The 1,153,433-nt window shown below is 34.9% G+C and overlaps 1 protein-coding gene and 1 pseudogene across 1 annotated transcript; both read left to right on the top strand.

Annotated features, from left to right (window-relative positions):
- Positions 1 to 231,391: 231,391 nt before the first annotated feature.
- Positions 231,392 to 962,303, top strand: ERBB4 (erb-b2 receptor tyrosine kinase 4). The gene is made up of 29 exons (XM_047082226.1): positions 231,392 to 231,434; positions 245,238 to 245,389; positions 434,535 to 434,721; positions 586,653 to 586,787; positions 615,305 to 615,370; positions 650,656 to 650,774; positions 653,520 to 653,661; positions 657,189 to 657,302; positions 658,704 to 658,830; positions 666,305 to 666,378; positions 667,274 to 667,364; positions 669,698 to 669,897; positions 691,418 to 691,550; positions 696,931 to 697,024; positions 703,002 to 703,156; positions 709,963 to 710,007; positions 710,129 to 710,203; positions 746,738 to 746,870; positions 751,088 to 751,210; positions 755,806 to 755,904; positions 795,187 to 795,372; positions 916,366 to 916,521; positions 919,471 to 919,546; positions 923,586 to 923,732; positions 925,891 to 925,988; positions 927,559 to 927,729; positions 957,946 to 957,993; positions 958,780 to 959,077; positions 961,858 to 962,303. The coding sequence occupies exons 1-29, from the start codon at positions 231,392 to 231,394 to the stop codon at positions 962,301 to 962,303; spliced, it is 3,933 nt and encodes a 1,310-aa protein (XP_046938182.1).
- Positions 484,240 to 517,862, top strand: LOC124515579 (18S rRNA aminocarboxypropyltransferase-like; annotated as a pseudogene).
- Positions 962,304 to 1,153,433: the final 191,130 nt, after the last annotated feature.

Genomic DNA, 1,153,433 nt, shown 5'->3' on the forward strand with positions numbered 1-1,153,433 from the left:
CACTCATTCGTTAGTAGGGTGTTCTTTAACCTCCATGCTTTTGGAGGTTTTCCAGCCTTTTTCCTGTGGTTGATTTCAAGCTTCATAGCATTGTGGTCTGAAAGTATGCATGGTATAATTTCAATTCTTGTAAACTTATGAAGGGCTGTTTTGTGACCCAGTATATGATCTATCTTGGAGAATGTTCCATGTGCACTCGAGAAGAAAGTATATTCTGTTGCTTTGGGATGCAGAGTTCTAAATATATCTGTCAAGTCCATCTGATCCAGTGTCTCATTCAGGGTCCTTGTTTCTTTATTGACCGTGTGTCTAGATGATCTATCCATTTCTGTAAGTGGGGTGTTAAAGTCCCCAGCAATTACCACATTCTTATCAATAAGGTTGCTTCTGTTTATGAGTAATTGTTTTATATATTTGGGGGCTCCGGTATTCGGCGCATAGACATTTATAATTGTTAGCTCTTCCTGATGGATAGACCCTGTAACTATTATATAATGTCCTTCTTCATCTCTTGTTACAGCCTTTAATTTAAAGTCTAGTTTGTCTGATATAAGTATGGCTACTCCAGCTTTCTTTTGGCTTCCAGTAGCATGATAAACAGTTCTCCATCCCCTCACTCTGAATCTAAAGGTGTCCTCGGGTCTAAAATGAGTCTCTTGTAGACAGCAAATAGATGGGTCTTGTTTTTTTATCCATTCTGATACCCTATGTCTTTTGGTTGGCGCATTTAATCCATTTACATTCAGTGTTATTATAGAAAGATACGGGTTTAGAGTCATTGTGATGTCTGTATGTTTTATGCTTGTAGTGATGTCTCTGGTACTTTGTCTCACAGGGTCCCCCTTAGGATCTCTTGTAGGGCTGGTTTCGTGGTGACAAATTCCTTCAGTTTTTGTTTGTTTGGGAAGACCTTTATCTCTCCTTCTATTCCAAATGACAGACTTGCTGGATAAAGGATTCTCGGCTGCATATTTTTGCTGTCTAGCACCCTGAAAATCTCGTGCCAATTCTTTCTGGCCTGCCAAGTTTCAAAAGAGAGATCAGTCATGAGTCTTATAGGTCTCCCTTTATATGTGAGGGCACGTTTACCCCTTGCTGCTTTCAGAATTTTCTCTTTATCCTTGTATTTTGCCAGTTTCACTATGATATGTCGTGCAGAAGATCGATTCAAGTTACGTCTGAAGGGAGTTCTCTGTGCCTCTTGGATTTCAATGCCTTTTTCCTTCCCCAGTTCAGGGAAGTTCTCAGCTATTATTTCTTCAAGTACCCCTTCAGCACCTTTCCCTCTCTCTTCCTCCTCTGGGATACCAATTATGCGTATATTATTTCTTTTTAGTGTATCACTTAGTTCTCTAATTTTCCCCTCCTACTCCTGGATTTTTTTATCTCTCTTTTTCTCAGCTTCCTCTTTTTCCATAACTTTATCTTCTAGTTCACCTATTCTCTCCTCTGCCTCTTCCATCCGAGCCGTGGTGGTTTGCATTTTGTTTTGCATTTCCTTTAAAGCGTTTTTCAGCTCCTCGTGACTGTTCCTTAGTCCCCTGATGTCTGTAGCAAGAGATTCTCTGCTGTCCTGTATGCTGTTTTCCAGCCCAGCGATTAATTTTATGACTATTATTCTAAATTCACTTTCTGTTATATTATTTAAATCCTTTTTGATCAGCTCATTAGCTGTTGTTATTTCCTGGAGATTCTTCTGAGGGGAATTCTTCCGCTTGGTCATTTTGGATAGTCCCTGGTGTGGTGAGGGCCTGCAGGGCACTTCCCCTGTGCTGTGGTGTATAACTGGAGTTGGTGGGCGGGGCCGCAGTCAGACCTGATGTCTGCCCCCAGCCCACCGCTGGGGCCACAGTCAGACTGGTGTGTGCCTTCTCTTCCCCTCTCCTAGGGGCGGGATTCACTGTGGGGTGGCGTGGCCCGTCTGGGCTACTTGCACACTGCCAGGCTTGTGATGCTGGGGATCTGGCGTATTAGTTGGGGTGGGAAGGCAAGGTGCACGGCGGCAGGGGGGGCAGGCTTAGCTCGCTTCTCCTTAGGTGATCCACTTCAGGAGGGGCCCTGTGCAGCCGGAGGGAGTCAGATCGCTGCCGGAGGTTTGGCTCCGCAGAAGCACAGAGTTGGGTGTTCACGCGGAACGAGCAATTTCCCTGGCCGGAGCCGGTTCCCTTTGGGATTTTGGCTGGGCGATGGGCGGGGGAGATGGCGCTGGCGAGCGCCTTTGTTCCCCGCCAAACTGAGCTCCGTCGTCCGGGGGCTCCGCAGCTCACCCTCCCTTTGTCCTCCAGCCTTCCCGCTTTCCGAGCAGAGCTGTTAACTTATGACCTCCCAGACGCTAAGTCGCGCTTGCTGTCGGAACACAGTCCGTCAGGCCCCTCCGCTTTTGCAAGCCGGACTCGGGGCCTCTGCTTGGCCGGCGAGCCGCCCCTCCGCCCCGGCTCCCTCCCGCCAGTCCGTGGAGCGCGCACCGCCTCGCCGCCCTTCCTACCCTCTTCCGTGGGCCTCTCGTCTGCACTTGGGTCCGGTGACTCTGTTCTGCTAATCCTCTGGCGGTTTTCTGGGTTATTTAGGCAGGTGTAGGTGGAATCTAAGTGATCAGCAGGACGCGCGGTGAGCCCAGCGTCCTCCTACGCCGCCATCTTCCCAGAATAAGATGCTTTCTTAAAAATGTTAGTACTATAATTTGATTAATAATGTAACAAAAGGCACTGTAAGAGTGTATTATTTTGAATGGTGCTCTCTTCACACTACAGTATTAAATCAGTTGTAACTGAGTTCAAATTGAGCTCTCTTACATTAACTAAGTGTGTAAATTAAACAAGTTACTTAAACTCTGCATTCTTGTTTTCCAGTCTCTAAAATGTAGAAAATATAATATCTACCTCACTGTGTCTGTATTTGGTGTTATATCAGTTAATATAATAAGACTTTCAGCAGGGAGTCTAAGATAAACTAACCACTTAATAAGTTATATTTAGTATTGTCAGCAGCAATTATCATCATTATCATTTATATCCTCTTAATTATCCAGCACAAGAAATATTATTATTTTTTTAAGTTTATTTATTTATTTTCAGAAAGGCAGAGACAGCACGAGTTGGGGGGCAGAGAGAGAGAGAGGAGAGAATCTTTACCAGGCTCTGTGCTGCCAGACCAGAGCCTGATGCAGGGCTCAAAGCCATGAAGCTGTGAGATCATGACCTGAACTGATACCAGATGTCAGATGCTTAACCAACGGAGCCACCCAGGTGCCCCCCCCATATTATTTTAATAGAGTTAACTTTGGAGGTTCCCTCTGCTACTATCAGTATCAATCGCTGTTTTTATTTTTGTTTTACTGTTTAGTTTAGAATTAAACTTGTCTTGAGAGATGATTGGGAGAACAAGCCATGCCAGGTAAGGGATAACCATGCACCACAGGAGTATAGAAAATAAGACGTAGTGTACAGAAAACTGCAAGTAGCTGGGTGATCGCCAGAGATGTTTCAGTCATATCACAGCAGGTCGTTCAAGCCAGGCAAAGAAAACTTGGTTTGCTGTAGAGTCAAGGTCAGCATATCAGTGGAGGTCCTATACATTTAATGAAATCAATCGTGCTGCAGTGTCAAACTTTATCATGAACTCAAGCAATTTAATGGGAATCTGATGATAAATTTAAATTCAATTTGTATCCATGAGCCTGTGAAGACTGTAAATAACTATTGACAGAAAAAAAGGACATAGTTATTCTTTATGTCTGCTTTCCCTGTTTTTAACAAAACATAATATCCATAAAGTGAGGAGAAAGGGGATGTGAGACTTAAGACAGGTTGGTGGAGGAATCAGCTCAAACTTGGCCTGTTGCTATCTGGATCTCATGTGCTCCAGACTCTCCAACATTATAAACAACGGTCCAGATCTTCTAGTCTATGCCAATAGTGTATTTCTAAAGTTTTAAAGTGAGAAAATTTGGGGTGCCTGGGTGGCTCAGTCAGTTAAGCATCTGACTTTGGCCCAGGTTGTAATCTCACAGTTTGTGAGTTTGAGCCCCGTATCTGGCTCCTGCTGACAGCTCAGAGCCTGAAGCCTGCTTTGGATTCTGTGTGTTCTCTCTCTCTCCTCCCTCCTCACGCTCACTCTCTTTCTCAAAAATAAATAAACATTAAAATATTTAAAAAATAAAGAGAAAATTTAAGATAATTTAAAAAATATTTTATATATTATTACTATCTACTAATACTAATACTAATACTAATATTTTATATATTATTACTAAACTAGAAAAATATTCATAGTAAAAAAGCTTGCTACTAAATTTCAGTTTTCCTGTTTGTACAAACTGTTTTCTTGCCTACCTAATACTTGGCTCTTTCATGATTTTTTTCTTTCTCTTTACGTGGAGTGAAGAGAATGAATGCCTTAGTTTGAAGTAAGGCTTTTCATGGTGGAGAAGTTTCACTTGTGTGGCCTAAGCAACCAGAATTTATACCCTGGAACATTTAATTTATTAATCAACTAAATTTGATTGATGACCTTTTAAGTGTTCAGCATAGTGTTGAATACTAGAGGAAGACAAAAATAAGCCATGTTCTCTGTTCTTAAAGCACTTAATCTAATTGGGGACACTGAGTAATAGTGACCCACACAAATCAATACAGATATAGTGCTAACTTCTGTGGTTTAGACTAAGTGTTATAAGGGCTCTGAGACTCAGGTTCATCATTTGTGTAATGGGAATTTTAGCACCTCACAGAGGTGTTGAGAGAAAGAAAAGGAATAATGTATGTAAGTTGCTTAACTGGCCATGTGGCAATAATACTTCAAAAATGGCAGTTATTGAAATTATCAGTAATGATGGTCATAAATGAGTGGGTGCTGGTGTAGTCAGGAGACCTTAATGAATACAGTGGAATTTGTATTGGACACTAAAAGATCACACATAGGGGGTAATAAACAAATACTTGTTTAAAAATGAAGTAGAAGGAAATTGGGTGAGTATAGGCAATGGAAAATGAATATGCAAAGAAAAAACACAGATTGAGCATTTGCAAGTATTTGAGATAATAAACTGGATTTCATAGAGTAGAGAATACTTAGGTAGCTAGGAAAAGTGTAGTCCGATTTTTAAGACCTTAAAGCTAAAGAGAAAACTGAGATTAAACTTGTAAGGGAACAATTAGTGATGCTTAAAAGGGAAAGTATTATGGTGATAGTGATATGTAAAGATGAATCTGAAAATGGCAGGTGAGAAGATTGGGAGAGGCAAATGCCAGTGAGATGGCAGAGAGCCATAAGCACTTTTCCCAGTATGGCTTGACAATGAGAATCTACAGGATGGTGCACATAGGAAACAGGCATTCATTGAAAACCTGCTGGGACTTGGTAACATGCTCTACCCCTATTTCTAGTTTATATTAGGTTAGTCACCAGTGATTTTTAAATTTACAGTGCTTGTTACATTGATGGTCAGCTAAGAAAAAATATGGTTGTGTGGGGGGAAAATTAGATAAATAAGTATATTCAGTTTTGGAAAATTTATTAGGTAGAAATTTTTGCTCATTGATAACAGATAAAGAATAAAAACTTGGGTAAGTAGACCTAGTGATAAAAATTTATCATTTGTTTCTGTTGACATTATGGCTGAAACTATGTGAATGCATTCAGTATTTAAGGCAATCAAGGCCCAAGGGTAATCTTTTTTAACAGAAATGTAAATGTATTTCATGATTCTGAACATTAAAATATTAATAAGACTTGAGTTTTGAAGAGTAGAAGGATAAAATTCCTAGTGTAATGGGAAGTAAAAATGAGCATATTACCAATATGTTACACATTTTCTTAATTTCCATTAATTCCAATGAAAGTCATTACCCCTGAAAGTTTCAGATTCAAGGCCCAATGTGTTTTATGTATCACTCTTTAAAACTTCCATAAAAAATATCTTTGAAGCAGTATATCTTATGATTAATTCCCTTATATTTCCAAGTTGCTACCAAATAGAGTTACCATGACTAGATGTGTGACAATCTCCAGGCTAATGTCTTATACTCTTCCAAATTTAATCTTTGGTCAGCTAATAATTATTCTATTAATTTATCTTTTTTATGTACATCTTTATCTAATCCCTCATTTTTTCTACATTTCCTAGGCTCCTAAAAATATTTCAAGATGGGGGATTTTAAAAATGATTTTCCAAGACATGAGGCATAAAGACAATCTACTTCAAGCAAAATTAGTATACTCTTTTCAATAAAAAATTACTCCTGGACTGCTTAGAAATCTAGGTTAAACAGTATATCAAAGGCAGAACATAATACACATATTATCATTAATGAAGTAATGTTAAGGTTCAGATCAAAGAAAATTAATATTGAAAAGAACGAATAAGTAGAAATAAGGGGAGAGAAATAGAAAAGTAAAATTTATTACATGAGAATTTTATTTTACTTTAAGTTCATTTATTTATTTTGAGGGGGGTGGAGAACAAGCAGGGGAGGGACAGAAAGAGAGAGAGGAGAGAGAGAGAATCCCAAGCAGGTTCCATGCTGTCAGTGCAGAACCAGATGTGAAGCACCATCTCATAAACTGAATGGTGAGATCATTACCTGAGCTGAAACTTACAGTTGGATGCTTAACCCACTGAGCCACCCAGGCACCCCTCAAATGAGAATTTTAATTTTGGAAAGACACTTGTATTTTTTAATATCTCTTACTTTAAAATATTTCCATTTTGTTTTTGTTTCCATGGTATGTGGAAGAAAAGGAAATTTACCAACTGGGATTACAAAATTAAATGCTTAACAGGACCAGGTAGATAACATCAGTAAATGAAGAGGACTGTGATCAATCCTACCTAGGAAAGATGTAAAGACTTGTCATAAAAGAGGCAATGCCACTCAGTCCTAGCTAATACCATGCAGAAATGTTACATTTTTACATAAACTTCTAATTTATCAAGAAATTCATATCTTTTTTTATGAACTCTCCCCACTTTTTGAGAGAGAGAGAGAGAGAGAGAGAGAGAGTGTGTGTGTGTGTGTGCGCGCACATTAGCTAGGGAGAGCGGCAGAGGAGAGTGAGAGAGAATCTTAAGCAGGCTCCACACTCAGCTCAGAGCCAGATGTGGAGTTTTATCTCACAACCATGAGATTATGATCTGAGCCAATATCAAGAGTCAGACACTTAACTGACTGAGCCACCTAGGCACCACTGACCTCTCCCCACTTTTAATTTTTGACATATAATTCGAGAATTTTAAGCAGCATAGAAGCCAAACAAATTATATAATGTGCCACATAGAGATTGTGGCCTGAAAAATTTTGCAACTTTCCTTTTAGAAACGTCTCCTGGATCAGTATTTCTCAAACTTTAATGTCTATTCCAATTGTTACAAGTCAGATCTGGTCCAGAAGGCTGGTCTCAGGTGAGATTCTGCATTTCTCAAAAGCTCCCAGGTGATGCTCCTGCTACTCCCTGAGCCCCATTTTGAGTAGTAGGGACCTGCAGTGCTAATGCTATAGCAGATCTTACACATCTTCAGCTTTGGTGTGATGTTTGCTCTCATGTCAAAAACCGATTCCCACTGACTGACAATGATGACCTGGAATAGTTGATCTACTGTGGGCAAGGAACAAAATAAAAAGAATGGTGTCTTGTGTCTCTTATTTAATTTAGCCCTCTCAGTTTACAAAGAAACAGGTTCACAGAGATTAAATGAGAGATTAAATGGTCTCTGCTTTATACATCTGAGAAGTTACAGGACAAAAACGAGTATTTATGGAGACCATATTAGTCTGTTAGGGCTACCATAACAAAATACCACAGGCTGGGTGACTTAGAATAAATATATTTTCTAATGGTTCTGGAAGCTGCAGATCCAAATCAAGGTGCCAGCCAGGTAGGCTTTATCCTGAGGTGTCTCTGCTAGGCTTCTAGCCTAGCATGACCTTTTCTATGTGCACAAGATTGAGAGAAGCATCTCTATGGTCTCCTCCTCTTATAAGGCAACCAGTCCTTTTAGATTAGGGCCTACCCTTATGACCTTGTTTAGCCTTAATTATATTCTAAAAGGCCCTATTTCCAAATACAGTCACATTGGGTTTAGGCCTTCAACATATGAATTTTTAAGGAACACAATTCAGTCCATTACAGAAAGCAGTGATTAATTTCGGATTAATTTATACAACTGTAATTATTGTTAATAAAAACAACATACTATTAAATGATTTCATGACTGATAACACTTTGTGGAATGATTGAAATGTATTTAAACAAGCATATTCCCTTTTTTATTCATATAATTTTAACCCATAAAATTGAATGCATAGGGGTGCCTGGGTGTTTCAGTCAGTTAAGCATCTGACTCCTGATTTTGGCTCAGGTCATGATCTCATAGTTGTGAGATTGAGCCCCATGTTGGGCTCTGTACTGGGCATGGAACCTGCTTAAGATTCTCTCTCTTGCTGTCCCTCTGGCCCTCCTTCGTGTGTTTACTCCATCTCTGTCTCTGTCTCTCTCTCAAAAAATAAAAATAAAAAATTAAATGCAGAAACAAAATTTTAATGCAATTTTTTATAACATTATTCAATCAGTTTGGGGCACCTGGCTGACTCAGCTGGAAGACGATGTAATACTTTATCTCAAGAGTGTAAGTTTGAGCCCCACATTGGGTGTAGAGATTGCTTTAAAAAAAACAACTTTATAATATTCAAAAATGGTGACTAAATATCCTAAGTTATCCATTCATACATTTATCGGTGATACTCTTGTGAGCAAAGTGTGTATCATTAATGAAAAAATCACTTGGAAATGTTAACATAAATCTGCTATAATTCACTTTTTTTATAACGACCCTTTCCAAGAGCTCAACGGTGTAGTGTATAATAGCTATAGATCTCTCTGACTGAATCCATATACTATGTGATCCCAAGTTTCGATTTAGGGAATCTTTACAGGGGGGCGCCTGCTTGGCTTAGTCAGATGAAGTGTCCAACTTTGGCTCAGGTCATAATCTCATGGTTCATGTGTTCGAGCCCCAAGTCAGGCTCTGCGCTGACAGCCCAAAGCCTGTAAACTGCTTCAGATTCTGTGTCTCCCTCTGTCTCTTTATCCCTCCTCCATTTGTGCACGCTCTCGCGCTCTCTCTCTCTCTCTCAAAAATAAATAAATAAACATTTAAAAAATAAAGTATCTTTATATGCTTAATATTGAAAGGTATACCTTGTACCAGGGAGCTAGTCAAGGTCAATATTCCTTTTTACCCATAATTGTTATATCCTCTGTGATGTATAAACCATTAACTGTAGCTGAGATAATAACCTAATTGTCATTATAATTCATTATTGTTTTTTGGGAAAATGATATTTGCAGTCTTATTGAGCACAAACCAAGCTACAAAATGAAAACTGTCGAGATTCTTAATGTGATCATAGTTTATATGCCATAGTGAGCATCAAGGACCATGTTCTGATACCTGTTTCAACTTCATTCTTATTTTGTGAATAGTATGGAAATGATCTCTAAGCAGATTTTATCAATCAAATTTGTATCTCTTAGGAGGCTTGCACCTTGAGATGGTGATACCTGTCTTCTTTGCTTCACTGCCACTGAGTGACATGTGATACATGCTTAGAGCATTTCATTGGATCTGAAGGAACTTCTGGTGCCATGTATTTAATTGCCATTGTTGATTTGGCTGATGTGATTGGGCAGGCTTTTGCCTTCAAGATACAACTGAGTAAAGACAATTTTCCTCAATAGGAAGCTATTCTCCTTAGTATGTACTTATGGTTATATATGCATTCTTGTAGAATTTGAACATATTTTTTGTTCTTTGTGTGCTAGTTACCTTGAAAACATTATCTTGATATATAGATGGAAAAATATAAAACATATGTATAAAATAAAGCAAGGATATCATTAAATATAGAAACAGATTTTACTGACTTTTCAAAGACTATTTGTTTCCTATATGCAGTTGTTCTTTTATTTTTTTACTACATAAAATTATACTGAAGAAAATAATTTTAGTAAAATTAAGTTTGAAATGAAGTGTATTTTCTGTATTTGTAGTTAATTCAGTTTGAGTGATAGTGCTGAATTTGCAATAGATTGTCAATATTTTTAATGACATTTGGTTTATGGTCCTTATTATTGTTTCGTTTTCTGTAATTTCATTTTAGAAATGTTATGGTTTTCTTTGCATTATTACAATTTATTCGCTTCATGTTTTTCCTCTAAATCTTATTTATATATTCTTATTTCTGCTGTAAATGGGAATATATTTTTCCAAAACAGCTTTTAAACAAACCTCATCAGCACAAAAAGAAAACTTCATATAATCATGAAAATCAAAGAGTTCACAGGATAACTTGGATGTTTTATTCTTATGTAAGCTTATGTATCTTTGGAAATTTTGGTTTGGCTGATTGAATTATATGTCTTTACAAACTGTATTTTGTGATTCTCAAAGAATGATATTACTTATGTATTCTAGATAACAGAAAGGCTAATTCCTGGTTCAAAAATTAAACAAGCAGACATAAATTTTATTTCTTTTTTTTGTACTTAAAAACATTTTGACTGTTTCTCCAATTATGTGATTTATTGAAACTTGAAGCAGTGACTGTAATCATTCATAGTTAGCAGGCTGTTGTCCACACACACACACATACACGCACACACACACAAAACTAATCTGTTACAGCTTCCTAGTTCAGAAGACTGCCCTCCCTGTCTCCCACTGAAATAAGTGATCCTGAATGGAGAGAGTACTGGCATGCATAGAATGCAAGTCAGTCTTAAGAGCCAGAATAGTGTATTTTGGGGATGGGGGAGAATGGAATTTATTTAGAGTCTGCTCACAGCTTAATCTGCAACCACAAGTGTCAGTGGCCTTGGCTCTCACTCCCGGTTTCTTTTGATGAGCCACAAAACTTTTTTGCCCTCTTCTGAATAGCGAAGGTATAATTTGCCATAATAATCAAAACTTTGCATTATTATGGTCACAGCTGATTCAGCTTTTTTTTATGGTACATTTTAAAGGGGGAAAAATAAGTATGAACCTTATGGGAGAGCTTACATTGTTTGTCAGCCTTTTTATTCCCTTTCTTTGGTGTTTTGTTTTGCTTGTAAAGGCTGCCCAGTTGTATTATCCCTGGCTTCCCTACTCTGCAAATTGCTGACTGAGAATTCTTTATTAGCACTAGTAGGAGTCAAGGGGCTTTAGACAGAAATTCATTTTTTTTAAAGAAAAAAAAAACAGGTTCTAATTGGGCACAGGACAACTTGGAAAAGCATAGCATGCACAGTGTAAAAATTTTGGCAATACATGCTCTGAATCACTTCCCGAGTATTCTCCCATATCCTTTCCTCTCAACTCCCTGAACAATCAACTAGCTGTGTGCTAGGTTGATTCAAAAGAATGGCTAATTGCAGAAGGAATTAGAACTACTCACCAAAACCAGAGTAAGAGGTTGTAGCTCAATATTGTGATATGCAATAGTCCATATTTGAAGTTAATTTTTTAGATTAGATGTCTAGATTCTTCATAAACTGCCCACTTTATTTAAGATGTGTGGAATGGTTCCATTCTAAAGTGCCAACTAGATGGTTTTCAATGGTTCCTCTTACAATATTCAACATATTAGTATCTTTAAGTACACTTGCTCATACCCTGATCTTCTTCCCATTACCTATTTTTTATCTATGAGTCAGGTTCAAATCTACAGTGGAAATCATGGGCAATAATGATTTGATAACTCTTGAAAATGTAAAAAACCTGTGTATAAGCATGTATAGAAGCTAGTTTAACTGTGGTATTCACAACTGGTTGAAAAAGAAAAGAAAGCATACATCCTGAAGCTGAGAAACTAAAAAAAAAAAAAGAATTAAATCTTGATAGGTTATGCCTGTGCTTACCTGGTGCTAATATAGCCATTTAAACATGAAAATATCAATTATTCTACACAGCTAAACAGGCTGTATTATTACATTTAACTATTTGGTTTAGTCAAATAGACAATACATATTTTTATTTGTTCTCTTGCATTATAAAATGCAACAAAAGTATATTCCAGTGGAAATTCATATATAAACTGAATTATCTGACAAATGTGTAAATATATGTTTATCTTTTTAAGAAAACCACAAATGCAGTTGCCTTAGATATATTTGCTCTCAAGTGCAAATTATTTTAATTTGTCTTTTACATAGATAGCTGGCTTTGGTTTATTCTTATCTAAGTGTATTGTTGGATTTGAAATGGTTTCAGGATAAGTGTGAATATTACATTTTGAAATATTAATAATTCAGCAAAATAATGATATTAGCATTTTTATTTTTAGGCATCCATATATTATATTTTACTTTTCGATGAAGAATATACCATGCATTTCTGTTGTCAATGATAATAAGATAGAATAACTATCAGTCAAGAGTCTGTTTATTTTCATATGTAACTTTAGTTATACCAAAATGGTCTTTTCCTTAGTAATGTCTTAAAAAGATATAATGAAAATAAATATTTATATCGTATGTTTTGCAGCAAAAGTCTGCATATGCCATGAAGCCACAGAATTATGAAAATTGTGCACCTTATAAAACTATATTATACAGCAAAATTTACATTAAAAATTATATAATATCACATCACATAGATATGAATCTGATGCATATATCTTGTATTATAATTATAGTGGAATACATAACAAAATGTTAAATTTAATATCTGCTGTTAGTCATTTTTTAACCGTGTCTAATATGCTATCAGATTCAAATATGCTTATATCTGTTTGTAAGCATGTAAAGTATCTTTTTAATTATCATGGCTCAAATGAAAAAAAAAAAGTCAGATACAGTGGACCACAAATGGCATTTGGGAGTTGTATATCATAATTAAATTTCAATTCTTTTTATAATTAGACCTGTTAAATTATAGCTCTTTTAAAAAGTGTAACCTTGTTTACGAGAGAAATATATAAACAGTTGTATATATTTTCTAAGTAATATTCTTGTTGCTCTGAGATCAAAATTACAAAATTTTATTCAGCATTTCTGTTGAATTATTTTCTTATTCATAAAAATTGTGTTGGCAATGACTGTGTCTCTGTGTTGGTAAATATGGGAAATATGGCTATTTATAAGCCATTTTTAAATTTAAGAATGAGATATAGCATTATTTGGGTTTTGTAACTCATCAACATCTATAGGCATATTTGGGGTAAATATCAGGAGAAAAAAAAGTCACATTAAATAGCTTAAGTGACAGTTTTATTTTTTTTCTCCTTACTAACTACTCATATTGTATTATTTTTTAAAGGGCACAAGCAGTTTTCTAGTACATCAAAATAGATTTGTTGCTAAATACAAATGATATGTGGGTATATGTTTAGAAAAATAAAATACATAGTTGACGATCTAAAAGCATATACTATGCACCCTATTGTCTTTTCTATAAAATTAATAGCTGAATTGGCTTACTCCTATGCTTATTAACTCTCCACTTCATTTCAGGTTAAGCCTTTATTTCAGTGTATTGTTGGAAGTATTCAGTTAAATATTTGGAAGTCATGGTCTTGCCAGATTCTAACAATGAACAAAAACAGAAAGATGGCTATTGAATTCAAAACTTTTTAACAACAGAGTAGAAAACTATTTGTAGCTTGAATTGAAATATTTATTATAACTCCTTAAAATAATTATTTATATCAAATATTTTTATAACCTGGAAAATATTTCTTACATGAAACTATGTTTAAATGTTATATATATATATATATATATATACATATATATATATATATATACACATACACATATATATACACAGATTATGTGCCTTCTGGGGCTATAATTTATTGTACATAGTTTACTTATTAAAATGTTTATTAAAGTGTTATATAGTGATCATGTAAAATGTATATGTAAAATGTTGATACATCTGAAGGTATCAGAATATAGCAGGATCTAGATAATTTAATGGTCCAAAAGGTATACACTTGAATAAATTAATTTCACTAATATTATTTATCTCAATTTTAAATTTTGCATAATCTTTTATTAGTATATCTACAAAAAGAGTGACTCTCAGAGCCGTTTTGTTGTGATTTCAGCCCCAGAGCTAGTATAACATATATTGATCTCTTTAGCCCACTGCTTGGGTTAGAAAGGCTGGTTATTGGGGCGCCTGGATGGCTCAGTCAGTTAAGCATCTGACTTCAGCTCAGGTCATAATCTTGCAGTTCATGAGTTTGAGCCCCACGTGGGGCTCTGTGATGACAGCTCAGAGCCTGGATCTTGCTTCAGAATCTGTGTCTTCCTCTCTGTGGTGCCTCCCCTGCTTGTGTTCTCTCTCTCTCTTTCAAAGAATAAATAAACATTGAAGGGGGGGAAAAAAGGATGGTTATCCTGTTCGACTCTTCTTTCAATGTATAGAAAAACTTTCATACTTCTGTCTTCATACTAATCAAGTGGTGATATGATAACCATGTACCATGTATTGCCTAATAGCTATTATTATCTTTTTATTGTGGACAAACTGAAGATCATAGAGGTTAAATAATTTGTCTAAGGCAACATAGCTATAGTTGCAAGGAGTGGATTTCAAATTAGTGGCTGGCAAACTACAAATCCCTTGTGCTAACCACTATTCTACTGAAAAGCTTTCTTCTAAATATGCACTCTTATGCACTGTGGATTTTGTTTTCTACTGGAGAAGGTCGGGCCCAAATTTCTGATTTATTATATGAATGCCATCAAAAGAGTTAATTTATAATAATATTATGCAGTGCAATGTACTTTTGAAGGTAAAAATTGCAATTATGGTATCATTTGCTTTAGAACCCATTTTCAAAATATCTCCTCTTGAATATACCAACTCCAAAAAGAGCCACTCTGTCTTCAGGTCAGCCTTCTAAGCAAAATCAATGCTCCATCAGTCTGACATATTTACCTAGTCTATTTAACTAGTGATGTCTAGGCAAGTGGTATGTTGGACCCAAAGAATGTAGGCCAGTTCTTGAAGACTGGCCTATTTGACCAGTAATGTCTAGACAAATGGTACATTTGACCCACATAATACAGAATCTTCCTAAAGACCTAAAATCAAGATAGTTAAGGCTTTATTCATTTAAATCATATGAACCATATTGAAAGTTTGTTACATAAAGGTTAGTTTATACTGAAACTTTTCCATTGTTAAAAAAAATCTTTATAAGCTTTAAGGATGGAGTTGGGATAATGCAGGGAAGACACATTTGTAGAATTTAACAGTTTAAAATCTTTTTTTTTTCAACGTTTATTTATTTTTGGGACAGAGAGAGACAGAGCATGAACGGGTGAGGGGCAGAGAGAGAGGGAGACACAGAATCGGAAACAGGCTCCAGGCTCCGAGCCATCAGCCCAGAGCCCGACGCGGGGCTCGAACTCACGGACCGCGAGATCGTGACCTGGCTGAAGTCGGACGCTTAACCGACTGCGCCACCCAGGCGCCCCTAGAATTTAACAGTTTAAACAAACAGACTTAGCCTCTTCAGTAACTTCTATTTGTTTAAAAGTTAAACTCCTTCATTTAGAATCATATTGAGTTGACCATAATTTGAGAGGTAACCTAAAAATTTCCTCTGAGAAACATCTACTAACAAAATGGGACTGTATCAGAGGTGACAGCAGCCAAGTCTGAACTACCAAAAACCTTTGAGATATCTATCGTTCAGCCTAATTCACATGACATTAGTTAACTAGACCTAAGTGTATACCACCAAGTCTTTCATCAAAAATGAAAAGTGGATAATTTAGATGATTTTAGACACATACCGATAGGGTAGCATTACAGGTTAATAATCATATAGATTTATTTAAATGTAAAACATTAGTATGGTACATGCTGTGTATTAAAGTACCCTATAAATGTTAGTTATTTTTTCTCCTTTTAGAAACCTAGAAATATTGAAAGTGACCACTTGCTGTAGTACAAAAGATTTGTCTTACTCTTCTTACAATCCCACTAAACATTTATACCACAGTCATTAATAAAAATAGTTTCTACTAAGTTCAGTCTTGTAGCAACACTTGCTTATGACCCACAATGTGCCAAATATTAGACCCAGTGACACTAAGATATAAAGTTGCTAAAAGAGTTCTAAGGGGAAAACAAAAAAGATTTCCAATTGCATGAAAGAAGCAAGAACACAGGTTTGTGAAGAGAGTCAGATATGAAAACTTGTAGTTTCCTGGAAAGGTGGACCTGTCCATATGAGGGCTGGAAGCTGGGCATCCAATCAGAAGAAATTGCATGTGTTAAGGCCAGGGTATGGGAAAGGTCAAGGAGTGTATGACACTGAAAAGTTTTGTTTTACTTGCACACAGTGGCAGAAGGGGTGAGAGAGATTGGAAGTTAACTCTGGAAAGGTATTTTGAAGTCTTTGGAAGCCTCCAAGATTCTCTGATTGTGGGACTATGAGAAGTCTATTAAATTTAAAGAATAGGAGGTCATTGTGGATGCCTTCATTTTGAAGTGATAGAAAGGCTCTTTGTTAGGGACAATGAGGGGTCAATTTTCCACAAATAGATCCCTAGACTAACATAGTACTGATATGGAAGAAGAACATTGGCTTACTTCTAGTGTTTTGTTAAAATAAGGTTATGTGATAGTCTCTGGTTCTGATCAATGCATTTAGATACAAAGGTACAAATTCTTTTTCAGGCAAAAGTTACATCTTTTACTTCAGTGGAAACTTTGTATATCTCTGCAGGGACATATTAAAACAAAACAAAACCAATAATAACATTCTCTCTTGAAGGAACAAAAAAATAGAACATGCTTTGTTTCTACAGCAAATGTAATTTTTTAAAATCTTTTTTTCTGGTTAGCATTAGTTTTCTTACCTTTAAGAAAACATAGAAAATCTTCACAATAGAATATTGGGTTCTGTTTCCTTTGATGTAGTAATGCATATACAATATTGCACTAATGATTAACTGTTGTGCCCCTGAGGTTTCCCCAGACAAAACCGCCTTTCAGCAGATTCCTTATCTGCTATCAGGGGAGTGTTTACAGCAGCTAAAACTCTTAAGCGCCTTGTCTCTGAGACTGATGGGGATAATTAAGCCAGTGTTTTCCAGCCCTCTGCTCTTCTTCTTTGTGAGGTTGGAAACTAGGAAAAAAGGGATGCATTAGCCAAAAATAAAACCCCTCGAAATTCATGTTCAGCAATTTGGTATAGATTTTATTGGCTGACTTTCTCTAAACCTTCCACTTTGTTTCCGACATATACACTTCTAAACCTTTAGACAGAAGAGAAAATTGTTCTCTTAATACAGATCATCTGATTTTCTATAAGGGAAAAGTATACATATATTTTATAATTATATTTATATATATTATATATAATTTATAATAATTGAAATATATTTATATATAGCTCCAAGTTTTTTAAAAAATCTGATTTGCTGGCATATATCAAATTTAGACTGGTTATATATATATATATATATATATATATATATAGTGATATTAATAAATAGGGCATAGTTTTCTGAGTCAGTACCTTTAAAAATGGTCTTGTGGTTGAGGACTTATTTGTTTTTAGAACTATAGTTACATGGCAAAATGTCATGTTGCAGTGGTTTATTCCCCCCCACACCCCCCCCCCCCCATCCTCTGGGTCTCCAAATGAAAAATTCTCATAAGCAATGTTAAGTGGTTTGTACAAAAATGTAACTGAAACAGAATAATTTATACCAATTGCTCATGTCACAGTTTAGGGTAATATACTATTTTAACTTAATTTGTATTCAGTACATTTTTTTTTATCATGTGTTGTAAACATCTTTGACCCCAAGGGTTCATAACTGAAGTTAGATTCAGAATCTAATGTTTAATTCTGGTATGTTATTGTTAAGACATTATTAAAGTATGCATTTTTTTAACCTTTCTTTAATTTGATCTGAATAAATTTTCAATAGCAACATTTACGTTCTGTGATCTTCAGTCCAGTTAAGGACTAGGATGTGCTACAGTTTTTTATATTGCTTAAATTAATAGTTCATCGTTTAGACAAAATAACTATATATAAATGTGAAGAATTCCAGTAATTAAAATAAATACATAGTCTTAATGACCAAGGGATTCAAATTAAAAACCTAGATTACAATTAGCTAAAATGCTACATAAGAGGATATAATCAAGAGATAAGAATTTGTTCCCTTTTTAAAATTCATAAGCCTCTGTTACTTGAATGGAACACTTTTTCGACAAATTGTCTGCTAATACAAATATACTTTACTTTTCCATATTTTAGGAGATAAACCAGAATGTTGTCAAACAGAACGAAACCAAGGATTGACTGTATTATTTGACAACATATACTGTTTGCTGATTACCAAATATGGAATATGTAGGAAAATAAATTCTTTTGAAAAAAATATGAAAGCATATAGAATAGTATGAATAATAGTAAGATACCATGGATACGCAAGTTGCTGAAGGATTTCATGAATCTAATCCCTGTTAGAAAGATTAACATAGTCATTTTTTTAATGTATTCATATTGTGGAAAGATAAGGCTCTACTCTAGAAATGGAAATATAAATAATAGTTGTTATGTTTGAATATTAATGCTGTCAAGTAAATTTTTTGATAAACTTGAAAGCATCTATAGGAAGCCATTTAGAAGTGTTCTCAAAAGCAAGATTAGTCTGGAAAATGTACTTTGACTACTAAGAAAGCAATGAGTACGCTATGTTCAAGAGTAACCTAATGGAGATTCTGGGTAAAGCCAGTGGAAATCAAATGAATCCATCACCATGAAATCCATCATTGTTTGTCCATTATCTAAACCCTCACAGCTCAGAAAGGATACTTTGTCCCCCCCACTGTGCTTACCTACTACTATATTCTTGCAGTGTAATGTAGTAACCAAGTGACCGTACGTCTGAACAATTTCAAGTCTCCCACACAGTTCAGGGCAGCACACAGTATCTTTGATAGAAAGCAACATTTCTGCACTATTCATTATTAAACAATTGTAAGGAGTCTGGTAAAAGAAAAATGTCAGATGTGTTTATGAGACCATTTTTAGTTCCTGGCTTTACTGTGGGCAAGTGTATATGTCCATAAAATGAAGATGGGAAAAAGAAAAGATGAAGTATTTCCAAGTATTAAGTTTGATGAAACGAAGGTTTTAAAAGATTTGTTATAAATTTCTGCTAAATTATCTTTTGTCTATATTCCACAACTAATCTATAAAAAGTTAATATACATTAATAGCTTTTTGCAACTTCTTATCCATGGTCTCTTATTTTTAAACTCATATTCTCATTTCATTCCTGCTTCAGAGATACATAGATAAGCACACTAAATTGATCTTACCAATTTGTCTTAATAGTAGGAGGACACCATCAAAAGAAACTTTATAATTTATCATAAGAAACGGGTAACCACATAAAATTTAAATAAAATGAATCTTTTTAATTTAAAAGTCCACTGTTCTGAATGAAATAGTATTAGTAAGGATCTGTGTTGTTAACAGAAGGGAAATGGAAGGAGAAGCAGAAGTCCAGAGACAAGCTAGCTTGTGGAATATCAACTTTCTGCATATAATTTTCGAAGGGTAAAACAGATATCATTCATTATGTATCATATTTATGATCCATTTTATTTACATATATTAAAATTTAAGTGATCATGTGTGAAATTAAATTTCTCTTAGGTCACCAAAGTTCTTTAAAATGATGGTATTAGAACAAAATATATCCATGTTTGATTCATAAGACCTGGAATCTAACAAACAGATCTTAATCAGGTGTTTCTATGAACAAGTTACAAAGACAGCAAAACCAAACAATTTATTTTTGTTTTATTTCCACATAGAAAATAGTATTATGGATAATGTTCAAGTGATTGGCCCCAGTATTTATGCTACTAAGATGTCGTTGGTTAAGATCAATTTATCACACAAAGTATGGTGCTTATGTGGGTCCATCTGTCTATCTGTGAAGCAAGTATGTGACTATGATTAAAAATAGAGAACTTACATAGACAGGGATAAAAATAAGTTTTTAAAATGTATCAACTTGTTATAGATAAGCATGGAAAATGGCAAAAAGTAACAGTTTTTCTTTCAGAGACTTAAATATATTAAGTGATAAATTGTGACTGGCATGTTTTTTTCCAAATCTCTTTCTGATGATTCCTTTAAAAATAATTTTGCTATTTGGAGGAAAAGTAGCTATAAGAAACAAATTATAACATCAGTATAACCTTCAAAATTTTTTTTTCTAACACTTTATTCTCTGTAAACCAACATAAACAAAAAGCAAACAAACAAACAAACAAAAACAAACATTTAGAGTGGGACATCTGGGACAGACCAGTTAGTTGGCCCTTCCCCCTGGCTGATGGAAGTATGTATAACTTGATTACTGAAGTCTTGCTTATCCTGTAATAATATGTTTTTAATTTTGGTAGCTTCTGGGGATCAGTACAGCAAAATGGTTGCCTGCTCCCTCCAAAGTACTGGCTGAAACACTCTGCAATGAGCAGTTCAGAGCAGTAAATATTATTTAAAGGTACTGAACTTGTTAATAGAATCAGCTTTTTACAGAAAAGGTCAAAGTCCTTTTACATTCAAAGTTGAGCATAGTTGTAAGATTGTAAGAATAAACAATAACTGTTTTACCTCTGGGGGTTTATTTGAAACATATTATTGTACCTAAAGGGGAATTCATTTTATTTGGTGCTTTTCCCTTAACACCAGTGGGACTGAACTGTGTAGTATGAATTTTGCTTACAGTTGACATGGTGAACTTGTTTAGAAACCATTGGAAGCTGAGGTGGGAACAGGTGATGTGTAAGTTGGCAGTGTTTTAGGCATGCTTATTAATATAAAATTTTGATTTCTTGTACTATCTCTAACCCCATCTAGATTTTATTTAAATCTGTAATAAACTCCATGCTGACAAGATAACTGTTTATGAGTATATTACAATAATAGATAAGATTTTAAAATGTCTTCTATTAAGAAACTGGGAAAAATGGGTCACAGTTGTGAGAATAAACAGCAGCATTGCTATGCCTAAGGCTTTAGCATGGTGATTTCTTATCTCTCGAGTTTTTCTGTAACTGTTAGGCTAAAGCTAGGCAAATGCCACTCAGCCACCTTCAATGACTACTTAAGGACTTTAATAAGTTTGTAAATGAGGGCTCTTTTTCTTTCTAAAGGAAACAAACTTCATGGTTTAGTACAGACCAATTTAGTACTAGCCATGAAGAAGCCTGTTTTAAAGTTTATTTAATGCTGATAGTTGCCTTATAATTTTATAATTTAGAATCCTAAGACATATAAAATAAACTGTTATTATTCTTCAGAATTTTATCAAAAATGTAGTATTCTTGTCATAAAACATAAGAACCCATGAGCCTACATAATAAAATGAGACACAGAGAATCAAATGCAATGTAATTTATGAACTAAAAGTATCTTTGAAGATTGTACTTGAAAATGCAGCTTATATTTTTTAAATACTGACTAGTCACCGTTTATTGTAAAATTATTCAAGATAATTTTATAGACAATAATTTTAAGATATACAATGTAAATTAAATATCAGAGTCTCATCCCCCCTCTTAGACTGTTCTCTGGGGATAGGGATTCTGCGTTATTCAACATTCGATCACTCATAAGTCTAGAAAAGGTGTTTGCATTCAACATGGGATTGATAAGGACTTCCTGAAAACAAAACAAAATAAAGGAAAATAAAAGAAATTCAACAGATATGTGTCCCCAAGCCCAACTCCAGTTTGTAAAAGTCCCTTGAAAATATTAAGTGATTTATACTCACTTTTCGTTTTTCAGTTACCTTCTCTTGTTTGTCTTTCTGCAGATGAAATTTTCCATAAAAGAGTCTCTTAACTCCAGAAATACCCCTGTAATGGCAATGCTGTTTTTCAAGAGCAATTCCACCTCACTCTATGTCTGTAAACAGATTTGGGAGACAAGTTTAAAGATAAAAAGCTTTGTGAAATTGCTGGTGTAAAAATGAAACTCTGAGGAATACTCAAGTTGTTTTCCATATACTTATGTTTTATATGTTTTTATATATATGCTCATGTATGTATTTATATGTGTGTGTGTTTGTGTGTGTTTGTGCATGTGTGTGTGAGTGTATCATTGTGGACTTCATGTATACACCTTCATTTTGCATGTAAACGTATTTCTTAGCTTATATAGTACCAGTAGGTGGAACACATTGAAGCTGATCTGGAAATACCCATATACTGTTCTTTCCTGTGGTCTCCTTTTGCTCAGGCTCTGGTCTTCTTTCCTTAGGACTTACTAAAATTGCAGAGCACCTCAGGAATCCCAGTAATAGATGGAAATTTTTAATTTTTTTTTTTCAACGTTTATTTATTTTTGGGACAGAGAGAGACAGAGCATGAACGGGGGAGGGGCAGAGAGAGAGGGAGACACAGAATCGGAAACAGGCTCCAGGCTCTGAGCCATCAGCCCAGAGCCTGACGCGGGGCTCGAACTCACAGACCGCGAGATCGTGACCTGGCTGAAGTCGGACGCTTAACCGACTGCGCCACCCAGGCGCCCCAATAGATGGAACTTTTGAATCACTATATTGTACAACTGAAAATACAATACTGTATGCTAACTTCACTGGAATTATAACAAAACAAAACAAAACAAAACCTAAAGCACTTATATCTTTAAAAAAAAAAGTAGATGTTTGTAACAATAGATAGTTGGTGAATAGGTTCATTGGTTTTATTGTTATTCTCTCTACTTGTCTGTATATTTAAAATTTGTCACATTAAAACTTTTTTTTTTATAGAACAAACCAAACAAACAAGTATCACCTGACCTAGATTTAAACTTTCTGCTAGCTCCTAACAGTAGACAGGTACCTATGTGAAACTGCTTAGGAACCACCACTTTAAGTCTCATTTGTACGATAGTTATATTCTTTTAATTTGATCAGTCAACTGCATGTGGAAAAAGACTCATTACAAATATATCTGCAGAATAAAAAACGAGCCTTTGTCGGTCAAGATAAGCCACGTTATATATAAATCCCGCAGTGACATATATATTCTGAAAAGTAACAAAATCTTAGAAGAATGCAGGCTTATATGTCTATTTTAGAAAGGGTCAGTATAGATCAACAACTCTCCATCCTGTGTGTCGCTGTACCATCTAGTACATGTGGCCTCCAAAGTCACCATGTAAGAAAAAGGGAGGAATGAAGGAGGTACACTCGTTGTTAACTGCATTGGCCCAGAAGTTACAACAAATATTTCCATTCATAGTTCATTGCCCAGACTTAGTCATGTCATGCTGATATAACAAAAAAACATTTATTGAATCTGTTCCAGAGGCCTTATGATCTTTTACTTAACTCTTTAGTGTAATGGTTCAAGATTTCTTGATTCAGGATTTCTTTTTGCTGTCCCCCTACCCCTTTTACACACTGGTCTGCAAAATATATTTCAGTGCAGATTCTCTTCCCCCTTCTTTCAGTATCTGTCTGACTGTTCTAGGGAGCAGTTTCAGAGACACTATAAACATTCTTAGGGTAGAAGTTTTGAAGGTACAGAGGAAACTAATAATGGCAAAATATCTGGCATAGATTGTATCTGCTTAGAAAATAATTTCTAATGATTTATACCAATACTTTATTTTTAGTGGGTCCCAGATCTAGGGTTTAAAGTGATACGTTTATTGCCAGAGAATTCGAAACTGAGAAAAACATTTATCTCCCAAGACTGGTCTGAACTTTCTATTTGGCACAGAACAATATTAAATTATATTTGTGAACTGGAAGTGGAGGAGTTTCCAGTATGCCAAGCAACTCACCATAGTAAAATGATTTTTTTAACAGGCATTTTATTAATGGAATATATTTTTGCTTTCATTTTGCGGTTTGGAGTAATTTGATTTGCTGTACATAAAAAAGATGGTGCTGGGCTGCCTGGGTGACCCAGTCAATTGAGGACCTGACTCTTGATTTCAGCTCAGGTCATCATCACAGGGTTGTGGGTTTGAGCCCTGTGTCAGGCTCCATGCTAAGCATGAAGCCTGCTTGGGATTCTTTACCCTCTGTCTGTGTCTCTCTCTCTCTCTGTCTTCCTCTTCCCCTCTTCCCCTCTCCCCCTCCCCTGCTTGATGGCACTCTCTCTAGGGGGAAAAAAAAGAAAAAAGAAAAGAAAAGAAAAGAAAGAAAAGAAAAGAGAAAAGAAAAAGATGATGGCGCTGTTTTACATTTCAAGTTTTATTAAATTCACTTTATTTTCATGTTATTATGTGTATACACTTATATAATTCCTTTAATGTGTGTAAGAGAGTAACCAATTTTTTCATTAAAATAATTTAACTTAGTATTTCAACTGACAGCCTAGTCTGACAAATATTTTCCAATAAATTATTGCTTTTTTTTTTCCCCAAAGAAGAATTTCTGGTCTATTGATCAGACTTTTTGTCTTGATTTGTTTCCATATCTAGTGCATCCCTTAACATTATCTTATAATGCACTTCCTTGTTTGAAAGATGATACCATACTAATCCATTTATGTGAGGGTCATTTGCTAGTGTATGATTTTAGCAACATGATTATCTCTGCTGGCATAATCCATAGCAGCCAAGGTGTTCATAGATGCTCTGATTATATGTTCAGTTATTGGAACAAATGAGGAAAAATACGGAAAATGAACATTTTCTTGTGATAGCTATTATGGTTATTAAATGCTTGAAATGTGGCCAGCATAACTAAGGAACTGAATTTTAATTTTATTTATTTTTGATTAATCTGAATTTAAATAGCCTTATGTGTGTAGTATCAAATTTGGTCAGCCCTGCTTCAAACACCCAAATTTTGTTTATTATTAAAAAAATCATCGTCACCATCCCCCCAAAACACACTATTTGGAATAGAGGAGAAATTCACTTTCTAGTCATTCATTCTCCTTATATTAGTTTGCTAGGGTGGCCGTAAATCACATACTGGGTAGTTTAAACAACAGAAATTTATTTTCTCAATTCTGGATTCTAAAAGTCCATGATCAAGGTGGGAGCGCAGATATTTTTGTCCTGAGGCTTCTCTCCTTGGCTTGCAAGTAGCCACCTTCTCTCGGTGTGATCATGTGGGCTTTCCTCTGTGCCCAGTGCGCACTTAGTTTCTCTATATGTCCATATTTCCTTTCCTTTAAAGATACCAGTCCTACTGAATTAGGGACCAATCCTATTGGCCTCATTTTAAGTTAATTACCTCTTTAAAGGCCCTAACTCTAGACACAATCCTAGGCTGAGTACTGGGGAATAGGGTTTCAACATGAGAACTTTGAAGGGACAGAGTACAACCCATAACGCCCATCAACTAATAATGCATTATCTTCTATTTAACATCTAATGCTTCCCTAGAGATGTATACCCAAGGTACTTTCTATTTTTGCTTTGGTTTCTTTTTATTTCAAACTAGAATCATATTTGTATTTATTAGAACACAATAAATGCAGATTTTAAAATTCAGCCTTTTTACAAGTGGTGATAATTGTATTTTTAGTAACTATTTTTTATTCTTTATTTTGAATGTGTCATTTCATTTATGGTTTGTTGATGATTTGTTTTGTCTTGAAAACCAGTGTTTCTCTGAGAATGGTCTACAATTTTATAAACTCATGAAATAGTTTATAGATAAATATTGTGTTTTACTGATCATAGAACTCACATGACAGATTTGAACCACTTAATATTTCTTCAAAATGTTCTGATATTACCAGGAAAGGTAGCTGATTTGAAGGCCATACATTTTAGTCTCTTTATCTACTGCTTTGTGAAACATTCAATTTTTCTTTAAGTGACACATTTTTGCTAGGGTTACTTTCTCAGTCTTCTTGGGAATATATCCTGTCCAACTAAGGGCAACCATATGACATCGTTTTGGCAAAGGAGATATAAATGAAATTTTACAGGAGATTTTTAGGGAAGTGTTTGCTTGACTAAAGAATAAGTAGGTTTAGTCTCTACTTTTCTACACTTGTTCCCATTTTGGATGTGAGAAGTATATGGATCGACAGTGGACATATTGCATCCATGAAGTGAAAAGTGTAAGGCAAAACTCATAACCCACAAAGCCTACAAGAGTGGTAGAAGAGAAATAGAGTCGGCTTTCTTTTTGTCATTAATTAGCAGTTAAACTAATGTCATTTTCCTATGGTGACTTGGGGGAACTTTTTTTAACTTAATGGAAAGTGATGAGGTTTGAGGTACTGTGGCCACTCTTTCTAGCAATAATATGTGAGACTATCTGCCTCTCTGTGCAGTTGCCTTACTTAAATAGATGACATTTATTTAAAGCAAGTTTCTCAGTACCATAACGATATAAATTTGGTGGTGAAACACTTAGGTGTTTCACTTTAGGGTATGAGCTCAGTTTCAATGAAAGCATTTCACCATTTCTTTCTTTTCCTGTGAACTTTTTGGATAAGAGTTCTTTGTGAAATAATTATTTAATTTCATTGGAAATTCTAGATAGTTTCTTGGTGCTAAGAGTTGTACTTTAATTGGCTTATAAAGGAATTAAAATGCCCTCCCATTCAGAAATATATAATAATAGGAAGTGCTGAATAAAGATTGGATGCCATAATGCCTAAAGCTGGCTGAACAGATGGGAAGTTCCTTTAAACTGTATTTTAAAACATAAAATGTTAGTTATCCTTGGGCCCCTGGTGGCTCAGTTGGTTAAGCGTACGACTTCAGCTCAGGTCATATCTCATGGTTCGTGGGTTCAAGCTCCACGTCGAGCTCTGTGCTGACAGCTCAGAGCCTGGAGTCTGCTTGGGATTCTGTGTCTCCCTCTCTCTCTGCCCCTCCCCTGCTCATGCTCTGTCTCTGTCTCTCAAAAATGAATAAAAACGTTAAAAAAATTAAAAAAAATAAAATGTTAGTTATCCTCATTTTCCCCCTAAAAGACCACCAAGACTTATTTAAATTTGTATGCTGAATCACTTAAGTTTTTAAGTTAAAATAATAATTTTTCTGCCAGTTATTATTTCTTTAAATCTTAAGGAGGTATGAAAAGAAAGCTAATCAAATAAGTGAACATTGCTTCCATTCTGTAATGCTATCTGATATCTGTTATGTCCTCAGAATTCATTTTGTATACACTAGTGATTCCTGTTGCCCTATTATTTTTTCAAGTCACAAAATTAGGAGTAATATGAAAGCATCAATCAAAATTGTATTTATTCACCAAAACATAAAGCATCATGGGGCAATAATGGAAATCTTTAAACACATGGACCCTCCTAAAATAATTGTCACCAGTTGTGTAGGTCATAATCTATATATTAAATTATTTTTGTCAATTAAATACAAAGTGTTAACTACATTTTTCTTCCTTTGGTATTTATATATCATCTGCATATCAGATGTTGAAAAAATGAAAGTTGTTATTATTTCCATGAGGAGAGTCAGGGTTTTGGAAAGCTTGCCAAAGCATGTTTCCTAATGCTGTGACTTACAGTGTTAGCACTCAGGCTTATCTGATATGGCTCTTTTAGATAAGGCTGTGCCAGAGAAGTTCATGTTCTGTCAACTCCAAAGCCAAGCTAATTCATATATCAGAAACCAGTTGATTTTATTTCACTAATTAGAAGTACGAATCAAAACAACAAAAAAAGAGTTGTCGCAAAGGTGACTGGAAAAATATTTGTTTAAATATAAAGCAAAATCGAGTATGGTATTTCTAAAACAAATAATCATTTTAGGGTTTGTTAGTTATGTCTTTCCTACTGCCCTTAATTCTTTCCATTCTTTCCTAAGTACCTCAGCCCTGAGAATTACAAAGGATAGGGTACTTCCTGTGCTTTAAAGTTTCAACATGTATTGTGTGATAGATCCAGAAACCAATAGTTAAGATACACTGCAATAGTGCTATAACAGAGGTGTATACAAAGTGCCCTAAAGTAATAAATTTACAAAATATGACTTGACAATGTATTTTTACTTGACATTTGTTGGTGTTTTGTGCCATTTTTTTTCAGAAGGAGGAGTTCATATAACATTCTTTTAAAAATATGTTTTAGTGCTTGGTGTGAAACAAGATAGAAAAATTTAGTGTGAATTGAATATGAAAGTTTAATCACATTAGAACGCACTTTATTAAAAAACACAATCTGGACATTATGCATTGGTTTAAAAAACAATATTTTTTCATAGTTTATGTCACTTAATGGGTTTTAGGCGGGAAGAGTCACTGAGAAAATATAAAAATAGGTATCAGATAATTAGGAAATGTAGATACAGTCAATCTCTTAAATGTTCTGCCTGTATAGGGTGACAACATAAATGTTGATAGGTACCTGACAAAAATAGTGCTCTGGTATTCTTGGCTGTAAGCTTTTTTTATCTGCTGTGGCAAAGAATTGACTATCTCTACTTCTGAAAGTGTGTTTCTAAAATGGAAGTTAAATTGTCTAGACAACTGATATTCAAGAAAAGTTCACTTATCAGCTTAAATAAACTCTCCATTAAATAGACTTCTGGAAGAACACACATTTTTAAGTGCAAATGCAATCTTGAATTTCCTAATGGGTCAATAGTGGAAAATACACATTGTACTATTTCTATATCTTTTTTGGAGAGTTAAAATAAAGTTCCTTTCCTTCTTCTTTCCAATTGTATTGATTTTAGAACTGAAAAATTATTTTTCTTCAACCCAAATTTTAGTGGGCCGATCAGGTGCATTATTATTGTCAAAAAATGACTTTAGAATTTACATTTTAAATTTACTTATTATAGATGACATATAAAAATAAGTTTTGAAGATGAAAACATTTTTTTTTACCTAATTTTCTAACCCCTCCCCCAATGTGATTGTTTTAGTTTATAGCTTCAAATATAACTATAGATATTTACTCAGGAATCTGTCCATCTGTCTATCTATCTATCTCATGCCACCCAGTGACTATCACAAATTATAATTTAAGAAATATGATATTTGTGGCATTTTAACTAATGTCTAGTCAGTTCATCTAGTCCCATATGCTTTGTCCAAATAAAGCCATGCTAGCAGAGAACTATATACATCTAAACTGTTTGGTCAGCTACCCATAGGTTAGCTTTTTACTAACTCCTCTTTACTTAGTTTATATTAAGAAAAACCTTTTGAAATATACAACGGTGTTGTTAAGAATTGCTGAAGGTTTATATCATTATGTTAATTCTTTTTTTTTTACATGGACTCTAGAGGAATATCTTTTTTAGATGTTAGTATCAGGACATTATGTTTTATTCTGAATAATTTTTGCCTAATGTGAAGCAATGTTTTCTAAAGTGTATTCCACAAATCACTAAATATCTTGGAAGATGTTTGTAAGAAGGTTTCCCCAAAATATATTTAGTCTCAAATATGTTTAGGATAAGTGGACTCTTGCCTCTTGAACATTTATGGTGAGCATCAGCGTGCTAAAAGACACTGCGCAGTTTACAGCAGAGCACCCTCTTTAGTTAAGAGAACGTTTTGCAAATTAATTTTTCTGTGGTACCCTTACTACAACACAGGCTAACATCTTGGACACACCTTTTCTCAGCTAACAGTGCAGAGAACGCTAATCCAAAGAATCTTGTGAATTACACAATTTATGGGTGTTCCCTCATTGTAGTAGCTGGTAGAAAACCATAATTTTACTTGGTGCAAATAAATATGCCACTACCATGTGACTCAGCTATCTTATTCTTAGATATAAACCAGAGAAACTCTCACAATGGTCTTGTCAGAAGGTATGTATGAAAATCTCCACTGAAGCACTGTTTGTGGTAGGAAGAGTGAAGAGCAGCCCAAGTAACTATCACAGTATCATATACCACTATAATTTTGTATATGCCTGACAGCTTATCATGAAACAATCAGATGTAATACGTTACACGAAGCAACAGAAATAGATCTTAAAACATAATCAGAGTGAGAGTGCACTATGATCTCTACGAGAGTTCAAGTAAAGTATTTGCTACCTTAAGTGATAAGGGCTCCATCAAATGCAAGATTATACCAGCCTCTTTCCTTCTGGCTGTTTATATTTACTTATTTTATTTCCCAGTTGCATAATAAAATTTTGCATCTACTTTAATGTTTATTTGTATGTTTTTCCTTACTATAATTTATGGGTGTTTATAAGCCTCCTTGGGAAAGGATTTTTTATCTTAAAATCAATAATTACTTATTCTCTTAATTATAAGTGATATTCAGTTTTTCTTCTTTCATTCTTTTAGGCTGTGGAGGTAAGGGAGAGACAAAGAGATTATTTTCATATGTATGTGACAATTCTGAGCTTGGACAATGATTTTCCTCTTGCCAAAATAATCTAGTTGTATTGAATGTGGACGAGAAGATGAACAGAAAAAAAACTAATCAAAATAAAACATTTATTATATTTTCTAGAGCCTCTTCTTATGAGGAGGGTATTGCTCATTATTTTTTAACAATAAAAATCAAGGTTGTAACATTGGAAATCAGGAATGAGGATAGTATATAAAATCCACAGTGGTTATTAATAGCTTTCAATATGGCATTAAATGTTCCAGATCTGCCTAAGTTATAACTATAGTCATCGTTTTGAATTGTAATTATGGTAGACTGCTTCTAGTCCCAGGGAAAAAATGTATTGCTTATCTACCTACTATGCAGGTAGGACAGGTAAGAACTGTTAAACATAGGAGTGGCTACAAAAAAAAAAATACAAACAAAGTTTGTTTTTTCTCCCAGTGCATCAGGCAATCAGCACCATACTTTATTTGCCTAGAAAGTCCTACTTTCATGCTATATAATAATGCAATTAAGGTTGATGGCATCATGTAATTAACTGCCCCATGATTACTTAGGGACAATATAGTAGATTGCCTAACAGTTCTGTTTCTGGAATAGAAATATCTGGGAAATAATCTGATCTTGACAATTACTGGATGTAGGATTTGGGGCATGCATTCAAACTCTGAGACTATTTTCTTATCTGTACAATGAGATAATGATGGTAGAAATCTCGTAGGGTTGTTTTAAAAATTAAATGAAATAATACTTGTGAAAATACCTAGCACACTGCCTAGCATTTAGCAGGAAGTAATAAAATTTAACTATGTGATTATTATTGCTATTACTAATTGAGGTGTATATTCTTTTATTATTTTCACCTCATGTTTCTCAGCTGAGAACAGTTATGCCCCCCCAAAGACATTTGACAATGTTTGGAGACAATTTTGATTGTTAGAACGTGGGGTTGGGGGTGACAGTTATTACTTGCATCTTGTGAACAGAAAGCAGGGATGTTGCTAAATATTCCACAGTGCACAGGATAGCCTCCCTGACAAAGAATTATCCAGTTCCAGTATGTCAGTAGTACAGAAGTTGAGAAACTTGCTTTAATTATTTTGAGTACTAAGCTAAGAGATATTAATCCTTTTGTATTTCTTTAGTATCTACTAGTATATAATGATTTCTTCTGTGATATAGTCAAGTAGGTGGCCCTATCTGTATAACCACAATTTCTTTCTTAATTTTTCCCCGCAAATAGCAGTTCCACGAAAGAGTTAAAAAAAAAAAGTAATGTTTATATTTTCTTGACAGAGAGACACACAGAGCACAAGAGGGGGAGGAGCAGAGAGAGAAAGGGAGACAGAATCTAAAGCAGGCTCCAGGCTCTGAACTGTCAGCACAGAGCTTGACGCAGGGCTTGAACCCATGACCTGTGAGATTGTGACCTGATCCGACCCCTGGCAAACAGACTATGAAGTCTTTGGTTTCAGGAAAAGCAATTATAGAAAAATGGAAAATAATTTTGTATTGGAATTATTTTATTCCTTATATATATAATTTATTATAAGAAATGAGTTCTCAAGAATGGCTATACATGGTGTGAATAACTATGAATATTTGGTAAATGTAAACATCGGTAGAAATATAAAATATTTAAACATGAAATTTAATACATAAAATTAAATTTAAATAACCTAGCCTGATTAGTGAAATGTGTGCAGCTCTTTGGTGTTTTTTCAGTATTTCTGTGATAAGAAATACATCAATGTATTAAAGCTTAGAAAATAACTATGTGTAATACTAATGTATGCGTTGTTTTTGCAGTGAATTTTGTTGAATTGATGTGTTTCCAATGAAATGACAGGGATTGCTTTCTCGGAGTCCTTTACTTATAAAAGTCAGAAATCTATGCTTTCTTGGCCTTCTTCCATATTCAGTAAAACCCGATTATACATTTCTGTTCCATTCAATGCGTTTAGAATTTTATGTGGTAGTATCTAGTGATTTATAAGATCCTTATTACAATAAGAAGGAAATCAATCGTGTGTTTTTCCTATCACTTTAGGATAAAAATGAATGAACAAAGATAACAATTTCATATGAATACTCCAGACTGTGACAGAATGACACCCATCCATAAGGCAATGGATAGTGTTTACTTCTCTCTGTCAGCATTGACTTTATTTCCACATGATATATTCTTACTGGAAGTGTGTGGTAGAAATAATTTGAGACTTAGATTCACATGTAGACAAGTATTATCCCAAGAGTATTATCAGTGGTTCAGTGTCTGCCCAGTTTGAGTGGTAGGTCAAGGGAATTTTGAATGCTATTCCAAAGGCATATGGAATTATTAAAGATGTTCATTGATGACTTTTTGATGAAATGAAAAAAAATATATAACCTATAAAATTATTAAGACCATAATTTCAGGTTGGTACAGTGGGGTTTATTGTTGATAATTTGAATTTAGAGTTGCTTGCCAAGCAGGAAAAAAAAAAAGAAATTCATGGGTTAAAGATTAATGGAATAATTTCACTAGTTATAAATAAAAGAGAGCCCATAAATAGAAGATATTAAAGCTTGGACCTTCTTTATTCATAGATTAGAAGCTAAATGTGAATAAGAAGATTAGTATTTTTAAAATATGTTTATATAACTCTAGTATTATATAATGGGAAGTCATTGTTTAGAACCTACAATATCATCTATTCATAAGTTATAAAAGAGTTAGGAAGCTTAATGATCTTATAAAAAATAGAGTATACTGCTTGTTAGAGTAATGTGTGAGACAATCAGGCAGGAATAAGTATTATTGGGGCATTAATTCCCTTTCATAATTGACAACCCAGAGATATGGCTTTATTTTCATGAACATGAAGCTAAAGAGCCAACACTTTCAGCACCTTTGTCTTGGTTTTTATTAAGTTTATGTGACTCATGATGATTATTACTAGGAGAAGCACAATCTTTTCTTAAAAAACTTTCAGTTACAAATAGAGAGGGAGGGAGGCAAACCTTAAGAGACTCTTAAATACAGAGAACAATCTGAGGATTGATGGGGGAGGTGGCGGAAAGGGAAAATGGGTGATGGGCATTGAGGAGGGCACTTGGTGGGATGACACTGCATGTTGTATGTAAGCGATGAATCAAAGGAATCTACCTCCAAAACCCAGAGCACACTGTACACACTGTTAACTAATTTGACAATAAATTATATTTAAAAAAAAAAAACAAAAAGAAACAAAAAAAAAATAAAAGCTTTCAGTAACTTTCACAAAATATGATAAAAGCCATAAAAACAATCGATTGCAGACTTTGTTAGACACGGAACCCTACTCAGGACTGTTCCTAGATATTCAATAAATAAAATAGATAAAAAGGAAGCCATTCTAATTGAAGAATAACAGGTGGCCTGGCCAAACTTTATACATCTATTCATTTAAAAAACTTCTATATTTAAAATAATTGAAATTTGTACATATTCTGATATGGAGGAATAAAAAGATGTTCTAGAAAATGCCAGCCATTATGATGTTGCACAAATTAACACATGAAATGTTTATTTACAAGCTGCTAAATGTGAACTTGAAGTCAGTATACACAGAGTTTAAGAAATAAATTATAATGCAAAAATAATTTTAAAAAATAATCATAGAAGCAAATGTTTATTAATTTATTAGTGCAATAATTATGTAGCAGTCATGAAAATTCCCTTTTCAGGTTTCCAACCTTGGTCACTACTGAACACTAAAATAGTGAAGCTACACTTTCCATGTCAGCACCAAGCAAATGACTGAGCATAGCACAGATATCAATCCAAGCATTCTTGAGAGACTTGGGACTCCTATTTCAGGAGACTTTGACTTGAAGATTCACTATTGGCCTTGTGGAACTTTCTTAGAACTGCAAAGCAGTCTTAGACTCTTCTACCCAGTTGTCCTTCCTTCTCTCCCCGCACCTTTTTTTAAAGAGGTTTACATGTGCATTATGGTCTCATGTACTGCCTACTTTCCCTCACAGTCTTTTACTCTAATAAACCTCTTACTTGTCTGGTGCAATCTTGACTTCTGCTTCTTGCAGGACTCACAGTAACAACCTAGTTTGTAGTGAGTGTTCAGTATCCTTATTATATTATAAAGCAACCAAAATAAGTACCATTATTGTCTCGATTTTGCATGAGAATTTTTCCCTACTGTTTTTGGCAGGTGATCTCTTCACACTGACCAGCTTCTGTATCTGTGGATTCTCTTGTTAGTCTTATCCTTTCTATACTGGTACACTGGTTTGATGCAGAAAGACCCCCCACCCCCACCACGTGCCTGGGTGGTTCAGTTGGATTAAGCATCTGACTTGATTTCCACTTAACGTCATGATCTGACAGCCCATAGCTCGCTGCTTGGGATTCTCTCTCTCCCTCTCTCGCTGCTCCTCCCTCGCTCGTGCACACAGCTCTTTCTCTTTTTCTCTTTCTCTTTCTCTTTCTCTTTCTCTCTCTCTCTCTCTCTCTCTCTCTCTCTCTCAAAATAAATAAACATATACAAAAAAGAAAGACCGCCCTTTTTTTTCTTTCAAGTTTAGTCTAACAGTTGCAGAGGGTTCTGAATCTGTCTGCTTATGATCTCCATAAGTTCACATTTCAGTTTGTATTATAGCTGGATTCACGAAGTTCTAACTGCCCTGCTCTAGTTTTGGGCAGGTACATACCAGTGACAAATCATAAATTTAGACTTGTTTTATTTTAAAAGAAAGTATTTAAAAAATTTTTAAATGTTTATTATTTTTGAGAGACAGAGAGAGACAGAGCATGAGAGGGGAAAGGGCAGAGAGAGACAAAGGGAGACACAAAATCCGAAGCAGGCTCTGGGCTCTGAGCTGTCAGCACAGAGCCCAACATAGGGCTCAAATTCACAGACCGTGAGACCATGACCTGAGCCAAAGTTGGACAGAGTTACCTGAAAAGTGTTTTTTCTTTGCTTGGTGGTTCCTACTCTTGTGCACATGCTCTGAGTTCTTTTTAGTGCTAGTGGTGGTTTTGTGGAACAGGAGTTATTATAGAGACCACCGGCAAATTTGACAGAGAGAAAAGGATTTCAGTTTAAGCACCACAGATTTGCTGACAGAGAGGAAGTCATTTACCCTGTCAGATATTAATCTGCCCATTCCTGATTCCACAGTCTCTTCATTTTCTCTAATGTTCAATCCCTCTGGGCAATAGAATACTCTGATTTTACTGATTAGCTTTCTCAGGACTCTATAAGCACACTACTTTCATTTTCTATGTACTTAATGTATTATTTCTAAAAAGTAAAGTTTTAATTATTTAATAGCAATTCAGTTACTTTCTAAGAAGATTCATAGCACTTTCTAGATTATCCATTTCCTACTGCTTTCTTTACTAGGTAACTTCCTGTGGGTTCTTTGAAATTCAAACTCATAGAGCAATGGGAATGAGGATTGCCTGGGACCAGTTTGTTTTCTGTTTGTTCATGCTCTACTACAGTATAATTTGAGTTAACTAGATTAAGACTAGATAAATGCCTTATTTTTAATATTTTAGAGGAGATATATTGGGTCTTTCTGTTAAAAAAATATGTCATGACATTTGTTAAAGGTGGTAAAGAAGACTTTATTCAAGATGTAGGGTCCACTGCAGTGGGGCCTTGTGATAAGGAATAGAGAAGAGGTTCAACTCCAAATAAACCAGCACAAGTAGAGATTTATAGCCAAGGAGCAAGGTGGGTGTCAGTGAATAGAAAATTACTAAGAGGAAACATCAAGGCTAGGGGAATTCTTGTTACATCTACTGAACAGAATTCTTGCTGAGGCTGAGTGGGGTAATGATTGAAAGTGTAGGATGAATAATTTGATGAGATATCCAACAGAGACCACTGATGGGGGGAATCTTTGTTAAACTGACTCAGCAGGATTCTTGATGAAACTAGACTGAGCTGGCCAAGGACAGGTCTGGGAGTATAGAAGAGGCAATCAGGGGAGTCTGTCTCCAGTTTGGTGAAGAGATTCTTTATCATTTCACCCAATAGAATATGTCTATACCTTTATAACATGAGGGGCCTTTTACTCTTGAACAGCCAACAGCTTTTATAATCAAGGAGCAAAATATACACTGAAGAATTACAAAGGGAGTGAAATTTGGTTCTAAAACTATAATCTTTACTATTAAGAAAAGTAAAGGGAAGATAAGATACTGAAAATTTGAACAACACATTAGTGCTTATATGTATATAAATAATATAACTTACCAGTAAAAATTTAAGACAATTGTGTCTACTTTCAAAATTGTTAATTCTTTTTAACAACTTTAGATGGCTAAAAGAACCTTGTTTTAAGTCAGTTGTACTTCTAAGACAACACTTAGTATGGTCCCCTAGGAGAACAAAGAAATACCTTGGATAGTAATTTTGTTTTTTATATAATATCAAATATTTTGGCAGGCTCATTTGAAAGTCATTTAGCACAATTTAGTTCTTATTTTATTTAGAAAAAACAAATTTCAGTTACATATATTTCATTAGCTGTTTGTCTTCTATGGGATTTAAAGATTAAAAATGAAATACTTCTTAAAGTAACAACTTTGGAGACATAGTGAGGCAGTGGTTTATTTCCTAGGGAAGCTAAGAGCCCTGTACATATTTAAAGATCTTGATAAATCTTGTGAGTTAAGTCAGCTGTGATTATCTAAGATTCTTAACTGACATAGAATATATACAATTTCTCACCTAGAGAGCTTCTAGTAGAATCTAATAGACCAAAAACAAAACAATACAATACAATCATTCGATTGAATTATAAAGGAAGAAGTGACTGGAAGTATCTTGCTTCTAGAAAATAGTAGAATATAAATTTTAACCAAGGATTTAAAAGTGTTGATGTATCTTGAAGACCTAAGACTACCATATTGCTCTCATATCTAGTAGGCCCTCATCATATTTTATGTATTTGAACACAATTCAGATACATTTTAAAAAACTTTATGTCACAACCAATACATAGGAATTATAGTTATTTTGGCACTAATAATTTTCTCTTTTTCACTAGGAGCTATAGAATGAGAATTTTTTGGACTAGAATATTATATATTCTCTCAAAATCTAAAGCAAGCAGATTTTTGTATTATTTCTTAAAAAAGCCTCTCAGAAATTAGAAAAAAAAGAAAAACCTCTGAGTTTTTTTTAAGTTTGCTTCCCCATGCTATTTCCTCAAATGAGAATAAATTAGGTAATTGTTCCCACAGTATAGTGTATTTAAAAAAGACCAAGTTCCTTTAGTGGGGGAAAAAAAAATAAAAGAAGGAAAATCCTCTGACCTTGGCCAGGTACATAATTATTTTGCAAATGAAGCAGTGGAGTGTGTAACTTTTTTAATGAGGCAAAATTTGCATTGAGTTGTAATCTGATTGCTGGTGTGCACCACTTGAACTTGACCCTAAGGTTAAACCAGTTTTAGTTAATTTATAAAAAACAACACATACCGGTAAGGTTAGCCTGGATATATGATTTACTAATACTATACTACATTTTTAAACTTTCACTTGAGTTTATTGCTTTCTTCTAAGCTAATGAACTGGAAACATTTTTTGAAGGTGATATTTCCATCTTAATTCTCTTTCCAAATTCCAATTGGAAATATTGCAATATTAAATGCCAATATACTAGGCAGGAGGATGAAGTCGACTTTAGAATGTATGAGTCTGTTTTCCTTCACTCTTTGTATAATTAATCTCATGTCACATTGTATGAGTTCTCAGGTTTTTCATATCAACATGAAACATCCATTTAAATGTACTTTGATTGTTTTAAAATTGATTGTTCTTCCATGATTGACTAGATAAATCAATACTTACAGGGGAGGCACATGAGTCAATCAATGTTGATGCAATGCCTAAACAAAAGCCCCTTTGCTAGATGTTATACCTGTGGGGTATGAGTTGAATGGTATGTGAAGAAAAGTATTACACATCCTAGTGCATTCTTTATTTTCTCTGAAGTTATTTCACAGTTGGAAACATTAAGAGAAGGGTAATAAAATATATAAAGCATTCCTTTAATAAAATGTTATAATTTTAACTATTTTTCATTATGATGAGACCTTAAAGATGCTGCTCCATCAAATACAGATGACTGAAATATCCACCTTGAATTCATGTCATCTTGTACATAAATATAATCCTTCATGCCCCATGTAACTGTACCATGTGGGATGATTGGAGAATAAATTTGCTTCTACAGTAGGGCTAGGTCTAAGGCAATAGACTCATTTCTAGACTGTGGAAGTTTCATATCTGCTAGAAAAGAGTATCTGAAGGGTGTGACAATGAAGGTAGTAAAAGAAAGCAGTGACTGCCAGAAGTCTAATGTGAAATACTTGAGAAGTTTCTATCAGACAATAGTACTGGGATGGAGAGTCCAGAAGTAGATCAGAGTTTGCTATCAGTCTGAAGTGTGGCTAAAGATTTCCCTTATTTGGGATTCAAAATTAGGGTGACATAAAGTTTTCTCAGGACAGTTCCAGTTTATGTCAACTATTCTGGCATAATTATTAATGGCACAACCTATTATTCTCAAAAATGTCTGGTTTGAAAGATAAACTGTAGTTTCTGGATAAGACTTCTGAGTTAAAATCTTCGTCTAAGAAAAATTCCAAAACTAGGAAGATTACTAAAATAGTGATCAAACAAAGGGAACAGTTATGGATCACAAGTATGTTTGAAAACAGTGTCTTTAAAACAGTGCAAAAACTCATTTACAGAGCTAATGAACAATTTCAGACTTTAAGTAGCAAGGGTAGATTAATGTTGGAACTTTAGGATATCAGGATTGCTCCTAAGCAGCATTTCACAAACTTTCTAGTTACACTAGGAATGCAAGAGGCTTTTGCTAAAATGCAGATTCTCAGCCCTCACTCCTTACCTACGGAATGAGACTCTCCCAAGGTGGGCATGGAATTAGCATTTTAAATAATCTTGTGATTCCTATTCACACTAAAGTATAAGAACTTGTAAAAGAGATGAGGGAGGGGCCAGCATTTTGAAAGAAATAAGTGCCATCTAAAATTTTGTGAAGGGCTGTTGGTTGAATATAAATTACAAATAAACACATAAAGTTAAAGAATTGGCCAGCTGTCCTTATTAGTCTTGGTAGATTTTAACTTCTGCATTATATTTTATAAATTGGGTCATAATGTCCTGAATATAATAGAAAGGTTATGGTATATTAAGAACAGGGTTTATTGGTTAGCCATATGTTACTGCATGAAAGTTTTCCTAAACAAATGATAAGTATGCCTTGAGGAAAATTGGCAACCTAAATGGAAGAAAAAAAAATCTACAATCTATTTGTAGCTCTTCTGAGAGCATTGAAACAGATATGACTCTTAACCTAGAAATCTTTATGCAAATTTATTGGGGGAAAAGAGAATGAATATACTCAAAATATATGTTATGATATGCTGGATATCAGGCAATACATTTCATAGAAACTGAGGGAATCTGTGTCCAAGTCAACAGTGACACTTCATGTACTTCAACCTTGGTATTCAAAAGATGGTCCACAACCAGTAGTGCTGACTTCTAAGAAATGCAGAATCTTGTTTTTTTGTTTTTTAATGTTTTTTTTAAATATTTATTTATTTTTGAGAGAGAGAGAGAGAGAGAGAGAGAGAGAGAGAGAGAGAGAGCAAGCAAGCTGGGGAAGGGGCAGAGAGAGGGAGACACAGAATCCAAAGCAGGCTCTAGGCTCTGAGCTGTCAGCACGGAACCCGATGCAGGACTCAAACTCATGAGCTGTGAAATCATGACCTGAGCCGAAGTTGAAATTGGACTCTTAACCAACTGAGCCATCCAGGTGCCCCATGTTTTGCTTTTTAGATTTCAATCAAACAAACAAGGAAGGGGGCCTTGGGTAGCCAGGCAGTGAAGCATCCAATTCTTGATTTTGGCTCAAGTCCTAGAATTGAGTCCCACGTCAAACTCTGCACACAGTGCGGAACCTGCTTGTTATTCTCCCTGTCTCGTCAACTCTCTACCCCTCTCCCCCTCATGCTCTCTTTCAAAATAAAAAAAAATAACTGAAGAAACGAACAAAAACACACAAACAGACTTATAACTACAGACAACTAACTGGTGGTTGCCAGAGAGGAGGAAGGTGGGGGAATGCATGAAATAGGTAAAGGAGATTAAGAGGTAAAAAATTCCAGTTATAAAATAAACAAGCTATGGCATGAAAAATACAGCATAGGAAATATAGTCATATTAAAATATTGAAATAACATATGGGGATACATAGTAACTACACTTACCACAGTAAGTAGTGTGTAATGTATAGAATTGTTGAATTATTGTGCTAGACACATGAAACTTACATAGCATTGTGTGTCAACTATATTTCAATAATAATAATTAAAAAAAAGAAATACAGAATTCAGGCTCTATCTCAGACCTCCTTGATCAGAACCTATATTTTAATAAAATCCTTAAGTCATTCATACATGCATTAAAGTTTGAGAAGCATTGCTGTACAAGCAGAAGTGTCTGACCTGACAAAAATTTGCTTGTATTTGGGAAGCTTAATCCCAGGGGAAAGTGGAGAGTTATAATGAGTCTACTAAAATGTTACTCTTCAAATGATAACATTTATTTCAATCCTGCTATGATTCTGAAGTACTTGCAAGAACATCTTTTATAAAAGCAAAAACATCTTACTGGCAGTTCAGGTAGTTCAGAGCAGTGTGGTACCCTCACAGTAGCCTGAAATTTTGTCTGTGATTTGGGGCTATCAAAGTAAAAATTTAGAAATGTACTTCTCTGTCATAAATGACATTTTAGTATAGAAAGCAAAATTGGATCATAGGCATCAAGTGTCTACGATCCAATATTGGTTCAGGGTTCATTTTGTGTCTTTGAGATTCCAAAAGATCATTGGCAGAGTTTTGTTTCTGAGATAAAAGTAAGTAACTCACATAAATGCAATAAGAAAAGGCAAAATAAAAAATTAAAGAGATTTCCCTAAATTTGAAGAGAGATGAGATATTTATAAAATTGTCTTTGGTCTGTAATAGTGACCTCATATGTTTTTTTGTTTTTTGTTTTTAAGTTTTGTTTATTTATTTTGAGAGAGTGTGTGCACATGTGCATGGGAGAGGGGCAGAGGGAGAAGAAGAGAGAATCCCACATAGGCTCCACAAAAGCCTTAGCAACTGAGTCACTCAGGCACCCCAATGACCTCATATGTTAATGGAAAGAAGACAGAAAGATTATATAAGTATTGTAAATTAGAAATCTAGTGGGGCGCCTGGGTGGCTCAGTGGGTTAAGCGTCCAACTTTGGCTCAGGTCATGATGTCATTTTTCATGCGTCCGAGGCCCACGTCAAGCCTGGAGCCTGCTTTGGATTTGTGTCGCCTTCTCTCTTTGCCCCTCCCCTGCTCATGCTCTCTCTCTCTCCTTCTCTCTCTGTCTCAAAAATAAACATTAAAAAAAAAAAATCTAGCAACTCCTCAGTTAAAGGGAAGCTGATAGAAAAGAGGTCACAGACAAGTCAAAAATCACAGTGAATACAAGCTAATCAAAATATTATAAAACATGGATTTAATATCAATCTATTTTTTCAAAATTAATGTTCATTATTTCAGCAGTTTAGATCAGCATCTCCCAAAGTTTACTTAGTGTCTCCCTATACTTTCTCCAACTCCCTCAAATGCTTGCTTATGGGGACCTGGGTGGCTCAGTCAGTTAAGCATCCAACTCTTGGTTTTGGCTCACGTCATGATCTCATGGTTCATGAATTTGAGCCCCGCGTTGGGCTCCGTGCTGGTAACATAGAACCTATTTGAGATTCTCTCTCTCTCTCTCTCTCTCTCTCTCTCTCTCTGCCTGTCCCCCTGCTCGTGTGGGTGTGTGTGTGTCCCCATGCGTGCATGAACTTCTCTCAAAACAATAAATATTTAAAAAAAGTTTTGAGGAGCAGTATGTTTGGAAACACTGCATATTTTCTTCCCTTTTCATTGAACAAATGATTATAGGATAACTTACAATCTATTGTGTGTTAGGCATTATATATTAAAAGCTATGAGTAGACTTGAAGTAGGGAAACAAACCTGTTTGATTCTACTCAATCTGGGGTTTCCAAAAAGTTAACTGTGGAACTTCTTTTTCATGAAACATCAACTAAAACTAGTTCCTAAACATGTGAGGCAAAGAGAACTGTGTAACAAAATGGAAAGTCATGCTTCTGTGCCCTGACTATAGTCTTTGGTATTCTTTCCACCTTTGGGTCACGTGGTTACCATTCTTTGTGTTTCAAATATCTAACTCACAGGTGCCATGATTAATCCTAATCCACAAGGAGTCTGAAAGCCCTGATTACTTTACCTCCTGAGCAATTCTAAGTTTTCGCATATTTATACCATATTAATCCATTAAATACTATTCCTTATAACTACTATTGATGAAATCAAACCAAAGTTCATTGTATCATGGGTACAAAAAAAAAAGCTTTTCTTCCTTTATTTTTACTTCACTCTTCTCAAAAAACTTCACATGGATAGAAAAAAAAGAATTTACCCTAAAATCTTTTTGAAATTGCAAACCATTGGTTTCCTTATTCCATTTAGTATTAGGAGTCATATCACACATTTTCTTTGCTCCAGTTATTTAAAACTTCACAGTTTTGAGTGGTAAGCATAATGCACTTTTTTTTTAAGTTTATGTAGGAATACAATGAACACATATAGTATCTAAAGTTTACTGAAAGATCCAAATAGGGGCATGTGGGTAGCTTGGTTGGTTAAACCTCCTACTTTGGCTCAGGTCATGATCTCATGGTTCCTGGGTTTGAGCCCCACATCAGGCTTGTGTTGACAGTGCAGAGCCTACTTCTGCTTCATATCCTCTATCCTCTATCTGCCTCTCTGCCTGCCTCCTCCCCATGTCCCCTGCCACTGCTTGCGTGTACGCACACACTCTCCAAAATAAAAATAAATAAATAAGATTTAAAAAAAAATTAAATTCACTTGGAATGATATACCAATATACTATTATGGATTAGAAAATCACATGTTTTACTAATGTACTTATGCCTCCATTTTTTTTTACCCTGCATACTACTTGTGTAAGTAAAATTAGTAATCTGTTCCAAAATACATCATTTATAAAAAAAATCAGTTTTATATTGTGGAAAGTAATCTTCTATATTACACAACATGGGTTTTATACTCCATGCCTTATTTTTAAGCCCTTCAGATACATAGTTTTATTTATATAATTTTAAGGCCCTTGGCAATTAGATATAACCTCCTACTCCATTGATAATAATTGATGCTTTAGAAGGGTTACAGAGCTTATACATATCTCTATAGACAATGTTTAGGTCATTTGAATGACCCAAATGACCTATTTGAATGGGTCATACTGAATAGCTCTCATTCAGGATTCAGAAATGTAATGATAAAACTGGTAAACAATAAGGTAAATTAAAAGGTAGTATTTTCTTTAAGATATTATTGCACAAGAACTTATCCAAATATAAATCTTGATAAAGTGATCTATTCAGGAATTACTTGCTTGATTATGAAGTATGAGCACTGAAATGAATGATAGTCCCCAGACATATTTATAATGTCTCTTTGGAATTTATGTTTTCCCAACCAATAGAGAATGTTGTCATGAATTAAAATGAACACTTAAATTACTATATCTGAATCATGTCTAAATAATCTAAATTCATTGGTATCAGATTTGAAATAAATTAAATATGAATCTTGAGAGGTTTTTTGTTCTATTCATTCATGTAACATTTATTGAATGTCTATTATATGCCATGCACTGAGTAAAAGTGAGACATAGTTTGAATCAGTCATGGAAACACATATACAACATAAGTGCTAAAATAAATGTTAAATATTAAGTGTCATTAGCCACTGCTAAATGACTAGTAAGTACATTTTAACTAACCATACCTTGGTGCTATAGGAGTAGAAATAATGAGATTGATTGATTGATTCATTCATTGATTCATTCATTCATTCAACAAGTAATTATTGAGCACCTACTTTGTGCCAGGTGCTGAGAGTACATCAGGAAACAAAATTTTAAATATGTCTTCTGCCCTGGAGATTGCATTCTGAAGGTATGGAGAAAAATTCCTTATAAGTAACATTAGTATTGAAGGATAAGTAGTAATTCAGTAGATAGGGCAAAGTATGGGGGTAAAAGAGAAAGATTTAAGAGTGATAAATAAAAAATGAAAATGAATTCTAATTTTACCATTAATTTATTGAGAGGATCTAAAGAAGCTAAATCATCCATGAATCTTTTCCTTTATGTACAATTCTGCAGATAGCAATATTTTAAGATTTTAAGATCTGTGCGTAGAAGAGGTTATAGTTGTGAGGATGCTAGTAAAGTGTTTGAAAAGCCCCTGTAGTAAGCCCCCAATCAAGTAGCTTATAATTTTAATATACATGGCAGAGTCACTGTCTGAAGAGGAATATATCCTTTGGAGCAGTAACTCTAATGAATTTACATACTAGATGCCTCAGCTGAATAATTCAAGGGTGGTGGTTTTCTCTTAGGAATAAGGACTGTGAACTCAAGCTATGTAGTTCCAAAATTCTGATTCACAAAGAAGCTACAGCAAAATGACTAGGGTTTAAAAATACAACCAAACCAAACTACAGAAACATTATTGATTCTCCATCTTCCAAAACTGGGATCCTAATTAATCAGATGTATGGGTGAGCCTAGGGAACATTTTTTTTTAAGCTACCATGATTATGCTGTTGTGTGGAAAGACTTTGGAACTGCTACTGAAGGATTCCTTAATGACCACCCAGATTCTGGTATTTTGGATGAAATAACAAATGAATAAGATCATTTGCTGGGACTCTAAATCTAGCAGTCAGAACCCATAGCTTAACCAGAGTTTTCCCAGGGTGTAGCCTGATAGGCACTTAATAATTATTTGTTGAATGACTGAGCAAACTTTGACTATACTTTATACTGATCTACTAAATATAATTGTGTGTGAAGGTATATATACGTGTGTAGTCTGCATTTTAACCATTTGACAGGAATCGTTTCTGGGAATTGTTAGCATTTTTCATCCAAGGAAAAGTCATGATGTTGGGTTGACCAGTATCCTATTCTGTATCAGTTTCTTTCTAGACTCCTGTCCTCTTTAGTTGCAAAATATCTGAGAAGGAAAAATAAAATAAAATAAAATAAAATAAAATAAAATAAAATAAAATAAAATAAAATAAAATAAAATAAAATAAAATAAAAATTACCCACCTTTCAATGCTTTACATAGCAACTCCACTGATTTTTGGCATGGAAAATTCAGATTTTTTTTTTGGACCCTACCACAAAGAAACCCAAATAGACATTCTTTTTATTGATTTTTTTAAACTTGAAATTATTCCTTTAAGTGTCAAGATCAGAAAGTCCACCGGTCTTTGTAACTGTGGAAGCCAATTGAGTTCCAGCCCAGAGAAAAAATGAACTCTTTTCATCTATCTCTGTATGTATCATGGGAATAATGCCAGAATTCTTGGAAAGGGCCTACTTAGAATAATAAAATAATAATGAAGGCATTAATAGTATTAACTAATTATAGAGTTTGAAAAAAGGGGAGAGATAAAATAAATCTAGAATAATCTATATTTGGTTTGAAAGAATGAAGAGAGGATGGTGGCATGGTTTTTGCCTTTAGGCTCAGAAAGGTGTATTTTCAGAACAATTTAAATAATCTTTTTTAAAGACACAAATTATGCTTAATTTTATTAATTTTTTCTGGAAAATGCCATAGGTAGTTTAATCCTGATTTATATATGGGTGACCTGAGGCAATAGGATATGTGATTGGGTAGGTTTTCTAGAGATATTCTCTGGCAGAATATAAAATCATTTGTGCTTAAATATTGGATTAGTATCTGTCATCAAGTTTACGACTCTGTTATTACTCAAATGCTAACTTAGCACTAGCTATAGGTTATATGTCATTAGGCAAAAATGGCAAAAATATATAAAACATAATTCCTGTCCTCTACAAGTTCATAATTAACAAAAGAAGAGTTGTATTTAAAAATATGAATTTCTCTGTGGGCATAAAACTCTCATCAGTCATACACACTAATTTGAATTAATTTAATAAGATTATCTCTAATGAAAATACATAGTGAAGGAAGTTCTAGATTAGAATCTGTTATTTACTTTAAAAGATTGTAATGAGCATTGGGTGTTATATATAAGTGATAAATCACTGAGTTCTCCTCCAGAAGCCAATACTATACCATATGTAACTAACTTGAATTTAAATAAATAAATAAGTAAATAAATAAATAAATAAATAAAAGATTATATCCTCTCCATCTCTCTGGGCTCCAGTATTGTAATCTAAAAAATGAAGGAGTAGGAATAGGTTTTCACTAAATGGCTTACTTACTTTAAAAGTTTCTAGTACAGCATGTTCATGTTTGTGTGTGTCCTGTCTCGGTTTGCAAGATTCCCTTAACTGGAGAATGCCAGCGTTGAAAAATTATAGGTTCAGTTCATATTCTAACTAGTTGTATGACTGTGAGTGAGTCAATGAAAGTGTTGAACCAAGTGATGCATAAGGTCATTTCCAGCTTTAAAGAGACAGAAAGGCTAGATCATTAGCAAAAATATATAATGATATACATATAGGATCCTGCAAAAGTAGGAGCTGAGTCTTACCCTTTCTCTGCTACATGGAGAAGACCACACACACACACACACACACCACACACACACACACACACACACCTCGGATCTATACCATGATCTATCTTAAACATGGTAATTTCTTAATAAACACTGAAAGAATGGATGAATAAAACCAGTGTGTTTATGTCACAAGGAAGTCTGCAGCCCACTTTGGGAGAGGATTAAAGTCAAAGATCACACTGGCATAGGGGGGTTCTGGAATTGAGTCTGAGGATGTCTTTAGTAATGTAAAATGGCATTTCTTTAGAGACCCCCAAATATACCAGTCACTATTATCTCAGACATTCTGTCTCCCAGAAATGACGCAAGAATGTTTTAAAGAGTTTTTGTGACATAGTATGTGGAAGAGCTTTTTTTTTTTTAAACTAAGGAGGCTCATCATTGAATCGCTATAAGCAATTCACCAAATATTTGGCCAGGAGAAAGAAAAAAACCCTTTTATTTAAATTACCATATACAGTGAGCATATTTTTGATATTTATTATAAAACTTACTGTGTATGCTTGAAGATAAAGGACTTTAAAATCTTCCTTTAACTTTTAGGGTGCCTGGATAGTTCAGCTGGTTGAGTGTCCGATTCTTGGGTTTGGCTTGGGTCATGATCTCGTGGTTCCTGGGTTCCAGGAACCCAGGGCTCTGCACTGACCATGCAGAGTCTTGGGATTCTTTCTCTCTCCCTCTCTCCCCCATCCCAATTCACGAGCACACATGCACTCTCAAAATAAACAAGCTTAAAAAAATAAAAATAAATCCTCCTTTTACTTTTAAATGCTTCATTTTTCAGAATGACTTGTTAGAGAAAAATAAGCAATCGTAATACAAATGCAGAATGATTAATATGATATAACAGTAAGAATCATGGACCTGGAATGTTTCATGGACATATTTCTTCACCATTAATTGTCTTAAAATGCATACAAACCACTACTGAGGGTATGAAAAGCATCCTAATTTGGGGTCCACAGCCCCTGAATTGTATTATCATGGATAAAAAACCAGCAATATATTATCCTGGCTCCAGTTCTTCTGTTCTATCAAAGGCTCTATCAGAGAGTCTTATTTGTTATCTTGCTTGAGATGTACAGGTTGAACACTTCATCTGGAATGTCTTATTTGTTGCCAAATAATTAGGCTGATAAGATCATTGAAAAACAATTTGATTTGGAAAATAATAGGGAAATGTTTATTTGTGTTTGTCTATCCCCCAAAGAATGTGTGTTTTTACTTAGTGACGATACTCCATTTTACACCTTTATTTCTGTGTGGCATTTTAAATCAGGTTTGGTAACATGGCTTTTGCTTACAGTCTCTCCTAAACTGTTAGTCATAAAACTTTAATACACAGGAATGATAAATTATAAAAACACACTTACTGCTAACTCTGTGATAAACTTAGCAACAAAGAAGCAGCTGGTACTTTATTGCTTACAACTTCCTACATATTTCCCCAAAGTTCCAGCTAAACAAGAATACATTTACGTTTTATTTTTTTCTAATTAAGTACGAAAGAAAAACAGAGTCAGAGATTGATGAGTTTCAGATTTAAAGCATTTCTGTTGTAATTGTCAGGCAATCAATTAACCAATTTCTGAAGGCTTTAATATCTCTTTTACTGTTATGTTTCTCATTTCCTTCAGTTTCATCCTTTGAAATGGAAAGCCTTTTTTATTTCTTTTCCACTTTTCAGAGAGAGAATTCATTCACTGTAGACATGAGCCAGACAAATAGATCAGTGATACAATTTAAATATAGTCTTCATGAGAATGTTTTCCAGATTTAAAATCTACAAATCATTTTTACGGACTATCTTTAGATTCATATACTCTACCAAGAGTCACAACAGTTTAAGGGCTCAAAGAGATTAGACAGGAGAAAGTATAGTAAGAATGAGTAACATGGATCCTTCCCAAAAAATGGATTTTCTAATATGAAATCCATTTGTATTAATTATTCATTATTTACTTTCAGTAATTTAGGAAGTACATTATGCTAAGGACTGCAAATGTTATTACTTACTCTAAAGTTTGGGGCACAAGATGGGTTTTTGAGGTGCTAGTAAGATTTTGCTTCTTGGCTTGAGTAGTGTTTACATGGGTGTGGGCACTTTTTGTTTATTCATTAAGCTATACAATTGTGACTTGTGTACTTTTCTGTATGAATGTTATACCACAACTTTGGTGGGGGGAGGGTAGATTCCTGGGCGGTGGCAATGTTAGGCACTGGGCACCTGGTCAGATTGTCCAAGATCAATTTTTAGATGTTTAATAAAACTGAATGCGGTGTTACCCACCCCTTTACACACAAATAATCAATACTTTTAAAAATCCAATATGAACATTCTCTACGGTTATGCTTTTATGAAGAATTCTAATCTTCTCACCAAGAAAGTACAGTTAGTACTAAAATCCTAGTTATAGAATTTGGATAAATATAAACAAAATCCATCTCTTCTTTAACATTTATGTCTTTTAAAATTACTTGTAGTCTAGTGTTCACTAATTTACCAAAAACGTGTAGAATTCCTATTATGTGGCAGATACTATTCTGTGAATGCAGTAATATAAGGAATCAAAGAAAGAAGGAAAGAAAAACAACAAACCTCTTCCCTTAAGCTGTTCAAAGTTTTGTTACAAAACTGATGTTAAATACAATGATAGAAAATAATCATTAAAAAAATAGGGGTGGCTGGGTGGCTCAGTAGGTTAAGTGACTGACTCTTGACTTCGGCTCTGGTCATGAGCTTGCGGTTTGTGGGTTTGAGCCCCAAGTCGGGCTCTGCACAGACAGTACATAGCCTCCTTGGGATTCTCTGTCTCCATCTCTCTCTGCCCCTCCCCCACTTACTCTCTATTTGTCTCTCAAAAATAAACATTAAAAAAATAACACAACAATACAGTTCAATAATAAAGCTCTGTATAGACTAGATGTTTTGAGCTTGGAGCCCTGACAGATCAGTCCTGCTTGGTTCAGTCTGTGATATCATCACCAAAAAAATTGTATCTGAATTGAGATTTCAAGGATGTGTAAAGACCATGTATATTTGATATAATAGGAAGTTCAGAGTCATGCTGATTATTTTCCCACAGTTTTGACATTGTTACCTGCCATTCACAATGTTGGCTTCAAAACTTAGGTTTGTTATCCTTGTGATCATAAGTGGGCTGCCAAAACCAAATGTGACAGTATGCTTCCTTTTTCAGGTCCAGTGAGAGAGGGGAAAAAAAAGTTACAATTCATTAGTTCACTGAGGAGTCTCATATACTTAGGAGTTTCATATGGGTTAACGAATACTTGAATATTTTGTGATTTTGTGATGAAGATAGAAGAAGTAAGGTGTGAGGCATGTGAGTGGATGGATTCTGACCAGGCAACCAACAACTTCTATCACAATGGAGTTTTTAAAAATGACAGTTACTAAATAGGCTTCAGAGAGGCCATGGTTTCCTGATATTTTATTAATACTTTTGTCTGTGTATATATTTATCTTTCTGGAGACAGGTACCAAATCTTTTAACATATTTTCAATGTGATACATGACTAACAAATTGGGAATCAATGCTCTAAAAAATGGGACTTAAAATAATCATAATAATGTTTTTTCTACCTCACAAGGCAAAATTTTTGCCTTATGAATACTACCTTATTTTGTGCTAATGATGTTTTTGGTAACTTGGCAATACCTACATTATTCTCATCATCGTCAATGTCATCACCATCATTATCATGCTATATTATTACACTTTCAGAGACCCAGTAAGTTCCCCAAGGCCACACAGCTGATGACTGCTGAGTTTATTGGGAATTATCACTCACTATTGAAAGTTTTTTCTTTATGGCTTGCCTCACTGGAGAGTAGAAAAGGAACAACACACAACAATCTCAACCCCTTTCCCATATTTAATTCAGATGTTTTTTGAAAAATATAGCAAAGTTCTTAAGATAGCCTTTGCTTTAAATCTTAGATAAAAATCAAAATTAGACAATTTTCATCAAAAACAGCTGGACTCAGGATGATGGCTAATTTGGGGAAAATAAAGTTCTGATTAAGAATTATTAAATAAGTAAAAACATAGTACATGGATCTATGTATAATCATTTAGCAAAAAAAAAAGCCTTTCAGTTGTGGAATGATTAAAATGTAATGATTAAAGTCCTTAAGCAGTTTTCTAATATGGAACGATGTAGAAAGCAATTCTTGAATATGTGTTCATTGGGTAAGTATTTCCAGACTATGCAGGATTATTCTATCTCAAGTAGAAAAATTAGAATTGTTTATTTTAAATGTGAGTTAACAATCCAATTTTTATTCAATCAAGCAATCAGCTCCCTATTTTTTTAAGTCCTGATTTCAAGATTAATATTATTTCTTTTTTTCAGCTACACACAATAGCGTTTAGAGATATTAGCAAGCAGCTAGTTCTGTTTACCATATGTATATAAAGTGATATGCTATTCTGGTGCTACATGTCCAAGTGTTTGTACTGAATGCTTCCATAATGTCAATAATGATCCACTATTCAAAATTAGATGTAGCCCCAATTTCTCAAATGCTTGAGTGATCATTTTCTTTAGTAATTGAGTTCCTCATAGAATTCCACTGCTCTGATTACTTGCTCAGTAATCTAAGCATATTAATTTGAAAAGCTGCATAAGCGTGTGGCCAGGATAATGGCAGTGAAGTAATTGCAAGGAAATCTTTTACAACAGACTTATTTTCATCTAATAAATTCTTCCCTGATGGTTAACCAGCATGCAGTGAATGTGATATGAGTTCTATAATGTATGTGTGTTTAAATATCTGTTGAGATATGGAAGACTAGACATTCTAGAAGACAATCACTTAAAAATATGTTTTAAAAATATTGTGTGTGAGTGTCTTTTCAGCTTATTAGGAGGTCTGGATTTTAAGAGGAAGGTCAGTAATTTTTTGTGTGTCCATCAAATGACCCAAATTATGCTAGATGTCTTTCCTCTGTTGCCACAGGTAATTCTCACATTAACATTGTGTAAAATATTTTATGATCTCTGTTATACAAAAATGAAAAAAGGAACCCAGATTGGTGAGGTTATTTGCCCAAAGTTAGAAGTCTAGACCTCAGGTCAGTTCTGTCTGATTCTAAACCAGTCCACTCTTTGGTTTCTGCTTCCTTACAAAAAATTAACTATAATTTTAGGGTTATATCCTAGCATTTTAAAAATTAACTAGTTAATTTATTTATAAAAAATATTGACGTATAACTGACACACAATACCCTATTAGTTTCAGGTGTAAATCATAGTGATTTGATATTTATATACATTACAAGATGATCCCCATAAGCCTAGTGACCATTTGTCACCAATGTTGTTACAACATAATTGACTGTATTCCCTATGTTATACATTACATCCGCATGACTTATTTTTTTATGACTGGGAGTTTGTATTTCTTACTCCCCTTCACCTACTTCATCTGCTCCCCCAAGCCCCTACCCCTTCTGGTAACCAATAGTTTGTTTCCTGTATATATGAGTCTGTTTCTGTTTGGTTTGTTTTGTTTTTGTTTTTTAGATTCTACATAAATGAAATCATACGGTCTTTGTCTTTCTCTGACTTATTTCACTTTGCATAATACTCTCTAGGTCCATCCATGTTGTCACAGATGTCAAGGTTTTCTCCTTTTTAATGGTTGAGTAATATTCGTGTGTGTGTGTGTGTGTGTGTGTGTGTGTGTGTACGTACCCTACTTCATCTAGTGATAGGCACTAAGGTTGCTTCCATGTCTTGACTATTATAAATAATGCTTCAATGAGCACAGGGGCGCATGTATCTCTTTGAATTGGTGTTTTTGTTTTCTTCATATAGATATCCAGAAGTAGAATTGCTGGGTTATATGGTATTCCATTTCTAACATTTTGAGGAACACACATACTGTTTTCCATGGTGTCTGCACTAATTCCAGCATTTTACATACATGTATAAGAGCTCAAGTTTCAAAGTTTAAAATTAGATAATGACTCTTAGGAGGAGAGAAGGATTACAAATATTGTATCTATTCTGTGTAATCTTTGAACAGGTATTATACCCCCAAATCACATTATTCTCTGTTAGGTGGTTCTTCTTAAACTGTCCATCACAAGAAGGCAGAACTCCATATTTGTATGTATTCTTTTAACAAGTATATAGTCAACTGACTATTAGCTCTTTGGAGTCATGCTGAAGAATGAATTTCTTGGTTGGTATTCCGTGAATGATACCAGCAAGACATTTAGTTCACTGTGAATAATTGCAGGAGTATTTCTAATGCCTTATTGTGCTTGAAAATTCATGAAGTTTAAGCCCAGCTCTTAGCAGGAACACAGGTTTGTTGTTTTTATTTTAAATTATGTGCTATAAGCAGTTTACTATCTTAAATTTCATTAGGTTTTGAGCAAGTGAAGCTCTTGTCAACTTCTGTAGAAACAGATTTATTTGGTAAGTGTTTGCTTTATTTTATTTCCTTAGTGAATATGTAGTCCTTCAATTAATCTGGCAATTAACTTAGTTGGTCTTTAACTACCTTAAGCATAAGTAAGACTTTAATATGTCAAATTATACAAGAGTAAAACATAAAAGTTAAAACACTGTGATAAAATAGCACATGTATAGTATTAATAAAGAGCACATGTTTATAGTAGCCTACAGACTAGGAAATGTAAATTACCACATCAGTCTATAGTATTTTTCTAATGATCTCATAGTAAAATTCTATGATGAAGTTTTTTTTTTTTAGCTTCTGACCATTGCTTCTTTTCATATCTAGGTTTTAAAAAAAATAAACATATAAATAAAACATAAACAAAATGATTTGCTCAGGTTTTATTTTGTTGAGTTTTGTTACAGAGGGAGATTTTGAATCAAATAATAATAATAATAATATATTGGCACTGCCCTTTACAATTTTCAAGTCACATTACAATAATCATTTCATTTGATTCTCACAACAGTGTGGTGATATTGTGTAGGGAAGGTAAACATCATCCACCTGTGGTTAAAAAGGAAACTGGCCCCAGAGCTGGCAAAGGTGGGGAGAAATAGGGGAATGCCTAAGAATGGTGACTTCTTTCCTTGTCATTACCCCAATTTTCTATGTCCCAATGTTCCTCTCTTTGATAGCACCCTCAAGCCTTTTTGCTTATCCTTACTCCTACTCGCAATGACTCCTACCCTTTCCTCTCTTCATGCTCCTGGGATTAAGGATATAATAGCCTGCATCTTGTTTTCTCTGATATGTAGATTCATTTTCCTTTAGTCCTTTCAGTGCAAAAATCCTACAGTTGAAAATTACCTCTAGAGCTTTAAGAATGGAAGTGCTGAGAGACTGGACAATCAGAGTACATATTCTCTAAATGCCTTATTTCTTATTTGTTCACTATTAGTAAGAGGGGGAAAAAGAGATCTGAATTTGAATCTGCATTTCATGCCCCTGAGACAGTAGGTGAGGAATTTGGTAGGCTAATTCCTGGCATCCTCAGGAAAAAAAAAAAGGAGAAGAAGAAGGGGAAAAGAAAAAAGAAAAGTGTGAAAAGTGTGACTGGGAAATCTCCAAGCAGACTTACCCAATCAAGAGATACCACCCTTTCTTTATCCCATGTACCTGAATCCTCATACTTAACTCTCCCTTCTCACCTCAGTGTGTTAACTCCATCACTTCCACTTGCTTAGACCAGGTGACCTGCATTCTTAGGATGCAGAAACACCTGCTTTGGGGCCATATTGGAGGAAAATTCCAGTGCACCTGTCTGAAAGGGAAAGTGAGGATGATGGAATTTCTAAACATATCTTGAAAAGATGAGAGTGCATTGTGTTTCTGTCCCCTAGCTTTGCAACTCAAAATTAATTTATCCTGGCAATGTAGTTGTTTAGCACTCTTACAGACAAGTATATGTTGAAAGTTGTGGCTTAGAAAAAGGGTTGGCATCATTTACATAAAGAGATAAATTCAAACTTACTGTTTATTGACTTGAGAATCAATCTTTGGGAGAAAAAAAACAGAAGACATATTACTTGAGCAATAACATAGATATTTAAGCTTTAGTCTTCATCATAAACGAAAGTGTTGGATAAGATGTACTTATATGCTTCACATTTAAATTTCACAGCTTCTTGTGACAATATGCCACTTTATACAGAGTTGTTCTATCATTGTCCTTGCTATATTCAGTTATAACTAGAGTCAAGTTTTTACATGGATTTGAATGCTTGGGCTTGCTACAAAAATTTCATTAAGAAAGGTTGCATTTAAAACTTGCTTGGACATAAGAGACTGTTAAAAACTGAGAACAAACTGAGGGTTGATGGGGGGTGGGAGGGAGGGGCGGGTGGGTGATGGGTATTGAGGAGGGCACCTTTTGGGATGAGCACTGGGTGTTGTATGGAAACCAATTTGTCAATAAACTTCATATAAAAAAAATAAATAAAACTTGCTTGGAATTTTTGAGAAACTGGGCAACTACTTTTTTTTAAACAAATAAATGTAAACCCAGAACAAAAAGAAAAGAACCCACAAATATAACAATGACAGTTATAACAAAAACAAGACCGAAACAAAGGAAACCTAGGTAAGGTGAATTAAAGGGCTTGAGCATGTTTAAAATAGAGATAACTGAAGTGAGGAGGGCTCTTTGCTATTATTAATCACGTGAAGGCTCTGATGTATGAAAAATGAAATAGACCTGTTTTGTTTGCAAAATGAAAGCAAAAGCAACAGGTAGAAATAATTACAGGTTGATACATTTTTGACCCTGAAAAGAAGAAAAAGGTTCTGGTCCTTAGCTTTATCCCACAAAATAAACTACCTGTAGTGGTGGTAAGTTCAATACATGGACTATTGGAGGTAACAGAACACAGTGATGATATAGGTAGGATCATTGAAGTTGGAGCATAAGTCTGAAATATGTGTGATTCCATGACTCTGATGCAAAGAGATCATGGAAGAATTATAGACATTAGTTTGCTTGGCATACTTCACCATGACATATGGCAATATGCCATCAACTAGCAAAGCTGTGAGAATCTTTTCTTCAACATCCTTCTTCTCCATTCTATACTATTATGGGTAGAAGACCAGTAGTTTTAGCTTCTGGAGAGAAATATCCTGGCAAGGTTTACATGATAAAAAATAGGTATTTTAAGCAGAACCTTAGAAAACATGTTTCTATCAGTAGATTTACCTATTATAATATAATAACAATCTACTTGGCTCTAAAGCAACTCTTCAACTCTAGTCAAATAAATCAGCTTCTGTTTTCCCACAAACCAAAAAACAACTATTGTCTTGTTCCCACCTGTCAAAATGTCTTAGGCGAAATCAAATTTACAAGGAGGATATCTTGTTACATCTTCTTTTTTAGCTCATTCTGATTTGTCTTTTTTTTTCTTTTTCTTTCTTTAGAGACTAACCCAATTTATTTCTCACAACACTTCTTTTGAAAAAAGAAATAACTAATTTACAATAATCCCTTGGAGGAGGAAAGAAATCAAATGCATAAAAAATAGACTAGGAAGAAGTTCTTTCCTCATTATGCTATTTTGTGTTCCTAATTTTGCAAAACAAGCAAATGAAAGAAAGGTCTGATTACAACAGTAATTATATCAGAGAAATTTAAATGCCCTAAGTTTAGGAATACAACCTAAACTGAACATGTATGGCTAGTAAACTATGTATTGAACCCTTAAGCATAAAGACTTTTTTTCATGCAGATCTGCATTTGAGTGCTGCCTGTGTTTCCTAGCTGTGTGATTCTGGGCAGTTTATGTAATCCTTCTGAGCTTTAGTTACTGAATTTATAAGCTAAGAATCATAAAAAATACCTACTTTATAAGATTTTATGATCATGAAAATCAAAGACTTAACTTAGGGCCACCTGGATCAAGTGTAATGTATTCAGTGAAAGTTTGTGATTATTTTAATTAACCTGAGGGAAGATTACACTTATAGCTTTACTAATATCTCCTTTGGATAGCTACTTATATGTAGATTTTGAAAGGTAGGTGGTGAGCATCATTTAAAGTGATACTGTGGCTTATATTTGCTAAAGCTCTTTTTTCATGAGTTATTTTGAGGATTGTTTTTTCCTTGAAGAGATATATGGGGGTAGATTAAAGAGGAAAAATTGAAAATGATGCTTGAAAAACATGACTGCCTTTTAAATATTTTTGATTCCTGTTCACTGGAAATTTTAAAGGACAATTCTGGGCAGAGTAGGGAAGTGGTTACAGTCATCAATAAATGATAGATACTGTCAAATGTAGAGTAAATATGTGGATCTTTGTGTGAATGGAAGACTAAAGGTTTCTGAGGAGGAATACACATTTAAAAGTGTATGCTTCTTTTAAGGTTGTGATTCAGTCATTATTTCATTTCAAAATTTGAAAAAAATGCATTAAATAGGGTTGATAGTAACTGAGGAAATAGAAATCTGCGCATCATAGGGAAGCAAAAATGTAAAGTGGATTTACTAGAAGTACATAGGACATGAAAAACATTTGTTTCATGGCAGAGAGTGTTAGAGTAGGAACAAGATGTAAGTTCTAGTCCTAACCTTATGACATATCTGTGTGCTTTGAGGCATGAATTTATCCTTTTAGATCTTAATTCCCTCATCTGTAAAACATGAGAATGGACTAGATACTCTCTTAAAGTTCTTTTCATTTTAGAAACACTGCAGTTCTAAGAATTGTGTGACATTATATCATTCAGACTAAATACATATTTTGTCCATATACTCTGATACATAAATGAATTAAAATTACCTGAGTTAATTGTTAAAAATGTTGATTTGGGAGAACCAATCTCAATTGCAAAGCATCAGAATATTATCCATGGGATCTAGAATCTGTGTTTTTAACAAGCTATCCAAGCAATTTATAGTTCAGGTAGTGGTTAAAATAACTATTACTTTGTTATTAAAGATAAAATACAATTTTTGATTAATATCTTTACGTAAAAGTTTTTAATTTATCACAGAGCATTTTACTCTGCTATTTGAATGAGGATTCTGAAAAGAAAATAATGGGATCAAGGAATTTCCAATAGTTTTTAACATATCTTTGACTATGTAGAGTTGTTCACTGAGAAAAAATCTTAATGGAAACAATGGGAGTAAATGACTGAAACACTTTGTTATTTTTATACATTAAAATGCTTATAAAATATGAATTGGGACAGAAAAAAAACTTTCTCAGTCACTTAATAATTACTTTTAAAAAATGGAAAATGCATTAGCTCTAGAATTTTGCAAATATTTAATAAGAACATATTACACATGGTTAAGAGAACAAAATCACTCTAGATTTTAATCTAGTTATCTTTCAAATAAGTCCCTCAAACTTGGAGCTGGGTGAAACAGACTAATGATAAGTAGCATTTACTTATATATCTATAATAATCAAGTATTAAAAAAAACAGCTTTATTGAGATTCACTGAAAATGTACACTTCAATGCATCCACTTAAAGTGCACATTTCAATGTTTTTTTAGTATATACACATGCTTGTGCAGCCATTGCAAGCAAGTGGTTTTTAACCTCTTAAAAGTCTTTCCATTTTTAGGAAGATGCTTGCTCAGCTACTAGTCTCTCAGCTGACACCATACATTCCAAACAAGCAATTTCACTCAGCATTTTATTGACAAACCACTTTTATCAGAACGCCAGGGGCTATCTGGGTACAATTCCGTGAAAGAGTGATTTTGAACTTACACTGGATCATTCGGGATTCCAAAGTAAATTCACCTGAAAGCTTATTTAGTGTGAATGAGAGTTGCCATGCAGCTTGACGAATGTGAAGCTGAAGAAGATTGATGATAGAAAAGAGGTGGGGGGGGGGCTTCAGATGGACCTGCTGCAAGGGCATAGCCATCAAATTTGATTAAAGACTGCTTTGGGGGTTAGATGCTCTTTGATGCTAGATTATTAAGCAATTCCCACCTCCCCAAAGGACATATACATTTCTGTAGTCTCTTTTGGGCATCCATGTAGAGTGTGTGCGTGTGTGTGTGTGTGTGTGTGTGTGTGTGTGTGTGTGTGTGTGTGAAAGAGAGAGAGAGAGAGAGACGGAGGGAGAGAGAGATTGAGAAAGAGAGACTTACAGTGCATCATTCTACTTTAGGTAACAGAAAAAATCATCAAAAAAGTTCCTCTTATTTGTGAAGATACTATTAAGAGGAAAAGAATAAAACGTACACAACAAATACGAGGGTTTATGATAGTTTCTTCAAAAATTGCTATTTAAAGCCATGGGTTTGTTATTTATTTATGCTTCTAGTCACTGGCTCACATACTTTCTTGGAACATTTTTCTTTCTTTCTTTCTTTCTTTCTTTCTTTCTTTCTTTCTTTCTTTCTGAAATTTGTACTGGTAGCAGTTAATATTTGGCTTCTTACTTCTTTGTCTAATTAATATTTGGAGATGTATTTATTAAAAGATTAATATGAATATCATGATGTAACTGCTCTGATAGTTCTGAGTGACTGTAAGTTTATATTTAGCTCCATATTGTACATATGTCCTCTTATGAATTCAGTTATTGCCTTTAGAAAATAATTGGCTCTTTGTAGTGTCAGGAAGTTTGTTTTATTGTATAATACATTTCTCTCCTTTGACATCAAAATTCAAAAAAAGAAAAGCCATATATCAACAAAATGCCTAAAATCTGACCATTGTATTTTGTACGAAGAAAAGCGAAGTATTCCTTTGTGTATGAGCTGCAAAGTGGTACAGATCATTTGGAAAATCAAAACAACTGTGTTTTCTACCCAGACATGGGAGGATGTTTGCATAACTCTGGAAAAGTTACAGAAACCATGACTGTAATATCAGATTCCTTAGAGTTCTTATGTGATATTATTTATTTTATAGCCTAGAATCTGTATCAAGTCAAAACTATGTGTTACTATATAAATATTTTAAAAATAATTTTAAGAAATTTAATGGAAATAAGATATAAGTGTATATGTGATGTGTGTGTGTGTCTGTGGCTATTTGTGTGTGTGCACATGTGTGTATTTTATCTAGATTTTTTTTAAGAGTCATCTGTTGGATTCTCATTCTTGAATCACTAGTCGACTAAGACTGATCTAATTAAGAGAAACTGAATCTCTAACCCAGATATTCAAAGTGATGTATGATGTAAACAATTTTAGGATTGTTTGTTCTAGTTCTGTGAAAAATGCTATTGGAATTGTTAATTCTTGGGCTATTTTATACCAAGATGAATGTTCAAATAGAGAAAATCAGAGAGGCGTACTATATATGTGTGTGTGTGTATATATATATATATATATATATATATCTATGCCTATATATATATATATACTATAGTATATATATATACTATATAGTGCGTATATATATATACTATATACTATATATATACTATATACTATATATATATACATATATATACTATATATATATATATATATATATATATATATATATATACAGTCTTATGTGTAACAGAAGTAAAGTAGGATCAAATGTTAAAAGGAGAACTAAGGAGAACTAAGGGATTCCTGAGTGGCTCAGTCAGTTAAGCGTCTGACTTCAGCTGAGGTCATGATCTTGTAGTCCATGATTTCAAGCCTGGTGGCAGGCTCTGTGCTGACAGCTCAGAGCTTGGAGCCTGCTTCGGATTCTGTGTCTCCTCTCTGTCCCTGCACCTCTCACTCCTGTCTGTCTCTCTCTCTCAAAAATAAACACTAAAAAAATAAAAGGAAAACTAAAAGGTTTGTAATTAATAAGCATATTTGGCAATCTTTCCCTACAATTCTCCAAACTTATCTTGGTGTGTGGTGTATAATATGTAATATATGAATGCCCAAAAGCTTCTGTTTCTTCATAACTTAAATGATCTCAAAGTATATAAAGGTACCTAAAGCTATAACCAGCCTCTTTTCCAGAGGAAAAATAAATTAGCTTAAGTTCTCCCACAGATTTAGGATTGTTAATTAATTCAGCCTTATTCCATTATACAATTAGAGTTTAAACTCATGGTCTCTACATCTGCTAACAATGAAAAGTAATGAACAAAATAATGTTGATGATGATTTAAAATGACTTGCCCATAGTAAAATAGTAAATAGAAGGGAAAGGCTCTTTCTGGGTATGAGACCTAGATGGAGATCAAATTTAAGCAGTTGGCTCAAATATATTTTCAATCTTAATTTACATATTCTTTTAATTTCCTTAATGACTTAAGTACTAAGTGAATTTATATGCTAATTAATTGTTTATAAGCATCTTTCAGAAGTTTATTTTTAAGTTTTTAATTTTAATTCCAGTATAGTTAATATACAGTGTTATATTAGTTTCAGGTATACAATATTGTGATTCAGCAATTCTATACATTACTCAGTGCTCATCATTATAAATGCACTCTTAATCCCCTTCACATATTTCACCAATCCCCCACCCACTTTCCCTTTGACAACCATCAGTTTGTTCTCTATAGTTAAGAGTCTATTTCAAAAGAAAGAAAGAAAGAAAGAAGAGAGACAGAGAGACAGAGAGAAAAGGAAGGAAGGAAAGAAAGGAAAGAAGGAGGAAGGAAGGAAGGAAAAAAGGGTCTGCTTCTTGATTTCTCTCTTTTTTCCTTATTCATTTTGTTTCTTAAATTCCACATATGAGTGAAATCCTATGGTATTTGTCTTTCTCTGACTAAATTATTTCACTTAGCATTATACTCTTTAGCTCCATCCATTTTGTTAAAAATGGCAAGATTTCATTCTTTTGTATGGCTGAAAAATACTCCATTTTATGTATATGTCACATTTTCTTTATCCATTCATCTATAGATGGACACTTGGGCTGCTTCCATAATTTAGCTATTGTAAATAGTGCAGCAGTAAACATCAGGGTGCATGTATCCCTTTGAATTAGTGTTTTTGTATTTTGGGGGGGGGTAAACACCCAGCAATGGAATTACTAGATCATAGGATAGTTATATTTTTAATTTTTAAGGAACCTGCATACTGTCTTCCACTGTGGCTATACCAGTTCGCATTCCCACCAACAGTGTGTGAGGCTTTCTTTTTCCCCACATCCGTGTTTACACTTGATATTTCTTGTGGTTTTTTTTTTTTCTTATTTTAGCCAATCTAACAGGTGTGAGATGATATCTTATTGTAGTCTTGATTTACATTTCCCTGATGATGAGTGATTCGAAGCATTTTTTCATGTGTCTGTTGGCCATCTGTGTATTTTCTTTAGAGAAATGTCCATGTCTTCACCAGTTTTTTAATTGGATTATTTGGTTTTTGGGTGTTGAGTTTTATTAGTTCTTTGTATATTTTGGATACTAACCCTTTATCAGATACATCATTTGCAAATATCTTCTCTCGTTCAGCAGGTTGCATTTTAGATTTGTTGGTTGTTTCCTTCACTGTGCAGAAACCTTTTATTCTGATGTAGTCCCAACACTGCATTTTTGCTTTTATTCCCCTTGCCTCAGGAGACATATTTAGAAAAAAAAATGTTGCTATGGTTAATGTCAAAGAAATTACTGCCTGTGCTCTCTTGTAGGATTTTTATGGTTTCAGGTGTCATATTTAGATCTTTAATCCATTTTGAGTTTATTTTTGTGTATGGTGCAAGAAAGTGATCCAGTTTCATTCTTTTACTTGTAGCCCTCCAGTTTTCCCAGCACAATGTGTCAAAGACACTGTCTTTTTTCCCATTGCATATTCTTTCCTCCTTTATTGAAGTTAATTGACCAAATAATTTATTTCTGGATTTTCTATTGTGTTCCATTGATCTATGTGTTTATTTTTTTGTCAGTATCATACTGTTTTGATTACTACAGCTTTATAATATAACTTGAAGTCTGGAATTGTGATGCCTCCAGCTTTTCATTTATTTATTGCTTTGGCTATTTGAGGTCTTTTGTGGTGCCAAACAAATTTTAGGATTGTTTGTTCTAGTTCTGTGAAAAATGCTATTGGTATTTTGATGTGGATTGCATTAAATGTGTAGATTGCTTTCGATAGTATGGATGTTTTAACAATATTTGTTCTTCTAATCCACGAGCATAGAACGTCTCTCCATTTCTTTGTGTCCTTCTCAGTTTCTTTCATCAGTGTTTTATAGTTTTCAGAGTACAGGTCTTTCACGTCTTTGGATAGGTTTATTCCTAGGTATCTTATTATTTTCGTTGTAGTTGTAACTGGGGTTGTTTTCTTAAGTTCTTTCTTTGCTGCTCCATTATTATTATATAGAAATGCAACAGATTTCTGTACATTGATTTTGTATCCTGCAACTTTACTGAACTCATTAATCAGTTCTAGTATTTTTTTTTTTCATGGAATCTTTTGGGTTTTCTATATAGAGTACCATGTCATCTGCAAATTGTGAAAGTTTTACTTCTTCCTTACCATTTTGGATGCCTTTCTTTTTTTCCTGATTGTTGGTTAGGACTTTCAGTACTATATTGACTAAAAATAGTGAGAGTGGACATCTTGTCTTGTTTTCTTTCAGAAATTTTGAAGTTGGCCCTTCTTGAAATACCAAAAATATGGTTATTTTAATATTCCTTTTTTCCCTTTCTATACTGCAAGTAAAATAGAAAATTTGTTGATGATACATAAGTAAACTTTCAAAATAATCATAATAATGTTTTAACTGTTTATGTTTTTATAGAATACCACAAACTTTGATATAAACCTCTTGGGGTACACTTTAGGATGCTGTAACTTGCCAGTGGTGTGTTTAAAGAAAGAGTACTTGAAAATGTATTTAAAAAATGTGCTGGTGGGGCGCCTGGGTGGCGCAGTCGGTTAAGCGTCCGACTTCAGCCAGGTCATGATCTCACGGTCCGTGGGTTCGAGCCCCGCATCGGGCTCTGGGCTGATGGCCCAGAGCCTGGAGCCTGTTTCCGATTCTGTGTCTCCCTCTCTCTCTGCCCCTCCCCCGTTCATGCTCTGTCTCTCTCTGTCCCAAAAATAAAAATAAAAAAAAGTTGAAAAAAAAAATGTGCTGGAAAAAATCCATAAAAAGTAACCAAATTGAAGCAAGGTTAGACAAAGCTTGAAATCTTTTTATTTGTATGAAAACTGAGTACAATATTTTCAATTCAATGCTTTTCAAAACATTCTTGGAAAAATGATCTAAATTAAGTTTGAAAATAATCTGATTACATGCTTTCATAATTCAGTGTTTTAGTAATTGAATATTTTAAGAAACTACCTAATTCAGCCAACTCATCTTGAAATGTGATTTCACTTATATATAGGACCCTGTAGTCTTAAAACTAATTTGATTATATGTTTTACTCTTAAGGTAGGTATCTGGAAGTGGATTTGGAAATTGTAGATAATTTAAATTGAGGTGGGGGGAGATAGCCGCAAATGGAAATTGATTCATGCTGAAAAGTTCCTCAAGAACTTTGAGATCCTATCTTAATACGTTAATGATTTAGTAGAAGAGATTGAACAGAAGTTAATGAAATTTATAAATGGATTCTAAACTTGTATATGTTAGGAGAGGTTATTAAGAATAAATATTTTTTAATGAGACACTAACCAAGGTAATTTAAAAATCCCTTAGATGAATAATCCTAGAAAACAAAAACTAAATTTAAATTCTAATTTTAAATCCTAGAAAACAAAACTAAATTCTGATGTGTAGGGATGGTGTTATCCTAAGCAATTTTATAATATTCATAAGGTGACACATTAATTATGCTTTTATACAGATGGGATAGAAGAACACAGCATTGATTCACATTCTGATATATTCTTTTAAATTGAAGCATTTTATGCTTTGGATTCTGTTTCTCTGTGTCCCTCCCCCACACTCACTCACACACATACTCTCTCTCTCTCCCTCCCTCTCTCAAAAATAAATGATTAAACATTAAAAAATTAAATTGAGGAATTTTAATATCAAATGTATATGTTGCATAGTATCAATAAAGTGAGGTAGTTAACAGTAAAAAAAAAAGATAGTGAGGCTAGAGTATATTGACTTGGCATATGCTGAGGTATATAAAATATATGACAAATTATGAAAAGGAAAAAATCAAGTGTCACAAAATGAACCCACAAGGGAATAATTTCTTAATTTCTTAAAAGTTAGTTGTGAGAGCTCTAGTTTGGTATCATTCATTAGCCATAATTGATATTAGGGACAGTTTATACTTTTAAACTTAACTGAGATCAATTTTGTAAAGTATGTTTTGAAAGCATTGAATTGAAAATATACTTAGGTTCATATGGATAAAGACTTTTTCAAACTGTCTTTGTTTATTCTTGCTTCAATTTTGTTGATTTTTAAGGATTTTTTTCCAAGGCTCATTTCAAAACTATGATGAGTAACAGCACCCAAAGTATATGCCAGGAGGTTTAGATCAAAGTTTGTGGTATTATCTGAAAAAGATATGTTACATTTTGATAATCTGGAATGTCTATCAGTTATTTACAGGTTTTGTTATTTTTATTTATTAAAAAAAATTAAGCTTATTTATTTACTTTGAGAGAGACAGAGACAGCCTGATCAGGGGAGGGACAGAGATAGAAGGAGAGAAAATCCCAAGCAGGCTCCATGCTGCCAGTGCAGAGCCATACGTGGGGCTCAAACTCAAAAAACTGTGAGATCATGACCTGAGCAGAAACCTGAGCAGAGTTGGATGCTCAACTGACTGACCCAGCTAGGTGCCCCTCTTTCCAGTTTTTAAATTGTGTTAGTAATAACATTTAAGCATCAGCTAAAAAAATAAGTCATATACTGGTTTATAAATGGGGAACACTTTGGTACATAAAATTGATCAAAAAAGTTGGTGTCCAACAGAAATAGATTTCTGGAATATATTTTTACTAATTTCTTTTTTACTAATTTCTAAATTGTCTAGATTGTTCATTGTTTCTACCATATGAAAATAAGCTTATCCAAATGTTTCCAGCATTCTTTACTGTACTTTGAATGTTGAAGAAAGTCATTATCTAATTTTTATTAATAAATGTTTTTGTAGTTATGAGATAGAATCATAATAACTTTCCAAAGCCTATTTATTGAATTTATGAAATTTCACAATTGAAATAACTTTAGTAATGTTTCTTTATAAACTTGGTATTGTTTAGTTTCTTCTTTGGCTTCTATTGTATTTCACTTTATTATAGGATGTGTTAAAAATGTGAAAGAGAAAATGTGTTTAATTCATTTGTTGGAATTATCTATATCTATGCAATTGTCAGAAAAATCTTTGCTCCTGCATTGAGCTGGAATGAATGATAAGAAATTGGAATTATCTTCTTCTTTAGAAACAATCTACTGCCTAAGATTTAATTAATAAATAAAAGAAGAAGGAGGTGGAAGAGAATGAGAAGGAAGAAAAGAACAGAAGCAAAGGAGAAAAGAAGAGGGAAAAAGGGAAGGGAGAAAGAGAAAAAAGTTTAGAGTTTTCTACTCACTTTAAAGCTGTTCAGTTTAACATAGTCACAGATATTTTTGCTGTTTGCAAGCTTAATCACTTCAATAGTAAAGAAGAGATAAGAACTATTTTTGTATATATCTGAATTCCATCTTACCTATTAAAGAACTACATATACTTTTTACATACTTAAAAGTAGTTATTTAGAGTAGGTTTACTCTTAATTTGATCATTTGCTCATATAATTTAGAAATAGTACCTGCCGACAATTAACATCTGTCATTTTTTTCCAACAAACATTTAATGAGCACCAACTCAAACGTTTGTGTATAAAACATTCTTATTTCTTGGAACTTACAGTAGGGAGGCAGGTAATAAATTAATGGACCAACAGACACATAATTTCTAATTCAGTGAATCTTGGAAATTTTACCACCAAAAAGTCTCACAAAATAAGAATAATTATTCAAGGGTATATGGTACAAAACAGGAATTGCTTCATTTTACAGTGCTCGTATTTGAGAAGACAAATTAAGTTTGAATCCCCCTGTTTCACTAAATCAGCAAAATCTTTTTTGATCTCAGGCTACTCCAGTGCAATTCCTTGAAGGGGAAAGAATCAAGGGAAATTTCCCTCCGGTATCCCTCTCCAACCCACCTGCACTTAAGATATGAAGTAAAGATTCTGAGAGAGACTTCAGGACTCTGCCTATCCAGGAAGGATCTTTACTTTCTTCAGGGTCCAACTGGGTGGTTTTTACCTGAAGACAAAATACTGATAAATGGGGTGAAGAGTTGAGCTGTTTTCAGAGTTGGACTGAAAGTCTTTAAATCATGACCCTGACGATTGCTCCAGGGCATCCTCTGTCTTTCTGTACTTGTTTACCAGAGCTTAGGTTTATGAATTCTTAGATTTGCTCTTATCTTCCCAACAGGTTTCTCTTGTGTGCATTTTAACATGGATGTGAGTGTGGCTTTTCTGCATTTGTCATTTTTGTCCCATCTAATGCTTCCCACTAAGCAATTCCTCATTGTTTCTTCTCAACCGATAGAATCCTTTTTATTTCCAAATTTGTTATGGATACATTCTTTAAAAACTATTTGTCTCATTTGTGGTTTTAAAAAGATTTCAAACTAGAGGAAAGATTATGTGATCAGTTCACTTTATTGATAGAATAGGGACACTCTCTCCTTTTCTAAGAACTTCATACTTGTTTGCACAAACAGACCTGTGAGTATGTTTCAGTAGAGATAAGAAAATAAAATAGCTCTATTTTGTGACTGTATTTGGTGTTTACAGTTTTGGTGCCTATAGTTTTTATTAATTAGCTGTGTAGGGGATATGGCACTGCTCAGGGGAGACAGGGGGATTTAGACCACTCATTGTGAAAGAGGAGACTCTAAAATTTTTAATACAGAGGAGATTATAGTCTGAATGTGGATGTTTAAAGAAACAAATTAATTTAGCCTTTACAAGTAAAAATGACCAGTGGTAAACACAGTGAATTATTGAGATTTATATTTGTCATGGACATTCGCTAGAGGGCCCATTCTTCTCTAAAATACAACAATGTGATGAGAGTTATTTAAACATTGAAGATAGGTACCATTAACAATGGCTGAAATTCTGCTTCATCCTTCCATACGTATTCTTTTTTTTTTTCTATCCTGTTCTACACTTCCTTTGCTTCAAAAGACTTAGTAACAAGAAAACAATATAAAATATCTCTAATAATTTTATACTGATTACATGTTTTATATAATGTTTTGGATATACTGAGTTAAATACAATTTATTAGTTAAATTAGTTTCACATTTTTGTTTTACTTGTTTTAAAAAAAATCTTTTTTTGCTTAACATTTATTCGTTTTGAAAGGCAGAGAGAGACAGAGCGCTAATGAGGGAGGGGCAGAGAGAGAGGGAGATAGAAACAGAAGCAGGTTCCAGGCTCCAGGCTCCAGGCCCCAAGCCCCAGGGTCCGAGCTATCAGCACAGAGCTCAACGCAGGGCTCAAACTCACAGACCAAGAGATCATGACCTGAGCTGAAGTCGGCCACTTAACCGACTGAGCCACCCAGGCACCCTTGTTTGTTTTACTTTTTAATTTGGCTACTAGAAAATTTAAATTGCATATGTTGCTCATTGTATATTTCTATTGGGCAGTGCTACTCTGTAACCTGTATAGTTAATGCATATCTGCTAATTTTCATGGTAAAAAGTGAACTGTTTAATTTCACTTTTGAAAATGGGTTTTTCACTTAATTTTTCTCCCATTTTTTTGTTTAGTTTGCAAGAAACTTCAGAACTCTATTTTTTTTTTATAGAGAAACTCAAACATGGAGGCATTAGATGATTTACCTAAGATTACTTAGACATACATAGTAAATGCTAGACATAATAAATAAGTGAAATCTCATGGTTCAAACATATGTCTGTGTATAATAAGCCAGAAAGAGTAACAAGTATTGGCTGTATGAAAAATAAAAACAAACATTCTCTTACGATTTTAGAAAAGTAGCATAGGTTAATTAGGTGAATGTTTTAGCCAATTTCCTCAAACTCTTCCACAAAGGCAGGCTGCATATTGCTTTCGTCAGTTTCTCTGCTGATGCCACTATTAACTGGCATAAATGTGATGTCCTCAACAATACAGTATAATTAACAGTGTTCAGTGTGATACTGTTTGAATAAATGAAAATGCAAATTGAAAAGATATTAAAATAGTGCCAGTATTAATAATTGTGGTTATAACAGGGATAATGGTGAATTTTAATTTTAGATGTGATGAAATGATTAAAAATAAATACAGTAGTCCCTGTAAGAGACTTTAAGACAATGAGCTGACATTTAAATGAAGAGAAGTTTATTGTACAAATCAGTTTGCTGACAAAGAAAAATGTTTCCACTTCCATGGTATCAGCCACATTTTGCCTTAATGTCTAGAAAGTTAGAATTGTAAGTAAGGTTTATGGGACTCTAACCTTTAAAACATTGCCCAATATATTGACTTACTTGTATTTTAGATTGTTTTTTCTTTTTATTATATAGGATGATAAAATCTTTTGAGATTAAATATACTATATAAGTTTTTAGATTTCTGACTTTTCATTGTTACTAACAATGAAACTCATAAGTTGAAAAATTAAAGGCCTCTGATTTTGAAAAAAAATTCTCAAAGCTTATAGTGGCATTGGAAGTTGTGACACAGATAAATACTGAACATGAGTTGCAAATGTATATAACTAATCTGAAGTGCCTTTCATTATTCTTTGGTTATTGAATTAGTTAACTCATCTTAAATTACTATTACTACTGGAAAGTACATCTTAAAAGTACTCATTGATGGCAACTGGACGTATCATGTGGATCATTTCATAGTTATAAAAATTTTAAGTTTATTTATTTTGAGAGAGAGAAGGAGAGGGAGAGAGGGGAGAGAGGCAGAGAAAGAGGGAGAGAAAGAGAGAATCCCAAGCAGGGCCAGTGCAGAGCCTGATGCAGGGCTCAATGCCACAAGCTGTGAAATCATGACCTGAACTGAAATCAAGGGTCAGATACTTAACTAATGGAGCCATCCAGCTGCCCCAATAATGTATAAAAATTTTAAACCCCTGTGATGTACACCTAAAGGTAATAGGGTATTGTATATCAGTTATACTCTGATTAAAATAAGACAAAACAAAACTATTGAGGTGAATAAATATTTATTTGAAATTAGAAACAAACAAAAAGAATACTCATTCTCTCCCTATACCAGAGAATGATCACAAATGCATTGAGTGCCAGCTATGTACCACTCATGATGCTAACTACTTTTATAAATATCTCATTCTAATCCTTTAACACTCATGATAATCTAACAAAGTAATTGTTCTTGTGTATCTTAAAGGTAAAAAAGAACTAAAACTGAAACTGTCTCATTTGTCTTTGCTAAAGTTCCAGGCAATATTTATTTCATAGTAAGTATTCAGTAAGTAATTATCAGATAAATATGCTAAAGGAAATATTATGCATTTCTTAAGGATTAGATCTTCTATGTGTTTCCACTTTTAGATGATTGGAATGTCAGAACAGAATAACAGTGTTGATAGTTTTATATTTCCTTGGAACACGTAAATTAATAAAAGTTCTCAAATCAGTGGGCTTTAAATTAATTTTCAGGGGATTTTTAAATAATTTTTTAATGTTTATTTTTGAGAGAGAGAGAAGGAGAGACAGAGCACAAATGGGGGAGGGGCAGAGAGAGATGGAGACACAGAACCCGAAGCAGGTTCCAGGCTCTGAGCAGTCAGCACAGAGCCTGACATGAGGCTCAAACTCATGAAGTGTGAGATCATGACCTGAGCTGAAGTCGGACACTTAGCAGACTGAGCCACCAGGCACCACCAGGGGATTTTTTTTTTTTTTCTAATGGTCATAGTTTTTGTTTTGTTTTGTTTTGTTTTGTTTTTTTCCCCTCTGTATTTCTTCATATACTGTTCGTCTAGGTGAACTCTCTTATAACTTAATATTCTGTGATGCTCATTCTAAGTTTAGTTGACCAGAGTCTCCACCCACAGATTGAGTAATTTTTTGCTATTTTACATATGTTAAATTGAAAAGGACATCAGGTAGATTACTTGTTTTCTGCTAGGGAGATTTATACCCAGTATTGTTATAGACCCAAATAATGCCTTTAAGTAACTCTTCTAATACAATTTCCCCAATATGCAGTTTTCTTTGACTACCAAAATGATGATCATCTAGCTTAGCAAAATTACAGAACTATAAATCTGTTGATGTTGAACATTGTTTCAACTCATTTAATTAACTTTACCCTCAAAGAAATATATGCCTGAGTTTCATGACCCAGTATCCTGTATGGAGAACTGGCAGGAATTAGGCTCACAGCTTTATTCCTACTCATCATTGCTAACCTTTATCTCTTTAACTGAGGAGAGGAGAAAGTTGAGGGGAAGAAATTTTATCAGTATTTATTGATCAGCCTTTGATATTTTAGGCAGAAGATGTCTAGGGGTCAAACTGTATGACTTTAAAACACCTTCTGGTATTTTAGTGCTCCTTCAGAGTCTTTTATAGAAATATCATTTAGAGAATGAATGTAGGTAGGAATGAGATGTTTGATAAAGAAAATGCCAACTCTAAATGTTATAAACAAAACTGTTTTCTCAGACTCATTCATTTATAACTGGTGTTTAAAACACGATAGAGTTTTTGGTGTCCAGGATCCTTGATCTCCTCTACAATGCATGACTGAGTAAATGAGAAAAGGAAATTTCTCTTGAATGCTTTATAACTATCTCATTACTTATGGGAATAATTCTGGATATACTGTAATTTGGCTAGTAACATTCAGAAAGAGGAGTTCAGATTTAGTTAACATTCAATGCCTTTTATTTGTCAGAGACTGTGCTTAATGTTTCTTCAACTATTGTCATTTATATCAAAATCAACAACCAAGTATTTTTTTAAATGTTTATTTTTGAGAGAGAGAGAGAGAAAGAGCACGAGTGGGGGAGGGGCAGAGAGAGGGGAAGACACAGAATCTGAGAGCACAGGGCCCTAAATGGAGAGCTTGTACTCACAACTGTGAGATCATGACCTAAGCTGAAGTTGGACATTTAACCGACTTGAGCCACCCAGGTGCCCCGAAAACCAAGTGTTTTTATTAAGCAATTCTCATCTGGACTGCATTCAACTAGGTGTCATTATTCTACGGGAATTGTGGGGGATATATATGCACACATTTGGTTGAAATAAAGATAGAAAAAATAGCAGCTGTTTTTCAAAATTTCAAAACAAGTTATCTCTTTCTTCATTATGTTCTTCATTATGAAACAGGGTTTGGGGACTTTCATCTTTTATGTGTTTGAACATTTGAGAACACATAAAGCTATTGTTCGGAAGTCTTAAGCAGCCTGTATTCCTTGAGAATACTTTGAATCAAGGGCTGATTGGTGGCCTTTTTGGGGTCAAGGAGATAAGTTGAGTGTTTTTATTATCAAGAGAAAATATTAACTTTGCCTCATATCACCTGCTATTTGAAGCAAACATTTAAAATCCCTGTATTTTAGACACTAGCCTGTGACCTCAATCTCATATTATGTATATGATAGCAAAAATCTCTCAGATTATTTGAAAGAATCAGTCCTAGAAACATACTAAGCATTTTTTCAACCTTTAATTCTGTGTATTCCTCATTCAGATGAATGACTGGAAAGCAACAAACTTGGTCTATATTACTTAAAAATCTCCTGAAATGCCTTTTAGAAGAGCAATTTAACATTGTGTTCTTGGGAGAGATAAGACAAGGCTAAATGGTAATTATGCATGCTTTTTTAAATAACTGTCATTGAATATATTTTATTATGTAATTCAAAGTACCACTGTAAAATACTTGTGAAGAAAAAAGTTTGTTTCTGCCAGTATTCAGCGTGACTTATTTTTGAAGTCAGGCAGTAGTAGCTGTGAACCTCTTAGTGGTTCTCCTTTTTTGCCGGGAGTTTTAAGAACTAATTTTATTTAGTCAGAGAAGCTGTTCTGCTTTCAGTTGAACTGTATGTTTTCCCCCATCTCTTCTTTTCTCATTAAAATAATAGAGATTTTAGAACTAATGGGGACCTGGGAGGTCATGTGATCCAACTCCTTGGCTAGCAAAAGGAGAAACTGAGAACTTGAGAGTCTAAATGATGGAGCCAAGTACACACAGGTAATAAGTAACTGAGTTTTCATAATAAATTGGACCATAAGCCTTCTGGCTTCAAGTTTGAAATACATTTTATTGCCAAGTCTGTTCTCTTACTCATTTTAGTGATTTAGTGATATGATTCGATGATATTTAGGTCTTCCATCTTAAGCTATCTCTAGTGGTTTTTAGAAAAATTTTGGAGTAATAAATTGTGGAAACCAAAATAATTTTTAGTCAATTGAAAATGTCATCCAGAGGAGCGCCTGGGTGGCTCAGTCGGTTGAGCGTCCGACTTCGGCTCAGGTCATGATCTCACAGTCCGTGAGTTCGAGCCCCGCTTCTGGTTCTGTGTCTCCCTCTCTCTCTCTGCTCCTCCCCCGCTCGTGCTCTGTCTCTCTGTCTCAAAAATAAATAAAAACGTTAAAAAAATTAAAAAAAAAGAAAATGTCATCCAGAAATCTCTACCATTGAACCTTATTTACATTTACAGAAGACATAAAGGATTTTAATTGCCTTTTAAAAAATTATTTTAAGTCAAATAATAATTACTAGATAAGTAAACTTGTAAGCAAGAATTCATAACAAATTTTTTTAAAGTGATACAAGAAATGTATCTAAACTTTAAGAATTAAATTTGAGTGTTACTATAAAAATGTGATCATACTACTAGGATATAAATTTATTCAGAAACTGGACTGCTTTTACCAGTCAGGCAAATCAGGACATGGGGCTTAATAAATATTGAATAAAATAAGGAAGAAATGTGAATTTGATGAAGTTTGCTGGCAATTAGAGCAATTTATTTCACTATTAACATGACAAGCTCTAAATGGAAATCAGCTATGAATGTAAATGCAGTTTTATTGCCTGGTATTCCCAATGCCATGTAATTAAATAAAGAATGGGGTAGAGGGGGAAAGAGGTGTCCATGCCTGACCGTTCCGGCAAGGCCACCATCCATCATGCACGAGCTTACTGCGGTCACAGTGCTGAGATGGGGATTATTTGTGAGTTTGTATATACTCAGGGAGAGTTTTAATTACAGAGTGTTTTTTTTTTTCCTGTTTGAAATATCGTATCTCAAATGGAAGGAAAACAATAGTCTTTCTGGGTGTAAAATGGAAGTACAATTAAATGGTGTAGTTTTGTGGGGGAAGGGAGCAGCTATGAGAGAATTTTTACTTCTTATTATGAAAATCAAACCTGAACTGAATGCTACTCCATAGTATCTACTATTGCACGTAAATATGAATTTTATGCTATTATCTTTTTAAAGCATTGAGTTGGGATGTTGTATGTGTGTGTGTGAATAAATATACACCCACAACTTAATTATCTGTTTGTGGATAAGCAGCCTGGTAAATATTTCATGTTTAGCGTATTTACTTACACAAATATCAGTAGGTTCGCTTTCTTCCCATTTCTCCACTCTCAGTGCTTTCATAGGGCATGTTTCAACAGACATTTCTTCTTCCTGTGCTTCTTCCCTAAATCAAATAAATTAAAAATCAGCTATTTCAGGGAAAACATGGCTTCCTGAAGCAAGAACATGGCTGGTAGCAAAGGCTGGCTCTTTTTTTTTTTTTTCCCCAAACATCTGTCTTTATTTTAAAGCTCCTCAGCTTAATTTTCAGTTACTGACCAGTAATCTTTAGTTTGCACTCATCAAAACTAATGACACTTTTGGGAAATGTAGTCACGTGGTAAAATATAGTACCCTATGAATTCTATTTCAAAATCAAACTGGAATTCTAAGATATATTTAATATTCAGAGAGATCCTTATGAGACTGATTCCTTCTTTACAACCATTAGAGCTTAAGCAATATTAAGCATGTGCTAAGTAAATACAGCTTGGTGTACAAAAACCAAATGTCAGTGGAACAAATTTCCTTGTAATTTGTGAACTTAAGCCTGGTTGAAAGAAATGAATATCTTTATACCAGTGGATAAAGAACCATACCTATACTTGCATGATCAAGCAGAAGCTATAGTCAAATATAAATAATTAGAGTGTTTTGTGAAGAAATCCTGACCATCTCTCCTGTCTGAAGCTCTATAAACCGCAAAGCACTGGAGACGGCAGTGGGGAGAAATGTTCCTTTTTGCTTGGAAAGCACTACTTCTCCTGTTCATTGTAGCAGTTGCTAAGTGATTATGGGATACATTAAGGGTGGTTTTTCTGTCTGATTTTGGTCCACTTACACCTTGGAATGAAAATATAAATCTTCCTCCTGATAATGAAGGAAAATAAAAATTTAAGTGTCTTTCTCCCTCCATTCCTCATCCTTTCCCCTTCCTTCCTTATCCCCACTTTCTCCTCTTCTCCCTGCTTCCTTATTCCCTCTCCCTTCGCTCCCTCCTTCTTTTCTTCCTAAAGGCCTTTCCTGGAGCAAATCCCCTCTGTTATTCTTTGTCATAAACAGTTGTTTATGTACATGCATGGGAATAATAGCTTCAAAATCAAGGGAAGATTGTTCACTTAAATGGAAATAAAAGAAAATAACATAGTCATGTGCACATGTCTGCTTTCTTAACAACAATGGTAAATGCTGCGTTAAAAAAATCCTGCTAATTACTTAGAAAAAGCTAAAATATTTATTCATGTTTTATAGGAGGTCATAATGTTTTTATCCTTTTGGAAATTCACAAGAGCCATTCATCTCTTTCTTCAATTACATAAGTTATTTGACTTTTGAGATACTACTTACCTAATAAAAATAAAGAAGGTGATTGCTTAGGAAATCTTCAAACTCATATTTTGCTAATCCTTTATTATACTGCAATTATATGGAGTAATAAAATGGAATCTAATTCACCCTTATTTTGATGGCTCATAAATTTAAACACGTGGAACTGTGGAATAAAAGTTGTTATGTTACAAAGTTGATTTTATTATACCAAACATAAAGTAAGCTGAAATGGGAAGATTTTGTACAAATAATTTACATCTACCTAAAGACAAACATACTATTAAATATATGTATTAAATTTATTATCTTTTGTTCAGCATAGCTAATAACTCCAAGGGAAGGTAGAAATAAATGATGGCTCTTTAGTTTTCTGGGTGCCAGATGACTTATACATTATAACCTAGTGAACAATCCCTTGATGTAGGTGGTAGTGGGTTCCCATTACAATTGGAGAAACTGAGGTTTAGAACACTTAACTAATTTACCCAAGATCACATCTCTAGTAAGCAGTGGAATCTGTCTGTCCAAGTTCAAATCAGGTGCTCCTTCAACAACCCCACATTAGGTAATGGTGATAATGAGAGGGTTATCAAAAGCAGCAAGGCACAATTATATTAAAAAATGTCGGGGGGCCTGGGTGGCGCAGTCGGTTAAGCGTCCGACTTCAGCCAGGTCACGATCTTGCGGTCCGTGAGTTCGAGCCCCACGTCAGGCTCTGGGCTGATGGCTCGGAGCCTGGAGCCTGTTTTCCGATTCTGTGTCTCCCTCTCTCTCTGCCCCTCCCCGTTCATGCTCTGTCTCTCTCTGTCCCAAAAAAAATAAATAAACGTTGAAAAAAAAATTTAAAAATGTCCCCTCATATCCCTGGTGACAGAGGATACAGATAGAGTATCCTTACTAATAGCATTACATTTTATTCAGATCTTATATTTTATTTTAAAACTTGTGTATGGCTTTTCTATTTTATGTTTTATGTAAAGCAAATATGATGTAGTTTTATTTACCATGCCTCAACATCATCCTTACCCTGTGATTTCAAATGCTTTCTGATCCACATTATCCATTTTTGAGAAGCAAAGAATTAGAACAACATGTAAGTATTAGGGCACTTAAGGGAAGTTGTACAGATGGGCTTATTAATATTGTCTGTGGGAATGATGATGCCTGGACTTCCATGGCATATAATTTCTGAACTCATATTCATCATCCCTGAGTATGTAACGATTTTTATTACAAAAATTACTAAACTTGCAGGGATTCCAAATTTATCATGTTTACTGAGGTATGTCTAACACCTAGCATGTTGCCTAGTCAAAACAGGTATTTAATTAATGTTAGTTGTATGAATGAATCATTTTTGAGACACATAATGTGGTATAGGCTAAGAAAATTTTGTGAGATATGTATCTCACAAATGTGTTTCTTTACAATAAGTTGAGAAATATTTCTTTATCATTTTTCTTTAGATGGAATATATTGGTCTCTGATTTTCTTGGGGGGAGGCATAGGGAGAGAGAGAGTACATGCTCTGGGAAGGGGGAAAAGGAGAGTAAGAGAGAGAATCTTAAGCAGGTTCCATGCCCAGTGTGGAGCCCCAGATGGGGCTCAAGATCAGGGTCATGAGATCATGACCTGAGCCGAAATCAAGAGTCAGACACTTAACCAACTGAGCCGCCCAGGTATCCATAGTCTCTGATTTTTAAATCAATTCATTTTATTCTATTTAGAGCTTTAAGACTATACATTATAGGGAATTGAAATGGCACCTAAGGAAGACAAGTGATGCTTAAGCTAAACTTTATTCAACATTGTAAAAAAAAATGTAGGTAAAAAGAACACTTAGGAATGTTATTATAATATTTGAGGGTTTTCAGACAGGGTATCAACATGATAGGGGAAACTATGATAAGGAAAGTACAAGACATGGAATCAGGGAAGGAAAAGTTTACAATATTTTGAAAATATTATAAAAGCATAGCAATATATACTATCTAATAATAATGATCTAGCTAGAGATTAACAGTGGAACTGTCCAAATATTTTACCAAAATTTCTAACAAACATTTTAAATGAATAACTTTTCTGGCTTAATAAATAAAATCAGAGAAGAATTCTTTCTTTATTTTCTAGCCATCGTTTTGAACGAAATCTATTATGTTAGGAATTAAGGGCCTTTGCTTTCTAGAGACCAAAGTTAAGCACATGCACAAGTGATAGTACATTTTTCTAAAATTTATCTTTATGATGTCTGAGTGAAATAGAAGTAGTTATATTTGCACATTGGAGAAATATGTTTGTCCATGGGTCAAAAGCATTTCTAAGATTAGAACCCAGATTCTCTAAGTCCATTTGTAATGGTTCATCTGAAGAAAATGTAAGTTATTATATTTGCTACATGTTTTGATCATCTCATAAGATAACCAAGTGGGTATATTGTTTAACTCTGGCACCTGGTCTGCAATTATTAAGTGGTTTCCTTCACAAGCCCTTATCTCCTTGTTCTATCCCATTTTATACCTTCCTTATTAGTCACTATTAAAAACAGTTTTATAGAGCAAAGTTGACCTGTGTGTGTGTGGGGGGGGGGGGCTAGGATTCTTTTGAAATCTAATCAAAGCTGTGGTCATTCTCACAAGAAAAATGCAGATATGCTATTATACTCAAAATTTTTAGTCAGTTTCATAAAGCTCCTAGTTAAAGAGCAAACAAAAAATGAGCAAACCCTATATAACAACATAAATGTTTTATTTAGTAATCCTATTTATACTAGACTGCTTACATTGCTTTTATGTAATTGTTAAGTAAAATTGAGAATGTTTTAAAATGCTAAAGCCAAGAGCATGTGAATATGGGTCACACACACACAAAGATGAAACGAAGCATAATGTGCAAGTAGATATTCTCAGGAGACCTGTTCAGCAGAAGGGCATAGTGTTAGATGTAATTTGTTTATTGACAATCTCCGACAATGGTGCAGTGAACCAGCAAACACCACAAAAGTAATGAATCCTTTCCTTTTTTAAGTAATTATATTTGAACAGTTCAAATTAACCTGTGGTTTGAGGCTACTGCTTGGGTGAACTAATTCGCTGATGTAATGACTTTTCTTATTTTTGCTCCAATGATTTAGGTAAGAAAGGAGGATAAATGAAAATATGGGGCCATAAGTTTATACCTTAATGGAAAAAAAAAGCAAAAAAAAAACCTGCCGTTTACTGCAAGTCGCATATGAAGACTGTCTCTAGCTGATCTAATGTAGGACATGATAGTTAAAATGTCAAACTAAAAACAAACAAAATTTCTGCCATGCTATGTGGCAATACTGTGAATAAAATGAGCTGAATTGAAAGAGATAGATAGTTTGTGAAAACTATTATAAAGATTCACCAATCTTTTCAAACCACAGACTGCTGTTCTGTTGGCTATCACTGCTCATTAGTGCTTGAAATCTAAGTTTGCAGGGGCTGCTGCTTATCCTGATGCCTAGGATGGTGATACCATGCTGGCATTATTGGGGCTATTATTTCTAAATAATGCTATATCATTACCTCTATGTCCGTGTCATTATTATACATAGATATTCAGTAATGAGACTCAAAGTAAATTCTCAGGGGAACTTAGGCAAGCTTTCATAGCACCTAGGACAGGTGTCACTATTGATTGTCACTCAATAAATATTAGTGGGGGCGCCTGGGTGGCTCAGTAGGTTAAGCGTCCGACTTTGGCTCAGGTTATGAACTTGCAGTCTGTGAGTTCAAGCCCCGTGTCGGGCTCTGTGCTGACAGCTCAGAGCCTGGAGCCTGCTTAGGTTTCTGTATCTCCCTCTCTCTCTGCCCCTCCCCCACTCATGCTCTGTCTCTGTCTCTCTCTGTCAAAAATAAATAAACATTAAAAAAATTAAAAATAAATAAATATTAGTGGAGGAAATAATTCCACTTAAGAATGCATACATGTTGTCTAAAACAAGAGTATTTCATACACCACTTTTTATATTACATACTTGTAAATAATTTAGAGTTTTCCATTAATTATTGTCTTAAAATTGAGACAGTAACCGTTGCTTTCTTCAAAAAGGACTGGCTAGCATTAATGTCAATATTAAGATTCAATGGCCCATAAATGATTCCTCAATTGATGGCATAAATAACTGATGTCCTTATGAGTATGATCTCCTGCCTTTTTGTAATATAGACAAGCAGTATAGCATAGTGGTTTGACTTGTTAGGTTTGTTTCTTGTATTAATGGCTGTGTGTGATCTAGAAAATGTTATGTCCTGCTTTCTAGATTTGTAATATGGGGCCAAAAATTATCATACCTACCTCACAGATTGTTGAGGATTAAATGGGGTTATCTGTGTAAAGCCTTTAACCCAGTGGATAGCACTGAACAACCGAGCTCACAATAATGTTATCTATTATTAAGGTAATTATTATCATGTGAAGAAAAGTATTTCATAGTGAAAGGGAAATTTGGTACAGAATACATAGACTAATATGTCATCCAGGATGAAGAAAATGACATCTGTTCCTTTGAAGCAGTTATTTAGGAGCTGGCAATCTAATTTCCAGGACTTAAGCATTGGTTGATCTGACATCTATATCCATAGGTGCTCCCTACCTAATTTCCATATAAACAATCATCATTTTGCTATATGTCTGACTTTTCTGTATATTGTAAAGGAAGCTCCCCAAAAGAGCATGTTCTTTAAATCCTTAATTGGAGCTCTTAGTTAATCGTCTTACATATGGGAAGGCTTCATTGAGGATCATGAACAAGTTTAAGGATGGCAGTGTCCTAAATATATGAGATAGGAGTTCCAGGGAGAGGGGCGTCTGGATGGCTCAGTCCCTTCAGCGTCCGACTCTTGATTTCAGCTCAGCTCATGATCTCATGGTTTGTGAGATTGAGCTATCAGCATGGAGCCTGCTTGGGATTCTCTCTCTCTCTCTCTCTCTCTCTCTCTCTTTCTTTCTTTCTCTCTTTTTCTCTTTTTCTCTTTCTCTCTCAGCCCCTAACCTGCTTGTGCTCACTTTTTCTCTCTCTCAAAATAAACAAATACACATTTTAAAAAAAGGGGGTGGGGTTGCCAGGGAGTATATTTTATTTTACCTACACAGAGATTCTTTAATTTTTTTTTAATGTTTATTTATTTTTGAGAGAGAGAGATACAGAGTGTGAGTAGGGGAGGAGCAGAGAGAGAGGGAGATACAGAATCCGATGCAGGATCCAGGCTCTGAGCTGTCAGAACAGAGCCCCAGGGGGGGCTCAAACTCACAAACCGTGAGAACATGACCTGAGCTGAAGTCTGATGCTTAATCCACTGAACCACCCAGGCCCCCTACCTACACAGAGATTCTTTAAAAGACTCTATAGACTTGGCGGGGGACTGAGGAACTAGTTAAAATAGTTCCTTAAGGAAACATACCTCCAATAAGGAAAACTAGTCCTGAGTTTCTCTTTCTACCAAAATAAAACTCTATTGTCATAGACATAGAATACTGTTTTCTAATTCCTGACAGGAAAGTTAGAGGCTAGCAAATGTCCAATTTTTATCTTCTGAATTAGATTACACAGAAATATAAGTGAACCTGTGATATATTCTTCCATGATGTGAAGCTTATGTAAAACATTTTACTCTATGTAGGAAATGATCTCTTTTACCAGGTGGTAAAGAATAAGATTGATTTTCAAGCACAGAAAATGGTGAGCAATAATAAAATAGTGTCCTGTCTACAGCAGTCAAGAAATTCAAAACTATATCTAGACTTACAGAACTGGACCACATTGTCTTTTAATTAAGTTCTTTTAAAATGTTAATTTCCCAAAAGATTTGCCTCTTAAAGTATGTTTGTGAGAATGAATTATAGTAAGATAATGATACATTTTCCCCAATAGTTTACATTTAAAACAAGCATAATTAAGGCACCAGATTTCAGTACAGTTTTCTAGCTTCAGATAAAGATATATTTTGGTTTATTTGCTATTTCATTATTTTTTGTGGCTAAGATCAAACGGCCTTGTTTCAAAATTCAAATATTTTCACATTGAATTTACATTGATCTGTTTTTTTTAAAGTTTATTTATTTTGAGAGACAAAGCATAGGCAGGGGAGGGGCAGAGAGAAAGAGAGAGAGAGAATCCCAAGCAGGCTCCATCCTGCCAGCCACTGAGCCTGACTCGGGGCTTGAACTCACAAACTGCAAGATCATGACGTGAGTTGGACATTTAACCAACTGAGCCACCCAGGCGCCTCTACATTGATTTGTATTCTTATATAGTATTTTAAGGATGTTTGATCACAAATACCTTTAAAATAAGTAATGGAGAGGTGCCTGGGTAGCTCAGTCATTTGACATCTGACTTCGACTCAGGTCATGATCTCCCAGTTCATGGGTTCCAGCCCCACATTGAGCTCTGTGCTGACAGCTCAGAGCCTGGAGCCTGCTTCAGGTTCTGTGTCTCCCTCTCTCTCTCTGCCCCTCCCCTGCTTTTACTCTATCTCTATCTCTCAAAAAATAAACATTAAAAAAATCTTTAAATAAGAAATGGAATCATTGCTAGTGACCATTCTATATATAATATATATTGTGTGTCCGTATATATAATTACATTTAATTTAAAATTATATTTGAGTGAACATTATGTATACTTTCATCATCTTTCAGTTTTTTTCTGGAAACTTTTTATACTTTATTTGAAATATTATAATATTAAATATGTTTATTAAAAATCTATAAATAAAAGTTATTTTTAAATACCTAGTGACAGATAATGTTTCAGTTGATCTTTCAAGTCTTTTTAATGTCTATTTCACTTAGGTTTCCCTTTTACAAAATGAAAGTATTGGTTTTAGATATATCATTCTTTTATCAAAAACATAAGTATCTTGGGCCTGGTGGCTCAGTTGGTTAAGCGTCCAACTTCAGCTCAGGTCATGATCTCACGGTTGGTGGATTCCAGCCCCACATTTGGGCTCTGTGCTGACAGCTCAGAGCCTGGAGCCTGATTCAGATTCTGTGTCTCCCTCTCTCTCTGCCCCCTCCCCTGCTCACACTGTCTCTCTTTCTCTCTCTCTCTCTCTCTATCTCAAAAATAAATAAACACTAAACATTTAATTTAAAAAATGTATCTTTTAGTGGTATAAAATTTGTGACACAATTATAAATTGATAGCTGTTAAGAAACAGGTAAAATGGGATCACACTTATACTATGGAATTGATCTGTTTCGATCACAGAAGTTTCATTAGTGTTTAAAAATGTCATTTTGGGTAGGATAAGAAGTCAAATCCAAGAGCAGACAATTTTTGTTTCAATAAAATGGTTTTTGTGCACATATGTGTCACATACATATTTATTGTAAGTGAAAGCTAAAACATATTTATTTGATAATCTAAAATAGAATATGCATTACCACCAATTAATTTTAAGGCTGCTTTATGGGGCGCCTGGGTGGCGCAGTCGGTTAAGCGTCCGACTTCAGCCAGGTCATGATCTCACGGTCCGTGGGTTCGAGCCCCGCATCGGGCTCTGGGCTGATGGCCCAGAGCCTGGAGCCTGTTTCCGATTCTGTGTCTCCCTCTCTCTCTGCCCCTCCCCCGTTCATGCTCTGTCTCGCTCTGTCCCAAAAATAAATAAAAAACATTGAAAAAAAAATTTTAAGGCTGCTTTTTATATATAAATAATGATGCTTCCAGTCTATGGCCATACCACCCTGAATGTGCCCGATCTTGTCTGATCTTGGAAGCTAAGCAGGGTCGGACCTGGTTAGTACTTGGATGGGAGATTATGTATTGCTACCAATTAATTTTAAGGCTGTTTTTTATATGTAAATAATGATGCTTCCAAACATCCATTTACTCAAGAAATGACAACAGTTCTAAATATGTATTCAGATATGAATAACAACATACTTGTAAGCTAACTTAAAATTGAAATGATGCTTGTGAGAGTCAGTGTAGAAAAGAGAATTTAATGTGAAGAGGTGTGAGCCAGGAAGAGAATGGATAAGGGATGGTGAAGCAAAAATGAGCTACATTAGTGAATATGACTACTCTTAGGGTATGCTACAGAAAACCAAAGAGAACTGGAATCATCAGGGAGATCCTGTCTTGAAGGAGGTATACTTGTTATGGATGCAGACTTGGTACCAAAGATGGGGTGGATGAGTGTGGTTAGTACTTGAAAGTGAGTTCCTCCTTAAATTTCACAATGTGGGCACCTCATTTTACCTCATCCTGGTCCAAGTCTTAGTGAATACTTGCAAGTTTCTGTCCTCTTGCTCTCCAAACTCCTCCCAAAGATTTTCTGATTGTTCACATTAAGATGAAAACCAGTGGCAAACAAGATGGAGTCTCAGCCTCCTTGGGTAGAGAGTAGAGTAGAGAAAGGCTTGGGGAGGGGCAAAGGTGCATATTATCTAGTACGAGGACAGAGAGAAAAGAGGATGAAGAGGGTATACACATTTAATTTTGTTCCTTTGAATATACTTGTTTTGATATTCCTCCAAGTTCTTGTACATGACCTTGAAATATTTGTGCATGTTACTGAAGAGTTGTTACATATGGCATTTCAAATTGAACATATCAATGTCTTTTTTTCTGGATTTGAAGCAGATGGAATTCCCTTATTGGAAAACATTAGTCCTCTCCTTTCCCCTTGATTAACTTTCTTGTTCTATAATTATCCTACATTGTCATAGGGATATATACTGGTGAGTAGAAATTGATAGAAAGCTGCAAAGGGCCTCTCTAATGCTTTGGCCTTGATCAAGTGTAACTGCAGTCTAAATGCTGGGGATCGTGGTGATCCCCATGGTTACTAATATATTATTATAGCTTAAAATTGTAATAACACTTATAAAGTACCTAATATGCAGATGTTCACATACCGAATGCTCAATGAATAATAGCTGTTAATTGAGTTGTCTTGTCTAGTGATTATCGCAGAATTTTTATAGAGTGGCAACAGAGCTTGGGCCATCCATGGATCATCTGATTAAGAAAACTTCAAGCAATAAATTAAAAAGTAAAAATATTGAGTTGATGCATGACATTTGATGATGAATTTGATGAATAGTTAGCAAAAGTTTTAGGGCTAATCAGTCTGAGTTTTATGTTTTGTGGTCTCTGACTAGAATTCATACATTTACTCTGATTAGAAACATTACACGTTTTTTAAAGGTTATTTATTTTCAGAGAGTGTGTGTGAGAGCGAGTGGGGGAAGGGCAGAGAGAGAAGGAGAGAGAATCTTACGTAGGTTCCATGATGCCCAAGCAGAACTCAGTGCGGGGCTTCATCTCATGAACCATGAGATGATGACCTGAGCCAAAATCAAGAGTCAGACACTTAGCCAACTGAGCTACCCAGGTGCCCCTGGAAAGAATATACCACATTTAAATCAAAGACTGTGCAAACGTGTCATTTCCCTACATCACAGTAATACAGCTGTCATTTACTGCACAACTACTATGTTCTAGTTATTTTACATATAATTGTTAACCCTTGCCATTTCACTGCAACACCACTGACATTCATAGATTAGCTTGTAGAATGCCATAGAACTAGTAAGTGACAGAACAGGGATTTGATCTCATGTTTACCTACCCCTGAAACCCATGTTATTTCTACTAGATTGTGGTGTGGTGGTAGACCATAATTTGTGTATGTATGTACACACACATACACACACACACACACACACACACACACACACACACACACACACGTGTACGGCCATACTACTATATGGATTTTCTCATGTGCAACATAGAAATGCATGAAAATAATATAGTCAGTGAAAATTCTCTTAATTTAAGTTGTACATTTTAAAGTTAAGATCTATGTCATTTGGACACTCAGGAATCTCACCACAGCTGTGCAATCAAGGAATCTGTCTTTCCTTTTTTCTTTTTTTTTTTAATGTTCTAAGTTGCATTTCTTAATGTGCTGATTTGTTTATGGGTTCTTCCAGTAATTTTTTATTAGGTAAAGATAGATATTTAAAAGGATTTTGTTATGTAAATAGTGATACTTTAAAAGCAAGGAGTCACCCATGCATTGAGGACATCAATATATCAGACTTTTAATTGACAACTTGCAAGACCTGCTTGTGATTTATAGCTCGATTACAAACTCACTCTTCCCCCTTTGCCAATGGAATTGGCAGTATTTTTTCAGCCCAGATGGTACATTAGCCTTGGCCAGCTGGTTCTCCCCATGCTGCCTCATCACAGGACCATACAGCAAATATCGCCACGTATGACCCAGTTCAATAGGTAACACATGAAGGCTTCATGCCTGGCTTTGCCCTCAGGGCATATGGAAGTGAACCTGAATGAGATTTATGCATCCAAATTTTTACACTCTATCAAGCTTCCCACAGTCATTCACTTTTCTGACCTGACTTTTGAAGCTATTTAGAGTAGACATATAGAGCTATATTATTCAGTTCTAAAATTTGGTCGTATTGTACAATTCTTAATTTTCACATTTCAGTTATTTTGCTGACTTTAAGACAATACTTTTAAAGATCTTAAGCAGTAATAGATATGTTGGAATTATAAATGCATATTTTAAGGAGTTTTAAATGTTGTAAATACAGTTTCAATAGCATCCATAAAAATAAGTGTTAGGAGAATATGTTTTGACATATTTCAAAGTCACAATTTTTAATAGAGAGATTGGGTACAAACAATAGCTACCACATATTAAACTTTACAGATTGAAATGAATATATATATCTATATATATGAATGAATATACATGAAATGAATATATATATGAATGAATATGTATGAAATGAATATATATATGAATGAATATATATATATAAATATATATATATATATATAATTTATACTAATTACTGTAATTCTAAGATTTAAGATTATGAATGATGAGAGGAAGTGAGATGGAGGAAAAAAAGGCTATTTACTACCAAAAAAAAAATCATCTCCTGAATATATTTTAGATTATGTAAGTATAGAGGCACAAACTTCACACTTTTAGGGTACTTTCAGTTTTCTAATAGTTTTCTATTTCAAATAAAATGTGTAGGTAATTCATAAATTAATTTCCATGATAGATCATTCTACATAGTTTTTCCATTGGATTGAATTGGATAATAAAACCTTGAATAGGCTCCATATTTGTATGTTTGCAATAGGAAAATGAAATAATACCAAATGATATCCTTAGAAATGTAGTTTTATTTAGTTTGTTTTATTCATATAGTTGTTACAGTGACCGTGCTTATAAAGGATTATCTCTATTTTAACTTGGTAAATTCGGTTTTACTGTTGAAGGAAATACATTTTTTGTGTGTTCAATATCAATTCTGATTCTGATTTTCTAAGGGAACTGGAAAAGGAAAATAGTTTTTAGTATCTAAAATAGTATATATATGTGTGTGGTGTGTGTGCATACATATCGTCTTATATCATGCGTTATGTATATGTGTCATATGATTTTTTCTTAACCCATTGAGTTAATTTTAATTTAAATCTGAAAAAATTATGTATGATAATGGTTCTTTGCATAAATTTTTAATAAAGTTTGCTGTCTGCATCAGTTTTGACAAGCTTTTTAAAAAGTTATTTGGAGCTATTTTTCAATATTGAGAGCTACATTAAATTAAAAAAATAATAATGTTTATTTTTGAGAGTGACAGAGCCCAAGTAGAGGAGGGGCAGAGAGAGAGGGAGACAGAATCCAAAGCAGGTCCTAGGCTTTGAGCTGACAGCACAGAGGACCCAAACCCACAAACCCCAAGATCATGACCTCAAAGTCAGAAGCTAAACCAACTGAGCCACCCAGGCTCCCTGAGAACTACAATAAGTTTTAAAGTAATGAGATTTTTTTTATTATGGAGTGGTTTTTTAAAATTATTTTTTAAAATTTATTTTTGAGAGACAGAGAGAGACGAGCACAAGTGGAGGAGGGGCAGAGAGAGAGGGAGACACAGAATCTGAATCAGGATCCAGGCTCTGAGCTACCAGCACAGAGCCTGACTCTGGGCTGGAACCCAGGAACTGCAAGATCATGACCTCATGACCTGAGCTGAAGTCAGACGCTTAACCAGCAGAGCCATCCAGGTGCCCCTAGGGAATAATTTTTTTAAATAAATCTTTTGGGGAGCCTGGGTGGCTCAGTTCGTTGAACATCTGACTCGATTTCAGCTCAGATCATGATCCCAGGGTCATGGGATCGAGCCCCACATTGGACTCCACACTCCACGCTGGGAATCAGTCTCCTCTCTCTCTCTCCCAAAATAATTTTTTTTTCTGGAATTCTTATAATAAGAGTTCTTGAGCCTTTTTCTAGTTTGCTGTTTTGATTTCCATTCACTAACTTGCATTAAAAAATGAAAGTGAAGGCAATCTTTTCTGAGTTTTAAACATACTTTTACTTAACATATTCATTACATTTATAGATATATAAATTATAAATTTAAGTCCTTATTAACCTTTTGGTTTCATACAAAAGGGTCAAATGTTTATAAACTTTTGACTGCCCTCTTTTCTTTTTTCTATAAACACCATAATACTGTTGCATCAATTGTCACTGATATCATCAATAATCTAAATTGTTTACTACCATGTATTTACAATTAAACATAATTAAAAAATACCTGATTATATTTGTCTCAATTTTTTCAGGTTGGTTGATTTTAAGTCTAAGCTAATTCGAATAGGGGAATCGTCATGCTTAATTATATCATTACTATTTTTTACCTATGATATCTCTCATAGAAATTAACATCACAGTTAATATTAATCCTAGCAATTGGTGGAATATTCAGAAATCACTGAACTACTACTGGTAAGAATTAAGTTCTAGTTACATTTCTGCCACTAAGAAATTCTATTAAGCACTCTTTTACTTTCTGAAACTTATTCTTTATTTATAAAGTTAGAAGGTTGGAGAAGATCCTTTCTAAATTTATTTCCAATTATAAAATGAAAGTATGATTTTAAACTATACTTTAAAAGTCTTTGAGTAAGAAATCTTTAAGTCAGAGACATTTTTTAGTACCAGAATTATAGCCAAAGATATTAAAGATTATAGTACTTCAACCTCCTTTTCCTCATCTGTAAAACAAATACCGTTTCATAAAGTGTTGTGATGACAAATTCTATAATAAGTCAAATATTTGGCCCCAGTAAATTTAGTTATATTAATGTTTTCTATAATCATAAATACATGCATTCCAGAAAACACACAGGGAATTTTATTGTAACAGTCCACAGAAAAACTACAAACTATTTTCCTTTTTCCTTTTCTCACTGAACTAGTTCTGAAGGAGCCTAGTAAAATACATTTGAAAAGTATTTACGGTGTTATAAGGAGAATGCTTGTTAAGAATTTGCTATACAGTTCGTTAAATTTGATTTCTCTTTTTAACTAAGTATTCAAATTAAGTTACAAGTTATGTATATACTAAAACTATTCAGACTTTGTAACTCAGATAAAAAAAACAAACAACTAAATAGCACCTGTGATACAACCACACATTTAAAGAATATTTTATCATTCTTGTACAAATGAGCCTAACTTACCATCATCAATGAAATTAGCTTAATTTTAACGCAAATTGTTCAATTTTCCATAGGCAAAAAAAAAAAAAATCCAGTATAAAGCCTTTATAAAACACAGGATAGGATTATGTTAAAGCTGATTAAAATACATGCAGGATTATACTCCTAAATGTTCCTTAGCATCGTCTGTGTCTCTGTGTTCTCTTTTATTATTTTGTACAGTCTGTAGGAAGTGTTGTTGCCATGGGCTGTGTAAAAGCTGTTTCAATCTTAAACATGCTTGGACAGATAAGGGTATTATACAACTACTCAGGTCTAAATGGCTGGAGCTCTCTTTCCCATAATAGGTTTCCTGCTCCATCAGGCAGTGCGGTTTGGTAGAGGTAATATTTGGAAGAAGTAGCCACAGAAAACACCAGAATATATGGAAACAATTGTCTTTTCTCTGGGGTCTCTTACAGACTTCAACTAGAGTAATCATTTGTACACATGAAAACATACACTCTCATTGTGCTTGCGTTTTTCAGTCTTGCTCTGTTAGACTCTAGGCTCCATGAAAATAGTTTTTCTTTTTCGTTTTTTTGTGTATACCCTGCCTGGCATACTGCCTACTACATAGTACATGTTGAGTATTTTCTTTGTCAGCTTTATTATCCCATTGATATACCTTCACTCCTAACATGTACACAAAGACATACACATAAGAAAAGAAACATAGCATAGCATGTAAAATGTGACTGTCACATTTTACAATTGGTGGTCTGTCATTATGGAAAAAGCATCTCACTAGTAAGTAAGAGATCTTGCCTCTTTGGAACTCTTCTAATTGCTTGTGTGCCCTAAGGAGCCTCTCCTCCCTGAGGCACAGATTCCATAGCTATTAAACAAGAGAGGTGATTTCTAGGCTCTGTTCCCACTGAATCCTATGAATCTAGAATTTTTAATTTACATTCTGGATTTAAAATTTTCATTCCTTTTACTTAATAATTTTATATGGTAAAGACCATTTACAGTCATATCAAACAATGCCTATAGTATTATGTCTGTATGCATGCATTTGTATATATAATGGTAGCTGGAAGGTTACTGATCAGACTTATAGTGCTGATTATGCGGGGTGAGAGAAGAGGAGAGCAGGACTATGTGTGCATGTTAAAATGGACTTTGCTTTCTTCTCCTTTCCTCTGCATTTAGGATACACACACATACCCACACACAAATATACTGCTTAAGTCATTTTAAAAATACAAATATGAGAGTAAAAAGGCTGAAACAGATGCTAATATGGTGTGGGGAAATTGGTATTTGCTATATTCCTTTTTTATAATTAAAAAAAAAGACTGCTACTTAGGTTATATGAATTGTTGGCTCTTAAACTTACATGTGACATTTTTATAGTTAAGGATTTGAATATATGCTAGAGATAGGGGAGATATTTCCCCTCTACTTACATACTGCCTTTTGCAAGGCTGACAGGTTTAGTCTCAGTTAAATCTTCTATAGAATTTGTATGATAGAGAATCTGGATTATATTCAAAACTCGTAGGTTAAAATTCTAATTTCAGGATGCCATAATTTGAGCTAGTCTCTCCAATTAAGCTTTTGTTTGTTTATTTTTTAATCAAAATAATTCTACTTGGAAAAAGTGAGGAAACAAAAAAGCCCCTATAATACTGCCACTTGCTTTGTTCCTTAAAACTTTGTTGTAGTAGTTAAATCCCTAGTTAGTAACTGCCCTTCCAGTAGACTAAATTTGCCCTCAAATACTCAGACAGAACTCCCATTGGGCCCAATTCTGCTGTCCTCCTTCAGGCAAGAAGTCCCTTTGAATTTAAATAGTCTCACTCAGGTACTATATTAATAGGCACCAAACATGCACAAAGAAAGACAGTAAAGGGGAACTTTCTTGTGTAAGCATGGCTGACTCAGCATCTTGAGGTATCCCAACAAATAATCTGTAAAGAATTTGGGCAATTACAAATTTTCCATCAGATATTCACTAACTCAGAGAATTTTTCATGAATCCTTTCTGTTCTGCTGAATGCAACTTCTATTAAAGTAACTATCACGTATCCAAAGATACTGTAGGCACCACCTTTTAAGAACCCAGAAGTTTACTACTTAGAAAAATGCTATCTATTAGATTGTCTGACTATTCTAAAACAATCAAAATAAACAAGTGAAGGCAGATTTCAAAGTTAGTAAATTTTTTTTAAGAAAACACATTTTTCAAATTAGTATTAGTGGAAAGCAATATTTCAAATCACCCTCATTTTATTTAAAGGGCATGATGAATTATATAGCTAAGGCTGGCCTTAAGCATAATTGGAGGTTCAATAGTTTTTATCTTCAGTTTCTGTCCTTTCCTTCCCTGTGTTCTGCTCAGCTGTACAGGAGGCTCCTTGGGTTTCCCAAGGCTCTCAGCCTAGTGGTTCCCTGAGGTCTCCCATACTTTATTCTTTCTGATATCTAAGCTTTCTCCTTCCTACCTTTCTGTATAACATCTGCTTTTAGAAACAGTCCTTCCATTTGATAACCCAATAGAATAAATGAAACACAAAGTGCAAATGAAAGGAGATCTGGTGAGAGCCTCCTTGTAGGTGGGAAGGTCTTTCCCAGAGCCTCAAATCAAGACCTAGAAGAAGCTATAGAGTTACAGTTAACAGTGGAATTAATGAGTTCATAGTTCTTCAAACACATTAACACTTACACAGAGCTTTCATGATATTTTCTCTGCCTGAAGCACTGGTCTATCCCCATTTTATTCTACTATTGTCTTCTGTACCTTTAAATAAGAGTGCATGGGTTGTGTATGATTGAAATGTAGTCTAACCTAAGCAAAGATATTCTGTTAGATCACAAAAATAGGAAGTCCAGAAATGATTTAGTCTTCTTTTTTTTTTAATTTTATTTTTTTGAGAGTGAGCAGGAGAGGGGCAGAGAGATAGAGGATCTGAATCAGGCTCTGTGCTGACAGCAGAGAGCCTGATGCAGGGCTGGAACTTAACAAACCAACAAACCCTAAGATCGTGACCTGAGGTGAAGGCAGACGGTTAACTGACTGAGTCACCCAGGGGCCCAGTGTTTTTAAGCACACATAGATCCAGGGATGCTATCATGTTATTAGGACACCGTCTCACCATCTTAATGTCTCAGCTCTAGTTTTCTCTCTTCTGGCTTTATTCTTAGTAAGACTTTCCCCAAATTGTGATAAAAAAGGGCTCAAAGCAGTTCTGTTCTCCTGTTGTTTTCATAGTTGCGCTCTTACTGCAAAGAACATGTCTCTTGTCAGATAGCCCCCATCACTGTGAATAGGGAAATAAGGTCACATCATTGAGGATGAATCATATGGTTGTTCATGTCATAGGTAGGCAGAGGAATAAGTTTACAAGAATTCTTTAGAACAAATTCACTTTAAAATTGAATTTTTAAAATCCCATTAATAGGGGAGAGGGTAAAAGGAAAAACATGTTGAAGAGACAAAACTATGACCATCACTGTTCATGATAGAGCTTATCAAAAGTTGTAACTATGTATGGGTTTTGGCTGTCTTCTTCACTACAATTCTGTGAGAAATAGAGATTGTTCGCTACTATGTACCAGTGCCTATTACAATTCATTATTTGTATTAAGAAATCAGCAAATATTGGGGTGCCTGGTTGGTCAGTTGGTTAAGTGTCCAACTTCAGCTCAGATCATGATCTCATGGTTTGTGAGTTCGAGCCCCATATTGGCAACTGTGCTGACAGCTCAGATTCTGTGTCTGCCTCTCTCTCTCTGCCCCTCTCCCACTTGTACTCTGTCTCTCTCTCTCAAAAATAAAAAAAACACTAAACAGCAAATATTTGTTTCTGTAATTGACTCATTTAATCTTAAATATTTTCTTCATCTTAAAATTGGAAACGGAGGCCCAGACAAGTTATGTAACCCATCTTTAGAGATTATATGTTGTGACTTTATATAGCATACAGATTCTTAAAAATTAATAATGTTTTTTGTAAATGTTACAGGTAATATAGAAACCAGTATAGATTTAGAGACTTCGTGTGTTTAGTAAGTTTTAGATAAAAAAAATTTAATGTTTATTTATTTTTGAGAGAGAGAGAGAGAGAGAGAGAGAGAGGTGGAGTATGTGAGCGGGGAAGGGACAGAGAGGAGGAGACACAGAATCAGAAGTAGGCTCCAGGCTCTGAGCTATCAGCACAGAGCGCAACGTGGGGCTCAAACTTACAAGCCATGGGTTCATGACCTGAGTCGAAGTCAGACGCTTAACGAACTGAGCCACCCAGGCACCCCCAAATTTTTTAACATACTTAGTATGAATCACTTATGTTTCTTCTAGGCCCCCTTAAAATATTAGCACAGCTTTAACAAAATAATTTCCTTTTGAAGTTAGTCACATTTTACAATAATAATGTTAATATTTGAGAAAAGCTTTTGTAAACCACAAGAACCAAAGTAATACTACTCAGTTGCCCATTTTGGAAACAAGTAACACTAAACTAATATGAGCTTTTCCCTTAGAAGTATGGGTCTCAGTTAAATTTAAAATCATCATAAGGGAACAACCAAGGGGACAAACTCATGTCATCCATTATGAATTATTTGAATATGTCAAACCTGAATTAAATGTCCTTAATACTATGAAATGTGAAGAAAAGCAGTCATGTAAAACTTACACATATATGATAAAGCCTTTAACCCACATGGAAACATGTAGAAAGAAATAAGGAGTCTACCATTTAGGAAAATTGTTTTTACATACATGCCTGGTTATTTTTGAGCCTAAATATTAAGACTTTGCATTTGTGTGGTTTCTACTTCAAAAGCTGAATATTGTAAATGTGAGTGGGCATTGATACAAAGTCTTACATGATAAATCCATTTCTGATGCTCATTGTTTTGTAATTTTTATGCTCTTAACATAAACCATTTAGTTTAAGTACTTAGCTGATTTTTGTTTTGCATTTATTATAAGCTAAGTGTCTGTTAATAAGTATTCACTGTACATTCCGTATATTTGTCAAAATCATTTCCATGATTGTTTTGATTCTTAATCTAGGTTGACTCTATAACTAGTATTTGAGACCATAGATATTTTGATTCCTATACAAATAGCTGTGGCTTAACGCCTAACCCATTACCTATTCAGTCTTCTCGTGGATTTTTGTCGTCATGGCAAAAAAGCTGTGTGAAATTACTAACAATTTTGGCTACAGTCTCTTTTGGAATGTTTGTTGTCCTTAGAGACTCACAGCAGGCAAAGAAATCACTGTCCCCTTCAACAACCTGTGCTTTCCTGAAATATTGGCTTTGACAAGCCTGCAGGGGTGAGAAATAATTTTGTGTGTGAGGGTTTGCACTTCATGGGTGTCTTTCTGAGTTTATTACCAGGAGGAAATGGAAAGAAAGCCATTCTCACCCTTACCTTAAACCAATAATTATATGACCATGGTGCTGAATGATTGACTCAGCTTTGGGGAAAGTGTAGACTGAGCCCTCTTAGATAGAAGCTAGTACCTGGAACTCATCTGATTGATTATATTGATATAAATATCAGCAACTCTAATAATTGGCTACCTTGTCTTCCTAGAACTTCTATCTCTTATGTCTTGTTTTTCTTGTTTTGGACTATCAACTTAGAGCCACATTATGAGAGGAACCAGATTGTCAATATCTAGTTGCTATAGCATGTGCTACATGTCAGGATGCTATGTCTTACTCCTCTTCAGAAAACTCATCAGGAAACACCAAGGATTATTGAAATTCTGTGCTGTTGTTTAATATTCAAAAAGAGCTCTTTCCAGAGGGATCTGCAAGCTGATCCTGATCTTTGTAAACACCTTCGTGTAGTCTTTTGAAAATAATGTGGTCAGATTACCAAGGAGAAAATAAACTAAAGGGGGAAAATACAATTTCACATATGTCTAGGTATAAGTAAATTATTTTTTTTCCAAGGACAAGAAGCAAGTAACATTTGTGTATGTTTGCTATGGAATACAGAGGTTGAAGGATACTCATATACTCTGTCAAATACTTTGAACAAGTGAGCTGCTAAGCTTAATGCAGACAGAATATTTGAAGTAGACTACAAATTGAAATGCCCCAGAAATCTTTTATCAATTGGGCCTTATGTTCACTCTTGTAATAAAGAGGCTTTTGGAGTTTATATGCCACAGTCTAATAGGTGACTGTTTAATGGGATTTACATTCACTCAAACAAAATTAGGCTGGTAAAAGACAATGCAACATGCTGTAATGTAAATGGACTGACGGCAGAATTAAATGTTTGTGGAAACAGGGCAGCAGATCTATCAAGAGCTAATTAGACAGAGAGTTCAGAGGCAGACTTGGAAGTAAACAGTATCAACAAAGAAAGAAAGAGAGCAAGAATGGAGGGGAAAAAAAGACCTTTTGTGAGGGGAAGAAAAGGAACTATACAAAAGTTATTTAATTAGAAACTCAGATGGAGTCTCTCCCATGAGAAAAACTTATATTGTTATCTGAACCTGTTGATAATATTAAGTTGAATAATAACTTAGATAAATTATTATGTGTCTGAGTAGTTCTTTGTTATAATTGGTATTTGAATATTTGGCTTTAATAGCACTCTTCACATGGTGACTTTCCTAGCTATGTTCAATCTATCCGGAAAAAAAATTTTTTTGGATATCTTTGTGTATCTTTGAAGTTTTTCTAACAGAAAGAATATCTTTGAAGTTTTTCTAATAGAAAGAATAACACTAAGACAAAGAAGTTTGGGGCTTTATTTAGTAAGGAAGGACGAAGGGCTAAATTGGCAATAAACAATAAAAATAAAGAATAACAACTTTGGATTTGAGTTTCAATTAGCATGTGGATAAATATAATATTTTTTTTAATTTAAAATTTTTTAAACAAACTCTTTTCATAGTATTTCACTATAGTCACTATTTTTCAGCTGAGCCATTGTATACAGAAAATAATCCAGCTTTTGGTATAGTTGAGAAACTGCTTTTATGAAATAAATCAGGATCTATATGCTTGATATTTAAAGTAGTAAGGCCTAATTCCTTGATTCACTTTCTTTTTAAATCTCATACTCAGCATTTAAATTAGCATTGCATAAATCGTTTTTCATTAAAAAAAGAATTTAATGAATGTGTTAGGGTTTAAAATTATTTTTATGGAGTGTAAGGGGTGGTATATATCTTGTTTTGCATGAAACCAAAAGTAAATCAGATAGACCTCAAGATATTTGCATTCTGCTAAGAATATATTTTAATTATAATCTTTCAATTTGTTTAGAATTGCTCTGTACTTCATGCTCTGTTGCAAGTATCAAGTGGGTTAATATATGTGAAAGTGCTTTGAAAATGATGGAGTACTGTTCACATTGTGTGATATCATTAACGGAGAATCTCTAAGCATTTATGAGATACTATTGCTATGCTGATGGGCATATGGACTTGTAAATGACAAATGTTCTATTGAGTAGTTAAACCCAATAGTTCAAGTCAGACCGATTGCTTTTTTGCCTCCTGTACTACACAAACAAGAATTGTTCTGTGGACATGTTCTAGATTGTTTGTGGTTTGGTTAATCCGTAAAATCCATGATCTGCATTACTGTCAGCAGTTAATGCCCTGAGATTGCTTTATTCTTTAATGAAAAGATCAGTAAGATTAGATTGTTTTGTCCTTGCCATGGAAATAGACCAAGTACGAATGCCCAGTTTCTCTTGGTGGAGTTCCAATCTGTCTCTGACCCAGAAATATAGGTGGTATTTGGCAGTATTTCTACCCACTTGTGACAAAGACATCTATCTCGCTTATTTATAAAATAGAGAAACTGGATTGGGTCAATTTTAACAGTAGGTGCATTTTCTTTCTAAACATTCTAAACTTGTAAGGCAGGATCCCCTTAACTTTCAGTGGTATTGCCAGTGTTCCCAAATCTTGGCTAATTATCAAAATCACCTGGGGAGCCACTTAAAAATACAAATTCCCAGGCGCCTTCCTTGGAGATTCTGATTCAGTGGGTCTGGGGCGGAGCCAAAAAAATCTCAAGTGACTCTAATGATTAGCGAAGCTAGCCAAGTTAGGAAAACACTCATGGAATGGAATAAAATATATTCCACTTACATTGGTTCATAATAAATAACAAACATATAATTTACCCTAACTTGCCTTGAAATGTTTCTGAAATAATGTAATGGACAGACTCAAGGTATGCATGTGACTACATACTAGCTACAGCAACTCCCAGAGCCCGTGTCCTTCCATTATTAATTAGGGTGATAACACCACATCACAGGATGTTGTTATGAGAAAGAGATTTTGGAAAAAGAAAGTGGTTTCAAGAGCTCAAAGAGCTGCTTTAGCACTGGTGGTTAGTAATAACTGTGACTGATATTTGGGAGACGGTTCTAGTCCCAGCCGTGTCACTTGAGTCGCTTTGTGACCAATTTTACAATCATTTTAGCTTTCAGAATTTCACTTCCCTTATCTATAAAATGAGGGGATTTTATAGATATATAAAATATATAAATATATATAAATATAAATATTTATATATATTTATATATTTTATATATTTATAAAAATATATAAATTTATATATATATTTATAAAAATATATAAATAAATATATAAAATATATAATATAAAATATATCTATAAAATACCCCTGAAGTCCTGCCAGGTTAATTTATATAGACAGCATTGAGTTCTGCAACATATTCCAAATGGTAGAAGAGAACTTCAGGGCTATTTAGTGAGCATCAGTGAACATTATGATTACCTGAGAGATTGGACATTGTCCTAAATGTAACTTATAAATGATCAAATTATTCATTATAAGTTTGGGTATGACATCAAATGATTCTTAAATATAATTTTACACCTTGATAAATAATGCATGAATATATGTTATATATACATATATGATTTCTTTGGACTTGTGATTTTATAAATTCATCATGTACTCAAATTGTATATATTTTATAGTTTGTTTAGACAATTGATTTTACTATAGCACTTTATGCCACATTGTAGCAGAGTTGCACAGACTACACTTGTTGCTATTTACTAGGCCTAAAATTCTATGCCACACATATAGGCACAGAATTTAAGTGAAGAGAAAGATACTATTTGAGCAATGATGGAAAATTGATACACTAATTTAAGCTCTGTGGTATTTAATGAACCACATAATGTGCCATAGAGACTTCAGAGCTTTAAATGTAGACATTCTCTAGAAACAATGCACTGCCTTGTAAGGAGAGAACAAGATGGCAAAGAGCTGAAAGAAACCAGAGTGATCCAGATGGCTGGAACACGGAGAGCTTGAGCAAGTGATATGAATGAAATGGGTAAGTCTGACTAATACAAATAATTTTTTTAATGTATGATTACAGAGGAACCAATGGTGAGATGGATAATTTGCTTTTCCCAAATACCTATATTTGTCTGGGTTATCACATTCATTTAGAAGGAAATCTTTTAGTCTGATTAACAGATTTTACATCTTTAAAGAAAAAATTTCACCTGTTGTGTGTCTTTTAAACTAGACACTAATTCCTATAACATCTCACAATTACATTTTACAAATAATGTAATTCACATACTACTTTAAATATTGTGGGAAGAGGGAGGCAAATTCACCAGGATATTTTAGAGAAAATCAGTTAATGAAACTAGCAAACTAATTAGAGGAGGGAAAAGGAAAAATTGAGATCTATGACTCTTTCAAGTGATTTTCAAAATTACAACTGTGCTTGTTAGAACAAGAAAAATGAGGGGCCATTGATATTACTTAGAGGGAATGGGAAGAACAGTTTTAATAAATAATTCCTGAAGGGATGTGATTTTTTTCCCATTTTTCATTACCATTCCTCCCCTCAATTTCATTGTTTGAGGGTCAAGCAAGTTTAGATTACAGTTTTGAATATGTCAGGTCTACTGTCCAGTTCTGATTCTTTTGATCATGAGAAGCATAACTTCTCGAGCCCCTGTTTCTGATACCTTAAGTGAAAGCTTTGGATGAATAGATTTCCAGGGCCCCTCCTCAATTCTAAACATCTATTTCCAAGTCTTCAGTCTATCTTTCAGCTTAATTCCATTCAGTGTGCTTTCATTATATGTTCTGCATGTTTTCCCACTTTGCTTTGCTCCTTTCTATCATCTAATTGCATTGTTCTGAAGTTGACTCTGGGATAAATAAAGTTACCTGACTGACACATTCCAGATGGAAAATGTTGCTCACTTCAGGAAAAAAAAAAAATGTATAGAAGATATTTAAGGCATGTTTAGGAGCAACTTCTTGTAAGTTTAAAAAGTGGTCAAACTTTCGCCTAATTTATTATAAAAATTTCTGATATTGAATATTGATTTTTTTCTTGTCATTGAGGAAAACTGTTTATGAATCACTTCATTCTTCATCAAACTTCCAGCATCTGTTAAGATTTTTTGTTTCTTTCCCTCATACATTTGTAGTAAATTGGCCATTCTGAGGGAACACCATGTGCCCTTACATAAGGGACTTGGTTTTGACAGAATGGATTTTCATGTCTGACCTTAGAAATAGGTTGGTTGCAATAAGAAATATTAATGAACATGTGCTCCTAGTAAAAAAATGGCTGTATATCCAACAACTACTACATTTGTGGAAGCAAACTGGATGCCTAGTATTTAAACAGGTAATGAGGTACACCTTTCATTGTTTATTCAGTCTGTGCTGGCATCACATGGTCATTTAGGACCTTATTTTATTTTCAAATAATTTATTTCCCATATGCTGAGGCAGATTTTCAAGTTCTTTTTAAAGAACATATCTTTCCATTGTAATTCGGTTACAGACACCACAATTATTTTAATGTTGTTTGATCTTTGTTAAAAATGAATAAGTTCTGTTAGGAGATCATTCTTTTCTAAAACTTTGGAATATAATTACATTACTCTTTTACAATTAAGCATTTTTAGCCTGTTCATGCAAGGACTTTTTATACCCTTTACTGGATTAAAGTGTTCTCCTTAATTTAAGTACTCTCTTTAGAAACTAATGACCTGAACATTCATAAGATTCCAATTTAACTTTAAAGGGAAAAGTTTGCATTTCAGCACAAATAATAAAACTGATTAAGTTTCATCAACTTTTGAAAGAAAAGCAAGTGTCTTGCATTGGCATATTTGCTGAGAGAGGATGATCCTATACATACTTTGATTAATTAGCAAAATAAAAGTTACCTCATGACATTAATATGAAGGCAGATTTTGAGAAAAATTGATAGGATGAGGAGGAACGGCAATAAAATATGATGGTCGTAGGATTAGCCTTTGAATCATTATGAACACTTACTGCTTTGATGATAATAATTATGACATAAAAGTGCAGCTGATTTTCTTTAATAAAATAGGATCATTAAGTTACAGAATTATGAAATATAAACTGTATCTCCCCTTTCATCCTCTCTCACATTCCCATCACAAATAGAAATCAACATTCTATTAGTTGAATGAAGTTTCAATATTTTCCTCATGAAATTTTAATAATTCAGATGTATAAACCTAAATGGAGAGCTGAAAGAGGTAGGTTTGATGGCAAGTATCAAATCTGATATTTTACAGATTTTTTTAATTATTATCTGCAAAAGTTCTAGAAAGCAAAGGAAATTTAGTTTACGTGGAGACATTCAGTATAGAGAAAATTTTATTAATTATCCCATTCTCTTCCACCCTTGTAACATTATTTGTAAAATATTTATTTAATAATTCATCTCTTTATGTCACACTAAAATGTACACAAACTCACATTAAAGGATTATGTTTAATTGTTCTGATATACTTAAAAAAAAACCTTTCCTCAGAGAGGGATGAATTTATAATCTGTAAAGTATATGCAAAAGGAATCATCCAAAATTTTTATGATCCCTGAAGTATAGTTATATCCTGTGTCTCTGACATAGATCCAGAATAGAGCTCCAAAATCCAAACAAATGCTATGCGTGATTAATTTTCTGTATGGATGTGAATGTTAATTGGGTTTTTAAAGTGAACAATTATGCTAGGAAGTGTGGCAAATCAACACTTTTTTCAAATATTGATATATTAATTTTATTAATTTTTTTTAAGGAAAGTTTCCTTTTTTACTTCCATTGTCAAATAACAGCTGCCAGATGTGCCTCACTTTTAATTCTTTCATTTTTAAGGTGTAGTAAAAGAATAGAAAAATTGTTCTGTGTGATTTGCAGATTTCAGCTAGACTGTGTTTTTGCATAGAAGAGTCGTCAAATATGGAATGATAACAAATCAGAATTTAAATGTACAAAGCCATTATGTGACTGGTGTGACCTAAAATGAATCAGGTCTACTTGACTCAGTGTGGTTTTTCTACGTAAAACCCAGAAGCTGTGCTGCTTTTCCCCATCCCTGGAAAGTCCATAAGGCTTTCATTGTGTAAAGATAGAATTGTATCCATCCATCTCCATTTTAGTAGAAGTATAAATTCAATTACATTTGGTAAAGTTAAAAAGAAATCTTCAAATTGTCCATTACACAAAAATAAAATAAAGGACCCTTGTGCTGACTAGTTGGCCCATGAGCAGAAATAAAATGTCACTTACATTATGGCAATTTCTATAGATTGAAGTACTACTATTTTATGTGGTGGATTTTATATAGACATAGGATAGACAAAATTCCAACAAGAAAAACACACTGCTGTTTTCCCTCTGTATTTCTTGTTGCAGTGTTTAAAGTACAGAACAGGTCATGGCTTAAGAACCCTTGTCATATTTAACAACATTAATGGCAACTGCTGAAAAGGTCTGAGATTTTTAAAAATAAACAATCAAGAATGGATTATAGTGTTACTGATTTTATCACAATGAAGTCCTTATTGAAGAGTAGTCATCAGATTTTTCAGCTTGTTTCTACTGATAGCATGATGATTTAAAAGTATATATTTTCCAGAATATACCTTGAAGCATAATAGCCATCACTCCTTTGTTTATTAATTTGTACAGTCCATTCAGTAAGCAACTCTTCTTTCATTCATTTGAAATGAAATGAACCTACCCATGTTTTGTTCCAGGTTTTGTGTCTATGTTGGCATATAAAGGGAAACAGGAAAAGACAAGGGACCTTGAGTCTAGGGAGGAAAATCAAGTAATAAACATGTAGGCAGGACACAAAAAAACTTCGTTATGGTGGGCATTCTTTTTGATGGGGTGATCAGGGAAGACCTCTCTGTGGAGGTGATGTATGAATGGAGACCTAACGAACAGGACGCAGCCAGCCATAAAAAGATCTGGTGATTTATTAGCACCAAAATATTTCAGGCTTTAGAGTAGGCCCTGGAAATGCAGTGAGGAATGAAATGAGATAATGCCTTCAAGGAGCTCACAAATAATATATTTTTCTTACTTATTTGGGGATGAGATCATTTGGGATCCATTGCAGTCACAAAGTCCCATTCGTTCAATAAACACACATTAAAACATATTAAATGAATAAACTGGCATCAGTTTAAAACTTGGCATTTACTATTACTCTTGTCATATGTATTGCTTATTAACATGATGTATGATTTTATGTTTTACTTATCAAGGATGCTTCATAGTACTGGAAATGCTTCTCTGGATCTTTTTAGTCAAAGTGTATTTGCAGCCCACTGCCCTTAAATCTCTCTGCCAACTTACTTCTAATATACCTCATTCCCCCTTGCTTGCTGACTATTCTCTCACGTGATAAATAACTCTGCCTTATCAAGGTCAGTTGGAAAGGCCCCTTTTACATATCTCATAAATTTTAGCCAGGTGCCACTGATGTGAGATTAATGTAATGGCACCATGGCAAGCACTCAGGCTTGTCTTAATTATGCTAAGGTTGCTGGTTCACCGTTTCTCTTCATCTGTCTCCTGCTTTAGGGAACACTAAACACTATGTCATTAGATTGTCTGTTCCACAACATTGGCTCTTTGCATTTACAAAGTCATCAGATGGCTTATGACATAGCTTTTCTAAGAAATTAAATTAAACAAATAGTGAAAACAAAAATTAGGGGGAAAGTGCCTGAAAAAGAGGTTTTGAGTTATAATCAGAAGAGTAAAAAAGAAAAAAAAATCCTGTGTTCCATAGTGATTTTCCTCTGAGCAATGAGTTATATACGCTTGATCACAGGGAAACTTTTGGCTCTGGGTGATCTCAAGTATGAATAATTATGAGGTTTCTTTACATTTAAGAATGAAGACTCCTCATGTGTGCTATTGGCCAAGATCCATGTGCACATTCTCAGAAACCTTTCTCTCTATCCTCCCTTCCCTTTGTGAATGACTAGGTTCCAGGGGGAAGCTATCTCTAAGCCATATGTCCTACATGGGTGTTTAATTACCTCATCTATTTTTGCTTAAAGTCCCCATCTACATTCCAAATGGCATTCCAGTTTAGTCTCTTGTTGAATTTGGAATAAAAACAGTTCATTTCCCTGTTTTTGTTAAATCTATGATGATTTGTTTTGAATTGTCTCTCCAGATATTAATATGCTTTTTTATGAGGGAACAGATATCTAAACTGGCATCTTCCCTTGATTTTTTTTAAATGCAAGTAAAAATCTTTTTTGAATGGCTGCTATGTTCTAAGGGCTCTGCTCAGTATAGGTAGTTTTATGAATAAGAAGCAGCCAAACTCAAGATACTCGGGATAAAGATAATCTTTTGTATGCAATGAAATAATTTGAGAGAATAATGGTTTGATTAATTATATGGACCCTGGAACCACATTTCTTAGGTATAAATCCTGCCCCCACCATTTGCTAGTTGTATGATCTCTGATAAGTTAGTTCACTTTTTCATGCTTCAATGCCTCATCTTTAAAATATAAGTAATAGGGGCGCCTGGGTGACTCAGTCGGTTAAGCGTCCGACTTCGGCTCAGGTCACGATCTCGCGGTCCGTGGGTTCGAGCCCCGCGTCGGGCTCTGGGCTGATGGCTCAGAGCCTGGAGCCTGCTTCCGATTCTGTGTCTCCCTCTCTCTCTGCCCCTCCCCCGTTCATGCTCTGTCTCTCTCTGTCTCAAAAATAAATAAACTTAAAAAATTAAAAAAATATAAGTAATAATATTACTGACCTGCTGAAGTTATTTTAAGGATATTGGAAGAATGTAAAAGCATATGGGTCAATAGTTGATTCGTACTAAATGCTATATAGGGTATTTGCTATTCCTATCCGGACTCTTCTTAAGCCACTAGTTCACAATTCACTTCTGTGTGTTTGCTTTTGCAAACATTTTGAACCTTGGAATTCAAAAACTCAATGTATCAAATATGTAGCATTACAGATTTGCTATTTATTTTATGAAAGAATGAGAGATAACTATAAGAATAGGTATGATTATAAGACCACCAATTGAATAATAAGAAAAGTTTAATACACCATATGATATGATAGTCTTATAACTAGGTAAAAGTGAATACTAATAAAACTTTCTCATGTCTCTGTAATAAGCCACTTGTTATTGAATCTGAAGTGGAGAATCATATTTTTCTTTCTTTTTCCAGAAATGGTAAAGGAATACCATGAAGGGATACTGTATTGGCTAGAAATCCACATATATAAAAGTGTAATAATGGCCCTCACTATTCAATGAATATATGTAAATATTTCAGTAAGCAACATACACTTTAGTGTAAACATATAGTCCATAATAACTTGTCAAGTAAGTCAAATGTATACCTTTTAAGTTGATGCCTTTATTTGATAATTTAAATATATATATATATATATATATATATATATATATACATATATATATTTGATAGCTGAGTTGTAAATAAAAACATTATTTTCAAATCTCATTTTGTATTTTTGAAAAAAATTATAAATTCTAAGTTCAATGGAGTTTTAGCTTAGCTTCATATAGAGACGTAGAGAATACTAATCTATAATTCTAAAAACTTGGAATTATTTCCACCCAACAAAAAAAAAATTATCTCATAGTATCATAGGGTATTGAATCAAATTTTAAAACTTAAATTCCTAGTCATAGTGTCATTTGTGGTGATTACTGCAAACTGACCCATCTGTCAACCCATGTATTCCTAGTGGTTTAATCCAATAAAAGTTTTTTTTTTTTTCTTTTTTACTTTGTAGTTTGATGCTGGCCAGGTGACTCTCTACCACCCTGGGGCTACAGGTGTAACACATGACTCTAAGGTTGTTGTAGGAGAGAAAAGTAAAGCTATGGGGAACCACTTCTTTGAGACTGGAAGAGACCACGTCACATCTGCTCACAGTTCACTGGCCACAACTTAATCATATGATCCAACCTCTAACTTTATGGAAGAGTGAAAAACAAAGTCTTCTTGTGTGCCTAACAAGAGGAAAAAGAAATAGAATTTGCTGAACACTTATCTTCTACTTTAAGATCCTTTAACTTTTGTCAATTACTCTTTTTTCTTTTTTTTTAAATTTTATTTTAACTCCAGAATTAAACGCAGTGTTGTATTAGTTTCTGTTGTACAATATAGTGATTCAACAATTGCATATACATCACCCAGTACTTATTATTTTTTTAAAGTTTAAAATGATCCAGATACTGTAGCTACATGTCAGAATCAAATTCAACACCTTTTTGGCAAAGTGTGTATATGTCTGGGGATAGACACACACAAATATATATACATATATATATGTATGTATATATGTATATGTATATATATGTATATGTATATATGTACATACATATGTACATATGTATATGGGTATACATACATATGTATATATATATTTTTTAATGTTTAATATGCATGAGTGGGGGAGAGGCAGAAAGAGAGATTGGGGGAGATACATACTCACAGAGAGAGAGAGAGAGAGAGAGAGAGAGAGAGAGAATCCCAGTCAGGCTCTGCAATGTTAGCATAGAGCTCAGTACGGGGCTCAATCTCAGGAACTGTGATATCATGACCTGAGCTGAAATTGAGAGTCTTACCCAGCTGGGTAAGGCTCAGCTTTTCACATTCTGTATTTTCTGCTTTGACCATAAGCCTTTAAAAAAATGGTAATGGGGAATTAGTTAATCTTAAATCTTATAAAGAACTGGACTCTTAAATTTGCCAAATAACCTCAGGAGGAGATTTATCTGAGTGAAACTTTTAGAACATCTGGCCTTTGCTTCTCTTGACTTGGCTTCTGTTCCCTCTAAAGGAGAATGTGGATATCTATCAACCTGGAAGCACTCTCCACAAACATTTGATAGTATTATTACTGAGTGTACCTGGAAGAATTCCAAATCTAAATGTGCAGCTCATATTTGTGAGATAAAAGGAATAGGCTTTTGTCAGGAAAAGTCTCTTTGATTCCCACTTGCTTATTAGACAAGAAAGAGCACTATAGGAAAGGAAGGTGCACTGACAATTGTAAAAAAATAACATTTTAGAAGGAATGAAGAGCTCATAGAGATGATTTTCAATCACTGAGACTATGTTGTTGTTTTGTGATTTTGGAAAATTAATTTAAAGAGGTAAGAACATAAGTACAGATACTGTGAGGAATCTTTAAGTATGTAACCATAAATTATGAGAACTTTTGGAATCATTTTCAAAAAAAGATATTCTGAAAGTAGCAGATGAAAGAAAGTGCTACTAAAATGATATAGAAAAGATCACATATGAAAAAAATACTTTTCTAACCTATTTTCTACCAACCTGAGTATCACTTGTGTAATAAGCATGGTAAAATGGTTGATTACCAAAAAAGAGTCAGCATTACTAATAATCAAATCACCTCCCTCCCTTCCTTTAACACATAATAATTCATTTTCAGACATGAGAATAATACTGAAAGTCTAAATCAGGTAGTGATTCTGCCTTCACAGGTTTCTCCACTCTATAAACAGATAGGCAGTAGATAAATAAATTAACAGATTTTAAAGTATTAATAACATATAATAACTGCTCATGGAAATAAATAGGATACTGGAATATAGAAAGAATTCTGGTTATCCATTTCTGCATAGCAAACTAATGCAAAAATTGGCTTAAAACAGTTTATAATATGTTTTTTCTTAATTATCCAGGACATGATATTGAGCAAGACACAGTGGGGATGGCTTGTCTCTGCTCTACAATGCCTTGGACCTCAGCGGGAATGACTGTTCACTCTCTCTCTTGCCTTTTCCTCCCTCTTTCCTGCCTTCCACCTTTCCTTCTCTAAGACTGTTCAAATGGCTACCTTAAGCTTCCTCAAAACATGACACCCTCAGGGATATCAGACTTCTTACCTGTTATTTAGGACTCCAAGAACAAATATTTCAAGAGAAAGAAAAGTGGAAAGTTCCAGTCTTCTTAAAAGTTAGGCCAGAACTGACATAGTGTCATTTCTGACAGCGTGTCATTTACCACCAGTAAACATGTCACAGTACAACCCAGATTCAAAGGGAATCTCCTTCCATACTTCTCAATGGGAGGAGCAAATGACCCAACTCAGCCAACTAGGAGAATTTCTGATAAAGAATAGTGCCTTAATCTCTATTCTATAGTCACTAAAATAAAAAAAAAAAAAAAACAGCAACATCAACAACAACAACAGCAACAATAACACCAAACACCCTGAAGAGGAAACAGAAAAAAAATATTGTATTGTTGTTGATATTTTACGTGATACTTAGAGGTATTTGGTGTTATGATACTCCATTATGGATAAAGAAATCAGTACCTATGCCACAGAAGTGTAAAACAAAGCAAAGAGTAAGTTATGAATTAGTGAACCATCATAGTTGGGCTGAGCATGTATAAAAATTTGGTATTACTTGCAAAAAGGTTCCATGAGTCAGAGAGAAACTGGTATTAGACATTAGAATGTGTGACTGGTTCCTTGAATCTCATGTTAACACTGAGACAAAAACTTAAAATTTCTGGGCCCGTGTTTATTTGTATTGCCCCAGCTATCTCCGAGTAGTTAATCTAATCATCCCATTGAATTAAATTGAATACCTATCATTAAATGCACAAATAATTTCTAATGGCAAAACAAAAAAATCTAAACTATGTACTCCAAGACTCAAATATCAGTTGACAGCATATCTGCATGTTTTTAATGGATGTAGATCATGCAGGTTGGCTGGCTTGCTTTAGACATAAATATGTGTGAACATGAATGGCTAGAGCTACCTCCCAATTTTATAAATCCTGAAGGTGTGAATTGAGCATACCCATCATAAAGCAAGTTCCTTGGTCTACTCTTATTTCAGCTTCTGATTTCTTCCTGGCATCCTGTTTTCTGGGGATGTGGGCAAATGGCATTTAGGTTGGTGAGTAGTCACTGTAATTTCCAACTGCATAGCTAAATTGCAGGCACATTGAAAAGGCAAGTGACTTTTATGAACTGTAGAAATTCAGGTGGTGATATGGTGATAGATCCCTATAGTTTTGTGGGCTATTTTGCTCTTTCTTTTGAATACCTGTTTATATTGACTCTTCAGTGTTAATTATGTACATTATATAACAGAAAGGATTTTAAAATCACATACATTTTTCTTTTTGCCCACATTTTAAATACTTTCTTTATTGTAAGAACAGAAGTGCTAATGGCTTGTTCAATGGGTGTTTAAATCTTTGTATAAGACCGTCAGAAAACAGAAGAGTCAGTATAAATTAGATAAATTGAGCTGATTTCATCTCTGAATGAGAGATTTAAGACAAGAAGTTAGGCTTTCTATGATTTTTTTTTCAAGTTTTCATTTAATTTCTAATTAGTTAACACATAGTGTAATCTTGGTGTCAGGAGTAGAATTTAGTGACTTATCACTTATGTGTAATACCCAGTGCACAAGGGTTACCTTTTCTACACATCCTCACCAACACTTGTTATTGTTTGTCTTTTTGATAGTACCCATTTTAACAGATGTAAAGTGATAACTTATTGTGTTTTTTATTTGCATTTACCTGATGATTAGTGATGTTGAACACCCTTTCATGTACCTGTTGTCCATATGTATGTCTTCTTTGGAAAAAATATCTATTCAGATCCTCTACTCATTTTATTTTATTTTTTATTTTTTTAATTTTTTTTTTCAACGTTTATTTATTTTTGGGACAGAGAGAGACAGAGCATGAACGGGGGAGGGTCAGAGAGAGAGGGAGACACAGAATCGGAAACAGGCTCCAGGCTCTGAGCCATCAGCCCAGAGCCTGACACGGGGCTCGAACTCACGGACCGCGAGATCGTGACCTGGCTGAAGTCGGAGGCTTAACCGACTGCGCCACCCAGGCGCCCCATCTACTCATTTTAATAAGATGATTATTATCGTTTTTGCTAAGGAATTATATGAATTCTTTATATATTTTTATCTTCACCTCTTTTCAGATAATTTGAAAGTATTTCTCCCAGTCAGTAGGTTTCCTTTTCATTTTTTATAGTTTTATTTACTGCACAAAAGCCTGTTGGTTTGACATAGCCCAACTTGTTTATTTTTGTTTTTATTGCCTTTGATTTTGGTGTCAAGTCCAAAAACTTACGGCCAAGATAAGTGTCGAGGTTACCGCCTATGTTTTCTTTCAGTAGCTTTATGGTTTCATGTCTTACATTTAAGTTTTTAATCTGAGTTAAGTTTTGTATACAGTGTAAAATAGTGTTTGAGTTTCATTCTTTTGCATGTTGCTGTTTAGCTTTCCTAGTGCCATTTATTGAAGAGACTGTCTTTTCCCCATTGTGCATTCTTGGATCTTTTGTCATAAATTAATTGACCATGTCTGCATGAGTTTATTTCTGGGCTCTCTATTCTGTTCTGTTATTCTGTGTGTCTGTTTTTATTGTAGTACCATAATGTTTTGATTACAATAGCTCTCTAATACAATTTGAAATCAGGAAACTTTGTTCTTCATTCTCAAGATTGGCTATTTGGAGTCTTTTGTGGCTCCATATAAATTTTAGAATTGTTTGTTTATTCTATTTCTGTGAAAAATGCCATTGGAATTTTGATAGGGCTCACATTAAATCTGTAGATTCTTTTGGGTAGTATGGCATTTTAACAATGTTCTTCCAGTTCATGAGCATGGCATATCTTTCTGTTTATTTGTGTTTTCTTCAATTTCTTCCATCAGTGTTTTATAGTTTTCAGTGTACATTGAAAGGAGGAGATCTTTCACCTCCTTGGTTAAATTTATTCTTAGTTATTTTATTCCTTTTGATGAAATTATAAATGATTTTTTTCTTAATTTCTCTTTTTTATAGTTTGTTATTAGTGTCTAGAAATGCAACACACTTTTATATATTGATTTTGTGTCCTGCAGCTTTAAGGAATTCATTTATTAACTCTTAAGAGTTTTTCGGTGGAGTCTTCAGGATTTTCTCTATGTAGCATCATGTCATCTCCAAATAATTGCAGTTTTAGTTCTTCCTTTCCAATTTGGATAACTTTTACTTTTCTTGCCTAATTATTTTCTTGCAATACTATGCTGTATTTAAGGGGTAAGAACGGACATTTTTGTTTTGTTCATGATCTTGAGGGAAAAGCTTTCAGCTTTTTACCATTGAGTATAATAGTAGCTGGGGGCTTGTCATATATGGCTTTTATTTTGTTGAGTTACATTCTCTCTATACGCACTTTGTTGAAAGTTTTTATCATGAATGGATCTTGAATTCTGTCAAATGCTTTTTTTTCCCTTTTTCAGATGATCAAGATTTTTATCCTTCATTTTGTTAATATGGTTTATCACATTGATTGATTTGTGAATGCTTAACCATCCTTGCTTCTGGAATAAATCCCACTTGATCATAGTTTATGATCCTTATAATGTATTGTTGCATTCAATTTGCATATATTTCGTTGATGATTTTTGTGTCTATGTTCATCAAGGATATTGGCCTGTAATCTTTTAATCTTTTTTTTTCCTTTTTTTCCCCTTGTGGTGTCCTTGTATGGTTTTGGTATCAGGGTGATGCTGGCCTTATGAAGTGAATTTTAAAGTGTCCCCACTTCTGTTTTTTGGAAGTGTTTGGAAGGAGTGGTATTCATCTTTGAACATTTGACAGAATTACCAGTTAAGCCATCAGTCCTAGACTTTAGTTTGTAAGGAGTTTTTAAATTCCTAATTTAAACTTTTTTTTTTTTTTTGCTAATAATTGTTCTGTGCAGTTTTACTGTTTGTTCATGGTTTAGTCTTGGAAGGTTGTATGTTTCTCAGATTTTATCCTTTCATCTAGGTTGCTCAACATATTGGTGTGTAATTGTTCATTGTAGTCTCCTATGATCCTTTGTATATCTGTGGTATCATTTATAAGGTCTCTTTCATTTCCAATTGTATTTACTTGAGCCTATTGAAAATCTCTCTTTTTTTCTTGGCGAGTCTAGCTAAAGATTTCTCAATTTTGTTTATCTTCTCCAGGAACCAGCTCTTGGTTTCATTCATTGATCTTCCCTGTTGTCTTTTTAGTTTCTGTTTTATTTATTTCTGCTTTGATCTTTATTATTTTCTTCCTTCTACTAACCATGGGCTTAATTTCTTTCCCCTGGATCCTGAGGTATAAATTTAGGTTGTTTATTTGAGACTTTTTTTCTTGAGGTAGGCATTAAGTTCCTTCTTAGAATTGCTTTTGTTGCATCCCATAAATTTTGGTATGTTGTACTTCCATTTTCATTTATCTCAGTGTATTTATTGATTTTGCTTTTGATTTCTTCATTAACTCATTGGTTGTTCAGTTTTTGTAAACTAAAGTTTTATTGGAAAATGGCCACACTCATTTGATTATGTATTATCAGTAACTGCTTTCATGCTACCACACAGAATTGAGTAGGTGAGTCAGGTGTGCAGCTTTGTGCCCGCAAAGCTTAAATACTTGATTTAGTATATGACCTTTAGCAGAACAGTGTGTTGGTCCCAAAATTGGAGAACTAAATGCATATATGAATTAACTCAAATAATGGTAGTAGCTATTATTATTTCAAAAAAACACAAATCTTTAATTAGATATGTCCCTGCATATTTTTGTAGATGTACATAGATATTTACATACTTATATTGTACTGTACTGCACCAATGTGAGTGTATCATATAATAAAGTTAATGTTACAAAGAGTTGCAAGGAGTTTTACATGACTTTGTTTCCTATGAGATCTTGATTTTTGTGATATTAGATTTTATCCCATTGTTCTGAAAATGTCATTTTCATCCTATCAAATTAAAGGATCAAGGTTGTTAGTGTAATCAAACAATTTCTTTTCTCACCAATTTCAAGATGTTGTACCAAAACTTCTAGTGAAATTCCTTGGCTATTTGATAACTTTAAGCACACTATTCTACATTCTCCATAAATCATCTACTGTGAGATAACCTTTATGGTTCCCACCCTCTCCTAGAGCATGCTAAGTAGAAATTGCATTTGAGAGTTGATATGATGGTGATGTTTCAAGCCCTTTCTGCTGGGAAGATTAATTTTACATTGGGCATAGCACACTGTTGATTTTCAGATAATTATAAGTAGTAATTTACAATATTTATAATAAAAGCCCTATATTTTGACATGGTTGTCACAAAATATATCCCTGACCGACTAACAATTCTCTAAGATGATCATTAAATTGCTACTGGGCTATAATTATATTCTTCTGTGGGATCTAATGGTGTCAGGTATAGGAATGAAAATGAATAAGAATATTGTGTTTTGGAGTTTTTTTTTTGGGGGGGGTGTATTTTATTGAAATATCGGTGAAAATCTGTTATTCAAATCCTAAGTTTCTCTACTAAAACAATCACCTGGAGTTTATACATTGAAATAAGCTAAGGTAAACTGGCAATGTAGAGCTATTCAAGTATGGGTTCCTAAGGTTTTGTTTTTTTGTTTTTAACTTCTACTATATAAAATCTGGGACCTTTGTTACCTATCAGTTTGCTTTTATCATTATGCATATGTATGCAGTAATATTTACTAAATTTGTATGTGAAATATGATAAATGGGTAATTTTCATGGGGAATTATTTTCTTTTTAGTGATATCTTCTTTCTCCATGTTCTGATTTCACAAACATTATGGTTTATTGAAATGCATGTTCACAAAGCAGCTCTTCAATTTAGCTTTTCCCATTTGATTAAGGCTTGTTGAGCAAGAGGCAACCAAATTTGGTGTTGTGTGATATTTTGACATTTTTATACCCAGTATGTGCACAGCTGTAATTTAGAACAGCTCTGACTAGTGTTTAATCATCTACACTGAATATTTAGGCATTAGTTTATCTGTTAAATCTGGATTTCAAAGTCTCCAAACTTCAGGTAGATACTAGGTAGAAAACTATGTGTTAGTACAGGTTTTTTTCATTAAGTTTGGCAGAAACAAACCAAAATTAAAAGTTTTATGGGAATAATATCTGATGCTATGCAAATGAAACTGATATAATTTTGCTTCCTTTTTTCTTTTCTTTCTTTCTTTCTTTCTTTCTTTCTTTCTTTCTTTCTTTCTTTCTCTTTCTTTCTTTCTTTCCCTCTCTTTCTTTCTTTCTTTCTTTCTTTCTTTCCCTTTCTTTCTTTCTTTCTTTCACCATTTTCAGTTTAAATTAAAGCCCAATTTCTACTTTTATTGACTTTAGCTGTGGTTTTAACTTCAAACCTAGTTGACAGGTATTCTCTTTTAAATCGTTTTTGTTAGCATGAAGAAGTGTTCTGAAAATATTCCACTAATAATAACAATACTGTCACCAATTTTACTCTTCATTTGGAGAAGGAGGCCTTTTCTTTTCTGCACTTTTCATTCATCTCTAGGATGATCTCCTAGTACAGGAGGCAGTGAGGTTCCATTTGGAAGTAGCATCAGTGGCAGTAGTGAGAGATTAGTAGTTTCCATAGGTAACTGCCTTGAGATCTCACTTTACAAAATCGCAAGTCTCTTTAGAACCCACTGAGCAAGGCCCAGGAAAGAACCGGCAAGTTACCCTGGAACTTGTTCCAGCGTTCCCTTTTGTAACAACAGTTCTTGCATGATTTTTAGTGGAGACTTTTTCCTGGTAGAACTGTCCTGGTTCAAAGGGGAATCTTTTCTGCCTCAGGGCAGAAATATCTGATTAAAAATCATTCCCTTTGGATGGTTATATCTTAATCTTAAAGGAAAGGTAATTGAGAAAGGAAATATTCCTTTAATGTCTTCTATAACAATATCCTTCCTCCTAGTATTAGTTTTCAGGGGGAAAAATGAAAGGAATTTCATCTCTAGGCATAAAGTTAAGGGCAAAGGAAGGAGAAAGGAGAGAGACAGAGGAAGAGAGGGGGTGCATGCAATTGAAACAGAGGCTCTAAGTCACTCAAACCATGATATGATTATTTTTGAAGCACTGGTGTTCTCTTAAAGGGTATTGGAGTTCAAAATGAAAATTGCTTTTGCAGCAAAGTGCACCATCAGGTCTGTGGGGACCGATTAGCAGAGTGGCTCTCTGTGTCCTATATACTATATGCCGCTTCAGTGGTTACTGTAACACATGGGACATGGAGAAGTGAAAACTTTGATTCATAAAAGAACCTCATGTGACTCTCTGCTGGCTTTATATTTAAAATGTGTTTGATCATTTACCACCTACTTTTAAACTAATTCACAAAGACTAAGTAATTGATGGATTAGGTACAGTCTGTTGGTTTGCAGTTTAAGCAGAGAAAAGTTTTCTTGCATCGTGGAGTATACTTTGCAAATTCAGTTTTCAGTCCCCCATTCCTGTCTCTTAAGTTATATTAATAAGTTTTAGGATCTACTCATATATTTTCTGAAGTTTATTTTTTATGTTTGAAAGAGAGAAAGGGAATGAGAGCAAGGAGAAGAGGGGCAGAGGGAGAGAGAAAGAGAGAGAGGGAGAGACAATCTTAAGCAGGCTCCATGCTCAGTGCAGAGCCTGAAGTAGGGCCTCCATCTCAGGACCATGAGATCATGACCTGAGCTGAAATCAAGAGACACTTAACAGACTGAGCCACCCAGGTGCCCCTCGTTATAATTTTTTTTATGCTGAATGAAATTCAGAGGATGGTGTCATCTTTGAGCAGTGAGGAGAGGAATATATATATATATATATATACACACACACATATATATACATATATATACACATATATATATAGTATTAATATACTATATATATTATAAATGTATGAGTATATTTTAAATATATATATATTTATATATTTATATATATTTATGAGTATATTTTAAATATATACATTTATAATATACTATATATATATATAATATACTATATATATATACTATTATATATATATATATAAATATACTATATATACTATATATATAATACTATATATATTTTAAAGAAACATTAGAAACCCTACAGCCAGTGAGAGAGACCCTGCATTTTTCTTACACTGTGTTGCAAGTAAGCTGCTGGGATAGGACCCATAAATATATTTCTTAGGACATGCATTCTCTGTTTTACTATTATTATATCTAGAAAGATGATAATAGATATCCTGATATCTACTCAGATTACTTTCTTTAGGATCCCTGTCTAAGACCTTTTATTGATTAATTTATTTTTGTATCACCTGGTACTAGTCTTCCTACTAGAAAGTGACTGCAATTATAGATCTATATTCACAATTGATACGTAAAAGATTTTAAACTGAGAATAAAGAAGTGCATTATTAAACTGATGAAAGATAAGGCAAAAGTATTTATCATAGTCTTATCTTTTAATACAAAAACATTATAAGAGGGAAAATGCTTTAATTGGCTAGCTCTTGTCATAGAATACTCTGCTTGGAACATCCAGAGCATTTTATTGTAAAAGAATAGCTCTTCTGAATAACAGAAGTGGTGGGAAATCCCATGTTTGGCCATCCAGGGTGGCTCAAGAGATAGTAAGGCCTATCTGTACCCCTGCCCCAATTTCTTTACGAACTATGAACTTGCTGAAACCCAATCTTTGTGTCTTATGTCATCCTGGTGGTTAAAATGGGAGAGCAGTGGGTAGCCGTGCTTCACTGTATAGACCTATACTCTGAAATATAATAAAAGTTCTTCTTGTATCTACTTGCCAAAATATATGTGAACATGGTACACTATTTTGTCGGAGCATTTTTCTAGTAAAATTTCCTTAAAAATGATATAGCCAACTGGTGTGTACCTGTTAATTTGAATATTATAGAAAGCAGCATTTTAAAAATGTAAATTAGGCATATTATAGGAAATATCTGTATATATACAGATACCTCCTTGATGACAGTTTCCGTGACCTTTTGGACATTGGAAAATCATTGTCTCTTTTGTCTGTTTATATCTATTGCACTCCCATGGTGCCAAACATGTGCATGGCATGGCACAGAGACCATGGAAAATACCTATGATATATATTAGGTCTTGTCCTTTAGATTTTGAGCTGCTCAAGGGCAGAGGCATGGTATTTTTGATCTTTGTTTTACTGATCTAAATGAACTGTCCTGAGCACTGAATATGTGTTGACAGAATGAACCAGTGAGAGCACACATTTACGCTGTGCCTCTTCTGCAGAATCAACCTTCAATGCCCCCACCCAATGGCGATACTCAGGGGAAGCCTAGACCAATAGGAATTAGCCAAAAATAATCCAGTTTCACCTTATTACTAAATAGAAACATGATGGAGGGAACATTACCACCAGAAGCTACCCAGAGTTTGTTTGAGACAAAGAGTTTATAATGGGCCTGTAGACACCATTTTATTATTTATTCATATAGTGATTTACTGAGGCTACTTTTGTCTATTTTTATTTAATGTACTAAAGTTTAATACAGAAAGTTTCTAAATAATAAAAGTATTTGGAGTTGTTTTATTCATTTCAGATTGATGCATAAAATGCAAGATGAGAGAAAGAGGGTTAATTACTATTTCCTAACATTTATGGGTTTAATAATTTAAAACCTTCTTGTATAAAATCAGGATGTTTTAAAACAAAATGAAACTGCATAGTGGTAAGACTGTCTTGACAATTGTGACCAGGGACTCCGTGGAAATTGTCCATGGGAGAGTTGCTGAGAGACACAGACTCCTTGACCATAGAGCACACTGCAGGATTCTCCTTCCAGGAATATACAGTGTGTGTGCTTGGGACAGTTCCACTTGGCCCAATCGCATTTTCCAGGCCAGTGAGCATAATGACAGGGTAGAAATGAGATGTGTCTATGTGCCTTTGGTAATTACTGAATATATGTTAATGAAGAGCTTTTCCTTGGCCTTGCACCAGCACAGTTAAATATGACTAACTAGAGCTTTTCCTTGATGAAAGGAAAGCCACTAACACAGCTATAGAACTCCATGTAAACAAATTGCATATAGATTTAATTTTGAACTAACATGAATGCAAATCTTCTCAAATGGATTGCTCCATTTGAACTGTAGTTCTTTACAGTTGAAGGAATTCTGAAAGTGAGTGCCCTTCTGTGGAGACATCACATTATTGTTGGTGTAATAAATTTGCCTCCAGGTAGTAAGCATCTATAGTATACATAAAACATGTATACTGGGCATTGTGAGCAAAGAAAAAGTTGCATAGGACCTGGCCACTGCACTCTATGACATTAACATTTAGCAGGGTGGACAAGCCATAGATACTCACTAACCAATGAAAAGGTTTAGCAATTACATGGGCATCTCAGAAGTGATAATTAAGATACTGTTAAATTCTTGAAAAGCAAAGTAAAAAGGAGAATGTGAGGGAATATAATTACCGAAGAAAAAGAGAAGAAATGTGATTCCAGTGATCAAGTATTATGTTTATGGTTTCTCTTCCCACGATGGCCAGTTAACATGGTATTTGGCACTTATTTATTATGGCACATTAAACGATTTTGAAAATCAGAGAATAATACCAAGTCAGGCATCATATTTTATTATAATGTTTGGTAATATTTCTCATAGAAAAGGAATTTACAGAGTTGTTAACTTTTCCCAGAAACAACACATTAGTCACTTTCCTATTTGATATTCAGTTGCTTAAACATTTAACTTTAGGAGGACTGAGGAAACACAATTTAGAGCATGGCCGTACTCTGATAAGTGTTTTTGCTATATCCTGAGAGGAACCCCTTTATTCTATGGGTGTTTAGACCCATATAAACATACAATTCACACATCTATTGTCATGGTAACCATCTTGGAGATGTTTCTAGGTAGAGATAGTATATTGGTTTCTTGCTGATAACATAAAAAAGTTACCACCAACTGAATGACTTGAAACAACAAAAATTTATTCTCTCAGTTTTGGAAACCAGAAGTCCCAAATCAAGGTATCAGTAGGGTTGGTTCCTTTGGAAGCTCTCAGGTAGATATTGCCCCACGCTTTTCTCCCGGTTTCTGGTGGTTGTTGGCAATCATAGGCATTACTTGGCTTGTAGATGCATTTTTTCAGTTTTTTTTTTTTAATTTTTTAAAATGTTTATTTTTTTGAAGGAGAGAGAGATACAGCGTGAGCGGGAGGGGCAGACACAGAATCTGAAGTAGGCTTCAGGCTCTGAGCTGTCAGTACAGAGCCCATCGGGGGGCTTGAACCCAGAAACTGTGAGATCATGACCTCAGCTGAATTCCGACACTCAACCAACTGAGCCATCCAGGCACGCCAGCATTGTTTCAGTTTCTGCTTCCATTTTCACATTGCCTTCTTGTCTGCATCTCTGTGTCTTTTCCTTTTTTCTTTCTTATAAAACACTCTCACTGGATTTAGGGCCCACCCTAATCCACTATGTTCTTATCTGGATCTCTACCTTAATACAATCTGCAACAAAGCTTATTTTAAATAAGGTCACATGATTTTAGAGAGGACAGTATTCAGCCCGTTGCAGGTTGTAATTGTGAATAGGTATGATTACCCAGGACATTTCTGAAGTATTAATTTATTTCTTGTTTGATGAGAATTTAAGGTTTCTGACATGCCTTTAGATATAAGTAATAACTAACATATACTCCTTGTTACTTTTGTTCCATAGAGTTATCCAGAGAAAATTGAGGCCAAAATATATGATTCTATGTATCCAACTTTATATTTGCACTTCACACTTACTCTTATATAGTTCTAAAATCGAATTTGTTTTTTACTCTTTCTATTTCTTCTCCTACCTAACGCTACTTGTATTCAGAGGCAAGTTGATTATGACAGTAAACTGTTTGGGCTAGTTTCTTTCAAAGCCTTGGGAGGGGCTTTAGCAATGGGTTTACAAAATTATGCTTTTTTTTTTTTTTTTTTAATTTGCAGTAGAAAGATAATTTATAGTTAGGTAACATTGATCTCACTTTCTATTCTGATTTTTCTTCCAAAACACTTCTCTATATACTACAGAAATACAGGGCCAAACGTGGTAGAAAGTTACTCATATGCATAATGGAGCCTTGCTATGGATATATGTGGGCAGTGGAGAAGAAACAAGACTTGAAATGTGTGGAGCAGAAGCTATTCTGTGGGAAATTCTGAATCATACAGCTCATATGGAAAAAATCTTGATAGATATTTTTCCAAGGTTGACAGCAATTCTAACAATTTTCATGGCATTACCAATAATAGGTTGTGAAGTTAAAAGAAACTACAGGAGAAAGGAAAATCTGAATTATCCCTTTAGATTTTCTATAGAAAAATAGTTTTGCAAAATCTTTGTCATATGAAGAGGTGATCAGACTACACAGCCAAAAATAGGAAAAAAATATTATCTTTTTTTAAGTTTATTTATTTATTTTGAGAGAGAGAGAGAGAGAGAGCATGAGAGAGAGAGAGGATCCCAAGCAGGCTTTGCGCTGTCAGTGCAGAGCCCAATGTGGGCCTCAAACTCAGGAACCATGAGATCATGACCTGAGCTGAAATCAGGAGTCAACTGCTTAACCAAATGAGCTCCCCAGATGCCCCGGAAAGACAGTTATTATAGAGTTGTATCCATCAGTAATCAAAGATCTACCAGTTGGAATATATGTTTTTGGCATTTGTTGGATTTATAAAATAAGTGATTTGATGGGATTTACACTGTCCTTAAAAATAAATATATACATTAGTCCCTTATTTTGTAAATTTAATTTTATCCTCTTAAAGAGTCCCTCCCAGGGGCACCTGGGTGGCTCCGTCGGTTAAGCGTCCGACTTCGGCTCAGGTCATGATCTCAGGGTCCGTGAGTTCGAGCCCCGCATCGGGCTCTGTGCCGACAGCTCAGAGCCTGGAGCCTGTTTCAGATTCTGTATCTACCTCTCTCTGACCCTCCCCTGTTCATGCTCTGTCTCTCCCTGTCTCAAAAATAAATAAAACGTTAAAAAAATTAAAAAAAAAAAGGCGCCTGGGTGGCACAGTCGGTTAAGCGTCCGACTTCAGCCAGGTCACGATCTCGCGGTCCGTGAGTTCGAGCCCCGCGTCAGGCTCTGGGCTGATGGCTCAGAGCCTGGAGCCTGTTTCTGATTCTGTGTCTCCCTCTCTCTCTGCCCCTCCCCCGTTCATGCTCTGTCTCTCTCTGTCCCCCCCCCAAAAAAAAATAAATAAACGTTGAAAAAAAAATAAAAAAAAAATAAAAAAAGAGTCCCTCCCATATTTTACAAGCTTCAAGTCCCCCCCAAAAAAACAGAATCCATCTTTGCTTTTATCTTTTATTCTATAAAAAAAATCCCACTTACCAAAATACAAGAGTTTTTTTTTAAATAACTTTGTCTCTTGAAAAATAAGATTAAAATGCAAAGCTTTATGAAGTTGTGCTTTTATTACTACCCTTCTTTGCTGAATCATTAAAACATCTAAATGTTGAGCAGCTATTTGTCCCTCAAAAATTAAGTCATCATATGTAGTTTGTTTTTGCCTCTTAATTCTTTTCTTCAGATAGTCTTTGACTAGAATCATTGGACAGTATTTTAATGTCTTTAATACAAAGAAAACATTAATTTGGATTCTATTGGGGATTTCTTTTGTCAAAGGGAGTACCTACTTCCTGAATTGTCATAGTTTTATAGATTATTTTATTAGGTATATAGAGATGACACAGATTAACATATTTGTGACCTTATCTCTGTGTTTAAGCTTCCTTTACTCAATTTTAGCTAAGAATAATCTTCATAAATTGTTCATTACCATGTGGATTTTAACCCATCAAGAATATCTCATTTCCTTTTCATTTGATTCCTGTCTTTTATTTTTTTTCCATTATCTCTTCATGTAATCAAATATATTCATTTATATAATCTCTCTTTCTCTCTCTGTCTCTCTCTTAGAGATGATCTCTGTGTATAAGCAAGCAGCATCTTGGCCATAAAAAAAATGTTCCAGATATTCTGGTACATAGAAACCTGAAATTTTACATGCAGAAAGTCTCGATGAGAATATTCAGATGGAACAACTCATTTTGCAGAGATGGAAGTAGTTTTATTTTTTTCAACGTTTATTTATTTTTGGGACAGAGAGAGACAGAGCATGAATGGGGGAGGGGCAGAGAGAGAGGGAGACACAGAATCGGAAACAGGCTCCAGGCTCTGAGCCATCAGCCCAGAGCCTGACGCGGGGCTCGAACTCCCGGACCGCGAGATCGTGACCTGGCTGAAGTCGGACGTTTAACCGACTGCGCCACCCAGGCGCCCCAAGATGGAAGTAGTTTTAAACAAGATATTTTGCTTTATCCAAGCAAAGTCAGGATTGGAACCTAGGTTTTCTCGTGTTGAGTCCAAATTTAGTATGCTTTAATATTTACTACAGATACTTGCAATGTACTCACATCCATATGTGGGCCTTAATTTTCAATTTTTACTTTTTCCAAAATAATAATTTCCCATTTCTCTGTCACCTTTTCTTCAAATAACCACTTAAAGTCAATTGTATAAACACTTAAGAGGAGACTCTACCTTCGTAATCCCTGTCATTACTTAACAAACTGTTGATGGCACTATGGACATGTTAAGGTAAACTAATGATATAGATTGATTTTTTTGTCCACTGTGAGTTTGTTTAAAACTTTGATTTAAACTTTAATTTAATGTTTTTCCTAACTCCAATAATCTGTAGTCCTTCAGGTGTGAAACCCTACTAACTTTAAATAGCAGTACCAAATTAAGCCTATCTTATTTTCTCCAATGTTCTGCTCTTTCATTTCTTGTTTCTACTCTACAAGTATTCTTTCAGTCTCCTAATTCTCTAGTTTTCTCTAGCATACCTCATTTCCCCACTTCATTTTCTAGATAGTTTCACTTAAAAACAAATAAAAATTTAATTTTATATCTTTTAAGATGGACATTCTAATATGGCACATTTTTTTCATATATGTGTAGAAGAAGTTGATTTCTTACACTATACTCTATACAAATTATAACATTTAAACATAAGAACTTACAATACAGAAATAGTAGTATTGATTTTGCACAATTAAACAAAAGGTGCCTAAATTTAAAACCTGAAACACTGTCTTTATTTATTTAGTAATTTCTATAAACTGGAACTCACTAAATATTTAAATTGTTAATTAATGAAGACATTTTAAAAGAGTTTCTTTTGGTTCACACAATATATATTGTATTTTTTAAAGTCCATATTTGGACTTTTAATATTTAATATGTCCATATTTGTGTCCTTGTTTCTTTTTTCCAATAATTATATTCACATGGTTGACTCATTAATTTCAGTAAGAGGAATAAAAGTCATTGTTTAAACAAGGCCTGCTTTCTTAGGTTTGGGTCAGAGCATTTAATGGGCTGTACCTGGAATTTCTCAAGTGTGTGTGTGTGTGTGTGTGTGTGTGTGTGTGTGTGTGTGTGTGCGCGCGCGTGCCCGCATTGGGAAGGAGGCCACTGGTTTTCCAAGTACTTGTCTCAGAATAAATTTTAAAGTATAATTTATAAGGTGCAGAGAGGAAATGTTGTTTATAGATTTTTAAACCTTTTTTTTTTTTTACTATTTTAATACCCCATGTTCAAAGACAGTAATACATACTTTGTCATGGTAGTATTGGCATTCATATATTACAAAGTTTAATGATCTGATAAAGAACATTAATTGAGTTCTATTTTTCCAACATTTTATCATGAAAGTTTTTACGTATACACAAAAGTTGAAAGAATTTTGCAGTAAATGCCTATGTACACACTTTCTAAATGCTACTACAGTTGGCATTGTTCACTATTCGTCTATAAATACATCTTTTGTTCTTTTGATGCGTTTCACTGCAAGGTGTAAATGTCAGTAGACTTCCAACTCTGATTTTGTTTCTTGATTTTCTTGACTTTCCTCATGACTTTCCTCTCAATCATTGTTTGAGGCATAGATATGTAATAAATGGAAGATATAAATGCTTTTAGTATTCATCAAAATTGTATATCCCAACTCATGAGTTTTATAATGCCCTCCAAAAAGAAAAAAAAAGGTGCTAGAAATGCAGGCTGTAGCATTCTTTGTGTACAAGATAAATAATTTCCAGAAACACTTATCTTAACTAGATGATACTACTTAAGGCACTTTTAACTAAGTAGTTTCAAACCGAATTACTTTTAAGATTTTTTTTTATGTTTATTTATTTTTGAGAGAGAGAGAGTGTGAGCAGGGGAGGGGCAGAGAGAGAGGGAAACACAGAATCCAAAGCAGGCTCCAGGCTCTGAGCTTCCAGAACAGAGCCTGAGGCAGGGCTCAAACTCACCAATCCTGAGATCATTACCTGAGCCGAAGTCGGACGCTTAACCCACTGAGCCACCCAGGCACCCCTCATTTATTTATATTTTGAAGTTTGGGGAAAAAGTGGTATGATTACAGAGTAAATATAGAAGACATTCAGGGAATTAGAGACTATACTTTTTCAGTTATTAAATAATCTACAGATATATACGTTGTAAAGATTTTCAGAATATTTCTTTTTCCCCTTTAAAATATAAGCTATTTATCATTTAATACTCAATTCTTCCTGAGATGGTGGGTTGTATTTTTCATTATTGTTAAAATTCTATGATATGGTTTTGTTTAGGTAAACAAATTTTGAATCTGTTAACAGGTGTTTATTCAAATTCTTTGGCTTTTACTAACATAATTAAGGAGGAGTCCTCAATAAGAAAGTTTTAAAAAGAGTAAAACAAAAATATTATTTTGCAACTAGTATATGAAGTTACCCAAGGCTTACGTATTTGAAACCCTTAAAATTTAAATTTTTATTTAAATGTTTATTTATTTTTGAGAGAGACAGTACGAGTGTCAGAGGGACACTCTGAGTGAGGGAAACACAGAATCCGAAGCAAGCTCCAGGCTCTGAGCTGTCAGTACTGAGCCAAAGTCTGACGCCCAACCAACTGAGCCAACAAGGTACCCCTGAAACCCTTAAAATTTAAAAAGAAATCTATTTTTTTTACTAAGAATAGGAAACAAATCATAACTGTATACTTATTTTTTGTATTTGTATTGATACTAACATTCCTATAAAACAATTTTGTACACAACTAATAATTTATACGCTAGTATATTGAAATATTTTCAAGCACATTCTGAATACTAGAATTATTTGTTAATTTTTTTCTGCTTTTCTGTCTGTCTGTCTCTCTTTCTAGTAGAATGAATTGAGGTTTTATGGAATAGTGAGGATATTTTCTCAAGGACAAATACCTGAGTTAGTGAAAGATTAGGGACCATTTTTATTGACTGACAGTCCAGTCCATTAATTACCAGACCATGTTTTTTTCTCATTTCTTCTACATATTCATGCATTTAATGAGATTCTGTTTATAACTAGGAACTTAATGTATTTTCCTTAGATTACCACAGTAGATAATATGTGCACGTTACAAAGTGCAGAGAAATTTGTGTGCTTCATTAAGAGAATTTCATTTTATGTTCGAAGCATGACATTGCATTTAGAGTGAATTCGTAACAATTCACTGATTGTTTATGCAACTTTGAGCCAAGGTGGCTAAACTCTGGGTCTTAGTGTTTATGGTACTGAAGTGTTTGTAAATTTTATTTCTTGAATAAAACCTTTTTTCAGGGATATAAAGAAAAAATATACTTACAAAGAACCTGAAACTGAAAACTGATGTTTGGTTTCTAAATTAGAGAAACTAAATTCTAAACAGTGGAAGTATTAAACAATAGAAAATCTGGGTCTTGACCTCAACTGGGAAAAACACTAATTACTTCATACTTAGGAAATAATATAAGTAAAGTGACCATGAAGTCCAAACTTATCTACGATTCCATATCATAGATAACAAAATAAATCTAGATCTTTAGCTAACTGGAAGCAAAATTATTCTGGTTTCGAGTTTCTGGCATCCAGCTTTGTATTTAAGGTGTTAGAATACAGATTGCTACAGATCCCCATTTTCTACACACAAATGTAATGTTTTGTGGTGTTTGTATAGGCTGTTATAACATTTTATCTGCAAAATTTGCTAACTTTCTTAGATCCTCCCTTTTTTCTAGTTGTGGGAAATATTTAAGTTTTTTTTTTAATCTTTTTTTTAACGTTTATTTATTTTTGAGACAGAGAGAGACAGAGCATGAATGGGGGAGGGTCAGAGAGAGGGAGACACAGAATCTGAAACAGGCTCCAGGCTCTGAGCGGTCAGCACAGAGCCCGATGCGGGGCTCGAACTCACGGACTGTGAGATCATGACCGGAGCCGAAGTCGGACACCTAACCGACTGAGCCACCCAGGTGCCCCGGAAATGTTTAAGTTTTGAAGTCATGTGAATCCAGGTTGGAGTCCTAGTTCTGTCTCTAGCCCAGAGGATAATGGGACAATGTGACAATGTGAGGATAAGAATAGCTACCTCAGGGCATTACTAGGTAAACTAAATGAAACATATAGTATAGTGCTTAATATATGTAGGTCCTCAATAATGGTTAATAATAACTTATTGCTATTCCAACCCTGGAAGAGATTTTCAAAGGAAACACATAATTTTTTTTTCCTTTTTTTATTCCCATGTTGTTGACACTCCTTTTTTTTAATTTACATTTTAGTTAGTTATATACAGTAAAATATTGGTTTCAGGGGTAGAATACATCGATTCATCACCTACATACAACACCCTGTGCTCATCATAAGTGCCGTACTTAATACCCATCATTCACATATCCCTTCCCCACCCACCTCCCTCCATCCACCCTCAGTTTGTTCTCTATTGTTAAGAGTCTCTGGTGATTTGTTTCTCTTTCTTCTTTCCCCTCCCTTCCCATATGTTCATCTGTTTTCTTTCTTCAGTTCTACATATAAGAGAAATCATTTGATATTTGTCTTTCTCTGATTAACTTCTTTAGCATAATACATTCTAGCTCTATCCATGTCATTTACACTCTTACCTACAATCCTTTTTTTGTTTCTGACAGTCCAATTAATTTTTGTTTGACTTAACCTATCCAACAACAAAGGGCAACTGATAATTTCCTTAAATAATAATATGGTGATGATGATGATGATGGTGATGGTGATGATAACGACAACGATGATGATTGCCGTGATGGCAATAAGGCAAATGATTTGACTCAGCAAACCAAAAATAATAACACTTTGTATGTTAATAGAAATTGCTAGTTACCAAAGCAATTTTTATGAAGGCACTTGTGAAAAACCAATGAGATAATATATGGGAAAGAAGTCAAGGATCTCTTTAGCAAAATAAACACGATCTATTTTAAATGTCACAAAATATTCTATATATGCATACCCAGTGATGTGAAGGAGTTAGTATATTCTTAAATATTCTTTCCTCAAGAGCTGACAGTGTATTTTGATTTAATACTACAAATGTACTCATTCATATATTTATTCTAGATTTCTTATTTGTACATTAGTTAGAGATAATTGGCAGATTAAGTAAACTGTGCCCTTTATAGCATCATATTATGGGGGGGGTGGAGAATGGAATTGTATTAGTTAAAAAATGAAAATTTGCTGAATTAGCTACTTTATTAAATGGTGAATAACTCTTTTCTTTACCCTCAACAGAATGATTGACTTTCTTGTAGTGTGTGTGTTTGTGTGTGTGTGTGTGTGTGTGTGTGTGTGTGTATACACACACACACACACACACACACAATCTACTGGAGAATGGTCTTTTTGGTCAATGGGGTAAAATATTTTTATTTATGTTAATCTTAATGATGATAATTAGTTATATGGTCATTTTCATGAATACACATAATGTAAAACAATGAGAAAGATGTCCTTAATATAAACTATTATAAAATATTGAACTCTTTATTTTACCTCATTTAATGCCATAAATAAATTATATATGTGTATGTTTGTTATGTGTGTTATGTATGTGTATAGGTGTGTATGTGTGTATGTGTGTGTAAAGGGAGATTAAGGTGTAGCCGTATAACTATTAAATGATCTAAGGTAGAATGGATTCCTCTTTGCTGTACTCTTAAACAGCATCTGAACATTCTAATAAAATTGGACTTTTTTAGAGAGCACCTCTCTCACTAACAACATATGACAAAATATTTACTGTACTGTCTGTTACTTGCATCTGAAATTGTGAAGGTGATTTATAGGAACTAGCCCTCTGGACTGACAATTCTTCTGAAATTGGACCTTTATGACCTGCTCCTTATCCTCTTTTAATACATAAACACTGTGTGTCCTGAGTTTTGACAATATTTCAGAGAAATCTTATTGCTTTATGAAAGCAGGTTAGAAAAATTTCCCATCATCAGTATGCTATATTTTTCTTATGCTGTGCTTTTAATATACATAAACAAAATTACAAATTCATGGGGAATCATGTTAGGAGCTCTTCTGAGACAGCGCTGGCTGCCTGGATATTGCTGCCCTGAGGGGGTTTGTTCAAATGATTGTGATCCCACAGTAGAGCAGATTGAGCCAGTCTAACCTGGCAAATGGGAGCAGGTGTGGGAAAACAGCACAGCAGAGTCATAACAAAGCGTTTATTGCCACTTACAGGATTGCAATTTTAAATAATGCTATTTGTTTTGTTTGTTCCCTGTGCAGTGTGATTCAGTGTTGGATGCAACATAGATGTCTGCATTTTAACTTAATCTCTCTTCCTTTGATTTTGTTATTTAATGAGTGGATTGGTGTGAAATTAGGCTCTGTGCTGCAGGTAATAATCTGGTAAATAAAATAAGGAGTAAGTTTTTTGCATTGAGGGTTTCTTACAAATTTTGTTTGTTTTTAATTAGAGGCTGTAACATTTTAAGGAGGCTTTGGAATTGTATGTTTACATTGATATTCTTTTCCAGAAATATATATATATATAAAATCAACTAGATAAAATATATTTTTTAATTTTATTTAACTCTTTTTTAAAAGGAAGCCCAAATAATCAAGCATGGAATAACTAAGTTATTGTCTTGACTTCTGTGGAAATGCCAAGAGACAGACCTTGTTAGAACTGCAAAATGATAAACCTCACCCCAGACCCTGTTGAATCATAATCTGCATTTTAATAAAATCCTAGGTAATTACTATGTACGTAAACATGTGACAAGCATTGATTTCAATGGAGAAGAGAAGCAAATTTACTTATTCTTGATTTTTTTAATGTATATAATGGAAGAACTAATGAGGAAGAATGCATTAGAATCTGGTCATGGCTTTCAGTCTATCACAGACAACGACCTGAATAGAATTTGGAGATGTTCATTCAATTTTTATTTACTTGAGCATTTTTAAATATTTATTTTTTTCTTTAAAATGACAGCTCCTATCCTGCCTCACTTTTAGAGTTTTCTTGGATCATATCCAAAATAAGAAGACTAATAGGATGCTTGTATGCTTGTACCCAGTTTTAATTAAACATATTAGTAATTGGGTTACAGATTATGTGGTATCTATGACTTTGGCAACTCCTATCACATGAAGTTTATTCACATTAAATAGAGTAAATCTGCAAGCATTTTGCTTCTAAGAAGAGTAAATGAGCTAATGAAGCATGTAATATATAACTGAAGACTTTTTTCAGTGAAAATGTAGGATGTACATGTCACACTGGCATGGATATTAGAAAAAAATGTAAATGATATTATGCAGATTGTCTTCCAAGACGCTCACTTGTGTTAACATATTTTTTGATTACATATTTGAGTGTCTAGTATCTTTAGATAATACCCTAAGAAAATGTGACACTTCTCAAATTTTCCTTTTTTACAATGTCCTTATCTGTGTTAGAACAGGTATTCTCACCATCACACCTACACACTGTCTGTCATCTGTGCCCCTACTTGCAAAAACATGGGCTTTTCATGCTTCTGATCTAGCCATCTTATGCCATCTACCCTCACTTTATCCTAAAGACATTGGCCTAACAATTCTCTCCTGTTTGATGTATCATCAGAAAACAAGGATATTATTATTTCTCCTATCTCTAAAAACTTTTTTTTTTGGACCCTGCTTTTTCCTCTGGCTACCGCCCTTATTTCTCCTTCCTTTACCAGGAAAATACTTAGAAGTAACACAGCATTTTGCTATCTGTAATTTTCCTCCTTCATCTTTTCTTGAAACCATCCCGGTCAGGCATTTGAACTTGCTATCTTCCAAAAACAGCTCTTATAAAGGTCAAAAATAACTCCCATGTTTTGTGTTCAGTTTTAGTTTTCATCTTATCTAATCTATCAGCAGTATTTCACATAGAGGGTCATTTTCTTTTCCTTGAAACATTTTCTTAACTTGGCTTTCATAACAACACAATTCTTCCTACTTCTGGTTTTCTCATTTTCTTTTGTTCATTTGCCCTCCCTTCCTCTACTTCCAAATGTTGGAGTGCACCGTAGGGCTGAGTTTTTGGACACCTTTTTGTGTATCTACAGTAATGTCCTTCTTCATGATGCACTTAATGCAATATGTTGATGACTCAAATTTAGACCTTATCTCAGTAAAGATAAGATCTAAATTTGGGTGCGCATCCAAATGCCAACAATTCTGAGGTTTCTATCTTCAACATATATCTAGAACCCAGTGACATATTAACATCTGCAGTGTTGCACACTTGAAAGAGCCATTCTTTCTCTTCCTTGGATTATTGTGATGACCTTATGTCTAGTCTTCTTTCTTCTACCCATACCCCCTCATTAGTCTGTTCTTAATACAAAAGAATACAAAAGCCAGAGTATTAAATGTAAATCAGACCATGATACTCTGCTCTAAACTTGATGGCTTCCAAAAAGTCAACATTGCATCTACAGGGAACTACATGGCCCACTTATCACTTTTCTAACTGCATCTCACCATTTCTTCCTCACTTTCTTCTCACCTGCTACAGTGACATTTTTATATCTAGAACATATCAGGCACACCCCTGCCTCAGGGCTTTTGCACTTGCTGCTCTTTTCTGCCTGTGTACATTCCTTCCATAGTCTGAATGGTGCTGTCTCTCATTTTCTTCACATAGTTTTTCAAAATCCAAACAAGGTCTTGTCTTGACCATCCAGTCAAAAATGGTGACTTCCTGGATATAACTAATTTTCTTGGCATTTTTCCCTATTCTTTACTAGTGTCAAACATATATTTTATTTGCTTATCTTGTCTTTCTCTCCTCATTAGGATATGAGGAATTTGAGGGCAGGGTTTTTGCTTTTGTTTTTGTTTCTCCCCTGCCCCTGGCTGTTCTCTAAGTGGATATCTGGTTCAAATAAGTACACAGTAAATATTTATCAAATGCTAGTATTCCAGTTTTCAATAAATTTCTAGCAAAAACCTCTTTTGAAAATAAAACAGTAAACTGTATATGTAATTCTTTCTAAACAGAAACTGAGTTCCTTATTGGAATTAAAAATATAAAGAGATTTAAAATAGAGTCACACATACTCTCTCTGTAATAACAACTCTTGAACTTAGAATACTTGGAAGAACTTTATATCCATCAACTTGAAGCTGAACTGCTATTGCCAGTCATAGACTATATCTGATATAGAAACTAACTTTATAATTTAGGCTAGAGTTTTAGAAATTCTATTTCAAAATCTCTCAAAATCTGAAGACTACACAACTGTTTATTTGTCAACATCTTTTTAAAGTTTGTGTTTAAGTTTGTATTAATATTTAATTTTCAGGGTGTCTTCATGACTCAGTTGGTTAAGTGTCTGACTCTTGGTTTTGGCCCAGGTCATCATCTCACAGTTCATGGGTTTGAGCCCCATGTCAGGCTCCAGGCTGGCAGCGTGGAGCCTGCTTGGGGATTTTCTGGCTCCCCCTCTTTCTCTCTGCCCCTCCCCTGCTCGCTCACTCTCTCTCTCAATAAATAAATAAGCATTAAAAAGTAATATTTAATTTTGAGGAATGGAAATGAGAGACAAGGGGTAGTAAGTTTTTTTCTCTTTTACTTCAAACATTTCTGAACGGATATTTTGACACTATAAGGTTATTATTCTTTTGAATAAAAACAAATAAAAACAAAAACAAAACAAAAAGCAAGGCTGCTTATGTGTGCTTGGTCAGAACATGAAGAGAAGATGAATTAATTCAGATATTGATGTGTAATAAAGAATAAATAAATGCATGAATTTAGATCGAATGTTATTTGAATACTACCAGTTCAGATTGTATCATTTTAAATTTGTCTAATGTTTCCTGAAACTAATCATGGTGTCCCAAATTCAATATATAATTCTACTACACAATAGTCTGACATTTAAATATCTGGCAATCCTGGCATCTAGAACATACTATGAATAAAGAAGCAAATTAGGAGTCTCCTGAGCATTCAAAATTGATATCAGAAAGTCACTGAGAGAAATCTCAAGCACTGTATAGTTCCAACAGTTCCCTTAGAGCTAATTTACACATTTTTTTTTACAATTACAAAAAGCTTCAAACTTCATACACATTTGGAAGTGTAAATTAATAGACATGTAAAGAATTATCTTTTATAGATAGAAACATTGATAGCTAAGACAAATGTCAGCTGGCAGCAAATGATGAAATAGAAAACCCCTAACACATATACTTGTAAGAATAGAAAAGAATAGAAAAGAAAATATACCTTAGAGTCATTTATGTGGGAAGAATGACTTATAAATTCAGAAGTTCCAAAAACATCATTGTGTTACCATACCAAATAATTATTCCTGTTCCTTTTGGTCATCATCAGTTGTCAAGCTATCAAGGAGAGGTTGGATTGTGTTCAGTACATTGTGTTTAAGAAGGCAGGAGAGGGGTGCCTGGGTGGTTCAGTTGGTTGAGCGTCAGACTTCAGTTCAGGTCATGATCTCACGGTCGTGAGTATGGGCCCGCATGGGCTTTGTGCTGACCTCTCAGAGCCTGGAGCCTGCTTCGGATTCCGTGTTCCCCTCTCTCTCTGCCCCTCCCCCACTTGTGCTCTGTCTCTCTCTGCCTCTCAAACATAGAAAACTAATAAAAAAAAACCTAAAAACTAATAAAAGAAAACTAATAAAAAAAATTTAAAAAAGAAGGCAGGAGACCATCCCAAATGTTTTTCTTTTTTCTTTTTTTCTTTTTTTCTTTTGTTTATGTTTATTTCTAGGACAGAGAGAGACTGAGCGTGAGCAGGGTAGGGGCAGAGAGAGAGAGGGAGACACAGAATCAGAAGCAGGCTCCAGGCTCTGAGCTGTCAGCACAGAGCCTGAAGCGGGGATTGAGCTTGAACTCAACAGACTGCAAGTTCATGACCTGAGCCGAAGCCAGACGCTCAACCGACTGAGCCCCCCAGGCGCCCCCCAAATATTTTTCAAAAAAAATGTGGTGTTGAAATAATTAAACTCTTAGCAACTAAATAGATTATTGTATGCAGTTGTTGGCCAGAGGTTAGATGCAATGATTAAATAGATAGTAATATGCATATTCGTCTGGAACTATATAACACCAGATGGACTTTTAGGTTGTGCAACTGATTTCAGTTGCCTGTTAATTGCAAGTCAGCTCTTTGAAATTGTCAGACTTCTTGGCTATATGCATATGCATAAATCAGTGTTCAATTTGCTGTAAATAAAAAATACATCTTAGCAAATCAATTCCCTTTTATATGCAGTGGTGCTTGTGGTCATATCTGTTGGCAAGCACAATAAAATGTTTACGTTCTTTAGTTTGTAGATTAACCCATAAATGGGTTCTGAGCTTCTGTGAAGTTTCAGTTCTTTGATCCCCAGTTGGAGGCAGCAACTTTTATAGCTAAGTTTCCTCTGATTAAAACATTCTTGTAGCACCTAAGTTTCTGTTTTGCTTTTAGTAAAGTTTTCTCCTTAGGAATGTCATCAATTCCATATGTTGCCTTATTGTTCTCACCCTAAAATGACACAAAGCTAAAAGAAACAAGTAGAAATTGAGCTAAGTGCATGTCTCCACCTTTCTTCTCCATGTCATAGGTGATGATTTCCCCTTTGGTTGTCAGAATCTCTTCCAAAATATAAATTTAATTATGGGGAGTCTTTCTACTTCTTAAGTTCTTTCCAGTCTCCGTTTTTATATGAATACACACACACATGTATGTATGTATGTATGTATGTATTTATGATGCACAAATGTATTTACATATAATCTGTCTTACAGAACTACCTTAGTAACATGTGATGGATTTGTACATATCTTGCTTTTCTGGGCAGGAGATCAAAATACATTAATATTTTAATAGTCATCGACAATGCAGTTGATTTACTTAATTATTATGCTTTATTGTAAACAATAAGCTAGGTCAATGAGTGTTAGCAGAGAGTAAATGATATTCAGTTGCTGGCTTAGTCTCTGTTAAAATAGCGGCTCATACAATTCATTTTTGTTTATTCACATTGCAGAAATCAGGTGTTTGACTATGCAACAGAATGCTCCACTCCCAGATTATATGCATAGTTCATTTAATTTGAAGATAAAGATAAATGTATCCAAAACATTATGGAGAAAAAACAACAACAAAGTATTTAATGGCTGGTGGCAGAGACCACTTATAGTGGTCTTTTCTGTCTGAGACACTTTTTCTCCTGATCATCCCAAGGCTGGATCTTTCTTGTTTTTAAGCACTCAGTTTAAATGCCAAGTCCTTCAATACAAACTAATTCTCATCATTACCTGATCTTTGTTGTTGTTGTTGTTATGTTTATTATCTTTACCCATCTCCCAAATTGAATGAAAATCGCATGAGAACAGAGCCTTCTCTGTTTCATTCATTACAGAGGACCCACACTTTTCATAGCCTGTGCTCAGTAAATATGCCAGGTAGATATATACAAATTTTGTTCTGGGCCTTAAATCTAGGGTTTAAAAAAAAAGTACATTACAGTTATTTATGTCACTCCTTGTTAGTATATAGTCGTATGTGTTTTGTTTTCACTATTATATTTTCTTCACAAAAATTTGGAGACTCGGCTCCAGTTTCTTGATTTAAGGGGAACAAGAGAATATAATTTTGCCACACTAATGTCTATTTCTTTAAAAAATGCTATAAATAATGACAACATTATTTAGAAACTTTCAACCACAGTCCTCTTAAACCCCAGGATGGGAGAAAATATTTTGAAATGTTAATAGTTTAATCAAAAAACACTAATATTTGACAAGAGAAACGCAAACAACATTCCATTAGAAATGACAATTACGACATACAGGTGAAATCCCAAATGTTTTCTACAGCCGAATGCTTTAGTTTAGACTCCAATCATAGGTTGTGGAGAAATGTCAGATAGTAACTGGATGATAGGATAGATCATACCTTTTCAGAATTTAAATGAACAGTTGTGGCCCAATAATTATCTCTTTATTTTCTCTTTTCTCAAACTATGAATCTTTGGTTTCCAGGAATTTATTGATGTGTAAAATTCTTTGACTAAGTATTTGCTAGACAGTTTAACCAAAATGATTTTTAAGTGACTTAGATTTTTTGGAGTTTGAGCCAGAAGAAAATTTATAAATCATCTATCAGTTTCTTTCAGTTAAGAAAACTGAGGCCTAGGGAATTTAGGCAGTAAATCTTGTGAAAACTTACCAAGCACCTGCAGAAATCTAGTTACACAGAAAGTAAAGAAACAAGTTGCTGCTACATTTACCCTGAAGATTTCCTTCCTTGTTGCTTTTCTTCCTATTATTTTCTCTTCCTGTGCTCTTCATTCTCAGCTTCACTTTCCTAATTCCATTCAAGACCCAGTTCAAATACCACTCTCTTTTCAAGCCCTTTCTGATTCCAGAACCGTCATTTATTTGTCATCCTCTGCACACCAGTCACTTTTTAGCTATGTCTCCTATGACATCTCTATCTTGTATTTTATCTGTAGTCTCTGTGTTCTTACACTAACTTTACGCTGCTACTTAAAGGCAGTGGTTATTACCTCATTCATGTTTTCATCTCCTATAAACTTAACTGAGTCATTTAATTGTATTCAATACGTATTTATTGAATAAGTATACGGGATGTGGTGTTGATTTCTGATATTCAAATGTAGATAACATCCCTGTTAATTTTTTTTTCCTAAGGACAGATAGTACACTCAATGAATATATTTCACCTCATGAACATTTATTACTCATGTAGCCACATTCAAGCTGCTTAAAATGAAATATTAATCTAATTAATTTGAGCTTTTAAAACAAAGTAATTCGCAGTTCTCTTCTTTGCTGAAATGGTCTTATGAACATAAATTAGTCCTTTTATGTTAAACTTCTTTGAGTAGTGTATTGCAGGTACATGTGAACTGGCATTTCCATATTCAGAGAATGGGATTTAGAGAAGACCTAGAGAGGTCATTTAATCTACATTTGCTGAGCTCTTTGAGACAGCCCACACCTAAGCCAGCTCTGATAGAGGACCATCTCTCCAGTCTTAAAGGCTCTTCTGAGGTTTGCAAAGGAACACTGACAGATGCAAAGCCTGTTGACTCTGAATGCCTGTATCCTATAAAAATCACAACCGTATAGCCTTTCGCTTGGCCATAGAAAATATTTAATATATTATCTTCCTCTCAATTTTTCTCCCACCTCCCTTTTGTAAATAGTCAGAAGGAGGGGAAAGTATCTCAGAGAGTAGGAGAAGATGAGAAGGCTTTCTGCACTGTTTCTCTTTCTTTGACAAGCTGGTATTATTAGGTTGAGATGAGGGTGTAAATTAAGGGCCTGGTTATAAGATTGGTGGCATCATCTAGATTTATCCTGAGATAGGAGTCGTGGTGGTTGTGTCCTTAAACTTTTAGAAACAACAATCGTCAGATTTCACACCATCCTTGGGATGCTTTTGCATAATAGGAAACTTGTGTTTCTACAATAAAATTTCACTTTTTACGGTGGAATTAAATCTAAGGTAAAAAAATCACAAAAGGAATGAAAGTGAAACTACCAAATATAGTTATCTGAAGGAGGTTTTTTTTTTTTCTTTTAAGATTCAGGCATGATTTTTTTTCTTGTTGCTATTGTCATAGATTTTAAGTTGTAAGAGACTATATCAGATATGGACTTCATTATTAGTGGTGTTGTCAATATTCCAAAATATTTTTCCAAACTATTTTCAGTAACACTGGAATGAAACTATAGAGAAAGACCACTTACAAGTTTTGATGTATTCATTTACCATGATGGTAAGATAACTTCTATGCAATTGTTAAATATATATATATATATATATATATATATATATATATATTTCAAACCTATTGAAAACCAAGGTAATATTAAAGATACACAGGATACATTGAACATTTTACAAAGTTTGGCATGTGTACATCCATAGCAAAACACCCAAAAGGATATACACTTTCATAGTTCTGGTGAAAAGACTTATAAATTATGACTTTTATATTTTTAATCTTAAATACTTTTCAAAATTTTCTTTAATAAGCATGTATTTATTTTATAAGAGCAAAATGTTATTTTTAAAAGATAATACAGGGCCTCTGTTTTTAAATTATGTTTTTACTGAAATAACTTCTAGACTTCTGAGGTCTCAGTGGACCTTTTATATATCATGAAAGTAACAGTATCAATAAGCTATGGAGTCATTTGTAATACATTTAACAATAGCATACACATGCATATATAGAATGTTTTATAATGCCTCTTACCTTTTATCTTCGTAAGAATCTTATCACACAATGAGAAAGGGAAATATATTGAGAAGTTAGGTCACTTGACAAATTCTGTGCCAGTAGTAAATGAGAGACTCAACACAAGTCAGCCTGATAACATTTTCATGTATAGCAATGTTTTGTTGAACCCCAGCACAAAGCTGAACTTAGTAGTTACATACAGACTTTACTTGATTTCTCAGGATCTAATAAATATTTTAAAATCCCTGATTACATTTAAAATTTTATGTAGTATTATGATATCTTGTGAGAATTTATTCATCTTCTTTTAATTTACTTTTATCCCTTCTATGTTGAGCTCAAGAAGAGTGACTATTTGGTTGAAGTTATGATTTTGCCATTTTCAGCCACTGTAATAATTTCCAACTTTGTCTCTCTGTATAAACTTTAGATTTATAATTCTTAATCACCTGTACCAAGTTTTCTATTTTGGTAAAATAGAAAATTGTAATGTTCACATCATGGAACCATTACTGTATAGATAAATATCTTTTAACTCCCAACACTCAACTGTTGGCAAGCAGCCAGCGATTTCATAGGAAAGCCAAATGCTGGTTTGCAACTCGGGTAGGAAAATATAATTTTGGAGTATGAAAGTGGTAAGGATTGTTAATGTCACAGGTACAAAAGCACACATTGTATGAAAGTCTAATATAGGAAAGTCACAGCTTACCTTTGTGCCATGTTATAAATTTTCTTTAATAAGATTAAGCATTTATATTAATGTAGCTTAAGTTCTCAAATCAGCAACTCTGTGGCTGACAAGAATAGGAGCTATCCCGGGTCATCTCTAGTTTCTTGACTAAGATTTGGAATTGAGGGATGCCTGGGTGGCTCAGCCAATTAAGCCTCTGACTCTTGATTTGGCTCAGGTCATGATCTCACATTTCTTGAGATTGAGGTTCCTGAGTTTGAGCCCTGCATCTGGCTCCACACCGACAGTGGGAGCCTGTTTGGGATTCTCTCTCTCCCCCTCTCTCTCTCTGCCCTTACCCAGCTCATGTGCATGCTCTCTCTCTCTCTCTCTCTCTCTCTCTCTCTTTCTCAAAAATAAATAAATAAACTTAAAAAAAGAAGATTTGGAATTGGGCTCCTAGTTTGTCTTTGAACTATTTAGGCCATTTTAAACATGTGAAAGATGTCATTTGGTGGGACTTTTCTTGCAATATAGTTAGTATATGTTTCATGATGGCTCTGGAGTCAAGTGACCTCAGTTCAGTTCCTGGCTCCAGAACTCATTGTCTAACTTTGGGCAAGTCCCTTAACATCTATAAAATGGAGATGATAACAATCCAACTATATTGGGTTGTTGTGAAGATTATATGAGGAAAAATATGTAAATCACTTGTAACAGTGAGTGCCTGATACGTAGTAAGTACTTAATTAATTTTAGCTAGAACATAATTATTGTAATATAGGTGAGAGAGCCCAGGCACAGAAATTTGAAGCACTCACATAACAATGCAACCTTGCAAATGATTAAGTAGCACCAATAAACAGTGGTATAGGTATAGGAAATCACATGGAGAGAGGTTATTGAGATCCTCAAGAAATGTTGTGGAAGAGTTTGAAAAGATAGTTTTCTCTGACTTTGACTTAAGGTGAGAGGAATGTTAGCACCTGAGGGAAGTGTACAGGTTGAGAAAGGAAATTTACCAGGGTTGAATAAAAGATATTAGGGTGAAGTATGATTCCCTGGGAAACACCTGTTCTCATGATCCTCTCTTTTATCAGAGCTTGAAAGTGGAAACGGGTTAGGATGAGTGTGGTCACCATAAAGCAGAAATTAAGTGGAAATTATTTTCTCAATGTCCCCCCCCCTTCCCAATCTTTATCTTCTTAGTCAATTTTGATCTCAGATTCAGTCTTGTGGAGTTTTCAAGGGCAAGATCACAGCCGTATGTCTTCTCAGATGCTTCAGACATAACCTCTGGATTCCATTCTATGTTAACTTCTGGAGTAAAACCCATAGTCTTTTGGCTGAGACTTCTTAAATGTTGCCTTTGAAAACTGGTGGAAAAGGGATGGATTTGTGATGTTGACATACAATGGGGGAAAACAGGTATTTTATTATTTAATTCTTTTCTTCCATGTACTTCATGAACTTCTAGCATATAATGCAAAACTGTTTTTATAAATGTGCTGATTTTTCATGAATCACACCATTCTCCTTTTTCCCTCCTATATTTCTTTTATTATATTGTTAGAACCATAAGCTTTTACATTGCTAGTACTCCCCTGAAGAGTGTATACATAATCAATATTAAGTAGATAGTGCAAAATACTGATCTTAGGACACCTACATTAAATTAGCTTGAATTACGTTTTCCATTCTTATGTTTTCAAAGCACATCTTTCATTATACATACATGGGTCTTGCCAACTGTAATGAGGTTGATAAAGAAGCCACTTGAAAGAGCCAGAGATCATTAAGTTCTTTTTTAAAATTGTTTATTGAATTCCAGTTACTAATGAGAATTCCTGGGCTTTCCTTCCCCCTGTCTTTTATTCTTCTTTTTCTTACTTGTACCGGGGGTATCTTGCTCTATAGACATTATTTCATTCCCTAGATAGCAAAAACATTTGATATTTATAGTATTTTTACCTTAAATCCAGAGCCCAGACGTAATTGATTTGTGTATAACTACACACCAGAACTGAAATTCATAGAGTGACTACTAGAGTAATCCCAGAGTACCTGAAGACTACAATACTCTATAATGGAAAAATAATAATCTTAGAAATATATTCATTATGGTGGGATTTGAAGAGACATGAAGTCTCTCTGGTTCATCCTATGAATTGATTCTGATGGATATCACTTAGTCTATTTCAGGCTTTCAATTTGCTTTACAATTATCACTTTATTTTTCTTTTCATTTTTTGAAATACAATTTAAACATGCACTTATTTATATGTGTTTGAGTATTTGTTACCAACATCATGACATCTGGGTTGTTAGTTCCAACATGCAAGTCCTATTCTGTAGTATATTTATTCTAAAACACATCACCCAGTCATAAAGTGTAACTGCAATAGAATCAGTTGCTTTCATATGCCTTTTGTACATTGATGTTCATACCACTAAGACTAATAGAAAGCTTAAAGTTCACAAACATTGTAAGGGTTTTTTCTTCCTTACAAGGGGATATAAGGCCATTAAGAAAGACATGAGTTTGTTATGACAAAAAAAAAACCAAAAAACCCTCATTTCATAGAATTACCCTCACTGTCCTGCTAGAAATCAGAACATCCAAATATGGTTCTTAATCTTTTTTTAAAAAAAAATAAACACTTTCACCTTTGCATCAGTTGAATGCTTCCTAAGTGGCTACAGTCTGCCAGATGTATGGCTTGCCAATCTGGTCACTGCTCTTTTAATTTTTTTTTTTTTTTGAATACTGAAAAAAAAAAAAAAAGAACTACATTAGCTGCTAAGGAGGAGCCCGTTCTGTGCCATTGATTAATTGGCATTGATAAATAAGCCACTTTAGTATTACAAGAAAATGGCATAACAGATTGATGTCAACTCAAGCTCTCTAGGAATAAAGCTGAAGAGAACTCAGCACACCATCTGGAAGAGACAATGAAAGGTGGCAAATTTCATGCAATGGGGAAAAGGGGAGGGTGCTTTTCAGATGCCACATATCTGAACTGACACTTTGATATGTTCAAGTGCAATCTCCCCTGTCAAAATATTTCTTTCTCTAGCTGTACTCGGTCTAATGCAATCAGACCGCAATGTGGAAGGCTGCCATATCCTCTTAGGTGAGATTTGTCTTGGAGTAACAAGCCGCTCAGCTTCCAAATTATAGTGCCACCATTTAAATTATAAAAAGAAAACAAAAAACATCCAGTAGCAGCTTCTGTTAAAATTTACAACCTGCTATGCCATCTTTAATAATTTGAAAATTCAATGTAAAACACTCAAGTTTTTTTAATCATAGTAAGATTTTATAAATGAATGGGGATTATGTTATTTTAAATTTATAGAACATATAAATATATAATCAGTTATTTTATCCACTTCATATTAACTATCTTCCCATTAGAAACTTCTAATAAGAACAAGTTTATGGACTAATTGTCTTGATTTATTAATGGAGAAACTACCTTCTTGAGATGAGGGATTATACAGATAGAACTCATGACAACTTGATCAGATCAATAATACTGTACATATTATATTTACCAGTGCTTTCTGTTCTTTAACAAATGTTTTACTTAATGTAACCAGAGAAATTTGTCTGCTTTGAATCTGATCCAAATAAGGTGTGCAGAATTTTAATGTTTTTGGCCAAACATCTTATTAAATTGAGGTCAAAGTTTGTTACTTGGAAATTTAAGATCAATATGATGATAATTTACATTTTAATCGGTAGCATATAAAATTTATTGATGTAAAATGTTTATGGCTTCATAATCACAAATATTTTTTCTATTCATTCACAGAATTCTGATCTCATTCCTAGTAGACTCATTCATATTGGTCAACTTTTGACCTTTAGTGCTTATATAATATCTTTGAGTATCTTATTTTAAATAGTGGTTTCAGTCTGCTGACACACAACACATGAAAACACATATACATATTAAATTAAAACATGATAAAATAAAATGACTCTAATCTACACACTGCATCCATTTTCTTTGGGGAGATTTAAATGGAAAATATAAATAATCATCAATAGATTCACCAATGTAATGCAATTACTCTACTGATTTATTTTAGACAATATGTCAAATACCTAAAAGGAATGATTGCAAATGTTGAAAATACTCTAGTAAAAAAATTACCAAGGGGAAAATCCCACACCAAAGCAAGTCATAGGAAAAAACACACAGTTTATACTGGAATTTTTTATAGTTCTCTGTGGATAGAAACAGTGTTAGTATCAGTGTCTAAGATAGAAGTTGATATTAATAACCAGATAAAATTAGACAATGTACATATTATCCATACTACATATTTCTTAATTAAAGTCTGGGTAAGTCAGTAAAATCTTAGAACTGCTTACATATATATCCTATACAACTTAAGATAATTTTGCTGATGTTGTTACCCATTTATACATAACTAGGTAAAAAATATATAGATGGACATAAAACCTGTCTGTATTTGGTGACATGCATAGTGAAAGGCTGGAATTTTTTAATTTATCCTGTAATGAATATAAAGATTTGAAAATTTAGTGTTTAAACAAGGGATTATTCAAATTTACTGTGGACTGGTCAACTCATGCTTTTTTAAAAACAATTAAATCACTTTATTGGGGTATTATTGACATATAAAAAGGTATACATATTTAATGTATGCTATTTGATGAGTTTGGAGATCATTATACACTGATCTCCATTTGATGAGTTTGAATTTGGAGATCATTATACACTGGCAAAACCATCAATACAATCTTTGCTGTAAACATAACCAGCACCTCCATCATTTCATTCTTATTAATTATTTTTATTCCTCAATAATCATATTAATAATTTGAGATAAGAACACTTCACACAGATCTATCCTCTTAGCAACTTTTCAAGTGTATAATACAGTATTATTAAGCATTAGCTCTATGCTATACAGTATATCTCTAGGATTTTTCATCTTGCATAACTAAAATTTTGTACCCTTTGACTAATATCTTCTTGTTTCTCTGTTGCCCTAGCTCCTAGATCCTGGCAACCACTATTCTATTCCCTGCTTGTATGAGTTTCACTATTTTAGGTTTCTGTATAAGTGAGATCATGTAGTTTTGTCCTTCTGTGTCTAGCTTGTTTTGCTTAGAAAATTGTCCTCCAGGTTCATCCATGTTGTCTCAAATGGCAAGATTGCTTTCTTTTTAAAGGCTGAATGATATTTCACTTCTCACATTTTCTTTATCCGCTCATCTATCAAGAGTCTTAGGTTGTTTTGATGTCTTGACTATTGTGAATAATGCTACAACAAACGTGGGAGTGCAAGTATTTCTATGAGATCTTGATTTCAATTCATTTGGATATATGTCCAGAAGTGGGATTGCTGGATCATGTGGTAGTTGTATTTCTAATTTATTGAGGAACCTCTGTACTGTTTGCCATAGAAACTGTACTAATCTGTGTTCCTGCCAATAGTGTGCAAGGGCTCTCTTTCTCCACATCCTTGTCATCTTTTATTATTTTGATAACAGCTATCCTAGAAGATGCGATATAATATTTCATTGTGGTTTTTGATTTACATTTTCTTGATGATTAGTGATGTTAAGCACTTTTTTATATACTGGTTGATGATTTTTTGTCATTTATAGAATATTTATTCAATTTCTTTGCCCATTTTTATTTTTTTTAATTTTTTTTAACATTTATTTATTTTTGAGACAGAGAGAGACAGAGCATGAACGGGGGAGGGTCAGAGAGAGGGAGACACAGAATCTGAAACAGACTCCAGGCTCTGAGCAGTCAGCACAGAGCCCGACACGGGGCTTGAACTCACAGACCGCGAGATCTTGACCTGAGCCGAAGTCGGCCGCCCAACCGACTGAGCCACCCAGGCGCCCCGCTTTGCCCATTTTTAAATTGGGTTATTTGTTGTTGTTAAATTATATGAATCTCTTATGTATCTTGGATATTAACCCTTTATCAGATATACGGTTTATAAGTAATTTCTTTCATAGTTCACCCTTTTATTTTCTTGATTCTTTCTTTTGCTGTGCAGAAGCTTTTAAATTTGATGTCTCATCTGTTGTTGTTTTCTTTTGTTGCCTCTTCTTTGAGAATTATTATCCAAGAAATCATTGCCAAAAACAATGTCAAGAAGCTTTTTTCCCTATGTTTTCTTGGAGTTTTATGGTTTCAGATCTTATGTTTTTGATGTGCTCTATTGATGTGGCCACTGTTTTAAGAGCGATTTTTGACACGGGAGTTTGTCTAAAGAGAGGATCTGGGATGGTTTAAGCACCTGATACCTGGTCTTCAGAAGAATTTAAAAAGTGCAGTATTTATCTTTGAGGGAGAAAATCCAGGGAGAAGAAAGTATCTTCAAATATATACAGTTTTTCATATGCAAAAGGGAAGGGAAAGTTCTTTGAAAATTCCATAAGGGTGGAAGTTGTAGAGAAACAGAGTTTGCTAGTAATAGGAGGGAGTTAATTAATTAATTAATTTCTGTTTAACTGCCTGAACCTAATATGGCCTACTGTGAAAGGGGCAAATTCCTGATCACTGAAGATGGTTGTAAAAAGGTGAGATAGCCTCTTGTTAGGCAATCTGTGGGCTAACTGAATGACGTCTCCTGCCAAACCTAGAATCTGTTCTCCTAAAAATGCTATGACCATCTGTATATTTGTCATAAACAATGAAAAATATAGATTTTTAGATTTTGCTCACATCCTTGCTACACTGTGATAGCATTATGAAATCCCAAGTTTTTCTGCTCCCTACTGTTTGAATACTTTAATTTCATTAATTATCTGGAAATAAATGTAATTGCTAATAATTTCCTGGAAATACAATTACATTTTTATATATGATTTCAAGAAAACACTCAAATCCCCATTGCCAGTTTTCGTAATGGTTAGGTGATAGTTTAAAAGCAAACATTCATGTCCTATACTTGTTCTTACTCTACCTCCATGGAAGAACAATTATGACTTTAATTTGCTGAGAGCATCAAATCAGGATTTTGTGATAAACAATTGAGCAAGATTAAGGTATCTGACTATGGCCACAAAGCTATCAAGGTGGACATTTTAATCTAAAGTTTGGATTTTAGAACCTCTGATTAGATGATTTTGCTGCTTCCCCATTTTATTTCTTTGTGTATTACTTTGCCTCTTAATGTGTAACAATGTTTTCCATTTAACTTGATTTTTCTCCCCTGAAAAGCTTGTTATTCAATCCCTTTAGGATTAGAGTTCTGGCAGATAAAAACATTTTCAGCTTTCACTTGTTTTTTGTATTTGTATATTAGCATAATTTTCTATTTCATATCTCTTTATGTTTGAAGGAATGTGCCACATTATCATTATAAAAACCTCCTGATAAAGTTGAATTGTGTTTTAAAGTGGAGTGAAAACCTGAGGTTATGAATAAAAGGAAGCCTCCTCAGCAAATACTTTGGAGCTCAACCAGATAGCTTGAAAATAACAAGTAGCAGAGGGACAGGAAGAGACTTTTAGGATATTTTACTAGTTAAGGTGAAGACAATGGAAACTGCCTTCATAAGTAGCTTTGGGAACCTGACTGAGGTAGAAATAACTTTCTTGATATTTTGGATGGTGATTTACCCCCTACAAAACACTTTGATGTAAATTGTAACGTAACCATGTCAGAAATGTAGAACATTTTTGTCATATTCCTATTTACATGTAAAGAAATTAAATCTCTAAGAAGTTAAGTAATTTAATAAAGACCATTAATTAATAAGTTCTTAAACTGATAACGCACTTGAAGCCCAGACCCCAAATTCAATTTTCTTTGCATTATTCTTCTTATGAAGATTTTTGTGGCTGGGCGGTGGGGGGGGGGTGATTTTGCTTCGCACTCTATACAAGACTGAAATGTTACATTTTGGCTTCTTTAAGCCATTATATTTCACATGAATTATGGGAAAACTAGGGGGGAAAAACTGCAAATGTAACAGTCTTGATTATAGTTGTATGATTTACCATTGAAATTATTAAAAACCCCTTGCTTAAAATTTTCTTAAAAAGAATATTGAAGCATTTACCAAATTTTAAAAGAAAAATAAAGAGAAAAGTAAGTAGAAAAATAAGCTAAATTAATTTTACTCTAGTTGATTGAAAGATTTGTTCGAATAAATAAATGAATGCCATGATTAGTTGTATTTGTGCAGAAAGGATAAAACCTATAAGGAGAATAAACAGTATATATAATGCTGGATGGTATCTAATTAATTTTTATCCTATACTTTTGTGAGAACTAATATGTATGAAGTGTGAATAAACATAAGGAAAATATCCACACCATGGACCATTTCCCTTTTCCAGAATAAACCTTGGCAGGCCATGTTATCCATGTAATTGCCATTTCCTGATGAAAACAGAGGTTTCTTCGAAGACATTTAACAAGAGCCAAATTTTTAATGCTTCTTCTGGCACCTACCTATGGGATCTAGGCACTTTGCCATTTCAATCTGAAATAATGAAAGATGTAAGGAAAAGATCTTCTTTTTTAAGTTCCAGGCCTCTGTAGGTATAAGCGCATCGGGAGTCCAGACAAATGATTCATAACTGGTTGAAGATCAAAGTGAAAAGGTTTGCAACTTGTTTTTTTTTTTGGTCTATTTAGAATGAGTGAATTTTTTTCTTGATTCTTAGTGTGAAATCATTCCTTCAAAAGCTCTCCATAATCTAATGCTCAATTATCTTTGATTTTCTGTAAAATTAGATGAAAATATTGGAGGAACAGAAAAGTGAAGTTAATTTTGGAAGATTAAATCATTGAAATAAGGTATCTTGGTAAGCTTCCCTAGTTTTGTTGATATCCACATCCTAACTGTTTCTAAAGTAGATGAAGAAAAATAAATCAATTTCTTAAATTTGGGAAAAATTGGCAGTCTTTTGTGAAAATTTTTTAAGTATTAGTGAATGAAACTAAACCCCAGTGATTAGTTTACTTGCTGGTATTAATTCTATGCATAATCTCATTTAAAGACTCTATAGTAAATTCATTATTCCCTTTTAATTGCTAGGATGTCACTGCTTACAGGCTTTTGAGACTCCAGAGTCTTTATCATGCTCACCTTTAGTGACAAATTTTTATATAACGATTCCTCACCTTAGATAATTAGGTAAGTAGATAGATAAAAAGATAACCTAAATGAGTATGCATAATTCATATTATTAAGACACAAGATTTGCAGAATAAGTTCAGCAAACTGTATGCACTGTATTCAGCTAGCAGAGCTTGTTTAAGAGCTATGTGCATTTGTATGTTACATGTTTTCTGTTTAAGTATTTAAAAACAGTAATTATCCTAAAGATGGTATGTGCTTGATGATTTGTGCGATGGTGTTCAATAATGAGCTTAGCAATTTAAACCAAAAGATATTTTACCTCAATTGCCTCTGAAAGGCAATAAGCTGGATTTTGAATTTAAATTTTGCTTATCTTAGAACATAAAATCCATTGGAAATCAATTAAGTAAGTTAGTAGAAACTGCATGTTTTATTTTGGGTAAAGTATTTTTCGTCTCCTATCTACATTCAGACTTCTTTTTATGTTGTAACCCATATTGGTATGTATTCATTCTGTGGGCTGTATCACACTGTATTTGGGCTTTGGCCAAGCATTATAATCTTCCTCCAGCCATAATCTTAACTTCTTTCTCTACCTTCCATATCATATTAATGAGCTACTGTCCAACCAATGGCTTCAGCCAGGCATATGGTACTCACTTGTCAGCTCTTTTTCTTTTATCCCCACATGAAATCGAACACTATATCCCATTAATTTACTTTATACATTTAACAGGAAGCTCTCCCCTCCTTTCCCTTCCATTCCACTCGTTATTCCTTAGATTCTCATTATTTATCACCTGGATAATTGTAACAATCCTAAACATACCTCCTTGTTTTTGGTCTTAACACTTTCTTACACAGACCAAAGAGAGCTCTCTCATTTTAGTGTCACTTGAGCGTGACACTCATCTGCTCCAGTATGATTACCTCCTTTACCTTCACTGTAAAATACAAAGTTCAGCTTGATTGACTGGCCCTCTGCTATCTCTCTGGTCACTTTTCTTTCCACACTCTGACCCCACTCTGAGGTGTCCCAAATGGAACAGGCCATGGTATAATTTAACTGTGCGTTTTGCATATGTATGTGGCTCCTTACACTCAGGGCCCCTTGCTGTCCTTCGCATACTATCCCCAGTCTTTTCTCAGCTCTAAATATAATCCACCCGGACTCCACTGAGGCATCACTTTTTATTTGAAAAGATGATTCCTGAGCTCCTCTTTCACCTTTTTTTTTTCCCTTTGAGTTAGTTGATCTCATCACATGTTTCTATTGGAATTTCTGCTTCCCTCTTTCCTAATTGATCATCCTATATTATGATTAGTGACGTTTTCCTCATTATGCATTGCACATCAGATTATGTGTTTGTAACTAAAACACTGTACATTATACACCTCTTTTTCACACAAATGTACATATATTCTCTCTCTCCCTCCCTCTCTTTCCACCTTTCCATGAATTCATGCTGGTATCTCCAATTCCAAACCAACAGACAGGTTATTCTACTTTTCTCCTTGGGCATTTTGTTATTATTGTTCACTCCAGAGATTCTAAGTCCTTTAAGATACGTATTACAGACTTACCAGCAAACCTCACTTGCACATACAATTTGGCTTAGTTGATACAATTAGTTGAAATGTATTGTCTAGACAGTTCTAAACTTTACAGGAAAAAAATGAACGATTTGAAAGCTTTTGTGCATATGGCAATATGCCATTGTATATGTCACCATCTGGTTGGTTGTCTAGATTCGTATTTATTTGTCCAGATGTCTGGTGCTAGATAGAGAGATTCATTGCCACTGTACCATAACACCTAGGTGGGGTGTATTGGGGTCTTTGCTTGATATTCTCATTAGCTACCATCTCACACACATGATAGGTTCTGAAGAATGAAAATTCCATTTTCTGCTTCTTCCTCCTTCCAGTATTGTAATTCTGGGCAGTGCTATGAATACGATAGCCTCATAAAAATGTTCTTGCTGAATGAATGTGTGAATTAAGGTATCCATTGAAGATCATGAAGGCTCATTAGTCTATTGAAAATATGTGACTTTAATTATAAATTATTTCCTTTCCTCTGCTATATTGTACTTGAACATAACATCATAACTAAAGGTGCACACACAGATGAGTTTTCTGAGGCGGCCTCACCACTTTATCATGTTTAGATCCTCTAAGTTAGGTTTAGTGTTTGGAAATCGTCCACAGATATTTACCCTGGTTTTGTTGTCTTCTTCCAAATTGCATGTCACAAGTTTTTTAGATGATTGCCTATGCTTCTTGCTTTTAAGTAAATAGGAATGTTAACCAACACTGATTTATTTAAAATATGGGGATTTCTATGGGGCGCGTGGGTGGCTCAGTCAGTTGAGTGCCGACTTCAGCTCAGGTCAGGATCTCACGGTTCGTGGGTTTGAGCCCTGTGTTGGACTCTGTGCTACAGCTCAGAGTCTGGACCCTGCTTTGGATTCTGTGTCTCCCTCTCGCTTTGCTCCTCCCCCACTCACGCTCTGTGTCTCTCTCTCAAAAATAAATAAACATTAAAAAAATTATATATGGGGATTTCTGCTTTTATATTTAAGCAACCAACAGAATGAGCTTCACATAAATTAAAGAGGTGATGTGAAAGGGAATGTTTTTTATTGTTTGGTAGAATATTAAAACAAGTTAGGGATATCTGTTTCTCTTTTGTGTAATCTTTTCTTTTGGGTAACATGATCCAAACAGTGTGACATGCCCTTTAAGCTCAGCTTGATTGGCAGAAAGCCACAAATTCTCCTTGTCTCTGACAGCACAATGCCAAGCATACTGTCTCATCACTACAAATCTCATTATTATTTATGCTATGTGAGTGTGCATTGACTTTCATTCAGAGTAAATTCCCATAAGATTTATATATATATATATATATACTGGAGAGTAATCTACTGAGTTTTATTTAAACTCTCTCTCTTGTCCACAAGCTTTAATTATATAAGAATCCAAGTTGATAAAAAACAATTTTTTTATAGCTAAAGGCAAGGAAATAGTTTTCCCTGCATAGCACCATTCAAAGACTTGATTACTTGTCATGTATTTCTTTATTTTCATTTTATGGTTTTCTGCAGCTTCTGGATGCTCAATTAATGATCATTGGTTATGAGGGAAACAATAGTAAGATAAAACTATTATTTTTAAGGGATTGGTTCACAATATATAAAGTGACTTTTCAAATTAACCATTGATTGTCTATAAGCTGAGAGAAATATTGAGATAGACATGTATTTAGCAAAACTTAGTTCAATGGTGATTAACTTCTGATGGTACAGAGATCATCGTATATTCCCTTTTCTCAGCAAGAAAGACAGTCACTACTTTCTCAAGTTTTGAGCCAGATATTCAAGTTGGTAATGCTACTACTTGCTGTTTGTAATCTTCATTTTGCTATATGAAAATATATTCTTAGAAGCCATTTCCAGTTTCCATGTGGAAACTAGTTTCCCTTATACTTATGGAGATCCCAAAGTGACTTAAAGGAAGTGTGTGAGATTCCTGTCATTCCTGCATGTGTCTGAGTCTTGCTAGGACTGATAGGAATTCCAACCTCTCTGATCTTACAAACTTGATTTTTCTGAATTAAACTTTTTTGGTGTTCCGTTCACTTTTTTTAGTATGTGTGTAATCCGATAAAATTTATGAAATAAAGTAGATAATAAAAATAGGTTTACGTTCTACACAACATAGATTGATGTGGTATATTGCAAAATATTAGTAGACTGATACAAAGAAGTAGTATGAAGTTACAGCTGTCATTCAGCAAATGTTTATCAGTGATTATGTTTTTCATTGGTGAAATTTCAATAAATTTAATAAATTTTCTTAAAATGACATAATTATGTTTCCTTCATAGAGAATAATTTTTCCTTTGACTCCGATAAAGTCCTTGGACTGTATTAATCTTCCATTCCTGTGTAACAAATTACCACATACTTAATGGCTCAAACAACATACATTTATTATGTCAGTTCCTGTGGGTTAGAAGTACAGGCACAGCATGTCTGTTCAGAGTCTCATAAGGCTGAAATAAAGATACCAGCTAGTGTTGAATTCTCATCTGGAGATTGCTATCCTCTTCCAAACTCATTAAGGTTGTTGGAAGAATTCAAGTTCTTACAGCTGCAGAAACAAGATCCTTGTTTTCTTGGGGCCATCAGCCTACCGTTGATTTCAGAACCTGCAGACTACCATCAAGTCCTAGCCAAGTAGCTTCCTCCATAGGCAGTTGATAACATGGCTGTCTCTTTGGACCCAGGCCAGCTTTGAACTGCTCTGACTTGTAGGGATTCACCTAATTAGGTGAGGCCCACCCCAAATAATCTCCCTTTTTATTAATTCAAAGTCAACTGCATAGAGATATTAGTTACATCTGCAAAATCTCTTTGTCAGCAGCAAAAATAACATAATTATGAGAGTGAAGTTATAGTTACATGATTATGCACATTCAGGGGGTTCCACCATGGGGCAGATTTTGGGGGCCGTCTTAATAAGGACCATGTAACTTTGGGAATAGTTTGAAACTAGAAAGAAAGAAATAGGAGGAAGTAAGAGAGGGGGGAATAGAGAGAGAAAAGTATCTTATAGGAAAATATTCAATGTAAAATTCTCAGCGTGGTGAAATGCATATGGATTGATTCATTCAATCTCTTTTTTAGAGCTATACATTAAATACATTGTTTTAAGTAAGTCCTAATTACATATACAGGGTAGCTATTTTCATATCATGTGACAAAATATTATAGTGACTTTTGTTTGCTTTTTATTTGTCACATTGGGAATGTTCTTAGTTTTGGCTGACAATGCAGTATTCCATAGTTCAATATATCATGAACAGTGATGATAGAATGAATCTTTTCAGATTACATCCAAATACTCTATTTCAACCTCATGTAAATGTTAGCAGTGAAGAAATTACATCTCCAAAAGATGAGAAATTATTCTGTTTTTAAAAATATACTGAGTTGTATAGACTTATAAGTTAACATATTCTTAAAATAACTAGTAACAAAAATTACTTCAATTACTTAAGTTTGTCACTTAAGGTGGTACTTGGAATTAGTAATAGAACTATTACATTTTTTTCCCAAAAATTAAAGCTGTAAAAAATGTGTGAATAAATAAGTTTTTACATGTTAAAATCCTATGAGGAAAGAGGAACAGAAAAGTTTTGCATGACTTCTGAAAGATACCTACAGTAAGTGAAATGACATCTAATAAATCTAATAAAAATGATTCAGAAAAATTGAATTTTGATTGACTTTGGTTAGTGTAATTAGTGCAGAATTCTTTTCAACATGACAAAGAACAAGGGCAATATAACCCAAATTCTTACAATTTAAAATGCAAATACAAAATATTGTTTCAAATATCAAAAGGCTTGTTCTTCTGGTAAACTCCATTATATCATTTTGCTACCCCATTTTTTACATCTTATACAAATTCCCATTAAAATAAGGTAGTAACACTAAATCCATTACTTCTTTGTTTTTTAAAGCCTTATTAAACTGCACGTTGTTTGACTGCCATTGTGTGTGTGTGTGTGTGTGTGTGTGTGTGTGTGTATGTGTGCACGCGCGCGCACGCCTGTGAGGGGAGGTTAATCGTTTACTTAGAGCTGTTGCCAGGATATAGTCAAGAGGTGTTTAATAACCCCACTTTTCGTTTTGTGTTGGCTTGTTTTTGTGGGTGTGGAGGGTAAAAGAGTAAGCAGAAGAGTGATACACAGGTCTCTCTTTTCCTATTTTTGCTTAGCTGGAAACAGAAGTTAATTTAGTTTCATTTTTGTTTACACCAGCAAACTTGGCTTTATTATATCCACCGCCCACCTGAAATAAATATAACATAGCCCTGGTGATCCCACCCAAGTTGTTTCTAGGTGTCAAACTCATTATCCTAATGAAAATTCCTTTATTTGATAACTATAGAATAGCAAATATGAAGTCACAGTATGTTGATTTGGCTTCACTTAAGAGATTTAACTTCAACTTTACACACCTTTGAACAATGAAGTTCATATAGGTGAGAAAAGGAGAAAAATTGGCTATCATTCTTGAACTGGTGTTTTAATTTGACATAAATTTATATTTAAATAATTCACACACATGTATGTACATATAAATATATTCCTCATATATATTGCTGTTTGTTTATTTTGTAAAAGTATGGCCCAATTATTGTAACTTTAGCCCTTTAAGAGTGATTTTAAATTGGGAGCAGGGCTAAGGCACCGGGGGGCAGGAGTTGGGAGAAAGCATATCAGAGGAATAAATAATGCCAAGAGTGAATCTAACTGTAAACTATGGGCTTTAGGTGATAATGGTGGGCCATTGTAGGTCCATCAGTTGTAACAAATGTACCACTCTGGTGGGAGAGGTTGATAATTGAGAAGGCCATGAATGAGGAGGGGCAAGAGGTACATGGGATATCTTTGTATTCTGCCCAATTTTGCTGTGAAACTAAAATTTCTCATTAAAAAAGTCTACTTAACAACAAACACAAAACAGAAAAGCATCTTTGCTTTGGATGTTTTGAAGATTCTACAAGAAATTTGACCATTTATTTACGCAACAATCATTGAACAAATATTCTTCAGTTATGTGCAAGGTCCTTCTGAACAAAATAGACATAGTATCTCCTCTGCTGGAGATTATAGTCTACTGTGGATGGAGTAGGGGTATCAAACACACAACTACTCAAGAAAATATACCATGTTAGAAAATATTAATCACAACTATGAAAGTGAACTGAAGGATTTTACTAAAGAGGAAAATGCAAATTAGGTAGGAACATCAGGCAAGATTTAGAAGTGACATTTAAGCTGGGCCTAGAGGGGGAAAAAGTGGAAATATGAGGGTAAGAAAAAGCCAAGAGAATATGGTGTCGTGAAAGCCAGGAGACTATATAGCATATCAAGAAGAATGTGTTTGTATTATATATTGCTAAAAATAGTTTATAGGAGTTGAAAGTATCCAGTGAATTTGACAATGAGGAAATCATTGCTGACTTCAGCAAGAGCAGAGTTAGAGCTAAAACCAGACTGCAATGAGTTGATTTTTTAATTTTTTTCCAATATGTTAAGTATTTTTTAAATTATAATCTGTAGGGGTGCCTGGGTGTTTCAGTCAGTTTAAGCATCCAACTTTGGGTCAGGTCATAATCTCATGGTTTGTAGGTTTGAGCCCCAAGTTACGCTCTCTGCTGTCAGCACAGAGCCCACTTTAGATCCTCTGCCCACCCCCCCCTCTCTCTCTGCCCCTCCCCTGCTCACACTCATGTGCACGTGCTCTCTCAAAATATAAACGTTAAAAAGTGATTAAAAGAACTTAAGAAAAGAATTTGTAACCTTTGTAATGTTTTAAAAATGTGAATTGGAGGTTTACTGAAGCAGAATGTATGGATGGTAATTATGTAGAAATGTTGAAAATGTTTCCTAGTGGTTTTGACCATTAACTTACACTTCCCATTCCTGGTTGTGAATGTCCCTGTTGATAAAGAATTAATGTTAATAGCAACAAAAGGTCATAGTTTAGTCATTCAGAACTGCAGGAATATAAAAATAGTGAAACCACTGCACACATGAAAATCCCACAAAACAATTCACTTAAGCACTAAACAAACATTTCTTTTATATGATAATTTTTTAAGGCTGTTATCACAAGTATTTGTTTACTTAATTTACTAACAAATATTTATCAGAGGTTTATTTGTTCTGGACACTAGATATGGGTACCATTGATGTGGCTACTGTGAACAAGAGAGTTAAGCTATCCTTATCTTCACAATTTGTATGTCATATAATATTTGTACAGATATTAAAATATAGACAACCAACTTTTTTGAAGGAGTCCACGTAATAGATCAGGCATAAGTGAGGTATAATTAAATGTTGATGCTGGGAGGAGGGTCATGGATTACTTAGGAATAGTAGCAATGAGTCTCTCCTGTTGAGGAGGAAAAACTAAGGAAGTAGGGGACTTTAGAAGAAAATTTAATAATAAATTTTTTTCAGGAATATTTTTAATGGTTCTTTGCATTTTGACAGCTACAGATTGTTTTTCCATCTTTGTTCAACAAGTATGAATGGATACTGGGAGAGCGCCTTTACGTGTGAAAGTTAAATGATAGAGTCTGTGTGTCTGTGTGTCTTTGGTATAAATGAAGCTATTGAAAGAGACTGTTTTCACCTTTCTGAGGCTCACTGAGATGCTTGTATTCTAAAACCTGACTGTGCTACATTATTAAGTGGCTGACCTCTTATCCATATCTATGATTTTATATTGTTTTTGTGGATTTGCCAAAAGGCAAACATAATATTTTTTTTGGTAAATTTTAACCAAAGATAGTCTTGTTATAAAAGGAATGGCTTACGTATCAACTGAAGTTACATATTCGTTTTATGCTTACTAGTTATCTGAGTCTCTTGAGTACATGCTCTTTTATATCAATTCAAACAGCTGACACCTGATTTGCTGTTACAGATCAAACAGGGGTCCCCCTGACCCCATCAACTCAAAGAAGTTCCATTTTTATGCCCAAGTGTGTATATTAACAAAATGGAAAGTGCCACTCAAAAATGGCTCCTATTTCCTGATCCATGGTTCAATCAGAACATGAGGTATAATTGTTCCTTCTGTTATTAACAAAGAAATAATGTTGGAGTCTACTATAAACTAGATTCAGGATTGGATCATTAATATTTTTTCAAAACAATTGTATGAAATACCTTTTTTTTTTTTTTTTAGTATCACATCCTTTGCTGGAAACAAGATACGCAAAATCAGCAAAAATAAACATGATCCTTGTCTTCATGGAGCTTATATCATAGTGGGGAGTGAAATATGAATTGACCAATCAAACCAATAACAATAGGGTAAATACAGAGGTAGAGTACCTAATTAGGGGATCTGACCTGATAAAGGAGGTCAGAAAGGCTTTTCCCCACAAATTACTATTTGCACAGTGAAGGATAAGAAAGCGCTAATTGGATTTGATGGCAGGGGGGCAGGGATGGGGAGAAACACCTTTCAAAGAAGGAAAAGTGTGTGCAAAAACCTTTTGGCAAAAGGGGTTGATCATTGTTCACACATTCTTTGTTTCTGTCTCAAACAGGGCAGGGGCAAGAGATATACTAGGGAATTTGGAAGGCACATTGTATTTTCCCAGGAAAAGAGATCTAGGAAACAGTATATCCCTATTTATTATTCTCTGCTGAAGTATCTCTGGGTTAACTGAACAGAGCCAAATCTCTGGTTTTTATAACTAGAGCAAACCATTGCTAGATATTCAGAATGGTGTTCAAAAAGTTTTTCTTTGTGTATGTTTGTGTCTACTTGGCAGTGTGTTGTTTAGACTTAATTTGTCTTCCAGCCTCCTGTGACATTGAAGAATTTTTAGCAAATATGAAATATAGTAGGCAAAAAGGACTCAGTGAATGTATGTATTTATATACTCAAAAATACTGATCCAGTTATAAAAGGAGAAAAATATTTTACCGTAGTTCTCATTGTTTGAGGACTTTACATTGTGGTGACTAAATTCTGTTTTGATAATCAAGTTTCTTATTCTTTGAAATGTTACAAAAGTGATTTATTATCCAAAATTAACACTATTTTCTTAAGGTAGTGTAATAGCTGAAATAGATTTTCTACTTCTTTTGTTATGGAAGGTTCCTTCACCTCTGGCAATGCTGATGAAAAATCCATTTTGTTTTTTTGCAAGTGGATAAAAAATATATTTTTCATTCCTGAATTAAATATTGTATAAAAATAAAAGTTTATTTTTGAAGTTATAAAACTATCACTTTATAATAAAAGGCTATTCTCGGTGCACCTGGGTGACTTAGCTGGTTGAACATCTGACTTTAGTTCAGGTCATGATCCTGTGGCTCGTGGGTTCGAGCACCATGTCAGGCTCTGTGCTGACAGCTCTGAGCCTGGAGACTGCTTCAGATTCTGTGTCTCCCTCTCTCTGTGTCCCTCCCCGACTTACGCTCTGTCTCTCTCTCTCTCTCTCAAAAATGAATACACATTAAAAAAATTTTTAATACAAGGCTATCCTCACTGACACAACTAGAGGCTTTCTACTGGCTTCTATTTTGTTCCTAAGAATGTTTCATATTATCAGTTTAGATACACACCCAATTTACACTAAGGTATAGCCGTGAAGGATACATACTTTCAGGAATGGAAGACAAGGACAAAGGAGATATGTGATATAAGTGCCCATTGGCTCTTAATAGCTTCTAGGGAAGCTCAGTAAGTAGTGGAAGAATGCTGCAGGCAGGGCTAGTATGAATAATTTAATTAAATTGTTAACTTTTCTCCTCAAACATTGCTGTTAGAAATTTAACCAACAGAAGTGGATAAAGGTGATCAAAAGTGAGCTGTTTGGGATCAAAATGTATCTTAATCTCAAGCAGAAGGACTTGCTTAAGAAATATTCTTGATTTTATTGAAGAATATCTATTGAGGAATATTGAAGAATGCTATAATTTAGATCTTTTTGACATGCTTGTCCAGCAGTCTTATTGTGTGAACATGTGTGCATCAGAATTACAGTATGAAGGTGACATTCACCTCTTTATTGATTGCTATGGGAAGGCTTCGTGAAAACCTTAGCCTACCAAGTGTAGTTTATATGTATATACTTCTCAGAAATATAATAATGGTTAGAGGACAAAATAAGAAATAGTCTCAGCTCACCACTGACTGTTTAAAGTCCTAATTTCTTTGAGTCTCATTCTTTTTGTTTTTAACTTTCGAGTGTTGGGTTATACAGTCTCTAAACTCTGACACTTCATGATTTTGTGATTGTACTAAATCTCCCTTTCTTCCTTAAAATCATAAAATAATACTATTTTATAACATTTTTGATATCACAAAAAGGAATGGGTTCTGGCAGGAATCACACGGTGTGCTTTTTTCACTCCATGGGGAGAACATGTGTGTGTCTGTTTTAAATTGTTACTTTTGAGTAGCTAAAAAAAGTCATATACAACATTGCAGAATAAAAGTTCATGGAGATATGATGAACTTTAAAAAAAGGTGTCATGGTTTTAAAAATGATAAACATGGCTGTTTGGGGGAATTTTACATATTGGGTGTAAATTTAGAGATTTGTGTGGATCTCTCATCTCTTGGAGGCCCCTAAGCCTAGATTACCAGGGTAAATACCGTAATACTAACTTATGCCAGCATGAGCCATTGGCATACTGTGCCAGATGGCTGGCAACCTTGAGCGAGATAGGAGTAGTGTATATTCCCTCTTGCCCATGTGAAATTCCTTATTTAACTAAAATGGAATGGCAGTATTTAGAATGATGATGAACATTGTTGAAGGTAATTAGCTGGTTAACTAACTCCAGGTTCACGTGGTATTAATTCGAGATGTTCTTTCACAGACTTAAATCTCTTCAGAACATGGCCTGACTTTGCCCTCTATATTCTTACTGGCTTACTACCTCAGTGTCCTTATAAATGAATAAGCAAACGTACAAAACAAAACGATGAATGCTGTAGCCAGGATATTTTACTCTTTGAAGGCCAGAGTTAGGATATTGTTTATAATTTTTTTTCATATATTATGGAGGATTGAATTGCCTCTGATTTTCTGGATAAGCCCTCCCAATAGAAAAGTTTAATTTGTGCTTCATATGTTATTAATTAAAGACATGCAAAAATGAAATACTTACCAACTGAAACTCAAAGTAAGTCCTGTAATTATATACAACTTAAAAAAAAAGGTTTTATGCCAATATTTGTAAAGCAGTTCTTAGCAATGCAGTTTGAGATCACAGCAAACAACTGTTTGATTTCTCTAATAATGATTTTGATAATAATCATGTCACATGATGTCACAGAGGCAAACTGATATAATTAAGCATTCAGTAAATTGAGTTATAAGTTTTTTTCTTAGCCCATTTACAAAGAGATCTTAGTCTTTTTGTATGTGTAGTCATGATGCATATTGGCTCAAAATTCTGTCTTAGGTTATAAATGCATCAAATGGAGTCTACTTTTCTTGAGCATTTATTATATTCTAGGACCTAAGTGCCTTATGTATATTGTCTCATTCAGTCTTCACAAAAATAGTAGTAGTATCATTTTATAGACTAAGATATGGAAGTGTAAGTATATTAAGAAAATTATCTAGGCTCAGCAACATGACAAGTGTCTTAAATTTAAAAGTAGTTCTTTATGATTCTGAAGCTTGCGTTTTATTTTTTAGGTTTATTTTTGAGAGAGAGCAAGAGTGGGTACAGGTACAGGCATGGGTGGGGGAGGGGCAGAGAGAGAGAGGGAGAGAGAGACTCCCAAGCAGGCTCCACGCTGTTAGCATGGACCCCAATGCAGGGTTTGATCTCGAGAACAAGGAGATCATGACCTGAGCAGAACCAGGAGTTGGATACTTAACCCACTGAGCCAACCAGGTACCCGCTGAAGCCCATTTTTTAATGGCTCTGTTAAACTACTCCCAAACCTAATTGATGTGTTGATAGCAACGTGGTTGTCACTGTGAGAATTGGAATAGTTCCTTCTTTTTCCTTTGGAAATTTATACTCGGATGTGTGTTGTCTGCTTAGCATTTCCCTGGCCACCCTCTATAGACATGTTTTACAATACCATCATATTATCCACATTTTGATTCAAATTAAATTGCCTGCTCTTTTATATGAGGATGGAGTTCTCTGTCTTATTTTCCTCCTGTATTCCTAATACGGGATACCTGACTCAATAAATATTTGTTGAATGAGTGAACACATTTAAGCTGAGTTTTAAAGGTTAGATAACAATTGGCTTTGCAAGGATGTCAAGGAGCTTTGATGAGTGGTGACAGATGTTAGAGATGTATATTTTGAGTTTGGCTCTCTCAACTCCAGAGAGGGCTCCTTTGTCTTTAGATAAATTAAAATATAGATCTTGTCCTTCTCAGGCTGTTGCATAATAGAGCTAGTATCCATTGCCTTTCTTTCTGTCAAAGTCAAGAGTCAGTGCAAATTATATTCTATCATCCAAAGTAAGAATACAACTATGCTTTAATTTTCCTCAAGCCATTGATTGCTAATTGTCTGATGTTACATATCTCTTTAGTGTGTGTTCATTGTGCTATGGAACAGATGCTTCGATATGCAGTGTCTTAACATATACGGGAGAGGAGTGTTGCATGGCATGTTTAAAAGTAAAAGAAAGAAATCTGTGGTTACTTTTTAAAACGTAGAGGAGGTATAAGGTTATAATAGTGTGAACTCTCGCTTTCATGCATTTTGATTGGTTTACTTGTGTAAAAAACTAAATGATAGGACTTTTTGATAGCTGAGAATTTTATAAATGTTGTGGATCATATCTGAGTGAGCCCAGAAAATCATATAGTACGTGCAATCTGTTATATTGCAATAAGGAAAAATGAGAACCATTATGGTAGAGACAGCTTCATAGGAAGAATAGCAATAAATAGAAGTTTAACAGCCTTATTTGAGTTCCTATACAACCTACTTTTCACCTTTTTACATTCATTCAAATACCTAATTCTGAATGGAGATACTAATTCTCCTGAAGGGATAAATCTTTCATGGCTTCTTTGATTCATAATGTTAAAAACAATTAGATCAATTGTTTTTTAAGACTAGTTTAATGAATGCATTGGAAGATAAAAAATCAACCCACTCTCCTTATAGGATTGGCAATAGTACATGAAGAAATAACATACATCATTCTAAAGAAAATTATTACATTAATAGTAAATTAATGAAAATGTTCTCATGCAAAAAATGAATAATATAAACAAATTCACTATTGGTACATCTTATAAATACTGAATTTTTACATCTCACGCACACAAACGCACACACATATACACAAAATCTGAGGTAATAGGTAATAAACTTTTACTTATGGAGTCCTTGGATTCTGTTGTGAAAAGGATGAGTTGAATAATTCACATCAATAAAAAGGAGGAAAAGATATTATACATAAAGATTATCATAAAATAATATTCTCATTGCTTTATCTATTTGAGATCTATATATGATACAACTGTAACAGTCTTCCACAAATGAAGTGGAAACTTACAACACAAGTATTTTGACCATAACACCAGAGCAAATCTTTTTTTATTAACTGAGTTGAACTTTAAAATTATGTTATGACCAAAAATCAATAAAGAGAAACTGATTTAAGTTCATCCAAGTGTGAAGGGGTTTATTACTAGTGCTACATCACTCTAATGATGTTCTCTTAAAAATTTGTTTTTGTGATATATTGCATCTATTATTGCTAAAAGGATAAAACTGCAAAGCAACCTTGGACATTAATAAATCAATTTAAGAAAAGTAGGCAAATAGCCAAAGGAAAAGTAAAAAATCAGTATAGAGGTTTTAAATGTTAGGTAGTTATAATATATGCAAAGTATGCCATATCAAATTACTAATGAGGATTTCCTTCACAGGAATTTAAGTAACAAAGTATTGTCCTTATTAGTGACTTCACAGCATGCAGATAGGTAATACTTCTAAAGCTTGTTTTCCTTTATAACCTTCAAGGTAAAAAAAAAACAAAAACAAAAAAAACTGCTATATATAAAAAGTAAAAAAAACAGAACAAAACCCTACTATATAAAAAAAAAGCAACTAATGTTCTGTGAGCTGAATTTCAGAAATTATTATTCCTCATGTTCTCAGTCCTATCCATACTATTTAGAATAGTACAGGCTTTGTTAAAAATATTAAGAAATCATAACTCACTTTTTACATTTTGTAAAAAGTGCACCTTACACTACAGAGAGCTTATATGATGAAAAAATGGCAATTTTAGTCCTCGCTAAAATAATTCCCTTAGGCTTTTCATCCTTTATCTTTTCTCAGTAATTTTTTTTCCATGTATATATTTATTTACTCACTTTCTCCTGATGGATATTTGGACTGTGACATATGTATACGTATATACGTGTATACACATATATATATATATGTATACACGTATATACGTATATGTGTATATATATGTATATATATGTATATATGTATATATGTATATATATGTATATATGTATATGTATACATATATATATATACGTACATATATATGTATATGTATACATATATATATATATATATATCTTATATAATAGAATGCTTAGGGTAAATGTGATTATTGATTTCACGTATCACATACAAATAGAAGATTGTTCAAATCCTAAGTATTCATCTTTGTGAATTTCCACAAACTAGGCACACTATCTAATCACCTCCCAAATCAGGTAAACAAAATATACAAATACTGCAAAGTCTTACTTGTCTTGCACCCACCACCACACTCCTCTTTTCCCCCAAAAACCATAACCTGACTTTAACACCAAATGTTAATTTTGCTTGTTTGGACAAAATATGGATTCATAAAATATGTATTATTTTGTTTCTGGATTAATTCACTCAACAGTATATTTGTGAGATTCAATAGTTATTTCAGTAATTTCCCTTGTTGTATAGCTTCATTTATTTGACTATGTCATAATTTATTTATTGATTGCACTGTTGCTGAACATGGAATGGTGGCCAGTACAAACACGAGTAGAGCAATGAACATTTTGCATATGCTTTTTGGTGCACATATGTGGCATTTCTATTGGGATTAGATGTCAGAGTAGAATTCCTGAGTTACAGGTTTGCTCATCTTTAGTAGGAAAATGTCTTTGTTAAAGACTTTTCCAAAGTGGTGATACAAATTTACACTTCTACCAACAGTGCACAGGAATTCCAGTTGTCCTTATTGTACATTTTGGCTAACCCCTGATATCATCAGGTTTTGTTGTTGTTGTTGTTTTATTTGTTTATTTGATGTCGGGGGGTATGTTTATTTAATATCCACCATTTTGTGGATATGTAGTGATAGCTCATTGTGGTTTTAAAATATATTTTCATAGTTATTAATGAAATTTAGAAATCTCTATATACTCACTGGCCACTTGTATATCTTCTATGAAACATCACGATACACACACACACACACACACACACACAATGAGGAATAAATAGATAAAGTAAGTCAGGTGAAAATAAGAATAGGAAAACCTAATTCAAAACCAATGGCAAATTTATTATCAATGCCTACTCACTTTTAAAGGATGGGCTACAAATTTGTATTAAGCTTCCTAGAAGTCAGAAAGAAAGGAGAGATATACAATAAATTATTCATTTCATGCCTTTTCTTGGACGAAGTCCTATGAAAAATTTATTTCATGGATTTTTATAAAGGTGAAACTATAAACAACATTCTCAACAACATTCCTGAAACAAACAAAATGGCAAGTTCAATTAATTAATTCTCTTAGTATTCTTTCATGCAAGTGCATGGAAGAACTATTACTTGCATTAAGTTTTGTATACATAGTTATGTAGGTCTCTAGACAGCCATTGGGATATGAGCATATGGACTTATGCAAAAAAGACTATATTCCTAAATATCATGTTATTACTATAAATATCAATTAGCAATCTTACAATAATGTACATAAGTACAGCAACTATATAAGACAATTTAGTCTGTGTCTCTAATTATATTTTAAAAATGTGCTGACCAACAGAGTAGCCACTAACCACATGTAATCATTTAAGTTTAATTTAGTTAAAATTAGATAAAACTAAAAATGTAGTTTCTTAGTTGCATTAGACATAATTCAATTGTCACTAGCCACAGGTAGCTTTTGTGACTATACTAGGCAGCACATAAATAAAACATTTCAATTATCACAGAGAGATCTATTGAATAACATTATTTTAAAGCTTTAAAAGAATGTTTCTTATAATTTACAAGAATGCTGTGTTAATTGGAACATTTAACTTAAACAATCTATTATCTGTTGGTACCAGATAAAATGTGTCATGTATCTAATTGGAAGGATTAAGAATTAAAAGGTTTATGTGATTGAAAGATTGCTCTTGGATCAGAAAACCTCAATTTTAGTCTCAGCCCTGTCTTCACATTGGCTCTGTGATTTAAGGAAAATCCTCAGTGTCAATCAAATTTAGTCTTACCTTTTGTATAACAAATGGATTAACCTACAGACTCCAAAAGAAATCTGAATTCTCTGAATTTCTTTTATCATAATCTTGCATCCAAATGAATGACAGCATAAAGATCATTTAAGGAATTCTGATGCTTTCGATAGAAAAAAAATCCTCTGAGTTTAAAGACAGAGTCCATCAAGTCTTAAAGATAACAAACAGCAGGGTTCTTAGGAGAAAGAGGCATTCTTCTTCCAGTTAAACCAACACTGTTGAAATATTTGTTGGTTTTTTCAGATATTACAATTTTACCCATTTAAGAATACCTGACAAAGATATTAAGAACATGAAAGAGCTGGGGCGCCTGGGTGGCGCAGTCGGTTAAGCGTCCGACTTCAGCCAGGTCACGATCTCGCGGTCCGTGAGTTCGAGCCCCGCGTCGGGCTCTGGGCTGATGGCTCAGAGCCTGGAGCCTGTTTCCGATTCTGTGTCTCCCTCTCTCTCTGCCCCTCCCCCGTTCATGCTCTGTCTCTCTCTGTCCCAAAAATAAATAAACGTTGAAAAAAAAAATTAAAAAAAAAAAAAAAAGAACATGAAAGAGTTTATTTCAATCTGACTCCAAACTGTAATCTGAAGGTGAGGTCAACTGTACACATTTCAACAAAAACATTTTGTCTCCAGATTCAATTATATTCATCTTAAAGATATTAGTTCTGAGATTTAAAAATAATGAAAACGGGCGCCTGAGTGGCTCAGTAGTTGAGGGTCTGACTCTTGATTTCGGCTCAGGTCACAATCTCACATTTGTGAGATCGAGTCCCATGTCTGGCTCTGAACTGAGCACAGAGCCTGTTTGGGATTCTCTCTTTCCCTCCTTCTCTGCCCCCCCCACCCTCTCATGCTCTCTCACAATAAATAAATAAACATTAAAAAATAAAAATAATGAAAACAGTGATTTTGGTATATTTCATATCTTAACTGAAGCTTTTTAATGATATAAATTTTTATTTTGCTGACTTATTGACAACATTGCTGAAAGTGATGTGGAAACAAAAGCTTTGACTAATGATATGAAATCATTCTATTATATTCAGGTATTCTCTATTTAGTCAGCTTTACTGAAGTATAATTGATACATAAAAAGATATTTAAAGCATACATCATGGTGATTTCATATATGTATATATTGTGAAAAGATTCTCCCAATCTAGTTAAAACATCCATCACCTCACATATTTGTCATTTTTGTGCATATGTGAGAACATTTAAGTTTTACCCTTTTGGCAGATTTCAGCCATACCGTACAATCTTATCAACTATTGTCACATGAGGCCCTCAGACCTTACTTATTTAAAAGTGTGTACACTTTTATCAACTTCTGTTTCTCTCACCCTCCAGCCTCTTGCAACAATTTTTCTACTCCCTATTTCTTAGAATCTGATTTTTTAAAAATAAATTCTACATATAGGCGAGGTGCCAAGGTGGTACATTCGGTTAAGTGTACGACTTCTGCTCAGGTCATGATCTCTCAGTTCGTGAACTCAAGCCCCGCATTGGGCCTGTGCTGACAGCTTGGAACCTGGAGCCTGCTTCAGATTCTGTGTCTCACTCTCTGTCTGCCCCTGCCCTGCTCACACTCTGTCTCTCTCTCTCTCAAAAAGTGAATAAACATTAAAAAAATATTTTAATAAAGACTACATATAGGCAACACCATGCATATTGTCTTTGTCTGGCTTATTTCACTTAGCATAATGCCTTCATGGTCTATCCATGTTGTTGTAAATGGCAGGATCCCCTTCTTTCTCATGGCTGAATGATATTGTGTAACATATGCACCACATTTTCTTTATCCATTCATCCATTGATTGACATTTAGGTTATTTTCATATCTTGGCTATTGGGAATGCTGCTGCACTGAACATGGGAATGTGGATATTCTTCAATAATCTGTTTTCATTTCCTTAGGATATATAGCCAGAGGTAGGATTGTTGGACCATATGGTAGTTCTATTTTTAATATTGTGAGGAATCTTCTTGTTTTTCATACAGGCTACACCAATTTATTTTCCTACCAACAGTCCACAAGGTATCCCTTTTCTCTACATTGTCAGCAATATCTGTTATCTCTTTCCTTTTTAATGATAATCATTCTAAGATGTAAAATGATATCTTAACATTTTATTTTATTTTTTGAGAGATAGAGTGTGAGCAGGGGAGGGGCAGAGAAAGAGGGAGACACAGAAACCAAAGCAGGCTCAGCTCTGCTATCAGCACAGAGCCGGGTATGGGGCTAGAACCCATGAATGCGAGATCATGACCAGGGATGAAGTGGGATGCTCAACCGACTGAGCCACCTGAGTGCCCCGATGTAAAGTGGTATTGCGATTTTGATTTGCATTTCCCTGATGAGTGATGATGCCATATGCTTCCTCTTGGCTGGCCAGGTCTGAAATAACCTGAGTTCTCTCTCTCACAAAAAGGTGTCACAGTTGTCTCTTTATGTAGAAGCTGGATAGGTGAGCAATGTCTTCAACAGTCAAGTCCATACTTGACTGTGGGTGGACAACCACAGCAGTGAAAGAGCGTTTTCCACAAAGACAAAAAAAAAAAAAAAAAAAGGCTTAAAATGTCATAGTAGAAATGTTACCCTGAAGAATTCTCAGTAGACCTTGGGAGAGCAAATTTAGTTTTCATGGTGTCAGTTGCCCCTGAATAAGAAAGAGTTCTGGCTATCTGCAAATTGCCAATTTTTGTTCTTCATCAGATGAGATTATGTTATGTTGATTTCATGCATTTGGCACAGATGCTGCCAGACCAGCCCCCAAGACTCAAGACTGGGGCTGAGTTAAGTGGGAGTTGTTGTGAGATGGGTTAAGTGCTCTCTGCAAGCAGAACTTCCCCTCTGCTCTGCACAACAACTTCTGATGGTGCCTGCCTCCTTCACTCACACACTGGGGAGTTCCCAGAGAGAAGATGGAGCCCTGCTACATGTTTTAGAAGGGAATTTCCAGGCCTAGCTTGTCCATGAAGAGTTGGATGGTGTCATCACACTTCCCATGGAGATTTAGGGCAGCCCAGTCATCCTTCAAGGTCTACTGCAAGTTCACAACACAGAGTGTGGACCTCCAGCTGGGGAGCTTTATCACATACCAGAAGCAAGAATACTTTTTATTTTAAAATGTTTATTTATTTTTGTAAGAGAGGTGAGGAGGGGCAGAGAGAGGGAAACAGAGACTCCCAAGTACGTTCCACACTGTCAGTGCAGAGCCTGATGCCAGGCTTCAACTCATGAACTGCTAGATCATGACCTGAGCTGAAACCAAGAGTTGGACACTCAACCGACTAAGCGACCCAGGCACCCCAAGGATACTGTTTTAGAACACTTAAGGTAGAACCTTAACACAGGATTGTGTCTGTTTTGGTGGCAGCTACAATGTCCACCTCCCAATTCAGAAGCTTCCCCAAAATCTCACTCCCCCAGAAGGCACAATATTACCCCATTGCTGGGTCCCTCACTTGTCACAGACCGTCAGTGCAGATCAGTGCCAAACTGAGTATAGAGGGAACAGACCTCAGCGTAATAAAATAAATCTACCTTAAGACTGTAACATATAAACTCTGCATAAGTTGCCATCTGTACCAATCCTTCCCAAACTCTTCCAGAAAATTCAAGAGGAAGGAACACTCCCAAACTCATTTTACAGGGCCAGTATGACTCTGTTACCAAAACCAGACAAGGATCCTACAAGAAAAGAAAATTACAGGTCAATATCCCTGATAAACGTAGACACAAAAATCCTCAACAAGAGATTAAAACCACATTCAACAATACATGAAGGGATTATGGCCCTTTAAATTAAATTACCATGATCTAGTGGAATTTATTCAAGGGAAGCAAGGATGGTTCAACATATGCAAGTTAATCAACAGCATAGATTACATTAACAAAATGAAGGATAAAAAACCTGTATGTCCATCTCAATAGATGCAGAAAAAGCTTTTGACAAAATTCAACCTTCATTCATAATAAAAACTCCCAACAAACTGAATTCTCTGTTTGTTGATAGGCTGCTCTCATGGCCTTTTGGCTAGAAACCTTATTTGAAATCCTGAGGAATATAGCTAAAACTCAAAATGAAACACAAATAGCCTGTAGACTTTACTAAATGTGGTTACAGAGTTACCATACACAGACTTGGAGTCTAGTGATTATGTCCATCACCCTACTTTAAGGAAGTCTTAACTGTTTGTTCCAGAAAATTATTTTTACTTCAGAAATTGAATGAGTACATTTATATTTGTAGTTTTTATACAGTTACTCTAGCCTCTTAATCCTATTGATTGCATAAGAAAATATAAACATTTTCAATTATGTAGGTCCTATATTAGTCTTTGGGATGATGTAAGAGGGCTTTTCCATTATTCTAATATCTTTAAACTGCTCTTCTAGATAAAATCTATTTTTCAAATAAAATCTACTTTTAGAACTGTTCTCATTACACGCATGCAATTAAAACAAGTTCCTATTAAATGTCTACTAACATCTAAGACAACTGTTTACCACTAAGCCTTCCTAAATAAAACATGGATCTACCTACCATTTATGCCCCAACTCTCCTCTGCAAGGAGGTTTTGTTAAATCATTCAATATTATGCATACTATATTATATTATAAAATGCCAACTATATGCCTGGCTCTGAGTTAATTACTAAGGACACAGTGATCAGGAAGATACAGTCAGTTTTCAGGGAAGGCTGATATTGTCACTGAGTAAGTCAAGTGTTCTGCAGCACAAGGGCCTATGTAAAATATTATTAACAGGAGCATCTGCCCGTCAGTGTGTGTGCATGCGTGTGTGTGTGTGTGTGTGTGTGTGTGTGTGTGTGTGTGTTCATTCCCTCTCCAGTGAAAGCTTTTCTGCAGAAATAGTGCTTAAATGGATACTTGAGGATTGAGTGGAAGTTAAGACTGAGAAGCAGAGATACTCATGAAAGCTACAGTAGTACAAGCATCTTAGAATAAAGAAGTAAATGATATGTTTAAGGTGTAGAATTTATAGCACATAATGAGTAATTAGATTGGGGAAGTTGGGAGAGGAGTCAAGGATGACCATCACTTTGTTGATTTGGAAAACAGAGTGGGTGGAGATGCTAGTCATTGAAAGAAGGATCACATAAGGAGAAAAAAAAATAGGTTGAAAGTAAGAAGCAAGTGACAGACTTTGGTTTGGACCTGATGAAAGAGAAGGAGAGTGCTTGAGGGTACGTGTGCATGTGGTGAGAGAGAGAGAGAGAGAAAGAGAGAGCGAGTGCAAGCTCTCTACTGCTGCTTCTTATAAGGACACAAATCCTGTGGGAGGAAAGCCCCACCCTATGACCTCATTTAATGTCACTTATACTTCTGATAGGCTCTGTCCCTAAATAAAATCACTTTGGGGGTTAGGGCTTTAATATATGACTTTGGGGATGGGGGGCACAATTCAGTCCATTGCACCACTAATAAGTGAGAAGGTCAGAATTTTAACCCACACAGTTATAATACTAGCATGCAGTCTCTGAACCTCTAGTATCTGTTTTGTATCCTTAAAAGTAAACCAACAAAAGTACTTAGTATAGCATGTTGGAGAAATATCATAAGATACTGTTTTCTCTAAAGTAGCAGAACAAACATTATATTAAAATTTACCTAGACATATAATCAAAGTAGCCATTTTCATTATGACTTGGTAACTTAATTTCTTTTGATATCAAATAAATAGCATGTATACACTGAGATAAAAAAGTAATATGCATTTAAAAATGGTTATGATTCATGTCTGGGTATGTAGTCTGTATTGCCGTTAAATTAGAAGAATGTTTCATTACAGAAAATTCAGTTACACAGAGTTCATCTGAGTTGGACATTTCAAATGTCCGTGGCAACAATTTTATTTCCATAGAAGGGTTTATGAATTTTTATGTAAAGAAATTATGGGGTCAGGAAATCTCCAATATAGCACAGATGCTATCACAGTTGAGAAAATGAAAAGGATCTAAAATGTTTCTTGTATATTCTGATATACATGTAGACCTAAATTTAACCTAATAAAATACATAGGAATTAATCGGGAATATTTTTTCTGTGTTCAAAATTATTTTGAAACTTTATTTGCAAAGTTTTCTGACGTATAATAGGATCAGAGAGAATACAGATCTTTAAGCTATGTATTTATAAATAAAGGTATTTTTCATCTAAAGTATGAAATAAGAAGGATAGGTACATTTTTCCCCTTTATATGAGCAGTTATCTATTTAATGCCAGAAGTGTTACAGTATTGTTCAAAGTGATTGGTTGCTCTTGGCATATTTTGTCAGTTTGTCTTTTTAATTTTTTTTTAAGTTTATTTATTCTTGAGAGAGAGAGGGAGACAGAGCACGAATGGGGAAGGGGCAGAAAGAGAGGCAGGCACAGAATCTGAAGCAGGCTCTAGGCTCTGAGCTGTCAGCACAGAGCCCGACATGGGGCTCAAAGTCACAAACCACGAGATCATGACCTGAGCAGAAGTTGGATGCTTAACCGAGCCACCCAAGCACCCCGTCAGTTTCTCTTTTAAGGTATCTATCTCCCTCCCTTAAAAGTTCAGTAGGCAGTAAAGCTCATCTTCCTAGTGTTTTGAATTCTCACTGCCTCCAAACATCTGTTAACATCCTCAAAAACTTCATACTAAATCTATCTATCTTATGTTGCATTTCAAGACGAGTGAAGTTTCTTTCTTAACATTGTAATTCTCTTCCTTGGGTTCTAAATCTCAATTATATCCTATTCCAACATAATCTCTTGTCTTAGGCATTTTTAGGCATTTCACAATTTATCTCTCCTTTATGTTTATTTCTTTCTATGAAATCTTCCACCAAGACAAGTAAGATTTTATATGTTATACTAATATGTTCTAAGGAGAAAAACCAATGAGAGAGGATATGGACTGAAATTTTAGATAAAGTGATACATGAAAGTCTTCACTGGGAAAATGGATTTGGAGTAAAAACCTAAACCAAGAGAAGGAATTAGACTTGTGAGAGGGAAGCACAGTCCAGGAAGAGGAACAGTGAATGAAAATTCTACAACAGAAATGTGCCAGGCATATGCAAGAAACTGATCATTAATCAGTTCTTTTTTTGGTTCTAAGCTTCATAAATATTCCTTAAATAAGGGGAATATAAATCCTAAGAAAAAAGAAATCACATAAAATAAAATAAGCAAATATTAAATCCTTTGATCAAGTAGTTGCTTTTTAGGAAATACTGCTTACAGTAATATATATTATCCTCTGAAGGTCAATTTAAAGAAGTGTATGACTCTAATTGGTACACTGTGATTTAATTTTACATCTAATTGTTTAAATTTCATTTAAAAAGTAATACTATTCAAGGGGCAACTGCATGGCTCAGTTGGTACAGGGTCAGACTCTTGATTTTGGCTCAGGTCATGATCTCATGGTTGCTGAGTTTGAGCCCCACGTTGGGTTCTGTGCTGACAGTGCAGAGCCTGCTTGGGATTCTCTCTCTCCCTCTTTCTGCCCTTTCCCCACTTGCACACACTCATGAACACTCTCTCTCTCTCTCTCTCTCTCTTTCTCTCTAAATAAATAAATAAGTAAACATTAAAAAAAAATTAAGGGTGTCCAGGTGGCTCAGTTAAGTGGCTGACTTCAGCTCAGACCATGATCTCATGTTTGGGTTGTTCCAGCCCTACATAGGGCTCTGTGCTGACAATGCACAGTCTGCTTGGGATTCTCTCTCTCTGTGTCTGTACCCCTCCCCTCCACTCTCTCTCTCAAAATAAATAAACCCTGAAAATAAGTAAAACTGTTCATAAACTCCTATACTTTTTAGAAAAGAATGGCAAGGTAAAAGAAAGGAACTTGACTATATAACACTAAGTTAAATCCAGTCTAAATTCTTTAAGTAGATGATCTCTATTAGGTAAAAAATTCCATCTCTACTAAAGCAGGTAAAACCCTATGCATTTCATAGGAGGTTTGATGTAGAGATTTTTAGTAACTTGTCCAAGATCAGTAAAGTAATAAATTGCAAGCCTAAATCTATCATATTACAAAGTCTGTGCTATTTCATAAGCATGTAATTTGTTTATCGCATTATGTGCCAGCAATCTTATCCCAAATGATCCCTAAGAAATGTGTCAGTTCTTGTACTTGTTCTTGATAGCCTGTATTTAATGTAGCATTGGATAACATTAACAAATTTAGGTCCAATTCCACTTCAGTTGAAATAATGTTTCGTTATTTTTTGAGTTCACAATTTTTATCCTTTATAGCACATGGTTAAAGAAAAATTAATTCCCCTTTTGTATATTATCATATAAAAACATGACACTGCTTCCCAATACATAGGATTATTCACAGGAAAACAAATAGATAATTCTGTTAGTTGAAAAGTTTTATATAAATAATGATCCATTATCATTGTTTGTATTGACTCCACTTATGTTTCTCTCTTTACTGTGACTGAACTGGCTGCATCTCTCTTATTCTAGCTTTCATCAGAAGGATTTTTATGACTTTTTTTATTATTGACAAAAGGTTTTATGTACGATCACTGTTAATTTTAATAGGAACAAAATTAAAGAATTTGAGAAGATGATTTCTTTAGAATATGTTTCTGTCCAGTTCCAGTTTAGGAATCCATGCAGAACAGAGATTTATAAACATGACTCTGTTTAATTATATTTCTGAAAAGCTTATTAAGAGTTCTTTTTTCAGTACTTGTCAGAAAAAGAAACACTGTGAATTATAAACCATAGAATTCATGATCATGCTACTTACAATCCGTTAAAACTATGATAAAGTATAACTTTTAAAAATTTTTGAGAGAGACAGAGAGAGAGAAAATGAGGGATAAGGGCAGAGGGAGAGAGAGGCAAAGGGAGAGAGAGGGGAGAGAGGGGAGAGAGGGGAGAGAGGGGAGAGAGGGGAGAGAGGGGAGAGAGAGAGAGAGAGAGAGAGAGAATATCTTAAGCAGGCTCCACACTCAGCACAGAGCCTGACTCAGGGCTCAATCTCATGACTATGAGATGATGACCTGAGCCAAAATCAAGAGTCAATGCTTACCTGACTGAACCACCCAAATGCTCCCAAAACCAATAGTTCTAACTGGTATTACTGACTACTCATCTTGGTTAAAAATATGTGCCTGCTATGGGCGCCTGAGTGGCTCAGTCTGTTGGGCGGTCAGTCAGTCAGACTTCAGCCAAGGTCATGATCTCATGATTCCTGGGTTTGAGCCCCATGACAGGCTCTGTGCTGACAGCTTGGATCCTGGAGCCTTCTTCAGATTCTGTGTCTCCCTCTCTCTCTACCCTCCCCTGCGCATGCTCTGTCTCTCAAAACTAAACAAATGTTAAAAAAAAAATATGTGCCTGCTTCATGTTTCAGAATCAGATTTCCAACCGAGATCTTGCCTGTAGTGAAGGCAGCCTTATTACTGTTACTTTGTTATGTTTATCTGCATGGTACTGTTAAGATGAAATTAATGCATGTATTTAAATATTTCAGCGTCAAAACATAGCCTCAGTCCCTATTGTATGTGAGATATATAGCAGGTCCTCAATACATATTTATTGAATAAATTAATGAATGAATATAGAAGTGATAAATGTACACCTTTGATAAAATCCAGTGAAAATTAACATCCCTAATAAAAGCACCATTTTAAATAAATTAAATTCCCATTTCAATGAAGGGGGGTAGAATCATTTACTTCCTTAAATGGGTTTATCACGTGGTCGCTGGGGTGGCTTAGTTGGTTGAGCGTCCAACTCTTGGTTTCTGGTCATTTCATTATCCCTGTGGGATTGAGCCCTGAATCTGGCTCCATGCTGAGTATGGATTCTTTCTCTCTCCCTCTGCCCTCCCCCCACTCATGCACTTGCTCTCTCTCACTCTCTCTCTCTCTTTCTCTCAAAAACAGAGGTTTATCACATTTCAAATGCAGTTTATACCACAATTCTAGCTTTGTAATCAAAGGACTATTAATTTGACAAACATTTCTTGAGTGTTACTATCCCCATTCAGAATATAGGATGAATACAGTAGTCTTTCCCCCATGATCTTCCTTTCAATCCTCCACCTTCCCTCTCTCCCATACATACATGTAAACACACATAGGCACACATACACACACATTGTAAGTGCCAGCAACAAAAAAAGGGTAGTAAGAATATATGATTGTAAACATTGGTACACATGACAGTTTGACAAGAGTCAACCACTCAAATAAAACCTTGCTTTCTGGACAGCAAACCAAATGTATAGGAAAATTCTATCGATTGGTTTAGCATGGTGTCAGAGAGGACAAAATAAAGGATACATAAGAAAAATAACTCCCTTTAGATGAATTTTAATATATGGAATGTGCTTTAGTAATTCTGATTTAAAGAAAATTTGAAGAAAATTCAAAGAAAGTATTTTGACAGAGTTATCTTCTAAATGAAGCAATATTATTATAAGAACATTAGAGATGAAAATCTAAGTTTAGGCAACTAAGTCTTATATTTTTCTCATCACTTCTGAAAATATTTATTGATTAATCAACACTGAAAAAGTTAAATCTATCCCAAATGCACCTTATTGTAACAGTCCAGAATGCCAACCAGTACTCCACTCAACAGGTTCAACCAGCCTGAGCTGTGTTAGAGTTGGGCTAAAAAAATACTCCCAAAATCCGTTAAAATATTCTAATATATTTGAAGTGGATTTCATGTAGTGTAAAGAGGAAAACAGTATGCTCCACTGATTTTTATATTTTTTAAGGTAATTTAACATAGTTATGGTTGCATGCTAATATGTTCATAGAAAGGAGAGAAAATAATCAACAAATATGGGGTAATTAAACACCAGGGTAAGTTATACAAGAAGGAAAACTTGGAGAATTAAATTTTAAATGAACTTCCTCAGTATTTAATTGATGAATTCTGAGGAAAAAGAAATGTAATGTATATGCATCTGTATTTTTGTTGGTTTTCCTTCCCACATGAATTCAAGGGAGTTGGCATTTTTATAAATTCTTCCTGGAAACATTTGACAAGTATGGCTTTTAGACTCAGAAACAAATACCACCCTACTGACTGACTGATTCCTCAGGCCAGGTTTATAAAATCACTGTGGTAGAGACCATATTTAACACTTTCTAATTATAAGTATGTGAAATACTAATTAAGTAGTCATGTGATACTAATTAGTTAGCACCCCTCAATTGTCTTAAGTGAAAATACATCTTTTTGGAGCTTCCTACAGAGGAAATGTGGTATTGTCTTTTAGGAAGAGAATATTAGTAATTCAAAAACAGTTTTGAATTTGATTTGCTTCTAACACCAACAAACTCTTCTTTGACCAACAACTATTGCAGAGTTACTAGCCATGTGGTCTCATTAACACTGTTACATTTAGTCAAACGCTTTTAAGCTAGACAGTGTTCCAAACTCTTTACAAATATTCGCTTATCAAAGTCTCATCATAACTCTACAGTGTAGGTACTATTACTAACTTTAATTAATACAACTTTCTTATCAAGTAGTATTGAAACTTATTTATACTGTAAATAAAAATAACCAATAGCATTGGCAGTTTTTCCATTTTAACTTTCTGGAAAATTTCACAGAAATTTTCAGATGAAAATGCTCAGATGAAACTTTTCTGTAAAGATATATTTAGAGCCAAATACTAGGAAGGGCTATAATACAGACTTTATTATTGAGATATTAGTTTACATATATTACTTTATTTGTCTACACATTCCTTTTCCCTTATGTCCCTTAATGTTATTGGTTGATTTTTTACTGAGTGTATCTGTGTACATTAACCTCCTCAAAGCAGAGTGAAATTAAATAGATCTTTCCTATTTTATGTGGTCTGGAAGAAGGGGGCCTTGGTTAAACTGAGACTGTCACCCGTGTCTGAAGAGAAATTAATGTTCTATAATCACCAGTTGCCATGCTCTTTTACAAAATTTTAAGCAAGGAGAGTGCACAAAGCCAAAACCTTCAATAAATTTTTTTACTTTGCTAAAAATTCTTCAGTTTCAATCATCTATTACATTAACATGTCTGCAGATAGTTGACTATACAAATTAGTATTTGGCCATGTCCCAGATGTCAACTAATGTCTTTTCTTATTTAACTGGCCTGATTCTATGCTAGGGACATAGATCAGACTGGCATTCAGTGAATTCTGATTGGTTTGTTGTCTGTTTCTGACAGAAAATAGGTAAATAGTCCTTTTTTTTTTTTTTTTTTTTTTTTTTTTTTGTTAGGGAGTGCTAACTATCCATTCCTAATTGAAAATGAAAAGTTTCTGATTGGCATATGCATGAACAGTGTTGAAGAAACCTACAAATCTGAGGTATAAGGATGGACTGAAGAAGTAGGCCAGACTCTATAATGCTTTATGGCCTTAAAAGTCATCATGTATATATTTGTAGGTCGGTTAAGAATACCATATTTTCTGAGTAATTTCAGTTTATGTGTTCTTTCCTCCTCTGTGACGATAAGCATGAGTCTCAAAAGCACCAGAGACTCCAAAGTTTATTATATATCCACTTCAATTTGTATTAAATAATTAAGTCCTGGGGGTGGCTGGGTGGCTCAGTTGGGTAAGCATCTGACTTTGGCTCAGGTCATGATCTCACAGTTCATGGGCTGGGGCCCCGGGTCAGGCTCTGTGCTGACAGTCTAGAGCCTGGAACCTGCTTTGGATTCTGTGTCTCCCTCTGTCTCTGCCCCTCCCCTGCTTGCACTCAGTCTCTCTCAGTCTCTCAGAAATGAATAAACACTAAAAAAATAATAATTACGTCCTGGGACTCTGGGTAAGTTACTTAACCCTTCCATATAATATGTAAGGTCTCTAATGAGATTTGTTTATTTATTCAAATTTTAAGGAGCTACTACCATTATTCTGACATAATAGACATGGTATAATATTCAAGAAGTGAAAACAAAATGACGAACAGAATAATGTATAAGAAGGTAAACGGAAAATTAAAATACTTATCTGTTATCAGTAATGAGTTGGTAGCTAAATAGTTTGGGGTTTCTGGATAATGTGAAATTATAAAAATTGAGCATTTTCAAACACATGTTGGTGAAGATATGGAGAAATTGGAATCCTTGTGCATTTTTTTAAGAGAGAGAGCATGAATGGGGAAGAAAGAAAGAGGGGGAGGGAATAATTCTTTTTTTCTTGAGTTTATTTATTTTGAGAGAGAGAGAGAACTGGGGAGGGGCAAGGAAAGGAGAGAGAATCCACTGAGAGCATGAAGCCTGACATGAGGCTTGAATCCACGAACTGTGAGATCATGACCTTACTGGAAATCAAGTGTCAGATATTTAACCGACTGAGCCACCCAGAACCCTTGTGCATTCTGGTGGGAATTTAAAATGTTATAGCTACTGTGGAAAACAATGTGGTGGGTCATGGGCAATTCTCCAAATCATTTTTGGCGCTATAGACAGAATGCTCACGATGAAACTAATACTCTGTATTTATGATACTAGCCTTATAATTTTGGGTAAGATATTTATCAGTGTTAACCTTCAGTTTCCTTGTATATAAATTGATAACATTACCTTTCTAATAGGTGTGTACTGAGGATTAAATGAGAAAACCCAGATCCACAGTTACTCCCCAAATCTACAATGTTCTGAAAATTAACAGTTTTTTTCTTTAAGTTGGATCCAAAATTCACTTAGCAAAAAAAAAAAAAAACAAAAAAAAAAACAAAAAAAACCAAAACTCTTACATAAATGGATTTGAGACTCTTTTTAGTCTTTATTGATCCCACTTATTGTGACTTTTTTATGTTTTACTGAGAATTACTAAAGTGATTGAATATGGGTGCTGTTCAGCCCAGGGTGGAGTATAACATGACACATGGTAAATGCGCTAAATTACCCATCTAAAACTCTGAACATGTCTGGCTCCAGGGATTTGGGTTAAGGGGTTGTGAAAATATATATAGAAAGCATTTAAAATACTTCACACATATTCAGCACTTCATTTAGCTATTATAATTATTAATTTGGGCACATAATTATTAATTTGAAGTTAAAAAGAAACCAAACTGTTTCGTTTAAGATGTAGTCAGAAGAGTCACTTAAATTGGTGTAATTTTTTTTTTCCAAATCAGTAAACAAGCATTACTTTATAAGGATTAGCACTTTCTCTTATGAGATACCTGCTTCCTTCCTTACCTTCTAAACTATAAAATTGTCTTGCATCATTTAAATGTTTCAGGCCAAATTATTACAAATTACTACATTAAAATTGCTTGTATCCTTCTCACTAGACACTGACCTTTTTCAAAATAAATTGATATTATGCATTTCTGGCCATGCGTGATGGACTGCTTTACAAGAAAACAAAACAAAACAAACAAAAACACTTTCCATTTTTCAGGCTCACCCTTCCTTCTAAGTTGTGGCATAAAGAAAAGAATACTGGCTAGAGGACCAGAAAAGAACACTGGCTTATAGGTTTGGTCAGTTTAATGTTTCCTTGATTATTTACAACACGGAACTTAAACATTTCTGAAAAGTTCTTGAAGTACATTTTTTATGGGCACATGGTTGGCTCAGTCAGTTAAGTGTCAGACTCTTGATTTTAGCTCACTCAGGTCGTGATCTCATGGCTCCTGAGATCAAGCCCCACATTGGGTTCCACGCTGGTAGTGTGGAGCCTGCTTGGGATTCTCTCTCCTCTCTCTCTGCCCCTCCCCCAGCTCATACATGCTCTGCCTCTCTTTCTCTAAAAATAAATAAACTTAAAAATATAAAGAAATCCAGTTTTAAACTTTGATTTATACAGGTGAAGTATGGGGTATGTTAAGCCATCTGTATGTTGTTGTTGTTGTTGTTGTTTTTTTAAGTTTATTTTGAGAGAGAGAAAGAGAGAGACAGAGTGAGAGCAGGGGAGGCACAGAGAGAGAATCCCAAGCAGGGTCCATGCCATCAGTGCAGAGCCCAATGCCAGGCTCAAACTCACAAACTGTGAGATCATGACCTGAGCCCAAATCAGACTTGGATGCTTAACCAACTGAGCCACCCAGGTGCCCCTCTGTGTTGTTTATTTTTATTTTATAAAGACAGTGTTCACAAAAACAATAATGAGCTCATAAATTATGCTTGTGTCATATAAAAAATTATGCCCCATTGAATTTTTATTATCTACTATAACCAAGTCTATTTTTTTCTTAATTATGAATCTCAAAATGATTTATGTATTTTTATGAGAACCCCAATTAATTTTTTAAAGCTGTGTATTTTATTTAATTAATTTAACATAAAAATAGCCTTATTTTGAAAAATGTAACTTTGACTATGTAAGTTGTTATGTGATAAACTATTAGTAGTAAACTAAAAATATATTTTTTCAATTCTTTTTTTTCTGAATCTTAGAATATGCCTTTATTTAATTTTCTTAGAAAGTGGCACCTTGAGTAACTATCAGCTAAGGCAACTTACAAGTCATAACAATTGCTATTCAGAATCTTTTCAAACATTGGTAAGCTGATATCTTCAAAAGAGGAGGAAAAAAATTACACTACCAAATTTATAATGTATTCTGACAAATGAGGACTCTAGTAATACCTACAATGACATGATACTTGTTACATTAATGGTAAATTTATCCAAACATTTTTTATACACTATATACACTTTTTAAATCTTATTTGTGTTTTACTGCAATTTAACATACTGCATTTTTTTCTGCTTCTCAAAATAGTGTGTGGAAAATCCCTGAACTTCCTGTGTTTAATTTTTATGCATTTTTATTTTAATATATCTCAGGTAATCATGACTCCTGTAGGTGAAAAAGAAACAATTGTGGTTTATTTTTTCCTCTTAATAATTTAGAATCTCTATACTACTAAAACTCTTTTCCATATGGCTTACTAGATGGAAGTTTGTCATTTTGATATTCCTTTTGAGAATGATTACTTTTCTTTCTAAAATCTGAATATGGAATTTTTGGAAGCCTTCAGACATTAATTAGTATATTAATTTTGAAACAGCTGTCTGGAGGATCACAACTTTAATTTTTCAGCCACATGTAACAATTAGATCTGTGCAAGTTAACTTAAACAATGAGCACTTCCAATTGATTAGTATATTATAAGCAACTGCTACCCAGTTGTATGATCCTAGTGAACAAGCCTTGTATTGTCAGCACATATTTGCCACGAATGGAATATTATTACATTAGAGAAACAGTAACATGTTACACAGTACTGCTGCTGGAACAGAATCTCCTACTTAATGCTCCAGTCATTTAAAAGAAAATATTTTCTTGACCTTTATATTCATAAAAGATCAATTATAGCCTGTCTTATGAACCAAAATCAAGCTGATTATTTTTGAAAGGAAACAAAGTATCCATATATATACACACATGTACATAATTTCCCTTCACTTCTACCCTAAAAATTTCTTTCCTTTTTCCCTAACACTTTCGTTTCACAGCTTACCTTTGTTCTTTTCTGTCCATCTTATAGATATGTTCTGATAAATCTTCGACATTTTTTAACTTTTATTACTTTGCATGGTTATAAAAAGTTAATAACAGATTTATATTTTTATTAGCATTTATGCTGCAAATACAGGAGACATCTTAAATTCTAATTTAATGCACCTTTAAAGTCATTTTTATTAGCCCGTTAAGCTGTACTGTTTTATTGAAATGTGCACTGCATTTGTGCCATAGTCAAAACAGTTGTATGGATCTAGAATTGTAAAGAAAAAAATATCTCTAGTAGTTGGATAAAGTACGCACTCAACAGTCTTGAAAGCCTACCATAAACATTACTGGCTCATTGAAGCTATAACAGTAATGACATATCTTTTAGTATTATAAATAAAGTATTCCTCATATTCGTACATCCATAGGTAGGGGATTTTTTATTGGTAAGTAAAGTAAGACATCTATTATTGATGACAATTCTTAAATTCTATTTTAAATACGAACTTTTATGATACAGTTTCAGAAATATGTATGCCTAAAAATCTAGATTCATGTATGAATAATAAGATGACTTTCTTGAGAACTAGAATTGTACTGTTCTAAGGTTCTCATGCATCTCACATGAATGAAAACTTTTGGGTTTGTTTTAATGTAATAAGAAAATATGCATTTGCGATGTTCAATGGCCAACCTAATTTTACTATTTCTCCTAACAGAGCTCAGAAACCATATTCTGCCTTCCTATTTGTATTCCATGTGTGACCCAGTAGGTGTCAAGTTAGAGAAGATTGGAGAAACAGATAGTCCATCTCTAATTAAATACGTAACTCTTCCCCACCATTTTTATGTGCATTACCCCAAATGGAAAAGCATATGGTATCACTTGAGCTTATGTAGCGACAACCTCCTTTTTAAATTTCTACTGAAATGGAAAAGTGGGGACACTGCCAATTCAGCTGTTACAGCTCATTCTCATAATGGACATGATGGCAAATTAGTTGGGAGGGAGTTAGAGCACCCTGGGGGTATAAATATAAGTCATCTTCACTGCCACTGCATCAGTCCAGTCATATCCAAACCCAGGGGGAAAACATGCGAGTCTAGCTTTATTTTGTACATAGCAGGAGCTGGCAGTAAAGTTACATGGTAAAATAGATTTCCAACATTTTCCCTGCCGTTAATTGTAATTTTCCAAGGTTTCCTCTGTGACAGAGTTTACAAAAGGGAGCTTTAGTAAACTATCATTAGCTTCATGGATCAATATGGTTTAGGGAATACAAAACAACTTCAGTTGTTTAAAAATAGGAAGTATCAGAGGGTGTCCCTCTCCTCCCCATGGATATCAAATCACACTATTGATCAGTCAACAGTGTAACAGTGAAAAATTTTCAGATACCAGGTGGACTAGCTGGGAATATAAATAAAGCCAGTCTACTAGCAAGTATGGTATATGGCTCCTGAGAGACCTCCTGAGTGTCCCAGTATGAATTCTTCTCTAAAAGATGTGGCTTCTGTCTATGATAAGACCATGGAAAATAAGAAAGGCTTAAGACCAAAGGCATCATTGTTCTATTTTTCCCCCTATTTGTTCTCTTCTCCTATATATTTAACCATGTGTCCAATGGCTTTTATCACGTAATTCTGAAAAACAGATAATGAAAAAATGGAAAAATGTTTATGGAAAACCACATAAAATAAAACAGATTGAAATATAATCTCCACATACGTGGGATGGTAGTATGGTTACAATGTTTAGAAGAAAAAAAATTGAAATAAATAATTACAAAAATCAAAGATGTATTGCCTGAAATGCTCAAATCAATATGAAGGATTAGCAAACTTCTATTTCGGTTTGGAATAATGTCTTGCTCAGCTGATAGAATACATATACCTACAAGTAAACTGTAAAGCTTTCTATTTCTCAGTATACTTTATATTTAAAAAAAATAAAGTCAAATTCATTTGTGGTGACAGAAAAATAGGATGATTCCTTAAATCAGTGAATTTCAAAGTGTGGTCTCTAGACCAACAGAATCAGCATTATCTAGGGAATAACTTGAAATGTAAATTTTTTGGGCAGACCTACAGAATCGGAAAATGGGGATAAGACTCAGCTATCTGTATAAGTCCTTGACATGATTTTTATGCAGTCCAAAATTTGAGAATCACTTCCTTAGGCCTTTATTTTAGGGAGCTGCCTTTACTGGTGAAATTAAATAGTTACTAATAAAATTGGTAAGGGGGCACCTGGGTGGCTCAGTTGGTTAAGCATCCGACTTCAGCTCAGGTCATGGTCTCACAGCTCGTGGGTTTGAGTCCTGCACCGGGGTCTGTGCTGACAGCCCAGAGCCTGGAGCCTGCTTCAGATTCTGTGTCTTCATCTTTCTCTGTCCCTTCCCTGCTCGTGCTCTGTCTTTGTCTCTGTCTCTCTGTTTCTCTCAAAAATAAACATAAAAAAGATTAAAAAATAATAAAATAAAATTGGTAGTTATACGGAAGTATATATTAACTTACTTTTTAACTGCCCTTATTCCTATGTTGATTGATATTTTGATCTTTAAGGAGGGGCAGTGAAATTTAGGGAAATTTGTAGTTATCTAAATCAGTCTAATTCAGATGTGTTTGGATATTTTGTATGTTATTGTGTCTATATGCATTTGTTTAATACAAGTCTTAAAATGCTTTCAGAACGAATGGGAACCAGGTTTGGTTTCTTAGTTTTTAAAACAATATCCAGTTATGAATGAGCCATACCAATTTGATAAAAATAGAATAACTTTAATTATCCAATCTATTTTTGTTTAAGATAAATGTTTTCATCACCAAGATATGACACTGAGTGAATTTTATTTTCTCAGGTTTGTTTAGGTGTCTAGATTTTAGCTGGTTGAAATTGACTCTACAGGCTGCAACATTCATTGTAAAGGATCAGATGGCTGTATTAACAATGGTCAAAAACGTACTTGACTTAAATGTATTGAAGTACGATGGTCCCCAGATCCTTAAAAGATAGAACCTATTCAAGTAGGTCTAACCATTTAAATGAATCTCTAATGAAAGTGGTAGCTCTAGATAATAATTGCATATTTGAAATTTTAAAATCTTTCTGGTTCAGTAAATAAGGCGTTTTAGAATGCAAAGCTATCAGTGGCTAGAAGAGAACAGCATTCAAGAATTCTCACTTAGAACGGAGTTACTCTTATGAATATTTTATTATGTTGTATCTATATAAACTTTGCTATCCAAAAGAAATGCTTCCATTAACCTTACCAAGACATGTTCCAATATTATATGTAATATTGTATCTAAAATAGTTTTGCTAGCAGTTAAGATGATCCTATGATAGGGGCGCCCGGGTGGCTCAGTCAGTTGAGCTTCCAACCGGCTCAGGTCATGATCTCACTGTCTGTGAGTTTGAGCCCCACATTGGGCTCTGTGCTGACAGCTCAGAGTGTGGAGCCTGCTTCAGATTCTGTGTCTCCCTCTCTCTCTGACCGCCCCCCCCACCCCCCCGTTCATGCTCTGTCTCTCTCTCTCTCTCTCTCTGTCTCAAAAATAAATAAAAACATTAAAAAAATTAAGATGATCTTATGATATAATTAGTTTACCTCCTTTGGTTCCTGCCAACATAATGTTTTCAACCTGTTCAAGTCAGATTGTAAAATGTTAGCAGGTATGTTAGGAGACTGAGAAATTGCATATGATCTAATTATTTAAGGGTGTTATAAATCAATGTGAATCTTCTGTACCTTAATAATAGTGCTCGGATATTTAAGGTAAAAGACCTATAATGGGAGAAGAAACTTTTTCTTTAAATTAGGTTACAGTAGGACACACTTATTTTACCTAATATTTTTGTAGTATGTATCATGTTCCTGTAACATATTTAGTGCACTACACTAGACACTTTATGGAATATAAACTTGTTTGTAAATTAGGACATTGAAGATTATTATGAGCCATTGTTATGCCACTCTCAAGAAAGAAACTTGCAAGATGTACCAAGGTTTTTGGAAGATTTAAAATTTTTAACCTGTAATCATGAAGAAAAGAGGTTGACAGAGGTCTTGAAATAAAATGACAGGACAGTTAAGGTGGGGGAGATAAGCAGAAGACATGGCAGAAATAGAGATCTGGATATTTGGAGAGGAAAGAGAACCATCTTTGATAAAATAATCAGAATATCCACAACAGCAAGAATTGGGAACCATGTATATATAGAAAAATAACTCATTTTTGTATCTCTTCAGCTCTCATAATGTTCAACATGCATTTAATAAGAACCCATATGTCAGGCACAGTGGGACAAGTATTGTCTCTATCCCCACGTAGTTTATGTTCTAACAGGGAAGCCAAACAATGAACACATTGCAAGGATGAGTGAGTGGAAGACTGTAGCAGGTAGAATTCACCTAGCAGGGAAGATTAAGCTTAATACTCAAGCTGAGATCTGAAGGATCTAGATAAAGAGAGGAAAAAAGCTTTTTCTAGGTAAAATAAACAGCTAGGCAAAATATGATTCCAATCTATTGAACAAGGACAAAAGTGGCATTAGATGAAACTGAAGAGGTAGGTAGAAGCCAAATTGTCTTAGTCTTTGTGAGGAAGGCCATGAATTGGGACTTAGAATTCAAACAGTAAGAGGAAGTGGTGGGAGAGGGGAAGAGGGACTGAGAATGGAGGAGAGAGGAGAGCTATTTGCAAGGGAGGGTTGACAGGATTTGAGGTTTGCCATGAAAAGCTCCTCATCTCTGACCAGAGCAACTGAGTTGATGTGGGCAATATCTACCAAGATACGGACTTCTGGAGGTATGGGGATGAGTGGTGAATTCCTAGGTGAAGATTTTCTTTGTAGTCTATGTGAGATATTGTAAGAGTATATCACTAAAGAATAATATAAGATTGAAATTAGATGTCTTATTTCTAGAGGTTGTTAACTGTCAATGCACTAAAATTAGACTTTAATGGGTGAGAACATATTGCCGTATATCAGAACATTAGGAGCTCTCAGTCACATTATTTGTATTTCATAATGTCACTTCTAATATTTCACCTTGAAGATCATTCATGCCTCTGAGAATAATTTGTATCTGCCTTTGCATTATTATTTGCTCTCCTTTACAACACTGGCTAAGCCTCTGAGAGGAATTTATGATATTACCTCAAGTTGGAGTCACTTAAATGTCTCTTCTCCTTTGGAGTTACATGCCCTTAATTTTACAAAATAGTAACAGATTGGGAATTACATATTTCAAAGTCCTCTTTTAAAACATTGTAACAGGTCTAAGACAGATATTCTGGCTGTCAAATTTATGTTGGTATATTTCAACATAAGCTATCTTAATGATTCCACATTGTAGAGTATTTACTGACAACACATTTTATAAAGAATAACTTTTTTTCTGGTTGAAATTTTTGGGGAAATGACCAACTCACATACTAGTGATTATCAATAATAATAACCATTATCAATGATAATCAAATGTTTCTTGCAACATTAAAGCATAGCACTGTTGTGATTCTGTGTTTATTGTCTGGATGGTAGCATCGTCATGTTCCTCTGTGCCGCCTTTTAACATTAGAGTCCAGTAAACTCCAGCTATTTTTGGTCGTAGGGTTCAGCCTCTGAGCAAAACCTAAAATCTGATCTTAGTCTGTAGAAGAGAGAATAATGCAAACCTTACAATTATATATTTAAATTTGATTTTAAGGAGAAATGCTATTTAAAAAGTGTACACACATTTAAAAGTAATAATTGCAAATAATGATAAAATAATCCTTGTGAATCCTCACATATTTTTTAGCTTGTGAAGCCAGGAGACTAGATGCTTTCATAGGAATGTGAAAAGGAAATAGAGCAGGTCAAGTCTGAATTTCTTAGGGTTCTTGAAAGAACCACCATAATGTAAAGAAGTAGCAAACTTTTGTTGTGTGTTATTTGGTTGCACATTTCCATCATTCAGTATTGTTTTGAATATAATGTTAAGTATGTTGAGTTAGGGGGGAAAAAAACCAGAACAAATCTCTCCTTGGATTTCCTTATGAATTCTTGTTGGCTCATATAATCCCTGTTTTATTCTTTGACTCTTCAGTTTGTTCTGCAAAGAAACAGCAGAGGGAAAGGAGGCTTATTTAAGACCTTTAAGGATAGGAACATAGTATCTTGCTCAGGGTGAGAAGGTTGAGTAAAATTTGATAAAAATCAGGGCTGAACAATTTAGTGAGATTAGGGAAGAACCTGATTTATAGGTTGTCTCTTCACACCCACACTTGTTTTAGTGTTTTTATTGTCTTTACCAGTGAAGTAAAGCCAAAAATGAGCTAAGTCAGATGAACACCTACATAGTTTGACTGATTTAACTGGGAGATGTCTTACTGAGTAGATGGATTATCTGACACTCGTGACTAGCTAAATCAGACAGAGCGGTTAAACCAGTGTTTAGGCAGACACATCGTTAATGTGGGCAGCCAAGAACTGGGATTATTTAACAAAGATGGCACAAGGTAGTTAGCCATATGTTTGAAATGATTTAAGTGAAGCTTGCCAGAAGCTGGAATGGACTAAATGACCTCTGGGAGGCACTTCCCAGTCCTATGTTTCTCATTTAATCTAATTGTAATATTTAAATCTATATGGAGGATACGAACCTATTTTATTTCAAAATGCCGTGAGTTTAGTTAGGTGACAAACAATTCAAAAGGAATGTATTTCTTTATAAGCAAGCATTTGAATTCAGTGCTAACATAGCTGTTTTGATCAAACACCAATTACTTTAAGTTGTAGGATAATTAACTTTACTGTTTAAACATTCATTAGACAACTGCCTGAGAAATTTTTATGTATTTATTTGCATTTTTAGAACAATGAAACATATTTATAAAATATTGAAATATGTACTTTATATGCACAAAGAGAAATAGAACTTTTCCAAAATATGCTTATAATTTGAAAATTAAACTACTTTCTTCTCCTCTGTCCCCCATACCTACTCAGTAGCTGAGAAAAAAAAAATAGCTACTTTTTAGTTTTCCTTATGTCCCCTGTTAGCCAAATTTCTCCCCACTTCTGTCATTGCTTGTTTTTTCTCCATCCAGTCAGGAACCAGACTGGTCTCATTTCCCCAGCATTTAGACTATGGATTCTTTTTAAGATTTCTTCCCCCTAAGCACCCCACCTTTGTGACCATGGCCATTATGAGTTATGCAGAGCTGGCCGTCACTCTAGGAAAGATCTGAAGCACTTATATGTTAGTAGATTAAAACAAAAAAATGAACAAAACAAAATGAAACAAACAAAAATAACAAGAAAACACAATTTCTTTGAGGGATATTTGTATTTTAATTGAGCATGACTTCTAAAAACTTTTTGTTTATTTATTTATTTTGAGAAAGACAGAGACAGCATGAGTAGGGGAGGGGCAGAGAGAGGGAGGGAGAGAGAGAGAGAATCCCAAGCAGGCTCCACACCGTCAGCACAGAGCCCGATGTGGGACTTGAACTCATTAACTGAGACATCATGACCTGAGCCAAAATCAAGAGTCGGATGCTTAACTGACTAAGCCACGTAGGCACCCCAAGCACAGCTTCCAAATAGCTAAAAGATTGAAAACCTCAGGTAAAATGGTAGTCTTTGAGTAGTTCCTAGCAGAAGTAGCTCTTTTGTATCTGAGGCTACCAAACACGTTCTTGGAGAATAAGTAACTGTGATCTGTGTGTGTGTGTGTGTGTGTGTGTGTGTGTGTGTGTGTGTGTGAGAGAGAGAACAAAGACAGCATTCCATGGGCGAAGTTTTCGCTGTATTGGTCCTTGTAAATCCTCACATTTTGTTAGCTTGTGAAGCCAGGAGACTAGATGCTTAAATCAATCAATCAATCATTCCCTGTGAACCTGTCTTTAAGAACACCAAATGAAACTGATTCTCGGGCCTGGCATTAAATTAAGAAAGAATTAATTTAGGGACATTTGTGAAAATGTTCTGGAATTTGAATATCACTTTCTAAAATTGCAATGCTATATTTTACTGTTACTTCCAAACCTATCTAAAATTGTAAAAATCTTTTCAGTGCAGTGAGATTGTATGATTGGTAAAGCAAATGGACAAAAACAAACAAAAACCTGGTTCATTTGTACTCAGTCTATTAAGTCTATTAAGCTGTTAGTGAGCATTTACTAGGTGCTCCAGACTGACAAAACAGATGTTAAGTATTTGTGCTTGAAGGTGTCAAGAGTAAAGAATTTAGGAAGTTATATACGACATAAGCCTCACCTACTGGAATTTACAATTTGTTAGTTAAATGACACCAGCATAACTAAAACACAGTCAAACAATTTAAAACCTTATATGAATAAATATTAGTGTGTGGTATAGCTCTGAGTACTTACAGTTAGGGTCAGGAAGGGGATAGTTAATGATAGTTGAAATAGTCTAGAAGATAGGATCTTCTGCTGGGTCTTACAAGTTAAGGTTTCATGAGGGAAAGAGGACCAGGTCATTTCAGGAAAGCATCAAGATTTAAGCAAAGTTCTGGAAATGGGAATTAGCCCCAGGCAATAGCACACTACACCAAGAACCATGCCCCTTGATTCAGTCCATTTCTTACTCTGTGACGCATAAAATGTTTTATTTCATTTTAAAATGTTCAGTCCACTAATGACCTAAGGCAGGAGAAAAGCAGTTATCAAAATTGCTAGTGATGTGTATGGTCACTTCATAAATATGATTTAATGACTTTGAAAACAGACCGAATAGAAACAGAGCATGCTGAAAGCAGTAATAAGGCATTTCTGAAAAGTGTCAGGTTTTTAAATCATAAATCCAAAATGAGAAAGAACAGACCTTTCTCCTATGGTTAATCTGTAAAAATATCTTTGGAAAAATAGAAAAGTAGCTTATTTTCTGATTGCTCTTGACCAGTAGTAGTAAAATTATGCATAAGTGAATTTCATGGTCATTTGGTTTTAGGGATTTTCCTGTTGAAAGAATTTTAATTTCTTTGTCCTCAAAGAATGTCCTTTCATATTTTATATAATGGATTTTAAAAATATTGTATAGTGTACTTTTATAAATTAGCTAAAAATCTAGCAAAAAAAAAGTCTCCATAGTGTAGTATTTCAGTGCACTTAAAAAGAAAGTACAAAGCTATATAAAAAGAGATGGCAACCATTAAATTCTTTTAAAAACTCAGGATTAGTTTTGTTTGAAGAATAAAGTTTAAATTTGATATGTTTTATGTCAACTAATTTAGTCATATCTCATCTTTTATTTTATAACTGAAATAGTTTTCGCTATATATGTACATCTTCAAGGATAACATTCTTGTTTGAACACCAATAACTATAATGTTACCTGCTAGTTAAAAGTTACATAGAAAGTTACCTAGACTACCCATAGTACTACCCACTACTTCTAATACTACAACATGAAGATATGCATGAAGATATAAAACCTACTGAAGTTTAAAGTGTTATGACAATAAAATTGCAATCCTTTGTCTTTCATATCTAGAGTACACATATGTGTTTAAAGAAAGAACTAAAAGACGTTTTGTAAATGAAAAAAATTTTAAATGAAAATTTTTTTTTAAAGAACCCAATGTCTTATTTCTTTTTTCTAATTACAATCTCAGGTCTCTGTGCTGAGACAACACCTTAGGGTTTCTTTATCAAATTCTATACTATAGCATTTCTAAAGGGCATATTTTGTGAACATGTCTGTATTGTAAAAAATCTTAAATCACACCTAAAATATCATTTTAACATATATATGTGTAATAATTTACTTGAATTTTGTAGCAGATTCTGAATTGAAACTGGTAATGTTTTACAATTTAGATTTTGTCTGTATCATTTCTGAACAAAGGGCTAAATTGTGTGGTCAGGGTTTGAAGTATGGTTGCCCAAACAAAACCTGTTCTCCCCTTTTTAAAATGTACTAGTCAATGGGGCGCCTGGGTGGCGCAGTCGGTTAAGCGTCCGACTTCAGCCAGGTCACGATCTCGCGGTCCGTGAGTTCGAGCCCCGCGTCGGGCTCTGGGCTGATGGCTCAGAGCCTGGAGCCTGTTTCTGATTCTGTGTCTCCCTCTCTCTCTGCCCCTCGCCTGTTCATGCTCTGTCTCTCTCTGTCCCAAAAATAAATAAACGTTGAAAAAAAAAATTTAAAATGTACTAGTCAAAAACATACATTTTACAAATCAATAAGAAACACAACTACAGCAGAATTTTTACCTGGCCAAAAAATATGAATAGTCCGTGGCCATTATACATGGGAATAGGCTTTTAAGAGGCTTTCCAAAACAGAACAAAAGCAAACAAAGCTAGTTTCTGTCACATGCTGTTTTCCAACATGTAAACACTCCTACCCATATTGCATTTCACTACCAACTTGATGTCACTGAAGGTGGAGATGGGAAGAGATACTCAAACCCTGTGCAGGCTGGCTTTAGGACACCACTAATTAAAATATGTTCAATCTCACTAGTAAAAAATGTAAATTAAAACAACAGTTCAAAACATCATTTTTCACCTACAAGCCTGGCAAAGATGAATGTATATGCCCTTTGTTCCACCATTTATACCTCTAGGAAGTTTATCCCAAGAAAATAATAGGACAAGTTCAAAATAGTGTGCAGCTCATTATAACATTATTTGTAATGATGCAAAATTAGAAATAAAGTAAATGTTTATAAATAGGATGGACAAAAAAACAGTCTGGAATAGTGGTCAAGAATGAAAGCTGTGGAGTGACATCACTTGTGTTCAAGTACCATCCTTAATAATTACTGTATGACTTTGGCCAAGTTATTTAACTTGCCCGGTGCTTATCATTAAAATGGGAATAATAATAGTGCTGATTTAATAGTGTTATTATAAGAATTAAGTGAGTTATTAGATATTAAGGATTTAGAATATTTCTGGCATGTAGTGAGTATTTGGGGAATGTTAACTGTTATTGTTATGGTACATCTATTCATTTAAGGACTGTTTCAGTTATTAAGTTAATTTAGTTTTCCATGTGATTAGGTAATTACAGGCCAAATATCAAAATGTGGTAAGGATACCACATAAATAATTGCTAATCTTATACTTGTAGTGTTTTTCATAGCGTATTCGTTATCTCACAAAAGTGTTTCTAACCTACGTAGAGGAAACAGATGTGCTAACCATGATTTTCTTTGTTGGTTAATGCCTCTTTACAGGTAGGGGGAAATTTGAAGAAGAAAAAGCTGAATAGATTTCTCCTTTCCCTTAGAAACCTGAAGACTCATGAATGTTGATTCTAATTGGAAATTGAGTCTCTTGCTTTTATAGGTCTTTTCATAAAACTCTCTCCTAGTTCATTAAATCATTAAATGAATGTAGCAGGTATTGGTTTTGATTTTTATTAATTGTGACTTGTTTTTCATTATGAGATAATTGTCAGTCATGAAACATAACTGCTGCACATTGGAGCAAAAGCAGATTTCTGCTGGATGGATGTAGAACTGTGCAAAATCAGCTGAAATTCTGGGTGGTAACCATATGTGTATGATCAGTAGTAACAATATGTGTTATTATTCATATGTGTTACTATTCATGATCAATATGATCGATAATAAAAGAGATCACTTAACAGGTTTCCAAGAGTAACTGATAAGGAGGTCTACATTTTGCATGTGTTATTTAATCTTGTCATTTATCAACCTCTCAGAAATATATATGTAATATATACACACAATATATATATTTCCTATATCTAATATTTAATATCTATGAGCCTGGCAGAAAAGAATATATTTGTGATGGCAATTTGATGTGGATAGAACTAAACATTTGAAAAACAGAAAGGCAAATTTATATAAAACCAAGAATTAAACTTTATCCTAAATCAAGTCAAGTTATAGGAGAGTAGTTTAAAGGTATGGTCAAAAACAAATGATCTGGAGAAAGCCTGCCTGTATTCCAATTCTGATTCTACTACCTCATGGCTACATGACCTTGGGCAAGTTGGTTAACCACTCTGGATCTCAATGTACTTGTCTGTAGAATTGAAATAGGAGTTCTGACCTTATAGCTATAGTTATTGTGAGAAAGGATTTTATATGTGAGGCACCTAGAACTGAATCTAGTTCATAGAATAAACACAATAAATATTAATATTTAGTATAATAAAGTTATTAGAGTACATCTAGAAAGGGCATGATGATTCTGCTGTCATAAGAACTTATTAGCATCAGGGTGCCTGGGGTGGCTCAGTTGGTTAAGCATCCGACTTTAGTTCGGGTCATGATCTCACGGTTTGTGGGTTCAAGCCCCACCTCAGGCTCAGTGCTGACAGCTTGAGCCTGCTTCAGATTCTCTGTCTCTGCCGCTACCCCACTCATGCTATGTCTCTCCCTCAAAAATAAATAAACACACAAAAAATAAAAAAAAATTGTTAGCATCATGTACTAAATGTCTCTAGGAGTACAGTCAAAGAATTTAGGCAATATACAGTTGAATTTTCAGTTGAGGCAGAAGATGATGTAATTAGACATATGTGTTTCTAAATACATTGTGTGGTATTAGGAAATGATAAATTGGAAGTGTGCTAATCATGAGTTAAAGAATTGGTGACATTAGAGAAAATGTTCTAGAGGATAGGAATTCATCCTGTGTTTTAACAGGAATCTCCCATTGCAAATATCATATACAGCATAATATTTTGGTTTTGACTAATAAAGTTTTAGACAGAGAGTAAGAAATCTGTGATGGGTGATCTATGAAAATAACCCTGTCACATGGAATGTAATGGTTTTAAAGGCAAATGAGATGGTATATTACAGCTGAGTTGGAAGGGATAGGCATTATTGCCCCTGAAAATTCTTGAGAACGTTTGCTGTCTAAGTAGCCTTGTTTCTTAGATCCTGTATCCACTATGATTATAATTTTGCAGTCCTGAGATGATCCAGGTGTTTCACTCGCCAGCCATCTGTCCAAGGAAAAATATGCTTATCCCGAATTGACAGGATATCACATGTATTTAGTGAAGTTTATCTTCACAGTTGGGCAAGAACAAATAAAACAGCAGTGTAGCCCCTGTGAGGAAACACTCTATGCTTCAATTATTGGTCCATTATATCAGAGGCAGATGTTACATTTCAGAACCTAATAGGAAACTTTTTTGATCAGCAAAACCAATATTTTGGTGTGCGCTGGCAGTTATCACCACCATTCTCCTTCAAAGGATGTTACATGCCTTTATACTACCAATTTTAGATATAAAATTTTACAGGAGTATATGTAAAATAAGTTTTACCCCAATGGGCCAGTTTTCTAGGTACCATTCAGTAAGATTTACGTCTCATTACCTGTCATTTGCTTTCTCATCACATTTATGCCAACAGCATCCCATTCTAAAGGGTTTTCTCAGTATCATAAAAAACAAATATTTTGAGAAATATGTGCAGATTTAGGAGACCATTCTCTATAATGCAACTGGATCGACCTAATGAAATATTTCATCAGAATGTTTGTTTATAATTGGTGCATTTTCCATGGAGAGGAGCTTTCTAGCTCAAACATCTATCATCTTTGATTTATAACAACTCGACTTAAAATAATTTTCACTTACATCCATATTAGCACTTGTAAACGGCAGCTCACAAATTAATGTAAGTCATCATTCACTTTTGAGGAAATGAGTCTGGGCACAAATGCAGCCCAAGGGCCAGCAACGTGATCTCTAATTCCCAACCCATCAGCCCAAGGTAATCTTTCCCGCTTCTGTCTGACTACATTTCATTGTTATTCTTTTCTCCTAGAATCTGTCTACCCTGTTCTTTTTTTTCTCTCTCTTCTTTTTTTTCTCTTACTAATTTTAGAATATACTATTTTTAAATTTAAGAACTGTAGCTTAATCTCTGCTCTTTTTGTTTCTTTGAGTACCCTCAATGCTTAGCCCATTACATGCAAAAACAACAACAACAACAACAAAAAGCTCTCAATGTTTGTTGGATTGGACTGTAATGCCACAGGGATGTTTAAATCAGAAAGGAAAATAGGAAAAAAAATTTTACTCCTTAAAAAGTCACCAAGTAGCCCTGTATCTCCTCCAAAATGTCCTCAGTGATGCTAAAACAGGCTTTCTGCATTTTGTAGCTCTGAAATTTCCTGTCTTTAGTTACCAAATATAATATTTTAGTTATATTTTCATTAATTTGAATGTAATTTAAGAAGGACTGTACTATAAAGGATCATTATGTTATATTTGATTAACTGTGGTGTTTTTTATCATTTCTGTAAAAAGGTGAGACTCAAATCTTTTTTTAAATTTTTTAAATTTTTTTAATGTTTATTTTTGAGAGAGAGAGAAACATGTGGGGAGGCACAGAGAGAGAGAGGGAGACACAAAATCCAAAGCAGGCTCTAAGTTCTGAGCTGTCAGCACAGAGCCTGACTTGGAGCTGAACCCAAGAGCTGTGAGATCATGACCTGAGCTAAAGCTGGATGCTAAACCAACTGAGCCACCCAGGTGCCCCATTGAGACTCAAATCTTGGTTCAGAAAACTACTTTCTTACAATAGGATTTCTGTGGAAAAGTCAGGTTTAGTTTACAATCCTGTTATCTGTAGTATAATTTGTCGTAATTGAAAGGATTGCTTACATGTTTTTTTTTTTTAATTGTTGGCTGGTGTTAGCAAGGGAAGAAGGGTGCCAGCATCAAACAAATAAATGTAAACACCTGTCTTATCTTCAAATCTCTGATTATCAATAACAATGCATAATAGTGACCAGAATTAAAGATTAAAGTTCAGTACTTATTTCACAATACTAGAGTGTTACACTCCCACTTTTTCTTTAAAATGAATTTCATGACATATATTTTGTTTTCATCCATATAGTGCAGGAATATTTGAGCCCAGGGTTTTTAATACCTACTTCTTTAAGTTTTTCTAGTTTTATTGAGACATAAATTAACATATAACATCATATTCATTTAAGATGTACAACATAATGATTAGATATATGTACATATTGTGAATTTATTACCACAGTAAATTTAATTAACCCCCATCACTTCACATTTTATATATTTTTTTCATGTAAGGAGATTTACTCTCTGTAACTTTCTTTTTTAAAAAAAAATTTTTTAACGTTTATTTATTTTGGGGACAGAGAGAGACTGAGCATGAACGGGGGAGGGGCAGAGAGAGAGGAAGACACAGAACCGGAAGCAGGCTCCAGGCTCTGAGCCATCAGCCCAGAGCCTGACGCGGGGCTCAAACTCACGGACCGCGAGATCGTGACCTGAGCTGAAGTCGGACGCTTAACTGACTGAGCCACCCAGGCGCCCCACTCTCTGTAACTTTCAAGTATAAAATATCCTATTGCTAACTATAGTCACCCTATTGTATATTGCCTCTCCAGAATTTATTCATCAATTTATGATTGGAAAATTTACTTATTTATTTATGATTGGAAATTTGTAAGTTTAACTCTCACCCATTTCCTGCACCCCCTACTCCCCTGCCTCTGGCAACACCAAGCATAAAGACATTTCTGTGTCTCTATGAAGCGTTGTTTTTTTTTTTTTTTAATTCCATGATTTCCTTTTCTCTTTCTTCACCCCTTCCTAACCAAAAAACATAAATAAAGATTCTGCTTAGTTATGTTCCAGGTAATTGGGGTAATATTTTGTTGGATTTAGTGCTGAAGTTATCTGTGCTAGGACCCCAACATTTTGAAAGATACTTGGATTCTCTATTTTTGCCTTCATACTGTTGTTAGAAAATACAGTTCATGGTAATAAGAAGAAATTAGATATTTTTTTATGATCATAACTACCCTCAAGACATATACATGTGCATTCACATGAATATACATCTCTACACACACACACACACACACAGACACACACACACACACACGCACACACACACACACACACAGAAAAAGAAAGAGAAGATTTAGCTGCACAAATAGGCTTTCTGGTATTGTATAGACCTAGGGTATGTGTTAATTTTTTCATCAATGGAATTAAGTGAGCTTCGTTCATTTTACATTTATTGCCTACTTATTATCTGCTAGGCATTATCCTAACTCCTGGTAGTAAGTTCATATAAAGGTGAAAAGACATTGTTTCTAAAATTGAAAGAGAGAGTGAATAATTCTGTCTGTGACATTAGAGAAAGGCTTTATACACAATATGGTGACATTTACACTGGATCTTGAAGAAAGAGTGAGAACAATCCAGACAGAAAAAATGGAACTGGCATTCTTGGCAAAGAAACAGCAAATGCATTTGTCTTTAGAAATGTTAGACCAATTTGATGTGACTGTAGTTTTGGATAATATGAGTAGAATGGCAATAGATGAACCTAGAAAAAGTAGATTTGGACCAAATTACTAAGGACTTCGTATGCCATGCTAAGGATTTTGTAACTTAGTCAACAGGAACAATTCAAAGATTTTTTTAACAAGAGAGTGATGGTGGGAATTCAGAGGTTCTGTTTATAATATTCCTTTCCCCTTCCCAAGTTCAGAACCACCTGAAAGATGTACACAAATGGAGATCAAAATTATTACCCAATTTAATATGTAGACAAAATGACTTCATAATACTTCACCCAGTATTGGACTTAGCCCCTCACTAAAAGATCAGTCCCCTTCTTTCAGAAATAAACTTCAAATACTATATGGAGAAACTTCAAATACAGAATAAAGGGCAACCTTAGAGAGACAGAGGAAGAGGCCAATGTGATTTTTCTTTCCTTTTTTCCTTCCAAAGTCCTAATCAATAAATTACCCTTTCCAGGAAGGTAATAAGAACTTAACTCTTGCTTGGAAGTCTCCATGTGGAAACAGGAGGCTAGGGAATTAGGTGCCCTCTCTGGGGAATTAATATAATATTTACAGAATGGGTGATAAAAACAAACTAGATATAGTTATGTCTAGATATGTAGTATATATATACATATACTATACATATACATATACTATATGTATATAGTATATACTATCTATACACACACACACACACACACACACACACACACACACACACAGGAAACCAACACAGTGGATCAGAAAGAGAAAGAAGACAAAGGGGTCAGGATAGAAAGTAACAGATGCATACAAAGAACTTTGAGAAGTAGAATCGAAAGAGCATAATGACAAGTTAGAAGGAGGTATGTGAAGAATGGGAAGTGTGTGACAATATGAAGATGATCACTTAGTTTGTGCATTGGGCATCCAAAGAGACATGGGGTTTGTCATTCAAGCTGTATAATGCAGGAGAAAGAACAGACTGAAACAGAGGGGACAGAATGAATGTGGTTTGGGGCAAGAATATATTCCTGAACCTAAATACGAGGCCTGCAGCTATAGACTGGGAGTTATTAGAATAGAATGAGAGCTAAAATTGGATAAGATCACTCAGGGGGAGGAAAAGAAGAGAATTTAGGACAAAACCCTGGAGAATAGTGACATTTAGGGGGCAAGAATGATCATCTAGGAAACAAGATTGAGGAAAACAAATATGAAGAGAGCCAGGAAAGCATTTTCTCTGTGGAAAAAAGTTGATTTTCAGGATGGAATTGATGGTCAACAGTATCTTATAGAAAGGGAAATTCTGTAAAACAGTCTGTGATGACATTTAAACTTATCCATAACAGTGTGTAACTTACTTATTAAAGAAATATATATATATATATATACACACATATATATATATATACACACACACATACATAGACAGTGTCTTACATCTATGAAGAGAAACAGATTATACTATGGATTTATAAAAAATCTTTTATAGTGTTAATAAAGTATATTTTAATTCATTTGGTGAGCTTCTCAGGAGAGGAAAATCTGCATTTGAAAATGAAAAAAAAATGATATTTAGGTAAAGGAATAGTGAAATGAATTTTATTAAAAAAGTCTTACCCAAGTCTTTTTTTTTTAATAATTTTACTGTGATATTTTGGTAACCCAGAGCAATAACAAAACTGATTATAATCTTCATGAAATATGTGTTTTAATATTTTATTGTGTATATATATATATGAAATATATGACTGCATATATTAATTTTTAAAATTTTTTTAATGTTCATTTATTTTTGAGAGATAGAGATGGAGCATAAGTGGGGAGGGGCAGAGAGAGAGGGAGACACAGAATCTGAAGCAGGCTCCAGGCTCTAAGCTGTCAGCACAGAGAATAATGCGGGGCTCAAACCCACAAACCGTGAGATCATGACCTGAGCTGAAGTCAGATGCTTAACCAACTAAGCCACCCAGGCGCCCCATGACTACATATATTTTTACATTATTATACATGTACACATTTAGAAATCTTTTGGAAGAAAATGCTCTTCTTAATGGAATAACCGTAGGTATATGGATGCTAATATAATGTAGAATATAATATTTTTTCTAATTTTGAAAAGATTTTTTATGGAACGAATTTGATTTAAAGTTTTGAACAAATAGCATAACTCAGTTAAACAGAAACAATATTTTACTATTCTTACTCCTATGACGTATAGACATCTTTAGCATTTTCCTGTAGGAATAAGAAGCCTACTCCCTGAGCAGTTCAGTCTCCCAACCTGGTGCTTTTTATGACCAAAAGTAGATTCAGAAGAGTATTTGGACAGGGCTCATAGGAAAATATGGCTTTAGAAGATAAAATAGTCTTTGTGCAAAGATTAACTAGAATGTATCCAAAAATGTGGTCTTTTGATCCTTTTAATCAAGTAGAATGTCTAACATGTATCTTCCAAGAGGAATAATGTGTAAGAGATAAGAGTTTCCTAAGTATCATAAGGCTTTTAAGAGTGCCATGTTTTTGTTTTTTAAGCCGAAAGTAAATAAAAGGGAATGTTGGTTGATTGGTGCTATTTCATATAAAGTTGGTCCTGGGAAGTTTCACCTTGTTCTGAAATCCTTATGTTAACTTATGTTAATATGTATGTATCAGTTCTTATGACTATTGATTATAAGAGCAATTTAGAGAATGTTCTCAGAACTTTCATCAGATATACAGTTGACTCTTGAACAAAGAGGAGGATAGGGGTACTAACCCCCCCCAAGTAAAAAATCTGCATATAACTTTTTCTCATCCAAAGTCTACTGTTGACTAATAGCCTACTGTTGACTGGAAGCTTTACCAATAACATAAAGTCAATTAACACATATTTTATATGTTATATGTATTATATACTGTCTTCTTACAATAAAGTAGCCTGAGAAAATAAATGTTATTAAGAAAATCATAAGGAAGAGTAAATGCATTTACAGTACTGTACTGTATTTATCAAAAAAAACTTGCATGTAAGTGGACCCTCAAGTTCAAACCTGTGTTGTTCAAGGGTCAGCTGTATTATAGAAACTAGAAACTGTACACACTTAACAAGAAATATCTTCTATAATTGAAGCCATGGCTTTAGCATTAAATAGCAAAATATTAATTGTGCACAGTATGAAAATCCAAAATTGTCAAATTTTAAAATAGTCAAGTCATATAAATCCTTTTTCTCCTTGCCTCTGAAAAATTTCTCATAAGTGTTTTTGACATACATGTCTTCCCTCTAATTTTTATCCGTACCTGCAGTTTTCTATCAATTCAGCTACAGCAGGAATCTGTCTACTTGCAGACCTTTACTGAGACAGACAGTTAATGGGAACAGTAGCAGCCCTGAGGTGTGTTTATACAGTCAGACTCACTTCCTCTACTTGTGTGATATATGAACTACTTCGGAAGTTTCCCAGCTGTTTCGGTGGATAAATCATGGCAGTAGGAGCTCATATTTAACCTTCACTGTACTGACTCAATACTTTGTAGTCCTCTTCTTTCATCTCTTTGACTATCTGGAAGAGATTTCAAACAGGCTTGTCCATGCGCAAACGGCATTGTTCTCTCCCTGTGCCCCCTCCCACCTTCTTTCAGCCAGCCCAGGGAAACTGAATCTCTTCTTGTGATTTGCCTTTTTGTCAGTCAAAATAAAATCAACGCTACTAAAGGTCAAGTGGTTTATGGATTCATTTCCCGACATAAAGCAAGATACTTTTGTGTGTGCACATTTAGTGGAAGCCTCCATTAACGCGGTAGCCATTGTTACAGACAAGATACTGTCTATTGTTTTAGGCAGCTACCGCCACAATCAGTGTACATTTTTTGGCAATAACGGACTGTGACTTCCTATCACCTTTCCCCTGGTTTACTGTCCCTTCACACCCACGTTCTGTTTGTTACTGGATAGTGACTCAGGGCCTTTCCCCTTGCTATTTCCTCAGTTTACTCTACCCAAAGATATTTTCACAGCTCCGTGGCTTACTTCATCCTGGTCTCTGCTAAACGTTACTTTTCCAGAGTAGCCTACAGGCTACGCTTTATTTAACATAGTATCCATTATCTCCTTCTCCTATTGTTTCTGTCACCATGATTAATTCCAATTTGTAATTATCTTGTGTATTTATTTACTTTCCTGTCTAGAAAAGAAATTCCATGAACACAGGGATTTTTCTGTTTTGTTCTCTATGGTTTCACTAGCATACAGAACCATATCTGATATATAGTAACAACTCAATTTTTTAAGGAAATAAAAATTATGTGTATATACACTTATGTAGAGACAGATTTAAAAAACTACACATGGATCCATACTACATATACAGTTCTGCAGCTGGTCTTTTCCACAAAATAATATATGTCAATTTTGTGTATTAGTAATTATAGACCTTTTAAAAATATCTGAATATTATTATATGGGCATGCCCTAATTTATTAACTGGAATCTCTATTGATGGGTAGGCAAGGTTTCCCTTCTTTTCCCTAAATACATCTTTGTCAGAGTAAATATTTTTGTATGCATATCTTTATATATTCATGCTAGTATTTCTGTAGAATAAATTCCAAAAGTTGGAAATGCTGAGTTCAAAGCATATATGAATTTAAAATCTTAGAGGTACTGAAAATTTTCCCCTAAAGTGGAAGCAATGGTTTGCATATTCTCCAGGTATGAAAGAGTGTACCTGTTTCCTCACAGTTTTACCATCACTGAGTGTTATCAAGTTTTCAATCTTTTACCTGATAGGTGAAATTGTATATGTCATTTTAGTTTTTAAAAAATACGACGGTAACTGAAAGCTAAAACCTTTAGTTACTTTTATTTGAGTAAAATACAAAAACCCTTAGTCTGACATCTAAGTTACTTTAGAGTAATTCTCAACTCTACCATGCTTTACACAGATTCTCTGTTTCAGGTATGGGCCTTATTAACAGTACAGGTCCACTTTATCATTTCTATACTCTGCAGTTTTCTCTCACTGAAATACCACGTATACTTCATTCTCCAGTTTTTTGAAATCTCAAGTGCATCCGACCTTCCCTGCTAATACTTCTTATATTCATTTATTTTCCCTCCATATGGTACCTGTATTATGATTTGCCTGTATACCTAATTTTTCTTGCCAGATTTTACGGTCATCAAGAATCTGAAATTATGAAATGTACGTCTTTCTCTCCCACAGCTCTTAGCATGGTGCCTTCCATTAGAAACTGTCTGTTGAAAGAATGAATGCATGCATGCATGTCTAACGCTGCCCAGTGCATAAATAAGCACCAGTGAGGAAACAAAGATGCCATGCCAGGAGAACAATTCTAATGAAAACAAATTGGTGTGCATCTTATATAACATAATGCATGCTAAACTCATTGAAATCTGCAATGGGACAGAATTTTGTTCCTTATTCTTGAAAGAGTCATGCCTAAAATTATCCCAGTGCATTCCTCAAAATTTTTAGATTTCTTTTTTCAGAAATGAAAGATGTCATTTATAAAAAAGAAAGCAGACTAAGTGGCTGCTGCTTCGGTAGAAGTAATCTTAAAGATTTGATTTTCACCAAGTTGTTCTAGCAGTAGAGATTTAAAAGACAAATGAGACAATCTTTGTGGAAGTGTTTTGCAAATGTGAAGTACCAAACAGATAAAATGTTATTGTATTCTTTCTACCTGCAGTCAACCAACCACATTAGTTTGAGATGTTCCCATCTACTTCTGTAGTGATAAGAATGTCCTCAAGAATTTCCAGATAGCTAAAGTAAGATACTTTATAAGATAGCTTTGAGCTTAGTACCAAGGAGTGATCACATTTGATCTGTAGGATGCCAAAGGGCAAAGACTGTATTTTCTTTAAAATGGTTAATTTAGTACCCAAAAGAGTGGTTTAGTCAATATTTGTCAAACTGAATTAAATTATGGAAAGAACTGAACAGAATTTGGATCTAGGAAAGTAGAAGTGATCTTATCAGAGAACAGTTTCCCGAAATTTAAATAAGAACAATGTAGTCAAGAAGGGAAATAATAGATGTATATTTATATACATACATATGTACATATACATATAGAAAGAGTTGTGAAATAATTCCCATTTTGCAGGCACAATTTATAATTAAAGCAGAAATTAAAGTTTTATCAACAAAAACTGTTTTAAAATAACTAAGGATTTAATTTGTCTATCTGTATTAATTGGTATTGTGTTTGGCTTTAAGTAAAGGAAAACCTACCTACAGAGGTTTAAAGTTGTTTTTCACCAACAAGTATACAGTGTAGGGCTGGTACCGTTGCTCATAGCTGATTGTAGGGAGATACCTTTTAATATTTCTGTTTCTCCATCCTTAGCTCATTGGATATTTTCCCCATATGGTTGAGAAATGGTTGTTGCATATTCAGAATATCAATATTGATGATAGGAAGATACAGAAGGATGAAATGGAGTTAGAGAATGTGCCAGCCAATTCTGACACATTTTATCAGGAAAAGGAGGAGAAAATAAAATAGCTTTCTCAGAAGCTATAATGATTAGTCCACTTTTTCGATTTCATTGGCCACAGGAATGGCATTTCTCTGATTTGTTACGATGAGTGGCTATTTATTCATTGTGGACATAAAATAATTTATTCTCCCTGCAAACAGATTTTTATTTTTATTTTTTTATCACCTGCTGAGCTAGGATTATGGTGAGGTTAGTGATCTATTCACCTCTGATGCAGAATTTATGTGGATGCCAAAAAACTCAGTAGTTAACAAAAATACCTAATGCAACAATAAAAAAAAATCATTGATTCAAAATATATGCCTAATTAACAAAATGTGACATTTTTAAATGGGGAAAGGATTTGGAATAGGCAGAGAACTGTTATGGTCATTCCCTTAATTACTCAGGATGATAGAAGAAGGGATTATTTATCTAAAAACCAAAAAATAAAAAATAAAAAGCAATTAGATCAGAGATACCTGACAGATGGTAGAATTAAAAGTAGAAAGAAATAGGATTGATTGGTTGGTTGACTTTAAAGGAAAGAAAAAATTGTTATTTACTCAGAGTTAGGAAACAGGCTCAAAAATATGTAAAATGAAAATATTGATAAATACAAATCAAAGCCAAGATTTTTGGTATGTTAGTGAATTTTGGTGCTTTAGTGAAACATAATTCATCAAATCTTATTTCTTTCCCTTCCTTTTTGTTATTGTACAGTATTTCAAAATCAAACTGTTGTCTTATGTTTAGATAAAAAATAATTTCTGCCTGGTGACTGATTTCTATATAAGTGCTTTCATTAAAAGTATGAGAGCCACACATGTAACTTTAAATTTCCTGCCAGCCTCACTAAAAAATAATCCAGAGATGACATTAATTTAATAATATACTTTAATTAAATATACCCAAAACATTATCATTTTAATATGCAATCAAAGTTATTAATGACATATCTTAAAAAAAACATAGCTTCAAAATCTGGTGTGTATTTTACACTTAACAGCACATGTTAATTCAGACTAGCTATATACCAAATGCTCAGTAGTGGGTAGTGTCCACTGTATTATACAGTACAGCTCTCTATGTATCTAGCTTTTACCTTTTATATATATCTAATATTAATGTAATATTAAAAATTGCTCAGTTTGTCTTGTACCAAAGGTCTTTTCTAAAAATACTGAGCCAAAGAGCCACAAGTTCTAGAAAAGCATCATTATATCATTTGTGTGACTAGCTTTTAATGAAAGAACTCCAGCGACAAGATAGGCACAATGCTGCATTGTTGGGGTTTTTTCTACGAACCACTTCAAATTATATCAGTGTATATAATTCCTTTGTACTATTATTCTTTGGGTTATCATAAATTTTTTGTAGACTAACCAGTAATATTCTAATCACAAGAGTGTCAATTGTTATCACTTGTTTTAATTGTTTTTAAATGTCAATCTCTTATCCGTATGTTAGATTAAGAGTTGAGTTCCAGGGGTGCCTGGGTGGCTCAGTCGGTTAAGTATCCGACTTTGGCTCAGGTCATGATCTCACAGTCTGTGAGTTTGAGCCCCGTGTCGGGCTCTGTGCTGACAGCTTGGAGCCTGGATCCTGCTTCAGATTCCGTGTCTCCCTCTCTCTGACCCTCCCCCATTCATGCTCTGTCTTTCTCTGTCTCAAAAATAAATAAGTACTAAAAAAAAAAAAAAAAAAAGAGTTGAATTCCAAACTTTGTTTTTTAATGTTCATTTATTTTTTTGATAGTGTGAGTTGGGGAGGGGCAGAGAGAGGGGGACAACAGAATCTGAAGCAGGCTCCAGGCTCTGAGCTGTCAGCACAGAGCCCGATGAGGGGCTTGAACTCAAGAACTGTGAGATCATGACCTGAGTCGAAGTTGGACACTTAACGGACTGAGCCACCCAGGTGCCCTGAGTTGCAAACCCTTAGAACACCAGCAAAATACTGTGGGCTTTGCAGCAGTTACTAAGTTAAATTAATGGAACATGTTTTATTTAGTGTTCCTCCTTATTAATGAGTGGTGTCTTTACATCATTTGCTTTTTTAAAATTGTCATAATTATAAAAAGAAAAAAATAGGAAAAACCAGTTATAGGATGATGGAGTAACTAAAAGAGAAAGAATATTAACATTAAATATTAGTATATGTAGAGTATTTAAGGCTAAATTTATTTCTCAGCATGCTGATGTTAAATTTGTGGGAAAAGAAAAGGCACAGCAGAAAATATTCCATAAAATTGGCTTTGGTTCTTTCTTATAGATAAGAGATTCTTGTTCTCAGATTCCAACAGAAGGAGATAAAATGACTTATTGCCTATTTTGCAAATTGTTTTCAGAAGAATGCTGATGTCAGTAAAAAGGTTTGGCATTCCTGCCCTCCAATACTCCCAAAAGGAAACAAAAGAGAAACTTTTGTGAAAGCCAAGGGAATTACAAAAGAGTTATTGTCTTGTTGTCACTATAGAATTGTTTTACCTGAAATTTAAAAGTATTGATTCCTTCATTTGTATGATTAGAAGAAAAATAACACTGCTATTTTCTCTAAGATTTATTATGAAAATCACCAAACAGAGCATGCTTGAAAGACTGTATACACACCAGTTATATATTACCATTAACATTTTAGCATACTTGCATTACCACATTTCTATCCATTGCATTTCAAAATGAATAGGAGAAATCAGTCATCCCCCAAATATGCCAGCATGCCTACTATGTAAATAGAGTTCAGGATTGGCTTATAGTATTTTCCCTTTTAATATAAAATTAATATAAAATGAATTGTACAATTTTAAGTGTACATTCACTGTTTATCAAATGGATACAACTGGGTAATGCAAATTCTTTTCAAGATATAGACATTACTATTATTCTAAAAAAGTTCTCTCACGTCCCTTCCCAGTGTATCTCACCCCTGCCTCCAGAGGCAAACACTGCTCTTACTTCTTTACACTGCAGATTAGTCTTGCCTCTTCTAGAATTTTGTTTGAAGTCATATCATACACTATATGTAAAAAGCAGTTGATGAAAAAAAGATTAGGAGGGTGACCCTTTAAAAACTGTAGATTTTTACCAACATGAGACCTCAGAGGTAGAAATGCTCTCACATCAAGACACAAACTCCTAATACAATAGAATTTAGAATTTAACAGAATACTTTTCCTAGTCTTTTTTTGTTTTAAAATATCTGTGTCAAACTGTGAGAAAAAAGGAGGCACGAATATAGGGGGAGTATCCTGATGTTACACAGGTGTAAGGAAGCAAAAATGAATGACAGTTCAGGCAGATGGGTGTGGTAGTAATTTCTACTAAATTGTTAGTATTGGGGCGCCTGGGTGGCACAGTCGGTTAAGCGTCCGACTTCAGCCAGGTCACGATCTCGCAGTCTGTGAGTTCGAGCCCCGTGTCGGGCTCTGGGCTGATGGCTCAGAGCCTGGAGCCTGTTTCCGATTCTGTGTCTCCCTCTCTCTCTGCCCCTCCCCCGTTCATGCTCTGTTTCTCTCTGTCCCAAAAATAAATAAACGTTGAAAAAAAAAATTTAAATTGTTAGTATTAAGATCTGTCATGGGAAAGTATTAATAAGTAAAATATCATCAAAAATATCTGGTTTTACTCAGTGAGTATTAAATATAATGATAAGTAAGTGAAGTAGACTCTACAGATATATTTTGATGTGATCTTTTAATTGCACAGCAGATGGAGATTAAAGAAATTTTTGGTTATTATTATTATTATTTGGTTCCTATTTTAAGCATACTTCAATCTCTTAATGCTAAAACTCCAGTATTACAGTCTTTTGGATGTGACATATATATGAATAATTATGAGATATTAACCATATTGTGTACCTGCAATGCATGTTGTTCCTCTTATTTTACTTCACTCTTGGCTTTCTTTGTTAGTATTTGCAGTGTCTCTTTGGAATTTTGTTGCCTATCTTTTGAGTTTGTATTTACAAATATACAAACAGTAATATTTGCTTCTGAAATCAAGCACTTCCTCCTCCCCAATATACTTCCAGTTAGGGCTGTTTGTGTAGATATCTCATAAAAGTTGAGGTATCAGTTAAGAAGAGGTCTTCAGTATGTAAAAAGTCTTAGGACTCAGTAGGAAACAGCTGAGTAACTTGATTAAGAAAATTTATGAACAATCTCTCTAAGTCTCTGAACAAAGAAAAGCCTTCAGGCCTAGACCCATGAATTTCCAGTAGAATTCAGGATTTTGATATGTATCTGTCTTCTCTTATGTGGAAAATATAGCATGCTGAAGTGTAACCACACCATGATTATAATGTAACAAAACTGTGCATTAGATACTAAAGGAACATAGAGAAGTTATTATATTTTTCAATTCCTCATCCACATTCATATACATTTATAAGACTTTTTTGTGTGTGATATGTACAGATTTAAAAAAAAATGTTTCATTTTACTATAGAAGAATCATATGGATGAAGAACCAACCCTCTTTATTAGGAAATAAGAAAAGTGAGTGGGAGAGGGTCACAATTATGAATGATTATAAATCAGTATTTTTATTAATTCTGAATATGAGTTGGCCATGTCCATCTTCCTCAGTGGTTCCCTATCTGAGTTTATAGCTGTCACATAGGCTCCTGAAAGCTTGAGGAGGAGCCTGAAGCACCCAGCCCAAGGTCCCTTATGCTTGGCATGACACAAACTGGTTCTTTCTTATTTGAATTAATTGAACCCAAAGTACATAAGAAGTATCTACTCTGCTGAGGAAAGGGTGATGCTAAAATCAAGAGTAGGGGTTCAGCTGGAGGAAAGAATGATTAATGAAAACAAGAGAAATGGAGAAGTATGAAGACAATGTATTTGGACCTACTATTTGTCTTTGGGAAGCCTGTAGTAAAGGAAAGAGTTGAGGTAAGGCTTCAGATATAGAGTAACCCTAAAAATAATGTCTTTCCTTTTTCATTATTTTGTTAATGTTCAGTTTGCCAGGTTAGATAATTAAGAAAAGTATGTTAGCTGTTCATTACATTTTTAATGATAAGTTTGTCTCTGAGTATGTTAAGATTCTTGAATATGGATGTGCACAGCATTTTGGAGCAGTTCCAGCAATTACTGTATTGGAAACTAGTGCAGTAAAATGATTTTAATTTCATCTACTTGTTTAAACTGGTTGTCTTGCCTTCTTCAAGCAGTATAATCTTTTCTTTATTGTGCAGCCTTTCATTAATGCACCGGTGAGGATGATAGAAAACAATTCATTGATGTAATTGCAACTAGCCTGTCATATACAACTTGGGAAAGCAGCAAATCCCACAGCATGGGGTCCACATTATGCAGCTGGGCTGGCATTCAGATGAGTTCCTTTTCATTGAAAATATATTAACTCTAATCCATTTAAGAGTATAAGTAATACATGTGTAAATCTACATTGTACAAATGTAAAATCTGTTTTCTAACCCCAGTAGTTTAGTTAAGAAGTAAATCGACAGTAGCAATTAATTTGCCATTTTAGACAGTAAGAAAAGTGTAGGGTCAAGAATACGGAAATCCTTGAAAGATCATGAGATCATAGAATTATGTAATATATAGGACTCAAGTCGGTAGTAGTTATTTGTCTATTTCTGTGTAGAAAAAATTATTCTGAGATTTAGCACCTTAAAACAGCAAACACTGGTGATCTCAAAGATTGTGAGGGTCACATTAATAGAGTAGCTTAGGAATCATTCTAACTGACTGTCTCTGCAGAGGTTGCTGTTTGCTGGGGCTGTGGTCCCTTCTAGGCATGACCAGGGCTGGAGAATACACTTCCAAGCTCACTCACATTGTTAGGTGGAGACCTGCTTTACTTATTACTGGAACACTGCCAGAGGCTACTGTCTTCATAACCTGGCAACTTGCTTCCCCCAGAGTGAGTCTGAAGGAACAAGGGGGAGAAAGAGAGAACAAGAGTGCACCCAAAAGGGAAGCCTCATGCCTCAGTCTTCTTACATACTTTTTAACATTTTATTTAAAAATTTTAATGCTTATTTATTTTTGAGAGAGAGTGCTAGTAGGGAAGGGGCAGAGAATGCTCAACCAACTGAGCCACCCAGGTGCCCCATCAGTCTTTTTACTTTCTAATCACAGAATTGTCATTATTTCTACCATATTCTTTTTGTTAGAAGTGAGTCATGAAGTCTAGCCCACACTCAAGTAAAGGTGAACTCAGCTATACCTCTTACGAAGTATTTAAGAATTTGTGGATATGTTGTGTAAACTACCACATGGACTTGGAATTTTAAACACAGACATGAATTACTCCCATATATTTTCTTAGATAAGAAACTCAAGGCCCTGTGAAAGGGTTTTGTGCAAAGACCAGTAGATTATAAGAGATAGAGCTAATGTCTCCCAACTTACCTGCTCTTTGAAAAGTAGATGTTTCTATGGGCACATTTGTAAGCAGACCTCAGTTATATAAAAATCATCAAGGAATACTTAATTTTCTGAATAACTGATACTCTTTTAAATAACACAATTGATTCTAGATATAAAATACATTTTCTCTGCCTCCTCAAAAATGCTATGTTGACCATAATTCACCAATGATTCATTCATCATGCGGAGTCATCATTAAGAATATAATGTATACCATCACATGAGCAAACAGTGATATAGTCCTGGTCTATTTTTGCCTTACGTTAATATGCCAGGAGGGGGACATGCTAAGGCTGCAAATGTAAAGCTAGGATCTGATCATGGTCTTGATATGCTGTGTTTAGAAGTATGGCATATACCCTGAGGGCATTGGGATTCCATGGATGTGTTTTTGCAGGAGAGTGATGTTAAGACTTACATTTAAAAGGGCATTATTCTGATGAACATATGGAGAAAAGAGTGAAGAAACAAGAAAGATTAAAACCTAGGAGACCAATTAGGAATCCATTCCTATAATTTTAGCTAAAATAATGATGGTCTGAACTAACCTAGTAACAATGGGCCTGAGGGAAGTGGATTATTTTCAGGGATATTAGGGAGATACTAGGGACTTAGTGATCTGTTTAGTGAAGGAGGGAAAGGATGTCTTCAGGTCTCTGTCTTGGACAAGAGATTAGAAAGGAGGTATCATTAATTAAGCCAAGAAATTAGAAGAGAATCATATTTAGAGATGAAAATATTCCACTAGTGAAATGTGATAAAATACAAAAACTTATTTGCTTACTTTTACCAAAAAGGCAAACAATTAGATAAGATGCACAATCAACACTGATTTTTCTTTGGTCTTATATTGAAAATAATATTCTGTAGTTTGAAATATTTGAATACTGAATACAATTATAGGCTCGGTTGGGTATGTGTGCTTTCCCCACCACAGGCTGACAGTTTTGATGTCTGTGCTGACTGAGACAATTTAGAGGGATGGACTGAATTATTTTCCTATCCACCACTTCTATTTATACAGAAATTACACTTGACTGTAGTGACACTAATCATGGCAGAACTGATCAAATTCAGCTCCCCTGCTGATGAACTCAGCCAATAAGCCATTCATGACTGACAGGTGTTCCTGTCTCCTTTGCTTTTTTCCCCCCACTCTTAAACACATTGGCATTTTATAAGCCACCTTCTTTTAAGCTCCCACTTCTATGTCCGTTCAGAGGAAATGCCAGGGAGGGTTTGTTGGAGTCAGAGACACAGCTTACATTTAGCTCTCTTCCCTTTTTCCTTCTCTCTCTGCAGAAATACAAGGCCCAGGAGGATTGGGACAGGGGTTCTTGACCTTTGTGTGTTTCATGCACACTTTTGTTTATCTCATAGAGCCTGTGGACACCACTCAGAAATATGTTTTTATTTTTTTATTTTTTATTTTGTTTAATTTTTTTTTCAACGTTTATTTATTTTTGGGACAGAGAGAGACAGAGCATGAACGGGGGAGGGGCAAAGAGAGAGGGAGACACAGAATCGGAAGCAGGCTCCAGACTCTGGGCCATCATCAGCCCAGAGCCCGACGCGGGGCTCGAACTCACGGACCGCGAGATCGTGACCTGGCTGAAGTCGGACGCTTAACCGACTGCGCCACCCAGGTGCCCCCAGAAATATGTTTTTAAATACATCAAGAAAATACATAGAGTGACAAAGGCACTCAGCTATATTGAGACACTATTATCAAAATATTACTTAAAATATTCTGATGTTGTAATACATGTGCTAATTTCATAATTCATTAAATTAAGAGCTCTAGCAGTGATAATTTCAAAGTAGGAATAAATGTCAATAATATTTTTAGATATCTATAACAACTCTAATATAATAGGAAAATATCTCTGATTTTTATTGGTGATAACTCACAGATACTTTAAAACTGTGATTTGTTGACTACATTCAAAATTGAAGGGAACCCTAAATTTCAGTTAGAATTCAGTGAAAATTAAGGACCCTTTTTTCTATCTCAACTTTATAGACCCCTGAGTTCTATGGCTTCCAGGTTAAGAACCTCTGATACAGCACAGTGCTTCTGAAGTTCTAGTGTGCATGAGAATTATCTGGAGGTCTTGTTAAAACACAAACTCTACCCGAGAGATGCTGACTCAGGAGGTCTGGGGTGGGGTCCAAGAATGTAAATTTTAAACACATACTCAATCTATTTCTCACATATCAAGTTCAAAACTTATCTTCTGAGAAATAAAACGTTAGGATATAAAACAATATTTGTTAAGACGTTGGGATGGAGTGTAGCTATTGGTAGGTCATTACCCTGTGTCAACATTCCAGCTTTTGAATATTTTTCTGTAGAGTAATTATATAATTATTATTCACGTTATTATAAAAAATTTATATATAGAAATTTTATATAGGATATTTAGGATATGTGTAGAGTATATTATACATTGAAATTATTATTTGTTGCATCATTTTCCCTGAAAGATACGATTTTTTTTTTACAGACAAGCTTTAAGATACCTAACAAAATATCACTAAAGCATAGCGAGGGGTAATAATCATAAATGCAATGCAGTGCAGTCCTGTGACATTGAAATCATTTCAGTAATTTTACAGTACATTTGAATCGCGGCACCAATTCATCCGCTGAGTTTCCATTAACTTTGCTTAAAATCTCTCTGTCCACAAAGAAGCACAAGTGTCAAGTTTCTCCTTCATGCTCCGGGACCTGGCCTGAATAACAATGCTGCAGAAGATAATTGTTATTAATTAAAACATTCCTATCAGGCTGTGTTTTGTTTTAATGCATATTGAACATGTTCATAACCTCTGCTGTATCCATTATTGGAAAAGAAAAATAAGAGAGTACTGTTCTTTGACTCTCTCCATCTCTCCTGGGGTTTTCCCTGGTGTCATTGAACAGCCTTTTTGATTGGCTGATACCTTTTAAAAAAGTAGGGGCGCAATATTCTAACACGTTGCAAAGCAGACTCATTATTGTCAAATTAGATTCACTGACCTTCACTGCCATTTACCAGGAAGAGACAAGCAGCATATCAAGGACGGTTTGCAGTGAGTAAATCCACACTAAGTGCCAATCAACTGTAACTAGCCTAGACATACCTTTATGTTGTTTTAACATGTGAGGTTTTTAACTTGTAACATAGTCAATGCTATGATTACCTAGGGTTAAGTGAGTAATGTATACAGCATTCTATGCACATAAGTTTTTATTTTTGAAATAAATTTCATTCCAAGGAGCAGACCCCAACACACACACACACACACACACACACACACACACACACACACACACACTGAGCATCTGTAGGTGAAATCCACAGTTTCCTTAGTTTATAAAAGAGATCAATAGCTTCCACATGCATTAAAGTAGGACTGGTGTGCTCAAGTTTGTGGTTCAGTTAAAAACATCCTTTAAGCCATGGAAATAATTTTCCTTCCTTTCTATTTACAAATTTTTTACCTTTTAACTCAGTGTAGGGACGCCTGGGTGGCTCAGTGGGTTAAGCCTCCGACTTCAGCTCAGGTCACGATCTCGCGGTCCGTGAGTTCGAGCCCCGTGTAGGGCTCTGGGCTGATGGCTCAGAGCCTGGAGCCTGCTTCCGATTCTGTGTCTCCGTCTGTCTCTGCCCCTCCCTCGTTCATGCTCTGTGTCTCTCTGTCTCAAAAATAAAAAAAAATAAAAAAAAAACGTTAAAAAAATTAACTCAGTGTTGAGACTGAAGACAATACCCATGGTAAAATTGCCATTACTGAGGGAATTCATTCATTCATTCATTTATTCATTCATTCATTCATCCATTCATCCATTCGTGCACCCATCATATATTTTTCTGGGACTAATAAATGCCAGAAACTGCTCTAGAAATATATTCTAAAAACATCTCTTTCTGACTACTGTATATAGGAGAGGGCATATACTAGATATGTTATGCTAGATGTTTAAAACAATCGGGCATTAATAATTCTTAAATATTAAATGACTGTGTTTAAAAATGAGTATTTTCTGCATGTGCTTACATTCGTGAGTCAGGGTTCATAATTACGGCTTTATAATCTGCATAATTTTATTGGGATAGAATCACCTGTTCCACTCTAGCTTTCCTCCATCTTATAATCCCTTTATTATGTCCACCTGGAGGAAAGATGATCTATGATACTTTCTTCTAAGGTATGGAAAATTTATTATTTTTCTTTTCCCTATCATTTTATTTTTGTTTTTATGGTGATTTTGCAAATTTCAGTGTGTGACAGTGTTCTTTAATCTAACACCCCCTACAGGAGAAGACTAAAGAAGGGTACAAAATGTGACCTTTTAATATTTAATTTCTAGTTATCATTCCCTTAAAGAATAGTATATTGAAAGAAATCCCAACCAAAAGTTCCCAAATTCAGGGATTTCTTTGACCAATCTCTCCATCCCTATGTTCTGTAAGTAATATAGGGTATGTATGTATACTATATGTATAGTACATACACACATGCATACATATATATGACAATATATATACACACATATGCATGCAAATATATATTCATATGGTTTTATGAAAAACTAATTATATTGTCCTTATTTTCCAGCACTATCAGGGATACACATTTGAGAGACACTGTGGTCTCAGTTGCCTGTATCTATCAAAATAACTTAGACGATGCTAAAATATAAATTCCTGGGTTCCTTTGAGATCCAGTAATCATCATCTTTTTAATACACATTCTAGGTGACATTTTGGGGGTACCGGTTTTGAGAACCACTTAAAAGGTTACACAAAAATCTTAGCTCCCTTCATTAATAATACAGTTTGGTTATTAAGAGTCTGGACTGCAGGGTCTCACTATTTTTTGTATTGTAAGGATTTATGCAATATTTATTGCATAAATGTATGCAAATGTACAAATGACATAAAATCTGCCTACAAGCTTACTAGTAATGTGACATATGCAAGTTACCTAAGCTCAGTTTCCTCATCTGAAAATGGGAAAAATAATAGTCGTGTCTACTTGGGGTTGTAATGATTAAATGGAATAGTTTCTGTAACGTGCTCGGCAAAAGCTGGGCACGAAGAAGAGTTCAATAAATGTTAGCTATTGTTGCTGCTTTAAAAGCCATTTTGACTTATTTTCTTTATCAGTAAAATGTGTTGATTAGTATCTATTTTTCCTACTTGGAGGAAAACTGCAAAGTTTCATATATAAGAATGGGTGTGATCACTCTTTATGAACTGGAAGGTTCCACAAAAATATATGGTATTAGTAAAAACAAGATGTCAGGTTTTACCATATCATCCATGTGCATAAATTATAATGGTTGAATTTAAAAGGAATATAAAGTAACAGATATAGCATGCATATTATATTTTCCTTTGATAGGATTTAGGATACTCCAGATCAAAATCTGTTAGAATCCTACTTCTACATCAGTTCTGTACCTTTCCAACAGCCTGGACTGTCCTGAAGGTCAGTAAGTAGCCACTGAAGGATGTTTCCAGGGGTTCTGTTTGACAGGCTTGTAAAAGGCCTTTGTCGACTGGCAGCCTCTATTCTGTCTTACTTTTGGAAGCAGGTGCTTCAATTTTAGGCAGAGGGAGTTTTAGCTATGGGCTTAATGTATGGGAAATCTAGAAGAGAAAAAAAAAAGGAAGGAAAAGAAAAGAAAAGAAAGAAAGATAAAAAAGAAAAACAGTGAATTTTACCAAGATTTATTTTTGGAAAAGAGACAGATGAAGCTTAAGATTTTTGGTAGGCTACTCTATCAGTTAACCTTTTCCACAGTAATGCAGCATAACAATACCAGAACTCAGTGGCTTGAAACAACTATTTTATTCTGCATCATATGTCTGTAGATTAGCTGGTCTAATGTGGCTTGGTTCCAAGTTGCAGGTTTTCCCCCCAGTTGTCTGTCATCCTCCAAGGGAAGTGTTCTTTGCATGGGAATGGTAGAAGCAAAATATGAGGACATTAGAACACGTGATGCCTCTTAATGCCTGTGTTTGGAACAAGCACAGTCTCACTTCTACACATATTTTGCTGGCCAGATCATGTCACATGGCCAAACCCAGTATCAGTTGGGTGGGGAAATACACCCTACCTTTAGTGAGAGGAAGTACAGAGTCACAAGCAAAAGGCATGGATCCCCTGGGGGAAGGGGCAAGAGGCAGTTGGCAGTCAGGATGGAAGAATTAGGAACAAAAATGCAATCCACAGCAGCTCATACCCTAATTTACTGGAACAAGAGGAGTCAGGAATCTGGGAGAGGGAAGTGTGGAATATATTTGGTTGAGCTATGCTTTTTATTCATTATCTCCTAGAAAGCAAAAACAGTGTGACAGTACAAACCCATAGGATGAAGTGAGGGAAGGTTAGAAACTACAGAGACTACATATGTTCTAGGATTTCTTTGCCCCCACCCCAGAAAAAGAAGGTGAGTTTCCTAACATCTGTGTCAGAATCTGAAATCTCCCTTTTAAAGTTTGTATTTTGCTAGTGGATTTTCAAGTGAATTTAAACAAAAAATTGCTAATGATCTATATAATTTTTTTACACTGGCAGAAAATGAAATTGCCAAATATGGTATGTCTTAAAATGTTGCAGGAGTAAAGAAAAAAATAATGTAAAAAGTCTTCTTGATATTGGGAGAATATAATTAAGAATCTATCTGTTGTTACAGTCATTAGGGACATGCCTCTAAAAAGTTTATCTTTGTAGAGATAGATGTTTTTGTACCTTTTGCTATGCTGGGGACTAAAAAACATTCATCAGCTTATGCTTATTGTATTTTCACAAACTGGTGGAATATGCTGGAACATGTCATCATGTATTTCCTCTTTCAAATCAATATGTGCTTTTTTTCACACCTGGTACTTCCTTCTATAAACTCTAACTTGCCAGGTAACTCTGACTTTGATAAACACACACACACACACACACACACACACACACACATATTTCATGTGGAATTTGGACAATGGAAAGCATTCTATTGAATTTACAATATATCATTATTCTTGAAAACATTTTTTCAGTGCAGCAAATCACACTGCAGCATTTAGTGTCCTCAGTGGGACTCAGGAACTCTAACAATACATTTTACTTTTTAAAAATATTTCCCCCATCAGCTGAGACCCAAAGATTATGTTAGAAGTTAGTTTAGTGAAGAAGGGGTAGAAATAATAGTGTCCCTGCAGTGAGAAAACTGTCAGTCCAGAGGTCGGAGAAACTAAGAGAAGTTTGGTTTGGCTGGAGTGAAGGGTGCTAATGGAGCAAGGATGGACTGGGGATAGGTGATGCTGAATGATAGGCTAGACAGGTAAAGGAGAGGCTAGATGATGCATGACCTTTTAAGTCTTTCATCTCAGAAGTTCAAGGAATCTATTGACAGATTTAAGTAGGAGGTGCTACATGATCAGATTTATGTTAAAAAAAAATCTTACAGCAGTATGTGAAATGGTGTGGATGAATTGTTTAGATGGATGCTATAGCAATCTGGACAAAAGATGCTAGGGGTATAGATGAGGGTAGAAACAGTGGGATTGCAGGGGAAAAAAGATAGTAAAGGCTATTTTAGATACGGAATCACAGTGACTTGGTGATGTATTTTATGTGCGGCCAAGGAGAAAACTGAGTGGAAAATAACTCAGCCTCCAGCTGGAAGTGGTGAGGTGCTGTTGGTGGTCATTCACCAAACAAGGGAACACAGGAGAAAGAGAAGCTCATTTGACAGAAGGACATGTTTAATTTTACATCAGTTCATTTTGAAGTGCCTTTAGACTTCTAGGTAGAGATGTGCAATAAGCAGTTAAATGTATGGGTGAGAAGCTCAGAAAAAGTGATGTGGGCTGGATAGAAATATGGGCACCTTCAGTGAATAGGTAAATGCTAATGGAAGCCACTGGGTGGGGGGAAGGGATTATTCAAGGAGAGAATACAGAGATCATAGAATAGGAGAAGAGAGCTGAAGTTCTGCAGGCAAATATTTAGGTGGAAGACAATGAAGAGTCTCTTTCAAAGAAGACTGAAAGAAAAGCCCAAAGAGAAAGAAGAATACCAGGAGAGTCAACAAATGAGTGCAGTAGGAAGTTATTCAGTAAGCTGAATTATTGACCACTACCATTTATTTGAGCCCTAGGATGTGCTGGGCAGTATGTATGGCTAATGCTTTATGTGGGTCATTTTATGTAGTCATCAGAGGAACTCAAGAAGGTTTTATTCCTCTCTTTTATAGGGGAAACTGGGTCAGAGCAAAGTTAAGTAATTAGCCCAAGGTCATAAAAACAGTAGGTAATGGAAAAAAAAAATTGGCTACAGGAAGTCTGATTCAGGAGCCAGCACTCCTAACTACGTTTTATTAAAAAGGTGAGTTACTCAGGATCTACATAAGAGTGAACACATATGGTATCTGTCTTTCTCTGTATTACTTATTTCACTTAGCATAACACTCTCCAGTTCCATCCACGTTGCTACAAAAGGCCATATTTCATTCTTTCTCATTGCCAAGTAGTATTCCATTGTATATAAACCACAATTTCTTTATCCATTCATCAGTTGATGGACATTTAGGCTTTTTCCATAATTTGGCTATTGTTGAAAGTGCTGCTATAAACATTGGGGTACAAGTGCCTCTATGCATCAGAACTCCTGTATCCCTTGGGTCAATTCCTAGCAGTGCTATTGCTGGGTCATAGGGTAGATCTACTTCTAATTTTTTGAGGAGCCTCCACACTGTTTTCCAGAGTGGCTGCACCAGTTTGCATTCCCACCAACAGTGCAAGAGGGTTCCCTTTTCTCCACATCCTCTCCAGCATCTATAGTCTCCTGATTTGTTCATTTTAGCCACTCTGACTGGCATGAGGTGGTATCTCAGTGTGGTTTTGATTTGTATTTCCCTGATGAAGAGTGATGTTGAGCATCTTTTCATGTGCCTGTTGGCCATCTGGATGTCTTCTTTAGAGAAGTGTCTATTCATGTTTTCTGCCCATTTCTTCACTGGATTATTTGTTTAACAGGTGTGTAATTTGGTGAGCTCTTTATAGATTTTGGATACTAGCCCATTGTCTGATATGTCATTTGCAAATATCTTTTCCCATTCCATTGGTTGCCCTTTAGTTTTGTTTATTGTTTCCTTTGCAGTGCAGAAGGTTTTTATCTTCACTCTTACGTGGATCCTGAGTAACAGAAGACCATGGGGAAGGGGAAGGGAAAAGAAAAAAAAGTTAGAGAGGGAGGGAGCCAAACCATAAGAGACTCTTAAAAACTGAGAATAAACTGAGGGTTGATGGGGGGGGGTGGTGGGAGGAAGGGGAAAGTGGGTGATGGGCATTGAGCAGGGCACCTGATGGGATGAGCACTGGGTGTTGTATGGAAACCAATTTGACAATAAATTTCATCTAAAAAAAAAGTTGAGAATTCCAAATAGTCTAAATGTCCAAAAACCAATACGGCCATGTGATTTATTTAAAAAATGCTTATTTTCTATTTTGTTTTATGCATTTTAACATGAAAAAAAGTAATATATATACCTTTAATTAAAAAAATCATACTACAAAGCAATTTGTAATATGGGATCTCCATTCAGATATGTGTGAATGAAGCAACTGAGAATGCCTAGAATGGGAGTGGATTTTCAGACTTGCAAAATTAGTAACACTGACACTTTTAATGAATGTTAAAGTAGCTATTTCTGGATGGTGTGATTATGCATCATTCTTATTTTTATCACTTTATAATTCCTGAGTTTTCTAAAATTAATATTTATTACTTATATAGTAAAAATATAATTTTTGAAGTTAATTTATTTTGAGAGAGAGAGCACGAACAGGGAGGGGCAGAGAGAGACAGAGAGACAGAGAATCCCAAGCAAGCTCCATGCTCTCAGTGCAGAGCCCGACACAGGGGTCTCATGAACCATGAGATCATGAACCTAAGATCATGACCTGAGCCGAACTCATGAACCATGAGATCATGACCTGAGCCGAAATCAAGAGTCAGATGCTTAACCGACTGAGCCACCCAGGTGCCCCTAAAAATATAATTTTTAATGGCCTCCTAGTTAAACTCCTGGGAGACTTAAATGAGGTGGTGTGCATGGAGTGGAAGAGAAGGGGTAACACACCTATTAGATGTTGGATACAGTTGCTTATTTTATATCACATTGCCATACTGTATTGCTTTAAAAATGGGTAAAAGTAATTCCAAAAAATATATGAAAGCAGAACATAGAAAACTTATGTATTGTTATATGTTAACAATATTAAAAAAAACTCTACAGCTATACAATTTATCAGAAGATTCAAATGTATTTGTTAAACAACAATATTATGGGCTTTCTATTCTGAACCCATGTATGTTCCCAGTCAGGAGAACAGTTTCAAATTAGAAAGCTTAAAAATGTTGAATAAAATATTCCATTTTCAGTCATACTTAATAGATGAAATATTGATTTTATTTAATCCAGACTTGATTGCAATAACCTTTCAAAAGGTTGGTACCACGTTATGGAACCAATATTTCTGTTGGAGAAGGTTAGGGTTATGGCCAATATACCTGTCATTATTTTTCAATGGCAGAGACAGCCATTCTTCCTGAGCAACCCACTATGAAGACCAAGCATGCATGAAGAGAGTTTAGTGCCATAATCAAATGAAACTTACACTGAAGGTTATCTCACATGAATTTAATGATATGCATAATTGTTATTCTACTGCATGATAATTAGGCATGAATGTAAGCAGCTCTTATAAATGATGGTAATTTGTATGACTTCAGCACAGCCAAAGCAAGCACAAGTGGAATGAGTATAGCAAAATAATGGGCTATCTCAAGAGGTGAGAAGTAGAAGGGGAATCTGTGTTCCTCAGTAGAGTCTCAAAGTGACTCATTTTAGAGGAAGGAAGGTAGGCCAAGGGGGGAGGAGGGGAAGAGTAAAAGTGTAGAAGAGAAGAAAATTACTGTTACTAGTTTCTTTGGGTTGAATTGTGTTCCCTAAAAAGATATGTTGAAGGTGTAACTGCCAGTACCTGAGAATGTACCTTATTTGGAAATAGATCATTGCAAAGATAGTTAAAACTGAGGTCATACCAGAGTATGTAGACTCCTGATCCAATACGAGTGGTGCCCTTATGAGAAGACAGTCACATAAGGGCAGTGACATAGGGAGAAAGCCATGCGAAGATAGAAATAGGAAGTGGAGTTATGCTGCCACAGCCAGGGAATATGCCTGGGGCACCGAGATGCTGGAATTGTCAAGGAGGATCCTTCCTTAAAGTCTTTGAGGGGATGATGGGCCTGCCATCACCTTGATTTTGAAACTCTAGCTTCCAGAACTGTGAGGATAAACTTCTGGCACTCAGTTTGCCATGCTTTATTACGGCAGCCCTAGGAAACTAATAGACTACTTTTGCAAGTTTTATCTCCAGCTCTGATTCGGGGCAAATTTGGGCACTTTATGCACAAACAAGTATTTGTTAAGTGCATTCTGCTTGCCTGGTATTTCTTCAGCTACTGAAGTTAAACATTGCTGAACAAGAGAAACAGTCCCTGCCCTGAAGGGACTTATTGTCTGTGACTTCCGTGTTCCTGTCTCTATGGTACTTCGTGTTGTACTGAAACAACTGTCAAATTGTATTGGAACAATTGGTTGCCAAGTTTGTCTCCTCCACAAAATAATGAAATCTTAAGGGCAGGGCATAATAAGTGCTAAAAATGAATGCTTACTGAATTTTTTAAAAAAGAAAGAAAGAAAATGAATGAATGAAGGAATTCTGTGTGAGGGTGAAAGAAGAAAGATTTTGTTGTTAGTGGAGAAGAGAGATAATAGAAGGGTGTGTGTGTGTGTGTGTGTGTGTGTGTGTGTGTGTGTATGTTTTATTATTTTTAGGTATACAAACATGTTGGCCTATTTGTCCATCAAGAATAAGGACATATGAAACATTTCAATTGCATATAGTACTGGGTAGCTGTTTCTGTCTGGAAGTTAGCGAAGTATTTTCCCCCTTTGGTGATATTGCTGACTTTGTTGCTTCAAGTATTACTGGATTTTATCAGTTGTTTATTTTCATGTAAAATTTACAACACCTTTTAACTTTTCATGACCCATTTCATTTTATGAATGCATAAAAAACAATATTTTTTAATAGAGAAAGAATTCATGTAATTGAACCTGATGGTTTAAAAGTTCCATGTGGATGTATGTAAACTTTTAAAGATACTTCAGGTAGCAATTAAGGCACGAAAAGGCAAACTCTTGATAAACCCTGCTTTCCATATATTATTCACATGAATTTAAGAAATCAAAATTAAAGATAAAACATAATAGTTTATTTACTATTTATCAAATTGTGGTATGTTTGATTTATCAATTCTTTAAAGAAGTCAAACTTATTCTCCTTATCTTGGAGTTTTCCCTCCTTCTTGAGGTCTCCACCCTTCCTTCAGACCCAGCATTTTGCAGAGTACTTTGTATTTCTTATTGTACATTGTATTTCTTATGTTTCCTTTTTTTGATAGCAATGAAATGGTGCTATTTGATATGTGTATCTGTCATATTTCTTTTCAAACTGCAAGGGAATTCTGAAAATGATAACTTCATTCTTCTTGTACTTCATAGAGCTTACACATGCACACACACACGCACACACACACACGCACACACACAAAACTCCCTTTTGGGATTATGCTGGAGATACCAACATGCATATTTCTCTTTTTAGATATAATTCTCTGAATCCAGCTAGTTTTTAGTCTACATTCATTGCAGGAAAAAATTGAATAATGCTGTGTATACCTAAAACTGTAATAAAGCCTGGCACCAATTATGCCATTGTAACTTTTTTCTCTATCCCGGAGTCAAAAGAATGTTCTTTGGGAATGGTGCTGCCCCCTGGTGATGAATGGAGTAATAGAATAGAAACTTCATGTTTAGTAACACATATTATTCATGAATAAGTGCAAACTCTAACACAAAATCTGCAAAAAAAAAAAATTAAAATTCAGTATAAACTGTAAATGCTATAACTTAATTATCTGATATTACAATAATCATTGTAATAATCATTTGATATAACCTAGAAATGGAAGGACAGGGCAAGAAAGATAAATCACAATAGACAATAGACAGACAATAGACCTGAGGACATTAAGATTAAGATTAAGGATGTCACCCCCTCACCATCGCGGATGTGAAGAAGTCACTTCCTCCAAGGGAGGGTTACTGGCAAGCTTCACGCAGAAGAGGACAGCAAAACAAAACTTTACCTTATTTTTCAAACTAACAGGACTTTATTTTAGTGGATTTGATTTTATTTCTGAGAAGTCTTACACCTGGAAGGAGATTGTGAATACATACATCGTCAGTGTCTTTAATTCTGCTGGAGAATATGCATCTTTTCTGTTTTTCTCAGATGTTTACAGAGATTTTTAGAGTTGTGTCCTGTGGCAGTGAGAGAGTAGTTTGTGGATACTTCTTTTTTTATCTATGAGTTGCCTTCTTTGAGTTTTATGCTATGTGTTTTAGGCATAATAATCCACAGTTGATGTCCTGTTATTGGAGTGATATGTAGAGGCTCTCTAGATGGTTTTGAACATGAAACTTAGAACTGGCAGTGACCTTAGAGATAATCTTAGCTGACTCATAAATAACTCTAGGGTGTTTAAGCCCTAGTACTGTATTATGGAGAAATCCAATTATTTCACAATTATAATTATTGTTTCAAAAGTGTGCAAACCATAGCAAACAGGGCTTTTCTGTATCAACAGATATATTTTCCCCAGAAATGCCTGTCTTTTATTCTGTCCTCATATCAGTTTATCCTATTTTAACTAATGTCTTCTTGAATAACGATCCTCAGGTTATGAGGGAGAATTGGAGTGGGGAAGGGAAGTCTGGCAGTATTCTGCTGCTGCATTTCCAAATCTATTGAGAAAGCAAATCCGGGGAAGTGCACAAACTTCACTGCACACACAGAATTGTTGTTTGTGCAATGTTAATTAAAAAACATTAAATAGAGTGAATGCTTGCAGTAGTTAGGGACCTCTCTGCAAAAAGCCCCCTAGCTGTTCACAGATAAATAATGTAGGAGTCGTAGAGAAGTTTAAGTGTTGCTGGCGTTGCTATGGAATTTCACTGCTTTGAGCCAACACGATGCTTTATGCAAGTTAAAGTCCCCGGGTGACACTTGGCCCTCAAGTGTGCTGACTTTTCAAAGAAGAAGGAATGGTACATATTTTCAAATGAAGAATCATTACTTAGCTAAGAATTTTTTTTCTACTCATTTAGTACCATATGCTTCTAGAGTTCTTTGTCAAATGATTTTTGGCACTCCTGTGTTCAGCTATTTATTAAATGTTGAAGTTGAAAACAGGGTGATACCCATACAAGGCAGAGAAATGAGTAAAACCCAACAAGGCAGTTCCCAGTCTGTGACTATAGATAATAAGAGACACGGTGTGCATTAGTGTTATTAATGAGCCTAGTCTAAAAATAGAACTGACACTAGACTGAATAATTAATTTTTTACCTTAGATAAATTTTTAGCCTGAATGCTGGAGATACTGGCCAGAGCAAATTTCAACAATACTACTAAAATACTAGAGTAATGTCATGCTAAATGAAACTGCAGGCTTCCATCAGACATCCTTTATGAGAGAAGCATCCGTATCCTGGACCCCTAGTGGAAACACACTAGGAAGCATATATGTGCTGTGCCCCTTGAGCCCTTGGAGGGTCAGGGGGTATAGACTGGGAGCAAGTTTATCAAGCCTGAGTGAGGATAGGGTCAATTCAAGCAGAGTTTTCCAGAGCAGTGCTGTGAAAGGGAGACAGATCCATACAAGGGGAGTGGATTTTAAGGATGAATGGTGTGGGGGCAGCAGGGGTGACATGATCAGAAGCCTGAGAGTTCTGAAACAGGTTGGCAAAGTGAAGAAATAAGAAAATAATGGACTAGAAAGTATCAGAGAAGGAACTCTGGTGTCTTTTTCTTGTATGCTGGCTGTACCGCTCAGGGCTCTGTGAGCTGAGTCAAGCTGGTACACTTGACTGTTGAGTTTCAGATGTCAGCTGTATTGGGTAGCAAGGCGGAGAGTAAGTGGACTGGGTAACTCCAAAGTTAACTTGTCTGTAGCAGTGTTTTGTTTTGTTTTGTTTTGTTTTGTTTTGTTTTGTTTTGTTTTAGCACAGGAAGCCTGTATAGCAATGTGTAGAAAAGGCTCAGAATCATTTTTAAACATCTCCCTGCATTTATCTTTAGTCCTTATAAAGGTAAGATGATTCTAGTAGGATATGTGAAAGACTTTTGATACTGGAAGAATGTTATTTTTATACTGACTAGCCCTGGTGTTTACAACAATTGGTACCAAAAATAGTATTCATTGAGGAATATGATGGTATAATCATGAGGTAAAAGGAGGCTGTAATAGCAGATGAATGAACAGTAGTTATGCAATCACTAGTCTGGCTATGTCTGGGAAATAAAAATACCATTCAGACTGTATGAGTCAGAGGACTGTGGCTTGAGAAAACCTTCCTATAAAACTTCCTTTAGTGTCTGGTATTCCAAATGATTTTTTTGTTTGCTATTACCACAATTTTTAAACTTAGTATGCCTGGGTGATATAAACATATTTATGCTTGTACTCATGTATTTTTCAGAAGCATTCCAAAAGTTTTGGTATATGCTTACAAAAACCAAATGCCCTTAAATATAGAAGGTTTCTGAGTAAACATTCAATGAGAAAACAACTTTTTTAACTCCACAAAAGTGGTATATGGATTTGAGCTATTGACTGTTAAGTATTTCAAGAGAAATACTAAAACTAGAAATAAAAAAAAATACTCTGAATTTTAGGGTATGTTAAATGCAATGTCTTACTTTGTATTATTTTGCCTCTTAATTTTGTTATTATTTTCAGCTCTACCCGGGTCACAGTAAGCTGGCCTAGGTTTAAATCTGAAAGCCTTTGGAGTGTGTGATGTACTATATCTGGCTTCCCTGGCTAGAAATAATAGAACACAGAATTTAAGGTCTCTATGAGCTAGCTTATTATGTAGGGGAAATTGAGGCACATATACTAGAAACAAGAATAAAATATGCATGCATTTGAAAATGGAAAAATCTTTGTATATAAATTTTAGGGAAATGTAAATTCAGTGAATGGTTTAAATGTTTTCAGAAAGAAGAACACTCTGTAGGCAAATTTTGGGGATAATGATGAGTATGATTTTTGTCAAGGACTTTGGGAGTTTTCATGGTAAAGTGAAAGGAATGAGTTAAAAAATTAGACAGTTATGGGTGAGTTGAATGACGGATGGCAATAAACCATCTTTTGATTTATTTTAGAAAATTCTTTGGAGAAGACAATTTAGGATTAAGATTATCCAAATCTAAAGATATATTATAGTAGGATTCAATTCATGAAATATCCTTAATGTCAAGCAGGTAATGAGGATTTGATTCAACAGGTAATGAAGAATTAGTAATATTAAACATAATCTCCAAAGAAGAAAGTCACATGTGTACAGATGGTAGTAAAACATATTAGATAATTCATGTTCAAAGTAAAATCATGATTCTGAAAAAATACATAGCATGTATCTAACAAAATCCTCAAAGCAAGCTTCTTCTTAAATAAACCAGAGTTGCAGTGGTGGTCAAATCCATTTCCTAGCACAGATCTATTTCTAGTTAACTTTCCTATGTCTAATTAACTTCTATTTGACAAAGTGCAAAGAGGAGGAAACAGACTCATAATGGAGTCAGTTGAGGATCTTAATTATTTACTCCCACTTTTTCCATAGATATAGAAAAAACTATAACCAATCCATTTTTACTTAACCAATTTCTTCTATTTTTTTCTCTGTGAGTTATTCATAATATTAAGGTAAAGATAACTAGTTTTGTGGAAATTTTTATCAGCTTATTTCTACATTAAAAAAAATTCGTAATGTCTCTTAGAAGTTCCTTTTTTCCAGGGTACCCAAAATTTGAATTCCTGGCAATTAATCTAATAATTTTGGCTCTTATAAACATACCTTAAATAATTTAGGGTCAAAGAAGTTAATATGAACAAAACTGCTTTGAGAATTACGCAATCTTTTATAAATGTTATCAACTACTATAATTCTTTGAAGAATATGTTTATCGTGTAATACTGGTTATTTTCAGTATTCATATGGTGCATACTCTTGTTTAACAGATTAAAAAGAAAAGAACAGCAACAACTTTCCTTTTGACAAGCTACATTGAACTTCATTTAACCAGGATTTGAAAACAGAAAAAATAAAAGAAAAAAGATGTCGGTAGGGCTTTACTTTCCAATTACATAATCGACTAGTGCTAGTTAGCCAAATGTTCTTGAGCACACATGCCAAATTTCATGATATAGTTTTCCTACTGGCAGCAAAGCATGATGCTGGGGAATTTTTTCCATAAAGCTGGACAATTTCATGAAGTCTTCTGTTTAACAGGAGACACTGTGCCCATGTGGGTATAGCCCTGAATTAAGAGTCCTACTTCATTTCTGCCCCTGGCCAGCTGTTTGACCTTTGTTGAACACTTTTTTTTGTTTTTACATTGGTCTTTGTTTTCTCATCTACCTGTATGAACTGGACTTGATGATCCTGAAAGATCTTTGCGGTTTCAACATTCTGAGAATCAAAAGTAGCATTCAGGTTATATGTGAGCTGGGAATTCTAGACAGAATCCTATTACTTCCATAGCCACCTACCCAGCCATCCATTTACCCACTCATTAAATACTTAATAGGTGTCTACTATGGGTAAAGCACTTGTAAATGTAAGAAATATAGCAGTGAATAAAATAGAATTCCTGCCCTCATGAAGGTTATATTCTAAATAAAGACAGAAAAGGTGGGTGGTGATGAGTGTTATAAAGTGTAACATTTTCAAATATCGCCGCTCAAAGTGCTATATGCAGACCAGTGCTAGTTTGTTTCTGCTGCACAGATAAATTCATAAACTGATAATAAGCATTTAGAAACTTTCATAAATTTATTCAAAGACAAGCAAGATAGTCCTGTGTCAGATCTTAGGAAGTAAAATAAAACATTATGGGAGTTGTTATCAGAAAAGTAGCAGAGGTTCAAATTGTATCAGGGCCTTAGGGAGCAAGATAAGGACTTTTATTTTATTCTGATTGACATGAGAAACCAGTGAAGATATTTGAACAAAGGAGATAAATGATCAGATTTAAAAGATAAATCATGTTTTACATAAAATGTCAATGTTTTATAAAATTATAAGATTATCAAAAGTATTGATTTTGAATTCGCAAGCACATTCCTATGAAAGAAATGGTATAGCATAGAGTGGATGTCTTGCCTTTCTCAGATTAAAAAAAAAAAAAAGAAAAAGTTTCATGAAAATAAAATTCAATTTTAATCTACAAAGATGCTTATAACTTTTATAAATTTACAAATGACAGGTAAAGGAAAGAAAAGAAAAGAAAAATAAATGTTATTCAGGAATCTTCTGATCAGAGAAAAAACATTTGCAACACATTATTGTATTCCCCAACTAATATTTTTATACACATGTACATATACATGTATACATATATTCTTTAAAAGTATCTTTGAACAATAATAGGTTTTGAGGTATTTATTTTATTTTTTCAAAATCATAACAATAAAAAATGATACAACTGTATGAGACTTGTCCTTTAAAAAGTAATGCATTTTAAAAACAGATTCTTTGATCATTATTTGATTTCTATTGTCTTTATAAATTATAATCAGGTGGTAAATACATCTGAAAACTGAGCGTTTGCAAAGAATGATAACAGAGAGTTGATTCTTTATCTTGGCAGAAAATGTCAGTAGAAACTTGAATTCTGTAATGAAAAGATACTTATTTATATAATTTATCCTAATATACATATTAATTTTTGTGTCAGGAAATAGAAATGAATCATATTCAGAAAAGGCTGCTTCAAATTTAAAAAAAATGATCAAATTTGTGTTGTACTGTAACAAGATTAAAAAGAGTAGTGAATATGTACTTCCATTCCACCTGTATCTCTAGGTAAACAGTGATTTAATCTAAATTTTTATTGACCTTCTAGGAAATATCTGTGTACGTATGAACCTCGCCATTTATATAATATAATAATTTTATTTATACAATATAGAGATGTTGTGTTTATCTGCACAGGCTCCCAAAGATTCACATTAAACTAAGAATGACAATGCAAATATTAAGAGATTTTAAATCTGTAATTTAGGATTTCTCTTCTTTATTACTAATTCCAGTTTATATAAAGAAAGGAAATCATAGATCATTCTCTACTTTTAAAATTGGATCCAATGCTATGAAACTATGTGTTATTTTGATACCTGTATTACCAAATTGGTTCAGATAAAGTAAAATAAATTAAGGAAACTTATAACACACTTCAGGTTTTATTCTTTTATTATTATTGCCTGAACGCTTTTGACAAAACCACAGCAAAGGTAAAAGACTTGAAATGTGTTATCGCTATCTAGCAAATATCCTATATATAGTTATACTTAAAGTGTATATATATTTAAAGTATTTCACCTAAATGTAAAAGATATTTCTGAGGTCATGTCCAATAATAAAACAAATTTGTTAAATGTCACATTGGCTCTTTATGTGACATATTGAGTGATCAGATTCCATTAAAAATTTGAACATTTACATTAGTTCTAATAGATTTTGTTACTTGCTGCTCCATTTTAATAAAGCCTATAAGTAGGATATCATATTTTTAAAAATTAATTTAATTTTTCCAGCTGTATTGAGATATGATTGACATATAATATTCTGTAAGTTTAAGGTGTACAGTGTGTTGATTTGATACACTTAGATATTGCAAAATAATTATAACCATTTCTCTTTTGTGGAGAGAACATTTAAGATCTGCTCTCTTGACAACTTTGAAGTATGTTATACAATATGATTTACTATAATCACCATGCTATATGTTAGTTCCCCAGAATTTATTCATCTTATAACTGAACATTTGTACTCTTTTATCAACATTTCCCCATTTTTCCCACCTTGCCCCTGGTAAACCAAGTCTACTCTCTGTTGCATAAAATAGTATGGAAGTTCTTCCAAAATTTAAAAATAGAACTATCATATAATCCAGTAATCCCACATGTGGATATAGATATATCCAAAGGAAATAAAAACAAGATCTGGAATTCTATATCTTTAAATCCAAAGATTAGTGAAACTTTCATAGGAACGCATTCCACATTAAGTGACTGTCCCTGTAGTTTGGGGTCTCATGCCCCTTTAATCCATGAGATTGTGGAATTAATAAGGAAGTTGCTTGTGATACCAGTAGTGGAATGTCTTGGTTAATATCTCAAAATTATGACATCACATTTCTGAATTAAATAAAATGAAAGAAAAAAACTATGATATGTTCGTAATTAAGTCATATACAATGGGACTGGTTTGAAAATCAGCCTTAAGTATAACATATAGCTAGACAAATATGTCTAGCCTGTCTGTGTCAAAGCAGTTTCACTTTTTCCTCTTTGACAAGCGAAGGAGGACCTAGGAGGGATATATACATGAACCTGACTAGGTGGATAAAATGTTTGTGAGGTGTGGTATTTCTTCAGATGTAGATGATACTGATTATTTTGGTAACAGTATTTCCTAACTATTACAGAGAAAGACTTCCCCAAAAATTTCTTCTCACAAGTGATGTCCACCTTTTATAACACAAAAAATATGTGTATATATATGTATACATATAAACACATATATATTGTATATACATGTATACACATAAATTTTTTCTGCTTCATACTGTATTGTACATAAGATGAATTTTGACTTTGTGAATCCTATTGATTGACAGTGAATCAAAATCAGAAAAAAATTTCTTTAAAACAGCTTATCTAAATTTATATACTAGTATCATTTCTAAAACCTTTTACAGAGGATTTCTATGAGAGTGTAAATGTTATAAATTTGAGACACAGATCTTATTTCGTTCTTATTCCTTTCACACTTAGCTCAAAGTCCATATATTGTGGTTCCCCAATTAACATTTGTTGAATAAATGCATGACAGGATAAATGAATGAATGGCAGATATTGTCCTAGTGATGACTATCTCCTTATCAAACACCTAATTACAATTAGTATTTGAAGTTGATTACATTGTAAAAATAACCACACAGTGCTAATCTGAATCTTTCACAGAGACCAGCCTACTGGAGATTATAGAATCTGGTTTCTAGAAAAATAAATTTGGGGTTATTAGAAAATAGTTTCAAATAAATTATAAGGTGACATTTTATTATGTAGTCTATATCCATCTCAGATGGGTATTTTGCTTGTCAGTTTGTTTTTCATCCAAGAGGGTTATGTGACTAAGAATTGGCTTCTAAAACTTTCAAACATTTTGTTAGAATGTGATCTTAAATTTGGTTTTACATGTATATTATCTGAAGATACAGTAAAAAATGTCATCTGCTGCACCCCTTCCTCTCACAAGTCTAAATTTAGCACACTTTTTTTTAAAGTGATTGTTACTTGTTTAGACACATTACCTTGACACAAACATTACCTTGAATAAGCAAGTTTGGATGGAGGACCCAGGACAGTGGAGTGGACCAGAACTTTTCTCTATAGTTACGCAGGTTCATCGCTGCAAATAGGCACATGGACTAGGGTAAAAATGGGAGTGAATCGCTGCCCACATTCTTATCACATAGGCAAAGGTGTGTCCTAGTGTGGAGTTTAATCCACCCAGAAGAGAGGTATCTTTCTTCATTTGAGCAAAGACATCTATTGCCCTAGAGCAGCTCTGAGTTGGGGAATGCCTTAGAGGAAGAACCACCTTAAAAAGGAGTGTGTGTGTAACAACAATACCGTGTTTCACCCTTGCTATTTCTCAGTTTTGCCAACTGCTTATATAGTTTGATTGAAAATCTTTAGAAAGCACTTATATCGCGTGTTATCAGCCAAGTAAACATTTGCCAGTGGAGAGAATGAAAACAAAGTTTCACTCTGCAACCAATGCAATACAAAGGCCATAGGGTATTTCTTAATGTACATCTTTATTAATGCTTAAGAAACCAGACTTAATATGTGAGCATAGCTTCACAGTAGGAACAACTAGTCTAATTCCTTCTTTTAAATAGTTCTACTAGGAAAAAAATCCCACAAACTCCACTTTAATTACAATGAATGGCAAAGGTCTCATAGTGATAAGGCATCACAAACAGGCTGGTTTTTATTACACACAAGGGGATGGTAGTAGGCATGATAATCTAGGGAAGAAAGATGGTTCCTAATGTTTACATACTTAGCTCCCACTGGCATTTCACCAGCTTGGAGGTTTGCACTGTCCCTCTTAATCTGAGAGAGTGCATCCAGATTCACAGCAAGACCTCAAGGAGAGCCAGATGATGGGGCAGATGGCAGATGACTAATTTGGCAAGCCTTGATGAGTGGAAATTGTTTGCTTTAATTGCTTGTCAAGTCCAGTATGTACATTAAAGTTAAGGACCTAGCACTTTCACAGAAAATGAAATACTACAAAGTAAATAAGAAGGACTATGTGTAGGGGAGTGGTAAGGGGTGGGAAGAATGATTAGGAAAAAAAAAAGGCTGGAGAGATTTGTGGCAAAACAGTGGTAGGGGGAATATTATTTTATCCAAGAATAGATGACATAAATGCAATTTCTAACTCTGTAAAGTCTGTCTATAATGTTTTTTTTTTCACTTTGAACATGGGAATTTTATGAAATGTAATTTAAGAAAAAAATACAATGAAATATTTAAAGACAGGAAACAATCAAGAACAGGAACTAAGAATTATATACAAGCAGTTACAAGTCAGATTTTGATGCTATATATAATGCATTTAAATTCATTTGTAATGTTTTAAATTTACTAGGCTAATTTTTGAAATATAAAATGGAAAAAAAATTAGACCCATAAAAGAATAACCTATTGAGAAGTCTGAATTCGAGTAGACAACTTACAAAACATATCATTCATAAACAGGAGACAATCATGTATAATTTCATATCTATCATTTTTTGGTCATTGCCAATGAGATTATTTCTCTTTGCAACATAATTTAGCAGCTTAAACATCTCTGAGGACATTTAGAGACTATTGTGGGTAAACAAAAGTGGGAAAATACAGATCAATTACATTTTAGATGGACCAACATGTAACAGTATACATAGTTTATGGACTTGCCTTTCATCAGTCTGTGCTATAGAATGCCTGTCTTTCCTAGCTACAGCTCTATTAGTAAAGGTCTACAATGCCAAGTGCCCTTTTAATTTGGCTCAAACATCATTTAGAAAATGTTTTGTTAATTTCAGCAGATCCCGTGTTTTGTTATTTTGGGAGCCAATAAAATAGTGATAGAAAATGGATTCAGAGAATACACTAGAAGGTCACTTACTTTTTTAAAAGGATACCAATCTCTACATCAAAAAATATTTTATTTACAGTTTGTGTAATGTAAATTACAAATCAGAACTATAAACCTATTTTCTTTATTTATCATTTTGGGCATAATTATTCATAAAAGGACCAAAGAAAGCATAAAATACCTGGAAAACAATATAATAAAAATGCTTCATTAATTTCATACAGGAGCATATTTAACTCCATTAGATATACAAGCCAACTTGTGTGTTTTGATTTCCACACAGTAAAATTTACAATTTTTTGGTATATAGTTCTCTGAGTTTTAACTGTAGAGATCTATGTAATCACTACCATGGTCAGTATGCAGACTTGTTCTGCTATCTCTCGAAGTTCCCTGGTGATCCTTTTGTCCAACCCTCACTATCCCTCCTCTCCATCCCCTAGCAACCACTGGTTGGTCCTCCATCCTAGTAGTTTTGTTGTTTTAGAAAATGGTGTATCCATAGAATCATATGTAGCCTTTTGAGCCTGGTTTCTTTCAGTCAGATAATGCCTTTGAGAAGTTTCCATGTTGATACATCAACCATCTGTTCGTTTTTATAGCTGAATAGATAGATATTAATGGAATATATATACCATAGTTTATCATTTTGCCCATCAAAACACATTTGAGTTGTTTCCAACTTTTTTTGTGAATTTGAGTAGAGCTCCTATAAACATTCCTATACACATTTTTATGTGAACATAATTATTTATCTAGGGACCTACAAATGGGATTGCTGGGTCATTTGATAAGTGTATGCTTAATTTAATTTTTTTAAATATTTATTTTTGATAGAGACAGAGCACAAGTGGGGTAGGTGCAGAGAGAGGAGACACAGAATCCGAAGCAGGCTCCAGGCTCCGAGCTGTCAGCACAGAGCCCGACACAGGGCTCCAACTCGCAAATTGCAAGGTCATGACCTGAGCCAAAGTCAGACACTCAACCAACTGAGCCGCCCAGGTGCCCCTTGTATGCTTAATTTATAATGTAAGATGTTGCCACAGTGTGACCTCAGGGGCATCCAATGAATGCAGCCTATTACATAGTGTAGAGTAGGTTTTAAGTAAATACTTTAGAAATAAATTAAATCACAGAATTTCTTAGCTGAGGGGAAACATAAAAATATCCTATTTGAGAAAAGAGAAAGTTGGAACAAATGAGAACAGAATAATTGTTCAAATTTACGTGGCTAGAAAGTGTTGGAGTGATGGAGTCCCAACCCCTACTTTCTTTGCCCAGTATTCATTCCTTTAGATCAGATTTATTGAGTACATCACCTATGCAAGTCTTATATTTTAATTGGATTTAATATATTGAATAATGTGCACATGCTATATACTACATATTTTGATAAATGACAGTAGGTAACATTGAGCTCTGTCAATGAATCAAACATTGTGCAAAGCAAGTTACACATTTAGACTCACGTAATCCTCACAATAGCCTATGAGATGGTAGTTGTTATTATGTCCATTTTACAGAAGAGGAAATAGAATGACAGAGTCTAACTTGCTCAAGATTACAATTGTAGGCCAGTGATTGAGCTACATTTTTGTGCTGGACATCTGGCTCTAGGCCCTGTGTTCTTAACCTCTAAACTGAGTTTATTGCTAAAAAATACTTAGCACAAAATCCTACTTTGTAGATAACAGAAACAGAGACTCTAAAAATGGTGAAATTATTTACTCAAGTTTATTCAGCTTTTAAAAATGGAATAACCAGCATATTTGATCCTGGCTCGGTTATGGTTCTCAGTGACTCCAAAGTCCATTCATTTATTCAATAAGTATTGACTGAGAGTCTGTGTGCCTGCTCTTTTAGGTGTTGAGCACACTAAGCTTGCCTCCTATGGAGCTTGTACTGTAATATAGAAACATAGAGTAAATAAGTAAGCAAAATGTATAATGCAATCTCAGATAGCAGTAAAAAAAGAAATAAATAAAGGAGGCAAACAAGACAGGCATGAAGTCTGTGAACCAGCTATTTATTTTAGAGAAGGTGGTCAGAGAAGTCTATTCTGAAGGAGTGATGTTCGAGGAAAGACCTGAATACATTTCTTATTAAATACAGTTTCTTACATGCCATGTTGAAATGCTTGGATTTTATAAGTGTGATTAGAAGCCAATGAGAGTTTTAGGGGCACCTGGGTGGTTCAGTCAGTTAAGCATCTGACTTTGACTCAGGTCATGATCTTGCTGTTCACAAGTTTGAGCCCTGCATCTGGTTCTGTGCTGACAGTTCAGAGCCTGGAACATGCTTTGGATTTTGTGTCTTCCTCTCTCTCTGCACCTCCCCTGCTTGCTCTCTCTCTCTCTCTCCCTCAAAAATAAGTAAACACTACAGGCAACTGGGTGGCTCAGTCAGTTAAGCATCCGACTTTGGCTCAAGTCATGATATCATGGTTTATGGGGTTCGAGCCCCATATGGGGCTCTGTGCTGACAGCTCAGACATTTTCAGATTCTGTGTCTCCCTTTCTCTCTGCCTCTCCCTGGCTCTTGGTCTGTCTCTCTCTCTCTCAAGAATAAAATAAACATTTAAAATAAATAAACAAACAAACAAACATTAAAAACAAAAAGAGGGGCGCCTGGGTGGCGCAGTCGGTTAAGCGTCCGACTTCAGCCAGGTCACGATCTCGCGGTCTGTGAGTTCGAGCCCCGCGTCGGGCTCTGGGCTGATGGCTCGGAGCCTGGAGCCTGTTTCCGATTCTGTGTCTCCCTCTCTCTCTGCCCCTCCCCCGTTCATGCTCTGTCTCTCTCTGTCCCAAAAATAAATAAAAACGTTGAAAGGAAAAAAAAAATAAAAAAAAAAAACAAAAAGAAAACTCCAAGAAGAGTTTTCATGAGGGGAGTGGTGTGAACGATTTATGTTTTTTACAAAGATCATTCTGGACCCTGTGTGGAGAATGAATTAATCAGGACACATAAGGAATCCAGGAAATCAGACAGGAGCCTACTGTCAAGTCAAAGGGAAAGATTACAATAATTTGTTTTAAATGACGATAGTAGTAGAAGTGGCAATTTTGGCCTCAGTTGGGGATATATTTTGAACATAGGGCTGCGATCTCTGTGTGACTGTAATAGCATTCAGTAATAGTCACTGAAAATGTTTGCTACTCTTTTGTGCCTTTTTAAAATTAATTTATTTTTTCCTCTCACCTGTTTATTTATTATTATTTTTTTAATTTAAATTCAAGTTAGTTAATATACCGTGTATTCTTGGTTTCAGTGATTCATCTTTTACATATGGCACCCAGTGCTCATCCCAACAAGTGCCCTCCTTAATGCCTATCACCCATTTAGCCCTTCCCCACTCTACCTCCCCTCTAGCAACCCTTGGTTTGTTCTCTGTATTTAAGAGTGTCTTATGGTTTGCCTCCCTCTGTGTTTTTATCTTATTTTACCTTCCCTTTCCCTATGTTCACCTGTTGTGTTCCTCAAACACACGAGTTTGACATATGAGTGAAATCATATGATATCTTTCTCTGGACGACTAATTTTGCTTAGCATAATAAACTCTGGTTCCATCTATGTTGTTGCAAATGGCAAGATTTCATTCTTTTTCATCACTTATGTTTGTGTGTGTGTGTGTGTGTGTGTGTGTGTGTGTGTGTATACCTCATCTTCTTTATCTATTCATCAGGTCAGTGGACATTTGGGCTGTTTCCATGGTTTGGCTATTGTTGATAGCCCTGCTATAAACATTGGGGTGCTTGTGCCCTTTGGAATAAGAATTTTTGGATCCTTTGGATAAATAGCTGTAGTACAATTCCTGGGTTGTAGGGGAGTTCTATTTTTATTTTTTTGTGGAACCTCTATACTGTTTTCCAGAGTGACTGCACTTGTTTGCATTCCCACTAGCAGTCCAAAGGGTTCCTCCTCTTTCTCTGTATCCTCACCAATATCTGTTGTTTCCTGAGTTGTTAATTTTAGCTATTCTGACCCATGTACGATGGTATCTCATTGTGGTTTTGATTTGTATTTCCCTGATGATGTGTGCTTAAGTATTTTATTTTTGGAGATTTACTATAGCTCCAGATTTTTAAAAACCCAATAATGTGCATTCAACTAAAGCATATTTGTTATGTTCATATTTGTGAGAGAGTACTTATTATTAAATCAGATAGAAAAATTAGAGAATTTGTTGGGTTACCAAGTATATATATATTTTTATGCAGATTGTCTCTGAATTATGCACACAATATATGCATGGTTTATGTGTATCACTCAATTGCTTCTTTACAATGTACCTTGTACAAACACATTTAATCAATATATATTTTTTTCCATGATACTGGGTCAACAGTAAGATGCTAAATAAATAATTATTCATTTCTTAATTCATATCTCATATAGGCATTTGATATGAAAGTAAGGGAAAAATTTGATTTTTTTAAGCCCTCTTGTTATCTTTGTTATGTAAACAAATGGAAGGCTGGTTTCCACAGTTATAACATGCCTGGAGGCAGTAATTGATTTTTGGTATTCAAATGGATAATGTTAATGTTTCTTCATTCCACTTCAAATATATTTTCCCCATGAATCAAACAGATAATTTTGTTAACCTGCCTTTGCGTATTGTTACAAACTCCTAATTATATTCCTATTTTTTTTATTGAAGGAGGATTATGTAGTTCACTCACTGTTGGAAAATAAATCTTGTCAAGAAGAATAAAAAGCCCATGTTTGCAACTATAGCTACATTTGTAACAGAATCAATACCAAATGGAAAAATTGGTGATTTTATTAAGGCCTCACATACAACTTTACTGCTGGAGTTACAATTGGAATGAAAACTGTAGGAAGCACAGGCAAATTCAGGATTTTTGAAGCTTGAAGAATTATAAGCTTATAGTTTAAGGACTTCATAATAGTGTTGGCAAAGGGGACTGAATTTTGTTAAACTTGTTTTGGCTGGTAAGGAAAATTTTTCAATTCTGTTTGATAAACAACTTTGTGAAATCAATGAAACTTGATGGTTTAAACATTGTCTTGTATACATTGCCTGATGGTAAAATCAATTGACAAATGGAAGTTGTGAGGCATTCAGTGAAGGCTTCATGAAGAGAAATACAAATGATTTTAATGCATTTATCCAAACTAGTTCTTTTCAGATCAAGTCTGTCTTTCAAGATAAAAGTTAAGAAGAGTATAATAGTCATTATAGACAGCAGTTTGGATCAAAAATAAATATATAGGAAAGCCTCACTGAAACTAAAATATTTCCTAAATTGAACTGTGTGTAGTGAAACCTCCAAAGACCAGAATGTTTGGACAATATTCTAATTAATCAAATTTCCTGTTTATTGGAGGAGTTTGTTGTTGTTGTTGAAAAATATTTCTAAGCATACTCATTCCAATTTTGTTTTCATATGGTATATACAAAACACAGCTGATCATTTATTAAACAATGGAAAATTTTCTGAATTGAGGGTTATTTTATGAATCCCAGTTATAATTGTTTTTATAGAGAGTAAATGAATATTATTAAATGATAATTTCTTGCAAAGCACTGTGCTATATAGTTCAGCCAATACAAAAGAAAAAAAAAAAGAAGAGAAAAAGGGGCACCTGGGTGGCTAAGTGGGTTGAGCGTTCTTCTTTTGATCTCAATTCAGTTCTTTTTTTTTTTTTTTAACTTTATTTTTATTTGAGAGAGAGATAGAGAACAAACAGGTAAGGGACAGAGAGAGAGGGAGACAGAATCCCAAGCAGACTCCCCACTGCCAGCACAGATCCTGATATGGGGCTTAAACTCATGAACTGTAAGATCATAACGTGAGCTGAAATCAAGAGATGGATGCTGAACCGACCAAGCCATCCAGGTGCCGTAACCTAGGCTCACTTCTTGGTCTCAGCGTTGTGAGTTCAAGCCCCAGGTTGGGCCCCATACTGGGCATGAAGCCTACTTTAAAAAAATAATAATAATAAATTGTACTGTTTTCAAAGAGTTTACAGCCTTTGTGGCTTTCTTATATAAAGAGATGATTATAATAGTTAATAACCATAGTAATTTATAGTATATACTTTTTTAATATATTCAGGATGAGAAATATGGAAAAATGCTTAGTGATTACAATTCTATGAATAAATGTTTCTCCCCAAATTCATTCAGGTTTCTATCCAAAAGGTCAGAGTGCAGTCAATATTTTAGAAAACTTTTCATTTAGATGTTTACATATTGACTTTTATATAGTGATATTAAAGTACAGGTTTTATTTCCAATTGAAAGAAACTTGTGCAACATAAGTTGTATATAAATTTCAGTGTGGCATTGCATATATTTTAGAAATAGTGCAGCAAGTTTATTAATTGATGTATAATTTCCCCATCAGTAGTTGTATTAAAATATAAGCTTGTTCTCATTGGAATATAAAACAATGGAAATCTATATTTCATAAACCCATATCATAGTACCTTTTCTCAACAGACATTTTACAAGTTTATAAAGATTTTGGTATAAATTTTCTAGGAGCAATAAAAATAAGTATTGTGGATTAAAGGTGTTTCTTAGTCTCTGGAGTATATTGGCAAAAAATTAAAAAAATAGACTTTGATATTTGCTGTTAAGGATCATGTACATGAATCAATCACTTTGGTTCACCTGCTGTGTTGAAATTATTGTACTTATCAACAGAAATTAATTTTTCTTAATGTCTGTTAGTTTTAATAAGTGAACCTTCCACAGAACCAGTAAAAATGCTCAAATGGTCAAGAATAACTTTGTTTTTTCTTCAGAAACAGACTCTTAGCTACAGAGAACAAACTGAGGGTTACCAGAGGAGAGGTAGGCAGGGGATGGGTTATATAGGTAATAGGGATTAAGGAGGGCACTTCTCCTGATGAGCACCAGGTGTTGTATGTAAATATCGAATCACTAAATTCCACAAGTGAAACTAATATACTATGTTAACTGGAATTTACATAAAAATTAAAAAAAAATAATGGTTTTGTAATTTCATTCTGAATTGAATTTTATTTAGTCAAACAATGTAATGGAATAGTAAAAATTACTTAAGGTCAAAAACATATAACTTAACTAGAATTTAATACTTCCTATGTATAATATTTTAGCAGTCATTAACAAAATTCACCATTATCTTTATGTTAATGATAATAAAACAATGTAAAATCTTAATTGCTTGAAAACCATGCTTACTTTTAGCTTATTTCTCAACAAATATCTAGGATGTGTCCCTAGGTCTTATGGCCCAAGATGGTGGATCAAGGTTTAGCCATCCCATTCCCATTCCAGACAGCATAAGGAAGGTGTGAAGAAGAAAAGAGACAAAGTTGACTCCAATCATGATTTAAATGAAGTTCTGGCAAGATAGCATACAATGTTACCTCCAAGAGCAGCAATGAGAAATGTAATCTTTTATTGGGGTGGCCATATGCCCAGGTAAAGTTGTGTAGTTATTTACTATGAACGAAGAAGAGAATGGGTATTGAAGATTCAAGAAGTCTTTGCCTCCATCCCTAGCATTCTACAAAAGCTGCATTCTCAAAGGTAACAAATGAATTCCAGCATGGCATGTGAGAGACTTGGCACTCAGCAAGGGAGAACGCAGGGGAGTAGCTTGGAGGTGATAGGGTGACAGGACCCTGGAGAGAGGAAATGAAATTTAACAGTTCTTTAGATGTTAGATTTCAGAAACAGTCTAAATATTATGTATTGGTTTTCTAGAACTGCTCTACCAAAGTACCACAAACCATTGAACAATAGCAGTTTATTCCTTCACAGTTCTGGAGGCTAAAAGTCTAATACCAAGGTGTTGGCAGGGCCTCTGAGACTGGGAAGAATCTTCCCTTGGCTCTTCCTAGCTTCTGGTAGTGGCCATCAATTCTTGACATTCCTTGGCATACAGCTGCATCTCACTCACATCTTTGAGAGTTAAAGATGTTACATTTTTTTTGTCCTCCGCCCCCCACCATCTATCTTTGTAGTCACATGATGTTTTCCTCTTCCTAGAAGGCCATTATCATATTGGGTTTAGGGCCGACCTAATGTCTTCATCTTAACTTGATTACATCTACAAAGACCCTGTTTCCAAACAAGGTGATAGTCACAGATACCAGGGTCTTAGCCTTCAACATATCTTTTAGAGGGACATAATTTCACTTATAAAATAATATTTCTATAAAATATACTGTTTGATAAATTTTAGACATCCAGATGAGGAAAGTTTGTGTCTTGTTTTTATTTTAGCAGTGAACTTCCACTATGGTTAAAGGTCTACATTATCATTCAATACTTTTAAATTTAGATTTTTGTCATTTTTGATATGTCAATAGTTGTTAAGGTGGTCTTAATTATTGGAATGTATCCATCTAGATTTTTTTTTCCTTTGTGTACAGAAACCCATTCCCTTGAATACCACTGAAGCATTATGACTTGTCATTTCTGTGTGCATAACATACAGCTGTTGATGTGACTTTATTACGCAGCTCTGTTTCCAGTGTCTTCAAAGTTTACACTTTATATCTTGCCTTAAGTTGCTGTATATTATGTAACTTACTCAAAGAAGATAAGTTCACATCCTTTTTTTAGACTTTCCATACTATTATTACAAGATGCATAATACAGTTTTTTTCAGGCAATTGAAGATTTGAATTGGTACATTAAATGATAAAGATCTTGTACAGGCAGGCATACAAACCATGAGAAGTAATAACTAAAACTCTGACTTCTGGAAGATAGGGAAAATATCAACACAGAAAACAAAACAAAACAAAACAAAACAAAAACATATATGTACACTCAGTGCTCATCTATGAACAGTCTCATGATCCATGCCCTCAAAGAAGGCATACTGAGATCCTTTACTGTCAGTCTGTTATACCTTAGAATACTAATGAATATGCTAATGAATATACCTTAGAATACTAATGAATGACCCAGTTGATATCAATAAAAACTCATATTTTACAACATATTCTATTTCTACTATATGTTTACGAATATATCAATCTAAATTGCTTAACATTTGTATTTTATTTTTTTAATTTTTTTAATGTGAAATTTATTGTCAAATTGGTTTCCATACAACACTCAGTGCTCATCCCAGCAGGTGCCCTCCTCAATGCCCATCACCCACCCTCCCCTCCCTCCCACCCCCCATCAACCCTCAGTTCTCAGTTTTTAAGAGTCTCTTATGTTTTGGCTCCCTCCCTCTCTAACCTTTTTTTTTTTCTTCCCCTCCCACATGGTCTTCTGTTAAGTTTCTCAGGATCCACATAAGAGTGAACACATATGGTATCTGTCTTTCTCTGTATGACTTATTTCACTTAGCATAACACTCTCCAGTTCCATCCACGTTGCTACAAAAGGCCATATTTCATTCTTTCTCATTGCCAAGTAGTATTCCATGGTATATATAAACCACAATTTCTTTATCCATTCATCAGTTGATGGACATTTAGGCTCCTTCCATAATTTGGCTATGGTTGAAAGTATTGCTATAAACATTGGGGTACAAGTGCCCCTATGCATCAGCACTCCTGTATCCCTTGGGTCAATTCCTAGCAGTACTATTGCTGGGTCATAGGGTAGATCTATTTTTAATTTTTTGAGGAACCTCCACACTGTTTTCCAGAACCAGTTTGCATTCCCACCAACAGTGCAAGAGGGTTCCCGTTTCTTCACAAATTCTCAAGCATCCATGGTCTGATTTGTTCATTTTAGCCACTCTGACTGGTGTGAGGTGGTATCTGAGTGTGGTTTTGATTTGTATTTCCCTGATGAGGAGCGACATTGAGCATCTTTTCATGTGCCTGTTGGCCGTCTGGATGTTTTCTTTAGAGAAGTGTCTATTCATGTTTTATGCCCATTTCTTCACTGGATTATTTGTTTAACGGGTGTGTAATTTGGTGAGCTCTTTATAGATTTTGGATACTAGCCCTTTGTCTGATATGTCATTTGCAAATATCTTTTCCCATTCCTTTGGTTGCCTTTTAGTTTTGTTGGTTGTTTCCTTTGCTGTGCAGAAGCTTTTTATCTTCATGAGATCCCAATAGTTCATTTTTGCTTTTAATTTCCTTGCCTTTGGGGATGTGTCAAGTAAGAAATTGCTGTGGCTGAGGTCAGAGAAGTTTTTTCCTGCTTTCTCCTTTAGGGTTTTGATGGTTTTCTGTCTCACATTCAGGTTCTTTATCCATTTTGAGTTTATTTTTGTGAATGGTGTAAGAAAGTGGTCTAGTTTCATCCTTCTGCATGTTGCTGTCCAGTTCTCCCAGCACCATTTGTTAAAGAGACTGCCATTCTTTCCTGCTTTGTCAAAGGTGAGTTGGCCATACTTTCGTGGGTCTAGTTCTGGGGTTTCTATTCTACTCCATTGGTCTGTGTGTCTGTTTTTGTGCCCATACCATGCTGTCTTGATGATTACAGCTTTGTAGTAGAGGCTAAAGGCTGGGATTGTGATCCTCCTGCTTTGGTCTTCTTCTTCAATATTACTTTGGCTATTCACGGTCTTTTGGGGTTCCATACAAATTTTAGGATTGCTTGTTCTAGCTTCGAGAAGAATGCTGGTGCAATTTTGATTGGGATTGAATTGAATGTGTAGATAGCTTTGGGTAGTATTGACATTTTAACAATATTTATTCTGCCATTCCATGAGCTTGGAATGTTTTTCCATTTCTTTATATCTTCTTCAATTTCCTTCATAAGCTTTCTATAGTTTTCAGCATACAGGTCTTTTACATCTTTGGTTAGGTTTATTCCTAGGTATTTTATGATTCTTGGTACAATTGTGAATGGGATCAGTTTCTTTATTTGTCTTTCTGTTGCTTCATTATTAGTGTATAAGAATGCAACTGATTTCCGTACATTGATTTTTTTATCCTGTGACTTTGCTGAATTCATGTATCAGTTCTAGCAGACTTTTGGTGGAGTCTGTCGGGTTTTCCATGTATAATATCATGTCATCTGCAAAAAGTGAGAGCTTGACTTCATCTTTGCCAGTTTTGATGCCTTTTATTTCCTTTTGTTGTCTGACTGCTGATGCTAGAACATTTGTATTTTAAAATGTAGTATTTGAGGGCTTAAAGGCACAAGTTTTAATTATGTAAAATTTTTGCTTAAGAGCGGCTTATTTAGCAATAGAAAAATATTATTTTTAAGAATAAAATTGTTAACATTTATATTTTGATTTTTTTATTTATGTAGGTTTATTCTTTTAGGAAATATAGTAAATTATAAGTTCTAAAGAAAATCTTGTTTAAATGAAATTAATGTATTTACATGCTTTATGTGTCACTACAAATGTGATTGTTTTAATTTCCCTCTTTGCTCTGTTTCTTTGGGACCCATGCCTTCTTATCCTCTGTCCTTAGAACATGCAGTTTAGTAATAGAAAACCATAATATCACTTATATGTCTTATCTAAAAAAGCCGAATGCATAAAACAGAGAGTAGAGTGTTAGCTACCTGGGGCTTCGGGGGAGATTACCAATCAAAGGGTCCAGACTTCCAGTTATAAGATGAGCAAATTCTGAGGCTCTAACATACAGCATGGTGACTATAATTAACAATACTATATTATATACTTGAAAGTTGCTTACAGAATAGATCTTAAATGTCACTGTAAAAAAGAAATGACGATTATGGGGTTCCTGGGTGGCTCGGTTAAGTATCTGAGTTTGGCTCAGGTCATGATCTCACAATTCGTGAGTTTGAGCCCCTCATCAGGCTCTTTGCACTTAGCACAGAGCCCACTTCAGATCCTATGTCTCCCTCTCTCTACCCATCCCCTTCAAAAATAAATGAGAAATTAAAAAAAAATGGTGATTATGAGACCTAAACGAGGGTGTTAGCTAATGCTATGATGGTAATCATTTTTCAACAGGTAAGTGTATCAAATACATACATTGTATACCTTGTATATGTATCAATTATATCTCCTTATAGCTGGGGAAAAATAAAAGTGAGGATGTGTATCAGTGTGTGGTTTATGTGGATTAATGAGATTCAAAATAGTTTTTAGTTCATGGAATCGGTGTAGAGCATGTGGAGTGAAGAGTTGAGGGAGACTTCTTCATTGTGCATGGCATAGAAAGGTTATATAACTTCCTGTGTATCTTCTTGTCTTGGCAGTGTGTGCAGGGACAGAGAACAAGCTGAGCTCTCTCTCTGACCTGGAGCAGCAGTATCGAGCCTTGCGCAAATACTATGAGAACTGTGAGGTGGTCATGGGCAACCTGGAGATAACCAGCATCGAGCACAACCGGGACCTCTCCTTTCTGCGGGTAAAACTGTCTCTTTCTTTCTCTTCTCTTCTCTGTGAGTGGACGGTGGTGTCGTGATGCAGAAAGATAGACCATCTTGCTTCAACTTGATGGCTATGTTCTTTTGCCTGGCAGGGACCATGACCGTAGGCAGAAGACATATTGAGGCATGCCTAGTAAAAGAACAAGAGTAACAATGCTGTCATGACTGAAACCCTGAGTTTAGAGCAGTTACTGTTATCCTAAGAGAGTTGAAAGATTCTGTCAGGGTGTTGTACATGATATCTAGTAAGTCTGCCTTTTTCTGAATTGCATGCAAAGGGAAATGTGTTAGACTGGGAACTAGAAGAGTCAAAGGACCAATCAGATAAGAATTGGTAACTTTAGTAATCTCACTTTCTGTCCCTTTTCTGTCACTTTGGAAATTTCAGGCTATTCTATATTACTGTAATAAGACTAATACTATTATCTGTAGCGGTAAAATGGCATTCATTTTTCAAACCTACAAATTAGTAAAATTAGACACAGGGAATTATAAGTACTTATATAGGTTGATATATGCATGTACATACATGCAGGTGTGTACATAAAAAGTTACTCAGAGACAACCAGTCCTTTTACAAACTTGTTTTGGCTCTCATTTTTACATCCTTAGTCTGCTTAACAGACTATCGTTGCTTAATGCCTTCAGTTTCTTATGTTTTGCTTTAACCAGAATAGATATAGGAATATCTGAACTTGAAAGAGATACTATCTTCACACCTATGAATTTATTCTTTTTATAAGAACTAATAAGATGTATTTTAAATAGCAGCATCCCTTTAATTTATTTGAGTTTTTTCAATAATATTTACGCATTTCTCAGGAGTACTGTCTTATGTAAATCTAGACAGAAGTGTTTCAAATACTGATACAGTAAACTATTCAGGAGATAGTGAATTATTTAAAGAACTACAATAATTTAAATAATTCCGTACCTAAATAAGTAGTAACAAAAAGAAGCAATGATCTTTAAATACTTTGAATATTTAAATACTTTGAAAACTTGAATAAACATATCTAGAAGGGTAACAACTACAGAAAATAAACCACCTCAAAACTTAAACAGCACTATAAAGCTGACAATACATGTAAGCTTAGTAATGACCCATGAACATACCTTTATTCTCATCTATTTATTTAAAGGTAATACTATTTTTTTTCTTACTAAAAGCAACATTTTGGTTGTTAGTTCACTTATCTGTTGTTCCTTTGGAAAGTAACTATTTCTATTTGTGACATTTATTTATTCAGTCAACAAATAGTCTTAGCCCAAGAATACAATAGCAAGTAATCTATTGTCCTTGACTTCAACAATCTTGCAGTCTTGTAGAGGGTTACAGGTGTGTGATACATTAAGTATTGTGTATATTTGTGTGTATATGTGTATGTGGGTGTATATAATGTATACAGTATGTATATATGCATATATGAAAATTTTATAGTTGCTAAGAGAGAAATAAGATACCAAAATCTGAATGAAGGTATGGTCTTTTGTTAATAGTAGATGTGGGTGCTGGGCAAAGAAAGGAGTGGCTAATTCTGAAGGATTCAGGAAAGATCTCATCAAAGAAATGCTTAAATTGAATCATGAGAAAACGAATAGGGACTTAAAAGGTGAGTGGGTGGAAGAGAAAGGCATTCTGATGGAAGTAATGTAAGGGAAGGCTTAGAAAGAAGGCTCTAAGTCAGAGTTAATACAAGTGTACTTAATGTTTACTGCTTTAGATATTAGACATATGCATGTAAGTAAATAACACATCATTCTCACCTTCATGGAAATTGTAGTGTAGAGTGGATGAAGAGAAACTTGTCATGGAATAAAATATTAAATTGGAGAGGTAGAGAACCTTGTACCACAGATAGGTATCCAGGGGACATCAGCATCCAAATTAACTACTTAACATTTGGGGCTTAGAAAAAATCATCAAGGGGGATTGAAAAGAATTAGACCAAAAAGTAGACCAAGGACTGAACTCTCCACATGCCCTATTCTCTGTTTTTAGGTGAGTTCAGTGTTATAAGTACTTTTCTGAATGACCCCTAAAAACAGGGACTATGAGCTGAAGTCTCCATTATGCTACTGTATTGGATGAGCCACTCTAACTGTACCTTAGAAAATCCTGAAAGCTCTCCATTTCCAGGTTTTCTCTGTTATTCAAAACTTCGCTTTATGTCACTTCACTGTTATGTAAAACCTATAATACTACCTGTTTTTGCTAACCAAAAAAATCTGAAGAGGATTTTTGCTTTTACAAAATGATCATTGCTTCTTTGCTTCACACCATTTCAAAGTAGGAAGGGTTTCATAGGAACACTCTTCTTTCAGATAGCAGGGGAAAACTGTAATACAAAAATTTCTCTCTTTAGAACTACATTATGGTTCATTTGTGTTCTTTGTGGTTTCCCTCCAAAGTACCTAATTTGTCCAATATTGGCACATTACAATAAGTTCAGTGCATGTAAAGGAAATCTCGTTATTTTACATTATGCTATCGTGTTCAATAAGTTTTGAATTGTATCAGCAAGTAGTAATCTTACATTAATCTATTCTATTTATTACATAAGCTTCATATATATTTATGTAAGTGTAATTCACTGAGCAACTTCTTACACAGGTGTGCAATTTCCCCTCCTCTAAGAATGACTCAAACCTGTAATGTGTTCAGAGAGACATTAATTCTGGAATTAATTTCTTTCTTTAAGAACACAAGAAATTACTTTTGTTTTTAAAAGATTTTCCATCTTTATTTTTCTTCTCTAAGTAGTGAGTTCATAGTATTTTGTTTTATTTGTTTTGTATGAAACCACTCAAATTTCTATAATTTACGAGAACAACTTAGCTCAGGATCCTGTCTACCTCTTTCACTATCTGAATAGTCAATGTCTAGGACAGTGCCTAAAATATCATGAGCTTTCATTAAGTATTTGTCTGATGGACAAATGAATGAATAAAATTTCATAAAACTTAATACTTTATAGATTCCTATTTTGTATATTATATGTTCTCTAGATGAATATGTTCATCTAACCCTTATGTTATTTCTTCATGACACCACCAAAGGTCAGGTGTGTGGGCATAGACACAGACTAGGTCAATCAGAATCTCTTCCCGTGAGTTTCTATACCAGTTTCTTGACTGATATGGGTACATAGTTTCTTGACTATTTGCATACCAGAATACAGTCATCTTTTTTCTTGTGGTTGGAATGTCAGAGAAGGCTGTGCAGACAGCAGAATGGAGCCAACACCCTGAAACAGAGAGCAGAGAGGATGACCATTCACCCCAGATTACTGGTGAGGGAATCATTCATTTCCACATTCCAGTCTGCTTCTCATGACTGGTTGCATTACAGCCAGTGAGTCCAAAAGATACCCCTGGAACTTGAGAGTAACTTTGAAGTGATTTTCCTTTTTATTTTTTTTTCCCTTAAACTAGATGGGTTTTCTATCACTATAACTAAAATATCCCATCTACTCCCATCTCTCAAGATATTAAGAACACAGAAAAAGTAGGCTTTTGAAATGGAATATGTGCTTATATATTATAAATCTAAACAAAAAAAATCAGAAAAAAGATAAAAACACCCTAAAATGTTTTGGAGTTACTTCCTTAATCTCCGTTAGATGTATTTTATTGAAATACTTTGAAATGCATTACTTTCACGATGCTTTTATTACACCAACCTTAGAGTTTATCGCTGTAAGCACCTTTTCACCCAGCTGTGTTGTAACCTCCAAGTTTTTGCATTTCTCTTACGGGGGAAAAAAAAATTCAGTTGACAATAGTTAGCATTAGACCCCCGAGACACCACATAGTTGGCTAGAAAAAGGCCCTAAAACTTATTTACTATGTATTTTATCACCATCACAAGGTTAAGACATAATAGAAAACAGCGAGGCATAAAAATCATAGATTTTGTGTTATTGTCTTACACTTTGTGAACTCTCTCAAACGAGGTGAAATATAGCGAATGATGGGAATGAACTTTTAGACCTTTTACCATCATTAGAATTCTCAAGAGTTTTTTCTCTTTTGTCATTCCATTGGACCTCTTTGCTATTGCTGGTATTCAGTGCTCAGCTTTTATAATTTACATTTATTTTCTTTATTTGATATATTCATTTTAAGCAAATAAGTATTACGTGTCAACTAAGTGTAAGACAGTGTGGTATATAAAGTGGAGTATATATGAGGAGTATTAATGACTATTCTTAACAGGCATAGTTATATCAGGTATAATATAATAGGCATATAATTTTTATATAACAGGTAACAATTTTTAATTTTGACTTGTATTTAGTTGAGTGAAACTTGTTTTGGACATAGTTATTTTTAGGATTATGTAGAGCTAAATTTATTTTAGTGGTTGATTCATTGACCGGAGATATTAAAAACATTAGTAATTCATTGAACCTGTCTACACTGTAGTGTAGAAGCCTTAAATCTTGATTATAGATGTCTTTATTACTGAAAGTGAATAAAAATAAATTAATATATTAATAAATAGCAACATTAATATTTTGTTATTGATAGCAAAAGGCACTGTGTTTGAAAAAGTCAGAAAGTATAGTTTTATAAAGCAAAAATACTTTAAACATATCTTCTCTCAGATGATGAATAACACATGTTGTTATGGGAAAGTAAATTTTATGAGAAAACATTTTTTTTAAAAAATAGCTGTTTTTATTGTATTCTTGGCACAAAGCTATAGGGAATTTTTTGTATATATAAGAAATAATGCCATCTAAAACTTTATTTTTAAAAATAAAACTCCAATATATTTCTTGATAGAAACCATATAGTTCATTTTTCTTTACCATAGAAAATATTTTATTTTTAATTTCAAATATTATCTTTGTCTTTTAGTTAATAATTAACATCTTATAATGTCATGGAACTATCATCCTTCTTTATTAGGATATATATGGGATTTTTATGTTTGAGGTTGTTGCTTTTCAACCAGTCTCCATCGGACATGAAATTTGTGTTGCTTTTCCAGTGCTAGTAATGGACCTATATTATTTCATTTTATACTCACACATTGTTCCTTTTCTGAGTAAGGACACATATTTGTAGGAAGGCAGATGAAGCTGTAACTCAGAGACTGCAAGATGCTGTCTGGCTTGCTCCCTGGAACTTAAGACCTTGGCTTCATTAGCATGTTTCTGTTACAATGTAATCAGGGATGCTGCCTGGCAGTAATGAGTTTCAAGTTGTAACAAGTAACTCTGCTTTCACCTATTCCTTAGCTGTTTTCAGTAACTAGTCTGGCTTAATATAAAATTCTGAAATATTTGCCTTTCAACCTACTTCTAGCTTCAGGGTCTACCTTATTGTCCTCTGGCAATTCAAAGCAGATGACCAGAATTAAATCCAACAATATAGGGAGTGGTTTTTATATTTACATTTGTTTCCTATATCTTTCTTCCCCATTTAACTCTATCTATGCCTGGGTAAAGCTGTCTTCTGCATAGCATGATTTATCAAAATGCTATGTGGAATAATTCATATTTAAAAAAATAGGTAATTTAGGGACACCTGGGGAGCTCAGTCAGATGAGCGTCCCACACTTGATTTCAGCTCAGGTCATGATCCCAGGGTCGTGGGATTGAGCCCCATGTTGGGTGCCATGCTGAGTGTGGAGCTTGCTTAAGATATATTCTCTCTCTCTCTCTCTCTCTCTCTCTCTCTCTCTCTCGATGTCTCTCCACCCCCCAACCCCATCCCTTCCTCTGCTGGAGCTCTCTCACTCTAAAAATGAATTAAGTGAATATATATATATATATATATATATATATATATATATATATGTATTTGAAGTACTTTATTCCTTTGGGTTAGAAAATAATTTATTGAATAGTTTGTTTAAATAATGGTGACCATTGCCTCTGTCTGGTTTTAGCTTATTAAATACTGTATAGAATGACTTGTGTGAGATTGTGTTGAAAAGATTGATTAGAATCAGGATGTGAAAACTAGTCATATTTTAGAATCATAAAAAAAATTGAAGAGCAAAATACCATTTAGATGAAACATCTATGACATAATAAGGTAGATCCATATGTATATTTTCACGTTTGCCTGAAAGATGACATAAATGCACTATTTTCTAATACAGCACATTTATTTCAGCTGTGCACAGAATTTGATTGGACCGCATAGTAAGGGAGCACGAGCCTCAATTTAAGTTTTCCTGAATAACTTTGTAGCATAAATAAGCCATATATTTATTTGTAGGGTGCCTAGGAGGCTCAGTTGGTTACATGTGCAACTTTGGCTTAGGTACTTATCTCAGTGTGTGAGTTCAAGCCCCACATAGGGCTCTAAGCTGTCAGCGCAGAGCCTGCTTTGGATCCTGTCTCGCTCTGTCTCTGACCCTCCCCGGTTTGCATTCTGCCTCTTTCTCTTAAAAACAGACATTAAAAGATAAATAAATAAATAAATAAATAAATAAATAAATAAATAAATAAAAATAAGTGGTATATTAGTAACTCTATCAAATAGTAGATAAGTAAATAGGATTCCTATATCAAGGGTTGATTTTCTTTGTTTACTCACTGAGCATAGAAGTTTAAGTTTTTCTTCCACGCCACTAACTGGAATAGGTAGCAAGAAAGGACCATGAAATTCAATATCTAAAAGACTTAGAATGAATCATCATTAGGTTAAAAGAAACTGCACCTTTAAGCAAGCAGTAGACTAAGGGTATTTCAACACTTTACTTAATTTTATCTTTCTGTCTGAATTCCATGTAAACTACATATGTGCTGTATTTAGATGATGAAAACTTAGCTGATTGAGATGGGGAATATCAAAAAGGAAGTAGACTAATATTTAAACGTGTCTGTTGGGCCAAAACAGATATTCTGGGTTAAATGGAATTTTCAAAGCTATGATAGTTTCTGAAAGCTGTTTCTAAGACTGGTAAATATAATACATATGTAATTTTGTATGTATGTATTTACAGCTGGCTTTTAAATTGAAATTTGATTTTGTACTAAGTCTAATCATAGAAGTTGTATTGCATTTTAAAAAGCTATGCAATTTGCACTTGGCCTAGGGAAAAAACAAAATTTCCTCAAAGGTTAAATGCCGTTTAATCTGAAAATATACATGACTCAAAATCCTGATGCTCTTCAGCAATCTTACACGATAAATGATGAAAATGTCTATATTTTTGCTCAGGCAGTGATATAAGCATATTTTTCAAACTTTCTTCTTAATCCTTTAAATGAAATACTAAATAAAAAAGATTGACACTCTTCTCTACATGTTAAAAAAAAATTAGTAGTGCCTAGAAAAAGATACATTTAGTAGAAAATAAACATTTGAAGGAGTATTGGAAAGAAGGATAGTAATAAAAATAGATCAGTATAATTTATAATTCTATTATATATGTATAACAAATATAAATTAGTGACTAGTGACTATATATATATATTATGTGATATATAATATATGTATATAATATATATTTAACCATTTTCTACGACTGAGTCAAATTACTGTGAAATATTAAACCTATATGTTTCTAAGAGACTATTACTAAAAACTGCTTAGAATAAGTTTTTAAATCCCTAAATTGTAATGCATTTTCTAGAAAAAAAATGCCCTTGTTGCAAATATACTTAAAAATGAATTTATTAGGATGCTGAGCAGATGCAAAGCATTCCTTTATATCTCTGGGGGCTGTACTATTTAAATTTGGCTTAAATGGTGAGTATAATGAGTTTACAGGCTTATCTTAACCTTAATTAGAGAAATATGTGAGTAACAAACCCATTTCACTCTATGATTCTCAGATACTCTTTTCCTAGGGGAATTGAGTATATACAGGTTATTTATTTACCTCTTTTATTTGTAAGTAGAAAAGATCTTGGTTTGAAGAGAGAGAACAAATGATATTTATGTGAGTTTTTAAGACTAACTTGAAGCATTTTGGCAATGGGCTGCCTTTTAATTCTAAAATCCAAATAGTAGAATATAACCAAATAAAACCTTTAAAAATTTTACAACTGTGTGTATTTTCATTAGCTTTATTTTTCTCTGACTCTTAACATGGAACACTGTTTTCTTCAAAAAAGGGAAGATGAACAATTTTTGTATGAGACCAAATCAATTTTAAAGGTCTCTCTTGAGTCACATAGAGTGTAATTTAAAGTTCAAAAGTGTAAAAATAAAACGTGAAGACGGTTCCATTTAGAGCCACTATAATTATTTCTCCTGATCCCTAATTTGAACCCATTTAACTGTAAAATATTATATTAAAATGTATAATGAAAGTGATAAAATTAAGGTATCTGTTTTAGTAAATATAAGCCTCTTTGAAGTAATTTCTATTCAATCTCTACATGGAAATCAGAATATGTAATTGAATGTTGGAGTAAATCCTCTTAAGCAATTTGGTGCCACATGTATTTCTGAAAATAAAAGTACCTATCAGCATGCTTGTCACCTGGTAGCCCATTAGTAAGAGGCAACTCTATCCAACCCTATTGGGTTTCTTTCTTTCTTCTTTCATTCCCTACACAGCAACTATTGAGCCATACTCTGAAGACCTGACAATAAATTTTTACAAAGTGTTTTTAGAAGTTTTGGATGGTATGATTTTGTATTTTCAGAGAGGTGAAACTGCGAGTCAAACACTTGGTTGTAAGAAGGAATCAATAGCTAAATATGTACAAGCTCTCTACATAGTGAGTGAGAGTTGTTTCAGCAATCTAAAAGACATCCTGTGGGGCACCTGGGTGGCTCAGTCAGTTAACTGTCCAACTTCAGCTCAGGTCATGATCTCACAGTCCATGAGTTTGAGCCCTGCATTGGGCTCTGTGCTGACAGCTTGGAGCCTGGAGCCTGTTTCCGATTCTGTGTCTCCCTCTCTGCCCCTCCCCTGCTCATGCTCTGTCTCTTTCTGTCTCAAAAATAAATAAAAACATTTAAAATAAAAATAAAATAAAATAAAATAAAAATAAAAGACATCCTCTGATGGAATCATTGAAAGCATTCATGAAAGGAATTAATAAGGCATCAATGAAGCATTGGGAAGAATTCATGAAAGGAAAATAGGTTAAAAAGTATAAGCAAATCAGACTATATGGTATATTATAATACTTCCTTAAAATTTCCCTCCTCTGAGAACAATGGCCAGAATTCTTATTAAGTTCCTATATTATCTGGCCCCTACCTTGTCCTCCACTATTGCTGATGACACTAAAATTCATGGCTATCTTTCAGTATTAGCCAACTTCCTTTGTATATCAAGTTCTCTGTAACGTGATTGCCTTTCCTTTCATTTTCAGATGTTCTCCCCGCCGACAAACATAAATACATACACTTATTCCTGTCTAAGTTCTGTTTAATTTTCAAATCTGCTTTTAAAAATCGTTTCTCCAGAGAAGTTTTACTGACTCTCATATGTTACTGAATTCTTCCCATTATTACATTCATAGCACTGTATGCTTCTTTGTAGGACTTCCTTCATAGCAATTATTTAAGTATTTGCTTAATTTCTGCCTACTCTTCTAAATAATGAATACCTTGAGGGCAAGGGCCATGCCTAGTTCACTGTAAAATTCTAGCACATAATAGAGTGTCTCTCATATAGTGGCTGTTCAGCAAATATTTGTGGAATGAATAAATGAGTAAATTGAATAACAATAAGAATGAATTCTAATACTCTTTATAACTTTTTTAGTCGGGAAAAAATGATTATACTGGCATTTTTTAAACATTATTTACTTTTCACTTTTCTAATTGAAGCTCCTCTCCCTAGTGCTTCGTAGAATCAATGGTGTCTTATTTATGTTTCATGAACTGATTTGTTTTATAATAAATAATATGCTACCTATAGTGGAAACATGGGAAACTAAACTTACATACTTAACATTAATACATTAAAAACCTAATGGGTGGCTAAGTAGTCTATTTTGTGGACTCAGTTGTGTGAAGATCAAAGCCATGTTGAGGGGACTGGGATGTGTCAGTAGGTTAAGTGTCCAACTCAAGTCGACTCTTGATTTTGGCTCAGGTCATGACCTCATGCTTGGCTGAAGCCTGCTTTAAGATTCTTTCTCTCTCCCTCTGCCCCTCTCTCCCACACACGTACTCTCTCTCAAATAAAAAAAATGAAAGAAAAATCTTTAAAAAAAAAAGTCATGAAACCTTCACAACTTTATTTTTTTTTTTTCAACGTTTATTTTATTTTTGGGACAGAGAGAGACAGAGCATGAACGGGGGAGGGGCAGAGAGAGAGGGAGACACAGAATCAGAAACAGGCTCCAGGCTCTGAGCCATCAGCCCAGAGCCCGACGCGGGGCTCGAACTCACGGACTGCGAGATCGTGACCTGGCTGAAGTCGGACGCTTAACCGACTGCGCCACCCAGGCGCCCCAAAACCTTCACAACTTTAAATATCCTCTTCTTTGGACTGCCTTGAATACCTGAGTTTCTGCCCATTAACATGATCTCCGATATCCAGTTACTCTTTTTCTTTTTTTTTTTTAATGTTTATTTACTTATTTTGAGAGAGAGAGAGAGAGAGAGAGAGAGAGAGAGAGCACACACACACACAAGCCAGGGAGGGACAGAGAGGGAGAAAGAGAGAATCCCAAGCAGGCTCTGAACTGTCAGCACAGAGCTCAATGTGGGGCTTGATCCCACAAACCATGAGATCATGACCTGAGCCCAAACCGAGAATCAGACACTTAACCAACTTAGCCCCCCAGGTACCCCTATATCTAGTTACTCTTTATAAACTAAGGTTTCTATGCTTTTGTTTTGTTTTGTTTTGTTTTTCTTTCATGGTGAATTTCTTTTTAAAATGTTTTAATGTTTATTTTTGAGAGAAAGACAGAGACAGAGTGCAAGTGGGGGAGGGGCAGAGAGAGAGGGAGACACAGAATCCAAAGCAGGTTCCAGGCTCCAAACTGTCAGCACAGAACCCAATGCAGGGCTCGAGCCCTTGGACCATGTTAACTGACTGAGCCACCCAGGCGCCCCTGGTCTCTATGCTTTTGTATGTCATTTCCCCCCTCTCTGGAATGCCTTTCCACTCTTCTCATTTTGGAAAATCCTCAGACCTTAACATGTTCCCCAAGTTCAATCTGTATCCCCAACCCTGCCCCCACCACCAAGCCAACCAAAATTCATGTTTTCCATATACTTAGTATATGTCTGTGTGATATCATATGTCACTCTGTGTAGGAATGTGTTGGACTGTGGGATGTACTTTGCATTCTCATCAATTTATTTATATATATACGCACGCGCGCGCGCACACACACACACATATATATATATATATATATATATATATATATATATATTGTGTAGAGCAAATGAGAGTAAATGTTCAGTCAACTTTTGTTCTTTGAGCAGATAAACTGGCTTAAGTGGTTTTCTCCCAGTGAACTTTGTTATACTGTAGTTGTATTCTCTGTAATAAGAAACACTCTGTATAGGCACTTTTAGAGTAACCTTTGGGTTGTCACAGACTAATACCTGGTATATATCATTTGTTGAGATAGATGCAAGGCACTATGCTGATTCTGTTTTCCACTCCTTATGACAATCTTATGTGTAAGTGTCATTGTACTTCTTTTTTATAAGTGATAAAACTTAGGCTATGATAAATCGAGTGACTTTCTCAGAACTGCACTGCTAACGGGCAAAGCAAACACTTTAACCCAGTTCTTTCACTTCATAGTGCAGACACTTTTATTTTTCCTTACTATTGCCCACTATTTGTCAATGACCCATGTATTACTTAGAGCAGGTTTTTAGGGAAATTGATACAAGGCAACTATTTTGCATGTATATGCCAGAGGATCAGGACAGATAACTCTGAGGGTTAAAAAATTCAGGAGGGCCCAGTCATGGGAGCTCCCACAATAATGGTGAGATTTACTTCCAGGAACTTGAGTAGTTAATTGTCCACTAAATATCCTGCGAAAAATCCCCACAGGCTTCTACAGGGGGAGGAGAAAAGGAACCATTTTGAAATGCATTATTTTCTTCTTTTTTAAAATTAAAAAAAAAAAGTTTATTTTTTGAGAGAGAGCATGAGCAGAGGAGGGGCAGAAAGAGAGACACCGAATCTGAAGCAGGCTCCAGACTCTGAGCTGTTAGCACAGAGCCCAACGTGGGGCCCTCAGTCACGAACCACAAGATCATGACCTGAGCTGAAGTTGGATACTTAACCAACTGAGCCACCCAGGCACCCTGTCCTTTCTTCTTAACAAAGGCCTGTCCTCAGTAGAAATTAGTAAGCCAGAGCCTAAGCTAGATATCTGAGTTTAATGACATGGGGAAGGGAAATATCCAACCCCAGCCTAATCTAGCCACCATGTTCCACCTAAGAGGGGAGGGAAACAAAAACAAAATCACAAACACAAAACCCTGAGAAACGCTTGTGATATTCACAGTCCAAGAGGCATAGACTTACTAAAAGCCTGAGATCTAATTATAAGGCTATAGAATGCTTCCCCTTCCCCTATAACTTACCACCACATAACTAAAGGCTTATTTATAACAGTTTTTTTTCCCCATCTTGTCTGGCTATTAAAAAAAAATTACAAGGCATACCAAAAGGCAAAAAAAAAAAAAAACACCCCACAATTTGAAGAGACAGATAAAGCATCACAACAAGACATGGTAGGTTTGTTAGAATTATCAGACTGGGAATTTAACACAACTATGATTAATATGCTCAGAGCTTTAATTGATAAAGTACAAAGTATGCAAGAACAGATGGGCAAGAGGGATCTCTCTAAACAGAGAGATAGGAATCCTAAGAAAGAGCCAAACAGAAATGCTACAGATTAAAAAACAAAACAAAATACTAACAAAGCTGAAGAATACTTTTGATGTGCTTATTAATAGACTGAACATGGCTGAGGAAAGAATCTCTGAACTAGAGGATATCTCAATAGGATTTTTCAAAACTGAAAAGTAAAGAGAACCTAGACTGAAAACAAACAAACAAACCAACAAAAATAGAATAGAATAAATGATGTCTGTGGGACAGCTAGAGAAGGTGTCACAGTCACATAACAGAAATACCAAAAGGAGAAGAAGGCAATAGAAGAAATATTTGATAAAATTAGGACTGAGAATTTCCTCAAATTAATGTCATATACCAAACCACAAATCTAGGAATCTCAGATAACGCCAAATAAATTACACCTGACATATCATTTCCAAATCACAGAAAATTGAAGATAAGAAAAAGTCGTGAAAGAACCAGGAGAAACACATTACCTGCAGACAAAGATAGGAATTACATCTGACTTCTCAGAAACCATGCAAACAAGAAGAACATGGAGTAAAATATGTGTTGAGAGAAAAAACCAAACCAAAACAAACAAACAAACAAAACCACTAACCTAGAATTATGTACCCTGATAAAAGTGAAAAAGAAATAGAATTTCTCAGACAAACAAAATTTGAGGGAATTTGTTGCCAGGAGACCTGCCTTGCAAGAAATTTTAAAAGAAGTTCTTTAAAGAGAGGGAAACTAATATACGTAAGATCTACCTAAAGAAAGGAAGAATACTGAAGAAGAAGGGATAAATGAAGGTAAAATAAAAACTTTTATTATTCTTAATTGATTTAACAGATATCAGCTCATTCAAAATAATAATAGCAACAATATATTCAATTACATATGCTTAAAACACACACACATATGTGGATTCATTTCACACACACACGTGTGTGTGTGTGCGTAAGTGAAATGAATGACACCAATAATACAAAGGAACATGGGGGAGGAATTGGATTATTTTGTTATTAGAAGGTATTCACACTACCTGGGTCACCTGGGTGGCTCAGTCAGTTAAGCATCTGACTTCAGCTCAGGTCATGATCTCACGGTTCATGAGTTCAAGCCCTGCATTGGGCTGTCTGCTCTCAGTGCAGAATTCACTTCAGATCCTCTGTCTCCTCACTTTCTCTGCCCCTTCCCTCTTGTTCTCTCTCTGTCTCTCAAAAATAAATACACATTTTTAAGAAAGGTACTCACACTACCCATGAAGTGACATGTGTTATTTGAAACTGAACTTGGATTAATTGTAAATTTATATTGCAAACTTCAGGGCAACCACTTAAAAAAAAAAGATACCTGATATGCTAAGAAAGGAGAGAGAATAGAAGAGAATAGAACCATATAAAATTTTAATTAAAAGCACAAATGTAGTAAAAGAGTAGAAGACAAAAGTAGGAAGAAAGAACAAGGGCAACAATCTATAAGAGTAATGATATTAATCATTAATCCAACTATATCAATAATTATTTTAAATGTAAATGGTCCAAACATACCAATTAAAAGACAGAGATTGCCAGAGTGGATCAAAAAGTATAACTCAACTATATGTTGCCTAGAAGAAACCCATTCTAAATGTAAAGACACATTTAGATTCAAAGTAAATTTATGGAGAAAAAAATACCATGCTAACACTAATCAAAAGAAAACAAGAATACCAATATTGATCAGACAGAATAGGCTTCAAAGTGAGGAAAGTTACCAGGGAGAAAGAAGGGCATTACATAATGTTAAGGGGTGACTTCTCCAAGAAGACATAATAAGTCTCAACGTGTATATAACAGCTAACAACAGGCATCAAACCACATGAGGCATAAACAGATAGAACTTCAAGGAGAAATAGATCAATCCACTATCATAGTTGGAGACTTTAACACTCTCTCAGAAATGAACAGATTCAGCAGCAGAAAATCAGTAAGGACATCGTTGAACTTAACAACATCATCAATCAGCTGGCTGTCATTGACATCTATAGACTACTTTATATAACTCCAGCAAAATTCACATTTTTCTCAAGCTCACATGGGACATTCACAAGATGGATCACATTCTGGGCCATAAAACATACCTTAAGAAATTTAAAAGAATAGAAATCATGCAATGTCTGTTCTCAGACCTCAGTGGAATTAAACTAGGAATCAATAACAGAAAGACAGCTGGAAAAATCCCAAAATATGTGGAGATTGAACCATACATTTCTAAACAGTGACTGAGTCAAAAAAATTCTCAAGAGAAATTAAAAACTAGTTTGAACTATCTGAAAATGAAAACATAACTTAATCAGAATTTACAGGCTGCAACAAAAGAGTGCTTCAAAAGTTTTTAAAGCACTGAATACATGTATTAGAAAAGAAGGAAGATCTAAAATCAATAATCTGGGATGTCTGGCTAGCTCAGTCAGTAGAGCATGGGACACTTGATCTCAAGATTGTAAATTTGAGCCCCACGTTGGGTGTAGAGATTATTTAAAAATAAAATCTTTTAAAATAATAATAAAAATAAATAATCTAGGTTTCTACCTTAGATAACTAGAGAAAAACAACAAACTAAATCCAAAGTAAGTAGTAGAAAAGAAATAATGAGAATTAGAGCTGAAATCAATGAAATTGAAAACAGGAAATCAATAGAGAATATAAGTACACAAACTGGTGCCTTGAAAAAGTCAGTAAAATCGATAAGCCTTTATCCAGGCTAACTAAGAAAAAAAGTGGGCACAAATTAGGAATATCAGAAATGAAAAAGGGAACATCACTGCAGATATCATGGAAATTAAAAAGATAATAAAGGAGAGCTATGAACAATTCTATGCCCACAAATTTGATAACGTAAATGAAGTGAACCATTTCCTTGAAGGGCAAACTCTACCATAACTCACACAAGAAGAAACAGGTGATCTGAATAGGCTTATTTCTATTGAATAAGTTGAATAATAATAGTAATCTTTTAAAACAGAAACTGTCAGGCCCAGATGAATTCATTGGTGAATTCTACCAAACTTTTAACAAAAAATATACCAATTCTCTACAGTCTCTTTCAGAGGACAGAAGCAGAGGGAATACTTCCTAACTCATTCTGAACCCTGCAATACCCTAATAGTAAAACCAAACAAAGATATTCTACAGAAAGAAAACTACAACTAGTATCTTTCATGAACATAGATGTAAAAATCCTCAACAATATATTTACAAGTCAAATTCAAAGAAGTATAAAAAGAGTTATGTATCATGACCAAGTGGGATTCATTTGAAAATCAATTAATGTAATCCATCACATCAACAGACAAAAAAAAAAAAAATCACATGATCATACCAATAAATGCAAAAAAAAAACATCTGACAAAATCCAACACCTATTCATGATGAGAACTCACCAATTCATTATAAAACCTGGGAATAGGAAAGGACTTTCTCAAGTTAATAAAGACAAAGGCTCTCTACAAAAAACATGTAGCTGACATCATACCTAGTGAAGAGAAACTTGAAACTCTTCCAGTGAGATCAGGTACAATGCCAGCCACACGGAAAGATAGTTTGGTGATTTTGTACTAACCTATATACTCTTACCATATGATTCACCAACTGTGTTCCTTAGTATTTATCCAAAGGAGTTGAAAACCTACGTCCACACAGAAACCTACACATGGATGTTTATAGCAGCGATTCTTAATTACCAAAGCTTGAAAGCAACAAAGATATTTTTCAGTAGGTGAATGGATAAATAAATTGTGGTACATTCAGATAATAAAATATATTTAAGTGCTTAAAAGAAATGAGCTATGAAGCCGTGAAAGGAAAGGCATGGAGCAATCTTAAATGCATATTAGTAAGTGAAGGAAGCCAAACTTAAAAGGCTGAATAATGTATGATTCCACTTATATGACATTCTGGAAAAGGCAAAACTATGGAGATAATAAATACATCAGTTGTTTCTTGGTGGGCAAGATGGAGAGGCAGAGAGAGATGAATAGGCAGATCACAGAGGATTTTTAGGGAAGTGAAAATAGAGTAATAGAAATATATCATTATACTTTGGTCCAAACTCATAGAATGTATAGCACCAAGAGTGAACTCTAAGGTAAACCATGGACTTTGGGAGATTTTGATGTACAGGTTTATCCTTGGTTCAAAAAAAAAAAAATTAGCAGGGGCACCTAGGTGTCTCAGTGGGTTAAACGTCCGACTTCGTCTCGGGTCATGATCTCACAGTTTGTGGGTTCAAGTCCCATGTCAGGCTGTATGCTGACAGCTCAAAGCCTGGAACCTGCTTCAGGTTCTGTGTCTCCCTCTCTCTCTCTCTCTGCCCCTCTGCACTCACACTCTGTCTCTCGTTCTCTATCAAAAATAAATAAACATCAAAAAATTTTTTTTTGAAAAGTAGCATTTTGGTGAGTGCTATTGATAATGGGAGAGGCTATGTATGTGTGCAGACAACGGTCTTGAGAAATCTCTATCTTCCTTTCAATTTTGTTGTAAACCTAAACTCTAATAAATAGATATATAAATAATAAAGTGTTTTGAAAATTGCATAGAAAAAATAAAGCTTAAGTTGTGAAAAAAAAAATGAGGGTTATTAGAGAACAGAGAAAAGGGAGAAGGAATTCTTGGTGTTCTTTCACTTGGAATCTCCGTATTTTACTCACTATACAGATGTGCAGGCAAGAAAAGACCAAAAAAAGGAAGGATTACTTGGAGGCATGGGGCAGAGTTGAGATGCAAGAGAAACAAGGAAGTGGTAGCCCATTAAGGCAAAAACCAGAAGTCAGAGCCAAACTGGTGAGCTTTTAAGATCTGACAGGTTATTCATATGAAAAGATTATTTGGGGAATTACATCTTATGGGACTATGGGCCTGTTTTAATATCCAAGACATTAGGTTAGTGAAAGCCTGGAAACAGTTGGTCACAGTGACAGTTGAAGGCATGAGATGCATTTAATAATCATTGTAAACAAAGCTTTAATAGGGCTTAATGGCTAACTGCATGTAGAAGCTGTGGGTGAAGAAGTAGACAAAAAAATATGTCAAAACTGGGCACTTGGATACATGCATTTTCCTGGTTTAAAAAGGGACGAAGGGAGAAGGCCCAATTGTTTTCAAACAATTAGAGTTTCAGATTTTCAGGAAGACCCTCTCAATGAAAATGTGCTTTGCACAGGTGCACTGTCAAGGCATAGGCAAATGTGGCGTAGGAAGGTAGCCAGAGAATAGAGGAGTTAGCAAAGCATTTATCAGTATAACTTTTACTTACGAGGACTGGACGACTGCTGAAGTTTTCTTTTTTCTTTTTTCTTTTTTTTTAAATTCTTATAGACCTTCAGCAGACAAAGTTAGGCTCCAGCAAATGATTGGTTGTGCTTAAGCCTAATTTTCTTTTAAGGGATGTAATTCCCTGGAAAGGTTGGCTTTTTGTTTGCTGAAGGTAGTTTCAACATATTTACAATCAAGACAGGGAGCTGCATTTTTATTGCAGGAACTAAACTGAAAGCAGTTTTGGTAACAAAATTCACAAATAACTGTGCTCTGAAAAAGTCCCATTTGGATTTTCCTCCTTATTAGTTAAAGGATTTATCGGATGTCACTGGAGTCTGACTCGGTTGGGCTTTTTGTCTCAAGTTCTCATTTTATTTTGGTGACGCAGTACCAACAGTGTTTGCTTTATTAGTCCCCATGAAGGAGGTTGGTGGGAAGGTGTTAGCGCTCATGGGGCTGCAATCTAATATCCTTCCTAAAGAGGCAAAAGGCACAAGTTAACTAACATGTGACACAAATAAAGAGGAATATGGAAAAGAAAAGAAGTTGCATCCTTTAGAAAGGGATAGGGCATGTTTAAAAGCTTAGAAGAAAAGAGAAGCAAATAATACCTAAAAATCTGGGTACAGGATTGGGTATGGGTGAGCTGAGAAGAAGCCAAGAGTGCAAGAATATGCTAATAAATAAAGGATGTGTAAAATGGACTCCACAGTGCTTTCCAAATTGCTTAGATTTTTAATCTTTTGAGTGGGAGAGCTTCACCTTAAAAACCTCTGACTCTTCTATTCAAGATTTATAAGGCACCTTTTGCCTCGGTATCTTCGTGTTTATGCACAATTTGTCTTTTTAATTGAGCGCTTCTCACTATCCCTGTGAAGTAGTGGGACAATTTCATTTTGCTGATGAGGGCGTTGAGGCACAGAAAGGTTAACTGACTTGCTCAGGGTCATGCATCAGTCGTTGACAGAACTTAAACTCAGAACATTCTGAAGAGACTTACTTAAGAACTTATAACAAAGTTTAGCTTTACAGATAATTAAGCCCAATTAATGCCCTCTACATCTTCGTTATGGAATTCATACTAAATCTGTGGTTAACTGAAAGGGAAACGTCACAGCAAATTGTTGCAATATGTTTTCCAACAGAAAAAGAGCTAGTCTCTATTGATATTTGTTTAATTATATCTTGTGTGACAGACCCACGCCCTGCCCCATGCTCAAATACATGTGAAGAAAGCACATATCCTCCTAGCATGAATGCTGCTGAAAGGATAGTCTAACTCACTGGCCAGTAAGCTGCTCAGCACAGATTCAACGGCTTTTTTCAGACTCTATTTGGACTATTATATTCAGATAAAGACCTTACATTTAAAGAGAGAATTGACTGATTTAGATTGTGTTTATAATAGGCAATTGGGACAGTGTGTTTCCAGAAAGCCAAGTCTCAAAAGAAACAGTTTGAAAGAAGTGGGTGTGTTGACCCTGGTGAGGAGGGTACTAAAGAAAGGGAAACATGGTAATTGTTTTCAGATATTTAAGGGGCTCTCATAGAAAAGGGAGTGGCCTAGTTTTGAGTTGTTCCAGAACACAGAATTAGGCAGAAGTTAAAAGAAGGCAGATTTTGGCTTAAAATAAAAATGTTGCTAGCAATTAGAGCACTCTAACAATATAATGGGGTGCCTTGTTAGATGGGGAAAATAGACGGGAACTCTTAATTGAACACCTTGTGTTTTCCAGGCACTGGGCCATTAGCACCATAAAGCAGCTAAAAAAAAAAAAAAAGAAAGAAAAGAAAATATGAATTTAAAGAGCTGAGCATATTATAAGCTCCCACTTTTAATGTTCTCTTCCTTTCCCTGAGTATTTCTTCAATATATTCACAACAATCCAATGACATTGTTGTTACTGTCAATGTTTTTCAGAAAAGACAATTTGCCAAAGTCAAACAGCAAGAAAGGGGGTATAGCTAGGACTTGAATCCAGATCTCTCTATGTCCAAATCTTACACCCCTTCTGCTGTGCATTGACGTCTCTGCCATAAAATTTTGCTCTCTTTCTACTGTGGATGCTCAGTTGAGAGACATCAAGAAAGGAGGGACATAACTTTGTGCATTTGATAGGAAATTGGTAAAAGACTTCTAGTCTTTTTATGCTTTATTTTTTTGACTCTTCCATTTTCTTGAGGAGTTATGCTACTTCCCTGGCATATACTCTGGGTTGTTCAATTATAGGTTGACTTCTCAAAAGACAGATAGTAACATTTTTAACCTTTCAATGATAGATTTAGCAAGCTGTTTAGAAATAGCTGGTGCACTTCTGGGGAATCACAAAAGTTCCTTCTGATTTTCCTCTATAACTTTACTCATTTACGACATTTTTTATGTAGGTTATATCAGGGCTTTGGAGAGTGTTAAGGTATAGCAAGGCCCCTGAGCATACTTGTTATCTTCCTTTAAAACTTCATTCCTTTGGTATTGAATCCTTTTCACTTTTCAGTCCTTTATTAAAATGTTCGGACACTGGGGTGGTTTGTCTTGGGAGGGTTAAAACTTATCAATCACCATCTTAGCTATTAGATCTCATCTTGGCTGGAGTTCATTGGCATTTTGTGATAATTCTTGACTAACAGTTTTGTTTGTTGAATGATGTCACAGAAAGCGTCTAGATCTATTTGTTGAGCTGAGCTACTTTTTGAGTACCCTCCATGTTAAGTCTCATGTCACTCTTGCTTTCATTATGTCTTTATACTTTCCTGACTAACATTTACATATCCATGACTCCTTTCTGCCACAGTGCTAGTTTCGAATAGTTAATGGAAAAACAGAAAACTAGCTTTTTAAACTCTCTGATGGTTTGATATAGTGCAAATTACTGAACTCTCAGAGTTTCTTGTTTCTCCTTTGTAAAATGAAACTATTAGATTAGGATAGTATTTTATAGCTTTAGTCAATATTAAGATGTCTTCATAATTTTTGTCCTACCCACATAAAACTGTATTCTTATTTTCATTAAATTTTTTATTGAATCATTATTCTACATAATTAAATATTATTTTAAAGTTAAATTCAAAATTACTACCAAAAATGAAACTCCAATATCTCCAACATAAGTATAAAATAATAAAACATTAATGCTAAGAAAGCATGACTGCCAAAGACTTGGAGCCTAAGGCTTTCTTTTTCTCTCCTAAAGGAAAGGAGAATGGAAAGAGTTAGAGTATTAAAGATATAGAGACACCACACTAATACTTTCTCTTTGGTGTAATCAGAGGGAAGAAGTTTCACACAATGTGATTTAGTGCTGTTTAATGTACTCTATACACCTGAAATTATCTTGTTTACCACCTTTGGGAAACACTGCACTCAAATATCTGCAATGACCTAGATATGGTCTCTAAGCTTAGAGACCATGATCTGGCAAACTAATTTATACTGATGTTTCAACAGTTGGAGACTCAATGTTTTGTTTTATTTTATTTTGTTTTGTTTTGTTTCAGATTAGAGTTTCCCCATAAACATTAAGCTTTAGGGAATTGTACTGAAGGAGCTATTTTGGAACTAGTGGCATTTCCAGAAGTCATCTGATCTTATTTCTTAGGTAATTTCCTAATGGAGTCCTCCAGTTCCCAGTTACTTTGAGAAATAGTATCTTTTTGAAGGATAAAGGATATTGGTGGCTGATAAATTCTAACATATGACTTGAATTAATTCCTTAACCATTTTTGGCCTTAATTTTTTCTTAGCAATAAGAGTGCCAACATACACAGGGGGTTCAAATGCAATGGTAAAATGTAGAGTATCTACCATAGCCCATGACACATAACAGATGTTAAAAAATATATATACCTTTTTATCTAATTTTGAAATCAAAATATTCTAGCAAAGTGCAAATTTATTTTATTTCTACTTGTTAAATATCTTGATGTTATAAAGAATGCCAAATTACATTTGTGTGACTTTAGATATGCATTAGAGTGTTGTAAGGAACATGGACTCTAGAGTCAATGGCATGATTTGACTCCTAATTTATGAGCTGAATGAACTTGGACAAAGTATTTAACTTCATGTAAACAATGGGCATATTAATAATACCTACCTTTTGGTTTGCAATCAATTTTGAATTAGTTAATGTAAGTAAAGTGCTAAGGACATTAACAGTCATATAATGGATACTCCATAAATGCTTAATGATTCATACCTCTAATGATGTTTTAAAAAGTGAAATAATTTTCAGAGAAAAATATTTCCAGGAAACACTTTATTGAATTATTATCTTTCTAGTAGATAAACAAAAGTTACTGTAAAATTAAAATCAGAACATTTAAATGCAGAATACAATATAATACAATACAATACACCCCTAAATAAGCTCTTTACTGAATAAACACTGCATATCAACCTTTAACATACAGCATGGACTATAAAAAGGTTAATATTTATATGTTTTCAATTCCTATTTTCATTGATTATAAAAACATTGATTCACCATTCTCTTAAATTCTATGTGTACACTTACATAAGACAAGTGACTCATTTAGACCCATTAATCTTTTGGTTATATCAAAGAGGATATTGATATCATCAGTGTTTTGCTTAAATTTGGTTACATTTTTAATTAAAAAACTGTTGTTTTACAAATGAAATTTGCATTTAGCATGCTTCATGTAATCCTATTTCCTTTGCCCTCCAAGTAAGTGATGGAGCTAGAAAAATCATCTCACTAATATGTATAACACCAAATAGAATAAAGTTAAAAATGTATTTCTATACTAATAAGAAATCAGATAAACTATTAAGTTAATTCTCATTTAGCCTCTTACTTTGTAAAGAATTCCAGAATATGACTTACTTGTTTATAGATAACTTTCAGCATATTGACCTTGAAATATTTAATTTTTCTGACATTTTTAATGTAAAATAATCAAAAAGCATAGCCAATGTGCAGGATTATTGGAGTTTAAGTTTCCAACACTTCTGTTTTATAAGCATATTTTTCTTTTGATATTAGAGAAAGGATAAGAGGACAGATAGGTGGAAGAAAGAAATAAGAAGATAAAAGGGGAAAAAGAGGGAAAGGAGAAGGCGGGGGAAAGAAAAGAGAAAGAGAAAGGGGAATAAACATGGAAGGGAAGTGAACAAGAAGGCAGGATGGTAAACAGAGGTCCCCATGATTTTTCATGCTGCCTTGAAAGTCAGGAAGGTAATAGGAAGCAATCATAATCCAGCCAGTTATGCCATGCTGCCCTTTCCCCAAAATGACTCTGCTTTTATCTTCGTAACTTTTGGATGATGGTGGGGAGGCTCATCAGCAGTCCACCACAGCATCCACCAGAGTCAATGGAGACAGGTTTATAAAGGTCTCATTGTTCACCTTGTTGGGTAGTTAGAACCTAGGGGCACTGTCAGCGCACGCTCTTCTTCAGCAATTAGTGTTAGAGAATGTATAAACGGGGCTATAGAACACATTGTCCACATATCAAATAATCTTGGATCATTCCTTCCTGGAGAAGAGCTTGAAGAGGAGAGAACATCAGAAGACACTGGGCACTGGCATCTTTATTTTCCTAACCAAAGCAGGATCACATAAATTTGTAGGTTGCTGGTTAGATTCAGACTTTGGGAATCATTCTGTACCTTTAATTAAGATTAATACCTTGATAATTCCATGCTACAAAAACCTGAAACTATGACTATATCTTACTTTAAATATGTTTCCTAGCTTTAAGAATATCATCAAATGGGGCACCTGGGTGGCTCAGTCAGTTTTTTGAGCAGTTGAGTGTCGACTTAGGCTCAGGTCATGATCTGGCAGTTCATGAGTTTGAGTCTCACATTGGGCTCACTGCTGTGAATGCAGAGCCTGCTTCAGATCCTCTGTCCCCTTCTCTCTGCTTCTCCCCTGCTTGCACACATTCTCTCTTCTCTCAAAAATAAACATTAAAAAAAAGTATATAATCGAATAATAAGGAAGAACATATGTGAATCTTCACCTCTAATTTGAACATGTTTAATAAGCAAAAATTGTTAACGTTTTGGCACAGGACATATTTCATCTAGTATATGATTCTGTCAGTGTTTAGGGAGAAAAATGTGGCTATGTGGAAAACTTAGAAAGGGCCAGCTCTTCTTCAGAAGAATCTACATTTTAAGCTGTATAATACTGAGAGTCTCATATAATATGAAAGGCAAATAAAGTTGCCTCAAGATTTAAAAAAAAAAGAAAAAAAAAGGAAAGTAAATCAAGTTTACATCGACAAAAGCAAAGCCAACCATACAAAAGTCAAGTCATACTGTTTTCTGTTTATTAAAATAAAGGGCTTTTTTTTTTCATTTTTAACCTTAATCTCAAATGTTGATAGATCATCATGAATGTACAGTGCTTAACAATGATTCTCTGTACATGCTTCTATATACATGTATTACATTTTTATAACAAACAGGCAAATTGCAAGTAAACTGTGAAGTACCATCATTTAATTTAATTGAACAGGCATAGAACAGAACTGAAAAGTGTCATTGCTTATTTTCATAGTCAGTAAAAATATATCACATAGACATATAACTCCAAATACTTAACTTTTTACAATATATTCTTTTAGGTGCTGGGCGTTGTGTTAGGTGCTTAGCGTACCAAGATGAATAGGTCCAGTTCTTTGAACTTGAGAGCTCTCAGTGAACAAGAGAAACATCATTATAATGTGGTAGAATACTAATCATACAGATTTGCGATCAAAATGCCTGGAAAGCATGAAATAGGACTAAGAACCACAAATCTGAATATGGGTATTAAGTAATGGGATAGCCTGCTGTACATTACATTTCTAGTTCAAAGGAAATCACTTTTTGTTTAATTGTTTTTGATTGAGCAGTCCCTTCGCAATTCATAAGAACTACTCAGTGCTGGAATATGAACCATGACCTGCCTTTAAGTATAAATTATCCAGCTCTGTTTTGTGTTGTACAGAAAATGCAACATGTATTTACCTATTGTACTCTTTCAAAATATAAGATTTATTCTCAAATGACACAAAATCTGTGGAAATTCATAATTTTTTTTAACTTTTGGAAAGTTCCCCTTTGAAATCATGTATAATTATTATTTTCAAAATGTAAATGTCTTTTAAACTTAGGATTTAGAAGAGATGCATTGTCTAAAAAACAACAACAACAACAAAATTAAACACCAATTTGTGTAACATAGGAAAGACAATCTTCCATTCCTCTAACAGCCATTCTATTCCATGTGCAACACAAAATACATTTAAAATTTGTTATGAGGTGCCTGGGTGGTTCAGTTGGTTAACAATTTGGTTCTTAATCTCCACTCTGGTTGTGATCTCACAGTTCATGAGTTTGAGCCCAAGTCAGGCTCTATCTACAGTGACAGCATGGAGTCTGCTTGGGATTTTTCTGTCTCTCCCTCTCTTTGCCTCTCCTCTGCTCACACATGCTGTCTCTCTAAAAAAATAAATAAATAAACCTAGAAAAAGTTGTATATCTACTTAGAATTATTTTTATCTTTTTATTACAGAATACAGAAGTCTGTTGGTCAAGATCTAGATATGCTATAATTATAAAATATGCACAGGATTTTGAAGACTTAATAAACAAAAAAGAATTAAAAAATCTCATGGATAATTTTTATATCAATCACGTATTTAAAAGATAATTTTGATATACCAGAATCATATATATATTATTAAAATTAAATTTACCTAATTCTTTATTTAAATACAAATATGAGAAATTTTTAAATTACATATGCAGCTTGCAGTAAATGCACTCACATTATATTCATTGGACAATGCTGATCTAGAAGGTAGAGAAAGACTTAAAATGCATGTTGTTTCAGCTTACCTGAAAGTGAAGAATAGAGTAATGAACATCCCTGACAGAAGTAACAGAATTTGTAAAGCCTCAAGGCAGGAAGAAGCCAGACAATTTCTGGTAACTAAAAGTAATTGAGTATTTAATATGGCTAAAGCTTCTGGAAGAGAAAGACTACTAGGAAGTTCTATTTATCATATATTGAAATAGATGGATGGATGGATAGGTGGGTGGATAGATGGATGGATGGATGGATGGATGAGTAGGTGGGTGGGTGAGCTCATAAATAGATAGATTGATAAAGAGAGACAGACATAACACTGTTATGTGGAGAATAGGGTACAGATGGTCCCTAACTTATGATGATTCAATTTATAATTTTTTAAAATTTTATGATAGTGTGCAAGTCATAGACAGTCAGTAGAAATCATACTTCACATTTTGAATTTTGATTTTTACCCTGGCTGGCAATATGTGGTATAATACTCTCTCATGGTGCTGGGCAATGACAAAGTCACAGCTCCCAGCCAGCCATGTGATCATGAGGGTAACCAAACAATAAATTTATGACCATTCTATACCCATGCTACCATTCTTTTTCTCACTTTCAGTACATATTCAATATGTTACATGAGATAGTCAATATTATAAATAACCTTTGTATTAGCTAACTTTGCCTAGCCGTGGGGTAATGTAAGTGTCCTGAGCACATTTAAGGTAGACTAGATGAAGCTATGATGTCCAGTAGGTTAGGTTTATTAAAGGCATTTGACTTACGTTATGGTCAACTTGCAATGGGTTTATCAAAATGTAGCTCCCTTTAAAGTTGAGGAAGATATGTGTCAAAGTAGAGAGGAACAAAAGTTGAAGTGGAAATACTGGTTAGTTTATGGTAGATATCTATGTAAGAGATAATAGTGGCTTGGATAATAAAAGTCATTGGAAAGGAGTAAACACATTTGAAACATGGTTGGGAGACAGTAGTATTTGCTGCTGAGTGTGGATATTGAGGATGAAGAATAAGATAGAAGGGCAGTCTGGTGGAAGAGGTTTCACTGACACTGAATTGGAATTGATGGCAGAGATACATAGTTCAATTTAGGAAATGTTATATTTGAGATTTCAGTGAAACTCTCAAAGTGATATATATGTCAAGTTGCTTTTGGTATTATTATCTATGATGTTTAAATCATACCCATATTATTACTAATGGTTTAGCCGTATGCTCATGGTTACAGTGTTTATTAATTGACTAAACAATCACATGGTGTTTTAGAAGGAACATGCATAACCATAAAAGAAACAAGGGGAGAAATTCTCTTTTGAAAAAAAAAATTTTGTTGTTGTTATAAATGAAATTTTCCCTGAAGATGAAAATGACCCATGGAATTGAAGCAAACACCAAAGCTGTGTTTAAGCTATGAACACCTTATAGTCAAAGAGATGAGTGAAATAGAATGACTAATGTTAATCAAATTTATTGAAATCCAAATGAGTTAATTTTGGAAGCAAATTGATTGGGTTTTTAATCAGCACAAATAAGAAAATGAAAAATCACTGAATAAATGAATGATCAGAAAGTAAAATAGTTGCAAAGATCAGATATATACAAAATAAAATTATGAAAATGACCAGTAGTAAGGAGCAAAGATATATATTTTAGAGGAAGACAGAATTAATAAAATAAATTAATCTGAAATTTTTGGACTTCCAAAATTTACTCTAGTTTCTCCAAGAAGGCAAGAAATAAGGCAAGTTCAAAGTGCAGAATTCTATACATGTAATTGATTTGAAAAGGAATTATCATAACCTGGGAAAACTATAGTGAGAACTAAAATCATGGCAACAAAGAGAAATCTGTGACTCAAAAAAGGTAAATTTAACCCCAAGCAAAAGGGTGGGGGTGGGGATTATGGGGTTGTGGTGAGGATAGAGGGTTGCAAGGTGCCTGAATAAGCTTCTAGGAGCTCTTTACAGCTTTTTTTGTGATTGTTGCAAACATATTTATGAAAGACAGTCTAGGAGTGAAATTATAATCATGGACAATGAGCAGTGTTTGAGTATCAGTTAAAACAAATTTCTGACTTGACTAACCTTCCTTTGCAATATATTATTTTCAGTTTCAGGTAACAGGAGCATTTCAACTTATTTTGATTTTTTTCAGTTTTAATTCTTATAGCTCTGGAATCATTTGGATATTGTTTCTCTAGATAGATTGGTTATTTTTGTGGTATGCATGTTTTCATCACTGATTTCACATTGCCTAATACTTTCTCTCTCAAAATCTTGCAAATCTTTGACCCAAAAATTTAAAAAAGAAGAGAAATACTTTAAAGTTTTGTTTTTATGTTAAAAGTAATTTGAATATAAATGAATTTTATCTTGTTCCAGACACAAAGCATTTTTCAGAGTAGCCATGTATAATTTTATGCTTAAATTTATTCATTCAGTAATTATATTTCAAATGTCTACTATGTGCCACACACTGGAATATTATCTTTTTAAAATTCATTTTGGTACATTGTGCATCTGACTATTAATGCTATTAAAGCAAGCTCATAAGTTACCTCTTCACATTTAAGTTTCATGTGTTGAAGATCCTGATTTCCTAACAGTCTCAGCAATCAGAGACCAGTCCCTTGGCTCTCCCCAAATCTATATAAACAAATAATTATTAAAAATCGACTAACCCACACATCTCATACACGACAACACTAAAATGTCAGCAGATTTTGAAATGATTAGCAATGCAAATTTATCTACTTACCTGTGGCTTACAATAAGCAGAATAAACAAAAACCTAAATCTCTGGAGAATAGCAGCCCTCCAGAACTCTGCTTTAATGACTCTACAGGACTCAAGACCAATCTAAATGCTTGAAAGGTTCTTTGCATTTGATCAGGACTTCTCTTTTCTGTAAGACCTTCCCCATACCCACTCAAACAGAATGATTGCTTCTTCCTTAGGATCCTTCTATTCCCAGTATCCACTTCCTTTATTTAATTTATCATACCATATCGCAATTACATATTTATTTGGCCATTCTCTTGAGGTAAAGGATTGTGAATTGAGATTTATTTGTGTTTTATATCCTGCACCTTAGCGTTGTGCCTAGCACCTAGTGAGGGCATTTGTGGTTTATGAAACTGATTTACTCTGATTGTTTAAGAAGAGCACTCCTATAAATATTTATACACACACACTAGTAGGAAGGGAAACTATCAGTGAGAATGACGTAATTAAAGCTGAACCATCCCATCAGTTTATAAAACCAGTAGTAAATAATAATAATAATAGGGGTTTTTTGTTTGTTTGTTTTGGTTTTGTTGTTGCTGCTGTTGTTTTTTATCAGATACAGTCATAAGGGAGAGGAATTTGTCTTCAAAAACTGTAGCAGCATCTGGGGCTCAGTCATAGGGATGGAACTCTGCTTAGCTTTCTTTCCCCCCACCCACTCTTCATTACCTTACTTTCCACTTTTAGTTGTGGCTTTCTTTTGCAATAAATGTTGATGTATATAATTGAGGCCAGGATAAGGTCCATTGATGTAACAAACCATTAGCTGAAACAGCCATCCTGTCAATTAGATCTATTGCAGGCTGTTGATTTACCCTGAGGTTAAATCAAAACAAAACAAAGCAAAACTGTATTCTAATAGTCAGTAATGACTGGAAAACCATTGATACACAATCCCATGTCAGCAGTTCACTTTAATATGGAAATAATCATTCAATCTCAATGACACAGCTTTCTTAAAGCTACCGTATATCCATCATTTATCTCACCTGCATGCATAGATTTGATAGAAGTGGTTGTGTGATGATCAGTGTTATCTTTAAAATAGAATCAGCATGCTTTAGATATCTCACTAACTCTAGATAACCCTTCTAATCCCTACTATCCCCAATACAGGTAACTTTATGGCAGGGGAAAGAAAAAGGATGGATTTAAAGAATGTAATTAAAATCATCCAGGAAAAAAAAAAAACTTCCCTAAATAAAGTTCTATAGAGCTGACTTCTGAAAGTGGACTAGTAGAGGGACGCCTGGGTGGCGCAGTCGGTTAAGCGTCCGACTTCAGCCAGGTCACGATCTCGCGGTCGGTGAGTTCCAGCCCCGCGTCGGGCTCTGGGCTGATGGCTCAGAGCCTGGAGCCTGTTTCCGGTTCTGTGTCTCCCTCTCTCTCTGCCCCTCCCCCATTCGTGCTCTGTCTCTCTCTGTCCCAAAAACAAATAAACGTTGAAAGTGGACTAGTAGAATTATAAATTGGCATTGTGCAAGAGCCAAGCTAAAGCTTTGAGATAAGGTAGAGTTTGTAAGAAAGCAAGGACAATGTATTTTTATACCTCAAGGGAAATCATTTCATATCTGTGCCTGTTGCATGTGAATTGGAGATGTGTAGTTAATTGTGCCTTGCTATCAAGGCCATCAAAGTAAAACTATGGCAAGGAATACCTGGATTATTAGTAGTTCAGAAAACACATTCATCAAAATGCAGTGTAGCTATTGTAAGTAGAGAGACATGGCTGTTATTTTTACTACTTAAAAGGTCCTGATATATTTTTTTCATTCTTATAAAATTTCTTGTAACTAGATAGTATGTGACTTACTATTTAATACCATAAACTACATATTATATCCTTGTATCTCAAAAGGAAGTTCATGACATAGAATTTATTTCATCAGTAGCTTCTTAATATGCATAGCCAAATGTTTATAAGTATGCACAGTTATGAGTATTACAGTAAGTAGACAGAAAGTGGTTCTCTGCCCACCCCCAGTTTTTCTGTTATTTCATGTATCTGGATACAGCTAAGAGTCTTTAATTGTGCATTTGAACCATTTATAGGATATCAATCTTAGGTAAGTGAGTTTTAGTTAAATTCAAATTTTCTTATGTAAATATTAACATCTAGCATATTTTATTGGATATGTTTTAAATGATTCTGTATATCACCTTTCAAAACAAATTTTATAATGTCCATAAGAGACTGGACAAGAAAAGAAAAATCTTTTTTTTTTTCCCCAAAGCATCCTTCAAGGGGCTGACAAGGTCTTTAAAAAAAATGACACTCCATTTCCAATTGCCTGTTAAATAATCAATTTTCATCAAAGCGGAGGCTTCATTTCATCAAAGTCTGTCAACGACTGAACTGCATACTTTTACATTTCCAGTACATTGATAAACCCTAGATAAACATTCAGTTTCTCATTGACATTTCTAGAAACTGGAGTACCTAAAGTAGAATTTTTCTCAAATCTGGCCTCACTGCCTTTCTCCGACAAATTATCTATATCCAAAATATTTCTTCTTAGAGCTAGAAGAAAAATCTCCCTTTAGATCCAAAGTTAGTAACTATCCCTAGGTGTTACCTCTTTATAGAGATATTCCCTGCCCTCTTACATTTAAAGGACATAATTTTCCTATTTCTTTAGTGGAACATCCTGTGTGTACTATTACAACAGTAATCAGTTATAATTGTTGATTCTTCTGTTGTCTCTATACCCCAAACCTAGCCTCTAAACTGTGATTTTCTGATGGGAACAATATTCGTCTTTTATCTCTGCATCCCCAGTACTTAGCACAGTGCCTCAGTGTGTTAAGGGGACACTAAATAGACATTTGTTAAATTACTTCATCAGGCTGTGTGTAAGTGGGATGCAACTGTCTAAAGATCACCCTTAAGAACTTCTTGTATATCATTTATATGTATCTGTGTGTGTGTGTGTGTGTGTATATATATATATATATATATACACACACACACACACACACACACACACACACTTATGTACGTATAAATATATTTTTTCCCTTAAACATTAACTGAGTAGGAAAGTAAGTAGATACTGGGCATAGTAATAATGGAGAAATGGAATCAGGATCAATATAGGAGAGAGGCAGGCAAAATGGAAGTTGCTTTGAATAGTAAAGTATTCAAGATTCCAGCAAATGCCCATCATATGATACTCCAATTTATCTAAGCGCCTTCATCCCACATTTTCCTGTCTTTCTCTGGCCTGTTGGTTGCCCTTGGTTTACAAAGATTGAGCAGATAATTCAAACCAGAGATTTATTTTTCACTATGCTAAAATTATGAGCTGACAAATAGCAACAATAAAATGTTTAATGTGAAAAGGTCACTGTATTTTTGAAAATGAATGAAATGTGTACTATGTGAGTTTCAATGGCTTACTCATTGAGGCAAACTTTAAGAAATCTGAAACCTTGAGTAATCCACCACCTTTATTTGACTTTGAGGAACAGAACAGTCCTTTAAGCTTTGTTTTCATTACTGAGATGAACACAACAGATGTGTCCAAATAAATAACATATGAAATATGTTATTTAACATTTTCACCAAATTCTTTGAGGATGTTCTATAGTTACTATGGTGTTTCTTTTGTTTTCTTTCCATCTGTCCCTCTCTCTCTCTCTCTTTTTTTTTCAGTATTTTAACTTTAAACTTGTAACTTGACTCATATAGAGGCTACACTGTTACTAGTCTGCTAAAGTTTTAAAATCTAGGATTTTCTTTTTAATAGTGTCTCAGATTTTGCTTCCTCTATAGTAATTTGTTAACTGACCTCCTAAACCCCTTCTCTTCAATGCATGCCCGAACCTGAAATTCTCCCTCTAAAGCACAATTCACATTTTCCTTTCCTAAATTATTTTTTTTTCAAACCACAACATCATTTGCAGTCAGTGTCGTCTTTTTTTTTTCTCTCTATGAGTATTTCCAATTTTGTCAAAATATTGAGACGTGTAGAGAATAGCTCTGGTTTCTTGTGAAAATCTGCCCATTGTACATCAAGCTTCCTTCCTTTTGAGAAGTTTAGTCATAAATTCTCTGCATTCTGACACACAATTTCAAACAAAAACTGCATTAATAATTGAGTCACAAGCCTTTTTTTCTCCTTTCTTTGATTTGTATCGCAAAACAATTAATATTCTGTTGCTTTTTATATCTTCCTAGCACTAATTCCAAAACATTTATATAACTTGGATGTTTTCTCTAGGGTTTTATGCAAACTTTGGGGATTTTATTAGAATCTGAGAACTTTCTGAAATGTACCCATCAAAAGTTATCACCTCCATTATGAATTCTTTAGAAATAGATCCCAGGAGAAAGCTTGGCATATAGCAAATCAGCCAGGAACAAGTTTAATAAAATCAATTTAATAAGTAGGGGAATAACACACAAGAGTTGTTTTGATAACTACATGCCTCTGGTGCATAGAGTAACACAAAGCCAAATGCCAATTGCTTTCAGTATCTTAAAACGTATCTTAAATTAGAACTCAGGAAATGCCTCACAATTGCTTTTTCTCAGGCAAGTTCTTATAATGCAGTATTCAAGGCGACAAAGGCAGTGAGGTGTGGGGAGTGCTCTGGGGCAAAGGCAGTCTTCTTCCCCCAGTAACAGTACTTCTGGTGTTTTTGTAGAAAAACAACAATAACAACAGCATACTCTCAGAATCTTAGGAATCATGCAGGAGAATTCCCATACACAGCCAAGCCCTATTTTCTGCTGTTTTAATGAAGGAAAAATACACACAATGCATTTATATCATAAACATTTAAATTTAATGATTAATCTTTGTGATATATGTATGCCTATAATCTCACTAACACAGTTTATGAAGGTGTCTAGTTTTTAAAATGCTCATTTGTGATTGGATCAAGTTATCTCACTGTGTGTAATAGTACCTAAATTAGATAGTTTCTTTCTCTTGAAATACATATCCATTTTTTTCCTGATATATCAGAGAATTAAAGTGTGTATTTTTTTGCAGTAATCACTAATAGCAACTCATTTCTCACATAAAAGCAATCAAAGGTCATAGTAATAAGAGAAAATATGTACATATTTATAATGTTATGCTGATCACTGATTATATAACACAGTTCTAAGGACTTTATATAGGTTAACTCATATTATCATTGTAACACCATAAGGTCAAATTAACAACTTCCCCATTTTGCACAGGGGAAGACTGAAAAGGTTGTGTAATGTAAGTAAACTGATTTCAGTTCATTAATGGCAGAGCCAAGATTCAAACTCAGGCAGACAGGTTTCATTGTCTTTACTCTTAATTTCTTTGCTATTATTCTTTGCAATATAATTTTTTTGAGATATACTTCTCTCACACCATGGAGTTATAGATGCCAAATGGGACCCAAAACTTTGGTTAGAACATTCTGGGTTTCATTTCTTGTTTCTTTTCCCTACAAGCTTGAAAAACAATTATTCTTTAACCTTTTTTTCATGTATAAAAGGACAGTAATAAAATCCACCTCATAGACCTTTCATGAAGTTTCAATGACCTACTATATTTAAAAGCACTTAGCAGTGATAAGTACTTGATAAGTGAAATCAAAAGTGTTATATTTTTATTTTATTATCACATAGGACCTTCTCTGGACATAGTTTCCCATCGGGTTATACCATGGTATACCTCAGAGAGTCTGTTCTAGAGTTGTGGTGCCCACTTTCTAGAACAGATAAAATATGGAGGGATTTTCCATGTGGAGAAAAAGAGAGGAAACACTACAAAACTCAAAATTTGGCGACTGAACAAACTGAGCAGACCAAACGTACTAAGTAAGCTTGAATTTGTCTTAATAGAGTTTACCTTTGTATCTCTAATGACTAATTTTGTTGTTGTTGTTAATTTTATTTTTTAATTTACATCAAATTAGCATATAGTGCTCTAATGACTAATTTTATTGTATATTAATATCCTAAAATTGTTTCCACCAACTAATCCCACTTCATTCAACATATATAACCTGTTCAATCAACATACATAGCCTATTATGTTAGTCATGGAGGAATACAATAGAAGGCAGACTAGATTGGTGTTATTCAAATATTTATATTTTCGAATATATGTTGAAATTCTCTTCCTAGGAATGATATAGTTTCTCTCACCCTCATGAGTCTTTACTTCCTGATCTATTAAGAGGCATACAGGTCAGAAAAATTTCAGTGGCTCTTACCTCTTTCAACTTCTTGCCTCACCTGCTTTTGTTAATGTGAACTTGATTATAATACAATAACGATATAAACACTGGTGCATTTCCAATCTCCAGGGAACAGAAATGTTTCTTTTTAAAGTCTCTAAATTTTAATTTCTGAATACTAAGCAAGAGCAGTATTAAATCAATGCAATTGCTAACGTATAAATAAGACTTTAATATTATGTGAAAAGTCTATCTTTGTTCTACAACTCTGATAACTATGTATAATTCTCTAATGGCATTTAAGTGGAGCTATTTAACATGTTTTTCACAAAATACTTGAAAATTATGTATATGCAATGATCATAATCAGTTTTAGGAATGAAATTTGCTTCCCTTTGGATATCACTAATAACTGTCTACTTGTGACCTAGAGCTGTAATCATTTTTCCAAGGTCACAGAGGTTGCTTAAATGAAATGGAACTAGAAAGAATATCATGCGTGGGAACTTCGAACAGTTAGAAAGAAAACACTGAGAGGAATGAGCTTGCCAACCAGCGTACTGTTTTACTAATTTAAAGAATAGTGGGACACCTGCGTGGTTCACTCTGTTAAGCATCTGACTCTTGATTTAGGCTCAAGTCATGATCTCATGCTTCATGAGTTTGAGCCCTTCATGGGCTCTGTGTAGGTAGCACAGAGCCTGCTTGGGATTCTTTCTCTCCCTCTCTCTCTCCGTCCCTCCCCTGCTTGTGTTCTCTCTCTCTCTTTCTCTCTCTCAAAATAAATAAATAAATAAACAAACAAACAAATAAACAAACATTAAAGAATTTAAAAAATAAAAGAGTGAGACCACTGCTCTAAGCACTGAATTAATCATAAATAAGTTTTTCATCCTTTATTAACTTTTAAAATATGCATTAATAAAATGTTTTCTTGTCATAAAATTAAAAAAAAAAACAACTGTTGTTAGAAAATATGGATAAGCAAGACAACAAACACCATTTTTTTTAAATTACATGATCTACCAAGCTACAATTAGCCACTGTTAGCATTGTATTTATATCTTTTTCATTCTTCTTTTTTTTTCCCTATGCATATATAAATAAGTGGGATAATACTTTGGGACTTTTAATCAATTTTTGGTCCAGTAGTATTTCTTTAAACCCTTTGTCTATTCCTTCTTCCAGCTTCTAATGGTTCTGAACCTGGGATTTTATCTCACTCTACAAGGGGCATGTAAAAGTCTGCAGGAGTATTTGGTGATTTGGAGGGTAAGGAGAGGTAGTTACAATACTGAGAGTATATATACTGCACTTCAATTCCTGATAGTTTCTTTAAGTTTCATGGAAATTAGGTAAAGCTTTAAGGTAAAGTCAGTGAAGTGGATGTGGGTAATTACCTAATTATTTGATATTTTAGTTTTTCATGTTTTTTTAATGTTTATTTTTGAGAGAGAGAGAGAGAGAGAGAGAAAGAGCATGAGCAGGGGAGGGGCAAAGAGAGAGAGAGAGAGAGAGAGAGGGATGGAGGGAGAGAGACCGAAAGAATCCATACTGTCAGTATGCAGCCTGATGTGGGGTTCAGACTCACAAACCATGAGATTATGACCTGAGGCCAAAATCCAGAGTTGGATGCCTAACTGACTGAGCCACCCAGGCACTCCTGAAATTTTAGTTTTTTTGACTAGTGGGAAAAAGGGCTTTTAAAATAGAACTTAAGTTTAGGTTAAGATGACTTCAGCTTATTTCAAAAACTGAAGTTGTAATGTCTTCCTTACTCTAATTTTGGAAAGAATTTGTGTCAGCCACATGAATCAACTTTATCTTTCTACACTTCTTTACCTCTTGCCTGCTCTCCCATTTCCCTCCGCCTTTCTCTTACCACAAAAGAAATACAATTATTCCTCATATCCTATTTTTCTTAGTTTTAGATACTTGCATCATTTTCAATAAGGATATATTTGTCAGTTTTGGGGAAAATGTTAGTTATAAATTCATGCTGGGAACCAAGTGGCTGCTTTATTTTATTTATTTATTTTTAATTGAAAAAAATTTTTTTAATGTTTATTTATTTTTGAGACAGAGAGAGAGCATGAACAGGGGAGGGCCAGAGAGAGGGGGAGACACAGAATCTGAAGCAGGCTCCAGGCTCTGAGCTGTCAGCACAGAGCCTGACGCTGGGCTGGAACTCACGGACCATGAGATCATGACCTGAGCCGAAGTCCTACGCTTAACCGACTGAGCCACCCAGGCGCCTCCAAGTGGCTGCTTTTAAAGCCAAATTAAAAATTCACATCAAAAGGGTGAAGATGACCAAGACAATGTAAGATAGACAGAATTGGTTGGGATGATGTCAGAGAAGAGAAACATTACATCTGCTACCACAGTAGTTTAGTTTTCACAGCTGAAGGAAATCATCAAAGATCATGGAGAGAAGAAACAGAGGAAACAAATAAGACTCCTACAATCAGTGTTCCCTAATAGTAAATCATTGTTTTAATTATTAATCTCTTGAGATTCTGGTGAAGATATTGTTACTTTCATGGGACATTTTTTTAGAAAACATCTATAGTGGACAGACACCAGAAGATTTAAATCAGAGTCTCTAGGGGGGTGAGGGGGGTGTGGCCTGTGCATCAGTGTTTTGTTTTTAGGCTCTGAATATGATTATAATGTGCACCTAAGATTGAGAACTGTGGAACAAACATGTGTGAGTGAACAGCCAGTTACATTACTTCAAGGACAGACCAAGAAAGTCAGTTTTCAGGAGTTCCAGGCTCTGGGACCAACTTCCAAGATTAGCCGCTTCTACAGGCTAGACCAACTTGAGCTCACTGTCACTAAAACCTCAGGGTGCGGAGGCTGTATAACACCGCAAAGCTAGGGAGAAATAGAGCTTTGGAAGTTTCCAACTAAGTTGGGCGTAAGGGGAGATTATCAAAATTGTTACAAGTCAAAGAGGTTTCAAGGAATAAAGTATAAGCATTGAATAGCTGATGTAATAACAGTGATTACAAATAATGGGCTTAATCTTTTTAAATTTTGGTTTTAAATTGCATCACATGTTTAAGTTTGCCAAAGGGTATTATGTTTATTATTCTCTTGTGAAGATTTCATAGAGTTTATTTTGAGAGGAATAAATTAAGATGTCACAACTGCTGGATTGAGTGTCTGCTGACCAGCCATGTGTTCTGATGGCATCATTCATCAGATGCCAGTTTCTGAAAAACTAACAGGTGCAAATAGAGCTAACGCATCTGACCAGGAAAGACATCTGACCAGGAAGTGATTGCACTTTGTTGTGATGTCCACAGACCTTTAGTAGTTAAAGCTTTGTAGAAGCTTATAAGCAAACCTTGTACTAGGTTGCTCTAACCAGCATGTTTTTCTAAAACATGAAAGAGATTTCACCATAATTAAAGTACTCACTAGGCACAAATTATATAAGATGTATCTTTTATGTAATATGGATGAAACAAATAAAAGGTAAAGAAAATATTCCCAAGATTACAAATGTGCAATTAAGCCAGGAAGACTAAATAAAGTCTAATACGAACCACCATTTTAAAAGTTTCTTAAATGTTTATTGGAACTTTTCTTCCCTATAATGTAAAGTGCAATCTCCAAAAATCCATTTTATTTGTAATTTTTACTTTATAATTTAAAATTCATTAGTTTTTTATAGAGTCACTCCAAAAATGGGTATATTTTAAATAATGTAAAATGTGAAATCAGGTTGACATTTTCAGTCTTTTTTCTAGCTTTACTGAGGTATAATTGACAAGATATTTTTAAACAGTCTTATATTAGCTTATAATTTATTTTTCTATTTGTTTTTCTTTGCTAATAATTACCAAAATTAGCATTTACACATATTGATAGTAGATGTAGTAGCCGGTCTTCTTATTATTTGATAATTCTATTTTCAATTGAACAGATTCAGGACTCGAAAGAATGGTTGAGTTTTGTTTTCTTCCTTTTGTTTTGTTTTCCTGAACTGAATCACTAGCAGTACATAACAGCTCAGATTGCTCATTATTATTGTGAGTCAGACAGAATTTATTATAAAGGCCACACACAAAAATGATTTTTGTTTGACTTATTGTTTACTTAAATAAACAATAATATACTATTGTTAGAGCATTGCTTCTTACATGTTTATTAGTATAGTATTGTTTACAGCATATACCGATCCTGTGCAGTCTAGTACATGTAAGTGGTGGCAGTGAACAGTTCTACTAAAGGAAATAATCACTTTTGATGTTTTTTTAAAATATAATTAAAACAGCAAGAGCTTTCTAATTAATCACCCATTTACATTTAAAATTGAGTGATGGATTTATCAGAGAGTGCCTTATTCTATGGTTTCCATAAGTATGAGCTAACCTGGTAATCATAAATGTGGTTGGCATCCAGTTATTAACATAATATTTGTTATACAACTCATCATTTTCCATTTTAGACCCAAGTGTGTATGATATATGAAAAATGAATATGTTTATTCATCGGTTCATATAACAGATATATGTTAAATATTTCCTATCTACAAGGTATGCTACACTGAGGTTATAGCAGTGACCAAACGTGGCTGGATACCTGCTCATAGAAGCACAAATTCTAGGTTAAGGTGAGGGGGACCAGAAAATACAGAAACAAAACCAAATATGTAAAGAGGAAAAAAGTTTTAGAGCCACAATTGTTATGCAAATAATTAAAATGGAAGTAATAGGTGTAAATGGTTCTAGCTAATTAGATTGAGGGGTCAAGAAAGGGCTCTAATGTTCCTCCCCCGTTCATGCTCTGTCTCTCTCTGTCCCAAAAATAAAATAAACCTTGAAAAAAAAAATTAAAAAAAAAAAAAGAAAGGGCTCTAATGAAAGTGCAATTTAAGGTGCAGTCTGAATGCCAAGAAGCCAGTTGTGTGAAGATCAAGATATCATTTCATACAGAGGGATGTTATTTAACATAAGAGCTCAGATGAAAGCCCTGACCTGGATTAAATTTGGCTTGGGGTTGGAGAGGTAGGTGAGGATACAGTTGACTTGAGTGTGAAATGTGTAACATGAATAACAGAAAACCTTAGGATATTACAGTAGGAAAGGAAAATAATTAAATATATGCTCTAAAAGGTAATTCTGGCTTCTGTGAATGGATTGAGGAGGAGCAGGAATGGAGCAGGGACACCATTGCAATAGCTGGAGAGAGATGGTGGTGACTTAGATGCTTGAAATTATAAAAGAAATCTGGTCAAACGTGTGGAACACAGGAGCACATTTTATAGAATGCTCTATGAAACTCCCATCTACTATGTACCTAGGGCTTTGGGTCAAATGATTAACTCAATGAATATAAAATAGAAACAAACAAAAACTGGGAATTTTAGGCAAGTTTTTTTTTTAATATTAGTCATTTCAGTCTACTTATAGGTAAAACGAGGATCATATAACCAGATGATCTCCAAAGTAATCTTCTGCTTTGTATACAAGATGAATGCAACAAAAATTTAAAGAAAAGAAAGAGAAAAGTCAGTGAAGCATAGAAGAATCACAGAAGGGTTTCTGAAAAAAATGAGACTTAATCTGGAGTTTTAAATATTTGTAAGAATTCAACAAGTTTTTGGTTATGAAACAAAGTACAGAAAATAAGCCATTATCTCCCTCCCTGTTGCCCCTTTATGATCAGCCCCATCAGGAAAAAGAAAAATTCTATCATCTTGCCTTCTCAATGTATTATATTGTTTGTTAAAGTCATTTAGATCTGAGTTATTTATTTGGTCTATAGAAAGGATGCATTGATTAATTTTAGGAGAATGAATACCTCATTTGAAAATAACATTCTGGATACTGCATGATTGGCTACAAAAGAGAGAATCTGTTAAAACCAAATTCATATTCTGGCATGGTGGAGAGTTAGAGTAATTGGTTTTGAAGTGAAGGAAGTTTGCTTGCTCAAACATTCATAGAAGGTGATTATTCAGCTGCTCTAAAAGAAGTTCATTGGATATACACACATGAACTGACTGCAGCACCCTAAAATTATTTGGGAGCCCCCAAAGCATATTCTCTCTGAAAGATAATCTACCGGAGTTCAAGCTGTATTACAAAGCTGTAATCATCCAAGACAGTATGGTACTGGAACAAAAACAGACACTCAGATCAATAGAACAGAATAGAGAACCCAGAAATGGATCCACAAACATATGGCCAAGTAATCTTTGACAAAGCAGGAAAGAATATCCAATGGAACAAAGATAGTCTCTTCAGCAAGTGGTGCTGGGAAAATTGGACAGTGACATGTAGAAAAATGAACCTGGACCACTTTCTTACATGATACACAAAAATAAAAACTCAAAATGGATGAAAGACCTAAATGTAAGACAGGAAGCCATCAAAATCCTCGAGGAGAAAGCAGGAAAAAACCTCTTTGACCTTGGCCGCAGCAACTTCTTACTGAACACATCTCTGGAGGCAAAGGAAACAAAATCAAAAGTGAACTATTGGGACCTTATCAAGATAAAAAGCTTCTGCACAACAAAGGAAACAATCAGCAAAACTGAAAGGCAACCGATGGAATGGGAGAAGATATTTGCAAACAACATATCAGATAAAGGGTTAGTATCCAAAATCTATAAAGAACTTATCAAACTCAACACCCAAAAAAACAAATAATCCAGTGAAAAGGTGGGCAAAAGACATGAATAGACACTTCTCCAAAGAAGACATCCAGATGGCCAACCAACACATGAAAAAATGCTCAACATCACTCATCATCAGGGAAGTACAAATCAAAACCACCAGGAGATACCACATCACAGCTGTCAGAATGGCAACATTAACAACTCAGGCAACAACAGATGTTGGCAAGGATGTGGAGAAATAGGATCTCTTTTGCATTGCTGGTGGGAATGCCAACTGGTGCAGCCACTCTGGAAAACAGTCTGGAGGTTCCTCAAAAAATTAAAAATACAACTACCTTACAACCGAGCAATTAAACTACTATGTATTTATCCAAGGAACACAGGTATGGTGTTTTGAAGGGACACATATACCCCAATGTTTATAGCAGCACTATCAACAATAGGCAAAGTATGGAAACAACCCGAATATCCATCCGTGGATGAATGGATAAAGAAGATGAAGTATTACTCAGCAATCAAAAAGAATGAAATCTTGCCATTTGCAACTATGTGGATAGAACTAGAGGGTATTATGCTAAGTGAAATTAGTCAGTCAGAGAAAGACAAATATCCTATGACTTCCCTCATATGAGGACTTTAAGATACAAAACTGATGAACATAAGGGAAAGGAGGCAAAAATAATATAAAAACAGGGAGGGGGACAAAACATAAGAGACTCTTAAATATGGAGAACAAACAGAGGGTTACTGGAGGGGTTGTGGGAGGGGGGATAGGCTAAATGGGTAAGGGGCGTTAAGGAATCTATTCCTGAAATCATTGTTGCACTATATGCTAACTAACGTGGGTGTAAATTTAAAAAAATAATAAAATAAATAAATTAAAATAAATAAACATAAAATAATCTTAATAATATTTTTTAAATAAATAAAAAATAAAAGATAATCTACAAGTGTTTTAAAAGTTGCATAATTTTACTTTTGCATTATTAATTACATCTTTTTCCAAACCAGGAATTTGAAGAATTCTAAGATTTTTTTTTCTCCCTCTACCTACCATCTAGGTCCTGTTTCCTAGGACCTAGATATTTTCACTGGGTCTGCAACAAGCAGAATGTGTTCTCATCATTAGTCCTTAATCAATATGCACTCATAATGATTAAATTCCTTGCATTGCTTTACTTAAAGTATATCTTTCAGTGAAGCTTCTTATGTTTAGAGATTACATATTTGTTCCTATAGTTTGTATGTTGAACTTAATAATAGTGGCATATTTGTTATTTCCAGTAATAAGTTTAAATCAGAAATGCAGTTTTAATCTTTCTTTTTACATGACAAGTATCACACAAAATAGACATATTTGAATGATTCAAAGTATAAGGTACAAATTCACTAAACTTAACTGGAAAATATTTTACAATTATTCTTAAAAATTTCCAGGTATTTTTTTGTTTTAAAAATAATTCTTAAATATTCTTACTCAGCTATATTTACCTGAAAAGAGATCCCATAGGAAAGATGAGGCTCTAATGAAAGGGAGGACAGTCGTGGATTATTTCCTTCAGAGCTTTTTTTGACAATTTTAATTATTTCCTAGAAGATGTTCTAAGACTATGAAAAAAGAAAAGTTAATATGTTTTCAAACAAACATTCTTTTTTAAAAAAAAACTTTATTTTGAGAGAGACAGAAGCACTAGAAGCAGGGGATGGACAGAGAGAGGGAGAGAGAGAGAGAATCCCAAGCAGGCTCTCTCACTGTCAGAGCATAACCCACTGTGGGGCTTGAACTCAGGAACCATGAGATCATGACCTCAGCTGAAGTCAGATGCTTAACTGACTGAGCCACCCAGGTGCCCCTAAAGACATTTTTGCTAGGTATTTAGGTAATTCCTACCAAGTATGTGCCTTTTCATGTGTTAGATGCCAAGGTTCCTGATCATAAGCACCATGTTAGTTGCTTCCTTGCAGCAATAGTGTTTCTTGAGGTAGAACCATACTAGCCAGAGAAAGCAGGTGATTGGACACTGACATTTTTAGCCATTCCCTTAGGGAACTGCCAGCCAGGGTTTGGGTCTCACTTTTGCCAGTCACTAGTTCGTTGACATCTGTAAGTTTGCTGCACATCCAAGTCTTCGCTCTCTCATATGATGCTCTTGTGTGAATATCAGATTTGTTATGATGGTTGTATCTAGGAAGAGATAGATGAATACATCCTTTATTCAACCCTTCTTCCACAAAGTGCTTCCAGCACTGATGTTTAATCCTTAAAGTCCGTGTCTTTCTTTAATAAACATAATCATTCTAGCCTCCTTTAATATAAGTTAGAATTTCATTTATGCCCTACTTTAAAATAAGATGATACCTGCAATAGAAAACTTCTGTTTATTAGACTGTTCAAAGACCACACAGTTCAATAACACTTTGATGCTGTTACTTGATTTGTCCTTTATGTATTAGAGCTGCAGGGTTTAGTCTCCTTGATGACCTTTTCCCATTAAATTCTGATTAGATGAAGAAATCTCCACTTGTTCCTGGCTCAGAAAGGAGAGCAGATAAATAACAACAAGAACAAATGAACAATACTAGTAACAATAATACCAAGTAATGATTTTTGAGCTGTTAGTGTCAGACACTGTGCCTAGTGCTTTATACACATTATTTCAATTGACTCCCATAACAGTTCTATAAAGTAAATATTATTCCTGTTTAACAGAAGAAAAAACCTAAAAACTAGAGAAGTTAAGTAAATTGCCTGAGGTCACAAATAAATGGTAAAGCTAGGATTCTCACCCTTTTCTGCTTTGAAAATGTACCCATGGCATCTTCCTTGTCATTAAAAAAAACATAGAATGTTATTAGAATTTAGCTCTTAGAAATATTTAAAGCAGCAGACATGTTTTATAGATGAGGAAAGTTAATGCCAGTGTCTAGATAGATCTAAGAATCTCTTCCCCTGGCCTCCTGTTTAGAACTCTCTTCGCTAGAGTGCAAATTTTCACCTCTCAAGCTGTTTGGGCTGTGTAGAGTGCTGAGCGGCTGGAAGTGTCACAGAGAAACCCAGCAGGGTGAGGATTGTTAATAGATTTTATTAATTCACCAAACATTTGTTAAACAGTTACTACGTGCCAGGAACCATGATGATGTGGTATGGAAACAAAGACTGATGACAAAATTATAGCTATAGGATGTAGCTGAGATATTGATGACATTAGTAATGTTATTATAAATTGGATTCGTTGACTTGCATAAATTTATACATACATTCTATTTATCACAGTAAAATTATTTTTACTTCTGTTGTTGTTTGCTTTGTGGAAATGTCCTTTAGTCTCTAAGCAATATAAGCAAAAAAAAACAATGTTGTGTACTCGTTATTTAATGAAGTGTATTGCATCAGTGGGTTTTAGAGATTTTGTGTATGTGTTAAAACCTTCTTGTTTATGGCCACATTTTCCATATAGAGAGTTACACTAGTAAAAGTTGATGGGTAATCTCTTTAAGGCACCATTGCTCCCTATCACTGATGCACATTCACTAGTACATACAGGTCTTTCTTAGAAGATACAAGTTGATGTGATTAGGTGAAACAAATTTTAGGGTAGGAGTAAAGTCCCTGGCAGGGTGTATTTGAAACTGTTGGAAGCCTGCCAGTAGTCTTATCTTGAATGTGAACATTTTGTTTAGCTCTTGGAGTTCAGGAGTTTTATCTTTAGAAAAAATTTTCCTACCCATGTACTTTGAATGAGAAGGTTTACAGAATCTTCTCATATGATTGAAGAAACAGAACAGATGAACATAGAAGGGGCATAAAAAGGAGAGAGGCAAACCATAAAACATAGTTTTAACTAAAGAGAACAAACTGTGGGTTACTGGAGGGTTGGTGGGCCGGGGCATGGGGTTAAATTGGGTGATGGGTATAAGGAGGACACTTGTGATGAGCACTGGGTGTTGTATGTAAGTGATGAATTACTGAATTCTACTCCTGAAACTAATATTACACTATATGTTAATTAACTGAAATTTAAATAAAAACTTGAAACTAAAACAAATGTTCTTAAAATAAATAACTATATACAAAAAAAGAATCTTCTCATATGACTTGTACATATCATCTGGCCATGATCTCTCTTCTCAAAATTGCTGGATTTGGAAGAGCAGGGCAAGTTGTTGCTTTAATGTGTTAGCCTTGTCCCTTCCCTCTTCCTCTCTCTATCTGCCCAATACAAGGGACAGCTGCTGTATTAGAAATTCTGTAAAATTAAGATGTGATTAAATACTCAAATCTATCTTATTTGCAGTTTCATATCTGCAACTTAAAAGTTGTATGATATTGGGCAAGTAATTTAGCTATTCTGGGGCTTTGTTACCTCATCCATAAAATTAAGTGGTTAGACCTAAAGTAGCTTAGGCAAAAAGGGAATTTATGATAGTAATATAAATTTATTTCATAAAACCCAAGAACAATTTTTTCTTTTTATTGGGGGGGGGGGCAGTAGAGCCTCAGGAAACATGGGAATCCTAAATATAAAGACTATCTGAATAATGTATCCATTTCTCATCTCTGTTTCTGAGAATTGGCTTCATTTTTTTTCTTCCAACACTTATGTCATCTGCTTCTCTTACCTACGTAGTGGAAAATATGACTGCCAACTACTCCTATGCTGATAGCTCTCAATCGAGATACCCAAAATAAGAATGAATTTTTGTTTGTTTGTTTCCTTTTAATAATTAATTTCAGGGAAGGAGTCTGATTGACCCCTGGCCATGTTAACAGAGGCCAGATGACAGCAACTCCCAACATAATCATGGCAATGAATTAGGTTATGGGGAAGACAGGACTGGAGAAATTCTCAGAATTGGTGTTCTGGACAGACATAATGTGTATCTATTTTATCACCTTTAATAGTTTTTCATGAAAAAAAAAAAATAGTGTTCCTATCCCTTATTATCTGTGGAAACAGGTGACCCTGATATAAAGATATTGAAGGCAATACAATAATGTTAATGACAGCTATGTTTATTGGCATCATATTATATCTCAGATACTGTTATAAATTCTTTACATGTATAGACTCCTTTAATTATCAAAAGTTGATGAACAAGGTACAATTATTATTTTTCACATAAGTGTTTATAACTATTAGATAATATTGGGATTTTTTTAGAATATAAAATCATTTGCATTACTATAGGTGTAACACGTATGTGCCCATGGACATACATGTACATTATACATGAATACATACAATAATACATTTTTATTATAATTATTTATTTGCTTATATGTGGAGAGAAAAAAGGGAAAAACTGGGATAAAAATAGCATAAAAATGTTAATAGTGGCTAATATTGTCTTTTTTCCATGTCTATTCTTTATTTGCCAATTTTGTGCAATGAATACGTATGCTTTTATTACTAGAAAACTAAAATCCTTTATATTTTCCATTGAGCAATGGCATCATTTAGTTTAGTCTCTTGGACTATCTTAGCTACTATCGAAACAGCAAGTTGACATAGTAAAAGATGTTAAAAATTCTCACACATAAACATATGGCTTCTGTGTTATGAAAGACTGGAAGTAAGAGCCCTCTGTATGTCCCATTGAGCTAAGTGCCACCTCCTTATGCTATCATAACCCCCAAATACATATCTGTCTCACTACACTTATCACATCATGTTATAATCTCCTCTGCATTTTTTTCTTCCTTAGTAGGCATTCTGAAGGGAAGAAACCATGCTTTGATTATCCCTGTATTCCCAGTATCTACTACAGTACCTGGAAAATAACCTGGTGCTCAATAATCATTTTCAATTCAGAAATGTTCAAGAAATACAGAGGGGGTCCGTCTTTCTCTTCTGAGGTCCCTAGTGGTGGAAACACCTTGGAATTGATTCACTCTCAGAGCAGACTCTTTTTCTCAACATTCATTCTATTCTTTTAACGATATGGCTTACATACTCCTGGAGATGGAAAACCACTACTCTGAGAGATAACTCATTCTACCATTGCTCACCTGGATTTATTAGAAAGGTTATATTTCCAGGTAATTGAAATGTTTTCTGTTTAATAAGTGTTTTAACTCAATGGAACAAAACAGTGGGGAAAGTATTGGGTTTTGGAGGAGGGAGGGAGGCACATCTTCCTTTATGAAGAAAGGAACTTGCTGAAGAAATGGTGAAGGCATGGTACTGTATTTAAAGGACATTAATAAAATAAATTTCCTGAGAAGAGGGAATTTCTGCTCTTACAGCTCCCAGTTTTATTTTTAATATACTTATATTACTTTATAGTTTTTCCTGTGAAGATAACCTACAACTGTCAAAAATAAATATGTAAAGAATTTGACCTAAGCCCAGCTGTCTATTTCCTCACTCTTCAGTCAGATGTCAGGCTCCCCATACTCTGCCAAACTGAAAGGGTCAGGGATGAGCAGAAGGAGGTTGTGTATGTGCCTAATTGTCATCTACTAGAAAGCTTTTATTCGTCACCCGTTTGTATTCAGTGATGAAAGACTGAGTGATATAAATATAGCCTCCATCTCTGTGATTTCACGAAACAAAGACAACACATGTAGGAATACTTAAGCTAATAATATGTAATCTTTCCTTAATGTAACGCTCTGAACTAGAGTAATTTCAAATATATTATTTGGTAATTGTTAAACTATGAAAATTTGAAAAAGAAAACATAAACAAGATGTAGTTTCTACCCAAAATCGAGTTTGGGTGTCAAGACTGATGATGTCAAATATGCCTGCCATAAGAGAGATGTGCATTAAAGAAAATAAAACAAACAGATAGTGAAAGTAGGTATTGGGTGGGGAAAGATAAAGATGAGGATAAAGGAAGATAAATATTTATTCTGTATCCACTGTATATCCTTTCCTGTGCCTTATCATCTACTGACCTACAGTTTTGTAAATTGGAACTATGAGATTCAGGCTTTAAATAAATTACCTAAGTCATATAATTTGTAGATGGGGAAGTAGTAGTCACTCTTAACACTTTATGATCTCAGATATCATGCTCTTTCTACCATCGTTCCTTCCAATTAGGGATGACAGTTAAAAAAAAAACAAGTTTGTAATACGGGAAGCATAGGCATTTTTGTATATATTTCAAAACCAAATGTGACTTTTTCCCACTATTTACTATTTATTATTCCACTCTTTAACATTTCAGTGAGTGCCTATTTTCTCATTTAACACATTTGTGAATTAAGTTAAATTTATTATCTCTATTTTTCAGATGTGGAGCTTTGATCACATTCATACATATTATATAAGTGGCAGAGCCAATATTCAAACCTAGGTCTATCTAATTTCAAAAATCACTGTGATTTTCACTAATATCTTCTAACTTGGATTTTTTTTTTACCCATGGGTAATCAAGACTTGGTTCTTAAGTTGTTAAGAAATAGTTCTACAATAAAAGTCTAAGTCAAAATTGTTAACAATACTTAGGCAATAATGTTTTCTCTGAATCATAGTTTTCTTTATCTGAGAATTAGAGTAGGAGGGAAACTGTTCTTATCCCATGAAAAGAATTCCTCTCCTCTTGTAGATTTTCAGCCTAAAACTAGGTGTTGCCCATGTAACACCACTCATGGCTGTCAAATGGACTCAATGGGTTAGCTCATTTAATTGGCTCTCATAAGTGGATAGCTTTATTGCCTTTATCATTTTTGTTTCAGTGCTCTAAATTCCCTCTAATTTGTTGAGTTATCCAATAGAAGGGGATAAAGTGGAGTAAAGTAATAATCTTCTCATGGAAGTCATTTGTCTCCCTATTTATCTTTCCTTATATGTGTGTACAATCTACTCTCAATTATTTGCACAGATAAAGAGGGAGCACTGTGCCATTGATAATCCAAAAGTCATTTACAAAAGATTTACCTTCGTGATTATCTTTGTGTAGGTGATATTCCCTACGTACATTTCAACTGCACTCATGAGGGAAGAGAAGACCTGTAAGTGTGCTCAGTGTCAAAGAATAGTCAAATTATAGTGCCTTTTTTTTCTGCAGATAATCTATATGAAGAAAAATAGAGAATGGAATATGTAAAGTCACTCTTTAAGGATATATATTATCCTATTTGGAGTACCATATCGAACATCAGAATTTGAGTTAAGCTATAATCCAAGACTCCTTTCCATTTATAAATCTGTCAAAATTGAGACATGCATCAGAATCTGTGCATACTTATTTAAAGGAGTTTCCATAATGCATTACTTACGGGATTGTGCTCACGTACTTTGTTAACCTGTTTTGCCAGGTTTGTCTGGCTTTGTTTGCTTATAATAAATCCAAACTCTCTTTTAACATACACTTGCCTTTTTAGCATGGGCAGTCTTTTGTATAGTCCGTTTTTATGTTCCCACTTGCATCTTCTTGACTATTTTACTGTTCCTATGTTTATGGTGCCTTCCAATTTACTGTTGTTTTCAAATTTCATTTGTGTGTTGTTTATTCCATATTGCATGTTAGTAATGAAGATACTGAAACCCAAGACCTAAATCAACCTTAGTGACAGTTCACTCCTCCTCTCAGCTCTGTCTTTTGCCATTTATCATTACCCCTTGTTTACAGCTCTTTAAATGGTTTTCAAACCATCTGAGAATAATCATCTCCAGGCCAATTTGAATTAATTTTGTAAGTCAGAGCTTATGAAACATTGAATTAAATACTCTGCGAAAACCCAAATATATTACTTGTACTGCACTCCCTTTATTCATTAATTTTGTACTTCTATCAGAAAAAGCAATCAGGTTTGTCTGTCATGATTTGTTCTTTATATAACCGTACTGCTCATTTATTACTCATGGGCCTTCCCTTATCTTTTTCCTTGTACAGATGCTTTATCTTAATGGCTTCTATTAGTAAAAACAAATGATACTAGGTTACTTCTTGTATGATCAATCATAGAGGTGTTTGACTCATTCATTTTTTTCATTAGTAGATGTTGAGGACCTACTGGATGAATTTCTAATGCAAATTTTCATAGGACAAATGAGCATGCTTCAAGCTGACACATATTTGGTTGGTCAAGATCAGAGAAGGGATTTCCGACATGTGGTTTCCTTTTTTTTACTGTATGATACTAATTCAAACATATATTTATAACTGCATGTACAATGTATATTAAGTATATATTTTTTACTTTTTTGCTATGATACTACTTTTTCCTGAGACATTGCTTCACATATATTTCTCTAACACTTTAAGGACACCATTAACTTTTCATAATCTTCCTAAATCACTGTCAAGAAAATGTCCCTTTCAGGTTTTTAAGACTAAATGTTATTTGAATCTACTTTAGGAAAATGGCTATTCTTATAGAAAGTCAGAAATATTTTGAAAAACTGCAACTGTTTTCTTTTATAATGATAGTCCTTAATTAAAAAAAAGGAAAGAAACCTCTATACTAATACTCACATATGCCATTTTACTATGCCAACATATGCGAATGCTCTCATAAAATATTATTTTATAGTCATCTTTATTTCTCAATTTCTTTGCTCAGAATCTGCATTTATTACTTTAATTTTAACATAATTCAAACAATACTGCCACATTTAACAAGCAAATAAAAATCTCCTTGAATTTTCTCCTTGTTTTTTAAAAATTAAAATATGCAAGGTATTTTAAGAGAAATATTTTATATGAATATAAATATTTAATAGTTTATAATTAAGTGAATTAATTGCTACATATATAATTTAAGTCTATCACCAAAAGTTGTAAACATCTGCATTTCTACATAAATGTGAATGTGTTCTCCCTACATGATTAAATTCTTCCTTTCAAGAGATCATTGGACTTACAGTAGCTCATCCAGTAGAATGTCACTTATAAAATTTTTTTCATAAATATGAAAAATTACCTTGTTTAATTTTCTAGGTAGTCTTTCTTTAATATAATTGTTCATTGGAACCTTTATAAGGCAGTTATATAGCCAATTTTTGACCATAGTTTAACTCTCAAAAGTAAAAAACAAAATATCTCAAGTGTAATGAAGACGGAAATTTGCCAAGTGGACTGCTTTATGATTATCTCATGATTGCTGCCTGTAAGAATTAATGTCACATATGGAAAACTCAGAACTGACATCCCCTTAAATACATACATATATTCTTAATTTTTTCACTGGAAATGCAATATTTTATTCAGTTTTAAGCATACAAGGCATGCAAATGTTTATAGATTCAGCTTCAATCAATGACCATTTGAAAAGAATTACCCAAAATGGTACATCCTGTTGGGTTCGGATGTTAGAAGCAGGGAAATGAGGATATATGTGTAGCTTTTGGATGAGCCTCTCCATAAAGACTTGCATCATTTTAATCAATGAATTTGTTGAAGCTCAAGCAGAGAAGGAGCTCTAACATGTTTAACATTAACACCAGTCAGATGGCAAAAGAAGCATTATGATTTTGATTGATGCCATATGATTTGTACCTTTGATATTGAGTGATGTCTTTGCATGATTATTCCTGTACTGTCCTGAAGAAAAAGTGTTTTTTAAACAAAAAAAATATTGTTTTCTCTTTCTTGTTTGTTTCTTAATGCCCCAATGGAAAAACTCTTTCTTTCTCATTTTTGTATGACATGCAAATATTGGAGGAGATTCTAGAACATCTAGAAAAGCATTACATCCCAAGATGTTCAATTGCATTTTATCCCCATAACCTGCATGTTGAGTGCAGTACGCAAAAAACTCCTGCCTTCTTCACCACCTCCCTTTTTGTTTGCTTCAGCAATCTGTTGTAGGAGATGTCTCTTCTTAACATAACCTTCTGCAGTTCTTTGAAACCCTTGTTGTATGAGTTATGAATGTCACAAACATAACTTTGTATGAGGAGACTGTCTTATTGACAGAAAAAAATGAAAAGTTATAGTAGACATACAATGTCCAATACTAACACTAGACTACCAGTTGATACATTTGTTCTAAACTGGGAAAGACAGTCTGTAAAGAATGTTTCAAAGAGTATTTTTAGAAACACTTTTAAATGACCTATTAAATGATGATGAAACATCTAGAAATAATATTCAGTTTAAGAAGGTGCTTCAAAGCATCTTGGAGATCTTTTCCACATAGTATATTTCACCGTTTTGTCATTTCAGAGGTGACATAGGAAGGGAGCCAGTGCAAAGGGTATGAATAGTTTAAACAATTAAGAAGAAACGTTCAAAAGCAATTCCTAAAAACTTACCATGTAAACCCTTAGAAAACTTTTGAATGTAAGGAATTACTTTTTAATATTTACCATATATCATAAAATGAGATAAACCCTACTGAGGACTCATTTGCTAAATTTTGACACATGGAGTGTTTCTAGCATATTTTCAGTTGAACTGAATTGGTGAACTCTGAGGCTGTAGGTGCTTTTAAAAAGGAAAACATGCAAATTTACATTTAAAAATATAGTCTTCAAAACAAATACATTCATAATGCATGGCAAACTTAAGACTGAGTAACCATTACTTGAAAAACAATTTTATTATAGAACTTAACCTTAAAAGATTTATTAAGCCACCCCTCAAATGTATTATCTTTTCTTGCCTATTTTCTTTAAATTGAAGGATGCCAGATCTGTGTAAAATTCCCATTATGTAAGGAGTTGGTACTCTTTATGATTGATGAGCTGAATAGAAAGTGATTATTGTTTTACAAGTCTACAGGATTTAGAACAATAATCAATGAAAAATCTGTATAATCCTCAGATACTTAGTTCCTCAGATACTTAGTTATTGGGCTGGAACTATATATATATATATATATATATATATATATATATATATATATATATATATATAACAAGACTCAGGAAATCTGAACCCAGTTGTGAAAGAGTAGCAAAAATGTTCTCTGCATGTGTATATGTTTTTTCCTCTGATTTATATACTTTGTAAAAATGCACTTAGCAAGTACAAAGATGCATTACCTAACCTGAAATTTCCATGATGATGTGTATTTGTTTTATGATTTATAATAGTGCTGTATAAGTTTCTTCATAATATCCTTACAATTAACTTTCTGTAATGAAGGTTATCAGAAGATTATGGGAGTTGTTATACAGAGAAATAAAGTATAGTAAATATTTTTACATCACAAAACTTAATTATTAAGGGCATGAACACCTCAAGTTGCTTTCTTAGCAACACAACTGACAGTTTTGGTAGGATTCATCTTTGCTCTTATGTCTCGGCTAGTTTATTTCTCTAGATTTGTTAATTGTATTAGTGACGCCTTAGGCTTTTAGAAATATATAGAGAGAGCTATTAAGAATACAGATAATAGTGGCTATTGCTGGCAAGCATAAAGGGAATAAAAATAGATATAATATTGGGGGCTAGAATTTGGCAATATCTCTTAGTAATGAGATCTTTAAATTATTTTTTAAAGTTTATTATTTATTTTTGAGAGAGAGAGAGAGAGCGCACAAGCAGAGAGGGGCAGAGAGAAGGAGAGACAGAATCCAAAGCAGCCTTCACACCATCAGTGCAGAGCCCAATATGGGGTTCAAACCCATGAACCGTGAGATCATCACCTAAGCTGAGATCAAGAGTAGGACGCTTAACCCACTGCAGCACCCAGGATCCAGATCTTTAAATTCTTGACCTAATGTTTCAACTTGCCCTTCACCACCCCCAAACACACACACACACACACACACACACACACACACACACACCACACATGTTTATTATAGCATTATATTTAATAGTAAAAAAGGAAAGAACACAATGGTTGATCAATAAAAGATGGTTAAATAAGTTGTGCTCTGCATACATAGGGAGAAAAATGAAATAGTAAAAAAGAATGGAGTGATCTATAAATATCTACACAGAAAGATGACCGTATATTAAGTGAAAAATTAAGTTATAGAACAATATGTATATTGCTCTATTTGTAAAAAATTAATAGTAATAATGCTAGTAGTTTAAAATATATTGGTTTTAGTATATTCCTATTTGTACATCTACAATTGTTTATAAACAAATCAAAAATACAGTTGTAGTAATGTGCACCTAATGTAAATGGTAGTTGTCTGTAGAGACTGAGCTCTTAGTGAACTTTTATGTTTCATGTTCTGCATTTCAATGTAATTGAAAGGGGTACAATGAACTCATATTATCACTTTAAAAAAATAACATTTATTTATTTTCAAGAGACAGAGAGAGATAAAGTGCGAGAGGGGAGGTGCAGAGAGAGAGGGAGACACAGAATCTGAAGCAGGCTCCAGGCTCTGAGCTGTCAGCACAGAGCCCGATGTAGGGCTCGAACCCACCAACAGTGAGATTATGCATGACCTGAGCTGAAGCCAGACGCTCAACTGACTGAGCCACCAAGTTATCCCTAGTCATTCTAAGCAAAAAAAAAAAAAAAAAAAGAGACCACCAAATAAATTGTATATATGCATATGTATGTTTTAACATGCTTTCTGATCTTTCTTCTTCCCAAAGGTTTTTTAGTTGAGTAATTTTTTTCTTGTATTATTACTTTTTATGATTAATCTGTGTAAATATTCATTTAAGCTTTTTTTTGTTCAATAATAGAGAATGATCTGCACTGTTTCATTTAAGATACTCATAGCTGTCTCCATTTTGAAAGATAGCATACAACACACTCACATACACAGAATCACACACACACACACACACACACACACACACACACACACACCTGGTCAGGACTGGATATAGTTTATGCCAGTAGAACGAAGGCCAATGGAGGAAAATACTTTTGTGCTATTAGAGAATTATAGATTTAATCTTATTTTTTGGTAATATAAAATTATAACCTCAGTCAGCTATAATGCATTGAGGTTTATTTTATTTATTTTATTTTATTTTAATTAATTTATTTATTTTAGTTGTGAAGTTTGGCTGCCAGTTTGTTACAGCAGATGCAAACTCTGGTATCTAATTTTTGTTAGAGGATTTATTTCCTCCTTATTGAAGTGTCAGGAAATCTACCTTTTTCTAACTAAATTATAGGATGTCCTTAGAATGAATAAATTTATATCTACCATTAAAATGACAAGAGTAGGAACCTAGGAACTTGAGGTTTCTTTGTTCGTTTGTTTATTTTTGAACTTGAGGTTTAGAATCAACCCATGTGGATTTGAATCTTCCCTTGGTAGCCTACAAGCTGTGGGAGTTGCTGCAAAGTATTTAAACTCTCCAGGCCTTCAGTTCCTCACCTGAAAAAATGACAGAGAGAGTTAGTTAGCCCTTACCATATTGACATTGTATGAATGCTAAGATATTAATACACGCAAAATATTTAGAAAGAAGATATGTATAAATATACAATGGAATATTACTCAGCCATCTAAAAAAATGAAATCTTCCATTAGCAATGACATGAATGGATCTAGAGAGTATTATGCTGAGTAAAATAAGACAGAGAAAGACAAATATCATATGATTTCATTCATATGTGGAATTTAAGAAATAAAACAGATGAACATATGGGGAGGAGAAGGAAAAGACAAGAAAGGGCAACAAACCACAAGAGATTCTTAATGATAGAGAACAACCTGAGGGTTGATAAAGGAAGGTAGGTGGAGGATGGGCTAGATAGGTGATGGGTATTAAGGAGAGCAATTATAGTGATGAGCACTGAGTGTTGTATGTAAGTGATGAATCACTGAATTCCACTTCTGAAATCAATATTGCACTGTACATTAACTAAAATTTAAATTAAAATATGGTATTGTTAAAAAATAAAATACTTAGAATTCTGGCTGGGATATAGGAAACATTCATTAAATGTAATTATTACAGATGCATAAAATTATAAATGCAACATATATGCTTATATGTAACATACACATATATAACATAATATATATCATATATATAGTCATACACATGCATATATATATATACACATATATAACCATATATATATGTATATATATAATCTGTAGAATCAAATAGTACCTAGTGTATAGAAACACTCAATAAATATTAATGATTTATTGTTGCAATATTGTTATTGTTATTACTCATTAAGAGATGTGGAAAAATATAAGATCTAGGAAAAAATACACCACCACCAAAATACCCAGGAAGCAGAATAAAAGTCCAAAAGAGGAAAAACTGTGTCTGAATGGAATCATGAAGTTCCCTGAGCATCAGGGAGCATGAAACATTCAAAGAAAAGAAACAGTTTGGTAAGAGAGGAAAAACATACAGAGAACGGTGATTTCAGAATGGTTGACAGGAAGCAACTAAAATACAAACCCAGGGATCTATGGCTTGTGAAATGCTATAGAATTCTCATGTTCAGAGAGACCTATAGGAATATTGTACTGTTATAAGTTTGCTTTCAGTGCTGCAGTACTAATGAAGAAATGTGGAATTGCTAGTAGGTTTAAACACTACATTTAAACTAAATTATAGCTTGGGGCACTTGGGTGGCTCATTTGGTTAAGCACCCGATCTTGGTTTCAGCTCAGGTCCTGATCTCACAGTTCGTGAGTTTGTGAGTTCAAGCCTCACGTCAGGCTCTGTGTGGACTGTGCAGATCCTGCTTGGGATTCTCTCTCTGCTTCTTAATGCTCCTCCCCTGGTGTGTGTCTCTCTCTCTCTCTCTCTCTCTCTCCCTCTCTCTCCCTCTCTCTCTCTCACAGAACAAATAAATAAACTTAAAAATTAGGGGCGCCTGGGTGGCTCAGTCGGTTAAGTGGCCGACTTCGGCTCAGGTCAGGATCTCACGGTCCATGGGTTCGAGCCCCGCGTCGGGCTCTGTGCTGACAGCTCAGAGCCTGGAGCCTGTTTCAGATTCTGTGTCTCCCTCTCTCTGACACTCCCCCGTTCATGCTCTGTCTCTCTCTGTCTCAAAAATAAATAAATGTTAAAAATTTTTTTTTTAATTTAAAAAAATTGTAAAATCAATTACAACTTAATCATATTGAAATGTGTATTGCATTATTCTCAAGTAAGTAACATACAAAATTGAAAAGAACTGAATTCAGGGCTGATTTTATCAATCATATGTCACTAAGCACCTGTTCATGTAAAATTTCTGAAACTATAGAGAAAGTACAGCATCAAAACAAAAAGTGAGGTTAAAGAGCTCCTGAAACAAACAGGAAATTCACTTCATCAAAATGAGGTCCCAGGTCTGTATCTGAGATGAAAAGTGTAGTATATTTGCAATACATTTTCAAATAATTAACTCTTTATTTATTTATTTATTTATTTACTTAAATTTTTTTAACATTTTTTATTTATTTTTGAGACAGAGAGAGACAGAGCATGAACAGGGGAGGGGCAGAGAGAGAGACACACACACAGAACTGGAAGCAGGCTTCAGACTCTGAGCCATCAGCCCAGAGCCCGATGGGTTGAGCCCGATGGGCTGAACCGACTGAGCCACCCAGGTGCCCCAATAATTAACTTTTAAATAATTGACAATGCTATTTTCCTGTAATATGATTTTCTCTAATTGTTAAGGGAATCTTCAACTTCTCTTGGAATTACAGTCCTTTCTCTCTTGGTAGACTATGTCTTACTTTATCCTTAGTCAAGAGTGCAATGATTGAGTTATTGCCATTTTCATTTTATAATTTGGTAATTGCTGAGTGCCAACAGAAGAATAGTTTCATTCCAAGTCAAAAGCAGAAAATGCTCAGCACATTAATATTTTCAGAAATAAAAAAATGTCATTATTGAAAGATGAGAATTTGTATGGGAAAGACAAGTCTGAAGTATTATTCTTCCTTTTATAAATAAGTATGAAATATAAGAAATATACAGAAATACATACTAAGTAAAAAATGTACAATTCATTAATTACAAAAAAGTGGACACTCCCTTAACCCCCAGTACCTGTCAAGAAGTTTAACATTGCTTTCTGTATGTCCCCTGAATGCCATTCCCAACCACTGTCCTATTTCCTTTCCAAAATAACTACTACCTTGCCTTATAACGTTGTAGTTTAATTTTGCCTGTTGTTGACATTTATGTAAATGGAATCATATTGTATGTATTCTTCATGTGAGCCTTATTTGCTGTTTTTATTATGATTTCTATTCATGTTTTTTTTATGAAACCTTAGTTTAAAAGAAAAAGAATTTAATGTTGTAGAGTATTGTTATACTTATTTCTACTGTGGATGAACATGTGCATTGTTTCCAAATGTTGTCTGTTATGACTAACAGGGCTATCACCATTTCTGTACATATCTTGTGATGTTTATGTCTTGTTAAGTATGTATCTAAGAGTTGAATTACTGAATCCTAGAGTATGCATAAGCTAAACTTTGGTAGACAATGACAGTTTTACTCAATTTGATAGTACCGATACATACTTATAGGCATAAGCATATCTTTGCTAACTTGCTATTGTAGATAATTTCTTTTCTTTTTTTTTTTCTTTTAATGTGTATTTATTTTTGAGAGAAACAGAGTGCAAGCCGGGGAGGGGCAGAGAGAGAGAGGGAGACAGAATCTGAAGCAGGCTCCAGGCTCTGAGCTGTCAGCACAGAGTGTGACACAGGGCTTGAACTCATGAACCTCGATATCATGACCTGAGCCAAAGTCAGACGCTTAACCAACTGAGCCAAGGGGCCCCTGTAGATCATTTTAATTGTAGATAATATTAGGTACGTATCTCATTGTGGTTTTATTTTTCATTTCTCTGATTTTTAATTAGGTTGCACACATTTTCATATATTAAATGGCCATTTGGATATCCTATTTTTTGACATGTTCATTTAGGACTCTTGACTATTTTTAATTGGATTGATCCTCTTTTCCTTATTAAACTATAAAACTAATTTAAATACTTTGCCTACAAGCCTTTACAGGTTACATGTGTTACAACTGTATGTTCCTTGTCTGTGGCTTGCATTTTCAGTCTTTTAAGCTGTCTTTTGATGAATGAACATTTTGAAGTGTGAATGTTAATCTTATTTCTTAGATGCAAACTGTTTTCCACAAGCCATTCTTCAATGAGCAATTTGTGTTCTGTGACTTTGCACATAGAGATCCCTTTTACCAAAATAATCTGGTTCTTGACCTCACTGCTCCCTTATACTTCACCAGTCTATGAACTATCTTATTTCTCTCAAGGCGTTTAATTTCTCCTTACACTTTGACTTCATTTGAAAATATATATATTTCTGTTTTTAAATTTTTAGAGTTTTATTTGTATTTATTTTGAGAAACAGAGAGCAAATGAGGGAGGGGCAGAGAGAGAGGGAGACAGAATTCCAAGCAGGCTTCACGCTGTCAGTGCAGAGCCCAACCTGGGGCTCAAACTCATAAACCTTGATATAATGACCTGAGCCAAAATCAAGTCAGGCGCTTAACCTACTGAGGCACCCAGGTGCCCCCAAAATATATATATTTCAACTAGATCACCTATCATACTTTATTCTTTTTTTAAGTTTGTTAACATTTATTTATTTTTGAGACAGAGAGAGACAGAGCATGAACGGGGGAGGGTCAGAGAGAGAGGGAGGGAGACACAGAATCCAAAACAGACTCCAGGCTCTGAGCTGTTAGCACAGAGCCTGACATGGGGCTCGAACTCACAGACCATGAGGTCATGACCTTAGCCGAAGTCGGACACTTAATCGACTGAGCCACCCAGGCGCCCCCTGTATTCTTTTTTTTAATGTTTATATTTTTGAGTCAGAGAGAAACAGAGCTTGAGCAGGGGAGGGGCAGAGAAAGAGGGAGACACAGAATCTGAAGCAGGCTCCAAGCTGTCAGCACAGAGCCCGATGTGGGGCTCAAACCTACTGACTGTGAGATCATGACCTGAGCTGAAGTCAGACATTCAACCAACTGAGCCACGCAGGCGCCCCTCATACTGTATTCTGTCTCCCTCACTAAGCCACAGGGTATCTCATGGGCAGGAAATTCTGTTTTATTTATTTTTTGATGTCTAGCCTAGTTTAGTTATTGCTTAAAATAGGCACTTAATAATACTGTTGCATCAAATTGAATTGATTCAGTTTCCTTTATCATGCAGTAAAATCAAATAGGGCAAAGCATCTGTCTTATTCATTTTTATTTCTTTTATGATCTAACGCTTTCCTTTTTACATGGAAGACACTTATCAAGTAAATAATTAATGAATTATCTAAAAAGTTGAAGTAATTAAAAGTCTGAAATATAAAATATTTTAAAATGTTTTTTAATTCAAATATAAACTATGATTTAATTAGGTTAATATGGACTAATTAGATACAGCCCTTCAGAAATATTTTTAAATGTCTTAATTAAATTAGATAATAGATTCATCATTAATATACCAATTGATGTGAATATAAAAATTTTCATTCTTTTGGTGTTTGTTTTCTTGGTTGTTTAGTTATTCTAAATTCTTATTTTGCTTAAATATTTTAATAGAATAAATTAAAGCTCTCTGGTTAAAATCATGAGCAAATGAAGACATATTCCTGGCTACTAGATTCTAAATTGGTATGGTTATCATAAATATAACAGTAGAGGAAATCAGAATGTCTGAAACTTTAGTTTTTAGCCATAACAAATTTATTTGTGTTCTTTTCCATTTTGAAGAGAACATTTCACATATAATCTTGGCATTAAAATTCAAAAGTATATGAAATTACATTGAAAATGTCTTCTTAGTATGCCCCATGACTGCTATTTCAATAATTTGTCTTTCAATTCATTTAACTCTGATGAATAATATATAAACAAAAAGTAATATATTTCTCTACATCAAGAAATTTATAAACTATGTAACTGTTTAAAGAGTAGAGAATGTGGAGCGCCTAGGTGACTCAGTCAATCGGTTAAGCATCAGACTTCAGCCCAGGTCATGATCTCGCGGTTCATGGGTTTGTGCCCCGCATCAAGCTCTGTGCTGACAGCTCAGAGCCTGAAGCCTGTTTCAGATTCTGTGTCTTCCTCTCTCTCTGCCCCTCCCCTGCTGGTGCTCTGTCTCAAAAATAAATAAACCTAAAAGAAAATTTTACAAAATAAATACAGAGTAGAGAACTCAATTTCTTGTCTTTTTCTATTCATATGTAAATTTATGTGAGATTTTTTTGCTTTTATTTTTTTCTGACCCTTTGGCTCTGAGAAATACCACCCAAAATGAAATATACTACCCACAGAGATAAGTCTAGTGACAGTTCCTTTTAGATACCCCAGTCATTATGAGAAATGCTTAAGGTTATTTAATAAGAATGTTTAATATAGAATTAATTCAATGATTATATAATTTTATTCTGGTTTTCATCCAAGTTATACCATACCATTAGAATACATATATTACATATTATATTTAATGTCTTAAGATAGTACATGAAACCCTCGATAGCCTATACGAATTAAAGCATTTTTACAAAATAAATATAGCTTGTCTTGAATGAAAATTGGATTAACTAAAGCCATTAATTAATACTTCTTTTAAAAATCCTCCAGAAAAATTTTCTAAGGCATATCACTTTAGTATTCTATGTGCTTTAATTTTCAGAAAAAAAATCTTAACTTGTTTATGCTCATTTTTCATTATGTGTAAAGAGACGAAAAGATGTATAATGGTGAAAAGAGCCCTCTAATGAAAACTAAGACTTGGGTTTGAATGTTACTTTTGTAGTCTAGCTGTGAACTTGGACGAGTTAACATGGTCCTGAGATGTTCTGGAATGCCTCTAGAAATTGGCAGTACCCCGTGACTAGTAAGTTTTAAACAAGGTTTCGAGGATTATTTGGTGAAAGAAGAGGAGTCTAAAGCACTCGGTGGATGGCCGTGCTAGGACCAAATTGTAGAACCCAGCACCCCTTTAGAATCGCCTGTAAGCTGCTGACAAATAAATACAAGTTCCTCCACAGAACCACGAAATCAGTGTCTAACTGAGAGAATCTGAACTTGAAAAACAAGATCAAACGGACTCTAAAACATCTCTTGAATTCTAATGCCCTTGGATTCTATGAGTATTAGTCACCTTGTAAAATACAGGTAATTGTTACCTGCCTAGACTGTTGTGCATTTTTATTAAGGCGGTATTTGACAAAGTATCTAGTTACTTGCTAAGCACTATACAGACATAGGTATACATCTTCTTAGCACTGATTCAACTTCTAAATATATACTTGTTTGTTTAACTGTTTGATGAAACCCTATGCCCCCCTAATAAATTCAGGCTTCACAAAAATAGAGGCTTTCTTTTTTCTCACCTTTGGATCACAGGTGCCTAGCCCAGGCTTGACACTTAGTAAGCACTTAAACATCCCTTCAGTGGAGGAACTGAAATGACCAATTAGGCACAGCAGCAAAAGCTAGGAATGGGGTCTAATGCTAAGTAGCGGTGCGAGTTCATGTAAAGCTCTGCATTTTGTTATAATAAGATTTGTCTAGCACATCTAAAACAATCTGCAATATTCTAATAATGGGAATGAATTCTTACTGTCAGGCCCTCTTGCTTGCTTTGGTAAGCATGCATCTTTCTCCAGGGAACTCTTTCCAGAAGAATTGTCCTGTTTGTCCCTTCTACACTCAGAGGTCTACTCTATGTCATAACAGATGGAGCTGTCAGAGGGACAATACACTGTGGATTCAGAAAGATTAAGTTTTGAGAATTTGTGAATTTAGGCATTTCAATATGGAGAATTATCATTCTGCTACGCTTCCTATCACTGCCTTGCCACCATGATAGCTAGAGTCTGGTGACTTGGACTGTTTCAAAGAAATAACACAATATCCCCCTAAGACAAGAATTGCAAAAGTAGGGGTAATAATATCCTCTTTTAGTTTAAAAAATTTTTAATGTTTATTCATTTTTTGAGAGAGAGGAAGAGACAGAGAATGGGTGGGGAGAGAGAGAGGGAGGCACAGAATCTGAAGCAGGCTCCAGGCTCTGAGCTGTCAGCACAGAGCCCAATATAGGGCTCAAACTCATGAACCGTGAAATCATGACTTGAGCCAAAGTCAGACACTTAACCAACTGAGCCACCCAGGCACCCCTACCCCCTTATTAAAATCCTCTTAATCTCAGGTGAGGACAATGTTGTCTGTCACATTCAACAAAATTTGATTGGAGCTGCAACTTCTATACTCACTTATTGTCCTTTGGCCTGAATGCAAACATTTGGAAGTTACTATCTAGAAAAATGCAATGAACAGAGCAAAATTTGGGGTCAGAACTAATTTGTATCTAAGCCTTCCTATTCTGCTAGCTGTGTGACATGGACAGGGTATTTAATTCCCTCACTTCTCAGTTTCCTCTTCTATAAAGCTAGAGTATCCGTATCAACTTTGTAATGTTATTGGGGCAATTAAATATAACAATAGACAAAGAGCAACTGTCATGGATAGCATTCAATAGCTGTCTATTGTCTTCACTAACATACTCCAACAAAGTGAAATGACTTACCCACTCTAGAAAAGTAGATGTGCCTTTCCAACTATGAATCATTTGGGGAAAGAATATTTAGCCAATGTCACAATTACTTCAAATGTGATATGTTTCATCACAATAACCTTATAACAACAGCAAATTGCCTTAATGACAAAAAACAAGAAAAATGACATATTTTGTGAGTCTATTGTTAAGGTATGCTTTCTCATGAATAAATATTTTGATTGAACGTTATCTAAAACTACATACTTCAATGCGGCAGTTTATAGCTTTTAATGATTTCAACAGTGATGGAAGATTATTGTCTTTTGTACTCAAACATTGCATTCATGAAGCTTCTACTACCTTATTATGCAAATGTTCCTAAAGAACTTGAGACTGCATTACCTTGTAAATGTATTATCTCTTTGATTAGTGTCTATATGGCCACTTCTTTTAGGAACTTCTCTCTTTATTGCACTTTGAATTTAGTGTCCCAGAAATCAATGAATATTGATTTAAACTGTGTTTCAGGCTTTTTTTTTTCTTTTTAAGTTCTTCTGTTTGCTTTAATTGAAGTTGTTTCACATCCATGCAAAAATTAGTGGTAGCTTAGAAATATAGGGATGGATCAATTCATGGAGATCTTTATTCAACAAATAATTTTATATTTCAACTGCCTTTATATGTGCCAAGATACAATCAACATTGTAAAGTTACAGATTCCCAAAGAAAATGTATCTAGTGGGTCTTGGCCAACAGCTCTTTAATGTCATTCAGAGAAGTTAAGGTAAATGACATGTCCAAGGTGCAGAGTTTATTGATTAACTCCTATGTTTTCTTCTAAGTGTTTTATAATTTGAACTCTTACATATATGTCTTTGATCCATTTTGAGATGTTTTGTTTGTTTGTTTGGATATTGTGAAGTAGGGTCTAGCTTCATTTTTTTTTTTTGCATGTAAATACACATTTATCCCTGCACTGTTTGTTAGAAAGACTGTTCTTTTCCCATTGAACTGTCTTAGCACCCTCATTAAAAATCAGTTAACCATAGTGCATGGGTTTATTTCTGGATTCTCAATTCTGTTCCATTGATCTAAATGTCTATTATATTATGTCAGTCCCACACTGTTTTACTTACTATAGCTTTTTGGTAAGTTGTGAATCTTGAGTCTTCCAACTTTGCTCTTTTTAAAGATTGTTCTGACTATTCTGGGTCCCTTGAGTTTCTATATGAATCTTAATAGCAGCTTGTCAGTTTTACAAGAAAGCAACCTGGAATTTTGATAGGGATTATACTGTGTCTATAGATCGATTTGAGAAGTACTGCCATCTTACCAATTAGTCTTCCAGTTCAAGAACATGAGTTTTTTTTTTCTTTCATTTATTTAGCTCTTCATTTTTTCAACAATATATTATAGTGTAATTTTCAGTTTAGAAGTCCTGAGCTTCCTTTTAAAAATGTATTCCTAAGTAATTCTTTTTGATGCTATTATGAATGGAATTATTGTCTTAGTTTCATTCTTGGATTTTGTATTGTTTGTGAAAGAAATACAATTGTTTTGGTATATTGTCTTGTATCTTGATATCGTGCCAACTTCTTTAGTTCCAATAGTTGTATATGTGCATGTGTGCATATTATGTAGGATTGTTTGCATGTAAGATCATATCATCTGCAAATGGAGATAGTTTTATTCATTTCTAGTATGAATGAATGCTTTAAAAAATACCTAATTGCACTGACTAGAACCTTAGTTCTAGTACAATAGTTCTAGTACAATATTTAATTGACGTGGCAAGAGTGGACATGTTTGACATAATTCTGATTGTAGAGGGAATCATTCAGTTTTTCATCATTAAGTATAATTTGCTGTGGATTTTTCAAAGATTTCCTTTTCAGATTGAGTTAGCCCAATTGTAATCATAGTTGTTTAGCATTTTTTATCATAACAGAGTGTTGGATTTTGTCAAATGCTTTTTCTATATCAATTAATTATATGTTTTTAATCCTTTATTAATATGATTTATTACATTAGTTGACTTTTGGATGTTAAACCAACCTTGTATTTCTGGGACCAATCACATTTGGTCATGGTGAATAATTCTATTTATAGATTGCTGGGTATGGCTTGCTAATATTTTGTTAAGGACTTTTGCATCTATACACATAAGGGATATTGCACTGGTTTTTACCTGTTTGTTCTTTTTTGTTTTTTCTTGTGATATTTCATTTGGTTAACATTGGCCTCAAAGAATAACTGGGAAGTGATCCTACTTTATTTATATTTTGGAAAGCTTATTGGTACTAGTTCTTCCATGAATATTTGGTACAATTTACCAGTGAAGCCAGCTGGGTCTGGATTTTCCTTTGTGGGAGATTTTTTAAATTACTTAATCCTTTGTTATATGTCTATTCAGAATTTGTATTTTTTCATGAGTTGGTTCTAGTAATTTGAGTCTTTCTAGGACTCTTTATTATCTAAGTTATCTTACTCTGATTATATAGTTAGTTCTTTATATAATCCTCTTAGTTAATTTGTATTCCTATAAGATTAGTAATGGTATTCATTCTTTCTGATTGTGGTAATTTGAGTCTCCTCATTTTTATCTTGGACAGTCTAGCTAAAGGTTTATCAATTCTGCTATTTTTTTGATAGATATGAAATATGATTTTATTTTTTTAACTTATTTTTTTTAATTTACATTCAAGTTATCATATAGTGTAACAATGATTTTAGGAGTAGATTCCTTAATGCCCGTGACCCATTTAGCCTATCCCCCCTCCCACAACCCCTCCAGTAACCCTCTGTTTGTTCTCCATATTTGAGTCTCTTGTGTTTTGTCCCCCTCCCTGTTTTTGTTATTTTTGCCTCCCTTCCCTTATGTTCGTTGGATTTGTATCTTAAAGGCTTCATATGAGCAAAGTCATAGGATATTTGTCTTTCTCTGACTGACTAATTTCACTTAGCATAATACCCTCTAGTTCTATCTACATAGTTGCAAATGGCAAGATTTCATTCTTTTTGATTGCTGAGTAATACTCCATCTTCTTTATCCATTCATCCATGGATGGATTTTGGGCTCTTTCCATACTTTGCCTATTGTTGATAGTGCTGCTATAAATATTGGGATGCATGTGTCCCTTTGAAACAGCACACCTGTATCCCTTGGATAAATACCTAGTAGTGCAATTGCTGGGTTGTAGGGTAGTTGTTTTTAATTTTTTGAGGAACCTTCAGACTGTTTTCCAAAGTGGCTGCACCAGTTGGCATTCCCATGAGTGGTGCAAAAGAGATCCTATTTCTCCACATCGTCGCCAACATTTGTTGTTGCCTGAGTTGTTAATGTTAGCCATTCTGACAGGTGGGAGGTGTATCTCCTTGTGGTTTTGATTTGTATTTCCCTGATGATGAGATTTGTTGAGCATTTTTTTATGTGTTGGTTGGCCATCTGGATGTCTTCTTTGGAGAAATGTCCATTCATGTCTTTTGTCCATTTCTTCACTGGATTATTTGTGTTTTTTGGGTGTTGAGTTTGATAAGTTCTTTATAGATTTTGGATACTAACCTTTTATCTGATATGTCGTTTGCAGATATCTTCTCCCATTCTGTTGATTGTCTTTTAGTTTTGCTGATTGCTTCCTTCGCTGTGCAAAAGTTTTTATTTTTATGAGGTCCCAATAGTTCATTTTTGCTTTTGTTTCCCTTGCTGCCAGTGACGTGTTGAGTAGGAAGATGCTGTGGCTACGGTCAAAGAGGTTTTTGCCTGCTTTCTCCTCAAGGATTTTGATGGTTTCCTGTCTTACATTTAGGTCTTTCATTCATTTTTGAGTTTATTTTTGTGTATGGAGTAAGAAAGTGGTCCAGGTTCATTCTTCTACATGTCACTGTCCAGGTTTCCCAGCACCACTTTCTGATGAGACTGTCTTTATTCTACTGGATATTCTTTCCTGCTTTGTCAAAGATTAGTTGGCCATATGTTTGTGGGTCCATTTCTGGGTTCTCTCTTCTGTTCCATTTATCTGAGTGTCCGTTTTTGTGCCATCAATTCTGCTATTCTAATCAAAGAATCAACTTTTGGTTTTGTTGATTTTCCTACTGTTTTATTCTTTATTTTATTTATTTCCACTTTATTTGTTCCTTCCTCATGCTTGCTGTGGGTTTAGTGGTTTTTTGTTTTTGTTTTTGTTGTTGTTGTTTTGTTTTTTCTAGTTTAGGTGGAAGGTTAGGCTATTGATTTGAAATCTTTCTTTCTTACTATACGTGCTGAACTCTGCTTCAGTTAAATCTCTTAAGTTTTTATCTTTTGTGTTTTTGTTTTTATTCATATTGATATACTTTCTGATTTCATTGGTGATTTCTTCTTTTTTGACCCACTGGTTATTTGAGTATTTTATTAATTTACACATATTTGTGAATTTCTCAGATTTCCTTCTATCATCGATCACTAAGTTCATTCCATTCTGGTCAGAAAATCCACTTTGGATGTTTTTAATCCTATTAAATTTATTGAGGCTTATGTGTGATTTATCCTAGAGAATGCTCTATCCACACGAGGAAAAGGTGTATTCTGCTGTTGTGTGGAATGTAGATGTGTAAATTTAGTTGTTTTAAGTGTTGTTCATGTTCTGTATTTCCTTGTTAATCTTCTGTCTAGTTGTTTTATCTGCCACTGTAAGTGGAGAATTAACTTTCCCAACTATTATTGTTGAATTATGGTTTTTTCCCCATGACCCTGAGAGGATTCTTGTTGGCTGTATCTGCTCCTCCTCAGTCTTGTAAACTTCTGGATGTTCTTCTGTATTGCTTATGTCAGACCTACCAATCTTCCTTAGGCATGGAGTTCTCCACTCTCCTTACAAAGGCAGACTTGCAGAGCTCTTTATCCTAAAGTTCTCTTTGCAGAATCCCTGTACCACTGCACAGGAGCTAGAGATGGGGATCTGCTTTTCTAGTAGTGACACTCTACCCTGAGTGGGCAAATGAAAGGAGACTATCAAACCCTAGTCTTGCTTTGCCCTCCCTGACATGAAACCCTGTCCTGGGCGGGAGGGTGGTTAGGCCCCAGTATTCTTGGTCTCCTGTACTTGGAGTAGAATGTCTGCTATATCATTGAGGACCTCGGTGAGGGAAAAAGACTTGGTCCTCTTGTCTATAACTGTCTGAAACAGAGCCTCTGCAACTTGGGATAGAGTGAGGTGAGAAGATGATAATGTCATAGTCTGTCCCTCCTCGGGTAAAATTGTAGCCCCAGGCTGGAAGCTGGAAGAACAGGAGCTGAGCATGCTTTTGTCAGAGCTTCCATAACACAGAGCGCTGGGGTGCAGGTGGTGAAGCTGGACATGGCTCAAATTCCATAGGCACTTTCTGTTCTTATAGAGATATGGTAGATTTTCTTATATAAATGTCTCTCCATTTGCTCTGTGCCCGTAGGAGAGTATCCATATATTCTAAATGATGGTGTGTTTTAATGATTTTCACCAGTTATATTGTTGTTTTCCTGAACTCCTTACTCCATCATTTGCAAAGTCTCACCTCCTAGAGGATTGTGGAGTAATTTTTCAACATTTTATTTTTCACTCAAAAATTGGTTTTGTTTGGGGCACCTGGTTGGCTCAGTCAGTTAAGCATCTGATTCTGGCTCAGGTCATGATCTTGCGGTTTGTGGGTTCGAGCTCTACGCTGGGCTCTGTGCTGACAGCTCAGAGCTTGGAGCCTGCTTCAGATTCTGTGTCCCCTCTCTCCCTGCCCCTCCCCTGCTCATGCTCTGTCTCTCTGTCTCTCAAAAATAAATAAACATTAAAAAATTATTAAAAAATTTGTCTTGTTTGCCAACTCATGCAATAGTAAGTTAAAAACTCTTGTTTTGACAGTTGGTTGCAACATGATTCATTCATTTTAGTGAAGAGTGACATACTGGGTGATAGCTCCTGTTGGACAGAAGTTAAGGACTCCGTAGCAAATTGTAGTATCTCAGAACTTGTCTTATTCTTAATTTTTCAAGATTATATGGAACTTTTAGAAAATGATGTAATTAATGAAATTTTAACTCCATCTACTGCAATTATCCTTTTCCTGCCATTTCTAATTATTCACTATTATATAGTAGTAAAAATGTTTGATTGGAATTAGGAAACCTGGAATTAATCCCAGCTCTGCCTCTCAGGAGCTTTTGACCTTGGAAAACCCATTTAACCTTTGTGTCTTTACTTTCTTTACCTGTAAAATTCAGTTGATCAACTAGATGATCCTAAGTCTCCGTTCAACTCTGCAATGAGTCTAAGATTCAGGTGGGTATCTTTGATAGTTCTGGATTTTCACTGCCTACATTCTTTAAATTTTTTTTTTGTTTACTGCTTATTTATATTTGAGAGAGACAGAGTGTGAGTGGGGCAGGGGCAGGGAGAGAGGGAGACACAGAACCTTAAGTAGGCTCCAGGCTCTGAGCTGTCAGCACCGAACCCAATGTGGGGCTCGAACTCACCAAACACAAGATCGTGACCTGAGCCATCGATGTTGGACACTTAACTGACTGAACCAACCAGGGGCCCCTCATTGCCTACATTCTTAAATCCATACAATTAGACTTCATTCCTAGCTACCATCTTGCTGCTAATCTCTCAAATGTGAGCTTACAGTGCAAAAGAATTGCATGGTTTCTTGGGCCTCATTTTTCTTGGCATTTCTGTAGCTTTTGATAATATCGATTTACTCTAATTCTTGAAACTGCGTCATGGAGAGTTTCAATGACTTCTCAGTAGTCACAGAAGTGAAATTATGACATTAATTTCTGAATACCAGACCGGTGTTTTTTCCTTTGATACAGAATGCCAAAGGCAAGATGACACTTGGCTGTATTTCACCTTTGTACCCTCTTGGAAATGAAGCAGAATACAGCCAAAGCCAGTAATGCTAAGAATGGATCAAATATGCTTCTCAAAAACTTTTTGATGCATCGATGCGTTCACATATTCATTTTTTTGCTCCATGATTACTGTAATGACAGCGAGACTATTGTGATCAAAATCAGAAATTATTTTTTCCAATATGAAATTTATTGCCAAATTGGTTTCCATACAACACCCAGTGCTCATCCCAACAGGTGCCCTCCTCAATGCCCATCACCCACCCTCCCCTGCCTCCCACCCTCCATCAACCCTCAGTTTATTCTCAGTTTTTAAGAGTCTCTTATGGTTTGGCTCTCTCCCTGTATAACTTTTTTTTTCCTTCCCCTCCCCCACAGTCTTCTGTTAAGTTTCTCAGGATCCACAGGAATACTACTTGGCAATGAGAAAGAATGAAATATGGCCTTTTGTAGCAAAATCAGAAATTATTAAAGGGCCTTTGTGTCTTCACTGGAGTAACTTCCTTCCTGGATCAAGGGCAGTACCTTCTTCCCAGTGCATACATTAAGATTGTCAGACAGCACATTGCTGGGGTTATGGTATTTTTGCTGGAAATCTGAGATCCATATATGTATGTCTGATCTTCTGCAGAATAACATGAATACTTTTCCCCCTTTATTTACCAGTTGTCCTCCCTGTTAAAGCAAGACCATTTTTGTTTTCTCCTATGTAAGGCTGTGAGGCTGAGGTTTGTTGAGTGGCTGTGGAAAGCCATCAAGTTATTGTACTTCCGCAAAACCCCTCTTCATCTATAATATACTTTTCGGAGGATTTTAGGGCCGACGCCAGAGCCAGCCAAAGGGCTTCAAATTTGTTCCTGTTACTCCACATCCAGAGTAAGAGCCTTTTAAGACCTAATCAAATGAGTAATAGTGGCTACTTTCATCTCGAATATTCTTTTTTGCCTTTTGTTAAGGTAGAGAGAAGTCTGTTCAGCAGTCACTTTGTAACTAGTCATTAGAGTTCTTTTTCTGGCGTGATGTTAAACTCAAATTGAGGGAAAATTGCCTAACATTCCTTGGAGACCAATTGCTTCCAACCAGACTGCTTATTAAATAATTCCAGTTCAGACCTACGATTGTTATATGTACCTTCATCCTCAATTCACTGAGAACAAGCACATTTTTATTTCAACTAAGCATTAAATTCTGTAAATTAATCCTGGTTCTATGGGGTTGGATAATAGTTCTTAGAAAGTGACTACACTCTGCTCCCTGACTTTCACTGATGAGCAGTGAACACCTTCACTTATTTTGACCTTGACATCCCAGAGGGATCCTAACGATATGTAATCTGTTTAAGTCATTATAGACATTTTCAGTTTCCACTTCCTCTCCCTTTCTCACATCTTGCCAAATATATCCAGTTGCTTTTTAAGAACAAATTTGACACTGAATCAGAGAATTATATAGAAAATAAAACAGTAATCTGTCTTTGAAAAGGAATCTAGATGTTAATCTAGATGTTTATAAATCTGCTTGATTAATGCATTGAAATATGGCATATCACATGTATTAGATAATTATAAATAATATTTATTTGACTAAATTGTGAAAAAGTAAAATCATTTTCATTTCCATTAGGTTTAGCAAGCAAAATTGCTCTTTTTTATAGGCAATTTTATATGGTTTCCTCTACTATATTCAAAGATTTAGATACATAAACTGGAATTCCTTAGCTTATAAAGGAAAATGTGAGTAGTGAAATTAACTCCTCAGTGCTCAGACACTACTTTTAAAATATTCATGGGGCGCCTGGATGGCTCAGTCCATGAAGCAGCTGACTCTTGGTTTTGGCTCAGGTCATGATCTCTCACAGTTGTGAGATCCAGCCCTGCGTCAGGCTCTGCATTGGGGTTCTGTCCCCCTCTCTCTGCTCCTCCCTTGCTCATGTTCTCTCTCTCAAAATAAATAAGTAAACTTCATTTAAAAAATATTCATTTATCAAATTTACATAATTTTCTTCTTATAAGAGGTAGTCACTAGTGCAAAGTACTTTCCAGAGAGGATCTGTCTTAACATATCTCTTTGCAGATACTAAGCAAATAAATACTTGTCTCTAAAGTCCTGATGAGGAACCACTTTTTAGGGGTTTGTCTAGAAGGGGGAATTAGTAATATCATCTAGAGGATTAAGTGAACTGGCTTCTATCATGTCAGCGAAAGAACATAGGACAAATTGAAAGAAAATTAAAAAAAGATACTATGTAGGGAAGCCTATAGTTTAAAAAAGAGTTAGACACATCAGGCAATCACAATGCTTATATAACTTTGTATCTGAAATCAAACAAACTATTAACAACCAATCACAAAAACAGCAAAAATCAGGGAAATTTCAATATTAACAGGATATTTATTATTAAGGTTATAGTATTTTTTTCTTTTTGTTTTCTCCTCCTCCTCCCCCCTTATCTCCCCCTCCTTTACCTCTTCTTCCACCTTCTTCTGTCTCAGTGCCTTTGCTTGTGCTATTCCTTCTTCTCTCTTCCCTTTAGGATATGGGAATTATTCCTTTTGAAATCCATACAGAAATTAGTCTTATGTGTAGTTTAACTGATATTTTTAATGCTGGTTACGTAGAGTTTTGTTTTGTTTTGTTTTGTTTTGTTTTGTTTTGTTTTGTTTTGTTTTTGGTAGAATGGTTGTAAGCGTATCCCTTCTGGGGAATCTAAGTTTATTTAGGGAATTGGAAATTCATATGTGTCAGTACAATAAATGCATAAAAATAAGACCTACACAAAGTGCAAAGAGGACAATGGGAAGGAAGACATGGGTTCCAACATGGGACCCAAAAAGTCTACTAGAATATTTCAGCAGAATCTTGAAGGAAAGATTTTTTTTTTTAATCTCTAAACTCTTTCCTCTTCTCCATCCTTTGAGCGGCCACTAAGATTACTTTTTTTTTTTTTTAACGTTTATTTATTTTTGAGACAGAGAGAGACAGAGCATGAACAGGGGAGGGGCAGAGAGAGAGGGAGACACAGAATCTGAAACAGGCTCCAGGCTCTGAGCTGTCAGCACAGAGTCCGACACGGGGCTCGAACTCACGGACAGTGAGATCATGACCTGAGCCGAAGTCGGACGCTTAACCGACCAAGCCACCCAGGCGCCCCTAAGATTACTTTTTAAAGTTCATTTACTTATTTATTTTGAGACAGAGAGAGGGAGAGTACATGCAGCATGAGTGGGGAAGGGGCGGAGAGAGAAAGAGAGAGAATTCCAAGCAGTTTCCTTGCTGTCAGCACACAGAGTCCAACGCAGGGCTTGATCCCACAAACAGTGAGATCATGACCTGGGCTGAAATCAAGAGTAGGATGCTTAACAGCACCTGGGCAGCTCATTCCGTTAAGTGTCTGACTTAGGCTCAGGTTATGATCTCATGGTTCATAAGTTTGAGCCTCACATTGGGCTGTCTGCTGTCAGCACAGAGCCCACTTGATATCCTCTGTCCCGCTGTCCCTCTCTCTGTGCCCTTCCCCTGCTTGTGCTCTCTCTCTCTCTCTCAAAAATAAATGAACATTAAAAAAAAAAAAAGAGTAGGACACTTAACTGACTGAGCCACCAAGGCACCCCAAAGTTTCCTTTTTAAAACACTAGCCTCATAACATTAGCGCTTTATTGTAAAAGTTTTCTGCATCAACCATAAATAGTATTAAAATTATTTAGCATGGCACACACATATTTATTTAGTATGTGACACACATTTGAAACTTCATTTAACACCATTAATACTCTGTGAACTTCAGTTGTGCCTAATGCCTTACAATATGCTGGACTTCCCTTTCTGTATTGTGCCTCAGGCATTTGTATAGGATGTTTGTTGTTTTTGTTTTTGGTTTATGTTTTTGCCTGGAATCCCCCTGTGATTTAGAGGAATTAATACTCATCCTTCTGAGTTGAGCCTGGAGTGCCCCCTCCTCAGCAAAGATTTCTTTGCCCTCCTTGTTCTCCAAATAAAGAGGGAGGGATTTTGTTTTGTTTTGTTTTCTTTTGTTTTGTTTTAACCTGTTCTTACTAGTCTTGTACATATCTTTGTTAATAGTGATTTAACTTCATCAAGTCTTAGTTATCTTGTCTGTAAATGCAGACAGTAAACCAGGATAATCTCTAAAGTCACCTCTGTCTTTAATGTTCCTTAACAGCCACTACTCCTGAGGAAGGCCATTTAAGCCCTATTCAAAGCAGTGGTACAGATAGATGGAATCCTCTGCCAAATTGTAATTGAGTCACAACTAACAATACTTTCTGAATTAATCCCTAGCTCCTGTGTTTTTGCAACAGTCATGTGTATACTCTTTTTTTGTTTGTTTGTTTCTGTGTTTAGCCTATTTATGGCTTTTAAAAGTTTTAGTTCATTGATTTTAGTGGAGTTTTGTTTTAATTTTGTTTGTTTTCCCATTATGAATTTTTAATTATTGTGTTCTCAATTTTATAATTTTCCCTCTGTGATTGTGGGTTTAATATCATGCTTTAAATGGTGATAAAATCTCTGGACTATAAAAATATGCATCTACATTTTTTCTTGTATTTAAATGTTTCCTCTTTTTATATACTATATTTTAACATCCGAAATGTTTCTTTGTTTAACAAGTAAAATAGGAATCTTGATTTTTCCTCAAATGGCTAGCCAGTTGTCCCAGAATTATTTATTGAATATACCATTTGTACCTCAAATATTTCAGATAACACGCACATACACACACGCACACACACACACACACACACACACACACACACTTTTAAATTCATGAGTTTATTTCCATGTTACTAATAATTTCTTAAAATTTATTTTGTTATTCTAAATCATTTGCTTTGGTTCTAGTAGAAAACATCATCCCTACACTAATGTTTTTGCTCTTTTTTAAAGTTCAATGGGAATAAATTATTATGTCGTAGCGAGCTTCCTCGTTTGGATGGAAAAAATAAAGTTCCATTTTTGCTTAAAATAGTGTATCAGGGGCATATTAAGTAGGTATCCTCTGTATGCATGTGATCACTTCCATTTTGTTAGGCATTGTTCTAAATAATTTATATATTTTATCTCATTTAATCCTCACAATAACTCTGTGAGATCGATGATATAATCCTGTTTTACATATGAGGACACTGACACTTCTAATAGTTAACTAACTTGCCTATGGACCATATCATACACTGAACAGTCTGTTCCAAAGCCAGGGTCCCCTTATAATATTTCATTTAATCTTTTTATCTACCTGACCTAGGACTCCTACAGTTATACTGGACAGTTGACTCCATCTGAGATACTGAGTTTTCTTTCTTAAAACATTGAGAAGACCAGGAGAAAGAAGGGAAATCTAGAGGGAGACTACTGTTAGCAGAATTAAGAGTCCATTTAAACTAGCACCTTTAGTCTCACTTTTAAATTTATTGACATGTAAATATGGATGTGTAGAAAAGCAGTCTTTTCTACATCCTACTCAATTAATGTACATACAGGTGTTTGAGAAAAAGCAGATTATGTCTTTTATACTATTCTTATAAGAAAATCAAAATTTGTAGCATAAAAACACTTAGAATAGATTCTGATTACTCCTCATAATGAGCACATCTAAAACAAAGTATGTATACGTAATTTTGGCAGATGGGATTCTTTTTAACTGTATAAAGGAAACAATCTAATGTGGTATTCAGGGACCATTTCGTAGGTCCACCTCATGGTTTCCACCCATATCAACCCCCACTCCTCACAAAATTGTCTCTACAATGACTAATTTTAGAGATGGTGTGATGGATATTAAAATGGTTATTGAAGTATAAAGAATGCTAAAAAGCACAAAAGATGGCCTAAAGAAAACACATGTGTTGTTTCTCTTTGTCTGTTTAACATTTATTTGGTAGCATTGTCTACTGGCCCTGGGTGGGACTTGGGCAGGGTAACCAAGACTTTTCTGCTTACTCTGAGATATGCAATTCCACAGTCACCATTAAGTGACTATCTCAATTGATAGCATCTATTCCAAGATACTCATTAATACTTTAATCTTCATTCAGAGGTAAAATTCACCCCTCCCTCTGCCAGCTAAGGACACCATTGCCATCCCACTGTCATCTAGAAAGGGAGTACAAGAGCTCTTTTTCTTAGGAGCTCTGCCTCAACAGCTTGCTTGCTACAGCTTTAGCCCCTCTAGAACTGCCATTTGAGATGGAAGAAGGAAAAGTGGAAGCTCTTAAGTTTCTTCCTTGGGGATAGCCTGAGGCCTGCCAGCAGAAGCCCTCTATCCTGAATTCTTCAATATTCATATCACTAGATTGCTTTCCAATGGAAACTTGCTTGATGCTCAGGATTCTTCTCAGTCCTTGGGTTATTTAGTCCTTCCAACCTGTTTTGATGATGACTCACTCCATCCAGTCTCCTGCATGAGAATCCTTCTCCCTCCCAAGTTTTCCTCTGAAACAGGACTTGAAATGGCTCTGGACCTCTTCTTTCTATCCTGTATGGCCCATATCTGACCCAGGGAAAATGTTACCATAGAACCAGAAAGTAGAACGGTGGTTGCCAGGAGATAGAAGGAGGGGGGAATGAGGAGTTGTTGGTCATGGAGTGCAAGTTTTAGTTATGCAAGGTGAATATGTTGTATTTATCTAACAAAAGATGTAACATACAAGAGATCTGATGTACAACTTAATTGTAGTTAAGGTACTGAAGTACTACACTGTATACTTAAAATTTGCTGAAAGACTATGCCTGTGTTCTCACCACACACAAACACACACACACACACACAATAACTATGATGATGTATATATTAGCTTGATTTGGTGATTATTTTACAATGCATATGTATATTAAATCATCAAGTTTGTATCCCTTAAAAATATGCAATTTCTCATTGTCCCTTATGCTGTAATAAAGATTCCTGTTTTCTTACAACTGGATGTGAATCTAAATTATCCCAAAATAAGAGGTCTAAAAAATAAGTATTTTTGAATGAAAAAAATAGTAATTCTTAGATCCTTTTTTCAGACACAGATCAAAGAAGGCAGAGTATTCCCACCACAAAAGCAGTTATCCTGTTCCTACCCTATTAATGGCTTGCATGGGGGTTATACTATCTTTTTCTCTTCCATCCAGTTACATGGATCATATAATAAACTCTTTGCCACAGCACAGTGTAAACCTACCTTACTTGATGTGAAAGAAGGAGAGGGAGGTTACTGTATGGCTTGCTCTATAGACATCATGTCTCAAAATTCCCATTTTCTTCCGCCCCGGCCTATTTTCTCCCAGCTTCCCTCCTGTCCACCTCTATACTCTATTGGGGGAAAGTGAGTTTTTAATTGTAATTTGAGGACTCTTCATTCAGAATGCAATGTTAATTTTAGGCTACACTTGGTATTGTAAAATGCCTGTTGAATAAGTGATACTTGCACTTATTGCCATCCCACTGTCATCTAGAAAGGGAGTACAAGAGCTCTTTTTCTTAGGAGCTCTGCCTCAACAGCTTGAGTACGATTTATCCAGGAAGAGAAGAAGTGAGTCTTCCAGGCAAAGAATAGACCTGAGCTATAACTTGAGGAGTAAGGGAATTAACTATGAGACAAAGAATGCAAGAGGTGAGAGGAGGAGGAAGCAGGAACAGTCATAGGGTGCCCATTGAGCCTTTTAAGGAGCTTGTTTTCATTCCAAGAGCAAAGGGAAGTCTCTGAAGGTTTATAAGCTGGGAAGTGACATGACACATAGTTTTTTTGTGTTTGTTTTTGTTTTTGTTTTTGTTTTTTAATTACTATGGCTTCAGACTGGAGAATGGATATGCGAGGAGCAAGGTGAGAGGCAGCAAGACCAGTTAAGAGGGTAAAGAGCAGTTTGTGTGAAATTCCTGGCCTGGACTGGGGAGGCTTCAGTGGGGGTGGGGAAGAGTATCTTTTGAGATATTATCAGAATGAACATTATCAGACCTGGTGACTGGATGTTTAAATTGGGCCAGTGGGAATTGATCATAATTTAGTCTTTTTTTTTTTAATTTTTTAATGTTTATTTATTTTTGAGAGAGAGAGACAGAGTGTGAGCAGGGGGCAGGGTCAGAGAGAGAGGCAGACACAGAATCTGAAGCAGGCTCCAGGCTCTGAGCTGTCAGTGCAGTGCCCAATGTGGGGCTCGAACTCAAAAACGGTGAGATCAGACCTGAACCAAAGTCAGACACCCAACCGACTGAGCCACTCAGGCGCCCCGGCCATAATTTAATCTTCTTTGAAAATGTAATGTTTTTGCCCCTTACTAAAAATAGGCATTTTGGGGGAGGTACGAGTTTGGAAAGGGAAATGATATGTACAGTTTTAGAAAAGCTAAGTTGGAGGAAATATTTAAACATTCACTACAATCCTGTTAGGTATTATCCCTATTGTATATGTAAGAAAACTGAAGCCACAAATTTTGCAAGTGCTAAGGTTAGAATGTGACCCTCGGTCTGACTCTGGCCCAAATTCATATATTGTAGCTATGTGTTGTTTTGTAGTACTCAAACATCATGGCATTTTAGAAATGGTTAAATATATATAACAATAAGGATATTATGATTATAATAACCACAATGGGTAATAGTATTTAAGATGTCTTAAAATTTAGGGGGCACCTGGGTGGCTCAGTTGGTTAAGTGTCCAACTTTGTCTCAGGTCATGGTCTCATGGTTCATGAGTCCAACTTTGTCTCAGGTCATGGTCTCGTGGTTCATGAGTTCACGCCCCCGCCCCGGTCCAGCTCTGTGCTGACAGCTCGGAGCCTGGAGCCTGCTTTGGATTCTGTGTCTCCTTCTCTCTCTACCCCTCCCCCGCTCATGCTCTGTCTCTGTCTCTTTCTCTCAAAAATAAATAAACATTAAACATTTTTTTGTAAAAGTCTTAAAATTTAGATTAATATAAAACTTCACCTTGCAAATAAATAGGAAATAGCGAGTAAAAGAAATAGAAGATCATAGAGAAGGAATAAGGAAGAAGTAAAAGGAAGGTGATCATATTATAGTTTAAGATGTGGTTGTTTTGTTTTTAAATTTTCTTTAGGTTGAGTGTTATATACTAATCCTCATGCTTCCATGATTACTGTAAGAGGGTATTTTTGTTTTCAATAGAGGAATTCAGAAGCTTTCTCACTTGAGCTGCTATAAGAAATTATATCATGCAAAAGATGAATGTAACCTCAGTTTTAAGTACACTATAAAAATTGTTGAAAATATTCTTTAAATATATATGTAGGAGCCTTAAAAAAATAAAAGCTTTTGTGAATACTATGCGATTCGCTCTATTTAAAGAAAACTCGGTTGATAACAATTTGTCCTCATGCCTCACTTTTAATCTTTACATCTAAAGTTATTTTACATGTTTAATACCTAGAGCACCTAAATAAATTACTTATAGAGTAATTCAAAGAAATTACCTTAAAATACTTAAAGAAATGAAATGATTTGTATGTCAATGCGAATTCAGAAGCAGAACAAAGAAATAGAATGCTAGGCTCTGACACAACCCAAATATTACCTTTCAAAGCTTAGCCGATCTCCTTTTTACTTTCTGAATAGGAGGTGTAGGCATTCTTTCTAAAAATGTCTGTAGATTTGGGGGAATGTTGGCAAAGAGCAAACACTTGGACTCCTTGTGGCAGTGCCTTTGTTCCCTGGAAGACGGATTGCTATTCCAGTTACAATATTGGTTTGTACAGAAAGGCTGCTGTTCCTTTACATTTCCTGGTTGTCTATTACAGAAGCTTGCAGATGCACCTTCTGTTGCAAATAAGCCAGAAATTCCCATTATTTGGAGGTGGCTTGGGAGTGGTCGTAGTGGATTATTTTTGCCTGCTTTATTTAAGGATCTAATATTTAAAAAAAACAGAAAACAACTACAGGGTTCTTAATTATCAGAGCAAAAGAAAATTTAAAAAAAGAGCCAAAAGTGAATGAGAAATCACCCTCATCACAATTGCAGTCCATTTATTTTCCATACTAGCTCAGATAACTAAGAGAGTAATACTTAATTTTACAGTGGAATTTGGTGAGATTAGTTCCCACTTAATTATTTACTCTAGAAGTAATTTCAACATAAGAGCATTAATGTCATTTTATTTGTTTATTTTTCTAAGTTTTTGTTTAAATTCCAGATAGTTAATATACAGTATAATATTAGTTCCAGGTATAGAATTTAGTGATTCGTCAATACCATTTTAAACATTCTACCTTTGTTTTATTTTTCAAATGCTATTCTACCCAGTACTGTACCAGAAAGATCATTTAAGTCCGAAGGAGCAAAACCAGAATCAAATCAGGAGGACTATGGCAAGTGGGGAGGAGTGTTAAAGCATTCCATCCTTTTATCACCTGGCGTGTCTGCAAACATGAGGAAAAAGTAAATTTTCTTACAAGGAAATTTAAAGTAATAAAGTGATTATATTAGAGATGTGCATTAAGATGTATGCATTTAGAAAGTGGGCATATATACAAAAATCTCTTTAAATACCCTAAATCTAGATTTTATGCCAGGAAGTTTTCAGACCTAAGAACTTGACTTAGTCACAAAGTTATTCAGGTAATGGTACCTGCCCTGGCTCAGAAAGTACATTAGAGCACACACTACAAAAAGGAGGGGGTAAGGGAAAACAGAGTAAAAACATGAAAAATACATTTTAAAGATTTAAATACTTGAAACTTGATATTTGCAGGAATGTGTTATCAGAATTCCTCCTGTTTTTCTTGAAAAAGTGACCCTGGTTTATGTTTCTCCCCTACTCCCTTCTGGTATTGTATTTCTCACTGTTCTTATCTGTAAGTTTTCTCAAACTTTTAACTCAATTGCCACTACTGGAAAAAAAATCAAAACACATACGCTTTATTAATGGGTCAGTAAATTATATGTGGAGTGTAGACTTAGAAAGTAGTAGATAACGTATCCCATAGTTCTGATTTGTGAAGTGAGGTGCAATAATTCTGCCTGAAGCCCACACAGGTTTCTCTGACTCACTAGAGTCACCTGAGGGGCAAAAACCATTTGAGACAAAGACATCACTTCCTATAAAGCAATTTCGCCTAGTGAGAGCTTTCAGTGAAGAGAACTTTTCAAAATAAGGTAAAAATCAACAGTCAATTGATATTCTTATAATATTCTCTCCTCCTTTAAACTCACATCTCTATTTTTCTGATAACTTCAAATACTGAGAGATACACAGAAAAAAAAATCTAAAATATCACTGTCCTAACTATATAGAGACAATACAAATAAGCATGATTCTCTACTTTCCCAATTCAAAACATACTAGGATACACAAATATACAGTTGGGTACCAGTATCAGACTTGCGTACAAATAACAATAATAACAAAAAATAATAGGGGAAACAAAACTATAAAAAATAGATCTGAAAAACAATCAGAAGTACCTCTATATAAATTCAATTATCTTTATGTCAGTAAAAAGTTGCACAAACATTAATATCCCTTAAATATGTCATACATTATATATGTGATGTTCCCAAAGGTGACTTTAATTTAACAGAGATGTCATAATTATGGTTTGTAGTCTGTGTTTAAGAAATAGTGGAAATGAAAGAAAGACTTCTACCCCAAATCCAAAACTAGATTTATTTATTTATTTTTATTGCTACATAACCAATTACTACAACTTAAAACAAATTTATTATCTTACAGTTTCTGTTTGGTCATGAATCTGGGTACAGGTTAGCTCAGTCTTCTGCTAAAGACCTCAAGGTGTCTGCCTGGATTGCACTCTCATATCAGGCTCTGGGTTCTCTTCCAAGTCATTGGTTGTTGGCAGAATTCCATGCCTTGTGGTTGTAGAACTGAAGTCTTCATTCTCTTGCATGTTATTGGCTGAGAATTCTCAAACCTTAAGGGTCCACCTTTAGATTCTTGTCACAAAGCTCCATAACAGATTCACAACATGATCATTTGCTTCTTTAAGAAAAGGATGAAATCTCTCTCTGGCTTTAATTCTATCCTCTTTTAAGGACTCATTTAATTAGGGTGAGCTTACCCAGTTCAATCTCCATTTTGATTAAGTCAAAGTCAATTGATAAGGCCTTTACTTACATCTTCAGAATCCATTCCTTCATATAAAGTAACATAAGCATGGAGTGATATCTCATCATGTTAAAGTCCTTTATACTCAAGGAGGGAGGATTATGCAGGGCATATACACAAGGGGGTGGGAATCTTGGGGCCATCTAAGATTTTTGCTTACTACACTAGGTTTTAGATCTTGAAAGAGTAAATTTCACATAGCAGCATTGCTCACTATAGAGAAAAGGTCACAGCAACATAAGTGTCCCTTGACCGGTGAATAAGCAAAATGTAGTATATACATACATGGAAATATTATTCAGCCTTAAAAAGGAAGAGAATTCTGGCCTGTGCTACAACATGGATGAATCTTGAGGACATTGTGCTAAGTGAAATAAGCCAATCACAAAACAAAAATACCATGTCATCCCCCTATATGATATGCTTAGAATAGCAAATCCATACAGACAGAAGGTACCATGGGTTGTTGCCAGGGGCTGAGGGTAGGGAAGAATGGGGATTGTTATTTAATCGGTACAGAGCTTCAATTGTGTAAAATAAAAAGCATTCTGGAGATTGGCTGTACAACAGTGTGAATGTACTTAACACTTCTGATCTCTATGCTTAAAAATGGTTAAGATAGTACATTTTATGTCATATGTGTTTTATCACAGTTAAAAATAAAAGAAGAAAATCAAGTTTCAGCATCAAAAAAATTCAGAAATGTAATAGTTCTTTCTCTTTCTGTTCTAAATTATCTGCTAAAAAAACCCACAAAAAGAAACAGTGAAAAATTGTATCATGGGCTACAGTCATCAAGGGAAGCTTTGTGGAGACTGTAGTTCTGAACTTAGTTTTTTTTTTTTTTTTTTTTTTAAGTAAATAGTGTTTGGATACTTAGAAAAACAGAATAAATGGGACAAACTTGCCAAGACATAGAGTTGTTCAGAAGAGGGAGTTCCTAGCCAGAGTTATATAGAGACAAAGTGGAGGTTTTCAAAGAAAGTTGAGGTGAGAATGTAAAGGGTTTTTAAATGCTAAACTAAAGGAAATGGGTTTTAGTTTATAGTTTGTGAGGAAATATTGAAAATAGTATAATGTATTCTATGATACTGTTGTCTAGGAGTCCTTGTCGTATGCCTCAGGTTATACATTCCTGGAGGAAACAGAATGTGACAGCAAGATGTGTGGTTAACAGATTCATAATTATTATTTGTTTTTCTGATAAAATGTTTCCCTATCACATGCAAAATGCAAAACGGTTATCTTTGTTCAAGGAATCTGTTGCACTAAAGAATCAATTACTGATATTGAATAATCTGTGTGATTGACACTAAGGCAAAGAACATGTCTTAATTTATCTTTGTATCTTTCTCTAAGTCTTAAACCAGTGCCTTACATATAGTGATTGTTGAGTTAAAGTAGTATGCTGAAGAATGTAAGTGTTCTGTCCTGAAAATTACATCTATAGAACCTTGCATCTGTAATCCAAATAGATAGCAAAATATAGTGGTAATTCTTGCTAGGCAGTGTAACCTCACAATTCTTCCCAAGTAATTCCATTTGAGAATGACTTTCAATACCGAACACTGGTAATGAAATTGACTATTCAAAAAAGAAGAAAAAAAAAACTTTATTAAGAGAGTATACATATTATTTTAAGAAAAAAAGTTAAATGAAATCTCCAATATTTCAGGGAGAAATCTTCTTAGACATTAAAAGATAACTCAGCTTCTTTGCATTGTTTTCACTCATCCATTGAGTCAACTCAATTTTGAGTTAAACCTTTTTTCTTTTTTTAAAAGACAGACAACACTGGTGGGGGAAGGGCAGAGAAAGGGAGAAAGAATCCCAACCAGGCTCTGCCCTGCCAGTGCAGAACCCCACACGGGCCTTGACCCCAGGAAGCCGTGAGATCATGACCTTAGCCAAAACCAGGAGTCGGTTGCTTAACTGACTGAGCTACCCCAAATGTCCCTAAACCTTTTCTTTTCAACCATACTCTCAGAATTTTCCATTTGAGAGCACAGTCTTGGGAATACTTTACTGGCTGAGCAGCCAGCTTCAACTGTATTAAAACTTTAAAATACCTGGTTATGTTTTCCAGTCTGTTCTTTGATACAAATAAAATATATGCTGAGTTGTTTATTTAAGAAATGTTAATTCAGGGCGCCTGGGTAGCTGAATCCGTTGGCCGTCTGACTTCAGTTCAGGTCATGATCTTGTGGTTTGTGTGTTCAAGCCCCACATCGGGCTCTGTGCTGCCTCTCAGAGTGTGGAGCCTGTTTCGGATTCTGTGTCTCCCTCTCTCTCTGCCCCTCCTCCGCTCATGCTCTGTCTCTCAAAAATAAATAAACGTTAAAAAAAAGTTAAAAAAAAGAAATGGAAATTCATATCTTGAACAGGTGAAAGCCATCACATAATCTGCATTCTACCCAAACTCAATGGCAAATTAAACTTAAATACAGATATGGCAGCTCTTTCTCTCATTTGCTTCCAGGGTGATATCTAGGTTATAAGAGACTTGAAGTCTGTAAAAATATGGAGATGGGGGTTTCGTCATTAAGAATATAAAATTATGATGTTAAATTAGGTTTAGAGCCTCAAAAGGGACATGTGCAAGTGAGGGGCCCTGAAGCTTATGCCTTATTTGTCTTTATGATAAACCCTCCTCTGCTTGCTTCTTTGGCCAGATCGTGATCCTGGAAGTTTCACTGGAGGATCTTCTGGTTAAGAGATACCTCATTTTTGCCTCATTCTTTTCCTTTTTTTTTCAAACATATATATTTTTTAATGTTTAGTTATTTTTGAGAGAGACAGAGACTGAGTGTGAGTGGGGCAGGGGCAGAGAGTGAGGAGTGAGAGAGACACAGAATCTGAAGCAGGATCCAGGCTCTGAGCTGTCAGCATGGAGCCCAACACGAGGCTCAAACTCACAAACTGTGAGATCATGAACTGAGCCAAAGTCAGACACTTAACCAACTAAGCCACCCAGTCGTACCTCATTCTTTTCCTTAATTAGCTTTTTTTTTTCCACCACTCCACCCCACTCCCTCAATTGTGGTATTTTGTTTAATACAAAATTGAGATAATTTACTTTCCCCTCTGCTCCTACTATAACTTTCTGGCAAATGTAATGATAGCCAATTTGATTCACATCTGTGTTTTAAATAGGCATATTTCTAGAGAATCATTTTAAATTTAACATGAACTTTACATATTTGGGATGTTGTGTACATGCTGTATCTACATAAATGCACAAAATGAGGGAGTCTGGTTGGTAATTGATTACCTAAATATTAGTTTTGCATTATCTTTAAATTCAAGGCATAGACATGTGCTCATAGATTCTAAGTAAACCACTTTCCTTATTTTATAAAGAATATAATACATAAATTGTGAAATCTAGAGTATTGAGTGTGAGAAGAATTTATAAATCATATTTGATGAGCTGATATTTACAATCAGTTTATCCAAAGATTCACAGACTGACCACTCTATTCTATACCAAAAAGGTAATATTTTGTCTTATAATTTCAAATCATTTTATCTGTTCATCCATGAGAACTTCTCTTGCAATGTCTTCTGTTCCCCATCATCCTCAACCCTAACCCACTTATTGGAAGCAAATGAGATAAATGTCCATTTCTTGTACTAAAAATGACATGAATATAAGCATACACATATTTGGGTTACTTAGTTTTTAAATTAATAGCAAAAGCTAGTATATTTTAGGTCAGAAAAACTAAATAATGCCATTTATTTGTAAGTTCTTTGTAGCTAGAATTGATTATACAATATCCTGAATTGTCAACAAAGACAATTTAAAGTCAAGGGTCTTAGGTGATGTAATGAAGTTCTTCAATATAGATTTTCTATAGTTCTTCAATATAGATTTCTGTTGAGTAAATTTTGAGAATGATCAACCCAAACAACTGTGTGGTAATATATCTTGTGTTTTTTGGTTTGTTTTGTTTTGCTTTGTTATTTAGATGACATATAGCATTATATTAGTTTCAGGTATAAAATGTGCTTTGAAATTTATATATATTGTGAAACAATCACCAGAATAAGTCTAGTTAACATTCATCACTAAACACAGTTACAATTTTTTGTGTGTGTGTTGAGAACTTTTAAGATGTACTCTCTTAGCAGCTCTCAAATATATAGTACAGTATTTTTAACACTGGTCACCATTCTGTATGTTACCTAACCTATTATTTTATAGCTGGGCGTTTGATAACAGCTATTCCAATAGGTGTGAGGTGATATCTTACTGTGGTTTTGATTTTCATTTCCCTGATGATTATTGATGTTGAACACCTTTCCATGTACCTATTGGCCATCCGTGTGTCTTCTTTGGAAAAATGTCTATTCAGCTCCTCTGCCCATGTTATAATAGAATCATTTTTTTTATATTGAGGTCTATGAGTTTTTATGTATTTTGGATATTAACTCCTTATCAGATGTATGATTTGCAAATATTTTTCTCCCAGTCAGGAGGTTGCCTTTTCATTGTGTTAATGATATCCTTCGCTGTTGAGAAGCTTTTTACTTTGATGTTGTCCTACTTATTTATTTTTTGCTTTTGTTCTCTTTGCTTTTGTGTCAGATCCAAATTATCATCATCATGAAGCTTACTGCTTTTGTTTTCTAGGTAACTACTTTCTTCTTTTTGGTATTTTTTCATATTAAATTTTCCTTATTTTTCCTTTAAACTAATGTAACAAATTTGGAGAAAAAGTTTATTTTTTAAATGTATGCACTACAGTTACTGCCTTAATAAGAAAAGGAATATGTTTTAGAAGCGCTCAAGATACATGTATATAGTATAATTTAGAGTCAAAATTGGGGAGAGGTTTAGTGATGGGGGAATACTTAGAGAAACTCTTAACGCAAGGTTGTTTATATGAAGCCTCAACAAATTAGGCAGAAAGTATGGAATTGAAAGGTAACTGCTGGGTCACACTCCCCAGTCTCTTTGGTAGAAGATATAAATATGAGAGGAAAACCCTGTAAAATGTTATGTTTCTTGAGGACAGATCCCATACTTGATCGAATGTCCTGTGTAATTAAACCACAGGTGTGACATTTCTACCTGTATCTGTTTTGCTCTTCATGGCCAAGTTTTATAAAAGGGCCACACTCACCAACTGTCCCCATTTCCAAATTCTGCATTTGCTCTCCAACTGTGTAACTCCAGCTCCTGCTTTTATCACCTGACTAGAAATGTCCTTTTTTTGCTAACTGTTTGCTTACCTCTTGCCAAAGCCACTGGGAATTACTTTGGGTGTTATCTTACTTGATATCCATTATGGAAATTTACATTATTTCTTAACTTCATTTTTCTTAAAAAAAATTCTCACTATATGTATGTATACATAAATCTTTAGTTAAAAATTCAGAAATATCTAGAAATCAATAGATTATAAACAACACCTGAAACTTACTGCCCCTCCCCAATTCATTGGTATAAGTCTGTTTCTCTCACACATGCAAGTTATAATGTATATTCAGAGAAGCTTACTAATTTTCTTAATTAAGCTTCATATTATAAATATTTCTTCATGCCCTTAAAAATTTTTCAAGCATCTATAATGACTGTCTAATATTCTAGTCTATAGATGCACCTAATTCCAACATTTTACTTAAATATATTTCAAAATTTCACAATTACAAATAATGTTGGGAAAACATCCTTGGGTATAAAATTCTTTATATCTACTGTTGAATATTTTCTAGGATATATTTGAGGAAGTGTAATTACCAAAGCAAAAGATATGGCCATTTGTAAGGTTCTGGATACATGAAGTTAATTTGTTTTCCAGAGAGGTGCTGAAATTTTTTTTTGCCAGGACTGAGAGAATATCCGTTATATCACACACTTGCTAAACTTTTTCCAATTGGGTAAAAACATGATACTGGTTTTATTTTGTATTTCTATAAGGTGTGTAATATAGAGTGCAATCTAGATAATTATCTCTAAACCTTTAAAAGTTTTCTTCTCTAATGTTTTTTAATTAAATCATCTATGATTTTTCTTAATTTTTTATGGAATTGCAAAATTCTCTTCTCGATTATGTTACTCTTGGGGCCTTATCTTTATAGTCTGATTCTCTCATTTCAATTAATTAATTCATTTTATTGTGTTGCTTCATCATATCACATGGGCTTTTCTTATTTTATATCTAACAAAACATGATGTCAAAACATATTCCATATTTCCATTAGAAGTACCAACTGAAAAGATTATATATACATTGCACTAACTTACAGGAGACGCATGTGATGCACTTACCCTACTAAGAGATTTATATTTATATTGTTTTTGTCTGATTTGGGAAAATGCCTTTACTTTTTATTCAGAGGATTAAGGAAGTTAAGAAGAAAGGTGTCAAATATGTATTTTAACAGTGTTATTTAAGAGCTATAGTTAATAATATATTTTCATAAAACTATTTTCATTTTTCTTCTCATACTTAAAATTGTTAAAATTTGAGGAAGTAATACATATTTCATTATCAAAAAAAAGTTAATTGCATAAAATAACAATGATGTAGTCTCACAAAAAATGTATTTAATTCAGTACAATAGGAAAAGGAGAGTTGCTGTTTCAGACTTTTCCATGTCTTAAGAGACGAAGCAAAATCATAGGTGCCATCAGTGTTCACATTTAAATAATCAGAATGGAATACCTGAATAGTTATTGTATTCATAAACTGACAGAAATTCTAGTTGATGGAAAAACATAATTCTCCAGGTAATTACTTTTTTGTTAGACTCTGAAAGCTCCTCTGAATGTGTGAGACTCTCTGACCCAACCATACTAGATAAGCCTACAAGGACTTGGCCCACTTTTCATCCTTTAACAGGTAGAATAGTGCTCCTAATAAAATAAAAGGTCTGCATCCCTTTAAGCACACTGATGAATTTGCTCACACACAAGGAGGCATGAGGGCGAATTTGAATACTGTGTTTAGAGACAGTTGAGTGAGAAGGGTGTAATCTTCAAGAGATGGAAATGTTAGGGTTGGGTGGAGAAGACAAACTAGAAGGGGATAATGAAGATGAAGAGATTGAGAGAGATGGGGTGCCTGGGTGGTTCAGTCAGTTGAGCATCTGACTACTGATTTTGGCTCAGGTCATGATTCCAGGGTTGTGGGATGGAGCCCTGCATTAGGCTCTGCTCTGAGGGTGGGGACTGTGGTGTGGGACACTCTCTCTCTCTCTCTCTTCTCTCTCTCCCTCCCTCGGCCCCTCTCCCCCATTTGCAAACTCTCTCTGTCTCTTAGAAATAAATGGAAAGAGGAGCTAGTGAAACTCCAGCTCTACAGGCTAGAGACGGTAGAACTACTTAGTATAAAGTACCAAGGAAAAAAATCTCTGGGGGAAAGGTTTGCAGATAGCCTTCAAGAAACACATGGGTAGTCAGTAAGGAGGGGTGTGTTCTTTGTGTTTTACATACGTGTGTGGGTTTATTTTGGCCAAATAATTCACTTGGTATGTGAATACTTATGGCACATGTGTTTATACATACACATCTTTACACATATTTATTGAACCCTTATTTGCATTTGTATATATGTGATGTATTTAAATATACGTAAGATACATATTGCTTTTTCTACTTTTAACTATGCCATTATTTTTTTCTAAGAAAATATACTAAACAGCTTCAGTTTCCTTTACTGGAACCTTTTCCTCTGCTTCTTTTCTGCATTTTGAAGTGTCCCAGATGTATTTCATTTTCTGTCAACATACTTACCTTAGACGATGTCATTCAGTCCTGTGGTTTAGGTGTCTGCTGTGATTCCTAAATATACTTCTCCAGCCCTGTCAACTCCCTTCAACTCTAGATTTAAATGTGTCACTGCTTCTGTGACAATTTCACGTTGGTATGAAATATGGGTCTCAAAATTTATATAGTGAAAACAGAATTCTTAACTTCCATCTTCCCACTGCCAACCAATTATTCCCTAGTTTCCTCCACTTCCTCTAGATTATGGCCCTTCTGCCTGCTCAATTGCTTAAGCCAAATATCTAGAGATTATCTTTTATTTCTATCCTCTCCTCACCCACTGTTATGCAAACTGTCAGCCAGTGCCATTGATTTTTCCCCCCAGACATGTCCTAATCATGTGTACTTGTTCCCAGCTCTCCTACAAGCACCCTGGTCCAAACCACACGGGCCACTATCCTAGCTTCCATACTTTCCAGCCACAACTTTTGCAATCCTTACTTTACACAACTGTTACTAAGATTAAAATAGTGAAATAAAGGGCATAGTGCCATCACACCATTACTTAAATACTCAACATTCCTATTGTATTTAAAGTCCAAATTCTGTACCCTTTTGCAAAATAATGAAATTGTACAGGATTTCATTCTGCTCTTCCTTAACCATGTTGCTCTAGCTTTTTGGCACTCTCTGTATTCCTGTCTTGGGAACTTTGAAAAGTAGTTACTTTATTTTCCTGAATTTTTTCTTTTCTGATTTTATATGCATCCCATCTTTCCTGTCAGGTTAGGGCTCAGCTTAAATAACATCTCTCAGAGAGACTTTCATGAGCACCCAATAAAACATAACCCCCTTTCCACACATCAAACCCATTATGTTACTTTGTTTTAATTCTCTGCAGAAACCTATCATGCTTTACTTATTATATACTTATGTTTACTATCAGAACACTATAAACTCAGAACACTATAAACAGGGACATACTATCTTAGAACTATCACATATCAAGCTTCCTGTAAATATTTGTTTAAAAAAATAGTATTGTGAGGGGTGCCTGGATGGCTTAGTCAGTTAAGCTTCCAAAAAGAGAGAGAGAGAGAGAGAGAGAGAGAGAGAGAGAGAGAGACTGACTTGATTTTGGCTTAGATCATGATCTCACAGTTCATGAGATTGAGCCCCGCATCAGGCTTTGCCCTGATAGTGCAGAGCCTGCTTGGGTACTCTCTCTCCCTCTCTTTCTGCCCCTTCCCAACTATCTTTCTCTCTCAAAATAAATAAATAAACATAAAAAAAAAACATTGTGGAGAATCTTCAAGCATGGGCAGACGGAAAGGATGAGAAGATTAAGGTTGTTTTCCATTCTTGAAAAATCCTATGATCTTTGTGAAATGTATTTTATACTTTTGTCCTGCCCAAATCCATTTTAGGTGAGCTATTGAAACTAAAGAGAATATGTAATATTTTTGGTTTGATTAGTCAATTGATAGATGTATGTTATTCAACATAAGTAAATATTGAGCTTTAACAATACTGGGTGATTTGGAAATGTAGGTAGATTTTGTTTAGGTTTAAGGAATGTTAGAGGTATGCAATTAAGCATATTTTCTATTTTACTGTAGGACAACACTAAAATATGCAGTTAAAGCTTAAACGTGAATTTTCTCTTTCCTTAAAATTATGTGTTTTGTTTTGAGAAGAATTGTTATGTGGAACAGAGAACCAGAAAAGGGGCTTTACATATGGATTATTTTGCATTGAGATTTTGTGCTTATTTATTTCTATGATAGGTTTCTAAAGTGAAAGGGAGATAGCTTATAACTAGTACATGAAAGGCATATGAACTCCTGAGAATATGCAACATTCTGTGATGTTAGGCAGAATAAAAGTTGTACATGTTTGGAACGCTTATTTACCCAGAACTTTTGGAAGGAAACACTATTTTCCCATGAAAACAAGCAAATAGAAAATGTTTCATGACTCTTTTAAGATGAAATATCACTCATTAAAGAAATTTCTCTGTTGGACCTTACAAATTTGTGCCATGATCTCCAAATTTCCTGTCTGTGGAATTTCCCACCACTTTGCAATGTCCAATAGGTGATTTGATGGAAAAAATATAAGAATCACTGGCCTGTAATATAAAATCTTTCTTTATAGTGCAATCATACTAATTGGTAAAAATTATAATAAATGATAAAAAAAAATATCAGCAGTATTTCCAGGTACTATTAAATGGATAAAAGGGAATTTATGTAGGAGTCATTAAGTGTCAGATCTAGACCTTCTTATATGTTTAACTTTTTTATTTTCAAAACTGCACACATTTAATTATAAATAGCAAAATACTCCCTTACTGGTTTAGTTATTGCTTTAGGGTCGGAAAACTGAACGCCCAGCTGTCCTACCATTTACTATGTGGCAAATGTGGTTAATGGCATTCACCTCTCTGAGCCTCAGTTCCTTCCTCCCTAAAAGGAGGGAGTTAATTTGTTCTGTTAGGGCTCTCGCAACACTGATCTGCTGTGATTCTGTTTCCTTTTTTTTTTTTCCACATCATGTCTCATAAAAAGTAGGTATCTCCATCTTTTAGACCTTCCATATCTCTATTCAAAACTACCCTTCTTAGGTTCTCTCCTCTATCTCACATGTCTGGAAAACGTGATGTGCATTGGGGCATTTTATCTTTAGTTATTTATCCATATCTTTTTCAGAGACAAACTGTAGATGGTGAGATGTGGTAGCTGAGATCAGAGAATCCCTGAATACCACAAAGTCTACAATTATTCATTCCATAGAGTGTTTCGATGATGCAGAGTATAAGAGTTTGACATCTCTGTTCATGGCTAGTAAAGTAGCCATAAGTACTCATCTCTGTCTGAAAAATACTACTGGACATTTGTAAATGAAGCATCAGAGAACGTGAAGTTCCCTTTTGAAGTTAAGAGCTGATTGTCACTCTTGGTTATTTCAGCAGACTGCTTTGATTGTAAAAGCTATTCTTGGATGCAGCAGTGGCTCATCTATAAGAGAGACAGGCACCTTTCATGTTCATCTGTCAACCCTAACTCTTATCTGCCTTCCACATTGGCACTGTTAAGTCACATTTCCAGGTACTCTCCACTCTTACTTAACCCTGCCTGAGGCCAGATCTTCAGTAGTAGCTTGGATCTTCTGAAGATGCTTCTTGGGATGGGATTTGGAAACTGAATGAGGGCCATACTACTTACCATGCTTTGGATGGCTATTATGTTACTATTATTACATAACTGGTAACAATAAAATATGAAGACTTATTTAAAAAAATAGTGTTTATTTTTGAGAGAGAAAGAGTAAGAGAGAGTGAGAGTGAGAGAGTGGGGAAGGGGCAGAGAGAGAGGGAGACACAGAATCCGGAGCAGGCTCCAGGTGCCGAGCTGTCAGCACAGAACTCGATGCAGGGCTCCAACCCATGAACCATGAGATCATGACCTGAGCCCAAGTCAGACACTTAACTGACTGAGCCACCCACATGCCCTGAAGAAGGCGTATTATTAGATCTTTGACCACATTGCTGCCAGAAACTGTTGATTTTTAATTCCTATCTACTTAGGAGAGCCTTGTCAATCTCTGTAGCTTCCCACCCAAACAGGTAACAGTTGGTACTGGCAAGAAAGGAGGAAAGAAAAAAAAAATTATAGTGTTACCAGCTTCATTTGGGAGCATCTGTGTTTCCTGTTTCTATTATTAGGCTTTAGGGATATGAGAGTTTTTCTTAACCATAAGAGCATCAGTTTCAGGGGATATGGAAACAAGATCCTCCAGATAGCAGTAGCAAATCATAAGTATTGTATTTATTTTTGAAGTATTGAATGCTACCATCAAAAGTTTTATGATTAGGGGTTGAAGATTTATGTAGTCTTCAAGAGAATGTGGAAGAGAATTTTCAAAGCCAGTAGATGTTAAAGTTTATTGTGATATAAGAACATCAATTGGGAATATAGCAGAATAAATTCCAGAAGCATTATTTTCATTGTGAAAGTAATAATGGTGCCGTCTGTTTAAAAGTGGGATAGTTCAGTAGACTAGCAAAGAGTACTTCAGTGATGAAGGGTGGCAGAAAAATAGAAATAGAAATTGTGTTTTCTTATATAGAACAAAATAAACTTGTTGATATTATATCTTGAATAATTAATTACAAGAGCCCAAATGAGCTACAAGTGATTATAAAACTCAAATTTTGGTTCAGGTTGTAATTTTTGTTTATGATTAAAATATGTTTTTTTAAAGACTATCACCAATTATGCATATTTCACAGAACACTTAAATAAAGTACTGGCAGTGGGGGCACTGCACATAGCACTAACTTGGGCACTAATTAAATGTATGTCCCTAGAAAGTGCCCATAAAACACTTGGATTAAAAACAATTACAATCTTTTCCATATAAAATGTTTTATGAGAAATCATAGCACCTGATGATTATAAACTTTGTATGAGGTGTTTTCCAAAGAAGAGAAAGAAAAATAACCTTTAAGCTGATAATAGCGAATAATGATACTATTTAATATTTATTGAGTGATTACATTATGTTAGGCACTGTGCTAAGTGCTTTACATTAAATTTCTCATTTTATCCTTCCAGTAACCTTACAAGATTGGTACTGCTGTTATTTTATAGCTGCAAAATAGGCTTACGAAGATTAAATAATTTGTTCAAGGTCACACAGGTAGTAAGTGTTGGAGCAGGGCCCGATTCAAGGTTTAGGTACTTCTGCTTTTAACATATGTACTAAGAACCCTATTTATGAGAACTGAAAATAGTAGACATTTTTACTGCATAAATTATTAAAATCAATATAAGATTCTTATCTACAATGTATTAATAAATTTGGAGTGAGAGTCTCAGGTCATTCTAGCTAGCATTCTATCTAAAATCCTGAATGAGTTAGTCTTGATTGCATTTTGATACCTTTTGAACTTTAATATCTGTCACTAGACCAAGTTATATTTGATATAAAGTACAGCCTACCTCTAGTTAGATAACTTTTTTTTCCCATAACAGAATTCAAAAACAAATGGCAGTACTCACACAGTTTGTCAGAGTTTGACACATCATTTTTGACCAAAAGCAAAATAAACAATGAACCTCTATAAAGTATGAGTCTTTTTCAGTTTAAAAATACCAAATTACGGTTAAGGACTTTGAACATCACAGGATCATCACTGAAGCAGTTGTCACTTAAGTAAGAACTTAATCATTTGCCTGTATCAAGACAGAGGTAACTTGCTTATCATTACTTTTCAAGTCTATTGATACTAATAATCCTAAATAGCATTCTGAAGTTAGCAGGGCCCATCTGGCTTTTCTTGGTGAAGAGGCAAGTTCCTGCATATGAGACTGGTGTATTCGATAGATTGTCTTCTGCCTCATGGCTAAGGAAACTAAACTGAGACAACAAAAGTCATTTTATTGAAGGAGGCCGTGCTTTTAAAATGAATTCCACTTTTCTTTCATAGCTCATAATGTTACTCCAAAGTCATTATCTAAGAAAGATTTAGTTCTCATATAAAATATGAACCACACGACAACTGAGCTAGTGTGCTATATAGATGCAGCAAGCGATCGCAGTGATAAACCATGTGGACACCAAGTATGTTGGAGTCATTAAAATTGTAGTCCAATTAGTTCTAAAGTTTATTGGGGCTAAAATAATTCTTCAGTCAAGGAGAGAGATCTGTTTTCTCATAGGAAACTTACCAAGACAAAGACTAAAATCACAAAGACAGATCATGAGCACATAAGGGAAACTTATTTAGTGCCTGCTGGATAAGTCAGAAGGATAGATTTATTATTATTATTACTATTATTATTATTATTATTATTTTATACATGGCATAAACACATGAAAAGAGAAAAAAGAAGGAATCAGTGAATCAGATACCTGGTTGCTTTCACTGGGCAGCATGCTGTTATAGTCAGTTATACCTGACTTTGTTATATGATTCATGATTTTATTATATGTTCACCTCTTTAAAGCTCAGTTTGAATTATTTACAAAATAATTCAAGAAGGCTCTATTTCAGATGGAATTTAATACAGTTTAGACAGTTATCTTCTAAATTATGGAGAATTTTATTTTTTTAAATAACAAGTGAAAAAAATCGGTATTTAGAAAGAATGACCCTGCAATGTTTTATTGTGTTATACAGATTTGCAATTCTTTCTATCATAGAAAGAAAATGAAAATAATTTTAAACTTGTCTGTAATGCCAATTTAGTTCTTCGACCAACACCGACTTGAGCACTTACCCATTCTGAATTTGAAATCAAAATGCTTTGAATGCAGCTTATGAGCCTCTTTGTTTTGGGGGAAAAGAACCACTAAAGCAAACTGTAGAGAAAGAGGAGATAATAGAGCTTGGAAGCAACCTCTTGGCAAAGAAGAACAAGAGCAGTGGAATAATTTAATTGCTCATCAGCTAATTATACGGTATTATAATGTTAATGTGTCTTCATCATGACAATGTAATAGGTATAGATTGAAGCATATGAAAAAGAAAGTGTTGATGCAGTAATTATAAGTAAGAGTGGAACTGTTAGAGTAATTATAACGCTTCATCGGATAATTAACGTATTGTTCAACTTGAGATGGGGAACAAAGAGTGAAAAAGTTAAATATTGAAGGACATGCCTTTGACACTCCAGAGATGTCTTTGAGCCTTTGCAGAGAATAGGATATTCTGGGTTGATACAGTTATTTCCTGGTTCCCTTTTCCATAATTTATTATTGTTCAATCACATATGCTACGGAAGAACATAGTAATTTGCATGTGAGATGCTACTGGTGGTTAATTTTTTTATGTAATATGATCCATGTTGCTATTTCCTTTTTAGTTTTGTCTCATTTTGTATCCGTTATGTCATTAAATAAGCTAAAGACTTTAAAGTCATGCGAGCTTAAAATGAAATAATGTATGTGAACAATTCTATAAACTGAAGAGGGTGATAATTATTCTTTAGCATACCTGAGTAGTTCCTTCTGAGAGTGTTTTGACAGATCCCTTTTGTTTTAATATCAATGAGTAACGTAATTTTTTTCAAAATTCATTAGCTTGAAAATATCCATTTACTATAAGGCCCTTTGAATGAATTATAAAGAAAAACAGCAACAAGTAAATACCAGCAACAAGTGAAACTGACAACCAGTGGTAGGCAGCTATGGTTTTGTATCCCATTTGACATTTTGTTTTGATACTAACTCAGTGACCACCTATGTGCCACACTGTTCTGAACATGTTACGGATATTAACACATCACTTTTCATTTTATTTCTATTGTTATCCATACATTTTACAGAAAGGATACCTACCAGAACAGAGGTTAAGTATCTTGGCCAAAATCGCATATCTCTTAGTGGTACAGCTGGGATGTGAGGCCAAGTAGTCTGGTGGTATCGGTCTCTGCTAACCTAACACTGCTCCCAGTTGTTGATTCAGGACAATGTTACGAGACTTGTGAAAGGTTTCTGTATTCCAATTAGAATACGGTAGGCAAGCAAGATTTAAAGAGCTGATAGTGGAGGATACATAGAATCTGGTGTGAAGGAGAGAAGACAGCAATCGAATATGAAAAATCTAAAGATGGCAAAGACAGATCAATCTGGTTGCAGTGGAAGGTCCATAAAGAGGAGCCCCAGGAGAATAGACTACAAACTTAGATAAGATCCCAGTGACAAGGCCAAAATGAGTAGCTCACGGAGAAGCTCATTAACTTATCCTACCCAATGGAGTTTGACCCAATACCTATGATCAGCACATGTAGGAGCTACCATGAGAGATACGGAGGTGAATGCAGGACAGTTAGCAGAGGAATTAGAAATAGTGATGCCCTATTATTTTAAGTTATCTTCAGATGAACAAAAAAGGGTTAAGTTTCTAAGACTATAATCCCTGCTGAAATTGTATAGTGTTATTTTGAGATAGGCTGCAAAGCCAATCGATATTAAAACTTTTCTACATTCTTTATAAAGAACTATATTTTTAAAATCTGTTTTCTTACAAATGTTCACATCAAATTGTGTTATGGGATAAATAAACCACATGACTGAGATAAATATACAAGCAATTTCTTTTTAAAATCAGTAGGAGGCCGGGGGTACCTGGGTAGCTCAGTCAGTTGAGCATCCAACTCTCCATTTCAGCTCAGGTCATGATCCCAGTGTTGTATGACTGAGCCCATGTCAAGCTTTGCTGTGAGTGTGGAGTCTGCTTAAGATTATCTTTCTCAGGGCACCTGGATGGCTCAGTCAGTTAAGCGTCTGACTTTGGCTCAGGTCATAATCTCTCAGTTTGTGGGTTCAAGCCCTGCATAGGGGCTCTGTGCTAACTGCATTCTGTGTCTCCCTCTCTCTCTGCCCCTCCCCTGCTCTCTCTCTCTCTCTCTCTTTTTAATTAAAAACAATTTTAAAAAAAGGTTATCTCTCTCTTTCTCTCTGCCCCGTCCTACCCCTCTGTTTCTCTCTCCTAAAATAAAAAATAAAAATAAAATAAATAATTAAAAAATCAGTAGGAGGTGAAAAAAAAAATGCTGCTATAATGTTTCAATTTAACAAATAATTGTGTGTTACTTTCCATCAGCAACAATTATACTTTAATATAAACTGTTAAAAAAGTAATGCAAGGGCTCCTAGGTAGCTCAGTCAGTTAAGCATCCAACTTTTGGTTTCGAGTCAGGTCATGATCTCATTGTTCATGGGTTTGAGCCTCCCATCAGGCTCTGTGTTGACGGTGCAGAGCCTGCTTGGGATTCTCTCTCTTGCTCTCGCTCTCGCTCTCTTCCCCTCCCCAGCTCGTGCGCGCTCTCTCTCTCTCTCTCTCTCTCTGTCTCTCTCAAAATAAATGTTTAATAAAGCAATGCACATTTTAAAATAAGCAGAATTTGGGTAAAATACTCATGATGTAGGATAGTTCTGACTTAAAAAATGTTTTAAACAGTGGGTCCTCAAACTGGCATGCACTTTGAAGGTATGTACGTTCTAATTTCTATGTCCTATTTAGCTTCTTAAAATTAAAAAACAAAACAAGTTAGTTCACTTAACTTGGTAAACTGCATACTTCAGCAGTTTTGGCAACATAATTTGATCAGAGGTGGAAGATGGCAGGATATGTTTTGCTGTTTAGATGTGCAGCTAAAAACATAATATTGAGTCTATAGTTGGAACGACATGGATTCTTTTGGGGGATTTCTGGGGTGACAAGTCTATAGTAGAAGGAGCACAGGCTTTGGAGGCAGAATGATCTTAGCAATTGACTCAATTAACCTCTCTGAACCTTACTTTCCCTATTGTGAGAGAGGTAATAATTTCTGTCTTGCAGAATTGTTAGGAAATTAAAAATGCATATAAAATGACTATCACAGAAGCTGGCACATGCTAATTGTTCACTTAAAACTGGCTATGATTATTGCTATTCAGCATGAGTTACTGAACAATGCTAAGCAGTCTTTAATAAGAAGTTCTTAAAAGTTTAAAACAAATCCATGAAATTATGTTGTGACTTTCTTTTAAGATATTAATTATAGTTGTTCTCAATCTGTAATGAAAGAGGTACTAAGTGTTAAAAAAGCAAAATGTAGTCATGTAAAATATTCTGTCGTCAAGACCCTTCACAAAAGATGGAGAATTACAATTGTCAGAGGTTAGTTTAACTAAATAAGAAGGAACCTACTGCTATTTCTACCTCTTCAGAAAGGTTTTGTTTGTAATAATTCCAAGATAATAAATATAAGGTATATAATCAGCATTCTTCATAGCACAGTTATAGCCTCTATAACACACACACACACACACACACACACACACACAAATACAAATATATGAATGACTTATAGAATGCATCACATTATAGTTACACATATATTTATCGCAAAAATACGTACTGAATATTCACTGATTTCCCATGCTAGGTGTTTCCTCTGCTAGACTGTTAGTATCATGAAAGCAAGAATTATTTATTTCATTTTTACGTCTTCCAAAACTTAACATAGCACTTGGAACATAATAAGTACTTAATACATATTTACTAAATAAATAAGCAAATTTTTTAAAAGTTTTTTATTTATTTTTGAGACAGAGAGAGACAGAGCATGAGCAGGGGAGGGGCAGAGACAGAGGGAGACACAGAATCTGAAGCAGGCTCCAAGCTGTCAGCACAGAGCCTGACGTGGGGCTCGAACCCACTGACTGTGAGATCGTGACCTGAGCTGAAGTCAGACGCTCAACCGACTAAGCCACCCAGGCACCCCGATAAGCAAATAATTTAACTTTTGTTTTGAAATAGAGTCAGAGTTAAAAAGTTGTTAACTGGGGCGCCTGGGTGGCGCAGTCGGTTAAGCGTCCGACTTCAGCCAGGTCACGATCTCGCGGTCCGTGAGTTCGAGCCCCGCGTCAGGCTCTGGGCTGATGGCTCAGAGCCTGGAGCCTGTTTCCAATTCTGTGTCTCCCTCTCTCTCTGCCCCTCCCCCGTTCATGCTCTGTCTCTCTGTGTCCCAAAAATAAATAAACGTTGAAAAAAAAATTAAAAAAAAAAAATAAAATAAAAATAAATAAAAAAATAAAAAGTTGTTAACTACTTAAGTTTACTACAATTCACAAACCACCAATTTATTTCTTTCTTTAAACTAAAAATGTATCACAATGGTAACAATAAATACACACACATATTTATATTATATTTAATTTTACTTGCCTTCCCTTCCTCTGACCATTTTCTAGAGGAAATGTTTGTGTCAAGTGAAAGAAAGAAAAAAAGATTAAGAGAGCATTTGGTCACTTTTTAAATAACTGAGAACACAATATATTCTGACTCTTACATTTATCTCAGTCCTCACTTAACTGAGCAATATTACCCATAAATATAACAAAATTGACCTTCTCATCTGTAAGTTGAACATCATGGCTTCTTGATAGGTGAAATAGGAAGGAACCCTGATAATCCAATCATTCCCTTAGTTGAAGCAGAAGAAAAATGCTTGAAAAATATTTCTCCTTTTTCCTTATGGAGGAGGAAAAAAATGCATGAGCAACTCATAATAGTTGTGAGAACTGGAACATTCAATGGAAGACAAAAAAGTCTCAGGAAGAGATATTTTAGAAAATCATATTTTTGAACTCTTATTCTCTTTCTTTCAGTTACATATTTTGTTGGCAGCTTAGCTGGACAGCTTAGTTATAGTGGAAAGCATAGGAGAAGCCTAATGTAAGGCTATTTTGACTCAAAGAATTGTTAAATTTTTAACACTTAATCCAATTATTCATAAAATACCAACCAATGATATTTATATTTAGTTTTTCTCTTCTACATATTTTTCTATGAGGAAAGGTAATTCCCACCGACCAATAATGCAAATATAAGTCATATTCTAGAATAATCAATTTTATGTTGTGTTCATAAAAGGAAATACAAAAAAAGGTTTCCATATTTTCTTTTTTTTTAAGTTTATTAACTTATTTTTAGAGTAAGAGAGAGAAAGCAGGTGGGGAAGTGGCAGAGAGAGAGAGAGTCCCAAGCAGGCTCTGCACTGTCAGTGGGCAGAGCCTGATGTGGGGCTCAAACTCACCAACCACAAGATCATGACCTAAGCTGAAATCAAGAGTCAGACACTTAACTGACTGAGTCACCCAGTTGCTCCACTCTACATTTTCTAAGAGAAATATTACACCTTTCTATCTACTTGAAAGTTATTTTAAAATTGTATATTTCATAACCATTTTGAAAGTGATATGTGGAATATGATGAGTACATACATGTGAATGATATAATCAAAGAATAGTACTTCCTAAAAAATAATTAAATGCAGAGAAATTCAATCTCTGAGATTCTAAGAGTCATTCCCTTGCTGTGGTGCCCTTTGAACCAATGTATTAGAAAATATTTTGGTCTCATTTCCTTAGGTCTATCTAAGCTTTATTATTTGACCTAGATGTTTTTCATCCAGGTTAGAATTTCAAGTGGTTATCTCCATTCTATGAAATTTACCATATTCCTTGGAAAAATTTAGTTTCCACAGAATCAGGCTGCATGCAAAAAGTTTATGTCAAAATACAAATACATAGTTCTTACCAAGAGAATACTAATTTTTATCCAGATATTAAGCCTGTGACATTTTTCTGTATTTTTTTTGCAAAGGAAAATTCAATGTGTTCATTTAAATTTTAGTGGGACATAGAAAGACATACAAAAATCTGAATGTCATTTTTCAAAAATTTTTTAAATGTTTATTTTTGAGGGGCGCCTGGGTGGCGCAGTCGGTTAAGCGTCCGACTTCAGCCAGGTCACGATCTCGCGGTCCGTGAGTTCGAGCCCCGCGTCAGGCTCTGGGCTGATGGCTCGGAGCCTGGAGCCTGTTTCCGATTCTGTGCCTCCCTCTCTCTCTGCCCCTCCCCCGTTCATGCTCTGTCTCTCTCTGTCCCAAAAATAAATAAACGTTGAAAAAAAAATTCTTAAATGTTTATTTTTGAGAGAGAGAGAGAGAGAGCACGCACACAAGTGGTGGGAGGGGTGGGGTGGGAGGGAGACACAGAATCCCAAGCATGCTCCAGGCTCTGAGCTGTCAGCACAGAGTCCAATGTGGGGCTCGCACTCATGAACTACGAGAACATGACCTGAGCCAAGGTTGGACACTTAACCAACTAAGCCACCCAGGTGCCCCAAAAATCTGAATGTCATTCGCAGTGGAAATAGTTACACTTTTATTTTTCATTAACTAAGTATTTTTTGTACAGTTTGGAATTTATTTATAATGCATTTATAAGTCATTAAAAATAAAAGTTTTGGTGGTGTTTTTGAGAGGCTGTAATTACATTTTATTGCTAACTCTTATCTACTTGCCGCCTTCCTTAGGCCGAGCCTCCTTTCATATATATATTCTCCCAGATATGTTCATTCTCAACTCCTAGATATGTTCACTTTCTGATGTAGGGGCTCCATATTGTTTTAGGACTTGGAAACTTGAAACCAGAGAGGGTCAAGATGGGTGCCAATTTCCACCTGCATTTCGCTAATCTTTCCCAAAGTGAAATGGGTCATTGTATTAAAAGCAAAATAAAATGAAACAAAACTTAAAAACAACAACAACAAACACAAACAAGAAAAACCCTCATGTTTGACTCTAACCAATAACTGATTATCTGTGATAATAAAAAGGAAAGACATGATAGCTGAAGAAGGTTCTCTACCATGACCCCTATTTCTTTTTCCTGGAAATAGCCGCAAAGTGTCCTTGATCATTTCCAAAATAAAGGGAGGCTAAAAAGGTACTTTGTACTTTCACATCAGGAACAACTACAACTTTCACATCGTCCATAACTACACAAGAGCTCGAACTAGGATTTAATAGGGTTTTGTTTTGTTTGTTTTTGTGTTGTTTATAAAATAAATCATGACGGGGGCATTCACACAATTCAGGAGAAAGCTTTGCAAAGGAACTCTCAGGGGCTGTAGGCTAGCATTCTTTCCAGTGTGTACAAGTGAACAGTGATGAGGTTGAAAGAGGGGAATCGTCCATGTTAGTTTTGTTTGATTTGTGACTGATACAAAGATTTAGCACATTGACTAATTGTTGATGTATAATATGTAGAAAATTTACTTACATTATAAATGAGGAATTGGGAGCACATTCATAAAATGTTTACCCATGTATGTCCCAGGTTAAGTGTATAAGTATAATCATTAAGAAATCAAAAGCATAGTAATAATGAATCTTCCATTTAGGATCTGTTCAATTTGGCCACTTTTTTATTATATGACTATTTACTTCAGGTACACTGCCAGGAAATTGGAATAAGATTAACTCATTCAATTACCTATCCAGTGAAGTATTTATTTTATGTACCAAGAGCATACATACTACATGCCAGGAACTATTAGATTCTGAAGAGACAGTATTCAATGAAATAATATTTTTGCTCTCAAGTATCTCACATTCTAATGAGAAAGTACAACACATCTTTGCCCTCAAAGAAGCTGCCAAATACACAAATAGGAACATAAGAATGTGATGAGAAAGGAGCGAAATGTATTTTGTTATGACGTTATTACAGGGCTGGGTGAGAAGGTCAGTCCTATCTGGAGACATCAGAAGTGGCTTTGTAAGGTAATGACCTTGAGCTGAGTCCTGAGGGTTGGATATTTTTTAGACGGAGGTCTAGTTGTGAGGAGACATCTTAGAAAGAAGGACAAACAGATACAAGCCCTAGCCTTATAAAGCAGTGTGGTATGTGAAAGTAACTAGAAGCTATTTGACATTAATTCACATTAAGTGGGGGTTGAGTGGGGACAATGGAAGTAGGTAAGAACGTTTACATAGGTAGGATCAAATTATTCTAAGAAGTATGGACTTTATTCTGTTGGAACTGGGAAGCCATACATGGTTTTAGACAAAATATTAACATGGGCAGGTTTGAGTTTTGGAAAGATCGTTCTTTTAGCAGAGTTGCTCAGAGAGGAATTTAATTCTGTTATTAAATTAGTAACATCTGAATTAACATTTAGATAATACCTTCATCTGAGCTAGTTTCTAAGGTATTTTTTTCTATTGCTTATCAGCAGGAAATTATTAGATGGGAAAGAATATAAAATAACTTAGTTTTTAAGTATTCATTTCTTACAAAGCATAGAACTGAGTTTTGAAAAAAGGTAAAAATTTAGTTTGTTCTAGTAAAATTGTCCCTTGCCCAAGCATTTTTCACGAGATTTCTTAGAGTAAAATGAGCGTAAAATGAATGGGTCTTTTCCAAGTTATTTATATTCGTATAATTTGTCATGAATGTGAAATAAGAGAAAAAGTCTCTAACATTTTGATTATGTTGATAAAAAGTTTAACATTTGATAAAGTATTTTCCCAAAATGTTTTCATTTATTTATTTTTTTAATGTTTATTTATTTTTGAGAGAGACAGAGACAGAATGGGAGTGGGTTAGGGGCAGAGAAAGAGGGAGACACAGAATCGGAAGCAGGCTCCAGGCTCTGAGCTGTCAGCACAGAGCCCGATGTGGGGCTCGAACCCATGAGCTGTGAGATCATGACCTGAGCTGAAGTCGGATGCTCAACCAACTGAGCCACAAAGGCGCTCCGAAATGTTTTCATTTCTTAATCTGTACACCTAATTTAACTTATACTTTTAAGTTTATATACTCCCATTCTCTACTACTGTAAATAAATATTTGCCTATACATTTATTTCCTTTCTGAAATAGGATATAAGTAAAGTACATTATGCTAATCACTTTGATTCCTTTTCCCTACTAATCATTATCTCTAAAGGATAGCTTTCAGTTGGTTAGAGAGCTAAGAATCATAACCATCATCCTTTTCTTATCCCTTTTATGTTAAGGAACTAAAGAAAACATCTGTCAGCTAATGAAGCCATTTTACTTAATAGATATTTATTTCTTATCCTTTTACTTTGTCTGTAAGAATAGCCTAATAGTTAAAAGCAAGTTAATTGTTTGCTTTATCTGGCACCACCATAAAGTAGAAAACTAAAGAAGAAGCAAATAATATGTAAAAGTAGGGGAAATGTACAATTGGTATTTCCTATAGAGTAGTCTCTCTGGATAGGCATGTAAAACAGAGAAGAAAGAGATTAGTAGCCTGACACAAATAGCTTCTTTAATATGTGGGTGATTATCTTTATTATGGATATAACCAGTGGGAAACATGTTATCTTCAGAGTAGGGCAATCGCTTGTTTGCTCATAACCCTTACTTATTTTAAGAGACACAAAATAAGATTTTTTTTTACCATTTCATTAAATCTACAATTGTTTAAGTTTTGTTTCCCTCTGTAGTCAAATGAGGGTACACGCTGATTCATTATTAATTATGATTCATTGAGATTTCTTTTTTATAGTTTTGTGTCAGTGAGTACTTATTCATTACAGAATCTTCACAAACTTCATTTGGTATTAATATTCCCATTTTACACATGAGTAAACTCAAGGTCAGAGATGCTAAATAATTTACCAAAGATCAAAATAGCTAATAAGTGGCAGAGATGAAGTAAAGTTTCTATGACTTTAGAGCCTTTATCTCTTTTGTGCTACGGTTTTAAGCTATCACTGCTGATAGTGCCCATATTGTAAATGTTACCCCTTGGTATGCACAGTTTTTATCATTCCTTGGACCAAAATTAATACGACAAAGTGAATTTTTAAGACATAGTTAATTTATAAATTTTAAGAACCATATTGTAAAGATTACATGATTTTCTTGTGCATTTAAATATAAATCTCAGGCAAGGTTTATGCTTTTAGCATTTTAATATCTAGACTCTAAAAATGGATAAGAAGTTTTTGTCTTAATCGTTTTGCGTCGGTTTTAATATTCTGATATGATATTGTTTTGGTTGCCTTGAGCTGCATTACTAAATTTAATAAAATATTATTTAATAATACAAATGACTGGCTGCACACCCAGCTTCTCTGAGCTCCCAAGGGTCCTCTACTACCTCATTAGAGAAGGAATCTTGACATCACTAATTTATTTGTTTTAATTACCCATCTAGAAAGGTATGAAAAATAAATTAAAGATTTGGGAATAGAAACCAGTCCCCTAACATTATCATACATTTCCAAATATACTAAAATGGAATATTTTTCAGTGTTTACGAGCTGGTGCTTCCTCCTACCATTTATTTAGTTGTAAACTGTTACAGATCGGGCCACCAAGTGAGCACACTTCTGTTAGTTATCCCTCCAATATACTTCCTGGTCTCCAAATGGAAGCGAAATTAGTCACTCTTGCTCTGAGGCTTTGTTGTTGTTATTGTTGTTTTCAGTCCATTCTTCCTCCATTTCTTTGTTACCCCTTTATTTTTTGGAGAAAAATAAAATGAAATGAACTTCCCTCCTCTTATTATACCTTCCATCTCATATCCATATTTCTTCCTGACGCTTCTTATTCCAAAAACCATTTTCTAGCCTATCTACTTCCTTATCTCTAAAGTCAGGAATCAGTTCTATTTTGAAACCTGTAGGAAGAGGGATAGTAACAATATCCTCTCCCCTGCCCTCTCCCTCAAATCAAGTGCTACTAGTAAACAAGTACTTTCTTTTCCATCCATAATTTATTGTGAATAAAGAGAAATCGGATTTTTCTCTAAAGACTATTTTCTGAAGAGTATGTATATAGCTAAAATAGTCCATCTGGTAGAAAACAGATGCTTATCCACATACTTATAAAATGTGGTGAAGGTGCTATAGTAAACTGGTCTCTGTATCTGTTTATATTTGTTAGAATTTAAAGCTATGAAGCTAGGTTTGTTTTTTGTTTTTTTTTTTGTTTTTTGTTTTTTGTTTTGTTTTTTTGTTTGTTTGTTTGTTTGCTTTTTGTAGCCTGTAAGCTGATTTCAACCATGTGTTGGTCTATTGTCAATTTTTATTAAAATAGCTTGCTAAATTGTTCTCTTAAAATTATGCTACTACTGAATGTATATATTGGCATTTCCCATTTTTATAATAATATATCAAAGTAAACAGTCCCAGTCCTGAATTTAGGGGGAAAAAATCACTGCCTTGCAATATTCAGTTATCTCCTCTTTTCAAACTTTCAGTAAGGGTGGAATAAAATAATTTTTGTACATTAACAAATTGTTCAAAGTGCTTGGATGTTAAAAACCATAATCAGCAGAATCCATATATGGCATTTCCATAATGCTTTCTAACATCTTGAGTTTATTAGTGGGAGATTTAATTTGTGCTAATCAGCCTGAGGCAAAAGAAGTGCAAAATGAACTTGACACATATATTAGATGTTTTTTTAGTATTTCTCAGTTTTGCACTGCGACCACAACGTGGCACCCCAGAATAAACACACAGGTGTGCACTGTCACTTCCAATTACCACATTACCATAAAGGGCTGTAACTCACTGAAAAGCCGGCCGCAATTCATTATCTTGTTGGTTTTATCTGAGAAGGCATGCAACAACACTGCCTATGAAACGGCATGTTTGAAAATTCCAAACTTTTATTAATGGTCTAACTCTTGATTTACAGTCTCTTTTCTAAAATGAAATTTGGCAATTGTAATGTACTTAGCGCCATTCTTGTTCAGGCTCAAAGGAGGGACCAAAAGAAGTAAAAGTTCTTTTCCCTTCCAGAATCTCTCTTCATTCCTCTTCTACCTTCACCAGGAATTGGTGCAACAGGAAACAGGTCAGTGAGTAGGGAAATTTCCATAATAATCTTCATCATCACTTCTGTGTCCTTCTATGAGTCTTCTCTGCTATATGATTTAACATACAGTGTCAGAGAATAACTACTGTAAATATTTTGTAATACACATATTCAACCATCATTTCTTCTAAAGGACAGTGTTCTCAAATAAGTAGGTCTCCATAAGGAGGGTGACCATTTATTTTTTTTTTCAAATGGAGACACTTTTGATAGTGAAAGAAGTCACTATTGATAATTATATCATGAGAACAGGTATAAATAGAAATCATCCTATCATACCTAGGGATTTGGTCATCCTGCCATGGACTGCTGTAAAGAGAATAATTTCATGTGTTTGTTCATAATTCTAGGTTCTTGGAGCCCAACTACTGAATCAGAATCTCTGGGATTATAGTCTGGGATCTGCATTAAATTTTTTTTAATCGTTATTTATTTTTAAGAGAGAGAGAGAGGGAGAGAGAGACAGTGTGAGCAAGGGAGGAACAGAGAGAGAGGGAGACACAGAATCCAAAGCAGGCTCCAGGCTCTGAGCTGCCAGCACAGAGCTCGATTCAGGGCTCAAACTCACATTGGTGAGATCATGACCTGAGCCGAAGTCAGACGCTTAACCGACTGGGCCACCCAGGCGCCCCTGGGGATCTGCATTTTTAGCAAGATTTCTAGGTGGTTTGTGACTGTAGTAAGTATCCAATAATAGACACATATGATGGCTACCATGTACCTGGCACTCTCCTAAAGTCTAATACATATCATTCCTTTCATTCTCACAACCACTACCTCTGAATGAATCTTTCAAGTATAAAATGAATCTTTCAAGTATAAAAAGGCACATTTCTCAGAAATGTGGCCACTTGGAAATATTTGGATGATTGACCAAAGATTTGCATCAATATAGCTTTTTTGGCTCCATGAAGGACACAGCCAAAATTTGATAATCTGCAATCTTGATAAGGAATTAAAAACTTGAGTGGAAAGGCCTTAGTGAAGAAGCAACATTTCATCTGGTTCCTAATGACTCTGGGTGGCAAAGAATGGGGCCAGAAAAAATAAGATGGGTGTAGTCATGCAATTATGAAAATATCTATCATGTCTGAGAAAAGTGAGAAGCATCATGTGGCAGGATCTGGGTAGCTGGTTAGAGTGTGAAAAATGATTAGTCTAGAAAGGTAGCCTGGTGTTCACCATGAAAGGATTACAGATGCTGTTGGATGTGTGCTCCCTTTTGCCCTCCCATGTCTTCTCAGTACAATGTTGTGGCAATTTTAAACTGCCTCCTCCTGCAATTCTCGCTTAATAGTTTTGCCCCCTGGAACCTGCTGTGGCTATAGTTGGGACAGCCAGAAATACTGGCAAACACCCCTTAAGGAGTAGCCCACAACCAATTACCAAGTTTGGTGGTAATACTTCCACTTCCCTCATCTAACCAAGAGACAGAAGTGTTACATTACAGCCAGAAAACCAGCAGCAGTAAGGAGAGACCAGCCAGGGAGAAAGTGGTGGTAGGTTGACAAGCTAGTTAGAAGGCAATTGTAGGATGATGTTAGAAGGACCTATAGTGAAATAAGAAAAGGAAAAAGAGGAAGCAGTTTTTGAAGTAGATTGGATAGGATTAAGTGATTGATTGAATATGGGATGAAGAGGGAAATGATTTGTATAAAACAGTAAGTCAAAATTTTGGGTTTGGCAATCTGGGTATATAGTATCTAGGGATACCTCTACCTACAGCCATGATGCAGATTATTCTCTGCACAAGCCCAGCAACTGCTATTTAAATGAAATATTCACAGCCTAGTATACATGAATGGCATCCCTTGGTAGTACAGTGTGACATAGAAATGCAGATTAAGGTAGGGAATGTAGGAGGTGAATGAGAAGGCTTGTTGGAGGGGAAATTGTAGAATTTGATTTAAAATTTTTGTCACATCATTTCTGATAGGGTATAGATCAAACACTGTATTATGCTGAGCATTAAATATGTAGGTAAGCTTAAAAATGTGTTTAAGACACATTAATGAAACCTCAGAAATACGAATACAAATAAAATTTAAAAAATAGAAATCATCTTTTGGAAGACTCTATTAAAGATGAATGCATCTAAATTAAGCCAGCATTCTTGTCTTTTAAAATCTATAACCTAGACTTGCAAATTGTAGAAAGCATGATATCATGAATATTCAGAATTCATCTCTTTGTATATGCTGATTGCCTTAGGAAGTTAAGCCCCAAATACAATCTTGAATCATATTTTAAATGTGACTCCTAGGAAAATCTTGCCCTTTGTAATTTAAACATTAGAAGTCAGTTATGTTTGTGTGTTATTCAAAATTGCTACTAAATAGAAGTGTAGGAATTTGCCACTATGATCTTACTCTAGAATGTCCCTCTCCCATCCACTTGCTTTTTGTAGTAAAAATTTCACATTTACGTACAAATTTCTGTGGTTGTCTCCTTGGCTCATATAAAAGTGACTGTTCTTAAGAATGGTGACTTCCATAAAGGAGGTGTTGAGAAGGAATTGAGTGTGTTATGATTTTAAAGTGTGAGGAAGGGAAGAAAGGGCAAAAATTGTGGAGATGAGGGAACTAAAGACAGTGTCACAGTTTTGCTAATACCATCCATCCCTGCATGTAGCCTTTTAGCTTTAATACAAAGTAGCTCTTAAAGTAGTGGTGACCAACCCTTGAAGCCAGTTGAGTTCCCCCTGCCTAGAATGGAAAATAACAAATTGTTTTTGTAATTTTAAACCCAACTGAGAAGGCTTTTTGTAGTTTCCATGGCATTATTTCTGAGACAATTTGTGTGTCCTAAATTTAAAAGTCAGGGTTCTTTTTGAAAACTACAGAAGGAAGAAACCATAATTGTTTTTGTGCCTCTAACACTGCCAAACAGGGATACTTACAATAAAGGTGAGGCCAAGTATGACCATTTAGTTTACTTTAATATAGTGAGTTGGTTAGTTGTGGCCGTATTTGCGAAGAGTTTGGCTTAACACTTCCTCAGTTCAAAGATTTGGGGAAAGAAAGAATTCAGAGGAACCAAACTTGTCAGATGCCTGATGTCACAGTAATGCCCCCGATTTCGAATCCGAGAGACCACCAAGGAGCCGATACCGATGCAAACGCACGAGGGTTTATTTGCAAGCTCGAGCTTGGGCCCAAGTATACCCGACACAGCGGAGCAGGGACTTGGACCCCTAGGTTAAGAGCCTTAGCAGTTTTATAGGGGCCAGTGGCCAATGAGATTGTAACACACACAGAAAGTTGCATAGTCATGCCAGTCCACACGCAGGTAGCCAATTGAATTACAATTTACCCTATAGTAACTGTTTGAACTAGCCTATCACTCTGGTCAGAATTGGCGTGCAAGTTTGGCGGGCAAAAGGCGGGGTTTACATTCTTTGGCGGTCAGGGGTTCCGCATTCCTATTTGAGCCGGTTTCCAGTAAGGCTGTGCTCAGCGGCTTGACTAGGGTGGGGGAGTGTCTTTACCAATAAGTAGGTCATGTGGGGGTTATACATGAGATGGTGGGTGTAACACAAAATGGAGTTAGTCTTGCTCTGCTTGTCCAGGGGTAGGGGATTTTTGTTAAATTCCTTGGATCCCACAATCACAAGACTGTACTTTTCTTACTGATGTGACGACGGCACATCACAGAACATGCAGAGCTTAAAGCTGAAAAAGAAACCAGGGGGAACTGCTGATTAATTGAAAGAAGTATTGGTATTCACAAGCAAATCAAGTTTCTATCTGCTAGTTGCTGGAGAGCAACTGGTAACTTGTCTAATTTCCTGTTGCGGAACTTTTCCTGGGCTCTTTGCAATTATAGATTTTGATTTGCAGAGCCTCCCTGGATTCTGATGGCTGAGTCATACACTGAGTCCCCACATCTGCCCTCGGAGTACAATATTCCAAATGCTCTACAACTATGGAAGTTTCTGCTTAATCCACATGACTCAGATGTAAGAAACATTAAAAGGAGAGAGAAAAAGAGGGACAGGAAGGAAGACTGAGCTGAAAGCTGACTATGTTCAGCAAGAAACAGAATAACTACAATTCTGAGGATAATTATACAAACCCAAAATCTATCCCAGATTTTTCTGGTCAACGAACCAAACTCTGGAAAATGTGTACCTATAACTATCACATGAAAGTATGTTCTCTTTTCAGCCAGTTGATTAAATGGAAACTGACAGTTCAAGAAGGATAGAAACCGAAGCCAAATTAGAATTGAGATATCAAAGTCACCTCTTGTTCTCAAAACTTCTCCTTAATTATCCACATTCTCATTGATTTACAGAATTGTTCAGGGATGAACCCTGTGCTTGTATCTCTTACCTTTGTACTAAATATATATTATATAATTATATATAATTATATAATATATAATAATATATATAATTATATAATATATATAATATATATATTAATATATATATATAGTTTTTGGATCACTCTTGTATACAGCAAAAGCCTATAATTAAATAGATACAGGCCTAAACTCTCCCACTGCTATGAAATTAAAAACAAATGAACAAACAAAACAAAACTAATTTGACTTTTGCATCTTTGAATTTCTGGTCCTGTGACACACCACTAAAAACCCCGAAGTCTGTTATTGTATCAGTGAGTAAGTATATGCACTAACACGTACCAACAATGTCACCAACATTGTATTCTCCATGGCTAAATTAAATAAAAACTTAAAATATGTTTTGTATGCATCTATGTGAGTGTTATGCATAATTAACCTCAATGTATAGATGAATAAACTGAAGCTCAGATGATTAAATAGTGCAGTTATTGCCTTCCATTTATAGACGAATAAACTGGGCATAATGCCTTGCACTATCTACCTTATGTTGATGTGACTTAAATGAGATGTTGATGTATGGCAAAAAATTTGCAAGTATGAATGCTAGGAATTATAGCTAGTATTAATTTTCACTAGTATTAGTTAAATACTGTAACATTATTAACTATATTGTTTCTAATGGAAATGTAATTTTGCTCGCTTATTGTAATGAATGCATCCTTCTTTACCTTGTTGGAAAAAAATAGCTTGGAAAATACTAGGAAGACTTGTTTGTAGCTTCATTTGCATTGAAACAGGTTATACTGTTTGAAACAGTTGAAACAGGTTGAAAATCATTTCCTAAAAGATTACCTGAGATTGCGTAAACGAACTGAATTTCGGCCAGTGGCATGCATGTTGCCTCTAGAAGAGTTAGTGCAAGCACATAACTAAAACAACAATATCAAAAACTGTATGTTTCAATAATCTGAGAGGAGAATAATATTTAGTTTTGAAAGACTATACTCACCTTTTGGTCATGTACACAACATGTCACTGGTTTTCAATACATTTTAACTGGTGTGTTTACAGGGGTCCCTGGGTGGCTCAGTCGGTTAAGCATCCAACTTTGGCTCAGGTCGATCACATGGTTCCTGAGTTTTAGCCCTGCGTTGGGCTCTGTGCTGACAGCTCAGAGCCTGGAGCCTGCTTTGGATTCTGTGTCTCCCTCTCTGTCTCTGCCCCTTCCCCGCTCATGCTCTGCCTCTCAAAAATACATAAAAATTAATTTTTTTAAACATAAAAATAAATAAATGGTGTGTTTACAGTAAGTTACTACTAATGTAGTTACTGACAAATGAGTAGGTTTAAAATGCCTTTTCCTACATTAAGATTGTTATGAATATGAAAATTTGCTCATCAGCTCATTCAGTATTCTTTACACAAACAGTTACAGAGACTAGTGTCTATGTATAAAATAGTGTACTGTGGAGCTCAAAAGTGAATGCTCTACTTATAATTTTAAATAAAAATATCAAGACAATATTCAACACCTAACCTTTACTTTCAGGACCCATTAAGATGACTGGAAAACATTTTAGTATTTTCATTCATGTATGTTTCTTACTGATCCACTTATGAATATTCACTCATGCTTTTATCCAATAAATATTTATTAAGCATGTGTTATGTTATAAAGGCCTATTTTTTGCCTTTATTTATTTATTTATTTATTTATTCAATTTTCCCCCATCATCACGTTTCATCTTAGGACTGTTGCTTGTTCTGGCTTACGTATCCATTTATTTTTAATATTGATAATATTATTTGTAACCTGTGTTATTTATTTTGATCCCCATTGAAATTTTATGGGAGAGTCAGTGAAGTTACTCTTTAAAAAAAAGTTTATTTACTTATTTATTTTGAGAGAGAAAGAGAGAATCCTAAGCAGAGAGCAGAGCCTAATGTGGAGCTTGAACTCACAAACCTCACAAATAATAAACAGTGAAATCATGACCTGAGGTGAAATCAAGAGTTGGATGTTTAACTGACTGAGCCACCCAGGTGCCCCAGGGCAGTTATTCCCATTTCCTTCTTATAAACAAGAGAATGGATTAAGTTTCAGAGAGGTTCAGAGATTTGCTCCAAATTCCACAAAGAGTAGCAACTTGTATGTACTTTGTTTTCTAGGGTGGCATTTCAAAAAGTATAACTCTAATTGTGTTTTGAATAAAAGAAGAATTTCTGTGAATTTTGACTCATGGACACACCTTAGGGATTCTTTTGTAGGTGACCAAGACCTGTCCTAGGAAATAAAGAGGAATATTAGTACACTCACTAGTTGTCAGTTTGAATATTTTTCTCATGGAAGCTTTGATTGCCTAAACTGTGAATTTCTTGATAAGTTAATACATTCAAGCATGTGATATAATTAAGTCTACAGACTTAGGAATATAACTGAATGATTTTATGTCAATTAGAAAAGAAAACAATCTTACAGACTCAAATGAACTATTCACATTTTCTAGTGATATGATGGGCAAGGAAAATTATCTGCATTTTTCAGGAGTGTATTTTCAGGATCTGCTTTTTTAAAACAATTTCCCTTTAGATAAGACTTCTTTTATGTATCTATTAATACAGGCACACACAAAGTAATATGGCAAAATAATTTTCTAATTTCATTTCTTGGCACTATAAGAATAATACTTTAAAATATGTTTTGGTGGTTCTCAGGTAGTGGCCTATAAATTGAGTGATTATCAGAGCACTTTTCAAATGCCTTCCATAATTAGCATGATACTAGAAATGAATGATTATAATTTACTAAGTACACCAATTCATAGAAATGCCCTCCTCATTTTCCTCTATAAATTCTTTTTTTTAAGTTTATTTACTGATTTTGGGAGAAAGAGAGAGCACAAGCAGGGCAGGGGCAGAAAGAGAGAGGGAGAGAGACAGAATTCCAGGCAGGCTCTGGGCTGTCAGTGCAAAGCCCAGTGTGGGGCTTGAACTCACAAAGTGTGAGATCGTGACCTGACCCGAAATCAAGAGTTGATGCTTAACTGACTGAGCCACCCAGGCACCCCTCTCCTCTATAAATTCTATTCATTTTTCAAAGATTTAACATGTATCAATATATGCCAGTATGTTTATTGTGACTGACTCCCCTTAATCTACACTAATTAAATACTAGTAATATTAAATGTCATTTGTGAGGCATATACTATATTCTTACATTAATGTTACATGTTTGCCTTAGAAGAACTCTTATAGAAGGTATCATTAACCCTTTATTAAAATGGAGATTGCCTAGGGAGCTTAATAATTTGTTTAGTGTCACACAGCAATTTGAACCTAAATTTTCCTGAGTCTGAGGTCTTTGGTTACTATAACACCTTGACCATTCTGCACATTGCAGTATTATGTATTAGAGGGGACTCCATCTCGAATCTTGTTCTTTAGAGTGCAGATATTAGGACTGGTGTTAGTCCAGATGCTCAGTAAACCCTTTCTGTCCAAAGGCTTGACTCTTGTTCCTTTCCATGTGGTTGAACATGTCACTTAATTTAGTCACACATATGGAAGCCAACTCATGGACAGAGTTAGACAGGAGTGGGAAGCGGTAGGTGTTGTTAGATTGTCAGGAAAAGACTAGCCCTAATCATAAAAAGAAAAAGAAAAAGAAGAAATAATTTTGGAGACAGAAACAGAACCTTTTGATCTGGCTCCTTTTGAATGTCAAAATGACACAAGAAATTTGGCAAGGGATTCTAAGAAGTCTGAAGATCTAACGCACAACTTGAGTCCATTTCTGTCTTAGAACTTGTGTGCAAATGTATGTTATGGTTAAATGAAGGATTTTTGTGTATGTTCATTGCTTAGTATGATTGACTTTCTGGGGGAGAGGGTCTCATAAATAAGGCAGATATTTTTACTGGCAGTATTTTAAATATAAAGTTAAGGGGTTCTTTTTATTTTTAGTATACTTTTCAAAAAGTTATTTTGAAGAACCATAATTTAATTTGTAAATAAAAACAGAACTGAAAGGAGGAAAGGAGTGTAGAAGAAAGAGCTATAAAAAATCTGTAGATATTTTGTTTAGAATCTCTTGGCAGTTGTGTCATTTGGGCTAAGTCTGGTTCATGAACAAGAATGAAATATTCTGTGTCTACTTATGCTTGATCGTGCAATTTGAAATATGAAGAGTTAAATTGCCCCACACCTAAAATATCCTGAATCTGGAGTATGTGTACATGTGAGAGATGAGGGGAGAGGAGAAGGGAAAAGAGCAAATGTGAAAACTAATTAGAATTTTAGGGATGAAGGTAAATGAAAGCTAATCATGCTATAAAGGGAGCCACCTGTTTTGATTATTTCAGTTATAATTGATGTGCTTTACCTAAACAAAGCCAGAATATTTGTGTGTCTAGTATCATCCCAGAGCTATCTTCATTCCCTAAGTATTATTAAAAAGCTATATATCCTTCTCAGTTACTGGGAATTAACTATTCAGACAATAAAGCTGTATATCCTTCTCGGTTACTGGGAATTGTCCTATTAGACAATAAAGTTTTTTTTTTTTCAAAAGAAAAAATTGGAAGTAGCAGAAACAGCGTTGATATTATTCATTTTAGTAAATTCTGCTTGTTTTATTTTGTTTGAAAATGCTTAATAAGTAGAGAATGAGAGAACAATTGCATTGATTTTTAGCATTTTATTGATTTGTCTATTTTTAAATTAATTTTTATAAACACTTTTATTAAACTGATCCTGAATGGACTCCTTTCTATACTTGAGCAATCCCCACCTACCATTTGAAGGTTCTTCAAATTAATAAATTAATTAATTTTCATTGGTTATTATGGATTTGGATCTGCTTCCCACTGGTTATTAAGTTTTTCCTATGCTGAACCTGTTTCTATCTGTTTATCCAAGGGTTCCCCTGATGTGAACTTGATGAAAACCATGTAGGGGGCATACAAACTGAAAAAAAAAAAAAGTTAAAAAAAATATGTCAAGCCATTGTTGAAAGAAAAATAACTGTTTAGCAACTATCAACACTTGCATTTTGTATTGTCTAATATGTTATTTCTGGTCCCAGTTCATTGGGAGTTATTATTGTTATTATTTTAATTAGAAGATGAAATGCAAATTCAGAAGTTCTGGCTTTTAAAATCTAAACATAGATATTCCTTTTTACTTAGGGAATGCTCTATTTTGGTACTAAACAGACAGAGGTAGCCAGCTATTTAAAAATGGTTATGTTATCATTAGATGTGTGAAATTCAGAAGGATTATCTCACAGCCCAGTGACCTTGCATTCCAGAACTATTCAAAACCAGGGAAGCCAAGGTCAAAGGGGCTCTTGTAATAGCATTTGGAAGGTTAATGTAAGGGGAGAGGGATCATCCTCTGTTGGAAATGTTAGACACTGGAGTGGAGGTAGAGAGTGAGCTGGAATTTAATATGAATATTGATAATTGTGGGCATTCCCCTCATTTGAGTTGGTGGATTGAGAGATATTCAAGGAACTCGAAATTATGTGAGGAAGACAGACACAAATGATTACAAAGAAATTTGAAAAGTATTGGTATTATTGCCAAATGCTGGCTGGAAAGACTCCAAGAAAGGAGCAGAGGTAAGGGCAGTTTAGTGTAAGGGGCCCAAGCCCCAAAGTTGTGAGAGGTAAATGTGTATAAAAGTTGGTTATTCATCTTGTAAAGCCTTTCTTGTTTTTCTGGAAATCCCAGTCTGGGTTCAGACTCTATCCCCAGGGCAATAGACAGACATTGAATACTGAAGACAAAAAACAAATTTGCATTTTAGAAAAAGATCTCTCTTGGCAGTGGATTGGAAGGGGAAGAAAAATATTTAAATAAAGAGCAAGTTATAAGGTACGAGTAGATATAAATAAAGGTTGCAGAAGAAAACAATATTTTAGTCACTTATTTACTCAACATTCAGTGATAGTTTATTAAATGCCAGCTACATGTTTAAGAATTAAGTTCAGTTATTTCTTGTTGATTATTTTTTTCAAAACAGAAAGAATAGTTGGAGGGTACAGGATTTATTTGGTGAGACCAAAACACTGTTGTCTCCATGTTCAAATGAGATGGTGTGGGAGGTGAGTGTGAGAAGCATTAGACAGCAATGATAGGATCATGAATTCTATAGCTGGATTGCTTGTGTTGATCTTGGCTTCTCAACTTACTAGCTGTGTGTCCTTGGACAAGTAACTTACCCATTCTGTGTTTTAGTTTCTTCATTAATCAAATAGTAATAATGATAGTACCTATTTTGAAGTTCTTTTAAAAATTAAATGAATTAAGATATGTTGAATGATCATGTTGTATAACACTCATATTAATTGCTTTGTGAAAGTGTTAGTCATTATTTTTCCAACAGGCAAGAAGTTTTCCTTTAAAAATACCATTCACACTCGTCCCATATCATTAGAAATAAAGGATTACTTTTGAAAACAGGTAACTATACTGTTTCGTTAATCAAAAAATATTAAGGATTTTATATGTTCGTTGAATCCTAATATACTGAGGACATTTTTATAAGCCTCTGAAGTGATTGAAAACAATTATCACAATTACATGTCATTTAATTATACACATTTTACAATCTTTTTTTTAATGTTTATTTATTTTTGAGATAGAGAGAGACAGAGCATGAATGGGGGAGGGTCAGAGAGAGAGAGGGAGACACAGAATCTGAAGCAGGCTCCAGGCTCTGAGCTGTCAGAACAGAGCCCAACACGGAGCTCGAACTCACGGACCATCAGATCATGACCTGAGCCAAAGTCGGACGCTTAACCAACTGAGCCACCAGGCGCCCCCATTTTACAATATTAATAAAAAAAAGTAAGTAATAATAACTGCTTATTTGTGTGAGAAATTTAAAAATATAGATTTTTTTAAAAACCTACAAAACATTAAGAAATTCAGATTAGTTGAATTTTCTAAATGGTATAGGTTTCCATTTCCATTTATAGAAAATATACTATGTAACAGACATCGATTGAGAGCCTACCAGGGATTAAAAAGATTAAGCCCCTATCTTTGACATCTGGAAATTTACAGTTTTAGGAGGGAAAAAAATGCAGATATGCATACTTACAGGCTGTGTGACTTTAGGTAAATTACTTAATGACTGGTGTAAGTTTTTTCATCTGATTAAATGAAATTTAAATATGTATACACGTATGTATAAGTCCATTATATATAACATTTGTAGTATGCCTGTGTAGGTGTTCTATAAATCATAACATTTTGTATGTGGAATATTACTAATATAATTCACAGCATATATCATTAAAAGTTTTATTAATAATGCACAATACAAATGTGTCAAAAGTATTTAAAGGGACGACTATACAAGGAATGTAACCTGTAATGGAAAACAGGAGGTTCTGAGTACATCTAGAAGAGTACTAATGGAGGAGAGTAAATTCATCAAGTGAAGAAGAGAAGGGGGATTCTCACTAAGGAATAAAATGTGCAGAGGTATGTAGAAAGAAAAAAGGTCAATATGATTTGTACCTGAGTTTGAAAGAGAAAACAGCTGCTTTTCGATATTTATTATTAGGAAAGTATGTATCTTTACATCTATCTGATTTATAAGTTTTACAAGAATCAGGAGTTAATTTTAATCAGGAAATGAATAAAAAAATAATGATAGAATAGATTTTCTGTGACCCTTAAGCTGAGTGTTACACTTCCTCAGGCAATTTCTTTCACCTTTGAATTGTTCTGAACTGCATACATCACACCCTTTGTATTCTTCAGATTCTTTTGAGGGGAGGAGAGGGTAGTGGGTAGAGAAAAGCTCCTAGTTCAAACATCCTAATTTAATGGAGTCAAAAAAAAAATAATGTATAGATTTGATCAATGTAACCATCCTCTACAGATAACAGATGTCTTAAAGTTTGTCATTGACCCTCTGTTTATAGTGGAATAAAGCATACATCCTACCATTTTTTTCCTATGGCATCCATATGCAGATCTCTGTGTTGCATCTTGAATAATACAGATTTAATTTTCCAATTTCATTGTATCACTTTTACATAGCGTATTTCTATTTGAAGACAGATGTTTATTGAATGGTTTTATTTTAAAGTGAGTTGTTTTGAACTGCATTCCAAGTAGGTAAGAGTTTGCAGTGGATTTGTACTTGAACTTGAGCGGCATTAGTGGGTGCCAATATAATAATAGTTTTGAGATGGGTCACATGAAAACCTAAGCTCATTAAAATCAGTGTAGCAGGAATGGCTGGATGCATATTCACTATTTTGCTGGCTTTAAACATTTCCTTGGCATTATAGTTTGCTTGTGGGAGATGATGAAAACCTAGTTTCACCAAAGGAGCTTTTACATGGATGAAAACTTCAAAAAGAATAATGTTTTATATATAAAATCAAGTTTACTTTTTTAGTTTCTAAATGCCCTTTGCTATTATTGAATGCATTTATTTTTGAAAATGTTTTCTTGCCTTTCATCACCATTTGTGTTTCATTTTTCATGAAAGCAAAATAACTTTTACTATTTAAAAAACATATGTAATATACACACAAATATATTGTTAAAAAATAAAATTTAGGTACATTTATTTTAATCTGCTGGTGTAAAGAACTTCAGAATTAGAGGCATGAATTCTACCTATTCTACTATTTCCCTAAATTAAAGATTAGAATTCAGTCTTTTTTTTTCTTTTCCTACTGAATTTTCAGTAAAGATTTCAGCAGTAGGTTAATAGGGAGAATTATTTATCAGGATTGAATTATGTGGTTGATGACCTCATGTTAATAACTGTCCTTGAGTTTTCAGATATTTTCCTCTAACTTGGGGATAATTAACCTATGAAGTCCCTGGTGAAATATTGCCTCCTCTGTGAAGCCTTCCTCATTCTTTCATTTTTTACATACACCCATTTCTTTCCTAACAACTACCCTTTCAAATGTCCAAAGCTACTTAAAGACTAATTCATCTCCTTGGAGAAAAATATGTCAGGAACCTTGGATTCAATGAGTCTTATCTTCAAGATCAGGCTTCTTTCTTTCTATTACTTGAACCATTTGCTTTATCTTTATTCCTAGGGCTAAGGCCTTTGGCTTAGGTGTCTCACTCTTATTGACATCAGCTCTCCTAGGTCCTCAGTCTTTTATTGTATACAACTACTTAATGGGGTTTTCAGTGGAGCTTATACTAATTTGAGGGATTCGAACATGGAAGAGTAAGCTTTAACTGCTTCCCTCTTCACTTTTAATAGAGAGGTTCTTCATCACAGATGTGTCATATTAGTTCCCACATCCATAATATTAAACTGAACTTGATATTTTCAGGTAGAATTCAGAGGGGGCAGTAGATGAGAAAGGACTAGAGATCCATTTACACATGTAATTAGAGGTTACATGGAAATTATAAAATACCTTGATATAATGAAATAGCCTTTTAAAATTCCCTCTGTGTTTTATAGCAACATGGATGGAGCTAGAGAGTATAATGCTAAGTGAAATAAATCAGAGGCAGACAAATACCATATGATTTCACGCATACGTGGAATTTAAGAAACAAAACAAATGAGCAAAGGAAAGAGAGACGTAAACCAAGAAATAGGCTCTATTTATTTATTTATTTATTTATTTATTTATTTATTTTTTAGTTAGTTATTTATTATTTATTTAGTTATTTTTGAGAGACTGAGAGAGACAGAGTGCAAGCTGGGGAGGGGCAGAAAGAGAGGGGGACACAGAATCCAAAGCGGGCTCCAGGCTCTGAGAGGTCAGCACAGAGCCCAACGTGGGGATTAAACTCAGGAATCCTTAGCTCATAAACTGAGTTGAAGTCAGAAGCTTCACTGACTGAGCCACACAGGTGCCCCTGGATTCTTAACTATAGAGAACAAACTGATGGTTATCAGAGGGGAGGTGGGTGGGGTTGAGTGAAATAGGTGATGGGGATTAAAGGGTACACTTATCATGATGAGCACTGAGTAATATATAGAATGTTGACTCACTATATTGTACACCTGAAACTAATATAACACTGTATGTTAACTATACTGGAATTAAAATGAAAAACTTTATAAAAAAATAAATACAATTTCTTCTGCCCTTAACCCAGCCTCTCACACATACTTCAGTTGAGACAATTTAGGGAAGCAGAAAATCCAAAGATGGCATAAAGCATGCTTCACATTCTGTTACTCACTTTCACTAGGTTCTAAACCTTAGTACTACCAGATGATGAGGTTTTTTTTGGGGTGACAGTGGGGTTCATGGGGTCTGGAGTCGACGACCAAGAGAGAATTCTTGAAGACGTCTTTGGTGCAAAAAAAGTGATTTTATTAGAGCATAGGACAGGACCCGTGGGCAGAAAGAGTTGCCTGGGACCATGAGGAGAGACTGTTTTTTATACTATGGGGTTGGGGGAGGTAAAGTTCAGGGAAAGTTTCCAGTGAGATTTTCATATGCTAAAAAAGACTCAAAGGATACTGGAGGCCTAGCTATTGTCAAGCTAAGGTTCTTTTTCCCTCTAGCAAAGCATTAGCATTAAGACACTAGGGAGTTCCTGGAGAAACATTTTACTCTTCCTGTCTCAAGTATTTGTCAATGGGCTGCAGGTTATAAGGCAATTTAGTTCTATATGCCATTTCCTTTCCCCTTTGTTTCCCACCTTACTATGGAGGGGTGATGGAGACTTAGGTCCTGCAGGACTATACTGTCTATCAGTTAACCATTTGTTTTCCCCCTTTTCTTTGTTCTTGGGGAGCCAGGAGTGCTGGAGGGGTATCACACATATCCCACTTGGTTGGAGGTGGGGGTGTTTGTGGCCTATAAGCTTGCCTTATGCTCCTTCATCACCAGAATAGTGTAATATTCCCTGAATAAGCCAAGGTTTCTCATATTTGCAAACATGACAAACTCTGTAATGTCCCATCATAGAAAACTTCTACATAGTAAATTTTCAGAAAGCAGTTCACATATCACTTCTGAGAGGTCTTCTTCAACAGTTACAGATGGTCTCTTGTATTTCCAAAGCACTTAGTACATATCGTTTATCAAATTTAATCAAACATTATTTGTTCACATGTCTGCTTCATCAACTAGATAGTGAATCCTCTGACAAAAGAACATATTTCTTTTTGTATTTCAAAAATTCTTCCCCTTCCCCTGACTTGTGGCATGCAGAAGATTCTCGTAAAATATCTATTGAATTAACTAATAGCACACTTATGAAATGAGAATTGTCCTTTAAAGATAATTTCTTTCATGTTGGCAACTATTTTGTGTTATCTTTCGTCATGTGAATAATGAAACAAACAAGTCAACATTTATTGAATGCCAACAATGTACTAAACCTGCTTTTTACTAGAAAAGAGTATTAATATAGTGTTGTTGAAAATGATGAGCTCTTTGTTCTCACTCAGATGTGCTTAACTAAGATGTATAGCTCTCAAAAATCTCATCCACTTACTCTTGGTAGAGCCCAGAGATGTGTCACATAGGCTGTGTGTGTGTTAACATTATTTTGTAATCTTCCACTCTGACCTTCTCTTGTTAATGTTGGCTGTTCTTGAAACCACTTGAGAATCCCATCAAACAACTGCTATTTTGGCCAGCATCCATAGTACAATGCTGAGTCTGGGTCAAGAGAGCTTTTTCTTTAATGTTCCCAAGGTTACAAATCTTTAAGTCCCATGGCATTAAATCTAAGTTGTGTTCCACACAGAAGTGGGTGTGGGGGGAGTCCCTTCCCCACCCTCTATCACATTTAGTTACTGCTTTCATTCCCTAAGGCCACTGTAACAAAGTACCACAAACTGGTTGCCTCAAAGCAATAAAACTTTATTCTCTCATAGTCTGGAGGCTACAAGTCTGAAATCAAGGTGCTGGCAGGCTATGGTCTTTTCAGAGACTGTAGAGAAGAATCCTTTCTTCCCTCTTCGAGCTTCTGCTGGTTGCTGGAAGGACTTGACACTTTTTTGGATTATAGTTACATCCCTACAATGTCTACCTCCATCTTTATGTGGTCTTCTCTGTAGGGCTGTGACTGTGTGTCCAAATTTCCGTCTTCTTATAAGGATGTCAGTCATATTGAATTTAGGGCCCACTCTAATCCAATGTGATTCACTCAACATGATTACATCTGCAAAAACTATTTCCAAATGTCAGGTTCTTGTGAGCATGAATTTTGGGTGAACACTATTCGACCCCCAGTATGCTTACTCAGGCCCTAAAATTACAACCAGTACACTTACCTGGGCCCTAATATTAGAGCGTCTTATAATAAATGCTTCTACTTTATCCATCAAGCTGTCTTCCAGGTCTGTGTATAATAATACCCTTCTTTTCCTGCAAATGGACACACCTACTGAATATCCTCAGGCTAATAGAATCCTAGTTAGATTTGAGACTTCTGCTGGAGTACTTGTTCCTGAGGATTAAAAGGTAGATAGCACCTAATCCCTGCCCTCAAGGGACACATAGTCTAGTGCGGAGGCAGAAAGTTATATAGTAGCAACGTGATAACAAGTTTTGGGGTGCTTGCTTAGCCTACAAGGGAGGCATTTAAACTGCCCAGGGCAATCCTGGCATTCTCAAAAAGGAAGCCAGAGAGAGATATATAAGGACTACATCTTGAAGAGCAGTCCAGGGTAGTTAAAATATATCCTGTAGGCAAGGAGAATTGAGAAAGGATTTTAAAAATGGAGTGAACAGATACAATAGAATGATTATTCTGATATCTGAGGGATGGAGAAATTACAGTGTGGATATGGCCAGCAGAAAGAGGGGATGTTTCATATATGAGAGATGTTGTATGTCTAAGGAGTAGGGAAGGACAGAAGGGTAAAGATTAAAAACAAAACAAAACAAAAACATTTAGGAGCAACAGGATGTCAAAGAGATGGAGATCGGAAAGTGTCTCACTCAGTAAAGCTCCCAAATTGGGAACTTATTGACATGATGAAACCACTCACTGGGACATCTTCAAGTTTAATTCAAATCCTACACACCATCCATTAAATCTCATTTAAGTCATACTCTGACAACCAACTTTCAACTCCCTTATGTCAATGAAAATAGACTTTTGAAATGTTTTTATTTGGCAGCTGTATTAGTTTCCTTTGCCTGTTGTAACAAAGCACCTCAAACTTGATGGCTAAAAACAACAATCACAGTTCTGGAGGCCAGAAGTCTGAAACCAAGTTGCTGCTCTCTCTAAAGGCTCTAGAGGAGAAGCCTTTCTTGTCACTTCTAACATCTGGTTCCCTAGGTGTTCCTTGGCTTATGGCTGCATACGTTCAATCTCTCCCTCTATCTTCACATGGCTTTCTTCTCTATATTTCGAATCTCCCTCTGCTTTTCTCTTATAAGGATACTTGTCTCTGAATTTAGGGCCTGCTGGATAATCCAGGATGACTTTTATCTCAACATCCTTAATTTAACTACATCTGCAAAGACCATTTCCAAATAGTCATAGTCACAGATTCCAGGTGGACATATCCTTTGAGGGGTTTATCATTTAACACACACACACTACAGTAGTAGCTAAAGTAAGAAAGTTTTAATTATTTTTATGTTGATGAACATGTAACTACAATTTTAGCTCAGGAAAACTCGTAAGGTTTTGTTTCTTAGACATTCTCTTCCAAATCGCCAAAAAGAGCCATGGTCAGTATAAACCAAATCATGTCAGCTCTCTCCCTAAGAGTTAAGATAAATGTCATGTCAAGCATGAAGCTTGTACTCTGAGTAAGTGGGAGCAGCTGCTGATTTCGGTGCCTGTGACTGAATGACTAAATGGAGGGATTCTAAGGGCAAATACAGACTTTTGAATCCTGTCAGTTTCCTGATTTTCTCTTGGGAAATGATTCTGTTCACACTCATGACAACTTTGAAGTACTGTGCACCCCTATTAAAGTTCTAATATTTTAGATGGCACTAAATATGCTCCTATGAAATTAATCTAATTTAGCCAGCAGAATCCATGAACCTGTTAGTCATTTTAAGATACCAGGTTTCATGAATAGACTACAGGGCTGTGAACTGTTAAAATGAATGTAGTCTCTGCCTTTTTATCTCTGTTTGTAAATGCAGTGATTGAATATGCACAGCTTTCTAAATGTTTATATTCATTTGGTCATTCAACAAACCTGTATTAAACACCTACTATGAGCTACTCAAAGATAGGACACATATTTTATTCATCTTCATATTCTCAGAGTCTAACATAATGGAAATCAGAACACATTTGGTCACCGAGTGATTGCTTCAATGAATAAATGAGTCTTGACTAAGTGATGGGGTATTTAAAAAAAAAAAAATGATGCTCTCTTAAACTCAATGTGCTGATTTTAACATAAATTTTAAGATATAATTATTTACATTTTATAACTTTTCAAGACCTTCTTAAGACTGATACAACAAAATAATGCTAACTAAAAAGTAAATAAATACAATTAAAGTTAGTGTTGTTCTTCTTTGCATAGTTGCAACAATACAATTAACTACAAATATCTTTCAAATAAAAAGATACTGAAAAGTTTTTGAAAATGACATACATGAACACATACTTTTTCATTCATTTATTCATTCATGTATCTAATCATTCATCAATATCTTCTGCATATTCAGTATATGTAAGATCTTTTACCAGTAGCGCTGGTTGTGAGCATGTTGTGAAATATTTTGTGTTAAGAAATAATGCCATTTTTTTTTATTAAGAAAGGCTTTTAGCTTAGTTTTTTTAATGACATTTAAAAAGGAAACTTGGAAATGTCTGTGTGTAATGTCAAATACCAATAAAACTGACCAAGAGGCTATTTTAGTAATTATGTTCCTTATCAATATCTTTGACTAAGTGACTTAAAATTATCACAGATGTAAGCATAAATTTTATTTGATTAGAACTGTACAGAGCTTAAAGATTAGATAAGTAAATTATGAATATGAGGAATATTAATAACAGAGCTCCTATTTATGTCTGATACTGTAAAATCATTAACAAAATAAGGAAATATTTCTAAAAAAATATTTCTAGAAGGTAGTTATATGGGGGATGACCAGTATTAAATATTTTTTTTCAAATATAGCAGATTATTTTCTCTATTAATTAAAAAATATAAAAAGATTTATATTAGATATAATATATTGATACTTGATGTGTAATTATATTTAGATATAAATGGTAAGAAGGTAATTTACTATAAGAAGAATTGACAGTATATGGTCATTGTTTTATATTGTAATGAACAATAGAGTAAAAATTAAAGAACACATGTTGATTGATATTTTTTTTTTGGTGACTTGGATAATTTTAAGATGGAGTAGTATATTTAGTACAAGTATCTTCCTGATCAAATTTAAAAAGATTTTTCTTCTGCAAATGAAAATGGAATCTGAATTCCAGAAGAAGTAATCAAATAGATTTATTGCCAGTTTGACCACACTTTCATTAACTTCTTTCTTCACTGAAGTTTTTAAGGAATAAATTATTTAATACAAATAATATAACCAAGGAGCATCTGGTACATGGAGACCAATCAATGAATGTTAGGTACTTACTAGTTATTACTGTTAACATTATTAATATTAACAGTCGTGGTAGTATAACCATATTTCAGTAGATCTGAAGCCATTCGTTTTAAGTTGAATTGTTGCTTTAGGTAATAAAGAAAAACTCTGCTAATTAAACTATGACACAATGCTTTCTTATCAATTTTAGTAATGCATCCCAATATTCACAAAGTTAAAATATGAAGGGATGTTCAGATTAGAGTTGACAAAATGAATACATTGGCAGTGGAATTCTTTTTCTCTTTTATACTGGTAAGGTATGTAATCCTAGAGGATTACTATGACAAGATAGTGTCATAGTCAATACAGAGTCAATACAGAGACATTGGTTACACTGAGCGTATTGATGTTTCTGAACCACAAACTATAAGCCAGGGGATAACCAGTGCTCTATCAAGGAATTTATTTGACTGCCTTTTAGGCTTTAGGATTTTTTTTTTCAATTTTCAGGTTAAACTTTATGCCCTTTGGCAGGTCAAAGTTTTCAGGATAATGTACAGATATCACAAATCTCCCTACCATGTTTTGGGGGTTTAGATTGTTTTTCCTAGGTATATCTATAATAGGAGCCATATTAAGTGAATCTTTTAGTGCTGTCAGGGGAGATTATAACTAGAAAAGTATTTATATACTTGAACATTATCTCATAATTTTGAATTAAAGCGAATCTTGATTTGAAATTTATTAATTTAGATTTTTTTAAAAAAATACATAGCATTATATAGAGAAGTGCTTTAAATTTTTTTTTAAATGTTTATTTAGTTTTGACAGAGAGAGAGAGAGAGAGAGAGAGAAAGCATGAGCTGGGGGAGGGGCTGAGAGAGAGGGAGACATAGAATGGGAAGCAGGCTCCAGGCTCCAAGCTGTCAGCACATAGCCCGACAAGGGGCTCAAACTCACAGACTGCGAGATCATGACCTGAACCAAAGTCAGACGCTCAACCCACTGAGCCATCCAGGTGCCCCTAGAGAAGTGCTTTATAAAATTTTACAGGTATAACTTAATGAGACAGATAAATGTTCAAGTTTAAATGTTTAAAGTTTAAAAGTTTAAATGTTTGTTTGTTTATTTATTTATTTATTTATTTATTTATTTTTAATTTTAACGTTTATTTATTTTTGAGACAGAGAGAGACAGAGCATGAACAGTGGAGGGGCAGAGAGAGAGGGAGACACAGAATCCGAAACAGGCTCCAGGCTCTGAGCGGTCAGCACAGAGCCCGACGCGGGGCTCAAACTCACGGACCGTGAGATCATGACCTGAGCCGAAGTCGGATGCTTAACCAACTGAGCCACCCAGGCACCCCAAAAGTTTAAATGTTTAAATGTTCAAGTTATGGGGCACCTGAGTGGCTCAGTTAGTTGAGGTTTCAACTCTTGGTATCAGCTCAGGCCATGATCCCAGAGCCCTGTGTCCTCCTGCTTGGGATTCTCTCTCTCTCTCTCTCTCTCTCTCTCTCTCTCTCTCTCTCTCTCTCTCTCTTCCCCTTTACTCCTCTCCCCCATTTGTGCTCTCTCTCTAAAATAAAATAAAATAATAAAACTAAGATAAAATAAAATAAAATAACATGTTCAATTTAGTCTTCCTGGAATAGAGAATGGTTTAAAAGATTCTGGAATTTACAGTCTTCTAAATATCTCCAAATACAATCTTATCACAACACTATGAGGTAATATTCTCTATGGAACGTTGGTTGGGTGATAATTTTTGAACATTCATTGTAGTACTTGAGTCAGTTTATGCTTGTACAGATGTAAATAAAGTTAACATTTTTTTCTTTCTCTTTTCTTTTCAGAGACAGAATGTAGTTTTACAGAAGCACTTTTTTTTAATCCTACCCCAATATGTAATTTTTAGTCTAACACATGGAAAAAAACATAAAAAATGGTTGGCTTGATAATCTGCAAAACTTTCTTTAATGCCTATTTTAAGATTATTTATATATATTTCTCCCTTTAAATCCATCAGATATTGTTGTTATAAGGAGCTTTTCTGAACTTCATGTGGTATTCCTACAGTATCATCCACCTTCTTAGGTATCTGTTGCTCTTATGGTTTGGAACATTCCCCCCAAATCCCTTGTGGACTAATTTATACCCAGCTTAGTTAACACCTCCTCCAGGAAGCCTCCTTTAATCTTCTAAGGCACCTCTTAAGTATTCCCTGTACCTACCCACTATTATGGAATATTATATTATAATGTAATTTGTTTTTTATAGTCATTGATCATACATAGTCTATATTATTATCATCATTATGTGTACTAGAACTTTGCATATGTGCAATAAAAATGTATGTGATTGTAGAGATGAATTGTTTTAGTACTCAGTTCTCCATTACTGTGCTCTAAAATGTGGTGCTTTAGATGTACCAGGTCTGCCCTCTGGAGGTCATGCTATAAGGATTCAAATTCTGCCTTTTTTTTTTTTTTTTTCAAACTCCAGGTAATGAGCATGACTTTGACAGAGATGTTCAAAAGGATTTTGTGCTTTGCAAATCTTTTTCTTTTTCTTTTTCTTTTTTCTTTTTCTTTTTTTTCTTTTTTTTTTCTTCTTCATGTTTAACTCAAAGAACCATATGTTTAATGTCTATGGCATATTTTATTTATGGAGTTGAAAGCAGATTATAATTGATAATTTTGGTTTTTTTAAATATGAAATTTATCATCAAATTGGTTTCCATACAACACCCAGTACTCATCCCAACAGGTGCCCTCCTCAATACCCATCACCCACCCTTCCCTCCCTCCCACTCCCCATCAATCCTCAGTTTGTTCTCAGTTTTTAAGAGTCTCTTATGTTTTGGCTCTCTCCCACTCTAACCTCTTTTTTTTTTCCCTTCCCCTCCCCCATGGTCTTCTGGTAAGTTTTCTCAGGACCCACATATGAGTGAAAACATATGGTATCTCTTTCTCTGCCTGACTTACTTCACTTAGCATAACACTCTCCATTTCCATCCACGTTGCTACAAAAGGCCATATTTCATTCTTTCTCATTGCCACGTAGTATTCCATTGTGTATATAAACCACAATTTCTTTATCCATTCATCAGTTGATGGACATTTAGGCTCTTTCCATAATTTGGCTATTGTTGAAAGTGCTGCTATAAGCATTGGGGTACAAGTGCCCCTATGCATCAGCATTCCTGTATCCCTTGGGTAAATTCCTAATGTATACCTATTGAAAATTCAATTGCATAGTCAATATTAAGATAGGTTATATCAGAGAAACAGCAATTAGGAAATCTGCAAATGAAGTACTAAGTAAGGACCTGTGAGAAGTAGGAAAAAAGATAATTAGTGAAAAGATGTTGTGAACATCAACTTTACTGAAATAATTAAATATGAAGTTTGGTTAAATAATTCAATCTCAGTAGGAAAAAAATGTATATGTAGAATATCAGCTGGGCTCAAATGGGAATGGTGTTAGAATACAAATCAAATTTTAGTAGATTCTTTGAGCTGTATGGTAACACTCAAGAAAATTTTAACTGATTAACACATCTGTATGGTGCAAATAGAAACATGTCTTTCTTCAACTATGTTCCCATGGTTCATTTGGTTTGGCCAAGGCAGATGTGAGAAATTTACCTCAAAATTTCATATATATATATATTTTACTCCAGTGCCAGCTAAATGGAAATCTCAGCGTCCTGAAATTAATCAGTCAATTTGTTAAACATATAAAAAAGTTTAGGAGACTGGCTTAGAAATAGTTCCTTAGAAATGAGTCAGCAGGGTTATTGAAAACCCAATTGGCAGGGACAGGGAATCATTCAGAGATGAGAGAATTTCACAGTTCAAGATCTGAAAGGACTTTAAGTGTCTGTAGGAGTCAGGATGCATAGGATGTCTAAGTGGTTCAAACTAACATATTTACTCACTTTGGGAGAGGCAAATGAGATTTCTTTCTAGAATTTCATAGGTGTCTTATCTGGTGATAGCTGGTGTATTTCTAAAAGTAGGCTCATGAATTTGCAGGATAGCAGAGTTAACTTGGTAACTCAGGATACTGGCTGAAAGATAAAAGATTCAAAATCTATTGTCTGTTAATACATAGAAAAATTTATGAATGGTTTCCTTTTATCATTTTAGCTCTACAAATGTCTCTTTTCTTATAGTTTTCATTTCCCTACTGTAATATTGATACTGCTAGAGTCCATTTTTATCTGGATTATGAAACAATACTATGAATAATTTTACTTGTGGTAAACAAGTACAACTTAGCAGTTAACATTTATCAAGGACTTACAACAGATCTAAAGTGTACACACTACCTGCTCTACATATACTATCAGTTTAGTTTTCACCGTGATCCTAGGATGTAGTGACTTCTATTGTCATCTATATTGAGGGGACTGAGGCTCACTCAGAGAGTGTACAACCCACCCATGTTACCTGGCCAGTGAGTAGAAGAGTTGGAATAAGAATCCTACTCTTTTTGGCTAGGAACTCTGTATGGTGGACCCCTCTGCCTTATCATGAAAGCACTCTAGACTGGACTGTGGCAGGGGGAAATTAATATGTCAGTCATTCACATTCAATTGTTTGAGTGTATAAAACTAAATTACTGATCTTTGCAATTTACTACAGCTCTGTGTTTGTAGTTAAATTATAATGCTGCTGATTTGACTTGATTTGTTGAAAATTGACCTCAGCATAGCAATAGCTGCCTCTTCCTTGTCTTCATTGTCATTTAGCTTCTCTGCTAGGATAGTAAACCTAGAACCAAAGGGGGAAAAATCAAGTATCATAAATCTGCCAAACATTGTGGTTCATTGGTTCTAATGTCCTTATCCGTCAAAAAAATTATGCCTAGATTAAAAATAGAAATAAAATAAAATACTTACCTGTTACTCTTCACTGATGAACCAAGAATTTAAGTATCTGTTTGCTGAGATTTAATCAATGTGATAGAAGATATGGATTTAATTATTAGTGGTTTGCACAGAATGGTGGTAATTAAAGATGCATTCTAGGACTGAACTTTAAAATGAAAAAGAACCCATGTCAAGGCTACTTGAGTTTTCCAAGTCTTTAAATTTTTAATTGCTTTAAGTTTTATTGGATTTCTTGACAACGTATGTAATATAATACATTTTGGAAATTTTTGATCCATGCTTCTGTCTTTACTTTTTATTTTTTTTTTCTTTTTTAATGTTTATTTATTTATTTATTTATTTATTTATTTATTCAATATATGAAATTTATTGTCAAATTGGTTTCCATACAACACCCAGTGCTCATCCCAAAAGGTGCCCTCCTCAATACCCGTCACCCACCCTCCCCTCCCTCCCACCCCCCATCAGCCCTCAGTTTGTTCTCAGTTTTTAACAGTCTCTTATGCTTTGGCTCTCTCCCACTCTAACCTCTTTTTTTTTTTTTCTTCCCCTCCCCCACGGGTTTCTGTTAAGTTTCTCAAGATCCACATAAGAGCGAAACCATATGGTATCTGTCTTTCTCTGTATGGCTTATTTCACTTAGCATCACACTCTCCAGTTCCATCCACGTTGCTACAAAAGGCCATATTTCATTCTTTCTCATTGCCACGTTCTTTACTTTTTAATTTAAATTCAAGTTAGTTAACAAACAGTGTAGTATTGGTTTCAGGGGTAGAACCCAGTGATTCATCACTTATATGTAACACCGTGCTCATTCCAGCAAGTGCCCTTCTTAATGCCCATCACCCATTTATCCATCCTCCACCCACCTTCCCTCTAGCAACCCTCAGTTTGTTCTCTGTATTTAAGAGTCTCTTATGGTTTGCCTCCCTTTCTCATTTTATATTATTTTTCCTTCCCTTCCTCTATGTTCATCTGATGTGTTTCTTAAATCATATGATATTATCTTTCTCTGCCTGACTTATTTCACTTAGCATAATATACTCTAGTTCCAACTATGTTGTTGCACATGGCAAGATTTCATTCTTTTTGATTGCTGGGTAGTGTTCCATTGTGAATATATATATATATATATATATATATATATATATATGTGTATACATATACATATATATGTGTGTGTGTGTACACATATATACCACATCTTTTTTATCCATTGATCATTCGATGGACATTTGGGCTCTTTCCATTCTTTGGCTATTGCTGATAGCTCTGCTATAAACATTGGGGTGCATGTCCCCCTTCAAATCAACATTTTTGTATCCTTTGGATAAATACCTAGTAGTGCAGTTGCTGGATCAGAGAGTAGTTCTATTTTTAATTTTTTGAGGAAAAAATTTTTCAGAGGGGCTGCACCAGTTCCCCTTTCTCCGCATCCTTGCCAACATCTGTTGTTGCCTGAGTTGTTAACTTTAGCCATTCTGACAACTGTGAGGTGGTATCTCATTGTGGTTTTGATTTGTATTTCCCTGATGATGAGTGAGGTTGAGCATCCTTTCCTGTGTCTGTTAGCCATCTGGATGTCTTCTTTGGAAAAGTGTCTATTCATGCCTTCTGCCCATTTCTTCACTGGATTATTTGGTTTTGGGTATTGATTTTGATAAGTTCTTTATAGATTTTATATACTAATCCTTTATCTGATATGTCATTTGCAAATATCTTCTCCCATTCCATCAGTTGCCTTTTAGTTTTGCTGATTGTTTCCTTCATTGTGCAGAATTTTTTTATCTTGATGAGGTCTCAATAGTTCATTTTTGTTTTTGTTTCCCTTGCCTCTTGAGACATGTCTAGTAAGAAGTTGCTGCAGCTAAGGTCAGAGAGGTTGCTGCCTGTTTTCTTCTCTAGGATTTTGATGATTTCCTGTCTCACATTTAGGTCTTTCATCCATTTTGAATTTGTTTTTGTGTATGGTGTAAGCAAGTGGTCTGGTTTCTTTCTTCTGCATGATGCTGTCCAGTTTTCCCAGCACCATTTGCTGAAGAGACTCTCTTTTTTTTTTTTTTTTTCCATTGGATACTCTTTCCTGCTTTGTCAAAGATTAGTTGGCCATACATTTGTGGGTCCTTTTCTGGGTTCTCTAGTCATTCTTCTTTCTAATCTCTCCTTTTTATGGAATTACCATTCTCCTACCTAATCAACTTAAAAATGTTGATGATACCTTTTTTATTTCCAACCTTTTCACTGTCTCTCTAACTCCACATCTAATTACCTACCTTTAAAACATTTCATCTCTCAATATTTTCCCCCTCCTTCTCATTCTTGTTTTTTTTTTTTTTCTTGAGTCTGTCTGCCTCATGCCTGGATTCCTATTTTTTTTGTAAACGATCTCTCTTTTTCTAAAAAGATATTCTGCAAAGCATAAGTTATTTGCTCCTAAATGTTTTGGCCATGTCTCTCCCCTCTTCACATTCCTGTACTAACTCACCATGCAGCGTGATGATAAAACCCAACTTTCTTTGAGGTAGGATTCAAAATCCTCCATAATCTACTTCAGAGATACTTTTCCAGCAGTATGTCCTGCTAATATTTACAATTCAATTTCATTTATTATTTTTTAATTTAAAAGATTTCTCACTCTTGTGCTAGTACTAAACACTTGTGGTTTGCTAAATCATGATTATTTTTATCTTAAAAATAATGATGACAGCAGTCAATGTGTATGAGAAGTGAAATAAATATACAAACATTTTTATCCCTCACTAGCTCTTCATTCCTTTCTCGTTTATATTTTTTAAGAACAGCAGTTTGTTAACGTTTATGTTAAGTATGAATTTAGCTTCTTTCAATTAAAATAATTTATTTTAGGGGCACCTGGTGGCTCAGTCGGTTAAGCGTACGACTCTTTATTTCAGCTCAGATCATGATCCCAGGGTCTTGAGATCAGGCCCTGTGTTGGGTTCTGTCCTGGCTGTGAAGTCTGCTTAAGATTCTCTCTCTCTCTGCTCCTTCACCCTGCTCTCTCTCTATCTCTCTCTCAAAAAAACAAAAAACAAAAAAATAATAATGTGCTTTATTATCTTTCTAGCATAGTGATTTATTTATTCCAAAGTCTGTTTTAATTTATTAAATGTCATCTATTTATTTTTGCCTTGTGATGTTATTCTCCCTCAAGCATTTTTTAATTTGTTCAATTTATTTTCTTATTACCTTTTAATTTGTTTCTATTTTCTTTATCACAAAAAGTACATGCTAGTTGTAAAAAGTATATATGTGTAAGAACATAGAGTAAAAGTTGAACGTATCCAATTTCCCTATTTTGTCAGTCCCATTCCACTTCCCATTTAGGACTTTAGGCTTAGATTTTAACATACGCATTAGCACATACTTTGACTTAATCAAAAGTTCCATTTGTTTCTTCTATTAAAAGATGATATGTACTGGAAGATATACTTTATTACTTAATTAAAAAAGAATTGTTTAAGAATGTCCTTATTTTGCTGTCCTATTTGAATATTATTTTGTCTAGATTTAGGATTTGGAGTTCAAAGCCATTCCCAAGTTTTACTAATATCGTCCCTCTATCTTTTAGCATATGGCCCTGAAACTTGATAGCAATCATAAATATGTTTCCTTAAAAATTTTTTTTTTCAACGTTTATTTATTTTTGGGACAGAGAGAGACAGAGCATGAACGGGGGAGGAGCAGAGAGAGAGGGAGACACAGAATCGGAAATAGGCTCCAGGCTCTGAGCCATCAGCCCAGAGCCTGACGCGGGGCTCGAACTCCCGGACCGCGAGATCGTGACCTGGCTGAAGTCGGACGCTTAACCGACTGTGCCACCCAGGCGCCCCTAAATATGTTTCCTTAAAAACAACAGAATAATAGTGGCTAAAAATATAGCCTCTAAAATTAGTATGCTTCTGTTGAAATTCCTTTTCCACAACTTTTTTGCTTATGACTTTGCTAAAATTAATTAGTTGCTTTGTTTTCAGTTTCTTCAATTGTAAAATGAAAACAATATGATAATACTGTAGTCATTGTATAAGGTTAAGTATTATACTACACAACACCCAATATACACAGTAAACTCTGTAATATTAGGTAGTTGTACCTGTGATTTTTTAATTATAGTTAAGATTTCTCTTTGAGGCCTTAAGATTTTTCTCTTTGTAATTAGTATTATGTTAAATCTAATTGTGGCTCTTTTTTATTTCATATTTCATTCTGCATTGAGTTGTAAACATACAAACAAACCACCTTTTTAAGCTCCATTTGGGAAGTTTATTAGTACTTATGGGTCTATTCTCCAGGTCTGCTTTGCTCATATTGTTTTATTTCCTTACCTCATCATATTGTGTTATAGGGGAATACTTTAGCTCAATCTTCCCAATTACTATTTGCTTTATGATTGCACCTTAATTTGACCTTCAGCTGAGCTGCTCAACTGAGATTTCTGGTGTGTGTGTGTGTGTGTGTGTGTGTGTGTGTGTATACATTTTTGTTTAATTTCCAATATTTCTATTTTTTCTTTACAACATATTGTAATTACTTTATGGAAATGCAACATTCTCTTGACTCTCCCCAAAACGATTTATTTATTTTAAACTTATTTGTATTATTATCTCTGTTTCTCTTGATGTCAGTTCTATTTGTTGGTTATCTGCCTTATAAAGGTTACTTTTTCTCAAATATCTGCTATGCTGTATGTTCATTTTATCTTTAGAATTTTTTGTTGTTGTTGTTATAATTTGCCATTGAGTCTCAGCTTATCTCAGGACAAGCTTGGCTATTTTCTTCTACTCATCTCAAGTGTATGGGCCTGAGAAAAGAATGATAATAGTGAGGCTACACTGATTACAGTACAGTGAGTCATTCTGGGGAAACTTATTACACTAACCTCTGTTCCTTGTATCGGTTGATTCATCTTGTAGCAACCTTGTACTACTGTCACCTTTGGAACCCTGGGTTTATTTTAAGGTCTGGCTTTCTTAGATCTTTCAATACAATTGATTTCATCTGCTTTCTGGTTTCTAGAAACTTTGGGTATATTTTTTTCTTTGTCAATACCAGTCCTAACTTAGACTTATTTATTTACCTTAGCATCTTTTGGCGGGTCATATAGTGGAAGATGAAAGTGGAAGAGAGGAGACAATTATACACAGTCTACCATCTTGATACAATATTATTTTTGATCACATTTGTTTTCTTTCCCTAGCATCTGTAGAGTAGTCAGATCTTTAGAAACTGATACATCAGTTTCACAAAATTATCAGTGACAAATTCCAAGACACTACTGAGAGTGCAATATGTAATGGTCACCATGCTAATGTGAGACCAAGTTTTATTTGCTTTTTTATTGGAACTTTTTAAGTGCATTTTTTTCTGAGATAGAGAGTCTGTTTCCTTAGAAGATAATGATAATTCTTGGATGAAGCAATTTGTACATATTAATTTGAATGCTTCATAAAGTCTCTTTTATAACAAGAAAAGAGATGCTATTTCATCTTGTCATGCTTCTTCTCCACCCCCCCACAGCATCACTTTGGAGTTTATTTTACAGGGCTGAGATCTGTCAGGGAAGGATAGACAAGTAACTTTTTTTTTTTAATGTTGTTTTTATTTAACATGCTGTGCATGGCACATCTTCCTGTGGTAATGAGCTGTTAAGGATTGCACTAATAGCAGTTTAGTAGCTGTAGCTAAGGATTTCCCTACCAATAAATACAATTTCCTTGACTATTAGGCAGAAATCCTTGCATAGCCTCTTAGCACAAGTGGCATTGATTAATGACCATGGAAAATAAATATTGTACTCAGGGAACAAACATAGCAACCTATGGAACAATTCAAATCTAAGGCAGAAAATATAGAATTCTAATATATTTGCAAAAGATACAGGAATCTTAGGAGATGTGAGCAAGAAAGATAAAGAATTGAATTTAAGAAATTTAAAAAGTTTAGGAATACCTCCTATTGGTATGAAGTGAAGCAGTAAGCCTTTTTCTTCAACAACCACAACCCATATCTAGAATTTAGAATAATACCCTGAAACAATCATTGCTTACAAAAACAAGTTAATAACTCTTTAAATCTAGTAGAGGACATTTATAAAGATTTAAATTAGTATTCAGAAACCTAAATTTTAAAAATAATTTAATCTAGGGAACATTGAAAGCAAAGTTTATCTGTTTGAAACTCATATTTAATATAAAAACAAATAAGCCACCTTCAAAAGTTTATATGTTTATGTAGTATTTATTTTCCACTGAAACATACAATATAAAAGTGAGAGATGCCAAAATATTCTGCCTTCAGTGTGAGTTTGTGCTCAGTGTATAACTCGTTTTTCCTCTTAGGTTTAGGATACACATACATACATTTTCTGTTCTTTGTAATGTCAGGATTAATACTGCAAAATGTTTATCACCTTGTAGTTTTATATAAGTGAATATATGTTATGAACTATATACGCATATGTAATTCTATTTATATATAAGTTTTCATAGTTGTTTTTGTTTTTGTTTTTCTGATCTTATTAACCATATTGCCATGGTTTTATGAACTGTTTTTAATTTAGAATTTGAGTCAATTTAAAATTTAGCTTTAGACGGATTGTCCACGTCCCTATACTAAATTGCAGCATTCACTCTATTTTGCTAATGGGCTATTAACTCAAGATTAGTTTTCATTCTGACTGCTATTTACCACAGTTTAGAGGGTAAATGATTACTAAGGAAGGGAAAATATAATTTCCTCTCCAACCTTCTTTTAAGCCCCCACCTGACCTTCATATATTGTTTTCACCACCAGACCGGCTCCCTTGACTATCAATAGCTGAAGTAACAGCCAATTAATATTGCCAAAACATTCCTGAACTTTGAGAATATCCATGTAGCACAAGAAAAATGTGTGATTTCTAACCCCTCATTTCTGTGAGGTCAATGTTATGTAGCTAATGTCAATGTAATAACTCCTGGGCTGTATGAGAATCAGTCTTAGCACTCAAATGTTGTCAAAGATAACATTGACAGAATTGAAGTGATGTCTATCTAATGTAATTTTCATTTCTTATTGACATGAAAAACATGAAAGATAAATGGTAGTGTTAATTTATTTATTAATTTAAAAAAATGAGGTTATAAAGTCTTCCTTTCAGACAATGTCAGAAGATTAGAAGCTGTAACACTATATTTTAGAAACGAATTACAAAATTGTTCACATGTTCTATTAGTGGCTACCATTCTATAACTAGAGACAACATAAAACATTTAATTTTCATAGGCTCATAATAACTACTAGTCTAATATTGAAAGAGAAATTCTTTAAAATTAGGCAGAAATTGGGGCACCTGGGTGGCTCAGTCGGTTAAATATCCAACTCTTGATTTCAGCTCAGGACAAAATCTCACGGTTCATGAAATAGAGCCTGCTTGGGATTCTCTTTCCCTTTCTCTCAGCCCCTCCCCTGCTCACTCTCTCTCTTTCTCTCCCCTCTCTCTCAAAAATAAATAAATAAACAGTAAAAGGAATACTTTAGTAAAAAAAAAAAAAGAAATGAATCAATGATTGTTGACCATCAAACTAAATCTTGCTATAGTAAGATGCTATATGCATGTCAGATGGTTCTAACCCCAAAATATTAGCAAAGTTTTAAAAAAGAAAATTAATTTCCAACACAAAATAAATTGTAGGTAGCAGCAAAAGAAACTGAAACAAAATGATCCATTTATATTTACAATTGCTTTAGCGTATAAAGGAACATGTTTAGCTCAAAGCAGTAAACATTGGGAATTTCTGTACATATGCTGTTTTTACACAGATTTGATCCCATTCTCTTGATTGTTCTATATTCAGTTGTTTGACTTTACAATAACATGTTAATGACGTGCCTAGTTCAAAGCATCTGCAGCTAATTGGAATTAAATATAGTTCAGGAGTCTGAGCTATTCAAAGGTGTTTGAGTTATTCAGACCACTATTGACTTAAAGAAATAGGGAAAAAGAGCATATTTTGTGTACTCATCCCGCCAAGAAAAGTTGGATTGCTGTGTTTTGTATATCATGACCCAAGAGCATGAATTCCAAAAAGCAAAAATGAAAGCTAATAGAGAATTGATTTATGTTAATGATTTCTAAAATAATTAATTACAATTACATACTTTATCACAAAATCAATTACTAATATATTCTGTCTCTTTAATTAAGGCAGTGAATAAAATCAGATAAACAGAAGGCATAGAATTATAAGGGAAAAACTAATTTTCCTATTTTAGTCAGCCGTAGGTCAGAAAAGAATAAACTATAAGTTATTAAATACTCAAAAAATCTACTTATGCCCCTATTGAAATATTTGAGCTAGTTTAATTAAAATAAAAATATCTTCAAAACTGGAAAAAAATTTTAAACATTTTAAACCTGCAATATGACCAAATGTTTTTCCTTTAAGTTTTTGTTAGATGCTTAACTATTAACTTGAATAATACTTAATGTTTTGTTATTTTATTCCCTATTGAGTCAAGAAAATTTGACAATAAGGTAATCATGGTAGTGATTTATGGTACTTTCTTGTAAATAGAAAAATATTATAGGGGTGTGTGGGTGGCTCAGTCAGTTAGGCGTCCAACTTCAGCTCATGTCATGATCTCATGGACTGTGAGTTCAAACCCCATGTTGGGCTCTGTGCTGACAGCTTAGAGCCTGGAGTCTGCTTTGGGTGTCTCCCTGTCTCTCTGCCCCTCCCCTTCTCACACTCTGTCCAAAATATAATACAGTGCATCAGTGTATAAAAGGTAATATATTTAGATCTCAGTTAATCTTCACAACAACCCCAAGGTATAATTGTTGTATAATAATTCTCAAAGAAATTACTCAGTTACTAGTTACTCTAGTTTGCTCATAAACACTGAGGTTTTAGACTGACTATTAACATTTGTTATAGGGATCTCACTTCAAGGAACTAGTGTCATTTTATAACCTAAGCAGGAAAACAAAATCTCCTCTTACATAAAAAAAAAGGTGTTTTTTTTTGTTGTTGTTGTTTGTTTGTTTGTTTGTTTTCAGGTCAGGGACAGTTTTTAATAGAAGCTATATTTGCAACTTTTCAGGTCAGGTTGTTTTTTGTTTGTTTTTTTTAATTTAAAGTTTATTTATTTTAGAGAGAAAGAGACAGACAGAGTGCATGTGGGAAAGGGGCAGAGAGAGAGGGAGTCACAGTACCCAAAGCAGGCTCCAGGCTCTGAGCTATCAGCACAGAGCCCAACATGAGTCTCAAACCCACAAATGGTGAGATCATGACTTGAGCCAATGTCACATGCTTAACTGACTGAGGTACCCAGGTGCCCCAGGAATTGTTTTTAATAGAAACCATATTTTCAACTTTTAGGTATATTTGAATTTCATATTTATATTCTACCTAAACTTAGACATGTGTGTGTGTGTGTGTGTGTGTGTGTGTGAGTGAGTGTGTGTGTGTGTATGTATGTGTGTGTGAGTGAGTATGTGTGTGTGTGTGTGTGTGTGTGTGTAGAATAATCTCAAGATTGGTATAATGTATGAAAACAATCCATAACATTTAGATTCTGAGGTGGGAGTAGAGAGATGAATAGATTAAATATTTATCAATTTTATTTTATACTGAGGATTAAACAAAATAGTATGAGTAAGGCAACCAGTATGTTGTTCCTAGCTCTCAATAAATGTATTAGCTTATATTTGGTCTTCAGTAGAAGAAAGAGAGAAAGTGTGAGAGAGAAAGCAGATACCTATTTAATCGATGACAAATAATTTGTGTACATACGAAGAGGCTGAGGTTGGGAAACTATTGATGAATTCACATTAAATCAACATTAATGTCATTATGACTAAAGTTGTCAACATTGTACCCATGGTATAGCATCTTTTTAAGGAGGGTTTGATACTAATGTATATAAATTTTTAAAATATATAAAGTTTATCATTAAATTTGTATATATAGACATCACTTAACTTATTGTGTCTACAGCATCAAAATATTATCACTTAGTATTTGACATTAAAGCAATGTTGTATGTTAATTAAAGTATGACTTATAATGGTATTATTAAAATTATTCTGCTTATTTTAGAGATGATAGTGGTAAACCACATGTCCAAAAATTGTATTAAATATAATTATGTATTTGGCATGAAATCTAAAAGTGACAACATACATACAAATATATTCATGTGAATATGCCCACACACACATACATTGCTACCACTACCAACACTGCTGCCACCATGACACATGTGGAAATTATGGACACTAAGAAATTATAAAATGTTTCGTGGGCTCACCATGTAAATGTTTACTAACATATCTAACCTTTAATAAATCATCTTTCTATAATACATTGACCTGAGTATTTAAAAAGTAAAAGTTTAGGACAATCCAATGGGATATATTAGCCTAGTTTCTTCACATAGGGTCTAGTCCATGTTTAGTGTATTATTCCATCAAACAACAGGCCAGATTTTCATGCCTAGAAATAATAAGAGAATACTTTTTTTTTGGCCAACTTATCAAGAAATAATATCCAGACAGAAGTAATTCTGCTAAATCTTTAAGAACAAATTCTCTCTAGTGTGGAGAACCATCTATCTTGCTAATAGATGTCAAAAGAGCGCCAGAGTAACCAAAGTTATATCACACAAACTAGATTTTAAATTTTTTTCATGTTTATTTTTGAGAAAGAGAGGTCAGAGAGAGAGGGAGACACAGAATCTAAAGCAGGCTCCAGGCTATGAGTTGTCAGCACAGAGCCCAACATGGGGCTCAAACTCATGAACCATGAGATCGTGACCTGAGCCAAAGGGAAGTCATAACCGACTGAGCCACCCAGGTGCCTCCAGACAAACTAGATTTTAAAACAAAGAATGTGACAAGAGATGAAGCAGGGTATTATATCACAATTAAGGGGTCTGTCCATCAAGAAGATCTAACAATTGTAAATAGTTATGCCCCCAACTTGAAAACCCAAATATATAAATTAGATAATATCAAATATAAACAAATCACACTGATAATAATACAGTAATCATAGGGGACTTTAATACCCACCCACCCCACCGCCGCTTACAACAATGGACAGATCACCTAAGCAGAAAATCAACAAAGAAACAATGGTTTTGAGTGACACACTGGACCAGATGGACTTAACAGATATATTCAGAACATTTCATCCTAATGCAGCAGAATACATACCATTCTTGAGAGCACATGGAACATTCTCTATAATAGATCACATACTGGGTCATAGATCAGACCTCAACAAGTACAAAAAGGTCGAAATCATACCATGTTGTTTTTAGATGACAGCACTATGAAACCTGAAGTCAACCACAAGAAAAAATTTGGAAAGCCCTTATATACATGGAGGGTAAGGAACATCCTACTAAAGAAGAATGAAGAATGAATTAAAGAAGGAATACAGAAATACATGGAAGCAAATGAAAATGAAAACACGACTGTCCAAACCCTTTGGGATGCAGCAAAGGCAGTCCTAAGAGGAAAGTATATTGCAATCCAGGCCTATCTCAAGAAACAAGAAAGGTCCCAAATCCACAATCTAACCATACACCCAAAGCAGCTAGAAAAGGAACAACAAATAAATCCTAAAGCCAGCAGAAGAAGGAAAATAATAAAGAATAGAGCAGAAATAAATAGTATAGAAAACAACAACAACAACAATAAAACAGTAGGACAGATCAATAAAACTAAGAGCTGGTTCTTTGAAAGAATAAACAAAATTGATAAACCCCTAGCCAGACTTGTCAAAAAGAAAAGAGAAAGGACCCATATAGGTAAAATCATGAATGGAAGAGGAGAGTTCACAACCAATACCACAGAAATACAGACAATTATAAGAGAATACTAGGAAAAGTATGTGCCACCAAATTGGGTAACCTGGAAGAAATGGATAAATTGCTAGAAACTCACAAACTAGCAAAACTGAAACAGGAAGAAATAGAAAATTTGAACAGGCCCATAACCAGCAAAGAAATTGAATCAGCTATCAAAAATATCCCAACAAACAGAAGTCCTGGGCCAGATGGCTTCCCAGGGGAATTCTACCAGACATTTAAAGAAGAGCTAATACCTATTTTGCTCAACTATTCAAAAAAAATAGTAATGGAAGGAAAACTTCCAAACTCATTGTATGAAGCCAGGCTTACCTTGACTCCCAAACCAGACAGAGATCCCACAAAAAAAAGGAGAATTACAAGTCAATATCCCTGATGAACATGGATGCAAAAATTTTCAACAGGATACTAGCAAATTGAATTCAACAGCATATAAAAAGAATTATTCACTATGATCAAGTGGGATTCATTCCTGGGCTGCAGGGCTGGTTCAGTATTTGCAAATCAATCAATGTGATACAACACATTAATAAAGGATAAGAACCATATGATCCTGTCAATAGATGCAGAGAAAGCATTTGACAAAATACAGCATCCATTCTTGATAAAAACTCTCTATGAAGTAGGGATAGATGGAACATGCCTCAACATCCTAAGGCCATATATAAAACACCCTCAACTAATATCATCCTCAGTGGAAAAAACTGAGGAGCCTTTCCCCTATGATCAGGAACATGACAGGGATCCCCACTCTCACCATTACTATTTAATATAGTACCAAAAGTTTTAGCCTCAGGAATTAACCAACAAGAAGAAATAAAGGGCACACAACTACAAATCAGCAAGGAAGAGGTCAAACTTTCACTATTTGCAGACAATATGATACTCTATGTAGAAAACCCAAAAGATGGCACCAAAAGATTGCTAGAACTAATACATTAATTCAGCAAAGTTGCAGGATATAAAATTAATGTGCAGATATCTGTTGCATTTCTATACACCAATAATGAAGTATCAGAAAAAGAAATCAATTAATCAATCTCATTTACATTGCACCAAAAAAATAAGCTACCTAGGAACAAACCTAACTGAAAACGTAAAGTATCTGTAATGTGAAAACTATAGAAGACTTACGAAAGACATTGATGAGGACACAATGAAATGGAAAAATACTCCATGTTCATGGAATGAACTATTAAAATGTCTAGACTACTCAAAGCAATCTACACATTTCGTGCAATCCCTATCAAAATACCATGAGCATTCTTTGCAGAGCTAGATCAAGCAATCCTAAAATTTGTATGGAACCAAAAAGACCCCAAGTAAACAAAGCAATCCTAAAAAGAAAAGCAAAACTGGAGGTATCATGATTCTGGATTTCAAGCTATACCACAAAGCTGTAGTCATCAAGGCAGCATGGTACTGGCACAAAAACAGACACATAGATCAATAGAACAGAATAGAAAACCTAGAAATGGACCCACAAGTATATATGGTCAACTTGTCTTCAACAAAGCAGGAAAGAGTATCCAGTGGAAAAAAGACAGTGTCTTCAACAAATGGTATTGGGAAAACTTGATGGAGACATACAAAAAAATGAAACTGGACCACTTTCTTACACCATACACAAAAATAAATTCAAAATGGGTGAAAGACCTAAATGTAAGACAAGAAACTATCAAAATGCTAGAGGAGAATACAAGAAACAACCTCTCTAACCTTGGCTGGAGCAACTTCTTACTAGACAGATAACAGAAGGCAAGAGAAACAAAAGCAAACTTTATCTACTGAGACTTCATCAAGATAAAAAGGTTCTTCACAGCAAAGGGAACAATCAACAAAACTAAAAGGTAACCTACAGAATGGGAGAAGATATTTGCAAATGACATATCTGATAAAGGGTTAGTATCCAAAATCTATTAAGGAACTTACAAACTCAACACCCAAATAACAAACAAGGCAGTTATGCAATGGTCAGGGGATGCCTGGGTGACTCAGTTAGTTAAGTGTAGGACTCTCAATTTTGGCTCAGGTCATAATCTTACAGTTTGTGAGACTGAGTCCTGCATCCAGCTTCATGTGCTAACACTGCCGCAGAGCCTGCTTGGGATTCTCTGCCTCCTGTCTGCCCCTCCCCCACATGCACTATCTGTCTCTCTCAAAATAAACAAACTTTAAAAAATAAAGTGAATGAATGAAAGAGTAAAATAAATACATTTTAGCAGTTTTGCCATGTATTTTCCAAGATACATGGGTTTCCGATTATAAACTTGGCAGACATTTTTAATCTCAATACACTTGACTATTTGGATTTTTTTTTTTTTTGAGAAGTCAGAATGTTAGAGTTGGGCTAGGTTACATGCTTTATTAAATAATTTAGATATTTATTTTCAAAAATGAAAGTTACCAGAGGGTTTAGAGAATGTTTAAGGAAACATAATATAAAGTGAAGAAGTTTGTTTGATATGGAATGAATTCTGTTCCTGATGCTGCTTGAATATTAGAATGCTTGAGTAGGAGGGAATTAAGATCCATCAATTCTTTGATAGACAAGAAGACAAAAACTCCCATCTAAATTTGCAGTTAATGCAGCAGATGGGGGATTCATATCCACAATCCTAGACACATTTCCCAATACTCTTTTCATATTGCTTTCTCAGTTGGACAGACTGAAAATTGCAGACCTTACATTTCTATTTCTGCCATTTTGCTTCATGGCTATAGGCAGTTAAGGATGTATCCAAACTTTCAGCCCTCAGAACAATGCTTGTTACGTAACTAAGAGTAACTGTTCTTGTCACAAACACAGTGAAAACCTCATTTTGATCTTTTGTAGCATCCAGAGTCTATCTTAGTTTTAGCAAGGCATTTATGTTTTATGTAGTGATTGATTAAAATTGAACATGGGATTGCTCTGGTTAAATATGTTATAATATCTCTGTGATAGGTATAAACAGCAAATGTAGGCAAAATCTTATTATAAATACTCTACCAGGTTACATTCTTAAATCGAGGAGAGGGAGGATTCAAAATTTTTGGTAAATTTTAAATACTGCCCAATACAGGAACATATTGTATCAACAGTTATTAGAGACTGATGAATAATAAAACGAGTACAATATCTAAATTTGAGGTTTTGCCACATGAAAAAAATAAGAATAAACCATCTTTTACCTTTATAAAAAGACACTAAGCCTTGCATATAAATGACAAAAGTGACAAAATTCTACCAAAAAGGGCTACATGGTAAGATTATTTTAACTTATCTTTAAACTATTAGGAAGAAATAATGATACTAATTAGTGTCTACCTCAACAGTCTCCAGAGTTGAAAAATGACTGCTTTATGTATAACTAACATTTATTAGGATGGCAAGGAGAAGAGCTTACTAAATCTGATGTACCCTTTAAAATATAATGAACTCAAACAAGAATACCTAGGGGCGCCTGGGTGGCGCAGTCGGTTAAGCGTCCGACTTCAGCCAGGTCACGATCTCGCGGTCCGTGAGTTCGAGCTCCGCGTCGGGCTCTGGGCTGATGGCTCAGAACCTGGAGCCTGTTTCTGATTCTGTGTCTCCCTCTCTCTCTGCCCCTCGCCCGTTCATGCTCTGTCTCTCTCTGTCCCAAAAATAAATAAACGTTGAAAAAAAAAATTTAAAAAAAAAAAAAAGAATACCTTAAGGTACTCCTCTTCTAGGGCCTGTTGACTTCAGTATGGATATCAAATGTCTTTTTATCTTACTTTATTGCTAATTTATTCAACAGTATTCATTAAATCCTTGATGTATAATATATATGCTCTCATGGATAGAAGATGAGAATACACTATATAAAGCCTTCCTAGCTGCCAAGATTGGACTAAGACAAACATCTTTATATAGTGTATTCAGGTAGACACTAATTAGTATCATTATTTCTTCCTAATAGTTTAAAGATAAGTTAAAATAATCTTACCATGTAGCCCTTTTTGGTAGAATTTTGTCACTTTTGTCATTTATATGCAAGGCTTAGTATCTTTTTATAAAGGTAAAAGATGGTTTATTCTTATTTTTTTCATGTGGCAAAACCTCAAATTTAGATATTGTACTCGTTTTATTATTCATCAGTCTCTAATAACTGTTAATACAATATGTTCCAATATGTATTGGGCAGTATTTAAAATTTACCAAAATTTTGAATCCTCCCTCTCCTCGATTTAAGAATGTAACCTGGCAGAGTATTTATAATAAGATTTTGCCTATTTTTGCTGTTTATACCTATCACAGAGATATTATAACATATTTAACCAGAGCAATCCCATGTTCAATTTTAATCAATCACTACACAAAACATAAATGCCTTGCTAAAACTAAGATACCTGAAGGAATTGTACTTTATGTAGGTGAGCTTAAGAGCATGTGGAGGAGTCAGGGGTTGGGGGGGTATCTGAGATACAGGCAGTATTGTGCAGGGACTGATAGAAGCACAATATATTCAATAATTATCAGGAATTCATTATCTGTGCACAATTATGAAGAGTACGATTTTAGAAGTGAGCAAGAAAAGGCAAAGGGCTCAACAGCAATGTTAAGGAACTTGGATTTCAATTCTATAGGCCAAGGGAAACCACTGAGAAGTTTTAAGGAAATTTATACTTATGAATTATTATAATCATCGCAGTTTACCCAGGTGAGATATAATTTTAAAAAAATATGTAAGCAAATTCCTCAACTCAAGAGACAGAGCATGAGTGGAGGAGGGGCAGAGATAGAGGAAGACAAAGAATCTGAAATAGGCTCGAGCTTCTGAGCTGTCAGCACAGAGCCTGATGTGGGGCTCAAACTCATGAATCGCGAGATCATGAACTGAGCCAAAGTTGGATACTTACCTGACTGAGCCACCCAGGCTCCCCCAAAAGGAGGATTTTTTAAAATATATTTTTTATTTGCTTAATTTCTATCCACAGCATTCATCACCATCTACAGTATTATATGTTTTAATTGTTTGCTTATTGTCTATAAGATTTTATTCTGTTTTCTAGCCCTAATTCTAGAACATTTTCTGGAACAGTCAAAGCAAAGGCACTCAATAGGTATTGGTTAAATAAATGGACATGAAATCCTCGACAAAACTCCTACTGTGTCAGACATATCCATCACTAGAATTGAATTTTAATGGCCTATTTCAAAATAATGTTGAGTATTAACCATGATATGTTTGCTATATGCTGAATTTCTAAAACAATTTAGAAATTCTGTGTGCTAGAATTTGCATTTCAAATGAATTTTGCTGTTTGAAAGGTTTCTATATAATTATTGAAATAATATTTTCATTTAAAATAGTTTTAGTTTAATGTTAAGAAAATTTCTAGTCACATACAAAATCTAGACTAACTTCTAACACTGTACTCTTATTGAGTCACTACATTATTCTTCTTAGTAACTTATTAGGTTTTTATCTTCTAAATTTTGCAACATTGGGTATCCTCAAGAGAGGCTGCTACAAGGTACTATTTGCATGTCTCAACCTGTGCTTTTGGCTTGAGCACCTGAGAAGCAGATTGAATGGCACTCTTCTAAATTTATTTATAAGTGTCCTTCCTTCTTCAAATAACATGGGTGTGACTATCTGAGTATTTTAAATTTAACAAATTACTAGAAGTTGAATTGTTTTAAATTGAGAAGAACTGCCTGAATAGTCTATTATTATTATTATTATTATTATTATTATTATTATTATTATCACTTATTATTTTTGGTTATCGCCTTTGCAATCTGGTACAATGCTACATACATAGTAAACACTCAGAAAAATCTTGTTGAATCTTGTGGAAAATGCAGTTTTTCAAAATAGCCTGGATATTAGGATAACTTTCTAAGAGTAATTTATTGTGCTTTGTTAAAAATAAGTAGAATGCCTACAATATACGCAAATACATTGAAGTTGCAGGAACTCCTACAGCCTTAACTATGTTAATCCCACAGACATTTTTATGGTTTTTTATTATAATAATGCAATATAAATTTCTAAAGCATTATACAATTCACTGCCCACACAAAAATCCACTTTCACATTTCTTGAGTAGACATTTATTCAGATGCCTAAAAATTGTTTAGTGGCTGGCAGATTCATGATTGGAAATGATCTGATAAATACTCTCTTTTATTTTGTACAGAATTTTTAAGGGGTTTAATGACCATTAATACTAATATTGTATCTATTTCTTTCCTAAATTAATTATACTTATTTTCAGAGATTATCTTTACTTGCAGATATTACTTTTATTGATGTTACTAATTTGTATTATAAATATGGTAGTAAATACAAGCTAAAAGATGCATGATTCTATTTTGCCCTAATTTCATATACTAAATTCATATTAATAAAATGAATGGGAGCTCTGTTTTTGAGGAAGATATTCAAATAAACCATGAGTAGAGTTAGAAAAGTTTGCACAGTACTTTTTCAATATCATATCATTAACCACTTTCACAGACTTTTTTATGCATAGAGTAATGATGTCATTAAAATGTTCTTCTGCCAGAATAATTAATATGCTCTGAATCATCTACTGGGTATTCCCAACTTTTGGTCCCTATTAACAGCTGAGAAGTGGATACTTAATATAAGATGGTAGTCTCCATGAAGGAATTTTAACGCATAGTGTAATTGAAGGAGGGGATAAAAAAAAAATCCCTTACTGTTTTATTTATTTAACTTTTTCAAGTTTATTTGTTTATTTTGAGAGGAGGAGGGGCAGAGAGAGAGAGAGAGAGAGAGAGAACCCAAATCAGGCTCTGTGCTGTCAGCGAAGAGCCTGGTGCTCCTCCTCCAGGAAGGAGCCTGGAACTCATGAACTGTGAGATCAAGAGTCAGATGCTTAACTGACTGAGCCACCCAGGCACCCCAAAAATCCCTTACTGTTTTAAATTGAATAAATGAAAGACTGTATTATAGGACTATTATAAAGGAACAAATAGAATCATTGGAATATAGGATGAACCTAAATAATGACATTGGTTGACAGTTGTGTAAAACATTAATAATTATAAAATTAAAATGAACGATGTACTGAATTTTAGGAAATATTTTCAATTATAACAGGTCAAGTTAAAAAAAAAGGAAAAAACAGAAAAACCTTGCTAGGGGAGCATATTAAATAGTACTCGGTAAAATTGAGGACTTTGCTGGTTCTTTCTTGCAAGAAGATAGAGGAAGGACCTATAGGGACTTCAAACATATAAATATCTTCTTGGAGGCCCATTCTAATTAAAGTAGGTCATCTAATAAATATTTGTCTTGCCTTCCTGTGATTTTCATCTTTCAGAAGGCAGAAAAAAAAAGAGAGATATCTTTAGGGATGTCTATTATGGACATAGTTCCATTTAAAAAAAATAAGGAAACATGGAGATATAAAATAAAAAAGAACCTTGAGAAAAATGGCAATGTCATCATAGAGGTTGCATTAAGAGAGCAGTGGTTGAATTCATGCGTGGGTTTTTATTTTAGAAAAGTAGATTTCAAATAGGCCAGATCAATTTTAAGCATGATCATAGCGGCATGGGATTGTATGAGGCCCTTTGAAATAGCTAGGATATTAGGATTTATATCACTACTGCAGGTGACGAGAATGAGGCCTGGAGAGAATCCAACATAAAATTAGAAAACTGTGGAGTGATGTGAGCCACAGGTATAAGTAGTGATAGAATAAGTAGTGGTAGTTTGAACTCACACTTAAATCCTATACCTTTAATAACAGCAGGTCTTAAGATTAATCTATTCTAAGATCATAGGTATCTAGTATTAATTAATAGTATAAATATTTGTACTCTAGAAAATATTTTTCTTCTGCCTGATGTTGTTTTATTTAATCAAGTCTGATAATTAAAAAGACCTAATTAAAGTTTGCAAAGAAAACTAAAAATAATCACATTGTTATTTTTCATATCAAGCAGATTTTAAAAGTTTTAAATGTCAGAAACCTGTAATGTCACTAATAATACTTCATTTGAGAAAGACGAAGTCACAAAGGTATGGCCCTTAAAATCCTGAACTTTAGTGGTGAACCTAACCTGGTTATATGTTTTAATAAGTAAAATCTCTTTTAAATGCCCAAGGTGTTCAGCTCTTCTTCTTTTTTTTTTTTTCCCGTAAAACTTCAAATGTTAGTTCTGGTTGAATGTATTATAAATCATTTTCAATTTTAAAATGTTTAAGTGATTAGCAATGCACTTTGTAACTTTAAATTAGAAGGTATAAAAAATGAGAAAAAAAAATGTTGCATTTTTTGCCTGTCCCAATATTATTATTTGTAGCCTAATGAGATAAAGATGCAAGAAGAAAAATTAGGACAGAAAAATGTATGTAAAAATAAGAAAACCTTTATCTAAATCGACTTTTGATGATTTTAATAAGCTAGGAGCAATTCAGCTAATCTGAATCTAGCTGTAATTGCTATTTGTTTTTGAAAGATCTCAATTTACCTCCTGAAGCATTTAGTGATGTAATCACTTGATAAATAGGAGAAGATAGTCGTGAGTGAGATTTACTCACATTTGTGGCTGGAACTAGTATCTAATATTAGTACTTATATTTTTTATGTTTTTATATTTAAGAAAATATTATTGATGTTCTTTGCCTTTTCTTTGTTAAAACCTAATAAAAATATCACTTGCTTTTAATTTCACTATAATCTGTGATGACCAAGTATAGTTTGCTTAATCCAGAGTCAGTTATTTGAAACGTTTAGCTATAATTAGTGAACATTTTCGGAGAGAAGGCAGCAAACAGTAACATAACCTTTGCCATGTAGCAGGCAATATTCTAGGTGCTTTCAAATATTATATCATTTAATCTTAACAACAACCTTGTATCACAAATAGGCTTGTTGTCCCTTCTCAGGAAATTGAGATAGAGTCAAACCCAGGAAATCTGGCCCTAAAGTCCAGGTTCTTGATCAATAGATTTTACTACCTCTGAAGTGTGGAATTAATATTATTTAACTTGAATGTGAAAGCAATTTTGATGTAATGCTTCCTCTGACATTGTGCTTTCAGTTCAATATAATCTCACAGTGAGTCTAATAAATAATTAACCTAGTAAAAACTATCTGGTATATAACAGCTTCTCATCCTGGTTCTAACAATAATTAGCTATGTGATCTTGAATAAATCAATTATCCTCTCTAGATTCAATTTATTCATCTACACAATAAAGCCCTTAGTTTCCTATATCTGTTGGAACAAATTATTACAAACTGACTGGTTTTACGGAACAGAAACGTATTCACTCACAGTTCTGGAAACTAGAAGTCCAAAATCAAGGAATCAGTGTAGTTGGTTGCTTCTGGTTGCTCTGAGGAAAAATTTGTTCCATGCCTCTCTCCTAGTGTCTGGTGGTTCCTGGAATCTTTTGCATCCCTTGAGTGGTAGACACATGGCTCTGATCTCTGCCTCTGTCTTCAAATGGTGTACCTTCTTCATTTCTGTCTCTGTGTCTCTATTTTCTCTTTTTGTAAAGACACAAGTCATTGCATTAGGACCTAATCTTAACTGATTACATCTACAAAGGCCCTATTTCCAAATAAGGCCATATTCTGAGGTTCCAGGTTGGGCTTGAAGTTTTTGAGGTGGGGACACCATTCATCCAGTAGAGGCCAGATCATTTCAAATATCTTTTCAGTTATAATATTTTAAGCTGGTGGTTTTAGAGCTTAGCATTTTCACACTTCATCTCAGCAAAATTTTCATTAAGACTGGCCTTAAAATTTGGGATTATTTGATTACATAATTTAGGAAATTTTTGTTTAGATTTGGTGATCTTGGAAAAGAAGTGGTAACTTCTCAGCAAATATTTACCCCTACCTCAGATGCTTAAGCCACAAATATGGTGTTTTATGAAAGGTTCTAATGTAATGATTTATCTTATATTGATTTAATTTAATTATAGCTCTCCTTTTCCTCCTAATACATAATAGACTCTGGCTTCATTGGACTAGAGCAGTTACTTTGCTGAATGAACATTTAGAAATTTCTAGTACTTAATAATTTGTTCCATTTACACCCATCATGAGCTCTGTATTTGTCATCTGTGAATCCTGTTACTGCTGGCTGATTTGGTGAATGAGCTAGACTTTGAAGTTGTTTTGCTGGAGTTATTCTAGAAAGCAATTTTAGACATATTCCCATGTTTATGCTTGAATTCACTGTACTCAGCAAATAGTATTATAAATACTGGAAATTTAGTGGTTTAACAGTGAAACAAGAGTAAATAAATGTACTCCTTTTGCAATGGGTTTGTTTTTTCTCCTTCCTTCCTTTTCTCCCTGCCTCTTCCCTTCCTCTTCTCCTTTCCTTATCCCTTCCTTTTTTCCTTCCTTCTTTTCTCTTTTCTTTTTCTTTTCTGTTTCCCTTTTTACTCTATCACATCTAGACAACTATTAGTATCATTGTCAGTACTCAAATCTGGGTAATTTTAAAGAAAATACTTATTCTAGATTAACATAATAAATTGTTTTTTGACAATTGCTAAGAGTCATCTTTGCAAAAATTAAAATGTTTATCAGTAAATGTGTTAGTATTCTTAGGTTACAAAAATGCATTTTTTTCTAATTTTTTTGAAATATATTTATAATGAAAACAATAACACCTTAAGGATTATATAATAAATCTTGAATGTGGCTTGATGTTGTTTTGTCCAATAATATAGAAATAACTTCATTATAGCACTGGTGTTGTATGTAAGTGATGAATTACTAAATTCTACACCTGAAACTAATATTACATAGTCTGTTAACTAACTGGAATTTCAATAAAAACTTGGAAAGACAGGGAAAAGATAACTGCATTAATATTCATTTGTAAAAATTAACATTCAAGTGCCTTCTTTGTCCTACTGAAATACTAGGCATTGAGGACAGAATGTTGATTCAAGGAATAATTTCTACCTTTAATAATTCATAATCTAGTTAAAGGCACTGGTACTTAAACACATGACAGCCTCAGGTTTGGGGTTTATACTACTTCTGTTACTTACCATGAAGGAATCTTAAAACTTTTACTTAACATTTGAAAATGGCTCACTATAACATGAATTGTGACTTCTGGACAGAACAGTATGTTACTTTTAAGGAGATTTCTTTAATTTTTAATTATCTTAATTATGATAATATCTGAATTATAGATAGTTAACATCACTATTGCTTCATAATAGGAAAAAAGTATTCAACATTTTATAAATTATAATTAGCATAAAGTATGTTATTGATTAACTTCCACAGTATTCTTTTTTTTTTTCTTCCAAGATTTTATTTAAACTCAAGTTAGTTAACATAGAGTGTAATATTGGTTTCAGGAGTGGAATTTAATGACTCCTCACTTACCTATAACACCCAGTGCTCATCTCAACAAATGCCCTTCTTAATACCCATCACTCATCTAGCCCATCCTCCCCACAACTCGCCTCCAGTAACCCTCGGTTTGTTCTCTGTAATTAAGAGTCTCTGTTTTTATAGGGATGCCTGGGTGGCTTAGTTGGTTAAGTGTCCGACTTTGGCTCAGGTCATGATCTCATGGTTCATGGGTTCAAGCCCCACATTGGGCTCTGTGCTGACAGCTCAGAGCCTGGAGCCTGCTTTAGATTCTGTGTCTGCCTGTCTCTCTGCCCCTCTCCTGCTCGTGCTCTGTCTCTTTCTGTGTCTCAAAAATAAATAAAAATGTTTAAAAACATTAAAAACAAAAAACAAAAATAAAAATTAAAAACAATTTTTAAGAGTCTCTGTTTTTATCTTATTTAATTTTTCCTTTTCTTCCCCTATGTTCACCTGTGTTGTTTCTTAAGTTCCCAATATGAATGAAATCATTTGACATTTTTGTAGCAGATCTATTTTATTCTTGGTTCTTTAGAATATGTTTAAGTAAATGAAGCAGTTAGTTGGCTCCAAGTGGCTATTATCTCAAGTGCTTAGGTTTGCAAGTTTAATTAACCTAGAATTCTAATACTTTGAGTCAAACTCAGTACCCTCTTTTCTTAGCCATGATTTCTAAATACAACATGTTATAGACATTATAGATTGGTATGTAGTACAAAATACTCTAATTTTGGTTATCTTCAGTGTATGCTTTTATTCTCAGAAGTGTCTACTGCATATGACTTGGGGATATTTTAACAGTGCAGGACAACAGAAGCTAACAATAAAGAAATGTCCTTTGGATCCTGATTGAATAAACTCTATAGCTATGCAAAGATCCAACTGAAAATCAAATTATGCTTCTTACACAAGCCTGCTTTCCTCTCACTAAATGGAGCTACCATCCACTCAATTTATTATTCCAGAAGTTAACCTCCTTCCCTCTTCAATTTCCTTTACTGCCAATACTAGCGTGTTCCTCCTTAAACATCTCTCACACCATTCTGGCTTTTCTCTGTACCCTACTTGCCTCTGCCTTTCACCCATTCCATCTTATTTAGATTCCCACTGGAGTTTCCTAACTTTTCTTTCCACAAAAATTATCTCTGCCTCCAACCCATTCTTTACCTTACACAACTGATCATTTTATGTTTGTGTTCAGAATCTTTTAATTACTTCTTATTCCTGAGATAAAACTCAAACTTCATTATAGGGTACAAAGAAGGATTGCAAATGGTAAACAACTTGCTTCCAAATATAAAATCAAAACATATCAAAGATTTCACTTAATGCAAGATGTTACATCTGTTTCAAAGGAGAATCAGAGATAGACATAGACAGACAATAAGGAAGGGTGAAACAAAACTTTTAATAGACCCAAAACTGAATCCTATAGCAAACTATAATGTGGGAATCATCTTTTCATGCAGGACAGAAATCAGTGGTGTCTTTACTGGGCAAATTTATTTTCATTTTTATGGACGGGAATCATTTCGACCTCCGTCAACTTTCCATAAGATAACTTGAGTCTCTACAATGTGGCAAAACAGTCCAGCCAAATATTAAGGCACAGAACACATAACCTGGAAGGTTCCTCTAAATCTCCTACATTCTATTGAAGGGACTGTCAGTATTCTTTTTGTCCGAAGTCCTTCACAATTTTTACTGACAGTGACTTGCAAGGCACTTTATTTTGTCTCCATCCTTCTCATATGATAGTATCCTGATTTTCTGTCCTCCAGACCTCTTGGAGTTTGTTTCCAAACAGTTCTTCTGCCTATTCTCAGGGCTCTCAAATTTGATCTCTTCTTTTCTTGGAACTTTCTTTCCTTTGCCTTACCCCCCTTTTTAACATTTTTCTGTAGACATTTGTATAAAAGATTGCTTTCTCATGGCAGTTTCCATGAAACTCTATTCACTTAGGTCTCCTTTGGTATATTCTTATAGCATCCAAACAGTTAACACTATTTGTTACTTAAAATTAGTTTAAATCTTGTAACATCCAAACAGTTAACACTATCTGTTAGTTAAAATCAGTTAAAACTGCCTGATCACTGCTTATATGACCCATTGGTCTGAAAATTATAGAAGAGAAGGGACTTTCTCCTTTTATTATATGTCTCTTAGCTAGGCATATAGAAGGCACTCAATATGTGTTTATATAATAAATTTGTATTTATAAGAAATATCTATTTTATATATTTTTCTTTAAAGTTTTTTTTAATTTCTTCATCTTTTTTAAACATTGTTTTCACAATTTATATATTTCTTATAATAACTAATAGTCTTTTTTCTTCTAATTATGTTATCAATAGTAATCATGTATTATATTTTACTTTATACATTATTTCTAAATACTAACTGACTAGCTAAATTTATAAAGTTTGGTGCATTTCTTACCAAGGAGATACAGGAGCTGTCATATTTTTCACCCAGACAGGCAGTAATATTTACCAGGCAGCTACTCACTGTGTTAGAAAGTAGGAATTCAAGGGGGAAACAGAGTGAGAGGGAGAGAGAAAGAGAACACTCATGTGCACCTTCTCATGTGGATTTCAGAAGTTAATGCAAATATTTATAAGATCTGTGGTCAACTTCAGAAATAGTGCAGTGGTGGCACAGGAAAGAATGGTTAGTTATGCTTGGGTGTGTCATTAAATTGTCCATGAGGAGAAATCACTGGAAGTGACATGAGTGTTGCAAACACACCAGGATGTGAAGAAGGCCATTCCACACAGACCATGGAGGAACGGTGTTTTGGAAAAATGAAATAGTGCAGTGTCATTCAGCATAGCATGCATTTTAGGTAGAGGACAGAGGCAGATCCCAAGTGGCCTTGAATACCATATAAGAGATTTTGGGATTAAAACTGTAGGCAAAGACAAACCACTAAAGAGTTTTAAATAGGGTTGGATTTTGGAAATTCACTCTGTTTGAATGTAGGATGGCAGTTACCAAAGGGTTCCTCACCACAAGATCATCTGCTGGAATTTTGTTCTTTATATATATATTTTATTTGAAATAATTATTTTTAAAGCAAGCTTTCCTTCCATGTGGTCGACACTGGTGTGCTTACTTAGTCTGCATGCTGGTCAAACGTCCCGTGCAAAGCACTTAGCACTCGGTGCTCTGAAGGAAGAGTAGGCATCCCATAATGCAGAGCGGCGGGCCACGGTGCTCTTCCTCACTTATTACTTTGCTTTCAGCATACTGCCAAGTATTACAGATAATATTACTGAGTTTCACTACACTAACACTTCACAGGAGAAAATGTTATTTTGAGAAGTTTTAGTGGAAGAGAAATGATAATGTAAGTACAAGTATGGGGGCAGTGAGGGGAAGTAGCAGATACAACACTTCTACTCCTGGCTGTTTTTCGGCTATACTATAAGGTTAAACACCAGTGATGACCTAATCAAATCTGACAAGAAAGTAGCAAGAAATTGATATGATTATGAAGACTATATGAAATACGAATTTCCACATACCATATTTAATGATGAACTTTGACCTACTTTATAGTGTGTCTGAAAGCATGAGCTAGTCCTAGTACATGGCCTTCAACATTTGAATGAAAATTTCCAAGAAAGTATCTATAATATAAAGACAAATATAGAATTTTTTTTCTGGAAATGTTTGAAGTTTTGCCATACCAAATTAATGTTTCATAAATGACACTAAACTGAAAATGAATGTTTGTAAGTTTCTTTTGAAGTTTATTATTATATTAATAAAGTAGTCCATCTGTGAAATGCATGAATAACAACATACAGACACATTAGGGAGGCATACTCAGAAACCTTTTCACTATGAAAGATGTGTGTGATTTTTAGATAGTTGAACACTATTTAGTAAATGGAGCAAGGAAGAATAAAAGGGAAGGGATCTCATTGAAATACTTTTTGTGAAGCGGGTGTTGAGAGAACTTTGCATCTTTCACTCTATTTATGTAGCAATATATTTGTGTAGGAAATTCATAAAAAATCTTTCTTCATTGCCAGCAAACTTAATAAATAGATGAAATAGACAAAAGGTATGAACCACACATTTTATATCCAAGCTTTCATTTATAAGGAAATAAATTGATATAGTAACATGGAATGGGTGGTTGATGAACAACTGCTGTTGTTTTATCAGGCTCTGCTAATGACTCAAGTTTTTTTTCTGCTGATATATTCATAGAAGAGGAACTTAGATAGGCTTGCCAAGTTAAAATAAGTCCACAAGCACATGGGAAAGCATGAACTTAAAATGTATTAGAAGAAATAGTTCTATTATAAGTTAGCATTTGTTAATGAAGGAATGAATTGAGCAACTCCTAAAAGTGGCCATCCATCCAGATTCTATCAAGACGAGACAAATTCTAAAATAGAAAAGATAAAATGTATGATATATACCTGGAAATGATTTTTTTTTTGCCAGTTTACTATTACTTTTTTTCCCCTCAGCTTTTATTCATACCACTCTTGTCAATCTCTTTTTTTTTCAATTTTCTTTTATGTTTTTATTTTATTTTTGAGAGAGAGAGAGATAGAGCACAAGTGAGGAAGGGGCAGAGAGAGATAGAGAGAGAGACTAGAGTCCGAAGCAGGCTCCAGTTTCTGAGCGGTCGGCACAGAGCCTGATGTGGGACTCAAACTCATGGACGGTGAGATCATGATCTGAGCCGAAGTCGGATGCTTAACCAACTGAGCCATCCAGGCACCCCTACTATCTGTCAATCTTAACTGCAAAAAAAAATGTATGTCTAGATTTCCACAAAACTTATCACACTGCATTTATTGCATTTATTGTTGTTCATGTTTTAGCTCATTTACTGGAAAATAAACTTTCTTGAGAGTCGGACATAGTTTTATTTGTTTGTGTTTTAGCCACCAAGTAGTCTAAGATTTTGTACCATAGGTACTCACTGGAACAACTTTGAATTGAATTGTTTGTCATTAAAATATTGGCCTCAGGAATATTACATGAGTCAATCAAACTATTATTTATGTTTATGTTACTGCAAACTCTACTCACATTTTTTGAAGAGAACCTGAATTGAAATATAATTCATTTTGATACTCAGAATTTTCTATATAGTTCCGAACATATATGTACATCTACATGCCTCCAAAGAACAAGCGTTTTGCAATATGCAATTGTCTACCACATTCACCATCAAAAGAGAGAGATCAAACTATTAAACTACTACCATATGGAAGCATGTATGCTTTTAAAGACTTTGTATATTACTCTCTTGCTGAATGTAGACAAAGTTAATTTGCAAAAACAATGAAAAAGAAGAGTATATTGTAATAACTAGATCTTCTAAATATTGAAAACTCAAACTGAGATAAACTAATATCAAAAAAATGATTAATTGCAGAGGTACATTTTGTGACTTAGCATATTTTCTATTTACCCATACTTCTGTATGAATTACTTGATATGTATTAAAGAAAAGCCATTTCATTTTATTGATATGGATATCCAAATACAACGTTTAAACTAGCAGCTTCTTTTTTGAATTAGAAACAATATGTGGAATTTATTATTTCTTTTTCATTATCAAATGCTGTCATCCCACTCCGTCTCTGTCAACAAAACCCAAAATGTAACAATAATTTACTACTTGGAACACAGAAATAGCTTTTTCACATTGTTCTGATTTATATGATTTGTCATTTGTGCATATGAGTTGGTTAAGTAGGGAAGTTTGTGATGTTAATCTTATTTTTTATTTTTTTTAATTTTCTTTTAATTTTCTTACCTTGGACACAGTCCCTTATATACTTACATTATTTAAAACAAATACACAAACAAACAAACAAGTAGCCTCTAGAATTGAAGTTGGTATCTTCCCTAGGTCTATAAATGAATACATGTGGTAGTATAAGTTGTGCTGATTATCATATTTTGAGAAGAAAAGGTTCAATCAGAGCATGAAGTACAGAGAAAAATTTTCCACCACTTTACATTATCATCACTTCAGTCAACTCAATTGTTGGTATCGATGCACTGCAGGTCAGACTTTGAAGAACTTCTCAATAATAATTAATAATTTGTTAGAATGTCAGTACTAAATTTAAGGCACACATTTTATTGCAGAAATGTATACTTTACTAGTTCACATTCCACTAATTCTTTTGGTAAGTGCAAAAGTAAATAGGATGTTATTTTTATTCAAGGAGTAGAATGCTTGCCCAGACCTGTAGAGGTCTAGTAAACCTATGAGACTTCACTTAAGTTTTAAATTGGCCACAAAATCCTTTAGTTTTCAGGCATCTTCACAAAAGCTGACACTAGATGTCACATTGCAGAATCCCATCACCAGCACACTGCCAACTCTTCTACATTGTGGTACTTGTGGCCTTGCCTGATTGGAAATACTGTTGGACACATATATTAAAAGAAACCATCCAACAGAATTGATTTGATAGTTGTGATTGGGAAAGAAAATAAAAGGTAATGATATGGTGAATTTGCAGTGGGAGAAATGTCTGTATCATCTGATATTACCATTAATAAATATTATTGAGTCAAGCATAGTTGTAGGTAGTTGGAATTGGGGATGAACAGAGAAACAGATCCTTTACAGAGCATGTATCCTTGTGTTAAGAGACATCCATTTAAAAGTAAAAGAGAAATTAAACATTCCAATAATAAGCTTCTACTTCTCCCCTTTTGGCTAAGACTGAGGAAGTGACCTAAGGCAAAGAAGATGGTAAAACAACAACAATAACAAAAACAACAGCAACACCTTTTAAAATACTTTCCTTTTATATTGACATAATTTTAAATAATTTTCAGAATTACCAGCAGTATAACTCTGTCAAAAATAGAACCAAGGTATAGAATAGCCCAGGAAAGAAAAATGAAGAATCTTGCTTTTGGTGCAATAATAAAAGCTTTTGAAATTATATTACAAGTCAAGTATTGAAGTAGGTAAAACAAACAAACAAACAAAACAAATGAATCTGTAAACTTGATAAAAATTGTTACAGTATTTCTTTTTATTTCACCCAAAGCAAATCTGATAATTTCTTGTCATTTTTTGGATAACCATTTTATGCCTCCAATGCAGTTTTCTAAAGCCTGTCTTGAATGTAAGTCTAGTAGTTCCAAAAACTACTTTATGTATAGTCATAACTCCTATTTTTGTCCCTTGGAGATATTCATATACTACATAAAGGTGTTTTGTATGTTTATTTGCTTGTGTTTTGAGCTATTGTGTTTCTGTGGGGGTGGTTACAAAACAGGAAGTTGGTAATATGAGCATTTGCATCGGTATTGTTATGGAAAACCTTAGGATTCTGAAACACTCATGTTTTTCCAGGACCTAGAAATCAAGCCTGGTCTTAAAATCATTGTCTCATTTTTTATTTTGTTTTCCCTATGTGTAGCATAATTCCAAGAATAAATGTTAGATTTTCTAATATTAAAACATTGAATTAGAGAAAAAAATACAATTCCAAACCAGTTGATGACTAAAATGTTGTAATATTCGATCACTTTAGACCAGGTTTGCATGAGATGAGAAATGACTCCTCTGTGAAGTGTGTTGACCTTGATGTTCAGCAGTTTAAGATGTTAAAGTATCCTCGGGTCACCAGAGGAGTAGTTGATGAGTATGGTACTTAAGACAAACAGGTGTTTAACAGGTCAACACTAAAATTTGAATGCTTAGCCCAAATTCTTTTTTCTTATGCATATAAAGTCTAAAAACAGATATTCCTTATCAGAAGATAATCATTTATATTTTAGGTTTCTTCCACTTTCTGGCTCCACTTTATTTAAGGACTTTAGAGTCTTCTGTGTTTTGCTGATGGCTGGGGAAATTGAACATAAGATTCCAAGTAGGAGAAGACGCATGAATCCCTTTCACTCCTATTCAGTTGTTCTGTATTTGCCTGACTGCAGGGAAGACTTGGAAGGGACACTATAGTGAGTTTTCCAGTACCCAGGGGCCATAAAGACTAAATGTCATTTCCCCAAATGCCTAATAAGCTTAGGCATTTGGAATTGTTGGATTAAATGGTTGAAAATAATGATCTACAATCTGGGAGGAGGCAGCCAGGTACATTTATGAAGGCTAGAAGTCGTGGGCTTGAAAGATGGAATAGAGACTGTGGGATTGAATGATGACTGTTGGAATAGCCTAAATTTTTAAAATATGAATGTGTTTTTCTGTCTTTGCTCTTGTCAACTTCTAACAAGAAACTAGATGTTCTTTTCAAGTTACTTTAAAGAATCTCTTAATGAAGTGATGCCTGGAAGAGAAAGTACGAAGAAGGAAAAAAGACACGCAGAGAAGTCAGGACCAAGATTAGGGAAAGTTACCAAAAACACAAAATGAACAGAAGATCATTTTGACAACTGGCTTGACTGAAAGTCACCAATTACTATTATCTATGTATGCATCTGTTTACTTTGAGATCTTCTTTCTTTCTTATATTCTCACCCTGTTTTTTTAAGCCAAAAAGGGACTTATTTTGTTCTTGTAACTGGGAGTTTAAGGGAAAGACTTTCGCTTGGCTCTATCCTGGGGGTACAAATGATGTTATAAAGGCTCAATTTCTTGATGCCCTTCAGAAAGATTGTCTCCTTGGTGTCAGGCAGGATGGCCACTGGCAGCTACCACTTTACTAACCTTTGCGGAAGTCATTTTGACCTCAGCTGACTGTTGTAGAGGGTATATCCTTTCCTGCATTTCCTCTTTTTCTTTCTTGATTTTAAAATTTTAGTGTCATCACATTACCCTAAATCATCTTTACATCAAGAATTATAATGACACTCATTTAATCTTTAGAGTCATTCTGGAACGTATAGGTACTTTTAAAAAGTCTCTATCTTACGGTGGAATTAAGTAACTTGCTTGAGATCACACAAATATAAATTGGTATTTTTTAAATCTCTGTCAGTCTATTTATTTTCTTTTCTTGAAATATGTAAGCCATAGATTCATAACAATTGATTTTTTGATACTTGTTCAGAAGCTTAACATCTTTTTAGCTCAACCCTTTAGATATTAGAGTTGACTTGCTGGCTACAAATGTTATTTTACAACTTATTTTTAAAATATAGAAGATATTTGGTATCACCCACCAGATATATACCAAATAGATATATCTTTATAATTCTAGAAAGGAGCAAATGCAGGGCATGTATATCACTGAAGCAGATTTAATTTCCTTCTGATAAAATTTCTGCAATGAAACTATGAATGGTTAGTTCACTCAACTCCAAATAACCACTAAGGAAATGGATTCACCTTCCATCCCTAGTGGTAGGAACTGTTTCTGAGATATCCTGCAGCTTAACAATAAATATATATATATAATGGCTTTTTGGCTAAGATAAGGGATGTAAAAATTTTCAATTCTATGAATGAACAGGAAAGAAGCTAATTAATTAAAACTGTTGGGAATTTCTTTAAAGAAGTCTGTGATTAAACACAAGGCTTTATCATGGAACAATTAAATAAATTTGGCCTCAGGTATCTTTGCTCATCCCCCAGGGAATGAGTGATGAAATTCTGGCTTAGAGTTATACTTTATTAGAGATTTATCTATTTTAATAGATTCAGCTTTTGGTCTAAAACTCCAATGGAACAGCTAATGCAAATGGGATATTCTGTGAATATATAAACCTCTCATGAGTTATCTTCAATTTCAACAAAAGATAAAAACATAACTTGTCTATTCTGTAAAAATGAATGCAAAATAGTAAAAATTAAATGAACTATTAGAGTATGTATTATCAAGAATATTTTCTTATGCTAGATGAATCTTAAATAAAATATTCTTAAACACACACAGGTAGGCACAGAAAAGATTTCAGAGTAAAATTTAAAACAAGTATTAAGAATAATTGACCAGTTGGAAGGGGACTTCTTTATTTTTTGTTTTTTTTGTTTTGTTTTGTTTTGTTTTTTTGTTTTTTTTAATTAAAGTGTAGTTGAAACACGATATTACATTAGTTTCAGGTGTGCAACATAGTGATTGGACAAGTCTATACAGTATGCTATACTCACCCCAAGTGTAGCTACCATCAGCCACCCTATAACGCTGTTCAATACTATTGACTATATTCCCTATGCTTTACCTTCCCTCCCAGTCACTTATTCATTCCTTAACTGGAAACCTGTATCTCCCACTTCCCTTTATCCGTGTTGTCCATGCCCCATCCCCACCTCTCTGGTCACCACCAGTTTGTTCTCTGTATTTATAGGTCTGTTTCTGCTGTTTGTTTGTTTGTTTATTTATTTATTTATTTATTTATTTATTTATTTTTAGAAATCCCATATAAGTGAAATACTATAGTATTTGTTTTTCTCTGAATTATTTTGTCTAGCATGATACCCTCTAATTCCATCCATGTTGTCACAAATGGCAAGATCTCATTTATCACTGAGTAATATTCCACATCTTCTTTATCCATTCATCTCTCGATGAACACTTGGGTTGTTACCATATCTTGGCTATTGTAAATAATGCTACAATATAAGGGTTTTTATATCTTTGTGAATTAGTGTTTTTGTTTTCTTAGGGTAAATACCCAGTAGTGGAAATACAGGATCGTGTGGTATTTTTATTTTTTAATTTTTTGAGGTATCTCCATACTGATTTAGGAGATCGTTTTTCTTTTTCTTTTTTTAAAATTTTTAATGCTTATTTATTTTTGAGAGAAAGAGAGACAGAACGTGAGCAGGGGGTGGGCAGAGAGAGAGGGAGACACAGAATCTGAAGCAGGCTCCAGGCTCTGAGCTGTCAACACAGAGCCTGATGTGGGGCTCAAACTCATGGACTGTGAAATCATGATCTGAGCTGAAGTCGGGCACTTAACCAATTGAGGTACCCAGGCGCCCCCAATTAAGAGTTTTTAAGTACTATCTCAGGGTTGTTCCACCATGCTCTTTTTTAAATTATGTCATCGCTTCCTTCCCTGCTACTTCTTTCCCTTTCTCCTTCCTTCCTTTCCATCTATATTCATGGAGTTCTCACTATGAGCTATTTTGGTTGTTGGTGTTATAAAGATAAAGAGTCTGGTCTGGTTGTAGACACTGATAATAAAAAGGCAAGTGTGATCTGAAACTTATTCAGACAGTAGTTTAGTTTAGCAATGCTCAGTAAAAGCACTCTTACAGCCACTGGGCAATAGGATAAGAATTGCCTTATATTTAATTCAGATTTCCATTTTCAATCACTCCTAGAGGGTTTCCTTAACCCTCAATTGTGTGAATACAGTAAAGCATGAATTGTATTGAGAAAGATCTAATAGAAGAAAAAAATATACATAGTACACAATTAGTATAAATATTCTTACATACAGTAAGCTATAAATGATAAGCAGTAGTTTCAGGCTCTTCTCATTAAAGAACTTGAACATTTCTAGGTAAAGAGAAATTATTTCTTCAAACCTAGTGGATTTGTATTTCTCTAACATATTGCTCAGATTACTGTGGGCATCCAGATCTGCATATAATGGGATAGCTTTTAAATTTTTTATTGGAGTTATTAGAATCATTGGCAGTTGTCTTAATTTTTGTCACTGCCTTGCTAAAAAAAAAGCATACTTTCATATACTTTTGAAATACTAAGTGACGTGAAGCTTCTCTGCATCTCTGTTTGGATTTAAGAATTTTGTGAGGGAGTGGAGGGAGGGAATTAATTTTGTGTCCTAAATCTGTTTCAATACTGCTTCTCCAGTTGTGTTACCCAAAGTGCTGAAAGAAAGAAAGAGAGAAAGAAAGAAAGAAAGAAAGAAAGAAAGAAAGAAAGAAAGGAAAAGCAAGCAAAGGGAAAAAGGAAAGGAAAAGAAAAAATAAAAGAAAAAAGAAAACAAAGAAAACTTTAAAGTATTTTGTTTAACAGAAAGTATGTACTACTAATTTGAGTTTGGCTTTAATTTGAATGGGTCCCTCTCTGGGTAGAAATGTCACTTCTTTTTGAATTAGAAAGAGCAAGATGAGGGGATGAGAGATGAAAAATAAAAAGGAAACAGTCACTTGGTCATTGGGCAACTACTTATGTGATATTTCAGTGTCACCCCATTTCCCCCCCAAAAAAATCCTGAAAAAACTAAGAAGTAAATATAGAACTTAAGCAGAAGTCACTAATTTTATTTGCTCTCATTGGTATTGTGATGTGGAAACTTAAATAAACCTTCTGTGGCTTTATCACTTTATCCAATAAAATGGTCATTTCAGTTTATGATTTGAAAATGTTCAATACATATAGACAGCTGACAAAAGTATATCAGAACAATAAATAAAATATATCTACAATATTTTTAATAAAGGCTAGTTTAGTTAAAACAATCGGTAACTGGTAGGATAAAGTATTCTGAGGCAGTCTTTGCTCTCTGTATTTCATATTCCACACTAATTCACAAAAAATGTCCTCATCTGAATCATGACCTTTTTTGGCCTTGACTAAAGACTGTGTTAAAGCTTCTGTTCTTAATATTTGTCATTGTAAAATTTGAGGGAACTGGCAAAGCAGTTCCTGAAACGATGCTTCATTTGCTTCACTATCAAACACTAGAAAAACTATTTTCATGAACTGTGCTCCCAAACCATTCACAGTAAAAACTTGAGGGTGTTTTCATTGAAGCTTGTGCTGTACATCTGAAAAACCAATGATGCCTAAAGGAGTTTGGAATCACAAGTTTGTGAGATGGAAAAAAAAAAAAAAAAGAATATTCAGTTTGAAGGAGAAAGCACAAGAAAATGACTTAAAACAGATTGACTTTTTTTTAAATTATATTACTTTAGTGTGCAAGTAAATATGCATATCCCTCATAAGATTATAGGGTTTTTAAATGTGTAATTAATGTAATTTAATGTAATATGTAGGTAGCCTAAATGCAGCCTAAAAATTCTTTGCTATTTTATCAGTCTCTAGCTTGTTTTACATAGTTTGGATCACTACAGGGGAAGAAAAAAAAAGTATGTTCCTATTCCAAATGATCGAGTAACTTTAGCATATTATTGAACCAAGGTTATAAAATAATATATGCTATGTATAATGATAGCCTTCATAATTTTACCTAATTAATATATTACTAAGATAAAATGTTCCAATTTCATGAGAAAATGATGTAGCTGAGTTCAGATCATGCTAGTTTGGCTTCCTCTTGACTGTACTTTGATGCTGGATGGTACTGCGTTGTATAGTTATGATCTTTAGAACACACTTCATATATTTCTTGTATCACTATTTAGCAACAAAATGTACTTTTGGTCCTTTCCTAGTGTGTTCTCTGTTGCTTTCTTAGCAAAGCTGATTTGGCCATTATCCCATCATCCATGGCCTTTGCTTATAAATTTTCAGATGTTGTTATTTCTTCGGCATTTCTCCATTTTATCTACCAAGTTGATGAATGGTAATTAAAAGATTGGAAGATAGAAACACTTGAGTTTTTCTCTGCATTGTGTCATAATTTGCTGATATATCTCCTCTCAAAATGATCAAATTCTTTATCAGTCTATCACATTTACATAACACTTTCTACCTTAAGTATAACTACTTAACATTCTTATTGCAATTCCCTATTACATGCCAAGTTTAGACAGCAGATTTTTGGTTTTATTCATTTAGATATTCCCCGAACAAAGCCTAGGCTTGGCACTTAGCAAGCACTCATTAAATATGTACTGAAAGAGGGAATAAGAAATGAATGAATGGTCTATTTTAAACAAATTCAAAGTTAAGATTTTGAACAATTGTCTCTCTATAGATGTAAAATATATTCAGAGGAAATATTCAGGCATATGTCCTCTTAGAACCCTGTGGCAGAAGTTGAGGGTTATAAATGGAATCCTCAGCCCATTTAGCCTAATGTAATAAATATTGAAAAATTTTCATGTCAGGGGTGCCTGGGTGGCTTGGTCGGTTAAGCGTCCGACTTCGGCTCAGGTCATGATCTCACGGTCCGTGGGTTCGAGCCCCGCGTCGGGCTCTGTGCTGACAGCTCAGAGCCTGGAGCCTGTTTCAGATTCTGTGTCTCCCTCTCTCTGTGACCCTCCCCCGTTCATGCTCTGTCTCTCTCTATCTCAAAAATAAATAAACGTTAAAAAAAATTAAAAAAAAAAAAAGAAAAATTTTCATGTCATATATGAAGTATATTGCTAGGTACTGTACAAGAGATAGCTGTTTGAAAGCAATAAAAACAAAAAACAAAAATATATATAATCTGCTACCTAAAGCTCATGACCAAGATAGTGAGGCAAATAAAATTATACGAAACTTGGATACTAATGATCCTAAAATTCATTTTATTTCTGTGAGCATTCATTTACTCTGTCTTTTCTATAATGATGTGAGATAGTTCAGATAAAAGTGAGCGAAATGTGTTCTGAAGTCTATAAGGCTCTTAGAGAAATGCACGATATTAGTTTTTTAAGTAGTATTTTCAAAATTTTAATATAATACTTAAAAGATAAAATACTTAAAAATAAAAATATATACTTAAAGAATATACTTAAAATAATATACTTAAAATAAAAAAAATATACTTAAAGATATAAAAATTTTAATATAATATTTAAAAATACTTAAAAAAACTTAAAAATAAAAATCTGATAGAATTTAAGTGCCTATGTGAAATAGAATATTTTCTAATATTTAAAAAATATAATTTGCCTGTGTCACTAAAATTGATGGTTTTTTTTCATTTTAGTGTTTTTAAATCAATTTAATGCTGAAAGGTTTTTAAAATTTGAAATTATTGAAATATAATGATATTTTGCATTTCTTCCTTAAACATGACTTTATTTTATTTTTTGTATATATATATGAATAGAAGTTTACTAAGTTTATGGAAAGATATATAGAAACCAATAGCTTTTTAAATTATATGGTATATTCTGGGATACCTGGGGGGCTCACTCAATTAAGTGTCTGACTCTTGATTTTGGCTCAGGTCATGATCTCACATTTTGTGAGTTCAAACTCTACACTAGGCTCTTCACTGACAATATGGAGCCTGCTTGGGATTCTTTATCACTCCCTCTCTCTCTGCCCTTCTGCCTCCCTCTCTCTCTCTCTCTCCCAAAATAAATAAATAAACATTGTAAAATAAGTAAATAAATTATATATTCTGTGGGAGGGATTTTTTTTCAATGTTACCTCAATTGATTGAATTTCAAATTCTGTTTTTTTCATTTGTTTTAAAAATGGTGTTGACTTTATTTTCTACTTTGAATTATCTTATTTAAAAAAAAAAAAACTGTGCACGTAACAGTTTGGTTGATTTTAGTTGTTTTACTTGTACTCCAGTCTCTGAAGTAAAATAGAAAAGTAGAGTTGTTACTTCAGGAAATATCTTTCAACACAGAGGATTTATTCAAATGTGATTATTTCAGACAAATATTTTTTGAAGATGGTATTTTTTTATATTTTTATCAAAATAAATAAACACAGATTATATTATTTAAATCTTTGAGTTATTAAAACTATTGTCAATGGTTTAAATTATCACTTTTTTACTTTTGAAATAAGATATCACTCCTAATATATGTGGAAGATTTTTGGGTAAAATACTGAGAATATTGGTCTAATGTCAGAAAACGTAAAGAATATTTTCAACACAACCCTTGATGTTTTCATATGCTGGCCCTATTTCATGGCATGGCAGTGTCATTAAATATTTTGTAGTCATGCAGGAGCACTTAATCATAAAAATTAGGTAACCAGCAATGGCCTTGTGTTTGTGCAATATACGTGACCGTCTATGTGAAGGAAGTGTAGTATAATTGAACAAATCAATTTTAGATATGTCTTTAAAAGAAAATGTATGATTGTGAAAATAGCAATTGATGTTCTATGAAAAAGCATTGAGCACAGAGTATAGTAGGCGCTTATACAAGTACTCAGTTGTAAAAGTGGTTGTAATGATAGTAAGAGTAATACTAGTAGCTATAGTGTGAATAACAGCAGCAGAAGTTAATTTGAGCAGCAGAAAAACATCCTCCTGCAGAAAACTTAATCCCCGTGACCGAATTGGTTTTATCTATCTTTTCATTCGTGAACACTTTTTATTTATTTTTTTTTTTATTTTATTTATTTTTTTTTTTAAATTTTTTTAATGTTTATTTATTTTTGAGACAGAGAGAGACAGAGCATGAATGGGGGAGGGGCAGAGAGAGAGGGAGACACAGAATCAGAAGCAGGCTCCAGGCTCTGAGCCATCAGCCCAGAGCCTGACGCGGGGCTCGAACTCACGAACTGTGAGATCGTGACCTGAGCTGAAGTCGGACGCCCAACCGACTGAGCCACCCAGGCGCCCCACGTGAACACTTTTTAAAAGGGATTTGAGGTAACTGTGTCAATTAAACAGATATTAGCATGAATTATTTTATAACTTTAAAGCAGGCTCCACACCCAGTGCGGCTCGATCTCATGATTATGAGAGCATTACCTGAGCTGAAATCAAGACTCATACGCTTAACTATATGAGCCACCCAGGTACCCCAGAATTATAAGTTTTATAGCCATATATCAGCTAGTAGAGATTGCATCAGAATATTAGGATTGGGATTCGAAGGGGCACATGCACCCCAATGTTTATAGCAGCACTATCAATAATAGCCAAATTATGGAAAGAGCTCAAATGTTCATTGACTGATGAATGGATAAAGAAGATGTGGTATATATATACAATGGAATATTACATGACAGTCAAAAAGAATGAAATCTTGCCATTTGCTACAGCCAGGGTGGAACTAGAATGTATTATGCTAAGCAAGATAAGTCAGTGAAAGAAAGATAAATATCATATGATTTCATTCATATGTGGAATTTAAGAAACATAACAGATGAACATAGGGGAATGGAAGGAAAAACAAGATAAAAACAGAGAGGGAGGCAAACCATAAGAGACTCTAAAATACAGAGAACTAACTGAGGGTTGCTGGAGGAGAGGTGGGTGGGGAGATGGGCTAAATGAGTGATGGGAATTAAGGAGGGCACTTGTAGGGATGAGCCTTGGGTGTTATATGTAAGTGATGAATCACTGAATTCTATTCCTGAAACCATGATTACACTGTATGTTAACTAACTTGGATTAAAAAAAATATTAGGATTGGGACCTGCATAAGGAAATTAATGTAGGATTAAAAAAGCAAGATCTAGGAAGGGGATGAAATGTTTTTCAGGTGTATAATTCAAGAATATTAAATCAAATATCTATATCATAATTTTTATTTAAGTTTATTTATTTTGAGAGAGACAGCATGAGCAGGGGAGGGACAGAGAGAGAAGGAGAGAGAATCCCAAGCCGACTCCCCACTGTCAGTGCAGAGCCCAACATAAGGGCTCAAACTCATGAAACTGATGATGACCTGAGCCAAAACCGAGGGTCAGATACTTAACCAACTGAGCCACCCAGGCATATGTTATAATTTTATGAATACCAGTTCCTTTCTAAGATTCCTACAGTTTATGAACTTAAAGCCTCAGCACATTTTATAATTTAACATAATTCTGGAAAATTCTATGGAAATTTAGTAAATTATTTCAGAATTTGCCAATCACAGGTTAAATGTGATATTTATGTTGAAAGGCTTTGTAAACTATAAGGTGTGTATAAAATGCTACTGTTATGATGATGTTGATGAACATAATTAATTTAGGGGCTGGAATGAGACTGAGTCAGTACCCATATTCATTCTCTAGGAGATATTGCTGCCTCTGGAACTACTTAGTAGCCATTCTTGGGAATGTAATCCAGTGTTGTCAACCACTAGTGCAGCCTGCTGTGATTTATAAATCATCCCCAAGAGGAAGGTCATGAAGTTGAGTTAGGAGAGAGACCCACCATGTATCTTGGTTGGTTGGTTTAAAGGAAAGGCCATAATGAGAAAAAACTAAAGAGAAGATTTCAAGCATTTGTCTATTGCATGTGCAAGAACTTAGGAGGAGACTCTTCATTTTGTTTCATTTGGTATTATCAAAGAGACATTGTTATTTTTATATTTTAATTAGTTTGGTTACTGGTACAGCTTGGAGAATATAAAATGCATTTTTTTTCTAGTGAAAAATACCTTTTTAGAGAGAAAGGAGAATTATGCCTCTTAAGGAAATGGCTGACATTGTTTGTTTATAAATTTGTTTATAAATGTAACCTCTTAGACTTGATGTCCATGAGTTTGCATTAGACAAGCTTTTTAACAGTGCATGAAAGAAAAATCAGTGTAAAAAGATTTGCTACTGCAACATTAGGTTACAAAGTGAAAAAAGAAGGAGGAAGAGAACACTTACTTTTGTATAATTTACCCAGGTGAATAGGTATTTATTTATGCATCTAGTCACCATTCATATAGCCATCTCTACCCATCTGTATAGCTATCTATTTTTCTACCTGCTTATACTTTAGGATACATATAATGATAAATTTAGGTCAAGAAAATGGATATTAATGTAAGAATGTTAATTTGAATCTTCATAATGTATATATATTTTATGGAACATGTTAACAGACACTTTCACTACTTCTAGAAACCCCTCAAGGCAACTCTATAAGCAATAAAATTTAATAGTCATGTCAGCTTAACAAGTCTATGCCAGGGTTTCTCAATTTCAGTATTATTGACATTCTAGACCTGAAAATTCTGTGTTGGAGGCAAGCAAGAGCTTCCTTGTGCATGTATGATGTTTACTTGAATTCCAGATCTCCACTCACAAGACGCCAGTAGCACCTTCCCCCTCCAAGTGTGGCAACTATAAATGTCTCCAGATAATGCCAAATGCCCCCTGGGTAGCAAACACCCCCAGTTAAGAACCACTGTTTTATATCTATGCAAATAATAATCTAAACTGACACTCATAAATATATATGAAGTCACAGGGGCTACATAATTTAATTTTTGAAGGGGTACCTGGGTGGCTCAGTCTCTTAAGTCTCGGACTCTTGATTTCAGCTCAGTTTATATGGTTTCACAGTTCATGAAACTGAGCCATGTGTTGGGCTCTGTGCTGACAGCAGAGAGCCTATTTGGGATTCTCTCTCTCTCTCTCTCTCTCTCTTTCTCTCTCAAAAGAAATGAATAAAAAAACCCTATTGTACACTTGGGAAATCATATTAGACAAATGTGTCTACCTACTATCCAGATTTAACAGATATACAGATAATAATATAATTTAAAAGAATGTGCATAAAATAGCATGTTAATTTAGCTTCCAGTAACCAAAAGTCCTTATAGTATTAGGAATAATTTTCTCCACAAATGTGTTATTTACCCCAGTTAATGACAATCCCACCTATCAAGTCTCCCAAACTAAAAACTGCAGGCATTTCCTGTTTCTTTTCTTCCTTCATCCCCATATCTGGTAAGTTACTAAAATATTTGTTATACCACCTCAGAAAGATGGCTTCAGTCTCAGCTGTGTATTACTGCTGTCATCATCTCTTACCTGGCAAGAATTTCCTAAATTTTTACACTGTAACTAAGCAGAGAATTCTACAGAAAAACCATAGCCTAATTTCCCTGTATGTAGCATCATTAAATCCCCATTTCCTGAAAGAGAAAATCTGAAATCCTACATTACTTTTTCTCAGTTAAGTCCTCTGGCCTCCTCACTTGATTTTTCCATTCGGGACTTTAAGACCTGTGAACACATCAGACTTTCTTTCTCAAGGCACTTTCCCATTAGACATGTTATATGCCTAGATTGCACAAGTATGCCTTACTAACATATTCAGTTCTTGAATTGGACTAGAGAGAATTTGATAGCAAGGAATAGCATGCAGTCTGAAATTGTTCGACTCTTAAATTTTAGATGTCAAATGATAAGATGCAGAGATGGAAAGGGACACTTTTATATGCTTCCCTGTTTTTTTTTCTACCTGATGATTTCTTTTTCTAACCTTTATATTGCAAATATAACACAAATACTGAAAGTATCACAAAACAAATGCATAGGCTAAGGAGTTTTTAAGACCATACCTAGTCATAACTTCCAGTCTGCCTTAAGAAATAGTACTTTGCTAGCCACCCAGGAGATTCAACTCTGCTTCACCCCAATCTCAAACCCTTTTCTCTACAAAAGTAACCACCATTCTTTTATAGAAATTTGCTTTCTTGTGTTTCTTTATAGTTTGATAATTACCCAAGTAGGCATCCCTGGACACTATGATTTGGCCTTATACAGATTTTTAAGTCTCTTTTAAGACTTAATTACAGGTTCTTTCTCCTCCACCCCTTAGAATTTTTCTATCCGATCCAGGGATATTTTTCTGGAGGGATATTTTTCTGGAGAGTGTTCCAGAGCCTGAGTGTTGTAGGTTGCTTACTCATGATAAAGTTCAACATGGTGTCTCTGTTTTTTGTATGTCCTTCCAATTGGCAGTTGGATCCAGACATTTTATCCCATTAGTGTTTAATCCCTCTGCTGAAACCATAGGTGGTGGCATGTTTGTTCAGCTAGAGGCATACAATGACTGGTTGTTGTCAAGACCAGTCAAGGGTCTGAGATTTTAGTCTATTTCTGAGCTACCAAGTTAGCCTGCCTCTTGTGTTGGCAAAAGAAACGAGGTTCCATGGTGCAGCCATCAGCATGAGCTTCATGTTTACATTGTTTCCCCTTGCCCCTGGACCAGTTCCTATGGGAGTGACTGGGAAGTGGGCACAGGTGCATGCTGTACACAAAATGGATCTGCGTAGACTTGAAGAAGTCTGAGCTTAGGAAACCACAATCTTCTAAAGGGAGCTGTTGGCAAATTTGCCTTTTGCCATGAGAGAGAAACTATCATTATGTCCCAGTGCTGTTTGCTATCCACACATCCTTGAAAAAATAGTCCAGAACAAAAGCTGATACAAGCCATGCAGAAATGCCATGGAGAATTATCCCCTCTCAATTTGCTCTGTTATTGTGTTGTCATTTTCAGTGACCAGCAATTGATGCTGAATACTTAAATCAATTAGCTCACGAGGAATTTCAAAATGATACTACTCTAATTTTTAAAGTAATATCATTTTTAAGAAAAGTTTTGGGTTCACAGGGAAATTGTGCAGAAAGTACAGAGAGTTCCCATATAGCCACGCTCAGTTTCCTCTATGGTTAACATCTTACATTTGTATAGTCCTTTATTATAATTAATTAACCAATATCAATCAATGCTCTAATTTGAATTTTTTTTTCTTATTTACTAGTTGGAATACTTTACAAACATACTTTAATCTGTTACTTGGTTACCCAGTGTTACAGTTAATATTTAAAAAAAGGCTAAATGCTTGATCATTTTATTTACTGGTCTTTAGAAAAATTAATTGGTTCTGTATTCTTGTCCAAAGATGACTAATTAATTACATTTAATATTATAAATTAATAGATTTAAATATACATAATAGGACTTAATCATTTGTAAGTCAATATACTTTGTTCCTTGTGAGTAATATATATGCTATCTTAGAGGACACTTTAGTAATGTCTTTACTGTAAAATCCCAGTAAAGGGGGAAAGGATGGGAAATGTTTGATGATGAAGGAAGCAATGTATGATAGGATATGGGATAATTTTATACAAGATGAAGATGTTTTTAATTCATAAGTTCTAAAATAAACAATTTCATTAAAGAAATGAAGATATGGATTAGCGTTCAAGTCACTGTATATATTTCTTGGCTGAACTTTTTTTTTTCCTCTTTAGAGCCTGTCTTGTCATTAGATCAAGATTGGAAGTGATGAAGGAAGGAACCACTATGAGAATGGGACTATATCTGTATTGTGCACCACTGTGTCTCCAGTACTTAGAATAGCATTTCTCAGATGCCATATGGACAATAAGCACTTGTGGAATAAGTAATTGGATAGATGAATGAATGAATGGACTGATGGATGGATGGATGGATGGTTGAGGGGATGAGGCTGATAGCACAGGAATTTAGTGACTTTTCTTGAGGAAAAGAAGACAAGTAAATATTTACTAAACACCTACTATGTGCCAAGTGCATTTTAGATATTAATTGGTTTAGTTTCCAAATTAAACAGAGCTAAAAGTTTTTGGGGGTGCCTGGGTGGCTCAGTTGGTTGACCATCCACTCTTTATTTTAGCTCAGGTCATGATCTTCCAGTTGTGAGATCAAGGCTGCTATTAGGCCTGTGCTGGGTGTGGAACCTGCTTAAGATTTTGCCTGTCCCTTTCCCTCATGTGTGAACACTCCCTCTCAAAAAATGAAATGAAATGAAATTAAGAAGTAACAGCCTTTTAATTTTCTTTTTCAAAAACTTGATTAAGAAACAGAAGTTAAACTGAGGCAACTGGGTGGCTCAGTCGGTTTAGCATCAGACTTCAGCTCAGGTCATGAACTTGCAGTTGGTGAGTTCAAGCCCCTTGTCAGGCTCTGTGCTGACAGCTCGGAACCTGGAGCCTGCTTCGGATTCTGTGTCTCTCTCTCTATTTTTCCTCCCACCGCTTTCACTCTCTCTCTCAAAAATAAATAAAGATTAAAAAAAAGAAGAAGAAAAGAAACACAGGTTAAGCCAAGTACTATGACATAGGTCATATAACTATAGAGCAGCTCTCCAAATTCAAAGAATTTGGTTTTTCCACCTCCATTCCTGGTGGGGCCAATAATGGTACTCAGTCACTTTCCATTAGGATTATTTTGTAATATTTTCATTGTTTGTTCATGTTCAGAATCTCATTTGATTTAAATGCCCTTTTGAAAAGACCTTAGTTTCTTGATACCTATTAGAATGCTATTTTAAACTTTTAGGGTTTTTTTGTACATTTTAATATGTTTTGAATTTAGAAAATCAGAATCATGCTACAGTTACTTTTGAGAGGTGTTCGGGCTTAGATAATATTTTTGTCATAAAAAAGAGTATGTTATTCTCAAGTTCCAACTTTAGACCATGTTGCAAGTGGCTATTACTTTCACTAGGGAGTAATTGTCACCAATTTTTGAAAGAAATATCTCAAAATGATTGGGATTTTGAACTCTGGAATAAGATATATATTATTTTTGCTTAAGAAAAGATAGTTCTTCCCTTGCTTGTCTATGTGATTTTAGGCAAGTTATGTAAATTATTTTCTTTATCTGTATGATAGTACTTACCTGCAAGAGTTGGGTGTTACCAGGAAATAATGTGAGACAAGTGTCTCACATACAGAAAACACTATGTAAATAAATTAATATAATTATTACAAATAGTAAATAGCCACTTAGAAAGTTGTGGCTTGAATACGGACACTTAAATGTGAAAACATTTTGATTTCTAGCCTCCAGACCCCTGATCGCAGTTTACGTTAATGTCTATAGTCCTGATTATACTCACCGATGTCCCTAGAATACCTGCTATATTTGTCTGAATTGAATATTAAAAACACATAAGTAACATAAGACATTGTTGTCACTGGATGAGATGACTCAAGCAAGTATTTATTCTTTATAAATTAATTAAGCCTTTGATTTCTGTTTTTACTGCCAAATATTTAGACATATTAAAACGTATCTTGGCAGTCTTGTCAAATCCAAGCTTGATACTTTGGCTTTCCTATTTCTGAAATTGCTCACCCTTTTCATTTAAAAATAACAACAGACTAGTCACAAAAGCAGTCACCTCTAACTTCGGAATCATCAAAGGCCATTTCCCATATGCTTTTCAAAAGAGACAGCTGTTGTTATACATCATTTCATGAAAGCCCATTTTCCTCCTTTAAATTTCGAGAGGGGAAAAATCTTATAACAGATCTCAGACATAAAACTGTCACTCTCAATTGTAGATTGAAATGGTATCAGGCAGTTTTCTCATCTAAACTTTGGTGATACATAGTTATTCCTTTAGACATAGAGAAACACAGTTTCTTCTGCCATGCAGAAGAGAGAGTGTATTGAAGAAGAGGAAAGATTCTGGATTCAGAAAATCAGTAATAACTAATACGGAGAGCCTGTTATAAGCCAGACTTTTTCTTAAGTAACCTACAGGGATTTACTTCTCAGAATGCTCTTCGGAATTTGAGATCCTAATATCCCTATTTTACAGATTAAAAAACTGAGCAATTAAAGAATAAATAATTTACCCAATAGAACACTACTAAATGCTAGATTAGGAACCTAGGTAGTTTATTAGTTTGCTAGGGTTGCCATAATAAAGTACCACAGAGTGGGTGGTTTATGTAGAAATTTATTTTTTCATAATCCTAGAATCTTTAAATCTGAGATCAAGATGTAAGCAGGGTTGTTTTCTTCTGAGGCTTTTGTCATTGACTTGTACCTCACTGTTCTTATGTCTCTTCACACTGTCTTCTCTGTCTGTACGTCTGCCTAATTTCCTTTTCTTTTAAGGACACTGGTCATATTGGATTAAGGTCATCCCAATGACTTCATTTTAATTTAATTAACTTTCTAAGGACCCTACTCCAAATGTAGTCACATTCTGAGATACTGGGAATTAGGATTTCAACATATGGATTTTGAGGGATCATAATTCAGCCCAGATGGGCAATCTGACTTGCATCCACACTTGCATGCACTATATAGCACCAATGGTTTAATTAATAGATTTTAATATCAAATGTATGTTTTTGCATATTATTTACTATTCCTAAACTCCATAACATATTTGCAAATATTTGCATAATTGCATTAACAATAATAATATGATGAAATTGTTTTTTGTAGATCTTCAACTTTTAAGCACTTAGGAGGTACTTGTCCCATTTTTCAGAAGATAAATTAAAGTTAAATAACTTGTGCAAGGTCAGTAAGTAATGGAGACAAAAGTCAAATTAATACCTGTCAGAGAGCAGCACCCAAATTTAATCGATGGAGTACATTGCCTTAAGAGATTTGATTTTCTATGGAGGAGAATACTCACTACACATACAATGTATATAAAAGTTACAATGCTTTTAGTTCATGTGTAGCCTCAGTTGTATGAAAATGCTGTCAACTAATACTTTCTTTTTGATTTAAGTTGTATCTATAATTAATCAAAGTTTAATTCAAAGGTCTCCAGATATTCTTACTAGTTTGCATTTATGCAGTGTATCTAATTTCAGTTAAAATTCAATTCCCTAAATCACTGAAGCTTAATGTGTATGTCTGATGGGAAAAAAATGAATTCAATACTATATTTTAAATAGTTTTAAAGAGTGTTAAAATGGCAATTTGGAATTCAGGTTTAAAAATGTAAACCTATCTGTATAAATACATAGAAAGAAAATTTATTTATTTATTTATTTATTTATTTATTTATTTATTTATAGAAAGTGTGAGAAGGGGAGGGTAAAGGAAGAGTGAGAGAGAGAGAGTCCCAAACAGGCTCCACACTATCAGTGTGGGGCTCAAACCTACGAACCATGAGATCATGACCTGAGCCAAAGTCAGATGCTTAACAAACTGAGTCACCCTGGTTCCTGTACATATATATTTTTTAAATTATAGATAAGGAAATTTTAATAGTACAGGTGTTTTTTTTTATATATAGAGACACTTAAAATTGAGATTTGTATATGATTATGTAAATCAATCCACAAAAGCTCCCTACTTAATTTGTGGAAACCAGTTCTAGTGTAACAAGTCTACGATACAGGGATGAGGTCAGGAGATAAAGGACTATTTGGGAAAAGGGCCTATTAAAAACTTTATGGCCAGCTAAGACAGATATAAAGGACAAAGTAAAAGATGATAACTTTGGGAGAGGTGAGTTAAGTTGTCCTCTTTTCAGTAGGATTAAAGTATTCACCGCTAGGGTTGTGAACTGCTTAAGGGGCCAGTGATGAATGAATGGCCGGTAGAGTCTTACAAAGTTAAGGATTGTAATAGCACTAGGACCCAAAAGTCTGCCTAGCAGTGCCTGAGGGTTAGCAGCTTTGCTGGGAAGAATTGGATCAGATTCCTGGCCTCAAGTATTATTTCATGCTGTGTAAAATGAGCATGGATTCAACTCTACCACAGTCAGGTACATGACATTTCACATTATTCTTTTTTACCGTGTCTAATTGAATCAGACTTTGAGTCCCTGCATGCCAGAGTAGCATAATGATTGGAGTTTTAAGGCAATGGGGAAAACTGAAAACAAGACTCCAAAGCCAAATATGACATTGCATTTGGAGATTTCACATGTGACTGAAGTATATGGTGAGTCGATCTTTACCTCTACATGCAGCAGGAATATGTCATGTTTGCTATGTGCTTGTTAATTATTTTTCAGTAAATTTTTTAATATTGTGTCATAGTTAAGAATGTTCCCTACCTGAGAATTCCCAGTCTTGTTGTAAGGGGCAGGGACATAAATTAATTGCCTAGGGAAACTTAATGGAAAGCCTTAGTGATAGAGAGGTTACAATTTGCTACTACATTTGTCACTGTCAGAGAACACATAAATTCTACAGTCATTACCAGATGAGGGGTCTTTCCTCCTCCTCTTCCCATAGTTCTTTGTTCCCCACTCTTCTCTGTGATATTATAGATTTAATTTCAAGTCCACTGATCATAAGTAATCACTATTTTATTTGTGGATGTCTTGACTGATGGAATTTGTTAGTATTATATCTAATTGGGTATAAGTACATAAGACACTGGAGAAGAAGATAAGAATTCAGAGTTGTTTTGAGTTCCTACAGAAGGTCTTAACAAAAATAAATAAGTTTATTTTCAAAGGGATGCTTATATTAAAGAAAAATAGCTAACATGGATTTGATGCATAACGAGTAGGAAAAAAATCTAAGAAACAGAATGTTACACACATAGGCAAGGATGCATTAATGCTTTTAATGTGAATAGCACTGTTCCTAAACACTGACTAAATATTGAGGAATGATGGGGCACCTGGGTGGCTCAGTTGCTCTTGATTTTGGTGCAGGTCATGATCTGGTGGTTCATGGGTTCAAGCCCCGCATCTGGCTCTGCACTGACAATGTGAAGCCTGCTTGGGATTCTCTCTCTCCCTCTGTCTCTCTGCCCCTCCCTGCTTGCATGTTCGTTCTCTCTCTCTCTCTCTCTGTCTCTCTTTCTCTCAAAATAAGGTAATAAACTTAAAAAAAATTCAGGAGTCATGAAGAATCATTCAGGTATTCTGCAACCACTTAAATCTTAACGTAGATGAAGGAACATTTAAGAAGCTATTCACTATTCTCTCTAAGGATTAAATTAAAATTTATTTCCCACTAAAATAAAAGAAAAAGGAAATTGTGTCAAATAAAAAATAACAGTTGTTATAGGAATTGTGAAATGAAATAGAGATTGAAGCATAATAAAGAGTTATTTTTTTCTTGAATCAACTGGGGGTAAATGGAAAGTACAGTGAAGCTGCCCTATCTGTTCTAATTTTTGATTGAATGACACCCATTGAAAATCCTGGGAACTTTATTATTTCAGATTTCACATTTTTTTCTTCAAATATCTTATGGGAGAAACAGTAATACATTTCTGTTCTTTAAAACAAACTGGGTATTTTTCCTTGGTTTATTGTTAATAGGATAATATGGGAAGCTGGTCAATTTTTTTTTTTCTTTTTCTTCTTCATTCTTGTGGTTTCCATCATCCAATGCCCTAAGCAGAACAAATTCTCCCTTGGGTTGGAAGAGTTTTGAAGCATTTAAGGCTTTAATGATCTTCAGTTATATTCACTTCTTGAACAAAGCAGCTGTAGAAGCATACATTGACAATGGAAATCAATCAGTTTTAGGCAGCAGAAACTTCCACCACAAGGAGAGAGATATGTATTTAGGTGGGTACTCACTCTTCGGTTGACAAAATAGGCAATTTCCTGGAACTAAATGTACTGAACCAGAACCAGAGTCAGGATTTTCTTTTTGCTGGGGCATTCTGATGATTTCTACTTACCACTGTGGTCCTTGGGCAAAAGTCATGATTATATTGTTCAAACATTGTTTTTTTTTTTATTAGCAGAAAGTTAGTAAAATCATTTTCAATGGAAAACAATATATAAAAAGACCTTAAGCATTGTTTTCTACTTTTCAGTTCCATTTCATTCAACAGCCATTATTGAATGTTGTTCAGTGCCAGAGTCTGTATTAAAGGTGATAATATAACATACACACAAACAGCTTAAGGAACCAGTTCTGTAATTTAGGAATACATTACAGATTGAAGAGGCAAGATATAAACACGATATAAAGGCTATATAACAAATAGATTAAAAGCAATGGTTCTTATGCAATAATGCTATAATAATTTTTATTTTCATATAAGATTGTCTACAGATAGTTTTGGCTATTATCAGAGATAATAATATTAGTAATAGATAGCATCTGATGAACACTATTTGCCAGAGACTTTCTTATATCATCTTAATCCTTATGAAATCTTTGTAATAGATGTATTGCTATCTTTTATTTCAAGGTGAAGAAACTGAGGCTCAGTGAGGGTAAACAATTTTAGCAAAATAACAACTTAGTAAGTTTGAAGGCAAGTAAGTGTGAAGTGTTTTGAGCCCAGCTTTGCTTGGCAGTTCAGCCCACATTTCTTACCATTGTACTAAAAGTCTAGAGTCAATTTCCAAGGAAGTTGGAGCTAATGGTGAGTGTGTTAGGAAGAATGATCAATGTTATGACATGTTCTAGACAAAAGATTGACATTACATCCTCCATCCCCAGTGTTTATCTTTGTGCTATCATTGTGACTTAGACCACTTAATCATTATTACATACAAGTTAAAGGATAAAGTATTTTTATAATGAATGAAACAAGTTTACTGTTTGGACCAAATGGTATTAGAAAATGTTTTTGTTCTCTCTTCTAAGAACACAAAGGGATAAGAGTTCAACCGTTGGAACAGTGATTGAAGGAGTATTTGTAAGGCTCTAGGTCTAAACTATTCCAGGCAAGTGCAACGTCAAACAAAAGTGGTATGCACACAATGCATGCAACTGTTTACTTTTCATCTCTTTTTTTTTCTATTCCCCAAACATTCATCTCTTTAAGCCAAAATGCTCAGTGTACTGGGATGTGAGAGCAAGAGTGACTTAGGGTTCCCAATCCAGTGCCAGACATGAATAGTTTCATGGGTTCCTTGCCCTTTCATCTCTACCTTTGCTTCATTATGAGTCTACTTTTCTAGGTAATCAGTGGTAGCAGGTTCATTCCTAACAATTGTGGGACCTGAGGTGAGAGTATAAATGAAGGCCTACACATTTTGTGTCGTTATTATTTATCATAAATCAAATAATTTTTATTAAAATATGACCTATCCTCCCACTTTGACAGAAATATCTTTATAATAACTTGGATGGACAGGTGAAATGTTAGAATTTTTGGACTCCTCAGGAGTATGATGGCACGGGGAGAGATAGACTCCATCCTTCAGCCACTCCTCCTTTAACTAGTTCTGTCCAGTATCACAGGAGACTTTGAACACAGTGAAAGGACACTTAACTCACACATCCAGCATCCATGCATTCTTTCCTCAAACATCTACACCTGGCCCACCCATCCTTGCTAGGTATATACACATTGCTCTCACAGTCTGCTGACTGGGAGACAGAACTGGAAAGATGGTATCATAGGCTCTTGATGTGGGCTTAGGGCAATTTGGGGATGAACTTCTGGGATCACAAGAATCTGGAGCATGTCTTCTCTAGAAGAAAGGAGCTCAGGTCCACATGGGTACTTCTCTGTAGACTTTGCCTGTTGGGGGCAGGGTGTGGGGTATGGCCAGAGAAGAGCCAGAGTCCTCAGCAAATATTTATTGGTTTCTCTCTATGTGTCTGTACTGTGGTCGCATGAGACATGAGTGAACAAATCGAAGTGCTTGCCCTTGCAGAGCTTATATTCTGAGAAAGGGAGAGATAGATTATAAATTACTAAATGTAGTAAGTATATGCACTATATAGTACATTAGAACATGAAAAGTACTGTAGAGACAATAAAAATTAGAGCAGGAAAAGGTGGGAGAGTTGTCATGTTAAGTAGGTCAGTCAGCATTGGCTTCAGTTGAGAAGGTGAAATTTGAGAGGGGAAAAAAAACAAAAACTTGAAGGCATTGAGGAAATTAACCAAGAAGATAACAAAAGGGAGAGAAATCAGGCCTTTAAGATTATAGTGAGCACCTTGAAGTAGGACCACACTTGGCATGTTATAAGAACATGGAGACCAGCAAAATTGGAATGGTGTGAGCAAGGTAGAGAGTTAAAAAAAAAAAGAAGTTATGAAAAGAAATGATGACCAGATCACATAGTGCTGCACTGTGCATCAGAACTATAATGATAGCCATAAAGGTATAATTTTAAATTTTTGTGTAGCCATAATAAAAACATAAAAAGGAAGGTTAAAATGAACTTTAATAATGCATTTTATATAACTCAATTTATCTAAAATGTTATCATTTCAACCTGTAATCTTTGAAACCAAGAGTACATTTTATACTTACCACACTTCTCAATTAATACCAGCTACACTGCAATTGTTTGATAACCAGATATGTCTAGTTGTTGCTACACTGTGAAGAAAAGATAGATTTTGACTCATCATTGAAAGAATTTTGTCTGTTACTTTGAGTGACTTGGGAGATGGTTCAGGATTTTAAGAATTGAAGTGTCATGATTTGATTTGTGTTTAAAAAATGATCAGGTCAGGGGTGCCTAGGTGGCTCAGTTGGTTAGGCGACCGACTTCAGCTCAGGTCATGATCTCACAGTTCATGAGTTCGAGCCCCGTGTCAGGCTCTGTGCTGACAGCTCAGAGCCTGGAGCCTACTTCAGATTCTGTGTCTCCCCTATCTTTACCCCTCCCCTGCTCACGCTCTGTGTCTCTCTGTCTCTCAATAATAAATAAACGTTAAAAAAATGGTCAGGTCCAGCCTTAATTGAGAATGCATGATAAGGGATAAAAAATAGAGACAAGGAGAGCTATTGCAGTAATCTTGATAAGGAACAATCATGACTCAGATGAAAACAGTGGCTGACATAAGAAGTGGTTGAACCTCTGATCATTTTAAAGGTACAACAAATAGGATAGATTGCATTTGGTGTGTGAGAGGGGAGTCAAGAATGACCCCAAGACTTTGGCCTAAATAATAGGAAGGATGGATTGACTGAAATGAGAAAGACTGCTGGAGGATGGGGACAAGGAAGAGGGGTGTTCAGATTTGGATAGGTGTATCTAGGAAGCCTATGAGGCATTCAGGTGAAGATGTGGGGTATGCAGTTAGATTTGAGTCTGGAGTTTAGCAGACAGGTTAGAGGCAAAAGTTTGGAGATCATCCAACTTGAAAGTAGATAAAGTCACCAAGGGAATGAGAGAGGATAGATAAGATAAGAGGTCTAAGCTGACATGAAATTGATATTAAAATAACATCAAACAGGAGCACCTAGGTGGCTCAGTTGGTCAAGCATCCAGCTCTTGGTTTCATCTCGGGTCATGATCTCATGGTTCATGAGTTTGAACCCCACATTGGGCTATGTCATGACAGCTCAGAGCCTGCTTGGGATTCTCTCTCTCTCCCTCTGCCCCTCCCTTGATTGCTCTCTCTCTCTCAAAAGAAATAAAGTTATTTTTTAAAATAACATCTTCAAACATTTTACCACTTTTGTATATTTATTTTTTTAAATCTTATTGCATATGTTCATAACTGTCATGATCTTGTTTATTTTACTGAAAAACTGTAACTTTAGATGAAGCCTGAGGGCTGTTTTTTGTGACATTTTTGCTTTAAAAATTTTTTTTTTCAACGTTTATTTATTTTTGGGACAGAGAGAGACAGCATGAACGGGGGAGGGGCAGAGAGAGAGGGAGACACAGAATCGGAAACAGGCTCCAGGCTCTGAGCCATCAGCCCAGAGCCCGACGCGGGGCTCGAACTCGCGGACCGCGAGATCGTGACCTGGCTGAAGTCGGACGCTTAACCGACTGTGCCACCCAGGCGCCCCGAGACTTTTTTTGCTTTAAAAACGTGTTACAATCCTTCCAGTCATTAGCTTATATTATATTAAACAATAGACAGTAAAAATAAAAATTGTAGTTGTAATTAAATTAGAGATCATTATCAGTCTTTAAAAAGTATTTTTCATATATGGGTTTCCCAGAGATGTATATGTTAACTTTGATAACTACAGCATTAAGCACCAATAAGGTTTTAAATCTGTCCCGTAGTCTACAAACTAATGCAGCTTTGTTTTATTTGTGATAAGCTCATTCATTTGCTTTTTTTTTTTTATAAAAAGTTAGGTTGATGGCTAGGCATTCTTACCGAACCTTAGTCTTTCAAAGAATGAGATATTTATTCCTTAAATTATATTCAAATTCTAGGTAGGAAGAATGTTTCATCAAAAATATCCATTATTTTACTGTAAACACACTTCGGACTTTTCTAACCCTCTGCAATCTGTGATCTTATATCATCCAAGTAATTATTTACGATATAATGTGGAAATTAGTGTATTAAATTAAAAGCTAAAAAGTAGAATTGAATAACTTATTTTAATCTAAATGACAACATAAACATACTGACAAATAATCTCTAATTTTTTAACAAAAGGAATTGTTTGTGTCTTTTCAGTCTATTCGAGAAGTTACAGGCTACGTGTTAGTGGCTCTTAATCAGTTTCGCTACCTGCCTCTGGAGAATTTACGCATTATCCGTGGAACAAAACTTTATGAGGATCGATATGCCTTGGCAGTATTTTTAAACTACAGAAAAGATGGGAACTTTGGACTTCAAGAACTTGGACTAAAGAACTTGACAGGTAAGGAAAATATACAAAATTTCAAATATGCTTTCATTATCAATATAATGCAATAGGCATGCACATATGTGTGTATGGTTACTGTAGTATGTGTTATATTCAGGAACACTATAAAGGACTTAAATATCTACTACTTACTCATTTTATGGGAAATAATGCCTTGTGATGCCCTTGCTTTTATTTACAGGTATTGTAAGTGCAGTCTGAAGGATACCATAATACTGTATCTCAGCTGAACAGAAGTACATACTAAGGAAATGCTCAGTGACTGAAAACTGAGATAGGAAGCAGGTTTAAGAATGCTATGTTTGGTGGTCTCAGGTGAACAGTGGACCATATCATCAAATCTCTGTAATAAATAACACCATAACCCTCACTCTCATTGGAGCTCAGTAAATATACAGCCTTTATATCTACCTCCACTCATCTATTTTTTTTGCACAATCCCTTATTTTTGGAAAACATAGCTAATTTGTTAATTTAATTTTGACTTATCTTATTCAGTAACTCACTAAATGCCATTAGAAATTGTTTCTTAGAATGCTTCAATTTCATCAGTGATTTACCCCCAGCCCAAGACGGGAAAAAGGTAATTGTTAACAACCTAAAATTATCATCCTGCTCCAAAAAACAAAGAAAACAAAACAGGAAAAACACTTTGTAGGAATTTATTTTGTAAGCTGGTCCTCACAATCCTGCAGATATCTTTTCAGTCCATGTCGTTCATAGTTCACAAAGGCTATGGCAGGAGGTTTGGAACAAGGTTTCTAATCATGAATTTTGCTATTCGTACCTATAAACAAGTAGAGCTAATTAGTAACTATCATTTCATAGTGGGATAAAGGAGTTTAAACTATGAATTTAACCTAAATTAATATCATATATATTTTTCATCAAAATATGTAATGATTTTATGTGTTTTTGAGGCCACTCAGTGGTAATGTTTCTTCATATTAAGATATTTAAATTAAAATTGCCTTCAAATACTAAATAAAAATAAGATTGATAATTTCAGGTTACTAAAATTATTTGTTTTGTTCATTGACAGTGGTTATAAATGTATAATTTTAAGTTAGAAATAGCTTCATAGTTGGCCAAACATGTGAACTAAATTTGGATATTTTGGATGAAGAAAGGAAGACTGATTATATAACTTATTTTGATCATGATTGCTATAGAATTGATGACATAATGGTAAATGCAAATTATTCAGAATTTATAGAATCCTTCATTAACATTTTACTTTTTTATTCTTTCCTTTCAAATATAGTTTTTTTACTGAAGAACAGAGTTTTTGGCTAAATTGCTACTTGCAGGGAAATAATGATAGGAAGAAGAATTTTAGAAATGCAATGGATAGAGAAAAAATGAATGATTAAAGTAGGAATCTAAAAATAATATGATCTGGTTAAAACTTTCATAGGAAGAATTATAGTTTATTAAATGATTTTTCCTCTATTTACATTAAAGAAAAAAATGAAAATATTTTAAACATTTTATAGTACATGAATTATGTTATTCTATAATGTGTTCTATTTGAACAATCTTTGCATACAGAAAATCAGTCTTTAAAGAGCTTTCTCCTTGGGATGCCTGGTTAGCTCAGTTGGTTAAGTGCCCGACTCTTGGTTTCAGCTCAAGTCATGATCTCACAGTTTCTGAGTTCAAGCCCTGGGTGGGACTCTGTGCTGACAGTACAGAGCCGGCTTGGGATTCTCTCTCTCCCTCCCTCTCGGCCCCTCCCCTGTTCATGCTCACTCAGTCTCTCAAAATAAATAAACTTAAAAAGAAATAAGGAGCCCTCCTACTTATTATTAATTTAACATTAGTACTACTAAAATATGTTTTAAGTTATTCAATCAAAATTATGCCACACTTAAACATACTTATTTATTAAGTGAGCTCACACTGTGATTGCTTATGATTATGACAGTTTATGTCATACCAAAACACAACACTGTTATTTCAAGAACATTATTCCCTATTCTGCCAGAAAGTCTTATAATACTTTTGGTGTGTGCATTAGTAGAAATGAGTAAATAATAGGTGGCTAAGAGAATGAGTTGATTGTTTAGAAAAAAAAAATAATGTATTTGTTCAAGAGTTATTATTCATTTCTTTTTTAATATGAAGAAAAGTTCAATATAATAAACAATGGAAAATTTAGACAATTTGGAAATTTTCCAGGCATATTATATATTTATTAGGTGGCTGAGAATTACATTTGAACATCAGTCTAGAATCACTGATCTTACTCTATGTAATTGGGTCAATAGTGTAACTCCAATTTTGAAAATCAGAAGTCACTCAGTAAGCATGATTCTGTTTGTGTAAGAATATATGAGGAAAGATTGAAGACACCTAACTGTTCATGTAAACAGGAATTGGGGAAGAAATGTGCTCTTTAGCAGTATCTTAAAGAGCTAAGTGTTCTAGGTAACCAGCAAACATTGCAGTTGACTTCAGATAAGATTGTTTTGTGTTTTGGAAAGGTATTTGTTTTATCTTATTTGTTTATATGCTATACAAAGCAAGCTGATAAAAATTAAAAACAATTTAAGTGTTATATTAAGTGTAGGGCTAGAGGGCTGGCCTTAATTTTAGGCTTATCTTGTAATATGAAGGTAAATAGAGAACATGCTGAGTAGTCAGATATCTCATTATTTAATTGCCCTACTGAATTAAAATTTTATCCCAGTCTTTTTTGTTTGTTTGTTTAAACTGTTTATTTTTGAGAAAGAAAAACAGTAGGTGAGCGGGGGGGTGGGGGGGGCAAAGAGAGGAGACACAGAATCCAAAGCAGGCTTTAGGTTCTGAGCTGTCAGCACAGAGCCTGATGCAGGGGTCAAACTCATGATCCTTGAAATCATGGCTTGAGCTGAAGTTGGACGCTTAACTGACTGAGCCACCCATGTGCCTCTAAAATTTTAACTCAGTTCTTAAAGCACCAACTGCTCCTCAGCATCACCTGGGTACAATTACAAATGCAAATTTTTGGGCCTTACCTGAGACCTAATGCATCAGAAAGTCTTGTGATGGAGCCCATCAATTTGTGTTTTAAGGATCTTTTCAATGATTCTAATGACCACAAAAGTTTGAGAAACACTGTTCTAATTAAATGTATGTTACCAAGAGATGGTAGTATAATGTCTAGTTAACCTCTTTACATTTACTTTCTAAATAATTTTCATTTACTTATCATGCCCTAGAGAATGGGACAGAGAACAGATAAGTTTGTGCTTTAATGATGGAAAATACTCCTTTGGTTGTGGTGAGAATGGAAAGAACATAGTAGGAACCTGGATGGAAACATGGGTATGAAAGAGCTCAGAGAGAGGAAGATGCTGGGAATAAATTTTCTTCTGTATTGCCATTTGTCAACTTTGCATAATGGTAAACTATTACAGGGACAATAATAATCATGGTGAATTTTCTTTTTAAGCAAAATTTTACTTTTAAGCACTTTCAACAAGATAAATAACAAATACTAGTTGTGGGAATAGGAAGTATGCAATGTGACAAAGAATTTTGAGGTTAAGATTTCAAAGCTTTTGTATATGTATATATGTATATATACGTATGTATGTATATGTATATACATATGTATATATAGATGTATGTATATATACATATATATGTATACATATATACACGTGTGTGTGTGTGTGTGTATAATTTTTGTTTCTCCTGAAATCTTTTTGCAGTGTTGACCTTGGAATAATACACCTTTATTATTTATTATAGTTGTCTCCTTCAAACTATCTTTGTGTAAAATGGATATTCAGTTAACATGAGGACTGTCATATATAAGGGTTAATGGTTGGATGCCACTTAACACACACATAAATTAACTTTGACCTTACACATTCTTATTAATTAGCTTGATGTTCGCCAAAAGCTATTCTTTGGACCATAAACATGACTATAGATCTTACTTAGATACTTTCATTTTGGTTGTACCCAAAGACAAGAAACACACTTAAACATATTTTCTGGATAAAGAAGAAAATTTGTTTGACTGCTACTGCTCACATTTCCCTGATCCGTTATCAGTTAGGTCCAGGAGAGTGGAGAAGAGTCAGATTCTCTAAGCTAAGGATATGCCACACAATCTAAAAGGGAATGACGAACTGTCTTGGCAGTCTCTAGGTGCCCTATTATGCTGGGTCATCATTTCTGATCAGGAGCGAGACCATATTTCTGTCAATGTGTCCTTCAGGCATGTGATCATCTTGAGGCCATTGGGAACGACAGTACTGAATCAGAAGAGCACAAAACTGGAGAGATTTCATTATTTCCTTTGTTAAGGTCACTTGCATATATATGGCTATGTGGATTTTATTAATCATTCCCACAATGATGTTCTGCTGATTTTTTTATCATATCCTCTTAACCAAATATTCTTATTCTGAATTCAAACTATCTAATATATTCAGACATAAAATATATTTACAACTTTAATTCTATGAACTTCTACTTATTTAGTTACCTGTCTGGCCAGAATTTAAAGATTATTTTATTATATGGGGCATAAAAATGCTATTATATTCTCCTTTCTAGAATTTTATAAAATTACTTCATCTAGATAATATTATACAATTTTTTATCTCTATGTGCTATTGTAGATATGAAGGAATTTTTGAGAAATACCTATGTTCATATCTATACTACTGTTCATATTCTATTTATGCAATGATAACCCGGGTACAAATTTAATACATAAAAAAAGTGCATTTTTCTCATCAAATTTCACCTTGAATATTTGAATTCTCATTTTATGAATTATGAGAATATCTATTTTGAGTAGATGAAACTTGAGGGGATATCAACATACAATTTATGTTTCCCAAATATTAGCCAAGTACTCTATATATTTTCAGACCAACACATTTATGTATTAGTACCTTTACTATTTTATTGCTATTCTAATTGTTTGGTAAGTGTGTACTGCATCATCTTGATTAGATTATTATTTGATATGTCAACAAACATCTTAAACAAAAAATAAAATGCTTAAGTTTTGTTTTTGTTTTTGTTTTTGTTTTTAGGGAGCCCACAATAATGGAAAGACATATGAAGTTTACTGAGTTCTGGTAGAGTGAAAACAAAATGAAATGCTTAGTTCAGGAGATACATCTGATGTAACAACATTTACGTCTCTTAAACCCTTTCAGCATTATTCAGTGGTGGTCAAATAAATAACCTGACTTTGAAATGGACAGGCCATCTGCAATTGGCTCCATGGATCTCAAATGGGAGTGCAATTTAAAAAAGACCTGTTCAAATGTTAGATCAGAACTTACAAACTGAGTGTCTCTCTGAGGCCTAGATTCTTCATCTTTAAAATTGAGAAGAAAATTCTACCTCACAATGTTTTTATAGACATTAAAGAATTAAAGCTGAGAGCTTGTCAAACACAGTACCTTTCACATAGAGGAAGCTTAGAAAACCTTCGTTTTCTTTCTCTGCATTGTTTTGTTTTTAGCTTTTCTTTGTGTCAACACACTGACAAAACAAATGTACCAGTTTCTGCATATTCAGATAGGTTTCCCTTGTTTCAGTGGGGCTTTGAAAAGCGAACTGTTTAGACAAAAAGATGCTCCAAATTTCAATGTCTCTTCAGATACCACTTTGAAGCTACTTTATGTATAAGATCTATTTTTCTGGTAGGGGAGAAGCCTGAGGCTTTTCTTTGTCTACTCTCAGTATGATCCCTGTCTTCGGTACTTCATAGCACTTCTCTCCTGTCTTTCAGTGCTCACGCCAAGCACCTGTTACCCCAGCTCTTCATTTCAAATCTCCATCATCACGTTTCACCCTTCATTGGCCCTGACATTTGCCTTGACCTAGACAAGAGACATATCCATCTGAGTTCGTTTTCTGACATTAGAGTTGCTAAGCATTCTTCAACTGTTCTGTGAAAGGTCTTAGTAATGTTTGAATGAGTTCAACCAGCCTAGTTCAGGGGTTATTGTTAAATACAGTGTTTGACAAAGGTACTGCTAATATTTACATAAGAAGAACTACTCAGCATATAGTGAATATCTGAAGACAAAAACAATTCCAAGAGTGCTACTGGCCTAAAGATAAATTACTTGGAAAATAATTGATCAAAACTAACCTATAGTGAAAATCTTGGGAGACAGATGGTATCAGTGAGGAGTGGCACATTCTTATGAAGGCATCAATTTTTAGATCAGGTCTGCAATTTCTAAAAATGATACTCTAATCTTTCATACTTTTAAAGAAGACTGCTTGCCTGTCATGTCAGACAATGTGCATTAACCGGAAGAAGGGAAACCATAATGATATATTTCAGTGTATGGGCAAAACAGAAACATATTTGAAAGTAAATGTTTTAAATATGAGACAAGTTAGAGGGGCCATTCCAGCAAATTTCTAGAACCCATTCTTGGCTTCAGATAACTGATGAGTGAATTTGTGGAATTGAATGAAAGCAAAATGGGAATTCCTTCTCCTGTGGTACCACTCACCAGAGAGAATATTCGTACTAGAGAAATAAGGCATGAGATGGTGGGATTTCCAGGGAATGGAACTATTCCTTCTCCTCTAACTCACATGTTTTAGTCATCAGTATCAAGATAATCTGCTCAGGTCATAAGCAACCTCGTCGATTAATGTCCCATTCAGGGATCCTGAAGTGGTCCTATTCTCTGACCTACATTCTTTTTAATCCCTATAGCATTTGTAGGAAAAATATTGGAAGAAACCTAACATTATGGGAGTCTTTCAGGAAAATTCTCTCCTTGAGACTTTAAACCTCAATCATCATTCTTTGTTGTCCCTAAGATATATGAAAAACTGAAGATTTCCTTTCCTAAGAGAGAAAGCATACATATTCTAGGGAAAAAACAAACAAACATATGAAGTCGAAAAACTCCTTTATTAAAGTTCATTAGTTGGGAAAATGTGCTTGTTTGCTTATAACATTTATAATATAGAGGAGAATCTTTGCTCCTCAGGGTCCCAAATGCAATAAGGGAAATTGGCTAGTGATCACTATATGTCCATGATTTCACTCCAAGGAAAGCAGTAAAGACATTAGAATATCTGCCTCCTTACCCTCATCCCAGGACATTATCTTTGTTGGTACTGCAGACACTCATCTGTGAAGGATTGGTAAATTATTGTCTATCTATCTATTTATCTATCATCTATCTATAGTGATAGATAGACATGGGTATATAAAATATAATATGGAGAAATTGATTCACACACAGCTTCTTCATGCTGATCTGGGAAGTATCTTCATTCCCAGAAAGAATGAAAGAGTATCTATCTTTCTTCTTCTGAGAAACTAGACCTAAAGTCTTGTGGCTAATAAAGGCTCCTTGTTCTAGACTTTAGATTTATTTTCCATCTCCTTACATTGTGTCATTCCTAAGAAATGTTTAGGATAGTTTCTCCAGGTTAGACTATACTCAGTGAAATAGTAAATTGGCCAAAAGCATACATAATTCAAAATTTAAACAGGAGGCCTTAAGATTGTATTTTAGAAAGAACTTTCTGACTTTACTTGTATAATATTTGAATACATCATGAATGTATGTGTGAAAAATGGTGGTAAGTTGACAATAAAACAAACAAACACACAAAATGACACTATTGTATATACTGGATTTGATTTACAAATATCGGATCTATTAACTAATTTTATAGCTACTGCCATTCAACTATGAATTTTTATTTTTTATTTTTTTTAAGTTTTATTATTTTTGAGAGAGAGACAGAGCGTGAGTGGAAGAGGGGCAGAGAGAGGGAGACACAGAATCTGAAGAAGGCTCCAGGCTCTGAGCTGTCAGCACAGAGCCCAACATGGGGCTTGAACCCATGAACCACGAGATCATGACCTGAGCCCAAGTCAGATGCTTAACTGACTGAGCCACCCAGGTGCCTCGATTTTTATTTTTTAAAAGTTTTTTAATTAAAAAGATTTTTGTTTACTTATTTTAAGAGAGAGAGAGAGAGAGCAAAATCAGGGGAGGGGCAGAGAGAGAGGGAGAGAGAGAATCCCAAGCAGGACCTGCACTGATGTGTGGAGCCTGACACACGGCTCAAACTCACAAACTGCAATATCATGACCTGAGCTGAAACCAAGAGTCGGGCACTCAACTGAATGAGTCACCCAGGCACCCCTCAACTATGGCTTTTTAAAAATCAAGGTTATTGGGGCGCCTGGGTGGCGCAGTCGGTTAAGCGTCCGACTTCAGCCAGGTCACGATCTCGCGGTCGGTGAGTTCGAGCCCCGCGTCGGGCTCTGGGCTGATGGCTCAGAGCCTGGAGCCTGTTTCCGATTCTGTGTCTCCCTCTCTCTCTGCCCCTCCCCCGTTCATGCTCTGTCTCTCTCTGTCCCAAAAATAAATAAACATTGAAAAAAAAATTAAAAAAAAAATAAAAATCAAGGTTATTATATATTTAGTCATAACTCACATTTATTAATAGACTCAATTTTACTGGTAAAAAGTTAAGGATTCTTTTGGAAAATTACGTCAATTCAAATATTTGTTAGCTTTGTTTTTCTCCACTTGTAAATTCAAGACATTGTGCTGAGATAGGAGTTATTCTAAATTATCTCTACATACCTGTCTTCTCTCAGTAAATATTATATTTCTGACAAATATTTACCTACCAACTGCAATGTGAAAACATTGGGGAAGCATTTTCCCCAATTCTTATATTATTTATAGGCAAGCATTTCCATGGGGTCAAGAGCCTCCATTTTAATCTGTTTTACCTTGAAAAACATCACTTGTCCTATAGAACTCTCTGTGATGATGGAAACAATCAATATGTCTGCACAACTGAGTAGCCAGTAGCCACATATGTCTGGCTACTAAGAACTTGAATGTGGCTAGTACAATGGAAGAAATGAATTTCTTCTTTTATTTACTTTTAATTCATTTTAATTTAAATAGCCACATGTGGCTAGTGGTGATGATATTAAACAGTGTAGCACTAAAGGGACAGCGTCTTTTACTGAACCCAGTGCAGTAGGTAAGGATATTTACAAGCAGAATCGTGGAGAATCAAAGCATAGGTTCTGAATTGAGACCCCTTCCCTTCAAATCTTCTTATTCAGCTTTCTAAACCTCAGTTTCCGCATCTTTAAATGAGTATAATGGGAGCCCTCTGTTTGTAAGATGGTTGTGAAAGTTAAATTATAAATTGTAAAAATAGCATTAAGTGCAGTTCCTGCAATAAGTGATATTTATTATTATTTGAGAAGTATGCTTTTGGTAAGATTAATAGACATGGCCTATTTTTACAATCATTGAAAGCATGTTAGGCTTATATGATCAAATTGTGAGATACAAAATGTGTCATTTATGATTTGGGACCTGACCAGATTTTATATTTGAGTAAGCTGGGTTCTGGATAGCATGAGCTGTTTCTTAATGTGTGTTAAGCTCTAGTTATTATAAAAGGTTTTCTGTTTGCCAGAAATGTGACTTAAAAACATGAGATTTTTACTCTCATCTTCAGTTTCCACAGTTTAATTATCTAGTTATAAGTAGGTCCCAATGTCAATTTCTTAAATGACTTTATTGAAAGAAATAAGAATTAGGAGATTAAAATAATTTTTTAGCAGAGAAACTATATTGAAAATTCTGTTGAGGATTCTTTTTGGCATAAACAATGCCCATATATTTAGGAGTCTATATTCCATATTGAAAGTTTATATTCATAACATAGTATTTATTTAATAACAAATAAGTCACAAAAATTCTTCTATAAAATATTTTATCAAATAGAGGTCTGCCATATTTCATCAAATCTAAGTCACCATCAATTATAAGAAATATTTATTGGTCATTGTTTGCAGGCCACACTAACAAGAGAAAAAGTGAAAGCTCAACTTAAATGTAAAAGATTTTATGATGAATCAGGATTTAGAGATATTAAATATGAAAAATGCATTGTAGAATTGATAATATACAGGAGTACAGGAGCTCCTGGGTGGCTCAGTTGGTTAAGCATCTGACTCTTGGTTTTGGCTCAGGTCATGATCTTATGGTTCATGGGATCGAGCCCTGGGTCAGGCTTCACGCTGACAGCATGGAGCCTGCTTGGGATTCTGTCTCTCCCCTTCACTCTGTGCCTTCTTCTCTCAAAATAAATAAACATTAAAAAAATAGAATTGATAATATACAATAATATGTAAAGAGATAGAGGTATAACAAACCTCTTCATTTCCTGCAATTATAGCAACATAGCTGCTCTTCTGATGGTAAAACTGTTTACTGTGAAAGTATATCAAACAAGTTATAATAGAAATGGCCAACATTTCATAAATGATGAATGGAATTTTCCATTTATCTGTATCTATCCGGGAGTAGATAAATATAAATTTCCATGGCTCAACACCTTTTGATCTAATAAATGTTACTAACCTGGAAATTTGAATTATGTTTTTTTTTTCTGTTGCTTTTGTGAGTTACTTGATTTATTGACTCCATTGGCAAAAAAGATGAGAATATAGTTCAACGGCAAAAAATAAAATGCTTATTCTAGGAATTTTCCTTAAACTTTGTTCTCTTAGTAATACACATCAACTGGAACTTAGGATGGTTATAGGATATCAGAAGTTAAAGAGGGTTTTCACTTGTAGCTTTTTTACTAGTCTACCTGGAAGTACAATACAATGCTATTCTCATTATAGCTCTCATAATATTTTTTCTCCCCTTACCCTTATATTTGTTACCCATTTTGTGAAATATATTTTCTATTTTTAACTATAATTTTCTTATAGGCTAAGTCAAATTGTTTTGGTTATTGAATCATAACAACCATGACAATTTTGAGGAATATTTACAGAGGAAAGTGAAGAGAAATGGTGGACCATAACATTTTCCTTTCTTCTAAGACCATTCAAATTACTCAATTTCATTTGCTCTGAGATGCAAAATAGAGGTTTGGTTTTGTGTATCAGTAATGTTGTACAAAGCTGATATCAGAAAAAGCATTTTTGACTTTCAATCTACTATGAAATAAAGGGATTTCAAATTTTAATTATATTTTTAATGGCATTTAATGGGCATATTCTGGCAACTGTTGACAAAGAATATATTTTAGTTTTAATGTTCCCTAATTCTGTAAACTAGATACTTTAATATTTGGAGGGGTTATTTTATATTGTATATATTATATATCTGGTGATGTACCATGAAAAATCCTATTATAAATTCCAGCTTTTAACTACATGTATTATCAGAATTCTTTTAGTCTGTGTGCCTTTTGTTTTGAAGACTTTACCTGTCCCTTTTAGCATAATAAATCTAGAACACAAACTAAAAAATATATATATATGGCTTAGTAGAGCCCAAGATATATGTGCTATTATTAATAATATCCATAATTAATATCAATTTATTATGTAGAAGTCAATTATTTACAAATTACCAATTAATAGGTCATTGTGGTTATTTCCATTTTGAAAATAGAGAACTGCAGTTTTAAAATAATGGGTAATATGCCACAGAGTACACAGTGATTTATGGAGTTCAGAGTTGAAACCAGGTAGTAGAATTCCAAATTTTCCTTGTATCACCATGTTATAGAGATTATGAAAAGGTGGAAGATCACATGAAGCTGAACTTTTTCATCTTTTGCTATGTGTTAATTAGCTGAGAATCTAAAAATGACTCATATGATCCAGGTATCACTTCTTCAACGTAGTCTTACCTTTTTATTTCTTAATGAGGCTTTATTTAGTATAGATACTTTACCTAAAAAGTTAAATGATTATAGAAGAGATTCATGTTGCATAAGTAGGTTGAATTATTATAATATTGAAAAATATCTTGTTAGGCTATTTGTGTTTACTCCTATAGATATGAGAAACTAAAATGAGAGAGTGTAGTAGCAGAATTAAATTAAATGCCATAATTGGGAATTGACTTCATGACCTTTCCTTTATTAATACTAGAATTAAAAATAGCAGACAAATAACTGTATTTGGGGTATGCTTTACTTTGTTTTGATTTAGCTCTAGAAGTTGTGTGTTGTGTCAAGATAAGCGTTTTTGTCCTTGTCTTAGTCTAGTGATCTTTCTATCATATTATTCCAAAAGTATGACTTTATTCAAGGTACTAGAGGGAGATAGCAATTTAAAAGATTTAAATATATATATATTTATATGTATATATATACATATATGTATATATACACACACGCATATATATATGATATATATGCGTGTGTGTATATATACATATATGTATATATATATATATATATGGCAATCTCTATGTGCTTACATATGCATTTGCGTTTATTAACGGGAAGAAAATGAAACAATAAATTCTGGAGTTCATGTGTAACTCAATTGTAATCCAAATTCACCAATTATCTACAAAAAGCTATGAAATGTGACATGAGCTTTATAGTGTGGTTTAAAGAAAATGGTTTAGTACATTTTGAAAGGAAAATATGGAAAAGATAATGAAGCAGGACTTGGCGTATCTATAGATATATCTTTTATATAGCATAGGTAGAAAAATGAAATGAAGCAGGGAAGCAGCCTATGTTATTGCTGTCACTTTTCACATAGTGAATGTGTGGCTGAATTTCACACCTATGCATTACATTGTCATTTCATGTAGTTAGAAATTACATGTCATAATGATAAATCTTTGCAATTAAAATTGTATCATGCTTCAAATTCAGGCCTGTGGTGCTCAGGGAAAAGGGGTGAATCAAGAATTAGTGTCTTGGTTCAAGTGCCTCTTAAAAATTAAGAAAATCTAAATATCATCTTTGTAAAATAAATACATCAGAGGTCACAATATAGGTTATCAACTCCTTTGTGATTTCATTGAAGATCACCTGCATAATTTAAGTAGTTATTCAATTGTTTTATGTATTTAATATGTATGACTATGCACAGTGGCTTCTTACATTAGAATTGGTTGATTATTAAATGTAAAGTATTGAAAAATACTTGAAACTTAATAGTATTTGTTGAGCCAACTCATGTCAGTTTTGATGTCTGATTTAAATTTAATCAGGGAAAGACTTAATGTAAGTTTTCAGTTCATTTACATTTTAATCCATAAAAATATGGCTAAGAGATTTTCGATACCGGAGAAGACATAAAACATTTTCGTTCTGAATCACAAAATCCTAGATTTTTAAAGAAGAAATAAACAATAATATGTAATCCTCAAATTAATAGAAAGAAAAGTTCCAAAACTATAGTGTGTTTCTAAATTTCACATGTATAGATAAATACAAAATGGCAGGCTCCAAAATGGTTTTCTTTCTGAAAAATATATCTAATTATAATTGCAAATGACTACTTAAGCCACCTAGTTTGTCCTGTAGAAAAGTCCTTTGAAAAAAAAATGCATTAAAATCAGTGAGATACAAAGGGCAAACAGTTGAAAATCCATACATGTCTATAATGTTTGTGTAAGTTAAGAGCCAACTCTGTTGCATTTATAGTTCTCTGATTAGCATTTCACCGATGAGAAAATGTAAGACAATCATAGAGAATTAAATGCCTTTTCTTGTATCCAAGACATACTCTACATTTCAGCATAAAGTCAGAAATAGTTTTGGGGAGGGCAAAGTAACAAAAATCGAGCTCAGAAATAAAATGATTGAAAGATACTTGATTCAGAGGTATAACTTTTGCTTAAGAATGTGGATTTATTATCACAATTCAAATCTAGTCTGTGTGTTCTAGATGAGAAGATATGTCCTAGAATATGAAAACATTTCGAACATACTTTCTTCTTGTCCCAACAGCATGAAAAAGTAGAAAGAATCTGAGCTTTGAAACCTGATACCTTTAAAATTTCATACTAGCACTACATATGATAAGGGAAATGTCAAAACATCTAAGTGTTGTCCATCAGTTTCCTCATCTGAAAATGAGAATTGAATGGGAAAAAAATGCATGCAAGCAACCTACAATAGAGATGAGCAAAAAAGAGATGTTAGTACCCTTCCCATTTCCCCCTATAGTATTTAAAAGTATGAAGTTTTGGGGTGCCTGGGTGGCTCCGTCGGTTAAACACGTCTGACTTTGGCTCAGGTCATGATCTCACAGTTCATGAGTTTGAGCTCCACATGGGTCTCTGTGCTGACAGCCCAGAGCCTGGACCCTGCTTCAGATCCGTGACTTCCTCTCTCTCTGCCCCTCCCCCACTCGCACTCTGTCTCTGTCTCTCTCAAAAATAAATAAAATGTTAAAAAATTCTTTAAAAAGTATTAAGATTTTTAGTTGATCTTTGCCACATCTATATAAGCTGTGTTCTTTATCACTTCTTTGTTGACAGATGAATTTGATTTTATTTAGTAAAGCCTAATCTCACTAGCAACCAAAAGATTCATATTCTCATCCCACTTTACCTTACTTAAATCACCTAAGACCTCTTGCAGTGAGTTATCAATTTTGAAATGAAGGAAGATTTTCTTCTTCTTCTTCTTCTTCTTCTTCTTCTTCTTCTTCTTCTCCTTCTCCTTCTCCTTCTCCTTCTCCTTCTTCTCCTTCTCCTTCTCCTTCTTCTTCTTTTCTTTTATCAGTTATAATACCGACCTGCTGCCTATCTTCCTGGAAAATTCTAAGGGAAAGTGTGAGTCACTTTTTCTAAGTGGTCCACTTCCGTTTTTCGCACAAATGAAGGCATGATATTAACCCTTCCAAATCGGTAGAGAATGATACTGCAGTTTTAATTTCTGGACACTTGGGAACTGAGGCTCAAGTGTTTAATTAAAAATGCAACTCCATGTGGGTATATAGGGATCTCTGTTAGGGTTTAATTGTTCAGTGTATATTCATTTCCTAGCACAGGGATAACAACATGCTATAGCAATGATATCCACATACATTTACATTTAGCTATGTGTCATTAAAGGTAGACCTATTATTGGTTTAATAAATTGTTTTGCTTCCTTGCTAAGACAGTGAAACCTCAGGAAAACAAAACAAAACACCTTTGGATGACTTTTAGGGAGGAAAAAAAAAACAAAACATTAGCTGAGCAACAAAACCAATTTAGTTGGTTTTAAATACGGAGTTTAAGCCAAGGTGTCCCAGTGGTGCCAAGCAAATCCTATTCGTTTTTGTTCATTTCTTAATTTCTTAGTTCCTCTCGAAGTATTCAAATGTCCCTGCTGGGGAGAGCTACCAATTCAGCTAAGAATGTGTTTCCCCAGAAATTACTTTTATACTGTATCTAAAACTCATTAATCATTGCTTCCTTTTAAATCCCCATTACACAAGAAAGCCTGGGATTTGAATGCCTAGATATTTCATACTTAGTTCTAAATAAGCAGAAACAATACAAAGTATATTTTTCACTTCTCACATGCTGAATTTGCAGTAAGGATATTTTGATGACTTATTTTAAATAGCTAAGATCTATTTAAAGGGTATTGTCTGGGGGCTTTTAAAAATAATTAAAACACCTACTTATTGTTTGCTTGAGAACTTGAACTTCTAACGAAAGGGCAGGTTAGTGCTAATAGTGTTTTTGGTAGCTCAATTGCTCTAGCATGGCTGGGTCTCTCTGTCAGTTTGTGAAAAAGAAGTCAACCATGTGCTGTGAAAACAGTGGAGATGTGAGACACCTGCAGAGAATCAGCTTGGTTTCCAGACTCAGTAGCCACATGAAGCTTGGGGTTGCGTTCTAAAATTAGAATCCTTACTTCAAAGATAAAGGCTTAGGGAAGGCATCTTGGTGGTATTTTACATATGTTTGTAGACTTATTTCATATGTTTGTATGTATTATTTTACGCCATAAATAAGATAGAGTAATCGACAGCTTAGAACCCTGATTGCATAGAACTGCTGTACAACTTTCAACATAGGTTTTATTTCTACATGCAAGACCAAGGCTTTTTAACATAAAGCAAATAATGACCATAGCTCTCTTTTTTGATTGGAGTGAAAGCATATTTAATAACTATTTCTGTATTTTTCTTCTAATCAATTCTGCAACTGAAAAGTTGTAGTATGTAAAACATTACTCTTTGTGTTAGATTACTGAATCAGTTTTCTGTAAAATGATTGCAATAATAAATCCATACAGCTGAACAGGTCCTATCCATTTCAAAGTTTTAAAAAGAAAAATAAACACTGACACATGCCCAGAACAAAGCAAAAGACAAATTAAAAGACCAAAGAGAGACATAGAAAAATAGGTTCATAAATAAATAATAGAAAAAGAGGCTATGTGTGTATGTGTGTGTATATAGATAATATCTCTCTCCATATAAATATATAGATATGTGAATTTGTTTATATACATATATGCACACATACACAGATACATACATATATTAATGTGTGTGTATATATATAGTTTCTAACTATGATGCATAACTGTACACATTGTGTATCAGTGGCACATATCCAAGGCACAAGATAATCAAAGAGCTATAACCCTGCTTTTCTAATCATGATCTGAAATAATATTTGGCTTCTAAGAATTCATCTTCATATAAAATTAATTTTATAGAAAACAGTATGCAATTCAATACATGGAATGGCAAATGAGTAATCCATATGTGTTTATATCTATCAACATGGCACTGAAACCTTTTGTGTGTTGGGAAATGTGCCCACAGGCTGAAATGAATGTACAAAGGCATCACATGGGGAGAACATGCTGGAGGGGTTTTATTTGATGTTTTCAAAGTGCTCTAGGGTCTGTCTTGCAAGAGCCCTTTCGGTTTTCTTTCTTTTTTAATTTTTTTAAATTTTTTTCTTTTTTTTTTATGTTTTTAAAACACATGGCTTTCTTTTGAAACATCCTGGCAAGAGAAAGAGTAAAAGAGTATATTACAAATGAACTATGCGGTCGTATTCTCCCCCTCTCTCTCCTATCTCTTTCTCTCACAAACACACACAACTCTCGCTCTCTGAGACTCCTCTTTTGCTTTCTCTCTTCCTCTCTCACCAAAGATAAATACCCAACTTCTGTTTGTGTATCTACAGAGATAGCTGCCACAGTCTATGGTCAGGATTTGTGAAATCACATACCCAGAATTTGAGATCACAAACTGTTAACTAAGGACGGAGTAAAGTCAGATAGCACTGAAGTGAATGCCTATTATATTCACCTAAGCTTTCTTTTTTACTTATTGGTTTATGTACTTATTTATTTAAAACCATTAGAAGATTTAGGGGCGCCTGGGTGGCCCAGCTGGTTGAGTGTCCTACTTCAGCTCACGTCATGATCTCGCAGTAGGTGAGTTCGAGCCCGCATCAGGCTCTTGTGCTGACAGCTCAGAGCCTGGAGCCTGCTTTAGATTCTGTATCTCCCTCTCTCTTTGCTCCTCCCCCTGGCACTCTGTCTCTCTCTCAAAAATAAGTAAACGTTAAAAAATTTAAAAAATATTATAAGATTTATACTTATCTTCTAACAAAGGGGAACAATTAAAAACACTCTGCCCCTTGCACACTTCATCTAAATCATCAAAGGTTGAAACCAGGCTTCAGATCATCCTGGAACATCCTAAAACATTGTTTTGAGAGCTATAGATTAGGAGGTCATGTTCTGCTAAATGTCTTTTTCAACACACCATATAAAGCTAAGATTTATTTTTAAAATGACAAAATTCAACATTTCTAGAAGTGATTTGTGTAATTATTACTTTGCAAGACAAAAATAGGTTTGTTATCATACTAATATCATTTTCTTGTCATAAGTCCTTTATTTTAAAGCTGGATGACCATGGAAAGCTTAATATATCATTATTCATAATACTGAGCTTGCAAAGGATAAATGCATCTTGAAAGTTGATGGTAAGAGAGGCACTCTCTTTCCTCCCAGGAAGAAAGCATGCTGCTAAACCTCTGTTTGCACACAAAAGATTTTTTCCGAAGAGTTTGTTGCTCTGTGGCTTCTGGCTTCGAAGTCAGAAGTCTCTTACCAGGGTAGCCCCTAGGCTGGCATTTGATAACAGTGAACAGGTGCAGACCTCTGTTTTCACATTGCTGGCTCATCCTCATGACAATGCTAGCATTGTTCCCTGGGGTGGGTCATGGAGGCTGCGGCGGGGGGGAGGGGCTCTGCTGAGAACAAACCCACTCTTGATAAAAGGTTATAATTATTATTCTCAGGAAAAATTCAAAATTAGAACTCTACATACAGATGAAGTTCAGGGCATGAAATTTAACAGGACTTTTTTCACTCACACAGAGGTCTCAGTGAAATTTAACAAATCATCAGTGCCCTGCCTGTGTCCTTAGTGAATCATTTTTGCCACTATGGGGTTGTGTGAATATTCTAAGCGTGCGACCCATGTTAAATGGTGTTGTTTCGGAGCAGACCTGTTTCAGAATTCCAGAAAGATAGAAAATACTTAAATTTTCTCTTCTCTGTCTGAGTACCTTAGAATTATGTGTTAAATGAATGTCACTGATGTACTACTGTATGCTTTATAAAAGAAGATTGATCTATTTAACAGAAGAGATTACATAGTAAATACTAACATTATGGGCATTATATATGCTAAAATACTGTGTACTATTAGAGTATTTACTGTGTAAATACTGAAGATTGCAAAATAAAATAATATTGTTATTTTGCTAACAGTTATGCTGATTGAGTAGTATTTACATTCTGAAAGTATCCTATGCTAGAGATGGAAGGGACCAACTCCCTAATTTACAAATAAAGAAAACCAACCAACCAGTATAGTAAGGCCTAGAGTAGAAGAATGCCTTTTCAAAGGGCACACAGTTATAGTCATTGTGTAAAACTTGATTGTTTTAGACTTCATCTAATATTTTATTTTGCTCACTTTACATTAGTGCTTCCCAGAATCTAAAGTTTATATGGCTGCCATACTTTTCTGCTTGAAGGCATTTTGTTGATGTGGAGCCTGGTGATTGTCTCTGTTTACTTTAGAATCCCATTATTTACAGAAATCTTCCAGGAGATGAAACATTCTCATTATTTCAGAAGCCAGGAGTAAACACAAATGTCCTTTCCTTGCTTTGGTCGTAGTATTATACCTTTACATTCTGAAAAAGTGTAGTACCTATTACTTCTAATTAATGAAATGAGGCTAAACACATATTTTTTGTGTGTAAAATAGACAGATTATATTCATATTATATTTAAGCTTTCATATTAAGTCATTTATTTTAACTTATTAAAAACAAATATCTTCGGCATTTACTTTTAAATCCTGGCACAATATGCTTTAACCAATAAGTCATTGTTTTCATTCGCCCTTAACCATTCTGTCTTCTACAACCTGAACCTATCAATAATTGCAGCACGTGTGTTAAGAGATATAGTTTAGTCAAGTCCTACTTGCAGTCATCTACATTCCTATAATTAAACCAAATATCACCTCTATTAAAATTTCGTACCCCATTTACCTTCAAGTCCATGTTCTCATCAAGAAAGTAGTTTGGCTTTCTCGTGCATGGCTTAGGAAATATTGCTCATTACATTAAAAGTAATATTCAATGTTTGCAAGGTCTTTGGTTTAGTACTCGGTGGTGTAGATTAATACCATATTGACTCAGTATCACCTAAGACAGAACAGCTCTGGCAAGGGAAATGAGTAAGCAGTGACTAGGGAGCAGGTTGGGAAACTTCTGGTTTGCTGGTGAAAGAAGGGGTAACTGGGTTGTATGATGATAGAAGGGGCCTCTCATGGAGCAAAATAAGAGTGTAAATTACCTCGGCAAGAAACTGGATTGAGCGTGTACTAAATGTTCTAAAATAAGGAAGTATAGATAGGGATGGGATAAACACAAAGCGATTTTTTTCCTCATTCATTTTTAGGGGTTGAATGGGTTGAGTAGAGATGGAGAGACTTGTAACAGCTGTCATATAATCATATGTCTGCGTTTACTGAGTCTTTGGGCAGCATGTATGGGTCATTAGGAAGAGGACCTTTATGAAAGAAGATTGAATTAAATTAGTTACTGAGCTGAAAGGAGTTAGCTTCTATAAAATTCCATTCATGGTAGCCAGAATTCAACATCTTATGTCCTTCTCCTTATAATGTATTTGAATTAGGGCAAGTGGCATGGGAGCTTATGGAAGGGTGGTCCTAGAGTAAATGGTGAAGATGCTGTGCTGAGTCTTAAGGAAATATTAGGACTGGGGTAAATCCTTGTTAAGTCAGATAAAAGGTTTAAAGTAGGTGTGGTGGAGACAATTAGTTGCTCACCAATATCTTTTTCTTTTTTTTACCCCACTCTGAGGAGACAATTAGAACAAATTTCCCAGTCTCCTTTTCCCTTAAGTTTGGTTATATAACTAAGTTTAAGTCAACTAAATGGAAATGAAAATATCATGGGCCACTTTTAAACCTAGTCTATAAAAGGATTTAGAGTATGATCCCCCTGTCCTCCCCAACCCCCCCAATGGAAATGACTCCTTGAAAATCGTAGGTTCAAGGCTACAGAGTGACCATCTGCCTTGATCCCTGAAAATATGTGGAGTAGAGTTCCCTGTCTGCTATGACAAACCCTTGCCCACCATACCCTTACATACCCCTTCCAAAAGGAGTATGTAAATACTTCTTAGATTCACATAAGCAATTTATAACTCATATTATATGTTTGGGCCGTTATGTATTTTGAATTTTCTTAGCACAGCAACTAATGTTACCCTAACTAATTCTGTGGCTGTGTAGGAAATAAGAAACCTTAACTCTGCTAAAATTCTGACACTGGAGCAGTGGTGTACCAAGGGTAGACTTGTGAGAGCATACATAAGGGGGTACATTGTTGGAGAATATAAAACAAGAAAAGCCAGTCTTTTTTAAAAATTTTCTTTATGTTTTCTTTATTTTTGAGGGAGAGAGAGAGACAGAGTGTGAGCAGGAGAGGGACAAAGAGAGAGGGAGACACAGAATCCAAAGCAGGCTCCAGGCTGTGAGCTGTCAGCACAGAGAGATCATGACCTGAGCCGAAGTTGGATGCTAAACCAACTGAGCCACCCAGATGCCCCCCAAAGCCAGTCTTTTAAATTATTATTATAGACTATGAATTTTAAACCATGTTAGTTATAAAATACACTTTAGTGAAAAATATTGTTTATTGGTAAAAATTCTAAGAACTGCTATGGTAACTGTTGAGTTTTAAAAATATATATGCAAGCTTTAAATTGACACAACTTATTTATCTTTTACTAAATATTGTTTCTATGGAAATAATTTGGAGACCTCCTAGTTCTACAACGGACCCCTTTACACAGAGACTTGATTGAACACTTTAAAGAGTAAATTTGGGGGCGCCTGGGTGGCTCAGTCAGTTGGGCATCCGACTTCAGCTGAGTTCACGATCTCGCGGTCCATGAGTTCGAGCCCCGTGTCGGGCACTGGGCTGATGGCTCAGAGCCTGGAGCCTGCTTCCGATTCTGTGTCTCCCTCTCACTCTGCCCCTACCCCGTTCATGCTCTGTCTCTCTCTGTCTCAAAAATAAATAAACGTTAAAAACAATAAAGAGTAAATTTGTTCAAAATGATTTAAAAGTTTTCTGGGTACAGTTCATGTGACCAGCCTGTGTGCTATTACATATCCTTGTGTTTAATCCCTCTGTGGTTATGGTAGTACATATATAACTATAGTTTCAAAATTAACAATGAAAGCACTGCTGCATGATTATAAAGATGAAGCTTGAGTTATTTCAAGTCTATTATTCTATGTGATTACTTGGGGTCCTTTGTGGTTAAATGTATAAAATAATAAAACAGTGCAAACTACAAGATATAATAATTTATTTGGTAACTGACAAATTCCAGGTCACACGTAAAACTTGTTTAATTGATCTTAAATAATATCTTACAAATTTAAATTTATTCTTCATTTTCTACCAATTATTTTAAACAAAGAACAAATCAAGAAAATAATGATTGCCACATGATTATTGATGACAATAATTTTGTCACACAGAGAAAGGTGTTTGCTCAGAGTATCAAATGCATTAGATACACCACTACATTAGAGAACATTTTTTTCCTACTTGACACATTCTTTAAGTTCTACTACAAAATACATATAAAATAAGTATAACTATAAAATAAGTAAGTATATAAAATGGCTAAAAACCATTGTCCATTGCAATAGATTGCATAATGAATGTTCTACATTCGTAGCATTTGTTTATATGGGGCACTGGGTAGGGCAGTGTGAGTACAGCTTTATCGACACTACTGTGGGACTTCATTCAAAAGCATGTTAAATTTGACACTAGTCAGTATTATCAAAGTAATATAATATGTAGTTAAACAGTCATGGGTCAACTTCCAGCTTGGCTCTAACTTCAATATCACCAAATTTTAGAGGCTTAAAGTAGGATCTGTAGAGGGAACCAATGTTTCTTGAGTGCCTACTATATATTCCCTTTCATTTGATTTTTCTCAGTGAACGTATTTATAGATTAGGTTTGCTTGTCACTTAGCATAACTGAAATTGGAATTTCAGACCTTCTGCCTCCAAGGCCCAAGACCTAGCATTGCCTGACTCACATTAATGTCTCATAAATGGCACCTTTGGAGTGCAATCATTTGCTTTCTCCACTCTGCCACAGATAAGCTGGACCACTTGGAAAATCCCTTGGGATGAAATAGGTCCCAGTAAATATTTGCTGAAAGCTTGTAAAATGTGGCCAAAAAGACTTAGATGAATTGGTCAGCTTCACATTGTTCCTTTGCCATCTAAAAAAGAGTATAATCCATTTCTATTGATTCTTCACTTACAACATTACAGAAAATCATTTGCTTTTGAAGAGAGCATATGCAGGAGACATAATTAGGTACTTTGAAATGCCAAATATTCTGTTACAACATGCACATGTTATTTTTTTCAATTTAACAATTTTGCCAATAATTTTGAAGTTTCTAAGCCTTACATGATAAAGGAAAATAAGCCTACAAACTAGCAGTAGTTCTAGTCAAGCATGTTTTATTGGCTTTGGTCACCAAACTGAAGTGTTCTCTATCCACAAGCTCAACTCAACATTACATTTTAATGAATTTTGCACAACAAACAGCTTCACCCAATATATGCTCCAACTTTTTCAAGAAAAAGAAAATAGCTATGGCAAGAGAATTGGTAATCAGTGCATTAAATTAAAAATAATAATGCAATGATGTATTATTTATAATAATATAAATATTATAAATATATATTTATAATAATATAATATAAATATTATTTATAATATTTATAATACATTATTTATAATAATGCAGTGATGTATTATTTAAGATCATGATAGGAAAAGGAATGAGAACTTACTACATAGAAAGTAATTTGGTATTCACAGAAGCAAAAATGATTTCTTAGTCTATATTTCAGAGAGTCTAAATTCAAATTGTAGTATTTTCCATTGTAAATATTTATGTGCCCTGTGTGAAGTTGGTTCTTATTTTAGAGGTACTTAGTTATGCCTGACATTATATTTTCTGGTAATGTCTACCAGCTTATGGCCAACAACATAGAATTGAAAAGATAGCTAATATATAAGGAGATGTAGAGAAAAAATAAGGTGTGTGTGTGTGTGTGTGTGTGTGTGTGTGTGTGTGTTTGTGTGTGTGTGTGTGTGTATGTGTGTGTGTGTGTGTGTGTGTATGTGTCCTGCTGACTACACAGCTGTGATATCAGCCTTGTCAAGGCTGGCACTTATGTGGCCTTCAGACATTCTTCGTCATAGTTGAGTGACTTAACTACCTCCCTTCAGCAATTCTTTGTCTCTCCCTCCACAATAGATCACAGTTTTCTTTGGCCTTTGCCTTCAGCTGGCTGTGAAGCTTGAAATTCCTTAGCACTGCATTTCAGTTTTATCTGGTTCTACTTAATTGAGGCAAGGAGTAGAGTTTAAGGTTAAATGCAGAATATTACAAGATGAGTTCCTCCAATTAAAAAGTAAGTTTGTTGCATTCTGGAATCAACAGTACAAAAGAAAAAAAAATGGATGAAATGGAAATGCCTTCCTATTTCACTTTTCTCTATTTATTGTGAAAGAGTATACATATTGCTAAGATAAAACAAAAAAGCACCATAATCTCAGATAATACTAAATATCACTGCATATTTATTTACATAATTTTAAAAAGCAGTCGTATTTTGGTTCCAGTGTGTTTTCATTCCATCTTTCAAAAATAATAGGGGCAAGAAAAGGTTAGCAGTGTTTACATCTTTGACAAAAATACCAGGTCACCCTTTCCAGGGTTTATCCCTCGGTAAAATCTCACTAATATTAGTGCCTGTTTAGCAAGAAAGATTTTATAAAGAAGTATTTTTCTACCAACTAGATGGCTGATAGTAGTCAGTGTCTTCTCTCTGTGCAAATGATTTCCAACTGCACTTGAATTTCAAAGCTTTATTATTACCTTTGACTTGAAGACTCTTATTGATTATATGATGCAAAAGAAATGTTCCACAATATTTATTGTTCTGTCATTAAGCAGTTATTACTTATCAATTTTTAACCACCCTCTCAATCTCAAACACACCACTAATGCCATGAAAACAGAAAAAAAAAAACACTTTTCATCCAAAGATTTAGAAATAACGGTAGCTTGGAGAAGGAAACGGATGGATGGGAATAAAGATGAGGACTCAGTCCTGGCCCTTTTTCTGTCTCTCTTAAGATCACTTAAAAAAAAAAATTAATGTTTATTTATTATTGAGAAACAGAGTGAGACAGAGCATTAGCATGGGAGGGGCAGAGAGAGGCGGAGACACAGAATCTGAAGCAGGCTCCAGGCTCTGAGCTGCCAGCACAGAGCCCAACGCAGGGCTCAAACCCACCAACTGCGAGATGATGACCTGAGCCGAAGTTGGACACTGAACCTACTGAGCCACCCAGGTGCCCCTCTGTTAAGATCACTTTTGTTTCACTTCCTTTACATTGAAAGAACTGATGTCAGTTATGTCATTTTTTCTTACTAGAAATATGTGACTCATAGTCATGTGACCATGACCAAAGAGATACTACCAACTTATTCCTGCTCATATCCCACACTTTGTCCAGTGTTTTTATTTTATTTATTTTTTTTATTTCTCTCTGTATACCATGAGGTGTATTACCTTTGTTTCACCTGTCTAAACATAATCTATAGCAAATTACTATATTCATTTTACTGAGTTAGTATGTATCTAGCAGTCTTGATGAAATGTATGTTGTATATAATATTCAAATAATAACTTTAATTTTGTATCTGCTTTCTATTTTTTAATATCTAAATTTTACTGGATAACAAATGAATGTAATATAACCTTTTCTAAGTGAAAATTTATGGCATTCCCTGTTATCACACGAATCCCTGGAAAACTATCTGATTGCAAATGTGTCATTCTTCAAGGTCTGGTATATGTTATGGCCTCCTTACCAGCAGCCTCAAGATACCCAGAGTTACCACTGGACTGTAGAGATCTAATTTGAGCAAACTTTTCCAAAATTTTATTAATAAGAGCCCAAAGGAACCTAATATGGGGTTTCCATGAGAATGGCAAACTTGATAAAGCTGCTCTTTTTGGAACAATAATCAGTTTAAACCTAGGTTATGAGTAACTTTAAGAAGCCAGATTTGCTTCTGGACATTCAGGAGATGGCATGTCTCTACACACCACCTCTTAGATTCACTTGAGCATGTCCATTTTCTGCTGCTCAGTAAGACAGTACAAGGTATACTCTCCCCTCCCATCTTAATAAGGCCTATTGCCCTAAGCCTTGCCTAATGTTTGTAGTTTATAACTCTTTACTTTGGATTTCCCTGTGGCTGTCCACTGTCTTACAACCAGACTTACTCAGAGTTATATGTTACCATTTTCTCCCATTCTATTTTCACACCATTCGACCAAATTATTTTTTTCAAGTATGCCAAATTATTTTTTTCCATGTTGTAAAATCCAATGGGACTGTCATCTCCCATCACCTGTTAACATGTTATGCATCCTCTGATGGATGGATATCCTCTCAGGATATTTGTGTTCAGTCTCTTTAACAGGCCCATTCTCCTCTGTTCGATCTACAGACATTGTACTTATTTGTTTGCAAAAAAATTAGTGTTGGGGTGCCTGGGTGACTCAGTTGGTTAGGCGTCCAACTTAAGCTCAGGTCATGATCTCTCAGTTTGTGGATTTAAACCCCATGTCAGGCTCTGTGCTGACAGTTCAGAGCCCGGAGACTGCTTCAGATTCTGTATCTCCCTCTCTCTCTGCCCCTCTCCTGTTTACACGTTGTCTCATTCTCTCTCTGTCTCTCAAAAATAAATATTTTATTAATACTAAATAAATATTTAGTTTTATATCAGAATTTACTTCTGAACTTCAGACTCATAAATACAAATGTACATATAGAATTTGCATAGGATGACCAACATAATATTCTGGATTAACATCTTTAAAGCTAAACTCCTGAACCTCATTTCTCAACTCCCAATCAGTTTATCCTTTGGTTTTACCATTTCAGAAATTGGTATCATCATATACTTGAATGCTTAAATTAGAAACCTCAAAGTCATCCTCATTTATCTTCAGTCTCCATCTAATCCATTGGTAAGTCCTATGACTGTCAAAAACTGTAACTAGAATCTATTCATTTGTCTTGATTTCCACTGCCACTATCCATGCCTCAACCATAATTTGCTCTCACTTGTACAATTATAGTAGCTTTCTATCTGGTCTTCTAGTTTCCCTTGCCTACCTATAAGCCAGTATTTTGAGGATATCCAGAGTTATCTTTTTAAAACATAATTCTGATGATGTCACTCTCCCAGTCAGAATCCCTCAATATCTTCCATTTGCACTTGGAGTAAAATAAAAATTTCTGAATCCTATCTACAATGTCCTGCATGTTTTGCCTCCCACGCATTTCACCAAATCCTAACTTTTCCGTGCCAATTCTCCCTTCTTTTCTCCACAAATAAGCCTTTCAGGCTTTTCCATTCTTATAATACACCAAACATTTTACTTTGTATATGCTTTTTCCTTTCCTTGAAATACTTTTCTACATCCCTTCCCATGACTGACTCTTCCTTCAAGCCTAATTTTAATTTATAGCCTCTGACAAGCTTTCTCTGACAATCTGTACTCCCCCACAACCTAAATTAAGTTCACTAACCCACCCTACTTTTCATTTACACACTTATGTGCACTGTGTGTAATCATTTTTATTGTTTTCATAGTAATTATTGCAACTTGTAATTACCGATTTATTAAATTTACTCAGTTGTATTATTTTTATTCTCTACTGGGTTGAAACCCCCATAAATGTTGGGATCATGTCTGCCTTACTCACTAGTATATAGCAGAGCTTTGGAAAAGGCAATAATGTCAGTATTTAAGACACCATCAATTTTAAGATGAACTGTTATTTTATGTACCATTAAATAGGAAAAAAAATTCTGACAGACTATAATATAGTTCTTTCATATCACTTGACACTTTTGTCATATATTCAAAGAGCTTTTTAATAGAAGTTTAGACATAATTTTTATCATGTCATTCTTTTGCATACATAAAAAAGTTAAAACTAGCAAAATAAATTGGTTCAGGTATCCTAAGACTTTATTTACATTGAGATAATCTAACCCATAGTCACTTTTCAACTGTTGGTTTTCATTGTACCATCAGATAATTGGTTAAGCACCAAAATCTAGTTCTTGGAATATTCTTCCACACTGCTGACAATAATTCTACAATGTTTATGCTAATGATTTCTTGATTTTGCCAGATGGTGTTAGTGTAAGGTTTTTATACAATGAATCCCTTTTAACTCCTATTTCTTTCTCAAATGGTCCTTAAATAGTGTGTTCGTTTAAAAACCATGGCATCAAAGTTATGCCATCATAGCATCAGAAATAACAAGGAAGCTCACACATGTGCAGAGAGTTGCTACAAAGTCATGACTATCATCTGTCTAATAATAATTCTAACAGGCACCCCAATTTAAGAGATATTTATATATGAAAAATATGCACCTTAAAATAGATGAATAAGGTAGCAGATAGTAAATGACTGTTCTTCTTTTGTACAACTCTTTCCATGACTAGTTCCTACTTTTATTATTGCTATTATTATTTTAATTGAAGAGTAATTAACATACAGTGTTACATTAGTTTTGGGTATCTGATAAAATGATTTAGCAATTCTATACATTACTCAGTGTTCATCAAGATAAGTGTATTCCAAGTTCCTTCTTATCATTGGATTTTCAGTACAAAATGATGACCCCAGGGGGATCTTCCCTGACAATCCTATGGAAAGTAACCCAATACTCTTTCCCTTACCCTGCACCGGTCACTCTCTATAAAATTGTGTGATTTCATTTGTAGCCCTTATCTTTATCTGATTTTTTTTTAGTTTATTTATGGATTTATTTTTTTAATTAAAGAATCATATTTATTTTATTGTAACTTGTTTATTGGTTGTTTGTTCCCTTTAGAATATTTGTTTGAAGAGAACAGGGACCTTTTCTCTCTCATTCACAGATGTAATGCAAATTTGCTAACTGGATAGGTAGATGGAAAGATGGATGGTCTTTTTTACTTGATTTTTAGACGTATGTATGAGTTGGACAGTCTGTTTAGTGTTGTTTTCAGTTTTGATCCTTTCTTTTGCTTTCCATCTCAAAAACAAGGCTCATCCTATCCCAATTCTCAGTTCATATTCTTCAGGTACCTAATCCACAGTATCAGGCTGGCACTCCAAGTTGTACTTATGGAATGATAGGGTGATACTGGCCAGCAAAAGAGTTTACTTTCCTAGATATATATTATGATGGTTAATACAAGAATGAGAGGGAAAAAAGAAGGTTCTGAGTAAAAGAAATTTGTGGTGCAGCTGAAGTTCAATCTAAAGATTTGACTTTTATGGAAGGAAAGGAACTGATTTTAGTAATGTCTGTGAGAAATAATAGTATTTATCAGGAAATTGAATATGAGAAAAGACACCAGATGATTAAAAGGAAAGTTTGGCACCAAGATTTTATTATTTCTCACACAGGCAAAAAAAAAAAGTGACTACCTTTTAAAAAAAATTATTTATGTTGAGGGAGAGAGAGAGAGAGAGAAAGAGAAAGACACTGGGAGAGGGGCAGAGAGAGAGGGAGAGAGGGAATCCCAAGTAGGCTGCATGCTGTCAGGGAAAACCCAGTGTGGGGCTCATTCTTACGGTTCATGAGATTATGACCTGAACCAAAATCAAGAGTCAGACGTTTAACTGACTGAGCCACACAGGCACGCCAATTCTGATTATCTTAAAAGCATATTTATATTGAATGCCTTATTCATTTGTACTTAAAAATATATGTTTGGGTTTATTGTAATGTGCCATGTAAAAAATACTTCAATATTGAGAATAAACACAAAATATATATTTCCAGAAGCTCTATGTATTATATCATAATCATGTTCAAAAGGATCTGTGCATGAGGTGATAAACATGTCACCCTGCAAATACAAAGGAAAAGACAATTTTGCAAGCATATAAAAGCTCATAGGTTTAAGTCAGTTCAAAATTATAGCCAGAACACTGTAAAAGAAGTCATGACTTTCCCCAAAATGTCAACAGCTTACTAATACCAGCTACTGGCTTTTTGTTTTCCAAGTGATTTAAAAGTACTTACCATGTACAGATTGGTTTTGTGTAGTATATTGGCAACCTCATCTTGCAGTATTTTAGTCAAGGTTGAAATGTGCCATGTTAATACATTCATATTGCAGTTGTAGTTTTGTTTTGTTTTCAAGTAGGTTCAATGCCTCATGTGGGGCTTGAACTCACAACCTTTAGATTAAGAGTCACATGCTTTACCTACTGAGCTGGCCAGGCACCCTGAGCTGTAGGTTTTTAAATTCTTTGATTTCAAAAAATAATTAACTATATATTGGGGGTAATAAACAGCTCAATATGAAATTTACCACCTTTCAGAATTTCATTGCATAAGTAGATACTCTTATTGAGACCCACGAGATCTATCATTTACCATAGGAAAAAGGATAATACACATTGGTTCAATTTTACGAATGAAAATGAAAATATTCAATAAAGATAAACTTGACTTGCATATCTATTAAAGGTGAAAGCTACAGAATAATGTAAGAGTTTAGTAAGAAGTTCATTATGCTCTCTAATTTGCAGTAAGCCTGAAGGACTGTTTTAGGGTTGGACATATTTGACTACATTCTTTATTATACAATTGTCTGTAAATTAAATCAAATGACATTTTTATGTCCATGCTTACATCAACTGCATTTTTAAAACAATAGTAATTTTTGCCAGATTTTTGTCTTTTAACCACAGTGGATTAATTTAGAACCAAGCTTAAATCAAAGTTATGATTTATTACACACACATACACACATACACACACATGCACACACATGCACATACACATGGAGACAGGTAGGTCCTTAAGTAAAATGGAATAGTTCTCTGCACAATTCAAAAAGACTAGTGATTGTTTATAATATTATGTATTTTATAGGAAGATTTTGCAGAATAGATATTATTTTCCAGGATTGTGATCAATGGTCTTGGCAGAAGTCATGAAATTTTTCTTTGCAGTGTATGAAAGTATGTCTACATATTGAATTGCCTGCCTCAGCCCTATTCCAGCTATTCTCTGAGATCTGTTTATCACAGACCACGCATAGAAATGGAACCATAAACAACTTCACACCTCTGAGAAGTCTGAGCACTGATCACTTTTATATTATGCCAGATAAAATCTGAACACTAAATGCTGTGGCTTAAAAAGATTAAAAGATACTAATCCTTCCTGTGGCCAATGACAATTTTAAACTGTTCCATTTTGGGAGTCCCAGTGGACTTGTACTGTGAGAACTGATGGGATTAAATAAGAGCTCTGCATGTTCCTATACATTAGTTATTCTCTATTTCCTTCACCCATTCTTTTATTGCTTTTAATTTTTTAAATAGTGTTTTAAGTTTACTTATTTTGAGAGTGTGAGCAGGGAAGGGGTGAGAGAGAGAGAGAGAGAGAGAGAGAGAGAGAGAGAGAGAGAGAAAATCACAAGCAGGCTCTGCAGGGTGAGCACAGAGCCCGACATGGGGCTCAAACTCACGAAACTGTGAGATCATGACCCGAGTCAAAATCAAGAGTTGCATGCTTAACCAACTGAGTCACTCAGGATCCCCTGTGTTTAATTTTTATTTAAGTGACTATTATGCCATCCGATGGCATAAACCTCTATTTTGCTGACTTGTTTTTGTGTTTCTCCCTATATGATATCATGTGGCTCTATAATTTGGGGGGTATTATCATATTGAATATTATATGAAGTTTATGAAGCCTTCTAAAGTAGCCCATCCACTTAAAATGCAAATGATTTTGAAAGTCTACTTTTAAAGCTTATTTGGTAAACAAAAATAGTCAGGCATAGGGCCAAGCATATTATAAATTTTATTTCACTTAAAAGTGATAAAAAATATTAGGACATTTCAAGCTGTTACATTTTACAGATGAGCACCTCAAGAGTTTAAATAGCATACCCCACACTGTTTAAGTGGTTGATTCAGATTTCAAACCCAAGTGGTCTGGTTCCAGAATGAGTATACACTTAGCTTTCTATAATAAGAGTGTCTGAATATAGTTTTTTCTGTAAGTAATTAATTTTTCATCCTTGTATTCCATGTCTTGGGGTTGCACAATAGAAGATTGGGATAGAAGCTGAATTACAAAGGAAAATGGAAATAAGAGAGCTTTTTTTTCCCCTCACTATTTCCTTTCTTTCACATAGGGAGATGCTTTTAGGTAAAAAGTCAGCTGACCTAGGTAATCATGTTAGCCATTTGCTCCCCAATTTAACATTTTTTCTCTGTTAGTAGGAGCTTGGAAATCTTGAGGGAGGATTTATTACTTTCTATTGTTGACCAATGTGTTAATTACTATGGAAATTGCCATATGAGAAGTTGAATCTCAAATGTGATCACTCACAAACCCAGCTGGAGCTCTTCTACTTGTTGATTCGGGATTGGGAAAGGTGGAACTGTGGGAAGATCTAGGGAATAAAATAACCCTCCATGGGAAGGGGAAAAGGATAAGAACTACATTCAGAAAAATCTGTAAAATCTAGAGCTAATGTAAGGAAGTAAACCACTCAATTCCAAACCTTTTGAGGACATTTCACCTTGGTTTTATTCTTCTTAAATCTTATTCTAAAATTTTTTAATGTTTATTTTTTGAGAGAGAGAGAGAGAGAGAGGGAGAGAGAGAGATGACAAGCAGGGAAGGGGCAGAGAGAGGGAGACACAGAATCCAAAGCAGGCTCCTGGCTCTGAGCTGTCAACACAGAGCCAGACTCAAGGCTCAAACCCACAAACCAGGAGATCATGACCTGGGTCAAAGTCAGATGCTTAACTGACTGAGTCCCCCAGCCACCCTTTAAATCCCATTCTATCTCCACTGAGAGGTTTGCAGAGGGTCTTGGATTTAGGATCCACATGCCAGCCTTGACAGCGTCTCACTCAATCCTGAGATTGATCCACCTCCCCCGCCCCGCAATTTGCCAACTTGGTAAATCTCTTTCTATACGTTTTCTTTTTTGTTTTCGTAAGCAGGTCTTCGTAATCCTTAAATGTTAACACATACAGACCTACCTGGTTCCTTTTCGCAATCTATATTTTGTTGAATTGATGTACCATGTGTGAAGACATAATCAATATTTTCATCAGGGTACCTAGACGGCACAGTCAATTGAGCATCTGACTTTGGGTCAGGTCGTGGTTTGTGAGTTCGAGCCCCGCATCCAGCTCTGTGCTGATAGCTCAGAGCCTGGAGCCTGCTTCTGATTCTGTGTCTCCCTTCTCTCTGCCCCTCCCCCGCTCATGCTCTGTCTTTATCTCAAAAATAAAGTTATACATTAAAAAAATTAAAAAAAAATTTAAATGAAAATAAAAATTCTCAACAGAATATTTCCAGTGTTTTTCCTTAAACATTCTTCAGCACACCTCCTTATGCATGCACATGTGTAGATATTTCTTTAGAATCCCTGTTGAAAATTGACACATAGGCATCTTAAATTCTAATAGATATTTTCAAACTGCACTGCAAAATGGCTAAACAGATTCACATACATACAAGGGATAGATGAGATAATATATTTCCACATTTACATATTTTTTTGTTTCATACTATTCCAAGGCTTTTTATGCCATTCATTTCTCTATTTTTGTGGATATTTAATTTAGATCAGACCCTAAAATTTTTAACCACTTTGTAGGATGAAAATGCCTTTGTTTTTATTTTTCAGGTTCCTTATAATAATGTTTTATAACATATTCTAACACGTTTTCCATTTGTTTTTCTTCTGCTTATATAAAACCCATACATTAATATGAAATATTCACATTAACCTATTTAAAAATAACTTCATCCAATGGCAATAGCACCTTAGATATTTTAATTTAGCATAGATTATGTAAAATGATAATTAAATTTGATTATACATCAGTAGTTTAATAAATGAAATCATAGAAGCAAATAATACAACATAAATTTAGTTTACTATTAAATGCCTTGTGTATAGTTTGTTCAAGTTCTTTGTAAAAAAATCCTTCAAAGCATTGAAGGATTAATGTTAGTATTTTAAAAATAATTAGTACAGATCTTGAAACTAAGAAGGTTTCAAAGACATGTTAGCAGGTTGATTTTTTAAAAATGTTTACTTCTTTGTTTTGAGAGAGAGAGAAGAGAGCCGAGTGAGGCAGGGGGAGAGAGAGAGAGAGAGAGAGAGAGAGAGAGAGAGAGAATTCTAAGCAGGCTCTGTGCTAACAGTGCAGAACCTAACAAGGGGCTCCAACTCACGAACTGTGAGATCGTGACCTGATCTGAAATCAAGAGTCAGACTCTCAACTGAGCCACACAGGCGCCTCAGCACATTGATTTTTAATGTTGCTGTTACTGTTATCATTTTCATAGTTATTACTTAAGCTAGGTAAATTAGAACCACTGATCAGTTTATAGCATTTTAGATATATACAACTAAATTAAATTATAAATTTCAGTGGCTATTAATTTCATGGATAGAAGTTGTTCCGAAAATTACAAGAGTGTTGAATTTCCATACATACTTTGGTCTCTGTCAGTTTGGCTGCTATGTACTATTTAAAAACAAAATATTTAGGGGTGCCTGGATGGCTCAGTCAGTTAAACATCCAACTTTGGCTCAGGTCATGATCTCGAGGTCCGTGAGTTTGAGCCCTGCTTCAGGCTCTGTGCTGACAGCTCAGAGGAAGCCTGCTTCAGATTCTGTATTTTCCTCTCTCTCTGCCCCTCCCCGACTGTGCTCTTTCTCTTTCTCTCTCTCTCTGTCTTTCTCTCTCTCTCTCTCTCTCACTCTCAAAAATAAGTAAACATTAAAAAATTAAAAAAAATATTTAGTATATGGTAATATCTCTGATGAAAGGTTGGTTAAATGGAATTAAAAAAATAATCTAATACAGGATAAAATGTTGTGGCGTTTTAAGTAAATCATTATTGAAGAAAGTAAATGATTGCTGTGAGAAAATGGTGTAATCTGTGTTGCAAAAATAAATCATTAGCCACCAAGGAATACTGGGCAGTGCCACCTTCAACTAAGTACTAAAAGCCATAGAGTTATGGCTTGATGCTAATGTTGGGAAAAAAATAAAAAAAGAACATCAAATATTTATATGAGAGGACTATTGTTATTTAGTACTAAGTCTAAAGAGATGAAATAAATTAAGAATGACATATTTGAACAGATATATTTGTATCAGAAAAGAAGCCAATATTATGTTGTCTTCTGCTCTGAAATCTTTGTCTTTACTCCCTGCTAACCTTTCCAAAACTCTTGGAAGTCTTTAATATAAAGATGGAAGATATTCAAGGAAACATGATTGGAATTTTAAATAAAATGCACATACTAATATGTTCTATAGACCAAAAAAGACACTCCTCTGTTCTGTTACCCCATCCATAAAATAGATGTGGCGATATTATCAACCAATAAAATTGTAAGAAAAATATTTAAAATGGTGAAACATGTAAACTTTAGGAAACTAAGTTTATGTTTCAAATTATTATTTTATTGGGATTATTTTATGTGAGATACATATAGTATGTATATTTATGTGCAATCTTATGCATATGTTTCCATTTTTATAAACGTTTATGTCTATACATGCATCTTTATCATTTTACCTTTAACAATTTTTCATATCTGCCTACTTACTTAACACCTCCTCAAAGACAGGTATGTGTCTCATTTGTCTGTATCTCTGAACGTTATTGCTGTGTTGTAGCTATTTGAAAAATACTTAATGAATTATCAAAATCCTTAAAAGAGAAACTTAAATTTGTTTTTTAATGTTTATTTATTTTTGAGAGACAGACAGAGCACGAGGGGGAAGTGGCAGAGAGAGAGAAGGCACAGAATCTAAAGCAGGTTCCAGGCTCTGAGCTGTCAACCCAGGGTCCAACCTGGGGCTCAAACTCACTAACCATGGGATCATGACCTGAGCTAAAGTCAGATGCTTACAACTGAGCCACCCAGCAGCCCCTAAAAGGGAAAATTTAAATAAAAATTAAAAAACAGATGGCCTAACCAAGGGCCTCTAAAAAGTCTGATTGTTATACAAGAATCAGTATGTTAAGACTTATAATGCATAATATGAATGTAGGGCAAAGTTATGCTCTTTCTGTTGGCATGTGGAAAACTTAGGTCACATAAAGTAAGTCCTCCTCCCAATGTGTAATTTCACACTTTTCTTGTATGTCTTGGCTTCCTGGCAAACGTATTATTCATTTTTTCCCTCCTTTGAATATTTATTTTCATTATTGATCTTTCAACTTGGTCTACACAGACTCTGTTTATGTGATTGTTGTTTCTTATTATGCCAAGGCCTTTTGTATCCTTTTACTATCAGATTATATCTCTTGGCCTTGAGTATTGCACTGCTTTTCCTTATTTTCTCCATGTATTATTTGATTCTAATTTTCCTTTTGGGTGTTAAATTATTTCTTTTCTATTCTTTTATTTGAGCTACTCTTTTCTCATTTAAAACTTTCTAATTTTATATGCTAACCTCATCTCAAAGAAAATTTTTGGTTTGATTTATTTCCTAATTTATATGCTTATAAGGATTTAAAGATGATTGCATTTAATTTCCTCATTTTACAAATAAGAAAAAAAATCCCCGTATGTGACAAATTCTGTACTGAATAGCTAACTGGAGTGGGTAATGAGTGGTTCTGAGTGTGGTTTCACTTCTGTTATACCAGCAAATATTTTATTGCTTTTAAATATATGTATATTTTGAAAGCATGCATTGATTATCCCCAATAGGCCACATTCTGTGTTTAATATTTTACATAGATTCCCTTATTTATTCCTCACAACATCCTCATGAGATCACATTGTATCTTAATTTTGTGGTTGCACAGCTGAGAGAGTCAGAAGAAGCAGCAATATCTCAAAGAGTTTTCCTAGTTTCTTTCCTTTTTGTTTTTATTTTAACCATTTAGGGCCACTTTCTCTTCCACATTAGTTATAATTTTGAATTTACATTGCCTTATGCAAGTCACTTAAACAGATGTTGACATTAAAGAATATTTAATAAAATACTGACAGTCTAAATTGTGAAGTTTGGCCAAATGAAGAATTTCATCCTTTCATCAGAGAAATTAAATTCACTTTAGAAAACAGTCTATGGAGTTCTCCAAAGTGACATTCATTTTTAGCTTATACCCATTTTACAATGTTTCTGAAATATAGACAGCAAGCTGCAAATATTCCTTACTCACATAAATTATGGAGTCATTTTCTAGGGAAAACAGATAGTTGGAAATCTGTAACAAAATAACTGTATTTTGTTCTATAAACATTGATGCTGCAGGCTGTGATGTTCCTAAACAGGGATGATGGTTATTACCAGAAATGGTTCAATTTGGTTGGCACTATTTTGTTTTGTCAAGTATGAAGAAAAAAAAAGAATATAGTCACATTGTTTTTAGTAAAAGTTCTTTGAGAAGAAAGAGTTGTGATATATAGACCTATTGTTCCCTTAAGAAATAATTTTAAACACTTTAGTTACATAGGTCCAATGTTGCTCCCATTAGATAATGGGAAATGGGTTTAAACAGAATTCGAAAATCTGAATATAAAGTTTTGTGACATGAGGGCAAACTGCTATAACTCTATGAAAAAGCAGAATCAAATTGCAAGCCAACCATCTACAAGATTTGGCCATTTAAAATTACATAGTTTATTTGTAATAACTATGTAAGGGTTATACAAACTTTAGAAACTTTATTAACTGTGGGACACCTGGGTGGCTCAGTCGGTTAAGCATCCGACTTCGGCTCAGGTAACAATCTCGTGGTCTGTGAGTTTGAGCCCTGTCTTGGGCTCTCTGCTGACAGCTCAGAGCCTGGAGCCTGTTTCAGATTCTGTGTCTCCCTCTCTCTCTGACCCTCCCCTGTTCATGCTCTCTCTCTGTTTCAAAAATAAATAAATGTTAAAAAAATTAAAAAAAAAGAAAATATATTGAGAGTTAAGACTTTCTTACTAGTTTATCTTAGTTATCTTCCCCTCACACCTAGTATTTAAATTGAAAAATAATGGACACACACACACCCAGAGATGTATGGATATATATCATCATAATCTTATGACAATGGTGGGAAAATAAAAATATTAAAGGAGTAGAACACATAAGTCAAATCTACACTGTTGCACCTCCCTCACTGCCAGGAGATATTTGTCAAAAAGAGAAGTGGAAAAATATATGATTTTCAAATGGTTTGTGGGTATTCATTGCAGAGAATATTCCTTCTCTAAAAATTCATTGCATACTACCATAACAAAGTAAACATATATGAATATTGGTATAGAGGGTAAATTGCTTATTGGCTTACAATATTCTAATAATTTACGTAGGATATAAACTTATAGTTTTAGTTAATATTTTACATTTGGGGTCCATCTTTAAGTTACAGATAAATTAGTTAAAACATGCATTTTTTCCCTATTTTGTAGCTTCCACATGTTTTTTAATTTACCTTGTAAAATATATGAATTCTCTATTTTTGATACTATTATTTCAAGATGAGCTAATAAAGAGGCTAGGCCTATGCTGTTCACACACTTCTGGACACTCTTACTACACAAAAAGGGGAATAGATGTCTTCATGTTTGTACTACAGTCGCCTCTGTATTTTTATCACTTATTGGTGAGAACAATTTGCTACATAGCAATAATAAAACAGAATGTAATCAAATGTCACTAGGTCTGTTATACTGCAGTAATGTCAGATAAGAATAATAGGTTTCATAAAATGCTGGGCGAATCTTGGAACAACCTTATTCAGTTGGTGTTCAGATTCATGACCCAATAAAATGTATTCATATACATTTGGTATACACACATTGATACACAATAAGCTATGTCTGTGATTTTATTTAATTGTATAGATTCTTTCCCCATAGTGGATTATTGAAGGGCTTTATTAAGTAAGACTTTGTGAGCCAAAATCCCTCAATAGATTTGAAATCATGAGTATAATAATAAGGAGAAAATCTGTTTAATAGTTTTTAATTCCAGTGTCCCTTACTAGAGCAGAAACAAGAATCAATAGTATACTCTATTTGTAGTCCCAAGATACAGGGTTTTCAAAAGATACATTAATGTCAGGAAAATTTAGGTAATTACCTAACATAAATTCAAAGACAAAAGTGTCCTGTAACTGTGATATCCTGAAATGTTTATGCCTGCAGTCATCAATACCCAAGCTGTCTTTACCCTTTCTGGTCTACTGAGACTTTCAGAGCTCAGACCCTGGCTTTCAGTTTGGTGAAACCTTAATCCCTTCCCTCTCTGGTGCTAACTGTATAAAGTGATATGCCGTGTATGTGAAGGAGATACCTAAATATGCCTCCCCCCACCCCATGCTTCAGTAGAGAGAGAAGAGACAATGCATGGACTTAGGCTATAAAGTTACATTATGAAATTTAAGTGGCGGGGTGCCTGGATGGCTCAGTCAGTTAAGCATCCAACTTTGGCTCTGGTCATGATCTTGCTGTCTGTGAGTTCGAGGCCCGCATTGGGCTCTGTGCTGACAGCTCAGAGCTTGGATTCTGTGTCTTCACTTCTCTGTGCTACCTACTCCCATGCCCATGCTCTGTCTCTCTCTGTTTTCTCAATAATAAATAAATGTTAAAAAATTATTTAAAAAAAGAAATTTCAGTGGCTGATTTTCAGTAAAAGTAAACAGATTTTCAAGGTAAAACATGCTGTATAACATTTTGCAAAAGGATTCAATTCCTTGAAATTATACCATGCATACTTTCAGACCACAATGCTATGAAGCTTGAAATCAACCACAGGAAAAAGGCTGGAAAACCTCCAAAAGCATGGAGGTTAAAGAACACCCTACTAAAGAATGAGTGGGTCAACCAGGCAATTAGAGAAGAAATCAAAAAATATATGGAAACAAACGAAAATGAAAATACAACAATCCAAACGCTTTGGGATGCAGCGAAGGCAGTCCTGAGAGGAAAATACATCGCAATCCAGGCCTATCTCAAGAAACAAGAAAAATCCCAAATACAAAATCTAACAGCACAACTAAAGGAAATAGAAGCAGAACAGCAAAGGCAGCCTAAACCCAGCAGAAGAAGAGAAATAATAAAGATCAGAGCAGAAATAAACAATATAGAATCTAAAAAAATGGTAGAGCAGATCAACGAAACCAAGAGTTGGTTTTTTGAAAAAATAAACAAAATTGACAAACCTCTAGCCAGGCTTCTCAAAAAAGAAAAGGGAGATGACCCAAATAGATAAAATCATGAATGAAAATGGCATTATTACATCCAATCCCTCAGAGATACAAGCAATTATCAGGGAATACTATGAAAAATTATATGCCAACAAATTGGACAACCTGGAAGAAATGGACAAATTCCTGAACACCCACACTCTTCCAAAACTCAATCAGGAGGAAAAAGAAAGCTTGAACAGACCCATAACCAGCCAAGAAATTGAATCTGTTATCAAAAATCTCCCAACAAATAAGAGTCCAGGACCAGATGGCTTCCCAGGGGAGTTCTACCAGACGTTTAAAGCAGAGATAATACCTATCCTTCTCAAGCTATTCCAAGAAATAGAAAGGGAAGGAAAACTTCCAGACTCATTCTATGAAGCCAGTATTACTTTGATTCCTAAACCAGACAGAGACCCAGTAAAAAAAGAGAACTACAGGCCAATATCCCTGATGAATATGGATGCAAAAATTCTCAATAAGATACTAGCAAATCGAATTCAACAGCATATAAAAAGAATTATTCACCATGATCAAGTGGGATTCATTCCTGGGATTCAGGGCTGCTTCAACATTCGCAAATCAATCAACGTGATACATCACATTAATACAAGAAAAGATAAGAACCATATGATCCTGTCAATCGATGCAGAAAAGGCCTTTGACAAAATCCAGCACCCTTTCTTAATAAAAACCCTTGAGAAAGTCGGGATAGAAGGAACATACTTAGAGATCATAAAAGCCATTTATGAAAAGCCCACAGCTAATATCATCCTCAATGGGGAAAAACTGAGAACTTTTTCCCTGAGATCAGGAACACGACAGGGATGCCCACTCTCACTGCTGTTGTTTAACATAGTGTTGGAAGTTCTAGCATCAGCAATCAGACAACAAAAGGAAATCAAAGGCATCAAAATTGGCAAAGATGAAGTCAAGCTTTCGCTTTTTGCAGATGACATGATATTATACATGGAAAATCCGATAGACTCCACCAAAAGTCTGCCAGAACTGATACATGAATTCAGCAAAGTTGCAGGATACAAAATCAATGTACAGAAATCAGTTTTATTCTTATACACTAACAATGAAGCAACAGAAAGACAAATAAAGAAACTGATCCCATTCACAATTGCACCAAGAAGCATAAAATACCTAGGAATAAATCTAACCAAAGATGTAAAAGACCTGTATGCTGACAACTATAGAAAGCTTATGAAGGTAATTGAGGAATATATAAAGAAATGGAAAGACATTCCCTGCTCATGGATTGGAAGAATAAATATTGTCAAAATGTCAATACTACCCAAAGCTATCTACACATTCAATGCAATCCCAATCAAAGTTGCACCAGCATTCTTCTCGAAACTAGAACAAGCAATTCTAAAATTCATATGGAACCACAAAAGGCCCCGAATAGCCAAAGGAATTTTGAAGAAGAAGACCAAAGCAGGAGGCATCACAATCCCAGACTTCAGCCTCTACTACAAAGCTGTAATCATCAAGACAGCATGGTATTGGCACAAAAACAGACACATAGACCAATGGAATAGAATAGAAATCCCAGAACTAGACCCACAAACATATGGCCAACTAATCTTTGACAAAGCAGGAATTAACATCCAATGGAAAAAAGACAGTCTCTTTAACAAATGGTGCTGGGAGAACTGGACAGCAACATGCAGAAGGATGAAACTAGACCACTTTCTCACACCATTCACAAAAATAAACTCAAAATGAATAAAGGAACTGAATGTGAGACAGGAAACCATCAAAACCCTAGAGGAGAAAGCAGGAAAAGACCTCTCTGGCCTCAGCCGTAGCAATTCCTTACTCGACACATCCCCAAAGGCAAGGGAATTAAAAGCAAAAATGAATTACTGGGACCTTATGAAGATAAAAAGCTTCTGCACAGCAAAGGAAACAACCAACAAAACTAAAAGGCAACCAACGGGATGGGAAAAGATATTCGCAAATGACATATCGGCCAAAGGGCTAGTATCCAAAATCTATAAAGAGCTCACCAAACTCCACACCCGAAAAACAAATAACCCAGTGAAGAAATGGGCAGAAAACATGAATAGACACTTCTCTAAAGAAGACATCCAAATGGCCAACAGGCACATGAAAAGATGCTCAACGTCACTCCTCTTCAGGGAAATACAAATCAAAACCACACTCAGATATCACCTCACGCCAGTCAGAGTGGCCAAAATGAACAAATCAGGAGACTATAGATGCTGGCGAGGATGTGGAGAAACGGGAACCCTCTTGCATTGTTGGTGGGAATGCAAATTGGTGCAGCCGCTCTGGAAAGCAGTGTGGAGGTTCCTCAGAAAATTAAAAATAGACCTACCCTATGACCCAGCAATAGCACTGCTAGGAATTGACCCAAGGGATACAGGATTACTGATGCATAGGGGCACTTGTACCCCAATGTTTATAGCAGCACTCTCAACAATAGCCAAATTATGGAAAGAGCCTAAATGTCCATCAACTGATGAATGGATAAAGAAATTGTGGTTTATATGCACAATGGAGTACTACATGGCAGTGAGAAAGAACAAAATATGGCCCTTTGTAGCAACATGGATGGAACTGGAGAGTGTGATGCTAAGTGAAATAAGCCATACAGAGAAAGACAGATACCATATGTTTTCACTCTTATGTGGATCCTGAGAAACTTAACAGAAACCCATGGAGGAGGGGAAGGAAAAAAAAAAAAAAAAGAGGTTAGAGTGGGAGAGAGCCAAAGCATAAGAGACTGTTAAAAACTGAGAACAAACTGAGGGTTGATGGGGCGTGGGAGGGAGGGGAGGGTGGGTGATGGGTATTGAGGAGGGCACCTTTTGGGATGAGCACTGGGTGTTGTATGGAAACCAATTTGACAATAAATTTCATATATTGAAAAAAATAACATTTTATTAGGAATTACCCTAGAACTATGATTTTGTGCAACAAGCATTTGAAGGGTTCATAAATGGCCAAACGCAAATAATCAAGAAATCACTTATGCATCAAAAAAAAAAAAAAGGATTCAATTCTTCCAAGAAGAATAATTTTTAGCCTACATTCTAAAATTCAAATCCTATCCTAAACAATTTAATTATATCCATGTGTAATTTGGAATGATGAGGATTAGCAGGGATAGTTGTGGGGTTTGATGGGTTCTAGAAAGATGAAACTTTGCCTGAGTCACTCAGATTTAATTTTAAAAATAGGCATTATCTGATCAAACGAAAATTCCTGCCTTTTAGATTCTTCAATAGGTGACTTGTGATAGAAAGAAGGTCACGGGATTTATCACTAGGACTGTAATCCTAAATATCCAAGAAGAACATAAAAATGAGTCTGGTCTCTGTATGGTAAAATAATGAATAGTCAAATAAGGTGTTTGCTCTTCTTCCAACGTGAAAGATCAGTTTCACACTCTGGGTTTGATGGCTATGTATGTCTTCCAGTAGTTTGTATTATGAGTCTGAGGAGTGACAATCAAAGGAAAAAAATCAAGGCAAAAGCCATGCTATTCAGTACCTGTTTTGTCATCATGGAGTAAACACATGAATGTGGAGAAAATTGATGTTTGTCTGAAGAAAACGCTAGACATCAGTACTTCATCTAGTCCCCTGACTTCAAATACCATCTAGATGCTAGACTCCCATTTGTATGTCTCCATCCTTGAAATCTCCCCTGAACACAGACTTATATAGTACAATAGTCAGCTGCCTGGTTGATATTTTTGCTTAGATGCTATATTTAGTTAAGCATTAGCTAAGCTGCTGTAAAAAAGAGACCCCAAAATATATCAACATAAGCAATGTATCAGTTAATCTCTCTGATGGAGATGGTTTGGGTTGGTAGGACAACTCTTAGCAACAAGTGACAAGAACAGAGAAACAGAGGAGCACATAATTCTTTTGAGGGCACGATCTGGAGCTGCCATAGTTTTCTCTTGTACTCCAATGTCCATTACTAAGTCACATAGCCAAATCAAGCTTCAAGAGAGACTGGGAAATATGCCTGGCTAAAACTCAGGAGATCTGTTATTAAGGAGAAAAGAATGAATATTGACAGATTATCAGTACTGTCTGACAGAAGATATCCCCTAGGTGTGTCTATCAGCTTAAGGGCTTGATTTTTCCTTCTAGACATGCTTCCCCTATAGTTTGTCCTGTTTTTGTAAATATGAAGTATATGTTCTTCCAGTTGCTCACAATAAAAATGTTGGGGTTGTCTAGGATTCTTTCCTTTTTTTGCTTTTTCTGAATTTAAATTCTTTCCACCAGGAAATGTGGCCAACCCCTTCCTTCTATAAAATATTCATCCTATATGTTTCCTTCCCTCCTCTTCTTCCACCATGACCCCAGCCACTATTACTTCTCAACTGGATTATTAGGTGAGTCTTCAAACCGGTCTTCCTGCTTCCAGCCTTGCCGGGCACACAGAGCAGCTGTAATGCTGCTTTTCCAATTGTGAGACTCTTGTGCTTGGATGTAACTCACTCTTAGTTAAATAACTCACAAGGATTTACATGTTCCACCTGTTTTCTCCTCAAACTTCAACCCCCAATCCCCCCCCCCTCCATTCCAGCCAGACTATCCTGTCCTCTTAGCTATTCCTCAAGAACACCAAACACCTTTCCTCTTCATGGCCTCTGAAGTTACTATTCTCTTTGCTTAGAATCGTTCGCCTATTCTGTTTCCATTTTTCACTTCCTTCAAGTCACTTTTCAAATGTTAATTCTTCAGAGAGGCCTTCTATATCTCCTGTTTTACTACTTTTCACAAAATATATATGCATGTGAGTACGTATTTATAACCCATTAAAATATTAAAGTGCTCCACGTGTAAAGTGTAGTAGTTGCTCCAAAATCATCAGCTGAGAGGTAGGTCGGAGTCAGAATAATGGCCCTTCAAAGATGTCCACCTCTGAATCCCTGGAGCTTGTGATAGGTCACACTGCAAAGGAAAATTAAAGGTGTGGATGGAATTAAGTTTGCTAATCAGTTGACCTTAAGATAATAAGATAATCCTGAATTATCTGGGAGAGCCCAAAGTAATCACAGAGTTCTTAAAAGTGTAAGAGGGGGACACAGTGAGAGAATCTAGGTTATGGCAGAGTAAAAAGGACTTGGTCCTTGTGCTGGCTTTGAAGATGGATGAAAAGGCCATGAGCCTTGGAAAGCAGGCAACTTCTAGAAGTTGAAAAAAGCAAATAAACATTCTTTTCCACACCCTCCAGAAGGAATTTAAACTTGCTGACATCTTGATTTTAGCCCAGTGAGACCCGTTTCAGACTTGTCACCACCAGAATTGTAGATAATAAATATATGTTGTTTAAAGTTACTAAGTTTGTAATAAACTAATATAATAAGAAACTTTATAATAATATAACTTTTTAAAAATTTAATATAATATGAATATTTTCTCAACTAAGGTAAGGTATTTGCTTGAGTTGGTGATTCTTATAACATCTATGAAGATCCTTCTGTTTACTTTTGGTAATAAGACAAAAACAAAAACAAAGAACTTGCCTCACACCATTCCTGTGTAACTTAAAATAGTACCTGTGTTTCCATAAATGCTAATTCTGCATTTGTGAGACAGTGTGATTGTTTTCTGTTGGTCAGTGAACCAAGTCTTTTAGTCTGACATAGAAAAAGTAGATTTGGGAACTACTTTTTTTTTTACAGATTCTACAGTGAAATTAACAACTATATTGTTTAGTTTCATTTAAAACTAGTAAAATAAATGTAGTGATCAACTAGAAAATTAGTTGAAAAGTATGCTTTTATGAATTCAAGTAAGATTTGTGATAATAAAGTAAATCTTAATTTTGTGTTTTACTTCTTCACCAAAACCGTTAATCAACTGTGGGATAATATTGGTAAAGTAATAATTAAAATTTATTTAGCGCTATGAGTCAAGCACTGTACTATTTTATATGCATATATTATGTCTGTATGCAATCAAATAGAAAGCATTTGTGATAAATTCAATTATTATAGGATGAGAAAGCTGAGGCAATGAAAAATTAGGAAAGATGTTTAAGATCCAACAGCCAGTAAGTATTTTGAAGAAATAATTTTCTCTTAGAATTTCAGCCTAAGTATGTGTCTATTGTATGATTTAAAATCTTGGACTGTTAGGAGTTAAAACAATCACAGGGAAATGGAGAGTTAGTGTTCAAGCATTTATATGAGCTCATTACTCTTTGAGTTTTCTGTGTTTACAGTTTTCCATTCTCTGCATTTCAAGAGAGTTAGTTTATATTATGCTCCGTGTGCATGTCTATGTGTGAATATGTGTGTATGTGTGTTGCCTCTGCAGCTGCTGAACATGCACCTGCATCAGCCTGAATCCAGCTAAAACCCACTATTAGTGTGTATTATCTGGGATACTTGGAATGGTATTTACTTGCCTTTGACATTAATGGCTGACCCTAATGTTCTTTATCTTGAAACAGCCCATCTTCTTTTTAGAATATTCTTCCTATAGACTATATTTAGCTAATAATTTGATGTGTTGTCATTTTATTCTCCAACTAGCTTTGAGTTTTAGGAATGTAAATAATTTGATATAATGAAAAACATGTGTAAGAACAAATCTCTAGGAGATACTGGCAGTTGTTTCTTGTTAAATCTGTTCATTCATACAACTAAGAAGGTAAGCTTTAAGTAAAGGTGCTATTTTCTGTCTTTTTTTTTTTAAATTTATGTAATCAGTGTTGCAGAACAAAAGATAGTTTTTGTTTGTTTTGTTTTGTTTTTTTTTAAGCAGGCTCCACACCCAGTGCAAAGCCCAACGTTGGGCTTGAACTTACAACTCTGAGATCAACACCTGAGCTGAGATCAAGAGTTGGATGCTCAATTGACTGAGCCACTCAGCCACCCCCAAAATACAGAATTTAACACCAACTTTTTTTTTCCTGATCAATATATTATTTAGGAGAAAACCTAAATTAGTGCCACAAACAGATAAAATATTATGGTTCTTTGTTGAGATTTTGTTTGTTTGTTGTTTTGTTTTTGAAAAAAAGTCAGTCACCTACATATTTATTGAGTATCCATTTCAGTAGGAGCTATGTATGAAACTTAAATATTTATTCAAGTACATGAAAATATTTAAAAGAACAACTGCATTTCCACACATGAATGGAAGACACAGAATTTGATATTTCATGTATCTGACACCAGTTAATTGGCCTTTCTTCAAAAGTGAGATTTCTGTTGCAACTTGTTTATCTGGAACTGGAATTTTACATCTTGCTTAGATTCTGCTTTGTTTGTTTGGTCCCCAACATCACTTTCCATAGATCAATTCAAGCTGGTCAAATTTGGCCAACTAATGTGAGACATTAAGATGTATCTCTATTCAATATGATGTTTCATTAATCATTGTAAAATTTTTTTGGTTACTTTATTTGATTTTTTTAAAGTTTATTTTTTTAATTTATTTTGAGAGAGAAATAGAGATCAAGTGTGGGAGGGGCAGAGAGAGAGAGGGAGATGGAATCCCAGGCAGGCTCTGCACTATCAGCAAAGAGCCCAGTGGGGGCTTAGACTCAGGAACTGTGAGATCATGACCTGAACCGAAGTCAAGAGTCCAATGCTTTACCCACTGAGCCACTCAAGAACCCCTTTATTTTTTTAATTAATTATATAATGAGTAATTATTGGGAACCTATTCAAATAATGCTCTTGGAACTGTGGGTGAGAACATTTATCTCATACTCAAGAATCTGACTGATTAGAATGAAGTCAGGGGAAATTACAGGGGATTTGGAGGAAAAGAGACTTATAAGTTACTGTAGTAACAGTGAAAGAGGAGAGAAGAAATGTAGTAGCAGGGTTACATATGAAGCATTCTGGAAGACACTTCAACAAAATAATTTTTTTTAATATATTTGAATAAAATATGGTATATGGATTGAGGTTACAGAGATAGTTTCATTGAGTAAAGTCTTTTATTTTCCTAAAAAAATAAAGTTTTTTTTAGTTAAGGAATATTTTAAATAATCAAAAAGTAATTGGTTTTAAATATAGTTTAAAAGCACTTAGACTCTGAATTGGTTTTAAATAGAGTTGTTTCTCTTTGTTGCTCTTATTTCTAGCTGTTTATATTATTGTTGATTAAAATATCTAATTCTGTAATCTGTATATTTTTTTAAAGTCCACAATAGTCTGGTAATACATAAAGGGAAAATTACTCAATTTTGAGACTTTAATAATCAATGTAGTAAATCTGCTTCTCAACACTTGTTTGCAACAGGTATTCAAAAATAATTGCAGAGAGAAGCATGGACGAAAGAAATCAAACTCTAGAAAATTGATTTAATAGCTCTTTTTTTTTCCTTTTAAGCATATATAGAACAGATATTTTAGTTTAAACTAGTATTATATTTAAATTACTTTTATAAGCACTTTATTATATGTCAGTATTTAGATGTCAATAAACACTTTGTGCAGTGTTATCTGGTATAAAATAGGGACAAAATATCTCACCAGAGCTAATCGTAGATTGTAGAAATGTTTGTTATTTGCTGAAATGTTTAATGTTAGAAAAAACCCAAAATCTCTTAAAATGCTGTCAGACCTTTTCATTAGAAACAAATTCTATTTATTTATAATTTAATAAACATTTATTGACTGCTTTTGCAAGATAAGGGGAAAATCACTTTGGGGCACATGGATTAACACATTCCAATTTCTGCCCTCAAAGAAGCATGTATTGTCCAACAAAGACATCAGAAATTTAAACTAAGCCTACAACTAAGCAAAACAATACTGAAGAGGAGTGAGGGAATTGCATGTATATGAATTTGGAAGATGGTGAAGCTTTCTAATTAAAAATACTATTTTGTAAATTCTAAAACCTAACAATAATTATAACAAAAAAAACTGAGATGGTATACAATTTCTTTTTTTTTAAATGTTTATTTATTTTGAGAAAGAGAGAGTGCAAAGGGAGGGGCAGAGAGAGAGAGAGAGAGAGAGAGAGAGAGAGAGAGAATCGCAAGCAGGCTCTGCACTGTAATTGCAGAGTCCTTTGAAGGGCTTGATCTCACAAACCGTGAGATAATGACCTGAGCGGAAATCAAGAGTCAGACGCTTAACTGACTGAGCCACCCAGGTGTCCCAGTACATAATTTCTTTTTTTAATATAGTTTTTTAATGTTTTATTTTATTTTTTGAGAGTGAGAGAAACAGAGTGCGAGTGGGGGAGGGCCAGAGAGAGAGGGAGACACAGAATCCCAAGCAGGCTCCAGACTCAGCTGTCCCCATGAGGGGTTTGAACCCATGAACTACGAGATCATGATCTGAGCTGAAGTCTGCTGCTCAACCGACTGAGCCATCCAGGCACCCATCAGTACATAATTGCTAAAAGGGCTACACAATATCAGTACCTATACACCCATTTCCAAAGGGTTGCATTTCTGTAAAGAGAAAAAAATATGTATGTATAAATTAAGTACCTCTGACTATCATGTTTATGTAAAAGCCACATTTTCTGTTTTCTTGGCCTTTACAAATGATGCTCACAGCTATGGCATCCTGTATTCATCTTTACACGTGCCCATCTCAAGTAGAGTTTTAATATCAAGGGCGATAAAATGTAGAAAAAAGTTATTAGGCTACAGGAGCTGTCGGTTTTCTTTGACAATTCCAAAAACGCCAGATGTGTTCATAGTAATAAATACTCCCATTATGTGTGATACCTTCGTCCTCTGAGGTGATGATGTGGGAAAACACCCCAGATGGCATCTTGAAATGGGTAAACATAGTGCAAGTGCTGAGAAGGCCATGGTGAAAAGCACAGTTATGACAGTTATCATTCGGCAGTCATTGGACGAGAATCTCCCCCAGGTGGGTAATGCTTGCCGAAGGATATTTGGAGCACTCCTTCACATTCCCTCCATGAGCTACCACAGCAGGCCGCTCACTCTTCTTGCTAGGATCAGCGCCCGCACACGGCGTAACACCATGCACCTGTCATGCTTCCAGACAGGAGCTGATCTATCTACTTACCAGACGATCTCTTCTCTATCACAGAAAAATGCCCATTTACAGAATGTGATCTCTATAAAAAGAGAGCAGAAACAATTAAAGGTGAAGAAAATGAGTTTAAGAATAGCTAAGTGAATCTCTCAAGGTCACAGGGCCAGCAAAGAAAAAGCTACGGCACGTACTCGAGGTTTTAGGCATTAAGAACATGGCACTTCCACCCTAGAGAGCAGCCTATTTTATTGTCCATCATTTCTACCCATTTGCCTGTCCAAATGAAAGAAAGATATTAAAGAAATCCAAATTTATTTCAAAATAAGTAGGTGAGTATATAATATTTGTAAAACCAAACTAAGCTGCTTAATTGATTTTTCATAACCAATGGTTTCCTCACCCCATTGACAGTGGAAGGGGTAAATATGATCTCATTAAACATAAAGACTGGATATTGTTTAGTCATTCCAGTTCAGATTTGAGATACTGGCTTGAAAGATATTCTTGAATTCTAATATGTAGCTTTGAAATGGAAGAAGTAATAGGCCTGTAAATATTTCTTAGGAAAATAGAAAATGTCACTACATTTCAGGCAATCCTGCAGATTAAACTTCAGTAATGGGTATTTATATTGCTAGGAGGAGGCATTGGCAGTATCTAGTAAATAAACAGGGTTACTTATAAACAGTGGGCATGTGACAAATCTTGGGGAGACACAGTCATTCTAAGTGCTCTAAGAGTTCATGTCCTCTATAAAGTCTTAGTAAGTTGCTAAATATAACACCAGGATTAGAAAATATAATTATCCCTCATCATGAATAATCTAAAGAGTCACCAAATCCATTCCTAAAGGGTAATCACTTAAAATAGAGTTGCTTTGAAAAACTGGTGTTTTCATAGAAAATTTGAGTTTGACTAGTTGACAGTATTCTTTTGAATTTCTGCAAATACCTTTTCTCTCATTTCGGACTTTCAAAGAGCAATGAAGTTGGTTTTACTTCCATCTATGTTTTATTACATTAGGAGAAATGCAAAGTGGAAAGTGTGCATGTGTGTGTGTGTGTGTGTGTGTGTGTGTGTGTGTGTGTGTTTAAACATAAAATAGTAATTAGACCCTGACTGGGCAGCAGAAAGGTTAAATGTTCAATCTGTTCTATTTTAAGATGTGGGAACAACTGCTTTCTCTGTGTTGATGTATTCTGAAATCCCAGCTAATCTGAGGAGAATTTCTAATTGAGAATGTGAGAGCCACTAACTTTTTTGAAGTTCTCCTTCTTAAATGTGCCCTGTGTTTAGGAATCAGTTTACAGTTCAGGACGTCCTTGGGCATTTATATTTGGAGTACAGCCCGTGATGGAAAGCTCAGGCCTTGGATTAGTGTGGGCAGAGAACCTCCTTCTGTAAGAACAGGCATAGGGCACCTTGTCTGCTGATGAAAGAGTAATGTTAATGTTATGCTCTGGCTGTAACAGGAGTTCTCAAGAAGCTTACTTGAGGTAGACAATATAAGTTAATAAGTTTGGTTAAGTTCACATTTCTGTGGACCTAATACTAGGGAGTAATTTTTCACCAATGAAATAGCACTTGATTGGTTGTCAAGAAAAACAAAATATTAGACTTGACAACAGCCACTTGCATTGTATCATGTTACTATCTTTAGGGATATAGCAATATGTAATTAAGGAAAATAAATGATAATTTTTGGAAAACTAGTTACAGGGATATTACCTTTTCTATTAAGGAATGCTGGAGATAAACTAGGGTTCTGGTCTTGAGCCTTTCTTAAAAATTTATTCTACAACAAATAAATTATAACAACTCATGTCAATGGAAATACAATTTTTAATCAAATTTAAATACTATAAAAAAACAATAGTGTGCAATTTGCAGGTCTGTTTGGCAAAGTATATCATTTAAAAAATTCTATAAACTGCATTCTGGTTAGTCCTTTCTATTTAAAGATAACAGTCTGCTAACTTGCTCTTCATTTCAACTTTTAACAGGATAAATACAATCAATGTCATATAAAATGTTACCAATGGGTGCGTTATCTGAATTTAAAATATGATTTTATGGCACATGAGTGACTCAGTTGGTTAAGTGTTTAACTCTTGATTTCAGCTCAGGTCATGATCTCATGGTTCATAGGATCAAGCACCACTATGGGCTCTGTGCTGACAGCATAGAGCCTGCTTTGGATACTCTCTCTTCCTCTCTCTCTGACCCTCTCTTCCCCTCTCTCTCAAAATAAATAAATAAACATGTTAAAAATATATGACTTTAAGAGTCACCTGGGAGGCTCAGTTGGTTGAGCGTCTGATTTCAGTTCAGGTCATGGTCTCACGGTTCATGAGTTCAAGCCCCCACGTTGGGCTCTGTGCTGACAGCTCAGAGCCTGGATCTGCTTCAGATTCTGCATCTCCCTCTCTCTCTGCCCTCCCCCACTCATTCTCTGTCTCTCTGTCTCAAAAATACATAAAACATTAAAAAAATAAAAAATAATAAAAATGCATGACTTTAGAACTGAAATAAAAGACATATGACCTTAAGAGAATAGATCACTAATGTCATTAAAGAAATCAGTGGATGAAATGAAGGTAGCTTAAAAATTTTCAAACCATAGATTCTATAGTCATTTTAACAAAGATAACAAATGAAATGCAAAAGGAATTAATTCCCTGTGTGCTTACAAATTGCCCTATGACAGATGAAACTTTCAGCTTTAATGGCTGATGATTAGAACTTCCATGAATCTCATGATTTTTTAATAAATCTTGAATATGTAAGCTTTCTCTTGGTTCTCATCTCTTTTCAAATGTCCAAATTGATTCACAAAATAATTTAGTAAATATTGAGGGGTACAGTATGTAACGTACTAGACCAAATATGGTTGAAGTAAATGTAAAAAAAAAGTAAAAATAGTAAATGCTGCATAGGAAAAAGAAATCTGAGAATAATAGGTTGGTTGGTTATGTAAAGATGTTATGTCTCTTGTGTTAATACTGGTCTACAAATACATCTGTGAGTTTGTAATTTAAGGTCAGTAGGCCCCCCACCTTGAACAATAGACATGTGATTTCGTCACAAGTGACTGACTACAGGGCTTTCAGCAGCAAAAGTAATTACTAATTCTATTCCCATTAGAAGAGAAATATAAATTAGTTAATGATTTTCTTTCCTTATCATTTTTAATTTAATGATCCTGAAAATGTTAGAGAGCTGTTTGCTCTTAGAATTACAAAAGAGTCAAATAGTGAAATTTTTTAAGTCACTGTGTCGTGAAAGGTTAGTAAATTTCTATGGTCATCCTAATTTAAGTGCAAAAAATCCTTTTTGAATAGATGTCAGATAGTTTTAGAAATACTTTTATACAAATCACTTTTGTCAGATACATAGTAACTTACATTTATAATGTGTAGACACTTGAAAATTTATTGTGCCTTTATGATATCATTTGTGGCAGTGAACAGGTAATTTCCTAATTCTTTTGTGCTAAAGGCACAAATTAAATATAAAAGGAATACCAATGGAATAGTATGTTTTATTCAGTAATTAATACAGTCTTTCTCTTTACACAGTGTTTTTATCAAAATGATAAAACCACTTTACATTAAAAACTTTTAGCTGGAAGACTTGAGGTAGATGAAGATAAGCATTTTTTTACATTAAAAAAGTAAAGACATAATTCAGTTTAAAGGAAAATAGAAATAGAGTTGATAGTGTCATTTTTTAGCCTTTTGAAAGCTACTGTATATTGATAGGTATTAATATGACCTCTCCATTTAAAACTTTATTATGCTTATTAGGAAAAAAAAGATAAGAAGCACTATTTATTTATTTATTTATTTATTAATATAATTTATTGTCAAATTGGCTAACATACAGTGTGTAAAGTGTGTTCTTGGTTCTTGGGGTAGATTCCTGTGGCCCATCACTTACATACAACACCAGTGCTCATCCAAACAAGTGCCCTCCTCAGTGCGCATCACCCATTTTTCCCTCTTCCCCACCCTCCCATCCACCCTCAGTTTGTTCTCTGTATTTATTTATTTATTTATTTTTAATTTTTTTAATGTTTATTTATTTTGATGGAGAAAGAGACAGAGTGCAAGCAGGGGAGGGGCAGAGAGAGAGGGAGACATAAAATGGGAAGCAGGATCCAGGCTCCGAGCTATCAGCACAGAGCATGATGTGGTGTTCGAATCAACGAACTGTGAGATGATGAGCTGAGCTGAAGTCGGACACTTAACTGACTGAGCCATCCAGACGCCCTGCTCTCTGTATTTAAGAGTCTTTTATGGTTTGCCTACCTCCCTCTCTGTTTGTAACTTTTTTTTTCTCCATTCCCTTCACCCATGGTCTTCTGTTAAGTTTCTCAAGATCTACATATGAGTGAAAACATATGATATCTGTCTTTCTCTGACTGACTTATTTCACTCAGCATAATACCCTCCTGTTCTATCCACGTTGCTGCAAATGGCATCATTTCATTTTTTCTCATTGCCAAGTAGTATTCCATTGTATATATGAACCACATCTTTATCCGTTCATCAGTTGATGGACATTTAGTCTCTTTCCATAATTTGGCTAAGGATAAAAGGTACTATGTAAAACAAGGTTGAGTCAGATGAGCAAAAGAAGATCCTTTGTATTATTTATCTTTAGGTTGAAGCAGGGGCAAGGAGAGCTAGCTGTCCCTCTGGGTCTAATTCAGAGGAGCCAGCACAGGAAAAAGAAATAGATATATCAGCCAAATTTTGCAGATCTGTTTCCATATACTTTGCTTTCTGATTTTTCAATTGTGAGAGCTATTAGTTATAAAGTTTAAAAAGTGCTTTATGATCTTACAGCCAGATGAAAATAGTCCTTGTTAGGCATGATTATGAAGGTAATATACTATTGTTTGATTTATGTATATGCCTATTTATTTAAATATCTATGAACCTCTAGAAATAATTGGTTTTTAGAGTGGCTTAACATGAGATAAATATGGGAATATTTTCATGAAATGAAGTCCATATTTGAATAAAATAATTGTGTGCATGTATGTTTTTGTACGTAGTAAAGCATATGTTTAGACCGTGTGCTTATGTAAATTTTTATTTATATTTTTTTCTTTTATTTATCAATGCTATCTTACTTGTATCTATCACAATAAACAAGAGATTTAAACTAAGTAATGTTTATATAATGCCAAGTATAATTTGTATATGTATTATATATTATAATTTATACAATATTAAGAGAATATAATTATGGAGCATACAGTATATATTGCTGAAGAATTTTTACTATTTAAATTATTGCTAAATCCCCAAGGTAGTATTCTAGCAGATTGACAGATTTGACTAAGGAAATTAATTCTGTATATTTTGTTAACAAGGCCAAATAAATAGGATTGTAAACTGTGATGGGATTATAACTTCAAAAAGCAAATGCCACTGGTATGTTGATTGCTGTTGAAAAGAGCTTTTCAAAATTACTGTAAAAAATAGCTCATTCCATACTTTTTGATTTATTATAGCATATTAAGCAGTCTTCAAATTTTCAAAAGTTGATTGAATATATATATATATATATGCACACACCTATATTTGTATATGCTCACACACACACACACACACATATATCTGTGTGTGTGTGTGTGTGTGTGTGTGTGTATGTATATCACTTTAGAAAAGTGATATATATAATCTGATTTACCATGTAAAAGAATAATTCTGGATATAACAATTGAACTAATCTCCTTAAGAGTATATATTTTTAAAAATTTATTTCTTCATTTTTTGAGAGAGAGAGAGCACAAGTGGGGGGGAGAGGGCAGAGAGAGAAGGGGATGGTGGATCGAAAGCAGGCTCCGTGCTGATAGCAGAGAGCCCCATGCGAGGCTGGAACCCATGAACCTGAGCTGAAGTCTGACACTTAACTCACTGAGCACCCAGGCACCCAGAATTTAATCTATTTAAATTCTTAAATAGATTACCTGGACTTCTGTGTGAATGGCAGACTTCAGATAAAAAAAGGTAGAAATAAGGAAACCTGTTAGAAACTTATTGCAATAGTAAGAGATAAAAGATGAGGAAATCTTAGACCAGGATGATAGCAGTAAAAGTTGTGGAGCTTTGGGCTACATTTTTTTTTCATGGTTTTTCTCTCTGTCCTCCTTTTCTCTCACTGCTCAGAAGCCTTCAGGGCTCCCTCCCCTGGGGGGCATCAGTGGCTCTTTTCTTTTCCCCCGTGCCCACAAACTCTATGAACTCCATGCTGTACCTAGCTTCCAGGGGTCGTTTTTCTGGTTTGTAGATGTGCAGCTTTGTTCTCTAAGACTTCCAATAGATTTCTTGTTCAGAATTATTTGATATTTATCTAGCTGTGTTCCAGGGAGGAGGCAAGCTTAGGGTTGTCCTACTCCTCCGCCATCTTACTACCAACTCCCTGGGCTACATTTTGAAGGAAAAAGATTTGTTGCTGATGGACTGACTATAGAGTGTGGAGAAGTGTAGTCAGAGAGAATTCCATGTATTTTTTGTTTGTTTGTTTATGGATTATATCTGGAAGAATGAATTTATCAATTACCAGAGAAATTAATTAGGCTCCGTTTGGAGAAGAGAACCAGGAGTTCGGTTTCAAACTTGCTAAACCTGAGCTGCCTGTTGGACAAAATTACTCAGAAAACAGTTGGACCTATCAGCCTAATATGCAAGTGAAAGGTCTAGGCTACACATATGTCTCCTAAGTCATCTGTGTGTTTTTGGCATTTGAAGACATGAAGCTTTATGAGAGCCTTTATGTGAATATAGAGAAAAGGAGTTTCTGTGGGCATGCCAATAGCAGAGACGTAAGGTGGGAATGCTAAATGAGTGACTAGGTATGAAGAGAACAAGATGGTAGTGCTTGAAAGTCAAGTGGAGACTGGGCAAATATGTCCACTGTTTAGGAGAAATCAAGTAAAATGAGACTGGACAGAAAAAAATATCTTATGGACTAAGCAGTGGTTCATTTGTGACCCTGATTAGAGTTATATTATGACAGGGGTAAAAATCTTGATTAGAATAGGGTCAACAGACAACCAAAGGATCTTAAGGCAAACTGTGGATATAATAATTCTATAGTGGAACTGTACTATAAAGGAAGCAGAGAAGTAGAGAAAATCTGCAGATACATGTGAAATTAAAGAGATGGGTATATTAGTATAGGAAATATTACATCCAGTTTGTGTACCGATATGGTTAAGAGTCATGAAAGAGAACACTTGATAATGTAAGAGAGAAAGGGACCGTTGCTTAAGTGTCATACAGCGGTGAGAGGGTTTGGGAAACAGGTCTGAGTTATGTGGTAGAGTCTATCTGAGAGCAGTGTACATCACTTCCAGCTCACATTCAGCTGGCAGAACCTAGTCATGTGGTCTCACCTAACTACAAGGGATACTGAGACATATAATCTAATTGTGTATCCAGTAATAAAGGAAACAGGGTTAGTGGCCACACCTTGTTATCTCTGTCATTGGAATGAGTGGATCCTTTATTTTCTTATGGCTTTCAAAATCATACTACATATCTTTGATACATTAGCTTAGCAACCAGGCAGTTGACGTTAGTCTGATTTGATTAATTTTTACAGAAATTGTGTTGGACACCAGTAATTACTATTTCTTCTTCTCTGTGTTCTCAAATGACTCCTTAAGTTATCCATCTTAGTCTATTACCCGCTGATGTAGTTTATAAAATATGACTTCTCCCCATACTTTTTGAAAATTGAAGCAGCGTTTACTCACTCTTAGGATTACAAAATAACTTCAGTGTTCAGTGACTGCTGCAGAATCACAACAGGAAGTTCAGTCTCTTCAGTAAGGCTATCATAGCCCTGGGCTGGGACTCATTCATGCCAGAGTCTTTAGCAGATTTGTTTTTCCTGAAATTGTGCATCATAGCTCACTAGTGTTTTGCGAAATTAATTCTGTGAATTTTACCCACATAAATGAAACATAATAGAATAAAAATGGAATTTAGTAATGACAGGGAAGCATGTAGTAATGTAGTAGTGATAAAGATCTCATTGAACTTATGAATATGAAAAAACACACACAGACAGATGTATATATCTTTTTTAATTAGTGTTTTTATTTTCTTTAGATGAGTAGCCAAAAGTGGAATTTCTAGGTTTGTATAGTAGTTCTATTTTTAATTTTTTGAGGAATCTCCATAGTCACTTAAAAAAACATCAGTGAGTGAATGTTTATTTCTTCTTCTGAACTTCTTGAATTTCTGGTTAGCTTAACATATGATTATTTTCTAGGTTTCTGTCCTGTTTTATTTTTATTGAAACAAATTCCAATTGAGTGCCTTCCATGTGCTACACATTCTTTTTGTTGTTGGCAATATAGTGATTTAAGCAAAATGAAAGACACATCTTACTCTTAAAGAATACTTTAGTGCAAAGAGAGATATAAGGGCTAAGAAAAATGTCAAGGAAAATATAGGAACTGGTTGGGTGAGGTTTATGATTTTAGATAGCATGGAAAAGGAAAGTCAGAGTAAAAGTGTATTTGAATTAAGACTAGAAAAAGCAAAAGAGAAGACATATAGACACCTGCAAGGAATGAGTTCCAGAATGAAGGAAGAGAAAGAGCAAACGGCTAATAAGACATAATCTAAAAAATGATTCATTGCTCTTGGCAATAAAATTAAAACATGTTTTCACCTGTTTGTCTTCTATGTTTTATATAATTTTAAGCTAGTAAAAATATTCAATTTATAGAAAATTTATTAGGAGCACCTGGGTGGCTCAGTTGGTTAAACGTCCAACTCAGTTGGTTAAACGTCATGATCTCACAGTTTGTGGGTTTGAGCCCTGCATTGGGCTCTGGGCTGGCAGCGGGGAACCTGTTTGCAATTCTCTCTCTGTCCCTTCCCTGCTTGCATGCTGTCTCTCTTCTCTCTCTTAAAATAAATAAATAAATAAATAAATAAATAAATAAATAAATAAATAAAACAGTAACAGATTTATTTTTCAGATTGTTTTCTCCCATCATTAGATTCTTCCCGCTGGCACATACTACATTCTCTATAATTTACCTTTCTCTAAAATACTGAAAGATAAATTTCCATGTTATAATAGTGACATGAAACTTAAAGACATTTCATTATAAACTGTTTTTGAACTAATGCTGAAACTATGTAAGGGTGACTAAAAATGATGAAACTCACTCTGGACTTAAAAAAAAAAATCATAGCAGTAGGTTCTTTATTTTCTCTACAGATCTTCCATTATTCTTCGTTCTATCTGTTTTCTAAATGGGTTCAATTTCAGAATAGATTTTCTTCACTATCACTAAAGATCCAGCTTGTCTGATGAAAGCTTCAGAGATTCATTTATTGACTTTCTTTCATGCCTGGGAGGGAAAATGTTAACCTTTGGCCTCACTCTGGTATAATACATGAGTTTCATTTTTCTTTTATTTGTCGTAACAAATTATAATTTGTGGTTGGGCTTTCCCTGGAAAATTATGGCTAGATTGAAACTGAAGAGAAGTTTTAGAACTCATTACCTTTGAAAGAATTTTAATTTCCAATATCTTTTCAATAAAAAAGCTATACATAGAGTAATAAATTTTTTAAAAGATTAAGGAGAATTCAATATACTTTTAAAATTATTTATTCAACCTATTGTATGAATTGATATTTATAGGGTGAAATTAATCTATTTCCCTTATTCATTTTGTTTCTATAAATAAATAAATATGTATTTTTTTATTTTTCAGAAAAAGGGAAAAATTGCATTATTATTGTTATTCTAATTTTATTATATTTTTGTTTACTTTTTTTTCAGAGTTTGTCCTATACATAGCAGGAAAAAGAGAGAGACAGGGAGAGAGAAGGAGGTAGTGTTATGGTTAATTTGTTCAGCTTAATCTAATTGGAAAATTACAGTCTTCACCATAACATGTGTAGATATTAACTGGTGTTGTGCAACTGGGGTGACAAAATGGGACAGATCAAGAATAGGGAAACTTCACGCTGTGGACAAACAGGTGTTACAGGCAGAATGATAGGGAGGTCCTTCAATTTTTATTTTTTAATGTTTTATTATTTATTTTTGAGAGAGAGAGCATGAGCAGGGGAGGAGCAGAGAGACAGGGAGACACAGAATCTGAAGCAGGCTTCAGGCTCCAAGTTGTCAGCACAGAACCTGATGTGGGGCTTGAACTCACGAACCACGAGATCATGACCTGAGCCTAAGTCAGACGCTTAAGTGACTGAGCCATGCAGGCACCCCTTGGTCCTTCAAATTTTATGCATCTTAAAAATGGACACATTTAGAAAATTTTGTTTAGGCAGACATTATTAATATCTGTGGGTTCTCTCTGGGCAAGATGGTCCTTTTGGAAGAAGGTTCTGGATTTACAATCTGGATTTAGGGGTCAGAAACTTAGAGAAAAGCCAAAAGCAGGCAGTTCATAAATGATGATAGAGCAAAAGTAGAAAATAGATTCTGAGGGCACACTTTCACAGACAGGGTTTCAGGAAAGATAGGCAGGAGTGCCAGATATTAGAGCGACAATGAGAACTGCCAAGTTTCAGAGTGCAGAGTTGATTATTAATTAATATTAATTAATACTAATATCAATTATTACTGTATAATACTAATACTATTACAATATTAAAACTAGAGAGAAAGAAGGGAATTGGTTAAGTAGGAAAAAATAACATTGGCTTAAGTTCTTGGAAATGAACTAAATAAAACAGGAAGAATATGAGAGCAGAAGAGATAAATAGGAAGGTTACAGGGAACAGGTATCCAGGGTATGCTGGTTCTGGAAGGAAAACATGTAATAAAAATAGAGTGAAAGGGAACTGAGGAACTTGTAATAGATGAAACTCTAATATTGAAAAGCAATTATGTTTAATTTTATTGTTCCAGAAGGGAGAATTTAGAACCAATAGATGGAAATTGTAAGGAGATCATTTTACTTCCAGTTTTGAACTTTTCCTCTCTTTAATGCTATATAAAATTCGAATAGAGTCTTTACCAGAATGTGAGTCCCTATCAATAGAATCAATAGAATTATGTACATAGGCTGGATTGTCACTTGTTAAGCATATTGTGATTTTCTACAATGTATAGAAGGCACAAGGAAATTATTTCTCAAAATCTTCCAATTTTTAAAAGAATTTTGCTTTTTTTTTTCTTGGGTGGGGGGCAAGGCAAGAGAGTGATCAGCAGGTATTACAAACCAACAGTGATGATAAGGTATTAGGTAATAGATGTGGTATAAGTGATGTGAAGATAAATTGCATAAGGATTGGCTAAATGTTGATTCAGTTTTCTGTCCTTCTCTTAAATTGCTTTGACTGGTACTTGAATGTAGCATTTTAACCTCTGACCTGGAGTCAGGTGGCTACAGTTAAACAGTTTTAAGAACTTCAGATTCCCCACCTTGTTAGCTTGACAAGAATTTTAGTAATAAAACACTTTTAATAAAGACAGTTTTACCACTGCATTAACACTGAATATATTTCCCTGGGGCATTATTTACCTTAAATTTGTTTAAATATTAAAAGCATTGCTGTGCCTTTTGTTTTTATGAAAGTCATGTTAATAACGATTTTCTCGGAGAAGAAATGAGGGCAAACCTCACTGGAGATAAATTACCTGTTTCAGTAATTAGCAAAACAGTCACCTTCATTACCATTTCATTTATCATTTGAGCTGTCTAGTCAATCTAGCAGTGCATTGAGCTTTTTATGGCATTGCATGTACATGCTTAAGGACTCACGTGGTAGAAGGGTAAGGAGATATAGAAGATTCTGCCACTGAGCAGCCTGTAGCTTCCTAGACAACACATATATATACACAGATTAATGTAATATATTATCATTTTGTGCTGAGGTCTCTAATATTTTTTCTTCTCTTTTGTATGGAAAAAACAAGAGAAAATAAGTTGAATGACTCACGTAGCATTTTGAATAGCTACTATTAAATGATTTTTGATAGGCAGAATTGGGAAGAGGAACAATCTAGGAATAGAAGAAAACAAGCATTGTCTTGGGCATAAGAATGAAATCTTGATCCAGAAATATAAGAATTCTGCTGGACCTCCACTAAGAATCAGATTTAGCTGCTGAATGTAACGAATGGCAGGAGGAAGGAAGAAGTAGTATTACGGAGTACAGATTTTTAGTTAGTTTCTTTTTAAGATGAAAATATTTCCAGCGTTTTATGTAATCTATGTAAGTAATTTTGTTTTCATAAAAGTAAAACACTATAGTCATAAGTAGAAATATAACTCTTCTCTAATCTATCTTCTCACCCTCATCCACATCCTCTGCCATCCTACCCACTCTGAGCCAATCAGTGATAAGACTTTCTTGTGATGTCTTCCTGACTTTAAACAGCAAACCTATATACATGTGTATTGAAATAAATAGAACCATCCAATCCATATTACTGTGTAACAATATTTTTTGCTTATTAGTATACCATGGACTTCTTCACATATTACAATTATAAGTCTATATGTCTTTTATATGATTGAGTGACATTCCATTGTGGGAATGTGCTTATACTTTGCTTCACCTATCTCTGTTAGGTGTACGCTTAACTAGTTTCTAATTTTTCACTTTTACAAAATGACTACTGCAAAGTTCAGTTGTCAACTACATTTTTCCATTTATTTAATTAGACCACATTCTTAAAAGGGCACTCTTACCACAAAGAGGATATACACAATTTCAAATACATACATATTGCATATTGCCCTTCGGAAAGTCCAATTAATTTGTCCTTCTAACACAGTACATCAGAGTGCCTGTGTTGCCACACCCTGGCCAAAATGGCAATAACAACAATTTCAACACCAGTGTAATAGATGAAAAATACCACATCTCCACATGCTTAATTTTGTGAGTATTTGATAATCCATGAAGTTAAACATCTTATTTGGTCATCACCCATTTATATTACTTTAATTAAGAGTTACTTATTTGTGTCTTTTGCTTATTATTCTATAGAATATTTATTTTTCATCTGTTTTCTTACTGAATTGTGAAAGCTCCTTAGGATTATTGTTCTGCTATCATGTGTGCTGAAAATATTTTTCTTGGTGGAATTGAACTTTTTTATGCTGTCTTTTTCCATACAGAAATGTGTGATGTGTTAAGTAATCATTTCTGTCAATCATTTCATAGGTAGCTACTGAAGGTAAAAAACAAAGCTAAGTGTACAGAATCTTGAACCTCATAGCTTGGGTTAAAACATACGCTCCAGAATTCACCATGACTCAGTCTCTCTGCACCTTAGTTCTGCACCTCTCGTATGTATCAGTTCCTTTTTCACAGAGGTTGAGAGGGCACACATAACTCAATACATGCAAAATCACTTGGAAGAGTGCCTGTTATAATTAAGCATTTAATGAATGTTACTTTTCTTATTATTATCTGATAAAATAAGGTTACCTCAACTCAAAAGTTACAGAATTCTTTTCATCCATTTTCTTCTAACTCTGTTTTTGCTTCAATTATTTAAATGTCTAATTTATCTTGTGTTGTTTTTGAATGCTTCAAGGATACATCATACAAAATGAAAAATTTCTCAACACCACTTACTAGCTAATTTCTTGCTTCTCTGCTAACTTGATATTCTCTCTAAAAACTATAAATCTCCACATCTATTATTAATGGAATTTTTGAAATTAGGTTTTTGTTATGATAAAAGAACTTTTGATTTCTGCATATTTTTGTGAATTCTACCACCATGCCAAATCAGTTACATTTTATTAGTTTATTAATTCTATATTTTCAATGTTTTCTGTGATATCAACATACTACTTGCAACTGACAGAATTATCTATATTTCCAAGTTTTATATTATCGTTTCTTTTTTCCTTTCCTCAGTTCATTGGTTAAAGCCTCCAGAACAGTGAGGAATGATTAGATTGGAAGTAGAAAATTTTGATTTGTTACTGTGATGAATGGAACTGACTTTAGATTTAAATTATAAGAGAAATTTAAGTTTTATGAAACCACAGAGGGCTTTAATCTCTTATTTTGAAAAACTCATTTGTTTAAACTACTGCAGTGATGCATTCTTATTGTAATAGATTTAGTGAATTCAGAAAAATACAATACAAACGCAAATGTTATCCATCATTTCATAATCCAAAAATAACACATTTATTTTTTGGTGGCTATCTTCGGGTTTTCATTTGCTATACAAATTGGCATTTCATTTAAAAATGCAGAATCAGGTTTTGCATTCTTTTTGTAACATGATTGTTTAATGACAGCAATATTATTATGCCTGGACTCCACACTGACAGCACGGACCCTGCTTGGGATTCTCTCTCTCCCTTTCTCTCTGCCTTTCTCTCTCACTCTCTTTCCCTCTCGATCTTTCTTTCTCTTTCTCAAAATAAATAAATAAACTTTAAAAATATCATTATGCCTGGAATAATAGCAGTATCCCTGGAATGAGAAGAAGGAATTCTAATGGAGGAGGGAACATGATCTGATATATTCTTAGAAAAACTTCAATGGTATGCTTGAATGTTGGATTATAGTGAGAGAGCGTTGATAGAAAAAAAGTGTATATATAAAATATAATAATTTATATTAAGCTCAGTTGCCAGTGACCAAAAAATAATGCCCATAAATGAATTGTGGCTCAAATAAGATAAAACTATATTTCTCTTAAGTAAAAGAAAGCTAGAGGTAGTTATTTTAAGGCTGCTATGGTTGTGTGAACATTATGACCTTACAGTTCTTCTATCTAGTTACTCCTTTATCCTCAGCACATAAATTCTGTCAGTCCAATAAGGATGCTTAAGCTCCAGTCATCATGCCATTAGCCAAGAGAGGTTAATGAATGTAAGAATCAGGGAGAACAAATTATGAGCCTTTGCCTCAGTAGGCTTTTCAGTGGTTAAGGTGTGGAATAAATGGAACTTGAATTGAAACAGTAGAAACAGAAAGAAGGAAGTGGATACAAAAGTTTATTGAAATTTCTCTTTCGCTTGAACTTTTTTCAATATTTGTCCCAGGTATTATAATTTTTTAAAAACAGTTTCAAATTTTAAAATTGAGTTTTAAGTTTAAAATTTAAAATTGAGTTGTAAATTTCATAGAAGAAAGTACACCAATCTTAAGTATAAGGCACACACACACACACACACACACGTAAAGATGCAAAGTGCTTTCATCACCTCCAGAAGATTCCCTCATGCCAGTCAATACCTGCCTGTGTAGGATCCACTATTTAAATTTTATCAGCATAGACACATTTTTCCTGTTCTTGATCTTCATATAAATGTAACCTGAAAGCGAACACTTATGTGACTGGTTTCACTGAGCATGTTGACTTTAAGAATTATCCAGAAAAACAGCATGTTGATAAGGGAAAAATATTTATTAACTAAAAATAATTAAATTTAAATTCTCTATGTAATATGGGAGAATATCCAAACAGGACTCTAGTATACATACACATAAGAAAAAAATGCAAAAATGTGTTCCATTTTCCGTCTCTGCCTTGCCATTCTTTAAATGAATGTGGTATGATCAGGAGCATGACCATAAGTGAGATAGGGTTAGGGATAACTTAAGGGTTGCTTTCATACCTAAATCCAAAATGCGTACCTGTGTATATAAGGAATTACTCAGAATCAGCAAAATTGGTATCCTTAGAGTGGGTAGAGGATCTGAGCACTTCAGGAAATTTTAACATTTTGGCAAAATGTAATGATATTAATTTGTTGGCTACATTCCTTGATCAAAAATTTTATGTGTCACTGGGGAAAGTGGGACGAAAAAGGCTGATACTGCAAATGTTAAGTGCTTGTGTATTTTTTCATTCTTAAATTTATTTCAGAAGTATTTATGTACTCATGTTTTTTTTGTTTAGTTTGCTCATTATTATTCTGAAAGGGCCGCTAAAGGAATGCATCTAAGTGGGAAAAGTATGAGAAATAATTAAAATTACCAACAAAACAGAGAAAGCTTAAAGACCCTTTGTAATCATCAAAGCATCAGATTATTCAGTTTTTTAAACTAAAGCAAGCACTCAGCACTCTTAAAATTTCTAGGCAATTAAATGGGTTCTGTAGTTTGGCTACTTTGACTATAATCTTGCTGATTTGGATGGTATTTTATTAATGATATCTCAAGGGGACTATGCAGTTGCTTGAAAATTAATGAAATATTAATAACCAATAACCAAAGAAATGCAGATATGTCTGCTTTGGAAAAGATGTGACCTGCATGCTTCTTACATTAAGCACACTTTATTTATTTTGAATTTGCATTTGTATTTTAAGCATGATACTGCATGTTGTAACTTAAAGAGTGGGTATTTCGTTGGAAATTTAGTGTACATGTCATGTGCTTTTCGAAAATTATTGGTGAAAAACATTATTTTGGAAATTTGACACGTTGTGGGGTTGGTTGGTGGAAATAATTTTCTGCAGTAAAAGAAGTGATTTGTATTTTCATGTAACATATGACATAATTCTGTAATCAGAGAGAAGTAGCTAACCTTTTTTGACTTCAAGTAAGAAACAGATGTCTCATGTACAGAATAGAGGACGGTTAACCTGCTTAAGAGGATTCTCTGTGCTAATATATGGCAGGGCATATAAGTACCAGGTGGTGCAGATGAAATTTTCACTCATAAAAGGAGAGGACTTACCTGCCCTAAGGCATCACTCTAGTGATCCCTTGAAGGGATTATACGGATAGAATGTGTTAAGAGTAGGGATACAAAAATGATATATGGTCAAATCCTAAATTTTACCTGGTTTGGGAAGAAATGTAACCTTTGCCAGATAACTGAAAATGTATTATATGAAGACACAGCTTTGAGCAATTACATAAACAAACATTAAGATTTAGTTTAAAAATGACCAAACTTCTGAAAGTAAGAAGTGTGGGTATTGGTCAAGAGTAGATAGGGTAGGAGAAGAATAAAGTTGAACACAAAGCTAAAAAATAAAGATAGACTTCAATGGTTTCATCAGATTTTTAAAGGGTTCTTATTGGCTGAGTAAAAAGAATCTAGAGGCTAGCATCAAAATACACTATTCATCTTTATATAAATATAACTAACAAAATAAGAATGTTTATTTTTGACAAAAGATAGCATTATATTTAATTCATTTGATATGAGTTTAAAGTCTTAATTTAAATTGTGACCATTTGTCTCCAAAATTCTTCAGAGTGAAGATTCTGATGCCTGTTCACGTGTACTGAGAGTTGTAATTGATACATCATTTTGGAAGCCAGGGTATCAATATCTGGAACTTATGCCACAGAAAACTTTATACACTGGGCAAAAATATATGTATTAGAAGTGTTTGATTATAATGAAGATTTGGAAACAACCAAACTCCCATCCCCAAGTAAATGGTTTAATAAATGAAAGTACATTTATACAACATAATATTGTGCAGGTATACGAAAGAATTGGCTAGTTCTACTTTGACTGAAAAGGAAAGGTTTCCTGCAATATATAATTAGTGAAAATAGCAAGTTGTAGGACATAGGCAACACTTTTGGGGAAAAGATGTATGGATGTATATAGATGGTGGAAATCACATAGGAGTGGAATTTTGGAAATGTTTTATATTCTACATTTATACATTTTTGTAGGATGGAGAGAAATTACAGACAGAATTATATGTTGACACCTCACCCAATATAAAGTTTTAAAAAACAACTTACTAAAATTGCAAGAGGCTAGTGACCTCCCCACAAATTCTTAGAAAACTTCTAGATGAACATGTCTGACACGTCTTAGGTTAATGATAGATCAGCCAAGAGTTGCAATAGATTTTTTCTGGAGTCCTTCCAGTTCTGAGTATGTGTGATTCTGAGAGATGGGAGAGAAAATCTCAAAACTGCTATGTTGAAAAAGGAAGACCTTACCTACCCATGAAATTCCAACTGCAATTCAGAATTCACTCTTGTCCTCTTTTTCTTGGCTGAATCATTCTCGCTATCTCATCACATTTGAGGAAGCCAATTAAGATTTCACCTGATGACAGATCTATTTCAAAGTACAGCCACAAATAGGGTGGCTTTGCATTGTTAATCTGATTAAGAAATATTCTCTATATTGTAGGTCCAATGACCAAAGTGGATCTACTTTCTGTCTACCATATGAAGTTTATCAGAAAAGTCATTAAAATCTAATTAATCAACATACACATGATAAAAATTGTATCACTATCAGGGAAAGTACATTCATAATAGGAAAACTACAGGAAGTAAGTACACAGCAATTATTTTTAACTGGATTTAGATAATTGTTTATTTTTGGTGGACAATTAGCATACTAACTTTTAAATATGTTGACCTGCTGTCTAACAAATACATGACTTAGAATTCATTTTCACCAGGTAAGAACAGAAAATAAAACAAAACAAAACAACAACAACAACAGCAACAACAACTTCTCTGAGAATCTGTTTTCTCTGCAGGTTCAGGAATTTTTATACTCATAACTCAGATCATGTTAACAAAAGCCCACATTTTCAGAACAGTTAGTGGTCTCAAGAGAGATTAAAAAGAAAAGTCTCTGCCCATTTTTTTAGCTGACAGTCACGTAGACTTCCATGCAAACTCTTAGATTGATAGGCATAAAATTTTATTATAAGGCTCATTGAAATATAATTCATTGACAATATTTTCTCTGTACATTATGTCCATTCATGAATCTGAATGTTACAATTTGTGATGTGGAAATGTTCTAACAAACAAAGCACTAATTATAATAAGATCAAATAAGACTTTACAGAAGTATTAATGATGTGAAAGGTTTTAGCTTTCTATAGAGAGAATGTTATTTAGCAAGGATGGAATGATATTTTTAGTCTAGAGAGTTAATTAATAATTCATTCATGAATAATTATTAAAGACAATTATTAAAATGTGTTTCTAACTTCACAAAGCATACTATTGAAATGTGTGCTTGTTTAAAATGTGATTTTTATTTTCAGGACTGTTTCTAGTAGACTGTACATTTCTTAGTACCTTTCTCCCCTTTGGACATCTCCTCTCTCTCTCACCATATATTTGTATTAGAGTGGACACATGGCTAATGAATTTGTGTTTACTAGGTTTTGCATTACCTATAGGAAGAATAACTAGTAAGCATAGCTGTTACCTGAAGCTATAGTCACCATAATGTAACTTTATATAGAATTTAAAGAGTTATTTGCAATAAAAATGTATATTCTTTGTTTATGAATGAAAACACAGGTTACAGAGCTTTTGCTTAATTTAGATTTACTCTATTCATTTTAGAAGTAAGGTTTTAAGTGCCCTCCTATACTTACCGCTCAGAAATGCCATTTTATATAGATGTTCCACGTGAATATAGATATGACTCCATGCCCTAAAATTAGCCCACGATAGTCTGAATGGCCCATTATCATAGGTTTTTCCTTGTTATCAAGGTACTGCTTTTTTTAAAGAGTGAATAATAAAGGAATAGTGTCTTCTCAATTAATCCATTGGCACAGATAAAATTATTTGGTACTAGAAATTATTAGCTATGAGAAATTATTAGCTACTATCAAATTATTAGCTACTAGAAAACATGGTCCTGATATATAGGAGTAAATACAAATGATATTTTGATAGCTTGAAGAATTCTGAACAGACACCTCCTAGGTCCCAATGTAGTTTTTTCTTCTCTCTCCAGATTTTATGCTCCTTTGTAGTCTGCCTTTCACAGTTTCTCCAGAAATTATTTACTTTCTGTCCAATGCTACTAAAATATTATACAACTTTGATTATAGCACTAATCATAGCACTAATCACACTATGATATGGTACTTATAATTATGTTTCCACAAAAGCTCTGAATTGTTAAAAGTCAGCCCAGGTCTTAAATAACTTTGCGTAAGGGCCTAGCACCATGTTTTCTATGTCACATAATAGTTGCTTGTTGCTTAATAAGTGAATAACTCACTTATAGTGTCCCAGACAATGAAAAATCAATGTAGGGTAGGTACTCTTGATCAAAATTCAATATTCTTTCTTTTATAAGACATGGATATAAGAATTCTCACTGGTGTTCCTGAAGTTCACAGAAGTAAACACTGAGAATATATGATTTTCATTTTGTTTTGTTTTGTTTGGGTAGACAACAGACATTGTAGTAGAAATTACCTATAAGATTTGAGATAGCTCTTTGCAAATAGAAGTTCCACTCTGATTTGGAAAACTCTCTTTCAGTTCTACTGTTTATGTGCTTCATATGTATTGCAACATTTTATTTATGTGAAAGTTACTATAGAATCACAAAACGTGCTACTGATTTTTGCATCAGTCTATTAGTGCATATTGCTGATTGATATTAGACTACTGATCTAAAAGTAATTTGTTTTCTAAGTCTTTAGAAAATTTCCTTCAATTCAGCACTAAATCTTATATTTCTTTACTATAAATATCTAAAAATAACAGGCATATTGTTAACTTAAAAAAAATTGGCCATAGCAGTAGGAAAATATTATTTTAGTACCAGAACCCATTATTAAAACGTAAAAAGAAAAAAAAAAGTAAAAAGATGTAACGTGTGCCCTCAAAAACACAAAACATATGTTGGGGGAGGGTACAAAGTTGTTCTTTGGAATGGTATCAAACTTAGTTGTTACTGACTTAAAATAGACTGTTACATGTAAGTTGTTATAGGTAAGCCTCATGGTAACTACTAAGCAAAACCTTTAGTAAATACACAAAAGATATTGCAAAGGAATATAAGCATACCATCACTGAAAGTCATCAAACCACAAAGAAGGAGAAAAAGAGAAGAAAGGAACCCAACAGAGAGGTACTACAAAAATAGCTAGAGACAATTAACAAAAGAGCAGTTAAGGAGATACTTATCAATAATTACTTGAAATGTAAATTGACTAAATTTTCCAGTCAAAAGACACAGAGTGCCTGAGTAAATAAAAACAAAAACCAGGCTTATCTATATGCTGCCTAGTAAGAGATACACTTTAGATGAAAGGACAAACACAGATAGAAAGTGAAGGGATGGAAAAAGATATTCCATGCAAATGGGAACCTAAATAAAACTACAGTAGCTATGCTTATATCTGACAAAATAGACTTTAAAACAAAGGCTATAATTAGAGACAAAGAAAGACGTTACATGATAATAAAGAAGTTAATCCAAAAAGAGGGTATAACATTTGTAAATATTTAGGCACCCAACATAAGACAACCTAAATATGTAAATAAAATATTAACAGACCTAATGGAAAAATAGCAATACAATAATAGTAGGGAATTTTAATACCCCACTTATATGAATGGATGGATCATCCAAACAGAAAATTAATAAGGAAACATCAGGAACATTAATAAGGAAACAACATGTTAGACCAGATAGACTTAACAGGCATTTACAGAATCTTCATATAAAAGCAACAGAGTACACATTGCTCTCAAGTGCACATGGAGCATTTTCCATGATAGGTAATATATTAAGACAAAAAACAAATCTTGATAAATTTGAGAGGATTGAAATCATATCAAACATCTTTCCCAACCACAATGGTATGAAGAAAACTTGAAAATTCACAAATATGTGGAAATTAAACCACATGCTACTGAATAACCAATGGATCAAAGAAGAAATCATAAGAGAAATTAAAAAAAATACCATGAGACAAACAAAAATGAAAATGTAACATACCAAAATGTATACAGTCTAGGAAGGAATGTATAGCAGGTCTAGGAAGGAAATTATAGCAATAAATGTCTCCCTCAAAAAATGAGAAAATTCTCAGGGGTGCCTGGGTGGCTCAGTAATTTAAGCATTCTACTCTTGATTTCTGCTGGGTCATGATCTAATGGTTTTGTGGGTTCAAGCCCTGTGTCATACTTTGTACACTGACCTCCTGGAGCCTGCTTGGGATTCTCCCTGTCTCCCCCTCTCTCTGCCCCTCCCCACTCATGTTCTTTCTGTCTCTCTCAAAATAAACTTTAAAAAATAAAGTAAAATAAAAAAATAACGGGACTTCCTTTAAAAAAATGAGAATACTTTCAAATAACCTAGCTTTATACCTCAAGGAACTAGGAAAAGAATAAATGAAACCCAAAGTTAGTAGAAGGAAGGAAATAATAAGGATTAGAGCAGAAACCAATGAAATGGAGACTAAAAAGATCATAGAAAAGATCAATGAAACTAAGAACTGGTTCTTTGATGGGGTGCCTGGCTGGTTCAATCGGTTAAGCATCCCACTTCGGCTCAGGTCATGATCTCACAGTTGTGAGTTCGAGCCCCGCATCGGGCTCTGTGCTGACAGCTCAGAGCCTGGAGCCTGCTTCAGATTTTGTGTCTTCCTCTCTCTCTGCCCCTCCCCTGCTCACACTCTGTCTCTCTCTTAAAAATAAATAAATATTAAAAATAAATAAAAATGATTGTTTGAAGAGGTAAACAAATTGACAAATCTTTACCTAGACTCAGCAAGGGAAAAAAAAAAAAAGCTAGAGCTCAAATAAATAAAATCAGAAATGAAAGAGACCTTACAGCTGATAACTGCAGATATACAAAGAATCATGAAAGACTACTATAAATAATATGCTAAGAAATTGCACAACCTAGTAGAAATGGATAAATTCCTGGAAACATACAAACTTTAAAAACTGTATCATGAAGAAATAGGAAATGTGAGCAGACCAATTACTAGTTAAGAGATTGAATAAGTAGATTTAGAACTTTCTAAAAACAGGGGCACCTGGGAGGCTCATCAGTTAAGTGTCTGACTCTTGATTCTCGCTCAGGTCATCATCTCATGGCCATGAGATCGGGCCCTATGTTGGGCTCCTCACTGAGCCTGCTTAAGATTTATTCTCTCCCTCTCTCTCTACCCCTACCCCACATGCCTTCTCTCTCTCTAAACAAACAAACAAAACACAAAACAAAAACTCCCTAAAAACAAAAGTCTAAGACTAAATAACTTAACTGGAGAAGTCCACTAAACATTCAAAGAAGAATTAATACCAATCCTTCTCAATCTCTTCCAAAAAACAGAAGGCGGGGGGGGGGTCACACTCCTAAACTCATTGTATCAGACCAACATTACCCTGATACCAAAACCAGACAAAGGTACCACAAGAAAAAAAAAATACAGGCCAATAGCTCTGATTAACCTAGAGGCAAAAATCCTCAAAAAATATCAGCAAACCAAATTCACCAATACATTAAAAGGATCATATACTATGATCAAGTGAAATAGGGAAAATAATCCTAAAATTCCTGTACAAAAGAAGACCCAGAATAGTCAAAAAAATCTTAAAAAAAAAAAAGGAACAAAGCTGGAGGCATCATGCTTCATGATATCAAGCTATATTACAAAGTTATAGTAATGAAAACAGTACGGTATTGGCACAAGAACAGGCTCATAGATCAAGAGAACAAAATAGAGAGCCCTGAAATATATGTTCAATTAATTCATGACAGGTGAGCCAAGAATATACAATGGAGAAAGGATAGTCTTTTTAATAAATGGTGTTGGGAAAATTGGACTGTAATATGCAAAAGAATGAAAGTGGACCACTATCTTACACCATCCACAAAAATTAACTAAAAATGAGTTAAAGACTTAAATTTAATATGTGATAAAAAATGAGCAGAAGGATCTGAATAAACAGTTTTCTAAAGACCTTTATATGGCCAACAGACACATGAAAAGATGCTCAACATCATTAATCATCACGCAAATGCAAGTCAAAACGTCAGTGAGATGTGACTTCACACCTGTTAGAATGGCTGTTAGAAAAACAAATACAAGTTTTAATAAGGCTGTGTAGAAAAGAGAAACCTCATACACTGATGGTACAAATGTATATTGGTGCAACCTCTATGGTAAAAATGAAAAATATAAATACCATACAATCTAACAACTCCATTTCTAGATATTTATCCAAAGATAACAAAAAGATAATTTGAAAAAGATATATGTATCACTATATTCACTGCAGTATTCCTTACAGTACTTAAGATATGGAAACATATCTTGTGAATGGTGAATGGATAAATTATGAGTGAAACAAGTCGGACAGAGTAGGACAGATACCATACAATTGCTCTTAGATGTGGAATAAAAAAAATAGAAAAGAAAAGAAAAAGTAAGTTCACAGAATTGGTTGGCGATTTCTAGAGCAGGGGTTGGACAGGTGGGAGATACAGGTGAACTGTCTTTTTTTTTTTTAATTTAAGTAACTTGAAGAAAAACTTTTTTAAAGATTCAGAAATTAATCTATAGATACAGGTATATCCCTCCCCCCCGAATATTCACAGTATAGTTCAGCGAAGAAAAAAAAAAGTCTGTATTTTATTCCCCGATCTATGGAATACTAACTGGGAAAAAAAATAAGTTTTTAATTAAATTCCAGTTAGTTAACATACAGCATAATATTAATTGCAATACAAAATTGTACAATATAGTGGTTCAACACTTCCACACAACACCCAGTGCTCATCACAAGTGCACTCCTTAATACCCATCACTTATTTGAAACATATCCCCACCCACCTCCCCTCTGGTAATCATCAGTTTGTTCTCTATAGTTAAGAGTCTGTTTCTTGGTTAGCCTCTCTCTTTTTTTTCTTTCCCTTTGCTCATTTGTTTTGTTTCTTAAATTCCACATTTTTCTTTCTGACTATTTCGCTTAGCAAAATATACTCTAACTAGTCTGCATCATTGCAAATACCAAGATTTCATTCAGTTTTATGGCTGTGTAATAGTCCATTTTGTGTATATACTATGTATTCTTTATTCTTCAGTTGATGGGCATTTGGGCTGTTTCCATTATTTGGCTAATGTAGATAATGCTGCTGTAAATATCAGGATGCATGTACCCCTATTAGTTTGCCTTCCCACCAGCAGTATAAGAGGGTTCCCCTTTCTTCACAATCTTAAAAATGTTTCTGGGCTGACGGCTCAGAGCCTGGAGCCTGCTTCAGATTCTGTGTCTCCCTCTCTCTCTGCCCCTCCCCCGTTCATGCTCTGTCTCTCTCTGTCCCAAAAATAAATAAACGTTGAAAAAAAAATTAAAAAAAAAAAAAAGGGGGCGCCTGGGTGGCGCAGTCGGTTGAGCGTCCGACTTCAGCCAGGTCACGATCTCGCGGTCCGGGAGTTCAAGCCCCGCGTCAGGCTCTGGGCTGACGGCTCAGAGCCTGGAGCCTGTTTCCGATTCTGTGTCTCCCTCTCTCTCTGCCCCTCCCCCGTTCATGCTCTGTCTCTCTCTGTCCCAAAAATAAATAAACGTTGAAAAAAAAATTAAAAAAAATGTGGAATAATTTTTTAATGTTTATTTATTTTGAAAAACAGAGAGTGTGTGAGAGAGAGGGAGAGAGAGAATCCCAAGCAGGTTTCATACTCAGCAGGAACCCCTATGCAGGGCTCAATCCCATGACTGTGAGATCATGACCTGAGCTGAAATCAAGAGTCAGATGCTTGACCTACTGAGCCACCCAGGTGCTCCTGGAATATTCTTTAATTAAAATTTTAGAAGTTCTATTAGATTCATATAGCTAATCCCAGAATGAGTGGTGGAAGAGACAGGAAGGAAAAGGAAACAATTTGGAGAAAGAAAGGCAAGAAAGGCAAATATATATATATATATTTTATATATATATATATATTTTAAGTTTATTTATTTATTTATTTATAGAGAGTGTATGTAGGAGGGGCAGAGAGAAAGGGACAGAGAGAATCCCAAGCAAGCTTTCCACTGTCTGTCAGTGCAGAGCCTGACATGGGGCTCAAACTCACAAACCTTGAAATCATGATCTGAGCTGAAATCAAAAGTCAAATAACGTTTAACTGACTGAGCCACCCAGGCACCCCAGCATAATTTATATTTTATAATACTCTTAGAAAAATACAGTAAGTACATTCATAATATAAAACTGTTTGTCAAATAATATTGGAGCTGAGGCTTTTGTTTTTTGTTCCGTGTTTTTATTTTAAACAATGTGATTTAATTTTTGTTTTGTTTTGTTTCGTTTCACCTAACTTAGTTCAACAAACTTCTTATGTGTCAGGCACTTTCCCAGTACTGGGGTTACTAAAATAACAAATTAGCCTCTACAGTCTAATAAGTCAAATTTGTAACATTAGAGAAAAAATCTAAACATTTCATAAATGCTCCTAGCTGATAAAATGCTACAATAAAGATGCAGTGATTATTATAGGATGGCACCTGGGAAGGCTGGAGATACCACGATGAAGTTACATTGAAGCCAAATCTTCCAGGGCGAATAGGCATGCCCTAGAGCAGGAGGAAGGTAGGTTTAGCAGACACAGAGAGAATAGAGTGATTGTACATAGTAGTAGCTATCATATTGCTACAATTTGCCAACTTTGTGCTGGCTTTTGTTGTCAGCTTACATATGTGTGGCTTTAGGCAAGCTGGCTTCAAAGTCTGGGCTCTTAACCACATGTTATACTGCTTTTCATAATAACATAGCATGTTCTGACATAATTGAAGCCATGCAGTGTGATTAGATCAAAGGATTCATATAATGGAATGATTAAAAATCAAGTGAAAAATTGTTGAGAGAAGATTCTAAAGGGACTTATGTGCTCTATTGGGGATATTTAGAGTTTATCTTAGAGGAAATGGTAAGTCATCAAACTTTTTTTATTTTTGTTTTTTGTTTTGTTTTTGGTAGCGAGTAACAATGATTTTTATATTTTAGGAAACAATCAAGGAAGAGGTACTTTTTAGGAGGCTGTTGCAATAGACCTTATGAGGGGTGAGCAAAGTTGGTATTTGTACACGGTAAAAATGATTAAATTGAGGCTTTATTTCAGAAATTGGTGAAAAATTGAGTCAGAAAAAAAATTGAGGGATATAATGAAAATGAAAAGGCATGGGCCATGACACCAAATAATTTTTAAAGTGTTTATTAATTTAGGCATTCAATATATTGTAAAATAGGCAATGTAGATTATCAGGCACCAACCATGGAATAAAGGAAAGAAAATAATAATTTAGGGTTTCTTTCATCAAAGAACAACCCAATAGCTGAGCTACAGGACATATAGTATCAATTTAAAAAGGTAGAAATGGTCACTTATGAATGTTATTTATTGGTTTTAAAAGATAATTATGTATTTTTGCCTTCACACTTAACAAATTCAGTATGACTCCTCTCCACTCTGGCATCTAGTGTATAGATTCATACAAACCATTTCTATTTCATTTGTTTTTTTAATTTTTTAAAAATGTTTATTTATGTTTGAGAGGGAGACAGAGTGTGAGCAGGAGAGGGGCAGAGAGAGAGGGAGACACAGAATCTGAAGCAGGCTGCAGTCTAAGCTGTCAGCACAGAGCCCTGTGTGGAACTCGACCCCACGAACCACGTGATCATGACCTGAGCCAAATTTGGACGCTTAACTGAGTGAGCCACCCAGGCGCCCCTTTTTATGTTTCATTTCAAAGGATCAGTCATATTAGGAAAATTTTGTTGGCTAACCCTAAAGCTGTTTAGCAATATCCATTTAGGGATACAAGAATGATCTGAGTTTGCAAAACCTGAAGATAGAAGCATAGTTAGAGGTCAGCAGAGTTTCATTGATTTCCTAATTTTTATTGTTTCAACTCTAAATTTTCTGTGAGATTGAGTTGCCTATTTTCTGGAAACCCTTTATCTTCCTCTCGAGCTTAACTTTCCACCCCCTCTAGGACAGACCCTCAACAATGCAAGGAGGCATATTTCACCCTTGTCTAAAAATGTGAGGTTCTTTCCTATCTAAAAAATCTGACCTAAAGTCTGCAAGGATGGGTATTAATCAGAGGAAGAGCAGGTACCCAGGAATGCCCTCTATATACCCATAAAGTCCTAGATTTCATCATAGGGATCTCATAACTTTAAACAGTTGTATGGGTATTGTTCCATTTTTAAGTGGATGCTATGATTGTAATGATGCTTTTCTTTGAAAAGTGAAGAGGGCTAATGATTTCTAGTTGAATTCCTCAGTCTTGGAATTCATTTTTATGGGATGGAATGATCATGTGTAGTGCACAGGCTGGAAAACAGGATTCTAATATGAACATTTGTTAAGTTATTATGACAGTTTAAATTGTCCCACAAAGATTGAATCAAACAGTTGACTTCATTAAAAAAATGTGCTTTATAAGGGGCACCTGGGTGGCTCAATCAGTTAAGCGTCCAACTTCAGCTCAGGTCAAGATCTCCCAATTTGGGAGTTCGAGCCCAGAATCGGGCTCTGTGCTGATGGCTCAGAGCCTGGAGCCTGCTTCAGATTCTGTGTCTCCCTCTCTCTTTTCCCCTTCTCCACCCCCCACTCTCAAAAATAAATAAATATTAATTTTTTTAAAAAATGTGCTTTATAAGAATATATATACACATATAAAATGGCATTCCATGTGATTTTTAAAATTATGTTTAAAGTCTTACCATTTCTGATGTCATTCCTGTTTTGTAAGTTTATGAACTTTCTTTTTAAAATTATATATCTATTACTATTTTTCTGCATTGATGTGATCCTCATCACTTAACTCTGGATGATGTGCATGTTTATATAATCGTAAATTTTGCCATGTGCAGATCTTTATATTTGCAGAAATGTTCAATTCTTGCAAATGATTACAAGATGATTTCACTGGAGAAAATATGAGTTTCAGGCCCATTTGCCAATTTTCTGCCTGGATTGTTGCTTTTCTATAGCTGCATCAAAACCCTCAAGGAATATAGTGTGTAGAAGACACAATGATTTAACATTAACCGTACTGTTTCATTCTTTATCCACATTGGACAAAATTAACAACAATCTGAAAAAAATGTATCGACTAAGTGGCCATTTTATGCATTTTATATTCTGTGACATTTCAGAATACTTGTATTCTTCAAATCACATTAGAATTACAGAACACTTAAAAAGCAAAATAAAAATTTTAGGTAATTTAGGTCAATGTGTTTGTTGTCATAGATCTGTTGGTATATTTTACAATTTATGTTTGCTTTTATTAGCAAGTAACTGAAGGTTTTTGTAGGAAAACAAGCTTAGATAATACAGTTTAAAAAGAATGTGATTCACATTAGTTCCAGAATCAACAAATGCTGTTTTGCTGGCTCACTTTTTAAATGTCTATAAAAGTCTGCATTTGCTCCTTCACTTAAATAATTCATACTTGATTATAGGACTGAAAGGAATTTATAGCCTTTAAGTTTCAGATCTGATCAGAGCAATGTTTGCATTATCAGGGGACTTTGCTTTGATTGTCCTACTCTAACAAGCTCTCTGAAGGCCTATACCTGCACTTCCACAGTAATACAATGCATATTATAGAACTCTGACCAGTTTGGGAATCTTCAGGCATGACTTTGTTAGTTTCTGTTACTAGATTCTACAAAATGTCTGTTGAGGCAGGGCTTTGCCTAGGTGTTCTCAGACAGTAATAAGCTAATCATGATCATGTAACAGAAAAAAGTCCAAAGAAGAAAAGTGAGCAAAAGGAAAGATAGGAAATGAGGTCAAAGAGGAGTCCAGGAAAAGATCATAGAATACTTTTTATAGATCACAGTAATGTTTTCACTTATTCTAATTGTGAGAGGAAGTAATTGTAGGGCTTTAAATGCGCATACTTTTATTATTTATTTTACATTTCGTGAACAGGAGATTCTCACTTTACTCCAAGAGAACATATCAATAGAGATGGAAATAACGTAGCCATTTTATAATGTATTTGGAGCTAGAATTGGTAAGACTTGTAGGTGAATTGGGTTACAAATAGGAATGACTTCTTGCTCTTTGGTTAGAGTATGTAGATAGATGATGGTACCATTAACTCTATGGGGAAGACTGATGGAGAATTATGTTGGGGGCGATGGTTAGTTGTGACTAATAGACACCAAATAGTCACAAATAGAATGGATATTCGTTGTTCTTTGAGATTCCTTTTAAAGTAAATCACAAAATCTAATGTGATTTGGTTTAACATAATGCTTTCTATTCCCAGCATTGCACATAATTATGTTATGACTTATTAAAGCAAAATTATGTTTCCTATGAAGCAGATAAAATTATTATCAACCTATTTTACTTTTGCAAAAGAACATCGTCTAAGTATTTTAAATAGAATACCCCCTTTATTGTTAAGATAATCCAATAAAGAAATTGGGTGACAAATGAGGGGACACCAATCTATAATAAACTAGGAAAAAATATGCTATACCTTCTATAGAGCCATTTAATCTTATGGTCAGAACAGATTTTTCCAAGTCTTCTGAGCAATAATAGATAAATCTTTTTAAGGTATGTATTTTATTTATATTTTATTTACAAAATATTGAAAGGTCTTGAGACTTTTTAGTGGACAGCATAGGATGAAACTGGGTACTCATAATAAAGCTTTGCTTTTTAATTTTTTTTAATGTTTATTTTTGAGAGAGACACAGACAGAGCACAAGCAGAGGAGGGGCAGAGAGAGAGAGAGGGAGATACAGAATCTGAAGCTCAGACCCTGTCAGCACACAGCCTGACGCGGGGCTCCAGTTCCGAAAGGCGAGATCATGACCTGAGCTGAAGTTGGACGCGTAACCAACTGAGCCACCCAGGCATCCCTGAAAGCTTTTAAATTCCTTACACAATGTACTGTTATTGAGGCAATTCTCATCAGTCTTTATCATTTTACATCAAGACAGAGATACAAAAGGATTTGCCATGTGTGCAATTCTTCTTTCCTAAGTCTCTTGATGTATAAATATAGAACATTTAGAATGGCTTTTCTATATTCAAAATAATGACTTCCCAATGACTGTTTATTGGACAATCAGTCCAATTAAATATTTGCAGTGTGAGCTCAAAAATCATATGTAGACGCCCAATCATTGCTTCCAACAAAATGTCCCAAATAAAGCTCATATTTTTTTTATTTTTATTTTTTGTTAAAAAATTTTTAATGTTTATTTTTGAGAGAGAGATAGAGAGAGAGAGTGCAAGTGGTAGAGGGGCAGAGAGATAGGGAGACACAAGCTGAAGCAGGGTCCAGGTTCTGACTTGTCAGCACAGAGCTGGACACGGGACTTGAACCCACAAACCACGGGATCATGACCTTAGCCAAAGTCAGACGCTTAACCAACTGAACCACCCAGATGCCCTTAAAGTTCATATTTTTTAAAATCAGAGATAAGATATTCTATTACCTGTACTTTATGTTAATATTACCACATTTTCCTATTCAAGATCAAATTATGAGTAAAATTAGAGGGTTGTTTTTTTTTTTTTACAATTTTCTTGTCATAATTTTGTAACATTTCACATTTGTCTTTTTCTGTCATATTTATTATTATAGAGTAAAGACACTGAAATATAAATATGGAATTACTATGTGGATTTTCTAGATGGTTATTTTGATTGTAGTATTGTTCCTCTTTAACTTAAACCTAATTCACAATACATGTCTTCCTCAAATGATTTCCTTAACAAATATATACTGAGCTCATCTATCTTTTAGGTACTATTCTGATTACTTAGACAGACAAAAATGTGTGCCTTTCGTTAATATAGGTGAAAAAGCTTTTTGCTGACTCTCTTCTGACACCTCTCCTCTGCCCCTTTTTTTCTCATACCTCTTCAACCTATGCATTAACTTTTCTAGTTTGGATATTTAGCTAATCAGGACTTAACATTATGTCAGAGTATTGGGAACTGAAAAGAAACATTAACGTTACAATGATTGCAAAAATAAACATAAGAAAAAGTATAGGGTAGAGAGAGATTAAAATAATGTGATGTGGTAAAAATAAGTGACGTTGGATAAATACAATTACCTAATTGTTAAGATAGAAAAAAAAATAGTTATCTAGTCCAGGGTAGATTTTCTTTGATAATGATCCTAATATTTTGCTTTTGGGACTTATTTTTATATTTTGATTTGATGTACTCATGTTTTAACACTGCAACTTAGTATTTTAAATTGTGGGACTTTCATTAGCTATTGCTCAAAAGTCCAAAATTATAATTCCTGGAAATTAAAACTTTTTTTAAATTTTTTTAATGTTTATTTATTTTTGAGACAGAGAGAGACAGAGCATGAATGGGGGAGGGTCAGAGAGAGGGAGACACAGAATCTGAAACAGGCTCCAGGCTCTGAGTTGTCAGCGCAGAGCCCGACACCGGGCTCCAACTCACGGACTGCAAGATCATGACCTGAGCAGAAGTCAGACACCCAACCAACTGAGCCACCCAGGCGCCCCATGGAAATTAAAACTTTTTAACAAACTTAGCAAATAAAATTCTGCAAGAACTATAAATATAGAAAATATTTTTGAATTTTCCTATTTGTTATCTCCCATAAAATCCTAAACAAAGGCACACTGTCATCTAAATGTTAATGTGTTTGTAGCTGAGTTAAGAGTTTGAGTGAAAAAGAATTCTGATCGAATCAATGTATATAAACTTTATTTATATCTATATAAATAAATATATCCATCTATATGAATTCATCTAATAAATTCACCTAATGTATTCATCTAATAAATTCATCTATATCCAACATTGTGCACGATTTTGAGTTAATCAAAAGACTACTTGATTTATTAGAGTTATTTAGTCGAAAAGATAATCAGAGTGGCTGCTGAGGATCCCTCCTAAAAGTTTCAGGGAGTCTGGGCCTATGGACCACAGGAGCAAAGCTGGGCAGGGGGCACAAGATGGCCTTGGAGGGCATTCTCAGGGCTGCTACTGGTTTGAAGCCACCGGCCACCTGGGATGACGGTATTCTGGGCCCACTGGGCCTGCCCTGACTGCTGGCTCTGTGGGAGCCAGTCCACTGAGACCCCTGGCACAACATCAGCCACAAGCTGACCTACCTGGGTTTGGCGTGCTGCCTGTGCTTGGGCCACAGTTTCAGCAGCCTTGTGCTCAGCCCCATGGGTGGCCTGCATATGTCCCCCACAGATAGGCAGCTGGTGGCACAGTCAGAGGTACCTGTCATGGACTGCTCCTGTGCCAGGGTGGAGGAGATGCCATTTGGGAAGATTGTGGAGAGCCTACTGCAGCTGCTGCCCCAATAGGTGGCCGCCAGCCCTGTGAACTATGCCTGGCCCTGCAAACTGCTCCCCGTGGAAGATTTGTTGCCACCTTGTACACCTTTGGAACTTACTGTCATTTTGCTGCAGAAGTTTAAGAGGGGCAAGGACTTGCTGGACCTGAACCACCAGCTTCTGAACAAGTACACGGGCTGCAGCAGCCTCAAGTGGGTGCTCCAGGCAGAGAAGGAGTTCAAGAGCCCCAGGAGGAAGAAAATGTTCCCTTTGATGTGAATTCAGAGCAGGAATTTGTAAAGTCCCACAGGCCCATGAGCAGCACCTGACTGCCCATGGACTGTGACAAGAGTCATGGAGACTGAGTATCATGGGCTTGATGCCAAAGACCAAGGACACTGCAACAGCCCAGAAGAGGAGAGAGGCAGGGCAAGGGGGCTGAGGCCAGTGCATCAACAGGAGTTTGGAAAAGAATTAAGAATTGACAAAGATAGTAAATGTACAGACATATTTTTGGGGGCTGGGTGTTGAGGAAATCTCAAAATGGTGGCAGGACTTGTGGGAACTCCTGACAGGCCTGGTGGTCTAGGCCCCTTCCGGCTGCCAGCAGAGCTGGACTCACGGCATTGTCTCTCAGTGCTTCTGATGCTCCTCACTCTGGCTCCTGCCTCGGATCCCTGACAGTGAAACAGGGCATCAAGGAGGAAAACCAAAAAAAAAAAAAAGGATAACCAAAATGATTGGTTCTTTCCATTTCTACAGTGAATGTGCAAAAGCCTAGGAATGTGGGAGATCTCCACGGGTTCCCATTATTGAGTCAGAGTGTTGCTTCCTATTTTGTTACATGCTCAGGTGCTTTACATTATCTTAGGCATACTTTGTTGTTTTTAGGTTTTACCACATGAAACTCCCTTTTCCTAGGTAAAATAATGATCAAATATTGACCATATTATACGGTTCAATTTAGTATCTCAAATTCTTTGAGGAAAGTGTCTGTACTACATATTTACAAGTTTTCTTCACCCATTCTAAAAGTTCTGATTATTTTTGCCTGTATAACACAAACATAGACAAGAAAACAGCATTAATTTGAGATTAAAAAAAAGTTTCAAGTATACAGTGTTCTCCTCATGAATTACTCTAATTAGTGTTAACTTACAAATATTTTCTGTCAATATGTGAATAGGAATCTATGGGAAATAGCTTTTTCTGATCTATGACACCAAAAGAAGATGCCATCATCCCTTAGAGAAAAATATTAAGAACAAAGTAAGATTTTAACTGAAAACATAGTGTGAAAATTGTTTTTATTTTCTGCTAACAAGAAACACACTTTATAGTATTAATTTGGCTTTAAAAACTGTTAATTGTGATTTTTAGCATCATGCAATTATTGGTATATTGTAAAATTATTGTTCTGATCCCTTTAGCAAATAAACATGGGGCATAGTTTAAGTCAGTGAGGAAAAGTGTGGAGTCCTCTCTTGAAATGAACACTTCCTAGATTCCATGATTATTCTACGTGCCGTCTAACCAGAATTGTAAACGAGGTTTTAAAGAGATGTACAGCTCTTTTTATTAGTGTCTTTGAATATTTCAATAACAGTGAGGTCAATTAAAATTTTATTGAATGATTACGTTTTATATTGACTCAGACACAAACAACTAAGTAATTTAAAACGGTAAAGTTAGAAATAGAAAAGGAATTGCCCTTTTTATAACATGATATTATCTATTTATGCCTTAAATTAAAAAAAATCCTTTCTTGGCTTTGAGAGTAATCAAAATTTAATATGATCATTCTATTACCTCGTTAGCCAGCATTACAAATCCTCTCTTCTAGTTTATTGGTCTCTTTATTGTTTACTGATCATATGCACTTATTCCACCTACTAAGTTCTTTGGTTTAACTGTTTTTCCCTTGTGTCTCTGAGCCTCAAACCCCACCTCTTCTAGAATAATAAAATTCCTTTGTTTTTTATAACTATTTTAATTCTTACAGATAACCCAAGACCTATTTTTTCTATCCACTTCAGTTTCCTCTCAGAAGTCAGATTCCTTTGTCTTTGTCTCATTACTCTTTAGTGAAATGACAGTAATTCCTAGCTAGCCAAATCATATGGATACACTGTTATCAGTATGATAGAATGATCTCTGCATGTAACATTGACAGAGAATCTATGTATGTCTTCTCTACAACTAAGCAAAAGCAGACATCTAAGTACTCCATAAATGTGTGAATTTCATTATTGTTTTCTAAAGATGCTTCCTTCTAAATATATATTTTGATTTTATATCACTACTGCCCCCAGTATTCAGAATATAAAATATGGTGCATGTGTACATACACAGGAGTGTGCATGTCTGTGTGTGTGTGTGTGTGTGTGTGTGTGTGTGTGTGTGTATACTACATATATCACCTATGATAGGTGAGGAAAATTACAAAAACAATTTACTATTAGTGTCTAGCTAATATCAGTAAAGTGTATTTTTTATAATGTTGGTGGTGATATTCAAATTGTTTTTGCATTCTATCAACGTTGCCTTTGGTTTTTCCCTAATTCTTTTTTAAATGTATTTCCTTTATCTCAAAAAGAAACAGCATTAAGAAATAATTTTTTATACCAAATTATTTTTAGTAATTATTTATCATAGAGCCTAACTCTGTGCTAGTGTTAAAATATTCATAAATATTCCTATTGTACTTAAGATTTTTGTAATTTGGAAAGTCACCTATCAGTTACATAGCACCAAGTATTTCTATGGGAAAAATAGAAATTTACAGTATTTACTGTCAATAAACTTTAATTGTGTCAGCAAGGGGCAGAAATGCAGAAAATTACAGACTTTTAAATGTGTGAATCGCTTGCAAGTTGGAAGGCCTAGCTAATTATTTATCTTAGATGGGTAGTGAACAATAAAACCAGGGACAATGATAATTGAGGTGACTTCATTTTGCCTCAAATCTCTTATCACATAAAAGGAGCAATCTGTTTTTAATCTAAAATTTGACATGAATAAACTTGTTTTATGAGTTTCTTGGTGCTTGCTAAAATGAAGAAAGCAGCAATTTCAGAGAGTTAGGTTTATAACAGTCTTTTGAAGACCCTGTAGCCAGAAATTAATCAGAATAATGTTGAACTATTAGAAAATAATTGGAGTAATTAAAAAGCACAAATCGAGTCAAATTACAAAGAGTGAAAGACAATATCTTCTTTTTTTCCTATGTCCAACATCATATAGCCATGGTATCCTTTCCTTATTATTCATGAAAGTTTATGACTTACAATAGAAATTGGCCAATGGCTTTTCTCACACAGACTTCCAGAATCAATATTGATTTTTGATAATTGATGAATATTTAGGATGAATGCCAAGAGACCTTTTATAAATCATGGTTATATTTTTGTGCAGTTATAGAAACTTACGAGAGAAGTTTAATAATTGCATCAACAACTTCATTTTGTTTCATCATTTACATTGCAAGTTTGAAATGAATTACTAATTTGTGATTCATCTACATAAATAGGGCAAGAAATATTAAAATTTTGAATTTCTTACACACTATCGCTATTTTTGCAAATTGCACATTGAAGTGAGTCTTACAGAATTGATCATTTTTAGGAATGTAACCTACTAATTGCACATGTCATTTGCATCATTATTACCTTCAGCTTTTACATTCCATGTGAGATTCACAATGAGCAATTCAATTCACAAACTGAGTCACTACTTCCTATTTCTATCATAAAACCAAGAGACTATTCCCTAGAAAATCAGAATTAATTGTGTATTTTTTTTTTACAAAGGAAGACATAGCTTTATAACTTTAAAATGAATTTAAAATTCACTTTGGGAAGTTTTAATACTAAAGTTAGTCATACATAGTATGTTTGTTTTTCTTTAAATAGACATTTACCTGGATAATATTATCATTTCAGCTTATCAAATAAATATATATATGAGACCATTAATGAAATTCATCCTAAAAAATGGTGAATCCAAATATATTTATAATTTGACAACAGTTAAATAATGTATGTGAACCAGATGGGGAGATGATGATTGGACTATATCTTATAAATTACAGTCATTGTATATTTGTGAATTGTGCCTATCAAAAGACCTTGTCTAGAGCAAGAGATTTCAAGGGAATGAATGAGGAACAAGGTAACAGCAATGGTTGTTCATTTAGATTTCAGTGTTTCCTGAATAAGTGAACTTAAGTTTTAATTATTCAAGTTGAATTAGTTTTAGCACTACAATCTATGAGGGGGGTGGAAGGCAGCATTATCATTGCATACATTGTCTCTTTGGACCACAAACATATCAGACTGTAATAGAAAGTATATTTCTACGTTCTATCTCAGAATTTTATTCTCATATGAAACTAAGTTTTTTTGTCATAGCCAACAAAAAGAATGCTAAGCAAGTTGCTTAGGGCTAGTAGGAAAACTGTCCCTTTGAGAACAATGATGTTGTTAACCCTCCAAGCTCGGTTTTGGTTACTTGTGTTCCTTATTTAAGTCAGTGGAGAATCTTGCTAAGTTACAAAACGATCTAAACTAAGTTCTATTAAGGACTTTTTTTTCTTGATTAGTCTCTAAAATTTTGTTTTGACTTTTAATTTCATAAGTTCTGAATTGCACATTTAGGAAAGTGAACTTTTTTCAGTATATTTTTATATGCTAACAGCAGTGGAGAATCAAAACAGATAATCTTGGGTATGCAATTAGTTATGGTAGGAGAAGCGTAAGTGGTTACTACTCTGTTCCCTGAACTGGCTTATTGCTTTACGTTGATGCTCCCATCACCAAGTCCTCTTCATTTCCCATTCCTCTGTTGGCCACTATATGGCTATATGTTCTGTCCCCTTTTCTCTGTCCTTTTCTTCCCCCTCACTTTCTCCTGCCTCCGCCTCAGCCTTATTACCCGAATAACAATGCAGATGTGTTTAAACCTAATTGCAGTTACATCCAGAGGTGGGTTTATGTGTGTGTTACATTGAGAAACACATGCGTACCTTCAAATTACAGAAGTAAGTCCAGACACTTACATTGATCACGCCCTCCATGTAGCGCATTTTCTCAGATCCTAGAGGTACTCACCATTTTCCATAGAGAGATGACAGAGGATTTATTGTCGTGAGTTTCTAACCCATGTACTTTAATCCTACAGTAATAAATACATGTATTTCCCTATAGTGAAGAGTGCAGAATCTTCACATTCCTTCTCTTAGGTAATTATTTTACCCCTTGAGATACTTCTTATGATATGTGAAACATTAAACTTTAATGTCATATTACCTTTAGAATATACTTTACCCAAATGAAACAGTTAAAGGGAAAATAATTGTATTAAAACTTGGCAACTAATATATTTGAAAAAAATATTTCTAACTTATTTCTCAGAAGATATTGAGGCTTCTAAAATTGTCGTTTGGTTTTATTCCAAGTTGGCTTTTCTGTTATTCCTTTTGCTCTTTATTTTTGTGTTTTGATTAAAATTCAGAAACTAGGGGCGCCTGGGTGGCGCAGTCGGTTAAGCGTCTGACTTCAGCCAGGTCACGATCTCGCGGTCCGTGAGTTCGAGCCCCGCATCAGGCTCTGGGCTGATGGCTCAGAGCCTGGAGCCTGTTTCCGATTCTGTGTCTCCCTCTCTCTCTGCCCCTCCCCCGTTCATGCTCTGTCTCTCTCTGTCCCAAAAATAAATAAACGTTGATGGGGCGCCTGGGTGGCGCAGTCGGTTAAGCGTCCGACTTCAGCCAGGTCACGATCTCGCGGTCCGGGAGTTCGAGCCCCGCGTCAGGCTCTGGGCTGATGGCTCAGAGCCTGGAGCCTGTTTCTGATTCTGTGTCTCCCTCTCTCTCTGCCCCTCCCCCGTTCATGCTCTGTCTCTCTCTGTCCCAAAAATAAATAAACGTTGAAAAAAAAATTAAAAAAAAAAACAAAAATAAATAAACGTTGAAAAAAATTTTTTTTTTAAAAAAATAAATAAATTCAGAAACTATACTAAAGAAAAACTGGTGGAGAGAGAAAAAATTTGCAAGTTATTTTAGCAAGAATCTATGTCATATAAAATATATTATTACAGCTGCTCTTCGAGTCTGCTATGAGGATGTTTTAGAGTGAGAGGCTTTTTTTAGGAGCAGAAATTCAGGATATATGCATGGATTAAAAGGATTCTTTACTGCAACACTTCCCAGACTTTTAGGTTTTATGGACTAGCATTTTTTTTTCTTTTAATTGGAGAGACCAGGGTAAAGTTGCCAATTTTTTATTTAGTCAAGGGGGATGCTTAAAATATCAGTTGGCAAGTACTATGTGAGAAAGAATATTTCACACACACACACACACACACACGTGAAAAGAACATAGACAAAGTCCATAAAGTCGGAATAAAATATAGGCTTTTCCAGGTAATGACACCTGGCAACTATATACCCATATATTTTTAATATAGATGTTTTAAAAATCTGAATGCTGAAATGTTTGTAATGTAAAATTACATTACACATAATATCTTCATTAAACAATTTTGGTTACTCCAAGATCTAAATTTGTTGACAATGCAACACCAAGTAGTGTTCTTAAATTATTTTCTTCCTTTCTGCTTTGTTTTCTGTCAGTGTTGAGAATCTACTTTCACATATTAATAAAAATAGAAATAGTTCTCTGAATAATGGTTATATTCAATTTAAATGCTTTGGGTAGAATGAGATATGCCATGGAAAGATGACCTGTACATCTCCAGGAATCTGCTTTCTTTCCTTCAGACTAAGAAAAAATTACAAGACTAGCTGGAGCTCAGAAAAGTGACTCAATGAAAAGCATTTCCCAAACTACACAGCTCTGGGCTTTAATTGCCTAAAAGAAATCAACCACTTTGGGAAACTGTTTAGCAATAGTTACCAGTAGTAAAAGTTGCCTATCATGTATTTATATCTATAACTATATCTGTATTTATTTCTACCAAAAGACAAGTTCAAGAATGCTCATTACAGCACTACTTGGCAACTTAAATTTCAATCAATAGAAGTATGGAGTAATTAATTTTGGTATAGACACACAAGGAATACTAGATAGCAAATAAAAGTGAATGGATTACTATTTTCAGTATAACATGGTTGAATCTCATAAAGATCATGTTGAACGAAAGAGAACAAAGCATCTGTACTCTATCATTCAGTTATATGATTTTATTTATTCATGGTTAAATTAATCTGTGCTTCTAGAAGTCAGGATGGTGATCGCCTTTTGAAAGGTGAGCTTATTAGGGACTGCAAAGGACACAAAGGGAACCGGACACTGACAGTATTTTATATCTTAACTAGGTGACCACTATACAAGGGATTTATTTACCTTGTGAAAATTTTTGAGGTGTATAATTATATATATATATATATATATATATTATTATAAATATATATATATATATATTATAAATATATATATATATTACTCATCTATGTATGTTTCAAAGAAATATTTATTTAAAATTTTAAATACACAAAATATATAGAAGATAATATTAGAATATTAGTGAAAGGGTTATTTTTCCAGCCTAATGAACTGGGTTTCTAACTATAGACTCCTCGATTTTGTAGATACTAAAACTACTCTGACAAACATCTCTGTATTTCCTCCCTGGTAATGGATTTTTAGTTTCATAAAATTTAGGTCGAAGGCTGATTGCTTTTCTTGTTATTAATTTATATTCTCAAGCAACAGATTGAAAGAATTAAAAAACTGTAACATTGTTCCTTTGGTGAATAAGATCTACGTTTTCCCCCAGAGGTGTAGGTTTCTGAATGGTATATTGTTAATAATAAGAAAATATCTATTAAACAATGAATCACAACCTCCCTGTCACACACAACAAAACTCATAGAGGAAGACGACTCTTTTTTGAGTCACTGTAACTAATGGATTATGTAATATTGAATCTTTGTTGTCCTCCTTTATATGAATGCCAACAAACTGAGGTGAAATAAAATAACAGGATTATTGTCTATCATTCAGCATAAACATTGTGAAGTTCTAAACAGAAAAAAAAATCTATTTCTGATAGTTACAGGAGAATTTTTGATTGTGTGCTTGGGGATGGGGTAAAAGGAATGATTTGGGAATGCATCTAATTGTAGTCAATGACGAATTTTGCATAAACTCAGTAGTTCCAGCTGTAATCTCCTTGTAACAGAGAAGTCTGTTTTTTGTTGTTTTTTAGGGGTTTTGTTTTGTCTTTATAAGAAAGAGGCTAATGACCTCTAGACCTAAGTAATCAAGAACTAATGAGTTTGCCTAACAGAGTAGTGATCTGAATCTGCCAGAGGTCACCAGTAGATGATGAACAGCCATGAGAGTTGTTATTTTTTAATGTAAGCATACAAGTAGACCTAAGAGATTTTATGGAATCCTATGACTGCAGTTGTTACCTTAGAATAAAGGTCTTGGCCTACAATGAGTAGAGAATAGACTCTCCATTAAAATTAAGACAACACAAACTTCTTACCCTGAACCTATCAACTTATTGATGGAGTATAGGAAAGTGAAAGGGAAAAAAAAAAAAAGAACAATATCTATGGGTGGTTCATTCTCTTTCACACAGTTATGTGAGGATCTAGTCTGCATTTCCAGCTCCAAATCATATATGCATTCAGAAGCTTTGTGGAGTCTCAGAGGCTACCTACTTAAAACTATCCTTTGTATCACCCTCAGATATAAAACCTGTCTTTTCAAGCAGAGAAGAGGATAACAGTAGAAGGGAAGCACAAACAGTACTAGATTCAGTAGTCAGCTGTAGTGACAAGACTCTTAGGACAGTAGTTACATTTCAGAATTTAGGAAGTTATTACAGCATGTCAGCAGTGGTATTGGTCTCATTATTTATTTATTTATTTATTTATTTATTTATTTATTTATCTATCTATCTATTTATTTGTTTATATTTTATGGAGCAGATATCTACATTCTAGCCACCAGTAGCAGCCCAGAGAAGGGAATGTGCAATCAATCCACTTTCTCTTTAGATAGTATTGAGCTAAGAAAATCCTAATCTCCTGCAGCCAATGGTAGGATCCCAAAGGCGAAAGCATGAAACTTTGTTTATTTGTTTGTTTTCATTTATTTAGACAAATAAATATATACTATCAGAAAATAAAATAAATAAAAGCTTTGCTCAGTGAAGAGTAGACAGAGCACTTAGTGATGGCAGTGACAAAGTGTTGGCTATTATCCTATGCACGGTAGTGGGCAGAGGTCATTGTTATTGAACCCTATCCTCAAATACAATGTCAAAAATTTTACATACGGTAGTTTTTCCAGTTTAAAGATAGTGTCAGTATAAATTCAGGATAATACCTATCATCTTCTCTATATTAAAATATATAACACTGTTCCTGAGTCATTAACAGAAAGTTTAAATATGTCCCTCATCTCTTGTCCTTTTACTGTAGTCATAGAGTTTTTCCATGGCTGGCACAATGGGTGATGTATGGAAAATAATGGTTTTGGATAATTGATATGCTAATAGTCGGTAGATTGAAGTTTGAAGATATTGGAGGCTTCGAAGACTCAAAAGAGACTGAGATAGAATGATGAAGGCCTAGACCAGAGTGGAAGCACTAGGGTGGACACTGAGTGAAAGCAATAATGAGAGCCATAATACAGTGCAGGCTGAGACTTCATTAATATTTTTATTTATTTGTTTTTTGTGGCTATTTCACAAAATGTGACTACAGCAGAGAATATCAACACAGATTCCAACAACATCTACCTAACAACATGGATGTGCAGAGTGCTTTATAACAATAAAATGTGGAATGCCTAGCCTCTGCTAGAATCTCTTCTGCTTTTGATGAGAACAAAAATAAGAGTAACAATAAAAGATAATTATTGAGAATCTATCCTCAAGAAATTGATTTTGAAACTGTCATATTCTAATCACTTAATCCATGTATCTCTTGTTTGCTTTTCCCCATACCCTCTTATCACAATAAGACCTAAAGCATCTTGGAGGTGAGGGTCATTTTGTGTCCTCTGTGGTACCCATGATATAGCATGTGATTCTGATAAATATGGTCATTTTAACATATGGTTCAGTTTTACTATAAGCATGTTACTTAACTTACATGTTTTTCCTATTTAACATTTTTTTAAAAATTGTGGTAAATCTTGTTACTATGAAGATGAAAAACAAGCAAGGGCTTCTAATGTAGCAAAGGAGAAAACTATAATGGATTCAAAATAATTGGACCACAAAATTTTGACCCAGTAGATGCTTTACTTCTGCTATTGTGATCTAGTGCAGACTTTAAAATTATTTTTGGATTGAAGTGTATTAAGGCAACTTAATTTCTGAATATATTTTTGACACATGATTTTTCTATTTTGACTTTTTTCTACCAATTTTTTTTATTGGGTAAATTATTTTCTTGGTAGATCATAAAATAGTGGTTTATTTTATTAGTTTGCATTATCTGATTGGTGCTGCTGTTTGGGGATTTTCTTTACAGCTTTAATTTCTTACTAAGTTCCATTTTCTCAGATCAAATTTTGTATATCCTTTACCAACCTTTATTCAGAATTTGATGTAGGCCATTTTATCTGTTATTAGTTTTATTGCAGGCTGATTAATTCTAAGATAATTTATTTTGAATGAGACTCTGAAACAATTTAAGATTAGCTGCAGTCCAGTAATTGTATTGACTATGAGGCAGAGAATTGTTGAAACAACCTTTGAGTCAGATGGCAAGTTCTCAGTGTCCTTCTTCAAACCTAATATATAGAAGTGTGAACACATCAGAACCTACACTCTTCAGAATCTTTATATAATTGCTATTATCACTTACCTTTAGATATTCTGCAGTTCTAAGAAAAAAAAAGAAGGTAATTTTTAATAGTGCTGTCCTACCTATCTGTGAATTCTTGATTAATGAACCATGAACTGGCCCATTCATTAATTACATGAATTAATACACATATAAATTTATATTTTCAGCCGTATGAGCTAATCCCATGTTCAAACACCTTATTTTTTCTACTATTCATCCATGAGAGCTCTACCATCCAAAATGATCTTTTCCACCATCTCTTCCAGCTGTCAGCTCATTGATAAGTCTTCTTTGCTTGCCCCAACCAGAGATTCTTTCTGTTTTCTGAATGCCTGTAGAAAACTATACTTGTGTCTTTCAAATACTATTTAGTACCTGAGGTTGTCTGTAATTATCTCTCTCCTCTGTTTGATTATACGTTTATTGAGAGTAAGAATAAACCTTATTTATGTTACTGTTCTCTATAATCCTTGGAGCAATTTCTCACCTTTTTTGAATAAATAAATACATATGTCAGTGAATAATTTTTTTTTATTACTGCTTAGATAGAGAATAAGTGAACATGAACTTGCAGGTGAAGAACTCAATTTTGTTATACAAAATTTCAGCACAGAGTTAGACAAAGCATTCTAGAATTCCCAGAGGATAATTATTAATATGACAAGTTGCTGCTTATCACTGTAGCTTAAATGGGAAGGGAAGGTAATTAAAAACTGGCAACTATCAGTGAACGAATACGTAATTTTGTGAGAACTGTGATGGAAGCTTAGAGCTTAGGTGGAAGATGGAAATGTTAGATATAAATGTCACAGTTGCAGGCAATACCCTTGAGACAATTTGATCAACCTTGGGTATATTATTGAACAACATAGCAAGAGGTTAATGAATAAGCTGAGCTCCATGGAGAAACTTTTATTAGACTATTTTATGGATTTCCCTTGCAGTCATTATTAAAACCAACATATGCTATTTGTGCATAGAATGTGCTATTCTCCACCTTCTGCATATTTGTACTTTGCTATGCCATAGGATATTATATTTTTGCTTATACTCTTTGGAATGCCAGTGTAGAAAGGTGACCTTAATAACAATGTCATTCAGAGTCTATGTATGCTTTTATCTTTATAAATAAAATCTCAGTAGCTTAGCATATTGAAAATAAAAAGGAAAAATCTTGTGTTTTTTTTTAAAGAACATAAAAATAACAATTAGATTGCTGCACAGTCTTAAACAATAATAAGAAGTAACTTTAAATATGTCTATAAAGGCATATTTAGAAGATCTAAGACTAGTACCATATGCCTGTTTTAAAATGCTCTTGTTTAATATATATGTCCATTTTGATAAACATTGGATAGAAAAAGTAGTTATTCTATGTTATTACTATAATAATTCAGTACCTGTATTGTTTCATTGAAATTTCTTTAATCCATTGTAATAAAGAAGTAGGAATTATATTTCAAACATTGAATTATGTACAACAATAGTAGAAATTTTTCTGTAGTACTTTATAAATATGGTGACCATATGTTTCAGTTTGCTCAGAATACCCCCTTGTCTTCAATGTTTGTCATTAGTGTGTATTTTCACTATCAAAATTGTCCTGGATTGGTTGATAAATAATATGTACCTACTAAGTTTTCCATGCTGATATTCATAGGGAAAATACCTGATTTCCATATTCCTACAGAGAAAAAGAAAACTGTACTTACTGTTTATATACCAGGAATCATATTTTTCCATAGTCTAAAAATTAGCAAGGATATTTAGAAGTAGATGAATGTGAGAAGTCTTGGATTATGCAGAAAACGTGAACCATTACCTGCTGAGAAAAATAATTTTATATGTGGTTTGCTCAAGGTCACACCAATCACTTATTTGGAGGTAAATTTATGTACTATAAAGACTAAAGTATGACAGATGTCAAGCTCAGCTGTGTGTCTCCTAGTAGCATGCCAGCTGATAAACTACTGATTTACTTGGGTGCATTTGTATTTATTACTCATGTATTACTCCTGACTGCCCTTTACATTTGGAATCTTTAGAAAGAGTTCAGAGAAGGTAACTATATTCTGTGGGTAACTTCTAGGTACCTAACTCTAGCCCACTGGGTTCTTCCCTGTATATGATTATGTGCCAGGATTCACCACAAAGACCAAGGTATTTTCATAATACTACAAGACTAACAACTTCGACCAGGTTCACGATTGCTCTCCCTCCAGTTTACCTTACCTAAAAAACAGAGCAATAGTATGCAAGGATACAAATTAATAGGTATTGCTCCTTAAGTACGCCCCAGTTCTTTAAGAGGCAGGTGGTCAATGCAGCCTGCAAACTTGAGAAACCCACAAGGCAAAAAAGCACTGGACTTGTGACATCTTACTCCCTTAGGCTAGATTAAGGGCCAAGTCCTGATTCAAGGTTCAACCTCAATCTTTATAGAAGGGAAAATTCTTGCCATACTGTACTACATGCAAACTTCTTTGTTTCACTTCTTCCTGTGCTCTCTAGGCTACAGTGTGCCTGGCCATGGCCTATCCTGTACATGACATAAAGGGGGTACACCCTCTACACAGAATTGGATCTACTTTATCCAGGGTCCGGATTTCTAGGTGTTTCACCTGTTGGGCCTAATATTAGGAGATAACATTTCAAACTCTAGGTTTCAAAGTACATTGTAACCAGTAGAGAATTAAATCTCTTACTTGCCATGTGACCTTGTTCAAGGTATATAACCTCTCTAGCTCTTAGTTTCCTCTCTGTAGTGTGAATAATTGTAATAACCACATATATCATAGTTAGACAACATGGTCTAGGTGAGACAAGTTTATAATACACACTGAACAACATCATAATGCTATTATGAAGAATTGTAAAACAATGCACATTGAGCCTCTCATGTGAAGGCCTCAAAAATTAAAGCCACCACTAGCAGTAATAGCTGCAACTGTTACAGTATTTTTGTCTGTGGCAGTTTCCTAACCTTTAAAGAATAAACAGACAGTTGTACATTGCACCACATGAAACCTTGAATCTCCTTGCCCTGCAGTATCTTCATGTGAGGTCAGGTGGGAGCATAGTAAGTAGCAACTGAATAAATTACATATAATAGATTTTAACAATATTGCAGTAATCACTTGATTACTGATTAAAGGATAATAATAATGCATCAATCAGTTGCTTGCTTTCACTTAAGGTGGAAACATTAGAAATGAAAAAGTTAATCTTTTTTTTTCAGAAGCTAGCTCATTTTTGGAGGAAATATGGGGCAAACTGGCTCTATGTGTGATTGGGCCATTTACAAATGTCACAATCTACTAAACGTTAAGCGAAGCTTAAGGCCCTAGTACACCTGCATCTTTGAGTAAGTTTCCCTTACTCCAAGGATGGATTTGTCAGGGAAATCCCTGAACTCCCTCCACTGCTTCACTTAACTTCCATATGTCTTACAAAACTCTAACCACTGTGTTATAGCTAGGGTATAGATTTAAAAGAATCAGCCAGCTGTTTCAAATCATGCTGTGCTGGACAGCTCTTTATTTCAAAGGTATTGTTACAGTTGAATGCTATTAGTTGTGAAATAGAAAATTGGAGGAATATAACCAAGATGGGCTTTTTTTTTTTAAATTGTGGGACCACTCTGCATGCATGAAGAAACCAACTTCCCTTTAAACATTGCAAATACTGAATTTGGAACAATAGACTATTATTTTCAAATTCAAATTGACGACTCAATTGAGGAGGTGTGTAGGAGATATACCTTTGACATTTAAAGTAGGATAATGATCCCCTAGCCACTGTTTGAAAGCGTAACTTTAGAATTCCAAGTGGTTAAATTATCTGGTCATATATAAGACAAGATTTCAGAAAGGGTGCGATTTGAACTTTTTCTACTGAAATAAGTGAAATATTTCTCCAGCTCATTTTTCATAGTGCTTTCCCTTTTTAATATTTAGCAGACAGGACATTAGCCTAGGGATCAGATGGTTTACAGAGTGGAAAAATATTGCTTTATAATAAAAGGAGGATATTGAATAAAGCCCAGATTTAATACCCAGCCTAACAGAACACCCTGATGAATGTAATTGCATTTTAAGCATTCTGATTAAATTTTTTGATCCATATTGCATTTGTTTTGCTTGTGAATCTTTTATGGAAAAAAAAGTGTCTGGAGATTAAAGGATTAGTGAGTTCTTAAGAAGCTGGGCAGCTGCTAAAGCATCTGAATATTCTTGCTTAAAGATGGTTGAAAAGCTGCATTGATCTCAGCTGTTACAGTGAGTGATACAGCTAAAACTAGGATAGAGAAAGGGAAATGCCCTAGGGATAACTTATTTCTATAGTGGACAATGTGAATGATATCCACTGTATATGAAAAAAAAATAAAACTAAACAAAATTGTAGTTGAAAAAGCATTCATCATCTTTGCTGATTTGTTGGGAATAATACTTTGCCTCCCTTTTCATTTTGTAGGCTAATTGACAATTCAGGGAATATATGAAGATTAAGAAATAATTTGCATGCTCTCAAATCCTAAGTGTCATTCATGTCTTTTGATAACCAGACAACAAAAGGGCTAACAAATTAGCATAGCTCTTGTACCTTGGAAGAGGAGAGGCTTATGTCAGTCTGACAAAAAACACATAAGTTCGAACAAGTTTGCAATAGATCAGCATGTTTTGTATAATGATCAACTTTTTAAAGAAGCAGCCCAACATAAAATATAGAGTCTGCTTTTTTGTTCAGAAACATGTTTCTAAATCTTTTACAAAAATTGAATGTGCTAAAGTCAAATTGGGTTTCTCATTCGCAAAGAACTAAAAATTATTTATATTTCTTAAATGCCTAATAATCATGGTCTGCACATGCCTACCAACCTGATGACCTAGTGAGAGGTTTATACATACGCTGAAAGATTGAGGCCACTGTTAGTTGCATTCGCTGGCTGCTGGCCCCCAAACAGTGAAGCGTAAACAAAAGCTCTAAAATTCATATTTGGGAAGGATACTCAGTCTTCTATAGGTGTTAGTGAACTTCCATGGGATTTTACCTACCTAAGATGGGTTTATTGAACAGAAAAGCTTTATATGAATGGTTCTTAACTTCCCATTAAAATAATTCAGGGAAGAGTTGTATAAATACTGATGAAGGGGGAACAGAATAGGGGAAAAGGGAGAGAGGGGTGGATTCTGATTTGATTTGTCTCTGGCATTGCTATTTTTAAGAACAAATACTCTACCCTCCTCAGGAGATGGCATGCAGCAGAGGCTTTGGGAAGAACTTCTACCTGATACTCAGAGGAGAGAATGGGCTGAAATGAAAACAGAGCCCACTCTCAGTGAGGAGGATACTGACTGTGTTTCATCCAGTTCAGAGCAGAATTGCCTTTATCACTTCTGTAAAGTACCACTTCTTGCTCCCAGTGCAGTGCCCCTCACCTGTCCCCACCATGCCTAAGATGGCTTTGCTAGAGAACCCTAAGAACAAATTCACACTATGAAATATGGGGTGCCCATTATTTAAATAACCTCAAGCATTGAATATGCATGATTAATTAGTGCTCAGTTTAGTCTTGACCTTCCAATGGATTGTATTTGAGATTCAGTGTCTATCTGGAATACTGAAGAAATATTGTAGTCACATGCCATTCATCATTGTAAACGTAGCCAATCTAAACAAACAACAATTGAAAATATGTAAAACTATTAGATTTTTCTTGTATAAAGAAGTTGTCTGTGGTTCTTAAGAGAATTGAATTATCAAATCTATTGAGATTTATTTAGAAACTTATAGAGTTTATATTACAAGAGTACACACACACACACATAGAGATATACATATACAATTTCATGGATTCCCAGATTCCTAGGATAAGAGTCACTAATTCTATGGGAAGAAATAAAATGCTTGTTATACACTCAGAGAATTAATTTATTCATCTGTTATTATGATTTTTAAATGAGCCATATATCTAAATGATGATGAAGATAAATGAGAAAAAAAATCAATGTAGTCCTATGTAAGTACATTCAAATAGACAGTGGTAATGTTAATAATTTAAGTGATCAAACTGGTCAATCACTTTTCAGAGGGTCTACTTACTTTTGAAAGCTTCTTTGTTCTTAGTATGATGATCCTTCTATAGAGTAAGTATTGTGATGTAGAAATACTATATTACTTATGTCCATTCATCTAGTAATCCAAATATTAGTGTTGAATATTTTCACGTGTCAAACTAACACAGGACTTGAAATAGCCAGGGTTATTTTCAGGGGTTTTATCTGACAAAATATAATACTATGTGTGAAGGGGTATAGTTTGAATAAACAAAACATTGGCATTAGTGATACCCTGGATTCAAATATCACTTTAGACTCTTGCTCTCTGAAAAGTTGATAATTCATTGAAGCCTTCTGAATCTCATTTTCATCATTTATGGAGGGATTCATCATTACTTTAAATCTTATTATTAAGACATTTACATGTTTCCTTAAAATACTGTCAAACCTGCTGAGGTTTTTACATGCACTACATTTATCAAGTATTGGTGAAATACACTATAGAATGATGGAGTGGGCACATTTACTTGCAATATTTATACAGAACAAATAACCTTTACTTAGTTGGTAAAAAACACATTAAGAATAACTTTTATGTTAGTCAAAACTTCACATATCATTAAAAGTGAAAATAGAACAAAACTAAGCCAAATACCATCAACATATAACTAGTTTAGAGATGTCTAGAAAAACATTTTTAATCCCCTTTGCTGCTACCCACTAACTTGTATGGAAGCTAAGCCATCACTTAACCTATTTCTTTAAAACTATATAAGTTTTAAAACTTATATAAGTTTAAAACTATATAATTTTCCGGGTTTTTGTTTGTTTGTTTTTAGGTTTTGTTTTGTTTTACTAATCTTTCTCGATTGGTGGTATACCATTACCTCTCAGCCCATTATTTAAAACTGTTCTGCTTTGAAGTGTGTGTGTGTGTGTGTGTGTGTGTGTGTGTGTGTAAGTAAAGCAATGAAAAATAATAAAATCATGTCATTTGCAGCAACGTGCATGGAACTGGAAGGTATTATGCTAAGTGAAATAAGTTAGTCAGGGAAAGACAGATACCATGTTTTCACTCGTATGTGGATCTCGAGAAACTTGACAGAAGACCATGGGGGAAGGGAAGGGGAAAAAAATAGTTACAAACAGAGAAGGTAGCAAACCCAAAAGGACTCTTAAATACAGAAAACAAACTGAAAGTTGATGGGGGGAGGGGGAGAGGGGAAAGTGGGTGATGGGCATTGAGAAGGGCACTTGTTGGGTTGAGCACTGGGTGTTGTATGTAAATTTTACTAAAAAATAAATTTTTGGACGATAAATTATACTAAGAAAATAAAAATAAAGAAAGCTCTAGGACTAATTATTTATTCAGACTTTTTCAGAACGGCATTTCTTTCTCCTTTCACAAGGAGGTCCAGTATTTTTAAAAAGATTGAGATACCTCTAAGAATTCTAAAGGAAGAGAGAGAGTGAAAATCAGAAAGAAATATGAATACAGAGGCAAATCATTAGAAAGATATTCAGAATAGCGTCATAGGTAAAAGTGATGTTACCTACTCCATTCCTTTTAAGTTTTCACAGTGTTTCACATATGAGAATCCTTGTTATAACTACAAAATATTCCACTGAGGCCTTTTAACCATTTTATAATTCTAGGGACAGATGGACCAGAAAAAGTGCGAGGTATTCAAGATCATGTGATTGTTGGATATTTTATAAGAATAGTATATTTTATTTATTCCACAAATATTTGAGTGCCAATTACCAGCCAAGCATTGTAATAGTCATTAAGGATTTAACAATGAAGAAAGGACAGATATGACCTGTGTTTTTTTTTTTTTAAGAATTTATTTAGGCATCTTTTAATTAAAAAAAATTAACGTTTATTTATTTTTGAGAGACAGAGACAGACAGAGCATGAGCGGGGAAAGGGCAGAGAGAGGGGACACAGAATCTGAAGCAGGATCCAGGCTCTGAGCTGTCAGCACAGAGCCTGATGCAGGGCTCCAACTGGCTCCCCTAAATTTTTTTAATATTTATTTATTTTTGAGAGAGAGAGACAGACAGACAGACAGAGACTGAGCGTGAGCACTGGAGGGGCAGAGAAATGGAGAATCTGAAGCAGGATCCAGGCTCCGAGCTGTCAGCACAGAGCCCAATGCAGGACTCAAACTCACTCACAGACCGGCAAGATCATGACCTGAGCTTAACTGACTGAGTCACCCAGGTGCCCCATATTTAGCCATATTTTAAATTTGGATTATTCATAGTGTGAAATTAAATGGATATGAATAAACCTGTGAGGAAAAAGGTATTCCCTGAATAACTTAACAAAATAAAATGTTTTGATAGGGTTTGATTGTGGTTCCATTGAATTTAAATATCATAATGTGGACTTGAAAAAGAAAGAGGAAATGTTCTCTGTTGTACCCATTACCTATGCAAAAACACATCCACATAAATATTTTGAATTGTGCAAAGCCCTGATAATTGAGACAACCTACAATCACATATAGAAATAATTTATTTCTTGAAAGGATTTTTTTTCACAATAGATTTGGTAAATTCTCACCTTTTGAATGAACTATCATATGTGTTTGCATATTTATATCAGAAAACTGAACACTTATCTGAGATCTCTATCCCATCACATTAATACAGAAAGCATTTGGCAATATAAATCCTGTTACTTTCTGTCAGAAATCACCACAAAAAAAAAAAAAAACTACTGACAATCTTGTTCTGTTTTGAATTATCAGAAATTCAAAAATACTGTTACTTGTCCAGCAAGCAACAATATTTGAAAGAATTCAAAACTGGTTTAAATTATTTATGTTAAGAGCAATCTATGGACAGGAATCTAATTCAGGAATTGGTAAATTGCTATTTTCTGCCATCACTTTTGACTTAATAAAGAGCTGTTCAGGAATTTGGGGCAGGACTGTAAATAAAACATGTTTCTTGGGGCGCCTGGGTGGCGCAGTCGGTTAAGCGTCCGACTTCAGCCAGGTCACGATCTCGCGGTCCGTGAGTTCGAGCCCCGCGTCAGGCTCTGGGCTGATGGCTCAGAGCCTGGAGCCTGCTTCCGATTCTGTGTCTCCCTCTCTCTCTGCCCCTCCCCCGTTCATGCTCTCTCTCTGTCCCAAAAATAAATAAACGTTGAAAAAAATTAAAAAAAAAAACAAACCATGTTTCTTTGAGGATGGTAATTCTGGGACACATTTGAAATAATTATTGAAACGTGAGTTGTCAGACAAAAAAAATGACCATGTATAATTTTAGCTGCTGAATTAGCTCTCATTAACTTTTTATTATTTGTCCAGATTCTCTAGGCTGCAAGTTCCCACTGTTCAGTTGATGAATACCTACCAAGTAATAACAAATTTCATTTGATTCCGGTCAAATGCAGCTGGTAATTCTGCTTTAAAAATTCCATGTAAAGGGGCGCCTGGGTGGTTCAGTTGGTTAAGTGTCTGACTTCAGCTCAGGTCATGGTTTCACGGTTTGTGACTTGAAGTCCTGCGTCAGGTTCTGTGCTCACAGCTTGCTCAGAGGCTGGAGGTTGCTCTGGATTCTGTCTCCCTTTCTCTCAGCCCCTCCCCTGCTCACATTCTGTCTCTGTCTCTCTCAAAAATAAATAAACATTAAAACATTTTTTTAATTCCATGTAAATGTGTTATTGGCATGTGAGAAGTAAATGGAAGCCACATTTCATTTGAGGAGAACATTTTTGAAGACTTTACATAATGAATATTTTCATACTTTTCTAATAGAACAAATGAAATAAATGAATTAATAATGAAATAATATATAAAATATACTAGAGAATAAATGAAAATAATTTTCGAGATACCCAAATACGTAACAGTTGTGGCATACTTTGCCTTAATGCCACGTTTTATTTTCTCATCCTTAACTTTGATTTTCTTTTTTTTTTTCAACGTTTATTTATTTATTTTTGGGACAGAGAGAGACAGAGCATGAACGGGGGAGGGGCAGAGAGAGAGGGAGACACAGAATCGGAAACAGGCTCCAGGCTCCGAGCCATCAGCCCAGAGCCTGACGCGGGGCTGGAACCCGCGGACCGCGAGATCGTGACCTGGCTGAAGTCGGACGCTTAACCGACTGCGCCACCCAGGCGCCCCTAACTTTGATTTTCAAAGGATGCGGGCTTCTAAACTACATACGGTGTGTCGTGGCATTAATTTTGCTTTCTCCAAAGCATTTTATCACAGTTCATCAATGTTATTGATTGCCAGGGATATTTTTTTTTAGCACTATGATTAAAACTGTCACTTGGTAAACATTGGTTGACATTGTTATAAAAGTAAATTTTGATTATAATAACCATTTATATTAAAATAACCCAATGGTCATGGAAATCACTCAGAGAAGTCCCTTCTTCTATAAACAAAAGTACAGAATTGGAAATTTGTAAAAGTGGTATTTGTCTAAGTACAATAGCAACTTAATTTAGTTTGCTAGCTTTAAAAGTATGAGTCTTGATTTTATTTTTTTTGAGAAGGGAAGTATCTAAAAATTTCCATATTAGGTAAATTTATATGCTGTAGTATTTCAAATTCTCCGTGCTCAAATTTTTACAAAATTTTCCCGTGTGTATTTGAATTGAATTCTTCATTATAATAGAATTGAACAATCTAAGCAAATATTTGTGTATGCAATTAGTTTAGGGAATGTGGGAAAAATACATTTTATTATTTAACACTGTTAAAATGTCTGAGTCTAAAGCATTTCACCAATTGCTCAATTATCTCAAGTTTAAATTGATTTCCCATTGCTAACTATAAATGTATGTATATATGTATTCATATATATTATTAATATATATAATTTGTGAATATATTATATATGAATATACATAGTATATATATTTATGAATACATATATTCATAAATTACATAAAAATTCACTGTTATCAGTAGCTAAAACTTCAAGAACAAAACCTTGCTGAGGCAAAACTTGTCATTAATGATGGTGGACACAAATCCATATTGCATAGTTTACTTGATATTGTTGAATTTTTTGCCAACTTCCCGTCAGAGTTGATTGGATCATCATGGTTTCTACTGCATCATGGTGGCTGAAGAACGTATATGAGAAGTAGCAGCTCATTCATTTTCTTGCTCTTTCCCGTGCTTGCCTTAATAGCATTTAGCTCCATAATTTTGAAGAAATTTTTGAAAAGTCATTGTGCCTTTCTTAAGGATTAGTTTAATTAAAACTAAACAATATAATGTATAAACTCCCTTAAGCAGGCCAACCCGTGTAAAACTGCAGCCAGATGGAATGTGTTGCAAGCAAACATGTCAACTGAGGGTGAGGCACCATGGCCATCCTCCATTCTCTGCAGCCCCAACTTTTCCCTTGGGACCCAAGATCAGTCCACACATTATGTATTAGTAAAGCTTAGTTTTATTTCTACTCAGTTTTAAATGAAAACAACAAATAGAAGTAGAATTTACAACATTTTTTTAAATTTCTTGAAGCTGCTAAATCCCTTTGCACACACTCAGGAGTGCTTTCAACCACACCCACCCCCACTTGAGGACCATTGCTCTAGAGATCAATATGGAATATGAGTATGAAACATAAGTGTTCAGTAGCACTTAAATCAAGATGTGTTTTTATTTTTTTTTTTTTAATTTTTTTTTTTTTTTTTCAACGTTTATTTATTTTTGGGACAGAGAGAGACAGAGCATGAACGGGCGAGGGGCAGTGAGAGAGGGAGACACAGAATCGGAAACAGGCTCCAGGCTCTGAGCCATCAGCCCAGAGCCCGACGCGGGGCTCGAACTCACGGACCGCGAGATCGTGACCTGGCTGAAGTCGGACGCTTAACCGACTGCGCCACCCAGGCGCCCCCAAGATGTGTTTTTAATTTACACTAGTGTTTTGAACATTTTATCTTTTTGCACCAATGCATAGAAATGTCTCAGTATATTTAGAGAGAGATTTGGATTACAGAAACTTTGTATGATTTTGCTGCAGAAAACAAATCAAAGACATGCAGTTATAATTTTTATGTTATTAGTATGCTGATGGTGGTAATAAATGGAGACCCATGACTATCAATTTGTGGTATGGATGTATTGAGCTATGGAAAATATAAGCATCTGGATAAACTTAGTCAAAAATTTCTGAGTCTCTTTACCTTAATGTTTATATAGTCTTCTCAGTATTCATCATATAAGTGCTATGTATGCCCTAAAGGTCAAGTTTTATTTCTTGTTATCCCTTGCATATCTATTCTCCATGAAAAGCTACTTTTTAAATGAACCACTGCTCAAGGCACAGAAGAGATATATGAGAGTAAAGAGGGATGATTAGATTTTCCTTCTTTTTTTCTTCCCATATTTTCTCTTTGTTTTGGGGGATGCATTATGCAAAAAACCATCTTTTATGCCAATGCAGGGAGGTGGTCCATTGTTGTATTAAGCATTAAGATTGCACACACACAATAAAATTGCCTTGGTTTATTCAGTTGGTAAATCATTTTTGCTTTTCTTTTTCCTTGCTGTAAGCAAATTTCACAGTAGAGTGCTTAGAAAATAGCTTTTTCTTGGGTGAAAAATCAGAGTTCACTAGCTCCAGTTCTAGCTAACATGTTTGAAGGTGATCCACTTTACACTATACCTTAAAACAGGAACAATAGGCTCCAATTTAGTCATAGTCCAAATCTCAGACTCACTGCTATGTTTCTGGGGCTATTTGTTTCAGTTGTGTTTTCAAAAATAAAAGGTTATTGATAAGAAGATTTCAATAATATTATTTAACATAGTTTATACATGATGCAATGCTAATTGAATACTGACATTTTTACATATGCCCACATAACCAAAAATGCCTAGATATAGATTTTATTCACTTATGAGGGTTGAAATGGGAAGGACAATGGGAAAAAAAAAAAACACAGCTTAACATTTTACTTCCCCTGTCTTGGTTTTTATAGCAGCTATTTTCTAGAATATGCTTGTCCCTAGTAGTTAATTATAAGTTAAGAAGTAGACAATTTTCTGAATTTTAAGGAGAAAATTGTATCATATGTAATACTTAACGGGTTTTTTTTTTCAAGTTACCACTTAAGTTAAACACTGAGAGGGAGTGGCTGAAGCAGAGGCCATGTAGAGATGGTGACCTACAGTGATTATCAGAAGTCAAGAGCTTGGATAGCTTTTGACCAGGATCAAACAAAAACCACTCTACACACACACACACACACACACACACACACACACACACACATTACCTACCTAACCAAACTTTTATAAACTCACTCAAATAAGCTGGTGTAAACTATAGCAATCTGCAATACACTGCAAGCAAACACATTAAATGAAGGCGAAGCAGGCTCTAACATTGGCTCTCCAAGCTCTGATTCCCCACTTTTTTACAGATGATTGCATGCCACTGCACATGAAACAGCATGATCTAATTCACCAGCTGAATGATGGCACCCATGTCTGTCCACTCACACTGACAACCCTCAGTACCAGCTCCCAGAACTCCCTTTTCTATGATATGTAGATGCATTTGTGACCACGTTTTCTGTTACTTTATGAGTTTTCTAAAGACTAGGAACCCTTTGTGGCTCATCTCTCTAAACACATTGCTCCATCATTCCTCTTGATTTATCACCCACATAACAAATAATACTATGTTTTCCATAGAAGATGTGGATATTAGCAAATGTGCAGTACCCAGAGAGATGGCAAGGACAATTCTGGGGCTTTTACATGTGTTTTCTATTCATGACAACACAATTTCCAGCTCAATCGTATAGAAGAGTAAACTAAGGCACAGAGAAGTTAAATCACTTTCCCAAGGCTACACCGTTAACAGGAGTTAGATTCAAACCTACGCAGTTTGGACTGAGAGTCCAAGATTTTAAATTCTTTGCTACATAACCCTTTTAGTCTTAATGTTTCCAAGGGAGAATCTGTGATACATATCTGTGTTAAACAACTCTCACTGACCATAAATTTTTTGCTTTTATCTAACCTAAATTCTCCATGGTTTAGATTAAGCCTCTGGTGCTTTACTTGGTGCAGAGAATCTATATAAGGGCCCTTTATATACTTAAAGAGAATTTTTGAGTCCTTCATTTGACTACCAGTTCAATAACTCAAGTACTTTTAACTTTCCCCTTTAGATCTTATGTCTGAATTTTGTAAGCGTTTTAGGGGCACTTTGGTGGGAACTCTTCAAGTGTTTTTTTTTTTTTTTTTTTCCATTTTGCTTAACTGTGAATTGAGCAGACTCAGTGCCAAATATATGGGGGTTAGGATTAACCTATCAACAATTTAGCATTTGCAATATATGATATGGAATCATAGAATTTTTAACTATATTTTATAATCTTCCTACATTTGAGGTTTAACCACAAAAATTTATTATCCAGCTGCATTTCATAACTAAATGCATTTGGAAGCCTAGAAGTCCTAAAGTTCTTAAATGACATTTTTCCTGTATTCCCTAAAACTGGCTTCCTTTTTATTGAGGAAAAAATATGTTTTCTTTTATCTTTCTCTTGCCTCTGTTATGTTTAACTATTTCTTTCCCTTTTTGCCTTTGTTTCACATTACTCCTTACTAAAAATGAACTCTTATAATTTAATAACATCTTTAAATCGCCTTTATTAACTTATATTACTACTTATTATTTATCTTATTTATTAATTTTATTACATATCAATATATGTCAACTTATTTTGGAACTATTAATATATAGAGAAGAGTTAGAATAACAGACCTGAAACTGCTATTCATAGAAAATCCTGTTGCCAGGTTGGTCTTTGACTAGTGTCTGGGACCTTAGATTTGGGAGTGTTCCCCCATTTCCCAACTGAGAAGAATGTTTTGCTATGCCTATGTTGTGTAAACAATGTGTTTTATGCTCCACACCTGCTTTCCTTCAAGGAATCTGGGATTTTAATAAGTACTTGGCAGAAGGTACGTGCTATATCACCAGCTTTATAAAAACTTTGGGCATCAAGTCTCTAATGAGCTTCACTTGAAGAAACATTGCACACATACCCCTGCCTGTTAATTGCTGGAGGGAAAATACTGTCTGTGTAACCCCTCATGGGAGGGAGAAAGCATAAGGAGGCTTGAATATGGATTCTTCTAGATTCTATTTGTGTCTTTTTAAACTGTATATGCTTACTATGGTTTCTGTAATCACTTGTAGCAATAAGTATGACTATATTCTGATTCCCATTAATACCCACAGTGAATCTCCAAATGTAAGGTAGTCTTGGGAAATCCTGGCATAGCCATCCTTTATAAAATATTTTCATACCATGAACTCACTGGGTCCTTCCAGCTTTTCATAAATCCCCATGAAAAAGGTGAACTATATATAATACAATATATTTTTAGATAAAGAAGTAGTCAAAAGTTATTCCATGGTTTGTTGGCCTTATTCTATTAGTACTTAACATTTCTTTGTACTTTTAAGCACAGTGGACATATGTGATATTGTCAATTTCCTCTTATTTACTTTTTGTTTTCTTACCAACTCCAGTTCTAAGTAGCTTGTTCACCAAACCTGGAAACCCTAAGGCACCCAGTGCTGTCCCTCAAACAGAGGCTCCCACCTTCCTTGCAGGTCAAGCTTCCAATGGCTTTGTATCTTTACAATTGCCTCACTTAATATCAATATTTGTTTAGGGTTTTTAATACAATCATGACCCACTCCATGTTACTGAATCTTTCTTTTTTTAAATATTAGTCAAGACATCCATAGCAAATAATTATCTTTATCAGAGCCTAGCAAACAACAGAAGGCCAAAGTCACAACTATAGAGAAGGGAATTTGAGGAAGTGAACAAGTTGATTTTGATTAAATGTTCTGGGATCTGGCTCCATTTAGGGATGACTTCACTCTCTGGATGTCACTTTAGTTTGATCATAAGACAAAATGTTAAGGCCACTCAAAGTAGAAATTTATTCAAAGGTGAAACATGCTCGCTTTTCCCCAATCAACTGAAACTAAACTAATATTTAAACATTCCCTGCTTAGCTCATTAGTCCTTTTCCTGAAGACATGAAACTTCAAATAGAATGGTTTTAGGTAAAGCACCTTCGTGACTAGCTCGTAAGAGGCAGACAGATAGCATGGCAGAGGCCTAGGGAATCACATTGGGGCCATGTGTTTTTAGAAATTCATCCGGATGATTTATTCCATCAGTCATAAAGGATATATTTTGGTTGTTTTTCATAACCTTTTGAAGAGCTGGAGTTGTTGGAAGGTGGGTGGAGATGGTTAATAAAGAAGAGATTGGAGTATTGATTAAATTCTCCATGATACAATATTCTATTTGTCTTTGCAAGTTTAATTGACTTAAACAAAGATCTCTCCCTGAAAAGATCAAGGATACATATTCCATATGAGGAGATTGTAGGATCTCTCAATAAAGGATTGAGCTTAGCATGTTTATGCATTACAACTGAATGCCAAGTGTTGGCCTTCATCCACTTAGAGAAAAGGTTTTAAAATATATCAATAAGTAAGAAGAAATTGCTGTATGACATTACAATTGGAGATTCAGTCCCCAGTGGCAAACTTCAGATTCTCCTTAAGGCCAGCATCTTCCATGATCTCTCTAGATGTCACTTCAAATAAGCAACTGCATATTATTCTAAGTTTCATCCTGCTAGTAAGCAGTTGATGCTAGTTCCACTGTTGGTGAGATTCAGAGTCAATTACAAATTTGATTAATATTTACTGAGTTTTCTTATTTTCCAGGCCTTGCACTGGCCACTTTTCATATTTACAACATCAAATAGATAATGTTTCAATCTTTTCAGAAATTTTGTTAGCTAGATTTTCTCCTAGTTCATTTTGAATAAGGTCATACTTCTTTTCCCTATTTTCCTTATATGGTTTAATTAAAGAATGTCTCCATTTTTGCTTAAAAAGCAATTGCCTTCTCTTTTAAAAAGTTACTTACTTGTTGATAAAAGCAAAATTCACACAGAAATGGCTTAAAAAACGCCACACTTCAGGCTATCCATATGGAACCTACCCTTGATCTGTGATTAGCAGCTGCAGGTATTACAGACTTCACTGCTTTGAGATCTGCTGTTAGAGTCTGTGAATTGATGAACAGCCTTGGTAACTTCCCCATCTGCCTTTCTAGAATATCTGAATTCTCATGCACTGCTTTTGGTATTGCTTCAGGGTAAACTCACAGTGAATTTGTTTTGATTTGGTTTGGTTTCGATTTTGCATTTTCCTTGCAACTAGCTTATTTCCATTGTTATATGGTAATTTGATATTTTTGTATCATCCTTTGTCCTATCATAAATATATGCAGCCTAGCAAAGGCATCTTGGAGTAAACTAATGTGCTAGCAAATTGCTGCAGTGTGACATAATGGCAATTTCCTAGACAGAAATTGAAGGGCTAGGAAGGACTCTAAAGATCTAGTACATGGGTTTTCATAGTCAATATTCTGAATAGATGGCTCAGGGTGCATACAGCGAACTGCCATTAGAGCATGCCTGCTTTATTTCAACGAGGGCAGATCTAGCTTTGTTTCTTAACTACTTCGAGATTTGTCTAGATAATTTCATTTCAAAAAGGGATTCTTCAAAGCAATGTAGTTTAAAAACTACTAAATCTGGTTCAATCCATTCATTTAGCTTAATGTTACAATGTCGCACATTGGAAACCTGAGCACTGTTAGCTAAGAATGCTTTTTCTGCTTGAAAAGTTATGCTAAAGCATAAAATGACTACAGGGAAAAATTAATATATTTATGAAATTCAGTGTGAGTAAAGCTAATTGGTTGCCAACCCAAACCCATTACCTTTTCTCCCTGCTTAACAGAACAGGGATATCAAGGATATATATACATACATACATACACACCCTGTGGCTCAAAGCTCTAATCTAAGTCTAAACAAATCATGATAGTCCATTCTCCTTGCCAGGTCTCCATTAGAACATGGAGAGATACATGGAGATTACTTCGTAATTATGCTTAAGAGTTGTGAAATGAATCTGCTGATGGACTTCTGGGAAAGATTCCCTCTCCTGTAAGATGAGACCAATAGGAAGGGGACTACTTTTTCAGTGGGGCAAAGAGAATTGCGGAGCAGAAAAATGAAGAAAACCTGAGATCCATAAATTAACCAACTATGTGTCTGCCTTACGCCTGGAGAACTTATTATACACAATGAGAAGTTCCTTATTTTAAAAACCATGCAAGACTTTTTTTAAATGCACTTGACCAGAGTCATACTGATTGATAGACTGAGATCACTGGGGAAAAGGGTAAAGAATTTTAAGATGTACAGGGAGTCTACTGTTGGTTAAAATGGCACTATTTTTTAGGTTTATTTATTTATTTTGACAGAGACAGAGAGAGAGAGAGAGAGAGAGAGAGAGAGAGAGAGAGAGAGAGAGAGAATCTCAGAGAATCTCAAGCAGGCCCTGTGGTATCAGCGCAGAACCTGATGTGGGGCTCACCCTCACCATACTGCAATCATGACCTGAGCCGAAATCAAGAGTTGGACACTTAACCAACTGAGCAGCCACATAGCCATGCTTAGATATTCTTTTTATATCTATTCTCATATATTTGTGAGAGAAGTGTTGTTATTCTCACTTCACAAACCAAGTATCTGAGACTCAAAAAATATTTGATCCTTTTCTAGAGATTTCATGGCTGTCAAATAAAAATTTGAATCTAGGTTTTCTAATTTAGAAGTCATTATGTGCATCACAAATATATACTGTTTAGCCAGTTCAATGCTTAAAACTATTTTACTTTATTTTTATTGATATATAGTTGACATATAACACTGAGTTTTTAAGGTATACAGCATGTTGATTTGATACATTTATATATCACAGTATGATTATCACTGTAGGTGTTACCTAGTACCTCTGTCATGTCACCTAATTATCATTTATTTTTGTGGTGACAACAACTAAGATCTAATCTCTTAGCAACTTTGAAGTTTAAAATACACTATTTTCTTAACTTTTTATTTAAATTCTAGTTAGCATATAGTGTAGTATTGGTTTCAGGAGTAGATTTTTAGTGATTCATCACTTACATGTTTATAATATACTATTATTGACTATAATCACTTCTTATGCTGTGCATTAGATCTCCAGAGCTTATTTAACTAATTGCAAGTTTGTACCCTTAATCAGTATCTCTCCAATCTTTCCACACCTCAGCTGCTGTTAACCACCATTCTACTCAATGTTTCTACAAGTTTGCCTTTTTTAGTTTCTACTAAAAAAGTGAGATCATACGGTATTTGTTTTTCTCTGTCTGACTTATCTCACTTAGCAAAATTCTGTCAAGGTCCAGCATGTTACACAAATTGCAGGATTTTCTTCTTTATCATCACTGAATAATACTCCATTGCCTATATATACCACATCTTTTTCATCCATTCATCTGCTGGCAAACAATTAGTTTGTTTTCATATTCTTCACTGTTGTGAATTGCGCTGTAATGAATGTAGGGGTATGGATTCTGTTTAAATATCTTGTTTTCATTTCCTTTGGATGTATATCCAGGAGTGGGATTGCTGGAGCATATAGGAGTCCTGTTTATAATTTGAATTGAGGAAACACCATACTGTTTTCCGTAGACGTTGTACCAATTTACATTCTGACCAACAGTGTACAAGTGTTTTCTTTTCTCTGTATCCTTGCCAACACTTGTTAATCTTTTGTCCTGATAATAGCTATTCAAACAGGTATGAGGTGATATTCTCTGTAGTTTTTTAATTTGCATTCCCCTGATGTTTAGTGATGCTGAGCCTCTTTTCATGTACCTGTTAGCCATTTGGAGGTCTTTGGAAAACTACCTATTATGTTCCTCTGCTCATCATTGGATTGTTTGTGATTGAGTTTTAAGAGTTCTTTATATATTTTGAATATTAGCCCCTTATCAAATATATTGTTTGCAAGTATTTGTGTGTATATCGATATCGATATAGATACAGTGTGTATATAGATATATATTGTGTATATATGTATATTGTGTGTATGTGTATATATACACACACACACAAACACACACTTGCAAACATATTTTCCGTTCTACCATTTCCATTTTTTGTTTTCATTTTTTAATTGCTTCTGTTACTATGCAGAATCTTTTCAGTTTCATGTACTTTCACTTGTTGATTTTTGCTTTTGTTGTGCTTTTATGTCATATGCAGAAAATTGTCAAGATCAATGTCAAGGAATCTCTTTCCTTTGTTTTCTTTTAGGAGTTTTAGAGTCTTATATTTATGTCTTTAATCCATTTGAAGTTAATTTTTGTGAGTGCCATAAGATAGGGGTCCACTTGTTTTCTTTTCTTTTTCTTTGTTCTTTTTTTTTCTTTGCATGTGGTTATCCAGTTTTCCCAATACCATTTATTGAATAGACTGTCCTTTCCCCATTGGGTATTCTTAGCTCCCTTGTCAAATATTAGTTGACTGTATATGCAGGGGTTTATTTCCAGACTATTCAGTTCCATTGGTCTGTGTGTCTAAAACTTTTTTATTGTGAAAAAAAGTTTAGACAGGGCATATGTTCTTCACCTCTCCTCAGACCTCACCACTCCCTCTTTTATCTAGTATGTTTCATACATTTACCTTTTATTCCTGATACATTTGGAAATTGTGGTCAATGGAATCTGAGCCCTTCCAATACACAAGGATGGTGGTTTTTAAAATTATTATTTCCAAGGAGGGAGTTTATTTTAGTGTTTCATAAGGACAGTTTTATCTTTAATGCATTATTTTGAAGAAATATTTTGTATGTTAAATGATTATTAGAGTCAAAAACTGTATTGTAGAAATAGAATCATATTTATGATATCTCTTAAAGGGGATAATGTCTTTTTTGATTTTAATAATGTGTTTTTGGAAAGAGTGCCATGTTCCAAATATTTCTTTATAATTTTTAAGATATAAAAAATTGTTTTCAATAGTGACAGAATACCCAAGAATAGGTATCACTTAAAATAATCAACAGTCTTTTCAGATCTATGGCTTATATTTCAAATCTGTTGGAGATGCTATCAAAAGAGTGAGGCATAACAGTTAATATTTACTGAAGACTAATCTGAATGCTGGGCCATAATATGTATAAATGCTATAGTAGGTATATGAATTTTTACATTCACATAGTTATTCACCCTTTGTCATTTTCAAGTACAGACAACTGAAGATGTTCTTGGGAACAACAAAAAATGAATGTGTCACCTTGACCTGACTTCACATTTGTCCTGTGATGGCAGAATTGCTGTTCTAGTTTCTTGTTAAAAAGAAATACAAATAAGTATTTCCAAATACAGTTAAGACATTACTATTAACTAACTAAGCCATATTCAATTTTTATGTTAAGAAATATGAAATTCTAATGATTCATCTTAGCCTTTTTTCTGTAGGTACTAATCCCATTGGTAGAGGCAATAAAAAAAAAGCAGTTGCTAGGATATTTGACTGTTAGACTACTCATCAGAGCAAAGGATGTTTTATGGTATTAAAATTATTGGTGATGACATGGGGTAACATTAAGCTAAAATTTTCAACAATGACCTGAAGACCCCTATCGTTGCCCATTCAATGTAGGGAACACAGTGAATAAAACACATACTATGAGCCTTCATGGCTAAACAATTTCTTTCAATATTAGACTGCACTTGCTTCAACTTGACAAGAAGGATATCTTCCTTTATCCGGTGGATTTTTTATAGTCACTGTACTGTCATAGACCTAGTAGTCTGTTAACTCTGAAACTTTGAAAAGCCCTCTAAGCAGAATTCAAGCTAAACTGAGTTTCTTGATGATATTAAGAATTAAATTATTACAGTGCATCTAATTAGAGGTGTTTTAAATTATAATTTTATTCACTCACCTCCAAATTTAATACTTAGTCAATAACAAGTGATATCTGGTGTTTTTCACTCTACCTTCACCCCCATATCCCGTTCAGTATTAACTTCTATAGTTTTTTAAATTTATTTTCTAGCATATTTTTTAAATGTCTTTCATTTAAATTTCTTTCCTTGTGTATGTTAAATTTCACAGAATAAATGACCATCAGTGTTAGATTCTCACATCTTGTATAACTGCATTAAAGTCTCAAATGCAAGGTCTTGTTAGATGTTCTATCTCATAACCCTATTAATTAATGGTGCAAGAACAATAAAAATGTAATTAAAGGATCATGTTGGTTAAATGAAATTTCATTTCACTTCCTTGTTATAACGATTTCTGATCTCTAGGTTATATTGTATTCTTCATGTAACATACTAAACATTAAGACATCTTTGATGCATTGGCACAAATGTGAAAATTATACGTATATTGATACTAAACTAGTTTCACTTAGGGATTATGTTTACTGCTTTTCAAGTATTCAGTGTTAAGTCATTTTAATTTTTAGCAGCCAGTATGCAATGAACTTAAAATATATTGTAAGTAGTAAGAAATTTAAAAGACCAAAGGCAAAGAAGCAAATTAAAGGTTCAAAATTAAATTAATCTATAAGTCAAAGATGTAAAATAGAAGTGGTATGAAATAAAAGGGGCCATGATAAAGAATGGGTGTCATAGGAAAAATTTAGTTAGTCACCTTGCCACCTAGAGCAGGCTCCTCAAACTTAGCACCTCTTTTGAGTCCTTCATTTTTAAATTCAGTTGCTAGCATGCAGCTCAAGAAAGAAGATATTGTTTGTGCCTGCAAACGTATCAAATCCAGAGTGGCTTACATTAACTGGTAACTGGAATTAGCCTTTAAAGGGTGTTTGGTGAGCATGGCATCAGAGGAAAGGGGACTAGTCATTCATTTACAAATATTCCCTGGAGACAAAATGTTTATACCTTAGTTGTGGTTTACATGGCAGATGTACAGTAACAAATTCAGAGCAGTATGCTACGTGTTAGAACGTGGCTACATACACATTATAATAGAAGTATGCTCAGAGAGCTATCCCAAAGGTGATGGAAGATGAGCTGAGTGTTGATGGATGAAAACAATTCCTCAGGAATGGGGGTTATATTCATTCCAAGAAGTGTGGTAATAGTCACAGTAATAGGAATAATTATCACTATCTACTGTGCATTTAGTATGTGCCAGGCGTTTTATATAATTTGTCTCCTTTAATTTTCACAAAATACTTCCATAGTATGGACACTTTCTCCATTTTAAATTTGTAAGTATAGGTAGATAAAAAGAAGCATGCACATGTTAGGTGGCTTAAAATCACAAACCTATTAAGAGGAAGAGCTAGGGTAGAGAAAACAGGAAGGACGACAGGTAAACAACAACCAGCAATATAGGGAAGTTGCGAGGAATCCAATTGGTCCAGTGTGAATAATTCATTAATTTATTTATACAGTATTTGTTAAATAAGTAACTGGAGATATTGTGGATAACACACACATTTATGTCCTTAAAAAAACTTATGTTTGTATGGTGACAGACAATAAATAGGTAAAGAAATTAATAAATTTAGATATTGGTACATCCTATGAAGAAAATAAGACAGAGTGATGAAATGGCAAGTAATTGAGAGATGAATAAACCACAAAAGGAGATATTCAATAGTAACCAAAAGGAATGAACAAGAGTAGCATATGAATCTCAACAATCTAATATTAGGTGAAAACAGTAAGCTTTAAAATATCACATGAAGCCTGATACCTATTTAATGAAGTTAAAAACAACTAAAATAATATATATGTATGTGTGCATATATATGCTTTTTATAAATACATGTAGATGCAATGAAATGACATATAAATGGAAGCAAATGAATGATAACCACAGGGTTCAGGTTAAGAGAAACAGGAGGGTGGGTTGGTAGAAGTTATATATGTAGATTATTGCCAAGGTCCTGGCTTTTGTTTTGTGCAATGGGTTGACAGGTAATTAGTACATTATTTAAAATAACTAATGAAAATAAAGGGACAATGCATGGCTCCAAGATGAGAATGTTTTAGGAACCCAAGATGAAGATTAATATAATTCTGTATACCTTAGTCCTCAATAAAAAGAGAGACCAATTAGTGGGAACAGATTTCCTGAGGAGGAAAAACCTAAACAAGGAGCCACATCCAGGCTCTGTGGCAGCAACACTCCCAGCAGAGGAAATGGCAAGTGGTGCTGAATGGTGCTTGATGGGTGTGAACAGGTGAGACCTGAGAGGAGTGAGTGTGGGCAAGAAGGGCCACAAATGAGTCTAGACTCTAGGTGTAGACCATGGTGAGGACTCTGAATCTGGCCTTTTCAGTCTCTGCAAAATGGTAAAAGTAAACCTGTGGAGCCCTCAGGTTCATTCAGGGAAGATTTCTTTGATGTAGTTTCTGTGTAAATTTGTGTTTGAAATAGAGTCTATTGCTTACTGGGGAGAAAAAAGTGTACAAATGACTGCCTTCGATGTGTGCTAAGTTTCTTGTCATCTGCTTGATTAATTTCCTTTTGGATTTGAGCCCAAGAGTGAAGATTCTGATACCCACCCACTGTCCCTTCCAGAAGAATTCTAGGGCCCAGACACAGATTACTCCACAGATTCTAACTTTCCGGGTAATTGTGTCCCATAGAAGCTCTTAACCCCACAAAGTGCGCAGCAGATTGTAGAGGCACACATACATTCTAGAAGAAAGTCTGATACTTATAGAAGAGTCTGTTATATCTTCCTTATCTGAGAATTATGTTTGTTTTCTGGTCAGAACGTGATAGCTACAAAACCAAGCTAGTCAATGCTTGACTACAAAATTCATAAGAACAAGCAAAGAGTGTTTCACAATTTTTGGAAAATATAATACCATGAATAAAATGTTAAGGAAATGTTGCTGTCAGAGTCTAAATGCACATATAAAAGTCAGCCCACCTTACATAAAATCACCAAGATTCAATTTCAGTCTCATTAGTATTGTCCATGTTTTTTGAAGTTCTGTTTTTTTCAATTTTAAGTTCATCTATTTTCCTATAAAATGGAACCCTGGGATGAACAGAGCACAGACCAAATGTTCAAAGATGTGCATTCTAGCATAGCACTGCTGGGGCAAGACTTCTTTCTGTTGGTTACCTCACCTGTAAAATGGGGGGGATGGCCTGGAATGATCATGAAGATATCTTATAGCCATTCATGTAAAATTCTATGAAGATAATTTTAAGAATGAAAATATTTCTTTTTCATTTTATAATGAATACAAAATGATTGCAAAGTTTAGAAGCATCATGCAAATGAAGAAAATTGGCACATCTAGATTTATTTTTTAGCAAGTACAGATGGATTGAAGGTATTTTTAAACTTCCCAACTAAATTGAGCAAATCCAGTGGATTGTAAAATTTCATTCATCTAAGGTTTTGGAAATTTTGTCATTAAAAATATGTCAGCAAAATAAAAAGATACTTTGTCCTACCACATCAGTTTTAAAAAATAAACTCCCAAAATGTATATTTTCAGTGCTAATAAACTTAAAAGAAAGAACTTTTATTTCCTCAGAAAGTGTCAAAATAAATATATCTATGAATTAATTAGAATATGGATTGTCAATAATGATGAATAACAACTGGAAAGCATACAAAACAAGACATAATAACCCTTGTGGTACATAATAACCCTTCCCCAACAAGAGGTTGAGAGGAGCTCTTATATAACTCTAAGTCTTAGAACAGCAGTCAATAAACCATTGTGTGAATGAATGAAATGGATGGATGAGGGCTTGGGATGATGGGGAAAAGGTGTAACTTAAAGTCATCTGCATAGGGCAAGACGTAGAGTGGGATTCAAACATTCTAAATTTACTTTGAATTCCCAAATGTAACCATACTTACAAGTGAACACATTTCTTGTAAGTTTTTCCATAATAAACTATATTATATATGCTCACATATGTTTTATAGCCCCCAAGATTCATGTTGTGTGTATTTCAACACAAACTTAAATGAATATCTTGTATTTGCATGTGTTTAAACACGCACATACATATGCAAATGGGAAGCACAAATTCTTCAAAAGGAATATCTGAAAATAACAGTTGAGGCACAGAAATTGAATGTATTCCTTAAACTATCAAGATTGCTTCAAATAAAACACATTACTTTTTTTTGATGAATAAATAAACATGGTTCATCATTTTGTGGCTATCAGCGTAATACTTGTTTGCTGAATTTCAGTTTCTAGTTTTCATTATGCAAGGCATCATATTGTTATTAAGCAAAGTCAGGCCACTCATTCATTTAATATATATTTTTCTAGGTTTGGGAGAGGCACTAGGTAATAAAACAGAGATCCATACCCTTGTGAAACTGATATATTAGCAGGGGAAGATAACCAATCAGTAATAAATGTAATAAGTAAATGACAAAGTACATGAGAAATTGAGAAAGGCTATGGAAAGAAAGACACCAGGGATTAAAAGATTATTGTTTTCCACAATCACTGTTTAGTAAGATTTTTGAACATTTTCTCTTTGAATGGTACACCCCATGAAGGCAGGTGCAATATATGTTTTTTTTTCTTATAATCTATCCCTAATCACAGCACAGTACCTGAAATACAGTAGGTATTGATTCATATTTTGGGTTACAAGAAACAAAGGAATAACAGAATATTATGTACTTTATAGTTGTTGATCAAGATACTATTTAGTGCAGTCCTTATGTCAAACCACTTAGTTTCAAAGAATCTTCATAATATATTGAAATATTAAAGTTCAGAGTTTGTTAATGTAGATTATATTTTATTCCATTCTCTTAGTTTTCTCTAGAAGCCCAGAAGCTCAACATAAGTTGATCTCCATGTTGTCTTTAGGATAGGTTGATTTTAGGAAAGTTATATGCATATAGTTAATATTCATAATATTAGTCTGATTTGGGGAGTTATGATCTAGAAAAAGCTTCCTCAAAGTTGAAGTCCCAAATTAACAGAAATATTTCATATACATTAAATATATTTATATGCATAAGTATAAATATATTATGACAAATATATTACATTTCTATCCAGACTGCTTTACACATTGTATTTAATTCATCTTTGTTTTATAGAATTTTAAAAATCTACTTTTTCTCCTAGATTATAAACTCCTGGAGGTCAGGGACTGACTTTCAATAATCTGTGTATCTTCAAAGCAAATAGCACACACCTATTAGCTAATAACACACACTGTTAATAAAGTGATATGAATTGCTAAATGCTTAGAACAATTAGATCATCAGCTGGAGACTAGAAGCCATTCTGTTAAATAGAAATTTCATAATAGTGTTACAGAGAAGCAGGATTTTAATATTTAATTTGTTGCTAAGTTATAGAAGCCAAGGAAGACAAAAATAAATAAGTAAAAGACTGGATTCATTTTGCTGTTTATACACTGTCATCTTTTGCTGTTTTCATTGGGTCTGTTCAGAGTTGAACCATTAAGGAAATAATAAAGGCTCATAAGTATGTGCTCTCAATTGTTTCATCTCCTGAAAGCTTTGGAAATAAGTATTAGTATTTTCATTACTGTTAAATACTTATTATCATTATGATGATAATAAATCTACATGTTTTGATTTCCTTCAAACTATTCAGTAAACTTAACATTTTGAAACATACTTGGTTCCTCTTCTAAAGAAAAAATGTTTTTTGATGTGAAAGAATAATCCTTTTCCTCCTTTGTGGAAAAATTTATATCTGTTCTGTCATCCTGCAGTGGTTGTGTTTCTCTCTTTTCATTTATCAACTTTATTCAAATCAGTCATTCATAATCCAATCACAACAATCTTTTAAACAACATTAATACCTGGCAGGTAAGATACAGAAGATTTATTATACACTAATGTAGAATATAGAGATATTAACGAAGGTGATGTCAAATATATATCTTGAAAAGAAATTCACCATTACAGGGGCGCCTGGGTGGCGCAGTCGGTTAAGCGTCCGACTTCAGCCAGGTCACGATCTCGCGGTCCGTGGGTTCGAGCCCCGCGTCCGGCTCTGGGCTGATGGCTCAGAGCCTGGAGCCTGTTTCCAATTCTGTGTCTCCCTCTCTCTCTGCCCCTCCCCCGTTCATGCTCTGTCTCTCTCTGTCCCAAAAATAAATAAAAAACGTTGAAAAAAAAATTAAAAAAAAAAAATTCACCATTACAGAAAACTTTGGAAATAGGAAAAATAATACATATGATTGTAGTGCAGAGTTTTGTACAGTCTGTTTTCCCTCTTTTCTACTATTAGGTCTTATTTAATTTTGCCCATCAAATAATCATTGCCAAATCTTCACTTCTTTTCTACTATAAACATATATTTTAAAATCAGATTTTCTCATATAATAAATGTAAAGAGCTTCTGTATTCTACTTAGGAAAAACTTGTGAAAATATGAACTTTGAGCAGTTGTTTGATACAGCATTTTATCTTTTCAAGGAAAATAAATTAGTATTATGAGTTGAATTTAATTTAAAGGGGTGTAGTTTGGTCCTGGGGCAGATTGTGTATAAGTGAAATAGCCAATTGTCTTAATGGTATGATGTGAAGCAAGCTACAAAACGTCTCTTGCCTAAATTATTTCCTACCTGTCACATTGCCAGAGATACCCAACAACAGAATTTCATTCATTAGTAATGCAATGTATGTACATACACTTTGCTAAATTGTTAAGTATTCCTAGACCAGGGATCACCTAAAGTAGTCTGGACCCTAAGGAGATTTAGTCTCCTAGATAATGTTTTCTAAACCAATAATTGAAAAGTAGTGAGAATTAGGGCAGTTTAAACTTTAAAAGGAAGGATGAAAGAAACCTATAAAGTAGAAAATATTGTTAAGCAGTGATTTTAAAATGCTTCAGTGGAGGGATATTGGCAGCTAGAGGGCAACATGAAAACATGGCCACATGAGGTGGAGTCCACAGATCCTGCAGGCATGCTACAAAGGTGGGCCTGGACAGCTAGAGCAGCTTTCCTCAACATTCTGCCCAAAAGTGGTCTTTGTCCTGATAACTCTCATTCACGCTCTTCATGCTGTTGTAGACATTTTCTTGTTTATTCAATTTTACTTATGTCTCCTCCATCACACCACTCTACTTCTCTATGAATGTAAACATTGAGTAACTAACCAGGACTTGCACAATCGTGTCCTCAATTTTAAATGAAAGAAATGGTGAAAAGTATAGCATTAGCCAGTTACTACGAAAAGAAAAGTTATTAGCAGATGAAAATCACATACAGAACACAGAAGCCCTATCTTTGATCATTGATATTCTCAAGCTGTAAAAGTATTTAGAGTTACCATGCTCTGAAAAAATCCTAGAAATATGGGCCCTAATTGCCATCGAAGTCACCACAATAGTATGGGGTATAGGGAAGATGTTTCAAGTTAGGATTATTTATGGTTCCATAGATTCTCCATTTTGGAGAAGATAGTAAAGTTAATTTTGCTAGGAATGATTTCATATTCTGTTTAAAGGGGAAAAAAGTATTAGTAAAAAGAAATGTAATCTAAGACAAAGTAATGTATCTTTTATTTTCAGATGTAGACACTCAAAATTGATCTTTCTTTGTGTTTGATTTCCTTAACTTGAAAACTCAACTTTCAAGGTGTTCTTATCCCTTATATTGATTGCCATTCAGTTACATACAAATATTTAATTAGGCTTTCTGTGATTTTGGCATCTCATCATCCCCAAAGCTAAATACATGAACAATTGTAATTTCTAAGTATTTCCGTTTTACCATTTTGCATATGAATCTCTTCACATAATTGTTCTTTTAGTTAACTATTGCCCTGAAAATGATGCATCAAAAACCACCTTAGTAAAAGTAACTTAAAACAACATTTATTCTTATGAATCTATGGTTAGCTAAGGATCTGGTCTGGTGATACAGATGGGCATGATTGGGAAGCTGTGCTCTGAGCATCAGGTCTGTCTGGGATGCACTGAGGCTGTTTTGTTTTTGTGCAATTTGTTCTGAGGTTCAGGTGACGGGATAACAGCATTAGCATTGAAAATTCTTACCGTGGCTATGGTGCAGCCCATGAGGGAGAGCAAAAACCTCATGATGTCCCTTAAGGCCTGGACAGAAATAATACATTGTTATTCTAAATGGCAAAGCAAATGATATGGTCAAGCTGAAAGCCAAGTAGTAGGGAAATATCTTTTTCCTACAGAGAGGCATGACAAAAGTTTGTACAAAGGGATCAATAATTTCGGCTAGTAATTCAATTTACCATATTATATTCATGAATCATTATATTATGATTTTTATGTAATATTCCATCAAATAGTCATTCCATAATTTTATATAACTCTTTCTAACTACTTGGATGTTTATATGGATTTTGGCTTGTTGTATTACTTACATAATATATCAATGAACATATTTGTGCATTTAGTTTTGTTGTTTTTTTTTTTTTTTGGTTATATTCTTTCATTAACATACTTTCCCAAAAGATGGATTATTTGATTGAAGTGAGTGGAAAAATGTATCACTCTAGAGAGTCACTGCAATATCGTCAGCTATGAATAAGAGACACCTTTTCATCCCAATTATACTGGCTTGGGAAATCTCTAATTCTTGGTGGTTGTTGTTGCTGTTAAAAAAAGAATGAATTAGCACCTCTTTGTCTTTGGTATTCCACTGATGTGAAAAAGTTGAACACATTTTTTAAATGTATTTTTGAGTTGTAAATACCTGCTTTTGAATTGCCTGTTTGTATCTTTTACTCAGTGAACTATTAACAATAACAACTTGAATATAAGATATTTTCCACAAGTACCTCAAACTAAACTCCCATCTAATTCTCAATTTATCATTTCCTTTCCCAAACTGGCTAGTCTCATCTATCCCAAAGTTCAGAATTTATTCAGAAACATGGAATTTGTTTTTCAGTCTTCTTTTTCACCCACATATGAGAACTATGAAAATGTTATTGATCCTATTTCAAATCTACTCATTCTTCCTTCCCCCTGCACTAGCCTAGCTCAGACTAGCCATCCCCAGGCTATTGCAATACCCTTGTTACTGTTCTTTTGGCCTCTAGTTTGACCCAATCCTTTCTCAACATTGCTTCCAGAAATTCTCTACTGACATGAAAATTACAACATACCACTTACAATGTACACTACGTCTGAATTACCCACAACACCTTAGAAAAAAACATTGAGATCTTTGTGAAAGTCTTCCTGTGTGTCTGCTCCATCTTATGTCTGTGTGCCCTTGCCACATTTGTGCTATGTGTACTCTGGAGACACAGAACTACTTTTAGTTGGTTCCTAGTTATTACCACTTTCTCACACCTCCATTTCCTGCAGACACTGGGCATCTTCCCATGTCACCCACGCCCCAGTCCTTGTGCCAATGCTGCTCATTCTATAAGCTTCAGACTAAAGCCTTCCCTAATTCCCCCTAGCAGATTCCATACTCTTTTTATGTTCCCATTCAGTTTGTAAATATCTCCATTATAGTGCCTTATCCTGTGGTCATTCATCTCTATGTCTTTCTCTTTATTTGGATAATGTTTTCCTTGTGCTCAGAGACCAGGTCTTTTCATTTTTATATATCTAGCTTTTAGCACAAGATCTGCCACAAGATGGATAATCATTAAATGGTCTCCAAATTAGCAAATAAGTGAATAATAACTAAATAAATAAATTTAAAAAAATTATTGTGTCTAAATAATCATACATTTATTCTGAGTGACAGATAAATAATGGTATGAGAAGGTTTTAGGAAAGGTTCAAGTCATATTATTTGAATTTTATCTTATAGCATCTACAAATAAATAATTCTGAAAGTTAGGTTTGTTAACTTTCAAACTTAATGGAAAGTTGAGAAAAATAGTATTTTAAAAATATTACCTTTAGAAATTTAAAACTTTATCACTTATTTATTTTAAAGCAGACATTTTATAAACATATTTGAGATTTTTTTTTAATTAAAGACAAGAGCTATATTCTCCCTATCTTTCTGCTCTTCTTTGTGGCCTTACTTCCCCACTTGTCTACAAGATATCTGAGCACATGATTCCTCACATAATTTGTCCTCAGTGTGGGCCTGTGGAATAAGTATTTAAAAACATATTCAATGTTTCTTTTTGTAAATAGTTAGATATTTAAGTTAATGTAAATATATAATTTAGTTTTGGTGTACTTATTGCAAGAAAAATGCCTGAATTGCCATTGTTTTTAAAAGTCAGACATATTATCCTTTATTGAATGAGAGATTATCTTTATTTCATGCCCATCTCAGAGTAGTTTTAAAAAAGTAGATAAGCGTTTCATGATGTGGGGACCATTGTTAATTGGTATTTTCGTGTACTGCAACGCCTTTCTGCCCTGATCACTACAGTCATCTAAGCAACAAATACTAGTAATTCAAAATTGATCTGAGACATCTTGTGGTGTATGGAGATTGCTTGAGTAAAGATGGCTCTCCTCTATTCTCAGCATACCCTATTTTAGGTTTTACCACATTGTATTTAATGAGTATGTGTGAATAAGGCACTGAACAGAATACCTAGCATATAAAAACAGTATATATTTATCAAGATCTCAATTTTCATTTGTTTATGATATAAAGAATTTTACCAGCAGAACAGCCAACTGCTATATGGCATTATTTAATGGACGAAATGGGATGAGATAAAAAAGATGTCATGTCATCTTTATTACTTAAAATGCAGACTCAACTGAGAAATAATGAACCACGTTTTTTTTTTTTTTTCCTCTTATATAACAGCCTAAAGACATTCAATAGCCTACCAGTTCCTATAGCTGACACACATTTACATAATTTGGGGGAGGCCAATTATTTCCATTTTGTGGCACCACCAACCCGTTGGATGTTGCTGTCATACATATAGTTGAAAATCGCTCTCAATCATGTGCTCTTGAGGAAGAGGGAAAGGGGAAAAATAAGGAGACAAAATCCAGGTTTAGCACATCTTGCTTCTGCTGACATCATCACATTGGTCAGGACTTTGTCATGTGGCCACTCTTAGCCTCAGGGAACACTGAGAAATTTCATCCTTATTTTGATGACTATGTGGCCATAAATCTCCATTACTGTGGAAGAAAGTGAAGGAAAGAATTTGAGGAAACAGACAGCAATCTCTGTCATAGCATTAAGAGGTGAAGAGTAAATTTATGATACCTGTCCCAAGTTTGTTCTGGAAAATAAAAACTATCTATTTTTGCATGGTTTATATATATGTGTGCATTTTCTATTTGGTGTTTGGTAGAATAATAATCAGATATATTGCAATTGTACCTAAGAGAAATTCACTGAATGTACTAGGATTGCTCACCTTGTCAACCACTCCCCCTCCTTTAACAAGAAAGTACTCTACTCTGTTGAGGCTCCAAATTTGAGAGTTTCTTCCTGTCTTGGGGATTTCCTAAATTTATAGGAGTATCTGAAATGTCAGTATCAGTTCAGTTCTCAGGACTCGAACTCTTTGAAGTCTCTGAGATAGATGCTAGGCAGGCCTAGGTTTTCATGTTTGTTTAAAAGAAATGATCAGCAATAAGAATTCCCCCTGTAACTTTGTGAGATGGACTTTTCAAAGGAAGATCCAGGCACTATAACCAAACAAGGAAAGTACACTCTCACATTAAAACAATCTACAATTATCTAGGCAGGCTGAGTGTAATTACTTAGTTGGATTCAAGCCAGGACATTGAGGCAAATACTGCTACTTTCTTTGAAAGGTACCTTGGGATTTTTAATGGCCACTTATGGTCAAGTCTGGAGTTTTGCATCTCATCTAGAAAATAGTACCTCTGGGAGCATAATGTTTCCAGCTCCATTACTTGCTAACTACTGACAATGTTTCTACAAATAGGGGAAGTAAGTGTTAAATACTGATCACAAGAGTTTGTTCTGTTAATTCATTTCTTGGTTATTTGTTCAGGAGAGTTCTGTGTGTTTTATGGGTGTTTTATGCTTGTTATGGGTGATGGTTGAATGGTATAGTAAAACAATTCTATTTAAAATTAGTTGAGATGTGCAGTTGTGTTTTTTCAGTATCACTGGCATGTTTGATAACTTTAAAAAAGCTATTATTTTTTTAGAAAATGATGTCAATGTTTTATCATAAACAATACACATTAAGATATATGTATATAATAACAGTATTTTATTAACAGGTAGAATTTTTAGATTTTTATAGCATTATATACCATTACCAAAAAAAAAACCACAGAACTTTAATTGTATGCTACATGTAATGAATTAAACATTTTTTTTGGATAAAATTTGTCATGATAATGGAGTCTTTCAAAAATGGAATTTTTGAAGAGTTGAAATTCCTAAAGGGAAAAAATTATTTTAGCGTTGTTACTATTTCTTAACATTTTTGACAGTCTCTAGAAATTTGATAGATTGCTTTCTACCTTACTTTCTTGATCTTTTCAAACTGCTGAAGTTTTTGGCAAAACAAGGAAACATAACCCTGAGGAAAGTCAAACACTTTTCTTCCTATAGGAAAGTTATATTTATGAAAATATATTTTTATTGTAAAATATTTTCATAATTGTAACACTATATTTTTTAAGTTGTATGTCAAACCTAGTTAATAGATGTACTGCTATTATTCTATTTGATTGTCACAATAACTTTTAAAAAGTTGCTTTTCTTTGCCAGAAATTTGCTTTTCTTTGAAATTTAAAAGTACTTAAATTTGACCTTGACTTTTCCGCTTGTGAAGACCATGCATATAGAGAATATTTTACACTTTTTTAAATGAATAGGATCACCATACTATTTACAGTGGGAGGAACAAGAGGCACTATTTATAATTACTCTGAGGGGCAAACATATATCAACTGACCCTAGAAATCAGATGGATGACCACACTACCTGTGGTGTGTTCAGTCACAGTTTGATTTCTGGATTCATGTGTGTGGATATACAATTGAATAAAGTCAGATGATACAGTGACTATGACCATAAGCTCTAGAATGCTGCCTGTCATTATATTCTGACACAATAATGCTGGAACATAATTGAGAAACTTTTAGAATGATTTGCTCATTTATTAAATCAGATATTATTGACATCCAACTCAAAGACTATGATTCACTGGGGGAGTGGGTTTCTACCTCTTGTGAAATCTTTACATTAATACCTCTATATTATTCTACTTATTTTCTGTGAAATTTCCTATAATTTTGAAGATTTAATTTTAACATCTTACCTGAATATTCTGCATCTGTTATGTATATGATGTAATTATAGGCTACATATTAGTATACTTATAGTAATTATATATACACATACAAACATCTCATCGTTTAGCAGTAATTATGATGTCTCCATAAACATCATCTCATGTATCCTTATGTAGCACTGAGTAGCAACACTATACACTTTTTCTGATGACTACAGTGAAGCTCAGAGTTTTACCAACATTATCTGGGTGATAAGTAGGGTATTTTGTTCCAGCATTAGATGTATGTATTATGAATGTATTTTAAATCATTTGCATTCAAACTGTATTTAGACTTCTGTATTCTTGATTTTTTTTTTGGCTCATGTATTCATGAAGTTATTTGTATATTTTAAAACTCTTTAAAAACATGTTTATAATTGCTGCATAGTATTTAGCATATGTATGCCCATATTTTATTAATTAGCCCACTAATGCTGGACTTTTTGCAAATTTTTATTTTAAATTTATATATAAATCTCTTGAAATATTCATTTATATGATTTTTGTCCAATTCTCTGATGAAAAGAGAGTGGTGAATCTATTGTTCTTGATGCTTATTGACAAATTAATTTTGAGAGTGGTTTTAACATTACTATTTTTAAATAGTCAGATTTTCTAAAAAGTTAAGAGACTCAAGTGGCAAGTTTCTCAGAGGAATTATGGAGACTACGTCACTGTCCCTTCCTGAAGAGCTAAGTCAATTAACTTTTACAGTTTTAGAATAGGGACAGATTTCAGTTTTAGAATAGGGACAGTACTATGGTATTAACAGTACTATATATATATATATATATATATATATATATATACACACATATATATACATATATACATATATATACATATATATGTACATATATATGTATATATATATACATATATACATATATACATATAAAATGTGTTTTTTTTAATATTCATGTGTTAAAAAACATTCATTGAATGCAAAAATATATGGGATAACATCTATGTGTGTTAAACACAAAGAATTTCCTTGAAAAAAAGGCAACATATGAAATAGAATATTGACTATTTCCTGTGACAATGATGTAAGCAAAGAAGGTACCATAGAACTAACTGATTCCTGTTAGATTTCTTTCTTTTCATTTTGTACCTCCCAAGCTTTAGTATTTCAGAGGTTTCAAAACAATCACAGTATTGCAACTCAAGAGCCACATGTCACTATGACAGTTGACAACATATTACCCTGGCCTCAGAGACTTCCTTATACATGGCCAATCCTGAATTGTTTCACTTTTTTTCTCTATTTAGTTTAAAGACAAATAATAACAATAGAGAGTACAGAAATAAACACATATACATATAATTAACCAATTTATGACAAAGGAGCCAAATATACGATGGGAAAATGGCAGTGTCTTCAGTACATTGTGTTGGAAAAACTGGATAGCCACATGCAAAACAAACTGGAGACTATCTTATACAATACACAAAAATTAACTCAAAATGGATTAAAGACTTTAATATAATACCTGAAACCATAAAACTCTTAGAAGAAAACATAGGTGGTAAGTTCCTTGACATTGGTCTTGGCAATGATTTTTTTCTTATCTGATACCAACAGTAAAGTTAATAAAAATAAAAATTAACTGGCGAAACTGCATCAGACTAAAAGCCTCTTCACAGGAAAGGAAGTTATCAACAAACTGTAAAGGCATCCTACTGAATGGGAGAAAATATTTTCAAATTATGTATCTGATAAGGGATTAATATCCAAAATATATAAATAATTTATACAACCCAGTAGCAAAATAAATAAATACATAAATAAATAAATAAACCGTGATTGAAAAATAGGCAGAAAATCTGAATAGACATTTTTTTTTCCCAAAGAAGATGTAACAGATAGCCAACAAGTACATGAAAAGATGCGGTACATCACTAATCATCAGGAAAATGTGAATCAAAACCACAATGAGATATCAACTCAAACCTGTTAGAATGCCTATTATCAAAAAGATAAGAAATCAGTGTTACCAAGGATGTAAAGAAAAGAGAACCTTTATGCACTGTTTGAGGGAATGTAAATTGGAGCAGCCACTATGAAAATGTATGGAGGTTCCTCAAAAAAATTATGATCTATATGATCTTAATTATATGTGGAATCTAAAACAAAACTAAGCGAACAAAAAAACCAAGCTCATAGATACAGAGAACAGATTGTTGGTTGCCAGAGGTGGGAGTGGGTAAAAGGGGGAAGGGGGTTGTATGGTACAAACTTCCATTTATGAAATAAATAAGTCATGGTAATGTAATGTACAGAATGGTGGATATAGTTAATAATACTATATTGCACACTTGGAAGTTGCTAAAACAATAGGTCTTAAAATTCTCATCACAAGAAAAAAATGTTGTAACCATATATTGTGACTAGATGTTATCTCATATTTTTGTGCTGGTCATTTCACAATATACACAAACAGTGAATCATATGTTGTATACCTGAAACTAATATTAAATGTCAACCACATTATAATATTATATTAATTATATTATATCATATCATATTATGTTATGTCAGTTATGCATCAATTTAAAAATTAATATCTTCACCTGGTTAACATAAACAACCTCTGCTTTACTTAATGTGTAGTCCCTTAAAGCTGTTTCTTCTGATGGTTATCAATGTAGGTCTTGGATATGTTTTTTTCTTGTTTCATCCATCTTACACATTATCTATTAAAGAGAATATATCATCAACCTTGACAATTTTGTTCTTTAACTATAAAAGATACTATATCCCTTTGTTTAAAAATTGAAAATCAATACAGAGTATGTTATCATAATTTTTGAAAGATCATTTGTGGCAGAGACAAAAAAAAAGAACTTTATTTTCTTGTGCAGTCTTTTGTTTGTAGTGATGTTTTCGCTTGACTTCCATTTTCTTTCAGTATTTGTTTTTAGTATAGTCCAGTGTCAGTCCCCTTTCTTTCTGAAGACCAGTCTTCTTAGACTTGCTGTGTTATTTCACCAAATCTATATTAGTTTGTCCAGGTCTGCTACATCCTGATACTTTAATCACTTTCTGCATCATATATTTTCTATTTTGTTGCTTTCTCCCTTATTATCTTGAAGAATATCTTCATTCATGTTCCTAAACAAAAAAAAAAGAAAGAAAGAAAATATGAAGGGTAAATTTACTAGGTAAATTTACCGTATCTAAAAATGTATCTTTTATTTTTTTTAAGTTTATTTAATTATTTTGAGAAAGACAGCATCAGCAGGGAAAGCATAGTGGGGAAGGAGAGAGAGTCCCAAGCAGGTGCTACACTGTCAGCACAGAGCCCTATGTGGGACTCAGATTCACGAAAACCATGAGATTTTGACCAGAGCAGAAACCAAGAGTCAGATGCTTGACTGCCTGAGCTTCCCAGGTGCCCCTAAAAACATATATTGTATACTAATAATTTATTGATGCTGTTGATTGATGGGTTTAGAATGCTAAGCTAAAAATAATGTTACTTAGTATTTGAAATATACTTTTTAAGATAGAGTGCCCCTGTTGAGAAGTGTAATATTATTTTCCTATTTCTTCGATAACTCTTTATGTGGTTTTGGTTCTCTTTCTGGAAACTTTCCTATTGACCTTGGATATATCCTTTATGTCTTTCTTTCATTTTTCTTTCTGTGTTTCCTCTACTTTCTGGAAGAGTTTTATGCTCAATTTTATGCTCCAACATTTCTATTATTTTTTATTGGAAATGATATCTTTAATTTTTAAGAACATGTGTTCTTTCATTGGTTGTTCCTTCTTATAGGATTTTCTTTTTAGTTCCCACAGATTTTCCCCTAAATGATCTGAAGATATTAGCAACACATTTTTTAAAGTTTTTTTTAATGTTTATTTATTTTTAAGAGAGACAGAGACAGAATGTGAGTGGGGGAGGGGCAGAGAGAGAGAGGGAGACACAGAATCCAAAGCAGGATCCAGGCTCTGAGCTGTCAGCACTGAGCCCCATGTGCTCAAACTCATGAACCGTGAGATCATGACCTGAGCCAAAGTCTGACATTTAACTGACTGAGCCACCCAGGTGCCACTAACAATATAATTTTTGAAGCTCCACTACTTATGTTTATTTGAAGTTGGCTTCACCACTTAAAAAATCTTGGCCATTAATATTATAAAGATTATATTTTGGTTTTGAAAAGATTACACTGATAGACTGTGGTAAATTTATTGGTCAGAAACAGAAGAATAAGCAAAGAGACATAGTGCAATTATCTAGCCGAGAGTTTGGAAAAGGGGCCACCCATCTCTTGAAAGACAAAGGACAAATCATGTATGTTGTAAATAATATATGTTGGCAAAGTATTTTAAATGAATACTTCTCTCTTTACTCTCTTTATATTTGTCTATCATCATAGTCTCTATACATATTTTCTTTCTTTGACTTTAAATGCTCTTTGCTTTCTCCAGAAACTACAGTTAACCTCAGGTATTTCCTTAGATCTTTGTTGTAACTTTTCTCTGTAATCATATCTGAAAAAAAAAAATGGCCTTAGAGATCACAGACACATGGCAGATAAAGGCTGACTAGAATCCTTTTGAAATGGCTCTACCCTCTGCTCAGAGGTAGAGAGAACACTCACTATTGGGAAGAAGAGTTGATGCAGAAGGACTCTCTACAGCCATATCCCATCAAAATGGACATGAGAGGGAAGCTATAGCATGAAAGCAAAACAAAACAAAAACCTGAGATATGGATCTAGTGGAAAGAACCCAACCCTCCTAAAATTTCTGTCGTCCTAAGTATAGAGAAGAAATCAGTATGTGGTTCCCAGAAGTCTTCAGGTAACCCTGACATTTTGGGGGAGCAGAAGTAAAAACAACTGGCAGCTAAAATGTTGCCTTCAGCCTACCTCTGGCTGAGAGTATCCTACTTGTCTGATGTCAGTTCTTGAAAGTTCTTTCTTTTGAGACTGATTAATGGAATAAATTCTTTGGAATTTTTTGGCCTTTTGATTTCAGTGGTGGTAGGATCTGAACGTCTCTCAATTCATTTCTTCCCAAAGAACAAGTGCATATTATGTAGAAATCAATATAACTTTTTATCAGAACCTAATTCAGAATTATGAAATATACAGGTTGAAACTTCTTTCCTCCTTTCCACCTGTACTCTCCAAGGATCAAGTATCTATCCTCACCTCATTGACTGATTCAGGACCAACAAAGTCTGGGAGTATATTCCTGACTGCAACTATATTTTTTTTTTCTATTTTTGCTCCCTTTATCTAAATTATAATTTAACTTTCCAGTATCCTTTTGTCCTTAGTTTTCTTTGTGCTATTAAGTTAATCCTATAAATAAGTCCGTGCTAATATAACAGCCAGTTACTGAACTTCATCTTTCAGGTGACATATAAGCCTTCGCCTATTTGAAATTCACATGTGGTTTCAGTGGTGGGAGTGTGATGTGATGTAGTGATATTTCAGCAGCACACATCTCAAACCTTCATAACATAGCAGAGGCTTCTTCCACCTCCATTACAACAAATGGGGATCACAAACAGAATGAAAAGGAGGTATAGAATCCATTGCATTCTAGACTCCATTCTTCACATAACTATAGGAAATTTTGCACTTTTCTTCCCTCTTTCATGAGTTATATATGTAACTTCCTCACTTTCCCTTTCCGTTCTATATCCGTAGGTAGAGGAGCTAATAAGACTTGATGGATGAGATCTTATCTCAGTATGGTTATTGATATAATTATTGAGGAATCCCCAGATTTATTTACTTAATACACCAGATGCATGGGGCGTCTGGGTGGCTCAGTCAGTTAAGCATGAGACTCTGGATTTCAGTTCAGCTCATGATCCATGGTCCTGAGATTGAGCCCTGCGTAGGGCTCCATGCTGGTCATAGAGCCTGTTTAATATTTCTTTCTCTCCCTCTGCTCCACCCCTGTTAGTGCGCATGTCCACACCCTCTTTCGCTGTCACAAATTAATTAATTAATTAATTAATTAATTTAAAAAAATAGATGCAGTAAACTACTAGCTTTGCTTTGCATAGAGAATGTTTAAAAATTGAGGCACTTCCCAATAAATTCTGGATTTGGGCCCCTGTAAACAAAACTGAGCTCCAGCAGCCCGAGCCCTGATGTCACATAGTCTGTTGGTAACGTTCCTGTTGAGCTGGGCAGCCACTGCTCCTCTGTCTGCAACAAGTTTGCTCTCCATTTTGTCACACTTCCAACCCACTCTCCTTCACCTTATGATTTTAAGACCAACCCCTAGAAGATGTTTGAATTTAAGTCAGCATTTTGTTTTTAGCATTTAATTTTCAATTAGGGCATTTAAAAGAGAAGGTGCTATAGAATTCATTATTGTCTAGACTGTTTAGCAATAACTTAATATAAGCTACATACATAAAAGTACAGGACATTTGTGATCTTTGCTTTTTACAATATTTTTGCCCATCTACTTTTTCAAAAATAGTCTTTATAAAAATCTTTTCAATGAGTGAGGATGTACTTCGAATTGACTTCTCTTTGCTTCTGAAATGTTGGTTTACATAAAAAATTTAATGGGATACATTTTTCTATTATTAATATGCATATGCCACCTGTCAGCTGAATAGATCCAAAATTGCTTATTAACAAAATTGAGTGAATAAATGGATAAAATGTATAAATAAATGAACTTCTACACTTTAGGATGTCTACATTGTGTGGAAGGATTTTCCTTCAAAATGTGCCAACTTTTTTTTTTTAACTTTTGGATCACATCTTATTATCCTAGCTGTAATTAGAAATCTTGTGAAATTAAGAACCATTAAATTCAATGAGTTTTCAGCATCGGAAATTTGCCCAGAGGCACCCTGCCGATGGGTCTGCCTAGGTTTGGGTTTTCATAGAGTTCTCCCTCCTCTCCTCCTATTGATTCTAAAAGGGAGCGTCTCTTCCACTTAGCTAATTAATTACACCTGCCAAAAAGCAGATGGTTCTGCAGGCTTTGAAGCATGGAAATAACTAGGTGCATATCAGCTAGCTTAAGCTCCCTTCAGTTGGAATTTAGAGTATGACTCTTGAAACTGCAAAGAAAATAAAGTATTACATAATTACAAAAAATATTTAAATGTTTTTATTTTAAAAAATATATACTTTAAGGTATAAACTATCCTTTTTAAAAAATCAACACAAACACACTTTTAAAATAATTATGTTTAATATCATCTAGCTTGGAACAATGCTTGCCAGATGTTGCCATCTAATTGTTCTGAGCCCTGAAATAAAATGAAACTAGAGGAGCAGGGCCATTTAGAAAATTGTTAAAAACAGTTCTCAAAATATTACAGCTTTTTAGTAAATAATGTTCTTGTGTTGTTGTTTAATGATAAGAAAATATATATATATAACAATGGTAAAATTAAAAATGAGGGCATTTAGTGATACTCCTACTAATATCCCCACTTGTATTCCACATTTTTATGCTAGTCTGGTTAGTCTTCTTTATTTTTCTTCCCCCTGTGTTTCAAACGAGGTAGCTTTAAATAAAGATTATCACTGGAGCTTAATTTTCTATGTAAAATTCTTTCAGATATGACATAGTTATATAAATACATCCTACAAAAAAGTAAATTGGGCATAGAATATGAGTGCACACAAGATAATCTATGAAATATTCTCTTTAGTAAGGTCATATTAAATTATCTCCTTTAAATCTTTCTGAATTCACAATTATTTAGTTTCATAAAATTTCTAAAAATATTGTCTTTAATTCTACTTTATGTGTGAAAAGTTTTAGTTTAGGACTTTATACTTTGAAAGATGATGTCATTAAAATTGAACATATTTTTTGTTAGAGGTTGAATAAAAATAAAAGTTCTTGGGGCGCCTGGGTGGCGCAGTCGGTTAAGCGTCCGACTTCAGCCAGGTCACGATCTCGCGGTCCGGGAGTTCGAGCCCCGCGTCGGGCTCTGGGCTGATGGCTCAGAGCCTGGAGCCTGTTTCCGATTCTGTGTCTCCCTCTCTCTCTGCCCCTCCCCCGTTCATGCTCTGTCTCTCTCTGTCCCAAAAATAAATAAACGTGGAAAAAAAAAAAAAAAGTTCTTATACGTACAATATGTTATTACTTGCTTTCTCAATACATTTCTATAATTAATGTAAATAAAATTAATATTCCAAACTCCCAAATAAAATCACCTCCCTCCTTTTCCACTATTTTTTTCTTTTTCACTATTTTCAATAAAAGCAATCTGATAGATATGTCTAAAGATGGATATATTATTTCATATTAAAAAGGATATTAAAAAAAATTTTTTTTTGTTTTTTTATTTTGAGAGAGAGGCAGTGCAAGTTGGGGAGGGGCAAAGAGAAAGGGAAAGAAAGAATCCCAAGCAGGCTGTGGAGCTCAAATTCATGAAACGCAAGATCATGACCTGAGCCAAAACCAGGAGTCGGACACTTAACCTACTGAGCCACACAGGCACCCCAGAGGATGATTTTTTAGAATGTATGCCTTAAGAAGATACCTTAATCTTCTTGTACTATTGAGGGGTGTGCAATTTAATTCATTAAGTTTGCCTACAGAAAGGATTTGTGATAAAGCTATATTTAACCATATGTTTTAATTTTGAATTCATTTCTTTTCTACCATATGAGCTTTACTTCATTTGCCTTTAAAATTAGCAGGATATTAAAGTTAATGTTAAAATAAACTTTCATTGATTTGACTTCACTAATTTGAATGCTTTGTTCTTTTGCTCTCTTTGTATTAATTGTTCAACAGCAATAGGTAAAAACAAAACAAAACAAAACAAAACAAAACAAAACAAAAAAACAGCATTATAAGGATATTGCAGATTTGGCTAGGAGACCCAAATGCCCTACACATTTAAGTTATCCATTTTCATATTTTCAGAAATGCAGTTGCAAAGCACATAAAGGCAGATTCTACTCAGGCTATGATTTTGGGTAAGGTAATTAAAAATCATTGTGCCCTATTCATTAAAACAGAACTTCCAAGGACTAAGCATAGATAATGTTCCCATAGTACTTGAAAATATTAAAGTTGCCTTTCTTTCTTTTTTTTTTAATTCAGTCTTTTTACTCATTTGAAGGGCTTTTCCTTAAGTAGGCTGAATTCTTGAAGTTTTATCGTGCTGCCTTTTCCTATGTGTCTACTTTCAACAGAGCCAAAAGGAATGCACCTCCAATGATGAGGTTGGGATATAATCCAAATATCTAACAGAGCAAAGATTTTTTTTTCAATGCATAATTTTTCATGTAGAAAAGAAACCTTAAAAGCATAATTTTACCTTTCAACTCAATAAAATATTTTCAGAAAGGACTTCAGGGAAATTACTTTCAGTTCTTAATCATACTTAGAAGTAGATTATATAATTTAGAGTTGTACCTCCTCTCTGCTTAAACTTTATTTTTCCCTTTAAATCTCTCCACCTTTTCTTCTATTGTGGAAGAATAAAAGGTTTAAAAGCAGGATCTCAACCCAGCAGTTAATGAGTTGGAATCCTAGTTCTCTAGAACTCTCACCAGTTATTTAGCTCTCTAAACTTCTGTAAAATAAGACTAGTAATAATTACTCGGTAGGACTTCTGTAAGGATTAAGAGAAATATTGCATTATAAAAATGTTCAGGTAATGGTAGCATTTACCAAGAGGCACTAGAGTGAAGTGGTTAACCATGGGCTTTGGAGCCTGTTATGCAGGCATTTGAATCCGCGCTTGACCCCTATTGTGTGAAGTATTCAGCACCTTCCTTAATCATTTGTGTCTCATTTGTTATGCCATTGGGGCATAAAGTCCCACCCAGAAAAAGAAAATTCTGAATGTAAGGACGTTAACTAATTTTATGGATGTCCAGAACATTCAAAGAGGCATCTGAAACTCACATAAGTTGAAACTAATTTTTTAAAATGAAAAATAATAAATAAATAAATAAATAAATAAATAAATAAATAAATAAACTTTTAAAAATAAGCAAACACAAACCTACATATTCTAATTTTGCCTAATAATACTGCCCCTGTTCTAGCTCTCAGAAGTGTATTTATTTATGAGAGCAAACAGAAAAGATAGTTAAGCAGGATAGAAGAAATTTGCTGGCCAGAGAACTTTTCCTGTTTTCCTAACAATAATGATGCATCAATTGAACATTTGCTCTATAACAGACCCTATGGTGAGCATTTACATATGTGAACTCTTTCTCCTTACACTTGCCCTAGCAAAGAGGTATTATTAATATCTATTTTATAGATAAAGGACTAAGGCTTAGAGAGAATAAGTGATGTGACTGAATGCCTACAGGTAACTTTGGTGGAGACATGGTTATCCTGTCTCACACAATAGCCTGTGCAGAATTTATGTACTAGAGTCTTCTCTTCTTGAATGTTGGTAGTTGACTGACCCATCTGACATTGTGAGGCATATTGACACTTGAATCATTTCTTTATATCCAGCCTCAAAGAGCAGCCAAGTATCTGAAATAAATTTTGGATCCTATTTATTAACCCAAGAAAATGGAATAGAAATGCATCTAGAATAAAAGTGCTTCTTGGGGTGCCTGAGTGGTTCAGTCAGTTGAGCGTCTGACTTTGGCTCAGGTCATGATCTCACGGTCCATGAGTTCGAGCCCCGTGTCGGGCTCTGTGCTGACAGCTCGGAGCCTGGACCCTGCTTCGGATTCTGTGTCTCCCTCTCTGTCCCTTCACCACTCATACTCTGCCTCTGTCTCTGTCTCTCTCTCTCTTTCAAAAATAAATAAACATTAGAAAGAAGAAATTTAGAATAAAAGTGCATCTGAACCTAGAAGACATGATAATAAAGTTACACAACTATACCAAGGCTAGCAGATCCTATTCTGACATCAAATGTCATGATATGAAAATAATATTTATAATGGGGAAAAATGAGAGTGGTTCTAGGAATCATAGGATATAATGATTCATTAGAAATGATATACATACTTTCTGCAGAAATTTTTGTTTTTTTTTCCCTCAGATATTTTAAATATCTACCTTTAACTCTTAAAATCTCTGAGCAAATATAGTATTTGATTACATTTTGTCTTTCTTCCAGAGTAATGGCCTTTGTTTCCTTATATAAAGCAGCGGTATTATTATAGTAATGCTTGTTACGCATCTAATTTTTATTATGCATTTTATTGATTTAATTTTAAAAATTTAATAAATTTAAACAGAACTGTGGAGCAGTCCCACCTCCCTGCTCAACCCTGAGCCACACAGATGTGTTTAGTTGCGTTCTGTGTTTCCTAATTAATCCATCCTGCTGCAGTAAAAATGTCAGACCCTTGCAATTGAAGAGGAGGGCTCAGTTTACATGCCTCTGTCCTTTGGCATTTACTCTCATTTCTTTGCAGCACAGTAGTAGTGGCAATGAATGGAAAGGTCACCAGGAAATTGCCAGCAGAGACATTGCAACCTGTGATCTATGTGCCACCCTGAATTAAACAGAGGGAAATCTAACAGCTCTAAATGTTGTCACAGAATGTAGTTACCGACATGACAAGAAATGACTCAAAGGGTTAACTCGACTAGGTATCCAGGATTACTCAGTGTGGGAAAAATAGTAGTTACAGAATTTATGTTCTTGTTCTCGGGAACAATCTGTCTTATGAAATACAGATAGCCCCATTTTTTATTAACCAAATTTGAAGTACATGTAATAATGTTTTAGTTCAATGTATCTAGTTCTAAAATTACTACACTATGCACCAAACTTCACTCATGAAGATTTCACGTGATTCTCAGACGTTTTCATTTGGTCTTCTCACCTCTCAAAAGATCCAGGCTTCAACCAATGTGTATATATTTGTAAATGCTTTGGATAAAGGAGGTTCCTGATGTACATTAATAACTTAATTTGAAATAGCTACCATTTTTTGAGTACCAGATGCTTTATATACATAATTGTAATTCTCAATATAACCAAGCAAAGTAAATATCATTGTTCCTATTTTATAGATAGTAGAAAAGAAACTGTAACATGTCTGAAATCACACAGGTAAAAAAAAATAACAAAGATGTGCTTAAAAAATTAACTAATCTATAAATAAATTGTGGCATATTCATATAATGGAACAGTAGACAATAAAAATGAACAAATTACTAGTACAGGCAAGAGCATAAATAATCTCAAAAACATTATTTTGAATAAAAGAAGGCAAGAAAAAATATGTAGTGCATGATTCCACTTGTATAAGCTTAATACACAGGCAAAAGTAACCTATGGTGATGGAAGTCAGAACAGTGGCTTTGGGGGCTTGATTGGGAAGGAGTAAGGGAAAATTTCTGAAGTGGCAGCAATTTTCTGTGTCCTTATCTGGGTTGCGGTTACATGGATATAGATGTACAAACACTGTATGCATGCATATGTAAAACAGAGAGCTTAAGATTCATGTAGTTTACTGCATGTAATGTATAATAATTTAAAACTTCATACAAACTAATCTAAGTACAAAGATATTTCTGTATTTTGCCATGCTATTTGATATTTCACATTTTGAAACCAATGCTTTATAAAATGATACTCCTATTCAATCATTTTTTTCCTAATTTTCTCCAGATTAAAACTCTATTTTAAAAAATCGACTTAATTTGATTTAGACCTAAATGTGAGTTTTTAAAGTGTCATAGTATCAGCTTCTGGGAAATCTTATTTTGTGACTTATTTACTTTCTTATTTTGTAAAATGGTGTTTTTATTTATTATTTTTAACATCACTTTAACAAATAGACCTTTTAGCAAGGACACCCAGGTCTCCAAGCTATGTATTTGATATTTTTAGTATTTTTATATAGCCTTTAAAAAATCCTGATGTTTGAAATAATATTATAATCATTTTACAAGATTAAGTCATTCTTCTTTCTCTTGCCTTACCTTTTATTTCAAGTCTTAGCTTGCCAGCAACAAATATACATAACAATATTATTTGTCATTACTGTCATCGGGACAATTATACTTTTCTGAAATACTCTAAAGAAGTAGTGAGGAAATCACACATTGTGAGAAGAATTATTAAAACTATACAAACTAATATTGTAGGTGAGATATTTGAAAGTGACCTTGCAGCATATCCCAGGCTTATTGTATTAAAGCCTATAAATAAAAGGGACAAATCATTTCTGGGTACTAATATGACTTTCCCTCTTATTGGTAATGAAAACATTGAACTCTACTGATTTGTTCTACTGAAGCTATTATATTTTCTGGAAACTTGGAGCAGTTATTTAAGAGGATTGTTGTCTATAATGAGGGTTTTCTAGTAGACAGAGGAATAAAAATATTTGATCTTTATGTAAAGATCAAAAGATAATGAATTTCTCAGTCTTTTTATATACCTTTGATTATGTTCATTTTTATCAGAGAGATATTTACTTTGAATTTTTCATTCATCTTTCAGAATTCATACTTTGTTCTTTGTTTATATAATTATTGGTATAGTTTTAATTTTCTAATATATCTTAAAGTATTATTTTCTAATATATCTTTCTAATATATCTTAAAGTATTATTTTCAAAACATTGAGTCACATTCCCCAACAAAAAAGCCAAATAGTTAGGAGGGTAGCATCTGGTATGTTAATTTACTCAGTTGTTTGTTAATAACCTCAAATAGAGATCAGGTTTTCCACAGTGCTTTGTGGAAACACAAAGTGTTTCACATTTGTGAAAGTGTTTCACTTACACACAGTAAGTGTTTCACCATTGAAAGACCCTTCCTCAAGTAAACAACAACCTCTTACATGAAAACCACACTTTAAAAATAATATTTGAGACTAAATTAATAATTGGGGAAGTGAAAATTAAAGTAATACCACATCACACCAATCAGAATGGCTACCATGGCGGGGGTGGGGGGTGGTGGTGGGGAACAAGAAAAAAGAAAGAAAAGAAATAGGGGTTGACAAGATTAAGAAGCAAGTAGATTGCTCAAACACTACTGATGGGAATATAAATTGGTAAAAAGTACTTTGGAAAACTGATTGTCACTATGGTCCAACAATTACATTTCTAAGTATGTATGCAGTATAAATGTGTACATATGATTACCAAAAGTCATATTCTAGGATGTTAATAGTAGCACTATTTGTAATAGCCCAAATGTGGAAGGTATTCAAAGGTCCATCAGTGTAGAATGGACAAAGCATTCAGTTCCGAATAGCAATGAAAATGAACAATGTGGATGAATTTTGTAAACATAGTGCTGAGCAAAGTAGAGCCAGATAAGAAAGAAAGATAAAGATTCCTTGAGGGAGTGATGTGAGGAAGAAAGCATAAGGAAGGCTTGTATGATGATGGAATATTCTATTTCTTGATCTGGGCGCTGGCTACATAAGTATGTTCCGTTTGTAAAAATGCATTGTATATGATATATGTACATCTGTGTACATATGTTATACTTCAGTGATAAAGTTTGAAAAAAAATATTTGTTGAAGTTACAAGATTTATGTTTTTTAAGTATCCAGAAGATGCAGGGAGCTTTCTTTTGAGTCAGTATGACAGAAACTGCTTGTTGTGTCCCAACATCCATTACCACCGACTCGCTTTTAAACAATATATGAAGTTTAGCTAATCATATGACCACTCATGAAAAAATTCACGTAGCTAACAGCTCGGCACAAGGAAGGTACGGAATTAGTCCTTGTTCAGTGAGTGTTTGCACGGACCTTCCTTAAGAGACAGCATGTATTCATCCTCTGTTCTTCATGCTTTCCTTCATCTTTTGCATGGGAGTTACCAGGTAGAAATGCCTCTTTTTTTTTTTTTTAATTTTTTTTTCAACTTTTTTTTTTTTTTAATTTATTTTTGGGACAGAGAGAGACAGAGCATGAATGGGGGAGGGGCAGAGAGAGAGGGAGACACAGAATCGGAAACAGGCTCCAGGCTCCGAGCCATCAGCCCAGAGCCTGATGCGGGTCTCGAACTCACGGACCGCGAGATCGTGACCTGGCTGAAGTCGGACGACTAACCGACTGCGCCACCCAGGCGCCCCAGAAATGCCTCTTTTATTAAAGATTGTGGAGCAATAAGATGGAATGGATTCTGGGACCCTGATGACTGTGAATTATCCATAATAGCTTTGAATCACCAAGACAGACTTTTATATGAACTGAAAATAAATAAGTAAATAAATAGTGTTATGTTATATTTTAAAGACATTAGAGATTTAAATAAATAAATAAATCTCTATCTTCTTTAAAATATAATATAATACTAAGTAATACAAAGTTAATATGAATACATAGAAAAAGAACTACTCTTGTTTATACCAATGAGTAAACAACTACTTAAGTAATTACTAATTATAAAGTATAGTACAATCAACAACTGTGTGACTGATATTGTGAGTCCAATATTTCCATTACTTCCATTATAGAGTTGAGCAAACTGAGTTTCATAAAGGCCTTCAAGGTCACATCTTGCAAACAGAAAACTAGATTTTGAACTTAGTTTTACCCAGTTATCTAGATTCAGTGTTATTGCCTTTGCACTCAAAGCCCTGAAAGTGGAAGATAGATTTATCTATCATCTAACCCAGCCACCTACCTATAGCATATATATCTATTTTATCTGACCAGCCACTTACTTATATAGTATATGTATCTACCTACCTGTAGTATAGAATGTATTATGACTCTAATATGCAAGATGAATTTGTGGGGAGGGTGATCTAGAAGGAAAAAGTTTAATCTGGTATGAGGTGGTAGAATCTGAATTAAGGAATAGCAGTGGATGTAAAAAGAATGGGATAAATCAAGAGACATTATGAGAAATTTTACATAGAATATCATGACCAGTTAAATATAGAGTTGAATGAATTAATGACAAGTGTCAAGTTTGGAGTCTAATTGACTTTTACAGCATGCTATTCTGATTTTAACTGAAGTAAGGAACAGGGGGAGTACAAGTTTGGGAGAAATTATTAGTGGAAAAATGTTAAACATGTTGGCACATACAACAGAATTATGTAATGAAGTTAGAAAACAATTTGAGAAGGAAATCTCTTATTCATAATTCAAAGACAGTTACAAGACAAAATTTATTTTTAAAATTTTCCAGAGAACTCCAGTGAGTTTAAGTGGATTACTACTTCCCTGATAGGAAGAATTAATACATTAAAATTAGACTAATTTTATTCAACATTTTATGTGACTTCTAATGTGAGCATTATCTAGTACATGAGGAGGAAATATCACTTATATTATGCCACCAAGTCAGCAGCTAACAACTTTTTACAAATGTCAGTCATGTTCTCAAGATGTTGTGATTGTCATTATAATTATCAAAAACATTTGAATTTCTATTTCTTTTTTGGCACTAATGCCACAGAAAGATGTATGTCACGGTTCTTATCCTCTAGAGGTTTACAATAGGGGAGATAAGACAAGTACACAAAAGAATAAAGAAGGTGGGGAGTATTTGCTCTGTTAAGTGAGTGGTTCAGATAATCAGTGTTATAAGTAGTTAACCTCCAAAAACTAGACAGTCATAGTGGACTTCTCAGAGGAGTTAGGACTTGAGCTGAAACATAATGAAAGCTACAAATTATACACTGAAACATTTTGGAGAGCATTACTGAGCTCCATTCAGTTGGAATCAAGATATTTTTGCTATTATTTTCTATTTTAAGCTGATTTTCAGCCAATGAATCTAATCATTTCTTTTTGAAATCGCCTTGCTTGGGTCGAAAAACTGTCCACTGTTATTTCCTAGCATTCATTCAGAATCCGCATCCATGAGCTTTTGACTCTGATCATTGAGCTGAAATACAGAAGGTTACATCACTCATTTACATTATCACCCTCTCCCCACTCCCAATACAAATGTGACATTTCAATTTTGCACACTTCAACTCTCCTTAAATCATCTGTATAAAAACTTCAAAGCTTGATTGATGATGAATGAGCCATTGTCTCCTCAAGCACCCGCTTCTCATTAGCCTTTAGAGTCTCAGCTTATTAATAATGAACCTTGAGGGCTGACCCAGTGGGGTAGCAGCAATTCATTGTGCTCCCAGCTGAAAGGTCTGGGTTTGAGAAAGATATGGGAATCTTTGGACCAAGTCCATTCCAGAGATGATGTATTAAGTATCACAGGTGGATGATGTGAGCTATATTACTTTTGTATCATTATCTGCTAACAGACTTGTGTGGCGTAAGGTGATGACAGTGAGAAAGATACATTGCTTTATGTCTGAAAAAACCCAGTGACTTCTTCCTATAGCTTCATCTTGGAAAATGGACTTTTGCCACTTTGGATTTTGATTTCATGATTGTGACCTTTGGTTTGGATAGGCAATATAAGTCTGATACATGGATTATTCAGACATTCCCATGGTAATTAGACAAGTGCAATATCTCTAATCTTTATTTATTCTGATTATCATTTTAATTCTAAGGTTGACCTGTATCTGTGCCCATGCAAAATAAGGCATTTAGATGTATAATCAGGGATTGAGGTTAAATATTTCCTTCTTGTTTATTTGACTTTCTTATACTATTATCTTTGGAAGCTTTGTGAGTAGAAGTAAAATGTTTACTGTTGATACCAATCATGTAGACTATAGTGGAATATGGCAAATTGCATTTAAAATTATCATCTTTATTTTGTAAAAAAAAAAAAAACAAGAGAAAGACATTCAATCTTATTTATTTTATGAAATAGTTGCAAATTGTGCATGAGGTCAAAGCAATTTTGTCGACTTCTTAAACTAAGTAAGGAGGTCATATTAATCTGTATTTTCAGCAGGGATGCTACATCACAATTAGGCTATTCCAAAAGAGGCAAGGGGAATAAAGCCACGATTTGGTATTTTATCACTTTTTCTTTTGAGAGAATATATTTGCAAAATGTCAACGATTGTCTTAATGGTTACTCATCCTCAAATTCACTATAATAACTAGCATTTGAAAAGAAATGAAGAATGTGAAAAACTTATTTAAATAACACAAACATTTCCTTCTTCATTAGACTCATGCAAATGGGAAATCAAGGGAAGTAATGGTCAGTCAAATGGACAATCTTTATGGATTGGAAAGCTAAGACGCAAGTACTTTATGTCCTTTGTAAAATGTCATATTGACACTTTACACATTTCTAAAAAAGAATTTAAGGAACCATATGAGGTAGATTTACAGTTCAATATAAAAACATGCTTTTAGACTTTGTGTAACATATGGCTAGATAATTTGCACAGGTTTCAGGAAATTTGGTGTGTCCAGGATAGCTCAAAATCATCATTTTTTACTTGATAAATGATAATAGAATTTGATGCACAGAACAGATTTAGGGATGCCAATGAATGTAACTAACTGTGATTTAAAATATCAAACATACTACTTGCATAATTTTTTACATTATCAATTATAAATATTTTATATAATAAAAGCTATTTATCTTTTAACCTGCAAAAACTCTACCTTCACATTTATATTTTTAATTTTCCCTATATTCAAGATACTATATATTTATTGGCCTACTCAAATATGGTTTTCTATAATCAAGATATTATATCTTATTTCATAAGCAAATATTTATCATGTATCTGCTTTTTGCTCGACACTGGGGATACAGTTTAGACCCAAACAGAAATAACCTCTGAAAATGTAGAACCAGTTCAGATAACCTGTAGTGTTTATGGGAAAAAAAAATAACTTCCATTTTTACTTTGATCTGATCAGAATATAATTTAAAATTAAGAGCTACAACAGAAGTTAATTGATCAATGTTGGTAGCAAATTCCACGTAACTATTCTCTTTTAAGTTCAATTTAACAAATATTTGTTGATTAGCTATTGCTTCAGGTTTGATATATATAGATACAGCACTGAAAAATATCCCTTGCCTTCATGGAGTTTAGTCTAATATTTCAAGTATAAATTATGTACTATATATATTAAATTCAACATATTGGAGAGTAATGTGGATTACAATTTACTTATTCTATTTGCAAAAGGATTCAATTTTTTTTACTTGACTTGCATGCATTAATCTAGTAGGAAATGTTTGAGACACAAAACTGTTTAAGTGTTTACATGAATTTTTAAATAATTAAATGATACTTTTTCATAGAATATCAATTTCATATGTTATGATATTCAATTGTGGCATTTATTAAAAAGACACAGTTCTGTTTTGTAAACTTGCTGGCTATGATTTAAAAAAATATATACCAGTTTTTTTTCTATCAATTATTGCAATGACCAAGAATCTATTTGTGTTTTTCTGAATTTTCTGTGATATATTTCCTACCATGGAAGTCAAATACAATGGAATGGGATTTACCTTGAGCTCATTTATTTATTCAACATTATTTATGTCTTTTCACTTTTCTAGGCTTTGTGCATCTTTATTTGAAAATCATACATTTGCACAACATTTTCTATCTTACTTAGAATTCCTCTTTTTTGTCATGGTTTAAAATTTTAATAATCACTTTGTTGCATTATTTTTTAAATATTTATTTATTTATTTATTTATTTATTTATTTATTTATTAGAGAGTGAGAGAGAGAGAGAGTGTGTGTGTGTGAGTGGGGGAGGTGCAGAGAGAGAGGGAGATACAGAGTCTGAAGCAGGTCCAGACTCAAAAGCTCACAGGTTCCAAGCTGTCAGCACAGAGCCCGACATGGGGCTTGAACTCACTAACCAGTGAGATCATGACCTGAGCTGAAGTCAGACACTTAGCTGGCTGAGCAACCCAGGCACCCCTTACTTTATTCCCTTCTAACGGAAGGGAAGTTCTTGTTGTAACACAGATGGTACCGTCCAATAAGCCTTTCATGGAACTTGTATACAACTCTGCTGTTCTTGTATGTTGGCAAAGAAATCTAAAGTATAATCAGACATTCTTCTGGTATCTTCCTGGATAAATGTCTTACCAAGCTTTTGTTTTTCTAATCCTTGTCCCGCTTTCTAATCTAAAAATGCAGCTTTTAGTCAAACAAGGCAAAAACATTAGGGATCCCTTTTGTCTAGTAAATAATCTGTGTCCTTAACAACTTTCTTACAGGTCAGTATATTCCCCTAGGATCTTTCTTAGTTCAGAAATAAATCCAATTTAATATTTCACCACCATTAATGTTTAAAAAATTGTATAACATTATAAAATCAATGTAAACTATACCAATGAATAAGTACACTATTAACATTATTTCCTATCCTATATTTAGGTAACTGAATTGATCAAAATAAAATATAAGATAAAGTATACATTAAAACTATGCTATAAATGTCAGTAAAATATACATTTTTCTGATTGTGGTGTTTTGACACTCACCAACAGAATACAATCCAAGCCAAGCATGAAGGAAAATACTATTTTCAGGAAAAATACACACATACACGAACAGACTATATGTGCCTTATAAATACATCATTAAATACTAGAAATTTATAAATCTTCCTGACCAGAATTGTTACCAGATGGTTGGTTTTGAATTTAGGGTGTTATCCAAGTTGATCATGATTGTAGTCCTAGTTTGAGATTTCAACTTGAATTATTATTAAAGATTAATTAAAGATTAAACTTGAATTATTATTGCTTCCTTTCTAAATACTTTTCCAAGTAAAAACCAAGCTCTTGAGCAGAATATTTCTGAGAAACAAATGTCAACATTGGTAGCAGATTAATATTGTTGAAGAAGGGGATTTGATGAGATTATTATTCAGTATAATATAATCTGATTCTATTTGAATATTTTTAGATAGGAAGTTACAGATGGATATTGTGTTCCTTCAGTATGAACTGTTTGAATTATAATGTGAATCCTGAAAAATATACTCTTTCTACAATATTTGAGCTATTATCTTTTCTCCTCACATTTCTTTTTAAAGTAGAACTTTTCCAAATGTAAACTGAAAAATAACCTTCATTTCCTGGATAGCAGTCAAAATCTTTCTTTGTCACCTAATGAAGAATTATTCCTAGAGCAGAAGAGCATCACCTAATGTCTCATGAGAAAGCTATTAGTATGAGATCGTCACATTTTATAGATAGAAACTTAATGCCAAACATTAATGTAGAAATTCATTTCACAATCTTCTGTACGTCTTACATCTCCCTTCTACTTTGATGAGGATTGTATGGTTAGGTCATGAAAAATAATGAACTGGGCTTTAGAAGTGGAGAGATGACCTAATTTCTTTTTGTTTCCTCTTTTTTCCTCACCTGAGAAAATGGAACGAATAGTCGGTGAAAGGATTGATCATGAGACTAGGCGATTTTAAATGTGGAAAGCCTGGCAATGTCAAAATTAATTTGGTGCATTTTATACATGCAATGCAATAAGGCAATTGAGATGTGCTCACCCATCTCACTTCTACAAATACCCCTCTTATGGTGTCACGTGTTCCTTTCATTCTTTTATCACCCTCTTTGGCTTAACGTGACTCTTACAATTTTTGCTTGGGATACTGCACAAGAAAGATTTTTTTTTTCAAGGCCATTATGGAAAATAGAGTGATTGCCTTCTCAATATTTATGTCCCTCTCCTTCCTCACTAATACTGCTTCTTGAAGTTTTGTTCAAGCAGCAATATGTCCACTCAACCTCTTTCAGTGGGAATGGTCAGGGGATATTGTTCTGACCAATAAAAAGCAGACATAATCCTTGGAGAGAGCATCTCATCAAAAGAATGTCTCTTGCTTGCTCTTCTGTTTTCATCTTACCTTGAATTCAGATAGACACCTTTTCTTTAATATTTATTTTTGAGAGAGAAAGAGAGTGAACGGGGGTGGAGGGGCAGAGAGACTGGGGACAGAGGATCTGAAGCAGGCTCTGCATTGACAACAGACAGCCCGACGTGAGCCTTGGGCTAAGGAGCTATGAGATCATGACCTGAGTCCAAGTCAGAAGCTTAACTGACTGAGCCACCCAGGTGACCCCAGACATTTTTAGATACAGCAAACTTTTTGGGCTTGGGATGAATAAAAACCAGGACCCAAAGCAGATGTAGGTACTCTGGACACTACTACCTCCTATAGGTTTCTTATTATGTGAGAAAATCATTCCCTATCTACATAAACTATTGTTAACTATTTTTTGTTACTTGTAGCAATGTTTAATGGACTCAAATATAATTTCTCTTAAGAGATAAGAGAGAAACATGTGGTAAATATTGGGTAGGAAGATGTTATGTGTATTTCTAACCAACAATTTCTTCAAGTAAAAGAATGGTATTTCAAAAAAAAAAAAAAGATTAGTGTTTGCAGAGGGAATATCTACTTCTTTTTCCTTTTTTTTTTTTTCTCGATAACTTAAAGCAATGTGAAAGAGAATTTACATATACGGTCAGCCATCGTTCAGGGGAAACAAGTTAGCTGATCAAAGCCAGTGATAAATAGAGAATCAAGTAAAAATTGGCTTTAATGAATTTTATCCCATGGTCCTGTCATTGTTCCAGTGAACCATGGGGTTTTCATTATGTCTTGCTTTGTGTTCTTCTTAAAGAATAATTGGCAATTCTATTGATTCCATTTGAGAGGATCAAAGAACATTTTTCTGATTGAGAAATTAATTTTAGCTTTCATTTTGTTTTAATCACTTACCTACTGACTCGTCAATGTCACATTGACTGAAAGAATTTTTTCTTAAGAGAGACAGATGAGTTAAATGACCAAAAAAAGAGGATTAGTTAAATAAATATTATTTACTTTATGCTCTGGCATATTGTATTCTCATTAGAAATAATGTAGAATAATATTTAATTAACATTAAATACTCATCACTTAATATTAGACAAAACTAGTACGTTTTGAAATATTGCATGCAATGTTATTCCAAGTTCAGAGGATTAAAAAAAGGAAAGAGACTGAGAGTATCTATACCAAACTATGAAGTGTTTCTCTGAGTATTTGTGTTATGGATGGTTGTTTTTCTCTGTATTTTCCAATTTTTTTTTCCAATTTCTGCAATCAGTTTATGTGACCCAGTAATGATCTTTAAAAAAATATCTTGGCTGTTAACAAAATAATTCTAATTTAACATTGAAAATCATTTAAGAATAAATAACTTTTATTGACTATCTTTTCATCAACAAAAAGTTTGACGAGAAATATGTTTGTTTGTTTTAATACAGAAATCCTTAATGGTGGAGTCTATGTAGACCAGAACAAATTTCTTTGTTACACAGACACAATTCATTGGCAAGATATTGTTCGGAATCCGTGGCCTTCCAACTTGACTCTCGTGTCAACAAACGGTAGCTCAGGATGTGAGTAACATTATTCTTGTTAATGTCTCAAAATATTCTTCTACTTCTTGTAAAAACCAACAGCTAATGTTTATCATGTCATTAATAATATTTTGAATTTTGATTTCATACATTGAAATGTTCAGTTATATATAACAGAACAATCTTTGCTTCTAGTTAACTCTCTTTTTAGAGTGATAACTTCCCTTTTATAAATTCTTCTCTTAACATGACTTATTTTGCTAGATCTAAATACTTTACCATATTTGTAATGTCTAAGTATTCTAATGTCCAAATGTTTAAACATGCCCCATTGCCCATAAACGTAAGGCTGGCGTCAAACTCTGGCTTCAACTCTCTGTGTGGGTCATGTACCACAGAGAAAAATGTGGTAGAAGAAAAATATTACTTCCTATTCACTATAATATGTTAAATTAAAAAAAAAACAAAACACTGATGAACATTTTAGAATTCCGAAGCCTCCATTTGCCCTTGAAACCTTCATGGTAATACTGTATAACAATTCCAAGCACCTTAAATAGAGTGGAGAAATACAGATTTCATAGAAGAGATATATGTTACATTCTGGTTTTAGTCATTAGCCTAATAAACTATCCAATTTCCCATTCGCAAAGTGTATTGTTTCTATCACAGAGGATTTATCAGATTCAGAGTGTTTAATATGATTAAATGACAAGCAAGTAATATTTGAAATATATCATTAAAATCTTAGAAAATTATTCTGTCTAGAATCTGTTTCATTTTCATAAAGCAGGCTGTGTGGTCCCCACATTTATTAATACTGACATTTGTATGAGAACAGAATCTTTATCAAGTGTTAACCTGGGTTTTATATTTCTCATCTATTATTTTATATTTCCCGCCTGAAATCATAACTATCTTCACACTGTTCAATAATTATTTGCCATAGTAGTGATTGTGTTATGACACTTTTGTAGAAAATCAAGCTCCGAGGGACAATTATTAAATTTCATGATTGTCCTAATAATATAATGGGGAAATAGGAATATATTTGATCCAAACTGACAGCTGTGTTTTTAATAATGGCTAAAACTTTTTTTTAAAATAGAGTAAAATAATTTTCTTGTCACTTTTGAGCAGAAATTTATATGAGATTTCATCTTTATTGCGTTCAAGTTGCCTACCTTGTACAATTACGTGTGAATAAAAAATTGAATCTATTCATACTAACAAGACAAATAATGTGCTTTAGAAATGGCTTCTGTTTTCAGTCTGCACATACTATGGTACATTTTGTATATTTGGAGGGGGGCGAGAAGCATAATGGTTGGGGAAGAGGAAAGGCCTACTGACTCTTCGCTTATTAGAGTGACCAGCCTATAATTGCATGTATGAGATCAGGAAAGAATGAAACCCAGGCAAGACAGAAGCCAAAGGGAAGCCTTACAGGATGCAGAACAGGAAAGGTCTGGGGGGTTCCTGCACTTTCACAGATGGCATATCTTTGTGCTATTGTTTGTGGGCAATTTTGGATGGTTGTGCCTGTAATTAGGCAACTGTAGCTGCATTTGTCTTGCATGCAAATAATTGCAGGTGCAAAAATTACAAATGCAGAGTAGAGTCATAACAAATGGTCCTTTACAATTAACCACCAAATGCTTGTTGAAGTTTTACTCTTTACATACTAGTTTTTTTTGTTGATACATTAAATATATTGCATGACACCATAGCTGATAATTAGAATTGGCTAATCTTTGAATATTGGTTTCAACGTAGCCTATTTTTTCCTCTACCTTCTCCCTATGGGTGATGACAGATACTCTCATGGTTTTAAATGCAAACTTATGCACTGATGACTCCCAGAACTATGTACCAAGTTAAAAATCTGGTGGTCATCACGGACTTCACCTGCTCATTGGTCATGGCATTGATTTAATCATTAAATCATACTGAATTTGTCTATTTCTTGATTTTACATATTTCTTATTCCCATTGCTCTAGTTCAGACTTCATCCATTGTCTGAGTTACTGAAACAATCTGAATTCTTAATAAGTTTTGAGGCTACAAACCCTGTGTAGTCTGGTGAAATCAATAGCTCCCTTCTTACAATATGTTTAAACTAATAAATAGGCAAAGAATAAACATTATATATCATAAATGCATAAAACCAATATGTTTATAAAATACATTTTAAAAGATTACATACAAGGGAAATGAATTATACTGAAACACATTTATCAACATACTTAAAAATAAATATGTGATATGGTAATATGCTTCTTCATTAGTACATTAAATAAAAAAAATTCTAACAGCAGGATTAACAGGCAATGTAGTTGTGAAGCAGAGATAGGCCTAAATATTACTTTAAAAAGGACAGTCACTTTAACAAGTGGTGTTGGAAAAATTGGATATTCCCATGTACAATATTGAAGTAAGACTTTTACCTGACACTATATATAAGAAATTAAGACAAAATGAATTAAAGACCTAAACATAAGACCATAAACCATAAAAATCCTAGAAGAAAACATAGAGGAAAAGCTTCATGGCATTGAATTTGGCAATGATTCTTACAGCTGCCACCAAAAGCAAAGACAACAAAAGCAAAATAGAAAAAAACGGGGCTACATAAAACTTAAAAACTTATGTGCATCAAAGGATGCAATCAACAAAGTCAAAGGCAACTTACAGAATGGGAGAAAAATTTACAAGTTATATATTTCGCAAGGGGTTAATATCCAGAATATATAAAGAACTTTTACAACTCAATAACAAAAACAACCTGGTTCAGAAATGGGCATGCAGTTGAAATAGCATTTCTCCAAAGATGATATACAAATGGCCAACAACAATATGGAAAGATGTTCAATATCACATTGATTTGAAATCTAAGTCATAACCATGAGATATCACATTATACCCATTAGAATGACTATCATCAAAATAGTAGAAAATGACAAGTCTTGGTGAAGATGTTTGAAGAATCTGAAACCTCTGTACACTGTTGGTGGGATTTTAAAGTTGTAAAATAGCAATGGAAAATAGTATGGTAGTTCCTCAAAAATTAAAAATAGAACTACTATATTATCCAGCAACTCTACTTCTTGGTATATATTTAAAGAATTGAAAGCAGTCTCAGAGCAATATTTGCACATGCATATTTATAGTAGCACCCCAATGTTCACTAATGAAAGAATGCATGAACAAAATGTGGCGTGTGTGTGTGTGTGTGTGTGTGTGTGTGTGTATACACACACACATTGGAACATTATTCAGCCTTAAAAAAGTAAGAAAATTATGACATATGTTACAACATGGGTGAACCTTGATGACATTTTGCTATGCAAAATAAGCCAGTCACAAAAAGACTGTATGTCCACTTATATGAGGTATCTAAAGTAGTCAAATTCATACAAACTGAAAGAAGAATGGTGGTTACCAGGAGCTGGGAGAATTGGGAAATGGGGAATTTCTGTTTAATGAGTATAGAGTTTCAGTTTTGTAAGATGAAAAAGTTTTGTAGATCTATTGCACAACAATGTAAATATACTTAACACTACTGAGTTGCACACTTAAAAATGGTTATGAGAGTAGATGTTATGTTGTCTGTTTTTACTATAATTAAAAATAGAGAAAAAGGTAAAGAAAGAAAAAGCAAGCAAGAAGAAAGAAAGAAAGAAAGAAAGAAAGAAAGAAAGAAAGAAAGGGAGCTTTTATGATACTGCTAAGTACCAGAATAGAGTATGAATGCATCTTTAGTTTCTATTGATCGCAGTGTGGTTGGCACTGCCCATATTATCAGGACCTTATATTCATAATTGTTGAAAGTCATATATTTAATAAGAGATTAATGTGAATAATAATGTAACAATTCCTCATTCACGTTCATGGACCTCCTAAATTCCATCCATAAGCTCTTTAGGGGCCCTAGGCCTCCTCGTTAAGAGGCCACCCTGTGTTTAACTACTCTCCTTGCCTCCAATTTTGACAAATCCACCTGAGAAAGTGCTACCAAGAGCACTGTTTAATGGATATCTAACTATGATCCTGTCTAAAAACCCTGTCACTGCAACTGACTAATGTGGGGTCAGTTCTTAATAAAACCAGAGGCTTGGAGATTTTAGCAGATTCCTGCTTATTTCTCCCCTCAATGGAATGAGTTCTTATAATTTCTTTGTCTGTACTGCCTTTGCTTTCTGTCTGCCAGACTAAATTTTGCTTATACGCATCACACTTATCAATTGTTACCTCTTCTAAGAAGTGTTCTCTTCTACAGGCTGGATTAGATAACTTTTCCCACATAACTGCATAAAGAGCAGGGCTAAATCCTTGCATTCTGTCTCACTGTAAAATGAAAGTCCTATAGGACAAGGCCCAGGTCATCATTTTGTCCTCTGTTTTAGCACATAATGGATGGATAAAAGTTTTATACTGAATAAATGGATAACTAAATGAAACAATCAATTCATAAATAAGAAAATCAGATGAATCTAAGTAATAATTTCTTCTGTTCATCATATGTACAAGAATGGATGTGAAGTAAAAGTTATAATCCATAGATACGTAGCTTATTCATTTTAAGTCTTTTTCAGGTAAAAATGGCAACCTACATCTGTGTGCTTAATTTAATTTAAAACTATATAATTATAGGGGTGCCTGATGGTTCAGTTGGTTAAAAGTCCAACTCTTGATTTTGGCTCACATCATGATCTCACCATTTGTGAGATCAAGCCTGTATTAGGCTCTGTGCTGAGAATGCAGAGCCTGGCTGAGAATATCTCTCTCTTTCTGTTCTTCTCCCCTGCTTGTGCTCTCTCTCTCTCTCAAAATATAAATAAATGAATAAATAAATAAATAAATAAAGAATTTATAACTATATATTTATGTTATACTATTTATATTATATTTATGTTATATGTATGCTTTATTATATTTATAAGACATATATGTGTCATATATATATGGCACATATATATATATATATAAGACATATATATGTCTACTTTTCCTTTGGTGTAAAGAACCTAATTTGTGTAGGGCTGGTAAATCCACAAATCACACAATTTTGACCAAGAATTTAAGAATATTTGATTCTTCAGTGATATTTTGCAAATTATTTTTCAATAACGCTTTGGTCTTTTTGTATAATACCAATTCTTAATGTAAAAAAGCAAAATCTTTTCAAGAGAAACCTGGCTTTTTTTCAACATAACCTTTAGCAACATAACCTTTGCACTATAACTGGAATCATGAAGGAAAGGTTTGAGTGTCTAGAAAAGAAATTTTTAAATGATACCAATCCTTTAAAAATATGAGATTTAGGAGTAATTACAACCAAATTGTATTTTCCAAAAATACTTGAGGTATGTTGATCTAAATTTCAGCAAGGTAAGGGAGAGACGAGTATCTTTTTTATTATAGGAATCCCTAGCATGACGTACCTAACATTCTAACAGTCTTGGATAGGTTTGTCAACAGGGCTTATTAAATAAACTACCTTCAGAGTTAAACAAACAAACTAACTAACTAACTAATAGTAAATGACGTTTCACTTATTTGGAGTACTTCTAATAACTCCCATCACCACAGAATGTCGAAATGATGGAAATTAGTTGCCCTAGAAAAATTAAGCAAATGAGAGTATATCAGAACATGAATATGGAAAAATAGACAATAATATTTGTCTGGAAGAAAATTGTATAGTTAGGAGAATGGCTCCAAATGGACTTGTTGGGAACGTTGCACTGCCCAAGTAACCTCGGGCAAGTCACTTGTGCTCTCAGTACCTCCATTTTTGCATCTATTAAATAAGAGTGTCAAGAGCTGAGCTGAGCTGGTAGGTTTCAGGGTGGTTGATTGAGACAAAGAACCAATAAGAAGGTAACATTCAACCTTTCAGTCCCCTATTGCAGTAGCATAAGCAAGTGGCTAAACTGGAGAAAGCACCAGTTCTTCCACTGTCCATTTTCCCCCATGGAACAGTTCCAGGTCAGGGTCAGGTGGATCAGACTGGTCAGCACAGACAAGGGGAATTGTCTCACTGCTGAGGGAGCCCCAAACAAAAGCTCCTAAAGTTTTATGGATCTAGAAGCCAGAGGGTAGGTTTGAGGCAGCAGAAAAAAAGCTGAGTGGAAAAGTTCTGAGTAGTGAATCAGAGTAAAGAAAAGGCATCTTAAATGTTCCCTCCGGCCCGTGTAAGGACTTTCCAGCAAAGGCACCTGAGGAGAGCCTCTGTCAAAGACATTGGATAAATGGAGGCATCCAATGGATGCAACTGATCTAGAAATGTAGCTATGCTTAAGAGCATGGCTCGTTAGGAAATCCTGAGTTTGCCCTGAATTCAGAGACCACAATGCATTGGCTGTGCACCAAGTCTGGTGTGGATAGGGCAGCTTTCTGTTGTGAGACCTGCCAGGGTAAGCCTGTGGTCAGGCTTGAAAGATCACGCATAGGTTTTTGGCCAGAAACTAATATTATCAACTTCATAGGACTATTATGAGGAATAAATAATTTCCTGTGTATCAAAATCTGAGCTATTTCTTATGATAAAGGAAGAAAGCGACTTCCAGTTATGATTTGTGTTTCCATATGAATTAACCATATGTGGACAGAAATAATTTTATAACATGTGAGTTACATTTTTATTATATATTAGTTAACATTTTATTTTGTTTCTGTTTCTCATGTGTCTAAGCAGAATACAGTATTTTATAGCCTGAGCTCACTGAGGCACCAAAAGGAAGAAACCTCGGATGTTCCAGATCCTACAATCTTTTCTTTAGCTTACACCAGATGTACCACTCATTCTCAAATTGCTTTCCAAAACCAAATACAGGTGTCCCCCACTGTGCAAAAGTAGAAAGCTCCTATGAAACTTTTCAAACCAAAATGGCCTAAAGTGTGTCCCCCACTGTCCAAAATGTTATATTATGTCTCTTCGCTTTTCCAAAAGACCAGTGTTAGTGCAGCAATGCCTTTTTTTGTGAAAGTGAAAAACCTCTTCCATTTCTTTCAGATAACAAACAAGTACTAATGTAGGTCTTCACAAAAGTGAAGTGCCTATTGTGAACTTTTGGAAAGTGTGGGATACCTGCATCACCTATGACAGAGGTACAAATGTGGGGGAATTGGCAAATTCATAAAAGCATTATATTTATTAACATAATTCCATTTTTTTTAACTTTTTTAATGTTTATTTATTTTTGAGACAGAGAGAGACAGAGCATCAACGGGGGAGGGTCAGAGAGAGGGAGACACAGAATTTGGAACAGGCTCCAGGCTCTGAGCTGTCAGCACAGAGCCCGACGCGGGGCTCGAACTCAGGGACCGTGAGATCATGACCTGAGCCGAAGTTGGCCGCTTAACCGACTGAGCCACCCAGGCGCCCCATAATTCCATTTGTTTAAGCCAGATAATCTACCTGCTTTAAAACCATTAGTAAAACTTAAAAACAAATTAGTAACACTTAAAACTATATTTTTTCTTTTAATGACTCTCCTTCATCCTAATGACTGCCCACTCCTAACTAATACTGAGTGCTGTGTCCCATGTACATAAACTGTCTTGAACTAGAAAATGATTAAATATCAAGATACAGTAGAATTAAACCTGATTTTAATTTATCAACTTCTGTTACTTCTTCAATCTTAAAATGTTTATATAAAATAGATGCATTCTTCTAAGCCTGGAATTTTGTGGTAGAATAAAAAACAAAAATAGCAAGAAAAATTATCCATGGTGCATTTCAATACAATTTCAGTTTCCATGTATTATATATGCACAGATCCACTTTTACATAAATGCATTTTATTGAAATAAGTCATGCGCACTGTTTTAAATGATTTAAAAAAAATAAAAAGTTTTAATGATGGAAATAGAAAAAAGTGAAAACCAGAAAAGATAAATGAACTCATATAAACCTAAAAGATTGGTTTTCAAAATAATTTATAAAATAAATTCTTCAGGAATCTAATAAAACAAAAAACAAAAGACTTAAAGATACTTTATGAATTTAAATCAATTATTCTAAACAAAATATTGGCGATAAGAACGAAATAATTTAGGAATGTATTTAAAATATAAGAGCAAGTGGTAGCTTGCTCTTTTAATACTGTAAATGAAAACGTTTTTCAATACTGTAAATGAAAGAGTTAGGACTTGTCAAGGACCCATAGCAGAGAAGGCCTTTACTGATACATTTATAGAAAGACAATTTCCAGGTTGACTGAAACTCACTCCAGGATAAATTTTATGTAAGAAAATTCCTTATAAGATGGAAGCACAGCATACCTGCTAGCTTGGTTTTTATTTGTTTGGTTGTTTCTTTGTTTTTTGTTGTGTTCTTTAGCTTCTTAGGGTAAAAGTGCATTGTTTTACTTTTCGAATAGATTTTTCATGACAGATCTTTATTTTCATCATATGCAATAGCTTCCTCTAAAATCAAAATTTTAATTAGGTATTATATATACAATTAAAGAAGTCAGTACCTCAACCCCAAGAGGCAGAACAGAAGATTTTTCCCATAATATACCTTTCATAGCTCAGCTCAGTCCCTATATATATATATGTATATATGTATGTATCTATATATAGATAGATGTTTGTACATAATAAATATATACATAAAGTATATGTATCCACACACATCCACATACTTACATAGATATACATTGGTCTCAAAGTTTGTGATTATAAATTAATTTCTACTTTCCTTTTACATATAAACCACCTAAAATCTGGGACAAATTCCATAGCCTCTCTTCTCTGCCCTTACCCTCTTACTGCCAACTCCAGCCTCTGCTACCAATGATTCCAATAACCACACAACTGTGCTTGGCTCTCCCTTAGCTGTTCTTAAGACACACTGCATCCCCAATTTCCTCAAAGCATAAATGAGACTAGTTATTAGCATGATTTTGTTAATAATAATGGTTATTTGGTGGGGGGTTGCAGAGAAGACCAAACTTGACTTTTGTGTTCCTGCTTATGAAGTCAGGATATTCCTCACTACTGAGACCTTCGCACCATTTCCAAACCTTAAGGATTGACTCCTTTGTTTCCCCCTAGGCTTTTTTCCCTTCTCAAGGCAGAGGCTCATTTCATTCTCTGCTTTTAAACTAGAGGAAACATCAGTTTGTACATAAGGAAATGCTCACTTCAAACAGAGAATATACATAGCGTGGCTTCCTTAGAAAAGTTTTAATAGTGCATTTCCCAAAGCAGTGCTTCTTCAGTCTAAAATAATACCATGTCAGTGGAGTGCTAGTAAATGTTTAATAACAACTTTTCAAAAAGTAGAGGGGTAACACCCCAATTTAAGGAGTTGCTAATTTCCATGGTGTAAACATTCTTAACATTCTCCCTTTTAAGCAATTGATGTAGATTTTGGAAGAGATGCTCAGTGAGCATACCATTATGTAGTGTTTCCACCACATAGATTCAACAGATGTAAATAAACTCAATCATGTAAATAATTAATCATGTAATTATGTAATCATGTAATCATGTAAATAATCAGGAAATAGTGAATTTTAAGTTTATATTTATTACCTTTGTTTCAATAAAATTTAACTGTGGGTTTATGTAATTTAATATTTAGTAATGGCTATATTCAACAACAAGGTCTGAAAATTCTAGAAAATCTGACAGTCTGTTGTATACACTGCTGCCATGTGTGAACATCAGAATCCTGTAGAGGTAAAGGCTGGGCTCAGCCCAGTCCAGTGCGGATCATTTCTCTCTATGACAATGCAAAGAGAAAATTAAGCTTACACATCATGCATGGTATGAACTGGTTTTGCCCCTTGTCTCCTGCGGGTAAATGCTGAATAAAACACACATATACACACACAACTCAATAAAGAACAAACTATTTAAGAACAGGGCAATTTAACACAGAATGTATACAGGGAAAATATCTGACTCTTCAGAGTCATATTCTGCTAACATTTGTAATTTACATTATTATATAGTATCCCTTAGGTTCTGCATTCATGTTAACTTCGTGCACTAAAGATTTCCTCAAGAATGTTGGATAGATGTTACCTTTATTTGATTAAAAGACTTAATCAAATGGTCTCTCTCCGAGTGAACTGAGTTTCCACCTCAAAGATCAAACTCTCTGTACCCCCACAGACATACTGCTCTAACTCTTAAGAAGGTTTAGTTTTCTACCTTCAAATAAATCTTTATGACCATAGCCTGTTGGAAGAAAAAATCATTATGTAAAGTGACAGTAGGGGTATTGTGTAGCATTAGAAAAGAACAAAGTTCTCTATGTCCAGAAATAAGTAGATTAAGAGTTTCCAAAGTTGGACATGCATCAGAATCTACTCCCAGAGATTCTCCTTCAGTAAGTCTGGTTCAGGGATGGGAATCTACCCATCATCAAAATTCTCCAGTTGAATCCAGGTACAAGTATAGGTAGCACTGGCTTGGTAGAGGATTTCTATGCTAATAAAATAATTAGAAAAGCCTATATTTCAGACCACATGCAGATTCAAAATTGCCAGAGAACATATGATGAGTTTGCTGCAAATGAGCCAACTGACAAATATATGGTCCCCTCTTAGAGAATATGTAGCTCTCTGTTATGTGAGATTTTTGTCACTAATTGCAACAATAGCAATCACAATGCTCTAAGCACCTGTGACCTTCTAGGCCTTATGGATCATAGGCACTTACAGAATCTTATTTCTAATTCTTGAAGAAATTCTGTAAGGTAGGTATTAAGAGTCATATTTAGGGACAATCAGAGCCTTGGTGTCTTAAATTTTTAGTAATAAGAACTCGATGTCTTCTGCTGAATGTTGAAGACATTAAAATTTTGTGAAATAGAAGGTCATGGGGTTCAAATTGTCCAGTTAGGGACAGCCTTCATATTTTGTTTTTTCTCTGAAGCTTATTTTAGAAAAAATTTTAATAAGACTTTTCACTATATGAATTTTCATTGAAAATATATACCATTACTTAAATAAAAATTGCTGGTATTATGAAGAAAGTTTTCACACTGTTCAGACAGAATGGAGAAAGGCCAAGGAATCATAATCATCAGATTTTCTTTGAAAGTGTAACTCCTAACATTTTTCTGAAATGGTGAGTTTCGGGAATTGAAGATTCTTGTAACTGGAAGGCATCTTTCTTATTGAAAAAAAAAGTAATAAGAGCTACACACACTGTTTAAATTGGATGGCAATCAAAGAAATCTAGTCCACATAATCTAATCAAAACATGTTTTCAAAATGTTTATGGATGGATGAATGGATATACAAAATATGATATATACATGCAGTGGAATATTATTATGCCTTAAAAAGGAAGAAAAATTCTGGCATTATGCTACAACATGGATGAACTTTGAGGGCAGTATACTAAGTAAAATAATCCAGTCATAAAGAGACAAATACTGTATGATTTCACTTATATGTGATACTTAGAATAGTCAAAATCATAAAGATAGAAAACAGTGGTGATTTTAAGGGGCTAGAGAGGGAGGGGGGAATGGGGAGATTTTGTTAATAAGTAAATTATTTTAGTTTTAGAAGACGAAAAGAGTTATTGGAATAGATGGTGTTACTGTTGCAAAAACAATGTGAATACGTTAACTACTACTGAACTGTACAACTAAAAGTGGTTAACGTGAGGGGTGCTGGGTGGCTCAGTTGGGTGAGTGTCCAGCTCTTGATTTCAGCTCAGGTCATTATCTCATAGCTTGTGGGATTGAGCCTTTGTCTGGCTCTGTGCTTAGGATTCCCTCTCTTTCTCTCTGCCCCTCCCTCTCTCTATCTCTCAAAATAAATAAAGTTTTAAGAAAATGGTTAAGATGGTAAATTTTGAGATATGTTGAGATAGAGAGAGAGAGAGAGAGAGAGAGTGCATAAGCTGGGGAGAGGGGCAGACAGTGAGAGAGAGAGAGAGAGAGAGAGAGAGAGAGAGAGAGAGAGAGAGAGAATCTTAAGCAGACCGCACACTTAGCACAGATCCCAACAGGGGGCTCAATGTGGGGCTCAGTCCTATGACCCTGTGATCATGACCTGAGCCAAAATCAAGAGTCGGAGCCTCAAATGACTGAGTCACCCAGGTACCCCCAGAGTTTTAAGTCATCCTGCTGTATGAGGCTGTGCAAATAATTCTAAACCTGGCAGAATTAGCTGTAGGGGTTGAAATGATAGATTGGTAAAACTGACTTAAATTTTCACAAAGGAAGAGACTCATTGATTCAAATAACAAGTATCTGATTAATGTTTAGAGAGATTTGTAAAACATTCCATAGTTGATTTTTTTTAAATTTTAATTCCAATTAGTTAACATACAGTGTTCTATTAGTTTCAGGTGTATACTATAATAATTTAACATTTCCATACATTACCAAGTGCTCATCACAACAAGTACCCTCCTTAATCCCCACCACATGTCTAGCCCACCCCCTCACCCCTGTCCCATCTGGTATCCACCAGTTTGTTCTCTATAAAGTCTGTTTCTCAGTTTGCCTCTCTTTTTTCCCCTTTACTCATTTGCTTTGTTTCTTAAATTCTACATATGAGTGAAATCATTCCATAGCTGATTTGTGAACATAAAACTCTGATTTTATATTTGGTGTTTAAAGCAGCTATGTAAAATTGAATGAAAATTATGCTGAATCCATTCAATATCACCCTCTTCTATTTTTCTTTTGTTTGTTTACTTTAAAATGGGTTAAGAGTGATTATGCATGTGTCTGTGGCTTGTTTTGCAATGCTCATTCATAGGTTTGATTACCATTCACATATTTATTCCTATTTACTAATGGAAGTGGTTTTGTGGAACTTAGTTACACAATTAAGTAAAATTTAAAGAGCTTACTATTTTTCTTTTTCTTCTATAATTTGTCATCACTTAGAGAAGCTAGGAAGTGAAAGGAGGACGTTTACAAGGAACTGAAAATCGTCTATTCCAGTTTCCCAGTCAGTTACATTTCCAAAGAAGTTTTACATATGTCCTCCCTCTCTTATTGGTGTCCTCCTGCTAAGCCATTTTTATTTCAAAGTTCGGAGCAAAGATGGTTACACTGGAGAGTCAGAGCTGGGGAATTGGTATCTCCACAGGTAGCTGGGGAAAGATGAATAAGGAGGTCAAGCTGCTAATCCACTTTTCAATCTTTCATGTCTAGATTATTGCAAGTAGCCATATGCAACCTTTATTTAATTCTTTGCTGCCTGGCAAGAACACATTATGTTCTATTTGGAGGTGATTCTTTTGGCAATTCTAGGTGCTCTTTCTATGCAAGGAAGAAAAAAAATGGAAAGGAAATTATGCAGTAATATTTCTCTTAAAGTTCTTCTTTAAGCATAATAGAAATAAATGTTTTAAAGCTTGATTTAAAAATGCACAAAGTTAAAGTCATCTCAAAATTAGATGTCCCACACACTTTAGTTCTCCTCCCTCCTTATACTTTATTAAATAAAAATTTTGATCTAGTAGTTTTTTTCAAAATATTTTTCTATAGAATCGTTTTAAACTGTACTCAAGAAGGAGAATACATCATTAAACTAGTTACCTGTTTACCAAGTTACTAGTTACTTTGTCAGTAGTTAATATTACTAGTTACCACATGCCAAAGTGAATTTTTCAGGATAAAGAAACTTGCTTTACTAGAAAATAAGTCAATAATAAAACTAAAAGTTTTTACAAATGATGGAGTGTTGGATACCCATCACTTCATTTCTAAATTTCATTAAGTTGAATAATTTTAAATATCAAATATTTTATTGCAAAGATTTGTTGTGCATTTCTAGCAGAATAAACAAATATCTAAGGGTCCTTAGAGGTGTAGAATTGACAGAGCTCTGCTTGGTTTGATTCAGTAGGAAAAGATAAATTAAGGTCATGCAGTTTTGTAACATTCTCATGAAATAGTCAATCATTTCTATTAATCCATACAGTAAACACAAATATTTTATGGGGGAGGGGGTGACCCAAAACATTATTTCAGGATTAATTTACATTATTACTGAATTAACTTACAATAAGTATATATGTTACTTTAATATATGTAAATGGGCAATCAGAGAGAGAGAAACCATAGATTTCATTGTTCTTCCTCTCCCCTCTTGTCTTCCTCCCTACCAAAACCTTTTGCCTGACCCCACTGCAGGGCAAAGCCCCTGCATCTTTATCGTCTTTGCACAGTTACCCTTCTGTTTCTTTGCTTCAAAGGGTAGCCTAGTGGTTGCGTTCGGGATATGGATTCTACATAAGTTCTAATCTTGACTTCAAAGTTTCTTCTGTCTAATTTAGCCCCTTTATCCTTCATTTTTCTTACATTACAGTGAATTGGGATAATACATGAAAATGTTAAAAACAGCCTAGCACATAAGTGTTCCATAAATATTTGTTGTTATCAGTTTTAGTGTTTATAATTAAACACTATGAAGACACTTCTTATTCTGTATTATAGCCTAAAACTGGGAACTGTGATCAGCCTTCTCTTCGCTTCGCATCGTCATTTATAAGCAAATACATCTATAATTTTGTGGGCATGGAGAGCTGTGTGGTTAAGGACATCCATTCTTAATGTTCTTGGCATCTGTCTATAATACCCTCCACCCTGCCCATTTAGGTCATTTGCTAACTACTACTCATTGCCCACATACATTAATGATTTTGGCAAGTGACCCTGAGTCTTTTTTTTTAAACTCCATGTATGTCATTCCCTAGGTGATTTTGAATAAGTATCTGTGTTAATGATCTCATTTAACATTATTGCCTAACATTTTCTTTACCTCCTAAAATCCACTGAACTTATCAGTATTTATACTAATTCTGTAAGAAACAGGGCTTTGTTCTAACATAAAGTTTGTCTGCCTATGAGTATTTTAATTCATTTTGTGTGTTCGGTCCTTCTCTGTCCCACATGACTGTTCTTTTCTTATATCTGTTAAAGTAAACTAGATACCTGATTATATTGGTGAAGAACATGGATTCTGGCTCAGATCTCTGGACTATTTCAGGCCTGTCCCATTCTGTGTGACCTTGGACAAGTTATTAAATTTCTCTGTCCTCAGCTTCCTCATCTGTAGTAGCATTTTCCTCCTAAGGTTTTCGTGGGAAATAAATCACCTAGAACAATTCCCACTATATAATAAAAATGCATTATGTCTAAGCTATGACTAACTCTTTAATATGCTAGTTCATAAGGACTTTGATTCTACCTTGAGGTTTATATTTCAGATGGTTACAAGACTAACAATATATTTTTTTAGAAAACAGAGAACTAGGGGCAGATTGATAGGTAGTGAGGCTAATATTTAAGGCTAAATCATTTTGTGATAGAATGCAACAGATATATATGCAGGGGCTTGCAAATCACTTATCTGTTTTTCTTTAAATAACTCAATTTCCAGATCAGTCTAGTAGTACATCAGTAAGAAATGCCGTTGAAATACCTGGTTGATGGAATCTTTTTTTTTTTCAAAAATATGTTATAAATCCATTATTCTTGAATTTTAGCTTTTGTGTGTGAACTTCAAAGGCAGATTAATGAAAACATTTTACATCAAGACATTTTAGGCTTATTACTTACTCTAATGCCTTTTGGGTCACTTTCTTATAACCTTCATCAATTTTAAAATCACATTTCATTCCTTAGGCTTGTGGTGGCATTTTAGAAGTATGCCTATTTGTTAATGTGGTTGTTTTTATTTTAAGTGGGAGGACTTGAGGGAGATACACACACACACACACACACACACACACACACACACACAGCTAAATCCCTTTGGTGGATGAAATAATAGTAGGGACGTAAAATGAGACTTCTGGCTGATACCTCAAAAGAGTTTGTTTAATACAGTGCCATGGAGCTACCTAATCTTCCCCAACTTGTTACCCATTTTTCTTTGTTATCTGTCTCAGTGATGTCTCATCTCCCCAACTGACTGCTACAGGCTAGCAATCTGTAACAGAAACTCAGTCTCAATCTCAGATATAATAAGAAAGAGAGGCTACAAGATTAATGGTGCCAGCCATAATTATAAAGTCTCAAGCCACAGACATTATAAGACCTTTCAAAACTGACTCAAGGTGGAAGAAGCTGGGTTAGCACTATAGTGTGAAGATACTGGCCTCTTAATAAAGGAAATGCAGGGCTATTGGATCTGGGAAGTCTACTGTGTTTTTAGTGCTGTTAGGAACTGTGGAAAATAAATGTTTTTTTTTCCCTTGAGGAGCTTGTTATAATTTTATCCATTTCAGTTTTCCTGTGATAATACCCATTACTTATTAATTCGTAGAGGAGATAGATTTATTCTTGGAGCTGACAAATGGAAGCCAGATGAAAACAGGCTCCTTATGGAGACCATGCCACACATAGATATTGGGAATTTTTTATGCTCATAGTGAAATAGAACCAATACATTGCCTTTCAAGTAACAACTACTCTGACAGGATTAAAAAACAACAAATGTGGGAATGTTCATGGTCTTTCTTCCATATCTGCTCAAACATTACATATCAGCCAGCCTGATCTCTTCACCCCTCTGGACCAAACTGTCCATCAAGTCTACACACACACACACACACACTGTATCTCTCTCTCTCTCTTTCTCTCTCTCTCTCTCTCTCGCGCACACACACACACACACACACACACACACACAGTCTTCCTAGAATGTTGGAATTCACACTTAGTATGCTAAGATGGACAGAAAATTTTTTAACGAGAGAGCTGAATGAAATAAAAGTATTTAGGGAGAATGGCTAAGTCAAACCAATGACATGAAAGTGATAGAATGGAAGAGAGGAGATTGTGAATGCTTGGTGATGGCGGAAAGGCAGAAGAGAGAGCTAGTGAGCTTCCTTGGGCAGGGGGTAGCCTGTGGTGAATCAGAGGCTGAAAGTAGTGTGAGAAAAGTGAGAATTAAGAAAAGGTTTGGAACTGTTGCCACGGGCAGTGCTTTGGATCCCATTTAATGTCCTCTGAGACAAGTAAAGTTCTTGTGGTTGAATTTCAGCTGCTGACCCATGCCTCTTAAATGTGACACCACTCACATACTGAAAACACGGTGGTTACAGTTCCTCAGGGATCCCTTAGCACCTCTGACTAGCAGTCTCACAGATGAGGGTCATGGAATGGGCAGGGATCCCAGCACCGATGACATCTAATCCTCTCCAGCAATTCAAATACCGTTTCACCATGGGTTCCTCTCTTCTTTTCTGTCACATACCTTGAAATATTATCTGCCCTCTTTTCCTCCTTCCATGTACACTGGGCTGAAAGGTACAAGAATGTGATATCCCAGTAGCAGAATGAGCTTTCACTGTACTTAGATTATTAGTAGCATTCCTGCTGAGACTGCGGCTTCTCAAGCTTTGCCAAAGCATGCAGAGACCTCTGAAACCCACTTGTCCCTTTCTGCCAAGCCTGTCAAAGTTTCTAAGACATTACAGCCTCCCCCTTTCCTATTACTTGACTATGATGCCTTACTGATCATTTCAACTCTGTCTGCATAAACACTTCTGTCTCCAGATTACTTGATTTGTCTGCCATATCACTTCTGCTGACTGTCTACATTTCTTTGTCTCTCTTTGTTGTTCTTTAATGTTTTTAAATACAATATTTTGAGGGAGGGAAAAAGGAACTAACATCAATTGATGTACATTACATGCCAGGTGTTTTACATATGTTATTCCTCTTAATCAGCCCTAGCATGTACAGGAAGTATCATCATCTATATTTTATTAATAAAGAAAGTCAGCTCTTAGGTAAAGTTCCTTACTCAAGATCCTACCAATTATAAATAATGGAGACTGAATGCAGATAAAAAATGATTTCAAAGTTTATGTTTTCTGCTTTTTACCAGCACTTATGTGAACACTTAAAGCAGTGAACAGCAATATTGTAATTTGGTTATGCACACAATACTTTCAAGTATTTTATCTTCCCTAAACCACAGGCTATAATTTCCTATCACAATTATAAATGCTAATTACTAAAATGTGTTTATATTTAACTGGCATTTATTTTATCCCCATTTACTGATGAACCTTAATAAGCAAGTAATAGAATCAAAGTTAATGTGAATTAAATTTTAAAAAATGTACAAAAACAAAAATTTCTGACAAGCAAATATGCTATCTAAAATAAACCCGTCATGATATAAAGAGGCAAGTTTCTGGTTCCACTTACACTTCTGTTTTCTTACCTATAAAATGAGACAAATAATAGTACTTACACTATACTGTTGTGCAAATTCAATGAGATACTAAGTGTAAAGCGCTTTGTCTACAAGCTAGAATGTAGAAAGTGCTCAATAAATGGTGAGATTGATGATATCGGTAACGATGTCTAAATTTGAGTATGCAGCACAGTGTGAACCTCCATGTACAAGATAAACACTTAAATAAAAAATAAAAAAAAAAGAGTCAGAAAAGTTAACTTATCTACCTGAGGAATGAAACAGTTCTAAAACCAGAGTGAGAACTGAAATTCTAACCTGTCTCATGACAGATAGATCCTGTATGTGTGCATAGCTGTTGATATTTACATGAAATACTCATTTAGAACCACAAATGCAGAAATTTACATTGATCCTGTTAAATTTTATATTGTTACTTTTGGCTCTTCATTTCGTTTACCAAGTGCTTTTTTTTTTTAATTTTTAGAAGTGTTTTTAACATTTCGTCAGCACAGAGCCCAACATGGGGCTTAAACCCATGGAGTTTGAACTCACCAACTGTGAAATCATGGCCAGAGTCAAAGTTGGTTGCTCAACTGACTGAGCCACCCAGGTGCCCCACCAAGTGCTTTTTAAAATCTGAATAGTTATCCTATGTATGAACAATTGCTACCCCTGCCTGATGTTGTCATTTGCAGATGTGGTAAGCATATTTCAATTGTTTTGTGTAACTCAGTGATTAAAGAGTCAAACATGATGGATATGTACAGAGGCCTTTGGTAGACTCCTAGTATCAGCACATCAGTCTAGGCCAGCCCGTTCCTTTATCAAATGTTCTGATGCATGTGCCAGTTGTCTACAAACCTACACAAGTGGTCCAGATGCCATCAGTGTTTTCCAGAAGGACATAAAGAATGGCATGGTCACGTTCTTTCTGATATCCAAATCAACCTTCCATGAGCTACAAATCTTCTTAATAGTATGATATGAAATTAGTGATATTTTCTTAATGTATATTTTCATTTAAAAATATTTATTGGTTTTCTTCATGTACCGGCAAAATATTCCATATAGCAAATGATTAATTGGATTATGGTATGGCTATCTAATGGGAGGCAAATTGACCAAAAAAAAAATTGCATCTACATAATATAACCTGATAATGTTTAGGATAAAATATAATGTGAAAACAGCAGGTCACAAAACTAGACAGACTATTATACTATTCAGAAAACAGTATTACTATACATCAAAAAATGAAAAACACCAAAATACAAAGTTTATAAATGATTTTTATTTTCTTCTTTTATATTCTTCTGCATTTTATAACATTTCTAATTCAAACATGTATTAGAAATAAAATCTAGGGGCATGTGGGTGGCTCAGTTGGTTGAGTGTCCGACTTTGGCTCAGGTCATGATCTCACAGTTTTTGAGTTGGAGCCTTGCATCGGGCTTGGTGCTGACAGCCTAGAGCCTGAAGCCTGCTTCGGATTCTGTGTCTCCCTCTCTCTGTGGCCCTCCCCTGCTTGTGCTGTGTCTCTGTCTCTCTCTCAAAATAAATAAACATTAAAATGAAAAATAAAAATAAATAAAATAAAAACATTAAATTAATTAATTAAAATAAACATTAAAAAATAAATAAAATATAGCAAATCAGTGTGGGTCAGAGAAGACCTCATTGGGAGGTGGCATCTAAGAAAAGCAAGTAAGCAGATGAACCATGTGACTGTAGCCTATCAGAGAAAGAGAGGCTCAGGGAGAGGGCATGGGAGGGCCCTAAGTAGAGGGTGCACCTTGTACATCCTGGGAACAGCAGATGAGAGTGCTCAGAGGAGTGATCCAGGAAGAACATAGTGGGAAGTAAGGTTATGAATACATGGAGAAGGCCAAATATCATACGGCCTTCCAGACCATTAGAAGCACTTTGTCTTTTTTACTTTGAGATGGGAAGTTATTGGAATTTGATCTGGTATGTCTAAGAAGATTGCTCTGGTTAATATACTGAGAAGAGATTATATAGAGGCCAGGGTAGAAGCTAGGACACAAGTTAGGAGGTTGTTGCATTAATGCAAGCAGGGGACAGTTGTGACTTAGTGGTAAGGGTGATGGGAAATGATTGGGCTTAGCTGTATTTTGAAGTGAGTGTTAACTGGATATGATAATGATTTTGAGTTTGAGCTGAGGATGAGTCCAACTTTTTCAACATGAAATTCTGAAAGGATTGATTGACATGAAGAAGTATTGTTATGACTGACTGATTGAAGAAGGCTTTAAAGGATTTTTCTGGGTTGGGAAGTTGAAGGATTACATTTTGGACATGTAAATGTTTGCATGTCTGCTAATTATACAGGTAAAAATGTTTTAGAAGCAGTTTGAAGCATAAGCCTATACCCCACATGGTAAGGACTGGAGATACAAATTTTGGAAGGTGTCAGCCTATTAGTGTTATATGAGGATTAACAGAACTAATATATATAAAAACTTAGATATTCCAGGAGGACCACCACCACTTAGAGCTGAACAGGTTTTGCACTGTCGACTTCCAAAGGGGTATAATCTAGGTAGACTATAATCATGGATGCTCTTGATGGCCTTTGCTGGTTCACCTTAAATGCTAATAAACATACCTGTCATTATTACTGTTGATTGAAAACAGCAGACACATATTAATTTATTCTTTAATTCTGCTGGTAAGGTTTTCCAGTTTGTTCAGACCCCTTATTTGTGTTTAGAAATGTGTTTGACATTGATTAGAACTAATTCTGTTCCAGAGTAGGTAGAATTCCTGTGTTCTGCTCTGTGCTAACGACTGTAAACAGTGATAATTAATGCTTTCTAATTACATGATTTGGAAGAAATATGAAATATGAGTATGACATATGAAATATTTAAATGTATCAATATGTAACAGTATGAAATAGTTTTTCAGGAAAAATTTAACCTTTCCTTATAATTTGAGTCATTTTGTATTGTTGATACATTTGGGAAACCATTTGGGCCCCTTTACTATTATTCTTTTTTAAGTTCTTTTCTATTGATTACAGTAGCCTAAAGAATTGTGAAGGTGTGCTAGAAGTATAAAGTTTACAGAACAGTAATATAGATATTGTATCAGATCTTTCCATTCAATGGGAAATATAATCCCTTTAGTCTATTAATGTGTATTTTATTTTGGCACATGTATGCCATTACTTCTATCAGTAACTTATAATCATGTAAGACTATAAATGTGAGTGATGATCAATAATATTAAGTTCGTAATAGATTCTCATCAAATTTCCTTTTGACTGAAATTTGTGCAGATCTAGCCACTCTACTTAATACATGGAAGCACACCTAAAGTCAACATGCTGATAGAGTAGCCAGTTGCCCCCATGCATGGTTAAGAGGTTTTAAACAGACACTCTTGGAATGTCTATCCCACCCCACCCCACCCTTCCAGCTTCTATCTGCACATGAGATGTCTGCCATTATGGGTTCTCCTCTAGATTGATTTATGTTTACCGAAGGCTTCAGGATAAATGAAGATTTGCTAAACAGGCTCAATACTTCAAACTTTTGCACAATTCTGTGTGCCTGATAACTGGTCAGTTCATTAGCCATCTGTCTGTAATCCTATCTGAGTTAGTGCTGGGGAGAGATACTGTGTGCTCTGGCAGTTACAGATCAGCAGTGGGGAGTTGAATCCTTGAGAAGAGGGTGGATAGAAGTATCTCATACTGAGCTTGATGTATTTTACACTTCTGTTCAAAATTAATCTTTATCATATGAGTATGTAGGCTAGTCTAAATCCTTGGACTATAGGTTGCTTGACTGTATAACATGATGGCACTTGTAGAAAAAAAAACAAAACAAGTTTAATGATGTTGACATTACCTACTTTTCCAATCCAGTGATTACTTAACATAATTTAAACTGCTAACTCCTGACTTAATTTATTGCTAGATGAAAAATTCTACCCATATATATTTTTACTTTAACTTTGTCTTCCTAGTTAGTGAAAATACTTGCCCATCTTTGTTTTGAATAGCAAGTGTATAGAACTTAAAGCTTTCATTCAGTAATTAACTTGCAAATCATGGGCAAGATAGGAAGATTGAATTGAAATTGGAAGAAAACTGTAAAGTCATTTACATAACGAAATTGTGGGACCAAATAAACACACATGACAATGAGAGTTGTCAGATAAGAACAAGCCCAATATTAACTTCTGATTAAAAAAAAAAGAGCAATTCAGTAATATCATTAAATAATGATGCCAATATATTATTTGCTGGAATCCTGTTGAGACTTTACTATCAACAGGGTGCTTTATAATAATTTAAATTTGAAAAAAAGTTATGTGTTTTTTAGGACTGCTGGGGTAAAAATGCAACCTGATGGAAATATATCCACAAATCAAGGAGTGAACACTGGGAAGTGAGAGACGGCTACATGTTTACACCATTTAATCCTATAAGTTTGGTTACCAAGCATCTGATCAGATCTAGCACTTAAATTTTTGTCTCAAAATATGGCTATGATGTTTGGAATTACATGCCAAACCATTATTTCTTATCCATACTTACTCATGTGGAACCTTCATCATCAGAACCCCTGGGATTGCTTTTTTTTTTTTTTAAATACAAATTCCTGTCCCTCCCTCTCCTAGACTGTAAAATCAGCACCTTGCACAAGTTCTCAAATCTCAACACTAATTTTGGGAACCATAACCTGAAAGTCTCTTCTACCATGCAGATCAAACCACATAATTTCAGTGTTTAAAAACTTTGACCAACTCCATGACACTTTCACAGAGTAAACTCTAACCTATTCAGAAGACTTTCGAGATACTTTGTAAGCTTACACTCCAGACGCTGTCCTAATGCAAACAGCTCAAAGACTATAAACTATTCATTATGGCCCCAAACAGTTGTGTGCACCCATGCCTCTGTGTCATTGCTTAGGTTAATTATTCAGCCTGGAACTTTCTTCCCTTTATCTACTCACAAAGTAGAAATTCAAGCCTACTCTTCATGGAGCCTTTTTCAAATCCATCCTCTCCATTTTATGCATACTTCTATTTTAGCAAGTATTATTATCATGACTATTTGCCCATTTTTCTACTTATTTCCTGGTCCTTGAAAGCTCCTTGAGGGCAGGACACTGATTTATTCATCTTTTTATCATCCATTCAAGAATAGGGACTAGTTTAGTGTAGACTTGCAATAAATGTTCCACTTCCCTTTCTGGATTATGGGATCATGAAAACGATACTATTCTCTCACTCTTTCCCCAGTAAAAGAAATTTTAAGAGGTCAAGACTGCCAGTTTTTTTAAATGGACTGAAAGAAGAATCCAGGCAATGTAACTGCATTGCCTTTAGCTACAGGAAGTTTGAAGATATAATCTTTTGTGGTTGCCAGTGACCTCACGTTTTGTAACTCTTCAACTGTCCTAGCATATTACTTGCAGAAAGCAGTCCAGAGGTACATGTTAAATCCCATCTCTACTGTCAGGTAGTCCTACGGACAAGCAAAACTTCTAACATGAATTTATGACTCTTAAAAATATTGAAGTGGCTCAGGGACTCTAGTTCCTACAAAAAAAAAAAGAATGCAAAAGCTACATTTTAATAACTTCTGGACAAGCATAAAAGATAAACTTAGTCATACTTGCTAACTTCTGTGATGAATAATGCATTGTCAAAGCAGAAATGATTGTGAATTAAAATAATGCTGATGTGCAGTAATCAGCACTTACTTTAAAAGATTAAAATGGTTGCTAAAGTGACAGAAATATTTGTCTGAAATTTTGTTTTGTTTTATATTTCACTTCTTTGAGTCAAAATGACAGGAGGTAGAAATATTAATTTAAATAACTCTGTTATCACTAAGTTGAATGGAAATGTCAGATTCTTATTTTTAAGTAGCATATTTCCTCACATAGTTTTAAAAGAATTATTGAAATAAACAATGGAAAAGAATCATGTAGCATACTGAGACATGGAAATAAGACATATTTGGACAGCACTGGCAAAGTTTCAGTGCCCCAAAACATTTCTTCCATTTACATAGGCTAGTATGGATTTCGTCTTTCTGCTGTTCTCATTTAAAATACATAGAGAAGTGATTTATAAAATTAATACACACTAAAAGAGTGAATACATGGCCTTTTTTTCCCTCTTGAAATCAGGCCTCCTGAGACACTGCATACCTGAGAATCTGAGAATAGAAGACAGAAATTTCTCAGTAAGATGTTGGGCCATAGTCAAAAGTATTTTTCTTTCTGTAAAAGACAAGGGAGAGATCCGTCATGGGCCATACTTATCCTCTCCACTGAAGTGCTCTCCCCTGATCTCATTTTAGATGTCATATAGATAAATTACCCTATAAGGAATGGAGTGGACTTCCAAGCCACCAGGCATTAACTTGGAAATGGCCCAGCTCAACTTGACCCCATCCAACTCTTCTTTCCTGAGCTAGAGGACTGTTAAAAATTTAGATTTGTTGGCTTCTTTCCTTAAACCCCATAGAAGGTGAATGTTAGATACAGACTAATCAAAACCCTTTCCCTTTAAAATAATGCTGAATTAATTCTAAACTCTTATTAGAGAAGTAACCATGTCTGTTTCAATACTTTACATGGTTCCTAACACACAGGTATAGAAGGAACTGAAAAAATACTTTTGGATAAATAGTTGGAAGGAAGGTAGAGAAAAAAAGTATGTAGTTTTGTTTTGTTTTGTTTTGCTAACCTAGATAGGTAATTATTCAGAAAACCCCTTGTCTTCCTTCTCATTTTTTGACATTTGTGTGCAGCAGAAATGTTGGAAAGAAAAATCTAAAAGCATATTTTAAAGCATATTAAACACATTAGTCCATAAAACTACACTACCCAGTTGTCTAGAAGAATCAAACTAAGGTTGCAGGCGTGAGAGTATGGCAAATATATTAATTCGGGAATACCTCCAATCCGATTTTGGCCAGATATTTTGATACTTAATTGGAACAATTTAGTGAAAATAGTATTTGCTCAATTGCCATATACTGCCCAAGGTTGAACTGAATGTGGGGGCAGATTCCAGAGGGTCAAAGACAGTCAAATGAAGGGCGAGCCAGAATGAGAAACCATTTGTGGAAGCACACGTAGGTCACAGCCCTCCAACACATGTGTAGTAATAGAATTCTGGAATGTGTGTGCCAAGTGACCCTCTTTCTCTTGGTTTCCAAAAGGAGTGAAGGGAATATATGACTGAGTAAAATCTCAGTAAGGAGGCAGATGTTGTTAGCTTCCTTTTACATCAGTAATACATATTTCTATTTAAATATGAATGAAAAATGGAAACTGCCAAACAAAATTTCCTAACAGCATGATAGTCAAGGTTAAATTGTTTAAACTTTGTGTGTGTCTGGCTGGGGTGGCACACTATATCATTTGTTTACAACTAGTTGGGCCTTGCCATGATACTTTGTCAAGAACCATAAACCTAATTTCTAGTAATATTCCTTTTTGTATTGGATCCAGGCAAAAGTCTTCAGTGGTATATCAAAACTACAAGAATAAGAAGGTAGAAAATATATAATCCAATAAATGAGGAATACTGAGTGTATTAAAATAATGTTGCTTAGCTCCCCCCCCCACCCCCCACAGCTATAATAGTGTTCTGGTCACAGTGAACACAACTAAATATTTCATTGACTGCTAACACAATTAAAGAAGTCATAGATTAAATAGTAGATGATCATCCTCTGTTTCAGATATCTTTAAATACCAGACCACTTAATGGGTCGATTTAAAATATTTTAACACATCTAAAGAAATATATTAACATTACTTTCTCATAAAAAGTTTGTACTCAAAGTTTTCACTGCTTCCCATTTTGTCTCACAGCCCTTTCTAATTTCCGCTGGTATAAATCAAATTAGATTTATTAGCATTGTACAAAAGAGCTCCAGTAGGTTTTTAATAATAATTATCATTATCACTGATTAAAGTTATATTGTTCAGGCCAGATGGAGTCCTTTTCCTGTCAGTGAGAATGAGCTTGCATTATGTAGTCATAATGTGTTTGGATCTAAATAAACAGATGGCAGAGTGACAGGATATTATACACTGGTGATGTCAGCAAAGGTGGTTCACAAACAGAATTGCTTTAGATAAACTCTATTGTAGCAAGGATCCTCATACTTTTAAGAAGGTAAATGGAATTGAGCCTAAGTGTTATCCTAAGTTGGAAATCGTACTGTTCACTTGCAGAAGGGTAGACCATTTGGATGGCCTGAGGTTCAGCCTGAAAAAGTGCATCTGCTGAATCTGCTCTTTAACTGTGAAAGCATTTAACATAACAGCTTCACTCAGGCAGTCTCATAGGGAGAGAGAAAGAGGGAGGAAAAAAAGAAAAAAAAAAAGCTGCCCAAGTTATAAGGTCTTTCAAGTTGAAGAGTTAAGACCTGTGGGTCAAGAAAAAGAGGAAAGATCTGATATAATCTTATTTCATAACTTTCAAGATATAGTAAAACCTTGGTTGTAAGTATAATTCATTCCGGACAAATGCTTGTAATCCACAGCATTTGTATATCAAAGCGAATTTCAAGAACCGTTGGCTCAGTTTGTGATCATGTGACATTCAGCATCACATACCACTTGTATTGCAAGACATTGCTTGTTTATCAAGTTAAAATTTATTAGAAATGTTTATTTGTCTTGCAGAACACTTGCATAACAAGTTACTCACAATCCCAGGTTTTACTGTATAATTATGTTAAAGTAAACATCTTGTATGGGTGTATACTCGTTCATAATAATGTTAGAAAATTAACAGAGAAGGTTTAATAAGAACTATGTTATAGAAACACTTTAGTCTTTAACAGATTTTCATGTATACTTTTTATTCTAAAAAACCCCACTCTATATACCCTTATACCCACAAATATTAGGGTGAACCTATGAAATTCAGAAACAAAATTCAAAGAAAATCATTATATGTGATTTCTTCTAGCTAATACTCTATGGTTGTGTCCTTAGGAAAATTTCTCTGTAGGATAACTGTATTTGCTGAGGCAAATGAGTAGCAGTGTTCTTAAGAGCAGAGTAGCAGTGTTCTTAAGAGCAAGATAGTGCTACAGAAGATAAAGGCTCGTATTTGAAAGTGAAGATGGTATCAATAAAATGTTTAAAAAAGGATATCAAATAATTGAAATTAAACTTCCTAAAAATTTATCTGTTTAAATGCTTGAAACTTTTATATAAAGATGTTGGTTTGCAAATTGGTCCCTATGCATGGAGGGCAAGGAAGACTGAATACATAGGGAGACCACTCCAGATTGATAGGTGCCAGGTATAATAAGCAAGGTAACTTACATACAAGGCTGGTCTTGAACATATACAAGGTGATCTTGGACAGCCACAAGACAAGTAGATCCCCATAACTGCCTACCAGACTCTTAAGTTTATATGAAGGTTTTAAATGGGTTCAGTAACATATTCAATTCAGATGGCCCCAGTATCACCTTACTCTCTCAAAGTTACATCCTTTCAGACTGCTAGCAGGGGAATAGTAGGCAGGATGTTCATTACAAGGACAGGGGAGGGAGCGAGGAGCCTCCCATTGGCCAGGTCTAGCTCAAGGGTCAACCTGTTGTCACATCCTCTTGATGACATCCTCCCTCAAATGAGACTCTAAGTTATGTGTGTAGGGGCTCCTGGATGGCTCAATCAGTTAAGCCTCTGACTCCAGCTCACATCAGTGTCTCTCAGTCTATGAGTTCAAGCCCCGCATCTCACTGTGTCACATCTGACAGCTCAGAGCCTGGAGCCTGCTTCAGATTCTGTGTCTCCCTCTCTCTCTTCCCCTCCCCAACTCATGTGCATGCGCACTCTCTCTCTCACAAAAATAAACATTAAAAAAATTAAAATAAATATATAAATAATGTATGTAACCTTTTCATTCTGATGGTTTGTCATGTGTTTGTAAAAATATATTTTTGTTTCCATAGACTTCAAATTCTTTTTAACTATTGATTTATTCCTTAATATCAATTAGCCATGAACTATTGAAATTATATCAAGCAGAATAGAATCACATAGAATCAATAGAACAAAAATATTCAATAGTCAAAGTGAAAGTTATTTCATGTAAATATTTACAACTATCTGGGAAAATTCACAAATTCAACTTATTTCCTTTTCTTACAAAATAATGAGAAGATTTTGAATATCAGGAGATTGTATTTCAGCTTCACATGTATTTGACATTCAGGTTTTGCTACTTAAAGGGGGCATTTTATGAGCTATGTTTCAGCTATAGGAAAATATAAAAATCCTCAGAAAGGAGCAAGACTATTTGCTTTGAAGAGTTACTCCTAGTCAAAGAGTGAAAGATGATAATGTGTGTGTGCGCTCTTTCCTCTCCGACAGGTGGACGTTGCCATAAGTCCTGTACTGGCCGATGCTGGGGACCCACAGAAAATCATTGCCAGACCTGTAAGTGTTCAACAGTGAGAAAGAATAGGCTTGAAATGATCAAGTGATTTTAATAATTCATGTTTTTCACACTTCTGGTCCTCAGAAACATGAAAATAAGCTTTTGATTCTTTGTGGTAGATCTGCTCCTATTCAAGTAAACTGCCTAATTTCATTGCTTGCAAATGAAACATAGTATGTCATTGCTTCTTATATTTCTCTGTGGTTTTCAAGTTAATGCTATTAACAACACTGATGTGGTGATATTAACTATGACTTAAGAATCTGTATATCAGAGAAAGCAAGAAATCCAAATGTGCACCAAATGGCAATTCCAATTTCAGGTTATACTGAGATTTCAGTACTTATAACACCATCCGTTCATTAGGAAAAGAAAAAAAGAAAGGAAAAAGAAAAAGAGCACTGTGTCCCCACTTTGTTCTAGGCACAGAGATATTAACTATATGAATTATGGATGACTGACTATATCTTGCCCTTTGTGTATATTGTTTCTTGTATTAGTCATTAAAGTAAGTATAAGCTATCATCACTGCTAAGACATTTACAAAGTATATTGGATACAAAGACAAGTATCTTTTTTTTTCAGCATTCTTAAAGCCATACTTAAATCAGCACTGAACTTTCACTAATCTTAAGGATAAATAGTTTCTTTAAAAAGGAAAAACAAAATGCTCCATATGAATGGTAAAGATATTTCTTCTTTCCTGCTACAATAACAACATCTGGAATAATATATGAAAAATAGTGTAGTGGCAATTTGAAATGCATTCCTTTCATTAGCATAGAAGACAGAGAAAATGTTATTAAAAATATGAATATACAAATATTAGATATTGTAGAAATTTATTATACTATTGGATTAAAGTTTAGATATTTCTAATTTGTCTCAGTTCATATTTGTTAGATTCTCTTTCAATAAGGAAATGGAAAATAATTACATTATTGTGAGCCAACAAAGAAAAAAGATAGAGGAAAAATATTGTCTCACTGGTAAATGATTTCTTTCTTTTTTTTTCCTTGTTTTTTTTTTTGTGTGTTTTAATTCAGGGACATTTTCATGTCTAACATTGATAAAATAGAAAAGAACATAAAATAAAATTTTTTTCCCACTTTTGTCCTGCCTCTGTCCTTCAGCCATCCCTAGGCAACAAATGTTATTGGCTACTTTTGTGTATTCTTCCAGAGACAATTTATGCATACAGTAGGACATATGTATATGTTCCTTCCCATTTTTCACTCAAATGTTAGCATGCTTTACATGCTATCATGTACTTTGATTTTTTTTTTAATCTAAGCATATGTGAATGAATTTACTTATAGTATTAATGCCTAGAAGGGGTCATTGCAAGGTCAAGGACACATATTTATGTAATTTGATAGAGATCACCAACATGGAAATCTTGTTTTCTATAGAGTTTGTAAAAGTTTTCTCTGCCAGGAGCAATGTATGTGAATTCCTGTTTCCCTATTCCCTGGGCAAGGCAGTGTATTATCAAAGTTTTTGGTCTTTGTCAAGAAGTTATATAAAACATAGTGTAGACTTAAATTAACTTTTTTGATAGAAATAATGTTTATGACAGTTATATTTTGGCAAGAATTTTAAGCAGGATTGTAAAGATCAATGTGTGAAATAAATTTACTACAATTATTTGTAGACAATATTCTAATAGCAAAGTAGTTGAAACCAAGTTACACACAATGCTGAAATAACATTGATGTGGCCTTTTGCACAAAGTCGAGATTTCTAAAATATAAAAGAATCCTTGTAATACTTTGTGATGAAGTGGCAGTTAACCGTGGAAATTTAGTTAAAGCGTGCAAATGTCCATAGGTCTTCTCATGTCAAAAAACTTCTGAGATGTCAAATTAAAAAATGAATTTTACTCACTCACCAACTTCCTTATTTTACAAAGGATCAAGGAAACTTTGCAGCCTGGCTGCTTGTTGTGGCTGGGCCCCTCTGGTGGATCCACCCAACTACCCCTGGTCTTCTGGAGAGGGGCCTCTCAGGCCCACCTAGCTCACCTAGCATTCTTGAGGTCCACATGTTAAATAGGGAAACGTAGGAGCCTACTTGGGCTGTTTTCTGTTGCTAGCCTACATTTAGGAAATGCTACTTTGGATTCCTTTCTTCTGCTGGGTAGGGAAACATAGATGCCTACTATTCTGTTGTTTGTCCAGTTCAGGGTTCCAAACTAGTTTGCCTTGGCTTCAATGCCTTTCAAATTCTCCTTTGCATTATTGCCTTTTGCATTATTTCCACAATACAGCTACTCTTGGTAAGGAAGAAATAGATTTATGCCATCTTTTCTGGACCAGAAGTCCCATATAGTACTTTTAATAATACTATTAATGAATGAAATCAAATCAAACTCTTAAGTAATTTTTGCTGCATTTTATATGAATTTTGTAGAATAGAAAAATGTAGTGTAAATTACTTTCTTCTCCTTCTTCTTCTCTTTCTCCTCCTCCTCCTCCTTTTTCTTCTCATTATTATTATTATCATGATCATTATTATCATCTTAATGCTGAATAATCATTCTCTAATTGATAGGGATGCATGAGCCAAACTCTTGGAAATCACTCTGTTAGGACAGAATGAGAAAACAACACACATGAGTATTCTCCAATTTTGAAAGTTAAATATGCCTTTAATTTATACAGTGCTCAAAATTCTGAAACTTTTAATTAATTTTTAGAGATTTATTTATGTTAGTAAAAAATATACAAAAGTTAGTAAAAAAAATCATAATTTTCACCAACATCTGTTATTCTTATAGTAGACAACTTGGGATAATGTCCAAGTAGACATCTTTCTTTGGGAACTACCCACTTCTGGAGGGGTGAGTCACTGTGGCTATGTTTGTTTTGTGTGATGCTCTAACCCTTAGTCACATGACAGTGTTTCTCAACCAGAGGTGACGTTGCCCCCAGGGGACATTGATAATGTCTGAATATTTTTGGTTGTTATAACACTGAGTTAGATTAGGGGGAGCATCTATTAGCATCTAGTAGGTAGAGGCCAGGGATGATACCTGGAGCGCACAGGATAACTTTACCCCACCCCCATCCAAACAAAGAATAAGTATACAACATAAAGTTTAAAAAGTACTGAAGGTTAAGAATGAGAAATCTTGTAGTAAGAGTAAATATTGACCAATGTTGGGCCAATGAGATTCTTGCCCCAGGGAATTTGGACTTGAAATCCAGAAATTCTGGTTATACTACCTTAGAAATTTGAACTTGAGAAGATATTAAACTTAGTGGAAGTTTCCATTTTGAACCTGTTAAATAAATTTGTCATGCAGAAGCAAACAAGAATCAGAGACAGAAACAACTCTTACCTACTGGTTCTCAGGCCTTCTTGAGATCCAGCCGCATTTCTACCCTTTGGTGCCTAAACAAACACAGTATTCTTCTAGTATACTTAAATGCGGATTTTTACTTGCCGCCAAGTGGGGATGGTCTTGGCTAGGACCCCACTAAGACTTGGCTTAGGCAAGACAGTGTTTTTTGTTTTTTGTTTTTTGTTTTTTTTTAACGTTAATTTATTTTTGAGAGAGAGATGGAGCGTGAGTGGGGTCGGGGCAGAGAGAGAGGGAGACACAGAATCTGAAGCAGGCTCCAGGCTCTGAGCCGTCAGCACAGAGCCCAACGCGGGGCTTGAACTCACAAACCGTGAGATCATGACCTGAACTGAAGCTGGACACTCAACCGACTGAACCACCCAGGTGCCCATTAGGCAAGACAGTCTTGACTAAGAAAATCAGCAAGTCACAGCTCATGTATCAAATCATCAGCATGAAATCATTTAATTCACCTAATTTTTTAGCATAGAAATTACGCTTACTGTAATGACCTAAAATTGGCTTAATGGTCACTATGCCTACTCCACAGAGCCTATCAAAGTGAAATTCAATAAATATCTACCTATATCTGATATGTCCAAATCCAAATTTTAGAAAAATATCTATTTGCATGGATCTTTATGGTCTATAAAAGATTTCTATTGTATCTTTTTTAAGTTTATTTATTTATTTTGAGAGAGAGACAGCATGAGCAGGGGAGGTGTAGAGAGAGAGGGAGAGAAAGAGAGGAAAAAAAATCCCAAGCAGGCTCCACACTGTCAGTGGGGCTTAAACTCACTAAACTGAGATCATGACCTGAGCTGAAACGAAGAGTCGGACCCTTAACTAACTGAGACACCCAGGCACCCCCCAAAAATTTCCCTTTTAAAATTTACTTTCACCATATTACTGTGAGTTAAACAGGATAGTTAACATTTACCTCATTTTATAATTGGGGAAATGTATGCTGAGGAAATGATCAGGGAGTTGTTAAATTTATGCAGCTAATACTGGGGATTTCACAACCTGAGTGTCTTGAATTTAAAGATAAAACAGCTTCCTGTATAACACATGGTATAGCACAGCTTAGTGGACAAGGACATTGGATTTGAAATCAGACAAATGATACAAATACCAGTTCTTTCCATTTCTTTGTCATGGGAAAGTGACTTAATCTTTCTAAATCTCAGTTACCATTTCTGTAAAATGGAGATAATTGCACTTACCTCAGAGAGTTGTTGTTTTGGAATCAGATTCAATAGAATAGTGTAGTTGAAATGCTTAAATATCTTTTGGCATATACTAAGGACCTAATAAATAATAGCTAATATTTTAATACGTTAACGGAGATACTGTTAGAACACTTAATCCATCCTAATTCTGAATGAATGCATGTAGAAGTGAAATTCCTGTAGTCCAATTCTATCCTGTGAAAACTATTTTATCCATTGAAAACTGCTGATACCTGTGGATGAGAAATGAAAAAGCAAAAACCCTGGGAGTGAAGTGGAGGCTTCTTGCCCTTGACATTCGTTCCTGTTCTCTCTCCTTGTTTGAGCTACTTGAAAGGTAAATTACTCATCCATATTTAAAGAGCACACCATCCTGAGGCAAAATGTATTTTGGAACTACTCAAAGGCATACTTATTTTAAGAACTGAATTTTAGAAATACGATTTTTTTTTAATTAGACTTTGTGAGAGATTCCATAGAGATGTAACATACATAATCAAAATGTTTTAAAATTATAAAATTTTTCAGGCTTCCTTTAGATTTCTGATAGCCTTTCTATTAGTTACAATATATTAGTTAACCTTAGACCCATTTGACAGACACTTCTCTGAACCTTGACTGAACTTTTTAAAAATCTGAAAATCTGGGCTGTACAAGTTTCTGACAATATTCTGTTTTCGTTGCTTGACCATACAAAGTACATTATAGGATCTAAAAGATGTAGTCTTATATTGTTAGAAAGTATTTCTTTTCCTATGACTGAAATAAATTCACTTCAGTGAAGGCTTCTCTGGAGATATTCAACTTTATGATTTGTCAAATATTTCCCTGTCTTCTGTGGATAATTGTTTTTGAGAGTTTTTATACATTAGGGAAGGAAGGTAAAAGTGTTTAAAAACTCCACAAGTCAGCTAAGTAAACTGAAGTTAAGAATCCATTTCACTCACCACACCATATCAAAGCTGACATCTTCCCACAAGTGTCTCTTCCTAAAACAGCAAATGTGCCAGAATTTTCCTCAGTGTCACTAAGTGGCAAAAAGCCTTGGTAGAGACAAAACATTCAGGCTCTGAGAGAACAAGCTCCTGATGATGAATGCCTTGTTAAGGTGAAATGAAGCAGTGTTGATCAGAGTGAAAACATCTCCGAATAGAAAAATGGCAAAACAAAAATGCTGAGTGCAACAATGGTAAGCTTGAGGGGAGGTCTGCAGGAGGCAGGAGTTTTAAATTTTTTTTTTTTTTTTACGTTTATTTATTTTTGAGACAGAGAGAGACAGAGCATGAGCGGGGGAGGGGCAGAGAGAGAGGGAGACACAGAATCGGAAACAGGCTCCAGGCTCTGAGCCATCGGCCCAGAGCCTGACGCGGGGCTCGAACTCACAGACCGCGAGATCGTGACCTGGCTGAAGTCGGACGCTTAACCGACTGCGCCACCCAGGCGCCCCATGGAGGCAGGAGTTTTAAAAGAAGAAATGAGGAAGGAGTTTTTGTTTTTAATAGATCTAGTGAAATGGAGAGTGTGAATAAATAGACAGCTTACTATGGACAATAGTTCGCTATGCATACTTCTAGAAATTGTAATAGAATTGTGTACATTTTAAGTCAAATTTAGTAACATTTTGCAATAGATTTTGTGTACTGGACTGGGTGCCACTGTGAGCTTTGATTAGCTGTTGAATAATTTAAGTGTGTCATTTTCCCCCTATAGCATTTAATAATTAATATTCACACTGTCAACTCTAGAGACAGCAGCTATTTTATTTAATGTTTTTTTCTAAAATAGAAAATATTTTTCTAAACAAATTCCTTAAAAACATATCCTTAGACAACGTAAAGAATTTTTATAATATTAAAGTAAGTAAATTTTGCCTGTAGACTCTAGCTAAGTGTTTTATTCTTAACTGCTTTCCTCATGAATCTGACTTTCTAAAGTAACTTGAATTTCTTCTCCATAAATCCTTTGTCATGTTAAATGTAGAGCAGCCTTCCCCTATAAACTTAACAGGAATGTCTCTGACAGTGATGCTGTTTAAAAAAAAACAAAACAAAACAAAACAAAAACAAAAAAAGAAACAAAAAAAAAACAAATCAGCTGAGTAACTTTACAGATCTAATTGGCTTTATTCAATGATTCATGAACCAGGGAGCATCCCATTAGCAAGCAGAAAGGTGCTCTGAGGAGCTGTACAAAATGGAAGAATTTTATAGGCTGAAGAAGCGGGGGGACAAGCAAGTTAAAACAGTGGATTAGTTCAGGCAAGTTTGCCTTCCCTTAGAGGAAGGCCGGGGGTCTTAGGGGGTCTTATCTGGCAAAATTTTCACTAGTGCTGACCAGGAAATTACAGACTGATTGCTTTAAAATTCCACTCCTGGGAGAAGCTGAAACTGCAATTAGGTTAGGTATTACGCCTTGGTGGGGGGTTAGCAAAAGTGACTCCATTTTGGGTCTGTTGTTTCTTTTTAACATTGCAAAAGGTCAAAATAAAACTTAGGATGGGACCCTGAGAGCTGCATTACATGTGGAGCAGTGAGTCAAACTTAAAAGTACTTTGAAGCTCAGTTAAATCGTGGACGCATTGCTCCACAGCACAGCTTAAGTAAATTGATTCAGTGGATTAATGTAGTCATGTCAGGGGAGACAAACTTATCTGCTATGTGAAGTCTGAAGCTTATAGAAGTATTATTTAGCAAGCTTACTGGTAAGAATGACAACTCTCTCTATTCATAAGAACTGCGTCCTAAGGTCTGAGCTCTAGAAGTTTGTGTGTGAGAGAATAAGCTTCAAGGAATAAGTAATAATGATTAAAGGGACAAAGTTATCTCTTTCCCTGCAAGATATATGAAGCACGCTTATCTCATTTAAAATAGATACTGCATGTCCTTTTTTATCTTTAAGCACAGTATCAGGCCAGCTGTCTCCAGCCTCCTATTATCAGGCAGTGTGTTGTTTCATTTTACACATTCCTTTTGCCCTTCTAGACCTGGTGCCATCTGAGTTAGGAACTGCGTTTTGAGGTAGGAGGGAGAAAAACATGTATCAAAATATTACAACTTAATTCTCCTAACCTTTGCACACGTTTTGTATTAAAGTAGTTATGTCTTCAGCTGCTGATTATTTAACTAAAATTTGCTAGGCTGATTCCCTAGCAAATACCCCTTTGTCTTCTCAGTTCCTTTACAAGGAACATTTCTTGCTTAGAAACTAATTGAAAAGTGTAAATGCATTTGACAATGGGCTAAAAAAATTGTCTGTCTCCTAAACCAAAATATCACACCACAAAAAAATTAATGAGGAATGTATGTTTCAACTACTGGAGTGAACAGATAATACTTCTGTCCCTGGAAATGTCCATTAAATCAATTAAAGCTAAGACATTATTTTAACCAAATGAAACCTTCTGGTGGAATTCACCTCTTACTTCTATAGTATTCTTCCTAGCTAGATTATCTCATAATCCTTTATTTTAATTAAAAATAGAATGTTATCGGGGCGCCTGGGAGGCTCGGTCAGTTAAGCGTCCGACTTCAGCTCAGGTCATGATCTCAGGGTCCATGAGTTCGAGCCTCGCGTCAGGCTCTGTGCTGACCGCTCAGAGCCTGGAGCCTGTTTCAGATTCTGTGTCTCCCTCTCTCTCTGCCCCTCCCCTGTTCATGCTCTGTCTCTCTCTGTCTCAAAAATAAACATTAAAAAAAAATTAAAAAAAAATAGAATGTCATTGGGGCACCTGGGTGACTCAGTTGGTTAAGCTGACTCTTGCTCTAGGCTCAGGTCATGATCTCACAGTTTGTGAGATCTAGCCCTGAATCCCTCTGTGCACTGACAGAACAGATGACAGTGTGGAGCCTGCTTGGGATTCTCTCTCTTCCTCTCTCCCCCTCCCTGACTCTCTCTCTCTCAAAAAAAAAAAAAAGTCATTGAAATTAACACGAGCTGTGTATTTGTTCTGTTATTAGATAACTGTAAATGAAGGGTACTACTATATTGGCAAAGTAAAAACTTGTTCCAGACAACACTCTGTGTTAATGTCTCTATACAGACATTAGAGAATATGCTAGATAAATTTTAAAAATATTTAGCATTTTCCTTAGTGATTTGCTATGTTGTGCACCAAGAGTATTACTTTTAGTAGTTGCAATATAATAAAACTTTCAGTTTAATAATAGAAAAAAATAAAACTAACTTGGCCTGGCTTATGGATTCTATTTACTTTTAGAGCAAACTTTAGAAATATATGTATACGTGTGTATGTGTGTGTGTGTGTGTATCCTTTTTATTCTAAAATATGTCTGAAATTTATTGAAGTAAATATTAAAATCTAAGAAAACAATTAGGTATTTTTGTTCCTCAGAATTTCAACAAGAAATTGTAACAGCTAGAAACTAAATTGTACGTTTCCCCATGATATTTCTAAAAGTTTCCTGTAGCTTATAACATCAAAGTGACAAATTATGAAAATAAAACACTAATTATACTCATGCACATGCATACACATACAATTTGTCTAAATGTAATTGTATTCACAATCTTTGTGGAATAAATGCTGTTTAAAAAGGTAGTTCCGATGTGGTGAATATCCTATTAGGCCAGAGAAAAGCAAGTGGGAGCTAATGGGGAAAAGAGAAAGAGCTGAGCCAGCAGGCTCGATCAATCAGCATAACAGGGAGCCTTTGTAAAAAGGCAACATCTTTAATTAAAACTCTTGTATTTTACTAATAACTTTGCATGACCATAAGCCTGCTTATCGATTTCAATTATTTCCTATTTTCCTTTTTTTGGATTTGTAGTTTCTGGAGATGTTGTAAAATTAAGGGAAACATTGCAATGAATTGATTACTTGCATACATTTCTAAAATTGTGTTCATCTAAGACATTTCCAAAAGTGACCCAGTAATTAACTTGTAGAAAATCAGAGAATAATCTCCTCTAATATGTGTTTGTTTTGATTTAAGTTGAGAACATTTGCTGTAATTTGATGATGTTTTTCAAAGATTTAAAAGAAATGGATGTTTTTGTTTAACTATAGGAGATACAGTTATTTGAAATGCTCCATGTAATAGAGTTAATACAGATTTAAGACCCAGTACTCAATGTCATGCTAAAGATTAAGGGAGTATAAAGGAAGTGTATAAACTTGTGCCTGTTTTCTGTAAACACTCTGGGTACAAGACAAAATGGAGAATGTTTGAAAAGGCCAAAAAGAATACTGAACTGGGGGCATCAGGAGACCAGAGATACAGTCCTGAACAAATTCAATTTCAAGAACCTCAGTTTCCTCAAGTTCTCTCACTTATACAATGAAAAGATTGAAAAAGATGATTTCTGCTCAAGGTGTCTTTCATGGTTGGTTATTTGTGTATATGTTCCTGTGTGCAGTAATTAGCTATAGACATACATGTTATGGACACAGATAGACATAGACACAGATAGTTTGAGGAAATTGTTCTGTGTTGGTTGCAGCCTGTTGATAGTGATGCTCTTGGCTAGGAAGGCTCTTGGGTACCTACCTGGTCCTGTGAGCCCCTAAAGCTAGATATTTCCCTGACCAGAGCCAACTTTGCAACTTGACTTGCCCTTGGTGTTCTTATTATGATTACAAAGTGCACCACTACAACGATTATCAGGGAACTTTGAAAAAACAAGGTTACTTGTTTTATTCACAAGTCCTGGAGAATACATGGCTTGTCCTAGGGCCACACGTTAAGGTCGTGAGTAGAGAGAGATAGTAAGTGCAGACCCAGGGCTCTCTGCCTTTACTGGGGTCAAGGCATTTGAAATGAAAGTGCCAACAATTTGACAAGTTCACTCTTCCTTGGTAGATTTAAAGCAGAGGAGTGGGAATCAAGGTGCAGGAGGGGAAAAGGTCTGTGGAGTGGTCAGTTTTCTAGGTAACCCAGGGCTTTCTAAAAGGGGAACTTCATGGTTGGGGGCAGCCTGTCTTCTCTAGGTGTTTTGCAAGTAACTGTGTCATACAGCTGCCATATGTATTTAAGATAGATGACTTTGAAATGGATGTATCAGCAAATAAAGCTTAATGTCGGGCACTTACATTATAACCAAAAAGCTTAATGTCAGGCATTTACATTACAGGAGTGCAAACTGTGGAGATAGGCAATCTAATCAGAAAGATTAGAGAGTGAATGGTACACATTTGAAGGATTATTGAGAGGACATTGAGAAGAAGAGTCAGAAATATCTGGAATTGTTACCACTGGAAGAATTTTGTTATAGTAGTCATGACATTTTATTTTGAATGACTTATATCTTTGCAGCCAAAAAGCTGACTGTCATTAGGATAACTATATTTGACTATTGAAAAGAAAATTTCAGGGGCACTTGGGTGGCTCAGTGGGTTAAGCCTCAGACTCTTGGTTTGGGCTCATGTCATGATATAATGGTTCCTGAGTTCGAGTCCAGCAACAGGCTCTGTGCTGACAGCATGGAGACTGCTTGGGATTGTCTCTCTCCCTCTCTCTCTGCCCCTCCCCTTCTCATTCTCTCTCTCTCTCTCTCTCTCTCTCTCTCTCTCTCTCTCTCTCTCTCTCAAAAGAAATAAATAAGCTTTAAAAATAATTAAAAAAAAGAAAATTTAAAACTTACCTACAAGTGACATCAGACTGTCCATTGATAAATAGAACACTCATACTGTTTGCTTCATAAATAGAAAAACTGTGAGATTTCACACTTAGAAAAGCAAATACATACTACTCTCCTGGTTAGGGAATTGGGTAAACCTAGAAAAAAATATCCCCTTTAGAGTACTGTGCTGCGTTAACCCAGGATGCATCATTTATTTATTGACTTAACTGGTCTAGTTGGAGGAGAAATTAAGTAAATGGCATGGAAATAACAAGGAAAAGAAGGGATGAGTGGATACTTACCATTTTCTCTGTGTCCAGCCACATTTTTTCACATTATATTAGAAGAATTGTGAATTGTCTAGTATCAGACATATTCTGTTTCTTCAGCAAATATACATTTTATGCATTATTGAATAATTTATAATATTATCATGGCTGCTATTCTCCATTTTCATGGGTATTTTCAAAAGAAATAGTCACTGTATTAATTTATGGTGAAGTTATAAAAAAATAGACCCCAAATATAGTTTTTGCATATCACTACTTCATTGATGATGGTTATTTTTGGCTTATCTAAAGTTCTTTTGTCTATGAATTTTGTTATGATGGAGCTGATAGACCATTATCACTACAAGAATGCCTTTAGCTTTTGTTCTAATTTGAGTGTTTCTTGAACTCAAATAACTGTTATTGGAGGTAATTATTTTCCTGTACAGTGAGGATATTGTATGTTTCCAAGACATATTTATATTCACTGACTAGAACACAGATGAAGGTGGAGGGTAAAGGATGGGAAGAAAGACTGACATAGTTACTGATCATTTAAAATAAAAATAAAACTACCATATTTACCAAGACATAACAGAAAACTTAAATGATGGAGAATTACTACATTCCAAAATGAGAAGATTCATGCTATGAAAACGTCAGTTCTTCTAAAACTTAGCTACACATTTAACCATCTTCAGTTTGCTTATTTATTTGTTTGTTTGTTTGTTTATTAGCAAAAATAGTCTAAAGCATCTCTGGAAAATACAATTAATCGGGCACCTGGCTGGCTCAGTTGGTTAAGTGTCCTACTCTTGATTTCGGCCTATATCATGATCTTATGGTTCCTGAGATGGAGCCCTGCGTCAGGATCTGTGCTGACATTGTGGAGTCTGCTTGGGATTCTCTCTCTCTCTCTCTCTCTCTCTCTCTCTCTCTGTCTGCCCTCCCCGGCTTGCTCTCTCCCCATCTCTGTCTCAAAAATAAATTTAAATTTAAATTTTTAAAAATAAAATACAATTAATAAGATAGCCATACATTTGAAAAGAAGAGCTATGTGGAAGGATTTTCCCATCAAGTATTAAACTATTATCAAGTAATTTAAAATATGTTAAACGATAAAAAGTCAACTAAGTAAATTAAAGATCAGGTTGGCTTTATTCAGCAAGTCATGAATCTGGCAACATCATACCTAACTACAGAAAGGAGCTCTATCAAGCTGTAGAAAAGAACGATTTTTAAAGTCGGAAATGAGGCAGAAAAAGGAAATTTTTAGGAAATAATGCATTTTTAGGCAAGGTTGCCTTTCAAAGGGAAATGGAAGGGTTCTGACAGATTATTTCACTAGTGCTGACCAGGTAATTCCACATTTACTGGCTCAGGTTATGTTCCTGGGAGTTGAAACTGCAATTATGTTATTCTTGGTTTGCTGATGTGGAGTTTAGTACAAGTGACTCCATTTTGGGCCAGCTGTCTCCTTTTTAACAATTTGTTCCATTTTGATCAGACTCTCACCTTACCTGAGAAGTATGATCAAAATTTAAAGCATTAGCACCACTCTCAGCTACTGCTTTGTAGTTCTCACAGCATTGGTGGATCCTTTGTGTGGTGTTCATAGGCTATGATGTGTTTTGCTTAATCTCTGTGATATTCATAAGCCACTTCAGTTTAACAATTTTTAAGGTAGCTATTCTCTTCTTTTTTCTTTTGTTTTCTTTTTTCCCCTCCTATTCCATTCTTAGGGAGATCATTTGCTTGGTGGATAGCACCTATGAACATGTATTTAAAGCTTTTGAGAGAATATAACACAGCAGAGAGATTACTATGATTCTTTTTTTTTTCTTTTTTTTTTATTTATTTTTGGGACAGAGAGAGACAGAGCATGAACGGGGGAGGGGCAGAGAGAGAGGGAGACACAGAATCGGAAACAGGCTCCAGGCTCTGAGCCATCAGCCCAGAGCCTGACGTGGGGCTCGAACTCCCGGACCGCGAGATCGTGACCTGGCTGAAGTCGGACGCTTAACCGACTGCGCCACCCAGGTGCCCCAACTATGATTCTTATAAGCAGAATAATTTTCAATGTTTGGAATGCACTTCAAAGCCATGTTCCCCAAGACCCAAACCAATCAAAATCAAATAAGGCAAACTAAGACCCTGTGGAAAGAGACATCTTTTTTTGTTTTGTTTTATTTTTGTTTCTGTTTTTATTCTTTAATGTTTATATACTTATTTTGAAAGAGAGTGCAAACAGGGAGGTGCAGAGAGAGGGAGAGAGAATCCCAAGCAGTCTCCACACTGTCAGTGCAGAGCCCAATGCAAGACTCAATCCTGTGAGATCATGACCTGAGAAGAAGATCAAAAGTCTGAGGCTTAATAGTCTGAGCCACCCAAGGCACCCCAGGAGACACCTTTTTAAAACCCAGTGGCTTGCTCAGTGACTTTATTTAACTGAGTTTCAGCTTCTCCAGAAATGTTAGTACAGGTAGAGCAGGTAGTGTCAGCAGTAGCACAAACACTTCTATGTTCAGATAAAAGACAATCAAGGGCTATTCTGTTATCAAGGACAACTTTGCCCAGAGAGTCTATGGATATTTCTTGGGCGGTTATGGTCTTACCAGCAGATTCTGCAATATTTCAAGAATTAAGGAAGGATTTTTGATCCCATTCTCATTTAACTTTACTCCTAACTAGGGAAGTATAACCCTGCCAAAGGAAATGAATCCTGTCATGAATGTTTTCTGGTAATTCCTTTCTAAATCAACAGTATAAATCCAGGGGAATCAGCCAATGAGATATCTTTGTAGAAAGTTGTAGGCACACTTAGGTTATCTAAAAGACATTGTCTGGCTATGTGCCAGGTATCTGGGCTTTAATAAGCCCAAGGAGAATAATAACAACCACAAAGATAAATGCTGTCAGGACACAAACTCTGAGTAAGTGGCATGTTAATGGATTTACTTGCAGGATTGTTGCGTTTGTCCATTTAAGCCAAGAGTCATTTAGGTTTTCTGCTAGCCTGAAAAAAAAAGTTGTTATAAAATCCAGAATCTGGGGCACCTGGGTGGCTCAGTTGGTTAAGCATCTGACTCTTGATTTTGGCTCAGGTCATGATATCATGGTTCATTGGATTGACCCCTGCTTTGGGCTCTCTGTGCTGTCGGTGTGGAGCCTGCAAACATTAAAAAAATAATCTCACATAAAACCCAGAATTTAACTCTCTACTCTCTTTGCAATGACAAAGGCAATATGGATGGTGGCATTATCTTTCTAGACCAATACTAGAGTTAAGGAATGAAAGGGAAGAAGGAAGCATTCCAAGTTTAGTTTAAGTATGACATCTTGAACTGGCATGTTGAGGGAAGCAATCTACCTCAATCTGATTTAGAGGTCTCTAGCATTTTCATAGGACCAGGTGTCAGGCATAGACTTCTTCAACTGTGAGATGTATATCCAGGATCCATGTCCCTGATGTTTGGCTACCATATGGGTTTGGCCACCATATGGGAACCTTCCAAGGAGGTTCAAGGGCAGTTTTTGTTCTTAGTGATTCCATGTCAGAAGGGTGTGAGAAAGTTGGACACGTTAGTTTGGAGATTCATAGCAAGTTTGTTTGTTTGTTTGTTTGTTTGTTTGTTTGTTAGAAAACGAGAATAATTCAGGAGTCAGTCTAGTTTACAGGTATATAACAAAATCTCAAAGGCAATTAACAGGATTAGAATCTGATATAGACAAAGGTGCACACATATTTTTTTTCTCCTAATTATCCCCATTTCTTTGTTCTCTATGGATAATCATGGTGAAACTGATTTGTTTGCATTAGATTTGGCCTGAGTTTTTACATAAGTGCAACAAGATAATGACAGACCATATAAGCCTTTTTTTAAGATTGCTTTGCTGGTGCCAGGCTGATTTTTATAAGCAAGGTGCCAGGCTGATTTTTTCTAAGAGGCTTTATTGCCTCTGTAAAGTCAATCTCAGCTCCTTAAAACTGTCTGGTCAGTCTGAGTCTGTGCATATCTATTTCAAATATGACATTCTAGTAAAACCTTGGTGATATAATCAATCCTATTAAAGGGAACAGAATCTCATTGAACTTATGCAAATTACTAACTATATTGCCATGAAAAGAATGCTCAAGAGTTTTCTAATTCTGGAGGGATTAGGTAGGGAGAAAATGTAAATGTCTCACCTTTGTTCACAAAGGTATACTTTACACAAATTGTTGATAGCTTAAGAGAAAAGAGAAAAAAATTCTTAAAATCTGAAAAAAAAAAGAACATTAAAGAACCAGCAATGTTTCAGATAAAAAGTCCTTGTCAATTCACTCAGTCCCATGTTATTAATCCTTGTTCTGCCTGAATCCAGTTTTTTCATTTTTTCTGGAAATTCTCACCCAATTCAGTTTTGCGATCTTAGATTTATCAAAAAACATGAACTAGTAAAAAAAAAAAAAGTCCTTTCCATGAATCTCCTTGGAGATGAAGTACTTTTGCAGATGAAGTACAAGAATACTTGTGCAAAAACATTTGAGTAAAACTATAACTGTCTGTAAATGACAAAAGACTTTTAAAAATACCTATTATTAAGATCTGATAAGAGTTCATTTTAATGAAATTAACAAGAAAATTTTGCAATTTTTGTGATATACCACATTTTAAGATAATAACAAATTATGACTGATAACACCAGATTTCCAAGAATGTCATATAATCCTGGAATATGTGTAACATATACCTACACAAACACAACATAAAGAAGGCTTAGTAGTGATTCTTATTTGACAATGCTTCCCATGCAGTTTAGCATTTCAAACAACCCTGATTAGTTTAACATGATCCTTTTTATAAAGAGAGAAAACAAGTCTTTTGAAATGTTCCGGAGACCCTGTGGGAAATCCCAAAGTTAGTTTTAAATCAAAAAGACTTCATATAGAATTTGATTTCGGGGAATTTTGTCAAAAATACCAAAAACTTTATTTTTAAATTTTGTTTATTAAGCTTTTATTTTAATTTCAGTATAGTTAACACACAGTGTTATATTAGTTTCAGGTATACAGCATAGTGATTGAACAATTCCATACATCACCTTGTGTTCATTGCAAGTACACTCCTTAATCCCCATCATCTATTTCTCCCATCTCCCCATCCACCTCTTCTCTGGTAGCTATCAATTTATTCTCTATAGTTAAGAGTTTGTTTCCTGGTTTATCTCTATCTCTCTCTCTCTTTCATTTGAATTATTTGAATTAGTGTTTTTGATTTTGGGGTAAATACTCAGGTGTGTGATTACTAGATCATAGGGTAGTTATATTTTTAACTTTTTGAGGAACTTCCATATTGCTTTTCACAATGGCACCAGCTTGCACTCCCACCAACAGTGCAAGATGATTCCTTTTTCTCCACATCTCACCAACACTTGTGGTTTCTAAAAATATCAAAAAGTTTTTATAGCTGTTGGGCAAATAGGAACATAGATCACCTTAAAACAGTGCTTAATTTTTCATTTAAACATGGTGCCAATTAAAGACTTTGCAGGCAAATACAGAAGTTAGTTGTTAAAAAAAAATCTTTAGCTCTTGTAAGAGAAGATTCAATTTTTTTTACATCATCAAAGACCTAATAAAAAAAAACACAGGAAATTATTTTGACAAAACACAGAATACTTGTTTTCTGGATGCATTACTTTAAAAGGTAAAGAAAAACCTTTTATAATCATTTCATTTTATTTATTTTTATTTTCTTTTATGAACCAGTGAGCACAGGAGAGGCAGACAGAGAGGGAAAGAGAGAATCTTCAGCAGGCTTCATGTTCAGCACAGAGCCTGACTTGGGGCTCAAGCCAAGGCTCAGTCTCACAACCGTGAGATCATGACCTGAGCCAAAATTAAGAGCTGGTTGCTTGAGGGCTGCCTGGGTGGCTCAGTCAGTTGAGCACCAGACTTCGGCTTAGGTCATGATCTTGTGGTTGATGAGTTCGAGCCTCACATTGGGCTCAGTGCTGACAGCTCAGAGCCTGGAGCCGGCTTTGGATTCTGTATCTCCCTCTCTCTCTGCCCCTCTCCCACTCATGCTCTGTCTCTCACTGTCTCAAAAATGAATATAAACATTCAAAAATATATATTAAAAAAAAAGAATGGGTTGCTTAGCCGACTGAGCCATCCAGGTGCCCCCACCCCCACCTTACAGTCTTTTATCAAGAACAAAACAATAGTTCAAGAAAACTTTGTCCTTTTAACAGAGAGAAAACTGAATGATAATTTTGTACCAGGTTGCTTTTGATATTAAACTTTTTCTTAATTAAATTCATTCCAACCTTAACCAGTCCTGATGCACATAAAATTTCTTTCCCCTATTATTTCTAGTAGTTTTAGTTAATATATTAGAATTTTAACCCTAAGAAAATTTTAACTTCTGGTGAAAACTAAGAAATAAGAGATTATAAACTGTCTTTTACATTAACATTCTATAGATTACCAGATTTGGAAACTATTTTTTTATAATTTATAGAAACCTGCTTTCTCATAGAAAATTTCTCAGCATGTCATAAAACATATTTACTAATAGACTCAAATATTATTTTATTAGTGATTATAATCCCAAGCAGGCTCCACACTCCACTCAGAGCCAAATGTGGGGCTTGATCTCACGAACTGCGAGATTATGACCTAAGCCAAAAATCAAGAATTGGGTGCTTAACTTCCTGAGCCATTCAGGTGCTCCTACACCCAAATATTTTTAATTCCTTTGTAAAAGGAAACAAAAATGGGTAAACCTGTGTTGAGTAATTAGTGTTCAATATTTTATCTTATTTAGAAATTATCTAGATATTCAATGAATTTAACTTGACATCATTTAACTTAACCTAGCAAAACTTTTTTTAAAGTTTCAGGTTACCAAATATTTGAGGAAACTATTTAAAAAGTTCACCCAAAACCTTTTTATACTACTTACATCTACTTAACTTACTTGTTCTTAACAATTATGTTTGGACTACACATAAAAACTTCATGATACATCAGGGAAAGTCAGCTATCATCTCAAGCTATTTTTCTTGCTGACAAATTTTGTAAGAGATACATGAACTTATTTGACTCTTAGAAGCCAAGATAGAATAAAAGTATTATATTTAATGCTTATAACTCTAAAAATATGCCTGTTTTAATTAACCCAACAAACTCAAACTAGCTTTAATACCAACTATTTCCTGAACCTGAAAGTCATTTGGATTAAGTTTCTATTATATTTTTCAGAATTTAAGAATATTATATTTGTATAAGTGCTTCTTTGTTTAAGTCATTAAATCGTTTCTTTTACAAATTAACTTAGGTAAAATACCCTCTAGAGGTAGAAAAATACCACACATCTATAACACATATATATGGATTCATATAAACATACAGGTAGAAGTAAACAGAGACCTTATAGCTTCTGTGGCTCAAGCTTTTTATTACTAATATTTGTGGAGAAGTCATTTAGGATTTGAATTTGTCCTTAACAAATAATCTTGCTGTAGAGCAGTTTGTATTTCTATTTTTTTTTTTTTTTAGTTTACTTATTTATTTTGAGATAGAGCATGTGTGTGAGCAGGGGAGAGGTAGAGAGAAAGGGGAAGAGAGAGAATCCCAAGCATGCTCCACACTGTCACCATGGAGCCTGATGCAGGGCTCAAACTCATGAAAGGCAAGATCATGACCTGAGCCAAAATCAAGAGTGGGATGGTTAACCAATTGAACCACCCAGGTGCAGTTTGTATTTTTAAATAGACTTTCTTTCCTTTAGACTTAGGAATTGGGGATGGTCTAGATAAGAATTAACAGGGAAGGAATTCAGGTTTCACCAAGAAGGACTTTGGTTTTCCTAAGGCCATAATTGACAAGACTTTTAATAAATAGGGGTGGTTTGGGGGCTCCTAAAAAAAGAATATGTGAACTTCAAATTGATTCAAGAGCTGCATTTCTAGTTTTATAGAGATTTGTAAGATAAGGAAGCTTCTAACTCCTCAAAGAATTGGGTTGTGGCTTAAATGACATTATAGGCTGGTCCACCCATCCAATTGCATTATCTTCAATTTGCTTAGGGATAAAGCCATTAAAAAAAAAAAAAAAAAAAAAGGTTCTTACCAGGCTCTGAATATCAGCTTCCAATTTGTCCAGCTTTTGACTACAGAAATACTTACACATTTCTTTTAAATATCTTGTCAGGTTTCAGCTGGGACAAGCAGTATATATATCTGGCAATATTGAATGACCGCTTGGACTCAAGAGGTATCCCCAAAGAGGATACAAAAGATATTTTATTTTCCTTTATCTACTGACAAATAAAAGATATTTTATTTTCCTTTATCTACTACAGACAGGGATATAGGGGGAGGTGACCCTGGTAAGAATTCTCACTCTTAGCTGGCCTCTGCCAGTTTTTCCAGATCCCATCTGTGGGTTCTGAGTGGAGTTTAAAGAGAAGCATGTAATTCTGATATTTACTAAAATTTGGCAAGGCTTTTAAAATTAATTTTAATTTAGTTTCCCCTTGGCTGCTTAGGGGAGTAAATATAGCAGTTTAATAGAAAAACTCTCAGAGTCTCATCAGCTCTGGGAGTGGACTGTATGGAGGCCCTCCTTCAAAGGTGGATGCAGGGGTGCCTATAAAGCCATTAACTTGGTGGACTTTTGTTTAGGTCTTGTAGTCTCTTCAGAGTGGAAGTGCAGTTCAGACATAGTGTTACCAGATTGGCTGCTCAATTAAAGGAAGATAGAGGGGAGCAGTAGAAGTTAGGACAGTCTTACAATCTTTGTTTTAGGTACCTCTTTGTCTTTAATTTTTCATCAGCTTTTTGCAATTAAACTTTAATGAAGCTATTTTTTAAAGCCTTTTAGAAGCTTCTGCATACCAATTAAAATAGGTATTCCGTTCCTATAGGTTTGTGTGATTTGTGAACTGTTACTTTTAAGGACACTTCCTAAATGAATGATCTCATCTAATTGGAACATTCCTTCTAATGGACATTGTCATTCCCTGGAGGGATGGCAATAGTTTACTAGGACCCTAACCACAGATGGAGTTCAACCGACATTTCTATCTGGTCATATTTTGGAGTCCTCAACCTAAGAGTTACCAAGCCACATTTTCATGACACAAAACAAGCTTAGGAAGATTTTGCCATTTTTGTAGGTATTTATAGTTTCCAGGACCATAATTCTTAGATATAAAATAAGCAGGTATACTAGAAGGTGTGCTTGATTCTTTAGAGTTTAAGGATCCCATTAGCTAAGGGTTTCTCTGAGCTAAACTAATACCCAAAGGAGATGTGCCACTGATTTGGGGACTGTGCAGTGTTTACAGTGTACCTTTTCGGACAGACATTTTATTGTTTGCTGTTGACCTGTGGTCAATCTAACTTGTTCCATGGCCAGCGTATTCTAACATAGGAGTCTTTGGGTCTGGTGGTGAGCACTCGAACAACTCTTCAGAGCTCCACCCATGGCCACCAGTTTTTATAGCTTTTTTTTTTATCTACACAAAAACAAGGCAAATGAACATGTACCTTAATATGTCAGCAGTAACCAAGAGATGTTAGTCACTGCGTCCTGGCCCACAGAAGGCCCTGTGTGTAATACCGGTAATCCCTGTGGAACCTTGGACTCAGGAAAGAATTACACCAGCAGAATCCGACAATTGCAGACTGTGGAATTAGGGGCTCAATATGGATGTGAACTGTGCAATGGCACTAACAGACTTTTTGTGGATCTTGGGACAGACAGAATTAAAGACTGGTAGTTTCCCGTTCAAAAATCTGCAGGTTGTGGTCTGAAAGGCTAGAGGCTTAGCTCCAACTCCACCTGATCTGCCCTGGATTGGAAAGCCAGTTAGGATTGGGAGCTCCATGCAGAGACAGTGGAGCTGTGAACCTAGAAGGAATTTAGCCATGGCCTTTGGAAACAATGAGAAAGACAGTGAACTCCAAGTATTAGTGGGTGCCACCCTGTGTTTCTTGTTCCCAAAGGGGTAGGTGGTCTCCTTCCATCTTGCTGCTGCCACCAAATCTGTTAACAAAAATTAAACTAAGTAGGGATCAAATTGGCCTTATTCACTGATTCATGAATCTGGCAGCATCTCATCTAGCAATGGAAGAGAGCTCTGCTGAGCTGTAGGAAAGGAAAGCTTTTTAAAGGCAAAAAAAAAAAAAAAAAAAGGGTGGAAAGGAGGAAACTGTTAGTAAAGAATGCATTGTTTCAGGCAAGGCTGTTTTCCTAAGGAGAATGGGAGGAGTCTATGGGGCGGATTATCCCACTAATGCTACCCAGGTAATTCTGCGTTGACTGGTTAAAGTTCACACTCCTGGGGGGTTGAAACTGCAATTAGATTAGGTATAAAGTCCTGGTTTGCTGACATGTGGTTTAGCAACTGGACTCCATCTTGAGCTTGCTGTCTCTTTTTTTAACAAATAATATGGTATTAGTTCAAAACAGAATTGGCTCAATGGAATCTAATAGAAAGTCCAGATGGAGACTAAAATCTATATAGTAATTTAGTTTTATAAAGTTGGCATTTCTTTTAGAAAGAAGTAACAAAGCATAGATTATTCAATAAATAGGGTTGGAACAAAAGGGTCATAGTACATAATAAAATAAAGTTAGACCCCTACCACAGAACAAAAGACACGGGATGAATTATACATTAAAAGTTTAGGGGTACCTGGCCGGCACAGTTGGTAGAGCATGGAACTCTTGATTTCAGGTGCTAAGTTCCAGCACCACGTGGGCTTGGAACCTACTTAAAGAAAAAAAAAAGTTTAAAAAAGCATGAAATAGACTAAGGATTATAGAATTGTAGACAAAATTTTTAAAAAGCATACAATAATTGAAGCATTAAAATTGTAGGTAAAAATTATGGGATGATGAAGATCTTTTTAAACATAATTCAGATTTAAAAGGAAGAAAAAGATCGTTTTAACTACATTATAATGTTTTTTGTTTTTAATTTTTGAAGAATTTTTTTTTTCTTTCCAAGATTTTACTTAAATTCAAGTTAGTTAACATATAGTGTAGTATTGGTCTCAGGAGTAGAATTTAGTGATTTATCAGTTACAAATAACACCCAGTGCTCATCACAACAAATGCCCTCCTTAATACCCATCACCTATATAGTCCATTCCCCATGCATCTCCCCTCCTAAAACAATTTTTTTAAAATATTCATTTATTTTTGAGAGAGAGAGAAAGAGAGAGAGAGAGGGAGAGCAAGCAGGGGAGGGGCAGGGAGAGGGAGACAGAGGATACAAAGCCAGCTAGGCCCTAAGAATAGCAAGCCTGATGTGGGGCTCAAACTCAGGAACTACAAGATCATGACCTGAGCCGAAGTCAGCTCAACTGACTGAGCCACCGAGGTGCCCCCTAAAACAAAATATTTTTAATAAAATTAAAAAGAATTAAAAACTTACACAGGAAATTTGTAAGAGTGTTTGGCCTCATAATCAATGATATAAAAGCTATGAATTTTCACTGTTAGATTGTCAAAATTAAAAAAGAATGATAATTTCTAGTAAGGATAAAGTGTGGGGCCAGAAGAAATCTTGATTAGTGTCTCAAATTACTTCTGGCTGTGTATTTCATGCCCTCTTAACTGTTATACTACCATAAACTGTAACAGGGAGGTGAAGGATCTATAGAAACCCAAAAATTGACATTGGTTATTGCTCTGTTTTTTTTTTCTAAAAAAAATTATATCTGTAGTTATGTATATTTCTCTAAGAGTTTGTATTATTTATGTAATTTCAGAATCTTTAAAAGGAAAGAATAATAAAAAATTATATTCTCTTTATCACAAAACAAAAAAAAAATTGGGGGATGCCCAGTTCTTTCCACATTACAGAAATAATAATTTATTTTAACATATATTAATAATGCATAAAAAGCTTTATTAAAAAAGCTTTATTTAATATCTATAATGTATTGTTTTGTATAAATATGTTGCTCAAAGAGACTCCCAAATGTTGTTTTATATTGGCTCACAGCTTACCGTACTGTCATGTAGGAGAAATTCAGACTTAACTGCCCCAAATTTCCAGTTAGTTAGTAGAAGTAAAATAATCCCCCATAGTCTTTGGCATCATAAAAATGCAAAGAAAGGAAATGTCATCTCCAATGGCTTTAAGTTCCTGAACTCATGAGAAGGCCAGTTTGGCTCACATCTGTATTTGGCTCACATTTGTAAAAGGAACACCAGGACCATTTTCTCTACTTTCCTATTTTGACCTTTGTCTATGCAGTTGAGCAAAGCTTTCAAACTACTGTTTGCAACTCATCAGTGGATTATAGTATCACTTCAGTGGACCCTGACCAACATTAAACTTATGTTGAAATAAACTAGACTAGAATAAATAGACCACATTAGAATAGAATAAAAAAAAACTGTATCAAAATGCTTTGCACATAATTCAGGTTAATATAATTTTTAAAACTTTTCATCATGTATATGTGTACTGAGCCATGATATAAAATGTTGTTTGTTTAGTTTTCTGTACTCTGAATTGTGATTTAAAAACAAAACAGAAACAAAATTCTTTTTTTTTAATATAATTTATTGTCAAATTGGCAACACCCAGTGCTCATCCCGACCAAAATTCTTTTTGAAAAAACACTGTAAAGAAGTATAATTTAACTTTTAGGTAGGCATGATTAACATTTTAACAAAATCTCAAACATGTTCTATGAGAAGAAAAGTAACAGTTTGAAAATAGCCTTCCTGCTATGCTTAAAGAATGTTTGTGGTGCAACTCTTTTAGGTAGTTCCACTCTAATTTTTTTTATTATTATTATTGATATATGGACTTTAAAAATGGGCCCTATCTGGGCCTCAGTTTCCTCCTCTGTAAAATCAGTAGGTTGAACTCAGGCATATATGAGATTTCATAAAATGCTAAATATAAAATAATCTTATTTGTAGGAGTCTTGTTATAAGCTTTAAAATTATTTGAGTAATATCTTAATTTTCATTACTCACCACTCATAATTGTGTTGTTAGTTAAAATGACTCGAAAACAAACTATTTTTCAAGAATGTAAAGAAGGTTCATGCAGATTATTTGTTATTCAATGTTGTATTTAAAATAGCTTCTGAAACTATTTTGCTCCCACCTCTACCTCCTTCAGTTTTTAAATTTAGACACTCATTGTTTGAGGTTATTAATGTAAACATATTGATGGAGATATATAGGAGTCTGGAAACGAATTTAAAACCCTACTTTACAATAACTTATCCTGTGACCTAGGATAGGCTAGTTAATATTTGTTAAATGTTAACCTCTTCATCTGTAACACAGGGATAATTAACTTGGATTGCCAACTTACAATACAATGGGATAACTGCTAGGCTAGAAGTCTGTATGGCATTAAGTGAGGTCACCAAGAAAGAAGGGGGAGGAGATACAGAATAATGGGTTCCAGTTAAGGGATTTGGTGAAGAGTTAACAAAGGAGATTTTTACCAAGATGATCCTTGAAGAATGTATAGACATCAGATGGGCAGAAGAAGGGCCTAGAACACGCCATACAAAGAACCAGGATGAGAGGAAGGCAATTTAAGAGATAGAGAATACAACTTATAATAAGCCTTGGTAACGAAGCTGATTTGGTTGTAAAGGAAAAGAGGGGGATTTGGCATGAATTCCAGTTTTGAGTTGGAGCAATTGAATCAATGATGGAAATAGTTACTGGGACTGAGTATATAGGGGGAGAATAGTGTTGTGGCTGAATTGAGAATGGGAATAAGGGAGTTTAGCTATGTCCTTTCTAAGTCTTAAATATCCCTGATTCATCCACGTAGAACTGCCCAATAAATAATTAGTTAATAAGTGGAAACTCAACTGAGATATTCACAGATATTATAAAGAAGGACTGGGGATAGATACTTGAGACATATCTGCAAGTATGTGTTATAGGTAACTCTTGAAAATGCTTGGCTCTCTGAGGGTAATGAAGATCATGAGGTAAAAGGAAGATTATTTTTTTTAACTTACTTAAAATACAAGAATCTTGAGTATTGTCCTTGAAGAAATGGCCAGTAAAGACATTAATTGTAAAAGAGAGAATATAAATAATTTCCAATGCAAGAATTTGGCCTTGAATATTATGGGACTGGGCAACCTGGGACTCAGGAATAACCTAAAACAGGAAAATGAGCAACCCTTTATTTGAGATAAAAACAAAGTGAATGAGTGTGGATTTGGATGAAAAAGGAAAAAATTTGACATTAGAAAGGGGCACATTAATTTAGCTGACAATAGCTTTGAGTTTGCTAGTGCTATTAAATGTAATATTTCTCCTAGCATTTCAGCATCATTTGGTATTTTAACTCCCAAATTGATTACTAGGCGTGGGCTCTGCTGTGATGTGAGCAAACTGGAAACTGCCTGGAAAACCCTGAACACATAGTGTTAATCCCTTAGAGATGGTTGGATGTGATTTTGGATTTGTCCATTGGAAAGTCAGTTTAGTTCAACTCCAGTTTTTTCATCAATAAAATGAGACATTTAGACTAGATAGCACACATTAGGTCAGGAAATCTTTGTTCATTGTTTAACTGATGTGTGGCTCTGTCTTTTCCATTTTAATATTTGTGATTATTTTCATCACAAAATTGGCAGCATTTCCCACCCCACCCCCCTTTCGAGAAGGAGACTCATCCAGATGTTTATTGAGTAGGAGAGGTTATCTTTATCCTCATTCATTGATATTTTGGATAAGGACATACTTATCCTGATATACTAATATAAGCAAAAAAGGTAGGTTTTGTTTTGTTTTGTTCTTGCTAAATCTGGATGTAGAGATGTGTGGTCAAACATAATTTGAAGTGATTCAGAAAAATTCAATGTTAGATTTTTCCTGATTTCTTGGTTTGTGACAGCATATCATTTATGTGTGTGGTATAGGTGCAGCTTTCAATTCTAATGTAAAAATGTATTCTTTAGGAGTCTCTTTGTGGTTTTCTTATGCAGATTCATATGCTTCCTTTATTATTTTGAAACCTATATATACAAAGAATTTCAAGAATATTTTTATAGTTAATGTAATAGAATGCTATCGGCTTTTCGAATTCTAACTCATAAACCTTGGTAATGTTAATAGCGTATTAAAAGGGGAGAATTTCCCTGATGCCCAAGTGTGTATTTTAAAATCAGTTTTAAGTTCCCTCAATGAATCATTGAACATGTCATTAAAAAAATAGGTTGAATAAAACTTCATTAAATAAATGAAGAAAGCAGCTAGTGATGAAGAATGGATGTGACAAGATTCCTTTCCTATTTAACACAACTAACAACATTATCATGTCATACCCCAAGGGTCACCAGGGATTTATCTGGGACAAGGGTCAAACCTCACTAATAGCTGCTAAAATCTGAGCATACTTTATTAACTGACTCTGAATGTCAATTTCAGTAATGGCTCTGTGGGCATTTGCCATGTTTTTCAGGTGAACTATGGCAGTTCCTGCACTTAGGATTAAACCATTATGTCACCTACAGGAGTGTATACCTCATGGTATGGCCTAGCTAGTTCCCACTAATTAGGAATTAGGAATAAAAGATAGTAAATTGCATTTTCTTCTTGATGTGAAAATGGGTATGCTTTGCAGTAATTTGGAAGATACAGACACTTTTTTTTTAATAATTCTGTTTTCCTGGACTCCATTATTTAAAATAAATAAATAAATAAAATAAAATCCTTCCCTGAATGCCTTTTTCCAGTGTTTAAGTCTTATGTTATTGGTTGAAAGAATTGATAAATTATTTAAGGTTCAAATTCCTTCCTTGTCCAAATTAGGATATAGCCTAATGTATCTTAAGGGCTTACTCTGCGTGGCAGCAATTACTGACTTCATCATTCTGTGATCTAGCTAGCATGAGATAGGAAGCAGCAGTTTAAGACCCATTCTCACCTCTGCCTTCCCATCTAAATAAATGCTTTACCCTTCCTAATGTAACCTCTCATTAGGAAGAAAAAAGGGTCTTACAGCAGAGGTTTTGAGTTGTTGGTTTTCAAGGCGACTTATGAAAACCTCAGGGCTCCTAATAAAAAAAAAAAAAAAATTCTGGCCCTTTCTCCAGACTTACTAAATCAAATGTAGGAGGAGAGGCATCTTTATTTTAAACTTTCCTATGTGATTCCTAGAGTTAACCTGGCCCTGGACACACAAATGTGTCCAGTTGTTCTCCTTTGGGAAAATGAGTAGTGGTCTATAGTTTGGTGTTAGTTTCATTAAACTTGATTTTCTACTCATTTCAGCAAGCTCTAGAAGTAGTGTGTGTTCTTGGATGGTTCATAGGCTTTATTTGTTTCATTAAAGTATATCCTGATGATAGTAGCCTTCTAAAAATATGTTGCATAACCCAGCGTGTCCATTTTTTTTTTTTTATTTTTTAGTTACAATTTCACCACTTGTAGGAATAAGTATTGGATCATAGAACTAAAGGATTACCTCTAGGGAGCATTTCATCAAACCCCTTGTCTGTAATTAAGCGGATGTCTAAAGCATCCAAAAGAGATTTCCCTTAAATACTGACAAATAGGGGTTCAAGAAGCCCTTTTAGTTGCTCATTACAGTGTTTTTATCACTCTAATAGTCAATAAATTCTTCTTCCCATCCAACCCCAATCACCTCTGCTTTAACCCAAGCATTTTTCTTCTTGTTCAAAACGCCATGTAGCTGAACACAGCTTAACATTACAACATTCCACTGAAGCACTGTCTATTTAATGGACATAATGTGCTTCATGGACACAGAAATTTGGTCAATAAACAGAAATAGTATAGGCAGCATAGAGGTGCAGGTCACTGAATATTAGTTAAAATAGAGAAAAATACAAATAAAATCAATGTCCTTTAAAGTGTGTTTAGCAATGCAATTGGGGACTGCCAGGATACTTTTTATGTAGGCAGCTGCTAGGTGAGAGAAGGGAACAGCTTTCTGACAGTCTCGTACTTTACTGTCTGAAAACTTCCCACTTTAGGTTTTTTTTCTTCGCAACTCTTTCTACCTGCTTGCATATGGATTTTTTGCTTGTTTGCTCTCCCAATTAGTGATAGAGGGCTTAATAATACAAATAAGAAATTAGAGCAAGAGGTCAGTCAGTGTGGTAAAATTTCAGACAAAGAATAATCAGTCAATCAATCAAATGGTGTAAGTAATCTAGAGTTTTCCCCATTTTTATTGGATAGAGTTATGATTTTCAACTCTAGACTGCGTATTGGAATCACCTGGGGAGCTTATTAAAAGTGGCAAATTCTAGGGGCACGTGAGTAGCTCAGTCAGTTAAGCGTCTGACTTCCGCTCAGGTCATGAACTCACAGTTCAGGGTTCGAGTCCCGCATTGACCACTTGGAGCCTGAAGCCTGCTTCAGATTCCGTGTTTCCCTCTCTCTCTCTGCCCCTCCCCCACTTGTGCCCTGTCTCTTTCTCAAAAATAGATAAACATTAAATAATTTTTTTTAAGTGGCAAATCCTAGAACATTGCAGGTAATTTTGATTTACTAGGAATTAAATGATTCCTAGGTATTTTTTAAAGTATTCTGTATCCTGCTACTCAAAATGGTCTATGGACCAGCAGACAGTGACATTACCTGGGAGCTTATTAGAATGGACAATCTAGGTCCCCAATGATGTTGACCAAGTGAAAATCTTCACTAACACAGGAATTCCCATATTACAGTTTGAAAGGCCCCATTAGATAATCTGGTTCAGAACCACTGGGTAGAGGAAGTGAACAGAACCAAAAGGCCCTCCTGAGGGCAAGGATATGGAAGAAATGAGGAAAGAAGAAGCAGATAAGAAAAGAAGAGAAAAGTGGAAGAGTGTAAAAACACAAGAAGACACTTATAAATACTTTGCCTAAATTTAACCTTATTTATTTTTTAATGGGCAGAGATCTTTTTGTTTTGTCACTGTTATGTCAGCGCCCTGTTTTGCATTATTTATGAATGTTCTTTATCCTTTTGTAGCTCACAGGAAGCAGTAATAAATATTTAAGTAAATTGTCAAAGTTCTTTAAATAAATTTCTAAGGGAGTAACTTTAAACATGGTTATTATTATAATTAAAGAAGAAACTCAGGGCACCTGGGTGACTCAGCTTCTGACTCTTGATTTGGGCTCAGGGCATTATTCCAGGGTTGTGGAATTGTGCCCCACATTGGGCTCTATGCTGAGTGTGGAGGCTGCTGGAGATTCTCTTTCTCTCTCTCTCTCTCTCTCTCTCTCTCTCTCTCTGCCCCTCTCCTCCACTCGCACTCTTTCTCTAAAAAAATTTAAAAAAAATAAAATAAAATAAAGAAGTAACTAGCCACTATTTTTATGAGTGATGTACTGATATGATAAAGCTACTTACTTTAATTTCTTGAGATGATAGATATTCTTTCAACAGTATCCCCTTACCCTGGAATGTATGGTTCCTTAAACTTTATCCAATTCTTATTTAAAAATTTTTAATGTTTATTTTTGAGAGAGAGAGAGACAGACAGAGCATGAGTTGGGGAGGGGCAGAGAAAGAGAAAGACAGAATCCGAAGTAGGCTCCAGGCTCTGAGCTGTCAGCATAGAGCCCGATGCAGGGCTCAAACCTATGAACTATGAGATCATGACCTGAGCTGAAGTTGGATGCTTAACAGACTGAGCCACTTAGGCACCCCTATCCCTCTAATTCTTATGGATATTTTGGATGAATCTCCATTCCTAATCTCAAATTTGCTGAGCCCAATATAATAAACACCGTAACTTCCCCGATTTTACCTTATATTACACAATCACAGTTAGTGATGTACCATCAATGAATAAGATAGTTAAAATTCGACCCAAATTTTTAATGCACCCAATGAAGCAATTTAGGAAGGATACTAAATATGAGAGGGGAATATCTAATGAAATAATACTCAGGCAACGGTGGAAATTAATATAACGAAAGCAATTATAACTCAATGTTCCCATGGAGACTAAGTGAGTTATCTCATTGATTTCAGGAACTGTTGTTTTGTTTTGTGTTTCCATCATAATAAAATATGAGTAGAGTTTGATGTGTTTAATTCATATTAAGTAGTATTATTAATCAATAAATGCCATTAAATAGATTATACAAAGGGAATGTTTTCTTTGTAAAAATAAATCTCATATAACAATGTGAAAAAATGTTTCTTAACTGTGTCACATCACTGTTTAGAGATTAAGCTTATTGTTTTGTTCTTTTTGCTTACTTATATTTTTACCTATCAAGCAAACACTTCTAAGTATATTTCATACTTACTGAACTTTCAAATGGAATTAAGGCATATGAACACTGGGATAGCAAAAAGTGCTATTTACTGTTGAATATATCATACTTCTTTTTATTTTTAAAATGAATTATAGACTGCTTCTGAAGCAAAACCCATAATTCTCTTTTTAATATCTTAAGTCAAAAGTTTCAAAAGTAATGACTTAGAGAGATGTTTCTTTGCAGGTTCTTGAAATGGAATGGTGTATCTAAGATCAAAGTGTCCTGAAAAAAGTATGAGTTATGTGATCACTTGATAGATAAAATTGCTATTTTGAACAATTTAAAGTTGACTCAACACGTATGAATGAATAATTTCATCTACATGCTTTAAAATTTTCAGAGCATAGGGGCACCTGGGTGGCTCAATCAGTTGGGCACCCAACTTTGGCTCAGGTCATGGTCTCAAGGTATGTGAGCTCAAGACCTGCTTCGAGCTCTGTGCTGACAGCTCAGAGCCTGGAGCCTACTTTGGATTCTGTTACTCCCTCTCTCTCTGCCCCTCCCCCACTCATGCTCTGTTTCTTTCTGTCTCTCAAAAAAGAATAAATGTTAAATTTTTTAAATTTCAGAACATAATAATTATTATTGAACTTAAGATTGAAGTATGATAGATTAGATTTTAAAATATTATTTTCATACTTAAATAGTATACTCAATAAGAGAATTGAACTCAATAGGAACATTTTATATATAATTTTAAAATAAATTAATAGTTAATTATCTTTATAAACGTTATCTACATTAATTTTCTCATTTGGTAGGAAAGACCAAAATATATAAACAAAGAGAAACTGAAACATTTTGCATACTTACCTTAAACCACCATAGAGTTAAAAATAGAAATTAACAGTCATATGTGTTTAAGATTAAAATATGGTGTGATTTATATGCTATTAATGCTGACTCATTTTGTGCTATTTCCAGCTGAGCAATGCCTGTCAAGTTAAAGCAAGTTAATAGACTATACTGGGATAATACCTATTTTAAATCTAATAATTTGTTTACTTAGCATATGTCTGCTATTTCAGTTAACAACTTTGGTACATTCAAAAAGGCCTTGTTAAATCTGGAAGAGAGGAATTATATAAGAATTTATTTTTTACAAAATATCTATTAAAGTATTTTCTTTATATGGTATAATTAGAATATCTAAATAAATATACTACTTGGATAAAAGATAGGAACATCAACATAAGTCCAATGTATGAATATGAAGAATTAATGAGTAGATATAATTTATTTGGGTATATTTCATATATGTAGTGTATATGTATATGTATATGTATTGTGTATGTATAATGTATATGAAATATAAATAACCATTACATGCATGACAGGTACAGTTCTAAACATTGGAAAACACCAACAAAATATGTAATAAATGAGTTGTAAAATATGTTAGGTGGTGATCAATGCTATAACAAAGATGAAAGAAGGAACGAAAAATGTAAGGAAGGAGGGAAAGAAAGAGAGAAGAGAGGGAGAGAAAGAGAGAAATAGAAAGAAAGAGAAAAAAAGAGTAGCATCCATCAGGAATCAGTAATTTGAAACGGATTCAGTATTAAATAGGGGTAGACTTCACTGAGAGAATGAGATTTGAGCAAAGGAAGGTAAAAGAACAGGACAAATCGATTTACTATGTAGAACTTGCTATTAGAATACTTACAAAAGAAATAATTTATTTCAAAATTTAATGTGACCCAAGCTGCAAATACAAAATACGCTGTCACAAATCCAGACTTAAAAATCTGTCTTTCAAAATCCTCTATATCAGATAACTCTATTTTTACAAAATAAAAGCCAGACAGGGAATTAATCCAAATGTTGTTTCAGTTTAAACTCTATTTAATGTTTGTATTGCTTTTACTACCTAGGTAAGAATATAATCAAGTCCAAAAAAGGAATATAGTTCATACTTAAATATTATATATTATTTTATGAATATCATAATCATGTTCAAATAAACAGGGTCCAAGTGAAAATGTAGAATCATGAAATAATAACAAAATTTAAGGAGCATTTAAGTCTAATGTATGAATTAGCAATAATTCAGTTATTTGCATTTTGATATGCTGTGTTTCTGGGTATTTTAATATTGTCTATTTACAGGGTTTAGTACCCTACCTCTTTAGTTTTCTTTTCCTTTGATATGTCCATTAAGCAGTACCCAAATGCTTTCACTGAGTTGGCAATGTATGATTTATTTAGTTGGAAAGGATACTTACTTTCTTGTATAGGAAATGTCAAGCACTGTACCAGTCCCTAAGGATAAAAACATCAATAATAAGACAATAGACTTCAAAAAATTACTCTAATAGTTTAGTAGAGGGAACAAACCTAAAAAAAAAAAAGGTACAATGTAAAGTACAATAATAATATCTAACCTGAGAACTATTAACAGGGGCCATATGAAGCACTTTGTACCTATGTCTCTATTTATCTTCAATCCCATTAGACACATATGATTACTAAATCCATCTTATAACTGGCAAAATGAAATACAAAGATATTCAATAACTTGTTCATATCACAAGAATAGTTAGGATTTGGGTGTAGTCCTTCAGACCACACAGTCTGCATTAACTTTCTCCCTTGTTCAGAAGAAACGGTGATAAAATAACTCATCCTAGCGATGTATCTGGAGTTTTCAGAGAGAAAATGGCATCTGAATACAATCTTATACATGAATATTTGCCAGGATAAGAAGACAAGAAGGGTTTTTAGCATGGATGAGAGCATTATAAAAAGGCAATGAGAATCAAAATTGCAAACAATGCAAGAAATCAGGAATCACAAGTGGTGTTTGTGTATGGATGGATGTGAAAAGCACAGTGAGAGACACCAGTATAGATAGAGGTGGTGTTTAATTGATGAAGCACTTTTATCCCTTGCTATGGGTTTCCTCCTTTAGTGCAGGGATTACAAGTTTTACCTTGTGAAACAACACTGATTTATAAGCAGTGGCTTGTATTTTCAAGCATTGCTTTTAGAGCAGCATAGAGGATTAACTGGGATCTGAGAAACCTTTTAGAAGGCTATGTAATAATTTAGATATATGTTTTTGAAAAAGTTGGAGTAGGAGGAGGGACAGTAATGAGGACTGTTAGTTAGCAATTTTATTTGATAATTTTGTTAGGTATGCGAAGTGAGAGTGAGGGCAAAGGAGAAATAGAAAACACATCCCAAATTTTTAACTAAGCTACTGGATGGATGGTACTAATTAAGAGAAGGGAACAAAGGAGACAGATACTCTCAATTGGTGGAGGTGAGAAAGTGTACATTCCACATTGTACATCTTGAGGTATCTAAATGGGTCTTTTGTAGGCACCTGGTAATACTTGCTGCTGCTCAGTAGAAAATTCAGATTTGGATCTGATGTCATCTATCTATAAGTAGTGTGAAAAGTAGGGAATTAATGGTTTCATCTAGGCATGAGCCCATAACCCAAAGAAAACTGTCAAGACCGACTGGGGGAATACTACTGTTTAAAGGTCAGAGTCTTTCTACAGTAGCAATGAAGGAAGCTTTGAAGAACTGTTTAAAAAGATGAAAGGAAAGCAGATTGAAGTGGAAATATGGAAGCCAAGAAGGGATGTGCTATATATATTCTGTAACATTTATTTCTCTAAATACTTAAAGTGTCTCTTTGGAATAAGTGAAATAAGTGTCCCTCAGTGCTATAATTTTGATGCCCAGCCTATTGCACTGATTTTACTAAAGCATACCTCGATACAGTGCTGTCAGCTTGGATCAAAGGATGTTGTCAGAAAAGACCAATGGAAATTTTTGTTGTCTCCACTATGAATGTGCCCCTCCCTTCCTTCCTTCTTTCCTTCCTCCCTTCCTTCTCTCCTTCCTCCCTTCCTTCTTTCCTTCCTCCCTTCCTTCTTTCCTTCCTTCCTTCCTTCCTTCCTCCCTCCCTCCCTCCCTCCCTCCCTCCCTCCCTTGCTCCTTCCCTTCCTCCCTCACTTCTTTTGAGGATATTGCACTGTTCCTTACATAGGAATCTTGGTGGAAATTTTACTTAAATCTCAAGAATAGAAACACTTATGCTACTATTGACCAGTTATCTGTATCTGTATCATTATTTATATATCTACTTGATATGAATCTTGTAAGATATAATGTGAATCATGTAAAAGTTTATGTTCCCTTGACTACTAAAAAGCTAGGATTATTTCTGGGGATACCTTCTGCCATAAAATCTTACTGTGCACATTGTGAATTGACTTCACTGCTGACTCCATTTTTTGCACCCTGCCAAAATGCTTACTCAGTTACTTCAAATTTGATTCTTTCCTGCTAAATTGTACAATATTTTTGTAAAATACGAGAGGTGCTTTCTGGAACAAGAAAGAAGATAAAAACAAAAGTATGTATTAATTTTTGAAGGTTTTTGTACAGTAATTTTGCAGACTTCATTTGGTACATATTAGCTGAATTGAGTCAGTGGTGGGTTGAGTGTTGTTACCTGAGAGCTCAGCCTTTGTCAGCTACTCCAAAGCACCTTAGAAGTTTCTCTTGGTGGCTGACTTTGATCAAAGTCTCATCTCTGCCTTCTGCAGTGACAAGGACGGTGTGTGCAGAACAGTGTGACGGCAGGTGCTATGGACCCTACGTCAGTGACTGCTGTCATAGAGAATGTGCTGGAGGTTGCTCAGGACCAAAAGACACCGACTGCTTTGTAAGTCTTGGAGATCCCCTTTTAGTCTCCTGACCTCCCTCCTTTCTAGTTGGATTCGGGCATACTGAATCTTTAACTTCTCATTAAAATAAGATTGAATTTAACCATTTTAGGATTAAGAAGATGTTTTGCCTTCCTATAATACATCTCCTCACTGGGTGGCTATTGATTAACTATGATGTTTCTGTTATACTAAATGAATTATGTCTTTCAGACATAATTTATATTACAGGTGAGGTGTATTGGAGAATGAGAAGGGGAAAAGATAAAAAGATATTGAGATATCTTTTAAAAGCTAATAGTGCCCTTCCAAAATTTACATTGATTACCTGTTTATGTTGTTGCATCATTGAATTTTCTGAGTGGGGGCTCTTGAATTTTATTTCTTGAATTTAAATTTCAAGATTATAGCTCTTGATTTCAAGATTATTCATAAATTTATCCATTTAACTATTTCCCAGTATATTTTGTTTACAAGTTAATATTATTCAAAATTTATAAGATTTACAAACGCATGCTTAAAGCAATTTATATGCTAATCAGTGTGATTTTTATTTTAGAAAAGGACAGTTTCCTTTCCTTAAAATTAACATTTATAGCTTTTTGGGGACATGTTTTAATTACATTTTAATATCCCCAATACAGTTATTTCTGCTCTTTTGAATACAGACAATTCTGTGAACTATAGTTACCACAATTTCATAAACACAGACATTGTTTTCATTTTATGCTAAAAATAATAAAATAAGTAATTGTTTTTGCTATTAACAATGAACAGAGATATTCATTTTTTCCCATTTGAAATACCCAGAGAATACACATATATATTAAGAATTGAACATTTTTTAAATGACACAACTCTGACAATAGGCAAAACATAAATTAAACCTCTTATGATATAGTCATTTCTTAATTTTCTTAATGCTACAAGAAACTTAATTTTTCTACCCTAATCCTATATTGAAACAAAAGTATATATTGCAGAAGTGAGTAGGGAAGAAGAAGTAAAGAAAAGAAAAATGTCAAAAATTTAAGGAGGATGCTCAGCAGGTTTTGAAGTGAAACGCTTTCCCTTGCCTATCACCTGATACGGGGTAAAGCCTGATGTGGGGGACACTGAACAGGTGTTATAGTAACAATTCCAAAGCAGTAACAACAAGAAACACAAACAATAGCCATTCTTTCATGGTTCCATTATCATGATAAGCAGAGTGCCTTGTGAGCTTTAGAATTCTCATTTCATTACTTTTATGGAATGGTCCAATGACTCCACTTTGGCATTTGGTACAGAATGTTCAAGAATGCCAGACCGAGGCCTTGGTGTAAGTTCCGTTGTTTTGTGTGCAGTCTGGAAGGTAAATTTGTTTGATTCCTCTGGTTTATGTCCCTTTGTTGCCAAGCAGTCTGTGCACAACACTGCATAAAGTATGTTCGTAAAGCAATTATGAGGACACATGAAGTTTTATAGCCATAAATTAAAACTCACTGAGTTTTCCTGATTGCTTTTTAATAGATTCTTCCTGGAAAATGTCATCGTAGTGAATAATGTATCATGAGTGAGTCTCGTTCTGATTATGCATCTAGTAGGCCATTGTCAGGGAATTGTCATGTTTGTGATGAAGCACTTGCTAAAACAATAATTGATGAAGAAAATGTTTTGAAGAAACAAAATGAATTAGTGCTTATTAATAACCATACATACAATTTATGATGAAATATAAAATATAGCTAGAGTTCATATGAGTTTACCTTCCAAGGCCTAAATTATTCCTCTGAAGGTTTAAGTTGTTCAATTAAGAGAATTAGTTCATCCACTCTTTTGAAAGCCATGTTTGTGTGTGTGTGTGTGTGTGTGTGTGTGTGTGTGTGTATATATAATTTGTATGTATACGTTACATATATTTTATATCAAATACCTCTCAGGTGGCAAAATTGTTTTTAATTCTTCTCAAATGCATTTGAACATATTAACAAATGAAGTCTCAATGCAAATAGGTAAGTCAGCAGAAACAAACTGCTTTATTTGAACTTGATGGCTTTTACTAAATGGTGTGGTATTATGATGAAAGCCACACAGGAAATGGCAGCACATTATTTAATCATGAGCTAAGTATGTCTGCTTCCCTTCATTTCAGCATCAAATACTCTGTATTTACACGGACTAGTCACCTTCCAAAACCTTTTCTTCAAGTCCAGTGTAAATGGCTCCTCACCAATGTTTCCTCACCACACAGTGATGACCAATGTACTTCTCATGCTGCTTCCGGCACTGAACTTTCCAAACACCAGCTTTAAGGAAAATCTAGATTGTAGAATTGGGAAGTCAGTTGCCAGTGCCAGACTCTGAGACTCAGCATAAACACTTTGAATGGTGTGAGTCAAAATTTTTTTTCACTGTGAGCTTATTTTAATAACTTAAACCAATTATTAATTTGGAGACCACTGGACAGAGACTAAGTAATTTGAACATCAATAACTTTGTAGAGATGGTATATTCATTGGCACTGGAAAACCAGTTTTATAAAATTTTAGAAGTCCAAAACAAGTTAGAACTTAACACTAAGCACTTAATGACTACAAAGTGTCTAATTTTATACTTTTTGTGAAATAAGTATAGAACACATGTGTAAAAATATAAATATAATAATAAAGAATACATCCTTCTCACAAAGCTGTTACAGCAATGTTCTTTTAACAAGTTATGAAGGTTATTTTTAGATGAAATTAATACTTGCTATGTTGCAGGCCTGCATGAATTTCAATGACAGTGGAGCGTGTGTTACTCAATGTCCCCAAACTTTTGTCTACAATCCAACCACCTTTCAGCTGGAACATAACTTCAATGCAAAGTATACATATGGAGCATTTTGTGTCAAGAAATGCCCACGTAAGTAACAAGATAAGAATAGCCAATTTAATGAGATCATCATTTAAAAACAAAAATTTCATATACATTTATTGTAATTTAAAACTTGCAATAATATTGTTGGATATACTTGGATTTAGGTCCTATTGCTACCATTTCACAAATAAGAAAATTAAAGTTCAAAAAATTAAAGTGATTGGTCCAAAGTCTCAGCAAAGGAGTGTCATGCTTAAAGTTAGAATGTAGTGTCATTGCCTTCTAAGCTCACTGTTTTCACTATACCTCAGTGTATTTGTACATGATACTGTTTCTCAAAAAAGTGCTTAGTTAAGTGGCAGCAAGCTTTGTAATGAATGAGGTCTGCTTCTAATAACAATGAATTTTTACCTAATATCATTTCTGATTACTTATTTGTAATAGATTGTGTAGCATGATAGTTTTAATATCAAATCTAATCTTAAACAATAACAATAGATGTGAAGGGCATGTTGACAGATCTTTACAAAATTGATAACTCATCCTGGGAATTCCAAGTGACCAGCTTCACTTTCATCAAGAATTCAGTATAATGTATGTCTTCATGTTTGTTCCAGAGTGAGCAATGGGACATTATTTCTTCATTGTTTTACCTAAGAAAAAGAATGACTACTTTTGTCCACATACTCATTTAAAAGAAGAAGGTTTTACAATCTACATCATACCGCTATTATGGTTTTCTTGTTTTGTGTCTGTGATTGAATAGGAAGTGTGAAGGACATAGGATTAGAGTGGTTATGGTTTCTGGCTCTGCCCACTTATTACTTATGTGATTTTAAATGAACTATTTAGTTTTCTGTATTCTCCTTACGAGGTGGATAGTAATAATCATGGTTCTGTCTTTCCTAGAGTTATTATAATGATCAAAGGTTTGGGGAATAAGAATCAGAGGGACAGTATATAAAAACAAGTGTTTGAAAACAATGACAATTCTCGTTATTATTATTACATACTTTTATATTGGTTAAAAGAATAGTTATGCATATAAGCTTTTAACACCTAAATTGTGGCAAGTGGAGAACTATTTTGTGAAATTACATGCCCAGTTTCCTTAGATAACTCATAAATTTCCTTTCTTGGAATAGTTTAGGTCAATCAAATTACAGACTGATTTAAAAACACTTCAGTATTTATCTATGTAAAATTCAAATATTTGAAGGGCCCTGCTCATGAGGCATGAACTATTTTGGGAAAACAAAGACATTTAGCTTTTAAATACTGGTCCACAATCTCCAACCCAGAATTCTAACATTCAAAAATTACAGACAAATATTTTTTGCAACTCGTTTGGCTGCAAAATCTGTACCTGACTGATATGAGGGTATTTATAATTTGTATTTACTCCACTTGATATATATTGCTGCAAAACTGTAGAGGTGTTTAAATATGGGGTATTTCTGAAGACCTTGCAGAAAGGATGGCCACATAATATGCAGTGTATTCAGATGTTGCAGGCTTGGTTCTCCTCACACAGAGATTAGGTCCTTAAGGAGGAGTGTTCTCAGAATGACTACAGAAGGAGAAAGAGAAGGAAGGGAACAGGCTGCAATGCAGTGTCAACAATGTGCCTTCTGTTGTGGTGGATGCCCTCTGGTGGATGTTAACTGGGAATGCAAAGATCTTCACTGCCCACTCCCATGGATTCATATACATCCCTCCACCGCAGACTTCCTTCAGTCCCAGACTTCCCAATATTTCTTCTCCCATGGCCAACTACTGCTCATGAGTCCATACTTACTGTAAGTCCATACTTACTGTGTGTTCCGCACAAAGTGATCATCTGAACTATCCAGAACTATGCCCACTGGTAGGTTTTTTCCTTGCCACTGTCTTTCAAGTCTGCTCCTGAGTGAGCCGCAGGGCCACTGCCATTCATTTTGAGTGGCTTGCACCCACATAGCAAACTTAATTTTTGTATTCGTCTGTTAACTCTCACATGTGCCCTCTTTTGGCCCCCACGCAGACATAGGTATAAGCTGAGTGAGAGGTGCCAGCACGAGGAGTCTGGGCTACCTGCTTATGTGTTTATTTATGCCTCTGCCATGATTCACATCCAATCTTAAATATACTGCTTCTATCTTGGGGTAGATTCCTGTTGAACATGGCCAACATTATGACATCATGGTTCTAATAAAACCTGATGCATGATGGGCAAACCTTTGTTTAATTTTTTTAAGTTTATTTATTTATTTTGAGGGAGAGAAAGAGAGCAAAAATGAGAGTGAGCACGAGTTGGGGAGGGTCAAAGAGAAGGAGAGAGGATCCCAAGCAGGCTTTGTGCTATTACTGCAGAGCCCTACGTGGGCTCGAACTCATGAACCAGGAGGTCATGACCTGAGCCGAGATCAAGAGTCAGACATTTAACTGACTGAGCCACCTAGGTGCCCCTGTGATGGGTAATTCTGACTAGAAGGTCAATCAATGACCCATGGTTAGGTGCTCTATCTCTACCAGGAGCCAGAAGCGTATCAGGAGTTGTTTATTAAATAGCATACGATTATGTGCTACAGATTGTGTGGCTTAGCTATAGAATTGTGGAGGTCTCAATATGATTTTCCAGCTGGGACGTGCCATAACTCCACATGACTTATTTTCCCACAACAGACACTCCTACTACTGATAGCCTCTTGGGTTTTATTACCCAAGTCGCATAATTGCTTGCATCCCAGACTGGACTTGCACAATATGCCTTTCCTGATCTGAGCCCCCTTCAAGGCCAAAAGCCTTCCATACCACTGAATATTAGTCCAGAAGCAGTATTCCCAGACATGGAAGGATACTGCCTTTGAAATATAAAGTGGCCTAGCAGGTATTGTGTTTTCTCTTTATTGTGGGAGGCTTTCGATGCAATGATTTGTTCTTTTTTTGGGAGGAGACAATGTCATGGCATATTCCAGATCACTGGACCCCTAAACATTTTACCACTGTATCAGGTAATTGTATATACCTGGTTTATTTAGTATACCTTTCCTAAGATGCTGCCTTTCAAATCCCATTTTGTTTCTTCATATAAAACTAGGGAACAGTTTATATGACATTCCACTGAAAGATAGAACACATTTTAAACATTTCCTCCTGGATATGAAGTGCACTTTCTTGATCCAAGGCAATTCAACTTCAGCTTCATTTGTGCCTCATGTAACTTGAAGTATTTTTAGGCTTCAAACTTGCATCATGACATGAAATGAAGTGGAACTATTGAAAAACACAAACTAAATGTCATGTAGTTTCCTAAGTCTATAAAAGAAATTCTCTCTATCTTGGGGGCAATTCAGGATGTGGAGCAGTAGTCAAGCAAGTACTAACCATTGTTAACACATGCTGCCCTTGGATTTGAATGTGGATGCTCATAGATTCTATTTCAGGCTGAGATATTTAAACGGAGATGTTTTAAGGAAAGAGATGTGTATACTACCAATGATGCTAATCATTGTCAAGCCCTAAAATACCTTATTTTAAAGTTGTTTGCTGAGCATCACCATTATTGCTCATTTTACCTTTTTTAAAATCAGATAACTTTGTGGTGGATTCCAGTTCTTGTGTGCGTGCCTGCCCTAGTTCCAAGATGGAAGTAGAAGAAAATGGGATTAAAATGTGTAAACCTTGCACTGATATTTGCCCAAAAGGTGAGTGACAGCTGAGATTATTTTTGGCTAGAACTGGGACCTACACCAAGGTTTTTTCCTTGTACTTCTTAATGGACCGGCTAAGTTCGCTTCTCTGAACACATCACTCCCATACCAAACCTTCCCTCACACACTTTCCCAGGGCTTTGAATAGTTCCCCAAAGTACTAACTGTCTCAACAGTGTGTATTATTGATTTTGAATGATCTATAGTAAATAATGCAGGTAAAATTCAGACTGCACTTTGATAGAAACACAGGAAAAAAGTTGTGTTTTGTTCTATATGTAGCAGATCTTAGAAGTATGCATATAACAAGGGATCACATGATTATTTTAGCATCAAGAACCCATCTTAGTCGCTTGCCATTCTACGCTAAATGATCTGCTGTATATATGAAGGGGTGCAAAGGGACAAATAACATGATATTTACTCTCCAGGTCTTCAAAACTATTTTGAGAGATTATAAAATGACAAGAAAGTTTACTGTAAGTATTAAATAAATGTTTCAGATAATCCATGTCATAGAATATTAGTGGAGAAAGAAATCCCTTCTAGCTGCAGTACTCAAATTCCTCACCAGAATGAAACTTAAATTAAGCAGGATGAAAGTAGAGTCCAAATTTTCTGAACGATATTAAGCTTTCCAAAGTATCAAAAAGTGCCTTTTAAAAGGGCAAACTTCAGACTTACTTTTAGACTACATTCTCTCTTTGTCTCTCCTCTCTCTCTCTCTCTCTCTCTCTCTCTCTCTCTCTCCCTCCCTCTCTCCCCCCTCACCCCCTCCACGCACCCACACAAATACACATACTTTGTTTTGTTTTGTCTTTAAGTAGTGCTCAGAAAGTATAGGTAGCACTCAATTTAAGAATTTAAATGTAAATACTTAAATGGCTCTTGATTCTGATTACAACTCATTTCACTAGTACTTTGTTTAATATATATTCTTAATAAGACCAATATTTTTAAAACCACAGGTTGTAGACCATCATTAGGCCATGAAATAATTTTCCTCAAGTGATTTAAAAGTATTAAAAATGATATCTTAGAACAGATGAGAAAATAGTTGACTTTATGTGGCAAGGGCTAGTGTTGATTGTTAAAAGTTGTGTTTTAGTTATGTATGTGCTGTGTGGGTATACTGGGACTTGATATAAGATATGATTTTTATGAGTCATGGTCACTAGACTATAATGCAGGGACGATGTTTTAAAGTAGGCCCATCAGTAAATGTTGCATGAATGAATGATTATTTTATGTTAGAAAACAGTTTATTTCTCATGATGAACTTTTTTTTTCCATTTTATAATTGAAAAAAACTGTTATTTTATAATAAAAATGCAATGATTTCTTGACTGAGATCAAAGTTTCTCACCTCCTTGACTGTGAGTCTTGTTTCTACAGCTTGTGATGGCATTGGCACAGGATCACTGATGTCAGCTCAGACCGTGGATTCCAGTAACATCGACAAATTCATAAACTGCACCAAAATAAATGGGAATTTGATCTTCCTTGTCACTGGTATTCATGGGTCAGTATTAAATTTTTGCAGAAAATTATTTTACAAAGTGTAGACAAAGCTTAAAGGATTCTTTAGCTTTGTCTGTTTGATTCCTTTTGGCCCAGATGAGTTCTGCCCGACATTAATGCTCCTCTCCAGCAAAGTCAAATGCCAGATTTTACCATCAGTGATAGTAAAAACCACAGTTTTGAGGTATATTCAGACTATGAGTTTAGTAACTACTTATATTTGACAATATACATTTATATATTTATTAAAATGTATTTGTAGGACATTCTCCTCAAATCTACAAATTTCAGAAAGCTTGACATATTTTTAGATATGCTTAGGGAAACTGTATCAATGGGTACAGTGAGGAATTTCATTCAGACTCTAACTGATTAGTTCAAGGAAACATAAGTTAATATTCCTTTTTTTTTTAAGTTTATTTATTTGTTTTGAGAGAGATAAAGATAGAGCACAAGCAGGGAGGGGCAGAGAGAGAGGGAGAGATAGGATCCCAAACAGGCTCCATGGTGCCAGCACAGAGTCCAATGTGGGGCTGGAACTCACAAACCATGAGATCATGACCTGAGCCAAAATCAAGTGTCAGATGCTTAACCAACTGAGCCACCCAGGCTCCCTTAATGTTTCTTTTAAAATGTCTCTCATAGAGTGGCGCCTGGGTGGCTCAGTTGGTTGAGCGTCCAACTTCAGCACAGGCCATGATCTCGCAGTTGATGAGTTTGAGCCCTGCGTCAGGCTCTGTGCTGACAGCTCAGAGCCTGGAGCCTGCTTCAGATTCTGTGTCTCCCTCTTTCTCTGCCCCTCTCCTGCTCATGTTCTGTCTCTCTCTGTCTCAAAAATAAAGATAAACATTAAAAAAAATTAAAAAAAAATCTCTCATAGAAAACAAATCAGTAAGTTGAAATTCTCTTAAACTTTTAGAAATTCTCTTTTTGCCTTGATGTATCTTTTTCTCTTTCCTTAGGTTAGGAAATTAGTATTATTATACGAAATCTATTAAATGAATTTCATTTTAGCAATAAAAATTGTAACATTTTCTTGGCTCCTTCATTACAGAACCACCTGCTGATTTTAACTGGGAAAACAACCAAGTTTGTATTTTTTCAATTGTAATAAAAATGTCAATATTTTTACTTTATATTTTATCTATTTATCTATATTACTCTTAATCCCTAAATATTAGTGCTACAGGCTACAGATAAAGAATATTACTCACATATTTCAATTCAAAATCTTAACTCTAAACATATATCACATCATTTCTAGAAGCAAAATAATTTAACACATCATGGATAAATGTGTCCAAATAGGAAAAGTGAGAGAAATAGAACAAAGTATTTCTTTCCATACAAATAAATTATAGTAGATCTTATTGCATAAACCATTACTTTAAAATGTAGCTTTTAATATGGGTTCATGCCAGATACTGTAATGGTATGTCCACACTTTCTGCCCCAGGTATGTTATATTCAGCCCAAACAATGTTTACAAAATAAATATATATCATCAAGATTTCTAACTTCTCATTTAAAATATGTAGACTTGGTTACCCTTAGCACATCCTCCTCTATGGCAACAATCTGTTGGAGCTGTGTAGTTCTAGCTATTTAAAAAAAATTTTTAACGTTTATTTATTATTGAGAGACACAGAGTGTGAGCAAGGGAGGGGTAGACAGAGGGAGAGACAAAGAATCTGAAGTAAGCTCCAGGCTCTGAGCTGTCAGCACAGAGCTGACGCGGGAATCAAACTCACAAACTGTGAGAGCATGACCTGAGCTGAAGTTGGTCGCCCAACCAACTGAGCCACCCAGGTGCCCCAGTTCTAGCCATTTTGAGATGGGATAACCAAACTTACCATAGTTGCTACTGACCCTCAAACCCATTTGCATTGCTATCCTCACCTCCATGGCCCTACTGGGTAGGAGACCTGGGTCTACATTTAAGTTCACCTATGTAATTGAATGCATGTATGACATTTACTAAAACAATATATCCTCATTGTAACTATTTTCAAAAGCACATATCACCATGAATGAAAGATCATATCATGTTAACAGCATCTTCTGAGAAATAGGAAGACATACCCACTTAATTCACGTTGCCTGCTTTAACATGGGCATAATAAATGAATTGGCCTCAGGTCCATCAGTGTGGGGAAATGTTTGAAAATATAATGTCATAAATTGCACTAGAAAAGTTGTTTCGTTCTAATCAGGTGCAACATCCATCTTATACATAGTATTTTCATACTTCCTTTTGAATTCTGAAATAAAAATCATAGATAATATAGCCTACCTATATCAATAATTTTATGAAGTGATTATAATTCTCCAATTGTAATTTAAAGAAGAAATACAACAAAAGTAATGTATAATAAAATATGTATTGATAGGAAAATGCTCAGCTTCTACTTTGTAATGAAAGTTTAGATTTATTAGAAATAAGAATAGAAGTCATGTTGTGCCAGAAGTATGGGGAAATAAAGAGCAGAGGAACAGCTGACCACTGAAATAGGTAATAAGTAACAGACATATTTGTTATATGACAAGGGGAAGATGGAATTAAATATCATTGAAATAGAGGCAACATGAATACAGAATTACACACAGTCAAAGTATGATCAGCTATGAAGTTTGTGCACATGAGTCCTTAATTGGGTGGGACATTTTAAGGTTGTTCAAGACATAAGGCAAACCTTTTCTGTGAAGGAGACTTTAATTTTTTGGTGCTTGGGGTTATTATTAAAAGCCTGTAGTGTCCCCTAATCTGTTACAACTAATACACCTCTACAAATGTCCCAGCTTCCCTTCAGTAGGGTAATATTGCCCCCATTGAGAACCACAGCAATAATTCTGTGAGTATAGAAGGATAATGAAACCAACAAAAGCACCCACTGATTGTTAATCTTATAGATAAACCATGCATGGGGAGGTTTAAAAGACTATCTAGGGCAGTTCGGAATTGTTATTTTAGTTTTGGCTCCTTATGGAGCATATTTATCAAAAGACTGGATTTATACTAATTGTAAAATGTTTTTACATATCCTGAATGACCTAACATCTAGAATAGGGTAAATATTAATAAAGAAATGGGGAAAAAGGGAAGAAGATATGTCAAGATATAAAAATATATTGCACAATAAAAAACATATATTGCACAATAGATGCCATATATTCACAAATTTATGAGAAGAATCATTACAAAATACTAGATGCATCCTGACTTTCAAGGGAAACAACCTTGCTAACTGATTCGGGTGAAAATGAATTATAGAAAATTGACTCACATGATTGAAAATATAATGATAAACAAAACCTCTCCTAAAAAATGAGCTCAGAAAGTAAGAGTTAAATTTCCTACTTCAGTAACTTGATCCAGACTAGACTGATTTGAATCTCCACTGTAGACAATTTTACTGAGTTACGTGGCTTCCATAATATGTCAAATGCTCAGTTTCTTATGTAAAGTTGAGAGTTGAGTTTATTAAATAAACTTCTCTGGCTGTTGTAGGGATTAAAATAAATACCTACCTTCTCTGGTTGTTGTAGGGCTTAAAAACAAAAATTATTTTTAAGTGCTTAGTCAAGTACCTGGCATATTGTAAAACATTAAATGGTACAAAAAAAAAAAAAAGGAGAGAGAGAGAGAGAGAGAAGGAAAGGGGAGAAAGAAAATAACAAAGAAGGCAGTGCTAAACAAAAATCTCAATGACTGTATCCAGTTTATAGCACAACATACAGTGTAACAGATTATTTTGTAGACTATTGAAAAACAAATAAAGACAAAGTTATTTTCATGGCAATAAGTCATATCCCTTAGTTCAGAAGATTATTATTTCTTCTTAATAATAGTACATAGCTTGGAATATTTTAATATTAACATTATAATTAATATTGTTATGTCTCAACTATAATATATAAGGGATTTCCAGGACAAATATATATGTGATATGTGATAGTTCTCATTCCCAGTCTCATGCCAGTATGAAACATATATTCTGAAGCCTTTCTCTTAATCTTAGGAAAGTACTGATAAAAAGTTAATTCAGTAAGCCTAAGACATCTTATAAACGTATAGGCATTATGTGTATTCATGCATACAACGTGTGCATGTAGAGAGAGACTTTAAATGTGAGTAACATGGAGTCCTTTATGTAAAAACCTTCTGGTAAATTAAAGACATGTTTTCCCTCAATTCCTATTACCTTCAATCTTCCCTCTCTCTCTTTTTTTTTTAATTTAAATTCATGTATGCTTTGGGTAAAATAGCTAAGGTATTTCTTTAAACTGATAGGTAAGGGGCGCCTGGGTGGCTCAGTCGGTTAAGCGGCCGACTTCGGCTCAGGTCATGATCTCACAGTCCGTGAGTTCAAGCCCGGCATCAGGCTCTGTGCTGACAGCTCAGAGCCTGGAGCCTGTTTCAGATTCTGTGTCTCCCTCTCTCTGACCCTCCCCCGTTCATGCTCTGTCTCTCTCTGTCTCAAAAATAAATAAATGTTAAAAAAAAATTTAAAAAACTAGGCAAAAATCATAACTAAATGAGATTATACTTTTCAGAAACAAGTTTCTGCAATAAGTAAGCTTACTGTCAATTTGTCAATTAAAATTTTAATATATAAAAGAACTCAATAAAGTTTTTTTTTTTATTTTTATTTATTTAGTTTTGGGGGGTGGGGCTGAGAGAGGAATAAAGAGAATCCCAAGCAGGCTCCTACTCAGCACAGGGCCTGATTTGGGGCTGGATCTCATGACCGTGAGATCATGACCTGAACCTAAATCAAGAGTTAGGCGCTTAACTGACTGCCCCACCCAGGTGTCTCAAGAACTCAAGAAACTTAATTGGCATGTTTTAGCACAATAGTGCTATTGCCAGAAATAGACTAGGCACTCTTGCTCTTTTATTTAGAATGGGAACCACAGGCAAACCTGTGATCAGTGTTATCCATAGGAATGTTCACCTTCCATCTTTTGTCATGTTTGACAATGGTCATGTGCATGTACTTAGAGTAACAAAATGCTCACCAAATAAGCATGTTCATGCTGTGTCACAATGAGACACAGACACGAAGTGCTTAGATAATACAGTATCATGATGATAAACAATGGAAAAGAGATAATGGGTTTAGTGAAAAATAAAGCAATTTCAGTGGAATTGTAAAAATATGTTTCTCTCTATCCTGAGCTTTATTTTGGATCACCAAATACAATGACAGGGTGGACATAATGTTCTTTCACATGGCTCTGAATTTAGCTAGGGAATTTCTTGATTTTAAAGCACTATGGATTTCAAGTGGCTATAAGATGCAACTCCCTGTAGGTAGTTTGAAGTTGGTAAGTAGGATTCTGTCAACTTATTTTATGAGAGTCCTGAATCTCTCAAATTAAGTATATAAAATTTCTGTGGTCCATTGGGCTTCATATGAACATTCCAGAACTCATTTCATTCCTGGCAACTTAGAAGTGTTCTCAGTATAGGTTTGGACTGACCCCATTATTGTGTGCTTGCCCTGAATTTTGAGTGTTTCTCAATAAAGCCAAGATATTTGATTATATGACCAGAGCTGTTCTATACACTGCCTTCCATCAGAGAACAAATGTTGAAAGCTTATTCTACTGCAGATCTGATACATCTACGTACAGAAGTCTTTGCACATTAAAAAATGGTAACAACAAGATTTTTCCCCCATGGTGAACTAATTTTTTGGCTTCATATTCAGCAAAAGCATAGTTATTCATTCAATGTATCTTCATTTATAAATAGAACAAGTTTACCAGAACATTTAATTTAGACTTTAAGCTTTTGAGAGACATTCATGCCACATTGAGGAAAATCTTAATTATGTGTGAGTTATGGGGGAAACTACAGTGTTTCTCCAAGCCTTCCATAACACTCCCCGTTAAACTAGTATTACGTTGTGTCAATTGCACTTCTTAGTTTGAAACTGTTTTTAATCAAGCAGAGTTTCTGTAGTTGCCTGTTTGTTTGTTTTTTAAGATATAGGATGCTTCGTGGTATAGGAGCATACCCAGATGAACCAAGTTGAGAGAGCCAGTACAATGGGGTTCCAGAGATCAAGGTTACTGGAGCTAATAGTGTTTTTAAGGCTCTAATGCTAAGATGAATAAATGTCTGTAGGTTCAGACTCAGATTCCTAAGATAGACCATATGCCTATCTGTTTGTGGAGCACCTTGATTGATAGCCCTATTAAGGCTGCATCCAATATATCACTCTATCCAATTGTTTACTCCCCAAATAAAAAAGAAGGTTCTCAAAGATGTAAAACAACAGATGTACACAGCAAGAATAAAACTCAGCTGATTGCTACAGGTGGATACATGCTTCTAAGAAAACCTGTTCATTGTTCTTAGATTTGCTTTCTTTTTTCTTTCTTTTTTTTTTTTTTTGAGATGTGGTCAATGAATATAATTTTTCTCTGAAGGGTATATAGTGATATGAGGTCTCTACTTGCCCAGGATTTCCAAGGTTGTCTTTCAAAGTAATAAAACTTAAAAATAAAATGTATTCCTTAAAACAGCATAAGGTATTACTTGAATTACTGGGAAATGTTTGGTATTGTGTTTATGTTTAAGATTCAAGTTTGTAACTATTTTGAATGTTCAGTATATTATACATGAAAGGCATCTTCCTAAGAAGAAAACTTCTGAAAAAATCCATTAAATATTTAATTTTAAAAGGTATCTTATGTTCATATTTTTAAAAGCCTAGGCATCTATATGTCAATAACATTAATTGCCAAAATATATTTATGCATTAGGAAATGGTATTTTTTAAATCTCCAAAATTTACACCTTTGGGATATTATTAAATTTGTTATAAATTTTATTTCAGGTGTTAGTATGATTCATAAATATGGAAGCAAATATTTCCTGTTTTTATGAAAGCAAATATGAATAACCCGGATAAGAACAAGACTGCTCTAAATAATCCTTATGAAGAGTAACTTTCATACAATGTTATAAAAATTCACTAACAAATGTAAGGATACAGCAAAAAAGAAAAATTTGACTTCATTTTTTTTTAATATCCATTTAATGAAATTGTAGGTGCTATTAGCAATTTAGAATGCTTTGAGGAGTCCAAAAGGCAGTTGTTCTCACCATAAGTTATTCACAGAGTGTATTTTTCCTAATTAAGAACAACCTTAAAAGGCAAAATGAAATGAAATTGTTTATAAATGGATTTGTTCTATTTGGAGACTTCTTTAGGATAGTCAACCTGGACCATTCGGCTAGGTCTAGAAGAGCCTTCAACAAAGAGCTCATATCATCAAAAAGGTCCTCAAAGCACCTTTTAATCCTTCTCCCTCTGTAGTGTGGAAAACTGGACAAGACATTGCTAAGCTTTCTACTGCTACTTAAAATTGAATTTGAGTGCAATAACTATAGTCACAATTTCTTACGTTTTCACTCCTTTATGTAATTTAAAATCTGGCTGTATCTCTTCTTGATTCGCTAGGGACCCTTACAATGCAATTGAAGCCATAGACCCAGAGAAACTGAATGTCTTTCGGACCGTTCGAGAGATAACAGGTAAGTTTTAAAAGTGTGATTGCTGTGCTAGGAACTCTGTGAATGTTAGTGTTTTGTTGAAAATATTACATGATATTGAAATCAACTTATTTTCAAGGCCAATTCTAATTTTAAAAATGCATGCTATTTGAAATGTTATCTGTGCACATTTGGAAAGCCCATGGAATTTATAAAATAAAATTTTTATGTTACTTTTTTTGTTGTCAACTGGTCTTTGAATCCATGTTTTGCTATTTAGTTTTCACAAGTACTGTTGGGCACGGATGACATGGAGCGTTCATTTAGCACATATTTTATTGAGCACCTAATATGTTCAGGGCTGTTATATACTAGCTGATAGGGGATTCATAGACATATATTGGATATGAATTTATGTCAAAGAATGGCAAATTAAATGAGAAAGGTTAAATATATACATGAATGCATTAGGATGCAATGTAGACAAATGGTGTTATAAGTGTAAAGTAGGAAAGGATTTCCAGAAAAATTAAAGCTGTATTTTTCTCTTTATCTAATTGGACTAAGTATTTTGATTTTAGAAAAATGTTTCAAATTAAGAATAATTGAAATTTTTTAATATGTATAGTTCTATGATTCCATGTGTCTGAGAAACCTAGATTTTTGGCTCATTAGTTTGATACTCATTATATGGAGTATTGTTGGCCCGGGAATTTTGAGTAAGGCCCTCAATCTTGGAAGAAGAAATAGGAGATAGAATGATGCAAAATAGGAATATTGAGTGTTTTTATTTTTACCTCCTATCTTTCGATACATTTTAACCATATTTCAAGAATAATCAGTATTAAATATGGTTACTAAGGCAATGATATTCTGAGTTTTTGGGGTTTTTTTTGTTTTGTTTTGTTTTGTTTTTTTACTGCCCTTATCTTTTTAGGTTTCTTGAACATACAGTCATGGCCTCCAAACATGACTGACTTCAGTGTTTTTTCTAACCTGGTGACCATTGGTGGAAGAGTACTCTACAGGTGGGTGTATATATGTTCAGAGATACAAGTATTTCATATTTCAAAAGTAGCATCATGCATACATATGTCACAGTTTCAGCCTCCTTTATTTTATATTTATTCTACAAATATTGGGTTTCCACTTTTAATTCCAAAGGTAAGCCTAATGATAAATGCCCCCAACTGCGCTTTACAGTATGGAGGATACCAAATAAATAAACAAATAAATAAAGTATGCAGAATAAGCAGTTTGAGTTTCAACTCCTTATCACTTAACACAATTATTAGTGTTTTGTAGGATGGAGTACATAATAGGACCCCATAAAATCAAATGTTTTTATTCCAAACATGTGTTATTATAACTAAAAAATGGCATTGGATGACTTGGGACTGGCTTACATGTGTGGGTTACACATGCTGTTTCACCAGAAGGCTCTTGTTCTGTTTCTGGTGCCAGCGTTTGAACCATGCATCCCAGGGCTGATATTTCAGGATTTGGCTCACCAGTCTAAGTGCAATGCAGGTTAAAAGTGGACAGAACAATCAGGGCTCAGAAGGACACTGTTCTAAAGGCCCAATATCAATATTTTTATTCACATAGTAAAAATGAACGAGTTAATATTTATTAAGGCACTGCTTTATTTTATTTCAGATTTCATCTGTATGAGATTCTTATTTATGAACAGTTAAAAGTTGATTTACATAAAAGGATTTAGTTTTTTCTGCTTAAAAAGGAAAGATGCCTTAAATCAATATTATCATCAAATATTCTGTAATAATATTTCACAGAAATATTATTGAATTTTGCTATTAAAACTGGTATATCTGTAAGAGGTTTTACACTATAAAGGGGAAAAGTACTTAAAAAAGCATAGTTGAGAGATACAGTCTATTCAAATGCTATATGCAGCCAACTTTTATTATCTGTTGAGTCAAATGTTAAAAATCTGTCAAGCATTATTCACACTGTAATAAACAGCACAAGATGAGAGCACAGATTTCAGAGAATGAATTACATCTCAGTTGAATATGCACATACTAAGTATATATATATATACATATATATATATATATATATATACATACATATATATATCAGCTTATTTTCAAGGCAAATATATATATGGATATTTATATATGGATATGGATATAAGAATATATGTATATGTATATACATGTATAATGTATAATATATGTGTATATATATATATATATATACACACACACACACACACACACGCATGGAAAAACTTCTGAGCTGAGTTGACAGCAAAGTATATTTAGATTTATAAATAAAACAAAATACACATATAATATATGTGTGTATATATATAGACACACACACACACACACACACACACACACACACGCATGGAAAAACTTCTGAGCTGAGTTGACAGCAAAGTATATTTAGATTTATAAATAAAACAAAAGGGGACAGCTTTGATCTCCAAAATGTAAAATATTGTTCATTAGTTGATTTAAATGTGGGAAACACATGATTCTTTAGAGAATGGAAAAGGAACTTAATTACAAAATGTGGGCTATGTTAAAACAATTTCCTTGAAATGATAATTTGTTTCCACACTACAGTTGTTACTTAATTTTTAGAGATGCTTTCCCCAGTTGTCCAAGCCTTCTGAGTATTTTTTTTTAACTTTTAGCTTAATTTCATTCTTCTCTTCAATTTTTAATGTCCCTTATCCTTACTTATACATTCTTCAACTATTACCATTACACTTTGGCTTCTGAGGTATAAATTAAAGCTAAATATCTGTGGTCATTCTCTGCAATATTTACCCTCTGAAAGCATATATAAATTTATTAAATAGAGTAGAATTAAGGTCTTACTTTATGTAGATGAACAATCATTCCATAAACATTTATTAATTATTTAGTATGTTTAGTTTTATTTATTTAAGTAATCTCTACACCTAATGTGAGACTCGAACTCACAACCCCAAGATCAAGAGCTGTTTGCTCCTTCAAATGAGCCAGCCAGATGCTCTTAATTATTTGGTTAGGGGATAGTGGGGAAAATAGTGAGCAGATATACTCGTACTAAGTATGTAAATAGATATACAGATATCATTAATATTTATACTTCCAAAAAATGAACATTTTCCTTTTGGGGGTCAAATGATTACTTTTAAAACTTGGTATATAACATGTAAATAAATAATGTTCAGGTCACAGTTTATTGATTTAATCTCTTTTTTATGATCTATTTGCATTCTTTTTGGAGTAAGATGTGACATCCTTATTTTACTTCAAGAATGTAAGTCATGGCCAGAAAATATTTATTAATATATACATATAAATATTGTTCTGTTCTCCCCCCTCCCTCTCTTTAGTGGCCTCTCCTTGCTTATCCTCAAACAACAGGGCATCACTTCTCTACAATTCCAGTCCCTGAAGGAAATCAGTGCAGGAAACATCTATATTACTGACAACAGCAACCTATGTTATTATCATACCATTAATTGGACAACACTCTTCAGCACTATCAACCAAAGAATAGTGATCCGGGACAACAGAAAAGCTGAAAACTGTAGTAAGTACATTATTTGGATGTTAAAACAGAAACTTTGAACATTTTCTCCCATTTTATGTTGGACCAAACACTTAAAAATAACTGATGTAGGATTATTTCCCTCTTTTTCTCAACCTTTAAGAAAGGGTGTAGTTAATCAGCATAGGGTGACTTTTTTATAATCTACTGAATATTTTTATAACATACTGCGTGCTTCCAAATCTTGCCCAATCGTAAGAACCTTCCTGTGGAGACTTAGATTCAATAGATATAAATGTAACAGGGGCTTTTAAATATTTAACAAGCATCCTGGGTAATTCTTTGGACGTGATCAGTTTGTGGAAATCTGCCCTACTGAATTTTCTGTTTGCTTTTTGGTTTCAGTGAATTTGGTATCATGGGATAACAGACTATTTACTCTTTGGGGGGGTGGTGGCAAAAATGCAGATGTGTTCTGAAATGTGTAAAAGAGGCTGTTAAGAAAGTTCATTTCATAAATGCATTTCTGTAGCCAGTTCATTGTTTCTTTTTTTCATTTATTTTGCCACTTACTGATTCACTCCATCATTTCTTTGTTACACAGAAGCAAATAATGTTTTCATGGATATATAATGATACATTCCTATCTTAAACTTTGATATTTCAATGATTAATATTTAATTCTTCTGTGTGTTTCTACTAAGTACTATTTTCTTCTACATCCTACAAGTGCCACTGCTAAGCATGTGCGTCTGCCTTACTTATGATAAATATTAAATAAAAAGACTCAGAATTTAGATGATCTGTTACAAATACATATACTTACTGTGGTCATAATGCATCAGTCCTTTTAAAAATCACAACCCCTAAGAAACGTTTTGCTATTGGATGTTGTCTTATTGGTTTGGTCTGACCATTGGAACAGTCACAAAGGTATATTTATAAGTGAGTGAATAGTAAAGGACATTTTAAAAAAAATATGAACTCTTAAGAGGCTTATATATTTCAGTTTACCAAGTGAAATAATGACTTTACTTATGAGTACCCCACCTTGTTTCTGAAAGTGTTTAAGGCAGTTCAGGGTGGCAAAATTCATAAAGTATGACATAATTTGTGAGGAACTCACATTTTAGCCGTTTTGGACCCTTAAAAATACTTTTTGCAGAAAAAAACCTATTGCAACCTGAGGTTTTGTTTCTTCTGTTCCACATAGAATCAAGAAATGTAAAATCTTATTATATATCAAAATATGCATGTTTTTATTGAATAATATTTATCCTTTTATTTAGCCTGCATTCTTTGCATAGTTTTATACCTTTTGATTTGTAACATAAAGCTTGTTTTTTTCCTAATACTTAAGCTTCTTATCCCATATTTTTATATGTGTGTTTGTACATGACCCAGACAAAATAGATTATTCACAGAAGTAAAATAGAATCTTCTTCAACACAAATTTTTGACTATTTCCTTAAATTAGGATTATAGTTATAGTCTCCTATTTTTCTACTTCATTTAAAAAACAAAATAAAATAAAACAGTAGTACTACTAGGAAAACAAGAAAACCTGAACAAAACATAAAAGAATCAGAGAAACACATTCCTCTTTCACCCATTTAATCATTTTGCAAATCCCACATTTACTTCTTTTTATCTTTCATAAAGCCGAATAAAAAGCAAACGGAAAGAAGAACATGCAAAAAGAAATAAAAATGTAAAAAAAACAAAATAAGGTAAAATATGTAATTATTCCATACTTCTTTAAGACTTCTAAGCTTTTTGAGCAACCAAAAAGTAAATAATAAAAATAATTAAAAATGTAACATGTTTTTTCAATTTTCAGTATTACACTTCGTAGACTGAGTTTATCCTTTTTTCAGACCATGAATGTTTTGTTTTGTTTTGTTTTGTTTTGTTTTTGTTTTGCTTTTTGTTTGTTTTGTTGTTGTTGTTGTTCTGTGCTCTTACAGTTGACTTTTCAGTTTGGGGAAGAAAGGAAGCAGTTAGAAGAAGCAGTTTTATGGTGCTCTAGTATAAAATTAAGCATTATCTTTTTTTTTTCATTTGTAACATTTTAGAGTAAACAGTTTTGCATGAAATCCTTTGATCACGATTTGAATTTCAGTCTAACAGTACACTGGATCCTGAATTTTCAGAAATGTAATTACCCTATAAACTTGACTTGAGAGGTGATGCTGCTGCTGTTTACCTTGAGCCTACAGTGGTTGCCCATCTGTGATTACAGCCTTTTCATCATCCATAGTACTATTTGCAAATGGGAAAACTTAAATATTTGCTTCATTTTAAGTGCACTGCACGTATCGAATTTTTAAGATATTCTCTCTTAATAGGCTTTGCACATACAATATACACGAGAATAGGGGCGCCTGGGTGGCGCAGTCGGTTAAGCGTCCGACGTCAGCCAGGTCACGATCTCGCGGTCCGTGAGTTCCAGCCCCGCGTCAGGCTCCGGGCTGATGGCTCGGAGCCTGGAGCCTGTTTCCGATTCTGTGTCTCCCTCTCTCTCTACCCCTCCCCCGTTCATGCTCTGTCTCTCTCTGTCCAAAAAATAAATAAACGTTGAAAAAAAATTTTAAAAAAAAACAAAAAACAAAAAAAAAACAATATACACGAGAACACACATATTCACCACAAGGTACACACATACATATGCATATGCACACACAACACATACACATGTACACATCCCTAGAATACACACACATGCATACATACACAGTCACCATAAAATCCTCTAAATTTGAGCATTGGCTTGGTAACTTAAAAGATAAGGCAGCCTTGATTTTTAACATTGTTTTTGGAGTTCAACGTGATTTAAACAGTAATGACAATAAAAGAAAAATTTCACCTCATCTGTAAAGTGTAAAAGTGGCTTGAGCCATCTTACACTTTTAAGTCAAAAATTTCAAAGCAGACTTTCTAGTTTGAAGAGATTGAGATTGAGAGAAACTCTAGGATATGAAAAGCTAGAACATTTTCTGTCTCCTTCATTTGTATGGCTATAGCATGAGCAAAATGACAGTGCTGGTTGGAAGAAGTTTTTGGGTAGGTTAATGAAAGTGTTTGAAGTTTCTTAAAATATCTAAATATAAAATTTAACTCTAAAACATAAACAGTAAAGAGATTATATTACATTAACCCTTCAAAATCTGAGTTATATTTAAACTCATACACCTTTATCTTAAAAATATTTGTACATATACACTTAAACTAAACATAAACAAGAGAAACTAAATTCATAATTAACTTTTCAAAATGAAATTACATTTATTTTCTAATTATCATTGTTAGAACTCCAAACAGTAGAAACATGGAAAAAGAATATGTAATTTTTGTTTATAGATATATAGGTAGTGAAGCATATCCCTTCACATAGAAACAGTACCATAACATATAGATTTAAATGGTCTTCAGCCATATGTCTCTGTCTAATATATTATGAGCATCTTCCATGGTGGTGTTCTTATTGTTTTAAAAAGATGCATATAAATACATTTAGCCAATAATTGCCGTAGTAATGGTCATTTATTTTCTATTTTTTACGTTTTTAGCACTGCCATAATGTGGATCTTAGTTCATAAAGTATTTTGCAAGTACAATTATTTCCTTAGGCTAAATACTTAAAAGTGGGATTCCTGTGTAAATGAGGTAACATATGATAAATTTTGGTGTATTTTTCTATGTCATCTTTCAAAAGTCATAGGTCAGTTTACACTTCTCCTACACAATGTTTGATAGATAATATTTTCCACTGCTGTTTGTAACACTGGGTATTATCTATGGTTTTAAATTTTGGTGATCTGAAATGTGAAAAAGAGGTCTTTTAAATTTATAATTTTTTAGCTGACAGAGCATTTCAATTTTCTTCTTTCGTAAATTAGTCAGTCTGAGTTTTGCTTATTTTCAACTTGGAGTTGGTCTTCTCCCTTTGGATTTGAAAGACCTCATCACAAATTAAGTATATTAAATTTTTATCTCTTGAATGTGTTATGTATATCTTTCCCTCTCTTAGGTAATTTTAAAAAATTGCCTTTTGATAAATATTTTATATTTTTATTTAGTCAAGTGGATAGATTGGTTTTTTTTTCATGTTTATGATCCTGGCATTGTCTTTGTCTTTTATTTCTAGTATATGACATACTCTGTTGAAATTTCTAATGCATCTAGAAGTTTTGGTGTAACATGATTTTTTTAAATCCTTAATTGATTAGGATGCTGATGAAACATAATTTATTTTATTTTATTTTTTTAATGTTTATTTATTTTTGAGAGACAGAGAGAGAAAGAGCATGAGTGGGGAAGGGGAAGAGAGAGAGAGAGGGAGACACAGAATCTGAAGCAGGCTCCAGTCTCTGAGCTGTCAGCACAGAGCCTGATGCGGGGCTCGAACCCACAGACTGTGAGATCCTGACCTGAGCCGAAGTCATGCTCAACTGACTGAGCCACCCAGCCACCCCTCAAACATAATTTATTAATAATTCATCTCTCCTTTACTGATCTCAGGTGTCTGCAATATATGTTGTTATTATTTTAGAGAAGTCAGGGGGGAGGGGCAGCTAGAGAGGAGCAGAGGGAGAGAGAGAATCTTAAGCAGGCTCTGACATAGGCTCAATCCCATGACCCTGGGATCATGACCTGAGCCAAAATCAAGGGTCAGATGCTCAAACAATTGAGCCACCCAGGTGCTCCTGCAGTATTCCAGCTAAATGACAAAACGGTGCCAGGCTCTATCTCTTGATCTGTATAGTTTAATTTCATCTTTACCACCACCTTGTAAAGTATTATCTCTATTTTGCAGATGAATATACAGATGATCAGTAAGTTGAATAATATTACCACTGTTTTGAGCTATTAAAAATCATATTCAGTGTTTGAACCCAGCATTTGTCTAGTTTCAAAATCTATGCTCTCCATTTCACCTTGATTTTCCCCCAAAGAGAAATGATGCATTTTCATAAGAAAACCTGAATTATTGAAACATACCCAGTACAGCATCACATTTAGGAGCACACTCTAGAACCAAATGGCCTGGGTTTTAATCCCAAGAAAACTATTTATTAGATGTTTGGTCTTTGGTAAGCTATTTAACATTTCTGAACCTCAGTTTTATCATTTGGATATGGAGTTAATAATAGTACTGACTTCACTGAATGCCTGGTTCAAAACAAGTGCTATATATATGCTAACTATTATTATACAATTATATTTCCTTATTAAAATAGATTATATAGTATATAAATACATATAAATACATAGTGTAAAGATGCAATATTTAACTTTTTACTTAATGAAACATTTCTTCTTGGGGAAAAAGAAAGAAAGGAGAAATATCAAGGGCCTCATTTAAAAAAAAAAAAAGTTCACATTATCAAGGTGGTGAGTTTTAAGTGTGCAAGTAGCACATAAACCACTGATAGATATTGAAGAAATGAGAGTTGTCACTAGAAGCCTAGATGTTGAGGAATTTAAAAATGACCTCCTGAGATCTTTAATGGATAAAACATCTCTATGCTTGAGACTCCTCTAAATACTTTCTCTCTTTACTCTTGTAATTAAAACATTTTAAAATCAGCTTTATAAGTAACAGACTTCATGCTTTATAAAAATATCCACAAAATATTAATTTTAGTTTAGTGTTTCAAGAGATAAATATTTGGTGATGAGGAGTAGATTTTTTAGACAAAGAATATAAAAGGAATATAAATTTCTTCATTTATCTATGATTTTTTTTTTACATTTATCTATGATTTTGGTGTTCCTGAAATGTGATAGTTATAAAATCCTTCTCATTGAACATGAATCTAGAAAAAGGAAATAGTGAAACTATAGTCAATTGCTAATAACTGAATCCTCTGAATGGCAACATGATCCAATTTTATGATGAATCACTGAATGTCCAGAATTTAATCGGGGCAAAGAATTAATGAGTAGGGAATAAAGGGTATTTAACACTGGTGGAGAAAAATACAATGTTTGCTTAACATATTCTTTTGTTTTACTCTGGTGAGAGTGACAATAACTACAAAATAGTAAGCGTTTTAGTGTTTATGACATCGTAAGTAGTGTTGACTTTCTATAAAATCACAATCCCATTGGTATTGTCATCATTATCATCTCTAATATGTTGTATATTATAGAAAAATGAATTTCAATTATAAATTGAGGTTTACCTTGTTTTTTTTTTAATTTTTCTTTATTTATTTTGAGAGGGGGAGGGGCAGCAAGAGAGGGAAAGAGAATCTCAAGCAGGCTCTGTGCTCAGTGCAGAGCCCTACACTGTGAGATCGTGACCTGAGATGAAATTAAGTTGGACGCTCAGTCAACTGAGCCACCCAGGTGCCCCAATGTTTACCTTGTTTTAAGAAAATATTGCTAAGATTGATGATTTTCTTACTTTCTCTCAGTCCCCTATTTTTGTCTTTAATTTGCACACTCCAAGCCCAGCCCATACTATCTTGGGTAAATGTACGTTTCTCAACAATGGCAACCATGTTAGAGAATTGTGCTATGGGCCTCACAGCCAGTCTTCACTGGGAAATTAGTCAACCTTGCCACACTTTTCAGTAAAACATAGTGCAGTACAAAACTTATAGTACATAGCTTAGAATATAGTGAAGTCATTGTTCTAAGTAATCAGAAGATAGAAAATCTTAATTGTACTTCTAAGATTTTCTTCTTTATACTGAAGAAATACATTAATGCACTTTGTAAAAAAATGCAAATAGGAGTTTTTTGTTGTATTTGAAATAACACAGTATCTAATTACTAACAATGCTCTAAAATGTTCTTCGTGTTCTTATTGAAAGGGTAGTAAGCAGTTATAATTTCAGAAATGACGCTCCTTCCATTTTGTAAACCAGAAATTCTGGAAGAACTGATGGCCTCTCAACAACAAAAACCAGAATGACTGCAGGCTTCAGTGTTTATCACAAATGGCAACATTTTAACCTGACTCGCTGCTAGATCAGTAGTTGGGGAATTTTAAGGCACCAGCTTTTAACTATTAAAAATGCAGAAGTCTGTATGTCAGTTTCCAGAGATTATTGCTTAGATAAGTGTTGTGGCTTCTATTGTATCTCCCCAAAAGATGTATTAAAGTGAACGTGGCCTTATTTGGAGATAAGGTCTTTGTAGATGTAATTAAGATGTAAATTAAAATGCGGTTTGCACAGGAGTGGAGTAGGACCTTAATCTAATATGACCCAAGTGCTTGTAGGAAGAGGAGAGATGCAGAGACAGACACAGGTAGGAGAACGCCACATGCAGACATATACACGCGCTCATAGGGAAAAAATTCAAGTGATGGCAGAAGCTGAGACTGGAGTTATGCAGCTGTATGCCTAGGAACACCAGGGATTGCTAGCAATCGCCAGAAGCTAGGGAAGAGGCAAAGAACAGATTCTCCCTCTGAGCCCCCAAGAAGGAAACAGCCTGCGGACATTTTGATTTTGAAATCTGGAACTGTGGGAGGATAAATTTCTGTTATTTTAACCTGCTCATTTTGTGGCATTTTGTTACACCAGCCCTAGGAAACGAATGCATACAGTGGTTTGAGGCCCAGGATTCTGCATTTTTAACACATACCAGATCATTCTGAGGCAGATGTCTGTGGGAAATCATTTGAGAAACTACTGTCACACCCCCCATCATTCTTCCTATTATTCTATAGTCAGAAATATAATTAAAAACATATAGTCCTGATAATTCATTTCTTCTTATGGTGATTTATTTCCTCAAAAAGGATGTACGACAGGAAAATTCACAGTTGAGTAACATGAAACTATATATTTAATAATAGTTTGGGGAGACAAAGATAAAGAATGAACTTTAAAAGGCATCCTATGGTGTTCTTTTTTTTTTTCCTTTTAGTAAGATAACATAATAAAACAAAGGAATATTTAATAATAGTTTACAAATTAATTGAGTAATTATAGCACAATATATTGTACTATTAAATTTTATGTATTTAGAGTTTCAACAAAACGCTTAGAAATGTATTTTACTCTATTACAGTTAATGTGCCTCCTGAGAGGTACTTTATAATGTGCTCAGTGTTCTAAGAATATTCAAGGACTTTCTAATATTTTGTCACTGTTGTCCCTGCTGCCTGTTATCTTCACCATTAGAATTTCCTTCCCAGGTGCCATCAAGTCAGAGATATAGTAACTAGAATACTTAAGATTAAACAAAGCTGGGGACACCTGGGTGGCTCAGTCAGTTGGGTGTCTGACTTCGGCTCAGGTCATGATCTCACAGCTAGTGAGTTGGAGCCCCACATCGGGCTCTGTGCTGACAGCTCTGAGTCTGGAGCCTGCTTCGGATTCTGTGTCTCCCTTTCTCTCTTCCCCTCCCCCGTTTATGCTCTGTCTCTCTCTCTCTCTCACTCTCTCTCTCTCTCTCTCTCTCTCAAAAATAAATAAATGTTAAAAAATTTAAAAAAATATTAAACAAAGCTTTGGGTCATGTCTGTTCAACCTATTCAATATGGTGAGTGAGTGGGTATGTCTTATCAATTATTCCCCCATTCCTATCCCTCCTAACTTCTCTAGTTTTAACTCATTCTAACATGTTACAAAGACTACACTCTCATTCCACATATATACCTAATGTTCCCTACTCATAGACGTCACTGCAACACAGTCTTATGATGATCCTCTTCCCAAGAGGACTTCTGACCTCCAGAACTCTAAGGACTAAATTTGTGTTGTTTTAAGTGATTACATTTTGTTATTTATTACAATAGCAAAAAGAAACTAATCCAGTGCTCTTTTAATGGCAAAAACCCAACTCAAATTATTTTAGGCAAAAGAAGAGAGCATATTATATGGCAACCAAAGAAACCAGGTCCAGTTATATTAGACAAAATAGAATTTAAGTAAAAAATGTAACAAAAGACAATGATGGTCATTATGTAGTAAAAGAGGGGTGAATTCACCTAGGGGATATAACAATTATAAATATATATGCAACCAACAACAGAGCATCTGAACAGATCTGAAGGGAGCAATCACTAACAATACAATCATGGCAGGGGACTTTAATGCCCTACTTTCAGTGATCATCCATACACAAACTAAGGACTTGAACTATAAGGAAATAAGGAAACACTGGACTTGAGCTATACTTTAGACCTACTGGACCTAAAAGACATATACAGAACATTCCATCCAATAGCAGCAGAATATATATCATTCCAAGCACACATGAAATATCCTCCAGGATATATCACATTTCAGGTGACAAAACAAGTCTTAGCAAATTTTAAAAGATTGTAGTCATGCCAGTTATCTTTTCTGACCATAATGGTATATAACTAGGAATCAGTAACAGGAGGAAAACTAGAAAATCCGCAAATATGTAGAAATTAAACAACACACTACTTAACAATCAATTGGTCCTTAAATGAAATTAAAAGATAAATCAATATCTTAAACAAAAATGGAAACACACCATACCAAACTAATGTGATGCAGCTTAACAAGTCCTAAGAGAGAAGTTTATAGCAATACTTAACTTTAAAAGAAAGGAAAAGAAAAATCTCAAATAAACAACTTAATTTTATACCACAAGAATTAAAAAAGACAAGAAAAAACGAAGTCCAAAGTTGTCAGAAGGAAGGATATAAAGGATCAGAACTGAAATAAATGAAATATAGAAGGGAAAAACAATAGAAAGGATTAATGAAATGAACAGTGTTTTTTTTAAAAAAAAGATAAACAAAAATTGGCAGACTTTCAGCTACACTTACCAGGGTAAAAAGAGAGAGGACCCAGATAATATTAGAAATGAAAGAGGAGACATTACAACTGATACCACAGAAATACAAAGGATTATTAAAAGATTACAATGAGCAATTATATGGCAACAAGGTAGACAACCTCGAAAAAATGGACTAATTAATAAAAACATATAAGTTTGAATTATGTTTTGAAAAAACAGGTAATCTTAACAGATAAGTAAGGAGATTGAGCCAGTAATTAAAAACTTCCCATCATAGAAAAGCCCAGTTTTATTTATTATTTTCTAGTTTTATTGGTGAATTCTACCAAACATCTAGAGAAGAATTAATACCAATCCTTCTCAAACTCTTCCAAAAAAATTGTGGAGGAGGGCACACTCCCAAATTCATTTTACAAGGACAGCATTGTTTGGATACGAAAGCCAGATAGGACACTGTAAGAAAAGAAAATTACAAACTGATATCCTTGAATAAATATGGATTCAAACATTCTTAAAAAAAATATTGTAACACTGAACTTAGGGGCACCTGGGTAGCTCAGTGGGTTAAACATCCGACTTCAGCTTGGGTCATGATCTCACAGTTCCTGAGTTTGAGCCCCTAGTCGGGCTCCATGCTGATAGCTTAGAGCCTGGAATCTGCTTCAGATTCTGTGTCTCCGTTTCTCTGTCCTTCCCAGGCTCACACTCTGTCTCTCTCTCTCTCTCTCAAAAATAAACATTAAAAAAAATTTTTTTTAAGAAAACTGAACTTAATAGCACAGTTAAATAATCATTCATAATGATCAAGTGGAATTATCCCTGGGATGCAAGGATGGTTCAGAATATACAGATCAATATAATGATACACCATACTAATAGAATGAAAGACAAAAATCATCATCATCTCAAGAGATGAATAAAAAGCATTTGACAGGGGCGCCTGGGTGGCGCAGTCGGTTAAGCGTCCGACTTCAGCCAGGTCACGATCTCACGGTCCGTGAGTTCGAGCCCCGCGTTGGGCTCTGGGCTGATGGCTCAGAGCCTGGAGCCTGTTTCCGATTCTGTGTCTCCTTCTCTCTCTGCCCCTCCCCCGTTCATGCTCTGTCTCTCTCTGTCCCCAAAATAAATAAACGTTGAAAAAAAAATTAAAAAAAAATATTTGACAAAATTCAACCTTTTTTCATGAAAAAAAGCTCTCAACAGATTAGATATAGAATAAATAGAAGAAACATATCTCAACATAACAAAGACTGAGTATGCAAAAGCCACAGCTTAGGAATACTTGGGAATAAATTTGATGAAGGAAGTAAAATATCTATACATCAAAGACTACATAATATTGATCAAAGAAATTGAAAATGCAAATAAATGGAATGATAACCCACATTCATGGATTGGAAGAGTTAATATTGTTAAAATGTCCACAGTACCCAAAGTCATATATAAATGCAATACACTCTCTATCAAAATTCCAATGGCATTTTTCACAGAAATAGAAAAAAAAATCCTAAAATTCCTATAGAACTGCGAAAGATTCTGAATAGCCAAGTCAATTTTATGAAAGAACAAAGGTAGAGGCTTCATGGCTCCTGATTTAAACTATATTACAAAGCTATAGTAATTGAAACAGTGGGATACTGGTACAAAAACGTATACATAGACTAATGAAGCAGAATCAATCAATTTATCTTTAATAAATGATGTTTGGAAAGCTGAATGTTCACATGCAAAATAATGGAATAGGATGCCTATCTCATATCACTTACAAAAATTAACTAAAAATGGGTTAAGGACTTAAACATAAGACCTGAAAACATAATGCTCCTAGAAGAAAACATAAGCAGTAGTAAGCTCCTTAACATTGGTCTCGGCAATGATTTTATGAATATAACACCAAAAGCAGAAGCAACAAAAGCAAAAGTAAACACGTGGGATTACATCAAACTAAAAAGTTCCTGCAGAGCAAAAGAAAAATCAATAAAAAGAAAAGGCAACCTTAAAATGGGAGAAAACATTTACAGATCATTATATCTGATAAGGTGTTTATACAAAAATTATGTAAGAAACACATACAACTCAACAGAAAGCTGCAAACTTTTCCTGTTTAAAATGGGGCAGAGGAATGAAGAGAAGTTTCTCCAAAAAAGACATGCATATGGCCAACAAGAACATGAAAACAGGCATTCAACATCACTAATCATCATGGAAATGCAGATGGAAACCACACCTCACACATGTTAAAATAAGAGAAATTACTAGAAGTGATGGTGAGGATGTGGAGGAAAGGAAAATCTTGTATAGCAGGAATGTAAGTTGGAGTGGCTACTATGGAAAACAGTATAGAGGTTTCTCAAAAACTTAAAAAGAGAACTACCATATGATTCAGCAATCCCATTTTTAGGGATGTATCCAAAAAATATCAAATCAAGATCTCAAAAAGATATCTGCATGCCTGTGTCCACTGCAGCATTATTCAGCCATAAAAAATAATGAAATCTTACTATTTGCAATGATGTGGATGGACCCAAAGAGTATTATGCTAAGAAAAACAAGTCAGTTAGAGAAAGACAAATACCATATGATTTCACTCACTTGTGGAATTTAAGAAACAAAACAAATGAACGTAGTGGGGGAGGAGAGGCAAACCAAGAAACAGACTCTTCACTATAGATAAAAAGCTGGAGGGGAGGTGGTAATGGTTGGGTTAAATAGATGGTAGGGATTAAGGAAGGCATTTGTTGTGATGAGCACCGGGTGTTGTATGTAAGTGATGAATCACTAAATTCTACATCTGAAACTAACATTACACTGTATGTTGACAAATTGGTTTTTAAATAAAAATTTGGAGAAGGAAAAAAAATAAGATCCTTACTCTGCTGTTTAAAACCTTCCAACAGCTTCCCATAACTCTTTGGACAAAGCAGAAAATCTTGTAAATGACCTGTAAATCCTATATAATCTGGCTCTTGTATACCTCCACTATCTCATCAGGTACCACTTTCCCACTCACTGCCCATGTCCAGCCTTTTCTCTATAATCACTAATCTTATTCCCTGCTCAGTCTCTCTTGGCTAGAGTTGTGATTCCCAAATTCCCCCAGCCCTCTTTGCTTTAATTGTTCCTATTTATCCTTCTTATCTCAGTTTCTTATTCCTCCTTATGTGGGTAGACCTAATGCAATTTACTGATTAGGTTAAGGCAAGTGCTATATTCTCTCAGTGCATTCTCCCTCTTTCTCTCTCTCTCTCTGTCTCTCAGTGATTATTTATCTCATGCTTGTCTTCTCAACTAGACTGTAAGCTGTAGATAAGAGAATATGTATTTTATTTCATGTTTTCATCATATCCTTATTTGTTAGCAGTGTCTAGCATAAAGTTAAGTAGTTTCTCAACAAATATTTTTAGAAGTAAACACATGAATATACTTGTATGTTTTCATATTTCTCTTAAGTATTTATTGAGGGCTTAATTTAGCTGAGTAATCCTGCATTAAATACTCTGCTAATATGAGGTCTATTCTTCATCACAACCCTGAAAGGGAGATATTATCATTCATTTTTTCAGGTGAGTAACATGTAAATAATTGCCTGAGGCTACATGGCTAGTCATAGAATAAGGATTTGAATCTATACTGCTCTGATCACAAAACTGAGCTACTACAACTAAATCATGTGTTTTAGCCTTAAAAAAAAAAAAGGCTAGTGGTATCTGTTCAAATATATTCCAAATAAAACCTATGCCTCTATATACAGTAAGTAATACAAACAGCATGGATGGTTTTGTATTATGAAAGAAAAAATATTTTTTCTGCATTTGTGCCTGTAGACAGGTATTCTATTTCAATATTTTGAGCTAGTCCATTTACTTGAACACATGCAGCACAGCAGCAAGAACCATTATTTAAGCTTGCATCTATTTTAATGAAAGCAAGTTCAATACTCTATATAAAGGTTGAAATACTAAGCACATTATTATCTCTCCACATTTTTAACAGACAGATAACAATTCAGATGAGATAAAGAAAAATCTATTTTACAGCTTCCAGAGAAAACACAGAGTAAGTTAAAGGTTGCCTAATCACTACATTCCTAAAGTTTCTTTAGTGAGGCTTGTAATGGCCTTTTGAACTGTAAGCCATTGAATCGGCCTTCTACTCCTTCCCCATGTGACTATCACTCTGGGAGGTCAGAGAACTGTTGAATTCTGGGTGCTAATCGAAAGTTCTTTTCTCTGAAGAATTTCAAAGAAGAAGCTTCCTTGGCCTTTTGTTCTATGCTGTGTAAAGACACTTCTCTTGGTTTCACTCTAGAGAAAATGATCAACACAGCCTTCAATACCATCATCTAGTGGTTTGGAAAAAAATGAGAAGAAAGTAATTGTTTTCTGTTTATTCTCACTTTCCTCCAATAGATAGCTTAGTGTTTTCCTGGTCTAAAACTGTTCTGAAATTGAGGATCTAAAAATTCAGAGTAAGGGAGGCATTAAACAGTTGAAAAGAAGGTAGGGGCTTGGGTGAAGCTAAAACTCTCCTGTCCATATAATTCAAAGCATGCAATAGAAAATCAAAGAAGGCAGCTTTTATCCTTCCCAATACTAAAGAGTCCATCTCTCTTGGTAGGGGAAAGGAGAAAGGACAAGAGTGTGAGGCTTTGAAACCTGAAAAAAATGAGTAAGAATTGGTGAAATAGACCAAAGGGTGATAGGATATCATGAAATTGGCAGTAACCAGGGGGTACTAATGACTTTCTCAACATTCTAATGGAAGAAATTGAAAATGCATTTGAGAGACTTAGAAGTTGGCAAATTTGAAGCCTTGATTTTATTTCCTATAAGGATTTGAAAGTGATGAAACCAGAGAGCCAGATTCATAACATTGCAATGTGATTTTGTCTGTACTCTGCTTGTATTTACAAGTTGCTTTATTAATGTAACTTTTTTTCCACTTTTGGGGATTTATTCAAATGCAAATGTGTATTAGAAGTGTATATAAATGTATACATGTTGCAGAGTGTGAAACTCTATTAATAACTTAAAATGGCTGAATGATTATAAAAATGGGTATTATAACTTTATATTGGTTGATACCATAGATCTTTGGCTTCTTTCTAACTCTATGAAATAGAATTTGATCTTACACATTTATGTTCAGTCAGCTTAACTGAACCAATTTTTAATCTCCTTACATCTGTAAGTTAGTACAAGTCACATATACATGTAAGTAATCAGTGATATGAAACCTATGTAAAGATTCCATTTCAATTGACTTTTCTTTCGTATGGTGAGAGAACCCTCTTTCCCTGCATTATAAATAAATAAGAAAGAAGGAACTGTTGCTATTAGTTTAAAATCAATATAGCAGATAAACTGTCAGCCTTTCCCAAGTAGAACATAAAATCATTCAAGTTTTGAAGAGTCTCCACACGATATGAAGAAAAAAAAAATAGTTACAATATATGGTGTTTAATTTATAAATCTAAGATGTGGAGAAAACTGTAATTAAGCAAAGTCCACAAATTTTATGAGTTACTTACAATAATAATATATTTGAGAAGAGGGACAATCTTAGCTACATAGGAAAGCACTCTATTCAGTCTCTGTTCTTTCAGACTATCTTTAAAAATTACATTTATATATTATTTAGGATTATAACTATAAAGTAAATAAATTAAAACAGGATAGAAGGAGGTATACTTTTTTTTTAGTTTACTTATTTATTTTGAGGCGGCGGGGGGGGGGCTTTCATGCATGAGCAGGGGAGGGGCAGAGACAGAAGGAGAGAGAAAATCCCAAGCAGGCTTCACACCATCAGCATGGAGCCCTAGGCAGGGCTTGTTCGCATGAACCATGAGATCATGACCTCAGATGAAATTAAGAGTCAGATGCTCAACTGACTGAGCCACCTGGGCACGTCAAAGGAGATATACTTTTTAATAAAGTTTTGTGGGTGCTTAGAAGCTGTTTGGGGAATTTTGGGGAAATATTCTATGAAAACTTTTGTCTCTAAACAAGAAACAGCAAGTGATCCCATGTTGCATTTTTTAATGTAAATATAGGATGTCCTTTTCTGGCCAAGACATAATAGCAGGGATCAGATTTACTCTCCCTCATGAAACAACAAGAAGAACAAAATGTATGAAATGACAATTGGCAAGAGAGTAGATATTAGATAATGAAGGAGAGTGATTCCTAAGAGTGCAGAAACAAATGAAGTGAGCCTGGCGATGGCTCTGACCAACTACTTTGAGAGAATTTTTAGACCACAGCATAGTCAGGAGGAACCCAGAAGAGTCCCAGAGACTGCTTGAGTTGAGGGGGCAGAGCTGAGATTCCAGGGAGACCAAGGCAGCCGGAGTACAGAGACAGAGTGCCAGAGAGAGAGCAGCACCAAGGGAAAACCACACTGCAAGAAACATCAACAGAAGTCCTTTGGTAGGAGTAAACAATACCAGATGAAAATATGGTTCTACATATGGGATAAAGAGCCCTACATGGATACATATATAGAATCTTTGTTTTATTATTTAATTCTCTTAAAAGAGCAATCTAATGTTTAGACTAAAATAATGAGCATGTGGTGAATAGCATGTAGAAAAGTAAAATGTATGATGGTTGTTCAAAGCTTAGTAATGGCGAAATGGATATATCCTATCTTAGGGTTCTTAGAACATACATTAAGTGCTAGAAAATACTGAAATAGTGGTAGAATATAATGAAAATAGACCGCAGTAAATTAAAGATGTGTACTAGGATTTCTGCTTCTGGTAAGATGAATTAGATGTACCTTTGCCTATTCCCTTTGCTAAGTACAACTGAAAACCTTGGACATTATATATAAAAGAAATGTAAGATTTTGATACTTGGGGAGAAGAAGGAAGACATATTTGGCAACTTGGAATCCAAGAAAGAGCACAGATATGAGGCCCCTAGGTTTTCTTTTTGTCTCCTACCTCCCAGATTTGGAGGCAAAGAAACTGAAAACTCAGAAACACTACCAAAAAAGCTGAAATGAAATCCTGTTCTCTCTCTCCAAAGGACCAGGAAAGGGGCATACTAGCTGTATCAGAAATCTTTTAGGCAACAACTACTCTACTCTAGCCAAACACCACAGAAAGAAACCATGGCCCAACTTCACCCATGGAAAGGAATGAGAAGTGTGGGCTTCTACCCTCACAAGACTAAAACAAGGTGCCCCAACCTCCCTGGCATCTGGTGTCACAGAAGGTGGGGTATGGAGCTGGGACTTTCATCCCCACTTGGGTAAAGAGAACAAGGCAGGACTGCATTGAAACCCCTAGTCTGACACTTGTAGCCTGAGGCAGTTTAGCCTGAGTCTCTGCCCATCTGTAAAATGAGTAATTATTTCTACTTTGCACTGATGATTTTTAAGATTAGGATACATATGTGAACAAAGAGTATCAACCAACCAACAAACAAACAAAAGAAATAAATGAGAGAAAGAAAAAGAAAGGCAGAAGGACAGAAAGAAAGAAAACTACAAACCAATGTGTTTCTCAGGAATATAGAAGCAAAAATCCTTAGCAAAGTAGAGCAAATAGTATTCAACAATTCAACAATACATAAATTAATTATACAGCATAACTATACAGGGCTTATTCCAGGGATTCAAGGCTTATTCAATATAGAAAATCAAACAGTATAATATATATTAATAGGCTACAGAAGAAAAATCACATGACCATATTAATGAATATAGAAAAAGCATTTGAAAAATTATTAAGAGAAAATATTTGGGACCTATGGCTAGACAGAGAATTTAGAGTTGTCACAAAAAGCACAATCTATAAAAGGGAAAATTGATAAATTAGATTTTAAAGTTAAAACAATTGCTCTGAAAGAGATCTTATTGAGAGGACCAAAGTGCAAGCTGCAGATTGAGAGAAATTATTTTTAACTCAGATGCAGAGAGAAAGAAAGAGAAAAGTTAGATGATATATAGATATAGGTTAGCTGATAGAATATATAATGAACTGTCAACATTCAGCAATGAAAGTATGTAATTAAAATGGACAAAGACAAAGATACATTTTACTGAAGAGGATATATGGATAGCAAATAAGTGCACGAAAAGGTGTCAATATTATTATCCATTTTATGGAAATTAAAATTAAAGCCACAATGAGATATCCATATACACCTATCAGAATGGCTAGAGCTATTTTAGTGACAAAACCAAATGCTAGAGAATATAGCAGAAATGAGGTCATTCCTACACTCCTGGTGAGAATGTAAAATGGTTCAACCACCTAGAAAACAGTTCAGCAGTTTCTCAAAAACAACAACAAATGTTAACTAAAATGCCCAATTTTAGTTCATATGACCCAGCAATTATACCACTGAGCATTTATTCCAGACAAATGAAAATTTATATTTACATAAAAACCGATAAGCAAATGTTTATAGCAGCTTTACAGCGCAACATTAGGGATCATTGTGTGATGGAAATCTTCTGTATCTATACTGTATCAATGTCAATATGCTCTTTGTGTTATTGAACTACAGTTCTGTAAGATTTCACTATTAGGGAAAATTGAGTAAAGGGAACATGGATCTCCCTGTATCACTACTGACGACTGCACATGAATTTATAGTTACCTAAAAATAAAAACCCAAACAGGAGAATTTCTGTATAGATGAAGCAGCCTTATATTGGAAAAAGATGCTATCTAGGATTTCATAGCTAGAGAGGAGAAATCAATGCCTAGCTTCAAAATATCAAAGGACAGTCTGACTCTCTTGTTAGGGGCTAGCACAGCTGGTGACTTAAAGTTGAAGCCAGTGCTCATTGACCATTCTGAAAATCCAAGGATCCATAAGAATTATGCTAAATCTACTCATCTGTGCTCTCTAAATGGAACAACAAAGCCTGGATGACAGCACATAGTGTTTTTAACAAACGGTGTGGGAAATATTGGATATCTATATGCAAAAAATGAATAGAACTTTAGTACTTGTGATGGTGAATTTTATGTGTCAAATTGACTGGATGGTGGGGCTAAACATTATTTCTGGGTGTGTCTGTGAGGGTGTTTTTGGATGAAATTAGCATTTGAATTTGTAGACTGAATGGATCTACTGCAAAATAGGTAGGCATCATCCAGTCTGGATAGAACATAAAGACAGATGGGAACATTCATTCTCTAAGTATGACTTCTGAGCTAGGATATTGGTGTTCTCCTGCCCTTAGATGGCACTTAAACCATCTGTGCTCCTAGTTTGCAGGCCTTTGGATTGAAACTGGAATTATGCTATAGGCTTTCCTGGCCCTTCTGCTTGCAGGGGGCAAATGGAGGGACTTTTCAGCCTCCAGAACTGTGTAAGACAATTCATTATGACAAATCATATATATCCTATTTGTTTTGTTTCTCTGGAGAGGCTCGACTAATACAGCACCGTACAAACTAACTCAAAATGGATCATACACCTGAATGTAAAATCAATACCATAAAACTTCTAAAAGAAACTATCATAGAAAAACTTTGCTACCTTCAATTAGACAAAGATTTTTTAGACATGATACCCAAAGCACAATTTATAAAAGAACAAATTGATAAATTTGTTTGCTAATTAAAAACTTCTAATTTTCAAAAGACAGTGAATATGTAAAGAACTCTTAATACTAGGTAGTATGAAAACAATCAATCCAATACAAAATGAGAAGATTCAGTAGCTCTTATCCAAACAAGATATATAGACAGCAAATAAGCACATTCAAAGATGCTCAGTGTCTTTAATCATTTTGGAAAAGCAAATCAAAACTTTAATGAGGGGCGCCTGGATGGCTCAGTTGGTTAAGTGTCGAACTCTTGATTTCAGCTCAGGTCGTAACCTCATGGTTGGTGAGTTCAAGCCTCACTTGCATTCTGCTCTCTGACAGTGTGAAGCATGCTTGGGATTCTCTGTTTCCCTCTCTCTCTGACCCTCGCCTCTTCACTATCTCTCTGTCTCAAAATAAATTTAAAAAAATTTAAAAAACTTAAAAAAAATAAAAAAACAAAACCATAATGAGATATCACTACAGACCTATTAGGAAGGCTAAAATTAAACAGACTGACCATACCAAATATTGGCAAAAATGTGGGGAAACTTTAATTTTTGAGTTCAGTTTACTGCTATTGGGAATGTAAGATAGTACTACTTTGAGAAACAATTTGATCATTTCTTAACAAGTTAATCTTACACTTACCGTATTATCCAGACATTTTACTCCTAGGTGTTTACTGAAGGGAAGTGAAAATATATGCCTATACAAAGATTTGTACATGATGTTTATAGTAACTTAATTTTAGTAGCACAAAATTGGAAACAGTCTAATGTGTAGCAATAGGTGAATGGTTTATTTAACAAATGCTGTATATACATACAATGGAATATATTCAGTGAGGAAAATAAAGGAAAATTGATACACGCAGCAACATGGATGAATTTCAAATTGGGCTATTTTGTTTCAGTGTTTTAAAACTAGTTAGCATCATGGATGCTGGCAATTCACTTTCTCAAGCATATGTTAGAGAAGGTAACTTTCACAGATATGTTTCCTGCTTATATTATACTCACATATTCAATTCTATCCCAACCCACCTCACAGATGCTCTTGTCATGACATTTTGCATCCCATAATAATTAAACTTGGTAACTAATGGGAAGATAAGGATGTTTTTGATTTTTTAAAATCTTCTTGGAAATTCTTAATATTTTATGAAAACACAGAGTTGTGTTTCAGATGCCACAAATCAACTTTTCAGACACTCAGAATAACATTTGAAGTCTCTATAGGCCCTTCTTATTCAATACCTAGTATCCATTAACTAAAATTATGTTATTCTATATAAGTAATAATATACTGAATAAATGTTCTGAATATAAAGGGAAACAGAGATGGCAAACTTAAGTAGAAATTAATTAAGTAATTAGTTTATTTATTTTTTTATGTTTATTTACTTTTGAGAGAGAGAGAGAGAGAGAGAGAGAGAGAGAGAGAGAGAGAGAGAGAGCACCAGCTGGGGAGGGGCAGAGAGAGATAGAGACACAGAATCTAAAGCAGACTCTGGGCTCTGAGCTGTCAGCACAGAGCGGTTAAACTTAAGTAGCAATTTTAAAAAGCCCAAATTTTCTTTGGCACCTTTCTCCCCAATATACAGAGATAAAACTAAATTTTAGTTTGTTATTACTTTATTCTCTTATACCTCCTCATGAATGACTACTATGATTTGTTTCATATATTTGCAAAATGTTTTCCTCACATGTGCCACTTTGGCTAAATAGCAAGGCAAGCAGAGGCCTATAAAAAACTTGTATTTTATTTCCATTTCTTTCTCCCCTCTCATCTTCCAGATATTCTTCTTTTTCTTTCTCTTTTTAAATTTTGTTTTGTTTTGTTTTAAAACAAAGATGATTTGTTCTATATCTTCATGAAGCTCTCATATGGAATTGAAGAAATTTTTGGTGTCATAGTGGAGCAAAGGTTTGGATTGAGAAAGGTGGTCTGTTCCTTACCTTAATTGGAAGATTAATTTCTTTCATGCTTCCTCCCTAGAATTTTGATGTAGACAATTGATATTTGGTCATTCTCATGAGAAATGTAGTGGTTATATATATAGGCACTGATGGGGTCTCTGCAAATGGAAGAAGGTGACAGTAGGGTGGGTCATGGTGACTGACTGGGTAGGCAGACAGTTATCTGCCACAGATCTCTTTCAATCCCACTTCTTCAGAAACAGCATTACTTAGGAAGAGTCATATTAAAATGGTAAGTTTTGACACAGCCTTCTGTTTTGTTTCTTCCTTGAATTTGGTGTGCTTTTTAGCTGCTGCAGGAATGGTGTGCAACCATCTGTGTTCAAGTGATGGCTGCTGGGGACCTGGCCCAGACCAATGCCTGTCCTGCCGTCGCTTCAGCAGAGGAAGGAGCTGCATAGAGTCTTGTAACCTCTACGATGGGTAAGGCATCTTACAATGTTGCCTTTACCTCATAAGTTTGACTACTGAGTGTTTCAGATTTTAAAATATAAGAAAATGGTAAAATTGCAGAATGTGTGAGCTGTCCAAGATTTTTCAGGGGAGTTCTTGTTGCATAAAGGTGACAACAATAGAATTGTTTTAAGGGAAAGACTTTTATCTGAAATAAGTCCAAATATGTATCAACTATTATACACACTTTAAAAAAGTGTACCAAAATAGATATTCTTAGTAAATTATAGCAGTTTGTACTTAAGCAAAATTGAAAAATATATTCTTATTTTCCTTATGAAGGAGATTATTACAAGTAATCTTTCAGGTGTTCCAATAATCTTTTTTTCACATGCTTTCCTATTAATTTTCATCTGGAATACTATATACCTTTTGATTTTTTTCCATCCAAGTTCTGTGTCTATTTGTGTATTAGAAACAATACATGTTTCTGAGTCTCTGACAACTGCTTAACCCTATAGAAAAATTGCCTTTGTAGTTTCTATTTGAAGAAGTTTTTGGAAGTGTTCTCCCACTTTCTAAAGATAACCTAAGCAGTATTTTAAATCAAGTATTTTAAATTCCTGCTGGTGCTATAATAATCACATTGCCAACAATAAAAGCTGGCATATATCTTGTTGCATGGCATTTCACATAGTCATAAAATCAGTTTATCATAACATATCATTTCATGCATCACAGTTGTCCTTCATTAGTGTGATAATACATTTTTTAGTACTGTTCCTGATTCAAATTTTCTCATAATGCTCACCAAAAGGATTTTCAACAGTTCTGTAAAAGTGTAGTTTTGAAGTTCTCTATTTCATTTCTTCTTTTGTTTCATGAATTGTCCCATTTTATCTTTTTTTTTTTTACAGGTTTGAATTTTTGTTTTAAAATTCTACATGTCTTGTACAATTCAATATTATGGTATTTAAGTGACCTGTAAATGGTTAATGTACAGTGCCTTTGCTTTTGCTGAAATAAAACCATGAATTATGATTTCTTCAATGCAGTTATAGAATTGTCCCATTTTAAATAACTGTTTTCATAATCCGAGGAAACATTGCACTTTTGCATTTTATATCAGAAAGATAGAAATCTTTGGATCATAATAATATTGATACGTCTCTTCTTTGAAAGAAATCAATTCCCTTCATGAAATTTAGGAAAAAAAATAAAATGAGAAATTTAAGTATGAAACAATTTAAAATAAGAATTTAATTGTTTTTCAGGAAAATTTCAGCTTATAATTTTGTAAGTTACAATCAACTTATAAATTTGATAATGGATAGCAAATTCTGTGTTTCTTTTCTCATTAAATTGTATTCATGCTTATTCTCATTATTACAATAGAATGATATTATCTGAACATAAAATACTTGATTAAAATATGCTTGTTTGTTGTTTAGCAATCGATGCCATTAAAGTGTAACTAATAGATTTTAATTCCATTTAGTGAATTACAAGTTTATTTGTGTATATATGTGTATACGTGTATATATATGTGTATGTGTGTATATATATATATATATATATATATATATATATATATAGTACTGTATAGGAAATGGGGCTGTAGCAATCATGTCTTCTGACAGCAACATCTTATAAATAGTGAAAACTGGTAGAATTAAATGTTGGCCAGTGTCAGAACACTGTAGAAACAAGCCAACACTAGAATTCAGACCATCTGATTTCCGTCCTGTATCTTTCCAGATGCTATTGTTTTTCTTTAACATTTCCATTTTCAACTTGTCAGATATATGAAAATGATACATATGCAAATGCATATACTATCCTCTGTCTCATGTCTGCAAAATAATGAAAGCTAAGGAAAAATAACCTGTTTTCTAAAAAAACAACACTGATTACCAGACTGTTTTTGAAAGTTTAGTATTTTACAAGTCATTAAATCAAACGTATTAAAAGCTATGAAGTTTTTCATGTATTTTGCAATAGTAATAGGGCTCTAGGAAATCATATACAAGAATTAGCTTGAAAGATAATAAGTGAAAGTACCTTGTAAAAGTCTGATGTAATTCTAGTCTATGCAATGATAGGTTTTCCCACTTCAATCTTGTGGCACTGGCTAATTTCTCCTGACATTGCTTGGCAGTTAGTTAAAACAGCCTTTGAGGAAGAATTAATTCAAATCCTAACTTCATCACTTCCTAGTTTTAAATCTTGGATAAATAACCTAGTTGTGCGAATCATTTCCTTTTCGTGTCAATTTATCCAAGCTGATTAGATGGCTAGGTAGAATAGTTATCTTAAAATTACTGAAAACAAATACAAATGTGACATTTACCAAAATCAGGGAAACTATTTTTATATAAAAATAGTTTTGAGTATCATATGAGAAGAAGTCCTAAAAAGAGGACTTTTTGAAGGGGACTAGAAAACCAGTTAATTCCTGGCTGTTAGCATTCAAATCCAGGTCATAGAAGCCACTGTATTTCAGCAACTCAGAATTAGAGTGCACAGGCATTTAAAATGAAAGAGAAAGCTCATTACAATGCAGTCTTAAAATTGTTCTTATCTGGCAACATGGTTAAATGTTTTTGAAACGTTAAGAACAACATGGAAACATCAGAAAGGTGCCAATCTAAGCTCTTTGTAGGCATTTTTTATATTTAACATTCACAACCTCTCATTGAAACACGGTTTTTCCCTTTTACAGAAGATATTTACAAAATTAAGTCTAGAGATGTTAAGGGATTTAAGTCCTAGAAGGAACACCAGTGAAGTTTAGGAAGGACTTGACTGCAGAGCATTGGTGCTGGCTCACAGGATTGGCTATAGAGTAGCAAAAACAAGTGACAAAAAGCATAGTCTGCAAAACTCACGCTCAGTAGACAGTGATTTGCTAGGTCAGATTCAAGAGAAAGGGAATCTCTGGCAGTTATAGTATAATCAATAGGAAACGGGGAAGAAAAAGCAATGATGGAGACAGTGACAATGAAGAGTGAAGAAATAGTAAAAATTGTAGGAATGATCCGTTCTGAGAGCATAAAGGAAGAGAGCCCAAAGCCATACAAATAGACGTCTAATCTGCAGAAGAAAAGGCAGCTGGGTTGTCTCCATGACTTTTTATGACATATTCACCTTATTCCTTAACTCTGTGTGGGGAAGGGTTTTGAAGAAGTGAAAGAAAAGAATGACCTATGTTTTAGTGCCACAAAAATTATGACCTTCATTCGGTAACATAACCCTTCAGTAACCCAAAACTCTATTCTTTTTTTTTTTTTTTTAATTTTTTTTTCCAACGTTTATTTATTTTTGGGACAGAGAGAGACAGAGCATGAACGGGGGAGGGGCAGAGAGAGAGGGAGACACAGAATCGGAAACAGGCTCCAGGCTCTGAGCCATCAGCCCAGAGCCCGACGCGGGGCTCGAACTCACAGACCGCGAGATAGTGACCTGGCTGAAGTCGGATGCTTAACCGACTGCGCCACCCAGGCGCCCCCCAAAACTCTATTCTTAAAAACAGGAATTTGCTGACGATTGCAGGTTTTGTTATAATTTCATGTTAATTATTTATAATTTTATAATTTCATTATAGAAATAATACTAATGATTCTCTTCACAATTGAGGTACCACTTCATACCAGGTCATTTTGACTTTTATATTATGAAGATTTCCTCTGTTGAGTGCTTTATATCACTAATGATGAAACATGCAAAAACAAACAAACAAAAAAAAACCAGTCTGTTTATATGTAATTGAGATTTTAAACTCAATAAAATGCATCAAAAGCTTAGTCCATAGCAAACCAACATCACATTTTAAAAATGGAAAATCCTGGGGCGCCTGGGTGGCGCAGTCGGTTAAGCGTCCGACTTCAGCCAGGTCACGATCTCGCGGTCCGTGAGTTCGAGCCCCGCGTCGGGCTCTGGGCTGATGGCTCAGAGCCTGGAGCCTGTTTCTGATTCTGTGTCTCCCTCTCTCTCTGCCCCTCCCCCGTTCATGCTCTGTCTCTCTCTGTCCCAAAAATGAATAAACGTTGAAAAAAAAATTAAAAAAAAAATGGAAAATCCATGTAGATAAATATGTGCACTGATATATAACTAAACCATCAATTTATGCCATGTGTTTTGAAAACCCAATATTTTGCTTTGAAGTAAGTGTAGTTTTAATTTAACCAACAGAAAATATAGCCCACCTTTTAGACTTCTATCATTTATTAACACTTTACAATAGCCAAATGGGATAGTTCACTGTAAAAATAAGTGAACACTTTAGGAAAAATAAATTTAAATTTATCATGCAATTAATCCTTAAATGCCATATTTGCAATGCTTTGAGTATGGAATGATAGCTCATGATACATAGACACACAATAATACAGAAGCTCTAATTATTTAGTCATGTTTTGTTAATGACTTGTAACTGACATTCTAAATTGTCATTACCCAGTGCCTCATCCACTCACACATTAGTTGGAATGGGGTGTATAAACATGATGTACATGAATGATAACCAATTATTGAAATGAAAACTTTACAATAGGTATTGATTAGAAAGCTTACATATTGATAACATTTAATATTGAAATGGCCACAAAATGTGAGGTTTGGAAAGGGATAACATCATCCTAGGTTTTAATTAAAAAGTTTTAGAATGTTACCATTGAACTATTTTTTTTAATTTTATACTTTATAGAATTACTTCAAAAAGATTTTAAACTGAAAAAAGATGTTGTGATATTAGATCAATAATCTAAGAATATAAAATCTGCCATAAAAAGCTATTTTTTCTAATTCTCCAAGGCAGCTATTTTAAAAGAAGAAAAGAAATCAAAGCATTTTTTGAAGTTTCACCAAAAATAAATTGAAGAGTCTTGGGATTTGAAGGACAGGAATGGGGAATATCATGTAACTTAGCAACAAGAAAAATACAATAGTTCTTTCAGAGTTTAAAAAATAAAGCTCAGCCAAGAGTAACATTTTATATAGAGACAAACAGGCACAGCTTTACTTTTAAAAAAGAGTGAAAATAATTCTGCTGTGTCATCGGAAGAGTCATACTTTTTTTTTTCTTCTCTCTCTCTCTCGCTCCCTTTTTTTTTTTTTTTTTTTTTTTTTTTTGAGACTGCTAGAATATCTCTCACAAGAGAGATGTTTCCTGAATGAGTCTATCGTTGAACCCAGTGGAGGGCAGGGAGAGCCATCTGGCTGCAGTTTATCTTTTCTCCTAATGGAGAGCTTATTCCTTAATGTACAGGGAAATGATTCTGATGCTCCTGGCACATTGAGAAACAAACTCTAGAATTTACTCTGCCAATAGGACTTTTAGCAGATGTTACTTCATTTGTTAAGTTGACAGCTTGTTTGCTTATACCACCTCATGCAGCTGATGTTTTCACAGTGAATTTCGAGAGTTTGAGAATGGCTCCATCTGTGTGGAGTGTGACCCCCAGTGCGAGAAGATGGAAGACGGCATCCTCACATGCCATGGACCGGTAAGCTTGAAGACACCTGTGGTTGTGTTGGCTTATTTAGTTACATGTGTGAATGTTTATTATGTCATTGCTTTATCGTCTATCCATCCATTCAGCAGGTGTTTATAGCATACTAAGGGGAATCATGTTTGATATTCTGCCCTCAAGAGGCTTACAGTTTGGTAGTAGAGACAAAATATTTACAAATTAAATTTCTTAAATACTTATGTCCCATATAATGTATTTAAAAAGAGAATATGAAGATGCCCTTGAAATTGCACAGTGTTGAAAAGATGGATCTATAAGTAATTAGATTGAACCAAAATAATTGATAAAATATAAATATGTGTAGATTGTTATAGGAACAAAAATGATAGAGAGAAATTTATCTGTCTTTGGGATGGAAAGTAGGGCATCAAGGAAGCCCATAGAGAAGTGATACTTGAGCTCTACTTTGAAGAAGAAACATCTGGAAAGAGGAGGCATACAAAGAATGCAAATGTAAAAATTCATGGTGTGTTTGAGGTAAACTATAAGACATTCATATTTGTGTTTAATTATTTAACTATTATGGATTTGTGAAGGACATTAAGACAGACTGAGAAGGCAAACATAAACTAAAATCTAAAACAGTGTGTTAAATACTATGGCAGAGAGAAATATTGAGCTATGAGAATGGAGGGAGGGGCTATGGGATTAGGAAAGTCTTGATGGACACACTGGCATTAAATGTTTGAAGTTAGCCTTATAGAGAAAATGGTAGTTCCTTTTTAGATCTCCCTTTGTTTCCCATCATTCAGCCTTTTTCTTAATAATGAGGCCAATATGAGTTTGTCATTCCAAAGTGTCACATTCATCCTTCTTTAGACAAATTTCCAGGTTTTGTGTGTGTGTGTGTGTGTGTGTGTGTGTGTGTGTGTGTATGTGTGTGTGTGTGTATCGAGTCATTTCTCAATAGATGATTTGGGGACCAACATTTGGGTGTAGCCGAGAGCTCAACATTGTTCCGTAAGAATTTATGTGGAATTTAAATAGTACTAATTTTTCTACTAGAGTGCTTATTCAGCACTTAATAAGCTAGAAAAAAGATATCGTTGAGCCCTCCAAACTTCCATTAGGCCCCAATGAGCTGTTCTGGAACTTCATCTAAAGAAGGATGTGTAAAGCTTGGACAGTTCAGAGGACTACCATAAGGATGATTAAACTTGGAAAATCAGACCTCTGAGAAAAAGAAGTGGTGTGATTTGGCCTCAAGAACCAAAGTCTAAAAGACAATTCAATATGTAAATGATCTCCAAATAAGTATGCAAAGGGCATATACAGCTATTTTCTTTCTCCACTGAAGATATTAGTGGAAAGGGCAATTAATCCACAGAAAGAGAAATGTGGATACTGTAAAGAATGACACGAAACAGGGGCGCCTGGGTGGCGCAGTCGGTTAAGCATCCGACTTCAGCCAGGTCACGATCTCGCGGTCCGTGAGTTCGAGCCCCGCATCAGGCTCTGGGCTGATGGCTCAGAGCCTGGAGCCTGTTTCCGATTCTGTGTCTCCCTCTCTCTCTGCCCCTCCCCCGTTCATGCTCTGTCTCTCTCTGTCCCAAAAAAATAAATAAACGTTGGAAAAAAAATTAAAAAAAAAAGAATGACATGAAACATAGGGAAGTAAAATTCTGAAATGGGTTGTTAAAGCAAGTCAAGCTATCTATATACGACTTCTTTAAACACTAACATACTTAAGTACCAAAAGTCAAATAATGAAAAACAATGTATCTTTCAGAGAGACTGAGACTTCAAAAATGTGTAATTACAATAACAAGGAGACCGCAAAACCAGTCCCATGCTTTTTCTATTCCTCTTGCTGTCTCCTATGGTATAAAATTTTGCTGCTGAGTAACTAGTTTATTAATTTATTTCAATTTGTATGTTTTCACAGTTTGTTCATTCTTCTGTTACTCAAAAGATTGAGACAGTTTGTAAACTACACATTAAAAAAAACCTAATAGTGTTTTTTTCAATTTTGAAAATTATTTGATAACTAAGAAAGAACAAAAAAATTAAGTTTTTAATGAACGCATTTTGTTTTCATATTGACAGCATTGTTGAGCCATATACTTAAAATTACCACCCAGTGTGAACATTGTCAATTAATATGTCTAGAGTTTAGGAAAGGCATTAAGTCAAAAGTAGAAAAGATTTAGTAAACCTGAATCACTTATTTGTAGAAAATTAGAGAATGGAATCAAGAAAACCTATTTGATCACTCGATCAGTAAAACTTGAAATGCTAAGCAGGTAAGAATACAATTTAGGTTATGGTGTCGGAGAAACTGGTAGGACTGAGCTCAAACAATGACCCATCCTCCTTTCACTAGGACGTTGCTTGCTTTCAGCTTTTACAGTTTATATGAGGTTTTTGCCTGTTTCTGTGTTTATATATTGATTATCACAACTATAGACAGAAGTGTTTTGTGTGCCATGTCACAGGCATATATCATTTAAGATATCCAAGAGGTTCTCTGTGAGACTGACATTGTGATGAGATAGAGAAGTCATGAAGAAGGTTGGAATTCCAACACCTGGCCTTACCATTTCTTCTGTTGGAATCACACTTTCCTGACCTGTCCATATTTTCCTAATAATAATAATTGGTACACATTTATATTTGTCAAATACTGTTACATTTGAAGCATATGATGATCACTTTTTCCATTTAAAATATAAAGAAACTTAATCTATAATAATTAGAAAGTTATACCAAAGAGTCAACAATCTATAAGATGTGGAGCTGGGACTCAACTGTTGAAGTTCTGCCTCCAAATTTTACACTCTATTCATTTCACTCCCCACCCCACCCCCACAAAAATTCTGTAATATAATAAGGATAATATGTTTTCTGAGAATATAACAGCTACATGTCAAATGGGATAGTATTATACTATTTAAATGTGGCAGAAATCCAGGATAATCTTGAAAGGGCTAGCTTTGAAATAAAGCAAGCCCCTGTTTTTATAGCCTTGTGTATCTGCATGTGTTTTTTACGTTTTATTATTTATTTAGCAATTTCATCCATTCTGTCTCACTTTTACTACCCTTGTTTGGTCCTGTCAGGAAAGATAAGGAAGGGCATGTGAGAAGAAAGAGAAGTAAGGGACACCAGAGGAGTTGTAGGAGATCAAAATATAAGCCAAAGAGGTGGCATGCAAGAGAAGAGATAGGGGAAGAAAATGATAAAAGCTAAAGTAGTTGTTAAAGTCAAGTTCATAAAGGTGTGCTGCCATAACAAATAACCCCCATATTAGAGTAGCTTGTAGGAAAATGTTTAAATATTTTTCATGTAAAGTGCACTGCAAGTCAGCTCTCCTCCCTGAGATGGTGTAGCATTCTGAGATGCTTTGAGTTATGGCATCTCCACATTCGCATGGGATCCCCACATCATGGCAGCAGGCAAAGAGAAGGCTGGAGAGTTGAGCCCTGACAGTCTCATAAATCGTTTCTACTTAATTTCATGGTCCAGAAGAAAACATACCTCACCTCTGGTGGGAGGGGAATTCCAGTCTTCCATGTGGCTAGGACTGGAAGAGAAATGGATACTGGTGAATATTAGCATTGTCTCTTAGCAGTAGTTACCAGAGAAAGTCATCAATTGTTACTGAGAAAAAAAATAATATTTCTATCAGGATTTAGCTTATTCTTTAGTTTTCTGCCTAGATAATTGAATCTAAGGATAGCTTAAAATCAGAGACAAGGAACAATATTGCTTTCACCTCTGTTTTTTATCATTGCATTTATCAACTCATTCACTGAACTTAGGTTCTTAAAAGCTTTGGGAATATAATGATAGAAGAGTAAGCATTAGACACGCGTATTTCTTTAAATCTTTTTTATGGAAATGAGTTGGAGAACTAGTATATTTCATTTCTTTTGAGATTTGTCGGGATTTTTTTTAGTTATGTCAGCTTAGAACGTTAGGTTTTGTATCATCACACAATCAAATAGGTGAGAGGGGCTTAAAAAACAAAGAAATACACAAAAAAATCTGTTAGAAGGACAGTTAAACATTAAATATGATTTTCATTTTAGTTTCATAATTTTTTGTGTCTTCTGATTTTACCTGGACATTATTTTACATTAGAAGAATTTTATAGGAAAATAATTCCTAACTTCTAATTTTCACCATGCCTAATTTACTCATGGTTAGTTTTATTCTTCTGTTCTGCAGGAAGACATCAGCCTGTCTCTTGTCTTGTACAATAAGTCATGCCACTGAGCATACTTGCACAGTAAATGATTTTGTATAATAGATGGCATTACGTGCCTAAGTACCCATGAGCAGGTGTTAAAATTGGAGACATGTGAAATATTCTTTTTTGGTAGGAAATAAGAAGTTGCCAATAGCAAACTCTTCAGGTTGAATAGGGATTAGGTTTCATAGGATAATTTTCTTTTAGTTCTAAATCTCACATCAAAATAGCGAAATAGTGCTTGATTGAACCTCACCAGTCCCAGAATTTCCAGAAACCTCTTCCTGATTATTTTTTCTTCTTTACACCACTGTCCTTCATTAGCAGCCTCAATCTTTACATTTTACAATGTTATATTTATTGATTTCCTGATGTCTTATATCTCCAACTTGTTATGTCTGGACACTTTTGGATTAACATTTGTAGAAGGATGTAATACACTCCTGTGAATGGACACTCCCTGCCTAATACATAGTTCTGTACAATGTCTGCTTGTTGTTGGCCCCCAGATTCACCATGTTAATTATAAGCCTAATAAAATTGATTATCTCCCTCTATACTTACTATATCTCATTTATCTAAATTGTGTTTAATGTGAACTGTCATAATTGTTGGAACAATGTGGACAGACAGATTTTGGGGAGAGATGGGTCAGGGGAAGAAGTTCCAGAGAGAGGTCAAAGAAAAGAGGAACCTAAGACAATATGATGTTCAAAAGGGAAGGCCAAAAGTCAACTTTTTAAGTAGGTAATATCACTATTCAAAATAGTTAAATGTATAAATATATTGGCATCTCTTAAGAAAATAGCATTTTAAGAAAATGGTTATCGATTTATCTTGAGAGAGAGAGAGAGAGAGAGAGAGAGAGAGAATCCCAAGCAGGCTCCACACATCAGTGCAGAACCTGACATGAGGCTTGAACCTACAAACTGGGAGATCATGACCTGAGCCAAAACCAAGAGTAGGACTCTTCACCAACTGAACCATTCAGGCACCCCAGGAAATAGCATTTTTAATAAAAATATTCTCAATTTTCTTTGATTTGGTGGTAGACGGCTTATCATTTTGCATGCTTACTATCCCTAGCACCAAATTGAAACCAGTTTTTTCTTGTAAAATTATTTTGTTTAATATGAGTTTTAAATATTTACTTTTTGATATTTAAATATATTTGCATGCTATTATTGCTTAGTAACATTCTACATATCAGAAAATGGTTATATATTATCAACATAAATATATGAAGTGAATTAGTGCCATTAAAATTTATTTTGCTCATATTTATATCACCTTTACTATTGGATAAATTTTGCATGCATCTATTTCACTATTATGGGACTTTTGTATTTGCTTATCTAGAGTGTGCCTTTATTGTGCTCTCAGTACTGTACTGTTACTTACTAAAATCTCTATAGACGTGTGAGTTTTAACTTTATCACAAGCTGATTTAAGATGGAGTGTAACGTAGAAATTAATTTTTATTTGCCTAACCTGACTAATTCCTAATAATTCAACCATAGTAAATTTTAAAATCCATTGCTCAAATAGTCATAGTATAATCAAAGGAAAGTTTACATCTCGTTTTTACATTGAAAAGCTGCCACAGTGACATCCCCACTTGTAGTTCTGAAAATGCTCTCCCGTTCCCTGGTGCAAGATTGACTACTCACTGAAGTCTCAAGGACTAATCCACATGAATACCAGAGGAAACCGCACCCATTTTTCTTTCTCCATTGTGTTTTGTTTTTCACAATTCAGGGACCTGATAACTGCACAAAGTGTTCCCATTTTAAGGATGGCCCGAACTGTGTGGAAAAATGTCCAGATGGCTTGCAGGGGGCAAACAGTTTCATTTTCAAGTATGCTGATCAGGATCGAGAGTGCCATCCATGCCATCCAAACTGCACCCAAGGGTAAGCATCCTTGCCAGCCAAGGACTCCATCACACATGTTATCTTTACCCCTGAAACCATCTACTAACTATATAACATGTTCATGTAAAACTCGATTCATCTTTATATTAATATGTTGATCTGAAGAGGAATACTTTCTAAGAAAACAATTTATGTAATCAAATGTACACTCTCTGAAATATTCTGTTAAATATTTACCTAAAAGTATTCTATCGACACCTTTATGAAGCTGGTGGGAGGTGTACTTGTAGGGAGTCTAGAAATTCTTCTAAATTTTACTTGGTATTGAAGATATTTTATAAGAGACAAGATAGCCGTCATACTTGGAGATGTGTGCTTAATCAATCTTTAACAGAAGTTTTCTGATTATGTTTCTTTGTTCTTACAACCAGCTTAAGTTGAGGATAGCTCTCTTTGATAGATATTGCCTTGGATTACCCCTTCAACAAAATATAAGCAAAATAACGACAGAAAAAAAGGTGGGGGGAGAACTTAGTGATATGTATATTAGTAAAATCACAAATACATTTTGTGAAAGTAATTTTAATACAGGTCAACCTATAATCTAGAACTTCTTTGACTACTATAGGACAACTCAAAGATGGGTACCCAGTTTTCTATCTTTTTTTCCAAAAGGATGCATTATAAAATGAATAATAATTATATTACCTTTGATATTGAAACAGTTGTAAAACAAAGACATATTACAGAAAGAAGAAAAGCACTGAACTGAAAGAAATAATGCCACTCATGTAACAAATCCCAGAACTATTTTTTAAAAGATAGCAAATCTATTTTAATAAGGGCTTTTCTTTTTCTTTCCTCCAGAAGATGACTAATTTCAGACTTGAGAACAATTTAATATACTCTATCCTCCTTCTGTCCATAAATCCTCTTCTTCATTATGAGTGCCCACACACATGCGCACACACACACACACACACACACACACACACACACGTGCAAATACATACACTTGTTTTTGAGAATTATCTCGGGTACTTTATATCTGGCAGGAGAGTATGAGATTCTATAAAGAATGTTTTCTGCCACATTAAGAGCTAGTTGCTAGGGGATATTGAAGAAGTTAAGCAAGCAACAACATCATTTTCTGCCAAGAGGACATCAATTTGCAGATGCTGCTACAATTTCCTGCAGGTCAAGAGATCAGCTTAAGTCACTCTGTGAAGTGGTAGATCCTCAAAAGGTAAAGTAATATTCTGCCATTCAAATTTAAATTCAGCTTAGAAGAGCTAACGCCATCTCATTGGTTTACACATAAGGACATAGACTGAGGATACTGAAATAGTCACACGGACACCTAGCTTCCAGGAAACTACAAGGAATAAATTTCTCCCCTTGCGAGGTTTTGGCACACTTCGGTTAAGAGTATTTCATGAAGAAACAACTGGTGCCACTGGAGCAGAAGAGTCAGCAACAGAAAGGGAAAACTTTGCCTGCTAAAGTAATCATCCACAGGAGGGTTTTATTGTTTTGCAGCTAAAATTAAACCAGTAAATTATTCAATATAATGTTGATGTCAACAGCTGTTGCCATTCAAAATGAGACCTTTTGCTATTTTTGCAAATCTAATTACAATGAAGCCATTAGGGAAATGAAAGTGAGATCGCAGAGCCATAGTCTGGATGTGTGGCTGGTGTGTCTTCCTCTCAGCCCTTTTAAATCATGATTATGTAATAAAAGAACACATCTATAGTGGGGGAAGTAGAAGTAGAGACAATGAAGAGATCCATTTACCACAGCAACAAAAGCCAGATGTCAGCGAAAAGGGAGGATGAAGGTATAAATGGAACAAATCTGACCAGGCCATTTAGGAACTCCAAGTAAATAGAAAAATGTCTTTAAATCAACTGTTGCAGAATGATGGGGAGACAGAATTGGATGTTGTATTCCCTGGCATCTTCCAAGGTAAATGGATTGAAAGGAATGATTTAGTCCTGAAGGATTTGTGTGTTTGTTTTCATTTAGCTTCCTGCCATCCTTTTCCCAATATCCTCCATATTGTCCAGGTTCACTCACTTCATGAGAGTTTTGTCATCCCAATCCCAGAACTCCTAAATTCCTAAATCCTATTCTATATTACTGTTGTGTAGCACTGTGCTCTGAGATTCTTGAGTGAAGCCATGAGGTGCTCTGTCCACTTAGTCCCTTCTTTTCAAATTTCATGTAGAAGTAGGATCTTTCTCTAGAAAGATCACAGGGCCAGTGGAGATGACGTGACAAGTGACTATTTTTATTCCTAAATACATGTAATAATTGACCTGTCTGTGCGTGTGAGCTCACCATGCCAACCCCACTTTGGAAAACCGCTTTCCTTTTATATGCTGATATTATGTCAGCTAGATAATTCAAGAACCAAGTTACTGGAAATAGTCTTTTGAATCACATTTTTTAGAAGGAAAGTTCTTACTTTGAATACTGTTCAATGATTTTCTGAAAATAAAATTATGTGTGTAATACCTTAAAAGCACTTTTATTACTCTGGAAGTACATTAAATATATTGGCTCTAATAAGTTCTTTAGATACTTTTAAAATAGGTTATCCATTTAGCACGTATCAGGAGATTCTCATTAATATCCCTAGAGGGGTGGGGAATAACATTGTCTCTTCTTGCCTTGACTAGAGAACTTTTATTTTAGCAGGCTTTTCTCGTTTGATTCATTCCTCAACTTGGTTATACTGAACACCAACTGCACATCAGAGATAGTGATAGCTAAATTCAGAAATTAGTAAGATCCCCATATTTTGAAATGATGAGCAAGAATTTAAAACTTAGGAATGATCTTCATATTTGAAAATAGCAGGATAGAATTAAAAAAAAAGACTTGTAAACTAAATTTAGTATGTAATTAAATTCCTGTAAGGGGATTTTTTTTGTGTGGTTTCCACACTAAAATCTAATCCATGACAAATATCAATGCAGTTTTGGTTTTTAGTCATGGACTAGAATATTTGTTTTTCATAGGCGTCTTTGAAAATTTGCATTGAATATTTTTGTTAATTGTAGAATCATGGTTTCCATATTATTAAATGCCCTGTATGCATTTATCTTTTTTTATCAACCCTTTTTATATATTTTTTTAAATTTCTATGGTGAAAGAATTTTCATTTATAAAAGGAAAGAAGAGCTGTTTGTGAAATTATTGTCTATACTCTTTTAATTGAAATTTTAAAATACTCCACTTTCATTTCAAAATTTGAAGATCTTGTCAAAATATCTCAACTAAGGTAGGTGGGTATATCAAAGTGCTTACAAATCAGTAAATAGTGGCAAATGTTAAACACAACTCAGTGTTCAGAATTGCAGATACTTTTGTAATATGTTATATTGACATGTTATAGTTTCTGATCTTCCTTTAAATTTTTTACTTTGTAACACTAATTTTGTAGAGTTACGTTATTCCTTATCTGATTTTGATCTCATATTTGAGATTTTGACTCTTCAAAAGTTTAATGCTTCCATTATTCTGTGATCTTGCTGAATCAATATAAATTACATGTGCTAATTAGTTGCTTATATGAAGTCCAAAGGGTTGAAATAGAGTATACATCTTTAAATACACAGTGACTTGTACTTACAAAGGATGGTGCTGCTTTAGTCACACTTTTATTATTTGTCTTTCATTGTTTCTTTCATCTTTAGCTTTTAAATATGTCTACATCTCAAATATTCCTCAAGAGTTCCCTCAACAAACTTTCCTGACCCCACATCCTGCCCCCTCAGTGCTCACCTTCCTTTTCCCTTGCTTTGCTTATGTCCAATATGCTTCTCAACTCACAGTGGTTGAAATTCTGGTGACCTTGACAATGACAACTAAAATGTTCTCAGTAGTTCTTATTTTATTAGACCTCTCTTTGCATTTGATTTTGACAGTTACCCCTGAATGTCTCTCCTGATTTGGCTCCCACAGTGATCCTGTAATTACTTGATTTTACTCAATATTTTCTCATGCTTCTGGCATATGAGCTTATCTTAGGTCATTTACTGGTTATCGGAGTTCTTTGAGTTTCAGTCTCAGTCTCCTCTTTTCTCACTTTATAGATCCTTCTTCAGCTATCTTACCCACTTACATGATTTCAACTTTCTTCTGTATGCTGTTTCAAAACTGATCATCACACTGGTGCCTTCACACCCTACAACCACAGGCCTCTCTTTCCAGCTGGCGAGGAACATTCCCTACCCAGATGTAGGACAACCACATTGGATGCATACTGTAGATCCATAAAGCTGAAATTATCAACCCCTCCTCCCCCAACACACACACAAGAAAAGGTGTCCCTCCTCCTGCATTCCCTCACTGATGGTACTGCATGTTTAACTCCTCTGATCCTACTTTTCTTTCATCAAATCAGCCATCAACTTCTCTTCCCCACCCCACCCACCATACCTTTGAAGGCATTTGTTGAATCTGGCCCCCTGCCTCTATCCTAGTTGCCATTTCCCCGGTGTAATCCTTTTTCATCTTTTACATACACTAAAAGAATCTTGGTGCCAAAGGAATCTACCTGGATCCCAGCTGACTAGCCTTCACAGGGCAGAGATCCATGTAAAATACAAATCTAGCAAATCCACTACTTCAAAACCCTGCAGTGGTTCTCCATTAAGTTTGCCCCTGAGCAAATAGCCTTCAAATTCTGGCTCCTGTCTAAATGATCTCGCTTCTTTTCCCTCTTCCTGTCACCTCATGTTTTGTTTGCTCCCTGACTACTCAGAATTATTTGCAGTTTTTCATGTGCACTCTAAATTTCCTCAGATCTATGCTTTTGTTCCTGCTGTTTGTTACCCCTTAGAAATGACTGCTACTCCAACCCAGGTTCTCAGCACCCTGCATTTCAGCTTCCTAACTTCTCCATGAGGATTAACATGAATTTCTAAAGCTAAGTGTCCCTCCTCTATGCTCCCTTAAGCCACTCTTTCATGTCTCTTTTTATATTTATCACATTAAACAATATACATCTGGTTATGAATCTATCTCCTATTATGCATTAAATTGTGAGCTCATTAAGAATAGGAAATGTGTCTAATTCATCATCCCCCCCACTGCCCAGCTCCTAGAAGAGTAGCAACACTTAGTAGGCCTACAAGCATGTTTTTTTAATGGATGAATAAAGATCTTTCATATTCACACTTTACCCTCAAGTTGAATTTCACTTTCAAATATTTTTATGTTTCAAATGATATTGTAAAGACACAGATTGCAAATTAATCATAGCTTTCAGATTCTCACTTGGAAATAAGAAGTAGACTATTAATTTTACCAAATGGTAATACTGTATAAAAAAGCACTTGGAAGAAGATATAATAGGAACCTAGGAAAAAAATAAGTTCTTCAGAATGAAATAAAAAGAATATCATATTAGACAGTTTGAAAACATTTTTAGTAGTTACTTTTTCCATTTCAAGAAATGGTTTTGGTTATGGATTATAGTACCAATTCAATGCTATGTGCTATATATTTTTATTTGTATTTCTTGCTTTTTTAAAAGACTTTTTTCACAGTGTATTCCCCATTTTTCTGTACATTAAATTTTTTCTGGGCTATTCAAAACCAGTGCTCAAAATGAAAACAATTTTCCACCTAGTAGAAATGTTATAGCAGATATTCATGAAGCAGGGAAATATTGACTTAATTATTATTATACATAGTTACATTAGTTTACCAATGTTGAGAGTTATCTAAGGATATAGTAGACAGTCTGGCCTTATACACGAGTCCCTTATTACTTCATTATATGGTGATTTTAACTTCAGCTTCCTTTTCAGTTTCAGAAATTAGAGTTTGGAAAAACATTTGTGATCAGCAGAATTAGACAGTCCTATAAATCATAGCTGTGGAGGGAATCTTGACAATGCACTGTAGATATATGTATTTGATGAGAGAAAAGGGAAGGAAATACAATTTGTACATTGGAAGATGGAAGAAGTAATATTTCCATAATACCTCAAAATGAAATTCTAGGGACCGTACATCCGGATTTTGTGTACTTATATAATTCCAGTGAATTCTTTAGTTACCTGCTTCTCAGTTTGTGCATTTCCTTGGAGAGTATTTATTTATTATTGTTTGAGTTAAATATTATGGCACTTTAAAAACCTATTGTTTGTCTGTTATGGCACTGTGCTTTTAAAATAGAGCGTCAAGATAAACTGCAGTCTTGGTAAAACCAGTTAATTTGCTTTTTAAATGAATTCATGTTTAAAGATAAGTATGTTTTAAAAACCGTCACAACCAAGGAATGGAATAATGTGATTATGTAAAGTATCCATAAGAATAGCATTAAAGCATGTTAACTCATTTTCTGCCATAATCCATCTTTAATGAGTATTAAGCATCAGGTTATTATATTATATTGAGTAGCTCATGTTTCATTTTTTATTGACTTTAGTTTTTACTTAAACTTAAGTGCTTTTAGAAGAAACTGTATACATGAAACCATTTATAATCATTGAAATATCAAGTCATTCAGCAAGACATGTACTCATGATGCAAATGAATTGAGTATTGGAAATGAGTCATATGTGTTTAGAAGTTATCCACAGAAACAGGGTACAGTTTCCTTTACTGTGGACATGTTTCTTTGCATTCCATGCGGATGGTATTTGCAACCTATTTCTTTGTATCCATCAGGCAATAATCTTCTCACTGGCTTTAAATTCACAGTGTTCCAAAATTGTCTAATAACCGTAATTATGAATTTGACACAATTAGTGTTTATCTGACTGATTTTTTTTAAATGACTAATTTTTCTTTCCTTGTATTTTTTAAATTTGGATCTTCTGCAGGTGCATAGGCTCACGTATTGAAGACTGCATCGGCCTGATGGATAGGTACTTGGTGTGCTTGCTTCCCATGTTCTTCCTCCAAGGCTCCGTGTGTGAGCACTGGTGCATGTGTGCGCATGCCGCTGTGAATGGAGAATGATGTTTTCTGTTCTGTAATTGCCTGCAGGTGTAGCGGCCCCACTAGTCATGACTGCATTTACTATCCTTGGACGGGCCATTCCACTTTACCACAACATGCTAGGTAACATCTACCATGTTTCCATTTTGTCACTCAAATCCTTTTCAAATTATCATGTTTACAAACTACTAACCAGTTGGGTGAAATTGATAATATGTTAAATTAGGGAGTTATGAAATAGGCATATAACACTACTTTTCAAACCACATCACTTACTTCTTTTTTCTTTACTCATTATGATTTTAGCATCCAAATTAGTAGTGTCATTGGTTTTCAATTTTGTACAACTTAAACAGGATTTCAAATTATTAACCCAGAACTTTAAGAGAATTTTTAAAATTAATTTTGTAGATTATTGCAAAACTAAACATTTTTAAGAGAGGAATTTATAAAAGTTGATCTATTTTCGTAAGATGTTTCTTGTTTAATTTGAGTCCTTTTCTGATCTTATATTGTTTTGAGCTGGTTGGTATAGTATTCTGTAGGCTTCTGAATTACCATAGACTAAAAGCACTATAGAAAATATTTTGTGCAGGTAAAAGTACAAGTTGGAATGAAAACAAAACAAAACAAAACAAAATATATCACTCAGATTCATACAAAAACCCATGCATGAAGGTTTATAGTGGCTTTACTCAAAATCACTCAAAAACTGGAAACTACTTCTTCAGTTGTGATATATCCATACATTGCAGTGCTACTCAGCAATAGAAATGAACAAACTATTGATACATGCAAAACACAGATGGATCTCAAATGCATTTTGCTAAATGAAAGAAGCTATACTTAAAAAGAATACATACCAGATGATTCAATTTATGTGGTATTATTCTGGAATAGGCAAAACTGTAGGGACAGAAAATTGATCAGTGTTGCTTGTGGTAGTGTTGCCAGGTAAGCCTGGCAAGGGACATGAGGGAATTTTGGAGGAGGGTGATGGAACCATTCTCTCTCTTGACAGTGGTGATGGGTACACGAATGTATGTGCTTGTCAAATATCATGGTTAAGCACATTAAAAAGGATGAATTTTACTGTCTATAAATTAGACTTCAATAAATTAGACTTTTAAAACATTTCATTTTAGGAACATAGTAATTTACAATGTTACGTAGAAGTACTGTTTGCTTTCTTTATGAAACAAGTTAATTGTATCTTCTGGAAGTGAGAGGGTAGTGCTAAATTACAATAAGCAAGATGACAGTTTGGGATGAAATATTGCCTTTTAATGTACATTTTTAAATTCAAATTTAACATCAAATTTAACAGTATAAAAGTATACAAAACATAGGTGTAAAACTCAGTGAATTTCTTCGAATGAAACGTTTATATAACCATCAGCCAGATCAAGAAACAGAATAGTAGTAGAAACAGAAACACCCTTGTGCTCCACTCCAAGGGAACCATTGTCCTGAGTGCTAACAGGAGTTTGCCTGTTTTTGCACTTTATATAAATTGAATCATATATATGTATTCTTTGTCCCTGGCCTCTTTTGCTCAATATTATATTTATGAGGTCCATCTATGTCATTACATTTAGTCATAATTTTTCATTTGTATGATATTTGCCTTTTAAAAGTTTTTGGAAAATATCAAGTAAGTGTTATCTCTTATTAAAAGGTTATTTAATTCTATTAAAAATAAATTCTTTTTTTTAAAAAAAGGGTGCAGTAGAAGTAAATGATTTATACAACAGTGGCACTTTGACACTTGGGATCAATTCAGACTAGTTAATACAGTTCTTTAGAGCAAAGTTTAAAGTATGGAAAAAATCAGCAAGAGAGAGAGAAAGAGAAAGTGCATGTCTTATGGCCCAAAGCTCAGTTTTATAAGCCAAGACCCATTTTATATTGTTTCTATATTTATGAAATAATTTTCCTCCTTGAGACTTTGGTTGAGTCACTGCACTATCATTATGAAGAGTGTTTTCACATCCTTTTTATGACTTTCTTATAATTATTCCAGCCAACTAATGAGAGGCAATATAATGTGGTGACTAAGTGTGCTGTCTTTGGAATCAGATTTTCTAGGTTCAGAGCAAGGCTCTATCATTTTTTAGATATGTAACCTTGGGTAAGTTCCTTAATTATCTGAGCCTTACTTTCTTCATGTATAAAATAGGAATGTTAATATAGTTTATAAATTGGTTGTGAGCATTGATGGAGTCCATAGAATATGCCTAGCTCAAATATCACCCAGTAAATGTTGTTATTTATTATTTTGCTATATATCAAATGATTTTAAATGTTGGACATGGGGGAACATAACTCCTAGGGGGAGTAGGAAAATCTCTCAAAGTCACCCAGGAAAGTTTGACTTATACCTCTACGACTTCTGGTGGGTCCCTTGGCGGAAGGGAGGGCATTTATTTCTTCACCTCAGGGATCACTGTTTTAAGAGGTCCACTGGTATCTTTGGCAGTAGGTCACAGGCAGAGGCATATGAAGAGACAGAGAAAGAGTTAAAACCATAGTGTAGATCCCTAGTGGTTTTCAATTCTGGTAATTAAGGTTGTGTAACTCAAAATCATAGTGTATCTTACTATAGATTTAATATTTCCAACATGTTTTGGGAATTTTCAATCCTATTACTTGCCTGGGCTCTCAGGCCATTTCCTGTATTCTCAGACTAATACCTAATTCAGATTAGCTTTGTCATAAGTAGGTAGGTGACCATGTCCAGTAATAGAGTACAATTCAGCACAATTCAGCCCATGATTCCTATGAAAAATCATCTGTAGGCCTTTGTACAAGTAAAGAGCAGAAGTTTTTGAATGTGAAAGCCTGGGTTCAAGTATTTGCTCTGCCATGTTTCCTGTCTGTAAAATGGGATGATAATTTGATAATTTTTAAAATGGAAATTCTTATACCTCATAATATTGGTATGATGATTAAATGGTTAGGAGATATTATCAAGTATATATATTCATTGGTGGTAGTTACATCTCTAGTTGAAATATTGGAAAAAAATCTTTTTTAAAAATCTCATGAGGTTATGTTCTACTAGCATATATATATGCTATCAGCAGGGCACAAATATTTATGTATCAGCAGGGCATAAATCCAATAGTTTATTGACTACAAAACTGATATATCAGAATTTCTAAGCTTTTAAGCATCTAAATTGTGCATCCTACTTCTAAGCATAATGACTTAAAAAAATTGGTAGTAGGGAGCTAAGTATTCCTTTTAGAAACTCTGGATATATTTAATTAATATTTCTTTCGAACTTAAATTTAAAGCAGTATGACTCTTCAGTTGTGTTGACTTCTCAGAATTAATGGACTTGTCATAGGCTGCTTATAAGTAGTTTGGAATTTACAAGAAAGATATAGCTTGGACACCTTGAAAAGTGTTTATGACCATGGAACATTTTGACATGGATTGGGTGAGAAGTGAAAGTAATAAATGTTACCTTTTTTTCAGGTAAATGCTTTTTTCAGTAAATGTTTACCTCTCTGAAATGTGGTGGGTACACAGTTAATTGAAAGCAGGGGACTAGCTTAGTAATATTTCAGTTTATTTTCCATTTTTAAATTCTGTGAATGTTTTTTTTATGCCTCCGTCTTAATTGATTAAAGTAAATCTTACATAATAGGGAGATAAAAAAAAAACATGGTAGAAAGTAATTGCTTTCAGTTTTGTAAACTATGTTTTAACTGGGAGATTACCCAAATGCCTAGTTTTCTTTTAGTCACACAAAATTGCACTGAACATGGCAATGTGGCCATTTCGAAATATTTAGGATTCATACTCCCTACTGCCCCATTATGTTGTATTCTGTTTCCTAAACCAGAAGGAAAAAAGATTGAAGATTTAAATGAAAACAGGTGAAATGCTTCCAATCTTGATCGACTTTCATTTTCTAAGCAGTGTTACTCTTTCCCAAGCCTGCAATTTGTGAATTGGTTTTCCACACTCCATTTACCTTACAGGCTGTTGCTGGAATTTCTTCCAGGAAGATAGGATAGGATGGAAAAGATCGTTGCTGTTGTTGTTGATTTTCTTTTACCTGTAATCTCCTAGAATATTCTACTTGTAATGAAAATAATACTTGAATTTCAGGCCTTTTCCATATTTTCCTTATCTGAATTCAATGCCTTACAACTAACATTTACTTGGATGTTCTTCTTTTTCTTATAAAGAATCTTATGAAAAAATGTGTTCAGCAAGTTTTTTTTTATTATTCTTTTTTATGCTATTTATTTGAGCTTGCACATATGCTATTTTCATATAGATTGTAATAGAACAAAGCATTTAGTTCTATTCTATTTTAGTTTCTTTGCCAACCATATATCCCAAGCTTTTTATAATCTTAGTCTCTCACTCCATCAGGGCCAACATGTGTTCATCTAAACAAGCAAAGGCTCTATTGGCAAAGCATTTCTTTTTATTAGTTAGAAGTCCAAAATATAAACTAATAATTCTTTTTGAATTTGTGACAGGAATTGTGAGAAGTACTAGATTTCTGTTCAAAATTTTTTATCTGGCTATCTGCTCCAATTCAGTTATTCTAGACACTTCACAATATGAAGTAAGGTAACTGAAATCAGTTTAATTCTCTAAATCTCATCTGGGCAGATATTTGAAACGTTTTATATTCCTGTCACATTTTAATGCCTGTATCACACTTTTACTTTCTGGTGTGGTGGTTATTACCTAAGAGGTCACATAACAGTTTATTCTTTAGCAGTGTGACCCGTGTGTGATAGATGAGGGAGAAGATGTGATATTCTTGGCACCGCTTTCACAAATGGCACAATCTTTTTTCTTTGTTTGTTTGCCCTCAAGGAACTTGGTTCATAACTTATGTCCGTATCAAATGGTCAAAATAGCCCATAGATGGTTTCCTCAGATGAGTGGCAGTTATGTTATGATCCTTAAGTCCAATAAATAAAAGTACACAGGCTTTTTATTATAAGTCTATCCTCAGTCCACCACATTCTGTATATTAAATTTACTTTTGAATTTAAGAGAGTTCAAAGAGGTGAAGGAGAGTGTGTGAATTTCTTCTTTTCCAGCTGATTTGTGTCCCACAGTTTCCAGTACATATAAAATACGAAAAGTTACCAAAGAATTACCAGAGCAAAACAGTTCAGTTTTTGTTAATTACTGTTCATGGAGTTTCACATGGTTACTTTAAGTAGAAGTATTTAATGGCATAAGGTTGCATCAGTGGCTTTGTTTCAATATCGAAATGCCCACACATTGTTACCAAAGCTTTTAGGGATCCTAGGAACATTAATATTATACTCAAGCATGCTAACTGTAAAAATGTGACCAGAAAAAGCCATACTTGTGGTTGAAAGTCAAAAGAGATTTTTTAAGAGCATTGACTTTGGACTGTAATAGAAAATCTAAAAATAGCATTATTGAACTGAGAAGATGCTGATTATGCTAGTTAAGGGTCAGATAAAAAATTCAGTGAGTTGAGTGATCCATTATGAATACTTCTTCAGTATTTCCTATGAGCATCATTCTCTGGTGTAGAATTTACAGTGTTCTGTAACTCTCTGATTATTATTAATCTCTGATTTGTAAAGATGTCAGGACTGCTTATACTCTATGATCTCAAAGTACCTTAAGTGTTGCTGAAATTCATTACTAAAATCCAATGTCTTTTATTAAATATGAAAGCAAACAAGTAAAATATGGTCCTGAAGCCCTGCCCCTGTCTTTAGGCAGATATAGTTTTAAAAGTACTCATATGTACTACTCCAAGATTTGACCCTGGCATTATTTTCTTATAAAATACAATTTAGAGATATAAGTATATGATCAGTATTACTCAGGATTTTTAATTGGGATTTTATTATCCCAGGAATATTAAATTCTATTTCATAAGATCTCATTTCTAAAAAGTAACTTTTCAATGAAGAGCCACCTATAATTTCAACCAACCAAAAATAAAAAAGCTTTGCAAACATTTATAGGTATTTTATATACTCTTTGACAAAATGCAAAGGAAGTGAAAAAGTAGCATATAGCAAAATGAACAATATAATTCCCAATAAAGAGAAATTACCTTATTCTGTCAAAGAACTAAGAAGTAAATATATTGAACAAGTTATATGTATGTATATAGAAAGATAACATCTGACTTGGTCCCCTGCTAACATCTGACACAAGTTATCAGTAAACTAGGGAGAGTCATAAGGTAATGCCTTTCCATGGAAGTGAGTGCTCAAATACTATTGATAGCATGATTTGGAATTAATATGCTATAATATGATGAGGCTTACCACATATAGCATATTATCTTTGATCTTATACATACCCCTTGTGGTCAGTCCTTAAAAGTAAGCTTAGTTTGTATGTGAAATTATTTCAGTGTTTGACAGAAAAAAATAATTATATAACAGTGAATGTATTCTGCTGACAGAATGAATAAATTACAGGGATTGAAGGTACATCATAGGGATTATATTGATGGTACTGTAATAGTTTATCATGACAGATGGTAGCTCCACTGTGGTAAATATAGCATATTCACCTGAATGCTATGTGGTGAATATAGTATATACGCCTGAAACGAATGTGGCATTGAGTATCAGCTATAATTCAATAAAAAAATAAATAAAAATTAAAATGTTACAGATAAAAAAAGCGAATGTATTAAAATAAACTTCTTCAGTGTGACAATTTTGGTGAATTAGCATCTAAAACTATCATAATTTACCCCCAAACCTATTTGGAAATTCAAAATATTGTATATATGGATTATATATTTGATAACTAAAATGGTAAGGATTGAAAAAAACAATAACAACTCTGTAATTAGGTAAAGTGAAGGAATTGCTCAATTGCTATATAGTTTTCTATTACTGTGAATAATTGCCATGAATTTAGCAGCTCAAAAAACAAGACAAAAGCACAGTTCTATAGGTAAATATACAGGAATGGCTTGGCTGTGTTCTCTTCTTAGGATCTCACCGGGCTGAAATCAAGATTCTGTCTGGGGTGTGTTTCATCTAGAGGTGAAATTCAAGTTCATTCAGGTTGTTTGAGTTGTGGGTCCTGGTAGTAGGACTCCTATTTTATTGTGTTCATTGCCAAGCACATTCTTTGTCATGTGGCCCGCTCTATATTCCAAGACAATTGTGCATCCAAACCTATTCATTTTTGAATCTCTTAGTTTTCATTTTTCTGACCTCTATATCCAGATTTAAAAGCTCATGTGATTAGATCAGATCCACCTGATTGAATCTTAAAATCAAATGATTTGGGACCTTAATTACATCTGCTGAATCCCCTAGAATAGCACCTAGATTAGTGTTTGACTGAATAACTGGGAGAAGGTGTGTTTATATACCATAGGATGGAATCCTTATATAACAGAGACCCATCTTCTAATTCTGCCTACAGCATCTATCATGGTGACTTAAGCATCCGTTAACCTTAAAAAAAAAAACAAAAAACAAAACAAGAGTTCAGCTACTTCACCATAAAAAATGAGTTTATTTGGAAATACCAGAGAATTGCAATTAAGGGCAAAATATGGCAAATCATTGGCAAATTCAGATGAGAGGAGAGGGGCTTGCTTTTATGGAGGCAAGGAAGAAGTTAGGAGGGGCTGTTTCAAACTGTTCAAGCTGGTGTTGGCTTCTCATTGGCAGAGTGTGACAGCTTCTCATTGGCTGGGTTGTTGCCAGGTGAGGAGAAATTCTTTCCTCCTGCCTGGATATGTAAAGTAAGCTTCCTTCTGTTTGGGGTCTGAGTGGTAGTGCTTGAGAATTCCTCCTTCAGCGCTTTGCAGCTCCATTTTTAGTAAGGTTTTTCTTTTATTTATTTTCACACATATCTCCTTTTAAAAAATGTTTATGTTTTTGGAGAGAGAGAGAGAGAGAGAGAGAGAATGAATGAATGAACGGGACAGGGGCAGAGAGAGAGGGAGACGGAGGATCCAAAGCAGGGGCTGGAACTCATGCACTGGAGATCAAGACATGAGCTGAAGTCAGACTAACTGACTAAGCCACCCAAGAGCCCCACACATATAACATTTACAGTGATCCTTCACATATTTTTGTCTTGACTTGCATGGAAGGAATTTAAATTTCTGTGACTCACACAACTTTGCCATATAAGGATAACTTTAAGTCTGAGAGAAATGTGTTACTATCTTCAAATAATTTATTCCTTGTTTTTTACAAAAAGAGCCAGAAGCAAGCAATTAAGTATTGCTTTGGAACCAAAACCAGGAATTCTTTGTACAGTTATATGCTGTAGGATGAGGTCTCAATGTACATGTTGGCTCTGAGTATTCAGTACTCCATTTGTGACCAGTAACTGACATATATAATTAGGATCAAACCATCCCAATATTAACACCAAATTTATGGCCTTTCCATTTATTTTCAGACGGTGAGTTTTCCCCAAGAGTTCTCTAGACCTGTTCTGTCCAATATGTTAACTGCTAACCACATCTGGTTATTGAGCACTTTAAATATGGTGAAGACAAACTGAGGTGTGATCTGATTGTAAAAGGTACATTGGATTTTAAAGACATGGCATGAAAAAGGAATGCAAAGTATCTCATTAAAAATTTGTCCATTGATTACATGTTGAAATGTTAATAATTTTGGATATATTGAATGAAAATTCTGTTGTAACTAATTTCATCTCTCACACACCCCTAGAATATTTTAAATAACATATTGACTTGCGTTACATATCTGTTGGGCAGTGCGGCTGTAGAATTGTCACAAATCTTTGAATACTGTTACCAACACCTTAAAAAAAAACCTTTCATTACGTACTAATCTATGCAATTATATAGATAGTATTTATGATAGGTATTTAAAGGGACGAAATAAGGGGTGCCTGGGTGGCTCAGTCGGTTAAGTGTCTGACTTCAGCTCAGGTCGTGATCTCACAGTCTGTGAGTTCGAGCCCCGTGTCGGGCTCTGTGCTGACAGCTGAGCCTGGAACCTGTTTCAGATTCTGTGTCTCCCTTTCTCTCTGACCCTTCCCCGTTCATGCTCTGACCCTGTCTCAAAAATAAACATTAATTTTTTTAAATAAATAAAAGGATGAAATAAAATGTAATATAAACAAATTACAGGGTTTTTTGTTTTGTTTTGTTTTGTTTTGTTTTGTTTTGTTTTGTTTTTTTGCCTCCCACTCTGGAGGTAACAAATTTTGATTCTAGAATGTGAAGGGTGTTTATCATCTGTTTAACATCTAGAAGAGTGTTTATCATCTGCAGTAGATTGCAGAGGGGATGAGTTAGACAGATCCAAGGAACACATTTGTTTGCCTGAACCGATTGCATATACCTGTATATTTAATTTATACAAGCACACAGATCTTATGAACTTCCACAAGAGCAGACTAAATTATGATAATTTAGGTCTGATTTAGAATTGTCTATGTTTTAAATTAAAAGTCACTCAAGGTTTGGAATTGTGTAGCTTCCCTTAAAATTGCATTTTGTAGCCAGTATTTCTATTAAAATATTGTTTCAATTTTTGTGTCATGAAGGAAAAACACTTAAGCAGGAAGAATTTTTAAGGGTAAGTTAAAGTTTCTATTTTTATGTTTGATATATATGTGTGTGTGTATATATATATTCAGAAAAGAATCAAAACTATCCCCCCATTTAACTTAGGAACACATTGTATTAGACCCTAAGTATCTTTTCTTTTTTTATATTTCCTATTTAACTAAAGGAATCTAATTAAGTGAGACCCCCTTCTGTGATGTGGTTACATAAAATGATGTGTAGATATTAACTCAAATTGCTCTCTTCATGCTTTTTTTTATTGCCTAAACACATTTCCTAACTAATCATTCTTTCATAAACATACAATTATTTTTCCATACTATGTATGTAGGCAGAAGCTAATTAACAGAGAACACTTTGATTTACCAACGAAATTCCTCACAGTGATTTCATTCTTCTTTACCATCCGCCCTCAAACCCAAAGTGATATAATTTCATTATAATTTCACAGCAACTCAGTACTAAAGAATGAATGTTAAGGAAAGGGAAACCCACCTCTAATAAACTCTGAATGCTTGTAGCCATTGCACTTTTTATGGCATTCTGTTCGATTGCCCAGAGTAAAGCATTCCATATGCTTGAGTCATTTATGGAATAATTATAGTTACTTTTAGTAGAGTAAAAATAAAACAGCAATAGCAAAACCCTCTCACCATAAAAAGTTTACTTGTTGAAATGAAAAAGATTTTTTTTCAATGAGCAAAGAAAATTCCTTTTCCAAAGTGTCTTCATTCTTGAACCTCTGGATCCCACTTCCCAAAGTTCAAGTCCCAAGTTCAAATCCAAGAGTGGCTAGCACCATTGTTCTATGTACCAAGAATGAAAGGACCAATGGGAAAACCAAAGCACCAAATCAACCAAAACCAGATCTTGCTTTTTTTCCCAGAATAGTGTTGCTTTTTATAAAATCATCTCATATTTAGAGCTTATTTATGCCATTCTTTAAAAGAAAAATCCTAATATATACCAGGTGTGCTACATTATCACACCTAATTTTCATGATAAACATATAAAAATAGTTATTACCATTATAGTTTTACAAATGAGGAAACAGGTTCAGACTAAGTAGGCAACTTACCAAAGATCACTTAGCTAGTAAATGGCAGAGCAAAGATTTTAGCTTTAGTGTGTCTGATTGATTCTAAGGACCACATTTCTTTCTTTCTACTAGGCTGGTTCCCAAATGGAAAAACATTTAAGAGCTATTCTTATGATGAGGATGATTGAATATTTTATAGCCTACTTAAACAGTTTTATCCATTGTCTTTTCTTTTAGTCCTTTTACCTATCAAGCCTTCTTGCAATGTATAGGATTTTATATTGCTTGCCCTCAAACAGTATATTTTAGATTAATACATCTGGTATTGCTTGGTTAAGATAGAACAATGCTTCCCATGATCTAAGCACATAAGCCTGTGTAATGGTAACATAATGTAAATATATTTTTTATATTATTAATGTAGCAGTGACTAATCTAAGACATTTACAAATAAATGTAAGCTCAATTAAAAAATATTTTCTAATGTGGAAGTTATTTATAAATTCTGGAGAGATTTGTTAAAACTATAATGGTCCCATATGAAAACCACTTCCATGAGACCTGTCACTTATTCCATAATGCCGTTACCCCCAGACTTACCTATCAAGGATGTAAATAAGAATCAAAATTTCATGAACACTCAGCAATAAAATAACAGATAATATAGTGTTGGGCTTTATCAGGCTTTTCGTTTAGATTTTCCTCCCTAATTCATACTGTAGAATGTGTGGGATGAGGCAAAGTTGATTGAGAATAGAAATGAGTTCAGATGGTAGAGCATGAATCCTAGACTGTATATATATATATATATATATATATATATATATATATATAGTCACTTTGTTCTGTTTGATAAGGTGAAAAGTGATTTCTGCTAAAAAAATTTCCCACTGTTGATACAATCAAACATACCATATTTTATTTGTTTTTGAAAGAATAAAAAAAACACATTCTTATATATATAAAACCAGCCAGTAAATATCCGTTAGGTTTACTCTATGTTAGGAACTGAGGAAAGAATGGAGAGAAAATTAACATAATCCCTAATACTGTAAAATTTACAATAGACTGGAAGAGAAAATACAGTTTATAATTATATATTTGCATGATTATTTACTATGAAGAATACTGTAAATAGATTCATTGGTGTGGTTGTGGTAAGGAGAATAAAAATATAAACAGTGATACCTGGGTTTTTGACCTAAGTAACTGGATGAAAGGTGATATCATAAACTAAAATGAAGACTCAGAAGAAAGTAGAACCAATTTTCTTTTGAGGGGGGAAATGAAAAGTCATGTTGGGGCTGTGATAAGCTTGAGATGTTTATTTGATATCTGAGTGAAAATTTTGCATGAGCAGATAATTATAACACTCTGCAGCTCAAGATTGGGGACTGAATTGTCGGTCATATTTATATCCATAACACTGGATGAAATTCCACAAGCAGAAAGTGGAGATGGATAAGAAAACTGAGCAATGAACTTTAGGCTACTCCATTATTTAAAGGGAAGAAGAGAGGAGAATGTAATATAATTGCAAAGGAGGTTGAAACAGAGGGATTAGGGGTAGGAGGAAAGCCAGGAAAAAAAAAAATATGCCTGAAGCCAAGTGAACAAAATGTGCCTAGACAGAGGGGAGTGAAATGCTACAAAGGAAGGAGATGATGAAATAAAGAGAAAAGAGTTTTTGGGTTGTTTTGCCTTAGTTGGGAAACATTGTAACATATTTATAACCTGATGAGAATGGGGCGCCTTGGTGGCTCAGCAGGTTAGGCGACCGACATTGGCTCAGGTCATGATCTCACAGTTTGTGAGTTCGAGCCCCACGTCAGGTTCTGTGCTGACAGCTCAGACCCTGGAGCCTGCTTCGGATTCTGTGTCTCCTCTCTCTGCCCCTTCCCTGCTCACGCTCTGTGTCTCTCTATCTCTCAATAATAAATAAATGTTAAAAAATAAATAAACTGATGAGAATGATTCAAAAGAAAGAAGAGAATTATGTTCCAGAAAATAATGAACAACTTCAGGCAAAATTTTCTTTAGTTATCAGAAGAGATGGAATTCAGTACTAAAGTGGTCATAGAAAGAAGTAGAGATTGTGTGACCATTGTAACTGGAAGGGATTCAGAGTGTCTAGGTAAATATGCAGGTAGATAGTGGATTTGATGGTGAAGAAGATGAGGCAGTGCACAATGTGTCCTCTTTTTAAATGAAATGTAAGATTATGTCATCATCTTAGACGAGAGTATGGGAGGCAATATTGGGAATTTTAGGAAAGACAAGATTTGATAGTCTACCAAAAGTAGAAGTACATCATCCTAGAAGTATAGTAATGCTGGGAGTGCTGATGGTCCACTTGAGATTTCTGGTTATAGATTACAGTGATTCCAGTTAGCATTGTTATGTTTAATTCAGCTATGGTATGATTGTTCCAATTTAAGCATGGGTACTTGGAAATTGGGTTCACGCAGGATTGAAGTTTTGCCAGGTGAGTACTCAAGACAGAAAGTAGAGACCAGTGTGTTAAGGATATATGAAAATAAATGACAACAGCAAAAGGTAACAAAAACTGAGTTGCATAATGAGAGAAATTGGTTTATAAGGGAGATTGATGTACAATGAAAACACGGTAGGGTCAATGGCTGTAGTTCCCAGCATTATCACGCATTGTTGATGTAGGGATACCAGTGTAGGCATACGGAAAAGAGAGAAGCTGAAAATGTGCAAGTAGAATACTTGAAATAAAGATTCTGGAGTTGGTACAGTTATTGATTTTATATATATATATATATATATATGTATATATATATATGTATGTATGTATATATATACACATATATGTATACATACATGTATACACATATATGTATACATGTATACACACATATATGTATACATGTATACATACACGTATATATATGTATATGTATATGTGTATGTGTGTGTATATATATATATATATATATATATATATATATACATATATAGCTAGTACAATGAATGGGAATGGGTGGTTGAGACTATTGGCAGTGAATAAGCACAGAATTGGGAAACCAGGAAGCTGGATAAAGATGGAGAGAAGTGGGAAGTCTCAACAAATATTTAGAGTTTAAAATTAATTACTGGGCCTGGTGATTAAATGGATATGAAGTAATTAAGGGAAAAATTTATTATTAATTATTCTGGCTTGCAAACTAAAATGAATGTTGAGGTGGCACAAGTGGAAGGGTACTAAACTCAACATGAATTTGTTTTTGGTTGTGCTAAATTTGGGGTGATTTTTACAGATCCAAGCGATGCTAAATGGGAAAGTTTAGCATAGAGATATGGAAGCCTCTCCATATGTAGACGTAGAGTCAAAGTGAATTAAAATTGTGGATAGTCAAGTGTTGATATCTCATGGGAAATTTACATATGAAGGAAAGGAGAGAGGGAAATAGGGAATATTGTTAAGAGAAAAATAGTTTGAAGATGGATGAAATTTGAGTCTGTTTGGGAAGGCCCTGTAGAGAGCGAAAGGCTAGAGATACAGGAGAGAGAAGAGATCATCAATCATAGCATTTTCCTGAAGAAGCTAGCATTAGGGACAAAGGAAATGTGAAAGGACTACACTTGGAGATCAAAACCCTGCAACCATTAGGAGAGAATAAATACAGGATGGAGAAGGATGCAGATAGATGGGCAAAGGCTGAGGGAGTTTCCCTTCAATATTCTCTATGAAGCTATAAATTCATCTTGCCAAAAAGGAAGATAGTGTTTAGTGTGTGTGCATGTGTAAAGGGTTGGGATATTAGTTTCAAATAGAAGCTGTGCTAATTTTTGCATTCAAAATATCCTGATACTAATCCTCAAGTCATCAATAATTTGCAATGTGTTGCTTTACATGTATTCAACTGAAGGTCACCCTCTTTTATTTTTGCATGGAAAATAACAGGTTGTGGTTTGCTATCAGAGACTCTAGACTCATTAAATTAGAAGACTGTTAAATATTTAATCAGAATCTAACAGCATCCTGTATGTGTTCTGAGAAATTAAAAGATTTCAATATCTGTAGTGATAATTTCAATATGCTGATATATAACAATTACTCCAAATTACATCATTACAACAAACATCATCAATTTTGTATGTGTGTGTGCAATCGTGCAGGTACAGAACATTAATATATCAGGAAATTATACGGAAATGTTTTTCCTATTTCATGCTTTTGAAATGCTCTTAAGTAAGGAATTATGATAAATAGTCTCTTACAAATAAAATATCTGTGAGTCTGATTGTTCTGATGTAATTAAATCTATCCTCAAGCAGTGATTCTTGTTTTAGCCATGTGAACTATATGCCTGTTTCAAATCTAAAGCAAGTAAAGGTAGAATTCACCATCCTATTGGTTAAAACTCACCAGCTATAATTCAGTTTTTTTCCCTTTTTTTCTTCTTCCTATTTTTCTTTAATATTAATTATTGTCTTCAATGTATTTTAAAATACAATTTAAAATTACAAAAAAAACATTCCCCGTGTTTAAATATAGATGTATGTGTGTGTATATGTATGTTTATTCTTCCACGTCTTTATCTATGTACTAATACCTATTTACAGTAATAAAGGTTTTGTATGACAACAGAATCCACACATTGCTCATAAGGTTACTCGACTCCCTTACTGATATATTCTAGACAGCTTTCTACATCAAGAGCTATAACTCCTTTTAATGGTTGCATTATTTTCCTTAGCATTGATTTACTACTGATCCTGTATTTAAAGATAAGCAATTCCTAATTTTATGATTTTTACAAATTAGAAAATAGCATGTATGTGTGTGTATCTGACATTATATAAAGTATATTTAGAGGGATGTCAACTAAAGTACATGGGACTATTCAATTTTATCATTCAAATTTGCTAAACATGGTTCAAAAAGCCAGATGAGCAACACATTAAAAATTATGGAACTAAACATTTGAGTTAGAAAACATTTGAATTACAGTCTCATTTTAATTATATATATATATGTGTGTGTGTGTGTGTGTGTATATATATGTATATATATACACATATATAATTTATAGCAAAGCATTTTTTAAAGTTTATTTGTTTTGAAAGAGACAGAGACAGCGCAAGGGGGGGGGGAGGGGCAGAGAGAGGGAGAGAGAGAGAATCTTAACCAGGCTCTGCACTGTCAGCCCAGAGCCTGATGTGGAGCTAAAACTCAGGAAACCAAGAGTCGGAAGCTTAACCAACTGAGTCACACAGAGGCCCCTATAGCAAATCATTTTTATATTTATCTAAAATCAGTTGAGTTCCATTAAAGCGTGGCTGAAAGTCTTTGACCAAAAGTTGCCAAGAAATTAAGGATTTAGAAATTTCTTCTAATAAGTTTATTGTTTTCTTTCTTTTTTTAATTTTTTTTTTCATGTTCATTTATTTTTGAGAGGGAGAGAGACAGAGCACGAGCGGAGTAAGGCAAAGAGAGGGAGACACAGAATCCGAAACAGACTCCAGGCTCCAAGCAGTCAGCTCAGAGCTAGGCACTGGGCTCGAACTCACCAACCATGAGATCATGACCTGAGCCAAAGTCAGATGCTCAGTCAGACACTGAGTGATGCAGGCACCCCATCTTTCTTTCTTTTTAATGTTTATTTACTTTTGAGAGAGAGTGCGCATACAAGCATGGGAGGGGCAGAGAGTGAGGAAGACAGGATCTGAAGAGGGCTCTATGCTGACAGCAGAGAGCCTGATGTGGGGCTGGAACTCATTAACCCATGAGATAATGACTTGAGCACCACCCAGGTGCTCCACATTTGTTTTCTTTATGGTGCCATCAATCATGTTCTAGAGAGGACTTACTTAATAGATAAGGAAGTTTAACCTTTTTTAAAAGTTTGTTGATTTCCTAATTGATTGTAGGTAATCCCAGATGTTCAGATATACATGAATAGATCTTTAATATTTTAGCAATTTAATAGGTTTGAAATAATAAATAAATAAAACATTAACAAAAACTATGACTTAGTAAGTCATAGTAATGTTTAAACTTTTTAAAAATATACTAAGACTATATTGCTTCAAAGGGCTTCTCTTTTTTTTTTTCTCTCCCTTTCTCCCTCTCTTGTGCTCTTGCTCTCCTTATTTACTATCATTACTTGATATAATGAATAACTGGCATGAATTTTACAAGTTCGTGCCTGTTGTATACCATCTTAAACTTACAGTTGTGTTCTTTAGATCATTTTGTTTGTTTTGACTAGTTTGTCAATCGCTAAAGTACTACTATATTCAGTAATCCCAAAATGTACTCAAGAGGAGATGATAGTGTTTTCCAATAATCAACTCACTGTCAAAGAATGAAGTTAGGGACTATTTACTGCTATCTCTTGTTCTTTCTACTTGCCCTAAGAAAAACTGAAAATTCGCATGAACGTGGATGGTATAATTATAAGTAAAGTTAAGCCATTTGCTTGGGTAGTATCTCAGATGGAAACATAAAGATATTTAGTCTGAGAAAGGAAAAGACCAAGAAGAAAGTTAATAGAAATGCATCGGTCAGGAAATTTAAAATTGATATGTCTAATCCATACTACTTTTAGATTATTTCCATAATGACCATATGCAAAATAAAGAGATTTTGATATATCCTCTCCTGGCTATCCAAAGAAATACATAGCATCAAACATGACCTACTGTTAATAGTATACATAATTTTAATAACAGCAATATGTTTAAAATGTGTTTAAACACATTTAAAAAATTAATATTCTGGCTAGGAAGAGAATCTGGTTCATGTAGATGTGTTTGTTTGCCACAGTCGTGGTGATTTCTTTTACATGTTAAAGAAATTGCAGGCAAAGTGTAAGATTTTTTGCTATTATATTATTTCATTGTTGTTTGAAATATATATATATATGTATATATACATATATATATGGGCTCTATACATATATATATGGGCTCTAAATCTGTATTCAGAACATCTGCAAGTTTATAACATCTCCACAATGGCTTTAGGAAAAAAATGGGTTTCCCCATAATTAGAAATGTGTTCTAATTAGGGATTGGGCATTTATATAAGTTTACAAAGGAGTTATATTGCTAAACATTGTTATTAGATGCTTTAAAATGCATTTCTGTGAACTCAGTCACAACAAAACTCCCCTTAGAATAGAAGAGTGGTTCGTTCTATGCTAAAAACATTAAAGTGGGGTGCAATGACCAAACATTTTTGCAAAAGATTTGTCTTTTCTCCAAGTCCCCTGTGTAGTATTTTTAAAGAGATAGGAACATTCCCACCCTCTCATTTCTCCCCCTTGGATTACTTCCAATGTACTATGGACCCAGAAATTAGAAAAATTAGATATTAGAGTTTTCCCAAGTTAAATGCTAATGAAAAAATGCATTTTCTTCATGTTCTCTTTATTAATCTTCCCATATATTTACTTGAGATTTATATGTAAGTTAGAAAAACATTTTACTACTTTTGAACTTTATCATTACTTAAAAATAGGACAGTGAACGGGCTGTGCTCTTTATTACAACACAGTTCAGAAACTACATTCTTGAGGAAGCTTTACAAGCTTCTACTTAGTGTTTACTTGTAAAAGTATAGGACATTTCGCATCCCCCTAAAAGTGTCAGTCAAGACTGATGTAGGTACAGCATAATGAATAAGTAGGAAGCTAGGTTAATTAAGCAGACATACTAGAAACAAGGGTTATTAACTGTTATTTGGAAAGGAAAGGACATTTGTTTCATCTTTTGTTTTTAAAAATTTGATTATCTTGAGGGGCACCTGGGTGGTTCAGTGGGTTAAGCGTCCGACTTCGGTTCAGGTCATGATCTCATGGTTTTTGAGTTCGAGCTCCGCTTCGGGCTCTGTGCTGACAGCTCAGAGCCTGGAACCTGCTTCAGATTCTGTGTCTCCCTCTCTCTCTGCCCCTCCCCTGCTCACACTCTTTCTCTCTCTGTCTCTCAATAATAAATAAATGTTAATTTTTGTTTAATTTGATTATCTTGGGATAATGTTTTTAACAGTTCAATGCAAGAAAAGAAGGAAAACTTGGAATATCTGGGCATAGTTCCTTTTTTGTTTAGGACCTTACTTGACTACAAGTAAAATAAAGCCTGACAATAGTGGTTTCAACACTATTCTTTAAATTATTCTGATATTCTTTAAAATACAGAAGTCTTAAAAATAATAATAATAGCAAAACTAAAATAAGTAAGAATAAATAAAACAGAAGCCTAGAAGTGAGGGGGGTGTCATCATTGACTACATGGATCAGTAACATGAGGGCTATAGTCAATGTCATGTTCTTATCTTTCTGTTTTGGTAGCAAGACAGCAAGATAAACACTACATTCACAGACAGAAGTGGAGGGACAGGTTCCATCAATTGTACCTGTTCTATCTCAGAGTTCTGTTAGCCAACTTCTGCTTTCCTCCCATTGAAGAGAAATTAGTTATATATTCACACCAAGATGCAGTGAGAATACGGAAGTTATGTAGCTTTTTAAAAATCACTAGATTAGGGGCGCCTGGGTGGCTTGGTCGGTTAAGCGTCTGACTTCGGCTCAGGTCATGATCTCACTGTCCATGAGTTCGAGCTCCACGTTGGGCTCTGTGCTGACAGCTCAGAGCCTGGAGCCTGTTTCAGATTCTGTGTCTCCCTCTCTCTCTCTGCTCCTCCCCTGTTCATGCTCTGTCTCGAAAATAAATAAACGTTAAAAATTTTTCTTTAAAAAATCACTAGATTAGAAGGTGCTAGGGAGCAGGGGGTTAGGAATGACAGTTGGATTAGTCAACCAGGGGCTTTGATGTAGAGTGGTGAGGGGTGCAACAAGCAAATAAGAATAACAACTGGTCTGAGGATTCATTTTTACAATTTTTTGGAGAAAATGCCATTTTGCAAACAACTTTGAAATCAGGAATAAGCAAATATTAAACATGTATCTGCTTCAATCAGAGGAGCATTAAATAAATAACTCTTCCCATTTTCTTTTCATTAGAAATCTTTTAGAATTGTGTTTTTTTAAGCTTAAAAATATATAGGAAGCTCTGAAACTGTTGAAAATGTATGTTCTTTTAAAGAGTTGATTTAACATAAAAAGTATGTAAATATATAAGTAAGCTATTCATTTAATTATGTATTTTTGTAATAATCATTTATTCAGTGCTTCTTTTTAAGACACAATAAACTAGTCCCCAAAGAAATATAAAGATGTCTGTGACATAATTTCAGCACTTAAAAAACTTATATTTGTACTGTTAAAAATAGAAATGCCATTATTTTACCTTTAAGCTCTGAATATGTGCACATAGCTATTTCCCTTCCTAAAGTTATTTGAAAGTTATACATTGCTCATGCTAATAAAACCCTCAAAATGACAACTTAATTCTAGAACTCCTAAATAAAGTAAATTATACTAGAAATCAGTATATGCTATGGGATATGTTAGCAGTAAATGTTATAGATTAAAAATAAATGAATATTTGTCCTCAAAACGATAGATTATATTTAAGGAAAGAAGAAAAGAGTAGTAAATGAGCAAGAATCTAATTTTTTGCCAGCTTTAATATGTGGAATGTGGAGGAAAATAGAAAGATAAAATTACCATTTGCCAAAATAGAGAATCGGGGAGAAGTAGGAAATGCTTTTTTGGGGGAAAGAGGTGTTGGAATGAAGTTTATTTTGGAGTGGCTAAAGCTGAGAAATTTAATATCTAAGTGGTATTGGCAAGTAGACAATTGAATGCACAATTGATCCTTGAACAACATGAGTTTGCACTGTGCAAGTCTACTTATATGTGGATATTTTTGTATAGTAGAGTACTATAAATGTATTCTCTCTTCCTTATGTTTTTTTTTAACAATTTTCTTCAGCTTACTGTATAAGAATATGGTATATAATACATAACACAAAAATATGTGTTAATTGACTGTTTATGTTGGTATGGCTTCTGGTCAACAGGAAGATATTAGTAGTCAAGTTTTTGGGGAATCAAGTTATACATGGATGTTTGACAGTGCAGAGGAAGTGAGCATTCCTATCCCCTGCATTGTCCAAAGGTCAACTGTACATGAATTCAAAGGAGGGGTCTAGACTGAAGATATAAAATTGCTTATCATTACATAAATAGATAGGTAATATCACTATGAAGTAAATGTGTAAGTGGAGAAGAGAAGAAACCCAATATTTAAGTCCTGGGACCCTTCCGCATTTAGAGGTCAGAGAGGTAAGGACGAAGAAGCAAAAGGGACTGGAAAGGACTGGCCAGACAGATCAAGAGAAACTAGAGAAAAGTGGTGTAATGGAATTCAAGTGTTTTAAGAAAGGGGACATGATCACTCATATGAAACGTTATTAAGTGATTGCTTAAGATTAGGTCTAAGAAATGACTCTGATTTAACAATAAGGAAACCATTGGTAACTTTGACAAGAGCTGATTTCATGGAGAGGTAGAGAATAAAAATGTAATGGCAATTAGTTCAAGAATCAAGAGATTGTAAGTGAAATGTACGATTATAGATAATTATTTAGGAGATAAATGCAAAAAACATTTTGCTATTTTCACAATTGTCCCAAATACTAAAAAGTCTCATCAAATACTAAAAAATCTCATCAAGTGGAGCAATTGCATTTGTCTTAAATATACTATCACCTAAATATCTCATTTGCAGTTTGATTAATTTAATGATGACTGTTGAGAATTTTTTAGGGAATGTTCTTAAAAGGTGTAGAGCAATAAAAAAAAAAGTAGAAATAATGGTTACTAACCTTATGGGGCTTATAATTTACCTAGAAATAAAAATAATCCAAGAGGAATAATTATAAATAATGAAATCACATTTAGTCTGGGAATGTACAAATGAGACACAGAGTGCTAAGGAGAAATACTCTTGTAAATATAACAGCAAAATTGAATGAATTGTGTCACAGACATGGCAATAAGATTGAAGCCGTTTATTAGCACTTAGTACTTTATATCTGAAACATAAGGTTGTTGTGGACATTACCAAATCTTAAAAATTATGAACTGGCCTCTTTCAGAATAGTTATATTTCACTATACTTTTCAATTAAATAACTTTCTTTAAGTTTTAATTTTTAATGCCAAACTCTAAATTCTCTAAAAAAGGAATGCCAGTAAGGCTCAAAATTAACAAAGGTGTCCATATAGGCTTACAAAGGCATCTGACTCCATCCAGCCTGTGTTACCCAAGGCAAAGGTGTTCATATTCAACAGTATGAACAGGATATTTCAATGCATTAAATAGTTTGTAAACAATGTTTTTATTTTATTTTTTTTAATGTTTGCTTATTTTTGACAGGGAGAGAGAGACAGAGCACGAGCAGGGGGAGGGCAGAGAGAGAGGGAAACACAGAATCTGAAGCAGGTTCCACTCTCTGAGCTGTCAGCACAGAGCCCCATGTGGGGCTTGAACCCGCAAACCATGAGATCATGCTCTGAGCCCAAGTTGGACGCCTAACCATTGAGCCACCCGGGCACCCCTAAACAATTTTTTAATATTTATTTATTTTTCAGAGAGAGAGGCAAAGCGTGAGTCGTGAAGGGTTAGAGAGAGGGAGACACAGAATTCAAAGCCTCCAGGCTTTGAGCTGTCAGCACAGAGCCCAACGCGAGGCTCTGACCCAAAGACCGCGAGATCATGATCTGAGTTGATGTCGGACACTCAACCAACTGAGCCACCCAGGCGCCCCTTAAATGCATTAAATATTTTAAAACTGTATTTTTCCTACAAATGATTGGTCTCAAAAGGTTAGTAAAAATATATGAACAAAACTAGGTTGAAACAGCAGAATCCACCTTAATGGGAGAAATCAATGTTAAATAACAGTCTCTCAAAAAAAAAGGAAAAAAGAAAAGAAAAAATTCTCTTGAATCATGCATGTTATCCTTTGCATGTTTAGTATTCCCAGAGAAAAAATAAATTATTGGAAAAATCCAAAGAAAAAGACATTATGGTATCTGTGACTGTCTTTAATTAAAAAGGTAAAGATATTAATAAAATCAACACAGATATCTATCTTGAAATTAGAGGAGAAATAAGTGGATACAGAAATTTTTTTTTTAAGTTTATTTATTTGAGGAGAGAGAGCACAAGTAAGGGAGGGGCAGAAAGAGAGGGGGAGAGAGAATCCCAAGCAGGCTCCAAACTGACAGCACAGAACCCGATGCATGGCTCAATCTCACCAACTGTGAGATCATGTCCTGAGCCGAAATCAAGAGTTGGATGTTCAACCGAATGAGCCACCTAGTGTCCCAGATACAGAAATGTATACCCTTCAGTACCTCAAATCCATAGATCCAGAAGAACTCAATACTACTCCCTTCCAAATGTTGTCTTTCTCCTGATTTTCTCATGTCTGTGAATGGCATCATCAGCCTACTCACTTAAGGGTGGGACTCCTCCTTTGTGTCTTATCATTGTTGAGTTTGTACTTTTTATAATATCTACTGCTGTGATACTTTTCTGTCTTGTCCTCTATACTTCCCTACTCTGCCCCTCATTGCCACTGATGAGAACTATTAAAATAGTCACCTAACTAGTCTTGAAAACATCTTCTTTTTCACTCTTATCTACCTTTCAACCTGTTGCCAGAACAATCTCTGTAACCTATTTTGTGTGGGTGATCTTATGTTTATTTTTCAAGTATGTGAAATTTTAAAATACTATCTTTTATAAATCTATTACTCCTTATTTAAAAGGAGAAAACTGTAAACTATTCTTTCTAAACATTTAACATTTTTGAGATAGAATTGATATAAAGCATTATTTAGTTTCCAGTGTACAACATAATGATTTGATATTTATATTACTGCAAAATGATCACTGCTATAGGTCTAGTTAGTATCAGTCACCATATATAGTTACCAAATTGTTTCTTATGATGAAATCTTTTAAAATTTACTCTTTAAACAACTTTCAAATATGCAATACAGTATTAGTAACTGTAGTCATCATGCTGTGCATTACATCCCCATATCTATTTATTTTATAACTGTAAGTTTATACCTTTGACTCCTAACCCTTTACCTATTTTGCTTCCCCCAACCTTCTGCCCTGGTAATTATCAGTCTGTTTTCTATATCTGTAAGCTTGTTTTGTGTTGTTTGTTTGTTTGTTTGTTTTAGTTTTAGAATCAACATGTAAATGGATTATGTGGTATTTGTCTTTCTCTGTCTTAGTTCATTCTGTGTAATTCTTTCAAGGTCCATCCAGTTGTTGTAAATGGCAAGATTTAATCCTTTTTATAGCTGAATAGTATTCCATTATATATGTATACCACATCTTCTATATCCATTCATCTGTTGATGGACACTTACAATGTTTCTGTATCTTGGATACTGTAAGTAATGCTGCAATAAACCTGGGGGTGCGTATATATTTTTGAATTTTTTTTTCATTTTTGGGGGATAAATATCCAGAAGTGAAATTGCTTTATTATTTCTTGTATTTTTGATAATTGTCATTCTAACTGGTGTCACATGATATCTCATTGTGGTTTTAATTGGCATTTCCCTGAAGATTAATGATGTTGAACATCTTTTCATATTCCTATTGGCCTCCTCTGTATCTTTTCTTAGAAAAAAGTCTATTTAAATTATCTGCCCACCCCCCTTTTTTTTAACAGGAACACTTGATTTACTTTTTAGAAGTAAGGAAGTGTTTTTGTTGTTGTTTTTCTTTTTTTCTTTTTGTTTTCTTTTTGAGAGAGAGAGAGAGACTGAACACACAAGTGGGGGAGGCACAGAAGGAAAAGGAGAGAGAGAATCTTAAGCAGACTCCATGCCCAGCACAGAGCCTGATATGAGGCTCAATCTCAACATGAGATCATGACCTGAGCCAAAATCAAGAGTTGGATGCTTAACCAACTGAGCCACTCAGATGCCCCTCTCTGCCTGTTTTTTAATTGTTTTTTTTTTGCACTGAGTTGTATTAATTCTTCATTTATTTTACTATTTTATTTTATTTTATTTTATTTTATTTTATTAACCAAAATAATGTTTTACTGTCCATTTGCTTCCAAATCTTTTATGCAAGTTTCAACAGATTACCAAATGATAGTGATTCATTTTATTAACAAGAAAAGTAGTTCTCATTCTTTTGATTAAAATGATAAAGGTTAATATTAGGCAACAAAATAATCATAGGAAATTGAGAATGCCACCTTGCACTTAATAGAAAAATTCTGAGTAGCAAGGAGCAAGATAATCAGGCACTAAAGTATTTTTTTTTTTAGTTTTTGTATTTTAAATTTTTATTTTAAATTTTTAAATTTTAATTTTTTTATTTTAATTTAATTAATTTATTTTTTTAGTTTACATCCAATTTTGTTAGTGTATAGTGCAACAATGATTTCAGTAGTAGATTTCTTAATGCCCCTTACCCATTTAGCCCATCCCCCCTCCCACAACCCCTCCAGTAACCCTGTTTGTTCTCCATATTTAAGAATCTCTTATGTTTTTGTCCCCCTCCCTGTTTTTATGTTATTTTTTCTTCCCTTCTCTTATGTTAATCTGTTTTGTATCTTAAAGTCCTCATATGAGTGAAGTCATATCATATTTGTCTTTCTCTGACTAATTTCGCTTAGCTTAATACTCTCTAGTTCCATCCACGTAGCTGCATTTTCTTGATATATTTTAGATTGTAACTCATTATCGGCTATGATTTGTAAATATTTTCTCCTATTCAGTAAGTTGCCTTTTCATTTTTTCCCCTGTGGTTTCCTTTGCTGTGTAGAAGCTTTTAAGTTTGATTTAGACCCATTGGTGATTTTTGCTTTTGTTGCATTTGTTGTTGGGGTCAAATCCAAAATATCACTGTCAAGACCCAAGTCAAGGAGTTGACACCTGTTTTTGTTTTGTTTAGTTTTCTAGGAGTTTTGTGGTTTCAGGTCTCTTACATTCAAGTTTCTATTCTATTTAGAATTATTTTTTGTATATGATGTAAGAAAGTGGTCCAGTTTCATTCTTTTGCATGGGGTTGTCCCATTTTCCCCACATTATTTATTGATGAGACTGCCCTTTCCCTTTTTATATTCTTGGCTCCTTTGTTATAAATTAATGGACCATATATGCATGGGTTTATTTCTGAAAACCTATTCTGTTCCATTGATGTAATAAACTCATATAATCATTTGTTAATGGAAACAGACAAAGCTTTGGAGCAAAACATGCCAAGATTCAAATCCTGATTATCCACTTAGAATGTTTTTGACCTTTGGCAAGTTATGTAACCTACCTCAGATTCATCACACACAATCCATTATGTTGGAAGAACTATCTGACATAACACACATAAAACACCTAGTAAAAGTATCTTTGTTCTTTAATTATGCATGAAATGTTCAATGACCCTACATGGATGTCCCAAATTCTGACATCTTCCTCAGGACTGTACCTGTTTCTTAAATTCTCGGTACCCCGCCCCCCCCCTCCCCCCCATCTCACTCCATCCAAATGTCAAGAATTTTTCAAGGCTGCCAACTCCTCTGGAATACTTGGAGATCCCCAGAGAGGGAAATAAGGCTGCCAGCAGGGCAAAAATGTAGAAAACATTTCATCTAAATTAAAAGGAGTAATAGGTCTTAAGAAAGACATTTCCTTACCCCGTCCAGTGTTTTATGTAAAAAAAAGAAAAAAAAAAAAGGGTTTTTAGTCTAAGGTAAGAATTGGGTTGTCTAAAAAATACATGCAAAATATTTTTACGATGCTTCATGTACAAAATTATATATAAAGAGAACAAGACAAATCATTACTTAAAAAAATGGTTTGTGGGGCACCTGGGTGCCTCAGTTGTTTAAGCGTCTGACTTTGGCTCAGGTCATGATTCGTGGCTTTGGGAGTTGAGCCCTGCATTAGGCTCTCTGCTGTCAGCACAAGTCCATTTGGGATCCTCTGCCCCTCTCTCTGCCCCCTCTGCGCCAATCTCTCTCTCTCTCTCTCTCTCTCTCTCTCTCTCTGCCCCATTTGTGCTGTCTCTCTCAAAATAAACTTTAAAGAAAAAATTGGTCTGTGACTCTTCTGAAAATGGGACTACTTTATTTATTTATTTTTAACATTTATTTATTTTTGAGAGACAGCACAAATGGAGGAGGGGCAGAGAGCCAGGGAGACAGAATCAGAAGCAGGCTCCAGGCTCTGAGCTGTCAGCACAGAGCCCCACACGGGACTGGAACTCAGGAACTATGAGATCATGACCTGAGCCCTAGTCAGACACTGCCAACTGAGCCACCCAGGCACCCCAGAATGGAACTGTTTCAGTCTGTATTATGTAATTGTGCCCAATAAACCTGACACAAATGTACAGTGTGGTGCTTTGATAGATAAAGATAGATGCAGTTTACTAATAGAATGTAATCTCTGTTAGCAACACAGGTTATCTGCAGTTACAGAGTCTAGAATGAATGGGGGTTTCGAGGTGAAGAAAAATCTTAACATATGGGAACATAGAATGGTGCCTACCCTCCCCCTCCTTTCCTTTATAGTTGTTTTTACATGCCATTATCTGCTCTATTATAAAACTAATAAATTCCTTAGCATGTTAAACAATTTTGATAGGAAACATAACTGAAGTTGTAAAAAATCCTCAATTTTTTTAATCCTTTGGCATATTTCTGCTGATTACCATGTCTATGTAATGAATAAGTAATAGGTTAGAGTACTTAGTGGATAACATATTTGGTAATGAAATGTTTACAATATTTTGCTTGTGGCAGTAAACATATTTCTATATTCTATCTATAGATAATCATAAAAGTGCTGTACTAATACAGACATTGGTGATATTGTATAATAGGTAAAAACTATGAAAAAAAAATGTAAGTGCCAAAAATTCACCTAAGCTCTAAAAAGGACCTATTAAAATAAAATTATTTCTACGGGGCGCCTGGGTGGCTCAGTCGGTTGGGCGGCCGACTTCAGCTCAGGTCAAGATCTCGCGGTCCGTGAGTTCGAGCCCCGCGTCGGGCTCTGTGCTGACAGCTCAGAGCCTGGAGCCTGTTTCAGATTCTGTGTCTCCCTCTCTCTGACCCTCCCCCATTCACGCTCTGTCTCTCTCTGTCTCAAAAATAAATAAACGTTAAAAAAAATTTAAAAAAATAAAATAAAATTATTTCTAGTATAATTCCCTTTCAACACTTTATTTGTAGAAATCCATAGGTATTTTTCTATTTTACCTCAATAAAGCTGAAAGATTATTATATATATCCTCAGAATGATGTCCTTAAGCATGAGAATGTCTGTCCCCAAAATCAAACCAAGTATGCATACTTTCTCAAAAGTTATAACAAGCAAACAATAACCCATAGATAGATATAAACATTGCCAATACAGAGAAGGAAGGAATTATCATGAAACTATTAGAAATTTTTCTCAGAGACTAATCCTAGAGATAAAAGAATCCAGGTGATATTTACATATTGCTTTAATGGTGATATCTCTACTGAAATAGTTTGTAACACCATTTTAGTGAATAATCTGTAACATTCATATATTTTTTTTAATATTGGGAAAAAAGATCTTATCACATGAAGACAAGTCAATTTTCTTAGGAAGAGGGAGAGTATGTTGTGATTCATTTGTTTTAGTACTTACTCTTCTGGTAATATTTAACATATAAAAGAGGAATCTAGAATCCTAATCAAAGGATAGAGACATACTGTAATACCCTAGGTCTCATCAAGTAAAAACTGTAACTGTCAACTGATGTCTGCCTCAGAGTCTGACCCAGATCACTTTTATTTGTTCAGAAAGAAAAGATGTGTCATATTTATAGAGCAGGTGGAATTCTGGGTCACCATAAGCACAGTTTGCAGGAGAAGAAACAAAACAAGACAAAACAAAGAACATTAATGTGGCTCTCCTTGCCCTAGGCAGTAACACTTAAAATGTCTTCTGGGGAATTTCAATGTTTCCTAGTGTTTCAAGGTCTCTTGTTTCAAGTCTGAACCTCTTTGGGGAAGACTGCACAGAGAGTATCACTGTAGTAGGCACAGACACTACTAGAATGGTAGATATTGCTGGTCTTTGCTTTTCTTAAAGGAAATCCAGGTTTTGTTGTTTGTTTTTTTTTTTTAAGCCAAAAAATCCTCTTAACTGTTTTCTCAATGAGAAAAATAAAATGAATCTAAGTAAAGAATAATATCACTTATAAATTTCAATAAGGACATAAAGTATTTAATAAACAGAAACCACAATGAACATAGCAATGCAGATACAATGATAGTCCAGTAGAAATTACAATAGTAAGATATAACTAAATATAAAATCAAAGAATCTATTGGAACCCCTAAGTGAATTTATATGCCTTTTCTATTCTCTACTTTCAAAGAGATATTGAAGAAAAAATCTGATGAATTGTATATCTGCCTTAAAAAACAATTCTAATGAATCAACATTGGAAAATGAGACAACATAATATAGCTGAAAAATTAATGGACTTCAGAGTCCAATATGTAGAATGTTAGCATTACTATTATGTTTGACCTTACCTAGGTGTCTTAACTTTTCTCAGAGTCTGTTTCTTCATATCTTATATGAAGCTTATAAGATCTACGTTGTATAGTTATTATGAAAATATACAATGTATGTAAAAATACATTTTTAATTAAAAATATACAACTATTATTAGAATAAAAATGCTGGGGCGCCTGGGTGGCGCAGTCGGTTAAGCGTCCGACTTCAGCCAGGTCACGATCTCGCGGTCCGTGAGTTCGAGCCCCGCGTCGGGCTCTGGGCTGATGGCTCGGAGCCTGGAGCCTGTTTCCGATTCTGTGTCTCCCTCTCTCTCTGCCCCTCCCCCGTTCATGCTCTGTCTCTCTCTGTCCCAAAAATAAATAAACGTTAAAAAAAAAAAATGTTTATAGTCAATTTATTTATTTATTTTTTGAATTTAAGGACCAAATAAATCTCTGATTTACCTCCATAAACAGGAATGTTTTCTTTATCAGGATAAAATGTCTTTAATATTTCCATTTCTATTAGATTATTTCCCATTGAAACTGAAGTGAATTTTTAGTGACATTCTTTGCACTATAAAACTCATGAATACCTGATGGCAGTCAAATTCCGTGTCCCCCTTATTTGAGCAGAACTTTTACTATGTTTAAACTGTTTACCTAATTAATAAAATATTGAAAATGTTATTTTCAAAGTTGTATTCCTTATCTTAGATGGCAACTGATTCTAAGAATTTTCTGTCAATAGTCAACTTTTTTTTTTTAATTAAGGAGTCAACATATTTTTGATCAACTATATTTTTCTTATAGCAAGAGCACATTAGGAAACATGGAGCACATTGCTGAGGATACATGGTGGACTCACACTTTTGTCTGATGACCACTAGAAGATATGCAGAAGGAAGACAGGGAACAGTTGATCATAGCCAATATTATGTAATTGTATTTTTAAAGAAAATAGCTAAAGCTACCTAATTATATGTTTTAAAGAAAATATAAGGTTATAGAGAATCATAACATCGGACCCTAATTTATGCAGCATCCGTTTAAGTTACATATATGATTACTACAGGCAAAAATTAATTTACCTTCCTAAGAAGTAAATCTGTTAATATTAATACTCTCTAGTATGAATGCGTGTAAGTATACACACACAATGCAAACACTCAGACACATTTATATGTGTGTTATATATAAAGACTTGTTAGCTGTTATATGTAAAGACTTGTCAACTTGAGGTACCCTAATTTCTCTAAATTGGGCTACAGTTAAGATAAATATTGGATTTATCACTCACACAAGGTTGCTTTTGAGAATCAGTGGGATACTATTTATATTTACACTGGTACAAAATATGGATTGTCCCGACCAGAGTGAGGCATATGATTCACTAATGCTTAAGGGTACATTATTTAAATTTTATTTAATTTTTAAATTTCATTTATTTGGCAGGATCTAGAGTTATAATCATCAGATCTCAGAAATGTAAGAAAGACTATAGAGTTCCCTGCTGTGTCTATTTTTTTATTACCATAGGTGAAGAATATATTTATGGGTACTTAAGCTGAGTTATTTGATAGAAGAACTACACTCACAACTAGGCAGACACATAATTAAAACTCAGATTGGTCTGACTGTGAAGCCTCTTTACAGCACAATATGCCACTCTAAGGAAGAATCATGCAGATTTGAAAGGTAAACAAAAAATAATAATGTTAGAGACACTATTTTACCATGTTATTTAAAATTTATTATACAAAAATGCCTTGTTAAAATTATCTGACTAGCCTGTTGTTTTTTGTTTATTTTTATTTCCTATGTAAATTAAAAAAAAATTCTATTTCGGGGCGCCTGGGTGGCTTGGTCGGTTAAGCGTCCGACTTCGGCTCAGGTCATGATCTCACGGTCCGTGAGTTCGAGCCCCGCGTCGGGCTCAGTGCTGACAGCTCAGAGCCTGGAGCCTGTTTCAGATTCTGTGTCTCCCTGTCTCTCTGCCCCTCCCCCGCTCATGCTCTGTCTCTCTCTGTCTCAAAAATAAATAAACGTTAAAAAAAATTTTTTTTTAAAAATTCTATTTAGCCTTTAGTGCCCATCAATAGTGAATTCACTCTAAGTCTGATCCAATGAATCCTGAGACCCATCTCCAAATTATTTAATTTAATTTAATTTAGAAGTTTCTAAAAGTGTACTCGCTGATTTAAAGTCATAATGTTGGTTGCAAATTGTACCATCAGTGTTTGATAGAACTTTGGGTTGTTTCCCTTATCTGTATTGAAAATTATTCTGGATTCAAGAAAAAGAAAAAAGAAACCTATATCATAAAATTGAAATCCTTTTATTTGGTGAAATACCTGTGAAAGAATCTTACAGATTTAGCATTCTTTGCAATGACTACATTAGGCAAAATACCAGTTTAACTAAGTTTACAATTTTATAGAAAAATATGGCTGTATATTTTTAGGAGGATGGCCTGCCCTTGACATTAAATGAAAAATGGTATGATAGTTTGAGAGCCATTGAGTTTAATCATAAATTATATTGACTTTAATACATTTTTTTCTGACTAGATCTGGAAAGAAACAGATCAATGAAGGAAAAATGTTTGGATGTTTATAAAATCAAATTTCATATATTCGCTCACATTTTGTATACTCCAGTGAGGATTAGCGTGGTTCAAATATAGCAATAAATTATAAGAATGTATCTTATTATGTGAGTAGTATAGTTCGGGGAGGCACTACTCTTTTATAGATAACTATTTAAGACAGGTAATTGCATTCAAGGCAATAGAATATAATACACTATGTTGTCTCTGAAATTCAAAATGAAATTATGAAAGCCAAATTATATGCTTTTACGTAAATAAGCCAAGTTCATTTGTGACTAAAAATCTTTATTATATTAGTCTCTATTAGTAGTGGGGAATATCTGTGTCATTGTAGTATTTCCGAATCACAGAATAAGGTAAATTATCATTTTATTACATCCTTTTATTTATTTTTTAATTAATTTAACATTTATTTTTGAAAAACAGAGAAGAAAATGAGCAGGAGAGGGGCAGAGAGAGAGGAAGACACAGCAGAATCCAAAGCAGGCTCCAGGTTCTGAGCTGGCAGCGCAGAGCCCAATGTGGGACTTGCACCCACGGACTGTGAGATCATGACCTGAGCCGAAGTCAGATGCTTAACCGACTGAACCATCCAGGCACCCCTGATTACATTCTCTTAATCTAAGCTTGGAGTTGGCACTTGAAGTGTCCTATGTCTTCTACTTTAAGTGTCCCATACATTTTTAATGTACAGGCAAATGACAACAAACAATACTCATGTTATAGATAACAGATGACAGAACATTTTAGGTCCCTTGGTGTTTGACCCTTATGATCTTGTTAATAGTGTAATATCTCAGCCTTTTAAGAGGTTGCTCTGACTCACATGTGAAAGGAAATGCTGTCTTTCAGAAATATAGCTTAGTTAGCAATAGCCAGCATTATACCTAGGAGGGATATACAGCAATTTAAGAAAAGCCGTTTAAATGGCTATTTCCTCTTTATCCAAAGGGTTCTCATAAAGAGTTGAAGGATTAACTCTTAGGGAAAAAATGGGCATGTATCCTATACCTACAAATATCTGGGTTCATCAAAATTTCATGGAGTGGGAAATGTGTAAATAATATTAACTTTTCAGATTAGCTTGGTCTGGCAAAACATAATGTTAATTGTACAAAACATAGTGGGAAATGTCTCAGACACATTAAACGATAATGATTAGAAATATGTGCAGAAGTACTTCCATTGTAAAGGTGGACAGGGGATAGCAAAATTAAGTCTTAATTGAAAAAAATACAAAGTAAACAGTAAAGGAAAAAATACGGTCATTGTTATAAAAAACTTTTAGGGGGCGCCTGGGTGGCTCAGTCAGTTAAGCGTCCGACTTCGGCTCAGGTCACGATCTCGCGGTCCGTGAGTTTGAGCCCCGCGTCGGGCTCTGGGCTGATGGCTCAGAGCCTGGAACCTGCTTCCGATTCTGTGTCTCCCTCTCTCTCTGCCCCTCCTCCGTTCATGCTCTGTCTCTCTCTGTCTCAAAAATAAAAAAAATAAAAACGTTGGGGCGCCTGGGTGGCGCAGTCGGTTAAGCGTCCGACTTCAGCCAGGTCACGATCTCGCGGTCCGTGAGTTTGAGCCCCGCGTCGGGCTCTGGGCTGATGGCTCAGAGCCTGGAGCTTGTTTCTGATTCTGTGTCTCCCTCTCTCTCTGCCCCTCGCCCGTTCATGCTCTGTCTCTCTCTGTCCCCAAAATAAATAAACACTGAAAAAAAATTAAAAAAAAAAATAAAAACGTTAAAAAAAATAAAAAAAAACTTTTAGACAATGATTTATTTTTCTGTGTTTTAGTTACATTTAACAAACTTGTATATCCAAAGAAAAATACATTGTATCAAATTTTAAAATGCCCATTAGTAAAAATGCAAAAATAAAAGCACTATAATCATACTATCCAAAGACAAGAACTGTTTAGTGTCTTATTGTATATTCTTCTAGAAATTTTTACACACACACACACACACACACACACATTTCTCTGAGATTCTACTGTTTGTAACCCACTCTTTTAAATCTATGGCCTATATGTTTACATGGCAGTACATTTTTATCTCATCTGCTACCTAATCAGCCCATAATAAAACTTCTCAAGTTATCTGAAACCTGTCCATACAAATGGTGGTCAAACTAAGGTTCACTGCAGGATTGCATTTCACATCTTGTTATGACCAGTAAGTCTTCTTAATAAAAACAGTACCTTTTTTTCCTATTCACTTATTAAAGAAACATGCACGTTGTCTTAAAGAATATTCCCCCTACTCAGTTTGACCAGTTGCATACTTGTGGTTTATGATTTATTTTTCAAGAGCAACTTCTACTAAAATATGGAGGATTTGGCCACCTAAAATATCCAACAAAACATTTATGTAATATTTTAAGGTATAGAAACTAGTTCTTCAAGCTTGTACATCTACCATTCCTGCAGAGTTGTAAGAAAGAAAAAAGATAAAGAAAGACAAATCAACCAAGGAACTTCTTTGGGGAAATATTGAATGTAAATGCTAATGAGAAAAACGTAGTAATTATTGTCTATTGTGTTTTTGGGTGTTTTATGTTTATTGCCATGACCAAGCTAAGTAGTAATGACTCAACAATTGATATCCACCCAAATTAGATGAAAACAACGGAGGCAGAGGTCTCATTTTATTCTATTAAGTGGTTCTTGGGGCACATGTGTGGTTTAGTGGATTAAGCGTCAGACTTTTGGTTTCAGCTGGTGAGATTGAGCTCCGCAGGTTCTGTGCTGACAGCGTGGAGCTTACTTGGGGTTCTCTATCTCACTGTCTCTCTTCCCCTTTCCTGTTTGCACACATTCTCTCTCTCTCAAAATAAATAAATAAACGTAAAAAAGAAGTGATTCTTCTTAAAATGGAAAACAAAAACAAAATAGAACATTTTTTTGGTTACAGTGATATTGACATCCATTTTCATAAATTCATGCCACTTATTTTTTGCAGAATAGATAAACAGAAGAAGTTTAGAGTTTCGTTCAAATCTACAACTAACAAAATGTTGGGCACTATTCTCAGTCATACATAAATCCTTTGCAATAAAAATATTGGGCTGAAGGCACAAAAATACAACTCTTTGTGTAGTAATGGCTTTTTCAGGGATATGTGAAACACTTGAGCCAGAAATTATGCCTTGGACTGAAATCTTAAAATGTTTTCTTGAGATACATATTTAACTGCCAGGCTCAAAAATATGATCTCACACATGCCAAAACACATCACAATGATGAGTTTGTGTCCATACTACAGTTTAATTTTCTCAGCATAGATTTTTATATCTTTATAAAATTCCATTTAGGAAAATCTAGTTGAATTATAGCAACATTCCAGTATGCTATAGTACTTTCGGCTGTCAGGAAACAACCTTTAGGATGAAATACTTCTTAAGGTTTTTCTGTAGTTTTATACAGCAATATAACAGTCATAATCTTTAGAAGACATGGCTTCATTTATAGAAGTTACACGGATTTTTTTCAAGAGCTCCTTAAAATTTTAAAATTTTATTTAGGATCATCTGCTATCATTATTTTTGATGTGTCTTTGAACAGAAGTTTATTTTGCAAGAGCAAGTAATTTTTTTTTCTAAAAGAATGTAGCTGTATAGAGTAAATTCCTGTAAAAATGGGAACATAAGGCATAAAAAACTTTACTATTGAAAGCATGGACATTCAGGGAGTTCTTTTTTACTTTTCTTATCTATCATGTCTTCTTGGTCAAATATGTATTAGGTAACACCTATGTGTTTTGCTCTGGGCTATTTACTGTGATGAATGAAATTAATATATCTCAGGGCTATGACCACAGAAAGCTCATAGATACTACTCTAGAACAAGCAGTTAAGATCATAAATATTACTTTTCAAGCAAGGAAAAAATTTAAGTTAGAAAACAATGAGTGATCAGTTTCAAAATTATATCTTAGCTAACAATGTATTAAGGAGACACTTTAAGAAGAAAAATCTCTAGGAAATCTCTTCTAACCCCTTCTAATCTCATCTTACTAGTTATATCTTTTAATGTAATACTTAATGTGTAGACCTCTTTTGTAGGTATATGATGCTTAGGCACGCTTTTGATAATAATATTTACTTCTGTCCTACCACAACTCTGAAAAACAATCTGACTCAATTCTTCATTTTTTCCTGCTCTATATCTTATCAAAGTTCCAAGAGTTTGAAACAGCACTTTTGTTAATACATCTCTCTTATCAGTACCATCATGCTCCAGGGGTGTGGGTTCATATGTTTCCAGACCACTCATTTTTGCGTTAGAGCAGTAGTTCTCAAAAGGTGGTGATTTGGGCACACATTTGACAATATCTAGTGAAATTGTCAACTGAAGGATGGGGGTGCTACTGGCATCTAGTGGATGGGGGACAAGGATGTTGATAAACACCCTAACATGCATGAGACAGTCCCCCATAACAAACAAGTATCCAGCCTAAAATGTCAATAGTGCCACTGTTGAGAAAGTCTACTTTAGAAAAAATTTTGGAAATAATATTATGTACCACAACATTATTAAAATATATTTCCATTTATTTATAGACACAAGTAAAATTAAAACAATTTAAAATGCTTAAATATCAATATTTTGTCATATGTTCTTCATTCTGTTACTAAGTGTAATATATATATGTATATGTATACACACACACACACACACACACACACACACATATATATTTTTTTTTCATTTTTTTTTTTTTTTTTGGTCAAATGGCATGCTGTGGCTGCTCGTCTCCAAAGATTAGTTGTTTGTGCATGGTTTATTTAAAAAACAAAGCAAAACAAAAAGCAGAAATAGTTTTTGTCATGAGAAAAATTTTGTGACAGCTTTAATGCAATTTTTTGTTTGTTTTTCTTCTAACTGACTAGATCTGTGGTATGTGGATAATGTATCCTACATCCACTCTTTTTCTTCCTCTGTCTTGTCTCTCCTCTTACTTGTTTTTTTCCTGTTTCCTTCGGTTGGCAGAACTCCTCTAATTGCAGCTGGAGTCATCGGCGGGCTCTTCATCCTGGTCATCGTGGGTCTAACATTTGCAGTTTATGTTAGAAGGAAGAGTATCAAAAAGAAAAGAGCCCTGAGAAGATTTCTGGAAACAGAGGTGAGGTGATTATTTCTTCTCTGCATGTGTTTGGGGCTTTTCATTAGGTTTAGAAGGTTTAGATGATACTCAGCTTTTTATCCTAGTGAAATGCTGTTCAATTTCCTGCCAAGGGCTTATAGTTCTTAGTATGTTATACAAAGTTGATTAAAAATCAGAGTATATAGTAAAAGTAGTCACGGCAGTTTCATGGCTTAAAGAGGACAAATACCAAGGGCGAGACTATTATCTTCTCGAACGACAGATCTTATTGAAAAGACATATCTGTTTCTTTTGGGAGAGGAATCCCAAAGGCAAGCTCTAGGATATTACAGTAGCAGAACAGAAAACATCTGGGTGGATGAAGTCTCAGCAGAACTAGAAAAATGTTAGAATTTTTCTGGTTGAAAATAAAACCAGATAGGCCAGCAATTTATGCTTTAATTACGGTCGTTAAATTGGTAGCCACTGATCCCACTATACTAGCAGTAAAAAGCTGAGCTTACAGGATGAAGCTTAGTATTGTAATCACACAGACCTTACCACACAATTTATGGGAATCATTTAATATTATGCGTGTTAGTTGTTGTGAATATGTAAATTACCCACAAATTATTATAATTTCTTTTATATTGCCACACTGAGTTCTCTAGTGTACAACATGATAGTTTTCACTGTACAGGTTACAGGGGAAAAACAATTACAGAAAACTGCATTTCCACATCCTTCTCAACTTGCATCTTACCTCTTTCTTCTGATATACACATCCCTGGCTGTCTGAACAGCTCACAGCAATTCTGTTCTGAGTCTTAGCCTTCCCTGGTTTGTTTTCTTGCTCATTGTCAGTGTGACAGTCTGACTTTTCCTCTTAATACTGACAGGAATGAGAACATTCATTTATAAATTTTGCAAACTGATAGCAAATACAATTTAGCTCTCTTTCTTTAGAAGTTGAAAGTAGATAGAATCGTGTGCAATGTTCAAGTACCTACAGTTACACGGAGGAAAGAATTTCTAAGAATTGGAGGTGTCTAAAATTCAAATGGATTGTCTCATCAATAGAGATGGCTAAGCATAAGATAGGTAGTCAATTATATACATGAGAAAAAATAGTAATAACTCTTACTTGAGCTGGATATTTACAAATAGATCAACTTCATCATTTTCAACCCTGCACATGAATACAAGTTTGGACACAACACCTGTGCTGTGCTTATTTTCAGTTTAGCTAGGATGCTGTAGGCAGGTAGAATTCTCCCTCATGGCCAGCTTGGGGCAGTTGTAAAGAGAATTCTAAAGAGTGAAGTAAATTAGAGTTGGAGAGGAACTGAAGGCTTGGAACAGCAGTGGCTATTTAAGTGACTGAATAAATAGAAAAGGAGTTCTGTCCCTTAACCACAGGCAGAAAAGTCTCATTGCTACAAAAATAATTATTTTGTGTGTTTTCTTTTTTTTTAATATGGTGCTAAGAATGTCCTTTAAATTGGCATTTAATTACTAAATAAGCAAATGCTGATTAGTTTTATAAGCAGATTCTAATTTTTATAAAAAATTATTGCTTAGTACTAAATTAGATAATTGTAGAAGTCCCATCTTTCTCTCAGGAGAAGTAAATAACTATGATTTTCTGCCATCTAAATAGAAGAGGAGTTCTTAAGAGGATCAACTCAAATCCTTAACTACTGAAGCTTGAAATCTGTCTCAGATGTGAAAAACTTGTTAAAGCATGATATATTGTTGGAATGTACTTAGAGTAAATATGCTTTTCCAAAATCGTTTTGCTCCAGATTGTCTTGTCTTCTGTTACATGAATAAAAGTAGAAAATATGTTTGTTTTTATTTAACATACACTTACTGAGATGCACTGTAAGCTTGATACTTTGATAGATACTGTGATTAAAAAGTGTTAATGGGACATGATCCTATCCCATGAAGAGTGACAGATTCAGAGCTTACAATACGGCAGGCAATATTCCAAAGTTTTCCAGCTATGTTATACCCCATTTCATCTTTTGACACTCTTCGAAGGTAATTATTGCCATATCTATGTTACGAGTATGAAATGAGGGACAAGGAGGGATAAATTGCTTTCTAAGCCTGTGAGTGGCAGTACTAAGATACAAACCTACAAATTTAAACTTGACCCTCTTTTTGCCATCTTGGCATGCAAACGAAACAATGCCTCTTTTAAAGACATCATTCGCAAATGCCTGGAAAAATATGTTTGTAAAAATTTTAAGTGACATCTAAGAAAATTGCAGAAGACTAAACATTTCAGGTAGAATAGTGAAGTTCTCAAAACATGAAATTATGGCAATATTATGTGCCAAAGCATCTGTTTTAAATACATATAGCCCATAGTGCTAAAATTTAGTCCCCAATCTTGCATATGATTTTTATATAAGTTTTTATATGATTTAAAAAGATAATTTATTAAAGTTCCTGATTATATACATATAGTGTGTGTATCAAAATCTACTGAACAAATTCTCCACAGCAGAGTTGGATTCGAATAAAGGACATTTTCTGAGGGAGATTCTTCTTCTAGTTTTTCAAAAAATTTTGTAATTCATTCTGAGATTTATTTTAGGTGACTTGAACACAATTGTATGCATTTTTTGAAATATAAATTTGAAAATGAAATAGAAGCATATTTGTGGTCAAACTTTTAGACCATAGCCTAAATTTATTGATAATTTTATCATCTTCTCCAAATTCTTGTTGATTTTCACTGCACTTACCTATACTCAAGATTCTGTTCAGCTATTGAAATAGACCATTATGTTCACAGAAGCATAATAATAACCAAGCCAGAGGGTCACAGTGCACTTAGCATTGTAAACAGACATTGTGAAATACTGTGATGGTTTTCAAGGCAATTTGAGTAGGCGTCGCTTTTAATTATTTCCTTAGGCTGAGAAAGAACCAGTTATTTGTCTGAATTTAAAGTTTAGTTCCTTAATTTAACTTTTAAAAAAGAAACTTCTATTTCTCTCACTTGCATTTTTACTCAAGCATAGATAAAAACCTAAAATTTTAACACAGGATGTAGACTATTGGTACCCACAGTCAATCTCACGTTTACTTTTTTTTTTTTTTCCTCTCCCTCACATAAGCAGGAAATTGGCACATACTCACCTATCTTTCCCCTCCTTACTCATCCTCTCTGGCTGAATGGCATCTAAACTGAACATCTAAAATTATTTGTATTTACATATTTTGGCCACACCCAGCCCACTTTACAGTCTGGTGTTTACCATCCTGATCTCATCCTTCAGACCTGTCCCACCCCTCGTTGCATTCTGCTTTCTGTCTTCTTCCTCCTCCCTGATGCTGTGTCCAAACTGTTCTTTACATTGGCAAACCCTCCTCCATGTCAATCCATTTTTATTATCTCAAGTCCAACTTTAAAGTGTACCTCGTCCAGGAAGCCAAAACTAGCAAAGCTTACTCGCTCCTGGTTATTTTATTCCTTTGCATTCCAAAGCATTCACGTAGGATCTAGAATGAGTTCATAGAATTTTAGAATTTTTTATCTTTAAGGTACTTTAGGGCCTTGCTGCTTAAAATGTGTTGAAGGACCATCATCGTACATAGATATCACCTGGAGTTCTGCAAAATGCAAATTTCAGCCCCAACTTTAGACTTATTGAACCAGAATCTGTATTTTACCAAGAATGTCAGGTAATTCAAATGTACACCAAAGTGTTAGAAGCACTGCCCTGGGGCACTGGTATTGTGCTAACTTACTTTATTTTCTTCCAACCATTTGTTTGTCCTGGCTTCCCAGTTAGATTTTCAATGCTAAGAAGACAACATTTTATTTTTTTATGTATCAAATCTCCTAAAACAAGAAAGAAAACTTTGATAGAGTACATGGACATAACTAAGATCTCTGAGTCTTAGCTGGGGATACCAAAACTGGAAGCACTTCAAAAAGTAAGATTTAGAGCCCCTAATCAGCCTAAATTTCTTTAAAAATAGGGAGAAAAATCCCCTATCTTAATATGCCTCAAGGTAGGCACAGTTTTATACTTGTGTTCAGCTAGGCAAAAAGTATGGGAAGAGAAAAGATAGACTCTGAAGGAATCGTGAGTGATCCATACTACAAAAATATTGTCAATGAAAGTGTTCTTGTGTGTTTTTGTATGTATGAGAAAGACAAGCAGGCAGAGGAAGAGGGGGAAGCACTGACTGGTGAATGGAAAGCTGTATAACCTGTATTTTTTGTTTTGTAGTTGGTAGAACCCTTAACTCCCAGCGGCACAGCACCCAATCAAGCTCAACTGCGTATTTTAAAAGAAACTGAGCTCAAAAGAGTGAAAGTACTTGGCTCGGGAGCTTTTGGAACAGTGTATAAAGTAAGTAAAAACCCATACCATTAGTTACTTTAAGTTTCCTTTCAGACTTGTCTTAAATAATAGCCAGAGTTAATTGCTCTCGCCAACCTAATTTCCTTTTAATATCCAGAGAGTGGAACCTTTATAGTATTGAGAAGTTGCTGCACAAGTGAATCCATTCATTTTTGTTGAGGGCTGGGATGGGTACAGTCATGAGAAAGCAGGAAACTGTCACGGAAGCCATGGTATATAGTCTTTCTTTCCACGCCCTTCTGAACCCCTTTTGATATGATCTCCCTATTGGTAAATTTGTCCTTATCTAAAATACACAACTCTCACCCACTTTCCTTCTCCGTACACAGTGCTGAGGGGAATCACAGACAGGCCTGAGCAATGTGCCATAATCCTTGCTCTTCTTTTCTTCTGCTCTTTCATCCACATGTCTCCCCACCAGGACGTTACTTGCCTATCTTTTTAAAACCTACACAAATGTGCTGACTGGTTAACAGTTTAGTTTAGTTTAGTTCCTAAACTACTTTTTGCCTACCTGTTAACATATATGATTTAACAGAAAACTTTCAGTTTTGATGTCTTCACCATTATATGCAAACTAAAAAAGTGACTTTATTTGTGAAATTCAGGTCGGAGAATGAAAGGGTGACATCGTGGGTTTCCAATAAGAGACATCTTTTTGGAAAGGGAAAGCTCAAATAATGTTATCTGCGTGTTTACTTTTTTAGCTTAATTACAAAACCAGTTCAGAGGCCAGGCCCAAGGTTAATTGTGGTGAAATTTGTTTTTCAAATTCAAATTTCTGCTGGGTTAGTGCTAAATCCTTCTTAGACTGTCCATTGTGACAGTTCCCCAAATTTTACTTGACAGTTTTATATATTTCTTAAAGCTATATGCAAGCCTACAGTTATTTTTACAAACATTTTTGTTAAAATAGACTGGATCTTAGAAATTCTGTATTTTACAATGTTTGTTTTTTTTTTTTCTATGTGAAACAGGTATTTACTTAACAAAAAACATTAACAAGTAGAATATTAATCTTAATTTTCTCTCCTGAGTGTTCCAAAAATAATTTAATGTCTTTAGAATAAAGTTGTTTTATTCTAGGGCCAAAATGCAGAAATTTCTTAATCTATTTAGTGTACATATTATGTTCAATTACACTCAAAATTAATTGAGCACCTAATTGGAATAGAAACTATTCTAGGCTGGCTTGGTGCTTTCCAGTCTTCAAATTCTTTGTAATGTTGAAGAAACACAATTTATCCTGTTTTTCTATTTATATATATGCTAGAAATAATGGACTTCCTGTTTGAAGATAACTCAGTTTAGATTGTTCCTAGCATATCACCACCCTTTTATTTTAAAGATGGTATGATCTGGAAAGAAAAATTTTATTTTATTTTATTTTATTTTATTTTATTTTTTTTTTGACCAAAAAATAATTTTATTTTTTTTTTCTATTTTATATTTATTTATTTTTTTATATGAAGTTTATTGACAAATTGGTTTCCATACAACACCCAGTGCTCATCCCAAAAGGTGCCCTCCTCAATACCCATCACCCACCCGCCCCTCCCTCCCACCCCCCATCAACCCTCAGTTTGTTCTCAGTTTTTAATAGTCTCTTATGCTTTGGCTCTCTCCCACTCTAACCTCTTTTTTTTTTTCCTTCCCCTCCCCCATGGGTTCCTGTTAAGTTTCTCAGGTTCCTGCTTTGTCAAAGATGAGTTGGCCATACGTTTGTGGGTCTAGTTCTGGGGTTTCTATTCTATTCCATTGGTCTGTGTGTCTGTTTTTGTGCCAATACCATGCTGTCTTGATGATGACAGCTTTGTAGTAGAGGCTGAAGTCTGGGATTGTGATGCCTCCTGCTTTGGTCTTCTTCTTCAAAATTCCTTTGGCTATTCGGGGCCTTTTGTGGTTCCATATGAATTTTAGGATTGCTTGTTCTAGTTTCGAGAAGAATGCTGGTGCAATTTTGATTGGGATTGCATTGAATGTGTAGATAGCTTTGGGTAGTATTGACATTTTGACAATATTTATTTTTCCAATCCATGAGCAGGGAATGTCTTTCCATTTCTTTAAATCTTCTTCAATTACCTTCATAAGCTTTCTATAGTTTTCAGCATACAGATCCTTTACATCTTTGGTTAGATTTATTCCTAGGTATTTTATGCTTCTTGGTGCAATTGTGACCCACAAACGTATGGCCAACTCATCTTTGACAAAGCAGGAAAGAACATCCAATGGAAAAAAGACAGCCTCTTTAACAAATGGTGCTGGGAGAACTGGACAGCAACATGTAGAAGGTTGAAACTAGACCACTTTCTCACACCATTTACGAAAAATTTTATTTTAAATCATGGATAACATTTAGCTCAAGGATAAATACGATCTAGTGACCTCAGCAGGGAAAAATTACCCATTTAGACATTTACTAATAAAGTTATATGAATGTTTTTATTATGAACAATTATTTGCCTGTTGTCCGTGACTTTATGCCTTTATTGAAATTACTTGTATTGAAGGTTCCAGAAGTATGTTTAAATTTTATGCCTGCAGTGTGTATGGTTGGCCCTAAGTTTTAATTAGTATATAAGTTCCTACAAAGACATACTGTCTTAAAATGTAAAGAACTATTCTTGACCACATAAATGCAGATTAGCTTAGCTAATTATTTGGTTAATTTTTCCTCCTGGTTGGAGATATGCTGTGTTTAAACATAAAAGATCTGAACCAGTATTGTGGGTATTAGCATAGTTGAATTTTTGTCTGGTCAGGCCTAGAAAATAATGACTATACTTATTTAAAAAGCAGTACAAATTAATTCACACTGAATTTATATTCTTATTTCAAAAGTATACTTTAGGAATATTTTAATATTGATGATATATCTTTATAAAGTAATCCCCTCTTTAGTTACTTTATTGAGTAATGGTAAACGTGTTCTCTACCCTAGATACCATCGCTAAGCAAATGTAGCCTATGGATCTTGGACTTTCACTGCCTCTCCTACCCCATTTCTGCACTAATAATTAAAAAAATAATAATAATACCACAGGGAACATGGCTTATTTCTTTGTATTTTTTTAAATCTTTTTCAATGTTTATTTATTTTTGAGACAGAGAGAGACAGAGCATGAATGGGGGAGGGTCAGAGAGGGAGACACAGAATCTGAAGCAGACTCCAGGCTCTGAGCTGTCAGCACAGAGACCAACACGGGGCTCGAACTCACGAACTGTGAGATCGTGACCTGAGCTGAAGTCGGATGCTTAACCAACTGAGCCACTCAGGTGCCCCCTTTTTTGTATTTGACACATAAATTTCCCTATTCACTCTAAGAAGAATGTAACCCTTAAATTCACCTTCTAATAGTTAAAGAGTTTTTTTTTCTTTATTATTCTGATTTTTTAAAATAATTTTTGTATTTAGTTCTCCTCTTGTATTATTGCAACTTTTGATAATACAAATATACATGTTTTAGTGTAGAAGTACAAAGTGAAAAACTTTTTTTTTATAACTACAACCAATTGATATTAGGAAAGACTAGAAATTCTCTTTAGGAATAAGAGATTGCTTTTCCCCCTTTTATTTTAATATTAAAACTGGACTAAGAATACTTTTGTTTTTGGTGTCAGGGCTAATAATTTAAAATCTGAGATTTCCATTTTTTCCATATAACCTCACATTTGTTTCAGTGTTCATTTGGGACAATGTGCTTCAAAAAAATTCTCATGTAATCGATGCACCCCTATGTATCTTATCAAAATTATTGTCCTAATTCAAATAGTTGTTTACTCAGAAATGCTGTTATTTTCCTTAATGTTGTACTTGACTCAAACCTTACCTACTTTATATTTTCCCATTGTATAGATCTTGCTCAGATATTATATTTTTGTAGGAGGAGAGAACTGGCGGTGACCAATATAAATATTTTATATTATTTCAGAGCTAATAAAAATCTTTGACACACACATACACAGTATTTAGCAATCTAAACAAATTAATAGGTGGTCAATACTCCCTAGTACTTTCCTTAGAAAACTAATTCTTAAATCAATCTGAATTTCAGGAATGTGAGACTAGGCTATTTTTGTGTTTTTGTTTGTTTTAGTTGCAGAATAATTAGCTAATATTAATGCTGAAAAGAACCTCCAAGATTACTTAGCCCAGTCTTCTAAATTACAAATGAGACATTTGAAGACCAAAAATTGGAACAGCATTCTCAAAGTCTTGAGAAGTTGATTTTTATCCTAATCTAATATTATTATATTTTATGTCATTTTTTCTCTATTGAAAGCCTTTTTCACACATACAAATTGAATTTTATAATGTGATACTTTATGATATAATAGTAAACACCTTGAAAGCAGAATAAATGTATGAGTCATTCTCAGATAATGAAAGCAGAAAACAAAGTTGCTATGTAACTTGTAACATATACCAGGTACTTGTTAAATTTTTTTTTATTGAATAAAAAGATGTAGAACTTCTAGATTATTTTTTTAAAGAAATTAATAGAGTGGTTAAATCAAATTTTGTCTCTGGTATGAATTTGTATATGTCTTCATATAGATTTTATGTGATTTTTCCCCCAAAGGGTATTTGGGTACCTGAAGGAGAAACAGTAAAGATTCCTGTGGCTATTAAGATTCTTAATGAAACAACTGGTCCCAAAGCCAATGTGGAGTTCATGGATGTAAGTATAGACACCAGGCAATCACGTTTTTATGCGTTATTAATAGACTGCTTTTAGAATTAAATAAAGACTTCACTACTTACAAATGGTATAATATTTATAGTTAAAGCCTTGAGCAGGGGTCAGCAAATTTCTTAAAGGACCAGAGAATAAATAGTCTTTTTGTGCAATGTTGTCTCTATGGAAACTAGAGACCACAGCTCTGTCCTTTAGGTGGGTGAACACCCATAGGTACCTAAAGATACAACACACAAAAATGGATTTGCCTGTGTTGCAGTAAATTTGATTTACACAAACAAGATGAAGGCTGAAGGGCTGAAGACCAAATTCTGCTCTCACAAGAGCTCTGTGTTTAACCACTATGCAAAGAAGGGCAAATTGCATTTGGGAGTAGTAATGATGATTTGAAAAATTAATTGTGCTGCTTTATTTTATTATTGTTATCCACTTAGCAGAAAACATCAATCAAGGTTAGTTTCTATAGTAAGTCAGTTTGTGCTAAATTTAAATTAGGAACCTACCCAAGTCAGATAATTACCGATGGAAATTTACTTTTTTCAGTTCAAATTCGGAAGACAAACCTTATGGGTAAAAAGCTCCAACTGTAGAAAAATAAGAGTGTTCTGAAGAATAAAAATACTTTATAAGGTCAATCATAACTTTAAGATTCCCCCCACCAGCAAAAATTGTAGATTGAGCTGTTCAGCAGATTTCAGAAGGTAGGACAGATAAAATGTATATGTGGCATGCTGTTATTTTTTCACATTCAATATAAGCTATCCTGCGAGGCGTTCTATCAAAGATACATATGATCTTTCTCTTTTAGAATGATATTTTCAATAATAAGAATGATTTTGATTTTCAAATGACCTTCATATGAAAGATGACACAAGCATATGCACTTTGATTTTTTTAAAGATGGATTGCTATATATTTCTACCCAGTTTCTCTTGTAAGCTCTTTTGTAAGTTTTATAGGAGCTCAGTTTTTGACCTTGGATAATTTATTTGGGCATAATGCTTACCATCATATATGGGACTGCTTTTAGTTAAAGAACTTCTTGACTATTATATAACAGGACTGATAACTAACCGGTGCAAGCCAGCTGCTCTGATCAGTCAGTGCTGTGCCTTACCAGTTGCTAAATATTTTGAATACCACCCTTGTTACACCTTGTTGTTTATCTACCACCACCTGACAGACACTGAGTCCAGTGACTAAATAATATTTCCTTCTGCAGGTGTCTAAAAGTTCTGACACTCTCTGCAGCTACCTGTCCTGGCTCATATAGTAAAATGTAAAACTGAAGCCTTTTCCAGTGAAGTCACAACCTATTTGATCTTGATTATAGGTATACAGTTGTGAAAGGAATTTTCAAAGAAACTAAAAAATATTAAGAAAAAGGACAATGAATATAAAGAGTGTAGGTTAATATGTAAAACCGATATAAAAAAAGATCTTGCCCAGACTAGACTGCAGCCAAAGCTGAAATTCACAAGAATGCTAATAATCTCTGCTGGAGGCTTGGACAGCCATTTTTGTCATATTTCCATGGAAACAGACTGGCAAAAAGGGGTTAAGAGGCTACAAAATAATCACCTAAGAAAGAAGCTTTAAAGGCTTCATCATGATTTTGAATGATTATTTGAAAGCTCCTAACCCCATCCTTTTTATTTTTTTTTCCTGATCTGAAGTCTATTCCCATGGAAACAGGAGTGGGGATGGCAGCTTGAAGTCTTAGATTTCTGCTGAATTTTAGATGAGGTTCTGATTGAGCCATGAAAGGAGTCATTTTCCTAAATCATTGGCAAATTTGGTGACCAACAGACTCCAAACCGTATGTTCTTTTTAGAAGTTTAAAAAAAAATTAGGGAAAATGTTTTGACTGAGCCCTTCGTACATGTGGATAGATGCCAGATTAATAGATCGATGGACTGCCATCGACAATTTCAATAAATATCAAGCAGAAACATTCAGTACTATTTCACAACTTCTTTCAAAACATTAGTGTGGCATCGCCGTAATTAAAATACAGTTGCACTGGAAAAATTAATGGTAAATTCAGTATTTTAAATAGACTGGTATAATTTTAATGCAAAGTATACCTACATTGCATAGCAACATTTTTAGCTCATCTATTATGAATGTAGATCATATCAAACTATAATAAAAAGCTTCATATCAGCAAATTTATTTGTAATTTGGACCTAAGAATTAAGTTGAAGTTACCAATATCCCAGGGTTATTAAAATGAAGGTCATGTTTGGCATATCTCCTAGTTTGGGTTCTTCCATATGGTAGAGTACTCCCGATTTAACTTTGAAATTAATATAACATCTACTGCAACCATGCTTCATGTCTCTTGCAAAGTAATGTATATGTGTATTTGTTTATATGCATTTGTTTTATACCATTTTGAAGAAGGAAAATAAAGCTTCCAAAGATTATGGAAACCATACACTCTTATTAAACATTAGATCTCTGGGCACCTGGGTGGCTCAGTCAGTTAAGCATCCAACTTTGGCTTAGGTCATGATCTCAGGGTTCGTGAATTCAAGCCCCACATAGGTCTTGTTGCTGTCAATGTAGAGCCTGCTTCCAATCCTTTGTCTCCCTTTCTCTACCCCTCCCCACCCCTTTCTCTCTCCATCTTTCAAAAATAAATTAAAAAAAAAACATTAAGAAAAAGAAGGCATTAGATCTCTTTGCCCCACTTCACCTGAGAGCATCCAACTTTATACTTGGGGTAGAATATTCTAAATTCAATAACTGTTAATACTAAGTTTATTAGATACAGCTATGTTTTACTGGTTATTATAATAAATGACAAAATACAACTTAAAACTCACTACATCCAATACTTCTATTGATATCCAGGGCAAAGGAGAGGACTTTTACATTTTCTTAGAATTTTTACCATAGGCAAAAACAAATAAGGAACAATTTGTGTTCTTGTAAATGCTATGCTAAAAGTAAGAGAAGGAGAATTTGGTCACAAGGCTGTTATTCAACCCACCTGGATATGTCTAATAGATTTATAATGACAATAATAACACACTGTTATTGAATGACCAGTATGTCCTTAATTCCAATAAAGGAAAATCACATTGAACAACATTATAAAATAATGACTCTAAAGGTGTACATTCTTAAGAATACCTATGTTTATACACACTGCTAGTTCTTGTTTCAAATAGCACCATTTCGTTGGAAGAACACAGGGGTATTTTTTGTTGTCGTTGCTTTGTTTTGTTTTGCTTTGCTTTGTTTTGTTTTTACCCATAAAATGGTAAGGAATGCATGCCAAAACATGATGCTATTGAGCAAGATTCCTAGAATTGGGGACCATGGTCTGGTCAAATCAGACAAGCTCATTAGTTTGTCTGAATTTCTATTACTGTGTTGTTGTTATTGTTTTCTCTGATATTTAAGTCCCACTATCACTTGACATTATTACATATAACTTGAAAGTGTACAGGTATTTAAATGTTTTGTTAACTGATATGCCTTATTAAAAATAATCTTGAGGTTAAAAAAACATGATTATTCTAAATTCCAGTGACTGAACAGTAATACTTCAGCTTATTGCTTCAGTTTCTTGGCTTTAGTTTCAGCTTTCCCAGGCCAAATCAACCACCTACTTCCCAGTAAGGTGCTGCAAGGAGATATGTTTCAAATCACTCAGATTTATTGTGTAAATGGTCATATTTTTATTAAAAGAAGAATAGCTTGTTGTCCTCTCCCTATACAGTGGAAAAATTTATTCATCTTCACACAACTGGCATTTTATCATTTTCTGAAGAAATGTCCATATGAATTGTGCTTATATGTTGCTCTTCTCTATATTGCCTTAATAATATTCACTGTCTTAATGTGAGTTGTTTCAAATCTAACTGATGTCATGTTAGTGGGCTGAGACAAAAGAATTTATTAGTAGAGTTTTTCTCTCACATTATGGCAGACTTGAAAAATGATTTAAAAAGATATTTTGTACAATAACATTAATTTCAAATGATAAAAATAACATTTTTTATGCCTATGACTTCACAGGTAACAGTAACTATTGGCTAGCTCCCATATCATACTAATAATTTTTTTAATTCATATAATTTAATCCAATGATATCTTTAGGCCTTACAGATTTGCTCATTTGCATTCATGAACAAAATTTCAGAGGTGAAAAAATGCAAAATTTCTTTTTTAAAAAAGCCCATTATTTAGATGTCACAGGATTCTATACTGCTGCCATGATCTTGAGAAGTCAATTATAAATAATCCTCCTTTCCTAGGAAAAATTACAGCTAAAATAATTAAGAAAAGTTTTGGATAGTTACTTTGCTTTTAAAAACTTGGGGTGCGTGGGTGGCTCAGTCGGTAAAGGCTCCAACTTTGGCTCAGGTCATGATCTCACTGCTTGTGAGTTCGAGCCCCATGTGGGGCTCTGTGCTGACACTTCAGAGCCTGGAGCCTGCTCTAGATTCTGTGTCCCTCTCTTGCTCTGCCCCTCCCCTGCTCGTGCTCTCTCTTTCTGTCTCTCTCTGGAATAAATGAAATATTAAAAATATTTTAATAAAAACCAAACAATATCTTCAAATAGAGATTCTGTGAACTCCATTAGAAATAGAATTTAGTCTTTCAAGGCTCTACTGAAAAGAAAAGAAAAGAAAAGAAAAGAAAAGAAAAGAAAAGAAAAGAAAAGAAAATACAAGACAAGAAAAGAAAAGAAAAGAAAATACAAGAAAAGAAAAGAAAAGAAAATACAAGACAAGAAAAGAAAAGAAAGGAAAAGAAAGGAAAAGAGAAGAAGATTAGAAAAAAGAAAAGAAAAATTTACCAGTTAACTAAAGTAAATCATTTGTTATGGTTTATTTCATTAGCCCTTCTTTACCTCCTGTTATTTGTATAGAAGTTGGTCAGAAATGGCATCACATCTGAAATCACTATTTCAAACACTGCATTGTCCAACCACACTCTCCTACACCTTTGGTTCCTTTCCTATAGTACCTTCTTGAGAAACATTGCACCTTTTTAGGTATCACCCATATATTTGACTCCTCTATTTCTCACTACCTCTCACCTACCACCTTTCCTCACATCCCTCCACAAACAACTTGGATTCATCACCCACTGTTATAATCACATTCTTTCAGAAACCTTCAACTTTCTTGCTTCTCAAAATCATGCTGATGTTAAGCAATTCTGAAAATACTGAAATGTCTCAGTGCCATGTTCTAGACCTCTTTCCAGTCTGCATATTTTCCCTAGATCATATCACTGGATTACTAAATTTCAACTCCAGTGTATTTTATGAATCTGAGCTCATCTCTATCTTTGATGTCTCCAAATTGAAATTTCGGGGGCATCTCAAATTTAAAACATTTGGAATGTATCTCTTTGTCTTCTTGTCTATATCTCTTCTGCATGTAAATAATTTGTATATTTTTCCACCCTGTTCTACTCTATCAGAAATTTAGTATTTGTCCTTGAATGTCACAACCCCTCAAACTACTCACTACCAATTCAAGAGCACATGATGCTATGATTTTTGATTCTATGCCAAAAACACATTTAGAGAGCATCCTTATCTTTTTATATTCCACTGCTACTACCTTAATCCAAATAATCAACCTCTTTAGCTTGAATTAGGAGAATAGCTTCCAGTTTGATCTACCTACTTTTTAATATAAGACTTGAGTTGTGTAACTCCTGTGCATAACAACTTTCAGTAGCTTCACTAGAGCAAAATACTAGATCCTTGCTTTCTGAGCTCCTAATTACTATCCTAGCCTTCTTTCTCTTCACTGACTTTTTTTTTCCACTCCTACAAGTCAAGCAAGACAGTGCCTTTGCCTGGAGTGTCCTTTTCCCAATTATACCTAATGAACTCTTAGTTATCCTTATTTTCTCAGTTTAAGTATACTTCTTCAAAGATTGTTTTCCTGACCCCTTAATCTCAATTATAACCTGCTAACAGTACTTAGATATTTTCCATTGTGCATCAATCATGACATTATTATACACTTACTTGTGCTAGTTATTATTATAGAATCCCACTCTACCACGAGCTGATAGGATCTTTGATGACAGAGACTGTCTGTTGACCCCACCAGTGCATATTTAATAGCAAAATAGCTTGCTATGCAAGCATGTATTTAGGAACCAATAAATACTTTGTTAATTGCCTGAATGGATTTTTTCCTATTTTTTTTTAAATTTTTTTTCAACGTTTATTTATTTTTGGGACAGAGAGAGACAGAGCATGAATGGGGGAGGGGCAGAGAGAGAGGGAGACACAGAATCGGAAACAGGCTCCAGGCTCTGAGCCATCAGCCCAGAGCCCGTCGCGGGGCTCGAACTCACGGACCGCAAGATCGTGACCTGGCTGAAGTCGGACGCTTAACCGACTGCGCCACCCAGGCGCCCCAATTTTTTTCCTATTTTTTAAAAAGACTTTTATTATTCCTCTTTTAAGCCTTCTTTATTTCAGTCTAATTGATTTCTATTTTTCCCCAATAGTCTTATCTTTTTTGGCATATTGTTCTTGGATCATTTTTCTTAGGTGTTTATATTGTTCATCTCTGATTTATTTCTACAAACTCAAATTTAGTAGCTGTCTTAAATCCAGAGTAACAACATATCTCTGAAAAATAGACCTATATTGACTCTCTAAGTAGGACTCAGTGTGCTCTCTGAAAGCCCGTTAAGAAGGAAAACACTTTGTAGATTATCCATGCATGCAGGAAGCCAGTAACCACCCCCTAGTGGGAACCTTTTGAATACTTCCCTGCAAATGTTTCCGTTATATATGGGAAGATGGTACTATGTTTCATGTTTAACTTCTTTTTAATCTTGAGTTCCTGAAATTTTATATAGTAATTTTGGATAGAGTTTGCTTCTCCAATAACAATCTGTTATTAGTGTTCCCCTCAGATCCACCCTTGTCACTTGCCTATTGACATCTATTCCAATAGGAACAAGGACGCGAGGATGGAATCCCAAATAAAAAGGAGAAACAAAGTTTGATTTTTATCACTGATTTTTGCAAAATTAAATGTATAAAAATAATTGACTGCAGTCATAAATCACTGCTGGTATTAGTTATCTGAATTTAATAAATATTATAAAACTTGAGCTTTAATTATTATCATCGGGAGTACTAAAATGTTAGAAAATAGGCAACGTACTTGCTAAGTTTTATATTCTAACAGGCTTTTTTTTTTTTTCTTGATGTACCTAAAAGAGACCTCCTAAATCCAAACCAGTTTTCTCTCTGTAAGCCTCAACATGTAACTTAATAAGTTTTCTGCTCCTGTTTCTCCAAAGCATTTCTTGGATTTGTGTGAACGAAAGGATGTTTCTCAAGGGCACATAGTATACTGTACCAGTATTTAAATTTGATGAATGAAAATTAGTAGTTTGTTAAAGGCACTGGCTTTGCATATTGTAGATGTTTTCCAGCTTTGTAAATTCTACAATTTGGTGAATTTTATAAATTGTTACGGATGTATTGCTTTGCCACCACAGAGCTAGAGGAGAATTACACTGATCATGTACAGTTTCTGACTCCAATCTGAACAGTATTTGCTAATTACGGTGGTTTAGGAAGACTCCTCGCTCAGTTTGATTGCACCAGTAGAAAGAGCTGTTTATAATATGAAACTTGTTCCTAAAATTCAGGTAGAAAACTTGTGCCCACAGGGCAAGTATATACCAGAAAATAGCATTTCCAAAAAATTAGCAAATAATTTCAGACCTATCAAACCTTGATATGATTGGTTTTGTTAGTGCTTAATGTTATGTTTACAGGTTCAAGGATACAAAATATTGTTTCTGCTAGAGGAAGGGACTAGCTGAATAAAATCCTAGTTTGCATTATGTGGCATAAGGTGATTTTAGTTATTCATATAGCAGGGATTTGGTTCAGGAAATGAAGGCTTAATATGCTGCGACATTTTCAGTAGCACACACACATACAATTATGTGTATCTACATAGTGGAGCAAATATATATTTACGTATTAATGTATACTAATATTATATATTATAAATATATGTTATAATTATATTATTAACGTAAATAAATTATAAGTATTATCAATACTGTAAATACATATATTTTAATCTCATCATTACCACCTTGCATAAAATGATTACCATACAATTTCTGTGTCTTTAAGCCTGTTAAAATAATGAGTTGTACCATACATACTACAGAAAGAGCTCAATTGTATTTTTTCTCAGTAAAAATAAAAGAATCAAGATACTGTTTTGAACATTTCTAAATGCTGCAGCAGCTCCTAGGAAGCCATGTTTTTTGTTCTCATAGCTTAATAGTTTACGTATAGCTTGGCACAGTGTGATTAGAAATAAGAATGAGCACCTCTGAGGTAGTAAAATTATCAGACCAGTTTGATAAAAAGCTTAGCGTTTTCTACAGTGATTGTAGTGACTACAATTTTATCTAGGGTTTTGATCCACTTAAGAATTTCATCTAACCTCTCTGAACTTAAATGTTCCATTATCTGTTCGAAAATAATTAGAAGCTGTAAGCAGAAGTCTTCATACATGGAGTTCCTTGGGAGTCCCTAAGCTCACCGTAGCAAGAGTGTGATGGATGCTGGTCAGCTGATATTGGACCAGCAGCTATAATAGCAGGAAATGCTGCTTAGCTAGGTGAGAAAGTTAACGTGGGGAAAATCAAAATGAAACATTTGGGATTTATGGTTGGAAATAAATGTATCTTTTTCACTTGTTTCCCCGGTTAGAAAGTAGCCAAGGGAGCTAGTTCTTTTTTTCAGTTGTTTTTTGAAAATTTATAATTAAGATCTAAGAGCCCACGTGATCTCAATCATATTCAGTGTAATTTCCTTCATCCTCACAAAGAAATTTTAGTGAATTAGGAAAATGTTTCGTACACTGCATGCAGATAATAGGTGAATCTGACCAGTAAATTAAAAATTGTCTGCTTTAGCAAACATGTGGTAAATAAACCATAGGAAACATGTATAAGCTTTTTGGGAGGGTTGCAAACACAAGGGGTTTGAGTACAAAGCCAGAAACATACTTTCCTTTCGTGAGTCAAGTAATGAGCCACGTTCCTTTAAAATGAAAAATTAATTTCAAAATGAAGAATACTTATTCATTTAATAAACATGTTACTATAGTCTCACTAATGAAAAAGTATTTTATTCTTTTGCAGAGAGATGCTACAAAATACAATATTCTCTGGTTTTTCATGTCATGTTGCTTTAAAAAGGAGTGAATTCCAACCTACATTAGTCTCTTTTCTCTAATTTTCCACTAAACTTATAACGCATGTACTAACGTATAACTGTGCATTATTTTTGCGTCCCCAACAAAATTGTTAATATCTTTTGGTTAATAGCTACTCCACTCTTTGTAAATCCCACAATACCCATTAACTGAGTAGTAACATTTCAGTAAATATTTATTTTTAGTTTGGAAGGATGGATATATTTACTTCATTTGGTTTTTACTAAGCTTTAACGGAGTGCCTACTATATGCTGAGTCCCATGCTACTCTAGGGATTGTAAAGATAACTATCATGGCTTAAACTTAGTGAGATTTCTCTAGTAGCATTAAATTAATAAAACAACATTCCTTAGGTTGGAACAGAGGAAGTATGTTAGGGGATTAGTAGAAGAAAATATGATCATTAATGGTGGGTTGGTTTAGGGATCTTTTACACTCTTCACCAATGCAGGAATACCAAAGTTATTTGACCTTCCAGTTTATTTGGTTGCGTTTGTCTAAAATGCATGCACTTTATGAAATAAATTGAACTTTGTTTCAGTTTATTTTTTATCCTGATCTTACTTTTGCCATATATATTTAATATATTTATTTTTATATAATTTATGCCATATATGTGTGTATGTATACATATATATTTCCATATTGTGTGTGATTAGGGGGATTTGTTGGTTTATTTGTTTGAGGGGGTTTAAGTCAGGAGATAATGAATTAATATACAAATATTCTCCTATAACTTAATTAACATTAACTCCCTCAAGGTAAGATATTAAAGTGTAACACAGTTTTCAGATATAGGTCTTATATAAACCCTGACATATCTGTTTCAAATATGTTTATTTTAAAAATGTTTATAAATGTTATATTTCTATTTTATTTTAAAGCAAGAACTTGTTAGTTACCATTTTAATCTGGAGATTAATTTATTAAGAATATTTGCTTATAAATGCTATTCACCCAAAAGAAGGCCACAAGTTCTCTCCTATTTTATTGGGTTAGGTATGAACATATTTTGAAAAGGCTCTGTTCTTTTTTTTTTTTTTCACTTATATACACAATTAACTCTCAAATAGTGTCTATGACAATATTTTTGGTTAATCTTTATATTTTTTGGAGCTAGGAGATGATAGCTACAGATTCACTAAAGATAAATCAACTCTTCTGCTTGATAATCTAACTATAATTGAAGTAACTGCCTGTGGAAAAAAAATTGCCAATTTAAAACAATATTCATTTTTTTCCTCCTCAATCAGATTGTATTCTTTATAATATCTATATATCTCTTTAGTAATATTTTGTACAGTAAATCTGTATTTATATACATCATGGACATTTGTAGCTGTTAAAAATGACATTCCTATTTACAACTAGGTATTAAGATACTTATAAACAGTGTGGATATAATTGTGTTGGCAGAGTTTTCTAATTGAAAATGAGTAAAGGACTTTCCTAATAAGGCATAAAGTCTTTCCACTGCTTGTGAAGCAAACAGAATTGCTATTAACAGACTATCATCCCTTTATTTAATGTGTCATCTGTTGTCCAGAGGAAATTAATGACTACCATCTGCATCAAAAAATACACAATTTAAACTTATAAGTTAGAACTGCAGCAGAACATATGTTGCAGTGAGATGGGCAGCGTGCGAGAATTCCTGTTTTCCTAATGTGATCCATCTGAAATCACTATTAAGTCTGGTAAGATCCCGATCTCCAGGTTTCCTTTCATAGTGTTCTTTCCATAGGCAGAACAATACACCATTTCCTAGTGTGAGTGAAGATGAAGTATAGAACATTTCTCCAGTAAATTTAATTTTACCTCTCTACAAGGCTCAGGCATCACTGCCCATTTTTAATCAATAAATTATTTTCTCCCTGTTAGATGTAGACTTTGATTAGCTTGAACTTCTTAAAGTAGTATCAGAAAAATAAAAAAAGAAACAATTTATGTAAAATCCGTTAATTGTGATCCAGGTATGTTGAATAAATTTTCTTCTATTCATCATGGTAATAAAGCAACAAAGACCAGCAAAGTATACTCTGGCACAAAGACTTGCATAATTAATGCCAACTTTTCATAACGAAAAGATGAAAACTTATGTTTAAGAACTTTTCTGCATGTCGCTTTTCCCATTAGCAGTTCAAATAGACTTCTATTTCTAAAGGTAATGCATATGCCAGATTATTATTATGTGGATCACAAATGAAGGTTTTTAGGAGTCTGTGTTAATAATACAAGATATTATTTTCATCACCATAAGTGAAGTGTTTTTTAAAGAAGCTACTGTTGGTTAAAGGTTAGTAATCAGCCAATCAAGACTTGATGAAAGACAGTTCTAATATTTAAGTCAACCAACCAGTCCGTTTAAAATATGTATTTGCCAGCTAAGCCATTTTTGAAGTCTGGTTCTCTATTATCTAACTGTCCTTTTTATGATGAGATATTACATTGCAGGGTCTCTGTGCTATGAGGTTGATAAGGCTGAATGTGAGCACTGGCATACAACTAAACTATTTGACTTACAAATCAGCATTAGAGCATAAAGTATTCAGGGACAAGGGGCCTTGGCGATTACTAAGTGATATTTATCATTTGGATTTCTCCTTCTCAAGTGCTTAAATTTAGGAACATGTCAGCGTTTGATAGGGATTAGTGGCATAATCTCAAGGTAAAATTTACCTGTAAGAACAAAATTAGTTTCACCATTAAATGTGTGTGTGTATATGTATGTGTATATATATATATATATATATATATATATACCTCAATTAAGATTTGGAGAAATCCCATGACCCACTAAGCTCATATAAGCCAACTCTCAAATCATGTTTCTCTCTCTCAGGGTGTTGATTACTATATAACACTCTACAGAGAGTAATAACATATTTTCATTTTATCCCTCATAACTGGCATTTTTAATTTGCCATCACAACATCAGTTGACCCCTGTATTCTACTCCAAGACTCCATCTGTGGTTTGTCAAGGAGAGAATAGAAAATGTTATAAACTAAGGATACTTTAAGAGAGTTGAGAGAATGTGAGATTCTGTAATAGTTCACTCAAAAAGTAAATTAAATAAGCCTACTTGAATAATAATGACAATCTGTTTAACCCAAATGGCAGGAATACCACTGTACTTCAGGAATGACCAGGGAAAAGACATTAAAAGCTGTGAGGATCCACAGACACATCTCTCCTCTCAGCTTTTACCCAGCTTGTGTGAAGTGCTCCACTAACCCCTTACTCTGAAGAGCAGGGTTTAGGAAAAGAGTCTCTTTGGCTTATCTTGGGAACATGCCTATCCCTGGATCAAGGAAGAGGGTAGAGTCCCATTGTTCCAAGTGGCTGTTGATGGTCCAGCAGTTTTGCATATACATTGAATAGACACTAAGATTCATAAAAGGAAGAGGGGGAACTAGAGTGGAAACCCAATAAATGACTGCTAAAAAGAGTTAATACCTTTGGTTCAATCAGATAAACCAGAGAAATTTTTATTTCAAACTGCATAGCCTCATTGTTTTCTTTTGCTTTCCTTTTTATTGTTCCTCTCTTTTTTTTTCATAATTCACTTTTCTCTTTTAATGGGAATTTATAATGAGATTTTTCTCCCAATTTTTTAATCGAAGTAGTATATATAGATAGAAATATAGACGTATAACATCTATGTTAGTATAGAAATATAAATATATATTCATCATATACATAGTGCTATATGTGAAATCATTATTTGAAGTCAATAATCGCTTATTGAGAACAAGAGCGTTCCTTAAGCATACGATCTTGTCATCACCACATGGAAACAAGAAGGACCAGAAGCATCTATATTAAGAAATGGTAGATTACAACTCTACCTAGGGTAGTCACTACAGGGAGAAGTTTCTAAAACATCTAGCCCTAGATTACAGTTAAAAATGAAGTTCCTCTTTGACTTTTCCGTTTGGTTAAAATTTTTAAATACTGGAAATATTTAGCTAAGAGTTACTGTCTTTAAGTATAAGAGAAGCTTTATAGGACACAATCTAAGTTGTCTAATGATGGAAGTTGGCTGTAAGCTCTCCAGAAATATTTATGGTACCCTTTACTTTCATATATAATAGAGTTATAAAAAAAGTTATATAAAAAGTTTCACCAAAGTGAAAGAAGACATTTAACAACTGCAGGATTCTCAGTAGAAGAAATCTAAACGTTAACACATGGAATCTATCGAACTTAAGAGTTGGTAAAGAGAAAAAAAAAACAACAAGATTTTTTTTTTAAGTCCGATAGTTCAAAGAATATTTCCTTAACACAGGGCTAGACATAATTGAAATTAGCGCTGCTAGTCATCTTTTTTTTAAATATATTTTCTTTGTAAGCAGAAATGAAAAGAGCCTAAAGCAGGAGTTCTCACCATTTTTTTTTTCAGTTCAGAGATTCCTTTGAAACAACTGATGAAAGCTATGAAAACTTTGCTCAGAAAAAGTGCACCTCCATGTATATTCAACCATGATTTTGATTCAATATCTAGGGATTTGGATTCCCTCTGAAGTTCAGATACACAGTCAAGAATCACTGGCTTAATGTCTTTGCTCATGTTATATCCCTAAGGGAAATTTAAGTGGTTAATATCTGCACTTAGATTGCCCAAGAGATTATTCTAAATCATTAGTGTTTCCACAGTGTATTAAGACAAGTACCGAGGTCTCTGTGTATCTCACCTTGTTTAATCTCAACAATCCAGTAAGAGGTTTTCTCCAATTAAGAGATTGGAGTTCTGAAAGAGGAGATAGATGAATGATCCAAAGTTCCGTTTAGCTAATAAGTGGCAGGATTCAAATCTCTAACTTGATTCAAAAATGTTTCCTTCTGCCAAGTTATAATGTTAAAAGTGTTGAATACCTTTTGTGAGAAGTAACAAATTTTGGGCCATAGAATCCATTATGTGTACAACCATAAAATATTTGGATAGCAGGAATTCAATTCAGTCCTGGAGAATATGAACAATCTAATAAGTAGCAGGTAACACTAACTGGAAGGAAATAATGTCCAGTTTCTCTTTTACTGTTACATGGTGTATTTTTAAATAGGTACAAATGTTCACTTTACTAGAAGATTTTTAAAAATAAAATAAATAGGTAAAATTAACTTAGAGTTTTTATAGGAAAAATAATTTAAATGGTAAAAATATTTCAGGCTAAAATGAAAAATCAAATAGATTTCCCAGATGTTTGCCCGGCGTTTTGTTCTATAATTTAAATCAGAATATCCAACTGCTTACTAATTAAAACAATATGGAGGGGCGCCTGGGTGGCTTAGTTGGTTAAGCGTCTGACTCTTGGTTTCAGCTCAGGTCATGGTCTCACAGTTCATGGGTTCCAGCCCCGCATTGGGCTCTGCACTGACACTGCTGAGCTTACTTGGAATTCTTGCTTTCTCCTTCTCTCTCTGCCCCTCCCATGTGCTCTCTCTTTCTCAAAATAAATTAAAAATAAGCTTAAAAATATTTTTAAAAATGGAGGATTTCATAAGCCCTCAGTTCAGCATGCCCAAAACGATCTGTTCTTCAATCCTAAATGTGACTTTTTTTTTTTCCTGTGCCCCTGTGTTTAATGAATGGTGACACCATCCACCATGACCCAAGCATCTCCAGCTTTTTTCTATTTCTCAACCCAACACCAAATTGTAAAGAACTTTATGGTCTGATCTTTCCCTGATCCTTCTGCTCCTAGGCTTAATCTTTTCTAGTTCAAGCTTTGCAAGCATGACAGAAAAGTCCTTTGAAGACATAAAGCTGAATGACAATCTAGCTGCAGAGGTCCTTGCTAGAATTTTGGGATGAAGGAGTTTAGAACCATTGTAAGGGATGGGAGCCTGGGAGGGGGGCATGGAGAGATTCATAATTTAAAGCTCTCTGGTCTTGATGGTCAGTATTCATATTTTATATAAAGGGCTACAGTGAGTCTATCAGCAGTACTATGCCATGTACCTACAAACTAGAGGTTGCAAGAGCCATCAGATGGCTCTAGCTAAAGTTCTGTCCTATTCCCACAGGTATGCAAAACTGCCACTTTAGTTGAATTATCCTTTTCCCTGTTTTTACCACTTACTGATTAATATCTAACATTAATGAAATAAAATATAAAATCTCATCAAACAATAACATTATAAGAATACACAAACATTCTATTTGGATAAATTTCACTTAATCTTAAAATGTTGGCATTTCTTAAAATTATAAATCCACTGATGGCATTTATTTATTAACTGATCATTTTTAAGTGATAGCTTTACTGTCACATGAATGTTTAAAAAATAAAAAATTACATGATTATTTGTGAAGTAATGGCTTAATGTATCCTTGCAGATTTGACAATTTAGATTTTAACTGAGTATAGCTCTAATGAAAATGAACATGTTAAACATGAATTTGTATTGTGGAATTTTTCTAAATTATTATATAATATAGTCAATTGCCTTGATAGAATTTGACCATACTCCACATTAATCTTTGCTTGTGAATTAACATTTTGTCATAATCCAAAAATTCTTTAACCATCAACATTTACTTGATACATTACTGGACAGCTGTGTTTCAATGGAGAAAAACATTATTCTATCAATAGTTGTATACATGGGGATTGAAAGGGAATGTTAATAGATTCTGTACCAATTAATCATTTCTTTTCTTATGCTCTGATAAAAATGAACAAGTATTCATAAAAATGCTGAAAATACTTAAGTAAAAATTGATAAATATCTTAATTAAATGCGGGTATGATTACTGTCAAGGATTTAATACATATCTTTGAGACTTTTTTTTTTCTTAACTGATTAGATGTCCCCCATTTCCTTAACCATACATATCATAGACAATAATGTATTAATATATGGGAGTTTAGTCCGAAAAAGTTGGAATCCCTTTAAATGTACTCAAGTGAATAAGGGGGTTTGGTGGGGGGAGCTACATTCTCTAGTTGCTTCATGTGCAGGAGAAAAGGTGATATCTAGGAGGCAAACAGACAAACAAACAAAAAAGACTATCAGATGACCAAAACCACACAATTAGAACCTAAAGAAAGTTCTTTAGTGGTAGGAAAGAATATCTCAGGAATTTCAGGGTGCTAGAAAATAGAAGAGAGCATGCAGAGTTATTAGAAGTTTCTACAGATTATATTTTGGGACCACTTGAAACTTTGGGAAAAGTGTTAATATAAATATTTTTATTTATGTTGATGCTTCTTAAAAGAGATGTTTTTTAAGAACCAAGCCACTAGCATTAATGAGTTTATAACTACGTTATAACTCAATTACCAGAATATATTTATTTATTTTGGGACTTCTCTTTTGTTTCATTGACCTGTCTATACCTACTTTAAAAAATGAATTGAAACACTGTTTCATTTACTTCCCCTTTATTGTATATTTTGTTACAGGAAGTAAACTGTCATTATTATTCAAAGAATTATTTTTTATATTATTTTTCTGGTGAAATTTTTAATTGTTGCATTAATTTCTCTTCTTCCAAGTGATACCTTATGTTTATTTATTGAAATAAATATGTAGTTTAACTTTGAAGAAGCTGACCCTTTACAATATTGAAACTTCTTATGCAGTTGAGAAGTATATCTCATTCAGATATACTTTAGTGTTATAATTTTCTTAAAATATTATTGAACTTTTCTTACTGGAATAACTTCTAAGTATTTTGTTTCTGTTTTTAGTATAATTGGAATATTATCTCTTATTTATATTTTTAATTATATATTGTTGGCACAAATGAACATTTCTGGTTTTGCATATTTATATTATATCTAATCTGTTATTTCTAATATTTTGTTTATTTCTTTGGTTAAAAAAATACCACTGATGGCTAATACTAATTTTATCACTCACTTCCTAATATTCAAATCCCTTACTTCTTTTTCCTGTCATATAGCATCATCTGGAGCCTCTAGAAACATGTTGAACAATGGTAGTGTTGAACATGAAAACAGTAATGTTTTCCTAATATTATTGCAAATCCTTGTAGAAACTATGATGTTTTCATCTCGCTTGTTTTATATATTTTCTTATTCAAAATGTTTTATATTGGTATTTTTCAGTTATTTCTCTAGATCAGGGTTTCTAAAGTACTCTATTACTATAAGACCATATTTCAACTTTCTACCTCCATTTAATATTTTTATTATCTTTACATTTCTATCAATTTAGTGACCTTTTTCTTTTTAGTATTTGCATTTTTAATAGTGTTTATTACTTATTTTAGAATTCTAGACATATCAGGAATCTCTTCTTTTACACTTTAAAATGGTTTTACCAAATACTCTTCAGTAGCCAGCAATATCTCTTACCATACAGATTCTCCAAGTTGTTTGATTAATTGACTTTTCTTGGCAAGTAATTATCTACACCTTTAAGACACATTATTACCTTACTCTGTGAAAACTTATTCCTAAATATATACTATACTTCTTTTTTTATGTTTATTTATTTTTTTTTTAATTTTTAAGTGTTTACTTATTTGTGTGTGTGTAAGGGGGGGAGGGGTATAGAGAGTGAAGGAGACACAATTTAAAGCAGGCTCCAGGCCCTGAGCTGTAAGCACAGAGCCCGACGTGGGGCTCAAACTCACAAAGCATGAGATCATGACCTGAGACCAAATCAAAAGTCAGATGCTTAACTGACTGAGCCACCCATGTGCCCCTATCATATTTTTACTTTTATATCGTTTTCACCATTTCTGTAACTACAGTAGATTTCTGATGTAGTATTTCATGTCTATCTTGGTCATGACTCTAATTTCTTGTATAAAGTAGGATGTAGTTAATAACTATTTTATGAAAAAAAAATTCTCAGCTGCATTGATAGACATTCCATATTTGATGTCATAGCTATTTCTAAAAAGTCTACAAAATTTTACTAAAAGCAAATTATTTCTTAGTTTGTTTTCAAGTGGTTTGTGTTACAGGCAGGATTTCCCAGGAAGGATAGTCTGAGATGGAATATAGTACCCAAAGTGTTCTTAGGAAGTGCCCTTGGGGTCAGCAGTTGTGGTCAGGAGGATAGAAAGAGGCTATGATTTAGGTTTAACACCACTTTTTCTGATTCCATTGGTAGCTCTGGAACTAGAATGATCTATCAAAGCTATCCTGAGTTGACAATCCAGCAGTCTTTACATGCATGTTGCTCTGGGAAGGGGTATAGACTTGAGTGAAGTGGCTTTCTGCAGCTGAGAAAATTCTGAAGTGTGGGTTGGCAGGAGGCAGCCTTCTAGCAGCTCTCTCAGATGCTAAGGCAACAAGTCCTTCCTTGAAGGGGGATCTGGGCAGTGATCATTTTATGCCATGTTGTATCCACAAATCAACCGATGTCTGGGCAACATCAAGCATGTGACCAAGGAGGTCAGGTGTTATTTTTGTGTAACACAAAACACAAATCTGAGTTAATATGGTTAACTAACTCTGTATGTGATAGGAAAAGTTAATATACTTCAAAGAATGCAAGATAAAATAATACAAAATGTTATATTTTGTGCTTCAGAGAACAGAAAGCTTAATAGATACAGGGACTTTAGAGAAATGTGAAAAGATAAGATTTGAGCTCATTCTTTTGATACAGGTTTCGTTTAGGTAGGTTTAGGAAACAGAGAATTCATTGCATGTTACGTGTCCTTCGGTAATTTAGATTTGCCTTGTATCAGCATGGTGAAATGGAAGAGCCTGACATATTTGAATGTAGCATCAAAAAGCTTATCTGGAAGCATAGTTAATTAAGTGAAGTGACAAGAGATAAAACCAGAAAGATAAGTTAGAAAAAAATTAAGAAGAGCCTCAAATGTTCAACAAATGTGTCTTCCCTTCCCTATCCTACTTCCCCTCTTTGGCAGATAAACAGATGTTTGTAATGTATAATTTGAAAACTGAAATAGTGACTTTTCATGTAATTCTGATCAAAATCAAGGAGCTTATTTGAATAATTAAATAATGATGTTGCAGTTACCTGAAGGGTTCCAGTTATATGTAGGAAGAATCAATATCTTTATTCATCTGCTTAATGGCCTCTAGAAAATGTTGTAGTTTTAGCATTTTGGTGCTAATACCATGGTAACTGACCCCATGAGTGATTTTGATAAGGAAAGTGTAGTCATTTACTTTGCTTAATGTTTTAGGATCATGTCTGGTGAATAGAATTATATTGTTTAGGTTTATTATCGTTATTGTAGAGAAAGTTTCAGAAAGTGCTTAAGTTGCTGCTTCTTCTTCCCCATGACAGGATAACAAATTTTCAGTTTGAATGTGTAACCTATGGACATTTTTAGCATAAATTACTTGGAAAATGTGTTTATCCTTAGATCAAGAACTCTTCTTCGTTCCAAGAGTTTACAATTTCAAATATACATATACATCCCATTTTTTCTTAACCAGACATTTCTTTTCTAGGAACAGTATATATATATATATATATATATATATATATATATATATATACACTAAAAAATGGACAACATCATTAACATCTCAAAATCATAGCTCAATAATTAGGAATGATATCTATTGGCTTGATTAATAGTTTTTCATAGTGATGATTCAGAAGTAAATGCTAAACACAGGTCATCACAAATTGATCAGATGTTCTGTTGTGATGATTGAAGTCAGATGACTTTTATAGGGCTAAATTTTTTTTTAATTTTTTTTTTCAACGTTTATTTATTTTTGGGACAGAGAGAGACAGAGCATGAACGGGGGAGGGGCAGAGAGAGAGGGAGACACAGAATCGGAAACAGGCTCCAGGCTCTGAGCCATCAGCCCAGAGCCTGACGCGGGGCTCGAACTCCCGGACCGCGAGATTGTGACCTGGCTGAAGTCGGACGCTTAACCGACTGCACCACCCAGGTGCCCCTATAGGGCTAAATTTTAAAAGGACATTTTGACTGTAACTCTCCAATAGTAATTAGCTTTATGGTAGGTATTTTCACTTAGCAATCAATTTGAAATTGTTTGGACAATGGAATTTTCAAATATTTGGTTGACATAATTAATTATCTATCTAGTCCTTTTGAAATATAGTATCAGTTACAAACCATTATATATTATCAATACTTAATCAGATTGCTGCTTCTAAGGCTTAAAAGTTGGAAGTGACTGAAGATTTTTATGAGGAAGAGGACAGTATGAAGAAGAAAGGCTATACTGAAGGCTATGTCATAAGAGCTACTCAGAAGGACTAAACATTTGTTTGTTTGTTTTTGTTTTTGTTTTGTTTTAGAGAGAGAAATCTGTAGGGAGGGGCAGAGAGAGAGAGGACAGAGAGAGAGGGAGAGAGAGAATCCCAAGCAGACTCCATACTGTCAGCAGAGAGGGTGATGTGGGACTGGATCCCATGTGCCATAAGATCATCACCTGAGCCTAAATCAAGAGTCTTACACTTAACTGACTGAGCCACCCAGGTGCCCCCATGCTCGCTCTCTCTTTCTCTCTCTCTCTCTCTTTTTTTGTTTTTTTTTGTTTTAGTTGGGTTGGTTGTCTTACTTCTTAAGTTCTATAAGCTCTTCACATATTAGAGAGACTCGCTGTTATAGTAAGTGTTGCAAATATTTTTCCTTTGTCATGTGGGTTTTGATGTCTTTATGGGATATTATAATATGCATAAATATTTTTAAATCAAATTTATTAGTGTCTTCATTTTTGTGTTGACTTGTGTCTTGGTTAGAAAGCAGTTTCCTAGTTTAATTTTCATTGGTTTGTTGCTTTTGAAAATTTCACTTGTGACGTTCTACTTCATCACATTTGATAGGGTGAAGAGATAATAAAAGCAAGGCAAGAAATATTTTGATGTAAATTTCTTGAGCTGTGGTTAATTATGATAAAAATCAGCTATAGAAATTTAAGTATTTTGATACTTAAAAGATAATTCCAGCCCCACTAAACTGAAAACCTACAACTGATTATTTCACCAACAATAACTTTTTATTGACACAGATGCTGAGAGTTGGATTTAATTATCTCCACTTTATTTTGTAGTCACTTTTCCATGATAATATTTATAACATTTATTAGGCATTTAAAAATAGAGAGACTGGGTCTGAATAATGACACTTAGGCACTTGTTCTTTACTTGATACTAATGTACTATACATTTTTAAAAATATTTTCATTAAAACTTATGTGTTCAAATGCCTTATTTCTCAACTTATGTTATTATAGTTAAGTGTATATATTTAGGTTATTTGTGAATAACTGCAAAGTGCATTGAAAATTTTAAAAAATCATTTTGAAGTTAATAAAGTAATTTGATATTTTAACTTATCTCTAATTTAATATTAAATATTCTGAATTTTTTTAAATTGTGACTCCTCAAAGATATTTTATTGTCGTTTTTTTGCTCTCAATTGTGACTAAATTAATGTTGATCGAACTTGCTAAACCATTAATTTCATTTAATTATGAAAGTTTAGTATATGTGGCTTAAATAACAACACGTTTTCATGGAATTGGATATCTTTCTACACCTGAACCAACCCTTTTATTTTTTTCCTAGTTTCATAAATAAGTTTATAGCTTTGGCTTACTACCTGATCATTATAATTTTTAGGGATATATTATATTAATGTGGAATATAATGGTAAAAAGCATTTCACTTCATATTGTAAAAAAAAAAATCTGAAGTACCACAAATAAATAAACATGGCTAAAATATTTTTAAAAAAATGTAGATTTGTGTATATATTATATTAGGAAGAAAAAATTGATATAAGTAAATTTAATAAGTTATATATTATATATGCCCATATGTATGTGTGTGTGTATATATATATATAGAGAGAGAGAGAGAGAGACAGAGAGAGAGACAGAGAGAGAGACAGAGAGACTATATATGTATTTTATTTAAGTCAGGATAGATGTATACGTGTTTTTCTATTTGAGTACTTAAACATAAAGTATGTTTTCATGGTCTGTATTCACATATGCAATTTTAATCTCTATGTCCAGATTTTTGGACAAAAGTTTAAAATTCAGTAATAAAGAAAAGTAGTCTATTACTCAAAATATATTTTGTTCTATGTTCTTAATCAAAATATATCAGACTCTCTCTAGGCATCAAGAAAGAAATGCTAAGTTGCTCCAGAATACTTTGCAAATGCTAAATATATGGGTCCTGGTCCTCATTATAGATGTTGTTCTGTAAACATTTTGGTACTCCAGTCTTGTCTTATTGATGAAATATTTACCTTCAAATGTATAAATGATCATTTACCCAATAAAATGCACATCTATAACAAAACGTTCTATATATGCAACTATGAATAACAACAAAAAAACCCCACTAAATTCCAATAAATTATCCTAATATATTTGATAATAACCAGCTGAGCTAAAATCTATTATGGATTTAACCAAAGAGATGTTTCCTTTTGGAGGTACACCTGAATTAAATATGCAAGCTATGTGTGTTGAAAACATATCAGTTTGTAATTGGATCTTTCTTGAGGCCATTCAGACATGCACAATAGACATGGCTTTTGCTCTTGCAATTACTTTAAAATTAATGGGGAAGGAGACTATCTAGTGTACTATCTCTCTTTTCATAATACTTTTTTTTTCTTCTCAAGGTAATGAAAAATAGACATTCAAATGTTCTTTTAAATTATTTGAATTCCACTATTAAAGGAAACCTAGGGACAAAGTCAAAAATTAATTTCTTTCTTCCTAAGGAACATTTTTAGAATCTAGGAAAAAATAGATGTCACTAGTTAGTATAATTGACAACAGTAGCCTCTGTGACCTCTCTCTAATCTCTGTGTATCAATTATATTGTTTATATTAACACATATTTATAGATAATATTTTTCTAAATTTTATTCTTATTGCATTTTTTATGAATTCATGTGATATGCAGTTTGTTTTCATTTTTAGAATATGACTGGATATGTGTTAAATGCTGAGTAAATCTCTATGTTTGTTGATCAAATGAATTCCAATGCTGGATGTTTTCTCCAAAAAGTACACTGTCCCATTAGAAACTCTTAGCTCATAACCAGAATATCTGTAGGTATTTATTTTCAAAGCCATATAAAGTCATCCAATAACTACCAAATGAAGTATTTAAATATTTCCATCACATTTCAAAAAAAAAATACATTAGTTGTGCAAAAATGCCTTAATGGTAAAAAGCACATAATTCTGTACTGATATTGCAGATATTCTCAAGTGCATTGCTTCTTTAATCACACTAAAATTTAATTGCACAGTTTGCATTTAAAAATCATTGAAATTGGCTTAGAAGAACCTTCAAATACTTGCTTTCTCTATATTATGATTTTTAAAATTGAAATAAATTTCAGGTTATGATGCTGCACTACATGTTTTAACATCTGTGAATTTTAATTCATATAAATTTCAATTAAAAAGTCTAAAAAGTGAAGAATTTATTTTTTACAAGTGGATTTTGCATACCATTTGAAAATTTGATTAATAATTGTTCTGAATATATGAATTATTTTAATGTAAGTAACCTATGTAAGTGTTATCATAAATAATAATTTTCTGGTGCCTCTGATGAAACACACTGAAGCAAATAACTCTTGAGAGTTGAAGTGCCACAAAAACGTTTTCTAATAATCCAAAATTTTCGTAATCATGACTAGTGCCTTTAAATGTTTAATTTTTACTCTCAAAATGATCTTATATTTAGGTTTCTAGTAGTAGATCCATCTCAGTTCATTCTGGTTCTTAGAATGAAAACTTAGGTCATGGTCATCAGATTCTTAAAATTAGATAATATTTACAAGAGGACTTCAGAAATTCTGGAAGCTATAATATTATAAAGGATAAAAAGATTATTAGAAAAAGTCGAAGAGTTTGTTATATATTCATACGTGGGGATAGAACAATGACATCGCAACAATTAATAGACACCACAGACAAAAGTTATAGCATGCACCTTTGGAAAGCCGTCCCTGTGTGTATATGTAAAAAAAAACAAACAAACAAACAGAAAAAAACAACGACAGTATTAGACAGTACACTGAATGTTGAATACCGTAAATTCTTTTGCCCTTTTCAGAATTATTTAGCAGAATGGTCAAAAAGTAATTGTTATGCAGTCATTAGGCAGGGGATACATACGAATAAGGCAATGAGCCAGACTGACCGACACTTACATGAAATTTGATGAAAAGAAAGGCATCCATATAGGTTAAGTAGATTGTGAAGAAAGCATAACCAGTTGTGGGAATGATAAGAATAGAGATGATGAGAAGCACAGTTCTACTTATGTAGGATGCAAATCATTTCCCACAGCAGGGAGGAGGACTAAAAAGAGGGAAACATTTTTATCTTGACTTGTAGACTAAGTCTTGACCTTCCATGAGACAAATTCCTCAAGATTCTGTTACTTAATCAAGGGCTAACTACAACAACAAAAATGTTGACACGAGAAACCCCAGTTCAGATATGAGAACACATAAGCTTTAAAAATGTATCTGCCTTTGGCAAATTAGGCCTTCATTTCAGATTTCTCAGGATTCACTGTCAGTGCTAGGATCCCATTACCTCGTTCATGGACAACAGCTTCCCAATCTCTTGGTTTTCAGACCTTTTCCCTATGATTTGTCCTGCTGCTAGATTGAATGTTTCTTGGGCAAAAATTTTGAATTGATCCTCATTTTTGATAGAAAAATCTAAATGTCAGACCATTATTTAAACTCCTCCAAGCCCTACTACCAGCCTGCCTTTCCAGTTTTACTCTTTACTCTATTCCTTCATGTACTGGATGCCCATAAAGCTGATCTAACTGTATTCCCGATACATACAGATTTTCCCACTTTCCTAACTTTAGAAGGAAAGAAAGCTAATTATATTGTGTACCTGTTATGCCCCAGCCCCTGTGCTAGACCCTTTTGTACATATTATGTGAAATTATTGTTACACGAGACAGGCAATATTGATCTTTAGCTGTTTATAGCTGAGGAACCTGAGGTTTTGACAGTGTAAATGATTTGCTTCTTATCATATAACTAGTAACAGACCAAGCAGACTTTGGAAAGAATTTGCGTGAATCAGTGTCCACACCTCTTTCTCCTCATCATACCACCTGGCCCATGTTATTTATTCTTTTTCAACGTGTTCTTCCCACATACTAATATCCACACTTATATTTGTCTTCCCAACAAAGTTTTTGTTTTCCCGCATTCAATATCTTCTGTCTTCAATGGATTATTGGAAAAAACTTGCATCATAAATATTTATCATAACTATTATTAATATTCATAACTTAGTTTCACTCAATTTTAAAGACTTCTACTATGGTATTAACTCCTTATAAGTAGAATGTATGTCTTTTTAATTTTTGTGCCCTTGGGGAGTGTATAGAGTAACCCTCAGACAATATTGGAGATAAATTGGTGAATGAATGAAAGCTTGGCTAGCTATTCTCTATGAATTCTCCTAAACTACATACAGTCATTAATAAGGTAATATGTAACAAAATAAGTATTATAGTGCACTGCACTGCTATTTGAGTTCCCTGATGATGTATGTAATGACCATGAGTTGACCTTTTCTAGGGTCGCCATTATAGAAATCTAAGATACCATTCCATTTCTAAAATATTGGTTAATTTTCAGTGGCTGGTTTCAAATGCCAGATCATGATTAGATGCCTTCTTGCAGAGATTCTTTCTGAGGTATTTTTTTTTCCACTGCCACTTTCTAAGCCCTGCACAGTGTGTGTCTAACCACAGAGCCACACATTCTTATGACTCATAACCTCCTGAAGCAAATACAATAACAATAAGGGTCTTCTGTGACACCATATATTTTTTTCAGGGTTCATTATAACTCATTTTGCCTGAGTGGGTGGTAATATCATTTACTGCTACTATATTAAAAACATAAAAGCATAAATAACATTAATGCAGACTTTTTCTGCTTATTGCCTCTAACTGAATGCCCTTGACATCAGGATCAGTGTAGAATATTAAAATAACATTGACATGAATATTTAATAGAAGAACTTGCATATAAATCATGGTTTCAAATTTAATATATCTGATGATAATAATTAAGTTCATTATAAAAAGAGGAGATAAGAAAGAAATAAATGATAGGGCAAATGATTTCTATATATGAATTATCCTATATGAGCATGAGACTAGAAAGTAAAAAATGGAAGATGTAATTAAAGTCACTATTGTATCTTGAATAAATCATAAAGAACACAATGCAGCCTTCTCCTTTATCAGAGGTATATTTGAGATATTTTAGTAGGTATTAAAGGAACACCTAATTTTATTTAGTTGTTTATTATTACATACCTTTAATATAATTGTCATTAATTAACAGATTATTCTTGCAAATTAGAAACACAATAGATGTCTTCCTTTAAAGAAGGTGCAGTATCTAGGAAAATAGAATTGAGTATTAATTCCCCAAATTATACAAAATGGAAAATCATAAGACCCTAAGTGACTAAATAAGTTTTATTACCAAAATTATTAGATTCTGATCTATTGGAAGTCAAATTTAATTTTAACAATAATTGATGGAACATTCCTAGAAACAACTTATCCTATGCAGAAATGAGAATAAAGGCATGAGTTAATCCCCTCCTGCAAAGGCTCTTTAGCATTTTATTATTGGCAGATTAATTCTAAGTAGTTGAGGATAAGTTGTACTCACTTGATTTATGCAAAAAATGGCTAGTGAGTATCTATTAGAATGTCAGTTCATAAAGATTCTGTTAACAGGTTAATCTGATCAGTGATAATTCCTATAAGGACACTAAGATAATGAGCACAAAATCTTCTGGTTGTACCTGGTTGCCTAATAGACATTAATAGATCTTGAAGAGATAACATGATAGAAAGAGTCTTTGCTGTGAATATAATGAGAACTAGACTTACATCCCAGCTTAGCTACTTACTAAATTTAGGATCTTGGCAAATTGCTTATCCTTCTCAAACTTGTCTCCTTATCAGTTAGACATAATAGTATCTGTTGGACAACATTGTCCTGAGGACTCAGTTCATGTGTAAAATCATCAGCATTGTGCCAGGCACCATTCAACGAAAAGTAGCAATTATTATGATGATCTGATGGAATTCTTTAATAGATGGCTTTTTAAATTTATTTTTTAATAGGTGACTTTAGAAGGATAATAATGTTTACTAACACCTAAAAAGCTATAGCTAAACTAAATACAGGTCTTATAGATTAAGTAACTCTCAGAGAAACGGAGTTTCATTTATAAAGAGAATTGAGTTTCATTTATAATTGATTTCATTATATATAAGGAAATCTTTATAAACCTAAATAAATCATTATTTTGTTGATAATTATTCCTTTCCCCCTGGTGGTAGAGTCCATGGCTTTGGATGATATATTTAGTTCTGGTATGTTTGTGCTTTCATTCTTTTTTTTTTTTTTTAACGTTTATTTATTTTTGAGAGACAGACAGAACGTGGGGGAGTGGCAGACAGAGAGGGAGACAGAATCTGAGGCAGGCTTCAGGCTCCGAGCTGTCAGCGACACAGGACTCGAGCTCACAGACTGCATAGATCATGACCTGAAGTCATGACATGAAGATCATGACATGAAGTTAGACGCTTAACCGACTGAGCCACCAGGGCGCCCATGTTTTCACTCTTTATAGCATATTGCAGTGTCCTCTCCAGAAGATTCATGTTGGGCCTTCCTGTGCTTGTTCCTCCATATCATTTCTGAAATGTGAATTACCGACCAGTCTGTGCCACTTTTTCTGTAACTTTGCTAAGATTAATCAGTAGGTATAAAGTGCTTCTGCCCTAAATACAAGCATTCACCGGTACCTCTTGGTCTCTATTATCTACTTTAACCCCGATTGCTGTTTACTGTTAGTACTGCTATCATGGCTACGTTTGTTACAGAACAAATTTATGTAGTCCTTGAAGTTCTCTTGCAACTCAATAAGCCACTTTTGGCCTTCTCCTAACTCTTCTTGACTGCTTTATGTTGAAGGTGGGAAGAGAGGTTTCTAGCTCTCCTTGGGCTTAAATAGGAACATAATAGCTTCCAAACTGCTAACAGTAAAAAAAAAAAAACAAAAACAAAAAACAAAAAAAAAAGGTTTTTTTGATCAGTTTCTCTGAGTCCCCCACGGGACTCAAAAAGATCAAAGTGACCAGCTTTTTTTTCTAAACTGTTGGCCATGCCTTTACTACTCAACAATAACATAACTTACTGATATAATTGATTTAATATTAATGTAATAATAACTAAACTTTTAGAGCCCACTAGACATTATAAGTTCTTTTCCTATACTATATAATTTAGCTATTATACATATATGTTAATTTGTAAATAAATTAAAAGAATCTGCATCATTTATTTTATTCTTTTTAAGTGTATTTATTTATTTATTTTGAGAGAAGCAGAGAGAGCACAAGCAGGGGAGGGGCAGAGAGAGAGGGAGAATTCCAAGCAGGCTCATGCAATGCAGGGCTTGAACCCACAAAACTGTCAATCAAGACTCTGACGCTCAACCAACTGAGCCATCCAGGCACCCCTGAATCATTTAGATTAGACTAATATAGTACATCCAAATTAAATAAGGTTTGGTGGAAACATTAATTGTTAAAATATGTATAAAATCAAGGCAATGTTATTTAATCTAACCTTTATATCCCAATATATTCATTTAGGTTACATAAAGAATTGAGAAGGATTGTCAATCTTCATTCAGTCAGGAAGGAAAGACTGTAGTAATTGTATTAGTTTCTGTGGCTGCCCTAACAAATGACCACAAACTTGGTGACATACAACAACAGAAAGTTAAATCACATTTCTGGAGGTCAGACTTCTGAAGTCAAGGTGTTGGTAGGTCTGTGTACACTCCAGAAGCTCTAAGGAAAAACCTGTTCCCTGCTTCCTCTATCTCCTGGTGGCTGCAGGTGCTCCTTGGCTTGTGGCTACATCACTGTCATCTCTGCCTTCTTCTTCATGTTGCATTCTTCTCTTTGTGTCTGTATCTAATCTCCTTCTGCCTCTCTCTTATAAAGATACTTGTAATGGCATTAAGGCCCACCTGGATAATCTAGGATGATATACTCATGACCAAATCCCTAACTTAATCATATCTGTGTAGACTTTTTTTCCAAATAAGGTAATATTCACAGGTTCCTGGGATTAGAATTTAGACATATTTTAGGATTCATCTACAGTGTTTGTTTAGCAATATATCCCATAGGCAAGAGGAGTGGGTATTGGTATAGCATGCATGCCATGTTTTGTCATCAGTGACCCAATCTGTCATTTTACAAATAAATGTTAGGTTATGTGACTTGTCCAATGACTGCATCAACAGAATCCCAGAAGGACTCACATGGTATAAAAAGTTGGAGTGATGATAGAGAGTTTAGCAAAGGAGTTTTAATAAAGGTATGGTCAGGGTTGAGGAACACCAACAAAGATTGTTGAAGTATCTCAACACTAGTAATGGAACTGCTAGGCCTGAAGGAACAAGGAGAAGGTTACCTTGAACTGACAGCAGTGTGGCCCTTGGGGGCTGCAGGAAAGGGGAGGTGAAGGATAAATACTAACCTCACTCTTCTCTCAATATTCTGCTCTTGCTTTTCATTGGTTGACCCCAAATGGAAGCTAGGAGACAAGGTAACCTTTTGTCATCCATTTGGTTCAATTTCACTGGATACATGGAAAAGTGAATTAGGATGGAGATTGGATATGGAGGGGCAAAGAAAAAGAGCAGGCCAGTCCCACAGATCATTAGTATCATAGCTGGAAGCAAAGTCGAAGCTTCTTTATTACAAAATTTATTATAATTTTCAACATGTCAAATTTAATTCAACAAATATTTATTGAATACATGCAATGTTAAAACTCTCTATGTGGCACCACAAAAGTGCCTATAATTTTCTATAGGTAATAACAAAAATAGGCTGGAGGTAATAAAAAGAAATCTGCATTCTTCTTACAGTAGTGATGAGAGTCTGAACTTAAGTGGGTGTCAGAATGAAAATACATACAACAATGTATATTTAAACGCCAATAGAATAAACAATAGAATTTTGCAAAATGTTCACTATGAGTAGAATGGAAAACAATGGGAATAGAATGCCAAATAGGAACTGAATATTTGAAAACCAAATTAGAAAATGTTTCTGAAATATACAATATTAGCAGTTAGCAGATAAGCTCTTATGAAGAAATTTACTTTGTACCTTAAATTTGAGGTCTGGTAGGAAATTTATGTCAAGATGACCAGAAAACATTTGAACTGTGGGTTGATTCCTGGAATGATGTAGGGTGAGAGGGGAAGAATATAAAAAAATATAATAATGATTCTGTTCATTTGTTAAGAAAATTATATTGTTTCCTTACTATGAGTCATATGCTCTACAAGAATTTGGTAATGGACTAATGAATATGATCAAATAATATTACTGCTTTCATAATAATCATCAAAGGTGGAAGATTTAACAAATAATAAAAATTAAATAGGAGATACACATTTATAAAGAGCTATTTGTTCCTTCTCAGAGATGACAGATGAAATTGCAGTAATGGAAAAGAAAGCTTAGAATATGGGCACAGTGTATTTTTTTATAAATTTTAATTTTATTAAAAATTTTTAAATGTTTATTTTTGAGAGAGAGAGACAGACAAGGAAAGAGAATGAATGAGCAGGGGAAGGGCAGAGAGAGAGGGAGACAGGATCTAAAGCAGGCTGTGTGCTGATAGCAGAAGAGCCCAATGTGGGCTTTAACTCACGAATTGTGAGATCATGACCTGAGCTGGAATTGGATGCTTAGCCAACGGAGCCACTCAGGTGCCCCATTATGTTTGGAATATTTTAGACAGGTATTTTGCAAAGGTATTTTGGATATGATTGTAATGAATTTTGTTTTGTTTTGTTTTCTATCTTGTAAATAGCAATGCTATTTAGAGTTTCAAACTAAATCAAATCACGAAAACTACACAATTTTATACCGGACACCATGTATTTTTGATAACTCTGTCAAATTCCTTAAAGTTATAAAATTATAGATGCCAGAGATTGTAGATGAAAGCAGAGAATGTCAGGGACAAAATCACAGTTGCATTTCGACATTTAAGGTATGGAAGGAAAAAGCAGGTACCAATAATTGTAATAAGAGCACTCAGACTGAAGATTTAGGATAGAATAAAATATTAACATCAGCCACAGGAGGGCTTTCAAAAAGTAGCATTGTCAGTGAGATAAAACAGTGCAGAAGCTCAGGAAAATGTAAAAATGAAAAATGGGAGAATTAACCCATTGACTGGGAAAAAGGAGGTTATTGGTGCTTTCTTCAAGAATGATTTGAATACTAAGAATATAGTAAGTGGTAGAAAAAGTAGAGCCCTAGGGAGTAAATGACTATAAAATGTAGAAATAGACAAAGTGAAAATAGCAAATACTCCCAAAGTAAAGAAATGGAAAATTTAAGGAACTTTCACTTTTAGCATAGAGGATATCTAAGTATACAGTGAAGTTTCCAATATGGAGTGAAGATGAGTTTGTACTAGAGATAAACAGTGGCAGAATCATTCATGGGAACAAAACGGGATGATGTCAGATATACATTATACATACTAAACATAATAAATTATAATTTAATAATAATATACTATAACATACTATAATAGTATAATATAATATAATATAATATATATAATATAAATACTATGAAAGGTGAAATGTTGTTTTGTTGTTTGTATTGTTTTTTTTCCTGCCCAGAGATACACATCATAATACATGTAATAGAGTCAATAAGAAATTTAAAAATATAGCAAAGGACTATTTTTAGAAGATAAAATGAGGAGATTGAGGACAAATCTCCATGGACTTATGCCTTTCTCTAACAACATTTGAAAGTTTGAGAATTCAGATGGTGGGAGTTACCTCTGGCCAAAGAGTGGCAAAATGGGAATATGAAGGGGAAAAAATATATGATGATGGTAAATGCTTTATTACAATAGTCAACACTGGAGTTCAGGCTGAGAGAGGAGCAAATGAAGCATAACAGAAAGCAGACATGAAAAAAATTATGATTAAATCCAGTCTTCTTCCCGCTACTGCAAAACCTTTCATGATCTGGCCCCTATTTGCATTTCTAATTTTATCTCATTGCTATCACAACTCTTGCTAAATTCCAGACCCTTGAGTCTTGTCAGAGCTTCCCAAATTTGCCAGATTCTTAGGCTCTTATATTTGTCTACCTGGCTGCTTCTCATAATTCAGATCTCAGGACACATTTCCTGACTACCCTTATTTAAAGTAGCTCTGCAACCACTATCCTATTATCTATTACAATGTTCTATTTATTTTGTCCATACCGTTTAAATGACTTATAATTACTTATACATCTGTTTTATATTTATTTGTTTTTCCTGTGTATTGGCTTTCTCTCCCAGTAGAGTGAAAGCTTCACGAGAATAGATATGGTGTTGCAGACCCAACTGCAGTAACAGTGGCAAGCACATTGTAGGTCCTCAGTAAATACTTTTAAGTCATGTAAATACATTTACATGAGTAAATGTCTAACAAAGGAAGGGATAGGAAAATGTAATAAGAATGAGGGGAAATTCAATGTAAATAAGGGTACGGGAAGGTAGGAAACAGCCAGAACGTGGAAATCTACCTAGTATAGAATTATTCATGAAGTTCTACATTGTGCAGCACTGTTAAGTAATATCTAAATCTAAGATCCAGCTACTCAATGGGTGAATGGTGGAGTATGGAAATGGAACATTTTGACAGCAAAAGTTAGAAGGATCCTAATTTTTATTAGGATAAAATAATATAAAACTATAAAAATGATAGCAGAGATTAGAAAAGAGTGCTGAGGCCATTGAGCAATGTGGACAAACTTAGATTCAATGGCATATTAATTCACTCTGTCTAATTGCCACTCACCTACTCACACAAGTCAATTAGTATTTATTTTAGGTGTTGAGGAAACAGATGTGGATTTCATTTATTTTATTATCTAGATACCATCTGCAACAATACATGTTTGTAAAACATTATTATGGACCGATAATTTTATTTCATTTTTCATCACTGCTGTCATCATTATTTTCTCTGGTTTCTTCATCACCATCATCCTCACTATCTTTAGGACAGGAGTTTGTGCCAAGCAGTCACAAATCCGCTGACTGTTGCATTAAACGTGGTTTTATGTCTACATTAATTGTTTATCTTTTCTTTTCCTCCATCTTCCTTTTTATCTTCCTTATCCCTGATACAATGAGATTTTACCCATTTTCAGCTGGAGGGTATTGAAGTAATGGTCCATAGACATAATGAAACAGTGAAAGCTTGGCTGAAGTTAACATTAAAAAAAAAAAAAAAATAGCCCGTAAGTTTTCACTGGCCATATGTTTTTTTTTTTTTTCCTTTTTTCTTTTTGTGAAACCACTAACCAACATGAGTGAGAAAACAAGTTTAAGTGGCAAGGTATAAACATCTGAAGGCTGGGCAAAATGATACCTTAATATGACAAATGGTATTGCTTACTTTTATTATTGTACAGAAATGTCTTCCCTTCAGACACAAATAGAGATACAAATAGCATAGGCAAGAGAATAATGTCACACATGCTTCAGAGCTTTTTGTCTATGCCCTGGTCGTCCCTTGATAGTTTAAAAAAATGTCCTTATTCAAACCAGACTTCATTATAAAGAAAAATGTTCTTGCTTTAGAGTTTTCACTGTAGCACCTGTTACATTCTTCCCCTCTGTCCATGAGAAAACTCTAATTCACCTACAAAAAAAAATTATAAAGCAAAAGGGAAAACAAAGACAGAAACTAATTTTATTTCTGAAAAAATAGATAATGCACCTGTCAACTTGTATTTATTCCAGTGGCCTTCGGTAACATTTTCTAGTGACAGCAGCAAAGATTCCAAAATTGCTTCCATAGGCCCCACACAGCGATAGGTAACAGGGGACATTATTAACTTCAACACAGAGCAATTTATTGAAGCCCAACACTCCATTATTAAAATATTGGAATTTTTTCCCTTTCTATCCCACTCATCACTCTAAATGAATCCACATTCTCTTTTCTTTATCTCTTTTCCTATCCCCCAAAAAAGCCATCTGCTATTTCCTTTATGAAAAAAATAAAACCTACAATTAGTGTCTTGTTCATCTTTTCTTTCTCAAAAAAAGAGAACTATTATGCAAATACTCTGCAATTTGGTTTCAAATACTCTTTGTAGTGTGATGAGCAATTTTCCTTAATACAACCCCAGCTTTTTTGCCAGGACTTACTAATAGATTTTTTTAAAAGAAAACTTTCATGTGACTTTTTTACACTCTTCTGATGTAAACTTTTTGCATGCATATGTAGAATGAAATTATCATTACTCCTTGAGTTGTAAAAGAAAAAACATTGTTTATATATTTTATCCTGAAAAAGAAGCCTAAAATAACCTGGAAATTGTTCTTTTACCTTAAACTTCATCATTGTCTTCCTCATGCTTTCTGAAAGCGCATTGTATGCAATGGCAGTTTACCTGTTAGTGCGAATTTGTTGGTTGATTTTAGTGTTTCTTCAGGAACTTAGGTATAATTTGACCCAATTCTTCAGGTACGGCTGATATCAGGTGTTTGGAGCTGTCTTCCTCTTAACAAGATAAGCATCTACAGTGAGAGGTGCTGATGGAAGTGAAAATTTAAAAGTACAGTATCAGAAGAAATAGCACTGCACTAAGAATCAGAAATCAGGAGTCTTAACCCTGATCTGCCAGTTATCATAAGACCTGAGGCAGTAAGCCCCCCAGCCTTGGTTTTCTCCTTTTATAGCTGAGAATCACTGCCTCCTTTGACTGCTACTAGGCTTATAATGAGGATCAAACCACAGTTGCAAGTTACTACTTTTGCAATGGATTCTAGATACATTTCTTGGCAATGTTTCAGAGGTCCTCAATTTCCCTATTTCCTACAGTAGCTTCACCTGGAGAGCTTGCTACAAATGCAGCTTTATGATCAATTTCTAGACTGGATTATCTGGGAGTGGGACCAGGATAACTACTTGTAATGACAAACCTAGGCAACTCATGCTCATGAAAGACTGAAAGCCACTAGAAGAGAAATAGAGAAAATGCAATCAATATAAATTTAATGTAATTAGATAATATCTAATTTTGTGCTTGATTAAATTTGCTATTTAATTTGATTACATGTTCTGCTTATTTGTTGGTGTATATGTGTATATTTATATGTGTGCATATCATAATTCAGTGAAGGAACCCTGTGGTTTACACTTTCAATATTAATGTTAATATTTAATTAATGAATAACAATACTGGATTAAATAATAGGTGATATTACTTGCTAACATTCCTATCTGTATTCTCCTTATAACTACATTGATTTCCTTTATTTCAAATGTTTACTAATGTTTCAAATGTTTTCAAATGTTTAAAATATACAGTAAGTGAAACCAAAATGTTTCTACTTTTTTGGACCCAGATGGGGCCATATTCATAGTAATGACTCAAATTTCTGGCCCTGCTCATTATGCAGAAACTCCAGCCACCAGAGAAATTTCCCCAAATAGTTTGGGCAGTTGCTGAGTGTCTCATACGTACCTATAAACTACTCAGTGCTCTCTGGGCTGCTAGTCCCCAAGGCATTGTTGTGGTGACAGGCTCAGCAAGGAAGCATAGAAACCGGTGTCCTCCCCTGTTCTATGCTTCTGGTTGCCTGGGGCTGCTGAGGAAGGAGGAATGTCAGCATCTACTCAGAAGCCATCTGGAAAACAGCAATTTCTGCTTCTGCCCACAAAGACTCAAAACAGTCTTTTGAGTTGGGCTGATAGTATTTTATCAGCTTACTTTTTTTTCTGTTTGCCCTTATATATCTTCTTTCTCAAAGACAGGTGCCCATTCTGCCCCACTGTTCCTCACTCATAAAAGTGAAACATTATACTTGACTAAGAACCTAGCTAGATTCAGTAAATTCATATACTCCATCAGATATATACGTAATTGTGAATCATCTTTAGACTCAGCTGAATTCAACACCGCTAAAGTAGCAGTGGAGTTTAAAAGTTAATAATGTCTTGGGGCGCCTGGGTGGCTCAGTCGGTTGAATGACTGACTTCGGCTCCGGTCATGATCTCATGGTGTGTGAGTTCGAGCCCCGCATCGAGCTCTGTGCTGACAGCTCAGTCTGGAGCCTGCTTCAGATTCTGTGTCTCCCTCTCTCTCTGACCCTCCCCCACTCATGCTCTGTCTCTTTCTGTCTCAGAAATAAATAAACATTAAAAAAATTTTTTTAAAGTTAATGTCTTCTCAAATAGCTTTAAAGTAATAATAGTAAGTCAAATACTTCTACAAGGCGAATAGTAAAAGACAGAAGTCTAGAGTGACCCTCCATTCCTTTTCCTACTCATTTTCCACAGCCCAAAACAATCACTTTCAGCTTCTCAGCAATTTATTTTTTCACTTAACTCTATATGTAAATAATATGCTAACACTGTCAACGCTTGATTTTTCCATTTTATGCATCATATGCTAACTTGTCACTAGGAACAACAGGAATGTACCTTTCACTTTCTTCCTATCACCCCCTTGCAGAGGTACACCTCCCTTCCCTTCAGTTTTCAATATAGTTATATGATGTCTGCATATATCAGCATTTGTACTTACGCCATTATGTTTCTACAACTATTCCCTGCCATGCTCTATAGCGAGTACAATGATTTTCTTTTTCATGGATATCTTTGTGTTTTACCAAATCAGTTGCTTCATTTTATTTTTGCTTAGTTTTCTGTGCATTGATCACTAATTTGAATTTCGGTTTCTGATAAATATATATGCTCTTAATGTATTTTAAATTTTTTTTTTCAACGTTTATTTATTTTTGGGACAGAGAGAGACAGAGCATGAACGGGGGAGGGGCAGAGAGAGAGGGAGACACAGAATCGGAAACAGGCTCCAGGCTCTGAGCCATCAGCCCAGAGCCCGACGCGGGGCTCGAACTCACGGACCGCGAGATCGTGACCTGGCTGAAGTCGGATGCTTAACCGACTGCGCCACCCAGGCGCCCCGATGCTCTTAATGTATTTTAAAGTCATTAGGTATTCTATCATCTCCATCTTCTTGGATCACCTTTTCCAGAGCAATATGCCCACTCAAGTCTGGACTGACTGCTATCTCGGTCTCTTGAACAGCTTTTATTCTGGAATATCCCTTCACTGTCGTTATTCTGTTTCCTCAATTCAATGTACTCTTTTAATTGCTCCCTCTTATTTAGTGAGCACAGCTAACGGAGAAAGGAGGCATCTGAGAGAAGTTTCTTTAAGAACAAGCATGGCTGAACATGTGTATATATCCACTCCCTTGGTTGAATTTTTGCTGGCTTTGGAATTTGAGGTTTAAACAATTTAAGTTTCAGAATTTCGAAGTCACAGCTCCATTTGGGAAAAGGAACTAGAAGTGGCCCCAATTTTCCCTATATATAAATTTACATAATCTTATTATTTTCACCAGAGTACTTCTCTTTCTATTTTGCCTAATAGCCGTAGTCCACAATCCTTTTTTTTTTTTTTTTTGTCCACAATCCTTTTGATTTAGCTTCTCCCAAAGACGAAAGGGAGGAGGAGATCTGCCGTCTGAAGTGCCTCCAAAATACACTTTGAAACGGTCCTACTGAAGTCAGTTTCTCCTCCCTGTTCCACTTGCACAGATTTGAGGCACTAACACTACTTGAGCCTTTGGTGGTGACATACGTGGTGTATATCGGATTTCTGCTCAGTTTCCCTACCTGCTACATTAAGCTTCGGATGTCTTATGTCTGTTAATTTAGTTACTACTATTAAGCCACATTCTACTCTGTATTCTATCTTTATTGCCTCCTTTCTATGATTGTTGGTTTCTGCCTCTTTATTAATGCCCTTATTGTTAATGTAGTGGAAATGAGAGGAAATGGAAATAATTTGTTTATTCGATTTTCCATGTCATCTTAAATAATAGATCAGTAGAGCTTTCTGTCCTCCATTTTTAGTCTTGAAAAATTTCAAAGGCACAGAAGATATACAAGAATGCTAATATAAACATTCTCATAGCCTCAAAGTAGGTACACTAATTGATAATAAATTGTCACGTCTGTGCCATCCCCCTTGTGTGTGTGTGTGTGCATGTGTGTGTGCACATGCATGGAAGGTCCTATTTGTTTTAAATTGTAGTAAAGATACTTAAAATAACTTTATTGGAGAGTAACTTTAAGATGCACTAAATGACTATCATATGTCCAATCTTCATTAAACAAAAATGACATGATTATGATAAAGAAATTAGAGCTATTTTCTCATTTCATGAAATGATAAAGTTGGAGTAGACAAGTTTTCATGATCTCACTCAGCTATTATATTTTATGATTCTATAACTAATACATGACTTATAAATTTGGAAATGAAGTAGAATTGAATAAAGGCAAATGTATGGAGCAAATTTAAAGGTTTATTTTTCTACATAAATCCCCAATGGGCATAGTGCTTGTAATTGTTTAAGTTTTGATATTTATAATTTAATAATTATACCTGTGTATTCTATCTGACTCCACACTAATAACAGATGACTTACCTTTGGTTCACCTTGTACTATGTACAAATAATTACATTCGTATGGAGTATTGTACTCCAGAACCAAGATCAAAAGTTAAAAATCCATGGTATAAATCAAGATTCAATGTCAACTTACTTAGCAGTAAATAAAATCAAATATTGTTCATACTACAAAAGACAAAACACTAATAGTAATTTTATATTCATTTAATTTTATAACATTGTCCATCTTAATAAATGCATAGTCCTTGTTTTTTCACTTAAATTTACTTGAATTAAATCACTTTAAAAATATAATAGCTGCAATAATGCCTTTTCATTTTTAATGGATTCCATTGAATGAGAGTACATTTTCAAAATTACTATGAGCACCATTAATGTAGTGAGTGCTATAAAGGAATTTGAGTTGAAATTACATTTAATTTTTTTTTTTTAATAGGAAGCTTTGATCATGGCAAGTATGGACCATCCACACTTAGTCCGGTTATTGGGTGTGTGTCTGAGCCCAACCATTCAACTGGTTACACAGCTTATGCCCCATGGCTGCCTGTTGGATTATGTCCATGAACATAAGGATAACATTGGATCCCAGCTACTGCTTAACTGGTGTGTCCAAATAGCTAAGGTAAGTTCCCATCACTTTTGATGGAAATGACTCTCCTCTCTTATCTCCTAATATAGAATAGTATGGATACTGAAAATATGTCAAGTCTTTCAGTATATTTAAATAAAACAAATTACTTGTGCTATATTGAAAGATGTAGGGAAGTATTTGCATTCAAATCACAGATCAAACACATGATATACTTATATATTTGGGGAATTTTTACTGCTATTTGTGTTGTGTTAACCAGATGCCAAAACAAATAGATTACTGATCAGAAGAAAAAAAATGTTCTACCAAATTTGTTTAGCTTTTTGTTTGTTTTGATATAGTTTAATTAACAAACAAAATCCAAGAAAGAAAAGATTGAATATAAGAATTATCCCATTTTAGACAATTTTATTACGATAGTATGTACATTTAATTCTCAATATTAGAAATGATCAAGTTCTAAATATCCTCCTAGACATTTTGATAATTCTCAGTTAGTCTTTAATGGTTGAGGTTTTTCAGCCTGGCACACCGTCTCGGGCATGTAACATGCATATGGAAGTGGCATGGATCTCAGGACCTGAGGTGATGGGGTGGGGGCTCTGTGGTGACCTAGAGAACACCATTGCCCTCTGAAAGGACTATGGTTTTTTCCACCATTGTACGTGTTCTTCCAGTGTTTCCAAGGGGCCAAAATTCTGGATTTTTTTTTTTATGTGACTTCTCCAAATTTAAATCTTGGCTCAAACTGCTGAAGTGTTCTAGAAACCAAACAAAGCAATTATGCCTTGCAGTCCACTGGTGTGAAATTTCTGGTGTCCATGTTTCACATTCAAATAACCCATTTATGATCACCTATACCAAGAATATTTCTTGAAAATTTTCTCCGGGATAAATAGATGTGAAATGAGTTTTAATTCTCTATTTAAACCTCTATTTACATCACAAATTGACCTAATGTTCAGTTAATTCTATAGATGTGTTCATCTTTGCATTTGTATTAGATAGATGCCAAAGTGTTAATTTAGTAATTCTAGTCTATTTCTTTTTACAGCCTATGAATGAATAAAAATTCATTTCCTAGAGTAGAAATTTGAGGTAATTCTTAAAATTCCAAAAATTATCTAAGGGGAAAGTCCAGTTTACTTTTCATACCATAAATTCCATTATAGTTTCATTATGGACCATGTATTATATTTTTGTTACTATTACATGTTGAACTGACAACTTAGAGAATTTTTTACAGTAATGAAGTTTGAAACACAACTCTTCAAAAATTGATTTACTTACCTAAGAACTCCAATAAATTATACGGTGAGCTAAACATGCAATAGAAATTCTCAAATCATTCTAGCAGTATAAATGAGAATAAAACTAAGTTTCAAATTTCTTTGCTGTTTTCTATGTTTCCTGCAGTATTCTTCATAATTTAGGTTTTGTCCTTAGAGATTCATGACATCAATATATCATTTATGCAAAGCTGTACACTCTAATAATAGAAACTACTTTGAGTTCCCTGAATAATTGCACTGTTTTAAACCATTTTGCCTTTGTGAATGCCATCCTTTCTGTTTAGAAATCTTTCCTCATAGCTTCTTGATCACATACGATGGTCCTTTCATCCATCAATGCTGATTGGGTTCCTCTGCTTACAGAACCTTCCCTACTCAACCTTTTTCTCCAAACAGAAACAATTTCTGCATTTGTTTGGTCATTGGTATCTTGAACACATTTTTATTATTCAAGTTTTATACTATGTAGTTTATATGATTGACTGTATGGCAAGTTTCTTTGGTCATTAGTCTTTTAATAAACATCTATAGACACCTTCCATGTATCAGATACTATGCTGCCTGAACTGTCTAGGGGCAAACAACGTGGACATGGGCCTGGTTGTCTTTGTATACCCTAATGGCCAGAATAGCCAACAGATAAAACAATTGTATATTATATAGTATATACTTAATGCTTGGGTTCACATTTTGACGAAAAATAATTACAGAGCACATTTAAGGTAGACATCATTGAATCCTCAGGGAGAATATTTGGCTATGGGATGAAAATTTAGGCAGAGGAAAGATTCCACAAGAGCTGTATAGATATGGTGACCATGTAATGTATCATCCAGGTGGGACATTTTTAAGAGTGAAAGAAGGCTCTGCCACTAGTTACGTGAAGGCAACAGACACACAAATGTGTTAAACAGAACAAGGGATGTGGTAACCCTGTGTAGCATGAAAGGTTTGCATTTTATTATAAAAACAGTAGATATTGAAGTATTTTACATTCTAATGGGACATTGCCAGTTTATATATGGAGCTGAAATCAAGGCAATCCAAAAATGAAAATGAAGATACCAGTCAGAAGTCTGGGGGTAATGAAAGTAAGGAGAAGTAAATAGGATTAAGATGTATTTTTTAGATAAATATAGGCTTCTGAATATGATAAGTTGTTGGGGTGTATGGTGGTGCTCTTTCCTGAGCTGGTGAAGGCTGAGATTTGAACATAATTGTAGAAAAAAATTTGAGAGTTCAGTTCCAGACATGGCAAATTGCAAAGGTTTATACAACATGAAACCGGAGCTTTCGACTAGGTGGTTGAATTTGGTTGCGACTCTCAATATAGAGTGAAGAGTTTTGGGTATTTAAATATATGGGAAAATTTGTAATGACCTAGCTGCTGACTCAGTCTGATTCATATTTCTTCCCAGCACCGAAAATTGGTATAGTAGCCATTCAATAAACATTTAATAAATACTTTTAACTCATGAAGAATTTGAAAAAATCTTTATGGGAAAAACCCATAAAGAGAGAACCCTTCCTTCATCTTTTTTTTTTCTACTTTGGGGGCACAATTGTATAGTGGAAACAGCATTAGGATCTGAAGGACCTGCATTAATACGATGGTACCCACTTTTTTTTTAAATATATGAAATTTATTGTCCAATTGGTTTCCATACAACACCCAGTGCTCATCCCAACAGGTGCCCTCTTCAATACCCATCACCCACCCTCCCCTCCCTCCCACCCCCCATCAGCCCTCAGTTTGTTCTCAGTACTACCTTTTTTTCTTATTTGCAAAATGAGCATAATTGTATCTACTTCTGGTAGGCTGAAACTCCCTACCCTGAAATATGTTATATCCCATCCACGGCATCTGTGAATATGTTACTTCACATGTTAGAAGGGAATTGTGAATGTTATTAAATTAAGGATTTTGAGATGAAGAGATTATCCTGGATCACCAAGGTGGGCCCAATGTAATCTAAGAATTCTTATAAGTGGGAGGCAGAAGGATCAGAGTAAGTGAAGATATAAAGATGGGAGCAAAGCTGGAGTGATGTGCTTTGAAGACAGGGTGCTGGGAAATAGAATCTACCTCTAGAAAGGAAGTAGATTCTCCCTACAATGTTCAGGCCTGCCACATCTTGATTTTATTCCAGTTTACAAACCAATTCAGGACTTCTGACATCCACAACTGTAAGAAAATAAATTTGTATTGTTTTAAGCCATTAAATCTGTGGTAATTAGATACAGCAATAAAAAATTAATATACTTCCTCATAGTGGCTTGCAAAGATTAAATAAAATAGTCCAATGCAACTTCCTTGGCTCAGCTCCTAGAACATGAAGTGCTTAAAAGCAATCTGTTTTTATTACGTATAGGTTGAAAGCCTCAAAACAGAGAATTGTTTTAAAAATTTCTGTAAAATATGAGTAATATGGTCTGAGTAAACACAAGTATTTCACAAATAGTTATTCCTGTAACTTAGAGGCTTTGTCTTCCTTGCTTTCAATTCTTACCAAGAGTGGCTCAGGAAAGTAAGATAGCATCATAATTACTTCAATACCCACTTAGTTTTTTTCACTGATAAAGTTGGGGGGGTTGGGGGTAAAACTGTAAAGTAACTTATATATATTTGTGTTATGACATACCTGTAGAAAATACAACAATACATAGGAAAATAATAATTATAGCTAACATCAAGCAGCTCTTACTCTGTGCAAACCACTACTCTATATTTTATTCATTAATTAATTTGTCTCATCACAAACCTATGAAGTAAGTATCATGATTTTCATTTCACAGATAAAATCGCAGAGAATGTAAGTTACTTGATTAAATGCACACAGCTAACACATAAATAGTTGAACAACTAATCTGTGTTTTTGTATATAAGGGAGAAAATAATTTTAACAAATTTTACCCCTATTCCCAGTTTTCTTTCCATTTTTCCTTTGGTATGTCATTCTACAAAACTTTATGTCATAGGAGACAGAAATTTAAACACCAAAATTGTTTGACTCTTATAGGTAGCCATATTAACTTTGCAAATGCTGTATTTGGAACTTGATTTAATTTGGAAGCAGAGCAGGATATATTATTATTTAATGTTTATATAATAACATATGCCTTCCTGGTGCTTTATGAATCCAGGATAGAAATAATGATGAGAATCCCTTCTTTCATACTTGTTGCTAACATGTTGGGCAAGCAGTTTTTAAGACAGCTTAGCAGACTCTCAAAAGTGTATGTGAGTTTAGAATGACGGAACTTCCTGGTAACACCAATAATGACTGAGTCTATGTGGATAAAGCATGTCTTATACACTTGGCATCTGCTTGGTGCTTTAGGCACATTGTGCTATTGAATATTTACTGAAACTCTAGTAGGTATGGCTCATTATTCTCCCAATTTATAGATGAGGAAAATAGGGGAAGTTAACTCCTAATGGAAAAAACGGTAGGTTGAAATGCCTGTGTTCTAACCAGGGAACTCTGGTGCCTGAGCAAGGTCTTTAAGCCATTCAGCACCTGCCTCTCCAAACACATACACATCACTGCAGCTTAAAGCTGCTTGCTGTCCTCAACAGCACTTCTGAATATGGAGAGCATCAAGGAGCAAGACATCTGACACCATGAGACAGTGGTGTCTCATCATTAATCCCATAAAAGAAAAGGTTCTATCATGAATAATACTTTTCATTGTCTTCATGAGAATTTTTTTTTATTGCCTTCTCATCAGCATGTATGTTACATTTTCTGGGAAAGAACTAGATAGTCTTTCAACTTTGGGGGATTTTTTTGAACCAATGTTTTAATTATAAGTTATTTTGATAAAGCAAGCTCAACTGTTCTGTGAACAATTATGCAGTGTAGATACTGATCACAAGTACCACTATAAATTAGGATTTAAAAAAAATAAGTTTATTCATTTGTTTTGAGAGAAAGTGCACATAAGGAGGGGGTGCAGAGACAGAGTGAGAGAGAGAGAGACAGAGAGAGAGAGAGAGAGAGAGAGAATCACAAACAGGCTCTGAGCCTTCAGCCCAGGACCTGATGTGGGGCTTAAACCCATGAACTGTGAAGTCACGGCCTGAGCCAGAAGTCAAGAGTTGGACGCTTAACTGACTGAGCCATCCAGGAGCCACAAAATTAGGAATTTAAAATGTGTAATTTGGCACTATCTTGTGTTGAGCATACAGACTCTAGAACCAGTCTGAATGGGTTCTATTTCCAGACCCACCACTTGTCAGCTGTGTGGCCTTAAATAAGTTAATCTCTTGAGTCTCCTGAAAATGGGGATAATAAAAGTAGTTATTTAATGGAATAATTATGAGAATAAGGTAATATTCTCTGCTTAAAACACTGTGTAGCATACAGTAAGAATGTACATTCTGTGTTATTTTGAATATATTTGATATGAAGGCAATAAGGAAAGGCACTTACATTCATAGTTAGAATGCCTTAATGATGTTATTTTGAAAATACTCTATTTTTGAATCTCAGCTATAAAAGACTTAGCATTTGTTCTTAGATGATGCTGGGGATAGGAGGAGAGAATCCTATGTTTAATATTTAGTATTTCTTATTTTTGGAAAAAAGGACCTGAGTCCCCTATCCTCGTGTGTTTTTTTTTTTGCACAGATTCCTAAGATGCTGTGCTGTATTTGCTGTTATTATGACCTCTAATTTTCATGTTAGAAAATTGGATTATTGGTAACATTGAAAACATGGGAAACTATCAGGGAACTGGCAAAGAGTTGAGTTTTGGGTATTTTGAATAAGATAGTCCGTTATTGAAGAGGAATAAAGAGAAAATTCTAACTTGTCAATCTCAAGCTAGAAAAGGTTAACATTGGTTTGAATTCCTGTTGCTGCACAAATTTTAGCTCCTGACTACTTTCTAAAGAAAAGCTTATTTGAAATATTTTTGTTGATGTTGCTACTGTGTTCTAAATTTCAGTTCAATTCAGATGTAGGGTCTCAAGGGCTTTTTTTTTTCAGTAGTTTACCACTGAAACTAGTTAAAGAGATAATTCTAAAAACACATGTCAGTGGTCCACTATAAACTACAAGATAATTCATTGCCTGATTAATTCATAAATTGTACCATCCTTAAAATTCTTCTGAAAGAAAATAGAAATAAAAGTCACTCAATATTTTAAAGAATAAAAAAATTGACCTAATATGTTTAAGCAAAATAATTTAGATTTTTGCCTCTAAGACTCTTTAAGTTGTATTTTTATAAATAGATTGATTCCAGCATTTATATTTTTGAAGAACACTGTATCATTTAAAGGTCAGTATAATTTTAGGTTAATTTAATATATTTTCTTAATTAAACTGTAGGTTTTTTTTATATTTCACACTCTACTTTATCCCTGATTTACTTTTCGTGTCATATCATATTCCTGTTTCAAGCTAATGAGAATTCTACTGTGAAACCTGACTTTTTGTGGCCATTAAAAAGTATCTGTGTACCTTAGTTTAATTTATACTTCGTGCCAGAGTAGGAGTTAGTGTGAGGCACAAAGTGGAGAGAAGAACCTCTCTCAGTTCAAAAACAGTTCACAATGATGGAAAAGAGTAGATTTCTGTGTTAAGAAATTAATTCCTCTTCCACACACAGATACAAAGTCTTTGGGTTTGAATGTGTTACATGAGCAGAATCTTCATTTTCTTTCTTTCTTTCTTTCCTCTTTTCCATTTTTCTGCTCACAGTAGCTACACAGAGTGATAGGAAAACTGTAATTTTACCATTGGATCCAGCCATTTTCTCTTTACGAATTAAATTAGATTCAAATCTGAATGTCTGATGTCAGTTAAATGCATGAACTGGGCACCAAAATTTCTGCTTTGTTTGTGGTCAAGGCCAAAGTCTATATGTAGATACGACCTCAGTCACTATACATGTATACATTATATATATGTATTGTATATATTATATAAATGTATTATATATATATACTAATATATAAAATTTTGAAATAGTAAATAGTCTAGAGAAGAAACAGAACACTACTAACCTTCTAGGAAAGATAATTGGTACTTATTATATTTAATAATATAATTATGACTTTTAACACTTTTTAGAAGTTTGTGAATGTCAATTGAATGAATAGATTTGGAAGGTATGTTTTGACATAGCAAAATTATTATATTTTACAAAGATGGAGTAGAAGGGACATATTAGAATTAGAAGCCATGGTGTTGGTGGCATAGCCAAACCTCACTTAATAACAATTCCCAGTTTAAATGAAAATAGAGATTATTTTTTTCTAGTCATATAGCCACATTTTGAGAAAGACAAGGACAGCCTATGTATTTATCTTCTTAATAATTTACATTTACATCTTATATCTTATTTAATATATCATTTTTACTGCTATTATATAACTTTAAATGCATTATATATTCTAATAAATTATCATTAGATCTTTAGAGAAATACAGTAGCATGAATCTGAGTCAATGGTAAAATTTTATTCAGAGTATATACCTTCAGTGACTTTCCCAGGGTCATGTTGCAAACTAGTCCAAGGATGAAAAATAATGTCCAAGTCATTGATTATCTCATGAAGATACATCATTCAATTTTTCCCCACTAAAGAAGCAGCCTGATAAGTGAATATTTTCAAGGTCTCTGTCTATTGTTTAGATCTATGTTTTCATTAGACATTTGAGATTTAAATCACAAGGGAGAATATCTGTGGTCTTTAGGAAAGATTCATTTATTTATTCATTTAACATAATATCAAGTTATGATGTAGTAGTTACCATCCCAAGATCAGAGGTTTCAAGCAAGAGCAACAACTATAAGCCCCTCTGTCATGACTTTTATATTCTCTTGGGGAAGGTAGATACAAAAACCAAGTAGACAAAAAACATCACCTCGTATGGTGAGAGATGAGAAACGGTGCCACCCATTGGTATTTTAGGGAAGAATTTAGAAGGAAGTAGTGTTGTGCTCCTCTTTTAGTTCTACCACTTATCATCTGTATGACTTAGGCAAGTTCCTTACTGTGTCTAAATCTGTTTCCTCATCTATAAAATGGGCAACAGCCTCCATTTGTCCAGCTGTTGTGAGGTTAAATAAGATCGTAGATTGACTTTGCACATTTACTACTGAAGCTTTAGTGCTTAAAAAGTTATTATAATATTTATAAAATTATACATTATTTAATATTTATTAGCATCAAAATTAATTTAGACATGGCTTTTACAGAAAGACAGCATAGTATAACAGAAAGAACATGAACCGTAGAGAAATACAATCTGGGTTTAAATTCTGAATCATAGTTGTGAGAACCTGGAGACCCATTTTCCATTTTGCTAAATGAGAATACTTGTGTATGCATAAAATGAAGCAAACCTATGTTTTTCAAATTTAAATTAATAAATAGGAGAAACTGATATTAATCTGAAAAATCAGAAGTTTTTACAGAACAGGAATATATGTATTTCTTTATTCATTTGTATGCATTTATTATATCCTTTTATCATTTTTACTCATTTAGTATTGTACTCATGAATATTGAAAATTTCCTTTGAGACCCTACTATGATTATAATGGTTAAGGAAAATGGATTTTGGACTTACAAATATTTAGCTTCGAATGACAACTACCAGTCTATAACTGTAAAATTTTGGGCAAGTTTTTTAAACTCTCTGAACTTACTTATCTAAACATTAGAACAATAATATTTAGCTCATAGAGTGTTTATAACAATTAAATAAAACAGTAAAATGTGTCAGTATGTTAATATATTGCCTAACACATAGTATCCCTCAATAAATATTGACATTGTTTTTTGTTGTTGTTGTTGTTCTTGTTGGTTTGTTTTTGTTTTCTTAAATCACATAGAGCAGTGCTCTCAAGACCATCCATTTCAGAAGATTGCTATATTTTGCACAATTAAAAGAGTTCACTTGAAATATTTTTTCCAGGACAAAATACAAACGTGCCCCAGAGAAGTTTGTCCATCATTTCCTCATGTTAAATGAAAGTGAATTTGATCTACGATAACAGATTAGAGGAACATTACATTATTTTTTTTCTAAATTAAAATTATTCCAGGTTGGTGCACACCTATCAAAGTTGGTTAGAAATTCCATTTTAATCATGTATTGGGAAGCCCCCACAAGGATTTTTATAGGGATATTGAAGCATCTGATGAGAGATATATGATTCTTGGCAGACAGGGGCAATCTTCACTTTTCTGACCTTTATAATCGGTACATAAATGTGTTCCTTGTTCAGCTCCATGGAAGCTGAGCTCTCCAATCTCTCTACATAGTCATAATGGCCTCCAAATCATTTTCTTTCTCTCTCTTTTATTTTTTAAAGTTTATTTATTTTGAGACAGAGAGCACAAACATGGGCACAAGTGGGCAGGGGCAGAGAGAGAAGATGAGAGAGAATCTCAAGCAGGCTCCACTCTGTGAAGGCAGAGCCCAACATGGGGCTCAATCTAGTGAACTGTGAGATCATGACCTGAACCAAAATCAATAGTTGGACACTTAACCGACTGAGCCACCCAGGCGTCCTTTTCTTTCTCTTTTATTTGGCACATAACTTAATTGTTTATTTCTCATGAGTTTAGGTCTGCTGGGTGGGTCTAGGATCTTGGCTGGACTCATTGACCTATTGGGGGGTTGGCACGCTGTCAGCTGATCTAGACAGGGCTGATAGGGTGACTGAAAAGATTGAACTCTGCTTCACAGAACTCTCTTCCTCCATCAAGCCAACTGGCTATGTCTGTACAAATCTCTACCTCATTCTGCTCAGTCCCCCAGGTCCTCAGCATCCATCCACATATCATCTCATGAGAAGCCTAGCATCTCTGTGAGTACAGACTGAGAGTAGGAGCATAGCCTCCCCCCACCTCACTTTAAGCTCTCTTCTGAAATTGTCACCATAATACCTTCTTTTCTTGTTGGTCTTGGAAAATCTAACCATTTTTCTCTAGGTTGTTGTCTTCAACCTTATCCACATGCCACCCCATCTTCACAGCTAGATAGAAATAAGTCAGGGGCGCCTGGGTGGCTCAGTTGGTTGGGCGACCAACTTCGGTTCAGATCATGATCTCACAGTTTGTGAGTTCGAGCCCCGCGTTTGGTTCTGTGCTGACAGCTCAGAGCCTGGAGCCTATTTCAGATTCTGTGTCTCCCCCTCTCTCTACCCCTCCCCTGCTCACGCTCTGTGTCTCTCTGTCTCTCAATAATAAATAAACGTTAAAAAAAATTCAAAAAAGAAAAGAAATGTCAATTTCTCAAACAACAAAACCAATATAGACTTTTTCCTGTGTGCTGCTGTCTTGGAATTGCAATTTTAGGTCCTGTAATACAAAAACTCCTTTAAGATGAATAGCCCCGGGGCGCCTGGGTGACTCAGTCAGTTAAGCATCAGACTTCGGTTTGAACTCTGCATCGGGTTCTGTGCTGAGAGCTTAGAGCCTGCTTCAAATTCTCTCTCTCTGCCCCTCCTCTGCTCATGCTCTGTCTTCCTCGCTCTCAAATATGGATAAAAACACCTTAAAAAATGTTTTTAAAAAGATGAAGAGCCCAAATTAGAAATACAGGTTTTCCTATTTATTTTAAAGAAGCATGCACAAAACACAAACTGGTATCTTAATTTGCTGTGTATACAAAAATAAAAGAAAGCAATAGAAAAATTGCATGGAAAGGATCCAGCCCAGAAGAGTTACTGTGTGGAGGTGGTGAATCTTTAAAAAAAATTAATATCAGAATTTGTTGAAATTATGTCATAGCAAGGAGCCCTGAAAGATTATCTGGTTCAGTGATTAAAAAAAAAAAATTAAAGAATGCAATTATTTCAAGTGAAATCTTACTTGAAAATCTAAACAAATAAAACCAAAGCGTAACTACAGCAGCAGATGGCATTGAGAGGGCTCCTTGGGACCATGAGTCTCCCGTGGTCTTCACAGAGACTAGCTTTAAAACCATCTATCTGATGAGCTTGTGTTGAAGATGGAGAAGCCTAAACAGGTGACAGAGTTTGTATGAGGACATAATTTTTCATAGTAATAAAGCCATGATCTGAATCTATATATCTATATATCTATAGATATCTATATATCTATAGATATATAGATATCTATATATATCATGATCTGAATCTATAGATCCCCCAGCCTACATCAGCTGGCAGGCGAGCACCCCTTCCCTTCGCTCTGTAGGATTTGTGGACTCTGTGTTTACAATTTCAGTGAAAATCACTACTACCGTATTAGAGAGTTAGTCTAAAAATTATATATTTTTTGTGATAATTTGTAAATGATGCTATGGACTTTTGCCCCCTATAGAATATTAAATGAGAGCCAGCTAGATTTTTACTTCTATGTGCTTTTATGCTTTCAGTTTACCATCTAAGTTTTTTTTTTTCTAATCTCTCTTTTCCAACGATAGTTTTCCCTCTCCATCTTTATATCAGAATGTCTAATAACATTGCAACCTCCCAAATTGGTGATAAAGCACCTGGCTGAATTTGAATTGTGTTTATCCCCTCCCGGAAACGACCTCATGCTTTTTATTTATGTGCCAAATTCTCATTGCCTTAAAGGAGGGCGATAGAAAAGGGGTAGTAAGGGATAAGAGAGAATCTCGAATGTGCTAGATGAAAATGAAGTTTATTGATGCAGTTTCTAGAACACGGGTCCCAGAATTGCAATGAGGCCTTAATTGTTTCCCGGGGTTTGCATGAAATATGAAGGCCTCTCACTTAGAGAAGGAGTCATGTAGGTTGTTTCTTGTCGAACCTATAAAATAGCAAGTTTCCCTTTTGCTTTGCCTGTGGCTTTGTTTGGCATGCTGAGCAACTCTAATTCAGCTTGGAAGTTACTCCATTCTATAAATGGCAGAGGTTTTCATTCAGCTACCATACACATCCAGAAAGTAAAGAACTTAATTTCTTGACTGTAAATGTATGCATTGGCTGGTACTTTTTTTTGACAGAAAAGTGAAAGCTATCCAACCCAAATGGATTAAATTGTACTTCATGTGTGTAAAGTGTTAGCAATTACATCTATTAGTCATGACTCTGTGAAGCTTGGTATTGTAGTAGCTTTTAGGAGCACAGTGATTTTCTCAAATGGAGAATCAAAGTAGCAGGACTGGGTGTCTACTTTATGGCTCCCTGTGGCTTTTGTTTCTAAAACTGTTGCCTTAGAGTGGTGTTATAACATTGCTCTAAGGAAGTTGTGATATATATTCATGATCTTTTAGATGTATGCATGTAATGCCATCTCCCTCCCCCCAGATTTCAAGATGCTTACAGTAATTTAGAGAGATACGATTTGTCTTTTGCTGCACATGGAGGAGACAAAGGATGAAGTCAAATGGTTTGGCTGGAAACAGAAAAAAAAAAGCATATTGAGACTGAAGGCAAAACAAAAATTTACTTCCTCTACACCTGCCCAATTCTTTCTCCAAATAGCATTAAATAAAAAAACAAACAAACAAAAAAACTGACAAAAGCCCCACTTTTTATTTTGAAATAATTGTAGATTCATAGAAAGTTACAAAAAAAAATTAAAGTGCATTTCCATGTGTCCTTCACCCAATTTCCCCACCAATAGCATCTTGTGTAACTCTAGCACAATATTGCAACTAGGAATTTGACATAGGTACAACCCACAGAGCTTGTTTAGATATTTCAGTTTTACATGAACCCTGTGAGCATGTGTAGATCTAAGCAAGTTTATCACGTGTTGGTTCATTGTACCATGACTACAATCAAGATATAGAACTATTTGATGACCTGTGCCATCCCTTTGTAACCCACACAAACCTCCTAGTTCTTTGCTTTTAATTGTACTTAAGTCTTGCTGTGATCTATATTTGTAATAATGATTTATTTTTTCAAACATTTTTTTTAAAATCACTATGTTTTGGGGCGCCTGGGTGGCGCAGTCGGTTAAGCGTCGGACTTCAGCCAGGTCACGATCTCGCTGTCCGTGAGTTCAAGCCCCGCGTCGGGCTCTGGGCTGATGGCTCAGAGCCTGGAGCCTGTTTCCAATTCTGTGTCTCCCTCTCTCTCTGACCCTCCCCCGTTCATGCTCTGTCTCTCTCTGTCCCAAAAATAAATAAACGTTGAAAAAAAAATTTAAAATCACTATGTTTAGTACATTACAATGGGTATATAATACTCTGAATGCTGAGTCTGAGTCTAGCATTAGTATTACCTCTAGCATTACTTCAAAGGATATCCTCTATAGATTGGCACATATAAATTCTAGAACAGTGGCTATAAAGAGGAACTGAGTTGTGTGTAGTTTTTGACCTAGGAGGGACCCAGCAATCAAATTGTAGTGTTAGATCCTCTTGCAATTACTTAGAGGGAACATCTACACTCCTACTTCCGCACCTGCTAATTACCATAGGAAAGTGGTTTAGCAGGTCACTGGCTACAGAAGAAAGATAGCTCAATCAAACCCAGAGGGCATGGAGCCAGAAGAGAAGAAAATTAGGTTAATAATGAAGACAGACTAAATGAGAGAAAGCAGTTAAGGCTTTATGCTGATTTTTCTATCTTCTGAGGAAGTTCAAAATTTTGAATTATTCTATTTAGTATTATACGCAATGAAATAAATATACACACCTTGTATGATATTGTATCTGTGTGTGTATAAAAACATAAATACACACATATACATGTATTACATAGAGCTGATATTTTAATAACTTGAATATAAATGTATTAGTGAGGAATTTATATTTTAAATATAGATTAATTCTATGTAGTCAAGATTTCACAATATCCAATTTAGTATGTATATATGGAAAGGAGCATTGAGTGGGGAGATCCATTATTGTCATGATTAGAAGTAATAGGTTAAGCACTATTTGTACAAAATTTCACTTTACATCATCTAAATTTGATTGATTAAGTAGAGCTTGTTGGCAGATGTTTGTCATTTTTCATCCGGCTAAGGTGAGAGTGGAACAGAATACATGTGCAGTTGGGGACAGGAAGGGTGATGTGAGTGGTTATGAGCACATGAAAAAGAATGGCTACGGGTCAAAGATTTTATCCTTCATTAAGAATCCTTTTCCTAAGCTCAGTATCTACCCCATCACAAAGTGAACAAAGGATGAGCTTAATGACAGTCATATATCAGCTAGCCACATTGTAAGCTTCAGGATCTTGCTATTCCCAACGCTGCATGCCTTGACAAGGCTAATTGTATAATTACAATACTACATCACCCACTCCTGGTGCACTTTCACTGGCAGGGACCAGAACTAGGGACTCTGATGATTATTGCCCCAAGCAAGTACATTACCATGAATACAGTTTACTAATTGGGGCTGCTCTTTTAGAAAGTGTAGTATATAAGGCTTAGGCCAACGGTTTTGTTATGAAGTCTCTTGTAGATTAAATGTAAGACTGACTTGAGCTTTAAAATTAGAATTGTTTTTTTTTAAAACAAAATGAATGATTCCCCCATAATTTCATCTTATTTCTATCATGTATTAAACTGTCAAAGTTATAATGCTAAAATGAAGTAGAGTTTAGAAAGCTTTTACCAATGATACATTAAGTGCTAAATAAAATGATATCCTTTAGCTAATTCATATATAAGGTTAAAGAATTCCATAAAAATATAACTAACATGGGTCAGAGTAGCTTTTGTGATATCAGCACTGTTCTTAATCTGGGTGCTGGTTTATGTGTTGCTTTAAAAATTTCAGATGGCTAGCGGAGCCTGGGTGCCTCAGTCAGTTAAGCAGCCGACTCTTGATTTCAGCTCAGGTCATGATCTCACAGTCCTGAGCTCAAGCCCCACCTTGGGCTCTGGGCTCACAGCTTGTGCAGCTGTGTCCCCTCTCTGTGCCCCTCCCCACTCTCTCTCAAGAGAAAATAAACATTAAAATAAAAAAAAAATCAGATGGCTATTTCTTTAAGGATTTAATGCACCAAGTCAGAACATCAATGACTCAGTTTCTACTCCAGACTGGAGGAATATATGGCAATCTCTAAAGCAAGAGTGTACAGCCAAAGTCCCTTCCTAGTGGGGTTGTGAAATTTTCATGAATTGCCCCCTGTCTTGGTATGCAACCAACCTTGACTGGAGGTGATTGGATCTTTTGTAGAACAGGTTGTTTTGTCATAGTTTGGTTTCACGTAGATTGGCAGTTCACAGCAGTAACAATAGAATAACAATCAATAATGTTAGCTAGCGTTATTATCACTCTTTTTATTGTCCATATTATTCCCATTTTACATGAAAACAGTGAGACTTAGAGGTTACATAACTTGTTCAAGGTCATGTAGCTAATGGGCAAAGAAGGTGTGATTCTGGCATAGTCTGCTCTCAGCCTGACCTAAGCATTTCCTCATACTGCTTCTCTCAGGGCCAGTGTATTGTACAACTCTAGGGACAGGGCCAGGTAGTGACCTCAAACTGATAGTACCCATGCCTAACTAGTTTTCCATCTTGTTTAGATAACTGAAGGAAATATTTCTTATTTCCTGTCATAAACAGTAAAATTTAAAGTTTACAAATTGACCTGTGTTAGGTAACTTATACCTTAATTTTATGGCAAATGTGGGAGAGCACTTGATTACTTGACTACTATCAATAAAATGACTTGATTACTTCTAGAATCACCATCTTTGCAGTTACTCCTATTCTTATCCTCCAATAAAATTTTTCTATTAAAACATAATCAAGTGGGCTGATAGTTTATTCCATTGCTACCTTTACCTGAGAACATGCCGGTATGATCCTTATGAATCTATGGACTATCATTATGTCAAAACGTCTCTGTGGAGTGAGATTTTAAGTATAATTTCTTACAGTAATCTCCCCATGCTTATTGTCCAGTTACAAATGCCCATTGTCTTTTTCACAGGTGCCCTGGGGTATCTGGCCACAAATTCCTCACATTTTTATCAGTCACTGAGGTAGTAGGAAAAAAAAATGTTTTAACTTGCATTCCCCAAAAGATTGGCTTGGAAAGACGTTATTGAAAACTTCTTTTAAATCTGATTCAAGATATTACAACAGTGCCTGCTAGAGTCTGTCAACATTTCCATTATAAACCTATATTTTCCAGGTTTATTACTTAGCTGTAAAATTTTCCCGTGGACTGTGATACAGAATACAGAGTTTTAGCCCAAAGCAATTTTTATTATCATCGCTCAAATATTGAGATTTTTCAAGTTATGATTGTTTTAAAAAGTGTCACAAAAATCAAATACTTTTGGGGACACCCACACATTTTAAATCCTTTATAAAATGCAACATTAAAAACAATTTGTTCCTCATAAGAAACAAAGAAACAAATAACTAGAATCACAAAGCCTGAAGGGGAAATTTTGTGAGCCCACATGGATTTATTTCCTTATGATTTGGGGGCTTATTTGATATTTAAATTGAGATTTTTAATATTACTACAATAAGCTTTCAAGAAATTGGCACCATATGGGTCTGAAAGAAATTGGATTGTAGGCAAGGGAGAATCACAATAAAGATTGAAAATGCAGCCCACAGAAAGAGTATTCTCAAAGCTACTGATGTTGCTGCCATTGGAGATAGTGTTGTGTTTTTGTTTTGTTTTGTTTACCCTCCTGGTGAGTCTAAGAAAGGTTGATAATCAATTTATAAACTGTTAAAACATTGGATGGACTACCAGAATCAGGAATTTTATCAGCAAAGCAACCCCATCGCAACTTAATTAAATTTCTTGTCAACAGAATTGCTATATTGGAAGTTCTAAATTTTCTAGCCCCCAAATACATATAACGCTGGCAGGGGAAAAAAAATATGGATTCCTTATACTGTCAGTTTGCTTTTCTACCTCTCTGAACAAGAGGTATTTAACAGGAAAGTACTACCTGGGTGTTCTTCCCTGTTGGGACTGAATGAATTTAAAAAAAACTTCTACTTTGGGTGAGATAAGGCAGTTAAATTAAGTGTACTTTATATCTTCAAAGAATTGTGATTTCAGGATTTAAAAGGAGTCACTCCTGAGGGAGTTCAGTTCATTAATAATTCTAAAGCACTTGAAAACACATTCTTGTGTATGTAAAGGGGGAACCTGTATTTAAGTACAATGGAGAAACCTAGACAGAAGTTTTACTACCTTGGCCATTCTTAGTCAAAGCTATCAAATAATGTTCCCAATTCCCTAAAGTAGATGGAATAAAATTTAAAATACAAATTTTCAGGACAACCTCTGACTTGTTTTCTATTTTCACCAATATATAAATGTAGTGATGTCATTCTGTTAAGTTTTATCTATATCTTAACAAACATGGCCTAGAGCATAGAGGAAATAGGTGTGGAATCATTAGACTCATACTGGTCATAACGAAGTGTCTTTACACGTACATCACTGGCAGGCATAAAAGCCGGATTCAAATTCCTTATATTCAAATTATGAAAGCAAATTCAAGGTGTTAATCTAAATCACACAGAGGTCAGAAGGGAAGTTGCCCTTGAAATATGGGCATTTAAGATCTTTTGCTAGTTTCTTTCTAACCAGGTCCCAAACTGCAAACATCTAAACAAAGGGCATCAGGGACAACCCTTAGGAGGCTATTTAAACATCTGCTTGAGAAATAAATGAGGATCTAAACAAAAGCAATATCTGTGGGCATTAAGAGCAGGAGAACAAGAGGCTCCTACATTTACTTGATGAAAAAATGAATGATTATATTTAGTAAAATGATTTTTAATTACTATCCCTAAATAAATGGCAAATACACTAGTTTACCTCTAATTTTCAGAGTTTAGCAAACTTTCAACATAGACTGTTAAAATTTGCTGTGTCCCCTGGCATAATAATACCTCTCTCTGTTTCCCTATCTGTGTCTCTGTCTCTCTCTCTGTCTCTGTCTCTCTCCTTGTTAGAAGAACCAATGCACAGCTTATTCACCTGATAACCTTCCCACCTTGGCTTACATGTCATATTGAGTATTTAGTAGTATAGTCACCCAAATTAGCACAAAACATTTAGTTAATATTTGTCCCCAAAGGCATAGAAATATGATAGAGCCACAAAAAGAGCTTCACCAAGTCCTATGAATCACAGTTACATGGGGATGGAGTCAGACTAACTGGGAAAGGAGAAAGGAATGGAAAGATTGGGATGAAGTCAGGATCCAAGGAGTGCCTACTCCCTTCTCTTCCATTCTAATGTGTCACAGCCAGCATCCCAGAGTAAAGAGGTATTTTTCCTTGACTGTTTTAGAGAAGAGTGTCTAGGGGAAGCCACAAAGCACTGCTTCATTTTGATGCCCCAGCAGTCAGGCACTGGGGGAGCTATTCTAGCAACCTGCAGGCCATATGCTATGTTTGTCTTTCTGCCTAAGGCATTCACCAATTATATGTGCTATAAATATATGCTGATCTCCCTTACTGAGGTGAGAGTAAAGGGCTTGGGGAATACTTTCTATGCTCCAGTTTATTAAAGAGAATGAAGTGGAATGAAAGCTATACTCTAAGAAGGAATCCAGAAAATCAACATAATCTAAGTAATGGGACCAATATCAATATAAAAAAGTGTGGACACTCCCTCCACCAATTAACTTTGGTTCAGGTAATCTTTCTAAAATTCAGGCTCCTCGTTTGTAAAATGGTGCTAACAGGAGTACTTACTTGGTAGAGTTGTGAATGTTAACTCATAGGTCAGTTAACATATGTAAAGAATTTAGTTTAGTACAAAGTCTGCTGGATAGTAAGATCTTAATGATGCCTCCTACTTAGTGAGAACTAGATGAGCTTTGCAATGATCTTACTGATAAAGAAACTAGTGTGGAAAGACAAAGAAGATAATATGCACCATTGGAATTGTAACAGCTATCAGCATGAGTACTTACTGCATTGGATAAAGGCCTGATGAAGAAGAACATCTTCTGTGCCATGGATTCACACAACCATTTGCAATAGTGTCTTCCCCAGGATTGAGTTGTGGTACTCATTTAACTCTTGCTAAGGAATAGAGAGGCAGCTACACAGATAGGAAAAGAATATTTAGTGGCAGGGTGTCTTTCTGAGAAGACCAGTCAAAGCAACCAAATTTAACTGTATGTCATGGTGGAAAAAATAATACTGTTAAAATAACAGAGCTGTATCTCCAGGACTTGGACTTGAACTCTTGAATAGGAAAATGCACAAAAGACAGATTTCTTCTTATCATTTTATTTTGAAAATAAAGAAGGATATTGGAAGTGAATAGCACTATATAGATGGAATCCAAGAGCAGATTTTAATCTCTTTAAAAACATATGGCTCATCAAACCCTGGGGTCTTGATGAGTAAGTAGCCTATATCTTTTGAGAACCAAGCAAAATGCATTTGCCTGGAAATTCCTTTATTTGATTAAAGGGTATTTAGAAAAATATCACATTGTACCCACCACACTCCCCAAAGAGAAATGCAAGTGTACCAGTTTCTTAAACATAATCACAAAAAAGAGGCAGAAAGTGGCCCTTTCCTTCCAGAAATGAGTATATATATAACAATAAATAATGAATAATATATATTATGTATATGAATAATAAATAATACATATATTTAAATCCATATATGTATAGATTTAGAAGAATAACCATGAGAAAGATGCTCAAATATTTTGGAAAAAAATTATTCTCTAGAGATCCTGTTTAGGATTCAAAGCTCACTAAACTATATCAGTATATGCTATTATGCTACTATATAGTAGCATTGCCCACTATAACACTGTATACAATTTCTCATGTCCTAATAATTCAGTAGTGGAAAAACAAAACAATACACACACAAAAATTAAAAAATACTTTTCGTTTATCTAGCCAGAGAATGAAATTGCTCTCTTAGAAATAATCAGTGACCAAATCCAAAGATAATTTTCTAGTTCTTATCTTAACCTCTCTGAAACATTCATCAGTCTGACCTCTTGCAATTCCCTTTGCTTAATATCTTTTGGGGGGGATCATCCTCTAGTGATGCTATTCAGGACTTGAAATTTAAATGCCATCCTGTCCTTACACATTATCCAGTTCCTTCTCTGCTCCCACCAGATGTTTGCCCTCTCCTGGATATTGTCATAGGACTAAAACATCTATTTCATGTATTCCATTGCAATGTAGTTACTTGTACATATTTTTCTTCTCTATGATTCTTAAAGAATAGATACTAGGTATTGTTCATGTTTGTTTCCTAACCAGCCAGGCCAAAATTTATTACAGAGCAGGTGCCCAGATATATATAGAAGCAGGTAGGTCACAGACAATATTTATGGGGGCCGATATCTTCATAATAATACTTAGAGAATGGATAATGAGCAGAATGAGCTTGAATTGTTAATACAAGGCTGTAAATTTGATGTCAGCAATATTGCCAAGACTTACCAGACTGGGACTTCACAGGCATTTTGCATGACTTATTGGTGTATCAAGGACATGTACAAGAAAACAACATATAAAATCAAGGTCAAGTGATGAAGCCTGGCACAAACTTGAAAATAACATTTGCACAAAGGCTACAGTGCAAACTGAGTTGAGGCTATGTAATGTGCAACTAGCAATGGAAAGCATTTCCTGTTAGTGCTGCCTCTGTCTTATGGAGGATCATCTTCACACTGGGAAGGTTGGAAGAGGCATATGAATAAGCCATTGAAATAGATTGATACTTAAGTCCGTTAAATGACTTCAGGTGAATTATATTCCAAAGATTTGTAGTGTGCTCCTAGATCTTTAACCAGAATTCCTGGAGTATTAGAGAAAGCAGGAAAGGAGCCAGAAAGCTTTAAGTGTGTGAATGACTTTTTAATTTTTTTTTTCTAATGCAGACTATGAAGGCAAACCATATCCAAGTCACGAGTTATTAAACAGATGGTTCTGACTTTCCTTATGTAAGGCAAGAGTGATCAGACTCACATGTGCTCATTTAAAACAAATCAGAAGCACAGGTTTATTATATGGGTGGATCAAAAAGTTCTATAGACAACATATCTCTTATCTGGGCAAGGCATTTGCAAAGTTTTTACAGTTGATAGGAGAATGAAAAATTGTGGTGCATTTAAGATTTTTTTGATGCTGACTTGTTAAGAATAACCTTACCAAATATCTTTGATTTATATACCAACATCAACCTGGATGACTGTGGTAGTGTTTCACAGAATTTTATTCATAGCCCCATTAGGTCAAATGTTTTATTGATTACCTGGGTGAAGACATAAATTATGCTATGAATTAGATAAAGCTGGCATAGATTGATTACTTTTCAGATGACGAAATCAAGTATTCCATGTATCTGCAGTTTGTATGTTGGTAAGTGAAAATAAATTTCAAATTCCTTTTTTTTTTAACATTTATTCATTTTTCGAGAGTGAGAGAGGCAGAGTGTGAGTGAGGGAGGGGCAGAGAGAGTGGGAGACACAGAATCAGAAGCAGGCTCCAGGCTCTGAGCCGTCAGCACAGAGCCCGACGCAGGGCTCAAACTCATGGACTGCGAGATCATGACCTGAGCTGAAGTCAAACGCTTAACCGACTGAGCCACCTAGGTGCCCCTAAAATTCAAATTCTTATACTTTGGTTCATAGAGTCAGTGCACACAGTATGAGGAGAACTAGTTCAATAGGAATGCATATTTAAGAGTCAATGGTTCTTAAATGCATGGGAGTCATGAGCTCAAAATAATCTAAAGTAAGTCATATGTTTTCTGCCTTAAAACATACACATATTCGTATTCACATTGAATACATAGCGATCACGGATTCTCTGGATATTACATCTATATATACCACAGGTTCCAAGAAACCTAGATAAAGAATCTTTTGTCAGGAGTAATTTGTTGTGGGACTTCAAAACACTGTTTCACATTGTCCCTCCTTAACAAATATGCAGTGTCCAGAATAAGAGTGTTTGCTGGTCTTGTACAGATTGCATGCATTAATACTATGCTTATTTCTGGGTCAAATTTAGTTATAATGAAACTAGACAGCGAATAGTCAGAGAATCACACCATCTGGGAAACACGTGGGGAATTTTACAGCTTAGGAAAGACATCCCCAATAAGGGATACAATAATTGTCTTTACAATTTTGAAGATTTGTAACTTACGGAGTTAGATTATTCTGTCATTCAAAATTTCGTGGAAAAAAAAGGCCAAAGGCCAAAATGACAGGAAGGCCAATTTGACTCTTAACTGTATAAGGAAGAAATATTTAATATTTGGATTCATGTAAAAATAGATTGGGATGTTTTCACTAAGTCATGGTCTCTCTGTTAGTAGAAGTAATCAGATAAAGTTTCAATTACCTCGTGCCCAACCTATGGTGAAAGGGATGTCTACAATGAGAGAAGGGATGACTGGATTATCTTCAAGACACATTTCAAATTTAAGACTCAGTGATCTGATGATATGTTTTAAAGAATAATAAATGACTAAAAAGATAATTATTATTTTTGTTCAAGAGAACAACAAGCCATAAACCAGTATGAAGACCTATTATTGATGTTTTGTATGTGCTTTAATTTATATCTGTTACTCAAATCTTCAATTTTATTTCTCAAATTGTATTTTGAAAGATGATGGCAATTTGCTAATGCAAAAACATAGAAAAAAATCTCACTTTTTTTTTTTGGCTCCCTGTCAGAATGGAGACATAAAAAAAAATCTCACATTTGAAGGTTTTTGTTTGTTTGTTTGTTTGTTTTTATTTTTTTTTTTTTACTGTACTTAACAATGACTAAAGAAAGAAATAAAATTAGGGAAATTTACACAGAAGTTGCCTTGGTATTATAACTCATTACACATTCATAAAATATGAAATGAACTTCCATTTTGACTTGTGTTTCATTACTTTCCTTAAGGCCTGTAACTCAATTCAGCCTGTGTCTTATGAGGTACAGGTATAAATTTTAAATTCACTAAAGAATTTTTAATGTTGAGTTGGACTTTGATGTTATATTTGGAAGCTATATTTATCTTGATATCAAAGAATATACTTTAAGGAAACATACTTTCTTCAACCATCTTCTCTTTTTTTCCTGAATAGAAGTTAAAGTGACATAAAAGCAGCTAGAATTATAAAGCTTTCTTTATGACATTAAATGATTTAAAAATGAGGAGTCTGACTTAAGAAAGTGGACAGTTTAACATTTTATATTTCTGCGAAATGCTTTCCAAATTATCTGTGCTTCTGCCTCTATTACAAAACTATATGCTTTTATCCTTCCTCTTAAAATTTTTTTATTTTAATTTTTTTAACTTTATTTTTGAGAGAGAGAGAGAGAGACAGCTCACAGGCTGGGGAAGGGCAGAGTGAGAGGGAGAGAGAAAATCCCAAGAAGGCTCCATGCTGACAGCACAGAGCCCAATGTGGGACTTGAACCTACAAACCATGAGATTATGACTCAAGCTGAAATCGGGAGTCAGACACTTAATCGACTAAGCCACCCAGGTAACCCCATCTTAAATTTCTTTTTAAAGAAATACATTTTAGCTCTCTCTTTCCTTTTTTTTTTTAAATGTTTATTTTTGAGACAGAGAGAGACAGATTATGAGCATGGGAGGGGCAGAGAGAGGGAAACACAGAATCTGAAGCAAGCTCCAGGCTCTGAGCTGTCAGCACAGAGCCTGATATGGGGCTTGAACCCACAAACTGTGAGATCATGACCTGAGCTGAAGTCGGAGGCTCAACCAATTGAGCCACCCAGGCACCCCGTATTTTTACTTTTGAGAAATTTCAAATAATTAAAGAAATTTCCAAACGAATTGATCTTGCCATCTTATAGAAATTACCTATTATATTCTCTGTTCTGTTTATACACATCATTATAAACCATGTAATAGATGGAAAAATACGTATCTTTACCATTGAACTAGTTAAGAAAATGGTGAGACCCTTGAGAATGTCAGGATCTCAGTAAACAGAAGTGGGTACAAACCATTGGAAAGATATATCTCCTTAATTTTAGTTTTACACTAATTTTCAGTGTAATTTTAAAAAGCTAAAAAAAAAAAAAGCCTGGGTGGCTCAGCTGATTAGGCGTCCAACTCTTGATTTTGGCTCAGGTCATGATCTCATGGTTTGTGGGATCAAACCCAGAGTCAGGCTCTGTGCTGACAGCATGGAGCCTGCTTGGGATTCTCTCTCCCTTTCTCTCTGCCCCTCTCCTGCTTGTGCACACTCTCTCTCTTTCTCAAAATAAATAAATAAACTTAAAAAATTTAAAAATAAATAAGCTAAAAAATTTCACTCTTATTTTAAGTGTATTCAGTTTCTAGTATTTCATCTTTAAAATGTAACGAAATTAGCACTGCTGCCACTACAGAATAAAGAAAATTTTTCCATAAAATGATAACTTTAATAACAGACATCTTATTTCTCCTCTACCATATGTGGCTGGAAGAAGGGCCAAGGGAGAGAAAGGGCAATTGATGTTATGGTGATGTTATGGTTCTCTGTGAGTCAGAGAACCCTAACTGGAGTCCGTAGGCTATCCAGACACTCATCTGAGCCCTGCAAATTCAGTTAGTTGAGTTGCAGGCCACAGTCATAATATGAGGGTACATGCCTCAGCTATGTGGTTGTTTATTTTCCCCATTCCTTGATGGATTGTTTCTCTTTGATTTCCTTCTCTTCTGATTTTTTCTTAATTTCAATAATTCTCCAGCTGTCTTCGCTGATAGTGTATTTTTTTTCTTTGCCTTCTGGATTCTTACTCTGGGTGTCTCTGCTACTTCCCATCCATTCATTCAGGCATCTCTGGACTCCAGGGTTCAGAGAGTGGGACTTTTCTAAAGCTTATCTTCCAAGTTATGTTTGTTGTGTTTGAGGACCTACCTCTTCCCCAGTTCCTAGCACACAGAATGTCCGCTGCGTGATTCAAGGGGACCTCAACTTTCACAATCTAGAGTTAGTTGGTTGGTTGGTTTGTTCCCATATCCAATGGCCTCTATCCATTGTGTTTTTTTAATGTTTATTTATGTTTGAGACAAAGAGAGTGTGAGCATGGGAGGGACAGAGGGAGGGGGACAAAGGATCCGAAGTGGGCTCCATGCTGACAGAGAGAGCCTGATGTGGGACTCGAACTCATGAACTGCAAGATAATGACCTGAGCTGAAGTTGAATGCTTAACATACTGACCCACCCAGGTGCCCCTCCATCAGTTTTACCAAAAAAATTTTAATAGACTTAGAGTTCACTTTAGGTGTGGATATTGGAAATGATGGGAGTGTGGAAGGGGGAATAATTTCATTATCTTGTTGGACAGATTGATTCCTAAACATTTCCTTTTAGCTTGAAAACTTTAAAATTCTAGAATGTAGCTCATTTTTTCTTGGTGTTCATTTTAATCTCTTCTCCAGGGTACTAAAGCCAAAAAGAAGGTAAGGGAGAAGAATCACTTTTCAAATGAAAATAATAATGATCATTCAATATTGTATAGTTTATAAATATTAAATATGGCCCAGACCTCCAGTCTACTTGCTGCTTATTAAAGACAAAAAAAAAGAAAAAAAAGAGAAAAAAGAGGAATAATGTTATCTTCAAAAATATGTGTAGGCTATTTAAGATCCATAAATGCTGTTCAGAAATAAAAAAGCATATAGTGTCATAATTTCTATCAACATTCTAAGGATTCTTAGCCTATCTAATGTAGAATACATTCAAAAGTTTTTATTTTTAATTTTTATTTATTTTGAGAGAGACAGAGAGAGTGAGTGGGGGAGGGGCAGGGAGAGAGGGAGAGAGAGAGAATCTCAAGCAGGCTCCACACTGTTAGTGTGGAGTCAGATGTGGGGCTCGAACCCAAAAACTGCGAGATCACGACCAGAGTTGAAACCAAGAGTCAGATGCTTGACCAACCGAGCCGCCCAGGAGCCCCCAATTTTTTTTTAAATAGTTGTTAATTGACTAGGAACTTCTGTAATTTCACTGGAAATAAATCCTACACAGAGTCCATCTGAATTTGGTAATCCAGGTTTTACACCTTCTATACACATACATTTTTTTCTCATATGGTTTTCACAACAGCACTAGAGAGAATATGTAATTTCCTTTGTAGAGATAAAAGAATTTAAGCAGAGGGGTGCTAAATTATTTCTTAGTTCACTTAGCCTTTGCAGTATAACCAATACTGGCATCTAACAGTCTTGTTTCAGGCCCAGGGTGTATTTCAATACACCATGAACATGAATTTGGTAGTTGAAAAGAAATTAAAACTTTTAAGTCAGAAGGAGAATAGGAGATAGGTAGGAGTCCATTGTATATAGTTCTAGGAACTCCCCACCCGTCAGAATCAAAGATATTTTACCACGAGCGAAGTTTTTAATAATATAGTCATGTTCTCAGAATAAATTTGTTTTTCTTTTTCACCACAGCTCTTATTAAGTCACAAAAGGTGCCACACACTATAGGTTTACCAAAGAGGCTCTTAAAACAACACAGGGATCAAATTTTCCCTGTTGGAAACAAAGGCTACTCTAACAATAAACTCCTTAACCTTTCAGTAATACACAGCTTCTAAAAGAAAGGAGTCCAGTTAGAATGTGTATTTTCTGGATCATGATTAGATACTGCATAAATTTCCCTAGTGATAGTAACAATAGAAAGACCAAGGTTAGCCTGTTAAATGAAATGTGAGTGAGAACTGGGCAGTTCCAAGTGGCTGCTGGCACTTTTAGGTGTCCTGCCAGCGTTGAAACCCACAGGGTCATTTGGCAGTCAGGTGTCATTAGTCACCTCTCTCCCTGTCTCCCTCTTCCCATCTGTTTTCGTCTAGCCTATTTGTGTAAATTACCTCTCAGTATGCTGCAGGACTCAAACTAGTCATGTATTTTCCTCCTACTCCTTTGTCCTTTTCATCCCTGACTGCTCATTTAGACTTATACCCATCATTTGACCCAAAATTTAGCGTAAGAGGCAAGATAATGGTAGCAATTAATATTACTACTGTTACAAAGCAGCATCCCTTATGACTATGGTAAAAAGACCACTAAAGGTAGTATAATAAATGTCAAAGACATAGTTGCCACTGGCCATTTCAAATCATGATGATTATCATCACAGACCAAAATGTAATGATGCCCTTTAAGAGAATGGAGAGTTTATGTAATTCTGTGCAGACAATTTCCAAAGTTAATATACAAAAGAGATTCTTGAAGGGAGTGCTGTTCCTCATAATAGCGAGACCTTTCAGAGAGGATGAGAAAAATAAAATCTGCTTTCTCCTGAGTTGACCCTGCCATTTACCAGCAAGCTGAATGCCCACTTCCCTTTTATTCCAAGTCATAAGTATACCTTTGAATTATGTCTCAATGCTATGAGAAAGGTAGGAGTCTCAGCCTGTATTACTCAACCAGTATACTTACTGCACAAAGAGAATTAAAAGTAAACAATTGTTTATACAATAGCAACTGATAATAAGGAATTCCTACTTTGAGAAGGATTTAGAACTGAAGGGATTATTTACTAAGGGCTGATAAGAATAAATCATGACAAATAATTCTGCAGCTGCATTTCAATAATGATAAATAATTAGTCATGTTGGAACAATAGTTATGGGAGTACACTATTGATATCTAATTCTAGTTTACATAAAATCATAGAAAAGTCAATTTTCTGAGAACTTTCCACTCTTTACTAATCATGGCATGAAAATATTTGGCCAGATTTATTGTATTTGTCAAGTTAAGTAGGTTTTATGGCCTATATAACTAAAGATTTCAGCCTGTGTTTTTTTTTTTTTTTTTAGTTCACTGTTAACTTGTCATATGTGGATGAATTAAAAATAAAATGTGAACAGTCATGAATTTCAATGAATTAGCCCTTATTTTTCTTTCTTTCTTTTTATTGTTTATTTTAAAGTATCTTAAGGTTAGAAAGTCCCTGAAAGTAATCTAGAATTACCACTCATTGAGTACTTTCATTTCCACTGGAACAACTCTGTAAATAGATTGTCTGGTTTATATTTAGATATTTCTAATGACAAGGGAGTCACCATTTTCTAAGACAGATCACATATTTCGATAATTCTGTATCTTTGTCTGTGAATACCATATATGCATTGAAACACATTACTCAGCATTTGCCAAACGATTTTCCTTTCCAAAGTCTCACTTTAAAAATTTTTTTTTCAACGTTTATTTATTTTTGGGACAGAGAGAGACAGAGCATGAACGGGGGAGGAGCAGAGAGAGAGGGAGACACAGAATCGGAAACAGGCTCCAGGCTCTGAGCCATCAGCCCAGAGCCTGACGCGGGGCTCGAACTCACGGAGCGCGAGATCGTGACCTGGCTGAAGTCGGACGCTTAACCGACTGCGCCACCCAGGCGCCCCTCAAAGTCTCACTTTAAAATAATGTAAGGATTATGATTCTTCATTTATTTAAAAATAATAAGAGCCCTTTTAGGAAAAGTGCTTAAGAATAATGACAAAATAAAGTATGCAAGCATGCATTTGAAAGTAACAACTGAGCCTGAGATTCAATGAGAGGAAATTTTAAAAGACATGGGGCAAAAATCTGTATGGTATTCATAATAATAAAATAGTGAATTATCTATATATCTAAAAGAAGAAATATCTAAAAGAGAAGACATTAATTATGGTACATATCTGGGGAATTTTGTGACACAATTAGAAGTAATGGAGTACACCTATATGTTACTAACACGGAAAGATCTGTAAGACCTTGGCATCATATAACACAAATAACAAAAGAAGGGAAGGTACTGAAAATTCTGTGTAATATATTCCCATTTGTGTAAAATAAATGAATAGCAACCAACATTTTATACATATGCATACATACATATACACATACACACAAATACATACATATTTATATCAATAAATACATGCATCAAAAGATTTTGAAGGATATATAACCTACAAAATATTAACAGTGTTATCTCTAAAGAGTGGCATAAATTTGGGAAAGATAGAGAAGGAGATAACTTTGTACTCCATGTACTGTTTTGTTTGGGTTATTTCTCATTTTTAAACACAAGATTGAACACTCTAAAGGATTTTGAGTAATAGAAATGCCAAGAGTGAACCTTTTGGAGCATAGATATCTTTTCCCATTTGTATTGCAATATTCTGATTTTGTTGTTGTGGTTCAGTTTGGTGCATAAACTCACCTTCTGTCTGTGAAGATCACCATTTGATTGTGGGAATCACCTATCTGTGAATGTCATCATTGATATAATCTGGTAATGATAGAATGTTTAATATGGCTCCCTTTTCCTCCTACATTATCATTAACTGCTATATACAGTGCAGTTTCCTTTTAGTTAAAACCATGATATAATGTCCAGCAAGTTTATTATTCTCTTGTCTTTCTTACACATAGCAACAATTTTTCATGTTACTACACTAAGATAATTAATGCACCTTAACATCAAAACCCAAGTTAACTAAAATACTCCTAGACCAAAAACTTCAAGTCTAAATATCTTAGGTTTTGTGGTCCATATATGATCTCTAGTCTCTATCATATAGTCTTCTTTTTCTTAATATCCCTTTAAAAAGCTAAAAAAAAACTATTCTTAGCTTGTAGGCAGTACAAAAACAGGCCACAAGTTAAATTTGACCTAAGGAATATATTTTGCCAATGCATATACTAGATAATCTCCTTTATTCAATATCCCTTTTTTCTTCTCTTTGTTATAGATATTCGTAGGACAATATGGAAAGACGATAAATATTATTCAAAATACAATTTTATAAACGTAAAGCAAATGTCGGTGGAATTACCCCCTACTGCTGAAATGGTATCTTCTGATAAAATCTTGAAAAACAAACAGAATAAAATGAAACCAAAATTCATTCCTTTTGAATTCTAGAGATGGGCATTACCAACAAATTTATAACTGAAGCACACTGCATACATTTTCAAAATAAAATTTCTTTTTTAATTTTTTTTAATGTTTATTTGTTTGAGAGACAGACAGAGTGTGAGAGGGGGAGAGGAAGAGAGAGAGGGAGACACAGAATCTGAAATAGGCTCCAGGCTCTGAACTGACAGCACAGAGCCCAATGTAGGTCTTGAACTCATGAATCGCGAGATCATGACCTGAGCCGAAGTCGGATGCTTAACCAACTGAGCCACCCAGGTGCCCCTCAAAATAAAATTTCTAAAGCTAACTACCCATCTTTCTAGTTGATTCTCATATCATTTTTTTAATGTTTATTTATTTTTGAGGGAGAGAGTGTGATCTGTGGAGGGGCAGAGAGAGAGGGAGACACAGAAATTGAAGCAATTTCCAGCCTCCGAGCTGTCAGCACAGAGCCCGATGCAGGGCTTGAACTAAGGAGCTGTGAGATGATGACCTGAGCCAAAGTCAGACACTTATCCAACTGAGCCACCCAGGCGCCCCTTCTCATATCTTTTCTAAACATAATTCAATTAGAAATCAATTCAGACAAGTGGAAGAATAGATGAGACCTCAAGACAAAGGTGCATTACAGTCTTTTCCTCCTTGAGTGGAAGAGGTATGGCCAATCCACTAGGACTTTAGGAAAATCATTTTCATTTCCTCTTATCAACAGAAGGCTATACATACAGGCATGGAGCAAGCAAGCCTTCTTCTGTGCTCAAATGGGCAGTGTAGCTTTCTTGTGTAAGAGTATATTTGTATTTCTAGTACAGCTGAATCAAATTTAAAAGATAGTTGATAAATATAAAATATTTATAAAGGATTTGTGTTTGTCTTTTTATGATACAGTTAGAAATGCAAGTATGAATGCATGCAAAAATATTGGACTTCCTTTTTTATTCATTAACCCCATTTTAATTCATGGTCAACTTTTTCGTCTGGGAGAATTTGTGACTTCTAGAGTCGGTGACCTTTTTCTATACTTATTTTGGTTCCATGTATCTGAAATTTGATATATTACAACTTCTCAGGCTTAGTTTCTGTGAAAGTTAAACTATTATTCAAAAGCTGTTCTGGATCCATACTGCAACAACAATAGTGTGACGTCAGTAGCCATGTGCTCCAAGATGGAAGGTATTTGGTACCCATCACAGTGGAGGAGATGGGAGAGGGCTTTAATTATACTTGTTGTACAACTATGCCAATTTGATCTACAACTTTGAATGGAAAAGAGAAACTCAGAGTTTATTGTGTAGATTAACTGGATGTAGCCAATAAACTAGTTCAAGTATTTGATACTATGCATTACAAATATGGATAGCAGTGTGGATAGAAGCAGATAAGATTAGTTGAGGAAAAGAGAGGTGAGTTTCCACTGGATAAGATTGCATCTTCGATCCCATTTTTTTGGTAATTTTTATCTGATTTTGCACATTGGCATCATTCCATATCTGATGTTTTATTTACTTTTGGAAGATTTTCCTATTATTGAACTTCTTATATAATTCACTTCAGTGGGGCTTCATTTCTCTTAAGCTTAATTGTTATACAAGAAAATAATTTAAAATAAGACAACCTGAATTGACTCTACGTTAATTCAACGTAGCTTCTCCTTACACTCATCTTAGATGTGGCAGTATTCAAGAAGCCAAAAATTGTGTTGTCAGTTTTGGATAGAAATCATATCTACCCTACTTATTTTAACTTCCTTTGAAACAAAAAAAGTGTTTTGTTCAAAAGAAAAATAAGTGTTTTATTTCACAGTTAACTCTTTTAGAAATAATTTTGCTCACCAGGTTTAGTTTTTTGGCCAAATGTTCAATCTCTTATATTCTTCATAAGGCCCTACAATATTAATCCTTTGTGCTTTCTATGTTCAATGTAGATAGTTTCTCAATCTCTTGTTTTAAGTTTATTTATAATTTGTTTTGATAGAGAGAGACCCCGAGCTGGGAAGGGGCAGAGACAGAGGTAGAGAGAGAGAGAGAAGCCTAAGCAGGCTCCGCACTGTCAGCACAGAGCCCGACGTGGGGTTCGATCTGACAATCTGAGATCATGACCTCAGTGGAAATCAAGAATCAGACGGTCAGCCAACTGAGCCACCCAGGTGCCCCTAAATTCCTTATTGGATTATTGATTAATTAAGTATTCTCATTCAATTTGATAATAAAGATCATATATGACCTTTGTCTTCCATTTGATGTTCCTGATTGTGAGATATCCTCCTTGCTTTAAAAGGATGTTGAAATGCGTACAACCAGATGGCAAAGCAAGGTTGGAAGCCTGGTTATTCTAATATTAAAAACTTAAATTATTACACTCTCAATAAGCCACACACTCTAAGCTATACAACTAATAAGGAAGATAATATATTATTATGAAAATAGATCTACATTTCCAAACTGGTGGGTTAAAGTTACATTAAAATACTGCAGACAAATTTATGCAATAAACAAACATTAAGTCACTATATTAAAATTGTTCCTAACTCTACATTCATGCAATGAGCATACTTTTCTGTACTCCAGTGGTTTAGAGTGTACAGGCAGCTTTCTTCCACATAGCTTAGCATTATTTATCAGGATGTTTAGATAGAACTCCTAAGAGATAAATTGGGTGATTCAAACTAATTCAGCTTCACTTGGTGCAGACAGTTTAGGGAAATAAGATGCTGTGGTCTTCACCCATTTCCAAATCCCTACTGATGCCATCAGGACAGGAAGTTGCAAGGGAGAAAGGTAGAACATTCCCTTCAAAGGAAAGCTGGCTGAAGACTAATCTTTAGGGAATATGGGAGTTTTCCAAGGGTAAATTAATAACAAAATGAGCAATCAAACTAACTAATATTTAGTGAACCCATGCTAAACACTCTACTTGCATTAAAAAAATGTAAAGTCTGAGAAAAGCCCTTTAAAATTAATTCTATAATTATGGTCACTTTATACCTTTCAGAGTTCATGTAATATCAGACCTCAGATAAAGAATATACTTGAAAACCCTCTGCAACCTGATATGGATAAACAAATAATCTGATAAACTAAGCCACTTTACATAGACTCACTATAACTCTTCTCTAAATTTCTTCACCTAATGGTATTTGCAAGGGAACAGAAATTCAATGACAAACTCAATAAATCAATCTTATCTCCACTGGTGATTAATAAGTAGATAACATTTATTGAGCTCTTGTTGAATATAAGACTTTCTGTGGACTATTTTATTTAATTCTTGTATCAATACTATGAGGTAGGTAGATTTTTTTATCTCCATTTTATAGGTATGGAAAACTGAGACACATAGAAATTATGTAATTTCATCCCAGATCTCTCCCTAGCCCATTTTCAGATACTATGCAATAAGAGAAGACATACGAGAAACAAATACAAAGAATTACAGAGAATAAAAGTAGGTACGTACATGGTGTACTCATAAGTGAGGGCAAATCATTAGACTTGTCCAACTAGACCAGGCAGAAATGAAGGGATAGGTTGGTGGCAGAATGATGAGTGTCTGAAGGAAAACTATTTAGAGAAGGTAGGATTTGAAAGCCTGCTTGAATATAAAAGGAAGCTGTCATCTCACATTTCTCTGTGATTATCAACAGAGGAGACATCAAAAATAAAATCCACCTCCTCTATTTTGTATCATTATTTACCTTGGTGGGAATGGCAATTAATTTCCTGGATTTCAAAAGTACAAACAGCTTGCAAATGTCTCTATAATGCATGTCTTGGATTTTTATGTAATTTATGTAAGCACAGTGATTTGCTTTTTTGCAATGTATACAAATTCAGTGTTTGCGAGCCAGGAAATAACATAAATGTCAGAGGAAAATCTCTCTTCATTTAGGGATATGCCTAAAGGTGTGACTACATTTCTCAAGGACCAAACACCATGGGGAAAAACTGCCACCCTCCCCTCTCCCCGAAAAAAGAGCTATCTAGCTATCAGCAATCATCCATAAAATGTTCTTTTTCCAGTTTGTAACATTGCGGAATGTTAGATTTGGAAAGATACTACCTTGGAAAACTCCTTATTTTCAGATGATAAAGTGGGAACCCAAAGTAGCCAAATGACTAGCCCAATATAGTCAGGTCATTGAGGGGCAGAATTTATAGGTATCCCTTATTATTTTATTATAAAACTTATAAAACTTGGCCAAGAAATTTTTATTATTCCCATTTCACAGATAATGATAATTACTCTTATTTTTATGATTAGAAAGTGTAGATTTGGTGCTAAGACCAAAGTTTATGGGATGCAGGTACAATAAGCTTTCATTCTAATACATTCTCTTCAATAAGTTATGGAAAATATCAACAGAATTTTAAGCAGGTAAAGTGGAGACGTTCTGATTCCTTTGCTGCTCTCCTATTCATAAGGGAAAAGTTTTTTCCTGCATAGAAGTATCCTTAGAAGCATAGTGAGGAAGGTGGTAAGATCCAAAACTTGAAGAGTTGGCTACATAGGAGCAAATCCAATCCCTCTGTCTGAGCCTGAGAGCTAATAGCCTAACTAGGAAAGAATCAATGATCAGACCTAACCACGTTGCTGCTACTCTAGGATTTCTTACTTTCTTTGCTTCAGAGACACTAGTTCTTGCTTCTATCACTGGATCCGTCCATTTGAGATGCAATAATTTTTTTATATGCTCTGACTACAGTTCAGGAAAGCCTCATTTCTCCCTTATTTAGTTTCATGTCCTCTTAGTAAATTTTACTAAGTAATTAAGAGGGAAATAAAGTCAAAACAGAAATGCAAAAAGGGATCCAAAGAGTAGGGCTGAAATTTATGTTACCTACAGATATGGCTATTTGGTGGTAGAAATAATGAAATATTTTTCAAGCCACTTGGTACACAGTCACTGTTTCAAAGACCCTAAATACATACTGTCACTACTTTCCTGATCTACTGGCCAGATACCTCCTTCTGTGTATTCCCCGACCAATTAAAGGGAAAGGAGTGGCACAGTAGGGGGCAGCCAGGATCACATTACAGGGCTGTGACCAGCATTCATGTCCTTTGCCTTGCCATTCTGAATCAATTAGGCTTAATATTACCTTTGCACAATATTGGACACATGGATATCTTCACAGAATGAGTTTGCAACCCAGTCTTCTTCAAGCCAGTTCTCAATATCTAACAGCCTCAGGCACTTATATTCAATGTGACAAAATGAGCTCATTGACTTCCCAAATATTTTAATCTCTCTACTAATCTCTAATCTAATCTAATTCTTATGTTCTCCTACTCAACAGAAAGCATCCTCATCTACCGTGACACGCAAGTCAGACATCTGGGATTGATTATAAACTTCCCCTTTATCCTGTGTTAAGGAAGCTTCAAAGTCCTATAGTTCGTCCTCTTTAATCCTTCTAAACCAGCGGGCTCTCACCAGAACTCATACAGTAGTTTCTTAATAGGTTTCCTAACATTTAAGGCCCACACCCTTTAATAAAAAGCCCAAAATCCCTAGTATGGGGGACTCGTACAATCGTCCTGCTTCTCTGTTCTTTTGTGATCCAGCTTCTGCCACATCCTACAATTTGCTGTTCTTGAGGAATGTCAAGGTGTTTCTTGTCACCATCCATTTGGAATATTGTACTTTTTGCCTGAAACTCCCATGGTAGAGCAGGCCTTCTAATTTATTAAGAATCACCTGTCATGTGAAGCCTTTCCTACTCCCCATCAGCCAGTAATCATTCCCTTCTTCATTCTCTACTGAATCTTGTGCATGTATCTATCAATGCACCTGTAAACACTTATTGCAGTAATTTGTTATGCCTGTCTCTTCTTACTAGACTGTAAGCTCATTGGAAGCAAGAGTGTTCTAGGCACCTTTCAGCAGGGACTAGACATATGAGATATGTAATAAATATTTGCTGAGTGAGTGAACAAATGATTGGAGTGGTCAGTTTGGATGCTCCAAGTAGTAAAGATTTCTGTAAGTCATTGATTTATCAAACTATTTTTCTGAATATACTCATAATTTTTACCATGATATGTTTATTATAGAGAAGTTGGAAAATGATGAAAAGCATAAAACACTAATCATTCATTAAACCATGCCTTTTGGCAGAATTAGAGGTAACTCACTCTGCTCAACTGACCATACTTTGATTTTTTCAACTGTAGTGAGTCCTGTCATCCCATCCCTTTCATGACTCTCAGATGTTGAGATACATTTCATATTTAGGTGCAACACTTAAGCAAACTCGGCAATTAGCCTCATCCCTTATTTTAGAAGTTTTGAGCCCTTGGCCTGTACTGTATTGCTTACTCCTATTAGAGACTAACAAGGTCTGTGGAAGGAGCTGCTCAAGACCTATTGTTCTAGCAACTGAAAGGGCTGCCAGCGTATCTTTTTCTGTGGTTTGAAAGGAAAGTTTTGATAAAAAATGTTTTCTCATTATCTTCCCTGTCTCCAATCTAAATGTTGTTAGATTTTGCAGAGCAGAATTTTCCCCAGGCAATATTATTAGACCTGAATCATAGGGACTAGATGAACCTAAATAATTAGGAATTCCATAGAGAGGCAGAAAGATCCCTAAACAATATGTTTAGGGTCAAAAACTTTACACATACTTCACATGAAAAAAGATATATATATATATATATATATATATATATATATATATATATAATAGATTATCTTTCCTAGGGACAGTGTTATAATATTAATATTTTTTTCAATTTCATCAACAGGAAATATTGCATAGTTGGTGTCCAGAGTAGTCAAGATACCTGAGAGAAATTTCTAAGAAACTTCTGTAAGACCCACAACCTGTCTTGATATAAAGCAATAATATTCTTAGATAGACATTCAATTCTATCACAAAATTTTATATATACATATATATACCTATCTATCCACACATACATGTCTGCTTTTTAATGAAATATTATAATTTTAGTTAAATTATCTTGCATAATTTTAACATTCCACACTTGGATATGGAAGAATTTACTTAGCTGTATAAACCTAAGGTACCATATTTCTATTTTTTTTTCTTGCTATCATAAGTAATGCCGGGACAAGCATTTCTGTGCATAATTCTTTGAACAAATTTCTGGTTATTTCCTTGGGAAAGATCCTTCGAAGTGTAATTATTGGTAATTATTGGCTCAAAAGATTTTGGTACTTTAAAGATTTTGATAACATATCACAAAATTGTTTAGCAGAAGGTGTGTACCATTTCACATTCCTGCCAGCCATGTATAAGAATGCCTATCTCTTTGCACATTCAATGAGACAGAACTTTACTTATTCATTCCCTTCACAAAACATGTAAAATCAGTCCTGATGCCTATTCTTCTCTGAGGTCTCCCTCTTCTCATTGGATATCCAGCTCTAATTTTGCTCCACTGATTTTTCCTAATTATTTGTTCCTGATTTTTCCTAATACTAAGTGTTTATCTCGAGTTTCCCTCATCTCCACATAAATATCCCAGTGTCCTGCATTGACTAGTTGGCTTTGCAAGGCAATGGTCTATCACTAGAGACTCCTAGACAGTCATTTGTTCCCACAAGACCAGTTCCTGATTTGATGTTTCCAGTGCACTCCCATTATAGACCCACTGTCGGGGCTCACCATTCCGATAGGAATGGTTGAAAGTTTTTTTTTTGTTTTTTTTTGTTTTTTTTCGCAGAGCTTGAGAGAACAAATGCATAAAGCAACCATTCCTGCACATTCAAGTAGGCCAGTGTTTTGTGTAAGATCCCAAGAGCCAGATCTCCAACCAGAGGCAATCAGTTCTGCTCAAATCAGAATACTGTCTAATGTTTGAGTCTGACCCAGAAACAAAAGCCTGACCTCATCATGAAAACTTATTTTCCAGTCAATGATTAATTTCTACCTCGGTGCTTGCAAGTTCCTTTATTTAAGCATATTTTCAAGAACTTGTGAGGTAACTATGGCAATGGATACCTAGAAGGGAGAAAGACCTTTGTTAATAATTTCTACATGCAGAGATCGGTCAGGTGTTTAGTTGTGTTATTATGCAAATCTCCAAACATGGCAGTGGGTGACCTGCTGGGAATGTTCTTACCCAGAACAAAATGTCCTTTTACAGAATTGTACTTTGAGGTTAACTGTTTTTGTTAAAACTTAAAGGCATAGCATTCTTTGAAAATGAACAGAAAACGTGTTTTGCCTACTATTAAGAAAATGACAAATTTTTATTGATTAGGAGGGAAAAAAATTGTGTGCTCAGAGGTAGTTCTGAAAGTAGGAACTTTTTTGGGAGGTGGTGGTGTTCACTTCTCAGAGGCGATAGTCATTTCTGATATACTTATAAATGTCTGAATGTTATCAAAATTTACTCTTCTATAGAAAAAAAATGTTTGTTGAGGGTTTTTTTTTTCCAAGAGTAAACCAAGAGAATCCTTCATCTATGAAATTAGTGCTCTGTTAAAAGGACCCAACTTTTGAAATTTGTTCTAATTACAACCAATCTCCAAGAATGATGGAGGAAGATTTAAGATAATATTAATAGTGGAAGGAAGAACTGTATGTTTATGATTTACAAATGGAACAGATCACATTTAATTTATACTCAAAGTTCCTAAACTTCTATTTTAAAAAAGAAGACAAACGAGTACACTCTGGTTCCTGGCCTTGTAAAACACAAAAGCCAGCCAACATCCCAACAATGTTTCCAGTGTTCTTCCAAAGAATACCTTTGAATTTTGCATTTCAAGCCTATAATAAGGTTGTAACATAGAATAATGCCTTTATGTAATATTTTAAAAATTAAGTCAATTCTTTATGAGGGTTCTTTATGTCTACCCAATAATTTGGGTACCCTCTGGCATTCCAAGTCTCCATGATTTATTTTCAGAAATATGAGAAGAAGTTTTTATTGTTTCATGTAAGCCTCATATTCTTCTGCCTTTCAAATGACACCATTTTAAAGGATTATGGTTCCATGAGCTGGTAATCAACTAACCAGTTCCTCACAAAACAATGGTATAGGGAAAAAAGACTTTTCTGAATATTTTAGTTTCAAAGTTACCATGGTAACAAGATACATTAGCTTTATTAACATAATCTTTTCATTTTTTTTTAGTGCTTTTGCTCTCTAGAAAGGATTCTTCTTTGATATGATCACAATTAAACAATGGATTCTGAAATTGAACTGGCATTTATAGAAGCTGGTAACAATGTAAAACAATTTTGCTTATCTGAAAAGCATACTGCTTTAAAGAAAATTTATAGATAGCTTTTCAAGGTTTGTCATTTCTTATTAGGGTCGATTTGGCTCAAGTTTTGCTTTCTCAGGGTATAACATCACAGGAATTTTCCATTAAATTATTCTCTTTCAGTAATACTCATGGTCCATTTTCATTTTTGTGTCACTTCTTACAAGAACAGTGTTGCTTTTATGTAATATTTCTATCTGTATTTATTCAAGAACATGAACATAATCATGCTATGTAACAGAATCATAATAACTAAAAACTTTGACATTGCTGTTAGATCACATCACTTATAATTAGCTTAACATTTTTTTCAAGCTCCTACACTGTGCGAAATACAATACTAGACAATGTTGAGGATATAAAAAGCGTTACACATAGCTTAATTAAAAATTAAGAAATTTTTAAATATGCCATTTAAATTATAATGTATTCTATTTTAGCATGGCCTCAACTAGAGAGTTTTAATCTAATAATACATTGATTTAATAATTAACGTGGAACTTATTAAATTAGTGGTGACTAGTCCAGTAAGCAATCTGGTCCCTCTGTTTTGTTTTGTTGTCGTTGTTGTTGTCGTTTTTTTGTTTTATTTGTTTTTTATATAATTTCTTAGTGCTTTAACATTAAGGTATACAATTTAAACCATGGATTTTATTTACTGTTTTACATATTTTACAATGTGTTACTTTAATATTAAAATAATTTTGGGGGCTCCTGGGTTGCTTAGTCAGTTAAGCATCTGACTTCAGCTCAGGTCATGATCTCAAAGTTGGCGAGTTCAATCCCCATATCTGCAGGCTCTGTGCTGACAGCTCAGAGCCTGGAGCCTGCTTCAGATTCTGTCTCCCGCTCTCTGCCCCTCCCCCCTCACACCTCTGTCTCTCTCTCTCAAAAGAAAAAAAAATTAAAATTTAAAAAATAAAATTAAAACAATTTTTGAATACTGGCTTGAGATATAACTGTACTACAGCAGTAAATAAACCTATATTAAGACAAAAGGGAAATCAACTGGATGCCATTTTTTCTTAAAGGATGAGATATTATTAGTATTTCTGATCTTGGAAATTTCTCAGGGAAAACAGCCGGCCATTGAAACAATGGACATTTATGTTTAAGGGGTTGATAATAAAAAGATCTGGAAAACAGCTTGTTGAGGCAGGTTTTTTTTAATAATTCTAAAAAGTAATAATCTCTTTACATGGAAAAAAGCAGCATTAAATCATTCTAACGAAGGGAGGAATATTATTACATTATTAGGTTTCCAGTGATTCCTTTAGCAACCTGGTTTTCTTTAAAAATAAAAAAATGTAGGGGCGCCTGGGGGGCTCAGTTGGTTAAGTGGTCGACTTCAGCTCAGGTCATGATCTCACAGTCCGTGAGTTCGAGCGCCGCATCAGGCTCTGTGCTGATAGCTCAGAGACTGGAGCCTGCTTCAGATTCTGTCTCCCTCTCTCTCCGACCCTCCCTCATTCATGCTCTGTCTCTCTCTGTCTCAAAAATAAATAAACATTAAAAAAAATTTAAAAAAAATAAATAAATGTAAATATAAATATAAGTAAATATATGAGGAACAAAAAGGCTTATAGAATATTATCTTTTTCACATTGAAATAAAATAATTTTCATTTAAAAATTGAATATAAGTACAAGATCTACAGCGACAGTTTTAGAATGTATATATACACACCTTCTATATGTATGATTACACAAAATGATTATTGTGTGAAAATAACTTTATTACTCATTATTAGTTTCTCAAACATCTCCCTGTGTCGTGTAGACTATATTTTGCCCCTTTGTTAAGCACAAATCATTCATTTGACACAGTTTGGCCATATAGAAGTAGTTTGTACTTCCAATTCCTAAATATTTCTGCAGATAATTTAAATATGTACATATAGATGCATTCTTTAAGAAAATGAAAGAGTCCATCTATTAGACTTAGAGAGGTAATTTTCCATCTCTTTCTTTTCCATATAAATAGAATATTATCCACAATGGCTTATGGCTGCATGTTTCAATCAATTCACCTGTCTTATGATCCAGCCCAGTTTTGACAAATGCATGTGTGTCAATGGCTGGAAACCAAATTTTCCTGGAGAGTAAATGAGGATTTGAATGGACAGGTTCTTCCACACATTCTTATTTTGCACAATTTCGGTCTCTTGAACACAGGGTGCTTTTTGAAGAAATATAAAGTACTCTCTGTTCTTAAGGTAAGTTTATTCAGTCTTATGGAAAAGCAAGTTGCTCCTTTCCTCATTAAAGTACATTTTAAAATACATGAATGAAGTAAGTATATAGTGGCATGGCCCTTCAGGAAACTCTTATTTTTTTTTTTACTAATAAAATAATTATATTTAAAAGTTGTTTACATCATGATGATTTCAACCAATTTTAAAACATAATATATTTATTAAATGGAGTAAATATAGGTCTTCTAAATTATTACTTTCAGCCATTATGTGATATATCTGTAAGGAATACCTTCAGTGGTTCATTATTGTTTGTATGGAAGATGTAATATGTAAGACCCAGTTGAAGGCTCATCTGTAATTCATTTTTTATCTACCCTAGTTTCAGTTACGGTGTCTCAGTTTAGAGGGAGTACAATAAATATTTGTTAATTGATTGGGTGAATAAATAATGTAAGTGCAGAACAGTGATCTACGTAATTAAAGATGGGTCTAAGGTGTGGACCCATTGCTGATCTAATTCTACTCTGAATCTGTGTCCCTCTTCTCGAAGAAGACACTGACAGAAAAGGGCAAGATTCTGCAACAGGACAGATGCCAGAGGCTGCTTTTTGTTGGCTTGGTGGAGCCTCAGATTATATTAAATATAGATAACACTATATAAGCAGTCTTTTATATTTCATTCGACTAGCAGTGTCTTGCTCCAAACTCAGAAATTAAAATCACAGCAGCAACAAAGAAAAAGTGTGTTGCAAAACTCACACATGTTATTTTGTATTTGAGCCCTGACTGATCCAGATACTTGCATGTAAAGTAATCTAGAAAGGCAGTTGTACTGAAAAATGATAGTTTCAGGTAAGGGAACAGTATGGAGGTATAACAAAGGAAGAGAAATAGTTAATGAATGCTCTGAGACATTTAATGTGGCCCCACACTACTCAAGGTCCTGAAGGCATTGCTTTATTACAGCAGAGTAATTGATGTCTATAGAGATGGGCTTGGATTAACAACATAAAATATTGGATTATATGTTGTATATTCTATTTAATAATTAAAAGAGTAGAATACATTTTAGAAAAAATTTTAGTACCATGATTAATACAAAAGCAAATGAAATGATTATTTTTATGAGAAGTATGGTTATATGCATTCTATCATGATTTGATGTAATTAAATATAATATTGTGATAAATGCATATATGTATTAAGTACATCTGTATATACACTCAGAAAGAGAAGTAGAGAGACAATTATAAAACAATTGTTTTCTCTACTGCAAAACAAATAAGTCAAATGTCTTGATTTATGCTGTTTGTGTAATAAATCTTTTTTTGAGGAAAGATTGTCTTACAAACAATCTCATTTCAAATGAGGTATATAAATGCTTCCTTCCATTCTACATTCTATTAGATGCTTATCTTTTTATTTATTTTTTATAGATGGTCTCTTATAAATTAACTAGGTAATGTTCTTAATGGAATCACACATTATACACAGATAATGGCCTTCCAGTGAAATATGCATGTCAAATCTTAGCTAGAGTAATGAGAGGAAATAAACTTGAAGACAAAAGAAAAAAATGTTTATTTTTGGAATGTTAGACCATTATAGCTATGCAGTCACAACCTTTAATTTCATTAATGACAAACCTATTATACTAAAGGAGTCAGTCTTTAAAAATGAAATAATTAGAATGACCTGGCAAACCAGTGTTCACAGTGGGAGATACATACAAACACTGTTTCCAAAATTTAGCTTTCAAAACAGTGGAAAAAGGACTAACCCACAAAAAACTAATTTAGAAATATTAACCATAAAATCTTACAGAATATTAAAATGAAAAAGATTCTTATCTTTTATTATTCCTGGCAACTGCAACTCCAGATGTTTATTTCCATTTCTTTAAAGTGACCTAAGAGAAACATGGAGTCAATAATTCAATCATAAACTAATAATAGTTAAGAAGCAGTTTGATCATTTGACTGAAATGAAAAGTGACTTTAGGTTATATTTCTAATGAAATGCATTCATATTTTTAAAGAATCTAGACTATTAATAAAGAAAAATGTAAATAAATTTTCTTTACTGTGGTAAATAAGTCAGTTTTCAATCAAATGATCTATTTTTAAAGTTTGGGGCTTTTTTTGTTTTTTTTTTTTTGTTTTTATGGTGTGTGTGTGTGTGTGTGTGTGTGTGTGTGTGTGTTTAGTAAATAGGCTTTAGACTATTATTTAGAGTTCTGTTAAATTGCTCTTCTAGGTATAAAGCAGTGAGAATTTAAAAAAAAATATCTGTGCTTATTCATACACCAGTGGAAATGTTGTGTCAAATATTTGACTAAGTAAGGCGGCTTAAATTATACCCTTTTAAATGACTATAAATGAGAAAGAAACTGTGAATAAAATTATGATTCTGTCATTATAGAATTTACAAAAGTCCAGGGAAGACTATACCATGTGCGGATACAGTAAATGAACTCTGAATATTTTTACTTCCTTCAGTCTCACTGTACACATTCATATGTTTCAAAGATCCATGTAGTGAAGATACCATTGTCCAACTAGAGAAAGTAGGGATTAACACCATTACATATAGGATGTATCATTATGCATTATTTTAGTCTTGCCTTGTCCTTGAGTGCCTATGATTTAGAAATACCATACTCCTTCAACATTCCTTGAGATGAGATACTGAAGTCAAAACCAACAAAACCTTTCTCAGAAACAAATTTATGATTGTCGTGCCTCAATTTGGGAAAGCTTGTACACAGGCTCAGAACTAGAGCTTATTTTTGATGCGTTGGTGTAGGAAGAGCAGAGGAAAATACCCTGAAGCAATTGTGAGTTCCCTAATGTTCATAAGTGAGTTCCCTCCTCTAGTTACATGTTCTGGTGACCCCAGACCCCAGATACATCCTCTCTATCCATGGAATTACCAACTCATGGAGCTCTGCCTCTGAGTGTGTATGTACATCATTCAACTCCCCGAGTCACAGTTCCCTCATCTCACAGTTCCCACATCTGTTCAAAGGGGAGTTCCAGCATAAAAGGCAACTGGCCGAGGGTGTGGCACATAAAAGGGGCTTACTAAATGGGAAGAATGATGAGGATTCAGAGGGGGGGTGTTCATTTGTTCATTCCTTAATTTAAGCAAACATTTATTGCATGCATGCTCAGTGCCAGGCTCTGTGCTACTGCTGGAGTTACAGAGGAGAATGTAAGAAATAAAGGCTCCTCATGGAGCCTACACATGGCAGAGCTGCATTATAAACTTCACTGTTGGCCAATCCCATAAGATTTCCTTATCTGTGTCCCTAATGGAGACATCAGCAGCTATGCTGTGTCACCAGTTGTAGTCTTCCTTAGAATCTCGCCACTAACGGTGCTCTCTGGTTATATTTCTACTAGGAGTGACATCTTTGCTCATATTACACAACTTTCTAACTTCCATCTCTCAGCACTTGTAAACATCTCAGGACCAGCTTCTTTCAAGACTTCCCTATCCATAAGGTCTCTTTATCAAGTGTAATGTTCATGTGACTGAACGAAAATGATTGTTGCAGGCAAGACCGCCTTTCCAGTTTCCTGCTAAGAGACTTAGAAAGTAGGAGAATAGTCATTTGAAAAAGCATTTGAAATTTCTACTGTGGACTCAGCTTAGTACTATTTACGATGCTTGAAAAAACAATTAAGAAAGCTTAAAGTTTAAAAATAGCTTGGTTAATGTGAAATGTGCACAATATATCAGCAGTGGTGTTTTTTAGAAATAACTACAAACAAATTGTTCTGATAGTAATATTTATTAATATTATATTTATATATTGATATTATATAGATATATACATTAATATTAATGTACCAAATTCAAATGAACCAAGGATTATCTTAAGACAGACAAGTAATTCTTTGAGTTGTAATTATATACCAAGAATGGGCCATAAATTCTATGTGATGAAAAGGAATGTTCTACCACCAGTCAGGACACAGGTAGCTATATATCAAATAGCCAACAATAGCCAAATAACAGCTATGGAAGTTCCTGGGTTGCCAGAAGCCAACAGACCATACTGTGAGGGACCATTGAAGTCTTGGAAAGCTGTGGAGAACAATAACACATGCATAAACCTCTCACCGAGGGAATGAGTAGGGTTTCATGTGGTGCTCTACACAGGGCACCAACAATATCTTTGTTAAGGTATGCAGATGTCTTGGTATGGTACACAGGGCAGACACCGATGGATGAATTACTGACAGAAACTTGCCCATAATATATCTTTCATCATGCATGTTTCATCCCGCTGATGAACAACTTGAACAGACTGCTTTTGAAGTTTCTTCTGCCGGCCTTTTGTGGGTCAGCAAAAATTGATGTCATGTGAAAAATTAAACAACTTTACACGGTCCTGCCTTTCAAACCCAGATATTTGCATAGGGTAGGTTTCATAGTATACATTTTTTTTTTACTTTTTCAAATATGTGGACATTCCATGAAATAAGTAATCTCTCTCACAAGAACATCATGTCTCCTTTAAATGTGCTATTTGCCATCCTTTTATTCCCATATTGTATTCATTCACTTATAGCAAATCCTATCTTTTCTTAAACTAAATTTATGTTTTTCCTTCCTTATGGCAGTGTTGTTTTAGAAAACTTTTCTGTAATGTGCTTCTTTCCTCCGGGTGTCCCTGTTGAAAGAGATGATGCCCTCTCTTCTTCTCACATATGTCATTTTCATATCAGTGTTTTTGGGGGGTTGGTAGTATAATTAGATATATATAACTCAACAAATAGTGAATGAATACCATGTGTCAGGAACTGTCTGAGAAACTAGGGCTATTGTGTTCATTCTGCTTTCTTAGAAGTATTTAGAAACATAAAGGAAGGAAATATAAAAGCAAATGCAAGCAAACTATTGTACTTTACCACTATTTTATGCTTATCTTCAATTTTTTTAAGTCAGGCTTTCATCTTTCTCTTTTCGAAAAGTTTTGTATTCTTTAAGAATTCTTCAAATATATTTTTATTATAATATTACATGCTAATAAGTTGGCCAATATATATTTCATTATAACTTTGATTTTGCTGTTTTTGAAACAACATGTACACTATGTAAACAATTCTAATTCTGGTCACATATGCAATCAATGAATATTTGTTAAGTACCTACTATGTAAAGTACCTACTATGTAATAGGGTACACAACAGCCAATTAAATACTGCCATTGTGGAGTTTATGTTCAAGAGGGGAGGAGCAAACCATAAACAAGTAAATAGAAATGTCCGTGTGTGTGTGTGTGTGTGTGTACTTTTAGAATGAATGGACCTAGATGGCATCACTGAGAAGAATACTTGAGGAAAGACATAAACGTTGTAAGGGACATAGGCATGGATTGTCTGGAGGATAACTGAAGCAAAGGGAATAAGTATAAACAAAGATCCTGAGGCAGGAATGTTCCTGGCAGATTTGAGGAACATCAAAGTGTGCTGTGTGACAAGTGCAGAACGATAAGGAATAGAGTAACAAGAGATGAAGTCAGAAAGTAATAGGGGCCTGTTCTAGGGCTTTCTAGGTATTAGTAAAGACTTTGGATTTTACTCTGAATTAGATGACTAGCCATTGCAGTGTTATATACAGAGAATTTAAATGAGATGGCTACGTAGTAAGCCATACAGAGAAAGACAGATACCATATGGTTTCACTCTTATGTGGATCCTGAGAAACTTAACAGGAACCCATGGGGGAGGGGAAGGAAAAAAAAAAAAAAAAAAAAAAGGACGTTAGAGTGGGAGAGAGCCAAAGCATAAGAGACTGTTAAAAACTGAGAACAAACTGAGGGTTGATGGGGGGTGGGAGGGAGGGGCGGGTGGGTGATGGGTATTGAGGGCACCTTTTGGGATGAGCACTGGGTGTTGTATGGAAACCAATTTGTCAATAAACTTCATATTAAAATAAATAAATAAATGAGATGGCTAGCATCTTAATAAGATTATTGTAGCTTGCATATTGAGATTAGACTACAGGAGAAGAGGGTAAGAGATTATTTTTTAAAGGTGTATTCGGGGCGCCTGGGTGGCGCAGTCGGTTAAGCGTCCGACTTCAGCCAGGTCACGATCTCGCGCTCCGTGAGTTCGAGCCCCGCGTCGGGCTCTGGGCTGATGGCTCAGAGCCTGGAGCCTGTTTCCGATTCTGTGTCTCCCTCTCTCTCTGCCCCTCCCCCGTTCATACTCTGTCTCTGTCTGTCCCAAAAATAAATAAATGTTGAAAAAAAAAAAGGTGTATTCAACAGGAGAATATGCGGTGTTAGAGAAAGTTAGTTTTCAGGTGTGATACCAATGGCTATGACTGGGCAACTGGAAAGAGTGTTACTATTAATAGTTGGAAAGGACTGGGCATAAACTTGTTTGGGGAGGAAGAATATCAGGAGTCCGGATTTGGACACATAATATTTGAAAGGCTCATTAAAGTCGCAAGTAGGAATGTCAAGTAGGGAGTTCAATATAAGGGTTGGAATTAATGGGAGGAGTCCAGGCAGAGGGTACAAATTTGGGGATCATCGGTATTTAGGTGCTATTTAAAACCATGAAACAGTATAAAATTATACCTAAGGAGCAACTAAATTAAAAAGATACAAAGTCCACTTCTTAACACCAGGGAACGCCAAATTAGGATTTGGAGAGATAAGGAGAAATAGCAAAATAAACAAAGGAGGACCTGTGTGAAAAGTGGGAAGAAAATTGGGCTGATTAAATTTTTCAAGAGGAAGGGAATGATCAACAATGTCAGTGCTATTGATGGCTCAAGCAAAATGAGAATTAAGAAAGGACTGATAGATTTATCAATATGGAGATTATCAGTGGTAATGGAAGATCATAAGCTCTATCTCTAGCATGTTATCTAGGTTCCCCTTTAAGATATAAATGATCATGTGAGTGGCACCTGTGTGGCTCAGTGGGTTGAGCATCCTACTTCGGCTAAGGTCATGATCTCACACTTCATGGGTTCGAGCCCCACATTGGGCTCTGTGCTGATGGCTCAGAGCCTGGAGCCTACTTTGGATTCTGTGTCTCTCTCTGTGTCCCTCCTCCATTCACATTCTGTCTCTCTGTGAAAATAAATAAATAAAACATTAAAAAATATATAATAATATTAATAAAGGATTATTTGAATATAATTTTGTAAATCATAAGGTGCTATACAAATGTATTGTTATTTTGACAATATGTTAATTAAAATCTGTTCTAGGATTATTTACAAGCGAGTTCATTTTTTCTTTGATTATTTTTAGAACAGTTTAATGCATTTTAATGAAAATGATTTCAAATGTTAATGTCCATCTCCATGTGATAGTTTATTTTAGTTGGCTTCTAGAATGGACTGGTGTTTGCCTAATAGAAAGGACAATGTATTTTGTCCCTAGCTTATATTGGAGAGATTCAAATATCAGACAAATCACTGAGTGATATTATGAGGTTACAGGAAGGTTAATGCTATTTAGGCAGATGGTGAATTGCAAATTCAACCTGTTGTCACAATAACGAATATGTGAAGAAACATTGGTGTTGCAAATAGGAGAAAAATGAAACAGTTTTCTTTCACATGTGTACACAAATTTATTATTAACGGCTCTCTCATAGTAGAAGTAGTTATTCTTCACAAAAGACTGATTTTTACAATCTGACTCATCAGTCATTACAAGAAACAATATTTGAGATTATATTCAGTGTATCTTTAATAATTACTTTGATATATTTTTTCTAGGTGGCAATGGCTTAAGCATTTAATATAAAGAAAATTTATCTTATGTGTAATTTCCTATTTATTGTTATGTATCCATCCTTTTGTCTCTAAGAACAGATTCCATAGTGTTTATTAATCCAAGTCTGATAAATGTAGTTCCTATCAAGAAATTAAATCGTATTCTCTTTGAATACTGCTTTTCCCTCATTTTTGCAGATATATTACATAGCTAAAACTCTCACGTGTACTTGCTGGGATATTCTTATTTATTCAAGAATGTACTCTAGTCAGGGCCTGTAGGTGGCTCAGTTGGTTAAGGCTCTGACTCTTGATTTCAGTTCAGGTCGTGATCTCACAGTTCATGAGATTGAGCCTTGCGTCAGGCTCTGTGCTAACAGCATGGAGCCTGCTTGGGATTCTCTCTCTCCCTTTTTCTGTGCCTCTCCCACGTTCATGCATGTGTGCTCTCTCTCTTTTTCTCTCAAAATAAATTAAAAAAAAACATTAAAAAAATAACACACCCTGGTCAATATGGTTACTAAATCTTAAAGAGAGCAATGCCTATGTTTTCTCTCATGTTTTAAAAAATGCCATAAATTTTGTCCATGTTTGCTGTTATAAAATGAGATGTGTTTTCTAGAAAAACTCCCAGAAACATGAACAGCGAATCCTAGTGTACCTAAGATGACTGTCAGAGGAAGAGCTGTCCTCTGAAAACAGCCGATTAAATAACACACAGGTTTGGAGCTGTCACTTGAAAATACTGCTTGCTTACCTAAAGTAGTAAGTGATTGAAAACTCACAATAAACACCTTTGAAATGGGATTCATGAAAGCTTCTTTCAAAATTTCAGGGAATCATTAGATAGCAAGTAGGTCATTATTCTGAAGTCTTCTTTCTAATATAGAGGTTCCTCAAAACAGATTGGCAAGGAGGAAAGAGAGAAGGGCAGCTGCCTAGGGAACTGAGTTATGGACTGAGTATGCATTGTCAAAACAGGGTCAAGTCAAGAGAAACTGATGCTACTGTATTTTTTAATCTTGCAGAAAAAAATAGCAAACTTTTATTTGGTAGGCATGTTCCCTGCTCCAGTGTTTTGTAGCCTTAGAACTTTAGTCTGACTTGTTTCAGAGCTACACTAACACCTTCTGATGATTTTGTTAGCAACATTTCTAGTACTCAAAATGGGAGATCGCAAATGCAACATGAACCTTATTTTTGTTTTCCTACTTTCCTACTACTAATAGTGTATTTATATATCTATATCCACATAGACACACACAAGCACCTGTTTGTATATATACATACAAATATACATGCATACCTATGCGTGTGGTATATACACATTTACACACACATAAACACACACACACAAATTACCTTTCTTGTTACTCAGTACTAAAGCGATTAAATACTATGAATTCTATAGATTTTTTTCTGACATTAAATCTAAAATAAGTGCAAGTGAGGCAATTATATGAATAAATTTGAATGAAAGTTGAATTAAATTCATTAATATTCTGTAAGTTTGTGAATTTTCTTCAACAGAAATTAACTTTTCACATTCCAAGGAATGTATGTATAATACATTTTTATATCCAAAATGGCCTAAAAAGAAATGTGTGAAGTAATATAATTTTAAAAGAATACATCCTTGAAATTGAAGTAAAAACATTCCCAATTTTCTTTAGAATATATTAAAACATTTACATTAAATGTAAAACAGAGGGGCGCCTGGGTGGCGCAGTCGGTTGGGCGTCCGCCTTCATCCAGGTCACGATCTCGCGGTCCATGAGTTCGAGCCCCGCGTCAGGCTCTGGGCTGATGGCTCAGAGCCTGGAGCCTGTTTCCGATTCTGTGTCTCCCTCTCTCTCTGCCCCTCCCCCGTTCATGCTCTGTCTCTCTCTGTCCCAAAAATAAATAAACGTTGAAAAAAAAATTAAAAAAAAAATAAATGTAAAACAGAATAATTGTGGCTTTGTTCTTAGTATATTACATATTATAATGTGTAGCACTTTCTAATATCAATTTTTATACACTTCAGATTCTGCTATGCTAAACATTGATGTTGAACAAATATTTATTGTGTCCCCATTGCATCCTGGTCATGTTTGTAGGTTCAGGGGAAATGGGGTGGCTAGGGAACAGGACAGTGGTGGAAAATATATTAACCAAGCTTTTGCACAAATAATTACCATTGGGAAAGTGTTGCACTGAAAGTGTAGATAGGGCTATGGGCTACCTAATTAGGAAACTCCACTAGTCTAGAATAACAGTGGGTTTCATTGTAGAAGTGGCGTTTAATTGGTGAGAAGTAAAAGAAGCTCTTCCTCATGTTAGGACTTCCTGCAAACAACCTCTCTCTCTCCTCTGGACCTAGCACCATAACCCCCTATGCCATTTTCTGCTGTATCTTAACTACCACCCTCAGCCCCAACATATACAACAACCAACCACTGATTATTTTTCAGAGATACTTAAAAGCTGGACCATAATGAGCAACTTCATAAAAACTACTTTTTTGTTGTTGAGAAACAAGTTAGGAGACTTTTTCTGTGCTTCAACTAAAAGGTTTTGGTGGCTTGGTTGAAGTTGGGTATGCAAACAGAGAGAAGTGGATAGGTTTAGACAATATTTAAAAAGAGAACTGAGGTGATGCAATTGAGCCTTAGAAAAGGCAATGACTTGTCCAAGGTCACAAATTAGGGAACAGTAGAGCAGGAAGTTTTATCCACTTGACTTCTTGGAGACTGAATGACTGTTAGGGGTAAAAAGAAGAGACATGTGGTGCTGGCATGAGCAACTGGATGAATGATGGTGCCATTTACCAGTACAGAAACACAAGAATAGCAACAGGTTTGTGAGGAATCACCAGAAGCTCCCCATTTGATATAGTATGAGGTGACAGTGAGACATCAAAGTAATGTCGGATATATCCATCAGGACCGGAGGATCAAAGTTATGGGTCTTTGGTATACTGATGGAAAATAAGGTTCTATGAGTAAATGAGATCATCTGGGAAGTGAATGTGGAAAAAATAGTGAAGATGGATTAGGGCAGTGGTTCTCAAACTTTAGCATGCACCAGGATCACTTGGAGGGTGTGTTAAAGCACAAATGTATGGGCCCCATCCCTACTGTTTCTGATTCAGTAGGTCCGAGACACTTGTGTATTGAAGACCGGTTTTAAAGAGCTTGCCAACTCTGATTATACATGCCTTCCCCACACTGTATTGGAAGAAGTAAGGTTGGTAGCTTGAAATTGGACATGTTGAAGTTTTTACATTATGGAAATCATTAAATGCCATAATTTAGGCCTTTATTTTCCAAAAGCTAGTTTACAGGCACATCACAGGTCAGTGGAAGCCTGATAATTTGCACTTCTGGCATATTCCCGGAAAATACTGATGTCATCTGGAAACCACATTTTGAAAAATGGATTAGAGAAACATTTTACATAGCCTGAAATATTTCCGTTAATAATCTCAAGCTTTTGAAAAGTAGAGCTCCTCCAAAAAGTGATTATGTCTTAAGGGGCGCCTGGGTGGCCCAGTGGGTTAAGCGTCTGACTTTGGCTCAGGTCATGACCTTGCGGTTCGTGACTTCGAGCCCCGCATAGGGCTCTGTGCTGAAAGCTTTGAGCCTGGAGCCTGCTTCAGATTCTGTGTCTCCCTCTCTCTCTGCCCCTCCCCCTTTCACGCTCTGTCTTTGTCTCTCAAAAATAAATAAATGTTAAAAAAAAAAAGAATATGTCTTAAGATTTAATGGTAATGGTGAAAGCCATATAAGATGTATGTTTTATACCAACTGTAAAAATACTGACTTTCCATGGTTATATAGCTTAAATTGAATAAAATAATATAATTATAAACAATGCAATGTATAAATGCAATTATAATCAATGCATTTATAATGCAATGTTACTTTTTTCCATTTGGTTATCATTGTGTTTTGGTTGCTCAGAATCTCATTTTTTTTCATTTTATACTATACAAAAATTATTTAAGAGATTTTTTTAATAAATAGATTTTTCTCCTGATACATGAGTAGTAAATTTAGCTAGACCAAACATTAATTGCAACATTTCAAGATTAACCAAGAATGGGGTGGTGGAAAGAATATATTTTAAATTGGGCATTTTTTTTCCCTAAAGCTAATTAGCTTTCCATCTAAAAGAGTAAATAAATTGTTTGCTTGAAAGACATTGGAAGTATAGAGACATGAAAAAGTACGTTATAAATAACTGAGATAAAAATTCATGGCTTGGCATTCTTTACTTAGAATCATGCCTCCACCTTTCTGGACAGACTTAAACTAACTAAAGCCATTAGTGATATATAAAGTTTGAGTGTCAATTATTAATTCACAAAATATAGTATCAGGAAGCCTAGAGTGCTGGTGTCTGCATGATTAGTGATTCTCTTGCTGAAGATAGATTATTTGGAAAGTCAAATCTTAGTCACTAAATAATCTTTAGCGAACAAGGATCAGAAACAAAAAAACTAGTAAGATGTGGTGAATACGTGGGGGACATCATTAGAACAGCTTGCTTTTTAAATTTCTATTATTCCTATTAGTATTATTAATCAGTTATTGAATGTTACCCCTGTGTCAGCTGCTGTGACTCAAGATCTAGGTAGGCAGTGTGAATAGAGATTATGAGAGTAGGCTCTGCAGTCCAATAATAAGGTTATGATGTAGGGTTTTTTTTGTTTTGGTTTGTTTTTTTCTTGTTTTTTTTTTTGATACTTCTTAGATAAGCAGAGTACAAAGTTACTGAACACCATATTTCTAGCTACTTTAGTAGAATCCAGCTCACAGGGTTTTTATGGGGATTAAATGAAAGTATACATACAAAGTGTTTAGGAGAGTGACAGACACTCAGGGGTGGGTAGGTTTTTATTATATCATCTCATTTAATCCTTACAATGAACTTTATTACTATAAACATTATTATCTCAATTTTATAGATAAGAGAAATGAAACCCATACATGCTACATTTTGTTTGAGGTTTTACTGGCGGTGGCGGAGCCAGAGTTTGAACTTTGCTCTATATAAATTTGAAGCCTGAGTGTTCCCAACAGAGTCAAAGTAACTCAATTTATTAGCGAAGATTTCCCCTTCCTTTGGAAGTGCTTAGTATTTTTACTGTGCTGTCGGTATTTTTATTGGAACTCAACTTTTTCCAATCCTCTGAGATGACACTCTTTTTAGCTATGATAATACATCCCATTCGGTTACAAACAAGTCTTACTTAAGTTTTTATTTTTTTTCCCTAACACAAATGTACAATCTTTGCTGTGCTTTATTACGCCCTGAATTAGCCACTGCATGACAACCACCTTCATGTTCTTGATGGTGCGTGTTATGGAGGCTCCTAAGGGCTAACAACAATAACAAAGTATTATAGTACAGAGAGTCTGAAATTCTCCCTGTATCAAGCCCTGAATCCTCAGGCTTTAATATTATCATTATCATTAAATATTTACCAAGTTCCTACTGTGTACATGCCAAATGAGGCATTACGAAAAGAGTTAGAAATGATACAGAGAAATGCAAGCAAAACAAAACAAAGATGTTTCTGTAGCCAATTAACATTTTTAATGTTTTCATTGATTTCCTTTGTGATTTATTTAAAAAAATGCTAAATAATTTGAAGCCCACTTCACTTTCTAAAGATCCTAATTCTATTTTTAATTTACACTATAATCACCATTCCTAGGACCTTTATAATTTATTATTTATAGTTTGCTATAATTTATTTATTTATAGTTTGATATAATTACCAAACCTAGCACAATTTCTTAACCATAGTAGGTTGATATTTATATTTTGATATATAAATTATTTATTTATTTATAGTTTGATATAATTTTATTATAGTTTGATATATTTATAGTTTGATATAATTACCAAACCTAGCACAATTTCTTAACCATAGTAGGTGTTCAATAAATATTTGATTATATATATATACACATATATATATGTGTGTATATATATATAATTAAAGCGGGATTTTAGAACACAATAAATTGATACCCTACGTATTTATTAAATGTATTAACCACTCCTGAGTATTTTCGAGGAATATTAGTTTTACTGAAATGAATTGTGGTGATGTTCTTTTTGGTCTCCTATCTAAACTGAACAGTCCTCAGTTTCCCATCTAGATTCTGCCTGATTCCCATCTAGATTCTGCCTGATTCTGTCGCTGCATCTCTCTAGACCTCTTTTCTTCATCTATGAAATGAAAGAATCAAATAAATTCTTTCTAAGACTTGGTCCAGATCTCAAATTTTGGGGTTTATTCTAAAGGATTTAAAAGAAAAACAAAAACAAAAACAAAAAACAGGTCCTACATAACAAATTACCACTAAACTGTTAAGATCCCTTCTGCAGAATCAGTCTTTGATAAATCTTCCCTTTCATGTGCACACTTTATGTCCTAGAAGTATAAACATTATTACCTGATGATTTAGGAGACTTCACAAATTCCACAGGAGATCCTGAAATAGACAGCATCACATTAAAATCCCAGCAGGGTTTAGTGGTGAATATGGATTTAACAATGAGGAGTCTCAGCTTTCGAACAGCACACATTAAATGAACAAGTCCTGAAACACTGTACAATTTCTTATTTTTAAATCTATACACAACTGCAGCAAAAAATAATATGTTCTCATATGTGATTATGTAACAGTTTTCTAGAGAACAAACAACGAACATCAAAAATGTCTCTTTCTTCCCCTCTGTTTTATAAAGGTGTCTTATCAGTTAAGGGTAAAATTGGAAGGGGATGTGGTTGCAAGAGAAAGAAATCGCAGACTGCCTTTAGCACGCTTTCCTGTCTCCTTTCAGTTCTTCCACACACCCTCATCTCACCAACCACAAACAAAGAGCCATGTTCAATTCCTGGAGTTGATGTTAATCCTGCCGCCTGGGCCCACTTCTTCATTCCTTCATACTTCCTGAAGGTCTTTCTCTAGGCTTCCCATGATTTTCAAGAGGTTAGTTAGATAAACTAATTACCAATTTACTTTTAACTCAATCATTTATTTATTAATCATTCCTTTATTGAGTTTCTACTACAGATGAAATGCTTTCACGGGTGATGGGGTTTAGCAAGAAACAAATCACCTCCACTGCCTTCATGGAACCCATAGGCTAGTGGGAGAGATAGCCTATCAAGGAATAAATGGATTAATATATAGCTTACTTATGCTAAATACTATGGAGCAAAAATCAATGTTTCATGAGAGATTCTAACAGGAAGAGTTTAGATAGTTCAGAATGCTTTCTCTGATGGGCGGATCTGAAGGATAAGTAGCAGTTAGCTAAACTGTGAGGAGAATATCAATTCCTGGAATGGGGACATTGGAGGAGGAGATGAAAACCCAGTGTGAGTGGAATGTAGTGAGCAATTAAAAAGTGGGCAGAATGCAAGGAAGAAGGAGCCAGACCATTTCTTGAACTGCAGGACCAAACTTAAATTCCATGGGAAGGATTTTAAGTATGAAGTTAACATAATTAAAGTCACTTAAAAAATGATTATCCTGGTGACTCTGTGGAGAATGGATTGGAGGGTAATTTAGGCAGAATGAGTGGCAGGGGGAGCTGGGGTAGAGTAAAGGGATTCAGAATATAGAAATAGATTATTGAATTAAAATGGACAAAATTTGATGTGAGGGATATTGAAAAAAAAAAGAGGAATCAAGGATGAATGCCCTGTTTGTGACATGATAGAGAATGGATCATATTTTTGACGTGGTTGGATAGAGTTGTCATTTATTAAAATGGAAAAAAAAATGAGAAGTTGAGTACATCTGGGGATTTGGGGAGATCAGTTTTGGACATGTTATATTTGAGATGGCTGTGAGACCTCCATGTAGAGATGTCAAGACCTATATATGTCTCTCACAGCCCTACTCCAAGATCCAGACATGTGCCTCAAAGAGTCATCACCAGGGGAAGGGTGAACCTGGACAAGCTCACCTAGAGATGAAGTATGAAGCGGGCCAGCACTAACCTATAAGGACTTTAGTGTTAAGAAATCAGAAACAATTCACTGTATTGTGCATCTGAAACTCTATGTTAATTATACTGGTATTAAAGTAAAAACTTAATTAAAAAAAGATAGAAAGGAATCAGAAACAGGTGCTAAAGTCCACAAAGGAAACTGAAAGAAGAAGCCAGAGGAAAGCCAGGAAAGCAGCAGAAAATGTTCCAGGAAGGCATGGTCAACAGTAGTACATAGTATTGGCAATTCAATTAAGAGGGAGCACTTCTTTAGAGAACAGCAACCTTGCCCCAATTAAAATGCAAGAAAACTTTAATGATGTTAGGAATATCAAATCCACTGAAGTAGTCAATGAAAGTTATTTTTCATGTAGATGAGTGTCTTGGGACTCTGGGTGATATTGTAGGTGGATAACTTCACTGTTAGTGAAAAAGCATGGTATTTGAAAATAATACATTTAACATGAAATTTCTCTAGTGGAAATTCCTAAGAACTGCACTATTTAGAGTGGTCCAACCCACTATTTAGAATGGGTTGTTAGAGTGATCTTCAAACCCACAAATCAGAAGATCATGACCTGAGCTGTAGTCGGACACGAAACCAACTGAGCGACTGAAGCGCCCCATATAATAGCTACTATTTCTAATACTGAATATGATGACCAGCCCTGGGTATGGCATTGCCTTAAGTGATCAGATGACTATAAGTTTTGTTTTGTTTTGTTTCCCCACTGAGATCTGACTATTTTTAAGGATTTAAAAACTGTGAGCCTAGAAGCTCTCTAGAGTTGTGTGAAGAAAGGATTTATATGGGGGAAAAAATAATGGTTTTCCAGGTTTTAAAACGGAAATGACATGAAAGACCAGACCAAATGTGATTTCTTTAAGGTATGAGAAGTATGCAAGGTAACTGCTATGATTCATCTTGCACTCATTAGAGAGTTTTTCTATTCTCAACTCTCTAAAGTCAAAACCTTATGTATCTTGATCACCATTTGTATATCCTGGATATGACACACAGTTAGCCCTTGAAGTATATTTACTGAATAAATCAATGAATAGATGAATAAATTAGTACTGTGTAGCTTTCTTTCATATGCTATTTGTCATAGTATATGTACATGTATTTATTTATTTTTTAAATGTTTATTTATTTTTGAGAGAGAGACAGAGACAGAGTTTCAGAGGAGGAGGAGCAGACAGAGAGGGAGACACGGAATCTGAAGCAGGCTCCAGGCTCTGAGCTGTGAGCACAGAGCCCAACATGGGGCTCGAACTCTCGAACCATGAGGTCATGACCTGAGCCAAAGTCAGATGCTTAACCAACTGAGCCATCCAGGCGCCCCTGCATTTATTTGTTTTTAACTTGATATTGCCTAGCCAGTATGTTCCATGAGCCCTGGGGTCCTTTTGTTTTGGTCTCCGCTGTAGTGACCAGCACAGTTCCTGATATTAATTATTCATATTCATGTTTCTCTTCAATTTTATAAGTGGTGAAGATTTTGTAAAATAATATCAATAATAGCCAACATTTAGTGTCATTCAAGGTATCTTAGATGTTTAGCCAATATAATTCTCTCAACAGTGCTTTGAAGTTGTTTAATATTATTCCAGATTTGTAGTGGAGGAAGAGTTAGAGTTAAAATCATTTGCCCAGAGTAACAAAGCTACGATTCAAACCCAGACATTCTAGCTCCCCAAATTCAGCACATCACCACCACACTAAACTGTTTTATGGTATTTATAGTAAGTTGTTGCAGTTAGAAAACATTTTTATTACCCATTTATTTTTTAAAAATTATTTTTAATATTTATTTATTTTTGAGACAGAGAGCAGGAGCAGGGGAGGGACAGAGAGAGAGGGAGACACAGAATCCGAAGCAAGCTCCAGGCTCTGAGCTGTCAGCACAGGGCCCGACGCTAGGCTTGAACTCAGGAGCCATAAGGTCATGTTCTGAGCTGAAGGCAGATGTTTAACTGACTGAGCCACCCAGGCACCCCTCCATTTATTCTTATTATAGAATTAATGAAAAAGCAAGCAGTCAACTGTAATAAAAAGAAACATATTCAGAAATCATGATCAATTTAGTTTTCAGCTAAAGTTCTCTCGAATTAGTGACCTATCTTGTTCATTCTTGGGGTTCAGTGTTCTTTCTGAACCAAAATATGTTTTACCTAGAACATGCAGAAGATTAGCTTTTGTTTCTTTCCAACTATAAAATCTACTGCTTTGGGGATGTAAATATTTACCTCTAATGGAATCTGATTAAAGAGCAAATTGGAGAATCAAAGCTACAATTAACCATATAGACACAACTGCTTAATTCAAACAGCAGAGTAAATAAGTTAGAATGGTATAGATGAAGAGTGTTTGATTTGATTAGCCTCATTAGTATAAGATTGGTGCTCTCACCTTTTTGCTCTGAGATGTCTGTGGTTTCATTTCCTTAATAATCTCCTTCTGTAAGAAAAATTGCTGACATTTCATCATATGCAAGATGAGGACAATTTTTTTTTTGCTAAAAATTTTGAAACATTTACATAAATTTACTTCTTTTTAGCAATAATGTTCGAGTAATTATTTTTTACCTTAAATTCAGTCTACTAAAAAAATTGCAATTTTTTTTGTGTACTTCAGTGTGTAGCTTCTCCTGGATACTTTTTGCTTTTAAATAAAAGTGGTCACTTTGAACTGAGGACTTGGCCTCTTAGGATGCATGTGAGACTTCATATTATATTTCTCTTAAACAAAATGTTATTCTTAATTTATTATAATTTAAGAAATATTTATTCATAAGTTACTATTGGCAGATACCCTTTCAGGCTCTGGCAATGATTCTACCCCCATGGAGCTAAAATCTAATCAAGTAATACATACATGAATGTATAAATAAATAATTTCCAATAATGACAAGTGCCAGGGCAGAAATAAAATAGGGTGATGTGACATAGATAGAGTAGCTAAGAGAGGGGTTAGAGAATATAGAATACTTCAGATACAGTGCTCAGAATAGTTTCTATTTAGCTTAAGTGTGGACAATCATTTGTTTACATATAGGAGGTGACTTATTCATAGTTCATTATTTTGAACTGAATGAAGTACAAATACTGCTTTGTCAATATTTTAGAATAAAAAAAGAAAAAAGAAAATCTCGTTCTTCTAGGGAAAACACTCTGTGGTATGAGTGCCAGATTTTTTTCCAGAGAAGCACTGACATTTCTTAATTACTCTCTTCATGAGTGGTCATGTGTAGCGATTACTGAAGGCTCAGCAGAGCATTATTCTTCTAAAGCCTTGGAGAACAATAATGCTGACAGGACAGGGCTTCAGTGTCCAACACACTTCTCCTCTCTCTTCATTACCCCAGCTAATTACTCTGGCCGGTGGTTATTGTGTAACTCCTCTCCCTTTCTCTAACCCCCACAACCCTCTACTGTCAGTGTAATTTACAGTAATTGCATAATATTCTCTTGCCGCCATGCTTTTCTGTTGGTTATTTAAAGGCACAGCCTCCTTTTTATCATATCCAGCTTCTGAAATACCTTACCAATGGGTGATGTCCAAACTAGATTAATGAAAACATTGCAATGCCATTTGTTCTTAAAAAAAAATACCTGTTTTCCAAGGAATTCTTACCTTTACATGAAATAGAAAATAATTTTTTAATGTCAAGTTACTATGTCTGAAGAAGATATTTTGAGCATATGTCTACATGATGCCTAAATATTTAGTCAGTTCAGTTTTTTAAAAAACTAGCCAAAACAGTTCAGCATCATGGAAGCAAAACAATGATATAGTGATTATTTTTTTAATTTATAAATTTTATTACGGGGTATATTAATACAGTACATAAGCTGTCTCAAAGTTGGATAACATAAAAGTATACCATTTTTAAAATAGAAAATCAGGGTTTTTTCAAAAATATTTTGAAGAAAAATTATTTGGGGAATACGTTATTTGATAAGCTGTTATATTCTATATAAAGACACTTTGTACTAAATCTACTCATCAATCAATAAAACAAAGCTATTAACTTTTTATTGCAAATATTTTGATCTAAAGTTTACTGAGCAGTTACTATGTAGTGAGCATGTTACTTATTATTTATTTAAACTTCTTTAAATGTCATCCTCACTTTTCACAGGAGGATAGTTGAGGTTTGGAGAGACTGTATAACTTGCACAGAGGCACAAAGAGTTATAGTAAATGGCTAAAATGGGTTTTGACACCAGATCTAAAATTTAAAATCAAAACTGAAGCTCTTAACCTACACACATCATCTCGTACATACAGAAGTGAGCTAGCTATAAGGTGGTAAAACTCATTTCCACATTAAAAAAAAAAAGTTTACTTATTTGAGAGAGAAAGAGAGAAAGAGAGAGTGAGAGAGTGGAGGAGGCCAGGGGAGAGGAGGGGGAAGAGGATGCAAAGGAGGCTCCAGCTGACAGCAGAGTCCCACCCCGGGCTGGAACCCAAGAACCTTGAGATCCTGGCCTGAGCCCAACTCGGACACTTAGCCAATTGGGCAACCCAGGCGCCCCTCATTTCCACATTTTTAATTAAAAACAATCTATCTGAGAGGTACCTGGGTGGCTCAGTCGGCTGGGCTTCCCGACTTCATCTCAGGTCATGATCTCGGGTTCAGTCTGTGAGTTCGAGCCCCACGTCAGGCCCTGTGCTGACAGCTCAGAGCCTGGAGCCTGCTTCGGATTCTGTGTCTCTGGCTCTCTCTGCCCCTCCCCCGGCTCATCCTCTGTCTCTCTCCCAAAAATAAATACACATTAAAAAAAAAAAAACTATTTACCTTAGATACTTTTCAACTGTCATTTCTGTTCTGTTTAAGATTTTTTTCTGGGCTGAGTTTGCTTTAGAACAGAGGATGTATACAATGGCTTTTAAAGTTTTAAATGTCTTAAAGAGTCAATTTACAATGAGGTCAGTAAAAGAAGTGCCTTAGGAAAAATCCTTCTATGATATTGAGGACAAAAATGGTAAAAATTAATATTTAATGTTGTTTCTTATTTATTAATAGCACTCATTAAATGTCTTTTTTTTTTCACCTGGGAATGAAAAGGCATCAAGCAGCATTAATTAAGGGGCGGAGGGGGAAGCAAGGTATAACTTTTCATTGAATCTACAGTTGTCAGCACATACAAAGTTTAAAAAAAGATGATGTAATTTTTGCACATAGCTATAAGCTTTTAATAATTTATTGTAGTGTGCCTATTTGTGAAATCTAATTATAGGTAAAGCTGTAGGGTCAAGCTTCTTACGTATGAATACACTTAACTAATGATATAGAAAAACACCAGTGTAAAATGAGTTGAGTTGCAATTGTTGATTTATAAACTAGTTTGAATTCAGAGTAAATTCTCTCATAAAGCAAAATTATAAATGAATTCTCAGATCTTTAAACCAATGCACAAATCTCTGATGATTTATTATCATTAAGGAATATTTATGTAATACCTGTTCTTTGCAGGACTTTCCTGAGTTTGGGGAGGAGGGTGCTCTAGGATATTCAAGACAGACCCCAATCACCTTATAGAACTTACAGCCTGAATTAGAGGATAACAAAAAGGGAAAATGGGCTAAGTGTCAAAATAGTGGTAAAAACCATATGGCCTATAGGACTTGAGAGAAGAAAATCATCCCTGAGAGTTGAATTGATCTGGGAAGTCTTGTTTGAAGAGAGAGAATTTGAACTGGGCCAGAAAAAGGAAGTGAAAAAAACTGAGACATGTTTTCCAAGTAAGGTGAATTATGCAAGTAAGAATATTCTCTGCTGGTCTACAACTTTTATATGGAGGAAGAGCGAGTGAGCAAGAATAATGATAGGTAATCAAGACAGGATCTTAGAAACCAGACCAATACATTCGGACTTTATATTTGTATGATGCATGTCTTTCTGTGTTGCTTTGGAATTCCAAATCATAAACAGGTTCTAAGATATTTCACCAAGTCAACTGAGAGTTGACAATCTTAGAAACAAAAAGGAGAGAGATGCAGGTATGTATCAGGAAAAGAACCAACAACTAGAATACTGTGGACCATCCCTTGTGTCTCTTATCTCTCCTTATTTATCTGTTTTCATAATGGTCCCCTAATACTCAGATCCATGGTGGAAAGATGAGTGCTGACTGCTCCTGATTTTGTATTTTAACTTCAACCAATTATGAGAGAGACTGTGTTCTAACAGCCAAGATTTCAAAATATTTGAAACTTTGATTATATCAGTTTGAGGAAGACATGGTACCCACTACTGGGCTAATCAACTTGTCCAGGTGGTGAAGATATATATAGATATAGATAGATAGATCGATAGATAGATACGTAGATAGATATACTAATAAGGAATATCTCCCTAGGTATTAGGTCAAGTTACCCGATAGTGTTTAAGTCTTCTGTTTCCATATTGATTTTCTTTCTACTTGTTCTATCAATTACCGAGAGAGGGACCTTGAAATCGTCAATTATACTTGAAGATTTGGTGGGTTGTTTTGTCCTTCTAGTTTTATTATTTTTGTTTGAAATATTTTGAAGCCCTGATATTAATTACATAAATATTTTGGATAGTTATATTTTCTTGAAATAACCAATTTATCATGATAAAATATACTATTTATCCATGTAATATTCTTTGCTCTGTCTCATAATAATGTAGTCATTCCACTTTTTAAAAATTATTAGCAAGTTATAACTTTTCCATCATTTTACTTTATTATTATTATTATATTATTATTATTATTATTATTATTATTATTTAAATCCAAGTTAGTTAACATATAGTGTAATAATGATTTCAGATATAGAATTTAGTAATTCATCACTTAACATATAACACCCAGTGCTCATCCTAACAAGTGCCCTCCTTAATGCTCATTGCGCATTTAGCCCATCCACCCACCCAACACCTTACCAGCAACCTTCAGTTTGTTCTCTGTATTTAAGAGTCTCTTATAATTTGTCTCCCTCTGTTTTTATCTTATTTTTGCTTGGTTTCCCTTACGTTTATCTGTTTTGTTTCTTAAATTCCATATATGAGTGAAATCATGTGATATTTGTCTTTCTCCGACTGACTTATTTTGCTTAGCATAATACCTTTCAGTTCCATACACATTGTTACAAATGTCAAGATTTCATTATTTTTGATGTCTGAGTAATATTCCATTGTGTGTGTGTGTGTGTGTGTGTGTGTGTGTGTGTGTGTATGTATATATCTTATTTATCCTTTCATCAGTCAATGGACATTTGAGCTCTTTCCATATGTTGGCTATTGTCGATAGTGCTGCTATAAACTTTGGGGTGCATGTTCCCCTTTGAATCAGCATTTTTGTATCCTTTGGATAAACACCTAGTAGTGCTATTGCTGGGTCACAGGGTAGTTCTATTTTTAATTGTTTGAGGAACCTCCATACTGTTTTCCAAAGTGGCTGCACCAGTTTGCATGCCCACCACCAGTGCAAAAGGGTTCCTCTTTCTCCGCATTGTCACCAACATCTGTTGTTGCCTGAGTTGTTAATGTTAGCCATTCTGACAGGTGTGAGGTGGTATCTCATTGTGGTTTTGATTTGTATTTCCCCGATGCTGAGTGATGTTGAGCATCTTATCATGCCATCCTTTTACTTTTAACTTATTTGTGTCACTTTGTTTAAATTGGGTCTCCTATAAGCAAGATATAGAAGTATTATTAAACCTGACAACCTCTGCCTTTTTACTGTTGTGTTTAGGCCACTTAATGTGATCAGTGGTGTCATTAAGCTTAAATCAACCATCTTTCTCTTGGTCTTCTATTCACCCCATGTGTTCTTTGTTCTATCTTGTTACTTTTCTCCTTTTTAAAAAATTAACTAATATTTTTATGACTCCAGTTATCTCTTTTGTTGGCTCATTAACTATAACTCTGTTGTTTTATGTTAGTAGTGTCTTTAGGATTTGTAGTGTATATGTTTAATTTACCATAATTTACCTTCAAGTTTTTACTACTTCACATGCAGAATTAGAATCCTACAATCATATACTTCTTTTCCTCAACCCGCTGCTTATGCTATTGTTATTCATTTTACCTCTATGTAAATCCCACAATTCAGTTACTCTTTTTAAGTATTTGATTATCTTTTAAAGAGATGTTAATAATGGGCAAAAAAGCATGTGTATTACCCAAGTAGTTACTATTTCTGGTGTTATTAATTCCTATATATAGATCCATATTTTCATCTGGTGTTATTTTCCATCTGCTTGAAGGAATTTCTTTAACATTTCTTATAGTGTAGGTTGGTTGGCTTTAAATTCTTTCAGCTTTTATATCTTTAAAAAAGTCTTTGCTTCATCTTTGCTTTTGAAAGAATTTTTCTGTGTAAATAACACTACGTTGACAGATTTCATTTTCTTGTAGTACTTTAAAGATATTGTTCTGTCTTCTCACTTGCATTGTTACTAACAAGAAATATGCTGTTATCCTTATATCTATCTATCTATCTATCTATCTATCATCTATCTATCTATCTACCTATCTATCTGCATTATGTATATGTATTATGTATATGTATATGCATTATGTATATGTATTGTGTCTTTTTTCTCTGGCTATTTCTATGATTTTCTCTGTAACATGCCTTTTAAGAAGTTTAATTATGATTATGACCTAGGGTAGTTTACTTCATATTTGGGGGGTTGGGGTTCATTGCAATTATTGGATCTGTAAGTCTATAGTTTTCCTCCAATTTGTAAAAAATGTGGTCATTATTTCTTTTTTTAAATGTTTATTTTTGAGACAGAAAGAGAATGTGAGCAAGGGTGAGGCAGAGAGAGGGAGACAGAGGATCTTAAGTGAGCTCCGTGCTGATAGCAGAGAGCTCAATGTGGGGCTCAGACTCATGAACTGCAAGATCATTACCTGAGCCGAATGCTTAACCAGGAGCCACCCAGGCACCCGGTCATTATTTCTTTAATAATGTTTGTTACCTCATTTTTCCTCTGTCCTTCGGGGACTCTAACTGAACATGATTTGGCTGCTTCAATTGGTTCATCAGCCCACTGATTCTCTGTTAATTTTTTTTCAGTTTACATTTTTGATACTTTTTTTTCTACATCTTCAAGGTCATGAATTTTCTTTCTGAAATATTAATCTACGTTTAATTTAATCCAATAGATTTTTTTCATACCAGATGTTTTGACTTTCTCTATAGAAGTCATTTTGTGCATCTGTTTTGGTTTTTTTTGTTTGTTTTTGTATCTTTGATCTGTCTTGCCTCTTAAACATATGAAATTTAGTCATAATAATTATTTAAATGGCATTGCCTGGTAATAAAATCACTTGTATTAATTTTGGTTCAGTTTTGATTACATAATTTTTCCTTCAGTATACATTTTATTTTTCTGCCTGTTTTTATACTTTGTGATCTTTGATTGGATACCAGAATAGGAAATTTAACTTGTTAAAAGCTAGATTATTTTTATTGCCATACATATTCTTGAGCTTTGTTCTGGAATGCTAAGTGATTTGTAAAGAGTTTGAATTTCAGGCCTTGCTTTAAGCTTTGCTAGATCATTACAAGAACTACATTTACTCTAGAGTTAATTTTTTCCCATCACTGAGGCATGACCCTCCTTAGTTCTTTAACTGATGCTTTCTGAATTGTGAAGTTTTCTACTATAGCTATTGAAAACAGGAACTAGCCGGGGCTTATGTGAAATTCAAGTACTGTTCTCTATAATCATCTTGGGTGGTTCTTTACCTGGCCGTGGTAGTTTCTTCACACATGTGTGCTGATTAGTAATGAATTTTCTAAGAGGGACATTCTGTTGCTCTCTGAATTCTCTGTATGCAGCTCTTTTCTCTTTGCCTATACTGCCCTGTGAACTCTTACCACCTTGTCACTCCCAAGGTCTCAGCTTTGTCTTCTCAACCCAGGCAGATCATTTATTTCCACCTGGGTTTCCTCTTATGTGTGGTGGCCTGCAAACTTACTCCAAATGGTAGGCTGGAACAATCTTAGGGTCCACCTCATTTGTTACTCATCATTTTCCTTCATTGCCTTATATTCAATATCCCGAGTACCATGTTTGATATATTTTGTCCAATTGTTTAGTTGTTTCAATCCTATCACTGTCCTACTTTGGCCATAAATTTTAAACTGAAGTGAGTTTTTCGGAGCAAATGAAATCCTAAAGTAATGTTTATTCAACAAATTTTTCCTGAATATATTGTGAAAGGTATTATGTTGAAGATCATGGGAGACACAAAATTACTTAATAAGCACCTCCTTTTCTCATAGAATTTGTAGCCATGATCACATATCTACTTTGTTCACAAGCATTCCAATGCTTCCAGAGATTAGTTTGTAAGGTGTGTGTGTGGGGGGGGGAGTGATTTCTGACCCTGATTCTATAATTTTATGAATGACCTTGAATAAGTTCTTCAGCATTTCTGAACTTCCATATCCTTATCTAGAAATACTTGAAGTACTAGTGCTATTTTAACTCTATCTTCAGAATACTGTAAAAAAATTAGTAAATGAATGCAGTAGGGAAGGGAAATATATGGAAATTTCAGTTAAAAGTTGGAATTAATAGGATATCATTGATCTCTTGAAATTTGTACATGTGTGTTCACAATGTGGCTGTTTCTCATCTTGTGATTTCCTCCTTCATATTAAATCTCTTTATTATTACTTTAGCATTACATTTGTAATATGGCATTGAGCTTTGTGGTAAGTTCAAAGTAGTATCCAATCACTTTGCACCCAAGTTCCTATGACCTCTTTTTTTTTTAATTTTTTTTTCTTACATTTTATTTATCTTTGATAGACAGAGAGAGACAGAGCACAAGTGGGGGAGGGACAGAGAGAGATGGAGACACAGAATCCGAAGCAGGCTCTGGTCTCCGAGCTGTCAGCACAGAGCCTGACATAGAGCTTGAATTCACAAACCACCAGATCATGACCTGAGCCAAAGTCAGACGCTTAACTGACTGAGCCACCCAGGCACCCCTCTATTAACTCTTAATGGAATGCTGACAAAAAAAAAACTAATGCTATTTAGAATGAAAGAGATATAGATTACTATAGGCGTGTAATTGGTGAGCCAATTGACTGGCAGATGTGAATCCCATTTAACTGCTATTGAGAAGTTATGTCATGCTGATACATGAAGCTGATTGAATAATAGAAATGAAAGTTTATGAATTAACATTCTTAGTAATAATTTAAATAATGACAATGCTATTCCTGACCCAAAAACTAAAACAAAACCAAAACTAGTTTTCAAATGCTTCATTAAGCCTTCCAGGAGAATGACATGTTACCTATCATACAATGGAAGCTCAAGAGAGGGAAAGATTTATGAAGTGCTAGAGATAAATGGAACTTATCCCTCTCCATCATTTGATGTGTAAGGACTGTGAAGTCTAATAAGATAAAATATTTCATCAGCTAGATAGGAGTAGCAGCAAAACTAGAATACAGGACTCCCCATTCCCAGACTAGTCTTCTAGCATACCATGCCCATTAACTAAATACAGCAAGAAGGAAAGCATGAAGATTAAATGCACTTACAGAGTGGTTGAGTGTGATTTGAAAGAGAAAAAAACAAAAAGAAAAAAGAAATAAAAGATTAAGTCCATTCCAGTGATGGCAGATGGATCAGATATCTGTTCAAAGTGTTCAAGTGTTTTTGGCAGAGGCAACCAGTTATGCCACAGTTGAAGATGTCCGTTGCCTGCCATTTTGCATTCCCCATGAGACCATGAGATATCTTATTAAAGATCACTTTGCTCGGAGATTTATGTCTCTGAAGAAAAAGAGAAAACAGAGTTACATATGTGATATTTGGACACCAAATACTGACTTCTCTTTTTTGTCATCAGATGATAGAATACTTTGATTAAACTGCTTAAATATTTTGCCCCAATACTTTGCCCCAAAACACTGTAGTTGGTTCCAGCAGATGGAAACACAGCAGGTGTCTCAGATTCATTGGCAAAACATGGACACATGCAAAGTGAAAACCAAGCTTTGCACCAAAAGACAGCTTTATATTACCTTTGCCAGTTTATCTGCCAGTAGATATTTGTGGTAGAATCATTATATCCTTTTTCAGATGTATTTATTTACCAGTCAGAAAACACTTATTTTATATCCCCTACATAAGACATCATACTTTGCTCTGTGGATCTGTAATTTAAAAATTTTAACGTAGATACTGCCCTCAAAGAGTGTGTAGTCTATAGGGAAAATTAAATTCTACCACATGACTAGATGAAAAATAGGCTATTTTATGTACTATAAGACAGAACTATGGCACTATGGACAATCAGAGAAAAGAGAAGTATCTTGATATCTTTGTACTGGGGATATTTGCCCAGAAATAGGAAGAAGTAATATTGAATGGAGCTTTAAGTGATGGGTTTATAGAAGAAATAGAGATGGAAGGAACATATTTAATTCAGCATCAGTTCTCAAAATGTGATCCCCAGACCAGCAGCATCAGCAACAACCCCCCGCCAAAAAAAAAAAAAAAGTGTTAGAAATGTGAATTTCCCCACCCCAGATCTACTAAATCAGAAACTCTGAGTCTAGTACCTAGCATTCTGTGTTTTAACAAGTCCCCCACGTGATTCTGATGCATGATAAAGTTTTAGAAGCACCAAGTTAGAGAAGTCAACTAGGACAAAAACAAAATGGTAAAGGTTGGAGTATCTACAGGAGGGGGCCCAAGTGACTGAATGAAAGCTAGCAAAGGGCATTAGACAGATGAAAACGGACCTGTATTTGGGGAAGCTTGAAAAAGGCTTAAATGACCAACCTAGTTTTTAACATTATGCCATGGATAACGCACATGTGAAGATGTTTTTTCTTAGTTTTAGTTTTGTTTTTGAAGGAGAAAGGTGGCATCATTAGTACATATGAGAAATATTGATAATTTGTTATCAGAGGAGTTAGAATAGAGGTATAAGAGTGTCGTGAAGAGTTAGGAGACTCATAGTAATCCACACAAGGCATATAAAAGTTTCAATTAGGACACTGAAAGCAGGAATGGAGAAAAGTGAATAGATTCAAGTGGTATTTTATTCACTAAAGTGGAAGGATGCTGAAGGTATTTCAAGAGCTTCAGAATCAAATGTTTTTGACCTCTGATTGGGCCTGAAGAGTGAGGAGAAAGAAAGATGACTTTGTTTCTAGATATTCAGGTGGAGATTGTGCCATGTACAGAGATAAGGATGTTAGGAAGGGATATTATTTTAGAGGAAGAATATGAGATTCCTTTTAAACATACACATTTGGAGGTGCTTGTGATGCATTCAAGTAGAAATAATCAACACATATCTGGAACTTGAGATCTGTCTTTGCTATTGGATAGTTAACCATATAATCATTCTTTGCTTGGTACCACTCCACCACCCCAGCTATTATATTATTCATTTAGGAGCCCTTAGTGGTTCAGTAACTTATTCTTAACTGTAACTTATTGGTCAATGCGGGTATAGATAATGGGTCTAGTATAGATACTATCATTTTCCCTAATAGCTTGTTCTTTTCTCACCCTGAGACTATTATAGACTCTTTTCTAGAGATCCCATAAATATGGTTGGCATGTCTTTATTTGGCTAATTATACAACTACAGAAACCGGATAGTGGATATAGCTTCCTGTTGGCTGCAAGTGCCAAAAATTCATGGTCCAGGGGATGGTGTAGCTTGGACTGCTCAAGGAAACTTTCATTAGCTGATTAACTACTTCTCACCATAGACTTCCCAGGAAGCCCAAACCAGAACTTTACTTATTACCTATGTGATAATAACTTAGAACTGTACATTGTGGGTCACCTGGGTGGCTCATTTAGGTAAGCGTCTGACTCTTAATCTTGACTCAGGTCATGATCTCACAGTTCATGGGATCAAGCCCTGCATCAAGCTTTGCACTGACAGTGTGGAGCCTGCTTGGGGTTCAATATCTCCTTTCTGTCCCTGCCCCACGTTTGCTCTCTCTCTCTCTCGCTCTCTCTCAAAAGAAATAAATAAACAACAACAAAAAAGAAATGTACATTGTTAACTGCACATCTATCTGATTATGTAACACTTGGAATTTTTTCATGGTGCCTCAAATTCAACATGGCAAAAAATTGAATATATCATCTTCCCTGATTAAAAGATTATAAGTTCCTTGGTAAATGGAACTACCATACACAAGAGGCTAAGTTATAAATATTGAGTCAGCGTAGACTCCTTGCATCCACCTCACTTCCTAAAGTCATTCATTAAACTACATTAAATGTAGTTCTGATGAAATGAAAGTCTTAAAACCTCAGTTTTGTCATCTGTAAAATACAGATGACAATAATAGTACTTGCATAGGGTTGAAGAGATGTTTAGAACATAGATGTTCAGGTTTTAATGTTTATTTTTATTAATTTTATCTTCATTGCTCACAGAATGTTCTAGATCAGAGGCAGATTAGTTATTATCTATGTCATAATAACTGAGTTTGTCCCCTCTTATCCCAGCCCTTACCCCTGGGGCAATATAGTAATAGACATTGAAAAACTCTCTTTTGTAAGTGGCCGGATATTTTATAAGTGATGACAGATCAGAAAAATGGATTTTTGGTCACTTATATACAGGAGAGAGGTAGGTGCCCCATACCCTTTCTGAAAGAAGGAAAATACCAAACCAAACCAAACCAAAACAAAACAAAACAACAACAAAAAACTTTGCTTCTTAGAGACAAAACGGAAAAGATCCTGAGTTCTTACTCTAACCCAGGAGCCTTTCCAGCAGCCAAATTTCTCCATGTCTGGATAGATGACCTTTCCATCTCTGACTTTTATTAATGACTTTTAGAGATGCCTGTAACTTCAATTCACTTTCATATGAAAGTACTATTAATAAGTCCTATTATTGTGCTAATAATAAGTACTATTATTATCATTCAGATTCAGAATCAGCTGATAACCTTTGGTCAGGTATTTCCTGCAATACCAAGTGTCCTGAGCCTCGTTCCTAACATATACTTAGGGAGATAGAACTCCGGTACGTCCGGCTTATTGTGAGTGTAACCTAGGGGCCTAGTCCAGGCCCTCTAGGGAGATAAAGAAGGTTTGTTATCCTTTAGATCAGAGCATTTAACTTGACAAATATCTAGAGATCTAGTCCACATGGTATGTGAAAGTAAAATGTTTCTAGGAGAAATAAAAATTAATTCTCTATCGTTTTTTTTTTTTTAAGATGGGGATTTTATTTTTCTCTCTCTCTTTTTTTTAATGTGACATTTATTGTAAAATTGGTTTCCATACAACACCCAGTGCTCATTCCAACAGGTGCCCTCCTCGGTGCCCATCACCCACTTTCCCCTCCCTCCCACCCCCATCAACCCTCAGTTTATTCTCAGTTTTAAAGAGTCTCCTATGGTTTGCCTCCTTCCCTCTCTGTAACTTTTTAAATTCCCCTTCCCCTCCCCCATGGTCTTCTGTTAAGTTTCTCAGGATCCACATAAGAGTAAAAACATATGGTATCTGTCTTTCTCTGTATGGCTTATTTCACTTAGCATAACACTCTCCAGTTCCATCCACATTGCTACAAAAGGCCGTATTTCATTCTTTCTCATTGCCAAGTAGTATTCCATTGTATATATAAACCACAACTTCTTTATCCATTCATCAGTCGATGGACATTTAGGATCTTTCCATAATTTGGCTCTTGTTGAAAGTGCTGCTATAAACATTGGGTTACAAGTGCCCCTATGCATCAGCACTCCTGTATCCCTTGGGTAAATTTCTAGCAGTGCTATTGCTGGGTCATAGGGTAGATCTATTTTTAATTTTTTTGAGGAACCTCCACACTGTTTTCCAGAGTGGTTGCACCAGTTTGCATTTCCACCAACAGTGCAAGAGGGTTCCCTTTTCTCCATATCCTCTCCAGCATCTATAGTCTCCTGATTTGTTCATTTTATCCACTCTGACTGGCGTGAGGTGATGAGGAGTGATGTTAAGCATCTTTTCATGTGCCTGTTGGCAATCTGGATGTCTTCTTTAGAGAAGTGTCTATTCATGTCTTCTGCCCATTTGTTCAATGGATTATTTGTTATTTGGGTATGGAGTTTGGTAAGTTCTTTATAGATTTTGGATACTAGCCCTTTGTCTGGTATGTCATTTGCATACCTTTTCCCTTTCCGTAGGTTGCCTTTTAGTTTTGTTGATTGTTTCCTTTGCAGTGCAGAAGCTTTTTATCTTCATGAGGTCCCAATAGTTCACTTTTGCTTTTAATTCCCTTGCCTTTGGAGATGTGACAAGTATGAAATTGCTGCAGCTGAGGTCAGAGAGGTTTTTTTTCTGCTTTCTCCTCTAGGGTTTTGATGGTTTCCTGTCTCATATTCAGGTCCTTCATCTATCTTTCTATTGTATATATTTCTTTTTTAAATGTTTATTTATTTATTGTGTGTGTGTGCGTGTGTGTGTGTGTAAGAGAGAGAGAGAGAGAGAGACAGAGAGAGAGAGAACCAGCTTGTGTGCACGTGAGCGGGAGAGGGGCAGAGAAAAAGGGAGAGAGAAAATCCCAAGCAGGCTCTGTGAGATCATGACCTGAGCCAAAATCAAGTCAGTTGCTCAACCAACTGAGCCACCATGTCGTATATATTTCTATGTTCCAGGAGGCCGATCCTGTTTTATAGGAGCACTGAGAAATTCAGGAATATTTATTTCCATATGTGTTAATTTCCTCTGGCTGCAATAGCAATTTACCACAAATTGGTGCCTTAAAACAACTGAAATTTAATCTCTCATTCTGGAGGCCAGAAATCTGAAATCAGAATCACTGGGATTGAAATCACTGTGTCTTCATGGACATTCTCACTTTGGTGGCTCTCTTTGTACAAGAGAATTCATTCCATGCTTCTTCCACCCGGTGACTGACAGCGTTCTTTGGCTTACAGCTGTATCACTTCAAGAGTCTGCCTTTGTCTTCACATCACTTTTCCCTCTGTGTGTGTGTGGAATCTCCTTTGCCTTCCTCTTGAGAGGATGTGTGTGGTTGTACTTAGGACCTGTTCAGATAACCCGGGACAATCTTTCCACCTGCAATAACGTCTGTTCTTCCACATAAAGTGGGATTAGAGACTAGAGCATGGACATTTTTGTGGGGAGAAGGAAGAATTTTTTAGCCTACTACAGCAGGAAATAATGAATATTACCTATTATTATTAGTGTTGTGATTATCGTAGCACTTGTTACTATCACCAGAATGTCTTTAGAGTACTGTTTACCTTCCTTGCTACAACTATGTCTTGCCTGACTATTGCAAAAATCTCCACAATTCTCTCCCTGCTTCTTTCTAGTCTTAAAATCCTCCAATATATCCTCACTAAAGTGAGTGATCTGAAACCTAAGTTTGATCAGATATAGTTTGTCATCTTAAAAGTTTGCAATAGGGGCACCTGGGTGGCTCAGTCTGTTGAGCATCTGACTCTTAATTTGGGCTCAGATCATGATCACAGGGTCCTGGGATCAAGCCACATGTCAGGCTCCTTGCTGAGCGTGGAGCCTGCTTGGGATTCTGTCCCACACTCTCCCTCTGACCCTCTCCTGCTTGTGCGTGTGCATGTGTGCCCGCACTGTGTCTCTCTCACTCAAAAAGAAAAATGTTTACAATGTCTTTCCACGGTGCAAAGCCTGCCCCTCCAGAATTACCTTCAGTTACTCTATCCTGCCACTGTACTCACCAGTGAGCTATTCTTGCATATTGCTCTGCCCTGTATCTGCTGTCCCCCTTATTGACATTCCTCCCCCCACTCCATACTTCTTCACTTTTCTGATTCATACATTTCTCAAGGGTCAGTTCATCCATCTTCTCTATTGGGAAGCTTCTCGTAAAATGTCATTCATTTTCAGCTGGGTGCTCTTGCCTATCTGCTTTCCCTGGTATTAGCCACTCTTGGCTTCAGATGCCAGTTCCACCTCTTATTAACTGTGAGATCATGGACAAGTCATTGAAATTCTCTAATCCTTTTGTCCTCATTTCAGAAATGCAGTAAATTTTAGCATTTACCTCACATAATATACATGATTCTATCTATCTATCTATCTATCTATCTATCTATCTATCTATCTTCTATCTATCTATCTTCTATCTATCTACCTACCTACCTACCTACCTACCTACCTATGTATCTATCTATCTATCTATCATCTATTAGAACATTTCTTAACTGTATGGTTTCCATAACAACAGGAACTCTTCATTCACGTCTACAGTCCTTGGGCCTGCTACAATGTCTGGTACACAGTAGGAATTTATTAGATGTTTATTAAACAAAGGATTAAAATGATGATTTCCCCAATAAACTATGTACAAGAGAAAAAAAAAAGCACATGACATTTACTTTTACTTCTCTTTGGTGCAATGGAGAGGAAATACATATTAAGTAGAAAAAAAACCTCAAATATTACCACTTAATTTATGTAACTAAGTGGTGTTTTATTTTTTGTTATTTTTTAATTTTTTTAACGTTTATTTATTATTGAAAGATGGAGAGAGACAGAGCATGAGCAGGGGAGGGGCAGAGAGGGGGAGACACAGAATCCAAAGCAGGCTCCAGGCTCCAAGCGGTCAGCACAGAGCCCATCGCGGGGCTCGAACTCACAAACCATGAGATCATGACCTGAGCTGAAGTCGTACGCCCAACTGACTGAGCCACCCAGGCGCCCCGGTATTTTGTTTGTTTGTTTTTTAAATAAGAATATTGGGGCACCTGGGTGGTGCAATCGGTTAAGTATCATTTCAGGCTTAGGTCATGATCTCACAGTTCTTGAGTTTAAGCCCCACATCAGCCTGTCTGCTGTCAGCACAGAGCCTGCATCAGATCCTTTGTCTCCCTGTCTCTCCGCCCCTCCCCCCCCAAAATAAGAAACCTAAAAAAAAAGAATATTTATTATCATTATCGTTTTAGAGACTGCTACTGAGGTTTTGAATAAATGCAGTTATGATTTATTTCAGTTAAATATTGATGTAAAATCTCTTTTTTCTAGGAGTGCAAAAAGAGAAAATAGATCACCTAAGTCTTTCTTTTTTTGTAAATGTTTAAGTAGCATATTTACTGAATATAAATAGTTTATTTATTTATTTATTTATTTAGCATTTGAAATCCACTCTATTATCATTGTTCAAAATACAGAATATAAGCCTTCAAAAAGCATTTGTCTGCTAATATGATGTGGGAATGATAATTTCCACAATTTGGGGGCCTGAGTTCATTCTTTAAAAATGTGTTTGTGCAATTGCATCCCATTTTGGGGAAGAGTTAGCTCTCCTCTGATGTCTGTGAAGATTTCTTCACTTCAGACACATCAACTGACAAACACATTAACTGGCATTCTCTACTTCTAACTGTTGCTGTAATGAAGATACACCAGGGTTTCACTGCACTGCCGCCTCTTTTTCCTTAAAGAACAGTTGGCAAATTATTTTATTTATAATATTCAGAAGATTTTTAGTTTCAATACAGGGAGAAGAATGATGTTCTGAACACCTATTGCGTGAGAACTTACATCAATGTAAATATCAGTGGCTTTAAAATGCTAGCCTTCGCTTTTAAAGTCTGTTTATTACCCACCTTGCTTATAAATTCTGATTTATTTATCTATTGCTGTGTAGCTGTATACTGCACAGTTTAGGTTCCTAAACAATTATTTTAATTTGCTCAAACTTTGTGTATCAGAAATTCATGAAAGTCTTGACTGATGGTTTTCTAATCTATGTGGTATCAACTTGGGCCAAAAGATCCACTTTAAATATGGCTTCTTCACTCACATGACAGGTGTCTGTGTGCTCTTTGACTCTCTCTCTCTCTCTTTTTCCCTCTCTCCCCTTTCTCTCCTTTCCCTATGCCAGGCAGTCTCATTCTCTCATTCTCTCTGTACTTCTTGAGCTTCTCATAGCATAGTTTGTCCAAAGGCAGTTACACTCCTTTCGTGGTACCTGGCTTCCAAATCCTGGAAGTTTGAAGCTGCCAGGCCAGTTAATGTCACATAAATATCATAAATGTCACAGCATTAATTTCACCATAATCTATTTGCGTAAGTTTTCACAGGGCCTGCTCAGATTAAAGGGGATGGAGACATAGACTCTACTTGACTTCTAGGAGCAGTAGTAGCAGATTTACATCACCTGCCATAGAGTATGTAGCATGAGAGATTTCTGTTGTAGTCATCTCTGGTAATTACAATTGGGCCACGTGTGTTTTAGAACCTTGCTACTCCAAGGGTGATGCATAGATCAGCAGCATGGTTATCACCTAGAAATATAGACTATCGGCCTCCTCCCAGACCTAACTAAATCAAAATCTGCATTGTAACAAGATCCACAGATGATTCACATACACATTAAGGTTTGAGAAGCATTGTGGTAGTGTATTACAGCTTGCAATTCTTCAGAGTTATAGAGATCATACATAACTTTTTTTAAGTTTGTTTGTTTGTTTGTTTGTTTATTTATTTATTTATTTATTTATTTAGAGAGTGTTCACACATGAGCGACTAGGGGATCAGGAGAAAGAGAGAATCCCAAGTAGGCTCTGTGTGGTCAGCGCAGAGCCCATCACAGGGCTTGATCTCATGACTGTGAGGTCATGACCTGAGCTGAAACCAAGAGTCGGACGCTTAACCAACTGAGCCACCTAGGTGTCCTGTAATCATACGTAACTTAAAGTCGTGACTTAGAATCATCTTAAAGCTTCCCTGTAAAATACGCTGATGCCCATTTTATGGATTAGGAGGCTGAGGCATCCAAATATTATGTAAGTAGATGAAAATAGAAAACCACCTATTGCTAATTCATAGGGTTTTTCTACACTTAGCCAACATGTGAGACTGGTCGTTTTCTTCCCTTAACAAGATACCTTCCTTCAGATTTTATATGAAAACAACTGTTCAGTAATATTGCACATTTTGACATCTTAGTTCTAACATGCAGGGAGTCAGAGAACTGAAGAGGGTGTGGTCTGGGGTACAATCAAGCTCCCAGAGTGCCTGTGCTACTAACCCAGTCCTCCCTTTCCCCACAGGGATTTAGCAGTGTTCTTAAAAATGGCAGTGTTGATTAAGAACTTGATTTTCAAATTCCATCTCTACTACCGTTTACCATTTACATTAGTGGGATAAGTATTTCTTTCCATTTGAATATGAACTTTTTGATTGCTGCAGCAAAGCACTGGTGAAGGTTTTTTTTTTTTTTCAGAAATTACTAAGTGCCTTTAGGAGGGATTAATTGCTAATCATAAATGTTTTATATTTTAAATAAAGGGAGGGAAAGAACTTGTGCTTTGTCCCTCATGTTTTCAAGTATATGATTATAGCTAGAACTCCCCAGTTCCTCAGGTATCCCTCTCTTAATAAAATTATATGATTTAACACTTGAGCCACTCTCCCAAGCCCACTTAAACACACTTAAGGTTGACTGGTTCCCACTGGGAAGCTGCCAGGGAGCAGCATTTTTGTTCTGCTAAACCTTTTCCTATTCTTAAAGAGAAAAGAGTAGATATGCAATTATACTCCTTCCCAGTTATATTTGCATGACAAAGGTTTATATAGGATGAAGATGTGATTTAGATATGTCAAAGATTCAAATTAAGGCCTCGCCAAGCCAAATGGTATAACTTTTTTTTTTTTTAAAGACGTTATTTCCTAACCCGTCTTAGGCACAAGGCCAAATTCCTTCCCCGGATGCCTTTCTCAAGCTTTAAAGATAAAGAACCTAGTAAACATATATATCTTTGACTAGGTTATTGTTTGCCTCAAAATATCTGTGGAAAGAGGATTTAGCTGGCTCAGAACGTACATGTATTTGTTTATATCTGTACTTCCCCCACCAGAGCAAGGAAGCTCCCTAGTGAAAAGTCTCTGTTATTTATCACTGCATCCCAACCACTCTGCACTATGAGAGGCACATGGCAAGCTTTTGATAAGTGTTGAATGAACGGGTAAGTGAATGAGTATATTTACACTATGGCCTACGTGGCTGCTGACCTGAGTGTAAGGTACCTCAGCCTGGTTACGGCGTCCCGACTATAGCCAAAGAGGAAGGCGGCTGAAGGGGAAGGTGAAGCATGACAGGCAGGCAGCTGGCTCCCTGGTTCTTTGTCTGAGGGGGCTTGCGAGTGGAGTCCCCTCCCAGCTCTGTTTGGTCTCATTACATGCAGGATCAGGTCTCTGCCGTTCCAGACTTCTGCGCGCAGCCTCGGCTCAAGCCCTCCAGAGGACTGTCAGCTTTCTCATCTCCGCCAGACGAGTTGACAACGCTGTACATGAAACACAGGCCTCACCACCTTTAAGGGTTTTTTTTCTCTCTCTTTACAGAAGAAGAATATACATGTATATTCTGTAAAAGAGTAGCTGGGTGTTTGTTACTGTTGTTTTGTTGTTATTCTTGGTGCAGGAGACAAATTACCCAGGGGCAGATATTTCCTGAAGCTAATCATAAAAGCATCACTGTGTTATTCTTCCATTATTTTATGTTTTGGGGGTGTAAAATATTAATCCTACTTTAACTTTCCCTGTTTATCAATCCTTCTTCTTAAACATCAAACACTACTACTCTCCTTTGTCACCTTTCTTTGCTCAAAGTCCGAAGACTAATAATGATCTCATCTGAGTTGGTGTATGTAGAATTGGGGGCCTCTTTCCCACCCCCTTATGTCTCAAGAAATATACTTTTCCTGGCAACCTGACTTTTCTGTGTCTGTAACTTCTAGGTTTTCATATAGGCTTTTTATAAGCACAGTGCTGTTTTCTGTCAAACCGCCCTCATCCTTTGAACGTATTCTTGTCTGTCTCACACACCACGGCCAAAAACGCCCTCATGGGTTGGCAGGCTCAGCCACCTTGCTTTGCTGTCTCCCTTTCATAAAGGAAGGCATTTGATCTGGTCTTCTCTTAGTGGAATATATTCTGCTATATTTTCCTTCCTTTCCCTCTCTCTGCTGAGGTGCTCTGATTTGTGGGAGGTTCACAAAGGTGTGTTAGCACATCCTTGCCTGTATGTAGTTTTTTATTACTTGACATTTGCTTTCTTTCTTTTTTTTCTTTTGCCTCTTCCACCTTTCGGTATCCCCAAAACACTCCGTGGGAAGACTCAACTTGGTGTGTGCAAAAACCTACTTGCATATAAATACCTGCCTTTCACTGGCTATGATCTGTCTGTTGAAAGCTGCATTCTTTACCTCACTTTCTTCTTCTGGTCCTCTGTCCGCAGCTCCTTCAAATGTGGGCGTGGAAGTGCCCTTAGATTACCCATAAAGGTTTCCCCAAAAGGAAATAATGCATGACTTTTCCATTCAAGCTAAGAGCCAGAATAGTGCAGTGTCCAGGGGTATTTTGGTAATCACTATACCTCCTGATCAAGGATTAAAGAAAGTCACATGTTTTACCTAGAGATTACCCCCCCCCCCCGCCCCGTATATTGAGAGGGAAGGAGAAATGGGTTTACAGATTCCCTGGAAATTTAGTGTCTTGTCTTCAATATGGCTTAGCATTACCTCTGCTGTTTTTAGTAATATAAGCTAGGATAACTAATATCATCTTTTGTGTGATAATGAGTACCCTTTCATACTTCCCACTTCCATTGCCCCCAGACACTCTATATTATATATGAAATTCAGTCTGTTTAGAATGCTTTTCTTTTTGGTTTTACATTCCAAGGAAGGTTTTTCCATAAGATATCCCCAAGGATAAGGTTCACTGCATGGACAGACAGGTAGAGACATTGCAGCTTGTAGGTGAGCAATTATGGCCTAAGATAGAAAACAAAAATAATTAGATGGAGCCTTCTTAAAAACAACACTTCTAATAGTAAGCCTGCACATATGTATATTACTTTGTCATTTTGTAAATCATGTTTATAAACGTCATCGAACATAAGCGTCACAACAACCCAGCGAGGTAAATAGAAGAAAAACTAGCACTCCCATTTTTTAGAGGAGGAAACTGGTAAGTGGAGGTTGAGTCAGGAGGGAAGAATAAGAAGCCAGTTCTCTTTATTACCAATTCAATGCTCATTCTGCTACAGGACTTTCTAGTCTTTCCAGAACTGTTTTTACTTGCTTTGGAAGAGGAATGCTGCTATAAAATGAAAAGTAGTACCTCCTAATGAATAATCCAACAAGGGGAAGTTTTGATGTTCTGTCACTTCTAAAGGAATAATTTTTAGAATAATTACTCACATGGACATTAGAGTCTGGTCTGTGGCACATCTGAAAATCTGAGTAATATATATTATGTTATACCTGAAAAAAAAACATGAGTTTTTATTTTTAAAAACATCAAGAAACTTTATAATGCTGTCACTTATTATTTATTACATAAAGCAAAACAGTTTATATGTAATTAAGTGCTGGTGAGAGACAAAGGGAAAAAGAGGGAGGGGGATTTATCACCATTTTTTTTTTAATTTTTTTTTCAACGTTTATTTATCTTTGGGACAGAGAGAGACAGAGCATGAATGGGGGAGGGGCAGAGAGAGAGGGAGACACAGAATCGGAAACAGGCTCCAGGCTCCGAGCCATCAGCCCAGAGCCTGACGTGGGGCTCGAACTCACGGACCGTGAGATCGTGACCTGGCTGAAGTCGGACGCTTAACCGACTGCGCCACCCAGGCGCCCCGATCACCATTTATAATGTGGGGTTTTTTTCTTAGTAGAGCATAGTACTTATATTTGAGCACTATAATTTGTAGCCTGCCATAGATTTCCAGTAATTGTCATGCCTTCATTCAATGACTTCCCTCTTTTGGGATGAGTTTGTAAGGGAGGAAAAATAATTTTTTCTTTACTTTTCTGAGTTATTGGCTCAGACACCTATAATAAGAGACAGATTAGGGGCGCCTGGTTGGCTCAGTCAGTTAAGTGTCTGACTTCGGCTCAGGTCATGACCTCATGGTTTGTGAGTCCTAGCCCCGCGCCGGGCTCTGTGCTGACAGCTTAGAGGTTGGAGCCTGCTTCAGATTCTGTGTCTCCCTCTCTCTCTGCCCCTCCCCCTTCATGCTCTGTCTCTCTCTCCTTCAAAAATAAGTAAACATCAAAAAAAAAAAATAAATAAATAACGGGGGTGCCCAGGTGGCTCAGTCAGTTAAACATCTGATTTCAGCTCAGGTCACAATCTCACGGTTCATGAGTTCGAGCCCTGCATTGGCCTCTGTGCTGACAGCTTAGAGCCTGGAGTCTGCTTGGGATTCTGTGTCTCCCTCTCTCTCTGCCCATCCCCCACTCACGCTCTGTCTCTGTCTCTCTCAAAAATAAGTAAAAACAAAATTAAAAAAATTTTTAAAAAGATTAACAACAGAAAACCAAACATAAGTTTATTAACATGTGTACCTCATGTGTGCATAGGAGATAGGAAAGAATTTACAAGTCTTAGATCTCAGAATTAAATACCATCTTAATAGGGAAAGGGAAGAGGAGAGGCAGGCCTCTTACAGGAGACTAAATGATTCTTAGGAAAGTTGAATGGGTCCTTGGAAGAACACTTGGGAGGTATGACAGTTTGCAACTGTTTGTCTGGGGGGTGATGTTGGCTTCTAGACTCCTCTCCTATGACAAGAATCAATCATCCCCAGTTGCTGAAACTCCTGGTGGGGGAGATATCTGAGCACTTTTTGGAAGACTCATCTTTAGGCAAGTGAGGGGAATCCAGAGAAAGTGTTTCCCCCTTTTGCTGTGCCTACAGTTCAAAATAGTCAATATGCCAAAGTGGCATATTTTGGCATGGCCAATTCTGCTACCCTTCAAGCACTTGCAAAAAAATTTAAACCCTAGGATTTTTTTCTGTCACTTTTGTCTTTTACTCGCTCAAAGCTTGCAGGAGAATTTAAAAATACTAGGAAGTCACAGGTGTGCTTTTCTTCTTCTTTCATTTTTTTTTTCAGCCACAGACTATTTCAGGAATAGCGCAAGCAGTTTTCTGATGCATTTGAAATTTTTTGGAGACCAGTTGTCACCTATAAAAAACTACCAAAGAATCTAGCTTGGCATCCTGTCCTAGAGACAGCAAAACCTTTTCTTCTGCGTCTTGAGTTCCTCAACAATAACAAGGGTGTTAACCACAAATTTGGAAAGGAAACTCATTCATATTTCACTGCATCATTGAATGTGTTCCTTGGTTAAAAAAAAAAAGCGACAAAAAAGATGAAACGTGTTACTTACTTGTAGTAGAAGACACCTTTTACCTCACATTGAAAAGCTTCCCAACCTCGGTGCTTAGAAAGTGAAAGCTATTGTGCTGAACAACAATGCAAACACGAGGACACAGGTTTCAAGTAAAGGGTCAGCAATGTCTCTTTTAAAAATGTCAGAGCTCTTTCTGAGTTGAGAACCTTTCTCAGAGAATGATAATCAAGTGCCCTGTGACTGCCTACGCTTTCACAACGACTCCAGTCCCTTGCTGCCACCCTTTTGCCAACTGCTAGACAAAATGCTTCTCAACGAGGTCCTTACTTACATCCAGAATCAGAGCAAAAGGGTCTGACCTTTGATTATCTGAAGTTCGCTTCAGGACTGATTAAAACTTCAGCTGAAATTCCAGCAATGTGTTTTATTCACCAAGGTCTAGTTCCCCACTGGTAAATCTGGCCGTTTGCTGGGGGATTTTGCTTCCTTTGAGAAGTGCTAATCATTAACAATAGACTCCTGCCAAGGGGTAACTACTCTAACTTACAGAAGAAAAGTTCAAAATTGCTCTTGTAGTGGGTAGGCTACTCTCAATGGGTAAGTCTTAGAAAAATCAGATAGGAAGTTTCTGTGGATCTTATTTTTTTTTTCTTGTTGTTTGCTCAACATAGATTTCAATTTATGGTGACTTACATAAATGACTCTATTTCTTTTCCCATAGGAATAAATAGCACTTATACTTAATGGCACTTATTCTTAAGTAAATTATATACTATCTGTCATTAGGTTTCAAAAGTAAGTGAAATAGGTCAATGTCAGATTTGATTTTAAGGATTTTCAAAAGCTTTTCCATATCTCCCCCCACCCCCCGCATTATCTTGTCACCTACTTCATACAGTGTCTAGAAGTCTTGCCATTTTGGGCTATGATGTCTTTTTCAAACACCCTGGGATTTCAATTATCTTTGCTGCATTACAACCTATCCCCAAATTTAGTGGCTTAAAGCAATAGCTTATTATTTCTTTTGATTCCTTGCTTTGCTTGACTGGACTCAGCGAGGAAGTGCCTTTACCCAACATAGTGGATCTGTGGCCCTTCATACATTCAACCAGGAACTCACTCAGGCCCAGAATATCCAAAAAGCCTCTCACGTACTAGTGTATATCCTCCTGCAGTGTATATCCTGCAGTGTTTCCTTACTGAGAAGCTTAGTGTGAACCTCTCTATAGCATTGTAGCCGGCTTTCAAGAGTACAAGCTCCAAGGTACAAGTGTTTATTATACCTCTAGTTGCTTTCTGCTTGTTGATATTCCATTGGCCAAAGCAAATCTCCTGTTCAAGCCCAGAGTCAATATGGGACTATACTGATGCCCTGGGGCATGGCTCACTGATAGCCACCACTGAAAAAGTCTGTCACATTAGGTTAAAATGTTGTTAAATGTGAAAGGTGATAAGTATAAACTCACACTTACATAATACTTTATTATATAAAAGTTTTTCTTGCATTAATTTTCTAGATTCTATAAGGTGGGAGAAGCATTTGCTATTGTTGTCTTCTTACAGATGAGGAGAATATCCATCAGTGAGGTGGGCAATAACACTATTCAAATTGAATCTTTATGTGATTTGACCAAGGCAACATAGATAATAAATGACAGAGCTGTGGATAGAACCCAGTTTTTCTGATTTTAAGGGGTGGTTTGGGCTCTACTATTCTGCATTAATCATGGTATATTTAGTTCGCAGCAGAAATTGGCAAAATATCAGCCTACCATACCCAGCTGGTCCTCAACTATGCATATTGGCATTGCCTTTTGAACTTTTGATTAGGTTGTTGAAATGGATGAAATTTAGGAACTCTAGTTATAGCTGTAATGATATTTTTCTGTCAAAAGAGCTTATATGGATATTCCCCAGTTGCTTCTAAGTCCACAATATTGCGTGACTCCACACACACATCATCATTAATTCATATGCTTAATAAATACTTGGTGAGTGCCTATTATATATGTCCCAGAACCAAAAATGTCCTGCATTCGTGGAGCTTATCTTTTATTACAGAAATCAGAAAATAACAAGATAAGTGCTGAGGAGAAAAATAAAACAAACAAAAAAAAGTGGGAAGAAGTGTGGAGAAGGCTTGCAATTTTAGATTAGGTGGGCAGAGCAATTCTCCCTGAGACAGTGACATGTGAGATAGGACTTAAATAGAGAAGCTACACATGCAGATAATTGGGAAAAGAGCTCTTTAAGATGAAAGAAGAACAAAGCCTAAAGCCCCTGATTTGGGGGGCATGCCTAATATTTGGGGGAACAGCAAGGAGGCCAATGTGGCTGGAGCAAAGTAAGTAATGGGCTAACCTTAGAGATGAGGTCAGAGGTACTGAGGACCAGAACATGTAGGGTTCTGAATGTCATTGGAGGGACTATCCACTTTTGCCTTGAGTGAGATGTGAAGCCACTATTTGATAGAAAGTCCATTTAACCTACTGTTCAACTTCCAGAAAAGACCTGCCAGAGGAGGTGGGAGGATACTTATTTAAAATGCTGATACTAACCCAGATCTGAGAGTGAGAATCTTTGGGAGTGGGGTCATGTAATCTGCATTTTAAATTGCTCCCAGCTGCATCCTATGTCCACTAAACTTTGTGAAATACTGCCTGACCCATTAGCACATTTCGGCTTCCAAAGAGCAGATAATCAACCTCAATTTTACCATCTGGGTAATGCTAAATGAGGCCCACTTCCGGTTAGATTAATGAAGCTACCAGGAGACTGACCCCTGCTTCTGCAAACCAACACTGATCTAGCACCTGAGAAACTCCCCGTAAGATCCCAGGAAGAAGGATTTGCAAAATCCCTGAGGTTCATGTATGGAATCCACAAAGCAGCATTAATTAGTCTTCTTAACTAAATGAGCAGCTTTGCAGTCTGTACATGAACCCTGCTAGCATTTGAGCCAGAACCCTTGGAACTAAAAACTATAGCTCTGCTTTTTGCAGATGAAGGAGGATTACCAATTACACAGAGAAGCACTGGGTTTCCTAGTTCTTTTCTTAAGTCTGGAGTCGTTATCAAGCAAGGAGTAACACAGCATGTAGCTGAAGAGCATATTTCATCAGAGAATATGGAAGGAGCTTAGAAGCTCCTTTTTCTAGGATCATTTTAGAATAGGTAAATTACTGCTACAGCTAGCCATGAAGTAGCAAAGTACTTCATTGGTGTTTATTATCCCCGAGGAACAACAAATTGTCTTCTATCGGATTTAATTTTGGTGCAATCTTGGATTCATTAGTTTTTCTCATTGAACAGAAAAGGGAAACTACAAAATACGGTTTGGGGCTGGATTGAATAGAAATGAAAAGTATTGTTGGTTTTGAACTTGAGAAGTATAATTTCCGTTTAAATACCAAAGTATTTACACACAGACTAAAATAAAACATTTGGAAATTTGATTACATATTTTCCCCTTAAAAAATTTTTTTAGTATTGACTTTTAGAAAAAGGTAGCAAGGTAATTGCATACTTTGGGAATGATAATTTTTCAAGAATCCTGAGAAGCCCAACAGGACATTACAAAGTAAGACCTGGAACAATCTAGATTAAATAAAGAGCTGTCACTTTTGGGTTTTGATGCACCAATCATTTCCTTAAAAATCAAGCAAACAGTTAAAAGTTAGTTAAAAAGTTTAAAAAGTTTTAAAAAATTAAAAAAAAAAGACTTTTATAATTCCACCATTTGGACCATATGAAACTTACTTTCTGTGAGGATGCTATTTGCTGGGCCATCCCAGTTAATTGTCATAGGAAACTCTTGCTCACTTATTATAAATTTCCTCCAGCTGGTTTACATCCTCACTTGTATTTCCATTTGCAAATTAAAAAATCATATATAATCATTCTGTCCCAGAGTGCCTTAAAAATACATTACCACTTCCTTTTTTTTATCTTCAAGATTTTCCTTTCAATTAACCTTTTCATTTTTAATAAACTCTTCATTTTTCTTGCCCATTTCCCCATTCCCCAACCAAAAACACATTTTCTCAGACAGGATATAAACAGTGGCTTTCTTGATCAGTATCTGTATCTTTATTCCCAATTTAAAACAGTTACAAAAAATATATTTTCTGGGGCGCCTGAGTGGCATTAAGCATCCTACTCTTGGGTTTGGCTCAGGTCTGAGTTAAAACCCCGTGTCCGGCTCTGCACTGGCCACACAGAGCTTGCTTGGGATTCTCTCTCCCTCCCTCTCTCTCTACTCCTCCTCCACTTGTGACAACTCTGTCTCTCTCAAATAAAATAAAATAAATAATAAAATAAAATTAAATTAAATTAAAATGTAAAAAAAAATATTTTCCTACAGGCCAGATATTGAGAAGATGTGATACTACAAAAGAAAAAAAAGTGGTGGAAAAAGAAATTACCTTAATGAGTTCCTCTGCCATCTCTCATTTTTTTCCATTCCACTTCTTTATGAAAGGAAAAATCACTCTCCATTTGTGTTTTTCCTCCATATTGTTTCTTCTAAATAATCTAAATAGTCTTCTAAACTGTGATTGTCTCTAATATCTTTCATGTATTTAGTATTGATAATATTAATACAAATAACCCCTAATAGAAAATGTCTCCTTGTTTTTTTGATTTTTTAAAAAGAACAAGTGGCTTATGTATTTTGTCTTATAGTAAGTTTTTAAATATGCAATAATAAAATGTTTGTCTTTTCAAATGACACAGATAAGTTGTCAAATACCTTTTAAATTAACTCTAAAGTAAAGATGACCTAATCAGGAGCAAGGATTTCCTACCATCTCTAGGAAAAATACAGGTGACACAGTGAGTACTAACTCTCTAACATCAACTTTATTATCAGGTCAGATCTTTCTTGGACTTCATTTTTTACTTTGTAAGATGGAATAGAGAAAGTTACCAAGGAGAACAGCAATACATCTGTTCCATGAAGCCAGTGGAGACTTTCATGAACATAATTAAGATCAATTTTTCCTTTTTTTAAAAAGAAGTTTTACAGTCTCCAGATTGGGTCTAGAATACACAGCCTCTAAAGCGTGTTCTAACTACTAATTTTATTTTATACTAAAAGTTCACAAAGATTTAAGTAACATTGAAATGGGAGGAAATGCAGGAAAATTTAAAAAAAAAAGGTTAAAATAATTCCCTTGAATCTAGATTATATAATTATATAGGAAAGCAGGCCCTGGCTCTCTTCTTCAAAATAACAACTTGAAATATAAGAAATTATTTATATAACACACAATACAACCACATACCTAGAATTTATTTTATCAGATTTTTTACAAAGATAAAAGTTCTACTGACAAATTTTGCAGATATGAAAACTGTGTTAATGTGATTTTTAAACAGTGATTATGCTTAAATTTTGCATGGTCTGGTCGCAGTTGTTTTATAGTGAATATATTATGGAGACGTTCAACTTTGAGTTCATAACGGTTATTAACCCACTCTAGGAAATTAATGTTCTGGCAATGCATAGTCTAAGATTCAACAACAACAAAAAAAACATTAATTTATCTAGGAAATATTTATTATCCTCTTATATGCAAGGAACTATGTAGAACACTGAAGGTTTTACAAATATAAATCTGTTAGTTCTTTTGAGGTATTTATAGTTTAGTAGAAATTAGGTCATTATCAGCAATGGCTAAAAAGTATTTGACCTATAAGAGACATATAAAGTGCTGAAGGAGACAGTGGGGGCTTACACTATTGTTTTTACTGACAATAACAAAAAATAATTTTTTAACAAAGAATAATGTAAAAATTTGCAAAGTAAGTTTTTATAATAATAGTGTTGGCATTTTCAAACATTCCTACAAGTCTGATCTAGAATTGGGTGAGGAGGTCATGAAACGGTAATTATTACAGAGATTTCAAAAGCGAGGGACTTCTGGAAAAAGTGGAGCTTTTATATGCATTTTTTTTTTTTTAGCTTCCACTGTGGTCCTAAGTAAACTTTGTATTTATTTCATTCTTCTTTTTCAACCTTAGTTACCTGATGTTGACTATTAACCATATATCAAGAGGGTGTGGTGATGTGTATATAGTGTAAGGAGTAATGTAGAGAGTATTAGGTGGAAATTCAAAGACTAAGTCATAGTGATTCAGTTCAATGTTCATTATATAGATATGAACAACCGTAAAATAATAGAATTATAACATTTTTATTCCTGGAGACAAATGTGCCTGGATTATTTTCTTTTTGACTTTCGTCCGTTTTCCTAAAGAAAAGTGGTGGGATTAGTGTTCTTGGTAGGAAAAAAAAAAGTGTTAAAGAAACATAAGCTATTGAAATAGAGAGAAAGTCCCCATTGCAAGAAAGCAGCCCATTGACTACAGTTGCATTTTCTTACTTGGTTGTCCTAAATCTTTTCTTAGAACACTTCGGGCTATAAATTATTAAAAAATAAATGTCTCTTATTTCAGCATTTTTTGAACACTGCCACATACTGGCTTAGGATGTACTTGTTTTACACTCAGTCAATTATTTGGGGTGAGGTATATATATATACATATATATATGTAGATTCAACAAAAATATATATATATATTATAGATAAAAATATATATTATATATAAAATATATTTTATATAATATATATTTTTATATATAATATATATTTTTATATTATAAATTTAAAATATAAATTTAAATATAATATAAATTATAAATATTATATATATTATATAATATAATATTATAAATATAATATAAATTTAAAATATAAATTATATATTTATATAATATATATTTTATATAATATATATTTTATAAAATATATATAATATATATATATATGTGGGTTTTTTTTTGCCAAGGAAAACAAGATTTATGTTTCTCTAAAGTATAAGGGCACCTGGGTGGCTCAGTGCATTAAGCATATGACTTTGTCTCAGGTCATGATCTCACAGTTTCCGAGACCTGCATCTGGCTAACTGCTATCAGCACAGAGCCTGCTTCAGATCCTCTGTTCCCCTCTCTCTCTGCTCTTCCTCCACTTTTGTGCATGTGCTTTCTCTCTCTAAAATAAATAAATAGTAAGAAAAATCTTTAAAGCAGAGTTTGTGCTTTTATGAAAAAAGCTAATGATACATGAAATCAAATTCTCAAATAATTCAGAAGATTAAAATAAATTGCCAATCATTTCATTACTATGTCAGGGGAATAAAGAGAAAACCCCCATATTCCAGAATGTTTGATTGAATCTGTAACACCTCTTTAGACCTTTCTTAGAGCAGTAGAAAACTGTGACTTTGCTCATTTCAATGTTTGCAGGGGATTCTGCAAGTATTGGAGACGGCTAAGGGATTTCACTGTGTGTTTGGTTTGGATTTTCTATTTTTTAGTAGTGTATATTTTAGCCTGGCTTCTTCTGAAAGCCAATTTTGAAGCAAAGGCTACATGTTATTTCCTTTTGGAGGAGTACAGTCTCAGGAAAGCTGAAGTCAAGGAAATCTTTATTCATCTCTTGGGGCAATCCTTTTGTCTTCTGAACGATTGAATCTCAGAATAGAACCTCTGTGGGGAGAAAAGCAAAAGAGTTTATTCACATTGTCCTGTCTCCCGCTGGTCAAAGGCTCACCTTCCATTTGGCTAGCTCCTTGCTCTTCAGGGTTGTGCAGACAGGATACCGTGCAAGTCTTATAGCTGCAGTGTCAACTGGGAAGCCCAGGGTAGGAGGTGAGAAGTGAGAGGTATATAGAGCAATAAGGAGACAAAGCACTTTCTGGTTGTCCAACATGAAACTAACTGGAGTCCACGTAGAGCTGGTCACTATAGTGGGGGCCAGAATCAAAAAGTTCCAAAGGTCCAGAATACAGGTGAAGCAAAAGGATCTTAAGGAACACATATTGTTGTGTGAGATTTAGTGAGTTAACATGAGATTCATACTGGACCAGTGGCTCCTCTAACTGGTGAATTGGTCTCTAACAGTGGCATGAAAAGCTGTGGTATTTGTATTTGTATTTGCTGTAACTGTGATTTAAAATGGCTACGAATAAAACCTAAATCTCAGAAATCCAATCATTCTTGAATATATCTATTTATAGAATCTATTTATAGTTGAAAATTCTGAGCAAAAAAAAGAAAGAAAAAAAAAGCCATATCCCTTTCCTTGTGAGTTTAATCTTAACATTATCTTGTAGGTTAGGCCTGTATGATTCAAGTGTTCTTTTTACATGACCTTCAACTTCCTGTGCAAAATTATTATTTTATTTTTATTATTTATTTAATTCTTTTAAGTTTATTTATTCATTTTGAGAGAGAGAGAGAGTGTGTGTGTGAGTAGAATTGTGGGAGAGACAGAGAGAAGGAGAGAATCTCAAGTAAGCTCCATGACATCAGCCCAAAGCCTGATGCAGGGCTCAAACTCATGAACTGTGAGATCATGACCTGAGCCAAGACAAAGAGTCAGATGATCAGATGGTAAGATGCTTAGTGGGCTGAGCCACCGAGGGGCCCCCTCCTTGTGCAAAATTAAAGAGCAGCTGGTTGACACAGGGAAGGCACTGGCCCATCAGCTCATATTCAAGTCTCTGCTCTGACCTGGAATGTTTGAGGTTGTATATTCCTGTATCTCTAAGCTAGCTGGCATTTAGATTATTGTGTTATTCCTCAATGATGGTCTTAGTGAGGATGATAGCAAATATGATTGCTTCCTCTGCCTGTCACTGCAATGATTAATACCTATGGTACTTAGTAAAATACAGAGGGGAAGACAGGTAAAGATATTTAGTCTACAAAGCACAAAGGTTTCTATGGCATCAAAGGGAATACTAACATCAGTAAAGAAGTAGATCTCTCTAAGTGGACAATTTCAAACTGATTTCAAGAATATTGTATAAACCAAAGGTATAGGCTTAAATAAGAATAATGTACTGGCCAACTGTTACTAAAACTGATTGCTTCTATTCTTTTCACATGATATAAAAAGATGATGACTTAGAACAAGACCTGGCTTCTTTAGCTTTTTAAAATTCTCTAAGTTTTAAGTTCTTCAGTATTAATATCTTTAACTTAATACTAATCACAGAGATTAAACGAGATGATGTGTGTTTTTGTAACAGCTTTGTAAACAAAGTATCATGTATAAATCATCACCTTTGTGATATTATGTGAATATTTTAGATAGCTACTAAACCATTGGAAAAAAATATATATAGTATGTATATTTAAACATACATATATATAAATAAGTAAGCTGCCTTATCTGCTAGAAGTTGAGCTCAAAGTAATGAGGGCCTCATTGAATGTTGAATGAACAAGTGGATTTTTGAATCTGCTTCAATAATTGATCAGCTTCATTTACATTATAAACTCAAATGTTCATTGATTCAAGAATACATTTATTGAGTGCTTAAAGTGTGTTTGACCCTGTGCCAAATGCTGGGAATACAAAATAATATATGATATCCTTACGTTGTTTGACTAGGTTACTGCCTAGTGAAAAAACAGGCATAAAATGATTTTTAAAAAGTTATTCTGATTGCACAATACTTTAAATACGTTACCATCAAACGTATGGTATCCCCCACTAATACCATACTTGAAAAATAGAGTCTTACCTCAAATTCCTCAGTTATCTCAGGTGGTTTCACAAATGCATCCTCCTCAGGAACTTATACACAATAAGTTTATACCTTTTAGTTGCACACGCTTAAGTGTAAATATATGATACTGATAAAACAAGAAAATTACCATATATTTAAACCCCTGAACCTTCAAGAAATTGAAACTATTCTATGAACTGGCTGAAATTTCTGGCTTGTCCTTAAAAATTCATTCAAAGCAGGTTCATTACTAGTGAAATTGGTAAAATTAGTGAATTGTGAAGAATTTGAGAAGATACAAAGAGAATTCCCTTGAAACCAATAACTAAAGATTAGCACTAATTTCAGAGCACTTCACTTGTGGACATATTTCACTTTTGCCATCTTTACTTCAGACAGTAAAAAAAAAAAGGCAAAACAAAAAGGTAATGATCACATATGAACAAGGTAAGAAAAAAAGCATGAGAACATGAACTGTTTTGGGTATTTTGATTCTTTGGTAATCATTTTAATTTGCACTCCCAAATTATGAGAATCTGTATAGGATATGGGCATTATATGTGAGCATTTGGACTTCTGAAGATTTTTCCTTTTTTTCCCTAATGGTGAAGAAACGGATTTCAGTTGGCAAAAAAGCCAAACTAAAACAAAACAAAACACAAAAACAAAAAGACTGCTGAAAAGTGCTGCCACCTACTGTTCAGAGAGCTGTCAAGCACTCTGGTGAATTCATTGTCTCCTGAAACGCATGGAATATGAATATTTAAGTGTTGGCGGCATTCACATAACACATCCATTGGATTACCTACAGAAATAATTTCTTATATCATATGGTGAAAAATCATTATTATAAAACTATCACAGAATTGCTGCTTTCATTCAATAATGAGTAGACTATTGCAATGCTCAGTTTTGTGTTTCACCCAATCAAACATGTAAGCTGTCTGTGTGTATGAGTACTTTCTATTGAAATAGATGGCCATACTAAATAGAGTAATTTATGTTCCATTGTGTAAATGAAGTTTATTGGAGACAGAAATAAAAAGTACAATGAAGGAGCATCACTGAGGATAAAGCACATTCTTTGCTGTGAGTAGCAAAGACTGGTACCTTCAGCAAAAGAATGGTTCATGGAATTTCATAGAGAGTTTTATTTAGGAGATTGTTTTAAAACTCACTAGGTGATTTTGGCAGCACATTACACAAGTGAGGAAGCAAAACCCTCCTGGCAGGAAGGTTTATTAACAAGCCAAATGGAGAGTTGGCCAGTCTCTGTTTGCTTGATAGAAAAAGTTATTACCTTTGCTTGTTTCCCAAGAAGGCTAATGGAGCTCTTGTGGGTCTCTCTAGACACTAAATAACATCAATTACAATGATCCCAATTAAAACAGGGAGTAGGTCATGTGAAATTCAAAATTTAACTAATAACCCCTTGACTGACATTCTCTGTGACTTTCTCTTGTCACACATACTCTTTAAAAGTCTGATTTCTTGTGTCAACTCATATCACCCTAAAAATCTTTAAATTGCTAAAAATAATAAAGTATAGAAATCCACCTGTCCTAGTAATCTTAATGTTTGAGGTCTTCTAGCATCAGTGGAATTGGGTGCCTGGTTTTCTGCATACTACATCCAAACTAGAATGTAAGAGGTGTGAAGCATGAAATGAGCAAATACATGGATTTAGAATAAACTGAATTTTCAACTTTGTAAAATCTTTTTTTTAATGTTTATTTATTTTTGAGAGATAGAGAGAGACAGAGAGTGAGCAGGGGAGGGGCAGAGAGAGAGGGAGGCACAGAATCCAAAGCAGGCTCCAGATTCTGAGCTGTCAGCACAGAGCCCAACGCGGGGCTTGAACCCACAAGTCGTGAGATCATGACCTGAGCCAAAGTCCAATACTTAACCAACTGAGCCACCCAGGGGCTCCTCAACTTTGTAAAATCTTAAATATAACTAAAATATTCTATTTGATGCTTACTGAACTTTTATTCATAAAATCTTGAGTATTAGTAGGTTATAATTCGTATTCCCTATACATGTATTCTCGGGTTCCAAATGTGCTTGCAGAAGATATTTCACATATTTAGTCAATACATAATTTTTATTAAAAAGATATCAAGATAAGAAAAGGCTAGTTTTGTTTCTCATATAATCTATATTTACTTTTTTAAAAAGGCTGCTAGAATGAATTTTACTAGTTGTAAATGGCAGGAAATCTACACAGGACAATTATACACATGTGTCTGTAGATTTACTTGCAAACTTTTTTAAAAAAGATATTTGAAGACATTTGTATTCTAATTAAAATCAGAATTTTTATAGTTGACTATTGGATTTTCTCCACTTAGAGAATATGTAGGGTTTCCATACTTTTACTGTTTCTACAACTACTATTGAACTTCAACGATTTAGCTTTTTTTTTTTTCCTCCTGCAACAGTGCTAGTGCATTTTGTAAAATGGGATGTACAGGTACATTAAAGCAGATAAAAAACTGTCTACAAAAAAGCAAGTGAACAGATGGTTTAGTTGCCATAGACACATTTTTAACGGTAGTTAGCCTGATGCAACACAAAATGCACGTACTGTCCTGGGATCTGTGTCTGCTTCTCTGCTATTTCCTTGTGAATGAAATAATAGTATTGATTTATAACACATCTATGCAGTTAAGATCCAAAGCACTCTAAAGCTATGAAATGAATTTAGAAAAATGTTAGGGCTTTTCATTTAACAATATGTCTAGTGGATGCAGTCAAAAACACATTGTACACTGTTAATTCTCACATCCTTTTCCGTTTTTTTTTGTTTTTTTTAAAGATAATTAATTAGTGAAGATACTCAAGAGTACTAGTGTATGAAAAGGAGAATATCATGGAAATTTAAAGAGGAGTTATAAACAAGGTGAAATTAAATAAACCAAAGTTTTATGTGAATAGTACTCTCTGGAGTTGTGTTGCCTAGTGGCCCCAAGTAATACCTACTATTTCGGGATCTCTAACATACTTTTTTTTATTATTTTTTTAATGTTTTATTTATTTTTGAGATAACGAGAGACAGAGCACAAGTGGGGAAGAGGCAGAGAGAGACTGGGGGGACACAGAATCCAAAACAGGTTCCAGGCTCTGAGCCATCAGCACAGAGTCCAATGTGGGGCTCGAACTCACAGACCGCGAGATCATGACCTGAGCCAAAGTCGTACACTTAATCAACTGAGCCACCCAGGAGCCCTCTAACATACTTTTAAAATGAGCTCAGGACTTCAGAAACCTTAAACTTTAAAGATGTGAATTTAATTATGCTCCTAGTAAATGAGAGCAGTATAATTTTTTATTTGATTAAATATTAATTTGGCCCTTTCTTGAAGTATTACCATTTCATTGTTGAAACCATTTACCTAGTTCCCTGAATGAAAAGGCACATATGATAATTAATAAAGAAAATAGAAAATCACTGGAAAGCTAGGCTACAAATTTTCTCCTTGCAATCTGGTATTAAGGATAAGAAAATAAAGAGAGATTGCATGAATGTAATATACTAAAAGGGAAGGATAAGTTCCTGTGATTTTAATTTTCCATGTTTTCTTTCAAACAAAGTTACACTTTGAGAGACATATTAAATCATTTATGATTTGGGGGGGATGTAATTATATACATTTTACTCTGTAATTTTATGTCAATATCAATTTTTTTAGTATTCATAAAGTATTATTAGAAATACTGAATGATTTACTATGACATCTAATAATATCATTATAGGTAAAAGTCAATTAAGTTCCCTACTATAATGTTTTGAAATGAAAGTAAGATATTATACTATGATATATATAGTGTGTGAAGATTTTCAAAGGAGGTATCTGACAATAATTACCTATTATGACTTAATTTGGCCAATATCATTATCTATATTAATCTATATTATCTACATTAATATATATATAACCTGCTAGAAGTAGAGATAATTGAAAACAGACCTATTTTATTGTTTTTATTTTTTGCGTCTATCAATATTTAGTTGATCCATGAAAGAACATATTGAGCAATACTTCAAAGAGTATTCATAGTGATTATTTCCATTTATGAAGAAAATGGGAAGAAATAAGTTCTATTTATATATTTTTATTAAAAATATATTTCCTGAGACATAAACCAAAAATTTATTTTAAGCAGAAATATATTTGTTCACCTTTAAATGAACAATTTTGCTAACCTGGAAGCATTGCAAGAGGTTGCATTTACTTCAATCTGGTTGCTTAAATAACCTGAAGATAGTTTAGTCTACACGCTAGGTTCTGTATGTGCCTCTACCCACCCTTGCCCTTCTTTTATCACCCAAGCTCTTTCTCTGCTAAGCTCTTGATTACCATCAAGAAACATCTCTGGGTTCTGCATCAACTCTTTTCTAGTATTTCTTTGCACATCCTCCTATTTTCCTCCCTCATTGATGCTGTGCTTCTCTTTACTTCTCCATAGCCCTACCTCTTGAGAGAATAGTCTAAACTTGCTGTCTTTCTATTTCATGTCCAATTTCTCTTTCAAACAATTGTAGACTACCTTCTGTGCCTAACACTTAAGCAAAATTTTTATCCATAACACTCCTAAATGTCAATTTCAATAGCATCTCTTCAGTCCTCTTCCTATATTGACATGCTAGCCTTTGACATTTCATTTTTAAACTTATGTATTTCCTGGATTTTCACTGTGATGCTCTTTGTTGGACTTCTCCCACCCCCCCCCCAACTTTGTCATCTGTTTCCTTCCTTGTTTCTTCTTTTTGCCTTCACTTACCTACATTTTCTCTCTTTGGTCTCTGTGAAGGATTCTCATCCATATCCACAACATCAACCATTTCACATATTCTGGTGGCTCTCACATTTATTTGTTCATTCAATAAGTAGTGATTGTCCACTTGGGATGTGCAAAATGCTGTTCTAAAGGGTAGAGAATACAACAGAAGTACCAGTGACAAATTGACCTCATAGTGCTTTCATTATAGTTGTGTGAAAGACAATAAATAGGTGAAAAAACAATATGCTAATATATTGTCAGATAGTCAAGTGTGCTATGAAAACAATAAAGCAGGATAGGATTCAGAGACTTAGAGGAAGATGATACTGAGAAACTTAGAGAAGATTCAAACCTTCAAAGATGACTTCTCAGGAGCTATTTAAGCAAAAACCTGAATAATGTAAAGGCTAGTCCTTCATCTATTATCAACCAGTCAGCAGCAGTGACTAAAACTTTGAAGTTATCCTTGATATTTCTTCTTCCCTATGCTCCTATTCTATCTGATATTAAGTACCGTTGATATTGGCTCTTAAATATCTTACAAATCGATTTACTTCTCATCTCTCCCATCAGTTCTAACACCACCCTAGTACAGGCTACCATCACCTCTCACTTCAACTATAAAATAGCCTCTTAGCTCTCATTTTTACTTTTATCTTCCCTTTCTAATAAACCTTGAACACTAAAGTCAATAAGGTTTTCTCAAAATGTAGCCCAGTTATGTTACTTCCCAGCCTTTGTAGTTACAATGCCCCAATGATTTTCACTGCTCTGAGGATAAAAATCAAAATCCTGAACATGGATCTGAGATCCTCATGCTAGCCCCTGCATACCCCTCCAGTCCCATCTCACACCATGCTCCCATCTCATTATTTCTGCTTAGCTACATTGGCTTTCTTATAGACCTGCCAAATTCCATAATTTTTCTAACCTCAGTTCCGTGCATGCTGTTCCGTAGACCTGAAGCCAAATTGCCTAAGTTAAAATTCCAACTATAGTGATTACTGTGTGTCTTTGGGAAAATCACTTAACATTTTCATGCCTCAGTTTCATTACCTGTACAATGGAATAATAGTAGTACTTGCCTCACAGGATTGTTGTGTAAAGTGCTTATTACACTGCTTATCAGTTAACAAGTGCTTTTTGAATGTTTACCGTTAGACATACCCTTGCAATTATATCACAGTGCCTAGAATGTAGATTTCCCATAAAGCCTCACTGAATGCTTATCGATTCCCTAGTTAGCCACTGGAGGCTCCTTCCTGTCTTCTTTCTAAGAACACTTATCTCTCGGCCTCTAACTTACAGGTAAATCAAGTTATCCTTCCCCAGCCAAAGAATGTTGTAGCTCACATTTATAATATTCCTGTAGGTAATTCCTCATTTCCATCAAATTAACTTTCTCTTATTAAACCCAACTTTATGTTTTATAACTTGTCTTTAGTAATGAAATGGGCTATAATATTGATACATATTTATTAGGGATGAGGATATTTCTTCACAGATGGTATGTGTGCCTTCTATTTCATATTCAGATTTAATCTAAATTGCATATGAGCTATATCTGTTCAGTTCAAAAACTGGTTATAAGCTCCTGTCCTCAACAGAAAAGAACAATTAACACATTCTTGAGTTAGAATTCAATTTATGGTTATATTGTAATGAATAACCATTTGCTAATTTAATAAACTCTATGCCTTAACTGCAAATGTTAATAGAGGAAAATAGTAGCTGAAATTTGGACTGACTATGAAATACAAAATATTAGATTTTATAAAGCTGTTAAACCTTTGAGGAAACATCTTATTTTCATACCAATTTTAATATTCTGCTAGTAATACTATATCATCCAAACCATTTCAGGACAATGCTATAATAACATGAAAATGCAACTGGCTTTTAAGGTATATTCTGTCTAGTTTTGCAAATGAATCTTAGCCATTATTTGTCAAACTGTATGTGTGAGGTGCATTATCAGGTAATAATTTATATTAATATCTAGGCACAAACAATTTTTGTTCATAAAAATGATTAAAGATTATGCTAGAAGTGAAAATATAATACCAGTTAACTTTGTTAGGGGTACCTGGCTGGCTCAGTTGGGAGAGCATGCAATTATTGATTTCAGGTTTGTAAGTTCGAGCCCCGTGTTGGGTGTTGAGATTACTTAAAAATAAAATCTTAAAAAAATAAATAAATAAAAAATAAAATAAGATAAATTTATTGATTGGTCATCTTATTTGGGAACACTTAAATAGACCGAATGTGTATAGTTGAATATTATAGTTTTCCCAAAGAGATTTTAAATATTGCAAGAGTAGAAACAGTGCCTTTATTTATTTATTTATTTATTTATCTGCTTGTGTTTTAGTGAACTAACATTTATCTTGTACTCAGAAAAAAGTATATGATATATGATCTCAGTGCTAACAGACATCTAGCATTGATCTACAATTTAAATATTTATTAAAGTAATATTACATTTTGGAAAATATCTTACCTATTCTTGGGTTTAATCTTAAAAGAATAAATGGGCATATTTTGTCTTAGCACAGTATAGCTCTGCTAAAAAATATTCTAAATGTTACTGGTCCTTCAAGATATATTTCAAGGCTTACCTTTGTTCACAAAATTGCTAATTCCTCTATTTGGAGTTTCTCTTTTACCCCCATGTGTGCATAGGTCTTTGTACCTCTACAACAGCATTATCACAATCTGTATTGCATTCTGTGTGTGTGTGTGTGTGTGTGTGTGTGCGCGTGCGCGCGCGCACGTGTGCACACATTGTTGTTGAGTGGATGTGCACAAGTCCAATTGTCCTTCCTTGTCACCTCTAGAAGACTGTGAGTGACTGGTAGAGTATTTTCCCCAAAGTTATCCTCTGACAATATTTTAATTAAAATGCATCGTGTCTGGCATGGAAAATCAGAAGAATCTCCCTCAGTGATATATTCTGATTTAGGTTAAAAATAATAATGGTAATAATAAAGCTAAACAAATATGTATTCTGAGGTTTCCCCTCACTTGTCGAATCCCAGCCATGTTCCATGTAACCATATTCTAAACGAAGTGGTCAGTGTTGTAAAGAATGTTGTTTAAACAATCTAAGAAGCACTTGTGCCCAAAGTTGGATTGTGTTTCTGGGTAAAATCTTATGTAGCATTTATTTTTAAGCTTTCAATAGCTTGTATCTCCTGACACTGACAGTCATTTACATGTAATCATAATATACAGAAACTACATTTGGGTGAAATGCACTAAAAAAAAAATACGTTAAATCTGAATGGATACAGAGCTGATTTATAAAAGTATCAGTCATATCTATAGATTTCATGAGTTTCCAAAAAGTCAAAATTAATATGTAGTCCCAAAATGCCTCTTTGTGGCTGAATTCAAATAAAGAATCATTATATTTTAATAGACTTTCATTTTTTGCCGAAAATGTGATATTTCTACCAGAATATTGATACAGAAAAAATTACTTCATTTTATTTTCGTATCTTTGCATACGATTGTGTTTATAGTGCCATTATCCACAAAAGCCTTCCATAGAGTATTTTTTTCTTGTAATTAAAACAGTAGGAATTAATGACAGGCTGGGGATGCTTGCTGTTTTTGTAATAATGAATTGGACTATTTGAATGGGTAAAAAATGTTAATACAGTGATTATTTCAGTCTGAGCTAAGTCTTGTCATATAAGATAAAAGTATTAAATTTGCATTAGATGTTTTAAAATGAAATTGAATACTGTGAAGCCACATAAAGGTAGCCCAACTTTGCCAAACATTATTACAATTGTAAAGATATATAGAAGTTACGATTAAAATAAATTCATTCTGACAGCAAAATAAACCCATGGATTTTTGTGACCCAAGGTCACTGGTTTCATTAAACCCATATATTCAGTTCCTGGCTTGTGTGTGTTGCTTAATTTTCCTACTCTTTCAGTGGTTTATAGTTTTCTTAAAGTTAGGACGTTTCAGCTCAATGTTGTATATTGTGACATGGCGGGGGAGTCACTTGTTTAAATGATATATGATAGCTAAAAATTAAATTCTGTAGGAAACATGGATAATTTGTTAATAAACATATAGAGAGGATTATCAGAAGCCAAATTATTAAAAATAATCAAATAGTAAGAAATGCCTTGTTCATATGATAAAAAACAAAAAAAGTCTTTCTTATTCTCTCATTGTTTTAGAATATACATCTTTACCTGATGCTATACAATTATAGCCTGGTACTTTCTGGTTAACATAAAGTTTTTGAAGGAGAAACTGATTTTATTTTTTAAATGTTTAGATGGGAAGGAATATTTTGTGGCCTATGTGTTTGTTGGTGATAGTAAAGCCTTTGTAGAAGAAACTATAAGACGCATGCTAATGTCCAGAAATCACTCTGAATTTCTATGAGTTTTTCTAACATCCATGTATTTTTACAAAGGTTTTGTTGGCTTATTTGTCCTGATCTCTGTCTTCCTGTCTCACTTCCTTGATAATACCTTTCCCTGGATGAACCCAAATATATCCAATTACGCTCTTTCTCTGCTTCTTAGGACAATAAAATACTCAAGCCAGTTAATACAATTACAAGCTTATGATTTCCATGTGATATTGCCCCTCAATATGTGTGGTGATCTTCACCCTGATATGTGAGGTTTCTTTCCCATTCTCCATGGATGCCTGCTTGCTGGTTCCCACAGCAAACTCTGAGAATGTTCTCCTTTGGGCCATTTCAAACCTTTCTCTCTGTCTCAAATTTTCTTTCATTCTCAGCATGTGTTACTGCTTCCTAATTTACCAAAGAAAATAATGATAGAAGGGTACTAACTTCTGCACTGTTGCCCTTCTCCAGCTTCCAGCTTTTCCTTCATTGCTGATTCAGAGAGAGCATTGCCTTTCTTCCTTTACAGAGCCTACCTTTTACCTACACTCTTGATCCCATCACAGCTGCAGTATTTCTTCTTATCCTATATCATCAACCTCTCCTGACTCACTGCCTTCTCTCATGCATCTTACGTACCAGTTCTCCAGGGGTGGTAGATGAATGGCCTCAAACTTGCTTCCTCTTCCTAAAGTGACTGCCTATTTATCCACATACTTTTAAAAGGAGCACAATTTTTTGTTGACCAGAGTTCCTCAAAACCTTGTTTACCCGAGTGTACTGCAGTCTAGTGACCTTCACCAAGGTGACCAATTGCTATGGACTGATTGTATCCCCTAAAAAGTGTATGTTGAAGCCTGTTAACTTTAAACAGATCAAAGAAAAATTTTATTTAAGTAAAAGAAAAAAAATGAGTTTATGTGGGAATAGCAGAGAGATTGCAACTAGGGAGAAGCAACCTGTAGTGAATCCTAGGCAAGCCTGAAGGAAAAAAGGAAAGGTCAGCTTTTATTAGGTTTTTGGAGGAACGTAAGGAAAGTTGTTTTGAACAAAAATTTATTGGAGAGGAATAGTTCAAGGTTGTGGCATTTTCTCACTAGCTGCAGGCAGTGGTTAATACATTATTGTTGGGGCACAGAGGGATCTTACTTCCTTTTCTTAGAAGCAGGAGGAGACACTACAGGGCTGTCTTCCTCTCTCTCTTTCCATCTTGTGAGGACACAGTAAGAAGGTGGCCATCTGAAAGCCAAGAATAGAGCCCTCCCTAGGTAACTGAATTGGCTGGCACCCTGTTCTTGAACTTACCAGTCTCCAGAGCTGTGAGAAATGTTTCTGTTTTGTAAACCACCTAATCTACAGTATTTTGTTATGCCCCCCTGAGATGACTAATACAGATTTTGATACAAAGAATGGGGTACTGTTGTCACAAATATCTAAACATGTGGAAGTAGCTTTGGAATTGGGTAATATGTAGAGGCTGGAAGAGTTTTCAGATGCATGTGAAAAATATAATTTTTAAGAGTGATTCTGGTAAGACCTTAGATGGAAATGAGGAATATGTTGTTGGAAACTAAAGGAAAGGTGATCCTTGTTATAAAGTGGAAAAGAATTTGGCTGAATTGTTTGTGTCCTAGTGTTTTGTGGAAGGCAGACCTTGTGAATGATAAAATTGGATAGTTAGCTGAGAATAAGCAAAGTGTTGAAGGAGAAGGTTGATCCCTCCTGACTGCTTATAATAAAGTGTGAAAGGAGAGAAATGAATTGAAGAAGGAAAAACTAACCAAAACTTGAAGATATGGAAAATTTTCAGCCTATTCATATTTAAAAAATTAACAAATTATGTTCTGTTGTGAACACCAGGGGCATGGCTAGAGTATTACTCAATAAAGAGGTTATGAGATTATATGAGCTGAAACATTTCCAGTATGAACTAAAGGGATGGATACAGGACAAAATGAAGAAAGGCTGTTGGATTTGCAAGCAGTTCCTCAGAGTAATGGAGATATTTGGCCGTGAACATGCATTCTTCTTTAAGAGGGAAAAATGCCCACCAAAGCATTTCAGAAGTTATCAGGTCCTCTGTCTTGGTTTTCACAGGTCAGATAGTCTATGTCCAAAGCCACAGGGATAGACTACCCTGTGGAGCCATGGGAATGAGGTAGGACCCTTCCCAACTCTGCTTTGGAGATAGGGCCACCAAAGCAGATCCTGAAGGCAGATCATTGAACCAAAGACTATTCGTGAGCCTTAAGAGCTGATGAAATTCAGCTTGCAAGGTTTGAGATACATCACCCTTTCCTTCTTTCCTGTTTCTCCCTTTTGGAATTAGAATATCTATCCTACCCTAACCCCCTTTGTATTTTGGTAGCATATAACTTGTCTGGTTTCACAGGTCAATAGATGGAGAGGAGTTTCGCCTCAGGATGAATAATACCTAGGGTCTCATCCATATCTTACTTAAATAATACTCAGATGAGGCTTCAGATGTTAGAGTTTAGAACTGATGCTGGAACAATTTTGAGCACTGTTGGGATGGATGAATGGATTTTGCACATCAAAAGGACATGAACTTTGAGGGGCCATGGGCAGAATGGTCTCTTTTCTAAGATGACTAATACACCAGTATTTCCATTTCCTAAACTCAAGAGTCTCCATTCAGTTATCCTTTTTTGACCTCTCTATTGCACTTGGCACTGTCCCCAACTTCACCTTGAAATTCTCTCAATTCCTCTCCAACTCCCCAATACCAGTCTATCCTTTTTCTTTTTCTTTAAATCTGACCTTTACTTTTAGTCACTTTTACCTTTTTTTTTCCCCTCTTAGCCTTTCAGTTAACAATGATGTTTCTCCTGAATTTGATCTGGAAAAACTGAATTCTCTCACCCTGTCTTATGATTTTATTATCAGTGATAAGCTCCCATCTTTATTTGCTGCTCTCAATCCAAAATTAACTCTCCAAGTTACTGCCTTACTCAAACCCTCAACCATCATTATATGGGCTAGTATTATCATATCCTAATCAATCTCCTTGATTCTTTCCAATCTCTTTCATCCTTGTGTATTCTTCACTCAGCTGCCAGATCTGATCACGCTAGCTTGTTTCATCAAAACTTTGGATGGCTTCTCTGTACCTCATATCAGATAGTTACAATTAAATTGGACAATTGTGGCACTTCTAGCTTGTGTCAACTTATGTCCCATCCTCATAGAACTTCTTGTACTTTTTTCCAACCATACTGTTACCTTTTAGGACTCTGTGTTTTGTTTTATTGTTACTTTTTTTTAATGCTTTGTATCGTGTCTAGAATAGTTTTACTATATATTATAGCCAAAAATTTAAAGACCTATTTTTTCATTTAATATCAAGCTCAAATTCCACCTTTTCTGTGAGACTTTCTGTAAAAACACAGAAAGTGTCACAGTCCCCCTTTTCTGTACTTTCAGAACATTTTCTTTACATTTTCTATGGTGTCCGTGTATATATCTCACACTAGAATGAGAACTATATGTAAAAAGTATCAGCAGAGTGCCCAGTGGTACATAACAGCTATTCAATAGATGATTGTTGAGAGACACAAAGGAACTTTTTAAAAAAAATTTTTTTTATTCTCAAGTTAGTTAACACACGGTGTAGTCTTGGCTTCAGGAGTAGAACCCAGTGATCATCCCCAAAATGCCCTCATTAATGCCCGTCACCCATTAACACACCCCTACACCCACCCACATCAACCCTCAATTTGTTCTCTGTATTTAAGAGTCTCTTATGGTTTGCCTCCCTCTCTGTTTTTTATCTTATGTTTTCCTTCTCTTTTCCATGATCACCTGTTAAGTTTCCCAAATTCCACATATGTGTGAAATCATATGATAACTGTCTTTCTCTGACTGACTTATTTGGCTTAGCATAATACCCTCCAGTTCAATCCACGTTGCAAATGGCAATATTTGATTCATTTTAATTGCCAAGTAGTGTTCCACTCTGTGTGTGTGTGTATATATATATATATATATATATATATATATACATACATACATATATATATATGTATATATACATACATACATACCACATTTTCTTAATCCATTCATCAGTTGATGGACATTTGGGCTCTTCCCATAATTTAGCTATTGTTGATAACACTGCTATAAACATTGGGGTGCATGTGCCCCTTTGAATCAGCATTTTTGTATCCTTTGGGTAAATACCTAGTAGTACAATTGTTGGTTTGTAGGATAGTTCTATTTTTAATTTTTTGAATAACGTCCACACTGTTTAAACCCAAGCTGGAGTCATCACAATCCCAGACTTTAACCTGTATTACAAAGTTATAATCATCAAAACAGTATGGTATGGGCACAAAAACAGACACATAGATCAATGGAATAGAATAGAGAACCCAAAAATGGATCCATAGATATGTAGCCAACTAATCTTTGACAAAGCAGGAAAGAGTATCCAATGGAAAAAAGACAGTCTCTTTAGCAAACGGTGCTGGGAGAACTGGACAGCAACATGCAGAAGAATGAAACTGGACCACTTTCTTATGCCATACACAAAAATAAATTCAAAATGGATGAAAGACCTAAATGTGAGACAGGAAAACACAAGGAAACTTTTTTTATCCTGTTCAACTATATGTAGAATGAATTGTATACTCAAAAAATATTGTATGTGTAATAAGCTAGAAAAGCATCAAGAGATTTGGGTGCCTGGGTGGCTCAGTTGGTTAAGCCTTCAACTCTTGATTTTGTCTCAGGTCATGATCTCACCGTTAGTGACTTTGAGCCCCACATGGGCTCTGTGCTGACAGCTCTGAGCCTGCCTTGGATTCTCTGTCTTCTTCTCTCTCTGCCCCTCCCCTCACACTCACTATCTCTCTCTCAAAAATAAATAAACACTTTTTTAAAAAGTATCAAGAGAAAATAAATAATACTTAGTCTTTTTTTGTATTCTTTTTTTAGTAGCCTATGACCTAATGGAATATGCATATGTATATACAAATATAAGGTAGCCACAATTTTCATACGTAATTATTCATAAAAAAGGCAAAAGTAGAAATCTTAAATGTAAACAATAGATCTACATATTATAGCTGGAATTCAATTGTAGATAGCTTGAGAGTATCATAAAATATTTAATTTTTCTTTATCTTTACCTCTCATGCATAGTGAAGTATTTACAGCCCTTTCTCCATGTACTTTATTTTTCTTGTTTTAAAAAATAATATACAATTATTTAGCTTAAGTTCAATGAATATACATACCGTAGTTGTTGAAGACATGCTAATTCCAAATCCTTAATGATTTCTCTATTTGTCTTAATTTTATTAGTTTCATGAGAAAATTTTTCATATCACTTTTATTTTCCACCCTATTTTCTTTTGAACATCAAACTGAAGTGTCATTAAAATAATTATATGAAGGAAGAAAAGTGTACAAGCACAAAACAAAGTTTTGTTGAAATCAAACTGTTGTATGAATGATGGCAATACCAAGACATGTAGTTGTTGGTTGATAGATGATCTTTTGTATCCTAAGTATAAAAGTCTGTTTGAGAATGTCTGAGAAAATGATAAATTGCTCAAAAGCTAAAATTTTGAAAAATAAGAATCATCTCTAATGCAAGATGCTGGACGAATGGGGCAGTGGCGATAACTAACAATGTTGAGTGCTTGCTACAGACCAGGCACTGTGCTAAGAATTTTACATGCACCAAGCTCATTTAATTTTCATAACAAGCTTATGAGAAATGTGCTATTATATTATTATCTCCACCTTGTGGATGAAGATACTGGCAAACTGAGAAGCTAACTGACATGGCGAAGGTGACGCAGACAGCTGCATTTAGAGTGGTTGAGTTAATACTGAAGCCTGGGAAGTCGTATTTGAGAGCTGACACGCATACTGTACTCAGCTGTCAAAGATGAACAGGAATGGGCTGAGAATGACTCTTTAGAGCATGGCTTGTGTGATGTATATCTGCAGATTTTTTTCCATGTGAAGTATTAACTGCATAAATCTGTGAACTGGAGAGAAGAGCGAATGAAAAGGGCAACTTTCACACACAACTTTGGCAGTGTGCATGAGCAGCGCCTCAATTTCCCTACCTTATAGAAAAACAGGTAGCATGTAGCACAAAACCCCAAAATTTTCCAGAAGTCAAAATATTCACTACTCAACCTGTAATACATATGCAAGGAAGCTGGAAAATTAGCAGATATTTAATATCTTAGAAAAAAGAGCAAAAGGATGATATATAATAAGAGTAATCACTAACAATACAAAATTGTTTCCAGTAATATTAAATATTTATTTTCCTCTTTCTTCTTCCTTTAGTTTTAATTGTTATAAGACTATGTGTTTTGTAAGTATTTTTATTATTACTGGGAATTCCGTTTCTCCTTACCTGGTGATTCAAAGGCAGTAGAAGGCATATGGATGAATAGATGGAGGACAGAGGGGGATATCAATCAATTGACCAGTATTTATTGATTGTCTACAATGTGATGGGATTGGTAAATGTGAGAAGGATCAAATTGAGTTAAGTCATCTCAGCAGGAGTACACTGTTTTCAGCTTCAGGCAGTTAAGGATTCATAAGGGTTTAAAGCAAAAAAGTGAAAAGTGGTCAGATTAAAACTTTAACTTTTAAGACTTGAACAAGCCAAAACACAACTTTCTACTCCTATCCCTCCCTTCGGTGTTTCTCTTAAAAACAATGTTACAAACTAATCAGTTTAGTACATGAGTGTTCAATTGGGAACCAGATGTTTTCGAGTCTTCTTCTATTATTCACCTGAAACTAAGATTGTATAATATGCAACACAGTATTTCTAAAGCTTGAACGCAGAAGATGCAGCCTAATTTACAAATAAAAATGTATGTTACTTCTGCTTTATAAATAAAGTAACCTTGATTTAGCCTTACACAAAAAGTTATTTTACACAATGCTTGCTAATGTCAGGGTTTAGTTTTAGATAGATGATAGAAGATAGATAGGTGATAGATAGATGATAGATAGATAGATAGATAGATAGAGAAAATGGGACATTACTAGGTCATACAATAGAGGGACATAATCTCCTTGGGCATGAGGGAAAACTGTGTGGAGGAAATGAGAGCTGATTTGTAATCTAAGACAGTATTAGAGCTACCCAAATCTGCATCTGAAGCATACTAGGAGGAGTGTAGCAGTGTGTGGTGAGGGACTGTTCCAGGTGAAGGGAGGAATAAGTGCAAAGACAGAAGAGCCAACAGAATTTTCCGGTTGGTTTGAGCCATGGAGTTCCAGCTGAGGAATCCCTAGAAAAGAAGCTAGAGTGACAGGGTCAAGTTGCTTGGAGACTTTTGTCAGTTATAGGATAGAAGAGGCAGTTGTACACGCACATGACAGTGTGTGTGCGCATGTGCACATGTATTGGGGGGGTAATGGAAAATGAGGAAATGATGAAAAGTGCATGGGGTCCAAGAGGAGAATTAAAGAGGGATGCATTAGTCTTCCCTCCTATGTCTTGGACTAAGTCTGAGCCTTTATGGAGTCAGGAGCTAAGTCGTGGAAGAAGTTTTTAAGGGAACTGAGACTAGGGTCTCAGATACTCTCAAGACTATTCTCAAGAATAGAAATTAATGTCGCTGGGGGCAAATTATGGCGCGTGTTGAGAAGTGCATAGAACTCTTCGCTAAAGGCAGTATGGAAGATCGCAAGGTTCTCATGGGTGAGGAAGCTGGAAGGGTGTCATTCGCTGTTTTGAATTATCATAAGCTCCAACTTCTCAAGCACCGAGAGATAGACACCACTAGAGGGGCAGTAGCATTTCCACAGCAGCTCCAGCTGAAGGTTTAAGGAATGCAGAGCCCTGAGGAAAATAACCAAGGAAGTATTCACGAACATCAGTGAGGCTCACTGGGGAACCCCACAAATATCTGGAAATAGCTTCTAAGGGGCAAATGGCTACAGGTACTCTGCAGGCAGGTTGGGCCAAGAAACAGCGAGGTTTGTGTTATGACTATGACACCCCCAAACTTTAAAACAGCAAAAACTCAGATGACAACGTGTTGCCAGTTTAACGTTTATTTATTTATTTATTTATTTATTTTGAGACAGAGAGAGACAGAGCATGAACGGGGGAGGGTCAGAGAGAGGGAGACACAGAATCCGAAACAGGCTCCAGGCTCTGAGCTGTCAGCACAGAGCCCGACGCGGGGCTCGAACTCATGGACCGTGAGATCATGACCTGAGCCGAAGTTGGCTGCCCATCCGACTGAGCCACCCAGGCGCCCCTACGTGTTGCCAGTTTAAATAGAGATAAACTATTCTCCTTTTATAGTTATGTATTATCTGATACATTTATGGTCATCTTGGGCTAGAACGTAAGGCAAGGCAGGGGTACCTGGGTGGTTCAGTTGGTTAAGCATCTGACTTCAGCTCAGGTCATGATTTCCCAGTTCGTGAGTCCGAGCCCCACACTGGGCTGTGTGCTGACAGCTCAGAGCCTGTTTCAGATTCTGTGTGTGTGTGTGTGTGTCTCTCTCTGCTTTTCCCTGGCCCTCTCTCTCTCTCTCTCAAAACTAAATAAACATTAAAAAAATTTAAAAAAAGATGAGCCAAGACAAAAATCAGGCATCTTATTCTCTTATGTCCTTAGGCAGAGACTATAAACAAAGCCCTAGCATTCTGTTGGAGGGAGAGTGCAAAGTTTGAAACAGAGGAAATGCATCAAAATGGGCTTCCAAAATGTAGGAGATTGAAATGAAAACTTAAAGCTGTGGTTCCAATCCTTCTCAGAATTTTAAAGAGAAAAGAACCCGAGCAAGAGGAGCACTGGTCAGAGCAGGCAGATGGGAGGTATCTCAGTGACTTCCAGAGGGGAGTATATGAGTTTTACATGTGCTGGGGAAGCATATGCATAGATGGGCCAGGTCCACTGGCATCCAAATAAGACAGAGGCAGAACTGAATTGAATGATACATCATATGTGGACAAAAAAATTGGCTCAGATCACATGAGAGCTTTTAGTGTTCTAGAAACGTCACATTTTTTCACAGGAAGACACTTATTTAAAAATATTCAGCAACTATAAATAAACTCAACTGCTTGAACTCATAGATGAGTAAGCCACACTTAAGAAAATAGTTATTGGAAATTTTTAGTTCTGTATGATGGCAGTTTGCTTTGTAATAAGTATAGCTTCTAACATTGATGTAATTGTCTTAAGAAGGAAAGTTGTATGCACATGTTCCCACCTACTGAACTTTATGGTTTTCAGTCAGTGGCATGCGACTCTATGAAACTAAAGAATATTAGGAATGATTTGCTTATGCTCAATTATAACAAAGGCGTCAGACACTCAACCTCCTCCCTATAGTGTCTGAATGTATTTGCACAATATGAATTCTCAGAGAAAAGCTCAGCTTTGATCTGTTAATCTAGAGGTTGCTGTATTAATAGTTTGCACACTTCATTGATTTTTAATTAATTTCTAAAGAGGCACAGAGGATAACTACTATAGCCCACAGACATCATGGTTCTCATTGCAATCCACATCTTTATTGATCGGCTGCCTAAGGAGCAGAAGTAATCCATTTTAAGTATACTTTTCTGAGAGAGCGTGGACACTATACAATTCACTTCTGTCCTTGTAATCATATTGGCAAGAGGTCAGTGAGGAGGAAAACCTATAGCATGTTTAGTATTCTCTTGATCCAGGCAGATGAGCTTTTTGACCCATTATTCATTTGGTAGGGAAGCAGTGACTTCTCACACGTGCTTTTTTTTTTTATTTTTTTTAACGTATATTTATTTTTGAGACAGAGAGAGACAGAACATGAACGGGGGAGGGGCAGAGAGAGAGGGAGACACAGAATTCGAAGCAGGCTCCAGGCTCTAAGCCATCAGCCCAGAGCCCGACGTGGGGCTCGAACTCATGGACCGCAAGATCGTGACCTGAGCTGAAGTCGGATGCTTAACCGACTGAGCCACCCAGGCACCCCTCACACGTGCTTTTTAACTTATTTTTGTTTGTTTGCTTCTTTATTATTATTTCATTTCTGTAAGACACTCTGGAATCCCAAGCAGACTATCCTGCACATTCTTGCAATGGAAATTTCCAAAAGCTTGTGAAGGGTGGTAAATGAAATTTCTGGAGAAATATCTGAAGAGAATGTAGAGAACCAGAAGAAAAATTTTGTTTTCCCAGCCAGCCTCAGGAATCTGTAAATGTTGTCTTCATTCATTCCCCCCGGTATGCTAATATCACCAGCTGGGGTTTGGCCAGAGTGCTGAAAGTCTGGCTTCCTTCCACCTATCCTAAATATTGCAGACTTTTAAACTTGCCCCACCTACGCTGCAAAGAAAAATTGCTACTGCCTGAACAGGCTTACAAGATTTTGGTATTATTGTTCATTTAATCCAACTACAAACATCTATTGAGTAATAGTTAACTGTCAGGCAATCTTCAAATTGCGGAATACGTAGTGAATAACAAGTAGTCAATGCAACTGTGTCTGGAGGCACCATTCATTCTAGGGGATCCCAGCAAAACTAAAGAGATTTGTTTACTAGGTATAAGAATTTTCTCTTCATTGATTTTAGAGCACCCATTGTTTACAAAAAAATTATTCAGTTATATATCCTGTCTTTGTTAGTTTCATATATGGTTTTATAGCCTATTGACTATAGTTGTATGTATATGGTCATATAATGTAATAGCTAAATTTGTTGCCTCTGGAGTCAAGCTGCCTACAGTCAAATCTTGCACTGTCACCTTTGGGCAAGTTATTTTATTATTTCTCTGTGCATCAGTTTCATCATCTTAAAATGGAAATAGTAGTAGTACAGATCTCTTTGGGTTCTTGTGAGCTCCACTAAAACAGTCCCCTGGCATGGAGTGCTTAAATAAAGGTTAGCTAGTTTTTACCTACAAAAATAGGAAGTGTTAACATGCATAGTTATATTGTATTCCTCATACCATTTCAGTGCTCCCTTAACAAAAAACTTCTACAAGTTCCATTTTCCACAGTGACTATCACTATTATTGTTTGTCTAGATTCTCCTACACTAAAATTGGTACTGAACAGATTTTTTTATATTGTGAAGCAAATTTATATCATTTTCACATGGTGTTAGTGTTAAATGTAGTCTTGTTTATAGTGTCAAAGAGATGGAGGTAAGTTTAGTGCCCACCAAGTGTGGAATAGACAATAAATTGAGAGCGTTTGCCTGTGTTATATATGTGTATGTGTTTATGTGTGGATATAATTTAATTCAATGACAAGGAGTAGTGAACTGGATTTTGTTTAGCATTATGCTTGAATCTAAAAACATATGATGAGTAAAACATGTTTTTATTTAATGCACAATACGATTTACATGTTAAAATAATACACACGAACTTAAAAATAAGTAAAGATAAATAAACATGGATGGATTGGAAGGATGTGCATGGAAAAAAAAAGTTGTGAACACTTAGGATGGATAGGAGAATGGGATTGGGGTGGAAGATATAGGGGAGCAATGATAATCACACTCATGGATTATGGAATATGAGTAACTCAAAATTCTGTGAATCTGAGATCCTAAAAGAAACCAAAGACAAAACCCACACATATTGCCTTGAGTTGGCTCCTAGAAAACAGTGTCTGAGACAGATTTTCATGAAGGAAGTTTTTTTGGCAAGTGTTCTCAGGAGCAATACCTGTAAAGCCATGAAAAATATTAGGTTAAAGGAAAAAGTTGAGCCATGGTGAAATCATGACAGAGATCTCACCCAATCTTAGGAGAAAGCCCTGGAACTTGCATAGTTTTTCATAGTTGTCCAAGTGTGGATGGACTTTGTAACTGCATCAGCCAGTTGTTGGATGTGGGTTGACTCTGTGAGAGGACGAAAACCCCAGCAAAGCAGCAGTTGGCGTGGGGGTATCAGGGCAACCAAAATGATGTAGCTGAGATGAGAGCGACCAGCAGCCAACACTCCCAGAAGCTGACAGTGTGAGTCCGCTGGTCCTGAAGAAGTTTCTGGACGATATACCACAGCACCTCCTAGATGCATGTGTGTATGTGTGTGTGTGTATGTGTGTGTGTGTGTGTGTGTGTGTGTGTGTGTGTGTGTGTGACACAAACACCCACTCAAATATATTATTGGGAATATTTGATAAACACATTTCAAATATCAACACATATTGTTTTTATTGCACATTATTAAACTCATATAAATTAAGCCCTCAGTATTTCAAAATCTCCATAAGAACTGCAGCCTAATCACATTACGTAAAGATCATCAGTGCAATTGGAAGATGTAAGAATTAACCATGACTATTAACTCCAGGCTAGTTTAGGAGAGCCATGTGAATCTGCTTTTCTTCTTCTGAGAAGAATAGTAGGAGAACATATGGGGACAAATAGAGTGAGAAAGAAAAGTTACTTTGCCTAATAGTACTGCGTACTGTTTTCTTTCTCTTTAGTAGTCAAATTGTATTTTCAATACAATTAGAGGTTACTTATTTAGAAAACGCATAGTATCTTAGAATATTGAATGTTCTAGGTGTTTTTACAAACATGAGGGCACTGATTCCTGAAGACAATCTTCAGGGTACATACTATTATTGTCCCCATTTGATGGATAAGGAAATGAAACGCACAAATAAATTGACCAAGGACACAGAGCTAGTAAGAGCTGGGGTTTATTTCTAAAGTCTGTTGTTTTAAACATTGGATGCATGAAACTGACTTTTACTAAAACATGTTCACGGCTCTTGCTAAACATTTGAAGGAAGGCACCTAGTCTACATCTTTCTTTACTATTCTCTGTGTCTTTTATTGGCCCACAATTTAGTATTTTATATAGATCTATTGTACAATTCCATCTATCATGGAATAAAAATTTAAAGCTGGAGGACACCTCAGAGATCATTTAGGCCAATCTGTCACTTTTATAGGAGAAGGGAAATGAGTATCTGAGGTCAAAAACCTAGTGAGCAGCATGTCTGGGACTTCTGACTCTAACATTCAGTTCTGTGTTCTTTCTCCGCTGCCATGAACAAGCTTTTGCTAGTTGAAAAGGCTTCTCAGTTTATTTAATTATGAGCCCCCTTAGTCTCCCTTCATGCACTATTTGGATAAAGTCAGTTACTTCATCCAAAAAGGCTCCTTTCTTCCCTTGAACATGCTCATATCTTTAGCCCTAACAGAGAACATTATAGTTGAATTTTCCCCCCCTCAGGCATAGAATTGCTTTTAGAAGGAAAAGTAGAAAAGAGGAGTGATTTTCATTTGAGGCTAGCTTTCCTGAAGCTTCCTGTGTTATTAAAAAAGCTTGAGGTTATTAGAATGAAAACAGGAAAAAAAGTGTACTCTTGCTAACTCCAGAGATTAATGCCTGTGAAAGCTGACTGCAGCTTGAAATTTTTAGCTCCACACATGTTTGATGAAAGTGTCACATGTCCTATATATGGGAAGCAAATATTTATTGTCAAAAATAGTCTGGTCTCTCTTGACTTGTGTTAGCTTCCTGCAGCTGGGCAGAATACATTTTCACATTGGATTAAAACATAGAAATAACGCATTTTTGCTAGACAGTTGTGATTCAAATATAATATTGAGAAGAAGGTCATTGCCAGGTGTCCGTCAATACTGTTATTTTAAAATTAAGTCAGTCACTGATATTTTTTTTTCCACAGAGCAGTTTAGATGAGTCGATTTTAACCAGAGATTAAAACTTTCAACTCAATTGTAATAAAATTATCCTTGGATTTGGTATTAAAGTGCATTTCTGAAAGTCAGAATAAGGTTTGTATTTATTAAAGCACCTTTTGAGAGGTATAAGCAAAACAGAAAATAAGTAAGAAAACTCATTACAGCATATAGAGCAAGTATGAAAAATGGTAAAATACTGAATGGTTTGGATAATGGTAAATTCTGAATAGTTTGAGTAAAAATCAGACTTATAGCACCTGGATCTAGAAGTAGACAAAATGCCCCTAAAACATGTCTACAGAAAACTCCCGTCAGTGCTGATAAAAGACACACAGTCCGGTACAAGTGTACTATTTTATTCACCCTTCCTGCAACATTGAAAACTCTCCAACCTATCTTATTAATTACCTTTAACTTCACTAAGATCCTAATTCTGTGATGTATTCATGGAGGGCACCAAATCTCTTAGTAGATTCCCTATTTTTCTCTTCTCTTTATATGACAACATCCTCAGGTGAATCATTACTAAAATAATACTTTGAACAGTAATTATTTGGAATTTGTATCCATGCATTAATCATGATGGATTGGTTGTGGGTATATATATCACCATTTGTAAACATTTATTGAACGCCTACTGTGATATATTAGTTGGGATTCACAGATTTTCTGAAATAAGCAATTCAAGTTAATGAGGGTAAGTTATTCTTGTTCACACTATGACTGTTGATATTTATCTGTAGAACAGTAATAAAAGCTTGCATGCCCTGCACTTACTATATGGGAGTTACGATTTAAGCTCCTTACATATATTAACTCATTTTATCTTTATAACAATCTGTGGTATAGGTGCTATTATGACCATTTTAGAGATGAAGGTGAGTGCCAGGTTAATTGACTTGTCAGCGTCACACAGCTAGAACATGGCAGAGTTGGGGTTCAATCCAGGTGATTGACCCCAGAATCTGCACTCAGACCAACTCCACCATCCTTCATATCCTGTGGTCAAAGCAAGAATTAAATTTCCAATTTATATGATTCAAATTCCCACTAAATAAGAAAAAGGTTCCATAATTTAGCTGAATTTTAAATAAAAATACAAGTCAGTCACTTGCATTATTCCCTGAAATTCACAGAAATCTCTTATAATATTTTGTTCCAAAAGAACTAGGATCTTCTAAAGCCATATGACTTCATTGTGTACATTAATTTCTTCATGCTCACACAACCCTGTAACCCACCAAGAGAGGGGGTAGGCTTAAAAATGCAGACTTTAGAACCCCACAGGAACCAAATCCCAGTTCTGTCACTCCTTAGATGACTTGGAGGAAGTAACTTGACCTCTCTGAGACTTGGTTTTCTCGTATTTAAAATGGGATGAGGGGCGCCTGGGTGGCTCAGTTGGTTGAGCGTCCAGCTTCAGCTCAGGTCATGATCTCACAGTCTGTGAGTTTGAGCCCCGCGTCAGGCTCTGTGCTGACAGCTCAGAGCCCGGGGCCTGTTTCAAATTCTGTGTCTCCCTCTCTCTCTGACCCTCCCCGTTCATGCTCTGTCTCTGTCTCAAAAATAAATAAACGTTAAAATTAAAAAAAAAAATGGGATAAAAACAGTACGCTTCTCAGAGGATTAAGTTAACCTGCCAATGTAGAAGCATTTAGTTCTGCTGTGTTCTGAGTACTCAGTCAATGTTAGCTGTCATTATTGTCAGTGTTCATAGTCCCATAATGTACTCCACCCAGGCAGACATGGCACGGACATGGGAATTGCTACAAGGGAGAGTAAGTTTCTTTTCAACCAATGCAGCATTATCCCTTCAGTGATAATGAATGGCCCTTCTTTTTTAATCATCTTCAAACTTCAAGGGACTTCATCCAGTTTATTTTTGTCACTGCTATTTCTAATAACTGCCTCCTTAATTGCATCACGCTCTGATTTAAGGAGTGATTTTATTTTGAAGGAATCTAACAGAGACTGTGATTCTAATGAAATCATCCACCAAGAAAATCCTATCTTAATAATTGCAATGTGGAGAAAACTATCATGAACAATCCAATAGATGATTCAACACTCTAATTCAGGTGTGAAAGTAGAACTAAGGTAGCAGTCATAATTAATGATCTAAAAGCAGTCATAACCATGATGTTGCATAGTTACAAAGCAACCATACAAATGTATTTTGATGATTTGGTAATGATATAGATGCTTCTGTTTTTATCTTTTAATCATGGTCAGGTGAGTGAAACTATACATAAATTACCATCTGGTTGCCTGAATTGAGTTTTCATTATGTTGAAGAAAACATTTTTTTTTAAGACAAATAGAATTGAGATTCAGAGGTTCAGGATAGTCTATCACCTGCTAAGACTTGGCATATAGAATATCAAAGAACATATGGAGTTTTTGAAGTTTTGCTTGTAATATGGATATGTCATTAGGGTCTTAAGCTTCTTGGTGAATGTTAGCTCCCTATTGGTATAGAATATATCACTATTCTTGCACATGGTGAAGAAATATATGCATATTTGCATTAGGATAATATTTAGTTAAAGGAATTATTATCCACCTAAATTACAAAAGTCAGAAAATAGAATCATTTGTAATTTATATTCCTCTTCATTATTCAATTACCAGGATGGTTACTTTACTGTATAAGTGTAACTTGAAATTGTTCTCTCCCTGAAATTTCTTGTGGACTAGTTTAGTTGAAGATTCAGATGATCATACATGAGGAGCTAGACGAGTATCATAAATGAATTCGTGGGTAGTAATAGTGAGTGGTGGGATCCTGGCCAACTGGAGGTGCCCTCAATGGGGTACAGCCAGTAATCAGCTAAGGAGGATGTTTGAGAGTTTCCCAGTGTGTGAGCCAAAAATATATATGCATATAAACTGCATATAAGCTGGATATAGCTCAGACTGCCAGTCTGCAAACTTTATCTCTCATCCTTTTCCACCTCATCTCTTCTGCATTGTGGCAGTGGCTCCTGACTTCTGCTGTATTTGTGTCCAGCCCTTTGTTTATACACCAGGTGATTTTTTTGCAAGACTCCAGTGATCACTGTGTCACTCTCCTTTTTCAAGCAACTTCTGCATCACCACAGTGAAGTGCAGATTATCTACCACAACACGTAAGAGGCCCTTTTTGAATCAAGCCTCTTCTTACTTTGTCAGCCTCACCACTCATCACTCTCCCTTCTTTATGAATAATGATTTAGAAATACAGAATTACGTACCTTTGTCCCAGTGCACCATGGTATTGATGCCCCTGTGTGTGTTCTCTGTAACTGCAATTTTGTTCTCATCTTGCCCAACTGATGGACATCATTCAAACATTACTTAGGCCTCAGGACCTCCCTGAAGGCTCCCCTCTCGTGCACATTTCTAGGCTATACTACAAATGGTCCTCAAAACACAGCTCTCCTTAAATGCCTTACATGTGTCACATTGATCCGTTCAAGCCTGTATTCCACGTCTGCCCACTTTATTAACAGCTCTGTCTTCCTTCAATGAATAGATCTCCTCTGACTCTTTTTTTGTTCCCTGATGTCTAGCACAGTGCCTGGAACATAGTGTGTATTCTGTCATCATGTGTGGATCTGAATATTAACTTGTTGCAAACACACTTTCCATATTCTGATATGAAAGTGGTAGGAAAGATAATGATGAATGTTTTTGTGGACATTTCTTAAAAGGGCAAATAATTAAAAATACTTCATCTCCAAGGCAATAAATCTATTTTTTTGATCTCTTAGTCATATAAGGGTTATATGTTTTCAGATTCATTTTATTCTAGGAATTTATTAGTTGGCATAATTGAAGAGAAAACACTGTTTAGGAAAGAGGACAAAACCTTATAAATCTCAGTTATGGACTGATTTCAGAAAACACAAATACACTACTGACCAGTTGGACCATATCAGGCAGTACGTCCACTGGTTGTGTTTAATGGGCATTTATAGTATAGTGTTTGGCTCATGATGCTGTTTGAAGCAATCTTCTCTTTACACTACACTGAGTATATGGTTCATTTTTTTTTTTACCTGTGTGATTTATGTGTCTGTTTTCCGCAGCTTTTGTTTTGATATCAAAAACCATTAATCCTTCAAAGTCCTGCAATTGTGATATTAACTACCAACAGCTTTGATTTGGAATTGGCATGAGAGTATGCTTTAATGATTTTATAATAATTCTGATTTGTTTTTAAGCGACAATGCTTTTTACCACTGAAATCCTCAAATACAGAATTTCCTCTAACACTTGAATAAAAATATGTTCGCTCCCATCTAGGCCTCTGAGTTTGCTTCTTTTCATCAACCTTTAGTTAAGGCTAATGTTTAATGGCTCTTAGTTTATTTACTGGCAAAGTACAATTTTATTTATTGCTTTTATGAATTATGGAGATATATATATATCCCCATATGAATATATATGGATATATGTAAATTGTTGGCAATCAGTAATGAATTTTATTTTAATAACCCTATATGTTTTTTGAAGAAAACATATTAAAGGCTAATATCAGGGTCACTATAAACAATGTAATTTCACTTATAGGTTGTTCTAATGACTACTATTGTCATTGACACCATTTTAAAAAAGTATAGGTTTTTCATGCCTCTGGGGTATAATTCATTTTTTGCCTAATTAATAAGAATAATATAATTCTTCAGCTTTGATAGAAACTATGATGCTGATTTTGGTGCCATTAAACCTGCATATGAAGTTTTTGGGTTTTTTTTTTTAATTACGGTTGGTGTGTTTGTTTGGAGAAGGGGTGTAAGGGGAGAGTGACATCGAGCAGGAGTTATTGAGAAGAAAACAACTAGAAATGTGTGGGTCTCTTAGCTTATCTGCTGAAACGCACGCACACTTCACTGATGGAAGTGTTTGCAAGAGAGTACAAAATCTCTGGGGAAAAAGAATGATCTAACATTTAGTTCATATACAGGTAATTCATTCTTTACAGGACTTTAGGGGAAAAGACCAAAAGCTATTTGCCATTTGCTTTTTTATCCCTTTATTGGGTTTTTCGTAATTTTGAAAAATATTCCAGGATTCTGGCTTCACTTAGAGAAATCAAGCACTTGCAACTGAAGGCAAAGGAACTACTTTTTAGACAATAGAAAAGCCTAGGCATTAACTGTCTTTTTGGAACTTGGTGTTTTTCAGGGAATGATGTACCTGGAGGAAAGACGGCTTGTTCATCGGGATTTGGCAGCCCGAAATGTCTTAGTGAAATCTCCAAACCATGTGAAAATCACAGATTTTGGACTAGCTAGGCTCTTAGAAGGAGATGAAAAAGAGTATAATGCTGATGGAGGAAAGGTGGGTATCTTTTTAGAACAATATGGCTTGAAAATATAGTATGATATCCTTTTATCTCCTTATATGTTATAAGAAGAAGTCAATAAGCCTGAGGTTAAGAGATTATAAAATCTCAACTCTACCATTTGCCTTCTCTCCCACCCAGGGTCAAATGTATATATATGAACCAACTTCCATTTCTCAAAAGTAGCCAAAATAAGACAATTCATCTCTAGTGGTCCTTATGTCACATCCAGTGTGGGAAGTAGGTGGATCCTTCGGAAATCCAGATATTACACTTAAGGGCCATAGACATTATTTCATTGATCCTAAGAACGCAGGGCTAGCTACTACAGAGAGACCCAACTATTCTTTCATAGTAACCTGGCTAGTACCAAGAACCATAACTCACTGGAAAGTTCATCATCCTATTTAACCTCGAATCCTCCTATACCAGGTACAACAGATTCCTCTTAATATGGTTATATTTTTTTCAGCTTTTATCATAGAATATGATTGACCAATTTACTTTATTTTTTGATTCTCTCCACCAGAATGCAGCCTGCTATGTCCCAGGAATCTTAACAGTGCCATTGCCTCTTCTACGTTTCTGACTCTCTAGTCTCAGGCCCTGCCTGACAACTGTATTCCTGCCATATGGTCCCGGCTCATGCCTTAGTTCCGGCTCTTGTTTTTCTCATTAACCTGATGCTAAGATTTCTGGCCTTGGCTGTACAGTGAGGATATCTCTTCTCCATCTGGAGGTCCCCCTAGCAAAACTTGGACCAGGAGAGGCCAAATGAAATAAGCAAATGCAACCTTAACCTATGTATAAACTCATGCTAACAAAAAAAAGTTATTAAAGTGTCATATAAATATATTTATCATGTGCCTTATTTATCATGAGCCATCCAAATATGTGTTATAAATATTTTGCAATGCTTTCAAATGCTTAGCATTGATTTTATGTATCATGTAGTATATGATTTTTATATAACTTTGTATATCTTATATAACTATATATCTTCAAATCTTATCACAAGACAAAAGAAAATAAAATTTAAAAAAACTTAAGGTTTGTAGTATTTCCTGACCTTTCCTTGATTTTATTAGACTATTTTGCCTGTTTACTACCAAATTGCAGCAGTTTGAGACCACAGCTTTGAAATTCACTACAAGATTGCACAGTAGAAGTCCATAAATCACATGACTTGACTTGTCTTAAGAACATACAGCTGTAGGATTTGTCTAAAGCAAGATTCATTATAGCTTTAAATGCCTAGTTACCATTAAGTCTTTATCAAGCCACCTGTGATTTAAACTTACTTCTTTAACACAATGTCCGTAGTCCATAAAGTCAGCTAACTCCTTGCCCATAGGGAAATTACTTTCAATGTGTCTTCTGTTCCCTTTCACTGAATGCCATGATTCTGTCATAGAGTTACCTTGATGTCACCTTGGTGAGCAGCGAACCTCATGATTTCAAAGGCCTATTTAGTTTTAAGCTTTCAACTGCAAAGTAGAAGTGTTTATCTTTATTCTGTAGAACCTAATTATATTTTCAGCTATATAATGCTGCCGTTCCTAGTTGAAACTTACTCTGCTGACCCATCATCAGCAGGGTATGTGAGTTGTTTTTCTTGTAGTGGTAATAGATTGGTACTGATCCTCTCGTATCCTTTTATATAATACCTATTTTGGTATGTATTTTCAATACTGGCTAACCAAAACAAGGGAGACCATTTGTGGCTGGGGAATAAAGCAAGCCTAACTTTGGAATACATTATTGTGGGTGTTTTAAGTGACCAGATTATATGAGAGGAAAAAGGAAAGGGCAAGTGTAGAAAGAGTCCATTGTACTGGTGGTCAGAAATGTTCTGAAGGGATAACTGAAAATGTAAGGAGTCTCATTTTGGGGGCAAAAATGTAATAGACCATATTTTTAGAAGCACATATCTTAGATGTTTAGAGTAGTATTGAGAGTCATAATAACTAGTAACTGAATTAATTGCTGAACATTAAGAAATAGAGAAAATGATACTTATTTTATTCTTTTACTTGTCATTGTTTTTGAAGCTTTTAAAAATATATCTTTAGGTTATTTCACTTCTAGAATTTTATAAATTTCAATTCATGGTTCCCTGTATTAAAAAATAACATTTATTATTAAGTACTGCTGGTGGGAATGCAAACTGATACAGCCACTCTGGAAAACAGTATGGAGGTTCCTCAAAAAATTAAAAATAGAACTACCCTACGACCCAGAATTTGCACTACTAGGTATTTATCCAAGGGATACAGGTGTGCTGTTTCGAAGGGGCACATGCACCCCAATGTTTATCGCAGCACTATCGACAATAGCCAAAGTATGGAAAGAACCCAAATGTCCATCAATGGATGAATGGATAAAGAAGATGTGGTGTATATATATATACAATGGAGTATTATTCGGCAATCAAAAAGAATGAAATCTTGCCGTTTGCAACAATGTGGATGGAACTGGAGGGCATTATGCTAGTGAAATTAGCCAGAGAAAGACGAATATCATGACTTAACTCATATGAGGAATTTAAGATACAAAACAGATGAACATAAGGGAAGGGAAGGAAAAAATATAAAAACACAGAGGGGGAGAAAACATAAAAGGCTCTTAAATATAGAGAACAAACAGAGGGTTGCTGGAGGGGTTGTAGGAGGAGGGATGGGCTAAATGGATAAGAAGCATTAAGGAATCTATTCCTGAAATCAATGTTGCACCATATGCTAAGTTGGTTGTAAATTAAACAATAAATAAACTTTAAAAATAACATTTATTATTATTATTATTATTATATTTATATTTTCTATACACACAATCAAAAAATACAACTGAGGCAAGCCTAGAAGCTCATATTTTGAGAAATGACTATAGAAATGAATTTTTATATAACTATAAAAAGTTAACTTTTTATTTCTCTTTTTATTTCTCAGATGCCAATTAAATGGATGGCTCTGGAGTGTATACACTACAGGAAGTTCACCCATCAGAGTGATGTTTGGAGTTATGGTAAATAAATCTTCCTTGTGAATTAAGGGTTTTAAGGCAAAATTAAATATATTAGGTTCATGTGAAATATCTTAAACCAACTTATTTTATTGTGTTGGAAATACTTATAAGCCTTGTTTCTTAAAGGAATTAACTCTTTGCTATTCCATAAAAAAAAAAAACCTCTAAATAATATTATCTGCCTTTTTTTTATTCCTTCATTCTCTAAAATGTAATATGTTAATATCTCAGTTGAGTTGTCTACCATAATCTTTGGTTTGGTAGCAACTTTTGTGATCATTTTGACAGGAAAAAAAAAAAGTCAACTTTAGTTTAGGAACAATGTCATAGAACCTCATGGCCTTAATTATCAAAAACTCTTTGAAAACATGTTAAAAATGAAAGAATGTCTGTTCTATAATAAGAAAGAAGTTATTGTAACAAAGAACAACAATTACTGAAAGCAAATAGGTGAAAGCACTAAATGTGAGGGGAGAGATATGAGAAGATTACTAATCGCACCTTTGATTTTAATTTAAAAATTACTTTGGAATAAACAGACATATTAGAGAGTGAATAATATGAACTGGAAAAGAGTGGTCTTCAAACTTAGAACATTCATGTAATGCATTTAATTTAATTGTTGAAATGAGATATTTAGCATCTGTCTATTCACAACCTAAGTCCATCCAGATATTAATGAGAATGAATCAATAGCTTTTCTAAGTTTAAATAAAACCAGTATTTCTTACAAATTAAAAGCACAATGTCCATTTAAGGAAAAAGGGAGTGGTGGGTCTTGAAAGCATGATACAATTTAGTTCACTCAAATTTAAACTTTGCTTTATCTTTATTATTGTTTTTTTTAGGCAAAAGATTTAAGCTATTCAATCATTAAAGAACTTACACCTCTTATCTAGAAAAGCACAAATTATCTTTAAAAAAAACTTAAGAGGCTCTTGGGTGGCTCAGTTGGTTAAGCCTCCTACTTTGGCTCAGGTCGTGATCTCTAGGTCCATGGGTTTGAGCCCCATCTTGGTCTCTGTGCTGACAGCTCAGAGCCTAGAGTTTGCTTCAGATTCTCTGTCTCCCTCTCTCTCTGCCCTTCCCCCGTTGGCGCTCGCGCATGCTCTCTCTCTCTCTCATCTCTCTCTCTCAAAAATAAATATTTTAAAAAATAAAAGTAAAATAAAAATAAGGCATTTCTTTAAAGTGTTTTTTTTCCTCCTCTATACATGTATGCTATAGGTTTAAAATTTCCATGTAAGGCCTCATGTGTTCTACTCAGCTTAGAAGTAGAAAGTGTGATGTGTTTGAGATTTAAACAAGTATAGGAAAATGCTTGTAAAATTTAGTTGTTGAACTGTAAGGACTTAATAGAAAAATAAATCTATTATATATATTATATGGTACAAATTAGCTTATATATTATATGATAGAGATAAATCCATAGATTATATTTTATATGATAGATTATATATTACACACACATTTTGATATATGTCATATACTTTTTTCTTTTTCTTTTCCCTTTTTCCTATGTATGTTTCCCTGAAATAAATGTAACAGTCTACTACAGTCAAATTTTAAATGGCCTCTAAAATAAGTAAGTAGGCAGATAGATGATAGATAGATTGATAGAGAGATGATAGATAGATAGATAGATAGATAGATAAGTAGTACTCTGCTTTGAAATATAGCCCAGGTCATCAATCCATACCCATAAGGCATTTTAGGATTTTTATGATATACTATAGTTGATTGCAAATGGTATACAAGACAGAAACATAATGTTGTTTACAGTGAACCTTTGTAGAAAATTGCCACCGGGTTCATCTTTATTTTTACAAAAATAAATATGCATTGGCTATGGTTTATATCTCTGGATGATAGAATTGTATGTTTTGAGAATGTTTCTGATTCAGTTTTCCTGTAATTGTCCTTCTGCATGAAGCCATCTCTGTTTAACCCTATCTTGTCACTCCTAAAAAGATTTAATTAAATTATTACTGGCAGAAGTAGGGGTTTTGATGTTCCTGATTTTGTTTTTGTATTTATGTTTCTGTTTATTATATTTTCTATTATTTTGATTTGTAATTGCTTTGCATTTTTCTTGTAAGTTCTGATAGAGATATGAGGGCATATATTCTGTCTTCTATAATTGCATACATAAGTTCATAAAATGTCCTCATTAAATATATATTCTATAAATGTGTATTTAAAAATTTTTTTTCAACGTTTATTTATTTTTGGGACAGAGAGAGACAGAGCATGAACGGGGGAGGGGCAGAGAGAGAAGGAGACACAGAATCGGAAACCGGCTCCAGGCTCCGAGCCATCAGCCCAGAGCCTGACGCGGGGCTCGAACTCACAGACCGCGAGATTGTGACCTGGCTGAAGTCGGACGCTTAACCGACTGCGCCACCCAGGCGCCCCTAAATGTGTATTTATATTGACTGACTGAATAGAAATGGACAGCCATCCAGTTCTTAACTTGTTCCAGTCTGCCTCATGGACACTGAATCTTAATTATTGGCTCTAGGAAGTCATTTTTTAATATGCAAAATTAAGTAGGATTTAAAAAAAATTAAGTTTATTTATTTGTTTATTTTGAGAGGGAGAGAGAGAGAGAGAGCAGGGGAAGGGAAGAGAGAGACAGAGGGACAGAGAGAGAGAGAGAGAGAGAGAGGGAATCCCAAGCAGGCTTCATGCTGACAGCATGGAGCCCTACATGGAGCTCGATCTCACAAACCCATGAGATCATGATTTGAACCAAAACCAAGAGTCACTCAACTGACTGAGCCACCCAGGTGCCTCATAAGTAGGGTTTAATAAAGATCAATCAATTAAATTGTGTCGCTAATTACATTTTTATATAAGAATTATAAGATATAAATATTAATCAAAAAATCAGGTAGTGATCTTATTATAAAGGATAATTGGCAATTCACATATACTTTTATATTTTAAGCTTTGTATTTTTATTATTAGTCAATGATAACTGTTATGAACTAAAAATGAATAAATAATTCATTACAGATGGACATGGAAAAGAAAGCATGGTCCTAATTAATGGATTTTATATTAAACCATATTTTGCATATTATATGCACCAATCAAAATTCACCTGGTGAGACTCCTATACACATACAGCTCTTTCTGAACTTATAATCCTTAACCTTAAGAAATGATAACTTCTTAATTGTATAATTATTAGATCACAAAGAAGAGGTCTGTTATGTGTATAGTATTGTTCAAATCAGAATCATTTTCATCAATGCTAGCTATTTGCATGTTAATATTTAGGGTATTTGCTTTTACAGAACAAATCACTCTTCTAGTGATTCAAGAAGGTGGTTTCATTATCTAAGGGATCAACTATTATTGATTCCTTTCAATTTTGTGATGCCTACTTCACATGTATTATGGTATATATGGATCATTCCTCACTCAGGGTCTCACAGGTATTAAAGAAATAAATCTCTGTGTGTGTGTGTGTGTGTGTGTGTGTGTGTGTGTGTGTGTTTTCCACTTGTTCTCTTTGTGTGAGTTAAAGAGAGAGCCATGATTATTTATCATAACATAAGGTATTCATTTTGGCACCACAGCTTAGCCCATAGGGCTTTTAATAACAAAGAGGTTAATGTCAAAATTAGTCAACATCAGATTTTGCCTGCAATCATATTTACTTAATACTAGATACACATGTTTATAGTAAATTGTTTGATAGACTCTAATGCGGTGTAGTGAAAATTAACTAGAATCAGCAAATGTTAACATTACTTAAAAGTAGACATGGGGAAAAGATTCTGTGTTCTGATACGCACTCTGAATTGTCTCTGCTACTCATTAAAAATTTCAAGACAATAATAAGATAATTGAATTTCCCACAAAGATTTTGTCACTGGGCTTCTGCTAATGAATATAGAAATCTGAAGAGCTTTTCTTTAGTCTAATTTTGATTGCCTTCTAGGGAGCTTTCTTTTGTCACTGGCATACTGCTGGTTTATTCAAAGTATGTTGTTAATATGCTTATGTAAATATTTGATCTCCAATTTAGGAGTTACCATATGGGAACTGATGACCTTTGGAGGAAAACCCTATGATGGAATTCCAACCAGAGAAATCCCGGATTTATTAGAGAAAGGAGAACGTTTGCCCCAGCCTCCTATCTGCACTATTGACGTTTACATGGTCATGGTCAAATGTAAGATTGCAAAATAATTTCATCATCACCATCATCACTCTTAGTAAAGCAATAGTATAGATTAATCTACCTGCATAATGTTTTTGTATATTGAAAAATGTAAAAGTCCAAAAATAATTATGAAAAGATCATGTAAACACCTGCGTTTTTGTGATTATTATGAATAGGAAGCAATATCATGCTTCCATGTTATGAAGTCAAAATTATATGACTCTTTCTCTTCTGATTCATTTCACTTTGATTCTTATCATTTCCATGACAATCACATTGTCTTTCATAAAGAGATGTAATTAGTTACAATAATGTTAGTAATCTTTATAGGAAAATAGCAGTCTAAACAAATGATCTGATATAAAGAAAGAAAGCTTGAAGCTGATAGTTGAAAAAATGAATTAAATGGAAATAGGTTTACCAGTTTTAGTCAACAGGAAATTAGCAGGACAGAATGGAAAGTAGGAAGACATGAATCTACAGTCAAATAAAAAGATTATGAATGTTTACTTTTTTTTTCAATTTGATCATTTGTTTACATCAAACGCTCTTACTTTTTTTTCCTCCTTTCTATGCCCCAGACACATACGTATTATAAATATGTTTTGGCAGCCTAGGCTCTTAATTTAAATAGAATTAAGGAAGTCTCTGGAGTTTCCTAGTTAATTTAAGTGAGATTAACATTCAGCAATCTTTCTTGTGTAATCTGGGGTTTTCCCCTTTCGATTTACACAGGGTTAGCAAAGAAACAAACTGGTGAAGGTGAATAAGCATCTTATTAATAAGAGACTTTGGACCCAGGTCTACTCAGATTTATATTCATGACATGTGTGATACATTCTGACAGTGAGGAAAGAAATAAAAAATGTGCCTTCCAGTTCAGGTCAGCATGCCCTTTTCTCTAAGCATAGTTCTATTTACTCAATATTTAGTTAGAAAGAAACGGATACCTCCTGGCGAAGTTAACCTTTTTAGGTTCTAATAATTCCAGAAACACCTATTTTCTCATTAGCATCTTGGTATCAACAGCAATTTTGTGTGTGTGTGTGCAAATGGATGCATACAGTGCAGCTTTATTAGGAGAGGGAAAAAAATCAGGTGATATTAATGATACATGAAATGACACCCAAAGACTTCCCAGAACAAGAATAAAAATTGAACTCCCAGAAAAAAGAAACTCACTTTATAACTTTATTGAATCAAGCATCTTCAGTAGTCATCTATGCAAAAAACCTTAAAAACATGCATACATTATATAATTTGATCTCATAAGTAGCATAAGAAATGATTTATATACTTCATTTTGATACTCTGATGAAACAATGAGAAATCAGGAACAGATTTTGCCTAATAGAGAGTTTTACCTTGCTTTTATGAGTTTTAATACCTAAGAAAAGGGTCACTTGACAAGAAAATCAAGGAAAGCTTAGTACTTGTATTCTTGTGATCTCATCAGCTAAGCAGAGCCTGGGGAGATAAGACCCACTTTATCTAGACTCCCAGCTAAATAATAATACATACCTTGAAAATTGCTGATAGTATTTTTATGCTGCAAAGGTTACTAGTTAGATAAGCTAATGGCTAGTGCTGAACAAACATTACCAATTACTTTGCATTGTTTTTTTTTCTCCCACCAGGAAAAAAAACAGCTTGAGAAAGTTGCTTTCTATTTCTTTCCCCACCCCCACCCCCTCCCCTGTGCTGGTGCACTGCATTGTAACTAAAATTTGTATTCTATGTCACTCCTAATAGAAAATAATAAATTATGTCCCCATCAACTCCTCTATAGCCATCCAAGAAAAATTTTAAAAAAAGAAAGAAAGAAAAAGGAAGCATTCTCTCCACTTAAGAAAAAAATATAGGAGATTCTGTAAGTTCCTATAGTTAGCCTAGGGTAATGTTTCATAAGAAGAAAAATTACTTTTAAATTAGATCAACAGAATAAAAAGTTTCTCTTATTCACATTTACTTATGAACATCAACAAACTGCTTGAGATAGAACCTTGCCTATTGGATTATTTCTTTCTTTAGCTTTCTTTGTTTTTTTTAGATCATTATTACTAAAACAGTATTTTTCAAACAGCCTATGTTTTCGTAAAATTTACATCCTACTTCTTCCTAATTATGGATAGATACAGTGACCCTCTTACTGTGTGTGAATTTCTAGGCTGGATGATTGATGCAGACAGTAGACCTAAATTTAAGGAACTGGCTGCTGAATTTTCGAGGATGGCTCGAGACCCTCAAAGATATCTAGTTATTCAGGTTGGTACATATCTGGACGCTGGAACTTTGTAAATCACCATTCATAAATCGATTAAGCAGAATATTATGTGAAATGACTTATGGAAAAGAGGTTTCTAGTTGATGTCAGAACTCCTTCTAGGAATCTTGCCTTAGTATTCAAGTGCCTCTGCTATTGAATGGCCAGATAATTATGATTATCCATATACATAAGAAGTCCTTATCCTCAGATAAACCTTCTAGCACTCTGCTTTTTGTTAACATTATGCGTTAAGTCATGTCCATTATTATAATCTTCCCTTTCAGAATAAAGGGAAGATGGATTTTTGTTTTAATCTTGTCCAGGTTTTAAGACAGTGAATTAAAAGTGTCAGTATATTGCATTCAATTTCCTAAAATATATTTATAAATATATTTTGTTTTGTTAAGGGAGATATACAGTATCCAAGCAATAACTCAGATTCCAGTGAATGGATGTACATATGAATCAAATAACAGTCCAAAAGAACATTTTATATTAAACACTAGAATCACTGGATTGGATAATTTAAAAATTATAATATATTTCTCTATGATTATTTTGCCTAAATCATAAACAAGTGGACCTTGGGTTACACTGAACTAATTTTCCTCAATGAAACAAGGTAGCATTTATCTTCCTATTAATAGTCTGCCATGAAGATAAAAGTCAGGATTTAGAATCTAATAGTTCCTAGTTATTTTTCTCCCAAATTAACTTGCATAAACCACTTATATACAAAATGTCACATAATTTTGAAAAATAAAAAAATCATATTTAAGAAATATAGGAGGCAAAAAAAGAGTAGGGTTTTGGTGTCTCTCCCACCCTTGTTTATATTATTTGCCACTTTTGCTGTGATTTTTAAAGCTATCACTTTAACAGTGTCATTCTATAGAATAAATCATGGGGGCGCCTGGGTGGCTCGGTCTGTTAAGCATCTGACTTTGGCTCAGGTCATGATCTGGTGTTTCGGGTATTCGAGCCCCGAGTCGGGCTCTGTGCTGACAGCTCAGAGCCTGGAGCCTGTTTCAGGTTCTGTTTCCCTCTCCCTCTGCCCCTCCTCTGCTCACGCTTTGTCTCTCTCTCTCTCTCTCTCTCTCTCTCAAAAGTAAATAAACATTAAAAAAAAAAAATCATGGAGCCTACATGTCCTGATAACTCTACTCTATCAAACCAACCAAATAAAATACAGTAAAGATTGAGAAGTCAATTGCCCTTTATTGCTTACTCTTAAAGTCACAGCTCAAACAACATCTTGGCAATGAAGCCTATACAGTTATTCTCACGTCTGAAATAGATTATGCCTCCCTCAAAAGAGCCATAGCATACTGCCATAATTACCTCTAATGGCGTTTATCACATTCTATTAAATGTATTTATCTTACCGTGTCATATCTAAGTATGTTACAAGTTCCTTTGTGACTGGTAAATGTGTTAAACAGTTATTTTTTAAACAAGTGCATGAATTTTCAACCACTTGTTTTGATATTACATAAATTTGCTGCAAAGTCCATATATTTAAGATGAAGAATCTTTGTTTGTTTGTTTGTCTGGTGGGCAAACTTTTAGGGTGATGATCGCATGAAGCTTCCCAGTCCAAATGACAGCAAGTTCTTTCAGAATCTCTTGGATGAAGAGGACCTGGAAGATATGATGGATGCTGAGGAATACCTGGTCCCTCAGGCTTTCAACATCCCACCTCCCATCTATACTTCCAGAGCAAGAATTGACTCAAATAGGGTAAGAAATGATTATATACCACCTCCCATGTTATTTCTGAGAAACAAATCATGCAAACATATTATAAGCACTGGAATTACAAAATAATTATACAGCTCAATTCCGGGTGATTCCTAGATTAAAAACATACTATACCAGGGAAAGACATGCCATATATAGTTAATTTTGAAACACAAACATAGGTAATAGAATATGTACTCTGAAGTATTTTTAAAATTTCAAAAAGAGGAATGTTGCTTTTGTCGTATGTTACTTAAATCTTAGTTTTAAAAAAAATCTACAACCAATTCAAGCTAATAGAACTCTGTGTTTATATAAATGAAAATTCTTAACAAGATAGGCTCTTTAAAAAAGATGATAGGACTTATTTATTAGTCAAGAGGTGATACAAGTACAACCTCTTTCACTCAAGAGACTTTAAGTATTTCCTGTCACTTTGAAGTCGAAATAGAAAACTGCAATACTTTGAACTATATCAATCCTTTTGGGGGGACTGCTGAACCAATTCTAAGATGTAGATTTAGGTTTTGAAAGAAGCTTCTGAAAAGAACTTGCATTTAATTTTAAATATTAAGCACACTCTATACGACTATCATTCTTCTTCTGAAAACTGTCAATCCATGTGTTCATTCATTTGTTTATTTTTTAAAAAAATATTTAATGTTCAGTCAACATGTATTGAGTACTCCTACATGTAAGGCATGATTAGACACTTGAGATTCAAAGTATTTTGACATAATCCCTGGCTTCAAGAAGTATCCAGCCTCCTTCATTTAAGAACATTATCATAGCTGGTGGAACAGACAGCATTCTATTTGTCTCGACCACAAGCATAAGAAACCTTTCAACTTGCTGCTCATTTTCATAAGTGAAGTTCTTTGCTTTATTTCAGATCCACAGCAATAATAACATAACACTTACCTGGTGTTTACCCCGTGTCAACATATATATAAACCTGGTGTTTACCCTGTGTCAACACATATATATTAAGTCTCTTATTCCTTACAACAATATCATTAGGTTCTATTAACATTATCTCCATCTTAAAATGAAGAAACTTGTCACAATTAAGTGATTTGACTGGTGTCCTACAGTTAGCCAGTGGGAGAGTAGGATTCTAATGTAGGCAGCCTGCCTCTATCACACATACTGCTGCCTCAAAGTTATTGGAACATGTTATTTTCATCATATGGTTGTTTTTCTTGACATAGACCTCAATGTTTGAGATAAATGCAGTTTGAGAAATCCCCTGGGTGATTACGAAATGCATCCTCCAACCTCTCCCATACCTTTTGCTCATTTGCTCCATTTAGAAGGGCTGATGTAGAAGAAGGCAAAATAAATACCTCAATTTTTATTTTCTATGAAAAATATGTCAGTGCTTCCCAATGGGGAGAAGACAACTAAAAGGTTTGCAAATTAAATCAATACTCATTGAACATCAGTCTTGTTTATAGGAAGGAACAAAGTCCTTAAGGTATATAAAGGAAGCAACTTTCCCCCCTCCATATACTTAGCAACATGGCCAAATTATAACTTTGGTGATTGTAATTTTATGTGACAAATGTATTGCTTTTCTTAAAATAGAGACATTTCAGAAAACAGTTTTCCTTCCTTAACATGAAATGCTATAGGACCAAGAGCTTGAATCTTTTTCTTTTCATAAGGCGTCTCAGATTTCAACTTTCTGTTCATTTTAATTTATGCTCAATGCAAGGAATTCTTAATAAAGGTTTGAATTAACTAAATGAAATTAGTGAGACAAAGTAGAAGCCACATGAGAAATTATTTGGCCTTCAGTTATCATTTCTTATTCCACATTATTATTTAAACAATGTTATCTGTAGATTTCTTTTTAGTTTTTCAGGTCTTTGTTAGGGGAATTGTGCTTAAATACCATTTTATTTTCAGGCATTAAGAGGCCTGATTAATCATCTGTGTTTTCCTATTTAAAAAAAAAATCTGGTTTTATGTAACTTCATCTGTGTTTTCCTATTTTAAAAAACTTGGTTTTATGTAACTTCCATGGTAATTTCTAATTTGTGCAAATGCTATTTTCCCTTTTTCTTCCTAGAAAGCTAAGTTATATTATTTTATAGTTAGAAAATAAATTACTTCAGTTTTAGGTTCTGTGGCCAACTTATGTGGTAAGGGAATATCTTAAAGTGAATTTTAATCAAGTGTTTCTTGAGCATATTTGCTAAACTTCGAAACCAAAAACTAATTCGGCTTTTAAATATAGATTCTTTTGCTCACTAGCTGATAAATTTTACATGTTGTTCTTAATAACTTTACATCTTGTTTCTTCATATGTAAAATAAATACAATGGTAGTTAATTTATGTGATTGCTAAACAATTACCCTTTAAAAAGTGCCAGGCAAATACATACTTATTCTCTTTTAAGAATCACTCAAATTTCATTTGTACTTATTTCCTTTCCAATATCATATATCACAACGTTTTCTACATATTATCTAGAAAAACCTATTGATTCAATCACTACTTGACTGAGTACTTCTGCTGATGTGTTTTTTTTTTTTTTATAGCAAATAAGATATAGATGTAATTTATTCTATGGTGCTTTTATTTCAAAATCTGTATGTATTTTGATACATGTCATGACTTAAAAGCAATGAATCAATTAAAACTACAAAGCTGACATTTATCCAGCAAGTTGATAGATACAGATGCAAGTGTTGCTAAAAAACACCCAACAAATTTAGACCTGTTGTTGTTATTATTATTGTTATTGTTAGTACCATTTTAATACTATCTCAAATACTTTTATCACTATAATATACCAAAAATGCTTACTCTAGCATGATGAAAATGGAAGAACATGAGAAGCTGTGTAACTTCTACAAACTTCAGGTCTGTACATCTGTAAAATGAAGATTTAAAATCTACTCAGAAGTGCCTGGGTGGCTCAGTCGGTTAAGCGTCTGACTCTTGGTTTCAGCTCAGGTCATGATCTCAAGGTTTTGTGGGATTGAGCCCTGAATCAGGCTCTGTGCTGACAGCGCAGAACCTACTTGGGATTCTCTCTCTCTCTGTCTCTCTCCTTCTCTCTCAAAATAAATAAACTTCAAAATATCTGCTAAGAATATTGTGAAGGTTATCTTTTTAGGATACCTAAGTGTGTTCCCCATTGATGGATATGTAGGAGATGCTCAATAGTGTGGAAATTAATGAAGACCAAACAAATGAGAGAAGCGAAGCCTCTTTATTCAGAGCTTGTTATAGCAAGGGACTTCGCCGCTGCCACTTGCATTTTGGCAGAGTCTCAAACACAAGAGTGGGAAAGCTTTATAGTGGAGAAAAGGGAAGGCTTCAAGTATGCTTTGGTTGGAGGCTTTTGGCATGGGGAAACTATAAGAGGGTAGGTAATTAGAAGTGGGACATCCAGTGTAATTAGTTACAGGTACATATTTGTCTTTCTCTGGTTTGTCCTAAATTGAAAGTGGTGACAAAACTTAGAGAAGCTATTAGTTACTCAAGGCCTGACAACTTTGGTTAAGTTGTTACATATGTTATTATTTAGCTTCCTAGATTGCTGCTGGAGGTAACAATCTGGCTTCCTGCAAAACTTATATAACAGGACTGGCTTCCTGGCCTGTTTATTATAGATACGGTTTCCCAGGTAAGTTGCTATTAAGTTGGGGATTAGACTTCTGTTTTTATGTATGATCTAGCCATTGTCCATTTGTGTATTCAGTCTTTCAATAGGTTTTGGGCTCCATGACTGCCTTCTTTCTCTCTTGATATATTTATTTAAATACATAATGCCTGATTTTTTAAATTAAATCCTTGTACAATTTTTGAATTTCTGTGCAGATATTTTTCTGTTCATGTGGATAAGAATTGTCTTTTTCTTTTGAGTTACCTAGATTTATATTTCTCTGGCATAGTGAATTGTATACCAAATACAGGAGCAATGATAAAGATAGCTAATAACTTGATATGACTAAAAATATTTTAGCTTTAATAATATTGGAAATTTTAATTTAAAATCTTCAGTACATTTTTGTAGAGAAGGTTTCAATTGTTGCTGGATCATTCAGTCATTTGTGATGAATAGTTTTAAAGATGCAGTACTCTACATCTTTCCAAACATATCAGCTAGCTCTCAATTATCCAGGCCAGGGGAAGACAAAGGAATTATAGCTGCTGCACATTGGTGGAGCAGGTGACCCACAGTGGTTCTCTCATGACAATTTACACTTCTTTCACACTGCTAAGAAATAACTACATTAACAGATCTGATTTTTTCCTCCTCCTTTTGCCCTCTTTCTTCCAGAATAGGTTACATGGATAGGTTGAGAAATGAATAAAATGTAAGCAGAAGAAACAAAGGATGAAGAAAAATAAAGAAGCTTAGTATCTCAAAAATGTGATCAGTTTCTAAATAATTGGTTGTAGGCTGAATATTTGACTGCTCATAAAGTGGGATCTTACACACTTTATTTTGTGCTACTATCACTTTTCCCTCAAATTAAATTTTGTAACTTTGATAAAGATATCCTAGTAAGGCTACCACACACATTGTAATTCCCATTAAGAGTTTTACTAATTCATCACTTAGAAAAAATAGAGGGGCACCTGAGTGGCTCAGTCATTAGAGAGTCTGACTCTTGATTTCATCTCAGGTCATGATCCCTGGGTCATGGGATCAAGCCCCACATCAGGTTTCATGCTGAACGTAGAACCCACCTAGGATTGTCAATCTCTCTCTCTCTCTCTCTCTCTCTCTCTCTCTCTCTCTCCCTTCCTCTTTTCTTCTTCCCTGCTCATGCACGCTCGCTCTCTCTCTCTCTCTCAAATTAAAAAAAAGAAAGAAATGCAAAGCACTTTGGTTTCCCCTATAGGATTTATGATATTATGCCAAATATGCTTCCTAATGATGTATATAAACTAGAAGAAATTCAAGCAAAATGATGATGCAGGGACAGGAATATAATGATGTCACTTTCCATAATGACATTTGAAAATATAAGAGTTTCAATTACATTTGTTTTTACTGTTCAACAGATCAAAGCTATGATTTCTTATTTTATGGAATCATAAAACTAGTAATAATACTATCAGCTAAAACTTATTGACTGCTTACTATGACCAAGGTACTATTCTAAGTATTTTAAATTTACTGTTTCACTTTTATTTCACAAAGCCCTATTAGGTAGACACTAATATTCATCCCATTTTAAAACTTAAGAAAATTGAGCTGTGGAAAGTTTAGATAACACAAATGATAAGAAGCAAATCTAGAAATTGAGTCCAGCTTTCAACAATCCCACTTGGAGGCCATACGTAAAATAACAGTGTGGTAGGGGAAAGTTCCTCATTTCAAGTTCCTATTAAACTTCTTACTATGTATGAAACTAGCACTTTTCATTCACTTAATGGTAATTGTAAAAAAGAAAATAAATCGGATGTCAGGAATGCCACTTTTTAGAACAAACTCTGGCGTTACAGCCCTAGTTATATCATTTAACTAAATTCAGTTTCTTCACTTTAACGATGAGAAAATTGAGCTATATTGCCTATTAAGTTCTTTCTAATTTTAAAAGTACCTTATTATCAAATGAATTTTTGAACTAAGTATTATATTTTATGAATTTATGTATTATCTTCTGGCAAATATTTAATTGGAAAATGTCCCAAAGCATTTTGTATTGCCTCTGCACCACATGCTTGTGTCCTTATGTGATTGAATATAGAAGAGAAAAACTTAAGGACACAAGTTAAGGAAGCATCTCATAGCTAAATGATGTAGTGGGAGAGTTTTGTGATGATATAACAATGTTACTCTGGTTGCAATTTACCAAGGATCAATATCAATTCTAACAACAGCTGCTACTTGATGATAAATGATTGTAGTCTCAGGATATTGGTTTTACATTTCTTCCAAAATATGTCAAGGATTCCCACATCGTATCTTAGATGTGATTGGGATTTCTTTTTCTTTTTCTTTCTTTCTTTTTTTTTTTTTTTACTCTATTAAGCCAAAAGAAGGAGCTTTCTTACTATGACATGCCATTATCACTAAGTATTTTTTGTCCCAAAGTTTTTCCCATCTAAGTAATAATTTTTATATTGTTCAAGTTATTAATTAGGATGGAAGAGTAAATGAATTAATATGTTGGATATTTATCATGGGCTAGGCACTGTGTTGAACAATGAGGGTGCAGAGTTTCAAATCAAAGATTGGCCTAAAAAGAGTTTATATTTTAGTTGGGGAGATAGTATTCTGCAAGCAATATGCTAAGTATTTTGGGAAAAAGACAAAGGAAACCAAATTAGCCTAAGATCGTCATTCTAGCTGCATCATTATTAGAGGATGAGGGTGTAGCTTGGAACAGAAACAAGAGTTTCAATAGTGCAGGTCTGAAATGGGTCAGAAGGAAGGCTGAACAATAAAACAAACCAAACAACCAAACAAACAAATCCTATGTGAAAAAAGGCAAGGAGATGTTTTTTTAAGTATACTTTAAAAATCTTAGGTTTTGTAATATTTCCATATCTATACATGCTTGAGAGCTCTTATGTTATCAGAGGAGATGGGGTGAGCTTCCTCCCAAATTTTCTATTTTTTTCTTTGTTATGAAGGCTTGAAACATGACTTTGAAATCTCTTGCTTCTCATTAAAATCATCCAATTCAAGCTGATTAAAAAGCATCTGTAATCCAAAGTCAAAACAGTTAATAACTTTAATTTAAAATTTGCTTGAGACACAAATACTGAGTTAGTTCCATTTCAGGCTGACATAACAGGGTAATTTTGTAATGTACATTTATATTAATAGTTAAATACTTCATATTTTGTGTGAGAAATAATTGTTTAAGGAAACTAAAGAAACTTAAGGAAATAAAAAAAATCATCCAATTCAAAACAAAATCCTTTGTGGACTTCCTGAAAAACAACTCTTAAATTTCTCTCTTCTGTTTCTTTTGTCATGACCATAATTCAGGTCCCCTCATCACTTCACAGAAATTACTACAGTATCTCCTTAACTGACATCCACATTATTTTTTTTTTTGGAAATGGGCTCAATTTGTAAATATATAGTGTTTACATTGTACAAAATCAAAGACACTATTACTGAATATTTTGAGCACCTGACCATTTATCAGCACTAATTCTTTTCATTTTTTTTCCTCATTGGTTAAATGAGGATAGTATACCTATCATTTTTATAATAGGATAAATTTGAATGATATATGTTATATTAGATCTCTCTTTATATGATATATAATCCTATTGTCACCAATAGCTGAAGGATTTTTGAACATTTATCTTAGAAAATTCCATGGTCCTTCCAGTTGACCAGTGTCTGCAATTTATTTTCTACTATTCTCTGGCTCACATACACAAAATTTCTCAGAGCTCTAATCTTATCCCACATAGTTGATCTCTTTCAAAATATAGATCATGTTGGTGCTTTCTGTTCTAGTTCAGAAGTGTGGGTAGGTAGTTAATTTAACAAAGAGGTATCTTTCCTTATACAGTATAGATTTGCCTCTTTTTTCTTTTTTTAATTTTATTTTTTAACATTCTTTTTAAAGTTTATTTACTTAGAGAGAGAGAGAGAGAGAGGAGAGAGAGAGAGAGAGAGAGGAGTGGAGGGGCAGAGAGCTAGGGAGACATAGAATTTTCAATCAGGCTCTGCACTGTCAGCATAAAGAAAGCCCTGTGCAGTGTTCGAACTCATGAACTGTGAGATCATGATCTGAGCAGAAATCAGGAGTCAGATGCTTAACCAACTGAGCCACCCAGGTGCCCCAGGGATATTTGAGAATATCCCTCACCCTCTCAAATGATAGTGTTTATGCAGCAAAATATCAAGTGACCTTTTTGTGCTATGTTTTCTCTACCATGATTTTCTTAAAATATGGATATATTATTTTCCTTAGACTACTTTTTGTAAGCTTTTCTTTTCTTTTTATTTTCCCCACTGCTATCATTCTTTTATATCTTGCTAACAACCTCCTATGGATTTTCACTGGATTTAGATCATGATATCTTGTTAAACATAATGAGAAACCCTCTATACTACAAACTCTAGATTCTTCCTTTAATCTTTTATTTAGATATTACAAACAAAATCAATCTTTCAAGTTCTTAAGTAATAAAGAGATAAATTTTAGACCTCTTTCTCTAATTGTGTCTTCAGGTATCCTAAAAATTATTTCTGGCAGATTTAAACTTTGGGTGCATCTCCTTGTTGTAGTACATTATGATCTCCTCTATAGTTGTTTCTTTATTCTGCAGAGAATCTGCTTTTTCTGTTAGCAAATGACTGTCTATATTCCCTTCAACATTTTTTCTTATCATAAATATTAGTTATTCTCTTTTTCTCCAATCTGAACACAAAGTCTAGTTCTCCTCATGTGTAAAACTAGGACTAATGCCTATAAATGTGTGCTTACAAATGTAATAGAGGCGGAATATTTCCTATGTCATGGTAGATCAGAGTGATTTCTCCACTCGCACTACAGGCTGAAGGGGTAACAAGACATTTAGAACTTCCCAGCTTCAACCTTGATGGAGAAAAGAGGTTGGCAGTACACACATACATACAGACATCGCAACATATTATTTCTTGCACTTTCAAGTCTCATGCTCCCATTTCTACATAGACATGAACCTTCCTAACCACATCAACAATATAATCTTCTTCCCTATCACTTGCCAGTGACTTTTCCTTCCTTTCTGCTAGCATGTATATCCTTTTCTGGTTTTCCCTAGTTGAAATATAACCAGTAGAATAGATATATAACCAGGGTGGTTTTGTCCTTGACCCAAGTAAATAGATCAAATAAATATAATAATTTTCACCACTGACATGCCCCCTTGTAATATGAGATGGATGCCTAAGTAATTATAAAATCATGGAGTGTCAGAGCGGGAAGGGGTCTTAAAGGCCTTCTAGCACAAACCCTCTCATTTTATAGATGCATAAACCAATGCTGGAAAAAAGAAAACCTATCACTCAGCATTCTTTGCTTTTAAGGGAGAGGTGGGAAGCCATGTTGCAATTTTTCATGTCTAACATTCAATCCTCTGTTGGCTCTGTCTGTTTTTTTTTTTGCTGGTCAAACCATGGAAATCTTGATTTTGACTTCAAGTCTAATGAGATTTAGCATCAATTGGTTTAAAGGCTCCTGCTGGGAGTGCAATGAGAAGCCAAAGACCCTGCTGCTGTTTTGCCTCTTCTATTTATTCTTCTGTGAGACTCCCTGTAATCAAGAGTTAATGGTTCAGGAGGATCAAATGGAACCCATAGTGCCAAGAACAAAAACAAACAAAAAGAAACCCACCAAAAACAAAAAACAGGGACAATGACTGTCTGGGGACTTAGTAACTATCATAGGCTTGAAAATAAAATGATCCTTACACGTTTCACAAATGTTTCAAAAATTTTACCTGCAAACCTAAATATAGCCACCATTTATTGATCCCATTTTTATGTGTCTGGTTCTGCTCTGAGCTTTTTACTTTATACCCTTAATCTTCACAACAAGGGTAGATAAAAAGCATCACTGTTCTCATTTTATGAAGATAGAGACTGGAGATAGAGGTGACAAATCTTTTTGTTGAGATTTCCAGCTTGTATGATAAAAAGTGAGATTTGAACCCAGATACGTCTGGTCTACACTCTTTGCTTTTAACTTCCACCTTTCATTTGGGGAAAGAACATGTGAAATCAATATATCATCTCCAATAAATAATAATTAAAATTATTTAAAAAGCCTAATTATTCAAATGAAGTTCATTAAAAAATAGTTGGTACACATGTCTAGTTACTGTTATTTAAAAAAAATATTTAGTACAATCCTTATGAAAGCATTTTTACTCTAGTTTACAAGATAATATTTCAAAAAGTACCCTCACCTCCTCTTGAAACTTTTGGAGACTCAAAGTCCACTACAAAAAAATATAATTATAAAATCAGAGAGTCTCTTTCATTCTTGAAACATTCTCAAAAATAAGTGATAGCAGAAGAATGCTTTGAAACTTCCAAATTTGACATATGTAGCACTTTATTTTCACACCAGAACCCTCAATTCAGAGTAAACAAAAGTCCTGACCTAGTAAATGACTTGGGAAATTAGTTAAGCGCTTGGTTATTCAAGAACGAAACCAATGTCAGGTCTTCAGACTCCAAACTGAGTGACCTATCTAGTAAATAATGATTCATCTCAGAGAACTTGTATTCATTGTTGTCTGTAGCTTTTTATCAGTACAGGAGTGGCATACTGCCAGTCTCCTACAACACTGAGACACCATGGACCACAGCAATGCTGTTTGTTTAAGAAGAATCTGGTGTTAAAGAACGTTTCGGTGATCTTTATGAAATCATTTTACACTTAAGCAATTGTCGACTGGCATAAGAAACCTTTTAGAATAATCGGAAGAGGCTTTTTCCCTTCTTTGTTCAAATGTACTAAAGAAGAAAATCAGAGCTAGGAAAGGAAACAAAGAGGAGGGCGGGGCAGCTGGAGATGATACTTAGATTTGGAATGTTAATGAATGTTTTATCTAAATCATTTAGGCGGTTATTTTTTGGTATTATTGCCACAAGATTCCTAGCACTGCTGTACATTATTGGAAACATCTCATCAAGAAGCCTATTCTTTACTGTACTAGACCTGGGGAGCACAATTGTGAGTTTCCTTACCCTTTATACAATAGAATTGGGAGATTATCATCAACTTTCTATTCATATTTTGTGGAGGTTATTTAATTTATGTATATCTATATTTATTTATTTATTTTTACAAATCCATCTTTGTCTGCCAGAGCTCCCTGTTCAGGCCAGCCTGTTAGGGTGATTACTCCTGCAAAGGCTTGAGAAAGAGATGTTCTATTTCACTCTCAATAAGGATTGATGGCATTTTGAGAGGTTCAGAATATCCTTTGATTACTCCGGGAAACGGAATGGAGAAGATGGTTGTGGATAGTGGGGGGTGGGCTTGCTCATCAGCTTCCCTTTGTGCACTTTCTACAGTTGAGCGTACCCTAATCATAAGCATCTTGTGTTTCAGCCCCTTTCCTCGCTCACCTGCCCAAACGAAAAGTTCCCTTTTTCAGTTCAGAATTCTGACATACCGGAGTGATCTAAAGAGAGGCTAATTTGTGCCCTGTAGTTTTCACTCAGACACTGTAAATGAATGGCTGTGGACTAGCCTCTCATTACACTTGAGCAAAAGCTGAATTGAGAGATGGGTAGACCACCGTGGGAAAAATTCCAAATGCTATGACTGTATTCCTTATTGCAACATGTTTTTCACATTGTGATGACAGAAGTACTGCAAATCAGAGAGGGAAAGAAATTCAAAGTGTAATTCACAACTAATTTGGTTTGCTTTTTCCAACAATAATCATACGCATTGGTTAGTAACATCCATACTTAAGTGTTTTCTGTCCCTGGAAGAAAATAATAATGTTTAAAATCCTTAGCATATTGAAGATGTAGAATATACATAATTCAGATTCATCTGGAGTCTGGTATGGTCTCCTTTTAGTTGGAGCCAGGCACTGCATTAGTACCTGTGGTAGAGAGACCTGGCTATTGGATATTCTGGGTTGAAATTAATAAACTCATTCTTTTATTCCTAGTAATCCCATATATTTGTAAGAGTATGAGATGATTCAAAAAAGAAAAAAAACAAGAGGTGATATTATTATGTACCAGGTATCCTATTAAGTTTCTAATGTTTATTAGTTTATAGAATCTCATGAAGACTCTGTGAGGTATTTGCTATTATTATTGCCTATTTTGTATGTGAGGAAACTGAGGCATGGCTGTTAAATGACAGAACCAGGCAACCTGGCTGTAGCATCTGTAGAGGCTATGCTCTTCACCACAAGGATGCATTGCCTCTCACTCTGCTTTTGACATTTTTTTTCTGTTTTATTATTGCTAGAAGTTCAGTACTCAGAACTTTAAAGATGAATTGAGTACATCAGTAGAGAATTTTGACTTTTCTTGAAATTTTTTATCATCAAATTCCTTTAAAGGCTAATTTCGATCTTTAAAGGGTTTTCTGAATAGTCTTACTAGTAGCTGCTTATCCACTAATTCAGAGATTTTCACTCATCTCTGTCAGATAAGATATTATTTCAAGCAAGTAAAAAAGAGCAGCTCTCCATTCAATCTTATATTCACTGATCAAACATTTATTGAGTCATCTACTATGTATGTATCTAACCTCATGATTACCTTACTATAGCCACACCAGCCCTGACCTCAAGAAGTTTACAGGTAACTAAGGGCCAATAAAATGCAATGAGTAAAGTGTTACGATAGGGACAGGGAGTGCATAAAGGGTCATTTGAGCATGCTGTTGTTTTTAAGAAGGGAAAGTGATAAGGTCAGATTTGCTTCTAGTGAGAAAATTCTGGCAGCTTTTTGAAATGTGAACTAGAGACTGATTACTTGTTAAGGCAAAGGATATAGTATGTAATGTTTCATGTATGTGATGGGTTTTGATTTGGGTTTGGTTTTGGTTTTGTTTTCTTGGTATGAATGATGGTTTTGAGATAGAATCAACAGAATTTGGATACCAGTGGGATATTACAGAATGAGATAGAGAAATCAAAGTGACAGCATGTTTTCTAATTAGAATATTGGGGAGATGTTAACATTATTATTAGTGTAGGAGAACAGAGGATGTAGAATAAGGAAATATAATTAATATTTTGGAATATAAGTAAATACCACTCTTAGATCCTCAGAAATATGTGTCTAGAGCTCCAGTGAAATTAAGTCTTCATTTGGAAGTCATTATTATTCTGTATTCATGACATATTATTATTCTTTTTGAGAATAGTTTCAATAGAATATAGCACTAGCAGAGAGTAGAAAACAACTGACCAAAGAGTAAAGGCATGAAGTGGGAATTTCTTTGAAAAATTCTTCCATGTGAAGGAAAGAAAGGAGGCAGAATGTGAGCTCAGAGAGAAAATGGTGCCTTCAGTAGGAGCAAGTTCATTCATACTTCACGTAATCCCTTCTTTCTTTTTCCCAACAAGAAAAGTAATTTTCACCAAGACTTTGTGATGTTGGTCGATTTGACTGAAGACAGACAAGTGGGCAAGACTGAAGGGTCACATCTAGAGAAAAGTCTTCTGCTGTCTTACCATTTTCTCTCCTCTTCACCTCTTTTAGCTCTGTTTTCTCTCAGATTAATCTGAGTCTCCAGCATTTTCTTTCTGTGTTGTGTAGTATAATTTTCCCTCTTTTATCTGAAGCCTTGGTGATCAGCTCTTGGTTGATTTACCTTCTACTCCAAACATTTCACCAACATTTTTTGATAATTTTTTACAAAGTCAGTTAGTTGTCTCCCAAGGGATATCCAGACCAGTTGTAATAAAAAAAATAGTAACAAGTGTTCCACTGTATTCTAATTTTTAGAGTAAACTGACAATCAACATAAAGCCATTTAGATTCTATTCTCTCTATTATATGGAGAGCAAGGTTGTCAGAGACAGAGGAGAACAAAGACAGGTTAGGGAGCTTAAAAAGATTGTCTAGGGGCACCTGTGTGGCTTAGTAGGTTAAGCATCAGACTTTGGCTTAGGTCATGATCTCACAGTTCATGGGTTCAAGTCCCATGTCAGGCTCTGTGCTGACAGTTCAGAGCCTGGAGCCTATTTCAGATTCTGTGTCTCCCTCTCTCTCTGCCCCTCCACCGCTGGCACTCTGTCTCTTTCTCTCAAAAATAAATGCAGTGGTGAGGCATGTGAACACAGACTAATAAGGAGCCAATAAATCTGAGGACTCCCAAAGGTAGAAAACATGGCTTTTTAGAGGCACCATTCTCCTTGGATACATGATTGTTCAGTCTCACCAAGAGAACTAGGCACAAGGGAGAGAAAAAATGTGTGAAATATCAAGAGTTGAGACCTGGTAGAGCAGCTGCACCAAAATAATATGGAAACTTAAGGCACTAAAGGTTATATTGAGGGTCAGTTAAGTAATTAACCATGTGGTACAAGTTATTTTTTTTCTTAATCTATCATCTACCTAATTATATATCATTACTTACTTACTATAAACTGAATGCGATATAGGTTCTTTCTTTATAATCATTCACATATTTAAAAATGCTAACAAAAGAAGGAACATCTTTTCTCCATTTTAGGCTAAGGAAACTGGGACTCAGAGAAGTTGAGTAGCTTGTGACAGAGCTAGTAAGTGGCACAGGATTCAAACCAAATCTAGCTTACTTCAAAGTTCATGCTGATAAAATAATGTGTCAAGCAATTAAAGAGCACAAAAAATAAAAAGTCAGAAGATCTGATTGAATCAGAAAAGGGAATCACCAAAGTGAATGAATACAAGGCTATGGTCAGAAAAAGATATTTTTTAAAAATCTGTAATGGGAGTTTTTCCTGTTGTTATGATATAGCCGTGTGGTAGTAAAATTGAGGTTGAGGTCATAGGCAAGGAGGAAGCTCAGAAAATTATATATTCAGTGGCATTCATGGTGAAAGAATTAAGTATGAGTCAGATATCACGGAACAATTAGAATGATACCAATGAACAGTCTGGGTGTTGGAAAGTGCCTGCAAAGACTGCAGAAAATCACAAGGATCAGGACCTGTTGAATAGTCATTCAGTATGAACCTCAAAAAGAAAAGGGGTTTGAATGAATTTTGAAAAGCTATGATCTGGAACCTTGTAAGGTTCCACCATCAACCCTGGCTCTGATGCCTGAGTTGAATCATGGAATGAGCTTTCTTTACTGGAAAGGATGTTCTAAGGATGTTCTAAGGATGTGCAGCCTTCTGATTGCTCATGAATACCAGATTTTTGATAAGGAATAAACTTAAAGAACATTCTTAGTAAAGTGAGGGTAAAGCATCAAGGTTATGTGGAGCCAGACACATCCTTGGGAGTAGGGGTGGAGCCTCTTTAAGGAAAATAATGCAAAAATAAAAATCTTACTTTTTCAGAATTTACCAAATTCCAAAACCATGTGAACCCATGACGGACTCTGGCCTTGGAAGGGGCTATACAAAGCTTTAAGCTTTATCATTTTAAAGTGAATTCATTCTGGGCAGAGAAGGTGAGAAACCATGCAAGAGTAATGGCTTCCAGGAATGAATGTATTCTTGGCTTAAAGAGCATATTAGTGAAAGCTTCCTTTGGGGTTTCTGGTATTTAGAAACTCAAGATGGATGGTGTTGGCCCTGGAAATTTAATGTAGTAACAAAGAACTCTTTATTTATTGTGCTTCTTTCCTCCCTCCTGGAGGAGGATGGTCCAGCATTTTTAAAAATTTTATTTGTGGGCTGATAAACATTTTATGAATGTTCACCTGACCATATGCTTAGGATGTGCTTGCTACTTGCTTTTGCTCTTCTCTTGACCAGAATTTACAAGCAGAAGAATATGAAGGTATTTCAAAGCAAATAATTCACAACCTGGGCTTATGTCTAGCTCTCCTGGAAATATCTTCTCCTGCATAATTGACATCCAATATGCTTTTGTATGGTAACAGGCTGAATGAAAATCCTAGAAGTTCTGTCAGAGTGCTAATATTACTTTTAATTTTTCTCACCTGAGCTTTTGATTACCTACTTTTCAGTAAGCATTAAGAGATCGGTCTTAGGAACAATCAACATTTCTTCTCACTTACTGTTTTTGGCAAAATCTGAGTATCTGCTAGGTACCTTTTTAATATTCAAATAAGTAAATTGGAGACGAAGAAGAAAGGTGAGATACTAACATAACGGGTTTCGTACATATTTAAGGAGTTTGTTTTCCTAAAAGATGGCACAGATAAATTAGAAACAGTTTCTAAAACTCTTGGATAATTTGTAAGTAGTAAAAGCAGTAAAGATTCTGAAGAGAGCCTGGGGGTGCCTGCCATTTAAGCCTTACAGCAAGAAAGACAACCTTCCTCTCCTTTATGATTTTATTTGTAAGATCAACCATTAATATTTTATTTTGTCAAAACACAACTGCATGTTGGCTTAATATTTTCCTTTCAAAATGATAAGTAATAATTGTGCTAGTGTAATAAAGGACATAGGGGACTGGGAACTATACCAGGGGCTTTTCTTACCTGTCTAGTACTTTTTTGGTTTGTTGGTAGTCCTTGGGAGAAAGCCCAGGGTATATAATATGTGGGAAAGTTCAACCTTTTTATTTTTCCCAACTCCCAAGTCATTTATCAAATTATTTCAAGTTGTAAATCTTAGCAATTTTCTGTAACTTAGCTACTTTCTTTCCAAGATGTGTCTTTCTTAAAGATGTTTAGTATGCTTTTAAAAATCTATAAAATGCTTAATGTATTAAAGAGGTGACACACAGGAATTGTCTCTCCACCAGAGTACAAGAGTTCAAACATTCCCTGCATTACCATGTGCCTCTCTTAATGCCTCAGCTTTCCCTGGAAAGATCAACAATCACAGGGAAGAAAAAAAATCAATCTAAGCACAATTCAGCACTGAGGACTTCTTCTTGGCCTGTTGACAATGCCTCAGCATGAATTCTGAGACATATCTTATTAGGAGTCTGTCTGGATGCATTCAAGTGTTCAGTAGAAGTGATTCAAGAAAATCAAGGCCAACACACACTCTGCAGAGATGTGAATTTCTAATGTTTGTGTTTCATTGACTTTCTCACCCCCATCATCTAAAGAAAACAAAAGTAATGACAATTTTATTTCAGTTTATCATAATCACCACTGTTAGATCACTCCATTAGTTTATTTTAGTGGTTAAGGAATTTATCATTGGACATTTAATACGCACCTTTCTGTGACTAAGTGGAGGAGGAAGAGTTCCATGGGATCTTGTTTTGATTTACTGTTGCATTGAGAAAAACATCATTTTTAATTTTCAAAGGAATATTTTATAATGGCTTTAAATGATATATTAATCAATATACATTCAAAGGAACCCTGTAAACAATTTCCTACCATTTTATTTACTTAAGTAACACCAATCATTTTTGACAGTTATTTCAATTGAAATATGTGATACCAAATTTGCAAAAATAGGCTCTTGTTTCACATAGATACACATGTAGCTTTATGATTATTTTTATTATTATTTTTATTCTGGTGTGCAAGAAACATGTGCTGATTTGAAGCATTTAGTGTGGTTTGTGTGAGTGATACTTGGACAAGTCAGGATTTAGCTGCATTATTTTTAATTTAGTAGAAAAAAAGTACCAAATCTCACACACACACACACACACACACACACACACACACACACACGTATATGTGTGTGTGTGTGTGTGTATATCATGTTACATTTTTAAAAAAAGTTTTAATATTTATTTATTTGAGAGAGAGAGAGTGAGCGAGCAGGGGAGCACAGACAGAAAGGGAGACACAGATTTGAAGCAGGCTCCAGACTCTGAGTGTTCAGCACAGAGTCCAGCATGGGGCTGGAACCCACAAACCCCAAGATCATGACCTGAGCCAAAGTCAGACACTTAACCGACTGAGCCACCCAGGTGCTCCTATATATTATGTTACTTTATTGAGAGATATTTAACATTGACACACACCTGTAAAACTCATAAAGCAGGCGGGACAGACATTATTGTTCCCATTTCACAGATGAGGACACTAAGGCCTTAAGAAAACTTACCTATGGTAGCAGAGTAGAAGAATGGCAGTGCTTTTGCCTCAAGTGCTCTCTTCCTACAGCTTCTTCCCTTCTTGAGACACACACTCTGTAACTTTGGTGTAAAATTTCATTTACTTATAACTTTGATTTTCTATACTACTGAGTCATAATTATCCTAAAAATGCTTTTTGAAAAACTTAAAATGACCCTTCCCTGTGGGTGTCTGGGTTTGCACCACAGTGTAGAAATACAGGTGGGTGGTATGTACCACTTAAAAGGTACTGGTAGGGATTTGTGTTTGATCTTACAAGGCAAAACTGCATTTTCCATCTTCATGACGGCAATTTATTCACAGGTATGTCTTTCCTATTGTTCTTAATTAACAATGTATATCTTCAGGGATAAAGCTGAAGCCTGAGTTTGCTAGACCTCCAAAGCATTAGGAAATACATAGATGTCTCATGAGAGTGTTGTCATACTAGAGATAGAATCCTGAAGTTTTATAACTACATGTGAAATGTGTGTTGCATTTGGAACCGTTCGGTGTTTACCAGAAGACATGTTTTGTTTTGTTTTGCCATTAAAAGTAAGATTTTAAACAATGCTTCCAGAAATAGCAGCTGATTGATAAGAAGAATGAATGTATTAGATGAGAAATAATATTCAGATAACTATATTGGGGTTTAATTTCAATTTAGGACTCACTGTAAGTATCTATAGGCTGGGATATGTATAATATATAATTTGAGGAATGCTAAAATCCCACATTCTTTAAAACATATCTTGCTGGCTGGCTGCAGTCCCTGAGATTCTCATTAATAGACCCACTCTGTCTGTGGGTTTAATATACCTTTCTATCTAACCATTCTTTGATCCGGTACACCTTTTACTGAACATTCAGTTAGTCCATGCCCTTGGACTGTGTTAAGCATCAAGGATACAGTGAGTATTAGAGGAAGTCCTCTTCTGAATAGCCTTACAGTTTATGGAAGAAGGCATACTAAGGAAGTAAATAAACAACCAGAATGCAGTGATAAATCGTCCATATAAGGAACATGATAAGTGCTTAGTGAATTTTTTAATCAATAATTAAACATGAGGGGCGCCTGGGTGGCGCAGTCGGTTAAGCGTCCGACTTCAGCCAGGTCACGATCTCGCGGTCCGTGAGTTCGAGCCCCGCGTCAGGCTCTGGGCTGATGGCTCAGAGCCTGGAGCCTGTTTCCGATTCTGTGTCTCCCTCTCTCTCTGCCCCTCCCCCGTTCATGCTCTGTCTCTCTCTGCCCCAAAAATAAATAAACGTTGAAAAAAAAAATAATTAAACATGATCAAGGAAATGATAATTTCTCATGGGGTTAACATGTAGTCAAGTCAAAGAAGCTAGAGAGAGCATTGAGGAAATGATTAGAGTTTGAATAGAGGCCCAGAGGTGAGGGAGAGAGTGGACCCTCAAAGGAAGTGCTGTAATATTTTTGCCTCGAGGCTTGTGAGGAGAAAGTGCAGAGGTGAGGCTGGAGAAACTGGCAAGGACAATAGCTACCAAAAGTCTTCAGTGCCACAAGAAATTGAGATTTGGTTTGGCCAGAGGCAACAAAGGATCTTGCAGGTTTTTTTAAGTAGGGAAATGAATTGTGAATATTAGATTGGAGTGAAGGGAAGGACTAAGATCCAGGAGATGAGTTAAATATGCTTAAAGATGCTTAAAGATGCTTAAACATGAAGAATGAGACATAGGAGAAGTTAAAGATGATACTAAGATATCTGACTTGCACAAGTAGGTAAATTGTTGATACTATCCAGTAAGCCAAGAAAGATAAGAGAGTTAGATTCAGTGTGAGGAAAAGAGATGTTCATTTCAGTTTTGAAAAAGTGACATTTGAAATGCCATGGAATGTTCCAGTAGAGACATCAGGCCAGTGGTTCATTGCATGCTGAGGGTTGGTATTCAATAGTTCAGTGTTACCTGAGGCAGGGCCATTATCATCTACTAGCACTAATTTGAGAAAATTCCCCCACATTATTCAGAATAAAGAGATGCCCTCTGCATTAGTTACTGACAAATTCCCGAGGAAAGAATGAGAGTGTATATAAGAGAGGATGTTTCGGGGTGGGAGTTACTGACTCAGAATGGTACACTTTCCGTAGGGGGAGGATATAGATATAGTCTCATTTCCAGCAGATTCAGGGCAGGAATCTGTGGGCCCTGGAGTCTATTGGGGAGGAGTAAATGATCCTGGGGCAGAAACTAAGAAGTCAACCATGATGAGGAAACTTTGAGATCAGACCTCACCTGCTATAGAGTTTCACCTATGTTTCCCCTTACTCAGGAAGACATATTCAAAGGACTCCAAGTAGAGTTTTTTCTACCCATAATAAATCGTAAACGTATTTCCTAATTAGGCCTATGGATTTTGGCTTGTTAGTAACTAGCTGTGTGACCTTGAGGAAGATCGCTGGTCATCCCTATTACCATAGCTGAAAATCGAGTGTGATTGGGTGATCTCTGGCATCCATGTAAGATTTAAGTTAGATTCTCTTATTTCAGGCCTATTATATATTTTGACTTCTTCATACATATATATATATATATATTTATATACACATATGTATATATATTTATGTATATAAATATATATGTATATAAATATATATGTATATAAATATATATGTGTGTATATACACACATATATGTTTTATTAAAGTGTCAGCCATTTTAGAATTTCAAAGAAAATTATTATGGCCATGGTCCTGGCTAATTTAAGTTGACTTTGGCAGCAAAAAGTGTAAATGGGAAATTAAGAAGTACTGTGGTCATTTTTTTTTTTAATTTTAGGAAATTCCAATGTGGTTCCCAAATAGGTGCAGGAGTTCTTTGTATATTTCCTTCTCCCTTTTTATATGCAGCAAAATCAAATTTGAAGGATTTTTGAGAATGGTAAAACTGCTTAGACTATAATCAACAAGTAGCTCTTGGGGAAAGCTTTTTTCTCCTGGGGTGCTACCTTCAATCTGATATTCATTTTGGCTCAGATCAGTTGTAAATACCATCCTGTTTCTGCGAAATGTAACTGGTGTTTGCTCTGGGCTGATGGGACAGCCATGTGCTGTTTGCTCTGTCAGTAGCTGTACCCGAGTATCCACAGTACATTATTCAGATCAGCTCTCATGAACCAGCTGTCATAATTCCAGGTGGACCGTTCAAAGTCTTTTTACTCACAGCAACAGCTGTTGCCACGCTGGTAGCTTAAAGAGCAGTAGTTGGATGAATCAGCCATTGTTACAAATTCACTTTTTATCTAGTAAACAGTTTGCACATACTAGCGTGACTGAAGATATTTCCAACCTGGTCCGCACTGAAGTGATATGAACACTGTAAGCCTTATCTGTATTTTGTTAAATTGTTTGCTTATTACCAACACTTATCTTTTAAGATACTAAATAAAATCTACATGCCAACATTAGATTTACAAAATTTGTAATTCTATTTCCTGTAATATTGCTTTCAATCTCTCAGTACACAACTACGCCCTAGTTTTTTTTTTTTTTACATTTGCACACATAGATTGCTGAAAATATTATTACTGTTATTTTAAATATGTGATAAAATTTCCAGAGCTTGGATTATTGCTAAGGAGGAGATTGAAATATAGAATATTTCACTATTGCATCATTATTTGCAAGTAAAAGAAAACTCCAAACAACCACTAAAGAAATATTTTTAAATAGAGCTCTCCTACATAGTGTGTTAGTTAACAAGATTCATTTGCTGATAAATGATATGCACATATGAAAAATAGTAAAAGCAAAACAAAACAAGCCCACAAATGATCTGGCAGCCTGTGGGAAAAAAAGTGTTAGTTTGAATGGGTTAAATAAGCCTTTATTATTTTGTTTGAAGCTATTAATTTTCTTATTGTGTATATGAATACATATATACATGCATGTGCATTTATGCACACACGCACACACACACATGCACAGACACACACAAAGCCTAAAATTGTGATTTAAGTGTTTACTAATATTACAAACAGAAGTATGTGATACCCGGGCCAAGGCATAGCATTTTAGATTCAAAAGTAATGGCATTGAAATTCATAGTACTTATAGTTTTTGGCTTTTCTCATTCTCAAACCTGCGTATACTTAATTTTTTTTACTTAATTTTTTAAATGATTTCTATAATCCCAAACATTATCTCATCGTATAAATAGTTATAGGTAGATATAGCTATAGATAAGCATTGTTAAGGTAAAAATATATCAACTAATAAGCTTATTATATGTGGATATATATATACACATGATCAATACTTATATAAATATAAAAATCAATATGCATTTTGCATAAATATAAATATAAAAGAAACATGTAAGTGACTATTAATTTATTTCTAAATATTAAATAAAATATTAAATATATTATAAATACAATATTTAAATATTGAATACAATATAAATATAAAATTCATTGCATAAATACACAAATATTTTATGTAGATACAAAAATCAATATGTATTTATTTTTAATAACTTTTATAGCTAGAATGTTTAAATAACATATTCCCTCTGTGGAGGGCAATTTGTATTGTAAATAAAGTATTACTTTAATAAGTTCTGCTTTTAATTAATCTGTGTGTGGATAGCTTTTATCACAGTATTTAATACTATTAGAGTATTTCTTTTGTCTAATAAACTTATAACCTATTTAATAGGAAAAATTGACTTCTGTCTTATAATCAAAGCCCCATTAAATTCACTGTAAGAGTATATCAGTATGTAATTCAACTGAAACCAAATGCCATCATGGTTAAGGCTCATGCTTTTGGCTATAGTAAGGAAATTGTATTTTACAGAAAAACATTAAAAATGTACCTGACTTTTTATCATTATTAAATGCCATTTGAGGCTGTAAGGTATAATGGGATGTACATTAGATGGAGACTCTGGGAACCCTATTTCTAGTACTGTCAGACATGTGATTTGACAATTAACCTAACCTCTTAGAGAATCAGTGTTTCATGAGTAAAATGAAAAGTTTAAATTATAATACTTCATTTTACAATTGTATTTTCATTAGTCACCATCCAAACATGGTCTTGTTTCCCAAGAATATGCAGTCATATATTGTATATAGGCTAAGTGATACTTTATAAATACTCCATTTAGAAAAAAAAAAAAGAAAGAAAAGGTGCTTCATATACTTTGAAAAGATTTAAGTAAGAAGACTGTATAAGATGCTTTTGCTATCATGTTAATCACATTTTACAGTATTTAACAATGGTGTAGGCTTAAGGCAGAATATCCATTTTATATACAAATAATTTGTCAGTTAAAAGTGCATTTTCTCACTACCTATCCCATAGTCCAGTTTCTCTTTTCAGAGATAAATAAACTGGGGGCCCAGTAGATTAAGGAGTTTGTTGAAGGTCTCATGGCATAGTGGCAAGAAGTTCAAGAATACAACCTTCATGGCAGAAGCCCACAGGTGACCACTTGTTCCAGGACTATGCCTTGTTGTCTTCAGAGTTTCCTGACCTCAATGCATTGTCTGTGTACTAAGATGTCTTCATTAAATAATCTTCATGATGTTAGGTTATGAAACACTCAGGCAGAGAGGCAATTTTAGGATTCTCTTGAAGACTTAGTCAGATTTCCCAAGATTTTGGACATGGTAAACTCTTAATGATTTCACTTTTACTCTTAAATGTAGATACTGCAATTGAACCAGATGTTCTTATGGATAGGTTAAAAAATTAGGAAAAATATCCATACTTTTTCTAACTGAAATGAACTAGTAAGAGGTCTTTAAGAAACCTCATAGAAATTCTCTTGAGATTTCTAGCAGCATGTGTTAACTAGAAGCTAAGTGATAACTAGGAAATGTTTCAATACCATAACACACTTCTGAAAATAAATATAGACATGCAAAAGAAAATTGCCAGAAACCAACCAACGAAACAACCAACAAAAAAATTTAGAATATGCACCAGGATAAAGAGATATAAATTCTATGTGATTACTAATCTCAAGAAGGGTGACAAAAGTCTTATTGTTTATCTTGAATGAAGCTAAGGAATGTTGGCACTTATGTAAAATCATGTTTCCTTATACCCTTTCTTTTTTGACTGTGCTAATAATGTCCTTTGACTTTTTCATATAACAGCAGCAAAGACTTAAAGAAACAAGGTACAAAATGAGGAATTTTCAGCTTCATTTTATTGACTCATCTAGCCATGAATATTTTAAAGGGGAATATCCTCTTGTTTTATGGATATTTGGAAAGAGTATAGGAGTTATTTCTTGGAGATATAATAGTTTACTTACCTTTAGTCAAGTTGGAAGAGGAATTTATTGACTAAGCCATGGAGTAGGAATAATAAATCATAAGCAATTGTGCTGTCACAGAAAATCTTTGAATCTATCTATCTATCTGTATCTATTTATCCATCAACTCCTGTATGAGCTCTTCACATTCTACTTATAGTTTCCTTTTCAGCTTAAGGCCTTGTAGTTCATTAAAATGCAAATAAGCTGGGAGGAGTGGTACTATAAAGCATCATTAGTATTTTATGGCTAAGGCTAGTGAGTCAAAGTCCTCCTTGAAATTAATTTTTCACAAGAAAAAGAAACCATGAGAACTCATGTGAGAGAAGAGTTGAAGCACTGTGCAAGGGCAGAGAGGGGTTCTACATGTGGCATAATAAAAGGGTAATAGATTTAGATAGCCACTAATGGCTGTGTGTACATGGGAGGAACTTATAGCTTCCCTGGTCCTCAGTTTTCTCATCTGTAAAATGGACATCATGATTTTTAGTAACGCTATGTACCTTGAAAGGTTATGAGAATAAATAAAACCTAAAATAGTCTCTGGCGTATGGTCTCTCTTCCTGTTTCTCAGTTGGCCTAAAAGTAGTATTTATTCATCTACAAAATAGAATACACATTGTGATTAATTGGACTTCAAGATCTGAGTTAGGAGAGTAGAGTTATTAATTTTGATAAAAGGCACCATGCCTCTATACTTTGTAAATTCTGAATTGTCTCCCATTCATATTTACTGATTCCACTCATACCCTCCCTTTATTAAAATTTCTTTTCAGTACTAGAGTAGATGAGACATACAAGAGGGATAAGATGTTCCAGGGTTAATGAAAACTGAACAAAGGATAAGAGCCCAAGTTAATATTCCTTCAACTGAATCACAGGCTTATTATTAACTATTTGTTTATCTATTTAATATTATATGGTTTTATATATTTTATTTATTATATCATTATTGCTAATTTATTTATTTTGTGAGTGAGAGAGTAAAAACTTAAATTTTTTTTATTTGTTTTTATTTGTTTTTATTTTTTTCTTCCGGGTGATTCTTTTTTTTTTCTTCTTCTTTATTAACGAGTGTGAATCATCCCATATTTAAGTTTGCTTTATGGTTGATTCTGAAATTTGGAGTGTAGTTTTATATTTCTCATGATGTTCCCAATGCTTTTTTTCTTGATTATCAAAGACACATAGAACTTTTTAAAATAATATCTATAACAACATCCATGTTTTTTATTGAAGTATAATTGGCATACAATATGTATTATTTTCAGATGTACAATATAGTGATTTGACCGACATTTGTATACATTGTGAAATGAGCAGCACAATAAATTGTAGTTACCATCTGTGACCTTATGAAGTTAATATGGTATTATTGACTATTTTCTCCATGCTGTATGTTACATCCCATGACTATTTTCTAACTGGAAGTTTCTACTCCTTGATCCAAAAAGCAGCATCTCACAGAATCAAACCAAGTAGGTAGATGAGTCCATTAGCCAATAAACACATAACATAAATAGATGAAAGATGTTTTGTGTGATTTATATATACATACGTGTGTGTGTGTGTGTGTGTGTGTGAGCCAGCTGCCTAGATTTGTTTGGTTTCTCTCAGTTCTTACTGGCTTTTTGTCTATGGACACATTTTGTTTGCTTTCTTCTGGATTCCAGCTTTATGAAAAATGAAGATTCTAAATAGATGTCTCAAACTCTGTATGTTGAACTCAGTTGTGAAAAAAATATATGTTACACCCATACATCAGAAATCGTACATAATGCAAAAACCATTTTATTTGTCTACTACCTGACCTGTAAAAATGTGAAAATGCCCATCAGAGAGTTAAGAATATGTGACAAGGAGGATAAAAGATTGAGAATCCTTAATAGTTACATGTGGAAGTGTTTTGGTAACAAATTAGTACTGATGAATTGGTAACATCTTACAGAGACACACTCTGTTTTAGTTAAAAGGATTTAGCGTATTTCTTGGCCCTAGAAACTTTAATCCTATAGTTAATATTGATAGGAACAATTATCTGAAGTTAAAAAACCAAACAAAACTCTCATTAAGTGCATGTTTTTTTTTTTAATTTTTTTAATGTTTATTTATTTTTGAGAGAGACAGAGACAGAATGTGAACGGGTTGGGGCAGAGCAAGAGGGAGGCACAGAATCTGAAGCAGGATCCAGGCTCTGAGCTGTCAGCACAGAGCCTGACGCGGGGCTCGAACTCACGAGTTGTGAGATCATGACCTGAGCCGAAGTCGGACGCTCAACTGACTGAGCCACCCAGGCACCCCTAAGTGCATGTTTAATTTAGGTAGAAGTTAGTCATTAAGTATGTATTTTTGTTAGTTTCCTAAGAACATAGATTTGTATCATATTTTTTTTTAAATATTAAAGAGGAAATCCATCTGGTTTAAAATTTCCCAGGGATAATATTTAACAATATAATGTTTTAATGAACACAATAAATATGAGAAATACAGTGCATGTAATAAGACAAAGTTTTGCATTTTTATCATTCAAATGAAAGATAAATTTCAGGACATGATGTATGTAAAGTGCATTTAACACTGTATTTGATACAGTTGCTGATGTTTGCCTTCCCTATAACCTCTGGCATTTCAGTCCAAGTTAATCATACAATGTCCCAGTGACAGGGCCACAAAATTAAACTTGACTCTCTCTATCACCCTTACAAATCCCCCCACCAGAAACAAACTCCCTATCACCTGCCAGTTTATAACCAACTTCTTTCTCTGTCCTGCTGACAGTAAATCCCCTCACTAGCTAATTGAACAGATGCACCCAGTATTTCCAGAAGATCCACAAAGCTGGGCTTTGATGGACAGCAGAAAGTGGAACAATGAGAAAACAAAAGCCTTTAAACTGAGAGCACTGCTTTGTTCTGCTTAAAACTTTAAGGTCACTCCAGCTCGTTCTGACTATGGGGATCTTAATTTTTACTCCACCAATTTACTTGCAGCTGTCATTCTTTCCAATATTAAAAGTTCAGCTCTTCAAGTGTGGGGAATTGGGGGGAGAGGGGCGGGAAATGAGAAGAGCTTGTTATAAACTAAAAACAGCAAAAACAAGTAAAATCTGGCTTGGCTCTCAAGTACAAAAAGTTATTTTCAAAGCCTATAAATTATGACATAGTGATTAACATGTAATTTAAATATATTTAAACAACAATTATATCACATTTCCAGCCCAGCTAATTGGCCTCACAGATGTTCCCTTGTAGCTGCATTGCCCTTCCAGGGGGAAATGAATGAGGTGCTTTTTATCATGGAAAACAGAAAAGAAAAAAAAAAAGCAAATGAAAAAAATGAAAACAGAAAAATAAAAAGCAGCCAGTAACCCTAAAAACAATGAATGCTTAAGGGACTTTGCCTAGCATTTTTTTTCCATTTTAATGCAGAAAACTAGGAAAAGCATGAAGACACTCCTATTACTGTGATGGTATCTGGCAGTGTGTCCAGATATAGATTTGGCAGGTTGCTGACGGAAAGACTTGTCAAAGCAGGGACAGTGCCTGCATTCTAATATGGCATGGCCTCTCTTCAACAGATCTAGTTATTTTTAACACAACATCTTTACAATTGAAGGCAGTCCAGCTCACGTAATGAATATATATAATAAAGTATTTCCTGATGAAGAATGACTTGTAACTTGTTCCTTTGATCATCTATCCCTCAAGTTATATAAAATGCAAAATGTACAGCAGTCAGTGCTGTTTCCTAAGCTGTGATTCTAGTCAAACACGAACCAGTACAGCAATTGTTGGGAGGTTAGAGGCCAAAGGAACAGCAGTAATTACTAATATTTTGGAATACCTTTCTAATATGTAATCTTAGAATTCAAATAAATTCACCGCAGTTTCATTTTACTCTTGCCTTTTCTTCTAATAATCCCAGGTAATATTTGATCATTCAGTGTAAATTGCAAAAGGCCAGTGGTCATGTCTCTCCTGGTGCCTAATGGTATCTCCAGCATATTCGTTAAATGCTTGCTCAATAATTGGGGTTGAATGATAGGACAAGACCAAGGTTGAAGATATGATAAAGTTCCACTAGGCAGTTGCCGTATTTTTCCCATACCATCCCTCTGTTTTGCATATCACTGGCAGCAAATTCCTCTCAAATTTTACGAGCAAATGTATTTAGCTTCATTTCTAAAGGATAACAAAATATACCTGTATTTAAGGTGATGTAGAGAACAGGGAAACATTTTTAAATGTGTCTTTGATGAGTAGCTCTGGCATTTTGATTGCTTGACTTTAAAAATCTGATTTAGCATATGTGAATATTTTATTTTTTTATATCCTCTTCATTTGCTTAGTAGTGCAGAGCTTACAAAGTTCACTTATATATACCATTTTACTTTGTATTCACTAAGAGTAAGACAGAGGACAAGGATAAAAATGAGGGTCTGAGATGTTTCTTGACTTATCACATCACTTGTAACTGGGACTGGGGCTAAAATATCTAACAAATCATAAAACAATGTGTCTACTAGACAATACTACCTCCTATGTATAGCATGTTAAATATATCTCTACTTTTCCGCATCATGATCTTCAATACGTTCCTAGTTATGTCATTAGAGAATGAAAGAGATTAATATTTTCTACGCCATCATGTAGATGACTCAGTTATGGGGAGAGTTGAAATGTAAACTTAATGTAGGAGTTCAGACCTTGTCCCTTGATTAGTCCAGTTAATTATAGGAAATTGTGTTATCCAGTTGTTATTAATTTACATTAAACAGTTAATCTCCATGGAACCACATTCTGCTTAGAATGTTTTATGAACCTCTAAATTGTAAAAACATTGGCCTGGAATAATACTTAGCCAAGTTTCATACATGTATGCAGAAAATGCAAGCTTCATAACATCAATTGTTTTTCCTGAATTATTTATGATCTCCAGTGTCTAGAAAAGGGCCTGGCTTAGTAGACTAAGGTTCTCAAAAATTGTATTTAATGGATATGTATATTAAGAAACAGTGTTGATATTCACATAACCCGCTCTATTTACCCCAAGGAATATTGTCCTTAATATTTTATCATATTCTTGTATCCACTTTTTTTAACCCATAGGATGGAGTATTAAGTTATAAGAATACAGATGCCCTTATTTTAATGTTTATTTATTTTTTGAGAGAGAGACAGACAAACAGAGAGCATGAACGGGGAAGAAGCAGAGAGAGAGAGGGAGACACAAAATCTGAAGCAAGCTTCAGGTTATGAGCTGTCAGCACAGAGTCCAATGTGGGGCTCGAACCCATCAACCATGAGATCATAACCTGAACTGAAGTAGGATGCTTAACCAACTGAGCCACCCAGGAGCCCCAGATACCTTTTTTTTTTAATGAAATCTGATTTTAACTGATTCTAAATACATGAAAATAATATATATAAAGCATATTTCCACGAAAGGAATTAATTTTCCAAGATTTCCTTCCTTTTTTTTTAACTTACAAAAAAATAAGACTCTTTGAAGAGAAAACAGGTGTACCTTTTTAGTTTTTTAATTAATTTATTTAAATTCAAGTTAGTTAACATACCTTGTAGTATTGGTTTCAGGAGTAGAAGCTAGTGATTCATCACTTTCATATAACACCCAGTGCTCATTCCAACAAGTGCCCTCCTTAATGCCCATCACCCATTTAGCCCATCCCCCCACCCACCTCCCCTCTAGCAACCCTCAGTTTGTTCTCTGTATTTAAGAATCTCTTATGGTTTGATAGTATGCACCTTTTTAAAGGAAAGACTAAGAAGTTGACCCTTTGCTGAAATGGTGAAAAACAAATGTAACTTGATAGTAAAAATTATTCAAGGAAAATTGAAATTTGCTTTTATCTCCTTCTAGATAAGTTTCTTTTTACAAGGGAAAACCAATGCTGTGGCATGTGGCCATTTCAGTCATATAACATGTTAGGAAGGAAATGGTTCTTTATTTAAAACTATATTTAATAATTTACTGTCTTTATCTTTCTTCTAGGGTTAATCAGAAAAATATTCATGGTCAACTTAGTTTTTAATCCATTTAAAAATTTCACTTTTTCTGTATATTTTTTCTTTCAGGGATTGAATTAAAATATTTCATATTCTCAAAACACATAAATAAACTCACGTGTAGTCAGGATGCATAAAAATTTTACCATTTAGCAAACTTCACTGTTGTGCATGTTTTCCTCTTTGGTTCATACAACTCATGCGGCTTTTTTTTTCTTTTCATTCATATTACCTCTTATTATATCCATCATTCCATTTTTCTTTCCTATTAGAGTGAAATTGGACACAGCCCTCCTCCTGCCTACACCCCCATGTCAGGAGTAAGTATTTCACAATCAACCTTCATCTTTTTTGTATTTTTGGTCTTCGCTTATCATGTTTCTTCTCTCTTGTCTCTCCATAATTTTCTCATTTTGCTTTTGCCAACAGTGAGTTCATAATTTGCTGTAGATTATATAGCTGGGCTTTGTGGATATGTTTTATCTCAGGAGATAATCCAAAGTTGAGATATCATGCATCAACAGTAACTTTTGATTTTTACCTGAGGGATTTACCTGGACTCATAAATTATGCTTCCGGTTGAGGAGGTTACCTTTTATTCCCCCCATGATTACAGGTTGTGTGCGAAAAAGTCAGAGTCTCCATGAAGATTCTCTAGTTAGGTACTTGGAGACTCAAAGTCAGAATGACCACAGAAGAGAAGGCAATAAGGACATATCATCATCCAAATGGCATCACTGTGCTTCTGTTCTTAATGGCGACTGTCTACAATCAATAGCATTTCCATTTGTCACGAAATATGAATTTTATATAAAAAATTGGCAACTGTAGGGAAATAATATGAGACACTTTTTATTAGGTCATTTGTTAGGTGGTCAGTAAAATTTAAATATTTATTTCCAAATTGTTTCCCCATGATTTACTTTAAAAACCAAATTGGAATTTTAGGTGTTTGTAACCCAAGCTTATTAGCCATTCAGGGAAAAAACTCAATTAAGACACTCTGACTTTTATCTAAAAGACAAGATCTCATATCCTTTGGGTTGTTTTTTTTACAACTATTCCTAATACTAACTTCCATCCAAATGTGTCTCTCCTATTGACAGAACCAGTTTGTATACCGAGACGGGGGGTTTGCTGCAGAGCAAGGAGTGCCTGTGCCGTACAGAGCCACGACCAGCACAATCCCAGAAGCTCCAGTTGCTCAGGGGGCTACAGCCGAGATTTTTGATGACTCCTGCTGCAACGGCACCCTACGCAAGCCAGTGGCACCCCATGTTCCAGAGGATAGCAGCACCCAGAGGTACAGCGCCGACCCCACGGTGTTTGCCCCAGAACGGAGCCCACGAGGAGAGCTGGATGAAGAAGGTTACATGACCCCTATGCGAGATAAACCTAAACAAGGTACAAACAGAATGTTCAAAAATGATTGCCATTCAAAATTCACTCCCATCAAAATAAGCAAAGTATAGAAGGGAAATTGACAAACCACCGGACTGGGTAACATTTGTGACCCGGAGAAGGCCTAAGGTGCTGCTCTATGTAGTATGCTATCCAAATCCACAGCATTACATCATCTAGAATTGCATTCTGATTTTTTAGAAATCAAAATCTCAGACACCACCTGAATAGAAATCTGCATTTTAACAAGATCCCTATGTGACTTTTATACATAATCAAGCTTGAGAAGCACTGATCTAAACATATCTTTATTGAAATATTTGAGTGAGGTAACATATCACAAGATTTCACAACCATTACTTTATTGGACTCATATTGAAGATCATAAAGACTGGTATTTTCATGGCACCAATAAAATATTTGGTCAATTCTTTAAAATTTTGTGTCATCAGAATGACTGTTCATTATAGAATATTATGATTTCTTGTATGACGTATGACACATTTCAAATGTTAAAGTTCTGACACTGTGTTTACTTGTATGTCTACCATCATGTCTTGAAAATATTCAGTTTGTGGTTCTACAAAGTACAGTGATAACTTTACAGAGCTGGTAGTAGAAATGTTAGACATCCAAATCAAGTGACATTTCACTTTTGAAAAAGCCACTCTCCTTCCATGTTAAACAGCATCACAAAAGGAGAAGATGGATGATTGTTATTTAAAACTGATTACTGTGTCCTAGAGTCTTTGGTGTCAAGTAAACTTTAAGACTCTCTGCAAGGGTCCATTATGTTCCTGATTATATGGTTATATTCACTTTTATAAAATGCAACTAAGGGATCCCTAAGTTCAAACTGTAAATAACCTACTAAAGTTTATCTGTCTACATGTATGTAAGATAGTAGTGACACACACGTAGGTTTCGAGAAGATTTGGCAGATTCCCCCAAAAGTAGAATACTCTCTGGGAAGATCCTCAGCTCAACCATAGAGTTGTTTCTCCATTTATAGCTACATGGCTATGCAAGTTTGCATCAGGACAATACATAAGTAGATTCCATTGGTGTAAAGTAACATGAACTTTCTAAGAAAACACAAGCCAGTCAATATAGACTCAATGTAGAGCCTCCCTAGATTTTGTCTCTGAATACAAGTTTCCATAAAAGATTTTTGTACTCCAGCCTGCTTCTCAGAGACTAAAGAATTTTAGTATAGACAGACACTCCTCCGCTTTCAGGAATCTGGTAGGGAAAATCAAATTCTGCCTCCTGTGTAAGTTTTTACATACATTGTTCTTAAAATGACAGTTGCTTTGAGAACCATTCAAATTCCAACATGTTATGAAGTGAAAAGTTCTCCCTACTTCTTTAGGGACAATAATGAAAACAGTTCAGTAGAATGAGATTGTTCAATAGGAGTTTTAGATCTGAATTCTATCTAGTTCAATACTAGTTGTATCCTTAATACATCTTTTAATCTCAGTTTCCTGTTTATAAAACTGAAAAGCTACAGCTTGTCCTTCCTTGCTCATAGGATTGCTGTGAGGATGATGTTAGTTCCTGTAATTTCTGTATATGATTGTGGGCTAGTCATTACTATCTTTTAACTTGCACAGGATGTTAAATACTTAACCATATCCAGCAGTCCTGTATCCAGGGAAAAATAACCCTGAATTGATGATTTTTTTTCTCTACTTGTCAAGCTAAGTATAGAGGGTAGAAAATTTGTTTCAGAATGATGGCATCTCAACAATTGTGCCCTTTTCCTGGCCCAACACCAAAATAGGAATAGGTAAAGTGTCATTTCTGTGGATACAGTGAAAAGAGAGGACAAAAAGTGGGTCTACTCTATGTAGATGTGTATACTATATACACAGAGGTGGAATTAAATTTAAGGAGAAAAGTATTGGTTAACAACCTTTAAAAAAATTCTGTGTCAATTCCTATTTCATATTGATTTATTAGATGGAATCATACAATATAGCCACTCTGTGACTGGTTTCCACCTACAAAACAGTCATTTCATATGATTCAAACTAATAGTTTGCTATTTTGTGATGATGGTCAGCCCTTGGAAGTAAATGTTATAATTATACTTTATTCTTAAGCATATGTAGTCTTAAACATATGTAAGGCATGCCAATTTAATGATGTTAGATGTCCATCAGGTATTTTTATCAGTTGAGTCTTTTCCTTAGATGTTTCTTTTCCTATGCATCAGGCTTTCTATGAAACATCTGTAATCAAATCTATTTTACCTATATGAGCATCACAGCAAACCACACAGACTAAAAACTGCTATTCCTTCACTTCATCCATTCATCTTAGCATGGAGTTAAGCTATAGACATTTTGATTTTTCAATATCCTTTTAAAAATTCAAATTTCTTTGCATTTAAAAGCTATTTAACCCTGATAGATTGTGTTGTTTTCCAACAAAAAGAATGCCGACGTTTAGAAAACAGAAGCATTTAAACAAGTGGCCCCATATATAGGAGATAAAAAATACAATTAGGAAAAAAAAGGAACAATTTAGGGGACAGGAACTCTGCTTCTGGCCTGCGGTGCCTTATTTAGTCACTAAGAGTTTTGGCCCACTTACTCTTTTTTCATATGACAAAAGTAATCAACCAAGCAATCAACATAGGTAATCAACAAAATAGTTTTCGTGAGAATTCATGAAGACAAATCTGTGGCTTCATTGTTCTGGAACAAGAAGCTAACCATCCTATATAAACATTTTCCAGAAAGTGGATATTAACTGATATTTTTGTATTCCATCAGAATACCTGAACCCTGTGGAAGAAAACCCTTTTGTTTCTCGGAGAAAAAATGGAGACCTTCAAGCTTTGGATAATCCCGAATATCACAATGCTTCCAACGGTCCTCCCAAGGCAGAGGATGAGTATGTGAATGAGCCACTGTACCTCAACACCTTTGCCAACGCGTTGGGGAATGCCGGGTACCTGAAGAACAATGTACTGTCTGTGCCAGAGAAGGCCAAGAAAGCATTCGACAACCCTGACTACTGGAACCACAGCCTGCCACCCCGGAGCACCCTTCAGCACCCAGACTACCTGCAGGAGTACAGCACAAAATATTTTTATAAACAAAATGGACGGATCCGGCCTATTGTGGCAGAGAATCCTGAATACCTCTCTGAGTTCTCGCTGAAGCCAGGCACCGTGCTGCCTCCTCCACCCTACAGACACCGAAACACTGTGGTGTAAGCTCAGCGGTGGCTTTAAGATAGAGACACGCCCGCTCCAATTTCCCTGCCGCCTCTCTTTCTCTTATGGTCTTCCTTCTATTCCCAAGGCCAGTAGTTTTGACACTTCCCAGTGGAAGATATAGAGATGCAATGATAGTCATGTGCTCATCTAACTTGAACATTAGAAGGAAGAACTGAAAGAGAAAGACAGGAGGAACCACACTGTTTCTTCATTTCTCTGCATGGGTTGGTCAGGAGACTGGAACAGCTAGGGAAGGACCAGCAAATATAAGGCAATACTGCCTGCTGTCAAGCTAGTTCTCAACTTTTTCCCTTTTTTGTCTCTTTCTTTCTTTTTCTTTCTTCTTTCTTTCTTTCTTTCTTTCTTCCTTTCTTTCTTTCTTTTTTCTTTCTTTCTTTTCTTTCTTTCTTTCTTTCTTTTTTCTTTCTTTCTTTCTTCTAATGCAGATGCTTGAAAGACCCATGCTATCTGTTCCTATCTACAGGAACTGATGTGTACATTTTCAGTATCTTTGGAAATCCTAATAAAGTTTCCATTAGAAAAAAAAGGATAAACTTTTCTATAACATATGATAGTAACTGAGATTGAAAATCTAGTTTCTTTCTTCAACACTTTCTATCCTGACAAGCAAGAATGGCCAACTCAGCTTCCATAATTTTTAGATCTCTCTCAAAGTTATAGCTAGTAATTATGTTTGGAGGGTTTTGTTTTGCTTTGTTTCGGTCTGTCCTTTTGTATTACTTTTATTCCTATATTTTGACTTTACTTTCTAATTGCAAATATTTTTACATCAGTGTTTCTCATGTGTTGCTATAAATTGACAGCATTGTAAAAAATATTTTAATATGGTGGAATGGCCATTATTTTAAATATTATAGTCTTTAAAATTAGAAGGGGAGGCCAAGATATTAGTCAAATGTAACGTAAATTTATTGAATATGTACCCCCCACATCCTCTACACTCGTCAACATTTTCTTCTCCATAAATGACAGTACTCAATAGGCAGTTGTAATATAAAGAGTTAAAGGGAAACTAAGAGACAGTTCTGTGTGGTTCATGAAAACTACTGACACTTTCAGGGGTGGTCCAATGGGGAATCCATTGAACTGGAAGAGACACACTGGATTGGGTATGTCTACTTGACAGAAACTCAGAAATGTAGTTTGCACTTAAGCTATAATTTTATTTGTTCTCTTTCTGAACTCCATTTTGGATTTTGAATGAAGCAATATGGAAGCAACCAGCAAAATAACTAATTTAAGTACATTTTTAAAAGAGCTAAGATAAGGAAAGACTGTGGAAATGCCAAACCAAGCAAATTAGGACTTTGGAACAGTATCAAGAGAATATGGTGAGAGGTCCAGCACATTATCTACAAGTGATATCATATTTGCTACGCAAAGAAAATTATCCAGTTTGTATACTCCACATGAAGGAATGCAAGTAAGGATTGGCTTGATTCCATGGAATTTCTAGTATGAGACTCTATTTATATTAAGTAGAAGGTAACTCTTTGCACATAAATTGGTATAATAAAAAGAAATACACAAACATTTGCAGTTTATAGATAGGTTCTTGGGTCAAAAGTTGTAAATAAAGGTGAAAAATTTCTCATGTAATTATTTTAATATCCAACATACTAATCTTTTGATACTTTGTATAATAACACTCTCTTCTAACACATCATCCTACTTCTAGAACCATCTTTTTATGTATCTTTTTAAAGGAATACCTACTGAGTTAAGATGAGCAATGTGAACAAATAGTAGGAATGAGTCTCCAGGAACAAGAGACCTAATAAGGTCAACAGTTAGGAAAATTGGGTAGTCTCTCTAGGAAAATCTGTGTGGGCAGTCATTAGGATTATTTTTTTTTCCCAACGTTAAAATGTTGGGATCAAATTCAAGTATATTACCAAAAAGAAAGCAACAAGACTAAAAATCTCCATTGGTAAAACAGAGTTTAGAGAGAGAAAAAAATGGAAAGAGATTTAGGTTTCTGCCTGTTTTGAAAAAGTAAATCAATCCATCCATTCAACACCCTTATTTTTCAACTGATATTTATTTAGAGTCTACTAAAAGCACTGTGTAAATGGGGAACATCAACATAAATACAATATTATCCCTAACTTAATGATTTTAAGTCTGGATTTATTTGGAATGACATTTGAATTTCCCCATAAGTCCAAGGAATAAGATTTTATGGACTATTTTGTGAGTGGTCATCATAAAATCAGTTGTTTGCTAGAAGATCTCCCATGAATCCATTTGAAACATGAATTAAACAACCTACAAGTTACTGAAGTTGACTAATACGACCGTTTCAGTGTTACCATCCAAACACGTACTGGTCTAGAAGGATATTGCCTCACTGGCTAATTGGCCTATCTGGATTCTCAGTCAACAGCAGGTTTTTGGTCTTTGGCCAAGAACTTTGGAGGTGCTGGAACTGGTTTCTTACTAAGTTATGAGAAATCAGGTAAGCTATAAGAGTGAAATAGAGCAAGGGAGAGGTTTGTAAGAACCCTTCCAGTGATGTTCAACCATGAACTTTTCAGGGCTGAAGACACGGAATGACTCAGGGGCTAAAGCCGAACATCTTCAAACTTTCCCACTCATTTAGAGGAGTCTCCAGAGGAAGGGGACTTCACATCAGTTCTTATGAAAATTTGGAAATAAGCCTCCCTTTCTAGATAAATCTATAACAACTTACCACTGACAGCACCCTTGTTGGGTACTAGAACTTGATTTTTTTTCTTCTGATTTGCTATATTCATATGATTTTTACTGGGATATGGAAAAAAGAATCACTTATTTTGAGAAGGAAAGAAAAATAAATGTTTTACTGTGAAGGTAATAGAATGTATTCAGTGATGTAGTCTCTATTCTGAGAACACAAAACACTTACACATCAGGTAGTCTACCACTAATAACTAGAAATAGATTCAAGTATAACCCAAGATGACCCAAAATGCTTCACAAAAACTTTTTTTCTTTTGAATGCTTTCTGTAGTACACCTTTGATTTCAGTTGTTTTAGGATTTCTCTTTTGTTTTGTTTTTGTCTCCTAGAAAAACATACTTGAGAGTGAATGAAAGGAAGAAAAATCTAGTTTTATCTGTTCTAAAACAATAACTTATTCAACCCAGTAGAATGAAATTTTAAAATGCCAATTGAAGCCTGCAAAGGACATCAGGATATCAAATCCCAGAAGCTGATTGTATCAATGCAAATATGCAAAACCAATTAAGAAAATTAGTAGTAAAATTACACAGACTATATTTTTTGAAATCACCAAATTTTGTAGCCTAGCCTATCTTGGGGAATCCTATTTACAGACAAGGAAACACTGTACAACTAAATGGTTGCTTAAAGAACCATTCTTTAATTCTTAAATGAGAAAAGATATTCTCTAGACTAGACCCAGAACCACAAAGCGTCCTGCACCATAAAGAGGTGCTTGGATGGCTGAGTAACATTTGGTTTTCCAAATTTTAGTGGCATGGGTTAGGATGAGGGTTCTTTCTCAAGTAATATTCTTGAAAGAGAATGAAAACAAAAATACAAGCTGAAATCACATTAACATGTACAAACTAAAAAGAAGAGATTCTTCCTTAGTAGATCGGGAAGAATGACTGAACATTTGTATGTTGAGATGCAGAAAAGAAGAGACAGTGTTCTAAGTGTTACAATGTACGTATCAATACCTTCTAAAAGCAGGATGTGACATGGAGAGCATGCATATTCCCAATGCCAAGGACAAACCAGTAGAAGAACTGGGAGGTTCTGCTGCTAGATGAAGTCAGAGGGGCTATCAATGTGCCCCTCACTTTCTGAAGTGTCAAAGTGAAAAGAAGAAAAATAAGATTGTTTAAGCCCGACAGGGAAGGATGTAAATACATGTTTTCTAGAACTATCTAACCTTTATTTCAAAACTTGAATTATTCATCCATCTATAAATGTTGATTATTTAACTAGTATGTAGTTCATAAGGTAATAGAAAAGGTGATCATGAGAGCATGTATATAACTGGGCAAAACCATGATAATGCTGTAAGACGTAGATTTAGTTAGGTTTTCAGAAAATAAATGATTTTAATATTATTAAATAAATCAAACTAGAAAACTAACCACAGAATATTATGTAACAAAATGCAGGATATGAAAATGTAGGATGGATTTTGCATAGTATAAGATAAGTTTGCCACTTAAAATTGTTATTTGTTAGGTTTAGCTGAAAGTAGGCATATAAAGAGCTGGTTCCACTTGTGAAAACTTGATTTAAAGCGTTGCAATTAAATGTTTTTCTCATTCTCTTATTCTTTTACCATTTTTAATTGTATTAAGTGTAAGAGAAAAAAAATTTAATTTTTTTTTGCAAACACCACCTTGCAGAGTTTAACAGGCAAATATGTTACGTGACTTTAAGTAAGAGGTCTTCAAAATGAAGTAAAGGGAATGTGAATGTTCTATTACCTTATGCAGAGACAAAGATTGAGTGGTGCCATTTAGTAAGCAAACAAAATACATTTAATTTGTAAAATGTCCATTTTTCCCACGATACCCTCCCATTTTCAAAAACAAAAAGAAGCAATTAATTGACAAATTTTTGATAACTAATGCTAAACGAAGCATTTCAAACTGCTGTATTTCCATTATTTTGGACTCTAGTTATTAGACCAATGATTTTTAATACTGCAGACAAGAAGTCCAGGTGTTTAAAATTCTAGTTGTGAGAAATCCAGATAAACTAACTTCTACTGTATATGCTATAGGCAAGAAAATTCTGCTGTTCCTCCAACTGTGTATATGGACTTCGAAGGGCAGCCTTGAGGCCATACAGACACTGAAAGCAGACTCATGTCTCCTGATTGCCATTTGCGTAAGAATGAATGACATTATATAGTTGTAGGTTAGGTGTGATTTTAAAATAACAGTTATTAGTGGGACCTTGATTTTACTGATATCACAGTGGGGATAGCTTTTGTACATCTGGGTAGAATGAATACAATTTTTCTAATCCCAGAGATGCCTTTGCAAGAGTAGTTCTCTCCATAGTTGCCAGCATGAAGCTATTGTGGGCACGATGTTGGGTCAGGAACCCTTGTGTTTGTATGGACAGATGGCTTTTAACACCATGGGCTGCTTCATTCTTTTCATTAAAAGGAAAGTCTCTAGAAAATAGTCAAAATATCAGATACTCTGTTTAAGTCCCGCTGATTTTGTAGAGGTACAAAAATGTAGGGTGTATCACTTTTGCAGACTCCTGCCTCACCTCTTTCTAGACAGGTGATATTTTGGGCAGAAGAAAATGCTTTTCTTTCAATTATGAGCTGAAAACACTCTAAGCCCCAACCTCCTGGGGTGTCTCCTGCTTACCTTGGAAAATATTCCTTGACAGCTTTGCAAGTAAGCGATTATCTTGTTAGGAACACAGAAAAAGTAATATCTCTCTAGACCTTAAAGAAAAAGACCACCCTTACTTCTTTCCGCATTGGCACAGCCACCTCTGTTCTCTTCACCTGTCTACAACCTTAATTCAAAGTGGCCCTCTTCATGCTGTACCTCTGTGAAGCCATAGTGGGTCTCTTAGGTCCCACATGTTGCTTTGTGAAATACTGACTTAGCCTCTGCCCTCAAATGCCTGACTTCTCTGTAAAAGATTCTAGCAATGCAGACATTGTTTAAATGTCTTCTCAAATCGATTACTGCACAGAGTATGCTTTATGATATTAAAATTATTTTTCCCATAAAGACCAATTCTCTTACTATATCCTTCTCTGCAGAAACTTGAGTCGAGTCAGCCCAGTGATGAATCTTGAAATTTACATATGTGCACATACCCTTGGTAGGTCTTAGATTTAATCTTTTCATAGAAAACTTACACATGAGAAGTTAGTTTTGCAAGCAATTAACTTATTTACCTTACATATTTATTTTATTCCTGATCGCAAATGTTTTACAGCTGCTGTAACTTTTTTTTTTCACAAACGAAGAGTCTTATTATCAAACAGGTAAAGGTTATTCAGCTTTGAGAACCACCTGCCATTCCTTATTGGATCATTCATCTATCTGACAAATACATAATGAGGGCAGTTTCACTGCAATGAAAATCCATGTAGTCTAATAAGTTGCCACTTTTTTCTCTACTTTTAGTCTTTAAGGACATTTTTATTTCAATGCTCTAATGAATTTTCCCATATGATGAGAAGTGGTTATATTTGTACAAATATACAAATATCAGAAAACAAAGTTTCATACCTGTAGGTAATAGTCTAACCTGTCCAAACCACTTTGCCTTTACTGCTATTTTTTTATCCCTGATGTGATGTTTCCCCCAGGCCTGCAGCTCTCTTGAAAGAAATCATACCTCCTATATATTGACATAAACTGGTTCTTGAATACCATTTCCAGATTCTTCAGTTAATGGGGGTTGTTCCTTTTCCCTAATGTGAGAGTCGTTTTCCTGTATATTTCTGGATCTCTCAGGGGCTGGGAGGGGGGGAGTGAGGGGATGACACCATAGCACTCCAAGAATCCTTTTGGGATTACTCCAGTAATCAAGTATGGAAGTTATTTTCTAAATGTAGATATGTAAGTGGTTCTTTTAAAGTAAGGTACTTTGAAAAATGTAGCATAAATTGGTACTGCTGTTAAATGGGTCGATTATTAAACTGAGCAGCTGTGTGAGGGCAGCTAACTTTGAATGCACACCTCACTGGCTGGTGTGTCTACACTTCCTGTTGTGAGCACCAGGGACTTGCATCGCTGCATGTCGAAACTGCATCTTTACATGGTATATGACTAGTTGTTCATCTCTTTCTTAGGCACCATTATAACAAGATCAAATGGAAGTGAGATCAATTTGCAAGACAAATCATAGCACAAAAAAATAAGTCATGTTAAATCTTCTCTCAAACACTCATCTCATACATGCATCCAAGTAGTTGACTAAGATCAGTTCAGGTGATAAAGGGAGACATTTCACGGAAAAGGCAGAGGCTTAAGGTATTATATACATTCGTATTCATTTCCTTATGTTCTTAACTTGTAAACAGAAAACAAGCCCTCTCTCTTGTGAAGTATCTTCAGAGGATAGGGGTGCAAAAATACCTAGCTGGTAAGCCATTGATGTTTCATTTAAATCCCAGTGTTCAAAGTTAGCTGCCTTTTTGAAATAAACAAACAAAAATTACTACTGTATGTTTGAAAATGTGAATAGTATTTTTATAGCTTGTTAAAGACATGGCTAGTTGCATTTGTAAATAAGGGTCATGTTGCTTTGATTTTTTTTGTGTGTGGACATCTTTATTTGGGACATAATGTCTTTAGGATTGATTTGTATATAAGTAATTGGCTTGTGATTGTTTCCTTTTGGTTGGAAGTTATCATTTTGACATTACTTGTGATTCTGTGTTCAGCGCTATTGTGATGTGTTCAACCTCTGCACTCGCTTACACAATAGGAGATGCCAATTGTGTGTGGTGTAATGTTATTTTGATTTTTTTCTATTTTATCTATGAAGGATTATGCACTTAACACATACTAACTTTTTTAATGTTAGGTATATTTTAGTATAATTTCCCTTATTCTTTCTTCTCCACCAACCCTTCACCCCATTCTCCTTTCCTTCCCCCAATTCTGTTGTTATTTGAGAATGAGGGACAAACAGTATTTTAAATTTCTGTAATTAGGTTTTCAGTTAGTTCTCAAGGATCCTCTCTTGGCTCTTGGGAAAGGATTGTACCTGTACAAGGCAATTATAGAATGCGACCTGCTTTGCCTCATTCCGTACTGATCATCCCAGCTGAACAATTTGAAAACTGTTCTGCCTTTTTGTTACATGAATCTGTCAGAAATATATTTTTAATTTAATATAAATGAAATTCAATAAAATATGAAACAAATGTTCTCTTCTGTGTCGGAAATTTGTTATAAGAAAAACCAGTTGGGAAAGAGGAAGATGTGTTCTAGATTTAATAATTTGAAGATGTGAATATGGATTTATTTTTGTCCACATTTATGAATGCCAACTATTATTTCTTGAAACTCTTTAGTTCTTTGGACTGAAGCTCTTCAGTTGTTTGGAATGTGATACATTCCATAGGTTTTGCTCTAGTGCATATGCCTATTGATGTGTACATACTTACACCTCTGCACAGACTATGCTTAATTAACTAGTTGGGTTTTTTTTGAGTATATATATATATATATATATACACACACACGCGCATATATATGGAATATTTGGTAGGTTGTATCCAAATAACAGTAATATTTTTATAATTACTTTATTTCTGCCCCCATTGCAATTTACAAATTATTTCTGGCAAAGCTTTTGTTAGAAAGAATATCATATGTTAGTACCATGCTTAAAGAGCAGGAGAGGGACTGGGTCTGTAAATAGTCAATGAACTGATGAGTGACTTGAGATAAGCCCATGGAAATGTGTAAGAATAATTTCAGAGACATTAATGAAGTGAACAAGTTCCTCTCTCAGCTTCTTATTCTAAATTTTCTATTTCAAATATTGATTCTTACTCCTTCCTACCCCCAAAAGTGTAAGAACTTTAAGATTCTAATAGCTTCTTATTCAAGATTCTATTATTCTTTCAAACTACCATGGTTATTGGATGACATATGATCTTAACTGAATCAGTGGACAGAAAACATATCTTTCAACGTGATAACTGGAGTAAGTTCTCTTAAATCTGTTCAGATATGGGTCTTTAAAGATCCTGTTGATTGCACCACCTACTATTTGCATGGACACAAACACATTCTCTTCCTTAGATGTTGAGACCCATTAGTTTGGAATCACTGTCATTTCATACCTTTCAGGGTGAGATATGTCAAGGCACCATGTATTTTAAGTAACTGATAGGCTGAAGAAGAGGGAGAAACAATTTATGTTTCTAACGCTCTAAAGTACAGTTGACATTTCCCGTGACACCATATTACTTCTGGTCATCTAGATAAGGAAAGTAAGACTAAAATAACAAATTTAGAGTCATGTGACCTTTATTACTAAGTGGTTGTAGCCACCCTCAAAGCTGCATCTTCTGACTTAAATATCTTTCTTCTACTTAGTTAACCACTTTTCTTTCTTCCTCTGCAAATAAGAACCTCATTCTGATCACACCACACTTTATGCTGACACACTGAATCAATTTAAGACCACCAGTCATCTTCATCAGTCCCATGAGAACTGCTCTTCTGATAAAACTGAAAACCTCTCTTTGTCCCCTCAAACTACACAAAAACAACTCACCCATGATGGAGAATCAGACTCCTTTCATTCAAGAAAGATAAATGCAGCATAATAATAAGTAGAATTATTTTTTTAAATGACCATGTAGAGAGCCTACTGATTGCGTCCCTTTCTCAGGGTCTTATAAATCTGCCTAGTAGGGGCACCTATGTGGCTCATTTGGTTAAACGAATGACTCTTGATTTTGGCTCAGGTCATGATCCCATGGTTTGTGAGCCCCATGTGGGGCTCTGCACTGATAGCACAGAGCCTGCTTGAGATTCTCTCTTTCTCTGCCCCTCCCTCTCTCTCTTTCTCTAAAAATAAATAAACAAGAAATAAATAAATCTGCCTAGTGAAAGCACCACTTGTTCCTTACACGTGTCAGAGAAAATGGCATATAACTACACTTATGTCTGGCAATATTATTACATACAAGAATGTTCATCTAGGTGAAATCTCACATGAAAAACTGAATTTATAAATAACTTGACAAATTATCTACGATTTACTACATGCTAACTTTTCTGAAGTATAGCACAGAATCTGATACTGATCCAATGTCAAAACTTCAATTAAAATGATATTGGTAAGAGGAAAAACCTTATGGCAAAGTTGTGATGTTTATAAGGGAATAGAAGGTTAGAATCCAAAATAAATGTCACAATTAAGACTTGAATTCACAATTTAATTTTATAAGTCCTGTGGAAAGGTACACACATTTTTATACAGATCTTCCTTCACTTATGATGGGGTTAAGTTCTGACAAACCCATTGTAAGTTGAAAATTCTGTAAATAAAAAATGCATTTACTATACCTAACCTACCAGGGGCATGTGGGTGGCTGAGTCAGTTGAGTGTCCAACTTTGGCTCAGGTCATAATCTCATGGTTTGTGAGCTCAAGCCCCACCTCAGTCTGGGGCTCACTGCTGTCAGCGCAGAGACTGCTTCAGATCCTCTGTCGCCCTCTCTCTCTGCCTCACTCCCACTCATTGTCTCTCTCTCTAAAATATATATATATATATGTGTGTGTGTGTGTGTGTATATATATATATACACATATGCGTGTGTATGTATCTAACCTACCAAACATCATAGTTTAGCCCAGCCTATCTAAACTTGCACAGAGTACTTATATTCACCTATGGTTAGGCAAAATCGTTTAACACAAAGCCTGGTGTTTTATAATAAAGTGTTGAATATATCATGTAACTTATTAAATAGTGTACTAAAAGTGAAATCCAGAATTATTTTACGGGTCCAGAATGGTTTAAGTGTATCAATTGTTAACTCTGGCGATCACGTGGCTGAGTGGGAGCCATAGCTCACAGTCTCTGCTGCTCAGCATCATGAGAGAGTATTTATCTCAAATATCACTAGCCCCAGAAAAGATCAAAATTCAAAATCTGAAGTGTGGTTTCTACTGAATGTGTATCAATTTCCCACCATCATCAAGTTGAAAACTCTGAAGTAGAACTATTATAAGCCAGGGACTATTTGTATATACATATACATGTATTTATACATATACGTGTATTTATACATATACATGTATTTATACATATACGTACACATCAAGAGAGAGAATATAGAGACACAGTATATTTAGATATTTTTATGTATTACAGATTTCATACAGAATCTCTATTTTCAAGTGATTTTACTACAAGCCCCAAGATGTATATCATACTACAACTTACACTCATAAAATTGTAAACTGAGCAGGTGCATAGTTTGCTAATTGTATTTCCCTCCACAGTATCATCAAGCTGCATGATAAACCATGGGGACCAAAGCCACTAGACAACCATCTTAAGATTAGAAACAGAAGACTGTCACCCAGATAGCAATTTTAAAGCTATAAACAGAACAATTCACCACAAGATAGCAATCAGGAGACTGTAAACCAAATGGTACACATGAGACAAGCGAATATTGAAATACCTGCTCTTGCAAGTTACCCACAGATTTTTAAAAGAAATACACTTATCTTGCAAACCTGCTTATAACTCCTTATACTTCCAAGAGAAGTAGCATGATATACAAAATGCTACAATCCAAGTTTTTTGCCTTTTTTAGAAACAAAGAAAAACAAAGATTCCAAGTTTTAAAGACATATTCTATTAACTGCCCACTGATTCCTATAAGAGGCACATATGTACCATAAAATATCCTGAAAATAAAATCTTAATATGTCATTCCAATTCTGTTAAATGTCTTCTTATGTCATCTTCTTCCATGTATTACAGGGATTTATTGATTCATCTTGCCTTTACTCACTGCAAAGCTATTCTATTTATGTGGATTTCTCACCATTACAACAACATTAAAATAATAATAAACATTGATCGAATATTTCTCATATGTCTGGCCCTATATTAAGCACTCTGTATAGATTGTCTCTTTTGATGTTCGCCACATCACTGTAAGTTGGGTGCTATCATTCCTCTTTTCGTAAGTGAAATCTTAGAAAGGTTGAAAAGCTTGTACAAGGCACACAAAAAGTGGCATAGCTGGGCCACCTATCCACTTGACATCAAAATACTTTATCCCTTAAACTGTACTGTATTTATCTGGTAATAGTAACAATTATGGAGCAGGTGTGGTTTCTTCAAACATTTAAACTCAGATGTGCAATAAATGCAATTTTACTTTTTCCATAACAAAACTTAGTGTCTTTTCCAAATCTCAAGTTTATCCAGAAGTAGCAAACACAAACTGACCAATTAAGGATTTTTCAGAATTAATTCAAAATATACTCAACCAATTTAAGGTTTTTTCCAATTACTTTATCTCAGGGGAGACATCTAAATTCTGGGGCTTATATTAATAAAGAGTTGCATGTTGCAAGATAAATTAACCCTGAAACATCATTGGCTTATCACTTAAAGGCTTATTTCTGCTATGGGTCTGACAGCTTTCTTCCAAATGATTCTTTAGGAGACTGACCATTCTAGCTTCATCTGTGGCTCATCTATCTCAACATGTTACCTCTATGATTGCTGTAATAGAGAAAAGGATGTTGGGGGTTAGACAGGGGCTTTCACTGTCATAGCCCAGAAGTGGCATAGCACCTCTTTTCATGGACCATTGGTTAAAACTAGTCACCTGGTCCTACTCAAGTTCAAGGTAGTTGTGGGAACACATACATATATAGATACTGAATGAACATAAAGTTTTCTGACACATGGCTAATGTAGCATTATGTCAATGAAGGGAAATATCTAGTCCTTGGCCAATATAGGATGATGGCATCTTTTAGGATATACAGTGTAGTTCATATTATTGATCATGATCCTTCTTACTCTGACTTACACCAAAATGTCTACATTCCTATCTGATATCCAGCTATTTGGTCCAATACATATTCCACTGTCATACATCCTGAATGTGACCATGGTTCCTGTAGTCTCCTATAGACTCCTGGACCTTTCTAGAGAACACAGTAAAATTTGCTTGCTCAGATTATTTTGAGGCTCTAGAAACTTGGTTCTGCTACCTGAGATTCCCCATGCTAACACATCTACCCTCTTACTCCCAATTCAAGGGCAACTGCAATTCTGTGAAGTCACTTTTCAGGATTCCAGAAGAAAGTGAGTTATAATTTTCATTTCCAAATTTGACCTCAGGGAGGGTGCAGAACCAAATCATATTTCTATGCATAGAATCGAATTCTATTCATGGGCACTCACCCAGAACCTGTCATTTTTTCTCTTCATCTTAATTTTTCCTCTCCAGGTCAGAGTTTTATTGATTGGAAAGTGGGATTTGTGGGGAAGGAAGAGTAATGTGAAGTATTGGTTCTATCTAATCAATATTTTTCTAAATAGTGAATTTAAAAGCCAAGCTTTTGTTGTTTTTCTGGTTCTGTTCCTCCATGGAACCATGGAGGTTTCCCATCTTGTGGCCTGGAGAGTTTCTCACTGGGTAAAAAACAAAACACAACAAAAATTGTGTGTGCTGAGGGGAAAATAAGTATGTGTTAGTATGCTAAGCAAACTACATGCATCATGTCACATAATCTTTATAAATTATAAAGTTAGTGCTGTATTTTAATATCTGTTAGGTTCAGATGATAGTGGGACATAACAAATGGTCCTCAGTTAGAGAAAAGGCAAAACTCTTTATTACTTACAGTTTTGTCTGTGAGAATACTGCCATGCAGGGCCACACAGGAGGGTGCACCTAGAGAAAAGAATAATAGCAACCTGGAACTCTAGGGCAAAGTTTATATGTGGCAAGCGAGGTGGAGTTGGAGAAGTTTCACGGACTTTCTGTAGATCATTTAGAATAATTCCTCAGGCCTAAGGAAGAGGTATGTTTATCATCTGGGGGCTCAGTCAGTTGGATGTGTGTGTTGTAACCCAGGAGTTCTAGAGTCTGATAAGGAAAGAGATTGGCAAACTTCTCACAGAATATTGAGAGTTTCTAGCGATGATTGCAAAACTGGGTCAGACAGCACTTGTGAAATATTCTACTACAAGCTGTCATGTTTCCTCTTTTCAGTCAAAGTAATTGAAATGTAGACATATTAAGTTGCTTAACCAAAAGTTGCGCAGGTGGATTTTGGCTACACCGCTAAGTGAAGACGTTCTCTTTTACACCTTCTCTAGGAAGGCCTTATTGGGCTTTCTTTTGACCCTTCAGCTTGGATCTTTCTTCTTTCTTGAACACCATGTCATTTGCATAACTGCTAGAAGATATCATGTGTTAGTTTCTATGCATTTACCTCTCTAGGCTGTCTGCCCAGACTTAAACTTTACCTTGGCACATTTTGCTTTCCAAACTCTCAGTGCGTGGTATCCAGTTGTCCCCCTGGATTTTAACAGGTGGTGAAGAATGTGGGAGGAAGAAGAGAAACTGCTCTTACATTATTTTTAAAATAAATTCAAAACTTTTTTGAAAAAAATCTTTATATTAATAATAAAAATACTGTGTTTATTGACATAAATCTGGTAAAAGAGCATTTTACTATCCAATGGGTTAGATATAATCTGTTACTTTGCAGGGTAATTTTAAAGCATTTTATCTTTGTCAATAAGAGCATAATTGCTTAACACTATAGAAAATAACTGACTTCATTCTGTTACATGCTATATTCCCCCCTAACACTCAGTGAGTGACAGATCCAGTAGAAACCATCCTCAAGACATTTAATACTCAAATGGTCAGATGGGTCAACTTTACTATTGTGTGACAAATATACGTTTCTGTTCCAATGTTATTTAATTGTCTGACCTAATTCAAAGATTGTGGAAGTTGAAGAATTATAAGATGAAAAACATTCGTATCTTCCTTTTAGAATAGAAGGGACATTACGTAAAAGATTTTAATACTGATCTGGATTGAATTGGAAATCTCACTAAATATAGTAACAGTTCAACCATTGTTGTCAAAGAACAGATAACAAAGTACTAATCAGATGTTCTGCTGTTTCCCTGCCTACTCAGGAACTCATCTTGAATTTTAAGGTGAAGAGAGAAGAGAAAATACCAGAAAACAGTTCTGGTAATATCAACCAAAGGAATAAGATAGAGACAATTTAACAAAAATAAAATGGCTCTAAATGAACTCATCAGCTTGAAGAAATTTATTCAAGCATGAGTATTTGCTTTTACTTTTTTTTTAATTTTAGTTTTCTAAGAAAGTTTTAAATTTGTTTAAGAATAATGACTAAATTCACCATTGTGACAGTAAAACTCATTATTATAATCTGATCCACAGAATTCAAATTACAAATGCCCACAAAGCAAAACTATACTGTCTAGTCACCCACTCTTGATTTTCCTATTTCAGGAGACTCCCAGAAATCTAAATACTTAGGAAAATTCTATTCACCCAACTACCTGAGACATAGGAAAGATCTGTGTGCAAAGGGGAAACATATAAATGGAAGTTGGTTTTCCAATAGATCTATAGCAATAGCTAAAATAATGTTATTAAAGGAACTTTATACTTTAAAAAAAATGTTTTAATGTTTATATATATATTGAGACACAGAGCACAAGCAGGAGAGGGGCAGAAAGAGAGGGAGACACAGACTCTGAAGCATGTTCCAGGCTCTGAACTGTCAGCACAGAGCCTGATGCAGGGCTTGAACTCATCAACCACGAGATCATAACCTCAGCTGAAGTCAGATGCTTAACGGACTGAGTCACCTGGGTGCCCCAAAGGAGCATTATACTTGAAGCATAGTATATAAAACTTCAAAACATCTCAGAGACGTTCAATAAATGATTAATGACTTAAAATTGTTTCCTAGGAAGAAAAGCTGAAGGAACAAAATATAGAGAGCAAGGGATAAAACTCGGAGGAAGGAACCAATAATTCTTCAGGGACAAAAGGTATCAGATGAGTGACATAGCATCAGTGACTAGTCTAAATAATTCCCCAAATCAACTGACACCAAAGAACCAAAAGAACCGACCAAAACAGCTGCTGGGGTACTAGATACTTAGCTTATTTCTGTTGGTTTTTCTCTACAGCCACCACGGTCAGTCTTCTGCCTGTGCCCCTTTCTGGCATTCTGTCCTTTATTCAGGATGGAGATCTCACTACTGTTTATACTGCTCTCTAGTTCACAATAGCATGTTGCTTCTCAAGTGTCTCAGTGAGGTCTTCATCTGGGGGTGTAGAAGTGCAAATTCCTCACATGACAAAAAGAGAAGGCCACTGAGGTAAGCCTCTTAGATTCTGTTGCTCAGTAAGATTATTAAACGGATGAATTCTAGGCAAATATCAAATGCCATCTTGGTAGGGAACAGAAATGACAACAGACTATGTGCCTTGGGAATTGTGGGTGGAATGGAGAGGTTATATTGTGGGGGTCTGACTACCACCTTGAAGCTTTCTGATTCACTAGCAGGACTCACAAACCTCAACAGCAGGCTATATTCACAGCCAGGAGCAGGACAAAGTTATTCATTGGAAGGAGTCCAGAGAAGTCAAGCACAAGCTTCTGAGTCCTTCTTCTTTGATCATACAAGATGCATTTTCCCCTCTAGCCAGAAACTGTGGAGATGCATGCAAAATGTCTCTGCCCAGGGAAGCCTGCTCAAGTCTTGAGATCCAAGGTTTTCATGGAGAATTGATACACTCTGCTATGCAGTCAACCATCGTAACTGAAATTCAGAATCCCAATAGTGAAATGAGGAGCATCCCCAATCTTCATGTTTGCATGAATCCATGCTGACAAGTCCTGACAAGCTGGTGCAGTATGCCCCATCCCTCCAGGAATACATAACAACATCATCAATTAGTAACATAAAAGAATTCTGAGGACCACATTTCCAGAGTTTAGCCAAGGATTAATCATGGTTCCAGGCTCCCCTGGAAACATGCAATGAATGATTAAGCCTGATATTCTAACTCTTCCCCCAGATAGTGTTGACATGTTTGGGAACAGGATGAGAATGTGACCAATGATTACATTCCCCTGCCTGCTCTCTTACCCAACCCACAGCTTGAGGGAGACATTGTTGAGTGTTATTCTTTGATGTTGTAAAATATGGCAGGTCTGATATCTAGGAAAATTTTCTCCTGCTACTTGGGGATGGTAAGCTAGAGGAAGGTGCTATGGAGAGCTGCTTTTTCTTTTTTTTCCCAATGAACAGATGAACCCAGGATGCCAACTTTGTATTGAAGTTCTTAAGAGAGAGAGCCAGGTTGTTCTTTCCAGGCATGATGGAAATGATCCCAGAAAGTCAGCAGATATAACACAAACTCAATATTTTAGCTATCTTGGGCAAATTGTTTTTTAAGTTACTTTAGTTTTTGCTTTACAAATATTTCATATTTATTGGTTAAAATGAGAAAATACATATGCAGAGAATAAAAATTAAAAGTCATCATATGGCATATCATATACATAAATTCTTAAATCCAAACAGACTATTTTGCAAATTGGTATTGTTTGCTATATGTGGGGGATAAGCTTAGGAATCCCACAGGCTTACATCAATGGATTAATAAGGCATAAAGAAATACAAAGTCATAAAATGCTCATACCTGAGTTTGGGTAAACCAGATTGTCACTGCAAGAATAGGGGGTGCAAAGGCACCCCAAGAATAGGGAGGGACAAAGGTGTCAGGAATAGGGAGGTGCAAAGGCACCTCAAAATAGAGAGGGGGTGCAGATCCCCAGAATAGAGAGGGAGTGGCAAAGGCCTAAAATAGGAGTGAGCATAAAGTTTCCCAATACATAGGTATATGAAATAAACAAGATTAGATATTCAGGGTGGAAGCACCTCCAATTTAGTAGTGTAGCAGAAAAGGTGCTTTCACAAGAGGATAGGGCCAGGTTAGATAAATTGGTGAATTGGATTATGGACTGCTGTGCTGCAGGCAAAGCAACTCAGAGTGGAAATGGTTAACAAAGGAAAAGGTGCCTTGTCAACCCTAGGTTACCCCACCTGTCTCATCCCTTAGGCTAGTAAAGATAAACAGATGTGCTGCCTCATGTCTGCTGTAAGCAACCTTCCTCCTGACTGCCCGGCACCTGGATTTTGTTTTATATTGACCCAAACCCCAAACACTGTATATCTTCAAAACCCCCTTTTTCCCTCACGTCCCGAAGTTAATGTTCACAATTTCTTTGTTTCTTTGTACATGCCCATCATTTCTGTAAGCCTTCTTATCTGAATAAATACGGGGCAAAGACCCTTATTTGGGGCTCTTGTCTTTTCCCGGACAGCCATCTCTTGCTTTAATCCTGCATCCGCTCTTTTGCTGGCCAAAAGAGAACTTTAGACTTAGAGTCTATGACAGCTATATATGTTCCATTAACTTTTTCCTCCTTAACATATCATAATCATTTTCCAGGTCCATAAATACTTTTTTTTTTAATTTTTTTAATGTTTATTTATTTTTGACAGAGAGAGAGAGACAGAGCATGAGCAGGGGAGGGGCAGAGAGAGAGAGGGATACACAGAATCTGAAACAGGCTCCAGGCTTGGAGCTGCCAGCACAGAACTCAACGCAGGGCTTGAACTCACAGACCGTGAGATCATGACCTGAGCCGAAGTCAGAGACACTCAACTGACTGAGCCACCCAGGTGCCCCTAAATACTTTTTAAAGGTTTGTTTATAACAGGTGCACATTCTTGCATTATCTGGAAGTACTATATTTTTAACCAAATTATTTATTGATGACATCTACGTTGCTCTGGCCTTTCATATACATCATACATTATTTTATTAGGACAAATTATTAGAAGTTGAATTTTGGAGTCAATCAATGTGCACATTTTATTAAGAGACTGTGAAAGAATATTTTAGTTTGCCATAATTTACACATCTGACTTTGGGAAATCTTTGTGGACACACTCGGAATCATGTAAAACAAAATAAATACCCACAGAGTGTCAATTTTACCAATTCAGTTCCAGAACTCTGTGTGCCAGTGTTGCTAAGGATGCTGACTTTGAGCTTCCTTTTCATAGAGACAACGTTTTATGATGAGACATTCTCTATTACAGAGCATGTCCCCATCCTCACTGGAAACATTTTACCCTAGTGACCCTGAGTTTGACTCTCCCCCCAATACTAGAGAAATGAGCAGGTTATGGGTTAATAAAGCAAGAGAAATTTGATCTGAGATCTGAGGCCAAGATGCTTTTCCTCATAAAGTTGTCTTTAACCCAGGAGCTGATTGAACAGGGACACAGATTTTGAAATCATAGAAATGTCTTTTCCTCGTTTGATTTACTTCATCACCAACCACAAATAGTAACTCAAGAGTTGCATTAGTTTTGTGTTTGGACCCTGTGGTTCTCCCTTAAGGGATGTGAGATATATTCCTTCAGCATTCTCTTGCTATGTCTTAAATATGCTAGTTGGCATTGATGCTACTTTGTGTTGGAGTCCATCCTTTTGTTTTCAATTTCCACCTGCAATCACCACCAAAGATACTATTGCTGCTGCAGCAAATCAGAAAAGATAACAGATTACACTTAATGTTCTATTTTTAAAAAATAGACATTTATTAGCTGTACTTTGAAGACCAGGTCCTTACATTTACTTACATAATTTAAAAGTGGAACTGTACAGTTTATGCAAATATATTCACTCTCCTTCTGATAGTCTTAATTGCTTAGAGCTCTTTGAGAAGTAACATCACTCATTCCCAACAGAAAATCAAGCCCACACGAACAATTATAATGTATTGGAAATACCAATGAGACCATTCTATCCATTTGAAAGGAGTTGGAATTGAGCTTTCCAGCCTTTCATACTACCACCAAGACTGCTTCCATTCCATTATATACCTTTTTCCAATAGTAGACAAAGCTACTATTTTTAGATTATATAATTTTTCCACATTGATAAGTATGCAGTAGGAGTGGTATCAGTTGAAGAATTTAAGATGAGAAACATTCAAATTATCTAAATAAATGTCCATTTCCATTATGGTCCACACCAAAAGGGCTCTGAAAAAAAAAAAAAACAGAGGAAAGCAAAACACTGGAGAAAAGGGGAACTACTCAAACTCTAGCAGCGTTCGTTTCTAAGACAGCAAGAACGAAATCTGGATTTTGTAGTAATTTTTTATTTATTTATTTATTTTTTTTAATTTTTTTTTTAACGTTTATTTATTTTTGAGACAGAGAGAGACAGAGCATGAACGGGGGAGGGGCAGAGAGAGAGGGAGACACAGAATTGGAAGCAGGCTCCAGGCTCTGAGCCATCAGCCCAGAGCCCGATGCGGGGCTCGAACTCACGGACCGCGAGATGGTGACCCGAGCTGAAGTCGGACGCCCAACCGACTGAGCCACCCAGGCGCCCCTGTAGTAATTTTTTAAATTAATTTATTTTTTTCTATTTATTGAGTAGGCATCATTGATTTTTAGCATATAAGTGAGAAATAATAATTTTATGACATTGAAGAGAAAATGCTTGAAAAAACAGTCCATGACCCAATTATAGAGGCATTACAGAAGGACCCCTAATTACCTGTTGATCAAAATGTGGTGTTAACAAAATTGAAACAATGCAATAGCTCCAATGGCTGATATAAGCCCCTAATTACCTGGCCAAATTAGAGAAAAGGGGAAACTACATCCTTTAACTGCAAAGTTGTTTGCTAGTGAAGATGGAGGTTGCTTTGTGTTTTATATAAGTGCATTAGATCATAGTGAATTTCCATTTGCTTTTCTCCTGGGGCGTTAGCTCTACAGATAAAAATTTTCCCAGGCAAACTCCTCTTCATTTTTAATGCTATGAGTTTTGGTAAGTCAAATGCCCTAAGTCTAAATGCTTGAACACCTCAAATCAAACTTTCCTAGTAAATGTGTAATCTGGACGCAGGTGAGCATTTTATATTTAGTGAGAAAAAGTAAAGGTCATTTAGCTCTTCAAGGCATATTTTTAAATATTCCAATTTCCCTAGGTGCCAACTATTTGTTTCTTGAACGACCTCGATATTTTACATTCACTAGCCTGGAAAGGTCACTTCCTAGAATGTAATTCTCTTAACTGGAAATGTCCATGTTTCTCATTGTTTGTTCGAAATATAAAATATGTTAACTTGCATGTAACATGCCAGAAATAGATGTGGTGCTAATTTACACAAAGTTCACAGCCCCAAGTTGTGTGTGGGATGAAATTTATGCCTTTTTTTCCATATCTTTACAATTCTCTCCTACTGAACACTGGTTTTCCAACTTTGTTCTTTTAGTCATCTAATATCGAAATGTTCAGTTGACACACAAGATAAAGTTCTGTTAATTCCACATCCTTATCGTTTTTGGATGCACACGCATCAAGAAAACCCCAGCAGCATAAAATTTCACTTCGTAAAGCAGTTACGCAAAGTCTTTAAGAATATACTTATGAAATGGGATGAGATGACAAAAATGCCTTTCTGTGCCATTAAAACCTGTATTTGCAAAACAGTTGATAAAAATATTACTTTGGACTGCACAAGAAGTGAGGTAAGGGCAGCATGGATAACGCTGAAAAGTCCTATGTGCATCAGATGTGGCTTCTTCCCCTCCTGCTTCTTCAGAGACTGATTTCTTGCAGACCTATCTGCCTCTTTTCGTTTTGCTCCCTTTTTCTCCTTAGTTTGCACATTCTTGTCTGATGATTTATCTTTTTCCACTGCCTTTTTTGGCCCCTCTTCTCTTGGGTTCTCCTTTTACTGCCCTTTAACTGACTTGAAATTCCTTTTGGACCCATTGGCAAAAGTTATGAAGGTTGGGGGGGAGTGCAGTATGGCCAGAGCCTTTGAGAATCTGGGCTGCCTAAGGCACTGCCACTGCCCTTGTTTGTTTTAGTAGTACCACTTTCTGCTTCACATGTCAAGCTAGCAAAATTTCCTTGTAATTAGGTGGCTATTAATATTGAATGTCTTCAGTTTGAGGGAGAAGTAGATCCCCTGCAATCCACACTGGGGTCTACAACTTTGGCATATAATTCATCTCAAGATGACTTGAGCTTATTGAATTATTTTTCTCTTTCAAATAATATTATTTGGGTGGGGATATTTTTCTAGGAAAATTCTTAAATATGACTTTTTAAATTCATTTCTGATCTACTTGTCTGCCTGAAGGCTTGTAGAGAATTTATTTTCTAACAAATTCTATCACCTTGCTCCCCCCATCTCTCCTTTCCATTGCTTTTTCTGTTATGCTCAGTAACTCTGACCTGAAGAGTTGACCTGTAGCATTAGAGCCTGCAAAGTTGTTTCCCTGACTTTGATGCAAAAATGCAACAAGAAGTCCTGGTTCTAATCCCTGCTTAATCTCTGTGTGATATTTGCAAATCATTTAACCTTGCTGAGCCTCAGTTTCCTCATGAAGGTAGTAAAATATGCCACCCAAAAATATGACTTTTGGGAGCACCTGGGTGGCTCAGTCGGTTAAGTGTCTGACTCTTGATTTCAGCTCAGGCCATATTCTCAGCTCAGGTCATGATCTCAGGGTCACAAGACTGGGTCCTGCATAGGGCTCTGCACTGGGCATTGAGGCAGCTTAAGATTGTCTCTCCCTCCCTCTCACTCTACCTCTCCCCATCCTGCACATACTCTCGCTCTCTCTCTGTCTCTCTAAATAAATAAATAAATAAATAAATAAATAAAATAAAATAAAAAATAAAAGATATATATGCACTTATATGACTTTGGGGATATAGGACTTGCCATTCCAAAATACACCATCTTGATATATTGCTTGTTTTGAGCTGCAGGCACTTGAAAAATAACTAATGGAGGGAGAAAATTCTCTGAACTCCCCTTATCTGCCTAGAGACAGATTCTCCAAAATCAACCCAAATGTCATAATTCCTCTCCCCTGGAGGTTTATCAACCAATGAAGACTGAGTCATATCACAGGAGAGAAGATTAGAAGTCACATCACACCCAGATAAACTGTCACAAACTATCAATCCTCCTATCCATTTTTCTAAGGGCTCATTTCTACGAATCAGTCACTTTCTCCTAAGAAGTCTATCCTTTCCCCATCAAGATGGTATGTGAGCCTGAAATCTAAGCCATATTTGAGAGTTACTCATTTCCCTCTAAGTATCTCCCAGGTATATATGAGGTACGCATGTTAATAAACTTTTTAGTTTTCTCTTGTTTATATGGCTTTTATTGCGGAGGTATCAGCTAAGAACTTATAAAGGTAGAGGGAAAATCATTTTCCTCCCCTACACTCATTTATAAAACTTTGGAGGCTTATTAGATCACTGCTTCTCAACCTATTATCCCTACTAGTCCCAACTGACCTCTCAGTGTGGACAAGATCAGCTCTTCTGAAGTATTACTGTGCATGGGCATTTCCCAGTGATATGTTGCAAGGCAAAAGCATCCTGCCATTGTTCTGGTCCACAGAATGCCCTTAGGCTCTACTTGCTACTTGTCTACTTGCTCATTGCCAAACTTGTATGATCAGGGCTGCTCCTTCTTTCTGGAAGGACTTCTCTTACTTTCTGTCAGGATCATCCCTAACCTTCAAGTTCCAGTTCAGTGTCATCTTCTTCAGTAGGTCTTTGCTAATCACTTTCTTGATCATTCAAACACACCGGATTCTCTTATACTGAATTCTTGTGAAGTTGTAGGATTACTTACATGGCAACTTCATGGCCTTCACTTTGATTTTTGTGTGTGTGTGAGCTTCTCTTATACCTCTATTTGATGTTAAACTCCTTGGGGAGTGTTACCCATCCAACTCACTGTTATTCACTCTCCTTCATTATGTTTAGAGCTGCAGTTCTCATACTTCAGGAGCACCAGAATCAACTAGAGGGGAGAATGAAACAGATTGTTGGGACTTATCCCCAAGAGGTTCTGATTCTGTTGGTCAGGTGGGGCCAATAAATTTGTATTTCTACAATCTAACAGTACTTAGTGTGCTGGTGTTTAGGGAATTATAGTTTGCAAAGCCCTGCTGTGCAGTAAAACTCTTGGCTTTAGAGTTAGAAATGTCTGGACTTGTATCTCCATTTTTTTTTAATGTTATATCAGGATATGCCTGGAATACTTCTCCTTTCCATTCTTATTTCTTCAACAGAATAAATATTTTTATTTATTGTAGGAATTGGGAAAGACAGAAATTAAAATGTACATATAAGTCCAGTTTTTTCTTCATTAATCTCTTCCCTTAATTCATAATCACATCTTGATGTTATTTCTACTAGGTTTCTTTCATGCTCATGCTTAGATAAGACCAGGTCTCTTACAATGGGGTCCATGGCTCCCAGGAATTCCTTCATCATAACATTTTTTACATACTTTATTGTAATCACTTCTTTAATTATCTATCTTCTTTATCTTCTTTGATAAATTGTAAGACCTCTGAGGGCAAGAACCATAAATATGCTAGAACCTGAGAGTGTTTGTCTGTAATCTTGATTCAGTACACACTACAAAGACTGAGCATAATAGTTATTGAATAAAAAGAGAAACAGACAGAGATGAAAAAGAAATAACATTGCATCCAATGAAATGGGAATCACCATAGCTACCAGACAACATTATTTCCAAGAAAAGAGACTCCTGGGTGGCTCAGTCGGTTAAGAATCTGACTCTTGGTTTTGGCTCAAGTCATGATCTCACAGTTCATGGGTTCAAGCCTCGTATCAGGCTCTGTGCTGAGAGCACGGAGCCTGCTTCAGATTCCCTCTCTCCCTCTCTTCTTCCCTCCCCACTTTCTCTCTCTGTCTCCAAAGAATAAATAATTTTTAAAGAAAAAATGTAGCATACTTTTAAACATGTTAAATGCATCTAACAAATATTAATTATCTTTCCACAGTAAGATACCTTATTAGCATATCATGAGGATCATATAAATGATGCATGTATAGTGTTTCAAATAGTGTCTGCTACATATTATATACTCAGTAAACACTGATCCCCTATAATAATGATCATAGTTTGTATTAAATATTTGTTGGCTGAATTAAGGAACACAGAATGTTTATTACCTCGATCAGAAACTTAGCCAAATGATCAAGATGAGTACAAAAGTGGAAACCATATTTATTAGGAACTACCATGTGTCAGTTATTATGGCAGACTGTATTTTCTCAAATTAGCCACAACAATATTTCCTATCATGTGTAGTCTTCTGACAATTTGACTTTGGATTCCTTCCATTGAGAGGTGGGTCCTTATATTCATACCCTTGAATCTGGATGAGTTTGTTACTAGAACTGAATAAAGCTATGTGACCTCCTCAGTCAGGTCTTAAATTATGCCACTCTTCCACTTGGTTCTCTTGGGATACTCATCTTTTGATCTCTGAACTATCATATAAGAAGTCTGAGGTCACTATGCTATGAAAAAGCCTAGGCCACATGGAGGGGTTACATGAGTCTTCTGCTTCACAGTACTGGCTGAAGTCCCTGCCAACAGATCAACTGTCAGACATAAGAAACTGACATATCTGACTCACATGAAGATACTTCTTGACAACTCCTGCCTCCAGCAGACAGGTTACTCCACTCCATCTTTAAGTCCTTCCAGCTAAGGCTCCAGACAATGGAACAGATACAAACTATCTTGCTTGAACCCTTCCAAATCCCTAACTCACAGTTGTTTTACGCCAGTAAAATTTGAGATTATTTATTACATAATTATAAATAACCCTAACAGTTAATATAGACTTAATTAGCTTATTAAATGTCCACCACAATATTATGAGGCTGTGTTTACTACACCCAATTTGCTAGTGAAGATACTGTCAGTAGTAAAAACACATTTTTACAAAGGCACCAACAAAACAAGGGTAAAGCTGGTATTTTAACCCGATCTTTTTTATTTCAAGGCTTATATACTTTTTAATATTGAGGGGCAGGGGTGGACTTCTTATGTCCTCAAGACATCATTTTAACAAGTAAAAATTTTTATAAAGTCCCACTCATTATGTTAAGCTGTGCTTGATTTCTCTTGTGTCCTAAGAAGATGGTAATTTTCACAATCAACCAGAACTATCAATGACAATTGTCTTTCTCAATTCAAGGATTAAATTATCAAGTCTAAAGTGGTCACATGACTTTCTGGGTGTGTCCACCAGTGCCCGACTTAGGGAGGGTAGACCTAACCATTTATCTGTGGTGAGCTGAAGTGATTGCATTTTAAATCATGTGGATAAAAAACTGCTCAGCGGATTCCTAGAAATCACACTAGGAAATATTTGTAGTATGTACAATGAGCATTCATGGTATCTGGTGTGTGTGAAAGAGAAAGAGAGAGAGGAAATGAATGTTCACTTATGATTCAATAATACCTTGCAGCCAGACAAAGGAATCCATGGCACTTTAGGGCTGACAGAGGTTTCAATGAAAGGAGACTGCAAGTTACTCTATTTGTTTAATTTATCTGCTCAGTACTGGCCACTGCCGACAGAATAAAGCCTACATTCGTCACTATGGGCAAAACCTGCACTAACAGCTCTAGTGCCATGATTCCTGGTCCTCCACATCGTATTCAACACTTGGAACAAGTACTCCTTTCTCTGGGATTACTTATTTACATTTCAATCTCTTTGTACTGTGACCTACTTAAGACCAAGGACTATCTATTCTCTTCAACTTTAAATTTGCAACATCTCACTCAATGCCTCATAAAGAGGTTACCAAGAAATAATGTTGAATTAACAAGTCAGTCGAGAATAAAAGTCATTCATGATAAATAATAAAAATATCAGAAATTTCCCTTCCCTTCTTGTCTTTCCCCCATAACTGAGGAATGCTCCTTTGGAGAGAAGTTATGAAAAAATTATAAATTACTTGAGATGGAGGACAAGGTCATATTTTGAATGGCTGTCTCTAATAGTTGGGAGCTAATTTGAGATTCTTTCTGCAGTGGTCTTCCTCTACTTTGGGAAAAGGGAGTACAGAGCAGGATTGCCTTTTCTAGGGAAGATGGCTGTGCTTTGCCAAGCCAGTAGAGCCAGGGCAGATTTTAGAAAGGAGGAAGCCCTGGCTGCTCAGGACTGCTTTTATTAATATAATGATAATAACAATCTACTGAGCACATAGTATGCATCATACACTGATGTAAGTGGTTTATATGAATTGTCAGAGTTGATGCTCCCAAAAATCTAATAAAATATGTCCCATTGTTATATCTTCCTTACATATGAGATTATACCCACTCTACAGAGGGACTAAACTACAGAAGGATTATCAGCAGTCAAGACTGAATTGGGGCACCTAGGTGGCTCAATTGGGTAAGCATCCAACTTCAGCTCAGGTCATGATCCCACGGCTGGTGAGTTCAAGCCCCACATCGGGCTCTGTGCTGACAGCTCAGAGCCTGGGGCCTGCTTTGAATTCTGTCTCTCTCTTTCTCTCTGCCCCTCCCCTACATGTGTTCTACCTGTCTCCCTCTCAAAAAGAAATAAAACAAAAGAAAATTAAAAAAGACTAAATAAATTAATGCTGAAATACAAGGTAGGCCTTCTGTGGAGAAAGTTGTCTATGAAAGCTTCTAGCTTTAAGACCTACAGATCCAAAAGCTCTACCCATATTTCCAAAATCCCTCAAATTCCCAAGTCTTCAAAACTTGGAAAATCAGACACATTTTCTGAGCTTATGGAAAATCAATTGGTGAGAAAAATTGGCCTAAACTGATAACAGGCTATTGTTAAAATTGCTTTTTCTCTTATTTGGTGTAAAAGGCCATAAAGTTTGCTACAGACATACTAAGTGTTTGATTGGAGAAGTTTTTGTTTGTTTTTCCTAATCCTGCTACAGTGTGCATAATATACAGTATATTTGCCCAGTATTATCTAGCTAAACTCCAAAAAAGTATGCTATCCACAATACATCTGGTTCCAAGGGATGCAGATCAGGAATTATGGATGTTATTCTTTACCTTTTGTTGTTCTTTTTCTTTCTTTTTTCCTTTTTATTTTTTTTTCATTTTTGAGAAAGAGAGCATGAGCAGGGCAGGGGCAGAGAGAGGGAGGCACAGAAGATCCAAAGCAGGCTCCTCACTGAGAGCAGCAAGCCAGATGCTATGCTATGCTATGCTATGTGGCAGGGGGTGTTCAAACTCACGCACCACGGGATCATGACCCGAGCCTAAGTCAGATGCTCAACAAACAGCCACCCAGGTGCCCCTGTTGTTCTTTTTCTATATGGCTGCTACCTATTGGATGTAACCAAACCTTGCTTTCTTTATCTTGTAGCCCTCCTTCATTCTTGTTTCTACACACTATTTCCACACAATAATTCCCTCTATCTTTATGCAAATATTCCTCCTCTTTCAAGAATCAGGCATTTTAACCAGACACCTTCTACCTGTCACTGTAATTTCTGGATCACTTTCTACTGAAGATTCTAGCACTGGAAGACAGTTTTCTCTGTTTCTACGCCTGCCCTCATATTAACTCTCAAGTTTATGTTTATGTGGTATTTCTTGTAACATCTCAGCCTTAGTATTTTCATCTCAGCTTCTCATCCTCATTATCACCCTTTTTATAAAATCACATCCTAGGGGCCCCTGGGTGGCTCAGTTGTTTAAGCATCCGACTTCGGCTCAGGTCATGATCTCACGGTCCGTGAGTTCGAGCCCCGCGACGGGCTCTGTGCTAACAGCTCAGAGCCTGGAGCCTGTTTCAGATTCTGTGTCTCCCTCTCTCTCTGCCCCTCCCCTGCTCATGCTCTGTCTCTCTCTATCTCAAAAATAAATAAAAACATTTAAAAAAAATAAAATAAAATCACATCCTAAAACTTGGCATCACCTAGAACTGTCTCCACATCTAAAAAATTATGCTTCAAGATTCTTCATCCAGGCCCCAACACTGCAGCTCTCCTTTTCCATTTTGCCCAATACATTTGTTCTCAGATCTCAATACTCTCATTTTCTCCCAGTTGATCAATGTAGTGCCTTCTCCTCATTTCCTTCTTATCTATTCTAAAGTCTATCATTTTAAACTCTTTCTTGAATGTATTCTCAGCATCCTTGTTCCTATTCACCCTCTTCACCTTTCCAGAACTTTCTGAATGTACTGTGATCTTAGTACCACTATCCACAAACTCTTCATGTTTGCTATGTTGAATTACTTCCTGTTTCCCCATAGTACATTGCTTTTTCTTTTTTGCCTAATAATCTGTGTACTTTCTCTGCTTAGGAAGCTTCTCTCTTCTCCCTTATTTTGTCTGTCAGGGTGTAGTTTAGGTGTTACTGTCTCTGGGAAGCCTCTTCTAATCTCTCCTTGGCTCCCAGCAGTAGCCCCAGGAGATACCACTAACTTTCACTCCCTTAGTATCTAGATTGCAGCTTTACCTTGCATATTCCCCCTGGCTCTCTTGGGCACTTTTGGACTGGGACTATGTCTTTTTTATTTTTGAATCCTCATCTTCTAATACTTAAAAATGCACTGTATATAAACGAAAAGAATGGCTGTCAGGAAAGATTCTGTAAAAGTAATAAACTGCCAATTTGCGTGAAATTTATATTTTATCTGTCAGTAAAATGAATCTGGCCAATATAAGTGTACTTTGAATGCAAATAATGTAGGTTTTGTGCAATTCCACCTACCTAGGTCTCATCTAATTCTCAGCAAATGTTTAAATTAAAAAAGAAAAAGAAAAGAAAAGAAGGAATGGCTTTCTGTAGCCAAAGTAATCATGAGTAAGTCTTTGTCATATATAGAAGTGGAACATTGCAATTATTTTTAAATTTTTTTTTCAACGTTTATTTATTTTTGGGACAGAGAGAGACAGAGCATGAACGGGCGAGGGGCAGAGAGAGAGGGAGACACAGAATCGGAAACAGGCTCCAGGCTCTGAGCCATCAGCCCAGAGCCTGACGCGGGGCTCGAACTCACGGACCGCGAGATCGTGACCTGGCTGAAGTCGGACGCTTAACCGACTGCGCCACCCAGGCGCCCCGGAACATTGCAATTATGCCGGGCATGGCTTTCGAGCCGTGTCACTCCATAACTCACTTTCTGTTCCATCTGTCATGATCCAGCACCCTTGCCAGAGTTGGCTTGACCAGAGTTGGCATCTGACAAGAATGTGGCCATCCAGGAGCTGGCCACAAGCGGCGATGTGACCTGATACGAAGCTCAGCTTCACAGGCCTGCTCTGTGTCATATAGCAACAGGTGATCTAGTCAAAAAGGCTCCAGGGAATTTTCAGAACCATCCAGAAACTAACTAAATCAGTCAGAGCAGAGAGGTGACTGCACTGAATCCTCAACACCTCAGACCACTAGTTTAGGGAACCCCGCATCAGATTACTAAGCTCCCAAGGGTCCCAGAGCTGCTGCTGTGGCCTGCCCACACAGGAAGGCTGGCTGTGCAGCTGCGTGGCTCGCATCCTCCCTGGCATTTTTTGCCTTCTATGTTTCATCCTATCAACTGAGACAATCACACATGGCTTTATTCCTTACGCTCTAAAAATATCTAACAGATATTTGAATACAAAATCCATTAAGGTGAGGAACTTCATTCCTCTCATTTACAGTCTAGCTCCAGTGCCTAGATCAGCGTGTAATACCGGGAATCTTGGAACTTAAATATTTGCCAAACGAATAAATAACTAACACATTAATTTGGTCAGTTTTCTATAATTCAAGAAACTGCGCCCCATTAAGTTGAGCTCTTCACTGACTGCCTGTGTTTAGACGGGAAATCCTCCTCTTCCTAGACATATGACTTGACTCCTTCTCTCCGGAGTTTAGTTCAGCTTAGTTTAACATACAAAATCAGAAAGCTAATGTTACTTATCTCATAGAACTGCTGTTAACATGTGATGAGAAAGTCCAGACAGAGTTGTGCCTGGCATATAGTAAACACTCAGTAAATATTGGTTATTAAGATAATATTATCATTCACTGCTAGTTTTTTCACCAGGTATAATTACCCTGGATAAAATCATCTTTACAGAGATAGGGAATACAACTTCACAACACGAGAGGAAGAATAAAGGCCGAAAGTTAGAAATCCCGGATTCAAATCCTTCTGTCATGAGCTTTGTGACCTGAGATAAATTAACTAAGTTTTTGGTTCAGTTGTTCATACTCCTGGAGAGGGGAGTCAGAGTTAGACACTCTCAAAGGTCACTTTCAGCATTAAAATTCCACGTTTTACATGAAAAGTGATGATTCCATTTAGTTCTATCATTACTTATTAACAAGTGTAATTAAAATGTTGTCTGGAGAATGATGATTGATTCAGGCATGGTTTGGACATTTCTTTATTTGGGCACATATTTTCCAGGAACTGAGGTAGGCCCACAGAGTAACAGCTATTTAAATTATAAGTTAATTCAATTACCATGCAATAATTAAATTATTCTCATGCTCCATGCTATGTTCATGGAGGATGTTCAATACATATTAACTGACTGGTGTGATATCTTAAATACATTTGATTGACCAATTAATAATAATTAAATCTGCTGAAGCCATCAGATTGGGTGTAGCTTAGTTTTGGCAAGTAAGAAGAGGTATATTTGCCAATTCAATTGACTTCCTTTTTATTATTTAATTTAGTTTTTAAGACACATCATAATTCAAGTGGCAAGAATGAACACTTTGTAAAGTGAATCTAATTTTCACAATAAGTGCTGATTATGCTGGTTAAGAAGACAAATGAGGCCAATTGGAGCTGTCCCCTCTTGGAGGAATGGGCCTGTCTCTGGCTTAGGCCCTGGGGAAACCCCTTTGGTTGTTATCAACAGCCCACACCTTATTGATAAATCATGTATTGTTCCAGTTCACTTGATGTCCTCAGGTCTCTGACTGCAATGTTTGCACATGCTTGAGGAAGAAGGCTCTTTGTACAGTTGGAGAGCCAGGAAGCTATTTTTTCTCTGAGTTCTTGCCACTTTTCAATGTGGTGCCAGAATCAAAGTGTCAGCTTTCCATTTTCCCAACTCCCAGATCTCTGGCCCCTTGCTGGTCTCCAGTAATCCCTTAGAACTAACTTAATGACTCCCTCAGAGGCACTAGTTCTTCAGACAATTCTGAAGATTATTTCACATAATCCTGTCAGTGACTTAAAGTTCTGAAAAACAAAAACCAGGAAGTAAAATCGAACCCTACATGTTACACTATCACAACCCTTCCAAGAGGCAAGGGAGCACTTAGCATCCTATCTGACTAAATGGGAGTAGGAAAATACTAGAAGCAAACGCAAATAAATATCTTTAAAAATGATTTTACCACAACAGGTACATATCCATTAAGTCACTTCCACTGAGACCTCTGGTAACATTTGTTCAAGGTTCTCCTTAAAATTGTCTTTTCTGGGGGCGTCTAGGTGGCTCAGTTAGTTAAGCTCCAGTTCTTGGTTTTGGTTCCGGTCAGGATCTCACAGTTCATGAGTTTGAGGCCTATGTCAAGCTCCACGTTGCCAGTGCAGAGCCTGCTTGGGATTTTGCTCTCTCTCTTTCTCTCCAATTCACACTTTCTCTTTTTCTCTCTCAAAATAAATAAACTTTAGAAAAAATGCCTATAATTAAAAAAAATGTCTTTTCTTGCTTTATCTTTTCAGGATCATTTTGGCTAGGAAATTTTAAAATGCCTGGGGCTATTAACCAAAATTTATCCAGCCAGATGTATTTTACCTTAAACTACAATTGTTTCTTTTATTCTTTTATTCAACTGTACCAGGCATTTGTATACCATATATTGATTGGTCACTGTGATCATCCTGTACTATATGGAATGCAAGCATTATCAACAGATTACTAATACTATTTGTAGTAAGATAAACATAGAATCAAGAAATGTTAAATGACTGAACAATCTCAAAAGTATTAAGGTACAGAAACAGGAAAGAGGTTTTCAGATTCTGGGTTCAACCCCCTGCACTTCTGTTACTCATCTTGCCACAAGGGGCCATTGGCTCACTTGCAGGAGAAATTGAATGAGCTAAGCTGTCAGAACATGAGCAATTAAATTTTGCTTGACTGGATATAAAGAAGAAACGTTATTTCTTAGACACTGAGAGACATAAAGGATACGAGAATGAAACAAGGATGATCAGCTGATAGATTAGGATATGAAGTTCCTCTTCCAAATATCCTTCTTTGTCATCTTCACACTCCCCACAGGAATTAGCTCGGTATAAGCTATTATTTCTAACACCTAGGAGGTTCAACCTGTGAAAGAAAGGCATAAGGAAAGCTTCATAAACAAGTAAGCTGGCCTTTAATTTAAAGCTTAAAGTGTAAGCACCAAAATCTTAAACTCATACTGCTGTATCCCTGGGTTAAAGTATTGTGTACAAATTCACGGATCTTGAGTCATACCTGAAGCCTCCCATAGGAAATATATCATGCTTGTCTTATTTCTGTCAGAAAATTCTTGTTGGCTTCTGAAAGGCACTAAAAGTTTTAAAGATTCTAACTATTAAATGTATTTCCCAACATAAAGCATATCTCCAAACCATTAGAAAATATGCAATTTGTATAATGTTTTCATTCCTTAAAATGAGATATTTAACATTTGATTGATTATATTCTAACAACATGCCAAATATTTGTTTCTTCATATGGGTAGAGTTTACGCTTTGGCTCCTAACCCCCAGTTTCCATACCTGCTGCCATATTCTAACCAGCCTACCTTGGAATTACCATTATTTGGAGGTGGCGTATATTATTTTTTCCTTGATTCTGGAAATTACTCTAATCAATTTTAATATATATATACATAAAATAAATATTTTAAGTATATATATATATATTCAAATATATATGTGTGTGTGTGTGTGTGTGTGTGTATATATAGTGTTTTATGTACAAAACGTTAAGTAAATGGCCCAACTGGGAATCCGATTACATGATTTTTTTTTTTCCCACCCATCTACCTCCTTCACAGTGGATGAAGGAAGAAAATGATAATTCAGGTAATCTTTCAACTTCTGACTATCCCAGATGACAGAAAAATGTATTCGGGTGCTAATTTATATTTTGTTTTCTCTGTCGTGAAAGAACCAGAGCTATTTGTACTTTGTTCTCTGGATTTTCTCCTGCCATTCCAGAAGGCTACCGCCTTATTTTTTCTTCTCAAGGACTTGTACACATTCACCTTCATAGCATTTATGAAAATCTAAATCAATTGAAGCATTTCTCATAAGACAGAGGAACTCCTCCTTTCATGGCACACTCAGAGCAAGACAACGGGGAGAATGTTTGAGGCTAGGAAAGGAGCAGTGTTTGGAGACCACAGGTATCCTCATAGGGGCTTGAGACAATGGCACAATTTCTCAGGAGAATGGATACACCAGACACTTAGGAAAGCTGATCTGTGACTCCTGGCCTTGACAGTGCTCCCTGTTTTCAAATTAGCAGAGAAGTAGAAGAACCAATGGTTATCACAGAACCATGTGGATTGCAGTAATGAGCGCACTGGGTTCATGTGTGTGGACTGAAAGTGGAGTGGTCATTCATGAATGTTTTGCTCTGCATAAACTACATAGGTCAACTGGAATCTTTAGAAAGACTGACCTGAAATTTACCTTCAAGGCATCATAAAGCAGAGATGAAATCAGATTAGTTTTATCTAAAGAAATGAAGTGCCATAAGCTTTCACACATGCCTGTACATGTAGCTGCAAATTCATATGCCCTAAACTATGCTACCACCCCAAAGGCTGAGGGACTCAACTTTCTACTCCCTTCAAAGTGTGTCTGACACTCCCTCATCTAAATGTCTGGTTCATAAAGTTCCTGAAGCTGGCACTGACATATTCTTTTTGCTTCTGGAGGAGAGAAAAATTCATGCTACTTAACATTAATTTTTTTTTCTCCACACCAAACATTTTCTTTTTTGTCTTCCATCTCTTTATAGGACAGAGAAGAAGCCTGGACAAATGGACAACAAAACAAGCCAGTCTCCCAACTGTGGCTAGCAAATTAAATTACCATTCAGTGACCCTTTGCATTTGGAGTTATTCAACCCAAGCGCAGCTAACGCTACTACAATTCTAAATTACAACCGTATAGGGTACACTTATTTCCGAATAAATATTGTGGTAAATTTCTTCATAAAACAAATAATTCCTTTAACATGGGGGTAGGGAAGCAAATCACTATTGTTTAACAGTTTTTAAAGAAGGTATACCATTGTGTAATAAAACTTTGGATTATCATACTAGTAAAAAAAAGCAATATTAATTATGTGTTTATTAGAATGATAAAAATCCAGGGTGAACCTGGGCCTATCAGTTTCTCAATATTACTTCTCATGAAAAGTGGCTGTACCCCAGGAAGAGCAGCAGGTGTTATGCTAGAATGTTGAAAAAAGTTGGAGAGTACTTGGCAGGCTCTTCTTTGATATTCTTCTCTTTACTCAGACCAAAGCTCACACCAATAGGGGGTGGAAGGCACTAAAGCAGGGTCCTTTAACAACTGAGGCTTAAGAAGTGATTTCAAGGACAGTGGGGAAGCCAAAACCTGCTTTCATTAATAAACTTCAAGTCTCCTTTGAAAAATCTTCCCATCTCCTGTTTACAGTCCAATGACCCAACATGATCCATATCCAGACTTTTTTCCTACACCAATATCTTAGATTCATTTGTTGAACAAATAAATTAGTGAACAAAGGCACACTCAGACAATCTATTATTTTCTTCTTGACAGCTGAGCATGTAAAAGAAGAAAGAGAAAAATAAGAAATCCCTAACATATACAGTCACATTGACTGCTCATGGGGGAATTAACATCTTTGCAGTTATGAACAATGCATCAAATACCAATCTTAGATTAACAAGAGAGCATTTTCATTCTTGCTTAGCTTGAGTGGGCTCAGGCAATGTTGAATTTTACCTGAGCCCTGCATTCTTGGAAAACAGTGACATGCAGGAAATGCTCCATCTTTTCGTTTTCTGGAAAATGGCTTCCTGCCAAGTACCACCTTTCACATATGACTTAGCTAAGATTCCAAGGTGAGCCCTAGTTACCTAAGACCCTGAAAATTACCATACTTTGTCTCATAAATGATTAGCTTCATTGTTTGTCCCTACTGTTCAATCTTGACAGAACACCCTCGAATTTAACCACACTTTAATTGAGCTTCTCCTTTTCCAAGACCCCTGAAGTTTGGCCCAGTCTTAAGCATAAGCAACCATTACAGAACAATTACTTAATGAAAATGAGCTGACAAAAAACAAAAACAAAAAATATTCTGCTCAACTATCTGATTGTGCCACCTGATAATCGTACATACCCACTTCTGGTTCTTTCTAGTCTTATTGACTTCCCTTCAAAAGGAAAAACCCTTTCTTGCTTGCTTGCTTTCCTTCTTTCTTATTTATTTATTTATTTATAAAGAGGGAGAGAGATAACAAGTGGGAGAGGGTTAGACAGAGAGGGAGAGAGAGAAACCCAAGCAGGCTCCACACTGTCAGCACAGAACCCAACGCAAGGGGCAATCTCAGGAAAGGTGAGCTCATGACCTGAGCTGAAATCAAGAGTCAGACGCTTAACCCAACTGAGCCCTTTCTACCTGGACTTTGAGATAATTCTACATCTTATGGTTGGAGTGTTCTTTTCTTTCTCTCTCCCTCTATTAAAATAGTTTCCCTTCTTAGATTCAGGATCCTCCTTCTCCTATCGCCATATTTCCCCTTTGTTGCAATAATTAACCTCCTCTGTTTCAACGGTTTTTTGAATCAGCGTCTCCTTACCTAAGTCAAGATTAGCTTTTTATGTGATATCCCTTATGGGTCAGCTAAAGCTCAAGCTTAATCATTTGAATGAAACTCTCAGTGAGGTGAATTTAAACCATGTTTAATAATTCTATGAACTTTAGCAAACATTTAAGAAAATTGAATTTACATTGATTGTTATTTTCCCTCAAGCACCCAAAGGGAAAAAGAAAAACAAAAAATCCGTACCATTTAAGGGTGTCATAAAAATATAATCAAACCATCTGCTTCCACCTGGATGTTGAATTATTATAGGAATATAGAATAAGTGATATATTTAAAAACCTAATTTAATTAACATTTCCTCTGCCACCTTATTCTTGGACTCTCACTAATTGGTTTTATCTTTTACCTATGAAATCTCTCTCAAAAAATGCCCTGACAGAATCAATCATTCCCAAGAACATGTAAGAGTAGTTATCATTAAAAATATTTGCACACCACAATACAATTATTAACAATTTTTATTTTGATAATGTGAAGTTGGTGACAATGAGAAAGCAGGGAAAATGGTATATTTGAAGAAGCTTTGCTTGATTTTGAAAACCATCATTATTATTTTTATATAATTGATGAAAAGACATTCTTAAGTAAAATGACTCTGGAAGATGACATATCCATAAATTCACTGAAGAAGTGTCCAGTTTTGGCAAGAGCATTTGTTGAAAAGTCCTCCTCATTTATGAGGAAGAGAAAGAGGAAAGAAAATGATATGAGTATAGGTATAAGACTAGGGGGTTAAAAAGGCCTGAAAGTATAAAATGGAGAGAAAGTGTGCGTGTGTGTGTGTGTGTATAATATATATAAAATTAATATAGATTAAATATATATAGATTATATATATTTTAAGGTATCTTCCTTTCAGGTTACCTTAAAGGTATAATCTTTCATTATTTCCAGATAATTCTTCTAGTTTACATTTTAAATAAACTAGGTAAAACAACTACATTTTCTATTGCTTAGTGAAACACAAATTATACCAAAATTTAGCAACAGATTTAGATTTTGACTTATTATTGTAAACAAAGATATCTGCTTTTTGCAGTAATTACATGTAGAATAAATCTATCAGATTTGATGATAAAGAGCACTTTAAAAAGACTTTAAAAATAACTTCCTTTTAACTTCATTCTCAATATTTTTTATTTATATTTCAAATATTACAGGAGAGTTAACTGAAGAAATGTAGAACATTTTATCTCTATGGCTTCCAGAAGACTGAGAGGACCGTGGTTGAGAGATTGATGAGAGGCGATAATAGAACACCAAGTTGTTCTCCAGAGTCAGTTTCTTTGTTCCTAATGTATTCTGTATGAGTTTCTGATTTCCCTGAGAATTAGGAACAAAAATCTCTATGCCCTCATCCAGAAGCATCACGTAGACACAGACCCCCAAGGAAATGGTAATGTGGAAGACACTACACTCAATCTCAGTAATAAAGGCTCTGGGAAAAGAAGGTTGGCCCCAACTAGTCAAACAAAATTTAGGTTAGCAGTGAGATAAGGTAGTTGCACAGGCTCTGAACCACAGGCAAGATAAATGTCTGATCCAATCAGCACCTGCTAGTTCAGGCAACTGCACCCATATAGAAGGTGACTTTAATGGAGGAGCCATTGTGCCTATATAACACCATTCTGGCCCCACAGCATAGCAGGGAGAGAATAAGAGTCTTCACACATGAAATAATAAAAATAAAAAAATTTACAAAGACTACTATTAGCTGATGCTTTCTCTAAACAGAATTAGCACTCTAATCTTATCTGCCAACTCTTCAGACCATGGGAAGGATATCTGCTGATTTTAAAGGCTGTCCCTTGTTTGAGTCTTGAAATTTGGATTCTAAAACTGTGAAAGAGTTAAAGCTAAATTAGTCATGGTATTGGATGACATAGATGAGTCCACAACTTTGATATTTGTTTTTACCATTTCACCTCTCCCTCACTTTGAGATATAATTCACATGGAATAAAATGTACTCATTTAGTGTACATTGTGATAAACATTGATAATTGTATGCAACCTTATAGTCGCCACCAAAAAGAAGATATAGAAAAATCCCCAGCATTCTAAAACTGCTCCTTGTGACTCTTCATTGAGGATCCCCTTCCCCATTTCTGTCATAGGCAACTACTGATCTTCCATCACTATAGTTTTTCTTTTTTTAGAATTTCATATAAATAGAACAATGCAGAATATGACTTTTTTTGTTTTACTTCTCTCACTTAGCATGGTGGTTTTTTTTGAAATTCATCTATATTGTAGCATGTCTCAAGATTTTGCTCCTTTTTACTGTTGAGTGATGCTATGTAATATAGATCACAACCAACATTTACCAGTTGATGGACATTGAGTTGTTTCCAGTTCTCTGCTTTTAGGAAGAATGATATATTGAATATTTGTACACAAGTATTTGCGTTTTTATTTTTTATTGGATAAATACTTAGGAGTAAGATTGCTGGGTTGTAGCATTCATGTGTGCCTATTTTATAAGAAATTGGCTTCCCATTTTTTAAAGTTGTACCATTTTGCACTTCTACCGGCAACATATGAGGGCTTCTTGACAACTTTTAGTATTGTCAGCCTTTTGAACTTTGGTCATTCTCAGAGAACTAAAGGGTATCTCATTGTGGTTTTAATTTTCATTTCCTGGATATCTAATATTGTGGATGAATTGTGTCTCTTCAAAGAAATATTGAAATCCTAAGCCCCTTTACCTCATAAATTGACCTTATTTGGAAATAACCTCATTGAAGATCTATTTAGTTAAGATGAGGTCATACTGGAGTAGAGTAGGCATCTAATCCAATATGACTGGTGTTGTTATAAGAAAACAGCCATGTGAAGACAAGGAGGTACAGTTCAATAAACAATATCTTCTTAACTGACTGTATATTGCCTGAAATTGCCCCAATAAGGACTTCATTGAAATTAAATGCTTTTAATTACATTCAACAAATATTCATGGGAAGACTTATGTGGCCAAGTGCTAAAGAGTTTTAGTGCTGCCTTAAGACATGTTCACTGCCCTCGAAAGCTTCTAGCAAAATTAAATTTGAGCAGATTACACCCAAATAAGAATAGGAATGAATAGTTGAATGTAAAAAAGAGTAAAATAAACTCTGAGAAAGGAATTTAATGCACATAGATTCTAAGGAGGAGAAGATATAGCTTCTAGTGTTGGAGATAAGAAAGTGTTCATGCAGAAAGTATCTGAAGTAAGTTTTGCAAGATAAGCAGAATTTCAGAAGATCTTGCAGCTGAAAATAAGGCATTCCTACTTTACACTTCCATCTGGAGGCACATCTTCATGCCTCTGAAACAGAACATGTACAAATCTGGACACAGGTCCTTCTCCTGCTTATGCTCTGTTCTGTGGTTAATAACATCAGTGTCGGGGCCTGAGGTTACAAATTTGAGATTCGTGTTTAACTACTCTTTTTCAACCTTCTGCATTCAAACTGTTCTTTTGATTTGTCTCACAACCATCTAATTATCATTTTATGCTTAAAAGAGATAAGTACCTTGATGTCTCTCACTCCAGTCTCCCCCTGTGGTGTGGCCAGCCTTCAGGATGGCCCCCAGTAATCCCCATCTCCTCTTATTAAAATTCTTAGGTTGTACCCTCCCACAATGTCACAGATCTGACAAACATCATGATATTTGTATTCCTTCTGAGATTAGATTATAAAAGACAATCCAATGTCTGTCTTTGTTACATTGTTACTCCCTCTTTTTCTCACCCTATTGGGGTAAGCCAATGGTTATGTCATAGAGCAGTTATGGAGAGGCCCATGTGGTAAGTAACTGAGAGCTCTTGTCAACAGTCACATTGGAAGTGAATGTGTTAGATAATAAACTGTGTTAGAATAATAAATATTTTAGAAACTGTGTTAGATAATAAATATTTATTGTTTCAAGATGTAAGTTTTGAGATAATTTGTTATGCAGCAGTAGTGTCTAACTAATACACCCTCTATGTCTCTTAATTTTCCATACTAATACTAGTCCACTTCTTATTTAATAAAATAATAATCAACCCATTCCCTAGCACTTTTCATGTTGTGTTGTGATTTCATTAAGTTGGGTCTGCATTTACTGCAGAACTAGATAGATAACTACTCAAAGGGTTGGGAAATGGAGCAAAAGACATGGAGGGCAAGTATGGGCTATATTTGAAAAGTTGTTAGACTGGATTCTAGAAGAGTAATTGAAGATGCCCTGGATAAATTAATTTGCAGATATATTGCAGAGGTTATTGGCTCTGAGAAGGAAGGAATTTATAACGAAATTTGGTTAAGGCCTGGACTTTGCATTAACCATGTCACCCAGTAGGGAAGAGAAACCTGAGGAATATGTTAAAGTACTAGTAACTTGAAAGGAAAATGCAAGCAAGGGAAAGAAAGGTTATACACACAGGTCAGGGTCCAAAGGATGCGTGCATATGTATGTGTGTGTGTATGTGTGTGTGTGCATAAGTGTGTTCATGTGTGCACGTGTGTGTGTTGTGGGCATGGGATTGGAAAAGAAGTGTAAAGGAAAGGTTTCTTATAGGAGGTAGAGGAGAAGTGGAAATTGCAGAAAAATGCTTAAAAAAGTAGAAAAATGTCAGAGATTCATTCGCCTTTCTTTTTAAGTCTGATTAATGGAGCAGCAGCAGCATGATAGAAAAGGCTACAGTATTAGAATCCAATACACCTGTTTGGAATCCCAGTTTGGTGTTTAAGAAATTAATAATATCCATGAATTACAGTTTTGTATTTTAAACTTTAAGAATAAAGCTTTCTTTCCAGGTTAAATGTATTAAAATTAGCATCTGCAAAGGAACTTGCATGGTGGTGGGCCCATCAGCATTCACAGGAAAGCCTGATGAAAGTCTCCCAGCATTTTCCATACAGGCCTACATGTGTCTATGGAGTTCTGATTTATATCCTATGCTTACTAAAAAGTACACAGAAATGTTTAAATTAATGTATTCCCTTCTCTGCAGCAACCGTTTGCTACAAAAAAGAACTTCCCTAAATGAATATGACAATGCTCATTCTGAAATTTAAGTGCACCCCATTTTTTATAGCAAGTGGTCATTATTAGTATTTCAATTTCTAGATCATACAGTTGTTAATTCCACTATCCCTTGCATTTAGGGTGCTTCTCAATCTTTTATTTTTTGATTGCTTTCCATTTGACCCATGCTGTTCATGAGATCAGCAATGGCATCTCTGAGAATTTTAATGTACTGATGGAAAGGGGACTAGAAGACCTCCTTTCCAATCATAAATTAAGTCCTGGGGCAATGGTGTCTGTTCTTAAGACCTTATTACTCTAATGGGACCCACCCAAGATTTTGAATTAAATGGCCGTATTATTTATTTAGTAGAAAAGGTTTTTAGGAGTTAGCATTTCCTAACATAAAACCTGCCCATTATTTAATGTATGCATATAGAGAATTTGATTTCTCCCTATGTACATACTTTTCAGGACACTATTTGTCAAATTGGAATTTGAAAACACTAAAGCTATATATTCGGATTGACCTAGATCACCAATGAACCATAATAAAAACAACACATGAGCTGTAATTCTTTGCAAAGGAGCAGCAATTCAACACCTCATATTCCAGCTGCCTGCAATGATATAATAAAACAAATTGTGAAACCTGATGCTTTATTATAGGCTGGGTATATGAAAGCAAAAACCCTAGTCCTTCCTTTTTCAGTGACTAATGACTGAAATTCATCATTGATCAGCAGGTATCCCTTTCAGCAAAGAAAAGGTTAATGCCCTCCCTTGCTTGCCTCTGTCTCCAGGTGAAATGGAATCTCTGTCTTTTACTTTATCATACAGAGTCCTTATATCTTGGAATTTCTTCATACCTTTCTGTGACACAAATTGGATTTTTATATACTATTTTTTTTGAATTCTGTTTATAGATTTATATTAAAAAAATGAAACTAATGGGAGTGGTGTGGGATGGGGGCTTAGATTCTTCCCCTGGCTTTCTCTTTTATTAGCCATCATAAAAGTTTTTTTTTTTTAAATCCACAATTCATAACCAGGAGCAATAACATAAAAATCAATAAGCAAGAAGTTAGGGTCTCACCAGCCATCCCAAAGAATTTAAACCCTTTTTTCACATCTAGTTTAGAAAATGCCAGTTGAAAGCTAAATCGATGCCTAGATGTGTGACTTTCTTGAACTCTATGCTGAGGTAAAAGAATTGTGCTTCATTTTGTGGGTACCTTCTGTCAGGACAAGGATGGAAAATCCAAAATCAGGCAAATGTCTCTTTACTTCTTTAAAGGACTGACATAGTTCTTCCTCTGTCAATTGTTAATATTATCTGGATAAAATGCTAGCTGATAACAAATTTAGAAAAAAGATCCCTTCCAGGAATGTTTGTAAAGTCTTTCAGATCCCAAGGATTGAGGATGGTGTGGGGCTGGAGCTGTGGGAGATGGACCAGTGAGTGGTTAAGGAAACAGGCTCCGCTGTCGAAAGGCTCCCCACCCCAGCACTAACCAGAGGAGTATACCCTGGTTGTCTAATGTATAAATATTATTTTTATTTCTGCCTTACAGAATAGTTGTGAAAATTAAGAAATATTATACATTAAAAATACCCAAATTCAGGTGTTTGGGTGGCCCAGTCAGTTAAGGGTCCAACTTCAGCTCAGGTCATGATTTCATGGTTCTTGAGTTCAAGCCCCACATTAGGCTCCGCACTGACAATGGGGAGCCTGCTTGGGATTCTCTCTCTCTCCCTCTCTCTAGCCCTCCCCCACTTACTTTCTCAATCTCTTTCTCTCTCTCTCTTAAAATAAGTAAATAAACTAAAAAATAAAAGTACCCCAGCCACCTGGGAGGCTCAGTCGGTTTAGCGTATAACCGGCTCAGGTCACTATCTTGTGGTTTGAGGGTTCGAGCCCTACGTGGGGCTTTGTGCTGACAGTTCAGATCCTGGAGCCTGCGTCAGATTCTGTGTCTCCCTCTCTCTGTGCCCCTCCCCCACTTGCACTGTGTCTCTCTCTCAAAAATAAAGATTTAAAAAAATTAAAAAATACCCAAGCTCAGGGGTGGCTGAGTGGCTTAGTAGGTTGGGGGGGGGTGACTCTTGATTCCAGCTCAAGTCATGATCTCATGGTACCTGAGATCAAGCCCCAGGTCGCGCTCCATGCTGAGTATGGAGTGTTCTTGGGATTCTCTTTCTCTCCTGTTCTCTCTGCCCTTCTCCCACTTGTGTTCTCTATCTCTCAAAAACAAGCAAAAAACAAACATTTAAAAAATTACCCAAAATCAGTATCAGCAGGGGCACTACTTTTCCCTCCCAGTAGCCACCCTTGCTAGGGGTTTCCTTCTTCCTTGCCTCTCATGCTTCTCAAGCCACCCAAGTTGTGCTTCCGTGACTTGGAACCAAACATAACCTCACTAATACACATTTTGCAAGGAAAACACACACACACACACATACAGGGAATACCTAAAGTGTGTAAAGATTATAATAGTGGCACACAAAGCATTTTAAGTACAAAATTGACATATATTGTCAGGAAAACAGAGGTTTGATTAAGTTTAAACAGAATCATATCAATCATTTATTGAATTGCTTCAACTGCTGTGTATGTCTATTGTGCTATTATATTGTTATGCTGGCTCTTTTTTTCACTAAATAATAAGTACTTTTTATCATCAATAAAATAACTGCAATTTTTATATATACACATTTTGAATATGAACAAAAGTGCATCGCTTATAAACCAGACCTCTTTAGACAAAGAGCTGGTAATGGGGACAATCAAAATAATTTGCCTTCATTCCTTCACACTTTTCTTTTCTAAAACTATTTTTCTCTGACCTTCTCTGACCTTCTAATTCCTCTTTATAACCTTCTGGAAAGCAAATGTTTCAGTTGTGATATTCTATTTAAATCTGCCCCAGGCTCATAAAGCTCCATACATTTTCATTTTCACTATCCCTCCCTTATTATAAATACTATTATTTTATTTATAAGATTATAGCAAGCTTCTAGGGGAAAAGACTGTCCCCAAAGTAAGTCATCTTAAGGTGTTAATGACAGTGCACACATTCCCAGGTCGCTGTTATTAAAAAGATAATATTTTAGGAGAATTGCTTTATTAAAATACGTGAAATGGGAAGCGAGCTTTTTTTCTGGGGTCTTTTAGAAATTCAGCGCTAATTAAGTTGATTGGACTGAATGATATTTAACGATTTTTGCCATTCTCATATCTTATGATTTTTCTTACTCCTAGTTCTTGAATTCTTACAAACCAGTTACTAAATGTTAAACAGTTTTATTTGCATTAGATTATTTCCCACTTATTTTATACTAAGACTGTGAAAGCCTGTACATCTGTTGTATGGCATTTTGGAGAATATGTTTGGCAGTTCTCAAACTTTACTATGCATAAGAATCACCTCGACAGATCAATAAAAATTTTACCTTCCCCTCCATCTTCTCCAATATATACTTTCTTTCATCCTTTTTTTTAATGGTTTTTCCTGCACTTCCCTATGGTCCCCTGTTTGTCCTGCTTCTCTCCCCACTCCCCATCTGATTCAGTAGTGTCTGTGGGACGAGGAAACTGCATTTTAACCACTATCTCAGTTGATACAGAAGTCGAAGATCCCCAAATCATTCTTTGAGAAGACTAGAGAGTCCAATCCCTTGTTTCACTACTATGGAAAAAGCCCAGAGAAGTTGCTATGTATTGGAGTGATAGCTAATTTTAAAATTGGAAATATAAAGACATGTGTAAATATAGGTAGAGATCTACAGATCTTAGAAAACCATAAAAGGCTTGCTATTAGCCATTTTTGTCTCATACTTATTTGCTCTTGTTTAGATTTCCACCCTTTGACTCTGGTTCAGTTTAACCTTTAACATAATTAACACCAGCTGAAGCTCAGGGAACTTCTCCATACCTCAGAGTAATTGCCTGAAAATGAACCTCATCTTCCAGGTGCTGGCTGCACTGTCCATGGAGACCTCACCCAGCCCATCCTTGCTTTTAAGGCTTGACCTAACACCGACCATTTCCAGCCCAAGTTCATACCAACCCTCACTGTTCTTTACACTGGCCCCTCCCCTGACCCAAAGCCTTTCTTTCCCCTTAGAAAACATAAGTTTGGTTATGAAATTCTAGACAATGCAACAAAAAAAACAGAGAGGCTAAACATCTTTTTTCCAGATGCTTCATATTCTCTTTGCAATAAAATTTCTGAGAAAATGTGAATGTAAGGTTATCATTTCATTTTCGTTTTTTTGAAGGTGAGATGTGCCCAATATGTCCTGAATATTTCCCTCAGCTTGACCAAGCTTCTTTCTGCGTCTAGACCCCTGACCTCCCTTTCCTTAGAGCATTTCCTTTGGAAGACTTATAATTGCAAATTCTTTTTCTGCCCCTTTGAGATGCGAATCTTTCAAAAAGCCTCTTGCCCATTTCACAACTCTGGACAGTCTTTTTCAAGGATCTAGGAACCAACCTGTTGAAATGTAATCAGTAGGGTAACAGTCCTGCCGTCTCCCAGCCTCTATCCCCTGGTCTCTGCATGAGGGTGGGAGCCTGATTTCAGTGGACACCTGGCTCCAAATTATAAAATTACCCCTTCTCATGAAGATAAGAGAAAACTTATAATCCTTTAGATATGGCCAATGATCACAGATGGCCTCCTCTTTCTACCCCACCTCTACCCCTGTCTCTGCAGGGGTAGATATCCCAAGAGTCCCAGACGTAGCTGCACAAAACACACACACACACACACAAAAAAACAACTACCCCAGATCCTAAAACCTCTTGAGCACTTTGTTTTCATGGAGTTGAGCTCAAACTGAGTTCTGGCTTCTGTTCCCTTTTGCAATAGCCTTGATTAAAGTTTTCCTTGCCTATTTAAACTTGGTGCAACTTTTCTTGTGGCAGGTGCTAAATAAACATTATGAAAAATCTTCCCACTCCATATTGGGATGGTACATGAAACAGGTATGTGCCTGCCAAATAAATCTTTTAAGGTGGGAATATTTCTTTATTTGAGAAGACATATTTTTATTCACACTGAAGAAAAATACTGGCATACTTCCATCAATTATTATCATCCACAATAGCATACTTTTAGAAGAGGAAAAATGATCATTTTAATTTCTATTTTGCATCTCTGAAAGAAAAGGATCTAGCTTTTTAAACCTTAAACTCAGATCCTTTAATTCCTTCTGGAAATGTTCCTAATAGGTAAAAAATAAAAAAAAAATAAAAACCTTTATAATTTGTGGCCTAAGAGGCAGCAGTTCATTTTAATGGCTAATTTCAAAGGATTATCATGATTAGCCTTTGATTCTAACATCCAAAATTGGTGAATTCCATTAACTTTTAATGGTATTTTTTTTCATCATCCAAAATGGACAGACTGTAGTTTTGTCTTTTTTTAGCTCTATTGGGACGATAATTGTGTTTATATTTTATAGGACTGAAACTTCAGAAGTTTGACATTTTGCTGTTGTTTTTAACTCTTGTCACTGACTCATGGCTGGATTTTGAACAAATCAGTTGATGACTTTATTGTTACTGATTTGCCTCCCAAGATACTCTGAGAAATTAGAAACTACCTGAAAACTGTTCTCTGTTAGTAATAAGAATGAAACTCTTACTATGTTAAATAAAGAAAGAGAAATGTGTAAATAAGGTTAGGTTTTTAGTGTATGCGCCAAAAAATACTGCTTGGTTAATGCTCAGCACACTTTCACATCAGATCTCTGGAAGCTACTAGTTGATATTCTAGGTGAACACTGATGTTTACAATTTTATTCAACGAGGTTAAATACAAATAAATAAACTAACAAATATTTCTGTGTCTCTCTGTGTGTATACAAACACACACACACACACACACACACACACACGGATTGTTGGTGGATTATGTTTCTTTTGAGTGATAAAAAAAAAGTAGAATGCATAACAACAATCCCATGTACCAGATATATCACTGAAAAATTTTGGCATCATCTTTACTCCATTGCTTAAATGTAAGGTAACCAACAATGCCAGATTTGAATTATATCAGCACTGTCTTTGCAGGGGTAGATATCCCAAGAGTCCCAGATGTAGCTGTACAAAACACAAAAAACAAACAAGAAATCATCAAAAAAATAACATAAACAATGATAAGTTTGCATTACCTTGAAAAATATCATGTCAAGATTTAACTAATGAAAATACTTTATGACTAATTAATATTCAGCCACATGTTACACTTGACTGTTCAAAAAAAATAGTCCTAAATTTTAGCAGATTGTAATAACTTGGGTTGGTGCATTTCTTCCCTAGGAAAAGAGTAACCTCTGACCTATGTCTGTTATATGCAATCATAAATTGCTAACAAAGAAAATCAACAAACAAAAATGTATTCTGCTAGCACTATGTAACATGTTTTTCTCTTCTTGGGAAGTTGAATACCCGAGCTATTACATACCTTTAGTAGAAGCCAATATGTGGTATATTTTGTAACAAAGATCTCCAACAGTCTATCGTGCATGGATTGACATTCTTAATAGTGTGTATCTTTGTGAAAACTAATTTTGCAGTGTACCTTCTGCTGAACGTAACTCCAAAGTGGTCATGGCTGATTTGTGCCATAGTCTATGCTATCCCAAGTGATGGGGGTAAAGGGATGGTCATTAACACTTAGAGCTCTTTTTATTTTGTTGCTCTGATGTTTAAAAATATTTTCATATATGAATATGTAAATGATGAAATATTTTTTCTTGTCCTTAGAAGAGTTTCGAGTAATGTTTTATTAATAGGATTCCCCGAAAAAAATTACACTTCCTAAAGACCAGCGTATTTTAAGTGGGAGTTCACACTTCAGTTAAATGCAATGATTTCCCAGCATGCATTTATAATCCTAGAATTTTGCATAAATAAAATAGGTATTAAATATTCTGATCAGGAAAGGAAAAGCTGTATTGGTTCTTTGAAAATACAATAATATTTTAAAAGACAAAGAAAATCAATGGTTTGAAAGAGAAGCAGTTTGGAACAGATCAGCAAACATGAATGCTATAATCACAACCACTTTTGATGTTTTTTTTTTTCAGTGAAGTTTGCAATAAAAATTATCATACAGAAACAATGATACAAATAAAATTTATTATAGGGTTCTTTTTCCTTGTACCCATGAATCTCCAAATAAATATTTTTTTTTTTAACCACAGGAGATTCCAAATGCAGAATAAGCTACATATTTTTGTTATTTCCAATAAAAGATTTCTACAGTAACCAGTTTGTTGAAAGATGGGGTTTAGTTTACATTTTCAGTCATTGTAGGACTGAAAGTTATATATCAGTTAACATTAATGCTGGGCCAAAATTAATAATGATAAGGTGGTGGGGTTGTGTGAGGAGGGAGGGGCAGGGAGAGGGTGGGTGCTCTGATGAAGGCAGAGAGGAAAATTTACTGGTTTAAAATGTGGTTACTCTCTGTTATCAATTTAATAAGCATACACTTCCAGCAAGGAACATTATACAAATGTTAACTCTTACAGAAAAACGGATCTTTACGTGTTCACCAGAAAACAGGCTATGGGTTTAGAACTTGTCAGAATGATGGATACTCTACTTTTCAGAGGCTCTTCTGTAAATTTCCACAACATGCTTTGGTTGGGGAAAAAGAAAAACTCTGCCTCTTATAATAACATGGATAAGTAATGAGGCCAATAAACAGTTTCTTATTTTAGTTAAAGCAAGTCAACTTCAGTGGGCATTGTTGCATGTTGTTGAGTCCGAATTTCAGGACATTCATTGGCTTATTTAAAAACTTATGTCCCTAAAATTTATATAAAGGTTAGAGGATAACTCTTACTTATGCTTTCTCAAAATATTATTTTCTTCTAAAAAATTAGGAAAAGAAAATTGAAGTTAAAGGGAAGAAAAGGAAGAATGTTTACAAAAATTGTGAGCCTGGTGACATACAGCCCTTTCATGTACACCCTCGTTGTCTAATTTTTAAATTAACAGGCTTTTTAGGGGGTAGAAAAAATATATAAAATCTCATGACATTTAAATATTAAAAACAAACAAATAAACAGAAGAAAATACTGAATCAAGTATAAAATTCAGGTCACAGTCTATTGAGGATGCAAAATAAAGAAGTTTTTCTCAGTGACTGTTGATTTCTTTTGAATGATCTTTAATTACCTGACAAATTGGGAGATATGTTACTCTTCCTCATACCTATTCTTAAAGAAACTGCTTTAGATAATAAAAAACAAATGTTTATAAAATGTAATTTTCCTAATGTTATGAAATTACAATGTACATATACAGAGTTAGGACCCCCTGCTTCTGTGGGAAGAAATACATTGCACTGAGAGAAGGTCTCATGAGGCTTCTTAAGTCTCTGCACTTTTTGAGAATTTTTTTCCTAATTTCATTTAAACTTTAGTTAGATAATATATAACGTAATACTGGTTTCAGGAGTAGAATTCAGTGATTCATCACTTACATTTGACACCCAGTGCTCAACACAACAGTGCCTTCCTTGAGGCCCATCACTCATTCTTCCCATCCCCACCCACCTCTCTCCCAGCAGCCCTCAGTTTGTTCTCTATTGTCAAGAGTCTCTTATGGTTTTTTCTCTCTTGTATTTTTCCTTTTGCATATATTCATCTATTTTGCTTCATAAATCCCACATATGAGTGAAATCATATGGTCTTTGTCTTTCTCTGACTGACTTATTTCATCTAGCTCCATCCACGTTGCTGCAAATGGCAAGATTTCAATTCTTTTTGATGAATGAGTAATATTCATATATATATATATATTCTTTATCCATTCATCAGTCGATGGAAACTTGGGCTCTTTCCATAGTTAGGTTATTGTTGATAATGCTGCTATAAACATCAGAGTGCATGTTCCCCTTCGAATGTGTTTTTTTGTATCCTTTGGGTAAATACCTAGTAGTGAAATTGCTGGATTTTAGGGTAGTTCTATTTTTTACTTTTTCAGGAACCTCCATACTATTTTCCAGAGTGACTGCACCAGTTTGCATTCCCATCAACAGTGCAAAAGCGTTCCCCTTTCTCCATATCCTTGCCAACATCTGTTGTTTCCTCGGTTGTTAATTTTAGCCATTCTGATATGTATGAAGTGGTTTTGATCTGTTATTTCCCTGATGATGAGTGATGTTGAGCATCTTTTCATATGCCTGCTAGCCATCTGGATGTTTTCTTTGGAAAACTGTCTATTCCTAGGGTCTTCTGCCCATTTCTTAATTGGATTATTTGTTTATTTATTTGTTCTTTGTGGGAAAGGGTGTTGAGTTTGATAAGTTCTTTATAGATTTTGGATAATAACCCTTTATCAGATATGGCATTTGCAAATATTTTCTCCCATTCCATAGACTTCCTTTTGGTTTTGTTGATGGTTTCCTTCACTGTGCAGAAGCATTTTATATTGATGAGGTCCCAATAGTTCATTTTTGCTTTTCCTTCCCTTGCCTCCAGAGACATGTCTAGTAAGAAGTTGTTTTGGCCTAGGTCAGAGAGGTTGCTGCCTATTTTCTTCTCTAGAATTTTGATAGTTTCCTGTCTCACATTTAGGTCTTTCATCTATTTTGAGTTTATTTTTGAGTATGGTGTAAGAAAGTGGTCCAGTTTCATTCTTCTGCATATTGCTGTCTAGTTTTCCTAGCACCATTGGCTGAATAATCTTTTTTCCATTGGATATTCTTTTCTGCTTTGTCAAATATGAGTTGATCATATAGTTGTGGGTCCATTTCTGGGTTCTCTATTCTGTTCCATTGATCTATGTGTCTGTTTTTGTGCCAGTACCATACTGTTTTGGTGACTACAGCTTTGTGATACAACTTGAAGTATGGAATCGTGATGCCTCCAGCTTTTCTTTTCTTTTTCAGATTGCTTTGGCTATTTGGGGTATTTGGTGGTTCCCATGAAAATTTTATGATTTTTTTGTTCTAGCTCTGTGAAAAATGCGGGGGGTATATTGATAGGGATTGCATTAAATGTGTAGATTACTTTGGGTAGTATGGACATTTAAACAATGTTTGTTCTTCCCATCGATGAGCATGGATTTTTTTCCCATTTTTTTTTTTTGTCCTCTTCAATGTCTTTCATAGATCTTCTATAGTTTTCAGAGTACAGATATTTTACCTCATTGGTTAGGTTGATTCCTAGGTATCTTATTGTTTTTGGTGCAATTATAAATAAGATAGATTCTTTGATTTCTTTTTCTGCTGCTTCATTATTGGTATATAGAAATGCAACAGATTTCCGTACATTGATTTTATATCCTGTGACTTTGCTGAATTCATGTATTAGTCTTAGTAATTTTTAGGTGTAGTCTTTTGGGTTTTCTATAGAGTATCATATCATCTGCAAATAGTGAAAGTTCGATTTCTTCCTGGCCATTTTGGATGCCTTTTACTTCTTTTTGCTGTCTAATTGCTGAGGCTTAGACTTCCAGTATTATTTTAAATAGTAATGGTGAGAGTGGAAATACCTTTTTCCTGACTGTAAAGGAAAAGCTCTCAGTTTTTCCCTTTGAGGATAATTAGTTGTGAGTCTTAGTATACAGCTTTTATGAAGTTGAGGTATGTTCCATCTATACATACTTTGTTGAGGGTTATTATCAAGAAAGGATGCTGCATTTTGACAAATGTATATTCTGCCTCTATTGAGAGGATCATATGGTTCTTATTCTTTCTTTTATAAATGTGGTGTATCACAATGGTTGATTTATGAATATCGAACCACCCTTGAATCCCAGGAATAAATTCCACTTGATTGTGGTGAATAATTCTTGCATTTTGATTGAGACTTTTCTAGACCCTCAATGCCCATTGTGATTTATTAGTTCAAGTCGATTTGGGCAACTTGTAAACTCTGTGTATATATTTGTGTGTGTATGTATGTGTGCATGTGTATTTATGTATCTATCTATCTAATACTCTGCACTCAATTCTAATGTATGGGAGGGGGTTGGGGTAGGATTTCTACACCATCAACCACTTACTTCTTGGACACCAGCTGGATGTCCTACTATTCAGCTCAATTCTGACACTATCTACCTGGACATAGCATCTAATACTACAAGTTGAGGATTCATTTCTACAAGATTGCCCACCCCAACCAATGTCCTTTGAGACTGGACCAGTTGCAAGTCCAGTGCCTCTGCACTTCTAACTGGCATGCTATTATAGATCAGAAATTCCAATGATGCCCTCCTTGGGTTACATTAATTTCCTAGAAAGGCTCACAGAACTGAGAGAAACATGTTACTTACTAGAATACTGGTTTGTTATAAAAGGATAGAACTCAGGAATGGTCAGATGAAAGAGATGCATAGGAAAAAGTATGTGGGAAAGGGGTTCAGCTTCCGTGCTCTTGGAGAACACCATTGTCTCCCAATCTCTACATGTTCACCAACTCTGAAGCACTCCAATCCCCAACCTTTGGGTTTCATAGGAGGTTTTATTACCTAGGCATGATTGATTAAATCTTTGGCCATTGGAATTGATTCAACCTCCAGCCCCTCTGCACTCCTCTTAGGTTAGAGAGATGGGACCGAAAGTTGCAACCCTCCAATCACATGGTTGATTCTCCTGGCAACCAGACCCCATCTTTAGGTACTTTACAAAAGGCATGTAATTAACTGAGGGTTGATGGGGGGTGGGAGGGAGGGGAGGGTGGGTGATGGGTATTGAGGAGGGCACCTTTTGGGATGAGCACTGGGTGTTGTATGGAAACCAATTTGTCAATAAATTTCATATATATATAAAAAAAAAAAACAAAAGGCATGTAATTAACATAAACCCAGGTGTGGTTGAAAGGGATCTTTTGTGAATATCAAGACACTTTTATAGCTCTTACCACTTAGGAAATTTCAAGGTAGTTAGGAGCTCTGTGCCAGAAACAGGGATAAAGACCAAACATATATATTTTTACTGTACATCAAAATATCATCATTTACATCTATCTATCTATCTATCTATCTATTATCTATGCATTTATCTCATGAATCTATGCATTTTTTAAAAGATTATTAACCGCAATAAATTGAAAACTAGATTTTCTAGTGTTTGATTTGAAGTTTGAAGCATTAGAGATGCTGTTTGAGATAGGGAAAAAATACCCATGTCCTAACCCTCAAAATATGTGAATATTTTACTTGACAAGGCAAAGAAGACTTTGAAGATGTGATTAAGGATTTTTGAGATGAGGAAATTATTCTGGATTATCTAGATGGACCCACTGAAATCACAATGGTCCCTATAAATTAGAGGCAGGAGAATATAGTGTCAGAGAAGGAGATGTGGTGATAGAAGCAAAGTCACAGTGATGCCATTGCTGGAAGGGGGCCATGAGCCTTTGGAAGATAGAAAAAGTAAGGAACAAATTATTCCTGGGAGCCTCCAGAAGGTTGACACGATGATTTTAACTCCATAAGACTTCTTTTAGGATTTCTCATCTCCATAACTGTAAGAAAATAAATATGTGCTCCTGTAAGCCACTAAGGTTGTGGTCTTTTTTTTTTCTTAATATTTATTTATTTTTGAGAGACAGAGAGAGACAGAGCATGAGACAGAGAGGGGCAGAGAGGGAAACACATAATCTGAAGCAGGCTCCAGGCTCTGAGCTGTCAGCACAGCTCGAACTCCCTACCCGTGAAATCATCACCTGAGCTGAAGTCAGACGCTTAACCAACTGACCCACCCATGCACCCTGGTCGTCGTTGTTGTCGTCTTCTTCTTCTTCTTCTTCTTCTTTTTTAAGCAGCAGTTACAAAATCAGCAATTGGAAAACTAATACACTATCCATGAAGTATCACTTCCAAGAACTTCAAGAGAATGAAATTTTGTATTTTCATGTTATATTGGAAAACAATCCTATATTATATCAGAACATAAAGCCTGATGTAGGGCTCAAACCCACAAACTGTGAGATCATGACCTGAGCCAAAGTTGGATGCTCAATTGACTGAGCTACCCAGGAGCCCCTGGATTTCTTTAATAATTGTAATTTTGCACACCCAACCTCAGTTTCATAAGCATGGTTATATAATTCTTTAATATGTTTTTAATTTTTTTTAAATTTTTCTTTATTTTTGAGAGGCAGAGAGAGACAGAGTGCAAGTGGGGGAGGGGCAGAGTGAGAGGGAGACACAGAATCCGAAGCAGGCTCCAGACTCTGAGCTGTGAGCACAGAGCCCGACGCAGGACTTGAACCCACGAACTGCAAAATCATGACCTGAACCTAAGTCAGATGCTTCACCAACTGAGCTACCCAGGCACCCCTAATTCTTTAATATGTTTGTCCGTTATGTTTAAGTCATTATTCTAGGCATTATGTGGTGATACAGAGAGGAACATGACTTGGTAACTGCTTTATTTTTTTTTTTTAATTTTTTTTTCAACGTTTATTTATTTTTGGGACAGAGAGAGACAGAGCATGAACGGGGGAGGGACAGAGAGAGAGGGAGACACAGAATCGGAAACAGGCTCCAGGCTCCGAGCCATCAGCCCAGAGCCCGACGCGGGGCTCGAACTCACGGACCGCGAGATCGTGACCTGGCTGAAGTTGGACGCTTAACCGACTGCGCCACCCAGGCGCCCCGGTAACTGCTTTAAAGATAAGGTTTAAGTAACAATCATTAACCACGATAAAAGTGAGAAATAAGTGCTAAAGTACTAGCTTGTGATATCAGTGGTGATTAAACATGCACTGATATTCATGGGCAAAGCTAGAGACAGCTCCCTAGAGAAGGTGAGCTACACTGGTCTGTGGGATTGGGAGAAAATGTGGCCTAAGGCTCAGAAATCAAACTTTGGATTTGAATTTACAACGCCACCTTGATGTCTTCCCTTTAATGAGATTCCATTTCTCCTAAAAAAAAAAAAAATTAAAAAAAAAAAGGGACAAATGAGATACTGCATTGATTAATGCATGTAAAATCCTTGGGATAATTCCTGGCACATAGCAAACATTCAGTGAATATTAGTGGGTGATGATGATAACAGTGATAAGGAAAAGAGAAAATTATTAAGGTTTCACATCATAAATATGAATTCTCATTCCATCTTTGCCTTTAGCTTCAACAATTTCTTCTCCATCTATACACACACACATACACTCACACACCTTGCAGATGTGTTAACTAAACACTTTTTTTAGAGACCAAGGATAAAAATCAATGCTGTATGAAACATACATATCTCCTGCTGCGGTGGAGCTCATTGTCTAGCGGCGAAACACACAAAAGTCAATTTGCAAGAGTATTAAGTGTGATAAAGAAGAGTTATCTGGTGCTATGAAAGCTTGTAATGGAGAATTAGAGCCAGTCAGGGTGGTCAGGGAAGGATCTCAAGGAATTGATGGTTGAGTTAAAATATGGAAGGGTAAGTTGTAATTATTTGACTAAATAAAGGAAGAAAGGGCACACGAGTGAGAGAAAGCAGAAGATATAAAGGGTCAAGCCCAGGAGATTATTGGTCAATAAGAAGAAAGCAGAGAGAAGTTTGAGACGATGCTGGAAAATAAATAAAGCCCAGACCACATAGCCCGTTAGAAATCAGGTTAGGGATTCTGATCTTTCTTCTAAGAACAATGGGAATGTATTGAAGTGTTTAAGCAGATGACTTAAATGATCAGATTTGCATTTGGGTAATCTCTACACCCAGTATGGGCCTCCAACTCACAAACTAGAGATCAAAAGTTGTGTGCTCTACCAATAGAGCCAGCCTGGTGCCCCACAGTTGAATTGGAAATCTACAACTCTATCTCTATGCAGAGGAGAGTTTAAAGGGTGCCAAAGTAGAGGCTGGACCAGTTAAGAGACTATTTGCAGTGGTCCATCTGAGAGATGGTGGGAGCTTAAACTAGGGTGGGAATGGTGATATAAGGGAGTAAAGATGATAGATACAGAGGCAAATATAGATACAGATACACATATACATACAGATATAGATATATCTTCATAACTGGATTTGTTAATGAAAAAAAGGTGTTAAGGATGATTCCCAAATTTACGGTTATTGTAACTGGATAGATGGTCCTGCCTTTGTCTGAAATAGGAAAAAAAAAATGAAGTACTTTATTGCTTGACAGAGATAACCATAGGTTCAGTTTAGTAGACGATGCCTTGAGATACTTTCTTAGGCAGTTCAATATGCTAGTTCAGTGCTGGGAGGAAAGTATGAGCAGGAGATACAAATTTAAGGACAATCTATTTTATAGGTGGCAGTTGAAGTGATAGTCAGGAATGGGATCCCTGATGAGAAATTAAAAATGACAGAGGTGGGAGACCCAGGAATGAGCCCCCTGGAAGTCCCAGCACAGGTAGGGGATAATGAATTATTAGTGGAATCACTCTGACCTGGTTTTAGTAATGATGGCTATTCAAGTCTAAGTCTGGAGAAAAAGGATCACTGGATCCACTGAAACATGTACTTTCAACAAGCCGGAAAAAAAAATCATAAAATAACGAGAGTTAACAATAATGATAAAAAGTGTGATTAAAATAATAACCATGAGGGGCGCCTGGGTGGCTCAGTCGGTTAAGCGTCCGACTTCAGCTCAGGTCACCATCTTGCGGTCTGTGAGTTCCAGCCCCGCATCGGGCTCTGGGTTGATGGCTCGGAGCCTGGAGCCTGCTTCAGATTCTGTGTCTCCCTCTCTCTCTGCCCCTCCCCCGTTCATGCTCTGTCTCTCTCTGTCTCAAAAATAAATAAACGTTAAAAAAAATAAAAAAAAATAATAACCATGAAATATAATAGAGATAAGAAAATTGTGAGGATGGATTGCACTTTTGAGAGGAAAAGTTGATGTGCCAGTGAAGACCTGACTCTCTAGTCCATACTTAGGACCTTGAACATCTTACACATATTCCAAAGTACATCACTTGACTGGGTAGTGGCTCTGCCTATGATCAGAGAATAACTCAGTAAAGGAAAGAATTTTAAAGGTCAATTTGGCCAGAATCTAGGAGAACTCCAGGGTAACTCTTGTAAATGGTTTTGACATCTTAACACTGAGGCATGAAAACAGTGACTAGTTAGCACATAAAACCCATTCTGTATCTTCAATGCTATTCCTAAAGAAAAATTCTATATCTTTACTTTCTCAGCTTTTCAGAAAAGTTTGGATAACATGAAGGCTAGACATTCATGACTAGAGCAACTTTTATATATATATATATTTATTATAAATATATATTATTTATAAATATATATATAAATTTATATATAAATATATATAAACATATATAAATATATTATATATAAATATATATATTTATATATAAATATATAAAAATATAAATATATATTACAATATATTATAAATATATAAATATATATAAATATATATTTATTATATATATGAATATATATATTTATATATATAAATATATAATATATATACAAAAATTATATACACACATACAAACACAATCACTTCAATTTACTGAAGTAAGCTGTCTGGAAGTAATAAATGGATGTAGAAAATGTGAACAGCTTATGGCAACAAATGAAAAATTCAGAAATAATGTAATGAAGACAGCCTCTGTGAACATTGCAAAGATGGTTTTAAAATGCGGTCATGAATTTATTTTTAAGATTTATGAAACATTAGTCAGAAACACTGACTAATGTCAGATCTGGGTTTAAAGAAATCTAACTCATCTGGTGGACACACACACACACACACACATATATATATACACACACACACATATATTAGATCAAGATTTTTTGCTTCTTTTTCTTTAACTTAAGCTATATGATTTTTATTATAAATTGGGCCTATTTCAATAATATTCACTAAAGGGATGATGAACTATATATCTCAGGGGAGGTTAGCATAATACAACCAAGAGTACAACAAGAATCAAAAGCTTTGATACAGTATTAAATAGACCAGTCAGTCTTGCCATATGAGTTCAGACTCTCAAAGTCATGTCAATGCACCCTACTGGGAAATTTTACCTAGTCTTTGGAAATTCCATTCTATGTACTAACGAGCTATTAGAATATATTCAGTACTAGATAACACTTTACATTACTTTGGCTCTACTTGGCCAATGGACAATACTTTCCTTCTGAAATTGCTTAAAGTTTTGCTTGTTTGTTGTTTATTTTAGATATGGAATCTTATTTTCCTCTGCTCTTGTTTTTGTTTATTTAAAGTAACACTAGCTCTAAATTACGTAAAACCCATAATTATTCCCTCTGGTTTATTTATTTTAAAACAGAACTTACTGTTCAAATAGTAGGTCAAAAACCTACTTCTTTGTACTAGGATATGCCATCTACAACAATTATCCAAAGGTAACCAACCTTATAAGACTAAAATAAATAAGTTATTTGCAAATAGTTGTATCATACAGACACGGACACTGTTGGAAATCGTTACACAGTTATCCTAGACATCCTCTGAGTAACAGAAAGTCACTACTTAACAGTTCATTATTAAAAACTTTTATTTTAGTTCATTGTTGCCAAAAGGAATTACTATAAAATAAAAGAGCATTAATGGACAATTAAATAAAGAGGTATAAAATATATAATACAATAAAAAACAATCCACTACAGCAAGGACATGTAAACTACTTTCAATACACTCTAAAGGACTGCTCATCCTCTATTTCCCACACATATTTCATCTACCTGTAAACTATAATTTTTTGAGTTTCTCACTGATTGGTGCTTTAATAGCGTGTGCGTTTCTAAGGGTATGGTGGGTGTAAGTGGTGCAACAAGAGGCCAGGAAGGGAAGCAGCTTTAAATACTTCTACCTTCACTGCCTTAGATTGGAATGGGTTAGGTATTCTCCGCTGCGTGTACCCAGGGATACTTACGAGTGGGCATCTTGCACACTGTTTTTGAAGAAAGGGGTTATGTTTCATCTGGAACATGGTGGGCAAAGAGAGATGGCCTATTGCTGGTTACCTTTCACGTTTAATCAAGTGCTAAAGAGCAAACCCTGTTAATTAAAAATTAATAGCATACACCATTAATGAGACTTTTGTGTTAATGTTCACAGCATTATGTTATTTTTACATTTTTTAGAATTTACAAGTCTACAAATAAACTAAGGTCAACTTGCTCTTTAATATATAGTTTAACTATATGTTTAAAAATATTTTCATGACCCCATTTTACTGTCTAAAGAGTCCAATTTTGGATAATAAAATATATAGTTGTCTTTGCTTTCTCAGCTACATTGCTGTAGAATTTTCCGATGCTGTGGACTCCATGTATGCTGCTCCCTCCATCTGAAAAACCGTCCCTCAAAAATCCATTGCTTCAAAACATATTGTTCCTTTAGGGAAACTTCTCTGAATTTCTAAAGCATGTCGGGTCTTAAAGGAGAGAGATTCTTTTTATAACACTGTTTTGTTTTTCTTTCAAACACTTATCACAGTTTAAATTGGATATCTATTAGTGTTATTATTTTCTTAGTGTATATCATGTCCTTATTTTATTTGATATTTTACTCATCAGTGTATCTCCAGAGCCTAGCACAATGCCATCACATGTTAAATACATTAAATTATGAATTAAATGCAAGGAATGATGAATACGTGCCTAGATGGAAGATACAAATGGGGGCTAAGGAAGTGTTTGATTTAAAATTCAAAAATTCAAGTGTGCATGTGTTTATAGAAAAAAGCCAGCAGAGAGGAAAAGCTTAAAGATACAAGGAAGAGCAAAGCTCCCAATAAAAGCATAAATTTGAGGATTGGGCTGACACTGGAGACATAACACATTTTCCATTAGAAATAGAGAAGAAAGAAAGTTAGATTGCAGATGTAAGAATTTTGCTAGGTTATTACAAGAATTTGCAATAATACATAATAATAAATCCTATATTTTTTCTTCTGAAAAAAATAGAAAAGGGAGGAAAGAGAGAGGAGGAGATGGGGGCACAGAGTTTGGAAGAACTCTGTAGAACTTAAAACGAATGATTGGGAGTGTCCAGGGTCAACTGAATAAAAGACTGGATTGATAGTGGAAGACCTAGCTCCTTGGTCATTTAATATTCTCCAGTAGCTCTCAGTAGCTCAGTGTAGGAATGGAGACAAACTATTGACGAAACTTGCGGTTGGAGTTTTAATACATTGACAGGGAATTGCAGATGCTGGCAAAGACGAAAGACTTGTCATGTGCTACGGTATCTTTCCAAAACCATTGCATTTGCTTTCTCTCTTACTTTATGGGAATCTCTTCTCAAATGTCATTTGATCAGAGTACTTTCCTGATGATTCCATTTGAATATTATTTCTTTTTTTGATTTTTTATACTTAATATAATTTATTTTCCTTTTAGTTCTTGCCTAAGTGTGATTTGGTAATTATATGATTCCTCTCCCCTTCCTTCCTTCTTTCCTCTCTCCCTCCCTACTTCCCTCTCTTCCTTCCTTCTTTCCTTCCTTCCTTCCTTTTTCATATTTATCTCTTCTCTTTAAAATTATGCTATATGATAGTAGAAACAATTTACAAATTGCTAAACCCCAGCCCTAACTATACCCAAAACATAACAGGAGGAGCTCAGACAATATTCAAATCCAATCATTATTTAAATAGTAATGGCAAAGACCCTGAGCACAAAGAACTTTATAGAAAGAAATTTGGGGGGAAGTGGGGTAGGAATATACAAAGTGATAAGTTATGTTTTTAAGGCTGATCAGAGTTCATTTCACATGCAATTGTTTTTAATTTATGTTAATCTCTGTTTAAAGTTTTTAAAATTTAAAGTAGTGACATATTTGTTGGCTCATTTAACTGTCACAATAACTCTTTGAAGTCTCTCCTTTCTTTGCAAATTAATAATGTGCATTTAAAACTATAGGGTGCCTGGTGGCTCAGTTGGTTAAGCCTCTGACTTCCGCTCAGGTCACGATCTCATGGTTCATGAGTTCGAGCCCTGTGTCAGGGGCTAGAGCCTGAAACCTGCTTCAGATTCTGTGTTCCTCTCTCTCTGCCCCTCCCCGGCTCACACTCTGTCTCTCTCTCTCTCTTAAAAATGAACATTGAAAAAAAAAAGACTAAACTCTTCTATGAATTCTATGAATTTGTCCTATCTCACTCCCTTTCATAATTTCATATTTCCAAAGCACTTTTTCATATATTGATTGCTGTCATCATATTGTATTGAATTATTTATTTATAGAACTTATCTCTTACTATATAATGAATTCTTAAGCTAGTCATCATGTACATTCTGTTATATTTGTCACCTCAACAGAGTCTGGCCCTATTAAACATAAATAAATATGTGTCAAATGAATGAATTAATTAATTAATTAATATCTATTTGACAAATAAGGAAATCAAGCTCCTGGAGTGGTTAAATGGTTTACTCAAAGCCACAAAAATGACACACCTTTTGATAGCTAAATAAAGCTCATTGTCAACTATGTTATACTTTAGCCATGGGTTTACATTCTTAGAACTGTCATGTGAATTTAATATTTTCAAAGAATCTAAGTATGAGCCATTAAAATTTCCAGCTTAAATAAAGAGCCCACTAAGACCTGTATTTTGTTTTGCATGTTTAATATCCTTCTGTGCAAATGTTTTTCACATTAGTTGATCTAAAGCAAAGCAACATTATACAACAGCAGTACAGAGCTGGTGTCATGCAGCCAAATGGGAGGCCCCTTGTCCCACAAAAATCCCTGAAGGCTGAAGAATTCAAAATAAAATAAGAAATCTCCTCAAATAATTTAAATCTTTCTCACAAGAAAATTTCCTTCCATAAATATTGATATGAAAGGATTTGTATAGTAATAGAGACACGTGGAAGTTGTTTTTGGTTATTGGTTCATTACTTTAATGATTTTGTAAGCCAGGTAATCATAACTCTATATAGAATGCTATTCCTTTTGGGGGTATTGGATCAAGAGAGGTTTGGCAAATGTTGGGGATAGGTAAAAGCCACAGGTCTTATAATAAAAAAATGGAGGCATAGTTCAGAAATGTACATATTTATTCTCCATAAAAGTAAGTCAAGTAAAATCTAAGGATTCCATGAGGTGGAGAATAATAAACACACAGATCAAATGGACAAAGCCAGGAGTCCAGAGATATAAAAAAAATATCGAATAAAGATAATCTCCATATGCCTATTTCTAGGGTGGTGACTTTTGCCCTCTGAATTCTTTTTATAATCCCTTCTTAAGTAAAAGTTAGTCTGTAGGGTTTGGTTATCTGGACCTACTCTTCTTGAGGTTCCTGCCTATTTCTAATTAGGGAGTACATGAAGGAAACAGTAGGTATAGGTGTGATCCAATTTGTTTGGGACCTAGGGCAAGAGACCTGACTACTCCTCAACTTTCCATCTAATAAGCTTGTGGTGAAAAAACTGATATGAAGTAGTCAATACCTCCAACCTCATAGAGCATGGCAGGTAGTTAACCTGGGATAATTTGCCACAAGCACTGAATGTAGACAAGAGACCTAAGGATTCAGAGGAAAATTACTGCAACAATGCAATAGCATTCACATGATCCCTCCAATTGCTTTACCCCCAAGCTGACAGGACAGCACAATGGACCTTGATGGAAGCCACATGTGGTGGATTAACGCTGTTGAGAAATCTGGGTCTCAAGGAATCCCCTGGTTTTATAGAAAGTATAAGACAGCCAGTTACATAAACCATCCTGGAAAATGGCTGAACTGAAAGAGAAGTCGGGATCTTTTAATTTTGATGCAATCAGTATAAATTTTAGGAGCACAAAAGGCCCATGGAGGACTCCCTCACAACAGAAATTACTTAGAAAATATAATGCATCATTAGCAAAGAGAAATAAAAGTGTATGACCATGCAAAAATGTGTACGTTTTGCACGTTCATAACAGAATTGTTCAGAATAAACAAAAAATGAGAACAACTGAAATGTCTATCAGCTGAAGGATGGATAAACAAAATGTGGTACAGTAAAACCTTGGATTGTGAATAACTTGTTCTGTGAGTGTTCTGTAAGATGAGCCAACATTTCAAAAAAAATTAACATAAACGAGCGATGTCTTGCAATATAAGTAGTATGTGATGCCGAATGCCACATGATTACAACTAAGCTGATGGTTCCTCTCTCTCTCTCTCTCTCTCTCTCTCTCTCTCTCTGTCTCTCTGTGGAATTGTGGGTGATAGTCTCCCATGCTCCTATGCTTGGCCTCAGGCCTTGGTGTTTGGCAGAAATCAGGGATTTTTCAGAACATCGGAAGGTGCCCACAACTGGCACCAGTGTATTTTTTGTCACATCAAAGCACCTCTGGACAGTCCTTTGCTTTTCCATACAAGAGTAAACTTAGGAATGTTTTGCTTCATTCTAGGTCAGGCTGCCTGCAGATATAGACTCTCCTCTGCTCCTTATTGCCAGTTATATTAACTGGCATATATTACATTATATTATATTATAATATAATGTATATAATATAATATAATATATTATAATTATATACATATTATATATTATATATTATATACATATTATATACCTGTATATATACCTGTATATACATGTAATACATGTATAATGTATATATATAATATATATAATGTATATATACCTGTATATACATGTAATACATATAATATACATATTATATACCTGTATATATACCTGTATATACATGTATATAACACATACATATTATAATGTATATAATTATAATATAATAATATATAATATAATATATATAATAATATAATAATATATTAATATATTATTAATAATAATATAATATATAATATATTAATTATATATTAATTAACTGGCATATACATGTATATTAATACAGTATATGACAAGAGTTTATTAATACTGTGCTGTAGTCAACATCCATGTGAGTGCATACAATGGCCCCCATGCAGAAAAATTCCACTGAGCCAACAGATAGCAGTGATTCCGTTAGTGATAATGAAAGTCCTTCCTCTCTCCTGTCTCCTTCACAACAGTCACAAAGGTTTCAAAGGCAAGTGCCGGTTAATTTATTTTTCTTTATATTTTGTATTTTCTTTATGATTTTGTATTATATTATAGTCCTATAATCATTTTTAAATGAATATTTTGGGGTTGTGGAAAGAATCATCTGAGTTTCCATTACCTCTTATGGGGAAATTTGCTCTGATATACAAGTGCTTGGGATTACGAGCATGTTTCTGGAACAAATTATTCTCACAAACCAAGGTTTGACAGTGTATCTGTAAAATGGAATATGATTCAGCCATAAAAAGCAGTACTGGTACATGCTGCACATGAATAAAACTTGAGAACATTATACTAAGTAAAAGAAACCAGTCACGAAAGATCAGATACTGTAATAATTCTATTTATATGAAATGTACAGAATAAGCAAACATATAGAGACAGAAAAATTGTGGGTTGCCTACTCCTGGGATGTGGGAGATAGTGGAAATTGGAGAATGACTACTAATAGAAATAGGATTTATTTTTTAAGGGGATGAAAGTGTTTAAAAATTAGATTTGGGGGCGCCTGGGTGGCGCAGTCGGTTAAGCGTCCGACTTCAGCCAGGTCACGATCTCGCGGTCTGTGAGTTTGAGCCCCGCGTCGGGCTCTGGGCTGATGGCTCAGAGCCTGGAGCCTGTTTCCGATTCTGTGTCTCCCTCTCTCTCTGCCCCTCCCCCGTTCATGCTCTGTCTCTCTCTGTCCCAAAAATAAATAAACGTTGAAAAAAAAAAATTAGATTTGGGTGGTGATTGGATATGTATATATACACATACTGAATTGTAGTCCTTAAGTGGGTGACTTTTGTGCTATGTAAATTGCATCCCAATAAAGTTTTGTTTTTTTTAAAGACTCATTAAAGATGTCAAGTGTGTTGGATTGTCTGTGTCAATTCAATTCAATGTTGCCACCACTCCATTACAAGGTATTGCACAACAGAAGCAATCTCCCGCCTTTCAGTTCCTGGTTAGAACATGCCAATGAGAGACTCCTCAGTGGTATTTGGAAGGTGAAAGAGAAGGAAAGGTCATTATTTTGTACAGGCAGTTGCAGCCAGAGGCCTGAAAAAAAATTTTTTTTGAGTAAAAAAAGTTAAAGATTTTCTTGAGCCATCTAGGTCTTGACTGACTTCAGCTCAAAATAATCTGTGCCAAAGTGGCATATCTTGGGGTCACAAATTCTGCTCCCCCTCAAAGCAATCCTATACCATAGGTGCCGAGAAGAGGTTCAGGAAAGCAAAAAACCATATAGTGAAGAAGCTATGACTGCGTTTCCATTTTTAATTATATCATAAAACTTTGAGGAGAAGAAAAAGGAGTAAAAAGTAATGGAGATTAAATCCAAATTCACATTCAGAATCACTCCAGCTGAGTAATGAGTGATAATCAATAATCAAGTTCTTCCACTGTGTTTATCCAATTCACTGCAACTTGCTAATTGAGAGGGATTGCTCCCTGTTAAGAATGTTTGGGTCTTGATATTCAGTCAGACATAAGAATCTTCTCACTACAGGAAAAAAAAAAATAGGTAATGGAGATTCTGGGGCATATTGGGAAATAAAAGGAAGCTATTAAGTTGGTAATTTTATGCAGAAAGAAATCAAAGCACTAGAAGAGAAAGAATAAGAAAAGGGTAAGACTTTCAAGAAGTGCCAAGCTGTCTCCTGTGATTCTTTTACATAACAAATACAACTTTTTTACTTAATCAACAATGTAGAGAGTATTAGGATGACTATACATGAGCAGAACATAGTAGAAAATACTGTTGGGGGGGAAAAGAGAGAACTTGCTGATAATACAGTACTTGCAAAACAAGCCTTTGCTATTTCCCTCTTGACAACATGTCTGTTGTCTACCAGGGCAATCATATCCAACAGTAATTGTCTAACAATTGTTCCGTACTGAGAAAATACTTCTGATTACAGACATTAACACGTTTAGGCATTAAACCTCCTCACTGTAATTACCCTTGAGCTTATTCTCACAAATGAATTAATATGCTGATCACTTGGACTAATACAACCAGCAAAAGGGTGATGAATTGCTTCCAAATCAGATAAAATGAAGCATGACATCATTTAATTAATTTCATGGAAGTGGGGGGTTGAGGCAGAAAGAAAACATTTCCATTGGGGCTATCTTGCCAGAATGGGGTTTGAAGTAGGGGCAGGAGGTAGGGAAAAAGGAAGATGAGTGTTTCAGTGTTACTGAAAGCTTCTTTGTTTTTGAGCAAGTGGGTTTGCATGCTCCAAGGCACCTTGTGACAGTGATACTTTTGTAGCCAATTGCCCAGAGCACAGCAATTGAGTGTGTGTTGGGGGTGGGGGTTGAGAATGCAAAATGTGCTCTCCATTCCAATGCTGAGAATAACTTGCCTTGTTAAATGACTCCCTTGAACTAAAAGGATACAAGTATCAAAAACTTGGTTCTGAAATAAAAAAATCAAACAGGCAAGAAAAAAGCAAAGACAGGTGGAATAAAAGATGTGCTAACAGGATGTGATTAGTACACAAAATGAATTCTCCTTCCTCATACCCAACAAGTAAGGAATAATGGTAAGGAACAATGTGACTGGGTAATCAAGTAGTGAATGTTCCCGATGCGGGTCCAAATGTGACTTGTTTGTGTAACTGTGAGGATAGTAATCCATCTTCCTGACTAGTGCTCATGTTATTTAGTTACAAAAAAAAAAAGAAAAAAAAAAGAAAAAAGGAGCTGTAGCAAAGCTACTGACCAATCAATAGTACTTTATTTAGATCATGGCTTGATTTCTTCCACTATCTCCTACCCATTTCTATCTTTGACGAAGCTGAATTACCTAGGTAGGGATTTAAAACAAACATGCTTGATTTAATGTGGTTTCCTTCAAAATTTACGTAAAGCTATCGTTAAGATATAGAACTGAACTATATCTATCTATCTATGTATCTATCTATCTATCTATCAATTAGCCTTATTGATAATAAGAGAAATTAAAAACGGGATATTTGAACTATCACTTTACCTTCTGTATTTTTACAGAAAAAAAATTGTATTCCTGTTTTATTACATAATAAATGAAGACTTAAGATTTTGTTCAGTCATTTCTTTTCTCTTTTTGAGTAATAGTGCATAACCTTGCCAACAACAGGCTCTCAGCAACGCTTGTTAATTAATTAAATTTATATATGTGAGAGTACAAACTCAGTAATCCTACTATCTGGTTTGGCTCTCAGCTACTTACTGTGTGACTTTCGGCAAAGTGTTTGGAGTCTGCATTTTTTTTTTTTTAACTGTAAAATGAGCTCAATCTCACATACTCACAGGCTTGAGTAAAGATCTGATGTAGGAAACAGTATAAAGTAGCTTGCATTCAGTAAATATTGGCTTTGGGGGCACTTGGGTGGCTCAGTCCGTTAAGCTTCAACTTCGGCTCCAGTCATGATCTCATGGTTTGTGAGTTCGAGCCCCACGTTGGGCTCTGTGGTGACAGTTCAGAGCCTGGAGCCTGCTTGGGATTCTGTCTCCCTCTCCCTCTGTGCCCCTCCCCTGCACATGCTCTTTCTCTCTCTCTCTCTCTAAAATGAATAAACATTGAAAAAATTTTTAATAAACATTGATTATTTTCTTCTTATCATTGTTGAAATTGCCAGCAATTATTGTTAGCATGATTCTATCAATTCAACATGTTGATCTCACATCCATTCGAAGCACACCCACTCCTACATCCATACCCACCTCTCTTCCTAACTTCCCTGTGCTCCCACTCTTACTCACCCTCAAACACTTTTTGTAACAGTGAGAATAATCATCTCAAAGTATAAATAGTATTTGTCACATTCTCTAATGCCCTTCAGTAATCTGAATTTATACTTAAAATGAAACCCAAACTTTTTCCCATTCCTATGTTCTATAGCTCCCACCTTCCCAATTCATCTCTACTGCTTTCTACCTAAATCATTCTATTTAAAAATTAAAAAAAAAAAAAAACTAAAGGCTGAGAGTCTACAGAATGACTCTTAGAGTGGAAAATTTCAGTGCCCAATAAGAAGCCCAGTTTAGCAGAGTCTAAGCTCTGGATGAGGAGGTTGGACAAGGGGAGAAAAGGTAGATCTTATAAAGCCAAAAAGAAGAGAAGGAACATTTCAGGGCCAAGTGAACAAAGTCTCTGGTACTGCAGGCTGGATGGCTGGTGTAGTCCTGCTGGTTTAGGCGACTGCTGTGGGCTATGTGGTTTATGCTCAGCGTGTGGAGAGTCTCCCGGGGTTGCCGATGTCTAGCTGCTTCTGCTACGATGCTACCATGCCAGAGTCGAGATGGTGTCCAGGGACTTGATGGCCCCCAGTCTGGGCGGCCAGGTCGCCTTTATCACAGCCCTACTGTCCTTCCTTCAGCTCTGGAATACACATGCCCGCCTTGAGGCTTTTGCAGACTCTCTTCCTTCTGCTTGGAATATTCTTCTGCTTTTCATCTCTCTACTTCTTCAGCTCTCACCGAAAACTTCATCTCTTCAAAGAGGTCTTTCCTGACCACTTCTTTATCTTCTAGTATCATTCTTTACTTCAGCTCATGTTTCTTCATTGCACAATAACTTGCAACCACTCTACTCATTTACTTACGTATATATGTGCTATACACACAAACAGGCATATATGTGTCTCTATTTGTCTTTCTATTTATTTGTTAGTCTCTGTATCCTATTAGACCATAAACTGCATGTGGAGAGTGAGCTACAGAAGGGAAATAGGCTCATTCCCCACCCCCCCCATTTTCTTTAATTCAATGTGCAAAAAGAAAGCTATGATGACCAAATGAGTGTCAGAAAAATCTAGTTATATTTAATTCATAGGTATTACATAAAGATGCCACTCACATTCTTCAGGGGTATTAACAGTGGATCAAAATGAATATTCCTTTAGTAAAAAGCCTAAAACTTCATTTTTTGTATGCACAGTGTTAATATTCATATATTTGTATGCAGTCAGCCTTTGGAGCAAGCAAATGTCCTTTAACTGCAATTTCAGACTGGTCAAGGTAACAGACCTTTTTCATTAAGTACTTCCAAATTTCTAATCTATCCATGAACGTGAAAAATCTGTGCTAATTAAAGCCTGTCATATAGGCCAATAGTGCAGAGAGGACCTGGGAGGTTCCTAAAATTTAAAGGGGCAGACTCTGCATTAAACATAACTAGGATTTTCTGTACCACAATGCAAGATGTTGCTTCTTTCTGGTTGTGTTACCCGATTTATGAGCCACTGTTAAAATGTTCAGTAGGATTTTCACCTTGTAGAATGTTGATCAATTTTTGTAGCTAGAAAAAGGGAAACTACTCAATGTAGAGAACATTTGCTGGAACAAATTTAGTGGTTAAAATCCCCACTTCTTTTACATCATCCTATCATGTGCCCCAAGGATTTCAAACTCAAATGTCTTCAGAGGTCTGGCAGAGTGATTTTACTTTTTATTGGCAGCAGAGCTGTGCAAAATGAAGAGCTCTGAGCTAGTTAAGTGTAGCCACTGTCAGTTCCAGAGAATTCTTGCTATTCAAAAATAAATCCATGAATGCAGTTTTGTCAAATTTTCTAATTTGTCAAGAGAAGCCAGATGTGACAATATTTCAAAAATTATGTATAAAACAAAACATAAAAATTACATATATACATCTATATGTGTATATAGATGATATATTTTATATGTACACATATGTATACATACATATATGTATGAATATATATATATATATATATATATAGCTGACAATTATGTGAGAAAAATTTAAAACACTGCATGGACCAACAATAGAAGTCTGTGGGTTAAGCATTCTCAACCAGTTTATGGCTTCTGCATTAAGTCACCCCTTTATTCTCTAGGGCAGCACTTCTTATTAGAAGTATAACATGAGCTACATATGTAATTTTAACTTTTTTGGTAGCCACATTAGAGGAAGTAAAAAGAAACAGGTATATTTAATATAAATAATGAGTTTGGGGTGCCTGGGTGGCTCAGTTGGTTGAGCCTCTGACTGTTGGTTTCAGCTGGGGTCATGACCTCAGGGTTCGTGGGTCCCAGCCCCGCTGTAAACACAGAGCCTGCTCGGGATTCTCTCTCTCTCTCTCTGCCTCTCCCCCTCTCACTCCCTCTCTCAAAATAAATAAACTTAAAAAAATAACATACTTTACTTAATATATATCTGAAGTATTATGCTTTCACCACACAATCAATATAAGAATTATTGATAGCATATTTTACATTCATTTTGTTATGCTACATCCTTGAAATTCGGAGTGCACTTTACACTTACATTATATCTCAATGTACAACAATCAACAAAGTGATTCAACAAGTTATCTCCTGCTCCATATATCATGCTGAGTTCACCAGAATTGTAGCTACCATCTCTGTTGTATTTTTAGTGGCCATGTAACATTCATCGCATCAATAAAGCATTATTTAGCCAGTTCTTGATTGTTAGACCTTTAGGATATTCTTCACTAAAATAGACAAGATTGTGATTAATACTCTTCTACACACTTTTTCTGAGCATAAATCTCCAGAAATTTAATTTCTGAGTTAAAGTGGCCAAAAAAATTAATTTAAAAAAATGTCAGAGGTTATGCCTATGACAATTTACATTCTGAATTATACCTTATGCGGAAACCCCTTTCCTTAATCTGACCATAATTTCTTTGTTTAGCATTACTAATCTCATAGGAAAAAACTGTTGCCTCATCATTTTAATTCTTATTTACTTCATTAGAATGAGTTGGAATATTTTCATGTTTATTAGTCAAATGAAAATTTTCTTGTCAAGGTGGCATCATTATTCTCATTTGATGTATTTATTCTAAAAACAGCAATATTAAAAAAATACAGGTGGAAACACAAGTAATTGTTGGATTAAATGCAAATTTACGAAGGTAAGTAAAATCTATTTCTTTTGCTTTCCTTAGAAACTACCCACACGGCAAGGGTAATGAAAAAATGGAAATACAAATTCCATCTTTGTTGAAGTTAGGGGAAAAAATAGGTGGAAATTCTATTATAACAATTGAAGATAAAACGGTGGGCAAAACAGAGAGAAGATAGGCATGAATGCATATCTCAGGAAGAACAAACATTTTTGCAACTCTTCGAAAGTGAAGCTCACATACCAAGTGAAAAGTAGAAAGTTCTATTTGCAGAAGCCGGTACTAGATGTATGGGGCCGAATTATGGATCTTCTTTACCAGTTTGCTTCCAAAAAGCAGAAAAAAATGAGTTGAACAAAGAATTTTTTTGTTTAAAAAAGGCCAAAGTTTCAGGAATAACTGAGTTTATGTTGAAGGTTACGGAAGTAGAGAAAGTACTGAAGTTTTGAAGTTTTGTCAGTACTTTCAGTACTTTTGAAAGTCAGTACTTTTGAAAGTACTGAAAGTATTGAAGTTTCAAAGTTGTCTACCTTTCACTATTGTTAATGTGAAGAAAAGATGAAACTAACTCATACAAATTTCTTGTTAGCCAAAACCACAGTTCCAGGCTGTTCAGTACAACAGCCTTCTGCTAATAGCTGGTCCAGGAAAATTCACCTTATTGAAAGATGCGTTGGAGGATGTGTTCAATGCAGGATCAGTACAAACATACTGTCAAAACACTTATGAAAACAAGTGGAAAACAAATGACATCGGAAAATTACTCAGAAGAAAAATTTGCCATAAGTCAGATGAAAAGCATTATATTTTCTCATGAATTAAAAACTTAAGTAATTACCTCTGTAAAACAAGAGTATAAAGTATATATACAAGGATTCAAGTAGTAAATGGTGAGAAAACAGAAGGAATAAAATATATGCTGGCAAAACTGAGACATGAAGTGAAAACAAAAATGAAAACTTCAAAAAAATCACAGCAAATTGGATAAATTATAATTAATGCAGAAAACACAGTAAGGGACATAGAGTAAAAAAAGAGTGATATAGAAATAAAAGTGAACAGAAATAGTTTGAAATGACTAGAAAGAAAAATATAGATATGGGGGGGGATGAGATCTAATATATGTATAGAATTCCCAATGTAGGAAACAGACTTCATGGTGTAGGGAGTATAATCAAATAAAAAAAAAAAGAAGAAGAAAACTAGAAATGTTTGCAGAAATAGAAATAAAACATTTTAAATGTACAGACTGAAATGGCATACTATGTTCCAGGAAATACTAAAAGTAATTTTCAACTTTTAAGATAAACAAGGAATGGTTTCGATAATCAGGGTGAAAGATCAATTCATTTATTTATGAAGAAAAAAAATCAAGCTGACCTCAGACTTTTCCATAACACCATTCAGTGTTGAAAAGCATGGAATAAAACTTTGGATATCAGCAAGAAAAAACCTATGACTAGACTCGTATGTGAAGCCAAATAGCATTCAAACATGAGAGGGGCAATCAAACAATTTTAAAACTGCAAGAGTTCAGGGATATTTTGTCTATGAGGCTTTTGGCAAAACGACTGAAGGATCACTTAAAATCAAGTGTAATAGGTCTTTCAGTGAATGTTGAATCTATGTAACAATACAGCAAATACAAAAATAAATAAGGTACAAAGGAAAGGTAAATATGTAGACAACTATAAGTGAATATGGAGTATACAAAGCTATAATGATGAGACCGGCATGTGTAAAGTACATGTGTAGGTACAATTGAAATACATGACAAAAGAAATCGAAAGTCAGGGGTAGAGTTAGGAGAGATGAATGTGCTAAGGTTCTAGCATTATCAGAGAAGTGACAAATGTTGTTTTTATTACATTATAAATAACCAAGGATAAATCCTGTAATCTCTTGAGTATCAACTAAGAAAACATTTTAAAATCTGTAAGTTCAGGTTAATTAAAAGAAAACCAAGAAAAGAAAGGAAAACAGGATCAAATAGAAAATAGTAATATGGTAGATGCACACAGGTCTATGACTAAGTATGTTAAATGTAAATGGACTTCACGATGCAGTTAAACATCTTATACATCAGCTTAAAGGACACAAACTGCAAATAAGTATTGCACTCTGCTTTTTGAATTTTACTTTTGAAGTAGAATAGCTATAAGAATTTTGAAACTAATTGGATGTATTATGGTATTTAGCGAATGAGGAAATCTGGTTGGGAACCTGGTTCTCAGAGTGGAAGAAGGATGACACAGACACTTGAGGAATTTTGCAGGATTAAATTTAAAGTATCAATATTTTAATGAATTTCTATTAACAAATGAGAATAATTTTTTTAATGTTTATTTTTTGAGAGACAGAGAGAGACAGAACAAGAGCTGGGGAGGGGCAGAATCAGAGGGAGTTCTAGTGCCTGAACATAAGATATAATAAACCAATATATAGAAAAAAATAAGTGTTACATCTGTCTATGCAATGGACTACTACACAACCATCTAAACGCACAAAAAAATCCACTCTTTTTGTACTGATATGGAACAATATTCACTTTATATATCACTGACTATAAAAAGTAATATGCAGAATAAATGTAAACAAAATCTACCTTTGCTTAAAAAGTTTTAAAAAAAAGTATATGTTTTTGTTTTAAAGGCACAAAGAATATTTCTGAAATATTTTTTTAAGAAACTGTTAACAATAGTTGTCTCCATGGAGAGGATTTCCATAAGTATATTGTGTGTACGCTCTCATACTCATTTAATTTGTACTGAATAAAATAAATAAGATTATGGTTATATTTTAAAAGAATGGGAAACAACAAAAAATGATTAAGAAAATATATTGGTTTATCATATCTTATGTTCCCAGGCACTAGAATGTTTTTTCTAGCACCTGGGAAATGCACTAAAAGCAATGGAGTTAATTAAAATGCCCTCTATATGTTAAAAAGTGGGTAAACAAGCCCAGTGGGCCCATTTTACTTTAAAACTCCATTATTATGTACTTGAATAAATGCTAATTAATCCCTTAGAATAGGGTTTATCCCTGAATGTCACCACCTATATGTTACCACTACTAGTTTATACAGTATTTTAGTGTGTTAATTAAAAGAATGTCATATGATGCACTCATTTAGCCAATGGCTTGTTTCTAGGTGAAAAACACTTGCATCATTGCCCTTCATTTCTGGTAGGCTTTTAATATTTAACAAAAGAACTCTCTACAACTAGTATTTTTTATAAGAAACTGAAATTTATTTCTATATAATTTCTAAATAGCCATGATTTCTTGATAGAAACAGTTTTTAAAAAATTACCTCTTCTTAAAAGCTGTGTGAATTAGCAATAGCACTAGAAATTCATGGATTCTAGAATGGTTGCAAATGAGAATCAAGAATGAAAATGCCCTTCTTAATTCATAGATGCATGTATATGTAGACATTTATTTTAATTAAAAAAATTAATATGAAATTTATTGTCAAATCGGTTTCCATACGACACCCAGTGCTCCTCCCAACAGGTGCCCTCCTCAATGCCCAACACCCACCCTCCCCTCCCTCCAACTCCCCATCAACCCTCAGTTTATTCTGTTTTTAAGAGTCTCTTATGGTTTGGCTCTCTCCCTCTCTTTTTTTTTTTTATTATGAAATTTATTGTCAAATTGGTTTCCATACAACACCCAGTGCTCATCCCAACAGGTGCCCTCAATACCCATCACCCACCCATCTCTCCCTCCCACCCCCCATAAACCCTCAGTTTGTTCTCAGTTTTTAGAAGTCTTTTATGTTTTGGCTCCCTCCCTCTCTAACCAATTTTTTCTTCCCCTCCCCCCATGGTCTTCTGTTAAGTTTCTCAGGATCCACATAGGAGTGAAAACATATGGAATCTGTCCTTCTCTGTATGACTTATTTCACTTAGCATAACACTCTCCAGTTCCACCCATGTTGCTACAAAAGGATCCACCTAAGAGTGAAAACATATGGTATCTGTCTTTGTATGACTTATTTCACTTAGCATAACACTCTCCAGTTCCAACCACGTTGCTACAAAAGGCCATATTTCAACATGTATGTGCACACTATGTGAATATATTACTTTCTATGACAGGTAAGGCTGGATTCCATGTAAGCTCCCCATTTTCTAGAAACTTTAGAGTTTGGTAGTAATTTCAATATGAGCCAGAACAGAATCTGAAAGAAGGTATTGGAAATATGAGTATGAGAAGTGAGAAGCCTAGGAAAGGGAATTTTCACTTATATTTATGGCTGAAAAATCTCTGTGACCACAACACAGAAGTTTCTTTAAAAAAGTAGGATTTGAGTTTCGTGGAGATGGGAAAGTACAGATTTCAAAACAAGAGCAGTTCCATTGTTACTAATTTAAAGGCTGTTTCATTTCTTAATATACCTTTGATTAAAATTTTTCTTGGGGCGCATCGGTGGCTCAGTTGGTTGAGCGTCCCACCTTGGCTCAGGTCATGATCTTGAGGTCTGTGAGTTTGAGCCCCCCGTCGGGCTCATGCTGACAGCTCAGAGCCTGGAGCCTGCTTCAGATTCTGTGTCTCCCTCTCTCTGATACTTCCCTGCTCATGCTCTCTCTCTCTCTCTCTCTCTGTCTCTGTGTCTCTCAAAAATGAATAAATGTTAAAAAAAAAAAGACTTTTGTTTTTAAGCAATTCACAGGGACCCAGAATTATTACACAAGGGTTAAGAGCACAGGCTCCAAGACATAAGTAGCCTAGATTTCCAATCCCAGATCACCCACTTATTATCTATCATGGCTATCTTATTACTTGAGTTATTGGAAACTCAGTTTCCTAATCTGTCATTGTTTATAATACCACCTACTTCTTAAGGTTGTAAAGTTAAGTGATAAAAATTACATTAATGATCAAAGTATTACTCAAAAACTATAGCTATTAGTAAAATAAATTAGTTACCCAACTTTGATTAATTAATTCTATTTTATATTAATATTTAGATTTGCTCAAGTATGTCCAGGTACTCATTAAGTGTGTAGACATTTAATTAGATTATTGATGGAACATCAATTAATAAAAACAACTTTCTTCTCTTTTCTTTCTTTTTTTTCTTTTTCTCTTTTTATTGGTTTTGTTTAAGTGATGATGAATCTTATTCCATGTCTTTGGGGAAAATGTTTTTTTTCTGTTTGCCAAAGATAAGAAACCACTATTGATTCTCCACCTTGATCTTTAATATTTAGACATAACAGCTTTCAAATATTCCTCAGAAATGATATTGGTAGAGGAGGAATAGAATGTCAGAATGCTTTAGATGGGCCATAGGACTACTATTTTAATTACTTAGCATCTTAAGTTCTGGTAAATAGCTGTCTTGACTGACTCATTTTTTTATAAGCATTTTGATCTAATTTCCCTAAGGTGATATTCCAAAGGAGAGAAAAAAAACCCTCCAAATATTAATATAAACATGTTTAATTACTGTTTGACAGTTACCTTGTAGCACTTTGCAAGGAAAGGTGCACTGGGGAAAATAATAAATCCAGGAGTGAGTTGGATTAAAAGTATAAAAACTCGATAAATCAGTGATGGTACAGATTTTTTCCATCTATTCTCCTAAAAAGTAGGAGAAACAAGTCCAAATATAGTATCCAAAATAGCGCTGTTAAATTAGGTGGAATCACAGCACCACTAATATCTAAAGCAGTCCATGAAGAGTAGGAATCCAGTAATGTTCCTGAATAACAATAGCGTATTAATTATGAAAATTTTCCAAGATTTTCAACCCTCCTAGCAGGCACATAATTTTCAGTGAAGGTTGTAATTGCTCCCATGAAAAGGTAGCATCTATTTTCCTACTCCTTGATGTCGGCTAACTTATTTAGCTGAAAAGAATGTGGCACGCTAAAATGAATGGTTTGTGCTAAAAAGAACTGATGGTGTATCAGTACTGAGTCTATCCCTCAAAAGGCCTTGAACTTCCCTTATTTCTCTGGAATGTTTGCCTTTTCTGTTAAGAACAAGCCCTGAGCAACCTGCTGGAGGAGAATGTAGGTACACCCACTCTAGAACCTGATTTGCAGCTGATTGTAGATGAGTGACCAGCTGAGAACGAGCTAAGCCTGGCCTAAATTTCTTAACCCCAGAATTGTGAGCTAAGTAAATGTGTCATTACGCCACTATGCTTTGGAGTTCCTAACAGAGAGCTGATAAAATTGCAATAGCTATGGTTAAGAAAAGGGTTTCTTAACAGCCCAGATAGTCCATCTGAATTAGAGCTACATCTTAGCTAATGTTTAGGGAGTGGGATCTTGTTGCAATAAGAGAGAAGAAATTGGCAAGAGCTAGAAAATTTTTCGTAGCTCAAACCAGCAGACTAAGGGTAAGGGCCAGGACGAGGTTTCAAGCTCAGCAAGGAACTGGAGTAAAGTCAGTAACCTACAGTTTAGACCTGGTTACCCAGTTAGAAAAAAAAATGATTCCTATTGAAGTTCAGTGGGAAATAGGGTTTCTAAAGTTTCAAACGATTGTCAGCTTGACCAATTCCAGACATTCAGAGGCTGACACCAGCCTCACTAAGAACTGGGCAGACCTGAGCTTGCAGGTGGCAGGCTTTCAGTCATTAAAACCAAGAAGGGTGCCTGGGTGGCTCAGGGGCTTAAGCGGCCAACTCTTAATTTCAGCTCAAGTCTTAATCTCAAGGTTCATGAGTTCAAGCCCTATGTCAGACTCTGTGCTCACAGCACAGAGCCTGCTTAGGATTCTCTCTGTGTTTAGGATTCTCTTTCTGCCTCTCCCCTGCTCTCTCTGTCTCTCTCTCTAAATAAATAAACAAACATAAAAACAAAAACAAAAACAAAAAAAAACCTGATAGATCTGTCCAAGGCAGAAATAAGGGAAATAATGAGACACTAAGGAGAACCAGAAAGCAGGAGTACAGTGCTGTTCAGAGGTGATAGTAAGAAACTTCATGAACATATATCTTCCATCTGCCCCCAACTTTTCACATCACCACTTTCCTCCTTAATCCTCCCCACGTGGAGTAAATTTTATCTTACTATGTTATTAAAATGTATAGATAATTTAAAAGGCAGGGTATGATCATCATGTAAGTCAGTGTATGGCTATTGTGTTATTTATAAAACAGATGGAAAAGGAGAAATGAATAATGTACAGCAACATAGACTTATAGAAACATATGACAATTTTGCCTCAAAGACTAAAAGCAGAACTCTTTAATGTTTGGAAGAACCAATGAGGAGCCCCAAGGATTTGAATAGATAGCATCAAGTTAATGTATATTGGACAGAATGTTTAACTTCTGCTCTGGATACATCCTCATCTGGAGTAATTATGTTGAGTTCTGGACAGTAGGTTTTTAAATTTTTATTTATTTTATTTTATTTTATTTTATTTTATTTTATTTTATTTTAGAGAGCCCACACGAGCAAGGGCGAGGGACAGAGGCAGAGAGAGAGAATCCTAAGCAGGCTCCATGCTCAGCCTGATGCAGAACTCAATCCCATGGTCCTGGAATCATGATCTGAGCCAAAATCAAGAGTTGGCCATTCAGTCAACTGAGCCAACCAGGTGCCCCTGCACAGTAGATTTTAAAATATCAACCACACTTAGAACAAATGAAGAAAAGGGAACTCGGTATTCAAAAGGTCTTGCACCCTATTTGAAGGGCTTAGAACTTTTAATATGAAAAATAGAAGACCAAAAATCTGGCCATTGTCTTCGATTATGTGAAGATCAGTAGTGTGACTACAGATTTATTCTGAGTTTCTCTGTGGCAAATAAAGTGGACATGAAAGAATTCAGACTGCAAAGGACACAGGCTGTAGAAGGGATAGAAACCAAACTTTACAACAAAATTGAATTTCGATTGGATTATATTTTGAGATTGGAAACTTATTCACTAACTGAGACTGTTTTGTATGACTTAAAGTTTAGCTACCTAGATAAAACCAGGAAGCATCAACCTACACAACAGATTTAAATAGACAATGAGAGGGAAAAAAATAATGCTTCCTATTTTAAGAAATACTTGTTCCACGTAATAATTACACACATTTGTATGTTTTCTAAATGCTTTGTTCTCCTATGCTTATTATTATTTTTTTAAATGTTTATTTATTTATTTATTTATTTATTTTTTCAGTTGTATGTTTTATTTTTTTTTTATTTTTTTTTTTTAGATTTGAAGACCAATATTTTATTCTAGTTTTCTTTTTTTTTTTTTATATATGAAGTTTATTGACAAATTGGTTTCCATACAACACCCAGTGCTCATCCCAAAAGGTGCCCTCCTCAATACCAATCACCCACCCGCCCCTCCCTCCCACCCCCCATCAACCCTCAGTTTGTTCTCAGTTTTTAACAGTCTCTTATGCTTTGGCTCTCTCCCACTCTAACGTCCTTTTTTTTTTTTTTTTTCCTTCCCCTCCCCCATGGGTTCCTGTTAAGTTTCTCAGGATCCACATAAGAGTGAAACCATATGGTATCTGTCTTTCTCTGTATTGTGGTTTATATACACAATGGAATACTACGTGGCAATGAGAAAAAATGAAATATGGCCTTTTGTAGCAACGTGGATGGAACTGGAGAGTGTGATGCTAAGTGAAATAAGCCATACAGAATGTTTATTTATTTTTGAGAGAGAGAGAAAGAGAGCATGAGCAGGGGAGGGGGTGGGGCAGAGAGAGGCGGAGACACAGAATCTGAAGCAGGTTTCAGGCTCCGAGCTGTCAGCACAAACCCTGACACAGGGCCGGAACTCAAACTCACAGACTGCAAGATCTTGACCTGCACCAAAGTCTGTCACTTAACTGACTGGGCCACCGAGGTGCCCCTATGCTTATTATTTTTAATTCGGTTGGTCAAAGTAAATGGCAAAGCAAGAGATGACATCTTTCATATACTGGATTCTAAACACTCCCCAGTTCTGATCTGTCAGCAGATGTTGACAGCATAAAATTCTACCCTAGTAAATAAAATATTCATTCAACTCATACACATTAAAATCAATTGTCTTACCAAGGCACCATAATAACCTGAGAAAAGTCACTAAACCTTATTTTTATATCATTTTGATTACACTGTACACTATGATTTTCTGGGATTTTTCTTTAAATTCGTTGGGCATTACTTAGAATAAATTGAAATATAGTAGTTTATTATCAAGGCAAGAGCCCCATTTGCAGAAAAAAAACATAAATTCAAATGAGGTATTAAGGTCATTTGGCTACATTCTAGAAAGAATTCAAGCATATATATACCACCACCATGGGTTGATCCCCATTGAAAGAGGCTAGAGAGTGAGGGTTTGAATTTTGACCATGAAGAAATAGAATCTGTATAGTAGGGAATCATATCCAGCTGTACTGCTGGCCCAAACAAAGAAATAAAGCAGTCTATTATCTAGGTTTTGCAATAATAAAAGACATTTCAAAGGAGTTTTCTTTTCCAGTTACTTCTCGAGCATACTTGAGGCCACTTCTCTGGGCAGGAGAGTGACTGGTAGTATTTGAAAGATATCTCTCTCTTTGTCAGAATGTTTTTGTAAGTATTTTTTATACTTGAGCAATTTGATTCATTTTATTTGAGGAGAATCTTCTTCACCAGAGGAAAAAAAAAACAGCTTACATTGGGAAATTAATTTACCTTTCTAAAAAGCAATCACATTCTGTAAAAAGTTGTAAGAAATTATTGTGACTCCACTGAGGAATAAAGAGCCCTCAATGTTGAGCATAATATACCCATTGCTCTCCTAGGATTTACCTATTTTCAATGCTAATCAAGGTTATAAAACTTTATGTTTTAGTTGCTTAGGAAATTGATGGAAGGAAAACAAGTTATATGTCTTTTCATTTTCTACTTGGAGGTGTGTATTTGTGCAGCTTCAGGAACCACTTTCTAGCACAGAAGGAAACCTCTCTGTACTTTCAGTCTTAGGTAGAATGTGTCAGCTTTTTTTGGGGGGGGGTGGAAGGGCGACATTTTAGCTATAAAAGATGAAAGAAAAATGACACAATACTTGCCATATCACACTATCATGCCTCGGAAAAGCTGACTCATCACCCTGATCCATTTTGTATTTAAAGTTTCCAAATCTCTGCTAAGGGATTTGCAAGTTACACGTATTTTTCAGGGAAATCATCTATTTTCTCTTAAAATTAGGAAAAATTATTTCCAAAATGTTATTGATACCATCCATAATCCTTGAGCAATATTTGGGGAAAAAACCTGACTTTTCTTTGGGAAATCTGATGCTCTTTCCTTTAGAGACCCTTTTGTAGTCAACCTTAAAATCAACATTAAGAGAATAAAGCAAACATGTACACACAAACGTGAAGATTGCTTTCAGTTGAATTACACAAAGATAAACAGAAAATGAATTAGTCTTAAAATCAGATGTCCAGAATCGCACCTAGCTTTTGTCTCCCTGCAAAATATAATTATTATCTTAAAAAAAGATTTTTAAACCTAGATTCTTTTTTTTTCCTCAGTAGGGCAAGGTTTCTTTTAGTTTTATATTTAACAGTTACAACTCAGATATTATCTGTAGGATATTTTCTTTCTCTGATTATTATTGTGCTTTTTAAAATACACCTTTGAGGTGCCTGGGTGGCTCAGTCGGTTAAGCGTCCGACTTCGGCTCAGGTCACGATCTCACTGTCCGTGGGTTCGAGCCCCGCGTCGGGCTCTGTGCTGACTGCTCAGAGCCTGGAGCCTGTTTCAGATTCTGTGTCTCCCTCTCTCTGACCCTCCCCTGCTCATGCTCTGTCTCTCTCTGTCTCAAAAATAAATAAATGTTAAAAAAAATTAAAAAAAAAAAAGAATACCTATTTCAAAAGATGCTAGTATTAGTTTCTACTGTTGCTGTAATGAATAGGCACAAACTTAGGGGCTTAAAACAGCACAATTATATTATCTTATAGTTCTAGAGTTCAGAAGTCCAAAATGAGTTGGCATGGCTGTATTCCTTCCAGAGTTTCTGTTTCTCTCTGCCTTTTCTAGCTTTAAGATAGCATTCCCTGGCTTGTGCTCCCTTCTTCTTTCTTCAAATCCAGCAGCATAGCATTTTCAAATCCCTCTCTCCCTCTCTGACCTCTGTTTCTATCATCATATCACCTTTTTAAACTCTGACACTCCTTCTCCCACTTTTAACAACCTTTGAGATTATGTTGGGCCTACCTAGATAATCCAGGATAATCTGCCCCCCTCAAGAACTTCAATTTAATCGCATCTGCAAAGTCATTTTTGCCACATAAGGTGACATATTTACAGAATCTGGAATTAAGAATATGGGCATCTTTGTAGGGTTAATACTTTGCCTGCCACAATGCCAGAAAAAAAAGGACGTTGGCCTAGTTTGGGTCCTTGATGATCTCTGTCTTTACTGTTGTTCCTTAGGGCAGGTTATGGTACTCCAAGTGGTACAGATTCCCCACAGGGTTGTCTTCCCCACCAACTGCAAACCTAGCCATAAACCACTTGGTAGCATTGTGAACACCTCGACATGTGCTTAGCAAGCATCCTTCCTGTTATCATTTCCCTACCAATGATGTTGCATGCAAGTAGATCACAGGTTCCCGACACATAAACTCCCCAAACTTCATCATCTTCCCATTTGACAAAAGTAATCAACTTCGTCTGGTTAGCAGCCACTCCTGGCTTTTCCCCGCCTTCTTTTCCCTCCTGCTTATAAGGTTACCCAGCTCCATCGCTGAAATGAGTCAGATTTTTTTTTTTTTTAACATAAAGACTCGTATTGCATGGAAAATTCTACTTCGGGCACTATTTAAAAAAATAACAAAAAACCACAAATAAAACTCTATTTAGGGACCCGAGGATTGAGTTGCCTTCTTAAGATGGGCAAGCATAATCTTACACCAATCCAGGGGAAAAAATCATGCCGGTTACTCAATTTGCCAACCCAAGCCACTAATATACGTATTATTTAAGAGTTTCATTCATTGTCTCAGATGTACTAGCTTTGTGAGATCATGAATAGTAACAAAGATGTTAAAATCATGGCTGGACACAGGAAAACCTACCAATTCAGATTGCATGTGTAGTCTTAATTATTAATAAGCTTGGATGCACAGATTGATTATCAGCTTTTTCTGCACCTTGTACCAGTTGGCAAGCTTTTTCTTCTTTTTCTTACTCTGGTGGAATGCAACTGATTCTAATGCATTTTCTTTCAAACAATTTTTTAGTTCACCTCTGATTGGTTTGTGGCTCCTGCTGATTGACAGGCAAGTCCACAGCTGTGGGTTCTCTTTTGAAGCTATTTTATCTTTTCTCTTTGACTTTCGTTTAATTTGATTGGATTCACTCTTGGAGCACCCTGTGGAAAGAACCCTGATTACTCTCTTTTCCGCTGTGAGTTGGTAGATGGCAAAGCACACTCAGAGGTCTTATCCCTTCTTTGTTAGGACCGGCTGCCTGTGGAAGCCCCAGGAGTGCTTATCTTGGCTGGCAGATAACTGCTCCCAGGTTTAAACTTCAAAGGCAAAACCCAGGCAGCCCCAAAGAAAGAAACTTCAGTCAGCTTCAAGGGGTGAGTGAGCTGGTCCTGTGGCTACTTTTGGAAATGGGAAAGACACACTGAAAAATCAGGCTAGCCTCAAGATCTCGATGTCACTTTTTCACATTTGGATAGTAATTGCAGGGTCCTGGGAGAGCATCAACTCCATACTTCTGTGGGCAAGGACAGTGAGGCTCAGTGGGTGAGCTGTCATTGAGAAAATGTTCTGACCTCATAGCCAGCCTCCTCAGAGAGTAGTAAGATGCAGCGAGAAGGTGGTTCCCCAAAGAAATGCTCATTAGCTGAAGCCCGAGCAAGAATTTTGTGCTACAATGGAATGATTCATGTCTGAAACTGACAAATCACATGCACTCAACAACTATGACTCAAGATTCCATGAGAAAAACCCATAAATGTGTTTTCCTTCCCTCAAATAGATATCTGTTAATGTCTACAACCTATTTTTCTACTCCTGAAGTTAGAATGGCTAGAATGTCAAAGAAAAAAAAATATTATTTTCTCCAATGATAATAAAATAATGACAATCCATTTTTCATTCTCTCTTCCTTTCCTTTTTTCACACTTGTGTATACACACATGCACATACTTTTAAATTGGATTCACTCATGGAGTACATAGTGGAAAGAACCCCAATTATTTTCATCTTCATTGCTACTCTCTATATATATGAAAGGAAGAGAGAAAGTAATATTTAGAGAAAACCTTTGCTTCTTAATGCTCTGAGTCTCTGCTTACTTGGTAGTAGGGTTTATCTTCAGTCAGCTTTGTGACCTCTTTAAGCATTATTTGTTCCAAGTCCCCCCCCCCCCAACATTGAGCTTCATAGTGGTGTCAACCTTGTATGGTTACTGAGAGTAGTTAATGAAATAATATTAAGTACTCAATAGATATAAATTATTAGTAGTAGTATTATACCTTTCCTGATTATCCCCTTTAGGTCTCTCGCACAGTGTGTGTTTGTGTGTATGGGAGTTGAGACTGAAAAAGGGGAAAGAGATTAATCTGGTTCCCACACCACAGTAAATGCCCATGCCCATGATCACCGTGCCCTGTTGTCCTTTTTGGTCACTTTCCTTTTGTTTCTTTGAGATTTGGTCTCCTAGTTGGTTGCTTTTTTCTTCATTGTCAACCTCCAAACCACAGATCTCCATGAAGCTCTGAGTGACTGTCAGCGCTGGTGCTGATTCTGCCAAACTTGTCTGCAAGGCTTCTTTTGCTTAGCTAGCAGGGAAATGCCTTTTGTGAATGGCTCTTTCATAGGGGAATCTACTACCAGAAGCTTGAGGCTTCAAATGACAGCTCTCTTCTTTCTGAGAAGCATTATAGGTAAGGAGAGAGTAGAACAGAAGACCAGGTTGTTGGATTATCAGGCAGAAACAGCCTCACATGAAACCTAAAATCATTTCTTTCTTTGCTATATGGGATACTCTTGCCCAGTTGGCCCATTCTACTAGACTCCTACATGAATAATAAATTTCTCAAAGGGCCTATTTTATATCCTACTAGTCATTCTATCCATGGAAAAGGTAATTATACATCTGAATCCCAACTTTGGCAAAAGTTCAGAATTTCTCACAGGACTCCTGACACTAACATTTATATTATTATAAAAACATCCTCAGGGATGATGCCAAACCACACTGAACAATCCAACTATTTCTGATGGTTTGCCAAAAGAGATGCCAATACTTGTATAAGTGCATTGCAGTCCTAACTCAGGGCATAGGGTGTAAGAGGCATTCAGTAGATGTTGACGCTCCCTTTGTGAACAGAATACTTTACAATATGGTTTTTAATTTCTATTTTAGAAATGGTGGTAGCTATTTGGAAATAATATGTAATGAGCTGAGACTTCATGTGAATTTAATTCTGTGTATCTGGGGTCCAATAAAATAATAATTAAATAAAACATTAGAAAAGAGAAATCTATAATTCCTTTCATGACATGGCCACTGCTGAGACACTGAAGCCTATCCAAATACTTTATTTACATGTGAGTGAGTTCAGTTTTCCCCTAGAATTGCCTCTTCTTTTTTCTTTACCTCATATTTCATTATCCACACACATCACATATCCTTGGAGCTCAGCTTTGCTCTGAGTTACTTTCAGGACCACCATATTTGCAGATAAGTGGATTGAAACTGTAACTCAAACATAGTGTCTTTATTAACCCTCAGCAGTGAACTCACCTTTTCGATCAGGGGCTACTGAAGCACATCAGTTGTCTTCAGACTATCTTTATTTTTACTACTTTCATTATAGAATAGTCATTGTAGATGTCAAGGATGAGTGCTGGACACCACTCAACAATCAAAGTAGAGTGTTAACATTCACAACCAGTTAAAATTAATTTTCCTGGGTTTGAAGAGATGTAGAGGGATGTAGTTTGAGAGGTTTTTAGCCATGCTGGTGGTGAAGGGGACAGGGCTGATTCTATTTCTCCTAGATTATCATTCAATCAAGAAACAGTTAGTACTATTGCATGCCAGGAAGTAGTCAAGGAGTAGACATGTCACCAACCTTGAGTAAGAGAGACAAGATCCCTGCCCTGGTTGAGTTTATCATAAAGTGGTGGAAATGCATGAAATTAAAGCTGTTACTTCTACAATATCCTAGAACACGTTAAGTCTTTTCATGTAAAAGTGCAGGGTTCTAAAGGATCACGAATGAGGAATGCCCAAACTTCTTTAAGTTTTTGTGTATTGGGAAAGTGTTTGAAAGAAATGCCATTTAAGCTGAGATCTAAAAGATGAGGAGGAATTAGTCAATACAAGAGGGAAGCATGTTCTAAGCAAAAGAAATAATATGTGAAGGTGAGAGTGTGTGGCTCATTCAGGGAGTTGAAAGTCATTCCATAGTGTAGAGTGGAGTGATCAGAGAGAAAATTGGGACCTTGAATAAGGCCAGATACATATAGTCTTGGAATTCAGGTTAAAGAATTTCGATATCATTCTAAATTATAATTAAGGAGAGTAGGAGGATAATGTGTCAGATCATTCTGGTTACAGTGTACCAAATGGATGGGAACAGGAATAGAAGGGAAGCATGGAGACCTTTCAAACTAGGGCTGATAGAGGCCAGAACCATAATTGTAGGTAGTATGGTAGAATAATGGCTTTCCAATGATGTCCACATTCTAATCCCTGGAACCTGAGTCTATGTTAGGTTTCATGGCAAAGGAAATTATAGTCACAGATGGAATTAAAGATACTATCAGCTGACTTTAAAATGAGATTATCTTGGATTATCTGAGTGATTATCTGAGAGAGCCCAATACAATCACAGAGATCTTTTAGAGTGGAAGGGAGACAGAAGAGGAGGTTGGAGTCAGAGATTTGAAAAATGCTATACTTCTGACTTTGAAGATGGAAGAAAGGGGCCACAAACTGAGGGATATAAGAAGCCTTAAGAAGCTACAAAGTGCAAGGGAATGAATTCTACCCAGAGAAATGCAGCCATATTGACACTTTTTTTTTTAAATGTTTATTTTATTTTTGAGAGAGAGAGAGAGCATGACCAGGGGAGGGGCAGATAGAGAGGGAGACACAGAATCCACAGCAGAGCTGTGTCTGAGCTATCCACACTCTGAGCCTAATGTGGGGATTGAACTCATGAACTGTGAGATCATGACCTGAGCTGAAGTCAGATGCTCAACAGACTTAGCCACCCTGGTGCCCCCAGCTATGTTGACACCTTGGTATTGGCTCAGTGAGACCTATCTTGGACTTCTGACCTCCAGAACTGTAAAATACTAATCACATGTTGTTCTAAGGCACTAATTTTGTGGTAATTTGTTATAGCAACAATAAGAAACTCATTTGGTAGAGATAGAAAAAAGTAGGGAAGGTTGGGAAATGTTTAAGTGGTAGGAATGAGAAGATGTAGCATTCAGTTTAATATGCAAGAAGACAGTGAGGTAGCATGAGTTATTTTTGGAAAAAAAAGAATTCCAGTGTTTTATTAATTAAAACTGGAAAAGTCTTCTTACTAATATGACCTATAACAATAAATTCAACTAGCATATTTGACTCAATATAACAGCGAATAGTATTAAAGACAGAGATGGATAAATTTCATACAAATGACTAACAACTTATTTCTCTGGGTATTTTAACATCAATACCTCGTATTAGATTGATGCTGGATTCACATGGTTCAGATGTTGATATTCAGACAAATGCCATATATAAATAAATAAAATTAAATGTTGAATCTCAGGGAATATTGTATAAATAATAACTGCCACAAAGTTGCAAGATTTTACATGTTCTAAATGGTCCTGTGACTCTCAACTGTGATGAACATTATTTAGACACAAAAAGAAAATAAAACCATTTGGGAAACTTAGTGAGACTTAAGTTTTTAGTTGAAAAATATAAATGCAGAACATATGATTCAGGAAACAATGCTTGCTATGACTTTAGGATTTAATAAACATGTATAGAAGCTATTCAACACCAATGTATTTGCTAGGTCAAAGGTCACCTCTATCTTAAATCTTTCATGCTCATCCTTTCCCTCTTCTCCCAGAATTATTCTTTTCCTTCTCTGTGGTTCAACAACATGTCAACTGTACTTTGTCATGTTTTATATTCTTCACTATATTTCAGCTATTTCTACATTTGTCTTTCCATAGTATTTTCAACTATTTGAAGACAGGGAATGTGTCCATTTTATCTTTGTATTCATCACAGTATCTATCACAACGTCTCATATAAAGAACCTAGTGAATGATGGAAAAGGTAGATTCAATAACAGAAGACGTGGGTCAATGGTTCAATTTCAGTTTCACTAATTATTTGATGTAAACCTGGAGAAAATAATTTCATATCTTGGTGCTTAATTTTCTATTTGAAAATATCATGATTCAGAACAAGGTATTAAGATTAAAACAAGCAAATGTGCTTGGATAAACTGAGACCTGTTATGTGTACTTAAAGTTTCAGCACATAGACACTAATCAGCAAATTAAAGATGCTGATGTGCTATTTGGCCACACAACTGGATTGCTCAAGGGATTTTTATAGCTGGTGGTGAGATTGAACCCGATGTTGGACTCTGCTCTGACGGTGCAGAGCCTGCTTAGGATTCTCTCTCTTCCCCTCCCCAGCTCATGCACATGCTCTCGCTCTCTCTCTCTCTCTCTCTCTCTCAAAAAAAGTAAATAAACATTTAAACAATTTAAAAAAGAAGATTCAATGAATTAGTCATATTTTTTATATTCTATATGCTTACTGATTTTTGTATAATCATGTTTTCATATGTTACTGAGACGTATTTAAAATATATTCTAATGGTAGATATTACCTCTTTTATTGCTTATTTTTGCTTTCTATATTTTAAATCTATGTTGTTAGCTGTATATATATTTAGAATTGTTACATGTTTCTACTAAATTATCTTTTCTGATTTTGAAAATCTTTCCTCTAATTTTAATATGATTCTCACCTTCAATGATATTTATCTGTAAGTAGAATAGTTTTTGTTCTGGTATATCTTTTTTACTCTTTTATTTTCAGCTTTTATGTTTACTTGTTACAGATTCTATCTTATAAAAGTGTATAGTTAGGTAGTGTTTTATTATCAGTTTTTAAATTGGAGTCCTTAGTCCATGTGATGTAGTACTGACTTATTTAAATCTAACTATAAAATCTTGTCTTCTATGTGTCCCATAATTGTTTTCTTCTTTTTTGCATTTTGTGAATTGATCAAGTGTTATTATTATCATCATTATTATTATTCTCCTCTTACTAGCTTTTTAGTTAAAATTATGGTATTTTCCTATTAATAATTTCCCTAGAAATTATATTATGTGTTCTTAGTTTATAATCTCTCTGAAATTAGTACTTTTATCACTTATCTAATTATGTAGAAATTTATAACAGTTTAATTCCTTCAATCATCCTGACCTTTGTGCTGTTGTCATATTTTTATTATTACACATATTATAAATCCCGTAAGATATTTTTTTATTATTGTTGTTTTAAGCAGTCATTAATTGTTTATATTCAAGAACCATATCCTTTTTGCATCTCTGTGCTTCCATCTAGGATAATTTTCTTATGACTTTTACTGTTTATGGAAAGACAGATCTTTCAATGATGAATTCTCTCTGTTTCATTCTCTGAAAACGTCTTTACTTCCTCTTCATTTTTGAAGGACATATCGCTGGATATAGTATTATTCCTCTTCCTTTCCTAAGAAACTCTCTCAGTCCCATTGTGGCTTTCAATGTCATTTATCTCAATCTCTTCATTCACTCAACTTTAAAATCAAACAAACAAAAATAAAGGCAACTTCTCCTTTTAGCCCCCTAACTGAAATTACTCACGAAACAGACTATAAAATACTTGGTTATCATTGATGGAGGAGGATCAGGAAATAAATGGGAAAAGAAAAAAAAATTATTTCAAAAACATGACAATATAACATGCTTGTGAATAGGATATGTAAAGTTAGGAAATATCATACACAACGGCCTGAAATTTTCCCTTTGAACTAAGAGGCAAGTTATCTGCTTGAAAATGAGGAAAATAGCTATGGAATAAGAAGTATAAAGTTATCGGTTTTGTTTAAAAATGGAATATATGAGAAATTGGAGAGAGAACAGAACCAAGGACTCGAAAAAAGAATTGCTGAGCTCTGCTAAAAACCCATCTGGAGAGCAAATAGTTGGCACTAGTTCACACAATGGTTTATTTTCTCTAACAGTATTCACAAGTCTGGGAACAGCAAATAATAAGATGGATGGTTGCATAGATGCAAGATAGATGATCTGAAAATTATCATGATTGTGAAGTGAAGGAATGGGAGTCTTAGAACACCAGTATACAACTTGTTGAAACAAACGACCAAGGTGTCAAGTAGAAAGAGACTGTGAAGGAGTGACAGACTGTGAGTTAGCAGCGGGAAAGAGAATCCATAGTTCTTCATGAAAAAGAACAGGAGGGAGAAACTGAAAAGGGTAGGAGAATTGGTAGGATGATGACATTTTGTATTTTAAGATCTCATGCAAGAGTTTGATGACATCCACAGTACTGTTGTGGTGGTGGAATTGGGAGTGGAATTGGGATAGAGATACTGATATTGAAGTCTAGATACTTGACGTTATTTGTTGGAAAGATTACATACATGTAGAAAGTGAACAATTGATGATGATTGATTTTATTGTGGAAGTAAAGAAGTCTGTGAGCTAGGTTTCAAAGCCCAGGTGAATGAAAAAGAGTAGTCAAGATGACAGAGGATGACGTCAATAATGAGAAATAAATGATGGCATATATAGTTACCATGATCCTTAAAGAAAGAGTGGTTTTTGCTTTATGATAAAAAAAAAATCAAGAGTTAGGATATTATCAGTACTAACTCTAGGCCATCATGTTCCTTGGGCTTGAAAGTGTAAAAAAGCTTTCACTCAATTTGGAACAAGGGAAGAGGTATTTTCAGGGAAGATCCAGGTTCCAAATCAATAACTAGGCAGCAAGATTTTTTTTTTGAAGAGATTAAGGCTACAGAGCAGTGTGGTAAGAGCATGTGGGTTCCAGCAGCCACCGTTAAAAGGGGGAATTGAAGTGTGCTTGAATTTGGGTTGGTGGAAAACCATAAGAGGGAAGAGAGGCATAACTCCAACAATTATCTTCAGAGTCACTGCTCTGATAAGAATAGTAGGCAGCAGTCTTTTGTTGAGTATTCTAAAGGATTGACACTGGATTTATGTTTCAAGAAAATTCTTGAAGTAAGGAATTACTGTGGCAACAATGTAATCCAGAAGTATTCCTAAAGAGATATTGTCAGGTTTATGAAATGAGCCTTCCACAGAACTATCTCCAATATCTTTAGAAAGAATATATTTTTAGATCCCCTAAGAAGCTCATACTGTAATTGAGTTTGGAACTCATTATTTCTAATCAGTCAGCTTTTCTGGATTTACTTGGAGCATGCTAGTGGCAGACACCCTTTGGGTCTAGTATTTTGCTAGCAACGTGGAGGAGTGAATGTAATGTGATCTCCACATTAATATACACTGCTTAAGGAAATCATAATGATTTAAGGTGACTGGAAGTCTTTCGGGGTCATTGCAATGGGTTGAGGAGCTTGTAAATGTTCACTCAATCCCTACTGGGAGAAGAGAAGCCTAGGGAATTATCTTTACCCTGCAGAAAGTGTCTAGCACCCTGCACAAGTCATGTCTAGTATGTAATATCCTTGGGGGAAAAAAAGAATAATATATGTTAGTTACATCATTTTACTAGTGTTTTATAATGTGACCTGATATCATGTTAAAAATTAGAGGCAAGGACAAAATTCTTACCCTCTTCACCCCTTGTATTGGCATGCCTGGCCAATAAAACTTACCCAAAACAAAAAACAACACAGTATACATAGTAATTTTTTCCCAGTATGACTTCATCATCAAACCTAGAATCAAGTTAAATCAATGAAGAACACCATATCTTCAAACAAATATGGATCTTTCTTAATTTTTGAATTATCAGATAATTCCCCCAAAATTCAGGCAGGCAATATGGCATAAAGTCATTTTATTAGAATGTGTGAATAAAAATAAAAGTAGATTTCAGATATACATTATACTGACAAATATAAATCCCATGTCTGATACGTTAAAAACCAAGAAAGAAAACAATTCTTGAAGACTATTTTTTTTTGGTTATTATTGAAGGCCTGGCAGATCAAGAATCATTATCTTTTCTTTATACATTGCTTACACCTTCTCATCAATCTACGTCTTTAGTCATTTGCCCTATTTTTTAGAACAATGAAATTATATTTATCATTTTAGACTGGAAGGATATTTTTTAAATAATATGAGGCAAAATGAAACTACAATCAGATTAGCAATGATAGTTGAGCAAGGGGCAATGATTAAATATACTGTGGGGTGTTTAAATCATGTCTTGTGTGAAAGATGCATAACCGATTTTTACATCATTTAAAAGGGAGAAAAAATATAAATTGTATTTATTATGTTAATAAAATCAAATTACCTTCCTTTTTCTCTTCTGTTGACAAATCAAAGAGGTGTACATATCTCAGAGTCTTTCTTAGAACTGAAAGTAAAGGACAGAAAAGGAGTCACATGTTTTATGCCCAAGAAATAATCTAATTGCTACGCAAGAAATAAAACAGGTTGGGAAGAAAAAGAGACCAAAAAAAAAAAAAAAAAAAGCAGAACATCAGAAAGAGATCATAAGTTATGACTAATTTATAGGTAAGTGAAATCCTATGGCATTGAAAAGAATTTCCAACAATTATTAGGAAATAATACTGGCATTTGGAAATTACTATGTATTATAATTAGACCTCTGAAGATACATTATAAAGAATAAAAAACATAATTTCTTATTTATAGCCTTTTTCAGTATATATTTAGATAATATTGGGAACAAAAATCTTTAAACATGATATGTATGAGTTGAAGCCTAACATTGCAGTGGCTTTAAGAAATCATTTGCTTTCTATTTAATTGAGTTTCTAGATTATTAACTATTTCTCTGTTATACATAGTTTTCTTACCTTAAAAAAAAATAACTCACAACACAGACCAGTGGAAAAGGAAGAATACCTCATGCTACCTATTAATTGAGAAATAAAAAATAAGTCATGATATTGAGGATGTGAACAGGAAAGTGACTACACAGATACTTCATTTCTAACAATTCCTTTTATCTTTCTAAATCACATTTGCTTATAAAATGGGGAGAATAATGCTGACCCTACAGGGTGAAATGAGATAACATAGGCAAATCACCTTACTCAATATCTGTTTGGCACAGAGCTAACTCTTAACACTAAGTCTTACCTTTCTATGTCCCAATCCCTAACTTCCCTTAGGAAAATCAGGTAAAAGAGAGAGGTCTCTTTTCCAAACACCTGGAGAGCATCACTGGAAGAACATCCAAAGATTCACTGAAGTGAGAAAGAAACAGAAGACAGCATTGGCCAGGAAGAAACTCAGGGGATAGTACAAATCAGTTTGTGAGTCACCATAAAGTGTCCAACCAAGGACAAAAGGAGAACTTGCAGAAAGATCAGCATAAATAGGCAGGGATATAGGAATGCCATTTGAGAAAGATAGGGATCAGACTGTAGAGAATCCGAAGCCCAAATTGATGTTCTTTTGTTGCAACAAGAGTGGGTCTTGCCAGGCTTGAGCATACCCTTAAAGAAGATACACTGTGTTAAACATAATATGGATCTTCCTCCATGTATGATGGGTTAAGTCCCAATAAACTTGATGTTAAGTGGAAAATATCATGAAGTGAAAATGCGTTTAATATACCTAACCTACCGAACATCATAGCTTAGTCTAGACTACTTCAAATATGCTTAGAACACTTACATTTTTCTATAGTTTGGAAAAGTCATCTAACACAAAGCACATTTTGTAATAAAGGGTTGAATATCTCACGCAATTTGTTGAATAGTGTACTGAAAGTGGAAACCAGAATGGTTGTATGGGTACAGAATGGTTATAAGTGTATCAGTTGTTTACCCTCGTGATTGCATGGCTGACTGGGAGGTGTGGTTCACTGCCACTGCTCAGCATTGCAAGAGCGTATCATGGGGGATATCACTAGTCTGAGAAAAGATCTAAATTCAAAATTCCAAGTACACTTTCTACTGAATGCATATGGCTTTTGTGTCATCTTACAGGTGAAAAATCATCAGTCAAAGCATCAGAAATCACCTGTATCAAGGACTCTTGAGTTCAAGATGAGATGGAGACTTGTAGGATTCTGCATGGGGTAGAGGGTCACTCTGCTGTCACCAGTGGACAGAGGTATGACTTCCTCCTATCACATATCATGGGAGATCACAATGATTCTAGATTCCAGCTTTGGTCATTTCAAGCAGCTCACTTTCAACAACGTTCAAATACCATTAAAAATCTTTTTTTTTATTTGTTTTAAGACTGTGGAAATTTTCAGTAAAATGGAAACAAATTGCTATAAGTAAACCATTTGTCACAGTCTGATTACTTTGCAGCCACTCTGGGAACACCCATTTGTCATGCTAGATCAAGATAACCACAGCCTGACTAGAGGAAATGGCTTTTTGCCTACTAGTTGTGGGTTTTTGTTTTTTTTTAAACATTCACCCAGAGAGACCTGCTCCATAGAATCTTCAGGTTCCACTCCAGCTATGTGACCGAAGAGAAAAGCTAAGGCATTAGGAACAAATTGCACCATCTAGAAGGCATTAAAAGGCAAAATAATTAACTATTGTTAAATGTAAAACTCATGATTTGAAGTAAATATACATTTAGAGTATAATGCTTCATTGTATATGTTTACGTTTTTTAAAAGAAAAAAGTTAAAAAACGATTACTCATTTGGAAAAAGAAGGGTGGAGAATAATCAAATAAATGCTTTCAGCTACATTAATTTCTCAGCATGAAGTAGGCACTTCAGAGATGCTTGGTGATTTATTAGTTGCTTGATATGAAAGAGACCACCAATTTGTCCTCTTATTTTCACTCCATTTTAAAGTTGAGAAGGTTTTAAAAATTAGATTGCTTAATTGCCTGCTCTGAGACAGTTTAAGTGTAATTTGGGCTCAAAGAGAAGACAATTATTCAATATTTCTTCCATTTTTTTCTTATATAAATACTCAGAATATAATAAAAATGATGTTAGGTGAGTGAGACCTACAAGTTGCTAAAATACCACAGGTCAAAAGCCCTTATAAATCAGGTCCCTAGAGCGACTTTTGTAAACTGAGTATTTTAGATTCCTTTTTGCATCTCTGCTAATTCTTATCAGGACAATGGTCACTTTTTCCCAAGAATAATGCTAGTTCACCAATCATGTTATTGATCGGAGTTAAGTTTAGAATAGTAAATGCACTCATTGCTTTATTAAGCTCATAAAAGATGAGACTGTCTGCAAAGATAGTCAAATCTTTTTGCAAAAACCTGTTTGTTAAGTGATCCTTCAACATGGATATCCAGTATAATATCACTATTGCATTTTGCCTGCAAGTGTACCTTTCAACATATATTTTGAAAGCAATTTTTTATAGTCACAAACTGAATGGGTGGCCTTTAAAGTAAATATTAATATTTTTAATTCACTTATTCTCATTTCAAATTTTCTTCATAAGGCTTTCCTTACATTTTCCTGGAGGTACGGGCCGGTTTGACATAGGGTACTGTTTTCAGATTGTTTGATCTTGTACTAATAAACAAACTCAGATATTATTATATTCTAAGCAAAGATATATCTTATTCCATCAACTCTTAGTGATAAATTTTTCCAAGAATCATTGCAGAAGTTAAATTTGAACCCAAATATCTTCAAAACCTTACCAGATTATTCACTTCTTCATCTTGGGTTTGGGACTCCATAGGACTCTAGTGAATGAAAGTTGGTAATGGAAGGAGAAGAAGAAATTGTTTCACCTAAAAGTCATCACTATTAGCTTTGCAAACTCTCATCTACATTGTCTACTGCATCATTCTATATATCATGGAAATATTGTCCTTTGTGTAAACATCATTTATAGCTAGAGGCTCTTTGTTATCATAACTATCACCCTAAAATATTCTATCATTTGATATAATTTACATAACTTCAATAACTGTAATATCAAGCTATGTAATATCTATCTGTATATCTACAAATTTATCACTATGTTGCATCTATATATTTTCAATTCAAATATTTTTGAGAATATCATCTGCAAGGAACACCTGGGTGTCTCAGTCAGTTAAGCCTCCAACTCTTGTTTTTGCTCAGGTCATGATCTCAAGGTCCATGGGATTGATCCCTGCATCGGGCTCTATGCTGACAGTGTGGAGCCTACTTGGAATTCTCTCTCTCCCTCTCTCTCTGCCCCTCCCCATTCTCAAAATAAATAAGTAACTTAAAAAAAAAAAGAAAATCATCTGCAAAATGGGGATATAAGAGAACTTAACTCACATGGTTTTTAATGAGTTTATTTAAAAAACAATTAGGGCAGTTTTAGGTTCACAACAAAATTGAGAAGTTATAGAGATCTCTCACATCCCCTCTGCCACCATGCATACATAGCTTTATTTGTTACCAAAGACAAATCTATCTTGACACATAACAACCACCCAAAATCCATAGTTTATATTACTGTTCACTCTTGGTTTGGTATGTTCTATGCATTTGAAAAAGTGTGTGATGACATATATCCATCATTATAATATGATTCAGGGTATTTTCACTGCTCTAAAAATCCCCTGTGCTCTGCCTATTCATTTTCCCACCCAAACTTTTATTTTTCACCATGTACATAGTTTTGTCTTCTTAAGAATGTCATATAATTAAGATATATACAGCATGTAGCCTTTTCAGATTGGCTTCTTTTACTTAATAATATGCATTTGAGTTTCCCCCATGTCTTTTCATGGCTTGATAGCTCATTTCTTTTTAGTGCTGAATAACATTCCATCTTCTGGATATACCGCAGTTTATTTATCCATTCACCTACTGAAAGATGTCTTGGTTGCTTCCAAATTTTGAAACTTATGAGTAAAACTGATGTAAACATCCATGTGAAGATTTTTGTGTGTCTCAATTCCTCTGGATTAATACCAAGGAGAGTACTGGACAGTATGATAAAATTACATTTTAGTTTTGTAAGAAACTAAACTGTCTTACTAACTAAACTGTCTAAATAAACTGTCAAACTGTTTTCCAAAGTAGCAAGACCCCATTCTAATAGCTATAAATTGTTTTAATTTGTGTTTCCCTTATAATATATGATGAAGAACATATTTTTATATGCTTGTTTGCTTCTATTAAGATTTTTGACTAATTTTTTTAAAAAAAAATTGAGTTGTCTATTTACTTACTGTTAAGTTTTAAGAGTTATGTACACGTTTAGATAATAGTCCTTTATCCAATGTATCCTTTGTAAATATTTGCTCCCAGTCTGGGGCTGGTCTGCTAATTCTCTTGATACTGTCTTTCCCAGAGCAGAAGTTTTACTTTTAATAAAGACTAGCTTATCAACTATTTCTTTTTTGAACTGTACCTTTGGTGTATGTATAAACCATCACCATACCCAAGGTCATCTAGGTTATCTCCTTTGTTATCGTTGAAGTGTTTTGAAGTTTGCATTTTACATTTATATCAGTAATCCATTTTGAGTTAATTTTTTTTGAAGAGGGTAATTTCTGTGTCTAGTTTTATTTTTTATTTATTTATTTTTTTTTTGCACGTGAATGTCTATATGTTCCAGAATTGTTTGTTAGAAAGACTATTTTGATTTCATTAAGAAGGAGCCTTTGCTCCTTTGTCAAAGATCTGTTGACTCTGTTCATGAGTTTCTATTTCTGGCCTATTTTGTTCCTTTCATCTTTTTGTGTATTCTTTCATCAATGCTACACTATCTTAATTATTGAAGCTTTATATAGTAAGTCTTGAAATAGAGAAGTTTCAATAGTTCAACTTAAATATTGTTTTAGCTATTCTGTATCTTTTGCTTTTCCACATATAATTTAGGTATGTTTTTAAAGATTTATTTTTCAGTTATCTCTACACCCAATGAGGGGCTCAAACTCACAATCCAACGTCAATAGTCACATGCTATATTGACTGAACCAGCCAAGAGCCCCTGCATATATAATTTAAAATCAGTTCGTCACTACCCATAAAATAATTTGCTGGGATTTAATTTGTACAGCATTGAACTTATAGATCAAATTAGGAAGAACGGACATTTTGACAATTACTGAGTGTTTCTATCCATGAACATAGAGCATCTCACCATTTAATTAATTATTGATTGCATTCATTGGAATTTTGCAATTTTCTTTATATCTTACACATATTTTGTTAGATTTATAGCTAAAATTTCATTTTTGAGAGTGCTGATTGTACTGTGTTTTTAAATTCTAATTTCACTTGTTCATTGTTTGTGTATCAGAAAGTAATTGACATTTATTTAATAACTTTTTATCCTTGTAACCTACAACCTTGCTAAACTGCTTATTACTTCCTGGAGATTTTTGGTTGATTCTTTTGAATTTTCCACATAAACAATCATGTTGTTGGCCAACAAAGACAATTTTATATCTTTCTTCCCAAACTGCGTACTGTTTATTTCCGTTTCTTGCCTTATGGCATTAAGAAAGACTTTCTGTAAGATGTTGAAAAGAATAATGAGAGGGGCTATCCTTGCCTTGAACCTGATTTAGTAGAAAGCTTATAGTTTCCCACCATTGAGTATGATGTTAACTCTAGGTTTTTTTAAAGATCATATTTATGAAGTTAAAAACTTCATAAGGTATGAGAAAAGGTAATGAATATAGAATGCATAGTATTCTGTACTTAGCATATAATAAATGCTCAATACATGTTAGATATGGTGATGACAATGATGACATAGTAACCAACACTGTAATAGACACTTTAGATATGAATTGATACAATTTACTAAACCTTCAATAAAGAACTTTACTCTATCAGCTGAAATAAATTTTAGATGTATTCTTCACTTTCCAGTGATCATTTCCAGTGATCAGTAGATTTTCATAGATTTTTGCAAATTCTCTAGATACTCTTGGACATATTCTCTCTGCATACAGGACATCTTTCCAGCAAATGTGCTAAACTGCTTGCTCTCAATTCTTTTTACCTTAACAGGGAGTTGACAAAAAAGGCTAAATGTATCTTTCTTCCCGTAACTTCTCCACCATACTTAGACTTGTTAATACTCATTAATCTGTGGAGCTGTATAAATCTAGAGCACAGGTTTGGGAGATTAGCAAAATTCTAGGTATAAATTTTAGGGGCAGCCCTTCCAGATCATCTGATTGGTTTGCAGGGGGATCTTAGGTAAACTCTTTAAGTATGATCTTTTCTTGCTCTCCCAACCTCAATAAACAAAAGCAAAACCCAGAAATGTGTCTTCTAAGCACAAACCACAACGTCAACTCTTCACTGTTTTAGGCACTGGGAGATGTACCAGAGGCCTTGTTAATGAAGATACTTGATTTTTAGCAGTGAAAGAAGAAAACATGGAAATTGCTGTCAGCAAAAATATGTGGAATAATAATAATATAATAAAAATAATAATAACTAGGATGTATATGAATTTAGAAAATATTTTTAGAAGTATGACTCACTTAGAATGCTATGGGCATTTTAAAGTACAGCTGTGGGGATGCCTGGTGGCTCAGATGCTTAAGCGTCCTACTCTTGATTTCAGCATGGGTCAGAGTCTCACGGTTCATGGGTTCAAGCCCAGCATCAGCCTATGTGCAGGCTGTCAACAGAACCTACTAGGGATTCTCTCTCTCTCCCTGTCTCTGCCCCTCCACTGCTTGTGCTCTCTCTCTTTCTCCCTCTCTCTCTCAAACTAAGTAAATAAACCTAAAAAAATAAAGTACACCTGTGAATTTTTATTTTAACACTAGGAAAAAACAAACTCCAAATTCTTTGATGTCTTCCACAGTTTAAATGTTAAACTGGAAAGAAAATGACACTTATTCAGGAGTACTGATGCATAGGGGCACTTGTACCCCAATGTTCATAGCAGCACTCTCAACAATAGCCAAATTATGGAAAGAGCCTAAATGTCCATCAACTGATGAATGGATAAAGAAATTGTGGTTTATATACACAATGGAATACTACGTGGCAGTGAGAAAAAATGAAATATGGCCTTTTGTAGCAACGTGGATGGAACTGGAGAGTGTGATGCTAAGTGAAATAAGCCATACAGAGAAAGACAGATACCACATGGTTTCACTCTTATGTGGATCCTGAGAAACTTAACAGGAACCCATGGGGGAGGGGAAGGAAAAAAAAAAAAAGAGGTTAGAGTGGGAGAGAGCCAAAGCATAAGAGACTGTTAAAAACTGAGAACAAACTGAGGGTTGATGGGGGGTGGGAGGGAGGGGGGGGTGGGTGATGGGTATTGAGGAGGGCACCTTTTGGGATGAGCACTGGGTGTTGTATGGAAACAATTTGTCAATAAATTTCATATATATATAAAAAAATGACACTTATTCAGAATGGCATTTTTTCTATTTGTATGTTATCTAAAATATTTTCATTTTTCTTTAATATCCTATCATAACATTCTTGACTTTTTAGTAATCTAGAAAACTGTCATTTCCAATTAGAATAGTAAATTACAGGTGATGTTATTTGGATAAAACACCTAAATAAAACAAAGCAAAAATATGTATATTTATAAAATAATATTACTTCAACTCTTTGAAAATTAAATCACACCTTACTTTCCTTGAGGGAGAAAACATATTGAATCCTGCAAATTAATGAAGCTGATAAATAGGTAGGAACATACAAGAAGAAAAAGATGTATATCAAACAAATTTAAGAAATTTCTCAGAGTTTATATTTCTACCAGACATTACCCATTCCCCCGAAAAATATCTCTGTGATAGATTTTCAGTCTCTCAAAATTACTGACATTTATTCAATGTTTTGAAAGTCTTTTCATTTTAAACTAAATGTCAACTTCAGACAAGCTTTCTGTTAAAAAGAAAGACAGAAAGTTACAGTGGAGAAAAAAGAAGTTAATGATGAGACATGTATAATTGAAACTATATTATAATGTAAAAAAGATAAATTGTATCCCATACAATATATCCCGGCTTATATTGTGATAAAATACAGCAGGTAAAAAGATCTGTGCTTTTCATTTTAAGAACAGATCTATTTGGATAGAGGCATGATACATTTTGACTATCAATGGCTTACCAAATGTTCAAGTACTACAATTAAAATGCCAGTGATTAATCTACAAAGCTTACTATAGCAAGATTTTAAACTGGAGCTGTTTTAACACATCACTGTGTGGTCATTCTTTTAAAACCAACTAAAAGCATAATCATCTAAGCCCTGGTTTAACTTCTACTTTACTGAGAATAATAGTTATATATGAATAGTTATATATGAGAAAGTAGATAACTAATTTTGTCTTTTATGATGCCAAATTTGGGATGAATTTCCCAGACTTTTAACCTTTTCTGGAATTCTCAGTTATCCTCAAAGCCCACGAGGGGCTACATCTTTGAGCTACTATTTTGCTACATGTAAAAGCATATGAAACATCTCCCATTTTGAGCACTGCACAGGCTGGCAAAAATGATGAACTATTCTGAAATAGCATTTGACTGAGACTCTACCACATTTGGTTCTGCACAATATTGATCAGTGTACTCGCTGGGTTAGCAACAAAACCTAGCATCATTATTCAGCACTATTTAAATGTAACCAGAGGAGTTCATTTTGTTTCTTTTCTTGTTTTTCTTTTCTCTCCTGATAAATTGCACCAGGCTACTTTTAAATTCGGCAGGACAGCAGGTGGGGCATTAGTGAACATCCCTCTGCATTTTTGAACTGCATCTCTTGGCTCACAGGTGACTTATGGAAGGAAAATGAACAGTGAATGTGATTCTTTCACTTTACCTGTTGAAAGTTGCATCTGCAGAATATAACTGTGAGATTTTTCTCTTCCTAGTTACTGGCTTCTATCTCACTCCAAGCACTCCTGATGTTAATATGATAGACTCAGCCTCTGAATGCTCTTGGTTTAAGATAAGATCTACTCTGTTCACCTGGAGTCTGATTGCCAACCATGCAAAAATAATTACTGTTAAGCTTATTCAAATCTTTCCTGTAAAACACTATCTTCTCTAATATTTACCTTAATTAACTTAATACTACCACTACTTGCTGCTCCCTCCAAAACCAAAAATAACTGCAATTTAATAATATGTCTCCAATCAAATGTAATCTTCTGCCAATCCTTTTGCAAAGACTATTTCAGACTGAATGAGATAAAAATGTTCTATCTCAAGGTAAAGGTTTTTTTTAACTTAAAATTTGAAGATACCGATTGCTATTTGGCTTTTGACCAAACTCAATAATCATACTTTTATAACTTGCAATTGGTCTGTAAATTCAATTTTTAAAATACTGTATTTCTATTGGAATGCACTTTATACACTGCCTCACATCCCGTTGGTTCACCTTTTACTCCTGCCACTGCTGTGATGTAGGTGTAAGTAGAAGGTTCCTCTTTTCAATTGTACAAAGACCCTCAAGCCTCCCGCCTAGATCTTCTCCTGTGCATGGGACTCTTACAGGAACTTGTTCAGAGCTTACACATGTACCACGTGGGAGAGGGATGGAATTTATCCTTCACTCATGAGGAGAAGCCTATAGTTTGATCCCTTCTGTGGACAGTGCTATAATGCACCTGGGACGGTCTTGGAAGGATTGAGATGGTGACCAACTTGATAATGTGCATCTGTTTAGACTTTTCCCCTTTCTCTTTACCACTCTGTCTACTCCATCTTTCTTATTCCTTGAAACGACTTCTCAAATAAATCACCAGCATGGAAGCCATTGCCTTAGATTTTACTTCCATGGAAACCCAAACTAACGGAGTATCCTAATTTCATTTTAGAAAATGCAAGCTTTAAATTGGGAATTATGAGATTGTGTTCCTTAATGCCACTAACTATTAACAAAGGGTTACCTGATCAGCATAAGGGAAATGGCTAAGGGAATCTTCCTGAACCTATCATTTAAGCTTAGCTTCAAAATAAGGTTAATTATTCAAAGAACTTTAATACCAGACAAGTAAAAAAGAAAAAACAGGTAAAAAGAAATACCCATCAAAATTTAGAATTTTGCTTGAGAGTTTTCTCCAGTCCCATCAGCCTGAGGGATTTAAATAAAGGAGCATAGACCAAGGTAACAACAATAAAACAACAAACACTCAAGCATGTGTCAGTAGATGTGCTGGACCCTCAGCCTCCTTTAGGTATCATCCACTATGGTCATGTCCTGAAGTGGCCCAAGAAGCTCTGTAGCAGTTTCCTGTCTAACCTGGATCTCTGCCCTAAACTGGTAGGGCCTCCACTCTTGACTACAACCTTCTCAGTAGTGGCCAGTGTCACTGGAGCTATGGCTACTATACTAAGTCTCTCTAAGGCCAAGGCTAAACTCTGGACATTGCCTCTTCCACCCATGATGGTCTCTAGCTACTTAGACACCCTGTATACCCACTGTCCTAGGCTTCATAGTGAACAAAGACAGACAAGCTCGGGGCTAAGGTACTGCTCAGAGTCCACAAAGGCTCCTTCCCAGTGGCATTTCCATGTATTTCTTTTTTAAAGGTAGCTGAACCACTGAAAAGGCTTATCAGGCCTCTTCCCAAGAAAAGAGTCTGGCTTTTTGGCCCCCCTAGGTACTACGGGCCTCTGACTGCTGTTTCTCTTTCAGATTCTAGGAAGCTAATGATTTTCCCCTTAGACAACAAAAAGAGGCTAAATTTAATTTCCTAACTATGCTTTAGTCCTTCTTCCTGTGCATATCAGGGTCATGGGCAGATCAAGTGTTTTTTTTTTTTTTTTATTTATTTTTGGGACAGAGAGAGACAGAGCATGAACGGGGGAGGGGCAGAGAGAGAGGGAGACACAGAATCGGAAACAGGCTCCAGGCTCTGAGCCGTCAGCCCAGAGCCCGACGCGGGGCTCGAACTCACGGACCGCGAGATCGTGACCTGGCTGAAGTCGGACGCTTAACCGACTGCGCCACCCAGGCGCCCCCAGATCAAGTGTTTTTAACTTTAGACTGCTCATGCCTTGGCTAGCTGCAAAGCTTAGCATATAAGTGAAGTAAACAGGCCTGTATGTCTTCCATTATTTTGTCTGTATCTGTAATGTTTATAAGTGATTAAAGTAGCACATTCACTTTAATTGCTTCATAGTACTTCATTTTATCTACATGTGCAAATATCTATATATGCCAACATGAATAAATCTCGCAAGTATAAAATTGAATAAGACATAAAATGTAAAGAGATACACAAAGAGATGTTATTTACGTAAAAACACAAAATGCTAAGAGACCAATACCACATGCTGTCATGGGTACAAATGTATCTAGTCAAAAGTGTAGAGACATACCCAGAAAGAATAACTTCCATCTTAGGGTGTTGGTTACTTACTCCTGTGCATGAAAGAACCATATGAGAATGGGACAAGAGGATGCTGTAGGTGTAACTACAATCTCATAAAGTAAATAAAACCAAAAAAGCCCAGAAAGAAATATATCTGAAACAAACATGACCAAATATTGTTAAATCTGAGTAGGTGGTTCATGTATATTATATATTTTCTTATTAAATTTAGCGTATGTTTAAGGAACTTAATATTTATTCATTATTTAGTTTGAAAATATTAAGCTAAATTAAATAGTTAATAAAATATTATAAGCATAATGCTACAATTTTTTAAAACTTCACATTTGCTATTGGACCTCACCATTATACTTACCACAGATACCATTAGAAAACTGTCACTGAGGAACATCGTACATCCTCAAAAAATCTACTTCTCCAATTTTGTTCTTTATCCTATTTACTTCTCATTTGTACTTTGGTGGAGTGGAAATGAGGTAACTGTAGCTTCTATATAAGAACCGTTATCATCCACAGTTTCTCCTCTTATTTTCCAAATATTTAATTGTGTTCAAGCTCTCTAGATCTCAAAAATTGATAATGGTATTCTAACAAGGATCTGGCCTGCCCCTTTGGAGGAAAATTCCTTTTATTTCATCTCCTCCTTTCTTATTTATTTTTCAATGCTGGCTGCATTTTCTTTATTTTATTTTATTTTTTTAAAAATTTCTAGATATAATTTATTGTCAAATTGGCTAATATACAGTGTGTAAAGTGTGCTTTGGTTCTTGGGGTAGATTCCCGTGGTTCAACTGGCTGCATTTTCAAAGTTGCCTTGGTAGGTTCTTTACTTGTGTTCATCTGGACCTGAGTATGGCCTTGGACTTAAGGCTATTTATCTTATTTGTGTTATTATTTATTTGTCACCTTTCACTATCCTATCAAATAATAGATTAGATTCCCTCATTAACCTTTTCCTTTTAGAATTTTTTTTTATCTAAGTCATATTATTGTGTCTCTTTTTTCAACATTACCAACCTGTTGAGAAGGCATTCTAAATTCTATATTGTAATCGAAAAATTTGTTATTTGTATTTAGTCTTTTTTTAACATGTTAGTCATTTGCACCAAGAAACAACTATCATGTTATATTGTAATAAGGAAGAAAGAAAGATTTAAATGTTTGTTCCCACAGAAGTGTTTGCTAGTTTCTTTGACTACTTTCATTGAGACGGAGGGCAGCTGCTAAGTTTCTGAAGTAAAGCATCTGATTCAGCAAAAAGGTTTATTCAGAGGAGGTTTACTTTCCACAGCATCTTAGGAAAAAGTTGGGGGATACACAAAATATCCTCACTGAGGAAAATATCACAGAACCATCCTTGTAAAAAAAAATAATTTGCGTGTGTGTGCTCGTATTTGTAGTGTGATCACGTGTGCATGTGTGTGCATATGGGCCACTCCATTTTCTTTGGTATGAAAAATGAAGTAGAATCATTTTTTAAAAACATTTTTAAACAAATTATTCCTGTGCATTCAGAGATGTGTCACCAAATTTTCTATGCAACCTTGATGCTAAAAAGTATTTAATGACATAATATGCATCGGATTCGAACAAAGGTTGCTCACAGAGCCAAGGTTGAAGGAAGTCCATCCCTATGTGAAAGAAACAACAGGTTTTGGTCTGATCCATTTGGAGAATAGGGAATTCAACCTGATGTTAAATAATAAAAAAAATCGAGAAGCCCCCTTCAGCCTTGGCATAAGGCAGTACTTGAAGCAACAGTGCCCAAAATGATATCGTCTATACTTTTATGTACTAGGGCCATGTATGCGTGATATGCAGTTACTTCACGATGACATCTACTCTACTAAAGTGGCACTTAATTTTTTTTTTTAATTTTAACAATACCATTAAACTTGGAAACATACAATTTGTACCGAAAACCCTCAGATTTACTCTCTGTGTGTGTGTGTGTGTGTGTGTGTGTTTAGTGTAAGGGAAGAAATGGGAGTGGCAGACAGGGAAAGGGAATAGTTTGAAAAGCATTGCCAGTATTTTAAAACAATCTTTAAATTAAAACACACACACACACAAACTAGTCAGTGGTGTGACCTTTGGTAAATTACTTCGGCTCTCTGAACTTCAATTTTCTCTTCTATAAAATAAAAATAAGAATGGCATTTACTTCACAAGGTTGTGAAGGTGAGGTCAGCTACTGTTAGCAAGACAGACATGGTTGTTGCCAACCTACCTGACCAGTGGGGGCCTTGAGAAGATGAATTCGTTGTAGCACTGGGGTGGGGGTGCTTTCATAGATGACTGAGGTGTGGTTTTCCTGGCTTCACCACTTACTAACTAAACAATTTATACACATCAAACCTTCTGTGCCACTGTTTCCTTTTCTCAAGGATAACAGTAATAATTAAAACCTATTGCATAGGATTAAATGACATAGTTAATGTAAAATTATTTGCGTGGTCCCTGCCACTTAGGAAGCGCTCGGCAAATTTTAGCTGTAATGATAAACTTTCAATCTTGTCAATACCAAGACAGATTTCAAGCCCTGCAATCTTTCCAATTGCATTGTCCTGAGATCCCCTTTCATAGTTCTTAGCTAGGAAACAGGCATTTTCCAAATTGACATGGAATTAACTCTAGACCCAACAAGCGGCAGGAAAATCTTATTTGTTTCACTGAAAGTAATGAATGGTGAGATTTTAAATTGTTAAGTGGATAATTAGAAATGTTAATTGGCCGTAAATACCACTTGAAGCTCTCTTATAACAGCCCTACCAATTGCACCATAATAGGAAACTCTGACTTTACTAAAAATTACCACCTTACCTGCCACACCTCATTTGCACAGATAGCTCTCTCATAGAAATATTTTACTCTATGATCACCATTCTTAGCCACCAGTGATTGGATAGAGGCCACCTACTCCATTCTGGGCCTATGAAGTATTCCCTCCCAGAAATTTGGAATTAAATCCATAAGTTCTGTTTTGTTTTGTTTTGTTTTTTTCTTTTCGGTGTCACAAATCACTCACATTCTTGTAATAAATTTCTTATTTCTGCTTAAGTTGGTCTGTATTATTTTCTGTAACTTCCATTTAAAATATTCTAAGGAACATCCATACATATTGTACATTTTATTTCAAATTCCATCCAACCCTAAGACTATGTCAGCAAATAGACGGATTATTAAGGTTCTATTAATATTATCTTAAAAATATCAACATTCACACTATAATATGATTATGTAAACACAAAGCAGTGAATGATTAACAATAATTATCTTCATCTTTAAGACAGGAAAATAAAGACATCAAATTTCCTTGAAACAAGGTATATGATTTTCCCACTAGACTTTGTCAGTTACTTAAAATGTCTGGCAGTTACAGGCATCATTGCCAATTCACATCCTTGGAGATCATAAGGCATTCATTTTTATTGGTGATCACACAGATATAGTCCACATATATATTATAGGACAAAGCTCATGAAAATAGGAGACAACAAAGGAATCTGACAGTTATGCCTAGCAAAATGAGCATGACATTTAGAAAAAACCTAAGTTTAAAGTCTTGGGCAAAATAAATACATAATTCCAGGGTATCTAACACTTTTTTAAGGCCTGACCTTTCGTTAAGATAGAGAAGTACTATTATGATTGCTTAAAGGGCTTACATTTAACCGAGGAGTGTTGCTAAAATATTAAATCTTACAACTGACATGCAAAGAAAGAGAAGGAAATGACCTATGGAAGGTGCTTCGCTAGCTATAGTAGTTTTGATATTAATCTGATGGGGGAAAAAAACAAAACAAATGAACAAAAAACCCACAAAACATGGGAAATGAAATCAACCATATAACATACACAAAATGGAAATTTAGAAATAACAAAGTTAGTAGAAGTAACTCAACTTACTTGATCTTACAAATTTGGTTTTCTTACAATGAGATGACTTTGTATTTGTAAGTTAATATAACAACTTTCATTGTAGATCATTATCAGCTAAGTACATTTAGAACTTACACCCAAATCTTGTCCATTATTTGAACATCTTTTTTCTTCTACTGCTGGTTGAAGTTATTGAAATTCACTTTTACTAACCCACAGGAGAACTATATTAGCACTAATTTTCATTCTGAATACCATTTAAAAGGGGCTTTTTCCTATTATTAAAACAGAAAAAAACTGCTTAACATATCTAAATGAAGAATATACAGTTTATAACAGAGTACAATAGCAATCATAGAAGGCTACAAAATGGTATTATTCTCTTAAGACTTCCATCAAATCAGCCATAGAAAGTGAAATATGATATCTAAGCAAAAGTGTTCAGACAGCCATGCATAGATGCATATTGTAAATACTTCTATTCAGCTTATTAGACGTTTCCTTGTTGTCTCTCTATAATTTGTGGTGGTTTCATCAGCAGAGACCATTGTCTTTAAGCTATAGTGTGCATCGCTTTTAAGAGTTAAAGGGAATGGAGAGCATGAAAAAGCTATGAAAGCAAGCTGACTAATTTGTGATAATATCGAATTGAATAAAGGGCTGATTTTGTCAAAAGCAGATGGAAAGATATTTCTGGTTTTTTCAAATGTTAATGAATAAATAGCATTTAATTTCATAAATTTTCAAAGTACTCTGAAGATAATTATTTCATAAAAATTTCTCATTTCCACTACATGCACACAGCTGCACCGAAGACCGTGGGAGACGTATGCATGCAATTCTAGGCAGGCGGTAATAAGTCATTACCATAATTCAGAGGTGATTTCTGTATGCTATGAAAGTTATCACAGAAGAAGGCTTCCTGATGAGAACATTTCTCTGAAATCCATGTCCATGGATACTGAACAAGATAAGAATGTATACCAGCGAAACCTGGCCAGTTTTGCCGAAGGAATCTGTTCCCCTGAAGCAACACCCCTAACTTTCCCTGTCCTAGAATTAACCAATTCATGTTATCTAATTTGGATTATGTATCCTGAGTCAAGACATCCTTCCCCACGTGACATGCTGGCTCCTACATATAGCAACAACTTGCGAAAAGAGTGCCAGAGTGTCAATAACATGCGATAGCTCATAAGAAGATGCAAAATGCAGTTACCTAATTGTTCAGATGCTACGTTTAACCTTAGCTGATGAGTAAGAAAGAGTCCCTCCTTTTTTGTCTCTTACTCACTTAGTTCCTAATCTCTTCTTGGCCCTGCATTATTTTTATTCTATATGTTTATAGGAAACCTTTTTTCCTATATTGACTGTTCTTTCGTCCTTTTCCTATATTGACTGTCCTTTCCTATTATTGACTGTCCTTTTGCAGTCAATGTATGTTGGATGACTAGCTATCTATACATTCATAGAATAGACAAGAGCTGGAATGAAAGTTGAAAAATCAATGACATTTCCAATGTCACATGACCAATTTGTGCTAGAGGCCAGATAAAAACACACATGTCTGAATTCTTTTTTTTTTTTTTTAATTTTTTTTTTCAATGTTTATTTATTTTTGGGACAGAGAGAGACAGAGCATGAACGGGGGAGGGGCAGAGAGAGAGGGAGACACAGAATCGGAAACAGGCTCCAGGCTCCGAGCCATCAGCCCAGAGCCTGACGCGGGGCTCGAACTCACGGACCGCGAGATCGTGACCTGGCTGAAGTCGGACGCTTAACCGACTGCGCCACCCAGGCGCCCCCGAATTCTTTAGACTACATTTGTTCTTAGAGAGGGAGATCCAAGACTATGTGAATTAGAGTAAGTTGGGGTGATACTGGAAATATGAATTCATAGGTCCCTTATAACTAGTGAGTTGAAATCTCTGGGGTACAGCCTACAATTTGTACTATTAACAAGATTCTGGTGATTATTTTTTTAATTTGAGAGGGAGAGAGAGAGAATGTGAGCAGGGGAAGGACAGTGGCAGGGAGAAAGAGGGAGAGAGAGAGAGAGAGAGAGAGAGAATTCCAAACAGGCTTCATACTCAGCACCAAGCCCTACATAGTGCTCAAACCCACAACCCTGAGATCATGACCCCAGCCGAAATCAAGAGTCAGATGCTTAACCAACTGAGTTACCCCAGTGCCCTAAGATCCCGGTGATTCTTATGAATAATAAAATTTTTGAGTTACTATGATGCACTGTAGTACCCTCTTAGATTGCATGGGATGCTAGTGAATTTGGGGGAGAGGATTTTAGAATATCTTAGTTCCAGTTTCTGTCCTTGGTGTAGTTTGGCATGAACAGATCTAATGTTTAAAAAAAATGAGACAGGGTAAATTCAAGAAAAGACACATGAGTAAGAAAAGAAAACAGCAAAGAAACATATCTTGAAGATATAAAATATGATCATGATAATGCATTTGGTGGGGCATCAGAGACACACATTTCAGAAGAAAAATGAATCGCTTTATTTATCAGAAGTATGGAGTTTCATTAAGAGGATAGAGGATATCACATGTAAGGAAGGCTATTTTTGATGACGTTTTAATAATGATGGTGTTTTGATATTATCTACCATGAAACTGGATTGATGAAATCAAGGAGATAGGAAGAAGTGGTTAGGATGGGACCAGAGGAATAGGTGATAACAATTGACCCTGAGAGGTGTCGAATCCAGTCAGAAGGACAGAGAGTTGGGTGTGATCGTGTGGAGCTTCTGTTGGTGGTGGAGGACATTGGTGATTGAAGTGCATTATCATCATGTGTCCTTCACGGATATGCCACAACCTAAGAAGCCCTCCTTAGCCTCTGGCACGGGTGCCTACTGAGCTAAGAATTATCAATTACATCTTTATTATCTTTGTCTCTTTGTGCCAAGGTTTCAATACAATATTTAGCTTTCAAGACTCCAGCTTCAATTTAAGCATCCTCAGGAACTGGAGGTGCAAGCCTCTACTCACCTCCCAGAGGAAGGGAACATCTACAGTCTCTTTTGTATTTGGAAATAGGGACAGAGGATGGCTTAGGTCTTTGTGATTCAGAGTCTGCAGACCAGCAGTGGGAGCATTGGCATCTGCTGTGAGCTTGTTAAAAATGCACAATCTCAGTCCTCACTAGATCTTACTGAGTCAAAATTGTGCATTTTTACCAGCATCCTTAGATAATTCCTAGGTACATTAAAATTTGAGACACTGTTAATCTGGGGTAGATGAAGATAGACCTTGACTCTAGTCTTGTCATTTTCAGTTTATGCTACTCATGAGTCTCAGATTGATTTTCTTATTTTAGAACACATTTTATGTCATGTCTCTTTTTTTTTTAAAAACAAAAAGATAACTTCAAAAGTGTTTTATTAATAAGTCATTTTTAAGGCATTTGAAGTCCTCACAATCTAGTTTCGTCTGACTTATTATATATTCTCCTACCCATTTTCCTTTTCCAAAGCTTCAGTAAAATTATACTGTGTTATTACATATGTTGGCACTTCCTGGTTTCCTTTGCCCTGATCCTGATGTTATCTAAAACTTAAATGCTCATGTACCTTCTTTGCCCATATTAATGTAACTTGCAATGTCCAATTTATCTACTACATCTTCCATGAAATCTTCTTTACTATTGCCATGTGTATCTTTTTTTTTATTTGAGAGGGAGAGAGAGAGAGAGAGAGAAAGAGAGAGAGCATGCTTGGGAGAGAGGCAGAGGTGTAGAGAGAGAGAGAGAGAGAGTGAGACAGAAAATCTTAACCAGGCTCCATGCTCAGGTAGGGGCTCGATCCCATGACTCTGGGATGACCTGAGCTGAAATCAAGAGTCAGACACTCAATCATCTGAGTCACCCAGGTTCCCTGCTGTGTGCATCCTCTAATAATCTCACATCATGTTGTTTGTACCTCTTCCATGATCTGTATCATATGCTTCTTTTTTTAGTTTTTTAAATGTTTTATTTATTTTTGAGAGAGAGAGAGAGAGAGAGAGAGAGAGAATCTGAAGGAGGCTCCAGGTTCTGAGCTATCAGCACAGAACCTGAAGTGGGGCTTGAACCCACGAACCGTGAGATCATGACCTGAGCCAAAGTTGAACACTTAACTTACTGAGCCACCCAGGAGCCCCTATCATATGCTTCTTAATACATTCATTAAAAACTGTACGTTTAGATGGGCTATGTCACCTCTCTGAACCTCAGTTTACTCATCTGTAAAAAAGAGATCCTCACATACCTATTTAACAGGGTTAATGTGAAATAGTTGATGCAAAATCTCTAAAAATATGAAGCATTATGCAAGTATAAGATATTCACAGTTTCTAGTCTCTTCTCTGAAACATAAGACACTTGAGTACATGGGTCATGCTTGTGTTCGTCTATATTCTCCATAGATTATGTACAATATAAATCACACAAACTTCAAAGAAATAAATTCATATTTAAGTATAATTCCATTTTGACTAAGTTTTATATGTGTGGAAAGATATATACAGTTATATTGCTTTATTTTCTTTCCAAGTACCTATGTGTTTATGTATTTATTCAAAAGCTTCAGTTTTTATGACTTGGTTTCTTTTGTTTCCTTAAGCATTGTCTTTGCAAAGACAATCCCAACCAGCTGAATTATTTAGCTTCCATGCTATGGTTATAATTCCTACTCCATTTCTACTGAGATGCCCACAGCACTGGAAGGCTTATTTGCTCCATGATTCCCATCTTCTCAGCTAGAAATAGTGGTTAGAAATGCAAACTCTTGAGTCAGACTGCATTAGGTTGGAATCTCAGTAATGCCACTTAGTACCTGTGTCATTCTAGAAAAGGAGTTTACTCTTTGTTGCCTCAGCTTCCTTATTTTAAAAAGAGGGATAGTAATAGAACTCAACATGACATTGTTGAGAGATTAAACATGTTAACTTATGTAAACTAAGTAAGTCTAACCAATGTTAGCTATGATTATTCTGTGAAAGAGCTTTGCAATCTAGAAAGAACTGCACCAATTTTAGGAATTATTATGATTGTTTAACCCGGTCTCTTTCATACGTAAATGAAGAATTTCAACAACTGTTATATAAATTTTATGAATTTTTACATTATATCAACAAATAGCATGAATCATTCTAATGTTAGGAAAGAAAATGTTTTCATTGATACTGAAAGTTGATTTCTCATACAACGATCAATTGGACAATGCTGTTATCAATGTAGAGACTGCGAGTGGCTTCTGTTGATGAAAGTAAAGAATTGATTAGGATTCTGGTTGATTTGTATATGCATATGGGAGACTGGTAGAGAAAATATAGGATGAATCATTTTATTCTCCAATTTACATCAATATTTCCAAACAAATGTGTCTATTAGTATAATACTATAGTTAGTCTCTATAATAAACTAGCATAGAAACATTAGATTAGCTATATTTATCAAGCATTTGGAATTTATTCAAAAGCAAAGTATTATACATAGCACTATAGTCTTGATGCAGGTACTATCATCCTCCTCTTTTAACCCGTTGAGAGGAATAATGTGGAATATAATGAAAAAAAGAAGTATAAGGTAGAGAAGTGACCTCTAAGTTTCAGGCAGGTTAAGGTATATGACAGGTGGAATTTTTATTGGACTGTTTACAAAACTTGAAAAATTCTAGCAGAAAAAGGTAGCTGTTGTTTGAAATAAGATTTGCAAATTCTGAGAGGTGAGCCTTCAGAAAGGTATGACTGTTTTGAGACAATAAAATGGAATCTCTAAGGAAAGAAAGTAGAATAAGTGAGCAGTCGCCAAGCATAACTTTGTTCTGGGACAATTGGACCAAATTCAATGCGTATTCTGGCTTCACAACTATGCCTCCAACCTTTGAAAACTGCTACCTTAGCAAAGCAGTGGTTTCATTTCATTTCGTTTTGTCTTTTTTTCTCCACATAGTCTACTCAAGTGCTGCTTTAAAAAAAGAAAAAGAAAAAAATAAAAACTAGTCATTCAACTGCTACCTTCTGAGGAAACTCATGGTGTAATAGGTGAGAAATCAAGAATGATTGAGGGAAGAAATAGTTTTGTACCTCTCCCAGAAGTCTAGGTTTTTATAAATAACTTTTTATAAATAATTCCCACTGGCTTTATCAGAAATATTACATTTGCAGTGTTGCTTGATTGAGTGCAACTTTCACGTTTTAGTGACAAAAAATTTGAAGTAATTATCTTGGTTTGAGTTCTTAGTAAAATATAGAGGCTTTCTGTGAAGTCAGAGTGCTGGAATTGCTTTTGTTACCTCCCTTCAAGAGGGATATTACAGTTCAAGGAACAACTTCCACTTAAGACAGAATTAAATAAAAAGCATTCACTGTAGTCAACACAAAGCAACCACTAATAATTTTAGGGCTCGATTTCCTTAAAAGATGAAATAATTTTAGGTTAAAATACAAAAGTTCTCCTGTAATGATTTCACTTGCAATTTCTCTATGGGGAAGCATTCATCAGCTCCAACTGGTTTCCCAACAGAGAAATGTGCTAGAAAAACAGAAAAGTGACATACTATGGCAGGGCAGGAGGAAGTATGCTTTAACAATAGAGAAAGGTAATGAATATTCTAGACCCAATCTATTTCCTATTACAATCTTTTTAGTTTGAATTTCTCAGATAGCAGAATGCATGTGAATGCTGGAACGTACAATACAATGACCCACACCATGTTAATATACTATGTCATAAATTTTACTATTTAAATTTCAATCCTTTTTATACAATGTTATATGGATATATTTTAAAATAGCTTATACTTCTTGGGTACATATAACTCTTATTCATGAATACCCTATTTGTTTTATGCTTGTAAAGATATAGCCAATGTTATTTACAATATTTGTAATGGTTTTTGAATTCTAAGATTGCTTTATGGATAGCAACACAGGATTACACTAAAGAGATCAGTATTTCAGCAAAAGTATCTTTAGCTTTTGACTTGCAATATGCAAAATCTTTCCACTGGGCTCAGAGTGAAACGTTTCCTTTGCAGTCTTACGGAAGCAACCATTAGCACATACCTCCAAATCACATGGCTTTTGATTGTTCCCTATGTCTTTGAAAGTGTAACTGCGAATTACTTATACACACCACCTTTTTCCCCTCTTTGCTCCATCTCTTCTTTTTCTCTTTCCTGACCCATCGTAAGCAAATTGTCTTAAAGTCTGGGCTATATGACACCTTCGATTGTTCCAATGGAAGTCTACACTATACATCTGTCTTACATCTTGCCTAGAAATGTACCTGCACTTCCTAAAATGACACATCCTGTTCCCCCAGCCATACTCCCTATCTATGCAGACAGCTTTCAATTTAGCCACTACATGCCTGAGAAGAAAGGTCAAGAGGACATGTGGGCTGTGATTCTTTTGAGAGAGAGGGGGGAAAAAAAGTCAGGGTTGAACAAGGACATTCCAAGCTTCTAAAAGAAAAAAGAAAAAGAAGGCTAAATAAATATAAAGGCTTGAGAAAGAATAAAAATCCAGATCTCTGAGTATTACAAATTTGAGAGTCTGAGGAGTCTTTATAGTGAGGTCAAAATGTTTGTTTATCCAGCAAGCAGCTGGAAGGCAGAAAGTAGGTTACTCAGGGTCCATTTGTTGGTTGAATAATGGACTAAGAAATGAATGAATATATTATTTCAGTCTGGATGCAACAAGTGAAAAGTATCATTCTTAAATGCTAACTAAGGTGAATACTGCTGCTATTCCTATGATTACAGTAATAATGAGGTATTATCATCTTAACCCTGTAGATGAGGAAGCTTAAGAGTGACAATACCTAAGTAACTTACTCAAACCTTACTCTTGTTGGTGGCAGGTCTCCAGACTCATTTAGACAGTCTCTATTTGAACCCATCATGGTTTGTCATATGGCCATCAGCTGCTACTGTGTTTGAATGAGAGAAGCAGCTGCCACTATCCACACTGCATTTACTTTTTATTGCACTGGAGACGGGCTAAGTAACCAGTGACACTCTTGATACCTGGATTCGTACCCCTCTCTGGTGCTCATGGGCAGATGTTGCTAACACAAAAACACAAAGGAGACCCTCCAGCACCATTCTCCATTTTGTGAGGGATCAAATAGCGCTTTAACGGAGTCTTGGTCTAGTCTTTCTTGTCCATGCCCCCTGCTGTTTTTCATGGGATGGTAGTTGTTACACGATGTGAGAAGAGATGTGAATTGGGAGGGGCTAAGACTTGGTTCAGTTTTATAAAATACCTAAGAGTTCAGGCTCTGGAGGCTAAGTGCCTCAATTCAAATACTAGTTCTTCTTGGGGTGCCTGGATGGTTCAGTCGGTTAAGCATCCGACTTTGGCTCAGGTCATGATCTCCCAGTTTGTGAGTTCGAGCCCCATGTTGGGCTTTGTGCTGGCAGCTCAGAACCTGGAGCCTGCTTTGGTTTCTGTGTCTTCCCCTATCACTCTGCCCCTCCCCTGCTCACGCTCCGTGTCTCTCTGTCTCTCAATAATAAATAAACATTAAAAGATTTAAAAAAAAAAAGAAAAAGGAAAACAATTGTAATAACTTATTTAAGTTTGCTCTATTTTATTTGTCCATCTGAGCTAGGTTTGAGATCTCTAGACCCTGTTGCCATGAGGCTAAGAGTCACATGAGATCAATAAAATCTCTTAAAATTCTGCAACAAATCATATTGATCTATCTTCTTTGGATTAGCCGTAAACCCAGAGGCTTCAAGGAGGTGGGAAATTTCTGTTATCAGTTTTAACTGGACATATCTTTAAGTTCTATTCCACCTGCACTTTGATTGCTCTTCCATTTAAAAAACAAACAAACAAACAAAATTCCTAGACACCAGAATCAATCAAAATTGGCCATCCCCTCCACAATCCATTTATTTGCCCCTATAAACTCTCTTCCTAACATTTATTGACCTCTTATTAAGGAGTCTGTTATGGATTGTTTCTGTTTTAAGTTATACCTACATTCCATGTTTGATATCATAGTATTTAAAATAGCCAGCTAAGCTTTAAGTCAAACACTGTAGATACCCTTAACCAGAAATTCTCACATAATTTTCCTTGTGAAATTTAAGTGAGGGTTACCCAGAGTCAAAAGTGCTATCTATGTCTGTGTATGTGTGTACTTCTCAAATAAATAATAAAAATTAAATATGGCATATCACAATAAACTGCCTTTGGGTAACCTATGTTACTTCAATTCTCTGAGCCTTCCTATGCATAAAATGAAGTTGTTGGACTACACAATTTATATATTCATTAAGTTTTACATTTTAGTCACTAAAGATATTATGTTATTATATCACCATACTAATGTTTAAACCAGATAATTTACACTATGTCCTTAGAAAATAGGATTCCCAGGTATTTATGGAAGACCCACTACGTGCGAGGCAGTATGCCAAACAATTTTAAACTGTTAATTTAAAATTAAATTTTACTAACATTATTTACTGAATATTCATAACTCGGTGAAGTGCATCTTATCATCTGTGTCCTATAGATGAAAAAATGAGTCTTAAAGAATCCCTTGCCAAGGTCACAAACCTAAGAGGCATCACACATCAGTTTGTCTGACTCCACACCAATGCTCTAGCTTTCAGTCTCCTGATAGACAGAATCCAAGTCAAGTAAAACGGAGTATAGTGTCATTCTTACCAGGGAAAAGTCCCTATCTCTGTTCAGCTATTCTAATAAAATTTTGGAATAAGCTAGGATATCTTTCTGAAGCCCAATCTCAGAAAAGATTATTAATATGTTAGTAGACTATTAGGGCAAAATAGGCTTTCATGAAATTCCTTTAATACAATATTGTACCTTAATCCCCTCAAGCAACGGAGTTTCCTAGAATTGTGATATCTTTGGATACATCCCATAATATTCTAGATATAATGTGTCTCTAATAACTAAACTCCAAGAGAAGGATAATCAAAAATTGTTCATTTATTCAACAAATAGTCAGTGGACTTTTGCTGTGTGTCAGACAGTAGAACTATAATTAATTCAAGTCCTCAACTTGAAGGAAGAACAAGTGTGTATGAAGCAGGAATGGGAGAGCAATTCATGTGTCTCTCAAGTGAAAGCAGCTGTAGAAAGCAGTAAGTCAGCCACTAGTGCCAACAAAAGGCTAATCTGGGAATAGGAAAAGATCAAAATCGGATATAGATTTTAACCAGATTATAGATGACCTTGAATGCCAGCCTGAGGAGTTTGGCCAATTTCCGTGAAAAGATGAATGTGCAAATCACCCTTAGTGTTATTTCTAAATTCAATTCAAAATGAGAAAAATCAATGGTGATTAGCATAATCAAGCATCAATCCTCTAGTGCTATTTTTGAAAGAAGTTAGTTAATTCTACTTTGTCAATTTCTACTTTTGAAAATGAAATTTGCCGTCTTCTTTCCCTTCACATACTCAGCGTGATTAGGCCGTCAGTCTGTTGATTTACCCTAGATAATTAGATCCAACATAGATTGAGAATTAAGTCAGTAGCATTCTAATACTTTCTCTGTCACTGCCCCCTATGGCTCTTTTGCAACTGCTCCAGCCTCCTGGTGTCATCTCCACAGGAACCCTTTCCATAGGGATCTATATCATGACATTGGTGATAGGGGAGAGTAAGTCCTATCATTCATGTAGAAAGTTTTTATTGGAGATGGAAGGATTTGAGGCTTTTATTAATCGGAATCCAAAACTGATTGTGGAGCTTTGCATTTTCAAAGATGCAGGACACTAAGCAATACCTAGTAGGGCTGATATGCCAAAAAGAATTAATAAGAAGAATTAAAACTCCAGCAACACGTCTTCATATTCTCAGTTCATCCTTGTATCCTGAGACCGTTTGATCTCTTTGATTTTACAGTTAGTTTATAGGCTTAGTACTATAAATTATGAACTCTCATTCTGGAAAAGAGTGAAGAAAGCAGGTTAGAACCAACAAATTTTTAGGAGATTTCTTCATTGTACATAGTAAGGGATCTTCTTTCTATTTCTTTTTCCCTATGTAAGTTTATTTTTGATAGACTGTAAAACCAAGTGATTTTCCACTAAGAAAAAGAAACTCTCTGTTTCCATCTCCACTTGGCAAAAAGTGAGATACCCCTAGCACATATTCGGAGAGCAACGAGCCTCCTGTATATGAATGAACAATTTAGAATAATTTAATGGGGTTGTGTGGGCTATCCTGACAAATATAAATTACTTAGATCATACTCTATGATATAAGGGAGTTGGTCTACCTTATACATTTTAGTAGAATTTATTTTTTACTTACTTGTTCATCTATTCATTCATTGAGTAGTATGAATTTTGGATTAGATGAACCCATGTTGAAATGATAGCTTTGCCACTTAGAAAAAAATGAATTTATTGGCTTGATCAATACAGTAATTACAAGAGATGTGCCTGAGAAATGTTCAGTAGTTTATCTTTTAAATTCTTCTTAACTGGGTGCACTAGTGAAACAAGTTGAAAAAAAAAATTATAATGCAATGAGATAAGTACTTAAAAAAATTTTTTTTTCAACGTTTATTTATTTTTGGGACAGAGAGAGACAGAGCATGAACGGGGGAGGGGCAGAGAGAGGAGACACAGAATCGGAAACAGGCTCCAGGCTCTGAGCCATCAGCCCAGAGCCTGACACGGGGCTCGAACTCACGGACCGCGAGATCGTGACCTGGCTGAAGTCGGACGCTTAACCGACTGCGCCACCCAGGCGCCCCTGAGATAAGTACTTTAAATGTAATGCGAGTGCATAAGGTGGATACCTAACTAACCTGAGGCATAAAAGGCATTCTGGGCTGTGAATTCTAACATAAGTCTTTAAAGATAAGAAGCATTTAGGTAAAGGGGGCAAAAGGATAGGGATGTTGGAAGGAGAAAGTATATCCCTTCCAAACCAAAAGAGCAGAGATGCCACAGCCCGGAGTAGACAGAGGAGGGATGGCACAAGAGGCACTAAAATAGCTGCATCTGGCAAAAAGTTAGAATGCAAGGGGGCATGACATGGTAATCCCAGCAGCTGTTTTCAGAACAACACCAAAGCTTTTAATTTTCATAATAAGACCAAGAACAGAGTGCTCTCACAGAAAGATCTTGTATATCATTGTTCATTGTAGCCTCTTGTGATCCTTTGTATTTCTGTGATACGTGTTGTAATGTCTTCTCTTTCATTTATAATTTTGAGTCGTTTCTCTTTTTTAGTTTGTAGTCTAGCTAAGGATTTTTGAATTTTGTTTATACTTTCAAAAAAAATCCAACTCTTAGTTTCACTGATTTTTTTCTATTCTCTTTCTGGTCTCTAGTTCTGCTCTAATCTTTAATATTTCCTTCTTTCTGCTAACATTGAATTTAGTGTTGTTTTTTTTTTTTTTTCTAATTTTTGAAGTGTGAAGTTAGATTACATACTTGAGATCTTTCCTTTTTCTTAATGTAGGCATTTATCACTAAAAACCTTTTAGAACAAATTTTTAGAACAGCCCATAAGTTTTGTATATTGTGTTTTTTTTGTTTTCATTTCTCTTAAGATACTTCCCGATTTCCCTTTTGATTTCTTCTTTGACCCATTAATTGTTCAAGAGTGTGTTGTCTAAGTTTCTAGGTGTTAGTTAATTGTATAGTTGTCCTTCTGTTATTTATTTTCACTTTCATAACATTACAGTCTGAAAAGATAGTTGATATGATTTCAATCTTAAGTTGGTTAAGACTTGTTTTGTGACCCAACATATGACCTCTCCTGGAAAGTGTTTCATGTGTGCTTGAAAAGAACGTGTATTCTGGTGCGGTTGGATGGGATGTCTTCTGTCTGTTAAATCAAAGAGTCTACTATGAACAATTAACAAGTTGGATAATCTAGAAGTAACAAATTCATAGAAACACACAAAATATGAAGATTGTATATGAAGAAATAAAAAAATCTGAACAAACTAATAATGACTAAGAATATTGAAGCAATAATCAAAAACTCCCAACAGAGAAAAGCCCAGGATCAGATAATTGAACTGGTGAATTCTACCAAATATTTAAAGAATTAATGACTATCCTTTCAAAATCATTACAAAAAAAATGAAGAAGAAACACTCTCAAACTCATCTTAGCAGGCCAGAATTACCTTTAGATCAAAGCCAAATGAGAACATTGCAAAAAAAAAAAAAAAAAAAAAAAAAAAAGAAAAAGAAGAAAAAAGAAACAGAAAAATAAAGCTATAGACCAACATCCCTATGAATATAAACACAAAAATTCTCAACGAAATACTAACAAACTGAATTCAATAACATATTAAAAAGATAATACACCACAATAAAGAGGGACTTATTTCTGTGAGGCAGGGATGGTTCAACATATGTAAATCAATAAATGTGATACACCACATTAAAAGAATAAGGATTTTTTTTATATGAAGTTTATTGACAAATTGGTTTCCATACAACACCCAGTGCTCATCCCAAAAGGTGCCCTCCTCAATACCCATCACCCACCCGCCCCTCCCTCCCACCCCCCATCAACCCTCAGTTTGTTCTCAGTTTTTAACAGTCTCTTATGCTTTGGCTCTCTCCCACTCTAACGTCCTTTTTTTTTTTTTTTCCTTCCCCTCCCCCATGGGTTCCTGTTAAGTTTCTCAGAATAAGGATTTTTTTAAGCGATCATTTAAAAAACGCAGACAAAAATGTTTGATAATATTCAATACCCTTTCATGATAAAAGCTTTCAACAAGTTGGCTGTAGAAGGAACATACCTCAACATAGTAAGGACCATATATGATAAACACACAGCTAACATCATACTTAATGCTGAAAGGTTGGGAGGTTTTCCACGAAGATTAGGAATAATAAAAGGGTGTCCACTTTTACCAATCCTGTTCAACACAGTACTGGAAACCTTAGCCAGAGCAATTAGGCAAAATAAAGAAATAAAAGGCATTTTGATCAGAGAGGAAGAAGTAACGTTGTCTCTGCATATAATATGATTATATATTATGATATATATATGTGTGTATATATGTGTGTGTAAATACAATATAATATATAATATATAATATAATATAATATAATATTCTAAAAACTCCACCAAAAATGTTAGAAATAACAAAAAATTTTTATAAAGTTTCAGGATATAAAATCACCATACTTTACAGAAGCATTAATTATTTCCCCAGAGGGCAAATAGCAACAGCAACAAAATTTTTCTTATTTAAGTGGAAATTTTTTGAGTATTATAATTTACATAATTTTTATGGTATTATAAAAGTTACTTCTTTATTGTAGTTCAAATTTTACTGAATGCCCCAAGAAGGGAATTAAGAAACAACTTTAGGTTTTTATGGCATTTCAATCTCCTAGAAATCACTAAACTTGTAACTAGCCAGATAGACTTCCTTATATGTTTGTTTGTTTCCCTTCTTTTCACATACTTAATAGACTGTGAGTTTCATTTATTTTTTAAAACTTTTAAAATATTGTGGCTACTTGGTCTTTTAATATTTTGAGAATTACTACTTCTGCACCATGTTTTTTTCTCATTTTTGTTACTGCTTTTATTGTGGTAAAATTGACCATTTTAACTATTTTAAAGTGTTCAATTCAGTGACATTAATTGAATTCATAATATTATATGACATTATCACTGTTCATTTCAAAACTTTCTTCACTCCAAACAAACTCTTTAAGCAAAACTTCCCATACATCTCTCTCTTCAGCTTCTGATTATCATGTAATCTTTCTATGAATTTGCCTATACTAGATATTTGACAAAATATGAGGAAGAAAAGAAAAAAAATAGATAAATTGAACTTCATTAAAAAAAAACAAAAGACAATCTACGGAATGAGAGAAAGTATTTGGAAATCATATACCTATTAAGGGTTTAATATTCAAAATGTATAAAGACTTCCTACAACTCAACAATAAAAAGATGAATAATCCAATTAAAAAATGGGCAAAGGACTTAAATAGATATTTCTCCAAACTACAAAATGGTGAATAAAGCCATCAAAATATAACAGCTTCAGCCATTAGGGAAATAAAAATCAAAACCACAATGAGATACCACTACACTTGTACAACAGTAGTTATAATCAACAAAAATTTAAAATAACAAATGTTAGGGATGATATGGAGAAATTGAAACCCTAGTACATTACTGATAGAAATGTAAAATGGCACAGTGACTGTGGACAACAGTCTGGTGGTTCCTCAAAAAGCTAAACATAGAGCTCGACAGGAAGATGGCGGCGTAGGAGGACTCTGGGCTCACCGCGCGTCCTGCTGATCACTTAGATTCCACCTACACCTGCCTAAATAACCCAGAAAACAGCCAGAGGATTAGCAGAACGGAGTCACCGGACCCAAGTGCAGACGAGAGGCCCACAGAAGAGGGTAGGAAGGGTGGCGAGGCGGTGCGCGCTCCACGGACTGGCGGGAGGGAGCCGGGGCGGAGGGGCGGCTCGCCAGCCAAGCAGAGCCCCCGAGTCCGGCTGGCAAAAGCGGAGGGGCCTGACGGACTGTGTTCCGACAGCAAGCGCGACTTAGCGTCTGGGAGGTCATAAGTTAACAGCTCTGCTCGGAAAGCGGGAAGGCTGGAGGACAAAGGGAGGGTGAGCTGCGGAGCCCCCGGACGACAGAGCTCAGTTTGGCAGGGAACAAAGGCGCTCGCCAGCGCCATCTCCCCCACCCATCCCCCAGCCAAAATCCCAAAGGGAACCGGTTCCGGCCAGGGAAATTGCTCGCTCCGCGCAAACACCCAACTCTGTACTTCTGCGGAGCCAAACCTCCGGCAGCAGATCTGACTCCCTCCGGCTGCCACAGGGCCCCTCCTGAAGTGGATCACTGAAGGAGAAGCGAGCTAAGCCTGCCCCCCCTGCCGCCGTGCACCTTGCCTTCCCACCCCAGCTAATACGCCAGATCCCCAGCATCACAAGCCTGGCAGTGTGCAAGTAGCCCAGACGGGCCACGCCACCCCACAGTGAATCCCGCCCCTAGGAGAGGGGAAGAGAAGGCACACACCAGTCTGACTGTGGCCCCAGCGGTGGGCTGGGGGCAGACATCAGGACTGACTGCGGCCCCGCCCACCAACTCCAGTTATACACCACAGCACAGGGGAAGTGCCCTGCAGGTCCTCACCACACCAGGGACTATCCAAAATGACCAAGCAGAAGAATTCCCCTCAGAAGAATCTCCAGGAAATAACAACAGCTAATGAGCTGATCAAAAAGGATTTAAATAATATAACAGAAAGTGAATTTAGAATAATAGTCATAAAATTAATCGCTGGGCTTGAAAACAGTATACAGGACAGCAGAGAATCTCTTGCTACAGAGATCAAGGGACTAAGGAACAGTCACGAGGAGCTGAAAAACGCTTTAAATGAAATGCAAAACAAAATGCAAACCACCACGGCTCGGATGGAAGAGGCAGAAGAGAGAATAGGTGAACTAGAAGATAAAGTTATGGAAAAAGAGGAAGCTGAGAAAAAGAGAGATAAAAAAATCCAGGAGTATGAGGGGAAAATTAGAGAACTAAGTGATACACTAAAAAGAAATAATATACGCATAATTGGTATCCCAGAGGAGGAAGAGAGAGGGAAAGGTGCTGAAGGGGTACTTGAAGAAATTATAGCTGAGAACTTCCCTGAACTGGGGAAGGAAAAAGGCATTGAAATCCAAGAGGCACAGAGAACTCCCTTCAGACGTAACTTGAATCGATCTTCTGCATGACATATCATAGTGAAACTGGCAAAATACAAGGATAAAGAGAAAATTCTGAAAGCAGCAAGGGGTAAACGTGCCCTCACATATAAAGGGAGACCTATAAGACTCGTGACTGATCTCTCTTTTGAAACTTGGCAGGCCAGAAAGAATTGGCACGAGATTTTCAGTGTGCTAGACAGAAAAAATATGCAGCCGAGAATCCTTTATCCAGCAAGTCTGTCATTTAGAATAGAAGGAGAGATAAAGGTCTTCCCAAACAAACAAAAACTGAAGGAATTTGTCACCACTAAACCAGCCCTACAAGAGATCCTAAGGGGGACCCTGTGAGACAAAGTACCAGAGACATCACTACAAGCATAAAACATACAGACATCACAATGACTCTAAACCCGTATCTTTCTATAATAACATTGAATGTAAATGGATTAAATGCGCCAACCAAAAGACATAGGGTATCAGAATGGATAAAAAAAACAAGACCCATCTATTTGCTGTCTACAAGAGACTCATTTTAGACCTGAGGACACCTTTAGATTCAGAGTGAGGGGATGGAGAACTATTTATCATGCTACTGGAAGCCAGAAGAAAGCTGGAGTAGCCATACTTATATCAGACAAACTAGACTTTAAATTAAAGGCTGTAACAAGAGATGAAGAAGGACATTATATAATAGTTACAGGGTCTATCCATCAGGAAGAGCTAACAATTATAAATGTCTATGCGCCGAATACCGGAGCCCCCAAATATATAAAACAATTACTCATAAACAGAAGCAACCTTATTGATAAGAATGTGGTAATTGCTGGGGACTTTAACACCCCACTTACAGAAATGGATAGATCATCTAGACACACGGTCAATAAAGAAACAAGGGCCCTGAATGAGACACTGGATCAGATGGACTTGACAGATATATTTAGAACTCTGCATCCCAAAGCCACAGAATATACTTTCTTCTCGAGTGCACATGGAACATTCTCCAAGATAGATCATATACTGGGTCACAAAACAGCCCTTCATAAGTTTACAAGAATTGAAATTATACCATGCATACTTTCAGACCACAATGCTATGAAGCTTGAAATCAACCACAGGAAAAAGTCTGGAAAACCTCCAAAAGCATGGAGGTTAAAGAACACCCTACTAACGAATGAGTGGGTCAACCAGGCAATTAGAGAAGAAATCAAAAAATATATGGAAACAAACGAAAATGAAAATACAACAATCCAAACGCTTTGGGACGCAGCAAAGGCAGTCCTGAGAGGAAAACACATTGCAATCCAGGCCTATCTCAAGAAACAAGAAAAATCCCAAATACAAAATCTAACAGCACACCTAAAGGAAATAGAAGCAGAACAGCAAAGGCAGCCTAAACCCAGCAGAAGAAGAGAAATAATAAAGATCAGAGCAGAAATAAACAATATAGAATCTAAAAAAACTGTAGAGCAGATCAACGAAACCAAGAGTTGGTTTTTTGAAAAAATACACAAAACTGACAAACCTCTAGCCAGGCTTCTCAAAAAGAAAAGGGAGATGACCCAAATAGATAAAATCATGAATGAAAATGGAATTATTACAACCAATCCCTCAGAGATACAAACAATTATCAGGGAATACTATGAAAAATTATATGCCAACAAATTGGACAACCTGGAAGAAATGGACAAATTCCTGAACACCCACACTCTTCCAAAACTCAATCAGGAGGAAATAGAAAGCTTGAACAGACCCATAACCAGCGAAGAAATTGAATCGGTTATCAAAAATCTCCCAACAAATAAGAGTCCAGGACCAGATGGCTTCCCAGGGGAGTTCTACCAGACGTTTAAAGCAGAGATAATACCTATCCTTCTCAAGCTATTCCAAGAAATAGAAAGGGAAGGAAAACTTCCAGACTCATTCTATGAAGCCAGTATTACTTTGATTCCTAAACCAGACAGAGACCCAGTCAAAAAAGAGAACTACAGGCCAATATCCCTGATGAATATGGATGCCAAAATTCTCAATAAGATACTAGCAAATCGAATTCAACAGCATATAAAAAGAATTATTCACCATGATCAAGTGGGATTCATTCCTGGGATGCAGGGCTGGTTCAACATTCGCAAATCAATCGACGTGATACATCACATTAACAAAAAAAAAGAGAAGAACCATATGATCCTGTCAATCGATGCAGAAAAGGCCTTTGACAAAATCCAGCACCCTTTCTTAATAAAAACCCTTGAGAAAGTCGGGATAGAAGGAACATACTTAAAGATCATAAAAGCCATTTATGAAAAGCCCACAGCTAACATCATCCTCAACGGGGAAAAACTGAGAGCTTTTTCCCTGAGATCAGGAACACGACAGGGATGCCCACTCTCACCGCTGTTGTTTAACATAGTGCTGGAAGTTCTAGCATCAGCAATCAGACAACAAAAGGAAATCAAAGGCATCAAAATTGGCAAAGATGAAGTCAAGCTTTCGCTTTTTGCAGATGACATGATATTATACCTGGAAAATCCGATAGACTCCACCAAAAGTCTGCTAGAACTGATACATGAATTCAGCAAAGTTGCAGGATACAAAATCAATGTACAGAAATCAGTTGCATTCTTATACACTAACAATGAAGCAACAGAAAGACAAATAAAGAAACTGATCCCATTCACAATTGCACCAAGAAGCATAAAATACCTAGGAATAAATCTAACCAAAGATGTAAAGGATCTGTATGCTGAAAACTATAGAAAGCTTATGAAGGTAATTGAAGAAGATTTAAAGAAATGGAAAGACATTCCCTGCTCATGGATTGGAAAAATAAATATTGTCAAAATGTCAATACTACCCAAAGCTATCTACACATTCAATGCAATCCCAATCAAAATTGCACCAGCATTCTTCTCGAAATTAGAACAAGCAATCCTAAAATACATATGGAACCACAAAAGGCCCCGAATAGCCAAAGGAATTTTGAAGAAGAAGACCAAAGCAGGAGGCATCACAATCCCAGACTTTAGCCTCTACTACAAAGCTGTAATCATCAAGACAGCATGGTATTGGCACAAAAACAGACACACAGACCAATGGAATAGAATAGAAACCCCAGAACTAGACCCACAAACGTATGGCCAACTCATCTTTGACAAAGCAGGAAAGAACATCCAATGGAAAAAAGACAGCCTCTTTAACAAATGGTGCTGGGAGAACTGGACAGCAACATGCAGAAGGTTGAAACTAGACCACTTTCTCACACCATTTACAAAAATAAACTCAAAATGGATAAAGGACCTAAATGTGAGACAGGAAACCATCAGAACCTTAGAGGAGAAAGCAGGAAAAGACCTCTCTGACCTCAGCCGTAGCAATCTCTTACTCGACACATCCCCAAAGGCAAGGGAATTAAAAGCAAAAGTGAATTACTGGGACCTTATGAAGATAAAAAGCTTCTGCACAGCAAAGGAAACAACCAACAAAACTAAAAGGCAACCAACGGAATGGGAAAAGATATTTGCAAATGACATATCGGACAAAGGGCTAGTATCTAAAATCTATAAAGAGCTCACCAAACTCCACACCCGAAAAACAAATAACCCAGTGAAGAAATGGGCAGAAAACATGAATAGACACTTCTCTAAAGAAGACATCCAGATGGCCAACAGGCACATGAAAAGATGTTCAGCGTCGCTCCTTATCAGGGAAATACAAATCAAAACCACACTCAGGTATCACCTCACGCCAGTCAGAGTGGCCAAAATGAACAAATCAGGAGACTATAGATGCTGGAGAGGATGTGGAGAAACGGGAACCCTCTTGCACTGTTGGTGGGAATGCAAATTGGTGCAGCCGCTCTGGAAAGCAGTGTGGAGGTTCCTCAGAAAATTAAAAATAGACCTACCCTATGACCCAGCAATAGCACTGCTAGGAATTTATCCAAGGGATACAGGAGTACTGATGCATAGGGGCACTTGTACCCCAATGTTCATAGCAGCACTCTCAACAATAGCCAAATTATGGAAAGAGCCTAAATGTCCATCAACTGATGAATGGATAAGGAAATTGTGGTATATATACACAATGGAATACTATGTGGCAATGAGAAAAAATGAAATATGGCCTTTTGTAGCAACGTGGATGGAACTGGAGAGTGTGATGCTAAGTGAAATAAGCCATACAGAGAAAGACAGATACCATATGGTTTCACTCTTATGTGGATCCTGAGAAACTTAACAGGAACCCATTGGGGAGGGGAAGGAACAAAAAAAAAAAAAGAGGTTAGTGTGGGAGAGAGCCAAAGCATAAGAGACTGTTAAAAACTGAGAACAAACTGAGGGTTGATGGGGGGTGGGAGGGAGGGGAGGGTGGGTGATGGGTATTGAGGAGGGCACCTTTTGGGATGAGCACTGGGTGGTGTATGGAAACCAATTTGTCAATAAACTTCATATATAAAAAAAAAAAAAAAAAAAAAGAAGAAGTACCATATGACTCAGCAACCTCACCGTAATATATATCCAAAAGAACCGAAAACCAGGCCTCAAATAGATTGCTTATATGCAAATGTTCACTGAAACATTATTCACAATAGCCAAAAGGTAGAGCAACATAAGTGTCCCATCAATAGAAGAATAAATAATGAAAGTGTAGTAAATATATACAATGAAATATTATTCAGCCATAAAAAGAAATAAATCTCTGAGAGATACAACATGGATAAACCTTGAAAATATTATGATATTGACATAAGTAAGACACAAAAGGACAAATATTCTATACTTCCTGCATCATTTTTCTTCATCTTCAGCACCATGGACATTGTTTCAGAGATTCTTCTTCAGCCACAGTTGTCTCTGAGAGTCCAGCATTGTTAGTGTTTATCTTTTAAATTGGGGGGACCTAGGTGGCTCAGTCAGTTGAGCATCAGACTTGAGTTCAATTCATGATCTCAAAGTTAGTGGTTTGTGGGTTGAAGCCCCATGTCAGTCTCTGTGCTGACAGCTCAAAGCCTGGAGTCTGATTCAGATTCTGTCTCTGTCTCTCTTTGCCCCTCCCCTGCTCACACATTGTCTCTCTCTCTCTTTCTCTCTCTCTCAAATATAAACATTTAAATTTTTTTTTTATTTTAAATTTGACAGGACTGTGCATGGATCAGCTTTATACTATTTCCATTGTATCCTTATGACATAAAACAGTGTTCCTAACAAAGGATACTAGATTTTGAATGATAATGTATATTATAACCTTCAGCTGTTAAAACAAAACATGCAAACATAAACATGTGTCTTAGTCCATTTCGAGCTGCTATAACAAAAGTACCATAGGCCAGGTAGCTTAAACAACAAACTTTATCTCTCACCGTTCTGTAGGCTGAAAAGTGCTAAGCTGCCTACAGGTTAGGGTCTGGTGAGAGCACACTTAATGGTTCATAGATGGCTATCTTCTTGCTGTATTCTCACATGACAGAAGAGGGGAGAGAGCTCTCTAGGGTCTCTTTACTAAGGGCACTAATCTTACATGTGAGGGCCCTGTCCTCATGACCTCCTAAAGATCTCTTTTCCTAATATTGTCACAAGGGGGTTAGGGTTTCAACATATGAATTTTGGAGAGAACACATTCAGTCCATTGTAACATGTATATTGAAGTACTGCGTATATCAAACTCTAATGAAATGGAGTTTCTGTAATGATAGTTAATTTTTTTTAATATTTTTTTATTTATTTTTGAAACAGAGAGAGACAGAGCATGAGCAGGGGAGGGGCAGAGAGAGAGAGGGAGACACAGAATCTGAGGCAGGCTCCAGGCTCCGAGCTGTCAGCACAGAGCCCGATGCGGGGCTCGAACTCACGGACCGCGAGATCATGACCAAGCCGAAGTCGGACATTCAACCGACTGAGCCACCCAGGTGCCCCGAGTAATGATAGTTAATTTTAAGAAAAGGTAGGGACCACTCCTGTTGGTGTTATTTTATAAAAGGCATTACTTCAAGTGAAACTAAAAGTGGAAAACTAGCCAGAGAGAGAAATAAAGAGAGAAATAAAACCTTACTGTGAATGTTCATATTAATTTTATACTTATTAATGTTTTGCTAAATGTAATATTGAAATATTTTTCAGGCAAAAATATGAGGCTTCTCAGTTTAAAATTTTTTTTCTTAAATTTCTTTTACTAAATAAAAATTTGGTATTAGGTATTGGGAAATAATGGAGAATTAGGTATATTTTCTATATAAATAGCTTCTTTTGTGCATAAACTATTTTTATGTTTTTTTTAATATTTAGTACAAACATAAACATATCAAGTTTAAAAACCATATTTTATAATTACGTTAAAATTAATTAATATATATGTGTAATAATAATCATGTTACATTGCATTTTATCAACATGAAAATTCTAGAATCCAGTTTTTCTGATATTTTTTTTTTCTGGCTAAAAATCTCCAGTCTCAGAACCACAGCTGATGCCAAAGATAAGTAGAATTAATTCCAAAGCAGCCCAACAGGCAATGTAAAAACCATTTCTGCTGAACATATTCTTTCTCCTTTGGGAATCCAAAGCCTAATCTTGTTACATTTGAATGTGTAACCCCTGTCCTGTCCCAGTCTGATAAGCATCTTTTAGTACCAGAAGAGCAACTTTCTCTTTAGCTTTACAAACTCCTGCCTTTACTATAAATAGCAAGTGATTTATTGTCAACTCGCAAAGCTTATTTTTGAATTCACATTTATTTTCATTTGTGTGAATATTTTTAGGTGTTGGAAAGACATTGAAATTTGAAGTGGTTTTGATGCGCGCATGTGGTCTTGCTCCTCTTATGTATCTCACTCACTCTAAAAATAATTCCCTTTATCTATATGTTGTCCTTCAAAACGTCCTGATTTAGACTTTCCATGGAGAACTATTTGGAGATACTTGGTTTTGAAAGAGAGGTAGGAACATTGATCAAGGACAGACCATCTAGACACAATATAAATTTATTCTTTGCCAGTGAAATATTTCAATTATCTTTTTTAAAGTTAATTTATTTTGAGAGGGAGCATGACAGCAAGCAGGGAAGGGGCAGAGAGAGAGAGGGAGAGAAAATCCCAAGCAGGCCCCAAACTGCCAGAGCGGAGCCTGACGTGGGGCTTGAACCACAGCCATACACCAAACTTAGCAGATCTATGATGTGATATAAATCTATGATTGATAGTCATTAAAGGTAATACAGGATTGCCTCAGGTCATGCATCAAAGTGTTCTCGCAGTGATGGACTATACTACCTTGTTTTTGCCATATGCATTTACTCTCATCAAGTAAGCTGATCCATTTTACCGCTAGGGTTCTTCCTACACTTTTGGGTGACAATTGGCAATGCCATATTGAGCAGGGTGCACAGTAACAAATGATTGGTAAATTGGTCTTACTATTAGTTATTCAGTACATATAGCTCCAGAAGGAACATGAAATTAAAGTTGGTGCTGCATGTGAAAGGTACATGTGATGAGCATGCATCAGAACTGAAAATGCCATGGTAGATGAGACCAAAAAATTAAAATAAAAGATGACATTTTATAACCAATTACAAAATATATCTTCATATTTATAATTTATCAAATGCTATTAGGGCATAAAACTATAAATGGACAAAAACCAAGACTCTTCATGATAAAATCTAGACATTAACCTCTATAAAAATAAAACATTAATTCACAGGTGATGTTTGTTGCCAAAACAAACAGAAATAGCGCTTTGTAGATCCAAATATGCAAGTTTATCTGTTGGGAGCATCTTCAAATTAAAAAAAAAAAATCTAGTGCTTGAATGAATAGCATGTGCCACCTAATCTTAAAGTAGCTTAACCTATTAAGTGCATCCATATTTCAGTCTATAAAACAGCTTTTCTGCCTTTTTTCATGATGATACGAGAGAAAAATAAGCAGCTATTTTAAGTATATATTAAATTACGGACAGTACAAGAACAATAGCTGCATATTCCTAAAGCTTATTCATAGTTTGCTGCCAGAAAGTGCAAGCTTTTTGAATAAGTGGAAAAGATCAGCCACACTATATTTTTCTCTATTTACAAATGTCAGTGATCCTTGTGTTCAGGAACTTGAGGGTCTCTAAATACTCAAATGACAACTTACATACCGAATGTAAAATAAATTCTGAAATGCACTATGTACTCTTTTCTTAGAAATTATTACAAAATCCTCTGGTTTGACTTTATGACATTCCTCATGAATGCAGGGCACAAGGGGTCAACTGAGATAAGTTTCTAGGTGAAACCCAAGTGCAATGAAAGCTCTCATCCTCCATGGACAGACAAATTCTTTGGAAGCAAGTTCTCTGACCCTGGCATTTCTTTTGAGGTCCTGTCACTTCTGTATTGAAACTTGCATGAAATTTTCAAATTAAAAACAAAAAAATGTCGTTTCCATTTTCATAGGTCTCCTGTAAAGTACACATCACATTCGTATTTCTACCCTTGTTGACCAAGTCCACGTTTTATTCAAGGAGGCTCTAAAGCCTTGCCTTCTCAACCGTAGTTCTCAATTAAAATTTCTTTCAAACTTTGAGCCCTTTCCTCAGCCAGTTCCAAAGGACTGCTTCATTTAAACATCAACTCTTACAGAGATGATCCCTTTAAGCTGCTTTTACCCTTATTTAAATAGCACTACATCCTTTACCATTTTCCAGGAAAATGCTCTCATAGAATGAAACCCGAGAAAAGTAAACTAATGAAAATATTCCAAGCCAAACAAAACTACTAATAAAGAGCACCCAGTTATGCACAAACTAGCCAATGCTAAAAGCTTGAGAAAAGTAACTTAACTCTAAGAGGTTAAGAAATGTGTAGTCATCTGGGCTCATAATGCTAGTTATCCCCAGTTGTAATGTTCTCTTAGCAATGAATAATCAACACTTGGCTTCAACCCCCTTTTTGTAATTATATGACTTTAGATTGACTATCTAAATTTCTGAGCCTCAGTTTTTTAGCCTATAAAATGGGGCTAAAAATAATCACAAATGACTATTGTGCCAATTAAGTAAGATAACCAATATAAAGTACTTAGTACAATACCTGGATTTTGGATTAAATGTATATAAATCCTTCAAATGTATAGATATACTCTGAAAATACTTTAAAAATAAATGCATGGGGGGTGCCCGGGTGGCTCAGTAGAATAAGTGACTGACTCTTGATTTCAACTTAGGTCATGATCTCACTCTTCATGGTATCAAGCCCCACATCAGGCTCTATGCTGTGAGGAGCCTCCTTGGGAATTTCTCTCCTTCTCTTTCTTTCCTCCCCCACCTCCCAAAATAAATAATGAAAACTTAAATAAATAAATAAATAAATAGTAATAGTAGTAGTAATAAAAAGAATAATTTATATAATGCTTACTACTATTCTAAATAATTTACATGAATTATTATATTCAATCTTCATAACAATCTTATGAAGTGGAGCCTATTATCACCTTTTAACAGATGAGGAAACAGATGCAAGGAGAAGTAACTTACCAAAAGTCAACCAAGTAAATTGTTGAGCTGAGATTTAACCTAGGTAAACTGATTCTAGAGACTGTGCTGTTAGTCCCTTTACTCAATACCTGAAGTTCACAGAACATTTGTATCACACATGTCTTGCCATGACTTGGAGAACCAATATTGGTTGCTGATCATTTTAGCATTCGCTTAGAAACTGGGTGTGAGCAGATTGATATATCTTTAAATGTACCACACTTAACTCTGCTTCATATGAGGGCCCATTTATTCTTTGTTCTATGAATATACTGAATTTGCTAATTTGTACACAGTTTAAAAACAAACGAAGTGTTACAGGACACAGAATTCATTCCCGGGGGATTCAGCATGGCTATCAGATATTCTGAAGCCATCTAGGGTTCTTTCCTCTTTACCAGTTACTGATATTTCTAACTTACTCCAAGTATAAAGAATTACAAGGTCTTTATTAAAAGTAAGATTTCCAGGTCCCTTTCTTAGAGATTTTTATTCTGCAGGACATTGAAATCTGTATTTTTAACAATCAGCCTGGATATTTCTTATGATCAGGCAAGTTTAGGAAAATTTAATCTAATCTATTAAAAAATAACAAGAAAACAGGGTCGCCTGGGTGGCTCAGTTGGTTGAACTTCAGACTTCGGCTCAGGTCATGATCTTGTGGCTCACGAGTTCAAGCCCCATATCCAGCTCTGTGCTGACAGCTCAGAGCCTGGACCTTGCTTCAGATTCTCTTTCTCTCTCCCCCTCCCCCATTCATTCTCTCTCTCTCTCTCTCTAAAAAATAAATAAACATTAGAAAAAAATTAATGAAAAAACCAAAACAACCATATGGTAAATTTAATAGGTAAATATTAATCTGAAATTTACAAATGAAATGAGATTATTTCTAAGGTAAGAGCTTTGAGTAAACACCAAAATTGTCCTCATTGTTTCAAAGCAGTTGTTCTATTGGAGGAATCACATCTTCAAAATATGACAGGTAAAATCTAATTTTCAAAACTAGGTGCATTAAACTGATCTAGAAGGAAACTTCTTAAGAATTTTATAGACTGAATTCTTCCAAGGGAGTTGTTTACATGCCACACGATTTCAGTACTCAACATCTGACCCATTAAAGATTTACTTTTTATTGTTCCCCAAGGAGAAGTGATTTAGTTATTTAGGTCACATGTGGCTAGCAGTAGATGGGAGATGTAGTCCTTGCCGTGGGCGACTCCAGAGATCTCAGTAACACTCAAGGACTACTAGCACTGGTCTTCACACCCTGTGTACCGAGCTCCTTCGTCACATCAAAATGGTGTTTCTATGAAGAACTTAAAGATGTTCCTTTTCTTACATACAGATTCATCCCCCAGTGATTCTGACTTGGACTCCAGCTTTGATCTTTCACTTTTTTCTAATTACTAGGCCTCTTGAGACCAAATCTCCACATTTGAACCCATTTCTCCTAACCAGAGATACTCATTCATAGCTTCCTCAGTCTCTGAGTTAAACTGATTTTTCTCCACTTTCTATAGTTGAACCTTTTGTTTATCTATTTTAGCCTTTCCCGTGTTACAGTAAATGTCTTTAAAGCTCTAAAGTTCCCTCTAAATACAGCTTTAGCTGTGTCTCAAAAAATTATCATACAGTGTTCTCATCATTATTCACCTTTAAACAGATGTTAATTTTCCTTTAAATGTAAGAATTATTCAATGAGATATTATTTAATTTCTGTATATTGGATTTTTGTCATTAGTCTGTTTTTAATTCTTAATTTTATTTCATTGTGAGCAAAAACATAGTATAGGTGATTTGGGTATTTGAGAATTTATTGAGTTTTTAATGACTGTTCATTGGTGAGCTAGCACATTTATATATATACATACATATATATATATGTATATATGTATGTATTTGTTGTTATATTATGATTTATTTTTGTCATCTTAGTTCATATTTCTACATGCTGTGCTTTTTGTCTTTCCCTGATCCCCACCCCTGCCACCAGTGGAGACAGATTTTTCTTCTTTGATTAAAAGTTGTACATTTTTGTGCTTTTATTATGAATAACCATAACTTAAGACTCATACTAATTATTTTATCTTTTTCAATTTCTCAAACATATCTGCCACTTCTACTTCCCTAATCATTTAGCTCATCTTTTACATTTTCTCCCTTTTTTCCTTTTCTGTTGCTTTCTGGGAGAATTCTTATATCTTATATTTATTGATTCTTCAGTGTAAATCTTACTATTTGTCCCTCTGTTTCCTAGGATGGATCCAGGAATGGCAAGACCACCATTTATCATGGCTATTTGTTTCCACTTCCTAGGCAATTACTCTCAGCAAGTTTTCATCTTTATTTTTTTTCTCCTTTCAAAACAGCAACAGTGGGTGAAGGCAGTCACTTTGGATTTGTAACCCATCAAGCCTAGGGTTGAAAGGAGGGAAAGAAGGAATAAATGCCAGAAGGTGGCACCTCAGTCCATATGTATTTTCTTCACCCTTTCAAAGATATTTTCTTGTTTCTCTGATATTATCATACAGAGGCCCTAGTAGTCTAGTTGTCTCTGACAATTTCTGAGGTGAAGGGGGAAGCATTGTCCAAAGGCAATAGATGCTACAGCACTAAAACTTCTCTTGCACTCCTGCACATGGTTACCTCTTACCTTGGGCCTCAACTTTTTCTTCTCACAAACATGGCAGATCAAGATAGCCTTTGTTCTCCCGACATTGCCTTATTATTTTATTTTATTTTATTTTATTTTATTTTATTTAAATTATTTTATTTATTAATAGAATTTAAGTTTCTTTTAAAAACAATTTTTTAATGTTTATTTATTTTTGAGAGAGAGAGACAGAGTGTAAGCAGGGGAGGTGGGGAGAGAGAGAGGGAGACACAGAATCTGAAGCAGGCACCAGGCTCTGAGCTGGCAGCACAGAGCTCGATGTGGGGCTTGAAGTCACGGACTATGAGATCATGACCTGAGCCGAAGTTGGACGCTTAACCGACTGAGCTCCCAGGTGCCCCTGAATCTAAGTTTCTTTTAACTGCTATAATTTAGAGTTGATGTTGTATGATGAAGTCAGCAGTTGGGCTATTTTACCATCTGAAGAATTCTTAAGTTTATGTATTAGTCACTGCCTTGGCTTCCCAAACATTTGGGGGCTTTAGATAAACTGGGACCTATCTTATTCTTGCTCACCAGGTCCTACATACACACATGCACACTCATATATACACATCATGGGACTAGAGTTCCACCTTCAAATCTCAGAGGTGCGTTTAGGTTTCCATTGTTGACTAATGGCCTTGTGCATCTCCCTTTTTGGATATTTGAATACAGCTGCCGTATTCACTTTAATCCAGTCAGGAAAACTGACCTTTAATGTGAGAAATTGGGTATATAGGTAACACTGAGATCACAGTTGCAGGAAACATCTACCACAGCTGGAGCTGGGAGAATGAAGAATAAGGTTGGGGTTGTCAGAACACAGAATCTTGGAGTGGGACCCTCTGGAGCTCATACCAATACCTCTGAAAGAATACATCAGCCTACCAGGCTGATACTTCTGAGGGGTAAAATGAGAGTGTAGAAAAAAACGGGAAACTAGACAAGGTGTTGCAGCCAATGTGACGCTAACAGAAAGGGAAAGCAGTCAGGAAAGAGCAACTTCTTTTTCTCTCCTCCATCCTTCCAGTTTTCCTCTAAAGCTCTCTATATAGCAGAGCTTAATAGGGAGTCAGCTGGGTGGGAGAAGTGTGGTTTGCACACTTCCAGCTTCAAGATCACAAAGAAGAGAATAGGCGGATGGGTTTGGAGCCGAACAACAATAGTTTCATTACCAACTGATCCTGGATTTTCTGCCTAGTTGGTGGATAACACTTACAGTTACCTGAATGGGCTTTTTCCACTCACCCACCAACTTGCCTCCTCGTATGCTGTAGAGTGAACACTAGTAAAATCCCAGGTTGAACACCCAGTAGAAAAGCAGTTGACTCTGGGGATCCTTCTTAAAAGACTATTTTCTCCACTTACAAGAGTAGCTTCCAGAGAAGACCATGACTTTGAGACTCTGATTAAAACTGGCAGTAGCAGGTATTTTTGCCTGAATAAGGGACCTTTAATTCCCCCTATCTCTGAGAGAAAGTGGGGACAGAGCTCATTGCTCATTTTATATTTAGGTAGCTGAGTAAAAATATCATACATGGACTAGAAGACTTGATGCCCAAAGAGATTGGATAACTTGCCTCGGGTCACATAGCTCATTAATGCCAGAGCCATATCACACTCTTGGCTTACTCCTGTATTTTTTTCTGTTACATTACAGTATCAATTCATTTTCACTTTAATTATAGATGTAGAAGATACACACCTTCACTTACACATATAGTTATATATGCAGCTCTAATTTCCAGAAATTTGGTTATGTCAGGATATATAAGGTTGAAAAGGGCACATTTTTTCTCTGCAGTTTGTAATCCAAAAGGAAAGATAAGGCATGCACATACATAGCTATAATCCAAGATATAAAGGGACATTCTCTCCTGAAGCAAGGTAAGTAAGTAAAAGTAAAGATTACTAATACTTGGGAAAAAATAGAATCTATCAAAACCTCTCAAAATGGCCATTCCAAATAGTCATGATATTTGGCCATACCAAATATCATTTAATGCAGGAACTTTCAATAATTTAATTAAAAGTATTTTAAATTATAATAGTGAAAAAAATCAGTGCTTCTCTTACATTAAGTGTAAGTAAACTGAATTTTCTAATTTAAAATAATTTTTAAATGCTATTTTCAGTAAAATAAGCAAATAATTCAATGCACAGAAGTACTATGTAGCCATAAGGAAGAGCTCTCAGTTTTTGAAAAATGGGAGGGAGTCTGCACCCACTAGAAATATTATGAAATTGCATTCTCGTAAATTTTGCGTTAGAATCGTTATCAACTAAAAGGATAATTTGTTGCTCAAATGCTGAAGGATACAAACCAACTCCAAGGAGTCAAGTATAAATAAATTTCAAATGGTATTGTAATAAGTAATAAGTAAAATGTGAATTTTGACAAAATCAGCCAAGATTTTTGATGTTAATCAAAATTTTGCTGGTAATATTAAATACTATAAACTCCACTGATGAGACTGAAGACATAATATGGTTATATGAAGAAGATAATTTCATAACCAACAATAGTAAAAAAAAATCAACAATGGTAAAAAAAAAATAGTAAAAGAAAATAGAAAAGTGAAAGAAAACCAGAGCAGTGACACATCTTCTGGGTTTTGCTTGCCTATTTGGTGAATTGGTGTCTGTTGTTCGCAGAATGCTAATAATGTTATAAAAATCCTGAAATGTTCTCGTATTTTCTCCAGTGCCTTCAGGCAGGAATGTATTTAAAATCATTCAAGAAAAATGCCTCTATATCCTGGACATTTGCTGAAACAATTTAGACCCAGAAAGTTCTTTTAGCTAAACAATCCATCTTTCAGAAATTTAAGCTTTTTTTTTTAGTAAAAATGTAAATTGATAATTCACCTGTATCTTTGTTACTTAACCATACCAAATATTAGCTAGAAGTCTCCTTTAATTTGTTATTTTTAGAATTCTCAACCTTGCATTACTGATATTGTGGGCTGGAGACTTTGTTATGGGTGGGTGGGAGAAGTTGTCTTATGCAAAATAGGGTGTAAAGGAGCATCCCTGGCCTCTACCCACTAGGTGTCAGTAGCATCCACACGTCCAGCTGTGACCACCAAAGATGCCTCCAGACATTACCAGATGTGCCCTAGAGGCAAAACCCCTGTGGTAGAGAATTACTAGTTTATCTTTTCCAAGCTTGTTTCTAACTCAAAACACCTTTTAGATTGGCATTTCATTATACTAATTAAATCTATTTAAGGTAAATATGGGGCATTAAGTTTGGAGAAGTTATAGGTAAAAGAGATATGGAATTGGAAAGATGCCAGTAACTTGAAGAATATAAGACAATAAAGCATTTTATTATCAGTATTCTCCATTCATGCACTTAGTAGATATTTAGATGTGTTTGTCAAGTAAAATAAGCATTAAAGAGGAAACAGGCTTGGGAGTTTCTGGGATATGGGGATCAGACACCTGGGAAGAAGATTGGAGTAATGTAGTTAAAGAGGATATATGTGTCAGTATAATACCCTGAAATAGGCATTGCAGAAAGTTTGGGGCCTAGCAAGACTTTGCTGGTATTCAAAGATTTTAGAAATGATACCCAATCTTATGGAGTCTGACCATCAGATGAGAAATAAGGGCTCTTCCAGTGATCCAGGTAGGTCCACTTGGGACCCTGAGAGTCCTGAGAATGACAAGAGCCTTGAGCATTATTGGGGTTTGGCGGGGAAATACATGCAAAGTACAAAGTGAGGTTCATAATAGATTATAAAGAAGAGGAATATGAGGAGCCAAGTTTGTGGTCAGAAGAGCCTGAACATTGAAAGTCTACACACAGAGTAGGAAAAGTGCTGGGAAGCCTGCAGAAACTTCTCTGGTGGTCAGAATTTTACTTCTCATCTATTACACTGTTATTTGGTCATGAACCATCCAATATACATTGAACGTTCCAAATGTATCAGTCATATACTTGAAACATAATGAGTTTGATTATAAATATTAATTTAAATAATCTATCTGGGAGTGCCTGGGTGGCTCAGTTGGTTAAGCGTCTGACTCTTCATTTCAGTTAGGTCATGATCTCACAGTTCGTGAGTTTGAGCCACACATCAGGCTCTGCACTTATAGCGCAGATCCTGCTTGGGATTCTTCCTCTCTCTCTGCCCCTCCCCCGCTGTGGATGCACTGTCTGTTTCTCAAAATAAATAAATAAAAACTTTAAAATAAACAAATAATTAATAAATAAATAAATACTATAACTGTATATCATTTAGGTATTTTTACTATCGATATATTGTGAGCATCTGGAGAAAATGTAATTCATCTTTTATCTCTCTATTCTATTTTTAGATGTCTTAAATATTATTTTTTTACTGTTCAATGAATTTTCTAAATTCCGTATTCTACTTGAAAGATTGGCTACTGGAAAAACTAATTATACATTGTATTACCCCAGAGAAACTGTGTTTACATCATGATGTACAGCTGCATTTTTCTTGATAGTATAGTACTTTGAGTTTTCTGTTATGATACTAATCACAGTTGACTATATAATTACTAGTGTTTATGTATATATTTTTTGAAGTTTATTTATTTATTTAGAGAGAGAATGCATCAGTAGGGGAGGAGCAGAGAGAGGGGGAGAGAGAATCCTAAGCAGCCTCCATGCTGTCAGCACAGAGCTCAATGTGGCGGCTGAACTCAAGAACCGTGAGATCATGACCTGAAACAAAGTCAAGAGTCGGAAGCTTAACTGACTGAACTACCCAGGCACCCAACTAGTGTTTATCTATTTCTGTTACTAGATTAGGAAAAGGAAATGCTGTATGTAGCCTTTCCCCTTTCCCTTGCCCTTGACAGGTATTGCTAAGTACTCTTACTGCTGAGGCTAGACACAACCTCAGAATCCCACAGAATATGACTCTCCAGGCAGCCATGAATAATTTTGGGGGTGAGAATTAGTCTCTGTTGTGGTCAGTTTCACGTGTCAACTCGACTATGCAATAGTAACCAGTTATTTAACCAAACACTAGTTTAGATGTTGTAGTGAAGATATTTTGCAAATGTGATTCATATCTGCATTTGGTTGACTTTATGTAAAGAAGATTCTTTGTTTAATCTGGATGGGCATGATTCAATTTGGTGAAAGACATGAACAGAATTGAGATTTTCCTGAGAAAGGAAATTCTGCTTGTTGACTACAGTAACTGCTCTTGCAGAAGTTTCTAGTCTGCCTTTCATGATGGCCTGTCCTATGGATTTCAGACTTCCTGAAATGACTTCCAATGACTACAACTTAATCCAATTTCCTATAACAATTCTCCTAGTCTATCTATGTATCATCTCTCTATCCATTTATCTATCTATCCATCTGTCATCAGCATCACCATCATAATCCCCATCATCACTGCCATTATCACCACATCACCATCATCATCATCATCATTATTATCATCACTATTATCTCTCTCCTCTCCTATAGATCTGTTTCACTGTTATATACACTTTCATTATCACAAACATGGGATATTAATAAGCAAGCATCAAAGAACACCATAAATTCATTCTACTATATCTGCTTTCTAAAAAGGAAACAAGGTATCTAACAAATATTGAGAAGTATAATGTCCAGAAAAATCATACTTTATCTCCACTCTATGTAAGTCTTATTTCCAAATCAAGGGCCTTCTTTTAAAACGATTATAGTCCAAGTGGATAATATTCAGAGAAAAGCAAACTGTCTGATGAGAAATAAACCATACTACATAAAGGAACTACTGGAACTACTTGGGTTGTTATCCTAGAAATGGGGCTACAAATGTGGCAGGGCTATCTATGTCCATGGTGACCAGCAACTAGCACGACAATAATATGGAGAAGTGACTCCCACTTACAAATGAATTCATGACTAGTGGTTTGTACAGGTGAATTCTAGCTTTATATCAGGTTTAATGCATAGCCCATCTTTCCACTCCCTGTCAGAAGAAAAGTTCCCACCTTGCAGTCCTCTGCTTGAATGGCAAGCTCTTACCTGAAGTATGGGTCCTGCTAGAACTAGCAGAAGAATATATCTGGAGTTCTGCAGCCAGGGTCATTGCAGTCCACACCACTGCACATAATCAGAGGGACATGTCCTGCATAAATGGCTCCAATATTAAATTTGCTCACCCTAAACAATCGCGATAACAATACTAGAAAATATTTATCAAACATTTACTGTCTATTAGATCTACCATTTCACCCACACTCAATCATTATACATATTGAATTGTGTTTCCCTAAAATTCGTAGGTTGTAGTTCTAACCTCAGAATGAGACTTAGAAATAAAGTTTTTATAGATGATCAAATTAAGTTGAGGTCATTATGCTGGGCCCTAATCTAATATGACTGATGTCTTTGTGAAGAAGGGAACTTTGGACATAGAACAGACCAGAAGATAGAGAGTGAAGTAATATGTTTATAAGACCAAGAACACCAAAGACTGCCAGCAAGCCACCAGGATCCAGGAGAAAAACTTAGAACAGATTTTCTTTCATAGCCAAGAGATAGAACCAATGCTGCTGAACCCTTGATCGCAGACTTTTAGTCTGCAAAGATGTAAGACGATACCTTTCTGGGTATTTTTGTTTGTTTGTTTTTAAGTCACTGAATTTGTGGTATTTAGTTGTGGCAGTCCTACCCGATGAACACAGACATCCTACTCTGCTTGTATTTCAGTCAGAGTCACTCCCAACTATAAACAATAACATAAACAAGGAATCAGACACTCTGTTAACATTTCTTTGTTAAATAACAAGACAAAGTGGCATAGGCTGTATATGCTGGGTTGTTTTACAGCCCTTACGTGTTACCCCTTCCTCTTAGGGTCCAAATGGGACACCAGGGCTTGCTAGCTCCCTTGAGCTATCATGTGGAAACCAGATTAGACGTATTTCTGATTGGACACAGACAGAAAAATGAGAACCAATGAATAAAGGCTTCACAGAAATGAATTTTGGCAAACTGAAAGAAAAATCTTCCTATTAACAAAGGCTGGCCAAAATTGGAATAAGACTTCTTGTGTGGCTATGGTGTCCCCATTATAAGAGATATCTGGGATATTAGGAAGGGTCTAGTCCTCTGTAGACAATTACTCCCTCTAATCCTTATAAAGCAGCTCCCATACTATCTTGCTGTATAGGAAAAAACAGGTCAAAGGTGAAAATTAGTTTTTGATATGAACAGGGTTGACTAGACTAGACCTATTTGTGGGGAACTTACAAAGGAGCACCTGAGTGAGTCTAGAAGAAATGCGGCAGGGAAGATAAGCCCAAATGAAGTTCAAAGAAAACTATTATAGCAACAAACTCTGAGAAAGTAGTGTAAGGAGAGGCTTAACAATTACCCGATAGAAAGAAAGAGGTGGCAAGAAAGACTTAATGGTGAGTATTTCATTTCCTCGTGATGAGAGGGCTAATAGTGAAGAATATCACAGTTGTGGAGATCTGATTAAAACAGAGGTAGCCATTACTGCTCAGGTCATAAAATGAAGGTGCTCTACTTCCCAGGGCTATAGATACTTTACCCCCCACCCCAAACGTATAGAAACCAAGAGCTGTTGGTGCATTTATGTGTCTAAAGAATATAAATATGACATAACTGCTATTTAAGAGCAGGTTTTTCTTTTCCAGAAATAAAAAAAAAAAGGCATAGGGAATGCAGCTGTGTGGTTTAAGTGCTAAAATAAGATATGAAATCATCTGCTCTGGTTATTTCTAAACTGGAGCAGTGTTAGAGGTGCTCTCTGAAGAGCTTGTCTAGATGTTTATATAAAAGGAAAATGAAAACTGAAAATACGGTGCTCAGAGCAAATCAAATTTTGCTCAGTTTTTGGTATGAAACCCACCTGAGACCACCAATTATTTTCATATGTATACTTCATAATTTTGGCTACACACCAGACATTTTGACATTAAAATTTTATGATATTTTATAAAGTAGTGCCTCATCTCCAATCTTATGCCATATTATTAGAAGCCAAAAAAAGGACTCCCAGGTCTCCCAACTTCCAATCTAGGCTCATTTCTACCCTGAATTGTTGACAGTGAATTACTAAGAAAACACCGGCAGGTAAAATTTCATTCCCAAGTTGAGGAAGACAACACTTTGGAAATGTTTGTGTTTTGGGAGATTATTTTCATCCCTCACTGTTCTATTATTTACTTGTTTATGTTCACATTTTTACAAAACTTGATCAGGTTCCCTTGTGCTAAAAGACAGTACCAGAGTTGTCTACATTATATCTAAACTGGGAAGAAGGTTAGAGGGAGAAATAATTTCCATTTCTTCATTAAGATTAAGAGAACAAATAATATCGATAATAAAACCAAGCAGAACGCATGTGTTTATTTTACCATTTATGAGTACAAACACGTTAAAACATGATGATGATGATGATTTTTGCCTACTACTGTTTCTAAAACTGATTGAAAAATAAAGTCTCTCAAAATAAAAAATTCTCTGTAGTTTTCAGTTCTTCCAAAGTACTAACTTGAGGATTTTTTCAGGCACAAAGATGAAATTTTCCTATAAAATATTTTTTTTTCCTTTTCAATTTAGATTCAACTAAACCACTGGAAGCAAATTGAGTTCTTTTTTTTTTTTTATGAAATTTATTGTCAAATTGGTTTCCATACAACCCCCAGTGCTCATCCCAAAAAATGCCCTCTTCAATACCCATCACCCACCCTCCCCTCCCTCCCACCCCCCATCAACCCTCAGTTTGTTCTCAGCTTTTTAAGAGTCTCTTATGCTTTGGCTGTCTCCCACTCTAACCTCTTTTTTTTTTCCTTCCCCTCCCCCATGGGTTTCTGTTAAGTTTCTCAGGATCCACATAAGAGTGAAACCATATGGTATCTGTCTTTCTCTGTATGGCTTATTTCACTTAGCATCACACTCTCCAGTTCCACCCACGTTGCTACAAAGGGCCATATTCCATTCTTTCTCATTGCCACGTAGTACTCCATTGTGTATATAAACCACAACTTCTTTATCCATTCACCAGTTGATGGACATTTAGGCTCTTTCCATAATTTGGCTATTGTTGAAAGTGCTGCTATGAACATTGGGGTACAAGTGCCCCTATGCATCAGCACTCCTGTATCCCTTGGGTCAATTCCTAGCAGTGCTACTGCTGGGTCATAGGGTAGGTCTATTTTTAATTTTTTGAGGAACCTCCACACTGTTTTCCAGAGCGGCTGCAGTCAAATGGAGTTCTTAGAGATGAGGATAAAAATAGAAATTCATTGTACCCAAGATTCAACCTCTGAGTCTAAGATTCCTTGGTAGTCAATGAGCAGCTACATTGTATTTATTTATTTTTGTACCATGCATTTTGTAGAAATAATGATGAACAGAGGATGGTAAGTAACAACACTCTTCTAAGATATGACCAATCAAGGGCTTTCTTTTTTCTTTCAAAAAAAGTTATTTGGTTTCCCTAGAAAAGTTATTTCTTTCATATTTGTCTTATTTTAGCGTTTTACACTTGCCTTTATTCCCTTTTCTGAAATATATTAGCATTTCATAAGCATCAGCAGGCTGGATCAAGTGAGACTTGTTAATGTTATTTGATTCATGTCACATACTGATAAATTTTCCCCCAAGAAGACAAAATGCAAATCAATAATCTGAATACAATTATTGAATCATATTTTATGTTTTTGGAGGGTAGATATGAGTGTTTTATTATTTTTATCTCATGATAATGTGCTGAAATAGAAAAAATAATGATTTATCAAAATTAATTCCTCTATCATTTAATTTCAGCTTTCTTTAGCAACAAACCTAGAATAATCTATAATTAGTAAATATCTCAATAGTAAGCATTTGTGTTTGTTTTATCTTAAATTAACTTTTAAATTAAATCAACAACCTTCCATTTTAATCAAACGCATAAATATATATTGACTCAATGGCTAGTATCCTACAGAGATAATTTTATATAAATATGATAGCTACCATTTATCGAGTGTTTAATTTGTTCAGTTGCTGTGATAAGCATTCTCAAATAAATATTCTAATTTTACTGATGAGGAAATGGATTTTCTATTAGAGAGCTTAACTTAATTTTCCAGAGTCACACACTACTTGGTTGAGGATGGAGAATTTGAACTCATGTCTGAAATTCCAGCTGTGTGTGTGTGTGTGTGTGTGTGTTTTAAATTGTTCTAGAAAAATTGAATTCCAATTTGACTGAGAAATAAAAACACAAATACATTTACAACAGCCACCTTTCTTCAGGGAGAATAAATATTTGAATCCTTATTTGTTTCATTTCAATGCATATTTATTGTTTTCTCTTGAGCACCATTGAGATGGGAACCCTAAATAATACGGAAATTAGAACAGCATGGCCTAAGTTCTAAGGCAACTTTCCTAACAGTGAGTTCATGTTATGTTTAGATCAATATTATTATTGATGACTTACTTTTCTCCACCTTAAGAAAAGGCATTTAAAATGTTAATGGGCTCATGTTGTGTGTACAGGGATAGTTCTCAATCTCCCTTGTGCCCCAGTACACATGAGAATAGGGTATTCATTTTAGTACCATTAGATCGTAACAGTGGTATTTCTTGGCCTGAAAAGAGAGATGATATTTGCTTCTTCTCTCCCATTCTCCATCTGCCGGTTACATTTCCAGGAAAAAAGTAATCAAGGCAGGCAAGGTCCCTGTTCACTTGTTGCTGATCGCCAAACAGCTATAGAATCTTTAAGGGAGATTTTCTCTATAGTCCCTGTAGTTAGGAAATGGTGCCATGTGATTCAACTATTCTTTTCCTCCATAGCCAGTTGAAAATCTGCTGTAGAGTATGTGCTTCTCATTAATGACTAGGTCACAACAAGCCATATTGATAGGTTTCAAGAAAACCAACATGCTCACTTGTTCCCAAATATAACAAATAACAGGAGGAAAAAAGGGAAAACAAGAAGTCATGAAACTGGAAATGTTGCTACACTGCTCATTACAAGATTAACTATGAGAAGAGTTAATCTTAGAATAGTGGATAGAGGAGCACCTGGGTGGCTCAGTCAGTTAAGCATCTGACTCTTGGTTTCGGCTCAGGTCATGATCTTGAGGTTCATGGGGTTCGAGTCCCGCATTGGGCTTCACACTGACAGTGCAGAGCATGCTTGGGATTCTCTCTCTCTCCCTCAGTCTCTGCCCCTCCCCTGCTCTCTCTTTTTCTCTACTCTGTCTCTCTCTCAAAATAAATAAACTTTCAAAAATATTTTAAGGCAATGCATAAAATCTCTTCTTCATGTGTAAGTCTCTACACTTTAATGAATCGAGCCAGAACACTATCTCTAGCAAACTTTTCATTTTTCTGTGTGTGCGTGTGTGTGTGTGTGTGTGTGTGTATGTGTGTGTGTGAGAGAGAGAGAGAGAGAGAGAGCAACAGAGACAGAGAGAGCAACAGAGACAGAGAGACAGACAAAGAGAAAGAGAGAGATCCTAGGAGATAGGGATTGAGAGAAAAGAGAAACCAACAATAAAATTAGGGAGAGCACTGAAAATATATCTGCTATGGTCAAATTACCTAACTTTAAAGTAAACTGGGACAGCCTTAAATATCGTTTTCTATGAATTCTTTTTAAGATAAGCCATTCCTCAAGAGATAATCCTGAAATGACTTGATTTGTACGTCTGTGGGAGATCATGGTCTTGAACGACTTTTCTCAGAATAACCCACTCTCTGTCTCCTTCAATGCCAAATTTATCAGACACTCTTACTATCATTTGTAAATGTTAATATAAAGCCTTGTAAAAGCCTCTATTACCTAGAAAATTCTGATGGAAAAAGATACATAGTACTGTCAATGATGACACACATAAAGCAGAATAATTCATTTCTATAATGCATGTTTCTTCTTGTGAACTCAGCCTATAGATAATGCATATTATTAATTCCATGTCATACAGGAAACCTTAAAGAACTCGGGTTTATTTTAGGGCCATAGAGAGATTTTGGCAGTGTTAAAAAATACTAAGAATTTATGCTCCTAGATTTTTTTTCTTATTTCTCAGAATCCCAAAGACAATGTTATTCTCAAAGTCCAAGAACAGAAATCATTCACCACCACCACCCCCCAAAAAACATACAGTGTGTCTGGCACATGGATAAAATTCCATTATTCATAGCTCTCTAATCTTTCAGGTTTTGTATAATTGCAAGTTTGTTATGACTTGGTGTCTAGAATATCACTGATCAGAATGTTTTGCTTTGGTTGCATGATCTAATAGCAATGACTTCTGTTCACTACGTGAATGTGTTTCAGGGTCCAATGAGAGTGACAAGTGTTTCCTAAATGCATTATGTGGAATACCAAAGCTGCATCTAGCTTTCAGCCAACTTCTTATAAATCCAATTATTAAACTAGAGTGGGAGGGGCAGCTAAGAGAAAAGAATGGCTGTGAATCCCTCATCATTTCTGCAAATGATAATTCATGTGCAGAATCGTGTTCCAATTAACTCAGTAGCTCTTCCATCTGTGAAACTGTCATTCCTCCTCTGTCATGAAATACATGAAGATCTAGCAAAATGCCCTAGTCAGGTAATAAAACATTTCTCAAAATAATATTAAAGATAACATTTTTCAGTGTATGAATCCTGTATATTTTCTGTTTATCTTCAGGTATATACCTAAGTATTTTATTTTCTTTTGGAGCGATTGTGTACAAGAAAAATTATTCTGATGCTTGTTAACATGATAAGGAAGACTCTATTCAAAATAATTGCAAAAAAGGTCAACTGTATTCCAATATGGGAGAAAGATTGAGCTCAACTCCAAACACAAAAACAAGCAGGAATTTATAGCCAATAAACAGAATGAGGGGGTCAATGGATAGTAAATTATTAAGAGGAGACTCCAAGGATAGGGGAATTCTTGCTAAACTGGCCTAATGGGACTTTTACTAATATCTGGACAAGGACATACATATACATCAACAGTGAGGGGTGTCGAACTTGATCAGATGTCAACAGTGATCAGACATCAAGGGCAGGAGGATTCTTTGTAAATTGACTTTAGCAGGATTCTTTGCCACAGGCAGGCCAACAGTGAGGCCCAGTCAGGAAGAGGGCTCAGAGGAGCTTAAGTAAAGCTTTGTCAAGGAGAGCATCTTTTTCAATTATAATGGATTTTTAATTTTCATTTTTATGTATCTATTGTTAGTATGTAGAAATGTGATCAATTTTCGTGTATTGAATTTATATTCTTCAGCTTTATTGAATTCACTTACTAGTTCTAAAAATATTTTTGTGTGTATAACTTTCTTAGGATTTGTTAAAATGTAGACAATTATGTCATCTGCCAATAGGAATAGCTTATTTCTTCATTTCCATTTTTTATGCCTTTTATTCTCTTCCTTTCCTTATTTTAGGGCTAGAATTTCCAACACTGTGTTGAACAGGAGTGGTGAGAGTGGCCACCCTTGCTTTCTTACCAATTGAAAAAAACAAAGCATTCAGTCTTTCATACACACAAAAAAATATAGCAGTAGGATTTTGGTAGATGCTCTTTATTGAGATAAATCTTTTCTCTTCATGATGTGCTTTTATTATGAATGTTGGATTTTATCAAATGCTTTTTCTGTGCCAATTGATATAATCATATTTTTCTTTTATAGCCTGTTGATATGGTCAATTACAATGCTGGATTTTCGATGTTGAGCCATCAAAGCTAGAATAAATTCCACACGGTCATGATGCGTAATTATTTCAGTATATTGTTGGATTCAACTGGCTAATATTTTGTTATGGATTTTTACATCTAAGTTCGTGAGAGACATTTCTCTGTAGTTTTCATTCTTTGTACTGTCTTTGTGTGGTTTTGTTTGGTATCAGCAGAATTCTGGCTTGATAAGCTATGTTAGGAACTATTCTCTTCTCTTCCATTTTTTTCTGTTACTTTGTATAATATTGGTGTTGGTTCTTTATTATACATATTTGTAAAATTCCCCAGTTAAACCCTCTGGACATGGGGATTTATTTCTTGGGAGCTTTTTAGTTACAATTTCAATCTCTTTAAACATTTAACCATTTGCAGTATTCAGCCTAGGTTTTCATTTTGGTTAAGTTTTAGTAGTCTGTAGTTTTCAAGAAATTAGTCTATTTTATCTACATTTAAAAAAATTTTTTACTGTAAATTTGTATAATGCATTCCCTTATTATTCTTTTATTGTCTGTAGGATCTATGGTGATAGCCCTTTTTTCATTTCTACTGTTGGTTACTTATGTCTTCTTTCATTTTATTTTTGCTAGTCTTGTCAGAGGATTATCATCCTTACTGATTTTTTTTTCTGAAAAAACAGACTTTTTGTTTTGCTGATTTTCTATTTTGAATTTTATTGATTTCCACTCCTATATTTATTATATCCTTTCTTCTTCTTCATGCTTTGGGTTAATTTGGTCTTCTTATTCTAGATAAGAACTTACATAATTAATATGATGTATAAAATTAATACTTCCTAATATAAGTACCCCAAGATTGTTTTGGCTGTATCCCACATATTTATATATTTTCTTGCTATTTTCATTAACTTCTATAGATACTTTATTTCCTTTGAGACATCTTCTTTGACCCTCAAACTATTTTAGATGTGTGCTTTTTACATGTCTTAGTATTTAGGGATTTTCCTTTTATCTTTCTGTTAATAATTTCCAGTTTGATTTCTTTATAGACAGAGAACATACTCTATGATTTCATTTCTTTAACATTTTTGAGGGTTTGTGTTATTACCATGATATGGTCTAATTTGGTGAATATTCCATGGACACTTGAAAAATGTGTATTCTGTTGTTATTGGCTGGAGTATTCTATATATGTCAATCAGATTCTGTTGTTTGATCGTACTGTTGAGATTTATTGCCGATGTTTTATGTAGAAGTTCTATGGTTTGCAAAGAGGGGGTGTTAAAGTTTACAATAAAATTGCAGACTCCTTTTTTTCTCTTTTAAGGTCAATCAATTTTTGTTTCTTGTATTTTGAGAATCTGTTACTTGGTGCATATACATTTATGATCATTATATCTTTCTGGTGTATTGATCCTTTACCATTATACAACTTTGTCTCTAGTAATTTTCTTTGCTCTGAAGTCTATTTTATCTGTTTTAATAAAGCCACACCTGTTTGGTTTCTTTTTTTTAATATAATAATTTTTGGATGGGCACCTGGTGGCTCAATGAATTAAGCATCCAACTCTTGATTTCACCTTAGGTCATGATCTCGGGGTTCCTGAGATTGAACCCTGCAGTGTCAGGTTCTGAGCTAATAGTGCAGAGTCTGCTTGGGACCCTTTCTCTTTATCAAAATAAATATAAACTACAAAAATAATTTTTGCACAGTATATCATTTCCATCCTTTTGCTTGCAATCACCCTGTGTCAGTGAAATTCACTTGAGTTTCTTTTAATTTATTTTTGTTTTTTATTTTATTTTGAGAGAGACAGACAGAGTGTGAGCAGGGATGGTGCAGAGAGAGGGGGAGACACAGAATCCAAAGCAGGTTTCAGGCTCTGAGCTGCTAGCACAGAGCCTGATGCGGGGCTTGAACTCACGGACTGTGAGATCATGACCCGAACCAAAGCCAGACACCCAACTGACTGAGCCACCCAGGTGCCCCTACTTGAGTTTCTTTTAAACAGCAAGTACAGACAATCTTTATTATTCCAAATTCCAAATTCACCTACTTGCTAGAATGTATTTATAACACCAAAAATAATACCTATAGTATTTTCATAGCCATTTGTAGACATATGCAGAGTGCAAAAATCTTGTCATCCAACATGTACATTCCAGCTGAAGTGGAATAAGGTGAGGCTCTACATTCTTGTCTGGGCTCTCTTGTAAACAAGTATCTTTTTTATGCTTTATTTAGTGCTACATTTTAGTTTTGCATTTTTGTGCTTCTTAGTGATTTTACTGTTTATAATGGCCAAGCATCACATCATGTTGAGTGCTAGTGTTCCTAAATATAAGAAGGCTCTGAAATGCCTTGTAGAGGAATTACATGTTAGATAAGCATCATTCAGGCGTAAGTTAGAATACTGTTGGCCATGAGTTCAAAGCCAGTGAGCCAACAATATATATTAAATAAGGTGTCTTTAAAGAGAAACACAGATAAAACAAGATTATGTTTAATCAGTTAACAAAAATCTGTGACTCAAAGCTCACAAGAACCTAACTTTGTATTTCTCCTAGAAGCAATGGTTTAATATTTACAGTGACTTTATAGAACATAACTGCTCTGCATATGAGAATTGACTGTAATGGTTTATGTTTTTTAAAATCAATTCTGGGGGCTCCTGGGTGGCTTGGTCAGTTAATTATCTGACTTTGGCTCAGGTCATGTTCGTGGGTCAGAGCCCCGCGTTGGGCTCTGTGCTGCCAGCTCAGAGCCTGGAGCCTGCTTCGGATTCTGTGTCTCCCTCTCTCTCTACCCCTTCCCCACTCATGCTCAGTGTGTGTGTCTCTCTCTCAGAAATAAATAAACATTAAAAAAATTGTTTAAACAAAATCAATTCTTTCGATTGGTGTAGGCTCTGTGTTGATGGTGAGGAATCTGCTTGGAATTATCTGTCTCTCCCTCCCTTTCTGCCTCTCCCATCTCTCTCTCTTTCTCTCTCTCTCTCAAAATAAATAAATAAAAACTTTAAATACATACATACATACATACATAAGTGCATACATGCATACATACATACATAAATAAATACCTAAGTAAATAAAATGGATTTGTAAGATTCTAGAAAATCATGTTCTCCTGAGACAGTTTTATTTATGACTCAACAACTTTGCAAATTATTTTTTAGGTATGCATAATTCTACCCACAATTTTGAACCTGTTTTCAAGTTTGATAATAAGAGTGCACTCTAGAAAGGCTGGTTTGGCCAGTTGGAGACCTTAACATGACAGAGCCTTTAGCTTCTTCAGGTCTCAGAGTTGACCTGACTCCGGAGGCTGACTGAGGTGGAGAAAATCATAATTCTAAAGTGGGTAACATGAGACAATGATACAATACTTCTGTTTCTTGACTGCAGTGGTGTTAATGTAAATCTATGTGATTCAATGACAGTAAACCAAATGCACATACTGTATTAATGCTAATTTCTTTGTTTTGATAGTGATTGTAATTAAGCAGGATGTGACCATTGAGGTAAATAAGGGGGAAAAACACAAGGAACGTCTGTACTCCTTTCAAATTCCTGCGGATCTATAATGATTTTAAAATAAAAAGCTATAAGGGCAGGTCTGGGTGGTTCAGTTGGTTAAACATCTGACTTCAGCTCAGGCCATGATCTCACTGTTCATGATATTGAGTCCTGCATTGGGTGAACACAAGCCCCACTTCAGGTGAACACAAGCCCGGGTTCGGGTGAGCCCCACTTCTCTCTTTCTCTCTCTCCCCATCATGGGATTCTCTCTCTCTCCCTTTTTCTCTCCACCTTTACTTACTTGCACCCTCTGTCTGTAATAAAAAATAAATTAAATTAAATTAAATTAAATTAAATTAAATTAAATTTTAAACATATAATAAAAAGCCATGAAATGTAGGCTTTTTAAAAAATTTATTGAGAACAAGGACAATGAACATTAGAATTATTTTGTGAAGTCCTAGAAGTGAAAACAGATTTTATTGACCTCATGTTACATTGACAGGTTATTTGAAGAGTGGGATTGCAAAGCTTTCCATATTACCCTCCCACCCCTGTAGTTACCAGGTAGAACAGAAAATACCTATGATCTCTTGGACACTGTAGCTTCAATGCTGCAGACACAGAGTCTAGCTGAGGAAATGTGTGCAACGCAATTCACTATGGAGTATGACATTTTTCTTTCATTAAAAAGGTAGTCTATGGAGTCAGATAAGTCCAGAAAGTGCTAATAATGAACCGTAATTAATGTGTCAAAAAAGGTAAGCATCTTTATGAAACTGATATTTGGTGAGATGAGATATCGTCGTTCTCCCGCAGAGATTTAATAAAATTCTCTTTATTAATAATAACATGTTTGCAAATCATAAAATATTTGACTGACATAAAGAGATGGAATTTGCAATCCCTTTAAAGTCATGGTCATTGCTGTGTCCTTTCTCTAGCTCCATAATTCCCCATGCTCTAGTTTTTATATTAGTGTTTGAGTTACTTAAATGTTTTGAGCCTTCTATAAAAGTTAAGTGTGGGATCTGGAAAGTGTGGGAAACACCCGTTGAATATAATTCTAAGCATTGACCAAATTATCCCTGATTAAAACTGTCTAGCCATTAGAGAATTAAATCCATTCTTTTTACCATGATCTAAAACATCCTATGAAATGTGACCCCTGCCTATCTCACTGATCTCACCTCATGCTGACCTTCTTTTCATTCTACAAATATTTTTTAATGTTTATTTTATTTATTTTGAGGGAGACAGTGTGAGCAGGGAAGAGGCAGAGCAAGAGGGCGAGAGAGAGAAAACCCCAAGAAGGCTCTGCACTATCAGCATGGAGCCTGATGAGGGGCTCAATCCCACACACCGTGAGATCATGATCTGATCGGATGCTTAACCAACTGAGCCACCCAGACACCCCGTCATTCTACCAATATTTGTTGATTACCAGCTGCATGCCAGCTACTTGTCTAACTGCTGGACACCAAGAGTGAAAAGACAGGACCCATGTTTTAATGTCTCTCATAGAGTAAACTTCCTAGTAGGAAGAGTTAGATCTGTCAAATCAATGAATGGTTGCTTTTCTATGCATTTATACCTATAAAAAGCTATTGAAGAAAAAAAATCACTTACTCCGTTCCCAATTGATTGCCAGTTTTTATCTGCAGCCTTTTGAATAAAGGCATTCAAGGAGATTGTAGCCATAGTACTGTTGTTAGAATGAACCAGATACACACATCTTCAGATTTTATGTCACTTCGTTCAAGTTTAAGGGAGTTTCCGATTGGTATGCCATTTTGTCATGTGCCTACAACTTGGCCAAAAAATATTGGTACATCTTGACTGACCATGTTACCAAGATCATTTCGAAGGTGGGGAGCAAATGTTCCCACAAGAAAATCAGGGTGCTGTTTCAGGTGTGCTAGCTATCCTGACAATTAAAATACTAAGCATATTTTTTACCTTTTTTCTCCTGGGAAGAAGGGCATGCCTTATGGTGCCAATTTTACAAGTCGAGAATCTAAAAACTTGGAAGTTCAAATAACACAAGGCTAAAGAAGTAGCAAATGGCATGACTAAGACTTGAACCTATTTTAACTACAAAACTAGTGTGTGTGTCACCCTCAGGCATCATTAAACTAAGGCTCATAAGGAATTTTAAGGAGTTTTTGAATCACTTGGGATAGCATGCAAAATGTTTATGTATTTGGATGTGATTTACTTGAAGAAAAAGTCTGTATATTTAATTAGAGTCTTAAAAAGCCTGTGACCAAAAAATATAATAATAAGAATAAGAATAACAATAAATGATAAAACTTAAGAACAACTGTGTGCATACTGCACCTACTGAAAGAAAGTTAACAAATATGAGTCCTGTACCACTATGCAGCCCACATCTTTCTCCTTCATGTTTGAGAAACTGACTTTTTAAAACTAAGTCATGAATAGAGTAATGCATTCTACCATTTGCCACTAGTTCGGGATGATTTACGTTTATGCTCTCCAGGAAGCATCCCTTAGGAATGTATCTGTAAGAGAAGGGCTGTTTTGAGAGGTAAGGCGTCTACTCACTTCTGAGGTTCTTTGCATTCTCTCCCCATGAAGTCACAAAGGATTCACATTTAACCTCTATTCCTTATAATACTAGCATGAGTGGGAAAAGAAGGTTGCCAATTTGTCCACTGCTGCAGACTGGCTTGTTTCCTAGCTTCTTTAGTTGCCTCCAGGGAGAGGTAAGTGCTAGAGGAGATTAGCCTTAAAGTCTGTACTTAAGTAATTAGATGGGAAGAGGGACTGGAGATTTATCCTGCAATAAACCTGAACTACTTTAGGAAATAGAAATAAGTCAGGGATTCCCCAAGAAACCAAAACAAAGCATTTCTTCTCGGCTCTAAATGTAAAATTATAAGTATAACAGATGTGAAAGTGCTTCAGAAAAGTAGTTAAAACACTAGGAAAATGTGAAGGTTTATGATCCCCCTGCCCCCTCCCTACAATGCTACATTCCAGTTTTCGTGCAGAAAACTGGTAGTAACAAAGTGCTTATTGAATAAGAGCACATAAGTAGGGGATGATCAAAGAGTGATGAGTATTATAATTAAGAATTAGCATACTTTGGTAGGATTACCTAAATTTATTTTTTCAGTGATTTTTGTTTTGGGTACTTAAGAATGATATTTTTCCCTTTGGAGAACAGAGATTAATATAGGTTAATTCTATTTGCATCTGGCTGCGTGTTCCAAGACTGTTCCTGTGGGTTCAAGAATCAAGCAAAGATGAATTCACAAAAAGCCCTTCTTCGTTGGCTCTATACTCATTTCTGACTTCTTACCCCTAGATAATAGTTAAAACTCAACTCAAAAAAAAAAAAAGCCTACTTTTGCAGCTTCAGAATTCTTTCTTCTTCAATTTTGGCATCTGTCAGATGATTCAAGAAAACAGGATTTCTCCGTGATTTACTAAGTAAATATATTATTAGATTGAAGAATCTACATATATAAGCCTCAAAATTGTGTTTTATGTCCAACGGAGTATACAAGGGACCAAAATTAATGCAAAAATTGGAATTAATTTTCTTCTTGCATGTATCAAATTACATACAGGTATAACCAATGACTACTTTTTTTTTCTCCTTCCCAAAGCCACTTCTTACTTTGTGGATTAGCTGAGCCGCTTTTACATCAGGCAAGGTTTTTGTTTGTTTGTTTGTTTCCCTTAGGAGATATAAAGGGACAAAATAAGATTGCAAATATGGTGGGGAAGGACAATGTTGTGATTACTACATTTTCATAATGTCTGTCATATCCCAAGCATCTTTACCAGAGATCTATTAAAAATAAGCTCTGGTACAAGAGAGGGTTCGGTCAATCTAGCATTGCAAGTGAAATATTCTACAGCAGGTGGTTGTCAAAATATGGGTCCCAGGTCACAACAGCAGCTCACTTGGGAATCTATTAGAAATGCACACTTAGGTCCCACCCCAGACCTACTGAGTAATTTCTACTTTAACAAACCCTCCAGATGATTCCAGTGCCCACTAATGTTTAAGAACATCTCCCTATTGAAGAGCCTTTTTCTCTTTCCCTTACGGTACATGTATGTATAATTTATGCTTCTGTCCATTTATTCACTGGGTTATTTAGTTTTGGGGTGTTTAGTTTACTAAGTTTTTTTTTGTAAATTTTGGATACTAACCCTTTATCCAATATGACATTTGCAAATATCTTCTCCCATTCTGCCAGTAGCCTGTTAGTTTTGTTGACTGTTTCCTTTGCTGTGCAGAAGCTTTTTATTTTTATGAAGTCCCAATAGTTCACTTTTGCTTTTATTTCCTTTGCCTTCGGAGATAGATCAAGTAAGAAGTTGCTGCGGCTGAGGTCAAAGAGGTTGCTGCCTGTTTTCTCCTGTAGGATTTAAAAAAACATTTTTTTTTAATATTTTTGAGAGACAGAGATAGACAGAGTGTGAGTGGGGGAGGGGCAGAGAGAGAGGGAGACACAGAATTGGAAGCAGGCTCCAGGCTCTGAGCTGTCAGCGCGGAACCCAACGTGGGGATCGAACCCACGGACCGTGAGATCATGACCTGAGCTGAAGTTGGACGCCCAACCAACTGAGCCACCCAGGTGCCCCTCTCCTGTAGGATTTTGATGGTTTCTGATGTGGAGAAAGGAGAACCCTATTGTACTGTTGTTGGAAATGCAAACTGGTTCAACCACTCTGGAACACACTGTGAAGCTTCCTCAAAAAATTAAAAATAGAACTACCCTACAACCCAGGTATTGCACTATTAGGAATTTATCCAAAGGATACAAGAATTCTAATTCAAAGGGGCACATGCACCCCAATGTTTGTAGCAGTGCTATCAACAATAGCCAAATCATGGAAAGAGTCCAAATGTCCATCAACTGATGAGTGGATTAAGAAGATGTGGTATACATATATATATCCATATATGTATGGAACATATAGAGAGATAGATAGATTATAGATATAGATATACAAGGAATACTACTCAGCAATGAAAAAGAATGAAATCTTGCCATTTGCCACAACATGGATGGAACTAGAGGGTATTATGCTAAGCAAAATAAGTCAATCTGAGAAAGACAGATACAGGATTTCACTCATATGTCAAATTTGGGAAATTTGCCAGATGATCATAGGGGAAGGAAAGCAAAAATAAGATAAAAACAGAGAGGGAGGCAAACCATAAGAGACTTTTAAATACAGAGAAAAAAACAGAGGGTTGATGGAGGTAGGGAGGTGGGTTAAATGGGTGATGGGCATTAAGGAGGGCACTTGTTGGGATGAGCACTGAGTGTTATATGTAAGTGATCAATCACTGCGTTCTATTCCTGAAGCCAAGATTATACTCTGTGTTAATTAACTTGAGAATTAAAAAAAAATCCTGTATAAATATTTTTAATAAGGTTAATTTACTTTCATGAGTCTTTCAATTTTTAATATGACAACTTTTGGTTAAATCAATATTCACCTTTCATCTTATTTTGATTATATTCACATTGTTCTCTTCCAGGCTGTTTTCTATGATTATATTTGCTTCCTTTTATTTTATTTTTTAATTTCCTGGAGATAATTATTGCGATTTCATTTGCTTCATTTCCTGTGTTCCATTGGTAATGCTTCCCAATCCATCTGTGAGAATAGGTCTAACCTCTACTTTGTGTTTGGTCATGTATATCCACCTCTGCTCCCCCCTTCCCAGTGAGGGTTTCCTCCAGGAGCCCTTTATGCTCTTACTGGAACTATTGTCCTCTGAGCCTTAGGCAGAACTCTCAGTCTTCATTTTCCATTTTTCTCTCCTGTGGATCTCATTTCTCCTGTATCTACTGTTTTTCAATTCAGGTGACTCCTGTCTCCTCTCCCCTGGTAAAAGTTGAACGCAAGTTAAACATTTTGAAACTTTTTAATGGGAAAGTGTTTTTATTCTATTCTTTCACTTGAGAGCTGGTGATTCTTTTGTTGTCCATTCTTTTAAACACGAACCATTAAAAAATGGCATGAAAGCTCTGTGTTTATGGAGGAACTTGTCCATTGATGGGTGTTGCTACAAGAAGATCTGATCCAATAGAAACTCAGTTGATGTTTACGTCGGTGCAGGTGTTAGGGTCATGGATCCACAGGTGCAGTGGATGAAGCTGTCAGTCATCTAAGCTTCTTGAAACAGGATTTCTTGAAGAAGATCTGAGAGGCAGATCTTAGAAATAGGAAACTAGAAAGAATGGTGGTACCAAAGACACAAAGCGAAAGTTGTAGGTATTATGCTCACAACTTTTCTGTAGAGAGAAATGATGGATAAATCATCTTAAAACTGTAAATTTGAGCCTGAGACTTTTCCCTGTGAAATCTGTAGTTAATAGTCATGTGTAAAAATGTGCATAATTGGAGGCAACGTTAATACTGGGGAAAACATAGTTCTGAAGAAGATGATGGATTGGCTTTAAAGTTTAGAACCATTTATAATGTTCAAATGTGCACTTTGAGTTGATTTGAAATATTTCATACTTGAGTTTCCTAATGGAGTTAATTAATCACAGCCGATTTCATTGCAAGCACAGCAGCACCAAGCAGAAACAATGTAGCCACAGCGCAAGTGGAAATCAAGGCATCTCAACTCCTACCTATTTAGTGATGAGGAAGGGATTTTTTTTCCTAAACTTTCATTCTTACTTTGTTACTATGTTGTATTCCAATATGCTTAGAAACTCAGTTATTACTATAGATTTCTTACAACCACAACTGCTCAATTTCTATATTATCTTCCTTTGGGAATTTTTAAATTATCACATTTTTCTATTATTATAGAATTATTCCTTACAAAAATGGGTCCACATCTTAGAAGCTCTACTTAGATCATATATCTGTCAAGCAGTGGTCCAGAAGCAGGAATCCAGTGTCAGAAGTACCGTGTGTTGTTTTCATCATTTATACACAACAGCACAGATATGGAGTTTAAAGAGGCCAAAGTGAGAGTGGGAATAATCCCTATTTATTGCGTGCCATTTCTGCACCTGCAAAGCTGAGTGATGACTTCCCTGATGACCATAACCTGAGAGTGTGATTGAGGAAACAGACTGTGGGTGTGTGGGGGCAAGTCCAAAAAGAAAACCATGAGACTTTGGATGGCTAAGTCCTGGAGTGGGAAAAGACAGGAGATAAGGGACAGTAAGACAATCAGTTCCAGGAAGCTGAACACCATGTTTCGTTCTGCTATTTGTTTTATCACCAGCACAATGCTGGCCTATTGGCAGAAATCAGCAATTTGCATTTCACATGTTCAAAATTAAATAGTTTTTGTTCTCAAATTGATTTATGTTTTATTTTATTTTATTTTTTAGTTTTTTTACCATTTTATTTTTTGAGAGACAGAGAGAGACAGAGTGTGAGCAGGGGAGGGCCAGAGACGGAGACACAGAACCCAAAGCAGGCTCCAGGCTCTGAGCTGTCAGCACAGAGCCCGATGTGGGCTCTAGCCCACGAACTTGAGATCATGACCTGATCCGAAGTCAGACACTCAAGCAACTGAGCCACCCAGGCGCACCATCAAACTGATTCATGTTTTAAATCTAATTTCTGCGATAGCTCAGAATGTAAAGTACCAGACAGCACTTCTTTCTTTAGTTTAACCTCACAGAGTTAGCCCTGTTCTGAACACTGTGTAGGTATTTAAGAACTATTTGGTAGGGGATGCCTGGGTGCATCATCAGTCCGTTGAGGGTCTGACTTTGGCTCAGGTCATGACCTCAGGGTTCATGAGTCTGAGTCCTACATTGGGCTTTCTGCTATCAACACAGAGCCCACTTCGGATCCTCTGTCCCCCTCATTCTCTACCCCTCCCCTGCTTGCATTCTCTCTGTCTCAAAAATACTAAACATTAAACAAACAAACAAAAAGAACTACTTGGTAGAATTGTATTGCTGCACAGTTTTATAGTTACTCTCTAATATGATCAGCTTCCATAATGTGGTCACTGTTCATACCCTCTTTTGTTTCTGGGATCATCTTATTAAAATCCAAACTGCCTCATTAAGGACCTGACTGGATATACCAGCTAACCAGGCCTAACAAATTCTTCTGTAGAAAATATCTATGTGTTGAAAGACATTCAAGAACGGGACAAAAGTGTATCCCCACACCCACCATAATCTGAACTCTTCATGGCATCCACTCTTTTGGGTTTATACAGATCTCAAAATCACCAATGAAATAGAATTATATTACTTTTTAAAATTTCTAGAACATGTTAATTTAGTAAAATTAGAATGTAGGGTTAGTATCCAAACAGAGAATACTTTAAAAGGATAACTCAGCTCTCCAGTGATCTCCATTTTCATTTTTTTAAGGACCAAAAAATTGTGTGTATGTGTGTGTGTGTATGGAAATGTTATAGGGCATACAAATTAATGCATTATATATACATATATACATATGCATATTTATGTAATATGCATATTACAAATGCATATAAGTATACAGTTGACCCCTGAAAAATGCAGGGGTTGCAGGCACGGACCCCCTGCACAGTTGAAAACTTGCATATCACTTTTGACTCCTCAAAAACAACTACTAATAGTCCACTATGGACAAGAAGCCTTAATGACAACATAAACAATTAACACATATTTTCTATGTTATATGAATTATATATAGTATTCTTACAATAATCTAGAAAAAAGAAAATGTTACTGAGAAAATCATAAGGAAGAGCAAATATACTTACATTACTGTACTGCATTCATCAAAAAAATGCACATATAAGTGGACCCACACAGTTCAAACCCGTGTTGTTCAGGAGTCATTTGTACATATACATACACATACACATCATAAAATTGTGATAAATTTCTAGATACAGACCACAGTTTCAAATTTTTAAAAATATTATTAAGCACGTCTTCTGTTTAGCTTGTTTTTCTTTTTGATACTTGCACAGATTTAAAATACTGAAGTGGAATACAATTATTTTTGTTACAATTGTGAAACATATGAAATTAGAGTGCTTTTAGGGACATATGTGATGATGAAAACAATTGAAGTCATTAAGCTTCAGTGAGTTTATTAAAGTGTTTACAGACCAGGGTGATTTTGTTTTGAGCTGAATTCAGGTATATCTCTAGAGGTGGCATCAGTAATCCATCTGAATTTTCCAGTACTGCTAACACTGAAAAAAAAGTAAGAAAAAGGTAATTAAAATTATAATTAAACCAACGCTGAAAAATAACTTGAGACAGAAGAAGTTTATGCAAAAGTTTTCTATTTAGAAAGGCCTTCAGATTTTCAAAGATAAAATAACATCGGTTGGATATTGTGCATTCTTCATGATGATTGAGTATTCCCTGTTTACTCCCTGTAGACACTCCCACAGGCATCAAATTGAACATGCAAGTTTGAGTTATTTCTGGACTTCCACATTCTGGTAAATGACAGAAGAAGCTGAAAGGCAGAGTTAGTAGTGCAATTCTTTTTATGCATCAAAAAATTGATATTACTAGTAATATAGATATATAGACCCATAATTCTGTACACGTGAGTATGTGAGGCATAAAATATTAACATTTGGATGAGTAGTTAATCTTGGGGTGGAGGTTTGTGGGAGATGATAGAAAGCTTTCCAATTTCATGTTCTACCTTTTGGTACTCTGAATGTTTTTGATCATGTATTCCATTGCTTTTATTTTAAAAAGTCAACAAGGACTCTCGGCTCTTTTTGGTTTTCATCTTTACAACATTTCTTTTAAGATGAAGAAGAATGGTTTCTAGCACTGTTCAAAAAGAATTTCTCCTTTTTAAAAATGTTCTAATTTCTTTCCTAAATCTTTTCAAATTGTTATTATTTTTCCATTAAACTCGTTGTGACACAGTTTACATGTAGGGAATGTGAAAGACCTCTCGCTGGGAAAATAGAAGAAAGATTTGTGAAGGACGTCCCAGAGAAGAGAGGGAATTGACAGATTTAGGGAGATGGAAAGAGGGTACAAGGAGAAAAGAATGCTTCTGGGATAAAGCAGCACGTTTCTTCTCACAACACCAGAAATGACTAAAAATATGCAGCAGGTAAGTTGGTTTCTCTGAGGAAAATGAAGGTTGAAGGCGCATCATGTAATTTTCTCAGATGGGTGGAAATTGAGCTCTCTAGTGGAGGCTAGAGATGGAAATGTGTATCATTATATACAATGGATTAAATACATAGATCTCTACTCTGTCTCAAGACATCATTATGCTAGTAAATGGGGGGAAAGAGGTAGAAATCCTTAAAAATGAAGAGCCAAGAGCAGACAAGAGGTAGAAGCTAATTTTTTTCCTCCAGTACAGTGAATGGAAGTTTGCAGAGGACGAGGGTGAATACCAAGTGGCTGCAAGATGGACTTCAACGAGAGGCAAGCCTATTCACAAGGCAGAATTCCAAAGTCTCAAGAATTAGAGGTGCCACTTAATGCTGATCTCCTATGTGAGATGTGGGATTGAAAACGGGAGGTTATTTGTACGTTTGTATAACAAGAGCTTTAGATCTTCCTCATCTAGGTGACTGCAGGATCCTGGGGAGCATTTCATTGTACAAATACCTAGCTCCCATGTCCAGGAATTCTGATTTAAGTTCCTCTGGATGGCACCCAGATATGTATTTAAGTTCTTGAGACGATTATGAGTGCCAAGGGTGCACCAGCTCCCATACAAATTGACCATTGTTCAGAAAATGAAACACTATGATTTAGTGACCTTACCCAAGATTTTCCATTCAATAGGACTGATCCAGAATGAGAAACAGTTCATTCCCTCTAGCTTTTCTTTTCATTGGCTGTCCTGTCTTCAGTCTTGACTGCTAGACAGTGTGCCTTACCCTTCGTTAATCATGGCACTGAGTCTCCAGATAGGGCAAACAGAACCCCAGCAAAGAAAATTTTGTAGGTCAGAATTTTTTATGTATTAAGAAAAAAATCATTTTCTTGCACTATTAAATTACAATCCTGAATATATTTTTTTCTCTTGTTTACACATGCCTCTGTGCTTCATGAGAGAAATAGTGCATAAAAAAAAAAGAAATGCTGGTGGTCAAGGAGTTGGATGCCCTTTGGTGATGATTTTAACACCCAGATAGCTGCATTTGAAAATGAGAATGCAGGGTTTTCATGCCATGCATTTTCATATCGTTATGTTTTCATACCATGAGAGTAATTTTGATATAAATCAATATTGCTCTGAAAATAGAGTGCCGTCCCTCAGAATGAAGGCAAATGAGGATTTAGAACGCTTGCAGGTTGTACTGTCAGTACTAATTTGAGTGCTAAAGTTCCATTTGCAAACCTAAGTAAACAGGAACGTAGACAGCTTGAACAAGATGAAATTGTGATATTGCCCAAAGGAACATGCTGATCAGGGAAAGCTCAGCATGAATTTGAATCAAAAGCATCTGCAACAACTTCAACTGTGCTTCGTGCTGTCAGGGCTGGACCGTGACAAGGGAGGTTTAACCCATCACACCTGGGATGGAGGGACAGCGTGCCATACACTAGCCATTGTGATAGCCTCTCCAGATTTTTGCAGCACGTGGGGACTTGTGCTCGACAATGACTACATCCAATTCTTCTGCAGCTGTCGATCACAGTAGGTACTGGCAAATTCCGGTTCCTGAACTCATCAGCAGTAATAAATATTTATTGCATGTTTAGGGAGCACATGGTAGCAAGACTGAATTTGCATTAAATTTGAGTATTAAAAAGTCTTCCAATCTAGCCAATACACATAAAGACACGTGACAGAATTCTTTCCTAAAGAAATGACAGATAGTGGCTTATATAATAAAAGGCCGGAGCCTAGTAGCATCCATGGTCTTCTCTGGTTGAAGGAAAACCTATGGAAGTCACGGGAAGATTTCCTTTTACACGAGGATTTTGGTCCCTTATAAATCCAGCAGTATTATCTCAGTTAGCCAGAGCTCTCTGCTTGAGTAGACACCCTAACTAAGGTGGCAAAGCAGTGTTGTTTGGACTCATAAAGTTTCAGTTTTATAGAAACCACCTGAAAATAGTTATTGAGGCAAGGCAGAGAGTCGGAGAGAACAGATGTGACTTCCTACATGGGCAAGGTTTGGCTTCAGGGGGCATCGGACAGTGTTTCAACAAGCATTAATCCAAGAGAAGTAATCAAGTTGAAGAGTGAGATACATGCTGAGTATTTCAATTCCCTGTGGGTGATGGAAATGAAGCCATTACACACGCGCGCGCGCACACACACACACACACGAATAAATAAAAATCCTCCTCTCTCCTAAGGGATCCCAAATCTCTTTTCTCTTACATAGTCTGTGTCCAGACCTATGTGGACTACAAAGTAATTGTTCTAACTAACTAAAAATTGACCTTTCGTTGTTAGACTTTAGTCTCTAGAAAGAAAGAGAATCTGGCTTGCTAAGATTATTTTTCTCCTATCTTGATCACAGATGGCAAGTTGAAAACATGAACAAAGAAAGAACCATCTCCCTGAGTGGGAATGGGATTGGAAGGAAGGAAAAAAAGACACTAGTCCCAGCATAATAAGATTGTGATTTTTAATTATAAAAATTTCTTGATTTGGTGTGGAGGGCGGGGTGGTGAAGGTAGTGCATGTGTGTATGTGTGTGCAATCATTTTTGCACATGTAAGTTTTCTTTGTGCTCGCTGTACAAAAATGGGCAATTTAGAAGTCCTAAAAAGCAGGGCAACAACTAATAACTCTTAATGGAAAACAGACCCTTCTATGCACACAAATCAGGAAAAAAAATGTCTTCATTGTCCAGGCTAACTGCAGCCCAGCTACAGGGCTCATGAATTGGTGATTTCAACCCTCACCCCATTTGCATCCCACTGCCAGGTGCTTTTGTACGGGGCACAACCTTAATAGTCTTACTGGTTTACCATCCTTGTGAGCAAAGTTCATGGTTGTCCTTTCTCTCTTTTATCCTTAAATTATCTTATGGAAAACAAAAACCAACAAGCAAGCAAATAACACTACTTGATAAATTTTCCTACTGCAAGGGGTGACATAGTTAAATAAGGGTGAAAGCCAGAGATTCTAAACCTAAGGCTTTAAGTACCCTTGGAAATAAAATGTCTTTTGCACATGTACATTTGCATTTTTTCCAGGGACAAAGGGTTTGCAAATATGTCAGTGACTCCAATGAATTAAGCCTTAAACTAGAAGTATAGTGGAATTACTAATTTAGAAGCAATCATAGAAGAATAAATTAGCTTTTAAAAGCTGTCCCTGGATTATCCAGACGAATTTCTAAGATATTAAGGTCTGATTTCACCAAACTTACTTGAAACATTCTGTTTTTAATAATTATAGGGGATGATTTCAAATGAAAAGTTTTAAAGTGGTTGTTTATAGTCTAAAATTCTAACCTCAAAAGCTAAATAAAGGTACCAATCACTTACAATAAGATGGGTGTTTTCCTCCATTTGTTATTAGTGTATCCCTTACGTTCCCTTTAGTTTCTTTTTTTTCTTTTTTTATGTTTATTTATTTTTGAGAGAGAGAGAGACAGAGAGAGACAGAGTGTGAGCGGGGGAGGGGCAAGAGAGAGAGGAAGACACTGAGTCCAAAGCAGGCTCCAGGCTTCAAGCTGTCAGCACAGAGCCAGAGCCTGATGTGTGCTGGAACCCAGGAACCTTGAGATCATAGCCGAAACTGAAGTCGGATGCCCAACCCCCTTTAGTTTCTACTTTTCCTTTTAGTTTCTGGCTTCCATTTTGAAAAAAAACCCTGCGAATTTCAAGTGATTTTGTATATTCCCCGCTCCTGTCTGTCCTAAAAGAACTACAGGTTTGGAAACACTGGAAATCCCCTGCCATTTTTTCCTTTATACAAGATTATACTCCACTGGGCTGAATTTTCTTTTTCCATTTAAAGATTAATCAGTTAAATGTCTTCCCCCTGTTTTTATACCATACAAACCTAAGAAACATATTCCATAAAATAGCATATTAATAAATTAGCTGCTTATCCATGTGAAATACATTGTGATGTCTGCATTGCTGTATTAGAGCTCTTGAAATTCTCTAAATAATAATTGTTTTATTGTAGTAATACGTCATTATTTATGCTTCTACAGTTTAACTTTTATAAATTTTCTGAGAGGGCTAAGGCTGAAGTGAACCTGTAGGACTTTACAGTAACATCTTTATTTTTTTATTTGCTTAACATGTTTCTTTTCCATAGGCAGAGCAATTAATTTCATAAACATCCCTATATAAAACAGAAAATACAATTTTATTGAATTTGATAGAGCTCATTTGATGTATTTGTTTCCTGTTTTTAACAAATGAGCAAAAATGAGCTTTATTCTTTGGCCTCAAAATGATGAGCAATTTGCTTTACATAAATATTACTTGCTATTCATATACATTAATTTTACAGAAAGAATTAAAATACTTTCTTGATTTTATAAATTCATTCTCTCAAAATGTAAAAAAAGTGTAGCAGTGATATGAGAGAGTATGTAACAACACCCATTGTTCCTTAGAAATCTCCTGATGAGGATCTCTCTTTACCCCAGTTCTGGCGGAGATTAGAATTCTGATCATCTAATTAAACTCTCTTCTTTCCCCCCTTCACCCAATTCATTTTTCCCTAATATTAGAATTACATAATTAATGTGTGCCTGTTTTAAAGCATGTCATCTAACCAATGTGATATTTATAATTGCTAGAAACCAGCCACTTTTAAAATAGGTTTAAAAAACTGTTAGCTATATATTCGTTTCAGGTGTGCAACATAGTGATTTGAGAATTCTGTACATTACAAAATGCTTGCCACAGTAAGCCTAGTCACCATCTGTCACCGTACAATGTATTACATTATTATTGGCTCCCTTCCCTATGCTGTACCTCCATCTCCATGACTTATTTATTTTATAAGTGGAAGTTTGTACGTCTTAATCCCCTTTACGTATTTTGTCATCCCTCTACCTCCCCTCCCCTCTGGAAAACACCAATTGGTTATTTGTGTTTATGAGTCTTTTTCTGTTTGTTTGTTTGTTCATTTTATGTTTTAGATTCCACATGAGTGAATCATACAATAGTTGTCTTTCTCTGTATGACTTATTTCACTTAACATAATACCCTCTGGGTCCATCCATCTGGTTGTAAATAGCAAGATCTCATTTTTTTCATGTCTGAGTAGTATTTCATTGTGCATATACCACAAGCTTTTCATGCATTCATCTGTAGATGGACACATTGCTTCTGTAGCTTGGTTACTGTAAACAATGCTGCAATAAACATAGGGATACATAAGTCTTTTTGAATTAGTGGTTTTGTTGACTTTGGAAACAAAGTAGTGGAATCGCTTCTCGGCCTTTTGGCTAAGATCAAGTGTGGAAACAAAGTAGTGGAATTACTGGATTGTATATTTCTATTTTTAATTTTTTTTGAGGAACCTCCATATCGTTTTGCACAGTGGTTATACCAATTTACAATCCAACCAATAGAAACATGTGTTTTTAAAGGTTCTTCTAGGGTAGAGCATTTCACCTGGGAAAGCAGGAGGAGAAGCCACATGGGGCCACACTAGGCACCCAGCGGTGTTCAGTCTGATGCGTCAGAGGCATTCCCCTGTACTCCCTAGTCCTCATTTGTGACCTCAGCCTTTCTTGGGCTTTCGTTTGGCCAAGTGCTCTGACTTCTGCTTTCTGACACAGGGGCAATGGCATCCCATCTAGGTTTGATCTACTTTGATGTTCCGGCCTTGACTATGGTCTGCCTTTAAAACGGTGGTAATTTATGTTTGGTTTCCATACAGCTTGGCATCTAGCTTGGAATTTTAATATTTTCTGGATGCCCCTTTTTAGTGTCTCAGGTCTATTCTACTTACATCCAGAAATACCTGTTTCTGGGCTCAGATACTAGTTTTCAACTTGGTACCCACTGAGACCAGAATTGTCTCAATAGTGATTTCAATCATGTGGGGAACACACAAACATAACTTGTGACCATCTGTCAAGTTCTTTTATATATGTATGTATGTATGTTCGTTCATTCATTCATTCATTCATTCAAGTTCTCTTATTTGGCAAATACTCAGAATGCATCAGACCCTCTTCTAGGAATTATCCCTATTGGAAAAAGAAAAAAAAAAGTAAGACATTTTGTTTCAACTCTTAAAACCAGGTAAGGGAGTGTTATGAACTGAATTATGTTTCCCCTAAATACATATGTTGAAACTTTAACTTTCAACACGACTTCTCTTGGACATAGGTCCCATAAGGAGGTCATGGAGGTTCAGTAATGTCATACGGTGGAACTTAATCCAATAGGATTGGTGTCCTTGTAAAAAGAGGAAGATACATGGCAGATTTATCTCTCTTTCACTCTCTCCATATGCACAGAGGACAATCCATGTGAGGATTGTGAGAAGGTGAAGGTGAACAAACACAGAGGGGGGCTCTCAGCAGAAACTAACTCTGATGGCATCTTGAGCTTGGACTTCTGGCCTCCAGAACTATGAGAAAATTAATTTCTGTTGTTTAAGTCACCCACTCTGTGGTATTTTGTTATGGCAGCCATGACAGACTAATACATGGAAAATAAGAGACAGAAAAAATTGTGATCAAAGTGGTATGTGAAAAATAACATAAGACAAGAGAACCAGGGACATTCCAGAAAAGAAAACTGTATTGTATCCTTTCCCATACTATTATTTCTCCTAAGTATCAAGGCTCAAAAACTTCAAGATACCCGGAATAAAGGTATTTGCTCATCTGAAACTAAAACCAAATATAACTACTCTGTTCCTTTGTTGTTTTTTCTTTTTTCTTTCTTTCTGGCTCTATCTCCTCCTGCAGCTTTTACATTTTTTGCTATCAGCCTCTCAGGTACACATGGAAGTCCAAGTGTACATCCCAGTTACAGTTAAATGGTTATTGATACGTGATGAAATAAACAACTTCTGAAAAGGAAGCAGGTCGTGGAACGGGGAGAAGTTGCCATCATTTCTAGTCTGAATAATGTGTGACCTCCATATTTCTCTAAAGGCAATTTCTCCTTTAGAGTGGAAATGGCTAAGAAATAAAATAGGACAGTACCTCCCAGATTAGGAATTAAATTAAACAGATCTCATAAAATTAAAAAAAAATAGTAGTAGAATTGGTCATCACCATTTTTTTTTATTTTTATTTTTTAATTTTTTTTTTTCAACGTTTATTTATTTTTGGGACAGAGAGAGACAGAGCATGAATGGGGGAGGGGCAGAGAGAGAGGGAGACACAGAACCGGAAACAGGCTCCAGGCTCTGAGCCATCAGCCCAGAGCCCGACGCGGGGCTCGAACTCACGGACCGCAAGATCGTGACCTGGCTGAAGTCGGACGCTTAACCGACTGCGCCACCCAGGCGCCCCTGTCATCACCATTTTTTATAAAATTGAGACCTTTTTTGCTTCTTGAATTTCCTTGACTTTTTCTCCCATTGGTATTTATTAACATTCCTGTGGAAATTATGAGCCTGAGCCTTTTCACCAGGGCTTGGTCTAGAATCTTCAATAGAAGGCAGCATTGATGGTGTGAGTTGAGAGTAGCTGGGAATATGGAAGTGGTGTTGAATGACAAAAAAAAGGGAGATATCATGTATGATGCAGAGAAGAAAGCCTGGACATTTTAGGCCCTGGGTTAGGATACAGATTCAAATTCATTTGATCCTCGTTGGATGCAAGCATTTTGGCAGGTTATTTTTTTACTTCTAACATTATTGTATCTTTCACAAAAAGTAACCCTGAGAGATAAACTCAAGAATAGCATTATTTTGATACTTCAATTTTGCTTCATTTTGAATTCACAATAAGTAGAAGTTACACTGTTACCTGTTTCTTTTGATGGAGCATTGAGAGTAATGCCAGAGTATTTAAGAATAGTTACCTTTGATGAATATAATTAATCATGAGTTGCTCCAAAATTCAAAAGACACTTGTGACTTAATCAGTATCATTTTGTTTCTTATTTTGATACATTAGTTTTTTAATTCAAAGACATTTCTGCTAATATATTTTCAAAATAATATTTTGGTGCATAGAAAAATCACTCCATTTCTAAGCATTTATGAGGATAGAATATAAGCAAAACTTGCTAATTATAAAAATCATTAGGGGTGCCTGGGTGGCTCAGTCGGTTAAACGTCACACTTCCGCTCAGGTCATGATTTCATAGTTTGTGAGTTCGAGCCCCGTGTCGGTCTCTGTGCTGACGGCTCAGAGCCTGCTTTGGATTCTGTCTTCTTTTCTCTCTCTGACCTTCCCCACTTGTGCTCTCTCTGTCTCTCAAAAATAAATAAATGAAAAAAAAATTTAAAAATCATTGGAGTAATTTATACTGCAATTGATTAGTAACTTCATGCTATATGATACAATATGATACAATAATAATAATAATAATATATGATACAATAATACAATAATAATAATAATATGCTACAAATTGGTTAAGAAGGAAAAAAGGCAGGGGCCCTTGGATGGTTCAGTTGGTCAACTATTCAACTTCAGCTGAGGTCATGATCTCACAGTTTGTGAGTTCAAGCCCCGCACTGGGCTCTGTTCTGACAACTGGGAGACTGGAGCCTGCTGCAAACTCTGTATCTCCCTCTCTCTCTGGCCCTCCCCTGCTCACACTCTGTCTCTCTCAAATACAAATAAACATTAAAAAATATTAAAAAGAAAGAAAAAAGACATTTTTTTCACATGAATTACCTCTGAAACAAAGTACATAAAGACTATGAAAGTTGGATAAATGAATCAAGAACACAAAAGTAAAAAGATTAGGATGCCTGGGTGGCTCAGTAGGTTGAGCGTCCAACTCTTAATTTTGGTTCAGGTCATGATCTCAACATTGGTGAGACTGAACCCCTGCAGGGCTTTGGCTGATAGTGTGCAGCCTGCTTGAGATTCTCTCTCTCTCCCTCTCTCTCTCTGCCCTTCCCCTGCTCACTCTCTCTCTCTCTCTCTCAAAAATAAATAAATAAATAAACATTTAACAAGTAAAAGGATTAATAGCCACTTTTCTGGTAAGTTTGATAAATCAAGTTTTATCTATAAATTATTATTAAAAAGAAAATGCTTTATTATTTCTTATTAAATAATGAATTCATTAATATATTTATTGTTGTTAAAACAAAGTATAAAATATTAACATTAAAAGTTAAATTTCTTTTATTTGTAAAATGAAACGTTATATCTGCTCTGATAGAATCTTTACACTGATACTGAACCATTTCTCCTGCTATTAGGAAAAGTAGTTTGTAATACACAGGCATTTACTTAGAAGAACACATTCCAAACTTTTCTCTTGGGTAAAATGTTTCTGATTGAAAATACTAGACGATTATAGAACAGATAATTCATACATACTTTATTAGAGAATTCTGAGTTACACATTTTGGTGCTCTAGATACTTGGCCTCTGGAATTCTCTTAAGAACTCTATTTTCTCAATGTTATTTCCCTTCTTTCTTTTTTTCTTTTCTTTTCTTTTTTTTTTTTGTATTAGCATTTGTGCTTCTTACATTTCTAGGAAATATTGATCATCTTTAGTAAAATAAGTTTCCCAGTGGTTACAAATGACTTGTGGATGTGATGAAAGAAAGTTCATTGATCTCGAATCCAATAACCCCATATGTGCAGACAGAAGCCTTTATGAATCCCATTTATTTATAGGTTTCTATTAAGTCACTCAGCTCACAGGACTCAAGGTACTGGTTTATCATTATGACTACGCCTTTGAAGCCAATAACAAAAATACCAACAGCAGATTATGAATAAAATCAGTTTTACTTAGACCTGCATTCATACAATAGCAGTATCCCATTAAAATAATCGGTTTCTTCAAATTTCAATAAAACCTTGCTTCTTTGGTGTTTCCATCTATGTGGTAAGTCATTTTTCCTCAAGCTTTGTTGCACCATACACTTATTTAAATTATAGCCTCATCTTTTTTCAGTATCCATCTTTTATTAAAAACAAAACCAAACTATGAAAAGATGTTCTTAAAAACTATAACATCACCTGAAACCGTCTCAGGAGTGGCATTCATTTATGATAAGGTTCTAATAGTATCTGAACTAATTAGCTAATTGAGAGAAGTAGTTTCTGTTGTAATAAATATAAAAATATGTTCTTAAAAAATTCTCTTTCCTTCAGAGTCTGTTCTTCATAATCTAACATTTTAATCATGGGGTGGGAGATATGTTTAGGTAACAAAAAGCTATTGAGAAGGTGTAGCTACCAAAAGGACTCACTAAACAGTGAGTTTATTCTTCTAAAGATTCAACTGACTGGCAAATATGAGACATGGTCAGAAAATAAATGGCCCCTATTGTGCTCTAATTGTCTATTCGTCATCTTGCCAATGAAGTCCAGCTGTAGTGTTCTCGGGGTGATTGAACATGACCCCTGGGGTACATCTGCCATTTCAAAGCAAAGGAAAATTCCACCCCAAATAATTGATAGTCTGGGGTCTCTTCCTATATCTGTTCCTTCTTTTCTGCCCCAGTCCTTTCAGATTTAACACTCAGGCTCAATGCTTTGTCTTAAAATTGATGCTTTGCTTATTCCTCCATTGCCTTTCTTTTGTTGCCATAATTCTTCACCTATGGGGAAATAAAGCTCACATATTCAGACCCCTTTTCTGTACTGACAATGAGGTGGATGTAATCTGCAGTTCAGGAAAGGTCTGTGTTCCCATGTGAATCTCAACTGAACTGCAAAGATGCATTTCTCTTAGTGATAGCATTGGAACAAAATTGCAATGGGTTGCAATCAGCTGTTTTTCAGAGAAGTAGCATATTGATTTGAGTAATATACATTTCTTGCTAATATCAAAAAGTTAATGTTACTAAAACAATTGCATGTAGGTATTTCAGCCACTATGTAAATGAACAGAGTTTTTAAAAACATAATTATAAATCCAGACAACTCTGCGCAAATATACTGTCAAAACATGAAGAGACAATAGCATTAGATAAAAAAATTAAAAGATACGTCCTGTATTATAAATATAAATCCTATAGTATTGAACACAAAAAGGATTTGAGGCACAAAGAAAATTCATATCAAAATTATTTTGACTTGACTATCAACAAACCAGTACTTTAAGAAGATTATGCTGCCAAGAGAAGTTTCTAGGCTGCTGTCAGCAAGTATTTGGCAGGATCAGTCCCCAGTTCTGAGTTAATGGCAGACACGGCTAATCAATCATGGCGCTCTCTCTTGCTGAGTCCAGATTCAGCCTTAGGTATCATCACAAGGGCCAAATCTATTACTATTTATAATAGCTGCCTGAAGAATTGTGTTGCAAAAGATTGTGTCTGTAATTCCGGTTTTGAGTTGCAACAATCAAATATCCCTGTTATAAACAAGATGGCTCATAGTGTATAAAAATAATTCAATTTCAGTGTCTTGCTCGTTGAAAGGGACTAATTTACATATGCCAAAAACCAATAATGACTGCTAAAGTCCCAACTACCCATTTTTCTCTCTTGTCATCACCTACTTTTCTTGCATGCTTTTCTCAGTCAAACCATCTAAAACAAGTTTCTTTTATGTATCATCTATATTTCCTGACATCTAACCCCTTAGCTTTCTCCTATTTGGTTTCCATCTCCACCAATCAACTGAACTTTCCTCACTTAGATTAGCAATTACTTCTATATAATTAAATCCAGCAGATCATTTTTAATCTTTATTTTATTTCCAAGCAGATTTCAGTACTGCTGATCACATCCTCCTCCTTTAACCTTCTCTGTCCTTAATATTCATCATACCACACACTGCTAATTTTTTTCTTTGTCTTTCTCAGTCTCTTGTCACTTCCTAAACCTGTCACCAAATTTGAATGGTTGTTTTTCAGGGGTCTGTCCAAAATTCTTCTTTTCTTGTCTTTTTGTACATTTCCTCCTCATGTACATCTATTCCATATTTTAAATTACTTTCTGTACACCAATATCCCCTAACTCTGTATTTATAGCATGAACGTGTCTTTTGGGCTCCGATTTATATTTCAACTCCTTACTTGGCAATCCTACTTGGTTCACAAGTACCTAGGACAAACTGAATCAAAACAGAATGTTGTGTCTTTCTCCAGACACCTTACTGCTTCTTCGGTGCACCTTTTCTCAACAAATGTTTCTGCCATCTACCGGGCTGCTCAGGACAGAAATGGGGAAACCTTGTTGTTCCTCACCTATCACCATCCTTTTAAGCTCTTCTGTCCTTTCTGCTTTTTAATATATATATTTTTTCATATTGTTCCATTTCTCTTCATTCCTATGACCAATGGTAGAGTTTGTCTTTCTGTATCTACTTATGCTCCCTCTAAGCCATTCTTCATATTGCCACTAGAGTGATTGTTATAAAATTCATAAGCCACGCCACTATTTAAAGCCCTATGATAATTCACCCTTGTCATTTACATCAAATCCAAAATCCTTACTCCCCTCCAGCTCTTCGGCTGCATCTTTCACCCAGTTCTTTTCTTCACCACACCTATGCTGAGCTTGTGTTTGCTCAGTAATGGGGCTTCATTGTCTTGCCCGAGGACCTTTAGGCACATTTTATTACTTTCTCCTGGTACACACATTATCCCCCATTATTTAAGCAATCTTTACTCCTCTTACAGGGTCCAGATCACATGTGTATTCTTCTCTGAATACCCAAGTTGAGTTATTACTCCTGTTGTATGTTTTTACATCATTCCCTACTTGTCCCTTGGGAACATTTACCACACTTGCACTTTTTATTAAATCCATCAGGGCAGATTTCATGTTTTTCTGGCTCTTGGCTGTATTCTCAGTGTAGGCACTTCAGAAATATTTTGTAAATATTGGTAGCTCTGGAAATTTTGTAGAGGAATTTGAAAATATATTTTTCTGTCTTAAGAGCAGCACTTTTGCATTGGAGTAATTGTCTCTTCTCCATGGGATGCAGTCCAGTTGGACTGAATACATTACATTATGGGAACATGTAGAACATGAGGGTTTGTTCTACCAAAAGTGATCTTGGTACTCCTGTCTCTCAGCTCCGTACCTTCCCATTCTCAAGAGTGCTATCCCCACCCGGATGTTACTAATGTCTTAGGGCTCTGTGTTTGTAATGAATTTCCTATTTCTTAAATCTCTAAAGTTGTTTTCTATTATTTACAACAAAAGAAACCCAACAGTCTTTACTTTGTTCTTTTCTTTTGTCACATCAAAAATACATGATGATTCTGGATTGGGCCCTGGGTTTTTCTGTAGCTGGTATTTTAAACTGGTAACACTCAATTTATAGCCTTAATCCCTCCTTGCCTAGATGTTATGTGTTTTTTTAAGTATCGCCACTTCTGTCAATCTATATTCATCCATTCATTTACAAATTTCCCCCACAAATATTTATTATGCTCTCTCATTATATATCAGAGTGGCTAGATACTACATAGGTGATGAAAACACATCACTTTGTATCAAAATATTACTGAGAAGATACACTAATAAATAATTTCAAACTCTCCAGATATGATAAATGTTACAAAAATATTATATACAAAGTAAGTATCCTATTATGGGCAATGGAGAACTAAGGTTCTGTGATAGCCGGTGTATAATGGAACACTTCTCAGAGGTGTGGCAACCAAGCTGTGAATGGAAAGATCATCATATGCTTGTGAGGACATATAGTAGACTAGTTAAAAGCAGACTCTGGAGCCAAACTGAGTTCAAACTCTGGCTTAGTATTGATGACATAGGTTTTTAAACCAAGCAATACAACACACACACACACACACACACACTAATATTAAGACTCTAGATATAACTACCAGTTTACAGGGAACACAGGAGACAGAGGAACATATTAAAAGACATCACAAGGATGCAATCAGCAAAATTCAGAAGTTAGAAAACTCCACAGAACAAAATCTGCTTTTTGTATTAAATAACCAATGGAAATTAGAAAGAGAATCTATAAATTAAAATAAACTTATGAGACATAACATCCATATGAAATATTTGGTGCCTGTTTAGATGCTTGTTCAAACAATCCAACAGAAGAGTAGATCTATGAGACAACCATGAAAATTGAAATACTGACTGGATTTTGAGGAATAATTGCTAATTTGTAGCTTTGACAATGGTATCGTTGTTATGTTTAAGAAATATTCCTTATATTTCAGAGATACATGCAGAAATATTTACAATAAATAGTATGTCAGAGATTTGCTTCAAAATGATTTATAAAAAGAAGGAAACTGAGATGTTGATGGATGAACATTGGATAGTTAAATTACACTAAATTTATATTGAAATTAAAAAAATAAAAGTAAATAAAAATCCTGGGTCTGCCACTTACCCACAGACTAGCTGTGTGATCGTTGACAAATTATATAGTATCTGTTTTAATTTTAATTTTCTTTGTTAAAATAGGGATAATAGTAAAATACACCATAGGATTATTGTGAGCATTAAATGAATCCATTTATGTGATATGTTTAGTTTTGCCTGACCCAGAAGTATGCTATATATATAGTGTTTGCTATTATCATTACCAGTTGTATAACAAGAGGATGAACTGCATGAGAAAGAAAGACTGAAGAGGAAAGTGAATATACTAGAAATCCACAATAGGGATGGAAGTTAATAAGGTGAGAAATTAAGTTTTAAGCAAGTATAATGATATTTTTAGGGAACAGTGAATGCATTTGACCAATTCCCATATAATGAATTTCTAGTTCTAGAGCTTGAACTCCATATATAGTAGAGAGAATAGCAAAATAAATAATTTTATCCTGTTTGTTTTAATTGTGCTAAACTAGAAACCTCTAGAAAAACCAAACCTCTAGAAAACAATGATGATAATTGTACTTTACTATTAACATTGTAACATGGTTCATTCATTTAAAAATCTTATGGCGCATTTCCAAAGGGACCAAGTTTCACTATGATAAAGTTCTTTAATGCTATTGCCTTCATGAGAACCACATTTCATAGTTCACTACCCATGATGCTTTTAATCTTCCAAGTTAATGGCTTTACCTAAATTCAGTCAGCCTGTATAAATCACAGAAAACATATATTCCTTTCCATGTGAAGTATGATTTATTATATTATTATCATTAATATTATTATGATGATGATAATTACCTCTCTGTGGATTGAGTCCATTTTCAGGTTGGAATGTTTCTGCCTATTTGTGGTGTTGTAAGTGATAACTTCAATAACCACCTTAGTTCCTACATCACTGATGAGCTTGCATGTTATGGAAATGATTTTCCAGAGGTAATGTGTTTCTGGCCTAGCTTGTCTCGTTGTTTTATTGAATGTATGAGAAATGTTAGAAATAGCAACACTTTAAATTAACAAAATGATCATTTATGGTCACGTTGGAATATTGAAGATGAAAAGCAACAAAATATGGCCACGTGCCTAGAATAAATACATAGACTTCTTTTTTTAGATGCAATATTGACTAATTTAGTATTTATACAATGTGTTTAATGAAGGCTTTGGAAGTGATTTATAATTGTTTTTAAAAGCACTATTAATTTCAAAGTTAATTCGGCATTTTTTTTTTTTGCTTTAAAAGAAGCTCAATATGAGTTTTGCTTTCCATTCAGAAAAATATTACAGGTTAAACCTTTTATAAATGTATTGGTAAAATCTTTACAAATAGAAATATTAAGCTGTCTCATTATTTAGGCATATTACATAATATAAATTTAAGTCAAATTAAAATTAAATAAAGTAATTTGTTTTATGTTATGAACACCTCGCCAATATTATGAAAATTAACAATTCTTAATAAAGAAATAAAGAAAGGAGGAAAGTCCACTGGGTGTAATAATTAATATTAATAATTACTGCTACAATTTACAAAGTGTTAATGATATGGCAACACCGTGCTATCTACACTGTGTGCATCACCTCATTATTCATCCTTGCAATCCTATTAGCACTCATATAACCTTTCCCCTTAAATGACACAAAGTGGAGTCTAAGTAAAAACTGTGCTTGTTTCTGAGATTTAAGGAAACCTTCCATTCTCTTCTCTACTTGTCATTAGAGTGACATGCAAACCCTTCCAATGTAGACAGTCTCAAGCTACCCCTGCCTATAGTGGAGATCCTATTAGGACATCCATTTTGCAGAGGGGGAGGTCAATTCTGAGAAGATTAACTTGTCTGAGGTCATACATCCAGTGAAAGTCAGAGATGATGCTTGCGTCCCTGCATAGACACTTTCTCCACCTAATCTTCCTTTTACTCATGTTTCTATTCACGTTACTTCTCACCTGCTGCAGAAGGTAATTTCTGGCAACAGTTAAAATCATTAATTCATGTAGTGTCCCTCGCCCTACAAAAAAAGCTGTTCTCACTTGTGCAATTTTTACAACTCAGGCTTATTTTCCTCCTGCTCATCCTCTGGAAGCTTCCTCAGTAGCTTGATCCATTCTAGCTCCTTGAGTGCTTTCAAACTAGTATTTCCCAGCAGTGGTTTGCCATTCCTGAAAGCAGGTGGCAGAAAATAGGTGAAGGGTAAGTGCTGGAGGACCATAGCAGCTCCCAGAAAATAGAGGTGCAGTGTAGTGACTTGAGACAAAACCCACTTTAAAAATTGTATCCACATGAAAAGATGCTCAACATCGCTCCTCATCAGGGAAATACAAATCAAAACTACCTCACGCCAGTCAGAGTGGCTAAAATGAACAAAACAAATCGGGAGACTATAGATGCTGGAGAGGATGTGGAGAAACAGGAACCTTCCTGCGCTGTTGATGGGAATGCAAACTGGTGCAGCCGCTCTGGAAAACCCTGTGGAGGTTCCTCAAAAAATTAAAAATAGCTCTCCCTTATGACCCAGCAATAGCACTGCTAGGAATTGACCCAAGGGATACAGGAGTGCTGATGCATAGGGGCACTTGTACCCCAATGTTTATAGCAACACTTTCAACAATAGCCGGATTATGGAAAGAGCCTAAATGTCCATCAACTGATGAATGGATAAAGAAATTGTGGTTTATATTCACAATGGAATACTACGTGGCAATGAGAAAGAATGAAATATGGCCTTTTGTAGCAATGTGGATGGAACTGGAGAGTGTTATGCTAAGTGAAATAAGTCATACAGAGAAAGACAAATACCATATGTTTTCACTCTTATGTGGATCCTGAGAAACTTAACAAAAGACCATAGGGGAGGGGAAGGAAAAAACAAAAGGTTAGAGGGAGGGAGCCAAACCATAAGAGACTCTTAAAAACTGAGAATAATTTGAGGGTTGATGGGGGGTAGGAGGGTAGGGAGGGTGGGTGATGGGTATTGAGGAGGGCACCTGTTGGGATGAGCACTGGGTGTTGTATGGAAACCAATTTGACAATAAATTTCATATTAAAAAAACATTTATTCTGTTCTTGTGTATGTTTGCAGTTGAGATATTGTGTCATCTTCCTATGTTTTATTCGAATGGACAGTGAGATGGGGCTGGCCAGGCACCTGTGAATTATAAATGCTCTAAAATCAAACCCACGCTTTTTGGATGAGAGCTTATTTGCAGGGGATGTTGTGTAATGCTTTATGAATCTAAAACATAATGATTTTAAATATTGTCAGAATTATGAAATTATTCTAATTCATTTAGAGAGTGTAATTCTTTTACTCTTATTGATAAGTGTTACAAAATGATGGTAAGCCCTTCATTTTGAACAGTGATGCATTTTTGCATGATCTGGTTATCTAAATAATAATGATAAGTAAAATAAAAATGAAACATACTTAATGATTGACCTTTTGCTCTACTCCAAAAACAATGATTATGATCTTTATATATAAATCATAGAATAAGAAAATAATATAGATTACATAGAGAATGGGTATGGGGAAGAGGGGAGAGGCAAGGAGGGAGAAAGAGACTGTGGGAGAGAGAGAGAGAGAGAGAGGGAGTGAAGCAGTTGGGAAGAGAAAATAACGAGCAGTCTAGAACTCTATAGGAACAAGTAAAATATATTCTCTCTCAGAAAACCTCATTCTTGGTTTTAAGGCCTTCCTATAGATTCAGTTGGGTCCACCCAGATTACCCAAAATAATTTCCCTTGCCTAAAGTCACCTGATTATGGGCTTTAACTATATCTGCAAAATGCCTCCACCAACACACCTAGGTTACTTTTTGATTGCTCAGCTGGGGACTATAGCCTAAGCAAGCTGTCACCTCAATAAAGCCATCACATCTGTGAATTCCCTCCCCTCTTTAAGAGTTATCACATTGTCAAATTTGAAGGTCTCTGTGAGCTCCTACCTGTTCGTATTCTTTTGCTTTTCCTTAGAGCACCATCATATTAAACCACCATATTGGATTTTAAAAAAATATGATCTTGCTTTTTCCTTGCCTTTGAAATTTATAAAAAGTGGTGACACTCTGTATTTATTAGAGGCATGCTTTTTCCACTTAACCTATTTCTAAGACACACCCCAATTTGGTGTGAGTAGCTGCTATCATTCCTTTCAAATCCTATGCATTACTGGATTATTTGAATATTTATTATCCATTCTCTATTTATGGTCAATTCATTTGTTCATAGTTATTTACTACTTAATAAGTCTTGAAGCTTTTTGTACATATATATTTCTTCCCTTGTTTAAGGGTTTCTCTAGGTAAGTACTTAGAGTTGGACTCCCTGGATCTTATGTTGTAAGTCCAGGTTGAATTTACAAGATAGCTATACAGTGATACTATCCATTCACTTTTCTTCCCTTAGAATAAAACTGTAGAGTTTTATCAACACATGGTTTTATCAGACTATATTAGTTTCCTATTGGGGTTATAACAAATCACCATGATTTAGTGGCTTAAACAACACAATTTTGTTCTCTTTGAATACTGGAGTTCATAATAAAAATATCAGTTCTTCTGGGCTAAAGTCAAGGGTGCTGATTCTTTTTGGAGGCTCTGAAGGGATGCATTTCCTTGATTTTTCAGCTTCTAGTGGCTGCCTCTATTCCCTGGTTTGTGGCCCCTTCCAATGGTCAAGAATTAATATATTTCCACATAAAATACCTCTATAGAATGATCAACAGTTTTTCAGAACTTTAGAGTGCTGCATGAAATTCAACACAATACCATTATTGAGCACCTGTAAATGTTTATTTTACTTTTATAAGTGTAGTTGACTTCATTTGATTAATTTAGGCAGATTCGAATTTCAAAAATCAATATATTTGATCATGATTTCATGGAATATCTTATCTTAAAATTATCAGACACTTATTTTTATTAGATGAAGGTAAATTATGTGCAACGACATTGTTAATGTGAATATAAATTCACACTTATTTTTAGTCCATGCATTTATTTGTACCATGTTAAAGGTATTATTATACCTATAAGGTTAAAAATAGGAAAGAAAGAAAGAAAGAAAGAAAGAAAGAAAGAAAGAAACAAGAAAGAGAAAGAAAGAAAAGAAAGAAAATAGAGGAAGAAAGAAAAAAGAAAAAGAAAGTAAAAGAAATAAAGAGAAAGAGAGAAAAAGAGAAAGAAAGAAAGAAAGAAAGAAAGAAAGAAAGAAAGAAAGAAAGAAAAAGAAAGAAAAGCTGTCGCTGCATGTATCGCTCAGGGGGATAACATTTGTTCATAATTCAAAATAGCCCTGTTTTCTTCATAATCCAAATGCCCACGAATAATTTTTGCAAATGGATCCCTCCATTGGGAAAGACTTTAGAGCTTATGTGCTTGACCTTTTCTTGTTTTTTTTTTTTTCATTTTTTTCTATGTATTGTCATTTGGAGACTTAGCAGAGCAATTCATGTGTTGTTAGTTCACAATGTAATTTTTATAATGCTTTTTTTTATAATATCTGTTGTTGTAATCAAGACTTCAGACTTTGCAAAACAGATAAAAGTTAATCCCATCTCTATCACAACATTTGTATTTTGAAGCAAATTTTGATAATAAGTCTCATTTTGCTTATGATTAAAAAAGAATAATTATTTCTTGTTAGAGCTCTTGTATCCATGGTGTTCATATTATACTTAATTTTAAGTTAAAATTGAGAAGAATATTATTATAATTTGTGGATTCATTATTTGATTGTGTTTCAATTCAGATCATTGAAAACTTTGAATAGTTTTAACACAAAGAATTGACACATTTAACACAAAGAAGTGAAGAGAAAAGAAAACAAGGCAATACAAACCAACAATCAACAAATAACGGCAAAAGCCTGAACTCCAAGTGAATATACCACCTACTAGGATGTAAGACATTTGCAAATTATGTGTTGAGATTTAATACCAGTTCCCCTGAAATTTTAAGAACAAAAACATATTTTGAGTTTGAAAGTATGACTAGAAGTTTATACGTGCTGTTTTTATTCATTTTAGGACCTAAACAAGTTTTTGTACTTTTTTAAGTCAACTTGTTACAGGGAAATCACACCTTTCCTTTAGTCACACATGTTATCTCTAATTGTTTGCAAGAAAACAGACCCACTATTGGCAGGGTCAGAAATAATTAGTGGATTGCTGCATGTTTTTTCCACAGAGAACATCTTGAAATCATCTGAGGTAGAGAAACTGGACTGAAACTACCTAACTTCATAACCTTATCATTATAGTAAAGTGTTTGGAAAAATAAATTCTTATTTTTAATGCAAAGATAAATTCTAGATTAAACTTGCAGGTCTCTGACCGTTCTGTAGTTCTTTTGATTCAGATCCTATGTATCAAAACATTTCTAAAACAAAATGATTGTAAATAAACCTTTAATATATATTTTGTTTGGTATAATGCAGAGAATTTAAATTGTTTTGCTGCGCTGTCTTACAGAAACCCTAAAGGGCTATTAGTTTATTTTGAAAATTGGGCCTTTTCAGGTAGCCAGATGGAAGTGCAGAGTTTAAACGCAGTAACCTGGAAAACAAAGCAAAACTCAACTTTGTTCTCCAAAGAGCATACACAGTTTAAAATCTAAAGAACAAAGCAGGATTTTTCCTTAAAGACTGACCACATAATGCTTACTCAAATTAGTTTGTTAGCTGTGTTATGAACTATAAAAATAGAACTATAAAATAAAACTATAAAAACAAAAGATTTAATAGTGAACCTAATGCCTGCCTCTCAATGAACCCAAGAAAGGACTTCTCGTTTGTTTATATGTTTTTAAAGTCTTACAAAAAGTACTCAATGGAAACTAGAATAGCCTTTTTGGAGGACAATTTGACAACCTCTGTCAAGAACTTACATAAGGTAGACTCTTGATCCAATAACTCAACTTCTAAGTTTTTTTTTGAAATAAACAATCAAGAATTCATTAAAAGTTGCACATTCAGGGTTTTGATTATTTTAATAGTCTAAATAGCTTAAGTGTATAGAAATGGGAGATTTATTAAATATAATTTCTTCATACAATACAATACTATAAAGCACATATCTAAAGATTATTTAAGGTTATGAGAATACACTCACAACATATTGGTGATAAAAAAACAAATTTTCAGAAGGTTGTATACGAGTTATAAATCACTGACATATATATGTGTATATATATGAATGTGAGTATATGAATATATATGATATAAATGGAAGAAAATTCAACATGATTTTAAAATGTTTAAGTGGAAAAATTATAATTAGCTTTTTTAATCTTTGTGCATTTTCGAAATATTCTGTGACAAATGTATGTGCTAACTTTGATTACCTAGTAAAAATGTTAAATTAGAAATTTCTAAGTCTATAAAAAATGTAAGTATAAAAAACCCCAGACTCTCCAAGCATTAATTTTGGAAATCTTCCCCAAATCATGTTGTATAAATATAATGAAATACACAGAACAGGACTAAAGGGGACTTAGTTTGCTAATTTATTAATTTATTAAATGTGACTTATATTGCTCTTTGAGGTGAATGGAAATGAATAAATCTTGGTCCACAAACTCACATGGGCAATAAATAGCTTTTATATTTGAAATATATTTCCATTTCAAGCACCCTAAGGTTTCAGAGAAATAATGTTCCCAGTGAAATAGCATCTAAATCTCAGTGGACAAGCTGTTTTTGTTTTGTTTTGTTTTATTTGTTTGTTTTTGTTTTTGTTTTTTTTTTTTTATATAGCATCAAAGGATTGGTAGAAAGGGAAATTATTTGGTCCTGGAGATATCCAGGAATCCAGGTAATCTCTTGGTTACCTGTCCTCACAAGCTGCTGAGTTGTCCCTTTTCTCTTTTCCAAGACACGAGGCTTATGGATTCTTCTCTTCAACTACCTTCTCCCTCCACTCTTGCTTCAGTCCAAGACAATCTTAGAAGTGGTATTGGAGTGGTATAAAGACAGCAGTTATGAGCCAGGCTACACTTGGTTAGAATCCCAATTCTGTCACTAAATGGCTATGTGACCTTTAGAAAGTTATTTATCATCCCTATACCTCAATTTTCACCTCTTTAAAATGGGGGTAATTACAATGCCTATTTCATGGGATTATTGCAAGTATTACATAAATTAGTGCCTAGTTAAGTATCTAGAATCATTTTGAAGCAGGATGAGTGCTCAGTGTTAAGTGTTATTATTATTATGTCTATTCTTATTATTGTGGTGAAGAAAGTAGAGGTGGGGAATGAGAGGGACAAAGGATGTTTTCATAACATTCTTATTTTGTGGTTTCTGTTTCTACTGAACTCATTACTGTCCCTGAATCTCCCAATGCCTTTACCCTGACACACTCTTCTCTATTTTCTTCTCTGCCCTTTATCACTTGCCATGTTGGTTGTGCAGGGTTCTCTCTACATTAACAACTTCACTTTGTTGGAGGTCTCAAAGGAAGCTTGGATCTTGAAAAGAAATCTCCTTTGTGTAGAAACTTTGAATGTGTTCTATTTACTATGTTTTATTTCTATGATATGCTGACCCTGAACCATTGTCTTTAGGCAGGGTCTCTCCCAACTTTGGTAAGCAATTAAGGGCTGGAGCATTCTTTTTTTCCTCTTTTCCTTCAGAAGGTTTAACTCTCAAGTCCAGGCTAAATAATTGAGCAAGATGTTTTTATTAAGAAATCACCAATGTTTTAAGTCTTTGTAAAGTATAACTTAGACTGGATACATTTCCTTTACAATTCAATTCACCCAAATATGAATTAAAGAAAGAGCAATAGTCAGGATTTGTAGAACGCTATCTGTGTGTCAAGTCCTACAGTAATCAACAAACACTATAACAGTTAATCATTAATCAGTCATTATAACATGACTATATATATGACTATATGACTATAAGATAGACAGTCATTATAACATGTCTATGAGATAGCTGTTAATTTTTCCATTAATGATTTTCTCCTTAAATGAGGAGGTTAAGAAACTGGCCAATACAGAGGTGCCTGGGTGGCTCAGTCGGTTAAGCATACAACTTTGGCTCAGGTCATGATCTCATGGTTCATGGGTTCGAGCCCCATGTCAGGCTCTGGGCTGACAGCTCAGAGCCTGGAGCCAGCTTCGGATTCTGTGTCCCCCTCTCTCTGCCCCCCCTTTCTCACGCTTTGTCTGTCTGTCTCTCTCTCTCAAAAATAAATAAACACTAAAAAAAAAGAAACTGGCCAATACTTAATGGTTGGTAAACGGTAGGATCAAGAATGAAACTTAGGTCTGGCTGGATGTCAAACCAGAGTTTTATCCATCTCATTTTACTGCCTCTCAAGTATTTATTTACTGCTTAATATGTGCAAGGCTCAAGCAAAGGAAAACGTGAGAAGGAGTCACTGTATTCCAGAATTCATATTTACTGGAAGATTTTTTAAAAATCAACTAGCTGCACTAAAAATCAGACTTCGATAAGTGTTTTAGTAAAGGATTGACAAAATTGTATGATACAATACTGGACAGAAAATTCATTTCGATGATTACAGAAGGTTGTATCAAGGACATGAAATTTAATATGGGTCTTCCAGATAGAGGAAGAATGAACATAGAGAGAAAAATGATTGGCAAAAAGAAATGACAGTAAATGGAGCAGGAGCTGGGTAGAAAGTGTGATTCAATCAGTATTCAGCTATTAAATAAGCATGACATTTAGTGGGACTCAAAATGGGGTAGGGGACTATGTTTTGTAGTATTTCTGGGGTCTAGACAGTTAACTGGCCACTGTTACCCCAGATTCTTGGAATTGTTAAAGGTTTCTCAGGTAAGAATTTGTTTGGTCTTAGAGATAAAACATAGAATAAATGATAGTACAAACACAGCTTTTAAACAAACCTTTTTGTGTGACATAAAGCTTCTTATAATGTTTTTTACAAAATATTGGTCACAAACACTTCTCAAAGAATGCTGACCTGAACTTTAATACTGTTTCCCACTTTTGACCTGGACCAAAAAAAAAGAAAAAAAAAAAAAAGAAAACAAAACAACAACAACAAAAACATTCGATTTTGAAAAAGCTCTTCTTGCTAACGGAGTATAATTCTTACTATTATTAATTTCTGATATTAATAAAGTTTAAAACATAGCAAAATGGCATGGATTCAGCTGTAAAACGTCTTTTCATCATGAGGATTTATACACTGTCTAAAAGTTGCATTTTCACTTTGAAGAAAAGACCAGTGATATAATTGTATGCATTGCTGTTGAGGTTGGCAGGTGGAGAAGGGAAGTGGGAGGCTGTGTATGGCTAAACATTAAAGTGTGAGAAAACATAAAATTAGTAATACCCTGGCCCAAGTTATGAAGGATTTTTAAACAGTAGAAGTGTGGCATTTTTATTAAAATTTAAAATATGCATACTCAACACCAAATAAATCAATGGTGGGTTATTATAGCTTTCATAGCCTGAAGGCCAATGTTACCAACGATACAGAATTTGCTTTGATAGAGCAATAAAGTAAGACTTCAAATTGCATCAAACCCTCCAATTAGCCAGTGAGAGTCAGATATGGGCTGCTCTGGTTATCATGATTCCTCTATAGACTAAAACTCCAAATAAAGTAAACCTTCAGAATTATTTCACAAAGCTGAAAAAGATCATCCCTTGATACTAAAATTAGTAAGTATGAAAGATGGCATTCCTTATATCAACAAACAGATTCACTTAAGAGGTTTAGAACTGAAGTGTACTGGGAATGGGATATTTCCAGGTTTCATCAGGAAAGCTAGAGTTTCTTCTAAATTGGGAGGCTGTTCCTTAGCACATTATCTTACCCTCTACTCGAAGCCCATTTCTCTTGACAGTCAACTTGCAAATGCTTACTTCCTCTTCAGGGCAGCTCAAATTCTTCATTCTCTATAAAGTATTTTCTTTTTGTTTTAAAGTTTATTCATTTATTTTGAGAGAGAAAGTGTGAGCAGAGGGAGGGGCAGAGAGAAAGAGAGAGAGACAGAGAGAGAGAGAGAGAGGATCCCAAGCAGTCTCAGCACTTCAGTACAGAGCCTGACGTGGGGCTCGAACTCACGAACCTATATCATGACCTGAGCCAAAATCAAGAATCGGATGCTTAACTGACTGAGTCATCCAGGCACCCTTCTAGAATTTTTTTTTCTAGAATTCAGATGGTTTTTGGTTTTGTTTTCCCTTGTGATTCTCCTATACCTTAAGTTTTAATGACTCCAGAAATTATGATTGGAAATTAGAAACGTTTGTGGGTCTCCCCTTCTTTTCCCTGAACCATTCATTTTTTGAAAGCCAGGACTGGTTATTTTTGTCTCTGACAATGCCTGATGTGACAGGTAATATATTTGTTGAATACATCTTAAATGGACATACAAATTGTTCCCTAGCATGGCCAAGTTAAGAAAGATTTATTCTGAGATCAGATGTACACACACACACACACACACACACACACACACACGATATTCTTAAGTATATCAAAACATATTCAAAGTAACTTTAAGCAGTTAAAAAAGAAGGGAAGTTGTCTATATGATTTTGTAATTATTTTGATTTTTAAAGAGAACCAAATAGTAGAATATGCATATGTTTCCACAGTTCTGAAGAGAAAGTGTGGCAGTTTTTAAAGACTAGTATCAATTATTTGGGTGAAAATATATTTCAAGAAAAAAAATTAAGTTATGAGTCAAATACTGAAATAACCCTAAACTATATGACTCTTGTTTTAGTCCAAGGCACACAGATAAGACTTCTGATCTATAATTTGGTTTCCCTGCATTAATTTACCTATCAGGAGGGAGAATCCAAGGAAATGACAGGTGCTGTTTATCTAGCCAGATATCTTTGTCATTGTGGTTGTATAAATTGTCATTCTGGTTTATCCCTCCCCTTCTTTGTGAGATTAGCCCCTGAATCAATTCCTCAGAGCATAATCACTTGTGGAACAGTTGATACCACAGAGTAGTTCTTGGGCTGAATACCTAAAGACTGAATGATAGATTGTGGAAATGCTACTACTGAGCCTTACCTGAAAAGTGGACCAGCCAGTCAGTCTCCATTTATAGTAGCTCTCGGAAGCAGCAGTTGGTAGCTGAGTGTTCCAGGTTCCAATCC

The sequence above is a fragment of the Lynx rufus genome, unplaced genomic scaffold (genome assembly GCF_022079265.1).
Source record: "Lynx rufus isolate CCGP_SWC_20201006 ecotype Redwood Valley unplaced genomic scaffold, mLynRuf1.p SCAF_2, whole genome shotgun sequence".
In the NCBI taxonomy this organism is placed as follows: Eukaryota; Metazoa; Chordata; class Mammalia; order Carnivora; family Felidae; genus Lynx; species Lynx rufus.

Coding starts and splice junctions, on each gene's coding strand:
- ERBB4 (XM_047082226.1), top strand. CDS start 231,392: ATGGGAGTGAATCGCTGCCCACATTCTTATCACATAGGCAAAG. Junction 586,788..615,304: donor AACAAACGGTAGCTCAGGAT/GTGAGTAACATT, acceptor CCTCTCCGACAG/GTGGACGTTGCCATAAGTCC. Junction 658,831..666,304: donor CTTGTCACTGGTATTCATGG/GTCAGTATTAAA, acceptor TTGATTCGCTAG/GGACCCTTACAATGCAATTG.